Genomic DNA, 1,137,850 nt, shown 5'->3' with positions numbered 1-1,137,850 from the left:
GCATTACTCATAGCCCAGTTGATAAAAGTGCAACAGTGCATTGCACATAACACTGATAAGGTGCAGAAATGTGTTACTCATAACAAGACACTCAAACAGTATAAAAAAAGTGAAATAAAATAACAATGAAGTTTGTTACTTAGAATGAAACATATTGGTTGTTTTTTTAAGCAGTATTTACTCTTGGCGGTGATAATGATGACACACCCAAAACACTCCTTCAGGTGATATTTAAAGGGCAATTGCACAATGCACTTAGTGCATGCCCAAATGCAACGCAGAGTAAAACATCATATCCGGTTACGTGTAATATACCTGAATAAATACAATTAAACAACACAAAAAATACGGTGATATTTGATTGCAAACAATCATAAGCAAAGTGGAGTGATGGATGAGTTTTAAGGTGGAGTACAGTGTGAGCATTCCTTGCCCACCCTTTACACCCGGGGTTCATCTGTCATGGCCTAGCTAGCTGGGACGGTGACAGCGAGGTCCTCGAGTCGTTGGTTTCCCATCAGACTGTCCTTGTCCTAGATCAGGGGTCTCAAACACGCGGCCCGCAGGACACTAGTTTGAGGCCCCCGCCTTGATATGAAAGTTTAATGTTTGATATGGATGCTGTATGGTATCATGTACCCAGAAAAAATTATTACGTTTGATTAATGTTCATGTTAAAGGTTAAATAACTGTTAATAGTTATCCTCCCTATCCGTGTGGAAGTGGTAAGTTTTTGGCTTTTTAAGTTTAAAGGAAATAACCTGGAGGCTAGCGTTTAGGTCGCTAGCTGTCTAGTTTGCGAGTTAGCATGTGTCTCAAGACCCTGCAGTTGCGCAATATGTTGTAAATAAAAAGAGTATAAATGTGACTATAGTCATGTTTTGTCATGTCTACAGGGCTCTAATAATGCTTTGTTCATTTTAATCTGGATGGCCGCTGTTGGCGCACCTGAGCCAGCGCCCTTGTAGATGGATCTTGCTTTTCGTTCCATCAGGGTGTCTAGCCACCCTCCACACCAATCTCTAGAAGGGGATAGTGGTGGAGACGGTTTAGTCGCCGTCAACCCAACCCTGAAACAGATAGTACTGGATTCCAGGTTACCAGTAGCAGGGAACTTGCAGGCTTCTCAACCAGCCAGCCTCCTGACCTAACATATCTTGCTAGAAAATGCTTTTGTCTGTATTTTTTCAGTGACAAAAACACCTAAAGGGGACCTATTATACTCATTTTCAGGACTTTGAATTGACTTCTGGACTCAAGAGCAGTGAAACACAATAATGTGCACAGAGAGCTTTTTAGAACTTCCAGACTCTGTGCCTATTCCTGCAGTGTTTTCTTTGATTTCCTGCCTTACGCCCAAATGGTCTGTTTAATTGACTCCTCCTCCAGCCGAGCCCACTCTGCTGTGGTTGGTCACACTGCCAAGCGCTCCCGAGGACTTCCAGAAATGTAGGTCCCTTTTAACAACTTTTAACAACTTGCACCATGGATATGATATATGAAAAAAAAAATGATTGTGTTGTAATTTCAGCTTCACGGTGCCAAGTGGTTAGCACACAGGCCACACAGCTAGGAGACTCCAGTTCAATTCCACCCTCGGCCATCTCTGTGTGGAGTTTGCATGTTCTCCCTGTGCATGCGTGGGTTTTCTCCGGGTACTCCGGTTTCCTCCCACATTCCAAAAACATGCTAGGTTAATTGGCCACTCCAAATTGTCCATAGGTATGAATGTGAGTGTGAATGGTTGTTTGTCTATATGTGCAGGTCCAGGGTGTACCCCGCCTCTCGCTCAAAGACAGCTGGGATAGACGGTAGAAAATGAATGAATGAATGAATAATACCATTTTTTTGGAGTAGGTGGGGGTGACACATATTGCACATTTATAGTAGAAATGCTGGTGCCTGATGTTTAGTTCTGCACATGCATAGAACCGATAGTGTTTCCAGCACAGGTACCATTGCACACGCTTTCCAGCAACCGCAAAGCAGCTGCACGCCGTGTCAAACAGGAAACACGGAACCACAATAACAGCACATACCAGGAAGTCACTCGAAATCTAAGGAAAACCCAAAACTGTCCAACCTGTCACGTGGAACATGATATAAAGTGCTGGTTTTGTAGGGGTGGGGGGACATGTGCCTTTGTTATATTTATATCTAATATCACACCTCAGGAAAAATCACTCCAAGTCAGTATGGATCTTATTTTACACACTGTGTATTGATGAAGTGCAGTAAAAGAAGCATTCAATTGTGTCTCCTTTATTGTGGTTAATTGGTTCCAGACCCGACCGTCATAAGTGAATTTCAGTGAAGGAGGATTCAATATTAAGTTAGAGCATAGAAACCAGTTTGGAAAATGAGCAAAGGAGTATCAAGGAGGCGGCATGGCGGACGAGTGGTTAGCGCACAGACCTCACAGCTAGGATACCCGAGTTCAATCCCACCCTCGGCCATCTCTGTGTGGAGTTTGCATGTTCTCCCCGTGCATGCGTGGGTTTTCTCCAGGTACTCCGGTTTCCTCCCACATTCCAAAAACATGCTAGGTTAATTGGTGACTCCAAATTGTCCATAGGTATGAATGTGAGTGTGAATGGTTGTTTGTCTATATGTGCCCTGTGATTGGCTGGCCACCAGTCCAGGGTGTACCCCGTCGTACCCCGCGACCCTCGTGAGGAAAAAGCGGTAGAAAATTAATGAATGGATGAGTACCAAGGAATAAACACAAAACAAAAATGTCCATTGTCCACACCTTTGTTCCATATGCAATAACTTAATCATGCATAGGCTAAAAAGCATACAGTAAATAAAGAAACCAAACCATTATTGTTCTACAATTCCACAAGGACGATACATAATTGTAAACAGTAAACATGGAAGTTTTCTTTTACAAACAAGGTCAGTCTGTCATTCTCACGTTTTACCAAAAAAAAACTGAAATGAACTGAACTTTAGTTCAAATTTGAAATGGTGTACTATGACTGTGAACAGTTCACCGCGCCCCCAAGGGGGCTCGCTTTGCTATTTGAGAAGCACTGGCGTACACTATGGCACGCGTCTTGTTGTGTTATTAATACACTGCGTGAGTACAACTGTGTTATCACAAAATGTCCTTGTTAGCAGCTTGCTAATACATTGAAAGAAGAACTACTCCTTTCTAAATACAGTGTGTTAGAAATAGTGTAGGTATGTTGTACACTTGGCTAAAAATGGGAAATATGTATGTCGATGTAGTGTATCCAGCTGTATGTGGAATACAAAATGTTTACATTCCTTTGAATTGCTGCATAACCGACAGAAGATGTTCACTGCGTTTTTGGATTCTGATGTGCTCCTCCTTCAGTCTGTCTTGCTCCTGCAGCACCTCCTCCTAAAAGAATAGTAAAGAGAGTTTTCAGGCCACCGTATTCAACTTTAATCATGAAACAGCCAGCATGTGATCAAAGTGTAATTTATAGCTTCATTCTAAGACAATAGTGGGGCGGATCCCCCTGGGGGGTTGCAGGGAACTGTCAGTGAGGCCTTGTATGCTCTCCATTTGTTAGTTTTTCTATTTGGCGCACATAGAAGTAGTTTTAATTTCAAACCCAGAAATCCCTTGTTTATTGCAGTTAATTGGTTCCGGTTTGACCTGACATTAATGAATTCCCGCAAAGGCCTTACTTATAAATTTAATATTTAAATGCAGTATATATAACTGATTATGTTTTTCTGGAATAATTTTTTGTTTACCATTAGACATTGCCCTCTAGACATAAAATACCATCCCTATAGTCACTTTTAAACCTGTCTTACCCAATATAGTATACCGATAAAGGGGACCGATTCCACTTTTCTGACCTATAAATGTAGTTAGAATGTAGTATTCTCATGTTAAAAGATCATGCCAAAGTTTCAGATAATTAGGTTTGCGCAGTTGGAAGTGAGCCCTGAAAGATGGTTGGCATGGCTGAAAACGCTTGGTTTTAGAGGGCGTTGCAAAACTGTTCCTTTGTGATGTCACAGCTTCCTTATGGTTGTGACTGTAGGTGCGATACGCTCTCAGCCCTCCCCCAAGCTCTGCTTCTCTCTTTACGAGTCAAGCTCAGGCAGAAGTTATTGTATTTGGTGATTCCCAGCAAGAGAAAAATATATCATCTGTCAACTGCATTTCACACGGGACTGTTTCTCTGAACAGAAATGTGAAATATCTGCCGAAACAGCGCGCTCTCTCCAAGAAAGGTGCATTAATGTGCGTCCATGCCGCGCCCTCACGTCTGGCTTCTGAGCTCCACTACACCAACAGTGCCTCTGACAAAGTATGTCCGACAATGAGTGCTCCTCCTCCGGCAGGCGAGGTTGGAGGCAAAACCACATGTCTGGTTTCTCCTGAGCTACGATCATGAGCTGACAGTACCTCCTAAACACTTTTCAATTAGTTCTCTAAAGAATGTATTCATTTATTATCAACTCCTATACCCACTACAGTAAAGTCTCGTTATATCAATATCGGTTATATCGAAGTACTGCTTATTACGATACTATTTTCATTTCCCGGCAAATTTCTAGTCTTTTATGATATAATTAGTTCCGTTAGTACGATACCCGGTTATTATGATAATCCGGTTACTACGATGCCCTTTTCATCTCCCGCCAGCCAATTTGGTCTGCTTATATCGATACAAAAGCAGCTTAAATCAATCTTTGCTTAAGGATTTCAATACCAAAAAAGAACACGGCGAACGGCTGCTTCCAGTCAACTTTATTTTTCACACTTCCACCACCAGAGCGCAGCACACACACCAATTCCCGCACTTCCTGGTTCACAGGTCATGCTCAACCCGCCCCACATAGCTGGCCAAACACATGCCTGCAACAGAAGAACCAACTGACATAGCATACACACCTATTCCAACGAAGACACAAGCGTACAAATACATGTATTTAATTGTGCTGTATTCAGATATCTTTTTATCGCTTGCAATAATCACTGTTTTTCATATGTACATGCTGGCGTTCGTGGTTTCTCTTGTGTGTATAGATTCTATACACACGAGAGAAACCACAAAGGCAGTTGGTTCTTCTGTGTGAACCAGGAAGTGCGGGAATCGGTGTGTGTGCTGTGCTCTGGTGGTGGAAGTGTGAAAAATAAAGTTGCAGTTCGGCGCAGGATCGGATATATCGACAGTCCAGTTATATCGATATTTTTTCCGACTCCCGACAATATCGATATAACGAGACTTTACTGTATATTAGAAACTGCGGTTCATTCATAGTTAGGAAGCACTTTGGGCTTGTGACCAATCTCAGCGGAGTGGGCGTGCCTGGAGGCGGGCTGTGGGTGGACCGTTTTGGCAGAAAGTACAATTCCAAGGACATACAGCTGGAATAGGTGCAGATTCTGGAAGTTCTAGAAATGTTTCTGTGTGGGTTATTGTGTGTAGATGCTCTATAGGAGTCCACAACTCAATACAAAGGGTAGAAAAATTTGTATAATCGGAAAGAGTCATATGTGTTGCTGTAAATGTGTTCCTGTTGGGAATTATGACCTCAACAGTAGTGGGTGTTATTATTCTGATTATACTGCTATTATAATTGTGCTTGTTCATCATTCAACTCTGCAATAAAGGCTGTTGTTCCCGCCAATCAAATCTGGTGGTTGTGTTACTAGGGGCTCATTTCTGGGATTGTGTTGTAACCACAAAATGTTCATTCATTCATTCATTTTCTACCGTTTTTCCTCACGAGGGTCGCAGGGGGTGCTGGAGCCTATCCCAGCTGTCTTCGGGCGAGAGGCGAGGCACACCCTGGACTGGTCGCCAGCCAATCACGGGGCACAAACAACCATTCACACTCACATTCATACCTATGGACAATTTGGAGTGGCCAATTAACCTAGCATGTTTTTGGAATGTGGGAGTAAACCGGAGTACCCGGAGAAAACCCACTCATGCACGCGGAGAACATGCAAACTCCACACAGAGATGGCCGAGGGTGGAATTGAACCCTGGTCTCCTGGCTGTGAGGTCTGTGCACTAACCACTCGACCGCCGTGCCGCCCCCCACAAAAAGTTGTCACACAAAACGTCCCTGAACAATGTGAAAAAGAGGATTTTGAGGCACTGAACTGTGTGCGTGTGTGTGCATGTTTATTGACCCGCAGTCTGTAGAGATCCCTCCGCTCGTGGTCGTTCTCCTCAGCTCTGGCTCGAAGCCACGCCTCATTTTGATAGCGATGTCTATCCAGCATCTCCTGCAACTCCTGACACAAGCACATGTATACACACACACACATACAGTATGGAACATAGACTCAGATAGAAGATTATAGCTGAATATGTAGTAAAGAATGAACCTGTTGATGTTGCTGCTTTTGTGCCTCCAGGGCCTCCCTCTCTACTTGAAGGGTAGCAGCAGAGTTTGACAACGTCCTCTTCTCTCTGTAAAGATGATTTCAAGGAGCAGTCATGTCATGAAGTATGCATTTGTTTTTGTTTTGTCAAACAAGAGCAAAATAAAAAGGGAATCATGGCTAAGCTGGTAAGGTGGTTGTCTCCCATACTGAGGGTTGCAGGTTTGATCCTCGGTCCTCCCGTGATCATGTCTAAGTATCCTTGAGCAAGGTACTAAACCCCCCAAGTTAGTGCTGATGCATCAGTAGGTAAATGTGCTAATAGTGTCAAACATTTTTTACTCACTTGTAAAAAAGTAAGGATTGGTTAGGGTTAGTGCTACTACAGGATCTGACACGTTTGTAGGTTAAATAAAAGGCGAATAAAGTAAAGAAACAAAAAAAGTGTTTTTATTTTTGTAGTACATATAATGCCATTCTGTTTCATTATTTTGGAAAAATTCAATCAGTTCTGGCGGTGCAAGGTCAGCCGGTTGATTTTGGTTTCAAGGCAGATCCAGTCGCTTTGAAGTTGGTAACCCATAACAAGATGATGTTTGGAGTACGGGATCAATATTGGAGGGAAGCGGGGACTGCTGGGGTGCTGGGCCAGGGGGGGTCGGGGCCAGGTGGTGGTTGTGCTTCAGCAATGTCCTGGGGTTTTGCTGGGGTGTCCGATGTTCCCACTCTTATTTTGTTGTTTTGTCTTATGTAAGATTCTGTGATTATATGTGTGGAAAAATCACTTATTGAATTGGTAACTGCTATGGCGTGGAGAAGGGGTAGGATTTAATAAGCTTTGCTTCTTCCTGCTCCTTTTCAGACATGTGTAGTAATGAGGTGTTGTGTGTATGCATGTATGTGTGTATACAGTGAAGAAAATAAGTATTTGAACACCCTGCTATTTTGCTATTTCTCCCACTTAGAAATCATGGAGGGGTCTGAAATTTTCATCGTAGGTGCATGTCCACTGTGAGAGAGATAAACTAAAAAGAAAAATCCAGAAATCACAATGCATGATTTTTTAACAATTTATTTGTGTGATACAGCTGCAAATAAGTATTTGAACACCTGTGTATCATCTAGAATTCTGACCCTGAAAGACCTGTTAGTCTGCCCATTAGAAGTCCACCTGCACTCCATGTATCATCCTGAATCAGATGCACCTGTTTGAGGTCGTTAGCTGCATAAAGACACCTGTCCACCCCATACAATCAGTAAGACTTTAACTTGTAACATGGCGAAGACCAAAGAGCTGTCCAAAGACACCAGAGACAAAATTGTACACCTCCACAAGGCTGGAAAGGGCTACGGAGCAATTACCAAGCAGCTTGGTGAAAAAAGGTCCACTGTTGGAGCTATCATTAGAAAATGGAAGAAGCTAAACATGACGGTCAATCTCAATCGGAGTGGAGCCCCATGCAAGATATCACCTCGTGGGGTCTCAATGATTCTAAGAAAGGTGAGGAATCAGCCCAGAACTACACGACAGGACTTGGTCAATGACCTGAAAAGAGCTGGGACCACCGTTTCCAAGGTTACTGTAGGTAATACACTAAGACGTCATGATGTGAAATCATGCATGGCACGAAAGGTTCCCCTGCTTAAACCAGCACATGTCAAGGCCCGTCTTAAGTTTGCATATGACCATTTGGATGATACAGAGGAGTCATGGGAGAAAGTTTTATGGTCAGATGAGACCAAAATAGAACTTTTTGGTCATAATTCCAATAAGCGTGTTTGGAGGAAGAAGAATGAAGAGTACAATCCGAAGAACACCATCCCTACTGTGAAGCATGGGGGTGGTAGCATCATGCTTTGGGGGTGTTTTTCTGCACATGGGACAGGACGAGTGCACTGCATTAAAGAGAGGATGACTGGGGCCGTGTATTGTGAGATTTTGGGGAACAACCTCCTTCCCTCTGTCAGAGCATTGAAGATGGGTCGTGGCTGGGTCTTCCAACACGACAACGACCCGAAGCACACAGCCAGGAAAACCAAGGAGTGGCTCCGTAAGAAGCATATCAAGGTTCTAGCATGGCCCAGCCAGTCTCCAGACCTGAACCCAATCGAAAATCTTTGGAGGGAGCTCAAACTCCGTGTTTCTCAGCGACAGCCCAGAAACCTGACTGATCTAGAGAAGATCTGTGTGGAGGAGTGGGCCAAGATCCCTCCTGCAGTGTGTGCAAACCTGGTGAAAAACTACAGGAAACGTTTGACCTCTGTAATAGCAAACAAAGGCTACTGTACCAAATATTAACATTCATTTTCTCAGGTGTTCAAATACTTATTTGCAGCTGTATCACACAAATAAATTGTTAAAAAATCATGCATTGTGATTTCTGGATTTTTCTTTTTAGTTTATCTCTCTCACAGTGGACATGCACCTACGATGAAAATTTCAGACCCTTCCATGATTTCTAAGTGGGAGAAATAGCAAAATAGCAGGGTGTTCAAATACTTATTTTCTTCACTGTATATGTGTATATATATATACAGTAAAGTCTCGTTATATCGATATCGGTTATAACGAATTACTACTTATTACGATACTATTTTCATTTCCCCGCAAATTTCTAGTCTTTTATGATATAATTAGTTCTGTTAGTACGATACCCGGTTATTATGATAATCCGGTTACTAGGATGCCCTTTTCATCTCCCGCCAGCCAATTTGGTCTGCTTATATCGATACAAAAGCAGCTTAAATCAATCTTTGCTTAAGGATTTCAATACCAAAAAAGAACACGGCGAACGGTGGTTCACAGGTCATGCTCAACCCGCTCCCACATAGCTGGCCAAACACATGCCTGTATAGAATCTATACACACGAGAGAAACCACAAACGCAGTTGGTTCTTCTGTTGCAGGCATGTGTTTGGCCAGCTATGTAGGGCGGGTTGAGCATGACCTGTGAACCAGGAAGTGCGGGAATCGGTGTGTGTGCTGTGCTCTGGTGGTGGAAGTGTGAAAAATAAAGTTGACTGGAAGCAGCCGTTCGCCGTGTTCTTTTTTGGTATTGAAATCCTTAAGCAAAGATTGATTTAAGCTGCTCGACATTGTTCTATACTATAGAACAATGTCGAGTGCATTATTGCCCACTTTTAATGCAGTTCGGCGCAGGATCGGATATATGGATAGTCCGGTTATATCGGTATTTTTTCCGACTCCCGAGAATATCGATATAACGAGACTTTACTGTATGTAGATATGTGTGTATGTATATGTGTATATGTGAGAAATATATGTCCTGAAGTATATATGTGTTGCAGTTACCGATTCATTTGTTTTGATAAACGTTTCCACGATGAAAGCACCATGCTCATCATGAAAAAATGGCATTATATGGAGTACTTTTTACATTTAACCTACAAATGTGTCAGATCATTTTGCCGGACCCTGTACAACTAATGTAAGGTACCGATCCAGTTTCTGGAACTCCTGGTCCAGTAGAGTGAAAGCAGTCTGGATCATTGCCATGGCTTTGTCTCGAACTGCACTGAAGTCTCTGTGGACAAATACCTGCAGCAGAAAAATAAAAACTGCAGTTTGATGACATAATGGATGAACTACACCGATACGATGAGTTAAGATAGGTTAGGTTAAAAAGAGGAATAAGGGTAAGAGGAACAAAGCAGCACAGTCAAAGAGATACTGACTTCGGAGTGAGTACGAGAAAGAGGATGTTGTTAGAGCAATAAAAAATGCCAAGTCCTCTGGAAGTCCTACAGGATCTCGGTCTGCTTGTTCTCAGCCACTGTTGATGGTGTCTTCCATCTTGAATCTGGGACCTCCAGTACATTATTCCTACTACGTGTATGCTTATCCGTGTACTTCTAACAACCTGCTGTGATGTGCTGCAGCGTCTCTGGACCTTTATTGGGCAGTTTGCACACGAGGTCGTAGACCCCAGCCTCTATTGATCTTGTGTTTTGGTGTGCTCTTGTGCTGCCATGATTAGCGCTCCTGTGCTGTCATTCAGTCCAGCCTTTTCCAACCACCTCTTTGATTTTTCAGTGGTACATGCCATGCACTTTTATGCCTGTTTTATCCATAATATGCTCTGTATATATCAACTTATTCTTCGACATTTAGGCGGTAGAAAATGAATGAATAAATGAATGTTAGGCTTTCTCAGCTATTAGCTAACTGTCATTAGCAAACTGTAGCTAGCTAATGTTAGCTACTGTAGAGGCAATGAGCACTAAATACCTATAAATATGATGACAAATCATTCAAATTACAAAGACAAAACCGCTAATTTGCTAGTAATATGTAATAGGAGTATAAATACCAACAAAAACATAAAGATCACATGAGAGTTCTTGAGCTGCAGTCTTTGCTGACCTCAAATCTCCATGGCGACCATTGAACTGTTCACCACTTTATTCCACAAAAACAGATGTATGGTGGCACCCCTAAATAATCATGTATTGGAAAAATATTTTGTATGTGTTGTGTGTTTTTTGATGCACCCTTTGTTTTGTTTCCCTTTGTAAGCCTTAGTTCCTGCTTTCGTGCTCTTATTTTGTACTATTTCCTGTGTTGGTCTGTCCTGTTTTCCGCCACTCTTACGTTCCCGCTTACTGATTGTAATTGTTGATTGTTGTATTTAGTTCAGCAGGGTGCTTCTTCCTTTTTTGGTGCATTGAGCCTTTGACGTGCTGTATGCCGGTGATTCGCCTGGTCTACACTCTTTTATTTATGATGGTTTATTTATGAAGTTTTTACCTGCACTTGGTCCTCATCTCTACTTACAGCAACGGCGACATGCGCAACAGTGACAGGAAATGAACAAACTATGAGTGCCAAGCAGAAACAGGAAAATTAAGTAAGACTTAATAAACTTTTTTTGATTTTTCCGAGGGCGGCATGGCGGACGAGTGGTTAGCGCGCAGACCTCACAGCTAGGAGACCAGGGTTCAATTCCACCCTCGGCCATCTCTGTGTGGAGTTTGCATGTTCTCCCCGTGCATGCGTGGGTTTTCTCCGGGTACTCCGGTTTCCTCCCACATTCCAAAAACATGCTAGGTTAATTGGTGACTCCAAATTGTCCATAGGTATGAATGTGAGTGTGAATGGTTGTTTGTCTATATGTGCCCTGTGATTGGCTGGTGACCAGTCCAGCTGGGATAGGCTCCAGCACCCCCTTGTGAGGAAAAAGCGGTAGAAAATGAATGAATGATTTTTCCGACTTCCTTCAAGTACTGACCGGTCGATAGGGAAGGAAACAGATCTTTGAAGTGAACAACACCAGGCAGCTCTTTGAAGTGAGCCGTCATTTTTGGTCTCATGGTTGATGGAAAGGTGAGGAAAATGAGCAGCAGGAAACAAAAGCTAAGGCACTTTGTGTTTCTGTACATCGGTCTTTGTTAAAGGGGACCTATTATGCTTTTTCAACTTTTCTGACCCATAAATGTAGTTAGAATGTTTTCTCACTCTCAAACTCAAAGCTTGTTATTGTTAAAAAATAAAGGATCGGTATCAAATCAGAGACTATAGAAGACTATTTCAAAAATCCGCCATTTGACTGAGTGTGTCTGTGTGTGTGTGCGTCAGGTCACCTGTGCATTAGCAGTTGTACTCCCGGCTGGGTATGTTGGAGCGGTTTTGCTCAGCTCGTAGCGAACATTGGGGATTTTAGTGGGAGTGAAACTGTGCGTTGCCCAAACCGGAATGAAAGCAAAGTGTCAAAACTGAAACAAGAGAGTCATACATGACAACACACACACACACCTGTGGCCGGTTCCCTGAAGCCCAAACTCAGACAGAATCTCCTTCATCACTGCGAGGTGAGAAGATGCCTTCAAAAGGTCATTTACACTCGAATAAATAAATAAATAAATACCTGGTTGCCTTTCTGAGGGATTAATCAGTTTCATGACTTTCAGATCATTGAACTCCTGCCCTTCATTCTTCCCCCCAAATATGTACAGCTGTCCAAAACACAAACAGTACTTTAACAAGTAATTCAATGCCTCACATTTATGATGCATCTGTATATGGCGTATACTAACATGGCTGTGAACGATGAAAGCGATGTGTCCGTTTCGCCTTGCTGGAGGAATGCCGACATACAATGGCACCTTCCACTTTAGTTTAGCTGAGTACGTACAAGGCGTAGCGTTATGGCAATGTGCAATGTACGCACTTCATCAAAATATTAAGGCCTTAATTTGCACTCACCAATACTGAATTTATGAATCTCGTTGGATGACATCACTGGGCCGTCATTTTTGGTGCTTTTTCCTCCAAACAGGTAAAGATCCTCCAATGGATTTGAACATGTGAAAAATCCAGCATATAGAAGCAGAAACAACAAGGACAACATCCAATCAATTCACAAATAATACTATAAATGATGTACAGTATACTGTCAATTAGTTAGTGGATTTTGTTTAAGTTTCTTTTTTTACTTTATTTGGGCAAATATATGAATCATTACAGTGCATTTCTTACATCAATCAAAATATAACTTTCCATTATTTACATTTGTATTCAACTATCTGATTTGTGGGAACACAAACAACCTGCAGAGGGCAGGTGTGATGATGTCATCTTGTACTAACGTGCAATGGCTAAACCAGAAGATGCAAACAACCCAGCAAGAAGAATAGGAAGACTACGCTGTAATTTGCCAAAAAGTACAGAGATTAGGTTCTAATTTTGTGGTGCAGCGCAGGGTGGCAATGCATGGCGCACCCCACGCAGTGGTAATTTGGTCCAGTCAATTTGGTAATTTGGTCACCCAAGATGGGCGTGGCGGCGCACATAGGGAGGTGTCTATGTTTTCAGCTTGGCACAGTGGCAAAATCATAACAAAACGCTCACCAGCTCCGACCTGGTTTACTGGTCTATTCTTGGCGCATGTGAAGCGCACCCTGCGCAGTGGTAAATTGGCTGTCCCAAAGTCCCCCTAAATAAATGGCTTGCCCCCTCCAAATCAACATTTTAGAAGTGAAAACTGCCAGAAAAAGCACAAGACAGATCCACTCATCGCTCATCCCCATGGCTGTCCTGGAAGCTTTTTCATAGTCCGGATCGCCCTTCCCTCCCCACAGTAACCATCCAATCACTGTTAGTATGCAAATGAGCCAACATGCAGTACGGACTTTGTTAAACAGAGAAAGTGACCCTTTAGATGATTAATCAGGGCTCGACAATAACGATGTACCGATGGCCCGGGGCAAGTTATAACAAAATTTGGGCAAGTAAATCCAATCAGTGATATTCCCGTCGAGCAAGTGCACTTTAGCATGCCATACTGCCAAGAGTTTTTTTAAAAGTGGTTCTTGTTGGGTGTTGGTAAAACACGGACTGCGTAATTCCGGTGGTAATTTGCAAACCAATCCTTGCAAATCTTGAAATGGACCAATCAGAATAGTTTATTTAGACCGCGGTCCGCAGTTCTCTGTGTATTTTTCTCACCTTTGCTTCACAAATTATTGTTTGACCATTGAGCATTTTTTTCTGGATTAAAAACACTTTACTAGTACACAAATGTGTCTATTCAATAATGTTTCATTGTGGTACACAACTTATGAATATCACTGCTTACTACGACTACTACTTTTATTTATCAAGGCAAAGTGCCTAGAAGTCTCTTGACAATCCAGATTTCCATGCAACGTCATGATCTATGTAGGAAAACAACCACAAGAAATGATAATCATTTCATCTTTATTTGAGATTCTCATGTGATGCCACAAAAATGAGATAATATCATTATGGCAGTCTTTTCATTTTACATGGGGCAAGTTCGGGCAAGTAGTTCTCACCTTAAGGATTCCCCATGGGGAAGTCATTTTTGTTTTTAATGTAGAGCCCTGATTAATAATGAATAAAAACAATGATTAATATAAAGTTTGTTGTTCAAATCTAGCAAGCGAAGATGCCTGGGTTAGCCTGCTGCTGTGTTTAATGTAACTGTCAGGAACAGATGACGTGTCCCATGAGGTGGCGTACGTGGTGAATGACACGCATGGCGGCCTCTGATGCGCATTTAAAAGCAATGAGAGGCGTTCATTTGATTGGTTAAGGTTACACTCGGTTGTGTTAAATCCTCTCTGGCCTACTCTCCTCCCTCTTTGCCACATGCACCAGTGGGAGGGACGGGGGCGTGGGTGCACCGCGCTGCACCTGACTGCGGTGCTCACAAAAATTGCAAGGTGCGCTGGCTACACCCCGTTGGCCCACCTGCCCTGGTCTGCAAAATGTGTGCCTATTGTATCAAATTGTAATCTCAAACACAAATCTTTCCATTCTAAAGCAAAAATAAAGGTTGACTGTTCCAATACTTCCAAAGTCCACTGTTTTGGGCATTGAATGTAGGTAAAACATGTGTATGTGCAATGGAATGCTTCATTCCAGATATAGACAATACAAAGCAACTATTATTGATGTGGATTGCTGGTAAATACTGAATGTTTGGAAATTTTCCTTTAAAAAGTAATTTGTTATAAAGAAGTTTTGGCGGAGAGTGTCGTTGAGATGTTTCTGAGATTAAGGCTAAGGGCTGACCTCGTGAGTTGCAATGCTTTAGGAAGGCAGTGTTTTCCCAACCACAACCCGAGTGTGACTAGCTGTTTAGCTTCCTGTGTAGTAGTTGCAAGCAATGCCTGAATGGAAGCAACATCCAACAACACAACATTGCTTTGTTTTTGCATTCATGCTTCCTTTGTAGTGATTATGGTGATGAGTGATGGGGTTGGGAATTGTTGTCCACATTACTTTTGTGTGTTTAAAGACATTACATTTGAACTTTATAATATTCTATATTACTGGTGTGCAGTAATAAATAAATTACATATTGTGTGTGTGTGTGTGTGTGTACCGTTACTTTGTCATGGTGTGCTGTCAGTGTTTGTCCCCTGCAGGCTGCAGGTAATTCTCCCTTTGTCTCCCATTTTTGCCACACCAGGTTTTCTATAATTAAAAAAAGGCAAGTAAATAAAATGCTTGTCATAGGTCCATGAGGTATTATGCACGTATATTTAAACCAGGGGTGTTCAAAATGCAGCCTGGGGGCCCACAGCATGTTCTAAATATATACAGTAAAGTCTCGTTATATCGATATCGGTTATAACGAATTACTGCTTATTACGATACTATTTTCATTTCCCGGCAAATTTCTAGTCTTTTATGATATAATTAGTTCCGTTAGTACGATACCCGGTTATTATGATAATCCGGTTACTACGATGCCCTTTTCATCTCCTGCCAGCCAATTTGGTCTGCTTATATCGATACAAAAGCAGCTTAAATCAATCTTTGCTTAAGGATTTCAATACCAAATTAAAACTGCAAGCAGTGATGAGCGGGCTCGAGCACCCCGACGCGCTCGGGGGTACGCGCGGGTCGGGGGTACGCGCGGGTCGGGGTCGCGCGCGCGACCGGACGGGCGCGCGGACGCGCCGTACGAAAAACCGCGGCGAGCGGATAAGCGGTAAGGGAGTCACGGCACTTGCAATTTTCCGCCAGGAGGGGGCGACAGCGGCGGCGAGGCGGGTGCGCGGTCACGTCCCGTCCGACACCGCGAACCGCCATAAAAAAATTCACGACGATCGGACCACGCGGTAGGTCCTTGCGGCGGATATACGTTTCCGCCTGTGGGTGGCGCTATAGAGTGGTTGGCCCACACGGTAACGGACCGGAGGGTACCCCGAACCAACAGAAAAAATTAGGGGCCGATCCGACCGTGCGTAAGGAAGTTACGGCAGATATACATTTCCACCAGTTGGTGGCGCTATAGCGTATGTACACACACAGTCATAGACCAGAGGGTACCCCAGACCACCAGAAAAAAATTGGGCCTGATCCGACCATGTGGAAGGAAGTTACGGCTATATACATTTCCACCAGTTGGTGGCGCTATACAGTCTATGTACACACACAGTCATAGACCAGAGGGTACCCCAAACCACCAGAAAAAATTTGGGCTTGATCCGACCATGTGGATGGAAGTTACGGCTATATACATTTCCACCAGTTGGTGGCGCTATACAGTGTATGTACACACACAGTCATAGACCAGAGGGTACCCCAGACCACCAGAAAAAATTTGGGCCTGATCCGACCATGTGGAAGGAAGTTACGGCTATATACATTTCCACCAGTTGGTGGCGCTATACAGTCTATGTACACACACAGTCATAGACCAGAGGGTACCCCAAACCACCAGAAAAAATTTGGGCTTGATCCGACCATGTGGAAGGAAGTTACGGCTATATACATTTCCACCAGTTGGTGGCGCTATAGAGTCTATGTACACACAGTATAACAGACCAGAGATTGACCCAACACACCAAAAAAAATTTCAAGACAATCTGACCATGAATCAGGAAGTTACGGCAGATATACATTTCCACCAGTTGGTGGCGCTGTGTTTTGAACATGGCTTCTGGAGCATTAGGTGCGTCCTGTCATGATAGACGTCTCCACCGAAAATCATAGTGATACGTGTAACGGGTGGCGAGGGATAATGAATTGAAACTTCTAGGTGGCGCTAGTGTGTCAATTTAGATTGGTGTCACATGGGAGCACCACCAGGGCGCTCAGGCCTGGATTAAGGCCTCACGTTTAAGATTTCAGCAGCCTGTGACCTTCTGCAGGCAAATGATGACCTTTTGATGGTCAATGGCGAAGGCTGACCATTCGCCGTGGCCACGCCCTCCACATGTGCTTTACACACATCATAGTCCATCAACTGACATCATCAGTCTGTCAGTCAAACTGTGTATTGACTTTGATGTACATTGCTTCAAGGCAAGGCCAGACACCAGGCAGGGCCAGATATGAAATGGTCAAAGTTTGGTGGCGTGCCACGCCCACATCCTATGGAGCGGCCCAAAATCCTTCGCAATTTAACGTGGGCCATCCGTCTAGTGTCCGTTGATGCAACAACGGACTCATTCGGTCAAACCCCCTAGGAGGAGTTCGTCAAGATACGACCCATACATCCGCCCCCAAATGGCCGCCGCCACCTAAAATGGCCGACTTCCTGTTGGTTTTAGAACATGGGTTATTGAGACTTTTTTGTGCGTCCTGTCACGAGTGATGTCTCCTCCGAAAATCATGCCGATACGTGCAACGGGAGGCGAGGGATAATTATTTTAAAACTTCTAGGTGGCGCTAGTGAGTCAATTTGGCTTGGTTTCATATGGGGGCCACACCAGGCCGCTCAGGCCTGGATTCTGACCCCCCCTATGAGCTTTCAAGCCCATGCGACCTTTTGCGGGCGAATGATGACCTTTTCTATGTAAATGGCGAGGCCTGAGCATTCGCCGCCAGGCCACGCCCACCACGTGTGCTTTTCCTGCATCATGGTCCATCAACAGGCTTCACCAGGCTGTCAGGCAGTGACCTTGTGACCCTGATGTTCATCTGATGAATCTCCTGGCAGAAAAGGCCTCATGTAGATGACACGCCTTTAGCCTGTCGCCAAAAGGTGGCGCTGCGACGAAATCAGGAAGTGACCTACGGGGACCTTCGGGGCGGGGCCATGATCACATGTACCAAGTATGATGAAGATCTGACCACGTGGAGCCAAGTTATTCACGTCTACAGTTACGCTCAGCGTGCAAGGCCCGGACATATGAAAATGGGCAAAATTTGGGGGCGTGCCACGCCCACATCGTATGGAATATCCCAAAATCCTTCGCAATTTAACGTCGGCCATCCGTCTAGTGTCCGTTGATGCAACAACGGATTCATTTGGTCAAACCCCCTAGGAGGAGTTCGTCGAGATACGACCCCAACTTCTGGCACGAAAAAGGCCGCCGCCATCCAAAATGGCCGACTTCCTGTTCGTTTTCCAATATGGGTTCTTGAGACTTTTTGGTCCGTCCTGTCACGATAGACGTCTCCACCAAGTTTCGTGACGATAGGTGAAACTGGTGGCGGGGGCCAATTTTTTCAAAAATTAAAGGTGGCGCTAGAGAGTCAATTTTGGAACATTGTTTTCGGGACCCCCACCAGATCGAAATTTTCACCAGACCTGACGCGCTTGCAAAATTTGGTGAGTTTTCGGGCATGTTAAGGCCCTCAAAATGTCCGTCCTTTCGTCAGAATAAAAAACGGAACGATTACAATAGGGCTTTCGCACTGGTCAGTGCTCGAGCCCTAAAAAGAACACGGCAAACGGCTGCTTCCAGTCAACTTTATTTTTCACACTTCCACCACCAGAGCGCAGCACACACACCGATTCCCGCACTTCCTGGTTCACAGGTCATGCTCAACCCGCCCCACATAGCTGGCCAAACACATGCCTGCAACAGAAGAACCAACTGACATAGCATACACACCTATTCCAACGAAGACACAAGCGTACAAATACATGTATTTAATTGTGTTGTATTCAGATATCTTTTTATCGCTTGCAATAATCACTGTTTTTCATATGTACATGCTGGCGTTCGTGGTTTCTCTCGTGTGTATAGATTCTATACACACGAGAGAAACCACGAACGCAGTTGGTTCTTCTGTTCCAGGCATGTGTTTGGCCAGCTATGTGGGGCGGGTTGAGCATGACCTGTGAACCAGGAAGTGCGGGAATCGGTGTGTGTGCTGTGCTCTGGTGGTGGAAGTGTGAAAAATAAAGTTGACTGGAAGCAGCCGTTCGCCGTGTTCTTTTTTGGTATTGAAATTCTTAAGCAAAGATTGATTTAAGCTGCTCGACATTGTTCTATACAATAGAACAATGTCGAGTGCATTATTGCCCACTTTTAATGCAGTTCGGCGCAGGATCAGATATATCGACAGTCCGGTTATATCGATATTTTTTCAGACTCCCGACAATATCAATATAACGAGACTTTACTGTAATTTAAAGGGGACCTATTATGCTTTTTCCACTTTTCTGACCTATAAATGTAGTTAGAATGTTGTATTCTCATGTTAAACGATGCCAAAGTGTCAGATCATGAGGTACGCATATTTGGAAGTGAGCACTGAAAGAATTTTGGGATGGCTTTTTTTCTAACATTGGCTCTCTGTGTTCAGGGGTAAAGGAAAAGCAACATTTGTTTACAATTGATGAAAATAAAGTCATTTTAATGGCATAAAGTTGTAATATTAAAGAAATATAAAGATATGGTAATAAAGTCATAATTACAGGAAGAAAATTACAGGAAGAAGATTTTTTAAAAGAAATTGTATTAAAATGGTATCATAACCGTACTTTCAAACATATAAATGTTGTCATATTTTTTGACAGAATTGTGTGACTTACCAGTTTTGCTGCATTTTGATGCCCTGGAAAACCACCAATGTCCAGAGTACGGTAATAAGTGATCAGTAAATTTCCCTGAAGTAGGATTCCTTATTAATAAATGTAATATTTTCGTAGTTGCCACATCGAAAACCTGTTTACGACCTTCATAATTAGAGCCCACCAGACATGAAATAACACCCCTAAAGTCACCTTTACACTTCCATTCATTTTCTACCGCTTATCCTCACGAGGGTTGCGAGGTTTCGGGGCCAGCCAATCACAGGGCACATATAGACAAACAACCATTCCCACTCACATTCATACCTATGGACAATTTGGAGTCACCAATTAACCTAGCATGTTTTTGGAATGTGGGAGAAAAACGGAGTACCGGAGAAAACCCACGCATGCACGGGGAGAACATGCAAACTCCACACAGAGTTGCCCGAGGGTGGAATCGAACTCAGGTCTCCTAGCTGTGTGGCCTGCGCGCTAACCACTCGGCCTTCACCTTTACACTTGTATTACACAGACATAAATAAGACATAAATAAGACTTGTGTGGGCGGCACGGCGGTCGAGTGGTTAGCGCGCAGGCCTCACAGCTAGGAGACCAGGGTTTAATTCCAGCCTCGGCCATCTCTGTGTGGAGTTTGCATGTTCTCCCCGTGCATGCGTGGGTTTTCTCCGGGTACTCCGGTTTCCTCCCACATTCCAAAAACATGCTAGGTTAATTGGCCACTCCAAATTGTCCATAGGTATGAATGTGAGTGTGAATGGTTGTTTGTCTATATGTGCCCTGTGATTGGCTGGCGACCAGTCCAGGGTGTACCCCGCCTCTCGCCTGAAGACAGCTGGGATAGGCTCCAGCAAACCCGGAACCCTCGTGAGGAAAAAGCGGTAGAAAATGAATGAATAAGACTTGTGTGTGTTGCGGTCTATATGTTCCAGTACTAGCAGATCTGAGTCAGGGGTGGACAGGAAGTAACGTCGAGGGTTCAGAGTTGATTTTCAGCTTGACGTGGGTCACGGCCACAACAGTAGCATGTGTTACGGATTCTTGTGCTTATTGTGAGATCATTCAAACATGCAATAAAGCGACAAGGCTGATGTTACAGTAACATTACTGACACCTAGTGACCAGTGTAGAATACTACACATACATATATACATGTGTCTTCTGAATGCCTTATGTTTTGTATTTTACATCATTCAACCATTTCTATGCACGGGTAAGTATTTTTTTTGAAACTATGATAGAGTGTAGCCACAAAATTCAAAGTGCAAAGTGTCTTTTACCGTTCGTGTCCGCAATGGTACCATGATGCTACCATGATGGTACCATAACTACCAAGTTTAACAAGTGTATAGGAAATGGATGGTTCTCTGCGCCAGTTGCATTCAGACCAGCTTACCTGTGTTGAGGACATGAAGGTCTCTACAGAATTCTCCACTTGCTCCATAGCCTCCAAACATGAAAACCTGATCACCGACTAGAGCAAAACGTTGATGTGACCTAAAACACACACACACACACACATATATAATTTTTAATGTGGTGTAACACGCAACAACCCCCCAACCCTTCAAAGTACCAGAGAAAGATACCCACAGAGGTGGAGGTGGGGAGCCGCTTGTCTTAACCGGTGTCCAAGTGTGAGATACTGAATCATGAAAATGTAAATGTTTCAACTGCAGTCATTACTTTGACATGTTTCAACAGTAAAATGTTAGATTTTGAAAATAGGAGTGAGAATAATAGCAAGTTGGGCTGACAAGCAATGAAGGACATGACGACATGTACTGTACTGTAAATAGACAAATTTACCTCAGGTTAACTGCATTTTGCCCAACTTTCACAATGTGAAACATGAACACATATTTTTTCCCATTTTCTGTGCATTCTAACATGAAAAAACAAGTTGATATGAGCTAGCTAAAAATGCACGTCATTGGGACACACCTATTATTTGGACTATAATAAAACCGTCTGATAACGTTGCATGGTTTGATACACGTACACTGATGATAACATGCAATAGTTGCAGTATCTTGCCATATTTTGATTATTTAAAACACTACAAAGCTTCTTTTCGAGGCAATGTCCTCTCTCCTTGGGATGTGTGGCTGTGTCTTCCAGCACATGACATGTGCTCCAGTCCTCAGGTGAAAAAATGCAGACGGCAAACAAGCATCTTGTTGAGTCTTGGTAGCGAAATTGAGAGCTAGTTATCCACTCTTCCGTCTGTGAATGACACTGACACTAGCGATTAGCGAATCGTCGCGTTAGCATACCAGATAAATATAGTTTTTCATGTTAGCTGCTGCAATAATAATATTGCTGTAGCTTGCAAAAAGCACAAAAGAAAAATCTGAAATGTTGATACTAATAACTAATAGGCTTTGTTACTCTTTCTATCAATTTATTAATCTTTTACAAAATGAAAATATATTTATATATATGGTTGGGCAGCCTTTTGAGGTTTCACTCCAACACAGAAAAGAAGTGCCACCAGAGACACCATCTTCTGATTAAGATGAGTTTGTTCAGAGCCAACAAAAAAATGACTTTTTACCCCTCCATTATTGCGAGCATGTTAACATTGTCATTTATCTCGTGGTTTTATTCAATTAATCATCAGGACCTAACGCGCTTGCTCAGCATCACCACAGTTTGCTCCGCAATCATCGAACACCCTGCTAGGGCTCTGGGCATTGCAACCAGTAAATAAGTTACACTGCTCAGGTCCTACAAGCACACTACACTTGGTGTTTGAATGGCTCATAGGTCAAAGGTTAATCTTTGTCTCTACAGCAGAACAGCTTCTGAACTCTGACCCTTCACTGCATTTTTTTTAACTTTAAATTGTATACATTTGTGTCTTTAATGTCTGCTGTACCCTGGCCACTAAGTGGAACAAAAATGCTCACATGTGAGTCGGTATGTCTTAATTTCTATTATTATGTCTACTTTATGGAGAAATATGAGTGTTAAGGTGACTATAGGGGTGTTATTTCATGTCTAGAGGGCTCTAATAATAATATTAAAAACTGTATTTATAAAGTTGTGAATTATGTCTGTCTATCTATCTATCTATCTATCTATCTATCTATCTATCTATCTATCTATCTATCTATCTATCTATCTATCTATCTATCTATCTATCTATCTATCTATCTATCTATCTATCTATCTATCTATCTATCTATCTATCTATCTATCTATCTATCTATCTATCTATCTATCTATCTATCTATCTATCTATCTATCTATCTATGCTAAATAGGGAATCCTACATTGCGGAAATTCACTTATCATGGCCATAAATGAAAAAGTACTATATTTATTCGAAAGCAGAGAAAAGAATAGACTGATCTAATATACAGGTGCATGCGTGGGTTTTCTCCGGGTACTCCGGTTTCCTCCCACATTCCAAAAACATGCTAGGTTAATTGGTGACTCCAAATTGTCCATAGCTATGAATGTGAGTGTGAATGGTTGTTTGTCTATATGTGCCCTGTGATTGGCTGGCAACCGGTCCGGGGTGTGCCCTGCCTCTTGCCCAAGGGAGGCTGGGATGGGCTCAGCACCCCCTGCGACCCTAGTGAGGAAAAGCGGTAGAAAATGAATGAATGAATATACAGGTGTTCCCTGGTTTTCCACGTTCCATGTTGCGACATTCCATGGTCACCATAATTGATTACTTATAAACTTAAACTATAAACAGAAAACTCCTTAGAACCAAATCTCCCAAGTAGCAGTGCGCCAAAGAAAAGGAAAGCCATCACCAATAAAAATGAACATCATAATAAGTTCCAATCTTTGCTGATCTTTTGGTCCTAACTAGACTGTTCCAACCATCATTAAGGATAAACATATTGAATACTAATGAATGCCAGAGGGGTCATGGATTCTGTGCGCTGTTACAAACAACTCAGGGTTAGAAGGTTAGTTATCCTTCCGGACCAGCCTGGGACAAAATGTGGTTGTTGGTAACCAGAGGACCACCTGTAAAGATATTTCTATGATTTAGACCTGTGTTGAAGACCATGAGGTCATCGGTTGGCGTCCCCTCCAGTGTGCCTCCATACACATAGATGTTGTCTCCCACAGCCACAGAGCTGTGTCCGAGCGTTCTTACGGCAACGATCCCAGTTGTCAGGGAATCCCAGGTCAGCGACACTGATGGAAAACTGAAACTTCACAACTTTGTTTGATTCTAAAGACAGTGGCGATGCAAAGGAAGGTGGTGGTCATCATCTGCTCTGCGTCATGCATTACAACTTACTGATGTCAAAACTGTAAACTCCTGGAAGGCATTCGGTAGCCTGAGGATGGGACAGTCCTCCAAATAGATACAGTTTTCCTTTAACAACACTGAAGGGGATGAAAAACTTACAGTAAAGTCAATCTGTGTTGCAGATCTTTGAATGTGACATTGTGTACGGTCATTTACCAGAGGGTGTGTCCTTCTCTGGCTGGGGGAACTTCTCCACTCTGAGGAATCTCCTCCCACTTGATGTCATCTGGAGAAACTGTAGATACGTATATCTGATTGGGTGAATGATGATTTGACACTCATCTCCACCCGCATTTCCCAACAGATTCTAACTATTCCAACATAAATCTTCAGGGTTGACACATTCCCCCCAAAATCACAATCCTTTTTTCCTATGGGGGTCGCCACAGCAAATCAATCTCCTCCATCCAACCCTGTCTTCTGCATCTCTCTCTCTCACACCAACTACCCTCCTTCACTACATCCATAGATTGTGACATCCATATCTTTGTTTTTCCTCTACGCCTCCTACCAGCATCCTTCTACCAATATTTTCACTATGTCTCCTCTGGACATGTCCCAACCATCTCAGTCTGGCCTCTCTGGCTTTATCTCCAAGGACTCTAACATGTAATGTCCCTCTGATGTACTCGTTCCTGATCCTATCCATCCTGGTCACTCCCATTGAGAACCTCAGCATCCAATATGGCTGGTCTCACCACAGTTTTGTACCTTTCCTTTCATTAGCTCATTGAAACACAGCTATTTTTCAAAATTCAACCCCATCTTTGAAGATTTTGATTAATTTCTTTAAGGCACACAAAATATTGTGTTCGAGGAACCTACCTAAAGAAAGATTAGACTCTCATCTTTCATCACAAAGAAAGTTTGTTTCTACCTTTTTCAGTTATTTAGTACTTAGCAGTAGAAAATAGGTAAGTATCGGCAAAATATCAGTTTCCAACAAAAAAGCTTTTTGGGGAAAAGATACATTTCAAACATAACTTCCAATTAATCCATGGTAACCTCTTACCACAGTGGTCCCCAAAATCTTTTTTGCAGTGCCCCCATTTCGGAGATTAAATTATTTTCAGCCTCCCCGCTTCCCCCCGGGAATCAAATAAACATGTAAAATGTAAAAACTCATAACTCCAATAATAAGTGTTACAGTTAAAACAAATACACTGGCCAGTTTACCATGCCACCAATAATAAACAACCACACTGACGATTTATCACATTTACAGTATGCATTCATCTCTCACCATTTTCAAGCTACAAAACAGTAATATCAAAACTGAATGTTTTCTAGAAGAAATTCCTGTCTAAATTAATTAATTAATGGGACCCCCGCGTCCTCCGTCATAACGACCGCCCTAGGGGCCTATCACGCAAAAAAAAGTACGTATAATATTGTAATATCTGTGACTTTGTGTGTTTGGGCCTTTAAGAGGGCGGGGCTTGGAAGGTGACGGTGCTACGTCACAAGTGAGAGAGTGAGGCTGGTTGTGGCGCGAGGTGAGCGAGAGTCGAGAGAGAGCGCTAGCTAGGAGCGAATGGCGTACGTGTGTTGGCGTGGGTTGTGGCAGTGGCAGTCCGGGTGTGAGTGAACAGTTATAAAGTTGACCGCTCTCAATAAAGCGACTGAAGTGCATCGGCGACGTGAGTGTCTCTTTCTTAACCACAACCGGGGCATTACAATATGTGTAAATATGTCAGAGACGTACAATATCAGGGTTAGCAAAATGGATACTAAGTCTAGGGCGGGGGTTTCAAACTCAATTTACCTGGGGGCCACTGGAGCTAAGTTCTGGGTGAGGCTGGGTTTTCAAAAACATTTTTTTAATTAAAAACAGGGGAAAAAATCAGTTGAAAAAACTGTCTTCAATGCTTTTGCTTGTGCTATATCCTACACTTTTTCAGTGTTTTGGTTCCGGTTTTACACAAAAAAAGCTCTGATAAAACATTCCACTGTTCTCAAATATCTTAATTTGTATTTTTCTACACAAAATAAGATAAAAACTCAATAAACAAATCAAGAATAAAGAAAATGAATAAATCATTCAGTAATAATCAATACAATAATAATAAAACAGCATATAAGAAAAACTGAGAAATGAGAAATGATTTTTTTCAGATTCAAATGAACAGTATTAACAGTTATTTAACCTTTAACAGGTGGCACGGCCTCACAGCTAGGAGACCAGGGTTCAATTCCACCCTCGGCCATCTCTGTGTGGATGTTGCATGTTCTCCCTGTGCATGCGTGGGTTTTCTCCCACATTCCAAAAACATGCTAGACTCCAAATTGTGGAGCTAAGCAGTGACGGTCGTGATCTCAGTCATGGATGATGAGAGAGAAAGCAAAAGTGTATTGGGTACGAGCTTTCCCCTTAACACAAATATGAACTGACAAAGACAGGAGGTGCTGGTCATAGTATACTTGCACGTGCGTGCCAAACTCGCAAGGGAAAGTTCTCCTGCCTGCGCAGCGGGGACATGTTTGCTACCCATGAACAGGAAATCTTGCTTCATCTGCATCCTTCCAATTGTGCATCTACAAATAACACAGTAAGTAAAAACTTACGTATCTTTATTTTTTACAGCAGAATGAAGCCACCTGACTGAAATCAAACTGGCTAGCGAGCGAGTGCCTGATTTTCAGTGACACTCATCAGTGAGGCTAAGATTTGTATAATGTTAGCAACATTTTTACGGTTGATTTTTTTCATTCATTCATTTTCTACCGCTTTTCCTCACGAGGGTCGCGGGGGTGCTGGAGCCTATCCCAGCTGTCTTTGGGTGTGAGGCGGGGTACACCCTGGTCTGGTCGCCAGCCAATCACACGGCACATATGAAGAGCTTGCAACCAAAAGGCGCTAAATCCAATTTTCACCAAGTTGCATGTTTTTCATGAGTTTAATAGACCTCTGTCATGTGTATCCAAATCACATATTTTGGTCTTGAAATCATTTTTTAAAATATGAAAAAAAGTGATGTGAAATTTATGCTTTCAACCAAAAGGCGCTATTTCCATTTCAGATTTCAACCAAAAGGAGCTAAATCCCTTTCTTTATTCTTTATTCTGATTGGCCCAATTTTCCCATCTATTGATAATCTGACCAATCAGAGAGAAGAATACAATTGGCACTGCACATACAGAAAGCCAGTATCAGTGCGCATCCTGTTTTGTTTGTGTACATTAAGTACACGTATGATAGTTACAGTATGTTATGCAATTCAGGAGAACACAAATTGTGTTTTTACAGTATTCTGTAACATGGAAGTTTTTTTTTACGCCATAAAAGGCATGTCTCTACCTTGACACCTCCAACTTTCATGAGAAACATTATTTTACTTGTACTAAAAAACATACAATGTAAAGAGTTTGTAATGAGATGATTTTTGTCACTGCTTTTAATAACATTTTTATTATTGTCTGCAAATTGTTATTTTTCATGTGGGTATGATTGGGTATGTTGAGTTGTGTTAAAGCTGATCATCATGGAATGTGGATGATGTTAATGTGTGCTATAATATCTTAACAAAATTTTATCAGTAACAGTGTACTAGTGGTAGGTTATAACATTTTGTTTCTGTAATGTGTAAAGGTGAACGAGTGCGTGTGTGTGTGTGTGTGTGTGGGTGGGGGGGTGTATTGTATGTTGAGAATGGCTTCTGTGTTGTAATTATTTTATTAGCATAGCACATTAAAGCACCTTACATTCTTTTACAACAATGCCATTGAAGAAGTTAAAGGTGACTTCAAATTTATTTCAGCCAAAAGGCGCTAAATCCGAAAAAAAAAATAATTAAAAAAATTATATAAAATACGTACATGGTGTGTGCAGGATTTTTATAGCATGCATTTTTATGACCTATATTGATAGCTCTTTCATTTGCAATATAGACTTGATGACCAAATAGATTGATATGTGCGTAATTAAAAATCATTGATTTTCTTGAAATCAGTCAAAATGGATTTAGCGCCTTTTGGTTGCAAGCTCTTCATATAGACAAACCGGTTGATTTTTTTTTTCCATAAAATTTTCTTCCAGTTAATTTTACAAACTGGTCACTCAGCAAAGCAGGGGAGAGAAAGAGCACTTCCAAAATATTTTTACATCGAGCCGACAGAATTAAGGACTTATCTCGAACAAACTACATACTTGGTGGTTGATGGAAGAGTTAAATGATAACAGAGATGGCCGTGGTGGGTTTTATTTTACTTTCTGTCGACATTTACATGAGGTGTAACGATTTGTATTATGGTTACTCCTTCACTCCTGCTGCAAGTCCTCGTCTGATACTGATATTGGTAAGCATTTCATTTTCCTTGTTTCATATGTTACATTGGTCATTGTTTTGAGACTATAGATGTGTACATAAAGTAAATGATGTTGATGATGTCACTTGAAGTTTCAGGTGGAACAGAGAATGTCAATATTGGATGCTGGATGATCACTCTGGGGGGGTGTGTAAAATCTGAGGGCATCACACCATCCTTTTTGACAGGACTGGCTGCTGTGTTTGCAGTCTACTACATACATATTCAACCTTCAATATCAAGAGGAGGGAGCTTGTACTCCGCAATGTATTCTCAGGTAAGAATCATTTAATTTCCTTGTTGTCATTATAGATTTTTTTTTTAATTTTATTTATTTAATTAGTGAAAACTGGAACCTGAATAGCCTGTACGGCGGCTGAGTGGTTCTCGGGCATGTTAGAATTGTTCCAAGATATAGTTTTCCTTTCAGTCTCTAATCATAGACTATTCTGATTTCAGTTGCTTCATTCGTATCAATCCAGAGAGAGGATGGAAGACCACCTGAGGAAAGGGTGTCTCCAAGAAGACTGGTATGATGGTCCAGAAGAAGTCTGCCACAGTAAATACACATGTCTCCACACTACTGAAGAACCTCATGGACTTTGAATAGGACTTCATATAGGTCAGTGAGCTCTCTCTTGTCTCATGCTCTTAACTCCATATGTTGTTCTGACTGACATTGCCACATTAAACCATAAAAGACTCTGATATGATCAGCTTTATAAGCATGTTATATTATTACACGTCTCTGACTTATTTTGATTATTTTGCTTGCTGTTGTTTTAGAGCATCGACACTGCTAGCCAGAGGCCAACAACGGCCGGGAATGTGATGATCATCTCTCCCTGACTAAATAATGTTTACTTTGAATCAGGACTGTCCACACCTACTCAGATGAAGATAAACGTGCACCTACCTTGCAGAACTCTTTAGGAGGTAAAACACAAGCCTCACAGGACTCTATTGAGGTAAAGAACAAGCCTACCTAACCACTTTACCAAGAGCCTATGTCACAGAACTCTTTTAAGAGGTCTTGTTTTTCCCCAAATGTTGCCATTGATGCATATTTAAGTTATATAAGTTCTTACTGAGATGCTGTATATTTCCATACATGGCAGTAAATTGATGTTCTGTATATATAATTGCTTTTTGATAGAACACATGTGTACCTCACAGGACTATTTTAAGTTGGAAAAACACCAGCATACCTACAGTTTTCTTCAGAAATTTTGCAATTGATGATATTAAGTTCTTACTGGTGTGTATTTTCACAATGGTCTTGGAAAAGTGTGTTTTCAAACTGTTCTTACTGATACATGGTTGCAAACAGCAGAGAATACATTGGAGTACATTTAGATACAGTACGCATTCATAAGCATTCCTCACACAATTTGTTAGTCACTTACTGTATTTGCCGTGTATTTGCTGTAGTTGCTTCGGTATTCAGCCCAATTGTTTGATCAAAGGTAAAGTTCAATATGGTAAGATAAGACACTGAAAAAGAATAGTATGGAAACAGTTTTGTTGTGTTTTCATGTCTGGTAAGGTCTCTTACATGCATTTGAAGAATTTCATTCATTCATTCATTTTCTACCGCTTTTTCCTCACGAGGGTCGCGGGGGTGCTGGAGCCTATCCCAGCTGTCTTCGGGTGAGAGGCGGGGTACACCCTGGACTGGTCGCCAGCCAATCACAGGGCACATAGATACAAACAACCATTCACACTCACATTCATACCTATGGACAATTTGGAGTCACCAATTAACCTAGCATGTTTTGGGAATGTGGGAGGAAACCGGAGTACCCGGAGAAAACCCACGCATGCACAGGGAGAACATGCAAACTCCACACAAAGATGGCTGAGGGTCGCTAACTACTAGACCGCCGTGCCGCCCTTGTGTGATTTATATTCTTTGTAAATTCTGTGTAATTTAACAGGAAAATTGTTACAGTGTAATTTTACAGTAGTAAGTCTTTAATTGAGAATAATGTAGGAACTGCAAAATAACAGTATATTACTGTAATGTTTATACTATCTACAGCACAGTACTGTAATACTTTTACAGTAGTATACTACTGTCGATCACAGTAGCACACCGTAAAATAACAGTTTGAAGCTGGCGATTCTAGCTGCCAGTAGTGTACTGTAACTTAACAGGAACATTTGTTACAGTGTGCAGTTAATCAAATGAATAATTGTGTTGAGTCTTTGTACCTGTGAGCATGTAGAAGTCATTGAAGTAGACAGGGTTGTCCTCCTAAATTGGTCACCAGAGGCAAATTCATACTGGAAAATCAGTGTGACAGCACAAATTCCACACACAAAAAAAACAGTTTTGTGTCAAGCCACCTCTTGGGCGAGGTTGGAGGCTCCTCCAAAGAGAAAGGCCATGTTTCCTGCCACAGCTAAAGCATGGCCGTATCTGTCACAAAAACACAGACAGTGCAGAGATGGAAGTGTTACAGTGTTTTGTGCCATAAATGATTAACACTGTATAAAAAAAAGAAAAAGAGCTAGTTAAAAGAGGCGTAATAAGTGGTCTCACGATCTCACGCTCCTATAAGTCGAGATCTATAACCAAACATGTGCTTTCATTATTAATAGGCCTGTCTCTCCCTACTTTGCAACGCCCTTCCAGTGTGCAGGACAACCACAGGAATAAAAGTAAGGAGACGTTCTCTTTCATTCATTCATTCATTCATTTTCTACCGCTTTTTCCTCACGAGGGTCGTGGGGGGTGCTGGAGCCTATCCCAGCTGTCTTCGGGCGAGAGGCGGGGTACACCCTGGACTGGTCGCCAGCCAAACACAAGGCACATATAGACAAACAACCATTCACACTCACATTCACATATGGACAATTTGGAGTCGCCAATAACCTAGCATGTTTTTGGAATGTGGGAGGAAACCGGAGTACCCGGAGAAAACCCACGCGTGCACGGGTAGAACATGCAAACTCCACATAGAGATGGCCGAGGGTGGTCTCCTAGCTGTGAGGTCTGCGCGCTAACCACTAGACCGCCGTGCCGCCCTACGTTCTCTTTTTGTATTACAATTTCATTGAATTATTGGATTTAATAAAGGAGGAACCGTACCTCGCCCGGATGTGGGATACCGGGGCCTCACCCTGGAGCCAGGCCCGGGGGTGGGGCTCGCAGGCGAGCGCCTGGTGCCTGGGCCCAGCATGAAGAAGCCACACGGGCTCTCCCCCTCGTAGACCCACCACCTACAGGGCAAGCATAAGGGTCCGGTGCATTGTGTGTTGGGTGGCGGTCAAGGGCGCCAACATTCTACTGAGACTGCTGCCCCCGCAACCTGGACCCGGATAAGCGGACGAAAATGTATGGATGGATTTAATCTTTTTATTTATTTATCTTTAATATATTTGTGTCACGCTGCTTACTAAAAATAGTAATGTCAACTATAGTACAACACAGGTCCCCATAAACAGACCAATTTTTCATTGAAATTATTATGATGGCATAATGGTGATCATAGCGACATAAGCGGGTAACCATTTATGTTGATATCGGCTTAAGCGGGCAATTTTCAATAACAAGAACACAGACTTGGGGCTCTATTTTCATAGACCGGGCGCAGCACGGCGTAGTGGTGTTGGGTTATGAAAGAACGGGTCAAAAGAACTAGTTCTTTTTTGTGAATGGAATGAACAAGGTCTCTGCCCTTAAAATACCCCTTCAGTCCGTTCAGTTGCAAATGCTTTTTTTTGATTGGCTGGAGAGTCAGTTCTCCGTTCCTTTTGCAGGGCGGGACGATCTGCGTGCTTGCCTGTCTTATGCACGCCTCGCTCCGTGAGTGGGGTTAGCTGACTGAAAGACCGAGACCGAGAGATTGGCCGACACTGTCGGTGACCTTGTTCATTCCATTCACAAAAAAAGAACAGTTCTTTTGACCCGTTCGTTCATGACCGACACACCACTAGTCATCATGTGTTGTTGCACTGTTGAGTCGGAATGAACGTGAACATGAGTGAATGGACTGACTCGACGTGGCTGACCGGGTTTATGCACTGAGGGAGATCCCGGGCTACTTGACCGAAGTGAGCGAAATGACTGAAATGAACGGCTCATTTTACTGAATGAAACGGAATGATCCTGTTCACTGAAATGAACGGATTTGCCCACCACTAGCGCGCTGCGCTAGGCTACAAATGCTCATCCCTTCTCTCCAACATCATCTTGGGCCCTTCTAGCCATGTCCCAATTTCATCAGCTTGTAGCTCCAACTCCCCCAGCGCCCCCGAGGGCTGCGGCAACCAGGACCTACCTGTGGACTAGAGTTCCCCCTTCAGGTACCCTTCCCCAAGCTCTTTGTCTTATGATTGAACCATTCAGGAGCCTTACCAGACTCCCATCCCAGTCACCAGACTAGCCAAGGGGTGTGGCCAGCACGCTTTGCAATTTTCATGAGCGCCGAACCCCACCTTCATAACTCCCACTGGCGCAAGTAGCAAAGAGGGAGGAGAGAAGACGTGGGAGGGTTAAACACAACAGAGTGTAATCTTAACCAATCAATGACCGCCTCTGATTGCCGTTAAATGCACAGGGCCCACTGGACTGCACATCAGAGGCCACAATGTGCAACACGCACCACATAGACCACCAGGTGGGACATATGTAATCGTTCCTGAGAGTTACACCGCTCAAAAGTTTGGGATCACTTGCAAATGTCTTTGTTTTCCAAAGAAAAACACATTTTTATGTATTTCACAAACATTTGTATCCATTTCACAACCAATTAAAAGGAATCAGACACCAGTGCCAGTATCAACAGTGAAACGGTGACTTCAGGATGCTGGACTTCATGGCAGGATTGCCAAGAAAAAGCCATATCTCAGACTGGCCTAAAAAATGTCCAAGTGATCCCAAACAATTGAGCGGTAGTGCACATGAGCAGTAAAATAAAATATCCTCCAGACTATCTTGGCTGTGAAGAAGCATGCAGCACAACCACGGAGATGAGCGATGAGTGGAGCTGTCTTGTGCTTTTTCTGGCGGAGTTTTCACATCTAAAATGTTGATTTGGGGAGGGTCAAGCCATTTGTGTAGGGGGATGTTGCCCTTGTAAACATAAACAGGCTTGACTCCGCAGATTACCATTCACTGTCCTGCAAATTTGCATATTTTTGCTCAAAATTTTCAATTTTGTTGTTTTTCTCCAGAACACATCCCATTCACCATAAATTGGCAATACATTTTAAATCCATGATAGTACAGGTAAAATGTAAATTTTTTTCTTTTACATGTTTATATCGGGCGGCACAGCGGTCTAGTGGTTAGCGTGCAGACCTCACAGCTAGGAGACCAGGGTTCAATTCCACCCTCGGCCATCTCTGTGTGGAGTTTGCATGTTCTCCCCGTGCATGCGTGGGTTGTCTCCGGGTACTCCGGTTTCCTCCCACATTCCAAAAACATGCTAGGTTAATTAGCGACTCCAAATTGTCCATAGGTATGAATGTGAGTGTGAATGGTTGTTTGTCTATATGTGCCCTGTGATTGGCTGGTGACCAGTCCAGGGTATACCCCGCCTCTTGCCCAAAGACAGCTGGGATAGGCTCTAGCACTCCCTGTCACCCTCGTGAAGAAAAAGCGGTAGAAAATGAATGAAAGAATGTTTATGTCTTTATGCCTATAGGTTTTGTGGTTTTGTTCTGTGGTCCTGGAATCTACAATACCTTAGTTGCTGTGGCACGCAAAGGTCTGTTTGTCTATAGAAGCACTATCATAGATAGTGATAGATCATCTTACATCATCATTCATTAGTCACAGTGTCACAAGATCTCACAAGATTACAGCACTGTACAAGTCATTCTATTTCTGTATTTTGAGGTATCTGAATGCAACCCACCTGGGACTTGGCACCCGTCCCTTCATGTCTTTCTCCAGCCAATGTCCACTGGCCAGTGCCATCTTTCTTTATGCATGTGAATTAAAACAAAGACATATTCTCAAATCATAATTCAATGCAAATAAGTGCAAGTAAATGAATGAAATATAATATGTTGGGCCTCATTTTAGCAATGTACGCATACATACACAAATGTGTTGGTGGCATTTGCTTTTAGTTGAATGAGACCTACCTGTGGAAGGCTCACCTCACAAAGCTGATTCTTCTTGGGTTTACCCGCACTATTACGCCCTTATTGGTGCTGTACTAACCACGGATGAGCCTTGGCTGCTCAAGTGACAGGCAGGCTAAGCTTCCCTGGCAGGTACATGGTTGCCTAGCAATGCAAACAAACATACTGATACAGAGGGCAGCATTGAATTAGCCAACAGATACCAATACAACGCTACATCCAATTTGCTTCATGTTAATGAGTATTTGGTATTTATTTTAGCTGGGGTCGTTTGCCTGGGGACCATTTGCAGATGGATAGTTTTCTTTATTTTTATTTAACATTCTAAAAATATAAGACCCGTGTTCAATTCCACCCTCTGTCATCTCTGTGTTTGCCTGTTCTCCTCATGCATGTGTGGGTTTTCTCCGGTTTTACTCCAAATTGTCCATAGGTATGAATGTGAGTGTGAATGGTTGTTTGTCTATATGTGCCCTGTGATTGGCTGGCGACCAGTCCAGTGTGTACCCCGCCTCTCGCCCGAAGACAGCTGGGGTAGGCTCCAGCACCCCCGCGACCCCTGTGAGGATAAGCAGTAGAATGAATGAATGTTTTGATATTATGAAAAAATGGGGGGAGATGCAATTTTAGTAGCATGAAAGTTGACATATTAAATAATTTTTAAAGAACAAAAGAAATAAACAAAATGACAAATGAAATTGTCATTTTTGGAAAATTTGGTTGTAGTAAAGGGGCGGCACGGCGGTCGAGTGGTTAGCGCGCAGACCTCACAGCTAGGAGACCAGGGTTCAATTCCACCCTCGGCCATCTCTGTGTGGAGTTTGCATGTTCTCCCCGTGCATGCGTGGGTTTTCTCCGGGTACTCCGGTTTCCTCCCACATTCCAAAAACATGCTAGGTTAATTTGGCAACTGACAAATTGTCCATAGGTACGTATGAATGTGAGTGTGAATGGTTGTTTGTCTATATGTGATTGGCTGGCGACCAGTCCAGGGTGTACCCCGCCTCTCGCCCGAAGACAGCCGGGACAGCTCCAGCACCCCCGTGACCCCGTGAGGAAAAGCGGTAGAAAATGAATGAATGTTGATCCAACTAACATATAACAATGACGATCGGTTTGTTTGTTTATACTCCTGAACTGCTGCACACAAAAGGGTGCACATTGGGTAAAACATTCACCCCTGCTGTGTGGTCTGTCCTATCAGCTCGAAAATTATTAAAGTTTGAACTCCCTCAGTAGGATTAACTTGAAATTTCTCATACCTCTCTACAAAAACACCCTTGCAGTAGGGTGCTGGGCCACCATGAAATTTGGTGCACACCTTTCGGGGGCTGACCAGCATTTGTTGGTAGAATTATAGCAAAAGCAAAAGAAAAAGAAAAACTGGCTGCCATAAATCTGGACACACCTGGACACAGGCGGAACTTAGCAACTACCTGGATATAAGTCATTGGCCATTGTCTAATAATTATAAAAACTGTAGTATGTGTAGTAGTGGTAGTAGTAGTATCACACCATAAACCATGTTGAAAATTACACATTTATGGAAAATTAAACCAAATGTGAATAGGATGGACATACTAAAAAGGCATCAACGGTGCAAAAAAATGCAAGATTAAACTCAAAAATACCTATTTTTGACAACATACAATGTAATAACAATATAATTGCAATATAATGACAAATACAGGCAGGCTGTTTTGCTTAATTCGATTAATTGTATGGAATGGAATGGCCTTTATTGTCATTATACAAGATGTACAACGAGATTGGAGAGCTTCTCCTTTCAGTGCAGTAGTCAAGTTAAAAAAAAGGATACAAAAGTAGAGTAAAAAAAGGCAATTTAGCAAGATATATACAAGCTATATTAAAGATATCCAAAATATACACATAGTATCAAACAGGAGCATATGCAGGAGCAGACATATTGCAGATATATTAATTTTAGTGCAATGATAAATGGGTCATAGTGCAAATAATGACTGGTGTATACAGATGAGTAAAGTCACATATGAGTGTATTGTATTGGGTTGTTAAATAAATATGATTGAGGCAGTAACAGAGGCACATTTGCATTACACTAATTTGTATACATGAATGTATACATTAATTTGTATACATAATGTATACATTTAGATTGCACAAAATCCATCAAAAACAAAACATTTTGTTTTGTTTAAAATGGATGAGTATTAAATAAAATCATCAACAAAAACAGTCATAAAATCTTTATTATTCTTCACATGGGTCAATTGTATTATTCAGTTTGCTGCTGATTTATGATGAGAGGCGGTCACGTTTTCCTCCATCATCTCTCAGATTTGATCATGTTTTATGTATGCACGCGCACGTGCATACATACACACACATACACATATACACACTACATATGCACACACAAGTAGGGACAACCACATCCATTTACACGTGATCGGGTTTAAGCCCGTCATCCGTTACTGCCAGAACAACCGGAATGCAGTTTTGGTTTTCAGAATAAAATAAACCAATTTCATTCATTCACTGAGGAAAATGCGTCTTTTACAGTTTATACGGTGACCTATATCCGTGTGTAACTAAAAATCGATTCGTTTTTAATGTGATCGTGAAGCTCTCTACTTCCTGTTAGACGGGCAGTGAGACAGGAAACAGGATTACATTTTTAATAAAATAAGATAAATGACGTAATCAAACAATAGGACGCAAATAACAACGACAGGATAAACTTTTGTTATAGATTCGGTGTAGTAAATGTCCATAATTTTCCATTGTAGTTATGCATTTTCTCGCATATTCATTTCATTCGGTGTGACACGGGTGTACGACTTATCAATGTGACTTCAAAGGGAACAAAAAAACATACTCTGAAACGAATCGACAACACACCCGGAAGTCATGCGCTGCTTAGTTTCAATTTACGAATGTCCATGAACGCATCGTCTCGAGAGCAGCTGACTGATCAGTCTGAATATCCACAGTGAGACATTTTGCGGAGAGATAATTTTATTGTTGTCATCTCTTCCCTCGATTAAGCCGCTCATTTCAAGAAGACATCCTGGAAGCACTCGGAGAACCGCGGATATCAACGCGGCAAGGATGCTTTGTGACCCGCTGCAGGTGTGAAGAGATGGCGGGGGAGCCGCCGGTGGGCACCGGCCGAGTGGTGCTTGTCAAGAAGATCATCATGAAGGACGGATCCGTGGTGCGTAGACGAGTCGCCATTTTTATTTCATTTAACCAACACTGAAATCAAGCGAATTTGATCGTGCGGATTGAATACTGATATTATAATGACAATAGCTCCTTTCATCACGAACACACCAGACAGGCCTTCTAAAAGTGTCGTGATTCGATGAGTTGTGTTTAAATTGCGGGTGTGGGAGTGTGTTATAAAAATAACGAGGTACCAAAGCTTTATGTATTTGTGTGTGTGTTCTAATGGATCCATGGTGAAGTGCTGAGGATGGAGCCATTATCTGTTACGTAACACTTCTGCCTCCAACACACAGACGCCGTCTGCTTGCTCTGTCAGCGTCCATTTTAACATCTTCGCTCAAATCAGCCCTACACAGGAAAATCTCTAAACACTCTTAAATCATTCAATTCATAACATGTCTCCCACGCAAGCGTTTTGCCTTATTTATTAGAGGAGCCCATTTCATCATTTAACAGTGATGTTTTGGACCGGACTAATAACCGTATACAGTACAGGATGGTGTTTTCTTCAGGACTGCATTCTCTTTCTGGTGGTGGTCGTTGCCTACTTTCCATAATTAGGATGTGCAAGTCATTTTAAAGAAAAAGGTTGAATAAAGATATCTGCATTTAAAGACAAATAATGGTGTTTGTATCAACATTTCAGATTTCACTCATTGCGTGTCTTTTTGCTCTATTTCTATTCTATTTTATTCTATTTCTATTTTTACTGGGGGTTTCAAAATGTCTACAATGTTTGGGGGTAAAAATGAGCCAGGACTCTACATTAAAAACAAAAATGACTTGCCCATAGGGAATCCTTAAGGTGAGAACTACTTGCCCGAACTTGCCCCATGTAAAATGAAAAGACTGCCATAATGATATCATATATCAATATATGCTGATAATTCATCAGATAATAGTACTGACGCATTGTGGAGATGTATGTTAACATGGCATGCCATACTACTTTACACATTGTAGTCGTAGTAAGCAGTGATATTTATAAGTTGTGCACCACAATGAAATACTAATACTAATAAAATACCTGTTGAGGAGGCAGTGTTTCATCAGTTTTTGTTGTTTTCCTTCAGAAGTTGTTGAAGAATTAGACCATGTTGGCAGGGACGCCATGATAGATGTTTTCGTAGTCAAATGATCGCCGATTGGTTGATCGCGAACAAGAACGGGTGTGGGTAAAACGCAGACTGTGGACCACCGGAATTACGCAGTCCGTGTTTTACCAACACCCAACAAGAACCGCTTTAAAAAAAACTCTTGGCAGTATGGCATGCCAAAGTGCACTTGCCCGACGGGAATATCACTGATTGGATTTACTTGCCCGAATTTTGTTTTAACTTGCCCCGGGCCATCGGTACATCGTTATTGTCGAGCCCTGTGAGCTGTGGTCGGCAAATGGCTCCTTTGCCGCACTTTGGACACCCCTGTTTTATATATACTGAAGGACTTTGTTGTGGCCATGGGTCATTGTCCCATAGTAAAGTACATCTACTGGTATGGTCGTATACCACGCTTTTGGAGTCTTTGGCAAACCATTCATGCACAAACTTGCCTGGGTCTCTGCAGCAGTCTGTGAAGCAGTTCGGAACCAAACACGCAAGTGTGTGTCAGGATATAGCGATCTTGTGCTGGTATCGTTACATGTGGTTGGCCTGGTCGCCGTCGGTCAAGTGTCAACCCCAGTGTCGTGGAAATGGTACCGGGTGCGACTCCCATCCATCTTGGTGCATTCCTGCCATCGGCATGCCGATCGCCTGGTTTCGCCTGCACTTAGTCATGGCAAATGATGCCATTTGTGTCAGTCTTGGTACACACTGCTGTACACTAACGTCAGGGCTTTAAAATATTCCGGCATTTCAATATGACCAACGAAAAAAAAGAATCTGCCGGACCCAGACAAACACAAACTCATTGTAGCCATGCGGTAAGGGCTCTGAATGCAGTTATTGCCAAGCCCCTCCCCCCTAAACCGCTACTGTCCAAACCTACGACCAACCTACCTGTTGCCTCCATTAGCATTAGCTCGCTAACATTAATGCTGTTGACAGTGTAATGTTCACATTGGCTTTAAACGGTTAAGTAAGTAAGGCTTGGGAACTTGTGTAGAATTGTATGCACTTCTGGGTGGTATTTGGTACCGTTAACTGTGGGGGGGGTCATGTTCACAAGTAGTTTTTGCTTCAGACCGATCGTGTTTGTGATTTGAAGAAACATGTTTGCTTTTTCATTGCCGAACACGATTTATCTTTCACAATTGCTCAACTGAGAATGGATCCGTGCATATATATATATATATATATATATATATCTTTGTTTTGTTTGTTTTTTCGCGGGAAAGAAGGTCAGGCTCTGGATTTTTTTTTTACTTTAAGCTCTGTAATGTTCATAGTCAATAGTCATTCCCTTTTGAGACATGCCTCCAAACTCCAGTGATTTTAAGGAGTGGTCCATGCAGGGAGACCTGTGTGATATCGGCAGTTCTTTAGTAAAAATCAGCCACAACAAAAGTCCTTTAGTATATTTCATGTCTCCATGCTCTGTTTTCTTGGCACTATCGCCACGATGCACAAAACACTTCCTGCATCTGTGAATATTCATTCATCCAGGTATTCTCAATCCATTGCAACAACGTTTTGCTTCATGCTCAGTTCATGCTCAGACACTAGGTAGGACACCCCAGTCACAGTACATAGGACAGCACTAGACAACTGCAAACACTTCTCGTCTTTCACTTTCTTTCACTTTCACATGTGAGCCACCACAAATAAACATGAATGGTAAACACTGTAGTAATATACAGTACATGATCAAGGTAGCACATTTTAGCAGGAGAAAATTGCTGTCTGGATTCACACAAACATACCATCTGATTTCCCAATGACAATGAATGAAGTTCAGTTTCACAAAAAGAAAACATTGGCATTTTAGTCAAGGCCTTACGCTGCAATGTCCTTGGCTTGTGTGGCCGGCCAGGGTGATTTGGCTACACCACCTTGGTTTACTCCAACATCACCGGCAATCACATGAACGAAATGCATGAATGTACTGTCTACTTGGCAAGTGTGTCAAGCTTTTTACTTTTTCAACGGTTGTATTCATTTTTATCAAGACATGTCTGGGACTTCCCAGAAAGACCAATGGATGTGTTTTTCAACTAAAAAATGTTTTCATATTCACATTATAACTGAGTGGGTTTTATCCTCAGCCCCCTTGTGACCATGTAATAGTGACCTTGGGTGAGACACTGAAGCCCCAGTTATTATTTCTGCAAAATTGGCCAATAAAAATGGAATCTACTGTGAAATGCGGAAAATTGACAAATTGAGAATGAAATGCTTTCATCAAGAGGAAAAGGAAGGTTTGTGTTTGGGGGGGGACCACTTAATTGTGGCAGAATTTCATCACAAACACGGGCGTGACTGGAAGCTCAGTTTAGCAGAGCACGTTAGTGCGATTTATTGCATGTTAGATCCTTAAAGTCCTTAAAGCTCTTTCAGTGGAACCCACAACACTAGTAGGGATAATTCCAAAGACCTTTCAGAAATTGTGCACTGCTAAGTGTGAAACTACAAAGTAGACGGGGATTTATAATGGCATTGTTGTCATTGAAATGCCATTGTATTTTGACTTTTGTCTTTGTATTTGTGTGTCAGCTCCAGCAGGGTATAGGCCGACCAAGTGTGTACCATGCAGTGGTGGTAATCTTCCTGGAGTTCTTTGCCTGGGGTTTGCTGACTACACCTATGCTCACAGTGAGTAACAATGTTGCCTCTTCGAAGGACACTAAGGGTTAGTTACCATGATAACAATTCTGGGTTTGTCTTAGCATGTCAGTATACAACCCCTGGCAAAAGTGATGGAATCACCATTCACTGAGGATGTTTATTCAGTTGTTTAATGTTGTAGAAAAAAAGCAGATCCCAGGCGTGATGCAAAATTAAACTCATGTCAAACGGCAACCTTGTAGCTTTAAGAAACAATAAAAGAAATAAAGAAAAATGTGGTAGTGAATAACAGTTTTTTTTTTTTAGACCAAAAGGTCTTCATTTGGTTAAGAAAACGTTGACTCCCATTGCACCAAAATCCTTGAAACTGCCCCAAAAATTAAAATTTGGCATCATACCCTGCAATGTTAAAGTAGCCTGACTACAAACTAAAGGCATACATTGAAAAACTCTTCTACACTAGTTACTATGTGCCAGTAGTGTTACATTGATGAAAAAATAGCCACTGCAACTTTCCAACAACCAGAACAACAAGGGGACTATAGGGGTGTTATTTTATGTCTAAAGGGCTCCAATAATGTTAAAAAATTGTATTTAGAAGGTTATTAACAGCTTTTCTATGCTCTAACCTTGAGAATATTCCCTTTAATATTGAAGCATACTTTATTGCAGGTTTATATTATTTCACAACGGCACAAACATAATAGTAAAATAATAATAACATGGGATACCGAAGCAGCCGTAGAGTCTTACAGATTTACTGCACATTTACCAACTATCAACTTGGAGGGGAAAAAAAGGCCACCAACACGGCAGCTATTTTGTCATGGTGAAGTGCTTAGGATTTCAAAAACCGACAATGCCAAGGCGTATTTATATTTACCAGCAGCCAATGTACATGTACAATGTCCCAGCCTCTGGGAGCGCCAACAATTCTGCCACTTGTGCTGAGTCATGAGAAGGCAGAGGACAGCTGACAACTAATGTAGCGTCAGAAAAGAAATGGGCGGGGAATGGTGTCAAGTGAGATGCCTGTCCTCAGAGTGGGAGAACGTGTGCTTATAGACCGGCTAGTCATCCTTATAGCACAAATGAGTCATTTTCCAAAGAGTCATTCCCATCCCAGAAAAATGTCCTCATCGTATTCGTCAGACCCCCTATAAAGTGTGAGGTTTAACCTGTTAAATTGAATCTTTTCCACTGTACATACAACAGACACAAAGGATTGTCGGAATGACAAGGGGAACCTTCCATATTATGTTTATAGAGGGGTAGCAGTGGGTGTGTGCACTTTCTGATTGCTAATCCATACACCATCATTTACGATAATTGGTGTCTTGGCCTTGTACATGCATTTGTAACCCATTTTGTGACGATGTGACGCTTGGCTCATATTGCAATGTGAGTCTGTTAGTGCTGAAGATAAAACATAGATATACAGTATGTAGTCATTATGAAAAAGATAAAACTATGATTGTTTTTGTCTGCAGGTGCTCCATGAAACATTCCCCCAGCATACTTTCCTGATGAATGGACTCATTCAAGGCGTGAAGGTAATCATTTTTCATTAGTTTTGGGGTCATGAACCACAAAGCAATGAAAGACAATGACATTTTTTTCCCATCATTCACAATCCTTATGTAAAACATTTCTTTCCCTTTTCTGTGCATTACATGCAACACGTGAAAACAAGTTAATTTCAGCTAGCTCACAATGCTGTCATTGGGATACACCTATTTCGACTATGAAGCCCTCTAAAAAACCTCTAATAATGTTGCATGGTTTGATATACACGCCGTGATCATGCATTAGTACACTGATGATAACATGTAACTGTTGCCTTATCTTGCCGTATTTTGATGATTCAAACCACTACCGAAACTACTTTCCTCGGTTCATTGATGCTAACTAGCACAACACCTCACTAACCGCTCACCTCAGCGCCATTCACAGACAGAAGAGTGGATATGCAATGTTTTATTGTTTATAGTTCATATTGTGGTTGCAGCCGCACTACCCAGCATGCCTTGCGGGCATTTGGAAATAACAGTTTTAAGTATGTTATGTTTAGCGCTTAGCAGTTATTTAGAAACCACTTAGTGGCAGCAGTTGATTTATGTGAAGTGTTAACTGGCTGTGGATACTGTATGGTGTTTTTGCTTCGTTGCACCGTGAGCAAGTATGTCATTCTGTTTGATCTATACCCATATATAGACAGCCCCTGCGCCGAATTTTTTAACCCAATGCGCCCTGCAAGTCACAACAGGTATGGGATTAAGGAACAGTACAAATAGCCATGACTGTAGCTATAGCAGTGTAGCAGTAATTGTGATAGTATTACAAGCAATTGGGGTGTATCTACTGGACTTTTGCTGACTATTTATTCCTACTGGGACTTACATACATAGATAGCATATGAATCTGAACCGATAGTGTCGAACAGAGGACAGTTTGTAATGTTTAAAGCAAGATAAAGCAAGATTAAGTTACTAAACTGTAGACATCTTGTGGTTGCAGCTTTAAACAATACGAGCATACTTGAACATTTTAGATAGGACTGTTCAAGGCATGATGATGACTTGTATGTTGGAGGGCTTAGAACTAATGGTTTACATTGCAGTTCCACGTTTTTTTTTTTCTCCTGTCACTGACTCCACCTCTTCCTGTCAAGGGTCTTCTGTCGTTCATGTCTGCTCCTCTGATTGGTGCATTGTCGGATGTGTGGGGGAGACGGTCCTTTCTATTGGTCACGGTCTTCTTCACCTGTGCCCCAATCCCTCTCATGAGACTCAGCCCCTGGTAGGTCCTTTTTTTTTAACCTGTAGCTTAATCATGCAGTTGATTTTGTTTATTCAACCGGTGCAATTATAATGAAACTCGTCTCCTTCAACAACGCATAATGTTTGTAGTTTGCCCAAGAGCACCAAACACGGGACATTGAGAGGTGGAAGAAAGTTTTATTCTCCATGTAAATTGGTGCAAGTTTTCCACATGGTCTTCAAATTTTGATCAGGAGTGTATATGAAAATGACTGATATGATTTAAGGAGAGTTGTAATCTTCCTTAACTTACAGGTGGTACTTTGCCATGATCTCCATGTCTGGAGCGTTCTCCGTCACCTTCTCGGTCATCTTTGCGTACGTTGCAGATGTGACAGATGAACGAGAGAGGAGCACAGCTTACGGTCTGGTCAGTATTGCAATTTGGTATGAATAGGCATAACCAGGAATGTGATGATACTATCCATCCATCCATCCATCCTTTTGTCATCGCACAAGCTGTGCTCTGTCAGTTGTTGGCTTCTTTTTGCTCATGCACTATCCTATTATCCGAACCCTTCAGGTGTCTGCTACATTTGCTGCCAGCCTGGTGACCAGCCCAGCAATCGGGGCGTACTTGTCAGCCTGGTATGGAGACAACCTGGTGGTCCTGGTGGCCACACTGATCGCCCTCGCTGACATCTGCTTCATCCTGTTGGCCGTGCCCGAGTCTCTGCCAGACAAGATGAGGCTCAATACTTGGGGAGCACCAATATCCTGGGAGCAAGCTGATCCCTTTGCTGTAAGTAACCCACAATCCTACTTGATGCTCTTTCATTGAGAATTTTTTGGAACAGTGTGATGTGGATTTTTTTAAAATTTTTTAAATTAATTGAAAGCAAAAACTTAAATCCATTAAGATGATGGAACCATGTACTCCTGTGTCCCCAACCCCTTTTTTTCAGTCCCTGAGGAAGGTGGGCCAGGACACCACAGTTTTACTCATCTGTATCACCGTGTTCCTCTCTTACTTGCCAGAGGCTGGACAGTACTCCAGCTTCTTCCTCTACCTGAGGCAGGTAAGACGGTCCACTTCTCTTTAACTCCTCTACCACTACAGTGAGGTGAATTAAGACATGGGTAGGAGAAACCATGTGTTCCTCCTACCACACAAATCCTCTTTGCAACCTTTCTTCACTCGATTTCTCCTTAACGACCATCACAATTAGTACATTTCTAATACTTCCATACCCATTTACTGTACAACTACAGACTATATTTTTCACTGTTAAGCCTTGGCAGTATTTTACAAGAATGCTGGATAATATTTCATTGTATGTTTTGCCACAGGTTATAAATTTCTCCTCTACAACCATTGCTGTGTTCATTGGGGTTGTGGGCATTCTATCCATTGTAGCACAGGTAAGACAGACAGATACTCTATGTGCATTAACAGCTCATAAAAGTATTTTTTTTGCAGTTGAATTATGTAGAATAAGTGCACAAATTTTAAACTTCTTTTCCTCCCCCCTCTCAGACTCTTCTACTCACATTGCTGATGAGGACTCTGGGTAATAAAAACACTGTTCTCTTGGGTTTGGGCTTCCAGATCCTTCAGTTGGCCTGGTACGGCTTTGGATCAGAGCCATGGTGAGAACTTTAAAATATGAGTAAAATGAGGTTGTGTCAACGCCCTCCCCGAGTTAGTTTTATTCTGAAAAGCTGCCATCTTGGCTGTGATGTCATGCCGAGAAGGCACAAACTTGCCTTCTACCGGACTAATCAAACCACAGACAGCATGCTCAGCAAAGCCAAAAAAATAGAAATATTCACAACAATAACACCATAATAACATTCACTGGTGTTGTGTTGTGTTGTGATTAGTACTTATTAATACATTGTACATCGTATTTACAGAATGTCAGTTTTGGCTCCACTTGTTTACAAAGCAGCACATTGAGCATCTGATATAACACACATAAAAAAATGGACCACAGCAGTTAATTGTCTTTTTTTGGTAGACAATGTTGTATTATTAGCCAAAACATATTGAAATACAAGTGTTATGTAGTATTCTGGTCACTAGGCAGCAGTAATAACAAAACATTGATACATTATCTTATGAAATCATGGCATGTCTGACATTCATTCATTCATTTTCTACCGCTTATCCTCACAAGGGTCGTGGGGGTGCTGGAGCCTATCTCAGCTGTCTTCGGGCGAGAAGCCAGACAATCACAGCCAGCCAATCACAGGCCACATATAGACAAACAACCATTCACACTCACATTCATACCTATGGACAGGGAGAACATGCAAACTCCACACAGAGATGGCCGAGGGTGGAATTGAACTCGGGTCTCCTAGCTGTGTGGCCTGCGCGCTAACCCCTTTTCCTCCGTACAGCCCGGCATGTCTGACATTACAGAATAAAAAAAAGTTCCCATCCCATCTTAACTACAAAAATATTCCATTTATTAACATTGAATCACAGTTAGGTCTGGAGCTAATTAACCGCCAATTTATTAAAATATGCCACAACAATATAAATACGCACAGTTCTGAAATGATATGTTCATGAAGGGACGTTACTTCCTCTTTCTTCTCCAGTCTCCAACAGGATTGTTTTCGTATTGGTGAAATATGTAAACAAAAAAGTGTCATTCAGTTATTTTGCATGGAAAAAATAACACAATTAGCATGTATTTTGGTGTCATGAGCAGTGTGTGTGTTTTTGTGTGTTTCCACCCTTACCCACACATGTATTTGTGTGTTTCCAGGATGATGTGGGCAGCTGGTGCTGTGGCAGCCATGTCCTCCATCACCTTCCCCGCAGTCTCAGCTCTGGTGTCACAGTCTGCAGATCCCGATAAACAAGGTGACAAAGAAAAGCGACTCTCTTTTCCGCCATGTTCTCATCTTCCACACATCAATAGGTCAACGTGTCACGATCGATCTTGCTGATGGGACTTGTGTTAGTGTTGCATGCAAGGATCTATTCTCAGCATCATGATCACCTCGCTTGTTGATCAGTTGACCTGAGGACCTGCCCCCACCCCTCACAGGTGTAGTCCAGGGGATGATCACCGGGATCAGAGGCTTGTGTAACGGTTTGGGTCCAGCTTTGTATGGATTCATCTTCTTCCTCTTCAATGTGGAGCTCAACACCATGGACCCCATCCAGGGAGATTTTGACCCCCTGCCTCTGCACAGTCCCACTGAGGTAGAAAGAAAATTATAAACACATTATAATGGGAATGTAGCTGGTTGCTATAGCTATCTATTGCAAATGCGCTGCTAAACACAACTCAGTGTTGCCAACTTAGTGACTTTTCTCACTTTTTGTCTTATGCAGCAGCCATAAAAATGACAAAGACATGCATCATGGACACTTATCCATCTTAGACAATGATACTTTGTTTTTTTAGTATTAACATTTCTGCTTTGTCTTGTTACAGTCCACCTTTATTTCCATTTTTATGTTGTTTATAGTTTTAAATGTTATTGTTGATTTACCTTAACATACCTCAGGTCAATGGAAAACCAGCCCGGGCAATAAAATGGCTCTGAGGCCACACTTTGGACAACCCTACATTAGTTAGCTAGAGGTTTGGCCAAAATTTGACCAATACCAGGTTTTTGTTTACAATAAAAACCCTGTGCCGCACTTTGGACACCCCTGGTCTTGGGGCCTAACTGATTCCTCAATGAATGGAACCAACAATCGACTAAGAAATCATCAGTTGCCATCCTAATAATAACTTCTCTTGTTTCTATTAGCAATCTCTCATCCCCGGCCCGCCTTTCCTTTTGGGAGCTTGCACCGTGGTTGTCGCCTTCCTGGTTGCGCTCTTCATACCGGAGAAACCGCCCTCTGCTGCCGCGTCCTCTCCGCTCCCTCTTAGCGATAAGCCCCGTCCAGGCAGCAAAGAGTCGCTGTCCTCTCTGGCAGGCATCCACATCAACACACCTCTCCCGGGCAGCGACGAAGAATCTCCTCCCGCCACAAGCGAGGAGGACTTTGAGCCTCTGCTGCAGGACAGTATCGTTTGATGGACCACAGCAGTGCGGAACTAACATTGTGATTAACATTTTGTTCAAAAGGGAGGAGAGCACATTTTATTTGCGGTGTAATGAGCTGTTGATTGTCTTATTGTTATGATTGACAGCAGGAAGCGGCAATAGCGTTGTTGCTTTGCCGAAGGGCATGGCATTTTACTGGACGGACCAGTTTAAAGCGGCAGCTGCAAAGTGCTCCCAATGTGAAGCCATTGCTTAAACTGGATCAAGGCAGCGATTTGATTTGACAGAACGAAAGCCAGCTTTTCATACACGTTCAAGAAGGCGAAACAAAGTTTGAAAAGTCATGTTCGCAAAAGAAGATTCATTCAACCACGCTCCTAAATGTCCAAATACTTATGTAACCGACATAGTATGCTATTCAAAGAAAGTGGATGACCGCTTTTCCTGAAATTGTTCATATTCAAATACATAGAAAGATCATAGAAAGATTAATCGAGATCAATTAGACTAATACAGAGACAACAACTCTCTTTGTAACAGCGTCTCTGATGATGTTCATTTTCACTCCCACGGTGATGGCTTTCCTTTTCTTTGGTCGCTTGGGACATAAAATGAAGTGTAAAAAGTTCACTAACAAGCGATGTTTATCCGCCCAGAAGGAGGCACACATGGCGTGTAAACCGAGGACCACATGTACTATAATGTCACAGATGTATGCTACCAACTTGTGAATGTACTCCCAGTATTTTCTCACCAAAGTCATTCCAACACATAAAAATGTCCGTAAATCTGGTTTGAACGTTCTACTAAATGCCAGGTTTGGACCATTTGCTCCTTGAGGGGGGAATATGGAACACTTGGACTGTAGTGACCAGTTACAGTGTACATAATTACTTGCTTTAAGACCTTCAAATGGAACTGAACACGAGCCACGGGTCTGGTCTTCTTGCTTGGAGTTGGGATTAGACTCCGTAAAACTGAAAGGTTATAACCATCGTAGAGACCTTTTAATGGTGTTTAACTGACAACCCAAAATATGTTCTCATCACCTTCTATTTTGAAATCATCAAAATCAAATAGTTTATCTCTCCCAGGAATGATGATTGTATTTAGGAGGAAATTGTCCAAACCCATAACATAATTCCGATGAAAGTGTTATTTGATTGTGACTCACGGCACTGAAAGGGTCTCAATGCTGTAAATGTTGTACATAGATTCAATGTTTGTCATGAAACCAAATGTACATGGGATTGACTTTAAATGTATGTTTTTTCTGAATGTGTTAAGAAAAAAAACAAGTTGTTGGTTAGTAGAAATTAAAAGAGAACACACTTGACCCCAATCCTCATGAGTCATTTCCACCTTCTTTATTTCCATTAGTTCAACCAGTTTCTCATTCTTTTTGTACTCAGACCATAGAAACCCTGTTTATGACTTTCTAAATACAGGTTTTACCATTTGTAGGTATGAAGCAACATCCGTGTGGTCACCTTTACTCTCCTATACTTTGTTTACACCACACTGTCAAACTGCAGGGACACAAGACGCATAAACTTAATAAAGGGTTTCAAATGGAGTCAACTTACCACTTCCACACAGAATGGGAGAAGCTATTTTCACTCTAACATGTCATCCCATAGCATCGCATTACTGACACCTAGTGACCAGAGTACTATATAAGACTCAACCATAAAACAGCAATCATTCATTCTTGAAAAACCGCAATAGAGTGAGGGAGCGGTGTTCAAACCGTGATGTTTCTATAGGTTCTTTGGTTCAGTTCAAAGTGCGTTTGTACTACTAAGCACACTAAAGTGTAAAGTTGTGTTCTTTTCAAGGAATACATTTACCATGAGCACCCATGTAACATATCCATTAGCGCAAGCCCACATTTTGTGGCTTCACTCTATTACAGTTTTTCAAAATACATTCATAAACCCTATTGTTTCATGGTTGGATATGGCTGATTATTAGTCCCAAAAAATATACATACTCACTCGAAATATCCTCATTTATTGCCTAAATTAAGCATTATCAAGCATAAAAATGGTGGTTAAATAAACTAAAATACAAGAAGAAGCATTCAAAGATGTTGTGATATGCGTATGTATTCTATACTGGTCGCTAGGTGTCAGTAATGTTACTGTAATGTTCAATGACACACAAGCACCAGACCTGATTACCAAAATAACAGGCTGTTATTATAGTTTTTTATTGTAGGTGTTCTCACAACGGCCACAATGATCCCTTCCACGGGCTATACTGTTGCAGCCGTAACCCATAGCATTACTATAGGGGTGTTATTTCATGTCTAGAGGGCTCTAATAATGTGAAAGAAGTGTGTTCTATTTTCTAAGTACAAAATGATTCCATTTATAAAGGTAACTACGATAAATTAGGATTACTATACAGGATGACAAAAAAACACTAGCATCTTTACAGGTGACTTTGGTTTGACCTTGTCTCAGCTTTTGAATGCACGTGTCTGGCTCAGTGTTCTCAGCTTTTGAATGCACGTGCTGCTCAGTGTTCTTGCTCTTCCAAGCTGCTGCATGGCAACATGAATTTGCAACAGGTTTGTTATCCATGAATGGAGCAATAAATGCCTTGCTTCAGTTAGGATGGCTATTTATACAATCCTCTTCACCGTGATGTGTTTACATGTTGGCACCGAATCATAACGGGTTATTTTGGCTTCAAAGTACATCGAGGTATCATCGTGTGAATGAGTCAGTTTCATATGGAAATGATACTTCCGGCCGCTAGATGTCGATATTTGTTTACATGTACTGGGATTATAGCAACTGCTGTATGTTCTACTTCCCTTCTTCCCTTCTTCCCTGGTAATTACAAATACCGTTAGTATCATTTTAAGGATAAGGAAGCAGGGAAAAGTTAAAGGCACTTGGAAGTGCCAACAACAAACCAAAAAAAAGTGAAATGGAAGACGCCGGAATCCAAAGTACTTATCAAAGACATCAAGGAACTGGACGAGTACTGGTGATGACGTCATCTCAACTACAAGGAAATAAAAGACAACTGATAGAATAGAATAGAACAATTAAGCAACACATTTCATTCATTCATAATCACAAATAAGTTATTGCAAAATTTACACTAGAGTTGTAACAACTCATTGATTAATCAATTAGATTAATCGCTTTTTTTTATTTAAATATGTAAATGTCCTCGGATTTCAGCCTCTCAAATGTCAATATTTTGTCATTTCTGTTTTTGTTGACTGAAGCTATTTGACATCCATCCATCCATCAGTTTTCTATGCCGCTTATCCTCACTAGAGTCACGGGAGAATGCTGGAGCCTATCCCATCTGTGTCTGGGCGAGAGGCGAGGCACCCCCTGCAGCAACCTGGTGTTTGCCTCTGTCAGTGCAAATATTCTATTTATGAATAAGGAAGAGGAAATGTAAAATGTTTTATTTCAATCCGATTCATCAATTAATCAAAAATTAATCTGTTATTAAAATAGTAGATGTTTACACCAATATTCATGTCTCCACTTATTCAAAATAATTTCTAATTTAGTACTTTAATTAAAGTAAACCTTGTTGTCCTTATTTTTCATTCCATAAATATAGATATTGATGCAATACTAACGTTATCCAAGGTATCTATACGACTATACACCCACTTATTGCAATAGTGCTGGTACTCTTTCTACTTGACTCGAGTTCTTATGAGTCACTCACGGAAGTATATCGAGTATTGCCGAGTCAGTCGTCACAATACACATGCGCAGAAACCCGCACATGCGCAACAAGGTTTCCTTTTTTTAATTTCGCGAGCGGTAGCAGGGGTGAGTAGTTGAAGGAGTTAACGGACACGAGTACCCGTGAGTCCCGATTCAGAAAAAAATGCGAAGTTTGAGTGACTCGTTCATGACTCGCTCATCTCTACTTGGCAGGTTGAAAATAAGATTGACATTAAAACCAAATCACACAGACGTCATAATCGTTTTTATGCCCCCCCACCCCCACTTGACGTCACTCTTTTCGCTGTCTTGATCACCAACACCCCTCCTCGCTCTCTATCGCTCTCTCTCTCTCTCCGGTTCTTTCTCTTTGCCCAGTGAGTCGCATCAAATGCTTTTGTGATGCTAAACTTGGGGAAGAGAGAGTTGGGCAGCTCGGAGAGGTTTGGATTTCTGTTTGGACAGATCTGATTTAATCTTAGCTAAAAAGTGTGATCCTATCCCCTGCACATTCAACATTTCAACTTTTTTTAAATTACTCTTTCTACTGACACTCTTTTGCCGGGTGTTGTTTTACCGAATCTGCGCTTGAGGAATGCAGGGTGCACTTTGCAGCTCGGTTTTCGGACACCTCCTGCTTTGCTTGCTCTCAAGCCGGGCTTCTGAATGATCGCCGGACATGAACTGGTGAAGGAGAAGAGGCTCTTCAGCCGCACTGAGCACCGCGTAGCCCGGTATGAGTACTTCCTTTCCGGGCATGGACGGTGGTCGGGTCGGGCTCCAGCAGGCGTTGGGCGGCGCAAGAGGAGGCGGATGGGTCATGGTGGAGGCCCGGCTGCAGGGTGGAGCACCGTGGGGTTTTACGCTTCAGGGGGGCCTGGAGCACGGAGAGCCGCTCATCATCTCCAAGGTACAAGTGTAGCCTTAGAACTACTTTGCTAGTTGAGCAAATGTTGCCAGGTGTGTTGAAAAAATACATTTGCAAGTACTACATTTGGACTAGTTAACAGTGGGTAAGCGTGGATTTGGGGTTGCTGCTTTCAAATGACAGATGAAAGACACTTGAGACCACTTAAACTGTAAATGCACACCCTTTTGTCGTCCTTTGGAAGGTACTGCATGAGGGGGCTAACTTTCTAAGGTGTGCATCCCGCCCTCTTCCTGTTCCGGCATTTCAAGCCACGCCCACGTAACACCCGCGTATTAGTTAGGTTTGTTGTCAGCTAATAATAGCATTTTTGGCTAAGTTGCATAGCCACAAGATGACAAGATGCAAGTTTTTTTCAGAATCAGGCCAACATATTAACTATTAACCAACGATTTGTTGAATGTGTTTATAACTGTCCTTTGGAACTGAAAAGTACATTTTACATTTCATTTAAGTTACACCCCGGGCAAAAAAAAACGTGAAACACCAACACGACTGTCTAGTTTTTATACATGTGATAAAATAAAAATAAAATAAAATAAAATAAAATAAAATAAAATAAAATAAAATAAAATAAAATAAAATAAAATAAAATAAAATAAAAATAAAACTGCAATAATTCGGTCAGATTCAACCCCAGAATCCGCTCTTCATTTGCGTAACGGAAGCTAACAAGCTAAACGCTAGATGCACGATCCAAGTCTAAACCCAAAATATGCCTCACACACTTCTTAAACTTATGTAAAGTACAAAAGTATGATGATTTATAATCTATAATTTATGATGATTTGTTTATCACAGTTAATTTGTTCTAGACCCAACCATAAATTAAAACTTATGTGAAGTCGGATTCAATAGAATACTTGTTTATCACATTCCAAATTATATTTTTACCACTATTAGAGCCCTATAGACATTGAATAACAGCCCTATAGTCACCTTTACACTTGTATTACCAAAAATAGTAAACATAATAATAGAAAATAAGCTTTCCTAGACATTAATAAGATAAGCACACGAGCAGGTTATTGTCTCATCAAAGTAGCTTTACTGACACCTAGTGATCAGTGTAGAATACTGTAACTGCGGTTAAGGAAACTCGCCATGCACTTCAATCGCTTATTTTAACAAGCAGAGAACATAGTATGCAGTGAACATTCACACAGGAGCTGCTGTCGGCCGCTCTTTATACAGTGAACTGTAGCAAGCTGATGTCATGCATGTCACTTCCCAGGTCGTACAGACACACACAAGTCACAGATGGCCACTTCATATCATGTCTTCTGAACTCCTTATATTTGTATATTTTTCTTCCATTTAGTGCATTAATATGTACCGTTTACTTATATATGCATTTTTTAAAAACAATAATAGGCCATATTGAACCACAAAACTGTGATAATTTATTTATTAATTTTTTAATTCGGTGTTTGATCTGCGACAAAGTGAGGGACGATGGTAACCCATAGTGCTTGCCTGTTGTAATTCCAGCAAGGACTATCATACAGTGCATCCGGAAAGTATTCACAACTGTATTAAATTAATCTCTTACCTCAAAATTCTACACGAAATACTCCATTATGACAATGTGAAAAAAGAATAAAAAAATAGAATAACAAAAAAATCACGTTTACATAAGTATTCACAGCCTTTGCTTAATACTTTGTTGATCCACCTTTGGCAGCAATTACAGCCTCAAGTCTTTTTGAATATGATCCCACAAGTTTAGCACACCTATCTTTAGGCAGTTTTGCCCATTCTTCTTTGCAATAAGTCTCAAGCTCCATCAGGTTGGATGGGAGACGTCTGTGCACAGCCATTTTCAGATCTCTCCAGAGATGTTCGATCGGATTCAAGTCTGGACTCTGGCTGGGCCACTCCAGGACATTCACGGAGTGGTTCTGAAGCCAATCTTTTGAGATCTTGGCTGTGTGCTAATGTCTACTGTCTATATGGTCAAGGTACATGACCAGTCTACTGAGGTCAAGAGCGCTCTGGAGCAGGTTTTCATCCAGGATATCTCTATATATTGCTGCATTCATTTTTTCCTTCTACCCTGACTAGTCTGCCAGTTCCTGCTGCTGAAAAACATCCCCACAGCATGATGCTGCCACCACCATGCTTCACTGTAGGGATGGTATTGGCCTGGTGATGAGCAGTGCCTGGTTTCCTCCAAACATGGCGCCTGGCATTCACACCAAAGAGTTCAATCTTTGTCTCATCAGACCAGAGAATTTTGTTTCTCATGGTCTGAGAGTCATTCAGGTGCTTTTTGGCAAATTCCAGACGGGCTGCCATATTCCTTTTGCTAAGGAGTGGCTTTCGTCTGGCCACTCTACCATACAGGCCTGATTGGTGGATTGCTGCAGAGATGGTTGTCCTTCTGGAAGGCTCTCCTCTCTCCACAGAGGAACGCTGGAGCTCTGACAGAGTGACCATCGGGGCCTTGGTCACCTCCCTGACTAAGGCCCTTCTTCCCCGATCGCTCAGTTTAGAAGGCCGGCCAGCTCTAGGAAGAGTCCTGGTGGTTCCAAACGTCTTCCATTTACGAATAATGGAGGCCACTGTGCTCATTGGGACCTTCAAAGCAGCAGAAATGTTTCTGTATCCTTCCCCAGATTTGTGCCTCAAGACAATCCTGTCTCGCAGGTCTACAGACAGTTCTTTTGACTTCATGCTTGGTGTTTGTGCTCTGACATGCACAGTCAACTGTGGGACCTTATATAGACAGTTATTATATTTCCAAATCATGTCCAATCAACTGAATTTACTGCAGGTGGACTCCAATTAAGCTGTAGAAAGATCTCAAGGATGATCAGTGGAAAAAAGATGCACCTGAGCTCAATTTTGAGCTTCATGGCAAAGGCTGTGAATACTTATGTAAATGTGATTTCTTTGTTTTCTATTTTTAATAAATTCAAAACATGTCAAAAAAAACTTTTTTCACATTGTCATAATGGAGTATTTTGTGTAGAATTTCGAGGTAAGAGATTAATTTAATTCAGTTTGGAATGAGGCTGTAACATGACAAAATGTAGAAAAAGAGAAGCGCTGTGAATACTTTCCGGATGCACTGTATATTAACTGGAGTTCACCTCACTGCAGTAGTTTTTGACTGTTGAAGCTAGTGCTTCCAGAGCTAAACAAACGTTTGTGTCTCAGCACACAACTATGGTGCGTTCATGCACTTCTGAACAAACACTTGATGAAGAAAGTGAAGAATTAAGATGTGTCTTTATAAGGTGGGAATATCATGAAGAACATTTGTGAGGTCAAGTGTCGCTGGTTTTGGACTTGAGAAGGGGGCCTGCTGGCTCATCATCTGTGTTGTGGTCCGTCCGTGGCCGCTTACCCTTTCTTTGTTATGCAAGATATTTGATATTTCCAAAGATATTTGAAAGGCTTGAGGTCAGGGCTCTGGGCACATACCTTCCTTCGTTTAATTTCTCTGCTTTTATTTTGTTATGTCTGTTTCCTATTTGGGCTGAATGCATTACCTTTACTCTGTTTTCCTGTTTTCCACCTCCCATGGTGAGTGTTTTGTTTGCCTTGGCTGTACCTCCTAGCCTTCATTATTTTGCTATTTTGACATTTTTGCTTCTTGTGGCGCTCTGTGTAAGCCGATCTTGTGTTAATAAATTATTTTATTGATCCAATCTGCCAACATGTCCTTGTATCCTGAAGTAATCTTCAACCAAATAGTACCTGAAGCTATCGGAAATGGGCCACTTTGGAAAAAAAAAGTCCAGATTACTTGAACCATACAGTGTAAATGTTGCCTTAGTGACTACCGGTAATTCCATTCATCCTTCAGTTCATCTTGTGTTGCAGCTAGTACAATGACAGGAAAGATTTCCTTTGCAGCCTCATTTTATTAAAATGCAAATCAGCAGACGAGCTCGCTATGAAACATGAAAGAGTGTTTTCCTAGGACCAAAGCCAAATGGCTGGTAAATAGAGCAACCACGTTAACTAGAGAAAACAATTTATGTAGAAATTGCATGTGAATGCTAAATAGCTGAAGCCAAACTGGAATGCTGTACAAGTAGTAGTAAGTGTTCATTTTTGGAATGTGTAGAGCTGTTGGAATGGTTTGAATCGGTTGCAGAATGTGAAAGTATTCTTATACAATCTGCAATGTAAGGCATCTTGACCTAGCATTTTCGAGCTACAGTCGCAAAGTAGGTGTCAATGTCAATAAATTGAATGTTTTCATTGTTAGAGCATAGAAAACATGTTTTAAAGAGCCCAGAAGACATGAAATAGCACCCCTATATTCACCTTGACTCTCTTATTATTCTTGGATTACACTCCATTGCTAATGCGCAGGCTATGGGATCACTACAGGAACACAAGAGATGGCCATGGCTTCATAGGATGGTAGCGAGCTAACTAGTTAGCCTCCAACTTATTTATTCTATACTTAAAAAAGGGTTTCAAATGAGTGTGGAACACTCATTTGAAAACCATTGTTGACATGCCAATGCTAGCATGTTTGCACTTTAGCTATTTTGTAGCTATGAACTTGTATAGACAAGCACACATGATGCTCGTTGTTAGCATGCTAAAAGTTTAACTTTTTTGTAGTCATAAACATACTTAGTGGTGTCACTTAAAAAAGGGTTTCAAATGAGTGTGGAAGAAAGATTAAATGATAGATGTTAGCATGGTAAGGGATAGTATGTTAGCATTCGTGCTTAGTATGTTAGTATGCTAGCCAATGCTAGCATGTTTGCATTTTAGCTATTTTGTATAGACATGTACACATGATGCTAGTTGTTAGTATGCTAACATTTTAACTTTTTTGTAGTTATAAACATACTTAGTGCTGTCATCCTAGGTGTTAGCATGTTAGCATTGTTAACATGCCAATGCTAGCATGTTTGCACTTTAGCTATTTTGTAGCTATGAACTTGTATAGACACACACACATGATGCTCGTTGTTAGTATGCTAACATTTTAACTTTTTTGTAGTTCTAAACATACTTAGTGGTGTCATCCTAGGTGTTAGCATTGTTAACATGCCAATGCTAGCATGTTAACATTTTAGGTATTTTGTAGCTATGAACTTGCATAGACACGCACACATGATGCTCGTTGTTAGTATGCTAAAAGTTTAACTTTTTTGTAGTTATAAACATACTTAGTGCTGTCATCCTAGGTGTTAGCATGTTAGCATTGTTAACATGCCAATGCTAGCATGTTTGCACTTTAGCTATTTTATAGCTATGAACTTGTACAGACACGCACACATGATGCTCGTTGTTAGTATGCTAAAAGTTAAATGTTTTTGTAGTTATAAACATACTTAGTGGTGTCACTTAAAAAAGGGTTTCAAATGAGTGTGGAAGAAAGATTAAATAAGTCAAAACTTACCACTTCCGCATGGAATAGGAGAACTTTTCACTCTATAATGTCGAACCATTCATGGTTCATGCAGTGTTAAGGTAATGTGACGTAATGTCATGTCTTTTAAATGTTTTGTGTCATTACTGACACCTGGTGGCCAGAATACTACATATAACTTGTCTTTTAATATTTTTAACTAGAAATAGACAATAACCAATCAACCACAAAACAGCAATTATGTATTAATTTGTGAAAACCTGTGGTAGACTGTAGTGAGGTACGACTGTACATACAAATAATGATTAGCACATGAAGAAAGACTATTTCACTTCAGCTACAGTATTTCATGAATTTCTTGTTTATCATCAGCACATTTCTTAGTTTGTCACATTTTAGCTCAGGCTAAATAGTCTTAATGAGTTTAATCTGGTGGTCATGTGACTGTCATTAAACTTGCAAGAATGAATGGTGGCCCATCATGCAATTGTTGTTACAAATGTATCCAAACCAGATGGGAGGGTTTTACATCCTCAGCTGATTGACTCCTGTTGTTAAAGTTTGTTCTGGGGAAATCTTGTTGACAGACCTATAATAATGTGTATTAATGAGCAAGGGCAAACAGCTAACTCCAAATCTAAACAAACAAAAAAATCTATGTTTGTGGCTGTGTAAATGTACTCCTGATATACTCTGATGATTGCCAAGTTAATTATCTCATGTAAACGTAGCCCCTTAGATTTCAGATATTACGGTCTTTATGGAAGTTTTTTTTAGTACCTTTTTAGATTCAGTCTATTCAGCCTTTTCACCTAGCACACTCACATAGCAAAACTAGAGTAGTACAATACTCATGGAACGCATGGAAAAATACTGGGGAGAGACACAATAGATAGATTGCATATTTCTCACTCACACAAGCTTAACTCTCACTTGTACACAAATGTAACTTTCACTTTATAGAGGGGCACGATCTTCCTCCATGCATGAAATCTTCAAAGTATTCACACCTGTAAAATTCCACAGCACTTTTCAGTACAAACGTACATACAAACTTGCTCACAGTGTCATTATGATAGATAGAGCATTGTTGACATGCCAATGCTAGCATGTTTGCATTTTAGCTATTTTGTAGCTATGAACTTGTATAGACACGCACACATGATGCTCGTTGTTAGTATGCTAACATTTTAACTTTTTGTCGGTATCAACATACTTGGTGCTGTCATCTAGGTGTTAGCATGTTAGCATTGTTGACATGCCAATGCTAGCATGTTTGCACTTTAGCTATTTTGTAGCTATGAACTTGTATAGACACGCACGCATGATGCTCGTTGTTAGTATGCTAACAGTTTATCTTTTTTGTAGGTATAAACATACTTAGTGGTGTCAGCCTAGGTGTTAGCATGTTAGCATTGTTAACATGCCAATGCTAGGATGTTTGCATTTTAGGCATTTTGTAGCTATGAACTTGTATAGACACGCACGCATGATGCTCGTTGTTAGTATGCTAACATTTTAACTTTTTTGTAGGTATCAACATACTTAGTGGTGTCAGCCTAGGTGTTAGCATGTTAGCATTGTTAACATGCCAATGCTAGCATGCTTGCATTTTAGCTATTTTGTATAGACACGTACACATGATGTTAGTTGTTAGCATGCTAACATTTTAACTTTTTTGTAGTTATAAACATACTTAGTGCTGTCATCCTAGGTGTTTGCATGTTAGAATTGTTGACATGCCAATGCTAGCATGTTTGCATTTTAGCTATTTTGTAGCTATGAACTTGTATAGACACGCACGCATGATGCTCGTTGTTAGTATGCTAACAGTTTAACTTTTTTGGAGTTATAAACATACTTAGTGGTGTCATGCTAGGTGTTAGCATTGTTAACATGCCAATGCTAGCATGTTTGCATTTTAGCTATTTTGTAGCTATGAACTTGTACAGACATGCACGCATGATGCTCGTTGTTAGTATGCTAACAGTTTATCTTTTTTGTAGGTATAAACATACTTAGTGGTGTCAGCCTAGGTGTTAACATGTTAGCATTGTTAACATGCCAATGCTAGGGTGTTTGCATTTTAGCAGTTTTGTAGCTATGAACTTGTATAGACACACATGCATGATGCTAGTCGCTAACAGTATGCTAACATTGTAACTTTGTGACACTAGGTGTCATTGATGCATGTGCAGCATTTGTGTGTTTTTTTGTTTTTTACCACTTTCTTTTTCCATCTAAATGATACCTACTCACCAAATTCCCTTGAACTTAAAATGTGAATAGGGTGTAATGATAATGATATGCTGTACTGTAACTGACCTGTGGAGATCTCCATCCAAATAATATTGTCTTTTGAAGCTTGTTGAGAGCCTTGAAATTGCCCTGTCAAATAGCACAAATGCCAAATCCACGGTTTTCATATTATGGCCTACAATTAGGGATAAAAGAGTCTTTGACACATCATGTGACAACAACACTTAGAAACCAATTGTTTCCAATAACTCCCACGGCGTAACAACTGCCAGTTTGACAATCGTGCACATGGACAGCAATAGTGGGGAAAATTCAGTCTTGTTCATCTTAGACCACTGCATACTGCATAGTGTGATTATATGATTCTGCATAGAATCATAATGGTATTTCCTGCATGCTTGTCAATTCCCTCCACAAATTATTTTGTCTGATTATTTTTTTTTAACACACGCATTTACATTCCGGAACCGCTCTCAAATGGCAAAAAAAAAACCAAATTTCCTACAAAGACAACAAAGACCCACAAGACATGCTGGGTAAATTTCCTGTTGGTGATTTGTGCATGTGGGCTTCCCAGCATGCCTTGGGTTTGCATATGTATTTGGGTGCAAGAATGTATTTTGTAGTATGGTAGTATGTTTGGCTTATTACTTGTTATTTCGGTTGCATCGTGAAGGTTGACAAGCTTCTGTTGGTTTGTGATGTGTGAGTGACGTTGTAGATGAAGCTGACACCATTATCAGCCTATTTATGGAGATGAAGCAGAAAATGGCGGGTACTGTTTTGATCAAAAATTTGCAATGCTGAATTGAGAATAACCCTGCACCCACAATATTTGGACCCATAACTTTCTAGTCATTAGATTAGATTAAATTAGATATACTTTTATTCGTCCCTCAGTAGGGAAATTTACATTACACAGCAGCAAAGATATAGATAAAAAAAAGAAACAATATAAAAATAAACAATATAAACAACCTAAAAGTAATAACAGTTTAACAATTTTACCCAGAAATTATATACAATACATGAAATATGAATGAGATATATGACTAGTATATACACTATAGGATCTTGCTAAATAATTAAATATGAAATATGAGCATTAATAATATTATCATATACACTATATCATCATCATATACACTATTATTTCTCATTTTTCATTGCCCAGTTCTGTGTGTTGGCCTCTTTTGTTCTGCTATGTTTATTTCCATTTTGTCTGCATTCCTAATTTAATAGAATAAACATCAAGTTCGGTGTGACATTAAGATAAGATATGCCTTTATTCGTCCCTCAGTGGGGAAATTTGTAATGATGACATGATACGTAACCTGAGCAGTATTCTATGGGTCCGGGATGAGATCCTGCCCCTAGTGAAGGATTTCACAAGGTATTGTTCACGAGTGAGGAGCAAGGATAGAACGTGAGATTGACAGGCGGATTGTGTACAATGTCTGCAGTGATGTGAATTCTAAATGTTGAGGATGCTAAGGCTGCTGAGTCGAAAGACCATAGTCTCGATCCTTAACCGCACCTGTGGTCCTGGGTTTTGTGTTAGGACCATGCAGGGACGAAAATGAGTTTATGTCCGTATAGAGGGTCAGAAGCATTGTCATCCAGGAGAAATTTGGACTAGCACCATTGCTCCTCCGCCAGATGAAGAGTTTCGGATGTCTGGTTAGGATGCATCCAAGGGGAGGTTTCAGGGCATGTAAGAGACCTTCAGGAAGACCAAGGACACATTGGAGAGACTGTTTCTAAACTGGCCTGGGAACACCTTGGGATCCAGAGGGAGGACCATGACGAATTAGCCGGGGAGGGGTCCCCGATTAGGCTTTTGGGCCCACGACTCGACTTTGGATAAGTGGAGCATGAACTGAAGACGCCTGCTTGGATGAGAGCCAAAAGGTCCTGTTAGACAACCTGAAGAGTCAACTTGTAATTGCCCTGAGAAGACAATGACATGGATGAATGAGAATATTGACGGGCAACCCTCAATAGTCGCCCTTTTGGCAACATAGCAAAGGGGGAGGGACGACTTGCTGTGCTGTAAAGTATTGAAGAGAAGAAGAAGAAGGGTAAATATTACCATCATTATTTCCTGTAAGTGTGTAATAGCAATAATCAATTCCTCCCTGCAGATGAAGGAAGAACCTTTAAAAATGTTGGATCTTCAGAGTGAGGGACAAAACACATAGCAGTTCAGCTTGGGTGTGATACACCCTGTAACAAATTCTTGGCAGTTGTTTTCACATCTGAAGAGGACCAGAGCGGAGGAGTCTCATGGTTCCAAATGTGCTAGATAACTTTGGCATTCACTCCAGCGTATCAGATAACCTCAATTTCTAGGGATTGTTTCTGTGTCTTTGTCAACTCTTATGGTGTTTACATCCAGGAGATTTGTCATAATAGTCCCTGATTGGGATCATATGCTGACTATGGACTGTACCATTTTAGCTGAGGGGTGGGGCGTTTTTGCATAATCCGGCTCACTAACTAACCGCAGCATTTTCTTTTATCATTGTTGTGTTTTCTGAATGTCAACTGTGTCACGGGGGCGGCATGGCGTTCTGGCGGTTAGCGCGCAGACCTCACAGCTAGGAGACCAGGGTTCAATTCCACCTTCGGCCATCTCTGTGTGGAGTTTGCATGTTCTCCCCGTGCATGCGTGGGTTTCCTCCCACATTCCAAAAACATGCTAGGTTAATTGACGACTCCAAATTGTCCATAGGTATGAATGTGAGTGTGAATGGTTGTTTGTCTATATGTGCCCTGTGATTGGCTGGCGACCAGGGTGTACCCTGCCTCTCGTCCAAAGACAGCTGGGATAGGCTCCAGCACCCCCGCGACCCTCGTGAGGAAAAGCGGTCCAAAATAAATGAATGAATGAACTGTGTCACGGGTGTCCAAGTGGGGTCCGAAGGCCATTTTGGCCCGCTACAATTGGAAAAAACTAGCAAGAAGGTGTAGTATAAGGTGAAATGTTGACACTACAATGGAGCCTGTCTAGGGTAACCAGCTCATCAAGTCCTGGTCCAACATAGTATTTTTATTACAAAAAAGTGCCCTCAACATCCAGTATGGTCCACTGCTTTTGTTGACATAAAATATGAGACCCAGAGGGGTAATTATTATGAAAAACGGGTCTGTTTGTTTTGTGTTTTTTTTTGAGAGCAGATATATGGTTGTGTCAAAATAATAAAAACAACTGAGGAAGGGTGGGAGGGGCAAGAGGAACGGCAACAGACCAACGGGTCCTTTTCTTTAGTAGACTTCTCAGACATTCATTTGTATGATTACATATTTTCAAATTATTAGCAACTCAACCAGAAAAAAATATTTTTGAAGAAAATCCTGCTTATCTCACAGGGAACCAAAGCAAAAATACTTTGTGACCTTGACAGGACACTTGCACACTTGATAGACACACATGTAGGCACCCACCAGCTTACTCACTTGACAAGCTGTTAAGAGCCATCATCAACACGCCTGATAAAGCATATGGTACACTGCTGAGACAGTATAGTCATTGTGTGTGCGTGATTAATCATCACATCTTTGAATGTGGGTTTTGACAATTAACCAAAAGCCATTTACATGTTACCATGGTATGTATTGTTTTGTATTAGAAGTCGCTCTGGATGCAGCAGCACATTTTCTTCTTCCTGAATACTGAGTATTTTCCAGTCATTTGCACGGCACATACAGTACATGTATCAACAAACAATCATTTAGAGCAGGGGTCTCAAACTCCATTTACCTGGGGGCCACTGGAGCTTGGGTCTGGGTGAAGCTGGGCTGCATTAGGTAAAAAAAATATCTATAATATATATATATAAAAAATAAAAATATAATAAAACATATTAATTATATTAAATATTAATATATATATTAATATTTTTATATTATTATATATTATATTATTATTATTATTATATTATAAAATATATATTTTTATATTATTCTGCCATACCCTCCACTTTTTCACTGCTTTGGTTCTTTGGAAAAGCTCTGATAAAACATTAAATTATTATAAATTATGATACATTCATTTTTATTTATTATTAAATTATTAAATAAATGTTTAATGTTAATTTTTTATTTTTCGACACAAAATAAGATGGAAAAATAAATAAGCAAAACAAATTAACAAATTAATTTGTATTTATTATTAAATTATTAAATACATTTTTAATGTTAATTTTTATTTTTCGACACAAAATAAGATGGAAAAATAAATAAGCAAATCATAAAACAAATGAAACAAATTAACAAATTAATTTGTATTTATTATTAAATTATTAAATAAATTTTGAATGTTAATTTTTACCCCTGATTTAGAGTCTACAATGTATCTTACATACATGCGTTTGGAGCCTAAAACCTACTTGATGTGGTAATTTCTGTGGTAATACAGTGGAACCTCAGCTTTTGGCATGAATCTGTTCCAAAAAGTCAGAGGAAAACCGGAACGTATCTAAACCGAATAAAAAAAAAACAACAAAAAACAGTAATCCCTCATTTATCACAGTTAATTGGTTCCAGACCGAGTACTTCCTCCGGTGGCTATTGTCTCATCCATGTTACCGACCATCAATGACACCTAGTGACCAGTGTAGTACAGTGGTTAGTGTCATTACTTCATTCCAGAAGATCCGTCTCTAACTGAAATGGATGCTAACCAAATACATTTTTTTCCATAAGAAATCTTGTAAGAAGCCAAAAATGTTAACACAAAACACTTTTTTAGAGTTATGCATTTATAGTCTTAGATGTATGCAAAATGTATATATAAATACATATAAATGCACATGGGATAAAATACATTTAAAGGGGAACTGTGCTTTTGTTGAATTCATGTGAAACATAAACACATTTCTTTCCCTTTTCTGTGTATTCTCGTGTGAGAGAACGAGTAAATACGAGCTAGCTTAGTTTCAGTCGGGGGTGGGCCCAGTGTCGGAACATTGTGATGTCACAAAAAGTCGGTGTTCAGCATTCAGAGCCACCTCTAACGTCTTCCAAATGCGCAAACGTCATTATCTGAAGCCTTGGCATCGTTTGATATGAGAATACAACATTCTAACTACATTTATAGGTCAGAAAAGAGGAAAAAGCATTATAGGTACCCCCTAATAACACGGCAAGACGTGTCCCATGATGTACCCTAACCGGAAAATGTACTCAAACCTAGCAAAATTATGGCATCATTTTTTTTATGTTAACCAAAAAACACATAACCTAACCAGGGGGACGCTAAACCCAGGTGTCGTTGGTATGTTTTTGAATGTGTTTTCTCAGGGTATCACAGGATATTCAAATGTGATGAAATATGTCATTCATTCATTTGCTAATTTTGCCGGCCTCCATATATTGGCAGGAAGAGAGTTCACCCTGTGCATTGGTTCAACACCCAGATGCTTTATAGAACAGCATTTCATAGAACGGAGTGAGACCTCTTGACAGTCATACTGTATAATCACTTTGTCTCTTTGGGGGGGAGGCGGGGCAACTATCATACACACACAGTGCAGAAAGGGAGCCTCATGAGGAGAAATGCGAAGTCATGTACCCGAGTGTCAACGTTTCGCTAGCGCGGTGTGTGTCTTTTGCAGGTGGAACAGGGCGGGAAGGTGGACAATTTGAAGTGCCCCCTGCTGGTGGGGGACGAGATCATCATGATAAATGACATCGAGCTGACGGGATATCGACATGAAGCCATTGCTCTGGTCAAAGGATCATACAAGACTCTACACATCACCGTTCGCAGGTAATACAGTATACAGTTTGTGTGTGGATATCAAAATGGGTGGGAATTAAACCATCAAACAAGCCCAACTTTCACCTGGATGATACCACTTGTTGTTCACAGTGCTGAGGTTGTTTTATTCCATATATTATCTTTTAGAATTGACTGTTGACACCCTGCTGGTTATTATAGCTGCTATGTGTTTGAGTGTGGGTGTGACTGCTTGCAATGCTGTTGTTGCGACTGCGGCTTTTATTTAGTGGAAGCTGTGTGAGCGGTCTGGCTCAATGCAGGACTTCACAAACACACACACACACACACACACATATGGTTGAACAAGTGTAGTGTCTCAGCGTCTTTCAGCAAGATGAAATATCTGAAATTAAGGTCAGAATTGTTTTCAACCGGCTACTTCACCTATTTTCTTCAGAATACAGTACTTGAATCTGGAATGTAATACAATGGAGTCTTGTTTAGCATACCATACCTTGGTTAGCTCATACCAGAAGGTCAGACTCTAACCCAAACGGATGTTAACCAAAACAAAAAAGAAATCATGTAAATAATGGACTTGACAGTATCATTAAAGACTTTGACATCAATGACTCGGGACTTGATTAGGACTTAGTCTGATGAAAAAAATGTGTCCCGATTTAAAGTATTGAAGTCACATGATCGTTATTGTCATTTTCGGCAACATAACATATTTTCCTACGGTATCTTCCTCAATGAATATAGCATCTAGTCGGATTTACAAATGACGGATTTACGACTAAATCCTGAATGCTGAAGTCTTGTCACACTGGTCTTCATTCATTCATTCATTTTCTACCGCTTATCCCCGACTGGTCGCCAGCCAATCACAGGGCACATATACACAAACAACCATTCACACTCACATTCATACCTATGGACAATTTCATTAATTCATTCATTTTCTACCGCTTTTTCCTCACGAGGGTCGTGGGGGGTGCTGGAGCCTATCCCAGCGGTCTTCGGGCGAGAGGCGGGGTACATCCTGGACTGGTCGCCAGCCAATCACAGGGCACATATAGACAAACAACCATTCACACTCACATTCATACCTATGGACAATTTGGAGTCGTCAATTAACCTAGCATGTTTTTGGAATGTGGGAGGAAACCGGAGTATCCGGAGAAAACCCACGCATGCACGGGGAGAACATGCAAACTCCACACAGAGATGGCCGAGGGTGGAATCGAACCCTGGTCCTCCTAGCTGTGAGGTCTGCGCGCTAACCACTCGACCGCCGTGCCGCCCACACTGGTTTTATTTCATGTAAAAAAATAAAAAAATTCCAAGTGCATTCATTGTGTTTGTCAAATTGAATAGATTGTTAAATAAACATTTAATGTGTATGTGTGGGATTTTATTTGGATTATTTGTCCTTATGTAAGGACTTGAAAATGTCAAATTTAAGAATTCGGACGAGGCTCGACCTGACTTGGACTTGCAAAACACTGACTTTCTCACGCCTCTGGTGCCTGCTTCCTGGCGTTCTTCCTCATCTTCCTCCATTGGAATTGCAGCATCAGAATCAGAAGCAAATGGGATGTTAGCAACAATTAGCTCGCCTAGCTAGTGATGGTCAGTAGTCTATGTGTTTTGATAAGTTAGTTCCTCATGCTAGATGGTTTTCCAGCAAGTGGTGTCAGTAAATGGGTGTAATTGTTGTGGAAGTTAGTATATGTGCCAAAGTAGTTGGAGTCCACCCACACAGGAAGTGACATCACAAAAAACAACCTGCTGTCCTTTTTTAAATGTATCTAGCAGTAGCAGGGTTTAGTAAGTGAATGAGTTCACGGAGATTGGTCGCTTTTGAGTCCCGGTTGGACTTTGAACTCGCACATCTATTTCCCTTCAGGTGTTTGTGTGTGTGTACTCTGTAAGACAAAAGGTGCGTGGCTCTCTGCACACCTGTCAAAACGCGACGTCACTCGCCATACCTGTATGTCCATTTCACTCCCTGTCTCTCCTCCATACCTGGCGTGCTCCCTCTGATTGGTGCATTCCAGCGAAACCTGATTGGCTAAAGATGGAGGTTATAGACAATGTGGGAGAGACACATGCTCGCTGCCAGTAGTGCCTTCAAAACAAACAATCAGGTTTTCCGAAGAACTTCGCATCAGAGCTGTAAGTGTGCGAGTGTGTGTATTTATTTCACTTATTCAGTTGTGGTTTTGTGTTGAAGCTTTGATATTTGATAGTTTTTATCGCTTGTCATGTTTTTTTTTTTAGTTGTGTGGACGTTTCAGTAGGGGTTTTCGAAGTCTCACTGTGTGTGTTTGTGTCACATGTATCTCTTTCCTTCTCCACATTCTGCAGATGTTTTGTCATTCGATCCCCCCTTCCCTTCCCTTCCCAACACTCTTCACCGCACTGGTGTAATATTACAACTTTCATACTACGCTCATGTTAGGTTCTCTCTTTGATGTGTCGGTCCATGTAAGTTGAAAGCATTTTTGCAAATGACTGTACAAAATACAAAAAATATATATTTTATACACACATAAAATCCCATACAATAACGTTCCAGCATATTAAAGGGGTAAACAAGTCAAATAGGTTGTTGTTGTGACGGTGGCTTTTGTCAAAGATCTAAAATGCATTGTGGAGAAAATTGCGCTGGAATGTTTGTTTCTAGTCGTTGAGCAGGTTTGACAAAGTTCATCATCATCATCAATCTTGCTAATCTAATTATAGCTAATAATGACGAATAAAGGTCTGCTCATCACAAAGTATCATGCTTTCAAAGTAAAATAATTCATCACTAGTAATTCTGTTTCAATTAAGGATGAGTATTGTTATTGATTAATGAATTATTGATAGGAATGAAAAATGACCTTGAGAGCACTGGGATGGTTCCTTGTTGTTTTTTTCTGAACAATATATGTAGATGTTTACTCACGTGGGTTCAGTCCCCATTCGGTGAATTTGAGTGTGTTTGTTTGTTTGTATATGTGTGTACATTGATCCCGAACAGGATAAGCAGTAGAAAACGGATGGAAACCTGCATGGAAAAAGCCAGTTTTGTACCATGAATAGAGGGAATGCATTTGATTTATTTACAATTAATACAACATTAATCAACTACATTTGTCCAATGACCAGAATTGACACGGTGGGACCAGATGCTATCATAACATTAACGTTGTATGCAATTTATGCTCATAATCTACATAATTAGGCAGCCAATTGGTAGAAAACTCTACTCATGTCCTACATCGGGAAGCCCACCCTCAGACTTTGCCAACAGGAGGTTACCCAGCATACCTTGGGTATTTGTGTAAGTTTTATTCTGCTACCAGCACAGTCCGTGTGGTGCTCTTACATTGTGTGTTCAACATGTATTACTTGTTGTGTTATTTTTAGTTATACCGTGAATGAGGGAGGCTTTTGAGTTTATTATTTGTGGTTTTTTTACCACCTGTGAGTGGTCAGTATAAATAGGCAATCCCTACGAATGGCGTACATTTTGTCATTTTTAGCCTTTTTCAGTGTTAACGGACTCATACTGTATGCATGTATGTACTGCATATGATCTGTACTGCAGCAAGCAATGAAAGTCCAGTATCTTGCAGCCCGTCCACTAATAATCAGGGGTTTCATTCATAAAGGTTGTGTATTTCACAACCTTTCATAAAGGTTTTGGGCACCCCTGATCATTTTCAAGATTTTCCTTTTATAAATTTCTGGTTGTTTGGATCAGCCATTCCAGTTAAATATATCATATAGCAGACCAACACAGTCATAGATGAGAAGTGAAATGAAGTTTATAGGATTTATAGAAAGCGTGCAATAATTATTTAAACAAAAGTAGACAGGTGGGCGGCACGGCGGTCTAGTGGCTAGCGCGCAGACCTCACCAGCGTTCAATTCCACCCTCGGAGAGCCACGATGCGGCCATCTGATATATGCGAGGGACATTTAATGGAAATGCATTGGAACGGACTGGAGATTTTGTCCGAAATAGGCGAAATCCGTTATAAAAAATCTGATATATGCAATGAATTTTTATTGGAAATGCATTACAGAAAAATTGGTTCTTTTTATCTGTCCGTTGTGAGCGAATTTCCGATATATCCGAGGTTTACTGTATTCATATTTCATAGGCCAACATTTTGGACATAGTGAAATATAATAGGGGCTGCATGGATCAGTGGTGACTGCGCAGACCTCACAGCTAGGAGACCCGAGTTCGATTCCACCCTCGGTCATCTCTGTATGGAGTTTGCATGTTCTCCCCGTGCATGCGTGGGTTTTCTCCGGGTACTCCGGTTTCCTCCCACATTCCAAAAACATGCTAGGTTAATTGGCGACTCCAAATTGTCCATAGGTATGAATGTGAGTGTGAATGGTTGTTTGTCTATATGTGCCCTGTGATTGGCTGGCGACCAGTCCAGGGTGTACCCCGCCTCTCATCCGAAGACAGCAACAACACCCCCGCGACCCTCGTGAGGAAAAAGCGGTAGAAAATGAATGAATGAAAGTAGACAGGTGCCTAAATTTGGGCACCCCAGCAAAAAAATCACATCAATATTTAGTTTTTTCAAAAAAAAAAAACATTTACGTACATCTTTGGTAGTGAATGAGTTATGTTACCATAACTGATCCACTCCCGTTTCACTTTCTAATGATATAAATCAAGTAGTCTGTTAAATCAGTCCATCAAGTCATCATCATGACTGATTGCGTAAATGCAACCTAACACCAAATAGCATTAACATTAAAAGACAGTGAGAGCTTGTTTCCTTTCCGATCGCATACTGAGTAAAATCCAGACTGGTATTGGCGATATGGATCCCAAACTAATGCTTTGTGCCAGTACACCTAATGTGTCTGGTAAATTTGAAAAAGTAGTGTATTTCAAATCATAGCAGAAATAATACAAGACAAAAGCCATTTATTTGTATACAGTATTGAGTAGCAACATGATTTACAGTCGTCCTGGTGCCTGTAGCATTTCGTAACCTTGTTCAGTTCAGGACAAGGCAGTTACCAAATCATGAAAATGACATAGCTGTCATCGGCAGAGTTGATGTTCTGTCAAGATGTTTTGACTTTGTACTACTGTTGTGTAGTCGTGAGTGATCTTCACTATTGTGCTTGACTTCATTCAGTATCTTTTTTTTATTGTGACTGTAGATTTTTCACTTTACCGCACAACATCATTCCAGAATTTTGCATACCTTAACTCTCTCAACTCCTGTCATCTTGTACCGATATAAATGATAAACCTTTAGGAGGAGCGTTTTGACCACCCCAGATACCTCAGCCACGGTGATGGCACTGTCCACGTATGTGTCCTCAGACTCTGCTTCCTCTATGGAAGGTATGTCAGTGGGATTGAGAAGGGCCTCAAAGTATTCCTTCCACCGTCCGACTACATCCCCAGTCGAGGTCAGCAGGCCCCCGTCTCCACTGTAAACAGTGTGGACCGGGCACTGCTTCCCTTTTCTGAGGTGCCGGACGGTTTGCCAGAACCTCTTCGAGGCCGACCGAAAGTCGTTCTCCATGGCCTCACCGAATTCCTCCCACACCCGAGTTTTTGCCTCAACAACCGCCGAAGCCGTGTGCCGTTTGGCCTGACGGTACCCGTCAGCTGCTTCCGGAGTCCCACAAGCCATCAAGGCTCGATAGGACTCCTTCTTCAGCTTGACGGCGGCCCTGACCTCTGGTGTCCACCATCGGGTTTGGGGCCTGCCGCCATTACTGGCACTGACCGCCTTGCGGCCGCAACTCCAGTTAGGTGCCTCAGCAATGGAGGCACGGAATATGGCCCATTCGGACTCAATATCCCGATCCTCTCCCGGGATGCAGGTAAAGCTCTGCCGGAGATGAGAGTTGAAGACTCGACGAACAGGAAACTCTGCCAGACGTTCCCAGCCCACCCTATCTACTCGTTTGGGTCTCCCAGGTCTGTCCAGCATCCTCCCCCGCCATCTAATCCAACTCATCACCAGGTGGTGATCAGTTGACAGCTCAGCCCCTCTCTTCACCCGTGTGTCCAGAACATGCGGACGCAGGTCTGATGATACGACTACAGAGTCCATCATAGACCTTAGATCAGGGGTGGGCAAACTACGGCCCGGGGGCCACACGCGGCCCGCCAAGCGTTTGAATCCGGCCCGCCAGTTGCTTTCTAAGTATTTCAACTTTTAACATACAAACTAGCGACAAGATTTGCAAGTCGGATGTCTTATTTAGTAAAAAAAAAAAAAAAAAACTGTAAAATTTAATTACATAGTTTGATGTGGTCTGATAGTTAAAGTATAAAATAAATAAATAAAATATAATAAATACATAATAAATAAATACATAATAAATAAATACATAATAAATAAATAAAATATAATAAATACATAATAAATAAATACATAAATAATAAATAAAATATAATAAATACATAATAAATAAATACATAAATAATAAATAAAATATAATAAATACATAATAAATAAACAATAATAATAAATAATAAAGTTAAACAAATAATTCAAGAAAAATTATAAAAGTGTGTGTGTTAAATATATGTTCTGGCCCCCCGGCTTTTAACATACAAACTAGTGACAAGACCTGCAAGTCGGATGTCTTACTTAGTAAAAAAAAAAAAAAAAACTGTAAAGTTTAATTACATAGTTTGATGTGGTCTGATGGTTAAAGTGTCCTGAAAAAATAAAAAATAAAAAATAAATAAATACATAATAAATAAATAATAAATCCAATATAATAAATACATAATAAATAATAAATACAATAAATACATAATAAATAAATAAAATATAATAAACACATAATAAATAAATACATAAATAATACTAATAATAAATATACATTTAAAAAATAAGTTAGACAAATAATTCAAGAAAAATGATAAAAGTGTGTGTGTTAAATATATGTTCTGGCCCCCCCAGACAATTTTGTTAACTCAATGCGGCCCACCAGTCAAAATATATGCCCACCCCTGCCTTAGATCGTCATATTGTGATAAATCCTAAAAATATTGTGATATATGCGAAGGTCCAAATCAGCCAACCCTAATTTTGACTTTTGCCATTTGCGCCGTTTTTTTTTGTTTTAGTTCTTGTAATTTTATTCCAAATTTTACTCCAAATTGTCCATAGGTATGAATGTGAGTGTGAATGGTTGTTTGTCTATATGTGCCCCGTGATTGGCTGGTGACCGGTCCAGGGTGTAGGATAGGCCCCAGCACCCCTCTTGGGAGGATAAGCGGTAGAAAATGAATGAATGAATGAATGTTTAAACCAGGTTTAAACCCTAAAAATGCCTCACAGACTTATTAAACGCATGTTAAATTATAAAATGTATAGGTACTCACCACTAATGAATGAAAATGTATGATACAATACCATAAAATATAATTTATTAAGCTGTGGCAGGATGGAAGAACCTTATTTAAGTTTCATTTTCGCTTTGCAGCATGCTACTATGATGCATTCAGGAACCAAATTAAAAGAGTACCTCCTTTTTTCACTTACTTTTTCTTGTATGCGTTGCCATCAGAAGAGTCTGCTTCATCACTGGAGACATAATGGAGGTTAAAGTTGAAATAGTTAAGTAAAAAAAACAAAACATACGTGACATTTTTCCTTGTGTAAGTAACAACGTGGGATTATGTTTTACTCTCCCTACACATTTGTCATCCATAACAAGTTCTGTCTACAGCATTATAGTCATTTTAGTACACATGTTGTATGTGGCACGCCCACTCTGCTGTGGTGGGTCACACTCCCCAGTTGTTAGAAGAACTTGTTGTGCTGCTATCTGTGAACCCAACATTATAGGAGTTGATAAACGGTATAGGAGTTCATAATAAACAGCAATATATGGTAATGGTAATGGTTTTATTTCATTTCAACATGCATCAGATTACAATTGAATGCATCCCATAATCAGTTCACAGTTCCACATGTCCAAAAGGAGTAGGAAGAAGCAAAGCTTATTAAATCCTACCCCTCCATCTGGTACTTTTACAATCAGTAACATTTGTTCACTTCCTGCTTTCCATAATACAGTTTAAGGTTTTTAGTTTTTTTTAAATAATGTACCGAAGTAGGAGGTGATATGAGCATCCAATGCCATAATGTGTACCATAGTAAGTGTCAATATAGTGATATATATAGCACATCATGACTGGTTCAAGACTCTTCATCCTTGTATTTAGCAAACATCAACTGCTTGTATTGTTTCTTGAATTGGCTCATCGTTGTGCATTGTTTGAGGTCCTTACTCAATCCATTCCATAGTTTGATTCCACATACTGAAATGCTATGGCTAGCATAACGTAGTCCTAGCATAGAAGTGTTTCAAATGTACTTCTTCCCTGAGATCATATTTCTCCTCTCTTGTAGAGAAGTATTGGATGACATTTTTAGCTAATTGCTTGTTTTTAGCCTTATGCATTATTTTAGCTGTTTGAAGATGAACTATATCAGCAAGTTGAAGTATTTGTGATTTTAGAAATAAGGAGTTAGTATGTTCTCTGTAGGCGGCATTATGAATTATCCTTACTGACCTTTTTTGCAGTACATTTAGCGAGTGAAGATTGCTTTTATAGTTATTAGCCCATATTTCAACACAATAAGTAAGATATGGTAGAACCAGACAGCAAAAAAGAGTGTGGAGTGATTTCTGATTCATTCATTCATTCATTTTCTACTGCTTATTTATCCTCACGACTGATTGAGAACAAATTTTGCTTTGTTTAATACTGAAATATTTCTGGCCACCTTATGTTGTATATTTGTAATATGAGGTTTCCAGCTCATATTTTCATCTATTGTGATCCCCAGAAATGTATTTTAAAAACCATTTACCATGTTGTTTGCAAAACCACATCAATATTGGTTTTTATAATACTGGCTCTGTATTTACTTGGTATCGGATTGATACCCAGGTTTGCGGTGTCAGCCAACCCTGTTGCTCAATAAACATGTTGAACAGCCCTACCTGAAGGCTCGTTTGCTTCAGCTATAACATTTCATGGCCTTTTCCTAGTATGTTTTTATTGGCCATTGATATTGGCTAAGTCTGCCAAGTTTGTTAGCAACGTAAACAGAGTAGCAGAGCTTGGGGGAGGGCAGAGAGTGTATCGCACCGACAGCCACGCCCACATAAGCCCGCTCCTCTATGACATCACAAAGGAACAGTTTTGCAACGCCCTCTGAGCGTTTGTGCCATCCCAAACTTCTTTCAGGGTTCACTTTCAAATGCGCAAACGTCATGATGTGAAACTTTGGCATCTTTTAACATGATAATACAACATTCATAGGTCAGAAAAGTGGAAACAGCATCGAATAACGAAATGGAATTTTGCTGTTTTTTTACTGAATAAGACACTTGAATGTGTCGCTGCATGTGAGAAACTACTTAAACCAGGGGTCCCCAAACTTTTTCCTGTGAAGGCCACATAACTTTTTCCTGCTCTGATGGGGGGCCGGGGTCAGTTTGTAGCAGAAAATGTAACGATTGTATGGGTGTCTAAACATAAACATTTATTGTTTTCCAGAAAGCCACACAAAACCAAATATTAATAACCCTTTCCAGGATCTTCACGGGAAAAATAAGTCGGAAATAAATAATAACACTATTAATAAAATAAATAATACTATTTGTGAAATAAATAATAACCAAATACTCTCTCTGAGGACTTCAAAGAAAAAACAAAGTCAGGAAATATTTAACAACACAATTATGAAATAAATATCATACTATAAATAGCTATCATCCCTGTCTTTGTGACGGGATTCATAGTGTCGGCGCAGATTTTCTTTAAATACGGCCACCGTCTCTTGACAGATGAGACAAACCGCTTTTTCTTTGCATTGAACAAAAAAATAATCGTTTGTCAGGGCTCGACAATAACGATGTACCGATGGCCCGGGGCAAGTTAAAACAAAATTCGGGCAAGTAAATCCAATCAGTGATATTCCCGTCGGGCAAGTGCACTTTGGCATTCCATACTGCCAAGAGTTTTTTTAAAGCGGTTCTTGTTGGGTGTTGGTAAAACACGGACTGCGTAATTCCGGTGGTAATTTGCTAACCAATCCTTGCAAATCTTGAAATGGACCAATCAGAATCGTTTATTTAGACCGCAGTCCGTAATCCAAAGTCTGCGTCTTACCCACACCCGTTGTTCGCGATCAACCAATCAGCGATCGTTTGACTACGAAAACATCCATCATGGCGTCGCTGCCAACATCGTCTAATTCTGAAGGAAAACAGCAAAAAGTGATGAACCAGTGCCTCCTAAACAAGTATTTTATTAGCGGCAGCAAATCAAATGATGGCACAGGTGAGTGAATCACATTGCTGTGACAATTTGAAGTGGTCACAATGAAACACCACCGATTAGATCCAATACCAAGTGCTGATTTTGCACAAGCTACAAAATCTAGCGCTTCCATTTCTCTGTGTATTTTTCTCACCTTTGCTTCACAAATTATTGTTTGACCATTGAGCTTTTTTTTCTGGATTAAAAACACTTTACTAGTACACAAATGTGTCTATTCAATAATGTTTCATTATAAATATCACTGCTTACTACGACTACGATGTGTAAGGTATTATTTGTTTTATTATTTTATTTATTTGAGATTCTCATGTGATGCCACAAAAAATTACATGATATTATTATGGCAGTCTTTTCATTTTACATGGGGCAAGTTCGGGCAAGTAGTTCTCACCTTAAGGATTCCCTATGGGCAAGTCATTTTGGTTTTTAATGTAGAGCCTTGTTTGTCCACTGCAGGTTAAATACCCTGCATTCTGAATCAATTTTTCTCTTACCTAATCTTTTCACCATTGTTCTGCTCTATTTGACGGGGTGAGTCAAGGATTTTTTTTCTGAGAGGGGGGAGGGGTATTTATCTGATGTTGCTCAGGGGGCCGAACCAAAGGTGGAGGCGGGCCGGATCCGGCCCGCGGGCCATAGTTTGGGGACCCCTGACTTAAACCATAGAAAGGTTGTCTCAGATTGACTCTGACTTACTTGCAAGTCATGTTGGCAGCTTGTATGTTAAAGTTTATATTAGCTACTTTGGAAGGAATGGGCGGGCCAGATTCAAAGCTTGGCGGGCCAGATGTGGCCCCTGGGCCATAGTTTACCCACCCCCTGTCTTAGTGGCTGTTTTTATCCGAGCAGGCTTCATTAGTCAGACTGATAGGCAACACATATTCTCAGACAAGCTGAACAGTCCAGTGGCAATTGAGTCATAGCCCAAATTGTTTGCCTAAAGCATTTTCAATCACAAAACAAGGAAATGCCCCAATGCCATAACTTGTGGGAGTCTATATTATTTCTTGTTTATGTCTTAAATTGATCTTATTTATCTTATTATGTCTACTATATTGGGTGATACGAGTGTATATGTAAATATAGGGCTGTTATTTTATGTCTACCGTGCTTTATTGTCAGAAATCGTATTGAGGTTTCCTTTGCGCTAACTACAAAAACATTGCATGTTTAAATGCACCTATCATGGTTGGTCTGGAACCAACTAAGCACGACAAATGAGGGATTCCTATTTTTCTATTTATATTGCACAAACCTGAAGGTCCGTCCTCCTGTGATTATGTAAAAGTATCCTTGAGCAAGGTGCTTTGAATGACTTGGAAGTGGAAAAGCGCAATACAAGTGAAAAACCATTTACCATGTTGTTTGCAAAACCACATCAATATTGGTTTTTATAATACTGGCTCTGTATTTACTTGGTATCGGATTGATACCCAGGTTTGCGGTGTCAGCCAATCCTGTTGCTCAATAAACATGTTGAACAGCCCTACCTGAAGGCTCGTTTGCTTCAGCTATAACATTTCATGGCTTTTTCCTAGTATGTTTTTATTGGCCATTGATATTGGCTAAGTCTGCCAAGTTAAACCCTGTTGACATTCTGAATAGGTCAAAATGTGTGATTGATGTTATTTTGATACAAAAATCCAAGTAATGGGTATCAGGACTTTGTTTTCTTCAGAGTTGAAGTCAGAGATATGTTGTCTGTATCGTCTGTCTGTCTCTTTGTCAGACTCTTTCCCTCCGTGCTTAAATGATATGCTCGATCTGAATGAATGTTTGACTTTCTCTTCTTCAAAAAAAAGAACAGGAAGAAGTCATTACAAGGACAACTGCAACAAAAGCGTTTCCCTGACGACCGGTGGGTCCAAGTGTTTATCTGTGTGTTCCTGCGGGTGTGTGATTTCATGAGATTTTGGAGACAAGCTGTTCACACAGTGACAACACCACAGGTTTTTTTTTGTGTCCGTCCATTCTGTTCTACTTCTGTTGAAGTTCCGAGACAAGATTTTTGACTTCAGACAGTGACGCTGGAGTAGATTCAGTAGGCTGGTGCCTTTTTGAGCATATGCACCGCCCCACTCCCTCGCAAACCTCTGACTTTCATCTCTCTGACGAAACACAACAAACACAAGTGGTTTTGCTCATGAACAGTCATTCATTCATTGATTTTTGACTGCTTGTCCTTACGAGGGTTGCGTGGTGCTGGAACCTATCTCAACTGTCTTCGGGCGAGAGGCAGGTTACACCCGGGACTGGTTGCATATTTAAGCAAATGTTACATAATGTTTACCTAAATTAAGCAGTGTGAAATAACCTAAAATCCAAATTCCGAAGACACAGTTCAAGATTGTAGTAATCTACACTAGGTGTCAGTAAGGTTACTGTAATGTTGGGTGAGAAGCACAAGCACCAGACCTGACCACCAGGACCAGTTTTGAATGATCTCACAACAGTCACAATTGCCAAGTGCCAAGCTGAAACTCAACTCTCAACCCCAGACGTCTTTTACCAGAGCACATTTAAGCAGCAACACACACGAGCACAAGGCTTATTGTTTATTGCAATATCGTGTAATACGAGTGTAAAGTTGACTATAGGGGTGTTATTTCAGGTCTACAGGTCTCTAATAATGTTTAAAAATGTGTTTAGAAGGTCGTAAACCGGTCTATGATCTATGTCTTGGTCTATGAAAATATTCATTCATTCATTCATTTTCTACCGCTTTTTCCTCACGACGGTTGCGGGGGGTGCTGGAGCCTATCCCAACTCTCTTCAGGCGAGAGACAGTGTACACCCTGGACTGGTCGCATTTTTAAGCAAATGTTACATAATATGTACCTAAATTAAGCATTTTCAACCATAAGAATGGAGTGTGAAATAACCTAAAATCCAAATCCCGAAGACACAATTAAAGATTGTAGTAATCTACACTAGGTGTCAGTAAGGTTACTGTAATGTTGGTTGAGAAGCACAAGCACCAGACCTGACCACCAGGACAACAGGCTTTTATTGCAGTTTACTACTGTTGTGGCTATAACCCGTGCCAAGCTGAAACTCAACTCACAGAGCACATTTAAGCAGCAACACACACGAGCGCAAGGCTTATTGTTTATTGCAATATTGTGTAATACGAGTGTAAAGTTGACTATAGGGGTGTTATTTCAGGTCTACAGGTCTCTAATAATGTTTAAAAATGTGTTTATAAGGTCATGAACCGGTCTATGAAAATATTCATTTATTCATTCATTCATTCATTCATTTTCTACCGCTTTTTCCTCACGAGGGTCGCGGGGGTGCTGGAGCCTATCCCAGCTGTCTTGGGGCGAGAGGCAGGGTACACCCTGGACTGGTCACATATTTAAGCAAATGTTACATAATCTTTACCTAAATTAAGCATTTTCAACCATAAGAATATTGTGTAATACGAGTGTAAAGTTGACTATAGGGGTGTTATTTCAGGTCTACAGGTCTCTAATAATGTTTAAAAATGTGTTTAGAAGGTCGTAAACCGGTCTATGATCTATGTCTTGGTCTATGATAATATTCATTCATTCATAAATAAGGAATCCTACTTGGAGGTAATGGTCTGGAACCAATTAACTGTGATAAACGAGGGATTACTGTAGCTCCTGTCATCATTTCAGTTGAATTTTGCCTTCATGTCTCCCCATTATCCTGACTAGTAGTAGTCTGCCAGGTTTTTCAGCATCCCTAGTGAAAAAAACATCCAGAAATATTGTGATGTAGGCTGAAGTCCATATTGCCCAAGCCTTGTTGTGAGTCTGGATACAAAGATATTTCAGATGTCTGATGGTAACGAGTTCCACAGTCTGGGAAAAATGAAAGCTTGCACTGTTTTGGTTGCTATTACTATTAGTAATTGCTGTTGGCTAATTGGCTTTTTGCCCCCAAAGCCCTTCTGTCACACAGCTAGGAGACGTGAGTTCGATTCCACCCTCGGCTATCTCTGTGTGGAGACCTCTGGTGTTCAGGGCCTGCCCCACGACTTTACTCCCACAATATTTTATAATATTTTGTATCCTCATTTTCCAAAAATTGCAACTTTTTCTTGATGCTACTCAGATGGTGTTTTTTCCCCTCATAATGTTACATAATATTTGGACTTTATTCTTGTAAAATTACTGCTGATTCTGTCCATTTTTGCTGTGTTTGTTTAAATCAGGGCCGAGTGGTTAGAGCGCAGGCCACACAGCTAGAAGACGTGAGTTCGATTCCACCCTCAGCCATCTCTGTGTGGAGTTTGCATGTTCCCCGTGCATGCGTGGGTTTTCTCCGGGTACTCCGGTTTCCTCCCACATTCCAAAAACATGCTAGGTTAATTGGTGACTCCAAATTTGTCCATAGGTATGAATGTGAGTGTGAATGGTTGTTTGTCTATATGTGCCCTGTGATTGGCTGGCGACCAGTCCAGGGTGTAGAAGACAGCTGGGATAGGCTCCAGCACCCCCGCGACCCTCGTGAGGATAAGCGGTGGAAAATGAATGAATGATAAGAACCAGACCACAAACAGGGGAGATATTAATCCTCTGTTTGCTAATACTGGTGCGTTTGAAAAGCATACAAACCCAGGATCATAAAATTGCAATCTACAGTTTGACACTGAAGAGAGATGCAAAGAGATGCACCCGTGTATTGATTGTGCTCCACGTATCCTGTGAATCGAAACAGATCAGCGCTGCACTTGAAGTGTGTGTTTTTCAGTGTGTTTAATGGCAAGCGGAATGCTCCATGGTCCCTCCTGTCAAGCTGAGTTCAGGGTGTTCCACATTCCTGTCACCCGTGGAACAGGTTTTATTTTGAGGCCTTTCTCTGTGCGCCTCCTTCTTGTTCACTTTTTATTTCTGTTTCAAAGGATTGTTGGTTTAAACACCTCAAATGGGCGGCACACGAGTGAAATTAATAACAGATGTTGTGTTTGTTACATGTCTCCCTTTTGGAGCATTTTCTGTAGCAAAACTGAAAAATGGGTCCAAAGAGGTTCAATGTTCAGTAAGATAAGGTTTTGTCTTTAGACCATGACTTTAACTTGCAACATTAGTGAGAATAAATAAGCGGTATAGAAAATGGAAGCATGTATATAAATATTCATTAATAAATCATGCTGTTTTGTAGACCATTGCAGGCTACTGTTAGGGATATTGTGCCTAAAACAAATCTTTGAACCCGCCCATGTCATTTCCTGTCTGCACCACCTTAGCACATTCACAGCAGCACACAATTCATTCATTCATTTTCTACCGCTTTTTCCTCACGAGGGTCATGGAGGGTGCTGGAGCCTATCCCAGCTGTCTTCGGGCGAGAGGCGGGGTACACCCTGGACTGGTCGCCAGCCAATCACAGGGCACATATAGACAAACAACCATTCACACTCACATTCATACCTATGGACAATTTGGAGTCGCTAATTAACCTAGCATGTTTTTGGAATGTGGGTGGAAACCGGAGTAAAACCCACACATGCACGGGGAGAACATGCAAACTCCACACAGAGATGGCCGATTGTGGAATTGAACCCTGGTCTCCTAGCTGTGAGGTCTGCCCGCTAACCACTAGACCGCCGTGCCGCCCGTAATAATATCTTATTTTCTTTTATTATGGATTCTGTATTAGGTAATAAGGTGACTATTCCATAGTTCAGGATTTGATTGGCTTCTGGCTGCCCTGTTCTCTAAACAAAAAATATCATCCCGTTTCTTGTGAGATCTCGTGACACCACAAATAAATACAGAATGGTGAATGTGCAGGCGTCGGTATCCACTCTAATATGTTATTATTTTCTTTTTCAGGGAGTTTGATCTGGGATACATAGAGGAATTTGGGTCTTCACCTCCCTCACATCCTACTTCTTATTGTTCTCCATCTTCGCCACCGCATCAGAAACTACCAAAACAAAGCTGCCACAACAGACCATGCTCAACCGGGGGCGTCCAGCTACGCATCAAGAACAGGTAGGTGACATTAATTTCAATGACAGCTGGTGATCAACATGTGATCGTCTGATCAGATGAAGACAATAGTGGCATGGGTGCTGCAGGTTCAACAGGAAATGGCTGTATCAGTTAGGCGGGTTGGGTTGCGACTATGGCATGTTAGTGTTTTGGGCCATAAGTTGAGTAGGTCATGACCCCTGCTGGACGTCCTGGCTGGACTGGACTGTTCACATGAGCTGCACCATTGATTCATGGTTAGCACATCTGCCTCACACTGATCCAGGTTCCAATCTCTGTTGGAACCGCTCAAAGTGGATTTTTTTTTTTTGCGGGTACAGCCGCTTCCTCACACATCCTCAAAACATCCATGTTGGGTTAACTGGAGATTCTAAATCAAGGGGGTCCAAACCAACACATGTAGCTAGGCTGGAAAGTTTCATACTCTATATATGAAGAAAGAAATACATCTCAGCTTCGTGATATAGGTGAAAAAGCATATTATTGATATGAACTTGGATTGTTTTTTTCCCCATTTTTAAAAAATCTCCATAAACTGTCTTCTGGTAATATTATGACTTTATTCTTATAATATTGTAACTTTGTAGCCAAGCTCATTTTTTGTTTTGTTTGTTCCTCGTGATATTACACCTTTAAAAACATTTCAATATTTTGACTAAAATGACTATTCTTGTAAAATTGTGACTTTTTTGTTAGAATATATTTTTTGCTTTATTCTCATAAAATCACATCAGTTTGTTTAATTTCTGCTGATGTTTTTTTTTTGCATTTTTGTTATAACAATTTCCACTTTCTTCTTGTAAATGTTCTTCTCATAATAATCACTTCATACTCTGACTTTATTCTCGTAACATAATTTTCCCCCCAACCAAATTTTCCCCAAAATATTATTTTTTTCATTTAGTTTTGTCCTCATAATATTACAACTTACAAATGTTTCAATATTTTGACTAAAATGGAAAATTCTGACTTTTGTTCCAATAATTTATTTTTATTTATTCTCATAAAATCACAGCTGTTTGTTTAATTTCTGCTGATGTTTTTTTTACATTTTTGTTTTAACAATTTCCACTTTCTTATTGTCAATGTTCTTTTCATGATTATAACTTTATCCTCATAATATTTTTACTTTATTCTCATAATATAACTTTTTCCCCAACCAAATTTCCCCCCAAATATAATTTTTTTCATTTAGTTTTGTCCTCATAATATTACAACTTACAAATATTTTGACTAAATGTCTGTGTTCTATTGTTCCAATAATTTATTTTTATTTATTCTCATAAAATCACAGCTGTTTGTTTAATTTCTGCTGATGTTTTTTTTACATTTTTGTTTTAACAATTTCCACTTTCTTATTGTCAATGTTCTTTTCATGATTATAACTTTATCCTCATAATATTTTTACTTTATTTTCATAATATAACTTTTTAACCAAATTTCCCCCCAAATATAATTTATTTCATTTCGTTTTGGTCTTATAATATTACAACTTAGAAATGTTTCAATATTTTGACTAAAATAACTGTACTCTTATAGCTTATACTGTTTTGTTAGAATATATATTTTTTTGCTTTATTCTCATCAAATCACAGCTGTTTGTTTATTTTCTGATGTTTTTTTTATTTTTGTTTGAACAATCTCCACTTTCCTCTTGTAAATGTTCTTCTCAACTTTATCTTCATAATATTTTTTTGACTTTATTCTCGTAACGTAACTTTTTCCCCAACTTGATTTGTTTTGTTTTTCATAATATTACGATTTTTCTTTAATATTTCAACTTTATGCTCTAAAGTCAAGTTATTTTTCCACATAATATTAACAGTAGTGCACAATAGTAACTTTTATTACAAATGTTGGTCCAACACTGGAGGAGGAGGGTGTGAATGTGGATATGGCCCCATCTGCCCTCTTCCTTGCCCATTGACCCGCTGGGTATCATGCATTGACTGTTAGGGGGAATAATCACATGAAGTAACTAAGTATTGGTTGAATTTGACGGACCTGAATGCTCTGGAGTGAGCGAATGCACCACGGCTCTGACTTGATGGATTATTTTATTATTCATTTGAAGGTCTCTTGGGACTGAAACAGTATGTGAGTGTAGTGAGTGAGTGTAGAAATCTGACAGGAACCATCAGTAAGTGTACTCCAATGAAAAGTAAAATCATTGTGGAGTACAAGGCATGCTGGGAATGAGGTCAGTGCCTTGCATCTTATCTGCAGTATTCTGGTTTTCTTGCATCACACCTCTTACTCCCATGTGTACTCTCAATCCATACAAACAGTCTATAAATACTATCCCTCGTCTATAGCCAGTTTCATCCAAATATGGAGGTCAGATCCTTTGTGTGTGTGTGTGTGAGAGAGTGAGAGGGTGCAGCCTCACGAGGGTGCTAAAGTGACGAAAGACATTGATGTTGATTCCTGGGTTCATTCGTCCCGCATGCTGCAGTTTAAATAGAGTGGAATGTGTAGTCGTGATTGGCTGCCTTTATGGAATAATCTGTTCCCGAAACACAAGCTACTGTTATTGTGGGGGGGCTGCTAAAGCCTTGCGTTTTCAGCATGTGTGTTAACTGGAAGTTGACATAGTCCATTGTCCGACGACAAAACAGAAAGACCTTAATCACTTATTTTTTGCCGCCAATTGCCTATACAGTCAACCATAATAAGTGAATTTCCGCAAAGTAGGATTTCTTATTTTTAAATGGTATATTTTTGTATATAACATGTTTTTTTTAACATTATTAGAGCCCTCCAGACATGAAATAACACCCCTACAGTCACTGTTACACTCGTATTATCCAATATAGTAGACATAATAAGAGAAAATTAAACATTTAAGACTTGTGCTTGTGTGTGTTGCTGGTACAAGGGGTAGCAGAGTGGGGGGGCTGACAGGAAGCGACACCGGGGGTTCAAAGTTGAGTTTTAGCTAGGTGTGTGTGTAGCCCGCCTTACAGGTCATTTTGTCTGTTGTGTGCCTTCTGAATGCCCTATATTTTTATTTTATTTTATTTAGCCTTTTTTATGCTTGAAAATGCTTAATTTAATTTATTTTAAAATTTTATTTTTGTCTAATAATAGGTTATTTGAAACCACAAAACATTAATTATTCATGAATATATTTTAGTGTGAGGTGGCAAGGAATGTAGACAATTTCATTCATTCATTCATTCATTCATTCATTCATTCATTCATTCATTCATTCATTCATTCATGGACTGGTTGCCAGCCAATCACAGGGCACAATGTGGGAGGAAACCGGAGTACCCGGAGAAAACCCACACATGCACGGGGAGAACATGCAAACTCCACACAGAGATGGCTGAGGGTGGAATTGAACCCTGGTCTCCTAGCTGTGAGGTCTGTGCACTAACCACTCGGCCCTGGTTTAAACAAACACAGCAAAAATGGACAGAATCAGCAGTAATTTTACAAGAATAAAGTCCAAATATTATGTAACATTATGAGGGGAAAAAACACCATCTGAGTAGCATCAAGAAAAAGTTGCAATTTTTGGAAAATGAGGATACAAAATATTATAAAATATTGTGGGAGTAAAGTCGTGGCATTTTTTTATGCTTGAAAATGCTTAATTTAATTTATTTTAAGAATTTTAAGAATTAATTTTTGTTGTTTTCAACCACAAAACATGATTTATTCATGAATATATTTTAGTGTGATGTGGCTAGGAATGTAGACAATTTTAGACACTCAAATATATTAACAAACTATATATACAGTATATAGATAGAAAATATTCATCTGCTTCAGTATCCAGCTCAAGATGCTTTGAGCGAGGATCAAACTGGCGGCCTGTCCGTTGCAAGCCAACCACATTCAACCTGAGCCAAGCGTTCAGTATACTCAACAGATAAAACTATTCTCCTCCCACAAAATCCCTTGGCTCAGGGCGGCTATCAGATAACATTTGGGTGGGGATGGCGAGGATTCTTGTGTCTGATTCGTCCAAAAACAGGAAGTGTAGCAGAGCCCCTTGAGGCTGGGTGTTGATTTGGGAAGGACAGATGTTGATAACAGTATCCCATTCCTTTCATTTCCTCTCCTTCGTCCTTTTTATCTCATTTTCTCATCAGCCCCCAGCCAACCACCACATCTGTCTTATTCCTCCACTAACCACTTTTCCTCTGTCTTCTTTTATCCCGATCCCGTTTCTGCTCTTTTCCTAAATTCCATTCTCCTGTGCGGTGTTTTCTCAGTTCCTCCCGCACTCCCCTTCTCTTACTTCCCACTGCGTCCATCCTCGCTTAGCATGTCTTGTCCTCCCATGCCCTCCCCGACCTCTTCTTGCTTCAGTTTATTTCTTCCTCATGTCTGCTGACTCACATTTTCTGAAAATGAGATCATCTCATAACTTCTTGAAACTGCAGTGGAACACAAACACATTCTCTTTTATGGGATGACCCTTGTTGTCCCATTGACTATTAAAAGTGCAGTCATGTCTTTCTACTCATTCATTGTGATTGTGATTGAGTTGACCCAAAATACATAATCAATAAAAGTACCTGCCATGAAAAGGTGTCTCTTGTAATTGAATGACAAACGGGACGCATTAAGGAAGGGATTTCCCACTGGGCTTATGGACTTGGAGTGAATGATGTCATGTTTCATCAGTCCTTGAACTGATCCTTAAGGTGTCCTTGAGCAAGGGTGTCCAAAGTCCGGCCACGGGCAAAATTACATAAAAATGTTTTTTTGCTACATTGAAAAAAAGAGAAGTTTCGGGCCCGATTTCGATATTCAAGAATAATTTCAATGAAAGTAAACAAATTCAATTAAAAAAAAAAACCTTTGCATTCGACAGCGAATACTAGCCAGGAATTATTAGTTCATGTTTCACAACTGTACATTAGAACACATAAAAAATGTAATCCATCATATACTATTATATTTCATTCATTCATTCATTTTCTACAGCTTATTCTCACGAGGATTGCAGTGGTGCTGGAGCCTATCCCAGCTGTCTATGGGCGAGAGGTGTCGTACACCCTGGACTGGTGGCCAGCCAATCACAGGGCACATATAGACAAACAACCATTCACACTCACATTCATACCTATGGACAATTTGGAGTGGCCAATTAACCTAGCATGTTTTTGGAATGTGGGAGGAAACCGGAGTACCCGGAGAAAACCCACGCATGCACGGGGAGAACATGCAAACTCCACACAGAGATGGCCGAGGGTAGAATCGAACTTCGGTCTCCTAGATGTGAGGCCTGCGCAGTCACCACTGAGCCATGCAGCCCCTATTATATTTCACTATGTCCAAAATGTTGGCCTATGAAATATGAATACAGTAAACCTTGGATATATCGGACTCGGATATATCGGAAATTCGCTCACAACGGACAGATAAAAAGGAACCAATTTTTCTGTAATGCATTTCCAATAAAAATTCATTGCATATATCGGATTTTTTATAACGGATTTCGCCTATTTCGGACAAAATCTCCAGTCCCGTTCCAATGCATTTCCATTAAATTTCCCTCGCATATATTGGATGGCCGCATCGTGGCGCTCCGATTCGCCGAATCGTGACAGGCCGCTATAAGACGTCATTTGCAGCGTTTGCAGCGTTGCCTGCGCGTCCAGGTACATTGGAAACATAGTCAAGGAAGTGCCTTTTTATAACGGATAAAATCCAATTTACGCATATACCGGATATAAATCTGATATATGCGTAAAACGGACATTTTCCAATATACGCATATAACGGATTTCACTGATATCGGACAAAACCAGTGGGAATGTCAATTATTTAACATTGCAGATTTAGAAAATATATTAAAAAAAATTATTGGCCTATGAAATATTTATTTATTATTTAAATTAAATTAATAAAAAAATCAATTAAATTAATAATTGAAATAATAAGGAAAACAATTGAGAAAAATATACAGCCTGTAGTTGTATGCAGTTTATTATATGATATTGAACTCATTTTAACCTATATTTAATCATATTTAACCTTAGAGGACCAAATGTGCATTTATTTTCAATATATTGCGTAATTTTAAAGGGGACCTATTATGCTCATTTTTCTACCCTTTGTATTTAATTGTGGAGTCATAGAGCAGCTACGCACAATAACTTTCTAGATCTTCCAGAATCTACACCTATTCCAGCTGTATTTCCTTGGATTTTGTGCTTCCCACCAAAACGATCTGTTTTAATTAGTTCCACCCACAGCTCACACGGCCACTTCGCTGCGACCAAAGTGCTTCCTAACTATGCATGAACCCCACTTTCTAATATAGTGGACCCCACTTTCTAATATAGTGGGTATCGGAGTTGATATTAATGAATAAAGACGTTGGAGAGCGAATTGAAAAGTGTTAAGGAGCCGCTTGTAGCTCATGAGCTACTAGCTGGAGACCCACTGGTGTGGTGGAGAGTGTGGCAACCTCACCTGCCCGAGGAAGAGTCCTCATTGTTGGATATACTTCAGTTTTTCTATTCTTATTTAAATGTAATAATAGCCTCCATCGCAACAAAAATGAGATTTACATATATGCTTACAGTCCTTGCCCTGAGGACCAATTTGGCCCCATGGACGCCCATTATAACCACATATTCTGACTGATGCTTATGCATATATTGTATCTTTTATGTCAGGTATTGATATACATCGGTTTGGGTACAAAAGTGATCCCCCTCCTCCTTCAGCGTTTCTGTATGTGGACAACGTGGACACCCCTATCACAGAGGAAAACCATAGAAGCTATCAAGGAAATTCCATCTTAAAGAGGTTCCTCACAAAGAGGGTTTTGTAGGCCATATGGAGAAGCTTGCATGTACTCGCACACACTCTTGTACACGCCCGCGCACAGCAGCTATTAACATAGTTTCAAGCACATGTTTTGACACACGTTGATTTTGATTTCCGGGCAGATCAGCGAGATAATTGTTATTAAGGGCTGTAGCAAAAGTTTCCCACGACACTTCTATTGGGGGAAAAAAACACTTTAACAGTTGTTACTCCAAAGTGTTAAAGTGCATCTTTCACATTAGTGTATCATTCATTGGAGTGGATAAAAAAGCAATTTAACTATAAGAAATGCTTTTTAGTTTTTTCCCACCCATTTGACTGCAAACATTTGTTGCAGTATAGTCATTGCATATTCATTTATTCATTCAGTCATTTTCTACCGCTTATCCTGATGAGGGTCATGGGGGTGCTGGAGCCTATCCCAGCTGCCTTGGGGCAAGAGGCAGGGTACACCCTGGACTGGTGGTAACCTAGACACTCTCTCTTGCTCTCTTTTTTACACACACGTACTCACACCTAGAAGCACACTTTTGGCTGTGAGTGCATTTTGCTTTATAAAATGAGATAAAACAACAAAAGAGGAGTTTTGTGGGGAACTCTGACAACCATTGCATCCTTATATAGTTCTTCTTGAAAGGTTTGCTGCTTTGAAAAGTGCTTCAAGTGCCTTGCAGACCTGCCAATATACACAATAAGCAGTTTTTCTTCTTTGCACACATTTTCACCGCTGTTCTCCAGGTACACATTTTGTTTCCATTTCTCACTTTCAGTATTGAGTTCAGTCTGAAACCTGGATTATGCTCCTGCACCATCATATGAAACCTGGATTATGCTCCTGCACCATCATATTACCTGTTCACTCCTCCCCTGGAAACCGTCTTTTGTAGCGTGACGTGCACCTCCCAAAAAAAAATCGAACCTTGTGGAAAACCATTGCTTGTGTGTATGTACGTATATGACTCGTGAACACCTTCTCCTTCAATTTCGGCTCAACATTTGTAATAAAAGTTGCTGCCGCAACACATTGATTACATCCAGCTGCAGTAACGCTCTCCTTTTTCTTTTTCATTACCTTTGTTTGCTCACTGCAAAATAAGATTTATGGTTCATGGAGATGACAACCCACACAAAGAGCTATTAAAGCAGGGGTGTCCAAAGTGGGACTCAGGGGCCACTTGGGGGGTCCGTGGCACATTGTAGCACAATAAAGTTCAACCCCCCCGGTAATAAAATCAAGCAAAAAGCTAAAATGTTGATACTAATAACTAATAATACAACTAGGGCTAGAAAATGATTAAATCAAGTTTATAATCAAATTCATTCATTTTCTATACCGCTTATCCTCACGAGGGTTGCAGGCATGCTGGAGCCTATCCCAGCTGTCTTGGGGCGAGAGGCAGGGTACACCCTACAATGGCCGCCAGCCAATCACAGGGCACATATAGACAAACAACCATTCACACTCACATTCATACCTATGGACAATTTGGAGTCGCCAATTAACCTAGCATGTTTTTGGAATGTGGGAGGAAACCGGAGAAAACCCACGCAGAGAGTGAGAGAGAGCGAGAGAGTGAGAGAGAGAGACTAAAACAAAAACAATGGTAGCACTAAATCTATTTGTGGTGGGCCAAATGTGTTTGTGGTGGGCAAATAAACGCCTGAATAATAATAAATAAAACATTGTTTGGTACATGCATTTTTTTTGCCCCAGAAGCCTTTTGCATTATGCATCTACTATGATGCATCTATGTTTGAATTTTAAGTTTAGAGTTTTTGTCCGACCCTGCCAACAAGGTCCCTTATTTATTTTTCAGGGAGTTGAATACCCCATCTGTAACTATTATAAAGGATAAAATTATGACGGAAATTCCTTTCACTCATCATCATCCATTGACTATAGTTGTACATACGGACATTTCTTTATCTAGTTGTACTGTACATGTTTTCTTTCTAACAACTCTTATCTGCTTCCATCCCTCCGCTACTCATTCTCTCTCAGTATCTCTCACCTCCCTTCCTCTTCTCTCTCACTCCTTTTTCAGTGTGTGTTTCATCGCTACCTTCAGGCCAGACTGGGAATGTTTACTTCATGCTTTTAAAATGCGGCAGCCTGATGACTGGTAATTGCTTCATTTGCTTAACAAGCTCAGGGTCAGGGGGCAGAGCAGCGGGATCCTCTCCGGCACACCAGTACCAGAGCAGAAGTTGTACAGTTCGGATGTGCAGTCCACAAATATAGGAGATCAGAGATTGCATCTTTAAGGCACAAAAAGGGATGGAAGGTGACGCTTAAATTTCACTGCAGAAGAGCTTCTGAGCTTATATTAGGGAATCGTCAAGGATGCAGTTTCATGAGAAATTGATATCAGAGCTGTTTAAACAAGGCCTCATCAGACAAGCGTGATTGCGTACCGGTCTAGGACTTTGAAAGACTGAGACTTTTCACCTGAAAAGTGAGGCGTTTGAATAGAAAAGGCTAAAAAGTGGACTTTGGATTGAGACCATGGAGTTGCTGGAGTTGTTCTACCGTAGGAAGCTCCGCAGGAAACAGAAAAAAGCCGAGCTCCACCGCTCTGAGGGCGCGCTTTGTCGCTCGCCGGAGGAGGCCAATGTCAACACCCTGGCGACAGGCCTCATCTCCAGAGTCCTCAGATTCACGTCCAGGTAAAACAAAGCAGAATTGCAGTGGTCTTACTTCTATCTGCTGGTATGCCCGTTGGCTCTTCCTCATCGTTTTTCATGGTCTCTTTGTGGGCTCTGTGGTCCAGATTTCAGAGTCAACTCCTGAACTTGATGCTAATTTGGTGGGGCCTTTGGTAGTGTAGCAGTTCACGCAGCTGAACTTAGTGTGGCTGACAAGGACTCAATTCTCGGATGGATGTTTGTCTTGTAAAGTTGCATATTTTGGGGCCTATAATGTGTTCTTTTTGTTACTGTAAATACGGTTTAATCTCCACCGAAAAATAAACGTGTTTTAACCCCACAGACGCAGTGAGCCTTCCTCTCGTCCTCACTCGTGGCATTCAACAAAGCTTGGTGAAGGTCAGCCGGACTCAGACCAGGAAGGAATGGACACCATGAGCAGTGCCTGGCACCACAACTACCACGCAAGGTCAGTGTATGTGTTCTAGCAACGATGTGTGACACTTTAGTCACACTCAAAAAAATATGCAAGTGTGAATTTTTCACATTTTCTGGACTTTAAGTCACTCTGGATTATAATGCAAAAATGCACACTGAAGAAGACTGGACTATAATTTACATTTTTCATAACGTAGTAGGTGGTGTGTTAACGTAACATATTAACAATATGACATAACTACTATTACATGCAGCTTGTAATCTGCAGTCTGTTTCTCAGATGTTGACGTTTACAAGTAGCAGATACTGGCATACAAACCTAGAACATCCTCATAAATTGCTCCGGAGTACAAGTCGCAGGACCAGCCAAACCATGAAAAAAAAAAGTGAGATTTATAGTCCGGATAGGATAATACGGTACCGTGGTGGTAGTAGTACATCGCATCAGTAGTGCTACTACTAATGAAAAACAGGTCCCTCTGCATGCGCTTTCCAGCGTCAAAGAAGCTGCACATCACCCAAAACAGGAGTCAGAACGACATGAAACCTGCCTCCGTCAATATGTTTTATTATTGGCACATCATTTAAACGATTAGTAGTACTTGTGAAGTATATAGTTGATGTCACGATAGTAGAACATGCTCATAAATTAGCTGCACCGCTGTAGTTGAATTAAAAAAGTGGCAGGTTATACACTGGACATTGCAAATATAAGGCATTCTGGAGATGCATTCAGAGATGTGATGCTATCACTGATCACTAGGTGGCAATGTAATATGATTGATGTAATTGATGTATGAATGATTTGAGTTAACTCATAATTAATCACACTTAATTGCAGATAGAAATAAGTTTTTATCAATAATAAGTTAGGATGTGGGGCGGCACGGTGGTAGAGTGGTTAGCGCGCAGACCTCACAGCTAGGAGACCAGGGTTCAATTCCACCCTCGGCCATCTCTATGTGGAGTTTGCATGTTCTCCCCGTGCATGCGTGGGTTTTCTCCGGGTACTCCGGTTTCCTCCCACATTCCAAAAACATGCTAGGTTAATTGGCGACTCCAAATTGTCCATAGGTATGAATGTGAGTGTGAATGGTTGTTTGTCTATATGTGCCCTGTGATTGGCTGGCCACCAGTCCAGGGTGTACCCCGCCTCTCGCCCGAAGACAGCTGGGATCGGCTCCAGCACCCCCGTGACCCTCGTGAGGAAAAAAGCAGTAGAAAATGAATGAATGAATGAAGTTAGGATGTGGGGCGGCACGGTGGGAGAGTGGTTAGCGCGCAGACCTCACAGCTAGGAGACCAGGGTTCAATTCCACCCTCGGCCATCTCTGTGTGGAGTTTGCATGTTCTCCCCGTGCATGCGTGGGTTTTCTCCGGGTACTCCGGTTTCCTCCCACATTCCAAAAACATGCTAGGTTAATTGGCCACTCCAAATTGTCCATAGGTATGAATGTGAGTGTGAATGGTTGTTTGTCTATATGTGCCCTGTGATTGGCTGGCGACCAAAGACAGCTGGGATAGGCTCCAGCACCCCCTGCGAAAAAGCGGTAGAAAATGAATGAAAGTTAGGATGTAAATATTTGATACATCAAATTTTATCTAATGAGATATCACCTTTGGAAATATGGGCCATTATTTTATTCCTAAACAATAATATACATTTAGAAATCCCCCAGTTTTTTTTATGAGCTTTGTTTGACGGTCCTTGAACGCACCTTCTAACTCTGTCCTACGATGTGCAGTTAGAATACTGTACTGTAGTTTTCCTCGTTTTCTTTCACCTCATACTCGATCCCAAATGCTGATACTATGTGGGAATACATGAAGTAAGATTTGATGACCTTATTGAGTCCTAATTTGCATATTTGTTCACTGCACAACCTCTCTGAAAAAACAAAGTCCAGGCTCGTACTGGTGGATGGTGGGTCTGTATTCATTTTGTGCTTTTAATTTGATGTTGTTCCTATTCGAAATATTTCCCAATGATGAGCTAGTACGCTGGTAGTGCTAGCGCTGCCCACTCTTCAGCCATGGTGACATTGAAATAAGCCCCCAAATAGCTGTCTTCAACTATGCCTGCCATTAACTAGCAGCTCATAACCCAAATTTTAGCTATGTTCACACTGCAGGTCAGTTCCCATTTCTTTGCTAATATGCAATGTGTATCCTGTCAGTGTGAACAGCACAATTCTTATACAGTATTTTATCATGCTGCTGTATGCTCTACAGGAGTAGTATATTAAAAATGGTTTGTTTACTACTGTGTGTGTTATATCATTGAAGTGTTTTGTTATGGTGGCGTGTGATGGTGTTGTTATGTGTTACGTGTTTGTTATGTAAAGGGGAGCTGTTGGTCAGGAGGTTGACATCAGACAATGTTACGTCAGTGTATTTGTTAAACAGCAGTAAATGGGAGTGAAAAGGCTCTGACATGACTCTGTTTGTTAAGGGGGGCATTGACGCTAATGCCCAAAGAGAGGGGGAATTCTTCATGTCCCCTTCTCCTTCCGGTCTCCCGGGGCAACATCTCACCCCCTACAGCAGATAGGCAATTTGTTGACGATAGTTGTGGTGTTTTTTTGTTCATACTGAGACCATGTGAATGGAAAGTAGACCTGAGGAATGGTGAACGGTGACGTTGGAGAAGCAGAGAAAGTTACTGACACAGAATGGGGAAAGACAGACAAAGACTGTCCTCTTTTCAAAGGCACTAATTGCATTGTATTCGCTTGGAGGAGTCGATGGGGAGTCAAAGTGTAACCTAGACACTCTCTCTTGCTCTCTTTTTTACACACACATACTCACACCTAGAAGCACACTTTTGGCTGTGAGTGCATTTTGCTTTATAAAATGAGATAAAACAACAAAAGAGGAGTTTGTGGGGAATTCTGACAACCATTGCATCCTTATATAGTTCTTCTTGAAAGGTTTGCTGCTTTGAAAAGTGCTTCAAGTGCCTTGCAGACCTGCCAATATACACAATAAGCATTTTTTCTTCTTTGCACACATTTTCACCGCTGTTCTCCAGGTACACATTTTGTTTCCATTTCTCACTTTCAGTATTGAGTTCAGTCTGAAACCTGGATTATGCTCCTGCACCATCATATGAAACCTGGATTATGCTCCTGCACCATCATATTACCTGTTCACTCCTCCCCTGGAAACCCTCTTTTGTAGCGTGACGTGCACCCCCCCCCCCCCAAAAAATCAAACCTTGTGGAAAACCATTGCTTGTGTGTATGTATATGACTCGTGAACACTTTTTGAGGACAATTTCGCCTCAACATTTGCAATAAAAATTGCTGCTGCAACACATTGATTACATCCAGCTGCAGTAACGCTCTCCTCGGGCCACTTGGGGGGTCCGTGACACATTGTAGCACAATAAAGTTCACCCCCCCCTGTAATAAAATCAAGCAAAAAGCTAAAATGTTGACACTAATAACTAATAATACAACTCGGGCTAGAAAATGATTAAATCAAGTTTGTAATCAAATTCATTCATTTTCTATATCGCTTGTCCTCACGAGGGTCGCAGGCATGCTGGAGCCTATCCCAGCTGTCTTGGGGCGAGAGGCGGGGTACACCCTGGACTGGTGGCCAGCCAATCACAGGGCACATATAGACAAACAACCATTCACACTCACATTCATACCTATGGACAATTTGGAGTCGCCAATTAACCTAGCATGTTTTTGGAATGTGGGAGGAAACCGGAGTACCCGGAGAAACATGCAAACTCCACACAGAGATGGCCGAGGGTGGAATCGAACCTGGGTCTCCTGCAATTAGTCAGTCTTCAAATTAATTATGATTAATCACAATTTTGCAACCATGTCTAGTGTATGCTCATTTTGCTGTATTTCACATTAAAATTTGGCTGTTTTATAGTTGAATTTGACTTATTAGTAGTAAAAAGGAATGCCTATTTACGCAAATTTTATGTATTTTTTAACCTAAATCAACCATAAGCATGAAGCTAAATGAAGTAAAATACAAATATAAGGCATTCAAAGGCATTGTGATGATATAATATTGGGGTGTCAGTATTGTTACTGTAATGTTCAGTGAGGCACACAAGCACCAGACTTGATCACCGGAACGACCATTAGGGTTAAGGCATAATAATCCATAACATGGCCAATGTTGCAGCTGTAAAAGGCAACTTTGAACGATGTCACTTCCTGTCCAACACAGTGTGACTTTTAAGTCAGGATCAACTACAGGTGGGGAACTCACGCTTATTATGTCTACTATATTGGGTAATTCGAGTGTAAAGGTGACTATAGGGGTGTTATTTTATGTCTAGAGGGCTCTAATAATGTTAAAGCGTATTTAGAAGGTCATTACAGTTTCATTTCAGTCATCACAGTATTCTCTAACTACAGAGATGAATATCAGCATCATCCTCAGGGCCTGGTCCTTCCGTCTTATCATCATGTTTGTAAATGTGCCCATTTGTACGTTGCTCAGTGCCTCCACCACAGACCTCGCTGGTGATTTTCAGTCCGATGGCGGCTGTCTGAGGAAGAGCCCAGACCAATACAGCTCAAGAGGCAGCATGGAGAGTCTGGATCCTCCTCAGTCTGCACACCTCCAGCACCACCACGCTCTGGGCTACCAACCCCACAGCGGGCCACACCCTGCCTACTCCTCCTGCCAGCAGCTGTCCTCTGCCAGGTTGGTATTAACAGCCAGTAGAAGAAAAGTATGTTTCTACATTTAGATTCAGTATAAAGAGACGGGGCTGCACGGCAGACGAAGTGGTTGGCGTGCAGGCCTCATAGCGATGTGACCCAAGTTCAATTCCATCTCTGTGTAGAGTTTGCATGTTCTCCCCGAGCATGCGTGGGTTTTCTCCGGTTACTCCGGTTTCCTCCCACATTCCAAAAACATGCAAACATGCTAGGTTAATTGGTGACTCCAAATTGTCCATAGGTATGAATGTGAGTGTGAATGGTTGTTTGTCTATATGTGCCCTGTGATTGGCTGGTGACCACTCCAGGGTGTACGCCGCCTCTCGCCCGAAGACAGCCGGGATAGGCTCCAGCACCCCCGCGACCCTCGTGAGGAAAAAGCGATAGAAAATGAATGAATGAATTCATTCAGCCAGCCAATCACAGGGCACATATAGACAAACAACCATTCACACTCACATTCATACCTATGGACAATTTGGAGTCGCCAATTAACCTAGCATGTTTTTGGAATGTGGGAGGAAACCGGAGTACCCGGAGAAAACCCACGCATGCACGGGGAGAACATGCAAACTCCACACAGAGATGGCCGAGGGTGGAATCGAACCCTGGTCTCCTAGCTGTGAGGTCTGCGCACTAACCACTCTACCACCGTGCCGCCTGAATGAATGAATTAATAAAGAGGCGGGTTAAAGAGTAGAATCCAGCTGCATGATTGGCAAGCAAGGTGCAGATGGACTATCTATAAGGACATTTCTCCACAAACCGTACTATAAACACGAAGAGATTATTTTATCAGTCGACTTGTCTTTCCTGTTTTAGGTCGTCCAACAGCATTGATCACCTCCACAGCAAACGAGACTCTGCATACTCCTCCTTTTCCACTAGCTCCAGTATTCCAGAGTACCTTGCTTCTGCCCCGACTTTTAGTCCCGAGCGTTCCTATTCTCTGGACACCGTCCCTCAGAAAGGAGGAAGCGGAGAAATACAACAAGCCGACATTCATTACATCCGGACGGTGTACAACACCCAGCAGGAACTTGCTCCGGAGCAGGAACTGACCTCTGCATCGACTTTGTCGCTACGCAACAGTGACTCCAGAAGTGCGGGAGCTGAGAAAGCAGGGCAAGGCAGAGATCCGCAAGGTAAAGCATAATACGCAAAGGAAGTGTAACTTTTGGCTCGGTGGCATCAGTGATTTGGTTTCACTCCGATACAGGAGGTGGGGTCTGCTACCGTGGCAGCGGCAGTGGCAGTGGCAGGATCAGTGGTGCACCGGCTGCAAACAGGCACAGTGTGGGTCCGATATGGGCACCTGGGACCAGTCACAGCTCATATGAGAACCTGAGAGGGGTTCCCGCTCCACCGAGGCGCAGCGACAGCTATGCAGCAATCAAGAACCACGAGAGACCCAACTCTTGGTCCAGTGTGGAGCATTCCCGCTCAGCTAACAGGTGACTACCATCATTTTCGGACTATAGAGAGCACACGGGTACATAAGGATATTGGTTTGTGTTGTGATGAATGTATTTCACCACCCCAGTGCCCCCAATGACAAACCCACCATTCCACTCACACATTTTGCATATTCACAATGAATTTAACCAGTTGGTGCTCCAATTAGGTCTCTGCAGAAAAGTTCCTGGCATCACTCCAGTGGCCTCGTGGCAGGTAAGATGGTGACGTCATCTACATTTTATCATGAGTCATTTTAACTACACCAATATTTTTTTAAATTTCAGCTAAAGGCTTGTACATGACTGAGGTCCAGCTGCACACGGTCATAGAGAAGAGCCCAGAAAGCAGCCCCACCACAAAGCCCCGACAGGGTTTTCCTCCACAAGGTTCACCTTCAGCATCTTCCACAGGTCCTGTCAGCCCTGCTCCCCAGTCGGGACGCCTCATTCTGCCCACAGGGGTATACCCTGTACCCCAACCAGAGCCACAGTATGCACAGATACCCACTATAAGTCCCGTGTCACCCACTTCTGGACTTTACACCGCTCTGGCCAAGGACAGCAACCGGAAGGAAGATCTACAAAATGTCAGAGGACAGGAAGAAGAACCCACAGAGCGATGGAGGGATGGAATACAACGATCCAGCGAAAACGGAGACCAATTTAACACTTTGTCATCGTACCCCCACTCTCCTTCTTCATCAATGCAGATCAAAAGAATACACGAGTCAGACAGGTAAGGATTTGTATACTTTTTTCACAAAATGACTTTTGAATTCTTGCAGTGGAAAACGCTGCATATTGGCTAATTGGCATAATTGGCTGTTACACTGCAGTGTGTCAGTAAATGGACTTTATATTGATACCATATAAACACAGGACCAGTATTGCCGATACTTAGAGGTTATCACATGGTTTGTCTGGTATCAGGCCAGGTATCATGCCCCCAAGTGTCAGTATCCGAGACCGAAGGTCGAGCGCTGATTCTAGCACGCGGGGGCATGGTACCTGGCCTGATACCAGACAAACCATGTGATGATCTATTATCACATACTATTTAATCATGAGCTTATTATCACGTACTTTCGTTTTTCCATCATGTAACGTGGCAGAGAGTTGAATTTTGATTTGAGAGAATCAGGCTCGTATTCATCCCCATTTTCTTTTTTGATTGATAAAATAATGTAGCGACCCTGATGTGTTCATGTTGACATGTTGTGCTCTTGAGTGTCTGACTGTTCCGCGTGACTGTGAATGCACCAGGGGTGGGGGCGTGTCGTGTTGAGGAAGCACTGTTGCGTTGCTGGCGGTGGTTGCAACGGCGTGGTTACGGCCGACAGTAGCCAGTATTGTGTAATAAAAGCTTGTTAGCGATCACAGTCGTGTCCTTTCCATAGCGTCGGCAACGACGTTACAATAAACATAGACACGTATTTGTCTAACTCAGGCGGGGGAATACTTTCTACCAGTCTTCGTTCGTTCTTGCAGTTGCAGTCGCCCTTGGTTTTCCGACTTGTATTTGCATTTTTAGTTTTTTCGATCATTTCAAGAGTGTCCTCCTCATTAATGGTGATAAAACGTTCCATTTCTAATATTCTGTTTGCTATTTTCCCTATTTGTCTTTCGCCGGGAGTGTCAACCGCTGATATGTTGACAGAGCACAGACGGCAGCAAAACAAACGCTTGTGCGCTGTTCTCTGATTGGTTGTTTCACGGGCACGATACCAGAGCAGCGCGCTCTGATTGGACAGCTACGGGGGCTGATACTGGACATGGTTAAACTCTATATTTTATCAGTATCACTGCCCTGGGCTTTGACACAGTATCATTTCGGCCTTTTCCCGTATCATTCATGGGCGGTTTCTAGGGTACAGGGCCAATTAATACTGTAGTATGTGATAAATATATATACTGACACTTGGGGGCATGATACCTGGCCTGATACCAGACAAACCATGTGATAACCTATAATGATGACTCATTCTGTGATTTGCCCAATGACATCTTGTAATACACAACAATAAAGTTACACACATTATATATTTCCTATGTTTTTCTCATGTGTCTTTAATTGACGCAATAGAAATAAACGTAAACTGAAGAGACGGCACAGGAATGATGTTATACGTGTTCATAAAGTCTTCTCTCCCGTTCTCTCCTCAGTCACAGATCAGTAGACCAATCCGACGTTCACCCAGATCCAGTGGTTTCGACCAGAGTGGCCCAAGGACAGGTTCCACCTTCCCATTCACCAGTTCACCCTCAACATCAGCACCCCTCCTCCTCTCAGGTCTCTCCCCGCCACTACAGCGACTCGCCAGTTGTTCATCACCACCACCGGGACCAGAACGAGCAGGACAAAGACAAAGAACACCCGCTGACCCGTCTGGAGAACGCTCTCGCTGAGGTCCAACAACACACCGGCCCTAGCAGTGTTGTTTCTGTCGGTAGCAATGACAACAGTGCCTTGGGGGAGGGCATCCAGGGACCCACACGGAGTCTCTCTGTGCTGGAGAGGGTCAGCCGCTTTGAGCATCGTGAACGTGCGGGAAAACAACGCAGTCAAAGCATCAGTCATAGTCACCACAAGTCCTTTCATCGGGTCAGTTAGAAAAAAAAAGACCTTAGCGTCCAATGTTGACAAATTGACACTGATCATGCTTTGCTACTTTATGTTTTTGAACAATTTTAGAATCAAATCACTGACAAAGCCCACAGTGCCCCCCGTGGAGCAGAGGACCTCAGAAGCATGCTAGAAAGAAGCACCAAAGCCCATAGAACTATGAGTTACAGAGGAGGCAGCATCAACTGCAAGAAAGACAGGTTGGTGTATGACGCTGATGTGGGTTTTTTGAATAAAACATCAAATATGGCTAATATCGGTTAATTGGCTCAAGCCCCGACCATGATAAGTGAATTTCCTCCAAGTAGGATTTTTTATTTATGAATGCAATATTTTGGCAGGTAGAGCATACAAAACCTTTGGTTTCATTAGAGTCCTGTAGACAGGAAATAACACCCCTATAGTCACCTTTACACTGCCCGATATAGTAAACATAATAAGAGAAAATAAGACCTGGTGGTCACTCAGTGCTGTATTGTTCTTGTATTGTTCAGGACCATATCTGATCCCAATTCAGCCTTGGAGAGGAGCATGAGCAGCCTTCAGTTGGACGGATCAAGGGGAGATGACAGCAAGACTTCTTGGACACAAGATATCCAGAACATGCTGGGCTCTCATCAGGACACGTCCTTCCGCAGGTCAGAGGTCATAGTCAAAATGCAAAATGGTTTTCAGTAAATGTCGTCAACCTTCCCAATATGGGATCTTTGTCTTCAAACAGATCTCACAGGGACTCAATGAAAGACATGCAGTCTAAGGTCGTCCGTTCCACCTCCTTGAGACACAATTTCTCCCCCGCTCGTACTTCACATGCAGGCCCTCCTCCCATTTCCTCCTCACCCAGCAGCCATCAGCCTGCTTCCTTGAAACACCATCCCTCTGGGAAGAAAGGCCCTAAAACCATGCCCAAGCCAGACGGCGTTGTTATCTCACCACCAATTACGTCCCCTCACACTCCAAAGGAGCGTCACGTCGTCGGACCAGAAACTCGAGGGCCAAGTCCCCCGGCCTTACCCAGCGTCGCACCAGTTGGTCCTCCTGCTCTGTTGAGAATCTGCGGACGTAAGCGTATGACTGCAGACCAGAAGAAACGTTCCTACTCTGAACCGGACAACATAAACGAGGTTGGGATTTCGGATTCGGAGACATCGTCCCTCTTTAAGCCCGGAGGAGGTAAGAAAAAAAATAGAGTGGAACCTGCCGGACCTTTTTGGTCCCATTTATGTCGACAGCCCATCCACATTGACCATTAAGCTGACATTGGCATCAATGATGTGCAGCGTATGAACTCTCATTGCCTTTTGCGGCCTTGTGGTGTATTAGAGCGATCTATCGGCGCTCCATTCTATCGGTTATTGTATTTACTACGGCTACCAGTAGAGGGTGTTGTATATTCATGTTGAAGACGTATATACATCTCATCAGCCAGCTAAATCTAGAGCCACCACAGTCCTGATTGGCTAAGGGAGAGCCCGCCCATTTTGTCCTACGTTCTGATTGGCTGTAGACCATTGTCAATAAGTCTTGTTAAATAAGTTCTTGTTTGCTAGCAACCGCTAGGGTGTCCTTATGCAATACTGTAAATGAGTCTTCGCTTCACGGAGGACTACAAGGAGGGGTAAAATACTAAAAGAGGAGCAATATTGTTTTAACAAGGATACAAAAACGCTACATTAGAAAGGTGCCAGGATGAGACACGGTCAGAGGGGTGAATGCACGTGAGTCACTTAATAATTTCTTGTGTCCAAATTAGTAGATTGTACAATAACAAAAAAATGATTCTACTTTCCACCCTCGGCCATCTCTGTGTGGAGTTTGCATGTTCTCCCCGTGCATAAGTGGGTTTTCTCCGGGTACTCCGGTTTCCTCCCACATTCCAAAAACATGCTAGGTTAATTGGCCACTGCAAATAGTCCATAGGTATGAGTGTGAGTGTGTCTATATGTTGTTGTTTGTCTATATGTACCCTGTGATTGGCTGGCAACCAGTCCAGGGCGTACCCCGCCTCTCGCCCAAAGACAGCTGGGATAGGCTCCAGCACCCCCGTGACCCTTGTGATGAAAAAAGCGGTAGAAAATGAATGAATGAAATAATAAATAATAAATAATAAATAATAAATAATAAATAATAAATAATAAATAATAAATAATAAATAATAAATAATAAATAATAAATAATAAATAATAAATAATAAATAATAAATAACAACACAAGAAAGGTTACGATTCTTTTTTTAATCTGCTATCAGCTGAAGGTTTTGTCCTTTAGAAACAAAAAAGGGGGTTGATTATTGTTTCCTACAGCTGTATAAATGTGGATTGGATGTCAGGATGCTTTTCAGCTAACCCAGCCAACTGACCCTGAATTTCCTTATCTGACAGAGGCGAGTGTGGCAGACAGACGTAAGATGTTTGAGCTTGGGTTTTCAAACACCGCCATGTCAAGGCCTGACTTACGGCAGCTTCAGCAAGACGCTCTGGCTCAGTACGTGCAGAGGAAGAAAAGTGCAAAGAAAGAGGAGGCAAGACAGAGGAGTGGGCCAAGGCCTCTCAGCGCTTATCTACAGTTGGAGAACGCCTACCTTTCAGGTGGGTGCATCATCAAGGCTGTAACTTTGTGAATTATAAACAGGAAAAAACTATTTCTTGTGGGTTCTTTTCTGAACTTGTGAGAGAAAATGTACTCAATGACGCCTTTTATCTTCTCTCGACCTGCCCTTCTGGAAACTCCACTCAGACACCCTCAGCCTCTCGTCCACGTCCAGCCTGCTCTCTCTCCAGGACTCTGGCCCCACCTCAAGTGATAGGCTTCACATGTCATCTTCCCCTGCAGCTGACACAAGAAACCTTCAAGCTAACTTCTACCATCCAGGCAGGGTGACCACCCCGAGGCCTCCATCATACTCTCTACCGAGGTAGGAGGAGTGGAATTATTTCATTTCATTAAGTCTACACCCCGTCTATGTTGACCACCTCATCAAGTCCTGGTCCACAGTGTCCCATTAACATTCCCTTAAACCAGCAGGTTCATTGGTTGCAGACCATTCATTCATTTTCTACCGCGTATCCTCACAAGGATCGCGGGGGTGCTGTCTTTGAGCGAGAGGCGGGGTACACCCTGGACTGGTCCCCAGCCAATCACAGGGCACATATAGACAAACAACCATTCACACTCACATTCATACCTATGGACAATTTGGAGTCGCCAATTAACCTAGCATGTTTTTGGAATGTGGGAGGAAACCGGAGTACCCGGAGAAAACCCACGCATGCACGGGGAGAACATGCAAACGCCACACAGAGATGCCCAAGGGTGGAATCGAACTCGTGACCTGCGCGCCAACCACTCGGTTGTTGCAGACTATAAATGATGTATTTTTGTAAATATACTATAGAAAGCCTGTTTATGACCATATAAATACATTACATAAGGCTCTTGTAGCCACATTTACACACCTATAACCCAATATAGTAGACATAATATGCAAGCAAAGAAAGAAAATAGACATATAGACTCGCATGTTAGCACTGGGACAATTCCATCGTTTTGTTTTGTTGTGTTTTTTTGTGGGATTTTTAGTGATGTGTAGTGACTCAGTGAGTTTTATGAATACCTCCTATTTTTATGCTGGGAAAGGCTTCATTTAAGCCAGGAATACGTCAAATTTAAACACATATTTTACCATTAATAAGCTGTATTTAACCACAAAAGAGTGACGATTTTATTAATATATTTTGAAAAATCTGCAAAATGCAAAGTGTGATGTGGCGAAGGACGACTATATTCCTAGTTCCCACTTAAATCAACATAAAATTTCAGACCCTAACATATTTCCATGAAAAAATGTGTCTGTGTGAAACGACAACTGTGACAAAACAAATGAAAACATACACACAAGACTTCCTGTTCAGTGCAAAATAGGTTTCAACATGCAGTGTCTTCCTGTTTAGTGCAAAATAAGTTTCAAAGTAAAATCATGACTGTATGAACATATATTCCACCACAGAAACTAACAAAATGCACCCATTTTTTTTGCCTTTTAACCAATGGAAGAACAATTTAAAAGCTTTATTGTCATTGTAGTCATTGTGTTACTTATTTGAAATACAGTAAAGTCTTGTTATATCGATATTCTCGGGAGTCGGAAAAAATATTGATATAACCGGACTATCCATATATCCGATCCTGCGCCGAACTGCATTAAAAGTGGGCGGATCTTTGATATGGCATGTAATTTTCACCTTGAGTTCATGGATTGCGTATCTAGCATGCTTTTGTACTGTAGTCAAGTGAAAAATAAACTTATGCATTAAATAAAAACGTCTTTACACTTTTTCACAGATTTCGTTAATGGTGGTATTGAAATCCTTAAGCAAATATTGATTCAGCTTTAAGATGCTTTTGTATCGCTATAAGCAGACCAAATTGGCTGGCGGGAGATGAAAAGGGCATCGTAGTAACCGGATTATCGTAATAACCAGGTATCGTACTAACCGGAACTAATTATATCATAAAAGACTAGAAATTTGCCGGGAAATGAAAATAGTATCGTAATAAGCAGTACTTCGATATAACCAATATCGATATAACGAGACTTTACTGTATATTGAAATATGTAAACGTCTCATGAGATTAGGGCTAAGGGTTTAGCTGGTGACTTGCAATTCTCTACCAAAACTCTAAAGAGCAGTGTTTGCCTCAGACCCAGCGACCACAGTGCTTGTTGACTAGCTATTTAACTTCCTGTGTAGTTCACATTAGGTAAAAAAAAATCCTATATCGCCCATTGTCCTTTATGTTGCTGGTGAAATCCACAAGAAAATGTGCAATGTGTGGCTCGTTCTGGTTACATATGTCGACAACCGTTTATGTCAGTGTGAGCCAGTTTGAGGGGTGTCAACATAAACGGGTTCCACTGTAATGCTATTTTTTCATGACCCCTATCTCTGATGTTTCCTTAGCGGTGACTGTCCACATGAGCACCACACCTCCATCAGTCACTTCCCTGGGCCAGACGCCAATAGACACAGTCCATTTCCAAGCAGAGCATCACCACAACAGAAAGCGGAGCCTCAGCAGACGTGGGGGGGGCCCAGGCACCTAAGCAGGGCTTTGCAAAAGGCTCAGTCCAGGCTGGGCTCTGGCAAATCTGCCTCTGTTGAGGATCTTTTGGAGCGATCAGAAGAAAGGCATCCTCACCACTCCCGCTCTCGCTCATCGCCCACTGTGGAGATAATCAAGCAGGTAACGCCGCAGATTTTTACTTTGGGTCATAAGAAATATGCCCCATGTCGTGTTTCTGAACCGTATTTAACAACAGGTTATTTTTAGTGTGTGAAAAGACGCATGGGCAATGAAAAAAAACATTCATTATGTTTTCTGGACTCCTTATAAATGTGTGCAGATTTTAATTTTAATGGTTTAATTTCATTTGAACATGCATCAGATTACAATTAAATGCATTCCATAATCAGTTCACAGTTCCACATGTCCAAAAGGAGTAGGAAGAAGCAAAGCTTATTAAATCCTACCCCTCCATTTGGTACTTTTACAATCCATAACTGTTACATTTGTTCACTTCCTGCTTTCCATAATACAGTTTAAGGTTGTTTTTTTTAATAATGTACCGAAGTAGGAGGTGATATGACCATCCAATGACATAATGTGTACCATAGTAAGTGTCAATATAGTGATATATATAGCACATCATGACTGGTTCAAGACTCTTCATCCTTGTATTTAGCAAACATCAACTGCTTGTATTGTTTCTTGAATTGGCTCATCGTTGTGCATTGTTTGAGGTCCTTACTCAATCCATTCCATAGTTTGATTCCACATACTGAAATGCTATGGCTAGCATAACGTAGTCCTAGCATAGAAGTGTTTCAAATGTAGTTCTTCCCTGAGATCATATTTCTCCTCTCTTGTAGAGAAGTATTGGATGACATTTTTAGCTAATTGGTTGTTTTTAGCCTTATGCATTATTTTAGCTGTTTGAAGATGAACTATATCAGCAAGTTGAAGTATTTGTGATTTTAGAACTAAGGAGTTAGTATGTTCTCTGTAGGCGGCATTATGAATTATCCTTATTTACCTTTTTTGCAGTACATTTAGCGAGTGAATATTGCTTTTATAGTTATTAGCCCATATTTCCACACAATACGCTATATGTTTGGTATGTGTATCTGTCTATATGAGGTAGAAAACTGTGCCGTAAGCCTCCTCCACTCTCCAAATGCTGTGTATATTGTGGCGCACGGTCAACACTGTATGTGGAACAAACACTACATCTTGGAGATAATCACAGCATTGCTGGTTTGGTCATTAAATCTGATCAAAGTTTAGCTTTGGGGACATTTTGTTCAGGAAACATGCATGGAAACAAACAGTGTTTCCTGTGTGGTGCCAGAGAGCTGGAGATGGTGACTGGGCGATGTCTGATGTGGCTGATAGGAAAGATACAACATGCACACACACACGTATGCATGGGCCATCCTCGGGGTCCTTGATGGACAGCAATAAAAGATGAACTTGACCGTAATCTGTTTGACTTATCAGCGTGACCCGTATCACATAAGCTTTGTTACATTTCACACAGACACACAGACTTTCAAGCAAAAATGTGTAATGGGTATACGCTTATAATCTAATTAAACTAATAAAGACAAAAACGTACAGGGGTGCTGGAGCCTATCCCAGCTGTCTTTGAGCGAGAGGCGGGGTACACCCTGGACTGGTCGCCAGCCAATCACAGGGCACATATAGGCAAACAACCATTCACACTCACATTCATACCTATGAACACGATATAGTGAAAAAATGTTATCCTCCCATTCTGTGTGGAAGTGGTGACTTCTTGGCTTCTTAAGTTTATTTATTCATTCATTCATTCTCTACCGCTTATCCTCACGAGGGTCGAGGGGGGTGCTGGAGCCTATCCCAGCTGTCTTCGGGTCGCCAGCCAATCACAGAGCACATATATTGTTGTTTAACCATTCACACTCACATTCATACCTATGGACAATTTGGAGTCACCAATTAACCTAGCATGTTTTTGGAATGTGGGAGGAAACCGGAGTACCCGGAGAAAACCCACGTATGCACGGGGAGAACATGCAAACTCAGAGATGGCCGAGGGTGGAATTGAACTCCGGTCTCCTATAAATATAAATCATTCATTCATTCATTTTCATTCATTAGCATATGAGTATATTGTATGTTTGAAGAAATTAAGATGGATGTGTGCATTTCAGGACATATCACCAAATGAAGAGAAGATGTTTGATGCCTCCATTGCTGAACCTGAGACAGAGGACAGGTAAATACTTCCACATTCCACATGACCATCACACTTACGTTCTTCTAAGTGCCATGCTGCACCAGTGAGAAGGAGTCCAATGGAGGTTTGAAGCAATAGTGACCAAGGTAACATTGTAACATTTTCCAAGGGCTAGTTAAAAAAAAAGAACATCAGGCTGCACTTTGGAGACCTCTGGTGGAGCTGTAAAGCAAGTACAGTTGCCTTGTAAAAGTAACCCCAGGATGTGAGGATTACCTTCACGGAGAAGGAGGACAATGAAACCAGCTAGAGATGGACTAAGGATAACAAAAAAGAGCAATCAGGTGTATTAGTGTATTAACAGAACTAGACAAAGATGGCGGGTGTCGTTGCCTGACGAGAGATCGGTGTTTGATTACACTCAAAACACATCAAAACATACATTATGTAATTAACAAATACATTTGACTGCGTATTAATCTGACATATCTGTATCTCTTAGGCTTGCAGATGACAAGCTGCTAGAGAAGTTGTCATCTCCCCCCTCATCACAGAATGGTCCTGCCGAGTCCTTTTCAGGTGAGCAATATAAGTTTTACTATACACGTGGTTCACTCCTCGCTCTCAAAACCCTTCAGCTATCTTGCCGTTGATGCTTTTCTCTGATTTTGGATCAGTATTGGCAATAAAAGTGATATTTGAAGGATAAAATGTATAGGTAGTCACCACTACCGAGTCATGGTGTAGAAGTTGCATAGTAAGTTGAACTTTTACATCCAACAGCAACTATGGTGTGTTTAAGGACCAGCGAACAAAGTGCAAAGTCTCATCACTTGACTAAAACAACATTATCAATGAAGCATAAAGATGTAAAAAATGTGGGCTTTTTTAACAGTTGTACATGTATGCTGTACATTATTATTATTATTATATAATAAAAATAATGTAATGTTAATATATTATATATTAAATATTAAATATATATAACTATTATTATATTACTATATTATTCATATTATTATTATTTTATTAATTATTATAATAACTGTAATACAATAATAACAATATAATAATAATAATAATAATAATAATAATAATAATAATAATAATAATAATAATAATAATAATAATAATAATATATTTTTCTGACCAGAATTTCAAAAAGTCTAAAATCCAATTATGTGAAATCAAGGCCTTAAAATGTAAAAAAAAAAAAAAAGCAAATCACTTAAAATCTTGAAAGGTTTTTTAATGAAGCATAAAGATGTAAAAATTGTGGGCTTTTTTTAACAGTTGTACATCTATGCTGTACATTATTATTAATAATAATAATTATTATTATTATATAAAAAAATAATATATTAATATATTAAATATATTCAATATATTAAATATTAAATGTATATAAAAATATTTTATTATTAACAATATTTATTAAAAATTACTGTAATACAATAATAATAATAATAATAATAATAATAATATATTTTTCTGACCAGAATTTCAAAAAGTCTAAAATCCAATTATGTGAAATCAAGGCCTTAAAATGTAAAAAAAAAAAAAGCAAATCACTTACAATCTTTTTTTAATGAAGCATAAAGATGTAAAAATTGTGGGCTTTTTTTAACAGTTGTACATCTATGCTGTACATTATTATTAATAATAATAATAATTATTATTATTATATAAAAATATATATTAATATATTTTATATATTCGGTATATTAAATATTAAATGTATATAAAATATTTTATTATTATTAATAATAATTATAATAACTATAATACAATAATAACAATATATAATAATAATTATAATAATAATATTTTTTTCTGACCAGAATTTCAAAAAGTCTAAAATCCAATAATGTGAAATCAAGGCCTTAAAATGTAAAAAAAAAAACAAAAAACAATCACTTAAAATCTTGAAAGGTTTTTTAAAATGAATTTTCTTTTGTACACTTCAGTCTCGCTGTTTCTATTGTTTCTATTTTATGACATAACTCCAAAATGGAACTAAAGTGCCTGTGCACCAGGTCAGCATTTATCAACCGACTAGCTAGTGGCTGCCGCTGATATTTCTTCATGTAATCATAAAGTCTGGCTTGTTGAAATGTCCAGAGACCATTGTCATTATGCCTGGTGAAAGTAAAAGTGAAAGTGAAAATGTGCAAGCAATAGTTAACTTGGGTTTTGGTTAAGTCCTATATTATGTATTCTTGGTTGTTTTACCCCAGCACTAACTCCATCTTTGTTTATTTCCTAGAAGTAACCTTCTCCCACACTCCTGTCCCTCTGAGAGAGAAACGGCAAAGGAACATGGAACGTCAGCGAGCGTATAGCACCTCTTCTCTTGCAGCCTCAGTTGGCCTACCGTGCCCCCTCACGTCCTGGGACAGCGGTGCGGTTGAGTGGCCTACTAGCGAGGGTCTGAGTCAAGCCAACCAGGATGCCATACCCGAGAGCGACGGTGACAGGAAAGGTGCAGCACTCAGCCTGGACGGCCATCTTGAAACCTTAGTGATGGACAAACCCACGAGGCACAGTTTGAGCCAAGACGCGACGAAGGACGCTGCAAGAGAGAGAACATTTAGTTTAGACCAGAGAGAAGAACGTTGTAAAGAAAAGGAAGTCTCAGCAGTGACGTCGTCACCGCACATGCATTTCCAGTTTGAGTCCACACCGTCCTCTCATCATCAGTCCATCCACCAGCACTTGTCCCCCCGGAGAACGCCAGCTCTTGACGCCTCTACTGCGCAGCAACCAACATCACGGACCTGCCATGAGGACCTAGATGAGGTCTTTCTCCAAAATCCCCCTCCTCCATCATTGCCTCCTCCCGTCAAAGAGACTGACATCATGGAGGACTTCCCTCCTCCTGCTCCTCCCATCCTTGAGACGAATAAGAACGTCTCCCTGCAGAATGCCGCAAGGTTAGTGGAACAATCACATTTCTTTGACAACTGGTTGGCCGAGCAGATAAAATGTGATCAGCTCATATGGATCTTCCTACCTTCTCCCCATTCTCCACCAGCCTTCCTCCATCTCTCAAAGCGCAGTCGTCCACCCTCACATCCACCACGTCGTCTAGTTTTTCCAGCCTGGATGTGGACAATTTTGAAGAGGACCTCAACCTTGAGTACGAGCCGCTGCTCAAGAGGGAAAAGACGGCAGAGGAGCTTCGAGTGGAAACGCTGTGGAAGAAGCTGGTGGGCGTGTTTTGATTCTCATGTCATTTATTCTACATGTTTGGCATACGGGCATGCCTTGGCCTATCAGCTCCTGTTTGTTGTTATTGTCTACCTTTGCTCTTGATAGTTAAAATCCCTCTGTGTTGACTCACCAGGTGTTGCAGGATCGCTCTCTGTCATCCATCTTCCAAACAAGGGATGGTAAATCAACTGTGGAGCTCGTGGAGGGGATCTTTCGAAACAGCAGACTGGGTGCTAAAGTGCCATGGCAAGGCAGCAACATGAATGACAGGTATGTGGATTGAAGGACGTTAACACAGTTGGACTCACACAGCAGAATCAATAACACGACAAGACACAAACTTTAAGTGAAAAACACTAACCAAGGTTCCAATGTATTGATAGATGTTACAGGAAAGGCCAATTATAAAATTCACCCGCTGCTTCTTCTTCAGTTTGCTACTTTCCGCCACTATTTCAGTCCCACCCTTTGCGCTAAGTGTCCATCACCGCACACTCAATATTTTGGAGTACAACATTCGGGTACTGCATTTTGCTGTACTCCTCAGGGTGAATGTACTAATGCTATATACAGCTATAGAGTGGCTTTTGATTCCAGACCTGGCCGCGATGAGTCAATATCTGCAAAGTAGGATTCAATATTAATAAATGGAATATTAGAGCATAGAAAACCTACTAGAGCCCTCTAAACATGAAATAACACCCCTATAGTCAGTCACGCTTATCCCCACGAGGGTCGCGGGGGGTGCTGGAGCCTATCCCCTACACCCTGGACTGGTCGCCAGCCAATCACAGGGCACATATAGACAAACAACCATTCACACTCACATTCATACCTATGGACAATTTGGAGTCGCTAATTAACCTAGCATGTTTTTGGAATGTGGGAGGAAACCGGAGTACCCGGAGAAAACCCACGCATGCACGGGGAGAACATGCAAACTCCACACAGAGATAGCCGAGGGTGGAATTGAACCCTGGTCTCCTAGCTGTGAGGTCTGCGTGCTAATCGCTCGGCCGCCGTGCAGCCACTTTTACACTCATATTAACCAAAATGTGAGAAAATAAGCCAGTGAAGACGTAAATAAGACTCTGCGTATGTGTGTTTCTATACATGTCTTTCAGACGTTTGGACAGGAAGTGACAGCACTGACTCAGAGTTGAGTTTTAGCTGGAGTACGACCACAACAGTAGTCTGTGTTATTATTATGATGATGATCACTATTATTACTATTATTATTATGTTATTATTGTGTCTATGAGCTAAATAATTATAAAATAATCTAAAAGCCTGTCTTTGACGATGAAGTCTGGTGCGTGTTACTAGTGACACCTAGTGGCCAAAGGACACAACAGTTTATCCGGGTCTTGTATTGCATTAGTGTTTTTATATTTTGGTTCATTTGCAACATTTTTATGATTTAAAATGCATAATTTAGGTCAAGAATATTAACATTTGCTTAAATATGCATTGTTTGGACTAATAATAGGCCATAGTAGATAGACATAGACTTTCTTTATTGTCATTGCACAAAAACACAGCAGTGAAATTGCCAACGAAATGGCATTGCCTGGCTCCTGTGTAACAATAAATAAATAAAAAAAATAATAAATAATAAATAAAAAATAATACATAATAAATAATAAATAATAAATACTTGGGCTGTTTATATTGTTTACTTTTTCTAAATTGTGTATTTTGTACTGCTTAACTGACTCTGTACTCTTGCTGCTGTGCAATACAAATTTCCCCACTGAGGGACGAATAAAGGCATATCTTAATCTTAATCTTAATCTTAATCTTAAATAATAAATAATAAATAATAAATAATAAATAATAAATAATAAATAATAAATAATAAATAATAAATAATAAATAATAAATAATAAATAATAAATAATAAATAATAAATTAAAAAATTATTAATAAATAATAATGTGGAAAATAAATAGATTACATGAAATATAAACAACAATGTACAGCGTAAACAGTAATTTGTACAAATAATTTAAATAATTTAGAATAAATAACAATTTAAAGTTTTGGTTGTGCGTGTGGGCAGGTAGAGGGGCTTATTTGGCATTGAGCAGTCTGACGGCCAGGGGGAAGTAGCTGTCTCTAAACCTGGTTGTTCCACAGCGGATGCATAGTCAACCACAACATGTGGTCATTTTTAATACATTTTTGAAAAACGGTGATAGAATGCAGGAGTCATACACGGAATGACTGTATATTGAAATAGGATCAGCTTCCTGCAAAATCATCACATAATGTAAAGCTTTGTACATGTTATCATCATAATAAAGCTATGATCTGTAATTAATTCATTCATGAATCTCACCTACAAATGGTGATGTATCTCACATTGAGGGATTTTCATATAAATTCATCACATTATTGTAGCAGAGGAAAATACTGATACATAACTAATCATTTTTTAGTTTTCTATTGAACACTGAACCGGTTGGGGCTTAGTGAACTCTGGTTTTACAAAGACCGTTAGGGGAATTTTCATGTTTCACGTCTCCCGCTCGCTACTCACCGTACCCTCCCAACGACAATGGGACAGCTTGTGCTAAACAAAGCCAAACACATTGACCTTCAGTCAATTTCTTTATCCACTTTTGTATGAATTCATTCAAGAAATAACAAGTAAGGACAGTTGAAGTGTAGTATTTGATACCTTATTAAGAGTTGAAGCCAAACACAAACACTTTAGGACAATTCACTGGCTAAATGTGCTGCAAAAAAGGTCAGTAAGGATAATTCATAATGCCGCCTACAGAGAACACACTAACTCCTTATTTCTAAAATCACAAATACTTCAACTTGCTGATATAGTTCATCTTCAAACAGCTAAAATAATGCATAAGGCTAAAAACAAGCAATTAGCTAAAAATGTCATCCAATACTTCTCTACAAGAGAGGAGAAATATGATCTCAGGGAAGAAGTACATTTGAAACACTTCTATGCTAGGACTACGTTATGCTAGCCATAGCATTTCAGTATGTGGAATCAAACTATGGAATGGATTGAGTAAGGACCTCAAACAATGCACAACGATGAGCCAATTCAAGAAACAATACAAGCAGTTGATGTTTGCTAAATACAAGGATGAAGAGTCTTGAACCAGTCATGATGTGCTATATATATCACCATATTGACACTTACTATGGTACACATTATGTCATTGGATGCTCATATCACCTCGTACTTTGGTACGAGGTGCATTATTAAAAAAAACAAACAAACAAAAAAACTAAACTGTATTATGGAAAGCAGGAAGTGAACAAATGTAACAGTTACTGATTGTAAAAGTACCAGATGGAGGGGTAGGATTTAATAAGCTTTTTTTTATTTTACTTTTGTCACGCACCGAAGTACGTGACCAAAAAAAAAACGTAAACTATATTAGGAAAGCAGGAAGTGAACAAATGTAACAGTTACTGATTGTAAAAGTACCAGATGGAGGGGTAGGATTTAATAAGCTTTTTTTTTATTTTACTTTTGTCACGTACCGAAGTACGTGACCAAAAAAAACCGTAAGCTATATTAGGAAAGCAGGAAGTGAACAAATGTAACACTTACTGATTGTAAAAGTACCAGATGGAGGGGTAGGATTTAATAAGCTTTTTTTTTTATTTTACTTTTGTCACGTACCAAAGTACGTGACCAAAAAAAAAAACGTAAACTATATTAGGAAAGCAGGAAGTGAACAAATGTAACAGTTACTGATTGTAAAAGTACCAGATGGAGGGGTAGGATTTAATAAGCTTTTTTTTTAAATTTTACTTTTGTCACGTACCGAAGTACGTGACCAAAAAAAAAAACGTAAACTATATTAGGAAAGCAGGAAGTGAACAAATGTAACAGTTACTGATTGTAAAAGTACCAGATGGAGGGGTAGGATTTAATAAGCTTTTTTTTTTAATTTTACTTTTGTCACGTACCGAAGTACGTGACCAAAAAAAAAAACGTAAACTATATTAGGAAAGCAGGAAGTGAACAAATGTAACAGTTACTGATTGTAAAAGTACCAGATGGAGGGGTAGGATTTAATAAGCTTTTTTTTTATTTTACTTTTGTCACGTACCAAAGTACGTGACCAAAAAAAAAAACTGTAAACTATATTAGGAAAGCAGGAAGTGAACAAATGTAACAGTTACTGATTGTAAAAGTACCAGATGGAGGGGTAGGATTTAATAAGCTTTTGTTTTTTATTTTACTTTTGTCACGTACTGAAGTACGTGACCAAAAAAAAAACGTAAACTATATTAGGAAAGCAGGAAGTGAACAAATGTAACACTTACTGATTGTAAAAGTACCAGATGGAGGGGTAGGATTTAATAAGCTTTTTTTTTATTTTACTTTTGTCACGTACCAAAGTACGTGACCAAAAAAAAAACGTAAACTATATTAGGAAAGCAGGAAGTGAACAAATGTAACAGTTACTGATTGTAAAAGTACCAGATGGAGGAGTAGGATTTAATAAGCTTTGCTTCTTCCTACTCCTTTTGGACATGTGGAACTGTGAACTGATTATGTGATGCATTCAATTGTAATCTGATGCATGTTCAAATGAAATAAAAATACCATTTAAAGTGTGTCACACGGGGCTATGGTCATGGTTAATATCATTTCTACTATTACTATTTTTAAAGGAATAATCCAGAATAATTCTTCTTGCACCCTGCACAGGATGGAGGATGGTTTCAGCACCGATGTGGATCCAAGGATGGAGATGGATGAGGGTGGGAAAGACATCAACAGCAAGAAGGTAGAAAAAGTTTTGTGTTAAACAAAATCTATTCATGTCATATCAAGATGACCTTTTTCCTGCATTTCCCTCCCTGTCCATTAGGTGGAGCTGTGTGATGCTCTCAGGTGCAGTTTAGTGGCTCTGCGCCAAGAAAAGGAAGCTCTGTGTGAAGAGCAGAGGCGGCACCAGGCACTCGGGGCAAGCATCGAATCCCTGGTGCACAATCTATGTAAAATCAACGAGCGGGACAAGTACAGCATGTTCATTGGTACTACCTTTGGTACTACAGAAGGCAAAATGGGGCCACTTGGGCTTGAATCTGCTGTGAAATCTTCACTGGATTTGCTTTGCAGGAGATCTTGAGAAGATCATGAACCTGCTGCTGTCGCTGTGTAGCAGGCTGTCCAGGATTGACAGGTCCCTGCTTGCTCTGCAGCGAGAGGAGGTCCCACAGGAGGCCACATCAGAACAGAGGGTGAGACGTCACTGGATAGGTCTGCATTCATTTAGCACCCTGAGGTTAGAATAGGTCCTAATAAATATTGCCATTGTCATTTGGGTAATTGGGTAATGACAGCACTACACCATCATAATGTATGCACTCGGGAAATCTGTACAGTGTGTACTGGATGATGCAAGATGATATAACAGTGATAAATAAACTACTGTATATGAATCAATAAAGCATGGCCCCTTTGGGGTTGAATGCAGCCTATTATTACTCAAAAATAAGCATATTAAGCACATTTCATGCCTAAAATCAACTTTTTTTTAACACAAACATAAAAAATGGCTAAATTAAGTCAAATCCAAATATAAGGCATTCAGAAGATGCATTCATGCGTTCTGATGGTATGTACAGTACATCCAGAAAGTATTCACAGCGCTTCACTTTTTCTACATTTTGTCATGTTACAGCCTCATTCCAAACTGAATTAAATTAATCTCTTACCTCAAAATTCTACACAAAATACTCCATTATGACAATGTGAAAAAAGGTTTTTTTGACATGTTTTGAATTTATTAAAAATAGAAAAGAAAAAAATGACATTTACATAAGTATTCACAGCCTTTGCTTAATACTTTGTTGATCCACCTTTGGCAGCAATTACAGCCTCAAGTCTTTTTGAATATGATCCCACAAGTTTAGCACACCTATCTTTAGGCAGTTTTGCCCATTCTTCTTTGCAATAAGTCTCAAGCTCCATCAGGTTGGATGGGAGACGTCTGTGCACAGCCATTTTCAGATCTCTCCAGAGATGTTCCATCGGATTCAAGTCTGGACTCTGGCTGGGCCACTCCAGGACATTCATGGAGTGGTTCTGAAGCCAATCTTTTGAGATCTTGGCTGTGTGCTAATGTCTACTGTCTATATGGTCAAGGTACATGACCAGACTACTGAGGTCAAGAGCGCTCTGGAGCAGGTTTTCATCCAGGATATCTCTATATATTGCTGCATTCATTTTCCTTCTATCCTGACTAGTCTGCCAGTTCCTGCTGCTGAAAAACATCCCCACAGCATGATGCTGCCACCACCATGCTTCACTGTAGGGATGGTATTGGCCTGGTGATGAGCAGTGCCTGGTTTCCTCCAAACATGGCGCCTGGCATTCACACCAAAGAGTTCAATCTTTGTCTCATCAGACCAGAGAATTTTGTTTCTCATGGTCTGAGAGTCATTCAGGTGCTTTTTGGCAAATTCCAGACGGGCTGCCATGTTCCTTTTACTAAGGAGTGGCTTTCGTCTGGCCACTCTACCATACAGGCCTGATTGGTGGATTGCTGCAGAGATGGTTGTCCTTCTGGAAGGCTCTCCTCTCTCCACAGAGGAACGCTGGAGCTCTGACAGAGTGACCATCGGGGCCTTGGTCACCTCCCTGACTAAGGCCTTCTTCCCCGATCGCTCAGTTTAGAAGGCCGGCCAGCTCTAGGAAGAGTCCTGGTGGTTCCAAACGTCTTCCATTTACGAATAATGGAGGCCACTGTGCTCATTGGGACCTTCAAAGCAGCAGAAATGTTTCTGTATCCTTCCCCAGATTTGTGCCTCAAGACAATCCTGTCTCGCAGGTCTACAGACAGTTCTTTTGACTTCATGCTTGGTGTTTGTGCTCTGACATGCACAGTCAACTGTGGGACCTTATATAGACAGTTATTATATTTCCAAATCATGTCCAATCAACTGAATTTACTGCAGGTGGACTCCAATTAAGCTGTAGAAAGATCTCAAGGATGATCAGTGGAAAAAAGATGCACCTGAGCTCAATTTTGAGCCTCATGGCAAAGGCTGTGAATACTTATGTAAATGTGATTTTTTTGTTTTCTATTTTTAATAAATTCAAAACATGTCAAAAAAACCTTTTTTCACATTGTCATAATGGAGTATTTTGTGTAGAATTTTGAGGTAAGAGATTAATTTAATTCAGTTTGGAATGAGGCTGTAACATGACAAAATGTAGAAAAAGTGAAGCGCTGTGAATACTTTCCGGATGCACTGTAGTATTCATTGGTCACTAGTCAGTAATGTTACTATAATGTTTGGTGAGATTGTCGCAACAACAGGCTTTTATTGCAGGTTTGAATGATCTCACAGCAGAAACATTAATCCCCAACATCCCAAGCTAAAAATTCAACCCTGACATCACTTCCTGTCCGACAACATCATTTCCCCTACTTGTACTGGAACACATTTAATTGCAACACACATCTCATGTATGTCTTGAATGTTTTATCCTTTTTTGGCTTATTATGTCTACATTATAGGCTGCACGGCGGACGAGTGGTTAGCGCACGGGCCTCACAGCTAGGAGACCCAAATTCAATTCCACCCTCGGCCATCTCTGTGTGGAGTTTGCATGTTCTCCCATATTCTCTTCCAAAAACATGCTAGGTTAATTGGCGACTCCAAATTTTCAATAGGTATGAATGTGAGTGTGAATGGTTGTTTGTCTATATGTGCCCTGTGATTGGCTGGCCACCAGTCCAGGATGTACCCCGCCCGAAGACAGCTGGGATAGGCTCCAGCACCCCCGTGACCCTCATGAGGATAAGCAGTAGAAAATGAATGAATGAATGTCTACATTGTAAATGTGACTATAGGGGTGTTATTTCATGTCTAGAGGGCTCTAATGTTAAAAACCTTATTTAAAAGGTCCTAAACACTTATTACGGTTGGGTATGGAAGCAATTAACAATAATAAATCAATAGATCACTGTATTTATAAATTATTGCTGATTTCGGATTTTTGGAGGAAAGAAAATGGTGGGGGGGGTCCACTGTACTGTTTTTGTTTGTTCAAATGAAGATTTAGTTTGGATTTGTGCAGTAAAAAGAAATGAAAAAGAGACAAAGTGTAACCATGATAAGTTTTATCAGGCGCCATTTTAGTTTTTGACATTTTTGACATTTTTGACCCGTGCAAATTTTCCTGAAAGCTTGTTTTGTCTCATCAGGATTCCCTCCATCAAAAGCGCTCTCAGCTCCTCAGCCAAACGGAGGATGCTTGGGAACTGAAGGAGAACCTGGACCGGCGGCAGCGCGTCGTTCACGCCATCTTGCTAGGCTACCTCACTGAACCCCAACTCCAAGACTACCGCCATTTTGTCAGCACCAAACCCTCCCTGCTGACTCGCCAGCGGAACCTCGATGACCTCATGCGTCAGCGAGAGGAGCAGCTGACGAGGCTGGCAGAGACCCTCCCGCCAGAGCTGGCGTTGGCCCGGGATCGGTCTGGAGGATCTTCTCGTTCATCCCCGAACCCCACTCCTTGCTCCTCCCCCTTCCCACAGCTGACTTCTGGCCCCTCCCACTCGGTCAGGCCCACCACAGTAACATCACTGTGATGCCATGAAAGAGTGAGACAGGAGAAGAAGAGTGGATCTATGCATAATGTCACATGATAACGTGCCTCCTTCTAGTTACACCTGACTGAATGTTTCACCTGACAATACATCCTATATTATCTCCTTATGTCCACTGTACATCCAAGATACGTCGGGTTTAAGGGTGAGCTCTTTATTTTACCGTAATATTTCACAGATTTGTTAGCAGTATCTAAATGATATCAAGAAAGTGGACCATAAGTCGCTGGCAAAGGCTGAGGAGAAATGAATGTTGAATAAAAAATGGACTCTAATCCTCATGCAGGCATGTTAGGAGCCACAAATACTATAGTTGCATTTTTTTCACATCACTAATGAGAGTTTGCCATGCAAGGAAAAACGGCTATTTTGCTAAAAAAATGAATGGGGGCCAAAGACAAAATAAGAATTTAAAAAAATGCCACTAAAATTTGATTCCACTTATTTTTCAATGGAAACATTTGATGTCAAAGTTGAGGAGTCCAAAGATTCTAATCGTATGTGTCATATTCCATATTTTAAATGACCCCCAGTTGATTCATATAGAGAACAAAAACAACCAGAAATCCATCCATCCTCATTAGGGTTGTAATTATGCTGGAGCCTATCCCAGCTGACTTTCCCTGGTCGCCAGCCACATTTGGATATAATTTATTGATTTTAAACCAAACAATAGATGAGCTGTGTATTAATGTCATAATGAATGAAACAGGACATAGCATTATTTTATTGTAGTCTAGTTGCTTATTCGGTGTGTCTTCCTGGTCTTATAAAACATCTTTCTTAATCCAAACTGTCAAAAGGTTGAAAAAGCAAGTTTTATTTGAGTATTACTGCACTTATTCACTGAATGCAATGTTGTCAGAGGTTCTTTGTTACTCTCAAATGTCTACTAAAATGCCTACAAATTTGACTTATCTTTGTAGTTGGAGAGCACATTGTAGGTATTGTCAATATGTCCTATTGTCCAAATATCACACCCGGAAAGCCTATCACCCTCATTGTTCCATGTAGTCTTCCTAGACACAAAATATGAACTCATACGTTTGACTCGTGTGATTTGGAGTTTATATAGTGAAAAATGTCTCGGTTTTGTTTTGTTGGGGATTTTTTTTGCTAAATAAAAGTATTTTGTAAGTTCTGTGAGTGGTCTGTGGTGTTCATGCTCAGTTCAGGTTGCCACTGTCATACAATGTGTTTGGATTTATGGGGGGGGGGGGCATGAAAATGTATTTATTTTACAATAGAGTTGATTATATTCATTCATTTTCTACCGCTTATCCTCACGACGGTCGCGGGGGTGCTGGAGCCTATCCCAGCTGTCTTCAGGCGAGAGGCGGGGTATACATTTGGGACTGGTCGCCAGCCAATCACAGGGCACATATAGACAAACAACCATTCACACTCAACTAAAAGTGTGAATGGTCAACTAAAAAACTAAAATGGCGCCTGATAAAACTGGGTTTTATGGTTTTTTATGATTACACTTTGTCTCTTTTTCATTTCTTTTTATTGCACAAATCCCAACTAAATCTTCATTTGAAAGGCAAACAAAAACAGTACAGTGGATCCCCCCCCACCACCATTTTCTTTCCTCCAAAAATCCAAAATTAGCAATAATTTATAAATACAGTGATCCCTCGTTTATTATGGTTAATTGCTTCCATACCCAACCGTAATAAGTGTTTAGGACCTTTTAAATAAGGTTTTTAACATTAGAGCCCTCTAGACATGAAATAACACCCCTATAGTCACATTTACAATGTAATACCCAATAATGTAGACATTCATTCATTTTCTACTGCTTTTCCTCAGCAGCTCTCTTCAGGCAAGAGGCGGGGTACACCTTGGACTGGTGGCCAGCCAATCACAGAGCACATATAGACAAACAACCATTCACACTCACATTCATACCTATGAACAATTTGGAGTCGCCAATTAACCTAGCATGTTGGACATGCAAACTCCACACATAGATGGCCAAGTTTGGAATTGAACTCTGGTCTCCTAGCTGTGAGGTCTGCGCGCTAACCACTTGTCCACCATGCAGACTTGAATTGATTATATATTCAATTGAAATGACAAATTCAAAATGCATTTTTAATCTCACATGGAGCATCTACTGTACATATCTTTTATTTATTTACAATATATACTTCAACGTATTGAGGTCGGAATTAACGCATATCATATTTTTATCAGAATGATAATTATCAGACATCCTTACTATAAACACTTGCTTTTGTTCCATTTTTCACAAGCTGAACCCCACAATGTAAAAGTTTCTGCGTACACAAAAGGCCCGTTTCCCACATATTGTTGACCTCAGGTGTGCCTTTGGTCAGCCATGTTTGTGATGCTCTGGATCTGCATATACGGTATTTGAAACAAATGACATTTTAAAGTGGCCTACGGCAACAATAATTGTGTCACACGGGTCAGGTGGATGGATTATGAATTACTGAGATTTAGACAGATTTGTCAACAATATTTGTGTACATAAAAAAAGCTGCATTTACATTTTGTATGTGTATATATTTTATATTTAGAATGTATTTGTAATGCTATATGTAATTAAAACTTGTAGATACATTACAAGTGTGTAAAATAAAAATAATTTTAATTTAAATAGTTTTTCATAGAATGTGTTTTTATTATTAAATACACATATTTAATACTGGACATGCTAGTATTTTGAACTGTGACTATGATTAAAGTTTAAATAGCTAAAATGGGCTAGATGCACTACTTCCGGTTCACCTGCAGGAACGCTCCAGGCAGGAAGGGGTTAAATACCTGAAGTGGGCGAAACTCGGTTCACTCCCGACCTTCGAAACCAGCAAGAAGACTGAAACAAACAAATCCGGAATGGCCACGGATTTCACACAGGACTCGGTTTTACGTTTTATCCAGAGTAGAGGCGGCTCGGTGAGGAATTCGGACCTGCTACTGCACTTCCGGGGCTTCCTGCGGGATCATGCGGAGCAGGTCCAGAACCGCGAACTCTTCAAGAAGTTCGTTAACTCCGTGGCTACCGTCAAACAGGAGCACGGAGCCTCGCACGTCGTTCTCAGGAAGAAATTCAGAGCTTCGCCACCAGTCGGAGGTGGAGGTGGAGGCACGACTTCCGGGACTGTCGCCGGGAGGACGTCTGAGCTCTCCCCGGAGAAGGCTGCCTTGAACCCGGCGTGGGGCAGAGGGAGGGCTCGGCAGAAAGAGGCGCCAACGCCCACCGTGCTGAGTGGAGACGTTGGCGTGAAAAATGTCTTACCTGTGGCGGGCATCGTACTCAACAACAACAGTAACGTCCAAACTAATTTGAACCAGACACCACCACCACTTTATCAACCTCAACTCTCAGTCCAGAGGGGACCAGAAACCAGAAACCAGTACCCTCATGTGGGGCCACAGAAGGCGGCCTCGGTTCAACATATCATAGAAACCGAACCCAGTCTCCATCAGGGTCCGAGTCCTTCTCAGCCACGCCGGGCCAGACACAGGCAGAGCTACAAAACTGCAGTCTCCTATGATGATCAAGATCAAGATGAAGATGAAGATGAAGGGATCCAGATGAGGCCAGGAGGCCATCTTGGCCCCGTCGCTGCCTCCACAACACATCAGCCTCAGAAGACCGTTCCCAAGATTTACATCCAGAATGTGGAGCAGGGAAAGGGGCTGGGTTTGGGGTCGGGGAAGGAGCTAAGACCACCCAAGCAGAGTTTGGACTTTGCTTGTCTCCACGAGGAGGTGATGCCCACCCGACGTAGTCTACCCGCAGAGCGCTCCTTGCCACAAGTGGAGGAGGAAGGACGGTCCTCGCATCCTGGAGGTGCTCAGTGGGATCACAGACAACCTGAGCGGGCGTGGATGTCCACCAGCCACAACAGCATCTTCTCGCCTTCATTTCCTGCTGGCCTCTCCTGCGGTGATGATAGGACGCTCTCCGGCTCTGGAGGAGCAGGATGGAACGGCAGCGCTGAGAAACCACAGGTGGTGGCAGGTAGATCAAACTTTTTATATTAATATCTTCGTCCAGAAGAAGCCACCTTTCACTTTCATTCATTCATTTTCTAACATTAGAGCCCTCTAGACATGAAATAACACCCCTATAGTCACATTTACAATGTAATACCCAATAATGTAGACATTCATTCATTCATTCATTTTCTACCGCTTTTTCCTCACAAGGGTCGTGGGGGTGCTGGAGCCTATCCCAGCTGTCTTTGGGCGAGAGTCGGGGTACACCCTGGACTGGTGGCCGGCCAATCCCAGGGCACATATAGACAAACAACCATTCACACTCACATTCATACCTATGGACAATTTGGAATCGCTAATTAACCTAGCATGTTTTTTGAATGTGGGAGGAAACCGGAGTACCCGGAGAAAACCCACGCATGCACAGGGAGAACATGCAAACTCCACACAGAGATGGCCGAGGGTGGAATTGAACCCTGGTCTCCTCGCTGTGAGGTCTGCGCGCTAACCACTCAACCACCACCCACTTTTCACTTGAAATATGCTTTTTAACAATATTAGAGCCCTATAGACATGAAATAACACCCCTATAGTAACCTTTTACACGTGTGTTACCCAGTGAAGTTGCCACACGGTGGACGAGTGGTTAGCTTGTTGGCCAAGCAGTTAGGTTAGTTGGCGACTCCAAATTGACTCCAAATGGGTATGAATGTGAGTGTGAATGGTTGTCTATACGTGCTCTGCCATTGGCTGGCAACCAAAGTCAGGTGACCCTAATGAGGATAAATGGTGTAAAATGGGTGGATGGAAGACATAAATACATAAAGACTTGGACTCCATTGTGTTGCTGGAAGTGTTCCCTAGGGGAGCTAATTGAGGGGCGGACAGGAAGTGACAGCCGCCCTCAATAGGGATATAATATAATTTCATATGCAATTGTTCCAGCCATCAAGTCTGGTGCTTGTGTGACAATACTGGCATCTAGTGGCCAGTTTAGAGTACTACATCTCATTACAACTTCTTATATTTGTATTGTACTTCATGTAGGCATCTTTTTATGCTTGGAAAGCCTTAATTTAGGGGGGGAAGTCAGTAATATTTCCTTCAATATGCATTTTTTTAATAATGGTCATATTCAACAATCATCATAACGATTGGATGTTATTGTTGTTATGAAATATGATACCTCCTACAGGTCGGACATTTCTCATGACGTCTCCACTGACTACAGAAGAAGAAACAAAGGCTGCGTGTCATCTTTGTTGTCTCTCTTATGTCATCAGGTGACCTGATGGGCGGCGTAAAGAGCGAAGAAGACCTCCAGCGAGCTCATGGAACAACAAAGCTTGGCTATGCGGCGCATCACGCTGACACCAAGGTCACGACATCCTGGCATCGCTCGACAGGTCAGCTCCCCGACAAACGGCATTATGAACAATTTATAAATACATAAATTAGGGCTGTCAAAGTGAACGGAATTTCAACACAGTAGTGGTCGCTATGGAAACGGAGAGAAACCAGCTGCAAGAAGGTACAAAAACAATGCAGTTATTTGTTATTGTCATTTATACAACGGTATCTTGACATGTATGTTGTTAAGCCCATATTTCCAAAATTGATATTTACATAAAACGTCATGTAGTTATCATAGTTCCGTATCAAATCGTTTTACATCCTTACTTATTTCTATTCGCGATTAAATGTGATTAATTATGATTTAACTGCAGACAAGATGCGATTAACCGGCAACTCAGGTTTGTGGTGTTTAGGTGGAAAATCATATTAGTAGCAACTCTTTTTTTTTCGGTTTCCGAATATTTTAACTTTTTTGTACATTTTTGTTTTGGTAATATTATGGCTTTATTCCCGTCTATATTTTGACTTTATTTCCATAATATTCAAACTTTTTCCTCAAATTTTTCTAAATTTACAACTTTTTATTTTGTTTGTTTGCCATAATATTACAACTTAAGAAAAAAAATTCTTCAATATTTATAGTATGCATTACTAAAATATAATTTTTTTCCTCTTAATATTTTGACTTTATTAACATAAAATTCTGGCTGTTTTTTTATTTTTTAATTTAATTTCCCCACTATTTTTTATTCTTGGACATTTTCTTTTCATATTATAATTTTATTCCCACAATATTTTGCCTTTATTCCCATAATATCCACACTTTTTCCTAACGTAATTTTCCTAAAATGTTTCCATTTATTTAGCTTAGTTTGTTTCTCATATTTCACTTTAAAAAAACAACTTTATGCGTGATGAGATTCAAACATTTTAGTGTAATACTGTATTTTCATTTAATTCTTGTAAAATGAATGCTGATTGGTCTCCCAAGTGGCCCCCAGGCCACACTTTGGACAGCCCTGCTTCACAATACAATTGCATACCAAATTGCAGAGGCTTGTGACGAAACGTGTGATGATCAGATCTTCTAATGACGAGGTGATGGCCTCTTCTAGGTGATCTTTATGACGACCACGAGTCAAGCGATGGCTCCACTTCTTCACCGGCGGCCCATCAGCGGCCGACCCTCGCCAGACGTGTCAGCAGTCGGCTACGAGGCAGAATGTGCCGCAGCGTGGGCGCCGACCTGGACCAGCTGCTCCATGAGGAGGGCGCTCCGGCCAGAGCAGGAGGGAACGAAGCGGCGCGACTGAACCGCCTCCATCGGATCTCGTCCTCGCTGAGCCTCCGCTACAACCTGTCATCCTCGTCGCTGTCGTCCTGCTCCACGCCATCCCGCTGCAACAGCCTCGCCGACTTGGCGGAGGGGGCGGAAGCGACAGGAAACAGTCCTCCAGCAGCCAGCACTTATCATGAAAGCCCCAGCAGACAGGTGAGACAGTAGATTAGGACCTCGGTTCCTCGCTCTCGTTCTGCTGGGTTTTCAGTGTTGAGGGTTGAAATAAAAAATAAAAAAAGCTTAAATAAAGCTTCTCAAAACATAAGCGTTCGAATTATGTGTCATAACCGCCAAACCTCACAAATCGGAAAATGGGAAATGTCTTGATGTTTTCTTTCTGCCACAGTCGTTGGTTCCTCTGGAGCCCAAGGAGCATGCCTGGCTGGTAAAGGGGGCGGCGGGGGCGTGGCCAGACATCTACTCCCTGTTCAGGGAGGACCCCTCCCTTCTCAACAGACGAGACTTCATTTCCGGCTTCACTGTGCTGCACTGGATTGCCAAACACGGCGACCACCGAGTCCTCAACACCCTGTGGTACCCCTCGTGAAGACAATCACAATGAACACTCCTTCCATCTCACTACATTTACTTCCTGTTTCTTTTTCCTTTGCTTGTGCTTTCAGGTATGGAGTCCAGAAGGCAGGCTCCACCTTTGACATTAACGCCCGGTCATCGTGCGGCCAAACACCTCTTCACATCGCCGCCATGCACAACAACAAGAACATGATCCGCTTGCTGGTCAACAAGTTCCACGCGGACGTGAAGCTGAGGGATACGGCGGGGAAGAAGCCCTGGCAGTACCTGAGCCACAGCGCACCCACGGATGTGGCGCACATGCTGGGAGCGCCCACGCCCGCCGCCAGGCGAGGAGAAGGAGGCACCCCGAGTGCAGACCACGGCGGTGAACAGAAGCCTCAACGCCGCCATCGCCGCCATCACCTGTCCTCTGCGTCTTCGGGAGAAAGACCCAGGACCGGCTCAGGCGCCAAAGTTAAACGATCAACATCAATCGCGGCGTTCCTAAAACACAAATCACTGAGTCGCTTCCACGGATATAAATCCGATGGCTGACGGTTCACTGCAGGAGTGAAATACCGTGACTAATCGCTCACTCACGGTGCAACTGAAATGGGTATTAAAAACAATGCCTACTCACATGCAACATTTTATAGTACTCATTTAGGATCCGCAAGGCATGCTGGAAAGCCCACACCGGTAAGTTACCCAGCATGATTTGCAGGTTATAAATGACTAAAATATTGTTTTGCATGAATATTAGTGTGTGAGCATCTATTTCCGTACCCCTGTAGTTGATGTATCGCAGGGTAGCCACATTGTGTTTTATTTCTGGTTGAACCGTGAAAAAGGCGATTTGATGACCTCCAGTGGTTGGGCAAATACTGGCAGTTGGACTGTGCAACCAAACCTCAAAGCAGACGGAGCCGGACATTCGTGCAAATGTCCGTCTCTCTGTCATGTTGATGTTGGATGTAGTAAGTGTGTAGATGTGAGGAAGTACGTAACGGGTGAAAACCTCCAAAGGTGTCGCACATAAACGGTAGAACAGGGGCATGCTAACTTGAACTGAAAAGCCAAAGGATTCCAGAGGAGCCATTTTGATATTTAAAATATCGTCAGGCTAAAAAAAAAAAGTCCCTACAGTCGCTGGTGAGTTTTGGTATTGATTTTACCGTACAGTATTTGTACAGTCACTTCATATTAAATGACAAATGAACGTGTCTTTTTTTCGTGGATTGTTTCATAAAGTGTGATGGATAATTTGCAATAGAATCATACTGGCTCACAGTAAAGACATTAAGCCTTTATTTAGAGTTGTGTTGAGCAACTGTGAGTCAAGTTTAACTTCTCTTTCTGCAGCACCCCTTAGTCTTTGTTGAACACCTGTAGGAAACTCGAGTCTTAGTCGAGGACCCATGAGTCGAGTTTAACGCTAGTCTTCCTTGAGTGCCTGTGCCAGGGAAACTTGAATATTTGCCAAGCAACCGTGCATCGGTGAAACACAAATCCTGGTCAAGCATCCATGAGTCTGTCGAGGACCCATAAATCGCATTTAACTTTAGTCTTTGTGGAGAACCCTTGACCGGTGAAACTTGAGTCGGGCTCAGTTCTCGCTTCAACCACAACGGTCCAGCACATGGACCGTATTACTGCGGACGCTGTGCCGATCCGCCTATCAATCTCACTCGCCAACAAGACCCCGACATAACTCTTCACCTGGGCCAAGACCGCCACCCGTTTCCGATTTAGAACCAAGGTTTTGGAGGGGCTGAGTCTTATTCCAGAAGCTTCAATCAGATGCAAACCGTCCCAGTAAACGCTGAAGGTCACAGACCGAAGCGGTCATCAGGACCACATCATCTGCAAATAGAGATGAGATCCTAAGGCCCCTGAACTGGACTCCTCGGCTGCATGTACAAATTCTGTCCATGAAACTGCTAAACAGAATCGGTGACAAAGGGCAGCCTTGGAGGAAGCCAACATTGACCGGAAACAGGCTGGACTTACTGCTGGCAATGCCGACCAAGCTCCAACTCTGGTACCCTTGTGAGGGAGTAGAGCTGGTCCAGTGGTCCACATTGCACCTCCTGTAGCCATTTAGCACCCTTTAGCACACTGGAATCAGCTTTCCCAGGGCAAAAACACCAGTCGTCCTCGTAACAGCTTAGTAAATCCAATAAGACCCCCCAAATAATACACACAGACACCATTGTTTGTTTTCATACTCTATTTGTGCCACAAGGTGCATTCAGGGACCAAAGAGCTGCATCCAACGGGCCCCTCCAGGAAGTAGAACAGAGCTTTTTGCAGTAATAAAAACACCTATGGATTAAACTCAGCATATGTAGTGACAGTGAATCGCTCATCACTTCATGTTGTCTGTGTTTAAAGCACACAGACGCGCACACGTTTATGTTGCGTCATGTTAAAATGCCCTTATGGTTTACGACATGAGAATATATTATTAAGTATTTCAATTATTAAGTAGGATTTCAATCTCTCTGGCTGGCAGTACGCCTCTTCCATCACATATAAGTATTTGATCCCTGCTACACACTTACAAAGACATCAACAGTCCATATGTTGGATTTATTGTGACAATAAAACAATAAACAATAAAATTCACAAGGATGAAGGCCAGTTTTGAGGCTGTTTCTTGGCAACTCATTATTTCCACTATCACCACCGATTTTCAATGAAATTAAGTTCCACAGTAGTTTAGGTTTAGGATGTTTACGTGCTTGGTTTTATGTTTATTTTGAAACCAGGCATAAACAGGAAGGAGTGTTCGTGTCTTTCAAGTCGAGCAGGGGATCAAATACGGTGCTTATTTCCCCCAGTGTGTGTGTCCCGGCAGAACACAAGACTTTTCTACAGCAGTCATATAACTTTACGGTTGTATTATAGCTTCTGGTTAAAGGTGAGGTTGGTACAAAGCTGCCAAAACTTTCAGTTTTGAAATCAGTTGTCCAGTTGAAACCCAAATGCATCACCAAAACACCCTGAGAAGCCTTGGTTCAAACAAGCTGATAGAGGGAATGGCAAAGGATAGACAACACAGACTTTTAAATGGCCATCTTATGAAGCATATTATGAGAAAAAGTGCATGTTGCTAAATATGTCACTTTTTTCTCTGTTTGTGTTAACAGCGATGAGGGGAACATTAAATTAAGGGGTTAACAACAAATAAAAGTGAAGAAACGCGAATACGTTTTTAAGGGATACTTTTATATTTCTATACTTTTTTGTATTTGTCAAACAAATGTTATAATAGCAGCAGATTATTATTTTTTTTTGTATTTTTTTGGGAGCTCTGTTTTCTGGCCGAAGGGGGTCATGGGAGCTCACAGGTCTACCTGAACAGACATTTTGTGCTAATCCAAACCATCTAAACCACTGAGGATGTTAGAGAAGCTGCATCTACTGCTTCTTATGTAAACGCAAACCTCTGATGGTGTTGGACCGGCGTTTAGGGGGCACCGACTGGCTGTAGCGGCGGGCAGGGGGAGGACATCAGGAAGCCTTCTTCACCTGCTGGTATTATCGCCCCCATTGCAGGTGGCGCCCCCTCCTGGACAGCTGCGGTGATGTCTTCATTGTAGAGGCGTTTGATGCCGTCATAGAAGTCATCCACCTCCATCTCCTCCACCTTAACAAGGAGGTGCAAATGAAATATCTGGAGGATAAAAAAGTGGGAGGTGCTCCTGGAAGATGAGGGCTGGATTTACCTTGCGCTTTGTAGACACCTTGCAGCGCAGCGTGACCTTGTGCAGGTGGTTACGGTGACAGGAGGACTTGGGAGGTGAGAGGAGAGCCGGGAGGCTGCCGTCGTTGGAGGAGGAGGAGGTGGGAGAGCCGCGGGGCTGCTGGCACACCCCTTCCTCTCCAGCTGGGGTCTGAGGCCGGCCTGGTGTGGAAGACTCAGTGGAGGAGGTGACGCTCCCTGTAAACAGCAGAATAAGGTTACTTATTCACTTTCTTCTCTCCAAACAGCATCATCTGACACTCGAGGTTCATGTAGTTGGAAGCAAAGTGATATATTTACCAGGAGGGTCCTGGGTAGGAGCTTGCAGGGTGGTTTGGTTCTGACCGGGTTGGTAGATGTAGACGGTGTTTGGCGGCAGGGCAGCACTCGGTACCGAAAGACTCCAAGCAACAAGCTCTCGACTTCGGATCAACTCAGAGGTGTCGATCTAAGAGGAGGGAAGGAAGATGAAAAACATTTCCACTTTTTATGACTATAACTATGAGATATGCCTTCACAGTCTAATGAGATGGAATGCCAGGGCTGTAATTAGAGCTATTCGTTAACAAATACTGTGGTGTACAACTGACAACTGTGCTGTTTGATTTTTCCACTGTCGAGATATTGATCTCCTGATTTCCCTCCATGTGTCTTTTTAAGGGGGGAAACATAGAAAATGATCAAATAGATCAGATCATGATTTCCCCACTGTAAATGAAATATAGAAACATCTTTCAACATGATACAGAGCAGCCGAGCCACAATAACAATGTTTGTTCTCTTGAGACGAGTACCTGGGCCTTCTTTAGCAGCTCGATGGTGACAGCCAGCCAATCGGGACAGCAGGTCTCCAGCTCCAGAGTGAGGATAGCCAAGGCCAGCATGGATCCTCTCAGCTACACAACAAGAGAGGACAAACTTATATTGTACATGTACAGACAAATACATACAAATACATACAAAAGCAATCAAATAATACTGCAAATTTTGTGTGGCTTAGTCAAGCTTGAACAGGAGGGAAACAACATTGAGTGGCGGGGAGTGATAAGAGCCATAAGGAATGGGGGAATTCTGCCCACAATGAAGTAGTACAAGTACAGTATGATGGGGCTGGGAGGCGTTTCATGTCCACTTCAATGTATTGTTTGACCCATACAGAGTCTACACAAGAAATGGCCCTCCTCTTATTATTAAACATCCCGACTGAGTTTAATTTCTATCTTTAAATCTACAGTAAAGGAGCTGCTAGCAACTCGCTTAACATTGTTTACGTTACATTACCCCCCTAGCAAAACGCCTACCTTAATAAGTGTGTGGTCGGCCAAACAGTGGTAGAGTCGGCGTGTGAGCAGGGCAAGGTGTTGGGACCGGTTCAGTCCCATCAAGGAGTCCAAAAGCCCAGAGGAACATGACAAGACCATTGCATGGAACTATGCAAGAATACAATAGGGAATGAATAGAAAAATGGCAGACATAATCATCAATTATCAATGCAGTTCACCACACACATTCCTACTCCTTTAAAACCTTAATACCCCTCACCGGTGTCATTTCATACCATATAAACATAAATCATTCATCCATATTCATTTGTCATCTCGCCATATCATTCAAACGTTCCAAAAACATTACAAAAACACGCCTTAGCCAAGTACAAAAGGGTAACTTATGCAAAGTACACAACTAGAATACATCAGTTACTTATTAACCATTCATTACACTTGGCGGACAAGCACGGTATTCTTCACCAAAATACAATATACAACTCCAAAACTACTGTCACAGTAAATAATGGCATGGTTTAAACCAGGGTTCTGCAAATGCTCTTAACCTGGGACCCCCATTTTCCTCTGGTCAATAATTCCCCACTTAACTTTTATTCAGGTCAAACCAAGCATATCAATTTGTTTTTTTTCCAAACATGTCATCTTTTAAACATGAATGCACATAATTATATGTCCAAAGTGCATTTTTGAGGAACTGATCAAGAACAGGATAACCGCCTACAAATAAGGCATACATTGAAATCACATATCAAAATCGCACTAAATAAGAGCCCAAAATCTGATATTTCACCAATTTATTCCAACTGGCAATGACTATACAGTCATCCCTCACCACATTGTGGTTCCAGCTTCACTCTATCACGCTTTTCAAATACTATATCATAATAAATCATGCCGTTTTGTGGTTGAATACGGCTTATTATTAGTATGAAAATATGTTTAAACTGTCTAAATTAAGCATGTTCAAGCATAAAACTGGCTAAATGATCTAAAATACAAATACAAGACATTCAAATTGTAAATGTAGTACTCTACCCTGGTCACTAGGTGTCAGTAATTGTTCAGTGAGAAAAGCACCAGACTTAATCTCTGGAACCACCAGGTTTTTGTGCTCCCTTACTGGGTAAAATGTCTTAAATGGCTTATTTTGTCTGATTGTGTATACGACAATGGATGAAGGTGACTATATGGGTGCTATTCCATGTCTTGGGGGCTCTAATAATGTTAAAGAAACAAATGTAAAAGATCGGAAACATAACTACAAAAATATTCAGTTGATAAAGATAACTGCGATAAACAAGGGAGTACTGTATACCAGTGGTTCGCAATTATTTTTTGTCATGCCCCCACCTGGGGGACAGAAATGTTTTGCCCCTTTCCCCATCCATACTGTATAGACTGAAGAGTATCCAAAGATATAACATATCTTGGGGTTCTTTTCGTGGTATGGGCTGAAGAAGGCAATCAAAATACAAGATTAACTATGCAGAGCCTTAAGTTAACTTCCTTAAATCCTGTGCGCTTCATCATGAGGTTGTGATCATGTGCATCCAGTATGTGTAAATGTATGTAGACATACTACGTGCAGGAAGTCCAGCGGCGTGGCATTGTGCAGATCCCAGTTGAGTTTGTCAAGGATGATCCTTTCCATCCTCAGGATGTCTGATGGAGAACAGCCACAGCTGCAGGAAGCAGCCAGCTCCCTCAGAGAGGGAACACACTGGGAGGCAGACATATGAAGACGCTCATTCATCAGTATCACACTCACTTGATTATTTTCCATATTTAAAATTGTGTGCAGTGTTTACCTCATCTTCCTCACAGGTCTTGATAGCCAGGAAAAAGGAGGCGATGGCGATGCAGCGCAGATACTTTGGACGGGCCTGAAGACACGCAAGACATTTTTAGGTTGTACAGTGGAACCTCTCTCAGAATGTATCAAATGGTTTATAATAATTAGAAATTAACATAATTGTAAGTGTAAGAAACTGTAAATGTAAGAAAGTTATTGGTGTTGAAATATTGATGTTTTTATTGTGTTATGTAATGTGCTTATTTAACAATACTAGGGGTGGGAGGTGACACAAATATGAGAACACACACAGTCAACTAGATCATGTGATCGCTCCTCTCCAGTTACGCTTGGGGGGTGCACACATGCATGTGTGGGTTGGGAGGGAATTGAGGTGAAGATCACCGACACAAACATATGCATGGACGCATTATGGCAAAAGTTAATCATAAAAAGCAATTGAAATACACCAAAATGACCCACTCCTCTGCATGCAGGTGATGAATTGGACATGGGTGAATAAGATCAATTCAATTGGTTAATCAAAGAGCAAGGTGTGGACTTCTTCTATATGACGGGTATCCTTAAAAACTTCTGTTTCAAATTTTAACATTAACTCAACCCCCGGCTGCACGAGTGACTAACGAGCAGGCCACACAGCTAGGAGACCTGGGTTCGATTCCCATCTCTATGTGGAGTTTGCATGTTCACCTTCCAAAAACATGCTAGGTTAATTGGCAACTCCAAATTGTCAATCGGTATGAATGTGAGTGTGAATGGTTGTCTATATGTGCCCTGTGACTGGCTGGCGACCAGTCCAGGGTGTACAGACAGCTGGGATAGGCTCCAGCACACCCTTGTAAGGATAAGCGGTAGAAAATGAAGCAATAAAATCAACCCCCCTGTGCATGTCGGGCCCCCTTGTCAGAATAATATCCATATGCAAATCGATCCTCCCCATTTGTTTACATTGGTGATGTAACACCCAACTAAAGTGCTGCAATGTACTTCATTACCTTGATGGAAGCAAGGAAACGATCCAGTATGCTAACAGCTAACACCAGGGTTTCTGGGTACAGCTGCAGCCTGCTGTGGAGCTCCAAAAGCCAGCACACCGCTTCATCCCGCTGAGTTGGGGAGATATCTGTATCCTGCAATAACACATCAATAAACAACCGTCAGAACCTTGCATCGCCCTGCCTGCGGCAGACCAGTGGTGACCAGTAAGAACCGGTGAGGACCAGTGACAATTGGTGAGGTCTTCCCTCAGGAAGTCTCAAAGGAACCCGTTTGCCTAAAGGTCGATACACACAAATCCTTACAGCTTGATTTCCCCAAATGCAGCACAACAAAGTCTTTGTTTGAGCATATAAACACAATAAACTGGAACTATGTCAGCAATGCTGCAGTTGTTTTTATGGCACTGAAAAGTCCAGCTGCCTACTTGACCTCTCAAATCAGTTCACATGTTAGATGTGCGTCAGTGTTCCCACATACGGCCTTTTATTGACGTGTTTTATCAGCAATAACAGATAGATTGCTTGTGGCTATCATTTACTTGATAAGGTGAATATTCACTGGAATAGAAGCATTCCAACCTTTTTAAATGTGTCCACTTCCATTACAATATAATATAATGAAAGTTATACTATACTGCTAATGGAAATACATGATGTAACATTACAAGTCATCCTCACCTGTGATGAGGGCTTCTTTGCCACATAGCCCTTCCACATCTTGGCTTCCCTCGACATGGCTTTTTCTAGAAGAAAAGCCAGCCTGTGGACTCCCCAGGGTTCGGTGATCTTCATTCTTTCCCACCCCTGCCAAGCCTTCCTCCCCACTGGATACAGCTACCTGTGCACAGGCACACAGGAAATTTATCATAACTGGACTGAAAAGTAACACTGTGATAAAATGTACTACATGAATTTGTTTGAAATTGCCTGGGAATTGGGATATACTCCTGTCAAGGATTGTATATGGCATTGACTCTACACATTGTCCGCATTTGTCTCATAAAACAACCTAATTTCAGAAAATACCCAGTACCAAAGTGGTTTCTGCTGTTCCATTGAGGAATGGAATAAAACAGCTACATTAGCTCTGGTGTTCACACAGCTAGCTGCTTGACCTGACGTCGCAGATAACTTACAACGTACGTATATGTCAAGCTAACTTAATGTTTTAAGAGTTGAATTAGATATATACGACCATGAACATGCGTTACATTTGATTAATATATGTATATATATATTCGCTGTGACAACGGTGGTAAGTTGAAGCCAGTACCATTTAAATACCCTGGCTTTCCCCGTATCCAGTAAGTAGACGGAGCCCAGAGCCTTACCTCCCCTGCGAAGCGGAGAAAACCCCAGTTGGATTTCATCCGGTCCTCTCAGTTCATTGATAAATAAAGGGTGAAATAGGGGGGCCGATTTGAGGCTCAGTCGTCCATCTTGGCTTCCATTTGGGGATTTTGTTGCAAAATATAAAAATAAATTAAGGGAATGTAGACAGCAAGTGTCCACTTCCGAGGAGGGACTGGGGAGAGGGAATGAAACAAACCCCGCCCACCTCCAAGCGGACGGGGAGACTAAAACAAGTATACACTCTAAAATACGCATCGTTTTTTAGCTACTCTTGGCTAATTGTAACACAACTACATTGGCCGACAAGGCAACAGACAGACATTATGCATAAAATTGCTGTGCTCTTCTCTCGGAAAAGGATATACATCTAAAACGCTTTATTTTGCGGACTTATACTTCGTTATTTTATGTTTCATTAAAAGTCTGGGTCGATCACCCCAGACGTGGATTAATAGCATTATTTACAGCGGACAGAAACTTTATTTATGATCATATTCCAAGATTCTCAAATCAACCCAAAACCTTACGTAATGCCAGTTTTGCTTCAGGAACCTGCCAGATCAAGAACCAATCAAAGAAGCCCATTTTGGGCGGACAATTTGAACGTTGCAAAGTACAGCTCGCTGATTGGTTAATAAACACGTCAGTCAGCCTACGGCTTTTCTCCAGTGTCGGTCGTATTTAAATTCCAGTGTTACATTTCCCTGAATTGGTAGTACATTATATTCAAGTTGTAATATATATGATGAGCTTATGTACTCAGATAAAACTGTTCTTGTAGACCAGAAGCAATTTCTATTCTCACGACACGCCCCCGCTGTGACGTCACTAAGTGGGCGTATATGTTAGCAACATCAACAAAAGAGAAAAAGGAGAAAGGAGTTTACGGACACCCAGAAGGAATACATCAGATATGTGGATCTAATTTGCCTTAACAGGTAAGGATCACTCCTGACTATTGATCGGAATTAGTAGTATTAGAGTAATACTGCGCGAATTTCCTCTTGGTTTCTTTCTCTATGTAAATCGACGGAGGATAAAAAAATAGGCAACAGTGGCATTTAGCAACATTTCCTGATAATGTATATTGTTCCAGGATAATAAACAGTAATTTCCTAACGGTTCGCGTGAATTATTACCCCGTTAACACTGTCTGGCTATTTTTCTTGTCTTCTTTTGGTATCTTGGCATCCTGCTCTGTCCGAGATACATTTTTTTAACCACGACAGTACGTATAAAAAATGGCATGCATATTATATAGGTGCTGTTCCATGATGTGTAAATGTATGTTTTTTTATGTGGTTTTTAACCGTGCAGGCTTTCTGTTTGGTTTGAGGACTGTGAAAAACATCCCCTCCCCCGCTCTTAAGAGAGGATTTTAAAGCTAGCTAGCTAGCTGTATTCGACGCTAGCACACTTGGTTACTGTCATTTAAATGTAACAAAAAATGAATAAAAATGATAAATATGTTTGTGTGGGATTAATCATCTAATTGGGCCATCAAAAAGCAGTTGTTTTTTTCCGTCGGGGGCAAAGAAGGCGTTTACCAGTGGAAATCTGACACCGTAGTCCAGCTGAGGGAAGTGGGCCGGGCTTGTATTGTACAGTAATGGTTCTCAGCCTGGGGGGTACACGTACAGATTAGTATTTTCATGTAAGGACATGTAAGGATGATTACAGATATACAGTAGTATGGCTTATCCCTTATAATTATACAACAAATAGAATAAAAACAAGATGCTTGTTTTTTTGTTGTAGTGAGAAGACAAGCCAGCTGAGACATGGATGCCTTCAAACTGATGAAGGAGCTGAGGGTGAATTATGACCAGGAGGTCTATTATCTCCCCAAGGAGACTGGCCTAAGTCTCATTGAGTCCACTAATCAGGTGAGTCCACACCATTTACTTATTTGTTTGGGACCACCATTCAGCATGTCTCTACAGGGGTAGAGAACCACAACTACAAAAAAAAACCACAAGAACCAACACAAAACTAACACTTAAGTTGGGTTGAATGGAGAGAAGCACATGATATTGTGATGGAGAGAGGATACAAATACCAATAAGAGAATGTGGGGTAGCCCATCTGCCCTTGAAACAGAGAATAGTATAAAATAGGTGCAAAACTGTTGCACAGTATATACGTATGTACATGTATTATTGATGTTGCCTATGTTGGACTACAATCGATATGTGGCATTGCGTTGAGGGGGGATAGATGACATCATCTAATTTGCATAGTTGGGCACGAAGCATCAGTGTGACTCCAGATGTTTTTGTGTATAGTACTAGTCTTGGTACCAGTCCCAAAAAGCTTGTCATATAAACTGATGGCATGTATTTTTATTTTTCTAGAAGGATGGGCGGATCTCTGCCAAGTGCAGAGATGCCAAAGTGGAGGACCTGTGGAGTCTGACCAGCTTCTTTGGCTACACCACGCAGACCTTCGTCCTGGCTGTAAACCTGCTGGACAGATTCTTGGCCATGATGAGGGTACACAGTCCTTACATTTTGATGGCTGCTTTTAACAGTCTGCGTTGTGTTCAATAGCGTGTCCTCCTTTTTTCAGATCCAACCGAAACACTTGTCCTGCGTCAGTCTCAGCTGTCTCCACTTGGCTGCAAAAGTGACGGAGGAGGAGTGCAACCTCACACCCACGGACGAGCTCATCCGCATCGGACAGTGCAGGTTCACCGTGTCCGACCTCGGCCGCATGGAGAAGATCATCACGGAGAAGCTGGACTTCACGTCCAAATGTGTCACTGCCTTAACCTTTCTGCACTTGTACCATCAGATCACGCTGTCTCACTCCACAGAGAGGTGAGAATGACCGCAAAATACTGTGAAACACTGTGGAACCCTGCATATTTGGGACTCGGCATTAGCAACACCGCTAATTTGCAGGTTTTGATAAAAACATTTCAAACTTGTCAAGAAACCCGCCATTTTGTGCATGTAAATCTCATTTCAACTTAATTGAGGAAGTATTCTTATATGCAGTGATACTTGATATTTACACCGTTACTCGGACATCACAAACCGACCATCCCTGCCTTGCTCACGGTGCAACCAAAAACCAAAACCGCTCCCAAATAGATGCTCACACACTAATATACATGCAAAACGCTACCATCTTATACGCATTTGTAACCCGCAAGGAATGCTGGGTAGCACACTGCATTTCCCCGACAGGAAGTGACCCAGCATGCCTTGTGGGTTATACATTAGTATAAACGATATTGTTTTGCATGAATATAAGAGTGTAAGCTTCTATTTAGATACTCGCAGTTACTCAGTTACCCAGCATGCCTTGTGGGTTATACATTAGTATAAACGATATTGTTTTGCATGAATATAAGAGTGTAAGCTTCTATTTAGATACTCGTAGATACTCAATCAGTTACCCAGCATGCCTTGTGGGTTATACATTAGTATAAACAATATTGTTTTGCATGAATATAAGAGTGTAAGCTTCTATTTAGATACTCGCAGTTACTCAGTTACCAAGCATGCCTTGTGGGTTATACATTAGTATAAACGATATTGTTTTGCATGAATATAGAAGTGTAAGCTTTTATTTAGATACTTGCAGATACTCAATTACTCAGTTACCCAGCATGCCTTGTGGGTTATACATTAGTATAAATGATATTGTTTTGCATGACTGAGTGTAAGCTTCTATTTACTCGCAGTTACTCAGTTACCCAGCATGCCTTGTGGGTTATACATTAGTATAAACGATATTGTTTTGCATGAATATAGAAGTGTAAGCTTTTATTTAGATACTCGCAGATACTCAATTTTTCACCATTTGGGGTGGTCCTCGAATGCAACACAGACTGCAGCTCCGTATCTGACACATCTGAAATGAAAAGGACACACACACAGATATAAATATCAAATAATAATAAAGACAAAATGAATATTGAATTGAACTTTTGAAACACTTGGCATATTTTGTGGACAGACTAGACATATTTTCTCTGCATGTTGAGCCTTTCTATGGCCGCAGACATGTCATCTGCAAATTCAACAGTCGGTCAACGTTTTTTGCTGCCAGCGTCTACAACGCCTCATTGTTTTTGCTGGCCGCTGCTTGTCCGCCGCACTCCGGGTTGTTTGTGTGCGTAGTTTTTGGGCCCGCTGCCAAACTATCAGACAGCTGCGTCTGGCTGAAGTGCACTGATAAGATTTGTTGCTGACGGCTGTTCACACTTGCATAACCACTCGTGGGTCACTTTGGGTTTTGCAGGAATATTTGTTTGTGCATTCGATTTGGATCTGTGATTATTATTATTATGGGTTTTTTTTTTTATTAAGATTAAGATATGCCTTTATTCGTCCCTCAGTGGGGAAATTTGTATTGCACAGCAGCAAGAGTACAGAGTCAGTTAAGCAGTACAAAATACACAATATAGAAAAATAAACTATATAAACAACCAAAGTATTAACAAAAATCAACAGTTTTTCCCAGAGTTATATACAATACAGTACGTAGATAATATGAAACGAGATGAGATATATAACCAGTCTATACACTGAGATCTTGTTAGAGAGTTAATATGAGGCATTATGGAAATACTATTATTATTGTGTGCAAATACTTAATACTTATAGGAAACATAGGACTGACCTTTGTGTGTCTGTGTGAATAGGAAGAAGATGCTTAGCTTGGAGAAGCTGGAGGCTCAGCTCAAAGCCTGTCTGTGCCGGATCTCCTTCTCCAAAGCGAAGGTAGGCATTCACAGCAGGGTTCAGTGTCACCGTCATTCCATTTCCTGCCCCCTGTCTTGGCTCACCGAATCGTCATTTGTTTGTCCACCCAGCCCTCCGTCCTAGCATTGTCTCTCTTGAGGCGGGAGATTGAAGCCATTCACTCTGAGGACATGCTGGAAATAGCTCGCCACATCCAGAGGCACCTGAAGGTAAGCAAACACTGCAGCAGGACTTCACTCTCACGGATGAAGGCGTAGCATGACGACGTCCCTGTCAATCAACTGTCATATGTCGGATAAATAGTTTATATATATGCTAGGTAAAAGCCAGGCTTTGGCTGTGCTTTGAAATAACGTTACTTGCATCATCGCACCCCCACGGGCAGCCGATCAGGTTTCAAACCTAAACACAGTGCTTGTTTTTTACCCTTGTGACCTAGAAAGAGAAACCACTCTGCAACGCAGCGGCGCATGGTGTATGCGGGCCAAACAGATTAACACTTTGGTGTCTTTGTTTGGTTTCAGATTGCAGACGCTGACCTCCTGCTGTGGCGCGGTCAAGTTGCCCAGTGTTTGTCGGACTACGACTCGCCAGAGTGCAGCAAACCCAATCACAGGAAACTGCAGTGGGTCGTGTCCCGCCGGACCGCCCAGAACCTCCACAGCAGCTACCGCAGTGTACCCGAACTACCCACCATCCCCGAGTGCTGCTGGGACGAGAGCGAGAGGTGAGGACACTTGATTTATGTCTCCTTGGGCCCTCGTTCCTACTTTAGCAATATCTGGACAACTAGTGGGTAGCGCACAGCTAGGAGACCAGGGTTCAATTCCACCCTCGGCCATCTCTGTGTGGAGTTTGAATGCATGAGTTTTCTCCGGATACTCCGGTTTCCAAAAACATGCTAGGTTAATTGGTGACTCCAAATTGTCCATAGGTATGAATGTGAGTGTGAATGGTTGTTTGTCTATATGTGCCCTGTGATTGGCTGGCCACCAGTCCAGGGTGTACCCCGCATCTCGCCCAAAGACAGCTGGGATAGGCTCCAGCACCCCACGCGACTCTCGTGAGGTGGAAAATGAATGAATGAATGGACGACTAAGATGCTAACGAGATAAAATATACACGGTGCCCCTAAGGCATGGGTGGCCAAGCTTTTTGCTTCGGGGGTGTCCATATATGGGTGGTCATCAAAGAGACATACTTAGTGTTATTTACAAGTGCCCACAAGTCATGCTGGGTAGTGATGACCTATGAACAATAAAACATCGAGTACATCGACTCCCCTCGCGACCTCCTCAACATATTCATATTCAACATGGGAGAGCGTACCAGATACCCAGCATGCCTTGCGGGTGTAATTTTGACTTGAGTTTGCCCCCCTAACGTATGGACATAAAACGTACATACCGTAATACAACAAAACAAGTTGGACTGAATTCATAGAAAAACAACAATGATCTGCCCGTTACTTAGCAACAATGTCTTACAGTCGTGGTTAAATGTCTTGAGTCACTCTGATTTGTCATGGGCTATAAAACGTCAACAAGCAAGCCTATGGGTTGGGTCGTATGAGGTGGTAGTCATGTGGTAGTCATGTGGCAGCACGTCCCGTCAAAAGGAAACCACCTCCTCAGTAACACTCCTCATGTGAAAACAAAAGAGAAACCCACGCTCAATCTTATTTTTTCTGTCAAAGTGAGTTGTTTTCGTTGCACTTGCATTCCAGGGCAACTGTTACAACACACATACTACGTAACACATACGTGACAGGCCCCGCCCTGTTGGGGGCCTCTCGTATCTCCTGGTGTTGCATGACAGGACGTTTGCGAGTCAGCGGTCACGTCCCACTGACTCCGGTTTCCGTGACGTCACACAAGGCTGCTTAAAGCCACACCGGATGGCTTGGGGAAGTTCCTACTGTTGGAATATGGACGTGGTGCCCATCACACATTAGTTATTGGCGATGGCCACACATACTTTTGGCACTAGCTCGGAAACACGTCATAATCAGTGAATGTAGCTCGTCTGTCTCTCTCATTTGGTTTGCAATGACTTTGCACTTTTAACTCATCAAACATGTTCCCTTTCGCTGACAGTGAGGACTCCTGCGAGGACATGATGAGTTCAGGCGAGGAGTCCCTCAGCAGCTCCCTGGGCAGCGACGCAGAAGGACCCTTCTTTCCGGAGCACCTCCGCCGCCAAAAACGCCGCCAATACCTCAACGCCTGATGCCTCCGCCAGCGACGTCTTTTAATTTATTTTCTAATAAGCTCCTGTACTCGACCTGAACGCACAACATGTGGCAGCTGAAGATATGCTTTTTTTTTTTTGTAGACGTGTCGTCGGTGCATGGTGCAATGTCGCATTCCAAGACAACTTGGTTAGGGTGCCACAACAACAACGGAAACCTTCCAGTTGTCTTTAGGAAGGTTGATTTGCCAAAGTATGGCATTTATTGAACAGAGAGTTGTGTTGACTGTTATTAATCCGTTTACTGATCCCAGAAGAAGAAGGCAGCTACAGTTGAGGTCATCTGGACATGATGCAAGTCTGCTCGGGTCTTGCTATGTACGTACGTCCACCTCACCGCAAGGATGTCAGATGAAAGCGGAACAAAAACATTTTTGGCAATACATCATGAATAATTTCCTGAAATTAATTTTTCAGCATTTGAATGGTAAAAGATGGAAAGGAGGATGTGACTAAACATCCAGCAACTGCAGCTGCTCTTCACCTTCCCGGTTTGTTTCATTTGCACACTTTAGAATTCAAGACTGAACGCATGACTTTGGGACGAACGTGTGACAAATGTCGATGAACATTTTTGTTGGGTTTCTTCCGAGGTTGCTCCTGCTCAAAGCAGGGTCAAAAAAAAAAAACATTGTTGAATAATCTGATGAGCGTGTTGTGTTTGTGCTAATGCGTGTGTTTGTACGAGTTAAAAGTTGCCAATTTTAAGATGTAGCTCTGACATTGTCCAAAAAGAATGTGAAAAAAAAGTACAAAAAAATATGTATAACACAAAAAATGCACACAAAAATGTAAATGATGTATAAAAAAATGTTAATAGTTTTTTGTAGATATTAAGTTAATTTATTATTTTGTCACTTGTGCGGGAAAAAATCTTATAAAAATATTATTTTTAAACTGTTATCTGTCTCTTTTCTTTTTATTTTGGTAATGTTCCACTGCAAATAAATGAAACTGAAAGATGCTGCACCTGCAATTGTTAAGGTTCGGCTACATTGGTGTCCAAAATGTGGACTGGGGTCCATTTGTAGCACTTTCAAAAAATACTGGCTTCATATATTTTTTAATACAAAATAAAAAATATCAATGTACACCCACACTGATTTTTCAGTGATAAAAGTGGACAGCAGTGCATCATCTATTTATCCCCAGCCTGCTACTGTATTCATTTTCATGTCATTTCCCACTGTCCTCACCTCCTGATGGCTCCAGTCTTTAGAATAACGTAGATTTGGACTTGCCTGATTTTGTACTCCGTTATCCGTGTTGGATCACACACTCAATAGAAAATCTGGCTATACTACATTTTGTTCAGGAATGCACATGTATTTACACATCTTCAGCATTCAGATGCAATTGCTACAGAAAGTACAGTACTACAGTTTTCCATAGAGGAGAGTTTCAGCCAACAGCAGCTCATATTGAGTCACGGCAACATGATGTACAAGATGACGCAAGTACTGATGTCAGGGTTGCAAAAGAGGCGGAACATTTACCATGGCATATTCATACGGATGTGTGTCAAAAATATTCACGTTCCATGACTAAGTTTTTGAAAAACACCTCCCAGCCTGCAACGCTGCAATTGTTTGTACAACTCGTGTAAATATGACGTAGGAGTACGATCCGTATTTTCTTTAAATCCTGTTTTGCCTGTTTAGTGTAGCTAGGAAGCTAAGATGTTGTGTTATGCTTTCTTTGCTTCAATAGTTTTTAGACGACTTACAACTGCTGGGTTATTTTTAGGACTCACCTTGAAGCCTGATAACTCAAGGTTACAAGGTTACATTTTTTCCCCCTAAATAAAGCATTTTCGAGCATAAAAATGAACTAATATCCAAGTATAAGGCACATTTAAAGACATAGCGATTATATGTAGTATTCTACACTAATCACTAGGTGTCAGTAATGTGACGGTAACGTTTGGTGAGACACACAAGCACCAGATTTGATCGCCTGAACAACAAGGCTTTTATTGCAGGCATAATCCCTAACATGGGCTACTGTTGCAGCTGACGTCACTTCCTGTCCGCCCACCACTTTGCTCCCCTAACAACAGAACACATTTACAGCAACACACATGAGTCTTGTCTTATTTTCTCTTTATTATATAAGAAAATATAGGGTTGTTATTTCATGTCTAGAGGGCTCTAATGTTAAAATATGTACTTTTATTCATACGTATTACAATGTAAATAAGGAGGCCACAATTAATTGCCATAAAGGAGAGATTACTCGGTACTGATTGCATGTTGTGTTGCACACGCACAGAGCCAATCAGAGCGAGGAGGAACAGCAGCATTTCTCCAACAACTACTTGCAATCCTGTTCTGTCCCAAGAGGCACAATGTTTGTTTTGTTGTTTCACTATAACCCCAACGTTGTTAAGGACATGAACCTGCATCAGACCTGCATCATGGTCGTAAGACAAACTGCAGTCTAGAGTCTAGGTGTGCCGAGGTGGAACTTTGATTCCAGACGTCAGACAATTACTCAGCTGTCAAACTACTCAATCCAGACGGTATGTAGAAGGTAACACCAGGTCCACCTGAACCTGATGAACTGCTGGCACCTAAAGTATCTGTAAATCTGTCCAAAGTGAGGTCTAGGGGACATTTGTTCAGATATCTTAGCAAATGACAGTGCTTTCAGAAGGACCCGCTGCTCGTTGAGAAGAGCATTATGGGCCTTCACGTTAGTCTCCGTATGTGTTCTATCAACAAGACCAGAAAAAGTCACTAAATTTGTCCTGAGTTGCTTTTTTGACAAAGATAACCTTAGGGGGGGTCTGAAAGTTGGTAACCCTCCTGCTACGTTTTCTTATTCTCTGAAGCAGAATTGCGGCACAACCAGCTACATTCACACAGTCCCATTAGAATGTGTTTATGAGCAAAAACAAACAGGTACCTTTAGATGTATTTCAAGAAATGAATGCATGGGAAAGACGGAAAGGAGTATTTTTTGGTTTTGTGCGTGTAAATGTAGCGTAGCATAGTGTGTGTGTGTGTGTGTGTGTCTTACAGCACTTATCAAGCCAAGAAGTCAAAGTGAATTATCAGTCCCCAGTTGAAACCAGCAGCATTATGAATTATTTGGACGTTCTTCGTCTTCCATATGCCACACATACATTTAAATTCAGGATTTTTAGTGTAACAAAAATGTGACTTGGTCCTACCAGAGTACAGCACTCCATCCTCTTCCACCACGTGATCATCTCAGGCACCAACCATGATTGGATCCTCTCCAAGATTAAATCCAGTGTTTGCTTGAAAATATAAAATGTGATTTTCCACTGCATATTAAGATCCCGTTGCAATGTCTTCAAGATGTCACAACGTCCTTGGAAACAGAAAAAAAAAGTCTGTACACGGATCCAACATCAAAACCCCATCCGTGCTTTCTTTTTCTTGGGTTGGGATAACTTCGACCACGGCCGCCCCAGTGAACTCTGGGAGGGGGGCAGATGCTGGGAGCTGTGGTGCTGCGATGAGTGGGCCATGGGTGGAAGTGAGTGGTCCTCGCCGCCCTCATCCAGGAAGTAGCTGTCATGCTGAAAGGGACCGTCCTGAACACAAGGCAGGGAGGAAGGAAGTAAGGCCGGTGGTCATTTCATGCATGATGCCAAGTCACCTCTTCCACATGTTAAAAGGAACATGCAACATGGGGGCAATTATTGACAGCCTGACCAATGAGTGACCAATGAGTGACCAATGAGTGGAAAGGGTGCTAAACAGTACGCGCTCACAAGTAAACATGCTAATACTTGCCGTGTCAGACTTCGAAAAAAGATATGAGAGGAAAGAGCGGCATAGGAACTTGTTGGCTCCAGAGTAAAGATATCAGGTAAGTTTACATGAAGTTACCATACACATATATTTATGTAAGTTCATCTTCAATACTAAAAAGGTCAGTCAGGATAATTCATAATGCCGCCTACAGAGAACATACTAACTCCTTATTTCTAAAATCACAAATACTTCAACTTGCTGATATAGTTCATCTTCAAACAGCTAAAATAATGCATAAGGCTAAAAATAACCAATTAGCTAAAAATGTCATCCAATACTTCTCTACAAGAGAGGAGAAATATGATCTCAGGGAAGAAGTACATTTGAAACACTTCTATGCTAGGACTACGTTAAAAAGCCATAGCATTTCAGTATGTGGAATCAAACTATGGAATGGATTGAGTAAGGACCTCAAACAATGCACAACGGTTTGCTAAATACAACGATGAAGAGCCTTGAACAGGGGTCTCTAATTCGCGACGCTAGTTTGAGGCCCCCACCTTGATACCAAAGTTTAATGTTGAAATGACAGCTTAAAGCTGTACGCACACCGGACACAATTAATTAATTATGATTTTGCCCCGCCCATACTGTTACCCTACCCTGTTACCCCGCCCTGTTTTGCTTTGGATTAGCAATGAAGCTAAAGGCTTATGACGCTGGGTACAAATAAATGCAGGAAATGATTTGGAATAAAACGGAAAATACACGTCAAGATAAAGCATCTCATCAAACATGTTGTTAAAGTTACCACGCTGCTCCCAGATGGAACTGAGTACGATGCTAACATGCTAATTGGGTCAAATTATTAAGTTTCATTAATGTTCATGATAAAGGTCAAATAACTTAATACTGTACATTTGAATCTGAAAAAAATAATTTCTCTACCAACTGTATGTGGTTTCTTACGTTTTTCTTATTTGCTGTTTTATTATTATTTTACTTATTACTGAATGATTGATTTATTGTATTTATTCTTAATTTGTTGTTTTTTTTATCTTGTTTTGTGTATAGAAAAATTAAAATTAAGATATTTGAGAACAGTGGAATTTTTTTATCAGATATTTTGGTGTGGAAAACCGGAACCAAAGTACTGAAAAAGTGTAGGGTATAGCAGAAGCAAAAGCATTGAAGATAGTTTTTTTTATTGATTTTTTTTTCCAGTTTTTAATAAATGCGTTTTTTTTTGTTTTTGTTTGAGACCCCTGGTCTTGAACCAGTCATGATGTGCTATATATATCACTATATTGACACTTACTATGGTACACATTATGTCATTGGATGGTCATATCACCTTGTACTTCGGTACGAGGTGCATTATTAAAAAAAACAAAAAAAAAGTATTATGGAAAGCAGGAAGTGAACAAATGTAACAGTTACTGATTGTAAAAGTACCAGATGGAGGGGTAGGATTTAATAAGCTCTGCTTCTTCCTACTCCTTTTGGACATGTGGAACTGTGAACTGATTATGGGATGCACTCAATTGTAATCTGATGTTGAAATGAAATAAAACCATTACCATTACCAAGAGTACTTGATGAACTTTTCTAATCTGAACTACTTTGATAGCCCACAATTCCCTCCAAATCTGGGAGACTCCTAATTGGCTATGGATGTGACGATGAAGGTAGCATATTCCAGCGTGTAGTTACCTGTGAGCCAAACAAAGAGCTGAGGTAGTCATCTCCGGGGCGTTTGCTCCTCCTCAGACTGGATGGGGTGAATTCAAGCTGGACGGTCTTCAGCTCAGTAAAGACTCTCGGGGTGCTGGGCGTACCCAGGTTATCTTGGGTATTTTTTCCATGTGGAGGCGTGGTGGTTGGCGTAGGGAATGTGGATTCTGTCAGCACGATGGTGGGTGTCCTGGATCTTGGCATCAAGTCCTCCGACTGAGAGAACATCTGGGCCTCTTCTGTATCCGAGCGCGCTCCCTGGCTGGCTCCCGAGGACCAGCCCGTGAAGTCGGAGTAATTATCCACATCCGACTGGTAGCTGACAGATGAAGTGAAACTTCCAGAAAGGTCAAGTCGTCGTCCGGCGGCCCATTTCGCTTCCCTCGCTCTCCTCCTCTTCTTCCTGAGAGCGTCCATCTTCTTGTCCTTGTTCAGGCCCAGCCGGTCTTCCCACCATGCTCGCCACATCTCCTCGCCCTGCCAGGAGAGCGTCAGGCGCTCGCTGAGCCCGTCTTTCCAAGCTTCAGTGTCCACCTGGTCTGGAAATGGCAGAATACCCGTAGAGTCTGATGGGGCGGAGCTTCTCACTAGGAGCGAACGGTTGGACATGCACGCCATCAGCTGGTGTCTCACGCTCGTCACCTCCTCAGATAATTCCTTCATTTTGTCCCTGGACAGGCGGAGGAGGCCACATGAGTTAAACGCCAAATGATGCTGATGTTGAGGGCGTGGCTTCTTTTTGTGGCTGATGTGCATCAGTTTCTGGAGCCAGTGTTTCCACAAGGAGACAGCCGCCTCACTGGGCTTCACTGGCGCCCGCTGGACGGGAGGGGTCACGTTGCTGGTTGTCTCCTGATTACCGTCTGGCTGCTCTGGATCATCAGCTTTATCGTTGGTCTCCTTCCCATCCTCTCCGTCTGGACCATCGTTGACTAGTACCTGGAGGTTCAACCTGCTCAGCTTATGGCCTTTCTCTTGTGTCTCCGACTCCTCAGATCCAGTTTCAGAGGAAGCATCATCTGGAAATTTCCTCTGTGGTGTTTCCGCAATGAAAGTGGGAAACACTGAATCCTGAGTTTGTCCGATGAAGTCCTCATCGCTGGATGTGTCAGGCACCGCCCACTGAGAATCTGCCTGTGCCAAATTGGGCGATGAAGAAGAATCTCTCCCTGATTTTGTGCCATTGTCCAACGTCCAGACTTTGGCACTTTGTTGAGGCTGGGGTTCGTCCTCAGAGGCAGGTGGTGGAGCGGGGTCTGACCGCTCAGGCTCAAGGATCTGGTAGAAAACATCCCCTGCCTCCGTTAGCTGGAGCACACAGAAGCACTCTGGACTTTGGACGCTGCCTTCACTCTCCTGGATACACGTCAGCCCTGGAAATAAATGTGACAATAGAAATACGTTTCAAAGTAGAATACTTTTAACGCCATTACTGTCAAAATTGGTTGTAGCTAAGCAGTGTGAAACAACAACAATAGCCGCGTTTACATGTGGAGTTTTCCTCTTTCCCAGTGGAATCTTTCCAAATGACTTTTCCAAAAATAGTGGTATACATGGAAAGGAATATTCCAATCTCTTGTCGACATGCGCCGCTATAATCAAACAGAAGATTCAGTGGGGCATGTGCAGTAAAGCGTAAACATCAACATCACATGATGCCGACTTCCCCAAGTTTTTCTTTCACTTGTTGGAATAACTCCGTATTGCCAGTTTTTCGTTCGTCCAATCTTGAAATTTTTGTTTGGATCAAAAACAAACTTACCGCAGCAGTCCAGTGCCGATTGCTAGCCTCTATTTTTAAAACTGAAGAACATCTGGATCTGCGTGTTACGTCATATCTGAGCATGCGCTGAAAGAACGCACCCGGGATAAATTTAAACAGGAAAAGATCAAATTCAATCTAGCTAATATTTTAGAATTAAACTCGGGACATGTTTTATATAGATATAAATACTTTTCAAAGAAAAACTGGACTTTTGAATAAAGTATAGAAGGGTGTAGATTCTGTTCCACAGATAGCGGTAATGCACACGAAAGCTGCTTGCCGACCGACAATAAAACAACAGAAGAAGAAAAACACGACAAAGAAGAACGCACCCTGACAACTTTCCATTTGAGCGGGTACAAGATACCTCAATCGGATTGGGGAAAGGAATATTCCACCCCTGTGAATCCGATTATATGTTCATTCGGATTGGCACTTTTCTTTCGGAATGAGGGGTATACAAAGGTTCAATTCTTTCCTTTTGAACAAATAAACTGAATGCAATTGGAATATTTGGGTCCGTGTATATGTGGCTAGTGACATGACTAATGTCTAGTTACACAGTGACTTCCTGTCCTTAACATTGTTACACCAAAGAACTATGTTACTGGCGTAGTGACACCTCGCCACTCCAGACCGTCAACCGCAGTGCGTCATTGCAGCTCTCACAAAGCCTCAGGCCACCACCGAATGGTAAAGCTACATTATTGGAGCTGCCACTACCGCTGCTGTGTTTACATTTTTGGGTTTGGATAAATTAACCCTATAAATTACATTCTCTGATTTTATAGCTTTGCAATGCACACATAAGGTTTGTGGACGATGGGTAAAATTCCAAAAGTAGTGCAGTTTTCCTTTAAAAAGCCATTTCTATTCTTTTTCAAGTCTGTATTAGCACACACACACACACACACACAAAGTGTGACAGTGTCCCATCCATACCTGCAGCAGGGGAAGACAGTCTGCTAGCCGCCGTGTCCATGCGGTGTGGGATCTGGACAGGAAGATGTTTGAGGCTGTCACAAGGCCGAAGTAGAGCTTGAGGAGGACCATGACTGACACATGCCTCTAATCTGCCTCCTGCAGATGCAAACATACGATATGTTCAAAATAACCTCACCTAATAAATACCCCAGAAACCCCAACAGTTTATAACTCCAGTTTAAGGCAAACCTGAGTATTGCAGCAGTGTGATTTCCTGAGAACTCTGGGAACCCAGAAAAACCTTAGTGGTTCTACCGCCACCTCCGGTTGGATCGGGTGAGGACACCCCGGGAAGGACGTGACAGAACATGGGTGGGAACTGCATCATGTGATCCAGCTTCAGCATGGGCAGGCACGGGAATCGCTCGTCCATGATGTAGGCCGAGTGCTAGGAGAAGAATTGTAAATGAGCTTTCGCTTTTATAATGTTTTCTACGTTGCCGGGTCCCGCCTGTGCCACCTCAAAGGTTGGGGTGGGTACAGACTTCCTGTCCAGTCATTCTTCTCTGCAGGGAACACATCCATAGCAACACATGCACACCGGTCTTATTTGTGTATTGAATGGCTTATGGCCTCTTATTATGTCTACTATATTGGATAATACAGGTACCTGAGTTGTGAAGATATGGTGAAAGGGGTGGGAGCCTCCTAGGTATCTGCAGAAGATCAGTCTCTCCCCACTCCGACACTCTATGGTGTTGCTGATGCGAAACAGAGTGTGGATGGAGGCGGGACTCACCTGGAGAGACAGAACAAGTCAGATGAAGAGCAGGGATGTGGGCAACAGGGACCATAGGCGGGTCAAGGTTAACCAATAACATCGCTTGTTAGTAGGGATGATCAATAATATCATATTGGCCGATATTGGTATAAATATTTGATATTAATTCATATCCGTATCAGGTTTTCTGCCGACAAGGACATATATATAAGGTTTTGCATTCTGTTTGTACAATAAATATGTAATCTACATTAGGCAGCTTACTAGGAAGGGAACATCCTAGGACCACCTGTACATATATTTATATTTCCATCCAACAAAAAACATTTGTTTTACTATAAAAGCTGTTATACTATAAAAGCAATCTTCACTCGCTAAATGTACTGCAAAAAAGGTCAGTAAGGATAATTCATAATGCCGCCTACTAATTTATTTCTAAATTTCTAAAAATCACAAATACTTCAACTTGCTGATATAGTTCATCTTCAAACAGCTAAAATAATGCATAAGGCTAAAAATAACCAATTAGCTAAAAATGTCATCCAATACTTCTCTAGAGAGGAGAAATATGATCTCAGGGAAGAAGTACATTTGAAACACTTCTATGCTAGGACTACGTTAAAAAGCCATAGCATTTCAGGGACTATGGCTTTTTTAATACAGGGACCATAGGCGGGTCAAGGACAACCAATAACATCGCTTGCTAGTAGGGATGTCCAATAATATCATATTGGCCGATATTGGTATAAATATTTGATATTAATTCATATCTGTGTCAGGTTTTCTGCCGACAAGGACAGGTTTTGCATTCTGTACTTCAGTACAAGGTACATTATTAAAAAAAAAACAAACAAACTCAAACTGTATTATGGAAAGCAGGAAGTGAACAAATGTAACAGTTACTGATTGTAAAAGTACCAGATGGAGTGGTAGGATTTAATAAGCTCTGCTTCTTCCTACTCCTTTTGGACATGTGGAACTGTGAACTGATTATGGGATGCACTCAATTGTAATCTGATGCATGTTCAAATGAAATAAAACCATTACCATTACCAACATTTAAAATGATATTATTTCATCAACACCAAACGTTATTCACTCTCACCCTGATATCACACAGCTCGGCACCAGTCCTGTCAGCGTACAACACCACTCGAGGGTGAGCAGAGAACTCGCACCATCGCCATGACGACTTGGCATTAAAGTACAGGTTGCCATCATCGTCATGAATCTTCTGGATCCTATCGGGGCAGAAAAATAAAATCAGCTCAATACAAGATCGACAAAGCCACAAGTAATTCCTCACCCTTTCCCAACAGTCCACAGGTGAGCTGATCCACTTTCACTGGCCACCAGAACTTCACCTAAAACGTGAGGACTAAATCACACAGCAAAGGTTAGAGTGGATTCCTGGCTGGTGTCAAGATGGACTCACCTGACGCTGACACAGGTGGCGGCCTCTCTAGTGTTCACGACTTGCAGCAATTGTGGTTCGTTTCTCTCGCTGCATCTCCAAATGCCACACAGGTGATCGGATCTCACTGCCACGCAACCTGCAGACCCACACAGATTACAAAACACAACTGTGCCCCCCCACCTCAATGACATTTTTGTAAATGACATCCATTCCTTACATTCATTCAACAGAGATGCAGAGCTTATTTGTCTGATTGGACCTTTCAGTTGGAAGCTGAATGGTTTGCTGAGGCTGGAGTTGACAGAGAATCCTCGGTCTCTACGGTGCTCTAGCTCCACCGTGTGGAAGTCTGATGTACTGCTTTAAGGACCATCAAACACGCATCCTGACAAGACTGTCACCTCATACAATCTGTAATCTACGTTAGGCAGCTTACTAGGAAGGGAACATCCTAGAACCACCTGTACATATATTTATATTTCCATCCAACAAAAACATTTGTTTTACTATAAAAGCTGTTATACTATAAAAGCAATCTTCACTCCCTAAATGTACTGCAAAAAAGGTCAGTAAGGATAATTCATAATGCCGCCTACAGAGAACATACTAACTCCTTATTTCTAAAATCACAAATACTTCAACTTGCTGATATAGTTCATCTTCAAACAGCTAAAATAATGCATAAGGCTAAAAACAACCATTCATTCATTCATTCATTTTCTACCGCTTTTTCCAATTAGCTAAAAATGTCATCCAATACTTCTCTACAAGAGAGGAGAAATATGATCTCAGGGAAGAAGTACATTTGAAACACTTCTATGCTAGGACTACGTTATGCTAGCCATAGCATTTCAGTATGTGGAATCAAACTATGGAATGGATTGAGTAAGGACCTCAAACAATGCACGACGATGAGCCAATTCAAGAAACAATACAAGCAGTTGATGTTTGCTAAATACAAGGATGAAGAGTCTTGAACCAGTACCTCGTACCAAAGTACGAGGTACATTATAAAAAAAAAAAAAAAAAACCTTAAACTGCATTATGGAAAGCAGGAAGTGAACAAATGTAACAGTTACTGATTGTAAAAGTACCAGATGGAGGGGTAGGATTTAATAAGCTTTGCTTCTTCCTACTCCTTTTGGACATGTGGAACTGTGAACTGATTATGTGATGCATTCAATTGTAATCTGATACCGCATAAAGGACCATCAAACATGCATCCTGACAAGACTGTCACCTCATACAAGAACAGCAGCACAGCAGTGTTGGATAGACTTGTGGAGGTCGGTGTAAATTCTTAGTATGTGTGTATTAGTGGAAAGTAGGGGTTCTATTACCAACCACATGGATTAAATGTACATGTTTAAATTTACTTAAAATGAATGCTATTGGCCAAGGGTGTCATAGAAGGGGGAAAGGTTACAACAAAGATTTGGGGGGTAGGATACTGAGGCGGTCTCGTCCTTGGTTTCCAGGGTAGATGAGGCAGCCTCGCTGAAAGCTCCCACTATGAGAAAAGGGGATGAAGTCAAGAGCGCCCCCTGTGGCTGCTTCAGAAAACAACAGGCTGTCTCTTTGCTCCGTCAGCTCCTCGTACAACAGAGAGCCCAGCAGCTCGACCGGCACATTTGGCAAGGCATCTGACAGCAGGGCACTGTACGCCTGCACTGACCTGGAGGAATACGACTGGTGGCATCTGAAAAGGTGATGTCATTAATCAGTCAAGTGTTTTTTTCTTTTGATTCACATTAAGTTTGTGAATTTGGACACTCACATTGGCAAATTCAGCATGTTGATGAAGCGTTTTATTTTCCGGGGGGGACCAGCATTTCTTTGTTGATGCTGTAATACAGGCAGGCGCAACATAACGTTGTGTAACTTCCTCCATCCAAATAATAATAATATATTCACCTTCATGTCACCAAACAAAACAAGTGGGAGTGACTTATGTCAAACTGTGTACTAGTTCGCTATTTGCTTTATATCAACTGCAGAGGTTGATGAAGGAGGAACCATGCACAATCCTTATCAGAAACATGAACACGTTTCTATTTCCTGCGAGGTATAAAGATAAACAAACAGCTAAAAAGAGGCAGGTAATTATTTAACGTAATGGAACACACCTATATTCCGTTTGCTTAGAAAGCCCGCTATTAAAACACCTCCAAAAGGGTTTAAATTAGTAACACATTCATGATAACATGCCTTACTTACAGTATTATGGTCCTTTTAAGCATTACCAGAACTTCCTGCCTAGAAGTTCACATAGCAACATTTCCAAATTCAAAAACAAAAACACAGCAAGGTGTCACTTTGCTAGTTCCATAGTTCTTCAGTGTAACAATGTAGCTTGGTTGATACGCAGATCACCTGGTCTAAATGCAGTCTTGGTGGCAGTTTTGGGAGGTTTTTTCCAAACGGTTTTATCAGCGGAATAATTACATCCCATCACCTGCCTCTGTTGGCTTGAGCCTCCCTGGTTGTTTTTGAACATCCTACCTCAGTCCAAAAAGTTTCTTTCTAGGGTGAAGGCAAAACTTACCCCTTTCGGTCCCTTTTTCAAATAGATATGGTCGCCCAGAATTTCAGTCATGCACCCAAAAGCGTCTTGGCAATGATCAATGAAGAAGTTCTGCATCTATACACACACAAATTTTTTTTTGTTAAGAAAAGTTGAAAAAAAGCGCTCATGAAGAAACATGTAGGAGCCAAGACCTGGAGTTGGACCTAAGTACACACTCACATGCTCAGTGAAGTCCTGCGGATCGGGAGGAGCTGAATACCAAAGGAAAGCTGAAAATTTAACATAAAAAACAAATAATATAAGAACTCTACCTGCCTTTCATTGGTGTCAAACCATCATTTGCAGTGGTTATGATATTGATAGTCATAATAACATTAGTAGATAGACTTTGGTAAATTGCTATCATTAGCTCACAAACAAAACTAGCAATAATGATGGTCAACAATACCACAACACATGCAAACTGATTTGATTTGTGCAATTCCACCCTCGGCCATCTCTGTGTGGAGTTTGCATGTTCTCCCCGTGCATGTGTGGGTTTTCTCCGAGGTACTCCGGTTTCCTCCCACATTCCAAAAACATGCTAGTTTAATTAGTGACTCCAAATTGTCCATAGGTATGAATGTGAGTGTGAATGGTTGTTTGTCTATATGTGCCCTGTGATTGGCTGGCGACCAGTCCAGGGTGTACCCCGCCTTTTGCCCGAAGACAGCTGGGATGGGCTCCAGCATCCCCGCAGCCCTCGTGAGGATAAGCGGTAGAAAATTAATGAATGAATTAATGAACACAACTACCGTAATATGATGCTTACATGGGGGCGGGCCTATTTTTTGACCTGTGGCATGGATTGCTAGTGAATGGCTAGTTTGTTGTCATCTTCTAACTTGCATAATACAGCAAGGATGTATGTGCATGTCTTTATTTTCCTTCTGTGGCTTCTTTTGTGAGTATGGTGGAAGCCATCAAAGTAACGACACATCTAGCAACCTGCCGTGCGTTTTGATTTAGTGGATTATTTTGGAGTCCACTGATGTTATTATATAAAAGGTGACAGTTATCACCTACAACTGGCGAGGAGGAGCGATCGCTTAAGTCGTGAATAGGAGAAGCAAACACAGCTGTCAGTTACTTACATTTTTTGGGGTTGAAGAGTGGAATTGGTACCGGCTCGGTGTGATGCAATATCTCCCCTTTAACATGATGTCTGGGTGTAAAGGTCCAGTTGTTTTGTGATCCAGAACCGCCCTGAAACCATGACAGGAAACAAAAAAAACACACATTATAATGGAAACAATCAACACTCCAATAGTCAAAAAGACTTTTCCTATCTTAGGTACAGCTGTCAATATAGAATGCAGTGCAACAAGAATGACAACAATACCTAGCAGTGTTAGCTGCTACTTTAAAGTAATTCCGACAACTCACACGATGACATTAAAAGAATTAGCGTGCAATGCTTACAGTAGTTTCCATGTAAGGCTTTCAACATTGAAATAAACATTAGCAGAGACCTACCTTAAGTCTGACCCGATCATAGCTGCCCCAATGTCCAGCACAGTGTTTCAGCGTCGAGTCTGCTGGTCCACAGTTGTAGAATGAAGAGAAAAGCTGCCGGGGGAACTCGTAGTCCATTTTTGTTTAAATTATTACAAAGACATCCGGTGGTCCCTCGGTGTCCCAGGGAACAAGTCTGGACATGTTGGTCCTCAGACTCAACTAAAGCTATATACAGTAAACAAGCTTTCCCCCCCTTCGAATTGTCATGACATGTCGTCAGTCTATTACGGTACACAAATTATATATTTAAAAAAAACCCAACCGTTTCAACTGCTTCAATATTGTCTGAAATTCCGTGAAGCATGGTCAGCGCGTGTGCGTTTAGGAACTTATCCGGAACCGGTTCCTCTCCACTTCCGGTTCAAACATTCTTTCCACTCACGCACTTCCGTACTTACACTTTAAGTATACTATGACTGCGTACTTAATTCCAGCGGCGTGAATTTTTGACGGCGGAGTACTGTCTCAAACCGTAACCGTCATGGCGCACTTACCGGAAATGACGATCATAACACCATCTCCTAGTGTTTTTTGTTTTTTTAAATTGAACGTAAAAAGTAAAAAAAACAATAATGTATACAGAAATAGCACCCAATAGAATAAATACTCGTAAATTAGGCGCTATCGCTGTACATCTACCATTTGGGGCGTATTGAGTGCAACATCCGGGCTGCGTTTTAGTAAAATGAAGTGTGCTGGCTTACAGTTTCTATCTGTAATGGACATATTTGTAAATACCCACATTGTCTGCGTTTAATAACCAATACGTATTTCCTTCATGTCCATACTAACACCTTTTTTAGTTTACATTTAAAATGCCTTTCATTCCTGTATTTCGATATGTTTGCTTTTGTAGCGTTATTATGGACTATTGACTTTAGTTTGCAAAAAATTGCATATAATAAAAGGGCATCATTTTGTTACTTTGTCGCTACCGTTGCATTTTTATTTGTGTTGTATATGTATTTTTATATTTGGTAAAATGTTTTGTTTGCCTAACATATTGTAGCGACATATTGTATTTGTTCTTGTTGGCACGTTGTAATCCAGAATGTCTGACGGTTTCGGGTGGCCCTGAATGCACCAGGGGTACAGGCGTGTCGCTCAGGGGAACCAGGAAAGAAGCACTGGTGGAGTTGGTGGTGTGGTTACGGCCGACCGTAGCCATTATTGTGTGCAATAAAAAGCTTGCTATTCCATGGCGTTGGCGACGACGCCACAGCGGCAACTTATTCATTGAACTTTGGAATTTTTGAAAGTAAAAAGTATCATTCTCGGTAATACGAGACCTGTGTTTAAACGGTTACCAAAATTTGCAGTATGGCCCATAATGTGGTACTGCTTCTTTAAGAAAAAACATTGAACATTCCAATGTTTTGTAATACATTCAGTTTGTAAACAAATACAAAACCAAAAACACATTTGAATTTAATTTGGAATTTTCCAAGCAAGGTACTGTACAATTAAAAACAAAAAGACCAAAATATGATTAAATGACGCATCGTTGATGAAATAACTTTATTAAGCAGTAAATGTTCATACATAGATCAAGATGACAAAAAACATGACATATCTGGGAAGCACAATCACGCATGTGTTCAGAATAAATAAAACGGGGGTTGCTGTGCTTAAAACCGTACTTTATTTAAGATATGGATTAAAAAGTCTAAAACTGGAGAAATGTATGTGTTTTTACAACTAACCATGAACTATTTTAAAAAAGTGAGAAGGATTTGCAACTCTCTTCTCAACATTTAAGATACAACTGCTGGAGGAGATTGCTTTTCTATCGTATTTATATTCCTAAAGTTTAGAAAAATGTCACAATGCATCAAAGTCCAAACATTTTCAGGTGGAAAAAAAACGGGATTAGGGCTGAAAACGTCTCCGGGGGTGCGCTAGGGAAGGAAAACCTCCATGTGACTTTTCCTCCATCCAACTGATCTAAATGTAAAATTGTGTACGTACAATTACAGCTCACAGTAACAATTTGATGGGAGAAAAAATTGACGCTTAGGAAGAAAGGTGATATAAGAAAACGTGCTTAAGAAAACACCTCCAACGTTTGAAGCTGGGCAAATATCAAAGTGAGATTTGAACACTGCTGGAAGCCACAAATCTTCAGCTTTATGTCTCCTACTTGCGATTATATGCTCATAGAAACACCTACAAAGTGGTCCTCGGTTTACAACAAAATGTTAGCCTGTAAACCATAAAAACCTCCTATTGGCCGCCCTGGTTCACTGTTGCCCCCATCATTAAGGATAAAGAGGGGTCATGGATTCAGTGCGCTGTTACAAGGAGATCCAGCATACTTAATCCCTGTATTTAATCTTATTGCTATATTTTATGCACCTTTCATGTGCTCTGTGTACAGTGTAACCGGAGGACCATCTGTTTGACGTTCCGTGAAGATACCTTGTTAAGACACTGGAATACAGACTACGGTATAAATAAAAAAAAAAACACACTTACAAAAATATAGACTAGTTTGAAAAACTGTAGCAGTTAAAAGACATAGCAATCCAACTATGATGGCACCCCTTGCTGATGGACTGTAAACAATTATTATACTGTATAATAACTGTCTTGCTTATTGTTAATGTTTAATGTATCCCGCAGTCAGGTCCAGATTATTATAAAAATGTGGTGTGTTCAGTGTCGTATATGAAATAGGAAAGAAGCTTGCATGATAATTATTAAAGAGAGTAAGAACGTATCTCCAGCATACAATTGGTCTTCAAGTGTGCAACGTCAACAAAGCAACATCATACATACATCAAAGTCAGCAAAATCTCCTACGCTACGACCACTTCCACCTCTACAGCATCGATGACGGTGTCCTCCCCATTCAGACTCTTTCTGACTGCCTCCTCACGTGGGCTGGAGTCTGTCGCCAATGGAGGCTGTGATGGCGACACGGAAGGAGACGCTGCAGTTTGTTTGCCGTCGCCTTCCTGTACCGCTAAATCTATCTCCTCGATGGCGCTTTTAATGGCCGCTTCCTCCTTCTCGGCTTCCTGGTTCCTGTTTCCCACCAGCTGCCGAAGGAGCGAGCGCGGAGATCTCCTGTCATGCGGGACATCTTCCACGACGGTGGTGACGTGGCTCACCTCCTCCTGCACGTCGTCGTCCGGGCTGACCGTACCGTTGGTGGTGTCGCCGTGGGCGTCGTCCGGTAGCACCACTTCCACCACAGGATTGATGAGATCTCGGATTTCCTCCACACTATCAGGAGACTTGGGCTCCTTGCACGGGTCCACATTGGGTTCGTCGTCCTCCTCCGCATTGGATGCACCAGAGCCCTCTTCCGGGATGAGTTCCACCCCGGGAACCTCCAAACATGACTCATACGGCAGAGGTACTCCATCCAACTGGATCATGGACACCACCTGCTTGCGTCGTTTACCCGAACCTCCATCCTCCCCACTGCTGTTGGAACCCTCGGTCTCCTCGCTACAGAATTTGGCGGCCCAGTCCACCGGTGAGTTTTCCCCCAGTAGATGGAGGTTGGGGTCGCTGTTGGTCATCACAATGCTGTCCCTGTAGAGGTTGTGCCTCCTCTGGACGGCAGCCTCCTTCACAGCTACAAACACACACATACAAAGTCATGCGTCTCCGTCGTGGGACAATTCCATCATTCTTAATGCTTCTCGACACCCACCCATCATGATGTCCTTGGTGACGGACTGCAGCACCACCTCTTCAAACAGATTTTCAACAAGCAGGAAGCGTGAAAAATCGGCAAAGATGAGCTCTTTAAAACGTGGCAGCTCCTGGGGAAGGCAGAGACGTGGACATTCAATTCATGTGGACATTCCTGCAATCAGCATGATTATTGTGTTGGGGGGGGGGGTGATCTGCAGGGTATTGAATTTGATTGCAAAGGGACAGTTCCTGTCCTGAATAGTCTCATTTATCCAGGTCATTGGATTCCCGGGATATTCATTCATTCATTCATTTTCTACCGCCTTTCCTCACGAGGGTCACGGGGGGTGCTGGAGCCTATCCCAACTGTCTTCGGGCGAGAGGCGGGGTACACCCTGGACTGGTCGCCAGCCAATCACAGGGCACATATAGACAAACAACCATTCACACTCACATTCATACCTATGGACAATTTGGAGTTGCCAATTAACCTAGCATGTTTTTGGAGAAAACCCACGCATGCACGGGGAGAACATGCAAACTCCACACAGAGATGGCCAAGGGTGGAATTGAACTAGGGTCTCCTAGCAGTGAGGCCCGAATTAGCACGTATTGTAAACGCACGGCGTTTACACGGCGCACGGGCCACACAGCGACCAAGTGGTTAGCGCGCAGGCCACACAGCTAGGAGACGCGAGTTCAATTCCACCCTCAACCATCTCTGTGTGGAGTTTGCATGTTCTCCCCATGCATGCGTGGGTTTTCTCCGGGTACTCCGGTTTCCTCCCACTTGTCAATACTTGTTATACATAAAAGCACCAAACTAAAGACAAACCTGCCATGTACTTCAACTAGGGTACACATCTTACACCAGCCCGGCATATGTCTGGGTGTGTGTGTATGTGTGTACATTCATCAAGGCATTACGTACTCTATACACACAGGAGACAGCGTCCCCTCTAGTTCATTCATTTTTAATGGAACCTGCGTGACAGGTTCACACTTTGAGTAGCCTATATCAAATCTTGTGACATACGAGCTCCTCTTAAGTCCTTTGATACCTCAGTATTCCCTCCTCATCTGACATCCAATCAAAACCATGGGAGACTCATAATCCTGTCTGGATACTGTATGAGTGCATTCCTTATAGGTTATCAGAGACCTTCGGTCTCGGGCTGATACTGACACTTGGGGGCATGGTACCTGGCCTGATACCAGACAAACCATGTGATGATCTTATTATCACATACTATTTAATCATGAGCTTATTATCACGTACTATTTAATCAAAAGACCATTTTGTTTCCAGAAAATTTTCAGTTTATTACATGTAACGTGACAGAGAGTTGAATTTTGATTTGAGAGAATCAGGCTCGTATTCATCCCCATTTTCTTTTCTGATTGACAAAATAAACATAGACAAGTATTTGTCTAACTCAGGTGGGGGAATACTTTCTACCAGTCTTCGTTCGTTCTTGCAGTTGATGAGCAATGATACAGTTGACACAGTATCATTTTGGCCTTTTCCCGTATCATTCATGGGCGGTTTCTAGGGTACAGAGCGGCCGATTAATACTGTAGTATGTGATAATACCCGGTATTGCTGGCCACATCCACTAGTCACTTCCTGTGTGCAGAGTTTTTTACATGTCCCAATGATGTACATTGTTAGGTAGCTCGTATTAACTTGTGTTCTCATGTTATAATGCACAGAAAATGATTCATGTTCATGTTTCACATAAGGATTGTGAATGATGGGAATTTTTTTTTTTAAGTGCAGTTCCCTCCGTTCCCCATATGAAAATGACGTGTACTGTCACCGGGCGCTACTTACGGGCGTGCAAGATGGGGAGAGCTGCTGCAGCATGTAAGGGATTATGATCTGCAGCAGAGCCTCTCTGAAGAATTTCTTGCGTACTGTGCTGCTGTCATAATCATATTTCTGGAACAAGAGAGAAGAGATTTTCTAATGCTAAGAAATGCCATATTTCTTTGTCTTGTGCGCATTTACTGTTTACCTTGAGAACTCTGTCCTGGCACCCTTGGATGGTTTTGCACAAGTCGTTGTCTCCCTGAGCAGCCAAAGACTGCTGCAGCAGCTGCTCAAAGGTGTGTACTGCATTGTCCATTTGCTGTCAAAGTAAAAGCACACGTAGAAGTCGGGCGGGTCAATACATATCCCGATACCAACGGTAACATCAGTATGAGATCAATATTATGCGGCGATGCAGTACAGTAAAGTCTCGTTATATCGATATCGGTTAAAACGAATTACTACTTATTACGATACTATTTTCATTTCCCGGCAAATTTCTAGTCTTTTATGATATAATTAGTTCCGTTAGTACGATACCCGGTTATTATGATAATCCGGTTACTTCGATGCCCTTTTCATCTCCCGCCAGCCAATTTGGTCTGCTTATATCGATACAAAAGCAGCTTAAATCAATCTTTGCTTAAGGATTTCAATACCAAAAAAGAACACGGCGAACGGCTGCTTCCAGTCAACTTTATTTTTCACACTTCCACCACCAGAATGCAGCACACACAGCGGAAAACACCCGTCCCTCGCGCCTACCCCTCCGGGTGGCAACACCTTCCCTATCGATAGTTCCGGGGTGAATTATGTCCCGGTAACCGGTAATCCGGTAAGTTTATTTTTATTTACTGTAGTACAAAATGTATTGTAGTACAAAAGCATGCTAGATACGCAATCCATGAACTCAAGGAGAAAATTACATGCCATATCAAAGATCCGCCCACTTTTAATGCAGTTCGGCGCAGGATCGGATATATGGATAGTCCGGTTATATCGGTATTTTTTCCGACTCCCGAGAATATCGATATAACGAGACTTTACTGTATATTGTTACATTGTTGACAAATGAAGTTTACTACTTTGTGACCTTCTGATTCTGATGATGACATGTGAACATCTCACCTCCCTCATGAGGATCTGAGCCCTGCTGACAAACACAGAGGGGCTGGATACGTCGAACCTTTGCTGCAGCCCCTCCAGGTTGAGCTCCTCCACCTTTTCGTAGCAACTCTGCATTTTGACCGGATGGAAGGCGAGCATGGAGAGCCTTTCCATATGCTGGTGGGGGGGAAGAGTTCACATGACTGCGTGCAAGGTGACGCAACAAATCAGAAAAATATGACTGACCTCTCCCAGCTTCTCTTTGCCTCCTCCATTTAACAAGTTCTTGCTGATCTCCACCACCTCCCTGAAGAAAACCTCTCTGACCTCTGCAAAACCTCGGCTGGTGGGCTCCATCAGGGCCTCCAAGATGGAGCTGATATAGGTTTGGACGCTCCTCTTCAGGAGAGACTCTGCTTTGGGCAACACCAAGGCTGTCCACAGTGGCCGTGTAAAGGAAAAGAGAAACATAGAAACAGATGATATTATTAGCAGCTGCATCTTTTCAAAAATGGATGTAACTGAACATAGCTATAGACATGTTGACCGTGCTTTCATGCAAGGTTTGATGATGTATCATGAAGCTAACTCAGAAGGGTTTAAGCAGCAAAAGCATGCCGTACAGTTTCCCCACATTCATGGCGATTAAAGGTCTGCGATTTCCGCAAAAGAGGATTCTATATTAATAATTTGAATATTTTTTTTATTTAGAGCATAGAAAACATATTACTTAATATAGTAGAAATGGTAATCAGTCACGTTTACCAGTCTGGGTTTGTTTACACCACTTTGCGCACCAGGCAGGCGACAAGATAAGTGACACAAGAGACGGCCGCAATGTTAAACATCGTCTACCGACTTAACTAGTTAGCCTCCAATTTATTTATGCGAAACTAAAGAATAAGATTTGAAAGTGGGTGGGAAAGAAGGACAAAGTAAGAAGCCAAAACCATACCACTTCCACACGGATTGAGAGGAGAACTTTTTTCACCGTGCCATTTCAGACTGCAAGTTAAGGTAATGTAATGTAATGTAATGTCTTGTCATGACCAAAATACTACATATGACCTGTCTTCAAATATGTATTTATTAATAATAGGTCATAGTCAACCACAAACACTGATCATTTATCAATTACAGTAAAGTCTCGTTATATCGATATCGGTTATAACGAATTACTACTTATTACGATACTATTTTCATTTCCCGGCAAATTTCTAGTCTTTTATGATATAATTAGTTCCGTTAGTACGATACCCGGTTATTATGATAATCCGGTTACTACGATGCCCTTTTCATCTCCCGCCAGCCAATTTGGTCTGCTTATATCGATACAAAAGCAGCTTAAATCAATCTTTGAAAAATAAAGTTGACTGGAAGCAGCCGTTCGCCGTGTTCTTTTTTGGTATTGGTATTTTTGGAATAAGCAAAGCTTGATTTAAGCTGCTCAACATTGTTCTATCCTATAGAACAATGTTGAGTGCATTATTGCCCACTTTTAATGCAGTTCGGCGCAGGATCGGATATATGGATAGTCCGGTTATATCGGTATTTTTTCCGACTCCCGAGAATATCGATATAACGAGACTTACTGTAATTTAAAAAAACCAACATGATACACAGAATAATGATGGATGACAGCACTCAGTAGAGAGGACAATCCAAAATGTTTCCTTCCTTCCATCCACCAAGGAAGCCAAGATTCAATATCCACCACAGTAAAAATACTGAAATATTACATGTTTCACTTTTAGATGTATTCATTTTGAAAGACCGACTCAAACAAAGTTGGACTTGATAAACTCTACTGGATTTGTGCTAACCCCGTGTGGTTCCCAAAATTTTTTTGGGGCACCCCTTTTTTGGAGATGAAATTATGTTCAGTTCCCCCACCCCCCTCGAAAACATAACTTATGCAAAAATGATAAACATGAAAAACATAACTCACTATTGTCCCTACTGTGGCAATAGGAACAAGCCCCGGGCTTTGTGGAAATGCTGGCATTTCAGGTAGCTGATAACGTGCAGCCAATTGTTTGCAACCGATTTGGTGCAAGCAACACGCAAAATGTCTTCCTGTGAAACAGTGATCTGTCCATTTGTCTCTCGATCTCAACCTAAACGGTTGAGACCCCCCGCCCCCTCAACAGGGTCTGAGTTCTGTTTGAGGTTTCTTCCCTAGAGGGCGTTTTTGCCTGCTCATGTGGGGTTAAGTTGGTTTTCCTTAATGTATGAGCCTTGTGGTTCTAAACCTACTCCGTGCCTTGAGATAACCTCTGTTGGGAACTGGCTGGTAAATATTAGACATTTTAGAGAGTATTATTTTCATTGAACAAGGTTACCTCGGATCTTGCTGCTGACATGCTCTTTGGAAGCAATGACCTGGTCCATGTTGGTTCTCAGCCTCACATCCAGTAGAACCTTCTGAGACTCACAGCCTTCAAGCAGAGCATCATATTGATGGGTGGTCTGGGCCAAAACCTGCCTGTAAACTGCATCAGATATCTAGACAAAGCAAAGTGTTGCTTTTACGATTCCACTGTGTTTTCTGCGACATGAAATATTACGCGTGGTCGAGTCTCATGGGAACTCACAAACATCCAATTCCTCTGTCTCTGCTGTGTCTTCCCCTTCAGACGAGGCCCGATCACATTTCTCAGCTCAGGATGGAGGGTCTCCATCACGAGGTTCGCCAGAATCTGGACACATTTGGACAGTATGTTAGCCAAGTTCCCAAATATGAATTACTCATTATTGACACCATATGAAGAGCTTGCAACCAAAAGGCGCTAAATCCAATTTTCACCAAGTTGCATGTTTTTCATGAGTTTAATAGACCTCTGTCATGTGTATCCAAATCACATATTTTGGTCTTGAAATCATTTTAAAAAATATGAAAAAAAGTGATATGAAATGTATGCTTTCAACCAAAAGGCGCTATTTCCATTTCAGATTTCAACCAAAAGGAGCTAAATCCCTTTCTTTATTCTTTATTCTGATTGGCCCAAGTTTCCCATCTATTGATAATCTGACCAATCAGAGAGAAGAATACAATTGGCACTGCACATACAGAAAGCCATTATCAGTGCGCATCCTGTTTTGTTTGCGTACATTAAGTACACGTATGATAGTTACAGTATGTTATGCAATTCAGGAGAACACAAATTGTGTTTTTACAGTATTCTGTAACATGGAAGTTTTTTTTTACGCCATAAAAGGCATGTCTCTACCTTGACACCTCCAACTTTCATGAGAAACATTATTTTACTTGTACTAAAAAACATACAATGTAAAGAGTTTGTAATGAGATGATTTTTGTCACTGTCACCTTCATGGTGCAGTCAAATATGAGCACTGCTTTTAATAACATTTTCATTAATTTAATTAATAATTATTATTTTGTATTGTATGTTGAGAATGGCTTCTGTGTTGTAATTATTTTATTAGCATAGCACATTAAAGCACTTTACATTCTTTTACAACAATGCCATTGAAGAAGTTAAAGGTGACTTCAAATTTATTTCAGCCAAAAGGCGCTAAATCCATCATTTCAGCCAAAAGGCGCTAAATCCCCCAAAAAATAATTTAAAAAAATATATAAAATACATGGTGTGTGCAGGATTTTTATAGCATGCATTTTTATGACCTATATTGATAGCTCTTTCATTTGCAATATAGACTTGACGACCAAATAGATTGATATGTGCGTAATTAAAAATCATTGATTTTCTCGAAATCAGTCAAAATGGATTTAGCGCCTTTTGGTTGCAAGTTCTTCATATACAGTAGTTATCGCAAAAATCTCCATCCATCTTCGGAAAAACACTTCCTCCTTTTCCACCTCATGGTAGTTTGACACAAAGCAACACAGTCCTGCACCACAGATAGATTGCAGTCCATGCATAAAGCAATAAGGAGGGCAAAGGTGACAACAATGAACACAGGGTGATTCAGGAGTACAAAAATAGCAAAGTCAGCTATTCAGTGGAGAGTGTATGTGTTTTATGTGTGTGCTACCATGCTGTTAATACTGTTTTTCACGTTTATGTGTTGATGTATTCTTTTTTTTTTGTAGTGTGTGATGTGGGCGCGTGCCCACGATGCAGCTAATTGGTCTGCTAAGCTGTATTTATGCAGCAGAACACCTTGCTTGTGTTGTTGTTCTACCAATTCGCCAGCCATGTGGCATTTCAAGGGGTTACCTTAACAAGGGCGGGGCTCCATACTGTATGTTTAAGACTAGGTTCAGTGTGTTTGCTACAAATACAACATTCTATACGACCCGACACCTCCTTCGCAACTTACAGGGGCCTAAATGAAAGAAACTATTGAAGTTGGTCTCCCCTTTGCTTACAATTTTCAGATTCAACATTTAAGAGTGAGAGCTAAGGTCACGGTATTTAGATTTTTGTGTTTTCATACAATATTTTATACTCTTATCCAACAGAATTACTAAAAGAAGTACTATTTAGAATAAATTCATACAATTCCATGGAAGAAATCCAAGAATTTAAGTCATGTAAATGTAGGTCAGTGCTTTTCAATTTAAATTATTTGCGCAATTTACTGTTTTCATCTATTTATTCTCCATATTATTATTATCTTTTTATCTTTTTATCTTCTTTTGTTTAAACGGGAGCCAGGCAACGACATTTCGTTGGCAATTTCACTGCTGTATTTTTGTGCAATGACAATAAAGGAAGTCAATTTATCTATCGGATTGTGTTTAGGCCAGCAGAGAAGGCTTTGATGGCCCTGATGGCACACCACAGTGTATCACACTGCTTAGCAATAATGATGGTCAACAATATCTCAACACATGTCAACATAAACAAACTGATTTGTCATAAAAATGACATCTTTGGGTTTCAAATTTGATGTTGACAAAAGCGGTCAATGGCTGCACGGTGACCGAGTGGTTCCAAAAACATGCTGGGTTAGTTGGCGACTCAAAATGAATGAATGAATGAATGAATGAAAAGCAGTCAACCACGTCCAAGCCAGTTGAGGTGGGCATTTTTCAGCTGGCTGATTCATTGATCGTGATACAGTACCTAGCAAATGATAATTAGGAGTCTAGATCCTGGTTCATGGAGGATGACTAACAGACACATGCTTACATTATCATTCTGGGGGAGTGGACCAGTACATTGATCCCATAGTGACTCAAGGCCCTCCAAGTTTTGTACTTATAGGTTATCACATGGTTTGTCTGGTATCAGGCCAGGTATCATGCCCCCGAGTGTCAGTATACTGGCTCATACTGGCACGCGGGGGCATGATACTGGGCCTGATACCAGACAAACAATGTGATGATCTTATTATCACATACTATTTAATCATGAGCTTATTAAGACATACTATTTAATCAAAAGACCATTTTGTTTCCAGAAAATGTTCAGTTTATTACATGTATTATATCTAAACAGTGTAAACACAATAATTGCAAAAATATTTCAACAATAATATTTCATCAACTGCCTTATTTTATCAATGTCTGACATTTAAAGTTCCATTAATCAAGTTTGGGTTTTTTGGTGACTGGAGAAGCACTAGGCACTAAGCACTCGTGTGCTGTTCTCTGATTGGTTGTTTCACGGGCACGATACCAGAGTGGACAGCTACGGGGGCTGATACTGGACATGGTTAAACTCTATATTTTATCAGTATCACTGCCCTGGGCTTTGACACAGTATCATTTCGGCATTTTCCCGTATCATTCATGGGCGGTTTCTAGAGTACAGGGCCAATTAATACTGTAGTATGTGATAAAGGAATATACAGTATGTGTTAGCACTTTTGTCCATGTATTGTAGCGTACTTTTTTTTTTTTACCTAGAATTTTACAAATCCTCCATTCACAGAGGGATTGCTCACAGGTTCCTGTAAACCCTTCACCCGGCTCTGAATCACTTTCTACACCGTCAATCACATGGCTGAACCACATGTCAGCCAAACATTTCACACATAGGCTCGGTTCCACCTAGTATATATCTTTTGGACAGCGGGAGGAAGCTGGAGTTCAACATAGATGAACTGGTTTCAAACTTCGACATGTGTGAATCTGCTAAAAGCTGCGTGTTCAGTCAGTTTTACGTAGTCAAGGAACGATACATCGACCGTTGAGTGTTGCTTTCAAACCAGGCCAAGTTTGTCTTGTCTTGTATCTGACATTCTTCACAGCGTTTACTGATATTGACAATTACCATAGAAACACAGACACACCCAAGCAGCCCCCAGTACCGGGGCCCCGGGCTTTTAAAAGGTGAACAAGACTTTGAGTAAACAAAGACCCTGAAAGAGCGTGTCTAACCTGTGGTGGAGTTCCACACATCATATCCCAGGTCCCATAGTGTCCCTGGGCTTGTCTGTACAGTCTCACAGTGTCGGTGAATGCCGGCGTCTGAACGGTGCAGTCCTCCGGCAGACCTGAAGGGAAGAGGATGGGAACGTTAGAAAACTAAATAAAACCATCTCTACAGTAGGATGTTAGATACATTTTAGGGTAGGGGTGGGAGGATTGATTAAAATATTGACAGAATCGATACCGAAGGCAGTTTCAGTATCTGATCTATACTAGCGTACTAGCGTTTCCTCTCAGTTTGTTTTCTCAAATACACAACTTTTGACTGCACATTTTTTGCTGTTCCCCAATATGACAAGGTGAGGCAGAGCCTCAGACGAAATACAAAAACAATTCATCCATCAATAAGGTCACATGGCTATGCTGGAGCCTATCCCAGCAGACTGGCGTTGGACTGGTTGCCAGTAATAGCAGCGCACATACAGACAAGAAACTAATAATAACATTCATTCATTTTCTACCGCTTTTTCCTCACGAGGGTCGCGGGGGGTGCTGGAGCCTATCCCAGCTGTCTTCGGGCGAGAGGCGGGGTACACCCTGGACTGGTCGCCAGCCAATCACAGGGCACATATAGACAAACAACCATTCACACTCACATTCATACCTATGGACAATTTGGAGTCACCAATTAACCTAGCATGTTTTTGGAATGTGGGAGGAAACCGGAGTACCTGGAGAAAACCCATGCATGCACGGGGAGAACATGCAAACTCCACACAGAGATGGCCGAGGGTGGAATTCAACCCTGGTCTCCGAGCTGTGAGGTCTGCGCGCTAACCACTCGACCGCCGTGCCGCCCCTAATAATAACATATTATATATATTTGTTATTATTATTATGTCATCAATGTAATATAGTGTAACATTACTAGTGGCCAGTGCAGAATACTACATATCACTACATTTTACTTGCATTTTCTGAATGCCTTATATTGGCTTTTTAGTTTAGTTTTAGCAATGATTCATTTAGCCCAAAAATATATACAATCGCTAATAATAGGAAGTATTCAACCTCAAAACAGCTATCTATCCTTCCATCCATTTTCTATGCCGCTTAGCCAATCACAGGGCACACATAGACAAACAACCATTCACACTCACATTCATACCTATGGACAATTTGAAAATCTGAGTCAAAAATCGGAAATCGGAGTCCCTGGAGAAAACCCACTCAGTTGAAATATGTGTCTTGTGTTTTATTTTAAAATCGGCACTATGTTTAATTGGTATGACCAACACCTAAATTTGCAGTGTCAGACAACATTAACAACAGAGAAGAGCGTGCCTAGAGAGGCAATCTAGCGCTTTAACTAAACAAAACAAAGCAAAATGTGTGTCTCAAAAGAGGAAGTTAGTTTTTGTTGCTATTAGGTAGCTATTGTTACGGACACACCCAACTGACAGGAAACCAGAAGCTGTTCTTAAACAGCAGCTGCTTTTTTTTTTTTTTTAGGAAGTTGCTTACTGTCATGTGGCTGTGTTGATGTGATGAGATTTAATGGGTGTTGTTAAAAAAAAAAAAAAAAACCCACACACACAAACACCACGTTGCCCCCCCCCTCAACACTTTCCACACTTTCGGGGTCGCCACAGGGAGTCTATCACATAAGTGGTTTTGGTTTTGTTTACACCCCAGATGGCCTTCCTGAAGCAACACTGGCCAGGAATTGAACCCATGAAAAACAGAAGCATGTACCATTGCACCACGAGGGATTACAATATGTACAATCAGACATCATATTTATCATTGGTCTTATCTCAGCATTTTTGCTGAGACATTTTCTAGCCGAGCCCACCTACAAGCTGCAAGTAATTGAGACGCCAATAAAATTGCGATGGTAGCATTTTCCTCTGATTTCATAGCAACCTTTGCAATAAAAGTGACTGTTGGACTTATTCGGTAAGTAGACACCACTAATGGATGATATTGCAAGATGATGAAGTCACAATGTAGAAATTATGTTGTATACTGGAAGTTTCACTTCTGCATCACACAGCAGCTATGGTGCATTCAAAGACCGTCAAACAAGTTTGACAAAAAACAACATACTGTATATAAACATAAAAAATGTGGGCTTTTTAAATTTGACCTGAATTAGCATGTATTGTAAATGCATGGCGTTTACACGGCGCACGTGGTTAGCGCGCAGGCCACACAGCTAGGAGACCTGAGTTCAATCCCACCCTCGGCCATCTCTGTGTGGAGTTTGCATGTTCTCCCCGTGCATGCGTGGGTTTTCTCCGGGTACTCCGGTTTCATCCCACATTCCAAAAACATGCTAGGTTATGTGAGTGTGAATGGTTGTTTGTCTATATGTGCCATGTGATTGGCTGGTGACCAGTCCAGGGTGTACCCCGCCTCTCGCCCGAAGACAGCTTGGATAGGCTCTAGCACCACCGCAAACCTTGTGAGTATAAGTGGTAGAAAATGAATGAATGAGTGAATGTAAACTTATTTCATGTCATTAATTAACTGACTTGAATCGGTCACTAATGAGTAGCTAATGATTTATTCCATGACTGTATTTATTAGATGATATTTGAACAAATAATTGCTCCAATGTTACTGATACAGATCCGTTGTGTTATGACTTCTCCTCAAACTCCAAACACAATGTTGTGATTCCAGGTCAGTGACTCAGAGGAGGCTGTCAACGTCAGGAAGTGAGCAAGGAATGGTGGGTGGGAGGGGGCAGGGTGAGCCAGACAGGAAGCCGCCCCTCCCCACTAAGTTTGCAGTGATGGGTGCAAAGGTGGCCAGTGGGAAAAGTGTACATTAGACTAAATATCACGTCATGCATATCAGACACGCCCATGTCATCAAAATCCTGAATTTGCCTGCTTTTCAGATGAGCACAAATGTCAGATGTCGCACTACCTGTTCATCCACTAAAAAGGCCCATCCTAAAAATCCTCCTAATCAAGAGCACTGCAACATTCCCAACCGCTGAATCGCCGCCCAGTGTCCTTTGAAACTACCTGACATTCTCAAGTTGGGAAATGAGTGGATAATGTGGGAAGATAAGACAGGGAAAGCCGACAGCAGCCATTCAAGTCTTTCATTGAAGGACCTTAGTTGACCCTGTGAGCACAGAGACAAATACAGCCCAGCCCGGACATGTTTCAGTTCAAAGTCGGGAATATTGTTCTAATATGCTGCAAGGAAAGAATGCTAATGTTTTATTTGTTTTGGTTAATAATTCCACAGTACAGTATCTGTTAACGGTGACTGGATGTTGGCCGTACTTGACTTCCTTTCTTACTGAAAATGAATATCCTCTAGGTCTTAACATTTAAATATATATATTTTTGCTCCCTCTGCCAGCCAGGCAGTTTAACCACCAGGCTACAGTCGTTCTCTGCAGTGTGTATAAATAGAACATGTGGCAGCACTTACCACCGTCTCTTTTTCGAGGTATTTCCCTTTTTTTTTCCAGGCTAACCGCATACTGGTCGGTGGGATTTTTTTTTAGCAAGTTCTCAGGCCTTCAGAGCAATCATTCTCCATTGTGCTTATCAGTTAAGCATTTGGGTGTCAAGGCTTCAAGCGTTTGCGTAATTAGTTAAGCCAAGTTTGACAAATGCTTTTAAAAACACTGCTGCACCTAAATAGTGCTACCGGACAGAAGACTTCTCAATGTATTATTTTGCATATACAGATGTCCCTTTATACAAAATAAATGAACTATCGCTGTTTCATGGTTGAATACAACCTATTAGTACAACAATGTGTATATTTAAGCTGGAATTAAGCATTTCAGACATAAAAATGACAAAATAAATGAAAATATATGTAGTATTCTACACTGGTCACCAATGTCAGTCATGTTGCATTCATAAGACAATTGTCAGTGCAGGAAGTATGCTGTCAAGAAAAAACTCTACCAATGTAAACATGTGTCAGGCATGTGTCACGGGTGAGCAAACTACGGCCCGGGGGCCACATGCGGCCCACCAAGCGTTTGAATCCGGCCCTCCAGTTGCTTTCTAAGTATTTCAACTTTTAACATACAAACTGGCAACACGACTTGCAAGTCTTTTTAAACCACATCAAGCTATGTAATTTAAAATTAAAATTACATAGCTTGATGTGGTATGATGTTTAAAGTGCTCCTGAAAAAAGGGACATGAGAACATACAGCTGATAGTATAACACTTTTACAGATAAAATTACACAAATAATTTGAGGAAAAATATAAGCATAAAATAGTGTGTGTGTTAAATATATGTTCTGGCTCCCTCAGACAATTTCGTTAACTCAATGCGGCCCACGAGTCAAAATATTTGCCCACCCCTGGCGTATGTAATATATTATTTATTATTTATAATATGTATTATTTTTTGTTATTATGTCTACTATATTGGGTAATAGGAGTATAAAGGTGATTATAGGGTTGTTATTTTATGTCTGGAGGGCTCTAATAATGTTAAAAAATAGTATTTGGAGGTACTAAAAAAGGTTTTATGCTACTACAAAAGTATTCCATGTATATTCTATTTTGCAGAAATTCAAAATGACAGTCAGATGTGGAACCAATTGACCGCAACAAGTGATTACTGTACAGTGGATACTCACATATTCATGATTCAGCCCTTTTTACCAATCAAGCGTGAGTCAGTTGTTCGGATAAAGCGGATCTCCCCAGCACAGTAACACTGTTCATAACCTGGCTATGTCGAGGTACGTTGGACTATCTATGTCGTAAGTAATAAAATGAAGTAATAAAAACAATACAGCAATAAAATTAGGTATGTCCCCCAAAGAGCAGACATTTTTTAGTATTGATGATCACCGTAGACTGTAACTTGAGTCGTTGACACAAGCGGTTCTGACTAATGTGGGTTCAGCTTTTCTTTTTTTTTTAAAAGAGACAAATCATCAGAATCCTACTTCCATCCGTGACGTGTAAAATAGGTTAGGACAGCTAGTGGGGTTTCTTTTATTTTTTAGAAGGATAATGGCTGCTCTTGTAGGCTCCAGCTTCCTGTATGATGAGGTCATTGTTTAAGTAAAATGATTAACAGGCCACAGCCGTGCAAAAGAGCAAAGAGCGCTTTAATGACAATGAAGCGGATTCAAATTGATGTTCGGTTTGAGTGGCTATTTTTACCTCCTAAAAACAAGCCATTTGATGTTTGTATCCAGCTTTGCATGAGCTATTATTACTGATGCGTGTGGTCCACAGCAACCACATGGTTGTGGAGAGATGTTAGTTCTACAGTACTGTCCTTTTGAGTACTGTACCTGGGGCTTTACCTGTCAGCTGTCTAGTTTGGAATTGTAAACCCTGATGCGCTTGTGTAAGCCATGAAACGACAGATTAGTACAACTAGGTTTACATGCCGGTTTCAAACCTGATTCTTAGTAGGACAGCCCCAAATGTCCAATGGTTGTGTTGGGTGTCGCAAGTCAGTACGGAGGAATTGCTGGCATGTGAGAAATGTGGTTGGCCGTGACAATGATCTAAAATATTTGATGTTATGACAAAATACCCCAAACTCTGAGCCTTTTCCCCAAACAGCATTTTTTGAAAACGGTTTGCAGAGTGGGAAAATCTGATAACACCGACTTGTCTTTGGCGTAGACCAAAAAACTGCAACTTTCTGAAAAAGATGACATCATTTCCACCGCCGCCGTCATGTGACCAGACATGAGCTCTGCTGACATGCCAACATGATATCTGAATATTTTGACTGGTATGACTCACTCCAGTCAGCATGCTCTTTTCCTTATATACAAATGAGTCCACCTCAGGGGGCCCAGCTGTGAAACTGCTGAAATTTACAGACGACATCACAGTCATTGGCCTCATCAGTGACAGTGATGAATCTGCTTTTAGATCAGCTGGTCTCCTGGGGTGGTCACAACAACCTGGAACTGAATGTGTCTGTTTACATGTATTACTTCATTTTTACCGGAAAACCCGGAAAAAATAAAACATGGATTCTCATGTGGACAGGAACTGAGACACAGAGAGATAGGGGGGAACATTTTTGAAGGTTGGCAGGTCCGTCAGTGTGCCAGCAGCCCATACAGTTGTTTGTATTAAATTATTTGACATAGGGGAATGTGAAGAAAAATCAATACAGTCAATACATACAACAAAATTACCATAGCATCTCTGTTAGATCTTCTTCTTTCTCTTTGGGCTTTTCCCTTCAGGGGTCGCCACAGCAAAGCAATCTCCTCCATCCAACTCTCTCACACCAACTACCCTCATGTCCTCCTTTGTCCTCCTACCTGGGAGCTCTAACCGCAGCATCCTTCTACCAATATATTCACTCTCTCTCCTCTGGACATGTCCCAACTATCTCAGTCTGGCCTCTTGGATTTTATCTCCAAGGCCTCTAACATGTAATGTTACATGTTGATCCTATCCATCCTGGTCACTCCCAATGAGAACCTCAACATCCTCATCTTTGCTACCTCCAGTTCTGCTTCCTGTCTTTACTTCAGTGGGACTGTCTCTAGCATCTCTGTTAGATGAGAGTGTAAATCATCACATATTAATTGCCCATTATGTCTTTGGCAAAATTAATGTATACGCAATGGGTCATTTTGGTTTCTGTACTTCTGACAACCGCTTGTGTTGACATGACTCAGCCAGTCCAAGGTGTGTCGTCATAAACGGGTTCCACTGTACTTGTAATCTAATCCCCGTTCTAAAGGGGTCTTTGGATGTCCACCAGCAAGATTGTTTGTGTACTGTGACGAAACAATTCGAGTCATTTACATGAGGCCGTCCTCACAGTGAGGTTTACCACCATGAGTTGGAAGTTCATTGGTTCAAGTCCACCACTGTTGTTTCATCACTAACTTGGTTGCTTCATCTGTGAAAAAATTGCTCCTAATGGACTGCAATAGAGTACACGTGTCATGTCAGGAAAACCAAGCAGTAACCCCAGAAGTCTTTGGCGGCTCTGGTTTTAGTCAAAACGTCACATGACAGAGGTGAGAGCGGGCGTGTTCAACAAAAGGCCAAAGGCATGAATGTCATCAATTCACAGTGATGCAATTAACCTCTGCATGCCACAGCTGCAGTAAAACACAAACACAGCCTCAATTCCTTGCAACATGTTCTTGAAGCCCAACCTTGCAGTTGGAATGTAGACAAACATAGACAAACTGAGCATGCCCAAACAGGTCGTGTTAAAAAGTAAAACCAAACAAAACTGCATAGAGGCAGGGGCCGGCTTTGTTTTACAGCCAAAATGCAAGCCCTTCTTGTTCGGATTAACACTGTGGGTCTGGCCCAGGCATGGTACATGCACCTAATATCACATAATGTTGTTTGGGGATGCTTTCAGCCTAAAACTGACAATATAATTATACTCTACCACATAGAGTATTAGTACTTATACTCTATCACGTTTTATATGATCGCTGTTTCATAGTCGAATACAGCCTGTTGTAAGTTTTTTTTTTTAATGCATATTTAATTCTAACACAGGATGCCATTGGGGCCATAACCCACGACCCAAAACTCAACTCTGAACCTCTGATGTCACTTCCTGTCCTTTACACTACTGTCCACCAGCCACTAAGCTCCACTCAGGAACACATTTATTGTGACACACATCTTAAATTAGCTTATTTACTCCGATTATGTGTATTATAATGTGTGACACGAGTGTAAAGCCATTTAAAAGGCACCATTACAATACATTGATGAAGACAATAGCCGCCGCACAAAGTACGCTGCACAGACAAAAACAAGGAACGGCTATTGTGTGAGTCTATGTTATCGTATATATTTTATGAAACTACGGTACGTAAAACAACGATAAGATGTATGAACAAAAAACAAACAATAAACAGTATAATTTCTTCTGTCATTCCTCGCTAAAACGTTCACACGGGTTAAAAAATGTCATGTCAACGGAAGATTTAATGAATAAAAACCTCGCTAAACACTTTGAAAAATAATTATAGACAATTTAGCCACATAATAGCTCCAATTAGGGAAGTCTGTGGGCTGTCAAACAACAATGAACGGTATGAAAGTGTGTCTGCACAGCTAAACGTCATGCAAAGCCTTTGGAAATATTTATTGATGCATCCAAATTATTCAGCCCTCATGATGAATTCAGTTTATTTGCAAAGTGTATAAACGTGCAGTAGCTTGCAATAAATTGTTCTGAGTAAGAAATAACAGTAAGTCATGCACATTTCTGATCATTAGAGAGGACTGGTCGCCAGCCAATCACAGGGCACATATAGACAAACAACCATTCACACTCACATTCATACCTATGGACAATTTGGAGTCGCCAATTAACCTAGCATGTTTTTGGAATGTGGGAGGAAACCGGAGTACCCGGAGAAAACCCACGCATGCACGGGGAGAACATGCAAACTCCACACAGAGATGGCCGAGTGGTGGTCTGCGCGCTAACCACTCGACCACCGTGCAGCCTCAAATCTATACAGTATGGATCAAACATTTGTTTTGCCTAAAACACAAATAGAAGACTAAGAAAATTAATTTGAGGCTTTAATATATTTGATTTACAGAATATATTTACATTTTAAACCCAAAAAACAATTAATGTAATACCAAAATAGTGGTCGATGAATTGGGCAGTCAATCATCTCATAGTTGATTAATTGCTGCAGCTCTATTTGACTACATCAAAACCAGGGAGAAAAACCTGAAGAAAAAAAGGATTGTACATGCCGTTTACAAACAATTAGGGACAATTTGGTGTATAGTAGCTCTAATTAAGCATGTTTGTGTTGTCAAACAACAGTGAAGGTTATACCGCATAGCTAAAGGCATACTGTGGCCCCACCCACCCCGCATTTGGAACCACAAATCTGCTATTGCAAAAACATGCAAGCTATCACAATGAAGTTACCAATACAAGTCCATATAAACAAACCCATTTTAAATTTTTCTTTAAAATCGTCTCTGAATGGCTGCACTGCACCACAAAAGGAACATTTCACGCAGCTCTACCTACTGTATGTAATGTACTGTCAACACTTCACGCAGGGAACACGTTCTGGAAGCCAGCCAATAATGCACACCACACTGGATTCCTCAGCAGACAGCCTGAAGATGTCTTCTAAAGTTAATTTGCTCAGCAATGAGAAGGCATGGCAACATGCCAAACATACTCCGCAACTTTATCAGGTACATTTGATCTATATTAGTGGATAACAAACGCTTACACACTAATATACCAGTAAAACAAGACAATTGTGTACTAATTTACAACCCAGGCGGCATGCTGGGAAGTTACCAAACATGCTATATATTTGTATAAAATAGTACTGTGTTGTTTTGCATGTATATTACGGTCTATTTCAATACACACGCAGTCTGTGTGATGGCGTTACATTGTGTATTTGCTGTTATTTTAGTTTCACCGTGACTGAGGTGATGAACTCCTGTTGCTAATTTATTGCAATTCACAACAAAACGGCATATGAAAGAGCTTTACAACAATAAAATTCTGAGGAAATCCTAAATACAGGAGGTAAATTAAACTTCTTCTTTGGGATTTTCCCTTCAGGGGTCGCCACAGCAAGTCCATCTTCTCTCTCACACCAACTACCCTCATGCCCTCCTTCACTACATCCATAAACCTCCTCTTTGGTCTTCCTCTACGCCTCCTACCTGGCAACATCCTTCTACCAATATATTCACTATTTCTCCTATCTGTCCCAACCATCTCAGTCTGGCCTCTAAGACTTTATCTCCAAGGCCTCTAACATGTAATGGTCCCTCTGATGTACTCGTTCCTGATCCTATCCATCCCGGTCACTCTCAATGAGAACCTCAGCACCCTCCTCTCTGCTAACTCTAGTTCTGCTTCCTGTCTTTTCCTCAGTGGCTCTCAGTGGCTCTCTAGACCTAACAACATGGCTGGTAAAACAGTCTTCATAATCATGTTAAAGTACCACAGTTTACTTCCTGGGACTAATGAAATGTCTTTCAAGTATTCTGAACTTGAGTTGACCCAGCTCCCCGCTCTGCTGATGTCCAGCTGATGATTCATGACATCACGTTATTAACACAATACCCTCAAGTACTCCCGTTGTGCTCGTTCTTTTCACTCTTTCTTCCACCGGTGGACATGGCCACAGAAGTTATGGCTCTGAGTCCAGACCCCTGCCATTGAACCTTTTTTAACAACAACAATGTGTGACAGGCAGCATGAGATTCCTTGTTGGACAAGCATGCACCACTAACTACTTTATTCAATCCAAGCCAATCCAAGTAAGGGAAAACTCGACTGGATAAGCCCTTGATAAGCAGATACATGACTTGACTTACACAAAGTGTAGTCTTAATGCTACAGTATGTATGTTTTGTCCTCAACAAATCTGACACACAAGTCATGTGTTGTGGCACAAGCACACAACATGAAGAAGGATCAAAGACATTCCTTCTGCTCTGCACCTCCAGCCTGCATGCACTCAATCTTATATTCACCAACAACGGTTTTGCATATGAATGCACTTAATTACACAGAGTATACATGTACAACAATGTAGTCATACACTGTCTTGGTTAGCGTACAATGTAGCACCTAACAAACGTTTGTCCGTTTGTCCTGTATGGTATCATTCCGCAGACTCAATGGACCCAACAAAGCACTCCAGACTCTAAATCATGGGTTTGTATCTCTGTTGGAACATTGGTGGAGTTCGAATATTTGTCCTTGTGCATGCATAGGTTCTCTGTTGGTACTCCTGCTTCCTCCCATATTCCAAAAATATGTATGTTAGATTAATGGGAGCCTCTAAATTGTCCATAGTTTGTGAATATCAGCGCCAAAGGTTGTCTATATGTGCCCTGCGATTGGCTGGCGACCAGTTCAGGGTGTACCAGTGCAAAAAATTGATGAATGGATGGATTTTGGGGCATCTGGAACAGACTGCTTTGATTTACGTTACTTCCAATGGGAGAAATTCCTTCGGTTTACATTTGACTTTTCCCAATGTATTAATAACAAGGAATTAAGTCGACCATTTTACACAAAAGCTGAGCAGCTTTTTGTTTTGCTTTTTTTTTTTTACCATAACTGTCCCAAAAATAAATCGAAGCATGACCTCAAAACCAAGCCGTACTGAAGCGTGATTATGATTTACTGTTACTCAATGTTAAATGAAGGATTCTTGACAAATCCATAGAAATCTCCCTTTATTAGGAGGTAAAAAGTCCTTCTGCTACTTCCGTAATAAGAAAAAGATTTTGTTCTTCATAACTGAAAAATAAAATATCTGGAGACAAATGATATCTCGTTTTGTTTGCTGGAGTGACTAATAAATGAATTAGCGAGTGGTTCATGTACGGATTGCACCGTGACGCCACAGAGAAGTCCTTGAGCTTGTAGCCAAGGATGTTGAACATTTTGATCCAAACAACTGTGGTCATGTTGACAGTGCCTTTAGGGAACGGGACAGCTTTCCAGTTGACTTGCTTTGAGTCCCCCCAGGGAGATGCAGTACTCAGTACTGTAGTACTGTGTACCAGTACTGTCGACTAGCTCGAAAACAAGATCAAACAGCAGATATGACAATCGATAACATTGGTGAGACATTGTCAAACCTTACGATGTGTGCAAGTAAGAGTTCTCTGCAAATGTTTAATGCATGCATTCTTTCAGGGTAGGAATGAACCAGAATGAGAGGGAAATTTTCTTATCAGGCTGAGTCCTTATTAGCATAACCTACATGCATGTGTGAGGCATGCATACATACTTGCCTCACACAGGACTGCTATGTATCTTTGGGGTTGGGTTGCAATTCACTCTTTGGTTTGTTCATAAGAAATGTGAGAAAACCTACTTTGCGGATAATCTTTTTTTCCTCACAATGTTAAAACATAAAAAAAAAAAATTCAAAATCATTTCAAAACCAAGCACGTTAGGTTCATTGGTGACTCAAAATTGTTTTTCGGTATGTGAGTGTGAATTGGCTGGTGACCAGTCCTGGGATAGGCTCCAGCATACCCGTGCTATTCCTAATAAGGATAAGCGGCATAGAAAATGAATGAATGGATGTTAAAAATGTTAATAAACTAAATAACAACAGTATGGTATGTTACTGGAGTAAATGCATAAAATTATCCTAAAGCTAAAAAAACCATATACAGTAAAGTCTCGTTATATCGATATCGGTTATAACGAATTACTGTTTATTACGATACTATTTTCATTTCCCGGCAAATTTCTAGTCTTTTATGATATAATTAGTTCCGTTAGTACGATACCCGGTTATTATGATAATCCGGTTACTACGATGCCCTTTTCATCTCCCGCCAGCCAATTTGGTCTGCTTATATCGATACAAAAGCAGCTTAAATCAATCTTTGCTTAAGGATTTCAATACCAAAAAAGAACACGGCGAACGGCTGCTTCCAGTCAACTTTATTTTTCACACTTCCACCACCAGAGCGCAGCACACACACCGATTCCCGCACTTCCTGGTTCACAGGTCATGCTCAACCCGCCCCACATAGCTGGCCAAACACATGCCTGCAACAGAAGAACCAACTGACATAGCATACACACCTATTCCAACGAAGACACAAGCGTACAAATACATGTATTTAATTGTGTAGTATTCGGGTATCTTTTTATCGCTTGCAATAATCACTGTTTTTCATATGTACATGCTGGCGTTCGTGGTTTCTCTCGTGTGTATAGATTCTATACACACGAGAGAAACCACAAACGCAGTTGGTTCTTCTGTTGCAGGCATGTGTTTGGCCAGCTATGTGGGGCGGGTTGAGCATGACCTGTGAACCAGGAAGTGCGGGAATCGGTGTGTGTGCTGTGCTCTGGTGGTGGAAGTGTGAAAAATAAAGTTGACTGGAAGCAGCCGTTCGCCGTGTTCTTTTTTGGTATTGAAATCCTTAAGCAAAGATTGATTTAAGCTGCTCGACATTGTTCTATACTATAGAACAATGTCGAGTGCATTATTGCCCACTTTTAATGCAGTTCGGCGCAGGATCGGATATATCGACAGTCCGGTTATATCGATATTTTTTCCGACTCCCGACAATATCGATATAAGGAGACTTTACTGTATTTTCATGTCATAATGTGCTAAAAACAAACATACATTTTGTGTGGGTTTTAATTTTAACGCTGCTCCGTGTCGTGTGCATGGCTGAGTGCAACAACAATTCCCCTAAAAGTAGCTTTTCTTAGAAGCTTTGTGTGAAATTTGAGCTGTTAAAAATAGCAGAGAATAAAAGGACAGCGTATAAACCAGCAGACAGCATATCTATGTTTCATCACATAATAAGTCAGGAAAGCTGCTTAGTCAGGCTCACTCTATGCCAAAGTTTCCCATTCATCCGCTTTGCTAAAAAATCACATTATAATGATCTGTCTGTATGGAATGGAGTGTAGGTACAATTTCCTCCAGTACTCTGTAAGGTTACAACATAGTGAGATATTATGGCACACTTAAATAGCTTAATTGTTGTTTTAAGGTGCATACACACTGCATGGAATGAAAAACACGTGTACTGTATACAGCACAAAAGAATGATTTATATGCTTACCATTGTTACAGTGCCGGACACAGTCCTGCAAAACAGCGTGCCACTTCTGCTGCTCCTTCTCGGTCATCACACAGAAGTAATGGTGCCGAGCGTACGGGTGCCACAGGATGAGCGGGAACTGAGTCGCACATTTGATGAAAGGACTGCTTCCCAAATTGGATTTAATACCTAAAACAAGAAAAAAGCATAAAGCAGACATAAGAAAATGGGCAGCAATTAAGGAACTTTTTGGATTATGTTGATATTATTATGTTACCTGGAAGGCTGTTGTTAATGAGTTCAATGTACTCCTCCATAGAGGTCAAGGCCCGGTAGCCGGCACAGTTGATGGTTATTTTGGGATGCAGTCCCCGCTCCTGTGCCTGTTAGATGAGAGGGAAAAAGATAAGTTGAAGGAGTCAAGGTGAAGATGTCAAGTTGCAAACAAAGTGCACCCACGGTTCTGCTCTCATAGAGGTTGATGCTGTAGTTGTTTGGCACTGATACAAAGCGATTTCTCCACTTGCGATTCTCCTCTAGGTACTGAAACAAGTTTCCTGAAAAGATCGATCGGCCAGCCAAAGGGTCCTGGAACAAAGAACATTCATACAAAAACCAAGTTACATTTGTTTCCACTTCGAATTGCTGAAGCTTCATTTTTTACAAATCAAGGAGGAGGCCGACAGAACAATACGTGGTCTTCATTCATGTGCTTGGAACTAATTATTTCAAATATGCAATGTGTCAGAGGGACATGCACGGACATGCAGACACTATGTCCTCATAGGTTGTGAGGAGAGATGAGCTGACACGATGAATTCATAGAACAACAACTCTGATCATGTGTGAAATGTGCTCCATTTCCCTTCTTGTGATTGAGGAGTGGACCCACAGGCATCATAATGTTTACACAAGAGGGCTTGCCATTCAGATACGACTGACAATGTTTACAAATCACTTAGCGGACACTTTCAAGCTGAGACGTCATGTGGCTTATCGGGTATGCTGCTCACATAAAAAAAAAAAAAAATCTGTCTAAATAATTTATTCCTTCCTGCTCATTATGTAATCCATTTGATGCCACACCATTTCTAATTAAAGGCTCTGGCTACTATGCTCCTGTGTGTCAATGTGAATTTGTGGCCAGTGAATGCACATAAAAATGTATGCAACAAAGTATATTAACAACAATATTATTGGCAACAATGTTTTAACCAGTGATTTATCAATTTCGGAAATTTACAGAGCTGATCTGATATGTGCAAAAAAGTACAGGATTATAATCGGCCTGTCCAACATAATCACTCCGATACTAGCGCAGAGTCAATGTGATTTTGAGTGCAAAACTTGTCATGCACAAGTTTCCCGTGGTGGTACAGAACCCGGGAAGTTGAATATGACTAACCTCACCCCGTATTTGAAGTAGTATTGGGGAAAAAATCTGACATCCAAAGCAGTCTGAGACTTTTGCAAAGCATGATAACGTACCACGGCAAAAAGTACCAAAAAAAGAGCCAGGCTCTGTTGATATCAGGTTTAAAAAATGCTGCACCGAGCACCTGGTGCCTCCGCTATATTATGTCTAGCCGCCACTTCATGGTGGGTAAAAATATACCTCACAAAGAAGAAAATGGGTCAGTTTTTTACCTACTGTTGCTCACTATTCTTTTTTTTTCCGCTTTTCTCTTTAGGAGTCACCACAGCAAATCAATCGACTCCATCCAACCCCGTCTTCTGCACCTCTCACACCAACTACCCTCATGTGCTCCTTCACTACATCCATAAACCTCCTTCTTCTATGCCTCCTACTTGGCAGCTCTAAAAGCAGCATCCTTCTATCAATATGTCCAAACCATCTCAGTCTGGCCTCTCTGACTTTATCTCCAAGGCCTCTAACATACTCCTTCCTGATCCTATCCATCCTGGTCACTCCCAATGTGAACCTCTGAGTATTCTACACTACGAAATAAGTCATTAAAAAGTATGTATGATTCACCCTGATTCACCCGATATTCAAGGCCCCAATATCATCATTATATTGGCAGTGAAAAAGTAATTAAGGGTTAATGATCCAGATTATAATAACTGCACTGTGGCTGCTTTGGGCCTTGAAGTATCATTTGGAAGGGAAAAATGCTGTTTCACAGCGTTGCCTTTAATCAACTACATTCATTCAGATTGGCTGACATAAAACCAGCTTTACAAGGTGTTGCTAATCAGTTCATCCCTTTCACACACATTTTTAGTTTGCACAATGACTGACTGAGGTTGAAACTAAAAGGGGTGAACTTGCCTTTCTGTGTAGCAGCTGCGACTGCGGCCCACCTCCTCCTTCAATCTCGTAGCGGACGCTGTTGAAGAGAGCAACCGCGTACTGCTGTTCATACACGTCACTGAACTGTCTCATCACATCTCTGGTCTTTCCTGCAAGATAGAGAGAGAATGGAATGATATAGCAATCACGGTTATCACATTTTTAGTGTTCAAAATGCCACCATTTATTAGAACTTCAAATCAATCACTTTTCTGATCTAGCCAAAAAAGACGCTGAGATCAGTGAAGCGTCGGTGGAAAATCACGTTGGACCATGAGCAGAAGATGTGTGAATGACGGATCCCGTGTTGCTCACACCTTTCCAGCAGAAACAAGTCGTTTTTCTTTTATCCATGTGTCAAAATAAACAGGAAGACCTCTTCAACAAGCAGATCATTCATTCATTCATTCTTTTTCTACTGCTTATCCTCACAAGTGTCGCGGGGGGTGCTGGAGCCTATCCCAGCTGTCTTTGGGCGAGAGGCGGGGTACACCCTGGACTGGTGGCCAGCCAATCACAGGGCACATATAGACAAACAACCATTCACACTCACATTCATACCTATGGACAATTTGGAGTCGCCAATTAACCTAGCATGTTTTTGGAATGTGGGAGGAAACCGGAGTCCCCGGAAAACCCACGCATGCACGGGGAGAACATGCAAACTTCACACAGAGATGGCCAAGGGTGGAATTGAACCCTTGTCTCCTAGCTGTGAGGTCTGCGAGCTAACCACTCGACCGCCGTGACGCCCGTCTTAAAAATTATTTTTTTCAAAGATAGCATATATTTTTGTTAGAGAGTATAAAACCTGTTACAACCTTCTAAACCTAATAAGAGCCCTCTAGACATGAAATAACACCCCTATAATCATCGTCACACTTGTATTACCCAATATAGTGCACATAATAAGAGAAAATAAGACACATTAGCACTGGGAGAGTCCATTGTTGTTGTTTCATTCTTACTTCCTGCAATGGCTATTGTCTCATCCATGTAACATTACTGACACCTAGTGACCAGTGTAGGAGACTACACTACATACCACAGCATGTCTTTCAATGAGTCTTCTGAATGCCTTATATTAATATTTTACTTAAATGGTAAATAGTCTTTCACTTGTATAGCGACATTTGTGGCCGAGGGTGGAATTGAACTCGGGTCTACTAACAGGGAAAAACTATCACCGTGATCCAGAACATAAAACCCAGTTCTACAATTGGAAACATTATCACTCATGTGTCCAAACCTTGTCGTGCAAGGTCATGCTTGGGACCAACTTGTAGGATGATGGTAAAAGGTACCACGATTAGCGGGACATATTTTGCTTCACTGCTGCATGCTGACCAAAAAAATCAGAATTTCTTCCTCACGTCCTTTACTCTCCCTGTCTTGCACGTTCTGACTTTCAACTGTTTCCAATTCATATACAGTATGAAGTGCAAACAATAGCTGGGAGACGTGTGGGATGTGAGACCTACTGTATGTCGAGCCAGATGAATAAATTCTGAATTCATTTTGTCCGTGGAAAGATAAAAGCTAGCCAGACAAAAGCCTTACTACTATTAACACTAAACTATTAATTGTTTGTTGCAGCATTCATTCGGAGACAAAGCAGAACCTCCTTTTACTAATCAATGAATCAAAGTTTCCATTCTCACACAACGTCTCGCCAGTGCTTGACCCAGTTCTACTGCTGCCTTCAGGCATCTTCCCTCATCAGTCCATCTAAGGAACTGCTGGAAGGGAAGTGCGTCTTTCCCACGTTCCATTGGTGGAAAAAGTGCCAATGTGTTGGCTCAGTCAGCAGCAGACAGTGTTGACTAGGATCCGTTTATGGAAGTGACAACAGGAAATAGGAAGGCAGGAGGAAGAATACCGCTGAAAAGGCAGGAATGACAATAACAAAAATGTGGAGGAGAAATAAAATAAAACACAATGTACTCTGTCCTATAAAAAAATATCCCCAAATAGCTTCAGTGCTAGATTATTTTTGTTGCGATGCGTTCCAGAGGTCAAATTGTAACAAACACTGAGCTGTGACTCATCCATTGCGATTAGACTGACTTCCACAATTAATCCATCCATTTCCCATATCACTTATCCTCATTAGGGTCACGGCTGAGCTGGAGGCTATCCTGGCCGACTTTGGACGAGGGGGATACACCCCGAACTTGTCACCAGTCAATCACAGGGCACATGCAGTACAAACAAATTCCACCCCCAGATTTCAACTCAACTTTGAACCCAAGAATGTGTGAAGCAAAACTGAGCCAACACATCATAAGTGATGCTAGGGAGGACACTAAACAGATGGTGGTATCAGCTATCAGTATCTTTTTTTTTAAGGGTCACAACGTTCTCACAGCAATCAGGCAAAATGGGAACAGAGCTGCTATTGCTATTGCAATCTATGCATTTCATTTCTATTATGTTCCACTCGTCTGCATTCTGTGTGTGTATGCCAACGTCCTGGCCTCCATTGACCGAAACAAAGAGACTGTGACTGACAAAAGAGCTCACTCAGTTGTTACATAGAAAAAACACGCTATGGTGCTGAAACCCTCCTCCTGCCAGACATGCATGCACATGGCAATTATTAATTATTAACTTTAATTGATTATGTGATTAATTTATACATGTATTATTGTCCCAATAATACGTAGTGCCCACAAGAGGCTCACATTTTTTTCTGAACAAGAATTCACATTTCAATCTTGTAAGCTCTTGTGCTAGATAGCTCGATAGCTATGTCACAAAATATGTCTTTCAGCAAATTCTATCTATCTATCTATCTATCTATCCATCTGTTTTTCTTGTCTCTGGGACAAGAAGGCGTCCGAGCAAAGTGTTTTCGATTATTCGTCGTTCCCTTTGAACAATAGCTGAGGTCTGTAATGTTCTGACTTCAAGGTCCATCCCCTTCTGTCTTCTTTAACATTCATTTTGACAGACAACACAGTGCTTCTTTCACTTCCTGTTTTTAACTCATTCAATCCCAGCCGCTTCGGTACTGGCCATTTTTCACGATTTTGACTCATCTGAAAGATGGAACCTACCAAAAGAAAGATTAGTTTGTTTGTTTCTACCCTTTTCCATTCTTTAGCATTAAAGGAACATAGGTACATTTCAGGAAGATATCAGTTTTCAGGCTGCACGGTGGACGAGTGGTTAGCGTGCATGTTTCACAGCTAGGAGACCCGAGTATAATTCCACCCTCTGCCATTTCTATGTGGAGTTTACATGTTCTCCCCGTGCATGCGTGGGTTTTCTCCGGGTACTCCGGTTTCCTCCCACATTCCAAAAACATGCTAGGTTAATTGGCCACTCCAAATTGTCCATAGGTATGAATGTGAGTGTGAATGGTTGTTTGTCTATATGTGCCCTGTGATTGGCTGGCGACCAGTCCAGGGTGTACAACGCCTCTCGCCCAAAGAGAGCTGGGATAGGCTCCAGCATACCCGCGACCCTCGTGAGGATAAGCGGTAGAAAATGAATGAATGAATGAATATCAGTTTGCAATCATAGCTTTCACTTTGATACAATTTTTTTTTTGCTTTTTGCCAACTGAAATATCTAAACTATACTATACTATACTAGCGCAAAAAAACAAACGTAAAAGCTGTATAAATACATTATTGGGATAGGGTGTTAGGATTTATAAAAACTTACTAACAATTACGTACTTGGTATTGAATGAGTTAACTGTGGGAAAGTTCTCGTCATGTTTTAAAATTGAAACATTGATCTTCCCACTATAAGCCAAAAAACATCTAACCGGGTTTGAGGGCCTCATATATGCCAAGCATGCTAAGCCGTGGGCAATATTGTTTAACCAGTAAAAGTGTTGAATGTGTTGTTATTGCTTTTATGTCTACTGTAAAAGTCGCATCAGTCAAAAAATCTGTTATGAAGAAGAAAAAAAAAAACATGTTTCAGGAATATAATGGCGCCATTTCTCAGAAGAGAAAGCCCGAGGGAGGGGGGCAATATTTAGACTGACAAGCACACAAACTAAAGCTGCGGAACCTGAAATAAGTCAAACATTTTATGTATATAGATTCAAGAAAACTGAGCCCGTCTTCTGGAAGAAGACACTTTTAATACGTGGGATGAGGTCTGGACCAATGTGATGCTGGGCTGTCAAAAACTGCGGTCCGACTGCACTGTAGCTAACATTTATGTATGTGCTGTGTGTGTTATGTGGGATCCTGGGAGGAGATCGTTCTGTGAGAACGTGTTTCAGAGGAGAAGGAAGAAATCACATACTCCCTACAAACAGGAATACACAAGCTGTCCGCACACACACACACACACACACGATTCAAAGTACATTTTTCAAAGTGACTGCACAGTAATGTTTACTTTACTAAGTTCAGCAAAAAGTAAAATGAGTGTGGTTGTAATAGGGGTCAAGACATATGACCGGCAGTGTAATAGTACACCCTGCTGTGCTGCATATTTGATTCTCTGCCAATACCCTAGCACAGAGCTATTGAAACTATATAGGTATACACAGTATATCCAGAAACTGGAAAAATAAAACACAAACAGAAGACACAATCAAAGACCCCACTGGTCACTTGTGACAGGAATGTTAACTGTGACATTTGGTGCGACACACAAGCACCGCAGTGGATCACCAGAACAACAGGCTTTAACTACAGGCATAATGGGCACAATAATCCCTAATAGATTTCCCAAATGAAAACACTGGCTGCTCAACTCTGAACCCCTGAAATCACTTCCTGTCCGCCCCCTACTAAGCTTCCCTAACACCTGACCCCATTTACAGCAACATATACGAGGATAAGTGTTTATGTCAGGGTTTGAGGCCCCCGTCTTGATATGAAAGTTTAATGTTAGTGCCGCACAAGTTTGATATGGATGCTGTATGGTATCATGTACCCAGAAAAAATTATTACATTTGATTAATGTTCATGTTAAAGGTTAAATAACTGTTAATAGTTATCCTCCCTATCCGTGTGGAAGTGGTAAGTTTTTGGCTATTTAAGTTTAAAGGAAATAACTTGAAGGCTACCGTTTAGGTCGCTAGCTCTCTAGTTTGCGAGTTAGCATGAGTCTCAAGACCCTGCAGTTGCGCAATATGTTGTAAATAAAGAGTATAAATGTGACTATAGTCGTGTTTTGTCATGTCTACAGGGCTCTAATAATGCTTTGTTCATTTTAATCTGAAAAAAATAATTTGTCTGCCCACCAACTATATGTGGTTTCTTAAGTTTTTATTATTTGCCGTTTTATTATTATTATTATTATTATTATATTTATTTATTTATTACTGATTGATTGATTGTCTTTATTCTTGATTTGTTTATTTATTTTTCATCTTATTTTGTGTAGAAAAATAAAAAGTAAGATATTTGAGAACAGTGGAATGTTTTATCAGGGCTTTCTTGTAGAAAATTGGAACCAAAGCGAAGTTTTAAAAAAAAAAATTGTTTTTAATAAATGCTGTTTTTTTTTTTTTGAAAACATGATGCGGCCCAGTCTCACCCAGACCCTAGCTCCAGTGGCCCCCAAGTAAATTGAGTTTGAGACCCCTGCTTTATGTCTTAAAGGAGACGTATTATGTTCATTTTGGGCCCTTTGTATTGAGTTGTGGACTTCTATAGAGCAGCTACACACAATAGATTTTCCAGAATCTGCACCTATTCCAGCTGTATTTTCTTGGATTTACAAAACGCTCTGTTTTTAATTATTCCACCCACGGCCCGCCTCCGGGCACGCCCACTCCACTCTGATTGGTCACACTTGCAAAACAAACCAGTGCAGCAGAGCAGGGTGGAGGGCCTACATTAAGTACCCCGGCACACCCATATAAGGAAGGCCGTCACAATGAAAAGTGTTAAGAGGCATGCCAAACTTCTTTCAGGGCTCACTTCCAAATGCGCAAATGTCATTATCTGAAACTTTGGCATAGTTTAACACGAGAACACAACATTCATAGGTCAGAAAAGTGGAAAAGGCAAAACAGGTCCCCTTCAAATATTCTTCTTATGTCTACTATACTGGTTAATAGGAGTGTAAAGGTGACTATAGGGGTGTTAAAAAGGATTATGCTCATTTTTCAACCCGTTCAACCCTATACACAATAACTCAGAGCTCAGGAGAAACCGAACGTGTGGCAACCTTGCCAGCCTAAGGAAGAGCGCTCATTGTCGGACACACTTTGAGAGGTGTGATTGGTACGGTGGAGCCCAGAAGCCGGATGTGAGGGCACCGCGTGGACGCACAACTTCTGGCTTCGGGTATTTCACGTTCATAGTCACAAAAACAGTCCTGTGTGAAATGCCAGATGTAAGTTAGTTTGTGAAAACAGACAGATGAAAATATTTTTCTCTTGCTGGGAATCACCAAATATAATAACTTCTGCCTGAGCTTGTTTTTCGGAAACAGAGAAGCAGAGCTTAGGGGCGGGGGGGGGGGGTGCTTATCTGGCTTACAGCCACGCCCATATAAGGAAGTCAGCCCCTCTGTGACATCACAAAGGGACAGTTTTACCACGACTTTTGTAACCGAGCATTTTGAGCCATTCCAAACTTCTTTTAGGGCTCACTTCCAAATACGCAAACCTCATTATGTGAAACTTTGGCATAGTTTAACACAGGAATACAACATTCTAACTACAGTAAAGTCTCGTTATATCGATATCGGTTATAACGAATTACTGCTTATTACGATACTATTTTCATTACCCGGCAAATTTCTAGTCTTTTATGATATAATTAGTTCCGTTAGTACGATACCCGGTTATTATGATAATCCGGTTACTACGATGCCCTTTTCATCTCCCGCCAGCCAATTTGGTCTGCTTATATCGATACAAAAGCAGCTTAAATCAATCTTTGCTTAAGGATTTCAATACCAAAAAAGAACACGGCGAACGGCTGCTTCCAGTCAACTTTATTTTTCACACTTCCACCACCAGAGCGCAGCACACACACCGATTCCCGCACTTCCTGGTTCACAGGTCATGCTCAACCCGCCCCACATAGCTGGCCAAACACATGCCTGCAACAGAAGAACCAACTGACATAGCATACACACCTATTCCAACGAAGACACAAGCGTACAAATACATGTATTTAATTGTGTTGTATTCAGATATCTTTTTATCGCTTGCAATAATCACTGTTTTTCATATGTACATGCTGGCGTTTGTTGGTTCTTCTGTTGCAGGCATGTGTTTGGCCAGCTATGTGGGGCGGGTTGAGCATGACCTGTGAACCAGGAAGTGCGGGAATCGGTGTGTGTGCTGTGCTCTGGTGGTGGAAGTGTGAAAAATAAAGTTGACTGGAAGCAGCCGTTCGCCGTGTTCTTTTTTGGTATTGAAATCCTTAAGCAAAGATTGATTTAAGCTGCTCGACATTGTTCTATACTATAGAACAATGTCGAGTGCATTATTGCCCACTTTTAATGCAGTTCGGCGCAGGATCGGATATATCAACAGTCCGGTTATATCGATATTTTTTCCGACTCCCGACAATATCGATATAACGAGACTTTACTGTACATTTATAGATCAGAAAAGTGGGAAAAGCATAATAGAGACTCTTTAAGGGGCCATAAGGGCTCTCATAATGTTAAACTATGGTATTTTGAACGTTGTAAACATGGTTTCTATGCTCTAACTATAAAAATATTCCATTTATAAATAAAGAATCCTACTTCTGTGGGCGGCACGGCGGTCTAGTGGTTAGCGTGCAGACCTCACAGCTAGGAGACCAGGGTTCAATTCCACCTTCGGCCATCTCTGTGTGGAGTTTGCATGTTCTCCCCCCGTGCATGCGTGGGTTTTCTCCGGGTACTCCGGTTTCCTCCCACATTCCAAAAACATGCTAGGTTAATTGGCGACTCCAAATTGTCCATAGATATGAATGTGAATGGTTGTTTGTCTATATGTGCCCAAAAACAGCACCCCTGCGACCCTTGTGAGGAAAAAGCGGTAGAAAATAAATGAATGAATGAATGAATCCTACTTCTTGGAAATTCACTTCTTACAGTCGGGCAAGCGACAGTATGTCTGGGCACTAAAAAATCTGAAAAAATGACAACAATTGTAACCAGCAGAAATCAACCTGTTGATGAAGTGAGCAAACACAGGGAAATAAATTGAATCAGCTCTTGTACGGATAACAACTCAACTCATAGAAATGGAAATAAATCCCATCTAGCCAAGAATGCATAGCATGAATATACCTCAAACTGTATAAACAACACATGCGTTGATGAGACAATAAAAATGGAATGATTCAATCCAACTAAGATAAGCAATTACATCATCTCACAGCTTTCAGCCGAAATAACACCGCTTGCATTCAAAAACAACAAACAGGTGAAGTGACGTCATCAGACAGATTAAGTCACTTTGTAAGAATGCAGGATGATGAGATTGAGATTGAGATTAATATGTCTCAAGCCTTTCCCAAGGTCAAGACAACTTTTTGGGTCAGTGTTAATCAAAGGCCTTGTAATTGACGGCAAACGGCTGCAAATTAGATTTGTATTACCTATAAATGCTCTACAAGTTTAATTCATTAGTAAGAACCAGTGGCACCAGCGGCCCACCATATGCAGCCAATGCATGTATTTCATATTGAATATGGTGTGTAGAAGTCAATTACTCTCACTGTGCTTTTAGTTCTAATAAGTAACTAGCTCGTTGTGTTTCCTATTGGGAAATTTGTACCACCAATAATACGTAGAAGGGAAGCTACCTGTTTGCCTTTGCTTATAAACACATTGTATTGGGACTATACCTTAATGGAGCTTCTTACTAATCTGTGCAATAAATGACATCATCATTCTGATTTCAAACACCTTCTACGCACCTAGTCTGCCATAGAATAAGAAGATGCAGCATGAGGGATCGGTGTTGCTGTGTCCCCCTCATTGAAAGCAACCAAACCAAAGGAAACCAAAAGGATGCGACACATGTTGTCCCTGAGTGTGTCCAAAAATATTACATGCACATGCATCCAATTATGCAACTGATACAATGACATCATCTCCACCCATATCCACAAATAGATTATAGTCATGTGGGAAACACCGCTTTGTTTGACTGACTTGCTGACTGACACCCTGACAGCTCTATACAGATTCCGTCCATTGACCAGTTATCCTATTTAGGGTTGCAGGAGGCTTGAGCCTACACAAGCTACTCGCTGATGAGGTTTGTGGACATGCCAAAGCAAGCATGCAGAATAGCAATTGCAGTGTCATCATCATTAAATATCAACAGGGTACATCTTAAATTCTGCCTGGCAACAATAAATATGAATGTAAAGACAGCACATCAGACAGTAAGAAAGAGTATTGTACTTTTCATGGCTTGTAGCCTGCCACCATTGTCCTGAAAACACACAGCCTGAGCCAAAATAAGAAAACTGTAATGTCCAAACTGGACTTGAAGCAAACGTCTACCACAACTCTGAAGCATTCCCCCTTTCCCTAAGTTGTTTGGAACTTTTTTTACTGTCAGCTTCCCTCCTGCAAGGAGTGTCATGGGGTGAAAGCTAAAAAAAAAAAAGTGCTCTACACTGCTCCTTGGCTCCACGCAGCCTGCACGCCTGGTTGGAACAGATCCCACCACAGAATTCACAATCCAGACGTTTGAGAGCCATCTGAGACTTAAACATCAGCCACTACCAATTTCTACAAACATGCTCCCCTTTGGGAGAACCTACTTATTACGTCTGGGAAGAAGGCCCACAGCGGACTGGGGAGTCCAATACACAAACATAAAATGACACAGGGAAGGATGACCCTTGCAGAGAAGCAATTATGGCAGGGGTGTCCAAAGTGCGGCCCGGGGGCAATACTTTTTTTGCTACCCTCCTTAAGAGTGATTGATGACTCTGATTCATCAGTTTTAGCGACCATCATTATAAATGTACATCACACATATTTAAGGCTTAAACCTGGATCTTCTGTTTTAGTTGTTAGCTTCCGCTGCTAGTGAACAGTACATATTTTTATTGCAAATGTTGATGCGAAACAGAGAAAGTCTACATCTATAGCAGGACACTTTGGAAAGGGAGGAGCCAACCGTGTGTTAAAAATAATCGTTTGAAGGGTGTATGAATTGTTTTTATTTTGCCATTTGCTGGTAGGCGGGGAAGGTAACTCCTGCGTGGAGCTGTACTGTATTGATACTGTATTGATCGTACAGTACATTGGATTACATTCAGCACTTTTATGTACAAAATTAATCCTTTATTGTATTGTATGTGGAAAATAAATATGGACACCACTTTGCATGTATTTGTACACATTTTGATGATATAGTGTTGAAGTAATCAGAGTAACAAAACAGTAGCACGATTGAGTTGGGGGAGGGGGGAGGGGGTGCATATGCCATAAAGGCATGTTGCATATAATGAGTTTAATACCCGACATATGGCTTTGTAAATCCAATCTTACCTGTAATCATCTCCCGCTTGCCTTCATCCAGGTGAGATGAAACAACGTCCCCCATGGCTGCAACAGAACCTCCGTTTCGGTTAGGATCCGGACGGGCAGCAGGAGTGTATATCGGGAACAATCCCAGTTGGAGAGCGATTAATTATTCGACCTAAAAGGCAGTGACGCGGGGGCATTAATCGTTAATCTCCCCCAGAGAGTCGCAGGGTCCTGGCGCTGATGCGTGCCTCTGCTGCGTTTGTGCTCCTCGGTGACAACACCCTGGCGGGGAGAAGGAGAAGGAGAAGGAGGAGGAGGAGGTGAACACACACACACACGGTTCAGCTCGAGGGAGGCGGGACACACCTTGTGGAAGCCATCACTGGTCCAACGTGTTAAGGCGGCCCTGGCTTGGGTGTGTCCACCAGCGCCTCGGTTTCACAACCTTCTATGTTACTCTACTGTTGTCCGACTCGTGCATTTTAACCTACAAAAAACTAACTATATGACGCTTAACACGTCATTTCCCTTCCCTTCTGACTATCCAGTCTCTTTACGTCATGTGTGTCATATACATTTACTATCATTTGTGGATTTAATTGGAAATATCCCACCACCTGATGGCAAAATATACCCCGTTTTCGGTTTCGCTGTAAAATATTCTTTCTTCTTTTCTTCTCTGTGGGGCGGTTCAATTGAAAGAAGATGCATGCTGCCCCCATGTGGTCATATTCATATTACAGCGCTATTGTTGTCATTTATTTTTAGTATTGTATTATTTCATTTCCTCGTCAATGCTGCCTTTGTATTAGTAATGTACTGTTTGTACACAGTATTTCTGTGTAGGTGTGCTGTGTAATACTGTATTGTGATGTCTATCTATTATTTATAGTGGCATCTATTTTTTTAACCTAACTACAATACTGTCAATAAATAAGAGGTATATATTTGTTAATTCTTTTTTTTTTCGAAACGCCCGCTGCTCCCCTTTGAAGGCATAATTTGGTACATTGCTTGAGCTAAATCCAATTAGAGCGTGCAGGTGCACCTAATCCAGTTTCTGGTGCCGCTGCAGTCTCCTTTTCAAGCAGTGTGAACGGATCGATACCAAGGGTGGTATCCGTATCGGGTCAATACTGGGGTGTTGTGATCGATATTCCTCCCCCAACCCCCGCCTTTCTTAAATATGTCTCACACACTATGAACTGCATTTTAAAGCATAAAATATATAGGTACCCACCAGTAATTTAATGATAATGCAGTATGATTGATGGACAGATGTTGAACGTCATAATCCCTCCACTTTGAATGTGTAATTTCACGGCGAAACTCAAAATATTCATTTATAAATCATCACTCTTCCGTCGTTGACTATAGCAGTGAAATCAGCAGGTGTGCCGTGAGGAATTATCCAATATCCCTTTTTTTAACAAAAATTTATTGATCATTTTCTGCAAAAAATGCGCCATTGTCGAGTGTCCATGGTCGAGTATCCGTCATCTGGCAGTGCAACGTAATATTCTTCCGTGTGGCAACACGTAGCTGATTGCCTCATTCCTCCAATAGACTGAGGGATGCACGTGAGAGGGCGTGGTGACATTTTGCAACATTTTTCCAACGTAAAAAACGTGCCGTGGCTCAAAAAGGACTATGGCATATTATTAAGTAAAAAATAAAGCACATTTAAACAGATTATATATATATATTGAAATTAAATTAATTAAGCATTTCAAGCATACAAATGTTGCTATACAAGTGAAAGACCATTTACCATTTAAATAAAATATAAATATAATTCGGAAGACTCATTGAAAGACATGCTGTGGTATGTAGTGTAGTCTCCTACACTGGTCACTAGGTGTCAGTAATGTTACATGGATGAGACAATAGCCATTGCAGGAAGTAAAAATGAAACAACAACAATGGACTCTCCCAGTGCTAATGTGTGAGTCTATATTATGTCTTATTTTCTCTTATTATGTGCACTATATTGGGTAATACAAGTGTAAAGGTGACTATAGGGGTGTTATTTCATGTCTTGAGTGCTCTTATTAGGTTTAGAACAGGTGTCTCAAACACACGGCCCGCGGGCCAAATGTGGCCCGCAGGACACTAGTTTGAGGCCCCCGCCTTGATATGAAAGTTTAATGTTAGTGGATGCTGTATGGTATCATGTACCCAGAAAAAATTATTACGTTTGATTAATGTTCATGTTAAAGGTTAAATAACTGTTAATAGTTATCCTCCCTATCCGTGTGGAAGTGGTAAGTTTTTGGCTATTTAAGTTTAAAGGAAATAACTTGAAGGCTACCGTTTAGGTCGCTAGCGCTCTAGTTTGCGAGTTAGCATGTGTCTATTGTGTCATCTATTTATTTGTTACTGATTGATTTTCTTTATTCTTGATTTGTTTATTTATTTTTCATCTTATCTTGTGTATAAAAATAAAAATATATTTGAGAACAGTGGAATATTTTATCAGAGCTTTTCTTGTAGAAAACTGGAACCAAAGCAAAGTTTTTTACATGTTTTTGTTTTTAATAAATGAGGTGTTTTTTTTTTTTTTTTTTTTTTGGAAAACCTGATGCGGCCCAGTCTCACCCAGACCCAAGCTGCAGTGGCTCCCAAGTAAATTGAGTTTGAGACCCCTGGTTTAGAAGGTTGTAACAGGTTTTATACTCTCTAATAAAAATATATGCTATCTTTGAAAAAAATGAACAAAATTGAAGACCACAAATCTGCACAGTTGCAAAGCAGTGAGTGCTGAATTGCAAATGTATTGGCCCAATATTTATCTAGTGTCGGATCTATACAGAATCCACAGTATCCATAATAAACCATAATCAATCCGAATTATGTTCCATACTATCATAACATAGAGAATAAGTAGATTATTAACAAAGAGTGACGTGTTTGTGGTTAATAAGGGGTGGTAGTCAAAGCGCACAATTGCCTCTGTTGACAAGGCGGAAGGATACGTACGTAGTGCAGACCGCTCCTTGCGGACGCTCCTCCGCAGTGATGCGAGGTGACCACTAGAGAGGAAGAAAGCAGTCCAACATACACTCCGCACCAATATGGCACCAATCGGATTAAAGGCGGTGGTCGGTGAAAGTAAGACTCTTTATTGTTATCGCATATAATTAGCTTGAATGATCGCCATGTGATATAATATGTGTAAATATAATAATTCGTGTGAAATAGTGCACGGCAATGGAAGTGATGGAGATAACCTGCAGAGGCTCCTGCGGCGCCGATGCGCAAATGTAAATTTGTCTTAAAACATCAGTGAAACGTATAATTCTTGCTATGCTCTTTTAGCCTTAATCAGCATTTATTCCATGTATAAAAATATAGCGCATCGCTTCACTGTATTGCGCACTGATATTGGAGAAACGGATTGATGAGCTAATTAAATACATTTGAATCAATTCCATTGCAGTGTTATTTGAGGTTACCACTCGGTGCTTAGATGTTGGTGTTTTTCGGCAGAGCCTCACCCCTCAGATGGATGCGTAAAACACACGTTAGCCTCTCTTCCATTGCACATTAATGGCGGATCCTTATCAAGACCATAAAATTGCCTTTAAAGGCTGCAATGCGAAAAGCTCCACACCCTAAAGCACGGATGTCATCTATGTTCACTGCACCGTCAGTCCAAATATAGACTGGTTTGTTTGTTGTGGAGATGTTGCTCTTGCGGTGTTGATGTGTGTGTGTGTGTGTGTGTGGTGCTGATGCAAGGCCTGAATATGGAGGCGCAGCTTCATCCTCAGCAACTGCATGCCTCCTCCTCGACACCTCAAGTCACATATTCCTTCCTTAGTTGGGAATTTAAGCAGCTCTATTTCCAATGATATTTGTTTAAAGTGCTTACCAAAGCGAATAATAACCAGGATTGGCAGCATTTAAAATAAAATATGCTTCTTTTATTGCCACCCGGTAGTGTCATTTTAAGACGTGGTGCTACATCATCTGTCTTACATCCTCCATATGTCGACACCCCTCGGACAGGTGGACTTGTCGACACAACCGTAACCGCAACCATCCATACTGTAGCTTGCACGTTTACTGTGACTTTGACTGGAAACATAATAAGAATATGCCGATAATAAAGCATTTTTTAACCTACGGCAGTTTGTTCACGTCCGTTTCCTCCATTTGTGTCCATTTTAGTTTGTCTGTTAGATTCATCTGATAGTGGTACCTCGGTTTTTGGTATTTGTTGCAAAAACGTCAGACAGCAACCGAAAAACATCTCAAAACCAAAGCAATTTTTCCTGTAGGAAATCATATAAATCCAATTAATACGTTCCATGCACCCAAATAATATTCATTCAATCATTCATTTTCTAACGCTTTTCCTCACGAGGGTCGCGGGGGTGCTGGAGCCTATCCCAGCTGTCTTTGGGCGAGAGTCGGGGTACACCCTGGACTGGTGGCCAGCCAATCACAGGGCACATATAGACAAACAACCATTCACACTCACATTCATACCTATGGACAATTTGGAGTCTCTAATTAACCTAGCATGTTTTTGGAATGTGGGAGGAAACCGGAGTACCCGGAGAAAACATGCAAAGTCCACACAGAGATGGCGGAGGGTGGAATTGAACCCTGGTCTCCTAGCTGTGAGGTCTGTGTGCTAACCACTCGACCGCCGTGCCGCCCCCCAAATAATATTTTAGTTTTCAGTGCAGAAAACACTGTGAAATTATTATACATTTTGGTTGAAATGGCTAAATTCCTGCTGCACGGTGGTCCAGCGGTTAGCACGCAGGCCACACAGCCAGGAAACCCTAGTTCGATTCCACCCTCAGCCATCTCTGTGTGGAGTTTGCATGTTCTCCCCGTGCATGCGTGGGTTTTCTCCGGGTACTCCGGTTTCCTCCCACATTCCAAAAACATGCTAGGTTAATTAGCCACTCCAAATTGTCCATAGGTATGAATGTGAGTGTGAATGGTTGTTTGTCTATATGTGCCCTGTGATTGGCTGGTGACCAGTCCAGGGTGTACCCCGCCTCTCGCCCAAAGACAGCTGGGATAGGCTCCAGCACCCCCGCGACCCTCATGAGGATAAGCGGTAGAAAATGAATGATTTGTTTAATTTAATATTGTTTCTCCCTCTTTTTATCAAATTGCAGGCATTGCAACTTTGTTTGGCCCCATGGTGGGTTATTTAGCAATAAAACATGCACAACCAGTGAGTCACCAACGTGTAGGATGCTTTGGTCAGGCTACAGTTGTAGTAGTTTGAATGCTTATGTTTTGTTGTTGGAAGCCAAAATGTGTGTTATGGATGTAAAATGGGATAGTGTCATTGTCAGCCTTGTTGTGCCGCCAGGTTGATAGACGTACACGGGAACCGGAGTAGATGCATGTACCACATTTTTTTTAGGAATTTTGCCCGTCATTCACATCCCTTAACACATTTTTCTTGCATGCCATTCCATTTCAATTCCATTTTCCTCCGCTTATCGAGTCTGGGTCCAGGTTGTGGAGGCAGCAATCTCAGTAGGGAAGCCCAGACTTCCCAGTCCCCGGCCACCTCCACCAGGACGCCAAGGTGTTCCCAGGCCAGCTGTGAGACATAATCCCTCCAGCCTGTCCTTGGTCTGGCCTTCTCTCAGCTGGGCATGCCCGGAACACCAGGGAGGCGTCCGGGAGGCATCTGGACTAGATGCCTGAGCCACCCCGACCGGTTCCTCTCAGATGTTATATACCATCCCAGTAAACCCGATGATGCCGTCAGGACCACATCATCTGCAACTAGCAGAGATGAGATCCTAAGACCCCCGAACTCGACTCTCTTGTACACCGCGAGGGACACGGTCAAATGCCTTTTCCAAGTGGACAGAGCACATGTAGACCGGTTTAGCAACCTCCAATGCACCCTCCAGCACCCTCACAAAGGTGTAGAGTTAGTCCGTTAGTGTTCCGCAACCAGGATCGACCAACAGGTTTGATGATACGACTACAAAGCTACGATTCCATTGTCAGCTAGCTCATATTAACTTGTTTTCCTGCGCTAGAATGCACAGAAAAGGGAACGCCATATGTGGTAATAAGGATTGGGAATGATGGGCACAAAAGTGCAGTGCCCCGTAAAATATGGAGGTCTTGCACCCTTGTCTCAGTACGGTCCATGGCCTTTGTCTTTTAGTGCGGTCCATGTGTTTGTTACGTGCCAACACGTCAAAATATCGTAAGGTTTCGTGTTGTGTGTGTGGTCCAAGATGGCGGTGTAAACAAACCAGACTGTTCAAAATGCTAAACGCAAAACGCGGTGCGGACGTTTACCATGGTACTACTTTATCTTTCATACATGCGTAAACCCTTCTTCCGGTGGCTAACAACGTCAAAAAATATGTTGCCATGGTAGAATCCAGGTTAATACTGCAATGCTTTTATTTTGAACATAGCTTTGCACTAAACAGGAAGTCACCATGTGCACATTTTTAGACAAAAATAATATCACTGTTGTTGTTTCATGCTACTTAGTGATAATGATGAATATGTCAACCCTTTTTTAAATGTCAGATTTTATATTGATATCAATTTAAGCGGAAATATTTTTAAGGACTACTTAAACTTTTTAGAAATCTACTTTTTAGAACTCATTTGCACCAAAAACGTATTGTCATTATTTGGCACGTACATACCGCAGTCACTCATAGTAAAGCAAGGACTTCCACGCACTTGGAGTCTTTTCTACAACATTGTATACACACTCGGTTTGACGTCGTCGCTAGGATGCATTGGGAAACACCTGAGCTCTGTTTGGCCGAGGTGAAACTGGGTTGGGATTGGTGGAGGCAGAGAGGAGGGAGGGAAGCGTGGTGAACTATCATGGGTCCTCTCTGCAGCAGTAGCGGAAGGGAAAGAGGGAAGGGGGATGGGTGTGCAGCGCTGCAGCCTTATCCTTCATGACTCCGTACGAGGAAGCAGGAGGGAAAGGAGGCCAAATGAACACATTAGCTGGCATGTGCTGCATGATATACAGTATATATATAATATTATATTTGCATTTTAGGTATATATTTGCACATTAGCCGGCATGTACTGCATGATATACAGTATATGTATAATATTATATTTGCATTTTAGGTACATACGTATATGCACATTACCTGGCATGTGCTGCATGATATACAGTATATATATAATATTATATTTGCATTTTAGGTATATATATGCACATTACCTGGCATGTGCTGCATGATATACAGTATATGTATAATATTATATTTGCATTTTAGGTATATATTTGCACAATAGCCGGCATGTGCTGCATTATATACAGTATATGTATAATATTACATATATTAGCATTTTAGGTATATATTTGCACATTACCAGGCATGTGCTGCATGATATAATATTATCATGCAATGTATAATATTATATTTGCATTTTAGGTATATATTTCCACATTAGCCGGCATGTGCTGCATGATATACAGTATATGTATAATATTATATTTGCATTTTAGGTATATATTTGCACATTACCCGGCATGTGCTGCATAATAAACAGTATATGTATAATATTATATTTGAATTTTAGGTATATATTTGCGCATTACCCGGCATGTGCTGCATGATATACAGTATATGTATAATATTATATTTGCATTTTAGGTATATATTTGCGCATTACCAGGCATGTGCTGCATGATATACAGTATATGATAATATTATATTTGCATTTTAGGTATATATTTGCACATTACCAGGCATGTGCTGCATGATATAATATTATCATGCAATGTATAATATTATATTTGCATTTTAGGTATATATTTGCACATTACCCGGCATGTGCTGCATAATAAACAGTATATGTATAATATTATATTTGCATTTTAGGTATATATATGCACATTACCCGGCATGTGCTGCATAATATACAGTATATGATAATATTATATTTGCATTTTAGGTATATATTTGCGCATTACCCGGCATGTGCTGCATAATATACAGTATATGTATAATATTATATTTGCATTTTAGGTTTACAGACTGCGTAAAAATAAGGACTGCTGAACAGCATTGGTTGATTAGTAATTCTGTCATTGGGAGAAGAAGGAACGTTAATGTGGGGAAGTATTTACTCGGCGGACCACCCGACCTAGACAGGTTGAAATGCATCTCCTCATAAAGAGCTTGAACGGAAGCTAGCAGGGTTTAGCTTGTGTCCGAGGAAGAGGCAGATTCCCAGTGAAAAAATAGGGTTTGACCTCCGTGTCTGCTGCAGGGCTTGCAGCTCTCAGCCCCACGATGAATCACGCAAGCATAATAAATATATACGAGCAATGACTACACACACACCGCATGTACGAGTTGCTGTGGTTACAGGAAGAAGAACTGACTGAAATAGAGCTAGTCCAGGAATGGAGTGCAAATATACTGAAATCTTGCTATTCCACTGAAGAACGCTGCGTCAGACCTGGCATGCATGCTCCTCCTCCTCCTCCTCCTCCTCCTCCTCCTCATCATCATCTCGCTCTCACCAGCACTCACCATCCCCCTCACAGACATACTGTATATAGCACCAGACATATTTAACAGTCTGCACATGGACTACACTACACACGTGCTGTTGTCTGCACTCATAAAACTAATTCTAAGGTGAAAGAAGGGGTTACACGTAAAGGTGCAACATTGTATCCATCAATCAAAGATTCATCCGTTATCCGATTCATTTTGGTATTGGGTAAATCATTTTTTCCTTCGTCATCCATGAAAGAAGACCTGTTATCATTGTAGCAAAACACAATATTCACATATATATATCCGTTTTGACTTTGGAAAACAGTCATTACAATTTTTTGTTGTGGACCAAACCACTATCTGTCCGTGGGTGGTTCATATTGATTTGGCTTCAGATTTATCGACTATGAAAATAATAGTTAGTTTCAGCCCAAATTTCATATCATTTATTGGTAATACAGAGGAACCCATCCATCCGTCTTCTATGCCGCTTATCCCCGCTAGGGTGGTGGGGGTATGCTGGAGCCTATCCCAGTTGACTTGGGGTTAATACATATTATCTTCAGTTTAGAATAGGACATACGTATATTTATAACGTCTTTCAGTGCGTCTTCTGAATGCCTTATATTTGTATTTTATTTAATTTTATGCTTGAAAATGCTTAATTTATAATAATAATAATAATACATTTTATTTGTATAGCGCTTTTCAAAATACTCAAAGACACTTTACAGAAGAATGGAGTTGAATAAAGCAAGTAAACAGAATAGAAGACACACCAAAATACAACATTCATTGGTTAATACACCGTTAAAACATGAGTAAAAGCGGGGCGGGGCACAATTTAGGCAAAATGGTGAGGGGATTACTGTACTGTACTGTATTTCTTTTCTCTGCTTGATACGTTTTTTTTAAGATAACCTCAATAGAAAAGTGGTGCGATGGCACCATGTCCGGGAAAAAAATACTGCAGCTATAAATCCAGCATAAGTCAATTCTGTCAACATTTTCCAGCAGGAAGATTGTTTGACGAGACTATATATTTTGTAAGTACAATATTGTATACTCATGTGTTAATAACTGTGAGAGGCACACATTTTAGGGCTTAAAGTATCAACAAACAAACAACCATTCACACTCACATTCATACCTATGGACAATTTGGATGCATGTTTATGGAATGTGGGAGGAAACCGGAGTATGTTTATGATAAAGTTATGGAGTCCTGGTCCACCATGTTGTTCATATTACACAAAAATGGTCAGCATTTACGGTCAACAGTTTTTGTAGAGTAAAGGGTCATTTCTATGAAAAGTGACATGTAATATCGTATCGTTAACCTCATCACGATTGCTCGGCAGCGTGAAACCACAGCAACATACCGACTGTTCCATGGCGTTAAACCATACACACAGTGACTCCCTGGTCAGGGCAAAATAAGGTTCAAAATAAGTAAGGTTATTGTCAACTGATGTCAACAAACTGCTGTAGTTTAAAATAATCTTTATTAATGCCCATTTTCAATATGATTTTGGCCAAAGTCACCCAGTTTCAGTTTCTGTTACAGTATGTCGACTACCACCTATATCACCATCAGTCAGCCAGTCCGAAGGGCGTGAATGGAAACTGCATAAATACACTTTATAATATTTCAAACTACATGAACATAGTTCTTTTCCCACCCACTCTGCATTGTACCTGTAAAGTATGTCGCTACTTCCACCTTTCACAGACATACACTGCACAGTCCCTCCATCCCTTTGGTCATAAAGAAGGCAGACTTTGCACTGACTGTCTAGCTATACAGTATGTAGTCATTCCATACAGGACCTCCCAACAGTGAGTCTATATCAGGGGTGGGCAAACCTTTTGACTCGCGGGCCGCATTGATATGACAAAATTAACGGGGGGGGGGGGGGGGGGGCAGACTATACTATATTTTACACGGAACAGTCCACCTGGTATTATTGTATCTGTAAAATTGTCATGCAATCTGCTATTATTATTTATTATTTTATAATTATATTTAAATATTTGAAAAATAATAAAATATTATAATAATTACAATAAAATTAAAATAATAATTATTATATTATTATTATGTAAAATATGCAAATATAACAATAATATTATATATAATTAATATAATAATTGGCATTAATATAATAATTATAATAATCATAATAGTTCTAATAATTATTATAATAATCTAATAATAATAATAGTTATTATTATTATTATGTGCTTGTGTCCCTTTTTTCAGGAGCACTTTGTAAACAACAGACCATGTCAAAAAACGAAATTGATAAAACCATCAAAAGGTTGGCTCAGGCCATGATGCCAGGTTGTATGTTGACTTTAAATGAAATACTTTGGAAAAATTGGACGGGCCGTATTCAAACACTTGGCGGGCCGGATGTGGCCCCCGGGCCGTAGTTTGCCCACCCCTGGTCTATAGTATAAACCCATAGTAGTATAAACCCATAGTAGTCTATAGGTTTAAACCCAGCAGGAGCTAATTACTCTGCTGTGACAGTAACAAGTGATATAGACTGTATTAGCATTTGGACTTCTCCCACCAGTACAATGTCATGGGAAAGGTCCCCCAGTCTGCCTCAGGCTGGGTAAATGAGGCTACACACTTGTTATGGTTTGTTGTTGTGGTTCTTACGTATAGTGTTGGCTGGGTCTGGTTAGTGTGTTGTAACGTAATGTCATGTAATGTAATGTAATGTACATGTAATGTACATGTAATGTACATGTAATGTACAGATCAGACTGAATGGCTCAGGTACAATCCTGTATACTGCATGCCTGTAATTGTTTCTTTATGTATGAAGCTGAATTTAAATGGTGTTTCATAAATGTGAGAGGCAGGTTCTCAAGTGGTCTCGACCTGGGAACCATATTTCCAATGGTCAGTAAATCACAACCCACTTTCAACCGAGTCATTTTTTTTACATTATTGTTTGTTATTTTTTACACTTTTATTAGTAATTTTTGTTTTTTTTACACTTTAATTTAAATCATTTTTATTTATTCTATTTATTTTTACTACATCTAAGTCATTTGTATGTTTTTACACTTTTAAGCCATTTTGTAAATTTTTTTTAATTCATTAATTTATTTATACATATATTTTTACGGTGGTCTAGTGGTTAGCGCGCAGACCTCACAGCTAGGAGACCAGGGTTCAATTCCACCCTTGGTCATCTCTGTGTGGAGTTTGCATGTTCTCCCCGTGCATGCGTGGGTTTTCTCCGGGTACTCCGGTTTCCTCCCACATTCCAAAAACATGCTAGGTTAATTGGCGACTCCAAATTGTCCATAGGTATGAATGTGAGTGTGAATGGTTGTTTGTCTATATGTGCCCTGTGATTGGCTGGCCACCAGTCCAGGGTGTAGGAAAAAGCGGTAGAAAATGAATGAATATTTTTTCTACTTTTCTTTAAGTCAAACCAAACAAGTGTTAAAAATTCCCCCCTAAATAATTAGCTTGCAAGCCATTTATTTAAACGGGGGCAAGCCATTTATTTAGGGGGGCATTTCCCCTCCCCAAATCAACATTTTAGAAGTGAAAAACTCTGCCAGAAAAAGCACAAGATATCTCCACACATCGCTCATCTCCGTGGCTGTGCTGGATGCTTTTTCATAGCCCAAATCGGACCATCCAAGAACCATCCAATCACTGTTAGTATGCAAATGAGCCAAAAAGCAGCGCAGACTTTGTGGAAAAGTGAGCCATTACATAACTAATCATCATGACTTCATTCATTCATTCATTCATTTTCTACCACTTTTTCCTCACGAGAGTCACGGGGGGTGCTGGAGCCTATCCCAGCTGTCTTTGGGCGAGAGGCGGGGTACACCCTGGACTGGTGGCCAGCCAATCACAGGGCACATATAGACAAACAACCATTCACACTCACATTCATACAATTTGGAGTGGCCAATTAACCTAGCATGTTTTTGGAATGTGGGAGGAAACCGGAGTACCCGGAGAAAACCCACACATGCACGGGGAGAACATTGGGGTCTGTGCGCTAACCGTCGACCGCCGTGCCGCCTATCATGACTTATATTTGATACAAAATAATTTCTCTGCATCACTCAACATAAACGGCATGCATTTCTACAAATGTGTTAGCTTTATGCTAATTTACATTGAAAATCCAATATACAGTATGTGTTAGCAATTAGCGTTAGCAATTTTGAACACTTCCAAATATGACAATTGAGCAATAACACATTCCACTTAAACAGCTGCTTGATAAATAAAACATATATTTACAGCCAAATACTCACTTTTGGGTCACAACCCACCAGTTGAGAATCATTATCCTACTGTCTTTTTATCACAAAAAACAGTTTGCTTGTTTTTTCCAAGACAACATGAAATGTAAACGACTTGAGTCCGACGTGTTTATTCTAGAAGGTTTCAACCATGAGGATGTGTATCCTGCTAAACTGGACGGGAGAGAGATTGTGAGGCTTTTGTATGTGTGTGTATGTGTGTGTATGTGTGTGTATGTGTGTGTGTGTGTGTGTGTGTGCGTCCCTATTTGGTTGACACAGCTGTTGCACCGTGTTTGATCAGGTCCCTTCCCCTATGTCGGACTGACTGGTGTTTTCCTGTATTGTGTATCAGGACATCAGCAGGGACGAGTCGCCATTGTTGTTGTCTAATGAAGTGGTTCTACTCTTTGTATACAACCGTTGTTGCATTTATGTACTTACTGTATATTCTTTTAGTTCACTGTTAACTTTGGTGAAGCTAAGAAGCAGACAGTAGGTCTATTTGCACCACACCAAAACCAAACAGGATATAAGTATAGTTGCTAGTAAGGTCAAATATGTTATTATTTTCAGGGTTAGCAGTGGGAATTGGAAATGGAAATACAGTAAAAACACCATTTTGGAGTATAGAGACATGTTATTCTCAGAAAAATGCTGAAATGCAAAACCTGAGGAAACGAGTGATAGATAAAAACCTTTGTTTGTGGAAACCACTCATCCTGTGGCAACGGAACTTCCACTACTTCCAATCCATAGGAACAAAAACATTCTTTACCGTTATGGCACAGATCCAAAGAACTTTACAGTCCCGTGCTAAGGACTTGCTATGGGTCAGTCTCTATCTCCGGATAAACAATATTACCATTTCTTTTAAATGTGCCTTTCCAAATCTGTCTAAATGTTTGATAGTGGGGGCGGCACGGCGGAGTCTATATTATGTCTTATTTTCTCTTATTATGTGCACTATATTGAGTAATACAAGTGTAAAGGTGACTATAGGGGTGTTATTTCATGTATAGAGGGCTCTTAGAGGTTGTAACAGGTTTTATACTCTCAACAAAAATATATGCTATCTTTGAAAAAAAAATAATATTTACTAAGACGGGCGGCACGACAGTCAAGTGGTTAGCGCGCAGACCTCACAGCTAGGAGACCAGGGTTCGATTCCACCCTCGGCCATCTCTGTGTGGAGTTTGCATGTTCTCCGCGTGCATGCGTGGGTTTTCTCCGGGTACTCCGGTTTCCTCCCACATTCCAAAAACATGCTAGGTTAATTGGCGACTCCAAATTGTCCATAGGTATGAATGTGAGTGTGAATGGTTGTTTGTCTATATGTGCCCTGTGATTGGCTGGCCACCAGTCCAGGGTGTACCTGGACTCCAACACCCCTCATGAGGAAAAAGCGGTAGAAAATGAATGAATGTGTGATAGTGAGCACTTCTGCTTTGCTGAGATAATCCATCCCACCTCACTAGTGTGCAACATCAGACACCATGATTAGTGCACAGGTGTACCTTATACTGCCCACCATAAAAGGGCCACTCTGAAATGTGCAGTTTTGTCACCCAATGAGCATGTTTGGGATGTGCTTGATCGGCGTATACAACAACGTGTACCAATTCCCACTGATATCCAGCAACTTTGCACAGCCATTGAAGAGGAGCGCACCAACATTCCTCAGGCCACAATTATCACAATCTGATAAACTATGCGAAGAAGATGTGTTGCACTGTATGAGGCAAATGGTGGTCACCCGTAGGTATTTCCCATGACACCAGTTGATAGTTATGAGTCTCCAGATCCCTAAAGCAAAACAAATGCACATTTCTGGGTGGCCTTTTATTGTGGACAGTCTAAGGTAATTAATCACTAATCAGGGTGTCTGATGAGCATCTTGATGTGGCACACCAGTGAGGTGGGATGGATTATCTCAGCAAAGCAGAAGTACTCACTGTCATACATTTAGACATATTTGTGAATAATATTTGAAAGAAATGGTAATATTATGTATTTGGGATTAATTTTAGATCTTAAAGTCCATATCATGAAAAATGGGAGCAAAAACAAAAGTGTTGCGTTTATATTTTTGTTGAGTATATTTATAAAACACTACCAAAACAACAACAGTAGCATAGATATGGCGACAACACTACGATGTGCGTTCTCATTGGGATGGCTGTGTGCTCCAGTCCTCAGGTTAAAAAAAGTAGACACACACAGGGCAACTACTGATACTACAGTGAATGACAAACAACAACTTAAATAAAATTAAACATGAAAATTTCACAGCTATTTACAGAGCAGTCTAGCAAAGCATGCTGGGAAGCAGGAAGTGCTCTCAGCAACGCTACAATATACTATACTAGTTTAAACAGTCCATTGTGACCTTCCATTATTTTCCAATGTTAGATGAACTCTATTGGTGTATATCAGGGGTCTCAAACTCAATTTACTTGGGGGCCACTGGAGCTAGGGTCTGGGTGAGACTGGGCCACATCAGGTTTTCCAAAAAAAAAAAAACCAAAAAACGCACTTATTAAAAACAGAAAAATGAATAAACTTTGCTTTGGTTTTGATTTTCTACAATAAAAGCTCTGATAAAACATTCCACTGTTCTCAAATATCTTACTTTTTATTTTTCTACACAAAATAAGATGAAAAATAAATAAACAAATCAAGAATAAAGAAAATCAATCAATCAGTAATAAATAAATAAATATAATAATAATAATAAAACAGCAAATAATGAAAACTTAAGAAACCACATATAGTTGGTGGGTAGACAAATTATATTTTTCAGATTAAAATGAACAAAGCATTATTAGAGCCCTGTAGACATGACAAAACACGACTATAGTCACATTTATACTCTTTTTATTTACAACATATTGCGCAACTGCAGGGTCTTGAGACACATGCTAACTCGCAAACTAGAGAGCTAGCGACCTAAACGGTAGCCTTCAAGTTAGTTCCTTTAAACTTAAATAGCCAAAAACTTACCACTTCCACACGGATAGGGAGGATAACTATTAACAGTTATTTAACCTTTAACATGAACATTAATCAAACGTAATAATTTTTTTTTTTTTCGCTTTATTTGGGCAAATATATGAATCATAACAGTGCATTTCTTACATCAATCGAAATCAAAATATAACTTTCCATTATTTACATTTGTATTCAACTATCTGATAGCAAGCCCAAAAGGAGTAGGCTGAAGCAAAAGCTTATAAATACCTACCCCTTTTTGCAAGATATAATCATGTTCATGCCACTGTCTTGTTTCCCCTGTTATTATTATCATTGTATTATTATTATTATCATTATCCTTATTGTTATAATCTTTATCATTATTACCATCATTATAATCATCACTAATATTACCATTTTCATCATTGTAGTTGAAGATTTTGTGATTTTTTATTTTTAATTATTTAATTTTACAGACTTCATTGCTTCTTGTACAGTGTAGAAATTTCTTCTGTTTTATTTTCAGAAATCTCCAGTCTTTGTGTGTCAATTTATTAGCCCACTTTTTTGTGACATTTACTTATTTTCTGGATTGCATGTGTCTAATCTTATGCATTAAAAAACAAGAACTTGAGACTGTGTCTGGACAGGTGTCCAACCCAAACATCAGTTTCTTCTTGTTAAACCCTACCTGAGTTTTTTTAGACGTGTTTATTAGTTTGTGTGTGTCTAGTCTTGTGCATTAGGAAGCAAGGTTTTAGGTCTGTGCTCAAACCAATTTTTTAAGCAGTGATGTCTTGCTGTCCATTATTACTATTTATTGTAAAGTAATAATTAATAATAATTAATGATGATAATAATGATAATCACTACCTCTATATTTATGCATGTTAGCCTAGGTACCTCTAACAATTTATAGTTACAAAGGTATTAAGGTAATATTCTTACATTTCTCATATCAGTCAATCAGAGATTCCAGCAGAGATGACAAGACAGTAGAATGATCACTATTAAAATACCATTCCCACTTATATTTATAAACAGACACTTAGCTTGTACTGTGTCACATTTCATCGAATTTACAACTAAATGAAATTCAGTAGTGCCACCAATGTAGACAGTTTTTTTTCTTTTCTTTTTTTTTCTTTTTTTTTTTTCTCCCCCCAAAATTAACATTTTTTTTTTTTTCTGTGGCTACCGACAACCAAGCAAACAAAATAATGAGTAACATTTAAAGAGGAGAAAGGGGAGAAAAATATATGCATTTATATATACATACACATACACACATATATATACATACACATATATACATATATATATACGTATATATATATACACATACACATATACACATGCATATGCATATACACATCTACAAATAAATGCATACATACACATGCACATGTACAAAAATAAAATATTGAGGATAAACATAACTGCAATATAACTTTATATACACGTTTCCAAACTAATATGACCTGCATCAAGTAGTCAGATTTTTTAGTGTCGTTTAACTGATGATGTGAAATTGGGTTAACTTATAATGTCGCTATTATAATTTGATTAAATCCAATCTTTATATTTTCGTTTAAATTGTGGTATGCTTTTACTCTCCTTAATTTCCGACGGCAAACTCTCCCATTGCTTTATTCCACAATTGGAAACAAAAAAACCTTTTCTTGAGGTCCGGTAACTTTGAGATTTAAAATGGTTTGGATTTCTGAATTGATAGGATATTTCTTTTTCCTTGAACAGACTTTGAATGTTTCCTGGTAAGAGTTTATGTTTAGCTTTGTAAATGATCTGTAAGGTTTTCAAGGATATTATATCTGCAAATTTGAGCATTTTGGATTCGAGGAATAATGGATTAGTATGCTCTATGACACCTACCTTATGTGTATGCCGAATTGCTCTTTTTTGCAGGAGGACCAGAGGTTGCAGATTGGTTCTGAAATTGTTTCCCCATATCTCTGAACAATAAGTCAGATATGGCGTTACAAGTGTGGAATATAGGATGTGAAGAGATTTATTGGTTAAAACATGTCTTGCTTTACTGAGAATTGCAACATTTTTTGCCATTTTTTTTGCTGTGTAGTTAATATGTGATTTCCAATTTAATTGGCTATCGAGAATTACACCTAAAAATCGGATTTCATTAACTTGTGTGATTGTTGTTCCACCAATTGAAATTTTAATCTCTTTGTTTTTTAATTGCTTTCCAAAATATACACATTTTGTCTTGTTCATGTTCAGTGATAATTTGTTTGAATCGAACCATAATTTAATCTTGAAAAATTCCGATGTTATTTTGTGGATCAATTCATCAAGATTTTTTCCTGAGGAAAACAAACTAGTGTCATCGGCAAAAAGAACTGGTTTTAAAAAGTCTGACACATGACACAGATCATTAATATATAATGAGAAAAATTTGGGTCCTAGCACAGAGCCCTGGGGGACCCCACAGGTTACTTGTAAATGTTCCGAGTTATAATTTTCCATACTAACATACTGTACTCTTCGGTCTAGGTAACTTCGAATCCATTTTAATGGTAATCCTCTTATTCCATATCTGTCCAGTTTCCTCAGTAGAATATCATGATCAATGGTATCAAAAGCTTTGCTCAAGTCCACAAATATTCCAATGGAGTGATTTTTTTCTTCAAGAGCAGATGATATTGTTTCTACAGTGTCCATGAGTGCTAAGGCTGTTGAATGCTTGGATCTGAACCCATATTGTGCATCGGACAGTAGTGAATGTTTGTTCATAAATTTTTCCAATTGATTATTGAATAATTTTTCGAGAATTTTTGAGAACTGCGGTAATAATGAAATAGGTCTAAAGTTATTAAAGTCCTGTTTGTCACCTGATTTGTATACTGGTATAATTTTGGCTATTTTCATTTTGCTGGGGAATACACCTGAACTGAAAGACAAATTACATATGTGTGTCAGTGGCAGAGCTATATGTTTAATTGTGGATTTAATTGTTGACATGTCGAGATCATTGTAGTCTGTTGATTTCTTACTGATGAATTTGTTAACTGTTTGTATAATTTCATTTGGTTCGACTGGGGATATAAACATGGATGAGGTATTACGTTCTGTTAAATTTTCTTTCCAGCCTAAGGGGAGTACTGGATCTGGTATTTCCCTGGCCAGTGTTGGTCCCACTTTTACAAAATATTCATTTATTTTATTTACCACAGTATTTTTATCGAAACATTCTTTGCCTGCAATGCGGAAAAAAGTGGGGTAATTATTAGATTTTTTTCCTTTGTTTATCACAGTTTTTAGAATACTCCAAAAAGCCTTCATATTATTTCTGCTTTTTCCTAACTCGGTACTGTAATAATCTTGTTTGCTTTTCCTTAAAATGGAAGTTAAGTTGTTTTTATATGATTTATACCTACTTTCAGTGTCCTGTGTTCTTTGTTTGATGAAGTTTTTATAAAGTGCATTTTTTTTCTTACAAGCATTCTGAAGACCTTTTGTCATCCATGGACATGGATTATTATTTTTTTTTATACAATGTTTTTTTCTGGGTACATGATACCATACAGCATCCATATCAAACTTGCACGGGCCGCACTAACATTAAACTTTCATATCAAGGCGGGGGCCTCAAACTAGTGTCCTGCGGGCCACATTTGGCCCGCGGGCCGCGTGTTTGAGACCCCTTGTGTATATTATCTTGTTTATTAGCATGTTTTTATTCCTGTGCAATTCAGGATGAATCATTTTTGCTATATTCTCTAAATTGAAATGAATTGTGATTGCATTGTATGTGAAATGTTCAATGAGTATTACTGCCAATGGCGTGTACTTGTGCTTTTAATGCACAGATCCAATTAAATTTAGTACCAAAGGTGTATAATTGCTTGTCGTGTCTGTGTTGCAGAGATTATGAATGATGTCATCAAGAAGGTGAAGAAGAAGGGAGAATGGAAGGTAAAAACTAATATGATTACGATACAATATTATATATTAAATATTATGCCCCCTCCAAATCCTACCATGTAGTACAACATGCACCTCATGTTGTAGAGACACATATTGGTTGTTTTTTAGTACATTATTTCCCGTGTGTATACCAACTAAATGGTTGGATCGTCCAAATAGTTGTATGAAATGTTTCCAGGCCCTGATTGTGGACCAGCTGAGTATGAGGATGTTGTCTTCTTGCTGCAAGATGACAGACATCATGACAGAGGGCATCACCAGTAAGTCAGATGGTCTCACCCTTCCAATGTCATACTGCATGTCTACTTCTCTAATACACCTGCAATGTAATCTTTCTTCCAGTTGTGGAGGACATCAACAAGCGACGAGAGCCTCTTCCCAGCTTGGAGGCCATTTTCCTGATTACGCCGACAGAGAAGGTTGGTATGCTCACTCCTCTTCCTCCACCCACTTATTACAACAACGGTTGGCAATGGCGTCAGCAACAACTCCACTTTCAACACAGGTTGAAATTCTTGCAATATTAAGGGCTCTAAATGCAATATACTAAGTTCTATGTGAAGTATTTCTATAATGCCTCATATTAACTTACTAGCAAGATCTCAGTGTATAGACTGGTCATATATCTCATCTCGTTTCATATTATCTGCATACTGTATTTGTATATAACTCTGGGAAAAACTGTTGATTTTGTTCATACTTTTTATTTTATTTATTGTTTATTTTTCTATATTGTGTATTTTGTACTGCTTAACTGACTCTGTACTCTTGCTGCTGTGCAATGCAAATTTGCCCACTGAGGGACGAATAAAGGCATATCTTAATCTTAATCTTACACCATTGTTGGCGGAGTATGAATGGAAGCTAGCCGAATTAGCTTAGTTTAGCATGCTAGTATGGTTGTGTGTGTAAATCTCAGGTTGAATGAGCATATATTAGGTTTAAGTGTGTTATTTATAGGTTATCACATGGTTTGTCTGGTATCAGGCCAGGTATCATGCCCCCAAGTGTCAGTATCAGCCCGAAACCGAAGGGGGCATGATACTGGGCCTGATACCAGACAAACCATGTGATGATCTTATTATCACATACTCTTTAATCATGAGCTTATTATGACGTACTATTTAATCAAAAGACCATTTAGTTTCCAGAAAATGTTCAGTTTATTACATGTATTATATCTAAACAGTGTAAACACAATAATTGCAAAAATGTTTCAAGAATACTTTCTAGCAGTCTTTGTTCGTTCTTGCAGTTGATGAGCATTTTTATTTTTTTCGATCATTTCAAGAGTGTCCTCCTCATTAATGGTGATAAAACGTTCCATTTCTAATATTCTGTTTGCTATTTTCCCTATTTGTCTTTCCCCGGGAGTGTCAACCGCTGACATGTTGACAGAGCACAGACGGCAGCAAAACAAACGCTGTGTGTTCACGCTCGTGCGCTGTTCTCTGATTGGTTGTTTCACGGGCACGATACCAGAGCAGCGCGCTCTGAGTGGACAGCTACGGGGGCTGATCAGATTTATCTGATTTATCTGATTTATCACATACTACAGTATTAATTGGCCCTGTACCCTAGAAACCGCCCATGAATGATACGGGAAAAGGCCGAAATGATACTGTGTCAAAGCCCAGGGCAGTGATACTGATAAAATATAGAGTTTAACCATGTCCAGTATCAGCCCCCGTAGCTGTCCACTCAGAGCGCGCTGCTCTGGTATCGTGCCCGTGAAACAACCAATCAGAGAACAGCACACGAGTGCTTAGTGCCTAGTGCTTCTCCAGTCACCAAAAAACCCAAACTTGATTAATGGAACTTTAATTGTCAGACATTGATAAGATAAGACTGCTGATAAAATATTATTGTTGAAATATTTTTGCAATTATTGTGTTTACACTGTTTATATATAATACATGTAATAAACTGAACATTTTCTGGAAACAAAATGGTCTTTTGATTAAATAGTACGTGATAATAAGCTCATGATTAAATAGTATGTGATAATAAGATCATCACATGGTTTGTATGGTATCAGGCCCAGTATCATGCCCCCGCGTGCCAGTATGATACTGACACTTGGGGGCATGATACCTGGCCTGATACCAGACAAACCATGTGATGACCTATAAATATCAAAATGGTCCTCCACATCCTTTGACTTTTCAGTATGCAGACCTCGGTAGAAAAAGTTTAGTCACCCCACGGTACGGGTACGTTTTAGTTAGACTTGGACTTTCTGGAGCGGATTAATGACGCTCACGAAGGTTCCACAGTATGTGCATTGCGGTTGAGTGGTGGCTGGTCCACGGTCTCTAACTCAACCTTGACGCTAATGAGGACAAGCGGTAGAGAAAATGTATTTATGGATGAAATGCACCCTTTAAATATGCACTATTAATCGTTTTTGACATGGTACATCTTCATTATTTGTGCTTCTCTTCCTCTTCAGTCTGTCCACACCCTCATTGGAGACTTCAAAGACCCTCACTCAGCAAAATACAAGGCAGCCCATGTTTTCTTCACTGACTGTGAGTATTCACAAGTATGGTTCGAATCATTGTGATCTGTGAGGGGGTAGACCACAACGACAATCTCAGCCTTTTTTTACTCAAATATAGTCCTATAAGTCAGACGTGAAAGTACTAATTATAGTTTAAGCTACATCATGTGTTGCTTTCCCCACAAGCCTGCCCCGATCCTCTGTTCAATGAGCTGGTGAAGAGCCGAGCTTCCAAAACCATCAAGACTCTGACGGAGATCAATATCGCTTTCCTGCCCTATGAGTCTCAGGTAAGCAAACCTACATACTGTAGAGCAGGGGTCTCAAACTTGCGGCCCGCGGGCCAAATGCATCCCGCGAGACTCTAGTTTGAGGCCCCCACCTTGATACCAAAGTTTAATGCTTAAAGCTGTGTGCACACCGGACACAATTAACATGATTTTGCCCCGCCCATACTGCTACCCTACCCTGTTACCCCGCCCTGTTTTGCTTTGGATTAGCAATGAAGCTAAAGGCTTATGACGCTGGGTACAAATAAATGCAGGAAATGATTTGGAATAAAACGGAAAATACACGTCAAGATAAAGCATCTCATCAAACATGTTAAAGTTACGACGCCGCTCCCAGATGGAACTGAGTACGATGCTAACATGCTAATTGGGTCAAATTATTAAGTTTCATTAATGTTCATGTTAAAAGTCAAATAACTGTTAATACTGTACATTTGAATCAGAAAAAAATAATTTCTCTACCAACTGTATGTGGTTTCTTACATTTTTCTTATTTGCTGTTTTATTATTATTTTACTTATTTATTACTGAATGATTGATTTATTGTCTTTATTCTTAATTTGTTTATTGAGTTTTTATCTTATTTTGTGTATAGAAAAATAAAAATTAAGATATTTGAGAACAGTGGAATGTTTTATCAGATATTTTGGTGTGGAAAACCGGAACCAAAGTACTGAAAAAGTGTAGGGTATAGCAGAAGCAAAAGCATTGAAGATTTTTTTTATTGATTTTTCTCCCAGTTTTTAATAAACTTTTGGGGTTTTTTTTCAAAACCTGATGCGATCCGGCTTCACCCAGAACCTAGCTCCGTTGGCCCCCAGGTAAATTGAGTTTGAGACCCTTGCTGTAGACGGATGCCATTTACCTTTATTAGTAAGAAAATACAGATTATACGGTATGTAGTCTTCTGGTCACTACCCATCAGTAATGACGCACAACATTGATGAGACATTACCTTACATGACATTACCTTTTTTTTAAAAAAAAATGTGGACAAATATATGAAACATTACAGTGCATTTCTTACATCAATCAAAATATAACTTTACATTATTTACATTTGTGTTCAGCTATCTGATCACAAGCTCAAAAGGAGTAGGCTGAAGCAAAAGCTTATAAATGCCTACCCCTTTTTGCAAGATATAATCATGTTCATGCCACTGTCTTGTTTTACCCTGTTATTATTATCATTGTAATATTATTATTGTTATTATCATTATCATTATTATCATTATTGTTATAATCTTTATCATTATTACCATCATTATAATCATCATTAATATTACCATTTTCATCATTATAGTTGGAACAAATTTTGGATTTTATTTTCATTCATTCATTTTCTACCGCTTTTCCTCACGAGGGTCGCGGGAGGTGCTGGAGCGGGGTACACCCTGGACTGGTCGCCAGCCAATCACAGGGCACATATAGACAAATAACCATTCACACTCACATTCATACCTATGGACAATTTGGAGTGGCCAATTAACCTAGCATGTTTTTGGAATGTGGGAGGAAACCGGAGTACCCGGAGAAAACCCACGCATGCACGGGGAGAACATGCAAACTCCACACAGAGATGCCCGAGGGTGGAATTGAACCCTGGTCTCCTAGCTGTGAGGTCTGCGCACTAACCACTCGTCCCCCAGATAACAATTATATATTGTATTTATATTAACTGTTGGACCACAAAAAGTCAATTTGTGCTTGGAAAATTAAATACAAATAGGCCGCATGGTGGATGAGTGGTTAGCATGTAGGCCACACAGTCAGGAGATCGGGAAAACTTGGGTTGATTCTCCACTTGGGCATCTCTGTGTGTGCTTGGGTTTTCTCCGGCTACTCTGGTTTTTCAATGTGGAAGATCTTATAAAATGTACTTGTTTATGGCCCTTTTTTCGGCTTAAAACTGTAAACATGTAAAACATGTTCTTATTACTGAAACATGTCTTTTGCTGTTTATGTTGAATTTTAGATGCAAAACGGTTGTTTCTGTTGATGTTGAAATGTGCTGTAGCATCGTTATCGTCATTATCATCACTAAGCATCATTCCTCCTGTTTTTTCCACATTTTTGTTCTTTTGTTCTGCATCCCCATTTTGCCGATCAATGTCCCTTTCTCCTTCATCTCCTTCCCTCCATCCTTTATTCTCACTATGTGCCGACCCACAATGCTTTTCACCCTCCTGTCTACTATTATTAATTCAGAGTCAGTGATTTTCTGCCTCAGGCAAATGCTGCCTCATGAGTCCCGCCTACATACTGAGGCACATCCTCCTATTGGATGAGCTCAAATCCACACAGCAGGCCTTGACCAATTGTAGCTCTAACGCACGCGGAGCCCCTTCTGCAATTCAGGAGCCTGGTCATGTGACTACAGGCAGATGGGGTGGGAGGCGGCAGGGATAGTGATTGACGAAGGGGAGGATAGGAAGCAGAAAAATGAAGGAAATGCGTCAAGGACATGTAGTAACAAGGAAAGGGTCAAAGCAGCGAAAAAAACGATAATGTTATGTTAGAATGTTTAACTTGTCCCAGGTTAATAATTTCATAATAGTACAAGGAAAGGATAAAAATGGCAATAATAATAATAGCAACGTAAGGTCTTTCTTTACAGCTCCCACAATGCCGATGTTGTCCTTGATCTTACATGTTCTCCAAGTCTCCAACATCGGATTTAAAAGGTTAAGTGAAGTGTATCTGTGTACAGGTGTACTCTCTGGACAATCCTGATGCCTTCCACAGTTTCTACAGCCCTCATAAGACCCAGCTGAAGAACCCCGTGATGGAGAGGCTGGCTGAGCAACTGGCCACGCTGTGTGCTACACTGAAGGAGTACCCGGCTGTCAGATATCGGGGGTCAGTAGAACCTGATTACGTTGGTGTAGTTTTTTTCTAGACGACCTTATCAAATCCTGGTCCACTGTGTTTTTACTACTAAAAGATGCCACTAAAGTTGTGTTTTAACTGTGATAAGGCATAGGCAAAACAGTATAGGTTGCACTTGTCAATCAGCCATAGGTGTCTACATTGTAACATGGGATATTTCCAACAAAAGACACACTATAAACCTTGCAATCTTACCTGCACTCGGTGTTCCCGGTGTCACTCACCACATCCGGTGCGATGTCGGATGTTTTTGGTCCAAACGGAACCTGTAGACTCGTAATTCTATACTTGATCAAATTTACTTAAGATGTGTCAGATCAAAACACAATTGCTGCATAAGACTTCAAAAAATGTGAAATGCACTCTGTCTGTTTTAGAACTCTAAGTATCATGGGAACTGCTGTTCTTTTAGCCATAAATTAGCAACATCAATGTTTAAGCCACAACGTTCAAAGCGTTCGAATAAAACACCAGCCTATGATAAAGCCTTAATGGTAAAATACAGTTGAACTTTGGTTAGTTTCATTATGTCGTTCTAGAAAGTCTGACTAACTAAAACTGACTTAACTTAATTTTTCCCGTAAAAATTAATCCAATTTGTTCCAGAAGCCAATACAGTAAACATGTGTTTTGGTTTTGTATACCTGATTCTTGGTGTGACGTGACGCGGCAGTCAGACACCACATTCCTGTTTTGTTATTTATTGAATGAAATAGTGTTTCTGACATCAACAACCCAAAGTGGAGCCAAAGAAAATTTCCAGTACCAGCATTTTGATAAAGGAAGTGAGAAACTCTATTAAACTGAATTCAAGAACTAGCTCATGACAAGGCAGGAAGATGGTGTCCGTGTTGTTCCGTGTTGTCTTGCTGCCTTAACTCACATCAAGAATCATGTCTTCAGTGAAGGTTAAAAAAAAATAGGTAAACTTAAATGTTAATTTTATCCATCGTTTAGAATGGTTTTATGTAAATAAAATGCTGATGACGTCATAAAAACGGACTAGGTAGCAAACATCCTGTTCCGGTTGCCATTTTGTTAGCCAGCTAGCTTCTTTGGTAGAAGAAGTGATAAAAATACATGACATCAACTGGACTCTCACAGTGTATTCATGTCAAGACGCACACTCACTGGAAAAAGTACACAAAGATAGCCAAATTGTGTCATAATTTTTTGCTGTTAACTGAAAAATACGCTAACCAGGGCAGACGTTCCATTGTATTAGGATGCTACTGCGTCGTCTGAGTTAAAACCAGTATGTATGGATGTATGAGCTAGAGATAAGCAAATGTTGCAGTTAGCGCAAAAATATCACATGGCCAAAATGTTTTGCATCAGCAGCAGCATTTTAGATCAGCAGTTCATTACATTCCCTATAGCTCATACAAAGCTAACTTACAACGTACTAACCTATAACTTAGCTAATGTTTTGCATATGTGTCCATGTCTTTAGGGAGTACAAAGACAATGCCACCTTGGCTCAGCTGGTTCAGGACAAACTGGACGCCTACAAGGCTGATGATCCTACCATGGGAGAGGCGAGCACATCTTGTTTCACCTCTGCTGTCAATGATAGTATTATTTTTAGAACTTTTTTTTGGAAAGTTTTGCTATTGTTCTGTTTGTTTGCGTCCATGTGCAGGGTCCAGATAAGGCTCGCTCACAGTTGATCATCCTGGACAGAGCCTTTGACCCAGTCTCACCTGTCCTCCATGAGCTCACCTTCCAGGCGATGGGCTATGACCTGCTGCCCATTGAAAATGACGTCTACAAGTACAATATAATAGTTTACTCATGTAATACCTTTTATGCAGGGGTGTCCGGTCCAGCAACTGGTGTTTATATATAAAAAATGAATAGGCGCCATTATGAAAACTATAAAGTTTTCAAGTGGTTACAAGAAAACTGTTAAAATGTCATCAGATCAAAAGCTAATACAAATAACACTTAGATGGAGGCTTTTTTTGTTGTTATTGAACTCAACTTCTGGTCTACCTTGGTTTGAAATTGTTGTGCCCTTTGTCACCGATTCTGTTCACAATTTTCATGGATAGAATTTCTAGGCGCAGCCAAGGTGTTGAGGGAGTCCGGTTCGGGGGCCTTAGAATCTCATCTCTGCTATTTGCAGATGATGTGGTTCTTATGGCTTCTTCGGGCTGCGACCTTCAGCGTTTACTGGGACGGTTTGCATCTGAGTGTGAAGCGTCTGGGATGAGACTCGGTACCTCCAAATCAGAGGCCATGGTTCTCAGTCGGAAAGGGGTGGAGTGGGAATGAGGTCCTGCCCCAGGTGGAGGAATTTAAGTATCTCGGGGTCTTGTTCACAAGTGAGGGAAGGTGGGAGCGTGAGGTCGACAGACGGATCGGCGCAGCCTCGGCAGTAATGTGGTCGCTGTACCGGACCGTCGTGGTGAAAAGAGAGCTGAGCCGGAGGGCAAAGCTCTCAATTTACCGGTCGATCTATGTTCCCACCCTCACCTATGGTCATGAGCTTTGGGTCATGACCGAAAGAATGAGATCGCGGATACAGGCGGCCGAAATGAGTTTCCTCCGTAGGGTAGCTGAACTCACCCTAAGAGATAGGGTGAGGAGCTCAGTCATCCTTCACATCAAGAGGAGTCAGTTGAGGTGGCTCGGGCATTTAGTCCGGATGCCTCCCGGACGCCTCTCAGGTGAGGTGTTCCAGGCATGCCCAGCTGGGAAAAGGCCCCAGGGCAGACCTAGGACACGCTGGAGGGATTATGTCTCACAGCTGGCCTGGGAACGCCTTGGTGTCCTCCCGGTGGAGCTGGAGGAGGTGGCCGGGGACCAGGAAGTCTGGGCTTCCTAACTAAGACTGCTCCCCCCACGACCCGGACCCGGATAAGCAGAGGAAAATGTATGGATGGATGGAGCCCGATTCCGATATTGGGGAATAACAAAATCTCCATAACTAATATATTGACCAACTTTTTCTGCCCAACAAATCTCTATGTTGCATCTCTCTCGATGGTGCAAGATCCAAGTATTTATGTCTCAGGTTGAGGCACACCCCTACCAATACCAGTTTCATTCTTTTGTGATACCAAAAGACAGTCATTAAGGTACAATACAGTGAGGCCTGCCAACGACCATCGTTTGGGTAGAATGAGGGTCATTTCACCCAAACCACCAAAATTTGCATTATTTCCAAGGTTTTGTGGCCAGCAAAAACAACGTGGCAGGCCGAATCTGGCCCCCGGTCCTTGAGTTTGCCACCTGTACTCTAACGGCTATTATCAGCTGATTAAATTGTCTGGCAGAGTCATGAATGACATTCAGTTTTCAGAAAAAATACCATATCATCTACATTTTATTACTGAAAAATTATTTCTAACACTGACATCAAGTGGCTAAAATTTGATTACCAATAATGATTATTCGGTAGGGCCATATTAAGTTCCTGCTTGATATACACAGTTGGCCACTTTTGCCAACATAAAATTTGTGATCCAAAGGGGCTACTTTCGATAAAAAATGGGTCCGTTTATGTCAACATGTGTCATAATATTGTTAACTTAATCATTATTGCTAAGCAGACTGAAACGGCAACGAATATGATATGATAGCACAAGAATTTCAATAAAAATATGTAGAAATGGACGAAAATGCTCAGGGTTTCCTCACAAAATTACTAGCTTCGATTTGCATTTCGGTTATGTCGACCAACCACTTATGTCTACATCAGCCAGCTAGTTCAATGGCCGTCGACATTCATGGTTTCACGGTACCCCCAAGTGGCCCCCTCAGCATTCTTCCATATTTCTGTATGTGGCCCTCAATGGACAAATCTTGGACACCCCTGAACTCAACTTCACGTTGTCAATTGTGTTTTTGGTAAAGGTATGACACCAGCGGCATGGGTGACTCTCGTGAGAAAGAGGTTCTGCTGCATGAAGACGACGATCTGTGGGTTAGCCTGAGACACAAACACATCGCCGAGGTGTCCCAGTGAGTACTTCTAATGATCCCTACATTTTCTCTTTCATCTTAATACTGTACCTAACAATATGACAAAATTGTGCTGTTTATTGACGTAAAGGGAAGTCACACGTCAGCTGAAAGAATTTTCCTCAAGCAAGAGAATGAACACCGGAGAGAAGGTAACGTGGAACATTCGCAAATTGCTGCATTTTTTATATACAGCCGGCCCTGGTTGGCATCATACTTTCAGCTGCTGTCAGGTTGAGTTCCCATTATTTGATCTGACCTCAGATGTGAGGGGCCAATTAATACAAAAAATGTACATGTTGGTTCAGACGGTTACATTAAATTGCGGTTGCTGTGATTGTTTATTGCATTGAAATGTGCCTGACACTCTGAAAAACCTGCTTGTGAGGTTTTGTGGACGGTGCGTCTGTCAGCCAATTTACCACTGCGCAGGGTGCGCTTCACCTGCACAGAGAACAGATAATGTCTGCGATGGCGATCTTTCACTGGCACCTTTGGTTTTTGCCACTGCACCAAGCTGAAAATATTAGTCCTGGTGCGCTGCCACGCCCATCTCTACCGAATTACCAAATTGTCTGCGCACAGTGGTGCGCTGGACGAAATGACCAGTGCATGGGGTGCACCACGAAATTATAGCCCATTAAGTTCATACTAATTCCACATTTGTTTCAACAGACCACAATGAGGGATCTGTCCCAGATGCTGAAGAAGATGCCACAGTATCAGAAGGAGCTCAGCAAGGTGTGTATGTTCAGATGAATGTGTGCGTGTGTGTATGTTTCTTTGCATGAGTTTAGTATGTCATGTGGCAACTGTGTGTGTTTTTTTTTTCCAGTACTCCACTCACCTGCAGCTTGCTGAGGACTGCATGAAGCATTACCAGGGGACCGTGGACAAGCTGTGCCGTGTTGAACAGGTAAAAGGGTCCAGGATCAGTAGTATTGTCGTCAAAGAATTCCATGAATTCTTATTCCGTAGTCTGCTAACCTCATTTGTTACATTGTGGTGAGGACGTAATGAGAGAAAAAAGGGAAGGACACAATGAGACAAAAGGAAATAAATATAACACAAACACATGCGTTACCAAGAGATGCATTGTATGTTTCATGTCGTAGGATCTTGCAATGGGCACGGATGCCGAGGGGGAGAAGATCAAAGATCCCATGAGGGCCATTGTGCCCATCCTGCTTGACGCCAATGTCAGCACATACGACAAGATCCGCATCATCCTGCTCTACATCTTCCTCAAAAACGGTATGGCGGACACTACACCATTTATGTGCTGCTTCGTACTCCCTGTCTGTTTTTTTTTCCTAACTCCAGTGGAACCTGTTTAGGACTCACGTTGACACTAGTGACACATAATTTCACTTGAGACTTTCACCAGAGACATAAAGAGGATGGGCGAACACTTTTTAAACTGGCAGTAGTTTGTTGAAATTCTTTGTGCATATTTTTCTTTTGATTCGTCTGATGTTCCGATGTTCCGATCAGGATTTGATGCTGCTGTTAAAGATTATCCATGAGTCAAATCAAACGATACCAATACGGATCACAAACATACAGTGTTGTCTTAACATAACCAGGGGTCTCAAACTCAATTTACTTGGGGGCCACTGGAACATTTATTAAAAACAAAAAAAAAAATGTAAAACTTTGCTTTGTTTCCAATTTTCTACAAGAAAAGCTGATAAAACATTCCACTGTTCTCAAATATCTTACTTTATATTTTTCTACACAAAATAAGATGAAAAATAAATAAACAAATCAAGAATAAAGAAAATCAATCAATCAATAATAAATAAATAAATATAATAATAATAATAAAACGGCAAATAATAAAAACTTAAGAAACCACATATAGTTGGTGGGTAGACAAATTATTTTTTTCAGATTAAAATGAACAAAGCATTATTAGAGCCCTGTAGACATGACAAAACACGACTATAGTCACATTTATACTCTTTTTATTTACAACATATTGCGCAACTGCAGGGTCTTGAAACACATGCTAACTCGCAAACTAGAGAACTAGCGACCTAAACGGTAGCCTTCAAGTTATTTTCTTTAAACTTAAATCGCCAAAAACTTACCACTTCCACACGCATAGGGAGGATAACTATTAACAGTTATTTAACCTTTAACATGAACATTAATCAAACATAATAATTTTTTCTGGGTACATGATACCATACAGCATCCATATCAAACTTGAGCGGGCCGCACTAACATTAAACTTTCATATCAAGGCGGGGGCCTCAAACTAGTGTCCTGCGGGCCACATTCAGCCCGCGGGTTGCATGTTTGAGACCCCTGCTTTATAGTGATTTAGTGATGGTTTACGTGTGTATGTATTTATGCATGTGTGTGTTCAGGCATAACAGAGGAGAACCTGAACAAGTTGATCCAGCATGCTCAGATCCCTCCTGAAGACAGCGAGATCATCAGCAACATGGCTCACTTGGGCGTCCCCATTGTCACAGACGTAACTCTTCACCTCTCTTTTTCCTGCCCATCCATCACATTCACTACTTGGAATATGCCTATAAGAACCATAGACGTGCAACTGCATCTACGTATTTTCATGTTTATTATCAATTAGTCAGGTTTAATATCATGACATATTAGACCTTTAAGATCTTCTAAATTTTTTTGATTTTTTTTCTTCAGTCAACTCTCCGCCGAGGAAAGAAAATGGACAGGAAGGAGCGAGTGAGTGAGCAGACCTATCAACTGTCCCGCTGGACACCATTGGTCAAAGACATCATGGAGGTGTGTCACAAGTTCTGTAACAATTGTTTTGGCAGTGGAATGAACCAACAGGCTCATTCAAGCGGAGGAAAATGGATGGATGCATGGTCTTGATGTTTCTATAACCATTGATTTAGACCAGTGGTTCTTGATTGCTGTGGCTGCGGAACCACCATCACCCTTATTTCATTCATTCATTCATTTTCTACCGCTTATCCTCACGAGGGTCGCGGGGGTGCTGGAGCCTATCCCAGCTGTCTTCGGGCGAGAGGTGGGGTACACCCTGGACTGGTCGCCAGCCAATCACGGAGCACATATAGACAAACAACCATTCACACTCACATTCATTCACCCTTATTTAGTATTCCTTAAATTAAACACACTGCTGTCGAAAATATGACATTTCTCAACCCACAGGTATCATATAATTAAAGTAGCACATTACTTACAGACACAGTCTCAAAGGCAGAAGCCTATTAGAAAGTATTCCTCAACAAAAAGCATCCAGTGTGCCCTGTATCATTCAATTATTGTGTCAAAACCGGCACAAGGAATTATTGCAGCAACAGGGTTTTGCCAAATAACCAAGGGTCATTTCATTTAATCTGGAAAAGGCAATTTATTCAGCGCCATAAAACCGTAGTACACAGAACAAGAGGATGAAGAGGTGTTCAGTATGTTAACTTAACACATGAAGAGTAATAACATAGCGGGGAGGCTAAATTAGCTAAATTAACATGACAAGCCAACGAGTCCAACAAGCAAGTTACCGGTAAGCAAGTTCATAAAGCGCCACATCTTATTCCACATCACTGAACCAAGCCCAGAGCGACCTCTCACAGCTGTCTATGATGCTAATGTGCTAAAACAATGTGTGTGTTTTTGTTCCTCTGCAGGATGCCATCGATGATAAGCTGGACACAAAGCACTACCCTTACATCTCCACCCGCTCTTCAGCCTCTTTCAGCACCACTGCTGTCAGGTACACACGCACACACACACACACACATTAAATTGCAATCAGTTCCAAAAAAATGGCAATGTCAGATCAATAGCAATTTAGCACGGGAGATGAGTCTTGTAGATCAATATTTGAGAAGTCGTAGGCGCTAATGAGCTTTGGAAATATTCCACAGCAGTGACAGGAGTGTCACATCAATCTATGTGCCTATTTTTATTATATTTACTTTTATTTGTTAATATTAGGGAGAACACTGGAATCAGGTGGGTTAATCCAGTCATTTTCAACCACTAGTGTGCCTTGAGAAATTGTCAGGTGTGCCGTGAGGAATTATCTAATATCACTTTTTATAATTAACATTCATTAATCATCATTTGTAAATATTATGTCAATATCCACGTATACATGGACCCAAATATTCCAATTGCATTTGGTTTATTTGCTCAAACGGAAAGAATTTAACCTTTGTATACGCCTCATTCCGAAAGAATAGTGCCAATCTGAATGAACATATAATCGGATTAACAGGGGTGGAATATTCCTTTCCCCAATCCGATTGAGGTATCTTGTAGCCGCTCAAACGGAAAGTTGTCAGGGTGCGTTTTTCGTCTTCTGTTGTTTATTGGCGGTTGGCAAGCAGCTTTCGTGTGCATTAGCGCCATCTGTGGAACAGAATCTAAACCCTTCTATACGCCATTCATAAGTCCATAAGTCAAAAGAAAATATATATCTATATAAAACATGTACCAAGTTGAATTATAAAATATTAGCAAGCTTGAATTTGATCCTTTCCTGGTTAAATTTATCATATCGCATGCTCAGATATGACGTAACACGCAGCTCCAGACGTTCTTCAGTTTTAAAAATGGAGGCCAACAATCGGCACTGGACTGATACGGAAAGTTTGTTTTTGATCCAAACTAAATTTCGAGACTGGATAAACGAAAAACTGGCAATACGGAGTTATTCCAACAAGTCAAAGAATTGACTATTCTGGTTGATTATAGCGATGCATGTAGACAAGAGATTGGAATATTCCTTTCTATGGATACCATTGTTTCCGGAAAAGTCATTCGGAAAGAGAAAAACTCCTCATGTAAACATGGCTACTGTGGAGTGTCTGTGGTGTAAAGACTGGCAGAGCAATGTAATATCGGTCCGTGTGGCAACACCTAGCTCCTTCCTCCTATAGACTTAGTGATGTTTTCCAATGTAAAAAAAACGTGCCGTGGCTCAAAAAAGGTTGAAAAACACTGGGTTAATCTACCAATACTTGAAAATGAACCACAGATGTTAAATAATATATTTTGACATATTGAGTAGAAGTACACGAAGGAAGGAGATGAGATGTTTACCAACAACCCTATAGAAGCCATCCACTACTAATGCCTGCTATATTCCATAATGGGAATTATCCTTAGTGACCGCTTTGGGGTCCAAGAGGAGTTAGTTGTAGAAAAGTAATAACATTGTCCTTTCTGGCAGTGCTCGGTATGGTCACTGGCACAAGAACAAGACACCTGGAGAATACCGCACAGGCCCACGTGTCATGGTCTTTGTCATCGGCGGTGTGTCCTTCAGCGAGATGCGCTGCGCGTACGAGGTCACACAAGCCAATGGGAAGTGGGAAGCCATTATTGGTGAGTAGTGCGAATGGGGAGGGAGGGGCTGAGAGCTGACTGTGTGACATTAAAGCAGACTGACACAAAATAAATAGTACATCGTTTTGCATTAACAAGCAATAGAAAATGTGGTGTACATCGCTCAACCGCTATCAATAATCCTCACTGGAAAAAATATCAACACAAAGGTCTGCTAGGAATGCCTCCTTGGAATGGACAAACCAACAAGTCCTCTATTTAGAACCCTTCTGCCTCCCCCCAATTGTCACTGTCACCTGGGATGTGTAGCAAACCTGCCATAAGTTCACTGTACAACAAATCACTGTGGTTGGTCCTCCGGTTGTGTACGACTTCCATTCCTAGACCCCCCTTAATAGCCCTAAATGCCGTGGGTCTGACTTTTGCATTATTTTGAGTCTTTGTATCACTTGTAATATAGAACTTGCAAAACATAACATAACATACATATGTGCATGTAATCATGCCCTACCCTGGCCCACGTCTTCCAATTGGTATTTCAGGGGGCACCAGTGAGAACGAGGATTGTTGTTTCACCTAAACCCTTCCCATATGAATGGTTCCTTCATGTGGGGACATATACTGAGATTGCATTTAACAATGCCCAATAAAACCCATCCATGCTGCCATAAAACCATCCAAGCTTTAAATTTGATATACTCTAACACTTGTTTTGGAACCAGGTCTTTCTGAGTTGAGTTCTGGATCAATTTAGTGGAAAACCCTAGGTCAGGGGTGGGCAAACTACGGCCCGGGGGCCACATCCGGCCCGCCAAGTGTTTGAATACGGCCCGCCCAATCTTTCCAAAGTATTTCATTTAAACTCAACATACAACCTGGCATCATGGCCTGAGCCAACCTTTTGATGGTTTTATCAATTTCGTTTTTTTGACATGGTCTGTTGTTTACAAAGTGCTCCTGAAAAATGGGACACAAGCACATAATAATAATAATAATAATTATTATTATTATTATTATTAGATTATTATAATTATTATTAGAACATTATGATTATTATAATTATTATATTAATGCAAATTATTATATTAATTATATATAATTTTATTGTTATATTTGCATATTTGACATAATAATAATATAATAATTATTATTTTAATTTCATTGTAATTATTATAATATTTTATTATTTTTTAAATATTTAAATATAAATATAAAGTAATAAATAATAATAGCAGATTGCATGACAATTTTACAGATACAATAATACCAGGTGGACTGTTACGTGTAAAATATATAGTCTGCCCCCCCCGTAAATTTTGTCATATCAATGCGGCCCGCGAGTCAAAAAGTTTGCCCACCCCTGCCCTAGGTGATGACAACATTTTTAGCAGTTACTTTCCACACCGACCAGCAAGTAAATGCTAAATACACAATGTAGGTATGTTATCAGTGAAGCATACAGACAAACTGTGGGGAGATTTTAACAGTGCTACAATGTATACCAGTATTATCACATATTTAGAATATATTAATGACCTACAATGTTTCCTGTGGAAAACAATACCTATTTTCAAAGAAAATTTGCAGGGTTGTGAATCCTGAATTGTGAGCTGATCTAAATAAAATGACACTGTGCTATAATTATTTTGCACTTTCATAAGTGAAATATACTTGCCGTGCTTGTACTTTTTAAATAGACATTTATTGAATTATTGAATGGTTTTGGCTTTGAATATCTTTTACATCATTTTGCATGCAAGTGTACTTGAAAGTTGACTATAATAACCTGTTAAATAATTCAATTTTAATCGGAATAAGCACCAAAATAGTATGCAGTATTTCAAACTACCCTTAATGTGCTGTACCTATGATCTATAGTAAATATACTTAAACTATACTCAAGTTTACTGAAAAAAATAGCAAATCCAAGAATGGCAATGATATTGTGCAGCATTATCCCAGGATACAAGCACAAATGTCTTTATTTAAATTAAATATTAGCTCACACGACCATGGCACAACACACAAAAACGTAACAAAATAATGTAGAAAGGCTAGCAGTCACAGCTCAGTAAAATGCACCATGGGAGGTGGAAACAGGAACATGCCCATAAAAGGAGAATAAGGCCTTGTCCACACGTAGCAGGGTATTTGTAAAACCCTCTGTATTCATGAAAAAAATGTGTCCACACACGGGTATGCTGGAGCCTATCCCAGCTGTCTTTGGGCGAGAGGCGGGGTACACCCTGGACTGGTGGCCAGCCAATCACAGGGCACATATAGACAAACAACTATTCACACAAACTCTCCTCACACAGAAATCGAACCCAGGTCTTCCTAATCTGACTGTGCGGCCTACATACTAACTCGTTCACCATGCGGGCATCCACATGTAACCACATAAATAAGATGTATAATAGCGAGGACTGTGACATTCGGGAATTCCATCCCAAATTTGGCCCAGAGGGAGTTGGCAGTGCGCCCGGTCTGACCCACAACTGCCGTCTGAGCCGATTACGAGACGTGGAGCCAACCTCAAAATGCTTCTTCGCCTCTGCTCTTCAGTATTTGAGCTTGCAAAACAACCTACAACCAACACAGTCGTGAGGGCATCCATGTTGTTTCTGATGTCAACACAGGTGTGATGTCACAGCATACTTTGTCACAGACAGTGACATTTGGAAACATAAAACTCTGGTTATTTACGTCAATATACCCAAACATATAACTGGATTTTTTTCCAAATCTACACTTTGATCTGAGTGTTTGTTTCATTTTTAGTTCCAGATATCTGTGGGCTCGTGTGGATGATCAATTGTGGAAAATTAACTTTGTTTTATCAGATATCCGCCTATGTGTGGACAGGGCCTGAGTTCACAAAACAGGAAAAGTGCTAGGAACCTAATTACTACAGTAAACCTCGGATATATCGGATTCAATTGTTCCCACTGGTTTTGTCCGATATAAGCGAAATCCGTTATATGCGTATACCGGAAAATGTCCGTTTTACGCATATATCGGATTTAATTCCGGTATATGCGTAAATCGGATTTTATCTGTTATAAAAAGGCACTTCCTTGACTATGTTTCCAATGTACCTGGACTGGGCGATGAAAAGAGACGTAAGGTAATGAGAATTTAACTTTTTACACCCATCAGGCCTACGTTATTTCCAATAGTGAGGTTAAGATCTCATTCACTGCTGTGCTAGTATTATTGACGTCACTCACTTTTATATTTGTCCTAAATCTGGAGCCAGGAGAAAGACACGATGCGGCCATCCGGGAAATTGGAACGGGACTGGAGATTTTGTCCGAAATAGGCAAAATCCGTTATAAAAAATCTGATATATGCAATTAATTTTTATTGGAAATGCATTACAGAAAAATTGGTTCTTTATCTGTCCGTTGTGAGCGAATTTCCGATATATCTGAGTCAGATATATCCAAGGTTTACTGTAATTGAAACAGGTGCCAAAAGGAAATAGCAATAAGAAAATAAAGACCAGGACCAAGGAAAGGCCAAACCGAGGCCTACCTTTAGAACATGACAATGTCGTGTGTATTAATGTATGAAGTGTGTATTAATGTGTGTTGTGTCTTCTCCCCTTTGCAATGTTGTTGAGTTGATGTTTAAATGCTTCTTTGTGCTGCTGTCTTCTAAGTTTTGCTCTGCTTCAGCTCTTGTTGTCTTTCAAAACAACTGTTGTCTTTAAATTGCAGCCTCGCAATGTCTTTTTCTGTCCCTCTGCATCCCGAGTGTGTTGTGCAACATGTGACTGTGTGTGTGTGCGTGTGCGTGTGTGTGTGAGAATCTACAAATGAGTGTTGTGTTTTTTGAAGCACTTTGGTTTGTTTTTGTTGTTTTTGGAGAGAGTGGAGGAGGCCCGTGGCGTGGTGGTGGTGTTGAGAGATGAGTGGTGAAGCCACCTCTGTTCCTCCTACAGGTTCCACCCACATGCTCACCCCCACCAAATTCTTATCGGACCTGCAGCACCCCGACTTCCGAGAGTCCACTAGGGTGTCCTTTGAGGACGCAGAGGCCTCAGACGAGTGAGGCAGAGACAGAGTGGGAGGGAGGGAGAGAGAAATCACACAGAAAAAAGTAAAGGCAGCCGCTCAAGAAGCCCTTTCTGAACTATCACAGTACAAGGGCTTCATTGTCCTTCTTTGAACCACTAGTGTTTTATGTACCTCCACTGCCTCCTCCTCCTCCTTGTCACCCTCAGGGATGGGTACCTCGCAACCTTTTCTCTGGCATGCAGCGCTCTAACATTGTCCATTGGCGCCTGAAACTCTGCCAAAAGTAACTCAATCCAAACACTGACAGACTTGTGGTGTTATGTAAATCTACAGGTATAATACATACATATACAGTAGCTCTACTGATTCCACTCTTTGTAAGCTACAGTGGAACACATTCATGTTCCCAACCCGTCTATGTCCAGCAACTCATCAAGTCTTTGGATTACATTTTATATGAATTGGTTACCAAAGTTACCATCATTTTCCGGTGTATAAGCTGCGACTTTATGCTTAAACTTTGAACCCTGGATCAGCTAATTTCTGGCTATGTTCTAATCTGGTCACATCTCCTTTACTTCAGAACTACTACAGATCGTATAAATACTGTGCCGCTCGTGAGTAATCCCATAACTGCAGTGCTGCAGCCAGATGAGCCCAGAGAGAGGCTGACATCATTGCAGCGCCCCAGCAGCAATGACCAATGAAATGCTCTGCCTGAATGTATAATGGGATGAATTTAAAATAGCTGTTTTTTATTTTAACTCGTATTGGTGCTTGACTTGTATATTCCTTAGCTACCTTTTGGGTGTCCAGTTGCTGTGTGATGATTTTAGCTGTTATCTTGAGTAATGACCGCCTGCCATTTCCAATTTGTTGAGAAGTTTGTTGAGTTTTTTCATAGTTTGAGATTGGCTCCTCATGGACTGGTGTGCACCACAATATGTCATTTTTTGATGTGGACATGTGCTCCTTAGAGACCAGCGTGGTTTATACACCATATGTACAAATCTTTTTCTCTATAAATTTGGTAACGCTTTACATTAAGGTGCACAAAATATTAGTAGTTAATGAGGAACGAACCTTCGTAACCCTAACCACCACTCATTAGTTCTTCACGAGTTCCTCAGTAACCACTACTACTACTACTACTCATTACTTCCTCAGTAAATTCTGTCGTTTTGTGTACGTTATCGTAAAGTGAGACCCTAAATGTAGCGGGTGCGGCTTAAACACCGGAAATGAGGGTACTTAATATTGTATCCTTTTAAAGGGTTTACACTGTGGACAATGCAGCTGCACCACACGGACTATGCAGGTACCGAAGTGGACGCTTACACGCTAATATATAGCACATACACGCAAAACAATGCTATATTGTACTCAGTTATAAACCACAAGGCATGCTGGGAAGCCCACATACACCCTCCTTCAACTTGAAGTTACCCAGCATGCTTTTCGGATTATAAATGTGTAGAAAATATTATTTAGCATGTATATTAGTGTAATCTGTGCAGTCTACGCAAATTAAGGTGAATTAGAGTAAAATTTGCCTCCAAAAAGATGTGCTACATAGCGTCCATGCCTGAGTGGGTTGTACCCCCCCATCCCTGCTGCCTCCTCCCACCATCTCTGCCGGGTGGATTAAATCACCCCCAATGGTAAAGAAGGCTCACTTCAGATTTAATCTACCCCAAGATCCATCCGTTATTGTTACCACTTTTTACTGTCTGCTTGTGTTCTAATGATCCCGTCGCTACGACAATCACCTTGATTTCTTTCAGGACAAGGTTGGAGTTCATAGAAGGATTACTCTCCTTTCTCTCCCTTGTTCTTGTTTGTGCCTCACTTTTGTTTGTGTACTCACAGCCTCGCCATCACATGCTCACATTGCAACGGGTCATCAGCAGGGGGCGTCATCGCATACTGTATTACAATCACGCTAGTACAATAAATGCAAACATTTACAATAGTGTGTGTGTGAGACGCCTCTCTGCTGACAGTCTTGGCAGTGTAGCATCCACTTGATATGCTTTAGCAACCTAACAACTAATATACACTCAATGTTTAGTTCAATAGCTCGAAATACGTACTCACACTATTTTGAGTGCATAAGTGCAAAATGCAGTACGCTGGTGAGTGCGCAGTGATGGACACTTACGGAGGTATTCGACCGAGGTCATTGGACTTGGACGACTCTATTTTGATCACTTCGGCCTCAACTTGACAGTATCATCAAAGACTTGTAACGTGACTTGGACTTTGACATCAATGTTTTGGGACTGCAATTGGACTTTAGTATGATGACTTGGAAATACTAAAATTTTCACAAACAATCTGCCTCATTGAATGCATCTTTTTACACCCTTGAATTACTAATGTTAAAATGCTATTATTTAGTAACGCTAAACAGTGTAAGGACTCAAATATTTCAAGACTTGAAACCTGATTTGAGCCCGCTGTGGTGTAGTGGTTCTGGACTTTGGAGCGGATGCCTCAGGTTTGAATCTCCACTAGTAAGCATCATCAGTATTCGTCAGGATAGTTTAAGCATCCGGAACATAAAAGGGCTTAAGCCAAAAAATTTGCATGCGGATCAACAAAACTTGAGACATGACTTGAGACTTTCTGGTATTTGATTTGAGACTACAGTATGGAAACAGTCATCGGCACATGCAACACAATTACTTTTTCAAGTGTTATGAACACAAATATTCTGTTGCCAAGTCATGCTACAACATTTTTCCCTCCAAACGACTACCAAATAAATAACATAGATGCTAATTTCCAGGTCTGCGTCAGGACTCTAATATCACTGCACATCATTCCCATCCCTAACCTGGACGCTACAGCGATATCATTTCCAAACCAACTTGAGTTGATGTTTTTCAGCAGTATGTCTGCTCCGGCACATACTGTCGTCGCATTCAACACGTCAAATGAAGCAAATATTTCTTTTTGTCATGCTGTTTGGGTCTTTAGATTTAGTCTCATTCAGTAGTTTAGTGTTTTGTTGAGAAGCTCAGTGTGTCACAACGTTGTGTTTCTGAGGCACAAAGCTCTGTGTTTGAAGTAGGCGTGGCCGGCGCCAATGAACCCCTCCCATAGGCCACTTGACCAAGTTTTATTTTGGCTATACAGTAATCCTTCGTTTATTGCTGATAATTGCTTCCAAAGTGAATTTTCATGAAGTAGGATTTCTTTTCTATAAATAGAATATTTTAGAGGCATAGAAATTAGCCTCTAAATACATTTTATGAACAGTAGAGCCTTCTGGACATGAAATAACACCCCTATAGTCACATTTACACTCCTATTACCCAATATAGTAGACATAATAACAGAAAACAAGACATTTGAGACAAATAAAACTCCTGCTTGTGTGTTTAGGGAGCTAAACAGGAAGAAACATCGAGGATTCAGAGTTGAGTTTGAGCTTGACATGGGAACTGTAGCTTCTGTTTTTGTTAGAGATTATTGTGCCTATTATTTCCTTAAATATGCAAATTTTTGGCCAATAGACATACCTACTATTCAACAAACAAAACCGTGATAGAAATTTGAAAGGAGAAATGGCGAGGGATTACTGTATTTGGAAACTGGACAACTAAATCAGAGTAAAGTAGAACCATAAAACATGCAGCTTTGCAGCAGAAACCAACATATTAATATTGTTGATGGTGTAAAGCAGGGGTGTCCAAAGTGTGCAAATTGTTTTTTTACTACCCTTTGGTTTGTTGTGAAAATGAAATTGATTTGTTATTACTTAGATAAATTATTAGATATTTACAATAACTACATTTTTCATGAACTGAACTCAATTCTAAATCTTTGCCCACGTCAATATGTTGACACCTCTCCCTTGCAGAGATAATGGTAGACGTTTGGACACCCTGTTGTAAGGAGTAAATCAAATTGTGCCGTTTGTAAAATTCCCATTTACCTGATGAAATCAGGTTAAATCAAATGTGGCTGACTATTTGCTTTACTCCACTCAAGCACCTTAAACGTTTTTTTTAAAGTGTGAAATGTGTCTTCAGCTATCTTGATTGCTCATCTTACGTCATTAGTGTCGAACTCGTATGTACAGCGGATAGTTTGGTTTTCTTTAATTCCCGAAGATGATATCCGCTTGGGTGTTTGTGAGGCATTTTGACACATGATAGACTGCATGGCTTTTTTATTAGTGAAGGCTTTAAAGCTAATTGTAAATCATTTTGAGGACACAAAATAGCTAGTCTTTCATTATCATGGTGACCCCAGAGCCACTGACATCACAGTAGCATCTAGTGGGTGGAAAGCGTTTTAAATCTCCTCATACGGCTGTTGATTGTCATTTACCCCAGTGCTTTAAAAACATTGATTTTTTGTTTAATTGTTCTTTTCTTGTGACAAGAAAGTTCAAGTACAGTGGAACCTCTCATGTCAAACACAATGTGACAAACAAACATCACAACAGCAGTTATTACAGAGAACCAACTGAAACAAGGCAAGGAAAACCTTGGACAGAACCCAGGCTCTGGTTCCAGTTAAGACGTGGGTGGCAGTATTTTGGACTGACTGAACAGTCTTTAAAGATTTCTTAGGACAGCCTATTAACAGAGTCACAATAATCCAACCGGGGGGGTCACGAAAGTATGAACAGTTCCGGTGTGGGCAATGGCCATAACCATATGTCATCAATAATTTCATAAAATAAAAGATGAATGCGTCACATTTGGCTGATCGTGAAAGCTAACAGCTTAAGAGTATTCTACCCCTATTTCTGAAACTCGCTGGACAAGCAGGATTTATACTTACCCAATAGCCTATGTACAGTATCTACTGTATATCGACACTAAGCATCAGAGTCTCCCCCTTACTTTAATACTAAACTCATCCATTGTGTGAAACTTGAAACAAGCTGTAAATGTTCAGTGAGCAACCGTGAGTCAGCGAAATCCAAGTCTTTATTCAGTATTGTGAGTTATTGAAACTCAAGTCTTGATTGAGCAACCATGAGCCTGTGAAACCCAAGCCTTCACCGAGCATCAGTGAGTCAGAGAATACCGAGTCTTAACTAGTTTTTGTCGAGTATTGTGAATCAGTCTTGGGCCTTGTCAGCTGCGCGTGAGTCAGTGAAATGTCAGTCTTTTTCAAAAACCTGTGAATCATTGAAACTTCAGTCTTTTTGAGACGTTTTTCATCTTCGTAAGTCATTGTCGTGTAACTGAATCAGTTGAAACACAAAAGTCTTAGTCGGGTACTTGTGAGTCAATGAAACATTAGTCTTTGTCGAGTAACCAAATCAGTGAAACACAAAAGTCTTAGTCGGGTACCCGTGAGTCAATGAAACATTAGTCATTGTCGAGTAACTGAATCAGTGAAACACAAAAGTCTTTGTCAGGTACCCGTGAGTCAATGAAACATCAGTCAAGTAACTGAGTCAGTGAAACACTGAAGTCTTAGGCAGGTACCCGTGAGTCAATGAAACATTAGTCAATGTCGAGTAACTGAGTCAGTGAAACACAAAAGTCTTAGTCGGGTACCGGTGAGTCAATGAAACATTAGTCATTGTCGAGTAACTGAGTCAGTGAAACTCTCGTCTTCGTAAGGCACCCGTGAGTCAATGAAACATCAGACAAGTAACTGAGTCAGTGAAACACCAAAGTCTTAGTCGGGTACCCGTGAGTCAATGAAACATTAGTCATTGTCGAGTAACTGAGTCAGTGAAACTCTCGTCTTCGTAAGGCACCCGTGAGTCAATGAAACATCAGTCAAGTAACTGAGTCAGTGAAACACCAAAGTCTTAGTCAGGTACCCGTGAGTCAATGACACATAAGTCATTGTAGAGTAACTGAGTCAGTGAAACTCTCTCTCGTCTCCGTAAAGCACCCGTGAGTCAATGAAACATCAGTCAAGTAACTGAGTCAGTGAAACACCAAAGTCTTAGTCAGGTACCCGTGAGTCAATGAAACACCAAAGTCTTAGTCAGGTACCCGTGAGTCAATGAAACACCAAAGTCTTAGTCAGGTACCCGTGAGTCAATGACACATAAGTCATTGTAGAGTAACTGAGTCAGTGAAACTCTCTCTCGTCTCCGTAAAGCACCCGTGAGTCAATGAAACATCAGTCAAGTAACTGAGTCAGTGAAACACCAAAGTCTTAGTCAAGTACCTGTGAGTCAATGAAACACCAAAGTCTTAGTCAGGTACCCGTGAGTCAATGAAACACCAAAGTCTTAGTCAGGTACCCGTGAGTCAATGAAACACCAAAGTCTTAGTCAGGTACTCGTGAGTCAATGAAACACCAAAGTCTTAGTCAGGTACCCGTGAGTCAATGACACATAAGTCATTGTAGAGTAACTGAGTCAGTGAAACTCTCTCTCGTCTCCGTAAAGCACCCGTGAGTCAATGAAACATCAGTCAAGTAACTGAGTCAGTGAAACACCAAAGTCTTAGTCAGGTACCTGTGAGTCAATGAAACACCAAAGTCTTAGTCAGGTACCCGTGAGTCAATGAAACACCAAAGTCTTAGTCAGGTACCCGTGAGTCAATGAAACACCAAAGTCTTAGTCAGGTACTCGTGAGTCAATGAAACACCAAAGTCTTAGTCAGGTACCCGTGAGTCAATGACACATAAGTCATTGTAGAGTAACTGAGTCAGTGAAACTCTCTCTCGTCTCCGTAAAGCACCCGTGAGTCAATGAAACATCAGTCAAGTAACTGAGTCAGTGAAACACCAAAGTCTTAGTCAGGTACCTGTGAGTCAATGAAACACCAAAGTCTTAGTCAGGTACCCGTGAGTCAATGAAACACCAAAGTCTTAGTCAGGTACCCGTGAGTCAATGACACATAAGTCATTGTCGAGTAACTGAATCAGTGAAACACAAAAGTCTTAGTCAGGTACCCGTGAGGCAATGAAACCCGAGTGTCCATGGCACACCACTGAGTCAGTCAGTGTGAGTCAGTGAAAGCCGAATCTTGGCTGAGTACCCATGAATCAGTGAAACTGGAGTCAAGGGAAAGAGCAGATCTGTTGCTTTTTCTACGGGGACGTCAGTCATTGTAGCAATTGCACAATGAATGGCCTGGTTTCGATATAACACACCCAAGATGAATGTGTATCACAAAAAAATATGTTAGCTTGAATCGTTGCACTACGTCAGGGCGTCTGACATCCGAGGTTCCACTGTATCTTTAACAATAACTTATATGACTGAGTGGTTGTTGTAAGATGAAGATAAAGGGGCATCTGGGTTATGTGCATGTGGGTTATGTTTAATTTTTTTAATATACACATTAGTACACTAATTTGCTTGTCAGCTAGATTTGGACACATAAAGCATCATAAAATACGGTTAAGGTCGCCATTTGTAATATTAATTCTTAAAACACGCGTACTAATTTAAAATGACGCATGAAGTGGTCCATATAGCAAGAGCTGAAAACACATGTTCCTCCTGTGCCCGTGCTGATTCCCTGCATCTAATACTGCGCTTTTTGTGTGTTTGTGTGGTCTGTGTGTGTGTCTTCAGGATCCACCCACATCTTCACCCCCACCAGCCTGCTGGAGCAGCTCAAGGCCATGAACAAACCAGACGAGGAAGTGACAAGTTAAAAACAACAACAACAACAAACCCCCCCCCTAACAAGTCAAAGTCTCTCCCCCTTGACGTTGTTTATTGTGTATGCATCCTGCTTGAGAATAAATACATTGAAAAAAAATACGACAAAAAAAATACATGTTGAAACTAAAGAAGTATTCTCATCTTTAACGGATGCAAGAAAATATCCAAACAGATTGAGGAGGGGACATACCAAAATCTCAGCGTGTATGCTATAAAACCTGCTAGAATATGTCAAAGTAGATCTGTCCTTGTCCATCAGCTTAGTGAAGGCGGGTGGAGAGTTGAAATGTTGTAAAATATATCAATCAACATGCAATATATATATAAATATACATTTACGTGGAGACGAGTCGCCCCCCTCCCCCACCCTCGCCGCTGCCCGTTTGAGATGTTTGTACTAAGTAGCATGCTTGGATTGGTGTGGACTGTTTACTGTGTTTGTATCCAGTGTGGATGTTTGTTTGGGTTTGGTTTTTATTTCATTTGATCTATTTATTTTTTAGGAGCTAGCTTTTTCCTAACAAGTTTTTGTTTTTGGATACTCTACTGAAAACATCCTGTAGAATACTCCTTTCAAAACCACGAGTCCAGCATCAAAGTTTCACAGCTCAATCTATGCAAGGTCACCACGCCAATGCTTTTCAAGGTCATGTCCACTCCTATGGGAATATTCTAAAAACTGATTTTTCTATGCGTTTTGGCCTCTTAAAACAGTGTTTGTGTGCGGACAGGTAAAACGACGCATTTTGCTTTGTGTCATAAGATATGTGAGACATTATCATACACAGAACATGAAATTATGGACTTCAAAAAACACACTTATGATGTTTCCCGGGCTCCATGTAAGTCATTACATCTAATGTCTCACTATATTGATGAAGAGGTGTGTTGGTTGTGGTTGCTTTGTCAGGCTTCTGATTGGCCAAAATGCACATGGATGGATCCATATGTGTTTTTAAAATATCTGTGTTCGCGTGGACATAGCCTTAACGCTCACTTCTCGTTACTAAGCGGCTGCCTCCTGCTCACAAACCAAAGGGTTGAATACAGTGGAACACGCTTAAGTCACTACTGTTTATGTCGACAATCCCATCTATGGTACACTGTTTTTCTAAATTGTAACATGCAGTCGACTGCTGTTGTCGGTATAAAACACAAGACCCGATGAACCCTCCGATTTTCACAGGAAAACTAGCATATTTTATCCGTCTTTATCGGCGACCTGCGGTTTTAATAGTTTCCCCTGTAAACAAATGAAAGAATTGCTCTCCGGTTGTGCTCTCTAACACTCGGACAATATCGACATAGTGACACATCTTGTAACCCGTAAAGTCAGACCTTTCAATTACAAGACAAATACCAGTAGGTCGGGTTTTTAGACCAACACGATCCCCCGTTCTGTTGAACGGTTGAATTTGACTTATTTGAGAATACAATGATAAAAATGAGTACAGTAAAGTCTCGTTATATCGATATCGGTTAAAACAAATTACTACTTATTACGATACTATTTTCATTTCCCGGCAAATTTCTAGTCTTTTATGATATAATTAGCTCCGTTAGTACGATACACGGTTATTATGATAATCCGGTTACTAGGATGCCCTTTTCATCTCCCGCCAGCCAATTTGGTCTGCTTATATCGATACAAAAGCAGCTTAAATCAATCTTTGCTTAAGGATTTCAATACCAAAAAAGAACACGGCGAACGGCTGCTTCCAGTCAACTTTATTTTTCACACTTCCACCACCAGAGTGCAGCACACACAGCGGAAAACACCCGTCCCTCGCACCTACCCCTCCGGGTGGCAACACCTTCCCCATCGATAGTTCCGGGGAGTATTATGTTCCGGGGTGAATTATGTCCCGGTAACCGGTAATCACTACAGCGTAAGTTTATTTTTATTTACTGTAGTACAAAATGTATTGTAGTACAAAAGCATGCTAGGTACGCAATCCATGAACTCAAGGAGAAAATTACATGCCATATCAAAGATCCGCCCACTTTTAATGCAGTTTGGCGCAGGATCGGATATATGGATAGTCCGGTTATATCGGTATTTTTTCCGACTCCCGAGAATATCGATATAACGAGACTTTACTGTACTTCCAACCATCAAAGAGGATGACTCTCACCGTTGACCATTATCAAATGTTCTGTTGTTTTCCAGCCTGCACTGGAAAAAAAATGCTGAGAAGACTGTAAAGGACGCTTTATTAACTCAACTCCAGTAGATTTTCTTGAGTTTTATTAACAATTTACAGGAGGTTGCGGGTTGGGTTGATAGCCAGTGTTCTCTCCAGTCTTCTCTTGTTACAATCAATTTGAAAGACTAAAAATCGTCATAATCTTTGATGAATGCATTTATTCATGCATGAATTTTTCCGGAAAAACTGTGAGGAAAAAAAAAAATTACAGCAACTGTTCCGGGAAATTGCAACATAACTACTGTGCTAACTGCATAGCCAACCGCTTTTTTATTAGTATCGTTAACATCATCATTATGACTAACAGCGTGAACAACAACTACTGTATAGAGACACCATATTAAAGCGCACACTGCAACTTCCTGTTCAGTGCAAAGTAAGCTTCTGGATTCTATCAGCAACTAGATTCATCCAGTCTGAGGGGCGTCGACATAAACGGGCTGCACTGTAGTTGATCCCATGAGCCGGGACAGTTTCTCGAATACACATTTCCATGTACAGTTCTGAGTTGAAGGTGAAGTGTGGAGGTTTTGGCAAATACCTTTGAATGCCAAGACCGAAGGACTCGCTTGATAGACAGACGCCATGTTTGCAAGTGAGTGATGAATCTGGATGAGTGCCAGTTGTATTTCAGTATTGTATCCCGTCTTATGGCTTAGTAATGATGTTGCACTGAGTAGTGTTGTGTATTTGTTGCCGTTTAGCGTCTCACTTGTTGACTGTGAAGTAGTGCTAGCTTTCCTTTATGAATTGACGGCGATGTGCAGCCACTGTATTTGTGACGTGTGTAGCTGTTAGTGGTCAGTAGGAAACAAACAAAAAAGAAATATAGAAATATATGGTTTCTTTGCCTGATTTTCCTCTGGTGCAATGTAAACCCCTCCCATGGTGAATGGCTTTGCAAGAGTAAAAAAAACACGTTTAACCCCCTCCCCCCCGTCACCCCCTTCCCAGCAAAAGTGGAATATTGCACTATAACGCATTTTCTGTGCTGCAAACGCTTACTTGTGTACTTTCTTTTTCTGTTGTATAGGATTAACTGTCAAATCCATTGATTTCTTTTCAACTGCTTTATCTTGAAAAAAAAATAAATAACGGCACATTAGTCTGTCCTTCAACTTATTGGGAATGTATGTTTGCAAGTGTTGAAGCACAAAAAATACTTCCATGTGTACCTTATATGTACTAAGGCTGTCCAATAAATTGGCTTCCACTACATTTTTTTTGTTGCACTTTTCACTTAATGAATCTTTAAAAACGATACATTATCATTATTCACTCTCCTGCTAACTTGAGGTTGATCTTCTCCATGTTTGGATCAACATTTGCAATAAAAGTGGCTGTTATAACTATTAGGCATCATTCCGTGAATACACTGCAGTCCCGGTGTAGAAGGTATATACAATAATTATGGTTAATTGCTTCCTGACTGTGATTAGTGAATTTCCACGAGCACAGAAAACCTGTTTGTGACCTTCTAAATACAGATTTGAACACTGTTAGAGCCTTCTAGACACAAAGTAACACCCCTATAGTCACCTTTACACTACACTACTACCCTACTACTACTACTACTACATTAACAAGAGAACATAAGACTTAAATCAGACATACAGTATCGAGTCATGTTAGCATACAACACTACATATCATCACAAAGTCTTTAAATGGTCTTCTGAATGGCTTATATTTATATTTCAATTAATTTACCCATTTTTTATGCATGAAAATGCTTCATTTATGCAACTAAATATGTGCAATTTTGAAAAAAACATATTTGGCAACTCCAAATTGTCCATAGGTATGAATGGTTGTTTGTCTATATGTGCCCAGTGATTGGCTGGCAACCAGTCCAGGGTGTACCCCGCCTCTCGCCCTAAAACAGCTGGGATAGGCTCCAGCACCCCCACGACCCTTGTGATTATAAGCGGTAGAAAATGAATGAATGAATAAATATTTTTGCAAATGGAACTTAGAAAAGCTTCAGTTTTTAACATTATTAGAGCCCTAGAGACATTAAGTAACACCCCCACAGTCACCTACTAGAAAATGAATGAATGGTTGAATGTATATTATATATTTTTTCTTGAATATTTCCACCTTATGCTACTCCTGATATTTTTCCCAGTGTCCAGTGTCAAATACCATACATACCCGTAGACTGTATCATCATTACTTTGAATGCATCTTCTGAAAAATAATTATTCCGTTAAATAATTGTCAACTTCAAATTGTCCATAGTATGAATGTGAGTGTGAATGGTTGTTTGTCTATATGTGCCCTGTGATTGGCTGGCGACCAGTCCAGGGTGTACCCCGCCTCTCGCCCTAAGACAGCTGGGATAGGCTCCAGCACCCCCACGACCCTCGTGAGGAAAAAGCAATAGAAAATGAATGAATGAATAAATGTTTGGCGACTCCAAATTGTCCATAGGTATGAATGTGAGTGTGAAAGGTTGTTTGTCTATATGAGCCCTGTGATTGGCTGGCGACCCCTTCCCCAAAGTCAGCTGGGATAGGCTCCAGCATACCCTCCTGAGGATAAGCGGTATAGAAAATGGATGTATGCTGTACATTTGACATATATTATCACCCTTTTATAACATCTGCTAATTAAAATGTAATGTACTGATGTGAAAATAAATCAACTTGATAGGCTTTTGTGCTTAAAACCACAAATGTACTTTCAATTGAATGGAAGAACATATTTTCACAAAGTGACCTTTATTGAGTGTCTTATTAGCGTTTTTTTACTATTGTGACAAATACATCACGTCTGGCTTTCCATAGCAATTTTAGGCCTAAAAGACGCTTACTTCTATTTCCCTAGCTTGTTTTACTGTATATGACTCAAGTCAAAAACAGTCCATACAGCAGCCATCATACAACAACAAGTCAAAGACAAAGAAAAAGGACAGGAGTATAGCATATGTTGGGATGGGCAATAAGTAGTACTAGTAGTACTAGTCTACTACTGTAGGTACCATTCATTTGCTGTTTACTCACAAGCAAAGACAACTAATCACAACTTATTCCTACTAACTAAAATCTCATTGACTTCATATACATAGTATATTAAATCAGGGGTCTCAAAGACGCGGCCCGTGGGCCAAATGTGGCCCGCCGCCTTGATATGAAAGTTTAATGTTAGTGCGGCCTGCGCAAGTTTGATATGGATGCTGTATGGTATCATGTACCCAGAAAAAATTATTACGTTTGATTAATGTTCATGTTAAAGGTTAAATAACTGTTAATAGTTATCCTCCCTATCCGTGTGGAAGTGGTAAGTTTTTGGCTATTTAAGTTTAAAGGAAATAACTTGAAGGCTACCGTTTAGGTCGCTAGCTCTCTAGTTTGCGAGTTAGCATGTGTCTCAAGACCCTGCAGTTGCGCAATATGTTGTAAATAAAAAGAGTATAAATGTGACTATAGTCGTGTTTTGTCATGTCTACAGGGCTCTAATAATGCTTTGTTCATTTTAATCTGAAATAAATAATTTGTCTACCCACCAACTATATGTGGTTTCTTAAGTTTTTATTATTTGTTGTTTTATTATTATTATATTTATTTATTACTGATTGGTTGATTTTCTTTATTCTTGATTTGTTTATTTATTTTTCATCTTATTTTGTGCAGAAAAATAAAAATTAAGATATTTGAGAACAGTGGAATGTTTTATCAGAGCTTTTATTGTAGAAAATCGGAACCAAAGCACTGAAAAAGTTTGTATATTTTTCTGTTTTTAATAAATGCGTTTTTTTGTTTGTTTTTTTTGGAAAACCTGATGCGGCCCAGCCTTGCCCAGACTCTAGCTCCAGTGGCCCCGAGGTAAATTGAGTTTGAGACTCCTGTATTAAATGGTGTTACATTTATTTTGGTCATTTTAACCACTTGTGAAACTTCCTTCCTGGTCACAGACGCCCACATACGCTACTATTGTCAACAACAGCATACACTAAAGAGTGTTTGGATCCCTAAACAAGGCAGACTGGGAGAGCCGACGATGACTACTACTTTTTACTTTTATTGCCCCCAGGCAGAGAACAATGCTACTGGTCGTGAAACACTAAGCCATTCTCACAGTGTTAGCATGCAGCGTAAGTGCTAAATGTTTCATAGACAAAATGGAGTTACTTACAATAGCTGCTCTGTCTGTATCTTTCAGCACAACAATCCCAGTTGAGGTGGTAAAAATGTAAAAATGCTGAGGTCAAACAAGGAGCTAGCCGAGTCTTGCTAGCAATGTGGTGGTATCTAAGGTGAGAGCTACTAGCTTCAGTGTTTCATTTGTAGCATCAACCTGACACTATACACATGCAAGGCATGATTTCTAAGCTAGCTTGAATAGCTAGCAGCAGCTTCAGTAGCTAATGCTACCACTAAGCCTGAAAAGTAGCTTTTCGGTGTTAGCTCCTACAATAACAGCAGGTTATTATGGTTAATATGTAGGTCATGGTACATTATGTAAATGGTACATTGTTGTACAGTTTTGGGGCTTTATAAGCAAAATAGGTTTTTCTCTCTTTGTAGAGCCACAGCTCCCTAACATTTATTATATGGAAAATGTGTTTTCCAGGCACAAACAGTGGCATCATTACATCAAATATACAAATATTTATATTTGGTTTTTTTTTTTGTTAGGACTCGAATTGATTAAGCGATTTGAGCAAAAAAGTACAAAGAAATTTATTCATCTGTTGTGTTTTTAGACCAGTTTTTGGCAGTAGACTTTTTTGTCCTCTAGGGACCCAAAAAGGTGGGATTTTGACCTAGGAACAAATTTTACATTTTAATTTTTGTATTTTTCATGAACATTTGAGAAAAAAAAATCTGCCATATGGAGGAACACAACCAAGCAAAGACAAAAAAAAAGTCCTTGGAAAAGCACATTAGTAAAATTCATTCATTCATTCATTTTCTACCGCTTTTTCCTCATGAGGGTCGCGGGGGTGCTGGAGCCTATCCCAGCTGTCTCCAGGCGAGAGGCGGGGTACACCCTGGACTGGTCGCCAGCCAATCACAGGGCACATATAGACAAACAACCATTCACACTAACATTCATACCTATGGACAATTTGGAGTATCCAATTAACCTAGCATGTTTTTGGAATGTGGGAGGAAACCGGAGTACCCGGAGAAAACCCACGCATGCACGGGGAGAACATGCAAACTCCACACAGAGTTGGCTGAGGGTGGAATTGAACCCTGGTCTATTAGTAAAATTTCTACATCAAAATGTATTTTATTTTTGCAATATAGTGAAAAGGCTGTGTGGAGTTTGCATGTTCTCCCCCGTGCGTGCATACTCCGGTTTCCTCCCACATTCCAAAAACATGCTAGGTTAATTAGCGACTCCAAATTGTCCATAGGTATGAATGTGAGTGTGAATGGTTGTTTGTCTATATGTGCCCTGTGATTGGTGACTCGCGACCAGTCCAGGGTGTACCCCGCCTCTTGCTCGAAGACAGCTGGGATAGGCTCCAGCATACGCCCACGACCCTCGTGAGGATAAGCAGCATTTAAAATGGATGGATGGATATACTGAAAAAAAACACTTTGTACAACCCCTGCATGACATCATCATTGTCTTGGCAGTTGTTTAAAAAAAGCTGATCACTGCTGAGATGCTGCAGAGTAAACAAAGACGGACATGATCAACATGTCTGTTCATGAAAAAGACACACATAATGGACACAGCCATCAATAATTAATGCCCACGTTGATACTTTTAAGCCCTAAAATGTGTGCCTCTCACAGTTATTAACACATGAGTATACAGTATTGTACTTACAAAATATATAGTCTCGTCAAACAATCTTCCTGCTGGAAAATGTTGACAGAATTGACTTATGCTGGATTTATAGCTGCAGTATTTTTTTCCCGGACATGGTGCCATCGCACCACTTTTCTATTGAGGTTATCTTAAAAAAAACGTATCAAGCAGAGAAAATAAATACAGTACAGTACAGTAATCCCCTCACCATTTTGCCTAAATTAAGCATTTTCAAGAATAAAATGAACTAAAATACAAATATAAGGCATTCAGAAGACGCACTGAAAGACGTTATAAATATACGCATGTCCTATTCTAAACTGAAGATAATATGTATTATTCTACGCTGGTCACTGGGTATCAATAATATTACTGTAATGTTCGGTGAGACACACAAGCACCAGACCTTATCGCCGGAACAACAGGCTTTTATTGCAGGTTTGAATAATCTCACAAAATACACAATAACGGTCATAACCCACGCTATGACAAAACTCAACTTTGAACCCCTGACCTCACTTCCTGTCCCTCTGCCAATTAGTAGCTCCACTACTACGGGACCAAATTTAATTTTGTTGTGTTATTTCATGTGTAGAGGGTTTTACCAATGTTAAAAAGCATCTTTAGAAGGTTTACAAAATAATAAGGAATCCTACTTGGCGGAACTTCCCTTATCACGATTGGTCTGGAACCAGTTGATCGGGATTAATGAGGGATTACTGTACTGTATTGATGGCTACCTGACTGGCATGCCAGCTCATACTGGTTACGCCTGCTAATAAATCAGATTTGGCTATCAAAAGTTGTCTCAAAAATTTTAAAAAAGCAGCAGCAAATCCTTGCCAACGCCTCACAGGGCAGCTTCCATGTTTGCAGGCACTGAGGTCATTAGTTGGAGTTGGAGCGGGGTTTGGACAGTTGCTCCAGAGTGCGCAGACCTGCATCCAGTTTACGCACCATGCGATTGGACCTGTCGTGTATCCTTCGCGCCTCGAGGAGGGCTTCATCCAGGGAGCGCCGCGGGATGATGTGTTGCGATGGTCGCAACCTCTCTCTGTCCTCCTTGGTACCGCTGATCTTGGATGGTGAGCCCGGGTTGTTGCCGCACACGTGGACGGCTTGTGGTTGGAGGTACAGACTGAAGAGCGGGAGGACATCACATTTAGTAGGACTTGAAGCCACAGGTCACGTGACTTGTGTGTGGCAGGTGGAGCGTTCCTTACAGCAGTGGCGTGGGGCACACGGGAGCTGCTGCTGCCCTGCCGGGGGACACGGGTTTGCAGCTGGAGGTTCTAGCGGGGTTTGAGTCCCTGCAACAGTCTGAATAACAAATGACATTCATTTTATAAATGTGTGTGTACATATGAGGTGGACCTGGAAGTGTATGTTTATCCATTTTGTAAACAATATGCTTTCTTATGGTTTTGTAGCTTCCAGGCATTCTGCTATTGTGTGGCGTTGTTGTTGTCATTTTGGATGAAAGTTAGCTATAATGGAGCTAGTTTAAGTCGATGTTCCTCGGATTGGCTGGCTCACGTCAACATAAGCAGTTGTCGACATAACCACAATTAGCCTGTGCTTGGACTTGTGCTTGTGCTTGTGATTTACACCATATATATTTTACTTACATATTTCGATTCCTCAACCATCAAAACATAACATTAGCAATTGGATTCATAATGATATCAATATTCATTCATTCTTTTTCTCCCACTTATCCTCACAAGGGTTGCAGGAGATGCTGGAGCCTACCCCAGCTGTCTTCGGGCGCACTGGACTGGTCGCCAGCCAATCACAGGGCACATATAGACAAACAACCATTCACACTCACATTCATACCTATGGACAATTTGGAGTCGCCAATTAACCTAGCATGTTTTTGGAATGTGGGAGGAAACCGGAGTACCCGGAGAAAACCCACGCATGCACGGGGAGAACATGCAAACTCCACACAGAGATGGCCGAGGGTGGAATCGAACTTGGGTCTTCTAGCTGTGAGGCCTGCACGCTAAACACTTGGCGCAGATTAGTAACATTTTATTCATTCATTCATTCATTTTCTACCGCTTATCCTCACGAGGGTCGTGGGGGGTGCTGGAGCCTATCCCAGCTGTCTACGGGCAAGAGGTGTCGTACACCCTGGACTGGTAGCCAGCCAATCACAGGACACATATAGACAAACAACCATTCACACTCACATTCATACCTATGGACAAATTTGGAGTGGCCAATTAACTTAGCATGTTTTTGGAATGTGGGAGCAAAACCGGAGAAAGCGGGGAAAACCCACGTATGCACGGGGAGAACATGCAAACTCCACACAAAGATGGCTGAGAGTGGAATCGAACTCGGGTCTCCGAGCTGTGTGGCCTGCCTGCTACCCACTTGGGTGCTGTGCAGCCGATATGGATAAATTGGTGAAAGTGTAGTGATTCTGGTAATTCGGCACCCACACACACAGGAAGGGAACAGTCGCCTCCTCTTACCTGGATCCGTTCTTGTCTTGGGATCATGACGTCGGCAGTGAGGACCATGATGACAATGGCAGCAGCAGAAGTGGGCCGCCTCTCGGTTGCCGCCAGCCGATTCTGACGTTGAAAAACACAACTAATTACCTAACTCACATTGCATCTGGATATTTGGTTGAGGGGACGCCGCTCACTTTCAGAGGAGCCGCTGTGATGTGACAAACACTGATAACAAGGAGGAGCTCCACCTGTCTCGCTATCTTCTTTCTCCGGTTCAGCATGATCCTGCTCTGCAGCACACGGTCCGGATTCTTACATGATATTAAAAATGATCCATTCATCCGACTTACTAAATTGGTATGAGATGTGTAGGAGATGGGGTCCTACTTATATGGTGGACGTGTGCAGCACTCGTGTGGGCGGGTTGGGTGTCAGGGACAGCAATGGACGTCTGAGTGGATCTTGACACCAGAAGTTGACAAGCAGCGGGTTCCGTCTCTGATGCAGTTGCTGAAAAAGAAATGAAATAATAAACATAGTATGCGAATGGTTGTTTGTCTATATGTGCCCTGTGATTGGCTGGCGACCGGTCCAGGGTGTACCCCGCCTCTCGCCCAAAGACAGCTGGGATAGGCTCCAGCACCCCCCGCGACCCTCGTGAGGATAAGCGGTAGAAATTGAATGAATGAATGAATGAATAAACATAGTATATGTGCCCTGTGATTGGCTGGCGACCGGTCCAGGGTGTACCCTGCCTCTCACCCGAAGACAGCTGGGATAGGTTCCAGCACCCCCGTGATAAAGGGAATATTGGGACTGAATATGTAGAACTGGAAGATGCTTCTACCATCAGCTGGCCTGACTTTCTTTCCTCCAGACAGTGGAAAACGTAAGCACTGAGTGGATGGAAATAAACAAAAAGTCAACAAACCAGAAGATGTTTGACCATCAATGTCCATCCCTGCCACTCATGCCAGACATACCTGCTGTGGCCTACGTTTTTTTGTGTTATACCGAATGAACTGCTGAGTCAGCAAACAGAGCCATAAGTGATATTAATGTACAGCTGACAGTGCTTATTCTATCAAAAACTTATGTGTGTGTGTATGCAGTAACAATGTACAATCACCTTCTCATCACCACACAATATCAGTGAATGTTACTGTCGTGAATATTTCTCTTTGTTAGCTTTGCTATGTGTCCATGGCTGTGTTTTGATAAGTCTGGATGCTGAAAAAGTGGTTCAAAAAACTCATATTCTATAGTTCTAGCAGTGGGACAAAGGTGAATACTTTACATTTTCATGTTTATTCCAAATCATTTTTGATGTCACTTTAAGAGTATAGTAAGTCAACTGCTTTTTCAGACAAACTCACATGAGTCAGGTCGTGGTTGTTGTTTGTGCGGCGGTCTTTTCCTGGATGGGCGTCTCACCACCTTATCCGTCTCATCCTGAAAAATACTCCATCTCTTTCGGCTGCTTCCACTAATATCGATGGACGGCTCCCCAGATCTGAGCAATGACAAGAAGACAACAAGAGAAGGTTGATGTGACGAAAGAAATGAACAGAATACTCAATTGATGCTGCACTGGAATTATAGTCTATAGATTGGATTAATTATTCTCTATGCCGGGTACCACAGTACACATCCACATAATAGCGTGTAAGTTGTTTACTTGCTGTGGATGCATTAGATACTACTGTAAGCCAGTCTCAAGTTTCAAAAAGCATATGAAAATGAGATACACCTGTAAATATTAACATCTTTATTAATGTGGTTACTTTGTATTTGTGCTTATACTGTATAGAAATGTGATCTCTGGGGTTAAAATATGATATAGCAATGTGTACCAAATAAAGGCATCAATGTAAGGACACCCATGTTCTTTGTCTTCTTACAGAAATACAACCAGACACAACTAGACCTGCAACAATTAAACGCTGGTTAACCGATTACCCAATTCATCAACAACTATAATCAACAACTTAATCTAACCTAATAGTTCCATCTCTTATTGCAAATGTTAATTCAAAATTGGAGGAGAACATCAATGCCAAGCTTTGGATAAATAAAGACATAAATCAGGGGTCTCAAACTCAATTTACTTGGGGGCCACTGGAGCTAGGGTCTGGGTCAGGTTTTCCAAAAAACGCATTTATTAAAAACAAAAAAAATACAAAAACTTTGCTTTGGTTCCAATTTTCTATAAGAAAAGCTCTGATAAAACATTCCACTGTTCTCAAATATCTTACTTTTTATTTTTCTACACAACATAAGATGAAAAATAAATAAACAAATCAAGAATAAAGAAAATCAATAAATCAGAAATAAATAAATAAATATAATAATAATAATAAAACGGAAAATAATAAAAACTTAAACCACATATAGTTGGTGGGTAGACAAATTATTTTTTCAGATTAAAATGAACAAAGCATTATTAGAGCCCTGTAGACATGACAAAACACGACTATAGTCACATTTATACTCTTTTTATTTACAACATATTGCGCAACTGCAGGGTCTTGAGACACATGCTAACTCGCAAACTAGAGCGCTAGCGACCTAAACGGTAGCCTTCAAGTTATTTCCTTTAAACTTAAATAGCCAAAAACTTACCACTTCCACACTGATAGGGAGGATAACTATTAACAGTTATTTAACCTTTAACATGAACATTAATCAAACGTAATAATTTTTTCTGGGTACTTTCATATCAAGGCGGGGGCCTCAAACTAGTGTCCTGCGGGCCACATCTGGCCCGTGGGCTGCGTGTTTGAGACCCCCGACATAAATAAAAGCAAACATTGCCTGGAGGAAATGAACCAACCTGAGAGGCGTTGAAGTTCGGTGGTAAGTACAGTTGCGCTGAGCTAAATGATCTGCTTTGGACTCCTTGTGGTTTCGCCGGGAACTTTCTCTCCTCTCCTTCGGTCTGGCTGAAATGGTCTGTCGGGGTCGACTTGGCTCACTACAAGTAAGACAAGTTCAGAGTCACGTCCATTTGAATATGCTGTGCTTTATCGAGGTTTAGCACGTTTTTATCAAGGTGTCAACAGGCTAATCCAAGAAATGTCCAGGAAAAAGGAAGTGCTGTAATGCAGAAACACTCAAGATAATCAATCATCAGTGCAGGTGCCAACCTCAGTACACAAATAAAAAAAAGAAATCCACATCAGATCATGCAGGGAGGAAGACAAGGTACCTCTTCATTTGAAACCAAATTCAGCCACGTCTGAAATAAAATACATGAAATAATGATAATATAATGATAACTGTATGATAATAAGAATGCATCACTGCATTTAGGATGTTTCAGTTTTGTACTGTGCAAAGAAAAGCTTTGAAAAGTGGCGTGTTTGCTTGCACAGCCGTTGTCGCTGCAGCTGTTTCACACACTCACTTGCAAGTCACTGCCTGGCCGGCCCTCACTGTTTCAAGAGTGTCGCCATAGTAATGGTGCAGCCTGGCGCTGGAGGGGCTTGGAGAGGAACAAGGGAGGGAGTCTTCATACTGGACACGTTGTACGTCCTCAGACAAAGTCTGGGCTGGAGATGCAAAGGACGACACGGGTTCAAAGATACGACAATCAAAATAAAATGAAAAGAATTTGCAAACTCACTGCTTTCACTGTCTGTCCCGGTAGCGTCTGTCTGACTGACCCGCTGGACTTGTTTGCTCTCATCCTTGCAGGATCTTCTCAGCTCTGTTTGGCGATATTTTCTGGGTTCCATTGGTGTGGGGCTGTGTGAATGTGAGGGACCCTGAGGTGGTGCTGACATTCGGCTTCTCTGAGGCTTCACTGACCTCACCTCCTGACGGTCCGAAACGCTAGCACGCCAAGGATATTATTATTAAAAAGTATAGAACAGTCTGAATAGTGTGTGTGTGTCAAAGGTGCACACACAGCATCTGTGCTGTAGAGAAACAAGGCTAGAAGCACCTCTTTGATGCCCTCCGGTGGAGAGAGCCGGGAGTCACGCTCGCATTCTGATGACTTGTCTCTGACCCAATAAAGCCGCTATCCGTCCCTGGCGAGGTGATCCCATCCTGCTCAAAACAAGACCTATCATTTCATCCATTTGATGGTGAAAATAAAGAATATGATTCCAGCAGTCATCATTGAATGCTGACCTGAGAGAGGGCTCTCCTGATCACAGTTTGTGGTTTGGAGATCATCTTCTCAGTGACGTCTCCTAGACTGCTTAGACTGCTGCTGCAGGACTTTCTAACTTCCTTCATTCTCCTGCTGTTAGCAGCATGGGTCCTGTGTAACATGCATAGAAGATCAGCATCACATTGTATGAGGAACTTGGATGCCAAATAAAAAAAATAAATAAAAAAAAAAGGCTGGACACTAACGGATGAATGTTTTCTGCTTGTTCTTGGCATCTCTTGAGGCGAGCAGAATTCAGACTAGAATCAATTCCTTTAGTCTCATCACCACTGCTGTCCATCATCTCTGATGAATCAAGTATACGACATTTCTGGAAGCAAAGACAACATCTGAAATGAGACTGCACATACCGTTATCATACTCCTCAATATATTCTATAGAAATTAAGTTTTGAGCTATGAATGATAATATTGTTTTGCATGTATATTAATGTTTATTTTGATAAGGTCTCGAGTATGCTGGAGCCTATCCCAGCTGTCTTCTGCAAGAGGCGGGGTACACCCTGGACTGGTGGCCAGCCAAGCACAAGGCACATAAAGACAAACAACCATTCACACTCACATTCATACCTATGGACAATTTTGGAGTCGCTTTTTAAACTACAGTAAAGTCTCGTTATATCGATATTCTCGGGAGTCGGAAAAAATACCGATATAACCGGACTATCCATATATCCGATCCTGCGCCGAACTGCATTAAAAGTGGGCAATAATGCACTCGACAAACACATGCCTGCAACAGAAGAACCAACTGCGTTCGTGGTTTCTCTCGTGTGTATAGATTCTATACAGGCATGTGTTTGGCCAGCTATGTGGGGCGGGTTGAGCATGACCTGTGAACCAGGAAGTGCAGGAATCGGTGTGTGTGCTGTGCTCTGGTGGTGGAAGTGTGAAAAATAAAGTTGACTGGAAGCAGCCGTTCGCCGTGTTCTTTTTTGGTATTGAAATCCTTAAGCAAAGATTGATTTAAGCTGCTTTTGTATCGATATAAGCAGACCAAATTGGCTGGCGGGAGATGAAAAGGGCATCGTAGTAACCGGATTATCATAATAACCGGGTATCGTACTAACGGAACTAATTATATCATAAAAGACTAGAAATTTGCCGGGAAATGAAAATAGTATCGTAATAAGTAGTAATTCGTTATAACCGATATCGATATAACGAGACTTTACTGTATTTTAAACTACTATAAAAATTAATCTAGCATGTTTTTGGAATGTGGGAGGAAACCGGAGTATATGGAGAAAACCCATGCATGCACAAGGAGGACATGCAAACTCCACACTAGAGGTCGACATGGCTGTGCTTTTCCGTGGCCGCCCCGCCCCACAGCCGTCGCACGACAGCCACAGCCGTCCACAGCCGTGGTGAGATTTGAGCGGCCAGCCATCAGCCGGCCGAACAAGCGCAAAAATTAAATTACCTCTTTTCAGCTCAAGATAGTATAAATTGTGTGAAAAAGATGATATAAGGAGACATTAGTGTTGACACCAACTAAGACATTTGTGAAGAACTATCGCGGAAAGCAAAAAGTCTTGAGTTTTCCATAGCCATGGTCACAGCCGCGGCCATGTTCTTGAGATTTCTTCAGCCCACCCCGCCCCGTTAGCCGTGGGGCCAGCCGCTCCGTGTAGACCTCTACTCCACACAGAGATGGCCAACAGAAATTCCAACCCAGATGTTCCAGAGCTCCTGACAGTGTAGCCAACACGCTAACCACGAGACCATTGCGAGATGGGATTTCTACTAAATAACAACCTATTTATGACACTATTTATCAGTCCAGGCACAGTGAGGGGGGAACTACCGCTGTAGCTCCAGAGTCGAATATCCAAAGTGAAACAAACTTCACCACGGTACACCGCGGCTATGCCTGCATGGTGATGTTGTGTTTTGTACTTCCTGCGGCTAGCTTGTTGGAGTGTGGCCCACAGTTACGAAGGTTATACGACACTTGTCAATAGAGGGACAAAATACTGCAGGTTTTCTCTCCAACCATTGTCTCCAGCAGGTGATTTCATTGATGTGCTCTGTACCTCAAATTGAAGGGGGTGTTGATTATTAAAATCACCTGCTTTAATGACCGGCTGGAAAGAAAACCTGCAACGTCTCGGCCCTCCATGGCAAGAGTTTGACACCCCTGCTATACGGCAACCAGCTGATCATCAAAATACAGTGGCAGCCGATGCCGATCATGAAGATTGGATCGGGACATACCTAAATGGAACATTGTTGCCGTTTTCTGGAGGGGTTTTTAAGAGAACTTTATAGGCAAAATAGGTAAATTCCAGTATGTATGTTCATGGATCAAATAAGGATTGTGGATGAATGGCCAAATTCCCCCCAAAAGTGCACTTGTCCTTTAATTTTTTTTGGATTATTTCTTATGGAAAAAATTGATTCAGTTAGCTTTTCTGGAATATCTTAATGACACTACTCAAGGTTCCACTGTACTAATCTCATCCAAATCATCATCTGTAAAAAAAAAGAAAAAAAAACTACAAGAAAAATATGTTATATAGTCTTCATAATGGGTGGGAAAGAGAGTTACCTCTGAGTGTGAATCATCCAGAGATGATGATGATTTTGTGCTGTGAGAAAGAGGATTACCATCACGAACCCTCTGTTCCACTTTCTCCTTCAGCTCATCCATATGCAGTCCACACTGATAGATAAACTCCTCCAGCTCTCTGACACACACATACAAATACGCTTGCAATCAGATGTTTACATCCACTCACCACGGGCATGAATGTCATATTAATCCTTAAAGATTTTTTCAATGTATTGTTTTTCCAATAATTTATGAATGAATGAAAATTACTAACTTCATATACAGTAAAGTCTCGTTATATCGATATTGTCGGGAGTCGGAAAAAATATCAATATAACCGGACTGTCGATATATCCGATCCTGCGCCGAACTGCATTAAAAGTGGGCAATAATGCACTCGACATTGTTCTATAGTATAGAACAATGTCGAGCAGCTTAAATCAATCTTTGCTTAAGGATTTCAATACCAAAAAAGAACACGGCGAACGGCTGCTTCCAGTCAACTTTATTTTTCACACTTCCACCACCAGAGCGCAGCACACACACTGATTCACGCACTTCCTGGTTCACAGGTCATGCTCAACTATCCATATATCCGATCCTGCGCCGAACTGCATTAAAAGTGGGCAATAATGCACTCGACAAACACATGCCTGCAACAGAAGAACCAACTGCGTTCGTGGTTTCTCTCGTGTGTATAGTTTCTATACAGGCATGTGTTTGGCCAGCTATGTGGGGCGGGTTGAGCATGACCTGTGAACCAGGAAGTGCGGGAATCTGTGTGTGTGCTGCACTCTGGTGGTGGAAGTGTGAAAAATAAAGTTGACTGGAAGCAGCCGTTCGCCATGTTCTTTTTTGGTATTGAAATCCTTAAGCAAAGATTGATTTAAGCTGCTTTTGTATCGATATAAGCAGACCAAATTGGCTGGCGGGAGATGAAAAGGGCATCGTAGTAACCGGATTATCATAATAACCGGGTATCGTACTAACTGAACTAACTATATCATAAAAGACTAGAAATTTGCCGGGAAATGAAAATAGTATCGTAATAAGTAGTAATTCGTTATAACCGAGATCGATATAACGAGACTTTACTGTAGTATCGTAATAAGCAGTAATTTGTTATAACCGATATCGATATAACAAGACTTTACTGTATAAAGAATTGGATCCACAAGTTTAAGCTGATTTTGTATTTTTTCTAATTTATCAATTTTTTCTCTAATTTTCTCTAGTTCATCAGTTTCCTAACAGGCTTTATTTTGTGTAAGTAATCAGACAAAATGTGTTTACTTGTGTAAATGTATGCTGGGATTTTTTAACAGTCCTTCACTGTACTCCTCTATAGGAGCTTAGTTTGGAATTGTCTTTTTTCCATCTCCTCTTCTGTTGTTGTTCCCCTTTTCCTCCTCTTTCGCACAATCATCCTGTCTTGTCTACACCCCCCCCAAGCCCCAAGCTCACCCATGTCTGAAGCTGGTAATAGCCTTTTTCTATCATAATCAGTGTGTTTTCAAACACTGGTAGTCCTGCAGTGTTTTTGTGTCATCAAGTATTATCTTGACTGCTCTTTTGTAATTATGCGTAGTGAATGCAGTGTGCCTTAGTAATTAATTTGGATATTGTAACACCACAGTAAATGTGATTACAAATGTGTATCACTTTGTGTTCATTTTTAGTGACAGACCTCCAGCTCATTTAATCATCCGACATTCGACTTTTAAGTTCAATGAAATACATATTTAAAGACCCCGAATGAATATGATACTTGTGTCCATGAGTGCATATTAACCTCTGACCGCAACAACTGTACATGATGTACAATTTTCAAGGTCAACAATCAAATATAATAGTTATTAAAATGAAATTGTCTTACCGATTGGGGTCAAAGTGGCCGTTGTCTGCATCTTCCTGTTCTTTTTTAGCTAAAAGGTAGCCCTTTTCTAAAGAGTCCAGTCCTTCATAGAGCTTTGAGAGTGCCTAAAAAGCAGCACCAATTCATGCGTTTGATGGCATGCCAGTTTTCTGCAACATGACAAAATAACTGGTCTTACCTTCATCTGTTGAAGAGGTTTTGTGCTCTTCAGCAGCTCCTCAAAACCTTGCAACTGAATGAATAAAGACACCACATTGTTAAACCAAGGGAGGATTTTGTTCCAAACATTGACAACGTTGACATTGCCAACCTGCTGGAGGAGCTTGTCAGCCTTTGTGTAGAGTACATTGGCCAGCTGTGGACGCCCTTGGCAATCTGAGCTTTTGGAGATGGAGGACGATAATGACGGGGGGCCACAGGAAGCTCCTGTTCATTACACAAAGGAAGAAATAAGTTCTGAGATGTATGCTCAGCAATGGCTGGTGTTTTTGCAGGCACTATTTTTTAGAGTGAACACATGCTGTAACTGTTGAATAAATGTGATGAATGAGAGAAGAGGCTAATTCTAAATATGATGGGTTTACTTTGTATACCGGCTCCGTTGGGCGGAGGGGAAACTGCGCTGGGCTGGGCTCTCTGAGCTTGAGGAAAGTCCAGTTTCATGATTTTTGAAGGCTCCATATGCAATCCTGATGGCTCAACGTGAGCAGGCTGGGGTTGCTCCGAGTGCAGTTTAACCTTGTGGAAATGGAAAGAAAACTATGTCGCCATTCACTTCAGATTATGACATCGCTATGAATAATTCATTCATTGTCACAATGCAAAATGTTTACATAAGTTGAAAGTGCGTAGGCCTCGGATAGGCATTGTGTAGGGGGCGCTAACATTTGAATGTGTCCCTCCTCCTGCTCGGACATTACAAGCCATACCACACGTAACACGCATGCACACGCATTAGTTATGTTAATAACAATTTGGCAATATATTGCAGACCAAACCATGAACTGTTTGTGTTTGGTTTGTATTCATTTGGTCGGTCTAGGGCAGAGGTAGGGAACCTATGGCTCGGGAGCCAGGTAGGGCTCTTTTGATGACTGTATCTGGCTCTCAAGCATTTCTTACCACAATAAAAATGTATTTTTGCTAACATTTTAAAGTAAACATCACAGAAATGACTGTTAAAAATAATATTAAAAATCAACAACTTTTTTATGCATTTTAATTTGTCCATCTATTTTCTACTGCAATACGGCCGACCATATCCACCTTTCCTGATATTTTCCAGGTCAAACACCAAAACTCGATTATTACTGGGTAATGCGGTAGTGTACCTCGGTCATTGAGATGTCAACATGTAAATATAAACTTTTCTCCTTTAGTCAAATAGTCACCTAGCTAAAGCTGCAGAACCAAGCCTTCTGGCAAAGATGGCCAAAAGAATGAAATATACTGAGTATGGTGCAAAATTATGCAGCAGCAGAAGTTAATGGCAACAAGTATTTGATTTATTATTAGACACTGCGCTGCTCACGAAAGTGTGCTGGCCACACCCCATTGGCGTGGGGTAGTGTGCCTGGTCTACACAATTAGAGCCCATTATCTAAAACTGTTGGTCTTACATAAAAATGCACACATTTTATTGCATTCAATGTTTAAAAAAATGTATATGGCTCTCACAGATACACATTTTAAAATATCTGGCCTTCATGGCTCTCTTAGCCAAAAAGGTTCCCGACCCCCTCCATTAATTGACACAACAAGCTTCAGAATCCACTGAGAAAAAAATAATTATAATTATCATCAAATCGTAATTTTACCTTGTAAAGTAACAGAACAGTGGTAATGCTCTTGGAAACATGAATATTTTTCCATACTTGACTTGACATCCTTGACATACCAACGACCACTACCTAACCACTACCGCTGTGTTGCCATTGACTTCCATTCTTTGAGACGTGACTCACTGTACATCGATTCATGTTTGATTGAAAGTGCGGTTCAAGATGAACTAACCCTGGCTTCCAGACGTAGACGATCAATGGTGTTCGCTGCCTCGGCATATTTAGTCAGCAGTCTGTTGTAGTCCTCCTGCAGCAAGAGGATGGAGGAAAAATGAAGGAAGACCATTTGATTGTTAAGCGTTGATTGTTAAACATGAAGTGTACTACAGTAAATGGGCACATTTGAGAAACACAGTGGAACCTCAGTTAGCAAACACATCAGTGTTTTTCAGTTTCGGCTGAAAGTTTTGCCTCAGTTTGCATACATTTGCCAGTTAGTGGACAATATGACGCCGGTTTGTCATGTTAATTGACATGTTCTGGGTAACGGTATTTTTTGAAAGCAGCTTTGAGAGTGGGGAAATCTGAAAAGGTTGGCTTGTAGTTGCCATGTAAACAGGCAATAGGAGAACACATTTTTCTGGTTCGACTTATAGGTGGGAAAATACAGTATGTATAAAGTCATGACTACACAAAAACCACAGCCAGAAGTCAGCTCCGTCGCCTTTCTATGATGTCATCAGTGGTTGACTCATTATTCTTGGCTAACTCAGTTACGCCGCAGGTCTCAAAAATGTTAGAACATTTTTATAGTGTTACATTTTCTTACATGCATAAAACAATTCTAAATGCATATAAATGACGAATTAATGGAATAAATAAACATTTATGGTTACTTTCACCTTCATTGACGATGGGAGTCCTGCCAGAGAGACAACATGGACACCATTTTTTAATGAAATAATGCCCATATTTCCATGAAATGCATTTATGTACAATTCCATGTAGTTATTTAAAAATTAATTTTCTTATCATTGCGCCTGGGGGCGGCACGGCGGTCGAGTGGTTAGCGCGCAGACCTCACAGCTAGGAGACCAGGGTTCAATTCCACCCTCGGCCATCTCTGTGTGGAGTTTGCATGTTCTCCCCGTGCATGCGTGGGTTTTCTCCGGGTACTCCGATTTCCTCCGACATTCCAAAAACATGCTAGGTTAATTGGCGACTCCAAATTGTCCATAGGTATGAATGTGAGTGTGAATGGTTGTTTGTCTATATGTGCCCTGTGATTGGCTGGTTTACCCCGCCTCTCGCCCGAAGACAGCTGGGATAGGCTCCAGCACCCCCCGCAACCCTCGTGAGGATAAGCGGTAGAAAATGAATGAATGAATGAATTATTGCGCCTTAAAGTTTGGATGGTTGGGGACCCTTGGTTTAGAGTATGTTTTGGTTAAAGTTGGACCTTCTGGAACGGATTAATGACGCAAACCAAGGTTCCATTGTAGTATTATCTTGTTATGGTTCCAAGTAATACCTGCAGCTGCTCGGCCAGGATATGGGCCTTGTGTTGGCATCGGAACTCCTGAGGCACCGTGGCGCTGGGAACACCGGTCGATGTTCTTTTATTATAGTCCGACGGAGTCTGAGATTCGACGGTCGTGTTCAGCAGGACTTCTTTCACAATGTCAGCAGGAGATTTAAAAACAACAGGCGTCAAGGACTTAGGAGGATTCTTGGACGACCATCTGCTCTTGGGTGGCTTGTAATCATCCCCTTTGGGAAAAGAGACCCTAGGCTTTACCTTGGATAAATCTGGCACCCAGTGACTCTGGCTGCCTTTCCTGGAATAACAACACAGTTAAAGGTGATTTCTTTTAGGCGATACACAAAATGTAAAGAGATGCACCTTGATTCATGAGCTCTTTTCGGAGAGTAGTGGCGGCCCTCCATTGATGGGTCAAGAGAAGCTTGAAGTGACCTTTGACCCAGTGGGGAAATGGGCTCTTTAAGAGCCTCATTTGAATCCTCATTACTGACGCTGCTGTGCTGATTTGTCAGTAGCGCTTCTGAAGAGTCCGCTGCTTCTTCCAGATCTTCTTGGTCCCTTTTTTCAGAGCTTTGTTGATAGCGGGGACTGGACTCGCAGCTCATGGCTGGAGAACGATCTGTAAAGCCGATATTTGGAATGTTTCCATGTACAATGCCTACACCAGAAGCCACTTCCTCCTTGGTAAAAGGGCACAGATGGGAGGTAATTGGACACGAGAAGGCCTGGTATGTTGGACATGGCGGTTTGCAGTCTCCATTAGCTTCTACGAATAAAAATGGCAGAGAAAAACACTGGCTCTCTGACTCGTCTTTGTTATTGTCCACTGGCAGCCTTTGGAAACTTTTCTCCCCCTCTCCTGCCCCATTTATCTGCCCTTGAGCCAAGTCCATGTAGCTGCCCGTCTCAGATAGGTGCTCCGTCCCGTGCCCTTTGTTTGTCATGTCCTCCTCGTCTTCATCGTCATTTTGTTCTTTTAAGATACAAAGGTCATCACCATCTGAGGAAAAAAGGAGAGGAGAATGCATGGAAAAAGTGTACTAGTACGTACGGGACAGTGCCATCACTAGCTGTTATTTCCTATACATGTGCTCATCATTGTCCACAAACCAGGAAGTAGGCTGCTAATGAATGAATTGAACACCAGCCAATACAATCTGTGCAAAGCACAAAATAAAATCCAACCTGAACTGTAAATACAATAAACAGCTATGATTGTCAAGGTTAAAGCATTATACAGTAGTAGTGTTATACAGTCGTATGAAACGACTCACAGCTTGACAGTAGGTCTCCGTCATCCAGATGTTCGTTTAAGATGTAACTCAGCTCCTCAGGTGGTATTTCTACCTCACATCCAATATCTTCCTCTGGGCTGGGGGATCCAGGAGAGGTGGCTGGATGACCATCGTCCTTCTGCATCTCATCCATCAGTGTCAGTCTAATGATGCCATTGTTATCCATCTGGCTAAAAAAGTCATGGTCTCGTTCTTCATCTTTGCCATCCTCGTCCTCCCATGCATCCTCAGACATTAAAGAGCTTGTGGGTGAGATACGTGCCGGTGCGGGGGTCCAGGACAGGACGCCTGCTTTGGTGTTCTTTATTGTCTGCATTCAGTTCTCAGCCTATTATGACGCAGCTTTGACCTGAGAAAATGTCTCAGGTTGGCTCTTCGAGTCACATGAGTCAGCCGGTCAGAGCCCAGATGTGCAGATGAAGTACAACGTAGCCTCTGGAACATTAGAAAACATTCATTGTTTCATAAATATTATCTATAAAATGTACTGACTGGTGTTGTGGCTGTACAATTCTAGCTGAGTAATCCCTTGTTTATCATGGTTAACTGGTTCCAGACCTGACAATGAGAAATGATAAAGTAGGCTTCCTTATTTATAAATACAATATTTCCAAAAAGCAAAATAAACCTTATTTAGGACCTTCTAAATATGTTTATATTATAATAAAATATGTTTATGTATAATACTCGTGGGCGGCATGGCGGTCTAGTGGTTAGCGTGCAGACCTCACAGCTGGGAGACCATGGTTCAATTCCACCCTCGGTCATCTCTGTGTGGAGTTTACATGTTCTCCCGTGCATGTGTGGGTTTTCTCCGGTTTCCTCCCACATTCCAAAAACATGCTAGGTTAATTGGTGACTCCAAATTGTCCATAGGTATGAATGTGAGTGTGAATGGTTGTTTGTCTATATGTGTCCTGTGATTGGCTGGCGACCAGTCCAGGGTGTACCCCGCCTCACGCCCAAAGACAGCTGGGATAGGCTCCTGCACCACCCGCGACCCTTGTGAGGAAAAGCGGTGGAAAATGAATGAATGAATGAACACAAAACATCCTCATGCTTGATCAAGTCATATTTCTCCAAAATAAAACAATAGTCCGCAACAGTAGGTATAAAAAAAAAACGGCCCCATTTATTTCTTTATGCATGTGGTGTATAGTTTTATCCACAATGTAGTTGCCGCTAGGCATAATATAATGTTGTTTGAGGTGTTCAATGAAGCATTTAAACCCGACATTACTCCCCACAGACAAGGGATCGCTCTATTCTTTTTTATCTGATCCCCTTTTGTCATCCCGAGAGTGTTTCCCATGTGATGCCACTTCAATACGCGATGAGGTGGGTCATATTAAACTTCCCTGTTTATGTGCCACCACGAGACACTTGTGCATGACAAGTTTTGCACTCAGATGCAATGCCCTGCGTCTGCATTATATACACACACAACAGTCATAGCAGAGCACTCACTTTGGCCTTCACATGGCCAACATTTTTTAGGACCACAAAGAATGAGAGTGGACTACCCGACATCTGAAAAATGTATAGAAAAAATGTGTAGAAATAACTCAAACCACCAGCAAAACAACCATGAACGTAATCTGTGTGGAAAAACCTTCAAATTTGAGTAAAGCAGCCAATGGCAACTATTATCATGACTCGTATTCACAAATTCTACAACATATTAATTAATTTTGACTTTTTCAGAGATTAAAATCAAAGAAACATACCTGTTGTATGCTCATGCATAGGCTTCGAGAAAAAGAGGAATTATCCCACTGGTAAAATAGGAGGATTAATCTGCAACGTAAGCCCTTTTACTGAGGGGGCTTCTGTCATAGCGAAGACACCGCCAATGATCACTGCATGCATTGCTTCATAGGAGGTTGTTATACTGAAGTTGTGTTAAACATGAAATTACTCCCAAACTGGAGACACATAAGCAAATGGGAAGAACCAAGAACCAAAAGGACTGCAAAGCATGAGTAAATGTCTGCCAATTCTAAACCCCACAATTGTTGTCCCAAAATAACTTAGTCTGGTCAGAAGAAGCACAAAGTGAATACAAGTGTTACTGTAGCCATGAAACTACAGTGAGCTGTTGAGTGATTAAGATATGGCTTCTAATCTTCTTAAAGGGTATGAGGCTGAGGACGGTACATACCAGAGTCTTCAAGTAAAGTAGTACGGGTACTCACCATGCAAAACATCTGGAGTACCATGGTTCCTCAAACAGCTTGGATTTAATAGATAGCCTACTGTCATTATTGGCCTTCTTTTGTCCACTCAAACAATTACAGATGGTGCCACTAGGTGGCAGGAAGTATCTTTACTGTGACTGATATCACCGTGAATGGTCAAAACTCCTCAGTACTCCCCAAAACAAATGACCAAAATGGCAAATATACATTTTCAATTAATCAAATATTGATGACTGCACCTTAGCGTGAACGTGATTGGTGGATAATGCGGAAGTGTTTGTCGGTGCACAATATCACCATCAAGCACTTGTTGCCATTACGATACCGAGTTTCAGTACGCATTCCTATTAATGTAGTACTCTTTTATTGTTTTATTTATATAATCCAAGTATTTATATGACTATTCTGTTCAACTTGCCTGTCTCTAAATTCTGTAAACATTTTCCCCTTGTTTTAGGTACCAGTCCGGGACTGGTTTAAGCATCGGCAAGTACTGATTTGGCATCAGTATCAGATAATATGTAAACGATGCTCAACTCTATATAATAAACTGAATGGTGAAACACAGCCTTGCTTTGCTACAAAAAGTCAACAACAACAAAGACCCAAAAGTGTGCCTGCTAGGTTGAGAGTAGAGATAATTAACGTCAATATTATTCCTGAAGACGGAATAAATGTGAAAAACATGTACATCGGTAGTTTTAAGCCTTACCTTTAAAATAAAATCGGTTGCACCGTCATGATATCACGAGGACGCGTTGCCATGAACACCACTAAACTAATGATGAAAGACCCGCCCCTGTGTCACCATGGTGCCCACTCATCACCACAACAACTCACCCACAGTCAACAGGTTTAAATTACGTCACTGTGACGTCAGTACGTTTACTTTACTGCAAAGTGTACACACATAACGGCTAGTAAGTGTTAGCTAGCTAACATTACTATCAACCACATTACTATCCACCAGATGGTTCACGTGACATCTAACACATACACGCACTCATACACTGTATTAAGGCGATTTTTTTATTTTTAAAAGGTAATATTTCTTACCTTTCTTCTGAACATGTTTCACAAAGTAGGCAGATTTTGAGCCATTGGAGACGCTAAAGTATTGTCGCTAAGTGGGGTATAGATTTAAGCAGAGAACTTTGGTGGCTCTAACTCATGCCCTGGATTTTGTTTGCAGGCGTTTTGTCTGGGTTTAATATGCTACTATTGTCCAACTATCATTGTAACCAAGTAGTTTTACTTCCGTTCAAATGCATTGTACGAATCAATGATCAAATATTATAACATATAAACTGCTCGATTTGTTAGTCATCGCACCTAAGAGTCAAACCACAGGACAAAGCACTATGTGTTTTTCAAAATAAATTGCTTCTGATTGGTGAAGAAATACTTAAAGGCGGGACTTAGTGAAGATTGACATGTATGGCTCAGCCAAAGCAGTTCAAAAACAAGTCCGCCAGATATCGCTTTTTCTCCAGAAGCTAGCAGATTGATCCATATATGATAGTACCGATACCAAAAAAGACTAAGGCTTCACACAAAACTCAATAGCCGATTTTCTTTTGTTGGGTTCACTTTATTTTGCTCAAACAATTTTATATAGTATAATGAAGTGATTTTATTGCATTATTTTATCTTATGAAATTTGTTAAATTGTTCACAAATAAGTTAGTTGCTGAATATATTGGAGCGTCGTCGTCGTCGCTATGGAAATAACACGACTGTGGTCAAAAACAAGCTTTTATTGCAAACGATAATGGCTACTGTGATGGCCGTAACCACGCCACCAAAACACAGCCAGCAACAGCAACAGTGCTTCTTCGAGGTTCCCTCACCACAACACCCCACCCCTGGTGCATTCATGGCCGTCCGAAACGATCAGACACTCTGGAGCAGGGGTCTCAAAGTCAATTTACCTAGGGGCCACTGGATCTAGGGTCTGGGCAAGGCTGGGCCGCATCAGGTTAAAAAAAACAAACAAAAACAAACGTGTTTATTAAAAACAGAAAAATATACAAACTTTTTCAATGCTTTGGTTCCGATTTTCTACAATAAAAGCTCTGATAAAACATTCCACTGTTCTCAAATATCTTAATTTTTATTTTTCTGCACAAAATAAGACGAAAAATAAATAAACAAATCAAGAATAAAGAAAATCAATCAATCAGTAATAAATAAATATAATAATAATAATAAAACGGCAAATAATAAAAACTTAAGAAACCACATATAGTTGGTGGGTAGACAAATGATTTTTTTCAGATTAAAATGAACAAAGCATTATTAGAGCCCTGTAGACATGACAAAACACGACTATAGTCACATTTATACTCTTTTTATTTACAACATATTGCGCAACTGCAGGGTCTTGAGACACATGCTAACTCGCAAACTAGAGAGCTAGCGACCTAAACGGTAGCCTTCAAGATATTTCCTTTAAACTTAAATAGCCAAAAACTTACCACTTCCACACAGATAGGGAGGATAACTATTAACAGTTATTTAACCTTTAACATGAACATGAATCAAACGTAATAATTTTTTCTGGGTACATGATACCATACAGCATCCATATCAAACTTGCGCGGGCCGCACTAACATTAAACTTTCATATCAAGGCGGGGGCCTCAAACTAGTGTCCTGCAGGCCACATTATGGCAGTATGGCCACAGTATGGCCCACCCCTACAATGTTCATCATTTACTGTTTGATTACAAAGCACAATGAGTGAAAAATCCCTTGTGGCAGCTCTTTTGTTCGGGAATCATTCAATGCAGTATCATGCTGGCACTCGTTGACGCACAAGAATGGTTGTTTGTCTATATGAATGGTTGTTTGACTCCGCAAAAAAGTTATAAGAAGCAGCTGATTAAGATTCTAAGGAGCTGCAACGTCTTGAACTCGGCTGCTGCTGCTTCCCGCGAATCCTGGAGGCTGTCTCTTGCGATTCCCGGAGGCGGCCTCCTGTGACTCCTGGAGGTAGAAGGGACTTGTAGACTGGAGGAGGAAAGGACTGCTAGAAAAGAGCAGATACTAAAAACAGGCCATTATTAGCTATTACTACTTGCATATGTAACGGAGTTAAAAAATGCTCTTTATTATTTATTATTATTTAGTTATTGTGTGAATTTTATCTCAATTAGTTATTTATTTTTCTTATCTTGTTTACTCCATTTTCATTGCTTTGTATGTGTGTTTATTTTATCCTTTCACTTGTGCTCCTCCCGGGCTTCCGTAGTTGGCCCCAGCTCTGGTAGCACTTCCTCTCTTTGCCACATCACGTGGTTGGCATTGACGAGGGTAAGTTCAGTTAAAGAGATGCAGACAAAATGTGTTGTTTAGTTTAAGATTTGGTCATCTGTGTTGTGTATATTGTTTTTATGTTGATATATTTGTCATTTCAAGTGGTTTTATGTTATTTTGATCGTTGGTTTTAGTAAAAAGGGCTTCTTTTCATTTACATTTCTGGCGGGATTTGCGTTACATTAGGCCCGTAGTGGTTTTTGTTCCAATGTGTAATTTATGTTCCGTCTGTGTAGGGTGCAGAAGTGGAGGAAAAAGAAGTTTATTTTCATTCTTTTGTCCATCAGGTATGTGTTTTTCGTTTTTGTAATCATAATACTTTTTCACTTCTTCTCATTCTCTCCCCCACTCCGTTACTTATGTTGGCCACTAGTCGGCAGTGTTGTGAAACATTGTAAATATAAATGTGTGTTTTGTTTACCATTAAAACAAGTACTTCCTCTCTTTGCCACACAACGTGGTTGGCATTGATGAGGGGTGCAGAAGTGGAGGAAAAAGAAGTTTATTTTCATTCTTTTGTCCATCAGAAACCTAACACACATAGGCAGGGTACATTTAGACTAAACCTGTGTCTCAAATGGAATACTTCCGCTTCTTCTCCTCCTCTTTCTAAATATGAAGTGTAACCACTGGAGTTAGTTCCGCCTCTTCTGCTACAAAGCCACCAGAGATGCCCACTCTTCCCCAAGGGTTCCCCAAGGGTTATCATCCAGGCCCACCAGCAAAAACATCTGTGAGTACTCGGTTGGCGGCGTTTGTAACAGTCATCCATCATGGAAGACCCCGCCCACTCTATCGGATAAAAGAGGGGCAGCAGAGTTCATTCTGTAATGGACTCCTCCAGTTCCGTACCCACAGTGAACGCTACAGGACTTTATTCATTCTACACGCCGTCCAGCTCTACGATTCCTCACCTGTCTATAAAAGATAATACACAGTATATTTACTGGCGGCATGGCGGTCTAGCCATGCCATGAGACCAGGGTTCAATTCCACCCTCGGGCATCTCTGTGTGGAGTTTGCATGTTCTCCCCGTGCATGCGTGGGTTTTCTCCGGGTACTCCGGTTTCCTCCCACATTCCAAAAACATGCTAGGTTAATTGGCCACTCCAAATTGTCCATAGGTATGAATGTGAGTGTGAATGGTTGTTTGTCTATATGTGCCCTGTGATTGGCTGGCGACCAGTCCAGGGTGTACCCCGCCTCTCGCCCGAAGACAGCTGGGATAGGCTCCAGCACCCCCGCGACCCTTGTGAGGAAAAAGTGGTTGAAAATGAATAATAATAATAATAATAATAGCCTTTATCCACAATTAATGGCTCTACTGGAGTTTTTTAGTAACCTCTTGTCTTGATAAACTTGGGACTGGATCGGATTCAGGATCCAACACATATATTATCAACTTCTGTGGATGGAATACATTAAAATAGACCGTTTTCGCGGAAAGCAGAAATCCAAAGAAATACAGCTGAATAGGTGTAGATTCTGGAAGATCCAGCGTTCTGTGCTGGTGATCATGTGTAGTTACTCTATGGGAAAGATCTAGCGTTCTGAGCTGGTGATCATGTGTAGCTACTCTATAGGAGTCCTCAACTCAATACAAAGGGCAAACAATGAACATAATAGGTCCCCTTTAAGTGTCTAGCTTCTATCTTCTGCAGCCAAGGTGCTGTAACCAAGCAATTTCCCTTGTGGATCAATAATAATGATACAGCCATTCATTCATTTTCTACCGCTTGTCATCACAAGGGTCGCAGGGGTGCTGGAGCCTACCCCAGCTGTCCTCGGGTGAGAGACGGGATACACCCTAGACTGGTCGCCAGCCAATCACAGGGCACATATAGACAAACAACCATTCACACTCACATTCATCCCACATTTTTGGAATGTGGGAGGAAACCGGAGTACCCGGAGAAAACCCACGCATGCACGGGGAGAACATGCAAATTCCACACAGAGATAGCTGAGGGTGGGATTGAACTCGGGTCTCCTAGCTGTGAGGCCTGTGCCCTAACCACTCGGCCACCGTGCAGCCCCAATTAAAAGTACATATTTTTACAAATATATAACTACCAATGTGCGAATTTGCGGAGATTTTGTCAACTAACAAAAATAAAAACAAGACCTATTGTGTCATGAAAATGAGAACCAACAGCTTGTTGTACAGTTTTGTTTATTAAAAAAATTAAATCCACTTTTTGTATAAATATCATCGTACGACCTTGTTCAAATGTACAAGCAGAAGGCAAACAGACACACACAAAAAAGATGGAAGCGGAACAAAATACGCTCGTTTAAGCAGTCAGCTGATTCCATAAGAACATTGGGAGTGAAGGGGTCACTGCTGGGGGGGGATGGGGGGCGGCACACCGTGCTAGAGTGTCGGCAATGATACCAATGAGTCCAAGCCAGCGAGTCTCCATCTTGGCTTCTAATAATGAATGAGATTGTCTGTGGCTGCGTTACTTCCTCCATCATCCCTCCCTCCCCCGCTGGCATTTTAACAGGAAGCTCTGCCGCCATCGACACGTTTAGAAAAGATGGCCTCATTAGGGAGGAACCAAAATCTTTAAGCAGTCTTCACTTAACGGTGGATTGTACATGAGAAGAGAAACACATGGCGTGTTCCAACAATGGCTGCTTCCTGTCAAGTTGATGCTTTCCACACTTGACTTCCTCTGAGTTGCATTTGCATTCATTTGCGTTTCACCTGAGCGTCGTTAACAAAGCAGATGGCATGGAGTTTAGGGTGCACTCACAACGGGGCAGGAGTGGAAATAACTGTGGCCCGGGTGCCACTTTTGGCCCTTATCATAGAAAAATGATTTCTATTTTTATACACAAAGATGTATGCCAGTGACGTGTGGTCAGGGGAGGCCGGTTTTCAATAAAAATGGAATAATGAATAACATAAAATAAACATGAACCTGTCCATTGAACTACACTATCAATTTTCTGTATGACCCCAATTATTTTTAACATTTTCTTCAGCAAAAATAGCTGAATTTGCAGATGCGATGCCTATGACTCGGATCATGGCAGCATTATTTATCCCGTGTGATGTCTTTGTAATGTAAATGTGACATAATTATTCTTGTTAATCGGACAATAAAGTACAACAATACTTCATTTATTGTGGTTGATTGGTTCCACAACTGTTATGAAGTAGGATTCCTGACGTATAAATGAAATATTTTCATATTTACATGTATGTATGCTTATCCTCACGAGGGTCGCGGGGGGTGCTGGAGCCTATCCCAGCTGTCTTTGGGCGAGAGGCGGGGTACACCCTGGACTGGTGGCCAGCCAATCACAGGGCACATATAGACAAACAACCATTCACACTCACATTCATACCTATGGACAATTTGGAGTCGCCAATTAACCTAGCATGTTTTTGGAATGTGGGAGGAAACCGGAGTACCCGGAGAAAACCCACACATGCACGGGGAGAACATGCAAACTCCACACAGAGATGGCCGAGGGTGGAATTGAACGGTTTACATACAGTTTTTTATTATTTGAGCTCTCTAGACATGAAATAACACCCCTATAGTCCCCTTTACACTCATACTACCCAAGCTAGTAGACATAATAAGAGAAAATAAGACATTTAAGACATAAATATGTTGCTGTAAATGTGTTCTGGTGCTAGGGGAAATGAGTGAGGGGCGGACAGGAAGTGACGCGAGGTTCAGAGTTGAGCTTTGGCTCGGCCTGAGTTAGGACCAGTAGCCTACGTTTTCATTGGGAATTATGGTGCCTGTTTTGAGGTCATTCAAACCTGCAATAAAAGCCTGTTGATCAATACTACATATCATCACATATTTGTATTTTACTTCATTTAGTCACTTTTAGGCTTGAGAATACTTCACTCAATCGCTACCAAAGACATACTTATACTGTACTATTATACTATACTATACTTTTTACACAGAGAGGTGATGATGTAACTCTACAATAGAGCACGTCTGGTGCAGTTTTAAGCCGAAAAACAGCCACAATGTGGCAGAAGTGCATTTTATAAGAACTCGGCCTGCATCTTTTCCATTGAGACACAGGCTGCACAGCAACCAGGAGGTGAAAAGGCCTTAAAAATCAGTCAATTTTTGCAAAAACGCTTTCTTAAATGCAATATTTTTTTGACTTAAAATGGTCCGCATCCAACAACAAACCAACATGATATAATTTTGTAGATGTCCTCTCTGAATGTTGGTGTCATGCATGAAGTACAAACACAAATACTGACAAGCTTCTATTCGTGTGACTTAGCAAGAATGAATTACTTTGAGAGGACGCACTGTAGCTTTCATTTTTAGCACGTCTGCAGGCTAACACCTAATTAATTCCAAGTGTCTGTGATTGCACACAGTAACTTTACTACATTGACTTGCAGATATCACTATTAATTAATCCCTGAATATGCATATAGTTCATTTCCAAATGAGTATAATAGACTGAAAAACAAATTAGACCTAAGCTAGTGTCCAACTGTGAGCATGTGTCAGCCCCTACTTGCTAAAAAGAAACAATTTGAATCAAACTAGGACACGGAATAAGGCCCATTTAATCATATCACAACAAGTCCATGTTTTTCTTTTAATGTGTTTTTTCTTTAGTCTAAAAAAAAAAAAAAAAATCCAAACAAACTCATTTCCAGGAACACCGGGAGGTCATTTTCACGGAAGAACCCAGCTGGTTCTCACCATCTGTCACTCATTAAGCTACAAAGCCGGCAACGCTCCAGAATACCCCCCCCCCCCTCTCTCTTTTTGCAAGTTTGGAGGCCGGATTGTTATATAGTTGTCGGTTCGGACGAGGTGCACTGATTCTACGCCGTGACTAGTGTGAGTTGTGGCTGACAGCAGCTCCTGTGTGAATGTTCACTGCGCCATTACAGTATTATTTGACTACACTGGCCAGTAGGTGACACAAACGTTACATTTAAGTATGCTAACATGTTAGTCAATGAAAGGACTTATATTTATAAATAAATATAAAACATCTTATTTTCTATTCTTATATCTACTATATTGGGTAGTATGAGTGTAAACATGACACAAATTAACTGCACGGTGGAGGAGTGGTTAGCATGCAGGCCTCACAGCTAGGAGATCTGAGTTCAATTCCACGTCTGTCCAAGTCTAAGTGAGGAATTGATACAGACATTCATGCATTCATTTTCTACCGCTTGTCATCACGAGGGTCGCGGGGGGTGCTGGAGCCTATCCCAGCTGCCATCGAGCAAGAGGCGGGGTACACCCTGGACTGGTCGCCAGCCAATCACAGGGCACATATAGACAAACAACCATTCACACTCACATTCATACCTATGGAAAAACATGTTTGGAGTCGCTAATTAACCTAGCATGTTTTTGGAAGTGGTTAGCATGCAGGCCTCACAGCTAGGAGATCCGAGTTCAATTCCACCCTCGGCCATCTCTGTGTGGAGTTTGAATGCATGGGTTTTCTCCAGATACTCCGGTTTCTAAAAACATGCTGGGTTAATTGGCGACTCCAAATTGTCCATAGGTATGAATGTGAGTGTGAATGGTTGTTTGTCTATATGTGCCCTGTGATTGGCTGGCCACCAGTCCAGGGTGTACGACGCCTCTCGCCCAAAGACAGCTGGGATAGGCTCCAGCACCCCCGCGACCCTTGTGAGGAAAAAGTGGTATAAAATGAATAATAATAATAATATAGTAACCTCTTGTCTTGAGAAACTTGGGACTGTCCAGTCTCCACTACTGGATCGGATTCAGGATCCAACACATATATTATCAACTCCTGTGGATGGAATACATTAAAATGGACCGTTTTCGCGGAAAGCAGAAATCCAAAGAAATACAGCTGAATAGGTGTAGATTCTGGAAGATCTAGCGTTCTGTGCTGGTGATCATGTGTAGTTACTCTATGGGAATCCACAACTCAATACAAAGGGCAACAATGAACATAATAGGTCCCCTTTAAGTTAAATTGTCCATAGGTATGAATGTGAGTGTGAATGGTTGTTTGTCTATACGTGCCCTGTGATTGGCTGGCGACCAGTCCAGGGTGTACAACGCTGGGATAGGCTCCAGCACCCCTGCGACCCTCGTGAGGATAAGCAGTAGAAAATGAATGAATGAAACGTGGACCGACTTTTGCCTCTCATAGCAACTATGGTGCGTTCAAGGAATTTTCCCAGCATTTTGAGAGGTTATACTGGCTCCGCTCAGCAAGGACGTGCTTGTCTAACTACACTCATCAACAACCACATCTTGTTTACACTTTACATTTGCAATCTTGCCCCCATTCTCACCCAATCGCCCTCCCTCACTCTACCTGATATCGTATCTCCTAATTGCCTTTTCACTACAAATGGATAGAAAGTGTGAGAGAAGAAAACCTTTGGCTGTGTCCTCTAAAAGTCTTCTTCCTCTGCGTCCTGAGTGTTGTTGTCACACTGGGCATGGCTTCATCGTGCTCTCCGGGGAGCGTTTAATTAGTTCTTTGAAACGACGCAATAAAATGATGATTATTCAGTCGGGGGGGTGCAGCTAAGTGAAGCACTTTCAAATATTATTGTGCACTTTCGAGATCTACTGCTGCGTTAACATGCGTTTATGCTGTCACATATGGTCAAGAAATGGTTCTTGTTCTTTGCTCTTGGATGAATTGAACCCACGGTGACACCTGAAATGTATTTTGGAGTGGTTGTCATGTGACAAACCTCGGCGATGGATTCCCCATAAGCTTATTTCATTCATTCATTCATTGTCTACCGCTTATTTTCACGAGGGTCGTGGGGGGTGCTGGAGCCTATCCCAGCTGTCTTCGGGCAATACACCCTGGACTGGTCACCAGCCACTAACAGGGCACATATAGACAAACAACCATTCACACTCACATTCATACCTATCGACAATTAACCTAGCATGTTTTTGGAATGTGGGAGGAAACCGGAGTACCCGGAGTACCCGAAAATCATGGTGTAGGAAATCCATTCATTCATATCAAATTAGCAAATTGTGTGATTTTTACTTTAAAACATGTTAACAATTTGAATCATACAGGAATTACTATATAATTCAATGGGAATTTTTTTAAAATGTATTTTATGTTATTATTTTTTCACATCTGACACACCCGAACCATCTCCAAGGCCTCTAACATGTAATTTCCCTCTGATGTACTCCTTCCTGATCCTATCCATCCTGGTCACTCCTTCTGCCAATATTTTCACTATGTCCGAACCATCAGTCTGGCCTCTCTGACTTTATCTCCAAGGCCTCTAACATGTAATGTCCCTCTGATGTACTCCTTCCTGATCCTATCCATCCTGGTCACTCCCAATGAGAACCTCAGCATCCTCATCTCTGCTACCTCCAGTTCTGCTTCCTGTCTTTTACTCAGTGGGACTACCTCTAGACCAAACATGGCTGGAATCAACACAGTTTTGTATGAAACGGTAGTATTTCATTTTAAAAATCCTTTAAGCAAAAATGCGTTCTTATGATGCTCGAGTTAAAGCATGGTCATCGGTAGATGGCTGAATGTTATGAGGCATAAACAAGAAGGTTGTGAATTCAAACCTGCACTGATTTTGCAGGTTGTCCTTACAGGTCGTTTGGCTTGCATCCTCCGTGTGGCGTTCAGTGACCCTGTAGAAGATAAGCAGCGTAGATAATGGAAGTCCGGACTCAAACACGGTCATTCATTTGGTAATTAAATGAAAAAACAATAAAGTATATTTTACTAACAAACATGTGAGCTGCTCTGATCATATATTCATACTCTGGTCATATACTGTATGTGTAAATATAATGTATGTGTATTTGTTCATACAACATTTATATAGAGATCTTCTAATTTGTACAGTATACTGTATATATATTATATATATATATATATATATATCCATATTCATCTGTTATTACACATATAAATCCAAAGAACTAATAAATTGTCTGTGGTATCAGTCCATTTGAAATGGAGGCAAATCCATTGGTTTGATTATACAGGCTTTGCTATCTTCTACTGTAGTGCATAAGGTCTCACAGCGGGGAGGTAACATGTTGAAAAGAATGGTGAACAGGTCCATAGCAGAAGGAATGCGCTCCATATCCAAATAGGGATCTTCGAGGCGGAGGTCCGGTGATAATGATTTGTGCCGTTTCAAAGAATCAAATCCTCATTCCGTCCTGAATTCCTGCGGGATCTCACTCCTCCCCCCCACGGAGCTATAGTGCTACATTGAACTCAGTCACCAGGAAGTCCACGTAGTCCCTCTCTTTGGTCTTGAAGGCCTCAGCGATGAGGCGTGCGGCGTCCTTGTGCTCACGACCCCTCAGGGAAACCCCGTTAACCTCCAGGATCACCTGACCCACTTTTAGTTGACCACAGTTGTGAGCGGAACCACCTCGCTGGGGGAGAAAAGACAATGAAAATATGAGATTATTTGAAAACAACTTAATTGTCCTTGAACAACATGTACAGTCACTGATACAGCACGGTCCCTATACATTTATTTACTTGTGGCGGCCCACCACAATTCATTTTGAACCGCCACAGAAGCATTTAGCATCATCATTTCTTTCATTTTTTTTTAAAGATTTGCCGCTCTCTGCTCATTCTTGTTGAAATTCAATTAACGCTGAAGAAATACTGAATCAGAACACGGTGATGGTCCTGAACCGGATTAAGTTACGGATTTGATGTTTCACAATTCCATATCTTTTCTAGACTTTCTCCAGACTCAGTAAATACATTTGTATCCTTATATGAAAACTTTCAAGGGGATCTATTATGCTCATTTTCCTATAGAGTCCTATAGAGCAGTTACACACAATAACCCACAGAGAAAGCTTTCTAGATCTTCCAGAATCTGCACCTATTCCAGTTGTATTGGATTTCGACAACTGTCTGTTTTAATTTATTCCACCCACGGGCCTCCATGGTCATTGGTCACACTCCCAAGCGGTCCCGAGGACTTCCTGACTACTGCCGAACCCCACTTTGTAATTTGTTGGTATAGGAGTTGATAATAAACAAATAAACCCTTTGGAGAACTACTTAAAAATGGGTTAGGAGCTAGTGGTGGCTCATGAGATACTGGTTGGAGACCCCTGACTTAACCTGTATGAACCCAAAGAGTGGTAACAGAGAGTGCAAGGAATCTTGACACAACATCGCAAGTGGAAATTTGGTCATTACATGTTTTATGCGGGACTGTTTAAAAATAATTGAGTATATCCACTGTTTGTGGTGGAAAAGGCTATTAGCAACTCCAGATGTCAGTAGACTTGTAATTTGCATGCATGCAGGTAAGATGCTCCCTGTATGCACACTCTATAATGCTACACTCTTCCACAAAATAAACATAGTTAGCACACTGATGAATTGTTACTTCTGACTTTTCAACATGACCAAGTAATGCTTTGACAGATCATAATCTTCGACAGAGCATGTCATTTTATTTGCCTTATTATAAAGTGTTACCCTAAACTGTCGTGGAGTCCTATAGAGCAGCTACTCACAATAACCCACGGGGAAAGCTTTCTAGATCTTCCAGAATCTGCACCTATTCCAGCTGTATTGGATTTCGACAACTGTCTGTTTTAATTTATTCCACCCACAGGGCTCCTCCGGGCCCACTCATTTGTGGTCATTGGTCACACTCCCAAGCGGTCCCTAGTACTTCCTGACTACTGCCGAACCCCACTTTGTAATTTGTTGGTATAAAAGTTGATAATAAACAGATAAACCCTTTGGAGAACTACTTAAAAATGGGTTAGGAGCTAGGGTGGCTCATGAGATACTGGTTGGAGACCCCTGACTTACCCTGTATGAACCCAAAGAGAGAATCTTGACACAACATCACAAGTGGAAATTTGGTAATTAAATGTTCATGTGGGACTGCTTAAAAATAATTGAGCATATCCACTGTTTGTGGTGGAAAAGGCTATTAGCAACTCCAGACATCAGTAGGCTTGTAATTTGCATGCATGCAGGTAAGATGCTCCCTGTATGCACACTCTATAATGCTACACTCTTCCACAAAATAAACATAGTTAGCACACTGATGAATTGTTACTTCTGACTTTTAAACATGACCAAGTAATGCTTTGACAGATCATAATCTTCGACAGAGCATGTCATTTTATTTCCCTTATTATAAAGTGTTACCCTAAACTGTCGTGGAGTCCTATAGAGCAGCTACACACAATAACCCACGGGGAAAGCTTTCTAGATCTTCCAGAATCTGCACCTATTCCAGCTGTATTGGATCTCGACAACTGTCTGTTTTAATTTATTCCACCCACAGGGCTCCTCCGGGCCCACTCCTTTGTGGTCATTGGTCACACTCCCAAGCGGTCCCTAGGACTTCCTGACTACTGTCAAACCCCACTTTGTAATTTGTTGGTATAGCAGTTGATAATAAACAAATAAACCCTTTGGAAAACTACTTAAAAATTGTTTAGGAGCTAGTGGTGGCTCATGAGATACTGGTTGGAGACCCCTGACTTACCCTGTATGAACCCAAAGAGAGAATCTTGACACAACATCACAAGTGGAAATTTGGTAATTAAATGTTCATGTGGGACTGCTTAAAAATAATTGAGCATATCCACTGTTTGTGGTGGAAAAGGCTATTAGCAACTCCAGACGTCAGTAGGCTTGTCATTTGCATGCATGCAGGTAAGATGCTCCCTGTATGCACACTCTATAATGCTACACTCTTCCACAAAATAAACATAGTTAGCACACTGATGAATTGTTACTTCTGACTTTTAAACATGACCAAGTAATGCTTTGACAGATCATAATCTTCGACAGAGCATGTCATTTTATTTCCCTTATTATAAAGTGTTACCCTAAACTGTCGTGGAGTCCTATAGAGCAGCTACACACAATAACCCACGGGGAAAGCTTTCTAGATCCTCCAGAATCTGCTCCTCTTCCAGCTGTATTGGATTTCGACCACTCATTTGTGGTCATTGGTCACACTCCCAAGCGGTCCCTAGGACTTCCTGACTACTGCCGAACCCCACTTTGTAATTTGTTGGTATAGCAGTTGATAATAAACAAATAAACCCTTTGGAGAACTACTTAAAAAATGGGTTAGGAGCTAGTGGTGGCTCATGAGATACTGGTTGGAGACCCCTGATTTACCCTGTAGGCTTGTAATTTGCATGCATGCAGGTAAGATGCTCCCTGTATGCACACTCTATAATGCTACACAGACAACCTCTTCCACAAAATAAACATAGTTAGCACACTGATGAATTGTGACTTCTGACTTTTCAACATGACCAAGTAATGCTTCGACAGATCATAATCTTCGACAGAACATGTCATTTTATTTGCCTAATTAGTGTTACCCTAAACTGTGTTTTGCTTTGAATAATAATTTAGCTGTCTGTAATTGAACACATGGTTGTTTCTTGGTAAAAAAAAAAAAAATCAATCACACTAAGACAATAGATAATGGCTGCTTGTCAAACTTGTGTTTACTTTAGTCTTGTTGATATGATTGGCCACATCAATTTCACATCAAATGGGATGAGACCAAAACATTTCCATGTGAAACTGTGAAACACAGAGACTTTTGTAAACAATCCCAATGGTGAGAAACGTTACTAACAATATCCGACAAAAGCAAAACCAAGGACACGATAATAAAAATCATTAAAATGATCCGTTTGGAAATACAAGCTTGATAAGAAAGATGAGCTCCAACACACATTTGCAATTGTGACAGATCAGCAATTCTGCTCGTAGTCTTTGAAATTTCTTGATGATGAAGAGGCCATTTTAGTACTTCCAAGTGCAAAAGGCCCCATTCCCATGAAATTTCCATTAGTGAAGATTTCCCTCCATGTGCCGTGCAGTGTGAAATGAACTAATTTATCTCCCTCTTCTCTTATATATGATGTGTTTAATTTCCTTGATTGGTAGATGATATGCAATATAGCTGCTATTATGATCCAGAGAAATGGAAGCTGAATGGCCGGCAATTGTTCAGTAATGGCCGCGTAAACAGTATCACCGCGACCTTGGCCGATTGGTTTGGGAAGCTTATCTTGGTTTCTTTTGGCACATCAGCCCACCAGGGATTGTTATTAACGTGTGCGTGTAGGAGCAAGCGTGCACACTCAACTCCCACATAACGGAAGATGATTGCCTGATTGTGAAACTTGCTAGCAAAAGTGTTAACGTACACCATCAGGTACGTAACTTATGTAGTAACAGGAGCAGACTAGATATCAAATATTACACCCATACTACCCAACGTAGCAGAAAACGAACCATTTGAGTCATGCTCTGAAGCTAGAGGAGCTGAGTGGAGGACAGACAGGAAGTGACGTTGGGCGTTCTGAGTTGAATTTTAGCTTGGCTTAGGTTACAGCCACAACATTGTGCCTTTTATGAGATCATTCAAACCTGCAATAAAAGCCTGTTGTTATGGCGATCAGGTCTGGTGTTTGTGTGTCTCACTAAACATAACATTACTGACATCCTAGTGACGTTTGTTGAATATTACACATCATTCACAGCGTCTTTGAACCCATCTTTTGAATGTCTTATATTTGTTGTTTAATTCATTCAGCCATTTTATGCTTAGAAATGGTGAATTATGGCAAAAAAAATGCTTTAATATGCATATTTCTGTATCATAATAGGCTATATTTAACCACAAAACAACATGATTTATTCATTAATATATAAACAAAATATGATCGAGCGAAGCTGCAAAATCGTCATGATTTTATTGGCCCACAGTCTCTGCATGCAACAAATCGTTCACTGCACTGATTTACATCAACTTCTGACATAAAGAAAAAAGGTTTGAATCTCCTTCTAGGATTTGACAGCATTATTCATGCCTGCACACCTCATGCACATGAAGCATGCTCATGGCGGAAGGGGGATCACCCTCGTTCTTTCTCTCTCTCACACACACACACACACACACACACACACACTTATCTTTCGAAAAAAATGTAGATTACATTCTGTATGGATGGTGGAGAGTACATCATTTTGATGGTACAAAACATTGAATAAAAGTTATTAATTCATTTGTATTTGATTGAATACATTTTTGGGGCGGCACGGTGTTCGAGTGGTTAGCCCGCAGACCTCACAGCTAGGACACCAGGGTTCAATTCCACCCTCGGCCATCTCTTTGTGGAGTTTGCATGTTCTCCCCGTGCATGCGTGGGTTTTCTCCGGGTACTCCGGTTTCCTCCCACATTCCAAAAACATTCCAGCAAGGGTCCATGGAGGAGCAATCCCAACCGACAGGGCGCCAACAGGCCGGAGGACAGCCACACCCCCAAGACCGGCGGGAGACCATACCCCACTAGGCCACACACCTGGCACAAGGGTGCCCCCGCCAACCGGAAGGGAGCCCACCCACGCCACCCCCCCGCACATCCAAGGAAGCGGAACCCGGCCCGCCCCAGGTAACCCCAGGTTTGACCACCGACACAGGACCTCCCCGGCTGGGACAGAAGAGGCCCAGGTGGAGGAGGTATGGAGGACCAGGTGGCAGAGATGGAACACCCATCGCCAAACCCCCGCAGAGCCCACCCGCCCCATCATTCCCAATCCTGGCTGCACAGTGATCGAGTGGTTATCTCACATGCCACAGGAGACCCAAGTTCAATTCCACCCTGGGGCTTCTCTGTGTGGAGTTTGCATGTTCTCCCCGTGCATGCGTGGGTTTTCTCCGGGTACTCCGGTTTCCTCCCACATTCCAAAAACATGCTAGGTTAATTGGCGACTCCAAATTGTCCATAGGTATGAATGTGAGTGTGAATGGTTGTTTGTCTATATGTGCCCTGTGATTGGCTGGCCACCAGTCCAGGGTGTACCCCGCCTCTCGCCCGAAGACAGTTGGGATAGGCTCCGGCACCCCCGCAACCCTCGTGAGGAAAAAGCGGTAGAAAATGAATGAATGAATACATTTTTGATTCTCAAGCAAAACTTGACTGATTTTTGGGAGTTGGTCACCAGGATTGTAGACGTCTCTGGAGGGCGCACTCTACAGACACGCTCCAAATCCTGAAGGTCATTTGGCAACTCGTAGTTCCAGCTCTATCCACAGATTTCCAGTGGGATTAGTTCACTCCAGGATCTTAATGCCGTTCTTTTTCAGACACTTTTTTGCCTCGATTTTGTGTTTTGGAGTCAATGCCACAACAACACATCTTCAGTCTTCAGGTTCTCTTCCAAGATTCTATGGCGACCGCATGGTCTTAGCAGAGAAGCATCCCCAAAGCAGAAGGTTTCCACCTCCATGCTTGACAGTAGTTAAGGTGAATTGAGTTGATGCCAAAAAGGTTCATTTTGTTCTCTTCTGACCACTTCACTTTCTCCCGAGCCTCGTCTGAATCATCCAGGAGTCCATTGGTAAACTCCAGACGGGTCTGAAAACGTGTCTTGACCTTGCAGGATATCAATCCATTACAGCAAAGTGATACTAATGCCTTTCTTGGTGGTTGTGCTACCAGATCCCTTGATATCATCAACCTATTCTGGGCTCTGGGATGATCCATCACCTTTCTCGGAATCATTCTTACCCCACGAGGTGAGCTCCAGAGTGATGGTGATTGACTGTTTGCTTGCATTTCTTCTGTTTTCCAATCATCATGCCTACAGTTGGGACAGGACTAATTAGGGCGTCTTGGGCACATAACCGGGTCGGGATCGGCATTCCTACATCACTAAATCAAATATGAATGCATTTATAACCTTTATTCAATGTTTTTCACTACATTTTTTAAACATTCAGTCTCTCGCTGTTAAAATAAAACTTACTAAATTAGCATGAGATCGGTCATCAATTATTAATGAATCAATTCTCACTCACGCGGAATATAAATATTTTATATTTAAATAAACATTTATGAGATAGATGTTTAATTTTGTTGCACAACAGATTGCGTTGAAGAATTTTATTACAAAATGCAGCGTTATTCGATAATGAGGTGGTGTCCGACCACTTTTTCATTTTTCTTGCTATATAACTGAATGAGGCTGAATGTCGGACGAGTGGTTAGCGCGCAGGCCTCACAGCTAAGGAGACCCGAGTTCGATTCCACCCTCGGCCATCTCTGTGTGGAGTTTGCATGTTCTCCCCGTGCATGCGTGGGTTTTCTCCGGTTTCCTCCCACAATCCAAAAACATGCTAGGTTAATTAGCAACTCCAAATTGTCCATAGGTATGAATGTGAGTGTGAATGGTTGTTTGTCTATATGTGCCCTGTGATTGGCTGGCGACCAGTCCAGGGTGTACAACGCCTCTCTGGGATAGACTCCAGCACCCTTGCGAGGATAAGCGGTACAAAATGAATGAATGAATAACTAAATGAGATTAAATCATGATTAATTACATTGACTGACTGACGCCCTAAAAGGCCAACAGCTGGCACCACCCAACCTCCTGCTCCACAACAGTTACAGCTGTTACACTGTAAAACTTCTACAATCATCTGCTGGAAATTAACTTCAAGATGGTTTCAATGCTCGTGTTTCTCTGTTAAATGACAGTCTGATACTTTTTTAAGGATGTCCAACTTTGTCCAATACGGAACACTTGTTGGCTGTCAATAACTGTGTCCTTTTCATACAAATACAGTGGCGTGGAAAAGTGTGTCACCTTCCTGGTGTTTTTTTTTTTTGCACACTTTTTTTTAGTCACACTTAAATGTTTCAGATCATCAAAAACCTAAGAACTGGTTGGGCCACCCTTAGCAGCAACAACTGCAATCAAGCGTTTGTGATAACTTGCAATGAGTCTCTTCCAGCGCTGTGGAGGAATGTTGTCATTCAGCCACATTGGAGGCTTTTCCAGCATGAAGCCTTTTTAAGGTCATGCCACAGCATCTCAATAGGATTCAGGTCTGGACTTTGACTAGGCCACTCCAAAGTCTTCATTTGGTTTTTCCTTCAGTCATTCAGAGGTGGACTTGCTGGTGTGTTTTGGATCATTGTCCTGCTGAAGAACCCAAGTTGGTAGGCAGCAGAATTCATGGTTTCATTTATCATTTCTATTTATCATTTATTTAATTCTCCGAGGTCCTGAAGCAGCAAAACAGCCCCAGACCGTCACACTACCACCACCATATTTTACTGTTGGTGTGATAATGTTCTTAATGTTCTTTGTGTTCAGCAGTGGTTTCCATCTTGGAACTCTGCCTTGCAGGCCATTTTCCACTTATGGTGGAGTCATGAACACTGGCCTGAACTGAGGCAGGTGAGGCCTGCAGTTCTTTGGATGTTGTTGTGGGGTCTTTTGTGACCCCCTGGATGAGTCTTGGCTGCTTTTAGGGTAATTTTGGTTGGCCGGCCACTCTCATGTTTTTGCCATTTCCATTTGTGGATAATGGCGTCCCAAATGGAGTCCCAAAGCTTTAGAAATGGCTTTCTAAAGCCATGTCGGTTTGGATTGTTTTCTCCCTCAATCATAAAACATTTAATTTAAAAATGTGTTCAGTTGTGTTGTCACTCACTGAAATTGTTTGATTATCTGAAACATTTCATTAAGGAAGGAGACACCACTGTATTTTGTGTCACATACAGTACGTACGTATATGGAAGTTCAAAAACATCAAATGCTTTGCCAGTTTGAAATTTTTAAATGCAGCACATACTTAGCAATCTTCTTGAAGGGGATAGCGTGAAAGCAGCAGCTACTGGGATTTACTACTGTCAGGTTTGGCAGGACTGACTCATGCAAATCTGCATTTTCATTGTTGAGTTTGAGCGTGCTGTGCCACAGAGTGGATGGAGCTAGTCCAAAGTACGCCTAAATCGCACTCAATGCACCTTTAAGTGGGCTTTGATGACTACAGCAGAAACCTTCACTCGGAAAGTCCCATGTCTTCTGAATAGGTACTGCAGATGTGAGGGAAGAGGAGTCACACAGGAATTACAATGTCCAGTATTCTTCGGGGGAAAACACACCTTTAAAAATACGGACCAAAAATAGTAGTTCAAATAAGACCAGATCCCCTTTTCCTGAAAACACACAGTCGTATCTTTCAGTACTTGCTTGCATGTCCAAAGTGGTGATTTGAAATCCTTCCATCCATCCTGTTGCAATCAGTTCTCCTTTTGATTTCAATCAGCACCTCCGGTAGGAGGCTGAAGTACAGCAATGAATAAGTTGTGGACTGCTTTGATCTTCGACTGGAACTCCCTGCTTCTCTGAGGTAACAAAATGCTAATGCTAGTCATGAGCCTATTGCTAATGCATGGCTTTCCCCGTCACACGTTGGGTGCATTCACACTTGTATTAAAGGGCACCTATTATGCCTTTTCCCACTTTTCTGACCTACAAATGCAGTTATTAGAATGTTATATCGTGTTAAATGATGCCAAAGTTTTAGAAGAGGTGTGTCATTTGGAAGTGAGCTACTCTGTCATTTTGATTTGATAAGCAATATTCACAATATTCGCTATGATTTTTAACAAGGGTGCCAGATTCAGACCAAAAGTCCAAATAATTTAACTGTACATGACTAAAAGTGACAGCACTTACATCCTGTCTGGACAAAATAACCTTAAAAAGGCAGTCAAAAGTTATCATTTTAAGTACAGCAAAGCATGCTGGGGAATATGTAAATTCCCCATTCCACAGACATAAACAACTGTAGCTTTTGCCAGATGTTGAGAGAATGGTGCAGAGGTGGTTGATCAATGAACAACTACGCCAAAATAACCATAGCCGTATACCCGCCGACTATCGGAACGCGGAAATTTCAAGCAGGAATGAACGGACACAAAAAAATGTGTAATAAAATGTCCAGTTTGGGCCACAACCTAAATTGATTGATGGATTGAGTTTGACACCCCTGGTGAACCATCTCATCCTGTGTTCTTCTTGGCACTAAAAAAGTGTCATCGTCAAAAACACATCAACGTATATTATCGTTTTTTTTCTAGACCTAAAAGGATAATTTCCACAAAAAATGGGTTAGGTTAATTGGACATGTAGTATTATTGTCACTACTACATTGCATAAACACAAGCCAGATTCAGGACCATTCATTCCAGAACCACAAGACAAGAGGCCCTCAGCTTCTATCCACAGGCGGTGAGGCTTTTAAGTGAACAGTCCCTGCTCTCTCCATAATCACAATCCGCCATTGTGATAACTGTGAAATGAATTTGCATTGCTGCAGCTCTTATACAATATTTTACATAACAATAACAAGATTTTGATCCAGTACTGCCACTGTGGCTTTGGCACTATATATATATATTGTCATGTATTGTATGCACATTGACTGACAATGACAATAAATAATTGACTTGAGACAACTAACACAAATATACGCTTGTCTACTCATCTCCTATCTGTGAAACTTACATTAAAAAGGCGCAGTGAGGACAACATTGCTATAAAGAGTGAAGGACATCAAATCCCACCTTGAATGTGACAGGTGGGCGGGTGGCGTTGTTGCAGAGAGACAAGAATGTGAAAACATGCTGACAACGTGGAGAGGAATATTCATCAAAATGCATGTTGACAAGGACAGTGTGTTCAAAACAGGTGATCTGTGAAGTGTTTTTTTTTAAGCGGTCTTTTCCATCCTATATTCAGCCTCCTGCAATCAAGAGCAAGAGCCTTTCATTGTTCTGCCTGTATATACGTTGCTAGCCTACCATACACTAATCCCTTGTTTATTGCTGTGAATTAGTCCCAGACCCTGATGTGAATTAAGTAGTAAATGGAGTATTTTAGAGTTAGAGCATAAATAACCTGTTTACAACCTTCTAGATATGTATGTTTTTTGCATTATCAGAGTCCTGATAAATAATAATAATAAATAACAACCCGAGTCGAAAGAGTAAATAGTCATCTCTTGCTACTTTGCGGTTCAAACATCGCTCCCTCATGCTCTAATTTTTTCAATAATGTATTCATTAATAAATGATGGTTGACTATGGCCTGATATTAGTCAGTCTATATGAAAAGACAAGTAAGTATTATTCTGGTCAGTATGCACGAGTAGTGGCATTGGATTACATTACTTTCACACATGGCATGGCTGACATGATAAAGTAAAAAAAAAGTTATCCTCCCATTCTGTGTGGAAGTGGTATGTTTTTTGGCTTCTTAATTTGTCCTTCTCCCCCAATCAGTTTGAAACATGTTCTTATTACATTACATTACTTTCACACATGGAGTCAGCCATGGAATGGCCAACCTGATAAGAGTAAAAAAAAAAAGTTATCCTCCCATTCTGTGTGGAAGTGGTATGTTTTTGGCTTCTTAATTTGTCCTTCTCTCTACTCTGTTTGAAACATGTTCTTATTACATTACATTACTTTCACACATGGAGTCAGTCATGGAATGGCCAACCTGATAAGAGTAAAAAAAAGTTATCCTCCCATTCTGTGTGGAAGTGGTATGTTTTTGGCTTCTTAATTTGTCCTTCTCCCTACTCTGTTTGAAACATGTTCTTATTACATTACATTACTTTCACACATGGAGTCAGCCATGGAATGGCCAACCTGATAAGAGTAAAAAAAAAAGTTATCCTCCCATTCTGTGTGGAAGTGGTATGTTTTTGGCTTCTTAATTTGTCCTTCTGCCCCAATCTGTTTGAAACATGTTCTTATTACATTACATTACTTTCACACATGGAGTCAGCCATGGAATGGCCAACCTGATAAGAGTGAAAAAAAAGTTCTCCCATTCTGTGTGGAAGTGGTATGTTCTTGGCTTCTTTATTTGTCCTTCTCCCCCAATCTGTTTGAAACATGTTCTTATTACATTACATTACTTTCACACATGGACTCAGCCATGGAATGGCCAACCTGATAAGAGTGAAAAAAAGTTCTCCCATTCTGTGTGGAAGTGGTATGTTTTTGGCTTCTTTATTTGTCATTCTCCCCCAATCTGTTTGAAACATGTTCTTATTACATTACATTACTTTCACACATAGAGTCAGCCATGGAATGGCCAACCTGATAAGAGTAAAAAAAAAAGTTATCCTCCCATTCTGTGTGGAAGTTGTATGTTTTTGGCTTCTTAATTTGTCCTTCTCCCTACTCTGTTTGAAACATGTTCTTATTACATTACATTACTTTCACACATGGAGTCAGTCATGGAATGGCCAACCTGATAAGAGTAAAAAAAAGTTATCCTCCCATTCTGTGTGGAAGTGGTATGTTTTTGGCTTCTTAATTTGTCCTTCTGCCCCAATCTGTTTGAAACATGTTCTTATTACATTACATTACTTTCACACATGGAGTCAGCCATGGAATGGCCAACCTGATAAGAGTGAAAAAAAGTTCTCCCATTCTGTGTGGAAGTGGTACATTTTTGGCTTCTTAATTTGTCCTTCTCCCCTACTCTGTTTGAAACATGTTCTTATTACATTACATTACTTTCACACATGGAGTCAGCCATGGAATGGCCAACCTGATAAGAGTGAAAAAAAGTTCTCCCATTCTGTGTGGAAGTGGTACATTTTTGGCTTCTTAATTTGTCCTTCTCCCCTACTCTGTTTGAAACACGTTTTTAAGTTTAGATTAAGTAAATTGGAGAGGCTAACTAGTTAGCTCAGTAGCTTGCTAAGCTAGCAGCAACTGCTTGTGTATCTCAGTAAACATTATAGTGATATTACTGGAAACTAGAGATCTGTGCAGAATACCACACATCATCACAACATATTTGTGTCTTCTGAACGCCTTATACTTTGATTTTATTTCATTGTTATGCTTGAAGATGTCAAATTTATGCAAAAGCTAACATTTGCTTAGGCATATATAGTTTGACTAATAATAGGCCGTACTCAACCACAAAACAAAATAATTTATGAATGTATTTTTGGACAATTTCCCATGGCATACTAATGTGCCGGAGCACAGTTGTTGGGAATCACTAACGTAACCCATTGCATTCCCCAGCTCACCTGTATTGTGACAATCCGTGGCAATGGCTGCCGAGTGTTGGCTCCTCCTTCAATGGCGATACCCAGGGTACTTGCACTCTTTGCCACCCTTACAAGTGTGGAGGTGGGCTCCAACAGCCCTGGCTAAAGTCAGGGGAACAGAATGTTCATTACATTTGGTTACATCATCACTGTCCTCCTTTAGTTGTCCTTTTTATAAAACCAAGAACAAAAGACAGAACTGCTGTTCTACAAGCTTCTACCTCACACACAGGCGGTCCTCGTGTTGCCATGTTTCGTGGTTACGACGCACTCCCATAAATAACTAATAGCGCACCAAAAGAAAAAGTAGGTGTAAGAAAATGTCACTTTTCTTCTTTTATTTCACTTTCTTCCCTTCATGATGTCTTCCATGTTGGAGGCAGACTATTCTGATGTCAATGTGTCAGAAAAGAGGAAAGTGAAAGTAAAAAGTGAAGTGAAATTAGACACCATAAAGTATTATAAACTCAAAAAGGGAGAAACATCGATCATAATTGGCTGCGTACCCGGTCCAAGCCACTTCGATGTTCAAACCCTCAAACAATCATGAAGAATAAAGATTACAACGTGAAAGCATCTGCTCCTTTCCATCGACAACTAAGCAGCGTTGTGGTGTTATAATTAGGGATGTCCAATATTGGGGCGGCACGGTGGTCGAGTGGTTAGTGCGCAGACCACACAGCTAGGAGACGAGGGTTCAATTCCACCCTTGCCCATCTCTGTGTGGAGTTTGCATGTTCTCCCCGTGCATGCGTGGGTTTTCTCCGGGTACTGCGTTTTCCTGCCACATTCCAAAAACATGCTAGGTTAATTGGCCACTCCAAATTGTCCATAGGTATGAATGTGAGTGTGAATGGTTGTTTGTCTATATGTGCCCTGTGATGGGCTGGCAACCAGTCCAGGGAGAGAGGCGGGGGGACAACAACAGTCATGGATGAAATTTTGATTTCATCCGACCCGAGTTAAATTCCACCCTACGCCATCTCTGTGTGGAGTTTGCATGCTAGGTTAATTAGCGACTCCAAATTGTCCATAGGTATGAATGTGAGTGTGAATGGTTGTTTGTCTATATGTGCTCTGTGATTGGCTGGCGACCAGTCCAGGGTGTACCCCGCCTCTCGCCCCAAGACAGCTGGGATAGGCTCCAGCAACCCCAGCGACCCTTGTGAGAAAAAGCGGTAGAAAATGAATGAATGAATGAATGTCCAAATTGGCCTTTTTGCTGAAAAACTTTGCAGAAGCTCTGTTGAAAAAAAAGAGCGACGGAAGTGATGTAGGTCTCACGCATTTACAAAACCAATCATTTTCTGGTATGGATCTTACGTCATTGGTGCGCACAATGTACAGCTCGCAAGTAAATCTTCAAAGCCTGCACGCAACGCAAGGTCGGTTCACAGTAATCTAACACGTTTACCGTCACCACAACTACGTACATTCTCCATGCGCAAAAGAACGCCACAGCAGTTTGGGGACTTAAAACTTGCGTCGTAAGAACGAAACTTGTACGTAGACCAAGGACCACCTGTTCTTGATAAATTACTTTATAGTTATCTTGCAACACTTTCTCATCACTTAGAGATATGCGTCCTAAAAATACTAACAATTTCAACATCTACAAGCAAAAGAAAAACATGTCGTACCGACACGGTGAAGCTTATAAGGTCAGTGCATGTACGCTCTCACGTTCTCTTGCATAATAATCCTTCTTTTTATAACAGCCTTCAATTAAAGGAAGTCCTTTAAGCTTTCATTTTTCCGTCTGAAAAAAAAAGTTTCTCACGCTTCACATCTCTCTCTAATCAACACTCTCCCACTCAGACCATCTGAACTATTGAGTGTGCCATGTGGTGAAGGATGAAGTGGATGCATAACACAACTGACAAAATGCACAAAAAGATGGAAAAAGCAGTATGCGTGAGAAGGTGAGTTTCAAAATAGATCAGTGTTTACCAGTTGATTAACTGTTGTGTCTGCATTTGTGCATCCGCCTTTGTGAGGACCAACAGTCACAAGATAGGGGGTGGGTGGATCCATCCAAATACCAATAATATTATGTGTGTTTGTAGGGGGGGTTGTTATATTGTTCATATCATTATTACAGTATTGTTGTTGTTATATTGTTACAATACAATAGATCCCAGCAAAGACGTATGGGATCCATCAACATCTCCTCCATCCAACCCTGTCTTCTGCATCTGTCTCTCTCACACCAACTTCCCTCATGTCCTCCTTCACTACATCCATAAACCTCCTCTTTGGTCTTCCTCTGCGCCTCCTACCTGGCAGCTCTAAAAGCAACATCCTTCTACCAATATATTCACTATCTCTCCTCTGGACATGTCCGAACCATCTCAGTCTGGCCTCTCTGACTTTATCTCCAAGGCCTCTAACATGTAATGTTCCTCTGATGTACTCCTTCCTGATCCTATCCATCCTGGTCACTCCCAATGACAACCTCAGCATCCAAAACAACATGGCTGGTCTCACCACAGTTTTGTATACCTTTCCTTTCATTTTAGCCTAAACTCTTCTATCGCACATCACACCTGACACTTTTGTCCGCCCGTTCCATCCTGCCCGCACATGCTTCTTCACCGACTTTTCACAATCTCCATTGTTCTGGACTGTTGACCCCAGCTACGTTAAAATTCTCCACCATCTGTATCTCTTCTCCCTGTAACCTCACTCTTCCACTTGAGTCCCTCTCATCCACACACATATACTCTGTCTTGCTGCGACTAATCTTCATTCGTCTCCTTTCCTTTTTTCCATCAGAAAATGGTGATGGATAAGTGTGTTTTCTGCAAAAAGTATAAAATACTTCTGTTTGACCAGAAATCTGTGCATGTGTGGGGATCCACTGTAAATTGTTTTAAGACCTTGGACACAGTTATTTTGCACAACACAACAATCTTGTTCGACTAAGGCCTATTCAAAAGGGTGAGCATGAAAGTGTTCTTAAAATAGTATTCGTGTGAGAGCGACAGTCGCCCACAGCGCTCATCACCATCTTGCTCAGGGAGGAACTGTGATTTGTTGCATAAATTGGTCATTACAATTCTCAGTTGGTCCTCACAAAGATAAAGGTCGAGCAGCAGACCAAATTCATGACTAACATTTTGGTTTCATGATCAATCAGCTACTTTATCCATGTTGGGTCCACAGCTGTTTGGAAATGTACCCTCACCGGTTTGGCGGGGTTACCCCCCCCACTCCCCTGGGCATCTGGAAGGTGGCGTGTGCATGAGGAATGGGAGCTGTTGTCTTTGCTGACATGTCCTGACTCAGCTATGTCCACGCCGCTGTCCTCACTGAGAGTCTGGCCACTGTCTGACAGCTGAGACAGGGCACCACCTAAGGGGGAAGGGGGCAGGCACACGTGATATCAGTACTGTCAATTGCTCTCTGGAAATATACTGATGTTCTGTATTGGCACCTGTAACCAGATCCTCACCAAATTCTATATGGTTTTTCTATTATTTTGCATAATCCTGATACCTTTCTGTCTTTTTTTTGTTTTTGCTATGTCAAAATGACACCTGACATACTACTTACATACTAACAGATATACTCTGCAAGGGTACTTTACTAATTAATTATACAACTATACAATCCATAACAACTTATTGAGGTTTGACAAGATCAGATTCATATATGTTTGCTCATAATATTTTCGACAATTGCGCATTTAAGTACATTAGGTACTGTGTTCAAACGCCCGAGTTTTGCTATGATTTGGTTTTTGCCATTATAAAATCTGTCAAATGTATTTTTTATTAATATTATTGGGCAATTCATTGAATTTACGTGATTTCCTAAGGGAGAAATTGTTCAGTGTTCATATGTTTCAGTTGTGCTTGAATCTTTCAGAACGGATTTCGAACAAAAACAGAGGTACCACTCTACTAGAGATTTAAAAAAATCTATATTTTCTATGTAAACATTCAGTAATCACATGATTCCTTCTTGACATCTTGATTAGCTTTGGAATTATTAACGATGATGTAGTTTGTTTACATGTCGGCCCCACTGGTCAAAGCGGCAGAGGTAAGATTGTCTCCTTTTATATTCAAAGAGATTGATGCCCTGATATATTCTTTTATAACAAGGGAAGCAAGCAAGTTGACAGATGTGCACAATGTGACTAGAGAGGCAAGTGAAACAATCCCGGATATTATTGCCTGACGCTCAAACACACACACACCAGCAGCAAATTAAATGTATGCTCAGCTGCTGTCTGCTTGGTGTGGATTATATATTAAATACATTTAAAAATGCTCCATTTGTCTATTTGCAGAAACAATGGCTACAACATTAATTTGTGTGCATTTGATCAGGGATGTCTTGTTTATGTGGATAATGTATATTAGTGGCCTAACCCTAATGGAAGCATAGAGACTGTATAACTGACTGGTCATGCCGTTGTTCTATGGAACAACTGCAGAACGGTTCTGAAACCAAAGCACCGGACGACCTCTTCCTGTCTGTTTGCAGCTGAGAGATGAAGTAAACAGACATGTACATGGCGATATATATTGAGACCGGCAAAATTCTGAAGTTCTATTTAATTTATTGTGTGATAAATTTATGTATTTTATCTCATGAGCTCTCGTGTCACCCCTACTACTACTATATATTCTTCCTATAGTGGAGAAAATAATTAATAATTATGTAACCCCCTGCTAATTTATGTGAACAGAAAAATGGTCTCCGGAACTTCATTACATTGAAAATCTAAAAGAGGAAGCCCAGCAACAGTCTCGAATCCTTCAGGATTTGTAAAGTATCTGTCAAAAGAACATTAGACCAAAATATTTCCTGAGATGTGCGCAACTCTGGTGACCAACTACAAGAATGATATAGCCTCTCTGCTTGCCAACAAGAGTTTCTTCCCCGAGTACTATGCCACGTTTTGCTTGGGAATCAAATATATCCTTTCATGTTATAGTTTAGAATTTTGTGTTGATATTCTTTATCTGTATCAGTTACTAACGAAATTGGGGAGTAACTTACAAAATCAGCTAGGGGTCATATCATTTTTCCCCTACTGTAATTTGAATATTTAAATATTTCCCTAACATTGGGTACTGCTGCTTATTGGGCTATTTTTTCATAGCAGTTATCAAGGACTGACTAAAATCTGTTTCGATGCGTTTAGGGTTTTTGTTTTTTTTTACACTGTAAACTGCACATTGGAATGACTAGTGACTTAATTTGATGAATGAAAGCTACTGTCCTCACCTCGAGCCTGGGGCAGCGGCCGCACCTCATTGACGTCGGGCTCTGCATTGGGCCTGTGAACCTCCACTGTAACAAATTGTTGCTTAGAGCCCGGAGAGGAGGCTTTGGACATGCTAACGGGCTTAACGGGTGGTGGAGGAGGTGCGGGTAGCGGGGGTGGAGGTGGTGGTGAAGGGGAAGCGGCAGATAGGTTGGCGGTTCTGTTGGGGGACTGGACGCGGGGAAAGGGGCCGATGGTGTGTGGGGCAACTGTGGACAACTGAGCGGGGGCTTTTTGTTCCCTCTTGGATGGTGCCAAGAGTTCTTTCTTTCGGACGGCTGCATAGTCCCGAGAAGGTTCCTGAGGAGGATCTTGTTTGTAATGTACTGAGGGCGAGGAAGGGGTCGGACATGTTTTTTTGCTGTGGTTCGGGTGGGTGGGAGGTGTAAAGTACAAGCCTGATTGAGTGGATTCGGATGAAGGGCATTTGGTGAGCTGGTCTCTTCGACTTGTGCGCCTCTGTACCCTTGATGGGGGTGGAGGCTTGAAGGAGGGGGGAGAGTCAGCTGTAGTTGACTGTACGTCATCCTGAAGTGAGAGGATCATTTTATCATGATGAAATGACATTAAGTGTGTGGAAAGGAAAAACTTGCATATTATAAAACAACATTGTGTACCATTTCAAAACAATGAATGGGCCGGTGGGCACATTGATAGTAAATACAAAAAAGGTAAGATGTTTCACCTTTCATCCAAAAAGGCTTCTTTCTCTTAAAGGGGACCTATCCACTTTTCTGACCTACAAACGTTGTATTGTCGTGTTAAACGATGTCAGAGTTTCAGATAATGAGGTTTGTGCATATGGAAGTGAGCCCTTAAAGATGTTTGGGATGGCTCTGAAAGCTTGGTTTCAGAGAGTTTTTTCTAACACTGACTCTCTGTGATGTCACAGTGTCGAGCTTCCTTATATGGGCGTGATACGCTCTCTTCACGCCCCCAAGCTCTGCTTCTCTGTTTTTGCAATGCCTCCCGGCAGGAAGTGTTTTTTCGAGTGTAAAGGAAAGCTACATTTGTTTATAATGCATCAAACATCAGGCAGAAGTGGTTGACGTTCCTGATTCCCTACCAGCAAAAGAAAATGATTTTAATTCGTCACACTTGACTGTTTTGTGAACATGGACCAGTGTGCAGCTGAGCGAGACGACAAACTTGCTGAAACCCAATGCCTTTCCAACGTTAGTAACAATCTATCAGTGTCCCAACTGTCTTTATTTTGTGTAAGTCATGGAGCAAACACAGTTGTCTGTGTAGCATTATAGAGTGTGCATATGGGGAACAGGGTTGCTAATAGCTATTTCCCACCACAATCAGTGGGTCTACCAGAGTTTTTTTTAAATACTGGTAGTGTAAAAAATGTGTAATGTTGTCATTACACGTTACCGATGCTGTAGAAAACCTAATGCTAAAATGCTAAAGACATCAGAGACATCTTGAAGAAACCTCTTTTCTTGAGAAACTTTGGACTGTCCAGTCTCTACTTACGGATCAGATTCAGAATCCAACACATATGGCTGTATGCGGACATTTTAAAAAGATAAATCGCCATTTATTATCAACTACTATACGGTGTATCAATTCCTATAAATTTCGGCAGCGATCCAGAAATCATCCTGAGGACTTGGAAGTATGACCAACTACAGCAGAGTGGGTGTGCCTGGTGGTGGGCCGTGGGTGGAATAAATTACAACAGACCGTTTTTGCAGGAAGCATGAAATCCAAAGAAATATAGGTTGAATAGATGTAGATTCTGGAAGATCTTGAAATCTTTCTGTGCTGGTTATTGTGTGTAGCTGCTCTATCAGAGTCCACAACTCAGTACAAAGGGCCAAAAAATTTGCATAATAGGTCCCCTTTAAATTTGTCACTTAAAATCAATTAAATATGTTGAAAAAGTTCTGATATCATTACTAGGGCAATTTTAATCAGATTAATCATAGTTTTAAATTAATTAATCACAATGAGCAACTATTGTCTGAAATATGTCTGTTTTTACTGTATTTTAAAAAACTTTTTATTCAAAAATAAATGGCGGGCAATGAGGGGTTGCGTTCAAGGACATCACGTAATTAAAAGTAAATTGACTTGTTGTCCGTGTATTGTCCAGCATTCTTGTACATCCAAATTCAAAGGTATGAAGTGAGTGATAAGAACACACACACACAAATTCTAAAGTCGTTTTTGTGATGTTTTGAGTGTCCCTGAATGCATCCATGACTCCACCATCATAACAGAGAGGTGTGCTTGTTCTAGTTTATATTCGTGAATTACACCCAAAAAAATGATAGGAGTTAATGAAATACCTAATTTTTACATTTGTAGAACTTCACAAAAAGGTCATAATTGTATGATAAAATGACTTTGAAAAAGTTTATCGTGATCGATCGAATATTTAAGGAATTTGGAGCTAAAAAAGTTTGCTGAAGATACTGTTTTCCAAAAGATTTCTTTAGTTATGAAATAAGTATAAAAATAGGCAACATTTAAAAAATCTTTTTTTTACATTTGTTTTGAAGTTTTAAGAAATATGACCATTTTAACACTGACATATGTATGGTTTGTAATGTATAAGGTGATCAATAAAATAAACGTAAAGGACAATTTGCAAATGACAAAGAATGTGATTTGAGCAGGTGGCCACAGATGATGATGGTAATGATGATGATGGCTTCGAAAAGCTTTCTTCCAGCCTTGTTTTTCATCCCTCTACCAGAGTGGAAAAGGGCGGAAAGGCCGTGGTGCATTTTGTGATTGGCCTTTGCATACATTTTCCCTTTCAACAACAAAGTGATGAAAAAAGACAACCTCACAAAGACCACCTCTCCCTCGCGCCTGTGCAGATGTTGGTTGTGCTCTAACAAAACAAACAGGAGCCGGCAGGTCAGACATCTCCACTAACCTTATCCATTCCTACCACTGAAAAAAAACATGTCTTCCATCCCCTGTATCCATGTTAATGAGACCAAGCCCAGGTCTGTCCAGCTCACCAGAGAGATGTCAGCCAGCAGTGTGTTCAGACTCTCAGATGGATCCTCCTGATTGGCGTCCACCACGCTGTCGTTCTGAAACATGAAGCAGAAAGAACAAAAGCAGGAGAGTCAAAGGATGGAAAAGTAGAATTATGGCAGTGGTTATCAATTATTTTACATCATCCCTTACTGAAATACTATTTATTTTTGTATTTGTACAAACCACTGTGTTGATGGCACTATCATCGTTCAAACTTAAATAAAGACACTAGAGGACCTATCAACATAGTTCAAATAAAATACAGTAAAGTCTCGTTATATCGATATCGGTTATATCGAAGTACTGCTTATTACGATTTCTAGTCTTTCTAGTCTTTTATGATATAATTAGTTCCGTTAGTAGATACCCGGTTATTATGATAATCCGGTTACTACGATGCCCTTTTCATCTCCCGCCAGCCAATTTGGTCTGCTTATATCGATACAAAAGCAGCTTAAATCAATCTTTGCTTAAGGATTTCAATACCAAAAAAGAACACGGCGAACGGCTGCTTCCAGTCAACTTTATTTTTCACACTTCCACCACCAGAGCACAGCACACACACCAATTCCCGCACTTCCTGGTTCACAGGTCATGCTCAACCCGCCCCACATAGCTGGCCAAACACATGCCTGCAACAGAAGAACCAACTGATAAAGCATACACACCTATTCCAACAAAGACACAAGCGTACAAATACATGTATTTAATTGTGTTGTATTCAGATATCTTTTTATCGCTTACAATAATCACTGTTTTTCATATGTACATGCTGGCGTTCGTGGTTTCTCTCGTATAGATTCTATACACACGAGAGAAACCACAAATGCAGTGTTGCAGGCATGTGTTTGGCCAGCTATGTGGGGCGGGTTGAGCATGACCTGTGAACCAGGAAGTGCGGGAATCGGTGTGTGTGCTGTGCTCTGGTGGTGGAAGTGTGAAAAATAAAGTTATCTCATGGAAGCAGCCGTTCGCCGTGTTCTTTTTTGGTATTGAAATCCTTAAGCAAAGATTGATTTAAGCTGTACAATATTTAGTATGATTAGAATCAGAATCAGAATGCCCTTCATTGTCATTTTACATATAGTAGAATGAAATTGCAGCAGCTCCATTTTCAGTGCAAGACAGTATGACTTGATCTAGAATCCTTTCCCCTCTTGTTGGGCATTTAACATGCTGGTAGAACTTCGGGAGTACAATCTTGCAATGACGTGTACACCCTCAGGGTGGGCCCGTTGTTGTGCATTGATGGCGTTAGCATGTGTTAGCATCTGGGGGGATGTAAACGGCTTTTATTAATGTTAAAATGTATATTTAGATGGTCGTAAAAAGGTTTTCTATGCCAAAACTACAAACATTTTCAATTTATAAAAAAGGAATCCAAGTTCACTTATTGGGTCAGTAACCAATTAACAGTGATAAACGAGGGATGACTTTTTGCGTTTTTTTTGGGGGGGGGGGGGGGGATTTTATTTCTATGGTAGAAAATGAATAAATGAAAGAATGAATGTTCAAAGGGGCAATAAAATAACGCACACTTTGGACTATCCTGCCCTTAAAAACACCTCTTCACAGGTGTTTGTCAAGGGTGGGGGTGACATTCTAATTCTGGGGGAAACTCTCAAGACTACTTAGCCCCTTACCTGACAGAAAGGAAATGTTAACACAGTCGGGGCGCAAGAAAAATATTGCAGATATGAGGCAACTTCATAAGTAAACACTGACGTGGAATGAGCAGCAAATGTTCTGCAAAAATTCCATAATCAGGGAAAAAAACAGAGCTTCAACACATGAAACCTTATCAGCCACCTGAAACGCCAGCGTTGCTACATGAGCCTGTTGTTTGTCCCTATATAGCTATGCCGTTTGAGAGTGCAAACACATTGCCAGAGACAACTCAAGGGAATGATGGCGTTACACGATCAGCTTTTTTTTAGCTTGTGAATCCGTTGGAACCACTGTTTGTACGTCATACAAGAAGCAGGGCTCGACAATAACGATGTACCGATGGCCCGATGGCAAGTAAATCCAATCAGTGATATTCCCGTCGGGCAAGTGCACTTCGGCATTCCATACTGCCAAGAGTTTTTTTTAAAAGCGGTTCTTGTTGGGTGTTGGTAAAACACGGACTGCGTAATTCCGGTGGTAATTTGCAAACCAATCCTTGCAAATCTTGAAATGGACCAATCAGAATCGTTTATTTAGACCATAGTCCGCGTTTTACCCACACCGCTCTTGTTCGCGATCAACCAATCAGTGATCGTTTGACTACAAAAACATCTATCATGGCGTCCCTGCCAACATGGTCTAATTCTTCAACAACTTGTGAAGGAAAACAACAAAAAGTGATGAACCAGTGCCTCCTAAACAAGTATTTTATTAGCGGCAGCAAATCAAATGATGGCACAGGTGAGTGAATCACATTGCTGTGACAATTTGAAGTGGTCACAATGAAACACCAGCGATTAGATCCAATACCAAGTGCTGATTTTGCACAAGCTACAAAATCTAGCGCTTCCATTTCTCTGTGTATTTTTCTCACCTTTGCTTCACAAATTATTGTTTGACCATTGAGCATTTTTTTCTGGATTAAAAACACTTTACTAGTACACAAATGTGTCTATTCAATAATGTTTCATTGTGGTGCACAACTTATAAATATCACTGCTTATGTCACGCCTTCGCTTCGGTATTGCGACACGACCCCAAGATGCAGAGAGCAGGAGATCCAAGTGCAGATCGAAAGTCAATTTAATATAAACAGAAATGGTTTACAGCAGCAGGATGCGAGCAAAGACGGTCGGAGTAGCGTGGAGAGCTACAACAAACAATGCAGCCACAAACTAGTGAGCACGCACCTGAACTAAATTGAAGGGTAACATAATTAGCAACAGGTGCGAGTGATAAGGGAACAGAAAAGCAGGCAGACAAAACAGGAAACGCTACCAAAACAAAAGCATGAAAACAGGAACCAAGGCATAGAAATATAAACCAAATAAACTGTCACACCGGCGAGCTTGCGGATCGTGACAGTACACCCCCCTCAAGGACGGATCCTAGACGTCCAGAAAGTCCAAAGTCACAAAAAGGCAGGGATGGGTGGAGGGAGGTTCGGTGGTGGGTAGCCGGCAAAACACTCGGGGGGTCGTCCTGGACGGTAGACTAGACGAACAAGGCCGAACCTCTCAGGAGGTCGGCCAGGGTGGCAGGGCCACGCAGGAGGACGGCCAGAAGGGTGAGCAGCCCAGAGGGCACTGGGCTCCTCTGGAGGGTGCCCAGGACAACAGGCCCCGTGAGAGCCATGGATGGACCCCTCTGGGGGCCGGCCAGGGTGGTGGGCCTGACCAGGGAGGCCGGCCCAACATAGGCGAGGTGATGCCGGAGGAGGCAGAGCAGCATCCCGCCGCTGGAGAGGACGAGCGGCATCCCGCCGCTGGAGAGGACGAGCGGCATCCCGCCGCTGGAGAGGACGAGCGGCATCCCGCCGCTGGAGAGGTGGCGGCGTGGTGTCCCGCCGTGGAAGAGGTGGCGCCGGAGGAGGCGGCGAAGAAGCAGGCGTCCGGCCCTGACGCGGAGACGGCGAAGAAGCAGGAGTCCGGTCCTGACGCGGAGACGGCGAAGAAGCAGGAGTCCGGTCCTGACGCGGAGACGGCGAAGAAGCAGGAGTCCGGTCCTGACGCGGAGACGGCGAAGAAGCAGGAGTCCGGTCCTGACGCGGAGACGGCGAAGAAGCAGGAGTCCGGTCCTGACGCGGAGACGGCGAAGAAGCAGGAGTCCGGTCCTGACGCGGAGACGGCGAAGAAGCAGGAGTCCGGTCCTGACGCGGAGACGGCGAAGAAGCAGGAGTCCGGTCCTGACGCGGAGACGGCGAAGAAGCAGGAGTCCGGTCCTGACGCGGAGACGGCGAAGAAGCAGGAGTCCGGTCCTGACGCGGAGACGGCGAAGAAGCAGGAGTCCGGTCCTGACGCGGAGACGGCGAAGAAGCAGGCGTCCGGCCCTGACGCGGAGACGGCGAAGAAGCAGGCGTCCGGCCCTGACGCGGAGACGGCGAAGCAGCGGGCGTCCGGCCCTGACGCGGAGACGGCGAAGCAGCGGGCATCCGGCCCCGACGCGGCGACGGCGAAGCAGCAGGCGTCGTCCATGCCAGAGCCTGACCATCTGCTCCAGCAAACCCTGCTGCTCGTCCTACAGGTGGAGTGGGCTGTGCCTCCTCACTCCCCCAGCAGGTGGCGCCATTCTCCCCTTCCATCGGCGGGCTGGGCTGTGCTTCCACCATAGCCCAGCAGGTGGTACTAGCCCCCCCTCTCGAAGGCGGATCCCAGACGCCGTAATCAGAGGGAGCCGAAACCAGGGCAGGGAGGAGGGAGGCTTGGAGGAGGGTCACTGGCTCCTCCAGGTCAGCAGTCCCGGCCACAGCCACTTGTTTGGGCCTGAAGCTGCGCGGCTTGGGCACGGGCGGGATCAGGGGCGCCGCGCAGCTTGGCATGAGAGTCGGGTCTTGAGAACCCCTCGGGCTGCGTGGCTTGGGCACGGGCGGGATCAGGGACGCCGCGCAGCTTGGCATGAGAGCCGGGTCTTGAGAACCCCTCGGGCTGCGCGGCTTGGGCACCGGCGGAATCTGGGATGCCACGCAGCTTGGCATGGGAGCCGGAGTTTGGGAACCCTTGGGGCTGCGCGGTTTGGGCACAGGAGGAATCCAGGCTATCACGCTGCTTGGCACGGGAGCCGGAGTTTGGGAACCCCTCGGGCTGCACGGTTTGGGCACAGGAGGAATCTGGGCCGACACGCAGCTAGGCACGGGAGCCGGGGTTTGGAAACCCTTGAAGCTGCGTGGCTTGGGCACAGGAGGAAACTGGGCCGTCATGCAGCTTGGCACGGGAGCCGGGGTTTGGGAACCCCTCGGGCTGCGCGGCTTGGGCACAGGCGGAATCTGGGATGCCACGCAGCTTGGCACGGGAGCCGGGGTTTGGGAACCCTTGAGGCTGCGTGGCTTGGGCACAGGAGGGGAACATGCGCCGTGGTCCTCTTCGTGTTGCATGGGAGGCAACGGGGATTCCGAAGAGGTGGGCAGCTGGGGCTCGGCGGGCAGTCGTGACGTGGGAGTCGACGGCAGCAGCGAGATGGGCCAGCACTCAGTGACTGTGTGAGTTGAGGGTTGTGCCCTGGCTTGGCGTGACGAGGAGGAAGAGAGCGGTTTCACCTTTTGACGCCGTGGAGCCCTGGCTGGAGGCGGCCGAGACGTACGTCGGTGTCGCGGCCAGGCCGGTGTGTCATCTACGGGGCCCGGATGAACCCACGCCATGGGTATGAGCGTGCCATCCGGCCCCCACACCATGTCCTCCAGTTCCTCCGGAGTGAACCTCGTGCACTCCTCTTCCATCGCCTTCAGGATCTGCCAGGTCCAAAAGTCGCTCTCTGCGAGGTCGCCTTCATTTGGTGGCTGCATTCTGTCACGCCTTCGCTTCGGTATTGCGACACGACCCCAAGATGCAGAGAGCAGGAGATCCAAGTGCAGATCGAAAGTCAATTTAATATAAACAGAAATGGTTTACAGCAGCAGGATGCGAGCAAAGACGGTCGGAGTAGCGTGGAGAGCTACAACAAACAATGCAGCCACAAACTAGTGAGCACGCACCTGAACTAAATAGAAGGGTAACATAATTAGCAACAGGTGCGAGTGATAAGGGAACAGAAAAGCAGGCAGACAAAACAGGAAACGCTACCAAAACAAAAGCATGAAAACAGGAACCAAGGCATAGAAATATAAACCAAATAAACTGTCACACCGGCGAGCTTGCGGATCGTGACAGCTTACTACGACTACGATGTGTAAGGTAGTATGGCATGCCATGTTAACATATATCTACACTATTTTTCAGACATTCCTCCAAATACAATGCGTCAGTACTACAGTAAACCTCGGATATATCGGACTCGGATATTTCGGAAATTCGCTCACAACAGACAGATAAAAAAGAACCAATTTTTCTGTAATGGATTTCCAATAAAAATTCATTGCATATATCGGATTTTTTATAACGGATTTCACCTATTTCGGACAAAATCTCCAGTCCCGTTCCAATTTCCCTCGCATATATCGGATGGCCGCATCGTGTCTTTCTCCTGGCTCCAGATTTAGGACAAATATAAAAGTGAGTGACGTCAATAATACTAGCACAGCAGTGAATGAGATCTTAACCTCACTATTGGAAATAACGTAGGCCTGACGGGCGTAACAGGGCCTAGCTTAATTAACAATTTGTTATGCTCAGAGTCCAATAAAGTTAAATTCTTATTACCTTACGTCTCTTTTCATTGCCCAGTCCAGGTACATTGGAAACATAGTCAAGGAAGTGCCTTTTTATAACGGATAAAATCCGATTTACGCATAAAACGGACATTTCCCGGTATACGCATATAACGGATTTCGCTTATATCGGACAAAACCAGTGGGAACAATAGAATCCGATATATCCGAGGTTTACTGTGTTATCTGATGAATTATCAGCATATATGTTAAAGATTTTCATTTCATTTTACATGGGGCAAGTTCGGGCAAGTAGTTCTCACCTTAAGGATTCCCCATGGGCAAGTCATTTTTGTTTTTAATGTAGAGCCCTGTAATATTAAAGTTTTTCTATGCTCTAACTGTAAAAATATTCAATTTATAAATACAAAATCCTACTTTGCGTTATATATTGCTCCTATATGTTGATGTTGGCTTCTTGTGCACTTTTTACTTGGTTGTGGACATCAATGGGGTCAATTTAAACGAGTTCCACAGTATTAGGCACTTGAGCTCAACATGATTCACACATGTTCACCAAGTCCCATGATGTTGTTTCATGGCAATGCTCCATTTAACTGGCACACGGGATGTTAGCAGTGCCAAGTGTTTCCTGTTACCAGGCTGATCCTTCACTTAATTACCACGGTGCTGAAATGACTTGAAACATGAAATGAACTTCCTCCAGCTGCAAAAGTGCATCTATTTCCTAGTGTCTCTTTTTATTTGCATCGAGTTGATGGTGTGCCTGGAATTCAGTGTTTCAAAATTTGTTTTGCCCAAACCGACCAAGCTTTCTAATCTGCTATAAGCAGCAGTGGCAGTAGTCACCCATGGGTCAAACAACCCAAACACAAACAGACACACTGGATGACTTCATAGCAACAAACACAGACACACACACACACACAAGGACTGAGAAATACTGCTTGAAATATCCAGTGAGAGTCAAAGCTTCTTTCCACTATCATCTTTGACCCTGTGTTTGAGTGTCCTATCTAATAAACCTTCATTCTGATGGGGACACATTTTATAAACTACAGTGGAACCTTGGCTAGAGTCATTAATCCCTTCCAGAAGGTCCAACTCTGAACAAACGTCCTCTAACCAAATCATTTTTTCCCATTACAAATAATGTAAATCCAATTAATCAGTTTCAAAATGGAGCAAATGAACATTTAGTGTTATCTTTACCTTCACTGAAGACATGATTGTTGACAGAGATGTGTGTTTTGCTAAGAGTTATTTGTTGAATTCATATATATCAGTAGTATTACTATTAGTCCACATAACATCACACATGAGGCCGTTCCACCTACAGTTTTTTGTTCCACTTTTAAGGAAGATTAAAAAAAATGCTTTTGCTCAAACTGAGGTTCCACTGCATAGAAAAAGACAAACAAACACGGCAGAAGAGATTCACTGCAAAACCAATAGAAACCTGAGAATCGGTATGTTGTTACCCAAAGGAAGACTTAGTAATCAGAAATACAGTTATCCCTCGCTTATCACGGTTAATTGGTTCCGACCCAAATGTGATTTCTGTTAAGTAGAATTCCTTATTTACAAATATTTTTGCACTTAGAGCAAATAAAACCTGTGTACTACCTTCTAAAATATGTTAGTAGAAATAATGAGAGAAATTAAGTCATTTAAGATATAAATAAGACGTGTTTTGGTGCAACAGGAGCTGAGTGGAGGTCGTCGTTGAGCTTTAGTGTTGCCCCTCCACAACCTGGAAAGGGGTATGAATTGAAATCCTTTGGTACAGAATAAGGAAGCCAATCCACAATGACTTGATGTGTATTCACCATCAGGATTTCAATAACAACACTTCAGATCTCATAAGACGACCACACCAACAGTTGCCCATTTGTTTCCAGCATTATCAGTTAAACAAACATTTGAACACTAAACATTTGGGTTGTTAAGACATTGTCTACAAGTGTCAATCTAGTCACAATTTCCACAACCAATTTATACTTTTCATATATCTTTAGTACATTAATATCAGTAACACATTTCACATATTACAATTAGCCTGCTTAATGCTATTCACCATACATTAAGGACTGCTAGCATTAGCCATTTCACGTGTTCAAATGCTCTACAAAACATTTCATAACAAACCACTTTGGAGTCAGCTGTTTACTTTAGCAACTTTCTACACTCTTTACAGCTGTTTGTATACATTATTTATACTTTATACTAACCTGTGGTACAGAATAAGGCAGACAATACACAATAACTTGATGTGTATTCACCATCAGGATTTATTCTTCCTCTGTTGTTTTATCACCTACTCTATACCACCATCGCTGCCAGCACCCCCTAGTGGACATTTCGGTATTACACCCAAACACCAACAATGGAGATTTGGATTATTTTCGACGCAAACATATTTAAAAATAGCGGGGTGCCTGATTTTGCAACTGAATTTTATATATCACACATGAATTATTCATACTTTTAACTGATTTATACATATGTATGCATTTTAAACAGTTTTCACCATGTTTACTAATTGTATCTTTTTATGTACCTTACATTAGCTTAGAGCAGGGGTCTCAAACACGCGGCCCGCAGGACACTAGTTTGAGACCCCCGCCTTGATATGAAAGTTTAATGTTAGTGCGGATGCTATATGGTATCATGTAGCCAGAAAAAATTATTACGTTTGATTAATGTTCATGTTAAAGGTTAAATAACTGTTAATAGTTATCCTCTCCATCCGTGTGGAAGTGGTAAGCTTTTGGCTATTTAAGTTTAAAGGAAATAACTTGAAGGCTACCGTTTAGGTCGCTAGCTCTCTAGTTTGCGAGCTAGCATGTGTCTCAAGACCCTGCAGTTGCGCAATATGTTGTAAATAAAAAGAGTATAAATGTGACTATAGTCGTGTTTTGTCATGTCTACAGGGCTCTAATAATGCTTTGTTCATTTTAATCTGAAGAAAATAATTTGTCTACCCACCAACTATATGTGGTTTCTTAAGTTTTTATTATTTGCTGTTTTATTATTATTATTATTATATTTATTTATTTATTACTGATTGATTGATGGATTTGTTTATTTATTTTTCATCTTATTTTGTGTAGAAAAATAAAAAGTAAGATATTTGAGAACAGTGGAATGTTTTATCAGAGCTTTTCTTGTAGAAAATCGAAACCAAAGCAAAGTTTATTCATTTTTCTGTTTTTAGGGTTTAGGGTTTACCCTAATAAATGCATTTTTTTTTTTTTGAAAACCTGATGCGGCCCAGTCTCACCCAGACCCTAGCTCCAGTGGCCCCCAAGTAAATTGAGTTTGAGACTTCTGGCTTAGAGCTTTGAGCAGCATCCATGGCCCATGTTAAGAATTATTGTGGCTGTTGTGAGATCATTCAAACTTGCAATAAAAGCCTGTTGTTCTGGCGATCGGGTCTGGTGCTTGTGTGTCTAACCAAACATTACAGTAATATTCCTGACACCTAGTGACCAGTGTAGAATACTACATATTACCACAACCATTTTGAGTCCATCTTCTGAACGCCTGATATTTGTATTGTGGTCCATTTAGTCATTTTATGCTGGAAAATGTTTCATTTCGGCAAAAAAGGATATATTTTGGAACCTGATAGCCGTGAAATTTCAAGCATGACGTTGCGAGGGATTACTGTATATATTTTGCTGTTTTTGTTTTTAGCCCAAACACATCCATCTAATAAGTCGCATTAATAAATTGTAGGGTCTAATTTGGTAAACAACATTAGAAATCAACAAAGACAGTCAGAAATAAAACACACAGTTAAGACAAGTCAAAATCATTTATGTGGAGCTAAATGGAAGAAAATGTTGAATTTGACTTCAGGGAGAAATATGAGAAGCAAAGAGGAGAGGTTGTTTTGAATTTTTCATCCTCTAGGTATCTACCCACAGGGAATTTAACATTCCCCTGTGTGGCCTGCATGTGTGGGTTGGTGCTTCATCTCTTTCAGAAGTGACTCCTACCTCCATCATATCTATCAGCCAGAGCAGCCTTTCCTATCGTTGGGGATGGGGTGAAAGTAGAGGGCGGTGGAGGAGAACCACATTCTGTTAAACAGCAATACTTTCCAAAACATGACATGACCTCACACATGTGCCCCTATAGTGGAATCTGTCAGTCAGAGACACACAACAAAAACTGATAATGGTCGGTGTTTCCCCCTAGGTTTACAAGTTTTGGTTGGCGGATGGGGGCATCAAGACATCAGCATAGTTATCTAAAGCAATCACTCCTATCCAGTTACATTTCAATGACTTTCACTCCAAAGTCATTTTCACAGTCCAAAATAATCTGCAGTTATTCAGTGAATATGATTGCTTCTCTGCACAGAGCAGATGAGAAAATGTAAACGTGCACCCATGTAGAGACACAAATGTCCTGTCATGTAAATAGGATAAAACTATTTAATTTGTCTAATAATAAAAAAAAGTTATACAGTATAGTCTGGAGAATCGAAGATCTAAAGTTCATATCTCCGATTGTGATTTGCAGTTGGCTGGCAACCAGTCCAGGGTGCACCCCTGCGACCCTCGTGAGAATAAGCAGTAGAAAGTAAACGAATGAATGAGTAGTGGGTATATGCTGGAGCCTATCCCAGCTGTCTTCAGGCGAGAGGCGGGGTACACCCTGGACTGGTTGCCAGCCAATCACAGGGCTCTTCTCAGCACACGACCGGCATTGTGACGTGTTTTGCCTTGCCGCCTTATTATTATTATTATTATTCCTATTAAAATTACAGTAGAACCTTGGTTAGCATCATTAATTTCTTCCAAAAGGTCTTACTCTAACCAAAACGAATGCTAACCAAATAGATTTTTCTCATAACAAATCATTCATTCATTCATTCATTCATTCATTTTTTACAGTTTATCCTCACCAGGATCATGGGGGTGCTGGAGCCTATCCCAGCTGTCTTTGGGCGAGAGGCAGGGTACACCCTGGACTGGTCACTAGCCAATCACAGGGCACATATAGATAAACAACCATTCACACTCACATTTATACCTATGGACAATTTGGAGTCGCCAATTAACCTAGCATGTTTTTGGAATGTGGGAGGAAACCGGAGTACCCGGAGAAAACCCACGCATGCACGGGGAGAACGTGCAAACTCCATACAGAGATGGTGGGATTGAACTCGGGTCTCCTCGCTGTGAGGTCTGCGCGCTAACCACTCATCCGCTGTGCAGCCCATCCCCACTACTCGAGAGAGGAAATGCAATGAATTAGCTTAGAAAATTTGCCTGGTTTGGTTAAAAAAAATATTTTTCACTACAATTCCGTAAATCTACGTGTGACTCCGATTACATTTGTCCATCAGTTATCTTACATTATCATTCATTAGTTTTGTACTCGAAGGACCGGTTCCACTAAGATCCGAAATAACGAGCACTATATTGGGTGAGCATAGAAAAAAATAGCATGTAGTATTACTATATATACTGTAGTTTTTAAAGCGGTGTTTAAATGAGGATTTATCGTCTGTCACCAGCAGAGAAGCCATTGAGTTGGTGGTCTTGGTGGATGATGTAAATAAACACCGGTCAACATTCAATCCTTCCATTTTCTATGCCGCTTATCCTCACTGGGGTCGTGGAGGTATGCTGGAGCCTATCCCAGCTGGCTTGGGACAAGAGGCGGGGTGCACACCGGTGTAGTCGATCACAGGCCACGTATAGACAACCATTACAATGACACTATTATGTCATTTCATATACAGTAAAGTCTCGTTATATCGATATCAGTTATAACGAATTACTACTTATTACGATACTATTTTCATTTCCCGGCAAATTTCTAGTCTTTTATGATATAATTAGTTCCGTTAGTACGATACCCGGTTATTATGATAATCCGGTTACTACGATGCCCTTTTCATCTCCCGCCAGCCAATTTGGTCTGCTTATATCGATACAAAAGACACAAAACACATGCCTGCAACAGAAGAACCAACTGCGTTCGTGGTTTCTCTTGTGTGTATAGATTCTATACAGGCATGTGTTTGGCCAGCTATGTGGGGCGGATTGAGCAAGACCTGTGAACCAGGAAGTGCGGGAATCGGTGTGTGTGCTGTGCTCTGGTGGTGGAAGTGTGAAAAATAAAGTTGACTGGAAGCAGCCGTTCGCCGTGTTCTTTTTTGGTATTGAAATCCTTAAGCAAAGATTGATTTAAGCTGCTCGACATTGTTCTATACTATAGAACAATGTCGAGTGCATTATTGCCCACTTTTAATGCAGTTCGGCGCAGGATCGGATATATGGATAGTCCGGTTATATCGGTATTTTTTCCGACTCCCGAGAATATCGATATAACGAGACTTTACTGTACGTGTTTTACACTACAAGCTATTCAACAATGAGGTATTATATTATAGGAACATGTCGAAGTACACAGAAGAGTCTCTTTCTCTTTCTCTCTGTAGTCTTCTGTCATTGCGCCTGTCTCATTCCCGCAACAATGACCAGCTGTACGTAATGCCGTTCCAGTCTGCACCCCCCCTTTCAAACGTGCTAAAAGTGATGCTAAACGCAAGTGTGATAAATCACATTGTGGGTGCAAAATGATTACATTTGCATCTCTTCCTCCTATTATTGTGTGAGTTCTGACAATCTGCATATATTCTGCATATTCATGAAGGCTAGCATGTAAAATGGACGACAAGTGCTATTTTGCTGACATGACAGACGTGATCCTCGCTGCACATGTTAGTTGATCAGTTTGCAAACTTGATTGTGTTTTTATGCATGCAAACCTTTAGTACATGCGTGTCAGGCATTTTACGGTATTTAAGATATCCTTAAATTACTTCTGTTGTGATCCTTCCACTACTTACATCCCCCCGCTGATCTATGCCCCCCCCATCACTTCATTGCACTATTGTACAGATTGCACTATTGTACATATTACTGTAATATCTTGTTGCATTCATAGATCATACTGTTTATAATGTATATAATCTGAAATAGCCATACTCTAGTCACTCCATTGCAATACTGTACATATTACTGTTTTTATATATTGTCACATCCATACTGTTTATAATCTGTATACTCTACAATAGCCATATTATAGTCATTTATATCCCTGTACATATCCTCACTGTATTATAGTCATAGCCTGTCATAGTTTTTTACTACATATTTTTTTCTACATTTACTTACTACTAAGGTACAGTAAAGTCTCGTTATATCGATGTTCTCGGGAGTCGGAAAAAATACCGATATAACCGGACTATCCATATATCCGATCCTGCGCCGAACTGCATTAAAAGTGGGCGGATCTTTGATATGGCATGTAATTTTCTCCTTGAGTTCATGGATTGCGTATCTAGCATGCTTTTGTACTACAATAAATTTTGTATTACAGTAAATAAAAATAAACTTACGCTGTAGTGATAGGTTACCGGGACATAATTCACCCCGGAACTATCGATAGGGAAGGTGTTGCCACCCGCAGGGGTAGGCACGAGGGACGGGTGTTTTCCGCTTCCTGTTGTGGCTTTCATGTCTTTCATGCCTTTACGTAGCAAGAGAGTGCAAGTTAATGTTGGCAAGAAAAAAGTTTTCTCCCAAATTCGACACTCCGCCTCAGACTCCAGTTCTTCGGCGCTTCAATGCATTAAATAAAAACGTCTTTAGGCTTTTTTTAATGACTATTTCTTTTCTAAAATTCAACCAATGCAAAATCCTCACGCTTCAGTAGACAAAACCATAAACATTGTTGCATTTTTTTCAACATTTATTATTTTCATAACGCACTCTTGCAACTCAGTACATGTATGAGTACATGTATGGAAAACAAAAACTGCAACGTTTACATTACTATTATTGTACTTATTCTGCAATACGTACTTTAAAAAAATCTTCCATCTTCTTCTGCTTCCTCTTTTCACCTTTTAACACAAACGATTCAATATTGTTTAACATTTCTAAACAATCTGATGCATTTTCTCTCGACTCTAAGTAACCTCGTAATTCCATAACACTTTGCAACGCTTGTGTCTTCGTTGGAATAGGTGTGTATGCTATGTCAGTTGGTTCTTCTGTTGCAGGCATGTGTTTGGCCAGCTATGTGGGGCGGGTTGAGCATGACCTGTGAAACAGGAAGTGCGGGAATCGGTGTGTGTGCTGCGCTCTGGTGGTGGAAGTGTGAAAAATAAAGTTGACTGGAAGCAGCCGTTGGCCGTGTTCTTTTTTGGTATTGAAATCCTTAAGCAAAGATTGATTTAAGCTGCTTTTGTATCGATATAAGCAGACCAAATTGGCTGGCGGGAGATGAAAAGGGCATCGTAGTAACCGGATTATCATAATAACCGGGTATGTACTAACAGAACTAATTATATCATAAAAGACTAGAAATTTGCCGGGAAATGAAAATAGTATCGTAATAAGTAGGAATTCGTTATAACCGATATTGATATAACGAGACTTTACTGTACTTATAAAATTGCACTTCTGGTTGGATGCTAACTGCATTTTGTTGCCTTGTACCAGTGACATGAGCAATAACAATAAAGTTGAATCTAATTTAATCTAATCTAATCTACTCCCGGGGCTCCCCCACCCAGCTATTATCATGGTAGTAGATTTCATTCACCTATTCTACCCAGCAGTGACCTACCCGAGCAGAGCTTAGGGTGGTGTTGGTCATGAAGCTGGCCAAGGACGACGTCAGAGTGTCAGGGTACGACACCATGGACAGCGAGTCGGGTTGGAGTGCGGCGGCTGCCGCTGTGCCCTGTCTTGCTTTCAGAGCCTGAATTTCGCGTTGTAACACCATGCCGTCAAAACGCTCCAGGTCCTGCGGGGTGACCAGGCCTCGGACATCTGACAGTAGAGAGAACTGTGGCAGAAAAATACCGTTATTAAAAGTCCATTCAGAGGGTCTGTGGAAATGAACATTTACAGTAAAGTCTCGTTATATCGATATTGGTTAAAACGAATTACTACTTATTACGATACTATTTTCATTTCCCGGCAAATTTCTAGTCTTTTATGATATAATTAGCTCCGTTAGTACGATACACGGTTATTATGATAATCCGGTTACTACGATGCCCTTTTCATCTCCCGCCAGCCAATTTGGTCTGCTTATATCGATACAAAAGCAGCTTAAATCAATCTTTGCTTAAGGATTTCAATACCAAAAAAGAACACGGCCAACGGCTGCTTCCAGTCAACTTTATTTTTCACACTTCCACCACCAGAGTGCAGCACACACAGCGGAAAACACCCGTCCCTCGCGCCTACCCCTCCAGGTGGCAACACCTTCCCTATCGATAGTTCCGGGGTGAATTATGTCCCGGTAACCGGTAATCACTACAGCGTAAGTTTATTTTTATTTACTGTAGTACAAAATGTATTGTAGTACAAAAGCATGCTAGATACGCAATCCATGAACTCAAGGAGAAAATTACATGCCATATCAAAGATCCGCCCACTTTTAATGCAGTTCGGCGCAGGATCGGATATATGGATAGTCCGGTTATATCGGTATTTTTTCCGACTCCCGAGAATATCGATATAACGAGACTTTACTGTATATATGACCTCAAGTTAAAGGGGATCTACTGTGCTCATTTTTCAACCCTTTGTATTGAGTTGTGGACCCCAACACACCGCTGCTACACACAATAACCCACACAGAAGAGTTTCTAGATCTTCCAGAATCTGCACCTATTCCAGCTGTATTTCCTTGGATTTGTGCTTCCTGCCAAAACTGTTTTAATTTATTCCACCCACGGTCCGCCTCCGGGCACGCCCACTCCACTGTGATTGATGACATTCCCATACTACGTCCGACTACTGCTAAGAACACTTTAATTTGGTGGGTATATGGGTTGATAATAGGGATGGACTGATATGTTTTTTTGGGGGGCCGATGCTGATACCGATTTTTTTCCATCACCCTTAGCCGATGGCCAATTTTTTGATATTTGTGGCCGATACTGCTTTTGATCCCTCAATTTACATGAAAAAAATGACCATGATAACAAATATTACAGGTGTCATGTTTAAACAAATATTTATTGAAATATAAACACGGAACACAGTAGGATTCAGCTTTCTTAAACACACATTTAAACGGCATTATCAACTTTAAAGGGAATAAATATACAACCATGTGCAAAACATTTCTGTCATAGTTTAAATTCATCTAGCATTGACGTGATGACTGCTCCTACGCAGCGTGACGCGCTGTGCTTTCTTGTTGTCACACCGGGACTTAAACTGTTATGCCTAGCGATCACCCAGTGAAATGTGATGGGCTTAGTAAAGTGTTAAAAGCAAGCTAACTCTATTACTTGTGAAAACGCGCCCTTGATGTGATTCAACATTGGGGGCGGGGTACCGCACCACAAAGCTGCCCCGGCGGATGCCTGACTGTAAATCACGTGGCGGAAAATATAGCGGCGAGCCCACACGTGTATCAGCCGATACAAGGAAAAAACGCAAATATCGGCCCGATATATCTGCCGGCCGATGTATCGGTCAATCCTTAGTTGATAATAAATGAATCAGGGCGCTGCGTCCAACTCGCCTGCCCGAGGAGGAGCACTCATTGTCGGTCACACTTTGTCAAAGGCAAAGTGTCGTGGTGTCGTGGACCCGGACGACGTGCAGATAATCTGGTTTGCTCCACCTCTGTGGATGCACTGCGTGTCCGATGTTAATGTACCTTTCCCGACGAAATTCTTATTATTTTTTATTATTATTATTATTTCTCATTATTCTGTATATTTTGTATTTTCATATTTTGTATTTTTCATTCTTTTTTAATAGATGTGTCTGCACCTACTATACCAAAACAAATTCCTAGTATGTGTTTGATCATACCTGGCAATAAACCTTTTCTGATTCTGATTCTGAAAGCTGCTTCTGGCTATGGCATCATTTAACCAGACAATACTACACTCTAACTACGTTTATTAGTCAGAAAAGTGTGAAAAACATAATAGGTCCCCTTTTGTAAGTTTGTAAATGTGGCTTTTTGAAAGTTTGCGTCAAATACCAATATCCCTTAATGGTCATTTTTCTTATTGTTATCCCAGTGGAACCAGTCTATGTCAACACCACTTGGACTGGTTGACTGATCTTGACATAAGCAGTTGTTGACATAACCAAAATCAAAAATGAAATCAAGCATTGCTTACACATTTGCTAGTGACTTTTTTCAGAGACAGGAGGAAAATAGGCAATAATAAAAAAGATTTGAATCTACAGCAGTTTGTTGACATTGCATGTTTTCCATTAGTGTGTATTTGTATTTTGATTATATTTTATCATGTTTAAGCTTCTTGTACATGCATAAGTCTTTCTTCCGATGCATAATCTACAAAAACCTCAATGAAGGTAGGAGGGGACGATTTTTTTACCAAAATCAAGCATTTTCAAGCATAAAAATGGCTGAATTTGCTAAAATACAAATATAAGGTATTCAGAAAACAGTCGAAAATGTTGCAAAAGTGTGGACTTGAGTCACGTGACTTGGCCTCAAGTCACAATTTTGATGACTATGTATCCGACACGACAATATCGTCAAAGACTTGCAAGTTGACTTGGACTTTGTCATCAACGCTTCGGGATTTGATTCAGACTTTAATCTGATGGCTTGAATCAAATCACTGTCATAAATCACACTGGTGTTATTTAAAAAAAAAAAAGTTCAAAATGCATTCATTCAGAATTCGTGTTAGCATTTAGCAGTTAGCAGTTTTCTACTGATCTAGTTTTCCTAATCAATGCACTATTGTTTTCCACCATGTTGCTATGTGAGGTGAAGTGTGTTAATCTTGTGATAACTAACAATGCTTTGAAGAACAACAACATTAAGTGAAATATGCAAATAGCTTCTAAAATAACACCTTTGACTTTTTTGCATGCTATGTCATGGCTGTGGTACCCCTTTCAGGAGAATGTCTAGTGTAAAAGTGACTATAGGGATGTTATTTCATGTCTAGAGGGCTCTAATAATGTTACAAAAAACACCTTTAGAAGGTTATTAACAGGTCCTCTAAGCTCTAGGAAAATATTCCATTCATAAAGAAGGAACCAAGATTAACGTGGGATTATTGTAGTTATGTCACAATTGGTGGTTCAGGTTGCTAAGCAAATAATGATGACGCTCACCTTCGCGTGGGTGTTGAGCAGTTCAAACAGCGCCATGACCAGCTGCTCCACGCCAATGTGTCCATCCCGGTACTCTTCCATGTAGTAGTACATAGTTTGCCTCTCCGACTCAGTCAGAAGGTGGCGTGCTTGCTCCTCCAGCATGGCCCTGGATTGGTTCACCAGGCTGAACAAGGTCACCTGTGATCCAGCAACACCCTTGTAAAAGCCGGGCTGAAAAACAAACATAAGAAGTGTAGGATCTTGGAGAGGGCCGTGATGTTCAGGAAAAGAATCGGGAAAACTTCAAGAAAAAGGACAACGACAAACATGCTTTCCAAAAAGCTGACGGGAGTTTGTGGAATGAGGAAAATTCCGCTTTGAAGTGTTGAGTATGAAAAACAGTGAAACAAACCTAGTATGATAGCTGGTTAAAACGTGACTGTAACATTAGCACAGTGGCTAACATACGGTAGCTATGCTAACACTAGCCCTCACACACTCCTTAAGACCATTTTGATGGTCTTAATTTAATAAAAAGTTTTATTTTAATGTAATGTCAATGGATGTTCTTTCAGCTTTTTCTTTTTGAGCCGCATACAGATTTTTGACTTGAGCCCTTTAAATTCCGGATGCCCTTAAGAAGAATAACAATGGTGCTTACTAGTGGAGATTCAAACCCGGGGCGTCCGCTCCAAAGTCCAGAAAGCTAACCACTACACCACGGCGAGCTATAATGTCAATGGATGCATTTCACAAGTAAGAATAGGAAAATAGGACAACTGCTCCAATATGCATTGGAACTAAATTCCCGGAACCGCTAATTATCGGCCTGATATCTGCATAAAATGCGATATCAGTTGATATCGGTATCAGCTTTTTTTCCCCCGATCATGGAAACTTATTTATTCATTCATTCATTTTCTACCGCTTTTTCCTCACGAGGGTCGCGGGGGTGCTGGAGCCTATCCCAGCTGTCTTTGGGCAAGAGGCAGGGTACGCCAATCACAGGGCACATATAGACAAACAACCATTCACACTCACATTCATACCTATGGACAATTTGGAGTCGCTAATTAACCTAGCATGTTTTCTTTGGAATGTGGGAGGAAACCGGAGTACCCGGAGAAAACCCACGCATGCACGGGGAGAACATGCAAACTCCACACAGAGATGGCCGAGGGTGGAATTGAACCCTGGTCTCCTAGCTGTGAGGTCTGCGTGCTAACCACTCGACCGCCGTGCTGCCCCATGGAAACTTATATTTACAAAATATTTGTTCATTCCACCACAGGAGATACGTCATGTTAGACATCGGTATCAGCTGATATCGGTATTGGAATTTGAGAATTGGACAATATCGGCATATCATTTTTTGGCATGAAGCTAATATTGGTCATCCATAAAAATAACATGTTCTCCGACTATCAACAAACAAGACCTAACACATTCACAAATATGAACAAATATGAACAAAAAAAGCTGCACATTTCTACGTGGCACAAGCAACCATGTAGTGTCCGCTTTCGTAGTTAACACGGACACTGCTTGCTCCTGGAAGACATGTCTGACGTCGTGCTTGTTGGTGAAAACAATCCCAGACCTCCAGAGGTAAAAGAGCAAAACCCCACCAATTAAGGTCCAGCACTCAAACATATCAACAAGTTTACCCAAGAGCGTTGCTTGCTTCCAGTAAAAGACATTAAAAGCATCCTTTTATAGTCATCCCCAAACAACATGGCAACCGTGTCTCCGCTGCAAATGTGCATGGAAAGAAAATACATGACGTACATGTGTGATCAGATGTCATGTGTCAGCTGACGTGATTACACAGAACAATTACCTACCAGAATTTCTGACAAGCATCTTGGTTGGCTGGCAATGAGCACAGTGTGGTGGATATCTTTTTATGCTAATTTATCAAATCATTTCTTTTTCTTTAGTGCATGTAAACGGACTGAGTGAAGTCATAAACTACTTATTCGACAACGACAACGACAACAACAACAACAACAACAACAAAAACAATAACAACAAAAACAATAATAATATTAATAATAATAATAATAATTTATAAGAGGGGCGGCACGGCGTGCGAGTGGTTAGCGCGTAGACCTCACAGCTAGGAGGACCAGGGTTCGATTCCACCCTCGGCCATCTCTGTGTGGAGTTTGCATGTTCTCCCCGTGCATGCGTGGGTTTTCTCCGGGTACTCCGGTTTCCTCCCACATTCCAAAAACATGCTAGTTTAATTGGCGACTCCAAATTGTCCATAGGTATGAATGTGAGTGTGAATGGTTGTTTGTCTATATGTCTATATCTATATGATTGCATGACACTTTTACAGATACAATAATTCCTGGAGGACAGTTATGTGTAAAATATAGTCTGCCGGAGGCGGTGAAGTAAATTACGCAGACCATTTCCGCGGAAGGCAGCAAACCCATGGAAACATTGCAGGAAGAGGTGCAGAGTCTGGAAGATCTAGAAAGCTTTCTGTGTGGGTTATCGTGTGTAGCTGCTCTATAGGAGTCCACAATGTTCTGTGAACCAATAAACAACAAGATAGGAGCTTCAGATGTCCCTTGGGCCACACATTGGACACCATCACCTTAGGCCAGGGGTCTCAAACTCAATTTACTTGGGGGCCACTGGAGCTCGGGTCTGGGTGAGACTGGGCCGCATCAGGTTTTCCAAACCCCCCTCCCCATTTTTTTTTTTTTACTTCGCTTTGGTTCCAATTTTCTACAAGAAAAGCTCTGATAAAACATTCCACTGTTCTCAAATATCTTACTTTTTATTTTTCTACACAAAATAGATAAAAAATAAATAAACAAATCAAGAATAAAGAAAATCAATCAATCAGTAATAAATAAATAAATATAATAATAATAAAACGGCAAATAATAAAAACTTAAGAAACCACATATAGTTGGTGGGTAGACAAATTATTTTTTTCAGATTAAAATGAACAAAGCATTATTAGAGCCCTGTAGACATGACAAAACACGACTATAGTCACATTTATACTCTTTTTTATTTTTCTCTTTTTTACTTTTTATTTACAACATATTGCGCAACTGCAGGGTCTTGAGACACATGCTAACTCGCAAACTAAAGAGCTAGCGACCTAAACGGTAGCCTTCAAGTTATTTCCTTTAAACTTAAATAGCCAAAAACTTACCACTTCCACACGGATAGGGAGGATAACTATTAACAGTTATTTAACATTTAACATGAACATTAATCAAACGTAATAATTTTTTCCGCGGGATGCGTGTTTGAGACCCCTGCCTTAGGCCATGTCCACATAGTTATTTTCACAAACTGGACATTTTCCTCACTCTGGTGTGTTCATACAAATTCCATGTCCATTTAATCACAGATTCATTGGCTGTCATGTCCATTTTGCCTTATCGGAAGTCTGAAGCAGGAGCTGGAAGATTAACTGACCATATTGTGCTTTCTGACGCCTCTCTTAGTCAATATCAAAGTCATATCGATGTTACATGATGTTACACTGACATGATCTTTAAGATCACCGCTCACAGAGAAGACAACATGAACGATTTCTGTGAAGCTTTCGTCCAGGTCTAGGCAAGGAGTGTCCAAAGTATTTCCACCAAAGGTTTTTTGTCTTTTGGCACAAATCATCCATGATAATGTTCTACTGAAGGCTGGGTTTGATGTCATTTTCACAAAACATGCCACAGGCCAACCACAAAATGACCTGGAGGCTACTATAGGAGATGCCTGCTAGAGGGTGATCTTGGATGTAGGTTAGACAGAACATACAGGGGAGGGAAAGAAGTGACGCCTTGGGCGGAAAGATGGGGAAAAAGAAGGCTAGAAGATGAATGAGAAACAGGCAGAAAAGTCACCAAGTTGGGTACATACAATGAAGAGTCTCTTGCCATTTGGAGAACTTACTATCATACTACCATACTATCATACTACAGTCCGACAGTCAACTGTCATCATGTGGTGCTAATAGTAACGCTAACAGCACACAACAACAAAAAAACACTAAATATACATACACTCTAAAAAGTATCTGTTGACACCACTTGATTTAATACATAAATGCAATGTAAAAATGTAATTAATTGATTTAGATGAACTTTCCAAGTTGCTAACTTACATGAACTTAATTTAGCATGCCATATACACTCAAATTTTATTGTTGGCAAGCTTAAAACAAAATTCAAGTTGCCATGACTTTATAAAATTAGCTTGGCAACATCATTTTTTTCAACATTAACCTTTTCCATTTTAAAGAGGCTGAAGCAACATTTCATAGTGAGTAAAATGTATTTCTAATTGTTCTACTGAAGTGATGGGTTTAAATTAGTCACGGTAGATTTTCATTGAGAAAAGTCAAATTTAGCTTGTTTAACTGAGCTAGTTTAGCCGTGTAAGTGCTACCTACAGCAGCTGTTACCCAAGTGCCACAGCCACATTTTTTCTGAAATGTTACATTATATATATATTATATATATAATATATATATACGTATATATACAGTAAAGTCTCGTTATATCGATATCGGTTAAAACGAATTACTGCTTATGTAATATGACCTGTGAACCAGGAAGTGCGGGAATCGGTGTGTTTGCTGTGCTCTGGTGGTGGAAGTGTGAAAAATAAAGTTGACTGGCAGCAGCCGTTCGCCGTGTTCTTTTTTGGTATTGAAATCCTTAAGCAAAGATTGATTTAAGCTGCTCATTATTGCCCACTTTTAATGCAGTTCAGCGCAGGATCGGATATATCGACAGTCCGGTTATATCGATATTTTTTCCAACTCCCGACAATATCGATATAACGAGACTTTACTGTATATATATATATATATATATATATAAAGTTACTGCTACTTAAAAAGCTGTGTGCATTGTTATTATAATTAAGTAGACAACAAATTAAACTACTTTGAATAAAATGATTAAGTTAGTCAACTTAACATGTTATTTTGAGTTATGAACTTAAAAACTTGTCCCATGACAACAATTATTCAGTAAGCATTACTTAAAATAAGCTTTGAGTGAAGAGGAAAGCTACTTCGTGCAATGCAATATTGTTTCTTGGTTCAAAGCAATTTCAAATTAAGTTGTCATAACTAAGAAAGACTAATGGAAACTGTTGATTTTTTTTGTTGAGGCTAAACATTTATTTTTTGAGTGTACAGGGATGCTTCGATCTGAGTTTTATGCTGCTGATTCCCATACCGATCATCTGTGAGTGAAATCGGACAGAATTCCTGGCTGCCCCCCTGCTATTGGACATACAATATGAAATAAAGAACCATAACCTTATCTTTAGTTTAGAACACATTTTACTCACATTTTCAAAAGAACCATAATGGTGGCCAGCACTCAACTCAACTCTGAACCCCAGTCGTCACTCCCTGGCTGCCATTTACGTATTTACACATTTATAGCAACACAAGTTTAGTCTTAGAGTGGAAGTATACTTTTTGGGGGAATTTTGCCCATCATTCCCAATCCTTTTTTTTGTGTCCCGTCCAGTCATTGGGGCAGATAGTATTGTTGATCTAAATGCCCTTACATGCTAAAGGTTCGACCACCGACACAGGACCGCCCTGGCCGGACAGAAGAGGCTCTGACCCACTGCCCCATGGAGGACCAGGTGGCAGAGATGGAACACCCAGCGCCAGACCCCCGCAGAGCCCACCCGCCCTATCATCATTCCCAATCCTGGCTGCACGGCGACCGAGTGGTTATCACACAGGCCACACAGCTAGGAAACGCAAGTTCAATTCCACCCTCGGCCATCTCTGTGTGGAGTTTGCATGTTCTCCCCGTGCATGCGTGGGTTTTCTCCGGGTACTCCGGTTTCCTCCCACATTCCAAAAACATGCTAGGTTAATTGGTGACTTCAAATTGTCCATAGGTATGAATGTGAGTTTGAATGGTTGTTTGTCTATATGTGCCCTGTAATTGGCTGGCCACCAGTCTCGTCCGAAGACAGCTGGGATAGGCTCCAGCGCCCCCGCGACCCTTGCGAGGATAAGCGGTAGAAAATGAATGAATTCCCAATCCTTACGTATGTGAAACATGGGCACATATTTTGTTCGCTTTTCTGTGCATTCAAACGAGTTAATGTGAGTTAGCTTACAATGCTGTCATTGGGATACACCTATTTTGACTATTTCTGTTCAGCCATTGGGGCAGATAATATTATTGATCTAAATGCCCTCACATGCCAAACATTATGAAACCCTCTCATAAAAAAAAAATAAAAAATTAAAAAAAGAGGGCTTCATAGTCAAGTTTTCTTTCTGCTTTTTCCTGGTAATGGAGTCGCCACAGTGGATCTTTTTGATCCGCATATTGATTTTTGGCTTGAGCCCTTTATATTCCGGATGCCCTTCCTGGCAAATATGATGATGAATACCGATGGTTACTAGTAGAGATTCGAACCCGAGGCATCCACACCAAAGTCCAGAACGTATCCACTACACCAGTTTCATAGTCAAAATAGGTGTAATAGGTGTAAGAGCGGTACACTGTTGCTATGGAGCCATATATCCATCTGCCAACGTGAAATTAAGAGCTACCAAGATGAATATCCAACGTCCAATGTGAAAAACTAACTTCACCACGATAAACAAGCAAGGTGAATGGAGTAAATTTGGGTCAATTGGTTGGCTAAAGCTAAACTGTTAACATCAGGTAAAACATTATATTAGCTGGACATTCAAATTGGCTAATTTCAGCCCAACAAGCCCATGGTTGAACTAGATGAACACTTCCTTGTCTTCTTGTTTGGTGTGAAATGAAATCAAATGAACAATTGCGGGAGAATTAGAATGTCAGAGCCACTTCCAATTGATATTCGATTCCCAAACGTGGTAATGACCCACCACAGGAAAGTGCATATACTTTGGTTGGAATTATGGTAGCTTTAAAATTCGCACTGGAAACCGTGTTGCTGGGGACATCTTTTATAAGATTATTTGGGAAGGTCGGGGAGGCCAGATTAAAAAGCTCAATAGGCCGTATATCAGGGGTCTCAAACACGCCAAATGTGGCCCGCAGGACACTAGTTTGAGGCCCCCGCCTTGATATGAAAGTTTAATGTTAGTGCGGCCCGCGCAAGTTTGATATGGATGCTGTATGGTATCATGAACCCAGAAAAAATTATTACGTTTGATTAATGTTCATGTTAAAGGTTAAATAACTGTTAATAGTTATCCTCCCTATCCGTGTGGAAGTGGTAAGTTTTTGGCTATTTAAGTTTAAAGGAAATAACTTGAAGGCTACCGTTTAGGTCGCTAGATCTCCAGTTTGCGAGTTAGCATGTGTCTCAAGACCCTGCAGTTGCGCAATATGTTGTAAATAAAAAAAGTATAAATGTGACTATAGTCGTGTTTTGTCATGTCTACAGGGCTCTAATAATGCTTTGTTCATTTTAATCGGAAAAAAATAATTTGTCTACCCACCAACTATATGTGGTTTCTTAAGTTTTTATTATTTGCTGTTTTATTATTATTATTATATTTATTTATTTATTTTCTTTATTCTTGATTTATTTATTTTTCATCTTATTTTGTGTAGAAAAATAAAAATTAAGATTTGAGAACAGTGGAATGTTTTATCAGAGCTTTTCTTGTAGAAAATTGAAACCAAAGCGAAGTTTAACATTTTTTTTTGTTTTGAATAAATGCGTTTTTTTGTTTTTTTTTGGAAAACCTGATGCGGCCCAGTCTCACCCAGACCCTAGCTCCAGTGGCCCCCAGGTAAATTGAGTTTGAGACCCCTGCCGTACATACCGTATAGCTTAGCCATGCCTGGCATATAGTATCACTGTCATTTCTTCCACAGGGAGACAACTGAATGAAAGCCTCCTTCAGGTTTGTCGGAATCCAGTCCGATCGCACTTACTGCCATTGTTCATAACCCCCAGAATGCATATTTGCATGTTTTGTGGGCATTGCTATGGTAACAGCATTACAGTTTTGACGTTCATTCCTTTTTGGGTATTTCAGCTCGGAGATTGCCTTTCTCAGCATTCACATGCAATTTCTGAAAATCTCTAGTTTCTCCGTTATTTTCCGAAAGATATGTATGTAGATCTCATGAATCAGAAGAACAACATTTGTCTTAGATGAGTACCAGACAGAAACATGAGGTTGAAGCTGAGACTCACTGTGCTTCTGTCTGCCTTCCCCTCATTTAAGGGGAGTAGCTGCTCAAATATCCAGGCAGGACAGCAACTCCAATAACCAAAGTGAAATCTGGCGATACCGTGTATGAATCCCAATCACGATGATGCTCACCTCCAGAAATTTTCTCAGTTAGTGTCCATGCGTCTGTTACTTAACTCAAGGGCGGTAGGGGGAGGGAGAGGGGGGTGTGAACCCTTGGGATCACACGAGAAATGCGAGCAGCCAGTCAGCCTCTCGCTGTCTTATTATGAAGCAGATTGTCACTTGAAGGAGCTAATAAAAATCGGTCGTCAATCAATTGGAATGGAACACCTGCAGTAATGATGCTCTGCTTGGGAGGACATTTTACTGTAAGAAGACCACATTACAGTTAATAGACGTCTTGTAAGGCTACTTCATTGGCTGGACTATCCATCTCCAAGGTCATTCTTCAGCGGGGATCTTTAAACGCAACAAGATAAGGCTGGTCTGTTTATAGCAGTGTTTAAGAACCCGTAAAGGTCGACCATCGATTGATTAAAAAGCGTATCCGATGAAGCAAGCTGAAACACCAATACAGAAAAAAAATTACACTTATTGTACAAGAAAAGAGCAAAAAGAAAATGTGTATTTAAGGGGTATTATTTTGAATCATTAAGCTGGCAACAACCAAACTTTTAATGGGGTGAGTCACCTGATATTCTGAAATGTGTTTGGTTTCAAGCCAATCAATCAACAACAGACCCGATCTTGATCATGAATGATTACCTACAATCAAAGGCAAACACACTCAACTTCTCACTACAAAAATGTCATGTGATCAAGTTTGTACCATTCTGACTACATAGGGGTACCACAGCTGGGCAGAGGTACTCCTAAGCGCTATGAAAAACGTAAACAGTGAATAAAATGGATGAGTTATGTACAACTCCACACATCACCCACAGTCCCAAAGACTTTTCAATGTCATAATTTTCATTTTCTACCGCTTTTTCCTCATGAGGGTCGCGGGGGTGCTAATTAGTTTAGTTAATTCGTTTTTCAACTTATTTGATCGTGTTTACAAATTTGTATCACATGCACATCATCATGTGAATATTCTTGCCAACATTCATTCATTCATTTTCTACCGCTTTTCCTCACAAGGGTCGTGGGGGGGGGGTGCTGGAGCCTATCCCAGCTGTCTTTGGGCGAGAGGCGGGGTACACCCTGGACTGGTTGCCAGCCAATCACAGGGCACATATAGACAAACAACCATTCACACTCACATTCATACCATTTGGAGTCGCCAATTAACCTAGCATGAACTTTGTCATGTATATATTTAGTTAATTAGTTTTTCAACTCATTTGATCATGTTTACAAATTTGTATCACATGCACACTCTCATTGTTTACATCATCTGTCTTCGTATGTGAATATGAATGAGTACACTTTGGACTGGTCGCCAGCCAATCACAGGGCACATATAGACAAACAACCAATTTGGAGTCGCCAATTAACCTAGCATGTTTTTGGAATGTGGGAGGAAAACGGAGTACCCGGAGAAAACCCACGCATGCACGGGGAGAACATGCAAACTCCACACAGAGATGGCCGAGGGTGGAATTGAACCCTGGTTGAACCCTAGCTGTGAAGTCTGCGCGCTACCCACTCGACTAACCCGCCCAATTTTCACAGCAGCTTACCAAATAATGCTATTGAGCTCGCTGACCACCGCATACATGGACTGACAGAACAGTGGCTTAAACCGGCTAGACCGAATGCGGTCTATGTGAAATTAAATCTGTTTATTTGTAGTGATCGCCACTTAAAAGAGTGGAGTAGTCACTGTATTTTTACAACGTGTCACCATTAAAAATGCTAACAGAAGATGTACATAAGTTATTTCGTTAAGAAAGTCACATTTGCCTCATCCATTCTTCCATCATCAGTGTTCAGCAAATTACCTCCATCTATTTATTTTCTATGCCGTTTATCCTGACTAGGGTTGCAGGTATGCTGGAGCCTATCCCAGCTGTCTTCGGGCGAGAGGCCTGGACTGGTCGCCAGTCGCCAATTAACCTAACATGCAATGTTTTCGGAATGTCGGAGTACCCGGAGAAAACCCACACACGGGGAGAACATGTAAACTCCACACAGAGATGCCAAGCGGAGAATCGAATCGGAGAATCGAACCCTGATTAATTACATCACCACTCACTCACATTGTAACGTGGCACATCATTACAGTCAAGACTGCATTGCTTTTTGCAATTGTTCATACAGTACATCTCATAAATCTAAGTTTTTTCCTTGAAGAAAACTTGCATATTAGGAAGGATGCCACAGGTCAGCAGGCAAACACAGAGAATCCACATTTTTTGGCGATTCTGTACAACACCTAATAAAATACTGTAGCTCCCTAATTCAATCAATTTGAAGGACTTTATGAGGTTGTCCACAAAATAAAAAGGTCTAACAAACACGAGAATTTACAAGATCATGGGCAGAGCCGTCCACAGTAAGGCATTTCTATATTGGCTACTGGGATTGTTGTGATTTAATCAAGTAGAAGCTATAATGTTCCTCCATCAGACAGACTAATGAGAGGGCTTTGAGAGGAGAGTGTGGACCTTGAAGTCACATTCTGTATGCTACGCCATAAAGGAACTTCGGCATGGTAAAACAACAACAGCTTTCTCCCGTTGATGCAACGGGATTTGCATGAGAGATTAAATAAATGCATGAATAAAAGTACGTGACTCTTGGACGGCCAATACAGATAAAGAAACAATTTTAACAATGGTGACACTAATTGAAATAACCAAAACAAAACCAAATCACCAAAACATATTAGGATTCATGGATTATAGACAATTCATCATAATATTCATTCATTTTCTACCGCTTTTCCTCACAGGGGTCGCGGGGGTGCTGGAGCCTATCCCAGCTGTCTTCTGCAAGAGGCGGTACACCCTGGACTGGTCGCCAGCCAATCACAGGGCACATATAGACAAACAACCATTCACACTCACATTCATACCTATGGACAATTTGGAGTGGCCAATTAACCTAGCATGTTTTTGGAATGTGGGAGGAAACCGGAGTACCCGGAGAAAACCCACGCATGCACGGGGAGAACATGCAAACTCCACACAGAGATGGCCGAGGGTGGAATTGAACCCTGGTCTCCTAGCTGTGAGATCTGCGCGCTAACCACTCGACCGCCATGCCGCCCTAATCATAATATCTTAATCAATAAATTAGAACAGTACAGTAGAAGAGAAATCTTTATGCATTCATATGGATTGTGGCGTACCTCAAGGGTCACTACTGGGACTTGATTATCTTAACCCTTAAGGATCCAGACTTTTTTTTCCACCAGGCTCAGAATTTGTCAGATTCCTGTCTCCACGACACCATCTCATCAAAATATCTGATCCACTCTTCCTCATCTCTTGAACACACCCAGCAGGTCAGTGGCCGATCGATCAGAGCATCCCTAGTATCCATCCATCCATCCATCCAGCCATTTTTTCTACTTGTATCTCAGTATGGAAGGCCGGACTTCCCAGTTCCACTGGGAGAACACTGTGACATCTTCAGCATGTCCTAGTTCTGCCTCATCTCTATATGTATTTCATTTCAAAATGTTTTCTTCATGTTAAACTACAATTGTAAAACTAGAAAGAAATTTGTGTTAACATTTATGGAAAAACTAATTCGGTTTGAGTATGTTTTGGGTAGAGTTGGACCTTCTGGAATAGATAAATGAATGAATTAACCAAGGTTCCGATGTATTTTCTTAAGCTCTCAAGACTCAAAATGAATATTATTTCCAAGTGACACCACTGCATGTCGTTCAGGGGACATTGTAAATGAGCTAATGGAGAATAATCCCACTGGAAATCAACCAATTAGAGGTCTACACAGAGCGGCTGGCCCCACGGCTGGCCGGACTCCTCGGCTAAGAGGGCGGGGCGGGCTGAAGAAATCTCAAGAACATGGCCACAGGCTATGGAAAACTAATATAAAAAAATATTGATAGCCTCATTTGTTTCTTGAAAGGTCACCTATGTTGTCCATAATGCTTCCTTATATCATCTTTTTCACACAATTTATAATATCTTGAGCTGAAAGGAGGTAATTTAATTTTTGCGCTTGTTCAGCCGGCTGACGGCTGCTCAAATCTCACCATGGCTGTGGGGCGGGGCGGCCAAGGAAAAGCACAGCCGTGTAGACCTCTAGAACCAATTAAAAAGGTGATGCGAGAAAAAACAAACTTAACTAAAACAAAAATAATGTTGGCAATTGCAGTGGTTAGCGCGCAGACCTCACAGCTAGGAGACCAGGGTTCAATTCCACCCTCGGCCATCTCTGTGTGGAGTTTGCATGTTCTCCCCGTGCATGCGTGGGTTTTCTCCGGGTACTCCGGTTTCCTCCCACATTCCAAAAACATGCTAGGTTAATTGGCGACTCCAAATTGTCCATAGGTATGAATGTGAGTGTGAATGGTTGTTTGTCTATATGTGCCCTGTGATTGGCTGGCGACCAGTCCAGAGTGTACCACGCCTCTCGCCCAAAGACAGCTGGGATAGGCTCCAGCATCTCTGCAACCCTTGTGAGAAAAAGCGGAAGAAAATGAATGAATGAATGTTGGCAATTGCAGGAAGAATATTCACATACGAAGAAAGATGAGTAAACAACGAGAGTGTGCATGTGATACAAATTTGTAAACATGATCAAATAAGTTGAAAAACTCATTCATTCATTCATTTTCTACCGCTTTTCCTCACGAGGGTTGCAAGGGTGCTGGAGCCTATACCAGTTGAAAAACTAATTTAACTAAATAAATACATGACAAAGTGCTAAGAAGCATTGGAATACTAAATAATGCACAACACACTCTGAGCCACATATTCCTCCACACACTCCACTGTTCACTGCAGGGAAATAATGATTAAAACACACTACAGCTAAAAATGTTATCTAAGCCATCAACAACCTGCCCCCCCCCCCCAAAAAAAATATCGTACACGTACAACTTCCAAGCAAAATGATCAAACGAAGGGAACGGAAATCATGAAGGAGTACTCAAAGGCAGACATGGCAGGCAAATCACAGGTGAGTTTAACGTAAAGCAGGTAACGAGGTCAAAGAACAGGCAACGTCTGGTAAGAAAGCGAGAAACGGCGCCCTAACTGGGCCTTTGTCAAATCCCAGAAATTCTATGTTGTTATTGTCAAGCTAGAAAGGCCCTCTGTAAAAAGAGAGGAATGGTTGTGACATGACCTATTTAATAACAATGTCCTGACATCTCACCCGCAAACATCGTCTAATTCCAAAGGACGAGTGGCCACTAACGAGGCAGGTGAACCACCTATTGCTATGCAGGCCACGCCGGGCAACAACCACAACAACAACTCGCAAGAGACACACATTAAAATTTACAACTGAAGAAGGCTTTTGGATTAAAGGTGAAACCTTTCTGCAAAGAAGAAGAGTCCAGTTGCCTCCAGGCTTTGCAGAACAAAAATCGAGAGCGTGAGGACTTGACATGAAAGACACGGAACTGGCACTAGACTGAGAGACTAGAGGACATAAATAGGGCAGATGAAGAGGAGCGTTGAGAAACCTGATAAGACACAATCGACAATATGTCTATTTTTTCCCAGAACCCTCCCCATCGCTCTTCAATTCCCATTGTTCACCTGGAAAACAATCCAGTTTAAGTGCTAAATATGCCTGATGATCCATGAACAGATGGAATTGGATTCATAGAGTTCCGTGGGCAAAACAACTTTTGTGTAACATAGCACACAACCGTGGATCATTCAAGGACCGCCGAACAAAATGTGAACTCTCAATGCTTGACATTATAGTTGTAAATCTTTTTGTGATTTGCTAGCAAGCTAGCACTGTTGACTTGGACCTTCAGCAGTGTCAGGGGTATTTCTTCCTGTTTCTTCTAATTTTTCAAAAACTAAACGGCCGACTATACCAAGCTAGCCCTGTCAACTTGGACTTGCCTGATCCACTTGTGATACTCTTCCTCATCTCTTGAACACACCCAGCAGGTCAGTGGCCGATCGATCAGAGCATCCCTAGTATCCATCCATCCATCCATCCATCCATCCATCCATCCATCCAGCTAGCCATCAATTTTTTTCTACTTTTATCTCAGTAGGGAAGGCCAGACTTCCCGGTCTTTGGCCACCTCTTCCAGTTCCACTGGGAGAACACTGTGACATCTTCAGCATGTCCTAGTTCTGCCTCATCTCTATATGTATTTCATTTCAAAATGTTTTCTTTATTTTAAACTATAATTGTAAAACTAGAAAAAAATTTGTGTTAACATTTATGGAAAAACTAATTCGGTTTGAGTATGTTTTGGGTAGAGTTGGACCTTCTGGAATAGATAAATGAATGAATTAACCAAGGTTCCGATGTATTTTCTTAAGCTCTCAAGACTCAAAATGAATATTATTTCCAAGTGACACCACTGCATGTCGTTCAGGGGACATTGTAAATGAGCTAATGGAGAATAATCCCACTGGAAATCAACCAATTAAAAAGGTGATGCGAGAAAAACCAAACTTAACTAAAACAAAAATAATGTTGGCAATTGCAGTGGTTAGCGCACAGACCTCACAGCTAGGAGACGAGGGTTCAATTCCACCCTCGGGCATCTCTGTGTGGAGTTCCCCATGCATGCGTGGGTTTTCTCCGGGTACTCCGGTTTCCTCCCACATTCCAAAAACATGCTAGGTTAATTAGCGACTCCAAATTGTCCATAGGTATGAATGTGAGTGTGAATGGTTGTTTGTCTATATGTGCCCTGTGATTGGCTGGCGACCAGTCCAGGGTGTACCACGCCTCTTACAGAAGACAGCTGGGATAGGCTCCAGCACCCCCGCGACCCTCCTGAGGAAAAGCGGTAGAAAATGAATGAATATTATGATGAACTTTCTATAATCCACGAATCCTAATATGTTTTGGTGATTTGGTTTTGTTTTGGTTATTTTAATTAGTGTCACCATTGTTAAAATTGTTTCTTTATCTGTATCTTGTGAGGACAAGTGGTAGAAAATGAATGAATGGATGTTGGCAATTGCAGGAAGAATATTCACATACGAAGAAAGATGATGTAAACAATGAGAGGGTGCATGTGATACAAATTTGTAAACATGATCAAATAAGTTGAAAAACTAATTAACTAAATAAAACCTTTTCTAAAACCTAGAAGACCGACTTTGTGCATCACTTGTACCCTTCTCCTTGAAGGACTCTTCTTGATAGAGGGATGTGTCCACCAACTAGAGCAAAATACTTTTGTTACATTAGATGCGGCGGGCACATCGGATAGAGTAGGTTGTAGCCAACCTGCTAGTCCGGTTAGCATTAGCCCTGAGCGGCTTGCTAACCAGGGTGGGCCTGTTCAGATGCATAATACATTTACTCCTTTAGCTAGCCCTACTCCAACACAGTACTGGCTCCTGCACGCTAGTCATAGGTGACGCCATCACTCCTAACATCAAGCTTAAGAACCCAACCACTGCAATGTGCATTCCGGGGGCAGGAGAACCCAACATTGAAGCTAGCCTTAGGGGGCTGACTTGCAATAAGCCTAAACACCAGCTGATACCTGATACCAGGATGGGGCAATCAGAGATTACAAATAGGAACATAGCAGGAACTTGTAATCTCACCAAAGAGATGTGTTGGCATTGAGTAGTTTTCTCAGCTCCCTTGCCTGCCAGAGGCAATGATGAGAGGTTTAGTGGATTATTCTAGCTTAACCGGTAGCTGGCTAGCTTCTGTAGAGAACAGGCACTGCAGTTTTTTGGCCTTCCTTCTGGAGGAACCCCCGAGGTACCCTTTTGAGAAATATAGATTACCTTTTGAGCGTCACAATGATCCACACACCAGAACAAATCGAGGCACAGGTGATTAGCGAGCGTGTTAAAACGGGTGTGGAGTCTGTTAGGTTATGGCTAACTGGCACTAGGCTGGACTTAAACACAACACATAGCTTTTCATGTAGAATAAAACCACATATTATGCATACTGATCCACAACCCATGAACGCACCGCGGTCTGTCTTGCTTTCTACTGAGGTAGCGCTTGGTGATGAACCTGAATCTCCCTCTTCCATCTCTTTTACTGTTGATAATTCAACAAAAGACTATCATGCCCCTAAGGCAGGGGTCCCAAACACGCGACCCGTGGGCCAAATGTGGCCCGCAGGACACTAGTTTGAGGCCCCCGCCTTGATATGAAAGTTTAATGTTAGTGCGGCCCAGCATGTTAGATGCTGTATGGTATCATGTACCCAGAAAAAATTATTACGTTTGATTAATGTTCATGTTAAAGGTTAAATAACTGTTAATAGTTATCCTCCCTATCCGTGTGGAAGTGGTAAGTTTTTGGCTATTTAAGTTTAAAGGAAATAACTTATAGGCTACCGTTTAGGTCGCTAGCGCTCTAGTTTGCGAGTTAGCATGAGTCTCAAGACCCTGCAGTTGTGCAATATGTTGTAAATAAAAAGAGTATAAATGTGACTATAGTCGTGTTTTGTCATGTCTACAGGGCTCTAATAATGCTTTGTTCATTTTAATCTGAAAAAAATCATTTGTCTACCCACCAACTATATGTGGTTTCTTAAGTTTTTATTATTTGCCGTTTTATTATTATTATTATTATATTTATTTATTTATTACTGATTGATTGATTTTCTTTATTCTTGATTTGTTTATTTATTTTTCATCTTATTTTGTGCAGAAAAATAAAAATTAAGATATTTGAGAACAGTGGAATGTTTTATCAGAGCTTTTATTGTAGAAAATCGGAACCAAAGCACTGAAAAAGTTTGTATATTTTTCTGTTTTTAAAAAATGTGTTTTTGTTTTTATTTGGAAAACCTGATGCGGCCCAGCCTTGCCCAGACTCTAGCTCCAGTGGCCCCCAGGTAAATTGAGTTTGAGACCCCTGCCCTAAGGTATTAATGTCTTGTTGTGCGTATAACAAACCAAAATATAACATGGGTTTCAGGTGAAGCAATCTTATTAATATTACTACCATGAATTCTTTGGGGGTGAACAGCCTCACCCAGCCCAACGGAAGTTGGCCCTATGAATATTAAATCGGTCACCCCAAAGCCTTTGCTTGTTAATGATCTGATAAGAGACCACAGTCATAACATAATTGGTCTTTTGGTTGAAACAAAACAACTTTATATAATTTAATGAAGTATCTCCCTCTAATTTTATGTGTTTTCAGGCTGTTCGTGCTAATAGGACAGACGGGGGTGTTGCCCTCATCGATGACAATAAGCAAGCATGAATGCAACTTAAGCATAATAATGAAAAACCACAAGCCTTAACCTTCTGTCCAATTAATAATACAAAATAAATAAAAAGTGCAAAGACCCTTAACCCTCCTCTTGTGTTAGGGTCGGCACCGAACCGTTTTACATTTTAATGCATAAAAAGAATCACGTAACATTTGTTTATTGCATCAAGGCTTTTTGACTTTGTCAGGAACCTCTATTTCAACAAAATAAAACCAAAAAAATAATGTTTACTAAATTTTAAAATGGTCTGGTTGAAATTATGACCACTGTATTGTTAGGGTCGGTTTGGACCCGGTTATAATAATATGACTATAAAGCAATATTTTGATCCACAACTGAAATCATAAGTGTACAATTAGCCAACACAATGACAACCAGCTCCTCTTCTCATCATGTAAGCTTCAGGGGATTCTCATTTTGACCGCTTTTCCAGTATACCAGCAGAAAAACAAGGTCCAGACATGTGAGGTGAATTCACTCATTTGACTGATGGCTGATTTCACTTTTACAATTTGGATCATGGAAAGAATGGCAAGAAGTACAGTGAACCAAGATCTGGACCTGTTCTGCTTTTTCATTTCACTTTATACTAAAGTTCTGTTGCTGAAAACAATCACTTTTTCTACCTTTTCTTGACATTAATATATATGGGTCAAAATTCACTCGAACACCATCGATGTTTCTTTAGTGATTAATACTAAAATGAGAAAATAAACAAAACTAATTGATTTAAGAGATATGTTCTATATCCCTCAGTAATAGCCAGGTAACAAAAGAACCTTCAATTTATTAATATGATTCTTTTGAAGTTCATTTTACCATTTTTGGAAATTAAAATGGAGGGGTATAGTGACAAAAAAAGGCCTACAAGCCCACACCAAAAGTATTAAAACCAACATTTTCATGGATGAGGAAGCCTAAGAAGGTAACCAAGACATGAGAAGCAAATTTGATGGTAACTTATTGTTTTTAGTGTATTTTATATGATTTAATACATGGGTCAAAACCAACCCGGTAACATAAGACATGATACCAGAAAGCTAACACAAGAGGAAGGTTAAACAATGATACATGTCTTCTTTCATAGAAGTGTTTACCACAGAAGTGTGATGAAAATGCTGCTTTAGCTTGGAAAGTAAACAATGTCATACTCAAACTGTTATAACAGTGATAGATGTACAGCATTTCAGACTCGGCATAGTGTTTTCAACACTCCAGTGTAATCATGTTACAAAGCAGAACATTTAGTGCTCGCCTCTGTTGGTCTGGCTGCTCTATCAATGACTACTATTGCAACAACAGATCATCAGTCGAGTAAGACTAACAATTATGTTTTCACCTTCATTGAAATTAATCCATAAAGGTTCCAAGCGAGTAAACTACCTAGAACACCGACCGGCCGCCATGTTTCATCATCAGCCCGAGCTCTTGCATTGTTTATAAGAACCGACACTGAACCTTGAATGTTTCCACAGTCGATTGATCTAAAGATGCATGGTTTATTGTTATTGATACATTCATTCATTCATTCATTTTCTACCGCTTATCCTCACAAGGGCTGGAGCCTATCCCAGCTGTCTTTGGGCGAGAGGCGGGGTACACCCTGGACTGGTGGCCAGCCAATCACAGGGCACATATAGACAAACAACCATTCACACTCACATTTATGGACAATTTGGAGTGGCCAATTAACCTAGCATGTTTTTGGAATGTGGGAGGAAACCGGAGTACCCGGAGAAAACCCACACATGCACGGGGAGAACATGCAAACTCCCCACAGAGATGGCTGAGGGTGGAATTGAACCCTGGTCTCCTCGCTGTGAGGTCTGCGTGGTAACCACTAGACCGCCGTGCGTTATCGATACAGCATTCTTTTATTTAATAATTGGAATCGTTATCTCTTCAACCCGGATATTATTATCATAGTCGATATTCGATAGTATTATCGGTTGCTCATTTTCTACCGCTTATCCTCACAAAGGTCACGGAGGGTGATGGAGCCTATCCCAGCTGTCTTCGGGCGAGACTGGTCGCCAGCCAATCAGAGGGCACATATAGACAAACAACCATTCACACTCACATTCATACCTATGGACAATTTGGAGTCGCCAATTAACCTAGCATGTTTTTGGAATGTGGGAGGAAACCGGAGTACCCGAAGAAAACCACGGGGAGAACACACAGAGATGGACGAATCTCGGGTAACCTAGCTGTGAGGTCTGCGCGCTAACCACTCGACCGCCGTGCAGCCCCTGTATTATCACATATGTATAATTTCCTATACTTTGACTTATAAGGTGAATAAGGCGAATGTGTTGGGATCCACTGTAAATTCTATCCACAGTCAGTCTATTTATTGTCATGTTAAAGTTTATTGCGTCTTGACGTGTTTTTTCTACGTCTGTAATGTCCTCCGCTGACCTACCTGGTTAGGTAAAGATACAAAAGTGCGCACTTTGTCCTGCAAAACGAACAAGGTTGTTGTACCTAATCACTGAAGTGACATCCAAGCTCATTACCTAAAATGCAAGTGACTTCAATCAATGTATTTATTGTCATATTATTTTCAGTAATGTGCTGTTGGGCAAAGCCCAAATGGGGTCAGAGGAGAATAAATGAGGGAGAATTGCTTTGCGACCTATTGGTAATTAATTAGCGTATTGGTCTTGTTTGACCTCAGGGCTGTGATCACTGAAGGATAGAGAGGACATTGAAAGGGAGGAGCGGCGTAGCCGTGCTCTTTGATCGCTGTGATATGCTGACAGGGACCTGCTGAGAGGTAGACGCAACAAGAATCTGGAGTAGAATATAGAGGAGCAAAAACCTTATCAAACCATCCTAAGAGTGGCGTTGCAACAGGAATTACCAGCAATGAACATGACGGAGGGTTCCATTACAGAAGATTGGCTTCTTCTGTGACCTGTATCTGATGCTTTCCTGCCAGTGAGAAAACTACAATTCCTATTTTTTTCCAGGCCTCTTTCGTACTGTATGTGGATATAAATCTGATACAGTAAAGTCTCGTTATATCGATATTCTCGGGAGTCGGAAAAAATACCGATATAACCGGACTATCCATATATCCGATCCTGCGCCGAACTGCATTAAAAGTGGGCGGATCTTTGATATGGCATGTAATTTTCTCCTTGAGTTCATGGATTGCGTATCTAGCATGCTTTTGTACTACAATACATTTTGTACTACAGTAAATAAAAATAAACTTACGCTGTAGTGATTACTGGTTACCGGGACATAATTCACCCCGGAACTATCGATAGGGAAGGTGTTGCCACCCGGAGGGGTAGGCGCGAGGGACGGGTGTTTTCCGCTGTGTGTGCTGCACTCTGGTGGTGGAAGTGTGAAAAATAAAGTTGACTGGAAGCAGCCGTTCGCCGTGTTCTTTTTTGGTATTGAAATCCTTAAGCAAAGATTGATTTAAGCTGCTTTTGTATCGATATAAGCAGACCAAATTGGCTGGCGGGAGATGAAAAGGGCATCATAGTAACCGGATTATCATAATAAGCGGGTATCGTACTAACGGAGCTAATTATATCATAAAAGACTAGAAATTTGCCGGGAAATGAAAATAGTATCGTAATAAGTAGTAATTCATTTTAACCGATATTGATATAACGAGACTTTACTGTATGTATCCGATGCTATTGTAGCCTCGACGTTCGGGTGGCGTAAACCCGACCTATACATCAGTGATTTTCAACCACTGTGCCGCGGCACACTAGTGTACCTTGAGAAACCGTCAGGTGTGCCGTGAGGAATTATCCAATATCACTTTTTCTAATTAACATTTATTAATCATCATTTGCAAATATTATGTCAATAGTATACATGGACCCAAATATTCCAATTGCATTTGGTTTATTTGCTCAAACGGAAAGAATTGAACAGGGATGGAATATTCCTTTAACCAATCCGATTGAGGTATCTTGTACCCGCTCAAACGGAAAGTTGTCAGGGTGCCTTCTTCTTCGTGGTGTTTTTCTTCTTCTGTTGTTTATTGGCGGTTGGCAAGCAGCTTTCGTGTGCATTAGCGCCATCTGTGAAACAGAATCTAAACCCTTCTATTCTTTATTCACAAGCGCAGTTTTATTAAATATATATATATATATATATACTATATATATATATATAAAACATGTCCTGAGTTTAATTATAAAATATTAGCAAGATTGAATTTGATCTTTTCCTGTTTAAATTTATCCCGGGTGCGTTCTTTCAGCGCATGCTCAGATATGACGTAACACGCAGATCCAGACGTTCTTCACTTTTAAAAATGGAGGCCAGCAATCGGCACTGGACTAAGCAAAGTTTGTTTTTGATTCAAACTAAATTTCAAGACTGGACAGATGAAAAACTGGCAATACGGAGTTATTCCAACAAGTAAAGAATAACTCCAGGAAGCCGGTACCACGTGATGTTGATGTTTACGTTTTACTGGGCATGCCCCATTGACTATTCTGTTTGATTTTCACGGTGCATGTAGACAAGAGATTGGAACATTCCTTTCTTTTTCCGGAAGGTCATTCGGAAAGAGAAAAAGTGGTGATGTAAAAACATGGCTACTGTGGAGTGTCTGTGGTGTAAAGACTGGCAGAGCAATGTAATATTGGTCCGTGTGGCAACACCTACCTTGTTCCTCCCATAGACTTACTGATGCACGTGTGAGGTCGTGGTGACATTTTGTAACATTTTTGGTTAGTGGTGTGCCACAAGATTTTTACAATGTAAAAAACGTACCGTAGTTCAAAAAAGGTTGAAAAACACTGCTATACATCACTGGAAGGCGTGTTTTGCCATGCAAAAGGTGGGAAAACCTACTGTAACCTGATTAAAATATCACATGTAATAAAGTTAATGTTTAAAAATATTTAAGTAGAATAAATAAGGTTAAAGAATTGCTTCATAAAAAGAGATATATGAATAGGTTAAAAAGTACTGTGTAGTACGGTGAATGTGTGATTATTTCATTTGCTTAGGGGAGTTTTATTTTGAAGGCAGTGGCAGTAAGAGGAAGTGGTGCGTTTCGCCGGAAAGTCTGAGCCGGTGTGGAGGTGTGTCGCGTGACGAGCTGAGTCGGGATGTGAGCAGACTCGGTAAAAGTTTGTTTAAGTATACAGTCGGTTTTGTTAGACGGTCTGTCCGACTGTCTGTGCCTGGACGTTATCTACATATCTTCTGTGAGAGGCTGGAGACGTTTCTACCGGAAGCGTGTTGAACAGTTTTTCACGGTATGTATTAGCGCATTAGCTGTTAGCCAACGCATTTTTGTTAGCATCACTAGCTAAGTGAATTAACTTTTAGCTGCAGTACAGCTAACTCAGCTTACTAACAAGGCTGTAATTCATTTTTTTCCGTAGAGGAGATTTGAAGAGATCCATAGAGGTTACAGACTGCGCTATAAGCCAGTGTTTTTCAACCTTTTTTGAGCCACGGCACGTTTTTTACATTAGAAAAATCTTGTGGCACACCACTAACCAAAAATGTTACAAAATGTCACCACAACCTCACACGTGCATCAATAAGTCTATGGGAGGAACAAGGTAGGTGTTGCCACACGGACCAATATTACATTGCTATGCCAGTCTTTACACCACAGACACTCCACAGTAGCCACGTTTTTACATCACCACTTTTTCTCTTTCCGAATGACCTTTCGGGAAACAATAGTATCCATAGAAAGGAATATTCCAATCTCTTGTCTACATGCGCCGTGAAAATCAACCAGAATAGTAATTAGGGCATGCCCAGTAAAACGTAAACATCAACATCACGTGATACCGACTTCCCCGAGTTATTCTTTACTTAACTTGGAATAACTCCGTATTGGCAGTTTTTCGTCTGTCCAGTCTTGAAATTTAGTTTGAATCAAAAACAAACTTTGCTTAGTCCAGTGCCGATTGCTGGCCTCCATTTTTAAAAGTGAAGAACGTCTGGATCTGCGTGTTACGTCATATCTGAGCATGCGCTGAAAGAACGCACCCGGGATAAATTTAAACAGGAAAAGATCAAATTCAATCTAGCTAATATTTTATAATTAAACTCAGGACATGTTTTATATAGACATATATTTTCTTTTTTAATAAAACCGCACTTGTGAATAAAATACAGAAGGGTTTAGATTCTGTTTCACAGATGGCGCTAATGCATACGAAAGCTGCTTGCCAACCGCCAATAAACAACAGAAGTTGTGTACGTTGTGTAGTTGAATACCCGTTCGATGCTCAGTAAATAATTTAGATTATTTTTCATACCACTGATTCCAGTGTGATTTTTAATTATTTCATCTGCTAATGTGTTTGTATGCCAGATTTAAAATTATTATCGAGGTTTAAAAGAGTGCAACCTTGATATTAACAGCTTATTTACAGTGAGCAAAATACTGGAGACACATTGAAACATTTAATAAGTTAAAAAAAACTCCCTTCTCTTATTTTTTGAGGGATTACTGGGCTACACTACTCAGAAATGTAGGCAAAAGTTCTTGTCTTTCAAAAATGATGTTAAAAATATGTGTCAGGAAAGTGGCTAACGTCAATGTCCCTCCAATCCAACTCCCCACAAAGTGCCATAGTCAATAGTCTTGCGTGAGACGTCGGTATATCTTGTGTATGCCTTCACAGATGCATTACGCAAATACAGGTTTACATTTTGACAGGTATTTTTTTAGACATTTTTTAGGTAATCTGAATGACTATGTAAAAGGCTTTGTTGGAATTTGAACAATCACGATTCTGATTCTGATTCCTCATTTCTAACGATTCTTGATTCCTGAGCAAATCGGATTGACCAGACCGCTCTTTTTTTTAATGAAGTAAAGCCAAGTTTTTAGGCCGCTTCTTATTTGCTGGTGCTCTTCTTTGTTGGTTTTTGCAGCTATTTCATCCGGTTGGCAAAGTGGGCATGGAAACTAAGAATAAAAATAAAAATTCCAGTTTCCATCGATGCTTGAGCCTCTATGCCCAACCCTAGTCAGTATATTGTCAGTATAATGTCACCAGCTCTGAGCTGGAGGATCCAGTTGAGACCCAAGGTGATCCTCGGCCCAAATGAAGGTTGTTGTTGGTGCCGAGGGCAGTGCAATGACCATCAGACAAAATCTGTGAGAGTTTTAAGAAGAAAAGCCTTCAAAGGCCTCAATCTCCTTCAATGCCTCAAATTTGGAATTGGCATTGAGAGCACCAAATAATGGGACATTGAAAGTTTTATTCCCTGGTGAGGAAAAATGGGAGCTTCCACCTGAGATGTTTACCACATGGCACAGTGGAGGGGGCGCCATCATGATCATCATGATTTCTTCAATGGAAAAATGGTGATTCGGGTTGTGCAGGGGCGTCAAACGGCAACTGTCTATGTGGAGATGTTGTAAAATGTATTTAGGAAATATCATATTGTAATATTTTCATCGGGCGGCACGGCGGTCTAGTGGTTAGCGCGCAGACCTCACAGCTAGGAGACCAGGGTTCAATTCCACCCTCGGCCATCTCTGTGTGGAGTTTGCATGTTCTCCCCGTGCATGCGTGGGTTTTCTCCCACATTCTAAAAACATGCTAGGTTAATTGGCCACTCCAAATTGTATGAATGTGAGTGTGAATGGTTGTTTGTCTATATGTGCCCTGTGATTGGCTGGCGACCAGTCCAGGGTGTACCCTGCCTCTCGCCCGAAGACAGCTGGGATAGGCTCCAGCACCCCCGCGACCCTTGTGAGGAAAAAGCGGTAGAAAATGAATGAATGAATATTTTCATCGTGTCTCTCCCAAACTGTTTTCTGACATAGTAGATTCCAAATGTAAGATTCCTAAATACAGCTTAATTTCTAAATGACCTTAATTCATCATGTCGAAAATGTATTTCCAAATGTGCCATTCTGTGTCATCAAACTAAAGTCAAAGTGTAATAATGACTTCCAGTGGTTCCATAAATAGTACATTGAATGCAGAATATATCACGCCTCGCTGCACGAAGCTTTTAGAGCTCCCGTAAGATACTAAGGAGTACATGTCAGCTATTAGGGATAAATGAATATGGCGGTGGGTACATTAGCATATAAGTTACAGCGCACATCTTTACAACTACAGAGCTACATTGACTACATAACTAGAATGGATTTATGCCAAGATGCACATGTAAGGTTTTTAATAAAAACAATTTATCCAGGCGTAGCCTCTTCTGAAAAAAATATGGGAGCCAACCGTATTTCAAATATAAATAGACTGACAGTATCTTCTATTGGGTGATGTTCGTTGTTCTTGCGTCACAGCCTGTGCCTGTTAGTCATATTGCATGCAGGCTCCATTAACAGAGTAGTGGAATTTGATCAGCCAATGCGTTGCAGAAATGTCTAACCTAAAAAGAACATTTGCTGCAGAACTTCCCAACAACGTGGGGAGTTGGTGGCTATCAAACACTATTTCTGCTGGAGTTACAGTAAAGTCTCGTTATATCAATATTGTCGGGAGTCGGAAAAAATATCGATATAACCGGACTGTCGATATATCCGATCCTGTGCCGAACTGCATTAAAAGTGGGCAATAATTCACTCGACATTGTTCTATGGTATAGAACAATGTTGAGCAGCTTAAATCAATCTTTGCTTAAGGATTTCAATACCAAAAAAGAACACGGCGAACGGCTGCTTCCAGTCAACTTTATTTTTCACACTTCCACCACCAGAGCACAGCACACACACCGATTCCCGCACTTCCTGGTTCACAGGTCATGCTCAACCCGCCCCACATAGCTGGCCAAACACATGCCTGCAACAGAAGAACCAACTGCGTTCGTGGTTTCTCTTGTGTGTATAGAATCTATACACACGAGAGAAACCACGAACGCCAGCATGTACATATGAAAAACAGTGATTATTGCAAGCGATAAAAAGATATCTGAATACAACACAATTAAATACATGTATTTGTACGCTTGTGTCTTCGTTGGAATAGGTGTGTATGCTATGTCAGTTGGTTCTTCTGTTGCAGGCATGTGTTTGGCCAGCTACAGTGAAGAAAATAAGTATTTGAACACCCTGCTATTTTGCTATTTCTCCCACTTAGAAATCATGGAGGGGTCTGAAATTTTCATCGTAGGTGCATGTCCACTGTGAGAGAGATAAACTAAAAAGAAAAATCCAGAAATCACAATGCATGATTTTTTAACAATTTATTTGTGTGATACAGCTGCAAATAAGTATTTGAACACCTGTGTATCATCTAGAATTCTGACCCTGAAAGACCTGTTAGTCTGCCCATTAGAAGTCCACCTGCACTCCATGTATCATCCTGAATCAGATGCACCTGTTTGAGGTCGTTAGCTGCATAAAGACACCTGTCCACCCCATACAATCAGTAAGACTTTAACTTGTAACATGGCGAAGACCAAAGAGCTGTCCAAAGACACCAGAGACAAAATTGTACACCTCCACAAGGCTGGAAAGGGCTACGGAGCAATTACCAAGCAGCTTGGTGAAAAAAGGTCCACTGTTGGAGCTATCATTAGAAAATGGAAGAAGCTAAACATGACGGTCAATCTCAATCGGAGTGGAGCCCCATGCAAGATATCACCTCGTGGGGTCTCAATGATTCTAAGAAAGGTGAGGAATCAGCTCAGAACTACACGACAGGACTTGGTCAATGACCTGAAAAGAGCTGGGACCACCGTTTCCAAGGTTACTGTAGGTAATACACTAAGACGTCATGATGTGAAATCATGCATGGCACGAAAGGTTCCCCTGCTTAAACCAGCACATGTCAAGGCCCGTCTTAAGTTTGCATATGACCATTTGGATGATACAGAGGAGTCATGGGAGAAAGTTTTATGGTCAGATGAGACCAAAATAGAACTTTTTGGTCATAATTCCAATAAGCGTGTTTGGAGGAAGAAGAATGAAGAGTACAATCCGAAGAACACCATCCCTACTGTGAAGCATGGGGGTGGTAGCATCATGCTTTGGGGGTGTTTTTCTGCACATGGGACAGGACGAGTGCACTGCATTAAAGAGAGGATGACTGGGGCTGTGTATTGTGAGATTTTGGGGAACAACCTCCTTCCCTCTGTCAGAGCATTGAAGATGGGTCGTGGCTGGGTCTTCCAACACGACAACGACCCGAAGCACACAGCCAGGAAAACCAAGGAGTGGCTCCGTAAGAAGCATATCAAGGTTCTAGCATGGCCCAGCCAGTCTCCAGACCTGAACCCAATCGAAAATCTTTGGAGGGAGCTCAAACTCCGTGTTTCTCAGCGACAGCCCAGAAACCTGACTGATCTAGAGAAGATCTGTGTGGAGGAGTGGGCCAAGATCCCTCCTGCAGTGTGTGCAAACCTGGTGAAAAACTACAGGAAACGTTTGACCTCTGTAATAGCAAACAAAGGCTACTGTACCAAATATTAACATTCATTTTCTCAGGTGTTCAAATACTTATTTGCAGCTGTATCACACAAATAAATTGTTAAAAAATCATGCATTGTGATTTCTGGATTTTTCTTTTTAGTTTATCTCTCTCACAGTGGACATGCACCTACGATGAAAATTTCAGACCCCTCCATGATTTCTAAGTGGGAGAAATAGCAAAATAGCAGGGTGTTCAAATACTTATTTTCTTCACTGTATGTGGGGCGGGTTGAGCATGACCTGTGAACCAGGAAGTGCGGGAATCGGTGTGTGTGCTGCGCTCTGGTGGTGGAAGTGTGAAAAATAAAGTTGACTGGAAGCAGCCGTTCGCCGTGTTCTTTTTTGGTATTGAAATCCTTAAGCAAAGATTGATTTAAGCTGCTTTTGTATCGATATAAGCAGACCAAATTGGCTGGCGGGAGATGAAAAGGGCATCGTAGTAACCGGATTATCATAATAACCGGGTATCGTACTAACGGAACTAATTATATCATAAAAGACTAGAAATTTGCCGGGAAATGAAAATAGTATCGTAATAAGCAGTAATTCGTTATAACCGATATCGATATAATGAGACTTTACCGTATTACTCTGGAATTTATAAGAACTATGGTACAATGGGACCACTATGATAACATCATAGATATCATCATAGTGTGTGGTTTTCATTTGTGGTTTAACTCGGTGTCACCAACATGTTATAGGCACGTCTGTACTGTGTAAATATGTTTGGAAACCCCCTTTAAGCCTCTGTCTGGATCCCTCCCCCCTCCATGAATACCTCAATCCTGTACCTTTTTCCCCATCTGTAAAGTCAACAATGTGAAAACGCTCCCTTCCGACAGCCTTAAAAATGATTGGAATCTAAATGTCAAACACGACAACAAACACACTGGAGGTCCTGTGAGATGTAATGGAAGGTTTTGCATTACAGAAAAATGAAGTACCATATTTTCGGGACTATAAGTCGCTCCATAGTATAAGTCGCACAAGGCCAAAAGTGCATAATTAGGTCAAAAAAAACATATATAAGTCGCACTGGAGTATAAGTCGCATTTTTTGCGGGGAATTTATTTTACAAACTACTTGACCAAAACAGACATTACATCCTCTTGGAAGGTAAGTTCTAACAATAAAAGTATAGAGAACAGGCTGAATAGGTGTAAGATATGCTAACACAATACTTAGTCAGCTACACAAAAAATAAACATGAACAGAAAAGGTGTCCAGTGTTTATGTAACATTTTTTCATTTATACGCTGCTCTGGAGTATAAGTTGCAGGAACAGCCAACCTATGAAAAAAAAGTACAACTTATAGTCCGGAACATACGGTAAGTTTTAAAAATGACTTCATGGTTTAGACACCAACAACGACAGGAACCGGAAACCTGAACCTCGATATGATTGAACATGCCAGAATTCAACCTAAAATCTAAAGTAAATGTGTCCAAAAATAAATTTCTCTGCTTTTTTTTTTTTGCCCATTTTGCCCCATTTTTGCTGTTGAGTTTTCAGTTTTTTTCATGAAAAAACAATTAGCGTCTAACACTCAAAATTACGAGTGCTCCTAAACGCCTACAGTGCGAGGAGACCACAGCAGGGAGGAGACAGTGGCAGGTTGTTCCTTGCTCTGTGTGAAAGATTCGGGTGACGATTGGTTGTATTTTTGTATTTCAGATACTATTAAGAAGTGTGTAGTGGTTCTTTGAGAGTTGGGACACTATGGAAAGATCCCAGTCAGATAATGAACACTTCATATTCCACAAGCAGGATCTAAAGTAGCAAACCACTGTCAGTGCTGCTTTAGCTTTTTCTAAAATGGTGCTTTCATGTTCATCACATAACTTTCCGCTGCATTCAGGGACACTAAATCACAGCAAACACACCCACACATGCACATGCAGCCCAGAGCAGGTGGTATTTACAAAAACAACCGCTTGCTGCTCATACAAGTTTGGGAACCACTGATGGACAGCCTTTCAAAAGATAATGTTGCATTTTAAAATGTTGCTTAATTTGCAAAACTAAGCTAAATGTTCTGAGGCAGGATCCTGAAGTCACCTTCACTGGCATACTGTAGTTGTACTGGTGTTCCGTGAACCTTACCTTCCCGACTTCAGTGGATCCCTGGTCCACAGAGAAACTGTAGAAGAAGATGAAGAAGAACAATTAGTCAAATTCACTTATGGATGCCTATTTGGCAACTGATTGAAATATTACATTTTGTCCATGGGTTTGATTGTTAGGAACACATACAGTATAAGATAATATATTGGATGCTCTTTTGGTCCGAACAGCTCATCCGTAGCAACCATCATGAAGGATAAAGATTATTAAATTTTAATGTATGATAGAGAAGTATTGCATGCTGTGCGCTATTACACTAGCCTGAGACATCATTTCAAGACTTGTCCAATTATACTTGGACAAGTCCTATTATTTCAAAATTAATTGAACTGGACATTCCAAACATCCATACACAACATCCACATCCAAACATCCAGATTTATATCCATATATTTTCTGGCATAAAAATCTGACTGACTCACTGTGGCAACCCCTGACACAAAGAAACTTGAAGTGAAAAAAATAGTATTATTTTGCATATGCATTAGTGTGTACTGTAACACGTGTTACTTTTTGTTGCACCGTGAGTGATGAGTCAGGGTGTGTGTTTCTACCAATAAACAACCTAATCATGGAGATTATAAGCAAGCAAAAAATTGTTTTGATGAAAACTCAAATCAAATTTGCAGGGTTCCAAATGCTGATTTGACAAATATGCGGGTTTCCACTGTATTGACACGAGCGTTGCCTTACAGTTACCATAGCGACATCCCCAATGTGGGATGTTTTATCTCTGAAACAAACATAAGTCTTCTGCTGTGTGTGAAATTGAAACAAATGGATGGAAACAAAAGAGCAGCCATCTGTCTCTGGTAAAATCAAGGTGATAACCATCACACAACCACAACACTCAGGGGAGATGCTACACATGCAGTATCCCTTGTCAAGTTAAATGGTGTGTTTTCACGATATCAAACTTCAATTTTGAGGTCTGGTGTTTTATTTATTTTTTGATCCAAGTCCCGATTGTAGTTTTTCTGCAGAAAACCTGTGAAACATGTCTTATTACATTAAACCGTGGATAAGAGGAGGAAGACATTTTTCTTCGTTCCAATGGAAGTGGTTTATCTGGCTGACTCATGGTGTCATAATGAATTGTGGACACAGACCAAACTGAAACTAACAATGGCTTGCACATTTCCTTGTGACTTTGCCCAGAGACATAAGGAGAATGGTTGATATTAAAAGACTATTGAGGCTAGGGCAGCTTGTCGTTTTCCTCCATGTGTGCTTATTTTTATTTTCATACATTTTACACTCCGGCACATTTGCAAATGCGAAAATGTCATTATCTGAAACTTTTGCAATGTTTAACACAATAATACAACATTTTAACTACATTTATATGTCAGAAAAGTGGAAAAAGCATAATAGGTCCTCTTGAAATGGTGTATTTTCTCATGTTATGTCTGCTATACGGCACGGTGGTAGAGTGGGTAGCTCACAGGCCTCACAGCTAAGAGACCAGAGTTCAATTCCACCCTCAGCCATCTCTGTGTGGAGTTTGCATGTTCTCCGGGCACTCTGGTTTACTCCCACATTCCAAAAACATGCTAGGTTAATTGGTGACTCCAAATTGTCCATAGGTATGAATGTGAGTGTGAATGGTTGTTTGTCTATATGTGCCCTGTGATTGGCTGGCGGGCTATTGCCCGAAGACAGCTGGGATAGGCTCCAGCACCCCCGACCCTCATGAGAATAAATAGTAGAAAATGAAAGAATTAATATTTTACACGGGATTGCACGGCGGTCGAGTGGTTAGCGCGTAGACCTCACAGCTAGGAGACCAGGGTTCAATTCCACCCTCGGCCATCTCTGTGTGGAGTTTGCATGTTCTCCCCGTGTATGCGTGGGTTTTCTCCGGGTACTCCGGTTTCCTCCCACATTCCAAAAACATGCTAGGTTAATTGCACAACTCCAAGTTGTCCATAGGTATGAATGTGAGTGTGAATGGTTGTTTGTCTATATGTGCCCTGTGATTGGCTGGCGACCAGTCCAGAGTGTACCCCACCTCTCATCCGAAGACAGCTGGGATAGGCTCCAGCACCCCCGACCCTCATGAGGATAAGTAGTAGAAAATGAATGAATGAATATTTTACACTCCTACATAGAGCTGCTGTGGTAATGACAAATTATGTTGTGTTGCAGTCGCTTCACACTGCTTAGCAATAATAATAATAATAATAATAATAATAATAATAATAATAATAATAATAATAATAATAATAATAATAATAATAATAATAATAACAATACTACAAGTAGTACAAGTAAATAAACACATTGATTTTTCATAGAAAGGTAGATTCGAACGCGGGTCTCCTAGTGTGTGGCTAACCACTCGTCCACCGTGCAGCCAAGACGGCAATGTTTACACCAAAAATGAGATTTGTTGTGCTTGACTGTTTGGTTTTGTTCATGAAGGAAACAGCTGATTGGCCCTTTCTGGAACCAATAAATGATTTCAGCTGTGGTCTGCACTCCCCTGAGGGTGGATGGGGACATTAAGGGTAGCAGCGGGGTGACTGGACGGATGACCCTGTATAGGGATGGTCTGCCTCACAATTTCTCAAACCAAAAAGTATCACATAATTAGTTGCACATGACTTACAGACACATGTTCTCCAAGGCAGAAAGTATTACGTAACAAAAAGCTATGCTCTGTATCATTAAATGAATTATTGTGACCACTAGGTGGTCCCACCCCACCTTAACTCACTACTTTGACATATACACTATGTCACGCCTGACTGTAAGTTGCAGGACCAGCCAAATTATGAATACGGTAATACAGTAACAGTAACAACACTGTGCCCCATGACGTGATGCATCGGCCCCTATTTGGCTGCACAAACTGCCCTCAAATCCCAAGTTTCTGGTTGTCTTTCATTACGCTAATGACTGAAGACAAATATCTGCTTATTGTTGTCAGTGATAAATAAACCGTTGTGTGGGTGCGGGACAACTGGATTCTTCCACAGGCTCAGCACAATTTCAATTTGCATGCCTTCTCTTTGTGTTTTCTCCTTTATTACCAATAAAAGACCACTTTAATAATCCTGAGCCCTGCAGACATGAAAACCCAATTGGCTGTCAAGGTCCACTTTGTATTTAGAATGCTGGCAGATAGTGAGTATAATAGTCATCTAATTGTGGAGGATAGATAGAGAGATATCTTTATAGGGAATTAGTGCACCTCATGTTGTTATTGCAGCCAAGAAGAAGCCAAACAGAACACAGCAGTGCAAAGAAAGCATGTGTGTTGTTGACTTTGTGGTTTCAAATAAAGCTTGCACGGCGGGCGTGTGGTTAGCGCGCAGACCTCACTGCTAGGAGACCAGGGTTCAATTCCACCTTCGGTTATCTCTGTGTGGAGTTTGCATGTTCTCCCCGTTCATGCGAGGGTTTTCTCCGGCTACTCCAGTTTCCTCCCACATTCCAAAACCATGCTAGGGTATTTTAGGGGCGGTGACTTCGTTTATTCCGTCCTGTCCACATTCCACTCAGCTCCCTTGTTACCAGAACTTATGTCGTAAACAAACCTTTTATGCAAATTTTTGGCCTTTTGCTAATTTTTGACATGATAACCAGCACAGAAAGCTTTCTAGATCTTCCAGAATTTGCACCTATTCCAGCTGTAATTCCTTGGATTTCCAAACTGATCTGTTTTAATTCGTTCCACCCACGGCCCACCCAATCCGCTGTGATTGGTGCCACTCAGCTTTTACAACTTACCTGGGCACACCCAAAAAATGAAGTCACCGGCAGGATGGAACCGGTGGCTTATCACAAGGTTTACTGTAACATCACAGTGAGCCGGTGTTCGAAAAAAAATTCTCTTTTGGGGCACATTTGCAAATGCGCAAATGTCATTATCTGAAACTTTTGCAATGTTCAACACAATAATACAACATTTTAACTACATTTATATGTCAGAAAAGTGGAAAAAGCATAATAGGTCCTCTTGAAATGGCGTATTTTCTCATATTATGTCTACTATACGGCACGGCGGGCGAGTGGTTAGCGCGCAGACCTCACTGCTAGGAGACCAGAGTTCAATTCCACCCTCGGTTATCTCTGTGTGGAGTTTGCATGTTCTCCCCGTGCATGAGTGGGTTTTCTCCGGGTACTCCGGTTTCCTCCCACATTCCAAAAACATGCTAGGTTAATTGGCAACTCCAAATTGTCCATAGGTATGAATGTGAGTGTGAATGGTTGTTTATCTATATGTGCCCTGTGATTGGCTGGCCACCAGAAGACAGCTGTGATAGGCTCCAGCACCCCCGCGACCCTCGTGAGGATAAAAAATGAATGAATGAATGAATCAATGTGGAATCATTAATTGTGAATTATCCGTAGAAACCCGACTAGGAACTAGAACTGAACTGAACTTCATCGACTGGAGGAGAGTCATGGCTTTGAGCTCCTTTGAAAGCTGAAAGCTGATTTTTTCCCCCCTCGACAGTAACTGTGTAAGTGCCACTGACACTGACATGTAGGGGTTTGAATACACCAGAAAAAAGGATTTTTCTACTTTTTTCCCCAGAAACACAAGCCTTCAAAATAACTCGCTTGGAGGAATATCGAGCCCACCCATCAACAAGCAGATTGGTGTTTTCACAATGTCATTGGCTATTCAATGTGAAGGTCATCATTAGAAGTTGATGGAATAATAGTTATTATTTTTACACACATAACTGTAAGTTCATTGACACTATTGGGTCAAGTGAGGTGTCAGTCAAAATATCTGCCTCTGATGGAAACCATCAACATCTGCAACATCTTAAAGAGGAACAGCACTTTTTGGGGAATTTTGTCCATCATTCATGATCCTTATGTGAAACATAAACACATATTTCTTTCCCTTTTCTGTGTATTATAACGCCAGAAAACTGGTTAATATGAGCTAGCTAACAATGCAAATCATTGGGACACACCTATTTCGACTACAAATCGCTCTAAAAAAAACCCTCTTACAACATTTTATTGTTTTATATACATGCTGTGATCATGCATGCAACAAGTACATCAATAATAACATGTCGTATATGGAATCCAACTTTTCAGCTTATTGCCACAACCCTCAAGAATGCACGTATAAGGAATGATTTATAACCTAGCATTAATTTTTCAAAACTAACAACACAGTACCAGCACCATTAGGGAGTAGCTGAGAGACGCTGAGACGTCACTCAGCACACCTTTTGTATTAATAATAACAATATCGCTGTAGCTTGGTTAATATATAGGTAGGTTGTGGAAATGGAACACTGTTTTTTTGTAAGGGCTCAAGCGTCAAAACAGCGTCAAAAGCATGTCCTAATGACGTGCATTGTTAGCTAGCTCATATTAACTATTTTTTCATGTTATAATGCACAGAAAAGGAAATAAATATGTATAAATATGTTCATGTTTTACATAAGGATTGGGAATGATGGGCAAAATTCCAAAAAAGTGCAGTTCCCCTTTGATGTGCATTGTTTATATTAACCATTACCAACATAATAGGACAGTTTTTTTTTACATTTATCTGTAATTCAGTGCACCCCTGCATATTCATGATTCACCATGTTTTTACAAAAAATATTTGTAATATTAAATTACATTTTTTCATACACCATAAGTTGGTAAGAGTTTATAAATACGTACAGTACTAATGTACCACATTTATCTCTTTTTATTTTTTTATCTTTATCTCTTATTCAATTATGTTTTTTTTGTGTGAGGGTTGAGATTTTGCGCTTTTTTCAGCAGTTCTTGAATGCATCAAAGTTAGGTGATGCCAGTGAGAGACTCGAAAGTTTGTTTGGCTACAAAAATAGTTGCTTCTGTATTCAATCGGCCTCAAAATGTGCCATTTTTGTGAGCGTATCAATTACCAATCTACAAACATAACCTACCGATGTACTGATCTACCTTTGGGCTCCACGTCTCTAGTCAATTCATTTTCAATGGAACCTCCACAATAAGGTGATTATGGCGATTCACTGTCCAGCCAAGGAATTTGAGTTGCAATGAGTTGCATTCATGCATTGATTTATATTAGCGTATGGTCAAATGGTCTGGCGTTGGTGCTTATGGAGCCTGCAGTTATAATTGTATCCAAGAATGGTGGATATCAGATATCAGAGGGTTTTGTCATGGATGCAAGGCTTAAAGAAACAAAAGATCAAGCACCCATCCTTAGTGGAGACGGACGATGACATAATAGTGTTCAACTCACCCTGCCATGCTGCTGTTTGCTGAGCTTTCCGTGATCTGGGAGCTAGCGATCCACTTGGTTTCGCCGATGACTGTCCTGGCATGAGGCAGGCGTCCCACGTCTTTCACCGTCATCATCAGGTGTTGTGACGACTTAAGGACTTTGACAGCTTCATCGTGCGGGATGTTCAAGAAGCTGCGGCCGTTTACTTCCAGAATTTGATCTCCAACCTGTGGGCGTTGCAAGGAACAGAGAGGAGTGGCGGAGGGGCAAGACTGGGGCAGGCAGACATGCATGGGTACAAACAGCAGATCGAAGGTCACACAGAAGGTAACGTAACAGATGGAGGGAGTAGAAGTCATTGAAATAATTAGATTTGGTCCTATGTGAACAGTGTTACGTGAAAAGCAGTTTAATGTCCAATAAAATGTTCATATTTCCTTTATACAAATGAGTAGAGTCTCGATACAACGCCTGGGGGAGTACAACGCCGACATCATCATGAAGGCATGCAACTTAACGAAGCAGAGGGAAATTCATGGCCCTTGCAACACCAACTGTAAAATCTACATCAAGTTAAATGGAGCACCTCACAGGAAGCCAAAGTACTTGCTGTCAAAGACACCAAGGAACTGGACACAAACGTGCTTTTCACCCATAGACCCATAGCACTCTGGTTTTCATGTTGTTTTCATCTCTAAATGCAGTCAGAGATCTATGATCCCCAATTGGAAACTGAGCATTGACATTCAGAATGTGTCAAAGTCAAAAATGTTCAGTCTGCATTAGTGGTGAGCAAAACCGTTCATTTCAGTGAACCGGGTCATTCCGGTTCATTCAGTAAAAAGATCCGTTCATTTTGGTCATTCCGTTCATTTCAGTCAATTGGTCGTTGTCAAAAATGTTCATTCTGCATTAGTGGTGGGCAAAACTGTTCATTTCAGTGAACCGGGTCATTCCGGTTCATTCAGAAAAAGATCCGTTCATTTCGTTCATTTTGTTCATTCCGGTCATTTCAGTCAATTGGTTGTTGTCAAAAATGTTCAGTCTGCAGTAGTGGTGGGCAAAACCGTTCATTTCAGTGAACCGGATCATTCCGGTTCATTCAGAAAAAGATCCGTTCATTTTGTTCATTTTGTTCATTCCGGTCATTTCAGTCAATTGGTTGTTGTCAAAAATGTTCAGTCTGCAGTAGTGGTGGACAAAACTCTTCATTTCAGTGAACCGGATCCTTCCGGTTCATTCAGTAAAAAGATCTGTTCATTTTGTTCATTTCGTTCATTTTGTTCATTTCCATCATTTTGGTAATTCCGGTCATTTCAGTCAATTGGTCGTTGTCAAAAATGTTCAGTCTGCAGTAGTGGTGGACAAAACCGTTCATTTCAGTGAACCGGATCATTCCGGTTCATTCAGAAAAAGATCCGTTCATTTCGTTCATTTTGTTCATTCCGGTCATTTCAGTCAATTGGTTGTTGTCAAAAATGTTCAGTCTGCAGTAGTGGTGGGCAAAACCGTTCATTTCAGTGAACCGGATCATTCCGGTTCATTCAGTAAAAAGATCCGTTCGTGAGGAAAAAGCGGTAGAAAATGAATGAATGAATGTCTACTATACTGGCTAACACGGATGTAAATTAAACTATAGGGGTGTTATTTTATGTCTACAGGGCTCTAATATTAATATATAATAGAGGGTTGTTACTACAAAAATACTCCAGCAACCTGAGGTGGCCTGCACTGTGCCACAATAGCACAAAATATCGCACAAACAGCTAACATCAGCATCTTGCGGGCACAACTGAAGACGATTAGCCGCATTCTGTTTCTGCAGGGGGACCAGTTGTGATCATTCAGGGTAGGGTCATTTGATTATAAATGCAAAAGGGACACAAACTGGTATTTACAGATGCAATCAATCAATCAAGAGACGCTAACAAGTGACATTGCAGTGAGGACACACGCTGCTGGCACGGCACACAGTCGCCATCCCAGCTGTCAGGTGGAACTAAAGCCTCGGGGATGAGAGACAGATTCAAAAACACGATTATAGGCTGCTTGTTCCAGATCTGTGGGACAAAATGCCACCGAAATGGGACAATAACACATCTTTTACCTTGTGTTGGAAGACCCTGCAGCAAACGTGGAGTGTGTGATCTTCATATTACTGAGATTCAACAATGGGGTCGCACACATGGCTAGCTCGAGGAGAAAAGACTTACAAGACTTTGTTTTTTAAAAACAAGCACATTCTTAATTTATTTTAGGACGATTCGGAAAGCTATTAGACAAGGAATTACAATACTCTAATTTAACAGTACATAAGAGTGTTAATGCTAATACAAAAGTGACATGAATGTAAACATATTTCACTCGCTAAATGTCTCGCAAAAAAGGTCAGTAAGGATAATTCATAATGCCGCCTACATAGAACATACTAAACTCCTTATTTCTAAAATCACAATACTTAAATTTGCTGATATAGTTCATCTTCAAACAGCTAAAATAATGAAAAAAAAACCCTTAAACTGTATTATGGAAAGCAGGAAGTGAACAAATATAACAGTTACTGATTGTAAAAGTACCAGATGGAGGGGTAGGATTTAATAAGCTTTGCTTCTTCCTACTCCTTTTGGACATGTGGAACTGTGAACTGATTATGGGATGCATTCAATTGTAATCTGATGCATGTTCAAATGAAATAAAACCATTAGCATTATTTGTGGTCAGAAGGGAATACAACCGTCCCCTCACTACTTCGCCGTTTGAATTCAGCAGCGTCACTCTATCACAGTTTTTCCTAAATAAATACATCGATACAATATCGCTGTTTCGTGCTTGACGATGGTATACTAATGGTAAAAAAATACAGTGGTATGAAAATAATAATATAATAATAATAAGATTTTCCATTATATATCAATGGTTCACCCTATCTCTGAGGATGAGTCCAGCTATTCAGTCACTTGCATCCGCGATTTCATTGTTTCGGTCACAAAAGGTGACTATAGGGGTGTTATTCCATATTTACAGGGCTCTCAAAATGGTAAAAACTGTATTTAGAAGGCCAGGAATATCCTGATTTTTATTGAGTGGCTCCGATATGAAGTGGAATTATTCATTCATTTTCTGGGGGTGCTGGAGCCTATCCCAGCTGTCTTCAGGCGTGAGGCGGGGTACACATATAGGGCACATATAGACAAACAACCATTCACACTCACATTCATACCTATGGACAATTTGGAGTCACCAATTAACCTAGCATGTTTTTGGAATGTGGGAGGAAACCGGAGTACCCGGAGAAAACCCACGCATGCACGGGGAGAACATGCAAACTCCACACAGAGATGAGGGTGGAATTGAACATGGGTCTCGTAGCTGTGTGGCCTGCGCGCGAACCACTCTGTAAAACGATTTGCAGTGGAAGTTATAATGTGCTACTTAGAAAATACACACATGCTGTCTGCTACACACATAATATTGATGAAATACAGGAAGTGGCGAAATCCAATACCAATGGTTACCGTGTACCCATCGCTCCTTGAGCGCCTTTTGTTTGGCTTCCAACACGCACCCACTGCAAAGCAAGAATCTAGGCTATATTGATGGGGAGAGATCTCTGCAGGTTTAGAGAACGTCACGTGTCGATAATAAAATCCACGTGTTGGAGTTCTCGTTCTTGACCATTGTGGCAAAATCATCTCTTCACATCAAGCTACCCGGGACTAAAACTGTGAGAAAAGGCTAAAAATAGACACACTTTACTGTGCGCCTTGATATCAGTTGATGAGGTCTGTCTTTCTGCTGTACTCAACTTGCTACTTCCATCGCTTTACCTTGCCTCACTCTCCTCATTATTCCCTCCTCCATTTCCCCCTCGTCTTCGTCATTATGCTTCTATTTGAGAGGAGATGGGCCTTGCTCTGAGTCACAAGCATTTCATTTTCTGTGGCCGTCATATTCGATGCAGTCCAACAAAAGCCAGCGAATACCAACGATTCAGGAAGACAATCAGGGTAGTGTTAGATAATAACACATTCTATACACAGGACAGGAGGGACAGGAGACGACTCCTGGCAGCACAGTACACCGACTCAAATGTCACACATTGTTGTGTTCAAACGTTTTGTTATGAACCCTGTTCATCTGGCAGGAGAATGAGAACAGAATTGATATGACATTTTTTTTTCATGCCTTTGTTTTGGCTCATACAACATGTATTATATCTAAATGTTCTCTAAGTGTTCTCAATCAGAAATCACTCCACACTCTTTATTGCTCTCTGGTTCTACCATAACTTACTTATTGTGTGGAAATATGGGCTAATAACTATAAAAGCAAGGGAACACAGTGGCGCATGTGGTGCCTCAAGCAAGAACGTTCCAAATTCAAATGTCCGTTGGCCTCTGTATACTTATAGTATTATTATAAATTGTCACACTAGATCCTGAGGTAATGCAAAAATAGGCAAACTGAACGGGGATTCTACTGAGCTGTCATACACAATTTGTTTCAATTCCAATATGTATTTATTTCTAGACGGAATATCGAGTAATGAACCCTTTGGATCTCAAATTTTACGTCAACAAAAGTGGACATCGGGCACCGGAATTTGAAGAGTTGCTAAAACGAAGTGGACTTAACTTATTCCACTCTACTTTCCAATCTACATTGAAATGTCAAATTTAGGAGTAAACGATAAACATCCCACCTATAATTACAAATACAACAATACAAATATACAACATAAGGTGGCCAGAAATATTTCAGTATTGAACAAAGCAAAATTTGTTCTCAATCAGAAATCACTCCACACTCTTTATTGCTCTCTGGTTCTACCATAACTTACTTATTGTGTGGAAATATGGGCTAATAACTATAAAAGCAATCTTCACTCGCTAAATGTACTGCAAAAAAGGTCAGTAAGGATAATTCATAATGCCGCCTACAGAGAACATAAATTACCATAAATGTGTACCGACATGGCCCTGTGTGAAAACGCGATTTCCCCCTAAACCTAAGAACTGGTTGGGCCACCCTTAGCAGCAACAACTGCAATCAAGCGTTTGTGATAACTTGCAATGAGTCTCTTCCAGCGCTGTGGAGGAATGTTGTCATTCAGCCACATTGGAGGCTTTTCCACCATGAAGCCTTTTTAAGGTCATGCCACATGCATCTCAATAGGATTCAGGTCAGGACTTTGACTAGGCCACTCCAAAGTCTTCATTTGGTTTTTCCTTCAGTCATTCAGAGGTGGACTTGCTCGTGTGTTTTGGATCATTGTCCTGCTGAAGGTTTCAGCTTGAGGTTACCAACAGAGAGCCAGACATTCTCTTTTAGGAATTTTTGCAGTATTCAATCTTCCAAGTCGGGGCGGCAGACCTCACAACTAGGAGACCAGGTTCAATTCCACTCTCGGCCATCTCTTTGCATGTTCTCCCCGTGCATGTGTGGGTTTTCTCCGGGTACTCCGGTTTCCTCCCACATTCCAAAAACATGCTAGGTTAATTGGCGACTCCAAATTGTCCATAGGTATGAATGTGAGTGTGAATGGTTGTTTGTCTATATGTGCCCTGTGATTGGCTGGCCACCAGTCCAGGGTGTACCCCGCCTCACGCCTGAAGACAGCTGGGATAGGCTCCAGCACCCCTAGAAAATGAATGAATGAATAAACAATTCCACTTCATATCGGAGCCACTCAATAAAAATCAGGATATTCCTTGCCTTCTAAATACAGTTTTTACTATTTTGAGAGCCCTGTAAACATGAAATAACACCCCTATAGTTACCTTTTGTGATTGAAACAATGAAATTGCGGATGCAAGTGACTGAATAGCTGGACTCATCCTAAGAGATAGGGTGAGCCATTGATAAATAATGGAAAATCTTATTATTATTATATTGTTATTTTCATACCACTGTATTTTTTTTTACTACTGGTATACCATCGTCAAGCACGAAACAGTTCTTGAGTGTGAATGGTTGTTTGTCTAGTATATGTGCCCTGTGCCCAGGGCAAGTGCAAACACACACCCATGCTTGCACACACACACAAACACACACAGATACATACACAGGTACATGTAAATGACACCTCTGATATTAAAATCTGTCGACCTGACATGACCCTGGCAGAACAAACTCCCAACATGCTAACACCTTGGTGGCAGGTGAACACAGACTGTGGATGGTCTTTGACCTCTTGATGGCCGACTTCATGGCTGTCGTCCTTCCTGTTTTCACATCAGTGACCATCTCAGACCCTCGTTTACATTGAGCTAGTTGCTTTTGTTTTCTCTACAACCCATCAATAAATACAGTACACACTAAGGAAGTACAGTCGAACATTGCACCCTCACACTATCACCGATAATAAATGAATGATCGCTGTTTTGTGGTAGAATATGGCTTATTTTCAATTTGTATGTGTACTATATTGAGTAAGAAGAATGTAAAAGTGACTATAGGGGTGTTATTTCATGTCTACAGGGCTCTAATAATGGTAACCAGGGTTTTCTATGCTGTAACTCCGGAAATATTCCATTTATTAATATTGAATCCTACAGTCGGCTGTGGAAACAATTAACCGCAACAAAAGAGCGATGACCGTACCTTCATTTGATGGAACCTCTCTCCCCAAACACACAGTCACCAGTGGTGCTCGGCTCCTACTTGTGATGTCATTCATTTACATTTGGCCATTTCGATATCTGCACACTGCTGTGCTCTGTATGTGATCTGACCCCTTTACAAAATGTCTTTATTTCAGTCATTCTCTTCCTTAGTCAGGATACATTTTTTTCTACAACACATCCAAGAGTGGTTGAGCCAGTCTCCGAACTGTAATACCATAAAACGTCTGTGGAAAGAGCAGAAACCTAGAGTTGCCAAGCGACAGCCTCTGTAAATAGGAGTGGATCAAAATCTTTGTTTTGTAAAAACTGTTTTTTCATCTATTTGACGTTGATTTATTTGTGGCGACCCGCTATGACTGCCATTGATAGATTTGATGTTTTTTTTTTTTTTTTGCTACCACACATTACATGCAACTGTCTGTGTAGCTTGTCATAACAACTCTGTACAGTAGATGGCATCGTAACATTACTTCTTAGCACAACTCCTATGACTTAGTTGCGCATAATTACGCATCTGTTCATCAATATTGTACATTAGATGTTATTTTTTAAACTCGTTTTTTTCACAAGACACAAGTACAAACATCCAGTTATGCAAATTTGATGATGATGTCATTCGTCCCCCACCTCCTCCACCTAATTGCGCTAATTGTTTTACCTTTCTGCATGACATTTGAGGATGTTTCCAAGGCTCCTTAAATGCCACACTCTGTGGAATATCACTAAAGGATGACTAGTTTTATTTTAGTTTCATACACTGTAGTTTTACTATACAGCAGTTAATGTCTTTTTACACAAGAGTGGCCAAATGCTTGAAACTCATGTAATGTGCCTAGCTGACTCTTGTAAATGCTAGCAGTTCCTATTTAATATTGTTATTACTTGGAATAAAGTTCCCTTTTGGCGGTTGTAAATGGCAGTGGCTCATGATACAATTGCAGCAATAACTTTATAATTCTGAATAACTTGCAAATAACTTCTATGAATGAAACTAAGCTCTATATATAAATATACTGGATGAAGTTTTACAGTTTACCACAAATAATAATTCTATTTAAATGTTAAATTTTAGCTTTAAAATAATCCATCCATACACTTTCTATGCCGCTTATCCTCACTGGGCTTGTGGGGATATTGTGGGCCAATTAACCTAGCATGTTTTTGGAATGTGGGAGGAAACCAGAGTACCCGGAGAAAACCCACGCATGCACGGGGAGAACATGCAAACTCCACACAGAGATGGCCGAGGGTGGAATCAAACTCGGGTCTCCTAGCTGTGGGTGGGGACTTGCACGCTAACCACTCCACCGCCGTGCAACCCCCATTTTGTAAATTCATTCATTCATTTTCTACCGCTTTTCCTCACAAGGGTCGCGGGGGTTGCTGGAGCCTATCCCAGCTGTCTTCGGGCGAGAGGAGGTGCCAGCCAATCACAGGGCACATATAGACAAACAACCATTCACACTCACATTCATACCTATGGACAATTTGGAGTCGCCAATTAACCTAGCATGTTTTTGGAATGTTGGAGGAAACCGGAGTACCCGGAGAAAACCCACGCATGCACGGGGAGAACAAGTAAACTCCACTATATTTAAATTTGTTTAATGATCTGAAATATTTAATATGTGACAAACAGTAAACCCCCGGTTTAGAATATGTTGATCTACACAGGCATGGTTTTAATGTATGAACCAATACCAAAATCTGCAGTATCGCCCACCCCTGCACTCTTGTGGGAACAGCTTAGCAGCTTGTGACTTTATGGCATAGACATTAATATTCTGATCCATAACGTCAACCAACTGTCTGTTTCCTTCCTCCTATCTCATGTTTTTTATTGCAACCTCTCTACAATGACTTGTTTTGTTTCAGATTCCTTATGTTTCATATTTGGGGCTCACATAACATGTAATATCACATCACATGTCAATAAAGCATATTCTATTACAGCTTCAAGCCACAAGGGTTAATCAATCCTTATCAAACATGGCATCGTAATTGGACAGCTCTTGTCATTGTCTCTGTTTTTTTGCATACTAAACCAGTGTTTGTATTTCAGAACTTGATTGAGTGAGACAAAACATTTTTTTTCTGGTTAACGTTACTGGCATGACAAGGACATCCCACCTAGATGTTTACCACACGGCACCGTGCAGCCATCATCGGTCCATCTTTTTCCTTCAATGGAACAAAGGAGCTTCAGCTTGTGCAGGGGCGTCAAACGGCATATGGTTATATGGAGACGTTGCAGGGGGCGTCCTTCATGTCTGAAGACGATGTACGTCACAATGTCGTCTGACAAAAGACTTCATTCAGAGGAATAACCTCACTCCTCTGTGATTGGCTGATGACCAGTACAGGTTATACCCCGCCTATCGTTCCGAAGACAGCTGGGGTAGGCTCCAGCGCCCCTGGAGAATAAGCGGTAGACCAATGTCTTTAAGATCCAACAGTGAGAAATGTAAATTCTTGCTATTCTTCAACTATAGACAAACAACCATTCACACTCACATTCATACCTATGGACAATTTGGAGTCACCAATTAACCTAGCATGTTTTTGGAATGTGGGAGGAAACCGGAGTACCCGGAGAAAACCCACGCATGCACGGGGAGAACATGCAAACTCCACACAGAGATAGCCGAGGGTGGAATTGAACCCTGGTCTGTGACTCTTGGACGGCCAATACAGATAAAGAAACAATTTTAACAATGGTGACACTAATAAAAATAACCAAAACAAAACCAAATCACCAAAACATATTAGGATTCATGGATTATAGACAATTCATCATAATATTCATTCATTTTCTACCGCTTTTCCTCACGAGGGTCGCGGGGGTGCTGGAGCCTATCCCACCTGTCTTCTGCAAGAAGCGGGGTACACTCTGTACTGGTCGCCAGCCAATCACAGGGCACATATATACAAACAACCATTCACACTCACATTCACATACATAAGTCTGACGTAGCGATGATGCTTGATTTTACATGCGTACTCGGACATTGTAATTTAATCCCATCAACTCACACTGATTTGCGTGGAGAGTCGGGCCATGAATACATATCAGACTCACCACAATGAATCAACTCTCAAGAGGCTTTCACAGAAAATGCAGGCACAGCATAATAGGCGGCGTAGCATGATGCCACACAAGCAATCTCATTCGGCTAGCGTGGAAAAAAAAGCAGACTTCAACGTGTCTACAAGTCTTTCAATGATGCAAATCAGTCAAGTGCAAACAGATTCATGCTGTTTGTATTTGTTATTTGTAAGCGCTTTTGAGGCAGGAAGACGGACGCTTTCCAAGCAAAAGTAAACCGGAACATTTTCAACGTTTTTGGGTTACTACACTACACTTGTCCCTCATTTATAGCTGTTAATTGGTTCCAGACCAGATTAATGGATTCCTGCGATATAGCGTTCAATGTTCATAAATGGGGCTACATGGTGGTGAAGTGTTTAGCACACAGACCTCACAGCTAGGAGACCTGAGTTCAATTCCACCCTTGGCCATCTCTGTGTGGATTTTGCATGTTCTCCCTGTGTATGCGTGGGTTTTCTCCGGGTACTCCGGTTTCCTCCCACATTCCAAAAACATGCTAGGTTAATTGGCGACTCCAAATTGTCCATCGGTATGAATGTGAGTGTGAATGGTTGTTTGTCTATATGTGCCCTGTGATTGGCTGGCGACCAGTCCACAGCGTCTCACCCGAAATCAGCTGGGATAGGCTCCAGCACCACCGCCACCCTCGTGAGGATAAGCGGTAGAAAATGAATGAATGAATGAATGAATGAATGTTCATAAATTGAATATTTTCCTACTTAGCATAAAGTAGTACTACTGAGCATAAAAAACCTGTTTGACTTTCTACGTTTTTTAAACATTAATAGATTTCACCTTTACGCTCCTATTATTCTTTGTTTATGCAACACTACACAACTGCAGGGGCTCGCTAGCTAACAATCTAGCGAACTAGCAAGCCACATATTATGCTCGTGAATTTCTTCTACACTTCACTTCCACACGGAATGGGAGGAGAACATTTTTTTTTCAACTATGATGTCGGACACACCGAGGCTGACTTCATGACTTCATGCAGTGTTAAGGTAATGTAGTGGAAGGTAATGTCTCAATGTTTTGTGTCATTACTGCCACCCAGTGACCAGAACAATACATAGCACTTGTATTTTAATATTGTAACTAATAAGAGACCAAAGTCTATCACAAAACAGCGATCGTTTATTCACTCATTTCTGTTACTGTAGTGTTACTACATTGCCAAAGTATTTCACTATGGATCTATAGAATACACTATAAGAATTTTGGGTTTCAAAAGAGTCCAATTTATTGACATGTGGATATATGCACATAGTAGTTGAAATGACATTGCCAATGTCTTTACGTCATGACAATAATGGGAATACATTTATAGAATTTCTACTAATACGAGAAAAAGAGTAAGAATGTAGTCTTCATACGGCACAAGGTCGGAATATTTAGTAACTGACCTTGTTATTTGGCCCTTTTTTTCAATGTGTGTTTTGTTGTCGTCTCAGCAGGATTGCTTTATCATCACACAGGATGAAAATGAGCACTGTGCAAATGAGAAACCCTTGGCCGGAATCCATGCACAAGATCACAGCTCTCTTTATTGACTGACTATTCCACCATGTGTTCACATTGTTTACGTTTGGGGGTTGGGAAAAAAAGAGAGAATAAAAAGTCTAATTCAGAAAAAGCTAGTTGTTTTGTCAACAAGCTAAAAAATGGTGGGCACCAACCAAATACGTGGGCGGCTATTATGTAGAATCATACGGCACCGAGAAGGCGAATCATTTGTTAGTAAATTTAGACAACAACAGGAAGTTCACAAAAGAGGACACCCAGATTATTCAACTGCAATAACATCCTTCTTGCATGTGCAAAATATCTAATCACCATAAAATGGAAGCAAATATGCACACTTCAGTCGTTTGGATTTGACCCAGACATCCAATGCCAAATAAAAAATGATGAAGCTGGTGATACGGTGGCGATTAAGCCACATCTGAAGGTGCCACAGACACAATGGGTTTATATTACACAAGGTCTCAAGGACGGCAAGGGAACACAAAACATGGCTGGTTTAAAAGAGTGGAACCTCCTTGGGTTTCCTTATTAGATGGCTGCAGCTGGCTTTTAATGTGACCTAACATCTCAAGGGAACACAGTGGCGCATGTGGTGCCTCAAGCAAGAACGTTCCAAATTCAAATGTCCATTTGGGCCTCTGTGTAGTTATAGTATTATTATAAATTGTCACACTAGATCCTTAGGTAATGCAAAAATAGGCAAACTGAACGGTGATTCTACTGAGCTGTCATACACAATTTGTTTCAATTCCAATATGTATTTATTTCTAAAGCGGAATATCGAGTAATGAACCCTTTGTTTCTCCATCGGGCGCCGGAATTTGAAGAGTTGCTCAAACGAGGTGGACTTAAATTCTTCCACTCTATTTTCCAATCTACATTGAATGTAGTTTGAAATGTCAAATTTAGGAGTGCACGATGAACATCCCACCTATAATTACAAATACAACAATACAAATGAAGAGCTTGCAACCAAAAGGCGCTAAATCCATTTTGACTGATTTCGAGAAAATCAATGATTTTTAACTACGCACATATCAATCTATTTGGTCGTCAAGTCTATATTGCAAATGAAAGAGCTATCAATATAGGTCATAAAAATGCATGCTATAAAAATCCTGCACACACCATGTATTTTATATATTTTTTATTTATTTTTATTTTTTTTTCGGATTTAGCGCCTTTTGGCTGAAATAAATTTGAAGTCACCTTTAACTTCTTCAATGGCATTGTTGTAAAAGAATGTAAGGTGCTTTAATGTGCTATGCTAATACAATAATTACAACACAGAAGCCATTCTCAACATACAATACAAAATAATAATTATTAATTAAATTAATGAAAATGTTATTAAAAGCAGTGCTCATATTTGACTGCACCATGAAGGTGACAGTGACAAAAATCATCTCATTACAAACTCTTTACATTGTATGTTTTTTAGTACAAGTAAAATAATGTTTCTCATGAAAGTTGGAGGTGTCAAGGTAGAGACATGCCTTTTATGGCGTAAAAAAAACCTTCCATGTTACAGAATACTGTAAAAACACAATTTGTGTTCTCCTGAATTGCATAACATACTGTAACTATCATACGTGTACTTAATGTACACAAACAAAACAGGATGCGCACTGATACTGGCTTTCTGTATGTGCAGTGCCAATTGTATTCTTCTCTCTGATTGGTCAGATTATCGATAGATGGGAAACTTGGGCCAATCAGAATAAAGAATAAAGAAAGGGATTTAGCTCCTTTTTTTTAAAATCTGAAATGGAAATAGCACCTTTTGGTTGAAAGCATAAATTTCATATCACTTTTTTTCATATTTTTTAAAATTATTTCAAGACCAAAATATGTGATTTGGATACACATGACAGAGGTCTATTAAACTCATGAAAAACATGCAACTTAGTGAAAATTGGATTTAGCGCCTTTTGGTTGCAAGCTCTTCAAATATACAACATAAGATGGTCAGAAATATTTCAGTATTGAACAAAGCAAAACTTGTTCTCAATCAGAAATCACCCCACACTCTTTATTGCTCTCTGGTTCTACCATATCTTACTTATTGTGTGGAAATATGGGCTAATAACTATAAAAGCAATCTTCACTCGCTAAATGTACTGCAAAAAAGGTCAGTAAGGATAATTCATAATGCCGCCTACGGAGAACATACTAACTCCTTATTTCTAAAATCACAAATACTTCAACTTGCTGATATAGTTCATCTTCAAACAGCTAAAATAATGCATAAGGCTAAAAACAACCAATTAGCTAAAAATGTCATCCAATACTTCTCTACAAGAGAGGAGAAATATGATCTCAGGGAAGAAGTACATTTGAAACACTTCTATGCTAGGACTACGTTAAAAAGCCATAGCATTTCAGTATGTGGAATCAAACTATGGAATGGATTGAGTAAGGACCTCAAACAATGCACAACGATGAGCCAATTCAAGAAACAATACAAGCAGTTGATGTTTGCTAAATACAAGGATGAAGAGTCTTGAACCAGTCATGATGTGCTATATATATCACTATATTGACACTTACTATGGTACACATTATGTCATTGGATGCTCATATCACCTCGTACTTTGGTACGAGGTGCATTATTAAAAAAAAAAAACTTTAACTGTATTATGGAAAGCAGGAAGTGAACAAATGTAACAGTTCCTGATTGTAAAAGTACCAGATGGAGGGGTAGGATTTAATAAGCTTTGCTTCTTCCTACTCCTTTTGGACATGTGGAACTGTGAACTGATTATGGGATGCATTCAATTGTAATCTGATGCATGTTCAAATGAAATAAAACCATTACCATTACCATAATTATCGGGGCCATAAGAAGATTTATCATATCATAGCAATAAGGCAATAAAATGACAAAGTAGTTCAGAAGCTCAAGTGCTCCTTTTTGTCCAGCCTAATTTAACAGCCCGTTATAACTTCTCCTGAGCTCACTCGTAAACACACATTCACTGTTTCAGAGGAAGACATATACCTTATCAGTTAACTGAAACACCAACATCGCTCGGATGCCTGGGGATTGTTCCTGCCACCGCGGCATTTCAAAAGTACAAAAAAGTATGCCAGAGAAAACCCGAGGACTAAAAAATAAATTGTGATTCCATCCCTCATCAGCCCTGTGCCAATAAAAAATAGATGTCAGCTTTTGTTGGCTAGTAAACCCCTTGAGACAAACGTTGTACTTACTTACTTTGTCAACTCCAAATATGTTACCTCCGAGTGTACACAAACCACCGTTAAATCTAAATACTAAATAAAATATCTAAATACTGTTTCGGATGGATTCCTATGCAAGTATGAAAACAAATCAAAACGATATGAAAGATATGTTATCGACAAGCGATACCTTGAGTCCACCGCATTCAGCTGCCGAGCCAGGATCCACTCCAGTGATGTAAATACCCAAAGTGTATTCCGCTCCACCCCGGATCATAAGGCCCAGGGACCGGCCATCATCCAGAACCAGGTTGACCTGTCAACGACAGAGAGGTTGATATTCCTATTCCTAATATTTTGTGACTTCTTTCCATTTTCTCACATTTTCAGTCCCATTGCAAACTCCTAACCTCTACACCAGTGTTTTTCAACCTTTTTTGAGCCACGGCACGTTTTTTACATTGGAAAAATCTTGTGGCACACCACTAACCAAAAATGTTACAAAATGTCACCACGACCTCACACGTGCATCAATAAGTCTATGGGAGGAACAAGGTAGGTGTTGCCACACGGACCAATATTACATTGCTATGCCAGTCTTTACACTACAGACACTCCACAGTAGCCATGTTTTTACATCACCACTTTTTCTCTTTCCGAATGACCTTTCGGGAAACAATGGTATCCATAGAAAGGAATATTCCAATCTCTTGTCGACATGCGCCGTGAAAATCAAACAGAATAGTCAATAGGGCATGCCCAGTAAAACGTAAACATCAACATCACGTGATACCGACTTCCCCGAGTTTTTCTTTCACTTGTTGGAATAACTCCGTATTGCCAGTTTTTCGTCTGTCCAGTCTTGAAATTTAGTTTGAATCAAAAACAAACTTTGCTTAGTCCAATGCCGATTGCTGGCCTCCATTTTTAAAAGTGAAGAACGTCTGGATCTGCGTGTTACGTCATATCTGAGCATGCGCTGAAAGAACGCACCCGGGATAAATTTAAACAGGAAAAGATCAAATTCAATCTTGCTAATATTTTATAATTAAACTCAGGACATGTTTTATATACAGTAAAGTCTCATTATATCGATATCGGTTATAACGAATTACTGCCTATTACGATACTATTTTCATTTCCCAGCAAATTTCTAGTCTTTTATGATATAATTAGTTCCATTAGTATGATACCCGGTTATTATGATAATCCGGTTACTACAATGCCCTTTTCATCTCCCGCCAGAGTTGACTGGAAGCAGCCGTTCGCCGTGTTCTTTTTTGGTATTGAAATCCTTAAGCAAAGATTGATTTAAGTTGCTCGACATTGTTCTATACTACAGAACAATGTCGAGTGCAATATTGCCCACTTTTAATGCAGTTCGGCGCAGGATCGGATATATCGACAGTCCGGTTATATCGATATTTTTTCCGACTCCCGACAATATCGATATAACGAGACTTTACAGTATACTATTGACATAATGGCTATTGACATAATATTTGCAAATGATGATTAATAAATGTTAATTATAAAAAGTGACATTGGATAATTCCTCACGGCACACCTGACGGTTTCTCAAGGTACACTAGTGTGCCGCGGCACAGTGGTTGAAAATCACTGCTCTACACTCCAACATCATCTGGAACTGTTCACAATCAATATTTATCCACAAACATCAACAATTTCAATGAAAGAGCCCAGCAGAGATGCTGACTGGGTGTCTAGAAACTAAATCCTCCATCCTCCTTTCCAGACTATTTCTCCAACCGTTTTGCTCTGGTCAGCATATCAGAAAATGAAAAATTGCTGACGTTATTGTGGGCCAGCTAGCTGGCTTTGCGAGGCGAAGCTGAAATGTGATTGGTTAAAGAAACGGCCTTGAAGCCTTGCAGCCACGAGGCATGCTACGAAACCAACATAATAGACTGTTAGGACTAAATTATTCCAAATTTATGTAAGAAATACTAGAATGTACATCAGTGCTTGTGTTTGTGTTGAGGCCAGCAGAGAAGGCTTTGCTGGTGACGGCACACCACTGTGTAATGGCATCCTTATTAAAACTGATTTTACACAGATTCACTGATGGCTTAGCTTAGCCTAACAATAATTGGTGACTGTCAAAATAATTCACGGTATGATTCTGACTATGCTACGTATAAATACATATCCATGACATAACACCAGAAGCATTTTTACATTGCTCGATGTCGCCCTAATACAGCCCTCTTGCATCGTTTTTTCTACAATCCAATTGGCAGAAAGCCAACAACCTTTGCCAAGTTGCAAAATGGAGGAAATTATGTTCTTTGTCACATTTATCCAGGCTATGGAGAATGGCTTAGATTATTCGAGTCATCCTCCTCCTCCTCCTCTTGGCAGCAAATAGCAGCTCTTACGTGATCTCTGGCATCAGTTGTTATTCTGGAATTACTGTGATGTGTGCTACCACTCTGAAGTCAAACGGTGTGGAGCATCTTAATCTGGGACCGTAATCATGAATCATCTGTGACAAAAACCACAGGAAGACTTCCTTACTTATTCTACGTGCTACGTATCAATGGAGGGTTATGGCATTTTTCAAAGCAGACAAAATAGGTACAGTAGTAATATCACGGTTTGATTATCGCTCCTCCACTCTATATCGCGTTGAAAAAAATGTATTCATGTATTATTGATCGCTGTTTCGTGGTTTACTATTGCATATTATTCATTCATCCATTCATTTTCTACCGTTTATCCTCACGAGGGTCGCGGAGGGTGCTGGGGCCTTCATGTCTGCTTTGCCTGATTTGAAAAACGGCATAACTCTCCATTGATATGTAGCAGAACAATCAGTATTATGCCGGTGGTTTGAAAACATTGTAGCAAACCAGTTAGCCAGCAATCTGAGACCGTCACACGATTTTTTTTTATTGAAGCACCAAAATTAGAAATAGACAAAGGCTAATTAGTTGGACCGGTCTTCTTAGATTTGATTTGCTGACATTTCTGTCATTGTTATTCACATCCTGTCCTTCACTAACCTTGCTGGATTTGAGTAAAATAGCACTACAGTAGTTCTAATCATAAAGTAATCCCACCTTTATCACAATTAATTGGTTCCAGACCCGACTGTGATTAGTTAATTTTGTAAAAAGTACTTATTAATAAATCTAATGTTTTCCAAGTTAGAACATAGGATACCTTGCAAATACTGTTTGTAATCCCCTTACATACACATGAAATAATACCCAATATTCAGTACTAAACACAATAAGAGTAAATATGCAATTGAATTTGACGTCTTTCAATATTTTTTTAATAATAATATGAGTGGTGGTAGCATGTCGGTCGAGTGGTTAGCACGCAGACCTCAGAGCTAGGAGACCAGGGTTCAATTCCACCCCCGGCCATCTCTGTGTGGAGTTTGCATGTTCTCCCTGTGCATGCGTGGGTTTTCTCCGGGTACTCCGGTTTCCTCCCACATTCCAAAAACATGCTAGGTTAATTGGCGACTCCAAATTGTCCATAGGTATGAATGTGAGTGTGAATGGTTGTTTGTCTATATGTGCCCTGTTATTGGCTGGCCACCAGTCCAGGGTGTACCCCGCCTCTCGCCCGAAGAGGAGCTGGGATAGGCTCCAACACCCTCCGCGACCCTCGTGAGGATAAATGGTAGAAAATGAATGAATAATATGCAATAGTAAACCACAAAACAGCGATCAATAATACGTGAATAATTTTTTTTCAACGTGATAGAGTGAAGGGGCGATAATTGAACCATGATATTGCAAGGAACCACTGTACCTATTCTTGAGCATTTGATAAAATTGATGTATAAATACCTGCTATTTTTAGTGAGCTTGTACTTATTAGAGCAGCAGGCTCCATGGCTGGATTCAGATTGGGGTCATTTTAGATATGACTGTTTTAATTGTAATGTGTAATTATTTTTGTAAAAGCTGTTCCAGTGCTGCAGTTCAGCACGACAGGTGAAATGTACAGGTATATACTTGTCCCTATCAAATAAATAAACTGAGGTTATGCAGATGAAAGGGTCACATTTTGCTGCAAATTTTCCAAATTAGACCTGGCAGTTGACTAGAGACTTCGGGGAAAAAAACGCCACAATATCCATACAGCCAAACTCAGTGGGTTGCAGGGCTGCGTTTATGACTGACCTTCTGTGACTTTCTCCCATCTCCACTCAGGATCTCTGGTACTCAGCCAGAATTAAAATAGGGTTCTTGTTCGCTTATATCACAAAAGCGCTTCTCTCCCAATTTATCAGTTTGGCAAGGCAGCCAGCTCGAGGAAAGAGTTCTGAATGTCCCAAACATCCGGCACTAAAAAATGTCTGAGGTCGGGAGCCTACCCACAGTCTCCGGCTTTGATTGATCTTCATTTCTATTGACCTCATAGGTTTTGCTATTATATCAAGTATTTTCTGTGTATCTTTTCGAATGGTCACAGAACACTGACTGTACCCAAAAGAGGAACTGAACATCTCAGTTAATGTCTGTTAGTCTCATGTCTCATGTCCAAACTATGTTTTAACAACGTTTGAAAATACCACTATTATTTTCTTGACCTCGGTTCTATTGAATTCCTGAAAATTCCTAAAATATTACATTTGGAACAATGATGATTTATGAGCGACCCCGACATGATTGAATATTCAAAGTTCTGGTGTAATAAATCTTTTAAGATGGTCTTAAAACAGAGATGTCAAACTCAATAGCACAGGAGGGCTTTAATTTTGTGGCGCAGGGTGGCGCAGGGTGGCGCACCCCACGCAAAATTGCCAATTTGATAATTTGGTAGACTGGGCTGCGCCCAGATGGCCGTGGCGGCGCACCAGGAGAGGTGTCCACATTTTCAACTTTTGTGACAAAACAGCATGCCAAAGGTGCCCTGAAAGATTGCCAGCTCCGACCTGGTACAGTGAAGAAAATAAGTATTTGAACACCCTGCTATTTTGCTATTTCTCCCACTTAGAAATCATGGAGGGGTCTGAAATTTTCATCGTAGGTGCATGTCCACTGTGAGAGAGATAAACTAAAAAGAAAAATCCAGAAATCACAATGCATGATTTTTTAACAATTTATTTGTGTGATACAGCTGCAAATAAGTATTTGAACACCTGTGTATCATCTAGAATTCTGACCCTGAAAGACCTGTTAGTCTGCCCATTAGAAGTCCACCTGCACTCCATGTATCATCCTGAATCAGATGCACCTGTTTGAGGTCGTTAGCTGCATAAAGACACCTGTCCACCCCATACAATCAGTAAGACTTTAACTTGTAACATGGCGAAGACCAAAGAGCTGTCCAAAGACACCAGAGACAAAATTGTACACCTCCACAAGGCTGGAAAGGGCTACGGAGCAATTACCAAGCAGCTTGGTGAAAAAAGGTCCACTGTTGGAGCTATCATTAGAAAATGGAAGAAGCTAAACATGACGGTCAATCTCAATCGGAGTGGAGCCCCATGCAAGATATCACCTCGTGGGGTCTCAATGATTCTAAGAAAGGTGAGGAATCAGCCCAGAACTACACGACAGGACTTGGTCAATGACCTGAAAAGAGCTGGGACCACCGTTTCCAAGGTTACTGTAGGTAATACACTAAGACGTCATGATGTGAAATCATGCATGGCACGAAAGGTTCCCCTGCTTAAACCAGCACATGTCAAGGCCCGTCTTAAGTTTGCATATGACCATTTGGATGATACAGAGGAGTCATGGGAGAAAGTTTTATGGTCAGATGAGACCAAAATAGAACTTTTTGGTCATAATTCCAATAAGCGTGTTTGGAGGAAGAAGAATGAAGAGTACAATCCGAAGAACACCATCCCTACTGTGAAGCATGGGGGTGGTAGCATCATGCTTTGGGGGTGTTTTTCTGCACATGGGACAGGACGAGTGCACTGCATTAAAGAGAGGATGACTGGGGCCGTGTATTGTGAGATTTTGGGGAACAACCTCCTTCCCTCTGTCAGAGCATTGAAGATGGGTCGTGGCTGGGTCTTCCAACACGACAACGACCCGAAGCACACAGCCAGGAAAACCAAGGAGTGGCTCCGTAAGAAGCATATCAAGGTTCTAGCATGGCCCAGCCAGTCTCCAGACCTGAACCCAATCGAAAATCTTTGGAGGGAGCTCAAACTCCGTGTTTCTCAGCGACAGCCCAGAAACCTGACTGATCTAGAGAAGATCTGTGTGGAGGAGTGGGCCAAGATCCCTCCTGCAGTGTGTGCAAACCTGGTGAAAAACTACAGGAAACGTTTGACCTCTGTAATAGCAAACAAAGGCTACTGTACCAAATATTAACATTCATTTTCTCAGGTGTTCAAATACTTATTTGCAGCTGTATCACACAAATAAATTGTTAAAAAATCATGCATTGTGATTTCTGGATTTTTCTTTTTAGTTTATCTCTCTCACAGTGGACATGCACCTACGATGAAAATTTCAGACCCCTCCATGATTTCTAAGTGGGAGAAATAGCAAAATAGCAGGGTGTTCAAATACTTATTTTCTTCACTGTATATTCGTTGTGGAGGCCAAGCGCACCCTGTGCGGTGGTCAATTAGCTGACAGGCTCAGAGTGCTGGCAATCACTGGCGGATTAGTCAGGCACATTTCAATGCCATAAACATTCACAGCTTAAAATTCATTCATTCATTTTCTACCGCTTTTTCCTCACAAGGGTCGCGGGGGTGCTGGAGCCTATCCCGGCTGTCCCAGCTGGGCCCCAGCTTCGGGCGAGAGGCGGGGTACACCCTGGACTGGTGGCCAGCCAATCACAGGGCACATATAGACAAACAACCATTCACACTCACATTCATACCTATGGACAATTTGGAGTCGCCAATTAACCTAGCATGTTTTTGGAATGTGGGAGGAAACCGGAGTACCCGGAGAAAACCCACGCATGAACGGGGGGAGAACATGCAAACTCCACACAGAGATGGCCGAGGGTGGAATTGAACCCTGGTCTCCTAGCTGTGACTTAAACTTAAAATTGTAAGTCAAACAGGCTTATGCAGCATAAGCACTGTCACAAAACAAAATATCGGAGTGAAAAAAATGTTCCGTATTATTCTCAATGTGACAGAACAAGTCTTTTCTTTTTGTCGTCCTGAGGTCCATTTAAAGATTAATGTCCATTACACATGTAACATCTTCCTTGTTCCCTTTAGGGGAAGCGAGAGGACAGAATTTTGTAGTTGGACAAATGAGGTACTTTAGATGAGAGGATTTCCTCATGCCTTTTTGCATACATTAATATTATAGTTTTATGGATCATAGAGCTTTTTAGAAGCTTGATGTTTAACATTATTGAAAAGCACGATGGCATGACATTTTTCTAAGTAGCATCACTTCAAGCAGAAACATTTAAAAAGTCCATTATGTAAGTAGGGATGCTGACTCTATTCATTCGAGTCTTTCTTTAGAGTGAATGAAAGCGCAAGTAGTTTTATTCTATTTTATTTAAATGAACAGTAGTTTAATTGCACGCAGACTAAGAGGTTAATTTTAAGATAACGGAGGTTCCGATGCCCTGACCATGTAATTCCTTCTGTTTACCATAAAATGGAACCTGAAGTGATACCAAAACGTGCATTTCGGTGCTTTAATGATTTAATTCTTCACCTTTTTCTCGTCTCCCTCCTGCAGGAGCTGCATGTTGCTGCGTCGCTGGCTGTCGCTTCTTCTGAGGGTGGCATTGTGATGTTCGGGTAGGTCGGGTGGAGGGGACACACTATGCCCCAGAGGGTCAACCCAGGTATAAACATGGTTGGTGACATAGCCACCAGGAATCCGCCCCACTGAGCGAACTGATAGGCAAAGCTTTTTACTGCCCTTCAGCACCTGCGGGAAGGAGAGGGGGAAATTAGAGCTTGAGCTGCTTAAGTGAATCACCTTGATATTTACATTGATTACCTTGATATTTACATTTTATTCTAATTTATAATTCTCAAGGCATGCTGGGAAGCCCAGATGCACATTTCCCCAGCAGGATTTAGCCGGGGTACGTAGCAAAGCAACTCCTGTGTGAACAGTGAGTCTACTGTATACAGCAGTGTGGACACAAATCATACGCATACAGTATAGTGGAATTCAATTTCATGAGAAATTGCTGTTGACCGTAATCCACTTATGGCTGCTTTTTTTGTTTGTCTGTGTCGTAACTCCGCACTGATTTCCTGCACAGCGTGAGAAAGCAATGAATAGTTTCTTTCGGAATGCGTTTCTGCGTAATTTTCAGGAGAGGCTTGCCGCCGGACTGCACCATCTCAACCTAGTATGTGCGCACCACTGTGGAAGCCTATCCAGCCTTTGCTTATAGTATTATTATTATATATTAGTGTTAGTCCGATGAAAACACAGTACTCATTTGCTAACACTCCCCCCTCATATGTGAACCAGGAATGTTCCAAATGGCTGTGACCCAATTTTTTTATGGGCCTGTGAAACAAAAGATAATACGACCATCCACACTCCACCTTTCATTTTGGATTGAAGAGATTATGTTGTTGTTTTTCTTCATTCATTCATTCAGTCATTTTCTACCTTCACTCTATCGCGTTGAAAAAAAATTTATTCACGTTTTATTGATCGCTGTTTCGTGGTTTACTATTGCATATTATTCATTCATTCATTCATTCATTCATTCATTCATTTTCTACCGTTTATCCTCAGAGGGGTCGCGGGTGTGCTGGAGCCTATCCCAGCTGTCTTGGGGCAAGAGGCGGGGTACACCCTGGACTGGTTGCCAGCCAATCACAGGGCACATATAGACAAACAACCATTCACACTCACATTCATACCTATGGACAATTTGGAGTGGCCAATTAACCTAGCATGTTTTTGGAATGTGGGAGGAAACCGGAGTACCCGGAGAAAACCCACGCATGCACGGGGAGAACATGGAAACACCACACAGAGATGCCCGAGGCGGGGACTCGAACCTGGATCTCCTAGATTGCGCGCTAACCACTCAACTACCGTGCAGCCCGCTCATTTTATTTTTAAAAAGCGGTGCAACAACAGCGTCATCCCCCAAAAAAACCAAACCAACAACAAAATCTGTGGATTGGAGTTTGCTCTTGTGTCTGTGGAAAGCTTTATGCCTCAGCGTTTGGGCTCCAGAGCTATATTAGATCCCACGCCTCCCATGACCACTGTAGAAGAATCATGTGGAGCCATCTGGTAGATTCATGTGTTCTCATGTGCCTGATGAACTGTACATCAGACCAAAGGGGCCAGTTAGGTAAACACCCAATGCCCTAATTGCTTTATAGGTGACTTGGCTCCACGGTGTTATTTGATGATTCACTTAGCACTAGTCTTGGAGAGCGGAGTTTGCATGATAGATGTTCTCACTCTGCTCGAATGGGTTCTCTCCAGGTACTCTGGCTTCCTCCCAAAGTCCTAAAACATGCACATACAAAGTGCACATAATGTGGAAGTGCCATGAGTCATGCGAGGTAACCGGGAGGTAAGGCAATATGGCTGACAACAGGAGTAATAAAATGCTCCTGCATACCAATAAACAGTTTAATAGCCATGAAAAGCTATGGCACGGTATTTCTGCTGTGTCACCTCTGGAGGTAATACTGCTGAGTATGAGCCCGTGAAACATAGCCTCGCTAACAAGGAATGCATTACAGAGAAAATAGGAAGAAGCTAAATTTCTGGTTTTGGAATACAAACCCCTTTTGGATGAAAAGCAGTGGACAAAAAAACAATAAACTCCCACAAGAGCAGGCAATCCGTTCTACAGACAGAAGCTGACTGTTCAAAACTGGGGTATGGAAGCCATCCAAGTGCATCACTTCTGGAGACCCACAGTCACAAGCTGTTGGACAGGGGTCATCACCTACATTTGTCCTAGGGACAGCTTATCAATCCAAATGCTAACCGCACCGTGCAAACAAAAATAAGAAGTTACACATGTGGAACACACTATGTACTGTAACTGTACCGGGTACGGTTTTGGGTACCGAAATAGACACTTACACACTAATATACATACAAAACAATAGTAGGTATCAGTAATGTTACTGTAATGTTCGGTGAAACAGAACAACAGGCCTTTATTGCAGGTTTAAATGAGCTCACAACAGGCATGTTATTGGGTGGGTGGGTGGGTGGATGGATGGATGGATCCAAATGCTAACCGCACCGTGCAAACAAAAATAAGAAGTTACACATGTGCAACACACTATGTACTGTAACTGTACCGGGTACGGTTTTGGGTACCGAAATAGACACTTACACACTAATACATACAAAACAATAGTACTTAATACTCATTTTAGAACCGCAAGGCATGCCAGGAAAACCACTGCCCAGCTTGGATGGATGGATGGATGGATGCTGCAGCGCCTTCTCCCTGACGCCAGGCAAGAAAACAGTCCATGCTGGGGGGGTGTGGGGTCAGAGTTGATGTATCCGTTTATATTCCTATGATCCAACTACATTGATCTGTGTTCAACATATGTATCTAACATTGTTTAAAACAGGGGTCTCAAACTCAATTTACTTGGGGGCCACTGGAGCTCGGGTATGGGTGAGACTAGGCCGCGTCAGGTTTTCCAAAAAAAAAAAAAAAAATGCATTTATTAAAAACATTTTTTTTTTAAAAACTTCGCTTTGGTTCCAATTTTCTACAATAAAAGCTCTGATAAAACATTCGACTGTTCTCAAATATCTTACTTTTTATTTTTCTTCACAAAATAAGCTGAAAAATAAATAAACAAATCAAGAATAAAGAAAATCAATCAATCAGTAATAAATAAATAAATATAATAATAATAATAATAATAATAATAATAATAATAATAATAATAATAATAAAACGGCAAATAATAAAAACTTAAGAAACCACATATAGTTGGTGGGTAGACAAATTATTTTTTTCAGATTAAAATGAACAAAGCATTATTAGAGCCCTGTAGACATGACAAAACACGACTATAGTCACATTTATACTCTTTTTATTTACAACATATTGCGCAACTGCAGGGTCTTGAGACACATGCTAACTCGCAAACTAGAGAGCTAGCGACCTAAACGGTAGCCGTCAAGTTATTTCCTTTAAACTTAAATAGCCAAAAACTTACCACTTCCACACGGATAGGGAGGATAAATATTAACAGTTATTTAACCTTTAACATGAACATTAATCAAACGTAATAATTTTTTCTGGGTACATGATACCATACAGCATCCATATCAAACCTTCATGAGCAAATGATAGGTATGAAAAGTTCTCCCTTTCCAAAGATAATAACACTGGGAGAGGTATTCATTTAACAATATGTTCAATATCGTGTTGGTTTGTACTAGCATACAACTACATTACATTGTCACTCGTTTCCAATATTTATCCATCTCATGTCGGTAAATGTCGATGGGTCAAGTTAATTTCATTTTCTACATACAGCGCCAGACCACAACAGACGACATTTAAGGGTGCCCTTCCCGAAGAACCTTGTGGTTTTATTACATTATTTTATAACAAACCCAATAAGCGTATGTTCTTAATCTCATTTATACAAGAAAGTGGCATTCACAATTCTCCTGTGATGTATAATGCATTCATTATATGACAGGTCTTTACTTTATGATGTGAATGTGCTCAATTAGTGAGCATGCCACAGGGTTTTGACGTTGTGGATTATTTGGAGAGGCCGGAATGTTGCTGCTTTTTAGGTTTATTGACCATCTTCAGCCTAAAACTATACCATTCATTTTATACCGCTTATTCTCACGAGGGTCACGGAAGTCACATGTCGATCAACCAATAGGCGAACAGTTCAACCCAAGACACACTTAGGACCGCCCCCTCATTTGAATAGTTTTTCCTTCTGCATTTCTATGAGGACCAAAACTGCCAAAATAATAAATAAATAAATAAATAAAAGTGAAAATAAAAACAAAAATGAAAAAAAATCAAAAAATTAAATACAAAAAAATAAATATAAATGGAATTAAAAACAAAAATAAAAAATATATACATAAATAAATAAATAAATGAAAGCAAAAATAATACGAAAATAAAAACAAGATTCAAAAATTAAAAAAAAATATATTTTTGTTTTTATTTCCATTTATATTTATTTTTTTGTACTTAATTTTTTAATTTTTTTTTCATTTTTGTTTTTATTTCCACTTTTATGTATTTATTTATTTATTATTTTGGCAGTTTTGGTCCTCCATAGTATTGCTGAAATCCAAGATTATTTGCAAATCCCGGCTATTTTAAGATCTAATACCTTCAGGTTACCTTCAGGGACCATAAACCATCTGCTTGTGAATGTGTGTGGATCCACTGGAATTGAAAGTTCATTCATTCATTTTCTACCGCTTTTCCTCACGAGGGTCACGGGGGTGCTGGAGCCTATCCCAGCTGTCTTCGGGTGAGAGGCGGGGTACACCCTGGACTGGTGGCCAGCCAATCACAGGGCACATATAGACAAACAACCATTCACACTCACATTCATACCTATGGACAATTTGGAGTCGCCGAGCATGTTTTCGGAATGTGGGAGGAAACCGGAGTACCTGGAGAAAACCCACGTGTGCATGGGGAGAACCACTCAACCACCCATCCGCCATGCAGCCCACCTACAAATTAATTTATACTACATTTCAGACACAATGATCCACTAAGGAGAGAGTAACGCCCTTGCGTGGGTGGGATTCAAGCATAGTGTCATTTGGTAGGAATTTCCTAGGTCAGAGCTTTTCCACACAAGGGTCGCGGGGTGCAGGAGCCTATCCCAGCTATCTTCAGACGAGAGGCGGGGTACACCCTGGACTGGTGGTCATACCCCTGTCATTTCAAGACATTTTAACTACATTTATAGGTAAAAAGTGGAAAAAGCATAATTGTACCCTTTAATATACGGTGGTGACATTCTGAAGCAGAGCGTGATCCCCTTCTTTCACAAACTGGGCCGTGTGACGAACATTTTCCAACATGATAACGACCCCCCCCCCCCCGTGCATCGCTTTTACTTAATTTTTCTTATAATCTGAATGAATGTGTTTCACACCAGTGGTTTATAAGGTCTCAAAAAATTTGACAATAATATCTTTGACCATGCAGCACGGCGGTCGAGTGGTTAGTGCACAGACCTCACAGCTAAGAGACCAGGGTTCAATTCCACCCATCTCTGTGTGGAGTTTGCATGTTCTCCCCGTGCATGCGTGGGTTTTCTCCGGGTACTCCGGTTTCCTCCCACATTCCAAAAACATGCTAGGTTAATCGGAGACTCCAAATTGTCCATAGGTATGAATGTGAGTGTGAATGGTTGTTTGTCTATATGTGCCCTGTGATTGGCTGGCCACCAGTCCAGGGTATACCCTGCCTCTCGGCCGAAGACAGCTGGGATAGGCTCCAGCACCCCCACCGTCCCTCGTGAGGATAAGCGGTAGAAAATGAATGAATGACTTCCTGCTTGCTGGATGTCGTCCACATCCTCTTCTTCTGTTTTTACTGTGACAGAAACCCTTTTTCTTCCCATGTGGGTGCCCAGTAGTTTTAGACTCGTCTTGTCTTGCTAGCAATCATCGGCAGTTGTAACTCATTTTTTTTTCAGCAAGTCAGTTGCTCCCACCAGACCAGTTCAAGCCAGAGCTGTCAGCAAACAGATCTGTAATCATGTTTGAGATATATGGTTGGGAAGACTCAGTGCAGAGCCTGTTTCAGTCCATGCATCCACACGGGAAGTGACATAAGATAAAATGTTTTAAAAACTTTCCTGGTATTCAAGTTATCTCAATCAAAAAGGGAAATGCGAGCTGTTAGACCCTGGCATACACTCAATAGGAATTTACACCTTTGTTAATATACAGTGGAACCTTGGTTAGCGTCATTCATGAGTTCTAGAAGGTACAATTTTAACCAAAATATACTCGAACCAAATACATTTTTTGCATCAGAAATATTGTAAATCCGGTTGTTTGTCTATAGGTGCCCTGTGATTGGTTGGCACCAGTGCAGGGTGTACCCCGCCTCTCACCTGGAGACAGCTGGGATAGGCTCCAGCACGCCTGTGACCCTCGTGAGAAAGAGGGATAGAAAATGAATGAATGAGTGGTTAGCGCACAGGCCTCACAGCTAGGAGACACAAGTTCAATTCCACCCTCGGCCAACTCTGTGTGGAGTTTGCATGTTCTCCCCGTGCATGCGTGGGTTTTCTCCAGGTACTCCGGTTTCCTCCCACATTCCAAAAACATGCTAGGTTAATTGGCGACTCCAAATTGTCCATAGGTATGAATGTGAGTGTGAATGGTTGTTTGTCTATATGTGCCCTGTGATTGGCTGGCCACCAGTCCAGGGTGTACCCCGCCGCTCGATCGAAGACAGCTGGGGTAGGGTCCAGCACCCCCGCGACCCTTGTGAGGATAAGCGGTAGAAAATTAATGAATTTTATTTTTACATGCGGTAAGCAATAGATAGGATTCTCAGGTGCAGATTCTCATTTTTTGCTACTGACCGTCATTTTGGTAAATGTGGTAATGGTAATGGTAATGGTAATGGTTTTATTTCATTTGAACATGCATCAGATTACAATTGAGTGCATCCCATAATCAGTTCACAGTTCCACATGTCCAAAAGGAGTAGGAAGAAGCAAAGCTTATTAAATCCTACCCCTCCATCTGGTACTTTTACAATCAGTAACTGTTACATTTGTTCACTTCCTGCTTTCCATAATACAGTTTTTTTATAATGCACCTCGTACCGAAGTACGAGGTGATATGAGCATCCAATGACATAATGTGTACCATAGTAAGTGTCAATATAGTGATATATATAGCACATCATGACTGGTTCAAGACTCTTCATCCTTGTATTTAGCAAACATCAACTGCTTGTATTGTTTCTTGAATTGGCTCATCGTTGTGCATTGTTTGAGGTCCTTACTCAATCCATTCCATAGTTTGATTCCACATACTGAAATGCTATGGCTAGCATAACGTAGTCCTAGCATAGAAGTGTTTCAAATGTACTTCTTCCCTGAGATCATATTTCTCCTCTCTTGTAGAGAAGTATTGGATGACATTTTTAGCTAATTGGTTGTTTTTAGCCTTATGCATTATTTTAGCTGTTTGAAGATGAACTATATCAGCAAGTTGAAGTATTTGTGATTTTAGAAATAAGGAGTTAGTATGTTCTCTGTAGGCGGCATTATGAATTATCCTTACTGACCTTTTTTGCAGTACATTTAGCGAGTGAAGATTGCTTTTATAGTTATTAGCCCATATTTCCACACAATAAGTAAGATATGGTAGAACCAGAGAGCAATAAAGAGTGTGGAGTGATTTCTGATTGAGAACAAATTTTGCTTTGTTCAATACTGAAATATTTCTGGCCACCTTATGTTGTATATTTGGAATATGAGGTTTCCAGCTCATATTTTCATGTATTGTGATCCCCAGAAATATATTTTGGTTCACCCTTTCAATGTCCACACCATCCACACCGGTATAGGAAATGAATGAATGAAACAACAGAACTTCACATAGAACCGGAGCATAATAACAGGGAATCCACTGTAGACAGCACTTGCCTCCAGACTTGCCTGCCTTTCAACCACAACCCTTGTGTATGTGTTCACGTGTGTTTATATAAAATAGACCTGCGGTAGTTGATAGATCCAGTCTGACAACCATAAATCAACAGGACAAAAGGCAATTTTCCGAGTTGCAGCATGGTGTCCTGTAATGTGTGTGTCCATTTGTCACATCTGATCAGTGCACCCAATGTGTGTTTTTGTGTGTGTGACAGTGTGCGGAGTATGATACGTGCCATTGCTTTTTATTTGCCGGGGCGCTCTGTGTGTTCATGACAATTAGTTTCGACGAAGGGTTGGAAACCTGCGGCTACGAAACCACATGCAGCTCTCCAGCCTTCTTGTTGCAGCTTGTGTTTTTTAGCACCGAAGTAGAGGAAATAAAGGTAGACTGTGTTGTGACTGCTGATTGGATGAGCAAGGCAAAGGGGATGTAGGCTAATGCAGTGTTTTTCAACCTTTTTTGTTCCACGGCACGTTTTTTTACATTGGAAAACATCAGTAAGTCTATAGGAGGTGTTGCCACACGGACCAATATTACATTGCTCTGCCAGTCTTTACACCACAGACACTCGACAGTAGCCATGCTTACATGAGGAGTTTTTCTCTTTCCGAATGACTTTTCCGGAAACAATGGTATCCATAGAAAGGAATATTCCAATCTCTTGTTTACATGCGTCACTATAATCAACCAGAATAGTCAATGGGGCATGCCCAGTAAAGCGTAAACACCAACATCACATGATACCGACTTTCTTTGACTTGTTGGAATAACTCCGTATTGCCAGTTTTTCGTTTATCCAGTCTCGAAATTTAGTTTGTATCAAAAACAAACTTTCCGTATCAGTCCAGTGCCGATTGCTGGCCTCCATTTTTAAAACTGAAGAACGTCTGGAGCTGCGTGTTACGTCATATCTGAGCATGCGATATGATAAATTTAACCAGGAAAGGATCAAATTCAATCTTGCTAATATTTTATAATTCAACTCGGTACATGTTTTATATAGATATATATTTTCTTTTGACTTATGGACTTATGAATGGCGTATAGAAGGGTTTAGATTCTGTTCCACAGATGGCGCTAATGCACACGAAAGCTGCTTGCCAACCACCCTGACAACTTTCCGTTTGAGCGGCTACAAGATACCTCAATCGGATTGGGGAAAGGAATATTCCACCCCTGTTAATCCGATTATATGTTCATTCAGATTGGCACTATTCTTTCGGAATGAGGGGTATACAAAGGTTAGATTCTTTCCGTTTGAGCAAATAAACCAAATGCAATTGGAATATTTGGGTCCACGTATACGTGGATATTGACATAATATTTACAAATGATGATTAATAAATGTTAATTATAAAAAGTGATATTGGATAATTCCTCACGGCACACCTGACAATTTCTCAAGGCACACTAGTGTGCCGCAGCACAGTGGTTGAAAATCACTGGGCTAGTTAGTGTATGCAGTCAGCCTCACTTTTAGAAGCAAATAGTGTGCTGCGGCAGCTGACTGTGCACTCACCGCTCAGAACAATACAGCGGTATGAAAAGGTTTGGGCACCCCTGGTCATTTTCAAGATTTTTCTTTATAAACGACTCACTGCAATCGATTTATGGCCTCCATGCATCGGTTGCCTTTTTGCTTTAGGATTGATTTTAAGATTTTATTGTTTGTTTTTAAGGCGTTGAATGGGCTGGCCCCTAAATACATCTCGGACCTCATCCGAATTGACTCTCCAGCGCGGTCACTGAGGTCCGAGCGCCAGTTCCAACTTGTGGTGGCCAAGACGAGACTTAAGACCAGGGGAGACCGAGCCTTTTCTGTGGTTGGCCCCCAGCTATGGAACTCTCTCCCCTCCCAAGTAAAAAAAGGCCCCCAACATCGAAAGCTTTAAGTTTCATCTTAAAACCCACTTTTATTCTCTGGCTTTTAACTCAGAGTGAGTCGTATGGTCCTGTGTCTTTTAGTTCTTTCTTTTATTTTAATTGGTTTTATTTTTTTATACTTTTATTGCTTTGCTATTTGTTTTTAATATTTTAATGTCTATTTTACAATTTTATTTCTTATTTGATCTTTTAGTTTTGGATTAAATTAAATGTGTACCTTTATTTATTGTATTTTATTTTTACTTTTTATTTTACTAGTCTGTGCAGCACTTCGGAAACTCTGTTTATAAAATGTGCTGTATAAATAAAGTGGATTGTTGTTGGGATCAGCCATTCCAGTTAAATATATCATATAGCAGACCAACACAGTGATAGATGAGAAGTGAAATGACGTTTATAGGATTTACAGAAAGTGTGCAAAACAATACACACTTGTGTTTTATTGATATGAATCACTAATTATTGGAACACAAAATCAGTTTGGTAAGCTCATTGACCCACTCCGGTTTCCTCCCACATTCCAAAAACATGCTAGGTTAATTGGCGACTCCAAATTGTCCATAGGTATGAATGTGAGTGTGAATGGCACCCCCGCGACCCTTGTGAGGAAAAGCGGTAGAAAATGAATGAATGAGCTCATTGACCCTTGACCTGCATACACAAGTGAAGCCAATCATGAGTTAGCGATAACCCTGAATGCTAAGTTTCAAATACTTTTTTCTAATGCAGGCTCTGTGTGACATCACAGTGGGCAGGACTCCCTTTTATGGGCATGCCCGAGTACAAGTTAGCTGTACAAGTGGAGTGGGACCAATCAGAGTAGAGTGGGCATGCCCAGAGACGGGCCGTGGGTGGAATAAATTAAAACATTCCTTTTAGAAAATCCAAGGAAATACAGTTGGAATACTTCCTGAGCTGTGAGAGCAGCTGAGAAGATCATCGGTGTCTCCCCCCCCCGGACATCTACCACACCCGCCTCACTCGCAAAGCCACCGGGATTGCAGGTGAATTCCACCTACCCATCCCACAGTCTCTTCAGTTTCTTCCACCAGGCAGTCAGGATGCTTAACTCCCTTTGTGCTTTTCCACCAATACCCCCTGCTGGCCCCACACTCTGGGCCCCTGACTCTGCCCACACACACACTTATCTCAGGACTGCACACCTCACTTTACCCTTGCTCATTTGCACTATTGTTACATATACCTCATGTCTGTTTATACTGTCTGTTTATACTGCTACCACTGTTAATTATTTCATTTAGTTTAGTTGTTGTTAATTTATTATTTAATGTATGCTGTATGTCAAGAAAGTATAGCATATTTGACAACACAGTTGACTTTAACTTTGACTTTTGAATAAGTGCAGATTCTGGAAGATCTAGAGCAGGGGTCTCGGACACAATTTACTTGGGGGCCACTGGAGCTCGGGTCTGGGTGAGACTGGGCCGCATCAGGTTTCCAAAAAAAAACAAAACGCATTTATTAAAAACTAAAAAATTTAAAAAACTTCGCTTTGGTTCCAATTTTCTACAAGAAAAGCTCTGATAAAACATTCCACTGTTCTCAAATATCTTACTTTTTATTTTTCTACACAAATCAAGAATCAATCAATCAGTATTAAATAAATAAATATAATAATAATAATAATAATAATAATAATAATAATAAAACGGCAAATAATAAAAACTTAAGAAACCACATATAGTTGGTGGGTAGACAAATTATTTTTTCAGATTAAAATGAACAAAGCATTATTAGAGCCCTGTAGACATGACAAAACACGACTATAGTCACATTTATACTCTTTTTATTTACAACATATTGCGCAACTGCAGGGTCTTGAGACACATGCTAACTCGCAAACTAGAGAGCTAGCGACCTAAACGGTAGCCTTCAAGTTATTTCCTTTAAACTTAAATAGCCAAAAACTTACCACTTCCACACGGATAGGGAGGATAACTATTAACAGTTATTTAACCTTTAACATGAACATTAATCAAACGTAATAATTTTTTCTGGGTACATGATACCATACAGCATCCATATCAAACTTGCACGGGCCGCACTAACATTAAACTTTCATATCAAGGCGGGTACCTCAAACGAATGATCTGCGGGTTTGAGACCCCTGATCTAGAGCATTGAGAAGACTGTAGCATACAGTTATGGCCCAAACATTGACATGAGGTCTACTTAGTCAATGTTGACTATACTACAGCCACTACTAGTTTTGGAATACAGTAGATCCCGGCTTTTCACATTATGTGTTCTGACACCACCTGTGAATGGCAAAAAAACCCCCGACTGTAATCATAAAAACGTTTCCCCACCTTCAAACCCTCCTGCGAGTGGGCAAGAGACTGTCGCTATAGGCTGGATGCTGCAAAGGTGATATCGGCCAATACTGATCAGTGGCCGATCTATCGGAGCACACCTTATTAATATATAAACTTCACAGCAGTGTCACAATTATGATGTGTTCAAGAGCCGCCAAACAATGCTTGACAAAAAAACATAATCTGATTACATTATAAAGACATAAACATGCTAAAATTGTGGTCTTTCTAAGAGTACTGTATACTGTATACCTGAATTATCATGTATATATCTAAATTATTACTGTTTGTTTTTATTATTATTACTATGTTTGCTGCAGAAAAACAGCCAGAGTTATTCAAAAGGAATGAACCAATTTCATGACACATTGCTAAAGTTCTCAAGCATTGCAATGGAATGAGTGAGTGAGCATTTGAAGCAGTTTTCTGCTTGTGACTTGAAATAATAAAAATTTATCTGGAATTTTCCACTGCTTTTTCCTTAATAAAATATTGCGGAATCAGTTAATTCTTTTTGACATAACCATGTCTAGTGTTTTATGGCTGTGTCACTGGGTATCGCACTATTCCAGATGTTCCGAATGAACATGTACCTTGATTGGATGCAGAAAATCTGTTTGGACCCCCAAATGAAGTAAACAATTATAAGGATTAATGAGTAACCGACAAGGCTGCCAACACGGAGATGCCTTGGAGTCCAGGCATCAATCACAGGGATTAGCCAGAGGAAAACATCCACAATCCTCATTTCGTCTAATCCTCAAATTTCCCCAATCCATCGCTTTTACTTCATTTTTCTTATTAATCTGAATGAATGTGTTTCACACCAGTTGTTTATATGGGCTCAAAAAATTTGACAATAATATCTTTGACCATGCGGCACGGCGGTCGAGTGGTTAGTGCGCAGACCTCACAGCTAGGAGACTAGGATTCAATTCCACCCAGCTCTGTGTGGAGTTTGCATGTTCTCCCCGTGCATGCGTGGGTTTTCTCCGGGTACTCCGGTTTCCTCCCACATTCCAAAAACATGCTAGGTTAATTAGCGATTCCAAATTGTCCATAGGTATGAATGTGAGTGTGAATGGTTGTTTGTCTATATGTGCCCTGTGATTGGCTGGCTACCAGTCCAGGGTGTACCGTGCCTCTCGCCCAAAGACAACTGGGATAGGCTCCAGCACCCCCGTGACCCTTGTGAGGAAAAGCAGTAGAAAATGAATAAATGAATCTTTGACCATTAATTTGGGAGGTATTTCGAAACGCATCTGCATTATTTTATGACTCTATTAAATAAATAAAGTCTGTGCAGTTTTCCAATGCTAGCCTGCAACTCCGATTCATCTGTTCTATCCATCATCTTTATCATACATTAGTGTTGAGTACCTATACCAGGGGTCGGCAACCTTTAGCATCATAAGAGCCATTTTGCCGCCTCTCCCAGCAAAAAAAAAATATATAGTAGGAATCCTCAATAGCTTTAATACTGCTTACACGGACGGTTCTGGAGGCTCAGCTGGGTGATTTCTTTTAACTCCAAAGTAGGAAATGAATGTGAAATATCCGACTCACCGCGAGGAGCATAGGCTAGTGTATACACTCCCAGTGAGTCTTACTGCATGGGAGAGAGAAAAAGGGAGTTTTGTGTGGCAAGTTCATTCATTTTCTACCGCTTTTTCCTCACAAGGGTGCTGGAGCCTATCCCAGCTGTCTTCGGGCGAGAGGTGGGGTACACCCTGGACTGATTGCCAGCCAATCATAGGGCACATATAGACAAACAACCATTCACACTCACATTCATACCTATGGACAATTTGGAGTCGCCAATTAACCTAGCATGTTTTTGTTTTTGGAATGTGGGAGGAAACCGGAATACTCTGAGTAAAACCTACGCAAACTCCACACAGAGATGGCCGAGGGTGGAATTGAACCCTGGTCTCCTAGGTGTGAGGTCTGCGCTCTAACCACTCGACCACCGTGCCGTGTGAGGCAAGTTACTGCACAGAAAAATAAAACAATGTACACTAATTAACAGGAGCATAGCAATATGTTTTATAACGAGAAGCCCACCGTAGCCTGTGACACGCTAATTCTCCTCGAGAGGCAAATAGTGTGCCGCTGGTTGTACGCTCACCGTTTGGAACAATATGTGCTTTCACGTTCTTCTTCTTTCTCTTTGGGCTTTTCCCTTCAGGGGTTGCCACAGCAAATTAATCTCCTCCATCCAACCCTGTCTTCTGTCTCTCTGACACCAACTACCCTCATGTCCTCCTTCACTACATCCATAAACCTCCTCTTTGGTCTTCCTCTACGCCTCCTACCTGGCATCATCCTTCTACCAATATATTCACTATCTCGAACCATGTCAGTCTGGCCTCTCTGACTCTAGCCTCTAACATGTAATGTCCCTCTGATTCCTGATCCTATCCATCCTGGTCACTCCCAATGTGAACCTTTATCTCCAAGGCCTCTAACATGTAATGTCCCTCTGATTCCTGATCCTATCCATCCTGGTCACTCCCAATGTGAACCTTTATCTCCAAGGCCTCTAACATGTAATGTCGCTCTGATGTACTCCTTCCTGATCCTATCCATCCTGGTCACTCCCAATGAGAACCTCAGCATCCTCATCTCTGCTACCTCCAGTTCTGCTTCCTGTCTTTTCCTCAGTGGTCTGTAGACCAAACAACATGGCTGGTCTCACCACAGTTTTGTATACCTTTCCTTTCATTTGAGCTGAAACTCTTCTATCACACATCACGCCTGACACTTTTCACGTTCACGTCTGAAAATACCAGAATAAAAAATATATATATTATTTCAGAATAGGCCTACACATGTAAACACACTTCAGTTTGCAACAGGTAACGTTTTAAAAAGATTTGTAGTCTTTTGTAGTTTTTTTAACAATTGTCTTTTATGTAGGGTAGATGAGTATCAAGTTAAACTGTGACCAGTGCCAGTTAAGGGTCAGTTAACAGAAGGTCAGGGCACAACATCCTGTCTTGTGTTCCTTCTTTTTATCTTTGCAGACGTCAGTGGGGGAGAACCAAAAAGGCCTCAGGAATTTACCATTATTCATTCAGGAGGCAAGAAAGATAATGGGGTGAAGAAAGAAGTATCTGTGGAACAGGATCCTGGTCCATCCCCCCACACATACCCCCAAAACTCCACCCCATCTAAGCCGATCTACAAAAAGTTCTGGGATGCAAGAATCGGGGCTGACTTTCTTTGTTATCGTCGGGAGGCTGCAGGCGGACATTGGAAGATGCTGTTTTTGTGATTTTATTCTGTATGACCAATTTTACAATACATGATGTTAACTTTTACTATTATGTGAGTTTTATTCCTTCTCATAAGTGGAAATTAACGAATATGCTCTGGGTGATGAAATGTACTTAATCAAGTGGTCTTCTCCAACAGATTGCAATTCATTCATTCATTAATTTTTTACCGCTTTTCCTCACAAGGGTCGCAGGGGGTATGCTGGAGCCTATCCCAGCTGTCTTTGGGCGAGAGGCGGGGTACACCCTGGACTGGTCGCCAGCCAATCACAGGGCACATATAGACAAACAACCATTCACACTCACATTCATACAATTTGGAGTCGCCAATTAACCTAGCATGTTTTTGGAATGTGGGAGAAAACCGGAGTACCCGGAGAAAACCCACGCATGCACGGGGAGAACATGCAAACTCCACACAGAGATGCCCGAGGGTGGAATTGAACCCTGGTCTCCTAGCTGTGAGGTCTGCGCGCTAACCACTAAACCACCGTGCCGCCCCTAATTTCATTTTATTTTTTACTGGAAGAGGAGGCAAAATGATGGTATAGGTTTCCGACCTCTAACATAAACACTTAAAAATGAATTTTGCCCATCATTCACAAACCTTATGTGAAACATGAAGACATATTTATTTCACTTTTCTGTGCATTATAACACAAGAAAACAAGTTAACATGACCTAGCTAACAATGAACATCATTGACTATGAAGCCCCCTAATAAAACCTGTTGCATGTTTTGATATACATGCTGTGATCATGCATTAACATGTGCACTGATGATAACATGGAATGGTTGTAGTATCTTGCCGTATTTGATTACATACTTATGCTAGTTCTGTCAAAACTAGAATAAGTTCTGTGAAAAATGTGAAATTAAGGAAAAGGGGGGAATTTTTCAAATGTGGTAAATTGTTCATTTAATTGTGTGAAATGAGCTGCTTATGACGTTGGAATGGTTTTGAATCCATTGAGAAATGTCTTATTGAAATCTAAGTCTCTTGAACAAGACATTTTGGTTGACAAAATTCAAAAGAGGCGCGGCACGGCGGGGGAGTGGTTAGCGTGCAGACCTCACAGCTAGGAGACCAGGGTTCAATTCCACCCTTCCACCCTCGGCCACCTCTGTGTGGAGTTTGCATGTTCTCCCCCGTGCATGCGTGGGTTTTCTTCCGGGTACTCCGGTTTCCTCCCACATTCCAAAAACATGCTAGGTTAATTGGCGACTCCAAATTGTCCATAGGTATGAATGTGAGTGTGAATGGTTGTTTGTCTATATGTGCCCTGTGATTGGCTGGCGACCAGTCCAGGGTGTACAATCATCTCTTGAAATGATGGTCTATCCATAATATATTTACATAAATGTCTTTCCTTCTCGTGACTGTGTCTCTTACACTCACTCTACAGTATGTGTGCTTTGCTGACTCTGCAATGACTTCAGCCACCCCAAACCTGTTCCATTACACCAGTACATTAATCAAACTGGCTGTGTGTTGCAGGGAACAGCTGTGCTTTACAATACCACCTCCAGGACACATATTGAAAACGTTTCACTGCAATTTACTTGACTGGAAGTCGAGGAGAAAGAGAACACGCGCTGACAACATCTTAATCTGCGCTTAATGCGCCAATGAGCCACATCGCCTGATGCATATTTGCAAGATATATTAAACATCTGCTCCATATCATGCAACTTGGAGTAACTTAGAAACTCTACTCCATTCATGCGATCATTTAATGAATGGTTTATTTGGGAGATACTAAGGAATATAATCACAATAAAATAGTCATCAGTGGGTAAAATACTGTTTTAGTGTTTACTACGGAATCCTAACATAATTATCGAGGATGCCACCTAACACTGGTGTTTACATGTCTGCTCGTTAAGCACTTACACAGCAATGCAACGTGTGTACCCTTTATTGAGGTCCCCTAAAGGCGGATGTGGTAATTAAAGCACGATGGAGGTCTTAATAGAAAGCACACCAATGTACAGCAGTGGAAACAAACAATTGCAATTGTAACTGCAGGTTACACACAGTTGTATAATCAGTAAGTGTAATATGTGTAATATGATAAATCTTCTTATGGCCCCGATAATTATGGTAATGGTTTAATTTCATTTGAACATGCATCAGATTACAATTTAATGCATCACATAATCAGTTCACAGTTCCACATGTCCAAAAGGAGTAGGAAGAAGCAAAGCTTATTAAATCCTACCCCTCCATCTGGTACTTTTACAATCAGTAACTGTTACATTTGTTCACTTCCTGCTTTCCATAATACAGTTTAAGATTTTTTTTTTGTTTAATAATGTACCTCGTACCGAAGTAGGAGGTGATATGAGCATCCAATGACATAATGTGTACCATAGTAAGTGTCAATATAGTGATATATATAGCACATCATGACTGGTTCAAGACTCTTCATCCTTGTATTTAGTAAACATCAACTGCTTGTATTGTTTCTTGAATTGGCTCATCGTTGTGCATTGTTTGAGGTCCTTACTCAATCCATTCCATAGTTTGATTCCACATACTGAAATGCTATGGCTTTTTAACGTAGTCCTAGCATAGAAGTGTTTCAAATGTACTTCTTCCCTGAGATCATATTTCTCCTCTCTTGTAGAGAAGTATTGGATGACATTTTTAGCTAATTGCTTGTTTTTAGCCTTATGCATTATTTTAGCTGTTTGAAGATGAACTATATCAGCAAGTTGAAGTATTTGTGATTTTAGAAATAAGGAGTTAGTATGTTCTCTGTAGGCGGCATTATGAAAATGTGGAACTGAAAGACTGCAAATACTCAGAAAAACAGTACACTCACTTCAGTTATATTAGCATTTTTATGCATTCATAACTTTTGTTGCATCAAATTCACATATTTAACTTTTCCAACATACCCAGTCATACCATTAAAATATGCATACCGTGACTTCCTATTCCATGCAAAGGAACCTCGGTGCCTCGGTGCAGACCTTGGACACGCTGGACTGATCATGTCTCACAGCTGGCCTGGGAGATGTCGTCGTCCTCCCGACAGGTGACAGGAAGTCTGGACTTCTCTACTGAGACTGCTGACCCAGATGGGCAGAAGAAAATAGATGGATGGATGGTTGGTCTTTGGGTTGTGACCTTCAGTGGTTTACTGGGACGGTTTGCATCTGAGTGTGAAGTGTCTGAGATGAGACTCAGTACCTCCAAATCAGAGGCCATGGTTATCAGTCGGAAAAGGGTGGAGTGCTCCCTCTGGGTTGGGAATGAGGTCCTGCCCCAGGTGTAAGAGTTCAAGTATCTCAGGGTCTTGTTCACGAGTGAAGGAAGGTGGGAGTGTGAAGTCGACAGACGGATCGGCACAGCCTCGGCAGTAATGCGGTCGCTGTACCGGACCGTCGTGGTGAAAAGAGAGCTGAGCCGGAAGGCAAAGCTCTCAATTTACCGGTGGATCTACGTATGTTCCCACCCTCACCTATGGTCATGAGCTTTGGGTCATGACCAAAAGAATGAGATCGCGGGTACAGGCGGCTGAAATGAGTTTCCTCCGTAGGGTAGCTGGACTCACCCTAAGAGATAGGGTGAGGAGCTCAGCCATCCGGGAGGGGCTCAGAGTAGAGCCGCTTCTCCTTCACATCGAGAGGAGTCAGTTGAGGTGGCTTGGGCATCTAGTCCGGATGCCTCCCGGACGCCTCCCTGGTGTGTGATGTGTTCCAGGCATGCCTAGCTGTGGGGCAGACCTAGGACACGCTGGAGGGATTATGTCTCACAGCTGGCCTGGGAACGCCTTGGTGTCCTCCCGGTGGAGCTGGAGGAGGTGGCCGGGGACCGGGAAGTCTGGGCTTTCCTACTAAGACTGCTGCCCCCGTGACCCGGACCCGGATAAGCGAAGGAAAATGGATGAATGGATGGTTGTATTCTATGCAGGCATGGCCAAAACATTAGCATCTGTAACCAAAAACATTGGTCTCCGGCAGACGTACGTATGTAATGTGTTGAAAAGCTTAATGGGACAAATTGTCTTCCAGTCATTGGTAGGTTTAGGTAACACAGCAGGTTTCCACAAAGTGCCATTGATGTCCTAATAAATCTGCATGACTGGAAGGCTAATGTCTAATGCCCCCACCGGGGTTGCGTCCAGAGTTGTCACTGGACAATAGGCATGGAAGTGAAGAGGCTTGCATTCATGGTTAAAACCCAGCATGTTAAGAAATGGGATGTCTCTGTCAGTGGGTGGCCTTAGATACTAAGAAAGACCACCTCACAGCCCACATTTCTATCAGGAAACTGACTCACCTCCTGAAGAGACACTTATGCATTATGAAAACAGCAACTGGCTGGAAAAAGTGCTTGTCTGAGTGTGGTGCAAGGTATGGAGCATACTGCGAGAGCTTCATGATGAACACTTACTGAACACTACCTGCAGATATTTTTGTGTGGGAGGTCCAAAACACGTCTTCAATGATGTACATGAACTTTTCATACATATACTTTGGTTCAATATTTAGCTACTCAATTTCAGTATCTTCAATTCCAGTCTTGGCTATCTCTGGGTGGAGTTTGCATGTTCTCCCCGTGCATGCGTGGGTTTTCTCCGGGTACTCCGGTTTCCTCCCACATTCCAAAAAACATGCTAGGTTAATTGGCGACTCCAAATTGTCCATAGGTATGAATGTGAGTGTGAATGGTTGTTTGTCTATATGTGCCCTGTGATTGGCTGGCCAGTCCAGAGTGTACCCTGCCTCTGGCCCGAAGACAGATACCGGTACATTGATAGTTGATCGACCACGTTCTTGTCATCCTCTCAACGTCCGGGTAAAAGCTACAGTCTTTTATACCAACACAAAAACGTGCCAACAATCCACAAGATGTGTAACCCGGAAGCTGTGTAATGTGTGAATGATGGGTTTCCCAGCATGCTTTGCTATCATTAAAATGTTCACTTTTCACTGTTATTTTGATACATAGCATACCAAACGCTTTTTGTAACGGAATACTTTATAATATACTTCTCCTCTCCGGAGTCTATGTGTCTGTAAGTAATGTGCAACTATAATCATATGATACCTGCGTAGTGTTGTTTAATTATGACACTAATTATGTCGAGTTTGGAGATTGTAGCTGTACAGTAAAACCCACAACGGTCAAGAAATGGTATGCAACATAAGAATCACAATGTGATTTGACATTCTTACAAAAAAGAACACAACCATAAAGCGCTAAAAGGATAAACAGCCTAATTCTCCTTTTATTTGCCTAATCACTCACAAGTCGTGTTTTGCAACACTATTTCAGAGGAGATGATGAGCCAACTACACACAGCTGTGAGGTGCGGCCCCTGCATGAGTCCGCATTAACGTTGCACCATTTACTACACTTGCTGTCAGATGGAGAACAGCGTGGGGCAGCATTTTTCAGCATCAACACGTTCGGTTTTAAATATGATAATATTGATTTCATTGAGTGTGCATACAATAGAACCACCCCCTTTTTTATTCCCACCAAATGTCCAAACTTAAAGTTCCTCTTGGAACTGTTGGAATGGAGGCCAAATTTAGATGGAGCCAATTTCAATACTGCATTATTTCTTCTGGGCTACTTGTAATTACCCACTTGATAAATTACTTGGCAAAATAGTTAAAGGGGACCAATTATGCTAATTTTTCCACCCTTTCTATTGAGTTGTGGACTCCTATACAGCAGCTACACACAATAACCAGCACACAATGACAATAAAGGACTATTCTCTTCTATTATATTCTATTGTATTCTAGAAAACTTTCCATATCTTCCAGAATCTGCACCTATTCCAGCTGTATTTCCTTTGGATTTGTGCTTACGGCAAAAGCAGTCTGTTTTAATTTATTCCACCTTGTGCGTGCTGGAGCGTATCACAGATGTCTTCAGGTGAGAGGCGGGGTACACCCTGGACTGGTGGCCAGCCAATCACAGGGCACATATAGACAAACAACCATTCACACTCACATTCATACCTATGGACAATTTGGAGTCGCCAATTAACCTAGCATGTTTTTGGAATGTGGGAGAACATGTAAACTCCACACAAAGATGGCCGAGGATGGAACTGAACTCCAGTCTCCTAGCTGTGAGGCCTGCGCGCTGACCACTCGGCCACCGTTCAACCTAAATAAATAATTATTCATTCATTCATTCATTCATTCATTTTCTACTGTTTTTTTCCTCACAAGGGTCGCGGGGGTGCTGGAGCCTATCCCAGCTGTCTTCGGGCGAGAGGCGGGGTACACCCTGGACTGGTCGCCAGCCAATCACAGGGCACATATAGACAAACAACCATTCACACTCACATTCATACCTATGGACAATTTGGAGTCGCCAATTAACCTAGCATGTTTTTGGAATGTGGGAGGAAACCGGAGTACCCGGAGAAAACCCACGCATGCACGGGGAGAACATGCAAACTCCACACAGAGATGGCCGAGGGTGGAATTGAACTCCGGTCTCCTAGCTGTGAGGCCTGCGCACTGACCACTATTTTTATGTAACCAAAGTACAATCAATCCCCATTCAATACAATAAGATTAGAGCGGCAACGATTCATCGATTAATTAGATTAAAAAAATAGCTTTGATTATCATTCTGTTGCTTCGTTGATTCGTTTAATGAGTGTAACTAATAAAAATTGATCTGGACCACACAAGGTTACTGGAACATAAAATACGCAGAAATTGTATCCACGGGGCTGCTGGAATAGACAGCACATGGGATGAGAGCAGCGTGTGGGTGGCTCAAAGGAAAACAGCGATGGGGGGTGAAAAGAGGAACGGGCCCAAAGGAAATGACAGACGCTGTCACAAGTTTGGGATCGTTTCAAAGTGAAAAAGACAGACAACGTGTTGCAATGTTTTCACTGTCAAAAGGAGATGGCCTTCCACAAAAGTAGTACATTCCAAGTTACAGCACAAACAATCACAGACATGATAAAAGTCTATTTTGGCAGATACCTATTTATTTATTGCCTGGTTTTAGTTTATATACAGTGTTCTTTTCCCGGTGAAAATTTACTACAAGCATAACTGTCTTGTGGTGATGAAGAGTTCCTAGCGGCATCACTTTTTGAAGCAGATTTCACCAAGCATTGGATTATTCACCCACTAATAGGGAGCGGGAGCTGAGTGGTGTTACAGTTTTTCTCGATTGTTTACACACAATTTGTCATGCCTGAGACAGAATGACCACAACATATAACCAATGCACCAACTCCATGAACCAAGTCTGCTAAACTATAAGCACAATTCCTGCTTTACACTTTAGACTGCAGATCTACAACACACTTTTTTCCAAACACTACACACAATTCTCTGAGTTTTGGCACAATTTTCATGAAGTAAACTTGTTTTCACAAAGAACACAATGCCACTCAAAACAGTCAAATGAATATTCCTATTATTCACACGGACTCATCACATGGGTAAACACCTGGCACACATTTTTACAATTAGCGGTCTAACAATGAGGGAGGCTGGGCAGAGGGTCAGAAATCCACAAACACACAATCCCCTTCTCCAAGCTATGGAAGATGCATGTGGAGAGATTCCAGCGGATGCTTTCCATGGCTGGATTCGCCATGCTAGGCGATATTTCCCCCGCTGCTTGGCCAGAGAAAACCTTGCATGTGATGTAGATGAGGTGCTGTGGCCTGACCCAAACAGAAGATGTGATGCAGCATCGTCTTTTGCTTTGTTATTCATTGATTTTTTATTTATTATGATTATTATTTCTTTAACTGAAGCTGTATACATTTATATGCAGACCACTGTAAAAATATATATTTCTGTGTAATTTTGTGTTCTGAGTCAAAAAAAAATACCAAAAAACAATTCTAAAACATTTTGCAAAAAGTGTCACACTGAACACAAAAAGGCCCGAGTCATGATGAATATGATGTAATCCCAGTGTTTTACACTGAGCACATCAGTGTTCAACTGGTTCATATAAATGTTGTTCATATAGTGGTTTGTGTGCCTCATTTGGAGACAAAACACCATTTTGAGAAGAATGAAGACTGTTTTGGATGTAAAGTTTCATTTTGCAGGAGAATTGAGGAGTTTTCAGAAAAGTGTGAGTGATTTTTGGATTTGTGTGTAGAGTTCTGAGAATATGAGGCATCCTTTCAGAAAATGTGTTTAAACAATCGAGAAAAACTGTAAAAAGCCTTTTCCCCTTGCTGATTTGTTTTTTTTTTTTTTTTTTGAAACCTGGCGTTTCGAGCCATCCCAAACTTCTTTTAGGGCTCACTTTCCAAATGGGCAAACCTCATTATCTGAAACTTTGGCATCATTTAACACGAGAATACAAGGACAGTAAAGTCTCGTTATATCGATATCGGTTATATCGAAGTACTGCTTATTACGATACTATTTTCATTTCCCGGCAAATTTCTAGTCTTTTATGATATAATTAGTTCAGTTAGTACGATACCCGGTTATTATGATAATCCGGTTACTACAATGCCCTTTTCATCTCCCGCCAGCCAATTTGGTCTGCTTATATCGATACAAAAGCAGCTTAAATCAATCTTTGCTTAAGGATTTCAATACCAAAAAAGAACACGGCGAACGGCTGCTTCCAGTCAACTTTATTTTTCACACTTCCACCACCAGAGCGCAGCACACACACCGATTCCCGCACTTCCTGGTTCACAGGTCATGCTCAACCCGCCCCACATAGCTGGCCAAACACATGCCTGTATAGAATCTACAACAATGTCGAGTGCATTATTACCCACTTTTAATGCAGTTCGGCGCAGGATCGGATATATCGACAGTCCGGTTATATCGATATTTTTTCCGACTCCCGACAATATTGATATAACGAGACTTTACTGTAGATGGATGGACGGACGGATACGGAATGTGGTTCTGCTGGAAAAGCTGTGTATGTGTCCACCGTTCTTCTCTCGCTCTACCCCTCACTCCCTATGAGAAACAAATTGGTGTGCAAAAAAAAAAAACTGGGTTCAATTATCTGGAGATGGTTTAGAGTTAAAAGGTCAAATGAGCAGCAGGAAGGTTTAATTTGTAGACAATACGTTACAAACGTTGCATCTGAAATTGGAAGCACTTTGAATCTCCTACTTTGCCAGTCGGCAATTTTATTTTATGAACGGATTGGACTTTTATCTTTGCTCTCTAATGGCAATTCATCACTCTTCTGTTGCAGAGACCAGAAAAACCTTACCTAAACCTTAGCTAGAAGACCCGGGTTCAATTCCACCCTGGGCCATCTCTGTGTGGAGATTGCATGTTCTCCCCGTGCATGCGTGGGTTTTCTCCGGGTACTCCGGTTTCCTCCCACATTCCAAAAACATGCTAGGTTAATTGGCCACTCCAAATTGTCCATAGGTATGAATGTGAGTGGGAATGGTTGTTTGTCTATATGTGCCCTGTGATTGGCTGGCCACCAGTCCAGGGTGTACCCCGCCTCTCGCCCGAAGACAGCTGGGATAGGCTCCAGCACCCCTGCGACCCTCATGAGGATAAGCGGTAGAAAATGTGTGAGTGAATGAATGAATCATCATTCATTGATTAATTCAAAACTTTCTTTTTCCTGACCCCGCATCAATGTCCAATATCAATATCAGACACGGTCAGGCTTAGGGGAGAACACCCCTGAGAGTATACCGTTTGCATAAAATGCCTATTTTGGGATGTTGGAGGCACAGGATCGCTAACCACTACCCACAATGCTGTCACATTTGTTGTCAATTTTAATGCCACAATGCTGATTTGTAAACATTCATTCATTTTCTACCGCTTTTCCTCACGAGGGTCGCGGGGGGTGCTGGAGCCTATCCCAGCTGTCTTCGGGCGTAAGGCGGGGTACACCCTGGACTGGTCACCAGCCAATCACAGGGCACATATAGACAAACAACCATTCACACTCACATTCATACCTATGGACAATTTGGAGTCGCCAATTAACCTAGCATGTTTTTGGAATGTGGGAGGAAACCGGAGTACCCGGAGAAAACCCACGCACGAGGGTGGAATTGAACCCTGGTCTCCTAGCTGTGAGGTCTGCGCGCTAGACCGCCGTGCCGCCTTGATTTGTAAACAAAAAATGTAAAAATTAATTAAATTAAAAAATCCTTTAATCAGTGTGGCGCTAAAATACAAAATATGTCAATTATCCCTACTGACCCTTTTAACATTCACCTCTGCTGCATGGATTGCAAATTCAGGGAAGGCAGCACTGCTGCAGCCTCCTCAGGGTAGCCAGATCCTGTCAAAAAATGTTTCCAGCAGCATGCTGTGTCTTACCAGCCTCTATCTCACCACAACACACCTCCGTTCTTCATGTTTCCGATGGTTAGTGAGGCAGAAAATTAACTCCAGGGGCACAAAAAAAAAACCCACGTCAGCACAGGCAAATTTAAATGCTTTGTCCATGTCACTCCATTTCTCGTCTGCCATTTCATTTATTTACAGACGTACTTCCTGTAGACGAGCTAAACAAGCATAGTAGGCTACCTCAAAGTCAAGCGGTGTCTCGGAAGACATTGTGTTCGACTTTGGATGTGACTCGGTACGTTATGTTAGAAGAACACAAGCCTGGCAGTTGGACATACACTTATTCTGTACATTTATTTTCAGTACAGCGGAACCTCAAAGGCCGAGCAAAATCCTTTCTAGAAATCCTAGTTGGTCTAAGCTAGAATCCCGGCCATTTTTCAAAAACTGTCCCCCTTGGTATCGGCCATTTTTGATGATTTTGACTGATTTTTCAAGGCACACAGACTATTGTGTTCTTAGGCTATAAAGAATGATTATAAAGTTGTTTACAAATATAACACCATGACCTCATTCATTCATTCATTTATTCATTCAATTATGCTAATTTTTCGACCCTTTCTATTGAGTTGTGGACTTCTATACAGCAGCTACACGCAATAACCAGCACACAATGACAATAAAGGACTATTGTCATCTATTCTATTCTATTGTATTCTAGAAAACTTTCCACATCTTCCAGAATCTGCACCTATTCCAGCTGTATTTCCTTTGGATTTGTGCTTATCAGCCTATCCCAGCTGTCTTCAGGTTAGAGGCGGGGTACACCCTGGACTGGTGGCCAGCCAATCACAGGGCACATATAGACAAACAACCATTCACACTCACATTCATACCTATGGACAATTTGGAGTCGCTAATTAACCTAGCATGTTTTTGAAATGTGGGAGGAAACCGGAGTACTCGAAGAAAACCCACGCATCCACAGGGAGAACATGAAAACTCCACACTGAGATGGCCGAGGGTGGAATTGAACCCTGGTCTCCTAGCTGCGAGGTCTGCGCGCTAACCACTCTTCCGCCGAATGAATAGAAACTGAAACACTGAATGTAGCACAAAATCAGGATAGTACAAATAGTCCAAACCTACGCTTTGCACCCCGTCTATGGGTGAAAAACAAGCAATGTACGACGGGGCGGTGACCCCCCCCCCCCCCCCGCTTTAGTGACATCAGCAAAAACCAGCAGAGGGCGGGAGTGAAGGCATCACTATCTACTGTTCGTAGAAGACTTCATGAAGAAAAGTACAACGGCTCATGAGCAATTGCTCATTAGCAAGAAGAATAAGACGGACGAGCTGGAATTTCCCAAAAGGTCCAAAAACGAGCCTATTCCAGCATCATGACCAATTATGCAATTATGCTAAGTCCCTTTCTGATATTTGCAAACCTTGGCCACATTATCACAATAGTTGATATCGGACATTGCTGTACTTGCATCTGGCCAGGTGAGAAATAATAAACAATGCAATATGGACATAATGAAGTCAAGACGTATTGAGATTATTTTGCCAGTGCCTTTAGAGCAGTGATTTTCAACCACTGTGCCGCGACACACTAGTGTACCTTGAGAAACCGTCAGGTGTGCCGTGAGGAATTACCCAATATCACTTTTTATAATTAACATTTATTAATCATCATTTGCAAATATTATGTCAATAGTATACATGGACCCAAATATTCCAATTGCATTTGGCTTATTTACTCAAACGGAAAGAATTGAACAGGGATGGAATATTCCTTTAACCAATCCGCTTGAGGTATCTTGTACCCGCTCAAATGGAAAGTTGTCAGGGTGCCTTCTTCTTCGTGGTGTTTTTCTTCTTCTGTTGTTTATTGGCGGTTGGTAAGCAGCTTTCGTGTACATTAGCGCCATCTGTGGAACAGAATCTAAACCCTTCTATACTTTATTCACAAGTCCAGTTTTATTCATAAAGAAAATATATGTCTATATAAAACATGTCCTGAGTTTAATTATAAAATATTAGCTAGATTGAATTTGATCTTTTCCTGTTTAAATTTATCCCGGGTGCGTTCTTTCAGCGCATGCTCAGATATGACGTAACACGCAGATCCAGACGTTCTTCACTTTTAAAAATGGAGGCCAGCGATCGGCATTGGACTAAGCAAAGTTTGTTTTTGATTCAAACTAAATTTCAAGACTGGACAGACGAAAAACTGGCAATACGGAGTTATTCCAACAAGTAAAGAATAACTTGGGGAAGCCGGTATCACGTGATGTTGATGTTTACGTTTTACTGGGCATGCCCTATGTACTATTCTGTTTGACTTTCACGCCTCATTTTTGGTTAGTGCTGTGCCACAAGATTTTTCCAATGTAAAAAACGTGTCGTGGCTCAAAAAAGGTTGAAAAACACTTAGACTTTAGAGTACCATTGGTTTCATCCACAAGCAACTTACAATGCTTGTTGTAATTCACACGCAGCTTACTTTCAAGGGGGGAACAACTATCAGCAAGGCTGTGTTATCCATCAGCAGCCAGCTAAGTGTCCTGCACTGATTTTGGAGCACCGGGAGGGATCCAATAGCTCAGCGCCAGGCTCTTTCTGCAGACGGGCTGAAACAGGTGCAGAATAATGCAACAGCAGCAAGGCAAACCAATGTGAGTGAAAACCTGGAAATACACCAATCAAAATTGTCTGGGGATGACACAGGTCAACAAATGAGCATTGGCTGTCTATGAATGTAAATCATATACAATCATCCCTTGACACAATGTGGTTTGAATTTCAAAAATATATTAACACATTCGCTCCCAAAGACATTTTATACGTCTTTGACATTTTTTTGCAGGAAGAGCACAAAGAAGCGATGAAGCAACTCTATTCTTCTGATGAAAAAGTCTAATCTGGTGCTACCTGCAACCTGGAGATGTTTTTTCTTCATCGTGCATATACAGTATTTGGTAATGAAATACAAGCAGTTACAAAAGGCAAATGACTCTCCATGGGACGGGAGATCCAGACATTTCATGTATACAGGACTCTAATAATGTTAAAAACTTAGTTAGAAAGGTTTCACAAAGGTTTCTGTGGTCTAACTATGAAAATATTCTATTAATGAGCATTAAATCCTTTATCCTACCCCTATAAACGAGGGACGACTATCTTGTTACCAGAAGAACACATCTATGACGTTGCGTCGTCTCTGAGGGCACTCCAGACCAGAGTCAAAGTAAATTTAACGTAACACAAATAAAGTTTCACATAATGAGGTTAGCGCATTTGGCAGTGAGCCGGGAAAGAAGTTAGCGATGGGTCTGAACGCCTGCTTTTAGAGTTTTTTCTAACACTGATTCACTGTGACATTACAATGAGGCAACAGTGATGACAAAAAAACAAAAAAAATATGGGACTGTTTTGTGAACATGGGCGAAGCTGGACTAACCACCAAAGTGTTGCTGAAAGTTCGATGGCGTTCCAACATTACTTAAGCGCAAGCAGTAATTCGTCAGTGTCCCAAATCTGCGGTTGTCTGTGTAGCATTATAGAGAGTGCATACAGGGAGCAGTGTGCAATTACAATTACAAGCCCACCGAATGGCCATTTCCTACCACCAATCAGTGGTCTGCTAGAGTTATCAATTTATTTAATTTTATTTAATATTTTTTTGGGTGGCACGGCGGTCGAGTGGTTAGCGCGCAGACCTCACAGCTAGGAGACCAGGATTCAATTCCACCCTCAGCCATCTCTGTGTGGAGTTTGTATGTTCTCCCCGTGCATGCGTGGGTTTTCTCCGGGTACTCCGGTTTCCTCCCACTTTGCAAAAACATGCTAGGTTAATTGGTGACTCCAAATTGTCCATAGGTATGAATGTGAGTGTGAATGGTTGTTTGTCTATATGTGCCCTGTGATTGGCTGGCGACCAGTCCAGGGTGTACCCCACCTCGCGCCTCCTAGCCCAGCTGGGATAGGCTCCAGCACCCCCGCGACCCTCATGAGGATAAGCGGTAGAAAATGAATGAATGAATAATATTCTTATACTGGCAAATTTATAAAGTGGGGTTCGGCAGTACTCTGGAAGTCTTCGGGATCGCTTGGGAGTGGGACCAATCACAGCAGACTGGGCGTACCTAGAGGCGGGAAGTAAAGAAAAGAAGAACTCCAAGGAAATACAGCTGGAATAGGTGCAGATTATGGAAGATCTAGAAAGCTTTCTGTGTGGTTTACGCTTCAAAAATGCACAGACATCAACAAAAAGTAATGTCATTTCGTCTTAAATGCCAATTAACTCATTATGATAGCTTTCCTTTTCCAGTAAATCATTACAGTCTCCAAAGCACCAATATGTAGTTCCAAACGCGCAGCTAAGCTAACAAATACCGTAGCATTTGAAATAGTCCAATCATGAGCCCACTGAGCAAGTGAGCATGGTGGATGAATACAGTTTATTCCCATGTAAAATGTCAATTCAAGAAATAAAACTGTTAAAGTACTTTTTCCTGCCACTGAAGTTTTGAAGTCACAGAATATTATGGACTCTACTTTTAAACACTGTGAAATAAATGGCAGGATAAAGGAAATCAATGCAAAACTAAAGCAAGTTGAGGGTGAAAAAATTGGTCAGGCTACAGAAACTGGACTAACCAAAAATGTAGCCCTTTTTTCCAACTGCATAAATCTTGTATTCATTTGGCTGCCCAAATCAGTGCAGTGCAGCTAATGCTGATTCATAAAGAAACAAACTGAATGAAAGAGGACTGGCTGGTCCACCCACACACACTGTTATATTTGAAGGTGTCCTTTCCGTGTTATGGGCCTCTGTGTGACTATGTGAGCAATTGTCAGTATTGATGATTGTCCCCCCAGCCCCCCGTTGAGGTGAAGCGATGACGACTTTATGGAGGACATTGCTGCATCCCAATCCATTGCTCACTGTGCTGGTGGATCCTAATGGCCCAACACGAGGCGGTTATTGTGGAGGGGATGTTGTGTCCTACTGCAGATATTGACTGCATCGACTAACCGTGGCCTGCAAGCCTGGCCTACTTCTCTAGGGTGCATTTAGTGAGATGGCACACAGCTCAGAGGGCAAGATTACAAAAATAAAGCATGTGACTTGACTCTGCTAATCAAAAGCCAGCCTGATATCGATACATGTGCATGCTGATTTACATGCAAGTGTATTATTGATGGACATGCATAGTCTTTAGGTTTGTAGCTCATCAGTAAAAGCGTCGGACTATTGTTGTTGTTGAGTAGCGTACAGGAATATAAAAACTACAAGTTCCCAGACATTTTCAGTCACGTACCCCAATTTAACTTGAATACACTTGAATACACTAAGGCACATATAGACAAACAACCATTCACACTCACATTCATACCTATGGACAATTTGGAGTCGCTAATTAACCTAGCATGTTTTTGGAATGTGGGAGGAAACCGGAGTACCCGGAGAAAACCCACGCATGCACGGGGAGAACATGCAAACTCCACACAGAAGTGGCCAAGGGTGGAATTGAGCTCGGGTCTCCCAGCTGTGAGGCCTGCGTGTTAACCACGCCCTGAAGTCTCCCTGAATGCAGCGGCAACTTGCGCACATGAATGCGCCATTTTAGAAAAAGCCGCAGCAGCACTGATTGCAGTTTGCTAGTTTTGAAGTGTCCATGATCTGACTGGGATCTTTCCATGGTGTCCCAAATCTAAAAGAACCACGACCCGCTTCTTAATAGTAATAAAACTCAGGTTTTACACCAATATGAACAAAATATTCAAGATGAAATTAAAGTTAATGCACTAATCATTCAGCGCGCAGACCTCACAGCTAGGAGACCAGGGTTCAATTCCACCCTCGGCCATCTCTGTGTGGAGTTTGCATGTTCTCCCCGTGCATGCGTGGGTTTTCTCCGGGTACTCCGGTTTCTTCCCACATTCCAAAAACATGCTAGGTTAATTGGCGACTCCAAATTGTCCATAGGTATGAATGTGAGTGTGAATGGTTGTTTGTCTATATGTGCCCTGTGATTGGCTGGCGGCCAGTCCGGGGTGTACCCCGCCTCTCGCCTGAAGTCAGTTGGGATAGGCTCCAGCACCCCCCGCGACCCTCGTGAGGAAAAAGCGGTAGAAAATGAATGAATGATGCACACAGAGCAACGAACAACTTGTCTCCTTCCTGCTGCTGTCTCCTCACAATGTGAGGCGTTCAGGTGCACTCGTAATTTTGAGTGTTAGACGCTAATTTTTTTTCTTTCTGATTCATGTACACCCTTTGGCAATTGATGTATCACTGGGGGTACGCGTACCCCACTTTGGGAACCACTGCTCTACAACGTCCAAATGCATCACTTCTGCTTTGCAGTATAATGACAAAAATGCAATCTCCAACCAAACATGTGTCTTATGTCTCTCGAGTGGCAGTGCGTCAAAGAAACAACCGATAATGCGCATTTTGGTCCCAAACTGCTCAACTGTTACGACATCATTAAGGACAAAGATTATTGACATCTAATGAATGCTAAAGAAGTCATGGATGGATTCCATGTGCTGAGATCTTCTAAGGGCAAAAAGGATAAAGTCAACCAGAGAGAGTCTTTTGCTTTCTGTTATGACATTTTCTGAGATGCCTGTGTCAACAAGGCCACACACACACACAAACACACACATATCCCAAACACCTGCCTGGAGGCACGTGACATCTCTAGCAGGAAAGGAAAGGTTGCATAAGAGGACCTGTTGGTAAGCTTCAACTAGACAGCTCTTGTTGGCGCTCCTTGACTTCATGCTTGTTGAGCTGGAGTGCAAACACAACCCATTTGATAATGTGCACAGGAAATGCACATTATTTATTTCTGACAGTCCACCACAATCAAATTAGGCAAAAGCCACGGGCACCCATAATCAATAACTTCATGTTCTGTTGTTAAATCAGGTTTAAAGCTGTGTTTTATCCACCCACACACAAAACTGAGTGTATCTTTGTGTCCATTATGCAAATTAGCCACATGTACATTTCAGACCTGTGGGAGACACTGCACTGTATATACTGTTTAGAACAGTGATTTTCAACCACTGTGCCGCGGCACACTAGTGTACCTTGAGAAACCGTCAGGTGTGCCGTGAGGAATTATCCAATATCACTTTTTATAATTAACATTTATTAATCATCATTTGCAAATATTATGTCAATAGTCATGAATATATGGACCCAAATATTCCAATTGCATTTGATTTATTTGCTAAAACGGAAAGAATTGAACAGGGATGGAATATTCCTTTAACCAATCCGATTGAGGTATCTTGTACCTGCTCAAACAGAAAGTTGTCAGTTCTTCTTCGTGGTGTTTTTCTTCTTCTGTTGTATATTGGCGGTTGGCAAGCAGCTTTCGTATGCATTAGCGGCATCTGTGGAACAGAATCTAAACCCTTCTATACTTTATTCACAAGTGCAGTTTTATTAAAAAAGAAAATATATATCTATATAAAACATGTCCTGAGTTTAATTATAAAATATTAGCAAGATTGAATTTGATCTTTTCCTGTTTAAATTTATCCCGGGTGCGTTCTTTCAGCGCATGCTCAGATATGACGTAACACGCAGCTCCAGACGTTCTTCACTTTTAAAAATGGAGGCCAGCAATCGGCACTGGACTAAGCAAAGTTTGTTTTTGATTCAAACTCAATTTCAAGACTGGACAGATGAAAAACTGGCAATACGGAGTTATTCCAACAAGTGAAAGAATAACTCCAGGAAGCCGGTACCACGTGATGTTGATGTTTACGTTTTACTGGGCATGCCCCATTGACTATTCTGTTTGATTTTCACGGCGCATGTAGACAAGAGATTGGAATATTCCTTTCTATGGATACCATTGTTTCCCGAAAGGTCATTCGGAAAGAGAAAAAGTGGTGATGTAAAAACGTGGCTACTGTGGAGTGTCTGTGGTGTAAAGACTGGCAGAGCAATGTAATATTGGTCCATGTGGCAACACCTACCTTGTTCCTCCCATAGACTTATTGATGCACGTGTGAGGTTGTGGTGACATTTTGTAACATTTTTGGTTAGTGGTGTGCCACAAGATTTTTCCAATGTAAAAAATGTGCTGTGGCTTAAAAAAGGTTGAAAAACACTGGTTTAGAACATAAGGGCCTCTTGTTAGAACTCGGTTCCACCATCATCCACTCCTAAGAATGATGTCTGCCCTCCTTTTGTCATGTAACAGTGTGCTTTAAAATGTGAGCCATGAGGCTGGAACCCGTGGGTGTACAACATGAAAAACCGGGGCCATTGGAAGACAGGTATGACAGGATGTAGCAGATGGAACTGATACTGTGATAATGAGAATGAGTAAGACTAAAATATAATTAATCAACCAGGGTTTCATAGTTATTGCTGCAGGCTACATTTTCATCTGAGTAGTTTTCCTTGAGGGAAAATTTGGACAGTTTTTGATTTTTTGAGTTTTCTCAAATAGGGAATACAGTAACAAGGTACCACAAAAGCTGTGTGCTGCTACACAACCATTTAGTAATATAATAATTATGATTAATCCGCTACTGTGATATGACCCAACTCCATCAATCTGTGTTTATTTGAAACTCTGTTTAAGTCATACTTATGGGGACAACATGCAAAGTAAGGACGTTTTGTGTGATTAGGAGGATAATCAGCACCAAAAAAAGACTCTGCTGCTATCGGTCAATGCAGGTGAGAAAGTTTCAACACCAAAATTGAAGATACCATAGCACATTCATTTGCTGAGGAATTTACATAATCACCTTTGGGTGCGACATGCAGGTTTGGATTTAATGTAAATAATTCATCATGGCAAGCTATATATGTATCTGTTATTTCTGACTTGACATTGCATTTTCTTCCATCTGATATATTTTCGATGCCGCTTATCCTCATTAGGATCGCGTGGGTGTGCTGGAGCCTCCAGCTGACTTCGGGTGAGAAGCAGGGTACACCCTGGACTGGTCGTCAGTCAATCACAGGGCACATATAGACAAACCACCATTCACACTCACATTCATACCTATGGACAATTTGGAGTCGCTAATTAACCTAGCATGTTTTTGGAATGTGGGAGGAAACCGGAGTACCCGGAGAAAACCCACGCATGCACGGGGAGAACATGCAAACTCCACACAGAAAGGGCCGTGGTTGGAATTGAACTCGGGTCTCCTTAGCTGTGAGGCCTGCGTGCTAACCACGCCCTGAAGTTAATTATTTGATTTATATTATTTCTTATGGGAAAAATGTACTGGGTTAGAGTATGTTTCAGTTAGAGTCGGACCTTAATGACGTTAACCAAGGTTCCACTGTATGACATAACATAACAAATATAATGAATGAATGAATTAATGAACTTTTCTATTCCAGTGGATCCACACACATTCACAAGCAGATGGTTTATGGTCCCTGAAGGTAACCTGAAGGTATTAGATCTTAAAATAGCCGGGATTTGCAAATAATCTTGTATTTCAGCAATACAACCCTGTCTTAAAACACAACTTTGTACGTTTTTGTGCTGCAAATCCCGATGAAAATGTAAAGAAAATGTGATTTTACTCATGAAGAGAACAATAGTCAACAACGGTAGATTTGACAAACACTCACTTTCACACACTTTGGGCCAGTTTCCACCATATTAAAAACCCATTTGGAGCCACATAAACTATTTGACCATTTGATTCTGCTGGAATGACTAAGGAAATTCAAAAACCCTTTCTATGACTCAAGAAGATACAGGCTCGGCCCATTCAACATCTTAATGGCAGTAGACTTTGTTGGTCCTGTTGGTTCCCACCAATAGGAGATTGTTATTTTGTTTCCCCAGCAAAGACCAACAGAGGACGCACTGAAGACTGAACCGGATAGTTGTGATGGTTGGATTGTGTTAAAAAAAAAGATTGAACCCAATCCCTCTCTTCTCTCATTTCACTTTTTCCACTTGTCCAAGGCTACAATCCATTAATACCTTAATACCATCCCATCTCAAGCAGAAACAATCCAAAGATTGAAACCGTCGTTGTCCTTTCAACCTGTAGTCAATTATGTGTCTGCATCTGGTTTTCAGTCTTTAAGCAAACCACCTTGTCCTGGGCTCTAATCCCAACACGATCAGCAGCTTATCTTCAGCATGTCTGCATTAGGCTTAAAATAATGCCCCCCCTTCCACTCCCTAAATTACCGCTGCCACAAATCAACAGAGCTTTGACGAATCACTGATGTTTGACGCGTTAGCAATATTAGCTGCAGCATCACCCCCCCACATGCTGTGGGTCGAATGAGGGTGAATGATGTGACGCCTTCCATACTGTACTTTGGTCTTCAATCTTCCTAAGACCCAGGACTCTCACAGAATAATTGCCTCTGTATGGCAGGGCGGGCAGGGATCATCCGCAAAAGCAAGTGATTTAAAAGGGGGGGCTAAAGTGTGGATTTTCAAATGATTAACTATCTGAAATGGATGTTTATCAACGTTACGTAATTTCAGATTCACTTGAACAATTTACAATTACGCAGAATCCGATTACATAAGAGAGGGGACAGGAATATATCAAGGTCTTGTCTATCTGCTACGCTGGAAATTAAACTAAGACATGAAACACGAGGTACAGCAAATGCATAGTTTTGCTTTTACAGTTTTTCTCGATTTTCTGATTACAGAAAAACTGTAATCAGTTTAGCAAGAACACAAACTGTTACCAAGTCATCCTTCAACTTAAAATGCTTTAAATCAGGGGTTGGCAAACTTTTTGACTCGTGGTCTGCTTTGAGTTAATAGAACTTAAATACTTTTGTTGCAACTGGCGGGCTGCATGTGGCTGTATTTTGCTCACCCCTGCCCTACATAGCCTCGAACTATTCGCATCATGCCTGAGCCCTTTTTTGGCACGATTGGAAGAGGTGACCTTATAGGACCTGAAATAAATAGCATTGACAATGATGTCATATGCTTTGTTCCAATTAGGACAACATTTCGATCCATTTTCTACCGCTTATCCTGTCCAGGGCGGACACAACCCTGGACCAGTTACCGGTCAATCAGAGGGATAACACGGCAATAAGTGCAATAAAACCGTATAATATAGTACGTCTTCTACCTCGCGTTCCTTTGTGTCAACAAGCCTAATTCTAGCTGTTAAAGTGCGACAGACCAGACAAATAAAACAATGAACCTTCCAAATGCTCATTAATATTCAAATCCTACCGCCTTCAGTCTCATAATCCTGTGACATTTGGATGGTTCCTAAAATACCCAACAAGCTCAATTCATACATAAATCCATTTAGACGTCAGGGCAAGTCTCCTCCATCAATCTTCATTCACTTTCATTGAAAATGAGCCATTGTTCCATTATACCATTTTAACAATGTCATGTTGTTTCCTCGCTGGTCATTTTTTTTTTAACTGTCCAGTCATGATAATGACTCAAAAAGCTCAAAAATGAAGCCAGAGGAAAGTCACTCCATCAACCAAAGGCAAGGTTTAGAGTGGATACTGATAATATACCTGACATGACAAATGGGTATGTGTTCTGGCTGCGACTGAAGAATGAGAACTCTATCCTATCATTTAGGGGATTGTTTAAACCAGGGGTCTCAAACACGCAGCCCGCGGGTTTGAGGCCCCCTCCTTGATAAGTTTAATGTTAGTGCGGCCCGCGCAAGTTTGATATGGATGCTGTATGGTATCATGTACCCAGAAAAAATTATTACGTTTGATTAATGTTCATGTTAAAGGTTAAATAACTGTTAATAGTTATCCTCCCTATCCGTGTGGAAGTGGTAAGTTTTTGGCTATTTAAGTTTAAAGGAAATAACTTGGAGGCTACCGTTTAGGTCGCTTGCTCTCTAGTTTGCGAGTTAGCATGTGTCTCAAGACCCTGCAGTTGCGCAATATGTTGTAAATAAAAAGAGTATAAATGTGACTATAGTCGTGTTTTGTCATGTCTACAGGGCTCTAATAATGCTTTGTTCATTTTAATCTGAAAAAAATAATTTGTCTACCCACCAACTATATGTGGTTTCTTAAGTTTTTATTATTTGGCGTTTTATTATTATTATTATTATATTTATTTATTACTGATTGATTTTCTTTATTCTTGATTTGTTTATTTATTTTTCATCTTATTTTGTGCAGAAAAATAAAAAATAAAATATTTGAGAACTGTGGAATGTTTTATCAGAGCTTTTATTGTAGAAAATCGGAACCAAAGCACTGAAAAAGTTTGTATATTTTTCTGTTTTTAATAAATGCGTTTTGGGTTTTTTTGGAAAACCTGATGCGGCCCAGCCTTGCCCAGACTCTAGCTCCAGTGGCCCCCAGGTAAATTGAGTTTGAGACCCCTGGTTTAAACTATGCAAGTTCAATTGTTTAAAATCACCATTATTTGCAATGTTGCCAATATATACCATAACAGGTATTGTTCAGCACAAAATATGACATATACTGCAATTTGCAATACATTGGGGATCACAATAGATGAAAATATGAGCTGGAAACCTCATATTACAAATATACAACATAAGGTGGCCAGAAATATTTCAGTATTGAACAAAGCAAAATTTGTTCTCAATCAGAAATCACTCCACACTCTTTATTGCTCTCTGGTTCTACCATATCTTACTTATTGTGTGGAAATATGGGCTAATAACTACAAAAGCAATCTTCACTCGCTAAATGTACTGCAAAAAAGGTCAGTAAGGATAATTCATAATGCCGCCTACAGAGAACATACTAACTCCTTATTTCTAAAATCACAAATACTTCAACTTGCTGATATAGTTCATCTTCAAACAGCTAAAATAATGCATAAGGCTAAAAACAAGCAATTAGCTAAAAATGTCATCCAATACTTCTCTACAAGAGAGGAGAAATATGATCTCAGGGAAGAAGTACATTTGAAACACTTCTATGCTAGGACTACGTTATGCTAGCCATAGCATTTCAGTATGTGGAATCAAACTATGGAATGGATTGAGTAAGGACCTCAAACAATGCACAACGATGAGCCAATTCAAGAAACAATACAAGCAGTTGATGTTTGCTAAATACAAGGATGAAGAGTCTTGAACCAGTCATGATGTGCTATATATATCACTATATTGACACTTACTATGGTACACATTATGTCATCGGATGCTCATATCACAAAGTACTTCGGTACGAGGTGCATTATAAAAAAACTGTATTATGGAAAGCAGGAAGTGAACAAATGTAACAGTTACTGATTGTAAAAGTACCAGATGGAGGGGTAGGATTTAATAAGCTTTGCTTCTTCCTACTCCTTTTGGACATGTGGAACTGTGAACTGATTATGGGATGCACTCAATTGTAATCTGATGCATGTTCAAATGAAATAAAACCATTAACATTACCATTACCATTACCATTACCATTATAGAATACAGTAAAATAAATAAAACCTTTGTTCGCATGTGTTTCAGTTAGGGTAAAAATAGTCCCAAATTTTGCCTTGGTTTACGTACATTTACCAGGTAGCGTACAAGATGCAGAGCGTCCCGCGTGAGCATCCTCTGCTTTGTCGCACGTCTATGATGTCATCAGTGATTGACTCTCAAAAATGCTCACAAAGTCTTACAATTATAGTTTTACACGCATAAAGCTATTTCAAATGCATATAAATGATGAATGAAAGAATATTTAAAGTTGCTTTTACCTTCATCGAAGATGTAACTGTTCTCAAAGACAACACCTTCCTCTTCAACACCACCTTGCTGTTTTGTCATGAGTTATTTATTGAATTGTTTCTCACTCTGGACTTTGCGGTTTTGGTGCAGGATCTAAAGTATTTCTCCTCTGTCTCTGATACGGGCACTTGCATCATTCTTTGGCAACATTACAACATACTGAGGTGAGAAACACGACGGAATTCAAGAAATAACTCATGGCAAAACAGGAAGGTGGTGTTGAGGACGAAGGTGTTGATCTCTCTCCCACAGTGGAGTCAAGAATCACGTTGGAATATCACAATATTACATGTTAAGTGTTAGAGGAAGATGGCTTACATCTCACTTGCAAATTGCACGTTTACAATGCGAAGGTGAAACTACTGAGCTAGCAAGGTCTTCACTCGTGTGCCGATATCAATGAAGTGATATCAAGACATCCCTAGTAAATAACCTTGGGGATTAATACAAATAGCACTAGAAGATAAACCAAAGCTGCTTACACCAATATGTGACTGATAGAGATACAGTGGATGCATAAATACAGAATGACCTCTCCTCCTGACAGTACAGTAAAAACTGAAGAATACCGCTTTAAGTTGGCCAATAGAAGTAAAAATAAAAAATGTAATAAAATCAAAAATCAATATACGGTAATTCTCATATCAAAAACGACCACAAATATAATAATTATGATGGATTCCCTGACAATAATAGACAAATCAGCCATTCTGAACTGCTCTAATGAACACTTCACTTCTATGTTTTTATTTGAATCATTATATACATAATCACAACTAATTAGCAACACAATTACACCCCATTACCAGCTGTTGATCTTGTTGCCCAGCCTTTTAATTTCAACCCTCGAGACACAATGGAAGTTATAAATAGCTGTGATGTAACGTGACCCGAACAAATCTGCTGCTGCTGTATATAGCATGTCCATTCGTCTTCCTGTTCCGTGCATGTCAGGAACAGCAAGAATACCTTTCTCCATCACATGGCATAACATGGGATTTAAGTTATGTTGTACATGCAGTTCCAAAACTTTTCCTATTTCTTGCTATTTTCTGGCCTGTTGCATTCAGTATCCCTGATACGGTTTCTGACAGGTTGTGCAGGCATTCTTTGGGTATGCAAACCGATTATTGCAGCACCTGTTTTGGAGTTCAATTTCTTGAATATCTTTCAAGTGAACAAGATCATACAGTCTGGTTTTAGGAAAAGAGACAGAACTATAAGTGCAACTGTCAATTGTCTTTGGTGTTACTGAAGCATTAGAATGGAAAATATATGTTTGTGGAACGTTTCATTCATTGGTAAACTGATGGCAGACCATTGGCTGGTAATAATTCCAGTAACAACTAATACTATCATGTACTGTATTAACTTGTGTTCACTTTGCTACACTTAAATATTACCTGGTTGGGCCACCCTTAGCAGCAACAACTGCAATCAACAACTTGCAATGAGTCTCTTACAGCACAGTGGAGGAATGTTGGCCCACTCATCTTTGCAGAATTGTTGTCATTCAACCACATTGGAGGCTTTTCCAGCATGAAGCCTTTTTAAGGTCATGCCACATGCATCTCAATAGGATTCAGGTCAGGACTTTGACTAGGCCACTCCAAAGTCTTCATTTTGTTTTCATTCAGTCCATTCAGAGGTGGACTTGCTGGTTTGGATCATTGTCCTGCTGAAGAACCCAAGTTGGTTTCAGCTTGAGGTCAAGAACAAGATTGCCAGACATTCTCCTACAGGATATTTTGATGGACAGCAGAATTCATGGTTTCATTTATCACAGCAAGTTTTCCAGGTCCTGAAACAGCAAAACAGCCTCATACCATCACACTACCACCACCATATTTTACTGTTGGTATGATGTTCATTTTCTGAAATGCGGTTTTACACACCAAAGTTAAACATAAGGTGGCCAGGAATATTTCAGTATTGAACAAAGCAAAACTTCTCAATCAGAAATCACTCCACACTCTTTATTGCTCTCTGGTTCTACCATATCTTACTTATTGTGTGGAAATATGGGCTAATAACTATGAAAGCAATTTTCACTCATAAATGTACTGCAAAAAAGGTCAGTAAGGATAATTCATAATGCCACCTACAGAAAACATACTAACTCCTTATTTCTAAAATCACAAATACTTAAACTTGCTGATATAGTTAATTTCCAAACAGCTAAAATAATGCATAAGGCTAAAAACAACCAATTACCTAAAAATGTCATCCAATACAAGAGAGGAGAAATATGGTCATATCACCTCGTACTTCGGTACGAGGTGCATTATAAAAAAAACAACCTTAAACTGTATTATGGAAAGCAGGAAGTGAACAAATGTAACAGTTACTGATTGTAAAAGTACCAGATGGAGGGGTAGGATTTAATACTAAGCTTTGCTTCTTCCTACTCCTTTTGGACATGTGGAACTGTGAACTGATTATGGGATGCACTCAATTGTAACCTGATGCATGTTCAAATGAAATAAAACCATTACCATTACCAAACTTTTATTTTCCCAAAGATTTTGGGAATAATCAAGATGATTTCTGGCAAAATTCAGATTAGCCTTAATGTTGTTTTTGTTCAGGAGTGGTTTTGGTCTTGGAATTGTGCCAACTCTTTGCCCAGTGTCCTTCCTATCGTGGGGTCATGAACACTGACCTTAACTGAGATGTTGTTGTGGGGTCTTGGATGAGTTGTCACTGTGTTTTTTGGGGTCATTTTGTTTGGCCAGCTACTCCGAGGATGGTGTGTTCAAGGACCGCCCAACAGTGCAAAAGTTATCAGTGAAGCATAAGGACATAAACACGCCAAAATTGTGGGAGTCTTTTAACAGTGGTACATGTTTGCTGCACATTAGCACATATTCATAAATTATTATGTACTTTTATTATGAATGAGATGTCTTTTTTGAGAAAGTAAATGCTTCTTTTCTCAAATTTGCAGGGCCGTGACTCCAGTCTATATGATCCCCACAACATCTCTGCTTTACTAGACTGCAAGGATCTGCTTTTCATGAGCACAACTAATCAATACTTCAAAACGTAGAGACTGTATATCATTGTGCCATGCGTTTCATTACTTGCAAATAAAATTCATCATTGCACTCTCCATCCCCCTGTGGGATACCCCCTTCTTGTATGTCCATAGGCCTTCAGAATGATTAACCTTCATACTCAAAGCTGTTGTTGGGCTGCTTTGTTCAACAAGAAAAGGCTCTTTTCTTGCATTGCACCTTTCAAATGGTTAAGGACAAAACCTGGGGGAAATGCTGTCAAATGTGCACCCCTGTCATCTTGGATTGGATTTTCAGCACTTAAAAATAACTCTTCAGTGTTCAGTCTTTGGGAATTCAAGTCGACTTTTAGGGACAGAGAACTATGCTCGAATTAAATCTCACTTGCTTGACTGTTTTTCTATTGTATTGCTTCTCTTGTCAGGTAACTCCACCGTTGCAACGCTGCTTTCCTGGTTGGGTCTCTCTTGGAAAATAGATTCTTTATCAACCGTGGAGGCGATGATGGGAATGAATATGAATAAGAAGTGCTTGATTATTACGTCGGTACATGCTTGACTCCACACAATAAATATGCCAATTAAAACTTCATGTGAAACAGTGCCACAGATGCCACATACTTTGATGGCGTTCTAACTGCACGAATGTCCATCTGCTGCGGCTTGTCAAATAAATTCCCCTACAATAAGCCAACCGAGTTGCAAAGAATTTGGTAGTTTATTACAAGGATTTCCCATTCCTTTCGTCTGTTTATTTTTAGATTCTGCTCGCCCTTGCTGACAATCTCATTATAATAGGAACTGTCTGAGTGGCTCGGCATTCAACTCTGTCCGGTAGATGGTATGGTAGCTGTGCATTGCCAGAGGCGCTTGCTTTTCAATTTGCAAGCAACAAGCAAGACCTTGCACAAACACACAAGGTCATCAAATGGAATGACAGCGTTAGCCACGGTGCAGAACCAAAAACATGTAGCAGGTACATTGGATGGGCAACCACGACAAAGCTTGGTAGGTCGCATGGTATGTCGATTTAAAGTCAACCATGTACGATCCATGTACCTTCTGCTGCTTTCCCTCATTGTTTATTCTCTGTACAGCGATCCAAACATCAAACCAGCACTCCATCTTGTCAGCCCTCAGCAGTGATTAAACGCCTAAGAAACTAAAATAGTTCCTCGCTGCCTACCCAGACTGAATAAAAAGCTTTTTTTTAAAAAAAAATGTTTGCCTTTGAGGAAAGATAGTGGTCTTCATAACTGAAATACTAAGGATAAAGAAACAGGAAGTACATCAACCAGCGACATCATTAGCTACACAATGTCATGCGATGTAATGAAATGGCTGTATCAAAGACAATGTGTCTCCCACCCAGCCTCATGGAACCCCCAGGCCCCAAGTTGGTCAAGTTGATAAAGTTTTCTATGAAGAACCAGAACAGAGGTCATGTAAGGATAATTTTCCTATCTGTATAACATGTATACATTGCTCTTGTATCAAACATATTCAATAACTTAAGTAATAATTGATCATTTAATTTCCGCAAATTATGATTAAATATCAAAAACCTGAATATTTTTGTAGTTAGTGCATAGAAAACCTGTTTATAACTTTGTAATTAACATTTTTTACATTATTAGAGGATAAAGTAAGAAGCCAAAAATGTACCACTTCCACACAATATGGGAGAGGCTTTTTTTAAACATGTGGTCTGAAGGTAATGTAATGTCACATCTCACCAATGTAACATTACTGACACCAGCGACATCATTAGCTACACAATGTAATGCGATCTAATGAAATGGCTGTATCAAAGACAATGTGTCTCCCACCCAGCCTCATGGAACCCCCAGGCCCCAAGTTGGTCAAGTTGATAAAGTTTTCTATGAAGAACCAGAACAGAGGTCATGTAAGGATAATTTTCCTATCTGTATAACATGTATACATTGCTCTTGTATCAACCATATTCAATAACTTAAGTAATAATTGATCATTTAATTTCTGCAAATTAGGATTAAATATCAAAAACCTGAATATTTTTGTAGTTAGTGCATAGAAAACCTGTTTATAACTTTGTAATTAACATTTTTTACATTATTAGAGGATGAAGTAAGAGGCCAAAAATGTACCACTTCCACACTTAATGCGAGGGGCTTTTTTAAACATGTGGTCTGAAGGTAATGTAATGTCACATCTCACCAATGTAACATTACTGACACCTAGTGACCAGAATACTACATATAACTTCTCCTTCAATAACCACTAAACAGCAATCGTTTGTAAATTAATTTTTGGGAAAAAAACGCAACAGCGTGAGGTTGGAACCATGATGTAGCAAGGGACGGTTGTACAGTTAAACTTTGTTTTTCGATCGTTCCAGTTTTTCTATGATTTGATTTACGACAACAATTATCACCAAAATTGTGCCCCAGTTATCATACACTGTCTCGGTTATTGTACAAAATTAGTCTGCTGCCTTGTACTTTATTATTCTTCGGAAGCAAAGTGCCCAAACAAAGCAGCTGACTAACTGTGCATGTTTTATTGAGTGTTCCTGCTAAATAACCCACCGTGAGCTGGATACTGAATAGTATTCACTGTTAATAATCCAGCTCATACTGCGCATTACTCACCCTCAATTGATGGTCATTGTGGCCTTGTCGTGCTGACATTTATGTCAACGTCAGAGGTGTAATCTATTGTCAACATCTCGGCATGTTAAGGTTGGCAGCAACACCTTGGCCAAAGTGGTTAGCGTGTTCTGTGCTCAAAATCACTTCACACCTCTCTGTGTGACATTTGAATCATGTTGGAATTATATGAAATGATAAGATGACGTTATGCCACAAATTAAAGATGTTATTTTGGTCTTGTAATGTATGCAACCAAGTGTCACTTCACAGGTACAGATTGATCCGATAACATTATTTGGCCAGATTTCCCTGTCATCCCAGCCAAACAAAGAACACGTGGTCCATTAACAGTCTGCAGAACTGCTCTGAAGCACTCAGTTGTTCATTGCACTGCCTTGTGACCAAGTCCTTGCATGCCAAAGTGGCTGGCTGCAGCCCAGGTATCAACCTTGAAACTTATATATACTTTTTATCCTTTCCTAAAGAGCATTGCTTCTCAACCTTTTTTGCAGACCGCTTTAGAGAAATATTCACATAACCACAACTTATAGCGCTTGGAGATACTAGCACTACCGCATCAAACATACAACATTCATTCATTCATTCATTTTCTGCTGCTTATCCTCACGAGGGATGCAGGGGTTGCTGGAGCCTATCCCAGCTGTCTTCGGGCAAGAGGCAGGGTACACCCTGGACTGGTGGCCAGCCAATCACAGGGCACATATAGACAAACAACCATTCACACTCACATTCATACCTATGGACAATTTGGAGTGGCCAATTAACCTAGCATGTTTTTGGAATGTGGGAGGAAACTGGAGTACCTGGAGAAAGAGCAGGGGAGAGCATGCAAACTCCACACAGAGATGGTTGAGGGTGGAATTCGCTGTGAGGTCTGCGCGCTAACCACTCGAACACCGTGCCGCCCCAAACATACAACAAGTAAAATGAATGTCAAAGATTTAGACATGGTTTCAGGGCTCGACAATAACGATGTACCGATGGCCCGGGGCAAGTCAAAACAAAATTCGGGCAAGTAAATCCAATCAGTGATATTCCTGTCGGGCAATTGCACTTTGGCATGCTATACTGCCAAGAGTTTTTTTAAAAGCGGTTCTTGTTGGGTGTTGGTAAAACACGGACTGCGTAATTCCGGTGGTAATTCGCAAACCAATCCTTGCAAATCTTGAAATGGACCAATCAGAATGGTTTATTTAGGCCGCAGTCCACGTTTTACCCACACCCGTTCTTGTTTGCGATCAACCAATTTGACTAGGAAAACATCTATCATCGTCTAATTCTTCAACAACTTCTGAAGGAAAACACCAAAAAGTGATGAAACACTGCCTCCAAGACAAATTGTGACAATTAGAAGCGGTCACAATGAAACACCACCGATTAGATCCAATACCAAGTGCTGATTTTGCACAAGCTACAAAATCTAGCGCTTCCATTTCTCTGTGTATTTTTCTCACCTTTGCTTCACAAATTATTGTTTGACCATTGAGCATTTTTTTTCTGAATTAAAAACACTTTACTAGTACACAAATGTGTCTATTCAATAATGTTTCATTGTGGTGCACAACTTATAAATATCACTGCTTACTACGACTACTACTTTTATTTATCAAGGCAAAGTGCCTACAAGTCTCTTGACAATCCAGATTTCAATGCAACGTCATGATCTATGTAGGAAAACAACCACAAGAAATGATAATCATTTCATCTTTATTTGAGATTCTCATGTGATGCCACAAAAATGAGATAATATCATTATGGCAGTCTTTTCATTTTACATGGGGCAAGTTTGGGGCAAGTAGTTCTCACCTTAAGGATTCCCCATGGGCAAGTCATTTTTGTTTTTAATGTAGAGCCCTGGGTTTACATGAGTTTACAGTGTAAACAATGCTCTTTAATAAGGCTACTACAGTCACCTCTTAAGGCTAACTTAGTGCCTCTGCTCCATTGTTCTGACTCCTACACTCCATCTGAACAATCCGATTAAATGTCTGAGGGGAACGCAGACATCTGATGATAATAGTGTTTATCTCTCTTTGGTCACGTCACATCTGCTCACAGCACACTCTAACAAACGGAAAAGTCAGACGAGACGGAGAGGATAATACAGCTCTTAGCCCTCGACTCGCCCCGAGTGTGGTGCAACAATCCATTGCTGTCACAAACCTTACAGATGTACATGCCTTGTTCTGTGCTGACTAAAAACCTGAAGGGGAGACAAAATAAAGTCCAAGTGCACACACAATTGGAATTTTTGGCAGCGTTCAATTGACTGACATTTACACTTAGTTACAGAGTTAAGGCACACAAAACCAGATATTGGCCTGGGGTTTGCGCCCAGGCCACACAGCGAGGAGACCCAAGTTTGATTCCACCCTTGATTCCACCCTCGGGCATCTGTGTGGAGTTTGCATGTTCCCCCGTGCATGCATAGGTTTTCTCCGGGTACTCCGGTTTCCTCCCACATTCCAAAAACAAACTCCAAATTGTCCATAGGTATGAATGTGAGTGTGAATGGTTGTTTGTCTATATGTGCCCTGTGATTGGCTGGCCACCAGTCCAGGGTCTCACCCGAACACAGCTTGGATAGGCTCCAGCTGTAGAAGCGGTAGAAAATGAATGAATGAATGAATGAATGAATGAAAAAAACACATTTCCCCCACTGTGGTTAACAAAAACCTCTGTCCGCATAAGAAGATATTCACCAGCTGCCGTACGCATTTCAGCCAATCAGAAGCCTGGAAAAGCAATCACTGACTTGATCGGGCATTATAACACCTCTGTTCATCAATATAGTGCGATATTAGATGTACAATGTTATGTACTTCTATAATGCCTCATATTAGCTCACTAGCAAGATCTCATAGTGTATAGACTGGTCATATATTTCATCTTGTTTATTATCTGCATACTGTAGTTGTGTATAACTCTGAGTAAAACTGTTGATTTGTTAATACTTGGGTTGTTTATATTGTTTGTTTTTTTTTATATTGTGTATTTTTGTACTGCTTACCTGATTCTGTACTCTTGCTGCTGTGCAATGCAAATTTCCCCACTGAGGGACGAATAAAGGCATATCTTATCTTATCTTATTTTATCGTATAAACATGACCTAATCATGCGTGCAATTAACTTATTGTTCTGAAAAACAAAAGATAATGTTGCTATGGGTAATTATGCAAATTAGGCAATGACGCCCTACTCCTGGACAATGCCACAAATAGATCACAGTCCTGTTGGAAACACTGCAAGGACAGTAAAAACCAAACAAACTTTGTGTCGCACAGTGTCCCCCTTTGGCTTTGGCCTTGTGGTGTGAAGGTATTTGTTCAATTGTGCTAGCTAAAGATATAAGCTAAAACAAACATAGTCTCACAAATACAGACAAAAGATACTTATACACGCACCCACACAAAAAAGGACTAACGTGACAACTGACAGTTAAGATGGAAACATCGAGTATGCATATGACAGCTTGCTTTGCAACAAACGAAAAGCAGAATGTTCCTGATGCCCTGATGCCCCTGCAAAGGAAAGATGCCTTGATGCCACAGCGAACAAACAAAAGGAGAAACACCATGAAAGCGGTTCAAGCAAGGGCAGTGGTGAAAGCTGATTGGTCCAGGACTCCAGCATCAGGACTCCGGCCTCGAGTGTATAAAAGACCGGCCAGGGAAAGGAAGGGTGCTTTTTTGCAGCTGTGCTGTAATAAGACCCGCTTACTTGTAGGCATACAGGGACTGCAGATAAGCCCGGACGTCTGTATTAGGTATTGTTGTCAGGAATAAATAATCTGGTTCTCATTCTATAATTTGGTTCTTTAAGATTCCCTTATTCTCTATTCGAAACCCACTTAGAGTCCTTAGGGGAAGGATTTCTACAGGTGGTGACCCCAGGATGCAGGTCAAACTGTTTATTTTGATTCATTAGTGCTGCAACGGCAGTAGCAGGATGCCCACAGAGAAGAGTAAAAAGACAAAGCACAATGCGGCGACAACAGTTCACGCTCCCGGCTAAACTAAAAACATCCCAAACGTGAACTGGCAGCAGGTGCACGAGAACAGAAAGGTAAAGCAGACCACCAACAGAGGAACACAGGAACAGAGGAACACAGGACGAAGGGCAGGAAACCAGAACTAAGGAACAATAGGAGGAATAAGAGGAATAGGAGTCCAGACGTGGCATCTTTGTAGTAGAAATAGACTGTCTGGATGCAAATACAGAAAATAAACAGCAAATCTCTGGCAGCGCAAGGTGAGGTTGGCAAGATGTGGGAGGTAAATGTTGCTGACACATTTTACATAATCAGTGAGCAACACCAAGATAGGGATTGTAGACAAATGCATAATATGAATAAAAAGTAGATATTTGTGCAGTTCTTTGTTTCCTACTAGACCTACAGATACACAAACTCCTGCTGCCACACTCTTTTTCCACACTTCATCCGCTCCCAAACAGAGTATTTACAGTTGAAGGAATCAATTGCCTTGAATTCTCAGATGAAAGGCTGTTTTCAACATGAAGGTATTGAACATGAAAGCCGACTCATGCAGTATGAAATCAAGTTTCGCACAGTCAAAGCAACCATACCTCACACGCTGCTAAATGAAGTCACCAAAATACTACATCTTTCATTATTATGCGGCACAGTTTTGTCACGACTGCAAGCTGTGCCGGAAAAACTAAATTATTCTAAACTCCCTTGGCTGAAAATTCCAACGTTCACCGTGTTAAAAGTCTGGATGGCTTTGAGATTGACTGAAATCATTCAATAACTCTTCTGTAACCCTTCAGTTAAAGTGAAAATCACCACCATTCTTTTACTTGTGATGGATTTTTTTCCATGTCAGTATCCCCTCAGTATAAAACCTGTCCAATCTTGCAACTCCTCCAGAGTGGAGGCACTTACTGTGGTGACATTTTACAAGAGACAAAGCCTAGGCAAGACAGCAGAGTTCAAGAGATTTTGCAAGATCAGTGACATTTTTTTTTTTTAATGTCCTCCAAATTGGCAGTTTTGCGTGACAAATCATGAGTGTACAGCAAGAAATTATCCGAGGGGAAAAAAAAAAAATTATCCGATTGAATTGGTCCAAAAATTGTATCCAGCAATTGACATTAAACGCTCTTCCACGAAAAGGTACATTATTACAGTAACTCAATTATGTGGAAGTGTTTTCCCATGCATATGTGGCAGCCCGCCACAATTACATTTGGACCGCCACAGAACATTTTTATTCAATTTGTTTGCCTTGGGGGCGGTACGGCCGTCGAGTGGTTAGCGCGCAGACCTCACAGCTAGGAGACCTGAGTTCAATTCCACCCTCATCCGTCTCTGTGTGGAGTTTGCATGTTCTCCCCGTGCATGCGTGGGTTTTCTCCGGGTACTCCGGTTTCCTCCCACATTCCAAAAACATGCTAGGTTAATTGGCGACTCCAAATTGTCCATAGGTATGAATGTGAGTGTGAATGGTTGTTTGTCTATATGTGCCCTGTGATTGGCTGGCCACCAGTCCAGGGTGTACCCCGCCTCTCGACTGAGGACAGCTGGGATAGGCTCCAGCACCCCCGCGACCCTCGTGAGGAAAAAGCGGTAGAAAATGAATGAATGAATGAATGAATGTTTGCCTTGTCTCATTATAATGGGACTGTCTGTGTTCCCTGCTGGAAAAAAAACCCAGCATCGACAACAACACAACATATGCCGGTCATGCTGATATGCTGGTCTCCAGTGCAAGCTAGCTACAGCAGCTTTGTATTTTCTGCTGTGTTTTTAGTGTTCAATAGTGCTTTATTTGTACTTTCTTATTGTTTTTTTTTTTGCCATAGCAACCCTTTAAGAAAGTGCGCAGCTATGGATGTTCACCTTGTTACGTTTGTAGCTTGTCTCATTGTTTACACTCGAGAGCACCTGTTCGCTTTGAGCACCTCTTTGCTACACCGAGTGACAGGAGATTCCCACAGAGATATGGAGGAGGAGAGGCTGCGTATCAACGTCGCTGGATAAAGACGACATCAACCATGTTTGCCATCTGGCGTCATGGGGAACATGAGATGGCAGCGCTAACATGAGACTAGCATTTCAGAGGCTATTTTTCTTACATTTTCATAAAACTTTGCATTGATATTTGTCTTTGACTTTTGTCTGAACTCACTTTATGGAAAAAATATGGAGATAAATATTGTACATAGATATGCAACCTTAATATTGTATATAAGGATATAATGTTTTTGTCCACATCTCCCAGCCCTACATAATGGTTGTGGATAATGGGCACATTTTCCCAGTTTTCCTTGAACACACTTCACACTCATACCCACACATACCCACTCATTGAGAGTTAAATCGAGCAGTGCTAGCCAGTGAGCCAGAAGCCCCAGGCTGTTGCAAGGTTTACAATCCGTACAGACATACAAGCTAGCATCCGTTACGCACATCCATTCATCAATATAGTGATTTATTTCATGTACAATGACATGTATACTTACATAATCCCGAACTGAAACACCCAAAAGTCAATAACTTCATGTTCTCTTGTTAAATTAAGTAATGTGGTACCCTTAACCGAACATTTTGTGGCACAACCTTTTGAAACAATTACTGCAATGAAGTACTTCCTGGGACTCTATGACACCCCTGCACCTGTTGACAGGTGTTTTGAGCCACCGAGTGCGGCCTTCTCGAGTGCGGCTGCATGCTTCAGCTCTTTCCTAAGGCATTCGGTTGGATTTAAATCAGGGTTCACAGAAGGACACTTAAGGAAGGAGGGAATAGGCTGATGTTTGGCCCACATCCATTCTTGAGTGGTTTTGGCTGAGAGTTCATGTCCAGCAACACATTTGGCTCCAGAATGCGGCTGTAGTCATGAGATTGCATTGTACCCTGCACACAGATTGAAAACACCCATGGCGAATACAGCAGAGCCTTCGAACATATTTCAAGGTGTTTCTTTTCATTGTGTAATTCATTTTGGCGCCTATAAACAAGAGGCTGATGTGACCTGCCAAAAAACACCACATTTGTCTCCCAAAAGCTTTGGAACTTGGGGAAATTACACACCACATCCACATCAGGTCGGCCAAAGAATAAGATGTAGTAGGAGGGTATTCAGGGTTGCTAGCTTGGCAATATAGAAACTAAAAAAACAGACTAGCAACAAATCAGCAACATTATTGGACACTTTTGGAGACTCTAAAAAGAAATAATGTATCACTCTTATCACATGTATATATTTATTAATAAATTATGCCGTTTTGTAGCTGAATACAGCTTATTATTAGTACAAAATGCACATGGAGCACGTTTTTTGCCTCAATTGAGCATTTTCAAGCATAAAAAATGGCTAGATGAACTTAAATATACAGGGCATTAACAAGACACATTCAAATTATGAATGTAGTATTCTACAGTACATCGGTATTGTACACTACACTCGGAACAACAGGCGTTGATTGCAGGTTTAAACTATGTTACAACAGGCACAATCATCATGATAATCATGACCATGACGAGCTAAAACCCTGATGTCACTTCCTGTCCTCCACACTAAATACATTAACTGCAACACACACAAGGTTTTTAGTTTTGTTTATGTCTTATTTTCTCTGATTACCGTATATATGTCGATTTTGAAGATTAGGAAAACATAAGATATTGTCGTCATGCTCAATGATGCAAATTAGGCAATGCCACTCTGTCCGTGCCCAATGCCACAGATAGATTGCAGTGCTCTGAGAAACACCGAAAGGGGTGTAAAACACGACCATCATAAAATCAATAATAACTTAGGTATGGAAAAAAAAATATGATGCATTTCCAATAAGACAGATCACAGCGCTCCTAGAGCCAGGTCCTGACATTGGCTCCTTTTAAATCAATCCACACTGTCCACAAATCAGTCACACTCTTTTTATCACCTCATTTGCTAATGGGCTTTTCTTTACGTTCATGAACACAGACACTCACTGACTGACACAGGCACAATAGTGTTTCGAGTTATAGTGTCGTTTATGGGCTTCAGCAAATAGGGACAGGCCCCCACATCTACCCACACAAACATAGCACATAGCTTGTTGTGTGTGAACACGTACCTTAACTGCTTCAGCGTGAGAGACTTTGTCAAACACTTTGTCGTTGACTTTCATAATCTGGTCACCGATCCTGAGACCCCAAAAATCTATGAATGAGAATCCTACATTGCGGAAATTCACATATCACAGTTTAGAAGGCTCTAATAATGTTTACAAAAACGTATTTAGAAGGCGGTAAACAGGTTTTCTATGTTTAGACTACAAAAATCTTCCATTTATGAGTAAGAATCCTACTTTGCGGAAATTCACATATTACAGTTTAGAAGGCTCTAATAATGTTTACAAAAACGTATTTAGAAGGCGGTAAACAGGTTTTCTATGTTTAGACTACAAAAACATTACATTTATGAGTAATCCTACTTTGCGGAAATTCACATATCACGATTTAGAAGGCTCAAATGTTAACAAAAACATATTTATAAGGTACTAAATGGGTTTTCTATTCGTTGACTACAAAAATCTTCCATTTATGAATAAGAATCCTACATTGCGGAAATTCACATATCACAGTTTAGAAGGCTCTAATAATGTTTACAAAAACGTATTTAGAAGGCGGTAAACAGGTTTTCTATGTTTAGACTACAAAAATCTTCTATTTATGACTCAGAATCCTACATTGCGGAAATTGACATATCACGGTTTAGAAGGCTCTAATAATGTTTACAAAAACGTATTTAGAAGGCGGTAAACAGGTTTTCTATGCTTAGACTACAAAAACATTCCATTTATGAGTAAGAATCCTACTTTGCAGAAATTCACATATCACGGTTTAGAAGGCTCAAATGTTAACAAAAACATATTTATAAGGTGCTAAATGGGTTTTCTATTCGTTGACTACAAAATCTTCCATTTATGAATAGGAATCCTACATTGCGGAAATTCACATATCACAGTTTAGAAGGCTCTAATAATGTTTACAAAAACGTATTTAGAAGGCGGTAAACAGGTTTTCTATGCTTAGACAAGTAAAACATTCCATTTATGAGTAAGAGTCCTACTTTGCGGAAATTCAGCGGGCTTCAGCAAATAGGGACAGGCCCCCACATCTACCCACACAAACATAGCACATGTAAACACACACTCTTCCGTGGCTGCCAGCTGCATTCAAGCACACAAACGCACCTAATTAAGAACTTCCCGTGGGCGCATTTAGTCATCATTAAGGGAATAATTATTCCCGTTTAAAAGCTCGTTGCGTGTGAACACGTACCTTAACTGCTTCAGCGTGAGAGACTTTGTCGAAGACTTTGTCGTTGACTTTCATAATCTGGTCACCGATCCTGAGACCCTCCTTCTCCGCCAGGCTTCCCGGCTCCACCAGCGACACATAGATCCCGACTCCGTGCTCCGAACCACCGCGGATACTGAAGCCCAGGCCCTCGTTGCTCTTGTGCCGCTTCATGGTGACCTGCCGCAGCTCGCCCGCCGACTCGTGGATGAAGTTCCTCCCCAGGAGCGGCACCAAAGGAGCTGTCCCGTCGCTGCTGGTGCTGAAGCTGTCCGGCGAGCCGCGCAGCGCCACCTGAAAGTCAGACGGGTTTTCCGGCGACAAATGCGCCGGGGGTGTTGGGCTGGAGCCGGCGTTCCCGTTGCTTGATTTGAGGTAAAGGCCCTCCGAGGTGTATTGCTCGAAGAGCAGCTGATCAGACCGGGGGATGACAAGCCGAAGCATGGGTAGAAGTTGCCGCTTGCTGGGCGCGTTGAGGATGACGTTGAGGGTCTGCACCAAGTCGTAGACGTTGCGCTTGGAGTGGTAGACGTTGAGGCAGTGGATGAACTGCTCCCTCTCGAAGTCGTTGAGCAGCAGGTTGAGCGCGTTGTGAAGCTTCCTCACGTTGGCCGAGAGCGTCCGAGCGCTGGAGGCAACCGAGTTGGCGGAGGAGCTGAGCGACGAGCGCTCCGGGTCGGCGGTGCTCATGCCGGCGGTGTTGACGGAGACGCGGCGCCACGTTAGAGCGGAGGCGCTGGCGGTGGCTGGCGGTCTGGGGATTAAGGCATCGTTCGAGACGGGTTGGCGGAGACTCCTCGCAACTTCAACAAGTACGACGCAAATTAGCAACAACTTGGCGTTATTACCGTATTAGCAAACTTAACAGAGCTCGTAGCCAAGCGACAACAAAGTTAGCCCGACTGATATCTTAGCGACATTATATATAGCTAAGTGATTATATAGCTTAGCGTCAATATATATAGCTTAGCGTCATTAGCCGCTGTGTTTTTTGCCGAGGGTCAGGTAGCCGCCGAGCCGAGCAGCTTCTCCGGTCGACAACACCGCTTCGAATACGGAACGAACACAAAAACTGTGAATCCCCGGAACAGCCAACTACTTGACAATGGCGGTGAATTGACTATCGACGGTTCTTGAAAACAAAAAAAAAAGGGTGGAAAAAAAAGTTCTCGCTCGGGTGTAATTTTTTCCAATTCCAGACGACGTCAAGTTGGTAAAAATAAGTATCCGTTTGTACGTCACCGCCAAAAAAGCGAAGAGTGTGTGGGCTTTTTGCTGTTATAATTATCAGCTCTTAAGTGTGCTGTTGCTCGCTGCCTCCGCTTCCCACGCGTTACTACAGCGACCCGCTGGAGAGTGGAGTGGCTGCTTCACAGAGACTCGGAAGCGCCACGGTCAGGAAGTGACGTCACACTCGGGCTCCTGTATTTATAGCAGGGGTGGGTGATCCTGAAAATACGGTGCCAGTATGACCGATACTGATGTTTTTTTTGTTTGTTTTGTGGTTGACTACGGCCTATTATTAGTAAAAACTATTAGTAAATTATTAGTAAAAAGACAATATACAAAATACAATTGATGAGACAATAGCCACAACAGGAAGTACACTGCCCACAAACAACAATGAACTCTCCCAATGCTAACCTGTCAGTCTATGTTATGTCTTACAGTATGTCTAATATGTCTAATTATGTCAACTGTATTGGTTAATATGAGTGTGAAGGTGACTTTAGGGGTGAAAAACATAGTCAGACGGCGGTAAACAGGTTTTCTATGCTTAGACTACAAAAACATTCCATTTATGAGTAAGAATCCTACTTTGCGGAAATTCACATATCACGGTTTAGAAGGCTCAAATGTTAACAAAAACATATTTACAAGATGCTAAATGGGTTTTCTATTTGTTGACTACAAAAATCTTCTATTTATGAATAAGAATCCTACATTGCGGAAATTCACATATCACAGTTTAGAAGGCTCTAATAATGTTCATAAAAATGTATTTAGAAGGCGGTAAACAGGTTTTATATGCTTAGATGACAAAATCTTCCATTTATGACTAAGAATCCTACATTGCAGAAATTCACATATCACAGTTTAGAAGGCTCTAATAATGTTTACAAAAATGTATTTAGAAGGCGGTAAACAGGTTTTCTATGCTTAGACTCCAAAAACATTCCATTTATGAGTAAGAATCCTACTTTTCGGAAATTCACATATCACGGTTTAGAAGGCTCAAATGTTAACAAAAACATATTTACAAGATGCTAAATGGGTTTTCTATTCGTTAACTACAAAAATCTTCTATTTATGAATAAGAATCCTACATTGCAGAAATTCACATATCACAGTTTAGAAGGCTCTAATAATGTTTACAAAAATGTACTTAAAAGGCCGTAAACAGGTTTTATATGCTTAGACTACAAAAACATTCCATTTATGAGTAAGAATCCTACATTGAGGAAATTCACATATCACGGTTTAGAAGGCTCAAATGTTAAAAAAAACATATTTACAAGGTGCTAAATGGGTTTTCAATTCGTTGACTACAAAAATCTTCTATTTATGAATAAGAATCCTACATTGCGGAAATTCACATATCACAGTTTAGAAGGCTCTAATGATGTTTACAAAAATGTATTTAGAAGGCGGTAAACAGGTTTTCTATGCTTAGATGACAAAATCTTCCATTTATGACTAAGAATCCTACATTGCAGAAATTCACATATCACAGTTTAGAAGGCTCTAATAATGTTTACAAAAATGTATTTAGAAGGCGGTAAATGGGTTTTATATGCTTAGACTACAAAAACATTCCATTTATGAGTAAAAATCCTACTTTGCGGAAAATTCACATATCAGATTTAGAAGGCTCAAATGTTAACAAAAACATATTTACAAGGTGCTATATGGGTTTTCTATTCGTTGACTACAAAAATCTTCTATTTATGGATAAGAACCCTACATTGCGGAAATTCACATATCACAGTTTAGAAGGCTCTAATAATGTTTACAAAAATGTATTTAGAAGGCGGTAAACAGGTTTTCTATGCTTAGATGACAAAATCTTCCATTTATGACTAAGAATCCTACATTGCAGAAATTCACATATCACAGTTTAGAAGGCTCTAATAATGTTTACAAAAACGTACTTAGAAGGCCGTAAACAGCTTTTCTATGCTTAGACTACAAAAACATTACATTTACAGTGAAGAAAATAAGTATTTGAACACCCTGCTATTTTGCTATTTCTCCCACTTAGAAATCATGGAGGGGTCTGAAATTTTCATCGTAGGTGCATGTCCACTGTGAGAGAGATAAACTAAAAAGAAAAATCCAGAAATCACAATGCATGATTTTTTAACAATTTATTTGTGTGATACAGCTGCAAATAAGTATTTGAACACCTGTGTATCATCTAGAATTCTGACCCTGAAAGACCTGTTAGTCTGCCCATTAGAAGTCCACCTGCACTCCATGTATCATCCTGAATCAGATGCACCTGTTTGAGGTCGTTAGCTGCATAAAGACACCTGTCCACCCCATACAATCAGTAAGACTTTAACTTGTAACATGGCGAAGACCAAAGAGCTGTCCAAAGACACCAGAGACAAAATTGTACACCTCCACAAGGCTGGAAAGGGCTACGGAGCAATTACCAAGCAGCTTGGTGAAAAAAGGTCCACTGTTGGAGCTATCATTAGAAAATGGAAGAAGCTAAACATGACGGTCAATCTCAATCGGAGTGGAGCCCCATGCAAGATATCACCTCGTGGGGTCTCAATGATTCTAAGAAAGGTGAGGAATCAGCCCAGAACTACACGACAGGACTTGGTCAATGACCTGAAAAGAGCTGGGACCACCGTTTCCAAGGTTACTGTAGGTAATACACTAAGACGTCATGATGTGAAATCATGCATGGCACGAAAGGTTCCCCTGCTTAAACCAGCACATGTCAAGGCCCGTCTTAAGTTTGCATATGACCATTTGGATGATACAGAGGAGTCATGGGAGAAAGTTTTATGGTCAGATGAGACCAAAATAGAACTTTTTGGTCATAATTCCAATAAGCGTGTTTGGAGGAAGAAGAATGAAGAGTACAATCCGAAGAACACCATCCCTACTGTGAAGCATGGGGGTGGTAGCATCATGCTTTGGGGGTGTTTTTCTGCACATGGGACAGGACGAGTGCACTGCATTAAAGAGAGGATGACTGGGGCCGTGTATTGTGAGATTTTGGGGAACAACCTCCTTCCCTCTGTCAGAGCATTGAAGATGGGTCGTGGCTGGGTCTTCCAACACGACAACGACCCGAAGCACACAGCCAGGAAAACCAAGGAGTGGCTCCGTAAGAAGCATATCAAGGTTCTAGCATGGCCCAGCCAGTCTTCAGACCTGAACCCAATCGAAAATCTTTGGAGGGAGCTCAAACTCCGTGTTTCTCAGCGACAGCCCAGAAACCTGACTGATCTAGAGAAGATCTGTGTGGAGGAGTGGGCCAAGATCCCTCCTGCAGTGTGTGCAAACCTGGTGAAAAACTACAGGAAACGTTTGACCTCTGTAATAGCAAACAAAGGCTACTGTACCAAATATTAACATTCATTTTCTCAGGTGTTCAAATACTTATTAGCAGCTGTATCACACAAATAAATTGTTAAAAAATCATGCATTGTGATTTCTGGATTTTTCTTTTTAGTTTATCTCTCTCACAGTGGACATGCACCTACGATGAAAATTTCAGACCCCTCCATGATTTCTAAGTGGGAGAAATAGCAAAATAGCAGGGTGTTCAAATACTTATTTTCTTCACTGTATGAGTAAGAATCCTACATTGAGGAAATTCACATATCACGGTTTAGAAGGCTCAAATGTTAAAAAAACATATTTACAAGGTGCTAAATGGGTTTTCTATTCGTTAACTACAAAATTCTTCTATTTATGAATAAGAATCCTACATTGCAGAAATTCACATATCACAGTTTAGAAGGCTCTAATAATGTTTACAAAAACGTACTTAGAAGGCCGTAAACAGGTTTTATATGCTTAGACTACAAAAACATTCCATTTATGAGTAAGAATCCTACATTGAGGAAATTCACATATCACGGTTTAGAAGGCTCAAATGTTAAAAAAACATATTTACAAGGTGCTAAATGGGTTTTCTATTCGTTGACTACAAAAATCTTCTATTTATGAATAAGAATCCTACATTGCGGAAATTCACATATCACAGTTTAGAAGGCTCTAATGATGTTTACAAAAATGTATTTAGAAGGCGGTAAACAGGTTTTCTATGCTTAGATGACAAAATCTTCCATTTATGACTAAGAATCCTACATTGCAGAAATTCACATATCACAGTTTAGAAGGCTCTAATAATGTTTACAAAAACGTATTTAGAAGGCGGTAAACAGGTTTTCTATGCTTTGACTACAAAAATATTCCATTTCCCTTTTTGCTGGTGGACAGACAAAATTTTCCCTTAATACAAAGTTTGGACACCCTAATTTAAAAGGCCCGACGTAAGGACTAAATAATTCTATTTAATTGGGTGACTTACATAAACATTGTAATCACACATGCATAGGATTTGCCAATGAGCAAATAACAGAACATCAGTATATATTGTATTGTACTTACTGTGTATATATTGCCGCCATGGAAAGAAATAAAACAACAACCATGTAGATTTATTTATATAAGCAAGGCAGGGACAGCAACATCCCTAAAATTGCCACCCAACAAATAATCAATTCCACACATTACAAATACAAACGACATGCAATGTACACTTTTTCAGATGCAGTGTGAGTACATTAGTGAGTACACGGCAACACACAGCACAACACACTGATGAATGGAAGTTTCTCATGTTGTGGCAGCATTTCAGATTTGTGTCATCTTTGCAGTTGATATTGTCACAGTTTTGCGCTCATGACTGATAACCCACATAACCCAATGCAACACCATGTTGCTGCTTCAGGCTAAAGCTTGAAAAATAAGAACCCAAAGTTTTGTGTCTGAAGTTTTTGTCAGAGTCAATGGCAGATCAGTTTTGGATCAATAGTAGCTGTTAATTTTCTGTTAATTTTTTCTTCGTTTATCATAATTACTGTCATTGGTTCCAGATCCAACCATAATAAGTATGATTCCTTATTTAGAAAACCTTTTTACGACCTTCTAAATATGTTTTTTTTAACATTTTTAAAGCCACAAAGTCACCTTTACATTGGTATTACCCAATATAGTATATTTATTATATTTTATATATTATTATTCATTCATTCATTCATTTTCTACCTCTTTTCCTCACGAGGGTCGCGGGGGATGCTGGAGCCTATTCCAGCTGTCTTTGGGCGAGAGGCGGGGTACACCCTGGACTGGTCGCCAGCCAATCACAGGGCACATATAGACAAACAACCATTCACACTCACATTCATACCTATGGACAATTTGGAGTCGCCAATTAACCTAGCATGTTTTTGGAATGTGGGAGGAAACCGGAGTACCCGGAGAAAAGCCATGCATGCACGGGGAGAACATGCAAACTCTACACAGAGATGCCCGAGGGTGGAATCAAACTTGGGTCTCCTAGCTGTGCGGCCTGCGCGCTAACCATTCCACCGCCGTGCAGCCCATTATCTGGTTTTGTGTGCCTTAACACAACATGCGAACATGAGAACATGCAAACTCCACACAGAGATGGCCGAGGGTGGAATTGAACCCTGGTCTATTATTATTTATTATTATATATATTTATATTTATATTATATACCATAATAATCAGAAAAACAAAACATAAATAAGACCGGTGCTCATGTATGTTGCTATAAATGTGCTCCCTGGGGGAATCAAGTGGTGGCCACACAGGAAGTGACATCAGGAGCTCAAAGTTGAGTTTCAGCTTGGGATGAGTTCCAGCCGCAACAATTCATATTAGGGACTTTTATTACAGACTTTAATTAGGAATTAATGTGTCTTTTGTGAAAAAAAATGTAACTTGTAATGAAAGCCTGTTTTTCAGCCGATTAAGTCTGGTGCTTGTGTGTCTCACTGAACATTACAGTAACATTATGGACACCTACTACATATTGTACATATATATGTATATAATTGAATGTCTTATAGTTGTATTTTACTTAATTTAGCCATTTTAGACTTAAAACTGCTTCATTTAGTCAAAAATATGTTTGAATATACATGTTTTGACTAATAATAGGCCATTTCCACCAACAAAGCAGTATGATTTATTAATTTATTGGCTTTTGGGGCAAAAAGCCAAACGATTTGAATGAGAGACGATTTGTATTTTATTTTATTTTATAAAATAAAAGTTATTTTCCCTCATAGACATATTTTTAGTGGTTCCCAAACTTTTTTTGAGGGGGAGATGAAATTATTTTCAGCCACCCCCACAACTCACCCGACAAATATGCACAGTTTTCCAATAAATACGCACCCACCTAGCTTGCAACCATCCAACTGACCACGCTACAATATGTTATTTCTCTCCAAAAATATTCAAGAACAAAAGCGTATGAGTTGGTTCAGCATTGGCAGCTAGTTGAGGTGCCAACGTGGGCCGTGATGTTTAAGAGCCAAAATTTTTAAAAAGTAAAGAAGAAGAGGAGAACCAGGACAAAGATAAAGGTGTGGAAGTATTGCATCACTTGTATGTACACCACAATATGGAATGGCTGTGATCAAATCGGTTTCCATGTATTCAAAAAGATGATACAGCGATGACAGCAGGAGCTGAGCTGAGTGGGATTTCTGGCTCCAAGTGATGCAGCAGATTCCCGTGTGAGGCAAGACGCCATCCCCGGCACGAGATAAAGCCGAGTGCACTGCCACTTTCACAGTGTGTCTGTTCTCATTCCTAGACTTGGAAACCATTAGTTTGGTCATGTAAACAAACTTTATGAGTTGTGTTTATGGTTGTATTGATTTCTTTTACTTGTCCATGGTGTCAACTAACAGCGGGGGAACTCATTTTTCTAGCCAAGTACACCCCCAGAGGTACAGACCTTTACTATTGTATGGAGTTTTTCTATTTTATGTATCTGTGGTCTAAAGGACAGCACACTTTCCCTCTGGCATGACTGAGTTTCATGTGAATGCCACCATCTTTTTACTGTAGATATACAATAAAATAATGCTGTTTTGTTGTTAAATACCGCTTATTATTTGTCGTTATATGCACATTTAAGCAAATGATAAATACTGTTTGCAAATGTGTTACATGTTTGTGTTTCGGTGAGACACACAAGCACCAGACTTGATTGCCAGAACAACAGGCTTTTATTGCAGGCTTGAATTACCTCAGTAACTCTGAACATGGACTACTGTTGTAGTCGTAAACCATGCCTCACTTAACTCCCCCAAGCACCGGAAGACATTTAAAGCAACACATACAAGTATGAGTCTTATTTATGTCTTAAATGGCCTTAATATGTCTACTATATTGGGTAATACGAGTGTCAAGTCGACTATAGGGGTGTTATTTCATGTCTACAGGGCTTTAACAATGCAAAAAAAACCCGTTGTGGCAGGGCTCTACTCACATGCAGGCAGAGTCAGAATTGAGTGCTCAAATTATGTTTATTGGATCAGTCCAAAGTATAAAAACAGCCACATAGGTGCAACAACTTTCAAAAATAGAACATAAACAAAAGTGTCCTTAGCATCAATTGGCCCTGGATTTGCCCACTGGGCCGGTAGATCTTGACCTGGCTGCGCGGGGCCGGGTTTACTGGGCGGTAGAAGGCAGACCCTCTTCTTTTGTCATTCTCAGTGACAATTACACATTCACACACACGCATTCGCACATGTGAGCACATTTACACACACATACAGTAAAGTCTCGTTATATCGATATTCTCGGGAGTCTGAAAAAATATCGATATAACCGGACTATCCATATATCCGATCCTGCACCGAACTGCATTAAAAGTGGGCAATAATGCACTCGACATTGTTCTATAGTATAGAATCAATCTTTGCTTAAGGATTTCAATACCAAAAAAGAACACGGCGAACGGCTGCTTCCAGTCAACTTTATTTTTCACACTTCCACCACCAGAGCACAGCACACACACACCGATTCCCGCACTTCCTGGTTCACAGGTCATGCTCAACAGAAGAACCAACTGCGTTCGTGGTTTCTCTCGTGTGTATAGATTCTATACAGACATGTGTTTGGCCAGCTATGTGGGGCGGGTTGAGCATGACCTGTGAACCAGGAAGTGGAACCAGGGAACCAGGGAATCGGTGTGTGTGCTGCGCTCTGGTGGTGGAAGTGTGAAAAAGTTGACTGGAAGCAGCCGTTTGCCGTGTTCTTTTTTGGTATTGAAATCCTTAAGCAAAGATTGATTTAAGCTGCTTTTGTATCGATATAAGCAGACCAAATTGGCTGGCGGGAGATGAAAAGGGCATCGTAGTAACCGGATTATCATAATAACCGGGTATCATACTAACGGAACTAATTATATCATAAAAGACTAGAAATTTGCCGGGAAATGAAAATAGTATCGTAATAAGTAGTAATTCGTTAAACCAATAACCGATATCGATATAACAAGACTTTACTGTATATGAATATGCACACCAACATACCTCAATATATCTCCATATGGACACTCACAGCACATGGGTGCTTCTCTACACAATCTACCGTCTTATCCCTGATGTCTTTATGCTATTGGTATGCTATTATTACAGTAATAATGATGTCAAGCAGTGGGATTTTAATTACTGCAACTGTATCGCTGTAATTGTGTTTACAATCACGGTTCATGTATTCATTGTTACTATTGCGCTGGTAAGTTGGACTGTGAGGTGATATCATCTCCATTGTGACCCTTAGCCATCATTGACATTTAACTGATGCAGTCCTGTTTGTCACTGTTGTTGTTATGGGAATTGTTGTTGCTGCTGTTTTTGTCTCTCTCTGTACTGCCCCCCCCACCCCAGTTTCTCTTCTTCTTCTTTTCTGTGTTTATTCTTGCTCCAAATTCACATAACAAAAACATCAAATAACAGCAAATAAAATTTCATAGTACAGGGAAGTTGTAGCTTACACCTTTCCTGACAGAGCAAATCTGTTTAGCATGTAAAGGCATTTAGATCAACAATACTATCTGCCCCAATGGCTGGACGGGACACACAAAAAAACCCAAAACAAAACATCAATTCAGTTGGATTCTAGTAAGTAAAAACCCTCAGACAATGTTACTGCTTTATAACGTCTCTTTGTAACTGAACATGCTCTCATTATACTGTAAATGCCAGGCCCCTCCCACTGGGCGTCAACGCTACACTAACTAATTATTCAATCAGCGTGAACAGGAAGTGTTTAACCAACCCGGAAGTAATAGTCAACTTTCTTTTTTCCAACACGGGGAACCACAGCACATAAAGTAAGTTATCTTCCCGTGTATGAATTTATACGACTAAAGTTGACACAATATGTTCATCATGTTTGTATTGAAGTGAAAGAAAGTTATTGTTGTGTGTACGTGCGTGTGTGTGTGTCGTCACTGAACCCGTGACAGAGCTACGTCACAAACGTATTTAGAAGATGGTTTTCTATGCTTCTCCCTTAGCGTGCGTGGGTTTTCTACGGGTACTCCGGTTTCCTCCCACGTTCTAAAAAACATGCTAGGTTAATTAGCGACTCCAAATTGTCCATAAGTATGAATGTGAGTGGGAATGGTTGTTTGTCTATATGTGCCCTGTGATTGGCTGGCGACCAGTCCAGGGTGTACCCCGCCTCTAGACCTCTCGTGAGGATGAGCGGCACAGAGGAACGCTAAGATAAGATTAGCTAAACTAAGTTAAGCTAAGATAATCTAAAGCACACAAAAACAACATTGATAGTGTCAATAGGTGAATTGCTATTACATATTTTTACACAAAGTGTGCAAAAGCGGTATTTATGGATCTGACAAAAGCCTTGCATACAATTAATTATCGATACTGTTGATATTCCGCTGAGTAAACGGACAGTTAGCTCAGCATGCACTACATTATTCTACACTACAGCATTAGCTCATGGCTTTTTGCTGACTCATCCATCATCAAGCTAGTAGCTCTTTTTAATTAAAAAAAAAAAGCTATGACACGTTATTGTTTTTTTTTTTTAAGTAATATGCTAAAAAACGATCCTTCCTTGCACTCGCATCTCTTCTAAGAATAGCTTTGATGTGTGTCATTGATCATCTCTCCCTGCTGGCAATCGCACTGTGCAGAGATGAGCTGGAGTGGTTAGTGCAAGCCATTGATGGCCGGCCATAACACACTTCCCCTCAATTTTCACCCCCAGACACTCAGAGATAGTATATGGCGCTATCTTTGCAAGCGGCTGCATAATCTCAGGGGATAAACTGGACATCAACCATAAATCACCCTGGTGTTTAGAGTGTGTTAAAAAATAAACACTACACAGCACCCCAAGCTCCACAGAATAAGCTGCAATCTTCACTGCCAGCAACCTAAGCAGGAGGTGTGGGTGATGGTGGGGACTTTGGGACTTTTATACTTTGCTGAATGCTTATTTTTCACTTTTTTTCTTATTAAAAATTCTAAACTTGGTACATGTTATACACAGAGAGTGAGCAAACTAACAGGAATTGCTGAGTCAGTATGTGGCCCTTGGTGGAAAATATTTGGACACCCCTGCCATAATTGATCATTTATCCCTTTTGTCCATCATTTGTATGCATTTATGGAAAATTTTCAGTATTGTATTTTCAGTTAATTCCCAAATAATTACAGTCAACTACTGATGACATCACAGATGAGCTACATTTCATAGTATGAGCAAGCGAATAGGTTGCTAACATTAACAGAGCTGCAACAATTAATCAATTAATCATCTGTTAATCGATTATCCAATTAACTGTTTTGCTCTTTCAGTTCAAATATTACATTTTTGAATATAGAAACCGGGAAGAAATGTGTTTAAGATTAATTGTTTGAGATTAATTAATCCCAAAAAATAGTAAACCAATTAATCTGTTAGTAGAATAATTGTTAGTTGCAGCTGTAGGTTTGTGATAAACACATTAAGAACACAGGTGGACTCGTTGTGAAACAGATTCATGCATTTCGACTGATCGCAGATCATATTGATTGTATTACAGTCAATCTACCGTGTCTAGCTAGCTATCTCATTCGTCATAATGGTGGCCACTGGCCAGCACCGAGTTTGTTTATTGCTTTTTCCTGACTTATTTGTTTCTTCCCTGACTCCCAATAACAGTGGTTTACTCGGTTTGGGTACATTTCCCTGAACCACAGCAATTTACTTTGTTGAGAGAAGGTAGTGTTTGTTGCCATGGTGACAATAATACCCACACAGTTTGCGCTGGTCTCTGATCATTTGGAATCAGCAGCTTTATTTTCAGTCGGAAGCCATTTCTTTTCAAAAATATATATATTTAACACATTTTTATTTATTTGGAATATCAACATACAGAATAACATCTACAACATGATTCCCCAAATTTGTCATGCAAAGGTTTAATGGACATTTTTGTACAGGGGGCACCCTGTACTCATGGTGACATGATCAGCACTCGTGCCTCACAGCAAGAATAGTAGTTGTTGGATTGTAATGTAGGACTCTCCATTGGACCAAAACCATGCATGTTTGTTCATTGGAGTCTAAATTCTCCTAGATATGAATGGTTGCTTGTGCATATACAGTATGTGCCCTGTGATTGACTGGTGACCACTCCAACGTATGCCAGCCCAGTTGGGATAGGCATGAAACCTAACAGTAAACAATTCTATCACTGTATCTGTGGTAGTCGTGGTGATGACTAATTGCTTGCTACTATTTCTTCCCTTCACTATAATTACTGCTTTTATTGCAATCAATGTCAGTGCTGTTGTTATTCCTAGTGTCATTTCGGGCCGACAAAAATGAGTGCTTTGTGGATCACTGCCCCTGCGTTCAATATTGACTCGCGTTTCCACCCACTTTCTCTCTAAAAGTCCCCAAAGTTATTGCCTTTTGTTCCTAAATCTCTCTGTCTCTATAGCCTTTTAAATAAAGCTAAAACTGATTAGGACGGAGTAAGGAGGGAGGCAAGAAGATGTCAATGCTGCATGGATACAGAATACCAAAACAAAGGTAATAGTTGGCAACTATGGAAAAGGCTTGGCGGGGTGGGAGGATCATGGGTGAATAATAACAAGTGGATGGTTGGAAACCCTGATATCAAACCATGCGGTGGAGCCTAAACCTGTTTTCTGGAATACTCCCCAGACATATCTTTCAACCAGAAGTGTGGACTCGAGTTATGCGACTTGGACTAGAGTCACCATTTTGATGACTTTCGACACAATAATCTCAACTGAGAGTTGCAACTGGACTTTGACATCAATGCTTTGGGACTTGACTCGGACATGTGTTTGATGACTTGAAAATCCTTTTGCTGACTTTCGACACAGTAATCTCATGCGAGAGTTGCCAGTGGACTTTGACATCGATGCTTTGGGACTTGCCTCGGACATGAGTTTGATGACTTGAAAATACTTTTGCTGACTTTCGACACAATAATCTCATCCGAGAGTTGCAACTGGACTTTGACATCGATGCTTTGGGACATGACTCGGACATGAGTTTGATGACTTGAAAATACTTTTGCTGACTTTTGACACAATAATCTCATCCGAGAGTTGCAACTGGACTTTGACATCGATGCTTTGGGACTTGCCTCTGACATGAGTTTGATGACTTGAAAATACTTTTGCTGACTTTCGACACAATAATCTCATCCGAGAGTTGCAACTGGACTTTGACATCGATGCTTTGGGACTTGCCTCAGACATGAGTTTGATGACTTGAAAATACTTTTGCTGACTTTTGACAGAATCATCTCATCCGGGAGTTGCAACTGGACTTTGACATCGATGCTTTGGGACTTGACTCGGACATGAGTTTGATGACTTGAAAATACTTTTGCTGACTTTCGACACAATAATCTCATCCGAGAGTTGCAACTGGACTTTGACATCGATGCTTTGGGACTTGACTCGGACATGAGTTTGATGACTTGAAAATACTTTTGCTTTTCAGTGAATGTGTTGAGTAAAATGTGTCCCCATTGAAAGTATTCAACTACCGTGACTTCTGTATTACGTGTTGAAGCCCCCATGAACGTTGTCTAAATGTTAGTTCTTGGTCAGGTTACTAACTAGCCATGGGGGTCCTTTTAACGTTGTGTGCTAGCTGGGTAAACATTAAACAGCGCTTATGAAATGTAAGTACTCAAAGATTTCAAACCTATGACTTTGGACTTGACTTGAGACTTGAATTGGACTTGCACATCATTACTTGGGACTTGCAAAACAATGACTTTCTCACAGCTCTGCTTTCAATTCTCCCGTTTTGTCCGGGAAACTCCTGTATTTAGTCCTCCCAGCCTCCCATTGAAAAAGCATCCTGTATTTTTCCTCTATTAGCATTATGTATGAAGTAGGCAGTGGGTTATTTACTGTTGACAGGTTAAATTGTATCTTGGAGAGTTGTGTAGTAAGGCGTGTAGATCCCTCTTATTGCATAACCAAGCTGCCAAACAGAACAGTTAAAAAAATGATTAAAAAAGGATAGAAACGTATTTCTCACACACCAGCCGCCCATTATTTATCTGCAATGGCAGGTAAACAAACCAAAGTCGGCATGACAAGCTGTTTGACTTCTCATCTCTCGGCGTTAAATCCTTCTTGTACGAGTCTTTTCTTTGAATGCCTCACAGGGGAGGCAGCAGGTTTGCAGGCATTTCAGCGACTGATAACATCTCTCAGCGCGGTCCGATGCCAAGGTCTCAACTGCTTCTCTGATAAAGGGGAGCTCGCAGTCGGAAGTACAGTAGCTTTACTTAACTCTGTGAGTTCTTCCAAATCAGCCAAACAGAAGCCAAAAAACACGATGCCGTTGACCTTTTTCAAGTGCAAAACAAAAAGAGACATGGGTAAAAATAAATAAATGTTTAGTTACAGTACCATGTTAGTAGTTACTTCTAACTACTACTAATTTTGATACAAGGCCAGTATTGAACACTGCAGAAAAACTTTCTAAATCCAATTTGCTGGCAAGAGCATATGGACAACTGTGGAGTTCTGGACAAAAATCCCACCACCCCCCAAAGTCCCGTGGGAAACAAAATGTGTTTTTTCTTTCCATTTGTTGGACAGGTGTTGTTTCAGCCTCCAGCTCAACCACACACCTCAGTAATGCAGGATGATGATGCATTTCATAACACGATATCAGCAACATCATCAATTATTCATCAGTATTATTAGTGAAGTGCAGACAATTAGGTGAATTATTCGTTGTATTCATGGTATTAGCCAGCAATCTACTTTTAACTCCTACTGGGTGGGAATTCACTTATCACAGTGGGATCTGGACCCAATTAACCGCAATAAATGAGGGGTTACTGTATTGATTGTTTGAATTGTCATTTTGACAGTAATGCATTTGGGAGACAGCACAACACAACAATGAAAGTAGACAGTGTACACAGTATGCATAATGAAGTGTACTGAGAGAAGTACTTTGTTTGAGAAATCAGCCTGTTCTATTGAATGTTGTCAAAATAGTTCATTTCTCCAGCTGACAAGGTAGGACAAAAAGAGTTATACGCCTTTACTGAAATGAAAGTGTGTGGCATATTAATTGTGGAGTAATTAAACTCATCTATAAATTAACCTGATGAAGAATTACAGCATTTACTTTTAGTTGAGTTTCCCTCCCTGTGTCATTGTGATATAGAGAGCTCTTTTTTAATATACTTCTCCTTGAAGGAATTTGGTGGAGTTGGAATTAAAGACAAACGGTCAGTCAGTGCAGTACAGTACAGTATTAAATGCAAGGAGAAAACAGTGCCATCTGGTGGACATAAGACGCCAATGCAGTCCACGCAGCTGTCATGGTGATGTCTCATGTAGGCTAACAAGTAAAAAAAAAGAAAAGACCTGTTATGAAACACTGCTTGATAGTAGTCATCTGGACGTACAGGCCTGTGGTTGGACCGTCATGCACACAGCCTTTTGAAGAAGTGTGAGAAATACTATGCTACTATACTTCTAACCCAGAGAGAACTACTACTCTAACCCAGAGAGAACTACTACTCTGACCCAGAGAGAACTACTACTCTGACCCAGAGAGAACTACTACTCTGACCCAGAGAGAACTACTACTCTGACCCAGAGAGAACTACAGTAAAATCTCGTTATATCGATATCGGTTATATCGAAGTACTGCTTATTACGATACTATTTTCATTTCCCGGCAAATTTCTAGTCTTTTATGATATAATTAGTTCCGTTAGTACGATACCCGGTTATTATGATAATCCGGTTACTACGATGCCCTTTTCATCTCCCGCCAGCCAATTTGGTCTGCTTATATCGATACAAAAGCAGCTTAAATCAATCTTTGCTTAAGGATTTCAATACCAAAAAAGAACACGGCGAACGGCTGCTTCCAGTCAACTTTATTTTTCACACTTCCACCACCAGAGCACAGCACACACACCGATTCCCGCACTTCCTGGTTCACAGGTCATGCTCAACCCGCCCCACATAGCTGGCCAAACACATGCCTGCAACAGAAGAACCAACTGACATAGCATACACACCTATTCCAACGAAGACACAAGCGTACAAATACATGTATTTAATTGTGTTGTATTCAGATATCTTTTTATCGCTTGCAATAATCCCTGTTTTTCATATGTACATGCTGGTGTTCGTGGTTTCTCTTGTGTGTATAGATTCTATACACACGAGAGAAACCACGAACGCAGTTGGTTCTTCTGTTGCAGGCATGTGTTTGGCCAGCTATGTGGGGCGGGTTGAGCATGACCTGTGAACCAGGAAGTGCAGGAATCGGTGTGTGTGCTGTGCTCTGGTGGTGGAAGTGTGAAAAATAAAGTTGACTGGAAGCAGCCGTTCGCCGTGTTCTTTTTTGGTATTGAAATCCTTAAGCAAAGATTGATTTAAGCTGCTCGACATTGTTCTATACCAGGGGTCGGCAACCTTTACTATCAAAAGAGCCATTTTACCCCCTCACTCACTGAAGAAAAATAGAATGGAGCCGCGAAACATAATTTAACAGCAGAATATAGGGGCTGCATAGCGGTCGAGTGGGTAGCGTGCAGACCTCACAGCTAGGAGACCCGAGTTCAATCCCACTCTCGGCTATCTCTGTGTGGAGTTTGCATGTTCTCCCCATGCACGCCTTAAGAAATGTGTAGCAACATGCTCACATCCAGAGCAATTTGCTAGTCTCCCAAGATTTTGATTGAGGGAATTTTGGGATATCAAAGTAGAGAAAAAGCGGAGTTGATCAAGTACTCTTGCTAGTATACGGCCTCACTGAAAGTCAGATTTTGTTCAAAAGATGCATATTTTCCTCATTTGGGTGTTAAAACAAATATTTGAGCATTGCAAAGGGAGCCACAACAAAGAGGCTGAAGAGCCACATGCGGCTCTGGAGCCGTAGGTTGCTGACCCCTGTTCTATACTATACTAGAACAATGTCGAGTGCATTATTGCCCACTTTTAATGCAGTTCAGCGCAGGATCGGATATATCGACAGTCCGGTTATATCGATATTTTTTCCGACTCCCTACAATATCGATATAACGAGACTTTACTGTACTACTCTGACCCAGGGAGAACTACTACTCTGACCCAGAGAGAACTATTACTCTAACACACAGAGAACTACTATTCTAATCCACAGCCAAATACTACGCTAACCTACAGAAACTGCTACGCTAACCCACAGAGCACTACTATGCTAACCCACAGAGCACTACTATGCTAACCCACAGAGAACTACTACTCTAACCCACAGAGAACTACTATTCAGACCCACAGCGAAATAGTATTCTAACCCACAGAGAACTACTATAACCGACAGAGAGATGCTATGATAACAGACAGAGAAATACTATGCTAACCCACAGAGAAATACTATAACCGACAGAGAGATGCTATGATAACAGACAGAGAAATACTATGCTAACCCACAGGGAACAACTATTCTAACCCACAGAGAAATACTATGCGAACCGCAGCGAAATACTGTGACCGACAGAGAAACACTATGCTAACCTACAGAGAACTACTATGCTGGGCAAACTTTTTGACTAACGGGCCACATTGGGTTACAAATTTTTGGCAGAGGGGCTGTGTGTGTGTGTGTGCGTGTGTGTGTGTGTGTGTATATATATATATATATATATATGTAGTCAAATGTGATATCATTTAATAGGATTTCTTGTGCCAATCGGCCATTTGGCACAGTTCAGTAAACCATGACAGACTGTGAAATGAGGCATTGGAGAGTCTTTTAAATGGCATTTTATTATATTTAGGATAGTTTGGGGGTGGGGGAGTGTCATAATGAAAACATCAGTTGGGGTAAAAATGGAAGCCATCTTGGTGTATTTGAAAAGGAACCATTTGATAAATTCAATAAAAAAAATAGTGGATTCAATGCCAAGTGGCGTTGTGACTACTAGGCCACTACTTTTACATGTTTGCTTCATTGATAATGATTTTCACCATTCACTGGCAGGTATGGAACGTAACAGAACACAGCTACGACTTATCCAAGAGGTCACAAAAGACCCCACAACAACATCCAAAGAAGTGCTGGCCTCACTTGCGTCCGTTCAGGTCAGTATCCATGACTCCACCGGCAGAGTTCCAAAACATATTTGTCAAATGACCCATTTATTTCCGTGAAAGGATCATATCCACAACACAAAAATCAGTGGATTGTTGAATCTGGAGCTGACAAAGATGACCTTTGATAGCAGCTAAATGCACCATCTTGGATCAGCTATTGGTCTGATAAAGAGTCTTAATAATACCACTTTAATGAAACAACCATGAGAAAGGTCACATTTCCATGTGACCTTTTACCTGACCTTGGTGTCTGGTGGTGTCCGAGATGGAAGCAGTGGAGCGTATCAGTCCTTGGTTTTTAATCTGTGGCTACTTCCTTGTTCGTGGTGGTGGTGGTGACTTGATGATTCTGGGTGGTGGGCTGTGCCGCTATCGGGTATCAGGAATCAATCAGTGTCAGATAGCACATTTCCTTGTGTTCCAAGTTGGGTGGAAATGGGTTGTTTCAGTTTTTTTGTGTAATCCTGTGACATGTTTACTGAGTCAAAATGATTACTACGGAGGATCCAGGGATTCTCTTCCTGGTGACAAAGCAGGAACAAGCTGGGAAGACGTTTTTGGTACAATTTAATATAAAGTGTCATGTCTGACATTTTACAGGCTATTTTTGCAAAGGCTACATTCACACTGCAGTGTATGATGCCAAATTTAAATTACTTTTTTTTTAATCGATATTTTAATGTCAGGGGTGTCCCAAGTGCAATCTGGGGGCTGTTATATTTTGGAGTTTGCCCTCAGTACATTGTAAAAATACAACTTAATAAGAAAAAATAACAGCAAAAGAGGACGAAAAAAGCAGTCGTTCTACAAGAATAAAGAAAAAAGTAGTAATATGACAAACAAAACATATTATTATTATTATTATATTTATTTATTTATTACGGATTGATTGATTTTCTTTATTCTTGATTTGTTTATTTATTTTTCATCTTATTTTGTGTAGAAAAATAAAAAGATTTAAAAAAATAAAAAGATATTTGAAAACAGTGGAATGTTTTATCAGAGCTTTTATTGTAGAAAATTGGAACCAAAGCGAAGTTTTAAAAAAATTTTAGTTTTTAATAAATGCTTTTTTTTGGAAAACCTGATGCGGCCCGGTCTCACCCAGACCCGAGCTCCAGTGGCCCCCAAGTAAATTAAGTTTGAGACCCCTGTTCTATGGTGTTTGGGTCAATTTTGACCCAAATATATTAATGTCAAGAAAAGGTAAAAAAAAAAAAAAAAAAGTTATTTTCAGCAACAGAACTTTAGTATAAAGTGAAATGAAAAAGCAAACAGGTCCAGATCTTGGTTCACTGTACTTCTTGCCATTCTTTCCATGATCCAAATTGTAAAAGTGAAATCAGCCATCAGTCAAATGAGTGAATTCACCTCACATGTCTGGACCTTGTTTGTCTGCTGGTATACTGGAAAAGCGGTCAAAATGAGAATCCCCTGAAGCTTACATGATGAGAAGAGGAGCTGGTTGTCATTGTGTTGGCTAATTGTACACTTTCAGTTGTGGCTCAAAATATTGCTTTATAGTCATTATTATAACCGGGTCCAAACCGACCCTAACAATACAGTGGTCATAATTTCAACCAGACCATTTTAAAATGGAGTAAAAATTATTTTTTTGGTTTTATTTTGTTGAAATAGAGTTTCCAGACAAAGTCAAAGCGCCTTGATGCAATAAACAAATGTTATGTGATTCTTTTTATGCATTAGAATGTAAAACACAAGAGGAGGGTTAACAGGATGGGAAAACAGACTACAAAACAGGGGTGTCCAAAAAGTGGGCCAATAGGGTTGTTTTTTTGTCATTTCTGAAAATAAAATTCAACAATACGACTTGAAAAAAATTGAAGAATAACGTCAGCCTCCCTGGTATGTTCTTTATGCTACAAAAAACATCTGACCTTTGTGTTTGCCAACAAGGATTCTCCACCAGTCTGCTTGGGGATCAAATACATATTTCACTCAAATACAAATTAATTTAAAAGCTTTATTTCATTTTCCAGGATTTAATGTTGATATTCTGGTCATCTCAACATGAACCTACAAAAAATGTGTTCATAAGGGGATGGACTTAAAAATGGATGAAGCAACATTATTGCCCCCCCCCCCCCCCACACATATTGGCCTTCACATAGCTTTATTGACACCAAGACTCCCAATAAAACATCCTATTCTTTCACACCATTGGTATCGGTGCCACTAAGGTGACGGATACTTTAGCCCTAACGCCCCCAGTCCTATTTACAAAACTATTTATAGCAGAGACCAGCTCAGACCTTTTATTTATTTAAAAAAAAAAAAAAAAACAATCTCAAATGAATTCCTCCCCGTGCAAAATCCACCAAAGTCCAGGAAGGCCAGCACAGACCTGCAGACCGCAGTCCAGTAGGGACGGTTTCTCAGAAACACATCTGACTGAGGAACGTCTTCAGCTTTAAAAAGGATCACTTTGCACACTTCCTGTATGGTGCGGTCACTTGGGTGGCGGGGGCCATATGGGGAGGGGGTGGGCCTCAGTGTTGAACACATATTTATCCAGACTGAGAAGGTCCTTTTCGTCAGAGAAGAGCAGGTAAAAGTACTTCAGTGTCTCACCCAGAAAGAAACTTTCCATCTTGTCCCTGGGCTCTGGGTTCTCACGGTCACGAACATTGTTGATAGACGTGTAGCCTCCGTCTGAGACCTGCACACAAAAGGCATGGATTATTATGATCAGGATATCAGACTGTGGCATTCCCAGGCCGGCTTGCGAGACATAACGCCTCCGGTGTCCTAGGGTCGCCCCAGGAAAACCATCCGGACTAGACGCCCGAGCCACATTGGTGCCTGAAGGCCTAACATCCAAGAGTTACTGCACTTGAACGCCTCATCACGTGTACAGCGCAAAAGAAAAGGACAAAGTTGTTCATTGTTCTGTGTGCTTTATATTAATATGTTCGACAAGTACGTTGGAAAAGTATGGTTCAGACACCTCAATAAGGTCCTAAATCGTTAGGACTATCAATCCCATAATCGGTGTATGGAATCTTCTGACTTAAACAATATATGAGCAGGTATTACACCAATAATCCGAGTATTAGTCACCATCCATTAACCAAAACACGCTAACTGGGGTGGACGCTAACCGAGGTTAGGACATATACTGCTGCTACATCAGGACTGGTATCCAACCCGTTACCACAAACATGACAGAGCTGTGATAGATTATCTGTAAATATTACGCGCTAACGATGGATCTGCGCAATCGATCGAGGGATCCATCGTTAGTGCACAAATCGATCGATTTCTGCGCTCACGGTGGATATAACTGCCTTGCGCTGGAGACCGATGCTTTGACAATTCGCTGACGGCGGACGAAGCTTTGATTTGACTACAAAAGGAACGTTGAAATAAAAGTATCTCATAAATACATGAGTTTGTGTTGGTTTGGTTTGTTTAATATGTAGTTGTTCGTTTGAGTGTCTCTAAAAATATATATTGCCTTCGAAAGCTAATAATAATAGAACACTTTTAGGGTTAGGGAAATCACGCAGATCCATCGTTAGCGCGTAACATATATACTGTATATATATATATATCATGTATTTACTTTCAGACAGAGCTTTATCAGGTTTCTCATGTTTAATTTGCCTTTCTAATTTTAGAAATATCCAATATCAATACCACATTGCACAACATATTTTTAGTGTACACATTTATTTTGAATATATGAATATGAATGTGCTGCTACCTACACCATACATATATTTGCTCAAACAACACTTTTGCCTTCATCTTGTTCTTGTCTTTTTCGTTCTTTTTTCCCAGTTTCCTTTACTGATGTCTTTTTATATTTTTTATTATATTTTATATTTTTCAAATCTATGTTGCCTGTATATTAATAAACAAACATAATTTAACATATTTAGTTACCATGTACAGTGATACGAAAAAGTGTTTGTCCCCTTCCTGATTTCTTGTTTTGTCACACTTGAATGTTTCAGATCAAACTAATTTAAATATAAGTCAATGACAACACAGTTTTTAAATGAAACTTTTCATTATAAAAGGGAGGGGAAAAGGTCCACCCATCAAAACATAACTGAGATGAATAGAGATCTATCAGTCTGGAAAAGAATATAAAGCCATTTCTAAAGCTTTGGGACTCCAGCAAACCACAGTGAGAGCCATTATCCACAAATAGCGAAAACATGGAACAGTGGTGAACCTTCCCAGGAGTGGCCGGTCAACCAAAATGACCCCAAGAGTGCGGCGACGACTCATCCAAGAGGTCACAAAAGACCCCACAACAACATCCAAAGAACTGCAGGCCTCACTTAATGTCAGTGTTCATGACTCCACCATAAGAAAGACACTATGCCCAACCCAACTACTACTGAACAAAAACAATATTAATGCTCGTTACAATTTTTCTACAAAACATCTTGATGCTCCACGAGACCTTTGGGAAAATACTGTGACCAGACAAAAGTTGAACCTATTACATTTGGCGTAAAGGTAACACTGCATTTGAGAAAAAGAACATCGTACGAACGGTGGTCTAGTGGTTAGCGCGCAGACCTCACAGCAAGGAGACCAGGGTTCAATTCCACCCTCGGCCATCTCTGTGTGGAGTTTGCATGTTCTCCCCATGCATGCGTGGGTTTTCTCCGGGTACTCCGGTTTCCTCCCACATTCCAAAAACATGCTAGGTTAATTGGCCACTCCAAATTGTCCATAGGTATGAATGTGAGTGTGAATGGTTGTTTGTCTATATGTGCCCTGTGATTGGCTGGCGACCAGTCCAGGGTGTACCTCGCCTCACGCCCGAAGACAGCTGCCCCCCCCGTGTGAGGAAAAGCGGTAGAAAATGAATGAATGAATGAACATCGTACAAACAGTAAAATATGGTGGTGGTAGTGTGATGGACTGGGGCTGTTTGCTGCTTCAGGAACTGCAAACCATGAATTCTGTCAACCAAAAAATCATGAAGGAGAATGTACGGACCATCTGTTGGTAACCTCAAGCTGAATGAACTTATGTTCTTCAGCAGGACAATGATCCAAAACACACCAGCAAGTCCACCTCTGAATGGCTGCGATAAAACCAAATGAAGACTTTGGAGTGGCCTAGTCAAAGTCCAGACCTGAATCCTATTGAGATGCTGTGGCATGACCTTAAAAAGGCTTCATGGTGGAAAAGCCTCCAATGTGGCTGAATGACAACATTAGTTATCAAGTTAACAAGTTATCACAAACGCTTGATTGCAGTTGTTGCTGCTAAGGGTATAGCTGCTAACCAGGCATTTATTTTTCAACACAGGGCCGTGTAGGTTTGGATTTGTTTTTTTAGTCTCCATTAATAACAATTCATTTAAAAACTGCATTTTGTGTTGAGTTGTGTTGTCATTGATGAATAACTAGATCATGACGTTGTGCCAGGCAAAACGGAAGAATGAAGGCTAGTCCAATCATTTTCTCCATGACTGTACCCCCAACCCACCCCAACTATTCTGGTGCTCCTGCCACTTCCTCTGCTCCTCCTCTTCTCTCTCCTTTGCCATTTGCAACTTAAACTTTAATTGCTGATTCTCGGCTTGTAATCGGCGAATTTTTACAACACGCTCCCGCCTCCATGCCGCTTCTCCAGCAGCAAAGGCCATTACCTTGTCACCAAGAGTAAGACACTTTCTATGTAACACATCCCTTGACACCTTGCTGTCTCTGCACCAAGACTGTAAATACACATGAATAAATACATTATATCATATCATTATGAATAACGGCATAAAATGACTGTTTCGTGTGCTACTACGGTCTATTCATCTCAAGTACAAATTATACATGTACTGTAACATAATTCATGTTACATAATGTTTGTTTTATGGCACAATTACGATCAATAAAATGTTTTCATGTGCATTCCAATTAAAATTAAGTAATGTCCAATTAATATTAACAATATACAAGTAATACATAAAGTCATATACTTACAGTCAGCAGCTGAAATAGATGACATATTCCATTCAGCTCTTCATCATTTGTCATAGCAAATTTGTCAGAGGACTGTTTATATGCCATTTTCTAAACTACATTAAATATTAGTCTCAAAGTCTGCAAAACTCTTCCTCTACTCCCCTTGTGGTGAAAACTCTATACTGTAAACCCCCCCCCCAACTATGTCACTCCACCTTATGATGTGGCATCAAAGACTATCATCATCCAAGACTTTAAAGACAATGAAAATCCTTAAAGACAAGCTGGAAAGGAAAACAGGAAGTGGAGAAAACACAAGCGAAAGGACAGGAAGTCGAACCTCACCATCACCACGTATCGAACGGACTACAAAGCGATCATAAAACCATGCAGCACCTGAAGTAGCATTCATGAAGTGTTTTATTCAGAATTACCTTCAGTTTCCGATTGTATCGTTCTAAATGAACTAGGGATGGGCACGATTAATTCATGATCCATAATTGATCATTAAGAATTTTGCCGATCATGTAATTTTTTTTTCGATTTTTCGAAAAATGGTTAAACAGAGTTAATGTAGTGTGTGACGAGAAAGCAATGTAATGAATTTCACTATGTGGCGGTAGTAAAATATCCCACCATCACACCCCCACCCATGGATTGCAATCTGACAGATTGGTGGAAGGTGAACGACACAAAGTTCCCCAGACAGTATTTCTCCGACTTGGGTCCTGTCAGAGAGGGGCTTTTCAGCTGCTGGACTGACAGTCACTTGGCTTCGTTCCCCGAGCATATTAACATGCTAACATGCTTCATGTAAACCTATAATGTGTTATTGTTATGTGGGATCTCACTCTCTCAGTCGTGCCTTTTGGCAAAAAAAAAAAGGTCTACTTTGTTCTTTGATGAAATGACTATTAGTTAATAAATAATAATGAAGCGGTAGAAAATTAATGATGGATGATGTTTTATTTTTGTGTTTAAAAGAGGCAAAATGTAGCCTATTTATTTTGTTTTAGGGAAATGCCTATTGGCAACAGTTGCACATTTAAATTGTAAATCGCAAGATGTGGATTAAAGTTCTCTTTAAATGATTATTATTTATTCATTCATTCATTCATTTTCTACCGCTTTTTCCTCACAAGGGTCGCGGGGGTGCTGGAGCCTATCCCAGCTGTCTTCGGGCGAGAGGCGGGGTACACCCTGGACTGGTCGCCAGCCAATCACAGGGCACCTATAGACAAACAACCATTCACACTCACATTCATACCTATGGACAATATGGAGTGGCCAATTAACCTAGCATGTTTTTGGAATGTGGGAGGAAACCGGAGTACCCGGAGAAAACCCACGCATGCACGGGGAGAACATGCAAACTCCACACAGAGATGGCCGAGGGTGGAATTGAACCCTGGTCTCCTAGCTGTGAGGTCTGCTCGCTAACTACTCGATCGCCGTGCCCCCCATTATTATTTATTATGATTTTTTATTCCGTCTAAAAGAGGCGGAATTGTATTTTGTTTGAGAAAATAATACTGTCACTGGCTTTTATTTTGTGAGGAGTTTCAGCCCGACGCCTTGCGGTGTATTGTTTAACAGTTGCACATTTAAACTGCAAGAGGATTGTTGGATTAAAGGTTTTTCTGTGGTATTTTTAATCATTTTTTCCCGATCAGACATTTCTTAATGATTAAAACGATAATTGATTGTTAATTCTCATGATTATCAATCAAAAAGTTTGTCGAAAACGCCCATCCCAAAATAGGGTCAATATCCTTGAATCATATCGGTAACCACAAATCATGAATTGAGTCAAATAGTCATTAAAACATAATAATGAATATACTACATAATGAAAAAACATGGTCATGCATATTACCTTGGTATATTTGTTGAAACTCTGCAGAATTTCCCATCCCCAGTCCCTGTACTTGGGGTCTTTTGTGAACCTGTACATGTAGAACAGACTTTCCACCGTTTCTGGTCTCAGCAGGTTATGTGTGTCTGCAGGCTGAGAGAGGAAAAACAACTACATGTCACAAAAGTTGCTGAAACTGATTTTAAAAAGCACTCGAATGGGCCGCTTACTTGGATGCCAAATTGAAAACGTGCGGTATGCCTCACCTTGACGATAATATCATGTCCATCGGTGGCATGGAGGTTGAAGTGTGCAATCTCTGGGCTGAGTCCTGTCGCCATTTGTTTGTACATCTGGTGACAAGTCTCCATCAATGCTACCGCTAAATCCATGTGATCCCCTGGAAGATCATTGTGGACTCCTAGGGCCAAGGTTCCTGGCAGAAAGCACACCAAGTGGTCCTGAAAAACAGTATTGGAAAAAAAACAACATAGCTTTACCAAGTAGTCATTGTTTGCTAGTTAACATCAAATTGATACTGTATGTCATTTCAGTGAGCGTTTGTACCATTTTGGGACTGAAGCGGTTATGGGAGAGCTCTCCAACAAACGTTAATTTGTGGCCGCCCGTCTGTCTCACAAGGTGTTTTTTAACGCCATCGATTGCTTCAATGTAGTCCTCCAACAGCCTGGAAGAGTCCAAACACACACATATTCACATTGACATGACCATTGTTTTTCCAACGCTGCCTTAAATATTAACCTCATGGATAAAACCTATATCACCTATATCACAAAACTGAGGTGCATTTTTTTTTTATATGCCAGTAAAAGTCTGCACGAGTGGTTAGCACGCAGGCCTCACAGCTAGGAGACCCGAGTTCAAGTGTGTATCCTATATATCTTTATATTTGTTATGTTATGTCATACAGTGGAACCTTGGTTAACGTCATTAAGGTCAGACTCTAACTGAAACATACTCTAACCCAGTACATTTTTCCCATAAGAAATAATATAAATAAAAATAATTAACTTCAGGGCGTGGTTAGCACGCAGGCCTCACAGCTGGGAGACCCGTGTTCAATTCCACCCTCGGCCATCTCTGTGTGGAGTTTGCATGTTCTCCCTGTGCATGCGTGGGTTTTCTCCGGGTACTCCGGTTTCCTCCCACATTCCAAAAACATGCTAGGTTAATTGGCGACTCCAAATTGTATTTTAAAGTAAAGTATAGTTAAAGTATTTTATTATACAAATTTTAATCTTCAATGTGTACAATCAATGTGGCAGTAATACTCCGCCATATCTCATAATATTACAAATATTACTTCTCTATTACTCTATACTACTAAATTGCAACTCTTTTCTTAAAGTACAAGTGGTTAAGTTCAAGACCCAAGTTCAATTCCACCCTCGGCCATCACTGTGTGAAGTTTGTCCATAGGTATGAATGTGAGTGTGAATGGTTGTTTGTCTATATGTGCCCTGTGATTGGCTGGCAACCAGTCCAGGGTGTACCCCGCCTCTCACCTAAAGACAGCTGGATAGGCTTCTACTTTGTAGGTTGAGTGGTTAGCGCGCAGGCCTCACAGCTAGGAGACCCCAGTTCAATTCCACCCCCGGACATCGCTGTGTGGAGTTTGCATGTTCTGTGGTTTTTCCTCCCACATTTCAAAAACATTAATTGGCAACTCCAAATTTTCCATAGGTATGAATGTGAGTGTGAATGGTTGTTTGTCTATATGTGCCCTGTGATTGGCTGGCCACCAGTCCAGGGTGTACCCCACCTCTCGCCCGAAGACAGCTGGGATAGGCTCCAGCACCCCCACGACCCTCGTGAGGATAAGCGGTAGAAAATGAATGAATGAATGAATATGAAAGTCAATAATATCTATGGCTTAGTCACTGAAACGTTTTACGTACTCATCTTCCGTCTTGCCTCCCTGGATCCATTGTTTGAGCAAGTATTCATAGTAGCTGTCCGCCCTAGCGCCAAGTGTGTAGATGCCTCTGTGGGAGAACTGGCCGCTGTTGGTGTTGATGAACATGGGTATCAGACCATCGTGTTTGCCAGGCAGCTTGTGGACCTTCTTCATCACCTCATCTACGACCTCCTGGTAGGGTTAAATATAAGAAACAAGGTGTCATGGATGACCTGAGATAAATGGTATACCTTGGTGTAATAATAATAATAATAATAGTCATCTTGGAAATGTAATGTTCCCATGTATTTGCTCATGTACCACCAGGATAACATGGTTGGGAATCACTGGTTCAATGGACAGGAAGTAGGTTGCGATTATGACCCCAATGTTAGCCTGTATTTGACGCCCGCCTTGTATCCGACTTGCTAACCTTGTATACCGGGTCCTGAGTGAGGCGGCTCAGCTCTCTAAATTCCAGCTGAATGCTTGTGACCTCAGCCATGGAGCTGTCCGATGTCCATCTCGGCGGATGAGCTGTTCCTTTCCCAATGTTGACGTCAGAGAACGGGATCTTTGAGGGTGTTTTGAAGGCAGGCATCAACCTGGACCCGAGATCTTTCTGTAAGCGTCGACATCAAACTGAATGACTTGAATGAAAGCTGACTTCCACAACATCAGCATCACAAGTCACCCTTTAACCCAAATGTATTGCTCATTTGTTTTCAAAGAGGAATGAGAAGCTGGTTGTGTGACGACTCACGGCTTTTTTGAGGAACAGCTGGTCTCCAGATAGGTGGTATGTGCTCAGCAGCCCCCCGAGGACGCGTATGGTTGTCTCAAAGAGATTCACGTCCACATTTTGGTTGAAGGAGAGCTCCTTCTCCACCCATTGCTTTGCCTCTGCAAATTCTGTGGCAATAAACACAATCAAGAGTGGATAGTTAAAGATTACGGCCGTACAGATGCACTTGACATTATTAAACCCTGTTGTAAATGACATTTAGTTTGTAAAAAAAAATACAATTAAAGGATGTGGTGCAGTATTTATCATATTTCCCGGACTACAAATTGCTCTGAGTTATCACTGGCATCAGTATGCATCATGAAGAGGGGGGAAAATCATTAAGTCGCAGTGGACTATCAATTGCATTTCCTGGTATTTATGATCGAGTTTTGAGTGAGCTTTCTCTTCTTTTTCTTTCTTTTTTTTCTTTTTTACTGACGAGTGTCATTTCTAGACCTCTTCAGGCCTCAGGTACAGCATGCCAAGAACTGTCTACAGCAGGGGTCTCAAACTCAATTTACTTGGGGGCCACTGGAGCTCGGGTCTGGGTGAGACTGGGCCGCATCAGGTTTTCCAACCCCCCCCCCCCAAAAATGCATTTATTAAAAACAAAAAAATTTAAAAAACTTCGCTTTGGTTCCAATTTTCTACAAGAAAAGCTCTGATAAAACATTCCACTGTTCTCAAATATCTTACTTTTTATTTTTCTAAACAAAATAAGATGAAAAACAAATCAAGAATAAAGAAAATCAATCAATCAGTAATAAATAAATATAATAATAATAAAACGGCAAATAATAAAAACTTAAGAAACCACATATAGTTGGTGGGTAGACAAATTATTTTTTTCAGATTAAAATGAACAAAGCATTATTAGAGCCCTGTAGACATGACAAAACACGACTATAGTCACATTTATACTCTTTTTATTTACAACATATTACGCAACTGCAGGGTCTTGAGACACATGCTAACTCGCAAACTAGAGAGCTAGCGACCTAAACGGTAGCCTTCAAGTTATTTCCTTTAAACTTAAATAGCCAAAAACTAACCACTTCCACACGGATAGGGAGGATAACTATTAACAGTTATTTAACCTTTAACATGAACATTAATCAAACGTAATAATTTTTTCTGGGTACATGATACCATACAGCATCCATATCAAACTAGTGCGGGCCGCACTAACATTAAACTTTCATATCAAGGCGGGGTCCTCAAACTAGTGTCCTGCGGGCCACACTTGCCCACGGGCCAAGTGTTTGAGACCCCTGGTCTACAGTTTGCCTACCGGGCAGAGGTCGGTGTGGAGGATGCCACCCTCCACCTGCTATACTAAGCCCACTCGCAAAAGAATATGTTCCTGGACTTTTCTACTGCCATCAATACCATCATGCCCCTCGCATTATAAGAAAAGCTCCTCAGAATGCGAGTGGACCCCTGCCAGGCTGAAGGACATCACGTCTGACACTGTGGTCAGCAGCATTGGTGCTCCACAGGGAACCGTACTGTCTCCCCATCCTCTTCACTCTTTACACTGTGTAATTCTGTTACAACTCCAACCCGTGTCATATCCAGAAGTTCGCAGACAACACAGCCATTATGGGATGTATTAGAGATGACAATAGCGAATAGTACTGGAGCCTGGTGAGGGACTTTGTTGTCTGGTGCCACAACAACAACCTGCCACAGAACACCACCAAAACTAAGGAGCTGGTCATCGACTTTAGGAGGAGCAAAGGAAGTGGAGAACTACAAATATCTTGGGTTGGCGGATGGACAGCAAGCTGGACTGGTCGTCAACACGCGAAAACTGTATAAGAAAGCTCAGAGCTGGATGTTCTTCCTGAAAATACTGCAGGACGCTCCTTACCAGTCTGTGGTCGCCAGCATTCTTTCTTATGCTGTGGTGTGCTAGGGAGGGAATACAACGAAGGCTAGAGTGGAATGTGGCCCGTTAAGATTACCTGTCAATTAGCTCAAAGCTCCCGCTCTGTTGAAATCAAAGCTATACTGCATCTGACAGCCAACTCGGTAAACCACAAACTCAGTAACTACCCTCTGCGACACCGCCGACTAATCAGCGGAGAGAGAGGCTGATCTAAGTCCTTAATGGGTCTATGGAGTGCTATCAGTTAGCAAGCAGATGTGAATATGAATGAAGGAACCAAAGCTGTAGTTTCTAAGTCAAATGTCGCAGTTCCAGTGAGGATGTTAAGCAAAGCCTTTGTCCCGACAGTTAACGCAACGTTCTGTGTCGCTTGGTAATTGCAAAATAAACAGAACCTCTCAATACGACCTGCCTTAACTTAAGCGTTTCCAGGAAACTTGACCCTTTTTCTCATTTCCCATGACTGAAAATGTGGTAATTTTATAAAATGTGTGGGAGCCCGCTTAGTTGAGTGCCGTTAGCTTTTTCTATCGTCAAATATGTGCATGGACTGAATACAAGTTGAGAAACAGTAGACATAACGCACCTTCTTTCAAACCCATGATCCACATGGTGTCCAAAGAATCAATGATGGTCAAGCCCAGTCCAAACCATTCGCCAAAAGACTTTGAGATGGGCTTAAGCTCATCATGACCCCAGGCGTAGTCCTTGTAGCCCTTCCATGCGTGTCTGAAGGCATCACGCACAACTTCCAATCTATCCACCACAGTTTCGACTGAAACAGAAACAGAAACCCACAAGCAATTAGAAATCGGAATAAGAAAAATGTCATGAGTTGCAAGTTTATACTGTATTTTTTATTGTATACATACACTACATTTATGGATGTACCCTAAAACTATTGAGAATGAGACAATATTGAGCATGTTTTACTCCAGAGGTTTAAAAGGGAACTAAAATCACTGGTGGATGAGGCTCCAGCAGCAGGATGGTACTTTGCTGTCAACATGACATAATGACCACATTTGAGGATGAACTGATTCTGTATCAGTGCCACTCCTCTCTCTGCTGCATCATTGGTGACCTGCAGGCCTTGGACGGTGGCTCGAGTTTGTGGATCTCGCAGAACATGTTCGACATTCTTGGTAGTGAGCATCCTACCAGCAAAGAAGACCCCAATGGTCTCCTGTGTTTGCTTTGTCACCAACTCGGAAAGACAGTCCACAAGAGAAAAGTTCTTCTTTCTTCTTCTTCTTCTTTTCAAGTTTCATGAATGCTTTCGAGGTCGGATGGCTTAGGTTCTTGACCATGGCCGCCTTGTCATCACAAGATACTCGTTCATCGGACAATGCTAGGGCCACTCCTTGCTCTGCCCTTGCCATTGACCCAAGAAGTTCCATTTATCTCTGAATCTTTTGAAGGTCTTCTTCATGACTACCTTGTGAATGTGATGTTGGCATGCTAGTCAAAGAAGAGGTCTTCCAAGGGACTGTTCATGCCACTGTTGGACGCAGTCATATCAAATGAGACTAACCATTTTGTCACCAATCTGATACGTTTCTGGACGCCTAAGGACAGTAGCTGTCTCATCACTGGCAATAGGAATTCCAAGAATCTCCTTGAAGTTGGTCCCAGTAAGCACAACAGCGATCCCCATCAATGCGCTTCTCGGTTCTTTCTACAAATTTTGTTTATCAAGCTCAATCTCACTATGTTTGTATTGTTGGGCAGGCTGTGTTGCAGGGACTGCACTGGTAAAAACACTCCAACAAGGTGATGTTCAGTACTGACCAACGACTGGGAAAGTATTACCTGGGACATCTGGTACCGGGAGTGCTGCTTGGTCCTTCTCATTAGCAGAGGGTGGGGGCTCAGTGACCTGATCGGCTTCAATCATTGCACCTCGCCAGCTGAATGACAAATAAACACGCATATGAGGAATCCAACTCTCCTAAATGTTCCAATGTATGGTAGAAAAAATGAAACAACATACCTGACCATCTTTTTTGGTTTCTCCCCATCATCCCCTTCTTCATCTTCTTCTTGTCTTGCCACAATGAGCGTGTCTGAAATATTCCCATTCTTCTGAAGGCTTGGTGGACCCCTCTTGTTTGGAAATATCTTTTTATGCAGATATATTCAACATAGATAAACAGTTTTATTGACCACATTTGTATCAATCCAGTTTGTCTTTGTTCATGAACTGATTAAGTCTGCTCGGATGAGCAGCAAAACATCTTCTAAAACGCACTTCTCCTCTGCATTGAGGAGCCAGGTGAGATGGGGAGGCGTTCAGATGGATGGTGGTTGGGAAGGCGCTTCTCTTCACCATGGAAATGATTTAGCATTCATCCACTGTTGTATTCCGTGCAATTCCAATTACAATAGGTTGTTTATGTTATGGCAGCTTCATTGTCATGGAGAGCTCCTTTGAGCTCCTTCTGCGTATTGTTCCACAATTAGCCATGGCAATACGTTTCATTCTTTGTACAATAGACAAGTATTCTTGTATTTGTACTGGGAAGTTCTTTCAGTTCTAGAACACAATGTGGTCTCACCTTCTGAAATACTGGGTAGTTGGGTCCTTTCAGGTCTGGAACAGAATCTGAACCAAGATTTGGTCTCACCACCGGAGCTGGTGCTTTGTCCTCCTCATTTGGCCCAAACATGGACTTTACATCAGGAAATGCAGGCTTCAAAACATCATCACTCATCCCCAGCCAGTCTTCCTTGTTTGGAAACTCTAAAAAAATACAGACACACTTCCTAGATATGTGAAATGAAAAATGTGCAGTGATGTCATAGTTTTTAAGTAACACAAAGTAAACGTAACAAAATATAACAAAACACGTGTATATTGGCAGCAAATATCACAGCAGGCATCACTATATCAGCATGTATCACTGATATCACTCCACCGCCACTGCAACCAAATTACCGACTGTCATTCGTGTGGAAAAGGCATCATGGCAACACTTACCTCTTCTTTGCATGGATGCATTGGAAAAAGACAGCAGTCCCAAAATGAGCAGCAGAGCAAGAAGAACGAGAATGAGGCTTCGCTGGAGCCGAGACAGCTGCTTCCATTTCTGTTGGCACATAACAGAAGTTAGCAGAAGGAAAATGACTTCCAATCCTCCTCCCCCTGCATCCACTATCACGGGTTGCAAATAAACAATGCAAAAGCAGATGTTTCTCTCGGGAGGGAAAGCCCACAGGAAGGCTACCTTGTCTCTTATTGGCTCTGATTAACACTTTTGCAACACCATGAAACTATTGAGCCATTGCCTGTGATGAAAGCCACTGCTTACAACAGACCTTTCTTTTCCCAGGGGGGGGGCTTTACTATTATTATTAGTAGTAGTAGGTTCATCCCCTGTACCAGTCAAAGTAGTTGACTTGGTTGATTTAATCAGCTCAAGACAAAGGTTAGAAAAGTCCAGTTTTTACCCGACTTCCTGACGTCAACTGGGTTAGGCTCCTGTACACCCGCCACCATAATGAGGACAAGCGGAACATATTGAAAATGATTGAAATTATTTATTTACAACATCTACTGTAAAGGGCTGCATGGTGTTCGAGTGGTTAGCGCGCAGACCTCACCATCACTGTGTGGAGTTTGCATGTTCTCCCCGTGCATGCATGCAAACATACATGCAAACCGTGGGTTTTCTCCGGGTACTCCGGTTTCCTCCCACATTCCAAAAACATGCTAGGTTAATTGGTGACTCCAAATTGGCCAATTGGAATGTAAGTGTGAATGGTTGTTTGTCTATATGTGCCCTGTGATTGGTTGGCGACTAGTCCAGGGTGTACCCCGCCTCTCGCCCAAAAGACAGCTGGGATAGGCTCCAGCACCCCCCGTGACCCTTGTGAGGAAAAGCTGTAGAAAATGAATGAATGAATCTACTGTAAAGTAACTCTGCCATCCATGAACCTGGCCACCTTTAGAAGTGAGTGGGGATCATTGAGGGTATTTTTGGGATGTATCACGATATGATTAAATTCAGCAGAGTCTTGTATATAAAGTTACAGATCTTAACTTATATAAGTAAATACACTTGTCTCAAATTGTGAAGCACCTTTCTTGATTTATTGGTCATAAACTGCAATGCAGTAAGCGCATTTCGTGTCTACAAAACTAGGTTTTTTTGTATTTTTGACTGGGTACATGTCATGTCTCACGCTTCAATGACACACTCTCCGTACTCATTCATTCATTTTCTACCGATTATCCTCACGAGGGTCACGGGGAGGGGTGCTGGAGCCTATCCCAGCTGTCTTTGGGCGAGAGGCGGGTTACTCTGGACTGGTCGCCCGTACTCAACTTTGCATATTATGATCTTTTGCTCCACTTTTGCTCATTTTACAAATAGCGTGCACTTTATAGGATAGTGAATAAAATGTTTGTTAATTAAATACAAAATCTTTACATTTATTGATGCAATACATCAATGGACAATTTTGCCCAGTAATTCAGAAATGGATGTACCATGGCTAACTATTCTAATGGGATTTCAGCCTCTGCACACATTGCTGATCTTCAACAAACTATAATCACCACTGCAATTCCGAGTGCATATGTATAAATATGACATGTCTTAATTTGCCTATCCAGATGACAGTTAACGGTGAAAGCCGGAAGTGTGTGCAGTGAGTGTAGAGAATGACGAGCTGGTCGCAGGAATAAAGGTGTTTCTTGTCTTTCTTCACTCGTAACCTGAACGCCGTCATTGTAAAACGCTTCTTACATTAAAGCGGTAAAACACAACACAGCGAAAATATACTCATCCAGCCCGAGTACCAAACACCTAACCGCTCTAGCATGCTAAACTAAGCCATTAACACTCCATAAGAGGAGGTTCCGCCAACTTTCGAGTATAATTTAGTTGCAAATGTGCCAACACCGTACTCCGCTGTGTGCAGTCATCAACTCAGCGTGTTTCCGTTTATCACTAGTATAAGCCATTTTTACCTAAAAATTAGCTAAAATTACCTAAAAATGTCATCCAATACTTCTCTACAAGAGAGGAGAAATATGATCTCAGGGAAGAAGTACATTTGAAACACTTCTATGCTAGGACTACGTTAAAAAGCCATAGCATTTCAGTATGTGGAATCAAACTATGGAATGGATTGAGTAAGGACCTCAAACAATGCACAACGATGAGCCAATTCAAGAAACAATACAAGCAGTTGATGTTTGCTAAATACAAGGATGAAGAGTCTTGAACCAGTCATGATGTGCTATATATATCACTATATTGACACTTACTATGGTACACATTATGTCATTGGATGGTCATATCACCTCCTACTTCGGTACGAGGTGCATTATTTAAAAACAAAAAAAATACCTTAAACTGTATTATGGAAAGCAGGAAGTGAACAAATGTAACAGTTACTGATTGTAAAAGTACCAGATGGAGGGGTAGGATTTAATAAGCTTTGCTTCTTCCTACTCCTTTTGGACATGTGGAACTGTGAACTGATTATGTGATGCATTCAATTGTAATCTGATGCATGTTCAAATGAAATAAAACCATTACCATTTTCTTATGAATGGAGGAATTTATATCGGTATATAATAATTATTGCCCCACCCTAGTACCATCGTGTCTGTTCGTCATTCTTCATCAACCTCCTGCCCCTACTCAAACCAAATCCCAGCTGAGGACTTCATGACATAGCTGAAAGTTACAGAAACGTCTTCCATCCATGTGGCTTCAATGTTTACCATTCACATTTAAATTGAGTTTAAACTATTCATCATTTTCAAGATATTGTATTATACTAGTAGTTCAATTAATTACTTATTGAAAGGGATAAGTCAGGCGAGGGACTAAAAAAGTACACCAAGTACAGTATGTTACTAGGATACTTCTAAGTTACTCGGATGACTGGGACATCCCATCTCATTAATATGGGAATTTTAAAGATGATATCTGAAATTATCGTGAAATACACGCCCTGACTCACCTTGGTGTACTTTTTCTACCACAGCCTAAATCTGGCATTTGGACAGAACTTAAGTAAGGGCAAAGTCCTATTTGCTGTGTGAGAGGCAAACACAAGCCACAGGATAATAGGACACAACCCATAGGGGTGCCAACTTAGATTGATGATTCTTGTTTTAATAAAAACAAATAAACGAGCAGCATGTACTTGCAAAAGACTGCACATCAAAGAAAAAATATAAAATAACATGAGGAAAGATCTTAAAACGTTCTCCGTTATAAATGATCACATAATGAATTCTGGAAGAATGAAACATTTTTTTTCTCCCAAATTCGTTTGTTAATTTTTTTCTTTCACACTTACATTACCAGCAAAGAGTGTGTACTTTTTGATGTTTGTGATGAGATTCTGCCATGATTGGGCGGTCCGCTGCAAAAATGCTTCCTCAAACAAACGTTCCTCCTCCTCACGATGACAATGTTATGTCAATTTAACATTAGATTCTGTTTTTTATTGGCCATTCATTCATTCATTCTCTACCACTTATCCTAACGGGGGTGCTGGAGCCTATCCCAGCTGTCTTCGGGTGAGAGACGGGGTACACCCTGGACTGGTGGCCAGCCAATCACAGGGCACATATAGATAAACAACCATTCACACTCACATTGTGTAATACTGTGTTTTTATATTCAGTATAGTTACTTCAGACCCCAATCACTGTGCAATATCTTATTAACCTCCACGTGCAATATTAAGGTTCTAAATGCAATATATTAAGTTCTATGTGAAGTATTTCTATAATGCCTCATATTAACACACTAGCAAGATCTCAGTGTATAGACTGGTCATATATTTCATCTCGTTTCATATTATCTGCATACTGTATTTGTTATTAACTCTGGGAAAAACTGTTGATTTTGTTAATACTTGGGTTGTTTATATTGTTTATTTTTTATATTGTGTATTTTGTACTGCTTAACTGATTCTGTACTCTTGCTGCTGTGCAATACAAATTTCCCCACTGAGGGACGAATAAAGGCATATCTTAATCTTAATCTTATTCATACCTATGGACAATTTGGAGTCGCCAATTAACCTAGCATGTTTTTGGAATGTGGGAGGAAACCGGAGTACCCGGAGAAAACCCACGCATGCACGGGGAGAACATGCAAACTCCACACAGATTCACAGAGCCACAGATTGTCGAGGGTGGGATTGGATCACCTGGCTGTGAGGCCTGCATGCTTTTTATGGCCAATTCTGGAGAAATCATAGGACGCTAGTACACATGCAGACATTAAACCGGCATCTTAACCACTTGTGTGGATTACTCACCCTCCAGCAGGACTGTTTGCGGTGCTTGCCGTTGTTGTAAATGTGACAGTTTTGGTCGTTGAGGGTCAGAGAAATGAAGTCTTTTGTGGCTGATTGATACATTGTTTCATCGACGACAGTCACTTTAAAAACACAAAAATAAACTTTTAACCCCTGGCCTCACAAGGTTGATGTTCTATGAGCATAGCAATATGATGAAGGCAGCAGAAAAAAATATGGTCATTTTGTGGTAGTGGAAACAGTCATAGCCCTGTAAGTGCTAAAGCGCAAAATTACGACTGGCAACATTGCTGAATTTAACAAGACATAAAGACTGTATGTATGTAGTTACTATTTTACACCAGGACAAGGGGGGTCAGCTGTATGGCAAGATGGAAATAATCTGTTCAGGTTCTAACTTTTTTTTTAGGGTGCTGCAAACGTCAGACGCCGGGCACACTCCGGTCAATACAATAATACATAGAACAAGTTTTTGTACTTACTCAATGTATGAAATCAAAAGTGTGTCATTTTGGTGTGTCTCCTGACTATTGTATAATCTGGACATTTGAACTCACTGGGTCTCTTTATTCATCACAGACAATCACGCTGCACAAATACAGCCTTATACTTGAACTCTGAACTCCGGTGCATCACTTTTTAGATGTCAGCATTAAACCCAAAAAACAACAATAACAAATTCCTACTGTTGTGTGCAAGAATTGGCGGTGTCTTTAATGTCCCTTTTCAGCTGCCATAGCATGAACAGTGGAGTTGCCCTGTGTTGTTCAAGCACATGTGATGAAGCAATAAATAAGAAAACACAGAAATCTACAACACTGCAGGTTAACATGGCTATTATATACAAGGCTGTTTATTTGTGAACATCTGCCAGTTTCCGTAGCCACCATGAGTGGCCTTAGCGTCAAAGTAGCCGTGTACCAATGACGTGGATTTTAGCTAGCTCGTATTAACTCGTTTTCTCACGTTATAATGCACAGAAAATGGAAATAAATACCTGTTCATGTTTCACATTAGGATTGTGCATGATGGGCAAAATTAAAAAAAAAGTGCAGTTCCCCTTTAAATGTTGCCAAGTTCACGGTACAAATCCCGGACTTTAAATGTGTTCATATTGAAATAGTATACAAATATAGCATGTAATGTCACGGAGACCCAAATGACACCGAATAGGAATGACCCATAATGCTATGTAGTGCCACATCAATGTCGTTATTGTGAGCCATCATATGATCAGGTGGCACATTTCTTGCTCCATATTTGGTAGTAGTAATACTTCAATCTGAAGCGCTTCGAAATATGCCGATGCTGGCGGTAATAATGGACATGATACTTCTACGAGAACTCTGTGTTTTCGCCACCGCCCACACATATTTCAAATAAACGCCAAGCACAAACACCTTACAAGTCAAATCAAAGTGGAAAGTACAGGTGCCTCCTCACCTTTTCGCCTGGTTCAGTCCTTACATCAATGTTGTTCTCCACACGGCTAACCAGCTGTTAGCTTGCTATAGCTAGCGAGCCAGGAGCATTCAACGCTGTGGATGATGTCTCAATGAATAATAATGTCCATAACGCCAACATAAGGCATCCACTATTTTAAAGCGCAACCTGAACCTTATTTGAGAGCTAATGAAAAATACAACACAACACAAAAGCGCTACAGAAGAGTCAGGAGGGGGCGTCACGCATCATGTGACATGTCACGTGTACATTTTCTTCTTCTAACCGTCAGACGGGGTAGTAGTGTGAGCTTCGCCTCCTATGGGCGGGAAATACAGCGTATATGTAATGTAACTATAATGATCCCGATATCCTTTAGCAGTTTTTTTATCAGCTCATTCTCCTTTAATTTAAAAACAGTTTCCGCCACTGAAATAAAAAAATAAAAAGTCTAAATTATCTAATAAGGTCATAATTATGAAAGCGAAAAAGTCGACATATGAACTAGAAACTGCGCATGTGCACAGTGCCATGTGACCAAGGCGCCACTGATGAAGGCAGAAACTGCGCATGTGCCATGTGACCAAGGCAGAAACTGTAGTTCAGGTGTCACCAACACGGTGCCCGCGGGCACCCGGTCGCCCGCAAGGACCACATGAGTCGCCCGCGGGCCGTTTCCAAAAATAGCACATCTCATAGAGAGCTGCGTCTAAAAATTAATTTTGTTCTGTTGCTATTATTTTTTTAATCACACTTGTATGTATATAGATTTAAAAAATACTATCTTAAAAATACTTTAAGGTTAACGCGCACAATATTTACCTATGGGCAGTAAAGTAGAGCTTGTGGGATGTGGAGAGTAAGCTAGCGGGCGCTGTATGCACTTTCGTACCCCAAAAACATGGCAGAAAAAAGAAAGAAAACGTATCTCTTTCACAGTGAATGGGAAGAGGAGTTCTTTTTTACGACTGTAAAAGAAACCTGCGTGTGTCTGATTTGCGGGACGACCGTGGCGACAGCAAAACGGCACAATGTGGAGAGACATTTCAATACGTGTCACAAAAGCTACCATGATAAATATCCACCTGCAAGCGCCCTACGGGCAGAAAAAGCCCGTGAGCTAAAGACCGCTCTGGGTAAGCAACAGTCTTTTTTTACGAGGCCGGCCAAAAACTCACAAAAAGCAACCGAAGCCTCGTTTAGAGCTACACATTTTCTGATCAAGAAAAAAAAGGCATTTACAGATGGAGAAGTTGTCAAAGAAGCGATGTTATTAATTGCTAACACTGTATTTAAAGACGAGAAAAATGGAAGCGACCTAATCTCCACTCTTTCCGACGTCCAACTGGGGGCATCTACGATGGCAAGACGAGTATCAGCTATGTCCAGTAACTTGGTCGATCAGTTGGAGCAGGATCTGGCGAAGTGCAAGTGGTTTAGCCTCCAGTGCGATGAGTCCGTGGACAGCAGCAGTACAGCGCAGTTATTGGTTTTTATCCGGATGGTGTTTAATGATTTCTCCACAAAAGAAGAACTCCTGACACTACTGCCCTTAAAGACAACTACGAGAGGAGTTGACATTTATAACACGGTGAAGGAGTTTTTCGTGCAGAAAAAGGTGCCATTGGAAAAGCTGGTAGCGGTGACAACAGACGGGGCTCCTGCTATGGTCGGCCGACAGACAGGTTTCATCGCTCACTGTAAACGTGACCCAGACTTCCCCAAATTTCTGCATTACCATTGCATCATTCACCAGCAGGCGTTGTGTGCGAAAGTGATCGGCTTTGGGCACGTGATGACTCTCGTTGTGAAAATCATAAACAACATCCGCTCCAAAGCAAAGCAGCACAGGATTTTCAAGGTACTATTAGAGGAGATGTCAGCAGAATATGGGGACCTACTGCTACACACAGAAATCAGATGGCTCAGCAGAGGACGAGTTTTGCATCGTTTTTTGTCTCTTTTGCGTGAAATCAAAGAGTTCATGCAGTCCAAAGGCGAAGATGTCTCACTGCTAGAGGACACAGAGTGGACACTTGACCTTGCATTTTTGGTGGACATTACTGGGAAACTAAACCTCCTGAACTGCCAGCTGCAAGGCAAAGGTAAGACTGTTGTCGATATGATAAGTGCTTTAAATGCATTTAAAGCCAAAATGAATGCATTCTCTGCAGATTTACAGAGAAAAAAAGTTCTGCACTTTCCCTCTGTGCAGTCAGTGCTGAAAGACAATGCTTCTGCATCTGAGACATTTGAAAAAGTGGCAGAAAAGTACATTGAAGTAATAAACAGACTTGGGCAAGAGTTTGAGAATAGGTTTTGTGACCTTCATCAGCTTGAACCATGTGTGTTCTTCATTTCCAACCCTTTCATGAATGGGGACACAGCATGCTTTGCTGAGCAGTTAAGTGCAACGTTCAACTTGGATGCTGGACAGGTGGAGATTGAAATTATAACATTGCAAAATGATCTCCATCTCAAAGCCTACCAGGCTGCACCAAACTTTTGGCGCCTTGTTGACACAGAGAAGTACAGTGGAGTATGCACAGCAGCCATGAAGGTTGCCAGCCTGTTTGGCTCAACCTATCTCTGTGAATCAGCATTTTCTGACATGAACTTCATCAAAAACAAACACAGAACACGCCTCACTGATGCACATCTGAGAGACTCACTCACAGTTGCAGTGTCAAGTTACACACCAGATTACAACACACTGGTGAACAGCATGCAATGCCAGTCTTCCCACTAACCAAGGACGGATACCAGATGTAGTCAGTGACAACATGGTAGTGCCATGGCAAAGTTGAATTAAAATATTGAAGAATTGTGTTCAATTTAAAAGTGTGTTCATGACATTTAAAAGTTATAATTTTGTTAAACATAACACAGACTTGGCCACTAGTTCAAAATGTGAAATAAAAAATGTATTACATATTTAAAAATATGTACAGTGAAGAAAATAAGTATTTGAACACCCTGCTATTTTGCTATTTCTCCCACTTAGAAATCATGGAGGGGTCTGAAATTTTCATCGTAGGTGCATGTCCACTGTGAGAGAGATAAACTAAAAAGAAAAATCCAGAAATCACAATGCATGATTTTTTAACAATTTATTTGTGTGATACAGCTGCTAATAAGTATTTGAACACCTGAGAAAATGAATGTTAATATTTGGTACAGTAGCCTTTGTTTGCTATTACAGAGGTCAAACGTTTCCTGTAGTTTTTCACCAGGTTTGCACACACTGCAGGAGGGATCTTGGCCCACTCCTCCACACAGATCTTCTCTAGATCAGTCAGGTTTCTGGGCTGTCGCTGAGAAACACGGAGTTAGAGCTCCCTCCAAAGATTTTCGATTGGGTTCAGGTCTGGAGACTGGCTGGGCCATGCTAGAACCTTGATATGCTTCTTACGGAGCCACTCCTTGGTTTTCCTGGCTGTGTGCTTCGGGTCGTTGTCGTGTTGGAAGACCCAGCCACGACCCATCTTCAATGCTCTGACAGAGGGAAGGAGGTTGTTCCCCAAAATCTCACAATACACGGCCCCAGTCATCCTCTCTTTAATGCAGTGCACTCGTCCTGTCCCATGTGCAGAAAAACACCCCCAAAGCATGATGCTACCACCCCCATGCTTCACAGTAGGGATGGTGTTCTTCGGATTGTACTCTTCATTCTTCTTCCTCCAAACACGCTTATTGGAATTATGACCAAAAAGTTCTATTTTGGTCTCATCTGACCATAAAACTTTCTCCCATGACTCCTCTGTATCATCCAAATGGTCATATGCAAACTTAAGACGGGCCTTGACATGTGCTGGTTTAAGCAGGGGAACCTTTCGTGCCATGCATGATTTCACATCATGACGTCTTAGTGTATTACCTACAGTAACCTTGGAAACGGTGGTCCCAGCTCTTTTCAGGTCATTGACCAAGTCCTGTCGTGTAGTTCTGGGCTGATTCCTCACCTTTCTTAGAATCATTGAGACCCCACGAGGTGATATCTTGCATGGGGCTCCACTCCGATTGAGATTGACCGTCATGTTTAGCTTCTTCCATTTTCTAATGATAGCTCCAACAGTGGACCTTTTTTCACCAAGCTGCTTGGTAATTGCTCCGTAGCCCTTTCCAGCCTTGTGGAGGTGTACAATTTTGTCTCTGGTGTCTTTGGACAGCTCTTTGGTCTTCGCCATGTTACAAGTTAAAGTCTTACTGATTGTATGGGGTGGACAGGTGTCTTTATGCAGCTAACGACCTCAAACAGGTGCATCTGATTCAGGATGATACATGGAGTGCAGGTGGACTTCTAATGGGCAGACCAACAGGTCTTTCAGGGTCAGAATTCTAGATGATACACAGGTGTTCAAATACTTATTTGCAGCTGTATCACACAAATAAATTGTTAAAAAATCATGCATTGTGATTTCTGGATTTTTCTTTTTAGTTTATCTCTCTCACAGTGGACATGCACCTACGATGAAAATTTCAGACCCCTCCATGATTTCTAAGTGGGAGAAATAGCAAAATAGCAGGGTGTTCAAATACTTATTTTCTTCACTGTAAGTTGATTTTGTTTAACATTACATAATTGTTAACTTTTTGAAACATGTTGCAACATAGTTCATGATTTGTTAACAGGGCATGTCAGTGGCTTGTGCAAATGGGATATTTTTTGCTAAAATGTAGTGATGTAAGTGATCATCTGAAAATGTAACAAATACTGTGATTAATAGAGATAAAGTGTTGAATATTGATATCTGTTTCCCACCTTGTTGTCATTTTTGATAATCATTGTTAGAAATCATTAACATGATCAGTGTCTTTACATAGGTGAGTATTACTAATCATTATAAATAATGTATAACTAAAGGCAAACTGAGCAAATTTGTTATTTCAGAAGAGCGTATCAAACTGGTAGCCCTTCGTATGATTCAGTAACCGTGAAGTAGCTCTCAGTTTCAAAAAGGTTGGTGACCCCTGCTGTAGTTTGTATAACGCAATTGGGATTTTTTTAATGTCATAATCTTGTAATTACTCAATTACTTCAATCAAAATGACATTTAATGACATGTGTCTTTTAGAATGTGCCCTTAGACCCCTGGAATAAGGAGAAATAAAAGTCAAGATGGTTAGCTGGTTTTGGTCTTGGACATTGCCAGCCTGAATTTAATTTGTCTTGTAACATAAGTCATTACACAGATGGGAGAATCTAAATACCATACCTGAGACATAAAGAACATACAGTACAGTTATACAGTTTGAATGATGACAAAAAAGCACCATGTATTCCTAAAATGAAACTACTCCAGGTTGTAAAGTTTCGAAAGGACTAAATATATGTGGAAGTTTTAGCACCTTGAAAAAAACAAGAGTCCCTGTCCTGGTGGCTTTCGGCGGATGGCTCGCCCATGAAGGGTGTAATATGTGAGCTATATATTTACAGTATACACCACAAGCAAAAAGGTAGGGTGAAATTTCAGGATGGATTTAAAATGTATGGGTGAATTGAATTCTACCTTTTTTCAAACTTTTGAATACACATGTACAACTGACTTTATTCCCATAATATGTTGACTTCATTCCCCTAATTCACCCCCCCAAACATTACAACTTTATTTGGTTCTGTTTCTCATATTAACTTAAACAAAATCTGAAAATGATTACTTACAATATTAAGTTTATTCTCTTATACTTGCGACATTTTTATGATTAGAATATGACTTTTTTTCTCTTAATGTTTTGACTTTATCCTCGTCAAATTTGTTGGTTTTTTTTCCACCATTTCTGCTGTTTTTTTTACATTTTCCAACTATTTCAACTTTCTTTTTGTAAATTGTACTCTTCTAATCTTATGACTTAATTCCCATATTATTTTGACTTCATTCTATAATATTAAGGCAACCTAATTTTTCAGACATTTTAATTGTTGTTTCTATTATTCCAACTTAAAATTTTAAATAACATTTCTACTCTATGTGACTAAAATTACAGTTTTTCATCATATTACAAGTTTATTATTATTATATACTATATATTATAGTTTATTATCCTCACTCAGGTCGCAGGGTATGCTGGAGCCAACCCCAACTGTCCCACCCTGTACTGGTCACCAACCAATCACAGGGTAGTGACCCTTTTTGTCTGCTCTTTTCTTAAATCTCATTTTTATTTAGCTACTTTTTGCCGTTTGTGTTCCTTTTTGCTGAGTGTGAGATGTCGCCACCACGTCCTTCCATGCTTAGCTTAGCGTAGCTAAGCTTAAAAAATAAAATAAAAATTCTCACCTGTAAACATGCATTTTAGGTTAATTCTGAGATTTCACCCAAAATCCTAACTTTGTATGAGTAGCGTAAACACAACAGGCTGGCAGTAATACAAACCTTATATACATGATGTCAAACAAAAAAGAAAAAAACAATGCATGAAAACTTAAAAACAAGACATTTTAAATTATTCAGTACAGTTTTAAAGTGTCTGTAAACAATGCGGGCTCTCTGGGAGACAAAGCATTTGTCTTGTGGTCTTGTGTTTGCATCCGGGGGACCTGACCTTTTTCTGGAATGGCATCGGGGGTCAAACTATTCTAAGTGAAACAAACAGGTCCGACGCTGAAGCCAAAGTGATGGGAAAAGTTGCCACCTCCCATCGGGGCCACATCTCTCACAGGAAGCAGGTGGAGGTCCTCAAACTCAAACACCGACTCTTGGGATCCGGAAACCGTCTGTTCTGCAGGCTGACATCACAGATATCACATTACGGTCATCCCGTCATGGCGCGTGATAGTCACTACTACTTAAATGGCATAGGTTAGCTTTTTACATACCACACAGTCTTGAAGCACTCCGAGGAAACTTTGCGTTCTTGTGTCAGTGAGGAATTTGATGTCCCTTTCCGACTGACCCAATATGTGTCCTGGGTGGCAGGAGTAGGTCATCTTCTGCCTGGCTGTGCTACTGTGCAACCTAAGAAAGCGTATCTGGACCACATCGGCACCTGGATAAATGAACTGAACAACAGAAACATAAGAAGTAAGCTATGGTACTGCACTACTGTAAACCCTCTGAAGTTGTCTTTGAAGCACCCATCAGAAGTCTGCATCAGACATAATAAAGGGGAAAAAGTATAGATTTCTTTTCGTACAGTATGAATCATCAGTATGAGTGTTTTGCCAGCTGCAAAAACGAGGACCGCCTGTAGTTTGTACCTGATGTGTGTACTCACATGAAAGCCTTGGTCCAGTCTGCTGAGCCACTGGAAGGAGTTGTTAGCAAAAGAATCCTCCATCCAGGCCTTTGTGGGCAGCTGCAGGACAGACAAAAAGGCCCAGTTTGTACAAGCAATACTGAGGGCAGATGGATGGGATGTGTTTATTTTGTTAGGTTTTGTCATTGAAAATATAATTTTATTAGAACATTAGAGCTGCATCAATGAATCAATGGTTAATCAATTATTCATTTAATCGACATCAATCAATTGATATTTTTTTATTTCAGCCATTCCTTTGAGATTCAGGAAAACAGATCTATTATTCACATATATCCACTTTGGCAGTGATCAACTGTTATGCCTATTTATGTTATTGTAATGTTATGTAATATGTTATTTTCTGATATGTTGCGGACCAAACCACTAACATTTTACATCAGGTTCATATTAATATGGTCTATTTTGCAATGTACTAAATGACTGCAGAAATGAGTGCATTTTTAATCGGGCTGTCAAATTTAACGGAAGTTTCCTTTAATAGCGGTCATTTTTTTGACGTGCGATTAATGTGCGCTCCTCCTGCCTGACCCTCGTATAGTAATAGTAATTCAAAAATCTGCTTACTGACTGTATTGTTTTAAATAATGGCCCATAGTTCCGAAATTGATATCATTTTTTTTACATAAAATTTTATTCAATTACCTTTGTAGTTGCACATCAAATTGTTGACCACAAAGACATTTCCATTCCTTATTTATTAAATTAAAAAACACTTACTTCTATCTGTGATTAAACACGATTAATTCAGAGTTAACTGTACCCAAGTGCGATTAATCGCAATCAAATATTTGTTTCTTAAACAAGAACAACAACTTGAAAATATCAAGTCTCTGAATTGATTGATTCATTCATTCATTTTCTACCGCTTATCCTCACATGGTTCGCGGGGCATGCTGGAGCCTATCCCAGCTGACTTTGGGCGAGAGACGGGGTACACCCTGGACTGGTGGCCAGCCAATCACAGGGCACATATAGACAAACAACCACTGAATTGATGAATTGTTTACTGTTTATGAGACATTGCACTGTACTGTACTGCACTTACTTTAAAATTTTATAATAAATACATTTTATCATGTTGAGAAATGGGGCTGCACGGTTGTATAGTGGTTAGCGTGCAGACCTCACAGCTAGGAGACCAGGGTTCAATTCCACCCTCGGCCATCTCTGTGTGGAGTTTACATGTTCAGTTGATGTTTGCTAAATACAAGGATGAAGAGTCTTGAACCAGTCATGATGTGCTATATATATCACTATATTGACACTTACTATGGTACACATTATGTCATTGGATGCTCATATCACCTCGTACTTCGGTACATTATTAAAAAAAAAAAAAAATTAAACTGTATTATGGAAAGCAGGAAGTGAACAAATGTAACAGTCAGTGATTGTAAAATACCAGATGGAGGGGTAGGATTTAATAAGCTTTGCTTCTTCCTACTCCTTTTGGACATGTGGAACTGTGAACTGATTATGGGATGCACTCAATTGTAATCTGATGCATGTTCAAATGAAATTAAACCATTACCATTACCATTACCATTACCATTACCATTACCATTATTTCTCTATGAAAAGAGTGTTTTGTGACATCCAAACAAACCAAAAATGACGGTCAGTCGCAAAAACTGAGAATCTGCACCTGAGAATCTTGAGGATGAAGGCATGTCTGTATGGATGTGCTGGAGAAGATGCAATACGCCAGCAGAGCGTCGCCAGGACTCCCTTGGTTTGGGTCGATGTAATACGTTCCTAAAGAGAAACGTTACAGTGAGCTCTGAAGCGGTTCAAGTCCCTCCAAGCATTTACTGACATTCTTTATGTTTAAAAATGACCAACATAAAAAATTACATTAATGTGCAGCTATGGATAACATCTCGTATTAGTTTTTGGACTCTTTGGACATCACTATGTGATTTGTGCAACCGGACGTTCTTGTTTTGGGCTGGTTGAGCTCATATTAGTCATTTCTCCGGGATTCCCGAATCCTAGTTTAGTGCAATAGGCCTCCTGATCAAATGTTTTTCCAAACAACCGCTTTGTTTGCTGACTGATCACTGACACTTTTTATTTTTCTACACAAAATAAGATGAAAAATAAATAAACAAATCAAGAATAAAGAAAATCAATTAATCCGTAATAAATAAATAAATATGATAATAATAATAAAACAGCAAATAATAAAAACTTAAGAAACCACATATAGTTGGTGGGTAGACAAATTATTTTTTTCAGATTAAAATGAACAAAGCATTATTAGAGCCCTGTAGACATGACAAAACACGACTATAGTCACATTTATACTCTTTTTATTTACAACATATTGCGCAACTGCAGGGTCTTGAGACACATGCTAACTCGCAAACTAGAGAGCTAGCGACCTAAACGGTAGCCTTCAAGTTATTTCCTTTAAACTTAAATAGCCAAAAATGTACCACTTCCACACGGATAGGGAGGATAACTATTAACAGTTATTTAACCTTTAATATGAACATTAATCAAACGTAACCGGATGTTCTTGTTTTAGGCTGGTTGAGCTCATCTAAGTCATTTCTCCGGGATTCCCGAATCCTAGTTTTGATCAAATCTGTTTCCGAACAACCACATTGTTTGCTGACTGACCACTGCTGTATTCCGGGTGGCAGAGCCAAAGTTCTAGACATGTGGTGGCAGGATGCTCTTTGGTGCCATCAGGAGGATCCACCAGGCGTCGGAACTCCTGCTCTAGAGAATCCAGAAGAGTCTGGATCAAATGGAGGTTGGGCTTATCGGACACATACATGATTTCCTGGAGAGAAACAACATACAGTATGTATGCATTAGTGCAGTGTGATGCCAACACTGAACGATACCAGTGACTGGAATGCCAACCTTAGGAGTGTGATGTCATGGTTGTTGTCAGTGTTGGGACTAACAGCGTTAAAAATAACAGTGTTTTGTTTGTTTGTTTCAAGACGATAACGATAACTGTCAGCTATATGATACAGGATAAGTTGTCCCGCTACATTGCGGTTCGAACATGGCACATTAAGTAGTCCAACATTTGAAATCTTATTATGAGCAGTGAAGGGTTCACATCACATCATTGAAGGTAAATGTATTTTTTGAGTGGCCTCGCAGTTAAGAGACCCGAGTTCGATTCCACCCTTGGCCATCTCTTCCCCCGTGCATGCGTGGGTTTTCCCCGGGTACTCCGGTTTCCTCCCACATTCCAAAAAAAACATGCTAGGTTAATTGGCGACTCCAAATTGTCCATAGGTATGAATGTGAGTGTGAATGGTTGTTTGTCTATATGTGCCCTGTGATTGGCTAGCGACCAGTCCACGGTGTACCCCGCCCTCTAGCTCCAAGACAGCTGGCATAGGCTCCAGCACCCTCCACAACCCTTGTGAGGTTAAGTGGTAGGTAGAAAATGAATGAATTTCCAGCATACTTAAATGTTGCAAATTGTACATCGGAATTGACCCTTCGGGTGCCATTTTTTTCAAGAAAATATTACCTTTTTGTATTACTATTTCAAATGATTACAGCTTGATAATGGTTACCGATAAAGGCATTCTGTAAGTGAGCAAAAAATCAGTATGACCCAAAGTTTGACCCCCTCCCCACCCAATTTGAACTACGACAGTTACTAAAATGGAGCGCATACAAGCATATTCAAATTGCATGTTGTGTACGTTGAGAATGTTGAGTATGTTGGTCTCGTGCCCCTCCTGACAGTTCCCCCACAGGCCTCCACTATTTGAGAAGCACTGATGTAGAGAGTGGCCGACAGCAGCTCCTGTGTGAATGTTTCCTGCATTACCTTGTTGGTTAATAAAGCTATTGAAGTGCAGTGTCTTTAACCGTAAAGCAGCAGTAGAGTAGTATTCTACACTGGTCTCAAGGTGTCAGTAAGGAAAATAGAGAAAATAGCCACCAGGAAGTACGCTGTCAAAGCTAATTTATGTCTAAAGCAAGAACGACTCAAACTAAATTAAATTTGACCAACTGTACCAGTAGATTCGTCCTATTCAATATCATATGAATATAAAAAATAAGAGATTTGTTACTTGCCTTGAGCTCTGTCAATGTCATGTTTAGAGATGGTCCTGGCGGTCCGGGAACACCAGGTGGACCCTTCAGCAGTCAAATAGGGAAACATGAATGCTAATGAAATGTCAAAGATGTCATTTTGACTGCATCAAGAGTCATTTGACTTGACTTTATTATCTACAGTCAAGGAAAAAATTGATCCCACCACCCTTTTCTCTTCAGTTTCTTTTTCATTTTAATGCCTGGCACAACTAAAGGTGAATTTTTTGGCAGTAATGATGAAAGAACCGTTCCCATTTTGGTCATTATCAAGAAAACTGTTAGATGCCAGCTCTTAAATTAAACTCTGATTAGCTATTTTTGTTGTCATTATTCCATCTGTCCAAACTAATGAACCTTTAGTTGTACCAGGCATTAGAAGGGTTCAATAAACTGAAGAAACAAGGATGCTTTAATCATTTGTTTCCTTGACTGTATTTCCCTGGTGAGATGTTCCAGGCACGTCCAACTGGGAGGAGATGTGTTATGAACTTACTGGAAGGCCTCTTCTGCCTGGCAGACCAGGCAAACCTTGGTAGCCTTTCAAACCCTTCAAGAAGAAAACATCTGAGCATCAGTGCCCTAAAAATGTATGCCAACACGATGCATCGGTTTGCGTACATTTTACAGATAGCGTACAATATGGCAAGCGTCTTGTGGTATCAATACACGGATTGAGTCCAGCTGTGTTTTTAGTGTATTTTTATGTCCTGTTAGCATCCTTAGCTAGGTAACAAAAGGGAATCATCTACAGCAGGGGTCTCAAACATGCGGCCCGCGGGCCAAATGTGGCCCGCAGGACACTAGTTTGAGGCCCCCGTCTTGATATGAAAGTTTAATGTTAGTGCGGCCCACGCAAGTTTGATATGGATGCTGTACGTTATCATGTACCCAGAAAAAATTATTACGTTTGATTAATGTTCATGTTAAAGGTTAAATAACTGTTAATAGTTATCCTCCCTATCCGTGTGGAAGTGGTAAATTGGCTATTTAAGTTTAAAGGAAATAACTTGAAGGCTACCGTTTAGGTCGCTAGCTCTCTAGTTTGCGAGTTAGCATGTGTCTCAAGACCCTGCAGTTGCGCAATATGTTGTAAATAAAAAGAGTATAAATGTGACTATAGTCGTGTTTTGTCATGTCTACAGGGCTCTAATAATGCTTTGTTCATTTTAATCTGAAAAAAATAATTTGTCTACCCACCAACTATATGTGGTTTCTTAAGTTTTTATTATTTGCCGTTTTATTATTATTATTATATTTATTTATTTATTACTGATTGATTGATTTTCTTTATTCTTGATTTGTTTATTTATTTTTCATCTTATTTTGTGTAAAAAAAAAAGTAAGATATTTGAGAACAGTGGAATGTTTTATCAGAGCTTTTCTTGTAGAAAATTGGAACCAAAGCAAAGTTTTAAAAAAAAAATTGTTTTTAATAAATGCGGTTTTATTTTATTTTTTTTGGAAAACCTGTCTCACCCAGACCCGAGCTCCAGTGGCCCCCAAGTAAATTGAGTTTGAGACCTCTGATCTACAGTATTTCACCCGACTATGATGTCATTAGTGGTTGACTCTATATCTCTTAATATGTATATACACACCGTATTTTCTAGACTATAAGTCGCTCCGGTGTATAAGTCGCACAAGGCCAAAAATGCATAATTAGGTAGAAAAAAACATACATAAGTCACATTGGAGTATAAGTCGCATTTTTTGCGGGTAATTTATTTTACAAACTACTTGACCAAAACAGACATTACGTCATCTTGGAAGGCAAGTTCTAACAATAAAATAATAATAAAAGAACAGGCTGAATAGGTGTAAGATATGCTAACACAATGCTTATTCAGCTACACTAAAAATAAACATGAACAGAAAAGGTGTCCAGTGTTTATGTAACATAAACAGTTTTTTTGCATTTATAAGTCGCTCTGGAGTATAAGTTGCAGAAACAGCCAACCTATGAAAAAAGTGCGACTTATAGTCCAGAAAATACGGTGTATATATATATATATATATATGTATATATACAGGGTCAGGCAATCTGACACATTTGTAAGTTAAATAAAAGGCAAATAAAGTAAAGAAACAAAAAAGTGTTTTTATTTTGGAAAAGTACATATAATGCCATTTTGCTTTGTTTCTTTATAATGCCATTGCTTTTTGTTTCCTTTTCAGTTGCTGCCATGAATCGGACTGGTGAGCATGGCGCTTTCATTGTGGAAATGTTTATCAAAACAAACAAATCTGTAACTGCAACACAACGAGCGTTCCGTTAGCACTTCAATCTTGGTAGACATGATCTCGTACCAGCTCCAAACACCATCTTGTTATGGGTTACCAACATCAGAGCTACTGGATCTGCATTGAAACCAAAATCAACCGTCCGATCTCGCGCCGCCAAAACGGATTTAATTTTTAAAACATAATGAAACAGAATGGCATTATATGTATTTTTTGAAAATAAAAACCCTTTTTTTTCTTTCTTTACTTTATTTGCCTTTTATTTTAACCTACAAATGTGTCATTTTGCCTGACCCTGTATATCAACCTAAATATATCGGGCTATACGTTTGTGGACCATATCCCCCATCCCTACAAGATTTTCTCCTCCATTTTCTTCTTTTACCGTTGAGTTGGTGAGTTTAGTAACGTGAGTGTTTCAACTGTCAATATCCTACCTTGAACCCAAGGGTGCCCTACAACACAGACAAGATAGGCAGCATAAAAAAGAGAAAGTTCTGTGGTACTCCAGATCCTTATACAAAACCCAAAAATGAGACATATTTAAACTTACAGGCAATCCAGACATTCCTGTTCGCCCCCTTGGCCCTGCTGGACCGGTACTTCCCTATGAAAGTCAGGAGGGACAAATCATGATCGCATTCAATGAGAAGACAGAACACAGAACACAGCTACCAATGCAACCAATGGTTGCATCAAACCTGGGTCTCTTAGCTGTGTGGCCTGCACGCAAACCACTCTACACCGTGCAGCCCACAGATAAACATTAACTACTATAAGTCCAAGTGCATATGTCATAGTTCCTTGTATCCAAGTGGACTTAGTAGGACGTAACAATAAGATAAAACACTTGTGTCACTTCTACCTTGTCTCCCTGTGGACCAACTTCACCTGGCGACCCCATAAGCCCACGGATACCCTGAATAAATAATCACAGTGAAAGAATCAGCAAGAGATACCGTAGGTGGCTGTAGGTAACCTATGATTCCACATAGCCTACCTTTAGGCCATCAAGTCCACGTGGTCCAGGTAGTCCCATGTCGCCTTTCTCACCCTGAGAACAGAAAAAGCCAAAAAAAGATTGATTTGGGATTCACTGGTGGTCTGAGAACACAAACATTATATTTATTCATCATCATGCATCAGTCAAGTTCCTGAATTACTTTTTTTACCTGTTCCCCCTTCCCCCCGAGATCCCCCATCTCTCCACGTAAGCCAGGTATGCCCTTGGAGAAGAGACATTCATCAGGTGCATACTGATTTAACCAGTCTTGACTGTCTTTAATCAGTCTTGACCAGGGATGTCACATTCAGGGAAAACTCTGCAGTCGTTTTACAAGAATCAAGTCAAAATATGAAGAGAAAAAAAGTATAATATTATGAAGAAAAAATGCATTATTTTGGTCAAATCTGAAAGTATTCACCAGATGTCAGGAAATGAAGTATAATTAAAACTATCCTGCGCCACTTTGCTCTATCATGGTTTTTCAAAAACATGAATACATCTTGAAGTCAGCCTATGAGTAAAGAAAATAGGCATATTGAAGTATTTTTCCCCTAAATGAAGTATTTCCAAGCATTAAATAGATAAAGTGAAGTAAAACACAAATATAAGGCATTCAGAAGATGCATTCAAAGTAATGATGATACAGTATACAGGTATGTATGATATTTCACACTGGGAAAAGTATCAGGAGTAGCATAAGATTGGAATATTAAAGAAAACATATATAATATACATTCATTCATTTTCTAGTAGGTGACTGTGGGGGTGTTACTTCATGTCTCTAGGGCTCTAATAATGTTAAAAACTGAAGCTTTTCTATGATCCGTTTGCAAAAATATGTATTCATTCATTCATTTTCTACCGCTTATAATCACAAGGGTCGTGGGGGTGCTGGAGCCTATCCCAGCTGTCTTCAGGCGAGAGGCGGGGTACACCCTGGACTGGTCTCCAGCCAATCACAGGGCACATATAGACAAACAACCATTCACACTCACATTCATACCTATGGACAATTTGGAGTGGCTAATAAACCTAGCATGTTTTTGGAATGTGGGAGGAAACCGGAGTACCCGGAGAAAACCCACGCATGCACGGGGAGAACATGCAAACTCCACACAGAGATGGCCGAGGGCGGAATTGAACTCGGGTCTCCTAGCTGTGTGGCCTGTGTTCTAACCACTAGTGCACCGTGCAGCCCATATAATATACATACTAAAGAAAAAACAATCGTAATACAATGAATTAAGTTCTTGAACAATTTGTTTTTGAAAAGAGAAATTAAGTCAAAATATGATGAAAAAATCTTAACAAGAACTGTTGGAACTATGGAAAAAGTTTGGACACCCCTGGTTTCGACACATTGATCTTACAGTGTAAATAAACACCATAGGAATCAAACACACAAATCAGGTGTTTTCTGAACTCAGAGCACTGAAACAAGCATAGAAGTAAAAGTAAAAGTAAAAGAGCCTCACGATCGTTCCTGGCCAGCTAAGGTGGCCTGGTGGTCCTGTTTCCCCCTTCACACCCTAAACCACAACACAATTTGCCGTGGGCTGGTGGATTAGGATTTCATAGGATGTACACAGGGTGTGGGGTGTTGTTTCCCAGTAACCTACTTTTGGTCCTCTTGCGCCTCTGCTCCCTCTCACTCCAGCTTTTCCTCGTTTTCCCTGTTTTTCCCAAAAGATAGAAAGTAGAGAGGTTGAATCAACAATATGACAAATACAAACCATTTAAAAATGGAGGCCAGTCCATGCATCCATCTATTTATATATAATGCCGCTTATCCTCATTAGGGTCGCTGGAGCCTATCCCAGCTAAAACTACTACGAGTGTAAAGATGACTTTGGTGTGGTATTTCATGTCTACAGAGCTCTAATAATGTCGAAAATTGTATTTAGGTCCACCCATAACTACAAAAATACTCAATAAATGTATAAGGAATCCTACTTCACTCATCACAATTGGGTCTGGAGCCAATTAGCAATAAATGAGGGATGACTGCAATTCCAGTCACTTTTATTGTAAATGTTGATTCGAAAACGGAGAAGAACGGAGTCAAGCGAGCAGGATAGGTTTGGAGGCATGTGTCAAAAATAGATATTTTTATCAATCACTTGCAACAAAAAGCGTCTTTGTTCACTCGTTCATTGTGGTTAATTGGTTCCAGACCTGTTAAGGGAAGTAAGGTTTAAGATTAATGAAAGAAACCATAGGAAGCCTGTTTGACTTTCTAAAAACAATTTCTAACATGATTAGAGCCCTGTAGACATGAAGTAACACCCCTATAGTGACTTTTACACTCTTATTATTCTTTGTTTATAACACATTGCTCAACTATTATACGCAGGCTAAGATAGGGTTTAAAATTAAAATTTAAATTTAAAATTGACTTAAAATTGACGAAAATTGTTACCCTTCTCCCAACATGACCAATCTTTCCCGCAGAACCAATCTCGCCATCATCTCCCTGTTGGGGGAAAAATACAACCGTTTTTTTTAGGAAAATGGCTACACTGACATATAGAGTCGAGCAATTGAAAATAATGAAGGTGAGAATGTTAAGCAATAACAACTAAGAATGAATAATTATAACAAAATATGAATATCACTACGTACCTTCTCTCCTTTCATGCCGTGTTTCCCATCAGATCCTGGTCTTCCCTTCACACCCTGCAAAGCAATATTTGCTGCTTAGATTTGAACAAAAAAACCCCCACATATTTTATATTACACATTCCAAACAATAATCCAAATGGCCAAATCTGATCTGTGTGAAACATGTTGACATTCTTACAGGATTCCCAATGGGACCTGGAGGCCCCTGAGGTCCAATTTCTCCAGGAGGCCCCTGTAGAAGATACAAGAAAAAGGAAATGGCTTTTAAGTCGGGCACAAACAAACAAACAACTTGAACAAGCTTCACCTCAATGCCAGACAAAGCTGGGGGGCCTTGGATGCCTGGCAAGCCTTCATCTCCCTGTAAAAACATATTCAATTATTTTTAATTTTTAATTTTTAATTTTTAATTTTTAATTTTTAATTTTTAATTTTTAATTTTTAATTTTTAATTTTTAATTTTTAATTTTGTGAAGATAAGCGTTAGAAAATGAATAAATTAATGCAAAATTTAAAATTTAAAATTTAAAATTTAAAATTTAAAATTTAAAATTTAAAATTTAAAATTTAAAATTTAAAATTTAAAATTTAAAATTTAAAATTTAAAATTTAAAATTTAAAATTTAAAATTTAAAATTTAACATTATTTTCTACCGCTTATCCTCACAAAATTGAAAAATTATACATTCAAAATTTTTAAATAAATTTAAAAATGTAAAATTTTAAAATTTTAAATTTAAAATTTTTAAATGTAAAATTTTTAATGTGTTTGATGCAGCTCCATTTGACATAATTTGAATCAGTATCGTCATTTTTGGCATTATTGGTAAAGAACCTGTTGTCCTGGTGGGCCTGGAGCTCCTGGCTCTCCTTTCATTCCTTGTTGTCCTGGTTCCCCTTTAGTTCCTTGGTAACCTTTAGGTCCAACCCCTCCTAGTGGACCCTGAATACATACAAACGATCAAATAGCTTCTATGCGGCATGTTGTGAAGTCGTTTTAAAGAATGATGTCAACCAGTGGTTGACACTTACGGGAGGTCCCAGCTTGCCACTGTCTCCTCTGACCCCCCGTGCACCAGCTATTCCCTTGAAATAGGAAACACACACATTCATGTAGTAAGATTCTGCAGCCATGTTGTGCAAAATGTTAAAGAATTTAATATTTACCACAGGGCCTCTTGACCCAGGAGGGCCAGTTATTCCAGTATCCCCTGACTCCCCCTAGAAAAGTAAGTAAAACAATTTTCAATGAGACCATGACTACTCTTTATTACACTGAATGGTCCAGAAATCAGCATACTTTCTGTTAAGAAATGAGACGTCTTCCATGGCTACATACGGTCTGAGGGTGTTGGTGGGTTTGTTTGTTTACATCGGTGAAACCAAAGCACCTCTACACAAATACGTATATGGCACAACATAAGGTGGATGGACGGATGTACAGACAGACTATCGTCTGTTGTGTTGAAAAGCCGCATGGTGTTGGGGAGGAATGATCTGCTCAGTCTTTAAGTGGAGCAAGGCAGTGATAGTAATCTGCCACTGGAACTACTCTTAGAAAGATAATGCTGTGCATTCGATTATGCTTTGTGGCATAAATTGCCTATTTTGATATAGAAACAGACAATTTGGTTTGTTTTTTGTGTTTAATAGAAGGCACAATCCAAAGGAGCTGAGGTCAACATCGACAAACTTACTGGCTCATAATGGCGACTCATAAAAATCATCCAAATTGAAGTATTTTCAAAAGATTACAGGTGACTCCAGGAAGAAGTACTTGTGTCGGTATCTTCTTACATTATATGTCCGATATATATCACTGCTACATAAAATTCAGGGTAACGCCATGTGAACATGTCCCATTTACCGCCATTCATTTTGTCAATAGGACAAATGAATGGAGAATTCTGAGTAATACCAAATCTGCCCAAAGAGAAAACAAATATATTTACTTTGATGATGATGATGCTGTATAGAAGTACATTATACTCAATACACTCAATATACTCAACCTTTTTGCAATTAGACTAGAAATTGCACATTTTCCGAAATTTTACAAAAGTTTATGTGTGAGGTGGCACCCCTAAATCTCAATGGCTTTCCTCAAAACTTTATGCTCATTAGAAAAAAATGTAATGCCAGCCAAATTGATATAATGAAATTAAAATTTCCCATTCAAATTTGATGCACCCTAATATACATATATACAACAATCAACAACGTATGAGTAAAGTAAAGTACATTTTAATGCAAAAACATTAAGATTAAGATTGCTATACAATCACCTCAGATTCACCAATTCAGCTTAGTTTGTGTTTGCTTTTTGCATGTTGGTAAACGTAATGGAATGAAAGATCTGATCACCTTCTGTCCCTGAAGTCCTATTGGCCCTAGGGGTCCAGACTTTCCAGTACTTCCCTGGGAGTTGAGCAATGATACCATAAAAAAACAATTCAGCATCATTATAATAATGCAAAACACACAAAAGCTGAACATAGTTGGTACTGAACTCATTCTTTTCTTTTTGAATTGAACGCACATATACTTACCTCTAACCCCATCAGACCTGCAGGGCCCACTTCACCTATAAACCCTGGTTCACCCTATTAACGAAAGAGGACAGTAACATCAGAAAATAAATTAAAAAACATAACTGTGTGCTATGTACGTAAGCATTCGCTTCGACAGTCGGTAAAACCTCAAAACAGTAAAACCTCAGTTAGAGGCCGCCCTAGTTAGCGTGATTTTCGCTTAACAAACAAAAAAATTACGCCAAAAATATTTGTGGATATTTTCTGTTAGCAAAACAGAAAGTTAGCCCGTCTATGATGTCATCAGTGTTGACTCTTATAATGTTAAGACAAAACATGTGTCTTTGGGAACAGTCACACTAATAATCACATCTTTAATGAAGTCAAAAAAGTAACCTTTAATGTTCATTTAACTCTTTCATTCTGCTGGTATTTACAGTTGTCCCTCATTTATCGCAGTGGAAGGATTTAAAGTTAAGTAAAAATGGGCTCACTATTAATCCAATGTTGCCTTTCTCTCCCTTTGGGCCTCTTTCGCCATTTTTTCCAAGTTCTCCCCAGATGCCTTCAGGACCAGAGAATCCCAGGAGTCCAACCTCACCCTGCCGCCAACAAACAGTTGACAGATCGGTTAATTCAAAAGTAGATTGGCATTTACCCGAGAGACAATTATGACCTTATTTCCTTTAGAACCGGGATCTCCTGCTTCACCTGGATGGCCGACATCTCCCTGCAGAAGAAAGGTGAACAGCAACTCGTCATGTCTGGTATATCAGACATTTGTGGTGATTTTTTTAAACAGTTTATTCATTATTCATTCATTTTCTACCACTTTTACTCATAAGGGTCGCGGGGGTGCTGGAGCCTATCCCAGCTGTCTTCGGGCGTGAGGCGGGGTACACCCTGGACTGGTTGCCAGCCAATCACAGGGCACATATAGACAAACAACCATTCACACTCACATTCATACCTATGGACAATTTGGAGTCACCAATTAACCTAGCATGTTTTTGGAATGTGGGAGGAAACCGGAGTACCCGGAGAAAACCCACGCATGCACGGGGATAATGTGCAAACTCCACACAGAGATGGCCGATGGTGGAATTGAACCCTGGTCTCCTAGCTGTGAGGTCTGTGCGCTAACCACTCGTCCGCCGTGCCGCCGTATATCAGACATTTGTGGTGATTTTCAACAGTTTATTCATTCATTCATTCATTTTCTACCATTTTTCCTCATAAGGGTCGCGGGGGGTGCTGGAGCCTACAACAGCTATCTTCGGGCGAGAGGCGGGGTACACCCTGGACTGGTGGCCAGCCAATCACAGGGCACATATAGACAAACAACCATTCACACTCACATTCATACCTATGGACAATTTGGAGTCGCCAATTAACCTAGCATGTTTTTGGAATGAGGGAGGAAACCGGAGAACATGCAAACTCCACACAGAGAAGGCAGAGGGTGGAATTGAACCCTGGTCTCCTAGCTGTGAGGTCTGCGCGCTAACCACTAGACCACCGTGCCGCCCTCAACAGTTTATGATCTAGTTTATGATCTGCATAAAAAAAAAACAAACAAGACATGGACCAACCTCGTTACCGATGGATCCTGGTGGTCCCTGTAATCCTTTTAGACCCCCAAGTCCTCTCTCTCCCAGCGGCCCTGGAAGACCAGGTTTTCCAAAAGGTCCTGGGTCTCCCTGTCATAAAATGAGCGGCAAAGTTGGCCACCATGTTGGACTTAATTGCAAGCTATGAAGTCATCCTTTTCAGGAGGAACCTTTACATTTTGTAAACAGTGACATAAACGTTGTGGGATGTTGTATCTGTGTTCACTGACCGGGTCTCCTTTGCCTCCTGGTGGTCCGTCATCCCCTGTGTGGCCTGGAAGGCCCTGACAGATGAAACAGGCATCATTTAGAAATCAAAGTAGAATTTCAAAGTCAGGGCATTAAATTGCAAATATAATGATAATATTAATAATACACCAACATAGAGCAACAACTCATATGGAGACCAACCTGTTGGCCATCAAGTCCAATAGGACCAGCATCACCACCTACGCCAGGTAGACCCTAAAGGTGAGTGTTCATTTGAAAAGTTGAACATTACCACCAGGGATGTGAATACTCCTATGTTTATGTAGTAATATTCCTATCACTATGACTATTACTGCAAGTGACCTTGTCCCCTCGTTCTCCTGCTTCTCCTATTAATCCAACAGCACCTTGAAGGCCCTGGGGAGACCAACAAACAAATAAATCGTACTATATTTTAATTTTAATAATATGTAACACAAAAGCAGCAGTTGATGGTAAATACCCACTCACTGAGATTCCTGCTGGCCCTTGAGGGCCATGAGGTCCAGGGGGCCCATTACTTCCTCTGGGTCCTGGTTTCCCAGTGGCTCCGTTGTCACCCGGTGGCCCTGTAGCACCCTAGAAATAAAGAAGGGGTAACAATAATGTACTTTTTTTCAACATAACAGCTACAATAAAGCAAAATTAATATTATCCGTTACAATAAATGTCTTTAATGGTCTTCCATCGGAACTGCAAACATTGCTAATGGGACTACTCCCCCCCCCCTTCCTGAACCTCTTTGTGGTCACTTGAAAATCAAGCTTCTTGGCCTTGCTCAAGTCCTACAGCATACTTATGGTTTTGCTGTTAATACTACAACCCGGCTGGACTAACATGATTGATAGAGTTGATACCAGCTACTTATAGGTTATCACATGGTTTGTCTGGTATCAGGCCAGGTATCATGCCCCCAAGTGTCAGTATCAGCCCGAGACCGAAGATATGATACTGGGCCTGATACCAGACAAACCATGTGATGATCTTATTATCACATACTCTTTAATCATGAGCTTATTATCACGTACTATTTAATCAAAATACCATTTTGTTTCCAGAAAATGTTCAGTTTATTACATGTATTATATCTAAACAGTGTAAACACAATAATTGCAAAAATATTTCAACAATAATATTTTATCAACAGTCTTATCTTATCAATGTCTGACAATTAAAGTTCCATTAATCAAGTTTGGGTTTTTCACGGGCACGATACCAGAGCAGCGCGCTCTGAGTGGACAGCTACGGGGGCTGATACTGGACATGGTTAAACTCTATATTTTATCAGTATCACTGCCCTGGGCTTTGACACAGTATCATTTCGGCCTTTTCCAGTATCATTCATGGGCGGTTTCTAGGGTACAGGGCCAATTAATACTGTAGTATGTGATAATGCCGTTTAAATGTTTAAGAAAGCTGAATCCTACTGTGTTTAGTGTTTACATTTCAATTAATATTTGTTTAAACATGACACCTGTAATATTTGTTATCATGGTCATTTTTTTCATGTAATTTGAGGGATCAAAAGCAGTATCGGCCACAAATATCGGCCCAAGCAAAATCAGCCATCGGCTAAGGGTGATGGAAAAAAATCGGTTTCGGCATCGACCCCAAAAAAACCATATCGTCGATCCCTGAGTGACTCTGACTCACTTGCGCCCCCTGAATCCCTTTAGGACCGTCACCGCCAGGTCTACCCTGGGGAAATAAAACAAAACAAGGCATTCATGAGTAAACAAAAACATCAACAAGCCATTTTTTAAGTCTTTAAAATCTCAAATTGTTGTACGTTGCCCAAATTGATGAAATGTGGGTAAAACAGAGTCCAAAGTGTAGTGATTCAAATCCCCCCAGAGATGGTAATGAGGTCTGACTGCAGGTCTTGCATCACAGGCTGATGCAAATGGTGGGATGTACAAAGTAATCACGATGACGCAGGAGAATTCAAGTGGCAGATGAGAAAGGATGTATCCCCACAGCTAAACGTTCAATATCTGGTGTATGGAGATGTCCACTTATGACCACCTATCATTCACGAAAAACGTCAGAGTGACATCTGCCCAATGGTCCACAATGGTGAGGTCTTATCGAAGCTACGTATTATAATAAACACACCACAGCATCGGTATTTTTCTCAGTGGATGTTTAGCATTTTGCTAATCCACACATCTAGGAGACCTGAGTTAGATTCCCGACTCTGCTATCTATGTATGTGTGGAGTTTGCATGTCCTCCCCGTGCATGCGTGGGTTTTCTCCGGGTACTCCGGTTTCCTCCCACATTCCAAAAACATGCTAGGTTAATTTCCGACTCCAAATTGTCCATAGGTATGAATGTGAGTGTGAATGGTTGTTTGTCAAAAAAAATGTATTGTTAATGAACTTTCATTGTATCGTTTCTTTATTACAATTGTTTTTTCTTTAGTATGTAGTATGTATGTATCTTTAGTGTTATGTGGGCTGCATGGCTAACAAGCGAGGAGACCCGAGTTCGATTCCACCCTCGGCCATGTCTGTGTGGAGTTTGCATGTTCTCCCCGTGCATGCGTGGGTTTTCTCCGGGTACTCCGGTTTCCTCCCACATTCCAAAAACATGCTAGGTTAATTAGCGACGCCAAATTGTCCATAGGTATGAATGTGAGTGTGAATGGTTGTTTGTCTATATGTGCCCTGTGATTGGCTGGCTGGTAGAAATGCACTTGCTTCTCACCCTTGGTCCTTGTGTTCCTTTCTCCCCAGCTTGTCCTGGTGGACCCTAAAAATAAAAGACAACCAAACAATGTTTTTTCCATCTTGAGCTACTACTCATTTTCTACTACTCATACTACTCATTGATTTTCATCAGCTGTAAGAAAAGGAAACACTGTCGAAAATGCTCGTTTGCCTCCACAACGGCAGTTTAATGACTCCAAACCAACCCGCATATCATCCCCTCCCAACCTAACTAACTAACTAAACATCCCGCCCGCCAACATAGACAACCATGAAACACCAACTTAATCCCGAACGTTTACCCCCCACCCCGAAAGTGTCCCAAAGTTCCCCTAAGAGTCTAACTTAGTCTTCAAGACAGAGGTCAAAGCCGCAGTTCCACTCACGGACGCGCATCCACCTGTCAATCCACCTGGCGTTACTCCCTGGGTCCAGAACCTTGCGCAAAGTCTCAAAGCTCAAGCACGAGAGAAGGGAAAAGGAAATCCGATCAGATGGTCAAATGTTCCCCTGTACCAAGACCATGACAGCAGTTTTCCTACAGCTGAGTCTTGAAATATAGTGACGCGCTTACGGACCCCAGTACCCCGACTGATGGACTTCTGTGGCCATTACAGTGTAAAATGCCTCACAAAATTAGAAAAAAATCAAAAAGCATTGGTAACTACTGTATGCACTTACCGGAGGCCCCGGCTTTCCAACCGGCCCTGGCAAGCCTCGCAAACCCGTCTCTCCCTGGTGAAGAAGACATATCACAGTGATTTTACCATTACAGTACATCAACAAGTACATCTCCGTACTTGTGTCACTTGATTAAGTATCTGTATTTACTTTGACACTTTGGCATACAGTAGTGGAAATAATCATTTGAGTATAATGTATGTGTGTGAATCAGAGGGTCCCAAGTAGAAGAGTGAGGTTACAGGGAGAAGAAATACAGAAAGTGGAGAATTTTAAGTACTTGGGGTCAAAAGTTCAGAACAATGGAGGTTGTGAAAGGGAGGTGAAGAAGTGTGTGCGGGCAGGATGGAACGGGTGGAGAAAAATATCAGGCGTGATGTGCGATTGAAGAGTTTCAACTAAAATGAAAGGTATACAAAACTGTGGTGAGACCAGCCATGTTTGGTCTACAGACAGTGCCACTGAGGAAAAGACAGGAAGCAGAACTGGAAGTAGCAGAGATGAGGATGCTGAGGTTCTCATTGGGAGTGACCAGGATAGATAGGATCAGGAATGAGTACATCAGATGGACATTACATGTTAGAGGCCTTGGAGATAAAGTCAGAGAGGCCAGACTGAGATGGTTGGAGATAGTGAATATATTGGTAGAAGGATGCTGCCAGATAGGCGACGGAGGAAGACCAAAGAGGAGGTTTATGGATGTAGTGAAGGAGGACATGAGGGTAGTTGGTGTGAGAGAGACAGAAGACAAGGTTGGATGGAGGAGATTGATTTGCTGTTTTCAGTAATTATTTCAGTAATATGGAATGAGATTGGGAGCTTGGTGAACTTGTTGCACAAACTACCAGAAAATCAAATAATTGTCTCGACCACTATAGCCATTGCCATGAACAACAACTTTAAACATGTTTTAAGATGGTAAAGAGATGTGCCTACCCTCTCTCCGATGGGACCTGGATGCCCACGCATGCCCACGTTACCTGGGATACCCTGATGGTCAAAGCCACAACATTACAGAAGTCAATAATAGCCATGAACTACTTTCTTTCCAGGGATAGTTCATTCAATGGCAATCAGCAGATGTAATGGGTACTATCAGAAATACTTCATTCATTCATTTTCTACCACTTTTCCTCACGAGGGTCGCGGGGGTGCTGGAGCCTATCCCAGCTGTCTTTGGGCAAGAGGCGGGGTACATCCTGGACTGGTCGCCAGCCAATCACAGGGCACATATAGACAAACAACCATTCACACTCACATTCATACCTATGGACAATTTGGAGTCGCCAATTAACCTAGCATGTTTTTGGAATGTGGGAGGAAACCGGAGTACCCGGAGAAAACCCACGCATGAACGGGGAGAACATGCAAACTCCACACAGAGATGGTGGAATTGAACGCTAGTCTCCCAGCTGTGAGGTCTGCACCACTCGACCGCCGTGCCACATCAGAAATACTTGTTAAGGGATATTTGCATATGTGATGTTGGACAGTCATTAGCTAACACATATCCTTTTAAGGGGCGCACACAAGCTGGAGCCTATCCCAGCTGACAAGCTGACAAGAGGTAAGGTATTAAAAAATTCATACTGTGTTAATTCATACTAACATAAACCAAGGAGAGAACATCACTACTGATATCCACAAGAGGGTGCTCTCGGCATTGTGACACTATATGCTGCTGCTGCCATTCAGTAATATGGAATGAGAATGGGAGCTGGGTGAACTTGTTGCACAAACTAGCCTATTATGTTACTTTAGCCCAGGGGTCTCAAACTCACGGCCCGTGCGCCAAATGTGGCCCGCAGGACACTAGTTTGAGGCCCTCGCCTTGATATGAAAGTTTAATGTTAGTGCGGCCCGCGCAAGTGTGATATGGATGCTGTATGGTATCATGTACCCAGAAAAAATTATTACGTTTGATTAATGTTCATGTTAAAGGTTAAATAACTGTTAATAGTTATCCTCCCTATCCGTGTGGAAGTGGTAAGTTTTTAGCTATTTAAGTTTAAAGGAAATAACTTGAAGGCTACCGTTTAGGTCGCTAGCTCTCTAGTTTGCGAGTTAGCATGTGTCTCAAGACCCTGCAGTTGCGCAATATGTTGTAAATAAAAAGAGTATAAATGTGACTATAGTCGTGTTTTGTCATGTCTACAGGGCTCTAATAATGCTTTGTTCATTTTAATCTGAAAAAAATAATTTGTCTACCCACCAACTATATGTGGTTTCTTAAGTTTTTATTATTTGCTGTTTTATTATTATTATTATTATTATATTTATTTATTTATTACTGATTGATTGATTTTCTTTATTCTTGATTTGTTTATTTATTTTTCATCTTATTTTGTGTAGAAAAATAAAAAGTAAGATATTTGAGAACAGTGGAATGTTTTATCAGAGCTTTTATTGTAGAAAATTGGAACCAAAGCAAAGTTTTTTTTATTTTTTTGTTTTTAATAAATGCATTTTTTTTTTTTGGTTTTTTTTTTTGAAAACCTGATGTGGCCCAGTCTCACCCAGACCTGAGCTCCAGTGGCCCCCAAGTAAATAGAGTTTGAGACCCCTGCTTTAGCCTATCCAGCGTGTACAGTATAGTCTTCATGTGGTCTTTTAGCTGAACAACTTTTATTTCCATAATAAATGTTTGTTTTTCGTCTTGAATTTGTCAAATTAATTTATAGAAAACATATGTAGTGCAACATATACTTGTTTTTTTTTGACTGATGCGAGTCATAGTTTGGAAAATACGGCAAACATGCAAGCAGAGAAACATGCAACTTACACACATAGAGGTCCGAGGCATTGTGTTATCTACAGTATGTCATAAATGAATCACTTACATACATGCCAACTGGGCCCTGTGATCCCTCCAAACCAGGTTTCCCTGTAAAACCCTAATACAACACACAAGTTCAATCCCTTCATACAACACTATTGTCTTCTATACACTATGACTGGCTTGTGTCTGTAGACTCACCGTTTCTCCTGGGTCTCCAGGCATACCCTGAGGTCCTGATGGCCCTTGTGGCCCCTTAAAAAGTCAATAAAAAAAATCTCCATCACCGCATTGTCATGGCAATTCTGTGTATTCTGTGTAAGTGTATTCGCAAGGTGTGTATTGAGACAATCTGACGTTGCCTATTTCATGCAAAAAGGCTCAATTCAATAATTGAGTATCTACAAAAACACTCCTCTGTGTACTGCCTGGCAATTAGGTTTGTGTGTTATCGCATTGTAAAGCTCAAAGTAATAAGCGAGTACATTGTCGCATACCATAGAACCTGGTTGTCCATCAGGTCCTCTTTCTCCAGAAATTCCTTGAAAACCCTAAAAACAGGACATGCAATATGTCATATATATGTCATATAAACCCCTCATATTTCTGCAAAAATTCTATGATACCATTTCAAGGGACAATGCTAAGGAAACAACAATGTGATACAATGTGTACATTTAATATAAGTGACTACACCCCCATGTTGTACTTTACAAATTGGGCTAGTTAGCCATTTTGGGGTCATGTGACTCGTTAGCGTTACAAGGTCTCAGGTGTGAATGCTGTGTGTTAAATTAGGTGTTATGGCTGTCACACACTCATACTGGTCACTGGGAATTATGGTCAAGATGAGCTGAAAAATTGCAATAATTAACATTTTGCATTGTTGGATATAAAGGACGACCAGTCCAGGGTGTACCCCACCTCTCGCTCGAAGACAGCTGGGATAGGCTCCAGCATGCCCACGACCCTCGTGAGGATAAGCGGTATATTTAATGCCATGTCATGATCTGTGTTGGTCATGGTCTACTGTCTTTTCTCTGCAGTGCTACTCCGACCTACTCCGTCAGTAGGCAGGCTGGTCCTGCACACACAGTCACTTTTAAGCTCAGCTGTCAGACCAGTTCAATGCCAGATTGTCCCTAAAGCTACCCCGTGCTGCACGCCCTGTACTCTGCCACATGTATGATTTCCCGGAGTTGATGCGTTCCGGTTTTTAGTTTTGTTCTAGTTCCGCTGGAGTTATTTTTCTGTGTTTTTGTTTGATCTACTGTTTGTTACTTCCTGTGCCTTGTGTCTGTTTTGCCTGTAGTATTTTAGTTTTTGGTGTTTTTTGTCACAGCTTTGTATGGCCTATATTTTGTTAGCGTTTGTTACCAGTTTTGTATGGTTTGAATGGTTTTTGTTCGGAATTTGTCTCTGCAAAACTCCGAAGCTCTACATAGAACTTCCCAAAAATCCAACAGTGCAAAATGTAAATTCTTGCAATTTTTCAACTGGTCTTAACATTTTGATCAGGAGTTGATATACATAACCCTAAAAAGACAATAATAATGTCATAAAGAGTTGATAAAACATTCATTTCCCTTACCATGGGCCCTGTATTACCCACAAGGCCAGTCACACCCATGGGTCCCTAATGAAAAAAACATGGAAAAGATTTTTCTCAATAGAAAAGGTTATTAAAATTGCTAACTTACAAAAACCCAAATACCTTCTTTCTTACTGTAGACATGATTACATTAATTTCCGGTGGAAAATCTGGTCAGAGTTTTAAATTATACATACTGTCATCTTGTTCCCAACTCTATGACACAGAGAAATTGGACTGCGAGATCTATACTCCAACTCCAACATCTACTCCACCCTCAACAACTGCGTAACTGATATCAAAACTTGGATGGAACAAAATGTTCTTAAACTTAATAGTGACAAAACAGATATTATCATCATCGGTCCCAAAAACATCCCAACACCCACCCATAATTTCCATCTTCAATTTGACAGCGCCACCCTCACTCCATCCCCGCTCATCCGCAACCTTGGTATCCTCCTGGACCCCACCCTTTCATTTGAACCCCACATCAAACAGTTAACCCGGACTGCATTCTTCCATCTTAAGAACATAGCCCGACTACGTCCATCACTTGCATTCTCTGATCCATGCATTCATCCCAACCAGAATGGACTACTGCAACAGGATTCTCTACGGTACACCATCCAAAACCCTCAACAAACTACAATATATTCACGACTCCGCTTTACTCTGTTTACTTGCTTTTATACAACTCCATTCTTCTGTATCAAATCAAATCAATCAAATCAACTTTATTTGTATTGCACTTTTCCTGCAAAGACATGCAACACAAAGTGCTTTACAGAATTAAAACAATTTCCACAATTAAAAGGAAAAAAAAAACAAAGAAACAAAAGAAAGCCCCTCCTTCCCACCCTCCATACTAGACCCCCACACACACACGCACACACACACAATCACACACAGTAGGGAGACATGGCATGGCCCTTTGGGGCCATCCACACTGGGAGGAGCTGCAGGCCGTGCCATCGGGGGACCAGCACCCGGGCCCCTCGACTCCAACAGACGGGCGGACCCCGACATTAAAGGGAGGAACCCCCAGCCGGCCAGGTCGAAGGGACCCAAGGATGGCACCCCCTCAGTAGACCCGACACAGCCCCCAGTGTGGAGGACCCCTGTAAAGTGTCTTTCAGTATTTTGAAAAGCGCTATACAAATAAAATGTATTATTATTATTATTATTATTATTATTATTATTATTATTATTATTATTATTATTATTATTATTATTATTATTATTATTATTATTATTATTATTACAGTAACGTCTCGTTATATCGATATCGGTTATAATGAATTACTGCTTATTACAATACTATTTTCATTTCCCGGCAAATTTCTAGTCTTTTATGATATAATTAGTTCCGTTAGTACGATACCCGGTTATTATGATAATCCGGTTACTACGATGCCCTTTTCATCTCCCGCCAGCCAATTTGGTCTGCTTATATCGATACAAAAGCAGCTTAAATCAATCTTTGCTTAAGGATTTCAATACCAAAAAAGAACACGGCGAACGGCTGCTTCCAGTCAACTTTATTTTTCACACTTCCACCACCAGAGCGCAGCACACACACCGATTCCCGCACTTCCTGGTTCACAGGTCATGCTCAACCCGCCCCACATAGCTGGCCAAACACATGCCTGCAACAGAAGAACCAACTGACATAGCATACACACCTATTCCAACGAAGACACAAGCGTACAAATACATGTATTTAATTGTGTTGTATTCAGATATCTTTTTATCGCTTGCAATAATCACTGTTTTTCATATGTACATGCTGGCGTTCGTGGTTTCTCTCGTGTGTTTAGATTCTATACACACGAGAGAAACCACGAACGCAGTTGGTTCTTCTGTTGCAGGCATGTGTTTGGCCAGCTATGTGGGGCGGGTTGAGCATGACCTGTGAACCAGGAAGTGCGGGAATCGGTGTGTGTGCTGCGCTCTGGTGGTGGAAGTGTGAAAAATAAAGTTGACTGGAAGCAGCCGTTTGCCGTGTTCTTTTTTGGTATTGAAATCCTTAAGCAAAGATTGATTTAAGCTGCATTATTGCCCACTTTTAATGCAGTTCGGCGCAGGATCGGATATATCGACAGTCCGGTTATATCGATATTTTTTCCGACTCCTGACAATATCGATATAACGAGACTTTACTGTATTATATTATACCCCTTGTCCTCAGGCTTACATCCTAGACTGATCACCAGTCAATCACAGGGCAGGTATCCCACTTATGTTGAGAAGACCTATTTTCCAATATTGTTAGATGGGCGAACAGGGTTTCCCAGCCTATGGACTGTGGAACCACATGGGAAGGAGGGGGCAACAGTCTCCGGCCAACTATGACACATAGTCCCTCCGGCATTGCTGAAGTCTACTCCGTGATATCATTACTTCAGAAGCTGCCCAATCCACCTATTAACCTCACATTCCCACACACGAAAAAAACAGAATATCCTCTTCAACCCACTGCTCAGACACTATGACAGTAGATAACCACCAGAAACAAAACATCACAGGCATCATTTACAGTTGATTGAAATATGAGAATGGGAACCTGTGTACCAGGCTTTCCTTCTGGTCCCACTGGTCCAGGGTTACCCGCCGAACCCTACAATATATCATTGAAATACAAAAAAAGAAACACACGGATATGTTTAGTTTCTAAGACCTGTTGTCTTCATCGGAAGCCAAGTCAAGTCAAATTGTCCTTTATCGACTGGAGAAAGAAAGGCTTTGACTGGGCTTCTGAGTAAGACAGTGCATGGCGGTCAAAACACGTCAAACTAAAACAGCATCTAATACACCTAAAGAAAAAATTGTCGGAATATAACAATGTAAATATACTGTATATTCAATAAGAAAACATTGAAGTCATTGGAGCTAGGCATGCATTGACTATCCGTACATGGAAACAGATTTCTGACAAGCAACATTACCGATGGTCCTGGTTGGCCGCTGTGTCCCCTTTGTCCCGGACGACCCTGCGGAAAGTAAAGGCACCACTCACACATAAACTCATTGGAAAACTATTGTCACGATCCGTTGTGCTGCTTTGCTGCCGTCTGCCTGTTTTTAGTCGCAGTGCACCCCCGAGTGTCGGGCTTTTTTCCTGTGCCTCCCTGCCTTGTGTTACGCCGTTGTGCTTTCTGGTCAACTCTATATCGTGTTTTGTGAGTACCTTTTCTTACCTGCTTGGTTTCTCCAATAGCAGTTAGTTTGCAAGTACAGTAAACCTCGGATATATCGGATTCAATTGTTCCCACTGGTTTTGTCCGATATAAGCGAAATCCGTTATATGCGTATACCGGAAAATGTCCGTTTTACGCATATATCGGATATATAGCCGGTATATGCGTAAATCGGATTTTATTTGTTATAAAAAGGCACTTCCTTGACTATGTTTCCAATGTACCTGGACGCGCAGGCAACGCTGCAAACGCTGCAAATGACGTCGTATAGCGGCCTGTCACGATTCGGCGAATCGGAGCGCCACGATGCGGCCATCCGATATATGCGAGGGAAATTTAATGGAAATGCATTGGAACGGGACTGGAGATTTTGTCCGAAATAGGCAAAATCCGTTATAAAAAATACGATATATACAATGAATTTTTATTGGAAATGCATTACAGAAAAATCGGTTCTTTTTTTATCTGTCCATTGTGAGCGAATTTCCGATATATCCGAGTCCGATATATCCGAGGTTTACTGTACCTTCCTGCTGGAAAACGTTGAGTAAATTGACTTGTGAGCACCTTCCATTGGATTCAGAGCTGGATTTCCCACACTTTCTATTTAAATTACCATTTAAATTATCATCCATCCATTTTTTATGCTGCATATTATGTATTAAAATGTTGTCAAAGGCAAAATGATGGATTCAAGACTAAAGGGGGTATTCTGACAAAGACGCTCAACCAACCCAGACTTTGTGCTCAGGGTGTAGCTCAACAAAACCGAGATTCCACAAACAGAACTAGATGGTACCGCAATGGTCGTCATCAGCTAACTTCGTCAAGTCCGGTTCACAGCTTTGTTCTCAGTGCATGTTTACATGAAAACAGGGCATTTGACATCATATTATTTGACTTTTGTTCAAAAACGTAGCCATCGTGTTTGGGTATATGACAAAAAATGTAATTATCATTGCGTGTTATGACGAGCATAAACAAGTATTTTTTTCCAGTCGATTGATGTCTGAGTGCTTATTCCTCCGGAAAATATTATATAAGAAGACTAACAGGGTGAGTACTCACACAAGGACTGCTGTGACATTTATGTCGCCTAATTATTCACATTTCATATTGCATTTCATTCCTGGTTATTCCTCCTTATTCCTTATAGATGGATGAAATCATTAGGGAATACTCTTTTTATTCATGTTTTTTTTTCTCCAATGTCCCCTCAGAGGTTCTAAATAAATGGTGAGGCATCTCCAAATGAGTTAAACAGTAGAACATGGCCAATTTTAAGATGAAAGCCTGGACATAACCTGGTCAAGACCAGATTATGAGTTAATACCTAATGTAGAATTCATATAAAACCTTGTACCTTGTTCCCTCTGGGTCCCCGCTTGCCATTTCGGCCATCCGGTCCCCTGTTTCCCTATAAGACGGTTCACATATTAATGAATGTGACAATGAAGAAAAAGCCAACGATTGTAAATTAGGATTAAAAGTCTAAAATACGTAATTTCAAATGTAGCAGCAAAGAGTGGATGTGAGATCCTTATGATGCTTGTTAGATACCTGGAAATCTGTGTGTCAATGTACATCAAGAGAGTGTATATTTGCTGGTCTGAGTGTCTTAAATCGTCATGAAATCATGTTTATCCATATTTAAACCTCATATTATAAATATACAACATAAGGTGGCCAGAAATATTTCAGTATTGAAAAAAGCAAAATTTGTTCTCAATCAGAAATCACTCCACACTCTTTATTGCTCTCTGGTTCTACCATATCTTACTTATTGTGTGGAAATATGGGCTAATAACTATAAAAGTAATCTTCACTCGCTAAATGTACTGCAAAAAAGGTCAGTAAGGATAATTCATAATGCCGCCTACAGAGAACATACTAACTCCTTATTTCTAAAATCACAAATACTTCAACTTGCTGATATAGTTCATCTTCAAACAGCTAAAATAATGCATAAGGCTAAAAATAACCAATTAGCTAAAAATGTCATCCAATACTTCTCTACAAGAGAGGAGAAATATGATCTCAGGGAAGAAGTACATTTGAAACACTTCTATGCTAGGACTACGTTAAAAAGCCATAGCATTTCAGTATGTGGAATCAAACTATGGAATGGATTGAGTAAGGACCTCAAACAATGCACAACGATGAGCCAATTCAAGAAACAATACAAGCAGTTGATGTTTGCTAAATACAAGGATGAAGAGTCTTGAACCAGTCATGATGTGCTATATATATCACTATATTGACACTTACTATGGTACACATTATGGCATTGGATGGTCATATCACCTCGTAACAAATTAAAAATTACAAAAAAAACCCTTAAGCTATATTAGGAAAGCAGGAAGTGAACAAATGTAACAGTTACTGATTGTAAAAGTACCAGATGGAGGGGTAGGATTTAATAAGCTTTGCTTCTTCCTACTCCTTTTGGACATGTGGAACTGTGAACTGATTATGGGATGCACTCAATTGTAATCTGATGCATGTTCAAATGAAATAAAACCATTACCATTACCATTACCATTACCATTACCATTACCAAAGTACAGGACTAATTTCAGGCCTCAGATTCTTTACATTCTGTTCTAACAGGGCAGCTATAAAACACATAACCAGGGGAGCTGCAATATTTCACAGTCATTTGGAGGTTTGGATCCACATATGATCATACTGGTATCATACTGGTAGTTCAGGGACTCAGACCAACCTTTAGTCCACTACTGCCCTGTTCTCCCTGAAGACCAGTTTCACCATTCCCGCCCTGGAAGATGAAAGATAAGTCAGAAATATCCTGTCAATATCATGTCAATACAAAGACTACATGTATTGTTGTAAAGATCATGAGTATGCTTATTATATGCTATTGTGTGCTTATTCTAGAATAAACTAAAGTGGAACCTCATTTTGGTGGGGTTTTTTTTGGTTAAAATTAAAAATGTACACCAACATTTTTCCTCAGCTTGTGTGCAGTTTCAATATGGCGCACGTCTTATGTTGTTAATACACTGCGGGAGTCCACCTATGTTCTTAAAGGGGACCTATTACGTTTTTCCCACTTTTCTGACCTATAAATGTAATTAGAATGTTGTATTCTCATGTTAAATGATGCCAAAGTTTCAGATAATGAGGTTTAGGCATTTGGAAGTGAGCCCTAAAAATAGTTTAGGATGGCTCAAAACGGTCTGTTTCAAAAGGCGTGCTAAAATTGCCCCTTTGTGATGTCACAGAGGAGTTCCTTATATGGGCGTATCTGTAAACCGCCCTCTCCCAAGCTCTGCTCCTCTGTTTACTTGCTAGCAAAGCCACGTTTGTTTACAATTCCTAACGACGCCACCATCAGGTACAAGTGGTTGGAATTCCTGATTCAATACCAACAAAAGAAGTGCATTTTAATCTGTCAACAGCATTCCAGACAGGACTGTTTTTTTGAACATGGGCCAGTATGCAGCTGGACTATCTGACAAGCTGAGCAAACAATAAGTAACAATTTATCAGTGTCCTAACTGGGTTTATTTTGTGTAAGTTATGGAGCAAAAGCGCTTGCATAGCCGTTTCCCACCACAATTTTGGTTACCAATGCTGTAGAAAATCTAATGCTAAAATGCTAAAGCTACTTACCATTAACAGAAGTTGTTGTAAGTTGTAAGTTGTAAGAAGTTGAAGAAACCTCTTTTCTACTTCATTTAACACATATGGCTTTATTTTAAAAGCAGACATTATAAAAAGCTACATCACTGTTTATTATCACCCGGAAGTGTTTCTATGCATACAGGAGTGTGACCAACTACAGCGGAGTGGGCTTGCCTGGAGGCGGGCCGTGGGTGGAATACATTAAAACAAAACATTTTTGCTGTAACCACAAAATCCAAACAAATACAGCTGAATAGGTGCAGATTCTGGAAGATCTAGTATAAAGCTTTCTGTGCTGGTTATTGTGTGTAGCTGCTCTATAGGATTCCACAACTCAATACAAAAGGCCAAAAAATTAGCATGATAGGTCCCCTTTGATATATTTATTTATTTTTGCTAGCATCCTAAGATAAAAATTTGACTTTCAAAAATTTTAACAGGAACATGTTTTTTTTAGTGGCGGCACGGCGGTCGAGTAGTTAGCGCGCAGGCCTAGGAGACCAGGGTTCAATTCCACCCTCGGCCATCTCTGTGTGGAGTTTGCATGTTCTCCCCGTGCATGCGTGGGTTTTCTCCGAGCACTCCGGTTTCCTCCCACATTCCAAAAACATGCTAGGTTAATTGGCGACTCCAAATTGTCCATAGGTATGAATGTGAGTGTGAATGGTTGTTTGTCTATATGTGCCCTGTGATTGGCAGGGTGCACCCCGCCTCTCGCCCGAAGACAACTGGGATAGGCTCCAGCACCCCCGCGACTCTCGTGAGGAAAAAGCGGTAGAAAATGAATGAATGTTTCAGTTAAAGTCAGACCTTTAGAATGAATTAATGACCCTAACCAAGGTTCCACTGTAAATTCAAGGTAATCAGTATCAGCTGATGGTGAAAAGCTAATTGTACGTTAAGAACCAGTGGCCAAAATGACACTGAGGTGTCTTGCAGAGTGACTGGGGTTGGATGGAATGGGTTCAAGCCGCCTCCAAGCTTCCAGTTACCGGATGATGTGCTCTACCATCTGAACCACTGCTGCATACATCAACCACCAAATGTTATGCATCTGAGTCACCAGAAGACAAAATGCTGTACATAGTACCTCAGTGCCTTTGGGGCCTGGCTGGCCCTTAAGCCCAAGGTAACCTGGAAGTCCGGCGGGGCCCATCTCTCCCTGTGGACCCCCGACTCCAGCTGCTCCTTGCACGCCCTAAGAGAAAATCATTCTGACATCTACCATGGGTAATAATTATGTTTAGAAACAGGTCTTGGTCCTACCTTATCTCCTTTAGGTCCTGGAATCCCCTTTTCTCCATCTGGCCCACAGGGACCCTGTACATAAAAAAACAGCTTTCATGATTTGAAGAAAAAAAGGAAAAGTCATAAAATTATTATCTATAGTCTATTTTAACAGAGCTTACCGGCACTCCTGGGAAACCTGGTGGACCCGGCTGCCCTGGTACACCCTGTACATAATTTCAAACCGGATATCAGACTAGAAAAACTATATGAGAGAAATTGGAATGCCAGTCAATCAATACAACATCCTTATTCTCAAGTGTCAGATGGCTGAGACCGCCACAGAAGTACACATGATTGAATTGTAACACAATACAAGTGAGAATATTAGAGCTGTCAATCAAAAACAACACTCTCCACAATGCTTACAGTAGAAAGTGTATTAACAGATATCATGAAAAATGGGGTGAAAGGCACTTTTCTGTTTATCATGGATCACATCATATTTCACTTGATGATACTAGGACATGAAAGAAGTGTTTCAGCTGCATAGCAATGAAAATGAATGGTGGTCAGAAATAAACATAAAGCTACAATTGTTGCCTTCAATTAAATGGTGATTAATGTTTTTTTATGTCATGAGGCTAAAGTGTCGAAACAGTGAGAAACTCAACTACACTGGAAGCTTTTTTGTGAGATTTATTTTGGTATTTCCTTTATTGACAGTGGAGCAATAGCTCAGCGCTACCCCTAGAGGGCGCCCCTCTAAAGCAAAACGGCCGTAAGATGGAACTGAGAGGCTGCATATTCAGAGCGATTTCTATGTTTATGAGCCACATAATATACTGTTATCTTCAGCTTATATTGTTAATTGTTATTTATTGTATAATTGTTTATTATTAATTATTGTTTTTTTAATTGCAATAAATGACCTTGATTGCACATTGTAACTTATTTTCCTTAAGTACAAAACATCATCAGCAAATTATAGTTACAAGCATGGGTGTCCATTGCTGCCCGGGAGCTATTTGAGGGACGTAAATGACTAATGGGGCATATTGTAAAAATGAAAACTATAATACAATAATAATATTATATTATATTATAGTATATTAATAATATATATTATTATATATATGTATTATATTGTTGTATAATATAATACAATAGTAATAACAACAAAAATGAAAAAATCAGCATTAGTTTTACAAGAAGTAAGTTTAAATATAGGAGAAAACGTCATAATAATGCCTTGAATATAGTGCTTTTTAGTAGCATAACGTTGAAATAGTGGGACAATTTAAAAATAAAAAGGGTAGAGATGAAAAAAGACTGCTGTAAAATAAAAAAAATCAGCATTAGTTTTACAAGAAATAAGTTTAAATATAGGAGAAAACGTCATAATAATGCCTTGAATGTAATACTTTTTAGTAGCATAACGTTAAAATAGAGGGACAATTTAAAAATAGAAAGGGTAGAAAATGAAAAAAGACTTATTTTCTAAGATTTAACAAGAAGTCACATTTAAAGTCACATTAGGAAGAGAAAAGGGTCATATTTTAATTGTAATTATAAAAATGTCATAATTTGAGAATAAACCAGTAATACTATGAGGAAAAATTATGTAATTTCATAGCCTAAACTTTGAATACCAAATATAAAAATGCGTATAATTCTTTTACTGATAATATTATGAGAAACAAACAAAACATTTCTTTAAAAATAGATTATAAAATGACAATAATACACAGATAAAGTCAAAATATTATGGGAATAAAGTCACAACATGAGAAAAAAAATTACAAGAAAAATCTGAAATGCTGCAATTCAATTTGAAATTTACCAAAAAACAAACATGGACATGGAAAAACAGCTGTAATTTTATAAGAATAAAGTCATATTCTAATTAGCAAATTAAGGTATATTATACTAATATACACTACATACTAATATTCATTCATTCATTCATTTTCTACCGCTTTTTCCTCACGAGGGTCGCGGGGGGTGCTGGAGCCTATCCCAGCTGTCTTCGGGCGAGAGGCGGGGTACACGCTGGACTGGTGGCCAGCCAATCACAGGGCACATACTAATATTATGAGGAAAAATAATGGCATTTTATGAGCACTGAGTTTAAATGTTTTTTTAAAAATACAGTATATGTTTCTTTTTTTCAGGACTAAACACAATTATGCTAATTTTCCAGCCTTTTGTATTGAGTTGTGGGCTCCTATAGAGCAGCTACACACAATAAGCAGCACCACGATCTTCCAGAATCTGCACCTATTCAGCTGTATTTCTTTGGATTCCATGGTTCCCGTAAAAACAATATGTTTTAATGTATTCCACCCACAGCCCACTACAGCCACGCCCACACTGTTGTGGTTGGTCACACTCGCCGCTAGCTGCAAACAGTATAATAATATGTTGCTAATAAACTTTTTAAAACGTCGGCTTTTAACATACAACGGCAGGTGTTGGATTCTGAATTTGATCTGGAAGTAGAGACTGAACAGTCCGAAGTTTCTCAAGAAAAAAGGTTACTTCAAGATGTCTCTCAATGCTAAGTAGCATGTTAGCGTCCAATGTGGCCACTAATTGTGGTGGGAAACAGGTATTAGCAACCCCGCTTCCTGTACTTGCTCTATGACTTACACAAAATAAACACTGATAAATTGTTACTTACTGCTTGAACTTCTGACTCTTCCACACGACCAAGTAACGTTGGAAAGTTTGTCAGCTAGTCTAGCTACATTGTCGTCCATTAACAAACAGTCCAGTGTGAAATGCCATTGGCAGATTAAAATGCATTTTTTTTGCTGGCTGGCAATCAGGAACTCCCGTACGAGCCATTGCTAGCAAGTAAACAGATAAGCAAAGCTTGGTTGAGGGCAGAGAGCTTTGCTGGCTTACAGCCATGCCCATATAAGGAAGTCCCTCCTTTGTGACATCACAAATGGGAAGTTTTACCATGCATTTTGAAACCGAGCGTTTTGAGCCATCCCAAACTTCTGTCAGGGCGAAAACCTCATTATCTGAAACATTGTTTAACACAAGAATACAACATTCTCACTACATTTATAGGTCAGAAAAGTGGAAAAAACACAGTAAGTCCCCTTTAAGAAAAAAAACTAAACAAATAAAGTAATAATAATTTCTGGAAAATTTGGTTGGGGAAAAGGTTATAATGATATGGGAATAAATATTATGAAATATTATGAGGATACAGTCATAATATTATGAGAAGAACATTTTAATAATACAGTAAAGTCTTGTTATATCGATATCGGTTATATCGATAGTACTGCTTATTACGATACAATTTTCATTTCCCGGCAAATTTCTAGTCTTTTATGATATAATTAGTTCCGGTTAGTACGATACCCGGTTATTACGATAATCCGGATACTACGATGCCCTTTTCATCTCCCGCCAGCCAATTTGGTCTGCTTATATCGATACAAAAGCAGCTTAAAGCTGAATCAATATTTGCTTAAGGATTTCAATACCACCATTAGCGAAATCTGTAAACGGTGTTTCGGCTTTTCCACCAACGGACGGTAATTAGAGGATTACAGGTAATTAATATGAGGTAAGTATTAAACAATCTTTTGAAGTAAAGGAGTAAATATTTGTATAATTTAGAGGGAAGATTCAGTGAATAGACTTAGTGTTTTCATGACGAGGATGATGAGGATGAAGAACCAACTGACATAGCATACACACCTATTCCAACGAAGACACAAGCGTACAAATACATGTATTTAATTGTGTTGTATTCAGATATCTTTTTATCGCCTGCAATAATCACTGTTTTTCATATGTACATGCTGGCGTTCGTGGTTTCTCTCATGTGTATAGAACAATGTCGAGTGCATTATTGCCCACTTTTAATGTAGTTCGGCGCAGGATCGGATATATCGATAGTCTGGTTATATCGATATTTTTTCCGACTCACGAGAATATCGATATAACGAGACTTTACTGTATGCTTATTCAGCTATATCACAAAACCCGTGTGTATTTGTTGTATTTCAGTTTTCAGTATGTGGCTCTTGGTGGACAAAGACCGGACAACCATGCTGAAAGGTATCGAGTATATAAATAAAATACAATGAGAATAACAAATTCACCAAGTGGAACATCTAAATGCAACTCACCACTTGCCCTTCAAAGCCGGGTTCACCCCGTACACCCATGACACCCACCGGCCCCTAGGGTGCAAACAAGAAAATCAAATAAGACAGTATAAAATTAATTACTGTGTCATTTGGAACAAATCCACACTGTGCTTCCCCGAACATTCGCAATTCACCATTCATGGCCAAACAAATTTAGCTAGCAGTAGCGGGGATGGCTAAGTATCCATTCAGTAAAAAAAACAACTCACGTTTTGAACACTTCATGAATCTCTAATTACAACATACTTACAGGATCTCCTTTCGGCCCGGCTGCACCACTGAGACCTGGAGTTCCCTGTAAGATAAGCAGAACATAAACACATTGTAGGAAGTCGGTTAAACACCAAAATAAAGCACGGGCCCTCCTCATTTATCTCATCCTCCTGAGACTTTGAGAAATTAGACTGAGACAAAAAGGTCATGAATTTAATAACAATGTTTGCATGTTTTTGTTCAAATGTCGACATTTGCCAAATGATGACAAATTGCGTCTTTAACGTACTTACTTGGAGACCTCTGGGTCCTGGAGGCCCCATCTGCCCCTCCAAACCTGGGGGCCCCTAGTCAAAAGCAAATCAAGTAAATAAAGGCTTGTTTAAAGTGCAGGGAAACGTTTGAAGAAAGATGAAACGTTGCAGCATAAAATCATACCTGTGGGCCTTGGCGGCCAACACTGCCTGCAGGGCCGATGTCACCCTGAAATGATAATATCAGAAAGTCACAAATAAAGTCAAGAGTTTACATTCTGACAACTTTTGTGACAATAATACGGTTCTTCATTTTGAAAATAAGAAATGAAAATAAAAATGTAGTTGTGACCGCTCAAATGACATTTGCTCAGATTTCTATACAGTCCTTTTTAAAAAAAAAAATCATAAATGATCGCCATTTCGTAGTTGACTGAGGCCTATGATTAGTAAAAAAAAAATGTTAATTAAAAGTTACATTTTAATTTAAATTTTTTATCTTAATTTTTTAATTTTAATTTTAATTTTAATTTTAATTTTAATTTTAATTTTAATTTTAATTTTAATTTTAATTTTAATTTTAATTTTAATTTTAATTTTAATTTTAATTTTAATTTTAATTTTAATTTTAATTTTAATTTTAATTTTATGAGGCATGTTAGTTTACAGACTGATTATGGAACCACCAAATGAAAATAAAACTTCTCCTCTCATTCCATGTGGAAGTGGTAACTTTTGACTTTTTTTGTCTTTCATCCCCACTCCGTTTGAAACACTTTCTTAAGTGTAGAGTAATTGGAAAGCTAACTAGTTAGCTCGCTACCTTGCTATACTAGTGGCGGCCATGTGTTATGTCCCTACAGTGATTCCGTAGCCTGCAGAATTTGATGTAAACAAAGAATAGAAGTGTAAAAGTGACTTTTAGCACTATTGGGCTATTATTGAAATCTATATTTAGAAAGTCATGAACAGGTTTTCTATACTGTAAGTGTAAAATAATCACTTTATTAATATTGAATCCTACTTTGCTGAAATTCACTTATCACGATCGGGTCTGAGCCCTGAAAGAAGTTTTGGATGGCTCTGAACACCTGGTTTCAGTTTTTTAAGCCACTTCCTTATATGGGCGTTGCCCTGTACAGGCGATACAAACTGTTCGCTGTACAAGCTGAGTGGAACCAATCGTAGTGGAGTGGGCGGGCCCGGAGTAAGGCTGTGGGTGGAATGAGTTAAAACAGACCGTTTTGGAAATCCAAGGAAAAACAGCTGGAATGGGTGCAGATTCTGGAAGATCTAGAAAGCTTTGTATGTATCTGCTCAATAGGAGCCCATAACTCAATAAAAAAGGGCTGAAATGAGCAAAATAGGTCCCCTTTAAGACTGACATTCATTTACAATATCAATTATTGATTGACGAACACGGAACTGGAATTCTGTCTGCAGCATCAATACAATTCCCAAATTCCTTCCAGGTTTGGTCCAATGTTTACATACTATTTCCAAAGCACTTAAATACTTCTGTGGATTAATCTTACCCTTGAGCCATTAACTCCTTGAGCACCAACGTGTCCTGTAATGCCCGGTGCACCCTGTCATTGACAAGCACACAAAAACGATAGTAAAATACAAAAACAATTTCATCACATCACATTTGTCTGTGACTCAGCTCACCGGTGGACCCAACGAACCAAGAAGACCATCCAGTCCATGCTCCCCCTGGCACCAGACAGTAAAAGTTATCGTCCATAATTACACATACTGGGGGCTGCACGGCGGCCGAGTGGTTAGCTAGGAGACAATGGTTCAATTCCACCCTCGGCCATCTCTGTGTGGAGTTGCATGTTCTCCCCGTGCATGCGTGGGTTTCATCCCACATTCCAAAAACATGCTAGGTTAATTGGCGACTCCAAATTGTCCATAGGTATGAATGTGAGTGTGAATGGTTGTTTGTCTATATGTGCCCTGTGATTGGCTGGCGACCAGTCCGGGGTGTACCCCGCCTCTCGCCCGAAGACAGCACCCCCGCGACCCCCGATGAGGATAAGCGGTAGAAAATGAATGAATGAATGAATTACACATACTGTATTATCACTTACTACAACCACCGTTGACCAGGGGTGTCCAAAGTGCGCCCCCAGGGCCATTTGTGACCCACAATTTCTTTGTAATTGGCTCACAGCACTTAAAAAAAAATACAATCTAATAAGACAAAAAAAACAAGAGTAAAAATAGAAAAATCTTGTAATTTTACAAGAATGAAGTCAAAACATTCTGAGAAAAACCTTGTAATCTAACGAGAAAAAGTTGAAATTGACTGAATATCATAATTTTATGAGAAAAAAAAATGTTTTTTAGTAGCATACAGTTAGAATATTAAAGAAAAAATACATTAATGTTGTAATATCAAAAACAAAGAAAACAAGAAATAAATGGTATGAAGTCCAAGCATAATGGGAATAAAGTCAAAATTATGAAAAATAATTGGTTTGAAAAAAGGTTAAAAAAAAACAGCAGAAATGCTTTAATTTTACAAGAATAAAGTCAAAACATTCTGAGAAAAAACCTTGTAATCTAACGAGAAAAAGTTTAAATTGACTGAATCTCATAATTTTATGAGAAAAAAAATGTTTTTTAGTCGCATACAGTTAGAATATTAAAGAAAAAATACATTAATGTTGTAATATCAAAAACAAAGAAAACAAGAAATAAATGGTATGAAGTCCAAACATAATGGGAATAAAGTCAAAATTATGAAAAGTAATTGGTTTGAAAAAAGGAAAAAAAACAGCAGAAATGCTTTAATTTTACAAGAATAAAATATAAATATTCCAACAGTGTAATGTAATTCAAACATGCATACATGTTACGTTAAAATACAACATGTCTCTGTTTCACATCAATTGCTAATATATTTGATCACATCCTGTTTTCAATTATTAGAATAAAATTTCCAAGAAGCTTGAAAGAGTTGGAAAAATTGCTAGAATTTTATGAGAGTAGTATTTAAAAATAAGTAATATTGTCATCAAAAAAAGTTGTAATATCCAACAATAAATGTGGACACCCCAGCATTAGACTCTACATTAGTCCTTCACTATAAAGCCAAAGGCATCCAATACTGTGGAAACAAATCCAAAGAAAGAACATCAAAGCGCCTGACTATTCAGTATATCACCTTAGTGATCTGTGGCAGCTGCCCAGCATTGTCTGATCTTGCCCTGGGAATGCTGGGAGGAATAAATTGCAGCTGTATAACTGAACAAAAACGAATAAAGCTGGTAATGACTGGAATTGATGGGTAAATTATTATCATTACATTGCAATTTGGCTGCTGCCAGACAGGTGATAAACCACGGCTACTGCTGGCAGCTTCAAGACAAAAATAAGCAAAGCACACGGAACTGGAGGGCCTAAGTCAATTTGTGGAATTTTCCGCTTTGTGGAGCTAATCGTGTAATGATATTGGTCAAAGCCACATAATAGGAGCTGAGAACATGTCAAGAGGCGCTTAAATACAAAAAGTCAAAAGTCACTCACCTCGGGTCCAAGCGGGCCGTCTGGGCCATAACCACCTCGAATCCCAGGAGGTCCCTACAAAACAAAGGTATCTTACATCATACTATTTAATATGATGTATTTTTTACATTTAAAGTCAATCAAATTCAAGGAAACTGTAATGGTAATGGTAATGGTTTTATTTCATTTGAACATGCATCAGATTACAATTGAATGCATCACATAATCAGTTCACAGTTCCACATGTCCAAAAGGAGTAGGAAGAAGCAAAGCTTATTAAATCCTACCCCTCCATCTGGTACTTTTACAATCAGTAACTGTTACATTTGTTCACTTCCTGCTTTCCATAATACAGTTTAAGGTTGGTTTTTTTTAATAATGTACCTCATGCCGAAGTACGAGGTGATATGAGCATCCAATGCCATAATGTGTACCATAGTAAGTGTCAATATAGTGATATATATAGCACATCATGACTGGTTCAAGACTCTTCATCCTTGTATTTAGCAAACATCAACTGCTTGTATTGTTTCTTGAATTGGCTCATCGTTGTGCATTGTTTGAGGTCCTTACTCAATCCATTCCATAGTTTGATTCCACATACTGAAATGCTATGGCTTTTTAACGTAGTCCTAGCATAGAAGTGTTTCAAATGTACTTCTTCCCTGAGATCATATTTCTCCTCTCTTGTAGAGAAGTATTGGATGACATTTTTAGCTAATTGGTTATTTTTAGCCTTATGCATTATTTTAGCTGTTTGAAGATGAACTATATCAGCAAGTTGAAGTATTTGTGATTTTAGAAATAAGGAGTTAGTATGTTCTCTGTAGGCGGCATTATGAATTATCCTTACTGACCTTTTTTGCAGTACATTTAGCGAGTGAAGATGGCTTTTATAGTTATTAGCCCATATTTCCACACAATAAGTAAGATATGGTAGAACTAGAGAGCAATAAAGAGTGTGGAGTGAAATCAGAAGCCTCCTTCCCTGACCACGCCTACTCTGTTATGATTGGTGAGAAGCCGATCCTGACCCCCACACACCCACCACACAACCTCAGAGTTGTGTGCTGTTATATGAAGAATTAGAAATTGGATATAATTGGATGAATATTGGGGAAACTGTGTTTTGTTGACAAAACAGCTGTCAGCAGAAGAACAGGGATCATAAAGGAGGTCTTTAGCTCCCCTGAAAAGAAAAGCAATTCTTCCCATTGCTGCCTTACTCTGGTTTTCTTAACCTTCCTCTTGTGTTAGCTTTCTGGTATCATGTCTTATGTTAATGGGTCGGTTTTGACCCATGTATTAAATCATATAAAATACACTAAAAACAATAAGTTACCATCAAATTTGCTTCTCATGTCTTGGTTACCTTCTTAGGCTTCCTCATACATGAAAATGTTGGTTTTAATACTTTTGGTGTGGGCTTGTAGGCCTTTTTTTGTCACTATACCCCTCCATTTTAATTTCCAAAAATGGTAAAATGAACCTCAAAAGAATCATATTAATAAATTGAAGGTTCTTTTGTTACCTGGCTATTACTGAGGGATATAGAACATATCTCTTAAATCAATTAGTTGTATTTATTTTCTCATTTTAGTATTAATCACTAAAGAAACATCTATGGTGTTCGGGTCAATTTTGACCCATATATATTAATGTCAAGAAAAGGTAGAAAAAGTTCTTGTTTTCAGCAACAGAACTTTAGTATAAAGTGAAATGAAAAAGCAGAACAGGTCCAGATCTTGGTTCACTGTACTTCTTGCCATTCTTTCCATGATCCAAATTGTAAAAGTGAAATCAGCCATCAGTCAAATGAGTGAATTCACCTCACATGTCTGGACCTTGTTTTTCTGCTGGTATACTGGAAAAGCGGTCAAAATGAGAATCCCCTGAAGCTTACATGATGAGAAGAGGAGCTGGTTGTCATTGTGTTGGCTAATTGTACACTTATGCACTTTTTCAGTGCTTTGGTTCCGATTTTCTACAATAAAAGCTCTGATAAAACATTCCACTGTTCTCAAATATCTTAATTTGTATTTTTCTGCGCAAAATAAGATGAAAAATAAATAAACAAATCAAGAATAAAGAAAATCAATCAATCAGTAATAAATAAATAAATATAATAATAATAACAAAATGGCAAATAATAAAAACTTAAGAAACCACATATAGTTGGTGGGTAGACAAATGATTTTTTTCAGATTAAAATGAACAAAGCATTATTAGAGCCCTGTAGACATGACAAAACACGACTATAGTCACATTTATACTCTTTTTATTTACAACATATTGCGCAACTGCAGGGTCTTGAGACACATGCTAACTCGCAAACTAGAGAGCTAGCGACCTAAACGGTAGCCTTCAAGTTATTTCCTTTCAACTTAAATAGCCAAAAACTTACCACTTCCACACAGATAGGGAGGATAACTATTAACAGTTGTTTAACCTTTAACATGAACATTAATCAAACGTAATAATTTTTTCTGGGTACATGATACCATACAGCATCCATATCAAACCTGCGCGGGCCGCACTAACATTAAACTTTCATATCAAGGCGTCAAACTAGTGTCATGCGGGCCACATTTGGCCCGCGGGCCGCGTGTTTGAGACCCCTGCATTAAAATGTAAAACGGGTCGGTGCCGACCCTAACGCAAGAGGAGGGTTAAGAAGCACATGTAGAGATGCTTGACTTTTTTTTTACATTTTCTGGCTGACATTTTTCAATAAAAAGTACATGAAATCCCAACTACACGGACTAAACAGATATACTGTAAATATATAGCATCATTAGAAAGTCCAGAACACTCACCCTGAGCCCGACAGGACCAGGTGGCCCCGGTAAACCTGTAGAACCCTAAAGACAACAAAGACAGTCCAAGATCATTCAGTCACCATTCAAGTTTTCCTTATAAAGTAATACTGCTGGTCGTGTATTCACTCTCATTAACACTAAATGTGTGAATACTTCATTAAGATAACCAACGAGCGACACATACAGTTCCTTCCAGACATATCAGAACGATGAGGTCAAACTACAATGGCTCCACCAGAAGATACAAACCACTCATTAGCAAGAAGATGAGGAAGCCCTCATAAATTCCATAAAACACTGATTTTTTCGGTAAGCTCATTACTGTACCTTCTGGCAAATTCCAGCCTGGCCTTCATATTCTTCTTGCTAATGAGTGGTTTGCATACTTTGGTTGTTGCTAATGGTTGCTTTAGGGTTTTTCTTTACAGCTCTCTTTGTGTCTACTGCCATCCCCCCGCTGATGCTTTCCTTGGTGTACCTGTTCCACACCTGTTACAATTCTTATTTCTATCCCTTTTCTGTGCATTATAACACGAGAAAATGAGTTAATTTCAGCTAGCTTACAATGCTGTCATTGGGATACATATGTTTTGACTATGAAGTAAGGATCGACCGATACGTTGGCCGGCCGATATATTGGGCTGATATTTGCGTTTTTTCCTTGTATTGGTATCAGCCGATATGCGCGTGGGTTTGCCGATGTATTTTTCCACCGCATGATTTAAAGTCAGGCATCCGCCGGGGCAGCTTTGTGTTGTAAATTAAGGGATCAAAAGCAGTATCGGCCACAAATCGAAAATCGGCCCAAGCAAAATCGGCCATCGGCTAAGGGTGATGGAAAAAAATCGGTATCGGCATCGGACCCAAAAAAACCATATCAGTCGATCTCTACTATGAAGTCCTCAAAACAACATGGCTTGGTTTGATATACACGCTGTGATCATGCATTAACACATGCACTTATGATTACTTATTTTCTCGGTGCACAGTGGCTTGGTCCTTATTTCATATTTCCCAAATGGTTGTCAAGGCTATGACAAATGTTTGTGCAATAGCCAAGACAAACAACCATTCACACTCACATTCATACCTATGGACAATTTGGAGTCGCCAGTTAACCTAGCATGTTTTTGGAATGTGGAAGGAAACCGGAGTACCCGGAGAAAACCCACGCATGCACGGGGAGAACATGCAAACTCCACACAGAGATGCCCGAGTGGGGAATCGAACTCAGGTTTCCTAGCTGTGAGGTCTGCGCGCTAACCACTGGACCGCCGTGCCGCCCACAGTTAGAATATTAAAAAAAAAATACTTCAATGTTGTAATATTATCAAAAACAATGAAAACAAATATAAGTCCAAAAATAATGGGAATAAAGTCAAAATTATGAAAAGTAATTGGTTTGAAAAAAGATTAAAAAAATAATGGAATGGGAGGAAACCGGAGAAACATTAACGGGGAGAACATGCAAACTCCACACAGAGATGGCCGAGTGTGAAATTGAACCCTGGTCTCCTCGCTGTGAGGTCTGTGCACTAACCACTAGACCACCGTACCGCCCCATTGGAAACAGATTGTGGAAATTCTATGCTATTAATTGAATAAGCACAGCAATATATACCTGAAATATACATGAAAAATGGGTTCAGATACAAGATTCTGTATTTTAAACTGTGCATCCGATCCAGATCCAGATACATGGAAGTCAAGCTGTGTTCCTCATTGGGTTTAGTATTCATCTTTTGATGTCAAACCCGACTGTTTTCAGTCTGCAACAAAATTAAAGAAATCAACCCCATTGTTCCGATCCTTCCGTAGGGCACTATCCAATGTACGACATCCATATGGCATCAGTTTGGTGTGCATGGAACTCCAGCTGTCCAGCTATAACTTGTACCTGTTATAGTACAGTACCTCTTGCAGTGGAAACGGGGTTAAACGCGGGCTCTTGTAACCATAGCGTAGTATTTGCTACAAGGGGTTGTGGAAGTTTGATCTAGCTTTTATCTTTATAAGGCAACGCTGTCTGAACAGTGAGGGCTCCCTTTGAGGAAATACCCAAAATACATAAATCAAGCTGTCGTTCTCATAACAAGAGCAAAATAGTAAACATAACAATTATGTCCCATCAATTAAAGCTTTACCTTGTCGCCTGGTTCTCCAGTTTCCCCCCTGGAACCTTTTAGGCCCATGAAACCCTAGAAAAGATAAATAATTATTAAACATAATATAAATTGCCATGATATAAAGTTGTGAAACTCATACATTTGTTTAGCTACGGAAGTAGTCACTTTTATTGCAAATGTTCATATGAAATCCTTATTTTATCTTGATTAATATTATCAGCATGCTGGACCTATAGTGGTTTTACCACAGTCTTTTTGCATACATAATATTCATTCATTTTCTAACGCTTATCCTCACGAGTGTCGCAGGGGGTGCTGGAGCCTATTCCATCTTGGGGCGAGAGGCGGGTTACACCCTGGACTGGTCGCCAGCCAATCATAGGCCACATATAGACAAACAACCATTCACACTCACATTCATACCTATGGACAATTTGGAGTCGCTAATTAACCTAGCATGTTTTTGGAATGTGGGAGGAAACCGGAGTACCCGGAGAAAACCCACACATGCACGGGGAGAACATGCAAACTCCACACAGAGATAGCCGAGGGTGGAATTGAACTTGGAGTCTCCTAGCTGCGAGGCCTGCGTGCTAACTACTTGTTCGCCGTGCAGCCTGCATGGATAACATCTGTTTGGAAAACAGGTTACTGTCTGTGATGATTGATGACTGAACAGTAAATGCTCCAACTGCACAAATGCATTAATTTTGCATTAAATAATTACACAATTAAAATAATATAAATAATAATATAAATTATTTTATAAATAATATAATCATAAATATATCACAAATAATTCTGTTTTATGTTTTTTTTATTTATGAAATGTTTCATCAGGGGCGGCACGGCGGTCTAGTGGTTAGCACGCAGACCTCATAGCTAGGAGACCAGGGTTCAATTCCAGCCTCAGCCATCTCTGTGTGGAGTTTGCATGTTCTCCCCGTGCATGCGTGGGTTTTCTCCGGGTACTCCGGTTTCCTCCCACATTCCAAAAACATGCTAGGTTAATTGGTGACTCCAAATTGTCCATAGGTATGAATGTGAGTGTGAATGGTTGTTTGTCTCTATGTGCCCTGTGATTGGCTGGCGACCAGTCCAGGGTGTACCCCGCCTCTCGCCCAAAGACAGCTGGGATAGGCTCCAGCACCCCCTGCAACCATTGTGAGGAAAAGCGGTAGAAAATGAATGAATGAATGTTTCATCAGTGATATTTGTCCTACTCACCTCATCACCTTTTTCCCCTTTAGACCCACGCTCACCCCGGTAGCCCCACGGTCCCTGAGGTCAATGAGAATCGAAATTATAAGTTGGCACACACTCATCATGGACTTCAATGCCTTTTTAATATTGGGGGTTTAAGAAATGATTACAATGGTTCTTTTTTCAGGATGGAATGATAATACAGCATCTAGTCATAATTACCATAATTACCATGTTTTCTCAATTGTTTTCATAGTTTACCTGGTCTTCCATACTGTTTATACAGTATACAGTATATCATTTAAGGTGGTGCCTTTTTTTGGAATTTTGCCCATCATTCACAATCCTTATGTGAAACATGAACACATATTTCTTTCCATTTTCTGAGCATTATAGCATGAAAAATACGTTAATATGAGCTAGCTAACAATGCACGTCATTGGGACTATGTATCCCTCTAAAAGACCCTCTAACAAAGTTGCGTCATTTCATAAACATGCTGTGATCATGCAGTAACACGTGCAAGTAACAAGTAATAGTTGCAGTATTTTGCCGTTTTTTGATGATTTAAAACACTACCGAAACTTATTTTCTATGTGCATTGATACACATAGTTATACTAGTTCTATCAACAACAACAACAGAGGCGACAACACTTACGATGTCCGCTGTCATTGGGATGGCTGTGTCTTCCAGCACAAGACATACGTACTTGTCAATTTAGTGTTATTAGAGGCGCCATTGAGCACCTAAAAAATATAACTGTGATCATAGATTCATCATAAGTAATAGTAAATGTGACATATATATTTTTTCCCCTTTCATGATCTATTTTTTACTGATGCAACTTACACGTCTTTATTGTCCGGAAAATGTGGTTTGGCATGAATTTATTAATACGGTAATTATTTTTCGATATGCTAAATTCTGTCATTTTGGCAGCATGAAGTAAGCATTGGATGGACCAATACAAATAAATCAAATCAACTTTATTTGTAGCACACTTTTGCTGCAACACAAAGCGCTTTACAGAATTAAAAACAATTACCACAATTAAAAAGAAAAACAATTACAAAGAAAGCCCCTCCTTCCCACCATCCATACTAGACACATACAATCACACAGTAGGCGGACATGGCATGGCACTGAGGAACAAGGAAACGCCACCTTTGGGGCCGTCCACACTGGGAGGTGCTGCCATCGGGGGACCAGCACCCGGGCCCCCCGAACCCGACAGACGGGCGAACCCCCATATCAAAGGGAGGAACCCCCAGCCGGCCGGGTCAAAGGGACCCAAGGACAGCACCCCCTCAGCAGACCCAACACAGCCCCCAGTGTGGAGGACCCCTCTGAGGAAACACTGGAGTTAAAAGCTAAAGCTAAGAGCAAAAAATAGGACTAAAAATATTTTTTAAAAAGTTTAAAATATTAGTTAAAAGCCTGATTAAAATTATTTTTAAAACAGTCTCTGCAGTCCTGAGGCTCTCCGGCAGGCTGTTCCACAGGTGGGGGCGATAGTAAGGGGCCATAGGGGGCCACAAAAATGTGAATGTGAAGAAAAAATATGAATGGGGTTATGTGTACATATTTGAACCTATGTGTACTGTATCATCATCCCACCCTAGACAAAGAATTGTTCAAATAAGTCCCAAAGGGCCCTAGTCCCATGTTTCTGTTCTATGATTGAGTAGAAGGAGCACCATTTCATTGCGTATATGTATAGAAAAATAACTCACCTGTGGCCCATCAATACCATGTGACCCAGGCTGACCATCCTCTCCATCCTCCCCATCTCTGCCTGGGGCCCCAGCTCTTCCTGGAGGGCCCCTCGGTCCCCGCTCACCCTTTCCAGACAACATAAATTACTTATGGTACATACGTCTGACAACTACGATTTACATCCAGCTTGTCAGTGAGAAGCTGTGACATTTAACAGCTGACAAAGCGCAAAATCTTAAACGAAGACGGGATATCGTGAAAACAATCACATGCAGCTGGAGCGTTGGCCTGTCCTGTAAATTATACGTTTGTGATGAGTGAAGACACAGAGCCTCCGGGATTGAGTCAAGCCATCTATCACCTAGACAAGGTATTACCTGGATCACAACATTCTGACATGAAGAAACCTGACATGAGAACATAACACTGGAGTCTGAATTACAGATGATTTTCTGACCTAGAAATGTAGTCAGAATGGTGTATTCTCATATTAAATGATGCCAAAGTTTCAGATTATGAGGTTTTTGCATTTGGAAGTGAGCCCTGAAAGAAGTTTGGGATGGATCAAAACGCTCGGTTTCAAAGGGCGTGGTAAAACTTCCCATTTGTGATGTCACAAAGGAGGGACTTCCTTATATGGGCTGTAAGCCAGCAAAGTAAAGCCAGTAAAACTGTTCCGGACTTCCTTATATGGTTCATAATTAGGAAGCACTTTGGAACACATGTACAGCAAGAGTCTTATGAGTCTTAGTTATATGAATTAAATGACTCCAATAATGTTAAAAACATATTTAGAAGGTTTTTAAAACAGATATTTGCTCCATAAAGATGGAGCACTTTTATCGATAGACCACAATTTTTAGATTTGTCCTCATGATCCACTGATAATGTTTTTTCGTCAAGCGGCAAAATTTTACAGATCGTGTTGTGGTCCGCGCTGTATATGGCAAGCAGTGTGGATTATGTAGATGCCGTTTGGAGAAACACTTTATCTAGCCTACTAGCCTCTCGAATAGCCTTATGACAGCACTAAATGAAGGCTATGCTAATTTTTGTTTTAATTTGGACATTTGGCGCCATATATTTTTTTCCAATATTAACAGCAAATAATGATCTTGAAATCCTTCCAGCAGCTGTGATGTAGTAGTTAGCGTTCTGGATTTTCGGAGTGAATGCCCTGGGTTCGAATCCCCGCTTGTATGCATCATTGGTATTCATCAGGAAGGGCATCCGGAATATTAAAGTATGCGACGCTGTAATTAGGAAAAAGCCAACCGATCTTGAAAACCAAGTATAAAGTACCACTATCAAGATATTATTGCTCTGTATTTACTTGGCATTGCCGCGTGCCTTCGGTCTCGGGCTGATACCTGGCCTGATACCAGAAAAAACAATTGATGATCTTATTATCACATACTATTTAATCATGAGCTTATTATCACGTACTATTTAATCAAAAGACCATTTTGTTTCCAGAAAATGTTCAGTTTATTACATGTATTATATCTAAACAGTGTAAACACAATAATTGCAAAAATATTTCAACAATAATATTTTATCAACAGTCTTATCTTATCAATGTCTGACAATTAAAGTTCCATTAATCAAGTTTGGGTTTTTTGGTGACTGGAGAAGCACTAGGCACTAAGCACTCGTGTGCTGTTCTCTGATTGGTTGTTTCACAGGCACGATACCAGAGCAGCGCGCTCTGAGTGGACAGCTACGGGGGCTGATACTGGACATGGTTAAACTCTATATTTTATCAATATCACTGCCCTGGGCTTTGACACAGTATCATTTCGGCCTTTTCCAGTATCATTCATGGGCGGTTTCTAGGGTACAGGGCCAATTAATACTGTAGTATGTGATAATTTGCAGTATCGCAAAACCCTATTCCTTAGTATACTTAATACTGATCATAAGTATAAGACCGATGCCTGCCACCTGTAGCATGCGTCACTTACACAAGAGTGTTTCTAATGAGCCCAAACTCCAATGTTTGGTTCAGTGCACCAGCTGGCAAATCAGTTGAGAGCCTGTTCATAAACAAAACACAGGCTTGTTTCCATTTGGTCACCGTGGACTTCAAAAAAACTTCCTGATGTGTGTAGTGATGCAAGCCTAATTAAATTATATCTCATTTGGTAATTCTGTTTCTCCGAGCTTCCGTTCACGTTCCACTGTATCTCCTGTATATCTACCTTCATTCGTCAACAAACAAACTGTGAATACATATTTGTGTGGGCAGAAATTTTTTTCAAACGGCAATGTAACTGAATGAAAACTACCGATACTAGATGAAATAACATCCTTGGTGCTTACCATCTCTCCTGGCATCCCTGGTCGCCCACGTTCCCCCGGTTCACCAGGAGGGCCCTGAGGAAGGACAATGAATGGAGTTCGTTTTTTCATTCATTCATTCATTTTCTACCGCTTTTTCCTCACGAGGGTCGCGGGGGTGCTGGAGCCTATCCCAGCTGTCTTCGGGCGAGAGGCGGGGTGCACATATAGACAAACAACCATTCACACTCACAATTTGGAGTCGCCAATTAACCTAGCATCTCCGGAGTACCCGGAGAAAACCCACGCATGCACGGGGAGAACATGCAAACTCCACACAGAGATGGCCGAGGGTGGAATCGAACCCTGGTCCTCCTAGCTGTGAGGTCTGCGCGCTAACCACTTGTCCACCGTGTCGCCCTTCGTTTTTTCTATGATTTTTATGATCATTAATATCGCTAATTACTAACCTGCATGCCTGCCTTGCCGATCTCACCAGGTGGTCCAGCGGGACCATCATCACTCTGCAAGCTCGCAATAAAGAAACCAAAATCAGTCCATTTCATTGAAGCAGATCCTTTCACATGTTCAAGGATATCATCTTTACTTTTAACTACTCATCTCTTTTTCTACAGTATTAGTAATTTATGGTAGTTCATTCTGAACCAGGAAATGTAGTAACATAGAACAGTGCTTAACAAGGACCACCTGTAACAATAAAGGTAACTAATCACCCCTGCATACTTACAGGCCAACCAGCACGGAGCAACTGGTAGAAATTAGTTTTCTGCAATAATAAAACAAACAGGAGTATTTTACTCATTGACCAAGGACAATAAAACATAACACAAACTTTCTTCAGTCTTCTCTTCCGCGGTTCTGCAGTCCTCAGAGCCTTGAGTCGACCTTTGAACTGAATGGCTGACAATCCAAACAGATACGTTCTGCAGTTCATTTCCTTACTTTGCCTTCTGACAGGCCTCATGGGGGTGAAGTTCAAAGTATGTTTCATAAACCGCCCAAAACTTAACACACTCATTGCGCTCATCTACTCCTTTAATGCTGAGTAATGGCTCTCCATCTCTCTGACATGCTTGGGGGTGCATTCCACAACATGTGGGGGGCGTCATTGCATAAAGATGAAGCAGATGAGCGCAGATGTTCTTCTTGCACGCACTCTCTGGATGTTCAGCATTTATCAGTGGACTCGCTGAAGAGATTTCGGTGGGACGCATAAATAATAAGAATCTGTACAATTCTGAGCCTGACTCCTCACATACGACCAAATTCAGGAAAGGCCCAGTTATCTGATGGATCTAAAGATTATCCTGAGTGATGATGCTGGCGTGACGCATCTTCACAGGGATTTTACCCTTCCAAATGTGTTTGGAAAACAATGGGAATGACAATGTTTGATATTTACGAGTGATTGTGGAAGTGCGGAAGTGAACGATGCAGGGAATCGGATGATTTAAAACACTACCGAAACTTATTTTCTGTGTGCATTGATACACATAGTTATGCTAGTTCTATCAACACTTACGATGCCCGTTCTCATTGGGATGGCTGCGTCTTCCAGCACAAGACGTACTTGTCAATTTAGTGTTATTAGTGGCGTCATAAAGCACCTAAAAAAATATAACTGTGATCATAGCTTCATCATAAATAATAGTAAATGTGACATATATGTGTTTTTTTCTTTTCATGATCCATTTTTTGACTGATGCAACTATTTATTGTCCAGAAAATGTGGTTTGGCATGAATTTATCAATACAGTATTTTTTTTCGATATGGTAAATTCTGTCTTTTTGGCATCATGTAATATTCATTTGATCAGTGATTTTCAACCACTGTGCCGCGGCACACTAGTGTACCTTGAGAAACCGTCAGGTGTGCCGTGAGGAATTATATGTCAATAGTATACATGGACCCAAATATTCCAATCGCATTTGGTTTATTTGCTCAAACGGAAAGAATTGAACAGGGATGGAATATTCCTTTAACCAATCCGATTGAGGTATCTTGTACCCGCTCAAACGGAAAGTTGTCAGGGTGCCTTCTTCTTCGTGGTGTTTTTCTTCTTCTGTTGTTTATTGGCGGTTGGCAAGCAGCTTTCGTATGCATTAGCGCCATCTGTGGAACAGAATCTAAACCCTTCTATACTTTATTCACAAGTGCAGTTTTATTAAAAAAGAAAATATATATCTATATAAAACATGTCCTGAGTTTAATTATAAAATATTATCAAGATTGAATTTGATCTTTTCCTGTTTAAATTTATTCCGGGTGCGTTCTTTCAGCGCATGCTCAGATATGACGTAACACGCAGATCCAGACGTTCTTCACTTTTAAAAATGGAGGCCAGCAATCGGCATTGGACTAAGCAAAGTTTGTTTTTGATTCAAACTAAATTTCAAGACTGGACAGACGAAAAACTGCCAATACGGAGTTATTCCAACAAGTGAAAGAAAAACTCGGGGAAGCCGGTATCACGTGATGTTGATGTTTACGTTTTACTGGGCATGCCCTATTGACTATTCTGTTTGATTTTCACGGCGCATGTAGACAAGAGATTGGAATATTCCTTTCCATGGATACCATTGTTTCCAGAAAGGTCATTCGGAAAGAGAAAAAGTGGTGATGTAAAAACGTGGCTACTGTGGAGTGTCTGTGGTGTAAAGACTGGCAGAGCAATGTAATATTTGTCCGTGTGGCAACACCTACCTTGTTCCTCCCATAGACTTATTGATGAACATGTGAGGTCATGGTGACATTTTGTAACATTTTTGGTTAGTGGTGTGCCACAAGATTTTTCCAATGTAAAAAACGTGCTGTGGCTCAAAAAAGGTTGAAAATCACTGCATTAGATGGACCAATACCAAGAAAAAAAGTCTCTTAGGGACACCCAACAAAATATGAATAGGGTTGTGTGTACATATTGGAACCTTCAGAGGGATTTTATCCTTCCAGATGTGTTTGGAAAACAATCGGAACGACAATGTTTGATATTTACAACTGCGGAAGTGAACAATGCAGGCAATCGGATACCAAGATGCATACCATAGTGTTACAACCACAACAAATGACAAGGAGAACAGTTGCCAAGAATCAATAGAGCTACCAAGTAAGCTAAGGTAAATGCTAAGGTAAATTTAAGTCTCATGAATACATGCGATATATCCATTACTCTGTGATTTCCAGCATTCGCTGGTAGGCTCGGAATGTAACCCCCACAAAAAACGGGGATAGACTGAGTTTCATAAATTGAAGTATCATACCTGGAAGGCAGCCCATTCTTCGGCAGTGTTACGCCAAAGGTAAAGGGTTGGTAAACCTGGTGGTCCTGGAGGTCCTCGCTCACCCCTTTTTCCCGGACTCCCTTCAGGGCCGATCTTTCCCTTTATGCATCACAATTCAGATGATAAAACATGGCTTCTGGAGTAATTATACAAGTCAAAGCAAATCATAGATGACGACTAACCCATTCAATACCAAAGACGGATTTATACGTCTTTATAAACCCGAACGCCTGATCCCAAAGACATATTCATACATCTTTTACACTTTTTTATTACACAAGAGGCAATAAATGATGACGACGCAACTGCACATGAATTGATGTCACTTTTACAGCGGTTTTAAGACAAAAAAGCCATACAGTGGCAGAAGATCATTCGATAAGAGTTTGGCATGGAAGAACGTGGAGGAACGGTGTTACATTTGTAAATAAATTGTTATTTTTATGTAAAACATTATGGTACGGCTATTTATATATTTGAGCTGTTACAAAAGCCAAAAAATTGTATCAAAGTGAAAATTATGCTTGGATTGTACTTTTCCACAAAAAAATGTTTTTCTCTTTTTTTTTAGTTAGGAAGTAATATTTTCCTGAAACTTCCCTATGTTCTACTGCTGATGATTAAAGAATGAGAAAAGTAGAAACATTACTTTTTTCTGATGAAATACATGAGTCTAATCTTTCCTTTGGTAGGTTCCTTGTTTGTATAGCCACGGAACACCAATATTTCAATGATCAGTGAAAATAGTCTTTTGAAAAATGGCTGGGTTCGCTTGCATGCACCATGTGGACTAATTTGTCAAGGGTACAGCTCAAGTTCTTACCTTATCACCTTTAAACCCAAGCAAGCCAGGTTCTCCGGGGAAACCCTAAAAAAAGGAAAGATCATTATAATGTATGTAATGTAATATATTTCCTTGGATTTCCGAAACCATTTGTCGTAATTGTTGGCGCCATTGTTTGAGCAAGAGCTACATAAGAGTTGGTGCTTTGAGAGAGAGCACGGTTGTCAATCATGCTGCAACAATCTGGCGTCAAGCGTTTTGCTGCAGTTGATGATTAATACCGGAAATTGTTACATTCCTAGTGCTAAATGTAAACATTCAGTCACTTTTTTTTTTTTACTGTATTTAGCGACTTTCTGTGACATTTAGCTTGTTTTTCTCAAATTTATCTAATTTTCTTAAAATCTAAATCCATCCATTTTCTATACCGCTTTGGCCACCACGTATGCTGGAGCCTACTATTCCAGCTGTCTTCGGGCAAGAGGCGGGGTACACCCTGGACTGGTCGCCAGCCAATCACAGGGCACATATAGACAAACAACCATTCACACTCACATTCATACCTATGGACAATTTGGAGTCGCTAATTAACCTAGCATGTTTTTGGAATGTGGGAGGAATCCGGAGTACCCGGAGAAAACCCACGCATGTACGGGGAGAACATTCATTCATTCATTTTCTACCGCTTTTCCTCACGAAGGTAACGGGGGGTGCTGAAGCCTATCCCAGCAGTTTTCGGGCGAGAAGCGGGGTACACTCTGTACTGGTGGCCAGCCAATCACAGGGCACATATAGACAAACAACCATTCACACTCACATTCATACCTATGGACAATTTGGAGTCGCCAATTAACCTAGCATGTTTTTGGAATGTGGGAGGAAACCGGAGTACCCGGAGAAAACCCACGCATGCACGGGGAGAACATGTTCATTGTAATGTCATTCATATCATAGTCTATGAAAAATGTATCATGTTAGTCACTATTTATTATGTCAGGTGATGCGCTAATAAGAATCAGATAGCAGCTGATGAAGTCACGATCAAAACTACTAATGTCAACTTGTAAGCCCAATGTATTTAAGGCAAACAACAGTATTGTTATAAAAGATATAAGTTGCATCCTGCAATTTTCACAAGTTATCACAAGATTGGAACAAAATTCCACACTGAACTTCAAACTGAATCTGGCAAAATTCAACAAAATGCCTACCTGAAGAGCAGCAAAGTATACAAGCGTATTATATATATTATATATAATATAATTATATATATATATATATATATATTATATATAATATGTACCCATCTTTCCAAAAAGTCGGCATTTCCTTTCTATGGAAGGACGGCAGCGACAAGCACGTCCACACCTCCACCCTTTTACGGATAAGGGTGGGTCTACTCTCTTTTATTGTCCGATGAGCAAGAATAATGTCAAACTTACATGAATAATATTAACATTAATAACAGTAATAACATTACACAGACTGTAGAAGGTTGTGGTCTATAATAAATGCAACATTGTATTATGGGCGGCATTCTGACAAATAGAAACCAAAAGGTGCCATGATCCAACTCAGTGTAAGCTGATATGTATGAATTAGCTTTTATTGATCAGGACATTTTTAACAAGCAGGTCTCACAGCTAGGAGACCCCGAGTTCAATCCCACCCTCGGCCATCTCTGTGTGGAGTTCTCCCCGTGCATGCGTGGGTTTTCTCCGGGTACTCCGGTTTCCTCCCACATTCCAAAAACATGCTAGGTTAATTAGCGATTCCAAATTGTCCATAGGTATGAATGTGAGTGTGAATGGTTGTTTGTCTATATGTGCCCTGTGATTGGCTGGCGACCGGTCCAGGGTGTACCCCGCCTCTACCCTCGTGACGATAAGCGGTAGAAAATGAATAAATGGACATACATTTGCTATATAACACAAACATTGCAGTTCTATTATACGTAAATGGAGAAGCACTTACTTCCTGCCCAGGAGGACCCATTCTGCCTGGTGGTCCAGACTTGAGATGATACAGTTTACCATCTGTGCCCAGAACCAGATCTCCATCTTTAGACCTGATGGGAATAGTTCCAGACTGGCTCTTACTTGGTAGTTCCCCTTTGTGCTTAGCAGGATGATGGACGTACGAGGTGTTCTCTTTGGTTATCCGTCTAACTTGTTCATCTACTGGACTTTGGTAGATAGAATGAGGCGTAGTTGAGACCCATTCATCAGCGTCCTCCCTTTGTTTGGTAGAGTTAAAGGGTATCGGGGAGAATTTAGGTGGAAAAGGTTTTTTGGGGTCATTTCCATCGTCAAGATGAATAATGTTATCCGAGGGTTTGCCTGGGAAAGTTGAGGAAGTCCTCCCACCGGGGTCAACCTTTTTATCTGTAGTCATGTTGTCATCCAAATGCTTTGACGGCACATCAGGCTTCTCCTTCTGTTCGTTTCGAAAAGGCTTCCATGAAGGGTTGACTTGTCCACCCATGGGCGAGATCAGGTCCAATAATTCAGTGTCTTCATCCACGACAAAGATATCCACTGCACCTTTACCATTGGTTCGTGAAGGCAGAGTCCCATCTCCTCGAGTGGCTCCTCGACGCCGTAGCACATTTTGCTAAGAAATGAGACAAAAATCGCTGATGAGACTTATTTCCTTGATTGTATCGATATTGAGCAATATAAATATAAAGGTCACTATGTGGATGCTATATCATGTCTAGAGGGCTCTAATAATATTAAAATCTGTATTTAGAATCTGTATTTCTCCGCCATATCTAAAACAATTAATTGGAAATTCACACTGTGGAACCAATTCATCGCAATAAACGACAATGACTGTATTGTGATACACATTCTGTTTCTGATCAGGGCTCGACAATAACGATGTACCGATGGCCCGGGGCAAGTTATAACAAAATTGGGGCAAGTAAATCCAATCAGTGATATTCCCGTCGTGCAAGTGCACTTTGGCATTCCATACTGCCAAGAGTTTTTTTTAAAGTGGTTCTTGTTGGGTGTTGGGAAAACACGGACTGTGTAATTCCGGTGGTAATTTGCTAACCAATCCTTGCAAATCTTGAAATGGACCAATCAGAATCGTTTATTTAGACCGCAGTCCGCGTTTTACCCACACCCGTTTTTGTTTGCGATCAACCAATCAGCGATGGTTTGACTAGGAAAACATCTACCATGGCGTCCCTGCCAACATGGTCTAATTCTTCAACAACTTGTGAAGGAAAACAGCAAAAAGTGATGAACCAGTGCCTCCTAAACAAGTATTTTATTAGCGGCAGCAAATCAAATGATGGCACAGGTGAGTGAATCACATTGCTGTGACAATTTGAAGTGGTCACAATGAAACACCACCCATTAGATCCAATACGAACACAAGCTCCAAAATCTAGCGCTTTGTCATTTCTCTGTGTATTTTTCTCACCATTGCTTCACAAATTATTGTTTGACCATTGAGCATTTTTTTCTGGATTAAAAACACTTTACTAGTACACAAATGTGTCTATTCAATAATGTTTCATTGTGGTACACAACTTATAAATATCACTGCTTACTACGACTACGATGTGTAAGGTAGTATGGCATGCCATGTTAACATACATCTACACTATTTTTCAGACATTCCTCCAATTACAATGCGTCAGTACTATTATCTAATGAATTATCAGCATATATACAAGTCATTTTTGTTTTTAATGTAGAGCCCTGCTGATGATAAAATAAATACATTTGCCAATCTTATGAGAACACACTGGAGTACATCAGTGCAAAGAACAGTTGGAAAACATAATCATGGAACGTGAATCACGAGCTATTGCACTGAAAGTCTGGCTTTACACCTTCATTCCACTTTGGCCTCTTTATCCCGTTGAGGATTTTGATATTAGTCTTGTAATCCAAGACGTTCATTTTATTTGGCTGGAAGTTGATAAAGCTGAGGATGTAAAGTTCATGATGACCCTGATGACATCTCCACATATGTACATCTTTGTAGTGTTATTGTTTTCCAACATATCTATGGAACTTTCATTTACACTGGCTCAAGACTAATCCTTCCTTACTACTTTATTATGATGACATTTTAGGCATTCTTATTGTACTTCCTGTCTGTTTTTTCCCCCTATTTTCACAGTGGATATCCCCATGGTTTAATAACATAACAGTATGCCACAACGCTAACTATTTCATCTCAATAGATCATTTTCCTCATCCATCAGGTTGGGTAGCATCCTCCGCTTATCCGGATCCGGGTCGCGGGGGCAGCAGTCTCAGTAGGGAAGCCCAGACTTCACCTCCTCCAGCTCCACCGGGAGGACACCAAGGCGTTCCCAGGCCAGTTGTGAGACATAGTCCCTCCAGCGTGTCCTAGGTCTGCCCCGGGGCCTTTTCCCGGCTGGGCATTCCCGGAACACCTCACCAGGGAGGCGTCCGGGAGGCATCCGGACTAGATGCCGGAGCCACCTCAACTGACTCCTCTCAATGTGAAGGAGAAGCGGCTCAGCTCTCTTTTCACCACGACGGTCCGGTACAGCCACCACATTACTGCCGAGGCTGCGCCGATCCGTCTGTCGACCTCACGCTCCCACCTTCCCTCACTCGTGAACAAGACCCCGAGATACTGAAACTCCTCCAGCTGGAGCAGGACCTCATTCCCAACCCAGAGGGAGCACTCTACCCTTTTCCATGGCGTCTGATTTGGAGGTACTGAGTCTCATCCCAGACGCTTCACACTCAGATGCAAACCGTCCCAGTAAACGCTGAAGGTCACAGCCCAAAGAGGCCATAAGAACCACATCATCTGCAAATAGCAGAGATGAGATTCTAAGGCCCCCGAACCGGACTCCCTCAACACCTTGGCTGCGCCTAGAAATTCTATCCATGAAAATTGTGAACAGAATCGGTGACACAGGGCAGCCTTGGCAGAGGCCAATGTTTACCGGAAACAGGCTCGATTTACTACTGGCAATGTGAACCAGACTCCCGCCCCGTTTGTACAAGGACCGGATGGCACGTAGTAGAGCGCCACCAATCCCGTGCTTTTCTTTTGATCACAGCTGCAAAATAAGCCAAAATGGTGAGAGACACTATTGAATTCAAGGGAAAAATTATGGGAAAATTTGAGTATGTTTCAGTTAAAGTTGGACCTTCTGGAACGGATTAACGGATTACCAAGGTTCTACTGTATAATGGTAATAGAGTAAACATAATGTACTATAATGCACATTTACAGTCACATGTCATTTTGCTGTTCGTTTGAGTTAAAATAAGGTTTAAAATAACCTAACAATAAATGGACTTGGAAAAACTTCATGGCTGTACACACACACACACACACACACACACACACACACACAGACACAGACAAGATGAAAGAGTCCACAAGTCTAGACACATATCCAAGCTCAAATGCCAAACACTAACTGCTGCAGAGCAACATCTGCAGGAAGTGAACATGAAAAAAGCTGTCATATTTAATAAGACTGAACTAAAAACACATCCAGTTTTTTTTTTTTTTTTTACTTGCATTCTGAGAACATCAGGAGACAGGCTGGGTTGATCTCTGAAAATGAAATGATTGTTTACCGCCAGGAACCATCCACTGAGAACTGAGAACACCAAAAGCTCTGGCTATGTTACTGTAACAATCAATAGTCACCATCACGATACCCATGTGATGCAATTCAAACAGCAAGCACTCAGAAGCAAACACTCCTAGATTAATTAATTAATTAATTAATTAAGTACAGAAAATCAAAAGATTTCAGGAGCAAACGTTAACCACTCCAGAGGCTGGCAAGTACTGGTATTATTCCTGGACTGCTAAAAATGTTTTAGCAAAACGTGTTTTATGTTAGGCTGTTGGAGTGGTTAGTGTCGCAGACCTCACTGCTAGGAGACCCGAGTTCAATTCCACTCTCGGCCATCTCTGTGTGGGGTTTGCATGTTTTTCCAGGTACTCCGGTTTCCTCCCACATTCCAAAAACATGCTAGGTTAATTAGCGACTCCAAATTGTCCATAGGTATGAATGTGAGTGTGAATGGTTGTTTGTCTATATGTGCCCTGTGATTGGCTGGCGACCAGTCCAGGGTGTACCCCGCCTCTCGCCTGAAGACAGCTGGGATAGGCTCCAGCACCCCCCGCGACCCTAGTGAGGATAAGCAGTAGAAAATGAATGAATGAATGAATGTTTTATGTTAATCCATTGTTTGGGGGGGTGGCAGAGATGTGATAATACGGTGACACAGGTAAATCCTTAAAGCACCGACTGACTTTGAATTAAATTAATGAGATGAGAGAAGCCGAATATATCCTCCGTAACGGATGCTGTGGTTGCTGTGGTTGCTGTGATTGTTTATTGCATTGAAATGTGCCTGACACTGAAAAATTGGTGACATGTGTGCACTGTGCGCCTGTCAGTGAATGTACCACTGCACTGGGTGTGCTTTGCCTGTGCCAAGAAAAGACCAGGTCGAGTCTGGCGAGCTTGAAGCGCACCTTCAGCGCACCTTCAGCGCTTCAGTTTTGTCACAAAGTTTTCACTGTGTCAAGATGAAAATGTGGACAATTACCCCCGGTGCACCGCCACGTCCATCTTAGCGATGCACTGAACAAAACTACCACTGCATGGGGTGCGCCACAGAAATATAGCCCTTTGTCTTTGTTACAAACTTTTTCATGTGACAAAATGACATACAATGGGATGAAAATGGCAAAGAAAAGCTGTTTATGACATTCTACATAAGTTTTTTTTAACATTATTAGAGCCCTCTGATCATGAAATAACACCCCTACAGTCGCCTTTACACTTACATGACCTATTATAGTTGACCTAACTGTAAATAAAACATATTAGACATGACTAAGACATAAGGTAGACTCAGTCATAGCAGTGGAAGAGTTCTTTGTTGTTTTTTGTCTGGAGCATAAACTTGTCAAATGTAACATTACTGACACCATGTGGCAAGTACAGAATACTATATTTAACATCTTTGTGTTTTGAATGTTTGTTCATTTAACCTGTTTTGTGCTTAAAAATATTAAAATTATGCCAGGAATACATAAACTGTGCTTAAATATGCATTTTCTAAAATTAAAAATAGCCCATACACAACCATGAAACAGCAATAATCTATTAATTCCTTTATTTTGATGAACCATCATAGACCAGAGCAGCTAGTGTATTATTCCACTGCTGCATGCTTTAACTCATTCTCAAAATTAAGTTTTTCATCAATTTATAGGGGGCGGCATGTCGAACGAGTGGTTAGCGCACAGACCTCACAGCTAGAAGAGCAGGGTTCAATTCCACCCTAGGCCATCTCTGTGTGGAGTTTGCATGTTCTCCCCGTGCATGCGTGGGTTTTCTCCGGGTACTCCGGTTTCCTCCCACATTCCAAAAACATGCTAGGTCAGGGGTCAGCAACCTGCGGCTCCAGAGCCGCATGTGGCTCTTCAGCCTCTTTATTGTGGCTCCCTTTGCGATGCTTGAATATTTTTAACACCCGAGTGGGGAAAATGCACGTCTTTTGTAATGAGTTTTAAAAAATCCAACTTTGTCTGAGACCATGAATGCATCCTGAGTGAGTTCTGACTGCTATCCAGTTCAGTACATGAAGAAAAACAAGTAATACTTACCTACAAATCTAAAAAATAAATTCGAGATAATTTAAAAACAGCGGCATGGGAACTTGTTTTTACGTTTACAGTAGTTTACACATACATTTATGTAAGTTTATCTCCAAAACTAGCAAGAGTACTCCAACTCGTCTTTTCTTATCTGAACTACTTTGATACCCCCAAATTCCCTCCAATGTTGTTTTAAACATACTATATGTTTTGCGGCTCCAGGCTATTTTTCTTCAGTGGGCATTGGGTAAAATGGCTCTTTTCATAGTAAAGGTTGCCGACCCCTGTGCTAGGTTAATTGGCGACTCCAAATTGTCCATAGGTATGAATGTGAGTGTGAATGGTTGTTTGTCTATATGTGCCCTGTGATTGGCTGGCCACCAGTACAGGGTGTACCCCGCTTCTCGCCCGAAGACAGCTGGGATAGGCTCCAGCAACACCGCGACCCCCGTGAGGAAAAAGCAGTAGAAAATGAATGAATGAATTAATCAATTTATAGGAGCACAAATGTACTACGGAACGCTTCGTAGTGTACTCTTTTTTTTCTTTTTTTTTTGCCATGAGCGTAATGGTGCGGTAGAGAAAGCCACAAGAGACACATTGCAAAAACAGCAGAACATACTGTAGCTCATAAGACCATATCTGATCTTATAAGTCATTACTGCTGACCCATTGCATACTGCCTGAATGACGGAACATTCAGAGTGAAATAGGGGGAACACTGATGTGTGTGTGTGACAGGTGGATAGATATGAAAGTGATGAAACAACAGCTGCTGCAGTGAACCAGACTCAATGTCCAGGGGGGAAAAAACTAGCATGGTTTATGTATTTGCCCGTGTTTTTATAGGAATTTCTTTGTCCGTGTCTAAAATGACCATAAAATAACTCAACACCCTCCTACAACAAACAAACAAAAAACCTCAAAACAGAATTGAAGTCTAATTTAGGTAAGCCCAAAGCTTAAATGACATTTTATATGGTATGATTTATATATATATATATGGTACTGTTCATGTACTTTTAAGACCAGAGGTCATTGTGAAGGTGACGGAAGGAGCTGAGGTGGGCAAGAGAGCAAGGAGCCCCAAGTGAACACAAAGACCCTTTTATGCTTCCTTATCCTGATCCACAGCCAGGCAGCCTACACTGGTTTTAAAAGTGAAACTGGATCTCTGGTCCAAGTTCCCAATCGCTTATCTCCCGTGTCTGTCAGGCATCCATATAGGTTTTCAGCACTGACACTGGAAATACATTATATTAACTACAGTATGGAGGAAAAAGCTCTTAATCTAGTCATTCATCAATAAGGAATTTTGGACTTTTTGAACAAGTCGATGCTTTGTAAGAACGGTTTCCAGCATGACGGTGCCCCAGCGTGCATTGAAACGACCTTAGCATCAAGAGTCAAACATTTTAAAACACTTACTTCTCTGGAGGAAAAAGCTATGTACTTTTTTTAAGTGTTATGACGTCTGTGTCTGATTGTTAATTCCCACCCAGTACTTTCTCCAGTACAATGCTGTTCATGAGGGTAGAGTACCACAGTGTGATCCCAACACACTGTTGTTGATTCATTTGGTGTTCCCTGGAATTCTAATTCTAAAATACACATTATTTTTCGGTTTTGGGTAACCTTAGAATGGATAAAGGTGCTACAGGCCCCTAATATGATTAGTTCCACGAAAACACTGAAATGATACATTACACATACATACATTACACACAAGGACTTACTGTTGACAAGACAGGATAAAGGCTAAGATAAGTTTAAATGTTCATAGTTTTATACAGCACTAGCAGCATAAAGTATTGGGAGTGATGTCGGCTCCCAGCATGCTTTGCGGTAATGTTTTGTCACCAGTCACTGAAGTGATATGTTTAGTGTTAACATAGTTCTTTTCTATGTCCGTTGTACTTGTAGCACTATATGTTTGTTTACTTACCTGTAGCATAGCATGTTGTGGTGTTATTTGTGTGTTGGCACAAGTCGCATGCTTTGTGGGACCCAAATACTTTAATCTTTGATGTTAAGTAGGGGGCCACAAAATATGTCCCAGATGGCTGCATGCAGCAAATGGCCTGTGGGCCAGTAGTTTGAGACCCATGATTCAGGAAGGCTTGTTCGCGGAGTAGATTCCCTCTGCTCTGCAGAAGGCAATGAAGGCAAAATGAAGCAGTGCTGATATAAATATGGTGACGTCAACAACGAAAAAAATAGACACTGCACACTGCAAAAAAATACCAAAAAATGTAAGGGGAAGCAAATGGTGTTACTTTAACATCACAAACCAATTCATCCACTCTGATTACTGATGGATTGGGAAGGTCTGGATTTTTTTTTAAATTTGGACTCCATCTGGCCTTTACAGGGTCTTCTGACAAAAAATAAATCTGGCTCTTGGGCAAATGTAAATTGAAGACCCCTGTTTTATAGAGTTGACAACATAACAACATAGTTTACGTTGATACAGTAAAAACACAAACCGACTGATTTTTCACTGGAATTAATGTCGACTGAGGCAACATTGGTCTGAAATACAGACATTTGGTCTGTATTTTAACCAAATACAGAACAGGACTTGATTAGTTAGTCAACTTCGATGTCGACAAAAATGCATTCCATTGGAGAAAATTAAATCCAGCTCTTTTGTGACCTTCTTGAAGACATGACTTGCCACCTGTTTGTGATGATACATAGCGTAAATGTAGAATATTTCTGAGAAAATTATGATCATTACACAACGTCTGCGCAAATCTCACCAGGGAAATTCAGACGGGCACATGCTAGTAGGCTACACCTGGACTACATTAATGGTTATTACTGCGTCCCGCGATCAGTCTGTTTAGAACACCTGACGTATGGAGTGTTACGAGCCTTATGAGAACTCGTTGGAGGCCCCGCGATCTGACAAAAGGGCTGTAGGGGAGATCATCTACACACACGCACGCACACGCACACAGACAATGAAAACTTGCTTTTACAACGGCCTAATGAAACGGCAAGGTCCGTAAATCTAGCTAAGACACAGGTATGCAAACACTTTTCGACTGGCTGGGTCTTGCAAGCAGCAGTTGGCCGACCTGGAAAGATGAGTGACAGCAAATGTTTAGGAAATACGTGCTTGCGAGTATGGGATAGTGTGATGAAAATGTATTTCAAATAAACTGAGGAATGTGAATGAAGATAATCTTTTAATCTTTGGAAAGCTTCCTGTCACCCGTAAAGGTTGAGTGGTCGGTTAACCATTTCTACAGGCACAAAGGTTTACGTGTTTGGTGTCTGACTTTTTGTTGTGACTCCGCCGAGCTTAGCATTAACACTGCTGTACTTTTTTTTTTATTATTATTTTACTCCCAGCAAGACCACCCATGTAACAAATCCCACTGTTGGTCAGGGATCAAAGTGTGAACCCAAATCCCCAGTGGTGGTGGTCTGGGAATTTCAGATTGTGAGGCATGCGCGGCTAAGAGGTGGGGGACCTCAAAAGACGTTGGAATATTTGTATAAATAGCCGGCTTCCACCTAAAGGCCAATGGCCTATGCAGGCTCAGCCACAAATATCACATTACTGCAACCTCCACACAAAACTGTCGACCGACATCCCGACACATTTCAATTATATCATCTGAAAACACTACTAGTATGTATGGCGACTGATTAAGGATTGGCCGATATTTGCGTTTTTTCCTTGTATCGGTATCGGCCGATGTATTTTTCACCGCACTGATTTAAAGGCAGCTTTGTGTTGCCCCGGCTGCAGAGGACCCCGCAACACACGTAGTCGCGGTACTTTTAGCTTGCTTTTAACACTTTAACACTTTTAACACTTTACAAAACCCATCACATTTCACTGTGTGATCGCTAGGCATAACAGTTTAAGTCACGGTGTGACAACAAGAAAGCCCAAAAACATCACATACCAACGCAACAGACGAATAAACACACACTCATTCGTTGAGCAGAACAAGAATGAACAACTATGCAACTTTAATGTAAATTGAGGGATCAAAAGCAGTATCGGCCCAAGAAAAATCGGCCATCGGCTAAGGGTGATGGAAAAAAATCGTTATCGGCATCCGCCCCCCCAAAAAAAACATATCGGTCGATCCCTACTACATGGCACCATGGGGAGTGCGGCGCATATACAGTAAACCTCGGATATATCGGATTCAATTGTTCCTACTGGTTTTGTCCGATATAAGCGAAATCCGTTATATGCGTATACCGGAAAATATACCGGACGCGCAATGCCATGGGGGAACTTTCTTTGATCCATGTTCACAGCCAAAGATGAAGATTATAACATCTTTGTATGAATTACATTACATGTACATGAGCATGTACAACGAAAAAAAAATAAAAATTTCTCAAATCTGTAGAAATGCCTTCTTGTTGCTATTAGGGAGGTTTAGAAACCAAACGATAAACGTAAACGCAAACGATAATGACGTCACATGCTATTGACAAGTCGGCAAGTTCCCATACATTTCAATAGCATGTGACGTCATTATCGTTTGCACTTACGTTTATCGTTTGGTTTCTAAACCTCGCTAATAGCAACAAGAAGGCATTTCTACAGATTTGAGAATTTTTTTTTATTTCGTTGTACATGCTCATGTACATGTCTGTAATTCATACAAAGATGTTATAATCTTCATCTTTGGTTGTGAACATGGATCAAAGATGGATCAAAGGCCACGATGCGGAACGGGACTGGAGATTTTGTCTGAAATAGGCGAAATCCGTTATAAAAAAATCGATATATGCAATGAATTTTTATTGGAAATGCATTACAGAAAAATTGGTTCTTTTTTATCTGTCTGTTGTGAGCGAATTTCCGATATATCCGAGTCCGATATATCCGAGGTTTACTGTATGTTTAATACCGATACCAAGTGTAACATGAGTATTGTATTGATACGAAAGTACTGTTACATTGTTGCTATATTTGTATACAGTCCTCCCTCATAACTTTGCTTCTATTTTTTTTTAATTTTCACTGGCTTCACTTAATGTACTACAAAGTAATTGAATTGAATGAATGTCCAAACTTTTGGCTTTTCACAAAGAGCTTTTTTTTTTTTTTGCTGGGAACTGATATTTTCCTGAAACTTACCTATGTTCTACGGCTGATTACTAAAGAACAGACAAAGGTAGACTATTTCTTTTTCTAATGAAAGGCGAGAGTTTAAGCTTTCTTTTGGTACAGTTGATTCTTTGTTTATATACCTATACAACACAATATTCCGTGTACCATGTAATATCAGTTAAAATCGTATTCGTATTGAATTTCGAAAATCACTGAGATTTAATGAATGAATAAATAATGTTGCCTCTTGGTTGAATACGACCTATTATCACATACTACAGTATTAATTGGCCCTGTACCCTAGAAACCGCCCATGAATGATACGGGAAAAGGCCGAAATGATACTGTGTCAAAGCCCAGGGCAGTGATACTGATAAAATATAGAGTTTAACCATGTCCAGTATCAGCCCCCGTAGCTGTCCACTCAGAGCGCGCTGCTCTGGTATCGTGTCCGTGAAACAACCAATCAGAGAACAGCGCACAAGCGTGAACACACAGCGTTTGTTTTGCTGCCGTCTGTGCTCTGTCAACATGTCAGCGGTTAAATAGTAAATAGTATAGTAAATATTAGAATAATAGTAAATTTTAAATAGTACGTGATAATAAGCTCATGATTAAATAGTATGTGGTAATAAGATCATCACATGGTTTGTCTGGTATCAGGCCCAGTATCATGCCCCCGCGTGCCAGTATCAGCCCCATACGATCATGAGCTTATTAAGACATACTATTTAATCAAAAGACCATTTTGTTTCCAGAAAATGTTCAGTTTATTACATGTATTATATCTAAACAGTTTAAACACAATAATTGCAAAAATGTTTCAACAATAATATTTCATCAACTGCCTTATTTTATCAATGTCTGACATTTAAAGTTCCATTAATCAAGTTTGGGTTTTTTGGTGACTGGAGAAGCACTAGGCACTAAGCACTCGTGTGCTGTTCTCTGATTGGTTGTTTCACGGGCACGATACCAGAGCAGCGAGCTCTGAGTGGACAGCTACGGGGGCTGATACTGGACATGGTTAAACTCTATATTTTATCAGTATCACTGCCCTGGGCTTTGACACAGTATCATTTCGGCCTTTTCCCGTATCATTCATGAGCGCTTTCTAGGGTACAGGGCCAATTAATACTGTAGTATGTGATAATAAGATCATCACATGGTTTGTCTGGTATCAGACCTTCAGTCTCGGGCTGATACTGACACTTGGAGGCATGATACCTGCCCTGATACCAGACAAACCATGTGATAACCTATAATTATCAGTCAAAACATATGCAAATGAGCCAGTTTATACGTGCGACCAGTCCAGGGTGTACAACGCCACGCTACAAACTTCTTTCAGAGCTCACTTCGAAATGCGCAAACCTCATTATTATTGATACTTTGGCATCGTTTAAAACGAGAATACAACATTCTAAGGTTTATAGGTCGGGAAAGTGGAAAAAGTATCGGTGTCATTATCTGGATTAATCTAGTTTAAAATGGATACCAGCATTTGCAGTATCACTCACCCCTATTGTGCAAGTATTAGGTCATCACTGCTTTGTTTTTATAATTAGCTTTTCAAAGCCGTGCTGTGGCATTGTAAAAAAAAGCAGATGGTTAGGTAAATACAAATGAGTGGAACATGCCATAAAAGGATGGTTACGTGTAGAAAGAACTCCCAAATTTTTGTTCTAAATCTGATAATAGAGCAATTTATTTTCAGTCTTTCAGTCAAAATGCCATTGATAGAACTTTTAGTCTAAAATCATAACGGCTTAGGCTTTCTGTAATCTTCCTTAAACCCGGAATTAAAAAACACATGATCGAATCGGCATGGCCATTAGTAAATAATAACGACAATATGGGCTTGGGCTGCACGGCGGACGAGTGGTTGGCATGCAGGCCTCACAGCTAGGAGACCCGAGTTCGATTGCACCCTCGGCCATCTCTGTGTGGAGTTTGCATGTTTTCCCCGTGCATGCGTGGGTTTTCTCCGGGTACTCCGGTTTCCTCCCACATTCCAAAAACATGCTAGGTTAATTGCTGCCTCCAAATTGTCCATAGGTATGAATGTGAGTGTGAATGGTTGTTTGTCTATATGTGCCCTGTGATTGGCTGGCCACCAGTCCAGAGCGTACCGGTGGGATAGGCGACCCTCGTGAGGATAAGCGGTAGAAAGCACAGACGTGTGTTGAAATGAACAACAAATAAATAGAGTTTGTTTGACCATCTGTTACTTAGTTACAAGGTTGCTTCCTGGTTTATTGAGGATGTTTAACAGACAAATGGTACCATAATGATTCTAGAGTGTAGATGATGTCATAATGGAATTAAAACAATTAAATGTATTCTCATGCTTGATCCAGATCCTTAAATTCTTGGCCCATGTTTTTGTCTTTGTGTAATCCTGTTAAATGGATCTCTCCTCACTCTTCACGGTTTCACTGCACCAAGTTGATAATCAAGTCTCTGTTGGAACGTCTGTGTGGGATTTGGGCTTCCTCCAATGTCATGCATGTTTGGCTAATTGGAAACTCTACATTGTCCATACGTGTGAATGTGTCCTGTGGCCTTTTCGCCCAAAGTCAGCTGGTATAGCCTCCTGCTCTGCCATGACTCATTCAATACCAGCCATTTAAGACGATTTTGACTGATCTTAGTATAAAATTGTATAAATACGTAATTGGTATTGAACGAGTTAATAAGGACAATCTGTAACGCATGCATGGATGGATTCGGGTGTTTTGCGATTCTGAGAACTCCAATATCGTAAGACATTGGCACAGCAGTGGATTATGTTGTACCATGCTTTAAACGTTGCTCTCTTGTAGCCCATTAAATGTAGTCAGCTACTGAATATGTCATATTCGTCAAAAAATGTTTCCCAAGAAGGGAAAAAAACATGCACTGGACTATAAGTCATTGCGTCAATCCTTGTAACATTAAATTCACAACATTAGAAGACAAAGCCAGGGGGCAAATTTTACACCAATAAGACAAAAAACTAAAGCTACAGAAGCTGAAATAGTTATTTTTTAAGTATACGCATAAATCAAACCTTATCTTTTTAATAAATGCCAGAACCTTATTGAAGAAGACACTTTTATTTATGTGACATGACGCCAAACGTTTGTATTTTAACACCAAAATTTAATTTTTGTATTCACAAGTTAATTAAAATGAATTTACTATGCGACTCCAAAAGGAAAAAGCCGAAAGAGAGCATTTATTTGGTCGAAAATGCAACACAGGTATTATATAATCCTAGTTGCACATTACTTACAGTCATCAGAGACAGGCTCCACGGCAGAAATGTATTAGAAAACAGTCCATAACAAAAAGCGGTTAGTATTTTAGTGTTGTGTATTATTCAAACTGTATGCCTAACTGTATCACAAGCGCAACTCAATTAATTATGTACATATATTAACACTTATTTTGAACAGCACCTGCCACTTTTATATTTATATTGTTATTCCTTGTCTTATTTTTATCCTTTTCCTTATTCTTATTTTTACCTTCTATAAAATGCACCGGGGAGTTGCACTCAAATTTCGTTGTATGCAATACAATAATAAGGGCGATTCTGATTATATCATCTAGAAACAACCACCACCCCGTTGTAACAAAAAGGCAGCACATGTTCAATAATATAGACTATTTATTTTGACATGAAACTTTGAAAACTAATCTGATTTATCATTGAGTTACAAAAACTGTGCCGATTACCAAAGAAAAAATATACCCAAAAGAAACAAAATGAGCATCACATTCATTTGCACAACATTGTTGTGTGCACATTTACTTGAATGTGTTGGTGGTGCTACTCTAGGTGTTTGTAATTTTGACCCTTTCTTTGACTTACTGAATCAATCCCTATGTCTGAATAGCAGAGAATAAAAACCTAACATGGTAAAACTGAACATGTAATATTTGCTTTTAATTCATTATGTTAAAAATGTGCTTGGCTTATGAGTAAGAAACAGAATTCCACATCCATTCAAATATTATCATGAACAGAACATTCCTTGCAAAACCCTTGCTTATGACTGTACCTCTCTCAGTCTCTCAGTCTCAAAAGTCAAAAGAAGAATCTACCATCAGAATGCTATATTGTTACTACTGTACCTTTTCTATGCGCCGCCTTTGACCCTGCACATGCCGCCCATCAAAGTCCAGCAGCAAGCATCCAAGGAGCAGATACCATCCGAGATGATAGAACATGATTGCATAGGGGAGGCTGCAGACTGTTTGCACTTAAGCGCTCTTCCATTCATAGCGACATGCAGACCTCAGCACAAGAGGCTGATCCAATGTTCAACAAACACACCCACTCTCGGTGCACACCCCTTCTTCTCTATGCCAACTATATGCAATATTTATATACGTACCATGCATAGGAGCACTGCTTTCAAATGTTTCCAACAACTTAAAGCTACATTTTATAACCTGATATACCAGCGTTTATATAAATATAAAGTTCCTAAACCTTTTAAAAGAAAAAAGAAAGTGAAAGAGAAAAAGTTAAAATGAAGCATTGTAAAATGCTCACAAACAAGTGGAATGCATCCATAATCAAGCGACCATCATCAAGGAAAAATATGGTACCTTATCAGGACCAGTTCCAAAAAGGAAATTTTGAAATGTGTGTGTGTGTGTGTGGGGGCGGGGGGGTTATGCATACAAGGGTTGGCCAGTATATTTTATATACCGCTATAGAGTCTTCCAATGATAAGAAAATTACTTTTGACGATTTGATGACCAACTTTATTGATAAAATTGATACATAAGATGAATGAAATGTTGTCATTGTGAGGCGAAGGAACGTTCATGTGGGGAAGTATTCACTCGGCGGACCGTTCAGGTGAGGCACAAAAATCATAATGAACATGAAACCGCCTCCTCTTGAACTAAACACGATGAAATGAGCGTGAATGGAGGCTAGCTGCTGTTTTTTTTTTAGCATGCTAGTGTGGTTGCGTCCATTAAAAAAGTTAGCTCGAAGGAATAGAACTCATACACAGACCAAGGACCATTCATTCATTCATTTTCTACCGCTTTTTCCTCACGAGGGTCGTGGGGGTGCTGGAGCCTATCCCAGCTGTCTTTGGGCGAGAGGCAGGTTACACCCTGGACTGGTCGCCAGCCAATCACAGGGCACATATAGACAAACAACCATTCACACTCACATTCATACCTATGGACAATTTGGAGTCGCCAATTAACCTAGCATGTTTTTGGAATGTGGGAGGAAACTGGAGTTTATTTTTATTTTTATTTTTATTTTTATTTTTATTTTTATTTTTATTTTTATTTTTATTTTTATTTTTATTTTTATTTTTATTTTTATTTTTATTTTTATTTTTATTTTTATTTTTATTCAATATTGAAATATTTCTGGCCACCTTATGTTGTATATTTCTTTTTTTTTGTTTTGTTTCGTTACTTTATTTTACTTTTATTTAACCTACAATGAATGAATGAACGTACATTTGAGGCTGGCTGGGTGATTAGCGGAGACACACAGCTAGGAGACCCAAGTTCGATTCCACCCTCGGCCATCTCTGTGTGGAGTTTGCATGTTCTTCCCGTGCATGCGTGGGTTTTCTCCGGGTACTCCGGTTTCCTCCCACATTCCAAAAACATGCTAGGTTAATTGGCCACTCCTAATTGACCAAGGACCAACCCTTTTTAAAATGAATCCGATCAAAAGACTGTCCGGAGCGAACCATCGCTTATTCTACCCGCAGTAAAACTAAGACCGCATGATGACGCATGTACAATATTTCTATGTGTAAAACGGGTCTTAGCTGATTGGCGCTGGTCAGTCTTAAGTGTGCCAAAGGTTGTGATATCGGAAGAATGCAAGGCCAGAAGCGGATGATGGGTACCGTGATTAGACATCTCGCCATGGTTTCGGAATTAATTTGTATTTCTCAATTACATAAAATATTCAGTCAAACATGAATGTATTAATAAAAATAGGCGGTTTAATTTGAACAACCGTCTTAGCACACCGTCTTCCATAACATAATGACTTCCAGACTTCTGCCATATGCAGTACAAGTTCTCATTTAGGTCTTCAAAATAGATACAGTCTGCAAGGAAGTGATGTTTGTCCCAAGAGTTTGCAAGATGCTGATGTAGCAGAATTTAAACATACGCTTACATCATCCTAAATGTAATGATATTAAAAATAATAACAGAAAGAGAAGCAATGATTTTGATGGTACACTGACATAATTGACGTAACGGGGAAAACATCCTTGATTGCCAAACATCAACCTTACCGTTCTATAATGTACAGTTGCGGTAAGAAGGCTTGTGGTCCAGACTTGTTGGAATTTGTCAATTGCCCTTATTACTGTCATTATTATACATACAGGGTCAAAGATACTACATGTACAATTACCCAAGTATTGTAATAAGTGGTCCTGCAGGTTAGAATGCCTTTTAACTTGACAAGGCCAAGCCCTGTTGAGTTTTCATTAGTGATCATGATTGATGGCCAAGATGAAAATAAGTTTTTTTGACAGCACTCAATGGATTGACTAATACTCAGAACATTGGGAATGTACAAGGTTCTGAAGGACTAAGGACAATTATAGAGTTACACAAGCCTTTTAGAGCAACTGTAAATTCCATGATTATCAGTTCAGACAATGCAAATATAATAGAAGACAAAAGTACCACACAGTGGCCACACAGTCAGGAGATCGGGAAGACCTGGGTTCGATTCTCCGCTTGGCTTCTCTGTGTGGAGTTTGTCTCCGTACTCCGGTTTTCAACCACGTTCCAAAAACATTTTAGGTTAATTGGCGTCTCCGAATGTGATTGTCAATGGTTGTTTGTCTATACTATTTCACATTTTTGTGCATGTTCATATTTTGTCATATTAATTGTATTTACATGATTTGTTTTGTTTTAGGAGTGTCATGGAAGTTGCAATGTTTACACCAACAAGGACACAAACCAAAGCTGCAAAGGCTGAATTATAATTATTTTTTCATATACTGTATGGACACAATAACAACTTGCCTGTTTAGTCACTGTCAAAATGTTATCGAAGAAGACACTTGTGGACACAGCAGCTTCAATGTCCAAGCTAGATATAACTAGAAAAGCACTCTCGGACCTCCGCCTAGCGCCATAGTCCCCCCCATATTGTAATTTACACCATAAATATTAGTCCTACATTCATTTAATTACATATTTAGATTCCTTGGTCATGAAAACATACCACAAACGGGTCTGAAATACTTAAATAATGCTAACATGGTAATTTTAGCATGCTAACACCTAGCTAAACAATCGCTGAACATAAAACATGCTAAAAATGTTAGCATAGTTATGTTAGCATGCTAACATGATAAAGTTAACATGCTAACACCTAGCATGATAGCAATAGGTTTCTGCTTAAGTTCGTGTTCATGAAAATCGCCAACAATGCTGGTAAGTTCATGTTTGCATGCTAGCAATGACCAAGCTAGATATAACTAGAAAAGCACTCTGGGACCTCCGCCTAGCGCCATAGTCCCCCCCCCATATTGTAATTTACACCATAAATATTAGTCCTACATTCATTTTATTACATATTTAGATTCCTTGGTCATGAAAACATACCACAAAAGGGTCTGAAATACTTAAATAATGCTAACATGGTAATTTTAGCATGCTAACACCTAGCATAATTGTTTAACATAAAACATGGTAAAAATGTTAGCATGCTAACATGGTAATTTTAGCATGCTAACACCTAGCTAAACAATCGCTGAACATAAAACATGCTAAAAATGTTAGCATAGTTATGTTAGCATGCTAACATGATAAAGTTAACATGCTAACACCTAGCATGATAGCAATAGGTTTCTGCTTAAGTTCGTGTTCATGAAAATCGCCAACAATGCTGGTAGGTTCATGTTTGCATGCTAGCAATGATAACATGCTAACACCTGGAATAATAATGCAGCATTTTTGTGCATGTTCATATTTTATCATATTAATAGGATTTACATGATTTGTTTTGTGACAAATTGCTCATCAAATGAAAATGGACTGTACTGACCGACTGTACTAAAATTGTTCAACAGTTATAGCTCCTAACACCTAGCATGACAGTGCTAAGTGTTTGTACAATTGCCTAACTTAAAACATGCTAAAAATGTTAGCATAGTTATGTTTGCATGCTAACATGCTAATATACACATGCTAACACCTAGCATGATAGCAATAAGTTTCTGCTTAAGTTCATGTTCATGAAAATCGCCAAAAATGCTGGTATGTTCATGTTAGCATGCTAGCAATGATAACATGCTAACACCTGGAATAATAGTGCAGCATTTTTGTGCATGTTCATGTTTTGTCATATTAATAGGATTTACATGATTTGTTTTGGGAAAAATTGCTCATCAAATGAAAATGGACTGTACTGACCGACTGTACTAAAATTGTTCAATAGTTACAGCTCCTAACACCTAGCAAAACAGTGCTAAGTGTTTGTAGAATTGCCTAACTTAAAACATGCTAAAAATGTTAGCATAGTTATGTTTACATGCTAACATGCTAATATTAACATGCTAACACCTAGCATGATAGCAATAAGTTTCTACTTAAGGTTGTGTTCTTGAAAATTGCCAATAGTTGCCAATAGTTGTTCAATAGTTAATAAGACTGAATGAGCCAGGCTGACATTTGGTGATTGATATTTTTGCCTCCAACCACACACGGGTGCACATTCAGCGCCAACATGACGTAACGTGTACACGAGCCACAGTTCGCCGAGGACATCAATAATGATGACAGGTAAAGCTGCCAAAAGTTGACCAAAGGCAAACCTCACGCTCTACCAATGATCCAGCTGTTTGACTCTGACCTGACTCTGACCTCCGTTTTCACTGTTTCCACCTCAGGCAACACTTACATGAAAAGGAAGTAACAAAGAGTAGCAACTGAAGATTGTTGGCAAACTTGTCAGTATATATCATGGACAGCAGCATGAGATATTGACCTCATGAAGGCAATACTTCAAGAATGACAAGCATCATTTTATGGTAACGAGTTAGAGAACATAGCGCTGTATGGGGCTGCTGAACAACAGGTTTTGAGTGGTGGACTCCTATAGAGCAGCTACACACAATAACCCACACAGACAACCTTCTATATCTTCCAGAATCTGCACCTATTCCAGTTGTATTTTTTGTATTTTATGTGCTTCCTGCCAAAACGGTCTGTTTTAAAGGAGACCTATTATGCTTTTTCAACTTTTCTGACCTGAGCTAGTACTTTTCTGAAATAAAAATGGGATATTTTAAGCAGTTTTAAAGTGGATCCACAGCCGAATTTAGCAAAAACTTATGTTTATTTAGTATTTATCATAGAGCTTGCTTTGTTTTAGGAGTGTCATGGAAGTTGCAATGTTTACACCAACAAGGACACAAACCAAAGCTACAGAGGCTGAATTATATATAATTTTTCATATACTGTATGGACACAATAACAACTTGCCTGTTTAATCACTGTCAAAATGTTATCAAAGAAGACACTTGCAGAGACAGCGGCTTCAATGTCCAAGCTAGATATAACTAGAAAAGCACTCAGAGAGCGCAGACCTCCGCCTAGCGCCATAGTCCCCCCCCCCATATTGTAATTTACACCATAAATATTAGTCCTACATTCATTTTATTACATATTTAGATTCCTTGGTCATGAAAACATACCACAAAAGGGTTTGAAATACTTAAATAATGCCAACATGGTTTTAGCATGCTAACACCTAGCATAATTGCTTAACATAAAACATGCTAAAAATGTTAGCATGCTAACATGATAACATTAACATGCTAACACCTAGCATGATAGCAAGTTTCTGCTTAATTTCGTGTTCATGAAAATTGCCAAAACGGCTGGTATGTTTATGTTCGCATGCTAGCAATGATAACATGCTAACACCTAGAATAATAGTGCCTACCTATGAAAACCACCAAAAAACACATGATCCTACTTTAAATTAAAGGTGCCAGATGTACAATTATATACTGTATATAGATGCAGGATCAGCTAAACTATTTAAAAAAGTGTGACTTATCATCAGAAAAATATGGTACATAATTTATATGCGTAACTACTTAAACACACTTTAATACGTTAATACTTTCATGTTGCAGAATACTTACAATGTACAGTGTATTAACTAGCTTGAAAAATCATCGGGGTAATCATGCATTCATTTTACGTCCACCAAACATGAGGTTATGCCTTTGCATGTACTCTGTGTATGTCATCATCATAGTTCCCCCTCCCCATATTGTAATTTACACTATAAATTAGTCCTACATTAATTTTATTGCATATTTAGATTCCTTGATCATGAAAACATACCACAGAAGGGTCTGAAATACTTAAATAATGCTAACATGGTAATTTTAGCATGCTAACACCTAGCTAAACAATCGCTTAACATAAAACATGCTAAAAATGTTAGCATAGTTATGTTAGCATGCTAACATGATAACATTAACATGCTAACAGCTAGCATGATAGCAAGTTTCTGCTTAATTTCGTGTTCATGAAAATCGCCAAAAATGCTGGTATGTTCATGTTAGCATGCTAGCAATGATAACATGCTAACACCTAGAATAATAGTCCCTACCTATGAAAACCACTGGGAGTCACCAAAAAACCCAACATCATCCTACGTTAAATTAAAGGTGCCAGATGTTCAATTATATACTGTATATAGATGCAGGATCAGCTAAACTATTAAAAAAAAGTGTGACTTATCGTCCGAAAAATATGGTACATAATTTATATGCGTAACTACTTAAATGGCACTTTAATATGTTAGTTTCATGTTGCAGAATGCTTACAATGTACAGTGTATGTCAACGTTAACTAGCTTGAAAAATCATCGGGGTAATCATGCGTTCATTTTACGTCCACCAAAGATGAGGTTATGCCTTTGCATGTACTCCATGTATGTATGTCATCGATGAGGAAACTGAAGTATTTGATAATTAATAAGTCATGGCATTTGCAAAAGACAATAACCATAAAATACACCAATGGGACCATTCTAAATGTTCTGAACCATCATCATGCTATAAAGGTCATAGCAGAGGCTTCCATTCATTAGTGGGGGCCCCTGACCTCAGGGAGTGTTTAACATCCCCGTACACAATGGAAGAGTGTGGATTAGCCGCTCAAGCTCCACGTCCCCACAGAGGACACCTGTCAAAGGAGATGCTGGGCCCCACACACCATTTGCATCAAAGTACAAGACAGCCCCCAAAATGTGCCCCATGTCAGTAATGTTACGCACCAACGACAAAACCAGCAGTCCTTAATGGGCAAGTAATACCTCTTAATGTATAGTACTTTTATTTTTTCCCCAGTGTGCTGAAGAGAGCCAGAGACTGGAAGGCTGCACCTCCACAGGTCACATTTAATGGGAAACAGGCTGCACAGAACCAAAGGTACAACCCCCCACTCTCCTTTACTTCCTACTCCTTTTCAGATATGTTGAATTGTGCAAACAGTCATGGAAAAAATGATGAGCTCTTACGTTTTTTTAATCCATTCTAATGCCTGCTACAAATAATGGTACATTTGTTTGGACAGATCTAATGATGATAACAAAATTACACGCTCACTGAGGATCGAACCAGCAACCATTCGCTTGGGAGAAAACCAATCTACCACCTGAGCCATGTCACGCTGTATTGGAAAATGTTAAATAATATTAGGCACCATTTAATTTGCTGATTTATTTTGAGTCAAATTGTCAAACCCTGCAGAGTAGGAAAGTGGACCAGCTGGACCACATAGACACAGACTGTCCAGCCAATCAGTCACCATGATATTGATCCTGATGCATGAATAAACGAGTCCTTGACATGCACAGTCCATCTAGGCACTGTGTCACTATGCCAGAAAAGTAGTTCCTTAGTGTTAGCTCCTACAATAACCATATGCAGGTGGGGGCATGTCAATGGAACGTTGTTGACCATTTTGGATGTTTTTGTAGAGAACTTTATAGGTACAGTATATAGGTGAATCCCCATTACATGCATTCTTAGTGGAAAACACACAGAAAAGAGAAAATACGTGTTCTTGTCTCACATAAGGATTGTGCATGATCGGCAAAATACCATAAAAATGCTCGATTTCAGTTTAGATTTCACTTTTTGCAGTTTGCAGTGTGGCATAGGACTTTTGCCAGGCACATGTCTTTGACAAATGTGAATTCCAATGGTTTGTACTGCCAAACACAACACAAGTACAGGGTCAGGTAAAATGATCTGACACATTTGGAGGTTAAATAAAAGTAAAATAAAGTAAAGAAACAAAACAAAAAAAAGAAATATACAACATAAGGTGGCCAGAAATATTTCAATAAAAATAAAGATAAAAATAAAGATAAAAATAAAAATAAAAATAAAAATAAACTCCGGTTTCCTCCCACATTCCAAAAACATGCTAGGTTAATTGGCGACTCCAAATTGTCCATAGGTATGAATGTGAGTGTGAATGGTTGTTTGTCTATATGTGCCCTGTGATTGGCTGGCGACCAGTCCAAGGTGTACCCCGCCTCTCGCCCAAAGACAGCTGGGATAGGCTCCAGCACCCCTGTGACCCTCGTGAGGATAAGCAGTAGAAAATGAATGAATGAATTAAAATGTTATGATATACATATCACTATATTGACAGTTACTATGGTACCCATTATGTCATTGGATGGTTGCACTTCGTACTTGACAAAAAAAACAACTTATAACTATATAAGGAAAGCAGGAAGTGAACAAATGTAACAGTTACTGATTGTAAAAGTACCAGATGGAGGGGTAGGATTTAATAAGCTTTGCTTCTTCCTACTCCTTTTGGACATGTGGAACTGTGAACTGATTATGTGATGCATTCAATTGTAATCTGATGCATGTTCAAATGAAATTAAACCATTACAATTAAAAAAAAAAAGTCAAAGGGGATACATTATTGTCCAAACACTGATTTTGGTTTCAATGCAGATCCAGTAGCTCTGAAGTTGGTAACCCAGAATAAGACGGTGTTTCGAACTGGTACGGGATCATGTCTACCAAGATTGAAGTGCAAATGGAACGCTCGTTGTGTTGACATTACACATTTGTTTGTTTTGATAAACGTTTCCACAATGAAAGCGACATGCTCACCAGTCCGATTCAAGGCAGCAACTGAAAAACAAATGAACAAAAATGGCATATGTAGTACTTTTCGAAAAAAAAAACCACTTTGTTTCTTTACTTTATTTGCCTTTTATTTAACCTCCAAATGTGTCAGATCATTTTGCCTGACCCTGTACTTGTGTTGTGTTTGACAGCACAAAACATTGGAATTCACATTTGTCAAAGACATGTGCGTGGCAAAAGTCCTATGCCACAATAGACACTGCAAAAAGTTAAATTAAATTTTTTTTTTAAATTTTCATCCACAATCCTTATGTGTCAGATCATTTTGCCGGACTCTGTAGTGCAAAAAAAGAGAGCATCCATCACAAACTCTAGACATCCCCTTCACAGAGAAACAACAAACGGCTAAATTCCCGTTGACAGTAACTACCTTAAAGAGAGCTGAACTCTTCTTCAAAAGCTGCCCGTAATGTCAAGTTCAAATAACCCGCAGGTCATACAAAGAACATGACAAAACGGCATGGCTCACGGCAAAGCTTGCAAAGCAACTAATTCATGCTGAAAGACAGGGGACAGACTGACCCAGATCCAGAAGATGGAGACTCAGTCACAATAAAAACAGAAAGAGAGAAACAGATGAATGAGAAGAAGAACAAAGTCAACTGGTAGCCATATGGTGCGGCTTGGTCCGCCACTTTCTACAACACAAAACAGCAGGCCGGCTTGGTTTCCTACATCATCACAAAGGCTTCCCAATGCCATCCTCATGGATAAACTGTTCCTGCTGGTGTTTGCACGGCATATTCTGCTGTCTTTCATCGTCACAGTGTTGTCAATATGATCGACATGAGAAATAGGTTTTGATGATTATTAGCATTTTTTTAGTTTCTTCTGTTTGGTCTGTGCATGTGTTCTAGTTCAGGGGTCTCAAACTCAATTTAGTTGGGGGCCACTGGAGCTAGGGTCTGAGTGAGACTGGGTCGCATCAGGTTTTCCAAAAAAACCCCCCAAAAAACGCATTTATTAAAAACAGAAAAATGAATAAACTTTGCTTTGGTGTCGATTTTCTACAAGTAAAGCTCTGATAAAACATTCCACTGTTCTCAAATATCTTAATTTTTATTTTTCTGCACAAAATAAGATCAAAAATAAATAAACAAATCAAGAATAAAGAAAATCAATCAATCAGTAATAAATAAAAAAAAGTTATTTCCTTTAAACTTAAATAGCCAAAAACTTACCACTTCCACACAGATAGGGAGGTTAATTATTAACAGTTATTTAACCTTTAACATGAACATTAATCAAACGTAATAATTTTTTCTGGGTACATGATACCATACAGCATCCATATCAAACTTGTGCGGCACTAACATTAAACTTTCATATCAAGGCGGGGGCCTCAAACTAGTGTCCTGCGGGCCACAATTGGCCCGCGGGCCGCGTGTTTGAGACCCCTGTTCTAGTTGATCTCAGAATCACGGTCAATTCTAAGAGTCAGAGTAAACAAAAGTCTTAGGAATGGTGTTTCACTTGCATTGTATTGTAGAATTGATGAGTTATCATCTGTATCAAAGACCCTGTTTTGTTTACAAACGAGTATTTGTCTCTGTATTTTGAAGCTCATCTCTACTTTTTGCAAATTCCATCCTGTTCTTCTCTGCAGGTTGTTGCTGGTGTCGCTAACAGTTGATTTCGGGCCTACACTTTATGTAAATAAAAATTAAGTAAAGCATAAAGCTCACAATTCCAAGTGCACCTGAGTGCATCAGAGCAGAAGAAGGGAGGAGAAAAAGCATGAAGTTGTTCATAGCTCTGTGTGAGCTATAAAAACTTTATTTACAAACTTTTGTGTTCATCATCAAATCAAATCACGTGAGAGCTGTACTATATTTCTTATTATGCTAATTTTTCAACACTTTGTTCTCGTAAAAATCGCAAAATTTCAAACTAATCAGTATCAGCAATCCTGGTCCTGCATTTACTTGGTAGTTGATCGATACCATAAAGTGCATGTATCGAGTGGTGGACTCCTATAGAGCAGCTACACACAATAACCTGTATAGAGAACTTTCTAGATCTTCCAGAATCTGCACCTATTCCAGCTGTATTTCCTTGGATGTGTGCTTCCTGCCAAAACGGTCTGTTTTAAAGAGGCCCTATTATGCTTTTTCAACTTTTCTGACCAAAACTGTAGTTAGGATGTTGTATTCTCGTGTTAAACCATGCCAAAGTTTCCGATTTGCATATTTGGAAGGGGATCCCTGAAAAAAGTTTGGCATGGCTCAAAACACTCCATTTCAGCGGAAATGGAGTGTTTTGGGCCAATAACACAATAACACAATGGCCAATAACACAATAACCCGCACAGAGAACTTTCTAGATCTTCCAGTATCTGCACCTATTCCAACTGTATTTCCTTGGATGTGTGCTTCCTGCCAAAACGGTCTGTTTTAAAGAGGTCCTATTATGCTTTTCAACTTTTCTGCCCGAAACTGTAGTTAGGATGTTGTATTCTCGTGTTAAACCATGCCAAAGTTTCTGATTTGCATATTTGGAAGGGGATCCCTGAAAAAAGTTTGGCAATAACACAATGGCCAATAACACAATAACCCGCACAGAGAACTTTCTAGATCTTTCAGAATCTGCACCTATTTCAGCTGTATTTCCTTGGATGTGTGCTTCCTGCCAAAACGGTGTGTTTTAAAAGAGGTCCTACTATGCTTTTTCAACTTTTCTGACCAAAACTGTAGTTAGGATGTTGTATTCTCGTGTTAAACCATGCCAAAGTTTCCGATTTGCATAATTTGGAAGGGGATCCCTGAAGTTTGGCATGGCTCAAAACACTCCATTTCAGAGGGCGTTGCAAATATGTTCTTTTGTGATGTCACAAAGGAGCAGGCTTCCTTATGGGCGTGGCTGTAAGCACCGATACACAAAACTAACACAACTGTGAACAAGTGCTGCTGATCACTGAAATGATGTTTGTCAATGTGTTCAAATGACCTGTTTCGCAGGCCATAATGGCACACACCAAGGCACAGGTCTGTGTATACTCACACACAAAAACTGGTCCAGTCAGCCAGGGACAAGCGGTGAAATGAATGGTTACATTAATGACAGAAGTTGTCCCATTGGGTTGACTGGGAGAAGCTGATGAAAGGGACAAAACAACTAGAATGAGACCAGCCTAGCCACAGCTGGATACAATCACCACGACGATCTGGCAGTCAGCTTGCACATGTTATCAGTGCAGAGACTGCTGGGAAAATCACAAATTTGTCAGGCAGTTATTACTGAATCGTGAAAGTGTGGGTATCAACTGTATTTTTGCCAGTGTTTTTCATTGTGTTGTATTTTTTTTACACCTCTTTGGACTTGTTGCCTCCAGAAGAATGAAGTAATTGGACCTAACTCAGTGACCTTGGGGTCCAAACAGTAACTTTTAAGCATTTGTTTTTGGTATACTCTCCTTAGCAGTCCAAGTTTATTTCTCACCTCTAAAGCATTGTTGTGTCGGGAGCTTAGAGGTTTAATGGTGGCCTCATCACACCGCGGTGGGTGGTGGCTGCAGTGTTGCTGAGCAGCCTCTGGGTTGTCCTTAAGGAAGGTAAACTGTCGCAGATGCCCCTGCACAACAGACACAGGAAATTCATTTCAAGCAGTGAACAGTGCAGTAGAATGTGTACACAGATGCATGTACTGTACGTCAAATGTTTCACAATCTGCACAAAAATGTGCTGACATTTCAAAACCTGTTTGTGTGCTCTGTTCACGAGACAGACAACGCATACGTGTGTGTTTATTTAGACACAGATAAGAATCACTTCAAGTTGAAATGAATTTGAAAATGCAGTCACACTGCATGCACCATGTGCATGTACCACGTTCACCATGTGAACAGTACACAAACAAAAGTTCAAAAGTAAATATGCCACAATATATACTGTATGAACTCAAATCTCCAGACTAGTGTGCTCACCATATGGTCACTGTGCCCAATTTATAACCCCAAATACATGGTGGGTAACTTTCTATTGGGAAGGTGTGTGTGTGAATTTTCCAGCATGCCTTGTGGGTTATTCATTCATTCATTCATTCATTTTCTACCACTTATCCTCATGAGGGTCGTGGGAGTGCTAGACCCCATCCCAGAAGCGGGGTATACCCTGGACTGGTTGCCAGCCAATCACAGGGCACATATAGACAAACAACCATTCACACTCACATTCATACCTATGGACAATTTGGAGTCACCAATTAACCTAGCATGTTTTTGGAATGTGGGAGGAAACCGGAGTACCCGGAGAAAACCCACGCATGCACGGGGAGAACATGCAAACTCCACACAGAGATGGCCGAGGGTGGAATTGAACCCTGGTCTCATAGCTGTGAGGTCTACGCGCTAACCACTCGATCGCCGTGCATCCCATGTAAAATATTAATTCATTAATTTTCTACTACTTATCTTCCTGAGGGTCGGGGGTGCTGGAGCCTATCCCAGCTGTCTTCGGGCAATAGCCCGCCAGCCAATCACAGGGAACATATAGACAAACAACCATTCACACTCACATTCATACCTATGGACAATTTGGAGTTGCCAATTAACCTAGCATGTTTTTGGAATGTGGGAGGAAACTGGAGTACCCGGAGAACATGCAAACTCCACACAGAGATGGCCGAGTGTGGAATTGAACTCGGGTCTCCTAGCTGTGAGGCCAGTGCGCAACCCACCCCTCCACCATGTAGCTCGTGTAGCTTCTTCACAAGGGTCCCGGGGGTGCTGGAGCCTATCCCAGCTGTCTTCGGTCGAGAGGCGGGGTACACCCTGGACTGGTCGCCAGCCAATCACAGGGCACATATAGACAAACAACCATTCACACTCATGTTCATACCTATGGACAATTTGGAGTCGCTAATTAACCTAGCATGTTTTTGGAATGTGGGAGGAAACCGGAGTACCCGGAGAAAACCCACGCATGCACGGGGAGAACATGCAAACTCCACACAGAGATGGCCGAGGGTGGAATCGAACTCGGATTTCCTAGCTGTGAGGCCTGCGTGCTAACCACTCGTCCACTGTGCAGCCCCTTGGGGGGCTATGGGATATAATTTAATATGAAATGTGCAGGTATATTAGTGTGTAAGTGTGTTAGTAACTCTATTACTGTAGTTTTAGTAGCACCGTGAGTGAGGTAGACATTTCCACTATGTGAAGATGTAAACAAACAAATTTAGTTTCTTTCCACAGAGAACCGTGCACGTCTTCACCCACCTGTAGATTTGTTGTTTTAGCAAGGCTAGAATGAGAATAACTAACTACTATAATGTGTACGTCCTTGTCCGATGTACAAAGTCCTCCTGCACAAGAAAAGGCCTGCACAGGCCCGTCTAAGTTTGCCAAACACCTGAATGACTCAGAGAAGGCTTGGAATCAGATAGATAAGATCATCATTTGGCTTAAAGTGTTTGGAGGCGGATAAATGCTGAATAATAGTCCAGGAACACCATCCCTGTTGTCAAACATAGGTAGGTAGAAACATTCTACTGGTTCTCTGGTCAAAGTACGATGGCCATCAACAGAGACTTGGATGAGAACACTAAAGATGGTCGTGAATGGGTCTTGATGCCAGTGTTTCCAGGAGGGTAGTGGGAATGTCGCTTTAGGTGGTGAGTATGGTTTCACGGAGGACATCCGCTGTCTGGAACTGATGTCCATTTTTAAAAAGTTCATTTGAAAAGTTCCTTTTCAAATGTTCTCAGTTGGGTTTAGATCAGGGGAACACGCAGGATCGTCCAAAAAAGTGAGGTCATCCCCCTGGAAGAAGTCCTTTGCCAGCCAGGCATTGTTAACCTAAAGCTCCGTTAATTATGATTAAATTAGAAACAGTGATTAATTTGATTTAAAATGATAATTCGACACTCCTACTTAAAATGAATGCAATCTTCATTCAAGTCCCAAAATAGAAACTTGAAGCGCCGAAGAACTGGAGTCTGAGGCGGAGTGTCGAATTTGGGAGAAAACTTTATTTTTCTTGCAAACATTAACTTGCACTCTTTGCTACGTAAGACATGAAAGCCCCGTCTCTCAACCACAACAGGAAGCGGAAAACCCCCGTCCCTTGCGCCCACCCCTCCGGGTGGCAACCCCTCCCCTATCGATTGTTCCAGGGTGAATTATGTCCCGGTAACCTACCACAACACAAGCCCCCCCCAGAATTCACCCATAGTCAAAATCGACCGTGTGTGCGGGGACAACCGCACGACCCCACCGTGTGCGCACTGCTTGCGGCAGGGGAGAAGGGTGTGGTGAAGGGGACAACGCGGGGGTCGGCACGCCTGGCCCGGCGAGGGGGCTCCGCCAGTGTCAGGGGTTGGGTGTCGTCCACCAGCGCAACCTTCAGCTGGTCCACCGAGATAGTCTCCCGTCGGCCACCCATGTCCAAAACAAAATATTTGTCGCTGTGCTCCAGGACCCTGTATGGTCCCTCATAGGGTGGGCGTAAAGGCCCACGGTGCGCGTCGTGGCGGACAAACACAAAACATGCCGTGCCCAAGGCAGTGGGAACATATGAGTCCACTGTGGTGTGATGCAGGGATGGGTTTAAAGGTGTCTCTGTAAGGCGGCGGACTAGGGTGCAGTGGCGTCTGGAATGAAGTCCCCGGGGACACGCAAGACCTGCCCGTACACTAGCTCGGCCGACGATGCCTGCAGGTCTTCCTTGGGGGCGGATCGCAGACCAAGCATGACCCACAGGAGCCTGTCCACCCAGTCGCCGTTCGTCAGGCTAGCCCCGCAGCGCCGTTTTCATTGAGCGGTGAAAACTCTCGATGAGGCCGTTCGCTTGGGGGTGCTAGGCAGAGGTGCGGTGTAGCTTGACCCCCAAATTCTCAGCATATTTTTTTTCAAGGTTGGCAGATCTGCCAAGTACTAAGTCGTGTATTGCTTTGGGATTAAATACTTATTCATCACGATGGAATACAAATAATTTATAACCTTGAATGTTTTTATGGATTTTTTGTTGATATTTTGTCTGTCACTGTTGAAATAAAGCGACCAACCGTTCCTGTCTTTAATAGAGTACTGCCTGGTTGTAAACAAGGGCAAACTGTATGTAAACCAAAACACCACAGTGAAATGCAAATAGCATTCCATTTTTAGTTCTCATTTGGGAATATTGTCTGTGCTGCAACTTGACCAAGGATGACGAAACATTCCCATGTTCGAACATGTCCATGTAACAGTGATACCTTTGGGATTCTTATGCACACTACACAAAAACAAACACATGGTTTCTAAGCATTGTGGCTACATTTCATGACTGAACAATGGGATTTTTGACATGGCCACAAATGTCTTTCTGGTTTTTCCTTCTTCTTTGTGTGTGGACTTGTTTCAGACCGTAACCATCTGGATCATTTGTTGTGAGTGGTTGTCAATCACTTCAAATGTTAGCGTCAGTCCATCCTCTTCCAATTTTGTCTCCTCCTCCCTTTACTTTCCTGTACCGCCATATCCATCCGTTCTCATCACATGGCCGTACCAACTGAAATCTTCATTCTTGTATCACCACCATCTTTAATATAGCCACCAAAATTGTGTCATTCCTGAGTTCATCCATTTTTTTGACTCCATATTCTGATCTCAGTCACACAGATGAGCCATGGAAAAGCCTCCTGCCTTTTGGTTCAGCAGCTGTACTGCTGAGGTCAGGAGAGGCCTGCAGTCAGTGGTTTCATTTACACTCGCAGACACCAACAGAAAGCTCAAAAACAGTTTTTAGCATCCCTCCCCCCAACGGTGATATCTTAGAGTTATATTACGACAGTAATGTTCTACTCTCTTCTATAAAACCTTAATGCTGATTGTCGGGGGTTCATTCAAGGACAAAATAAATTGTTTACAGAAACAACACAAAAATATGATGGCTCAGACAAACAACAGAAATATACAAATCTAGAAGAAAATATTGCAAAAATGCAGGCACATGTTACCAAGAATGTAACTCTGTACCACTTCTACTCTCTCATCAATGCAACAGCAACGACTCTCATATGTTCTTCTCTCACACGTTCCTCAATCTACTCTCCCCATTTTTGGAGAGACACCTTCCCTTTAAATAGTCTCGCCCCTCCCTTGGGCGTACCCACTCCACAATAGGGGTGCAGCACCCTGTTTGCGACTTGGTTCAGTCCAATGTCACCTGACCACTACTTAGGCGCCAATTTCGCTTCTTAGGGGGACCGTCCCGGAAGTAGTCCCTTCCGGTGTGCGTCGAGTGTGCACCCTCGAATGTCCACACATGGGGAATACGTTGTCCGGACGCGGGGAGAAGTTTGTGTTTGGTACACCTTCATTGCCCCGTGGGCATGAGCAGCGCGAGCAGCGCAACGTCCCACAGGGACGGAGGAATCCTCTTCTCTGTCACATTGATTATCCGATCACAGACATCTGTGTTGAAATCGGTGTTGAAATTCCTGCCCTCATCCACAGGTGATAGAGGGTATTAAAACGTATCCACTCTCTCCAACTTGTCCTTTGCAGACTAATCTCGGAGTCTTGATCTTTATTCACCCTCGGGTATTCTGTCTTCTTTCTGCTGATCTTAAGGCCTCTTCTGTTCTAATTTTGCCTGTACTAATTCTTTGCTGGTTACTGGTACTACATAACACCACGTCATCAACAAACAGCATACACCAGGGGCATCTATCACTTATCCCCCAGACAGAACACCCCTCATCCGATCAAAAAGATATGGGCTTAAGCAAGATCCCTGATGTAAGCCAACTCCAACTTGTATCCATTCAATTAACCCAATACTACATCTGACCTGTATTCTTGCACCTTTGTACATTTTGTTGATGTTCTGGTTGTGAACAAAATCCAAACCAAAAATTAAAGAATTTTTTTTTTTCTTTTTAGCATGGCGTTAGCATCAGACCAAAGGATTTCATTTACTCATTTTATTTCAAGTTTAATTGAGTTTAATTGAGTGTCTCGTGACACTCCACGAGACACTCGAGTGTTCGGTGAGACACTCAAGCACCAGCCTTGATTATCGGAACAACAGGTTTTATTGCAGGTTTCAATTATTTTCTTATTGTCTCTTATAATGGCTACTATATCGGGTAATATGAGTGTAAATAAAACTATAGGGGTGTTATTTGATGTGTGTAGAGCTCTAATAATGTTAAAAAAAACATATTTAGAAGGGCGAAAACTATTTTTCTAGCTCTAGCTTTGAAAATATTCAACTATATCAATAGTTATATTGATATATATATATATATATATATATTGATATATAATTAAACTTGCAATGAAACTTTACAATCTAAAAACGCCTATATAGCTCAAATCTGCCATCTATACAAGCAAACCGCATGAACCCGAGTGGAAGGAGACAACTCACTTTAAATGGAGTCTCAAAGCCGTCAATGATGCCTCCAATGATGAAGAGCCCATCAGTGCCGATCCCCAAACCTTGGTAGACCCACGCCACGCTTTCTAGCAGAGTGCAGTCGACAAATATCTCCAGCCGCTGTGCAGAAACACTGACTGCCACGTAATGCCACTTTCCATCAGTGAGACCGCCAATGGGAAACCTGAGGAAGAGAAAAACAATAGGATTGCTGCTAATGCTTTGAGATCAGAGGTAAGTGAGAAGGGTCAGTATTCAAATTATACCATGACATCATCACAATTTGCATTGCAACATAAAACAAAAAACAAAAAAAGACTCACTCGTAGTGCCACCGCTGTGATGAAATGAGGATAATGGCGATAGCACTGATTCGCAGTTGCAGCACGATATGGTGGTCAGGGCTCAGCATGGTGAACACGCTGCTCTCAACTTGCTGAGGACTCTTTAGCTGCACCAGCAGACTGAAATCTGTCCACCTGAAACACAGGTACACTGTCAGAGACACTGGTCAACGATGAGGAAAATAGGATTTATTTGATAAGTTGCATAAAATTACGTTTGTCCAAAAAGGAGTAGGAGGAAGCTGAGGTTATTTAAGTCCACCCCTTTTCCATGGCTTTTACTGATAATCATATTTTTTTTCACTTAGCTTATAATGTTGATACTTAAAAAAAAAGATTAAAGACGCACCTTTTTAATCAGGCTTTTAACTAATATTTTTAAACTTTTCTTATGTTTTTATCTTTTTAGTCCTATTTTATGCTCTTAGTCTTCAGCTTTTAACTCCAGTGTTTTGTTTTTATCTTTTTAGTCCTATTTTTTTTTGCTCTTGGTCTTCGGCTTTTAACTCCAGTGTTGTGTTTTTATCTTTTTAGTCCTATTTTATGCTCTTAGTCTTCAGCTTTTAACTCCAGTGTTTTTTTTTTATCTTTTTAGTCCTATTTTATGCTCTTAGTCTTCAGCTTTTAACTCCAGTGTTTTTTTTTATCTTTTTGGTCCTATTTTATGCTCTTAGTCTTCAGCTTTTAACTCCAGTGTTATGTTTTTATCTTTTTAGTCCTATTTTATGCTCTTAGTCTTCAGCTTTTAACTCCAGTGGTTTTTTTTTATCTTTTTGGTCCTATTTTATGCTCTTAGTCTTCAGCTTTTAACTCCAGTGTTATGTTTTTATCTTTTTAGTTCTATTTTATGCTCTTAGTCTTCAGCTTTTAACTCCAGTGTTATGTTTTTATCTTTTTAGTTCTATTTTATGCTCTTAGTCTTCAGCTTTTAACTCCAGTGTTTTGTTTTTATCTTTTTAGTCCTATCTTTTTGCTCTTGGTCTTCAGCTTTTAACTCCAGTGTTATGTTTTTAGCTTTTTAGTCCTATTTTATGTTCTAAGTCTTCAGCTTTTAACTCCAGTGTTTTGTTTTTATCTTTTTAGTCCTATTTTTTTGCTCTTGGTCTTCAGCTTTTAACTCCAGTGTTATGTTTTTATCTTTTTAGTAATATTTTATGCTCTTAGTCTTCAGCTTTTAACTCCAGTGTTATGTTTTTATCTTTTTCGTCCTATTTTTTTGCTCTTGGTCTTCAGCTTTTAACTCCAGTGTTATGTTTTTATCTTTTTAGTCCTATTTTATGCTCCAAGTCTTCAGCTTTTAACTCCAGTGTTATGTTTTTTATCTTTTTAGTCCTATTTTATGCTCTTGGTCTTCAGCTTTTAACTCCAGTGTTGTGTTTTTATCTTTTTAGTCCTATTTTATGCTCTTAGTATTCAGCTTTTAACTCCAGTGTTTTGTTTTTATCTTTTTAGTCCTATTTTATGCTCTGAGTCTTCAGCTTTTAACTCTAGTGTTTCCTCAGGGGGGGTCCTCCACACTGGGGGCTGTGTCGGGTCTGCTGAGGGGGTGCCATCCTTGGGTCCCTTCGACCCGGCCGGCTGGGGGTTCCTCTCTTTAATGTGGGGGTCCGCCCGTCTGTTGGAGTCGGGGGGCCCGGGTGCTGGTCCCCCGATGACATGGCCTGAGGCTCCTCCCAGTGTGGACGGCCCCAAAGGTGGCGTTTCCTTGTTCCTCAGTGCCATGCCATGTCTCCCTACTGTGTGTGATTGTGTGTGTGTGTGGGTCTAGTATGGAGGGTGGGAAGGAGGGGCTTTCTTTTGTTTCTTTGTTTTTTTTCCTTTTAATTGTGATAATTGTTTTAATTCTGTGAAGCACTTTGTGTTGCATGTCTTTGCAGGAAAAGTGCTCTACAAAAAAAGTTGATTTGATTTGATAATAAGTACGTAGCCAGAACTGTACCTATCGGGGAAGAGCTGCATGAGCGGGAGAGTCAAGCTGGAGTACTGGCCCACCTGGAGGATTGGACACCTGCCATCCTCCACAATCACGGATGTGTTTGGACTGTTGGGCACCTGAATGAAAAACTCCTTCAGAATGTTCACCTCATCTGTGAGGATAAAAACAGACCAGGATTAGTCCTAATTTAGTTTGACCCTAACATGGACATCTTTAAAACGTGGGAGGAAACCGGAGTGCATACAGAAAACCCAAACAAGCACGGGAAGAACATGCCAACTCCACAGAGTTCAAACCCACAGTGTCTTTGCTGGGAGGCGGACGCTAACCAAGGTTTTACAGTACATCTAAATAAAGTGCAACCATGTCGAGTGTACTTCCACGTTGACGTGTTTCAGATGGTTGCTGTGTTGTATGTCACAGTCATGAGCTCCAGGTGGCTAACATCTGCTGTGGGCAATTACAACACACTGTAGAGCATAACGTGCTGCGAAAAAGACCACTTACTGATGCCATTACTAAAAAGCGGAAAACCACTTATGGACTCATTGACTGGAAAAGCTGTGGAGAAGTCTGACAAATTCTATCCTGTTTAAAGTTGTTCTCTGTTTTCTTTGAATCTGGTGCCCTGGATTGTCACCAGTCGCCGATTGTTTCACTTCTTGCCAAATGACTTCATTGATATTAAAAGCACAAGTTGCTGCATGCAAGACATCATACAGTATACTGTCCTCAAGAGTCCTTTGTGAGTACACTCTTTCCGATCATTACGCAATGCCTGTCATCAAATGTGGAGATTCTGAAAAACCAGCATGGTCGCATCCTGGTCACATTTTTAAACAGCCTGAGCTATCAAGTACAGGGCGAGTTTAACAGTAATGGGGTTAACAGAGGCGGTTCAGCGTAACACTATTAGCAGTGACGATGAACATAAACTTCTGAGTCAGAACCACTTCCAACAAGCTCAGACCTTTTCCCAAAGTCCCCCTGTATAACTCCAGGAGTGCTGTGGATTCAATCGAGGTCTCGTCTACTGGCCTAGTCATCACCAGAAGCACAGGCCTAACTTCAATTCTAAAATTTCATTCATTTTCTACCGCTTTTCCTCACAAGGGTCACGGGAGGTGCTGGAGCCTATCCCAGATGTCTTCAGGCGAGAGGCGGGGTACACCCTGGACTGGTGGCCAGCCAATCACAGGGCACATATAGACAAACAACCATTCACACTCACATTCATACCTATGGACAATTTGGAGTCGCCAATTAACCTAGCATGTTTTTGGAATGTGGGAGGAAACCGGAGTACCCGGAGAAAACCCACGCATGCACGGGGAGAACATGCAAACTGCACACAGAGATGGCCGAGGGTGGAATTGAACCCTGGTCTCCTAGCTGTGAGGTCTGCGCGCTAAACACTTGTCCGCCGTGCCGCCCAATTCTAATATTTGTTCCATAAATTATAGTAATTTATTCCCAAGTGTATTATTTTCATTTAGTAGCATGTTTCCTAGCTGCACTGCTTCCAGTAGTCTATGTGCAAGATTTCAGCTTCAGATTTCAGCCTCTATTTGTTGTTATATCAATGTAACCTGCCCAGGGCCTTCAGAATCAGGAGTGCTGGCCCATGTCACATACACACTATTGGGGCTGGGTTTTTCTTTAGCCAATCAGACTTCTGAATTGCCTCTCAGGGCCAGCTTGCAGGCCCCACAGTTCTGATAGGTTAATCGGAGCAAATGAAAGGACCAACTCTGGTAGTTGCTTTAGGTTTTTGTTGTGTTATTAGAAAAATATTGGGAACTGTGCCATACGTAGTGCAGATGTTTCACATTGTCTTAACTCTATCACAAGCATGTTGGAGGTACACTTGTTACATTTGGCTGAGCGTCAACTTTACAAGCACCAGCAATCACCAGTGGAAGTTGGTAACGAATACTCGTTAAGTTAGTAGCAGTAACAAAAGTCAGGTACTGTATATCAGTGACAATGTATTGAAAGATGAAGGATCGAGTGGGTGTCTTGCTTCATTAATACCGTAATTTCCGGACTATAGAGCGCACCTGATTATAAGCCTCACCCACTACATTTTTAGAGGAAAACCGATTTTGTACATACACAAGCCGCACCTGTACAGTGCATCCGGAAAGTATTCACAGCGCTTCACTTTTTCCACATTTTGTCATGTTACAGCCTCATTCCAAACTGTATTAATTTAATCTCTTACCTCAAAATTCTACACAAAATACTCCATTATGACAATGTGAAAAAGTTTTTTTTTCGACTTTTTTTGAATTTATTAAAAATAGAAAACTAAGAAATCACATTTACATAAGTATTCACAGCCTTTGCCATTAAGCTCAAAATTGAGCTCAGGTGCATCTTTTTTCCACTGATCATCCTTGAGATCTTTGGAGGAAACCAGGCACTGCTCATCACCAGGCCAATACCATCCCTACAGTGAAGCATGGTGGTGGCAGCATCATGCTGTGGGGATGTTTTTCAGCAGCAGGAACTGGCAGACTAGTCAGGATAGAAGGAAAAATGAATGCAGCAATATATAGAGATATCCTGGATGAAAACCTGCTCCAGAGTGCTCTTGACCTCAGTAGACTGGTCATGTACCTTGTCCATATAGACAGTAGACATTAGCACACAGCCAAGATCTCAAAAGATTGGCTTCAGAACCACTCCGTGAATGTCCTGGAGTGGCCCAGCCAGAGTCCAGACTTGAATCCGATGGAACATCTCTGGAGAGATCTGAAAATGGCTGTGCACAGACGTCTCCCATCCAACCTGATGGAGCTTGAGACTTATTGCAAAGAAGAATGGGCAAAACTGCCTAAAGATAGGTGTGCTAAACTTGTGGGATCATATTCAAAAAGACTTGAGGCTGTAATTGCTGCCAAAGGTGGATCAACAAAGTATTAAGCAAAGGCTGTGAATACTTATGTAAATGTCATTTTTTTCTTTTCTATTTTTAATAAATTCAAAACATGTCAAAAAAACCTTTTTTCACATTGTCATAATGGAGTATTTTGTGTAGAATTTTGAGGTAAGAGATTAATTTAATACAGTTTGGAATGAGGCTGTAACATGACAAAATGTAGAAAAAGTGAAGCGCTGTGAATACTTTCCGGATGCACTGTATATGCTAAGGTCCATATCACCCAACTCAAATGTGAAAAATTGTTTTTTTTTCTGGCTGGTCAAGTCCCCACTAAAATGCACTCTGCCGCATGGGCAAATGGCACCGACAGAACATATAAAAACTACGACATACCAGCTTTTGAAGAATTCTCAAAGTTATATGGATGAGAGGAGAAAATAATGATTTGAGTAATGGCTTCTGTTAGACTCTTAACCTGTAAGTCCCAAGGGACATGAGGTCAAATATTTCTGCTAATGTCATGAGCTTGACAGCATAATTTGGTGATTATACATATGATTTAGATTAGATTACACACACCTATATATTATATATATTCATGTTGACATTGATATCAACTTAATGTATATTGATAGAAATGTATATTATATTAAAGGTTGTGGTGGTCTTTATTGAGCCTGACGTGTGAGGCAGGATTCAAACAAGAACTTTTCCTTGTGCCCTCAAGGAACCACTGGGAACGTATGCTTTTCTTTCAACGCTATTATCACAGGATCAAGCTATTAAGATGAGGAGACGTAAAAGGGAGGTGCAGATGGGGGAGGGCTGCCTGTCATGCCTGTTGTGTTTCCTGCCAAAGTAAACCAGATGTGTGAGATGTCTGAGATCTGTGAATAGTGAAGACTTTCACAGACATTTCGGGCCACGCATGTTTTTCATCTGCTACAAACATACACACATGCCTTGATAAAACATTAAAAAGTACAGAAACACCAATGTTCGTATATTTTAAATATATTTTATCTGACAGTATATTGTTTCGACAAATGCAAGACCCCTAAAAAGAAAATCCACTTCAGATTCACAGAACCGTGAAGGTTCACATGGTTTGTTTGTAACATGTGTGGAGTTTGCATGTTCTCCGGGTTAATTGGCGACTCTAAATTGTCCATGTGATTGCCCTGTGATTGGCTGGCGACCAGAAAAGACCAGTTCGACCCTCGCCCGAAATCAGCAAAGACAGTGATTTTCAACCACTGTGCCGCGGCACACTAGTGTACCTTGAGAAACCGTCAGGTGTGCCGTGAGGAATTATCCAATATCACTTTTTATAATTAACATTTATTAATCATCATTAACAAATATTATGTCAATAGCCATTATGTCAATAGTATACATGGACCCAAATATTCCAATTGCATTTGGTTTATTTGCTCAAACGGAAAGAATTGAACAGGGATGGAATATTCCTTTCCCCAATCCGATTGAGGTATCGTGTACCCGCTCAAATGGAAAGTTGTCAGGGTGCCTTCTTCTTCGTGGTGTTTTTCTTCTTCTGTTGTTTATTGGCAAGATTGAATTTGATCTTTTCCTGTTTAAATTTATCCCGGGTGCGTTCTTTCAGCGCATGCTCAGATATGACGTAACACGCAGATCCAGACGTTCTTCACTTTTAAAAATGGAGGCCAGCAATCGGCACTGGACTAAGCAAAGTTTGTTTTTGATTCAAACTAAATTTCAAGACTGGACAGACGAAAAACTGGCAATACGGAGTTATTCCAACAAGTGAAAGAAAAACTCGGGGAAGCCGGTATCACGTGATGTTGATGTTTACGTTTTACTGGGCATGCCCTAATGACTATTCTGGTTGATTTTCACGGTACATGTAGACAAGAGATTGGAATATTCCTTTCTATGGATACCATTGTTTCCCGAAAGGTCATTCAGAAAGAGAAAAAGTGGTGATGTAAAAACATGGCTACTGTGGAGTGTCTGTGGTGTAAAGACTGGCAGAGCAATGTAATATTGGTCCGTGTGGCAACACCTACCTTGTTCCTCCCATAGACTTATTGATGCACGTGTGAGGTTGTGGTGACATTTTGTAACATTTTTGTTTTTTTTTTGGATTTTTCCAATGTAAAAAAACGTGCCGTGGCTCAAAAAAGGTTGAAAATCACTGAGCTAAGAAAGGCTCCAGCATAGCCCCCCGACCCTAATGAATATAAGAAAATGGATGGATGTTTCAGCAAGGTGTAGAAATTGAAAATATTTTATGCCCTCTCCAGTCATCTTTCACCTACTTGAAATTGCATTAGTTTGTTTCATAATTTGTGTTTATTAAACTTATCCTGCCTCATGTTGTGTTCATTGTATTCATTTTGGCAAGGTTTTATTGTGAATATTAGCCTTAGATTATTAGTACAGGGGATTGATGTATTTTTGGTAAAAAAAAAAAAAATGTACAGCCCAACCCGGCAGCAAGATGAGCACAAGTTAATACTTATTGTACTTTCATTCATTCATTCATTTTCTTCTGCTTATCCTCACGAGGGTCGCGGGAGGTGTTGGAGCCTATCCCAGCTGTCTTCGGGGGAGAGGCGGGTTACACCCTGGACTGGTTGGTGCTTTGAGAGGGAGAGATTACAATTTAACAAATGGCTGCTTCTCCAGGAAATGAGGAGTGTCACTGGTCCGTGAGTTTATCGGAGCACGGTTGTCAATCATGCTGTAACAATCTGGCGTCAGGCATTTTGCTGCAGTTGATTAATACCGGAAATTGTTACATTTCTAGTGCTAAAAGTAAACATCCAGTCACTTTTTTTTACTGTATTTAGCTACTTTCTGTGACATTTAGCTTGTTTTTCTCAAATTTATGTAATTTTCTTCAAATCTAAATCCATCCATCTATTTTCTATACTGCTTGGGCCACCATGTATGCTGGAGCCTATCCCAGCTGTCTTCGGGCAAGAGGCGGGGTACACCCTGGACTGGTCGCCAGCCAATCACAGGGGACATATAGACAAACAACCATTCACACTCACATTTATACCTATGGACAATTTGGAGTCGCCAATTAGCCTAGCATGTTTTTGGAATGTGGGAGGAAACCGGAGTACCCGGAGAAAACCCACGCATGCACGAGAAGAACATGCAAACTCCACACAGAGATGGCCAAGGGTGGAATTGAACTCGGGTTTCCTCGCTGTGAGGCCTGCACGCCAACCACTCGTTCACCGTTCAGCCCGTCGTTGTACTTGCATTCATTCATCCATTGTATTCTATTTTTTAATGTTAGATAACTCACTTCTAAATTCATACTACCTGCAGACCATAACCTTCTTGGCCTGACCTGACTCGGCTGTGTTCAGTGGCAGGATCATGTTACTCTAATGGGTTTGGTTGGAACGACAGATAGCTCCATTACTGCACGGGTACAACGGAGGGAGGAAGCCTCAACAGGAAGATGATTAAAGACTTCCACCTACTTTGATGGATGAAGATGAGAGACTCACCAGGTCAGCAGATGAGGAAGTAAGTGAATTTAACAAAAGAAAGGCTGTGTTCCTTAACGTCATCACTGAGCGTCTGAGTGATGAGCACACCTATGGCCACGCTAAGCTTCACCTGAGGGGTGCATGAAAAATCGCTCACAGATGGTACAGTGCAGCACTCTAATGGATATTCCTTCTGTTTGGACAACCTGAGTCTATCCACTTTATGATGTAGGATCCAATGTACTGTATGCGTATTGTTGCGATTGGGTGTCCCCTGTAGTGGAGTTAAAATATGCAAAACAGGCTTGTACGGGGCTTACAGTCTACTGGAGGACTGAATGGGGATTTACAGTAAGTATACTAAATGGGTATTACAGCTGTGCTTTGCAACAAGACCCAGGGGATCACTCAGGACAAGGCTGGATAGGCCTTTGTCTTGGAAATCTTTAACATCCACTCATCTGCAAAAGCAGAACGTGTAAGTGCCAAGGGGGGAGAAGTTAACTTCATTTCCTACACTTTTCCACTAGCCTACTCCAATGCACGTTAGTGACAAGTGGTCCTGTCTTGTTTTGATAGATTTTTTCAACCACATAAGCCACAATGGAGACAATGACAAAGCATCAAGTGCACTGGAGGTTAAAACTGGAATTTTTTACTTTTCAACTGCCAAAATATATTCATTATACAGTAAAGTCTCGTTATATCAATATCGGTTATAACGAATTACTACTTATTACGATACTATTTTCATTTCCCGGCAAATTTCTAGTCTTTTATGATATAATCAGTTCCGTTAGTACGATACCCGGTTATTATGATAATCCGGTTACTACAATGCCCTTTTCATCTCCCGCCAGCCAATTTGGTCTGCTTATATCGATACAAAAGCAAATCCTTAAGCAAAGATTGATTTAAGCTGCTCGACATTGTTCTATACTATAGAACATTGTTCTATACTATAGAACAATGTCGAGTGCATTATTGCCCACTTTTAATGCAGTTCGGCGCAGGATCGGATATATGGATAGTCCGGTTATATCGGTATTTTTTCCGACTCCCGAGAATATCGATATAACAAGACTTTACTGTATATGTCATGGCAGTATGAAGAGAAGAAAATGCTCTGGGAGTATCCTATTTAGTCCTGCTTAATAGTATATTAGCCTATACGGATGGTTGGTGCATCATTGAGCAGGGGTCTCAAACTCAATTTACCTGGGGGCCACCAGAGCTAGGTTCTGGGTGAAGCCGGGCTGCATCAGGTTTAAAAAAAAAAAAAAAACACATTTATTAAAAACTGGAAAAAAAATATATCTTCAATGCTTTTGCTTCTGCTATACCCTATAAAATATCTGATCAAATATTCCACTGTTCTCAAATATCTTAATTTTTATTTTTCTATACACAAAATAAGATTAAAAAATTAAGAAAAGACAATAAATCAATCAGTAATAAATAAGTAAAATAATAATAAAACAGCAAATAAGAAAAACGTAAGAAACCACATACAGTTGGTAGAGAAATTATTTTTTTCAGATTCAAATGTACAGTACTAACAGTTATTTAATCTTTAGCATGAACATTAATGAAACGTAATAATTTTACCCAATTAGCAAGTTAGCATCGTACTCAATCAGTTCCATCTGGGAGCAGCGTCGTAACTTTAACATTTATTTGTACCCAGCGTCATAAGCCTTTAGTTTCATTGCTAATCCAAAGCAAAACGGGGCAGGGTAACAGGGTAGGGTAACAGTATGGGCGGGGCAAAATCATGTTAATTGTGTCCGGTGTGCACACAGCTTTAAGCTGTCATTTCAATATTAAACTTTGGTATCAAGGTGGGGGACTCAAACTAGCGTCTCGCGGGCCGCATTTGGCCCACGGGCCGCGAGTTTGAGACCCCTGCCATTGTGTGTCATCTTGGTCTTGTGAGATGTTCATGTCATGATGAAGAGAACTGGTTACCATCCGACCTGTTGATCCATTCATAGCTCACACACCCTTAAAGGGGACCTTTGTCTTGAGTTTTCGACTCCTATAGAGCAGCTACACATGATAACCAGCACAGAAAGCTTTGTTGATCTTTCAGAATCTGCCTCTATTACAGTTGTATTTCTTTGGATTTTCTGCTTCCTGCGAAAACAGTCTGTTTTAATTTTAATTTTTCTGCCCACCTCCAGGAACGCCTTCTCCACTGTGGTTGGTTCTCCAAGTGCTTAGGAGGACTTCTGGTGCTGTGCCGCTAGCTATGAACCCAACTTTATAGAGTTGATATACGGTATAGGAGTTTTATCCTTGTAAAAGATTTTTCCGCCATGTGTGTTGGCTCCCGAATACTATCCATAAGTCCAGACTGGACAGTCCGAAGTTTCTCAAGAAAAGAGGTTAGTTCAAGACGTCTCTCCATGGTAAGTAGCTTCAGCATTTTAGCATTAGCCTTTCTACAGCATCGTTTTTTGGCTAAACACTACCCGTGTTTAAAAAACTCTGGTAGACTCACTGATTGTGGTGGGTAATGGCTATTACCAACCTTGCTCCCTGTATGCACACTTTATAATGCTACATAGACAAACGCTTTTGTTCCATGATTTACAAAAAATAGACACAGTTAGGACACAGTTTGTCAGCTCGTCCAGCTGCATACTGGCCCATGTTCACAAACCAGTCCATTGTGAAACAGGGCTCTACATTAAAACCAAAAACGACTTTCCCATGGGGAATCCTTAAGGTGAGAACTACTTGCCCGAACTTGCCCCATGTAAAATGAAAAGACTGCCATAATGATATCATCTCATTTTTGTGGCATCACATGAGAATCTCAAATAAAGATGAAATGATTATCATTTCTTATGGTTGTTTTCCTACATAGATCATGACGTTGCATGGAAATCTGGATTGTCAAGAGACTTCTAGGCACTTTGCCTTTTATAAGTTGTGCACCACAATGAAACATTATTGAATAGACACATTTGTGTACTAGTAAAGTGTTTTTAATCCAGAAAAAAGATGCTCAATGGTCAAACAATAATTGGTGAAGCAAAGGTGAGAAAAATACACAGAGAAATGGAAGCGCTAGATTTTGTAGCTTGTGTTCGTATTGGATCTAATGGGTGGTGTTTCATTGTGACCACTTCAAATTGTCACAGCAATGTGATTCACTCACCTGTGCCATCATTTGATTTGCTGCCGCTAATAAAATACTTGTTTAGGAGGCACTGGTTCATCACTTTTTGCTGTTTTTTCCTTCACAAGTTGTTGAAGAATTAGACCATGTTGGCAGGGACGCCATGATAGATGTTTTTGTAGTCAAACGATCACTGATTGGTTGATCGGGTGTGGGTAAAACGCGGACTGTGGACCGCGGTCTAAATAAACGATTCTGATTGGTCCATTTCAAGATTTGCAAGGATTGGTTTGCAAATTACCACCGGAATGACGCAGTCCGTGTTTTACCAACACCCAACAAGAACCGCTTTAAAAAAAAACTCTTGGCAGTATAGCATGCCAAAGTGCACTTGCACGACGGGAATATCACTGATTGGATTTACTTGTCCCAATTTTGTTTTAACTTGCCCCGGGCCATCGGTACATCGTTATTGTCGAGCCATATGAAATGTCGTTGACAGATTTAAATATTTTTCTTTTGCTGGTAGGGAATCAGGAACTCCAACCACTTGTGTCTGATGGCGGCAAATGTAGCTTTCCCTTGCTTCTTTCAGGGCTCACTTCCAAATGTGAAAACCTCATTATCTGAAACTTTGGCATCGTTTAACAGGAGAATACAACATTCTAAATACATTTATAGGTCAGAAAAGTGGGAAAAGCATAATAGGTCCCCTAAAGGCAAAACATGTAATTGATCAGTGTGTCCATTATGAGAATAGTTTATTACCTAATATGGGTATCTGCATCGGCCACAAAAAGGCCATATTGGCCAGGCCCTACGGCTTACTTTCGTTTTCCATGTCAGCCTCCAGAATAAAAGCCACCCTTGTTTCATCGCTATTACAAACAAGCCACTGATAGATGATCCAAGGTCCTCTTGGCAATGACAGAAACCGCTTAATAAAGAAAGGGTTTACTAAACCTTTCAATATGAAACCAACATACGAAAGTAGCACAATTTTCACAGGAACTTCAGCAAGACAAAATGCAGAAGAGCACCAGTCAACACTTGCCTTTGTCTGGGGCTTAATATACCGGTGTGGAACGTCAGGACTGAATAGCACTGATTACATGATGACAGATCTGTGGTGCTTTAGGCTATTTGGAACAGCATAATTCAGTCCGTTAGTGTCATTTATGTTGGTTATTCATCTCACTTTATTTGGGTTCATAAACCCCGAACACAGGCCTGCTGCTTTGCAGGCTTGTATGACCAAATCGGAGGAGTGTTTTGATAGTTGAGTGAATGCTACTAATGAGCTACTGCAGAGTGTTTCTGCCCCGGGGCGTTGTAGCCATGTGGATGTTTCAGGTAGCTGATAAGGTGTTCAATGGAGTTACTGGTATTTGGTGCAACTAGCACATGAAAGGTCTCAGAAACAGTTACACTTAACTTAATAATTCCTCGTATCAGCACGATAAATTTCGGCACAGTCCAATAATTATAGTGCATAGAGATGTGTCTAATAACAGTATTCTGATGAGCGGCAGAGTGAGTATCAGTGACATGGAAGAAAGCAAGTTTGTTGCAGTTTTAAGCCGGAAAAAAAATGGTCCACACACCTAAAGACGAACCACACTTTCAAAGGTTGCAGATGAATCAGGTGAAAGGAACCTGAACACACAAGCTGGAGCTCATCTGGCAACATCAGTAGACTCTGACCATGCACATAAACAGCACCTGTGGTAGAATATAAAGCCGATTACCCTACATAATTTATTACCGTCTCTTGTCATGTTTTGACCATCTTTGTGCAATTTGAAGAGGGGCAAACATCCACATGAAGAATGTTCCGTCTGAACATGCAAACAGATGGGTGGAGGAAACCTTTGTGCTACATGTGTCTGTCATACCCCTTAGGAAAATAAAGCTGCAAGTGCACTGTGCACAACAACATGGAGGGACAAGAACGCGCCCTTAAAACCAAAGAGAAGACCAGCCAATGAGGAACACAATCTATTCACTGTAGACCTCTGTTTACAAAGAAAACATTCATATTAGCGTCAAACATTCTTCCCAACTGTCTAAAATTAGTTTTTAATTCACATATTGTTTGTTCTTCTAGGATGTTAATGTTACCTGTGAGACATATCGCCATGTCAGACGCAACAGAAGAAAAACAGATCCTAGTTTCAAACGTGCAATAATATCACCGATACTGCTACATAACCATGTTAGAATAATGCCAAGAGTATCTTATTCTAAAGCTGTAACATGACTTTGTTTTTAAAAGAACAAATTAAATAGGATCCATCTTTGAGCCCCAACCACTACAATATCATGCTTTCATTTTAGGCTCCCAAAATGGACTGAAATCAATTAGACTTTAAATTACTGTCTTATGTACATACATTTGAGGCTGGACGGGTGGTTAGCGCACAGGCCTCACAGCTAGGAGACCCAAGTTCGATTCCACCCTCAGCCATCTCTGTGTGGAGTTTGCATGTTCACCCTGTGCATGCGTGGGTTTTCTCCGGGTACTCCAAAAACATGCTAGGTTAATTGGTGACTCCAAATTGTCCATAGGTATGAATGTGAGTGTGAATGGTTGTTTGTCTATATGTGCCCTGTGATTGGCTGGCGACCAGTCTAGGGTGTACCTCGCCTTTCGCCCGAAGACAGCTGGGATAGGCTCCAGCACCCCTGCGACTCTCGCGAGGATAAGCAGTAGAAAATAAATGAATGAATGAATGAATGTATGTACATTTGAAATGAAAAAAAAAAATGGGCATCTTTGAAAACAACATAATACATTGCAGGCGCCAAATCTCCAAAAATAATAACATTGCCATGTCTTCAAGCTGTACCTCATTTTGAAATCTTTGTAAAACTGAAAATCTTGTTCAGTATGTTTTAAAAAGGTATATACACACACACATACTGTGACAAGACAAGAAATCAAGGCCTGATATGCAATGACAGCTGCTCGAACCCCAAGCAAGAAGAGTTTTACATCTTCAGTCCGCTATTGAACATCGACACCTTCAAGCTTGGCTGAGCTTTGCAGCTGAAACCACGTACTACAGGAAATTCTTTCCGGACCACCATTATATGGTCAGTTTGGCGAAAATAACTAGAAGTCTGTTTGGAGGAGTACATGGAGGCCTTCAACAATACCATCTGTTCAGAGTGGTGATAGTAGCATCATACTCTGGGCTGTTTGCTTCCAGTGAAATTACAAAAAAGGACCCTGAAATCTACACAGGTGGGTCCAATATGTCGATCGTAAAAGTAGTGTGGGTCAATCGAACGTGTCACCCACATCATAAAGGTCAATTTGTATACGTCATATGACATCCGTCAGCTGGCATTAAGCTCTCTTCCTGATTCGTTGTTGCGATGTCTCAACCGACACACGGAAATGCAACTTTCACCTTTACTGTTGTCATTATGGATAATCTAACTCAGGGGTAGGATGCCCACATCTGTAACAAAAGTTAACCGTTCCCTTGTAGCAACTAGTCCTGACCTCCACTATAGAAATGTGTGTGTTTTTTTTACACCTTTGTTTGGGAAACTATCATTTCACGATTAATTGGAAAATCTGCCCATTGTTGAAATGTTTTTCATATGCTGCATTGACTTCAGCTGCTGTCTTTTTCACAATTTCTTTCATTTGTTGTATAGTTGTAATGTGTGATAGCACATGCTAACTGGATGTAATACATGAACTGTGTGTATTTGTATATGTATAGAAATCTGGACGGGGACAAAAATACTTGAACACCACTGTACATTCTTTTTCTTCATTTATAAAATAATGACATCATACGATCCAATTAATAGCTGATTTATGTGGCACATGTCACCCTACCCACAAATGCCGACAAGCACTTATATGTGCATATATGGTTCATACATGCACTTCTACCTAATCAGCTTAAATTAGTATTTCACAAACAACCTGTCTGACATATCCAAATACTTTATCAAACTTCAACATATATTGTTGACTGTTGAGCCTATCCACATGCTTTGAGTCCATCACAGGGATCTGTGCACTGAAACCTTGAAGTCATCCTGTGGTCTTTGCCTCTATCTAATGGGCGTGTTGGGTAATTACCGACTCCAGTGGCTTTTTCTTCTGGAGTCTAGGTATCGCATGTGTGTGTGGAATGTCCATACATGTCGAGAAAAATATATTATAGTTATGATTATGATAAACAAAATTCCCTATTCTGTGGTTGGTTTGAGCCACGCCCCCTGTATGAATATGGGATCAGGTTCTTTATGCATTCCAATGGATTATTCACTTTGTATTTGGTTACGTGGCCTGACCTCTGAAGTGAACTATGAATGATTCCCACCCAAAACTCATTCCTTTCTTAAAAACTTCTTTATTTCTGGTTTATTCAGGAAAATAAGTAAACAATAAATCTGTGAGGATTCTACCAGCTTACCAACTGAGGTGTACATATTGCCATGTTTCTGAACTGGTGTTGCGTTCCTTGTTTGTTATGATAGAGTCTGTGCTGTGTCTTTTCACAACTGCATGTTTGTAAAGCTTCTGCGTGTTAAATTGCCTTCTGTCATCACTTGCAGTACATCTGCTCCACATTTTCTCACCTTGCACTATAACTACACTCACCATAATTGTATTCCATAAAATAAACATCAACTCCATAAATTCTAATATAAAACACATATAAATACATGCATACACATTTTGAACAATTTGGATTTGAACATTTTGGACAATTTGTCCAACAAGTGGTTTACCGCAATCCTCTTTTTAGACTTATTCTGTGTGGAGAACACTACAGTATACTCATGCTACAACATACAGGCATCTGTCTGGTAAAGGAAATTTTAATGGGCTCCAGATGAGAGCTCTGTGGTACACCAAGAACCACCATTTCATCATTTCTTTGGATGCCAAGACACGCATCTGCCGTCATCGTGGCAATGACATCATGAGTAGAATTGTTTGTTGCTGTGTTTTCCGTCATGTTTAGTCTCGGGTTAATGCCATTAATTTGAAAGCCAACCAGAATTGTTGATCTAAATGTCTAAATGCCTGTCAAAATTCACAATGCATTTATAGTTGAAAATAGCAAATAGTCTTACTTGGTTCCAGACCTGACCATGATAAGCCAATTTGGCACCTCTAAATATGTTTTTTTAACATTATTACAGTGGTGTAGCCATGAAATAACGACCTGTAGACACCCTTATACTTGCATTACCCTCTGTCATAGGCATAAAAACAGAAAATCAAACATATATTATACACTCACACACAATAGCAGTGGGAGACTTCCTTTTTTACTTTTTACTGATTTCTGTAAAACAATGTACTATTACATTACTGACACCTAGTTACTAATGTAGAACTGAACGAGTCGTCTGAATGCCTTATATTTGTAATTTAGTTTGGTTAGCCATTTTATGATTGAGGAGAAGTATGTAGATTTATCCTGTACACAACTCGAGATTTATAGACTATTTCAGATCTGCCAATGTTATGAGTACCTCACTATGCTGTCTTCGGGCGAGAGGCGGGGTACACCCTGGACTGGTCGCCAGCCAATCACAGGGCACATATAGACAAACAACCATTCACACTCACATTCATACCTATGGATAATTTGGAGTGGCCAATTAACCTAGCATGTTTTTGGAATGTGGGAAAAAAACGAAGTACCCAGGGAAAACCCACACATGCACAGGGAGAACATGCAAACTCCACACAGAGATGGCCGAGGGTGGAATCGAACTCTGCGAGGCCACTCAAAAAAAATACATTTACCTTACATGACGGGATGTGAACCCTTCACTGCTCATAATAAGACTGTTTGAGGGGTGATTCAAATGTTCAACTACTTAATGTGCCATGTTCGAACCGCGATGTAGCGGGACAACTTATCGGGTATCATATAGCTGGGAGTTATCGGTATTGTCTTGAAATTTGAAAATTTTGGAATGTGGGAGGAAACCGGAGTACCCGGAGAAAACCCACACATGCACGGGGAGAACATGCAAACTCCACACAGAGATGGCCGAGGGGAGATTCATACGTCATCAAGGCTATTTGTTGAGTTTTCATTGGCTGTGTTGGCAATACTTTCGTTTCAGTGGGATGATAAAGTATATTATAATATATATTATGTATTACAAATTTGAATAAATGAATATAATTTTTAGTTCTGTAGTCAACAGAAGCTGCTTTTAAAAAAGGTTGTACTAGAATGCATATCTATCTCGTGCTGAGAGCTCACAAAGTTTGAAACTTCACAGACTTGTCAGATGGGGTGAAGGATCGGAGTTGAGTTACATTCTTGCTGATACTGTTCAGTGTTCATGTTGTCAAGACGTCAAATCAAATCCGCTTTGACAATGACGGTGTAGTGGACAAGATAAATCGCTTGCTGTGGAATTTTTCTTCAGGAATGAACATGTAAATGATGGTAATCATTTATCAATCTAGAGGGAAAATAACTGATGGGGAAAAAAATGGTTGGTCGAGTAGTAGGTTGTAAAGCCATTTTCAATGGCTGGCGGGTTTTTACCTGGGCAAAATAAAAACAAAATATTTATAACATTGCATAGAATCCATACTAAAAGTGTGCACACGGGCAAAAACTGAAAAAGGCGTACACAAAAATATATTAAAAGATATGGTAAGGGTACACCTGCATGCACTTTTCCCTTTACTGCAATCAACCATTACTTAATGGCTGCATTTTGCTTGGTTCTTCTGAATCACCCCTGCTGAGACGTCAAAGATGAAGAAGCAGAACTTAGTTGGAGAGTTGGAGGGCCATAAAAAAATCATACTTGGAGGGCATTGCAGTGGCTTAACCAGACGGCCCTTCAAAACAAGAGTATGATAAAAAATATCTTACATATGCAGTTGGAATTGCATGGGTGACTACATCTTCCTTCATCACAAGCACAGGCTTTAGCAATGTGTGCAGAGGGCGATATCCCTTGGAAAAGTTAGCCATTTCGCTACCAATAAATAAATGTGCTTTACAATTTGGGACAATTGTGTTACATTTTGCAATTTCTGCGTGACAGTTTGATTTGTTTAACCTTCTGTACCGTAGTTCCTGTTTCTATGCCATTATTTTGTTGACACTTCCTGTGTTGCTCAATTCTGTTTGTTCCAGACTTTTTCACACACCTGCCTCTAACTTGTCTTTGTCTTGTCTTTAAGTAGGGTGCGCGCTTCTCCTTGTGTCATTGTCTATTAATGGTAATGGTAATGGTTTTATTTCATTTGAACATGCATCAGATTACAATTGAGTGCATCCCATAATCAGTTCACAGTTCCACATGTCCAAAAGGAGTAGGAAGAAGCAAAGCTTATTAAATCCTACCCCTCCATCTGGTACTTTTACAATCAGTAACTGTTACATTTGTTCACTTCCTGCTTTCCATAATACAGTTTTTTTATAATGCACCTCGTACCGAAGTACTTTGTGATATGAGCATCCAATGACATAATGTGTACCATAGTAAGTGTCAATATAGTGATATATATAGCACATCATGACTGGTTCAAGACTCTTCATCCTTGTATTTAGCAAACATCAACTGCTTGTATTGTTTCTTGAATTGGCTCATCGTTGTGCATTGTTTGAGGTCCTTACTCAATCCATTCCATAGTTTGATTCCACATACTGAAATGCTATGGCTAGCATAACGTAGTCCTAGCATAGAAGTGTTTCAAATGTACTTCTTCCCTGAGATCATATTTCTCCTCTCTTGTAGAGAAGTATTGGATGACATTTTTAGCTAATTGGTTGTTTTTAGCCTTATTATTAACAGCTAAAATAATGATTTTAGCTGTTTGAAGATGAACTATATCAGCAAGTTGAAGTATTTGTGATTTTAGAAATAAGGAGTTAGTATGTTCTCTGTAGGCGGCATTATGAATTATCCTGACTGACCTTCTTTGCAGTACATTTAGTGAGTGAAGATTGCTTTTATAGTTATTACCCCATATTTCCACACACTAAGATATGGTAGAACCAGAGAGCAATGAAGAGTGTGGAGTGAAATAATAATAATAATAATAATAATAATAATAATAATAATAATAATAATAATAATAATATACATTTTTCACCTACACTTGGTCTGGCTCTCTGCATCCCAGGGTCGCATCGCAACACATTTTATACAAGACTGAGCTGAATTAAAATTGTATATAGTTTTATACATTCCCTAAATACTGTGATACATGCTAAGGTCCATATCGCCCAATCCTAATTTGCATGATCTACTTCAGTTATTGAGTACGTTTTAGAACAGACATTACGTTAAAATCGCTTACCAACCTATTGGTGGAGCAAGCCCAGGCAAAGCAGACTAAAGCAGGACAGACAGAATATTACACTGTATTACATAACAATCACAACACAGTTAGGTGCAGATTGAATGTTCAGTGTGAAACATGAGACCTGGATTACTCAACAAGCATCGCTTACTAGTCTCAGCTATAGAACATACAGATGACAGTAATGAGGAAATGTGCCTACACCAAAGCAGGAAAATAAACATTGTGATGCTGTGGAATTCAGACGTGACTCACTCAGGCGCCTGGCAGAGTGCCAATGTGAGATGAATTTCAACAGGTCATGAAGAGATTATGGAAGTTAATCACAGCTCCGATGCAAAATGTAAACCTCAGAGTATGTGCATTTCTGTCACTGTCAACAATGCTGAGAAAACAAACATCGATGAGAGAACCGAGCTGTGGGGATGTTGTGTTTAACTTCGTCTGGATGGCACGGTGAACATTTTCTGTTCCATTTAATATAAGTGGATTTAACGTGGACAATCAGAACCCAATGAGAACCAAATACTTGCAACAGACTGTGATAGATATAGAATTGAATGTCAGCTAATGCTAAGAGTCCACTGAGCCGGCACCAGTTGGTGCCAGTTCGCGCCAATGCAATTTGCTGTGGTGCCGAGTGTCACTAATAAGGTGCCTAGTGGCGTGCAGTGGCTCAAACTGCCTCCCAACTGGCTCATGGTGGCCTGTAACGGCGACAAAAATTTAGTTTGGCGGCGAGAAAATTTAAAAATGTTTAAAATCTTAGTCGCGGCACTTGCACCAAGCCATTACCACGAAGTGTCCACCAAGTGGAACTAAATGTCACAAACAATCCGCCTATTGGAATCCACTGGAATGTAATGGCGCGAGCCAAGTTGCTGGCGGCAGTTGGAGCCAGTTCGCGACAAAGATTATGTGATTGCTTCATAATCTTTGGCGCGAACTGGCACTAACTGGCACTAACTGGCACTAACTGGCACTAACTGGCACTAACTGGCACCGGCCCAGTGGACTCTTAGCATAACACAGTTAGTTAAACAGAGCAGAACAGTGCGTGTAATTGGCTCGTTAAACAGTAGCCTACCAGAAAAGTAATTTGTCACCGTCTTCATCCTCCTCCTGGGAACTAAAACCATTAGAGTCATCTTCTTCAAGAGCCTCACAATTCCTTCATCACACACTTTGTCAGTCTCTGTCTCCCTTTTATTGTCGCTCTCAGTGTCACTTTCGTCTGGATACTTTTGTGATCATGGATTTTTTGATACCCTATAAAGAAAGACACAGTATAATCCTAAATCCACTCAATGTTCCCCCTCAGCATCACTTGTTAGCTCCGATGATGAGAAGTGAGACACTTTTTTTCATCATAGTTCTACTTCTGTCGAGCTCCATGCAGTCCAAACAGAAGCTTGATCAAACTTACTTCGGACTTGTCAGATCAAGTAGAATATAAGCATCCAATTCACTAAATCCTGAAGCTGCACTCTAAGCATCATGGGAACTGTTGGTATTTAAGAAAAAAAAAGTAGCAGCTTATACACTGGACATTATGGACTTATGTTGAAGCATGGAAAGTTTTACGTTTTAAAGACAAGCTTAATGTCAACATTTCCAAGTTCCAAGTGTGAAGACTTGTGTTTGGTACCTGTCAAAAGTTTGGTCATTTGAATAACAAATATTCAGTCTGAATATTTGACTCGCACTCATATAAACAACTCAAAATGTGTTTTGTTGTTTGTCTCACACAATGATGCTAGATAAGCTTTTCCAATATCTCCATTTTGTTTGTGAAATAAAAAAAAAGTACAATCTCCCAACCCACCATTGCCACAAATACATCACAGTCCTGTGGAATGTTTGATTCTACCTTTAGCATATGGCGGACTTGAACAAGCTGTACAAAAGTCAGCTATAGGAACAAATAAACAACCGATTTGAAATCCATTGTCGGATAATATAGCTAAACACTGTTTAAAGTGAAGAAAACTACTTATGAATGAATGTTAAATCACATTACACTATATCAATAAGATTCTATTATTATTATTATATTTTTGTTCACGAAAAAAAACCATCAAAAATACCCATACATTTGAGATAATTTGTTAAATGATGGCGGCTCCATTTACCTGTCTGCAGCTTCCCGGAACCGAACTCGCTGCCATAATCAGAATCAGCTGGTACATGTTCGGGTGAGCTTGTTCCCATTGTAATGAGCCCGACAAGGCAAAGTGTCCACTTAAGCCACTCGCACAACATCTTCTTCAATCCTTCGCGTTGTGGATACATGTGTATCAAACACATGTATCATATGTAAACAAAAACTAAAAACACTTGCCGGTCGTCTTCACCTGTCCTCCTTGTCCTCATTAATAGCCAACTTCTGTTCTCTCCTCCATAAACACTAGCACTCGGCAACAATATGCCCGCCCACTTTTTCTTTTGTGACCAATCATTTGACATTGTACTTTGCCTACAATTCACTGTTGGACCCTAAGTATGCCCCGCCCACTTTTTCTTTTGTGACCAATCAATATTCTGCATATGTCTCCGCCCATTTCATTTGACATTGTACTTTGCCTACAATTCACTGTTGGACCCTAAGTATGCCCCGCCTACTTTTTCTTTTGTGACCAATCAATATTCTGCATATGTCTCCGCCCATTTCATTTGACATTGTACTTTGCCTACAATTCACTGTTGGACCCTAGTATGCCCCGCCTACTTCCTCTTTCGTGACCAATTAACATCCGAGTAAGATAATAAAATCTATTCACTTTTGGACCGAAATAAACTAGAATCAAACCATATCAGAAGTGTATTTTATGTATGTTGAGATAAATAAATTTAGCTCGCTACTGTGGTGTTAACAAATGAAACGTTTTTGTTTTTTGTTAGCAGACCAAAGTTCACTATACTGGATACTAAAATAATTACATCTTGTACTACATTGTGTACTCAGCCTTTAATATACAGTAAGCCCTCTGATATAATCCTTTTAATATACAGTAATATGACCTATTTTCTTGCCTAAATTAAGCATTTTGATATGAAGTATTCTACACTGGTCACTAGGTGTCAGTAATATTATCTATATATAATAATATAATATAATATATCTCTAACACTAAGTACTGTTGCGGCTGTATCAGAACCCCCAACATCACTTCCTGCCCGCCCCCCAATCAGCTCCTCTAGCACTTGATGTAAACACATTTACAGCAACACACATCAGTACCAGTCTTATTTACTGTATTTCTGAATTTAATCTAATGTGTACTATACTGAGTATTACGAGTGTAAAGGTCATTTTAAAAATGACCACACGCTCCCCGCACCCTAATATGACTACCCCGCTATGAGAACCACTGCCTTGATGCAATTTTTAGTCATATACGTACAACAGCTATTTCATAATCATACTTCTTTATTCAAGGATGTATACTTTATACTACAAAATCTTTAGGTACAGTATACAGTATGACTGTGCAAGAGACAGTCATGTAACAGATCAGGCAGCGAAGGATTGAGCCACTTTAGAACCAATCTGCAAGAGCATATCCACATTTGTTGGGGAGGACGGGGGGACGAGGGGGGGCAGGTTCTGTGACTGTTATTCAAGTTCAGGTCATCTACACACTGAGTGTGTAGAGTATCAGAAATACAACAAAATGTATTAAAAAAACAATGGTAGACAAGTAACAATGCATTTTTGTCCCTTTTTTTTTTTGCACATGCACATTTGTCAGAACATGCAAATAAGACATGTTGAAAGAAGCCAGAGTAAACATATTTGAAGAACTTTGGCACTCTGTTCAAGTTAGAGGTCTGAAAACAGATTTGGAAAACAAAAGCACAAGTCCAACACATCCTCACAGTTTATCATTATACCAATTTTGACACCAGACGCTACTTTTTACTGTAGTTTCATTTGGGGTCTTGATCTGGGAATAGTAGCCAAGTCAGCCGCTCCACAATCTTATTTTTTATTTGAAATACATGACTATTAGGTCCAACATTTTATTTTACAGACACAGTCGGGGGGGAAAAAAAAGCACACATGACAAACCTTTACCAAGATTCTACCATGAGGGCACAGTGGAACATCCAAGAACTATTTTCCAACAGTGAGCTTGGTTGATGCCGTTTCGGGGACGGATTTGATTACTTGCGCCAATCAAACGGCCCAAAGTGGAAATAAAAACAACGCAATAATACAATGGAACTCGTTTAAGTTGACTGACAGACACACGGTTTTTGCCAATATTGGAATAAAAATCACATACATTCGTAAAAATACAATATCGAGTAGACACATTGACCATGCTTTCAGACATGCACAATAACAAAAACACCTTAAAACCTTAACATTTTTTGGTCCTATAGGACTCTAAAAAAAATGCGGGGTTATTTTTTTAAACCAACCGCTTATTTAATTGGGTTATTTTTATTGAATTGGGTATTCTGAGAACCCGATTTGTTGGGTTATCTCTGTTGGGTATACTTTAAAAAGTAATTCAGAGTATCAGTTGACACCACTTGATTTAATACATAAATGCAATGTAAAAAATGCAATTAATTGATTTAGATAAACTTACATGAACTTAATTTAGCATGTCATATACACTAAAATTTTATTGTTGGTAAGCTTAAAACAAAATTCAAGTTGCCATGACTTTATGGAATTAGCTTGGTAACATCATTTTTCTCAACATTAACCTTTCCATTTTAAGACTGGAGGCTGAAGCAACATTTCATGGTGAGTAACGTATTTCTAATTGTTCTACTGAAGTGATGGGTTTAAATTAGTCACAGTAGATTTTCATTGAGAAAAGTCAAATTTAGCTTGTTTAACCGTGCGACTGCTAGCTTCTATAGCACTGTTAGCACATGTTAGTTGTATTCTTCCCCTGAGCTAGTTTAGCCGTGTATCTGCTACCTACAGCAGCTGTTACAGCCACATTTTTTCTGAAAAAAATTAAAAAAAAATATATATATAAAGTTATATATATATATATAAAGTTACTGCTACTTAAATCCTTTTTGGGTTTCAAGCAGGAGGTGTCAGAAAAGTTAGCACAGGGATAACTAGCTTGTGGCGGCCAAGCGTTCATAGCGACGTCGTTTTTTTGATCCTTCGATGTCGGCTCTTCCTATCGTTGTGAAGCAGAATTCACCAAGCGTTGGATTGTCCACCCACTAATACGTAACGTGAGCTGGGATTAGACCGTCGTGAGACAGGTTAGTTTTATCCTACTGATGATGTGTCGTTGCAACAGTAATTCTGCTAGCTAAATCAAGTCAATCAAGCTGCTACTTAAAAAGCTGTGTGGATTGTTATTATAATTAAGTAGACAACAAATTAAAGTACTTTGAATAAAATGATTAAGTCAGTTGACTTAACATGTTTTTTTTTTGAGTTATGAACTTAAAAACTTGTCCCATGACAACAATTATTCAGTAAGCATTACTTAAAATAAGCTTTGAGTGAAGAGGAAAAGCTAATTCGTGCAATGCAATATTGTTTCTTGGTTCAAAGTAATTTCAAATTAAGTTGTCATAAGTAAGAAAGACTAATGGAAACTGTTGCATTGATTTTTTTTATTTAGGCTAAACATTAATTTTTTGAGTGTACTACGTTACTAGCTGTTGGGTTGTGATTTCCATTATGTTGTGTTTGGTTAGGTTATGTTGTGTCCGCCCACGAACTTACTTTGTTCCGACTGCACTTTTCATCTGAGGAGACAAATTTTTGTTACATACTCACTATTTGTTTACCGTAGAATTAACTTTATATTTTCATATAAAGCTTCATATAGTTGTTAAAATGTAAGTTTGTGAAGCACTGTTGAGTACTAGCTTCAGGAATCCATTGCTAACGTTAGCAAACTTCCATTCCCTCCAAAAGTGGCAAGCTAACACGTTCGCTGGCTAGCTACGTACGTATGTAGGAACCAAACTATGTTGTTGAAATTACAAAAGACATGCATTATGCTTTGAAGGTAATCAAATAATAATGAAGTTAACAAAATCACATTATATAAAACCTCACATTTTTCCTGGGAAAAACATATTTTGCCCATCTTTCTTATTTTTACTGTCTTTACACTAGTGGTTGACTGCATTTGTTGGTACTGACTTAAGTAGGCACTTTTTAGTAATAATAAGAACACGGTGGACTATGACTTATACTGCAGATTTTTTTTGTTGAAATATGGTCTTTTTATTACCAAAAAATCCATCCATCCACCCATTTTCTACCGCTTATGCTCACGAGGTTCGCAGTTATGCTGGAGCCTATCCCAACTGTCTTTGGGCAAGAGGTGGGGTACACCCTGGACTGGTCGCCAGCCAATCACAGGGCACATATAGACAATTTGGAATCGCCAATTAACCTAGCATGTTTTTTTGAATGTGGGAGGAAACCGGAGTACCCGGAGAAAACCCACGCATACACGGGTAGAATGTGATACACAATATCACACACGGTGTCTTCTGTTTACAGAAGTAAACCCCACTGCGTGGTCCTGATGCATTTGTGTATTTCACGTAGGAGATGATCCTAGATCAATTTAAATGAGTTCCAGTGTAAAAAGCATCTAGGGAAGTCAGTTTGCCTTTAATGGCAATAGTCTGTACAAATCTCTGTTTATATAGCGACCCACTCGAAATGTAAGGATTTTGATACAACACTCATCATTTCCTATCACACACCATGCGGCGACTGTGCCAAAGGATTCAACCTAAAAATCTACAATGCCAAAAAAAACATAACAATGTCAACAATAATTGCTTCCAGAACCCAGGAGGGGCAGTTGGATGTCTGGCAAACATGTCCTGAACTATCACAAGTTTGAACTCTGAGTTAAAATAAATGATGATAAAGCAATCTTAACATGATAAGTTTGAGCCAAGACCTCATCCATTTGTGGGGGAGACATTTTCTAGGTACAGTTCCAAAGTCCTGCAGTGATCCATCTCTGTTACAGAATGTATCTCTGCAGGCTAACAGTCACTGAGTAATGCATGGAGACAAATATTTGGATCACTAAAACGACTCGGCTATGGTGTGACTGAAATACCCTGAGATCTGGGTGATGATCTGCCAGTAAATAAAGTGGAAAAGCTAGAATTGTTCTAGCAACAACACAGCCACGGTTGCCAGAGGAGAAACCCGTAGAGGACTTAGTATCATGCGTGTTACATATTCACTCTACAGTGACACACAAGTCGACAACGTGATCATTTTTAAAGAATCAAGCAAATATTTCATATGTGGAAATGTGAAAAAGATACTGGAATCTTTGTTTTAGGTCTGGACAGATGCACACCAATAAAACAAACTCAACTTTTGCTGACTCCAAGCAAAAACCCTCTACAACATACTTTTATATTGTAGGTGTCATATGTCAACATTCATACAACAAGTGGTCCTCGGGTTATGTAAGAGTTCCGTCCCTAACCGGTGATGGAAGCCATGTTTTAGTGTCCATCAAGAAGGATATGAAAACAGGAATAACTAAAGAATTCAATACTTTATGACTGTAGTTGTCCTGGTTTCTAAAAAAAAAATATGATCTCAGGCTAGAATGGAAGAATATCCTCCTTTACTCCTCCCAGATTGTAACAGTGCACAGAATCCATGACTCGTCTAGCATACATTCAATTACCTTCATCCTCAATAATGGTTGACTTATGGTTCACTTGTGCAGTTAGAACCAAAGAGCGGACAATATTGGTGATCTTTTTTATGATGTTTATTTCCTTTTTTAGTGAACTGCTGCTTGGATTAAATTTCATGTACAGGAATGGGTTCCTAACCACGGACCATCGTAAACCGAGGACCACTTGTAATTCAAGGTGAACACACTTGAATGTCTTGAATGTACGTGTTTATGTACATAAACATTGCTAACAAATCCATGATCATCACTTTTGATAGAGGAGGACCTTTTTTGTGTTGCTATGCTATTTTCAAAATGGCACTTTTATCCTTTTGCAGACTTTTTCCTACCAATGGACTGGCAGTGTGTTGGAAGAAAAAGGCAAATGCTTAGCGCACACCCTTTAGTAAATGTACAGAAACCATTTTATGATGTTCAAGACCTCGGCATGCACTACATTACTGACTTTGCATCTTTCATTTGGATTCAAAGTACAAGATTCAGTGTATAAAACAATTATATATATATTTTTTTTTGCAATGACTCAGTTGCAACCACTTTATGTTGTCCACTTAACTGTGTACATAGTTACATGCTTGACTGCGTGTTCAGCCCACTCCTCCCACTCAAGAAGATGGATGGACACACATCTTGTAAAATGAGGCACTTAGTATTCGGCCACATGTTGTTGTAAAATTGTTGTCCTTGCCCCTGTGTGGGACAAAGAATTGAACAAAACGTGACCATGAAAGTGGCTCGTTTGTTTCGATTCCCTGGAAGTTGCTCTTTGAACTGTTGGTAGTGGTATTCATCATAAGTGATGGCAGAAAAGTTCCATTTAAATCCCCAAGTATTTGATTCCTTACAAAGATATGAACAGTCCAGAATTTTGGTGGTAGTATAACCCGAGAACGCTACCTGTCGAGCTAAAAACATAGCTTGTGAGCTTGAGTTCCAGCATAAATCATCAGGTTTCAGGAAGTTAAGTTAACCAAGCTACATCTGCACGGATACACTGGCTGGCAATACATTAGCATGTACCAGAGAGAAGCAGAATATTTATTCATTCATTTTCTGCTGCTTATCCTCACGGGGGTCGCGGGGGTGCTGGAGGCTATCCCAGCTATCTCTGGGCGAGAGGCGGGGTACACCCTGGACTGGTGGCCAGCCAATCACAAGGTACATATAGACAAACAACCATTCACACTAACATTCATACCTATGGACAATTTGGAGTCACCAATTAACCTAGCATGTTTTTGGAATGTGGGAGGAAACCAGAGTACCCGGAGAAAACCCGTGAGAACATGCAAACTCCACACAGAGATGGCCGAGGGTGGAGAAACAGAATATAAAAGACAATAATTAGTATTTGATTGATGGATATAAGTATGTGATCTTTTACCGACCAGTATGAGTTCTGACCCATTATGTCCTGTTTGTAGTCTTGACCCTTCAGCAAGAAGCCTGGTGAAAAAGAGACCCCTGCCGGCTCAATAATTTAGAAATGGAAGAAATCCCAGATAACAATCACCCTCACTATGGAGTGGCGTAAAGATCATTCTGAAAAGGATGGGGGGTCAGCCCAGAATGGAAAAAATCTCCAGGGTCCTAGGACCAAACATGCCAAGATAACCAATGGCAACATACTTTGGCATCAACTTGACTCAAAGTTATTAGGAATGGAATATTTTCCCTCTGTTATAAATAAGTGCTGAAGTACGTCATCGACACATGATGCATGACCAACAAGGCCATATAGGCTCGAACAAATACGAATACAAATCTTGTCTGTTTATCTGTAGTTTCCAATAAACCAGGCTTAGCTGTCCAACCTAGATCTACTGGACTTTGCTAAACCTTCACTGGCAGCTATCACTCTCTAGATTCTCTTCACAACCGTCAGAATATTTTCTCAGGCAGAAGAATATGAATATGACTCCAACGTTGGTGACCAACTACAAGAAAACTCTGACCACTGTTCTTAGCAATGTTTTGCTTTAGGAGCAAATATTAATTTCCCTCAATCCTATGATTATTCTCATTCATCCAGGTCATTGCATTCTCAGGACTTGGTAATGATCGCAAATACGTAGACTGTACAGGTTTTTGTCTTAGATGATGTTTCACCTCTCAACAAGCAGTTGATGTTTGCTAAATACAAGGATGAAGAGTTTTGAACCAGTCATGATGTGCTATATATATCACTATATTGACACTTACTATGGTACCCATTATGTCATTGGATGGTCATATCACCTCGTACTTCGGTACAAGGTACATTATTTTAAAAAAAAACCAAAAACCTTAAACTGTATTATGGAAAGCAGGAAGTGAACAAATGTAACAGTTACTGATTGTAAAAGTACCAGATGGAGGGGTAGGATTTAATAAGCTTTGCTTCTTCCTACTCCTTTTGGACATGTGGAACTGTGAACTGATTATGTGATGCATTCAATTGTAATCTGATGCATGTTCAAATGGAATAAAACCATTACCATTACCATTACCTCTCATTGTGGGACAAACAATAGTCTGACTAGGCAGGACAACTCTAGTATTTGTCCTCTAAAAGTAGTGGTATGTCTAGGATACAATGGAGTGGTACTGGTCTTGGACATGACTGATGCCAAGGTGGCTGTCCAATGGTGAGATGGTGATGGTGTTTCTCCACTTCTCCACTTTAATGTTTCTCCACAGATTAGGGCAGTCCTACCTAGTCAGATTAGTGTTTGTCCTAGCATGAATTGATGAAGCCTGCTCAAATGAGAGATGAAACCTTTTCTAAGACAAAGTGAACAACTGAAACGTTGTTGATTCAGTGCCCTGGGAATTTTGACGCTCCTCAGATTGGCTGATGCGATATCTTGACTACAATGATAAATCTCCCATAGGTCCCAAATCTTTCTTCGGATGTCCAACAGTTTTTTTTTTTAAAGGGTGCTTTTTGTTAGTTGCTGTGGTGGAATCCAGTTAAAGCCTTCTTTGCACTGAAGAAGCCAATGGCGATAACAATACTGCAACACACGTCAACATAAACAGACCCATTTTTCACAGAAATGACCCGATGACGACAAAAGCGGTTGACTGTGTATGTCAACTCGACATAAGCTGGCAGCTTTTTAGTAATAAGACTTGACGAGTTGGTCGACGTAAGATGGGTCCACTGCATATCTTTGTAAGGAACTTATTCAGTCAGCAGGGGATCGAATACTTCTTTGTCCCAATGTATAGGATAAAGCAAAACATGTGGGCATCCATTGAGATCAACAATGAGGCGGTTCAGATGATTTTTTAACATTATCCATACTGTCACACCAAGGTTTTGGCTTCTCGTCTCATCCAACACTAAGACCAAGACGAAAATACTGAAGGGTCTTCAAATGTGCTATCGCTTCAGTGCAAGTTAAGGGGTTGAACAAGTCAGCTTTCGTTTTCCTTCGACAAGAAATGATGTATGACGGAGAGTAACAATAGAAAGCTGGAATGAATCTCCCTTTTTCAGCACTTTCAACTGGCTTCTTTCCACTTTCTCACCGTCTCAGGCTGCTGGCCTCTGACCAGCTCAAGCATACTGAGCTGAGCAACGTGGACGGCCGGCTCCTTCATCAGTGGACAGGAAAAACCTCTCTTCTTCTACCCTAGCATGTTAGCACCAGTCCTCCTCCTCTCTCTCCCTGAGGCTCCCTGTTCCTCTGCCGTTGGACGCCGAGTTGACTCCAAAGGTGAAGTGGTAGCCATTCGGTATGACATCAGCGCGGCCTTGTGCGGCCGCCGCTGTGACGGGCACAGCAGCACTTTCGTGGGAAGCAGAGGTTGTAGCGGAGGTGCCCGCTCTGGCGGTGTGTGACAACAGTTGACTGCTAACGGCGTCCTGGAAGTCATCGGTTTCTTCGAGGAGCGCTTGTTGAGAAGTTCCCTGTAGGTTTATATTGGGGTCAGAACCAATGCAGGTGACCGGTACCGGGGACAGGTCATTGTCCCCCTGCAAGCGCTCGTGTTCTGAAAGGCCACGGCTGACACGAGTCTGATGCCCGGCTATAGTGGTGCTGGCGGCTGACGGCAGAGGGGAGGACGAAGCAGTCTTGTAGGCCACTGCGGGGCGAGGGGTGAGGGGTGTTTGGGGGAGCTGCCTGCGACCACGGCCGGGTGTGCTTGAACCAGAGGGGGCCGGCTTACCCCCAGTGCTACCATGCTGTAGAAAGAAAATACGACATTGTCGATAAATTAAAGGTAAAACCAGTGACAAAGTATCAGATTTGCAACATCAAATCATATCATGAACATATTCAACATCATATTCAATTCAGTATAGAACAGATGAATCGGAGTATTGCTCGTTAGCTTGCTAACATGCCATGCTTAAAGCCGTGGCCCTATCGTGTGTCCTGGCAGTGATCCTGTAGCCTACACAGTAGCAATGTGTTGTACATAAAGGATAAAAGGAGTATAAAGGTGACCATAGGGGTGTTATTTCAAGTGTACAGGGCTCTAATTATGGTAGAAACCATTTAGAACAGGGGTCTCAAACTCAATTTACTTGGGGGCCACTGGCGCTCAGGTCTGGGTGAGACTGGGCCGCATCAGGTTTTAAAAAAAAAACCAAAACGCATTTATTAAAATCAAAAACATTTAAAAAACTTTGGTTCCAATTTTCTACAATAAAAGCTCTGATAAAACATTCCACTGTTCTCAAATATCTTAATTTTTATTTTTCTACACAAAATAAGATGAAAAATAAATAAACAAATCAAGAATAAAGAAAATCAATCAGTAATAAATAAATATAAAAATAATAATAAAACGGCAAATAATAAAAACTTAAGAAACCACATATAGTTGGTGGGTAGACAAATTATTTTTTTCAGATTAAAATGAACAAAGCATTATTAGAGCCCTGTAGACATGACAAAACACGACTATAGTCACATTTATACTCTTTTTATTTACAACATATTGCGCAACTGCAGGGTCTTGAGACACATGCTAACTCGCAAACTAGAGAGCTAGCGACCTAAACGGTAGCCTTCAAGTTATTTCCTTTAAACTTAAATAGCCAAAAACTTACCACTTCCACACGGATAGGGAGGATAACTATTAACAGTTATTTAACCTTTAACATGAACATTAATCAAACGTAATATTTTTTTCTGGGTACATGATACCATACAGCATCCATATCAAACTTGCGCGGGCCGCACTAACATTAAACTTTCATATCAAGGCGGGGGCCTCAAACTAGTGTCCTGCGGGCCACATTTGGCCACGTGTTTGAGACCCCTGATTGAGAAAGTCATAAACAGGTTTTCTTTGCCCTGACTACAAAAATATTCATTCATTCATTTTCAACCGCTTACCCTCACGAGAGTCGTGGGGGTTATGCTATGCTATCTTGTGCTTATGCTTATGCTATCTTCGGGCGAGAGGTGGGGTACACCCTGGACTGGTCGCCAGCCAATCACAGAGCACATATAGACAAACAACCATTCACACTCACATTCATACCTATGGACAATTTGGAGTCGCCAATTAACCTAGCATGTTTTTGGAATGTGGGAGGAAACCGGAGTACCCGGAGAAAACCCACGCATGCACGGGGAGAACATGCAAACTCCACACAAATATTACATTTATTAACATTTAATCTGACTTCAAAGAAATGCACAATCATGTTAAGGTCACTCACTTGTTTAAGGACACCGGTGTCTTGTCCCTCTCCTGGAGATGTGGATCGGCTTGGACTGGCTGACTTGGCATGACACGCCTCCCTGCAGCTGTAACGTTCCGAGTAGTAGCGTTGCTCCCCTGCAGAGGAGTGATGTCTCCTCTCGTGATGGCGGCTGCGATCACGCTCCCTCGCTCGCTCCCTGGACAAACCTTCAGCTGAAGGGTCAGTGAAGGAGCCTTGGGGTAAAAGTTAGGGTATAGTCACACTTGGGGGAAACCCAACAAACAAAATACACTCCGAAAACAGATACAACAAAACCTGCAGAGGTGATTTAGAGGTGAAAACAACATGAAAAAATAAATAAATAAAAATAACAAAAAATAAATAAATAAATAATATAAAAAATAAATGACAAAAAATAACAAAATAAAAAATAATAATATAAAAATAAATGACAAAAAATAAATAAATCAAACACACATAATAGTGAAAAAGAAAAAATAAATAATATCAGAAAGGCAGAAAGTGAACAAATGTAACAGTTACTGATTGTAAAAGTACCAGATGGAGGGGTAGGATTTAATAAACTTTGCTTCTTCCTACTCCTTTTGGACATGTGGAACTGTGAACTGATCATGTGATGCATTCAATTGTAATCTGATGCATGCAAATGAAATAAAACCATTACCATTACAATTACAGCGCTGTCTATGAGTGAAAAACTAGAAATTGTTGACCATCTTCTCTTAGATTTACAATGTTTTGTGATTTCTGGAGGTACTGTGTATGAGTGGAAGATGACAGAAACCCTGTCAAATCAGCATGAGAGAATTTTAAGGTGTTAGTTTTTGTTGACTGACGTTGCAAATGCACCCGTCCACCAGTCGTCCCAGCATCACCAAACAGGGGCAACCCCGCATAACTCCACTACCTGTGATGATTGAATGTCACTTTCTTCTCTTTCCCTTCACAGTCAATATCTTCCCCTCTCCTTCATATCGTGCATAAAAGAGCCTCTGTCTCATCTGCAGTCCTCCCAACCTGATAAACACACTGCATGTCTATTTAGCAAGACAAAACCAGCTGTGTTATCTCCTGGGCTCTGCACACAGGAACAATACGACTATTCAAAATGTCATGCCTCACCAAAAGGACGCTCCGTCAACTTGACCGTCTACGGTCATGAAAAAAGGATTAGACCACCCTCGGTTCTTAGGTTTCTTGGTTATTTTAATACCTGGTATAACTAAAGGTACATTCGTTTGGCGAAATATAAAGATGACAATAAAAATAGTACCATGTTTTTTCTTGATAATAACCAAACTCACTTAAAATCACTTTTATATCAACAGCTATGGCATTGTACTTACAAAAAATTCAACCTTTAAAAATAATTTTGTTGTCATCATTGTATTTGTCCAAATAAATGTACCTTTGTACAAATGTACTTTCATTCATTCATTCATTTTCTACCGGACTACAAGAGTTGTGGGGGTGCTGGAGCCTATCCCAGCTGTCTTCGGGCGAGAGGGTATACCCTGGACTGGTCGCCAGGCAATCACAGGGCTTATATAGACAAACAACCATTCACACTCACATTCATACCTATGGACAATTTGGAGTCGCCAATTAACCTAGCATGTTTTTGGAATGTGGGAGGAAACCGGAGTACCCGGCGAAAACCCACGCATTTACAGGGAGAACATGCAAACTCCATAAAGAAATGGCCGAGGGTGGAATTGAACTCGGGTCTCCTAGCTGTGTGGCCTGCGCGCTAACCACTCAATCGCCATGCAGCCTTCTTCTACACTTAGGAATCCAAAAACTTACCACTTCCACACGCTATGGGAGGTGAAACTTTATTTCACTCTAACATGTCAGACATGCCGTAGCTGACTTTATGACTACATGCAGTGTTAAGGTAATGTAATGTAAGGTAACTTCCCATACATGTTTGTGTCATTGCTGCCAACTACAAACCATAATATTTCATTTCATTTGTATTTCTTGGAGTTAGTACCTAGTATTGGATCGATACAAAAATTTGCATCGTCACCCACCCCTACTCTTTTAAAAGATGGAAGAAGCCACCAATAGTATTAGGCTGTGTGAAAGTGTTAGTAGCAATCATTCTGTTTTGTTGTCTTGGATTTGAATCCCAAACCCAAAGATTCTCTAGTGTCTTTTCCTGATTTATGTACACGATCTTAAAGTTTATTGACTTGGACCATGTGATAATTGTTGATGATGTTAACATCCATGTTGGTGTCCCTCATGGACAGAGTGCTGAAAGCTACAGTATGATATATAGTGACAGCTATAAAGTGACTCAACATGCGGGGGGTGTAGACCACACAACAAGGGGCACATCCTTTTCAAGGGTCTGGCCATTTCTGATCTCATTGATGCGATAACTATCTCTGATGCTCAAGCAGAGGTAATATGGTCCATGTTGACGGATTCGTGATATGGGATTGATGCCATACGCTTATGATGAAGAAATCATTATAAATGTGTTACATACAGCAAGAAAATGAAGAGTCTGATGACATCACAGGAAAAACATCGGTTTGTCTTACCAACAGTACTCGGTTGCTGTACAGAAGTTGATCTATCAAGAGACTTCTGCTTTTTGTCTTTTTCCTTGTCCCTGCGTCTGTGGCAGCGATGGTGGTGATGATGATGATGTGCTCGGTCCTGGCCCTGGACCGGGCCTGGTCGTATCGATGATGGAGGGTGGTCTGGCCGTGTCAAGTTGTAGTCCTTTAGAAGGACCTCCTGCTTGTGCTGTGGGGTCAACGAGGAAGCGGATCGTCTTATAGGGCTGAGGTCCACAATTGGCTGGGAATTCAAAAGAAGCAGATGACAGAAGTGAAGAGAGCGTAGAGCGGTGGCATGTCGGACGGTGGTCTGACCCAAATCACTCGGACTGGATCATCAAAATAGTCACAGCACGCACAATGATGGGAGACAACTTCCTGTATAAAGACTGCCGTTCTTCTGCACTTACAGATATACACCTACGGACTACTAGGACTACTAGGACTACTAGTATCCGCATGTTTTGACATTGGAATGGTTTTATTGATAATTTATTGATAAATGTGGCTGTAGGAAGAGTTCTCAACTTTGTCTTATGGAAAATGTGAAAGTAAAGATAAGTGGAAATATTTGAAAGATGGCAAATTACGTTTTGATGAATGTTTTGGAAGCTGGAATGGTTGAAATATTGAGAAATCCTTTAAATAAGGAATTCTGGAGACACCTGGAATTTTTGAAATGTGCTTAAGTGATAGCCGGGACGTCCCATATGATTTGAATAAGATGAGCAATGTACAAAGAGTGTTTCAATTTGTGTAAAGGAATTAAATTAAGGAAAAAGTGGGAATTTTGGGAATGTGTTCAATTGTTAATTTGTTGGCCATGAATGTTAAATGACTTCAATGTTTTAACGGTGGACTTAGTGCAATTATGGAATTAGCAAGGAATTTTGGAAGTTGGACAATTTGGAGTCGCCTAGCATGTTTTTGGAATGTGGGAGGAAATGGGAGTACCCGGAGAAAACCCACGCATGCACGGGGAGAACTACACACAGAGATGGCCAAGGGTGGAATTGAACTTGGGTCTCCTAGCCTGAGCGCTAACCGCTTGTCCGCCGTGCAACCCAAGTTGGATAATTGTGAGTCAGACTATGTATGGTTTGGATTGGTTGAGGAATGGTAAAATATTATTGACTTCAGTGGGGAGTTGCGCTGTAAAAAATGTGGATTTTGAAAAATTGTTAGCCCTGTGATTGGCTGGCGACCAGTCCAGAGTGTACCCTGCCTCTCGCCTGAAGGCAGCTGGGATAGGCTCCAGCATCCCCGTGACCCTCGTGAGGATAAGCGGCAGAAAATGAATGAATGAATGAATGAAAAACCGTTAGCCTGAATGGGCTGAATGTTGGAATGGTTTAGATGAGGTTGAGTCATGTGGAAGTGGTAAAAATTCTCCAATTCAAGGGGAATTTGTGTTATGAAAAATGTGAACGTAAAGCAAAAGTGTGAATTTTTGGAACTTTGGAACTTGTTAGAATTAGTTTGCTAGTCCATTTATCATGGATATTGTGAATGTTGAAATATTTGAATGGTTTAATTTGTTTGAGAAATATCACACTTTCTTCCAACTTTGTCTGGTCCTGCGACTTACAGGTGAAAATATATACAGTATAATATTTAACATGCGCTACCTTTATATACAGTATAATATTTAACATGCGCTACCTTTAAGTTCATGAGGGGTGGTGGTTGTTTTGTTGACAAAACCTATTCTCATTGAGTTGAGTTTATGACGCAGCTCAGGACTCCAATTGAATGATACATAGCATACGGATGCTTTTCTTCCAGAATACTTTCTAATACGCTTCTACCTGGGTGTCTGTAAGTAATGTGCAAATACTATAATAAGATATCAGTGTGGCTTGAGAACCGGTCACATTAACCTTGAATTGTTTTTTCTGTTGAATGTGTTCCCATACCACAGTACATCCAGTAGATACACTCAAGAACCACAATAGTACAACACAGAAAAAAAACAAAAACAAACATCTCAGTTATTGTATCTGGTCTTAAAATCTTACTTCTTCCATAAAAATCAATGGATCGAATACAATAACTGATTTGGTATGTTTTTGCACAACAGAAGAACAAGGTCAACTGTTATTTCCAAGCAGGAAAGTAGAAAGACTGTCCTTTGTTTTCACTCAAGGTACACAGTACATTACATTCTACTAGTACACTACACACAGTTTTAAAGAGTAGTACTATAACAGATGCACATTTCTGCATGTATGCAATATGTATGCAATATGTATGCAATATGTATGCAATACTGCCCAATACAGCAGAGCGAGGTCGCAAAACCCTGCACTGAGATGACAAAAGCTCACAAAGACACAAAGACAGACGTTGGAGAGGAGGACGAGGAAGGAGAAGAACAAAGAGGTGGCACAACAGGTGGTACATACTGCCAGGTGGGTCCCAGGGGCGTGGCGAGAGTGGCTCCGCTATCAGACAGCACACACAAGAGGGAGGTGGGCAAAATATTAGCAATGGCCATCCAAATAAGGAGAAAGCGACGACAGAAAAGGAGAGCAGACACCGGCGAAGTTCAAGGTTGGCAGTCGGCCATCTTTTTTTTTCCTTTCACATACAATGGAACCCGTTTAAGTCGAATCACGGTCCGCTATGTCCTTATGACTAAAAAGCTGATGTTATGTTGACATGTGTTGTACTATTATTAACACTAATCAACATGTAACAAAGCACATGGGTTGTTTATGTCGAAAAACGCTTATGTCGACACCAGTCAGCCAATCCGAGGGATGTCGACTTCAGCGGGTTCCACCGTATTCCATTTCATAAAGCTAGATTGTACAAATACCTGCCACAGCGTTTCACATGATTAAAATACACAAATGTTAGACCTGGTCACATGTTCATGCATTACCATGATGATAGCAACATATTTGTAAAATTTGGTGAAATTCCACCTTTCTGGTGCTAAACGATAGAAAAAACGATGCAAAGGAGTATTCAATTATCACATTTTTTTCTTATTATGAATAATGCCAACCTTCCCTTCAAAAGAGACACAAAAAGCAGCATAAACACAAGAACAGCACATGTGAGGCAATGCAGGGAGAGCAGGGATTGAGACACACACAAAACATATTCAGGTGTATTCAATGGAACAAAAAATTAACCACAATTTAAAAAAATAAATTGATGTGTGGACTGAAAATGAGAAATGAGAAAACTTTTTTCAGTAACGGGTAATCTAACTAATTACTCTTAATGTCAGCATAACGCCGTTACCACTTTCCACACCCCGTTATTGAATGTTACTGAAGCCGCCTAAAAATATATCACCGACTTCATAGTTAATCTGCAGCGCAGTGAGAGTGTTGCAAAGTGACAAGAGAGGAGGTGAGATGACCAATAAGCAACGAGGATTGGCTCAGCTTTAATAAGATTGCGTCTTCAGCCAATCAGAGAACTTGGGTGGGCGGGTGTTTAGAGCACATAACCAATGAGGATTGGCTAAAGTTTAGTAAGATTGCATTTTCAGCCAATCAGAGAACTTGGGTGGGCGGGTGTTTAGAGCACATAACCAATGAGGATTGGCTAAAGTTTAGTAAGATTGCGTTTTCAGCCAATCAGAGAACGTAAATGGGCGGGTGTTTAGAGCACATAACCAATGAGGATTGGTTAAGGTTTAGTAAGATTGCGTTTTCAACCAATCAGAGAACTTGGGTGGGCGGGTGTTTGGAGCACATCTGAAGTGCCGGTAGTAGATACAACATGGCGAGACATGTGGAGTGAGGTGAGGAGGACTCTAGTGAGAAGACAAACGTTTGCCAAAGGAAAGTACACACACTACTTTAACCTCGTCGAGGTCAAAGGTAAAAATGTACACGTCGAATGTCCCCGAAAAAAATCTTTGTCCATGTCTTGTGTAAGGAACCTAAATCAACGCGCGAGGGGGGGTCGGGTAGTTAGCCGGCATGAGTAATGCAATAGTTACTTTTACTGGTAACTAGTTATTTCTGGAGTGGAGTAACTCAGTACTTTTTCGAGTGGTTACTCGTTTTTAAAGTAACATGCCAAACACTGGTCATGTCTTTATGCTTCACAGATAATGTATTGTGGTCAAGCGCTGAGATTTCACTTTGCTTGGCGGTCCTTGAACGCACCATAGTTGTGTATGGCATGGCTCTGGAAGCTGTAGCTTCGGCAGTAATGAATCGTCTTACATTCATTTGTGTTGAGTATGTACATATTTCATACTTTCGATGGGTCTCAATAAGGTACAGCGGTCACTGAGGAACGAATGAGGAGTGTTTTGGGTTCAGGTCTGGATATTTAGGTCTGGATTGTGTCAGGAGTGTAGAGAAGAGAGAAAGGAGGGGGCTCTGGAGCTAACAGGAGGGTTGGTGGGGTGTTATAATTGGCCATTAGACATAGGTGTGTCAATTATTTTGGTTTTTTTCACCAGCTTACATAAATCGAACAGTCATCGAATTAAAAGTCACTAAGATCCACGGTGTCTACTTTTTACATCTGGCATTATCAATATAAAAAGTTGAAAGCAAATAAAAGACAAGACATTGTGAATATTAATAGCGCTTACGTAGAACTCAGCATTAAGTCGAGGCAGAGACGTTGCTCTGCCTTGACCTTCCAATCCACGATGTCCCTCTGTGTCTGAGATGTTCTCCTCAACTGGCTTCATCTCAACGGCTTCCTAGAAACACAGCATACACAACGCCAATTCCTGATGCATCTTATGGAAAAACAATAGTTAATTGTTTTATGTTGTGGGGGTGAGAGTGTGTGTGTATGAACCTGAGGCCTTATGGAACATGGCACATCTTCTGACTGTCCTCGCTGGAGTTTCCTGCGACCTTTCGCTCTCAGTGCTGCCTGAGAAACGTCACCAGACTGGGAATGTTTTATGGAACTTCTCTGGTCAAGTCTGTGTAGAGAAACAGCTCAGCTCAGCTAATTTGGAAAGTGAAGGCAAATGGCTCGATGTTCTTTGTCACGGTTGAGGGCGTGATGTGTGCGGTGTCACCCACACCGTCACACAGACGCTCTTTTGTGACTTTATTCTGACCTGAACACATCAATGACCCTTGACCCTTGAGCATGACCCTTTGAATCAAATTAGTTCATTCATTTTCATCCTCACGAGGAGCCTATCCCAGCTGTCTTCTGGCGGTGAGGCGGTGTACACCCTGGCACCTAGCATGTTGGTGGTGGTAGTGTGATGGTCTGTGGCTTTTCTGGAAGAAAATCCTCACGAGGGTGGTGGGCATGTGAGAATTTTTTTAATTTTTTGAATATTTCATTTTTATTTATTTATTTATTTTTTTTTAATTTAATTTACAGATTCAATTGTGTTTTTTTCGAATATAGGAACCCGATCACCTAGCCCTAAATTTTCCTCACCCACTTATTAAATATTCACTAGGGTCGTGGGGGGTGCTGGAGCCTATCCCAGCTGTCTTCTGTCGAGAGGCGGGGTACACCCTGGACTGGTCACCAGCCAATCACAGGGCACATATAGACAAACAACCATTCACACTCACATTCATACTTATGGACAATTTGGAGTGGCCAATTAACCTAGCATATTTTTGGAATGTGGGAGGAAACCGGAGTACCCGGAGAAAACCCACGCATGCACGGGGCAAACTACACACAGAGATGGCGGAGGGTGGAATTGAACTTGGGTCTCCTAGCAGTGTGGTCTGCGTGCTAACCACTCGACCGCCATGCAGCCTGGTGTCTAAATCATTCATTCACTAACGCTTTTCCTCACAAGGGTTGCGGGGGGTGCTGGAGCCTATCCCAGCTGTCTTCTGTCAAGAGGCGGGGTACACCCTGGACTGGTGGCCAGCCAATCACAGGGCACATATAGACAAACAACCATTCACACTCACATTCATACCTATGGACAATTTGGAGTCGCCAATTAACCTAGCATGTTTTTGGAATGTGGGAGGAAACCTGAGTACCCGGAGAAAACTCACGCATGCAAACTGCACACAGAGATGGCAGAGGGTGAAATCGAACTTGGGTCTGCTTGCTGTGAGGCATGCACACTAACCACTCTTCCGCCGTGCAGCCTAATCAAATTATTTTTCCACAAAAACATTCTGTCAAGTCATCTCATTCTTTTCCTATATTTTCCTACCAACACAAAGATCCGTTTAGGTCCTAAATCTGCTATCAGAGGTTTAAACCTGAATAATGTTGCGTCCCAAGAGATTTGACCGTGATATAAATTACATGGGGAAAAAAAACTCTAAATATTCTGCTGTAAAGCACTCACATTGTGTCCTTGCTAACAGAGATGGCCGTGGATGTAAGAGGTGGCAGAGGTGACGTCTTCGGCTCTGATTCAGGTTGCAAAGGCAGCAGCTGTTTGGGACTGGGCATGGGGGGTTCTACTTCCTGTATGTGACCAAGTGGAAGTATAGAAGGGAACAACGCCCCGAGTTTACTCTGCAAAGACAAGCCACAGCAGTTATCAACATGAAAGTCAATTTAATATAACATTTATATGACACCTATATTTGCGTCTTAAAATAAATTGAAACTAAACACAACTACTCCAACTACTGCGAAGTTCACTAAAGTCATTAACGTACCTGAGGTCCACCTGAAGGATTCTGCTGCTGGAGTCTCTTGGCACGATTCTGTTTGTAATAATCAAAGATCATATGAGCTGCATACACTTTCCCCACCGTCAGTTCATTGTCTGGAATCAAGCAGAGAGATGCATTTCCTTTACTGGTGCACTAGATGATGCAAGAGTGATGTAAGAATAACCATAAAAAGGTAGATTCTTAAAACTTGTTTCCATATTTAAAATGGAAACCAGAAGTTTAATTAGACTCTCAAAAGATTTGTATTTGTCACTATCTGAAATAAATCAGACTGAACTTGTGCTGCAATTATAATAGAGAATATTTTAAGGTGGCGGCACGGTGGGCGAGTGGTTAGCGCGCAGACCTCACAGCTAGGAGACCAGGTTTCAATTCCACCCTCGGCCATCTCTGTGTGGAGTTTGCATGTTCTCTCTGTGCATGTGTGGGTTTTCTCCGGGTACTCCGGTTTCTTCCCACATTCCAAAAACATGCTAGGCTAATTGGCGACTCCAAATTGTCCATTCATACCTACGTATGGGCAATTTGGAGTCCTAGTATGTTTTTGGAATGTGAGAGGAAACATGCAAACTCCACACAGAGATGGATTTGGTTGGAATTGAACTCGGATTTCCTTGCTGTGAGGCCTGCATGCTAACCACTCACCACCGTGCAGCTCATATAAATATTCATTCATTCATTTTCTACTGCTTTTTCCTCATGAGGGTCGCGGGGGTGCTGGAGCCTATCCCAGCTGTCTTGGGGCGAGAGGCGGGGTACACCCTGGACTGGTCGCCAGCCAATCACAGGGCACATATAGACAAACAACCATTCACACTCACATTCATACCTATGGACAATTTTAATTAACCTAGCATGTTTTTGGAATGTGGGAGGAAACCGGAGTACCTGGAGAAAACCCACACACGGGGAGAACATGCAAACTCCACACAGAGATGGCCGAGGGTGGAATTGAACCCTGGTCTCCTAGTTGTGAGGTCTGCACGCTAACCACTTGACCGCAGTGCCGCCCCTCATATAAATATTCTCTCTCATATTTGCTTAATTTAATAAATAATTTGGGTAATCCTAACACACCCAAAATAAAGACATTTAGCCTGATTTAATTTTAGATTGCACCCTATACAAAACTTGGTATTACATTTATGTGGGGTCACCAGGAGGTCAATAGACTTCTGTGACAGGTTGGGCCAGACTCGGTTGAGCTCTCTCTTCAGGTCAATATCACACAGATGTTGTGCCAAAACCCCTGCAGAGGAGCACACATGCATTCCACATCATTAGAATTCTTCACATAAAGATCAGTGCAATCATTCCTGCTGCAAATAAAGACTGGATTGTCTCACCGGACGCCAGCTTGATCTCCAGGGCTGTGCGGATCAGGGCCATGAGCGTGGAGGTGAAATGTACCGTGTTGTCGTCTGCAATAGGCATGTTCATCCTTACCAAACGCTAAGAATAGAAAAAGGGAAAAAATAGAAACAATCACCATTTGACTGACAGTAGAGACTGGAATCACAGAGTATTTGACAATCCATTTTCTATGGCGCTGGTGTGAGTCAGCCAGTCTTAAAACATGGACTCCCAGATCCAGAATCTAAACTGAAGAGCCTTTCTTTACTGAAGACCCAATGTTCTGCAAGACTTGGCAAATATTTCCAGGTCCTAGCCCTTTTAAGCTAACATATAAATAACCCCGAGTCGTGCAAAAACATTGTAATGTGTAATAATGTACTGACACCATATATCAACTGTTCAGTGATCAGCATCAATGCATGACTCCATTTGACCAATGGTGCATCTCATTCAGTCATGCATGCATCCATCAGTACACTACACATTCACGGTGAAGCAGGCAAGGGACGCATGCATGTCCAAATACACAACCCAGTAGCATTGGAAAGAAACAATTGCAAAAGGAAAAATGAACAATGACAGCGATGAAGCGAAAAAGACAGGAAGATGTTAAAAGTCCCCACAGAGGGAGAGCAGAGAAGACACAAAATTTGTAAAAGATGGAGTCATCTGGAAAAGGGGAACGTGCATACATCGTAAGCTTTGCTCTTAGGAACAAAACAACAATATCCGACATCGGCGACATTATTTTACATTGATATTCTTCATATTAATGTTGTTCTCGTAATTATGACTTTATTACCATAATAGTTTGAGTTAGGGGTTTTAGTTTTAATAGCCACCAAACTTCCTCTTGGAAGTACTAAAGTGGAACCCGTTTAAGTTCACGCCTCTCAGACTGCCTGACTGACATCAATGTAGGCCTAATATCTGATCAACCTGCATGTGCAAGGGCTCTAAATGCAATATACTAAGTTCTATGTGAAGTATTTCTATAATGCCTCATATTAACTCACTAGCAAGATCTCAGTGTATAGACTGGTTATATGTATATCTCATCTCGTTTCATATTATCTACATACTGTATTGTATATAACTCTGGGAAAAACTGTTGATTTTTGTTAATACTTGGGTTGTTTATATACATATTATATATATATTGTGTATTTTGTACTGCTTAACTGACTCTGTACTCTTGCTGCTGTGCAATACAAATTTCCCCACTGAGGGACGAATAAAGGCATATCTTAATCTTAATCTTAATCTAAGCAGTTGTTGACAAAATTTGAACGAAATTTGCTTTCGATTTCCTCCACATGCACGAGGAGTCTGGACCTAGTCACAACCAGAGACATAATAACTATTGTTAAACTATGATTGACATCTGTGGTATAATTGACCTTTTGTAATATGGACAGTTTATAGCAAGGGGTCACCAACCTTTTTGATGCCGAGGGCTACTTTGTGAGCACGGATCACTTTTTAGTAATCAGAAAAAAAAGGAATAGTAGTAGTAACACTATGTGAAGCGACTGCTCACATATCAATGTTAATTATTTTCCACAATAATAGTAACAAAAACAGTTTTTTTTTAAACAAGAAACATTTATTTATGTGCTCACATATTTGAAAGTCAGAGGGAACACCTTTCTGTGATTTTTTTCACCTGCCTAGTAAAAAAAGTCCTTTGTTTGTCCAAAGTGGGCACAGTGTTGGTGACCCCTGGTTTCTAGGATTACCCTAGGCTAGGACATGCTGCTAATTTCTACAGACTTGCAGTTGTTTTGAGTATTGCACCGCTAGAGGGCGGTGTCACTCCACAATTGAGTATTCATTACAGACACAGTATATAATAATTATCAAGATCATCAGAAAATGTTAACTGTTATTCATTTTTTTTTATTTTTGATGTTTATTCAGATACCCACTTCATACATGTTTAGACATAAAATGTGGAAAAACTAACTGGAAATCAGGAATTATTGGCTGTTTAGCTGCAGTACAACACAGATTGCATCGTCATTTGTGGCATAATGAACCATGTGTATATGGTTCAGAAAAGGGAAATTTGGGGGCTGCAATGTCACTGACATTGTCATTGACAGGTATGCTTGATGAGTTGGTTGACATTTATAGGTTATCACATGGTTTGTCTGGTATCAGGCCCAGTATCATGCCCCCGCGTGCCAGTATCAGCCCGAGACCGAAGGTCTATTATCACATACTATTTAATCATGAGTTTATTATCACGTACTATTTAATCAAAAGACCATTTTGTTTCCAGAAAATGTTCAGTTTATTACATGTATTATATATAAACAGTGTAAACACAATCATTGCAAAAATATTTCAACAATAATATTTTATCAACAGTCTTATCTTATCAATGTCTGACAATTAAAGTTCCATTAATCAAGTTTGGGTTTTTTGGTGACTGGAGAAGCACTAGGCATTAAGCACTTGTGAGCTGTTCTCTGATTGGTTGTTTCATGGGCATGATACCAGAGCAGCGAGCTCTGAGTGGACAGCTACGGGGGCTGATACTGGACATGGTTAAACTCTATATTTTATCAGTATCACTGCCCTGGGCTTTGACACAGTATCATTTCGGCCTTTTCCCGTATCATTCATGGGCGGTTTCTAGGGTACAGGGCCAATTAATACTGTAGTATGTGATAAAAAAACGGGATCGACTTAAACGGGTTCCATTTTTTTGGCTAACCGGGTCTTGCATACTTCAGGCCACCTGGGGACTGATGGGTATTAGTGTCAAAGAGTCCGAAAATGCAAAAAAATAAGTTACTAGCAACTAACTTTTTCATTTAACAGCATTACTGAAGTCCAAGTGAATATAGTTAGATCACAAACCCTCACAGAGCATGACAGTGCCATGGGGGCCTTACAAAAAACTCAACAGACGTCAGCAGCCCAGAAGATTGTGACCGTGACACACTGACAGCAGCTGGATGGTGTTAGACAGTTGAAAGCAGACGCAAGGGAAAGAAGATGAGGGGCGGGTGAGATTCTACCTTATAGGCGATGCGGGGCGGGCATTTCTTTCCCAAACCTAGAGGCGGGGACATGTCTCGAAGCATCTCGTACATATCGCGATATGGCATGCGGCCGCTTTCCGCAGAGATGAGGATAGTAGGAAGCCACGGAGGAAGGAATGGAGATTTCCCGTGGGTGACATGGTGTGGGGAAAGAAAGGGGTTGGGAAGTTTTCATCCATAAAACAAAACAAAAAATGTCAAGGAAAAGGGAGGAGGGGAAAGAGAGGGGAACACAGAAATCCTTGTTAATAAGATTTCCAGGATATCATGATGTGGAATCCAAGTCGGATTTAAGGAATCCAGAGATGGATGTTAGGGAGGAAGCTCTGTCGAACCACCTGTACGGAAATGTTGTATGGAGGGATTCCAGTGGAAGGTATGCAGTCAGAAATTAGAGTGCAATTAGTCTTAAAGGAATACTGTACCACTTGCAGGTATTAGGACTGGATTACAGGTAAGCCAGTTCTACAGCCGGATTGGTCCTCATGTACTTTACCTTGTTAACAGTTTCTGCAGTAAGGTCGTTGAAATGTTATCGTTCCCAACAGTGAAATATGCCGTGTGATCGCGACGACCCCCCCTCCTGATCCAACGCCTTTCGGGGACCACCATAATTGCCTGCTGGACTCATGTGTATGTGTGTAATTAATGTGTTTTACTTGTATGCCAAGTTTTTTTTAACAGTACCACACTCTGCTACTTCATTTTAGGAGGTTAGTTTGGACTTTTTTTCCCTCGCCCCTTCTAGTGTTTTTCCCCTTGTTCCCCCCCTTCATCGCCCAATCATCCAATTCATCGTCCTATGATCTATGTTGTATACGTATGGGCAGCTAATTGCACAATTTCGCTTGTACTTCTGTATAAGTGACCAGAATAAAGGCTCGTTCTCGTTCGACTACAATGCAGGAAGCTAAACAGCTAGTCAATGAGACGTGGTTACTCACTCTCAGGAAAACACTGCCCCCTGTGTTTTGGTAGATAACTGCAAGTCATGACCTAAAAACTAACACAATCTTTCCATACTTACATTTCCGAAGGTGTAACTAATTCAATTAGAGTCACCCCGAGCCACATGGGGGTTGACTACAGCCGACTGTTAAACCATAAATATGCATATTTAAGCAAATTTACGCATTTTCAACCACAGAAATGGCAGAAAATGCTCTGAAAGACACATTCTAACATGTAGTATTCTACACCGGTCACCGGGTGTTAGTCATTTTCCGCATTTTCCCAATGCTAACATGTGTGTGTGGACATTATGTCTTACTTTCTATTATTATGTGTACTAAATTTAATAATAGGAGTGTAATAGGGCGGCACGACGGTCGAGTGGTTAACGCACAGACCTCACAGCGAGGAGACCAGGGTTCAATTCCACCCTCGGCCATCTCTGTGTGGAGTTTGCATGTTCTCCCCGTGCATGCGTGGGTTTTCTCCGGGTTTCCTCCCACATTCCAAAAACATGCTAGGTTAATTAGCGACTCCAAATTGTCCATAAGTATGAATGTGAGTGTGAATGGTTGTTTGTCTATATGTGCCCTGTGATTGGCTGGCGACCAGTCCAGGGTGTACCCCACCTCTCGCCCCAAGACAGCTGGGATAGGCTCAGCATGCCCACGGGCTGAATGGTTGACAAGTGGTTAGCGCGCATGCCACACAGCAAGGAGACCCGAGTTCAATTCTACCCTCGGGCATCTCTGTGTGGAGTTTGCATGTTCTCCCCGTGCATGCGTGGGTTTTCTCCGGGTACTCCGGGTTTCCTTCCACATTCCAAAACCATGCTAGGTTAATTAGCGACTCCAAATTGTCCATAATTGTCCATATTGTGAATGGTTGTTTGTCTATATGCGCCCTGTGATTGGCTGGCGACGAGTCCAGGGTGTACCCCGCCTCTCGCCCGAAGGCAGCTGGGATAGGCTCCAGCATCCCCGTGACCCTCGTGAGGATAAGCGATAGAAAATGAATGAATGAATGAGTGTAAAGGTGACTATAGGGGTGTTATTTCATGTGCAGAGGGCTCTAATAATGTTATATAAAAGATTGTTTTCTGTGCTCTAACTTTAAAAATATTGAGTTTATAAATAAGGAATCATATTTCACGGAAATTCCCTTACTATCATGGTTGGGTCTGGAACCAATTAACCACGATAAATTAGGAATTCTGTCTAAAAATTTTTTTTTAATATTTTCAGGTGTCTAGAACAGATAAATTGGATTCATGTAAAAATGCAATCATATTGATGTTAACATTTTGAGAAATGGCTCATATGTTGGTGGAGTATTCCTTTAAGGTGCCCTCTATCTCCTTACTGTACCGAAACACATTCGCAGTAACCACTGTGGAAACAAAGCACACAATGCTCTCTTCACTACACAGCTCTTAAATAGAAAGATGAGAATATAGCCTTTTTTCAACGAGCCTGACTTGTGGCTTTGTTTCTTGGACCCGCCATGGTTACCTGCCAGCTAGTTAGTAAGGGATCAATGCATATTTTCTATGCATGTGTGCTAATATCATTCTGTGGCACCGCGGCAAATCATAACAAGACATTCACAATCCATAGAATCACAGTCCCTTTGACAACAAAAGGACTGTGAGTGCGTGCAAACCTTATAGGCCACCCTGTTTGGGCACTTCTTCCCCAGGCCCAGGGGAGGTGAGATAAAACGCAACAATTTGTACATATCTTGATAGCATATCCTTCCACTGCAAAAGATAAGACATGATCAATAGTGTTAGGCCTCAAGCTGAGAACGTCAGCACTGAATAAGATGAGTATGTGGAACAGACACGTTTATTTACAGTTAGCACAACATGATTCATTTTCAAGTTTGCTTTGCACATCGGCATTAATTATGTCGCCATTTCTGTCATGTAGTTTCGTTTTAGGACTGATGTTTCCACATGCGTTACTACTGTGATCTGACCTTATGTAAATAAATAAATAAATAATGGCTAAATTAACTCACACAGTGCAAAACACATGTAAGGACATACAGTACAGGAATTAAACACTAAATACTGTACGAGTACTACTGTAACCACAAAACGGCGTAAATGAAGAACCACCTGCACAGATTTTAGTACAGAAAAAGGGTGAAGATTTAAAGAGGAAGTGCACTTTTTGGGGAATTTTGGGGACTTATTCACAATTCATATGGTAATGGTAATGGTAATGGTTTTATTTCATTTGAACATGCATCAGATTACAATTGAATGCATCCCATAATCAGTTCACAGTTCCACATGTCCAAAAGGAGTAGGAAGAAGCAAAGCTTATTAAATCCTACCCCTCCATCTGGTACTTTTATAATCAGTAACTGTTACATTTGTTCACTTCCTGCTTTCCATAATACAGTTTAAGATTTTTTTTGTTTAATAATGTACCTCGTACCGAAGTAGGAGGTGATATGAGCATCCAATGCCATAATGTGTACCATAGTAAGTGTCAATATAGTGATATATATAGCACATCATGACTGGTTCAAGACTCTTCATCCTTGTATTTAGCAAACATCAACTGCTTGTATTGTTTCTTGAATTGGCTCATCGTTGTGCATTGTTTGAGGTCCTTACTCAATCCATTCCATAGTTTGATTCCACATACTGAAATGCTATGGCTAGCATAACGTAGTCCTAGCATATAAGTGTTTCAAATGTACTTCTTCCCTGAGATCATATTTCTCCTCTCTTGTAGAGAAGTATTGGATGACATTTTTAGCTAATTGGTTGTTATTAGCCTTATCATTGTTTTAGCTGTTTGAAGATGAACTATATCAGCAAGTGGAAGTATTTGTGATTTTAGAAATAAGGAGTTAGTATGTTCTCTGTAGGCGGCATTATGAATTATCCTTACTGACCTTTTTTGCAGTACATTTAGCGAGTGAAGATTGCTTTTATAGTTATTAGCCCATATTTCCACACAATAAGTAAAGATATGGTAGAACCAGAGAGCAATGAAGAGTTTGGAGTGATTTCTGATTGAGAACAAATTTTGCTTTGTTCAATATGCGAAACATGAACATTTCTTTCCCATTTCCATATATTACAGCACAAAACGTTAATTTCAGCTAGCTAACAATGCTGTCACACATATTTTGTGTATGAATCCCTCTAACAAGGTTGCATCATTTGATATACACGCTGTGATCATGCATTAACACGTACACTGATGACAACATGTAATAGTTGCAGTATCTTGACGTATTTTGATGATTTAAAACTGAAACTTATTTTTTCGATGCATTGATACACATACTTATGTTATTTCGGTTATTATGATGTCCACTCCAATCGGGACGGCTGTATCTTCCAGCACAAGACGTGTGCACCAGTCCTCAATTTAAAAAATGCTGATGGCAAACCAACATCTTGTTGGAACTTTTTTTAGTGAAATGTGGAGAGCTTGGTATCCACTCTTCCGTCTGAATGATCGCTGAGATTAGGGATTAGTGACGTGTGGTGTTAATTCGCAAATTAATTAGTTTTTCACAATAACAAAATGTTTGTAGCTTGGAAGATTTTTTTTGTTTTTTTTGTGATCGCTTTATGTCAAAATAGGTATTGCTAGCTAGCTCATATTAACTAATTTTCTCGAGCTAGAACGCACAGAAATGCACAGAAAAGGCAAAGAAATATGTGTTTATGTTTCACATTAGGATTGTGAATGATGGGCAAACTTCCATAAAAAGTGCAGTTCATTACTATTATTATTATTCTTTTTTTGGAGGAGGGGGTTTGTTACGTATTTCACTGATTTGTCAGACCCCTCCAGGATTCTGCCATGTTGCGCCAATTCACACAAATTCAACCTAATTACTGGAACCTTGCAAAATTACCCATTCCTCTGAATTTCACTGCACATTTTCACCAAACAAATTTGTCCCTGAGCAGCGCTCAGACACGCACAAATGTTTCCCTGCATGGCCCACCCACGTCCTCATTTCCTTGTTTACTTTGACAGCAACACGGACGTGTGGTGGTGATTCTCTTGACAAACGCTCTTACCCGGTGTTTTCAACGAAAACATTGTATTGTACGTGCAATATGTTCAAACATAAATGAAAGTTTGAAATTAACACGCACTTTGAGTGTAAACCATATACGGAGAATGTTTGCTAGCAGATTGTACACACTATAAGGTTACTATTAGGTTACATATCTTATATAGTTTTTTTTCCCCAATATCAAATCCAGTAAATATTGGACCATCCCTAATTACAGTCATTGAATGAAATGCCGTCTGTCAGCTGAAGACAGCCTTATCGCTAACTTGGAGGAAACAACTACATGTATTATAGGTGATGGAATGCTGGAGAGCTGGATTGACATGGATCCGTCTAGGGCTTGTCACTCTACCCAGTCTGCACAGGCTTAATGCCGAAATGGGATTTCATCCCCCGCCCTAATCCATGACATTGAATAATTTGACTGGAACTCAGCGGCCCTAAGCAAATCCCCCTCTTGAAGCATGGCATCAACACAAGCACCTTACCAGGCAGCGGGGTCATACTCGGCCCACACACGGATAAACTCATCCAGGTGATGAGGGCCCAGGATGGAGGCGTCTCTGGTCAGGTACTCAAAGTTATCCATGATGACGGCAACAAAAAGATTTAACATCTAGTCAATGAAAATAGACACAGTGAAATATACAGTCAGAAACATCATACAAATCATGCAAATTTAATACACAGGAGCCTGTTTATGTCTGGACGAGCTGACTGATGTCGACATAATTCACATCAAAAGCAAAACTAGACATTGCCTTCACATTTACTTGTCACTTTGAGTATCAACATGTATGTTGACGTTTACTTAAAGGGGAGCTGCACTTTTATGGGGGGAATTTTGCCCATCATTCACCATCCTTATGTGAAACATGAACACATATTTCTTTCCCTTTTGGTAATGGTAATGGTAATGGTTTTATTTCATTTGAACATGCATCAGTTTACAATTGAGTGCATCCCATAATCAGTTCACAGTTCCACATGTCCAAAAGGAGTAGGAAGAAGCAAAGCTTATTAAATCCTACCCCTCCATCTGGTACTTTTACAATCATTTGTTCACTTCCTGCTTTCCATAATACAGTTTAAGTTTTTTTTTTGTTTGTTTGTTTTTAATAATGCACCTCGTACCAAAGTACGAGGTGATATGAGCATCCAATGACATAATGTGTACCATAGTAAGTGTCAATATAGTGATATATATAGCACATCATGACTGGTTCAAGACTCTTCATCCTTGTATTTAGCAAACATCAACTGCTTGTATTGTTTCTTGAATTGGCTCATCGTTATGCATTGTTTGAGGTCCTTTTCTGTGCATTATAACACAAGAAAACTAGTTAATATGAGCTAGCTAACAATGGATGTCATGGGAAATGCCTATTTTGACGCTGAAACCCTCACAAAAAAACGTAAAAAAAACTGTTCAGTTCCATAACTCAACAAGATGCTAGTTTACTGTCAGCCTTTTTTATCTGACGGACTGGTTTACATGTCTTGTGCTGGAAGACACAGCCATCCCGAGGAGAACGGATATCATAAGTGTTGCTGCTGTATCTATGCTGCTGTTGTTGATGGAAGTAGTGTAAGGTAAATGTTTGATGTGAAATCAAGGAAAGAAGTTTAAATCAGTAAACATACAAGTATTACATGTTATCAACAATAAAATGCTGTTTTGAGGACTTCATAGTCTAAATAGGTGTATCCCAATGACAGCATTGTTAGATAGCTCATATTAACTTGTTTTCTGGTGTTATAATGCACAGAAAAGGGAAAGAGATGTGTGTTCATGTTTCATATAAGGATTGTGAATGATGGGCAAAACGTCCATCTATGTATTTTCTATGCCACCAAGTCTGAAAATCACTCAATTTAGAGTCGGTTGCATATAAAAACATTGAAAGAGCAATACTGACCAGGAAGGAGCAAAGGAAAATGAAGGAGACAAAATAGAAGTAGGCAAAGTCACTTCCACACTCCTTCCCTGTAGTTCCTGAGAGTTTATCACATGGCCGATGACTGAGACAGGATAGCATGATCTCATGCCATGCTTCACCTGTGGCACTCCTGGAAATACACAACAACAACAACAACAACAACAAAAATCAATAAATTGCACACAAATGACATTGAAAGTACGTCACATGGGACGTGTGTGCTTACCTGAAGAGAAGAGTCAAAGCTTGGAAAAAGGTCTGGAAGTTGTTGTGGTGATTTATAGCCGTGTCTTCGTTCAGCTCAATATTCCCAAACACCTAGAAGGACATCAAAGCAGAATGAATGCGTCAACATGCTTTGAATGTTGCTGATGATAACTTGAACAAACAAGGCAAGAGATGTTACCGGGACTAACAGAGTCTAACATCTCGATTCTCCCAGGATTGTGTAAATGTTTTTATTTTGACACCCACTTCACGGACACGGACACCAACAAAGCAGTTAGCATGCTTAATTTAAATCGAATCGAAAATCATTAGGAATCGTAATAAAAAAAAGGAATATTATCATAATAATCTGCGATGGGCTGGCAACCAGTCCAGGGTGTTCCTCACCTCTCGCCCAAAGTCTGCTGAGATTGGCTCCAGCATAACCCAGTGACCCTATTGAGCGTAAGCTGCATAGAAAATGCATGGATGTATAATAAAAATAATGCTGCACGGTGTTCAAGTGGTTAACATGTAGGCCACACAGTCCCGAGATCGGGAAGACTTGGGTTCGATTCTCCATTTGGGCATCTCTGTGTGGAGTTTGCATGTCCTCCCCATCCATATTAGGTTTAGGTTAATTGGTGACTCCAAATTGTCCATAGGTATGAATGTGAGTGTGAATGGTTGTTTGTCTATATCAGGGGTCTCAAACACGTGGCCCGCGGGCCAGATGTGGCCCGCAGGACACTAGTTTGAGGCCCCCGCCTTGATATGAAAGTTTAATGTTAGTGCGGCCCGCGCAAGTTTGATATGGATGCTGTATGGTATCATGTACCCAGAAAAAATTATTACGTTTGATTAATGTTCATGTTAAAGGTTAAATAACTGTTAATAGTTATCCTCCCTATCCGTGTGGAAGTGGTAAGTTTTTGGCTATTTAAGTTTAAAGGAAATAACTTGAAGGCTACCGTTTAGGTCGCTAGCTCTCTAGTTTGCGAGTTAGCATGTGTCTCAAGACCCTGCAGTTGCGCAATATGTTGTAAATAAAAAGAGTATAAATGTGACTATAGTCGTGTTTTGTCATGTCTACAGGGCTCTAATAATGCTTTGTTCATTTTAATCTGAAAAAAATAATTTGTCTACCCACCAACTATATGTGGTTTCTTAAGTTTTTATTATTTGCCGTTTTATTATTATTATTATTATATTTATTTATTTATTACTGATTGATTTGATTTTCTTTATTCTTGATTTGTTTATTTATTTTTCATCTTATTTTGTGTAGAAAAATAAAAAGTAAGATATTTGAGAACAGTGGAATGTTTTATCAGAGCTTTTCCAAAGCGAAGTTTTTTAAATTTTTTTGTTTTTAATAAATGCATTTTTTTTTGTTTTGTTTTTTTTTGGAAAACCTGATGAAAACCCAGTCTCACCCAGACCCGAGCTCCAGTAGCCCCCAAGTAAATTGAGTTTGAGACCCCTGGTCTATATGAATGACAAAGCCCTGCGATTAGCTGGTGACCAGTCCAGAGTGTACCTTTCGCCCGAAGTCAGCTGGGATATCCTTGCAACCCAAGTGAGGATAAGCGACATAGAAAACGGTTGAATGGATGGATAATAATAATAATAATAATAATAATAATAATAATAATAATAATAATAATAATAATAATAATAATAATAATAATAATAATAATAATAATAATAATAATAATAACAATAATAATAATAATAATAATAATAATTATAATTATAATTATAATTATAATTATAATTATAATTATAATTATAGCCCTGGCTTAGTTGATATTAGGGACTGTGCCCACAACAACAGCAATGCAAATTTCCTTAGACTGTTTAGTCATTGATTTCTTCCTTTGTCTATTCTGTAAGCTTGAAAATCAGAAATTGTTAAAGACAGAGTGTGAACAACTAACAGCTACAACATGTGCAGTGCCTATTTTAAAATATTTATTTGACCTGGAGCGTTGCTCATCCTACTCAGCTGGCAGTGACAGTTTCAACACAAAAATAACCGACTGCATTCATGACATTAAGTACGTACCTGCATTCCAATGATGGCATAGATGAAGAAGAGCATCGCAATGAGCAGGCAAACATATGGTAGGGCCTGGAAATAGAAAGCCATTCATTTTACACATGCATGGCACAGTATTCATGCATTCACGCATAAAAGCGTCCCTTCTCTTTTTGTATACGTCACTTTCTTTGCACACATCCAAACCTGAATGTCCACACAATATTTAGCAAATTCACCTTCACCTTCTGCTCTCTGGTTCTACCATATCTTACTTATTGTGTGGAAATATGGGCTAATAACTATAAAAGCAATCTTCACTCGCTAAATGTACTGCAAAAAAGGTCAGTAAGGATAATTCATAATGCCGCCTACAGAGAACATACTAACTCCTTATTTCTAGAATCACAAATACTTCAACTTGCTGATATAGTTCATCTTCAAACAGCTAAAATAATGCATAAGGCTAAAAATAACCAATTACCTAAAAATGTCATCCAATACTTCTCTAAGTTTGCTCATCATTCACAATCCTAATGTGAAACATATCTTAAACACATATTTCTTTCCCTTTTCTGTGCATTTCTGTGCATTCTATCTCAAGAAAATTAGTTAATATGAGCTAGCTAGCAATACCTACTTTGACGTAAAGCGATCACAAAAAAACAAAAAAGTGTTCCAAGCTACTAAAATTTTGTTATTGTAGCAGCTAACATGAAAAACTAATTAATTCACAAATTAACACCACACGTCATTAATCCCGAGTCTCAGCGATCATTCACAGACGGAAGAGTGGATACCGAGATCTCCACATTTTTACTACAAAGACTCAACAAGATGCTGGTTTGCCATCAGCAGTTTTGACTTGAGGACTGGTGCACACGTCTTGTGCTGGAAGATACAGCCATCCTGATTGGAGTGGATATCGTAATTGTTGTCGCAGCTGTTGTTGTTGACAGAAATAACATAAGTATGTGTATCAATGCATCGAGGAAATAAGTTTCAGTTTTAAATCATCAAAATACGTCAAGATACTGCAACTATTACATGTTGTCATCAGTGTACGTGTTAATGCATGATCACAGCGTGTATATCAAATGATGCAACCTTGTTAGAGGGATTCATACACAAAATAGGTGTGACAGCATTGTTAGCTAGCTGAAATTAACTTTTTTGTGCTGTAATATATGGAAATGGGAAAGAAATGTTCATGTTTCGCATATTGAACAAAGCAAAATTTGTTCTCAATCAGAAATCACTCCACACTCTTTATTGCTCTCTGGTTCTACCATATCTTACTTATTGTATGGAAATATGGGCTAATAACTATAAAAGCAATCTTCACTCGCTAAATGTACTGCAAAAAAGGTCAGTAAGGATAATTCATAATGCCGCCTACAGAGAACATACTAACTCCTTATTTCTAAAATCACAAATACTTCAACTTGCTGATATAGTTCATCTTCAAACAGCTAAAATAATGATAAGGCTAAAAACAACCAATTAGCTAAAAATGTCATCCAATACTTCTCTACAAGAGAGGAGAAATATGATCTCAGGGAAGAAGTACATTTGAAACACTTCTATGCTAGGACTACGTTATGCTAGCCATAGCATTTCAGTATGTGGAATCAAACTATGGAATGGATTGAGTAAGGACCTCAAACAATGCACAACGATGAGCCAATTCAAGAAACAATACAAGCAGTTGATGTTTGCTAAATACAAGGATGAAGAGTCTTGAACCAGTCATGATGTGCTATATATATCACTATATTGACACTTACTATGGTACACATTATGTCATTGGATGCTCATATCACCTCATACTTCGGTACGAGGTATATTATTAAAAAAAAAATAATCTTAAACGGTATTATGGAAAGCAGGAAGTGAACAAATGTAACAGTTACTGATTATAAAAGTACCAGATGGAGGGGTAGGATTTAATAAGCTTTGCTTTTTCCTACTCCTTTTGGACATGTGGAACTGTGAACTGATTATGTGATGCATTCAATTGTAATCTGATGCATGTTCAAATGAAATAAAACCATTACCATTACCATTACCAGTACCATTGCCATTTTTTTAATGATCAATCCAGGAAGCTGACATTTGTATTTAAGTAGCTACCTTCCAACCCTGCAGCAACTGTCCATTTTTGTTCAGCTTTAAAGCTCTCACCATTGACATTAAACCTGCTATAAATTCCCTCAGCTGCATCCAAGCGTTCTGTATTTAACTCCACATCCTGAAGGATTTAGAGGGGAGAAGCAGCTCAGCGTGGAAATCCGACTGCAGTCTTGTGAGAGCTACTTTGTCGTCTTTTTTTACAGCGGAAGAACAGTACGTTCCCGGCAGCCACGTGTGATAATTATCGGCACATGATGCGTCAACACCAAAATTTCATAAACCACCTGCCGTGCCTCTAAGCCTTTACTTTTAGAGCCTGACTACTGTAAATACATGATTCTTAGTTTTGTTGACTCACCTTGAATGACTGAACGAAGGTCCACAACAAGATGCGAATTGTGTAGCCCTGTCGCAGCAGTTTGATGAGCCGTGCTGCTCTGAACAGCCTCAGAAAGCTCAAGTTAATCATCTTGTCCTGGGGAAAATAAATAAGAACAGGGAAATGTTCACAGAGAGACAAACTCAAGACAAAACGGAGGAGTAATTTGTAGTATTTTACTTTTACTAAGAGATCAACAATAGTATGCAAACATAATACAATCAGTGCAGATGCTACACACCAAACAAAGCTGGTGTGTGTCATAAAATAGCCATAATTTTATCAGGCCTATGGAAACGTTTGGAAAATAACACCGAGTTGACCCGCATCACAGACCTGCGCTAAGAGCGATTTGAATAAGTAAGCAATTCCTTCGCTCGAAACTACTTTGGCATTTTGATTTTAACCTTCCTCTTGTGTTAGCTTTCTGGTATCATGTCTTATGTTACCGGGTCGGTTTTGACCCATGTATTAAATCATATAAAATACACTAAAAACAATAAGTTACCATCAAATTTGCTTCTCATGTCTTGGTTACCTTCTTAGGTTTCCTCATCCATGAAAATGTTGGTTTTAATACTTTTGGTGTGGGCATGTAGGCCTTTTTTTGTCACTATACCCCTCCATTTTAATTTCCAAAAATGGTAAAATGAACCTCAAAAGAATCATATTAATAAATTGAAGGTTCTTTTGTTACCTGGCTATTACTGAGGGATATAGAACATATCTCTTAAATCAATTAGTTGTATTTATTTTCTCATTTTAGTATTAATCACTAAAGAAACATCTATGGTGTTCGGGTCAATTTTGACGCATATATATTAATGTTAAGAAAAGGTAGAATAAGTTCTTGTTTTCAGCAACAGAACTTTAGTATAAAGTGAAATGAAAAAGCAAACAGGTCCAGATCTTGGTTCACTGTACTTCTTGCCATTCTTTCCATGATCCAAATTGTAAAAGTGAAATCAGCCATCAGTCAAATGAGTGAATTCACCTCACATGTCTGGACCTTGTTTTTCTGCTGGTATACTGGAAAAGCGGTCAAAATGAGAATCCCCTGAAGCTTACATGATGAGAAGAGGAGCTGGTTGTCATTGTGTTGGCTAATTGTACACTTATGATTTCAGTTGTGGCTCAAAATATTGCTTTATAGTCATATTATTATAACCGGGTCCAAACCGACCCTAACAATACAGTGGTCATTATTTCATCCAGACCATTTTAAAATTTTCCTGTTTCCTGACAAAGTCAAAAAGCCTTAATGCAATAAACAAATGTTATGTGATTCTTTTTATGCATTAAAATGTACAGGTGCCGACCCTAACACAAGAGGAGGGTTAACTGGTTTCTGTTTTTTATTTATCCAGCATGAGCCTGGGTAAGGAAGACTTAAGAACGACTTGAGGATTATTCAGTAAAAAAACAAGCCAGTTTTACCAAGTTGCATGGAGGACTCACTTTTAAAGACATTTAGAAAAAATAAAATAAATAAATACATTTATATTATATTAATATTAATATATATTAATAAATTAATTAATAATTAATATTATATAAACCTAATATATATTTATATTAATATTATTAATTAATACCAATATTAAGTATGCTGACTTTGACTTAAATTCTGAAGCGTGGTTCGGCACTTTAAATCTGTGAATATCGGAATGTAGCAACATGAGCGGCGAGTTAAAACAGGAGTGCTGATTGGCACGTCTTAATCCAAATACATAAATGTCGGAAAATAAGTATGTTGGAGTGTTATCAGCAGTGAATATAATTGGCACGTTTGTAGATTTTCCGTCACGTCATGTCACTTTGGCAGGGAAAACGTACATCTACACGAACCCCCCCTTACCGTAAATGCTCTGCAACCAAGGCTCCGTTGTGTTGCTTTTGTCTCTCATCATATAAATCATATATATATATATATTTAACAGTATAGCTGGTGGCTCGACTAATAAAACTATAAAACCAAGTACATCATCATTAGCAGCTAGACATCACTTACATTAAACTAATGTCGAAGAAAAAAAAAAAAAGAAAGAAGAGAGAAAAAAAAGAAAAAAAACCAAAAAGACATTTAGACTAAGACTTTTTAAAGGAGGAAGAAAAACAAAAGGCAGGGTTACTGGAAGACTCAGCTGGCAAGAAAAGCCACTTACCGTCTTTGTGTCAGATGTGACACAGGGGGCAGAGTGAGGGCACAGGCGCCAGGAAAGACAACAGCAGAGAGTGGAGAATACCACAAGAAAAAACAAAGAAAGTAACGTGAGAGAAAAGAGACCACAATCACAGACTGACAATCACATGATGAGAAAGTCACACAGAGATAGAAAGTGCCTCTGGCACAGAGAAAGCCAAAAACACCCAAACACAAGCTTCCATTTCGGGTATTAGCCTTGCAGCATGTCACCATGTCAGTCCATTAAATGTACATCAAAAGCATCCAAAGTGGCCTATTGTAAAAATAAAATGAATGAATGAATAATTAGATATATTATTAGGTATTGCACTAATGTGCTTTGTCACCTCAAAAACAGAGTTGCTGCTTCCTACATTGGATTGATTTGATCATATTTAATGCAAAAATGCACCACATCTTTCCATTTTCTGCATGTGGTCTTCGGTGGAAAATGTTTGGACACCCCCCTGATGTTCATCCACCAGCTCCTGGTAAATATCTACCGCAGGTCTTACCTTAATCTCTGTTACCAAGATGTCTGTGATGCTTCCCAGCACTGTTACAAAATCAAACACATTCCAAGCTGCTTTCAGGTAGTTCTGAAAAATAAGAAATATTAATATTAATAAGACTTTAAAAGAAAATGCATAGTCTATACAGTAATCCCTTGTTCATCGAGGTTAATTTGTTCTTGACTTGAGAGGCAGGGTACACCCTGGACTGGTTGCCAATCACAGGGAACATACAGACAAACAACCATTCACACTCACATTCATACCTATGGACAATTTGGAGTCACCAATTAACCTACAGTAAAGAGATAGAGGGCACCTTACAGGAATACTCCACCAACATTTGAGCCATTTCTCAAAAGTTTAACATCAATATGATTGCATTTTTACATTAATCCAATTTATCTGTTCTAAACACCTAAAAATATTAAAAACATTTTTTTAGAGAGAATTCCTAATTTATCGTGGTTAAGTGGTTCCATACCTAACCATGATAATAAGAGAATTTCTGTGAAATATGATTCCTTATTTATAAACTCAATTTTTTTAATAGAGCACAGAAAACAATCTTTTATATAACATTATTAGAGCCCTCTGCACATGAAATAACACCCCTATAGTCACCTTTACAGTCATTCATTCAGTCATTTTCTACAGCTTATCCTCACGAGGGTCGCGGGGGTGCTGGAGCCTATCCCAGCTGTCTTCGGGCGAGAGGCGGGGTACACCCTGGACTGGTCGCCAGCCAACCACAGGGCACATATAGACAAACAACCATTCACACTCACATTCATACCTATGGACAATTTGGAGTCGCCAATTAACCTAGCATGTTTTTGGAATGTGGGAGGAAACCGGAGTACCCGGAGAAAACCCACGCATGCACGGGGAGAACATGCAAACTCCACACAGAGATAGCTGAGGGTGGAATCGAACCCTGGTCTCCTAGCTGTGAGGTCGCTAACCACTCGACGGCCATGCCACCCACCTTTTAAATACAGTTTAAAATTACTAAAGCCCTCGAGACACAAAATAACACCCCTATAGTCACCTTTACACCCCTATTACCCAATATAGTAAACATAATAAAACAAAAACATGCCATATAAGACATTATTAGTAAGCATCTGTTCCCTCAGGGAGCTGAGTGACATTTGGGGGTTCGTAGTTGAGTTTCATCTTTGCATGGAAACGTCACATTATTATTAGTGTCCATGGTGGGTGATGAAAATGAACAAATCATAGTGGAAAAAGAGAACGTGGAAGGCGGAAAATCACTTTATGAACAGCATATTTGGAATAAATAGTCTAAATAATAATAAGCTAAGATGACTTGTTAGTTATAGGCAAAGAGCGGTTCATTTGCTTTGTCTTGTGTGAGAAAAGCAATTTAAGAAATGGAACAATGCCAGCCATGAAACATTTTGTGCCAGATGGCTCCATGTTGACTTGCACTCTATCTTTGAACCTTCACCACTTTATTTCTTTTTTATTGCTTTCAGTAATTATGCATATTAGTTTTTCCATCTGAGACTTAAAAGTCAATATTCCTACAGTTTTTATGTATTGTTTTCCATGGTGCTGAAAAAAAAACACAATTCACGACTGAATAATTAGTCATCACATAACAAGTATTAGTAGAGAAGAAAAGGAGAACGTTCTCACCAGTGGACCAAATGCAATAACCTTAAGGATGCACTCCAGAGTGAAGAGAGCGGTGAAGACGATGTTCAAGTATTTCAGCATGGACTCGTATATGTCTGGAGCGCCGTAAAACTGGGGAGGAAAGGCACAAAAGAAAAATTGTGGCTGATGAAAGATTGTGTTTAGTTGGTAGCAGGTAATGACAGCAATCTGGCAAATATACTTCAGACGCCATGCTCAGGCGTTCCATACTATGATCATACTAAGATCACCAAAGTATGAATGAAAACATAATGCAACACCATCTTTTCCTGTTGCTTCAAGGAAAAAATATAAAATACTACTGTAAAGTTGTTTAAAATGTAAATTTAAAATCTATTTTAATTGCCGGAACTAACATTGCAGACGTAACAGACCTGCCAATGTTGAAGAAATATTATGCTAGAGATTTTTCATTTCCCCAATAGAAAATAAATGCATCACGATTATCCAACATACAGTGGAACCTTGGCTAGGGTACGCCTTTTTTGGTTAACATAAAAAATGCACAGAAAAAATTGTGCACATCTTGCCGTGTTATTAATAATACACTCTGTGAGTTCAGCTGTGTTCTTAATGTATTTTTAATCACAAAACATCCTCGTTTGCAGTCTATTAGCATGTTACTATATTGTGATTCCTCATTTATCGTGCTTAATTGGTTCCAGAAGCTACTGTGGTAAGTAAAGTAGGATTCCTCATTCATACAGTAAATACAATAATTTCATAGTTAAAGCTTAGAAAACCTGATCATGACCATCTAAATACAGTATTTTCTGGACTATAAGTCGCTCCGGAGTATAAAAATGCATAATTAGGTTGAAAAAAACATACATATAAGTCGCACTGGAGTATAAGTCGCATTTTTTGCAGGTAATTTATTTTACAAATTACTTGACCAAAACAGACATTATGTCCTCTTGGAAGGCAAGTTCTAAAAATAAAAAAATAGAGGCTAAATAGAGGCTAAGATATGCTAACACAATGGTTATTCACCTGCAAGAATAATAATAAAAATAATAAAAATAAACATGACTAGAAAAGGTGTCCAGTGTTTATGTAGCATAAAGAGTTTTTTCATTTATAAGTCGCTCTGGAGTATAAGTTGCAGGAACAGCCAACCTATGAAAAAAGTGTGACTTATAGTCCGGAAAATATATTATTATTTTTTTTATATTAGAGCATGAAACACCTCTGTAGTCACCTCCACACTTGTATTACCCAATTATGAGTGAAGAGTGATTGAATTAAAACCCTGCTGTAGGAAAATTCACTTATTAACTGTGATAAATGAGGGACTAATGTACAGCAGACAAAATAACAACCATTCACAACCATTCTCACTCACATTTATACCTATGAACAATTTGGAGTCTGCAGTTAGCCTAACATGACTATTTTCGGAATGTCAACAATCACATCTACAATGAAGGTAAAGCTAAACTTACATTTAAAATTTGTAATTTTAATTCATCATTTATATGATATTTGGAAATGTTTTCTGCATTTTTAGGTTTTCTGGAACAAATGAATCAGATTTACATCATATCTTATGAGAAAAAATGATTCGGTTAGAGTATGTTTCAGTTAGAGTCGCTGACCAAGGACGCTAACCAAGGTTCCACTGTATTCTTTCATTCCAGATTATTATTCATTCATTCATTCATTCATTTTCTACTGCTTAGCCTCACGAGGGTCGCGGGGGTGCTGGAGCCTATCCCAGCTGTCTTCCGGCGAGAGGCGGGGTACACCCTGGACTGGTGACCAGCCAATCACAGGACACATATAGACAAACAACCATTCACACTCACATTCATACCTATGGACAATTTGGAGTCGCCAATTAACCTAGCATGTTTTTGGAATGGCCGAGCGTGTAATTGAAACCCTGGTCTCCTAGCTGTGAGGTCTACGCGCTAACCACTCGACCGCCGTGCCACCCAGATTATTATTACAGATGTAAAATTGGAATTTTAGATTCATTATTTAATTGGCTCTACTGTTGCAATGTAAGTGTAAATCTTTCTCTCTGTTGTCTATTTGTAAATCATGCCTCCAAGGGAAGTCAAGTCTGCATTTTTCTGCCTGAGGACTCACCTTCATCATCAGCACCACAGTGTTGAGGGCAATTAAAGTCATGATGGCATACTCGAAAGGCGGCGACACCACAAATTTCCACATCCGATACTGGAAGGACTGCTTGTCGTCCGGCATGTACCTTGTCAAAGGCCTGGCGTTTATGGCAAAATCAATACAAGCCCTCTGTTTGATTAGAAGACAAAGCAAAAACACACAATTACTATTATTATTAAAATATAATTTTTGCTTGGCTCCTATTATCATAAAAGGAAATTGCATTTGGAAAATGCAGTATTATTGTGATCAGAAGCCAATAATGCAATGGTAAAAAGTGACTGTTAAGCAATGAAGCTTAGAAAACTAACCTCAATTTGGATTTTGGTCTGTTAGTAAAATGTAACAGTTCATACATTTTGTCTCGTACTTAGATTTTCAATGAGAGATTTGCAGTACAAAACAGTACCATGTCGTTGTCCAGCTACAATAACCTAGACATAAAAATGCTCTCTAATTGTGGATAAAAGCATGAGAAACGGCAGCGCACTCATACCTCGTTCTTTTCCAGGCTGCACTCAGACATAGCTTTGTCTCCCTGCTCCTGGAAGGTGATGATAATCAAAGCCACAAATATGTTGACAAAGAAGAAAGGGAACACCACAAAGTACACCACATAAAAGATGGATGTCTCCATGCGGAAGCCTGGGCTGGGACCCTGGTCCTCATAGGTGGCATCGACTGAATGCTTCAGCACCCTGGAAGGAAGTGAAAGGGGATTTAAGAGTGATGATTCACGTACGTGTGGAAACACACCCTGTAAAGCAACAGCTACCTTGGAAGATAACTAAGAAAGCCATAAAATGGGGTGGATAACTCCTTTCCAAATGAATTATTATTACTATGAAAGCGTGTAGTAAGTACTATATCAAACCAGGAGTATGTGTGTCTTACGTATATGTCTTATAAGAACATCAATGATATCTCCAAAGTTACGAAAAACTTAAAGCTGGTATTATTGGCGGATGATACCACTGCTTTTTGTTCTGGAGGGAGTTCAGATGAAATCATTAGAAAGGTCAGAGAAGAAATGGTCACACTAAAAAGATGGTTTGATGATAATAGATTGTCCTTGAACTTAAGTAAAACTAAAATCATACTGTTTGCTAACAGCAGAAAGGACACACACCAACAAATACAAATAGAGGGTGTGGACATTGAAAGGGTGAACCAAAATACATTTCTGGGGATCACAATAGATGAAAATATGAGCTGGAAACCTCATATTACAAATATACAACATAAGGTGGCCAGAAATATTTCAGTATTGAACAAAGCAAAATTTGTTCTCAATCAGAAATCACTCCACACTCTTTATTGCTCTCTGGTTCTACCATATCTTACTTATTGTGTGGAAATATGGGCTAATAACTATAAAAGCAATCTTCACTCGCTAAATGTACTGCAAAAAAGGTCAGTATTGATAATTCATAATGCCGCCTACAGAGAACATACTAACTCCTTATTTCTAAAATCACAAATACTTCAACTTGCTGATATAGTTCATCTTCAAACAGCTAAAATGATACATAAGCCTAAAAATAATGTATTTAATAATGTATTGTATATAATAATGTCATTGGATGCTCATATCACCTTGTACTTCGGTACAAGGTACATTATTTAACATTATTTAACTTAAACTGTATTATGGAAAGCAGGAAGTGAACAAATATAACAGTTACTTATTGTAAAAGTACCAGACGGAGGGGTAGGATTTAATAAGCTTTGCTTCTTCCTACTCCTTTTGGACATGTGGAACTGTGAACTGATTATGGGATGCACTCAATTGTAATCTGATGCAAATGAAATAAAACCATTACCATTATGTCTCATATAATGGGTAATACGAGCGCAAGTGTTACTTTTGTTATTTCATTTCTACAGCTGTCTAATAATGTCTAAAAATAATGTATTTTGCAAAAATAGATAGATGTTGTATTTATAAATAAGGAATCCTATTTTGTGGAAATTCACTCATCACAGTCGGGTCTGGAACCAATTAACTGCCATAAACGAAGGCCGACTGCATCCTACTTATGCGTAATGTGTTATATTCATACAATCTCCACTGAATTTAGCATCTGCTTACTGCAAAAATAAACAATTATTCCTAAAATATCATTTTAAGTACATCGTATGTCCTTGCTTTGGGATTCTAAGACTACTACTTACATAAAAACCTATAGGAGGTCATGAAACCAAACAAAAAAAATAACACAAGTAATACATGTGGAACACAGCATGTCACTGCACCACATATGGGTATCAAAATAAACACTTACACTAAGATACATGGAAAATTATACTATTTTATACTAACATATCATCCGCAAGGCATGCGGGGTTACTTCCTGTTGGGGAAGTGTGGGTGGGGTTTTTGCAGTATGTCTGTAAGTGTTTATTTTAATAATAATAATAAAATAATAAATAATATACAGGGTCAGGCAAAATGATCTGACACATTTGTTGGTTAAATAAAAGGCAAATAAAGTAAAGAAAACAAAAAAGTGTTTTTCGTTTCTTATTCAGTTGCTGCCATGAATTGGACTGGTGAGCATGGCGCTTTCATTGTGTTTATCAAAACAAACAAATCATGTTCCTGGTCGACATGATCCCGTACCATTTCGAAACACCATCTTGTTATGGGTCATCAACCAGCCGACCTCGCAAGAACTGATTTAATTTTTCAAACATAATGAAAATAAAAACACTTTTTTCTTTCTTTATTTGCCGTTTATTTAACCTACAAATGTGTCAAATCGGCGGCACGGCGGTCGAGTGGTTAGCCCGCAGACCTCACAGCGAGGAGACCAGGGTTCAATTCCACCCTCGGGCATCTCTGTGTGGAGTTTGCATGTTCTCCCCGCGCATGCGTGGGTTTTCTCCGGGTACTCCGGTTTCCTCCCACATTCCAAAAACATGCTAGGTTAATTGCCGACTCCAAATTGTCCATAGGTATGAATGTGAGTGTGAATGGTTGTTTGTCTATATGTGCCCTGTACATACCCTATATGTACCCCGCCTCTGCCAAAGACAGCTGGGATAGGCTCCAGCACCCCCCGCTACCCTCGTGAGGAAAAAGCGGTCGAAAATGAATGAATTTTGCCTGACCCTGTACATTCTAATCCAAGTACAGGAAATTGTGATCCTGACTTACAGAGGCCAGCCTTCTCCAGTGGAGACGGTGAAAAGCGTCAAGAAGGCCCAAAGAACATTATCATAGTGGAACTCGTATTTCTTCCACTCTCTGGGCTGAGCTTCTACATCACGTCCACGTTCCATTTTGTCGTAGTCCAGAAACTGACCCCTAAAAGAGACAAAAGCAGAAATATATCCAAGTTTCACATAGAAAAACAGGCCAAAGATAAATGGCGTACCTGCAGTCTTTCTCTAGACCCTTGGACTCATCAGTGCAGTAGAAGAATTTGCCTTTGAAAAGCTGCACGGCGATGACAGCAAAGATGAACATGAAGAGGATGTACACGATAAGGATGTTGAGAACATTCTTCAGGGAATTCACCACACAGTCGAACACAGCCTGGAAAAGAAACAACATTGCAGTGCGATTGAAGTCTACATACAGTACCGCCTGTCAATAATGTGTATAAGGACAGTTTGAATACATGCACAAATTTTGAGCAAACACATTATAAAGGTGTAAGCTATGGCAGTCAACTAGAACTGCACAAACCTCCCATCAGTACACACGCCATCGATTACTATTACTATTAGCATCTCCCCGGAGATGATGTTGCTAAAAGCATAAAGGCTTTGCCAGGAAGCTCTCAAGCATCTCCATCTTTGCTTGTATTGGAGATATGCCATACCACCGAGTTAAACCAAAATGAATGTTTCATTAAGATGGATTGTGTCTGCCATTGGCATTAATAGAATCCAAGGTGTTCCTGCAGTCCTGATCAAAAATGTACGTCCAATGTCATTTTCTGTCAGGTATTATGTGGTCCTTTTGTTCTGTCCTCCATTGATGATATTTTTAGAGAGTTTTCAGAGATGGTGGCAGTGTTTTTATGTCATGCCTGCCATTGCCTACCCCGCCTTCTCCTTGAAGACCCCGCCTCCGGCCTGATTGTGCTCAGGTGTCCCTCATCACCTAATTTCCTGCTTGCTATATATTGCCTCTGATTCCTCCTGTCTGGTGCAAGTTGGTTGTACTCTCATGTCTCGTTCTAGCATTCCTTGTCATCGCCTCGCCTGGTTCTCGACCCTCGCCTGCCTTTCGACCTCTCCTTCTGCCTGCCGCTCTTGGATACCTTTGCCTTATTGGACTGACTTCCTGTGTACCGACCCTCACCCGCGTGTAGAACCTTACCTCGTGCAGTGTCTGCCTTTGGGTCCTCCTTCCCACGTCCTGCCTTGACATTTTAAGGTTGTTGGTACTAAGGATCGACCGATACGTCGGCCGGCCGATATATCGGGCCGATATATCGGGCCGATATTTGCAATATTATGCCGCATGATTTAGAGACAGGCATCCACCGGGCAGCTTTGAGTTGCCAGCAACACAGGACCCCGCAACAAGAAATCCCCAAAAACATCACATACCAACGCAACAGACAAATAAAAGCAAGCATGAACAACTATGCAACTTTAACTACAAACTGACGAACTATTTACATCGACGGTGCCGCAAAGCATGCTGGGAACCAGGAAGTGCTCCCAGCGACGCGGCAATATAGTTTAGTTTGTGGGTCTGAAAAGTTAGTGAGTTTGTGGGGGGGCAGACGAGGAGGGCGTCACGCTGCGGAGGAGCAGTCATCACATTGATGCTAAATAAAACTTTAATTACGACAGAAATGTTTTGCACATGGTTGAATATTTATTCCTTTTAAAGTTGATAATTATAGGTTAGTATCAGTATCAGTATCAGTATCAGTATCAGTATCAGCCCAAGACCAAACTTGGGGGCATGATACTGGGCCTGATACCAGACGAACCATGTGATGATCTTATCACATACTATTTAATCATGATCTTATTATCACGTACTATTTAATCAAAAGACCATTTTGTTTCCAGAAAATGTTCAGTTTATTACATGTATTATATCTAAACAGTGTAAACACAATAATTGCAAAAATATTTCAATAATATTTTATTAACAGTCTTATCTTATCAATGTCTGACAATTAAAGTTCCATTAATCAAGTTTGGGTTATTTGGTGACTGGAGAAGCACTAGGCACTAAGCACTCGTGTGCTGTTCTCGGATTGGTTGTTTCACGGGCACGATACCAGAGCAGCGCGCTCTGAGTGGACAGCTACGGGGGCTGATACTGGACATGGTTAAACTCTATATTTTATCAGTATCACTGCCCTGGGCTTTGACACAGTATCATTTCGGCCTTTTCCCGTATCATTCATGGGCGGTTTCTAGGGTACAGGGCCAATTAATACTGTAGTATGTGATAATATTTGTTATCATTGTCATTTTTTCATGTAAATTGAGGGAGCAAAAGCAGTATCGGCCACAAATATCAGCCCAAGCAAAAGCGGCCATCGGCTAAGGGTGATGGAAAAAAATCGGTATCGGCCCCAAAAAAACATATCGGTCGATCCCTAGTTGGTACCTTAGTACCTTAATACCTTAGTATCAATCCTAATGTGAAGGTTTCTAAGCCAACTGAAAGCAGTTCCAGCATGAATTAAGCCCATGCTTCTCAAATAGTGCTGCAGGATCCCTGGGGGGGGGGGGGGGGGGGGGGGGGGGGGGGTTGTGGGGAACTGGCCAGAAAGACCCGCCAACGTGTATGCATTTGTCATACGCAGCATGCCATTTGACTCTTGAACGTGCTCTCCATTTTGTTGTATTTGGCTGGCTTCAGTTTGGACTTCAGATAACCAAATAGATATACGCCAAAGACGTTTCTGTCCCCAGGTAGGGGTACGACAGACAATAATTGAGAACCACTGCCTTAAGTGATGTTGAATCTCGATGCTCCGATTTAATCATAGATAACTCCCAAGATAAGGAAAGTGTTGCACATTATCGATGACTTCATCTGATCAATTGAGGCTGATTGGTTTGGAATTTTTCCTGGGGTTGACTTTGAGACCAAATAAGCATATTAGCAAATATGTAGAATACATATACAATGTTTTGTTCCTGTAACATCCACACTCGGCCATCTCTGTGTGGAGTTTGCATGTTCTCCCCGTGCATGCGTGGGTTTTCTCCGGGTACTCCGGTTTCATCCCACATTCCAAAAACATGCTAGGTTAATTGGCCACTCCAAATTGTCCATAGGTATGAATGTGAGTGTGAATGGTTGTTTGTCTATATGTGCACTGTGATTGGCTGGCGACCAGTCCAGGGTGTACCCTGCCTTTCGCCTGAAGACAGCTGGGATAGGCTCCAGCACCCCCGCGATCCTCGTGAGGATAAGCGGTAGAAAATGAACGAATGAAGTAGCATTAATCATAGCATGTTGTGAATTCGGGGCTGCATGCCGGTCGAGTGGTTAGCGTGCAGACCTCACAGCTAGGAGACCAGGGTTCGATTCCACCCTCGGCCATCTCTGTGTGGAGTTTGCATGTTCTCCCCGTGCATGCGTGGGTTTTCTCCGGGTACTCCGGTTTCCTCCCACATTCCAAAAACATGCTAGGTTAATTGGCGACTCCAAATTGTCCATAGGTATGAATGTGAGTGTGAATGGTTGTTTGTCTATATGTGCCCTGTGATTGGATGGCGACCAGTCCAGGTTGTTCCCCCGTCTTTCGCCCGAAGACAGCTTTTTTTGGTACTCCTAAGCGGCAGTGCCAAAAAAAAAAGAAGGTGAAAATTAACGTCCCAAGAAGTCCCAACTGCTCAACTGTCCAAACCATCATGAAGGATAAAGATGATTGAATGCGAGTACTTTTCTTCCTCTGTTACTGTATTTTTACAGCTGAAGCTATTTATCAAAACCCACAAATCAAAAATGTATATAAATGGAATTGGGGCCGTAATTGGCAATCTTGTTGAGTGCTACATGTAAAAAAAAAAACAAAAAAAAACAACAACATACAAACTGCTGTGTTTGTTTTGTGCTGAGTGATTGGATTACTGTACCTTCAGCTTGGGAAGACGTTTAATGGTCTTAAGTGGCCGCAGGACTCTGAGGACCCTCAGGGACTTAATGGTGTTGATGTCCTTGCCTTTTGTCCCTCTGTGGAGATTGAGAGGACAGTAAATCTACGAAATGCAGAGTAACCCATAACCATTAAACCCTTTCACGCCTCTCCATCCTCTAAGAGTAGCTGACTGCAGAACATCAAGTAGATGCTCCACAAGAGGAAATACCTGTTTATGATTTGTTAGTAGTAGAATACATGCAAGTGAGTGTTATATCATGTTATTCTACAGAAGAAGGGTTTTAGGTCAGTATAAGGATGTTAACTGTACTAATATATAATGCCGTTTTATTCCACATTTCCACCACTACCGTGGTCAAAAATGGGAGCATACCCCGGCACTCAAAAGTGTCTTCTGTAGAATAACATACAACAAAACACGACACATCAGCAAAGATAATAGTTTCTTTGCAGGAACCACTATCAGGAGTATCTAATGCGGCACCTTTAATGAACCGAGAAGGAGGTGTTGCTGATAAGATAATGTATCGCTGAAACATCACTCACGCAAAGACCGATATTGGCCAAGGACAGTCAGGGGGAGTTTTAATTAAAGTTCCGCATGCGCATAATGCGCTTTATGGAACAGTAGTCTGATGTTAACATGTAGAAATCTGAAGTGCAATAAGCACTAAGTGGTACAAAAGTGTCTAAGTCAAACCATGAAAGGACGTAGGGGACCACTTGATACATTTTGTACAAGATGAACATGATTCTCAACTGGCTTTTGAGTCGTGGACCCATTCCTACAAGCTGTTGATGTGTCAGTCCCGTATCTTGTTGGGCCTTAGAACTTTTTTGTGGAATGCACATCTTAGATATAGATTTAACTGTCATATTTGGACATGTAAAAAAAAATTACCAGAAAAGTGCATATGGGATTTTCAGTGTAAATTAGCATTAGCATTGAGCTACCATAAATTATTCTGTATCTTCTATATGTTATAATTAACATGCTTTATTTCTGTATGTTAGAGACAGTGCCACTGAGGAAAAGACAGGAAGCAGAACTGGAGTTAGCAGAGATGAGGATGCTGAGGTTCTCATTGGGAGTGACCAGGATGGATAGGATCAGGAAGTACATCAGGAGTACATCGGCCAAATGTCATAGAGGCCAGACTGAGATGGTTTGGAGAGATAGTGAATATATTGGTAGAAGGATGTTGCCAGGTAGGAGGCGTAGAGGAAGACCAAAGAGGAGGTTTATGGATGTAGTGAAGGAGGACATGAGGGTAGTTGGTGTGAGAGAGACAGATGCAGAAGACAGGGTTGGATGGAGGAGATTGATTTGTTGAAGGGGAAAAGCCCAAAGAGAAGAAGAGGAAGAAGATTGTTCCATTTCATTGCCCTTCAAAGTAAAGGCTCAGAAATGGAACTCTGCTGAAGGGTTGTCTGTCAAAAACCTTGACACTTGACACTCTTGGTTAAAATAATTCATTATTGTGGAGATAAATGTATGATTCTGTTTACTGTGTTACTTTGCAATACCTCAAATTAAAACTGTGTCTTTTCATGAAATACACAATATTTGATACCCCTTGCCATCACGGGGTGATGGTGGGCCCCGCATCCAGACCTGTTGAGAACCACTAGCTGAACATAAACATCAATATCTATCTTTTCTTTGATAGGTGACAAAATATCTATGAGTCTCATATCTAATAACATATCTAATGTATAATCAATTACAGTAAATATAGTCATTCTATTTCAAATCCAATATAATGCTGTACTCAAACACCCCTTGACAGAGCGAATGGTGGCCTAGTTCTACGTGCTGTTAAAACATGACTCGACAGGTAGGATGGCTCAAAGCAGGGGGGGAAGCATGGTTCCGTAAATGTCCTCCCTGGGTAACAGTTTAGCAAAATGACATGCACCTCTCATGCTCACGTGACTTGACTACCCCCGGCATGCAAGCCGAAAAGACAACGCCAGCTCTCGTTATTGAAGGAGCTCAACACACAGAGATGGCAACAACAGTCTCTTCATAGCTTTCAGAAGGTCAGCAGTGTTTGCTAAAAGAGTTGAGCTGAGTTGGAGTGGTGGGGGGGTAAAGGAAGTGACGTTCGGGGTTCAGAGTTGACTTTTAACATGGACGCAACAGGAGAATGTGTTTAAACATTCGAACCTGCAATAAAGGCCTGTTGTTCCGGGAATGAGATCTGGTGCTTGTGTGTCTCACCAAACATTGCTTACACCTAGTGACCAGTATAGAATGCTAAATGTTTTCATCACACCTTTAAATGTGTCTTCTCCTTATATTTATGTTTTAGTTATTTTTGTCATTTTTATGCTTGACAATTAATTAATTAATTTTGGCAACCCCCCCAAAAAATATATATATATAATTATTATAATTTTATAACAAATACATTTAATATAATAATAATAATTATAATATATTATATTATCTTACCAAGATAAATTTTTATCTATCTATATATATAATTATATATTATCATGAAAATATATATATAACCAAAATATATATATATATATATATAATTATTATAAAATTATATATATAATAAATGTTATATATAATTATATATTATGATAATTATTATATTATCTTACCAAGATAATTTTATCTACCAGAAAATATATATAATTATTATAAACTTATATATATAATAAATATTATATATAATTATATATAATATTATATATAATAATATATATTTATAACTATATATTTTAAATATAAATAAAATATTAATTTATAATAAAATATTAATATATATTTATATATATTTATTATATATAATTTTATATTAATTATATATATTTTTGGGGTTTGCCAAAATTAATTAATTAATTAATTAATTGTCAAGCATAAAAATGACAAATATAACAAAAATATGAATATAAGGAGAAGACACAAATGAAAAATGTAGTATTCTATACTGGTTATTACTGACGACTGACGACTGTCAGTAGTTAATTTTAAAGCATTTAAAGTTGGGGTCAACATGAGAAATTCATATGGCTGATAACAAAAATACACAATTAATATCCCATGGCCACTAAATGGCTAAATTAATAATTGAATGGTGTAATAGTGTCAACAAATGTGATGTGCTATACATTTTTGCATGCATTGTCAGCACAACCAAGTTCGATATTATAAATACAAGAACACGCCATATTTATTTGCACGAGCACACAACTGCACAGTGATCTTCTGAAAGCTATGCAACGGAGCTCCCAATATTGTCTTCTTGTCCTGATGTCCAAATATTGGGACGGTAGCTATTTTTCTACGAGGGAAGAGGGGTACACGGTCATATCCCAAGCACCTTGGGATGGAGGTCAACTATATGCATCTAAAGAGCTTGAGAAGGAGAAGCGTTGTTTGCTTCACAAAGAGGAAAGATGGGAAGAGAGTGTGATCAGGCAAAAGGGAGATAAGGACAGTTCCCACCTGGCCACGGTTTGTTGCGATCTGATGAGAAAAAAGCAATGATAAGCACACAGACACACATAACGCATTAACACAAAATGCCAAGTGGATGTGGAGAAGTACAACTAAGTAAAACATTCATGAGGAATGGACAAACTGTGACAGCCTTTCCAAAACAAGATGACATATTCTTCTAGTTTAAAAAAATACAATGTAGGCTTTCTATGCTGATAAAACAGCGACAAGGCGTGTCCATCCAAATAACTGAAAGGAGACGCGATTAAAACGTGTGTTTACTCTATGACAATTATTATTATTCTCTGCTTAAATGCGTCTAAATATGTCTTTTGTTGGTGTCTTCTGACACAAGTCTCCATTTCTTATTACAACGTATCATTAACACCGCTCAGACTGATGTTGACATAAGTGGTTGTTGGCATAAACAAAACTGAAAACCAACCTTTTTTTTTTTCAATATGACAGTTTGTTAACCTAATTTTCCTAAATTTCTTTTTTATTCTTATTTCTTTTTTATTTTTATTTAGACTCTTTCTTGTCTTGATTACAATGACAATAAAACTTTCGTCCATGTGCAAATCTTTCGTATATGGAAGCCTGTTTCCGCCAATGAAAAAAAAAGTCAAAATTGTGAGATAAGAAAGTTGAAATTATGAAATTCAAAATTCTAAGATAAGACAGTCGAAAATATGAGATAAGAAAGTCAAAATTATGAGATAAAAAGTCAAAATTATGAGATAAGAAAGTTGAAATTATGAGATAAAAGTCAAAATTATAAGATAAGAATGTCAAAATTGTGAGATAAAAAGTCATAATTATGAGATAAAAAATTTGAAATAATGAAATAAAACGTCGAAATTACGAGATAAAAAGTCAAAATGATGAGATAAGAAAGTCCAAATTATTAAATCAGAAAGTCAAAATTATGACATAAGAATGTCAAAATTTTGAGAAAAAAAGTCAAAATTGTGAGATAAGAAAGTTGAATTTATGAGATAAGTCAAAATTATAAGATAAGACAGTCGAAATTATGAGATAAAAAGTCCAAATTATGAGATAAGAATGTCGAAATTGTGAGATAAAAAGTCATAATTAAGAGATAAGAAAATTGAAATTATGAGATAAAATGTCGAAATTATGACATAAAAAGTAATAATTATTAGATAAGTAGGTCAAAGTTATGTGCAAAGTATGTCAAAATTAGGAGATAAGAAAGTCCAAATTATGAAATCAGAAAGTCCAAATTATGAGATAAGAATGTCGAATTCTGAGGGAAAAAAATCTAAATTGTGAGATAAGAAAGTTGAAATTATGAGATAAAAGTCAAAATTATAAGATAAGATAGTCGAAATTATGAGATAAGAAAGTCACAATTATGAGATAAAAAGTCAAAATTATGAGATAAAAAGTCATAATTATGAGATAAGTATGTCAAAATTATGAGATAAGAATGTCGAAATTGTGAGATTAAAAAGTCATAATTATGAGATAAAAAAATTAAAATTATGAGATAAAAAGTCATAATTATGAGATAAAAAGTCATAATTATGAGATAAGTAAGCCAAAATTATGAGCAAAGTATGTCAAAATTATGAGATAAGAAAGTCCAAATTATGAAATCAGAAAGTCAAAATTATGAGATAAAAAAGACACAATTATGAGATAAAAAGTCAAAATTATGAGATAAGAATGTCGAAATTGTGAGATTAAAAAGTCATAATTATGAGATAAAAAAATTGAAATTACGAGATAAAACGTCAAAATTATGAGATAAAAAGTCATAATTATGAGATAAGTAAGTCAAAATTATGAGCAAAGTATGTCAAAATTATGAGATAAGAAAGTCCAAATTATGAAATCAGAAAGTCAAAATTATGAGATAAGAAAGTCACAATTATGAGATAAAAAGTCAAAATTATGAGATAAGAATGTCGAAATTGTGAGATTAAAAAGTCATAATTATGAGATAAAAAAATTGAAATTACGAGATAAAACGTCAAAATTATGAGATAAAAAAGTCATAATTATGAGATAAGTAAGTCAAATTTATGAGCGAAGTATGTCAAAATTATGAGATAAGAAAGTCCAAATTATGACATCAGAAAGTCCAAATTATGAGATAAAAAGTCCAAATTATGAGATAAAGTCGAAATTGTGAGAAAAAAAAGTCAAAAGTTGAAATGATGAGATATCCTACTAAACAAGAGCGACCTCCGACATTTCATTTCACATGTAGCAAACGTCAAACATTCACGAAAGGCACATAGGATACCCACCCACAATTGTGTGGCCAAGTGAAGCAGGTGGCACCAATGGCCCATGCGCGGTTTCATCTCATAATTTTGACTCTATATCTCATAATTATGACTTACCATTGGGATAACTTTTATTTCAGTGGCAGAAACGGGCTTCCATATTCTAAAAAATACATTGGTGCAGTTTATTAGTTAGTGCAGTACTGTAGTCATGTCGAGGTTGATAAGTCCATGCTTTTATTTTGAAGCTTATTTTGCACTGAACATCAAGTCAGTGGGTGCACATTTTAATGCTGTGCCACCAAACGGTATTCACATGATGTCCCTGTTGTCATTTCACACTGAGCTGAGACGCCTTCATTATCAGTGAGGAATTACATAAACATTTAGAAATGAATGTTTACATAGTGAATAATACTGCATGTTTATTATTTTCCAGCATTGTTTTATTGCTTTCTTTTTGTTTCTGTTGATAGTACTCCTTTATTTACTGTATATTTTGTGTTTTGTGTATATTCCATATATTCAGGGCCGTTGACAGCTTTGGCTGGGCCTGACACAATATAATCGGACTGCCCCCAAACAATATTTTTTGTCTTTTTTTGATAAAATACAAAATATAGCAATGGTAAACTGGTATGTATAGTATGTTGATCGCAGCACTCATCTTTACTTGTAATATTGTTGACCCTTTTCTTTAAAAACACGTCTGAGCTTTTAAAATGCTTGTTTCAGTGCATCACACCGTGGACGTTCTTACTGCCAACACACACAACAATATCGGGTAAATGCTAAATGACCCTTATATAAGCTAAAGCGCGATATGCAATCCAAACACGGTTACATAAGACACAGTAAAATCAGTCTCTCCGGTTGTGAGTTGTGACCGTAAGAAAAGAACACAAACATTCAGCCATGAGACGGCGGTTGATGGAGATAACTCAATCTGCAAATGATAGGGCAGGAAGGAAGACGGAACAGACAAGCACATGTGAGATAGAGTCTGACAGAAAGTGCCGACATTACCCCATTAGGCTCCTGAAAGCAATCCAAGGCAGAAAAAGAAGATAGGAGAAAACAAAGTAGGAGACAAATACACAGTCAGGAACACATAAAAGACAAAGAAGCAGTCATTTCTAAACAGCAGAAGAGAAGCACAGCAACAGGAAGCAGAATAAAGATTGCAATGTGGTCGAGACAGAAGGCTGCCCCGCAGAGCCTGGTTTTTCTGTTTACATTTGTGACCGAAAGTGCGGAGAGAGTAGGAACAGGAAGTGTTTGTTGATTACTTGAGCCTGATGCCAATACAACGTCTCGGTGGTAATAGAGCCAAGACAATCATATTTTTTGCTTGATGATTGTTCTCTTGATTCTTGACTTTAGTGGCTTACAGTAAAGATAATTTGAGTGTTTTAAAGGCTACATACACTCTCGGGACAGTAGCATTTTTAAGGACAGTAGCATTTCTACATAAACCACATGTTGGCACTGAAGCAAAACCCGAAAAAAAGACTGAATACACTGAATCCATAGTATAATTGCGGGTATAGTCAGATTGAAACAATACAAACACTGGTATAACTACACTGCAGTAAACTTCCAGATAATCTGTTCAACACAATCAACAATAACCCCGGGCTCACACTGAATACGTTGCTGTAGACTCCCACTAGCGCCGCGCGGTGCAGCTCCGGTACTTACTTGTTTTGTGATGTCAACAGGCACCCCCCCCAAAAAAACACAAAAATCTATGACACCGAGGTGTAGGCAAATATGGTTTACAAGAACTTCCTGTATACATGGCTAGTTAGACCAAAACTTGACAAGTTTGTCAACTAGACGGGTTTTTGAGATATTATTATTGCTTCTCAGAGAAGGCCTTTTTGACAGCAGCACTCACATAGCACAATCAGAGTTGTGCAATGCTTAGCTATGATTCATGAAAAAAATACAGGAAGGGGCAGACACACAATTGAAGCATTGTTGTCACTTTTCCACACAAGCTTAACTTTCACTTTCAAGAGTCTTGAACCAGTCATGATGTGCTATATATATCACTATATTGACACTTACTATGGTACACATTATGTCATTGGATGCTCATATCACCTTGTACTTCGGTACGAGGTGCATTATTAAAAAAAAAAAAAACCCTAAACTGTATTATGGAAAGCAGGAAGTGAACAAATGTAACAGTTACTGATTGTAAAAGTACCAGATGGAGGGGTAGGATTTAATAAGCTTAGCTTCTTCCTACTCCTTTTGGACATGTGGAACTGTGAACTGATTATGTGATGCATTCAATTGTAATCTGATGCATGTTCAAATGAAATAAAACCATTACCATTACCATTACTTTCCAGAGGGGCACAGCAGCTGCTATGTTAAACTCGGAATACTTTCTGGGCTCTTGCAAAATCCTGCTGATTGATGATAGTGTCCACTACTGTAACCAAATATATTGTTCCTATATTTTAGCCCAATTTGAAAACCTTTTAAATTGTGTGATCATTGACTACTTCACCACAGTACTCTATTGTTTTCCACTGTATTCAAATGAACATACACAAAAAGCAAAAAGAAGAAGTCAACTTACGAGCAGGCGAAGGCCACAAGAGCTCCGCTGACCACAATGAAGTCAAGAATGTTCCACAGGTCACGGAAATAAGAGCCAGGGTGGAGGAGAAGTCCCAAGTCAATCATCTTGGGAATGAACATAATTATATTAGAAACACAAAAATACAAGCTTGTTTTTAGGGGCTGTTATGTGCACATCTAGGTCATTTATGTATTTATAGCAGTGGTTCTCAACTGGCTTGGCTGCGGGACCCACAATCACCCCTCAATAGCAAGTGGTGACCCAAATTCCATACATTTTTCAACTGCAACTTCTCCTACAGCAGGGGTCTCAAACACGCAAGTTTAGGCCCCCGCCTTGATATGAAAGTTTAATGTTAGTGCGGCCCGCGCAAGTGTGATACGGATGCTGTATGGTATCATGTACCCAGAAAAAATTATTACGTTTGATTAATGTTCATGTTAAAGGTTAAATAACTGTTAATAGTTATCCTCCCTATCCGTGTGGAAGTGGTAAGTTTTTGGCTATTTAAGTTGAAAGGAAATAACTTGAAGGCTACCGTTTAGGTCGCTAGCTCTCTAGTTTGCGAGTTAGCATGTGTCTCAAGACCCTGCAGTTGCGCAATATGTTGTAAATAAAAAAGAGTATAAATGTGACTATAGTCGTGTTTTGTCATGTCTACAGGGCTCTAATAATGCTTTGTTCATTTTAATCTGAAAAAAATCATTTGTCTACCCACCAACTATATGTGGTTTCTTAAGTTTTTATTATTTGCTGTTTTATTATTATTATTATTATATTTATTTATTTATTACTGATTGATTTTCTTTATTCTTGATTTGTTTATTTATTTTTCATCTTATTTTGTGTAGAAAAATAAAAATTAAGATATTTGAGAACAGTGGAATGTTTTATCAGAGCTTTTCTTGTAGAAAATTGGAACCAAAGCGAAGTTTTTAACATTTTTTTGTTTTTAATAAATCCAGACCCGAGCTCCAGTGGCCCCCAAGTAAATTGAGTTTGAGACCCCTGTCCTACAGGGTATATTGGGACGGTTTTCAACACCCGAGCTGCAAAGTTGTCTCTTTATAGCATGCTCTTTTCTAGCAGATATCTGCAGCCGTGGACAGACGGCACATTAATTGGCTACTATAGTATATCCTTCCTCTCCCACAAAAGCTTACCAGTCGCTCAGACAAATGGTATGCCCCTGGCGTAGCAAGCAAATAGCGCACACAACAATGTGAGGTGCATTCATAGACATTGGGTCATTCAATTCACTGAAAACGGCTGTTACGACCCGCTTTTGGGTCCCGAACCACCAGTTGAGAACCACAGATTTAATTGAATTTTTGCTTCATTTGTATCATACACATAAACATGAACTGATGAAGCATCTACAAAGACAACTGGCAGGTTTCATAAGTTCAGGCTCATCAGCAGATCATATCGGACAGGAGCTATCCTATCTAGTGAAAAAAAACATGCCCTGCTCAAATGAGGCAAACCGTCTTCCAAGACAACCTGAACAGTTCAGGTTGTCTACAGTTGATAGGCTTACACAACTGAAAATTTGGGGTATTTTAGTCCTCCTGTGCCCTTCCACAGTGTTGGAATGACTCCTAAACTTCATAGAGAAGACCAGTGAATGTAGTATGTTTGTGGTCTCTTTCCATGTGTGACGCATTTGCCTTTGAAACTGGTCATTTTGTAAATGGTGGGAGGTTGTTGAGTAGTTGACTTGGAGTTAGACCAGGGGTGGGCAAACTACGGCCCGGGGGCCACATCTGGCCCGCCAAGTGTTTAAATATGGCCCACACGTTCTTTCCAAAGTATTTCATCGAAACTTAACATACAACCTGACATCATGGCTTTAGCCAAGCTTTTGATGGTTTAGGTAGTTGGGTTTTTTTTTATCAATTTGTTTATTTGATGTGATCTGCTGTTTACAAAGTGCTCCTGAAAAAAAGGACACAAACACATATACGTAGCAGGTTGCATGACACTTTTACAGATACAATAATTCCAGGTGGACTGTTAGAATTATATGTTTAAAATATAAAGTCTGGCCCCCCGTCAATTTTGTTAAATCAATGCGGCCCGCGAGTGAAAAAGTTTGCCCACCTATGGGTTAGACCTCAGTCCCTCGGCCTTAAGAACTGTGCAGAATACTCGGTCAACAGTCCGACCGTTTGACTGAAAGGTCAGCAGCTCTCTTCTCCCATTCCGAAGGTCCTATGTTCCTGTTTTTTTTGCGCATACTGTATCTATATTAAGGATCCGCCGATATATCGGGGCCGATATTTGCGTTTTTTTCCTTGTATCGGTATCGGGCGATACGCGCGTGGGTTCACCGATATATTTTTCCACCGCATGATTTACAGTCAGGCATCCGCCGGGGCAGCTTTGTGTTGCACCGGCGGCAGAGGACCCCGCAACACACGTCGTTGCGGTACCCCGCCCCCACTGTTGAATCTCATCAAGGGCGCGTTTTCACAAGAAATAGAGTTAGCTTGCTTTTAAACATGACACCTGTAATATTTGTTATCACATACTACAGTATTAATTGGCCCTGTACCCTAGAAACTGCCCATGAATGATACGGGAAAAGTCCGAAATGATACTGTGTCAAAGCCCAGGGCAGTGATACTGATAAAATATAGAGTTTAACCATGTCCAGTATCAGCCCCCGTAGCTGTCCACTCTGGTATCGTGCCCGTGAAACAACCAATCAGAGAACAGCACACGAGTGCTTAGTGCCTAGTGCTTCTCCAGTCACCAAAAAACCCAAACTTGATTAATGGAACTTTAATTGTCAGACATTGATAAGATAAGACTGTTGATAAAATATTATTGTTGAAATATTTTTGCAATTATTGTGTTTACACTGTTTAGATATAATACATGTAATAAACTGAACATTTTCTGGAAACAAAATGGTCTTTTGATTAAATAGTACGTGATAATAAGCTCATGATTAAATAGTATGTGATAATAAGATCATCACATGGTTTGTCTGGTATCAGGCCCAGTATCATGCCCCCTTCGGTCTCGAGCTGATACTGACACTTGGGGGCATGATACCTGGCCTGATACCAGACAAACCATGTGATAACCTATAAGTATCATGGTCATTTTTTCATGTAAATGGAGGGATCAAAAGCAGTATCGGCCATCGGCTAAGGGTGATGGAAAAAAAATCGGTATCAGCATCGGCCCCAAAAAACCATATTGGTCGATCCCTAATCTATCTATGTACAAAACCATATTTAAGTACTACAAAACACCACCCAAAGATCCTGTTTATTTTGACTCCCTTACCTTAATCACCATCTCAAAAGTGAACACACCAGTGAAGACATAATCTAGATACTTGAGGACCTGCAAGAAAAAAAAAACAGTTTTGAAAGTGTCCTAAAAGCGTGACACAATAAGAGAAGAACCAAGAATGCCAAGAGTCCCAACGTGCTGCTTTTGCCCTGTCAAAGAACCTCAAGCTCTCTCAGCTTTGCACTCCACTGAACCCACACATAGCACTGGCACCAACAAATCTGACAGCAAAAACATGCCTGAACATCACATCAAATTCATAGTAGTGTAACGTTTCCTGTCTATCAAAATGCAAAATGTCAGGTCACGTCTTTCTGCTTTGCTTTTTTTTTCCCCTAGTTTGTCTTTGCATCTGGCAACTTGTCCTTCTTTTGTATGTTCAGCTGTTTTGTGTTACACTTTATTAGCCTGACTCACGTTGTTCCGTGGTGCGTTGGCTTGCACGGGGTCCTCAGCTGCCAGAGCGATGCTGCTCATGGTAATGACCATCAGGATGCACATTTCAAAGTAGCGTAAGTTGACCACGTAGTGACACAGCCGCCGTACCCTGCACCGCACGCAAAGTTAGCACAATGAGGAGCCAGCTGACATGCATACAGTCAAAATATACTGTAGATATCTGAGGAAATATGTAGTAACTAATACTAATGATGAATATTAAGGACTTCATAAACTGTATACCCATAAAATTACACATGTAGGATACTGACTTTACAACCTCATGACTTACGGGTTTGTTTGCCCGAAGATGAACATGGAGCTATAGGGAAGGATCTGCCGAGGTCTGTTATCGTCATCCTCTTGCAGAGCTTTCTTCTCTTCATTTATTTTGAAGTTATCGCAGTCAATGTTGTTCACTAGTGTGGACAAACACATGCCTTTTAAGGTACAAAGAAAAAACACAAACATCTGAAAGACAGAATTGTTCTTGTGTGGTTAGAACAGCAATGTCTTCTATGTGTTCCATAATATTGGAATGGCAATGGCGAGACATCAAATCGAGTACAAGCCTTTGTATTCTACAGTGGGGTGGCCGGAGAGCTCTGTGGCGGTGCCCCACTGCAGCGCTGTGGGTCCCCTGCCTACCTGTTGTGTGGTGGCCCCCTGAGTTGCGGCATCATGGCCTGGGCTGTGGGCAACCCCCAGCGCAGGAAGCAGCGCTTCCTGAACTGGTTCCTCTGTACTCAGGCAAACAAACTTCTTATGTGTGTGTGTGTGTGCGTGTTTATGTGTCTTGTTGTTGTCTTTCTTTTTTTTTTTTTAAATTTTGTTACATAAATTAATAAATTAATAAATTAATAAATTAATAAATTAATAAATTAATAAATTAATAAATTAATAAATTAATAAATTAATAAATTAATAAATTAATTTATTTATTATAAATTATTATTATTTATTTATTATTTTACATTTTATAACATGTAAAGCACTTTGTGATACATTCTATGTATGAAAAGTGCTCGACAAATAAAGTTTGATTGATTGATTGATTGATTGATTGATTGATTGATTGGAACCCGTTTCAGTCAGCATACCTCGGACTGGTTAACCCAGGGGTGGGCAAACTACGGCCCGGGGGCCACATCCGGCCCGCCAAGTGTTTGAATACGGCCCGCCCAATCTTTCCAAAGTATTTCACTTAAACTCAACATACAACCTGGCAACATGGCCTGAGCCAACTTTTTGATGGTTTTATCAATTTCGTTTTTTGACATGGTCTGTTGTTTACAAAGTGCTCCTGAAAAAAGGGACACAAGCACATAATAATAATAATAATAATAATTATTATTATTATTATTATTATTATTATTATTATTATTATTATTATTATTATTATTATTATTATTATTATTATTATTAGATTATTAGATTATTAGATTATTATAATTATTATTAGAACTATTATGATTATTATAATTATTATATTAATGCTAATTATTATATTAATTATATATAACATTATTGTTATATTTGCATATTTTACATAATAATAATAATAATAATAATAATATAATAATTATTATTTTAATTTTATTGTAATTATTATAATATTTTATTATTTTTCAAATATTTAAATATGAAATAATAAATAATAATAGCAGATTGCATGACAATTTTACAGATACAATAATACCACGTGGACTGTTACGTGTAAAATATATAGTCTGCCCCCCCCCCCCCCGTAAATTTTGTCATATCAATGTGGCCCGCGAGTCAAAAAGTTTGCCCACCGCTGGGCTAACCCATGTCAACAAAAATGGTTAGCGACATAAGCGGTTATTGACAGAAATAAAATAGCTTTGACCAAATAGACCATGGTTGCATTTTATGCACGTTTTCATGTGATAGCTGAAATAAAAGAGAGCGACCTTTTCTCAACCTTTTCTACGTGACTGGTTTACTACAAAAAAAAGTTTACTATGAAAAAATAAATGACCTTTAGTCCCATACCGAAGCTTTGAAGGCAAGTGGCAGTTCATTTTCTGGTACCCCTCCTGGCCTTTTCCTCTTTGTTTTCAATGGGTCTGAGCCACTTAAATCCCAGATTGGGTTCCCTTTGGTTCCACTGTTATTTTCTGTTAAAAACCCGTATTTTCAATTTTCCCACTTTTTCTAGTTTGGAGTCATTGGCCAGGACCTTGATGATGATTGGAGTACACTATTTAATTTAGCTGCTGTATTTGGGTAATGGGGCCAGCAGCCTAAGCCCAGACTTCCCAATCTCTGGCTACTCTCTGTTCCCAGTCCAGTTGAGAGACATGGTCTCTCCAATGTGTCCTCGGTTTTCCCCAAAATCTCCTATGATCAAATGTGCCCTGAACACGTTCCCAGGGAGACATCCAAAAGGCATCCTAACCGGATGCCCGACCCACCTTGTCTGGCTCCCCTTAATACATAAAATCAGTGGCTCTGTGCTGACTTATGGATGACCAAGATTATCACCCTATCTCGTACGGAGAGCCCAGCCACCCTACGAAGGAAACTTATTTCGGCCACTTGTACCCACGATCTTGTCCTTTCGATCACTACCCAAACGTTTTAAAGCAAGTTTCGGCTGATATTGATACCGTCCTATTTCACCATTATTGGCTGATATCGATCGGTTTCCGGAGCACTTCTACTTCAACAGTATGTCAATAATATGACAATTGTCCAGCTGTGCTCACTGGGAATGATGGTGGTCTCTCCAGGCGGGGCAGTAACCGTGACAGGGATGTGAATAGTGTTGCTGTTAAGGCCGGCCTGGCTCGCTCTTGTTGAGTTTTTCTGGTTGTCCGCGTCTTCTTGCTTGTCTCCAAGACTCAGCGTACTCTGCATTGGCTGTAGAGGACTTGTGGTAAGACCCTCCTCTTCAGCATCAGACTGCATCTCCCTGTGGAGAGAGAAGTACATGTCTTCTCATAGGTGACAATGTACTCAGCCTGAGACCCCATCTCAGTGTAACACAATACAAATGTTTTGATTGTGTATAAATGTCAAGTTATGCAGACTGTATATACTCCTGAACAAAATCTCAAGACAAATCCCCATGCTAACATACATACATACTCTATGTCTGTGTAGACCCTCAGTCATCTGGGTAATTGTAACCCGTAAAGGTTACATCACGGCAAATCAACTGACGTTTCATCACTGGTAGATGAGGTAGATTATCAATATTACGATATATATATATATCGTATATATTATATATATATATATATATATATATCGTAATATTGATAAGTATATATACGTATATATATAAAAGTGAAAAAGACGGTATAAAGGTCATAAAGGTCTTCAAAGGTCGGCATCAACCATGTTTACCATCTGTCATCATGGGTGCACCATGATTACACTGAAGATTTAAGATGTAAGTTTTTCGATACTTTATTAAAATATATATATATACTATTTTATATATATATATATAGCCACTGAAATAAAGTATCAAAAAAGTTACATATACTATATATATACATACATACATATATACATATATACATAGTATATATATATATACATACATACATATATACATATATATACATACACACATATATATATATACATATATATATACATACATATATATATACATATATATATATATAGTATATATACATATATATATATATATATATATATATACACACACATACAGTATATATATATCATCATGACTACAGATGGTAAATATGGTTGATGCTGTCTTTGAAGACCTTTATACCGTCTTTTTCACTTTTCACTCTCGCTATATGCAGCCTCTCCACCTCCATATTTCCATGGGGATATCCAATCATTCGACGTAGCAAACGGATGCTAACAGCTGCTCTCAAGTGTCAACAACGCCACAAGTGGCGAGCTACAAATGTAATAAGATGAACATCCATAGCTGCACACTTGCTTAAAGGGCCGGTATGGCACAAAACAATAAGGGAGTAATAAATAAAGTACTATTAAACACTAAAAACGCCGCAGGAGACACAGAGCTGTCGTGGCTAGCTTGTACTTGGGCGCCGCCATCTTGAAACATAAAACCACCTCCGCATTAAATGCAGTCTATATCGATATGAACGATGTGCTTGTTTTTGATATCATGCTTAAGAAAATAGTCAATATTTTAAAAAATATTGTTATATTGCCCAGGTGCATAACAATATGGCTTGACAGCCCGCTATTGGCTACTCATCACAATAATGAGACAATATTTGGGGGATACTTTTAGATTAATGTTGAAATATCTTCAACAAAGAGGAGTCCAGTTGCCTTCATTCAACTTTTGCTGACTCAAATACACACAATAACCTTGTTTATTATGGTTATTTGGTTCCAGACCCGATCATGATAAGTGAATTTCCAGGAAGTAGGATTCCTTATTTATCAATGGAATATTTTTGCAGGCTGCACGGCCGACGTGTGGTTAGCGTGCACGCCTCATAGCCAGGAGACTTGTGTTCAATTCCACCCTCTGTCATCTCTGTGCAGAGTTTGCATGTTCTCCCTGTGCATGTGTGGGTTTTCTGCGGGTACTCCGGTTTCCTCCCACATTCCAAAAACATGCTAGGTTAATTGGCGACTCCAAATTGTCTATATGTATGAATGTGAGTGTGAATGGTTGTTTGTCTATATGTGCCCTGTGATTGGCTGGCGACTAGTCCAGGGTGTACCCCGCCTCTCGCCCGAAGACAGCTGGGATAGGCTCCAGCACCCCCGCGACCCTCGTGAGGATAAGCGGTAAAAATGAATGAAGGAATAAATATTTTTGCAAATGGAACATAGAAAATCTACAGTTTTTAACATTATTAGAGCCTTAGAGACATGAAGTAACACCCCCACAGTCACTTACTACCCAATATACTACACGCAATAAGATTAAAAACAACATTAAAGACATAAATAAGGCTCTTACTTCCAACACTTAATAAGTTCTTGTGTGTGTTACTATAACTTTGTTCTCTAGAGCAGTGATTCTCAACTGGTGGGTCAGGATCCAAAAGTGGGTCCTGGCGCCGTTTTGTTGTTATACGGTCGTTTGTAAAGACTGTAGGTACAGTAGCAAAATGCAAAAAGAAAAATGTCACTGTTTTGGATGCAATTTGTCTGTTACACAATGAAGCCAACGACAGAAATACTACTACCGCACATGCAGTACATACAATACAGTCTTACCTATGTCCTTTCTTGCCTTTTTTGCTTTCATCTCCATCCAGAGTCGACTGAGCTCTGATCATTTGGGAGCAACGCCCTTTCCTCTGTCCGTTACCTTCACCTCCTCTTCCCCGACCTCGATGCTCTCCGTGTGCACCGTTGGCTAAAGCCCCATTGCCCTCTTTTGGCGTACGATGGGAGTGATGATGGCGATGCCCTCTTTCTTCCACCCCTCCTCGTACATCCGAGGTCTCTTCTTCTGGGGAACCAGCCTGATGATGCCGTCTGCGTCTTTGCCCCTCATCCCGACTGTGACTCCTCTCCCCTCTCCTCTCTTTGGTCTGAGCCCCATTGCCGTGGTGATCTTTGCTCCTGCTATGATGGGTGTGGTGTCGACCTCCATCCCGACCGTCGCCGTTCCTGCCCCGATGTCTGTGGTGTTTTCTGCTATGCAAATGTAAATTGTCTCCCGTGTCATCTTGCTGTCCTTCTTCTCGCTTACTGGGCAGGTTGGCGTTCTTGGCCTCCACCACCAGGGGCCGGTCCAGGTGAGTTTTCATGTCAGGATGAAGATGCAGCGCAGAAGACACCCGGAGGCGCTCCTCGGGGTCGAGCTCGTTAAACAGGGCCTCGCTGCTCGCTCTCATGTTGTGTCTCCTCAGTTGGTTGGTCCTCTGCTCCCATATTGACATGGTCTTGTTGGCCCGCTGCTGCTCCTTGCTGGACACAGGAAACCCAACAAGCTAAATTAATATCACAATGAACACAGTGTCATTTTATATGGCTCTATATGCTTTTGGACAGATTTCAGTCATTTACAGTACACACACAGATTATACTCTATTAGCACAGGTACATTATCGGTACATTAGAATAAATATAAGAAGGGTCAGGATCAGGTTGGGATACGTCCACCCTAGCACCTCAACCATGCCGACGACAGATCATGTCACAAGTTACATTGTAATGTAATGTTACATTACATTACAACATTACAGCATATGATACTCCAGTCAGTATGTGTACATACCGGGATGCTGTGGTTATTCCACCACAGACGCTGGCTTCCATAGTTTGCTTAAGACGGAGCTTACAAATTTGTTCCTAATCAACGCCCTGAGAGCAGGTGGAGGACAGTGACAATAAATCACACTGATCCTTTGACTTATAGTCAGTTGTGACTAAAATACTATATGTACGCTATGTACATATTTACGATTTTTAAGATTCTCTTACTGGTTTTTAAATGTCTTAACGACTTGCCCCTTCGTATTTATCTGATCTGCTTTTACCATATCAACCCCCGCGGACCCTGCGGTCCTCCGGCACTGGCCTTTTGATTATACCAAAACCCAGAACAAAATCCCACAGTGAGGCAGCATTTAGCCACTATGGCCCCCACCTGTGGAACAGCCTGCCGCAGGGCCTCAGGACTGCGGAGACTGTTGATATTTTTTAAAAAAAGATTAAAGACGCACCTTTTTAATCAGGCTTTTAACTCATATTTTTAAACTTTTCTTATGTTTTTATCTTTTTAGTCCTATTTTATGCTCTTAGTCTTCAGCTTTTAACTCCAGTATTTTGTTTTTATCTTTTAGTCCTATTTTTTTGCTCTTGGTCTTCAGCTTTTAACTCCAGTGTTGTGTTTTTATCTTTTTAGTCCTATTTTATGTTCTAAGTCTTCAGCTTTTAACTCCAGTGTTTTGTTTTTATCTTTTTAGTCCTATTTTTTTGCTCTTGGTCTTCAGCTTTTAACTCCAGTGTTATGTTTTTATCTTTTTAGTCCTATTTTATGCTCTTAGTCTTCAGCTTTTAACTCCAGTGTTTTGTTTTTATCTTTTTAGTCCTATCTTTTTGCTCTTGGTCTTCAACTTTTAACTCCAGTGTTTTGTTTTTATCTTTTTAGTCCTATTTTATGCTCTTAGTCTTCAGCTTTTAACTCCAGTGTTATGTTTTTATCTTTTTCGTCCTATTTTTTTGCTCTTGGTCTTCAGCTTTTAACTCCAGTGTTATGTTTTTATCTTTTTAGTCCTATTTTATGCTCTAAGTCTTCAGCTTTTAACTCCAGTGTTATGTTTTTTATCTTTTTAGTCCTATTTTATGCTCTTGGTCTTCAGCTTTTAACTCCAGTGTTGTGTTTTTATCTTTTTAGTCCTATTTTATGTTCTAAGTCTTCAGCTTTTAACTCCAGTGTTTTATTTTTATCTTTTTAGTCCTATCTTTTGCTCTTGGTCTTCAGCTTTTAACTCCAGTGTTATGTTTTTATTTTTTTAGTCCTATTTTATGCTCTTAGTATTCAGCTTTTAACTCCAGTGTTTTGTTTTTATCTTTTTAGTCCTATTTTATGCTCTTAGTCTTCAGCTTTTAACTCCAGTGTTTCCTCAGGGGGGTCCTCCACACTGGGGGCTGTGTCGGGTCTGCTGAGGGGGTGCCATCCTTGGGTCCCTTCGACCCGGCCGGCTGGGGGTTCCTCCCTTTAATGTGGGGGTCCGCCCGTCTGTCGGAGTCGGGGGGGCCCGGGTGCTGGTCCTCCGATGGCACAGCCTGCAGCTCCTCCCAGTGTGGACGGCCCCAAAGGTGGCGTTTCCTTGTTCCTCAGTGCCATGCCATGTCTCCCTACTGTGTGTAATTGTGTGTGTGTGTGTGTCTAGTATGGAGGGTGGGAAGGAGGGGCTTTCTTTTGTTTTTTTCCTTTTAATTGTGGAAATTGTTTTAATTCTGTAAAGCACTTTGTGTTGCATGTCTTTGCAGGGAAAGTGCTATACAAATAAAGTTGATTTGATTTAGTAACAAAAGATATACTATCACCAATGGGTTTTGAAAAGCTGGACTACTGCGTGATGAAAAGGACATCTCTAGCTACAGGATTCATTTCTCTTGAGACAAAAGTGAAAGAGAGACAGACTGATAAAGTGTATGACGAAGTAATTATGAGTCTGTTCAATTCCGACACTGAAGAAGACGACTTTAGTGGTTATAGTTCCCAGGCGGAGGATGAAGATGGCGATGAATGACTTTACTGGTAGGTTACTCTTTAACTAGCACTTTTTAACAAGCCATAATACACACAATGTTGCTGTATTAGTCTTTAAAGAAGCATGCCCCTCAGGTTTTACGGTCCTGGTAGCCTTCCATGAGCTTGCAGCATTACTGTGATTGATGTTGATGTGATTGTGTTTTATGCCATTTTGGCATTGGATTATTTATGTGTTGGAAAGTTTGGACACTGCTGCACGTTTGCCCTTGTCGGTCATCTTAATCGAGTCTGATGCCATCTGTTAACAATCTGCACAGTTTTAGGTCAATTTGCAAATCGTTCCATCATGTCACCAAATATTTTACATCACATGCGTCAGACTCAAAGCCTAGGGGCCAGATGTGGCCAGTCATATTATTTTATGTGGCATGTGAAAGCCCGGGAATAATGTGTGTCAATAATACACTTCACCTTTTTCCTTCTAAATGTATTTGTTCTTTCATTTTAACAGAAAAAATGTCTTGCATGCACTTCTTCTAAATTTGAATGATCATGTAAAAAGATGCTCAAAGCATCGTTTGTGTTATCCATCGTTGGTTAGTGAAAGTATTATAATAAAATGCATGGGCAATTGTGTAATAACTTTGTGATGGTATATTCCGATTTATATTCACATACTGTATATTAACACATTACATTACATGTAGTTGTTGTGTTGTGTTGATTACATGTGGCTGTCTTATTCTTTCGGCTTTCGGGTTGCCACAGCAAATCAATCTCCTCCATCCAAACCTGTCTTCTGCATGTCTCTCTGACGCCAACTACCCTCATGTCCTCCTTCACTACATCCATAAACCTCATTTTTGGTCTTCCGCTACGCCTCCTACCTGGCAACATCCTTCTACCAATACATATATTCACTATCTCTCCTCTGGACATGTCCCAACCATCTCAGTCTGGCCTCTCTGACTATCTCCAAGGCCTCTAACATGTAATGTCCCTCTGATTCCTGATCCTATCCATCCTGGTCACTCCCAATGTGAACCTTTATCTCCAAGGCCTCTAACATGTAATGTCCCTATGATTCCTGATCCTATCCATCCTGGTCACTCCCAATGAGAACCTCAGCATCCTCATCTCTGCTAACTCTAGTTCTGCTTCCTGTCTTTTCCTCAGTGGCACTGTCTCTAACATACAGAAATAAAGCATGTTAATTATAACATACAGAAGATACAGAATAATTTATGGTGGCTCAATGCTCAATGAAAATCCCATATGCACTTTCCTGGTAATTTTTTTTTACATGTCCAAATATGACAGTTAAATCTAGTATATCTAAGATGTGCATTCCACAAAAATGTTCTAAGGCCCAACAAGATACGGGACTGACACATCAACAGCTTGTAGGAATGGGTCCACGACTCAAAAGCCAGTTGAGAATCACGTTCATCTTGTACAAAATGTATCAAGTGGTCCCCTACGTCCTTTCATGGTTTGGCTTACAATCCACAGACCCCTGACTTAGACACTTTTGTACCACTTAGTGCTTATTGCACTTCAGATTTCTACATGTTATAACATCAGACTACTGTTCCATAAAGCGATTTATGCGCATGCGGAACTTTAATTAAAACTCCCCCTGACTCCCCCTGACTGACAATGTGAACCTCAGCATCCTCATCTCTGCTACCTCCAGTTCTGACTCTAGCTACGATATTTACAATATACAGTAGATAAATGAATTTTGCAGGCTCCTACCAAATATGTGTAAAGTTGCAAAATGAATTGCAAAGAAAACGGGCACTAGAGATGCGCTAGTATTTAAAGTGAACTCATGGAACACTCATGGTGTTGTCTGTGTAGAGTCTCAGTCATCCAGGTCAAGGTAATCCGCAATGGTGGAATCAAAACTCAAGATGTTTCACCTTTAATCTAAAACGCTTTTTAAGTTCTACATTTTTATGTGTTGAGTTTCAGAGGGTGTTTTCCCTCGGGGTGGACAAAAAAGTGTTGCCGTCACGATTGTTGCCCAGTGTGGCTGGTGAAATACCGTGCTGCATCAAAATAGGCTGTTTCCATGCCTGGTGGTATTACAGCTCCGTCATGACCATGGAAAGAGACAATATTTGGGGGAGAAAGTTAGGACATTGTTGTCCTTTTAGAAAGGCCTTGCTAGTTTGATGGACTGTGAATGAAATGTGAATGGTCTAACACAGGGGTCTCAAACTCAATTTACGTGGGGGCCACTGGAGCGCGGGTCTGGGTGAGACTGGGCCGCATCAGGTTTTAAAAAAAAAAAAAACGCATTTATTAAAAACAAAAATTTTTTAAAAACTTGCTTTCGCTTTGGTTCCAATTTTCTACAAGAAAAGTTCAGATAAAACATTCCACTGTTCTCAAATATCTTACTTTTTATTTTTCTACACAAAATAAGATGAAAAATAAATAAACGAATCAAGAATAAAGAAAATCAATCAATCAGTAATACTTAAATAATTATAATAATAATAATAAAACGGCAAATAATAAAAACTTAAGAAACCACATATAGTTGGTGGGTAGACAAATTATTTTCTTCAGATTAAAATGAACAAAGCATTATTAGAGCCCTGTAGACATGACAAAACACGACTATAGTCACATTTATACTCTTTTTATTTACAACATATTGCGCAACTGCAGGGTCTTGAGACACATGCTAACTCGCAAACTAGAGAGCTAGCGACCTAAACGGTAGCCTTCAAGTTATTTCCTTTAAACTTAAATAGCCAAAAACTTACCACTTCCACACGGATAGGGAGGATAACTATTAACAGTTATTTAACCTTTAAAATGAACATTAATCAAACGTAATAATTTTTTCTGGGTACATGATACCATACAGCATCCATATCAAACTTGCGCGGGCCGCACTAACATTAAACTTTCATATCAAGGTGGGGGCCTCAAACTAGTGTCCTCGGGCCGCGTGTTTGAGACCCCTGGTCTAACATATCTCCCCCAAAGATTGTCTCATTACACATGACGAGTGTTTTGTCATCAGGCAGATGAAGTGAAACTCATGTCATGCAGGCGTGATCCCCCCTACCAGAGACATAAATTGGGAGACTCCACACCTACACTGGAGAAGCCTTTTGGATTAAGAAGATTTAGAGTTGCATGATTGTTGCATGCATGCCTATATTTTGTACAACAATAGAATTCACTCTTAGAGCTGGCCGTGGTGTAGTGGTTAGTGTTCTGGACTTTAGAGCGGATGCCTCAGGTTCAAATCTCCCCTAGTAAGCATCATCGGTATTCGTCAGGAAGAGCAAGCCAAATATCAATAAGTGGATAAAAAAAAAAAACGCTGTGGCGACCCTGTAATCAGGAAAAAAGCCGAAAGAAAAAACACACAATAGAATGCACTCTAACCTAACACATTGCTTTCATTTTCTGCAACTAACCATTTGTCTTTGCAGACACGGCATGCAGATTCTGTTGACACGGATAATTCTGTGTGACTAAACATGCGCGATGTGGCAGGCAGGAAAAAACAATGCCAACATGTCTGGCAACAATATGGGAAATCACACAAATGGGTGAAATTGTGCTTTTTTTTATACAATATGTGTTTTGGCATGAAATGAAAGGTGTTACAAAAGAATTCTTATTGTTATTTCCTATGAACCAAAAATGATTGCATACTCTGTCTATATGATTTATTCTCATGGGACTTTATGGATTAGTTCAATTTGTTCCATCTGGTCACCTGTACCTCAAGATTCGTCGGGCAGGGGAAGAATAGAGAGTATAACTCCTAAGAGACACACAGAAGACATACACAAGCTGACATACAAAATACAAAACGGCACACAAAGTTTACACACACAGTTGGAGACAAACACAGTATGTTTTCTAAAGAGTGTGACAGATGCAACACTAACATTCAGTAATAGTCAGACTATTGACCTTGCAACCAAGGTCGAACCATGCTGCAGTCATTCATTCAAGTTATTCTTAGGGATGGTCCAACCAATACTCAGGATCCGTATTGGTCAATACACTGATACCAAAAATGCTCTTGCTGGGTTGCACCTCCTGTCCAACAGTAATACCGGTATTTGTAACTTCACGACACGTGAAGTCATTCATGCGCTATTCCTGTACATGGAAGTCGATCAAATGGGGATTTTGGCAACAGTTTTTACAAAGATAGTCAAGAAACAACCAGAAAACGGAGAGAAAGATGGCTGCTGACTTGTCTGGCTGACAACAAGAAGCAAAATTGATACTAAAAAACAAAGTTAAAACATAGTTATATTATTATTTAACCGCTTTATCTAAATCGTTGACTTTCAACGAGTGGGTCTTAACCCAAAAGTGGACCACAGAACCATTTTCATGGGTCTTTTGACACACCATCTATCCAATACACAGCAATATATCTATTGCAGGTGTCTCAAACACGCGGCCCGCGGGCCAAATTTGGCCCACAGGACACTAGTTTGAGGCCCCCGCCTTGATATGAAAGTTTAATGTTTAGTGCGGCCCGCTCGAGTTTGCTATGGATGCTGTATGGTATCATGTACCCAGAAAAAATTATTACGTTTGATTAATGTTCATGTTAAAGGTTAAATAACTGTTAAGAGTTATCCTCCCTATCCGTGTGGAAGTGGTAAATTTTTGGCTATTTAAGTTTAAAGGAAATAACTTGAAGGCTACCATTTAGGTCGCTAACTCTCTAGTTTGCGAGTTAGCATGTGTCTCAAGACCTTGCATTTGCGCAATATGTTGTAAATAAAAAGAGTATAAATGTGACTATAGTCGTGTTTTGTCATGTCTTGATTTGTTTATTTATTTTTCATCTTATTTTGTGCAGAAAAATAAAAATAAGATATTTGAGTGGAATGTTTTATCAGAGCTTTTATTGTAGAAATCTGAACCAAAGCACTGAAAAAGTTTGTATATTTTTCTGTTTTTAATAAATGCGTTTTTTGTTGTTTTTTTTTGAAAACCTGATGCAGCCCAGCCTTGCCCAGACCCTAGCTCCAGTGACCCCCAAGTAAATTGAGTTTGAGACCCCTGATCCATTGGTATTGCATAACTTGAATCATTTCCAGAACGTTTTTTTAATCTTACAAGAATAAAATTGTCAATTTATGAGAAAAAAAGTCATTAATTATAAAGAATAAAGTTGTACATTTACGGGAATAAAGTTGTCAATCTAGGAGTCTTATGACAAAGTTGGACATTTATGACAAAAAAGTCATAATTTACACGGAAAAACAGCAAAATGAAAAAAAAAAAAGTCGCCCATTTACAAGAACGTTTTTTTTTTACTCTTACAAGAATAAAATTGTCAATTTATGAGAAAAAGTCGTAAATTATAAGAATAAAGTCATACATTCACAGGAATAAAGTTGTCAATCTAGGAAGTAGTAATTTTCACCCAAGCTAAACAATGCAAACATCTTCTATAGTGCTTAGCATATTGCATATTTGTACTTATCACTATGCCTTCAAAACATGTTTAATATAATTAACAATGTCTAAAATTGAAGCGCTCACTGCCCAAAGGCAATGGTAAAACTGAAAGAAATTAAACATGCACCAGTCAGGGAACACAAGGAGCGGATAATTAATCACAGCAGGTACCAACACCGAGGACCATCAATAAAGTACACAACGGTTGGAGAATGCCCCGAGGAGTCTTGGTTGTGCTACATTTGTGCGTCAGCTATTTACAAACAAACCCAAAGCTATTATGTGTTACTGATTTTTAAAAGTAGCTGTATTGCAAGTTTCTGCTTGCGTGCAATGTATAGCAATAACAACATGACAGACAGCCAGACAACCAGACAACCATTTAAATTTTGGGTGCCCCATGGGAAAAGAGAAGGAAGCAAATCAAGGCTGAATGCGGAGGAGAGAGGAGAGAAGACAAGGAGGGGAAATATTGTAACAGAGAGCGATAACTCACGGTGACTGAATGCTGTTGATGGACGACCTGCGAGAGAGTGCATCTCGATTTTGCTTTACAAAACTGTACATGCAGAACAAAAAACAAAAGAAAAAATGAGACACAAATGCGAAGGGAGCAGGTGGACGGACTGAGAGTCCACCCGTCCCCTTCTAATTTACTCAAACGGACAAAGTCTGTGCAACTACTTGGCTAACACCATAAACTCATTTAGAAGCAGACAATTTTAGAAAGGCACAAACTGAACCTCAAAACAAGTCAGGAGTTTCATTCCAAAAATCATCCAATCAACCTATTTTTGAATATTCATGATTTTACAAAAAAAAAAATAAACCTTCAAATTTGAATTTTTCTTCTTTTGTTTTGTCATGGAACCCTGAGTTTCTCTGAAACAATTCACAGAACACAAACAAAACAAGTTATTGTCAAAGAAAAACAGTTGAAGAGCCAGCTCACTAATGGGTCACCGCATTGTTCACTTCCAAAGACTTGGAGACCCACCAGAAATAACAGTGGAGGGAGTGGGGGGGATTAAGTGGGAGAGGAGTCAGCTCAGCGGGTTTTTGTCCAATTCTTTGTGAGGATGACGCTGATTAAGGAGCAACTTTGGGCTGAACTTTATTATTCTGTGTCAATGTCATAGTAATTTAATATTGAGGAGAGAAGACATACGGTATATACTGTGTATTATTATGATTGTTACATTATTTAAGTACGTATGGTTGTCGCACTTCAACTTTCTCAGCTTTAATTTGTAATTGTCTATTAAATCTATTAATCATAGCTGTTTTGTGTGACTAATAAAAACATTTTGGAAATTGAAGAAAACTGTTCCTATAAAGATGGCTCCACACTGGTGACGAGGTGTAAGTAATGTCACTGTAATGTTTGGTGAGACACACAAGCACCAGACTTGATTGCCGATGAGAACCAAAGCCTTGTGTCTTCATTCATTCATTTGTACAGTCAAACTTTTTCTTATTTATATGAAATTTTGTCCTTTTTTCTTTTAACGAGGTGCCAAAATAATTGAGTTGCAGGGTGATGATGCTCAGGGTTTCATTACATTTGATGTTCATTTGAGATCGTCTGTTTGACGCAAATTACGACAAAATAAGGTTCGGACTTTGGTGGTGATAAAAAAAAAATTGCATAACTCAATTTTAATTGAAGTCCCCAAGTTTAAACGCAGAAAAATCTCGATGATCGAATGACTGGTGCTCCCTTAATTGCATGTCATTTGAAAAGGTGAACAGTGGGGTTAAGAGAACCACACAAAACCACAGGAGCACTCTCATTGTGTGCAGTCGATGAGAGGAAAATCCCAAACTTACAAACTCACACATGAACTAGATGAGCGTGACAACACACTCAGTCACAAAGGGGGATGAGAATGACGGCGTAAAAGGGAAAAGCTGTGCATAAACTTACGCCGCAATTGAGATGTTGGCTGCCGACATGGGACTGACTTCTTTCACCTCCAAAGCTTTCTGCAGAGCCAGCTTCTTATTGGCTGCTTCCTCCTGCTCTTCTTCGTCCTTTAGCCAAGTCGAACAAAGCCATCAATGCATGCAAACTGCAATACATTATTTTGAGAAAAAAAAAATAAAAATACCTTAGTTAGCTCTTGCGCATTTGCCAGATTATCAACAGCGATAGCCAAGAAGACATTCAGAAGGGTATCTGAACAACAGGACTCAGTAGAAAATAAAGTCAGGACTATTTGTCACAGATTACAGTTCTGGAGAGGAGGGTCTACAGCAGGGATCTCAAAGTCAATTTACTTGGGGGGCCTTGGAGGCATCAGGTTTTTAAAAAAAAACAACACTTTTTCAGTGTTTTGATCTCAGTCATAGAGGATGAGAGAAAAAGCAAAACAGGCGGGCTCGTTCGCTTGCGTATGGGCGGGGCAAAATCGCGTCAATTGTGTCCGGTGTGCACGCAGCTTTAAGCTGTTATTTCTTGGTTCATGAAACCATACGGCATCCATATTAAACTATTAAGGCCGGGGCCTCAAACTAGCATCCTGCGGGCCGCATTTGGCACGCGGGCCGCAAGTTTGAGACCCCTGGTCTACAGCACCATTCTACATCATCGGATAACCGGAAAGCTTTACCAGGGCATGCCCATTTAAAAAAAAGCCATTTAAACTAAGGCTTTTCTCTATTAATCCAGTACAGAATATAGTGTGTCCTAATACAATACAGTTGAACTGGCTTATATTGACGTTAACCAAAGCACCGATATTGAATAGTGACGTAAACGGTACTCGAACTGAAAATCAATGGTACTTTGACGGTACTTCATTTCGGTGCTAAATTCATACACCTAAAATAAGAGTTAGAAGTAAAGCCTTGTAAGAGTCTGACACTCTTTTTCAATTCCATTGCCCACCATTACACACCAACAGCAGTGCTCAGTAGTTCCAACACCGTCAGTCTCCACAGCAGTGACAGGACTTTTCCTTGATATCCGCCAATCACGGTCACGGCATATTCCCTTGTGTTCTACATTGGTAATGGTAATGGTTTTATTTCATTTGAACATGCATCAGATTACAATTGAGTGCATCCCATAATCAGTTCACAGTTCCACATGTCCAAAAGGAGTAGGAAGAAGCAAAGCTTATTAAATCCTACCCCTCCATTTGGTACTTTTACAATCAGTAACTGTTACATTTGTTCACTTCCTGCTTTCCATAATACAGTTTAAGATTTTTTAAAAATAATATTGCTCCTAGTTTTGCTCTGATAGTGATGACAATTTGATTGATATTGGGGACAAGACAAGATGTAGAGGTATGATGAACATGCATACCACCTTCTTGTTTTGCCATGAGTTATTCCTTGAATCAACCTAAGCCAGTGATTTTCAACAACTGTGCCGCGGCACACAAGTGTGCCGTGAGGAATTATTCAATATCACTTTTTTTAATTAATATGTATTAATAATTTTCTGCAAATATTATGTCATTGTTGCGTGTCATTGGTGTAAAGACTGGCAGAGCAATGTAATATTCGTCCGTGTGGCAACGCTACCTGATTGCCTCGTTCCTCTAATAGACTTATTAGAGGAGATCTTAGATTTTTTGTAATGTTGTAACATTGTTGGTTAAATTAGTATGCGGATCAAAAGGATCTGCTGTGGCGAGTCCGTAATCAGGAAAAAACTGAAAGAAGCAAATAATTTTGGTTATTGGTGTGCCGCAAAATTTTTCCAACGTAAAAAACGTGCCGTGGCTCAAAAAAGGTTGAAAATCAACCTCAACAACCTAAATTGAAGCCCAAGATAGTTGCCTGTATTTGCTAAAGAAAGTGAACAACACTACTGAAATCAAGAGAAAACTTGGTGTTGCTTGGTGACTCTCCAAGGCTCTGCGCACATCATATAGTGTAGGCTAAATTGGCTTGCAAAATATCCTTGCCCATCTGTCACATGTCTGTGATTTTCATTCGGACTCATTTGATCAACGTCCCTCAAACTAGTCTAAATCCCATCCTTCCATCTATCTTCATTCTCTTATCCAAGGTCGAGACGAAGCATCTATTTCATCCAGATCCTCCCAGTGGATCCCTTGGCGTTCTCAGACTGGATGAGAGACATATTTCTCCAACGTGTCCAGGGTCTTTCCCGAGGCGTTCTTACCGGTCGGATGTGTCCTGAACCTGCCTTGAACACCTCCCCAGGGTGACATCCGGGAAGCATCCTAACCAGATGCCCGAGCCATCTGGCTTCTCTCATTGTAGAGGAGCAGCAGTTCTACTCAGTGACAATGCTTCTCACTTAATCTCTAAGGGAGAGCCCAACCACCCTATGGAGAAAACTTAAACTCGGCCACTTATCTTGTCCTTTTGGTCACTTCCCAAAGCTCCTGACCATCAGTTCCCTCTTTACCACAAAGGACCGATACAGAGTCTGCATAGTTGGCTGTCAATTTTACGTTCCATCCTTGCCTCACTCATGGACATGGAGGTACCGAAACTCCTGCATTTGGGGCAGGCGCTCATCTTCGACCATGATATGGCATTTTCCGGGCAAGAACCATGAACTTAGACTTGGAGGTCCTGATTTGTTAACATATCCTTTTTTGCCAAAAATTGTTGCCAGAAATCAAAATGTCCGATTTCCGAATAACTTGAACTAACTACCCAAAACTACTTATTCTAAATGAGGCTCAAACTCAAACCATTTCCCAATAATTATTCTGTTTTTTTCTGTAAAAAGGATACAGTTTCCAAAAAGCGTGAGAACAATGAAGTAGACGGAGGAGAACATCCCACGACGCACACCCCCTTGAGACTCTATCCCGTGGTACATCACAGCATTCCAGTCCTCACCAGTTAAAATCTGAAGGGGTCAAGACCGTTTCAATAACACGACTGAACAGAAGTTACTTCATGTCACTTTTTCGGTACATACATACCTGGAACACGGTGAGGATGGCTGCTGGGAAAGTATCGAAATTAGTTGTCGGTGTCTCATCCTCGAAGTTAAACCTAAATAAAAATCAGAAAATCAGCATCAAGTGAAATTAAAACTTCCTCTGTCTCGATTGGCGAACAAATGAGACAACGGGACACAAACTGCAGACATACATACGCAGGGTAACAAAGAACAAGCTCAGCAAAAATGAGAGGCTGGCACGGTTTTGATTAACTTCTCTGTGCATTTGAAATGACTCACGGCATCACCTGTAATGGGGAAGGGGAATTACTTCCGACAGGAATGAAGGAATGCTGAGCATCACTAAGATGCCAGCAGCAGCATGCTGTCTTATCAACTTGCGTGCGTCGTAACCACCGCACGTGGGTGGTTTAGCTTTCGTGAGTTAGCAGTGAGTGACATCAGCAACAATCTGCAGAGGTCAGGCGTGAAAGTATCCCTTTAGTATCTTCTACTCTTCACTAAGTACATTCGCTAAACCAGAAGAAGCATTAGCAAAAAGCAAGAAGGTTGGAGCTTCATTTCCTGCCAACGTTGATGTTAGAATAAAATGTGGATGCAATGAATATAATGTAAGTTATCACCCTTATATTCATTTGCTTAGACAATAGAAAATGTTTGAATGTGCTGAAGAAGAAATGTTCCTGTGACCCTGATCAGAGACCCCCAGTGACCCCCAGGTTCTGGAGGTGCCTGGATGCGCCAACAGCGACTCTGCAGATGCTCATGTTAATCCTGCAAGAATGTGTCAAGATAAGAACTCATAAAACAATAAAAGTAATGACTCTCACATATACACACACACATAGACAAACAAATACAGCTTGTGCAACTGCCCCCTCCCCCCCCTTTAGAGTTGCACGACCATGTAGTCGGGACCCCCATATTCAGAGTGGAGCATGTCACTGGGTATGTGGTTTCACTCTCCTCGCTGCGAGTAACTTTGAATATTGTTGTCTGTCTCTTCTGTATTTAAATGTTTTTAAAAGTGGCACAGGAGTTTGAACCTGACAGTTGAGGAACATTTTTGAGTAGTCTTCGTGTACAGGGGTGTGACAGAGTTTTCCACTTAAGTGCTGCATAGTGAAAATTCTCAAATTTTCCTGAAAATCTTATTGTCAAATGCAAATATTGACAGGTATGGACGGCATTTCTGCAATCAACCAAAAGTCTTGTCAACTATTTTGCTTGGTATGGCTTCCTTTGTATGAGGTAAATAATGGCAATTTAAAAGGGGAGGGCACCTATCTCTATCGTGACACGGAGAACCAGCGTGCCGCCATCCTTGGCTGTGCAAGATGTCGGACACGCTATTCCATCCGTGCACCATGGAGGTGTACAGCTGGAGGAGTATGTCGGCAGCCACGTTTAAACTTCCGACACACGCACTCCTCCGCTTGCGATCTATGCAGAATACAATTTCCATCCCAGTTTTTTTTTCCTACAGGGTTTGTGTGCTGTCTGTGGGTTTGATGTACCCCACACCCCCTAACTCTGCAAACGACAAAAGGCATACATGGATATGTGGAGAGCGACAAAGTGTACAATACTCATCATAATGTATGCAATGTTCAAAATGTTGGCAGGTCTGCTGTTGTAACTTTAATTACTATTTACTGTGGCTTGTTGTGTTTTTCTTTGCACAATATTTTTGCCAACTCTTCCTCTTTTGCATCTGGGATCCCATCCAAAACCCAAATCTTAGACATGCATTATAAACTACTACTGTATTTGTTTTGTTTTGGGTTTTTTTACAGAAAAACACATTATAGCGTACTTTTTTCCTCCTCTGGTAGGACATTATATTGTTTTTCTGCATGCGCGTTTTCACGCATTGCCCCCCTTGGTCTGATTCCTGTATCCTCCATCACTCCCCTATCACTCATCTATTTCTCCCCTCTTTTCTCACCACCTCTTATCTACTGGGCAAAAATTGCCCACCATTTCAGCAACCAACATCTCCCTTGTTGCCCTCTCCTGCGTTTGTTCTTGAGGATTAGTGGACTCGGTGCAGGGAGTCGGCTGCTGTGCCAGTGAGTGCCGACCTCTGTTTACTATGATAATGGGCAATGGGAGCGCTCATCCAGATGGCACCCACAGAGACTTCATTAAATCAATTCTAGAAATATGAGTCACAGGCACTCACTCCATATATTTCAGACAATATCTGCTAGCTTATACAGTGGTGGTGCACACATACTGTATCAGCATGAACAAGTCAGCTGGAAACGAGGGTGACGACCTCAAACAAACCCAAATATAATTGGTCAGTGAGGTTCAGACATTATTTGCATGGAAATTAATGAAAATGGCGCGTAATTCTGTTGTACACAAACAACCAGACAACCAACATGTAGGCCAGGGGTGTACAAAGTTTTTCCACTTAAGTCTGCATATATTAGTGGTGAACGATACAACAATTACTCCAAGAATACAGTACACACTAAGGACAGAATAACATTGCTTATTTGTTAACTTGTTGGACATCATTATGTCTCCCAAGCAAGAGTGTGCCAAAGAAAATGAAAGACAGCACCATGGAAGTGAACATTAACATCATAAAAGTTCTAAATTAGATGACACGCCCACCAATATTGGCCCCTCCTTTGGTCCGAACCACTCCACTACAATGTCATAATCATCATGAAATCATTCGCTAACAAATGTTTTTTCAACGCAACGCTCACTACGAAACTTTTACGTTTTTTGCATGACAGGCAAAAAGAGGTGATGATGCAACTCCACAATAGAAGAGAGCATGTTTGGTGCAATTTTAGGTGGCAGAAGTGCATATTATAAAAGCAAAGTCTGCATCTTTCCCATTGAAATACATGCACCGCAGCCACCAGGAAGTGAAAAGTCATGTCCACGTGTTGCGCGAAGGAACACGAATTGAAGGGAAATTTTACCACATGCAAAGGCATCTATACAGCCCAAAGAACATAGTCAAAATCATTGGATTAAATGAGTGAATGCTAAAGGAGTCATGGATTCTATGCGCTGCTACAAGGAGATCTGGAAGAAGACCCTCCTCTTCTATTCCTAGTTTTTTTTATAATCAGAATAAAACACAGGACAAATACAGTATTTTAGACAAACGTAAAAATACATGTTGATACTAAACATATTAAACCACAACATGCAAACTCATGCTCCAGGAAATTGGTGGAATTTGGATGGAAAACTAAAATGTGTATATTTATTACAGCAGTGATTAAATTAGAAAGTTGAAGGAAGAACACAGCAGTGCTGGAGGCAGAACAAATGGAAGCTTACCGTTTACACATTTTTTGAGTCCAAAGATTAAGTTAATATGGACGTGTCTTAAGAAGATCCCTCAAAATAGTAATTTTCAGTTAAATGAAAGATGTCATGACTAAAAAGAATTGGTATCTGTGTCAACTTTAAGAAAGCAATTACAAAGAAATGGTACAAACCTGACGTGACAATATTGAAGCAATAAATGACCAATCATTCCAAACAACAGCGATGGGAATAACGGCGTTTAAACGCGTTACTAACGCCGTTACTTTTTTCAGTAACGGGTAATCTAACTAATTACTTTTACTGTCAGCATAACGCCGTTACCATTTTCGACACCGCGTTACTGAAGCCGCCTAAAAATATATCACCGACTTCAAAACTAATCTGCAGCGTAGTGAGAGTGTGAGGGTGTTGCAGAGTGACAAGGAAGGGGGTGATATAACCACATAAGTAATGAGGATTGGCTCAGGTTTTAGTAAAATTTCGTCTTCAGCCAATCAGAGAACTTGAGTGGGCGGGTGTTTAGAGCACATAAGCAATGAGGATTAGCTAAGGTTGAGTAAAATTGCGTATTCGGCCAATCAGAGAACTTAAGTGGGCGGGAGTTTAGAGCACATAAAGCAATGAGGATTGGCTAAAGTTTAGTAAGATTGCGTCTTCAGCCAATCAGAGAACTTAGGTGGGCGGGTGTTTAGAGCACATAAGAAACGAGGATTGGCTAAGGTTTAGCAAGATTGCGTTTTCAGCCAATCAGCGAACTTGAGTGGGCGGGTGTTTAGAGCACAGCCAAACAGCGTTTGTCAAATGGAAGTACAGACACTAATTTGGGGCGCCATGTCATCTGCTAGCCGTCTAACCAGGACCCCATCCGATTTAAGGACCATGTTATCCCTGTCCTTACTGAGAACCCCATAGAAAGTTGATGGGGTATTGAAAATTGGGATTTTCATTCGTTTTCAGTTATAATCACCAAGATTAAAGGACATAAATATTCGAAATATATGAGTCTATGTGTAATGAATGCAATATAATATACAAGTTTCACTTTTTTGGATGCAATTACTGCAACTTCCTATTCTATTTTTTTAATGCATGTAATATATGTATATTTGTTCATTTATCTATGCATCATTTATCTATCGATGGCAGAAGGTACATAATTAAGCTGTTGTTATTCATACAACAGAATAAGAAAAATGTGCCGTATCTAGTCATTATGATACAGAAAAATGGGCTGAGAAGGAGAATTATGAATATGAACCATAAACTACCAGGCCGGGTGGATAGACCATAAAGTGTCCATGGCTGAGGACAACACAACACTGAATATGAATAAAATAAACTCCTCAAACGCCTTTTTCTGTATCTAAACATGTTCTGACGGCACCCAAAGTAGTGGAAACCACTTTTTATGAGCATTCACGTACAGTCGGCATATTTTCTCCGCGCTTATCACAAACAGTTGTGATGTCCTTTGAGTCTCAGCAGGGAGACGGTCCACTGCCTCAAGCTGTTTATTTTTTAATTCTCACAGTTTTACCAAGAGACCTTTGGTGTTTCGTGAACGAGAGCGTAATCTCTGAGCCAGGATGCGTAAGTTATTCATTTATTTACCCGTCATTATTTTTAATTTTCATACAGAAATATACATTTTTCATTTAACTAAGCTTAGCATGTTTTTTAAGACGGTGAAATTGCGTGTTCTGCCTCGCTGCAAACATTGTGTGCGCGTCAGACTCATCTCACACTTGTCCATCACAAGGGAGAGACGCAGTGGTAATGATGCCGTAGAAGGGTACAAGGCTGGGTGCCATGGAAACAGCCTGCTGCCTCCAAAGCATCCAGAGGTGGTGTTTGTGAGGGCTGTCAGTGCAAGGAGTACAGAACACTCCTATGTGTAAAAAGAGCCATTTACACATAAGCGTAGTGTAGTGACGTGCGTAGTGACAGACCACCTGGGAACAGTGTGGGCAATAAAACCTCATCTCTCTCATCAGGCATCCATCAACACCATTTCTGGGCTTGGTGGAGAACATTTAACACATTGGTATTGGTACATACAATTGGTTGCTTCTGCAATGCTAGAAATATGTACAGTGGAATACTTGAGCGGGGAATCGAACGCAGGGCTCCTAGCTGTGTGGCCTGCAGGAAAACCACTCATCCGCCGTGCTGCCCATTTGCATGTGTTTTGTGTTTTATGTGCATTTAAAACTAGAATTGTAAACATTCATTCATTCATTTTCTACCGCTTATCCTCACAAGGGTCACGGGGGGGTTTCGGGTATGCTGGAGCCTATCCCAGCTGTCTTCCGGAGAGAGGCGGGGTACACCCTGGACTGGTCACCAGCCAATCACAGGGCAAATATAGACGACAAACAACCATTCACACTCACATTCATACAATGAAAGCTCATACATATGATACATACAATAATACGATACATAGTACATACGAGACAATGAGACAAAAGCTTTATATGGACCCGTCACCTGTATCTTAAAACGCTATAGAACAGAAATAACCTTGTTTAAAGCCGCATCATCATGTCAGGTATAAAATCATATAAAAATCATTGAATCCGTGGTGCTATGTTCCCAAGATCAGCAATCTTCCTGATGCATGCAACATATATGTCGGGCCAAGACAAAAAAACAATGCTGTATATATATATATATATATATATATATATATATATATATATATATATATTGAGGAGGGAAACAACGAGGTTCCTCAGGGAGTTCCAGTACCTGACAAGTCACAGAAGAAAGAATGAAGAAGTTGAAATATTAAAGACAGAATACGTTATTTTTTTGAAGATGAAATACTATGAAAAAGAGGCAAGTATACAGAAAAAAATTAAAATACAGTAAAGTCTCGTTATATCGATATTCCCGGGAGTCGGAAAAAATATCGATATAACCGGACTATCGATATATCCGATCCTGCGCCGAACTGCATTAAAAGTGGGCAATAATGCACTTGACATTGTTCTATACACACGAGAGAAACCACGAACGCCAGCATGTACATATGAAAAACAGTGATTATTGCAAGCGATAAAAAGATATCTGAATACAACACAATTAAATACATGTATTTGTACGCTTGTGTCTTCGTTGGAATAGGTGTGTATGCTATGTCAGTTGGTTCTTCTGTTGCAGGCATGTGTTTGGCCAGCTATGTGGGGCGGGTTGAGCATGACCTGTGAACCAGGAAGTGCGGGAATCGGTGTGTGTGCTGTGCTCTGGTGGTGGAAGTGTGAAAAATAAAGTTGACTGGAAGCAGCCATTCGCCGTGTTCTTTTTTTTTCTCTGCCTAAGTCAGGCCGCCCCTTACCACGGTTTGGGGCTGAACACGCTGACAGGTAACACGTCATCCTCAATTACCTGTAATCCTCTAATTACCGTCCGTTGGTGGAAAAGCTGAAACGGTGTTAGCCGAAAATCAAACAATACGCCGTTTACAGATTTCGCTAATGGTGGTATTGAAATCCTTAAGCAAAGATTGATTTAAGCTGCTTTTGTATCGATATAAGCAGACCAAATTGGCTGGCGGGAGATGAAAAGGGCATCGTAGTAACCGGATTATCGTAATAACCGGGTATCGTACTAACCGGAACTAATTATATCATAAAAGACTAGAAATTTGCCAGGAAATGAAAATAGTATCGTAATAAGCAGTACTTCGATATAACCGATATCGATATAACGAGACTTTACTGTAATATAGGAATATAGTCAAAATATTGAGGAAATAATGATAATTTCCAAAAGAAAATTAAAAGAGTTGGAATTTAATTTTACAACAATAATATTAATATTATTGTTTAATATTATATTATATTTAATATTAAAATTAAAATATTTTAATTAAAAAATAAATTAAAATAAAATATTAAAATTAAAATATTGAAATTTTAATTTTATGAGGAAAATATTTTTGTCATTTTTATAGCAATGCATTAACCTTTTATTTAAAAAATATGTATTTTTTTTATAAAGTATATATATATATATAAAAACAATGCTGAATAAAGTTAGACTAAAATCCTTCACCATTGACTTCCTGCGTGAGTGAGTTTAGTTATTCAGGACTAAATGCCAGTTGGCTGTGGCTCATCATTAAAAATGTCAGAACTCTTGCTGAGATTAGTATCAAAGAGCCACAGTGTGCCTGCTTTGGCGGCTTCCTGCTGTGTCAACATGTCTGTCAACAGCGAGAGCGGAAGTGGGGTGGGGGGGAGACTATGCCGAGATAAGCGGTGCTGTATGGATGACAAATAAATGTGTGTTTTCTGTTGAGCTGAAAAAGGCAAGAAGAAGGCGGCTGTGGGGGTAAAAAAAAAGCTCAAAGAATCAAGTGAGAATTAATTGGTGAAATTACATTTAAGAAGTAATTGCTAGTTACATTTCCAAAAAAGTAGGAGATAAATGCATACTGTAAATGAGAAAAATCATCAATACGACCCAAAGTTTGTGATGGAAGGAAATTCACGTATCTAATTTGCATATTATGACATCACCAGGCTCAGAATTGGTTAAATCCCTTTCTCCACGGTGCCCAACAGGCTCATCAAAATGCCTGATCCACTTGTCATACACAAACATTATATATACGTATATATATATTATATATATATATATAAATATATATATTTTTTTTCCTAATTTGTGTGTTGAGCGAATGATAACTCAAGAGGACTGCGTGTGGATTTTGGGTTCAATCAAGCTGTGGAATTGAGAAGACAGAGCAGTCAGGCTGCTGCGAATGGGCCAGATTAAAGAGATTACTCACTGTCCTCCGAAGAGCTGCATGCCCAGCAGAGCGAAGACAACAATGAAGAGGAAGAGGAGGAAGAGCAAACTGATGATTGACTTCATGGAATTGAGGAGGGAAACGACGAGGTTCCTCAGGGAGTTCCAGTACCTGACAAGTCACAGAAGAAAGAATGAAGAAGTTGAAATATTAAAGACAGAATATGTTAAGATATGTTAAGTATACAGAAAAAAATTTGAATATTACAGGAATATAGTCAAAATATTGAGAAAATAGTTATAATTTCCAAAAGAAAATTAAAAGAGTTGGAAAATGCAAATAAACTACCATAATTTTACAACAATATAGTCCAAATATTAAGAGTAAAATGGTGTATTCAAACAAGAAAAAAAGTAGCAAAATTTCAATATTATGAGGAAAATATTTTTGTCATTTTTGTAGCAATGCATTAACCTTTTATTTAAAAAATATGTAATTTTTTTATGAAGTTGCAATTTTTGAAAAATGAGGTTGGGGTAGTACTATACTATATATTTACTATATAAAATACGAATTATTATTATTATTATTATTATAATTCGTATTATTTATTATTTATTATTTATTATTTATTATTTATTATTTATTATTTATTATTTATTATTTATTATTTATTATTTATTATTTATTAAAATAATAATAGTAATAATAATAATAATTATTATTATTATAATAAAAAACATTATTATATTATTCTATAATATAGTATAATATATAATAATAATAATAATAATAATAATAATAATAATAATAATAATAATAATAATTACTATTATTATTATTAATGATGTTGTCATTATTATTGTTTTATTATGGTTATATTTTTATTATGATTATGATTATGTAATAACATTATTATCAATACTAATAAACAATATAATAAAATAATGACAATAATAATAATAATTATTATTATTATTATTAATGATGGCATTATTATTGTTTTATTATTGATTATTATTATTATAATTATTATTATTATTGATTATGATTATGTAATAATATTATTATTAACAATGATAATAATAAACAATATAATAAAATAATTATAAGATAAGATAAAGCAATGAAGTCATGATATTGGACAAAGAAAAATTACAAGAAAGTAGAAATATTAATCATAAAAACAGCAAAACTGAAAAAAGAAATAACATGCTTTTTCACCTATATCACAAAGTTCAGATGCATTTTTTTCTTCAATTCTATATTTACGAATTAACCATATATTAACTAATATTAAAAAATATATATATCTTCTTAACAAACATACATGTGCTGCTTTACAAAAATAAAAGTGGCCCTTCATTTTTTCAGTGTATGGCCACCAGTGGAAAAAGTGGACACATGTTTTATTGATCAATACTGTTACTTTCCACCAACAGTTTGATATATTCCCACCAATGCCAGTTAACATTGAAACATTTTCAATAATAAGGGTCTCATAAAGTTATTCTCGTTTTGTTTGGCAAAAATGAACTCACTTGGTGACTTTGAAGATCCTCAGCAGTCTCAGGGCCCTCAGCACGCTGATACCAAACGATGCTCCTGGTTTGATCATATCCCAGATCACTTCAAAAATACTTCCCACAATTACCTAGAGGTGAGAGCAAAGGGAACAGGTCCATGGTCCACTTTTATATGTACTATGTACTAGATCCTAGATCCTTATCTAACTCATTGAAATACGCAGCAAAAACTCACCCCAAAATCAAAGCAGTTAAACGAGGAGTGGAAATAATTCCTTGGTCCAAGGCCGTACATCTTCAAGGTCATCTCGGTGAGAAACAAGCCCAAGAAGACAAACTCTGCCGTGTCTGGTACCGACATGAAAAGTAGCAAAGAGCAGTAGATTTCCAGACTGTTCAAAGTACTGCAGCCATCATGTTGACTATGTGTGACTTACACAGGGCTCTCGTAAGCCACTCGGGTTGGTCGTAGTGAACGATGGCCACACATAGCGTGTTTAGGCCCACCAGGCACAGAACGATCCAGTAGAAGCTTTGAGCTTTCACCATCCTTCGGATGAAGAATCGGGTTCTTTTCTCCTTACGACGAAAGTACGACGAACTGTCCATCTTTGTGCTGCTTTTCAGACTGGCCCGCCCAAAAGGAGAACCGGGAGGAGCTGAACAAAACACATGAACGACATGAAAAGGTTCATGCATATTCCTCATACTTAAATGATCTGAGACCCTGATAATGAATGATTGGTTGTTGGGATTTTCAATAATATTCAGGTGTGGGGACTAAGATGGCCATTCCAGAACGTTGTACTTGTTCCTCTGCATGAATGCCTTAGTAGAATTAGAGTAGTGTTTAGGGCCATTGTGTTGTTGGAAGTATCCGGCCCTGGCGCAACTTCAACTTTGTCACTGATCCTTGAAGGAAAGTTGTAATTTTTGAAAAATGAGGTTGGGGTGGATCTTATAATATAAAATAATAATAACAATAACAATAATTATTATAAATTATTAATTATAATAATTATAATAATTATAATAATTATAATAATTATTATAATTATTATAATTATTATAATTATTATAATTATTATAATTATTATAATTATTATATTTTATTATATTTTATTATATTATAATAATATTATATTATATTATATTATAATGATTATAATAATTATTATATTATTATAATTATAATAATTATTATATTATTATAATTATTATAATTATTATAATATAATATAATAAAATATAATAATTATAATAATTATAATAATTATAATAATTATAATAATTATAATAATTATAATAATTATTCACAGGGACAAACAACCATTCACACTCACATTCATACCTATGGACAATTTGGAGGGGTCAATTAACCTAGCATGTTTTTGTGGGAGGAAACCGGAGTACCCGGAGAAAACCCACGCATGCACAGGGAGAACATGCAAACTCCACACAGAGATGGCCGAGGGTGGAATTGAACCCAAGTCTCCTAGTTGTGAGGTCTGCGCTCTAACCACTCGTCCGCCGTGCAGCCTACAACTGCTTATATCAGCGTCAATTAGCCAGTGCGAGGCGTGTTGTCATAAACGGGTTCCATTGTATACAAAAGAAAATAAAAACAATACTGAAATATGATTTTTTAAGGAAAGCAGCATTAAAGCCATTTTAATTTTCAAGTTATTGTCCATTTGCAACACACAGACAAGAAATGTTCTTCTTTGTGTGGTACCGTGAAGGCAATCAATTTCCCCCAAAAAGTCTAATTCTAATATGCTGCAGGTGATTCTTCTATAACAGGAGTTTAATTTAACAGTCTAATTAGAAAACTTAATTATACTTCTTTTCCCTGAAGGGGATCCCAGACGCAGATGGTGTTGGAGTGCCTCGGTGATGCTCTAAGCTATTTCAGAGACACTTTAGACATTTTTTGACATGGTAAAAAAGCAGCGTTGTTGTGACATGAAACCCCGGCTTAATAAATCGAGATCTGAGTCAGCCAGCATGTGTGCATTTATTGTCAAAGACGGGCCCTTTTGGAAAGGTCGGCCCCGTGACGACACAGCATGTGAAGGTAAGAGGTGATGTGCTGCTGTTGGACAAAAGGATGTCAGACTTACCGACGGAGGAGATGTCAGCGAATGGATCTTCGCCTTCCTCAGCACCGATCAGGTCATTTTTACCCTTCTTGGCTTTTCCTCGTTTCAGTACTGGAAGGAAATAGAAATATAGAATAAAAATATAGACATAGGTGGCCGACTTGATGCGGATATTTGACAAATTTTCATAGTATCGAGTATCATAGTATCATGGTTAGTGTTGTATCAGATCGATACTAACCTTATTAGTATTAGATGTGGCATTATCACATACTACAGTATTAATTGGCCCTGTACCCTAGAAACCGCCCATGAATGATACGGGAAAAGGCCGAAATGATACTGTGTCAAAGCCCAGGGCAGTGATACTGATAAAATATAGAGTTTAACCATGTCCAGTATCAGCCCCCGTAGCTGTCCACTCTGGTATCGTGCCCGTGAAACAACCAATCAGAGAACAGCACACGAGTGCTTAGTGCCTAGTGCTTCTCCAGTCACCAAAAAACCCAAACTTGATTAATGGAACTTTAATTGTCAGACATTGATAAGATAAGACTGTTGATAAAATATTATTGTTGAAATATTTTTGCAATTGTTGTGTTTACACTGTTTAGATATAATACATGTAATAAACTGAACATTTTCTGGAAACAAAATGGTCTTTTGATTAAATAGTACGTCATAATAAGCTCATGATTAAATAGTATGTGATAATAAGATAATCACATGGTTTGTCTGGTATCAGGCCCAGTATCATGCACCCGCGTGCCAGTATGAGCCCTCGACCTGATACTGACACTTGGGGGTATGATACCTGGCCTGATACCAGACAAACCATGTGATAACCTATAATTATCTGTACTTGTTTTGGTCTGCTGCCCCCTGTTGGCTCTTCTCTGTCCTGCAGATGACTCCTGCCTTGTTCCCCTGGTCTGCACACTGTTGCCCATCAGCAATTAGGCCTTCTTATACCCTGTAACTCATAGTTGAGCCAATTTATAATCCTTATTTGCTACGTTGTACTCTTTTGGACTTTGAGCTTCACAGTGACCTTCTGTCACTGCCGTCTTTTGTTGCACTTTTTCCTCCTCTGTGAGCGCCCTTTATGATTTATGATTAATGATGAAATACTTTTTTTCCTACGTTTACCTTACTAGTGCCACCCAGCGTAAAAAGCTGGACGGATTGGCCGTTTAAGGCTTAACTTCAGATTTTAATTGTATTTTTTCCTAATTTCTTTTGGTACATTTTCTAGTGTATCCCCTTCTTGTGCTTCCCCTGATGGTAGTGTGATTCCCGCTATGAAAACCCCTACGCAGACTCAACTGGAGCCTCCTTGAACAAAAATAATTCCAATAATTTGATGTCAAACTCGGTGGCACGGCGTTCGAGTGGTTAGCACACAGACCTCACAGCGAAGAGACCAGGGTTCAATTCCACCCTCGGCCATCTCTGTGTGGAGTTTGCATGTTCTCCCCCGTGCATGCGTGGGTTTTCTCCGGGTACTCCGGTTTCCTCCCACATTCCAAAAACATGCTAGGTTAATTGGCGACTCCAAATTGTCCATAGGTATGAATGTGAGTGTGAATGGTTGTTTGTCTATATGTGCCCTGTGATTGGCTGGTGACCAGTCCAGTACCCCGCCTCTCGCCCGAAGACAGCTGGCATAGGCTCCAGCACCCCCCGCGACTCTTGTGAGGAAAAAGCGGTAGAAAATGAATGAATGAATATTTTTGAAGCCACAAAATTAGCAAAAATAGATTGTCAGATTTAATATATTGTTATATTGCAACGTAACTCGACCTTGACCTGAGATTTGACATCAATTTACACGTTTTTACTTGAGATTTGATTTGGAATTAAAGACTTGAGACTCCCAAAACTCCAACTATGGCAACCCTAAGAGAATCTTGCTTAAGTTGATTGCTTATGTCGATGTCATAGTACTAGTCTACCATGTTTATTCTTATTACAGTACTACAAAGTGATGTTTCTATAAGAAACAGGTCAGTTTGTATTGTTAACTTCCTACCGTAGGTTCATTCATTCATTCATTTTCTAGCGCTTTTTCCTCACAAGGGTCGCAGGTGGTGCCGGAGCCTATCCCAGCTGTCTTTGGATGAATGAATGATGTCAAACTCACCCGGCAGGTTTTGTTTCCTCTTGTACCACGCACCATCCAAAGGCGATTTCTCTTCGGCGATTTCATCCTCCTCCTCCAGCAACACTTCCTCTGAGAGGTAGATCATATTTTGAGTGATTTTCATACAGTACAAATACAGTTTTTTAAATATATCATAGGAATGATGCCAACCGGCTTTGCAGATCCATTCCAGGTATCCGGTGAGCTCTCTTTCAATTTGTTGCTGTCTTCGAAGCTTCAAGAATTCCTGTCTCTTCTCCACACGTTCCCTCTCTTTGGCAAACTCTCTGTGGAAACGGCAAGTGACTAACTTTTAATGTCACCAATAAAATGATATGAATGTGAAGGTGTCGTTATAGGAGAACCATTCTATGTTTTGTCGTATAACAGCATATGACTTTACGATTGTGAGAATGAGCGACTTATAATAACTTTTTAAGGACCTTAAATAAAACATTTTCCTTACTCGTAGCAACAGAAGTTCTTGGCATGAGAGCTTGTGACTTCACACTGCATGTTTGGTGATATCTTGATAACGAGGTGCCAGAAAAATGATGACAAGTGAGCTTTTGGGGTGCAGGTGGGGGCGTTTTGTGTGTGTATTGATACAGCCGAACATGTTTAAATTGACATCCCGGTGAATGACTAATTAACGGCAACTTAAGGGGTTGTTGACATAACCGAAACAAGTCATGACTTGTCACGTTCATTTGTCACTTTCACCAGAATCGTTTTTGAGGACGGCGGAAGATGGAACCAGCAATCTTCAGTCAATACTGACCAAAATATGATTTTTGAGTTGAAATAACTGATCTAGATTGTTTTCTTTACACAGCAGGCATGAGACACACCAAACGTTCATCACCTAGACCAGGGGTGGGAAAATGTTATACTTGTGGGCCGCATTGAGTTAACAAAATTGTCCGGCGGGCCAGAACATATATTTAACACACACATACTATTTTATGCTTATAATTTTCCTTGAATTATTTGTCTAATTGTATCTGTAAAAGTGTTATACTATCAGCTGTATGTTCTCATGTCCCCTTTTCAGGAGCACTTTAAACATCAGACCACATCAAACTATGTAATTTAATTTTACAGTTTGTTGTTTTTGTTACTAAATAAGACATCCGACTTGCAAGTCATGTTGCCAGTTTTTTTAAAAGTTGAAATACTTAGAAAACAACTGGCGGGCCGGATTCAAACGCTTGGTGGGCCACATGTGGCACCCGGACTGCAGTTTGCCCACCACTGACCTAGACCATTGCTTCCGAATTATTTTCTGTTATGCCACTCCTAAGGGACAGAATTGTTTTCACCGCACCCCACTGTAATAAAAAAAAAACATGTTTGTGTCAGTGTGAGAGGTCTTATTTGCTCACATTCTGGATTTTCTGCACGTTTGTGGGTGAGTTTAAGAGCTAACATGCTAATAATAAAGAAAAATAATAGCCCATACATCCAAAATTTATATCCTTTTACATAAAATTTGATGTAATTATCATTGTAGTTGCACATCAAAAAAAAAAACGCATTTATTAAAAACAGAAAAATATACAAACTTTTTCAGTGCTTTGGTTCCGATTCTCTCCAATAAAAGCTCTGATAAAACATTCCACTGTTCTCAAATATCTTATTTTTATTTTTAGGCACAAAATAAGATGAAAAATAAATAAACAAATCAAGAATAAAGAAAATCAATCAATCAGTAATAAATAAATAAATATAATAATAATAATAATAAAACGGCAAATAATAAAAACTTAAGAAACCACATATAGTTGGTGGGTAGACAAATTATTTTTTTCAGATTAAAATGAACAAAGCATTATTAGAGCCCTGTAGACATGACAAAACACGACTATAGTCACATTTATACTCTTTTTATTTACAACATATTGCGCAACTGCAGGGTCTTGAGACACATGCTAACTCGCAAACTAGAGAGCTAGCGACCTAATCGATAGCCTCCAAGTTATATCCTTTAAACTTAAAAAACCAAAAACGTACCACTTCCACACGGATAGGGAGGATAACTATTAACAGTTATTTAACCTTTAACATGAACATTAATCAAATGTAATAATTTTTGCGCGTTTGAGACCCCTGGTCCATGTGATTAATCACGATCAAATATTTTAATCGATTGACAGCCCAAATATTTATACATTTATCTGTACTGTACAGACTGAAATTAAAATGAAATCAGGAAAATGCAACAAAATGGAGAGCATGCAAGCATATTCAAGAGTCCAATTGCATGTCCCCCTTTGACAGCTCCCCATGGGGGGAGGGAGGCGCACTATTTGAGAAACATTGACTGAGACTGACATACTGTAATACAGTTCGCAGTACAACATACAGTAAACTAATTCTGTATATAGTAGTGGCCCCATCATTCAACTCATCGTCAATCGTGTCATTATATCCAATCCACCAAGATATTCATGAATAAAGATTTGTTGCAAATGTGAGTCATGTGAGCCAAAGTACAAGTGGTTTTTCAGTGCATTACAGCAATCAATCAATATGGGGAGAAGCACGAGCAAGGCACTGCTTGAATGAAGCTAAAAGCCTTTTCTGTAAATGTCAAAAATCTGCTGCTTTTAGGATGTTCAGACAATCAGTGACTCACGTTTGCTTTCATTCACATTTCGGCCTGGCTGAGTGAGTCAGACAATCTGATCCAGGATCACAGAAGATGATTAAAGTAATCAATACAGGCCTTTTAACCTTAGACTTAAGCTAAGCCTTAGGATGCGTTTTATTTTTTATTTTCCTTGCTTATTGGTATTTGTTGAATCTGACTGCAAATCTCCATCATGGTTGTTAAAATGATAACTTACCCTGATAGGACGCCGAGGACCAAGTTGAGCATGAAAAAAGAGCCGATGATGATGAGCGGGATGAAGTAGAGCCAGTTCCATGTGTTTCCTGACACATCATTGGTCTGTACAAAGAAGAAATACAAACAATAAAAAAAACATACTATGAAATACTATGGATACATACTAGGATACTATGAAACAGCAATTGTATCACCTCATTTAAGGATCTCTGAACCGATGGTAGGAAGTTAACAATACAAACTGACCTGCACCAGCAAAACAAGGGAAGATGAAGTTACATTTAAATGGGACAGGTTAATTGTTCGGTTAATTGGCGACTCCAAATTGGCTGGCGACCAGTCCAGGGTGTACCCCACCTCTCGCCTGAAGACACCTGGGATAGGCTCCAGCATACCCCCTGCGACCCTCATGAGAATAAGCAGTAGAAAATAAATGAATGAATGAATGAATTCAACAAAATGAGCTCGGCAGCTGTCAGGAAGTCCTCGGGAGCGATTGAAGTGTGACCGACCACAGCGGAGTGGGCATACATGAGGAAGGGTTAGAGGTGGAGTAAATTAAACAGGTGGTTGAGGCAGGAAGCAGTAAATCCATGCAAATGCTGCAGAAAGAGGTGGAGAATCTGGAAGATCCCGGACTGGTGGCCAGCCAATCACAGGGCACATATAGACAAACAACCATTCACACTCACATTCAAGCAAACAATTGGACAATTTGGAGTCACCAATTAACCTAGCATGTTGTTGGAATGTGGGAGGAAACCGGAGTACCCGGAGAAAACCCACGCTATGGGAGAACATGCAAACTCCACACAGAGATGACCGAGGGTGGAATTGAACCCTGGTCTCCTAGCTGTGAGGCATGCGCGCTAACCACTCGACCGCCGTGCCGCCCGCTTCAAAAATATATTTATTTATAAATGTATTCAACTCCGCCTCTTGCCCGAAGACAGCTGGGATAGGCTCCAGCATACCCCCGCGACCCTCGTGAGGAAAAGCGGTCAAAAATGAATGAATGAATGAATAAATGGATTCATAAATTCTAAAATGTTAGTAAAGAAAAGATGATATTGTCTGTCAATATTGTCTTTAAAGCATTCCCAATGCAAGAAAATATGTAAAAAATATTTTAAAAAAAGGCCCCAAGGCCTCCTTGAATAGTACTTTATATCAGACCCCCCCCCGCTCTTCCCCGCCCAAGTCCGCTACAAGATAGCCTATATCCATGGCCCTGGGTTCTCCAAGTCAGCAAGCTTCACGTCTGTGAGTGCAGCCCCACATTGACCTGCAGGCTGGGGATGAACCTGCCGACTGATGGTCTTTATAAGGCATGGTGACATTTTGCAAAGACGCCACACACTGACCCTAATTGTCATAGGAGGTTGAGTAAGGTTGACTCAGCAGGGAGCAGAGCTTTGTCGTGTACCTGTGTACCTGTGTACCTACACCTTCATTGGTGACACCCCTCTGAGCAAAGCCTGGCTAGTAACTTGGCAGACGTTCTACTTTCTTAAGTTAAAATCAGTTTTGGTTACCTTTTGAGTGTTAAGTCGCCATGTGATGAGTTTTACGATATTTGTACGATGACACAGTGAGTCAGACTCTTGTATTGAGTAACGACCTCCTGCTATTTCTTATGGGTCTTTCTGAAGTTTGTTATGAGTTCTGATAGCTTATGATTGATAAAAACCTGAATGACTAAATATTTCTAAGCTGAGTGCTTAGGATAATGAACCAGAAAGAGCTAAGGGAGATGTTTGGAGTGAAATGAAGGAAGTGGAAAGATGTCTCTCTAAGTGGCTCACCGTGTGGTGTCAGCGCTCTCGTGGGGAAAGAACCGATGAAGCAGAGGGAAAAGAAGAGGGGTCTGGATGTGTTAAGGGAATAACAGGTTTGATAAACAAAGAGGATACCAGGAAATGGGGAAGATAAATCGAGAAAGCAAACTCTATATTTTATTTGGTTATGAATAAAAGTAGACAATATACCCTCACTTTTTGCAGCGATTGCGTAAAAATTTGCATTTTTGACACACACAGGGGCGGCACGGCGGTCTAGTGGTTAGTGCGCAGACCTCACAGCTAGGAGATCAGGGTTCAATTCCACCCTCGGGCATCTCTGTGTATGTTCTTCGTGCCCTGTGATTGGCTGGCGACCAGTCCAGGGTGTACCCCGCCTCTCGCCCAAAGACAGCTGGTATAGGCTCCAGCACCCCCCGCGACCCTCGTGAGGAAAAAGTGGTAGAAAATGAATGAATGAATGAATGAATGACACACACAGCTCCCTCCATGACTAGCGGCATAGAAAATGGATGGATGGATTCATGCATAGATGGAATCGGAGTCAGTGTTGAAGTTATATGTAAATTGTTCGTCCCTATGTATTGACTTGTGGACTCCTATAGAGAAGATACATACGATAACACGCACAAAACTTTCTGGATCTTCCAGATTCTGCACCTCTTTCTGCAGCATTTGCAAGGATTTACTGCTTCCCGCCTCAACCACCTGTTTAATTTACTCCACCCCTAACCCTTCTTCAAGTATGCCCACTCCGCTGTGGTTGGTCACACTCTCAATCGCTCCCGAGGACTTCCTGACAGCTGCCGAGCTCATTTTGTTGAATTCATTCATTCATTCATTTTCTACTGCTTATCCTCACGAGGGTCGCAGGGGGTATGCTGGAGCCTATCCCAGGTGTCTTCAGGTGAGAGGCGGGGTACACCCTGGACTGGTCGCCAGCCAATCACAGGGCACATATAGACAAACAACCATTCACACTCACATTCATAGCAATGGACAATTTGGAGTCGCCAATTAACCGAACAATTAACCTGTCCCATTTAAATGTAACTTCATCTTCCCTTGTTTTGCTGGTGCTTCCCAACAGTATGCTTGAAAGTGATGAAACAGTTTTTGTCACTGCAGGATTTTCCCAGACACTTTTAGTTCTGCTTGCCTGCACCGCCACCCTGCTTTGGGGATTCTCGTTTCCTTTTGTGTTTGCTTGGACAGCATGTTTTGGGAAAGAACTGTTGTCGGTCAAAGGCAAAAAGTGTTTAAATTGGTGAGAAGAAGAGCTTTAAAGGTAAAAGTACTTGTTTAACTGGAGGGTATGTCCTGGTGACCGACATGTCTGGGACATTAACAACATGGCGTATCTCTGTCTCCTATTACGCAAAACGTAATAACACGTAAGTACCACATGACCACCAAATTTGAAAATATTCTACCTCACTTGTTTGTGCCAAGGCACGAAAACGACAATGCCAAATTCTGGTAGAGTCTCCTTCATTCATACGTATATTCTGTCTCTGGACCCACAAGGGATGCAACGGTACATGGTTTGTCACAATCCACGTTATGGACCGTAGTTTTGTGGTACATTTTGTACTCTGTATATGTACATGTGGTTATATTTCCCATACTGTATATATATGAAGTGAGGGACAGTCGGCCTAAAAGGCATTTGGCGACAGAGTATAGGACCGGGGAGAAGTGTCAAACAATGGTGCTGCTGGCTTCATCCTAAGGAGACCGCTCAAATTCCCGGAGACCACACTCAATCCAGACACGGTCCTGGTGTCAGAAAAACATGGTAGACTAGTACTACGACATCGACATAGGCAACCAACTTAAGCAAGATTCTCTTAGGGTTGCCATAGTCGGTGTTTTGGGAGTCTCTAGTCTTTAATCCCAAATCAAATCTCAAGTAAAAACGTGTAAATTGATGTCAAATCTCAGGTCAAGGTCGAGTTACGTTGCAATATAACAATATATTAAATTTGACAATCTATTTTTGCTAATTTTGTGGCTTCAAAAATATTCATTCATTCATTTTCTACCGCTTTTTCCTCACGAGGGTCGCGGGGGGTGCTGGAGCCTATCCCAGCTGTCTTCAGGCGAGAGGCGGGGTACACCCTTGACTGGTGGCCAGCCAATCACAAGGCACATACATATAGACAAACAACCATTCACACTCACATTCATACCTATGGACAATTTGGAGTCGCCAATTAACCTAGCATGTTTTTGGAATGTGGGAGGAAACCGGAGTACGGGAAGAACATGCAAACTCCCCACAGAGATGGCTGAGAGTGGGATTGAACCCTGGTCTCCTAGCTGGTGTCAGAAACAACTGGGAAGACTGGCCAGAGGAAGGCAGACAAAACGCCAAGGCTGAGGATGCAACCCCATCGTGCTTGGGTGCAGAAGATTTCATAGGTCTGTCATCGGAGCACCCGGGCACAACAGAAGATCCAACAAAAACATCACTGACGCAACCAAAAAGGCGTTCGGATGACTGCGGATCAAGTGGGGAGATTCGTGGACTGATCACCCCTGCTAGGTCGCCTGGCCAAGACCCGAAACACCCAGTGAAGCCAGGATACAACAGTCTAAGATGCAAGGATGGTTTTGTTAAGTGCACCCAGTTACAGTACTTAAGGCTTCACTACACATCTTAAAATAAAGCCAAAACTTCCAAAAAAAGCCAACCACCCCATCCCCATCAGTATAAATGTGTCATCATAGGTATTCTGGTTTGAATTTCTGACACTCACAGTTCTGGACAAGCCAGCATCTATTGTGCTTATCTTTATGTAGAATCTCCTCAACATATTGCAGTGTGTGTGTATGAACTCACGCTGTAGAGAATGTCCACCCATCCCTCCATCGTAATGCACTGGAACACCGTAAGCACAGCAAATAGGATGTTGTCAAAATTGGTAATGCCAAAATTGGGTCCCGTCCAGTATTCTCTGCATTGGGTCCCATTAGGACACAACCTGGCCGGGGGCTCCAGGCCACACGGCCATTCTGCTGCTCTTTCACCTGCATGAAAAAGAGGGAAGGATTTAATATAGATATAATGACTGGGTGTTTCCCATGCGTCCATTTATTTGGGGCAAACCATCACAATTACATTAGATTTGATGCTACCTGGCAATACCTGTTCACAAGCACGATATAATCTGTCATTACATCATCGTGCAGCTTATGGAATCATAACTCTACTACATAACACCCCTCATACATGTAACAATAGAGAGTCGAGTGTGCTAGCCAGTATGCTAAAAGCCCAGTGCAACTCTTAAGGTGTCGGGGAGTGAAGTTTACTTTATGTTCGGGGTGTCATGACACATTCAGGTCATGAGACAAGACACGAGATTGGATCTACGAGAATGATACAAGATGAGATTTTAATGTTACTTTTAAGGAAAGTACATATTGTGATATATTAATTTAATTCTACTTCATTTTCGTTCATTGTGCCAGTTTGTATGTTAAAAGTTGAAATACTGAGAAAACAACTGGCGGGCCAGATTCAAACGCTTGGTGGGCCACATGTGGCACCCGGACTGCAGTTTGCCCACCACTGACATAGACCATTGCTTCCGAATTATTTTCTGTCATGCCAACCTTAAGTGACAGAATTGTTTTCACCGCACCCCACTTATTTTGAGCTGACACTGAAAAAAAAACATGTTTGTGTCAGTGTGAGAGGTTACGTTTGTGGGCGAGTTTAAGAGCTAATATGCTAATAATAAAGAAAAATAATAGCCCATATATTCAAAATTTATATCCTTTTACATAAAATTTGATGTAATTATTGTTGTAGTTGCACAACATGGTACAGCTTATGGCATCGTAACTCTACTACATAACACCCCTCATACATGTAACAATAGAGTCGACTGTGCTAGCCAGCATGCTAAAAGCCCAGTGCAACTCTTAAGGTGTTGGGGAGTGAAGTTTACTTTTAGTGGACTTACTTACTTACTTTTAAGGAAAGTACGTATTGCAATATATTAATTTAATTCTAGTTCATTTTCATTCATTGTGTAATGAATTAATATATTTATTATCATTCCAGGCCCAGTGCCCATTAGACAGATTATAAATTTGTCACATTTTAATATTACAAGATCTGTGACACCCCTATGACAAAAAACAATATCTAACACGATATTAGCTGGGTTGAACTACTTCAATTGTTCTTGCTTATGTGTTTACTCCATAAGTTCTAATGCTGCAGCAAAGGTGCTGAGACATGATTTGGAGCTTGTGCAGGCATATGTCAAGCAGATCAGAATGAAGAATGAATGTGCTGAGTCTAACAGTTGCTTCTGAGCCCAACATTTTTTTTTGCCTCGATCAAGTTTTGATAGAGATATGCAGAGCCACTTTACACAGCCAACATGCCTCTGGTGCTGCTCCAGTATAATGGACCCTTTGCTTCCTACTGACAGGTGCTGTGTCAGCCAGACTCAGTGCTGGAGGTTGATACGTGCAAGGTGCCTCCACATGGGGAACTCATTTTATATACTGTAGGTATTATTTATTTTATGTTTTGTATAGCGTCAATAAAAATTGCAATTGAAATCCGCTTCGTATTGTTGGGTTGATGATTCGTTGAGATCGGAACAACTACTGACACCATTTTTTGGGACACACAGGAAGTGGAAAGCGAGGCTCAGACAACAACTGGCAACTTCAGATAAGGTCACGACTTCAGAATCAATCCGGCACCGGCGGTGTTCGCACAGTTTTCTCCTAATTGTTATCAATGCATTACACAATGGCTCATTTCAGCAGTGCGATTGCACTGTATACAAAACAATAGGGAATCGAGCCTTCCTTATACTCACAATAGGATTCAATAAGTTACTGTTTTACATTTGAATGTTGCATCCTCAGCACAATACTACAGGCTGTAGTACCAGTAAAGTTCTCCAAAATATATACATTCTCTAACCATAATTGGACAAATTACCCAAGACGAAGAAGGTCAACACGCAAACCACATGCCTGTTTTGACATGAATTATTTCTTGAGTTAATAGAGTTTCATGCTTTCTTCATCAAAATGTTGCCACTTGTGACTTTCTTTGGCTCCAGTTTGGCTTATTTGGCAGACGTGATCAAACGGAAAGCGGAGACTTGAGGTGAGTAACACTATTGAATTTGAAAAATAACTCAACAATAGGGAATCGAGCCTTCCTTATACTCACATTAGGCTTCAAGACGTTACTATTTTACATTTGAATGTTGCATCGTCTGCACAATACTACAGCCTGTAGTACCAGTAAAGTTCTCCAAAATATATACATTCTCTAACCATAATTGAACAAATTACCCAAGACGAAGAAGGTCTACACGCAAACCACCTGCCTGTTTTGACATGAGTTATTTATTGAGTTAATAGAGTTTCATGCTTTCTTCAACAAAATGTTGCCTCTTGCGACTTTCTTTGCCTCCAGTTTGGCTTATTTGGCAGACGTGATCAAACGGAAAGCGGAGACTTGAGGTGAGTAACACTATTGAATTTGAGAAATAACTCAACAATAGGGAATCGAGCCTTCCTTATACTCACAATAGGCTTCAATAAGTTACTGTTTTACATTTGAATGTTGCATCGTGTGCACAATACTACAGGCTGTAGTACCAGTAAAGTTCTCCAAAATATATACATTCTCTAACCATAATTGGACAAATTACCCAAGACGAAGAAGGTCAACACGCAAACCACATGCCTGTTTTGACATGAGTTATTTCTTGAGTTAATAGAGTTTCATGCTTTCTTCATCAAAATGTTGCCTCTTGCGACTTTCTTTGCCTCCAGTTTGGCTTATTTGGCAGACGTGATCAAACGGAAAGCGGAGACTTGAGGTGAGTAACACTGAGAAATAACTCACTGAGTTATTATTCGCCACTGAGAAATAACTCATAATAAAACATGAAGGTGGTGTCTCTTTTTTTGTTGACACTTTAGGCTTTCCGGAGCAAATTCATTGAATTTAAATAAAAATGTATTCAGTTAGTGTCCATTTTGGTTGGAGTCAGATCTTCTGAGACGGATTAATGAAGGTTCTACTGTACTGTACACAGAAGCAGAAAAGTGCTGTCAGGACTGCACTGTCAGATTTTACGACCATAAACCATATCATCAACAGCTCACAGCTCACTCTTCTGATGTTGCAGAAAAAATGGATCAACTGATTGGCAACCTTCCCTTACGACCGAGGTAGAATTTCTTATGAGGCCAATGGAGTCTCAGCAGAAGCTATCAATCACAGGCAGAATGTGATGCAAGTGCCATTAATCAAAATCAAGATGTGACAAACGGCTGTCAGAAATTCTGCTGTGTGCTTGTTTGTTACATTGTTTATATACAGTAGGTGCATTCTCAGGGAGTGACTGGAGAATGAGTCGCATGTACACGCAGAACCTATTAATAATTCATGCCGATAAATACATAATAAAATATACCGTATCAGGGAAAATAAATTTTCTCACCGGTGTCCACATTGAAACAGGTGGTGTGGAACTTGCCCATGTAAAACTCCACACCGATGATGGCAAACATGACAATGGCGAAGAAAAGCAGCAGGCCGATCTGAAGGAGGGGAACCATGGCTTTCATTATGGACTTCAACACCACTTGGAGGCCTGCGAGAAACAAAACAGATCCTGGTTGCTTCAAATACCCACAGGTGTTTCACCCACCATCTGCCTACACAACTTTTTACATACATGATTGTATACTGTTTATAACTATATATAATTTGGACAATTGTGAAAATTGAACCAATGCTCGTTTTTAGACATTAAATTATGCAGAATAATAATCCATATGCTGCGCTTATCCTCACTAGGGTCACGGGTATGCTGGAGCCTATCCCAGCTGTCCCAGTCCCAGCTGGACTAGTGGCCAACTAATCACAGCATTTGATGAAAATTCAGTTTGCTAAAATATGTTTTTTTTTAATTCAGTATATAAAAGTTCACTTTATAAAAATGTGAGTTTTGAAACATCCGAATTTTGAGTGATTTATTTATATTTATTTATTTTAACACAGTATTTTAACACAAGGATTTGAGTAAAAAATTTGATACATATAATTTTTCATCAAAATTGTATATTAAAAAATAGTGAACAAAGTCAAAAAAATTCAGTTAAATGAATTCAGTATCTGAAAAATATTTTGTAATAAAGAAGCAAATGAACATTTATTTTAGGGGTGTCATGAAAACAAGACGAGATACAAGAGACTGGGTCTATGAGACGAGACAAGATTTATCCATTTATTTTTTATACCGCTAATCCTCACGAGGGTCGCGGGGGTGCTGGAGCCTATCCCAGCTGTCTTCGGGAAAGTTATAGGTTTATTTATTTATAAGCACTAAACTTGGTCTAATCATTTTCCCATGACTATATACTGTATATACAGTGAAGAAAATAAGTATTTGAACACCCTGCTATTTTGCTATTTCTCCCACTTAGAAATCATGGAGGGGTCTGAAATTTTCATCGTAGGTGCATGTCCACTGTGAGAGAGATAAACTAAAAAGAAAAATCCAGAAATCACAATGCATGATTTTTTAACAATTTATTTGTGTGATACAGCTGCAAATAAGTATTTGAACACCTGAGAAAATGAATGTTAATATTTGGTACAGTAGCCTTTGTTTGCTATTACAGAGGTCAAACGTTTCCTGTAGTTTTTCACCAGGTTTGCACACACTGCAGGAGGGATCTTGGCCCACTCCTCCACACAGATCTTCTCTAGATCAGTCAGGTTTCTGGGCTGTCGCTGAGAAACACGGAGTTTGAGCTCCCTCCAAAGATTTTCGATTGGGTTCAGGTCTGGAGACTGGCTGGGCCATGCTAGAACCTTGATATGCTTCTTACGGAGCCACTCCTTGGTTTTCCTGGCTGTGTGCTTCGGGTCGTTGTCGTGTTGGAAGACCCAGCCACGACCCATCTTCAATGCTCTGACAGAGGGAAGGAGGTTGTTCCCCAAAATCTCACAATACACGGCCCCAGTCATCCTCTCTTTAATGCAGTGCACTCGTCCTGTCCCATGTGCAGAAAAACACCCCCAAAGCATGATGCTACCACCCCCATGCTTCACAGTAGGGATGGTGTTCTTCGGATTGTACTCTTCATTCTTCTTCCTCCAAACACGCTTATTGGAATTATGACCAAAAAGTTCTATTTTGGTCTCATCTGACCATAAAACTTTCTCCCATGACTCCTCTGTATCATCCAAATGGTCATATGCAAACTTAAGACGGGCCTTGACATGTGCTGGTTTAAGCAGGGGAACCTTTCGTGCCATGCATGATTTCACATCATGACGTCTTAGTGTATTACCTACAGTAACCTTGGAAACGGTGGTCCCAGCTCTTTTCAGGTCATTGACCAAGTCCTGTCGTGTAGTTCTGGGCTGATTCCTCACCTTTCTTAGAATCATTGAGACCCCACGAGGTGATATCTTGCATGGGGCTCCACTCCGATTGAGATTGACCGTCATGTTTAGCTTCTTCCATTTTCTAATGATAGCTCCAACAGTGGACCTTTTTTCACCAAGCTGCTTGGTAATTGCTCCGTAGCCCTTTCCAGCCTTGTGGAGGTGTACAATTTTGTCTCTGGTGTCTTTGGACAGCTCTTTGGTCTTCGCCATGTTACAAGTTAAAGTCTTACTGATTGTATGGGGTGGACAGGTGTCTTTATGCAGCTAACGACCTCAAACAGGTGCATCTGATTCAGGATGATACATGGAGTGCAGGTGGACTTCTAATGGGCAGACTAACAGGTCTTTCAGGGTCAGAATTCTAGATGATACACAGGTGTTCAAATACTTATTTGCAGCTGTATCACACAAATAAATTGTTAAAAAATCATGCATTGTGATTTCTGGATTTTTCTTTTTAGTTTATCTCTCTCACAGTGGACATGCACCTACAATGAAAATTTCAGACCCCTCCATGATTTCTAAGTGGGAGAAATAGCAAAATAGCAGGGTGTTCAAATACTTATTTTCTTCACTGTAAGGCTAAAAGTCCACTGGGCCGGCGCCAGTTGGTACCAGTTCGCGGCAATGCAATTTGCTGTGGCGCCTAGTGTCACTAATAAGGTGCCTAGTGGCGTGCAGTGGCTCAAAGTGCCTCCCAACTGGCTCATGGTGGCTCGGAATAGTGGCAAAATTTGAGTTTGGTGGCAAGAAAATTTCAAAATATTTTAAATCTTCACCAAGTGGAACCAAATGTCGTGAACAATCCGCCTATTGGAATCCGCTGGAATGTAATGGCGCGAGCCAAGTTGCGCCAATGATGTTGTGAGTCCACTGGGCTGGCGCCAAATGGTGCCAGTTTGCGCTGAATTAATGTTCGCTCGGCATGTTGCCATGTTGCCGTTATTCGCCGCCACAGCGAGCCACTATGCGCCAATTACATCATTTTTGGCGCGAACTGGCACCAACTGGCGCCAGCCCAGTGGACTCCTAGCATAAAGTTGTTGATGGTGTGTTCAGATAGCTTAGAGACATTGGATTGGTTTTTAGCATCATTAAAGCACAAAAAACGAATCAAAGTGTTCCCCTGAGTGGGAAAACGTTTGAACACTCCCCTGAAGGTATAATTATGTACTGTTTTCCTGGAAATCTGGGGCACCATCATTGTGGAACAGAGAGTACTTCCCCAAATTGTTCTCAGAAGTTTGTCTTTTAACTATAAATTGTATTTATAACGACTGATGTGTATTAGTAGTACCTGAGGTCCAACTTTCAAGAACATGGCCTATGGAAACGGAGTATCCTTCCTTCCTTCCTTCCTTCCTTCCTTTCTTCCTTTCTTCCTTTCTTCCTTCCTTCCTTCCTTTCTTGCTTTCTTGCTTTCTTCCTTTCTTCCTTCCTTCCTTCCTTTCTTGCTTTCTTGCTTTCTTGCTTTCTTCCTTTCTTCCTTTCTTCCTTTCTTCCTTTCTTTCTTCCTTTCTACCTTCCCTCCTTCCTTCCTTCCTTCCTTCCTTCATTCATTCCTTCATTCCTTCATTCCTTCATTCCTTCCATCCTTCCTTCCTTCCTACCTTGCTTGCTTCCTTCCTTCCCTCCTTCATTCCTTCCCTCCATCCTTCCTTCCTTCCTTCCTTGCTTCCTTCCTTGCTTCCTTCCTTCCTTCCTTCCTTCCTTCCTTCCTTGCTTGCTTGCTTCCTTCCTTCCTTGCTTGCTTCCTTCCTTCCTTGCTTCCTTCCTTCATTCCTTCCCTCCTTCCTTCCTTCCTTCCTTCCTTCCTTCCTTCCTTGCTTCCTCCATTCCTTCCTTCCTTCCTTGTTTCCTTTCTTCCTTTCTTCCTTTCTTCCTTTCTTCCTTCCTTCCTTCCTTTCTTGCATTCTTGCTTTCTTGCTTTCTTCCTTTCTTCCTTTCTTTCTTCCTTTCTTCCTTCCCTCCTTCCTTCCTTCCTTCCTTCCTTCATTCCTTCCGTCCTTCCTTCCTTCCTTCCTTCCTTGCTTCCTTCCTTGCTTCCTTCCTTGCTTCCTTGCTTCCTTGCTTCCTTACTTCCTTCCTTGCTTCCTTGCTTGCTTCCTTCCTTCTCTCCTTCCTTGCTTGCTTGCTTCCTTGCTTCCTTCCTTGCTTCCTCCCTTGCTTCCTTCCTTCCTTCCTTCCTTGCTTGCTTCCTTGCTTCCTTCTTTCCTTGCTTCCTTGCTTCCTTGCTTCCTTCCTACCTTGCTTGCTTCCTTCCTTGCTTCCTTCCTTCCCTCCTTCCTTCCTTCCTTCCCTCCATCCTTCCTTCCTTCCTTCCTTGCTTCCTTCCTTCCTTGCTTCCTTGCTTCCTTCCTTCCTTGCTTGCTTGCTTGCTTGCTTGCTTGCTTGCTTCCTTCCTTCCTTCCCTCCTTGCTTCCTCCATTCCTTCCTTCCTTCCTTGCTTCCTCCATTCCTTCCTTCCTTCCTTGCTTCCTTCCTTCCTTGCTTGAACTTGGGTCTCCTAGCTGTGAGGTCTGCGCGCTAACCACTCGTTCACCGTGCAGCCCTATCCCAGATTAAGTCCCACAAATATAGTGTCAACTATGCAAGTCTGCGTCCTGGTTACACTACAATGGAATTACAATGGAGTTTTCCACCGAGGACTGCTCATTGAAGAGACACATTTGAGAACTATCAACAGAACAGGCAATGTTAACATTTCTTGGGACTTACTGGGGATCCCTGACACAAGTTTGAGCGGTCGCAGCACTCTCACTGCCCGTAGTGTTCGTAGGTCAAAGTCGGAACCCACCGTTGCCAGGATTCTGTGAATGGACACATACAAACATGGTTAGAATTCTTAGCTGAAGACACAACGCCTCAGTAGAGCTACAGAGTTAAAATGTCCATTTCAGGTGAGTTGTTGGTTTTGGCATTTTGGACTTCATGCCTCACTTTCTGCCAAGTTGAACGGAAGAGTGCCGGAATTTTGTCTTGGCAGAGGCGGTCAAACATGCTTTCATTTAGGTTTTCAGTTCTTAATGTGAGAAGACTAGGAAGTAATGCAGCATTTAATAATACCAGCATATTGTTCATATTCTGGTGGTTCTGGTATCGGTGTTGGTATCGGTATTGTCCAATGTCACTCATGGCTTATCGGGATCAGTGTCGGCAGGATAAAACCCTATCGGAACATCCAATGTAAACCTTCCATTAGGTGTTAAATTGTGCGGTAGATGCTAAACATGAACAATTCAAACTGGCTCCAACGGAGGAGAAACAGGAAGTATGAATACAGAAAAAGACAATAAGACTTTATTGTGTTGTATCCTCAATAGGACAATAGCTTTAAAATGAGGTATAAGCTGTATTTTCTGTCCACTAAAAGACTCACACACAAATATTAACAAAAAAGGAAATAAGCTGAGAGCAATAAAGGCATCGTATTGCTCCCTGTTTGTCAGTTGGCATGGTAACCGATAAAGCACATTTGGGCTTTAGGACCCCCTAGATATACATGTACTTTATTCATCCCTTGAGGGAAATTAGTGACTGGAGAGCAACCATCGATGATGAAAATGCTGACTAAAATATGTCGTTCACGCACGCTCTTTTATCATTTTTAATACATTTATTTCTGGTAAAGTGTACATAATTTTGTACATACATGATTGTCTAATCTAATGAATGATATATACCGTTTATAACTATATATCATTTGGACAATTGTGAAAATTGAACCAAAGCTCGTTTTTAGACATTAAATTATGCAGAATAATAATCCATATGCTGCGACTGGCTGGCGACCAGATCAGAGTGTACTCCATCTCTCGCATAAAGTCAGCTGGGATAGGCTCCAGCATACCCGTGACCCTAGTGGGGATAAACGGCATAGAAAATGGATAGAAAATTTATTAGAATTATGATTAAAATGCAGCATTTGAAAATACATTTTTTATACCGCTTATCCTCACTAGGGTCACGGGTATGCTGGAGCCTATCCCAGCTGTCCCAGTCCCAGCTGGACTGGTGGCCAGCTAATCACAGCATTTGATGAAAATTCAGTTTGCTAAAATATGGTATTTTAAAATTCGGTATATAAAAGTACACTTTATAAAAATATGGTATATGTGAGTTTTGAAACATCATTTTTTTTAGTGATTTATTTATATTTATTTATTTTAAAACACAGTATTTTAACATAAGGATTTGCGTAAAAAAATTTATACAAAGAATTTTTCATCAAAATTGTATATTAAAAAATAGTCAACAGAGCAAAAAATTTCAGTTAAATGAATGAATGAATTAATTCATTTTCTACCGCTTTTCCTCACGAGGGTCGCGGGGGATGCTGGAGCCTATCCCAGCTGTCTTGGGGCGAGAGGCAGGGTACACCCTGGACTGGTGGCCAGCCAATCACAGGGCACATATAGACAAACAACCATTCACACTCACATTCATACCTTCACATTCATACTAAAATTTGGAGTCACCAATTAACCTAGCATGTTTTTGGAATGTGGGAGGAAACCGGAGTACCCGGAGAAAACCCACGCATGCACGGGGAGAACATGCAAACTCCATACCCGGGCGGGGAATCGAACGCGGGAAAACCACTTTACCGCCGAGCAGCTCAAGCTAAGATTTTTATATTAATTTTAAGAAAAGTAGAAATGATTTCTACTACACTACACTCTCCTGCACCGTGTGTGTATGCTAGTGGCCCCGCATGCACCCACCGAGACAAAGAGACTGTACGACTGACAAAAGGTCTCACACCGTTCATGGAACAAACATGGCAAGGTGTTGAGTAAATCCTCTTCCTGCAAGAATTATTTTAATCTCACCATATCTTGTGACTTTATATACCAGCCATTAAAACCTGCCTAATAAATCAGTAACTTACCTTTTGTGCTTGAAAACAATCAATTATGTTTAATATGGTGCTAAAAAAAAAAGCCTTGTCTACGCACAACATTAAGTTACTGTGACCTAGAGAGACTGAATAAAAAAATGTAGATAACCGTCATGAATCATCCATCCATGCAGCTCTTATGACTTCCAAAAATCAATAAGTCACTTAGCTCTGTTAAGTAGGTGTGTGTGTGTGTGTCTGTGTGTCTGTTTGTGTGTGCACATTTGCCTTTGATTTGATGGTTGCACTGACATTTGGAGCAAGGATTTGTCAGAAGAAGGAGCTATATGACTTTTAATATCCCTTTATCCTCACTGCAATATGTCTCTGTGGGCGCCAGACGGAGGCACCGGAAATATGAAGTGTGAGTGTATCGTCTGTCAAGTAGACACAAACACGTCACTTCCCTCCATATATTGATGCATGTTGAGTTGCTGGGATTAGCTTGAAAATAAATGCAGAAATATGGGACGTTTTAGACAAACATTTGACTTAATAGTGTGTTCCGGACTCATGTAAAATGTTTTTAAATGTTAATTCTTTGTTTACACCACAAGTGTAATGCATGGGCATTTGGGATCACTGCCGGGACAAAAGCGTTGCTTTAAACATAGCATGTGACAAAACGATGACAAAAAATTACCACTTCCACACTAAATGGGAGGAAAGTAACTTCATGGCTACATGGTATGCTGCACAATTTGGATTTTTTTTGTTGAAATCCAATTTTTTTTAATGTGCTTGTTCATATTATTCATCATTTCATTTTCTACCGCTTTTCCTCACGAGGGTCGCAGGGGTGCTGGAGCCTATCCCAGCTGTCTTCGGGTGAGAGGCGGGGTACACCCTGGACTGGTCGGCAGCCAATCACAGGGCACATATAGACAAACAACCATTCACACTCACATTCATACCTATGGACAATTTGGAGTCGCCAATTAACCTAGCATGTTTTTGGAATGTGGGAGGAAACCGGAGTACCCGGAGAAAACCCACGCATGCACGGGGAGAACATGCAAACTCCACACAGAGATGGCCGAGGGTGGAATTGAACCCTGCTCTCGTTCATATTATTGTTCATATTATTTGTGGATGATACCACAGCTTTTTGTTCTGGAAGGAGTACAGACCAAATCATTAGAAAGGTCAGAGAAGAAATGGTCACACTAAAAAGATGGTTTGATAATAGATTGTCCTTGAACTTAAGTAAAACTAAAATCATGCTGTTTGGGAACAGCAGAAAGGACACGCACCAGCAGATACAAATAGACAATGTGGACATTGAAAGGGTGAATGAAAATACATTTCTGGGATCACAATAGATGAAAATATGAGCTGGAAACCTCATATTACAAATATACAACATAAGGTGGCCAGAAATATTTCAGTATTGAACAAAGCAAAATTTGTTCTCAATCAGAAATCACTCCACACTCTTTATTGCTCTCTGGTTCTACCATATCTTACTTATTGTGTGGAAATATGGGCTAATAACTATAAAAGCAATCTTCACTCGCTAAATGTACTGCAAAAAAGGTCAGTAAGGATAATTCATAATGCCGCCTACAGAGAACATACTAACTCCTTATTTCTAAAATCACAAATACTTCAACTTGCTGATATAGTTCATCTTCAAACAGCTAAAATAATGCATAAGGCTAAAAACAACCAATTAGCTAAAAATGTCATCCAATACTTCTCTACAAGAGAGGAGAAATATGATCTCAGGGAAGAAGTACATTTGAAACACTTCTATGTGTCACGCTGCGCAGTGACATGTACTTTTATTCTGAGTGCTGTTTGGGGGTACGTCCGGGTTTTGTGGTTATTTGGACTCTTACGGCTCTCTTTGTGCATCTGCAGATGTGAACCTCCTTTGAGTTGGGCGGAGCTACCTGACGGGCGCAGCTGTTGCCAATCGTCCTAATTTCCGGTCTCCGTCTTAAGGCACTGAGCTGCGGCAGGAGGGTGCTGGATTATTCCTTCGTGGACGTGACAGACCAGCTCCTAGCTGTAGCCCTTGCTCCTGTGCCATTCAGCGCTGTTCACGTCTCTGCCACGCACCCTCCTACCCATCCGGTAGCCCGCACGCTTCTCAGACTGTTTTCTTTCCCTCGTGGTGATTTGTGCTGTGCCTGTTTGCACTCAGTCACGGAGCCCCCTCTTTTGGTGCTCCGTCGTCTTTAGTTATGTGTACCTACTCGACTGGACTATTAAAGCCATAAAACCTTACCTGAGCCTGCTGTGTCCTGCATCCTGGGATCCGACTTCCGCGCCACGCGGCCAACCCTGACACTATGCTAGGACTACGTTAAAAAGCCATAGCATTTCAGTATGTGGAATCAAACTATGGGATGGATTGAGTAAGGACCTCAAACAATGCACAACGATGAGCCAATTCAAGAAACAATACAAGCAGTTGATGTTTGCTAAATACAAGGATGAAGAGTCTTGAACCAGTCATGATGTGCTATATATATCACTATATTGACACTTACTATGGTACACATTATGTCATTGGATGCTCATATCACCTTGTACTTCGGTACTTGGTGCATCGTTAAAAAAAAAAAATCTTAAACTGTATTATGGAAAGCAGGAAGTGAACAAATGTAACAGTTACTGATTGTAAAAGTACCAGATGGAGGGGTAGGATTTAATAAGCTTTGCTTCTTCCTACTCCTTTTGGACATGTGGAACTGTGAACTGATTATGGGATGCATTCAATTGTAATTTGATGCATGTTCAAATGAAATAAAACCATTACCATTACTACACAAATCCAACATGTCTGAAAAGTGACGTGCATGTGCAAAAGCACGACATCGCTCACATTTCCGTGTGTTTACGAAAGTAAACATTGCTGCAGTGTGAGCACTAGTGGTGTGCGATACCACTGATTTAATCTCTGAGGCGATACTAGGTAAAAATTTAGAACCAATGAAGTGAAACTGAATAATTTCCCACATTATGATCCCTTTTAGGACACCTCTCGCCCAAAGACAGCTGGGATAGGCTCCCCTTCGTGAAACTAAGCGGTAGAAAATGAATGAATAAATGAATGATCCCTTTTAGTCACATGAATGCAACGATACAGCGATTGGGAATGAAGAAAATAGATGTTTTATTTAGTCATTTTTGACTCACTGTAGCTCAACCTGTGGTACTAACTCACTTACAAAGCCAAACAGAAAACATTTTCAAGCGTTCATGTGGAAGCGTAGAGACAAAAAGCTACCAAACACGCACGGGAGAGAAAAGTAGGCCTCATCATTAGACAAAAGTCATTTCATGCCAATTAGATCTTGTACAATCTCGTAAAAGGAAATGAGCAAAGTAATCATGAGTTCAGTATGTCACATCCTGTTTGTGATGTCGTACGTGTGTGTGTGTGTGTGTGTAATATGATAGGGGTGGACATCTGTGACGGAGGCAGGAGAGGCCACAATGCACATGAGGACAGTGGAAGTGGGTACACATGAACTCATTGTCGCTGCCACAGTCACTCTCCGTCGAACATGGATGCTGTTGTTTAGCCATGCTGTTAAATTGACACGCCCTGTGTCTTCATGAACGCATGGACACGCACACACACACACACAAACTCTCAATATTTGCTTCATAAGACATGATGGAAAAATGCACACATTGTGAAATGGGACAAAAAGTGCACACCAAAAATTCAAATATATTTTTACTGGCTGTTCATGATAAAAAAAAATAATAAAAAAAAATAAAAACATAAAAAAATAAAATAAAAATAAAAATAAAAATAAAAATAAAAATAAAAGTAAAAATAAAAATAAAAATAAAAATAAAAATAAAAATAAAAATGAAAATGAAAATGAAAATGAAAATGAAAATGAAAATGAAAATGAAAATGAAAATGAAAACGAAAACGAAAACGAAAACAAAAACAAAAATAAAAATAAAAATAAAAATAAAAATAAAAATAAAAATAAAAATAAAAATAAAAATAAAAATAAAAATAAATACAAATAAAAATAGAAATATAGAAATAGAAATAGAAATAGAAATAGATATATAAAAATAAAATAAAATATATATAGAAATAAAAAAATGAAAATAAAAATAAAAATAAAAATAAAAATAAAAATAAAAATAAAAATAAAAAATAAAATTAAAATTAAAATTAAAATTAAAATTAAAATTAAAATTAAAATTAAAATTAAAATTAAAATTAAAATTAAAATTAAAATTAAAATTAAAATTAAAATTAAAAGTCCCATTGTCTATTCTGTTTGATTATAGCAGTGCATGTAGACAAGACATTAGAATATTCCTTTCCATGTATACCATTGTCATTTGGAAAGATTCCATTCGGAAAGAGGAAAAACTCCTCATGTAAACGTGGCGATTGATTTCAATTAAGTGTCCAAACAAACAAACAAAAAAACCTTATGCATTGATGACTCACTTTGTATTGTTTTTTTTTTAAATTGGTTGTGAGGACGGAAATTCTTCAGTAAACAAAAAACTTCTGAGCCAGACTATGAAACAAAAAACTGTGACACCAGACAATCATTCTTCTAAATTTCGCACAAAGAATCTCAGGAACACGAGCTTCCCTTAATGACAAACTCCAATCCAGTCTCTCAAAGGCACGAAGAGACTCAAAAGCCTCAGCAAAGACATCAAATCTGTCAGAGAAACTGTTATTGACTGGCAAAGACACTGAAGTTGCCATTAAAGACCACAAGTCGCCGAAGCTCCCGAGGGCCACAGTAAAGAACATTCCCTGGGAGAAAGGAGATCCATCGTTTAGCGTCCAAGACCCATCGTACCAAAGTTCGAACATTCCAAACAAAAGAAAGTCGTGAAAAGCCAAGGCAAGTAGCTGCACCGATTATACAGTAGCATCAATGACCAGGTTCCGGGTGTTCCAGATGTTTCGGAAGCTATAGTCTTCACAAACTGACCATTTCCGACATTTCCGACATTTCCGATACTGATACATGTTTAAAGATCATAAATATTGCAAAGTTCACACAAGGAAAGATTCACCCTGCAATCCATGCCTATGTTATTTTTTTTACGATATGACCTCAAATCAATATCATGATTAATGGGCAGTTTTACCTCAATAACAATAAATGGATAAACACCCCCCAACAATATATACCTTTTCCATCGCAAAATAATTGCAGGAAATGTAAATTAACTGCTTTTGGTGGATTTATCGAACATTTCGACCACATTATTTTTCATGGAATATAACGCACACACCTACTCGGTTAAAGCTTTGGGTAGTTTTGACAGTTTTCAGACTCACTTTGTATTTTGGGTTCTTTTGCCCAACATCATCTTTGTATAAATTTCCCCGGGAATGCGGTACACAAATATGGCGAGTTGGCGATTATCTTAATCAACATGCAATATGACTCTTGAATACGTTTGTATGCTTCACAACTTGTCATTTTGTTGCATTTTGTTGGTTTCAGGTTCCTCCTCACCCACCAGTGTGTACGCGGTGACGCTCCAGCCTACCTAAAGGAACTCCTTCTCCCCCAGACCTCCTCATGCACCCTCCGCTCTAGCACAGCCAACCTCTTCAGGGTCCCCAGAACCAAGCTGCACAGCATGGGCGATCGAGCCTTCTGCTCGGCTGCTCCCAGTCTGTGGAATGCTCTTCCCGACCATCTGAGAGCGCCACAGACTGTGGATTCCTTTAAACGGAGCCTAAAGACTTACATTTTTACAAAGACCTTTTCTTAACCTTTTTATTTTATTTTTTATTTATTCATTTTTTTTTTTTTTTATTATTATTATTTTTATTTTGTATTTTTTATTTTTTGTTTTTTGTTTGATGTTTGATGTTTGATGTTTGATGTTTGATGTTTGATGTTTTATTTTTTATTTTTTATTTTTTATTTTTTATTTTTTATTTTTTATTTTTTATTTTTTATTTTTTATTCATTTTAATTTTAATTTTAATTTTAATTTTAATTTTAATTTTAATTTTAATTTTAATTTTAATTTTAATTTTAATTTTAATTTTAATTTTAATTTTAATTTTAATTTTAATTTTAATTTTTAATATACCTTTTGTTGTGTTGTTTTATTGCTTCACTATAGGTTTTATGCTTTCTTTCTGTAATGTAAAGTGCAATATAAATAAAATTTATTATTATTATTATTATACAGTACAGTATCAGTTTCTCCATAGTATTTAAAATCAGAGGCGTGAAAACATCTCTGTCCCTTAGAAGGGGGCATGACGGAAAATAACAGAACCACTGTAGCAACATAGCAACAATTGGTTCAAAACCCGAGACTCATCCTTCCATTTTCTATGCCGCTTATCCTCATTGGGGTTGCCAGAGCATTCTGGAGCCTACCCCAGCTGTCTTTGAGCGGCGGGATACACCCTGGACTGGTTGCCAGCCAATCACAGGGGTGGACCGAACTTGACATACATATTTTTCATTAGCAGTACTGTATATTATGAATTGGAGTAGATGATTATAAATATTATAATAAAAGGGCAGCTGTGACATGCATATCATGTGAACATAATCAACTCTATTCCCCAAAGGAGAGACCCTAACGATGGTTTATGATTCTTGGAAGGCAATCTAGTTGCAGCTGCACTCTCATCTGAATCCTTATGGTATACATAGATTTGGAGTCTTGACCTTCAGATGATAAAAAACTGATCAAATATGAGTGTTTCCCAGACCATTATATTTACGCAAACCCCCTACACCGAGGTCAATCTATTACCTTATATTACCTATCAATTACCTTGTCAATTTCTCTCTGGCATTAAGTTCATTCATTTCATTCATTTTCTACTGCTTTTTCCTCACAGGGGGGTGCTGTCTTTGGGCGAGAGGCGGGGTACACCCTGGACTGGTGGCCAGCCAATCACAGGGCACATATAGACAAACAACCATTCACACTCACATTCATACCTATGGACAATTTGGAGTCGGTAATTAACCTAGCATGTTTTTGGAATGTGGGAGGAAACCGGAGTACCCGGAATTGAACCCTGGTCTCCTAGCTGTGAGGTCCACGCACTAACCACTCGACCACCGTGCAGCCCATCATAAAACATTCATTCATTCATTTTCTACCGCTTTTTCCTCACGAGGGTCGCGGGGGTGCTGGAGCCTATCCCAGCTGTCTTTGGGCGAGAGGCGGGGTACACCCTGGACTGGTCGCCAGCCAATCACAGGGCACATATAGACAAACAACCATTCACACTCACATTCATACCTATGGACAATTTGGAGTCGCCAATTAACCTAGCATGTTTTTGGAATGTGGGAGGAAACCGGAGTACCCGGAGAAAACCCACGCATGCACGGGGAGAACATGCAAACTCCACACAGAGATGGCCGAGGGTGGAATTGAACCCTGGTCTATTATTATTTATTATTATATTTATATTGTATACTATAATAATCAGAGAAACAAAACATAAATAAGACCGGTGCTCATGTATGTTGCTATAAATGTGCTCCCTGGGGGAATCAAGTGGTGGCCAGACAGGAAGTGACATCAGGAGCTCAAAGTTGAGTTTCAGCTTGGGATGAGTTCCAGCCGCAACAATTCATATTAGGGACTTTTATTACAGACTTTAATTAGGAATTAATGTGTCTTGTGAAAAAAAATGTAACTTGTAATGAAAGCCTGTTTTTCAGCCGATTAAGTCTGGTGCTTGTGTGTCTCACTGAACATTACAGTAACATTATGGACACCTACTACATATTGTACACATATATATATAGACTTGAATGTGTTATATTTGTATTTTACTTAATTTAGCAATTTTAGACTTAAAACTGCTTCATTTAGGCAAAAATATGTTTGTATGTACATGTTTTGACTAATAATAGGCCATTTCCACCAACAGAGCAGTATGATTTATTAATTTATTGGCTTTTGGGGCAAAAAGCCAAACGATTTGAATGAGAGACGATTTGTATTTTATGAGTTGTTTTCCCTCATAGACATATTTTGCTCAAACAATAGTGACAACAGTGGTTCCCAAAATTTTTTAGGGGGGAGATGAAATTATTTGATATGGATGCTGTATGGTATCATGTACCCAGAAATTTGGAATCGCTGATTAACCTAGCATGTTTTTGGAATGTGGGAGGAAACCGGAGTACCCGGAGAAAACCCACGCATGCACGGGGAGAACATGCAAACTCCACACAGAGATGCCCGAGGGCGGAATTGAACCCTGGTCTCCTAGCTGTAAGGTCTGCACGCTAACCACTAGACATCTGCCATTAAGTTATTCATGTATCGCTGTAAACCTAAGCTAAATACTGAATATAGCAATAGAATATAGTTAAATTCAGCTCTTCTGCTATACATGTCTAAAAAAAAAAAAAAGTAATAAAAAACAAGAGAAGAAAGCAAGATGCGAACAGCTCCCAAACACGCACCAACACAAACATCCAATGTGAGATTAATATAAAGTCAGACAGACAGTAAGGATATTGCTATTGACAGAGGCTGTTTATCTCAGATATATATCATACTATTCTTATCGTATAATCTATAACAGGGCTTTATGCACTTTTTACAGCCAGGGCCACCGACTGGAAAATGAAAGAATGCAAGGGCCACTTTGATATTTTGGAGGTGTGCTAAGAAGTTATATATACTATATATATTTCAAGAAATAGCGCTATAGATGAAAAGCAAAATATTATATTATTAGTATACATATTTTTTCAAGTATTTTAAGATTCTTCTTAAATAATCTTTGTCCATTTACTTTTTGTAACGTAATGGCTTTATATACATAATATTTTGACTTTATTACCATTGTATGCTACTTTTTCCACAAAAAATTCCCAACAAAAAAATTCCAACAAAATTCCCCAAATTACATCTTATTTATGTTTTTTCTCATAATGTTATGACGTTTAAATTTTTCATTATTTTCATTATTTTTCATAAGCATACATTGTCGTCCAATTTGACTTTTTTCCTCTTTTTCCACAAAGTAATTTTCTAACAATTTCCCATAATATGACAACTTTTTACTTTTCACCTTTATGGTACTAAAATGATGTAATTTTTCCATATTCATTTTCAATATTACGACATTGTTATGACTAAATTAAAGAAGATTTTTCCTTTTTTTTTGCTGTTTTACTGTTTTCTTGTCAAATTCTAGTTTTAGAATGTGCTCTGGGCTAATTAAAAACAGCCACAATCCGCAATTTGGACACCCCTGAAATATAACATAAGATCTTTTTGTCACTTTGTATTATTAAGGGAGAAAAAAAATCCATACCTACAAAAAAGTTAGCTTATGTAAGTTAGCTTAAGTTAGCAAGTTAGCAAAAGTTAGGTTTGTGTCCACTGTTGTACATTCAAAGAACAAACAACAATAATTGAACAGTAATTGAACACTATTAAAAGTAATAAAGATAAAGATAATTTCGGGACTTACCGATTGTGTGAAGTCAAACAGCAACAAAAAAAAAATGTAATGCAGTATATTTTTTAGTTTGAAAGTGAAACTAATTTCACCGTATTTTGTCTTGGTTGTTTCTGCGCTGCCTAAATCGTTGAGAGTCTTTCACTTGTTTTTTTGCTTCAGTTTTCATTCAATGTTTTATTCTCTGCTTAAATAATTGAATTGAAATCATTCATTCATCATCCACGTATGCAGTTTGTAAGAACATGGATTGTTAGATTGACTGCAATGCTTGGGGCGCCAGCTCTAACCTTTACTACCGGAAAGTATCATTCTGTTTTCTAAGTACTAATTGGATATTGATTGCATATAATATGTGGGGGGTGCACTACTATCTCCAGTAAAATATTACTCATGAACTTATTTAAATGTTACGACTTCGAGCTGATGCATTTGTTTCTTTATGTCAGGGAGTACAAACTGAAAAAAAGAAGATGCAGGGCCACCTTGATATTTTGTAGATGCTAATAAGTTATACGTATATATTGTATGTTCAACATATGATATGATAAAGGTGAAAACGTGTATTATTATTATCAACTTCAACCTGCCCTCTTTTTTGCTGATGTTTCTTTTATTTTAATTCAACTCTCTTCTAAAATAATCTTTTTCTTCTCGTAATATTATGACTAGGCCTGTCAATCGATTAAAATAGTTGATCGTGATTAATTGCATTCTGTTCATAGTTAACTCAGAATTAATATTTTTCTTCTCATAATATTATGACTAGGGCTGATTGTGATTAATCACATTTTGTTCATAGTTAACTCAGAATTAATATTTTTCTTCTCATAATATTATGACAAGGGCTGATTGTGATTAATCACATTTTGTTTATAGTTAACTCAGAATTAATTTTTCTCATAATATTACGACGAGGGCCGATTAAAATATTTGATTGCAATTGACCGCATTTTGTTTGTAGTTAACTCAGAATTAATCACTTTTCATCACAGATAGAAATAAGTTCTTAAAAATAAATAGGGGAAATCAAATCTTTGTGGTAAACAATTCAATGTGCAACAACAACAATAATTACATAAATTTTATGTAAAAGGGTATTAATTTCATAACTATGGGCTATTTTTAAAATATCACAGTCAGCAAGCATATTCTGGTATGACTATTTTTGTATTACTTTCAACAAATACAAAATGTGAGCAAATGAGACCTTTGAAGCTTTGAAGCTTGAAGAGGGCTTTGAAGCTTTACCAATGAAAATATTCTACATTTCTGTTCAACATTTGTTCCAGCTATTGGTGCTTCAATCAAACTATGGTATGGGCCGAGGATCAAACAGGAGGAGGTTAATCGCGCCTCAAAAAAATGGGAAAAAAGGAAACTTCGTCATTAGTGCGTCATTTTCCAACAATTACCTCGTTATTTAGCATTGGCTGTTTCTCATAATATTATGACTAGGGCTGATTGTGATTAATCACATTTTGTTCATAGTTAACTCAGAATTAATATTTTTCTTCTCATAATATTATGACAAGGGCTGATTGTGATTAATCTCATTTTGTTTGTCGTTAACTCAGAATTATTTTTTTTCTCATAATATTATGACGAGGGCCGATTAAAATATTTGATTTCAATTGACCGCATTTTGTTTGTAGTTAACTCAGAATTAATCACTTTTCATCACAGATAGAAATAAGTTCTTATCATAATAAATAGGGGAAATCAAATCTTTGTGGTAAACAATTCAATGTGCAACAACAACAATAATTACATCAAATTTTATGTAAAAGGGTATTAATTTCATAACTATGGGCTATTTTTAAAATATCCCAGTCAGCAAGCATATTCTGGTATGACTATTTTTGTATTACGTATTTGTATTACTTTGAACAAATACAAAATGTGAGCAAATGAGACCTTTGAAGCTTTGAAGCTTGAAGAGGGCTTTGAAGCTAACTTTACCAATGAAAACAATATTTGTTCCAGCTATTGGTGCTTCAATCAAACTACGGTATGGGCCGAGGATCAAACAGGAGGAGGTTAATCGCGCCTCAAAAAAATGGGAAAAAAGGAAACTTCTGTTTGTGCGTCATTTTTTTTACCTCGTTATTTAGCATTGACTGTTTCTCATAAAAGGACAACTTAAAAAAAAAGCAAAACAGTTTTTTTAACTCACTTAATTTCCAACCCCTTCAGTACCGACTGCTTTTGACTGATTTTTCAAGGCTCACAGAATAATGTGTTCTATGGCTATATACTGTAAATAGTGGAAAAAGTTAGCTTGTACCTTTTTCTGTTCTTTGTAGAACATGGGTACGTTTCTGGAAAATTTAAGTTCCCAACAAAAAAAAAGGAGAAAAAGATACATTTCAAGCATAGCTTTCATTTTGATACTAAGTTTTGCTTTTGTGCTCAAATATCGAAACAACTCTACCAACTCGATCAACACAAAAAAAGGTTGTTTTACATCAAAATAACAATTGGAACTAAACAGTGTGCATGTGTGTGCGCGCTTGCGTGTGCATGCGTTAAAAATTTGCTACAATGTGTACCCTCCTGCACGCTACACTCCTCCATGCTCATCCACTTCCTCTTTGCTGCCGAGTGTGTTTTTACAGGCAAATGTTCCATGCCGAGCCCTTCGGACTGAAAAATGAAAGAATGCAAGGGCCACTTTGATATTTTGGAGGTATGCTAAGAAGTTATATACATATACTGTATATATTTCCCCAAATTACATCTTATTTACTTTTGTTTCTCATAATATTATGACGTTAAAAATAACATATTTTTGTAATATTTTCAACACAAAAAACACTTTTTTGTGTTGATCGAGTTGGTTTGATATTTGAACACAAAAGCAAAACTTAGTATCAAAATGAAAGCTATGCTTGAAATGTATCTTTTTCTCCTTTTTTTTGTTGGGAATTTAAATTTTCCAGAAACGTACCAAACATAACAAAAATATGTTATTTTTAACGTCATAATATTATGAGAAAGAAAAGTAAATAAGATATAATTTGGGGAATTTTGTTAGGTTGCGGAAAAAGTAGAATATGATGGCAATAAAGTCAAAATATTATGTATATAAAGTCATAACGTTACAAAAAAGTAAATGGACAAAGATTATTTAAGAAGAAAGTTAAAATACTTGAAAAAATATGTATACTAATAATATTAATAATTAGCTTTTCATCTATAGCGATATTTCTTGAAATATATACAGTATATATAACTTCTTAGCATACCTCCAAAATATCAAGTCAAAATGTAACACTCCTCTATGCTCTTCCACTTCCTCTTTGCTGCCGAGTGTGTTTTTACAGGCAAATGTTCCATGCCGAGCCCTTCTGACATCTTTTGGTCAATGACGTATAAATATGTCTTTGGCATTGAATTAGTTAACATTTTAACTCTATGCTATTAAAATGACATTATTTTTTTCTCGCAATAGAAAAAAATTTAGTTAATCTGGCCAGTAAAAAAAAGCAGCCACGGCCACTTTGTACACCCCTTGGTCTATGTTAATCCTGTTATGGATTAAAGAGTGACTGGAAGTGCTAACAAGGAGGATGTTAACAGTGGGGAAGTGTGACTCATATGCTGCAGTGCACGCAACAAAGATTAGGCATGTGTGCTGGGGTAAAACATCCAATGTCTTCCATCCAGCATAGTTGTTGGCTTTTTACACTTTTCTCATCGAGAAATGGGCGAGTGGTTAGCGCGCAGGCCTCACATCTAGGAGACCCGAGTTCAATTCCACTCTCGGCCATCTTTGTGTGGAGTTTGCATGTTCTCCCCGAGCATGTGTGGGTTTTCTCTCACATTCCAAAAACATGCTAGGTTAAATGGCGACTCCAAATTGTCCATAGGTATGAATGTGAGTGTGAATGGTTGTTTGTCTATATGTGCCCTGTGATTGGCTGGCCACCAGTCCAGGGTGTACCCCGCCTCTCGCCCCAAGACAGCTGGGATAGGCTCCAGCACCCCCGTCTCGTCTCGTCTCATAGACCCAGTCTCTTGTATCTTGTCTTGTTTTCATGACACCCCTAAAATAAATGTTAATTTGCTTCTTTATTACAAAATATTTTTCAGATACTGAATTCATTTAACTGAATTTTTTGGGGCGGCACGGCGTTGAGTGGTTAGCGAGCAGACCTCACAGCTAGGAGACCAGGGTTCAATTCCACCCTCGGCCATCTCTGTGTGGAGTTTGCATGTTCTCCCCGTGCATGCGTGGGTTTTCTCCGGGTACTCCGGTTTCCTCCCACATTCCAAAAACATGCTAGGTTAATTGGCTGCTCCAAATTGTCCATAGGTATGAATGTGAGTGTGAATGGTTGTTTGTCTATATGTGCCCTGTGATTGGCTGGCCACCAGTCCGGGGTGTACCCCGCCTCTCGCCCGAAGACAGCTGGGATAGGCTCCAGCACCCTTCGTGACCCTCGTGAGGAAAAAGCGGTAGAAAAGGAATGAATGAATGACTTTGTTGACTATTTTTTAATATACAATTTTGCTGAAAAATTATTTGTATAAAAAATTTTACGCAAATCCTTAATCCTAAAATACTGTGTTTTTAAATAAATAAATATGAATAAATCACTCAAAAAAAATCAGATGTTTCAAAACTCACATATACCACATTTTTATAAAGTGCACTTTTATATACAGTAAAGTCTCGTTATATCGATATTGGTTATAACGAATTACTACTTATTACGATACTATTTTCATTTCCAGGCAAATTTCTAGTCTTTTATGATATAATTAGTTCTGTTAGTATGATACCCGGTTATTATGATAATCCGGTTACTACGATGCCCTTTTCATCTCCCGCCAGCCAATTTGGTCTGCTTATATCGATACAAAAGCAGCTTAAATCAATCTTTGCTTAAGGATTTCAATACCAAAAAAGAACACGGCGAACGGCTGCTTCCAGTCAACTTTATTTTTCACACTTCCACCACCAGAGCACAGCACACACACCGATTCCCGCACTTCCTGGTTCACAGGTCATGCTCAACCCGCCCCACATAGCTGGCCAAACACATGCCTGCAACAGAAGAACCAACTGACATAGCATACACACCTATTCCAACAAAGACACAAGCGTTCTTCGTTGTACTATAGAACAATGTCAAGTGCATTATTGCCACTTTTAATGCAGTTCGGCGCAGGATCGGATATATGGATAGTCCGGTTATATCAGTATTTTTTTCCGACTCCCGAGAATATCGATATAACGAGACTTTACTGTACTTTTACTATTATAAAAAGTACTATTATAATTTTAAAATACCATATTTTAGCAAACTGGATTTTCATCAAATGCTGTGATTAGCTGGCCACCAGTCCAGGGTGTAACCTACCTCTCACCAAACCCCCCCCCCCTTGTGAGGATAAGTGCTAAAAAAATGAATGAATGAATGATCTAATTTCAAATTTGTTCCGATATGCATATTCCTGACTAATAATGCAACCATGAAACGGCATGATTTATGAATGAGTATATTTGCGTGAAGCCACCAAATCCGCAGCGGTGAGGGATTACTGTACTTGAGAATCCAGTGCCACCAATTACGAGTCTAGGAAAGCATCAACGGAAAACCGCTTGGAAAAGAGAACGGCATGAACTGACAATCAAATCACCCGAGACACGAGTAAACACAGCTGGTGGAGTCGGGCTGTCAGTTTAGCCACATCCAAACCACACAGTCATTTTCCTTTCATTTTCTGAACAGCTGTAATATCAGTTTGACGCTTGTCACAAAGATTTGTAAGATTACACACACACAGTACCTCACATAGCAGCTGCCCACCGGTTCATTTGCTGTTAAAAGCTGAGCAGTTATCTGTTCTTGTCATACACAATTCATCGTTTGTAAAAAAAAATATGTATCTAAAAATGAAAAAGGGGCTTTGTTCCGGCAGTAAAAAGGATAGATATGCACAATCTTGGACTTGACTTGACAATGTTATCAAAGACTTGACTTTGCTGACTCAGGATTGACTCAGACTTTAGCCTGCTGACTAAAAATGTAAACCGTGTTCCCATTCACAGTATTCAACCGTGATTGTTATTTTTCAAATCTGCCTCATTTTCACAAACATCCAATCGGGTTTCAGAACAACAAAGGTCCTAAATGCTATATGTCAGTACTCTTTTCTGTGGCTAAAATATAAAACAATTAAATTCATTTTGATTAATTCATCAATGCAAGTGTATAAGCCAATATTTTTTTCATACATTTTTAACCCCACAGCTTATATAGCAGTGCTTCTAATTTATGACTAAATTCTAATCGTGTCACATTTTCACTTTAGAAATCCTAGTATTTGTTTAAATTATGTGCCGATCACACGTCAATGAGGAAACAATAGCTCTGTCTTTGGCAGGAGCCAAATCACAAGGTATCAGCGCACTCACTACAAGCTTGCCAATCGACTTGAGCACCCCTAGAAAATATACAAACATATCCCAATATGACTTCAGAAAACTCAATATTTTACAGTATTCCCAAAAGGCACTGCATCTGTGCAACACTTTTCATTCATTCATTCATTCATTTTCTACCGCTTTTCCTCACGAGGGTCGCAGAGGGTGCTGGAGCCTATCCCAGCTGTCTTCGGGCGAGAGGCGGGGTACACCCTGGACTGGTGGCCAGCCAATCACAGGGCACATATAGACAAACAACCATTCACACTCACATTCATACCTATGGACAATTTGGAGTCGCCAATTAACCTAGCATGTTTTTGGAATCTGTGAGGAAACCGGAGTACCCGGAGAAAACCCATGCATGCACGGGGAGAACATGCAAACTCCACACAGAGATGGCCGAGGGTGGAATCGACCCCTAGTCTCCTAGCTACACTTTAACACGTTGGGTTTTTTTCAGAAAAACCCCATAGCGATACATGGTTCCATATTTCAGAGGTATAACATTTAAGTGTTAGTTGCTGTGTGATGATTTTAATGTCGTTTATAAAATTAAACCTTGAGTCAGATTGGTATATTTAGTCAGGACCGCTTGCAATTTCCAATGGGTTGACAGGCTTGCGTTAAGGTTTTTTTTTCATAGCTTCTGATTGGCTCCTGTCAAATTAAGAGTTTGTGCGTACTGCAAAATGGCACTTTATGACATACGTAGGTGCGGCTTATGTTTTTCTCTAAACTTTTACACCAAAATGTATGGTTCATTCATTCATTCATTTCCTACTGCTTTTCCTCACAAGGGTCGTGGGGGGTGCTGGAGCCTATCCCAGCTGTCTTCGGGCGAGAGGCGGGGTACACCCTGGACTGGTCGCCAGCCAATCACAGGGCACATATAGACAAACAACCATTCACACTCACATTCATACCTATGGACAATTTGGAGTCGCCAATTAACCTAGCATGTTTTTGGAATGTGGGAGGAAATCCAGAGTACCTGAGGGTGGAATTGAACACTAGTCTCCTAGCTGAGAGGTCTGCACGCTAACGACTCTTTACTTAACACTTGACTTGAGATTAAAGACCTGAGACTTACTTGGGAGTTGCAAAACACTGACTTCCTCCCACCTCTGTGTACAAACATACAGTATATAAAAACTGACAGAGTATAAGTGGTTAGAACTGCACAAGACAGCAATATCAATACTTTCTTTATAATGCAATCACAACAATGAATCTAAATTTGTCTTAAACTACTTGCATATGATTACAGGACTGGGTGGTCGGTTACACAGTAGAGCTACAGTGGACTGTTTTGCATTGAGAAATGTAATACACACACACACAAGTCATGGGCAACAGCTAATCAATACTGAAAATGAAGCGTGGTGGTCAGCTCTGTTTGGAAAACTATCATCCATAAATCACTTAGTCTATGCAAGACCATTACCGGGGACTATTAACAACATAGCAATCACGAGGTGAATGAACGCAGCAACGCAACAACATAAAATGGTGGCTGGTAAAAGGTGTACTGATTTGAACTTTGACCTGCTGCTTATTATTATTAACCATCAGTCAGAACTCGATACAAACTTTGAAAGAACTGAACATAATTTCAAGATTGTACAGACAAAAAAACTTGGGGAAGCCGTTATCACATGATGTTGACGTTTACGTTTTACTCCGTATGCCCCATTGACTATTCTATTTGATTATAGCGCCACATGTAGACCAGAGATTAGAATATTCCTTTCCATGTATACCATTGTTTTCGGAAAAGTCATTCATAAAGATTCCATTCGGAAAGACGAAAAACTCTGGTTTACCATCAATCACCAGTGGAAATTGGTCACTAAGTGGAAGCTACTAGCAGTCATGTAAGTCTGGTCAGTTGGTGGCTATGTAGCTTAAGATGAGGGGACTTACAGTATACAGTAAACCTCGGATATATCGGACTCAGATATATCGGAAATTCGCTCACAACGGACAGATAAAAAAGAACCGATTTTTCTGTGATGCATTTCCAATAAAAATTCATTGCATATATCGGATTTTTTATAACGGATTTCGCCTATTTCGGACAAAATCTCCAGTCCCGTTCCAATTTCCCTCGCATATATCGGATGGCCGCATCGTGTCTTTCTCCTGGCTCCAGATTTAGAACAAATATAAAAGTGAGTGACGTCAATAATACTAGCACAGCAGTGAATGAGATCTTAACCTCACTATTGGAAATAACGTAGGCCTGACGGGCGTAACAGGGCCTAGCTTAATTAACAATTTGTTATGCTCAGAGTCCAATAAAGTTAAATTCTCATTACCTTACGTCTCTTTTCATTGCCCAGTCCAGGTACATTGGAAACATAGTCAAGGAAGTGCCTTTTTATAACGGATAAAATCCCATTTACGCATATACCGGATATAAATCCGATATATGCGTAAAAGGGACATTTTCCGGTATACGCATATAACGGATTTCGCTTATATCGGACAAAACCAGTGGGAGTGTGGCAATTTCATAATGACAATAAAACACTGAACAGGAAAGTCACTGTTGACGCATCTTAATGCTGTGTAACTAGAGTACAAAAATACTAGTACAAAATAATCCGACCATGTATGATGTATGTCGACTTAACTTCTAACTTATTAATCAGCTACATCTGACCAACCTTCAGCCGGCTGTGAGCCCTTGAAGTCATCATGTGAAGGAAAGATGCATATGCACACAATCATAGGCATGAATTAGTGAGAACGTGGTCCAAATGTGCACAACAACAACAACAACATGTCAGTCGCCTGTGATGTAATCCCTCCTTCTCAGCCAGTCTTGCGCTTGTGATGCGTGTTGTGTTGGTGAAGTGGAGCTGAAGAGAGAGCTGGAAGTCTCAATAATGTTACCCTAACACGTCACATGACATCTCCAACGGTTGTTGGGCCAACGCTGGTGAAGTGTTCAAATGTAATGCAAAGAAAATCTACAAATACCATTCATCGTTGTTAAAAGTGTGCATGGTATTAGATTGGATTCGATGGTCACAGCCCATATGGAGCATACAGCATTTGTATCGTACATTTCATGGTTATGGACGTGGTGCCATTAATTCTTTAACCGCTTGACTGTCACAACCATCCTTGAGGCCAAATATTATTGAATGATATATCAATTTGTTATGCCAATCCGAGTAAGATGGTAATGGTAATGGTTTTATTTCATTTGAACGTGCATCAGATTACAATTGAGTGCATCCCATAATCAGTTCACAGTTCCACATGTCCAAAAGGAGTAGGAAGAAGCAAAGCTTATTAAATCCTACCCCTCCATCTGGTACTTTTATCAGTAACTGTTACATTTGTTCACTTCCTGCTTTCCATAATACAATCAGAAATCACTCCACACTCTTTATTGCTCTCTGGTTCTACCATATCTTACTTATTGTGTGGAAATATGGGCTAATAACTATAAAAGCAATCTTCACTCGCTAAATGTACTGCAAAAAAGGTCAGTAAGGATAATTCATAATGCCGCCTACCGAGAACATACTAACTCCTTATTTCTAAAATCACAAATACTTCAACTTGCTGATATAGTTCATCTTCAAACAGCTAAAATAATGCATAAGGCTAAAAACAACCAATTAGCTAAAAATGTCATCCAATACTTCTCTACAAGAGAGGAGAAATATGATCTCAGGGAAGAAGTACATTGAAACACTTCTATGCCAGGACTACGTTATGCTAGCCATAGCATTTCAGTATGTGGAATCAAACTATGGAATGGATTGAGTAAGGACCTCAAACAATGCACAACGATGAGCCAATTCAAGAAACAATACAAGCAGTTGATGTTTGCTAAATACAAGGATGAAGAGTCTTGAACCAGTCATGATGTGCTATATATATCACTATATTGACACTCACTATGGTACACATTATGTCATTGGATGCTCATATTGTACCGAAGTACAAGGTGCATTATTAAAAAAAAAAAAAAATAATAAAAAAATAAAAATTTAAAAACCTTAAACTGTAATATAGAAAGCAGGAAGTGAACAAATGTAACAGTTACTGATTGTAAAAGTACCAGATGGAGGGGTAGGATTTAATAAGCTTTGCTTCTTCCTACTCCTTTTGGACATGTGGAACTGTGAACTGATTATGGGATGCACTCAATTGTAATCTGATGCATGTTCAAATGAAATAAAACCATTACCATTACCATTACAGTTTAAGGTTGTTGTTTTTTTGTTTTTTAAATAATGCACCTCGTACCGAAGTACAAGGTGATATGAGCATCCAATGCCATAATGTGTACCATAGTAAGTGTCAATATAGTGATATATATAGCACATCATGACTGGTTCAAGACTCTTCATCCTTGTATTTAGCAAACATCAACTGCTTGTATTGTTTCTTGAATTGGCTCACTAGTAGGAATGAACCCACTGGAGTTGTTTCACGACTTGTAAGAGGGTGGTACCGACATAGTACCTCATTCAACAGAAAAGATGCATGATATTTTTAAATTTTCTAAAAAGGCTAATCCAATGGCAATATGCCATTACAGTTTATGTGTTACTAGTGACAAAGTGTTATTAGTATCAACATTACATCTTTTTTTTCCCTCCAGTGTTGTTTTACTATTGTGTAATTGTATTTTTAGAAAGCGCCCCCCTGCTGCAAGCAAAGAAGAAAGCAAACTTGGAGTGTTGAGAAACAAGAGGAGGTCTGTGACTCAAATCAGCTGATGGAGGGAGAAGAAAAGGCGTCGTAAACAGAACCAACGACGGAACACAGGCCTCCGAGAGTGAATCAAATCAATTAAGCGGGACCTGTTTACCATCTGGCACTGTGCCTGCGAGTCTGGCTGAGAGAGAATTTGTTTCAGTCTGTTTGCCAGACACTAAAGAATGTGACATGCATCCAGGCTAAGAGAAGACGTTTATTTGGCTGATGATGGATATTCTTCCAGCCAACACGTTGCTTGGAAAAATAGTTACACATGCTATCAACAATGTTTAGGACTATTGATTGTGTATAATGTATTTTATTGGATTACTAGAAAGCAATCTCAGTGCAGTAAAGTGTAGCACTGCATTGTTTTCAACAGGCCTCTAGCATTGTTGCACATTTCTCAACCAACCGAAACACATGTGGAAATATGGGCTAATAACTATAAAAGCAATCTTCACTCGCTAAATGTACTGCAAAAAAGGTCAGTAAGGATAATTCATAATGCCGCCTACAGAGAACATACTAACTCCTTATTTCTAAAATCACAAATACTTCAACTTGCTGATATAGTTCATCTTCAAACAGCTAAAATAATGCATAAGGCTAAAAACAACCAATTAGCTAAAAATGTCATCCAATACTTCTCTACAAGAGAGGAGAAATATGATCTCAGGGAAGAAGTACATTTGAAACACTTCTATGCTAGGACTACGTTATGCTAGCCATAGCATTTCAGTATGTGGAATCAAACTATGGAATGGATTGAGTAAGGACCTCAAACAATGCACAACGATGAGCCAATTCAAGAAACAATACAAGCAGTTGATGTTTGCTAAATACAAGGATGAAGAGTCTTGAACCAGTCATGATGTGCTATATATATACAGTAAAGTCTCGTTATATCGATATCGGTTGTAACGAATTACTACTTATTACGATACTATTTTCATTTCCCGGCAAATTTCTAGTCTTTTATGATATAATTAGTTCCGTTAGTACGATACACGGTTATTATGATAATCCGGTTACTACGATGCCCTTTTCATCTCCCGCCAGCCAATTTGGTCTGCTTATATCGATACAAAAGCAGCTTAAATCAATCTTTGCTTAAGGATTTCAATACCAAAAAAGAACACGGCGAACGGCTGCTTCCAGTCAACTTTATTTTTCACACTTCCACCACCAGAGTGCAGCACACACAGCGGAAAACACCCGTCCCTCGCGCCTACCCCTCCGGGTGGCAACACCTTCCCTATCGATAGTTCCGGGGTGAATTATGTCCCGGTAATCGGTAATCACTACAGCGTAAGTTTATTTTTATTTACTGTAGTACAAAATGTATTGTAGTACAAAAGCATGCTAGATACGCAATCCATGAACTCAAGGAGAAAATTACATGCCATATCAAAGATCTGCCCACTTTTAATGCAGTTCGGCGCAGGATCGGATATATGGATAGTCCGGTTATATCGGTATTTTTTCCGACTCCCGAGAATATCGATATAACGAGACTTTACTGTATCACTATATTGATACTTACTATGGTACACATTATGTCATTGGATGGTCATATCACCCCGTACTTCGGTACGAGGTACATTATTAAAAAACAAACAAAAAAAAAATTAAACTGTATTATGAAAGCAGGAAGTGAACAAATGTAACAGTTACTGATTGTAAAAGTACCAGATGAAGGGGTAGGATTTAATAAGCTTTGCTTCTTCCTACTCCTTTTGGACATGTGGAACTGTGAACTGATTATGTGATTCAATTGCATGCATTCAATTGTAATTTGATGCATGTTGAAATGAAATAAAACCATTACCATTACCATTACATTTCGGAGGACCACTGGTTGGAAAGAGGTATGAAAAAGGGTTCGACATTACATCAAGTGAGAAAAGTCTGCTCTAGACTAACATCTGTCCCCCAAACATGTTCTCATTCCACAGGAAGAGTGGTGAACAATCTATTATTACACCTGGCAACAACAACAACAACAGCTATATTATGACCAGCCACCAAGGACATAAACAGGTGAAATTGTAAAAATAGTGAATAAAATAGAATAAATAATAAATAAACACATAAGCTCTTACTGGAGGATCTGACTGATGTAAGTGACATTTGACCTCCAATGCATCCTGTGTCAGATATAATTATCATTCAAGAGTCCCTCCACCAATGTAACAGGACCATAAGCATCAAATATAGCTTCTTGTCTCTGGACACGTCTGTCCTTCAGTGAAGAAACACAATGTTGTGTTTGTGTGTGTGTTGAAGCGTGCATGTGTAATTCATCATGTTCTGTCCCTCGGGCTCCGTCAGAAGCTCTTTGCACGTGTGCCGGCACGTTAGTGCGGTGCTATATAATAACGTGCGTATGTGCCAATCATCAGTCTGCGGCCAGCTGCCTCAGGTTCAGCACCAGCTGGCCGAGTGGCAGCGCATTGTGTTCCAAAGTGGTTTCACAGCCTCCCCTATCTGTGGGGGAGAGCAGGTGTGTGCTGGCACTTATTCCCAATAGCAAAAAGGAGAAGCCTCTTTGGAAATGAGCGCCCAAACAGCATCCTTGTATACGGAGCAGAGAGTGAAAGAGAGAGAGAGTACAAACAGATTTTAAAGTCTTTGTTTCTAATGTAGACCAGGGTTCGATTCCACCCTCGGGCATCTCTGTGTGGAGTTTGCATTTTCTCCCCGTGCATGCGTGGGTTTTCTCTGGGTATTCCGGTTTCCTCCCACATTCCAAACACATGCTAGGTTAATTGGCCACTCCAAATGTGAGTGTGAATGGTTGTTTGTCTATATATGCCCTGTGATTGGCTGGCCACCAGTCCAGGGGTGTACCCCGCCGATGATAAAAATGATTTAAAAATGATTTAGCTTAAAAAAACACACCATGTTTGGCACCACAGGCGAATTCCATTCATTATCTATACAGCTTATCCTCACGAGAGTCGCAGGGGTGCTGGAGCCTATCCCAGCTGTCTTGGGACAAGAGGCGGGGTACACCCTGGGCTGGGCTCCAGCACCCCCGCGACCCTCGTGAGGATGAATGAATGAATGAATGTTTCTAATGTAGGCTCTGTGTCCACTTCATTGGGTAGACCTTCAGGTTGTCAGATGGGATAGGCTCCAGCATACCCCCTAATAAGTGGCTAAAAAAAGATGCATGGATGGACATTAAATATGATACCTAATCTAATCTAATAATTACAACAGTCACTCTTATTGCAAATGTTGATCCAAAATCATTGTAGAAATTAAACGTTGAGTTGTGTGTAAAAAAATTGGATTCGTATTTAGCATAATTATGTGCAGGTTTTAGAACTGGGAATATTTTTCTAATGTTTAAGATACCCAATGCAGTGCAGTGTTAGGTAACCAATTATGAAGAAATGTGCACCAGGGGGAAATGGGGGGAATTGGGTGAATCAGTTGGAATTAGTAATAATTATCGTCTGGGGGAACCACCCTTAAATGGTAAAATGGGCAATTCACAGATTATTGCCTCATTATCAGTCTCATAAGCTTACACTTAAACCTACTTAGACCTATTATTCATTCATTCATTTTCTACCGCTTTTTCCTCACGAGGGTTGCGGGGGCGCTGGGGCCTATCCCAGCTATCTTCGGGCGAGAGGCGGGGTACACCCTGGACTGGTGGCCAGCCAATCACAGGGCACATATAGACAAACAACCATTCACACTCACATTCATACCTATGGACAATTTGGAGTCGCCAATTAACCTAGCATGTTTTTGGAATGTGGGAGGAAACCGGAGAAAACCCACGCACGCACAGGGTGAACATGCTAACTCCACACAGAGATGCCCAAGAAGGGAATCGAACATGGGTATCCTTGCTGTGTGTCCTGCACACTAACCACTATATCAGCAAATTCCACATTTTAGCATGTTTTTGTAATGTGGGAGGAAACCGGAGAACACGGGGGGAGAACATGCAAACTCCACACAGAGATGGCCGAGGGTGGAATCAAACTTGGGTCTCTTAACTGTGTCGCCTGTGTGCTAACCACTCTGTCGCCATGCAGCCCCAAGTAGGATTCATTATTTATAAATGTAGTGTTTTCATAGTTATAGCATAGAAAACCTGTTTTTAACATTATTAGAGCCCTCTAGGCATGAAATAACACCCCTATAGTCACCTTTAAACTCGTATTACACAATATTGAAGACATAATGAAAAAAAATCTTGTTAGCATGTTGAAAACTACATTAGCCAGCTTTGCATGATTTATTTATTTTCGAGTCGCCAATTAACCTAGCATGTTTTTGGAATGTGGGAGGAAACCGGAGTACCCGGAAAAAACCCACGCATGCGCGGGGAGAACATGCAAACTCCACACAGAGATGGCCGAGGGTGGAATTGAACCCTGGTCTCCTAGCTGTGAGGTCTGCGCACCAACCACTCGACCACTGTGCCGCTAGACCTATTATGCTTTTTCCAATTTTCTGACCTATAAATGTAGTCAGAATGTTGTATTCTCATGTTAAATGGTGCCAAAGTTTCATATAATGAGGATTGTGCATTTGGAAGTGAGCCCTGAAAGAAGTTTGGGATGGATCAAAAGGCGTGGTAAAACTGTTCCTTTGTGATGTCACAGAGGCGCGGTTCATAGTTAGGCAGCACTGAAATAAATGAAAACAGACCATTTTGGCTGGGAACAGAAATCAAAGGAAATACACATGGAATAGGTGCAGATTCTGGAAGATCTGGGAAGGTTTCTGTGCTGGTATGTGTGTAACTGGTCCACAACTCAATACAAAGGGTCTGTTACACGGAATTATGTTGAATAACCACATTAATAATAATAACCACAATTGTAGTGGAATCTGTCGACCAATTCATCAAGTCCTGGTCTTCTTCTCATTACTAAAAAGTCGCCAGCGGTCGTTTGCTGTTGTCAACTTTACATTCGATGGAGATTGGGTGTGTTTATGTCGCCATGTGTTTTAGTACTGTTAACTCTCATCATCGTGAAGCAGCTGTGTGCAAATCTTGCACACAGTGAGCCTCTTGTTCAGTTCAAGTATGCTTCAAAATAAAAGCATGGCAGTATTAACCTGGATTCTACTACATAGGAACTATAAATTCCACCAATTTAATTTGTTTTTATTTATTTATTTGGATTTTTTTTTCCTTTATTTATATGGATGGATTAAGAGGGCTGAGATTGTGACTTGCAATTATTTCCCAAAATATTATGGCGCATAGGCTGCACGTGGTTAGCATGCAGGCCTCACAGCTAGGAGACCCGAGTTCAATTCCACCCTCGGCCATCTCTGTGTAGAGGTTGCACGTTCTCCCTGCGTTCTCTTCTGCATGTGTGGGTTTTCTCCAAATCTAATAATTACAACAGTCATTTTTATTGCAAATGTTGATCCAAAATTATTTTCAATTAATTCAACGTCAAAAAAATCCTTTTGTTGGGCATATCAATGACTCTTGGATTAGTATTTAGCATAATTATGTGCAGGCGGCACGGTGGTCTAATGGTTAGCGCGCAGACCTCACAACTCAAGAACAGGGTTCAATTCCACCCTCGGCCATCTCTGTGTGGAGTTTGCCTGTTCTCCCCGTGCATGCGTGGGTTTTCTCCGGGTACTCCGGTTTCCTCCCACATTCCAAAAACATGCTAGGTTAATTAGCGATTCCAAATTGTCCATACGTATGAATGTGAGTGTGAATGGTTGTTTGTCTATATGTGCCCTGTGATTGGCTGGCGACCAGTCCAGGGTGTACCCCGCCTCTCGCTCGAAGACAGCTGGGATAGGCTCCAGCCCCCCTGCGACCCTCGTGAAGATAAGGATATCATTGCATAGCCAAGTTTAAGTGTGGGTAATGAAGTTTTAATATCCTTTATTTGAAAACAATAACAGCGTTATTACATGAAAACAGCAAATTGAAATAAAAACAAAAAAGGCTGTAGGTCCAAAAATCCTTCATCATCGCCCATTCTCCTTTTGCTTTTGGGCAAAGTCACAAGCAATGGCTAGATTCGAAAACCACACATGTCGACATCAGTCAGCCAGTCCCAGTGGCCTGGACACGAACGGGTTCCGCCGGACCAAGCATGATGAGAAATTATTGTAATTGTGGAGGTCTTTTCCTCTGATATCCCTCTTGTGCGACACGAATATTTATTATGTATTTAATTAAAGAAGACATATGTCATGGAAACACTGGCTTTCATCAACAGGGAGTCAGAAGCACTTCAGCAGCTGTTTAGTGAACGTGTGTGCAAGTGTTTGTGTGATCCAGCTCACACCTATGAGAGAGTGGACATGCTTGAAAGTCACTGGAGCGAGCCAAGAGTGCTGAGGCGAAAGACTCGGTGGAAAAAAAAAAAGATTGCACCTCGTCGCCATAGAAACAAGAAGGCGACACGACGATGGCTCCGCTGAGCCTATGGAAGTGCACGGCGGCAGTCACAGAGAGATGTGGATGGGAGAGTGGAAAGAGACAGGGGCAGTAAAAGGGAGGAATAGCTCACGCACCACATGAGGGGATATCGACGAGGGAGGGTTTGAGACATAAAATAAAAAGGCAAAGGTTGTTTCAAGTCAGGTGATATCACGACGATGAGGAAATGAATCACTTATATGACACTAAGAAAACAGATTAAAAAATGCTGAAGGGTAACATTGAAATTAAATTATATACACTGACTATAGTTCTGGGGTTCAGTGTAAAATAAATATAAAAATGTGACAGGGTAAAATATCAAGGATGGACAGTAATCCCTTGTTTATCTATCATTTATACAATGCAGCAGGCGACACTATCCGTAAGCGCGCATCATTTTGTTCAGGACAAAGACTATTTTTTTCCCAATTGGGAAAACTCAAAAAGATAATTCATGATCCCCTTCTTCCTCATCACTACTTTCGAACAAATGCGACATAATCGGTTTATCAGTGCTCATGCGCTCACCTTGATCATTTTGTTTAAAACCAAAATATTCCCACACTGATAATTCCGTTGCTTCTTTGCCTTCAGTCATGTTAGCATATGCTAGCTCACCAGGCAGAATTCACGGCTAGGTCACTGTATCCACTCGCTAGTAGTGCTACTTCATCAATCCAATATTTGTGGAGATATGGCTACTTTCTAAATTCTAAATTTTTAACACTTTTAGAGCCCACTAAACCTGAAATAACACCCCTATAGTCACCTTTACGCTCGTATTACCCGATAAAGTAGACATAAAGAAAAGTTTGTAGTAGCCTGTGTTGTTGATGATAAGTATTATAATTATGTTATTATTGTAGCGCGCAGACCTCACAGCTAGGAGACCAGGGTTCAATTTCACCCTCGGCCATCTCTGTGTGGAGTTTGCATGTTCTACCCGTGCATGCGTGGGTTTTCTCCGGGTACTCCGGTTTCCTCCCACATTCCAAAAACATGCTAGGTTAATTGGTGACTCCAAATTGTCCATAGGTATGAATGTGAGTGTGAATGGTTGTTTGTCTATATGTGCCCTGTGATTGGCTGGCCACCAGTCCTCTCTCCCGAAGACAGCTGGGATAGGCTCCAGCACCCCCGCGACCCTCATGAGGAAAAAGCGGTAGAAAATGAATGAATGAATGAATAAAATCCGGCGATCAAGTCTGGTGCTTGTCGCACCGAACAATTGCTGACGTCTAGTACCCAATGGAGAATACTAAACAAGAAGTCGACAGACAAGTGTCGAGCAAACAATGGCAAACTTCTTCCGCTCAAGTTCAGTACCGTCGTATACGTGCGTTTCCGATATACTGCCCCCTGCAGTCAGATTTCTGTGCAGCACTGCTCATTTGGGCTCACTCTGTTCATGCCATTGTTCTCTGGAACAAATGTGCATATACAAGATCCCATTCTGGGGATCACAATAGATGAAAATATGAGCTGGAAACCTCATATTACAAATATACAACATAAGGTGGCCAGAAATATTTCAGTATTGAACAAAGCAAAATTTGTTCTCAATCAGAAATCACTCCACACTCTTTATTGCTCTCTGGTTCTACCATATCTTACTTATTGTGTGGAAATATGGGCTAATAACTATAAAAGCAATCTTCATTCGCTAAATGTACTGCAAAAAAGGTCAGTAAGGATAATTCATAATGCCGCCTACTAACTCATTCATTCATTCATTTTCTACCGCTTTTTCGCCAGCCAATCACAGGGCACATATAGACAAACAACCATTCACACTCACATTCATACCTATAGACAATTTGGAGTCGCCAATTAACCTAACATGTTTTTGGAATGTGGGAGGAAACCGGAGTACCCGGAGAAAACCCACGCATGCACGGGGAGAACATGCAAACTCCACACAGAGATGGCCGAGGCTGGAATTGAACTCTGGTCTCCCAGCTGTGAGGTCTGCGCGATAACCACTAGACCGCCGTGCCGCCCCGCCTACTAACTCCTTATTTCTAAAATCACAAATACTTCAACTTGCTGATATAGTTCATCTTCAAACAGTTAAAATAATGCATAAGGCTAAAAACAACCAATTAGCTAAAAATGTCATCCAATACTTCTCTACAAGAGAGGAGAAATATGATCTCAGGGAAGAAGTACATTTGAAACACTTCTATGCTAGGACTACATTAAAAAGCCATTATTATTAAAAATATATATTTTATTATTAAAAAAAAATCTTAAACTGTATTATGGAAAGCAGGAAGTGAACAAATGTAACAGTTACTGATTGTAAAAGTACCAGATGGAGGGGTAGGATTTAATAAGCTTTGCTTCTTCCTACTCCTTTTGGACATGTGGAACTGTGAACTGATTATGGGATGCATTCTATTGTAATCTGATGCATGTTCAAATGAAATAAAACCATTACCATTACCATTACCATTACCATCATATATAATATGACGTTGCCAGTCCTGTTGCCACCTAGCAATCTTTTGACCATTAGCAAGCAGTAGCATAGCTTCTCCTGTATAAGTGAACCTAAAACATGGCATCCTGCTCACGCCATCTCAGTCATCCATGCTCTCTGCTATTCTGGATGTTCATCTGTCTGCCTTGACGGAGCTCTCACCCATTCTCTTCCATTATTGCCTTCCCACTCTCCCATCTGTCTCTTTATGGCCTTTTTTTCCACCGTAGCTTAGATACACTGCAGAAAAGCATTGGGGTTACAAAAAGGAAAGCAACTAATGTTTTCATCCATGCGTATGTATACAAAAGGAGGTTGATATGTAAAGGGAGTGTTAAGGTAATTGAAGACTCATAATTGCCCATAGAATTGCAGTCTGAAGTTTTAATCAGTTCAATGTATTGTATGTAGGGACAATTATTTGTGTTTACCATGCATGCACACAATAATAATAATAATAATAATGTATCCAATCCAAGTCTAAGATCTTTTAGTCAAACGAAAGCCCGTTTCGCACTTAATCATTACCGCCATACGTTACATGAGTAAACAGATGATTCAGGTTAGAGGCGGGGTTCACCCTGGACTGGTGGCCAGCCAATCACAGGGCACATATAGACAAACAACCATTCACACTCACATTCATACCTATGGACAATTTGGAGTCGCCAATTAACCTAGCATGTTTTTGGAATGAGGGAGGAAACCCGGAGAAAACCCACGCATGCACGGGGAGAACGTGCAAACTCCACATAGAGATGGCCAAGGGTGGAATCGAACCCTTGTCTCCTCGCTACACTTTAACATGTTGGGTTTTTATCAGAAAAACCCCATCAGGATACATGGGTCTATATTTCTGAGGTATAACATTTAAGTGTTAGTTGCTGTGTGATGATTTTAATGTCGTTTATAAAATGAAACCTTGAGTCAGATTGCTATATTTAGTCAGGACCGCTTGCAATTTCACACAATTTCACAGTTTCACACTTAATCATTACCGCCATACGTCACATGAGTAAACAGACGATTCAGGTTTCATATGATATTGTTATGATATTACTAACCTCGTTCTGTAAACATAGACTTCCTGTAGGATAGACATCCACCCATTAGAGCACTTAAAAGATAACACAATGCTCTTATCCCTGCAGAGTCAATATTGACGTATTGTGAATTGCCAGATTACCATACAATCTGTCCGTGGGTCTCAGGTGGAGCACCAAATGTTGCGTGCCAAAAACACACAAGTGATACATGCTTGTTTTGATGAAGACCTGGAATATGTATGATGTTACAGAACACAACACTGACAATCGGCAATTCAGGCATCAAACCATGAACACTGCATGGAGTTAAATGATGAATTGTTAAGACTGTGCTACTAATCAGTTGTACAACTTCCCACCGCAGCATTGTTATGTAACGGAAACGCTGTAATTATAGCCTGCCATTAATTGGAGAGAGGCTGTTATTTGCAATCATCCAGCCCTCCATTTTCTCTACCGCTTATCACCATCAAGGAAACAAACTACAGCTACAGAAACTGAAATTAGTCATTTTTTTAAGTATATGGATACCGTGAAAATGTATTTGTTTCAATAAATTTGAATGTTTTCAAAGAAGAACTTTTAATATATGATATGATGCTTGGGCACATCCCGATTTGGAACAATATTAACACCAAAATTTCGTTTTTGTGGATTCAAATATAGCAGACTGGAAATCATTTGTGTGTATTTAGTTAGCCAGTGGCTGACACAGCACATTGCACATTACTTACAGACATACACGCACACACACACACCAAGACAGAAGCATAAAAAAGTGCTTAATTATGTCACAAGCTCAAGTCAATGAATTGTTATGGCCACTCTATATCTATATAAAAACAACCACCACCTGACCACCTGTTGATATATTAACAGGTACTGTATATTGCACAATTTTAGTTTCAGCTAAAATGAAAGGAAAGGTGAGACCAGCCATGTTGTTTGGCCTACAGACAGTGTCACTGGAGAATGGACAGGAAACAGAACTGGAGTTAGCAGAGATGAGGATGCTGAGGTTCTCATTGGGAGTGACCAGGATGGATAGGATCAGGAACGAGTACATCAGAGGGACATTACATGTTAGAGGGTAGTTGGTGTCAGAGAGACAGAAGACAGGGTTGGATGGAGGAGATTGATTTGCCGTGGCGACCCCTGAAGGGAAAAGCCCAAAGAGAAAGAAGAATACTGTATATTGCACAACACAGTAGCAACAGAACCAGTGTTTGTTCCCGGTAAAGGATCTTCTCAACAAAGTTCCAGCCTTCAAAACAAAATGACGGATGATAAATCTGATGAGCGTATACATCTGATGCCACGGCTTTACAACTCATGAATGGAACTCATCAATGAAATTTTTTTACACACAACTCAACGTTGAATTTCTACAATGATTTTGGATCAACATTTGCAATAAGAGTGACTGTTGTAATTATTAGATTCGATTAAGTAACGTATTCAATGTCCATCCATGCATCTTTTTTTAGCTACTTATTAGGGGGTATGCTGGAGCCTATCACAGCTGACAACCTGAAGGTCTACCCAATGAAGTGGACACAGAGCCTACATTAGAAACATTCATTCATTCATTTTCTACCGCTTTTCCTCACGAAGGTCGCGGAGGGTGCTGGAGCCTATCCCAGCTGTCTTTGGGCGAGAGGCGGGGTACACCCTGGACTGGTCGCCAGCCAATCACAGGGCACATATAGACAAACAACCATTCACACTCACATTCATACCTATGGACAATTTGGAGTTGCCAATTAGCCTAACTAAAATTTTTGGGATGTGGGAGGAATTGAACCTGGGTCTCGTAGCTGTGTGGCCTTAGCGCTAACCAATCACTCATACCTATGGACAATTTGGAGTGGCCAATTAACCTAGCATGTTTTTGGAATGTGGGAGGAAACCGGAGTACCCGGAGAAAACCCACGCATGCACGGGGAGAACATGCAAACTCCACATAGAGATGGCCGAGGGTGGAATCGAACCCTAGTCTTCTAGCTACACTTTAACATGTTGGGGTTTTTTTTGTTTTTTTTTTTCAGAAAAACCCCATCCGGATACATGGTTCCATATTTCGGAGGTATAACATTTAAGTGTTAGTTGCTGTGTGATGATTTTAATGTCGTTTATAAAATGAAACCTTGAGTCAGATTGCTATATTTAGTCAGGACCGCTTGCAATTTCCAAAGGGTTGACAAGCTTGTGTTAAGGTTTTTTTTTCATAGCTTCTGATTGGCTCCTGTCAAATTAAGAGTTGATTTGTGCGCGCGCTAACCACTAGACCGCCGTGCCGCCCCGGCTTTACGACTACAATCTTAATTTACTGGAACAATAATACAGAGCACTGAGCCACCGTGCTTGGGGTGGAATCCCAATAATTGTGCAGAGACGCAGTATTCAATGTCTATGAGACAAACGGAGTAATTGGAGGTTTGTCCAGTATAGTAGAAAGCTGGGCCGAGCGGCCATCACCATAAAGCACGTTACAGTGCACTCTATCCTCACCTCACTCCAACCTCAGAGTGTGCCCTCTCTTGCCTCTTCCTGTGTGCCTTGTTATGCTCTTACGCTATTGATCTTGACAGTGCAGTCTATTGAATGGTGACCACTCGGTGCTCCCTCTAAAGATTCCCTGTTATTCACACATGAGGAACCAAATACTGACTCAACTGCCTTTCTTAGTTGTTTAAGCTAGGAGGGGGAGTGACAGTCCTTTTACTCTCATTTTTTGGGATTTTGGTTCAAGCCCAGGGTGGAATCCACCTCCTAGGACCCAGGAGTGCGGCACCAGGCGAGGTACGGTCTGCAGTCAGTCATCCACCCCGACATGCCAAGACACTTTAGTACGTATTGCACTTTTTAATAAACAATAACAAAACATATCTCCCAATGCTTTGTGTGTGTGTATTTGTACACAGGATGCTGAGGTTCTCATTGGAAGTGACCAGGATGGACAGGATCAGGAAGGAGTACATCAGAGGGACATTACATGTTAGCGGCCTTGGAGATAAAGTCAGAGAGGCCAGATTGAGATGGTTCGGACATGTCCAGAGGAGAGATAGTGAAGGATGCTGCCAGGAATACAAAAGTACTGAAGTGGATGTTCACACATTTTTGATCAGTTCTCCCATCCATCCATCTATCCATTTTCTTTCGCTTATTTGGGTCCAGTCCTCATGGGGCAGCAGTCTCTCCAGTGTGTCATTCATTAATTCATTCATTCATTTTCTACCGCTTTTTCCTCACGAGGGTCGCGGGGGTGCTGGAGCCTATCCCAGCCGTCTTTGGGCGAGAGGCGGGGTACACCCTGGACTGGTCGCTCCCAAATATGAACTGCATGTATTATACTGAAAGTGTTATCAGACCAAAAGTGCGTTGGTCCTGTTTGGTTCGGATGATGTGGATCAAAGTATTCCCTTTGGGTCTTCACCCTTGCAGTCAAGCAACATAATTATAATACACCCCGCATAAGATTCAGTCGTGTATAATATTAAACATTAATATGTTGAAGTCCGAGTTGCCTCATAACAATGCCAAAACAGATCCAAACAATCTTAAATTGCCTACTTTCCACTGAAGTTTTGCTAAGTCACCATCATTAAAATAGGATTCACTTTCTGCAGTTAACATTGACTTGATTTTTCAAGGCCGACTTCCACGAGCTGCTATTTGGGCAAATAATAGCTAGTTTTGATCAAATCATCCTGTAAAGTAGGGCAACACAAAATAATATTGCAACCTTACTTTATATACACACACATTCATTTTCTACCGCTTATCCCCACGAAGGTCGCGGGCGTGCTGGAGCCTATCTCAGATGTCTTTGGGCAAGAGGCGGGGTACACCCTGGACTGGTCGCCAGCCAATCACAGGGCACATATAGACGATGATAAAAATGATTTAGCTAAAAAAAAAAAACACACCATGTTTGGCACCACAGGCGAATTCCATTCATTATCTATACCGCTTATCCTCACGAGAGTCGCAGGGGTGCTGGAGCCTATCCCAGCTGTCTTGGGGCGAGAGGCGGGGTACACCCTGGGCTGCTCGCCAGCCAATCACAGGGCACATATAGACGACGATAAAAATTATTTTTAAAAATGTGGAATTTTCTGGCCAAACGGTGATCTAGTGGTTAGTGTCTAGGCCACACAGGAAGGATACTCATGTTCGATTCCCCTCTTGGGCATCTCTGTGTGGAATTAGCATGTTCACCCTGTGCGTGCGTGGGTTTTCTTCCGGTTTCCTCCCACATTCCAAAAACATGCTAGGTTAATTAGCGACTCCAAATTGTCCATAGGTATGAATGTGAGTGTGAATGGTTGTTTGTCTATATGTGCCCTGTGATTGGCTGGCGACCAGTCCAGGGTGTACCCCGCCTCTCGCCTGTGGTGCCAAACATGGTGTGTTTTTTTAGCTAATTTGCCCATTTGCCACCAGCGGCCACAAGGTTATGAATACTGTGGCCCTCTTATCTCATTGGCCTCCTTTGCACCTCCGTATATGGGACTGTTATTCCTCAGTGAGAGTGCTGATGAGCAGGCCGAAGAGAACGAACAAACACTGCACCTCTCCACTGAGGGGTGACGAGGAGACCTTAGGATGGAGAGGAGGAGGAGAAGGAGGAGGAAATAACAAGTGCTTCAGCAACAGCCATGTCCAAATAGGTCTAATGAGAGTCAGGAAGACATACCAGAGGCTTGTTGTTTCTCTCACTGCACAGACTAATTTAAACTCCCCAACAAGAACCTGCTCCATTATCCAGATGCTCAGGAACAGGAGGGGATGCCACAAAAAGCCACCTTCCCATCATGTTTAGGGACGGTAGATTGAGCTTATAAGAAAACAAGGAAAGCCAATCAATCCATTATACTGGAAATGTGTCCTGGAGGGACCCATTTTGTGGTCCAACTGCATACCTTGGAGGTTAACTTGAAACATGAAATGACGCCAGCAAAGACATGCTTGGATAATTTAGTATTCGCACTCACTTTTGGTTTGTTCAATGTAAGATTCGCATAGGAGGGGGAGTGCTTTTTACTCTCATTTTGGGGATTTTGGTTCAACCCCAGGGTGGAATCCACCTCCTAGGACCCAGCAGTGCCAAGACACTTTAGTACGTATTGCACTTTTTAATAAACAATAACAAAACATATTTCCCAATGCTTTGTGTGGTTTAGTATTTGTACACAGGATGCTGAGGTTCTCATTGGGAGTGACCAGGATGGATAGGATCAGGAAAGAGTACAGAGGGACATTACATGTTAGAGACCTTTGAGATAAAGTCAGAGTGAGATGGTACGAAAGTAATGAAGTGGATGTTCACACATTTTCACACCATCCATCCATCGATCCATTTTCTTCCGCTTATCTGGGTCCAGTCCTCATTCGGCAGCAGTCTCTCCAGTGTGTCAAACCAAACCATCTGGGAATGCCTGGAACACCTCACTGGGGAGGCTTCCAGGCGTCTACCGCTTTTTCCTCACAAGGGTCACAGGGGGTGCTAAAGCCTATCCCAGCTGTCTTTGGGCGAGATGCGGGGTACACCCTGGACTGGTGGCCAGCCAATCACAGGGCACATATAGACAAACAACCATTCACACTCACATTCATATCTATGGACAATTTGGAGTCGCTAATTAACCTAGCATGTTTTTGGAATGTGGGAGGAAACCGGAGAAAACCCACGCACGCACAGGGTGAACATGCTAACTCCATACAGAGATGCCCAAGAAGGGAATCGAACATGGGTATCCTTGTTGTGTGGCATGCACACTAAACACCGTTCGGCCAGCAAATTCCACATTTTAGCATGTTTTTGTAATGTGGGAGGAAACCGGAGAACCTGGAGAAAACCCACGCATCCACGGGGGGAGAACATGCAAACTCCACACAGACATGGCCGAGGGTGGAATCAAACTTGTCTGTCGCCATGCAGCCCCAAATAGGATTCATTATTTATAAATGTAGTGTTTTCATAGTTATAGCATAGAAAACCTGTTTTTAACATTATTAGAGCCCTCTAGGCATGAAATAACACCCCTATAGTCACCTTTAAACTTGTGTTACACAATATTGAAGACATAATGAAAGAAAATCTTGTTAGCATGTTAGCATGGGGAAAGCTACATTAGCCAGCTTTGCATGATTTGTTTATTTTGTACTGTGTTTTTTCATTGTTTTACTTTATCTATCTCTCTTTCTCGCTATCTCTATCTATCTCTTTCCATTGATCTTTCTATCTCTATCTCTATCCATCGATCTCTCTCTATCTCTATCCATCGATCTCTCTATCTCTATGCATCGATCTAACCATCGATCTCTCTATCTCTATCCATCGATCTATCTATGCAAACTCCACACAGAGATGGCCAAGGGTGGAATTGAACTCGGGTCTCCTAGCTGTGAGGTCTGCGCACTAACCACACGACCACCGTGCCGCCCCGGAGCATACCAATTTTCTCTAATTTTGGGCATGAAAACCCTCACAAGAGGGTTAATAAGCACACAGATTCTAACCCGGATGTGCTTAAACACTACTCCACTGTAGAGCATTATTCTCTTTGCGTTAGGGATCTGGTCATTATAATATTTGAATGAAAGCATATCTAAGAAATGACATGAACTTTGTTTCTAATCTCCGGACTGAGTGGTGTGTGATCCGGGAAACCTGCCAGTCTGCCTGTCCATCACATCAGCTGAGGTGTGGTTCACTTCGCTCTGCCTGCAGGAAATGACGAGCATTACTTTCACTGACACCTGCCTGCAGCCCTGGCAGGCAGAGCCAACCCTGACACAAAACGTCTTCGTTTTATTTTTTTTTTTGCCAATTTCCAGCTGAGTCAATGGGAATATTTGTCTACAGCTTTCAGTCTGAGAGCAATGTGTCACATTTCAAGAAGATGATGCTAAACATTTCCTCAACAAAGTGCCTACAGTATACACGGAGTGTCACCCGTGTCGAATGTGAAGCCACCCAGACAGCAGCCGTTACAGTTGGACTTAAACAGGAACCGGATGTGTTCCTTCCAACGTGTTACACTGAGTCACCTTGGCATCGTGTAAATTTAGCTTGCATGAATATTCATGAAGTGGGACTTGACTGCCGGTCGGCATAAACTGTGATTAGTCCAGTCAACTTGTCATGTCCCAACATGCCAATTAACGTTATGCATCAACAGGTTGAATTTACATATGGAGAAGTGTGACAATGCAGTGGAATGTATTGCTTCTGGTGGAATAGTGTTGATATTAGCATAAAAAAGGACCATTGTTAGAATCCTAGAATTACATGACGACACTTTGAATCAGTGACATGAGTGTAGAAATGTATCAGACAGACACCAAAACGTAATTTTTGTATCACAAATTAATTAAAATAGACTAAAAATCATCATTGAAGGTGGCTGACACAGCAGACACATAATCAGTGTAACCAGCCAAACTATAAAAAAAAATATCTAATCTTGGAACTATAGTAAAAATAAAATCCTAATTTTAATTGTATGATTTTATCATTTTTGTAAATGTCCAGTTTTTGAGAGAATGTCCAATTTCCCTCAGTGGAACTGCATTTTCTTTCACAATCTTTATATGAAACATGAACACATAGGGCCGAGCGCGCAGGCCTCACAGTTAGGAAACCCGAGTTCAATTCCACCCTTTGTATGTTCCACCCGTGCATGCGTGGGTTTTCTCCGGGTACTCCAGTTTCCTCCCACATTCCAACATTATCATGCTAGGTTAATTGGCGACTCCAAATTGTCCATAGGTATGAATGTGAGTGTGAATGGTTGTTTGTCTATATGTGCCCTGTGATTGGCTGACGACCAGTCCAGGGTGTAACCCGCCTCTCACCCGAAGACAGCTGGGATAGGCTCCAGCACTCCCGCGACCCTCGTGAGGATAAGTGGTACAATATGAATGAATGAATGAATGAACACATAGTAAAACTAGTTAATATGAGCTAGCTAATATTGAACATCATGAGAAATATTTTGATGCTAAAAGACAAAAAAAAAACACCAATAATGTACCATTTACATAACTGACTTGTATATTAACCAAGTTACAGTGATATTATTATTGCATGAAAAACTATTCTAATCTCGCGGGCTAACACGCTAGTTTCAGCGCCATTCACAGATAGAAGAGTGGATACCCAAGTCTCTATTTGGCTACAAAGACTCAACAAGATGCTTGTTGCTGTCAGCATTTTTCACCTGAGGACTGGAGCAAACATTCTGTGCTGGAAGATACAGCCATCCCATTGAGAACAGACATCATAAGTGTTATCGCCATTGTTGACAGAACTAGCGGAAAATCTCAAACCTGAATATCTGCTCGGTTAATTGGCGACTCCCAATTGTGTGTGAATGGCTGTTTGTCTATACTATGTGCCCTGTGATTGGCTGGTGACCGCCTCTCACCCAAAGTCAGCTGGGATAGAAAATTGATGGACCTGCAGATTTTTGCTGTTTGTGATTTTTTTTTTTTTACAATTTGCTGCCATCTATCCGCTAAATGATTCACATCTTCATTAAACTGTGCCGTACTCTCATGAATAATTAAGATTCTCATTAGGTAAAGCACTACTCAAGTATTGCATAACTGACTGATATCATGATTTTCACACTCCTGAATGCTTCTGCTGTAGTTTGGGATATTAAAATATGACTTATTCATGGGCAATACAGCTGAGGGTCCAAGATTTCACTTACTTCCCAGGGCATTTCCTGTCCTGTGTCACGGTTGTCGGCGTTGTGTTACGACCGCAGGACCCCAGGATTTCTTTATTGATAATTAGCTTTGCATCAGCGGGATAACAAATGATAACGAACCAACAACGGAAGGAGCACACACCTGAACTTAATAGACGGTGGTGAAATTAGAAACAAGTGTGGGAGATTGGAAAAGCAGGAAAACGGAAAACAAGGCAAGACAGGAAGTGAATACAAAAATAAGAGCATCTCAGGAGAAACTAGTCTAAAAAGGGAACATAAACATACTGTCACGCAGGAACCAACACATTTGTTGTTTACTATCACTTCCCACCTCTTTGGTCAGGGGTCTCAAACTCGCGGCCCGCGGTCCAAATGCGGCCTGTGGGACGCTAGTCTGAGGCCCCCACATTGATATGAAAGTTTAATGTCAGTGTGGCCCGCGCGACTTTGCAATGGATGCTGTATGGTATCGTCTACCCAGAAATGACCGGACACAATTTTGCTCCTAGATGTAACGATGCTAACTTGCTAATTGGGTAAAATGGTTTCATTAATGTTCATGTTAAAGGTTAAATAACTGTTGATGCTGTTAAATTGAATCTGAAAAAAAATATTTCTCTACCCACTAACTATATGTGGTTTGTTAAGTTTTTCTTATTTACTTATTTTGTATTATTAATATTTTATTTATTTATTACTGATTGATTGATGGTCTTTATATTGATTTATTTATTTATTTTTTCATTTTATTTTGTGTAGTAAATAAAAAATTAAATATTTGAGAAAACCGGAACCAAGCAAAAGCATTGAAGACAGTTTTTTAATTTAATTTAATTTAATTTAATTTAATTTAATTTAATTTAATTTAATTTAAATTCTTTCTGTTTTTAATATTTTTTTTTTAAACCTGATGCGGCCCAGCCACACCCAGACCCTAGCTCCAGTGGCCCCCAGATAAATTGAGTTTGAGACCCCTGTCTTAGGTGGTACGATGTCACACTGTTTACTTAGCTGATACAAGCAACACGTAACTAAACCAGCAAATGCAATTACAGTATATATTGTCGTGTTCACTAACCAAGCCCTTGGTTCAGTCAAGGTCGTTTGAGCGCCCACCTGTTGCTCCGAGCTCTTTTCTGACGGACGACAAACAAAAGAGATCTGTAATAAGTCAGCAGCAGGCAGCGTTCACCAGGGGGCTCCCTCACTCATTCTGAGACATTGATCAGTACAGACCGTACCAAGAACTCCCCACATACACGGAGAACAGCAATATCTGACATCCGTCAGGTCAATGACCGTATCAGTCAGTTGAGGAGCTATTGAGAAATGAATCGATCATTTCAGCACCGCAAGGGAACCGGAAGGAAACTCAAACACCTCATTCATTTTTTTTTTTGTAGCACAGCTACACAGATGCAAGTGTCGATGATGTAGCCGGATGTAGGCAAACGTGACGCCACCTCTGTATTCCCCGGGACACACTTTGAAGCTTCCCATTGTGTTGGCCCCATTGCCTGAGACCCACATGAAAGGATTCAATAACTTTGAAGTTGACACAAGCACAGACTCTCGCCCTGACCATTTACAGCCTCGGCCGGACGGTGAATCAAACGTACCTAGAAAATATGAAAATGAATAAATAGAATCAAAAGTTTCCGTGATGATGACAGCGGGGTTATTGTTCTCGTGGAGAGAAACCTTGGACTGGATATAAATGGCCATGTGAGGTTACAGTCTGTACCAGTACCAGTACCAGTACCAATGACACGCCTGTCACACAGCAGGAGGCGCTGGAAGGTTCAACTGGAGAACCACTGACCATAGTGGCTATAGTGGCAAGGTATGCAATAGATAGATAGAGAGATAGATGTAGAGATAGAGATAGAGATAGAGAAATCGATGGATAGCGATAAAGAGATCGATGGATAGACATAGATAAAGATAGAGAGATCAATGGATAGACATAGATAAAGATAGAGAAATCGATGATAGAGATAGAGAGAGATCGATGGATAGAGATGGATAGCAATAGAGAGATCGATGGATAGAGATGGATAGAGATCGGTGGATAGAGATGGAGAGATCGATGGATAGAGATAGAGAGATCGATGGATAGAGATAGAGAGATCGATGGATAGAGATAGCGAGATCGATGGATAGAGATAGAGAGATCGATGGATAGAGATAGAGAGATCAATGGATAGAGATAGAGATCGATGGATAGAGATAGAGAGAGATCGATGGAAAGAGATGGATAGAGATCGATGGATAGAGATGGATAGAGATCGGTGGATAGAGATGGATAGAGATCGGTGGATAGAGATGGAGAGATCGATGGATAGAGATGGATAGAGATGGAGAGATCGATGGATAGAGATAGAGAGATCGATGGATAGAGATAGAGAGATCGATGGATAGAGATAGCGAGATCGATGGATAGAGATAGAGAGATCGATGGATAGAGATAGAGAGATCAATGGATAGAGATAGAGATCGATGGATAGAGATAGAGAGAGATCGATGGAAAGAGATGGATAGAGATCGATAGAGATAGAGAGATCAATGATAGCGATAGAGAGATTGATGGATAGAGATAGAGAGAGATCAATGAATAGAGATAGAGAGATCGATGGATAGACATAGATAAAGATAGAGAGATCGATGGATAGAGATAGAGATATCGATGGATAGAGATGGATTGAGATAGAGAGATCGATGGATAGAGATGGATAGAGATAGAGAGATCGATGGATAGAGATAGATCGATGGATAGAGATGGATAGAGATAGAGAGATCAATGGATAGAGATAGAGAGATCGATGGATAGAGATGGATAGAGATAGAGAGATCGATGGATAGAGATAGATCGATGGATAGAGATGGATAGAGATAGAGAGATCGATGGATAGAGATAGATCGATGGATAGAGATGGATAGAGATCGATGGATAGAGATGGATACAGATAGAGAGATTGATGATAGCGATAGAGAGATCGATGGATAGAGATAGAGAGAGATCGATGGATAGAGATAGAGAGATCGATGGATAGAGATGGAGAGATTGATGGATAGAGATGGAGAGATTGATGGATAGAGATAGATCGATGGATAGAGATAGATCGATGGATAGAGATAGAGAGATCGATGGATAGAGATAGAGAGATCGATGGATAGAGATAGATTGATGGATAGAGATAGATCGATGGATAGAGATAGATCAATGGATAGAGATAGAGAGATCGATGGATAGAGATAGATAGAGATAGATAGAGATAGAGAGATAGATAAAGTAAAACAATGAAAAAACACAGTACAAAACAAATAAATCATGCAAAGCTGGCTAATGTAGCTCTCCCCATGCTAACATGCTAACAAGATTTTCTTTCATTACGTCTTCAATATTGTGTAATACAAGTTTAAAGGTGACTATAGGGGTGTTATTTCATGCCTAGAGGGCTCTAATAATGTTAAAAACAGATTTTCTATGCTATAACTATGAAAACACTACATTTATAAATAATGAATCCTCCTTGGGGCTGCACGGCGACCAAGTGGTTAGCACACAGGCCACACAGTTAAGAGACTCGAGTTCGATTCCACCCTTTGCCATCTCTGTGTGGAGTTTGCATGTTCTCCCCGTGCATGTGTGGGTTTTCTCCGGGTACTCCGGTTTCCTCCCACATTCCAAAAACATGCTAGGTTAATTGGCGACTCCAAATTGTCCATAGGTATGAATGTGAGTGTGAATGGTTGTTTGTCTATATGTGCCCTGTGATTGGCTAGAAACCGGACACACGAGGAGACTCCACACAGTGATGCCCAAAGTGAGATTTGAACCCTGTGTGGACAACATGCTAGCCACTAGATCACCAATTAACCCCAATAAACTAAGGATTACTGTATCGACAGGAGCTTAAGTCGCTTGAGTCAGCCAGCCCAAGATATAAACATCAAAGTATACTTCTACATTATGAACTAAAGTACTACACCCCATGCCTAAAGTGACTAACCTACTTCTTATACAGTATGTGTCATTTCTCTCTGTGCAAGTATGGCCTTCAAAGCATATTTTAGGAAAATGTTATTTTTCCTTTGCTGGTATGATAAGTCTGCATGCTATTGATTAGGCCTCTGGCAACTCCAGCAGATGTATTATTTTATTAGGGGCTTCTGATGTCTGATCAGAACGGATTAAAGGTCTGTCATTGCCCCCAGCTACACTATCATTTAGACCCTTTCATTAGGCTCAGATCCCTGTCCAACATCATTAGCCTAAGGACTAAAGTGCTGGTATCGGACTCAAAGGCGGAACTTCTACATTGGTACCTCCGCTGGTCAGCAAATTTTCATTCATTATCCTCACGAGGGTCGTGGGGGTGCTAGAGCCTATCCCAGCTGTCTTCGGGCGAGAGGCGGGGTACACCCTGGACTGGTGGCCAGCCAATCACAATCACCATTCACACTCACATTCATACCTATGGACAATTTGGAGTCGCTAATTAACCTAGCATGTTTTTGGAATGTGGGAGGAAACCGGAGTACCCGGAGAAAACCCACGCATGCACGGGGAGAACATGCAAACATCACACAGAGATGGCAGAGGGTGGAATTGAACTTGGGTCTCCTAGCTGTGAGGTCTGTGCGCTAACCACTAGACCACCGTGTCACCGTGGGGTCAGTTAATGTATTCGAGATATTTTATGACATATGTTTATATAATAGATTTAGGCACTTTTTTCAGTAGTCAGCAAGCACAGATGGATTCCATTTTCCCGGATATATTTTCTCCATGGCCAGGACATCGTTCCCGCTGCTCATCACTTACTTTTCCACAGTTCAATGGAAAGAAATCTAGATGGGAATGCAAAATCTTCAATGCCATATTGAAAGCCAAGGGCTTTGTAAGACTTCAGGAGGTTTGCCACCAGCTGCTTATCATTATCTGCTTTGTAGTTTCCAAGAAACCCTGATGCAAAAGTCAATTTCTGCTATCGTTCATGAAATTTCTCTATATTTTCGAGCAAACATTTTATGTGCAAACATTCTTTCAGATAGAGCCGGTTGCTTTTGCATACATTTCCTATTTTGATCCAAAAACTGTATCTTGGAAACTATAGTTGAAGTGAACTCAAAATTATTTTTGCAGTGTTTGATCACTGACACATCTTTAAAAAAACATGTAAATATAATAAGTGTACAATGGTATGTTCATGAAAAAAGTAGTGGCAAAGAAAACGGCTTACCCACAAAACATTCATATCAGCGATAACAACCGTGATGATTGGACACCACGTGATTTTTAGACTGACTGTATTCCTCGAGGAAATCTGTCATTTCCTTGTATGATTGGTGTCAAAGTTTGGTTCACAATAAGTCCGACCCAACTCTGGTGAGGGTTGGACTCCGCCCTTTGTCAGCAATCCTGTTGATTGTACAGACAGGATTCCAGGTACAGCCAGGGCGTGGAGGGGTTCCGTTTTGGTGGCTGCAGGATTGGGTCTCTGCTTTTTGCAGATGATGTGGTCCTGCTGGCTTCATCGAGCCGTGACCTTCAACTCTCAGTGGATCGGTTTGAAACAGAGTGTGAAGCGGCCGGGATCATTGAATCAGAGCTCATGGTTCTCAACTGGAAAAGGCTTGAGTGCGCAGGGACTTTCACACACACACACACAAAATTAGTTGAATGATTACAGAGAGATCGATGATTGAACCAGCAACCATCAAGGCTACTTCCTGAGCCGTGTTTGCCATGTTGGGATGGGTGTAATTACGAGTTACTTTAGTCATTTTTAGCAGACTAAAAGAGGCGGAAGACTTAAGTTGAATGATTACAGCATGATCGGTGATTGAACCAGCAACCATCAAGGCTACTTCCTGAGCCGTGTTTGCCATGTTGGGGTGGGTGTAGTTACTAGTTACTTTAGTCATTTTTTTAGCAGACTAAAAGAGGCGGAATACTTAAGTTGAATGATTACAGCATGATCGGTGATTGAACCAGCAACCATCAAGGCTACTTCCTGAGCCGTGTTTGCCATGTTGGGATGGGTGTAGTTACTAGTTACTTTAGTCATTTTTTTAGCAGACTAAAAGCGGTCGAAGACCTAATATTGAACTGTATAAATCAGTTGAATGATTACAGCATGATCGGTGATTGAACCAGCAACCATCAAGGCTACTTCCTGAGCTGTGTTTGCCATGTTGGGATGAGTGTAGTTACTAGTTACTTTAGCCGTTTTTTTAGCAGACTAAAAGCGGCCGAAGACTGAATATTGAACTGTATAAATAAGTTGAAAATTACAGTGTTATCTGTGATTGAACCAGCAACCAACAAGGCTACTTCCTTAGCCATGTTTGCCATGTTGGGATGGGTGTAATTATGAGTTACTTTAGTCAATTTTAGCAGAGTAAAAGAGGCGGAAGACTTAAGTTGAATGATTACAGCATGATCGGTGATTGAACCAGCAACCATCAAGGCTACTTCCTGAGCTGTGTTTGCCATGTTGGGATGGGTGTAGTTACTAGTTACTTTAGTCATTTTTTTAGCAGACTAAAAGCGGTCGAAGACTGAATATTGAACTGTATAAATCAGTTGAATGATTACAGCATGATCGGTGATTGAACCAGCAACCATCGAGGCTACTTCCTGAGCTGTGTTTGCCATGTTGGGATGGGTGTAGTTACTAGTTACTTTAGCCGTTTTTTTAGCAGACTAAAAGCGGCCGAAGACTGAATATTGAACTGTATAAATAAGTTGAAAATTACAGTGTTATCTGTGATTGAACCAGCAACCAACAAGGCTACTTCCTTAGCCATGTTTGCCATGTTGGGATGGGTGTAATTATGAGTTACTTTAGTCAATTTTAGCAGAGTAAAAGAGGCGGAAGACTTAAGTTGAATGATTACAGCATGATCGGTGATTGAACCAGCAACCATCGAGGCTACTTCCTGAGCCGTGTTTGCCATGTTGGGTTGAGTGCCATCTCCGGGTCAGGGATGACATCCTACCCCGTGTAGAGGAGTACCTACCAAGTCCCTTAATATTAATAAAATCTGTGTTACGGCACTGTCGTGGTGCTGAATGTCTTATGACATGGTTAAATGACTTTTCCATCTTCTATTGTTTGACATCAGTGGGGGTGGGGGGTGGGGGGGGCTCCCGGGATCAGAACTCGCGATGAGAACACCTCTTGACGTGGCCGTGTGATTGATTTCACTTTGACGTGGGCTCGCTCCGACTACCTTTGACCCACAACACCCGATCCCACAGGACCGTGTCAAGCACAAAGCAAAGTGCGCAGGGACTTACACACACACACACAAAGCAGTGAGGTACATTATCTCCTGAGGTTGCCAGGCAACCAAACACAGACACAATATAATCGTTAATTTGTATCCAGTTGTGTCAGCAATGGTGTGCCGAGACTGAAAGGCTGTTTTTCTACGTTTGACACAACAGGAGAAAACTAGTCCTGCCACACCGACTGTACTAAATGTACAACCATCCACATGAATAGTCTGCCATTGTGTCGTGTCGCGTCACGTTTGAGCCACCACTAGGTACTCGAGTGTAGTGTACCGGTGTGACGTACCATATTAGCGGAGCGTCACCACGTCACACACAATTCCTACTCCTGCTGTCAAAAGAACTACACAGAAACACAATAGGTGGATAAAAACAGTCAATACACTACCAAAGTATAATACAGAATATTAAATACTATGTGCTTTCCAACCTTTTTTTTTTACAAAAAATGCACAGCAAAGCACTCTGGGAAACAGGAAGTACTTCCAGCGAAGCTACATGATATACAAATCATATCGCATCTGCTAGCTAACTGCTAGCAGTGCTACTGGCACAAAGATGTTTAATAGCTGAGAAGATGCTCACTCTCTTCAGGTGTTCATTTCATTTTATGTCAATTTATCGTGCTTATTAAAGATATTATTAATCAACCAAGGACGAGGCTGTTGGAAATGCTGACACGAAATTGAAATATCCTAAAAATGTATGGACATTTATTCACATACTGAGATGATACACAGTATATCCTACATTATGGAAATTGTGGGAACATCCTGATAGATGGCTTACATGTCCTGAATAAGATGGATATTTTGATGTTGGGGTGGGTGTGTTACTAGTTACTTTAGTCATTCTCAGCAGACTAAAAGAGGCGGAAGACAGTTGAATGATTACAGCATGATCGGTGATTGAACCAGCAACCATCAAGGCTGCTTCCTGAGCTGTGTTTGCCATGTTGGGATGGGTGTAGTTACTAGTTACTTTAGTCATTTTTTTAGCAGACTAAAAGAGATGATCGATGATTGAACCAGCAACCATCAAGGCTACTTCCTGAGCTGTGTTTGCCATGTTGGGATGGGTGTAGTTACTAGTTACTTTAGTCATTTTTCTAGCAGACTAAAAGCGGTCGAAGACTGAATATTGAACTGTATAAGTAAGTTGAAAATTACAGTGTTATCGGTGATAGAACCAGCAACCATCAAGGCTACTTCCTGAGCTGTGTTTGCCATGTTGGGATGGGTGTAATTACGAGTTACTTTAGTCATTTTTTTAGCAGACTAAAAGAGGCGGAAGACTTAAGTTGAATGATTACAGCATGATCGGTGATTGAACCAGCAACCATCAAGGCTACTTCCTGAGCTGTGTTTGCCATGTTGGGATGGTTGTAGTTACAAGTTACTTTAGTCATTTTTTTAGCAGACTAAAAGCGGCCGAAGACTGAATATTGAACTGTATAAATAAGTTGAATGATTACGGCGTTATCGGTGATTGAACCAGCAACCATCAAGGCTACTTCCTGAGCTGTGTTTGCCATGTTGGGATGGGTGTGGTTACAAGTTACTTTAGTCATTTTTTTAGCAGACTAAAAGCGGTCGAAGACTGAATATTGAACTGTATAAATAATTTGAATGATTACGGTGTTATCAGTGATTGAACCAGCAATCATCAAGGCTATATAATTATGAGTTACTTTAGTCGTTTTTTTTTAGCAGACTCAAAGAGATGATCGGTGATTGAACCAGCAACCATCAAGGCTACTTCCTGAGCTGTGTTTGCCATGTTGGGATGGGTGTAGTTACTAGTTACTTTAGTAATTTTTTAAGCAGACTAAAAGCAGTCAAAGACTGAATATTGAACTGTATAAATAAGTTGAATGATTACAGTGTTATCGGTGATTGAACCATCAACCATCAAGGCTACTTCCTGAGCTGTGTTTGCCATGTTGGGATGGGTGTAGTTACTACTTACTTTAGTCATTTAAGCAGACTAAAAGCGGTTGAAGACTGAATATTGAACTGTATAAATAAGTTGAATGATTACAGTGTTATCAGTGATTGAACCAGCAATCATATAGGCTACTTCCTGAGCCGTGTTAGCCTGTAGAATAAGCAGAATATTACCATAGCGTCCTAATTGGTTATTTTTGATGGTTTGGATCAGATGAAGAATAAATAGATGTCGGGTTTATCAGCGTTCATACAACTAATGCCTTTACTTACGCAAAGCAGGATAATGCTTTTAGTATGTTTGAATGTTGGCGCCCTGCAGGCATCTGAAGGAACCCACTGCATGATGATTAGCCAACCAGACACGGAAACAGTTGCACGCAATATGATCCTACGATACGCACAGAGATTCATATAATTGTTTAATCGTTTTCACGGATTAAATCTGAGGAGTCTTTGACCTTAGTGACAAAGCTTTATAGACGGCTTCTTTAAGAGGTGTTTTTCCAAATAGTTACATTTTCTTTCGTAGCCCCACTTGACATAAAAGTTAAGCGTGAGGGTGGCCTCTGATCTTGACTCTCACAAGACATTTTGTGAGGCACTTGAACCTCCCTCAAGACAGACATGCAAGCAATAGTCTGAACCATCAGTTAAGACTATTGCCAACACAGTCACAGTAATACAGTACTTAACTGGTAATAAAAATACATATGTTTGGCTATGTTGTTATTGGCTATTGTTGTTGTTTTTGTCTGCTTATGCCGTCCGCCTCTTGTCCCCAAACTCCCTCCTCTGTTTTATTTTTTCTTCTTTTCTATCCCCTCCTGCTCCGGTCTGACCACTCCAAATTTGCATAGCAAAAACATCAAATAAAAACCAAATAATACTCAAATCTGTTTAGCATGTAAGGGCAATACTATGTTCTTATTTGTTGGTTAGAGCTTTATCCAACAGTTGACATCAAAAAGTCACCCAAACGCCCAATTTTAGTGGGCGGGGCTGTCCAGTCTCATTACAAATGATCTTCCTCTGACCCGCCCCCTTAGTGGATAACAATGTTCTGCTGTCGGGACAAAACTATAACGCCGCCTAAATTGGAATCCCACGGGTAATTACTAGGAACTATTGACCTGACGACTCCTTTATCGTAGCCTTCTCATTACTTCCTGATGATAATAGGAAACACTGGCCATTACGGGTCTCCAAAGACCCGGTCTGAGAGCTTCCCACAAGGCTCTTATCGGAGCGTAATGGACACTCAAAAAAGGAAAAAAAGTGAACCAAGAAGTCACAAAATGTATGTATTTGTATTTCATGTAAGCTTTGTGTATTTCATGTTACTTGTTGAATACCATGTTAGGAAGGTGGTACCACATCGCTCTCTCAGTGCACACACACACACACACACACACACACACACACACACCAAAGATTCCCTTCTGGAGCTGACACCCGGCGGGCAAACGACTCACCCAGTGAGAACGACCACAAAGTCCATTACATTCCATCCGTTGCGGAGGTAGGAGCCTTTGTGAAATGCAAAGCCCAGGGCGATGATCTTAATGGCCGCCTCAAAGCAGAATATTCCAATAAAGTAGGGCTCTGTGTCATCCTGCGGAGAGAGAGAGAATCAGAAGAGGGGGGAGTGATAGAGCAGTTAATGAAGCGTAAAGTGAAAGAAAAAAGGGGTAAGTAACTTGGAGTAAAAAGATGGCCTTCGAACACAATTTGTGCACAGAGGGAAGCCAATCAGAAAATTTATTAAAATGATGATTTGATAAAAGGGATGATGTCACATTTATCTCAAACTTAACTATTTCAGGTCAATTATGTGCCAAAATCATACACACCATTAAAGGGGACCTATTATGCTCATTTTCTACCCTTTGTATTGAATTGTGGACTCCTATAGAGCAGATACACACAATAAACCTGCACAAAAAGCTTTCTAGATCTTCCAAAATCTGCACCCATTCTCTTGGATTTCGTTTTAATTCATTCCACCCACTGCCCGCCTCCGGGCACGACAACTTCCCTGTGATTGGTGCCAACTCACAAGCTCTCCCGAGGACTTCTGGACTACTACCGAACCTCACTTGCTAATTTTGTTGGTATCAGAGTTTATAAAAATGAATAAACCCTTTGGTGAGATACTGGAAAAGTGGTTAGTTAGATTTACTGTGTAGGAACTCAAACAGCGGTAACATGCAGGCCATCTTGGCATAACATGGGTAGTGGAAAAGTGGAAAACTCGGGTAGACCTAATGATTGTGGTGGAAAAAGGCTATTAGCAACACCAGACATGAGTGAGCTTGTAATTTGTGGGGAGTAGTACTTGAACTGGATGTGTTATACAACACTTTTATTGCAAATGTTGATCCAAAATTGTCAAAAAGGCTTAAGAAACATAACTACTTGCCAGATGGTGACAGGTGTTGCATCGTTTTTGCAGTATCACACACCCGTCGTAGAAACTTCACGGTTCCATCATTGCATTGCACTTCACTAAAGGTGTGTTCAAGGACTGCTAAGTAAAGTAAAACAAATCTATAAATACAGTCACTGGGAAAGCACGTATTGCGGACATTGAAGTAGAAATGCAAATGGAACCCAGTATAATGTGCATCAATATTGATACTGCCACTGCCAATGAAAGCCATGTACGGCAAAACACGGGTCTTCTTCCACCCCCCTGTGTCCCCCACCCCTCTCATTTAACTTCAACCTGACAGACAGGCTCCAACCCCCTGCGTCCTCCTACATCCTCCAACATGCATAATCACATGAAGGCAGCATGACAGGCTGAACTACTGTAAAGGGACCTGACCTTTTCTATGGCAGCATCTGCCCACACTGCTAGTCTCATCAATCATTTTCTATGCCGCTTATCCTCACTAGAGTCATAGGGGTGTGGGGGTATGCTGGAGCCTATCCCAGCTGTCTTTGGGCGAGAGGCTGGGTACACCCTGGACTGTATGTCTGTCAGTATGTATTACATAACATTCATTCATTAATTCATTCATTTTCTACCGCTTTTCCTCACGAGGGTCGCGGGGGTGCTGGAGCCTATGCCAGCTGTCTTGGGGCGAGAGGCTGGGTACACCCTGGACTGATCAGTATGTATTATATAACATTCATTCATTCATTCATTCATTTTCTACCGCTTGTCCTCACGAGGGTTGCAGGGGTGCTGGAGCCTATCCCAGCTGTCTTGGGGCGAGAGGCTGGGTACACCCTGGACTGATCAGTATGTATTACATAACATTCATTCATTCATTCATTAATTTTCTACCGCTTGTCCTCACGAGGGTCGCGGGGGTGCTGGAGCCTATCCCAGCTGTCTTTGGGCGAGAGGCGGGGTTCACCCTGGGCCGGTCAGTATGTATTACATAACATTCATTCATTCATTCATTCATTCATTCATTCATTTTCTACCGCTTGTCCTCACGAGGGTCGTGGGGGTGCTGGAGCCTATCCCAGCTGTCTTTGGGCGAGAGGCTGGGTACACCCTGGACTGGTCAGTATGTATTACATAACATTCATTCATTCATTTTCTACCGCTTGTCCTCACGAGGGTCGCGGGGGTGCTGGAGCCTATCCCAGCTGTCTTGGGACAAGAGGCTGTGTACACCTTGGACTGATCAGTATGCATTACATAACATTCATTAATTCATTTTCGACCGCTTTTCCTCACGAGGGTCGCGGGGGTGCTGGAGCCTATCCCAGCTGTCTTGGGGCGAGAGGCTGGGTACACCCTGGACTGGTCAGTATGTATTACATAACATTCATTCATTCATTCATTTTCTACCGCTTTTCCTCACGAGGGTCGCGGGGGTGCTGGAGCCTATCCCAGCTGTCTTGGGGCGAGAGGCTGGGTACACCCTGGACTGGTCTATTACATAACATAATTGATGGAAAAATCATCTAGAAATGATATGAGTTAGATAGTGAGACCTCTAAGGATGGTGGTATTGGAAATAAATAAGGAAGAGTATTTTGTACATTTTCTGTATTTGTTGACATAGTTTCCTAAATACTAGCTGACCCATTGATGTAATTAATAGTGTTGTTGTATTCCATGCTGGAGGTGAAGGAAACAACACGCCTCACTTTCTCAGGTCCCGACTGCTCCTTTGTTGTCTTTGTTGTTGTACCATCTTGTGTGCTAAATACGCAGGTGGGTGAATGTGACTTCATTAAGTTAGTCACACAGCACTGCTGCTCCGTGTTGTAACACACACACACACACACACACACACACACACACACACACACACAAGCACACACGCACACAATGTTAACACCCTCAAAGAACACGCTGAACAAGCTTCAACATGCTTTTCTTCCCCTCTTGATTCTTATCTTATCCATGCTTTAGTTTCTCTCAGAAAGGACTTCATTATGTTGCTCAACAGTGTGAGATGGAACGCAATACAAAAAAATATATATACATGACACGACCATTGAACCCGCTGAGGTCGCCATGCCTGCTTGGATTGGTTGAGTCACGTCAACATAAGTGGCTGTCGACATAACCACATAACCGAAGCTAGCCATTGCTTGTACATTTACTTGAAGAATGAACGATAATTTCAACATTCATTCATTTTCTACCGCTTATCCTCACGAAGGTTGCGGGAGATGCTGGAGCCTATCCCAGCTGTCTTCGAGCGAGAGGCGGGGTACACCCTGGACTGGTCGCCAGCCAATCACAGGGCACATATAGACAAACAACCATTCACACTCACATTCATACCTATGGACAATTTGGAGTCGCTAATTAACCTAGCATGTTTTTGGAATGTGGGAGGAAACCGGAGTACCCGGAGAAAACCCACGCATGCACGGGGAGAACATGCAAACTCCACACAGAGATGGTTGAGGGTGGAATCGAACCCCAGTCACCTACCTGTGAGGTCTGCGCGCTAACCACACGACCGCCGTGCAGCCCTAATTTCAACATAAGGAACCCATTTTCATAGAAATGACTCCTTTGGGGGCTGCACGGCGGACGAGTAGTTAGCGCGCGGGCCTCACAGCTAGGAAACCCGTGTTCAATTCCATCCTCGGCCATCTCTGAACTACTAATATATGTAATACACTACACTGGCCACTAGGTGTCAGTAATGTTACTGTAATGTCCAGTGAGAAACACAAACACCAGACTTTAGTGCAGGTTTCAATTATCTCACAAAAGGCCCAATAATCCCTAACAGAGGCTACTGTTCCGGCCCTAACCTATGCTAAAATAATACTCAACTTGGAACCCACACTTTCTGTCCACCCCTAGCATCAGAACACAGAAGCACAACTCATGATTTATGTCGTTAAAAAAAAATTCTCTTCTATGTCTACTATATTGGGTAATATGAGTATAATGTTTACTATAGGGGTGCTATTTCATGACCAGAAGGCTTTAATAATGTTAAAAATTTTATTTAGAAGGTCCTAAACAGACTTTATAAAAATATTACATTTATGAATAAGGAATCCTTCTTCTTTCTCTTTGGGCTTTTCCCTTCAGCAAATTAATCTCCTCCATCCAACCCTGTCTTCTGTCTCTCTGACACCAACCACCCTCATGTCCTCCTTCACTACATCCATAAACCTCCTCTTTGGTCTTCCTCTACGCCTCCTACCTGGCAGCATCCTTCTACCAATATATGTATTCACTATCTCGAACCATCTCAGTCTGGACTCTAATGTGTAATGTCCCTCTGATGTACTCCTTCCTGATCCTATCCATCCTGGTCACTCCCAATGTGAACCTCAGCATCCTCATGATGCGAGACAGTGCCACTGAGGAAAAGAACTGGAGGTAGCACAGATGAGGGATGCTGAGGTTCCCATTGGGAGTGACCAGGATGGATAGGATCAGGAAGGAGTACATCAGAGGGACATTACATGCTAGAAGCCTTGGAGATGAAGTCAGAGAGGCCAGACTGAGATGGTTTAAATGATTTAAATGATATATATATATATATATATATGTATGTATATATATGATAGTACAGTTGCAGGTCATGCCATATAATAAGAAGAAGATCCTCCCACTTACCAAGCGCTCCGACATGGGCGTCTTGTCACTGGCAGGTAGATGTTGCTCCAGGGCCAAGACGATGCAGTTGGCGATGATAGTAGCCAGGATCAGGTATTCAAATGGAGTGTGAAGGTTAAGGAGCAGTTCATTTCATTACAACATTAAAGATTAAAACACAATCTAAGTACACCATATGGACGAGTGTCAATTAATTATTCAGTCATGGTTGGACTCCACCCAATAATATTGCATTTTGAATTTTAAAGCATGCCGAGACATTCCAGTGTTGTGGGAGAAGATGGTGTAGATACATTTCTCTTAGTTTAGGCAATGCATTTTAGAGAGGAACTAGTGTGTACGTCGCAGAATGACTAATGCCGTCACATTTGCGTCCAGTAAAGCAGAAAGTTCCCATCATGCTCTGGTTGAAGGCTTTCTGGGAAGAAAGCATCCTATACATGCGCTCGTGATCTTTCCAGATGGTTGACCATTGCCGACTATTTTCAATGGCCGCCTCATTCTGCAATGCATTTTCACTAGGTCAGTACCCGCGGGTCAAGCGCCTATTGAGGGATTATGAAATGCAAAGATGTAACAAGTTTATGACCTTTCACGCCAAGATACGCATACCACGTTACTAAGCGAGTAGGAGAGGGTTCTGGAGCTGAATTTAACCTCATCATTTTTATTGAAAAGGTTGATCCAAAATAGCTAGCAAGGGGGTATGATATATTTTCCAGTGTGAAAATGCTTTAGCACTACATACAGTATATTCCCTAAGTGTGACATGATTGTTTTACGATTTAGGGTATGAAAAGAATGCATATTTAAGGCTGTGGATGGCGGGGATCCACTACTGTAGAACTACAGTAGAAGGCGTTTCTTTATCCTAGCTCTTCTATTGGAGCTGATTAGATTGTTGCCTGCATGTGTAACAAGAGATATGACTAATAGAAATATTTTACATGCACACCATGCCATCACCAAAAATGATCATATATTTTATGAGATGAAATCCTATTTGACTAATTGATTGATTTATTGTCTTCATTCATAATTTGTTTATTTTTTTAAATCTTATTTTGTGTATAAAAAAATAAAAATTAAGATATTTGAGAACAGTGGAATTTTTTTATCAGATATTTTGGTGTGGAAAACCGGAACCAAAGTACTGAAAAAGTGTAGGGTATAGCAGAAGCAAAAGCATTGTTTTTTTATTGATTATTTTTTCCAGTTTTTAATAAATGCTTTTTTTTTGTTGTTTTGTTTTTAAACCTGATGCAGCCAGGCTTCACCCAGAACCTAGCTCTGGTGGCACCTAGGTAAACTGAGTTTGAGACCCCTGGTGTAGATCTTCTCAATGAATGGGGCGGCCAAGGAGGCATGACAGCATAATAACTGAAAACCATTGGACAGATTCTAAGTGTCAGTTTGCGCCCTTCAGTACTTGGACGTTTTGAGTGTATAAGTGTCAGTGCACTTATACACACACTTACCACTCTCAAAACTCACCTTTTTGGTTAACTTGAAATAATGTTGGGGCAATGAGGGGCAACACGCAGCAAGGAAAGTAGTAAAGAGAGTAAATATTGCGTCTTTTTTGGTAAGCTGAAGAACTACATGCACGGTGTACAAAGTGTACTTATCAAAGTGCACTGCCGGAGGTATTCCATTTGAGACACATCACTTGTTCACAACAAATTGCTAGCGGCTACCCATAGATGTTTGATTAAAAATGCATTATTCATTCATTAATTCATTTTCTACCGCTTATCCTCACGAGGGTTGCAGGGTATGCTGGAGCCTATCCCAGCTGTCTTCGAGCAAGAGGCGGGGTACACCCTGGACTGGTGGCCAGCCAATCACAGGGCACATATGGACAAACAACCATTCACACTCACATTCATACCTATGGACAATTTGGAGTGGCCAATTAACCTAGCATGTTTTTGGAATGTGGAATCAAACTCTGGTCCACTAGCTGTGAGGCCTGCGTGCTAACCACTCGGTTGCCATGCAGCCCCAAGTTGGATTCATTATTTATAAATGTAGTGTTTTTAACATTATTAGAGCCCTCTAGGGATAAAATAACAGCCCTTTAGTCACCATTAAACTCGTATTACACAATATTGAAGACATGCATTCATTTTGGATTATTACAAAAGCTCAAAGCTGGCAGGTATTATATATCAGGTGACCCAAACGTTGGTGATAATGGTTCAACAAGTGGGCGGCACGGCGGTCTAGTGGTTAGCGCACAGACCTCACAGCTAGGAGAACCAGGGTTCAATTCCACCCTCGGCCATCTCTGTGTGGAGTTTGCATGTTCTCCCCGTGCATGCGTGGGTTTTCTCCGGGTACTCCGGTTTCCTCCCACATTCCAAAAACATGCTAGGTTAATTGGTGACTCCAAATTGTCCATAGGTATGAATGTGAGTGTGAATGGTTGTTTGTCTATATGTGCCCTGTGATTGGCTGGCGACCAGTCCAGGGTGTACCCCGCCTCTGAGATAGGCTCCAGCACCCCCACGACCCTCATGAGGATATGCGGTAGAAAATGAATGAATGAATAATGCATATTTAAGCAAATTGTATGATTTTTTTGCTCAAATTAAGCATTTTCAAGCATATAAATGGCTAAAAAAAAAACTCAGAAAGGGAGTGTAGACTATGTACTATTCTATGGTCAGTAATGTTACGGTAATGTTTCATGAGACACAAGCACCAGACTTGTCATCCGGTTCTATTTAGTTTATTCCGTTCAATTACACGCCCTTCCTGAACCGCGCAACACCCATCAGAACACAAGCCTGACGACTACCTGGATAATCGGGACGACAAAGACACACCCAAGAGGTCCGTGTAACCCACACAATGCTGAAACTCAACTCTAAACCCCCGCCGTCACTATGCACTCGGTTCCCCTAGCACCAGAATGCATTTTCAGCAACACACACACACAATTCAAAGTCTTATTTAAGCATTATAACACGAGAAAACTAGTTAATTTCAGGTAGCTAACAATGCTGTCATTGGGATAAACCTATTTCGACTACGAATCCCTCTAAAAAAATACTTGCATGTTTTGATATAAACGCTGTGATCATGTATTAGTACATACACTGATAACATGGGGCGGCACGGCGGTCGAGTGGTTAGCGCACACAGCTAGGAGACCAGGGTTCAATTCCACCCTCTGTGTGGAGTTTGCATGTTCTCCCCGTGCATGCGTGGGTTTTCTCTGGTACTCCGGTTTCCTCCCACATTCCAAAAACATGCTAGCTTAATTGGCCTGTGATTGGCTGGCGACCAGTCCAGGGTGTACCCTGCTTCTCGCCCGAAGACAGCTGGGATAGGCTCCAGCACCCCCCGCGACCCTCGTGAGGAAAAGCAGTAGAAAATGAATGAACTGATAACATGGAATAGTTGTAGTATCTTGCATGTAATCTTGCTACGCAGATGTGATGTTTGCGATAGGCGCTTGATGTCAATTCAGGGTAAAGGCGAATATAGGGGTGTTATTTCACATGTAGAGGGCTCTAGTAATATTAAAAACTTCTACTTCGGGTCTCAAAAATAATTAACCCCAATAAGCGAGGAATTACTGTATACTGTACATATTGACGCGACTGTACTGACACTTTGGTGTTGGAAAGTACTGTCATTGAAGTACACTGACGGAAGTACTGTACTGTGTTGGATTTGATACAAAAGGCACAAGTGAGCAGTTTTGTTGCAGCGCTTCTAGTGGGCGACTTCAGCACCATGGAGAGGGATTTCAAGTCGGTGTTTGTGCTTCATTCAATGCACTGCGTGTACACAAATACACACTGACTCACACTCTGCGTGTTATTTTTACGTCAAATCATTTGACAGCCTGCTGTTTTTGTTTTGCTAAAGAACCTAATTACACGGGGGGTGGGGGGGTATTAAGGTTTAGGTGTGTGTGGACCGATTCGAACAGCATCTATGGAGCGACAGGTGCAGCCAGTGTTGCGCGGACGTGAAATCAACATGTACTTGCGGCCAATGGGGGCTTATATGGCGCAAATGTGTATGTGAATGCACGCATGCATGCAAAGCAAAAGGATATGGCCACTCTGTTATACGTTTGGCATACTTCCTGATGAGGTTGTCCTCCCGGAAGATGAAGAGGGAGCGGTTGACAGTGAAGCAGTTCTGCTTGACAGGGTTCGGGTTGTATATAGCCATGGTCCGGGCTCTCTGGGCCATCGACTGTTTGTACATTCTCTGGCCGCCCGGAGCGCCTCCACCCCGGGCTCCCCCTCTGCCGGCACCCGGTGCTCCACGCCCGCCTCCACCTCCTCCTCCACCACCACCACCACCTCCGCCAGCGCCTCCTCCATAGCGGGTGGGGAGATCATCAGCGAAATGAGCCATTCTGGGAACGCACAGATCCAACAAGGAAAATCCAAATCGGTTTCAGTGGAAACGGAAAGGAGACGCATCACAACAAAAACAAATCTTCATCCACGGAGCGCAGTTTTAGCAGCTTGGACGCGTGACGCTTTGTGCTGATTCATCCTGCTTTAAAAAGCATAAAATGTCAAAGTTAAAAACAAAGAAACGGGGGGTGGAATCGCGTCTGAACATCGTGGCTGCGTGAGAACACCAGTTGAAATGTTCTCTTTTTCTTGTTTCCTACCCCCCCAACCCCCCCATTAAAAAAAAAAAAAAAGATGGGCTGGGTCGGTCCAGCTTCTTCCTGGCTGCGAGACAACAATGTGACAAGCAAGCAGTTGTCATGTGGATTGTGTCTGATCACTCCCTGCGTGGGGGGGCCTGAGGGCTCCACCAGTCCCCCTCAGTGGAATAAGGAAGAAATCATGTGACCAAAGCGGGCCAATCAGCGAGTGGAGCGCGCAGGCTGCTGACGGAGTGAGAGAACTGTTGAACTGGTGGTTGGAAGGAAAAATGTCGGACCACAATGCCTGATATCATTTATCCTAAACATATCATACATGTACATGATATGTAATTAAAACCTTATACCTGCCACGCCAAGCCGAGTCGGTCTGCATCTCATGCAGGTGGACCATGTGACCCGGACCCTCCCCGGTCCCGGCTCTGCTCGCTGTATCCAAGTCCATAACGGTCTCATATTCCGTAGTATTGGCGTCCTCTGGTGCTACAGTACCAGCATGCGTACCCGCAGGATCCTCCTTCACCTGGCATCTGGGTCCACTCCTCCTGGTAGGGGACAGGGCCCAGGTGTCCTCGTACTCCGCCCCGAGGGTCAGCATCCGCCATGAGCTGAACGTGAATGAACGCAGCGCTGATGGAGAGAGAACATTAAGTAGAAACATAAACTAGCTATAGAAGGGACTATAGGGGTGTTATTTAATGTCTAGAGGGCTCTAACAATGCTGCATGGTGGCCCAGTGGTTAGACCTCAGACCTCACAGCTAGGAGACCAGGGTTCAATTCCACCCTCGGCCATCTCTGATGGAGTTTGCATGTTCTCCGGGTACTCCGGTTTCCTCCCACATTCCAAAAACATGCTAGGTTAATTAGCGACTCCAAATTGTCCATAGATATGAATGTGAGTGTGAATGGTTGTTTGTCTATATGTGCCCTGTGATTGGCTGGCCACCAGTCCAGGGTGTACCCCGCCTCTGGCCCGAAGACAGCTGGGATAGGCTCCAGCACCCCCGCAACCCTCGTGAGGAAAAAAAGCAGTAGAAAATTAATGAATGAATAAACTAGCCCTGAAAGTTTTGAGGCTGTCGCTTGGCAACTCAATGTTTCAGCTCATTCATATTCCACCATCCATTTTCAGCACACACACACACACACACACACACACACACACACACACACGTCTTTCCTGTGCAGTTGTGTAACATTATCGGAACTGCATTGTTACTTTTGGGCAGGGCAAGGTAGAGTGGGGCCCTCTGAAACCAATTAACACCCCTCCTCAAGGAAAAGATGGCCGCCATGGTTTCAAGATATAGAGACGTAATGATGAGCTTGGTATCTGCTCACATAATAGTGTAGTACTTGGACAATGCGCATACAAGTTACAGTGATGCAGACATTCATGACGCAGGAAAATAGTCACCCCCCCCACACACACACACACAGAAAACATTTAATTCACCATAAATTGGTTAGAAATTCTAATTAAATACAAGTCAAGTCTACAGCTTACTGATATTACACCCAGCATTCAAGCAATTTCACACTATGCTAGGTAGTCCTCGAATGCACCATGGTGTTGCGTTTCTGGGAGACACAAAAGTTTGTTTGGGTACCACAAGCAGAACGTGCAGCAAAGTGAATCAACAAGCTAGCAGGAGTGTTTTGGAGGCGGGGATGAGCCATGTGTCAAAAATAAACATTTTTATGGCGTATTTACTCATGGAGTTTTTTTTGTCTTTCAATATTTCAACATTTTCTCCTTGCATTGTAAAAATACAGTAAAAACAGTAATACGGTAAAAAAATGAGGTTTGAGAGAGTCAGTTTTTCAAGTTTAAAAGGCTCAAGTCTTTCATCCAAAAAGTCACAAGTAAAGTCATACAAGACAGGTCGAGTCAAGTCAAGTCTCAAAGCACTGGCTTGAAATTAGAGTCCTTGCAAGTCATAAGCCCTGATCTGTTTTCTCCAAATTATTTTACTCAACACACTCACTGAAAATCTCTCAAATTTCCAAATCCTCAAATTAAAGTCCGAGTCAAGTCCAAAGTTGAATTTGTCCAAAGTCATCAAAATGGATACAGGTCAAATTTGTTGCAATTGTGTAACACCTGTAGAGAAGTATACTATTGGACACTACAGCATTTTAATATCTGTATTTTTTATTACTTCAGTCATCAAATTTCAAACTAACGTTGAGGGTCAAATGTGACCAACGTTCATTTCCATCCAGTCCACAGTAAAATTCTGGACCGTTTATTAGCGATTCATTAGGAACCTCACTTCCGATTCCCGACTTGAATGCTTAAGAGTCACTCACTGAGGTGAACTGAGTACTTTATTCATTCAAGTCACTCATCACCTAAGGCATTTGTAACAACAAGCCGTCCAAAGACAGCTGGGATAGGCTCCAGCATACCCTAGTGAGGAAATGCGGCATAGAAAATGAATGAATGGATTTGTAATGTTAGTCACAATTATATTTTGAAAGAGTATTTGCTTGAAGGGAATGATATTTGAGTGATGGACAGTTTACCTTACTAATGTCTAGTTGACGTCCATTTTGCATTGAGCTGTTTAAAAAAAAAAATTATCTCGTTTAAGAAAATTTGCAAAAAGCAGACCAGTCTCATGTTGTACAGATAATTAAATATTACATGTTAATAGTATTTAATACTATTGGGGGAGGAGCCAACTAATGATTATTTATACAAATTTATACAAATGCATTGACACAAGTAGTTTTGTGTTTTTGGATGTAGCTTATGGCAGCAAGTAAACAAGTTAATGGAGTGTATCAGAGTACGGATTTGGTGGTTAAAAAAAAAAAAAAAAAAAACTACAATCACAACTTGTAGTTTCCCGAAAATTACAATTATAGTACAAATTAGAGCATGAGCATACACAATACTGTTTAAAAACAAAGTTCCAACATACCGTAAACCACAGTAGATCGCGTCTCTACCCATTTGGAGGTGTGAGGAACTATTCTCTTCATGCTGGCCATGCAGGGTGGAAAATATGCAACAAGTCACTTTGAGTGGATTCAAGTGAATTTGTAACACACACACACACACACACACACACACACACGTAAAGTCATGTCTGCAGTGTAAGGGCAGGGCACCATACAAACACACACACAAACCACACACACAAACAATCAGCTTCTCCCATCTTGGAATGCGGAAAGGCCGCTTCCTGTCAAGCTATGCAGACATGACCTTATCAAATCATCAGATACATTTTCTGAATTTTCTTATCGGAGGCTTTTAACGGTTTCTTAGTGGTAATCAGGAAGAGAACAATCTCGATGCAAAGGAGCTGATTGGCTTCCTGTTTCTTCACCAAGCTGCAAAAGATGAACTTAACCGTGCTAACTTGTTTTGGCCTAAATTAAGCATTTTTAAGCATGAAAAATGGCTAAATGAATGTCAAGGGATCCTCACTTCTCAGTACAAGCAGTTGATGTTTGCTAAATACAAGGATGAAGAGTCTTGAACCAGTCATGATGTGCTATATATATCACTATATTGACACTTACTATGGTACACATTATGTCATTGGATGCTCATATCACCTTGTACTTTGGTACGAGGTACATTATAAAAAAAAACCTTAAACTGTATTATAGAAAGCAGGAAGTGAACAAATGTAACAGTTACTGATTGTAAAAGTACCAGATGGAGGGGTAGGATTTAATAAGCTTTGCTTCTTCCTACTCCTTTTGGACATGTGGAACTGTGAACTGATTATGTGATGCATTCAATTGTAATCTGATGCATGTTCAAATGAAATAAAACCATTACCATTACCATTACCAAGTTTGATCCTGCAGTCTCCTCTTCCACATCCAGCCAATGCAACATTCCTTCGCTCTTTCCGCACCGTCCTCTGTTTTAAGGGTCCCAAGCTCCCCTAATTGCCTGATCACCCCCAGCTATTGCAATCAATCCACTCCCTTCCAGCTGGGAGACACACCCAGACCAGGTACACCCGGGCAGAGGGTGTGACCTACGGCTCAGCTCAACAATGCAGTAGAATAGAGTTTAAGGCATTCAAAAAACACATTTAAAAAAAAAAGAAAAAAAGAAGAAAAAAAAGAAAAAAGAAGAAAATATGTGTCAATCAACACACAAGCACCAGGCTTGATCAGCGGAAGAACAGGCTTTTATTGCGGGCTTGAATTATTTCATTCATTCATTTTTTACCGCTTTTTCCTCACGAGGGTCGTGAGGGGTGCTGGAGCCTATCCCAGCTGTCTTCGAGCGAGAGGCGGGGTACACCCTGGACTGGTCGCCAGCCAATCACAGGGCACATATAGACAAACAACCATTCACACTCACATTCATACCTATGGACAATTTGGAGTCGCCAATTAACCTAGCATGTTTTTGGAATGTGGGAGGAAACCGGAGTACCCGGAGAAAACCCACGCATGCACGGGGGAGAACATGCAAATCCGACACAGAGATGGCCGAGGGTGGAATTGAACCCTGGTCTCTTAGCTATGAGGTCTGTGCGCTAACCACTTGACCACTGTGCCACCCCAAATTATTTAATATGAGGCACAATAATCCCTAAAGTGGGCTACTTACCCCCACCGTCACTTCCTGTCCGCCTGCAGCTCAGCTCCCCTGGCACTGGAACACATTTTCCCTTATGTACTGTGCTAACTATAGTGGGTAATATGAGTTTAAAAGTGATTATTATAAGTGAGTATTATTTCATATCTAGAGGGTTCTAATAATGTTGAAAATATATTTAGGTCATTTTTTACTGGATCTTTTCATATTGTAGAAATACTATTGAGATCACATGAATTTACCCTAGTAAATTTTTCATGTTGTTTTCACCTCTAAATGCATGTTGGTTTTCATGTTGTTTTCACCTCTAAATGCAGGCCAAAACCCATCCTACCTTCTTTATTCGAGCAACAAGTGAATAGCAAAGAGATGCATTAGTAGTAAATTTATTGAAAAAGACAACCATGGTTCCCGGTCCAGAAATATGTAACAGAAGAAAATGGAAATGTTGTTTTTGTTTCCATCCCCATTCGTTTCAAGACTTTGCACTACAGTCACTGCTTTTATACTAAAGACGTTTTAAAAAGATACGTGGGTTCCTGCTGACAAAAATCACAGAACCAAAAGAATGAGGACCAGCGACATCTACAATGAAGCATGATTAGAAAAATGAACATTAAAAAAACCTAACCATTCTCTTATATTACACTGTTCACAAGGGTTATGTATGCATGTAAAAAAAAAAAACAAAACAATGAGAGCACCGTTTTTTCCAGTTAGGGTCCATCCCACTCAAGTCACTCCTTCTATTGGATCATCACAAATTAAAAATGTATTTCTCTTTCTCCATTTTGTCCGATGGAGTTCCGATGGAACGAATTTCAAAGTAAAGGTTCCTCTCCAAAATGACCAAAAAATAATCTACTGTATCGGTGATGTTTGCTGCCCCCTGGTGGTCATGTTTAGCATGGCTGCAAAGAGGAGCAAGTACTCCTTCCGTGGGGTCCGATTGTGTTTTTCCAAGGGTCAAAGTTTCATGAGTCAATGCAGTACAAAGTCTGTAAAACTTTATTGGACGTTGTGGCAGGACGTGATGTATGCGTGACGAAGAGGACATCTCTAAGAAGGGCTTGAGGGAGCGTTCGAGGAGCTGGTGTCAGGCGAGGCGCTGGGCTGCTGCTGGTCCTCGGGTGTGCTGTCCGCCTGTAGTGACGCCATGGCCGATGACGAGTACTTGCACTTGGAGGAACCGCACTCGCAGCTGAACACCTTGCTTTTCACTTGCCAAAAGTGCTTGCCGTAGTTAAACCTGAGAAGCAAAAAAAAGGGCATTTTATTGTGTAGTAAATTCACTGGGATGTTTATTTCAACTTTATAGCTGCTAGCTTTGTTTACATCACACTGTGCTTTGAGCATAGCAAGCTAACGGGTTAACTAGGTAGCCTTCAATGTGTTTATTCTTAGGTTTTTGGGGAAGAAGCACAAAACGTACCCCCTACTATATCATGTCTATGAGTGGCTGCACGGCGATTAGTGCGGTAAGACTGGTTAGTGCGCAGGCCACACAGCTGGAGACCTGAGTTCGATTCCACCCTCAGCCAGCTCTGTGTGGAGTTTGCATGTGTGGGTACTCTGACTCCAAATTGTCCACAGGTATGAATGTGAGTGTGAATGGTTGTTTGTCTATATGTGCTGTGATTGGCTGGCGACCAGTCCAGGGTGTACCCCGCCTCTCGCCCGAACCCTCCCGCTACCCTCGTGAGGATAAGCGGCAGAAAATGAATGGATGAATCATGTCATGTCAGTACTCTGCGTGTAAGTTAAGGTAATATAAGGTAAGGTAGTGTCAATGTAATCAATGTAACCTTACTGACACCTACTGACCAATGTAGAATACTACATATGACTTGTCTTTTGATATTTTTGAATACCAAAAATAATTTTGAAATATTTTGATATTTTGAAAGTGGCGAAGGCCGACTGAGAATAGGGTCGTCACTCGGTGTCATAATGTTACAATGACGAGACAACAGCCACTGCAGGAAGTAACAACAACCAGGAACTCTCCTAAGGCTAACATGTGAGTCTATTCATTCATTCATTCATTCATTCATTTTCTACCGCTTTTCCTCACGATGGTCACGGGGGTGCTGGAGCCTATCCCAGCTGTCTTCGGGCGAGAGGTGGGGTACACCCTGGACTGGTCGCCAGCCAATCACAGGGCACATATAGACAAACAACCATTCACACTCACATTCATACCTATGGACAATTTGGAGTCGCCATGGGGAGAACATGCAAACTCCACACAGAGATGGCCGAGGGTGGAATTGAACCCTGGTCTCCCTAGCTGTGAGGTCTGCGCGCGAACCACTCGACCGCCGTGCTGCCATGTGAGTCTATATTATGTCTTATTTATTTCTTTTATTATGTCTACTATATTGGGTAACACGACCAAAAAAGTCACTATAGGGGTGTTATTAAATACTACAGGGCTCTAATAATGCTGTACCTCCCACATTCCAAAAACATGCTAGGTTAATTGGCGACTCCAAATTGTCCATAGGTATGAATGCGAGTGTGAATGGTTGTTTGTCTATATGTGCCCTCTGATTGGCTGGCGACCAGTCCAGGGTGTACCCCGCCTGTCGCCCGAAGACAGCTGGGATAGGCTCCAGCACCCCCGACAATCCTCGTGAGGAAAAGCGGTAGAAAATGAATGAGAGCTCTAATAATGTTAAAAACGGCCATAAACAAGTTTTCTATGTTTTTCTACGGACGTCGCGTCTTCCTTTTCCTCTTTCAAATTTCAAGTTGAAACCTACTGAGACAACCAGATGTTTAAGGGATGAATTGATGAAGATAAAAAAAATCCTCTTACCCAAGCTCTTCTCCTGCCTTGATGTTTTCACTAGCAAAGAAGGCAATGTGTGGGAAACGCAGGTCCTGATGTGTGGTAAACACTCTGCAGGCAAACAAGTTGGGCTCGCACATGTGGTTGAGGAATCGGCTGATGTTTCCATAGAAACGAGCATCGATGCAGTACTGAGCTTGTGGCTGGAAGGCAAAGATAAAATAATAATAATGAAAGGCTCAAACAGCATGAGAAAATGAGCTGAAAGACAAATCCCACATTTTAAAGATGGCAAACAAATAAGAGTTTGGGTAAAAGTGCAGGCCACTAAACACATTTTGTGGAATTTTTTCACCGAAAGCCGTACACAGACAAAATGAAAAAAGGGTGGGGGGCATTAGCTCCCCACCCAGGTGTCTGTGTATGTGTGTGGGGCAGCTCTGTGTGCTTTTACACCATTCAACAGACTTGTATGTGGTATATAACTGAGTGTCCGCTACCCCGGTATTGACCGTGGAAGCCAATTGTTGACATCCATTGGGTCGGACGTGCCCTGAACACCTCACCACCTCAGGACCTCAGCCCCAACCTGGAGATTCTGCTATAGAACCACGCTGCTGATTCGCATCCCAGCCTCTTCACACTCCTGAGAGTTGAAGATAAAAGTAACCCAATGAAGGTCAACAAACGGGGTTACCTCAGTTATTTATACGCCCCATTTCCCGTGTTGTATATTGTATAGCCAAACAAAGCACGTAATAACCAGGATGTTGGACTGTGGAATCGAGTGCTGAAACAAAGCATCCTACACATTGCTGACTCAGTCTTTGTGCTTTATTATGGAGTACCACGGCAAGGTAACCCAGCTCTTTGATGAAGATGAAAAACACTATTGAATTCAATAAATACCAAAGTACAAAGGTAGTACCTCTCCTGTCTCCTCCTCGCCAACCAGAGGGTAAAAGTGATGTTAAAATGTTCATTTAACAATTGAATTTGCCATTTATAAATATTTTGCATTGTTTTAGGCCAGCAAAATTATAACTTGTATAAATGTATAATTTATTTTTAAATTTAATAATAATAAATTAAAAATTTATAAATTATTATTAAATTTAAAAATAATAATTTATCAATTTATCTATTATTAAATTAAAAAATAATAATCTATAGTTTATTAATATAATATAATAATTTATTTAATAATGTTATAAATGTATAAATTATTAAATTTAAAAATAATTTATAAATTACATTTTTTTCAATTTATCAATTGAATTTGCCATTTATAAATACTTTAAAATTATAATTTGTAGAAATCTATAATTTCTAAATTATTGTTTATTGTAAATTGTAAATTATAATAATAATTTATAAATTTAATAATAATAATTTATAAATTATTATTATTAAATTTAAAATAATGATTTATAAATGTATCAATTATTATTAAATTTAAAAATGATAATTTATAATTTATTAATATAATATAATAATTTATTTACTAATTTTATAGATTTATAATTATTACATTAAAAAATAATTTATAAATTTTTTCAATTTATCAATTGAATTTCCCATTTATAAATATTTTGCATTATAATTTGTATAATGCATTATAATTTGTATAAATTTATAATTTATAAATTATTTTTAAATTTAATAATAATTTATAAATTTAATAATAATAATTTATAAATTTATAACATTTAAAAATAGAAAATTATAATTTATTAATGTAATATCATAATTTAATAATTTTAACATTTTATAAATTATTATTATTAAATTCAACAATAATTTATAAATTATACATTTATACAAATTATAATTTTGCTGGCCTAAAACAATGCAAAAATATTTATAAATGACAAACTCAATTGATAAATTTACATTTTAACATCACTTTTACCCTCTGGTTGCCGAGGAGGAGACAGGAGAGGTACTACCTTTGTACTTTGTTATTTATTGAATTCAATAGTGTTATTCATCTTCATCAAAGAGCTGGGTTATCCGTGGTACTCCAAATTTATAATTCTAATTTGTATAAAATGTGTTTTTTCCACCTATGTCTGGTAGTAATTGGAGTTATATTGTTTCTTATGGGAAACTATTTGTTCCGGCTTTGACTTTCGTTGCACCTTTTGGAACGGATGACTAAAAAATTCATGTTCAAACTACATATTAGTGCCGCAGGTTTGCACGTTGATGCTAAACTAAACCCTTTGTTATTCCCCAGAGGACTGTGAATTGTGAGTGTAGCGTACCTTATCAGTTAAACTGAAGAGGTAAGCGTCATTTTGCCTCATCTCTGCTTCTGCTTCTGAGATGATCTCACCGATGTACCTGTTCAAAATTAGGATGTGCTTTTGTTTATGAACAAGAATATATTTCACCTGAATGGATTTAACAGTGATATGAATATTAACAGGTTACTCATTAGCAATGGCGACTTACTCGCACACAAACGTCCCTTGGGGTATGTCTTGCAGTGCCCGGACACCCCAGCCCTTTTTACCGGCCCGAAAGAGCTGAAGCTTGGTACTGGAATACATATACAATAACAGACTCGTCACTTGTCATTTCAACAAACAAACCATAACAATGTATGAAATAAATGAAACTTGTGCCTACCTGAGTCCATTTTGCACCACTCTGTTCTTACAGGTCCTCCAACAGGAACAAGCATGGTTACACTCAAAGATAAGAGGGGGCTCCTCACGGGAGAATTCAGGGAGGAGACAACCGACCTAAAAAAAAAAAAAAAAAAAAAAAAAGAATCTTACCATGACTTATTTTAGGAAGGTAAGAAGTTAAAGTTTTCAGCCAGTTAGAAAACTACGGTGTGGGCCAAGGGTCAAATAGGTGGTGGTGGTGGTTAATTATACGTCAAAAAAAAGGAAGCTTTCGTTACCTTTGACAACCCTACTGATTTTCTATGGTCATAAATACTATCTCGCCCGAAGACAGCTGGGATAGGCTCCAGCAACCCTTGAGACCCTTGTAAGGATAAGCGGTAGAAAATGAATGAATTTTTATTATTTATCTTTTATTTTATTGTATTATATATTACATGATACTATAGATTATTATTGTTATATAAACAATAAATAAACAATATTATTATAAATTATATATTTTTGTATTTTTTATGATTTTGCCTTTTTTTCTTTTTATTTAAAGTCACTTAATTATTAGTTATTCAATCAATTACTGCATGTTGATGCTTTGTATTTATCTCATTTTCTATTTCTTTATTCTTATTTTATTATTTATTCGTATTCACTTGTATTGCTTAAGACTTTTTCTCGTTTATTTATTTATTTTTACTTTTTAATACTATTTTTTGGTATTCTTGTTTACTAATGTAATAAATTATATTTAGGCACTGTATGTATTGAAATTTAACATTTTATTTCAGATTTTTTTCATGTATTCAAATTTTCCATCCATCCATTTTCTATTCCGCTTATCCTTATTCAAATTTTCACATTATTTTATTTACATTTTTTTCTACATTTTTCATGCTTTTGATTTTTTTTCATTCCATTAAATTTTTTCCTTTTCTGTCCTTATGACTGCCCAAGCAGTTTTACTGTACTAATGCAATCAATTATCTTTATGTTCCATTTTTAATGTAATTCATCTTACCTTCTATGTCGTTATTCATTTTTATTTATTCCCATTTCATTAAACAAGCTAATTTGACCACCTTACCTTGTCGTACCAGCATCGTAGACTGAGCTGCCCGCACATGCAGACGCTTGAAGAACAGTCTTCCTTGCAAACACAGTACTGTTTGGACACAAATCATAATAATAATAATAATAATAATAATAATTAAAACTGCAAGCAGTGATGAGCGGGCTCGAGCACCCCGACGCGCTCGGGGGTACGCGCGGGTCGGGGGTACGCGCGGGTCGGGGTCGCGCGCGCGACCGGACGGGCGCGCGGACGCGCCGTACGAAAAACCGCGGCGAGCGGATAAGCGGTAAGGGAGTCACGGCACTTGCAATTTTCCGCCAGGAGGGGGCGACAGCGGCGGCGAGGCGGGTGCGCGGTCACGTCCCGTCCGACACCGCGAACCGCCATAAAAAAATTCACGACGATCGGACCACGCGGTAGGTCCTTGCGGCGGATATACGTTTCCGCCTGTGGGTGGCACTATAGAGTGGTTGGCCCACACGGTAACGGACCGGAGGGTACCCCGAACCAACAGAAAAAATTAGGGGCCGATCCGACCGTGCGTAAGGAAGTTACGGCAGATATACATTTCCACCAGTTGGTGGCGCTATAGCGTATGTACACACACAGTCATAGACCAGAGGGTACCCCAGACCACCAGAAAAAATTTGGGCCTGATCCGACCATGTGGAAGGAAGTTACGGCTATATACATTTCCACCAGTTGGTGGCGCTATACAGTCGATGTACACACACAGTCATAGACCAGAGGGTACCCCAGACTACCAGAAAAAATTTGGGCCTGATCCGACCATGTGGAAGGAAGTTACGGCTATATACATTTCCACCAGTTGGTGGCGCTATAGAGTCTATGTACACACAGTATAACAGACCAGAGATTGACCCAACACACCAAAAAAAATTTCAAGACAATCTGACCATGAATCAGGAAGTTACGGCAGATATACATTTCCACCAGTTGGTGGCGCTGTGTTTAGAACATGGCTTCTGGAGCATTAGGTGCGTCCTGTCATGATAGACGTCTCCACCGAAAATCATAGTGATACGTGTAACGGGTGGCGAGGGATAATGAATTGAAACTTCTAGGTGGCGCTAGTGTGTCAATTTAGATTGGTGTCACATGGGAGCACCACCAGGGCGCTCAGGCCTGGATTAAGGCCTGACGTGTAAGATTTCAGCAGCCTGTGACCTTCTGCAGGCAAATGATGACCTTTTGATGGTCAATGGCGAAGGCTGACCATTCGCCGTGGCCACGCCCCCCACATGTGCTTTACACACATCATAGTCCATCAACTGACATCATCAGTCTGTCAGTCAAACTGTGTATTGACTTTGATGTACATTGCTTCAAGGCAAGGCCAGACACCAGGCAGGGCCAGATATGAAATGGTCAAAGTTTGGTGGCGTGCCACGCCCACATCCTATGGAGCGGCCCAAAATCCTTCGCAATTTAACGTGGGCCATCCGTCTAGTGTCCGTTGATGCAACAACGGACTCATTCGGTCAAACCCCCTAGGAGGGGTTCGTCAAGATACGACCCATACATCCGCCCCCAAATGGCCGCCGCCACCTAAAATGGCCGACTTCCTGTTGGTTTTAGAACATGGGTTATTGAGACTTTTTTGTGCGTCCTGTCACGAGTGATGTCTCCTCCGAAAATCATGCCGATACGTGCAACGGGAGGCGAGGGATAATTATTTTAAAACTTCTAGGTGGCGCTAGTGAGTCAATTTGGCTTGGTTTCATATGGGGGCCACACCAGGCCGCTCAGGCCTGGATTCTGACCCCCCCTATGAGTTTTCAAGCCCATGCGACCTTTTGCGGGCGAATGATGACCTTTTCTATGTAAATGGCGAGGCCTGAGCATTCGCCGCCAGGCCACGCCCACCACGTGCGCTTTTCCTGCATCATGGTCCATCAACAGGCTTCACCAGGCTGTCAGGCAGTGACCTTGTGACCCCGATGTTCATCTGATGAATCTCCTGGCAGAAAAGGCCTCATGTAGATGACACGCCTTTAGCCTGTCGCCAATAGGTGGCGCTGCGACGAAATCAGGAAGTGACCTACGGGGACCTTCGGGGCGGGGCCATGATCACATGTACCAAGTATGATGAAGATCTGACCACGTGGAGCCAAGTTATTCACGTCTACAGTTACGCTCAGCGTGCAAGGCCCGGACATATGAAAATGGGCAAAATTTGGGGGCGTGCCACGCCCACATCGTATGGAATATCCCAAAATCCTTCGCAATTTAACGTCGGCCATCCGTCTAGTGTCCGTTGATGCAACAACGGACTCATTTGGTCAAACCCCCTAGGAGAAGTTCGTCGAGATACGACCCCAACTTCTGGCACGAAAAAGGCCGCCGCCATCCAAAATGGCCGACTTCCTGTTCGTTTTCCAATATGGGTTCTTGAGACTTTTTGGTCCGTCCTGTCACGATAGACGTCTCCACCAAGTTTCGTGACGATAGGTGAAACTGGTGGCGGGGGCCAATTTTTTCAAAAATTAAAGGTGGCGCTAGAGAGTCAATTTTGGAACATTGTTTTCGGGACCCCCACCAGATCGAAATTTTCGCCAGACCTGACGCGCTTGCAAAATTTGGTGAGTTTTCGGGCATGTTAAGGCCCTCAAAATGGCCGTCCTTTCGTCAGAATAAAAAACGGAACGATTACAATAGGGCTTTCGCACTGGTCAGTGCTCGAGCCCTAACAATAACGTCTGTCATTTTAGAAAAAAGAGGAAAAAACACGACTGAATGTCATTGCACCAGCTCACCTGTAAGTGTGTTATGTTTCGGTCGATGTTCATCGGGGAGGTGACGCAGTTTTCAAGAATGTACTTGTAGTCGTCTGGGTAGGGTTCTCCGTCTATGGAGTTGACACAGGGAATGGCGACTCTCTCTTGCCCAAGAGCGATGTCACTGTATACGGACCACACATATTATGTTGTGGGTTCAGGTTGCCACACGTTCATGTATGCCATGATTAACCTCATGAGAGCCAAGGTCACATCCATATCTTTATAGCGCTATGGCACGACTATTAATAAGCATTCCTCTTACACCTCACATTCACAAGGGAAGTGGAGATCAATTTGAACCTGTGAAGGATTTTTCCCTGTGATAGACTGAGCCTGACGTTCTTGGCGTCTTTTTCTCTCTTGTGGGCTTGCAGGGCTGCAAAGGCTTTTGAGTTGTGTCCACAGCAGTCTGGGGGGGTTTCTCCCTCACGGTTTTTGAGAAAAACATCCGCTCCTTGAGATAAGAAAAGCCTGGAAGGTAAAAAGCACAGATTCAACAACAAGACCATTAGCTTAATAAAGTGGAACCCGCTTAAGTTGGTCCTGTCTAGTCGCCAGTGCCGTCGTCATTATTATTTATTCATTCATTTTCTACCGCTTTTCCTCACAAGGGTCGCGGGGGTGCTGGAGCCTATCCCAGCTGTCTTCGGGCGAGAGGCGGGGTACACCCTGGACTGGTGGCCAGCCAATCACAGGGCACATATAGACAAACAACCATTCACACTCACATTCATACCTATGGACAATTTGGAATCACTAATTAACCTAGCATGTTTTTGGAATGTGGGAGGAAACCGGAGTACCCGGAGAAAACCCACGCATGCACGGGGAGAACATGCAAACTCCACACAGACATGGCCGAGGGTGGAATTGAACCCTGGTCTCCTAGCTGTGAGGTCTGCTCGCTAACCACTCAACCGCCGTGCCGCCCTTCGTCATTATTAATTTTAAAAAAGTGCTTAAGCCAATGTTGACATACTTAGTTGACATGTGTTGAGTACCCTTCAAAATAAAATGGTATGACCTGGGTTCCGGGCTGCAGGGCGGACGAGTGGTTAGCGCGCAGGCCTCACAGCGAGGAGACCGGAGTTCAATTCCACCCTCGGCCATCTCTGTGTGGAGTTTGCATGTTCTCCCCGTGCATGCGTGGGTTTTATCCGGGTACTCCGGTTTCCTCCCACATTCCAAAAACGTGCTAGGTTAATTAGCGACTCCAAATTGTCCATAGGTATGAATGTGAGTGTCATTCAAATGAATGAATGAATGAATGTTATAAGATGATTAAAAAATACATTAATGTAAGCAATTCTGATTCCAAATTTAAAGCACAAAATAACAATAATAATTTGTGACCAGTGCTATTTTTAGAAGATGCCTCACGGGCGCCTTAAGTGGTCCACGTGGGCGCATGGGCGCCTGCGGGCACAGCGTTGGTAAACCCCTGCTGTAGACCAAAGCTTCTGCTCTGCCCCTCCTCCCTCTTCCTGCATGCAGGGATGAGGGGGATACAGTGCAAATCCAGTCAAATCGATATCAAAGATATGATTGGTTTTGATGATGTACTCAATGTAAATATATATATTGCCGAGTCCTACTTACTTGGCAATACTGGCCCTGTAGTTACTTGGCATCTATTTGATACCAAACTGTGTCATATTGCACACCCCAATAAACAAATCCATTAGTTTGCGACTTACATTACACAATCCAGGCGATTTTCCCGAGCAGCTATGTGTAGAGGAGAGTCTCCATGGATGTTGACAGCCTGGAGATTACAGTGTGCGTCAAGGAGCAGCTTGGCGATTTCAACGCTGCCAGAGAAGGCTGCCCAGTGAAGACAGATGTTTTCTTCCTAAAATTACAAAATAAAGAAATGTTTGTGATTCCGTTGTAAAGATTCCAAACACAGCTTGTCCTGAGCCAAAACCTTGTCTCTGATGCTGACGTCAGCTCCTTTGGACAGTAACAACTTGACCTGGTCCACGTGTTTGTATTCTGTGGCCCAGATCATGGCCGTCCAACCTCCATCATCCTAATGGGGGTAAAAAGCAGAACAATCACATTAAGAGGAGTTTGGATCAAGGAACAGAATTGAAGAATGTTTCCATCATTTGTTAGGAAATAAATAGAAAATTTGCTTTCAACCACGGCCTGACTTTACTGGCTATGGCGCTGTTTGAGTGACAGTTAATATTGTTGTCATGAATGTCAAAATACAGGAAAAATATGAAACTAGAAAAAAAACAGTAGTTCCCTGGTGAAAACAATAGAGTTGACAGGTATGGTTACTGACCTGGCAATTTATGTTGACAAATCCTGTAGACAGAAGATATTGAACAATGTCATAATGACCAGACTTGGCCGCCAGGTGGAGACACGTGAACCCTTCAACATCCTGGGAAGAGAATGCAGCATTGACCAGTTAGCTAAATAAGCCTTCAGCTCCGACAGCGGTCATTCATACACAAAAAGATCTTTTTTTCTGGTCCGACCTTGTGCATGGCGCTGGCGCCTGCTCTCAGCAGATACATGACCGTCTCCATGTGGTTGTTCTCACACGCATCCATCAGTGGTGTCCGATGATCTTCGTCGCATGTGTCCAAGTTTGCACCAGCCTGTAACGAAGAAACATCATGACATCATTGCAGAACCAGGAAACATACTTACACCAGGGATAAAAAAAAAAACTTGCTTATATATCACATCAGTTTACACTTGACAAAGAAATTGGTTTCTGAAATGATGAATTCAATGAAGACTTTAAATGGGGCATCCTTAGAAGAGTGTCTACCTGTTACAGTAGTCGGTAGGTAATGAAGTCAGTACGTTTAATGTAATACAGGGGTCTGAAACACGTGGCCCGCGGGCCAAATGTGGCACGCAGGACACTAGTTTGAGGCCCCCGCCTTGATAGAAAGTTTAATGTTAGTGCGGCCCGCGCAAGTTTGATATGGATGCTGTATGGTATCATGTACCCAGAAAAAAATATTACGTTTGATTAATGTTCATGTTAAAGGTTAAATAACTGTTAATAGTTATCCTCCCTATCCGTGTGGAAGTGGTAAGTTTTTGGCTATTTAAGTTTAAAGGAAATAACTTGAAGGCTACCGTTTAGGTCGCTAGCTCTCTAGTTTGCGAGTTAGCATGTGTCTCAAGACCCTGCAGTTGCGCAATATGTTGTAAATAAAAAGAGTATAAATGTGACTATAGTCGTGTTTTGTCATGTCTACAGGGCTCTAATAATGCTTTGTTCATTTTAATCTGAAAAAATAATTTGTCTACCCACCAACTATATGTGGTTTCTTAAGTTTTTATTATTTGCTGTTTTATTATTATTATATTTATTTATTTATTACTGATTGATTGATTTTCTTTATTCTTGATTTTTTTATTTATTTTTCATCTTATTTTGTGTAGAACAATAAAAAGTAAGATATTTGAGAACAGTGGAATGTTTTATCACAGCTTTTCTTGTAGAAAATTGAAACCAAAACAAAGTTTTACCATTTTTCTGTTTTTAATAAATGTTTTTTTTTTGGAAAACCTGATGCGACCCAGTCTCGCCCAGACCCTAGCTCCAGTGGCCCCCCAAGTAAATTGAGTTTGAGACCCCTGATGTAATACATGTTACTTATTGTTTTCATCAATTTGAAAGTGAAGACCAATCAGTCAAACCATCAATTGCTACAGCTTTACACAGAAAATAACTTGCTTACTAAGTTCTTACTTGTACGAGCATGTGGCAGATTTCCTTTTGTCCTCCCTCAGCTGCAGCGTGAAGAGGGGTGCGCTTGTTCTGGGATTCCATCTTAAAGTTGGGGTCGATACCATCCACTGTATAGTGCATCATAACAAAAAAAGAACACTCAGAAATACAGTGAAGAAAATAAGTATTTGAACACCCTGCTATTTTGCTATTTCTCCCACTTAGAAATCATGGAGGGGTCTGAAATTTTCATCGTAGGTGCATGTCCACTGTGAGAGAGATAAACTAAAAAGAAAAATCCAGAAATCACAATGCATGATTTTTTAACAATTTATTTGTGTGATACAGCTGCAAATAAGTATTTGAACACCTGTGTATCATCTAGAATTCTGACCCTGAAAGACCTGTTAGTCTGCCCATTAGAAGTACACCTGCACTCCATGTATCATCCTGAATCAGATGCACCTGTTTGAGGTCGTTAGCTGCATAAAGACACCTGTCCACCCCATACAATCAGTAAGACTTTAACTTGTAACATGGCGAAGACCAAAGAGCTGTCCAAAGACACCAGAGACAAAATTGTACACCTCCACAAGGCTGGAAAGGGCTACGGAGCAATTACCAAGCAGCTTGGTGAAAAAAGGTCCACTGTTGGAGCTATCATTAGAAAATGGAAGAAGCTAAACATGACGGTCAATCTCAATCGGAGTGGAGCCCCATGCAAGATATCACCTCGTGGGGTCTCAATGATTCTAAGAAAGGTGAGGAATCAGCCCAGAACTACACGACAGGACTTGGTCAATGACCTGAAAAGAGCTGGGACCACCGTTTCCAAGGTTACTGTAGGTAATACACTAAGACGTCATGATGTGAAATCATGCATGGCACGAAAGGTTCCCCTGCTTAAACCAGCACATGTCAAGGCCCGTCTTAAGTTTGCATATGACCATTTGGATGATACAGAGGAGTCATGGGAGAAAGTTTTATGGTCAGATGAGACCAAAATAGAACTTTTTGGTCATAATTCCAATAAGCGTGTTTGGAGGAAGAAGAATGAAGAGTACAATCCGAAGAACACCATCCCTACTGTGAAGCATGGGGGTGGTAGCATCATGCTTTGGGGGTGTTTTTCTGCACATGGGACAGGACGAGTGCACTGCATTAAAGAGAGGATGACTGGGGCCGTGTATTGTGAGATTTTGTGGAACAACCTCCTTCCCTCTGTCAGAGCATTGAAGATGGGTCGTGGCTGGGTCTTCCAACACGACAACGACCCGAAGCACACAGCCAGGAAAACCAAGGAGTGGCTCCGTAAGAAGCATATCAAGGTTCTAGCATGGCCCAGCCAGTCTCCAGACCTGAACCCAATCGAAAATCTTTGGAGGGAGCTCAAACTCCGTGTTTCTCAGCGACAGCCCAGAAACCTGACTGATCTAGAGAAGATCTGTGTGGAGGAGTGGGCCAAGATCCCTCCTGCAGTGTGTGCAAACCTGGTGAAAAACTACAGGAAACGTTTGACCTCTGTAATAGCAAACAAAGGCTACTGTACCGAATATTAACATTCATTTTCTCAGGTGTTCAAATACTTATTTGCAGCTGTATCACACAAATAAATTGTTAAAAAATCATGCATTGTGATTTCTGGATTTTTCTTTTTAGTTTATCTCTCTCACAGTGGACATGCACCTACGATGAAAATTTCAGACCCCTCCATGATTTCTAAGTGGGAGAAATAGCAAAATAGCAGGGTGTTCAAATACTTATTTTCTTCACTGTATGCAGTACGCTCCAATAACTCAGCACTTATATAGCGTACGTTGCTTTGTTCATACTTCAACAAATAACCCCCCCCACACACACACACAAATAATAAAGCTGGAACTGTCTACAGTGTCGATCCATCCATGTTCTTCCACTTATCCGAGGTCGGATCGTAGGGTCAGCAGCCCTCTCCCCTGCTCCCCCTCGTCAAGCTCCTCTCTGCGGCTCCTGAGGATTTCCTAGGCCGGCTGAGAGAGACAGTCTCTCCAAAGTGTCCCGGGTCTTCCCCCGAGGCCTACTGAAGGAGGCATCCAGCCCAAGCAAGCTCATCTTGCTCCTCTTAATGCAATGAAGCAGCGGTTCTAGTCAAGAGTTTCTGCAGGAGAGCCCAGCCACCCAATGGAGAAACCTCATTTATCAATAATCTTATCCTTTCGGTCACTACCCAAACCTCATGACCATAGGTAAGGGTAGGAACATAGATTGACGGGTAAATTGAGAGCTTAACCTTTTGGCTCAGTTCCCCTTCACCACAATGCATCACTGCAGATGCCACAGTGCCTATAGTGTCCCAGCTCTAAAAGAACTACTATCCATTCTTAACAAGTCAACAACTGTGATAACCAGGACTGTGTACAAAAAGGAAGACCTGCAGGCATCGTCGGCCGAGCTGATGTACGAGTCTTGCGTGTTCCCGGGGGACTTCATTCCGGACGCCACCACACCCTTCTCCCCTGCCGCAAGCAGTGCGCACACGGTGGGGCTGTGCGGTTGTCCCCGCACGCACGGTCGATTTTGACTATGGTGGAATTCTGGGGAGGCTTGTGTAGTGGTAGGTTACCGGGACATAATTCACCCCGGAATGATCGATAGGGGAGGGGTTGCCACCCGGAGGGGTGGGCGCAAGGGACGGGGGTTTTCCGCTTCCTGTTGTGGTTGAAAGACGGGGCTTTCATGTCTTACGTAGCAAAGAGTGCAAGTTAATGTTTGCAAGAAAAATAAAGTTTTCTCCCAAATTCGACACTCCGCCTCAGACTCCAGTTCTTCGGCGCTTCAAAGTCATATTTTTTTAGCAATTTTCATCAAAATCAAATCTTACAAAACACGAAATTCCACAGTATTAAAAAACAAAATAAAAAACAGCAGCATAGCACAGGGGACATACCCAGCATGAGCACGACCTTCTTAAGTTCTCCCTGTTTGGCGGAGAGGTAAAGATGCTTTGGATGAAAACGCAGCTTCTTTGGCCTGATCGAAACAAAAATAAAACCAATTGGAGTTGCATCTCTTTTGACCACAAAACATCCAAACGACTCAAACATACTTCTCTGTGTTGAGAGAAACCAGGACGCTTTCAAGGGTTTCTCGTGGCGGTCCTTGGAGAACTGGAGATTGAGCTGTTGCTTCAGTACCAGCCTGCAGTACTGAGGTGCTGCTGGACGATCCGGGAAAAGCTGGATCTGAGTCTGGTTGAGGTTTCAAACCGGCGGAAAGAGAGCTGTCTGCGCTGCCATTGACATCACAGCCCGCATTCAAGTGTGAGGAGCTCGAGAAGAGATGAAAGGAGAGGGTCTTTTAATCCCAAAGCAGTTTCATTCATTCATTCATTCATTTTCTACTTTTTCCTCACGAGGGTCGCGGGGGTGTTGGAGCCTATCCCAGCTGTCTTTGGGCGAGAGGCGGGGTACACCCTGGCCTGGTCGCCAGCCAATCACAGGGCACATATAGACAAACAACCATTCACACTCACATTCGTACCTATGGACAATTTGGAGTCACCAATTAACCTAGCATGTTTTTGGAATGTGGGAGGAAACCGGAGTACCCGGAGAAAACCCACGCATGCACGGGGAGAACATGCAAACTCCACACAGAGATGGCTGAGGGTGGAATTGAACCCTGGTCTCCTAGCTGTGAGGTCTGCGCGCTAACCACTCGACCGCTATGCCGCCCCCAAAGCAGTTTCATTATTATAAAAATAGAAATGTATTATAGGACAACACCATAATGGTTTATGTTTAGATAAGTTCTTAAACAAAACTAGTTTATTTTTCCATTTACCTGCCAGTGGTGGTGTCTGCTCTGCCCTCATGTGCTCCAGGCGTGGCTGGTCCATGAGTGAGTGCAGGCGGTACGGTGGAGGTGGTGTCCGCCTTGGCGATAGTAACCTCCTTGGCCTTGCTGGCCTCCTCCCCGCAGTGGGGGCAGAAGCTTTGGCCTTTTAGCACTGACGCGCAGGCATGGTGGAAGCGGTGTGAGATGTTCACGTCTGGTTGGCACTCCATGAAGGTCCCCTGCACAGAAAAGGACACCGTCTCAGAACAGAAGGGTACTCCTAAAAAAACACATGAATACAGAAGAAAATGAGCTACCTATAATTACAGATGCTGTTGTAACTGTATTTTTTTAATCGGCATTTCATTACGATGAAAAAACAGTGACCGAGTACTCACAGCCCTGCAGAAGAAGCCGCAGCCGGGACAGCACTGGTGCTTGACCATGCCGCTACGGTGGTCCTCACAAAGTACCAGCAGCTGAACAGAGTTGGAAGGCCGCATCATCTCATGTTTCAAGACAGCGCTTTGGCAACGGGTAAGTTGTCCATCGACGCTCTCGGTGGCCATACACTTCCTGTCCGCCAGGATGAGAATCTCCCGACTCTTGGGGGTCTCCATGCGGCAGCTGCACAGCGGCAGCTCCTGAGCCTCCTCCATTGTTGACCTTGAAGTGTCTGCTATGACCAAAAGTCTGATAATACAGTGGATATCCACACGTTTGCAATTCACCATTCACAATATTGCTACATTTTGGAGTAATTCTTTTTTTTATATTCCTTCGAAAAGTTGGCCATGATTTATAAATATGTGAAGAAGTCCCAAACTATCAACGCCATGTTTGTTTACCGATCATTGTAAACAGGGGATGCTTATGAAAGGCTGCATGCGTGGGTTTTCTCCGGGTACTCCGGTTTCCTCCCACATTCCAAAAACATGCTAGGTTAATTGGCGACTCCAAATTGTCCATAGGTATGAATGTGAGTTGGCACATATAGACAAACAACCATTCACACTCACATTCAGTACCCGGAGAAAACCCACTAATGCACAGGGAGAGCATGCAAACTCCACACAGAGATGGCAGAGGGTGGGATTTAACTCGGGTCTCCTAGCTGCGAGGTCTGCGCGCTAACCACTCGGCCGCCATCCAAAAATAATATACAGTTGGAAATACTTAATGCAAGTGGCCAGTTGTCCCACTTTGTTTGACGGCCCTTGAAGGTACTTTGTCCCTCACATGCTGCACAGATAGATAGTTACTTTATTTACAGTGAAGAAAATAAGTATTTGAACACCCTGCTATTTTGCTATTTCTCCCACTTAGAAATCATGGAGGGGTCTGAAATTTTCATCGTAGGTGCATGTCCACTGTGAGAGAGATAAACTAAAAAGAAAAATCCAGAAATCACAATGCATGATTTTTTAACAATTTATTTGTGTGATACAGCTGCAAATAAGTATTTGAACACCTGTGTATCATCTAGAATTCTGACCCTGAAAGACCTGTTAGTCTGCCCATTAGAAGTCCACCTGCACTCCATGTATCATCCTGAATCAGATGCACCTGTTTGAGGTCGTTAGCTGCATAAAGACACCTGTCCACCCCATACAATCAGTAAGACTTTAACTTGTAACATGGCGAAGACCAAAGAGCTGTCCAAAGACACCAGAGACAAAATTGTACACCTCCACAAGGCTGGAAAGGGCTACGGAGCAATTACCAAGCAGCTTGGTGAAAAAAGGTCCACTGTTGGAGCTATCATTAGAAAATGGAAGAAGCTAAACATGACGGTCAATCTCAATCGGAGTGGAGCCCCATGCAAGATATCACCTCGTGGGGTCTCAATGATTCTAAGAAAGGTGAGGAATCAGCCCAGAACTACACGACAGGACTTGGTCAATGACCTGAAAAGAGCTGGGACCACCGTTTCCAAGGTTACTGTAGGTAATACACTAAGACGTCATGATGTGAAATCATGCATGGCACGAAAGGTTCCCCTGCTTAAACCAGCACATGTCAAGGCCCGTCTTAAGTTTGCATATGACCATTTGGATGATACAGAGGAGTCATGGGAGAAAGTTTTATGGTCAGATGAGACCAAAATAGAACTTTTTGGTCATAATTCCAATAAGCGTGTTTGGAGGAAGAAGAATGAAGAGTACAATCCGAAGAACACCATCCCTACTGTGAAGCATGGGGGTGGTAGCATCATGCTTTGGGGGTGTTTTTCTGCACATGGGACAGGACGAGTGCACTGCATTAAAGAGAGGATGACTGGGGCCGTGTATTGTGAGATTTTGGGGAACAACCTCCTTCCCTCTGTCAGAGCATTGAAGATGGGTCGTGGCTGGGTCTTCCAACACGACAACGACCCGAAGCACACAGCCAGGAAAACCAAGGAGTGGCTCCGTAAGAAGCATATCAAGGTTCTAGCATGGCCCAGCCAGTCTCCAGACCTGAACCCAATCGAAAATCTTTGGAGGGAGCTCAAACTCCGTGTTTCTCAGCGACAGCCCAGAAACCTGACTGATCTAGAGAAGATCTGTGTGGAGGAGTGGGCCAAGATCCCTCCTGCAGTGTGTGCAAACCTGGTGAAAAACTACAGGAAACGTTTGACCTCTGTAATAGCAAACAAAGGCTACTGTACCAAATATTAACATTCATTTTCTCAGGTGTTCAAATACTTATTAGCAGCTGTATCACACAAATAAATTGTTAAAAAATCATGCATTGTGATTTCTGGATTTTTCTTTTTAGTTTATCTCTCTCACAGTGGACATGCACCTACGATGAAAATTTCAGACCCCTCCATGATTTCTAAGTGGGAGAAATAGCAAAATAGCAGGGTGTTCAAATACTTATTTTCTTCACTGTATCTGCAGTATTTTTACCCTTGATCTGCACGGCGGACGAGTGGTTAGCACCCGAGTTCAATTCCAACATCGGCCATCTCTGTGTGGAGTTTGCATGTTCTTTCCATGCATGCGTGGGTTTTCTCCGGGTACTCCGGTTTCCTCCCACATTCCAAAAACATGCTAGGTTAATTGGCGACTCCAAATTGTCCATAGGTATGAATGTGAGTGTGAATGGTTGTTTGTCTATATGTGCCCTGTGATTGGCTGGCGACCAGTCCAGGGTGTACCCCGCCTCTCGCCCGAAGACAGCTGGGATAGGCTCCAGCACCCCCCTTGACTCTCGTGAGGAAAAAGCGGTAGAAAATGAATGAATGAATGCTTCCAGCACGCCACAGCTAGGAAAAAAGGTGAGCATGATTTGCTAACCCAATGCTAATAGCTTAATCGTTATTATGCCATAATTCCTCATATCAGCCTGATAATTAGCAGTCCAATATTTATTATGCACTCTTAGTGAGTACCTCATCATTTTCCAATTTAAAATGTGTTTAATAAATGTGTGAGGCATATTTTGTGTAGAAAGACGGTGAAGGTTCTGGAGCTGAATCTAATGTAATAATTACAATAGTCACTTTTATTGCAGGGTTGGAGAAGTCGTGTGTCAAAATTAGTCATCTTTTTGGGCCACGATTTTTCACCATCCGCTGGTGGTCCCTGATGAAAAGCAGGGGTTCAGGTTAAACACTTATTGGTGAGCTCACCTTCTGAAGGAACATCAGGCTTGCAGTTTTTGGCAGGTGGTATCGACGCATGCTCCGTACCATCTTCTGTGCTGCTTAGAACTGAAGATGGAGGCTCAGTGGAGGGCTCTGGTTCTGAATAGACCAGTAAGTGTTAGATCGCAAACATACACGGCCCCAAAGTATAAATAACACCAAAATTCAATTCAATATGGAAGTGACGAGAAGAATCACTAAATCGCTAGTAGAAAAATCTTGCATCCAATATTATCTTGTATTTGGCCAAAGTTGATGAGTACAATATCAAACAATAAGGATTTATCTCTATTAATTATCGGCCACCTTGGAGCTACAAGCAGGAGAGAGAAATGTGTATTAGATCTGTAAATTTAGCCTCAAAAACCTTGCAGATGGCTCTCGCAAGGTTTGAAATTGAAACTGTAATGTTGAGTGTAAGGCTGCACAGTGGTCGAGTGGTTAGCGCATAGGGCTCACAGCGAGGAGACTCAAGTTCAATTCCACCCTCGGCCATCTCTGTGTAGAGTTTACATGTTCTTCCCGTGCATGCGTGGGTTTTCTCCCACATTCCAAAAACATGCTAGGTTAATTGGCGACTCCAAATTGTCCATAGGTATGAATGTGAGTGTGAATGGTTGTTTGTCTATATGTGCCCTGTGATTGGCTGGCGACCAGTCCAGGGTGTATGCTGGGATAGGCCTGGAGCCCCTGATATCCCTATACATAACATTTGACGAATGGCGATGAAATATTTGAATTAATTGACAGCCCTATTTAATATATATCTAGGAAACAATAATATAATATATATATATATATATATATATAACACTTCTGATGACATTACCGTGTTATATATAACGATGGCAAAAATAGCCCTATTGTAATTTCCGCTGAGAGCCAATGGATGCGTTCTCAATATGAGTCAACATACAACAGAGAATGAGCTGTAATGAGCTGCAGTTCTTACCTTTGACCTTTACCCTCCTCTTGCGTTTCCTGGATGGGCGGAGCCACGCACCGTCTTTCGTTTTCTTTTTCAACTTCTTCTTGAGACTGGACTCCGTGCTCTGAGGCAGACAGATACGAGTTCAGTCATGGGATGATTTCAGTACTGGATAAAGAGAAAATCGTCTGAAGCAAGCGGATGAAAAAGCATTCCATTGCTTTAAGCTGGAGCTTACCAAGTCTGACTCGGTGCCCTCCTCCTCAGCCTCTACTCCAGATTCATCAGAGTCTTGCTCATTCTCCGCCTAGGTTTATGTCCCAGTGTTGGGAACAAAATCAGTTCTTTAGCATCAAGCATTTTTATTGGAAGGATGCATCCTTTAATGTTCAAACCTGAGAGATGGATTCAGATGTTGGACTCGCTGCCTGTTCAGCAGTGAGGAGTTGCTCTCCTTGCTGCTGCTCTTCTTCCTCATCAGAGTCCACCTCATCTGACTCCTCATCCTCATCATCATCCTCCTCCTCCTCCTCAGATGCACAATCCACCTTATCGCCATTGATGTTTGTCTGAGACGTAAGGCAGAGCAATGTTGAAACTATTAAAAATGCTTAAAACAGCATAGTGTATACACCTGCTCTGCCAGAGAATAAGAAGATGTAGCAGGAGGGTCACTGTATCCAAATTTACATTATACAGTAAAGTCTCGTTATATCGATATCGGTTAAAACGAATTTCTACTTATTACGATACTATTTTCATTTCCCGGCAAATTTCTAGTCTTTTATGATATAATTAGCTCTGTTAGTACGATACACGGTCATTATGATAATCCGGTTACTACGATGCCCTATTCATCTCCCGCCAGCCAATTTGGTCTGCTTATATCGATACAAAAGCAGCTTAAATCAATCTTTGCTTAAGGATTTCAATACCAAAAAAGAACACGGCGAACGGCTGCTTCCAGTCAACTTTATTTTTCACACTTCCACCACCAGAGTGCAGCACACACAGCGGAAAACACCCGTCCCTCACGCCTACCCCTCCGGGTGGCAACACCTTCCCTATCGATAGTTCCGGGGTGAATTATGTTCCGGGGTGAATTATGTCCCGGTAACCGGTAATCACTACAGCGTAAGTTTATTTTTATTTACTGTAGTACAAAATGTATTGTAGTACAAAAGCATGCTAGATATGCAATCCATGAACTCAAGGAGAAAATTACATGCCATATCAAAGATCCGCCCACTTTTAATGCAGTTCGGCACAGGATCGGATATATGGATAGTCCGGTTATATCGGTATTTTTTCCGACTCCCGAGAATATCGATATAACGAGACTTTACTGTATTACATTTAACCAGTGTTCAGATCCTTCTAGTTTGTCTTATTCAAAAAAGTGAAATTTAACCATAAAAGCATGTGATTTAATTTAATCAAGCAATTTAAAGCAGAGGAAAAAATATTTAAAAAAATGTAATATTTAGAAATGACTTTTTGATATTTTTGGGGGGGTAGGGGGTGTTGACTACAGACCTCTGGGCTCTTGGCATCTGGGTGCACATCCTTAAACATTTCCAGCAATGTCCTCTGCCTCAGAATTTTCGGTTTCTTCTTGGGAACCAGGTTGTAAATCCCCATTCTTCTCTTCTTCTTACGGGACAACAACCCTCCCATGAAGGAGCCTACATTGAGACATGATGCACGTTAAAACCCATGTAAAGCAACATTTACAAGGGTTTATAATGGGTATGATTTGCTTTTCCAACCTGACAGATTGTGTTGAAGCTTGCCTGGCGATGAAGTGAGTGGAGGAGAAGATATCGGAGGAATTGCTGGTGAAGTCGTTGAAGCAGTTTGTGCTGAAGGTGACAAAGGATTCTGAGGTAGATGGTTCTCCGTTAAGTGCTGCTGTGAGAGTTTCGATGCGTCGGATGCTACCGCAGTCTCCATTTTGGCGTTCTGTGCTTCTCTTAGCTCTCTCTTGAGAAGCTGTAGGTGACAAAAACAGAAACTGTGCAGGCAATGTCTGACTGAAGAGTTGTAGATATGTGATGACATGCACTACTGTACCCAATATTGCATTTGACAAGAGTACCAAATATTTACAACATAAAAAAACTAAATAAAAAAAAAAAAGCAATGGAAAAGAGAAGTGACCTGCCAAATAAATGCTAAGTAACACCTTGCCTACTTCGGCATAATTAGTAGTAGACAAAAACAATCCAAAAGAAGTGTTCATATCAACAGTGACATACAGCGGATCCCAGCATATTCACGATTCAGCATTCAAAGTCCCGCAAATTCAAAGATTTTTGGTAATTTTTTTCCTGTTTTCATCTAAAAATATGCAAGCCAACGTATTTTTGTCTTTTTATCACCTAAAAAAACATTGTCAAAATCAAGGCAATAGTGTCTTCCAGCCAGATGTAGATAGACTGATGCAGGCTAGACTATGGTAACGGCCTCCTCACTGGGCTCTCTAAGCCAGCTGTAAAACAGCTTCAGTATATCCACAATGCTGCTGCTCAAGTCCTGACTAGAATCAGGAAGTATGACCATGGCAGTGCAGTGTTTAGACCTCTGTACTGATTTCCTGTCGCTCAGAGAATAGACTTTAAAACAGCGAGGCTTGTGTACTAGTCTTTTCATGGTCTTGGGTCAAAGTGCGTCTCATGTTAGAACCACATGAATCATCTCGGGGTCTGAGAAGCTCAGGGAGTGGCCTCCTGTGGGGGTCAATAGTCAGGTCTGAACATTTTTTTCATCATGCATTGAGGTTTCTCACTTTATTCTGCGGTCTTTGAATGCATCAAATCAGTGTGGCTGTGAGGTGAAACCAGAGATGTCCAACGTGCGGCCCAGGGGCAATTTGCGGCACACAGAATTTTTTTTTTATTGGCCCATGGTACATTAAAAGAAAATGAAGAAAATGGGAAAAAAGTTTAAATATCAGGATAATGTATAATATTTAGGGGAAAATGTTGAAAGAAGTTTTTATTTTATGAGAATAACGTCATAATAAAACAATTATTGAAAGAAATAATAAATTAATATTAAAAGAGAAAATGAAAAAAACAAAAAATTGTGGGGAAAAAGAGTTGAAATAACAGGATAATAATGTATAATATTTAGGGGAAAATGTTTGAAAGTTAAAGTTTTTATTTTATGAGAATGAAGTCATAATAAAACAATTATTGAAAGAAATAATAAATTAATATTAAAAAAGAAAATGAAAAAAAACTGAAAAAATTGGAAAAAAGTCGAAATATCAGGATAATAATGTATAATATGTAGGGAAAAATGTTTGAAAGTTAAAGTTTTTATTTTATGGGAATAAAGTCATAATAAAACAATTATTGAAAGACATAATAAATTAATATTAAAAAAGAAAATGAAAAAAAGAAAAAATTGAGAAAAAAAGTTGAAATATCAGGATAATAATGCATAATATTTAGGAAAAATGTTTGAAAGTTAAAGTTTTTATTTTAGGAGAATAAAGTCATAATAAAACAATTATTGAAAGAAATAATATATTAATATGATTTAAAGTGTTACTAACTAAAGTTGAAATATGATGAGATGTCAGACAAAAATAAAATATAAATTTTTGGAAAAAAGTTACAATATTACGAGAATAAAGTCAAAATACGATAGAAATAAAGTACATTACAACATTAAAATATTTGAAAAATAAATACAACAGAAAAATGTAATTAAGGAGAAAAAGGTTATGTTAATACACTTTTTCCACATACATTACAAAGCTGAGATGTGGCCAGTTAAAAAAAAAAAAAGAAAAAAAGAAAACTTCTTAGCATATCTCAAAGTGGCCTGTCCATTGTTTGATTTTTCAATATGCGGACCTCGATAGAAAACGTTTGGACACCCCTGAGCTCGACAATGACCCATCAATTATCTTACATTATCATTCATTAGTGGTGACTACATATACATTTTATACTTTACATGTGTTAACAAATGTGTGATATAGATTGGCAATGGCAATCGAAGAGAGAAGTCGGGTGTGTTTTGGAGTAAATCCAATGTCAAAACAGCCACAAATGTTTCCCTGAAATCGGAGAACGTTAAGCTAGCAGGAATGTTTGGAGGGGGACAAGCGAGCCGTGTGTCAACAACGGACATTTTTGTGGGTGTATCAAATTAAAAGTCATTTTTACTGTTGATAGGTGTTTCGAGTTTGTAGAAAAATGTGTTTTTGACCAAACGATCAATACTGCATTAGAATCACCAAATTTGCAATGCCGTGAATGATGAATCACAAATGTGCAAGGGATCCACTGTACAGATTTTACTCTCGTAGCTTTTCTCCTTTCAGTGCATATCAAAGATGCACTTTGGGCAATCAGCCCAATGAAGCCATTACTATTATGTCCAATGTGCGTGGACAATGGACACACAAAACACGAACATGTCAAATGTGCACAACTGCTACTTCCCATTCATTATGCCAACATCCAAGTGATAAATGATTGAAAAGTTGAATATCATTCCCAGAATCATTTACCTTTTGTTCAAGAGTCACAGCCGGTCTGGACATGGTTTTTCTGGCTCTGTGTATCATGATGGGTGCTGAAGATGTGGTAGTTGGGGCTGCGCCATTTTTAGAGTCTAATGTCTCCTGCCCCAATGTAGTCCCTATAATAGGGTCGGTCCTTAGTGTGCCTAAAGTCTGTGCAGGCCCAGAGGCTGAGGGAGGGGGGGCTTTGGTCATGTGTACACCTGTGGTGGAACTTGAAGGTGACCTGTTAGTCCTGTGGGGGGCCGCTGCCATATCAGGCGTACTTTCAGGTCTGTCCTCCTGCTGGGGCTTAGTGAGAATGAATCCATTGCTTCCAATGACAGAACCGTGCGGTGTCTCCGTGTCCGGAATACCATTCTCATTTATCAGCGATAAGGTCTTGTTGTGGCCTGTTGCAGAGCTGTGCGTCGGGCTGTTGTGCCTCGTGTTGTCACATTCACTGCCATTTACGATTGCTTCTGCCACGGGGGAAGAGGTCAATCTGTCCATGACCTTTATTTCTCCATCTGGGTAGAACAACCAAAGATGTACATTAGATTACGAGATTATCAGAATGTGCAACTTTAAATAAACACAAACGGTACCTGTTTCTCCATTGTTTGCCAGGTCCAGTCCCTCTTTATTAGACGGCTCTTCCCCTTTGCAAATGCTTCCTTTGGCAAGACCAGTGGGCTATTGAAGAAAAACAAAACACAAGCTATCAGGACAATCGGGACAAGTTTCTAATTGGTGAGTGATTCACTGATGAGCAGATTAGTGATTTCCAACCAGGGGCATACCTCTAGTGGTACACAAACAAATAGCAAGGGGTACGTGGAAACATTTAATTTCTAAGATGACCAGTAAATATTCTCAGATGTTTCATATTAAGCCAAAATGGAACGTGTGCACGACAATTACTTTCCCCGGGGACACAATAACCTGTAGGACAGAAGAAAATGCATTTGGAGTTGGAATCATATTTGTTTTGCTTTCATGTATTGTTTTGTTTATTACTCACTGTCATAACTATATAACTATATACTACGGCAATTCTGATACCATCCAGGACTGAAATTGGCTGATGCTGATACCAATCACATGGATGAATTATACAATTTTCAATGTATTTCTGTATTTCCAAGGGGTGCCGTGAAAGTCGGGAGAAATTCCAAGGTCCCTTGACTGCCATGTGGCACACTAAATAGGCAATTACTAATACAATTACTCATGAATTAATATTAGTAGTAAATTCATGGGAATCAGGCAATACTGGTCGGTAACCAGTTGATGGATTGGAAATATAATTCCTCTTTCCTACAGTGTCTATTCAAATGACATAAATTATTACATTAATACACCCCCCCGGTCCAAAAGCAGTTCTCAAGTGATTTCACATCCTGCCATGTTGATAGATACCGGAAATAGCTGAAATGCTAGCAATTGGCATACTAACAATTAGCATGCTAACACCTAGCAAGATAGCACTGAGTACTGAATGTGCTTCTACGGCAGCTCAATAGTGATCATGTAGGTAGATGTTCTTGCTAGCACTTTGTAAGACAGCACTAAGTACAAAAGGCGCTGAACATTTTCAATTTGGAATAATTTGAATCAGTTGAGAAATGTAGAAGAAGGAAAAATCTCAAGAACAAAGGAAATCTGTATGATGCAAAATGTGGTGTTGTTGGAATGATGAATTCAGGAATTGTCAGGGTGAATGTCCTGAAGGATTTCCATGTTTGAATGATGCAAATTGGTAGAGAAATGGGGGGATTTGTGGAGCAAAAAACATGACATGACATGCCCATTGCAAATGTAGCTGATGTTTTTCTGGTCATGTTGCCATAGTTACTTGGAATGTTACAAATCATAAATACACCACTGAGAGATGCAACTTTTGATGTAACATGTGAGGGTCATTTGCATGCTGTGATGGTAAATCTTTGCCAAAAATATAATAATTTTATGTAAGGATACGTATGAGGAATAGTAAGATGAGCTTTGCAGTGGGCAGCCCCACACTTGTTTTTAAATGTCACATCCTATAGCTTTCTCTGTCTTCCAAACCTTCTTTGGGTATAAATGTCTAAAGAAGATAGATTTACATAATCTAGACTAGGTTACCGCTGTAAAACTGGACTGAAATGGACAATTTCAGCAGGCAAAACTGCAGCAATATTGAAGGTGCTCTGTTCTTAACCAACAGATGACCAATCAAGACGTGCGTTTCCTGACTCATCCAGTAACAGCCTTCACTCCAAGGCCACAGACTGCAAATTGTTCAGGTCGAAACAGTGCGCCCAAAAATGAGTCTTCCGGACAGATTTGCAGGAGCATACTTCAGTGCGTCCCTGAGCCAAGGACAAGCAAGCACCTTGTCAGGCAGAAACAAGGTCAGGCCTGAGAGCCAACAGAGAACCTGAAGTGTATCCCAAAGCCTAAGACAACAGTCAGACAATCAATGGTCTAGCCACTGAGGAGCTGCTTAGATTTGATGTGTGAAGGGAACAGGAATCCATCATTTCATCATTTCCATGACTTGAGTCCTAAAAAAAACCTTGTGTTCATCCCTCCCCCTAGTGGTGAACAAATGAACATCTGCTATATCAGGAGGGATGAAGGGGGAAGGGAGGCAGAGAAGCCTGTCTGCAGATCTCCGCCATTTCGCAACTGGATTGTTTACCGACACAATGCGGCCATTGCAGCGGTTTCCCACTAGGTGGGGAACATCAAGGTCTAGAAGCTCATTGATGCAGACAAAGGGCCCTTGCATATGAAGCAGCAAGGTCCAAATATTGCTTACAGGTTACAGTAAAACGTAGTTATTTTCAAGTGTGGCAAAATCAAGGCTCCAACAATTAAGTGTTCCAAATAAGGGATATTTGCAAAGACAAAATGACATCATTACATTCACACAACACTAAGGTACCCCAATGTCCAATCCCATGCTGCTGCTGGATGTTCCAAATGTGAAAAGGCCTGGATTTAAGCAACGAGATATCCAGATCTGCTGCAAGAGGCCCGAGAAGTCAGGTCTACCTTGACAATATACACAATCAGCCAGGGACAAAAATAAAAACTATCTCTGGTCTAAGCATGACCACACCCTTTATAGAGATTCCAGTTTGGGGTGACATCCTTTCTAACTAAGGAAAATTGGACTAATATATATATATATATGCAAGTTATTTCCATGAATTAAGAATTCCATTTCGACAGAAAAAAATGGCGAAATAGAAGATCACTCATGAATCCCAGCCCAACATGTCGACATACAGATCTACTCCAAAGGACTCCAAACAACAGTCTACTTTTACATGCAGGTTTTTTTTAGGTGAAAACCACCACAAAACCACATACCACACCGATACTATAGTAGAATTAAGAACTCATACACATAAGGTCAGTCGTCTTCCGCGTGTCTGGAAGTAGAATTACATCTGCATGTCACTTTGGAGTATAAGATAAAAGATATTATTCAGATATTATGTTGGCTTTACAGCAAAAGCACATGACCAGTCACTTCTGGCACGTGAGGGCGACAGTGCAAGGATATCATTGTTTTCAGAAAGTCCACAAAACAACATTATCAGATTTTCCCATACTGGGAGCATGTTGTCAAACTTGGAACAGCCTCTATGTGTGCATAGAGGCCCTAAACTACTTCCAAAATATATATATATATGTGTCTTCTAGTGGTGCAATGGTACATGGTACGTAATTGGACATTCAGGTATGGAACCTTCTGGGATTGGACGATATTTTGTTATATACGAGTATACCAGTATAAAGTCATCCAATGAGAAGAAAATGACTTATACTGGTATCAATGATCATTTAAAACCGAAAAAAGCAAGAGTTGCTTACATATAAAAAGTTCCATGTGCAGTTAGAAATGCATTGGTGACTACATCTTCCTTAATCACAAGCAAATGTATGGTTTTTGCATTGATCTGTTACATCACATCAACACAATAGAGTTGCAATTGGTTAAGAAGGAATACGGACATGAAAGCATGTATGTACCAGCTCTTTACATAACTCATTGCATGTACAGTATACTAATATTAGTTCACTTCAGATCGACTATGGCTGATGAAGCTTTGGTGATATACCATGGACAGCGACAATAAATGATCATTGAATGTGCCATGAATGTAACTTCTGCTGTGGAGACTGACGCATGCCAAGATTGACGGCTCCAATGATCAATCGATGGTAACATATACAGGCTGGCAACTGGTTTCCAATGGTTTCCAGTTGAGTTTATCATGCTTGTGGTGCTTGGTACGTTAGCATGCATTGCTGAGATTACTGCTATAGTTTTTCAATTGTTCACCCTTAAACACATTATAATGGGACTGTCTGTGTAGATTATCGCTACAACCCGTACAGTAGATGGCATCATCATGCTGTTTCTTAGCACACCTCATACGCCAATGACACAACCGATATGATAAATCATAATATCTGTCCAATACAGTAGAGGTACAATGATGAGTACAATTGCTTTAAAATCAGCATACATTTACATGGAACTCAGGAAACGTCATGATTGTTTCCTTTCATCGCCCATGCAAGTTACAATGCACATGTACATGTGTTGGACACACAAATCAATAACTTCATGTTCTGTTGACAAATAAGGTTTAAAAACATGATATAATACACAATGGCTTTAACACGTAAATCACAATGAAGCGGTTAAACCTAACATGACTCACCACTCTTTCTGTTGGAGCCAATGGCTTTTTGCTGTCCCATGGTAGTTTCTCACCCACTGCTAATGTTTCAAACAGCATTAGATGTTTGTAAGTTTGAAAATCCTCTTGCCGATTTTAGTGATGCTGCTCAAATGTGCAGTCAGGTCGGTCGTATTAAATTTCCAGGGTTCTGAGTTGCACTCGGCTGCAACTTCTTTAACAGTGCTGGATCTGTGTCTGGAATGAACTGCTTGTATTGACGTGCCAATCCAATTTTGCCGATATGGGACCAATATCTGATATCAATATCGGATTGGGATACCCTGAGTTACACACAAACAACTGAGTCCGAGGTTTTAAAAATCTCTACTTTGGCTAAGGCAATGACTACATTGGTGTAAACATGCCCCACTCCCTCTGTCTTCTTCTTCTCTTGCAAATGTATGTTGTCAAATCTGCACCATTAGTGCCCCAAGGAGATATATACATGCATATACATGCAAAAGAAATATTTCCAGTTGAATAATGTGTGTGTTCATCTGAATTTTCTAAAGTGGAATACATACTATTATGGTATTTAGATTTAACTCGTAGTTTTTAGTGCATATAAGCCTGCCATCAAAAGATGAACCCCACATCTTTAAGTCAGCACGTCACAACATATACTGCATTGATGACCCCTGCCTGTACACCAGCTCACCATCGGGCACATAGAAAAAGGAAAATACACGAATACTAAGGTTCATGGACGCTAATCAGAGTTGGGTCAATGTAAATTGGGAACGTTAAAGGTTTGGGGGCAGTCGCCATGTGTTTACATGGCATCTTAGCTGAGCTTCCTGCAGCTAGCATTGTGCTATACAGTGTTTATCATATTTATGCTAATCCAGTCAAATATCATGTAGTAGTCTTCGAAATACTAAAACGGAATGTCAATTCCGTTTCATCTGACGGGGATGCTAAGCCATGTAGTCAGTCTTATTCGCTACTGTGGACACGTTTGTGCAGTCTGCTAACTTAGCAACAAGCTACACAGCAGTGTACGATTAGCAACCATACACCGGTAAATCAGCTAAAGGCTAAAGGAGGCGTAGCTATGGTTCATGTTTGAAGCCTGAAACACAAGCAAGAAGCAGGGCACTGACACGAGCCTGGACCATGTATGAGTAACATAGAGAGAATTGCATAAAACGTGCCCGCACTGAGAATTCATGTTCCAGGGCGCAGCATCTTCCTACACATTCAAGCTGCCCTCCGGTAAGCACAAAAGCAGCAGACCAGCGGCTGGCAGCGGGAAATGGACAACACACCGACGGCCGCGACTAAGACAATTCTCCCGCTTGGCCACGCGGTCTCCGCTCACAATGGTCAAATACGTTTTTCGAAACGGGGAAAGGAGCGGAAAAAGTGTCACAAGCTTGCAGTAGATAAGGTTCACTCACTCACCTCGGTCTCTACCGAAGCCATGGTGCCTGGACCTAAACCCCGCCCACACCGAATGACGTCACATATCCGTTTTTTCCCGTCGAGATGAAACGATTCTGCCATGAAAGAATCTACTGGCTATATTTGTCTGTAGTGTACCACAATATTACATAATAATAAATAAACATAATGTTGAATAAATACCTCAGTGAGTGAAGAAATTATACAATACCATGATTTGTAATAATGCAATTATATATATATTAATTATATAGCCACAGAATATTACCATTATTGCCTTATCCTTGCAATTGCTAAAACAAAATAAAATCTATACTACAAATAAGCAAACAAAAGCAAAAACTATGATCTTCTTTCCGTCCATCCATCAATTCATTTTCTATGCCGCTTATCTTCACGAGGGTCGTGGGTATGCTGGAACCTATCCCAGCTGGCTTCGGTTGAGAGGACACCCTGGACCGGTCACCAGCCAATCACAGGGCACATATAGACAAACAACCATTCACACTCACATTCATACCTATGGACAATTTGGAGTCGCCAATTAACCTAGCATGTTTTTGGATTGTGATAGGAATCAAAACACAGTGAGAATTTAATTTAAAAAAAGTCATGTAAATTATATTGTCCTTGTTATATACTCCGACACAGTCGGTGGCGCTGTTCATGAAGAAAGTCATGGTTGCTACCGGTCAGTAAAAACAACCAAAGAAGAAGAAGCGCTAGCAGTAGAAGAAGAATAAAACGAAGACGTTAGTTGGAGTGATTCTTTTCCATAAGTCATTATTATTTGATAGAAACTATTTGGAGCAGTACCGTTTTATTTATAAAGTCATATATATGTGGTGTACTGCTTACGGCGCTTCGTGAGAGGGAAAATAAGTAAGGCTTGGCCGACTTCCGCCCCTCAGCTTTTCACTCATTTAAACGGAGAGAACTTTTGCTTACATCGTGAACGTTAGCATCGGTTGTCAACAGACGCCAACATGGCGCAACAAGCTGCTGCTCTGCAGACATACAACAATGAACTCGTAAAGTGTAAGTCATTTATTCATTAGCCCATTTTCAACTGCTATGTTTATTATTCCGCGACTTTGCTCCCGTTTTTGAGGGCTTTGACGCGATGGTAGTGGTGTGTTGGTCATGAACGAACGGGTCAAAAGAACTATAGTTCTTTTTTGTGAACGGAATGAAAGAGGTCACCGCCCCTAAAACACCCCGTTTAGTTACAAATGTTTTTTTTGATTGTCTGGAAAGTCAGTTGACCGTTCCTTTTGCAGCACGTTTGTCTGTCTTATCCTATCTGTGGGCGGGTGGGGTTAGCTGACTGAAAGACTGAAAGAGATTGACCTCGTTCATTCCGTCCACAAAAAAGAACTACTTCTTTTGACTGATTCGTTCATGACCGACACACCACTCGTCATCACGTGTCTTTGCGCCGTTGAGTCGGAACGAACGTGAACATGAGTGAACGGACTGACTCCACACGGCTGACCGGGTCTATGCACAGGGGAAGATCAAAGGCTAACGACCAATTGACCGAAATGAACAGATCTTTTTACTGAATGAACCGGAATGATCCGGTTCACTAAAATAACCGGGTTTGCCCACCACTAATGCATGACAACTCACTGGCTCCAGCTGACGTCGGGCAGCAAACTTTGTTTTGATTTTAACGTTACTTTGAACAAAAGTGTAAACATTAATAACTCGGCTCCACAAGGTCAGGTCTTCTTCATAATTGGTACATATAATAATCAACAAAAAAACTAAATTTAGTCATTTTTTTTGTGATTGACAAATTTTGTGATCGATTAAACCTCAGTCTGAGGCTATCCAGATAAAACTAGGATTTTTATTTCCTGTTTGTCCACGCCAGGTATCGACGACCTGTGCTCCAAGCGCGAAGAGTTGAACCGTCAGATCAAGCTGGAGGAAGAGGAGAGGGAGCGACTACAGCATGACATCGGCATCCTGTCCGAGAAGCTTAGCAGAGTCAACGAAAGCCTCGCACAAAGACTGGCTGCACGCGCCACATTCGACCGCACCATTGCAGAAACCGAGTCTGCATACACCAAGGTTTTTTTTGTCTCGTTCTCAGACGTTTTTTTTTCATTCCTTATTCCACAACTAACAAAATGCACCCATGATTTTGGTTGAAAATCCTTTATTATCACAAAGGGGTGTCACAAGACTGCGAGAAAAAGAGTGATTGGCAATTCATACTGTCAAACATTTGCAGCATTTCTCGAAATGTTTGACTGTTATTGATGCTACATCTTTTGGTACGTTGACCACAGTAGTTCAGAGTCTCCAATTATGTGGATGGGAGCATGAAACGTGCCACCCGCTGACCTTTTGTTAGAACACCTAAGCACTTTTGCTCTGTGCTATGTTTGCTATATGCTGAACAACAAAGCACTTTTGCTTGATGTTTACACTGGTCCACAGGATATACTTCACATCATTTCCTCCTCTACTCCCACAGATCTTGGAGAGTTCCCAGTCTCTACTCAGCGTCCTGAAACATGAGGCAGGAAACCTCAGTAAAGTCACAGAACCTCGCAGAAAAGAACACTAGTGGTTCTGGAAAAACCTTTTAATTATGTAGTTTTTACACCAATAAATTATTAAAAAGTAACATTGGGGGTTCAGAGTTGAGTTTTAGCTTTGTGTGGGTTATGGTAGCTTGGTTATTGTATGTTTGTGGATAATTCAAACCGGCAATAAAAGCCTGTTGTTCTGGCGATGGATATCTGGTGCTTGTGTCTCATTAATATTATTGACAGAGAGAAAAAAATGTAACATTGATGGCTTCCAATGTTACGGGCATGACAAAAGCTCAACTGTGATGTTTTCCACACGGCCCAGTGGAGCGGGTTCTTTTTCATATGTTGTGCAGGGGCGTCAAACGGCAACTGGCATGGTGAAAATCATTGATAAACACGAGCACAAATATTTACAGTTGTTACACTTTTCAATTTATTTAGCTGTACAGGTATGACATCACTTCTGTTCAAATTTTCATCGACAATAACGTTACATATCTGAGGCAATTCATACTTGCATACATGAAGAATGAAAAAGTGGACAAGATGGACCTTCTACTACAGAGTCACCACCAAGCTGTGCATTTTGCATTGCAGAGTGCGTACGCTTCTTCGTCGTTTTTTTTTTTGTCATGCTCATTGGAAAAAGTTACTGCTGGTGTTTTGTTAAATTGTGGCAACTTTGTGTGAAGTCTTTAGCTTTTGGTCCTCCGAAGAAGAAAGGCAGCTCTGGTTGGAGCTAAACAACGCATTTGGTAGTTTTAATCCCAAAGCAGCACAATATGCCCTCACTGTTTTGCTTCATAATAATTGTACTGATGAGCTCGACTGTCTAAGAAACCAACATTTTGCCAATATGCTAAGCCAAGGGTGTCCAAACCAAGCATGCACGGGCCATAATGATATTTAGAATTTTTTAAACAGCCAAAAACCAATCCAGCATAGATAGAAATGATGAATGAAAGGGGTTTTGTGGTGTAACTTGTTCGTTAGCAAAGAACTACAGTGTCAACTGCTGATGACATCATAAACAGGTAAGGTAGCTGACTTCCTGTTTCCGTGCATTGGCAAGCTAAAGGATGATTTGTGATAAATATACAGTTGCACACAACAAGGTACATGCCATATAGTGTGCTACCCGGAAAACTTTCAATGTTAACCATAAAATATGCTCAAGAATGAAAAAAAATATATATTTTTGATACTCTAAATCGTATGTGTCTCGTAGTCAATAAGCACATTTTAAATTCAGTTTTACACATTAAGAATCAAACACAGGCATAGTTACACAACATCGTGTCTTGTCAAAGCATTTTCCTGCTGGAAAATGTTGAGTTAATTTACTTGTCAGACAGCACCCTCTGCTGGATTTCCTCCTGCAAATAAGGCTATCAAAACATCCATCCTCACTAGGGTCTCATTAGGTATGCTGGAGCCTATCCCAGCTGACTTTGGGCAAGAGTCGGGGTACACCCCGGACTGGTGGCCAGCCAATCAAAGGGCATCAGGTCTGTTATAGGTGACAAAGCACATTATTACTATGATTCCCCCCTAATTTTTCTTCTTGTAATTTTTTTTCAAAATATAACATAATTTCCACCAAAATTGCTTCTAATATTACAATATACAATTCAATTTATGGCTTAATTTTTTTCTCATAGCATTATGACTTTATTGTAATATATCATAAAATCACAATTTTTTTTTTAGTTAATTTTTGTTAGTTTTCTCGTTTAAAAAGGGGGAAAAAAACCCACACATACTTTGGACACCAGTGCGTTAAAATTAGACTATACCTTACCATCTATTACAACAGCTGGAGATGAAAAATACATTCAATATGTGGAAAAAAAAAAAAAAAAGACGACCACGGCGTGTAAACTGCAATGCAAATACAAAGCATATGACTTGTGGCGAACAGCTTAAAAATCGCTGGCGTGTGGATGAGCTCTAAGGATGAAGGAAGGAAGAAAAAGGACAATCAGTCAATCATCAGATTTAAGAGTCAAGGCTGTGGCAAAGTGTGCAAAAGTGGACTTTGCATCCATGGGCAGTGCATTCATTGTGTACAGTCCACACCATGCCTTTCATTCCGCTATAAAAAACACCTGAATTTTTCATCAGAATGGGAGGAGTCCTGGTTTGTTATTCATCTTTACAATCAGCTGTCAAATAAAACAGCAAAGACAAAGCCTTTGCTTGAAGTGTTTCCTGTCATCCACTCAACGGATTAAACAAATTCAACATTCAAGACCGGAAAAAGAAAAAAAAAACAAAAGGTTACGTATGATCATCTGGTGTTACAATGAAACTGTACAACAATACTGGTTGAGAGTAAAAAATAAACAACTTGAATCACTTGGCATTAGGACTCGGTGGTGCATTCCCATTCATTAAAAAAAAAAAAAAAAAAACTAGCGGACCAACCAGCTTTCTTGCTCTGTGTGGAATGTGAGAGTACGTGAGGTCCTCGTGCATCTTTCTACCTTGACACACACACACACACACACACAAAAAAAAAAAAAAAAAACACAACATTGTACATAAGCAGGTCTTAAGACATGCAAAACACTGAGAAGCAATAAATACACAAGAAGCTTGCGAGGACGACACGTTTCTGGAACGCCGGCAACACAGACATTTTGTTTTTTGTTTTTTTTTGGCCCAAGGTCACTTGTTCAAGCTTCTGTCAAAGAAAGAAATGAGCGCTACGGACTGATGCAAAACCTCCTCCAGGGTGCATGCTGATTGATTTCATACCTTGAAGATGTTTTACCTGCCTGTTGGACCAAACACGCTTTGTCATGAAAAGATACAAAAAGCAAAAAAAAAAAAAAAGGCATAAGGAAGCATTTGGAGTAAAAAGACAAACAACCAGCTGTTGCTTCAACTAAAACCATGCACGTACAAAAACTACTTGTGGCACCCGACATCGACATCGTTGTTCTACGGGAAGTGAGGAGATGCGACCATCAGGCTGTGTCTCAAATTTGCGCACTTTGTTCGGTGGTACTCGTAAGCTTTTTGATAATGTTCACAGTGACACGAACCAGGCAGACGTTGCACTCAAAAACGGTCAATACGGTGAGTGTGCAATGATGGACACTTACCAGTGCCTTAGCACCTTGGATATACTGAGTGGTTGCAATTCACAATTAAAAAGGAGAGAAGCAGAAGAAGAATGGGGTAAAATATTGTAAGTGTGCAATAACACTAATCGATTAGTGCACTCAGGGACTAATTACACAGTGTAAACTGCACTTTTATTCAATTGTACTAAAAGTGGTATTTGTAGTCTAGAAAGGCTGTGCACTTCCGTACTTGCACACACTGAGAAATACGACAAAAAGTGGTGTCGTTCCCCATACGTTGCAGTTAGAACAGCCAAACTGGTGAGTGTGCAGTGATGGACACTACCCAGTTACTTAGCACCTTGGCTATGCAGTGAAAGGGCGGACACTAACTAGCGAGTGGTTGCAATTCCCAAGTAAAAAGGAGAGAAGTGGGTAAAAATAATTTTCGCAACAACTGTACTCCTTTTTCCAACAACGGTATTTGATTATCACTTACTTAGCAGCTTGGCTACATATTGGAAGGGCAGAAACTAATGAGTGGTTGCAATTCCAAAAGTAAAAAAGGAGAGAAGTGGGTAAAAATAATACGATAGTCTTTTTTTGCAACACAGGTATTTGATTACCAGTTACTTACCAGCTTGGCGACATAGTGGAAGGGCATAAACTCGAGTGGTTGCAATTCCCAAGTAAAAAGGAGAGAAGTGGGTAAAAATAAGGCAATATTCCTTTTCGCAACAACTGTACTCCTTTTTCCAACAACGGTATTTGATTACCAATTACTTAGCAGCTTGGCTACATATTGGAAGGGCAGAACTAATGAGTGGTTGCAATTACAAAAGTAAAAAAGGAGAGAAGTGGGTAAAAAATAATACGATAGTCCTTTTTTGCAACACGGGTATTTGATTACCAGTTACTTAACAGCTTGGCGACATAGTGGAAGGGCATAAACTCGAGTGGTTGCAATTCCCAAGTAAAAAGGAGAGAAGTGGGTAAAAATAAGGCAATATTCCTTTTCGCAACAACTGTACTCCTTTTTCCAACAACGGTATTTGATTATCACTTACTTAGCAGCTTGGCTACATATTGGAAGGGCAGAAACTAATGAGTGGTTGCAATTCCAAGAGTAGAAAAGGAGAGAAGTGGGTAAAAATAATACAATAGTCCTTTTTTGCAACACGGGTATTTGATTACCAGTTACTTAACAGCTTGGCGACATAGTGGAAGGGCATAAACTCGAGTGGTTGCAATTCCCAAGGAAAAAGGAGAGAAGTGGGTAAAAATAAGGCAATATTCTTTTTCGCCACAACTGTACTCGATTACTAGTTACTTAGCAGCTTGGCTACATAATGGATGGGCAGAATAACTCGAGTGGTTGCAATTCCCAAGTAAAAAGAGAGAAGTGGGTAAAAATAATGCGATAGTCCTTTTTTGCAACAAAGGTATTTGATTACCAGTTACTTACCAGCTTGGCCTCATATTGGAAGAGCAGAAACTAACGAGTGGTTGCAATTCCATGAGTAAAAAAGGAGAAAAGTGGGTAAAAATAATACGATAGTCCTTTTTTGCAACACAGGTATTTGATTACCAGTTACTTACCAGCTTGGCTACATATTGGAAGGGCAGAAACTAACTGGAGTGGTGGCAATTCCCACGTAAAAAGGAGAGAAGTGGGTAAAAATAACAATAGTCCTTTTTGCAACAGCTATTTAATTACCAGTTACTTAAAAGCTTGGCGACATAGTGGAAGGGCATAAACTTGAGTGGTTGCAATTCCCAAGTAAAAAGGAGAGAAGTGGGTAAAAATAAGGCAAAATTCCTTTTCGCAACAACTGTACTCGATTACCAGTTACTTAGCAGCTTGGCTACATAATGGATGGGCAGAAAATAACTTGAGTGGTTGCAATTCCCAAGTAAAAAGAGAGAAGTGGGTAAAAATAATGCGAGAGTCCTTTTTCCAACAACGGTATTTGATTACCAATTACTTAACAGCTTGGCTATATATTGGAAGAGCAGAAATAATGAGTGGTTGCAATTCCAAGAGTAAAAAAGGAGAGAAGTGGGTAAAAATGGTACGATAGTCCTTTTTTGCAACACAGGTATTTGATTTCCAGTTACTTAACAGCTTGGCGACATATTGGAAGGGCAGAAACTAATGAGTGGTTGCAATTCCATGAGTAAAAAAGGAGAAAAGTGGGTAAAAATAACAATAGTCCTTTTTGCAACAGCTTTTGATTACCAGTTACTTAGCAGCTTGACTACATAGTATAGAAGGGCAGAAACTAATGAGTGGTTGCAATTCCAAGAGCAAAAAAGGAGAGAAGTGGGTAAAAATAATACGATAGTCCTTTTGCAACTACTATTTGATTACCAGTTACTGAGCAGCTTGGCTACATAGCGGAAGGGCATAAACTCGAGTGGTTGCAATTCCCAAGTAAAAAGGAGAGACGGACTGGATGAAAGTAATGCAGTGGTCACTTTTGCAACAACGGAAGTTCATTACCGGTTACATACCACCATATTAGAAGGGCAGAGACTAACTGAAGTGGTTGCAATTCCAAATTTAAAAAGAACAGAAGAAGTTGGTAAAAATGTTGCAGTCAGCATGCTTGGTAAGTGCGCGACAACATGAATTGATTTGTGCACTCAGTAATTAAGTGTGTCACTGTATTCATAGTATCCATAGTCTTAGTCTATACAGGCTGTCTCCATTTGAGCACTTCCCTACTTAGACTTAGCCGTTTTGAGTGCATAAGTATGGTAAAATGCAGTGCACTGTCAGTGCCCACACGTTGCACAGTACATTTTGGCTACGGAGCTAACCTGAAATAAAAGCAACTATGGAAAGTAGCGATGGTTATTTCCGGTAAGTGCGCAAGACAGGAAGGAGGATAGCCTCCGCTGTCAAAAATAAAAAATCGTTAAGTACACAGTATGCTTACTAAAGCGTATTGACGCAAGTATCGGGTTTGAGACACAGCCTGCGTGTTTTTGGAGGTCATCCTAACATTTCCATGCTAACACTGTGGCATCACCTCCACGTGGACATTGGCAGATTTTTGCGCTAAAAGTCCCATAAATGTCCCACAAACCATGAAGTGTTTGCATGGTAGGCAAGGGGGGGACTCACAGGTCAAATCCAGCCTATCAATTTCTTTGGATTTGATGTGACAGATCAACTGTCCAGCGTCATTTGAGGGGGGAAAAAAGGCAGTCCAGCTGCTTTGTAGATTTATCGGAGAGGAATCACCTGGAGGAGTGTGATTGCGTGGCGAGTGGTGGTGCTACCATGGCTTGTGTTCCCTGAAGGTGTCAGGGACGTGTGCTCGGAGTGTCTTTCTGTTCCAAGTGGTTCAGTTCCTGGTGTGGCAGGCCATCTCGTGTGGTTCCTTGCGGGTGAGGAGGTGCTACTGTCCAGCTGATTGATGGGAGTGATCAGAAGTAGAGAGCAGGCTCGCTGCTGTAGTCCGACAGGGATGAACTGTCTGCCGGTGTCAACTGAGGACAAAAATGTATCATGGTTAGACCACCTCGACCAAATCAACAAACACATGGACAAAAATTGAATATTTAAGATATTTAAAATAAGAGACAATACGACATAAGACATAAATATGTAAAGAAACAATTGTTTACTTGTGGTTCTGGCTATTGTTTCATCAATGGAACATTACTGACATCTAGTGACCGGTATACAATACTACATTATCATTGAATGAGTATTCTGAATTGGTATTTTAGTTTATTTAGCCCAGGGGTCTCAAACTTGCGGCCCGCGAGACGCTACTTTGAGGCCCCCACCTTGATACCAAAGTTTAATGTTGAAATGGCAGCTTAAAGCACAATTAACATGATTTTGCCCCGCCCATACTGTTACCCTAACCTGTGGCCCCCAGGTAAATTGAGTTTGAGACCCATGATTTAGCCACTTGAAAATGCTTAAATTTCAGCCATAAGATGCAGCAGGCATGCTTTATTCATATAGTTTTGAACAATTGTGACCTTATAAATACAGTTTTAAACATGATTAGCGCCCTTAAATAACAACCCTCTTGTCATATTTGCATTCATATCACCCAATATAGTTAACCTTGTTCCTTTTTGTGTACAGTACATCATGCTTTGGCTATTGTCTCATAAATGTGACATTACTGACACCTGGTGGCCAGTGGAGAATAATTGGATTTTAGTTAATTTAGACATTTTCATGCCTGAAAATGGGGCTGCACAGCGAGTGGTTAGCAGGCAGGCCCGAGTTCGATTCCACCCTCTGCCATCTCTGTGTGGAGTTTGCATGTTCTCCCCGTGCATGCGTGGGTTTTCTCCGGGTACTCCGGTTTCCTCCCACATTCCAAAAACATGCTAGGTTAATTGGCGACTCCAAATTGTCCATAGGTATGAATGTGAGTGTGAATGGTTGTTTGTCTATATGTGCCCTGTGATTGGCTGGCGACCAGTCCAGGGTGTACCCCGCCTCTCACCAGCTGGGATAGGCTCCAGCACTCCCCGCAACCCTCGTGAGGATAAGCGGTAGAAAATGAATGAATACTTGAAAATGCTTCCTTTAGTCCAGAGGTCTCAAACACGCAGCCCGCGGGCCAAATGTGGCCCGCAGGACACTAGTTTGAGGCCCCCGCCTTGATATGAAAGTTTAATGTTAGTGCGGCCCGCGCAAGTTTGATATGGATGCTGTATGGTATCATGTACCCAGAAAAAATTATTACGTTTGATTAATGTTCATGTTAAAGGTTAAATAACTGTTAATAGTTATTCTCCCTATCCGTGTGGAAGTGGTAAGTTTTTGGCTATTTAAGTTTAAAGGAAATAACTTGAAGGCTACCATTTAGGTCGCTAGCTCTCTAGTTTGCGAGTTAGCATGTGTCTCAAGACCCTGCAGTTGCGCAATATGTTATAAATAAAAAGAGTATAAATGTGACTATAGTCGTGTTTTGTCATGTCTACAGGGCTCTAATAATGCTTTGTTCATTTTAATCAGAAAAAAAAATGTCTACCCCCAACTATATGTGGTTTCTTAAGTTTTTATTATTTGCCATTTTATTATTATTATTATATTTATTTATTTATTACTGATTGATTGATTTTCTTTAATCTTGATTTGTTTATTTATTTTTCATCTTATTTTGTGTAGAAAAATAAAAATTAAGATATTTGAGAACAGTGGAATGTTTTATCAGAGCTTTTCTTGTAGAAAATCGGAACCAAAGCAAAGTTTATTCATTTTTCTGTTTTTAATAAATATAAATATATATATATATATTTTGTTTGGAAAACCTGATGCGGCCCAGTCTCACCCAGACCCTAGCTCCAGCTAAATTGAGTTTGAGTCCCGTGCTTTAGTCCATTAGTGCTTTTGCATTTGTAAAAGCACAAAGCGGTGGGAGGCGTTTATACTGTGCCTTCTCATTAGGAGAATGCAGGTACGAATGCCAGTGCAAAATGTCGGACTAAAACATGGGATGACAAAGTGAGTTGCTCCCCCTCACCATGACCTCCTCTGTCATCTGTGTCTGCTGGGAAGTGGCCTCCTCCTTGTTCACGCTGTCCTCTTGTTTGTATTTCTGCCACACGCTGAAGTCCATAGAGTGCTTGGGAATGTAGTTGGAGAGGTCTGCAGAAGAAGGATGGAAGTGAAAAGAACAGCATAAAAGGCAATATTACTATACTCTTTTGCTGTGGCGAACATCATTAGGTCTAAAGAATACTGAATAATCGAGTTCCTTCTAGATGAGACAAGGCAGAAAGTCCTGCAAGACAGACACTGGGATAAAAAAAGTCTCTATTTGTTCCCGTTTTAGTTCATTCTTCCTTTTAGTCACGTGTTAAGCGGTTCTTCCTGCAATTGCACCAATCAGATTGCTTCCTTGAACAAACTTCTAAAATGCCGCTGCAGTGCCATAAAATGTTCAGCAGAGGGCGGCTCTTGTATTTCCTCATTAACAGTTTGCAACATATATCACTATTTATTATTTTAAATATCAGAAAAAATGAAATAAATGTCCTATTATCAACTTACAGTATCACCTCTAAGAGGCTTCACCTTTGACAGAACAGATTTATTCAGAACATGTAAGCATTTAAGGCACTTTTAGGAGTGAATCAGGAAGTAGGTTGACAGGAAGTGAACGGAACAGATATCGTGTCATTTGACGATACAACAAAATAAAATACCTGCAAATTACAAGGTACAAATTAAAGCACCGCGGTCAACACATCTTCCTTTTGCACATTTATCTAAAAAAAAGACAATTACTTAACAAAAACATATGCAAATACTATGAACAATTCCTTTCACAGTAACACGCAACTTCATTCTCTACAATGCCGGTTTTTAACATTTTTTTTAACAAAATTAATACTAATAACAGTTGGCTATTTGCCTGTATGTTTTACATTTCTTGTCATAATGTGCGATGGATTGTATTTTTAATAATAAAAAATATGAGTTAAAATAGCAATGTGGTTGGTGTAATTCAGAGTTCGTCCGGCAGAGGTCACTATCCTCCCACTTACAGGCTTTCCAAGGTGTACACAACCATAACTGATCACCAGTTTGTTTGTTTTTTTAATACAATACACTTTTTTCTCAAAAATGCTTTTGATGCTTATGAATTATTTATATTGGAAAGTGTTCCTTTAAGGACGAAAAGAGTTAAAGTGCTTCACATTTCAACCCTGGCACTGGGAGCCGGTGTGTGTGTTGCCATGGTAACCGCTACACCACGCTTGCATCAATATGCACATGCGATACATCCACATAACTTGAAGGACATGGAAAACTTCTTTCCTTTCCCATTTTGCTGATGTTGTTTTTCTTGTCATTTTCTTGTTTCAAATGCGCCGGGAGCCAAAAAAAAAACCTACATTTGTGCTTAAGGGGGGCCTACTATGCTTATTTTTCGGCCCTTTGTATTGAGTTGTGGACTCCTATAGAGCAGCTACACACAATAACCAACACACAAAGAATCTGCATCCATTCCAGCTGCATTTCTTTGGACTTCCGTGGTTCCCGCGGAAACGGTCTATTTTAATGTATTCACCCACGGTCTGCCTCCATGTTCCCTCTAATACCGGACATAATAATAATAATAATAAAGGACACAGAGCAAAACTTGTTCCTTGTTCTGTGTGCATTATATGAACAGTATATTTGATGATCATGTTGTGCATTAAGAGTGTTCAAGAGAACACCTGCACCAAATAGGAAAGGTTGGCTATTATCAAGTATGAAAACTGTCCAATATTCAGTATCTCTCACATACATTTTGTCCATATGTTGTACAAGGACAAAGTCCACCAAGCCAGCACTGTTTTACGATGCAATAAAATCCTTAGCTACCCCATACCCAACTGTGGTGTTACATGAATTTGTTTCTCAACAATGGCTCACCATTACTGCTGTTGGCGTGGGTGGGCGAGCTTGTAAACGTGGGCTGAGGGATGTGGATGCGTCCGACCATGGTGAGCGGTTCGCCGGCAACCTTTTCCTCCGGTTTGGCCACATTGTCTTCATCCCCGCTGTCCCAAGCGCTGCTCTCTGACGGATACTCGTACGTGCTGTGGAGACTCGTCTCGTTGAAGGAGATCTTGAGCTGGAGGAATTTAAGGAGAGTGTTTAGACCTTGGAGCTACATTTTTAATCAGCCTCGATGCTGTTATTGTGAGAAAGTGGGGAAGTATTTACTTGGCGGATCGCGGCACAAAATCACTATGAACAAGAAACTGCCTCCTCCCGAACTAAACATATTGAAATGGTGATCAACAGCAAAGGTTGGTGGAACCTCAGAGCATGATTGGGGTTAGCTTAGTTTAGCACGCTTGTGTGGTTGTGGGTTCATCTTCGTCACTTTAATGTAAAGAGTGTTTTAAATACTGTACTTGTGTAACTGTTTCCGAATTTACTAGGTTTTAGATCAGGGGTCTCAAACTCAATTTACCTGGGGGCCACTGGAGCTAGCGTCTGGGCCAGGCTGGGCCCCATCAGGTTTTCCCAAAAAAAAAAAAAAAACGCATTTATTAAAAACAGAAAAATATACAAACTTTTTTTAGTGCTTTGGTTCCGATTTTCTACAATAAACGCTCGGAAAATCAATCAATTAGTAATAAATAAATAAATATAAGAATAATAATAAAACGGCAAATAATAAAAACTTAAGAAACCACATATAGTTGGTGGGTAGACAAATTATTTTTTTCAGATTAAAATGAACAAAGCATTATTAGAGCCCTGTAGACATGACAAAACACGACTATAGTCACATTTATACTCTTTTTATTTACAACATATTGCACAACTGCAGGGTCTTGAGACACATGCTAACTCCCAAACTAGAGAGCTAGCGACCTAAACGGTAGCCTTCAAGTTATTTCCTTTCAACTTAAATAGCCAAAAACTTACCACTTCCACACGGATAGGGAGGATAACATGAACATTAATCAAACGTAATAATTTTTTCTGGGTACATGATACCATACAGCATCCATATCAAACTTGCGCGGGCCGCACTAACATTAAACTTTCATATCAAGGCGGGGGCCTCAAACCAGTGTCCTGCGGGCCACATTTGGCCCGCGGGCCGCGTGTTTGAGACCCCTGTTTTAGATGACGAGAGGTTATCATTGGGAGTGACCAGGATGGATAGGATCAGGAACGAGTACATCAGAGGGACATGACATGTTAGAGGCCTTGCAGATAAACTCACAGACACCAGACTGAGATGTGGGTCTTGTAATGCAGAGCCCCGCTTCTTTTGGTTTCTGCTTTAAAAATACGGTGAACAACAGGAGAGTTGTTCGCTAGATTGTCTGTACTACTTAATCAGAAAAAAAAAAACATTGGATCAACCTGACTATTTTAGATAAGGTGACAACAGACATGCCCATTGGCATCCATAAAACAGGGGGATAATAAATAACTTTCCAGGATATCTTTTCCGTGACTGAAATTCGTGATTCATTTTCCAGGCTTTCCGGGACGCATGGGAACCCTAACCTCAATTCGCACCAACATGCAATCTCATTTCCAAATGACAACACATTATGTGTGTTGGCCATGGCCATTATTTAAAAAACAAAACAATGATTTCTTTCAAATCAAGACATACTGTATGTCCCGGGTGTCAGATATGTTCTTATTTAAAACCCAAATTTAATTATAACACAGACATCCCTTTAATCTCTCTCCTACAAGAGCCACTGTCATTATAGCCATCCAAAATGACGGTTTATTACTTCCTTATAAGTCTGTCATTAGAATGTCTTATCGCACGGCACAGCCCTTTGCACACAGCAGTAGCATATCAGGTGAGCTTTTCAATCGGGTTCCTATCATGCACTTTGTTCAGACCCGTGTTTGGCAGGCTGCACTAGAATATATACAATAGGCGGGGCAGGTGGCTGTCTGGTAGGAGCCGAGGGCGTCTGGAAGCGTCTCACAGAAGGACATCGCTGATTTAAAAAGGTCTGCAAACTGACCTTGGCTGATGTTTTGAGCTCTTCTGAATGCTCCATTTAAAAAAAAAAGTCTAGTGCTTTTCTATTGGCTCTAGGAATGTACTGATCCAGTACATTTAGCATAATGTAAATGTGCAATATTTCCATCACTGCCTCTGTTACTACCTCAATCATATTTATTTATTTAACAACCCAATACAATACACTCATCTGTATACACCAGTCATTAATTGCACTATGACCCATTGATCATTGCACTAAAATTAATATATCTGCTCCTGCATATGCTCCTGTGCAATACTATGTGTATATTTTGGATATCTTGTATATATCTTGTTAAATTGTCTTTTTTACTCTACTTTATATACTTTTTTTGTTCTTTAAACTTGACTACTGCACTGAAAGGAGAAGCTCTCCAATCTCGTTGTGTGCAGCTGACTGCACACAAGATTCCTACGATAGCACAGAACCGGGGAAGTTTTACACGACCAAACTCCTCGTTCATTTGAAGCAGTGAAGAAGTTTACACACTCATTCAATCCCAAACCAGAGGCAGTGGTTGGCTCCTAGCCTGTATTTTACACAATGACGACAACATTGAACTTAATCTAATCGAATTATCATGGGCGAGGTGTCATGGAGGTATCCTATTATGAGCTACTGTGATTACCACCCAGCTGTCTCATCTGGGGGGATTTATTATTTAAGAGAAGAAGAATGAAAGTAGGTTGTGGTACCTCAGCATAACGTAGGTGTTCACACAAAATCTGTGAAAAAAATCCCATCTAATTTCAGGCGAATGGCGGGAAACACCCTGGACCGGTCGCCAGCCAATCACAGCACACATATAGACAAACAACCATTCACACTCACATTCATACCTATGGACAATGTCCTTATCTCGGCAAAAGTTAATGTATAAGCAAGAGGCACCAGCTTCAACAATCTCCCCTTTATTGTGATGAATATTTCATTCAACTATGTTTATTGTGTATTGTGACCAATAGTACCACCACCAGTGACTAATCTTTACGCATATAGGTCATACAAATATCAGCTTTTCCTGTGTGTTGTCTGCATTGCATTGACAGCCAAAAAGGTGTCAGCTGACTGCTCTTATAGCACCGTACCTGGCTCCTTTTATTCTGCGACCGAGATTTAAACTCTGTCCTAATCCCTGTCACAAGGCCACAAGCCAACACCAGTGCCTCAGATTTGAGACTCTTCAATTGCACAGAAGATATGGACAGTACATGGGGAAGCATATTTACTATGTCAAACATGTACTGCATACGGATCATCCATGTTGATGTTGGTGATGAAGGATTTCAGTGTTCGACACAATTCCACATTCCAACTTTAGTCCTCTCTGGGATTATATGAGACCTGGGTTCGATTCCGTGTTCTGCCCGAGCGTGTGTTTCCTCAGACATCCAAAAACATGCTAGGTTAATTGGCGACTCCAAATTGTCCATAGGTATGAATGTGAGTGTGAATGGTTGTTTGTATATATGTGTCCTGTGATTGGCTGGCCACCAGTCCAGGTTGTACCCCGCCTCTCGCACAAAGACAGCTGGGATACCTCCGCTACCCTAGTGAGGATAAGCGGCATAGAAAATAGATGAATGGAAAAACAGTGAGGCATATCATTTTTTTCTTCCACCCCGACTTTCAGAACCTTTTACATTGTAAAAATGTACCGCTACACAAGGACTGAGAATAGAACCAGCAACCACTGGTTTGGGACACCTATGCCCGATCACCCTATCCCCGGACTCGCACTGAATTCATTGTGGCTCCCAGTCTGATCCAGATTAGCTTGCTGCTTGTTTTATTGGCTTGTATTAAACAGACTAAAAACTACAATAATTACAGTGGAGTGGATGATAGAACCAGCAACCACAGTATTAGGGAATAACCACCCAAACTCCCGAGACATGTCACCCTGTTAGAGATCCAGATTAGCTTGCCGCTTGTTTTATTGGCTTGTATTAAGCAGACTAAAAACTACAATAATTACAGTGGAGTGGATGATAGAACCAGCAACCGCAGTATTAGGGAATAACCACCCTAACTCCTGAGACATGTCACCCTGTTAGAGATCCAGATTAGCTTGTCGCTTGTTTTATTGGCTTGTATTAAGCAGACTAAAAACTACAATAATTACAGTGGAGTGGATGATAGAACCAGCAACCGCAGTATTAGGGAATAACCACCCTAACTCCTGAGACATGCCACCCTGTTAGAGATCCAGATTAGCTTGTCGCTTGTTTTATTGGCTTGTATTAAGCAGACTAAAAACTACAATAATTACAGTGGAGTGGATGATAGAACCAGCAACCGCAGTATTAGGGAATAACCACCCAAACTCCTGAGACATGCCACCCTGTTAGAGATCCAGATTAGCTTGTCGCTTGTTTTATTGGCTTGTATTAAACAGACTAAAAACTACAATAATTACAGTGGAGTGGATGATAGAACCAGCAACCACAGTATTAGGGAATAACCACCCAAACTCCCGAGACATGTCACCCTGTTAGAGATCCAGATTAGCTTGCCGCTTGTTTTATTGGCTTGTATTAAGCAGACTAAAAACTACAATAATTACAGTGGAGTGGATGATAGAACCAGCAACCGCAGTATTAGGGAATAACCACCCTAACTCCTGAGACATGTCACCCTGTTAGAGATCCAGATTAGCTTGTCGCTTGTTTTATTGGCTTGTATTAAGCAGACTAAAAACTACAATAATTACAGTGGAGTGGATGATAGAACCAGCAACCGCAGTATTAGGGAATAACCACCCTAACTCCTGAGACATGCCACCCTGTTAGAGATCCAGATTAGCTTGTCGCTTGTTTTATTGGCTTGTATTAAGCAGACTAAAAACTACAATAATTACAGTGGAGTGGATGATAGAACCAGCAACCGCAGTATTAGGGAATAACCACCCAAACTCCTGAGACATGCCACCCTGTTAGAGATCCAGATTAGCTTGCCGCTTGTTTTATTGGCTTGTATTAAGCAGACTAAAAACTACAATAATTACAGTGGAGTAGATGATAGAACCAGCAACCGCAGTATTAGGGAATAACCACCCAAACTCCTGAGACATGTCACCCTGTTAGAGATCCAGATTAGCTTGTCGCTTGTTTTATTGGCTTGTATTAAGTAGACTAAAAACTACAATAATTACAGTGGAGTGGATGATAGAACCAGCAACCGCAGTATTAGGGAATTAACACCCAAACTCCTGAGACATGTCACCCTGTTAGAGATCCAGATTAGCTTGCGGCTTGTTTTATTGGCTTGTATTAAGCAGACTAAAAACTACAATAATTACAGTGGAGTGGATGATAGAACCAGCAACCGCAGTATTAGGGAATTAACACCCAAACTCCTGAGACATGTCACCCTGTTAGAGATCCAGATTAGCTTGCCGCTTGTTTTATTGGCTTGTATTAAGCAGACTAAAAACTACAATAATTACAGTGGAGTGGATGATAGAACCAGCAACCGCAGTATTAGGGAATAACCACCCAAACTCCTGAGACATGTCTCCCTGTTAGAGATGTTAAATGAGGGATAAATCGATGAAAATTGTGTTGGATAGTCACACCATTAAAAGTCCTAAACGTCGTCCTAAATTAAGAGGGTGTTTTGATTCCGTCGGTGTGACACAGTTTTCTGAAAACTGGCATCCTGTCTCAGGAAGTCTCAAGCTACCAGACCGTCTATCAATAAATCAGGCTCTCTGCGGAGATCGCTTCCTCTTTCACTTTTCTTTTTATCTGGTCTGAAAGCAGTCCCCTTTTTGGGAGCTTCATTTTTTCCAAACATAAGATTTACCAGGTGAGACCACAATGGAAACAAGCATGCATGGGTTATATTTGTCAAGGCTTGTCAAGGGGGTCTGTGTGACAAAACTGCACCGTGGAGGCAGAAGTCAATCATTCTCTGTCCTCAGGCTGTGGGACATCTGAAGCGGGGGCCCGACAATCAAGCACTCCTCATTCAGCAGCGAGCTCCAGCACCGAGCGGGCACACGGGGAGACAAACAACTCTTCCATTGTTGGTTTTTGTTTGATATTTATCAAAGACTGCATGCTCCGGAGAACGCGCACGAGAACTCAACCTTCAGCGTCTTTTTGTGTAAACTGATTTCCATATACAGAAAGTCCATACCAGATGCAACATCAATCCAGAGATATACAGTAGTTCTGTAAACCAATATAACCATCTCCATAACAAACATAAGCAGTTTTCCTCCATTTGTGCTAAATTTTAAGTTTAGTTGAGAAAAGGGGCAACCACCTTTACTTCCATGCTGAAGCTCTGAAGTAAGCTCTGAAGTAAGTATCTTTGTATTGCGTTGTGGACAACACACAATAACCAGCACAGAAAACCTTCCACATCTTCCAGGATCTGCACCTATTCCAGCTGTATTTCCAAAACACCTGACATACTTCCTGGCTACCGCGACCCCAACTTTCTAATTTAGTGGGTATAGGAGTTGATAATAAATGAATAAAGTATTTGGAGAGGTACTGTAATTGAAAAGTGTTTCTACTAGTAGCTCATGAGATCCTCTGGGACACACAAGCGTGTACAACATTAACGCACCTTTCCCAGCGGTTCCGCTTCAGGCTTCAGCAACAGTTTGGCGGACACAAAAACAGTTCCATGTGAAATGCCGTAGACAGATGAAAATCTCTTGCTGGGAATCACCAAATACAATCACTTCTGCCTGAGCTTGCCTCGTAAAACGAGAGGCATCACACCTACAGCCACGCCCATAAAGAAGCCTGCTCCTCTGTGACATCACAAAGGAACAGTTTTGCAACACCCTCTGAAACAGAGCGTTTTGAGCCATCCCAAATGTCTTTCAGGGCTCACTTCTAAATGCGCAAACCTAATTATCTGAAACTTTGGTATTGTTTAGTACGAGAATACAACATTCATAGGTCAGAAAAGTGGAAAAAGCCCAATCGGCCCGCTTTAAGAAAATAAGTCGTAATCCATCAACAAAAAGTTGTCATTTTACGAGAATAACTTTGTAATATTCTGAGGAAAAAAATCACTTTTGTAACATAAAGTTGAAATCTAAAATCTTTTTGGAAAATTAGGTTGTGGAAAAAGCTATAATTTTAGGAGAGTGAAGTCAAAATATTATGGGAATAAAGTCATCATTACAAGGAAGAAAATGTACATTAAAAAAGCTGAAATGGAACACCAAAAAAAGAAAAAGATGTAAATTTTATGGGTATAAAGTCAAAATATAAAGATAATATTTACAAGATTAAATGCAATATTATTAGGAAAAATAAGTAGCATAGAGATGAAATATAAAAAATATATATTATGCATATGTCATGATATGAGAAACAAAACAACAAAATGAAGTTGTAATTTTTTTGAAAATTAGGCTGGGGGAAAAGTCATAATATTATTGTAATAAAGTCAAAACATTAGGGAATTTAAGTCATAATATTACAAAATGAACATTTCCAAACATTACTTTTGAAGAAATTTGAAATATTTGGAAAAAAAAAATATATATATAGGAAATTGAAGTTCATACTAATAATAGGCCTTCTCACCTACCCGTACATCACAAAGTGGAGATGATGTTTTTATTTAAATATATATTACTTCCTAGCATGTCTACACATGTTGGTTTAAAAAATATCATTTTACAGTCATATGCCTCAGTGGTTTTACAATGTAGAATTTTTTTCTAATAAGCTAAAACTTTTGGACATAGAAAATATAGCAAGATACTGGGATGAGAGAATATAATGTCGTCTTCTAGTTTTCTCTCCTTAAAGTTGACGTGTATGGGTTTATCTGTTCCTGACATAAGATGAAACGTTGAGTTACAAAACAGATCAAAACAAAACAGCCATCTTACTCAATCTGCCTTCGTCAATAGTTGAGAGAGAACATTTCTTCCAGGCCAGCCAACGTGGCATGTCCTAAATTGGTGAAAGGTGCTTCATAATGAATGAACACACACAATGCATGCGTATACACACACACACATACTGGCTGGGATTCCTTGCTAATCGGGTTCAACTGCTAAGTTCGAATCCCTAACACAAAAGCAGCATTTGCATGTTTGATAAATGTGTCTGACTGGGAGTGTAGCTTTCTTAGAACTGTGATTCAACGTGAGGGAAGGTGTGGCCTGCATGCAACTGTCAAGTGTGTCAAAAAAGGGGCTCATCAATGAAATCTGCTGGAGAAGGGAGCTGGTTGGACAGAAAAGCCTGCAGTGTCTCGGCCCTCCACTCAAACATGTACAGTATGGATGTTACCCAGTGCCTCATACGTATTGCAGCACATACAATAAACTCAAACGTCTCACAAGCACATTAAGGTGTATAACAGCTTAGAGGAGATAGCCCCATGTGATTAGAGCTAATCTGCTGCCTGGTAGATAATATTAGACCAGCAAAGCTGAGGACTTTATCTGCAGCTGCATTGTGCCTGTGGCAAACAATGCATGCATGTGCTCCCACAAAGCATGTTGTCTTTATTGTTCTTATGATCTCACAGTGACATTAAACGTAAGTACAGTGGACCCCGTTTATGTCAGCATAAGCAGCTGTCGTCATAATTGTCACCAATAACTTACATTAAGTACTGTGGACCTAATTTACGTCAACACTGTTTGGACAGCCTGACTAATGTCGACATAATCGGTTATCAACATAAACAAATCTGAAATTTTAAAGTACAGTGGACCTTGTTTACGTCGACACCTTTTGGACTGCTGACTGCTGTCGACATAATCGGTTATCAACATAAACAAATCTGAAAATTTAAAGTACAGTGGACCTTGTTTACGTCGACACCTTTTGGCTGCTGACTGCTGTCGACATAATCGGTTATCAAAATAAACAAATCTGAAAATTTAAAGTACAGTGGACCTCGTTTACGTCGACACCTTTTGGACTGCTGACTGCTGTCGACATAAACGGTCATCAAAATAACCAAAACCGGAAAGTGAAAGTAAGTACAGTGGACCTTGTTTATGTTTGACACCTTTTGGCTGCTGACGGCTGTCGACATAATCAGTTATCAACATAAACAAAGTACAGTGGACCTTGTTTATGTTTGACATCTTTTGGCTGCTGACGGCTGTCGACATAATCGGTTATCAACATAAACAAAGTACAGTGGACCTTGTTTATGTTTGACATGTTTTGGCTGCTGACTGCTGTCGACATAATCGGTTATCAAAATAAACAAATCTGAAAATTTAAAGTACAGTGGACCTCGTTTACGTCAACACCTTTTGGACTGCTGACTGCTGTCGACATAAACGGTCATCAAAATAACCAAAACCGGAAAGTGAAAGTAAGTACAGTGGACCTTGTTTATGTTTGACACCTTTTGGCTGCTGACTGCTGTCGACGTAATCGGTTATCAACATAAACAAATCTGAAAATTGAAAGTACAGTGGACCTTGTTTATGTTTGACACCTTTTGGCTGCTGACTGCTGTCGACGTAATCGGTTATCAACATAAACAAATCTGAAAATTTAAAGTACAGTGGACCTTGTTTATGTTTGACATCTTTTGGCTGCTGACTGCTGTCGACATAAACGGTCATCAACATAACCAAAACCGAAAGGTGAAAGTAGGTACAGTGGACCTTGTTTATGTTGACACCTTTTGGACAGGCTGACTAATGTCAACAAACGGTTATTGACATAACCAAACCTCCACAAAGTGAAAGTAAGTAAGTCCCTCAGACAGCTGACTGATGTCGACATAAGTGGTTGTCGACACAAGCGGAACCGAAAACAGTGCAACCTGTTTATGTCGACGCCATTTGGACTGCTGACCGATGTTGACATACATGTTTGCGTATTGTGCAATCGTGAAACACGTTTGTGTCAACACCCGTCAGATTGGTTTGACTGTCACCGTTTCATTGCTACGTACGATAATACGTACTAAAGTTAGCAATACTACAGCAGATGGTGACTTTTCCGAATTGGACTGACTTTTCGTATTAATATTGTCTACTCTGTATGTTGATGTATGGCTTGTATGTCAACTTAAGCGGGCCTGTTTTAGTAAACCAGGCGTTGGTTGAAAAAGTGAAAGTAAATACAATGGACCTCGTTTATGTTGACACCTTTTGGACAGACTGACTGATGTCAACAAACGGTTATCGACATAACCAAACCCAAAAAGTGAAAATAAGTAAGTCCATCAGACGGCTGACTGATGTTGACATAAGTGGTTGTGGACACAAGCGGAACAAAAAACAGTGGAACCTGTTATGTCGATGGCATTCTGACTGCTGACCGATGTCGAAATACGCATTTGCAGATATAAACAAAACCGAAACTTGAGACTGCAATCATGGAACCCGTTTGTGTCAACGCCCCTCAGATTGACTTGACTGTCACCGTTTCATGCTGCGTAGCGATAATGAAGTTAACAATACGACAGCACAGGTTGACTTTTCCGAATTGGACTGAAAGAAATGATCACCTTAGATTTCAAATTTTATGTCAGCAGACATACTCTGTTATGTTGATGTCAAATTAAGCGGGCTTGTTTTAGTGGACCGGGAGTTGGTTGAAAAAGTGAACGCAAGTACAGTGGACCTTGTTTATGTTGACACCTTTTGGGCATGATGACTGATGTCAACAAACGGTTATCGATACAAGCGGTGTACATCAGACAGCTGACTGATGTCGACATAAGTGGTTGTCGACACAAGCGGAACAGAGGACAGCGGAACCTGTTTTTGTATTAAATAAGTATGGAAAGCCACAAAAACTACAATCCATAACCTTGATTTGACTGGATATGAGCCACGACGTCTACAAAATACCTAGCGGTACCTCGTTATTACAGTAGCAATCATGTTATGCGTGTATGAAAGGCTATTTTTTTGGGTCTTTAGTTTACATTGCTGCAGCAACACCATCAAATAAGGAAGCACATACTTCAGTAATTATGGGTTTAAATCATGCAAATAGCTCTCAGCGGCCAATGAGACACCCGATCTGCCTCTAATGATGCAAAAACCAGATATGGCCTTCCGCTATGCAACTACCGAAATGGCCACTGGCTATTTAAAACTGCACTGCTCTGCAGCGGTTGGCACATTTTTCATCAAGTACGAGGCTGGCTCAGATATGTGAAGGTTTGTATCCTAAAGCACCCCCACCATTACGTATTACGGCACAGATTTTAGTGTGTGGAGCTCACTCGGGCATGTAGGCGGCCGGTACTTGCAGATCTGGCAGGTGGCGGAGGCAGCCAGCATCTGTGTTTACACTGTCACGTCTCAAGATAGTGTTATAGTATTCTCTATGGAGCTGTGTGCGAGTGCGTGTTTACCTGGATTGGACTAACTGGCTGTTGTAGGGGGGGAAGGAAAGGAGAGAATCACCCAACTTGCTTCTATCATCAATATCTCATATTAGTAGTAGTAGTAATACCTGGTAATAATACCTGAATGAGCATGAGTCTCCACGTGAATTAATTTTTAACAGGTAGCACCAAATCAATCTGTGGCGGTCCACATTTATTTGGGCCACCATTATTAGATGAATGTACGGGAAACACGGTCAAACCTCAGCGTTGTTTTCGTGCCAAAGCCTATTATTAGTATGAATTTTGTACCTTTGTATTCCACTTTTTTGGTCATTTATGCTGTTATTTTTTCAATCTTTGTTTTGTTTCTCACAGAATTATGACATAACATCTTTATTATTTCATTATTTCATACACTAAAATGATTTTTTTCGTTCATAATATTATGACTTTATCCTTTAGGAGTCAGACAGAAATAGTGTGCACTTTATTCAGGAAGGCAAGCGACGGGATAGAATGGCCACGGCCTGTGTTGTCGTGGTGACAGGCGCCATGGTTATATGACAGGGGAAATGGAACAGCGGAGAAGGAGACGGACCCTCGTAGAGAAGATAAACATAGCAGAGGGACTAGCTTGACATCTTATTTGACGACCTAAAATTTCATTTAATTGCAATTTTCCTGATGCTCTAAAATGGCCAAATGCAGCTTAGGTGTGTTTTCTAATCATGCACAACCTAAATCAAGGCTGCAGAATCAGCCCTTAGTATCAATATACTGATCTGCCATTTGCTGGGAATGCAAAGGCCACTGCTCTGCACCACTCCCACACCGTTTACTTTAATAGAATTTCCAAAAACCCTGTCTGTTAATGTCCTGCCTTCTCATCTTCTCACTCAAACACACAAACACAAACACTGAATTAAACATATCTATGACAGAGGGGCTTTGCAGGCTGAATTCTAATTACACCAATGTCGCAGGGTTGTGCATGTGTGGGGAAATACTAGTGTGTGTGTTGTGTAATATAAACAATAAAATCACTTCCTGTGCACTTCCTGATAGCCTGCAGGGATTGTCTTACAAATGCATTTTAGCAAACCAATGCTGCATTTGAAAGGAACTCACAAATGTTGCAGTGCAACCTAGTCGGGTTGCAGAAGGAAGGCAATGAGCTAAGCGGGTCTGTGCAAGGTGACAGGAAGTGAGTGAGGTCTGGCAGTTTTTTTTTTTAAAACACAATTTCCTGTGTAGTGTACATTCTAATATAGTATATTTCACCAAAGCACTCTTAAGGATTATGAGCATGCACATTGTCAGGTGTCAGTGACGGGATCATTTTGGACTCGTACTCTTAGTGTTTATGTCAATATGTTGACTATGAATCTTACTATATTCTCCACCTGTTGACATTCATGTGCCGTTTTAGTCTTAGTACAGGTGGTCCTCGGTTTTTAGGTATAATTTAAGCGCAAGATCGACACACATCACAGTCTACTCTCACACACATTTCCTTGGCTTCCCTCCTCAAATGATTCAACCCCTTTTAAAAGACACAGTAGAAGGGACAGGGTCTGTTTTTCTATCTCAAACCAGCACGTCTAGACAAGACAGCCACAAGACTTCGGCCAACCTCTTTCATCTGAGCTAAGCCGCCTTGACACTTGATTTGTGGCAATGAGACACGGAAACAAGTCAAGATTCTTTCGATTTTCCAGTCATCTGTTAAAACAGCAGTCATATCAAGCCATTCATTGTTGACGGCAAATTGTGATCGTTGGTAGTGAAGCAGACAAAACAAGTTATATAAGTGCTTTGATTTTTGTTTTGGTGCATTGCTTACAGTACATGCACTTTATATGTGTTGAACTACAGTTAAGGCAGCACAAAACTTATACCACAATTAAATGTTATGTGCTTAATGCTACATGTTTCCTTTCTGGGCTTCATACATATTTTTCCAAGAACACAGCTGCAAGTACTTAGTATCCTTTCCAACAATATAAAGTAAAAAAAAACAACAAAATGTACTGCTTGGCTTTAAATAATTTCATACAGCACGCCTGCCAACCTTGAATACATTTTAAAACCTTAAAATACTGTACCCCGAGGCGAGGGGCCACCCTAACTCATTCAATCACAGACATTTTTCAAAAGACAACCCCTTCACTATCGGCCATTTTAGAGGATTTTGACTCAAGGTACATAAAATACAACATATTGTGTCTTAGGGCGGAGGAGGAGGAGGATCGAAACAGCATTTGTCAGGTTGGGAGACGACGACTCTACCGCTTCAGGTCATGCCGCCCCCATGTAAGATCCATGCAAGTCATTCATTCATTTTATACCGATTTTTCCTCACGAAGGTCGCGGGGGGTGCTGGAGCCTATGCAAGCTGTCTTCGGGCGAGAAGCAGGGTACACCCTGGATTGGTCGCCAGCCAATCATAGGGCATGTGTATAGACAAACAACCATTCACACTCACATTCATACCTATGGACAATTTGGAGTCACCAATTAACCTAGTGAAGCGCCAAAGAACTGGAGTCTGAGGCGGAGTGTCGAATTTGGGAGAAAACTTAATTTTTCTTGCAAACATTAACTTGCACTCTTTGCTACGTAAGACATGAAAGCCCCGTCTCTCAACCACAACAGGAAGCGGAAAACCCCCGTCCCTTGCGCCCACCCCTCCGGGTGGCAACCCCTCCCCTATCGATTGTTCCGGGGTGAATTATGTCCCGGTAACCTACCACAACACAAGCCCCCCCCAGAATTCACCCATAGTCAAAATCGTCCGTGCGTGCAGGGACAACCGCACGGCCCCGCCGTGTGCGTGATTGAGGGTACGAGATTGTCCACGAGAGGGTCGGCACGCCTGCCCCAGCAGGGGGTGCCTTGCCGGGGAGCGGGGGCCTACCCCAGCGAGGGGGCTCCGCCAGTGTCAGGGGTTGGGTGTCGTCCACCAGCGTAACCTTCAGCCGGTCCACCGAGACTCCCGTCTCCCGTCGGCCACCCATGTCCAAAACAAAATACTTGTCGCCGTGCTCCAGGACCCTGTATGGTCCGTCATAGGGTGGGCGTAAAGGCCCCCGGTGCGCATCGTGGAGGAGGAACAGTTCGGCGTCGGTGGCGTGGATGACGACGACTCTCGCTACTACCATGTTGTTGCGGCGTTGAGCAGCTCGATGGCCACTAAAGCGGTAAAGTTCATCACATCGGGGTCACCAGTGAAGCGCCGAAGAACTGGAGTCTAAGGCAGTGTGTCGAATTTGGGAGAAAACTTTATTTTTCTTGCAAACATTAACTTGCACTCTTTGCTATGTAAGACATGAAAGCCCCGTCTCTCAAACACAACAGTAAGCAAAAAACCCCCGTCCGGGTGGCAACCCCTCCCCAATCGATCGTTCTGGGGTGAATTATGTCCCGGTAACCTACCACGACACTAGCATGTTTTTGGAATGTGGGAGGAAACCGGAGTACCCGGAGAAATCCCACGCATGCACGGGGAGAACATGCAAACTCCACACAGAGATGGCCGAGGGTGGAATCGAACCCTGGTCCTTTTAGCTGTGAGGTCTGCGTGATAACCACTCGCCCACCGTGCCGCCCGCCCATGCAAGTCATTTTGCGGCAAAATCATTTTTGTGCTGATAAATTCTATCCATACTTTATGGTAGCATGATAGCGGGCCAACATTTGAAGAGCAACTGATAAACGAGCATAGCAACAAAATGTGAATGCTGACAAATCCTTGCTTACCAACTTTACACAGCAATATATTTGAAAGAGATAAGTCATTGATGAATGAAATACTGCATTACTCTGTATTACTCTCATTAATGAGCATTTGAAAAAAAATGGAGGGGTGGGGTGCCAGGTTTCAGGAAGTGTAAGGAAGGAGAGATGGGGAATGTCTGCTGCGCGGTAAATAATTAAACACAAAAGGACTTTCACACCTGTAGCCCCATGCGTACAACACAAGTGCAGCAGCGTGCCCTTTTGTTGGCCTTCCTGTCTTACAAGGAGTTTTAAACAATTAAGTTCAGGGGTATTTTTAACCCCGTGTCAACGACATGGCATTTAAGTTTAAAATACCACACGCTCGCAGACACAAACAAATGGATTGTATAAACACAGGCTAAGCCACCACGCCAATGTCAGTTCATGTGTTGATATTCCGAGCCCGGCCCATGAGGACTGAGTCACTGCGCCATTATTCTTTGAGTAGTTAGCCGGCGACGCACCTTCTTTTTTTAATCTGTATTCTGTGTAATAGTTTGTGTCTGAACTGCGTTAGTGAATGGATTGATGGGTTTACTGAGTCCAGTGATGATTGTGGCACTGACTAATGTAGATCATTGATGGCCAATGGGAATCCACATACAGTATTTTGTTTTATTTTTGTTGTCGTTTACCAGCATTAAAGTTACAGACATTCAAAAGGCATGGACAGGCTTGTGTTTCCAGCATAGTGTGCGTCGGCGTACATTGTAAATTTAGTTGTACGTCGAGTTGAGGCATCGATTGAAACCAGGATGAACGTTCCAATTGTCCCTGAACCATTCAAAATTTCCCATTTCAATTTCTAGTTTCGCTGCCCAGTCTGCCGACCGACGGGTGAAATAGCCGCTGTTCCAACTGGGCTCCAAGCACTGTTTCCCAGCTGCTGGGGGCTCAGTTCTCAACCTCCCTTGGAGCCTCTCTGGGTATATAGGGTGCCATTTGCACATCTCAATGTGCATTTTCGCTGTGTACTCCAGTGACCTCTGAAATTTTAACAATATTAATGCAGGGCTCGACAATAACGATTGCGCTTTGGCATGCCATACTGCCAAGAGTTTTTTTTTTTAAGCGGTTCTTGTTGGGTGTTGGTAAAACACGGACTGCGTAATTCCGGTGGTAATTTGCAAACCAATCCTTGCAAATCTTGAAATGGACCAATCAGAATCATTTATTTAGACCACAGTCCACGTTTTACCCACACCCGTTCTTGTTCGCGATCAACCAATCAGCGATGGTTTGACTAGGAAAACATCTATCATGGCGTCCCTGCCAACATGGTCTAATTCTTCAACAACTTGTGAAGGAAAACAGCAAAAAGTGATGAACCAGTGCCTCCTAAATAAGTATTTTATTAGCGGCAGCAAATCAAATGATGGCACAGGTGAGTGAATCACATTGCTGTGACAATTTGAAGTGGTCGCAATGAAACACCACCGATTAGATCCAATACGAACAAAAGCTACAAAATCTAGCGCTTTGTCATTTCTCTGTGTATTTTTCTCACCTTTGCTTCACAAATTATTGTTTGACCATTGAGCATTTTTTTCTGGATTAAAAACACTTTACTAGTACACAAATGTGTCTATTCAATAATGTTTCATTGTGGTGCACAACTTATAAATATCACTGCTTACTACAACTACGATGTGTAAGGTAGTATGGCATACCATGTTAATATACATACACCTCCACAATTTTTCAGACATTCCTCCAAATTAAATGCGTCAGTACTATTATCTGATGAATTATCTATGATGATCTATGTAGGAAAACAACCACAAGGAATGAAAATCATTTAATCTTTATTTGAGATTCTCATGTGATGCCACAAAAATGAGATGATATCATTATGGCAGTCTTTTCATTTTACATGGGGCAAGTAGTTCTCACCTTAAGGATTCCCCATGGGAAAGACATTTTTGTGCGTAGCCAATTTGGTAGACTGGACTGCGCTAAGATGGGCGTGGCTGCGCACCAGGGGAGGTGTCCCCCAATTTTGTGACAAACTTTCCGACCTGGTCTATTCTTGGCGCAGGCGAAAAGATGGTAAATTGGCTGGGAGTCGCACAGTGTACACACGTCACCAAAACCTCACAGGCAGGTTTTTCAGAGTGTTGCACACATTTCAGTGGAAAATCAATGACAGCAATTTCCTATTTAATGGAAGCGTCTGAACCGGCATGTACATTTTTGTATTAATTGTCCCATCACATCTGATGTCAGATCAAAGGTGTGATGCCAACCGCGGAACAGGTGACGTGTCCCGTGAGGTGGCGTATGTGGTGAATGACGTGCATGGCGGCCTCTGATGTTCTGCGGTCCATTCCGGCGCATTTAAAAGGCAATGAGAGGCGTTTCTTTGATTGATTAAGATGATACTCGGCTGTGTTAAACCCTCTCACGCCTTCTCTGCTCCCTCTTTGCCACTTGCACCGGTGGGAAGGATGGGGGTGTGGGTGCGCCGCGCTGTGCCGGACTGTGACGCTAACGAAAATTGCAAAGTGGCTAGCCACACCCCATTGGCCCTATGTATGAATGTGAGTGTGAATTATTGTCTATAGGCTCCAGCATATCCCAGCGACCCTAGTGAGGACAATTGTTAAAATAAAGCATGGCTGTGCACCATTTTGTATCTCCTCTGCCACTTTGCAACTCTTTTCCCACAATGACCAGTCTAGAAAGCAAAACATTGAAACCAAACCACTCCACCCAGTCCACGGATGCCAGATGCATCTTGACATCATTTACCACAATGAAAAAAAACAGTGTTAAATCAAAAAAAAAAAAAAAAAAAAAAAAAGCACCTTCCAATCCCAGTGCAGATGGAAAGTGACTCAATCCTGGCTTCGTAATTTCACTTGAAAGCTGTGGAGATTTAATGCAAACGCAGGCGTGCCTTTGTACAAGAAGCTACACTTGACCTACATATCTTGTCTTTCCAAAAGGAAGAAGATCACAGGAAGTGGGAAGCCAGGGGACAGGCCTTATTAAATACTGCAGTGCATGGTGGCTAGAAGAAGAACAAAAACAGCAGAGCGGTGCTTGTGCAGAGATACATATACCGAAAACTCATCGAGTGGACACAATACCATTCAGGAAGAGCTTATGTTCTACTTTGGTAGACCGGTAATGTGCGGAACATTCCTTTTAAGCTTCATATAAAATGGGTGGTTGCTGGAAAAACACAACCTAACCCCAACCCGGAGCTCTGAGATGAGGCCATTTTCTACGGCTGCTTTCACGCAGAGGTTGCAACCAACCAAAATTCCACCCAAATTACACAGACAAGGCCGAGCGCCTTGATGCTTGTGTAATTACTTGTGCAGTCTGGCCCACAGAAGAACACGATGGGAAAAATGGACGGGTCTGAGCCCTGATGATTACTAAGAGGGGAAGCAACCACAGGAGAACGTGACAGATGGAAGGGCACACGATGAGATTTTGCACTTCATGAAGATGGAAAAAGTCTAAATATTTCACTTCGATAGCATTGTTGCCAAGTATTGCATCAGTGTCACATCAATACTAGCAATTGTCTCCCATGTTTGGTGTCTTTCTATTGTTTACACACAAAACCTCTCCTCAGGGACTAAGTCCTTGGACGATGCACTTACTTGGTATCGGAACAATCTGGTCTAGAACCAATTAACCACGCCACTAATAAATTTGGACCAAACTAGGTTTAAGTATGCGTCGCAGCTAGTGAAAGAAGGGCAGCATTTCTTTGCGTGATGCATTTACTCGGTAATCAAAAGGCTGCGAGTGCAAAGATCCAGCCATGCAGGGCACCTCCACAAGCCCGGGGAGTGTGCAATAACACCCCTGTGAAAGGTGAGGTGTGGAGGCGTGCGGAACAACTTCATAAGCGTGCAGCCCAGCCTTTGAGTACCGAGAGTCATGATTAGCAATAGTGTTCACTAGAGCTGCAACAATTAAATCGATTAATCGGTGGTTAATCAATTACCCAATTAAATATCCTCTGATTTCAGCCTCTCAAAACAAACAAATTACTCCATTCAATGAAACAACAAACTTCAGATTAATCGACTAAGAAAATGATCACAATTGTATTATTGTGTACATTTATTGTTTTACTTAAGTTATTTGACAAACATTTAGATTTTTTTGAATAATTTAACATTAATTTAACAGAATATTCAAGTGGCTAGAAGTGGTGTCAGTTCAAATCTCCTATTTATTTATTTATTTATTTATGTAAAAAATCAGATTAAACAAAAAAATAACTTACTGATTAATTGGTTATTAATATGATATAATATAATATAATATAATATAGTGGCACGGTGGTCGAGTGGTTAGCCCGCAGACCTCACAGCTAGGAGGACCAGGGTTCGATTCCACCCCCAGCCATCTCTGTGTGGAGTTTGCATGTTCTCCCCGTGCATGCTTGGGTTTTGTCCGGGTACCCCGGTTTCCTCCCACATTCCAAAAACATGCTAGGTTAATTGGCGACTCCAAATTGTCCATAGGTATGAATGTGAGTGTGAATGGTTGTTTGTCAAAAAAAAATTATTGTTAATGAACTTTCATTGTATCGTTTCTTTATTACTTACAATTGTTTTTTCTTTAGTATGTAGTATGTATGTATCTTTAGTGTTAGTATTATGTGGGCTGCATGGCTAACTAGTGGTTACCACGCAGGCCACACGGCGAGGAGATTCAATTCCACCCTTGGCCATCTCTGTGTGGAGTTTGCATGTTCTCCCCGTGCATGCGTGGGTTTTCTCCGGGTACTCCGGTTTCCTCCCACATTCCAAAAACATGCTAGGTTAATTGGCGACTCCAAATTGTCCATAGGTATGAATGTGAGTGTGAATGGTTGTTTGTCTATATGTGTCCTGTGATTGGCTGGCGACCAGTCCAGGGTGTACCCCGCCTCTCGCCCGAAGACAGCTGGGATAGGCTCCAGCACGCCCGCGACCCTCGTGAGGAAAAAGCGGTAGAAAATGAATGAATTAATAATATAATATAATTATTATTAGTTGCAGCCCTGGCGCTGTGAAGACAGCTTCATGGTTTTTTATATTTAAATAAGGGGTGTCCAAAGTGTGTCTTGGAGGCCATGTGTGAACAAAGGCTCGTTTTTATTGGTCTGAAGCAAAACAAAGGAAAAGGAAAAAACAAAACAAAAAAAAAAATTGAAAAAGCTGAAATTTTGACACTAATAACTAGATTTGCACATGCATCATGGCAACCCACAACCAACAATCCAGAAATAGATTGTTATGTATTATTTTATTACATTTTTGTATTTTGCTGATGACCGAGAGTGTGTGGTAGAAATCATTGTGCAACATTCTGTCAGGTAAAACAACAAATATTGTTTTTACGATGAGCTTTGAGGAGCAGGCAAAACAAATTAGCTTCAGTGAGTGGGTTGTGTTTATTTGCCCTGCTCGTAAGACGCTGGCTTTGGAAAGCAAAGGATTAGAGCATGCCAGGTCAAGGAAATGCTAAAGCAGGCCAACGTCTGAGAGGCTGAGACATCGACCTACAACTATTTGCAGACAATGAATTAGTAAAATGATGTAACCACTGCAAATGCATACCAAAACTGCATCTTGTTTTGAGCCTTTTCAACAATAATGTCCATTATTGTTCCTCACTACATACCCAAGTTCCTCACTACACAAGAATCCATACAGCTTCTGCCTGAAAGCGGTACACTTCCTGGAAGCAGAATTTTTATGGCAATAGCTCATAGTGTCATGCTTTAGCAAGGCCCTGAGCCAAAGTGCTGTGCACGGCTCGTAGACACACCTTTCTGCACTCAGGAACAAAGGGTGAGTGGGATCTGAATGATCTCCCACAGACAAGCCTCATCAATCAAGGGACGGTATTGCTGTGTGCTTGGTTGTAAAAAACACAACGTGGTCCAAGTAAAAGTGGCGGGTGCACGGGGAAGACGTGAACTCAACAAGCGAATCTTCTCTGCTTCTAAATTTAGATCCCAAGGAAACCTGAACGGCTTCCTTTAAGAAGATTATTCCTAACAATATCTTGAGGAAAATAAATGGCTCACAGATAAAGTTCTAGCTATCACAGCAGCACTGAAAAATAGCTCCCAGAAATGGGCGAAATATGGACTTTCACTTGAGAAAAGTCTAGAGGACGGAGGATCGAACCAGCAACATTTGGGTCGGGAGACTTCAGAATGAATCTTCATTCTGGTTCCCAGATTGTGGGAAACACCAACGTTCAACCAAAAAGTTGCTGGTTTGATCCTCCATTCTCCGGTGACCAGGTCGAACTATCCATTTGTTGTGGTGGGACAGAGATGGAGAAGTAAATTACATATTTGTCATCGTTTGCATAAACGGCAATGACATGTGACACAAAACATGATAAGCAAAAAAACTATGTTCATAAATACAAAAAACAATACCTCATATGGGCTCCAAAAGTACCCAATAACACCAGGAAAAGTGGCTGGATTTCGGAAAAAGTATTTAGAGGAATCTGAATACTTGCTAAAAAAAGAATAAGACGGAGCACGAGGGATGCTCCGTCTTATTCTCTGCCATACTAGGTGTGTATGAGCTTTGTTATAAAGCAGCATTACTGCCACCTACTGTACAAAGTTTAAAAAACGAGCCACGACAGTCCCATTATAATGTGTTTGACTGAAGTAACTCCATTTGTAGTGATACAAATTAATTTATGGAAAACACTTAAAATGTACTACAACTAGGGATGGTCGATATTGGCTTTTTTGCTGGAAATCGATATGCCGATATTGTCCAATACCAATACTAATATGTAACTTGACATCTCTCAAGGGGTAGAATGAACACATGCGTTGTATACTGGATTTTTTTTTAGATCGGTTTTCATGATGGGGGAAAAAAAATCAGATCTTTTTATGTGGCCCACAAAAGCCTGAAAATAATACAAAAAGACCATATAATATATTTTAAAATTGTATTATTGTTATTCATTCATTCATTTTCTACCGCTTTTTCCTCACAAGGGTCGCAGGGGTGCTGGAGCCTATCCCAGCTGTCTTTGGGCGAGAGGCGGGGTACACCCTGGACTGGTCGCCAGCCAATCACAGGGCACATATAGACAAACAACCATTCACACTCACATTCATACCTATGGACAATTTGGAGTCGCCAATTAACCGAGCATGTTTTTGGAATGTGGGAGGAAACCGGAGTACCCGGAGAAAACCCACGCTGGAAATCGATATGCCGATATTGTCCAATACCAATACCGATATCAGCCGATACCAAGATGTGTAACATGACATCTCTCAAGGGGTAGAATGAACACATGTGTTGTATACTGGATTTTTTTTCAGATCGGTTTTCATGATGGGGGAAAAAAAAATGAGATACCGATATCAACTGATAATTATCGGACATCCTCAAACTTTCAGGATGCACAAGTCTGACTGTTCAATGTTTCAGCCTGCCAGATCTTTTTATGTGGCCCACAAAAGCCTGACAATAATACAAATAAACACAAAAAAAGACCATTTAATATATTTTAAAATTGTATTATTGTTATTCATTCATTCATTTTCTACCGCTTATTCTCACGAGGGTCGCGGTGAGTGCTGGAGCCTATCCCAGCTGTCTTGGAGCGAGAGGCGGGGTACACCCTGGACTGGTCGCCAGCCAATCACAGGGCACATATAGACAAACAACCATTCACACTCACATTCATACCTATGGACAATTTGGAGTCGCCAATTAACCGAGCATGTTTTTGGAATGTGGGAGGAAACCGGAGTACCCGGAGAAAACCCACGCATGCACGGGGAGAACATGCAAACTCCACACAGACATGGCCGAGGGTGGGATTGAACTCTGGTCTCCGAGCTGTGAGGTCTGCGCACTAACCACTCGACCGCCGTATTAAATATTTAATTTAAAAAATTACATTACGTTAAGTAGCATGGTGGATTTGTTCTGTCAATTTTGATAGAATATTTGTACTGCAAGCAGTTTAGTTTTTTTTGTTGTCAAACAAAATGATACAATATTTGTACGCTAAAATTTCTGCTCGGCACCTTCACTTCTGATTTCAATGTAAGTTTGTTGGGAAAACAATACAAGTAAAATGAAAATGTAATCACATCCTAAGCTCGGCAGCCACTTCCCTGTGAGAACAGCCAGTTTGATGTGTTGCTATGGTGATGTGCTGTTGTTAACCATTAGGCGTCGGTCTCGGTCTTGTGATGTCAGAATGCGTACACCAAGATGATGTTCATACATATTTACGTCTTACCTTCTTGCCCAGGGTGCCCGTCTTGGCCAGGCAGGACTTTCCAAGAGAAAGGTACCCGCCGATGACCTCAATCTCCTCCACAGCAGGATAGCGTTTCTTCAGCAGGGAGCCCAGCTGACTGTACGGAGCCTGAGGGGGCGTGGACCCGGGTGACGCGTCCGTTGAGGTTTCCTGCTGGGGCTCAGGTGAACCGGGCTGGGTCTCACCCTCCGCCTTACGTTTAGGCACCACAGTGAATGTGTTCCCCTTTCGCCTCTGCACCATGGGGCTATAAGTCGGGGCACGATGAGGGTGATCCACATCCACAATGTCATCTATGTTTGTGACTGGGAGATGATCTGCGGGGATGGGGGCTTCAGTTGGGGAGGGCGGCAAGGGGTCCGGAGAGACGGGGGGTGATGATGGGGCCGATGAAGAAAACAAAGTAGGAGTAGCAGCAGGAGACACAGAGGTTGGAGGGGGCGTTGGGCTTGTGGCAACAGGAGGAGGCGCTGGGGGCTTGTATGGCCTCGCCACCTCCGTTTTTGCCTCCTTCAGTTTTTGGAGCATCATAGCAGGTGAGGATACGTGAGAAGATGGCACTCCTGTCGCCGACTGCTCTGCCACTTGGTGAGAAGGTGACGTTTTAGCCGGGGGTGCCGGCGTAGCCGACTTCGAGTGGGCGGTGTCAGGTGAAGCAGTAAGACGTCGCTTGGGAATCACCGTGAAGGAGTTTTTGGACCGCAGTCGCAGATTCGCCAAGGCTCGTGCCTGCGTATCACTGTCGGGAATTTGGGAGAGGTCCGGCTTGGGCGAGGCACGGATCTCAAAATCAGGCGACGTACGCAGAACCTTAGATGAAAAGGACTCAGGATGTGTGTCACATGCCTGCAAAGATGATGGCACCTTGGAGTTGAGGAGCACATCAGGATCCACCTTGTGCACCTTATCTGGTTCATCTCTAGAAGCGACAGGTGCACCATGACCTCCGCTATCTTCAAGCCGTTGGCGGAAGGAAGTCGTGGACGTTGGAGCTTCTGTGAGATGCTGAGGGCTGCTTGGCTCAAATACTGGAAAATGGGATTTAGGCTTGGAAGAACTCTGGGAGACAGGTGACGATGCCTGCCTTCTGCCCGCGGTATCGGCCCGTTCCGCTTTGGACTTTGGCACCAGATCCAGCTGTGGCTTGGCCCAGGTTCTCGGCCTTCTGCTGACACTTCCATCCAAGTCCAGCAGGTTCTCTGTGCTGTGAGACTTTTTCTGCAGCTTCCCGTAGTTGCTGTCAAACTTCTGCAGGATACGGCTCACCATACCTTGACCTTCGCCGGCGTCATATGATGACGGGTCTTTGTGATTGGTGCGACCAAGGGTACTCAGGTTCTCCTCACTCTTGCTCAACGTGGTGTCATAAATAACCACTTCCTTAGCTCTTATCTCCGTTACAGCATTGCATCTTCTATCCAAGAGGTCATTCATTGAGCAATAACAGTTTTGCTGCCAAACTGGACTTTTTACCTCTTCTCGTTCAGAAATGTAATCGGGATCCGACTCGATGATGATAATATTCTCCGCTCTGATAGTCCGTATACCCGGGACGTTACCGTATAGTTCCAAAATGTGCTGGATGGGACGAGCGGCGTTTTCCCGGTCCTGTCGTCTCCTCCGCTCCTTCTCCAGCTTGATAAATGGGTTCTCTTCCAACGGGCCGAGACTCTCACGGAGCACCAAGCTCTCCTGTCCGTCATCATGACTTCGCGTCGTCTCCTCTGCGGCAGCCGGTCTTGCTTCTTTGTTTCTCGCCGTCGTGACGGTGTAGTTCCGACCCGTGTCGTCTCGACTGGGTCCGCCGCTGTTGCTGCCGTTGAACGTCTGCTCTCCGTTAACACGTTTGGGGCTCCCACCTCCGCCGTCGTCCGTGGCACCAGCGGCTACCCCGGAGCCGCCGCTCTTCGCTTTCCTCCTCTCTAAGATCTCTCGCTTCCAGGCCGGCATCCTCGGGTTCTCTTGCCCGGCGTCTTTACGGACGAGCCCTACCTCTCCGACGCCAGACATTGTGGTTGGTGAGAGGAAGCGGTGTAGGGGTCTTGCCGCGGCCCGGTGCGGCTACGTAACCTGTGTGCGACCGTACCTGCAGTACTGTTCACCGTGCGGCCCCATACATCTTTATACCCTCTTTTTTTTTTTTCTTCCGTAGCTCAGTTTCTTGCCCGGCCCCCTGAACGCCGCCCTGCCTCTTGCGACTTCGAGGTTCTATGGTCCTATTCGCCTCCCGATTGGCTATTTGGTCCTGCAGACACACCCATTTCGTAAGAGTGGTGCAAACCACTCCCGCTTCTATTGTTGACTGGGCCAATAAGACCTGTCAATCAAACAGTGTGGCGTTCACGTTCACCTGACCTCTCCCAGTAAAAAAAAACAAACAATAAAAACACATTTGGTGTTGATATAAAATGGTTTGTAAGTAGTCTGGTAGTATTAAGAGCTGGGTGGGATTTCTGACGATTCATTCAGTCACCTGTCGACAATAATGATAAAGTAAGGAAAGGATTGGAGCACTTTAATCACCACAGGAGGACAACTGCCTTTATGGCATTTTTTTGTATCTGGATGCTGTCCCCATTTTAATACCCAAAAGTTGACTGAAGAAAATTTCCCTGGAAGTGATAAGGAGTTAAGATGGATGACCAGAATGTTGTTTCCCACCGGTGAGGCTCTCGCGCCCTCTCGTGGCTAAAACAGGAAATAGCTCTGTACTTTTCAGTAGTCATCAATGACGCATGACATAAATACTGGTTTATTTACACAGTATATACATACAGTAACGATGCCGTGATAAAAAAAAAACCCAATATAAATCAATGTGGACTTTTTTCCCAAACACAACATATACACACAATACATAATATTTCACATAGGGAATGAGGCTTAAAATGTTGCAGGTGCACAGCAGAAGACAAACACAAGATGTGCATTTCTAAATTTCCAGCTTAGTTTCAGATATATTTATGTGCGCAATTAATTTCTGGGCGGTAGCCAAAAATGACACACCTAGAACGCCTTTGGATGACACAGGCTTGCTTCAAACTCCTGTTAAATTTCTGTAATTCAGATAACACAATGTGTTGTGTGCACGTGTGCATTTTAAAACCTAACTGTGGTAATAATATTCCTCCAGGCTCATTGTCCATCACTGACTGCACAAAGAAGAGGCACGGATGTGTCCCACATTCTCGCACACACATACACGTTATTGCTCTGACAATCTATGGCTCTTGTCACAATTCAAAGCGTTTTTGAACTATTTGGAATATGTCTAATACACAGACAAAATGTTTCTTCATATAAAATGATGTAAAAGCCAAAGAACACAGGGGTAAAATGTATGCATGCCCACGTTTCGACCCGCAGAGGTGACAATGAGCCAAAAAGAAACATTAATACCATCACTTGAGTCTAAATCTCCAATGGCAGATGAGGAAAAAGCGCCTGTTAAATGTCAAGAACATATAATCACCTCTTCAGTTGACCCGGCACGCTCGTATCATTAGCAGCTGCAGAAGAATAAACAGTGGCGAGACAATAAGGCCGAACCAAAGGTCTCTGGCTTGCTCCTGCTCCGCCAACTTCTGGCACAGCAGAACCTCACACACTAGCTTCAGGCTGAGCACCGTCAGCACCCAGAGGAGCCGCAGGACAGCGAGACGCTTCTCGTTCTCCTGGTAGAGCCGGGTGGACACGATGGCAGTGAAGTAGGTGCTGAGACCGTCGGCGGCAAAGAGGGGGACGAACACCAGCCACCAGCTGAGGGTCGGTGTGAACATGTCGGCTCGCAAGGCAACCAGCATGCTGAAGACCAGAAAAGCTAGCAGGTGGAGGAAGAGTTCAAAGGTGGCAAAGCCCAGCCACTGGACAAGTTCACGCAGAGAGAACAGCATGGCAAAATAATCCGGATGGTCAATCACAGATGGACTGCTGAAGGATGGCTTGGCAAACCCTGGTTAGGGTGACGGGTTCAAAGTTCCATTCAGGTAAGATGAAGAATCTCAAATGAGCCCCTTTTATTTGTAGGAGCTACATCTTTGAGTCCATTCTCAGGAGGGTGACAACACAGATGAATGCCCAATGTAGCCCCAATTTCAGGTTGGGCTGACTCCTAGAAGAGAAAACAAAAAGAGCACAAAACGTAGTTTAGGAAGGAATGGCCTTCAATCATTTCCAGTGAGAAACAGCGAAATGTAGCAGATTGTTCTCGCTGACATTCTCATATCCTGATTTCTGCTGGTAAATTTGAATGATGCGTGCAATTAGCTTTGATAGTATTGGTCGAGTGAGTAAACAAAATGATACACATGTAAATATTCGCATCGACGACGCTAGCACAGTCCCAAAGCCAAGCTATAACAGTGTACGGCTAGCAAGCTAAGTAAGACAGGCGAGAGACGGGACAGTCAAACGACTATCTCATACAACGCATGCTTTGACACGGATATTAAAATGTAGTTTAGTGATGCCACATTACTGTACCACAATGGGATTCCAGTGCCTTTTCATCCATTGAGTGAAATTCGATAACGGCAAAACACAAAGCTAAATATCCATTAGCGTAGTCGTTTTCTTCTCGCCGTTCCACAACTATCGCGAGATCACAGTTTCAAAGTACGGTGGCCGAAATGCGGAAATGACTATCCAATTTTCAGTCATAGTGGATATTAAGATATGCCTTTATTCGTCCCTCAGTGGGGAAATTTGTATATATGCCGTTATTAGCTTACATTGGAATTATTATCTTACATTGCAAAATGGTACATGTATCGTATATGTAATACAATAACCGTTAGGGTGCAGAGTAATTTACGGCGTATATTTACATTATGTATTTTTCAACCTAGTCGCTAGGTGGCGATAGTGACAGCTTGTGCATTATCTCCAGTCGGGCTGCTAACCAACGAAGATAACCCGCCTGTGAGCCAAAGAAGTCAGACCTGCACGGTTTCTCCAGGTAATTACACTTTCATGTAAATTCACTGCTGCTTTAACTTGCTTCTTTTGGAGTTAATTGGACAACATTTTGGGTTAGTTTGTTGTCATTTTTACTTCTCATGTTTCGTTGACATATTGTATGTTCTCCCAGCCAAGGTGACCAATGAGATGAGTTTTAGCGGATTTTCTCAAACACACCCAAGCCTGCTTTTCATGTTCTGTAGAACTAATACCTTGTATTTAAACATCGTAACTAACCTAGCTAGAATGACTTGAGTAGATCCAGAGTTGTGTGTTTGTTCTTAAAATGATTTAACTACCTGACGTATGTGCCTTTTAATACTGATGCAAACAAGTATATTTCTGCATTACTAAGTATGGGTGATGCTGCATATGTCGATATCGATCCGATACCATGTAAATATTATGTACTGGAATTATTCGTATAATATATACAATATCTAAATATAGTGTATGAGCGACACAACAAAAAAATATATGTGAAAATTAACAGCAGAACAACAGAACTGTAAAATATTCATATCATCATGCTAGTATCAATACAACACTTGTTATCAATACTTTCAATGACCTGACTAACTTTTGGTCGCTTTTTAGTTGGTAAGACAAAACAAAGAAGTAAAGTCTTTTTACAAATGTGGCAATAGTGGTTATTAAATGTGTAACTCCAGCTGCATGGGTAGCCATTGTTTGGAAAAGCATCATCACGCATGCTTGCTCAGTTTTAACGGTGCCTGAGCTAAAATGAAGCACAATGGTGTTTGTGAGTGAGTTATTTTTTTTGGGACCCTCTTGGTGGAGGCATTCAGAGCGTGTCCTGTACTCTGTCCTCATTCCTCTATTTTGTGTGTCTCAGTGCCAAGATGCAGACGCCGGTGCAGTCCATCATCCACAGCGGCTACTTCCACCCGACGCTCAGACACTGGCAAACCTGTGCAACAGATTTAAGAGCGGAAAGTCTGATCTACCCTATTTTTATAACGTGAGTGACGATTTCAAATTAAAATTAAATTTATGTTAAAAGTGAATGAATGAAATGATATTATTTGTGACTTGCTGCTTGCCACTCCCCTACAGAGACAATGTTGATGCAGTGGAGCCCATTGCTAGCCTGCCAGGACAAGCCAGGTAAGAGAAAAATATCCAAATTTAAGCATTTTTTCCTGGCTAAATGACACAAACCTTTCCTGCTGATAAAGGAAGCGTGTGAACAAAAACAGCAACTGTTACGGAGGGTGTTGTCCCTAGATAAAAACACTCGAGTCAGGGTGGATCCAGCACCAAATACTGGCTCTGGACTGAGATAAGCCGAGCATCGTTACACATTCATACCTGGTACTGGTTAAATTGCTGTAGTTTAATACTAGTAGTCGTATTTATATCACTATAACCATAGTTTTTGTGTAATTTAGAGTGCTTTTTCACCTGCAGCTTTTAGTCATTTTTAATTGACATAATTAATAACAATAAAAAATGAGGACCAATACAAGAGCTGTGGTCTACCTTGACAAAAAAAATGCAAAGTTTTGAGTATTTGAGTATTTTTCCAACCGTTCCTGTTTGGCAGGTTAGCTATGCAGTATGTGTGAACTGTATGTTTATTTTTTCACAGCAGATTTGCTGTATGTTGATTTTGCCAGAACAGATTGCATTGTCGTTATTCATTTTCCAAAAGGCCTCGTTGGGCAGGTTAATCATGCAGTACATGTGGACTGTATGTTTATTTTCCCATAACAGATTTGTTGTATGTTCATTTCGACAGAACAGATTTGCTAAACAGCAATTGAGTCAGGTATGCTTCTACTGTACAAGTTTATTATTGCAGGCAGCCCCCTGGGGCGGATGGGGGCAGGGGAACACAACCACGCCCCAGCGCCAAAATACCCAGCACCAAGCAGGACCCCCAGAGCTAGGATCTAGAAGTCAAAGACACACATGAACACCCGGAGGGCGGTCCACCTAGCACCCAGCAGAGCAGACTGTTGATTGCCACCACAAACACCCCCCACCCCGTATTGTATATTAGGCGTGTCCAAAAATAAAAGGAGCAAGGGTCACTTTGATATTTCAATGAAGAGTTGCATCTCAGCATTTCTATGTAGGTGAAAAAGCGTATTGTTAGTATGAACTTCTCTTTTATTGATGATTTTTTTTAACATTTTTTTAAATATTCTAACTTTTTTCTTAAATAATCTAGTTTTCTTTTCATAATGTTATGACTTTATTATCATTCATTCATTTTCTACCACTTATCCTCACAAGGGTGGCATGACCCTGGAGCCTATCCCAGCTGTCTTTGGGCGAGAGGCGGGGTACACCCCGAACTGGTCGCCAGCCAATCACAGGGCACATATAGACAAACAACCATTCACACTCACATTCATACCTATGGACAATTTGGAGTCGCCAATTAACCTAGCATGTTGTTGGAATGTGGGAGGAAGCCGGAGAACATGCACACCCCACAGAGAGATTTTAGCTTTAATATTTTGACTTTATACTACATTTTATTTTGTTCATTTTTTGAATTTCGTCTTAAATTCATTCATTCATTTTCTACTGCTTTTTCCTCACAAGGGTCACGGGGGTGCTGGAGCCTATCCCAGCTGTCTTTGGGCGAGAGGCGTGGTCCACCCTGGACTGGTCGCCAGCCAATCACAGGGCACATATAGACAAACAACCATTCACACTCACATTCATACCTATGGACAATTTGGAGTCGCCAATTAACCTAGCATGTTTTTGGAATGTGGGAGGAAGCCGGAGAACATGCAAACCCCACACAGAGATTTTAGCTTTAATATTTTGACTTTATACTACATTTTATTTTGTTCATTTTTTGAATTTCTTCTTAAATTATATATATATATATATATATATATATATATATTTATTTATTTTTTTTTTATTATATTTTTTTAAATCGGCTGTGGGCCACACCTTAGACTCCCCTGCCAAGTCTGTACATACTGAAATTGCAAATAGAGAGAGGCTCATTTACTGCATGAGTGCTGCTGAGGTGCCTTTTTAAGCATTGCACTGAAACCCTCAAACTCTGCCCTTGTGCGTGAATCGGTACCTTGTGTGTTATGTACAACACGCAACACACAAAACGATCACTCATGTATCATTTGTAATTGTCTTTCTTAGATATGGAGTAAACAAACTGGAAGGGATGCTGCGGCCACTTGTAGAGAACGGCTTGAAATGCGTGCTGATCTTTGGGGTGCCTGCACAAATAGCAAAGGTATGTACTGTAACTTTAAAACATACTTCAACCTTTTGTAATATCCAAATAAAGTTTTTTTTGTGTCATAAAAAAATCTACATTGATGATGTTGGTATTAAAATATGAGGGAGCCCTTGATGGTTGATGCTACGCCATCTGTTACAGTGCAGGTCAAAGAATCTGCTCATTAATATAAGTTAGATGCTGGTGTTTTGTTAATTAGGATGACAGAGGCTCAGGAGCAGACACAGACGACACACCGGCCGTCACAGCGGTGAAGAAGGTGAGATCTTTGTTCCCGGACCTGCTGGTGGCGTGTGATGTCTGCTTGTGTCCCTACACATCCCATGGTCACTGTGGTGAGTGTTTCCTCATATTACTGACCTTCTTGGCTCTGCAGCATTGTGCATGTGATATGAAGGTGTTTGCCCCTTAGTTTTTGTTTTCCTTTTTTCACACCACTGTATGGTCTGTACATATGTATAATGTCGTTAACTACAGCCGAGTTAATAGGCATATTTTTGCACCTAGTAAAAGTGCATTTGTTTTATATAGAGTGTGTGTGTGTCTTCTAGGTATCCTCAATGAAGATGGTTCTCTGAACAATGATGCCAGCTGTTTGAGACTAGCAGAAGTGGCGCTGGCCTACGCCAGAGCTGGTAAATGTGGGGAGTTTTCTTAGAGTTAGGATTCTCATCACGATTCCACACCATGAGTTTGAGAACTCAACATTTGACCGCATTGCCTGACAGACATTATCATAAAGGAAAATGTAGTGTAAGATAGAGGAAATATCAGATGTTTTATCTGTTAATTAAGACCTCTAAGAAAGTCACATGTTCATGTTTTGCTGCAGGTTGTCACATAATTGCGCCCTCTGATATGATGGACGGCAGGGTCGGAGCAATAAAACAAGCTCTGCTGGCTAATGGTTTGGGAAATAAGGTAAGTAGGAACAAGTGAAATGGCTAACTTCAACCATGTTCTTCAGCTTAAAAGCATCTATGAAGTATGGGAGACTGTTTCACAACCTCTTGCAATAGAAACACAAATCTTGGTGTAGCGCAGGGGTGTCCAGCGAGGGCCACATACTGAAAATGAAAGAATGAGTAGGTCACTTTGACAATAATTTTAGATATGCAATGCCATTTGCTCTTTTTCGCCCTGTTTTTATTTTTTTATTTTCCAAATATTCCACTTTCTTATGAAATAATATTTGTAAATTTTCTTTTTGTAATATTAGGACTTTATTTCCATAATAATGCCATAATGTTGAAACTTTTTTCTTCAAATTCACTCATTGTTTTGGTCGTTTTTCATAATATTTTATGTAATTATATTATGTAAAATTACAGCTGTTCATTTCTGCTGCTGTTTTTTTTATTTTTTCAATTTACTCTGGACTTTATCTCATATTTTAACTTTATTGTAGTAACTTTATTCCACAAACTAATTAAGGAAAATTACAGCTGTTCATTTCTGCTGCTGTTTTTTTTTTATTATTTCAATTTTCAATTTACTCTGGACTTTAGCTCATATTTTGACTTTATTGTAGTAACTTTATTCCGCAACCTAATTTTCCAAAAATGTGTTTGTTATAATATTACGACTTTAATAAAATAATGTATTTTTTCTTTAATTTTTCATCTTTATACTTCTGAAGTGACATTATTTTTTCATTATTTTACAACAATATTCTTGTGAGATTATCACTTTTTCCTCATTAGATTTTTGTAAAACCACTGCTGATTTTTCCATATCGACTTTTTCATATTAAATTCTATTATTTTATGTGCCATAAAACAGTTTTGGGTCGCAAATAGCCCCCGGCTGCTCTTTGGACACCCCTGCTGTATAATCTTGCAAGAACCATCCCAGTTTCTGTACTGTATGTTCCGAGCAGCATGTGTACTGTAGTACCGATCAATGTGATGTATCCAAACAATATGTTTTTATGATCACTAGGTGTCAGTGCTGAGCTACAGTGCAAAGTTTGCCTCCTGTTATTATGGTCCTTTCAGGTACGTGAAAGTCACTTGAGCCTTTTCCCTCTTTCCCTATTACACACAAGTGACATGTTGGCCGTGATGCTGCAACATGTTGTGATGTCACAATGGGCCTCTGGATCTCATCACAGTATCTCAGTGCATGCAAAATGCCATCAATGAAATACACTTTTCTTCATATCTACTGTTTGATCTCGAGCTATACGTCCTGTACGGGAGGCGGGGACGCTTCTTGAAGTGTATTAAAGGGGCTTTAGTGTTTACTAGATACTGGAACTTTCTGTGGTACCTTTACAGAGATGCTGCACAGTCCAAGCCAGCTTTTGGGGACAGACGCTGCTATCAGCTCCCGCCTGGAGCAAGAGGGCTTGCACTTCGAGCTGTGGTAAATGTATTTAAATGTATGTGTATACATTTACCAGTTACAGGTGTCCCGGTTTGTTTAGTGCTCCCTGTGTTGTGTGTCTCAGGAGCGAGATGTGAAAGAAGGAGCGGATATGCTGATGGTGAAACCAGGTCTGCCATATCTGGACATTGTCAGAGATGTCAAGGACAAGGTTTGTACTAATGATGTCTGAGATGTTGATGGAGGGTTCGAATCTCTATGTGTTCTCTCTGGGTACTGCAGCTTCCTCCCACAGCCCATAAAAGTGCATGTTAGACTCTAAATTGTCCCTACATTTGTATGTACAATATTTGTATATGTATATATATTTGTAAAATGTTTTTTTTTTATTGTCTTTACTCAGTTCCCCATGCATCCACTGGCTGTGTACAACGTGTCGGGGGAGTTTGCCATGATGTGGCATGGAGCACAAGCTGGTGCGTTTGACTTGCGAGCTGCTGTGATGGAGGCTATGACTGCTTTCCGCAGGGCAGGTGAGCATCATGAATGGAGGGTGGGGTAACTGCCAAAGTAAGAGTCATTAAGAAACATATTTCCGCTCTTGGAGGTTTTAGGAGGTAATGTTCCCGGATGAAAAATATAATCAAGGTTGGGAAACACTTTTCTACAGTAAATAAGCTGTGGTTATGCTGGCAAAATTAATTTGATTTAGTATATATAAATTAGTTATTTGTGTCATTATGATCTCTGCATGGCGACCAGTCCAGGGTGTACCCCGCCTCTTGCCCGAAGACAGCTGGGATAGGCTCCAGCACCCCCACGACCCTAGTGAGGAAAAAGCGGTAGAAAATGAATGAATAAAAATTATAAATTCTTGGCTAAATGCTTTCAAATAGCAACTTTTATGAATTTAATGAAACACATGACTCACTGTAAGGCAGAGGTGTCCAATGTGCGGCCCGCTGAGATTGAGATTTACATGATAAATATTAGTCCTACAATTATTTTATCTACATATTTAAATATCTTAACCATGAAAACCATGGAAGGGTTTGAATGACTTAAAGAATGCTCAAAATATTAACATGCTAACATTAGCATTCTAACACCCATCATTATAGCCTACCTCTGAAAATGCTAAAAATTTTACTGTAATAATGTTAGCATGCTAACACCGTGTTTGCGCAGTTGCTTCCAAGTTCATATTGATGGAAGTCATTAAAAATGCAGTATGCTCGATGTGCCAACTTGCTATTGTTAGCATGCTAACAACCAGCATAATAGTATCTACCTATGAAAATGGCTTAAAATGCTACTATGCTAATTTTATCATGGTAGCAATGCTAACATGGTTACATTAGCATGCTAACACCTAACGCCTAATAGTGCTAAGAATTTCTGTGTCTTCCCATTAAAACGGCTAAAAATGCTCTTATGATAATATTAGCATGCTAAAACCTAGCATGATAGTGGTAAGTGTTGTATACGTATACATGAAAATACCATACACTGTTTGTATGCTAACATTGGCATGCTAGCAATGCTACCATGGTGACATTAGCATACTAACATCAAGCGTAATGGGTGGGGTAGCATGACGACGCAGCCACACAGATGAACATGCAGACTTTAAACTGGTGAAAATCTATCAAGTAAAACAAGATTTATGAACGATAATGTATGTCATTGTGCCACCATGTTATTTTTCATGATTTGTATGCACTTTGGGTGCGGGAAGGCATCTGCTTTCAAAGTAAAAGTAGTCATGATGCACAAAAAGATCATCATCAATCAAAAATAAAGCATTGGCATCCATTTGGTTACATAGGAAGAGTGGAAAGGTATGTTTTTAAGATGAGATGCGAACACAAAAGATGTCAAAACCCAAAGGGCAAATGTATAAAATGTATCAAAATGAAACTTTGGTCATCTCTGCATTGCATATTGATTTTCCGCCCTATCTTGTCAAGGTGCTGACATTATCATCACCTACTACACCCCTCAGCTGCTCAGCTGGCTGAAAGAGTGAAGAACGAGGCCCGAGGCTGGACAGTCGGATGAAGTTGATGCCTTTTAAAACCAAAAGTCTGCACTTGACATCATCAGGGTAACAAACGTGCTTTGGGGAAATCATTTACATTTAATTCAACACATTCGGGATGCAAACAGGACCAGGAAACAGTTTGTGAGAGTACAGCTGGGGTTAGTACATTCAAATCGTATATCGTATATGTTTTTGAAGGGCTTAAAACTAAATGTAAGGGCTAGTCACAGTATTGCTATTGTGATTGGGATCAACATTACATGTTACATATGGGCCTACTAGCTCATCCAACGTTTGTCACCACAACCGGACCTGGAATTAAAGTGTTTATTCAGAGCACCTGCGTTGGTGAGTATGAATGAATGAATGAATGAATGCACATGCTATATTTAAAGGTTTTCGGTCCGTGAAATAAACCGTACTCACAAAATCTGATGCAATATTAGCAGTTTATTGCAGTTTGTTTATACTAAAGCAATTATTATGCAATTAATTTACCAGCCGGAATAAATAAATAGAAAGGGTTTGTTAAAATCCAACCTCTGGTTTTCGCGCCAAACCAAAATGGCTGACTTCCTGTTTGTTTTCAATCATGGGTCTCAAACTCAATTTACCTGGGGGCCACTGGTGCTAGGGTCTGGGCAAGGCTGGACCGCATCAGGTTTTCAAAAAAAAAAACAAAAAAAAAACAACACATTTATTAAAAACAGAAAAATATACAAACTTTTTCAGTGCTTTGGTTCCGATTTTCTACAATAAAAGCTCTGATAAAACATTCCACTGTTCTCAAATATCTTAATTTTTATTTTTCTGCACAAAATAAGATGAAAAATAAATAAACAAAATCAAGAATAAAGGAAATCAATCAATCAGTAATAAATAAATAAATAATTAAAACAATAATAATAAAACGGCAAATAATAAAAACTTAAGAAACCACATATAGTTGGTGGGTAGACAAATTATTTTTGTCAGATTAAAATGAACAAAGCATTATTAGAGCCCTGTAGACATGACAAAACACGACTATAGTCACATTTATACTCTTTTTATTTACAACATATTGCGCAACTGCAGGGTCTTGAGACACATGCTAACTCGAAAACTAGAGAGCTAGCGACCTAAACGGTAGCCTTCAAGTTATTTCCTTTAAACTTAAATAGCCAAAAACTTACCACTTCCACACGGATAGGGAGGTTAACTATTAACAGTTATTTAACCTTTAACATGAACATTAATCAAACGTAATATTTTTTTCTGGGTACATGATACCATACAGCATCCATATCAAACTTGCGCGGGCCGCACTAACATTAAACTTTCATATCAAGGCGGGGGCCTCAAACTAGTGTCCTGCGGGCCACATTTGGCCCGCGGGCCGTGTGTTTTAGACCCCTGATCTAAACCTTTTCATGGTGGCAAGGGCAATTTGCGAGGTTAATATTTTAAGTTATAATAAAGTTTATATTTTCTACCGCTTATCGTCAGATCTTACAAATTTTAATTTGTTTTCTTGCATGTCAATGCGTGAAAATGAGCATAATAATACTCCTGTACTGATAAAACGAGAGCAGTTTTGTTAATATTTTTCTCAAACAATTGTACGAAATAGGGCTGCACGGCGACTGAGTGGTTAGCGCGCAGGCCACACAGCTAGGAGACCCGAGTTTGATTCCACCCTCGGCCATCTCTGTGTGGAGTTTGCATGTTCTCCCCGTGCATGCGTGGGTTTTCTCCAGGTACTCCGGTTTCCTCCCACATTCCAAAAACATGCTAGGTTAATTGGCGACTCCAAATTGTCCATAGGTATGAATGTGAGTGTGAATGGTTGTTTGTCTATATGTGCCCTGTGATTGGCTGGCGACCAGTCCAGGGAGTACCCCTCGTTAGGCTAAGCAGTAGAAAATGAATGAATTAAATAAATTTACTTGGTGTCGGATCTATAGAGAAAATAACTGTATGACCAACTGAAGTCACCGACAGGGGGCGACACACGCCCACTTTGGGTGTTTCCCTCCACGCTGCAAAAAGTAGTCCATGTGTGCACAATGTGTACATATCAAATATCTCACTTGGTATCTTACTTTTATTCTATTATTTCGATTAAAAAACAGTTTTGTTTCAGTCTAATTTTGGTGGTCTACTTCTTTGCAATGTTTTTTTTAATTGAAAATAAAGAAGTAATCCACCAATGTAACAGATTAAATATTAGAATGAAATATTAATATTTCCACATATATAATTGGTATGGTCAAAATACATGAAATTGGTGAAGTAAGCACTGATTTAGATAAAAGATGATTTATTTGACGTACTTCTTACAGCGTGTGACGTGTGGTGAAGTTGAAGTCATCTGGGTAGATGTTCTCACCCCCCACCCCCCAACACACACACACCATCACTTCGAATCCACGGCCGACCAGAGAAGTCCACTTTGGGCGCACATCAGGACGCAAATGGCTGTGACAACTAAAACGATGCCACTTGCGACTTTGCGCGACTTTTGAGAAGAAAAGGGAGGAAGAAGACAAGTCAGAAAGGAGACTTATGTTCGCTGTCAGGGGGGCCACAGTCGGTCGTTTCTCCGTTCCAACCGGTGCGCTAGTACTCGCCTCCGTGGAACGACCGAAATGGGCATCAGGGAGGCGCTGGGATGCTGCCTGTTCTTGGCCGCGTCCTGCTGTCTCCTTCCGGGCTGCAGGAGCAACATCACGGTGGCGGTGATGCTGCCGGACAACCACCACAAGTACCCGTGGGCTCTCCCGCGCGTCTTCCCCGCCATCCTCATGGCGCACGAAGACCTCCACGACAAACACGGGCTGCTCCTGGGCCGCTCCATTAACATCCTCCACTACAGCACCGAGGACCCCGCGGTAGGCTCCTGCGCCGAGAGCCGAGCCCAGGTGGTGGCCGTGGACGCCAAGCTCTACATCCGGCCGGACGCGTTCTTCGGCCCCGGCTGCGTGTACCCTCTCGCCTCCGTGGGTCGGTTCGCGTCCCACTGGAAACTCCCTCTCATCACAGCCGGAGGACCCGCGTACGGCTTCGATAAGCGGGACGAGTACCGGACCATCGTGCGTAGCGGGCCGTCCACCACCAAGCTGGGGGACTTCACCAACATGCTGCACACGCACTTCAACTGGACGTCCCGGGCCGTGGTCATCTTCCACGACCTGAGGCACGACGACCGGCCTCACTACTTCCTCTCGGAGGGCATCTACCTGAAGCTGAAGGAGGAGATGAACATCACCGTGGAGGCCCAGCCTTATGAAGACGAGATGAAGTACTACAAGGAGCTCATTGCCTTCATGAAGGAGCGCGGCAGAAGTAAGGAGAAGCTTTATTCAAATGTTGCTAACTTCCATACACATTCAAAGTTGCAATAAAATTAGAATTGTCTTAAGAATGTAATGAGAGCAATGCATTGGTCAGTGGTGTCCAAAGTGTAGCACACGGGCCGTTTAGAAACTTTAAACTTAATTTTAAAAAATTGTGGACAAAGAAGGCAATGTAATAAGCAAAAGTAAAAACATTAATACAGGGATGTCTGAACTGCGGCCCAGGGGCCATTTGTGGCCATTGTCACTAATAATGCAATTCTAAAAATAAACAACCAACCATGATAAGTGAATTTCCACGAAGGAGTATTCCTTATTTATAAATCAAATAGTTTTGTAGCATAAGCAGAGAAAACCTGTTAGCGCACTACCTTCTAAATACAGTTTTTAACCTAAGAGCCCTCTAGACCAGTGGTCTCAAACACGTGGCCCGCGGGCCAAATGTGGCCCGCAGGACGCTAGTTTGAGGCCCCCGCTTTGATATGAAAGCAAGTCATTTTTTGGGGGGGATCACAGCCAGCTCACACCCAATGTTTCATTGGGGTGGCCAAGGTGAGACCATTACTCACATTGCCAAATGTTTTTCATCATATTCTAAAAAATACAGTTGAAAGTTGAAATCCTAATGCAGTGGTGTCCACAATGTGAATCGGGGGCCATTTGCGGCCCGCAAGTCTTTTTTTTTTTTTTCACAGCCAGCTCAGACCCAATGTTTCATTGGGGTGGCCAAGGTTGAGACCATTACTCACATTGGATGGAGGTGGCCACCCCTGTATCTCTGCCACTGCCCACAGCACATTCTAAAAATACAATTAAATTAAAATAAAACAAAAAATTGAAAGAATCCAAATATGCATTTCTACATTACTGATAACTACAAGTATGTTTAATGAAAATAAATACAAGTCAAAGATAACACTGTTATGTTTGTAAAGGGCCGAATTCTTGTGTTGCATCTCATTAGACTGTGTAGTTCTGTTCATGTTGAAGCATGTTTGTTGAGTAGGTTCCAGTGCAAACTGAATATGGGTTCCTATGGCACCAAAATATATTAGCCAATATATATATTATGCTGGTAATGTGTGTTTGCAGCTTGGCTTCGATGCGAGTGACATGTTGACACCATTGGACATAATGGCAGTAAATGGTGGAGTTGCGTCATGTTATTTAATAACATAAGGGCATCACATTGAAGTGTTTAAGGCGGTCTTAGTTCATGGATGTATTTATTATTACACAAGAATGTTTAGGCTGCTGCTACTGCTTTACTGCCTGCAGGACCACCACCTGTGTCTGTTAAAGAGGCAAATACACCATGTGTGGTGAATGGTGTGCTTCTCTAATCACAGTCACCGGGGTTGGAGACTGTTATCACCGTTGAAATAAAGTGGAGGGTTTAAGGTAAAAAATAGACAGTAAAAAAAAAGGTTCAAATAAAATGTATTGTAGATTTCAAAGTTTAAAATATGGGGGAAATTAAATGTAGCTTTGACGGTACAATAAAAAATGTCAGTACATTCAGATTTTATGTTAAATTTAAAATAAAATGTAGATTTTATGGTAAAAAATTTAAAATACGATTTTGACTTGACAGTGTAAATATTACAATAAAAAATATAAAAGAAAATATAGATTTTATGGTAAGAAAAAGTGAAAATAAAATGTAGACTTTCTAGTTAAAAGTAGTGAAAATAAAATATAGCTTTTACAGTAAAAAAAATAAAATAAAATGTCGAGTTTACGGTTTTAAGGTGAAAATAAGATTTCAATTTTACAGTAGAAACTTTACAGTAAAAATATAATAAAATGTAGATTTTATGGTAAGAAAAAGTAAAAATGAAATGTAGATTTCCTAGTTAAAAAGAAAAAAAATATTGCTTTTAAATATAAAATGAAAATAAAATGTGGGTTTTAGGGTAAAAAAGTGAAAATAAGATTTTAATTTTACAGTAAAAAAAAAGAAATAAAATGTAGATTTCCTTATTAAAAATAGTGAAAATAAAATATAGCTTTTACAGTAAAAATGAAAATAAAGTGTAGATTTCATGGTAAAAAATAATTGAAATGAATTCAGATTCTTATGTTAAAAAGCAAACATAAAATTTGAAAAAATAGATTTTTCGGTAAAAAAATGTTTGATTATGGTAAAAAGGTGAAAATAAGATTTAAATTTCACAGTAGAAATTTTACAGTAAAAAAGAAATAAAATGTAGATTTTATTATTTAAAAGAGTGAAAATAAAATATAGCTTTTACAGTAAAAAACTAAATTAAATGTAGATTTTACAGTTAAAAAGTGAAAATAAAATGTCCTTTTTACAGTGAAACATTTAAAAGAAATTCTGATTTCATGTTAAAAAAACAAAAACAAAATGTAGATTTTACATTTAAAAATGTAAAATAAAATATAGCTTTTACAGTAAAAAAAACTAAATTAAATGTAGATTTTACAGTAACAAAGTGAAAATAAAATGTACTTTTTACAGTAAAACATTTAAAAGAAATTCTGATTTTCTGTTAAAAAAAGCAAAAATAAAAAAGTAGATTTTACGATAAAAAATGTAAAATAAATTCAGATTTTATGTTAACAGCAAAAACAAAATGTACATTTTACAATAAAAAAGTGAAAATAATATGCAGATTTTACGGTTTAAAAAATGCAGTAAAAGTAAAAATAAAATATAGCTTTTAAAGTAAAAATGAAAATAAAATGTAGATTTTATGGTAAAAAAAATTAAATGACTTCAGATTCTTATGTTAAAAAGCAAACATAAAATGTAGATTTTTCGGTAAAATATGTACATCAATAAAGTGAAAATAAAATGTAGATTATGGTAAAAAGGTGAAAATAAGATTTCAATTTCACAGTAGAAATTTTACAGTAAAAAATAAATAAAATGTGGATTTTATTGTTTAAAAGAGTGAAAATAAAATGTAGTTTTTACAGTAAAAAAAATAAATTAAATGTAGATTTTACAGTAAAACATTTAAAAGAAATTCTGATTTTCTGTTAAAAAAGCAAAAATAAAATGTAGATTTTACGGTTAAAAATGTATAATAAATTCAGATTTTATTTTAAAAGCAAAAACAAAATGTAGATTTTACAATAAAAAAGTGAAAATAATATGCAGATTTTATGGTTTAAAAAATGCAGTAAAAGTGAAAATAAAGTGTAGATTTTACAGTAAAAAAGTGAAAATAACGTAGATTTTTATAGAAGAAAAAAGAAAATGTAAATAAATTGATTTTATCCTTCAGCCCTTGGCGTTCACATCAAACAAGGAGTACCCCATATTTTCATAAGGCTCAGCTTTTCAATAATTTGCTGTCATGCTATGATGATAATGATAATAATATGATAATATTTATTCATTTATCTGTCCTGTACAGACTGAACTTGAAATTTAAACCAGGAAAATGCAAGAAAATAGAGAGCATGCAAGCCAAATTGCATTTTGAGTACTATAATATTGTACATGGGTACCCAGTCTTATACCTGCACCTTTATCCAGATCCTCACCATAATTTAAAGGGTGCTGCCTTGACCTGTGTGTCACAGGTTTTATGTAAATTTCTTTAGCAATGTCAAAATGACCGCTAGGACCGCAAAGGTAAGATTTTCGTACTGTACCACGGGATAATGAGATTTGGCAAAATGTACTTTTTTGACAGCATGTGACTGTAAAGCTTGTTACTATGCTAGGAGATAGGCTAGGCTAAACTTAGTGCTCTTATGCAACACCAGAGGCATCCTTGTTACGATTCCGAGCCTTGAAGCGCGGGGCCCATTTAAGCTGTCTAGATAGAGCACAGGGCTTGCACGGGTCAGTTCACAAATGAAGAAGAGGCGTTGCAGACGTTCTTCACAGAAACGTGTCACAGCAGCTGTTTATTAATCCATCTTTCACCCAGGCCCCTGACCCCTCGGGCATGTTACACACACACACACACACTCGCAATGCACCCATGTTTGTGTATGAGCTTAGAGCGGGTCAACTTTTTGTATAAATATGTATATACAGTAGTCACTCAACAGCTTCACTATCATGCTTTTTAAAGTATGTATTAATAAAGCACGCTTTCTTGTGCTTTTCTAACCTCTAAATGTAGTTAGAATGTTGTATTCTCGTAATAAACCATTCCAAAGTTTCAGATCATGGGGTTAGTGCATCTGGAAGTGAGCCCTGAATGAAGTTTGGGATGGCTCAAAACGCTCGGTTTCAGAAGGCGTGGTAAAATTGCCCCTTTGTGACATCACAGAGGGACGGACTTCCTTATATGTAATAAGGTGCTGCGCTGCTGTTTACTTGCAAGTTAGTTCATGTTGTTTCTGTATTTAGTAAGTTGTACAGAGGTATTATATGCAAAACTACATAAAAATAAGGAATCACACTTTGTGGAAATGTACAGGGTTCGACAATAACGATGTACCGATGGCCCGGGGCAAGTTAAAACAAAATTGGGGCAAGTAAATCCAATCAGTGATATTCCTGTCGGGCAATTGCACTTTGGCATTCCATACTGCCAAGAGTTTTTTTTAAAGTGGTTCTTGTTGGGTGTTGGTAAAACACGGACTGCATCATTCCGGTGGTAATTTGCAAACCAATCCTTGCTAATCTTGAAATGGACCAATCAGAATCATTTATTTAGACCGCAGTCCGCGTTTTACCCACACCCGTTCTTGTTCGCGATCAACCAATCAGCGATGGTTTGACTAGGAAAACATCTATCATGGCGTCCCTGCCAACATGGTAGAGGGAGAATTCAAACCTGTGATAGAAGACTGTTGTCCCGGCGATCAAGTCTGGTGTTTGTGTATCGGACTGATGACTAATAATGAGCCATATTCAACCACAAAACAGCATGATATTAAATTTACGTCAAAATCACTCAAAATGAAGAACGTTAGGAATGGCAACAGGAAAAGTACTGGCAATTAGCTTCAATTAGCTTTGCTGGAGGACCAAAGATCCTTTCTTCTTTCACGGTCGACTTCTTACCTGGTCTTTCTGGTGTCGATATTTTGTTTAAAATCGATATTTCTGTTCAGCACAATGTCAAAAAGCAAGCATATCGTTCATATCGATATAAACTGGATTTGATGCGGAGGTGTCATGTTTCAAGATGGCACCTGCCCGAGTACAAGCTAGTCACGACAGCTCCGTGTCTCCTGTGGTATTTTTAGTGTTTACTAGTACTTTATTGAGTACTTCCTTATTGTTTGTTTGCCATAGCGACCCCTTTAAGCAAGTGTCCAGCTATGGATGTTCATCTTATTACGTTTGTAGCTTTTTTGTAGCAATTGCGGCATTGTTGACAATCGAGAGCAGCTGTTAGCATCTGTTAGCATCCTTTCGCTACGTCGAATTATCGGATATCCCAGTGGAAATATGGATTTGAGAAGCTGCATAGCAGGAGTGAACGGTGAAAAAGACGGTATAAAGGTCTTCAATGACGACATCAACCATGTTTACCGTGGGGAACGTTAGATGGAAGCGCTAATGGCGCTAACCCGGCGGCATAGACGGTGAGTGCACCACGATTGTACTGAAGATTGAACAGTATATTTAACTTTTTTATTTAAAAAAAAGAGAATATGGGGCGGCACAGCGGTCGAGTGGTTAGCGCGCAGACCTCACAGCTAGGAGGACCTGGGTTCGACTCCACCCTCAGTCATCTCTGTGTGGAGTTTGCATGTTCTCCCCGTGCATGCGTGGGTTTTCTCCGGGTACTCCGGTTTCCTCCCACATTCCAAAAACATGCTAGGTTAATTAGCGACTCCAAATTGTCCATAGGTATGAATGTGAGTGTGAATGGTTGTTTGTCTATATGTGCCCTGTGATTGGCTGGCCACCAGTCCAGGGTGTGCCCCGCCTCTTGCCCGAAGACAGCTGGGATGCTTATGTGAGGGATGTCGACTTCAAACGGGTTCCACTTTATCATCAATTGGAATGACATTTGGGAATACCGAATGCTAAAAGTAGCCATTACTGAAAGGGTCCCGTGATTTATTAATGCTGTGAAGACAATGTACCTAACATGCTTACAAGTTCAATTAGTTAATTCACTACACCTTCAACAAATAATTGCACAGACCCTGCGCAATGTTAATTAAAGGGCGGCACAAAAGAAAAGAAAGATGCCACAAACCCCCACCCCAACTCGGATGAATTATGATGCTGCTGCAGTGAGCTGGAGGTCACGGAAGCTAATGGTTTTGTCAGGACTTGCTCGGCATTCACTTTTATCCCGGCAGATAACCTCGAGGCTCTCGGCTCTGCCAACTGGGCTTAAGACAGCGAGAGGCCGAAACCCAAGCGAAGAGAAACTCTGCTATTGTGATGACTCACGTCATTTGAGCTTTTACAGCTGACAAAGTGATTGCGTGCTGTTGCTGCGGCTTTTAGTTCCCAAAATTCTTCCTTTATGATTCCTGGCAAGCGGACATGCAGGCAACGACTCTGTACTTGGTGAAATTGGTAGTATTGCAGTTTTCCTTTTTAGATGAAACCATATTTTTTAAAAGTCTTTCTCGGTGGCTTTTTTGTGTTTATTCATTCATTCATTTTCTACCGCTTTTCCTCACAAGGGGGGTGCTGGAGCCTATCCCAGCTGTCTTTGTGCGAGAGGCGGGGTACACTCTGGACTGGTCGCCAGCCAATCACAGGGCACATATAGACAAACAACCATTCACACTCACATTCATACCTATGGACAATTTGGAGTACCCAATTAACCTAGCATGTTTTTGGAATGTGGGAGGAAACCGGAGTACCCGGAGAAAACCCACGCATGCACGGGGAGAACATGCAAACTCCACACAGAGACGGCCGAGGGTGGAATTGAACCCTGGTCTCCTAGCTGTGAGGTCTATAAGGTTTATAATGTGCAAAATGTCTGACACACATATTTCATTATTCAAGATGCACAGCTCCAGCATATTCCATTTATCCTAAATGAGGATAAGAAGATGGATGTATGGATGGATGGAAGATGTACAGTATGCCAAGTCTTATCTCTTAATTAAAATTAAATTACAATTTGATCAATTGACTTTTCTGGTAGACATTTGAGTGTGTCCTCATGCTGGTATTGTGTGAATTGTAAGCAGGAATCTGAATATAGTATATATATATATATATATATATATATATATACATATATATACCCCGTTTTCAGCCCCTTTCTACAACACTCTGAATGCTACTGAGTCCGCCACTCAAGTGGGAAAAATTCTGCTGAGTCTGTGTGTGTGTGTGTTTCCCCTTGTTTCTTTTCTCCTAGTGTATGACAAAGAGTCGTATCTGTAAATGATGTGTTGTCAAAACAGCGAAAGCGCCTATTGCTAGTCAACAATATTCCTTTTCACAGCACGTCATAGACAAATGGATGAAAACCTGTAGTTGTTGTGGACATTCCAAAAAATGCTTAATATGAATTAAAAATTTACATTTACATGTATTTTTTAAAATTCCACCTTTCTCAACACGGGGAGAACATGCAATCTCCACACAGAGATGGCAGAGGGTGGAATTGAACTCGGGGCTCCTAGCTGTGGGGCCTGCGCGCTAACCACTCACTGCCGTGCAGCCCATGTATCACGATATGTTGATATAAAATTCCTGGCGGGCGGCACGGCGGTCTAGTGTTTAGCGTGCAGACCTCACAGCTAAGAGACCAGGGTTCAATTCCACTCTCGGCCATCTCTGTGTGGAGTTTGCATGTTATCCCTTTGCATGCGTGGGTTTTCTCCGGGTACTCCGGTTTCCTCCCACATTCCAAAAACATGCTAGGTTAATTGGCGACTCCAAATTGTCCATAGGTATGAATGTGAGTGTGAATGGTTGTTTGTCTATATGTTCCATGTGATTGGCTGGCGACCAGTCCAGGGTGTACCCCGCCTCTCGCACGAAGACAGCTGGGATAGGCTCCAGCACTATTTGATCACCGTGCAGCCCCCGTGTTTTCCTGCAATTCCAACATTTTTGTCCGCCAAACCCCCATTGACATAAATGGAGAATTCCACAAATTCCCCAAAATTAAATAAATACCTTTCCAATTTCCAAATTAGGGCTGCAACTAATTAATTATTCTGCTTTGATTAGTCAAGTTGTTGACATTGACTGTCTTTGCAAAGAGTAATACTTTCCTATTTATTTTTTAAATTGGATAATAGATGCTTTTTATTTGTTTACAAACTATTCTTTCATGTATTCTCCATGCGTGAACGGCTTCCCCTTCCTTCCCGAGCTCACGTGCAGCCCAATGTTGCCAGCTTGGTGATTTTTTTGCTAAATCTGGTGACTTTCCAAACCCCATGCCAATTTATCAAAAGCGACTAGTGACAAATGTATGGACTCGGAAGACTTTCCTGGTATTTGGAGACTTAAAAGTGAAAGCATGGATTGTTCTGTGGTTCAGAATTTTCCAGATTGTTTTCATTAACATGAATGGAATAAGTTTCAAAATGTTCTGCTCAATCAGGAATATACTCACTAGGTTCGGTTGCTGGAGCCTATCCCAGCTGACCTTGTGCGAGAGGCGAGGTACACCCTGGACTGATCGCCAGCCAATCACAGGGCACATAGTACGTATAGACAAACAACCAATCCTGGCGATCAATTGTCTACATTCCAAACATTCACACTTTTTCCATAATTTTCCCCCTCAAAAAAAACCTTTGAAACTTAAGAATTCTTTAACATTTATCAAACCATTCCAGGCATTCCAACTTCAAAATGTCCAGTTCACTCAAGCCATTTTGCATATTAGCATTTTAGCCATTTTCCCAACATTAAATTGCATAGGAGGCATCCTATGGGGTCTCTTACAATCAAACTGTACAATAGATTACTGTACGAGAGTCAAAATATGAATGTATTTGAGGTACTTCGTTTCATTTGTGTGATACTGTGATACTGTGATATTGTCTACGGTCTACGGATACGGTCTTTGTGAACAGAGATACAAATGGAACATGTCAGTTTTCCAACACAATGGGCTCCGGGATGCTGGTCGACCTTGGTTTTGTTTGTGTTTTAAAAGGTTTTCCTATAAGAAATGTAAATATGGCCTCCCAGGGTCAAACTGGCGCCATAATAAAACCTTTATTACCTGCACTGTTTTTTAAAGGAATGTCATTGTTAACAGATATACAAGTGTAAATAAAATGGTAACTGCACTTATGAAGACAATAAAACACTTCAATGATAATGATAAGGTATTTGCGACACTTCCTCATCATCACTAGACAACCGTGAGATGCATCAGCATCTTAATGATGCACTTATTGTATGTGTGCTCTAAATATATAGAAAAACCAAGAAAAGCAATAATACGTCTATCGTAAACGTGGAATTACAATTTGATGCACTGTTGCTCGGAAGTCCCAAAAAATACATCTACATTCACAATGGGAATTCAACTCATAATAACAGGTTAAAGTGTGATTCAAATGTTGTGCTACTATTAATACTATTTGTATTAGGCAAATGGATCACGACCCTCGTGGGGATAAGCGGTAGAAAATTAATGAATGAATGAATGTAATTGTGTCGATCATTTATCTTTTTAAATACAGTAAAAATGTGCATATTTCACACATAGTTGCAAATGGTGATTAATCTTGATTAATTAAGTGGAGAAAATTTTGATTAATTTGATTTAAAAAAAATATTTGACATAGTACATCAGTTTTGACTTTGGAAAACAGTGATTAACTTTATTGCCGGGTGGCACGGCGGTCGAGTGGTTAGCGCACAGACCTCACAGCTAAGAGACCAGGGTTCAATTCTACCCTCGGCCATCTCTGTGTGGAGTTTGCATGTTCTCCCCGTGCATGCGTGGGTTTTCTCCGGGTACTCCGGTTTCCTCCCACATTCCAAAAACATGCTAGGTTAATTGGCAACTCCAAATTGTCCATAGGTATGAATGTGAGTGTGAATGGTTGTTTGTCTATATGTGCCCTGTGATTGGCTGGCGACCAGTCCAGGGTGTACCCCGCCTCTCGCCCGAAGACAGCTGGGATAGGCTCCAGCACCCCCGCGACCCTTGTGAGGAATGCGGTAGAAAATGAATGAATTAATGAATGGTATTGGTTGGGCTGCACGGTGGATGAGTGGTTATTGGCTATTTGCAAGTTTAACATTTGAAATGTCTAATATTTCACCAGATCTTACAAATTTGAGTCCCTTTTCTTACACGTCAATGCGTGAAAATGAGCATAATAATACTCCTACAGCCAACAGATAGGGTTGCACAGCGGCAAGTGGTTAGCATGCAGGCCACACAGCTAGGAGAGCCGAGTTCAATTCATATCAGAAAAGAGGCAATAAAGTTAATCACTGTTTTCCAAAGTCAAAACGTATGTACTATGTCAAAGATATGTGGATTTTACAGCCAATTTCATAAATGCTGAGTTATTATTAGTATTAAATTATTATTGTGTTGAGGTGATGGGATCGAAAAAGCGCCCTATTTTGGGGGAAAAAATGCTGTATATTCATTCATTAATTTTCTACCGCTTTTCCTCACAAGGGTTGCTGTCTTTGGGCGGGAGGCGGGGTACACCCTGGACTGGTGGCCAGCCAATCACAGGGCACATATAGACAAACAACCATTCACACTCACATTCATACCTATGGACAATTTGGAGTCACCAATTAACCTAGCATGTTTTTGGAATGTGGGAGGAAACCGGAGTACCCGGAGAAAACCCACACATGCACGGGGAGAACATGCAAACTCCACACAGAAATGGCCGAGGGTGGAATTGAACCCTGGTCTCCTCGCTGTGAGTTCTGCACGCTAACCACTCGACCACCGCAGTATATATATAATTTAAAAAATAATTTGGGCTGGCAATCAGTCCAGGGTGTACGCCACCTCTCTCCCAAAGTCATACCCCCTAGTGAGGATAAGCGGCATAGAAACTAAATTTAAAAAAACACCTGCACATCCGTGGAATACAGCATCCCATGTTTGAGAGTGTGAAGTGGAACAAAATGAGCAAACAAGTTGAATGTGTATTTGTGTTAAGTGCAGGTCTGTCTAGTGTAATGCTGCCACAACACATAAGGACCCCCCCCACCCCCAACTGTGTGGGTATTTACTTTGGGTAGAGTCCAGGAGACAGCAGAACTACTTGGCATGGTGAATGGTGATGGAACACATGAGAGTCGGGGTCCAACATTAGGCCAACCAATGAGGAAACGTCTGCTAAGTGGCCTCTGAGCTGGGAGCTGCCGGGCCGACGTACGACGGGAATGGAAATATTGGAGTTGTATTTATTCACGCACCAACAGCAGGCCAGCGTAGGCGGCAGGGTGGATGTGCATTGGAAGGCTTTTGCATTGCAGACAATGAAATGTTGGTTTATTTTTGACTGAGCTGCTGTGTGTTTACCTGCTCAGGGTCAGATCTGTACTTTCCGTGGAAGTTTTGAACCACAGCAACCTTTTCTGTTGTTGCAACAACATTTAATACTACACTGGAACCTTGGTTAGCATTAATCCGTTCCAGAAGCGTCGACTCAAACCAAAACATACTCTAACCCAGTCAATTTTTCACATCAAAAATAATATAAATCCACTTAATCTGTTTCAGGAAGCCAAAAAAAAGTAACACAAAAATATTTCCATGGTTTTACAATTATTTTACAATTAATTATTATATAATATCTAATTAGTTTTACATAGCAACACATGAATGTGTTATTTTGCTGAGTGCCAAATATCCTGCCCAGACGCACACGTAAAACTTCAGGGGTCTCAAACACACGGCCCGCAGGCCAAATGTGGCCCGCAGGACACTAGTTTGAGGCCCCCGCCTTGATATGAAAGTTTAATGTTAGTGCGGCGCGCGCAAGTTTGATATGGATGCTGTATGGTATCATGTACCCAGAAAAAATGATTACGTTTGATTAATGTTCATGTTAAAGGTTAAATAACTGTTAATAGTTATCCTCCCTATCCGTGTGGAAGTGGTAAGTTTTTGGCTATTTAAGTTTAAAGGAAATAACTTGAAGGCTACCGTTTAGGTCGCTAGCTCTCTAGTTTGCGAGTTAGCATGTGTCTCAAGACCCTGCAGTTGCGCAATATGTTGTAAATAAAAAGAGTATAAATGTGACTATAGTCGTGTTTTGTCATGTCTACAGGGCTCTAATAATGCTTTGTTCATTTTAATCTGAAAAAAATAATTTGTCTACCCACCAACTATATGTGGTTTCTTAAGTTTGTATTGTTTTTTTAATAATGTACCTCGTACCAAAGTACTATGACCACCCAATGACATAATGTGTACCATAGTAAGTGTCAATATAGTGATATATATAGCACATCATGACTGGTTCAAGACTCTTCATCCTTGTATTTAGCAAACATCAACTGCTTGTATTGTTTCTTGAATTGGCTCATCGTTGTGCATTGTTTGAGGTCCTTACTCAATCCATTCCATAGTTTGATTCCACATACTGAAATGCTATGGCTAGCATAACGTAGTCCTAGCATAGAAGTGTTTCACATGTACTTCTTCCCTGAGATCATATTTCTCCTCTCTTGTAGAGAAGTATTGGATGACATTTTTAGCTAATTGGTTGTTTTTAGCCTTATGCATTATTTTAGCTGTTTGAAGATGAACTATGTCAGCAAGTTGAAGTATTTGTGATTTTAGAAATAAGGAGTTAGTATGTTCTCTGTAGGCGGCATTATGAATTATCCTTACTGACCTTTTTTGCAGTACATTTAGCGAGTGAAGATTGCTTTTATAGTTATTAGCCCATATTTCCACACAATAAGTAAGATATGGTAGAACCAGAGAGCAATAAAGAGTGTGGAGTGATTTCTGATTGAGAACAAATTTTGCTTTGTTCAATACTGAAATATTTCTGGCCACCTTATGTTGTATATTTGGAATATGAGGTTTCCAGCTCATATTTTTATGTATTGTGAAATGTGTTCAATGTTGACCAATTAATGGACTCGTTTACATGTACTTCCAAAACCACGACCAATGTGCTATAGCGGTATGTGTTACATAAACCTGCATCTGTCTACAGTTGCGGTCAGATGTTCCTGAACAACCATACAAATTTCCATTCAACTGAGGGTGACCGTTTGGGTTTTTCTTCCGGACCATGGTGAAAACATATTTTAGTCACATGGGACTATAAATCGCATTTACTTAGAAATTGATGTCAAAAAAATTCAAAACCAAGAACAGACAGTTAATCTGGAAAGGCAAGTTGTTCGACTAGACAACAGTGTGTTGAATAGGATAAATGAACAGAGTCCACATAACAATCGAGTGAGTCCAACAGGCAAGTTACTGAGTTCCACCTTATCCGAAAAATTCGGGGGTGCGCAAACTTTTGGACTTTTCGGTCTGAGGTCAAACTGTGTCCCAAACAACCATTCACACTCACATTCATACCTATGGACAATTTGGAGTCGCCAATTAACCTAGCATGTTTTTGGAATGTGGGAGGAAACCGGAGTACCCGGAGAAAACCCACGCATGCACGGGGAGAACATGCAAACTCCACACAGAGATGGCCGAGGGTGGAATTGAACTCGGGTCTCCTAGCTGTGAGGCCTGTGCGCTAACCACTCACTGCCGTGCAGCCCATGTATCGCGATATGTTGATCTAAAATTCCTGGCGGGCGGCACGGTGGTCTAGTGGTTAGCGTGCAGACCTCACAGCTAGGAGACCAGGGTTCAATTCCACTCTCGGCCATCTCAGTGTGGAGTTTGCATGTTCTCCCCGTGCATGCGTGGGTTTTCTCCGGGTACTCCGGTTTCCTCCCACATTCCAAAAACATGCTAGGTTAATTGGCGACTCCAAATTGTCCATAGGTATGAATGTGAGTGTGAATGGTTGTTTGTCTATATGTGCCCTGTGATTGGCTGGCGACCAGTCCGGGGTGTACCCCACCTCTCACCCAAAGACAGCTGGGATAGGTTCCAGCATCCCCCGTGACCCTTGTGAGGAAAAAGCGGTAGAAAATGAATGAATGAATTTCACTGGAGATGAAGTGTTCAAAAGTCGGTGTACCGCAACTGGAGTTCTAATGATACTACTGAAATGAACTTTAAGTTTGATGCCAATTACTATAGTAATGCAATTATGCTAACACATTTAGTCTTTTTCAAGTGTTGTTTTTTTTTCATCCACAGTTGTGTACATCTGTGGCCCCAGGGACACATTCTTGAACATCATGAAACTCTTCCAGAGTGAGATCCAGGACCCAGAAAACTACGCCATTTTTTATCTGGACGTCTTCGCAGAGAGCTTGACAGAACGCAAACCTTGGCAGAACTCTGACGCAGACTGGGACGATCTCATCAAGGTCTTTAAGGTACAAAGGAACATATGCACACACGTACTGGACATACAGTTGTTGGGATTTGGGATCTGATTTAGGATCAGCAGAGAACAGCAAATCATAAGCACATACGTACAATACCACAGCACTGGGAAGACAACCTGACAGCACTGGATGGAAGCTGGGAAGGTATTCTTCCACTTGGTAATGGTAATGGTAATGTAATGGTAATGGTAATGGTAATGGTAATGGTAATGGTAATGGTAATGGTTTTATTTCATTTGAACATGCATCAGATTACAATTGAGTGCATCCCATAATCAGTTCACAGTTCCACATGTCCAAAAGGAGTAGGAAGAAGCAAAGCTTATTAAATCCTACCCCTCCATCTGGTACATTTACAATCAGTAACTGTTACATTTGTTCACTTCCTGCTTTCCATAACTTACAACTGATTCTATTCTTTTTCTAAAGTCTTTTTCTAGCGACTCCAAATTGTCCATAGGTATGAATGTGAGTGTGAATGGTTGTTTGTCTATATGTGCCCTGTGATTGGCTGGCGACCAGTCCAGGGTGTACCCCGCCTCTCGCCCGAAGACAGCTGGGATAGGCTCCAGCACCCCCCACGACCCTCGTGAGGATAAGCGGTAGAAAATGAAAACTGTGGCTCTTAATTAACATTTTTATCATATCAAGCTTGGTTATTACTGAGTAACTTAGTTTGTGGCATACCCCAAGGGACAGTCCTGGGACCAAAATTATATTCATTCATTTTCTACCGCTTTTGCTCACGAGGGTCGCGGGGGTGCTGGAGCCTATCCCAGCTGTCTTTGGGCGAAAGGCGGGGTACTGGACTGGTCGCCAGCCAATCACAGGGCACATATAGACAAACAACCATTCACACTCACATTCATACCTATGGACAATTTGGAGTCGCCAATTAACCTAGCATGTTTTTGGAATGTGGGAGGAAACCGGAGTACCCGGAGAAAACCCACACATGCACGGGGAGAACATGCAAACTCCGCACAGAGATGGCCGAGAGTGGAATTGAACCTTGGTCTCCTAGCTGTGAGGTCTGCGCGCTAACCACTCTCCACCGTGCCGCCCCAAAATTATATTATTAATAAATATATTATTATTTGCAAAGTCTTGCACAGCCTTTGCAGCCGGTGTCATTACACAGATTTAGATTTTTTTGGCAGCAGGAAGAAGTCCGCTGGGATAGGCTCCAGCATACTCCCGCGACCCTTATGAAGATAAGCGGTATAGAAAATGGATGAATACTTTATTGTTTATACCTGTACATTCCTCATATGGTCATTCTTCACCAATATGGTTATACCCTTTTTCTGTGTCCTTTTTAGTCTGTTTTCGTCATTACATACCGACCTCCTGATAATCCCGAGTACAACGACTTTCAAAGAAGACTCCATGCAAGAGCACAGAAAGATTTCGGTGTGCATTTGGAACCATCATTGGTAGGTTAAATATGCAAATCCATTGCCAACACTCCTTGATACTTAACCCTCCTCTTGTGTTTAGTTTTACATTCTAATGCATAAAAAGAATCACATAACATTTGTTTATTGCATCAAGGCTTTTTGACTTTGTCAGGAACCTCTATTTCAACAAAATAAAACCAAAAAAAAATTTTTTACTAAATTTTAAAATGGTCTGGTTGAAATAATGACCACTGTATTGTTAGGGTCGGTTTCGACCCGGTTATAATAATATGACTATAAAGCAATATTTTGAGCCAAAACTGAAATCATAAGTGTACAATTAGCCAACACAATGACAACCAGCTCCTCTTCTCATCATGTAAGCTTCAGGGGATTCTCATTTTGACCGCTTTTCCAGTATCCCAGCAGAAAAACAAGGTCCAGACATGTGAGGTGAATTCACTCATTTGACTGATGGCTGATTTCACTTTTACAATTTGGATCATGGAAAGAATGGCAAGAAGTACAGTGAACCAAGATCTGGACCTGTTTGCTTTTTCATTTCACTTTATACTAAAGTTCTGTTGCTGAAAACAATAAGTTTTTTTTTTAACCTTTTCTTGACATTAATATATATGGGTCAAAATTCACCCGAACACCATAGATGTTTCTTTAGTGATTAATATGAAATGAGAAAATAAATAAAAATAATTGATTTAAGAGATATGTTCTATATCCCTCAGTAATAGCCAGGTAACAAAAGAACCTTCAATTTATTAATATGATTCTTTTGAGGTTCATTTTACCATTTTTGGAAATTAAAATGGAGGGGTATAGTGACAAAAAAAGGCCTACAAGCCCACAGCAAAAGTATTAAAATTAACGTTTTCATGTATGAGGAAGCCTAAGAAGGTAACCAAGACATGAGAAGCAAATTTGATGGTAACTTATTGTTTTTAGTGTATTTTATATGATTTAATACATGGGTCAAAACCGACCCGGTAACATAAGACATGATACCAGAAAGCTAACACAAGAGGAAGGTTAAACACAAATCTCAGAATGGAACCAACCCCTGACCTATTGTGTTGTTGCAGATGGACTACATTGCTGGTAGTTTTTATGATGGCTTTGTGTTGTACGCAAAGGCCTTGGAGGAAACCCTGGCTGACGGTGGAGCACAAAACGATGGCATCAACATCACAATGAGAACACAGAACCGTCAAATTTGGGGTGAGTAAACATTGTTTTCACTCATATGACCTGGTAAAGAATATTATGGGATGTTGTGATGGAAATTGTTTATGCTTTGATTTTCTTTTATTTGGTTTTAGTTCCGCAAAAACCCAGCGATTGAGCTTATTATAAAGGCTTTACAATAAATCCCTTCATCAGTTTGCTTGACATTTATATTTTGACTATTTAAATATAGATTTTTGAGACATTTATTGTTTTTTTTCTCCTTAAATGACTCTCATCCTCCACTTATGAGGTAGTTTAGTTACCACCGTCGTGGTTACCACTCTGGTAACACTCCAACAGTCATGAAGTGAGGTCAAATGGTTGTTGACTGTCTCAATGTGAAAAGTTCGGGAAAGCACTAAAGCCATATTAGATATACTTGCTCTCTAAACACAACATTGAAATTGTTAATGAAGAGTTATGATCCAAATTCATTCATTCATTCATTTTCTACCGCTTATCCTCATGAGGATCGCAGGGATGCTGGAGCCTATCCAAGCTATCTTTGGGCGAGAGGCGGGGTACACCCTGGACTGGTCGCCAGCCAATCACAGGGCACATATAGACAAACAACCATTCACACTCACATTCATACCTATGGACAATTTCGAGTCGCCAATTAACCTAGCATGTTTTTGGAATGTGGGAGGAAAACCCCATGTAAACTCTACACAGAGAACCAGGGTCTCGTAGTTGTGAGGCCTGTGCGTTAACCACTCATCCACCGTGCAGCACTATTACCCAAATATCCACATAAATATTTCATTTTTGTTTACTGACTGCCACATTGGAACAATGGACATTTTTGCTTCAGTGTCAAAAATGCCACATTCTAATTGTTAACGGTTTCACTGTAAAATGAGCTAAATCTGTTACACATGTGTCACTTAGTTAGGCATGGAAATAATAATATTTTCATATGGAGAATAAATTTCCTTGAAAACAATTGTATCCATTTCAAAAACTACGAATTATGAATGAATGATGTACATATACAGTATATGTCGGCTAATCCAAGTTAACAACAATTAACTCAAAGCTAATACAGTGGATATGAAATTACAGTAGTTTGCAGTGTATGAGTTGGACCCACTAAACACATTTGGACATATAAAGTGCAAAGTGAAAAAGTGTTTACCCACTTTACCCCATTCCTGATTTTTTTTTTTTTTTTGCATGTTTGTCACACTTAAATGAGGACCGGGTAGTTCTTTATTTGACAGAAACCAACCATGAGTCAACCCATTAAACATACACTAAACTCACCACACAGCAACTTAACATTCAAAAGGTAGCTAAGAAATATGAAGTATTCTTTTAATCTCCATAATTAGTCATTTTTTTTGTTTAGAAAAAAAAACAAAAAACATGACCTAATGTGATCCATATGTAGTATTTCTGGGAAGCCCACACACACACTTCCCCAACAGTCAGTCAGCCAATATACCAACATTAGTATTGCTTTGCATGTACTCTATATTAATATGTAAGTGTTTAATTCCACATGTGTTACTTGTTGTGTTATTTTTGATTGGACTGTGAGTGAGTAGGTTGATGACATTCTGTTGGTTTAGTTGTGTGAGAAAGGGTATAAAATGTACAGCTGTGCCTAAAAACAGCAGCATTACCCAGGATTTATTAGTGCGTCTCAGTTACTCGTGTGAAATTGTGTTCCACAGCTGAAATCTAGCATGCACTTTTTTTTTTACATTTGTTTAGTAAAATTTGTAAAAAAAAAAAACAAAAAAACTTAAACTGTATTATGGAAAGCAGGAAGTGAACAAATGTAACAGTTACTGATTGTAAAAGTAACCAGATGTAGGGGTAAGATTTAATAAACTTTGCTTCTTCCTACTCCTTTTGGACATGTGGAAATGTGAACTGATTATGTGATGCATTCAATTGTAATCTGATGCATGTTCAAATGAAATAAAACCATTACCATATTTGAAGCATCAAAGTTTTACATCTGCGTCGCAGCTCAAAATAGCCAGAAAGAAATCAAATGTTCTGACATGTGAGAAATTGCAAACTCCTACCATGCTGTGAATTGTTCACTTCAAAGAGCAGCACACAAACGTGTTATAGCGTGTGGTTTAAGACAAGGACGTTTTCACCCTTAGTCACTGGTATCCATCATACACCAGCGTCAGCATCAGCAGTTGTTGAGAACGCATGACATCACAATGTCTAACCAGACCTTTCATGTGGATGTTATTCCTAGGTGTGACGGGTCTTGTTACCACAGACCACAAAAACGCCAGGGATATAGATATCAACCTTTGGGCCATGACCAATCAGGACACTGGAGAGTATGGGGTAAGTCTACCAATTGACTTTTTTTTTTTTTGTACAGTGTTTCTTTATTTCCGTTGTTGCACTGTGTAGCATTTTGCGGCAAGCCAGGCTGAAAATGACAAAGCAGCATTGTGGAGTTATAAAAAGCTTGCAGTTGATAGGATGTGCACTCGTCCAGCTCTTCCTCCTCCTGTGAATGCATGGCGACTGTCAACTGTGGATATTCCAAGAAGTGTCAGACCAGTAGGCTGAAATGATGCTCAATGCCCTTAAGGTCTAAATGTGCCATTTTTACACTAAGTCAAACATACACTATACATAAAACACTGTAAAAAAACTTTTACATATTCACTAATAATGTTTTGTCAAACGTTGAGATTTTACACTTTTTTCGGCAGTCCTAAAAAAGTGGAACTTATACACTCCTGATCAACAGGTTCAGACCAGATGAAAAAGTCAAATAGACTGTGTAGCATGTACAATGCGTTATTACATTTAGCTTTAGCATTAGCTTTAGGCACAACCCAAGTGTAATTGCAAGATCTAGGCTAGAATCAGAAAATCCAGATTTCAGCTCTGGGAGTGAGAGAAAAAGAGGCCGAGGGTGGAATTGCACCCTGTTTTCCTAGCTGTGAGGTCTGCACGCTAACCACTAGACCGCCGTGCCGCCAACACAACGAACAGTTACTGGTTATTTTCCAATGATAAGATGCTTAATATCTCACATTTCTGCCTTCAGTCAGAGGAAACAACTATTTGTGTTGTGCTCTGCCAAACCTTTATTTTCCACTCTGGGGGGCAGAAGAACTGGGTTAGCTTTTGACTTCAGTCAGAATTTCATGAATGCCCCCTGGGGCTGTCAGTCAGGGTTCTTGTTCTCATTCATCCTCAGCTCTTAATTGGTGCAGTTATATGACCGATGACCAAGTCCCCAACAACCTGGTTAAAGATCAACTATGTCATTGTATGTTGTGCCCCCTATGATTTATGTACAGTAATTGAGTTTTCGGATTATTCTCATTCATCCGGCAGGACAGCTCTGGTCGTAATCTGACACTGGAGCTGTCCTAGCTAGTATTTTAGCATGAACTAATAAATCCTGCCTGTCTAGAGTAAAGGTAGAGCTGTCCTATATAGTCTTTGAGTCTTTATAGTATTTGAGCATGAACTGATGGAGTCTGCTGTCCAGACTAGAAATGCCCGAGAGCTGTCCTATCTAGTATTTGAGCATGAAATGATAAAGACTTGGGTTAGAGCTGTGCTATATAGTCTTTGACCATGAGACGATGAAACCAGCAGTCTAGAGTTGTCCTATCAAGTATTTGAGCATGAACTGATGGAGTCTGCCATCCAGACTAGAAATGCCCTATCTAGTATTTTAGCATGAACTGATGAATCCTGCTGTCTAGAGTAAAGCTAGAGCTGTCCTATCTAGTTTTTGATCCCAACCGAGTTGTGAAACCTGCAGTCTAGGCTACAGCTGTCCTATCTAGTATTTGAGTATGAAATGATATAGTGTAGACTTGGATTAAAGCTGTCCTATATAGTCTTTGATCATGAGCCTATGAAACCTGCAGTCTAGAGTTGTCCTATCAAGTAGTCTGCTATCCAGACTAGAAATGCCCTATCTAGTTTTTAAGCATGAACTGATGAATCCTGTCGTCTAGAGTAAAGCTAGAGCTGTCCTATCTAGTTTTTGACCACAACCCAGTTGTGACACCTGTAGTGTAAAGTAGAGCTGTCCAATCTAGTATTTAGGCATGAACTGATGAAGCCTGCCGTCTAGAGTAGAGCTCTAGCTGTCCTATCTAGTCTTGAAGCTTGATCGGATGAGAGGCAAGACAGCCTGAACAGTCCAGTTGTGATTGATACTTAGCATTAGCATTAAAAAGAACAGAAACCGTACAGCAAATGCATGGTTTGTAATAATAACTGATTAAGTTAAGCTCTCCATATATATATATATATTTTATGTTTTGTTGTTTCAAAATAAAATTTCTCTCATGTAGCTGCTTTTCACAGCCCTGGACTAATAACCAGCGTGGGGCCTGAACCAAAATACCGCAGCTATTTCAGAGTATGCAGACCCTACCCCCACACCCATCACCTTCTGCATTGTTTTGATGACCCTCTGTAGGGGTGATGGCCTTCAAGGTTTTAGCAGAGAGGACACAACATGCAAAGACTATGGAGGAGGGACAAAAAAGTCTGAGAGCACCTCAGGAGTCGTGTTTCATAGCAGAAAAGCAGATGTTGTCCTGTCAAAATAAAGCTCTTATAACCTACTGGATAAAACACACTAACAGCTTATATCTATGTGCATTTTTTTTAAAAGAAGAATCGGAAGTAGAGCCTTCAGCTATCAAGCTCCTCTCTTGTTAACCATCTTCTTGATTCAGTTCGGTAAACAGGACTACCGTCTGTCCCTTTACCTTCATACACTGATTCATGGACCTTATAGCTCCAAATGTATAAGGATACACGTAAGGATACCTCACAAGGGTCACGGGCATGCTGGAGCCTATCCCAGCTGTCTTCAGCTGATTCAAACTCACATTCATACCTATGGACAATTTGGAGTCGCTAATTAACCTAGCATGTTTTTGGAATGTGGAAGGAAAACCGGACTACCCGGAAAAAACCCACGCATGCACGGGGAGAACATGCAAACTCCACAGGGGCCGAGGATGGACTCGAACTCGGGTCTCCTAGCTGTGTGGCTTGTGTGCTAACCACTTGTCCGCCGTGCAGCCCACCTACTAATTAATTGATACTAAATTTCAGACACAATGATCCACTAAGAGACCAGGGTTCGATTCCACCCTCGGCCATCTCTGTGTTCTGAGTTTGCATGTTCTCCCCGTGCATGCATGGGTTTTCTTCGGGTACTCCGGTTTCCTCCCACATTCCAAAAACATGCTAGGTTAATTGGCCACTCCAAATTGTCCATAGGTATGAATGTGAGTGTGAATGGTTGTCTGTGATTGGCTGGCGACCAGTCCAGGGTGTAGACAGCTGGGATAGGCTCCAGCACCCCCGCGGAGAGAGTAACGCCCCTGCGTGGGTGGGACTCAAACATAGTGTAATTTGATAGGCATTGCAGATGTTTCATGACTGAACTATATATGTACGTATATATATACATATATATATATATATAGTGTGTATATACTGTATGTGTATATTAAAATATCTGTTTTATTGTCTTTGTCCAGCTTGTTGCCTATTACAATGGAACCATGAAAGAGATCATTTGGTCCCAGACGGAGAAGATCCACTGGCCCAGTGGAGGCCCACCACTGGATAACCCACCCTGTGTGTTTTCCACAGATGACCCCTCCTGCAATGATGGTATGTCATCACAAATTTTGCTTATCCTGCACCCATCTAGATGAAAAAGCATATTTAAAACAACAATAAGAAAATTCCTTGGTGACTTTGCTAAAAAGTATATGACATCAACTATTACACAGTGTAAGATTTTGCACTGTCATGTTATGTTATGTTATAAACACAGCGAGCGCACTTAATGATTTATGTGACTTTTTCTTCGATTGCCAGTAACTTGATGTTACACCACAGCTCTGTCTGCTGGTCTCACATACTCAAGAGAAAATCAAACCCGGTCAAGAAACAAAGGGAAAACCATACGCCACCGTGATGAAAGAGAAGACTTTCTGTAATACGATACACAGCTGCTCTTTCTTGGTTTATTGGATGCTTATGGGGTGTCGGTGTTAAGATGTGAGTCACTTTCCATTGCGAAACCGACTGTCCGACTGATAGAATAAATCATTGTTAGTTATTTGCCTGGTGATAGTTGGGGATTGTTAGAGGACATCAAGCATGTTTATAGCGGGTGACTGGCACTGTCAGAATATGACGGGAGGATCACATGGGACAGAATGAAAGAAATTAATGCATCAACATAGATACCACCTGTGTGTTTTGCTATGAGTTAATTTTCACTTTCAATACTCTTTCTAACTTTCTTTATGAAAATGCTGCCACTTGAAAATGTAAAGGAAAAGGAAAGACTTGAGGTGGGAAACACTATTGAATTCAAGATATATCAAAAGAGGAAGGTGGTGTCCGTGTTGATGGCGCTGCCACAGTGTGTCATTGGTAAAAAACACATCTTTAATGAAAGTAAAAAATAACCTTAAATATTCATTTATGTATTACATACATGAATGTGTTATTAAATGTGTCATTAATTCATTAAAGTAGCTGTTCATTTAATTCATTCATTCATTTTCTACCGCTTTTCCTCACGAGGGTCGCGGGGGTGCTGGAGCCTATCCCAGCTGTCTTTGGGCGAGAGGCGGGGTACACCCTGGACTGGTGGCCAGCCAATCACAGGGCACATATAGACAAACAACCATTCACACTCACATTCATACCTATGGACAATTTGGAGTGGCCAATTAACCTAGCATGTTTTTGGAATGTGGGAGGAAACCGGAGTACCCGGAGAAAACCCACGCATGCACGGGGAGAACATGCAAACTCCACACAGAGATGGCCGAGGGTGGAATTGAACCCTGGTCTCCTACTGTTCATTTAATGTAAAAACAAATTTTCTCCGGGTACTCCGGTTTCCTCCCACATTCCATAAGTTTGTGCTCTATGCCTCACGACAGTGATGCGCAATCCTTTGTGTATATTCCAAGAATGCGCCCCCTTGCGCATAGTCGGCCCCCCTCATGGATCAAGGGGCAGCCCTTTATCATGTATATGCATCTGTTTTATCTGTAATTTAACTATATTGTATAACGTAGGGATGAGCGGTTAGTGTGCAGGCCCCGCAGCTAGGAGACCCGAGTTCAATTCCACCCTCGGCCATCTCTGTGTGGAGTTTTGTCCATGTGTACGCGTGGGTTTTCTTCGGGTTTCCTCTCACATTCCAAAAACATGCTAGATTAATTGATTAATTCAAATTGTCCATAGGTATGAATGTGAGTGTGAATGGTTGTTTGTCTATATGTGCCCTGTGATTGGCTGGCGACCAGTCCAGGGTGTACCCCGCCTCTCGCCCAAAGTGAGGATAAGTGGTAGAAAATGAAAACATATAGGCCAACATGTCAGCATTGAGAAAGGTTCCTTTTTTTTGTTGTTTTTTTTACTGGGCAGCGTACTTCCTGGTGGCTGTTATCTCATCAGTGTAACATTACTGACATCTAGTGACCAGTATAGAATACTACATGTCACATCTTTGAATGCGTCTTCAAAATGCACTATATTTTTGTTTTTTATTTTTATGCTTGAATAACATCCATCCATCCTTTTTGTATGCCGCTTAACCGGGGGGTCCACATTCATACCTATGGACAATTTGGAGTCGCTAATTAACCTAGCATGTTTTTGGAATGTGGGAGGAAACCGGAGTACCCGGAGAAAACCCACGCATGCACGGGGAGAACATGCAAACTCCACACAGAGATGGCCGAGGGTGGAATCAAACCCAGGTCTTCCCGATCTCCTGACTGTGTTATTAACAAGAATATTCATTCATTCATTCATTTTCTATTGCTTTTTCTCACGAGGGTCGCAGGGGGTGCTGGAGCCTATCCCTATCCCCGTTTTTGGGCGTCTTTGGTCGCCAGCCAATCACAGGGCACATATAATTAACAAGAATAAATAGATTAATTAATTTAGTAAAACTGTGATCGAGTGAAGATGCGAGAGACGACTTATGGTATTCATTACTTGATGGATCTGTGTTGCATCGCTTCACAAATTTATTTTATCTATCAAAGTACGAGATGTCGGGGCGGCACGGCGGACGAGTGGTAGACCTCACAGCTAGGAGACCAAGGTTCAATTCCACTCTCGGTCATCTCTGTGTGGAGTTTGCATGTTCTCCCCGTGCATGCGTGGGTTTTCTCCGGGTACTCCGGTTTCCTCCCACATTCCAAAAACATGCTAGGTTAATTAGTGACTCCAAATTGTCCATAGGTATGAATGTGAGTGTGAATGGTTGTTTGTCTATATGTGCCCTGTGATTGGCTGGCCACCAGTCCAGGTTGTACCCCGCCTCTCGCCCAAAGACAGCTGGGGTAGGCTCCAGCACCCCCGACAGCACCCTCGACATAAGCGAGACCGGGTTCTACTCTACCCACAAAATAATACAGAACATGTGTCAGTCACAAGGCCACACCCCCTTGGAAGAGTTAAAAAAAACAATGCAGTTATCATGTAACAAATACACTAATGCATGATGATGTGGACTATTGTGTTATTTGCTGCTGCTTCTGTATTTAGTTCCCATATGTACTTTTATGTGAAGCAAGTGTCTTTTAATTGTCTGCAATCTGGCAAACTGCTGAAGTGGTGCAGCTGTACTTGCGGAAGTCACAGCTGTGTTTTTAGTCGTGCCTCTTTCTCTTTTCTTTCCAAATATATAAACGTGGACATCTGCTCAACATATGAGAGACATCTGAAGTGTGGAATCCTTGTTCTCCTTGTTTCCAGGTCAGCTGCCAGTTCTGGGAATTGTCGCCGTGGGATCTGGCTTAGCGCTCATCATTTTTGGAATCTCCAGTTTCCTCATTTACAGGTGAGCGTGTCTGCGCTGCTCTTAGAAAGGATAGGAATGGTGCTTGAGTGAGATGACAAAGTCTTGTGTGTGTTTTGAAAAGGGATTTATGGGTGGTGCGTCAATGGGAGCCAGTGTGGTCTTTTCACAACTGTTGCTATAGTAACAGTGCAGGTCATGGTGTGAAAGCAGTGGTTTAAGCTCCTATGTCGGCACACAAACTTGATCACCAAGTATGCTTATTTGGTTTCATCATTTTTCTTGTACCTGAACATGTGTTGGTTACATCACCTGATGTTTGGGTCTTTTCATTGTGTTTTCAAAACGAGTTGTGAAAGGCTACAGCTGTCCTATCTAGTATTTGAGTATGAAACAATATAGCCTGCTGTCTAGACTTGGATTAGAGCTGTCCTATATAGTCTTTGATCATGAGCCGATGAAACATGCAGTCTAGAGTTGTCCTATCAAGTAATTGACTATGAACTGATGGAGTCTGCTGTCCAGACTAGAAATGCCCTATCTAGTATTTTAGCATGTACTGATGAATCCTGCAGTCTAGAGTAAAGCTAGAGCTGTCCTATCTAGTTTTTGACTGCAACCGAGTTGTGAAACCTGCAGTCTAGCCTACAGCTGTCCTATCTAGTATTTGAGCATGAAATGATAAAGCCTGCTGTCTAGACATGGGTTAGAGCTGTCCTATATAGTCTTTGATCATGAGCCGATGAAACCTGCAGTCTAGAGTTGTCCTATCAAGTATTTGAGCATGAACTGATGGAGTCTGCCGTCCAGACTAGAAATGCCCTATCTAGTATTTTAGTATGAACTGATGAATCCTGCTGTCTAGAGTAAAGCTAGAATTGTCCTATCTAGTTTTTGACCGCAACCGAGTTGTGAAACCTGCAGTCTAGGCTACAGCTGTCCTATCTAGTATTTGAGCATGAAATGATAAAACCTGCTGTCTAGACTTGGGTTAGAGCTGTCCTATATAGTCTTTGATCATGAGCCGATGAAACGTGCAATCTAGAATTGAACTGATGGAGTCTGCCGTCCAGACGAGAAATGCCCTATCTCGTATTTTAGCATGAACTGATGAATCCTGCCGTCTAGAGTAAAGCTAGAGCTGTCCTATCTAGTTTTTGACCGCAGCCAAGTTGTGAAACCTGCGGTCTAAGCTAGCAGGCTAGCAGGATCAGCAGTCTAGAATTGTCCTATCAAGTATGAACAGGAGTATGAACAAGCATGAACTGATTAAGCCTACAGTCTAAACTAGAGTAAGAGCTGTCCTATCTAGTTTTTCACTACAACCAAGTTGTGAAACCTTCAGCCTTGAGTAGAGCTGTCCTATCTAGTATTTGAGCATGAAATGATAAAGCCTGCTGTCTAGACTTGGGTTAGAGCTGTCCTATATAGTCTTTGACCATGAGCCGATGAAATCAGCAGTCTAGAATTGTCCTATCAAGTATTTGAGCATGAACTGATGGAGTCTGCTGTCCAGACTAGAAATGCCCTATCTAGTATTTTAGCATGTACTGATGAATCCTGCAGTCTAGAGTAAAGCTAGAGCTGTCCTATCTAGTTTTTGACTGCAACCGAGTTGTGAAACCTGCAGTCTAGCCTACAGCTGTCCTATCTAGTATTTGAGCATGAAATGATAAAGCCTGCTGTCTAGACATGGGTTAGAGCTGTCCTATATAGTCTTTGATCATGAGCCGATGAAACCTGCAGTCTAGAGTTGTCCTATCAAGTATGAACAGGAGTATGAACAAGCATGAACTGATTAAGCCTACAGCCTAAACTAGAGTTAGAGCTGTCCTATATAGTCTTTGATCATGAGCCGATGAAACCTGCAGTTTAGAATTGAACTGACGGAGTCTGCCGTCCAGACTAGAAATGCCCTATCTAGTATTTTAGCATGAACTGATGAATCCTGCCATCTAGAGTAAAGCTAGAGCTGTCCTATCTAGTTTTTGACCGCAACCGAGTTGTGAAACCTGCAGTCTAGGCTACAGCTGTCCTATCAGGTATTTGAGTATGAAACGATATAGCCGGCTGTGTAGACTTGGATTAGAGCTGTCCTATATAGTCTTTCATCATGAGCCGATGAAACCTGGAGTCTAGAATTGTCCTATCAAGTATTTGAGTATGAACTGATGGAGTCTGCCGTCCAGACTAGAAATGCCCTATCTAGTATTTTAGCATGAACTGATGAATCCTGCCGCCTAGAGTAAAGCTAGAGCTGTCCTATCTAGTTTTTGACTGCAACCGAGTTGTGAAACCTGCAGTCTAGCCTACAGCTGTCCTATCTAGTATTTGAGCATGAAATGATAAAGCCTGCTGTTTAGACATGGGTTAGAGCTGTCCTATATAGTCTTTGATCATGAGCCGATGAAACCTGCAGTCTAGAGTTGTCCTATCAAGTATGAACAGGAGTATGAACAAGCATGAACTGATTAAGCCTACAGTCTAAACTAGAGTTAGAGCTGTCCTATCTAGTATTTGAGCATGAAATGATAAAGCCTGCTGTCTAGACTTGGATGAGAGCTGTCCTATATAGTCTTTGACCATGAGCCGATGAAACCTGCAGTCTAGAATTGTCCTATCAAGTATTTGAGCATGAACTGATGGAGTCTGCCGTCCAGACTAGAAATGCCCTATCTAGTATTTTAGTATGAACTGATGAATCCTGCTGTCTAGAGTAAAGCTAGAATTGTCCTATCTAGTTTTTGACCGCAACCGAGTTGTGAAACCTGCAGTCTAGGCTACAGCTGTCCTTTCTAGTATTTGAGCATGAAATGATAAAACCTGCTGTCTAGACTTGGGTTAGAGCTGTCCTATATAGTCTTTGATCATGAGCCGATGAAACGTGCAATCTAGAATTGAACTGATGGAGTCTGCCGTCCAGACGAGAAATGCCCTATCTCGTATTTTAGCATGAACTGATGAATCCTGCCGTCTAGAGTAAAGCTAGAGCTGTCCTATCTAGTTTTTGACCGCAGCCAAGTTGTGAAACCTGCGGTCTAAGCTAGCAGGCTAGCAGGATCAGCAGTCTAGAATTGTCCTATCAAGTATGAACAGGAGTATGAACAAGCATGAACTGATTAAGCCTACAGTCTAAACTAGAGTAAGAGCTGTCCTATCTAGTTTTTCACTACAACCAAGTTGTGAAACCTTCAGCCTTGAGTAGAGCTGTCCTATCTAGTATTTGAGCATGAAATGATAAAGCCTGCTGTCTAGACTTGGGTTAGAGCTGTCCTATATAGTCTTTGACCATGAGCCGATGAAATCAGCAGTCTAGAATTGTCCTATCAAGTATTTGAGCATGAACTGATGGAGTCTGCTGTCCAGACTAGAAATGCCCTATCTAGTATTTTAGCACGAACTGATGAATCCTGTCGTCTAGAGTAAAGCTAGAGCTGTCCTATCTAGTTTTTGACCGCAACCGAGTTGTGAAACCTGCAGTCTAGGCTACAGCTGTCCTATCTAGTATTTGAGCATGAAATGATAAAGCCTGCTGTCTAGACTTGGGTTAGAGCTGTCCTATATAGTCTTTGATCATGAGCCGATGAAACATGCAGTCTAGAGTTGTCCTATCAAGTATTTGAGCATGAACTGATGGAGTCTGCCGTCCAGACTAGAAATGCCCTATCTAGTATTTTAGTATGAACTGATGAATCCTGCTGTCTAGAGTAAAGCTAGAGCTGTCCTATCTGCATGGTGGTTGAGTGGTTAGCACGCAGACCTCACTGCAAGGATATCTGAGTTCAATTCCACTCTCGGCCATCTCTGTGTGGAGTTTGCATGTTCTCCCCGTGCATGCGTTGGTTTTCTCCGGGTACTCCGGTTTCCTCCCACATTCCAAAAACATGCTAGGTTAATTGGCGACTCCAAATTGTCCATAGGTATGAATGTGAGTGTGAATGGTTGTTTGTCTATATGTGCCCTGTGATTGACTGGCGACCAGTTCAGGTTGTACCCCGCCTCTCGCCCGAAGACAGCTGGGATAGGCTCCAGCACCCCCCGCGACCCTCGTGAGGAAAAAGCGGTAGAAAATGAATGAATGAATGAATGAATAAGAAATAGGCCGTTTACACAGAAAACACATCTCTTTCAGCGAGTTGGTAATAATTTCAAAATATGAGCAGCAATTTGTACATGTTTATGTCTTCATGCTTCACTGATAACGTTGTTGGTAAAGTGTTGAGATTTCACACTTTTTGTTCCGCTGTCCTTGAATGCATCGCAGTTGTGTGTTGAGACACAAAAGCCAAACCTTTACACCATTGCATTCCGATGATTCATCAATGGTCAATATGAGGGTTGTGAACGATAAAAACGATGTGAGAGGAAAAAATGAACAAGCTTCCTGTATTGATAAGAATCAGACATGAAGCTTTGGATGAAACTTTGTTACCTACTTGGAGTGTTCAGTCTGAAATGTTGCTATTGTTGTGACATGGGATTGTTTACTTTTCCAAGCTAACGCAGCAACAGATAGTTAGACAACCTTCTGCACGCTACACTCCTCCACGCTCTCTCACTTCCTTCTTCCTGTCATGTGTGATTTTTTTTCCCCATCTATGATCCATGTGTAACGGCCTTTGTTAGGTTTCTGAAGGACAAAAGAATGAAAATAAAGTTCTTTTCTCTCCACTTCTGCACCCCTCATCAATGCCAACCATGTTGTGTGGCAAAGAGAGGAAGTGCTACCAAAGCTGGGGTCAACTATGGAAGCCCGAGAGGAGCACAAGTGAAAGAATAAAATAAAGCACATACAAGGAAAGCGATGAAAATAGAGTGAAAAAGATAAGAAAATAAATAACTAATTGAGATCAAATTCACACAATTACTACATAATAATTAATTCACACATTTAGAAAATAAATAATAAAGTGCATTTTTAACTCTGTTACACGTGCTGAGCTTTCATCCCAGGGGTCTCAAACTCAATTTACTTGGGGGCCACTGGATCAGTAATAAATAAATATAATAATAATAATAATAAAACGGCAAATAATAAAAACTTAAGAAACCACATATAGTTGGTGGGTAGACAAATCATTTTTTTCAGATTAAAATGAACAAAGCATTATTAGAGCCCTGTAGACATGACAAAACACGACTATAGTCACATTTATACTTTTTTATTTACAACACATTGCGCAACTGCAGGGTCTTGAGACACATGCTAACTCGCAAACTAGAGAGCTAGCGACCTAAACGGTAGCCTTCAAGTTATTTCCTTTAAACTTAAATAGCCAAAAACTTACCACTTCCACACGGATAGGGAGGATAACTATTAACAGTTATTTAACCTTTAACATGAACATTAATCAAACGTAATAATTTTTTCTGGGTACATGATACCATACAGCATCCATATCAAACTTGCGCGGGCTGCGCTAACATTAAACTTTCATATCAAGGCGGGGGCCTCAAACTAGTGTCCTGCGGGCCACATTTGGCCCGCGGGCCGCGTGTTTGAGACCCCTGTCTTATTCAGTGCACTTCTGCCACCTTGTGGGCGTTTTTATGGCTTGAAATTGCTCTGAGAGTGACAAGCATTCGTGGAGAGTTGCATCATCAACTTTTTGCTTATCACGCAAAAAAAAAAGGTCAAAGAGGCACAAATCCAGTGTTGGGATCGGGTGTTCAGGATCATAAAAATGAATGACTTTAGTATTGAGTTAGTGTTTAATACATGATTTGAGGCATTTTTAGACTAAAGGAGAGAAGGAGAAGGTTTTTGGAGCTGAATCTAATCTAATAATTACAAACACTTGATCCAAGCAAATGTGGATCAGAAATCAAAGGAGAACATCAAACTAGCGAGAACATTTTGGGAATGAGCCGTTTGTCAAAATAGACATTTTTATGGTCTGGAACCTAGAACCGAACCCCAGGAAAACGCAGGTATCTACTGTACTGTACTGTACTGTAAAGTATTCCACTCAGATCAGGGATGATCTTTGTTTTCTTTTGATCTTTGTTTTTTTATTTACTTACATCTACCTTAACATCCACATCACATGTTATTAACATTTTTAATGTGATTATTTTTATTTTATGTAATTATTAATGTAATAATTACTGCAAATTGATCATGAGGAGGACAAAAAAAATCCATTTTGGTCAATTAGAAGCCTGATGAAAGTAATTTCCAGAAACTATGCAATGCAAAATGAGGAAAAGGTCTCAGGGTACCAAGTGTTGGCCTTTTGGAAGGTGAATCATACAGTATGTGTGAATACTGACTCAGTAATTCAATTCACTGATTAGGGATCATGACTAATAGCTCACTGATGACCAAATGACCATAATGTTCATTCATTCATTCATTCATTCATTTTCCGCTTTTCCTCACAAGGGTCGCGGGGGTGCTGGAGCCTATCCCAGCTGTCTTTGGGCGAGAGGCGGGGTACACCCTGGACTGGTCACCAGCCAATCACAGGGCACATATAGACAAACAACCATTCACACTCACATTCATACCTATGGACAATTTGGAGTGGCCAATTAACCTAGCATGTTTTTGGAATGTGGGAGGAAACCGGAGTACCCGGAGAAAACCCACGCATGCACGGGGAGAACATGCAAACTCCACACAGAGATGGCTGAGGGTGGAATCGAACCCTAGTCTCCTAGCTGTGAGGTCTGCGTGCTAACCACTCGGCCGCCATGCCGCCCCCATAATGTGAATTACTTACTCCAACACAAAGAAACCCCCCTGGACTAGACATTTGATTGTGTTCCTGTATATGAGTAAATACACCATTAACAAGACTGTAGCTGATACCCAGTGAGTTCCTCTATGTCATCCTAAGCATAACCATAACAGATAAGGAATCACATTGATCGACTTGCTGGCGACTCGGTAAAATCATCAAAGTACCAGCAGAGTCACCTCGTATCGGTGCCTGGCTGTGAATAGTTTGTTTTTAAAAATGAATGTTGTCCAACCACGCTGGCACGCATCCTCAAGAGATGGTAGCACAAACTGATCCGTGTGACCTGACGATTTCTCCTGGTATTTTTGTGACATTTCGTCTTCATGCCAAAATGTTGTGTTGCTGCTGGATGTTCACAGTATCCAAGTGATACCGTTGTGGGGGTGCTGGAGCCTATCCCAGCTGTCTTCGGGCGAGAGGCGGGGTACACCCTGGAATGGTGGCCAGGGCACATATAGACAAACAACCATTCACACTCACATTCATACCTATGGACAATTTGGAGTCGCCAATTAACCTAGCATGTTTTTGGAATGTGGGAGGAAACCGGAGTACCCGGAGAAAACCCACATGATAACATGCAAACTCCACACAGAGATGGCCGAATTAGAACCCTGGAATTGAACCCTGGTCTCCTAGCTGTGAGGTCTGCGCACTAACCACTCGACCACCGTGCAGCCCTGCAGTAGATTTACTTAATTTTAAATCACTTAAAAGTTGCTAAAGCCTCATAAGCCTCATAATTCCTTCATCACACATTTTGACGGTCTCTCTTTCATTGTTACGCTTCGTCGTCTGGACAAATTCGCCATTTCGCTTCATTCAGTCCAGCCTTTGGAAACCCATTGGTGACAGTAGACGACTGGAAGTCCAAGTAGTCCAAACAGAAGCTGTAGTAATTCTATACTTGATTAGAATGTGTCAGACATTGCTGACATTTTTGAAGGAGGTCCTCAAGTATCTCCGGGTCTTGTTCACGAGTGAAGGTGAGGTGGATAGGCGGATCGGAGTAATGTGGAACCGACCGATCCATATTCCCACTCTCACCTACGGTCATGAGCTTTGGGTCTTGACCAAAAGAACGAGATCACGGATATAAGAGACTGAAATGAGTTTCCTCCATTGGGTGAGGAGCTCAGTCATCAGAGTAGAGCCACTTCTCCTTCACATTAAGAGGAGCCAGTTAAGGTGGCTTGGGCATCGAGTCCGGATGCCTCCCAGATACCCCCCTGGTGGGGTGTTCCGGGCATGCCCACCCGGGGACACGATGGAGGCGATTATGTCTTACAACTAGCCTGGGAACGCCTTAGTGTCCTCCCGGTGGAGCTGGAGGAGGTGGCTGGGGGCTGGGAAGTCTGGGCTTCCCGATGGAATGCCCCCGGACCCGGATAAGGGAGCAACATGGAATGTAATGAGTTGGTGCCATTGGTCAGATCTGCTACAAATGAACATTTTTATACTCTAAGTAGTTTCTTGTGGTTTTTTTTACGCCTCGTACTGTACTTCAAATCGCACCATGAATTTGATCATTAACAAGTGTTACTCACCAGCCAATCAGAATGGATTTTGATCAGAGGAATGGCGGAAGAAAGACGGAGGAGCAGCTTTACCCCCCAGGTAAATCCACTAAATCCTACAATTGGCATTGTTGAAAATCAATATCAATAATCTACCAGACCATTCCTTGCTCACTGTGTCTTTTATTCCGGAATAAAACTGACATTCTTCCTGTCTGTTTCTGTTTTCAGCTCACGGTTCAGCAAGCACAGAGCAGCTTCCTAATGAACTAGTCGACCAGGACTTTTGGCCGGTAAATGCTGAGAAATGTCCGCTATTTTTTTTTTTTTCTGGAATGGTTTTATTTGGAGTCATTAAACTTGATGATTTTATGACAACAAGTATCTATTCTTCTAATGGGAACCCCAACACAGGAGGCCATTGTTGGTCTCGGCTCTAAGAGGTGATTACACAAGTGACACCGATTGTGCAAAAGTCACTCACACTTGACATTTCCATGGCCAACTGCACCGGTTAACGGTTTCTCATGCACTAGAACATGCATAGAATGTAGTTCATGTTGTTAATGAGGGAACAAGTGACCAGGGGACTGAACATTTTAGTCTGTGCTTAGGGGGGGAGCCATCATGTGAAGCAAGTCCAAAAAAAAAAAAAATCTCGAAAAATTGTATGTTAGCATGAATGAAAAAAATTTTTTGTACAGCCGGAATACAAAAAATAAAAGTAGCAGTCATAGCACATGCAACTTAAGGATTGTCTGACACAACTATTTCAGTAGCCACGTATACATGGACCCAAATATTCTTATTGCATTTGGTTTATTTGTTCAAAAGGAAAGAATTGAACCTTTGTATACACCTCATTCCGAAAGAAAAATGCCAATCCGAATGAACATATAATCGGATTCACAGGGGTGGAATATTCCTTTCCCCAATCCGATTGAGGTATCTTGTACCCGCTCAAACGGAAAAAGTTGTCAGGGTTCGTTCTTTGTCGTGTTTTTCTTCTTCTGTTGTTTATTGGCGGTTGGCACGCAGCTTTCGGTGTGCATTACCGTGGAACAGACTCTAAACCCTATTCTATACTTTATTCACAAGTCCAGTTTTTTTGTTAAAAAGAAAATATATATCTATATAAAGCATGTCCGGAGTTTAATTATAAAATATTAGCGAGATTGAATTTGATCTTTTCCTATTTAAATGTATCCAATTTAGCTCAAGACGTTCTTCAGTTTTAAAAATGGCACTGGACTGTTGGGGAAAGTTTGTTTTTGAGACTGGACGAACGAAAAACTAGCAATACGGAGTTATTCCAACAAGTAAACAAAAACTCTGGGAAGTCGGTATCATGTGATGTTGACGTTTACGTTTTATTGCACATGCGGCGCATGTAGACAAGAGATTGGAATATTCCTTTCCATGTATACCATTGTTTTCGGAAAAGTCATTAAAAAAGAGGAAAAACTCCTCATGTAAACGTGGCTAATGTGAGTTCACCCTTAGGCCTCTTACAGTTGCAGAACGAATAACAAACTATGAATTATTTCAAGCCTCTTAATGAGAACACAAGAACTATAAAACACAGAAAAAAACACTGTATCCTAAATACAAAACTTTAAAAAACAAACTTTTTCCACTGAGGCCAAAAGGCCAAGAGACAAAATCACTTTTGTCAACATAAAATTTGAGACCCAAAGGGGTCGTTTCTATGAGAAATGGATGAGTTCATATATTACTTATTATTTCCACTACAGTACAGTACAGTACAGTACCAGAAAAGTAATCCATCGCCATCCTCCTCTTTGTCCTCCTAAGAACTCAAACCACTCAAGTCTTGACAAGCATCATAACAACCTCATAATTCCTTCATCACACATTTTGACGGTCTCTCTTTCATTGTTGCTCTTTGTCGCCTGGACAAATTCGCCATTTAGCTTCATTCAGTCCAGCCTTTGGAAACCCATTGGTGACAGTAGACGGCTGGAAGTCCAAGTAGTCCAAACAGAAGCTGTAGTAATTCTATACATGATTAGAATGTGTCAGACATTGCTGACATTTTGAATACGGCCTACTGTTATAAATAAAATATATAAAAAATATAAATATACATACCTAAATTAAGCACTTTCAAGCATAAATGAACTAAATTAGAAACAAAAGGCATTCAGAAGAAGCATCCGGAGAGGTTGTGGCGATATCTAGTATTCTACACTTCACTAGTAATCTTACTGTAATGTTTGGTGAGACACACAAGCACCAAACCTGATCGCCAGAACAACAGTATTGAATTACAGGTTTAATAATCCCACACAAGCTACTGCTACTGCTCAACTTTGAACCCCCCCGACGTTACTTCCTCTACACCGCCCCCACTCAGTACTCCTGGCACCCGAACACATTTGAGGATTAGTCTTATTTATGTCTCATTTTCACTTATTATGTGTACTATATTGGGTAATACAAGTCTAAGGTGACTATAGGGGTGTTATTTCATGTCTAGAGGGCTCTAATATTGTTGAAAAGCCGTATTGAGAAGATTCTAAACAGGATTTCTATGCTCTAACTGTGAAAATATTCCAATATTCTACCACTGCGATTAGCAAAATGCTATTCTATTTATTCTTTTCATGGATTTTTGGGCCCCTGAAGAAATATTTGTTCACACATGAAAGCCTCATTGCTATTTATTGTAACTTCCTGTTGTCAGCCAGCCAGTTCAAGCGGCGACGACATGGTTCCACAGGTTCCACCGTTGCTTAAAACAGTGCTGCAAAATCTAATCTTATTTATGACAAGGAACCATTCGAGCTCTCATTCAGTGAGACAGCTTTCCATCTCAAGTGTTTCTCGAACCTTTCAGATGTTTAATGGCTAAAGCTAACAAGTGGCTTCCTGTTATTGCAGACACCAGTGGAGCTTTGCTGATGGACACAGAGGTGCACAGCACAGCGGCCCACAGCCATTGTGCAAGACCAACAAGCTGCTGAGAGACCTCATGTCTTCACTACTTGACCTTACAAATCACCACTAAAACCCTCTATATTTTTCCTGTCCTCCAATCAGCCAGTATAAGCCAGATGTTCCTATAGAGTAATATTTATTACACATATATTTTAATTAAAACAACAAAGAAAATATTGTATCATTTCTACGCATTATATATGTTATGCTGCTGATTTGTATTTGAATGAATGTAACAGAAGTAGTTTATACTCGGATGTGTCTAATTGCTGGGGTTTTGCAATTTAGGGGGTTTGAAAGCCCATATGGAATAATAGTAATTATATACTGTGAAATATATACTGGTGTATTTTAACACATGGGTACTGGATAAATGGGTCATTTTTTTAATAAGAACTTACATGTATTGTATATGTGAAATATATGCAATAGTACTTTAATAAAATACCCTTTCTGAATGGAATGTCTTTTTTGTATTGCTTTGTGGTAAACATCCACACACACAAATTTTCATTTTTTTTTTGCAGAAAACACACCTCGTTCACCGTAAGTGGTTAATTTATAAATATGAGCCTACGATTTTTACATGTTTATGTTTTTATGTTTTTTTTTGTCCTTGAACGCACCATAGTTACTGTGAGACGCAATAGGGAAACATATATATATATATATATCAGAATATATATCTGTTCCTCAGTGAAATAAACAATCATTAATTAGTGGGGGCTGCACGAGTGGTTAGCGCGCAGACCTCACAGCTAGGAGACCAGGGTTCAATTCCAAATTCCAAATTGTCCATAGGTATGAATGTGAGTTTGAATGGTTGTTTGTCTATATGTGCCCTGTGATTGGCTGGCGACCAGTCCTGGGTGTACCCCGCCTCTTGCCCGAAGACAGCTGGCATAGGCTCCAGCACCCTCCGCGACCCTCATGAGGAAAAGCGGTAGAAAATGAATGAATAAATGAATGAAAAGTGTTGCACAGATGCAGTGCCTTTTGGGAATACTGTAAAATGTTGAGTTTTCTTAAGTCATATTGGGATATGTTTGTATATTTTCTAGGGGTGCTCAGGTCGATTGGCAAGCTTGTAGTGAGTGCGCTGATACCTTCTGATTTGTCTCCTGCCAAAGGATGAGGATAAACGGCACAAAATGAATGAATGAATAATATGCAATAGTAAACCACGAAACAGCGATCAATAATACATTAATTCCTCGTGAGGAAAAGCGGTAGAAAATGAATGAATGAATTAATTAAGTAGTGGTGAGTACATATATTTTATGTGTTGAAATTAATTAATTAAATCAATTAATTAAATCTTTTTTGGCCTTTTGCTTGAGGGTCTGGAATGTAACTTCAACAAATATCTGTACTGTATACACTACAACAAATTATTTTTTATAAATTCCTCTGGAACAAGTGAATAAAATAAATAGGAAGAGGACGGTGTTTTCATAACACCACAGTGAAAATAAAACAATATTTTAGAAGGTGGGACATAGATTTCACCAGGTGGCTGCTCAGCTTCTCCAAGTTGATTTTGGAGTGTGAGCAGTAGCAGTGTTCGGGAATGTTAAGCAGAGAAGCTCTGGCCGGGGTCTTTTAATGAAGGCGACTAGTCCACATATGGCTCTTATGAAACAATAGCCCCACTGTGGAGACCCACACTTTGCTCCTCGGGCTGCTGGAGGTCTCTGAACGAGGCTCTTTAAATATCTTTTTTCGGGTCTGGGGGGGTGCACAGCTTGTTTGATGGTGTTTCCTGTCCTCAGAATGCTCACATGCACTCGGCGTCTGCAGTATTTGTATACACAAGGATCAGCAAGCATAGGTTTAGACTGACTAACACTGCTCTGTGCCCTGGCGGGAAAAAAAAAGAGAAAAATGGGGGTAAAACAGGGTAAGGACACAATATGCAAGCGCTGCAATAAATTCTCGGAGCCATCTGGAAATGTTTTACACCTTTTAGCCGGCGTCGGAATGTGTGGGCTCTGCTCGTTTGTCATTTCTGAGCGAAAATTATTATTTTTTTTCCCCCTTCTGCTGAAAAACAAAACAAACAGACTTCACACACAGAGACTGTGCTAATAAAAGGAAAAGCTATTTTGTTGGGAATTATTAAGTGTGGAGAAACAGCAGCTTCTCTGTGATCTGCACCAGATGTGTTGTTTCACTGGAATGGTGCTCAAAAATAACATTCAGACATGTCACAATTCTTATTACAGGTGGTCGTCGGGTTAGGAATCAGTTCTGTTCCTATTCCTGTAAGGCAAGTTTTAAGTGTAAGCCGAAAATTAAATAAATGATATTCATTTTTTACTTCCACAATGATGGCTTTCCTTTTCTTTGGCACACTGCTGCATGAGATACAGACTAATTGTTCTCCCCCATGTGCTGTATTTAATTCTTCAGTGAGTCTTGTGTTTACGGAGCAAAATTACGTTTTTTAATTAATTTATGGAACCGCATATGTAACCAGACCACATATATTTTACTCATATTCAAACCTTTATTAACTGCACGGTCAGATTTCAACATTCTTAGCTGTCAGACAAGAGTAAAAAGAAGTACAGTTTATCATACTTCAATGTTTCAGATCATCAAAGAAATTGAAATATTAGTCAATGGCAACACAACTGAACACAAAATGCAGCTCTTAAATTTAACTTTTCGCGATCAAAACATAAACTGTCAAAACATAATTGAGATCTATCAGTCTGGGGAAAAAGTGATTACCCCCTGTTAAAATACAACTGACATTAATTGAGATATATTAATCTAGTAATATTTATAAAGCTCTGGGACTCCAACAAAACACAGAGAGAGCCATTATCCATAAATGGTGAAAACATGGAACAGTGGTGAACCCCACAACAACATCCAAAGTTATCCATCATCCAACATTCTTAGCTGTCAGACAAGAGTAAAAAGAAATACAGTTTACAATTTATCATACTTAAATATTTCAGGTCATCAAACTAATTTATTAGTCAATGACAACACAATTGAACACAAAATGCAGCTTTCAAATTTAACTTTTTATATCAAAACACAAACTGTTAAAACATAACTGAGATTAATTGAGATCTATCAGTCTGGAAAAGGACATAAGGCCATTTCTAAAGTGTTAGGACTCCAGCAAACCACAGTGAGAGCCATTATTCACAAATGGTGCAAACATGGAACAGCGGTGAACCTTCCCCAAAGTGTCCGGCCAACAAAAAATGACCCCAAGATCACAGCAAGGACTCATCCAAGAGGTCACAAAAGACCCCACAATAACATCAAAAGAACTGCAGGCCTCACTTGCCTCAGTTAAGGTCAGTGTTCATGACTCCACCATAAAAAAGACACTGGGCAAAAACAGCCTGCATGGCAGAGTTCCAAGACCAAAACCACTACTGAACAGAAAGAACATTAAGGATTGTCTTGATGATCCCCAAGACCTTTGGGAAAATACTCTGTGGTCTGATGAGACAAAAGTTGAACTCTTTGAATGTGTGTCCCATTATATCTGGCGTAAATGTAACGCCGCATTTCTGGACAGAACATATCAACAGTAAAATATGGTGGTGGTAGTGTGATGGTTCAGGGGTGTTTTGCTGCTTCAGGACCTGGAAGACTTGCTAAAATGATAAATGGAACCATGAATCCTGTTTGGGACCTCAAGCTGAAACCAACTTGGGTTCTTCAGCAGGACAATGATCCAAAACAGACCAGCAAGTCCACCTCTGAATCTCTGAAGAGACTCATAACTCAACCAGTTATTAGGTTTTCCACACAGGGGCACGTGGGTTTGGATTTTTTTTCTCCCTTAATAATAAAAAGTTCAAGTTAGAAACTACACTTTATGTTCAGTTGTGTTATCATTGGTTAATATTGAAATTTGTTTGATGACCTCAAACATTTAATTTTAAACCCCCTCACTAAGGGGACACACCACTTTTTCACACCACTGTAAATCCCTGCATACTAAAACTAAATTAATCTTAAATAAAGTAAAATTACTCACCTATCAGTTATATAGGGGTATGGGGTATATAGGGTGGGTCACACATCATATATTCTTATGTAATAAAAATAATATAGAAATAGTCATCTGCTTTCTCTTCGTCTTTGTGCCTTTTTAAGCGTGAATTGCAACCACTCAAATTACCGTATTTTCTGGAGTATAAGTCGCTCCGGAGTATAAGTCGCGCAAGTCCAAAAATGCATCATTAGGTAGAAAAAAACATACATAAGTCACACTGGAGTATAAGTCATTTTTTGCGAATAATTTATTTTCCAAACGACTTGACCAAAACAGACATTACGTCCTCTTGGAAGGCAAGTTCTAACAATAAAATAATAGAGAACAAGCTGAATAGGTGTAACACAATGCTTTATAAGTCGCTCTGGAGTATAAGTTGCAGGAACAGCCAACCTATTAAAAAAAAAGTGTGACTTATTTTCCGGAAAATACGGTAATTCCTGGAGTAGTCGAGTTGACCTAAATGGCTTCCACTCTACATGGAACATAGGCTACCTTGACTTAAATTACAGATCACATTATCACATCTGCCATTATTCATTTGCAACGGAAGCTAACAACTAAATGCTAAATCCACAGTCCAGGTTTAATCCCTAAATATGCATCACATACTTATGTATTTCATTTAATATGTCATCCTTTATTTTGTAACATTGCGGAATTGCCGTTTGCGGAGTGTCTAATTAGTCTAATTCGTATTGTCTGTCAAACATTTGCAGCATTTCTTGCAATGCTGGTTTTGCTACTGTGTTAAAGAGCAGCATTTCTGTAAACACACATCATTTTCAGTTGTTCCGTTTACATTGACTATGCTGTTTCAGTGAGTGTTGGTTGTCCGCACGAAGATGTGTCGTTTTTTTTCCCGGATGGGAACCCTGGGTCGGGTGGATGTGCCACATGCACTTGGCAATATATCGCGTTCAGTATGGTTGATTTATGCCTTTATTATGATGAGATAGATTAGAAGTGTATTATTTGTAAATTCTGATCGTATTATGAGTAAAATGGCAGCAAACATACTGTAGAAGATTTGTACACGGTTGTACACGTTCCATCAAATGCAACACCCTCAAGGTGACATTGTCCTGTGATTCCACGGTTTTACGACTCTTTTTTTTTTTCTTCATGCAGGAAACTAAAGTTGGAGAAAGAGCTGGCTGGAATGCTGTGGAGAATTCGCTGGGAGGACCTCCAGTTTGAGAGCCCCAATAAATACCACAAACGAGCCGGCAGCCGCCTCACCCTCTCACAGGTGGAAGGTTTCCTACTGCGTGGTTTAAGTACAATAAGGACCAGGGCGGCAAAAGCATACAAATAGCTCGGTTGAGGTTAAAGAAACCAAAAGCACTTCATTTGTTGTGATAGTCAAAAACTGTTCCACCCACATGGGTTCTTATTAAAGTTGGCAGACCCAAACGTGTTCTTATACGTCTCATACTGCTCTTTTGGCAGATTCCATCAGACTTAATGCAACGTCCAACATCTTAATTCCGCACCAGACTGATTATCAGTCAGATATGCCAAGAATCCAAAAATGCTCATTTGACATATTGGATGTTTAGGTTTAGGCTCTAGAAAGCAAAGTATCAGCCCGGATAGAGTCGAGATCTTTTGTTTACACATTCCTGGTTTCTTTCCCAGAGGTTTATTGGAGGTGGCTGAGTTTGTAGTGGCAGAAACATATTAGGTGATTGATAAAATAAGCTTTTTGCCTGGCCCTCGTCTCCACATTTCTAATACCTTGTCACGTTCCTCAAGTATCAAGTTTTGTTGTCTGCAGGCTCATACATCTTCTGCGGGTTTCGGTCTCAGCAATAATATGCATGCTTTTTCCAGATTATATTTTCCAAAGTGCTACAGTGGAACCTATTTAAATCAACCCTGTTCATGACATCATTGTCAAATTTGTCATTTGTAATGCAGAATCTCCAAAGGTTTAATATAGAGACTAGCTAAATATAATGACAAAGTTGCTAAGTTGAACACTGATTCTTCTTGCTACATCTTCTTATTCTCTGGCAGATCAGGTGCTCATGAGGTGTGTTCAAACACAGAGTTACAATTCCATCTAATGTACAGAGTTGTAACAACAAGCTACAGTCGCAGACAGTCCCATTATAATGTGTTTATAAGCGTGGGCAAAAAGATCTATTTGCGGTGTGACAAATGTATTCATGGCAAACCTCCACAAATCAATCAATGTAGTATGAGAAACTCTAGCCTTGCTGTTCTTATTACTAAAAGGTTAAGATGACATTATCGACACAAAATTTAAAATCCAAAAACGTCACTTCTATGAGCAAATTTGTGGTTTACTATATTTTCCCAACTTTTTCATAGTTTTGCTGGGCTTGTGACATATAGTCAAGTGTGACATACTGTATATATGAAAACATATATATCATTGAGCATGTGCTGCCTTTACTGTAAATTACCACACAGTGGTAATTTTGTCCAGCGCACCACTGTGTGGTGGCGCTGAAAGATCGCCAGCTCCGATTTGATCTATTCTCGGTGCAGGCGAAGCGCACCACTGTGTGGTGGCGCACCATGTGGAGGTGTCCACATTTTCAGCAAAATTTCATAACAAAACAACGCACCAGAAGTGCGCTGAAAGATCGCCAGCTCCGACTTGGTCTATTCTCGGCACAGGCGAAGCGCACCCTGCGCAGTGGTAAATTGGCTGTCAGGCACGCTGTAAACACACGTCACCAAAAACTCACAGGCAGGTCTTTCAGAGTGTCAGGCACATTTCAATGCAATAAATAATCACAGCAACCACTATTTAATGTAACGCAACCTGACGGCAGCTAAAGGTATGATGTCAACCCGGGCTGTATCTACACATTGATTGATTTGTGGAGGTTTGCCATGAATACATTTGTCACACCGCAAAGAGACCTTTTTGCGAACGCTTATAAACACATTATAATAGGACTGTCTACGACTGTAGCTTGTTGTTACAACTCTGTACAGTAGATGGCATTGTGACTCTGGGTTTGAACACACCTCACGAGCACTTGGTCTGCCAGAGAATAAGAAGATGTAGCAAGAGGAATCAGTGTTCAACTGGGAGAGTTGGAGTTGGGTGGGGGCGGCAACACCCCCTAAATAAAATGGCTTAATAATAAAAAATCGACATTTTAGAAGTGAAAACTCCACCAGAAAAAGCACAATACAGCACAAGCCGTTGGTGTTAAAATATGACTGACACACCGGGATGCGTCCAGTTGCCATGTCATGTAATAAAAGTTTAAAAATTTACTTAATTCAGATTCTGTAGCTTTATTTGTCTCCTTGTTTGTGTAAACATTGCACCCCTCCCGCTGGTTGCATCTTCTTCTCTTGTGAATTTAATGTTAAGAGCTGAGTGATGATAAATGGATCGTAAATAATGGTAAATGTAAAATAAATATAGTCCAGTTTACTTTTTTTTTAACTTACGCAATTCATACTTTGGAGTGACTTATAATCTAGAAAATTTGTCAAAATCTTTCTGCACCTAAATGTATTTTCGTCTTTGGCAAAAACATTTTTTTCACAAATACATGCAAATCCATGTCACCAAAAAAATCCTTTCTTATCTCCCATTCTCCTTGTGGTGAAAGTCACAAGTAAATGCGTGAGCAAGGGCCACATTGGGTCATGCTAACAAGCGCTCATGTCTGCATGAGTCAGCCAATCTACTGCACTATGCTACCAGTATTTGCATGAAAAATAAATCCGAAAACGATGATGCTCGCTGTCTGCACGCACTGCCTCCACAATTGACTGATTCACTCTCAGAGAACATATTTACACAAGACCTTGAGCTGATGTTTTGAAAACCCAAAAACACTTTAGGTTTTTTTTTTTTACTTTTTTTTATGATTTCATTCTGCAGCAAACTCTGAAGGTGCCACAATTCATTCCTCTTTGCTCCAATCGACTCAAGGCTAACACACTTTATTTTCATTCTTTTATTCGCAGAGAGGCTCCAGCTACGGCTCCCTGATAACCGCTCATGGAAAATATCAGCTATTTGCAAAAACGGGCTATTTTAAGGTAAGGCTTGGTGAGTTCTGACATTTTAAACTCTCTCCTTTGCCACCTACACATGTACACGCTCGCTGAGAAAGCTGGAGTTGAGAGAGGGAGCGAGTCAGCGAGTGCGTGGGCACATTTCGGTAGTTGGTTTTAATGTGAACTGCAGAATGCGTCATTTTTCCTTTTTTCTTTCTTTCTTTTTCTCTCTACTGTCTCTTTTTACACTCCCGCCCCGCCGTCTGGACACAGCCATCAACTTGTTGCTGATGTTAATTTATCTGTTTAAGGTGAAGGAGGTGTGAGGAAATGTGTCTCGGTAATGAGAACGCCGTCTTTGTGTTTAGCTGCATGGTGTGGGTTATGTATAAGTGCTGGCGTCTCGGTGAACCTTGAATACCAATTAAGTATTTTCACGGGCAGCAAACAGTCAATCTACTGCTTTTCGCTGGGGGTTACGTTCAGCAACCATGAACAAAATACTCCCATAAACACGGCTGGCGCCTTTAAAATCCTCATGCTGGCTTGACTTTGATGTTATCTGGTTGAACTTTGACAGTAAAAGTGACTGATGTGATTATACACTTATTGAACACACTTTAAAGTATAAAAGTACTGCTAATGAATGATAATGTCAAATGATACATGAACACATGGAATCAGAGTCACTATAAATCCATCAATGTATTTTCTATGCCACTTATCCTCACGAAGGTCGCGGGGGTATGTGGAGTTTATCCCAGCTGTCTTCAGGCGAGAGGCGGGGTACACCATGGACTGGTTGCCAGCCAATCACAGAGCACATATAGTCAAACAACCATTCACACTCACATTCATACCTATGGACAATTTGGAGTTTCCAGTTAATGATACAACTATTGTGTTCATTTAATGTTCATTTTATCATAAATTATTCCATTCATTCATTCATTCATTTTCTACTGCTTATCCTCACAAGGGTCGTGGGGGTGCTGGAGCCTATCCCAGCTGTCTTTGGGCGAGAGGCGGGGTACACCCTGGACTGGTTGCCAGCCAATCACAGAGCACATATAGACAAACAACCATTCACACTCACATTCATACCTATGGACAATTTGGAGTTTACAGTTGATGATACAACTATTCTGTTCATTTAATGTACATTTTATTATAAATATTTCCCAATTTATGGTAAATGATATGCGTTTGTTTTTTTTGCATATGTATTTTTTTATACATAATTTTTTTTCAAAAGTACTAGAATTTTACTGGCGAATGCTGAATTGAATATGAATATTCAGGATTCATTGTAAAGTGGAATCTTGGTTAATGCCTGTAATCCATTCCAGACTCCATTTTGACTCAAACTGAAACAAACTCTAACCTAATCACTTTTTTCCTGAAGAAATAATGCAAATCTAATTATAGTCGTTATACATTTTTGTTGTTATTTGGTTGGAACGTCACACTCTGGTTTTCCAGACCAGCATAGGCCAGCTAACACGAAAACAAAACATATGCTGGTTTATGCTTGTTTTTCCAGCAGGGCAGTAAAGCTAATATGCATATTTAAGCAAATGCTATGTACTCATGGCCTAAATTGAGCATTTTGAGGCATAAAAATGGCTAAATTAAAGAAAATTAAAATATAAAGCATTCAAATGATATGAAGTGTAGTACATTGTCTGTGACTTACCTAGGAATGACATGCGTGATGTCAGCTAGCTAGCGTTGACGTTTAGCCGAGTGCTAGCATTAGTTTAGCTTCACTGCCTTGTTTTACCACAAACAGCAGTAAACAGTAGAGTAGTATTCTAGACTGGCCTCTAGGTGTCAGTAAAGTTACATTGGTGAGACAATAGCCAGTATGCTGTCAATGCTAGCATGTCTTATTTATGTCTAGGACAGATTATTTTCTATGATTTTGTCTCGTATATTGTGTAATACAAATGTAATAGTGACTGTGGTGTTATTTATGTCTAGAGGACTATAATAATAGTAAAAAAACATATTTAGAAGGTTATAAACAGGTTTTCTATGCACTGACTTAAAAAATGTTCCATTTATTAATATTGAATCCTAATTAGCATAAATTCACTTATCACGGTCAGGTCTGGAATCAATTAACCGCGATAAACAAGGGATGACTGTAATCCATTCTGGGTACTCAAAAATATTAACGTAAAACACTTTTATTGTTTTGCAACTGTCATTTTACATGCAAAAACAATTGGAAAAGATGAACGGAAGGACATCCCCTCCAGTAGCGGCCATTTTGAAGGATTTTTACTCATCTTTCAAGGTACAAGGGCAAAAAAAAGGTTGTTTTTCATGAAAATAACAATGAATTTACAAATATAACACCATGAACCATTTACAATTTTCACATTTGGAACTGAACTTCCTCCCTGTGTGTCCAAATGGGTTTTCTTCAGGGACACGTTCCAAAAACATGCTAGGTTAATTAGCGACTCCAAATTGTACATAGGTATGAATGTGAGTGTGAATGGTTGTTTGTCTATATGTGCCCTGTGATTGGCTGGCGACCAGTCCATGATGTACGCCACCTCTCGCCCCGAAGTCATCTGCAAAGCGAATTAGTTAAAGACAGGTAACAGAGCTAGGGAACAATGATTTAGTTGGTTTTGGGTTCCATTTTGTTAGCATGCTACTAAGCTCCTAACAAGGACGTTTTCTGATATAAAAAAAATGCTACAAATATAAACAAATATAATAAAGCTGTATATTTTAGTCTTGAAAGTCGCTTCATCTTTGTGCCTCTGATGTGTGTCAAACGCAGGGCAACTTGGTGGCCATCAAACATGTCAACAAGAAGAGGATCGAGCTAACCAGACAGGTTCTACTGGAGCTAAAACACGTAAGTGTTGTTTACCAACAGGATTTGTTTATCTTAGCTCACATTTGGGTGTATCAGTGTTTATTAGTGTTACTTAACAACTCACGATAAAGAGATTTACGGGTATTCGGTGAAAGCTTTCTTTATTGCACACAACCGACCCAATGATGCTAATGTTTCCCAGACATGCTAGCAAGTAGGTGTGGCCATTTTCAGACCAATGTGTTTACTTTTACCCTACATTAACTGAAAATCTGTTAATCCTGAGCTGGCTTCATTTGTATTTCAATGTTACTGCAATGTTTCAATTCTTTCAATGTTACTGCAGGCATGTTCACATGTACAAATGTTTCAGCTGGTTTTAGTTTTGAGTTCGGTCTGGACATTACAGATAAATAAATACTGAAGATATACTCAGTTTGTGTGAAATGTGAAAATAGCTGCGTACCACTAGTGTATGCTAAGCTATCTACTAAACATAGCAACAAATTGTCAACAATGATACAGTAAACCTCGGATATATCGGATTCAATTGTTCCCACTGGTTTTGTCCGATACAAGCGAAATCCGTTATATGCGTATACCGGAAAATGTCCCTTTTACGCATATATCGGATTTATATCCGGTATATGCGTAAATGGGATTTTATCCATTATAAAAAGGCAATTCCTTGACTATGTTTCCAATGTACCTGGACTGGGCAATGAAAAGAGACTTAAGGTAATGAGAATTTAACTTTATTGGACTCTGAGCATAACAAATTGTTCATTAAGCTAGGCCCTGTTATGCCAGTCAGGCCTACGTTATTTCCAATAGTGAGGTTAAGATCTCATTCACTGCTGTGCTGGTATTATTGACGTCACTCACTTTTATATTTGTCCTAAATCTGGAGCCAGGAGAAAGACAATAGCCAGTGACAAACCACTCCTAGTGAATATAAATCGTGCAGGCAACGCTGCAAATTACGTCGTATAGCGGCCTGTCACGATTCGGCGAATCGGAGCGCCACGATGCGGCCATCCGATATATGCGAAGGAAATTGGAACAGGACTGGAGATTTTGTCCGAAATAGGCGAAATCCGTTATAAAAAATCTGATATATGCAATGAATTTTTATTGGAAATGCATTACAGAAAAATCGGTTCTTTTTTATCTGTCCGTTGTGAGCGAATTTCCGATATATCCGAGGTTTACTGTACCTCTTGCTCGATCTTCTTCTTCTCTGGCAGGCCGCAGGTGGGTTATAATGTTTTTTAGGAGCATTAGCGGACATAGCACCAAATCTGTAACACTGTAGCACCACTAATAAATTGGTAAATTGGTAAATAAATTAACGAGGGCTGCACGGCTGTAAAGTGGTTAGTGCGCATACCTCACAGCGAGGAGACCAGGGTTCAATTCCACCCATGTTTTTATGTGTTTTTTTTTTCCTTGAACGCACCATAGTTACTGTGAGATGCAATAGAGAAACATCCCTTAAAAAAAATGAAAAAAAAAATATATATATATATATATCGGATTCTATCTGTTCCTCAGTGAAATAAACAATCATTAATTAGTGGCGGCTACACTGCGGTCGAGTGGGTAGCGTGCAGACCTCACAGCTAGGAGACCAGGGTTCAATTCCACACTCTGCCATCTCTGTGTGGAGTTTGCATGTTCTCCCCGTGCATGCGTGGGTTTTCTCCGGGTACTCCGGTTTCCTCCCACATTCCAAAAACATGCTAGGTTAATTGGCTGCTCCAAATTGTCCAAAGGTATGAATGTGAGTGTGAATGGTTGTTTGTCTATATGTGCTCTGTGATTGGCTGGCGACCAGTCCAGGGTGTAGCCCGCCTCTCGCCCGAAGACAGCTGGGATAGGCTCCAGCACCCCCCGCGACCCTCGTGAGGAAAAGCGGTAGAAAATGAATGAATGAATGAAAATAACGACTGTTGCTATTGAATTATTGACTTTCCATGTCATTTTGGTCATGGTAATATGTTTAACGGCAGAGATTTACATATATTAAATCCTTGGAAAAAAGTTAGACGAAAATTATTAATTATTAGGAAATAATGTAAATTCGATGAATCTGTTTCAGACACCTGAAAATACGAGAACCGTTGCAAATTTTTGTCAAAAATCGAATTGTACAAAAACTGTGGCGTTTGAAATCTGTGGTTTAACGGTATTGATAAATGACTTTTCATCACAGTGCTAATCTGCTCTTTTATCGGAATCGGGTGTCTCTGCTATGCATTTTTGGGCTTGCCATGCGAGTCACAGCCGGTTAGAGAAGATCAGTCAAGGCTTCCTGGAAGCCTCCGTGGCCTCTCAGTCACTCAGCAGGCCACATAGGAGAATTGCTGCTGTCTGAACTGGCAGCTTCTCAGACCTCCCAGAGGCCCGATCGCCCGTCAAACCTCAGCTCATGAAAAAGCCAACCAAATGAGGACCACTGGTGGAAACTTAACCACTTGTCTCCCAGCAGCCCCCCGCCCCACCTCCCCAATCCGCTTCACCAGTCAGTGTTCAGCAGGGGAAATTATGTAGGCCAAAGGGTAGGCTAACATCTCCCAGGCTGTGAAACAGGAGCAAGTCTTTGGTTTTGCTGTAACTCTTGGCCTTTGAGGGAAAAAAGTACGCTGCTGAAATTAAGAACACCGTTTTTTTAGCTGCCGGCTTCAGAGATATATTTGTTTAGTGCTGCTTGGCTGGGGTGTCAGACTGAAGGCACCAGCGTGCTATCCATGGGACCTTCTTAGTCCCGGAATCAATCATCTAATTAATTGATATTGCTTTTTAACCAGTTTATTCATTGGTGTTTTCTTTAAAGATTGGATTTTGAGTGTCTTCCATGCAGAGTTCAGCCCTCTTGGCTACGGTGCTACTGCTTGTACATCCTTCTCAATACATCTTTTTTCCATGCACACACTGCCTCATTCATAAGCTCCAAGGCCAATTTATGCACTTGCACATGTTTCGGCTGGGTGCAACTGAGCAGGAACACGTAGAAAAAGATATTGTGCCAACTAGCCGACTTGCAAGTACACCATTTTGATGAAATGCTGGCACAGGTAATCCCACAAGTCTGAATCGAAATGAGCTGCCAGTGTCCTCTGTTTCCACAGGCTTGGTGAGATGTGATGTTTGGAACGTTAACCCTGTGTCTGTGTGTTATTTTCAGATGAGAGATGTCCAGTTTAACCATCTGACCCGCTTCATCGGGGCCTGCATTGACGCTCCCAACATATGCATCATAACTGAGTACTGTCCCAGGGGCAGTCTGCAGGTAACGTTCACTATTCTATCAACAAGTGTCAATAGGAATTACATCCTACTTTCTATGCCGTTATTGCCACTTCCTGTCCGTGCCACCAGAACACATTTACAGCAACAGACATGTGTATGAGTCTTTTTTTTATGTCTTAAATGGCTTATTCTCTCCTATTATGTCTATAATCTTGGCTAATGGGAGTGTAAAGGTGACTATAATGGCATTATTTCATGTCTCCAAGGCTCTAATAATGTAAAAAAATGGACTTAGAAGGTCATAAACAGGGTTTCTAACAGCCAAAGTTGCAGTAAAGTGGCGCTAATTGGATAAAATGTCATGGGCACAAAAAGTGCAGGGATTGGCTGAATGTGCATGAAAGAATATAAGGATTCCGACCTGAAATAAATAGCTGCTGTCTTGTCCGATGAGAAGAAGATAGAATAGAAAATGAATGTTTTCTGCCTTCTGTTATTTATTAGTTTTGACTGTGTGCCTTGCAGGATATTCTGGAAAACGAGAGCATCAATCTGGATTGGATGTTCCGCTACTCGCTGATCAACGACATAGTGAAGGTACCTTTTCATAATTTCGCAGGAATGCTAACAACAAACGTGTTCAACGTTACAGTGAATGCTTTGTGAGGCACAGAGACACACAAAAGCCACCCAGGTTGTTGCCATGGTTTCAGGCAGATGTGTGTGAGCCTGCACAGACGGTATGAAGTGAAATACAGCAAATATTCCCATTACACTGTGGAGTGGGAGACAAAACATCATTTTGAACAGTGCAAAGATTTTCTTACAGCTTCATCTAATCTAATCATGGATGTACTGTAGGTGAAAAAAAAATGATGGTTTTTAATCTACTACAGTGAAACCCATTTAAGTCTGGCTGACTCACGCCAACATAACCCAAACTGGAACTGAAACTGCACTATCATCATAGTGAGCCTTTTTAGGGGTGTCATGGCGCTGCTCCTTAACAACATTAAATTTACAAGAGAAAAAGACATAGCCAGAGGGAGGGAGCAATGTTTACACTAACAAGGACAAAAAACTAAAGCTACACCTGACTATAAGTTGCAGGACCAGCGAAGCTATGAAAAAAAGTGTAACTTATACAGTACAAAATGCATGTTTTAAATGAAACTTTTTATTATTCAAAGGAGGAAAAAAATCAAACCTACATGACCCTATGTGAAAAGTGATTACCCCCTGTTAAAATATAACTGACATTAATTGAGATCTATTCATGCTAGATACGCAATCCATGAACTCAAGGAGAAAATTACATGCCATATCAAAGATCCGCCCACTTTTAATGCAGTTCGGCGCAGGATCGGATATATGGATAGTCCGGTTATATCGGTATTTTTTCCGACTCCCGAGAATATCGATATAACGAGACTTTACTGTAATTTATTAGTCAATGACAACACAACTGAACACAAAATGCAGCTTTCAAATGTAACTTTTTATATTAAAACACAAACTGTTAAAACATTCATTGAGATCTACATATCAGTCTGGAAAAGGATCAGACACACCAGCAAGTCCACCTCTTGAACGTCTGAAGAAAAACAAAATAAAGACTTTGGAGTGGCCTAGCCAAAGTCCAGACCTGAATCCTTTTGAGATGCTGTGGCACCTTAAAAAGGCTTCATGCTGGAAAACCCTTCAATGTGGCTGAATGACAACAATTCTGCAAAGATGAATGGGCTCAATAGTCATAAAAATTACATACATAACAGTTTGATAGTAATAAGAAGAATATGGTGGACCAGGGTTTGATGGGCATGTTGTCGACATAAACGGGTTCCACTGTACAACATGGAGGCTCTTTGCCAAGGGAGCTGACTCCTGTAGGGTCCAATATTGAACTGCATGCATAATGATGCGCTTCAGCTAAATTTGTCCCCACGGATAAAATAGCCCTGCAGAGAGGAGGCACTGCTGAAGTTTTTAGGGATGTTTCCACAAAACTGACTCATCTATTCCACAAAATATCGAACATAAGTCCGTCTGGGCAGTCCCCCTACCGTAGCTATTAGCAGTAATTTCACAATAATTCCCCTGAGACTGTAGTGTCCTTGAATTGTGGTCTCTTTTTTTTTTTAACCCAAACTTACATCCACTTGTCGAAGTTTATTGTTTCCATGTGTGTGGTTTTATGTGTCCTCGTGTGGAGGAAATAGGAAAAAGTGCCTTGATGCATGAATGAATGCTGCTCTCCACCAGGGCATGAACTATCTCCACAACAGCTACTTCGGCTGCCATGGAAATCTGAAGTCATCTAATTGCGTGGTGGACAGTCGATTTGTGTTGAAAATCACTGATTACGGATTAGCCAGTTTTCGCTCATCTTGCGAAAACGATGACTCCCATGCTCTCTATGCAAGTAAGTTGACCTTATGCGGATATACTGCTATGTATGCAATATTGTGGCCTCATTTTTGATATTTATTTAGAAAAGCTGTGGACAGCTCCTGAGCTGCTCATATACGACCACCATCCTCCCCAGGGGACCCAGAAGGGTGATGTGTACAGTTTCGGCATCATCCTGCAGGAAATAGCCTTGAGGAACGGACCTTTCTTTGTTGAAGGCATGGATCTCAGTCCCAAAGGTAAAGTGGCATTAATATGTGTTAATGATTAAAGGTTATCTGCTAAGGTACAGTATATACTGTATTTTGGAAGCTAAACAGAGCAGACACACCATCCATCCATTGGATTGTGTCTGACATTTCAAAGATGGCCTACAGCCATGTACAAACAGTACATATGTTGGACAGATGTTCAAGGCAAATATATCTTTTAAATGTCATATTTAAAGTAGTACAAATGGTTATTCCTGAGGTGGTGTGAGTGCGTATTATGATTATTCCTACAGTATTACGTCTGGCAAAACGGTATTTCCCCGCATATTAAACACTCAGCATTTGGAAAACCCATTTCATTTGCCCCACATTGATAAAGCTCACTCACGGTGCAACCAAAAATAACACAAGTTACACACAGACTCGCAATAGAAAGTAAAAAATGCTAATGCATAACCCACAAGGCATGCTGTGTTGTGCACATGTTACCCAACCAGACGTTACCCAGTATGTCTTGTGGGTTCCACATTGGTAAAGCTTGAGTTGCACTGAAAGTACTCAGAGGCAAACTTCAACATGTTTGAGGAGGTGTTCTTGATATGCAGTGAATCAGCTTTGATATTTACACCCCTGCTCACAAATCACAAATCAGCTGGAGCTTATCCCAAACGCCTACCTCACTCACTCACTCACGGTGCAACCAAAAATAACACAAGTTACACACAGACTCGAAATAGAAAGTAAAAAAATGCAATTTCCTCCTAATGCATAACCCGCAAGGCATGCTGTGTTGTGCACATGTTACCCAACCAGACGTTACCCAGTATGTCTTGTGGGTTCCACATGTGTTACTTGTTCACTGCACCATGAATGAGGCACGCGTTTGCTTTAATGCCCTCCTGTTGGTCTGTGTAAGCGTCAAAGTAGATATTTTTGTGGGGGGCTCAATTACATTCAGGAAAAATGTGGATCTGCTGTCTTTGGCCTAAGGCAAAGTGGTACTTTGCAGATATATGCAATTACAGCAACAAAATCAGTGCATATGGAGAAATGTTGTCTGTGCAAGTTGTGTGCATTTGCACCAACCCCAGCAGCAATGAGCTCCACAGTCGTGCAGAGGAGTTGCAAAGCGTGGGCTGCCAGCGCCGGGAGCAAGTTGAATAATTGCACCCCCGAACCTGCGGACCTGTAGCATGGGCATCTCCCATCAGACCCTGTTGACCCTTTTTGATTCTTTAGGCCACCGTACTTCAGTGTGGAAAAGAGCCAAACAATGTTGGTTTAAGTACAGCTTGAACGTGTTAAGATATTTTGAGAGGTGATTTTCAGAACCTCAGGCAAGGCATTCCAGAGCTGAGGGGGCCCTGACCGCAAAAGCTCGACCACCTTTTAGTTTTGAGGGAACAGGAACAGCCAGTCGAGGTCTGTCTCCTGGCTCACAGTGGAGCAACATTTCAGCAGTGGAGCCTGGGGTAGAGCCAAGAGGTGTATTAAAGGTGACTGGTAACATGATTTTTAAAAACGACTGGTAATAAGTGTCAAGTCGGAAAACTGGACTAATGGGATTTTGCCATCTGGTTTTCATTAGAAGTCCATCTGTTGCAAACAAAAGATTTGACATTTTTTTGGATAGAGCAAAAATGAGAAATCTGTGTTAACATAATCCTGCATTAATTGGAATATATCCATTTTGTTTTAACAATGGAAGTCAACACTTGTGTCACTCACTTTACTGCCAGGTAAACACGTGAAAGATGTACAAAATCCTTGCCATCCATGAACCATCTTCTTCAACAACACCAAAGCTACCTCAACGGTATCAGTGAGAATAAAATACTGTAATGCAATTCCAGAACAGGAGTTTAACCTTTACAGTATTCACAGTGGATCCTTAACATCCCCTTAGGGTAGGGGTCTCAAACACGCGGCCCGCGGGCCATTTGTGGCCCGCAGGACACGAGTTTGAGGCCCCCTTCTTGATATGAAAGTTTAATGTTAGTGCGGCCCGCGCAAGTTTGATATGGATGCTGTATGGTATCATGTACCCAGAAAAAATTATTACGTTTGATTAATGTTCATGTTAAAGGTTAAATAACTGTTAATAGTTGTCCTCCCTATCCGTGTGGAAGTGGTAAGTTTTTGGCTATTTAAGGTTAAAGGAATTAACTTGAAGGCTACCGTTTAGGTCGCTAGCTCTCTAGTTTGCGAGTTAGCATGTGTCTCAAGACCCTGCAGTTGCGCAATATGTTGTAAATAAAAAGAGTATAAATGTGACTATAGTCGTGTTTTGTCTACAGGGCTCTAATAATGCTTTGTTAATTTTAATCTGAAAAAAATATTTTGTCTACCCACCAACTATATGTGGTTTCTTACGTTTTTATTATTTGCCGTTTTATTATTATTACAGTGAAGAAAATAAGTATTTGAACACCCTGCTATTTTGCTATTTCTCCCACTTAGAAATCATGGAGGGGTCTGAAATTTTCATCGTAGGTGCATGTCCACTGTGAGAGAGATAAACTAAAAAGAAAAATCCAGAAATCACAATGCATGATTTTTTAACAATTTATTTGTGTGATACAGCTGCAAATAAGTATTTGAACACCTGTGTATCATCTAGAATTCTGACCCTGAAAGACCTGTTAGTCTGCCCATTAGAAGTCCACCTGCACTCCATGTATCATCCTGAATCAGATGCACCTGTTTGAAGTCGTTAGCTGCATAAAGACACCTGTCCACCCCATACAATCAGTAAGACTTTAACTTGTAACATGGCGAAGACCAAAGAGCTGTCCAAAGACACCAGAGACAAAATTGTACACCTCCACAAGGCTGGAAAGGGCTACGGAGCAATTACCAAGCAGCTTGGTGAAAAAAGGTCCACTGTTGGAGCTATCATTAGAAAATGGAAGAAGCTAAACATGACGGTCAATCTCAATCGGAGTGGAGCCCCATGCAAGATATCACCTCGTGGGGTCTCAATGATTCTAAGAAAGGTGAGGAATCAGCCCAGAACTACACGACAGGACTTGGTCAATGACCTGAAAAGAGCTGGGACCACCGTTTCCAAGGTTACTGTAGGTAATACACTAAGACGTCATGATGTGAAATCATGCATGGCACGAAAGGTTCCCCTGCTTAAACCAGCACATGTCAAGGCCCGTCTTAAGTTTGCATATGACCATTTGGATGATACAGAGGAGTCATGGGAGAAAGTTTTATGGTCAGATGAGACCAAAATAGAACTTTTTGGTCATAATTCCAATAAGCGTGTTTGGAGGAAGAAGAATGAAGAGTACAATCCGAAGAACACCATCCCTACTGTGAAGCATGGGGGTGGTAGCATCATGCTTTGGGGGTGTTTTTCTGCACATGGGACAGGACGAGTGCACTGCATTAAAGAGAGGATGACTGGGGCCGTGTATTGTGAGATTTTGGGGAACAACCTCCTTCCCTCTGTCAGAGCATTGAAGATGGGTCGTGGCTGGGTCTTCCAACACGACAACGACCCGAAGCACACAGCCAGGAAAACCAAGGAGTGGCTCCGTAAGAAGCATATCAAGGTTCTAGCATGGCCCAGCCAGTCTCCAGACCTGAACCCAATCGAAAATCTTTGGAGGGAGCTCAAACTCCGTGTTTCTCAGCGACAGCCCAGAAACCTGACTGATCTAGAGAAGATCTGTGTGGAGGAGTGGGCCAAGATCCCTCCTGCAGTGTGTGCAAACCTGGTGAAAAACTACAGGAAACGTTTGACCTCTGTAATAGCAAACAAAGGCTACTGTACCAAATATTAACATTCATTTTCTCAGGTGTTCAAATACTTATTAGCAGCTGTATCACACAAATAAATTGTTAAAAAATCATGCATTGTGATTTCTGGATTTTTCTTTTTAGTTTATCTCTCTCACAGTGGACATGCACCTACGATGAAAATTTCAGACCCCTCCATGATTTCTAAGTGGGAGAAATAGCAAAATAGCAGGGTGTTCAAATACTTATTTTCTTCACTGTATATTTATTTATTTATTACGGACTGATTGATTTTCTTTATTCTTGATTTGTTTATTTATTTTTCATCTTATTTTGTGTAGAAAAATAAAAATTAAGATATTTGAGAACAGTGGAATGTTTTATCAGAGCTTTTCTTGTAGAAAATTGAAACCAAAGCAAAGTTTATTCATTTTTCTGTTTTTAATAAATGTGTTTTTTTTTTTTTTTTGGAAAACCTGACGCAGCCCAGTCTCGCCCAGACCCTAGCTCCAGTGGCCCCCAAGTAAATTGAGTTTGAGACCCCTGCCTTAGGGGGTTTCCTCCACAGCATAACGTCGGCTGGGTGTTTATTCATGGTCACGCTCAGTCCTGATTGTATAAGTGCCATTAATTGGCTGAAAGAGCTTGCACTTGCTGTCTGGCTCAAAAATTACAGAATTTTAAACACTAGCAACAGAAGAAGACATGGGTATAATATTATGAATAGAACATTTCCAATAAAGTGAAATAGATGGAAAATAGAGTATTTTTTTTAATTTACTTGAATAGAATAGTCATAACTATATCAACAACACTTGTAGCAAGTGCTAAAAATCTTTTCCTCTTTACCGCAGAGATTGTGCAGAAGGTTAGGAACGGTCAAAAGCCGTACTTTCGACCGACGACAGACAACAGATGTCACTCAGAGGAGCTGACTATTCTGATGGACGGCTGCTGGGCCGAAGATCCCACGGAGAGGCCAGACTTTGGCCACATCAAAATCTACATGGCTAAGCTCAACAAGTAAGTACCTTTGCACCATTTTCTTATTAATTACAGTACAGTCCCCAAAACAAATAATAATATGGAAAAATCAATATGAATCAAGTCTCGCCTGATGTTTTTTCATTTCAATCCCCTCAATATGACCTCCCTTTAGCTTGCCCTGCAAAGCAAAATACAAGATGAGCCCAAAGATGTATAGGGTTGCATGTAGAGTGGCGTGGACTAGAGATCTCTGTGTGATTGATAACCTCCGAATCACTCAAGGATGCTCTTGACGGTGTCATGCACCATTCTTCCACATGTGCAGGAAGCCCCTTCATTACACAAGCCGGCGCATTAATGCACTGTTTGCCTGTTATTTTCATTAAGTAAATGTATGTTGTTGACATGACATGATGGATGTGCTGTTATATTTGGCATACCCGTGTGCTTGAAGGGCACAGTAACAAGAGGGGTGTTTCAGCGCTAAATGGTTTGTTTAACCCGTACAGAGTTGAAACTTCGCTCACCGTGAAAAAGGCTGTCCCCTCAACGTGTAACTCTGTGTATACTACTGGCTCTGTACTGCAACAAGTATGTTTAACCGCTTTGTAAACAAGAAAGCACTCAAGACATCGCCGCCAAACTGCGCCTTTTACTGCATTTGTTCTATCTGGCTCTAGATCTGCCAACTGATGTTTTCCTCAAATGATGTATTGTGTGGTAAACTTAGTGAGATTCGTTTTTATGCAAAGGGATTGTAGCAAAATTTGTGGCAAAATTTTAATACTGGATTTGATACGGAGATGTCATGTTCCAAGATGGCGCAGCCCGAGTGCAAGCTAGTTACGGCAGCTTCCGTGGCGTTTTTAGTGTTTAATTGTTCTTTATTTCTTAATTTCTTATTGTTTTCATGCCATATCGACCCCTTAAGCAAGTGTGCAGCTTGTCGTTTGCCCCATTGTTTACACTCAGAACACAGAAAAAGACGGTATAAAGGTGCTGTATAAAGACAGTATCAAACATGTTACCCGTCTGCCGTCTCCACTCTTATACGGTGTGCATGCTAGCTAGATTGTATGACTGACATGTGGTTGCATAATGGTTAGCAGATTGGCCTCACAGTCGAGAGGTCGAGGGTTCAAATATGAATGTCAGTCATGAATTGTCTGAGTCCAGATTGAATGGTTGTGTATGTATATGCGCCTTGCAATCGACTGCAAGCGGTATATAAAATGAATACTGAGCAAAGCATCCATTGGTGCCTGCCAGGGCGCTGCAATGATGTCAGCCTCTCTCTGGGCTTATGTGGCTCCCTCTGGTGGACAGAGGCAACATTGCATCCTTTCATCAACCGTTTTTCACTTGTCCTCCAGACACAATGCATTATGGGAAAATGTATTGGTATTCTGTGTATTTATTAGGTATACCTTTTGAGTGTTAAGTTGCTGTGTGATGAGTTTAGAGTTATTTGTAAAATGACACCGTGAGTCAGACTGTTATGAGAAATGACCGCCTGCAATTTTCGCTCATGATTGGCTCTTGTCATTAAGGAGCGTCTTGGTCCTCACAGACTTGTGCATGTGACAATATGCCATTTTATGCAAAAATGGTCTCTGAATGCAATGTGATCAAGACCGTAACGCGTCATGGTCCGTTCCTGAACCTTTTCCCTACATTCTAGTAAGAGTTATTAAACTTTGATGAATACACAGATGTTCTTGAATAACATTAATAATAATTGACTTAATTTGAACATCCAAACCTAATTGCTTTTTGTACGCGTTTAGATGAATGATGAGGAAAAATAAGGACCAAATAAACTGTGTGACTGAGCACTAGGATGGTTGTGTGTTTCATGTTTCACGGTGTTGTTCTTTACACTTAACAGTGGGAGCTCGGAAGATGTGTGGCACACAAGAAACATGGCAGGAAGCCAGGCATTGATACTTTAAGCCACTGATGACTCACATACTTGCTTCATCTGAGTTAATGCCTGGATATACTTTATGTATCGACTGTGTGTGTGTGCGTAAGCACATGAATGCAGACATCCCTTCAGACACTGTATTACACAATACGTGTATTATGTAATTCAAAAAAAAGGAGTGAGGATGAAAACAGTCATGTAGCAATGTGTCTCAAAGGTGTTATAGGTTAGATGATTTGTGTTCATGTAGTAAACATTAAAACGATATTAAAAGATTATTCCACGCTTGATTGGGTGATGATGAAAGTAGCTTTGTGGTTTGTCTCCATCTCACCTCTGTTGAGAGTTGCATAATGCCTGCACATGCAGATTCAATTCAAATTCAAGTTTTAAAAACAGGAATTGGGTGCACAAGTTTGAATTTGAGGTTGGGTATTTTCTGTGATTTACATACACAAATATGTATACATGTATGTCGAAGAAGAGTGAGCAAGGGGAGCCTTCCTCTGAGCTCCTGTGGCTCTCTCTGGTGGACAGGGGCAGCGCCCCACCGGTCATGTCCAATGAAATGCTTTGCTGGATAAAATGCATGACAGGAAGCCGTAAAAATAGTTGTATTTTATTTTAAACTCGTATTTCTTAGACACCTTATGAGTGTTAAGTTGCTGTGTGATGATTTTACACACACCAGCTCGTCATGAGTTCACTTATAGCTCGTGATTGGGCCCTGCCAAAGAAAAAGCCACCATTTCCTCACTGAATTTGTAAGCTAAACTGAAAATGTACACGAAATTTGTGTGTAAATTTTCAACATTCAACTATAAACTGTAAACTAAACCAAAAGCTTCAAATTCACCTCCAAAGATGGCTAGACGGTTGGAACTTGGACATAATTGTGTGTTCCAACAGGACGATGATCCCAAACACAAATTAGAAAAATAAAATTCCTTTTGGAATGGATAAAGCAGGCTAACGTTAAACCCTGACCTCAATCCCAGATCATTAGTGAGCTATGCTTCAAAGCAGGAAACCAACTCATTTAAATGAAGTCTACCAATTCTGCCAAGAAGAGTGGTCAGCTATCCTGCCAGAAGCTTATTAGCTAAAAAAAAAAAAAAAGCAGTTAGCTGAGGTGAAAGGGGACATTTAACCAAGTATAACCAAGAAGGGTCTAAAAATATATACATTTAACATTCATGAGTGATGCTTAAAGCTGGGCAAGTCAAAGGTCAACATGGTACACTGTTGTGTAATCTGCTCTTTGGCTGTTTCCTGCAGAGAGGGCAGCACCAGTATCCTTAACAACCTGCTGTCCAGAATGGAGCAGTACGCCAACAACCTGGAGAACCTCGTGGAGGAGCGAACACAAGCCTACCTGGAGGAGAAAAGGAAAGCTGAAAATCTCCTCTATCAGATTTTACCACAGTAAGAACAAATTAAAACACTCATTTTTGCCCTTCCAGACCAAAACTGGATTTATACTGCAGTACTTTATGTCCTATCCGGAGTGGTCACGTTTACAGAATACCTGACAACCTGCGTGTCTATTAGGGAAAGAAATAAACAGGACTGGTGGTTGGGGGCGGCGACATAATGATGTCATGGTTTCATTTGTAAATAACTGTAGTAGAGAGGGGCGGCACGGTGGTCGAGTGGTTAGCAGCTAGGAGACCAGAGTTCAATTCCACCCTCGGCCATCTCTGTGTGGAGTTTGCATGTTCTCCCTGTGCATGAGTGGGTTTTCTCCGGGTACTCCGGTTTCCTCCCACATTCCAAAAAAAAACATGACTCCACGACTCCAATACATAGGTATGAATGTGAGTGTGAATGGTTGTTTGTCTATATGTGCCCTGTGATTGGCTGGCCACCAGTCCAGGGTGTACTCCGCCTCTCGCCCGAAGACAGCTGGGATAGGCTCCAGCACCCCCGCGACCCTCGTGAGGAAAAAGCGATAGAAAATGAATGAATGAATGAATGTTAATTCACTAATTTCCTGCTGCCAAAAAAATTGAAATGGTTGAATGGTCGAGTGGTTAGTGCGCAGACCGCACAGCTAGGAGACCAGGGTTCAATTCCACCCTCGGCCATCTCTGTGTGGAGTTTGCATGTTCTCCTCGTGTGTGGGTTTTCTCCGGGTACTCCGGTTTCTTCCCACATTCCAAAAACATGCTAGGTTAATTGGCGACTCCAAATTGTCCATAGGTATGAATGTGAGTGTGAATGGTTGTTTGTCTATATGTGCCCTGTGATTGGCTGGCGACCAGTCCAGGGTGTACCCCGCCTCTCGCCCAAAGACAGCTGGGATAGGCTCCAGCTCCTCGTGAGGAAAAGCGGTAGAAAATGAATGAATGTAGTAGAGAGAGGAATAACCTTGTAGGAGACAAAAAGTGAGTAAAAAACATGCTATGCTATATAATTCACAGATAAATTTAGTCCAAATTTCATATAGTACTTTCTAGTGCTGCGGTAAATCCCTGTATTAATCAAAGACCCAAAATCCTTCTTAATACCACATTTGTACTTTTCCCTGTGGTGCGATCTCACTGCAGATGAAAGGGAACAGAAAGGGCTGACAGGCAAACTATTAATGGTGGTGAAAAAAAGACAAGATAGTCGACTTAGGAGCACTTGGAAATGGCATATTTCTTACCCGCTCTACCGTGTTCCAGCTGAAAAATGTCCTTCCTACAAAGGCACCCAGTCAGCAAGAGATGAGCCTCAAAGAAAAGACAGCTATCAGTTTCCCCCACATTCATTGTCCTCTCTCGCAGTCTGTGGTTTTGTCAGATGAAGACATTTAAGAGGAACCGTTTTGTTTTCAAATGTAGGGATTTTTCAGTATATTCTGTGTGCTGCCAGCTTCTTAATTACCGGCTATATGACTACAAACTTTTCAACTCATTTCTTTCTGTCCACACAGTTCAGTAGCAGAGCAGCTAAAGCGAGGGGAGACAGTACAGGCGGAAGCCTTCGACAGTGTCACCATTTACTTCAGCGACATTGTGGGCTTCACGTCCATGTCTGCTGAGAGTACGCCATTGCAGGTACACAAACAATTTCTTCGTTAGGATATGATAACGTAGTGTGTACAATAGTCGTGTAATATTCCTTGATGTACCATTTATGTAACTCTCTTCTCCATGTCCGAGTAATTGCTGTATAATAGTGAATAGTTTCGATAGTTATACCTATGTAGTCTCCATACATCATGTCATGTATATATATATACTAGCATTGTGACATAATTAAAACAGCTAAAATACAAACAGTTAGCATGCTAGGGCTTGGGAAGATAGCACCAAGTACCGAAAGAGCTAAGGCAATTCTACAGTGTCCCTACATCATGCCATCTACCGTATGTATTTGCATTTGGAGGTGAGTAAAATAGCTAACATGCTCACGGTTGGCATGCTACCACCTGTATTTGCACTTATATATGAGAAAAATAGCTCAAATGCTAATTGACAGGAGTAAAATGGCTAAATGTTGAAATGCTAAATTAAGCATGCTAGCACCTGGCAAGATAGCATTCAGTACTGAAAGTGCCATGGTAGTTCTAGTGTCCCTACAATATGTATGGGGCGTATTTATTTGCATTTAGAAATGAGAAAAATAGCTAGAATGCTTATATGACATAAATAAATAGCTAAATGTTTAACATGCTAACAGTTAACATGCTAGCAGCTGGCAAGATCGCACTCAGTATAGCACCTGTATTTGCACTTATATATAAGGAAAAATAGCTCAAATGCTAATTGACATGAGTAAAATGGCTAAATGTTGAAATGCTAAGTTAAGCATGCTAGCACCTGGCAAGATAGCATTCAGTACTGAAAGTGCCAAGGTAGTTCTAGTTTCCCTACAGTATGTAGGGGGAGTATTTATTTGCATTTAGGTATTAGAAAAATAGCTAGAATGCTGATAGAACATAAATAAATAGCTAAATGTTAACATGCTAACAGTTAACATGCTAGCAGCTGGCAAGATCGTACTCAGTACAGCACCTGTATTTGCACTTAAATATGAGAAAAATAGCTCAAATGCTAATTGACAGGAGTAAAATGGCTAAATGTTGAAATGCTAAGTTAGCATGCTAGCACCTGGCAAGATAGCATTCGGTACTGAAAGTGTCATGGTAGTTCTAGTGTCCCTACAGTATGTAGGGGGAGTATTTATTTGCATTTAGAAATGAGAAAAATAGCTAGAATGCTGATAGAACATAAATAAATAGCTAAATGTTAACATGCTAACAGTCAACATGCTAGCAGCTGGCAAGATCGCACTCAGTACAGCACCTGTATTTGCACTTAAATATGAGAAAAATAGCTCAAATGCTAATTGACAGGAGTAAAATGGCTAAATGTTGAAATGCTAAGTTAGCATGCTAGCACCCGGCAAGATAGCATTCAGTACTGAAAGTACCATGGTAGTTCTAGTGTCCCTACAATATGTACGGGAGTATTTATTTGCATTTAGAAATGAGAAAAATAGCTAGAATGCTCATAGGACATGAATCAATAGCTAAATGTTAACATGCTAACAGTTAACATGCTAGCAGCTGGCAAGATCACACTCAGTACAGCACCTGTATTTGCACTTATATATGAGAAAAATAGCTCAAATGCTAGTTGACAGGAGTAAAATGGCTAAATGTTAAAATGCTAAATTAGCATGCTAGCACCTGGCAAGATAGCATTCAGTACTGAAACTGCCAAGGTAGTTCTAGTGTCCCTACAATATATAGGGGGAGTATTTATTTTCATTTAGAAATGAGAAAAATAGCTAGAATGCTGATATGACATAAATAGCTAAATATTAACATGCTAACAGTTAACATGCTAGCAGCTGGCAAGATCGTACTCAGTACAGCACCTGTATTTGCACTTAAATATGAGAAAAATAGCTCAAATGCTAATTGACAGGACTAAAATGGCTAAATGTTGAAATGCTAAGTTAGCATACTAGCACCTGGCAAGATAGCATTCAGTACTGAAAGTGCCAAGGTAGTTCTAGTGTCCCTACAGTATGTAGGGGGAGTATTTATTTGCATTTAGAAATGAGAAAAATAGCTAGAATGCTGATAGAACATAAATAAATAGCTAAATGTTAACATGCTAACAGTTAACATGCTAGCAGCTGGCAAGATCGCACTCAGTACAGACACAGCCAAGGCAGTTCTACAGTGTCCCTTTGTATGTATTTACATTTAGACATCAGGAAAACATGGTAAAATGCTAATTTGACATGGGTATACATGGGTAAAAAGCTAATAGTTAGCATGGTAGCACCCAGCAAGATAACCACGTGATAGAGAATTGCAAGGAAAAGTAAGTACCGGTAGCAACTATAACTATTTACTGTTTTAAATTTGCCCGGCACTGATGATAAGCAACCTTAATTTAATAATAAAAGAATGAAAAATACAAAGTATATACTAGAGTAAAACTACCATACACAATGATAATGAAGAGATACTGTAAATATTTGATAGGTGATAAATAGATACAGAATATATAGTATATCGTAAGTACCTCATTGAGTAAAAGATCACTTAGCTATAATTCTCAACTAACTTTCTATTTGCCAATGTACCATTTTTAACTTCCTTTCTGCAGCGAGTCCTACACTTTCCCAAATCGAAAATGTTGATGCAGAGTTGAGTCATTGAGACATTGTGCTCCATGGCTCCCACCAGCTCCAGTTCTAAAGCTTTCTCACCAGGGAAACACGATAATGATGTCCAAGCAGAGAGTCAGCAAGTGATAGCTGACAAGCTTATACACCCTCATATGTGGAGGAATGACCTCCCAATGAACTATTGCATTTGGCCTCTTTGTGTGCTCATATTTATCCAATTAGGGTTGCGCCATCAGGTTAGTCCAAACAGCAAGAGACACAATGTTACTGAGTGTACATGGTGTCATTTTTTAGGTAAAATAGAACTATTATTATTTTATTACACTATTATTTATTTTTATCATGTCCTACTTTCCACAGCCAACAAATTGCACCCATTAATATTTGGTAAACATGGTCATCATTCATTCATTTCTATTGTAGCTTCACCGAGTGTCCTTTCCCTCTTAGGTGGTCACGTTACTCAACGACCTGTACACCTGTTTTGACGCCATAATTGATAACTTTGATGTGTACAAGGTAAGTTGAAATTTCAGCGCTGGACAGTACGAAGTACGTGAAGATCATGACTTTGCTCCTTCCTCAGGTGGAGACCATTGGCGACGCATACATGGTGGTGTCAGGGCTGCCGGTGCGGAATGGGAAACTCCATGCCAGGGAGATTGCTGGGATGTCGCTGGCCTTGTTAGAGCAGGTGAAAACGTTCAAGATCCGCCACAGACCCAACGACCAGCTGAGACTCAGGATAGGTATTCACACAGGTGAGTCAAATCTTCTCGAGGGATGATACTCTGGAAGTGAAACGTGGATATAATATAATATAATAAAATATAATATGACCTCACAGCTAGGAGACCAGGGTTCAATTCCACCCTCGGGCATCTCTGTGTGGAGTTTGCATGTTCTCCCCGTGCATGCGTGGGTTTTCTCCGGGTACTCCGGTTTCCTCCCACATTCCAAAAACATGCTAGGTTAATTGGCGACTCCAAATTGTCCATAGGTATGAATGTGAGTGTGAATGGTTGTTTGTCTGTATGTGCCCTGTGATTGGCTGGCCACCAGTCCAGGGTGTACCCCGCCTCTCGCCCGAAGACAGCTGGGATAGGCTCCAGCACCCCCCGCGACCCTCGTGAGGAAAAAGCGGTAGAAAATGAATGAATGAATGAATAATAATATATACAGTAGGGTGCATCAAAAACACAATTATTGAATTTTGATATGGCTGGGTACTAAAAGTGTTCCAATATACGTATGTAGAAACAACACATACAAAATATTTTTCCAATACATGATTATTTAGGGGTACCACCATACATCTGTTTTTGTGGAATAAAGTGGTGAACAGTTCAATGGTCGCCATGGGGATTTGAGGTGATCTTTACGTTTATGTTGGTATTTATACTCCTATTACATATTACTAGCAAATTTGCGGTTTTGTCTTTGTAATTTGAATGATTTGTAGTCATATTTATAGGTATTTAGTGCTCATTGCCTCTACTGTAGCTAACATTAGCTAGCTACAGTTTGCTAATGACAGTTAGCTAATAGCTGAGCAAGCACAACATCAACAACAGTAATACAGAGTAGACAGTATTGCTGATGCCTCGTATTTATTGAGAGTCGTACTGTAGTCCTACATAATTTGATATACACTTGTCCATTTATTATTTTAGGCACTGTGCAGCACAACCCACCAGCTCTCCTAAGATCGGGGGTCTCAAACATGCGGCCCGCGGGCCAAATGTGGCACGCAGGACACTAGTTTGAGGCCCCCGCCTTGATATGAAAGTTTAATGTTAGTGCGGCCCGCACAAGTTTGATATGGATGCTGTATGGTATCATGTACCCAGAAAAAATTATTACGTTTGATTAATGTTCATGTTAAAGGTTAAATAACTGATAATAGTTATCCTCCCTATCCGTGTGGAAGTGGTAAGTTTTTGGCTATTTAAGTTGAAAGGAAATAACTTGAAGGCTACCGTTTAGGTCGCTAGCTCTCTAGTTGGCGAGTTAGCATGTGTCTCAAGACCCTGCAGTTGCACAATATGTTGTAAATAAAAAAAAAAAAAAAGAGTATAAATGTGACTATAGTCGTGTTTTGTCATGTCTACAGGGCTCTAATAATGCTTTGTTCATTTTAATCTGAAAAAAATAATTTGTCTACCCACCAACTATATGTGGTTTCTTAAGTTTTTATTATTTGCCGTTTTATTATTATTATATTTATTCATTTATTACTGATTGATTTTCTTTATTCTTGATTTGTTTATTTATTTTTCATCTTATTTTGTGTAGAAAAATAAAAAGTAAGATATTTGAGAACAGTGGAATGTTTTATCTGAGCTTTTCTTGTAGAAAATTGGAACCAAAGCAACGTTTTTTTTAATTTTTTGTTTTTAATAAATGCGTTTTTTTTTGTTGTTTTTTTTTTTTGAAAACCTGATGCGGCCCAGTCTCACCCAGACCCTAGCTCCAGTGGCCCCCAAGTAAATTGAGTTTGAGACCCCTGCCTAAGATGCTGCCCTCAACAACTAGTTCCTCTCAGACTAGCAGTCGCAGCCTGGTCTTTTTGTGTGAGGTGGCACCCCTAAATCTCAGTGGAGTTCCTCAAAACTTTGGCATTTTTATGTTCATTAGAAAAAAATTCAATGCCAGCCAAATTGATATTTTGAATTTAAAATTACCTATTCAAATTTGATGCACCCTAATATACAGTATTCAATGTATAGCTTGGGAAGCAGGATGGATTTACTGTCCTCTGAAAATAAGTCAACATCCATATTCTAACTACCTGGCAACCTTACAGTTAGCCTGGCCACATTGTTACCAGTTGTGCCTTAATCCTCTTGGGCGGGGACTTTATCGAAGGTTGTTAGTGTTGGCGGATGTCGCAGTACATGTTGCTCCCCTGTGCACTCATGCAGCCCCAGACCGACCGTGGCGGTATACTCACTTTTGTGAGATATATGGACATCCATGAACAGGTTTCATCTCCTGGAGACTTAGTACCCTCCTGGGTACTAGGTGAAAAACTCTCAAAAATGGTTTGGGGCATGGTTGTGCCCGTGCCAAAAACATGCCGGTGTTTCCAGGAACACAGAGGATGGTCTAAAAGAGTCAGGTTGTTCCTGTCAGGCAGGAGTTGTCAACTGTTGAAAAAGCCAGTCATTACCACATATAGCCAGCTGCCGTTTGACGCCCCTGCACAACCCGAAGCTCCTGGCATAATTCACAAGTAAATGTGCAAGAAATGATTCATTTGGGTTTCCAGTCCAAGAGGCAGGTTCTACTGTACTACATTGGAATATCAGTACATCAGGACGTTGGGTGATGTGTAGCCAGCATCCATTTTTAAACATGGAGCCCGTACCAATTGACACCCGTTTTTATTCCTTTACACAATGTGATAATATCTCATCTCTGTGTTTTAGGTCCAGTCTGCGCTGGAGTAGTCGGATTGAAAATGCCCAGATACTGTTTGTTTGGAGATACTGTCAACACAGCATCCCGAATGGAATCCAACGGCGAGGGTGAGATGCCAAAATCACTTATTGTTTAGTTTTTGTTCAGTTCTTTGACAATATGTACTTTGGCTTTCTCTGGTCCTCTGTGTCCATACACCGGTTATTAAAGAGCATACCATAATTAGTCATATGGGGGAATTCTATTTCAGCATTTGCTTGGGAAACACAATACAGGGCACATGCAAGACTTCTATTGTGATGGTTCTATTCTTAACCTGCAGAGACGTTTGCTGGGATATCATTGGGGGAAATCATTGGCGATATCGATTAACTACGCAGTCGCTTCCTGCGTTCCGCCTCTGCTGGTAAATAATTGATAGCACTTAGAGCGAAGGGCCCTTAGCCAGCGATAAACTGCAGCCTGAAGCCACCATCAGGATCCGCGTCTCAAATCTCTGCTCTCTGCAAAAATCATAATACAGATTTGTTAGCGTTTTAGCTGCCCGTATGCGACAATACTTTGTACTAACAAAGCTGCGGTTCTCGCTAAGTGTGTCATAAAACAGAGGCCCCCGCCTTGATATGAAAGTTTAATGTTAGTGAGGCCCGCGCAAGTTTGATATGGATGCTGTATGGTATCATGTACCCAGAAAAAATTATTACGTTTGATTCATGTTCATGTTAAAGGTTAAATAACTGTTAATAGTTATCCTCCCTATCCGTGTGGAAGTGGTAAGTTTTTAGCTATTTAAGTTTAAAGGAAATAACTTGAAGGCTACCGTTTAGGTCGCTAGCTCTCTAGTTTGCGAGTTAGCATGTGTCTCAAGACCCTGCAGTTGCGCAATATGTTGTAAATAAAAAGAGTATAAATGTGACTATAGTCGTGTTTTGTCATGTCTACAGGGCTCTAATAATGCTTTGTTCATTTTAATCTGAAAAAAATAATTTGTCTACCCACCAACTATATGTGGTTTCTTAATTTTTTATTATTTGCTGTTTTATTATTATTATTATATTTATTTATTTATTACTGATTGATTTTCTTTATTCTTGATTTATTTATTTTTCATCTTATTTTGTGTAGAAAAATAAAAAGTAAGATATTTGAGAACAGTGGAATGTTTTATCAGAGCTTTTCTTGTAGAAAATTGGAACCAAAGCAAAGTTTTTAAATTTTTTTTTGTTTTTAATAAATGCGTTTTTCCAAACACAAATGACAAAGTGGACATTCGCAGACAAATGATCATGTTTTTCATGTGTTTGATTGACAGCTTTGAAGATTCACGTATCGTCAGCCACCAAAGAAGTGCTGGATGAGTTCGGCTACTTTGATCTGCAGTTACGAGGAGACGTAGAAATGAAAGTAAGCAGCCTTATTTGAAGTATTTGGTATCTCACTACTTTATACATTTCACTACAATAAAGCTTCACATTATGCATCTCCACTCTTTTCACTGCAAAAAGGGATGTATGGGTATTAATGAATAAATCATGCTGTTTCAAGGTTCAATACTATTAGTCTAAAAATATGCACATTTAACCTACTTTACTTATTTGTTACCTAAATTGAACATTGTCGAGCATAAAAATGGCTAAATGAATTAAATACAAATATAAGGCATTCAGAAGATATCCTAAATTGGTCACTAGTTGTCAGTAATGTGTCTGTTATGTTCTGTGAGACACACAAGCACCAAAATTGGTTGCCGGAACAACAGGCTTTTATTGCAGGTTTGAATTATATCAAACTATACACTAAAATGTGTATGATTAAAGCTAGTGGTGGAAGAGTGTTTAGCGTTAGCATTAGACCAGGAAGACCTTGGTTCGATTCTCCGTTTGGGCATCTCTGTGTGGAGTTTGCATGTTCTCCCCGTGCATGCATAGGTTTTCTCCGGGTACTCCGGTTTGCTCCCACATTCCAAAAACATGCTACGCTAATTGGTGACTTCAAATTGTCCATAGGTATGAATGTGAGTGTGAATGGTTGTTTGTCTATATGTGCCCTGTGATTGGCTGGCGACCAGTCCAGGGTGTACCCCGCCTCTCGCCCGAAGACAGCTGGGATAGGCTCCAGCACCCCCCCGCGACCCTCATGAGGAAAAACCGGTAGAAAATGAATGAATGAATGAATGAAAAAAGACAAGGAACTAACCCTCGGGAAGCTAAACTCTGAAAACCTCAACATCACTTCCTGTTCGTCCCAACCCTCAGCTTTACACACAAGCACAAGTCTTATCTATTTATTTATGTCTTATTATGTCTACTTTATTGGGTAATGTGAGTGTAAAGGTGACTATAGGGGTGTTATTTCTTGTCTAGAAGGCTCTAACAATGTTACAATGAAGGTTATAAATAAAATAATGAAAATATCCCATCTATAAATAAGGAAGTGTAAGGAAATGTACTCAGGTCTGGAAGCGATACTCCAATTGTCATTGTTATTTATTTAAAAAGTAACATTTATTCCCACTTGCTGCTTGTTTATGGATCTTGCTGCTGACAGTAAGCAGACATGGGTTGCATCGAAGCTGTAGAGCAATAGAAATTGTGATGCTATTTTGAAATAATCCTTAGTATAGTATCTAAAGCAGGGGTCTCAAACTCAATTTACTTGGGGGCCACTGGAGCTGGGGTCTGGGTGAGACTGGGCCGCATCAGGTTTTCCAAAAAAAAACTAAAAACGCATTTATTAAAAACAGAAAAATGAATAAACTTTGCTTTGGTTCTGATTTTCTACAATAAAAGCTCTGATAAAACATTCCACTGTTCTCAAATATCTTACTTTTTATTTTTCTACACAAAATAAGATGAAAAATAAATAAACAAATCAAGAATAAAGAAAATCAATCAATCAGTAATAAATAAATATAATAATAATAATAATAAAACGGCAAATAATAAAAACTTAAGAAACCACATATAGTTGGTGGGTAGACAAATTATTTTTTTCAGATTAAAATGAACAAAGCATTATTAGAGCCCTGTAGACATGACAAAACACGACTATAGTCACATTTATACTCTTTTTATTTACAACATATTGCGCAACTGCAGGGGTTTGAGACACATGCTAACACGCAAACTAGCGACCTTAATGGTAGCCTTCAAGTTATTTCCTTTCAACTTAAATAGCCAAAAACTTACCACTTCCACACGGATAGGGAGGATAACTATTAACAGTTATTTAACCTTTAACATGAACATTAATCAAACGTAATAATTTTTTCTGGGTACATGATACCATACAGCATCCATATCAAACTTGCGCGGGCCGCACTAACATTAAACTTTCATATCAAGGCGGGGGCCTCAAACTAGTGTCCTGCGGGCCACATTTGGCCCGCGGGCCGCGTGTTTGAGACCACTGATCTAAAGACTCTGGTGACATAAGGGGCATTAACGGTAATTATAGGGACTATGTCACACCATCTCCAGGAAGACCAGGCTTTGATAGCAGGCCAGTGGGTGGGTGGGGGTCTGTGCACACACCAGATGGAGGTCATGTGACAGAGGGGGTCAGAGAAGTAAGTTATCTACGACGGGGTTCTACAAAAAAGTGATTTTTTATACTTTATGCGTGTTTATTTTACTGTTTATTTTGCTGTTTTGCTGTGTTATTCACCACTTTGTTGCTGTTGTTTTTGCTGGATTGTGTAACATGTCGAGAAAGTCATCTAGGAAGGACACAAGGAACATTCACACAAGGAACATTGTAGCTCCTAGTTCATATTGCCATTGTCGCACTGTTGTTTACACAATTGCACAATTTAGAGTCACCGACTAACCTAACTTTTGGAATGTAGAAGGAAGGCAGAGAACAAAATAGAGACGTCCAATGGAGATTAAGGATTGTGTGGCCAACATACTAACCACTACACCACTGTGCGCCCCAAGTCGGAGTCAATATTAATCAACATTTTCATAGTTAGAGCATGAAAACCCTGTTTTTTAATGTAATTTATTACCATTATTAGAGCACTTTAGACATGAAATAACACCCCTATAGGCACTTTCACACTCCGATGATTCTTTCTTTACAACACATTACATAACTGCAATGCATGGGCCTAATTAGTTTTTAATTTATTTACTCTAAACTTAAAATGTTTCAAGTGAAGTGAGGAAGAAGGACAAAGAAGCTTACCACTTCCACACAGAATTGGAGGAGCTTTTCTTTTTACATTGTCATGTCAGAAAGGGCATGGCCGACTTCATGCAGTATTAACGTAATGGTAAGCATTTGTAGAGACTGGCTCTCACTGTGGTTTGCTGGAGTCCTAAAACTTTAGAAATTGCGTTATAACCTTTTCCAGAGTGATTGATATGAATTAATCTGACTTATTTATGTTTAACAGGGGGGTAATCACTTTTTCACACAGGGCTATATAGGTTTGGATGTTTAATAAGTACCCAAAAAAATACATTTAGTGTTCAGTTGTGTTGCCATTGACTAATATTTTAATTTGTTTGATGCGACAAACAAAAATATTAAGTGGGCAAACACCTTTTGACACCACTGGAACATGTCTTTCAATATTTTGTGACTAATAATACATAGTCAACCATGAAACAGCGGTCATGTAATGAATTTTAGTGAGGGAGGGAGTGATGTATAATTTTTTATTTATTTATTATTATTATTAATATAATATGTTCCTATTAATCAACATGCATTTATAATTTTGGGACCATGATGTATCATTTTTTTTAATTGGTAGATGTTGCTATTACGAGGTGGGGGGTGAAATATGAACGCCAGCACACATCAGGGTCACGTAACCTGACCCCGCCCACCCTCCATGGCCACTGATGAACTTATTGATTTGTGTGTTTCAGGGCAAAGGTAAAATGAGAACATATTGGCTTCTTGGAGAGAAGACTGATGTGTACGTCATCTGAGAGGCAGTCTAATCGGAAGCTCCTTTGTCCGAGCCATTTCTTTATTTGTTCTAGAATAAGTCTTTGTTGGTCATTTCCATGCAGATGAAAACCAACGCAATCACACACCAAAAAAAAAAAACAAAAAAAAAAAACAAAGAGGAAATTCCAGGTATTTTTATGACCTGAATGCTGCAATTGCTAAACAGGAAAAAAAAATGTAAAATGTGCTTTTTTTGTATGAAGTTTTCTGTCCTCAAGAGTGAGTACTTTTCACAGAAAATATCTAATTTTTTGTGCTTTCTATATTTAGATTTGTATAATGTGTTTTGAAGTAATGATGTATTAATATTTCCTGGGAAAATCCTTTGAAATGTAGAAACGGTGTTTATATTCACTGCTGCCGTTCTTTAACAAGTGTTATACAATACAAGGTGTATATATGTATATCCAAGATACTGTAAGATATTTTGTTCAATAAACTCATTGGAAATACCCTGAAAAACATGTGATTGTTCGGTACATTTCAAATGATGTACAGATTTAACATCCGTCTAAAAAAAAAGTACTTCAATTAGCTTTAATTAACTTAATTTAGAAGAGAGGAAGTGGGTGGAAAAGCGCGTTGGCAGCAACATCCGTGTGTCATGACGTCACCGCTCATTAGATGCTCATTATCGGCAGCGGAAAGGGGCCACTTAGACGGCGTGTATGTGTGTTCGTCTCTGCGGGAGGCCATCTTTGCCTTGCTTGCATGGCTGTAATGAGAACCGTCTTCCTGTAGGTAGCCTGTTATATGCGGAGCATGCGCAGTTGAAGGGTTGGCTCACTTCAACCTGATAATCATGACGCTTTCCTACGTACGTACATGCCAAGGCGGCATATATAATAACATATAACGGGTAGTCATCAAATTACTATATCGGCGTCTTATTATGCACTGATATTCATAGCAACGATCTGTATGTGGTTTCAGTCGCCATTGTTCAATACTACTACTCAACAGAGGAAATTAATAGCGACTAAACAGTTGTGGTTGCGCACGCACCAGAAAACACCGCCCCCTCGCGTTTCATTAGAGAATTTCAAGTCCAACCCACATTATAAAACCGCCACCACTGTCTAGTATGTGTTACAATTCCACGTTGTATTTTGTAAAAAAAAAAAGGCCATATGGGTGGAATATGATCATTATCTTTATCTTTGACTTCCTTTTTTTGACACCAATGATCATCACTCGGCTAAACCAACTCATATTGACTCACCATTGCTGTGACGTCATTGCACTGTGATGTTTTTAGCTCGACCTCAGGATGCAAAGGATGAGACCCCAAAGTGCAGGTAAAAGTTCTGGATTATAATTATTATATTATTATAACTATTGATGCTGTTAAGCAGTGTCAGGACGCCACAACAGTAACCATTAACAATGCTCAGATAATCCCAATTAACACAAATTGAAAACGGGTGCGTGAGAACAGAAAGGTAATTAAAAGGAAACTAGGACGGAGCAGAAACGGAAGTAATACAAAATAAGAGCATTTTATCCGGAATTAAGGCATTAAAAAGAAACAAAAACACAAAACCATTGACTTGTTTTTAATCAATATTTTTAAAATCTGAGATTTCGAGAATAAAGTTATAAATGTAAGTCACATTTTAATCAAGATTTTTTTAGATTTTTGAGATATTTACATTTTTTTTAAACCCTGTAATTAACCCGAAGACCCAGCAGTGAACGATCCCCCCTCACGACTTGCTTTGATTTCATCCACGTCAAGTGATTAGTTTGATTAGTCTCAGCAGCATGGGGGCGTGAGTTCCCCACCTGTAGTTGTAGTTGATTGCTGACTTGAGCGAATGAGCACTAATGGGATTTTTATGTCTTTCTTGTCATCCTTGGCAATTGGCCATATACTAGCCAAACTTTGCCAAATCACTATCTTTAGCTGAAAACAAACATATAAGCGGTGGCTTGCAATGTTCAAACAAACCTGTGCCTTTCAATGTCATGAAACATATTTATCTCTATAAGTGGAATTCCCTGCATCGTCTAATGTTCCGACAGAAAAACCTGCATGCGTTTAAGCTTAAATGAATTGTCGCCATAGCTACCGCCCACTAATCCTTGCTGAATGCTCAGAAAGGATCAGCAGCTCCTGGCATTGTCCTGTGATTGACACAGCACATATTATGAGTATTGGTAGAAAATTCCCAAGCGACATTGCAGTGTTTCGACGCAGGAGAGGCTCACTCTTTCAAGTTTAATGAAGCTTCACCTTCTGTGAGAGGCTTCAGCTTTTTAACTAGCGGCAACAATTAGTTTAACGAAAGGAGAATGAAATGATTTTGCGATATTACTACACCTATAGATGCATTTTTATAGCTCAGTACACTTTCGGGACTTCTGGACTATGGGTTGGTGGCACATGACCACGTGTCATTCGGTTCTTGTACAAGCCTGATTAGCATTGCCAGCAGATAGTGGAGACTGTTTCCAACGTTGGCCTCCGCCGAGAGTGTCACAGGCATCATGTCTCAAAACTGGCCTGGGAACGCCTTGGTATCCTCAAGGTGGAACTGGAAGAGGTGGCCGGAGATAAAGTTGTGTCAGTCGCAGACAAAATTAACTCTTAAAAGTTAACGAGCCATTGCTTTTTCTCAGATTTTTTCTGTAGGTTGTTCCTCTCTATGGAAGTGTGGCAGTGACAAGCACAAACACACTACACATTCGGCACTACACTGCTTTTTGTTCTGGAGTACAGATGAAATCATTAGAAAGGTCAGAGAAGAAATGGTCACACTAAAAAGATGGTTTGATGATAATAGATTGTCCTTGAACCTAAGTAAAACTAAAATCATGCTGTTTGCTAACAGCAGAAAGGACACGCACCAGCAAATACAAATAGACGGTGTGGACATTGAAAGGGTGAACCAAAATACATTTCTGGGATCACAATAGATGAAAATATGAGCTGGAAACCTCATATTCCAAATATACAACATAAGGTGGCCAGAAATATTTCAGTATTGAACAAAGCAAAATTTGTTCTCAATCAGAAATCACTCCACACTCTTTATTGCTCTCTGGTTCTACCATATCTTACTTATTGTGTGGAAATATGGGCTAATAACTATAAAAGCAATCTTCACTCGCTAAATGTACTGCAAAAAAGGTCAGTAAGGATAATTCATAATGCCGCCTACAGAGAACATACTAACTCCTTATTTCTAAAATCACAAATACTTCAACTTGCTGATATAGTTCATCTTCAAACAGCTAAAATAATGCATAAGGCTAAAAACAACCAATTAGCTAAAAATGTCATCCAATACTTCTCTACAAGAGAGGAGAAATATGATCTCAGGGAAGAAGTACATTTGAAACACTTCTATGCTAGGACTACGTTATGCTAGCCATAGCATTTCAGTATGTGGAATCAAACTATGGAATGGATTGAGTAAGGACCTCAAACAATGCACAACGATGAGCCAATTCAAGAAACAATACAAGCAGTTGATGTTTGCTAAATACAAGGATGAAGAGTCTTGAACCAGTCATGATGTGCTATATATATCACTATATTGACACTTACTATGGTACACATTATGGCATTGGATGCTCATATCACCTCCTACTTCGGTAAGCAGGAAGTGAACAAATGTAACAGTTACTGATTGTAAAAGTACCAGATGGAGGGGTAGGATTTAATAAGCTTTGCTTCTTCCTACTCCTTTTGGACATGTGGAACTGTGAACTGATTATGGGATGCACTCAATTGTAATCTGATGCATGTTCAAATGAAATAAAACCATTACTATTACCATTTATTTTTTACTATTTCTGATAGAGGTGAAGCATAAGCAGTATTATACTAATATAGCACAATATACCTCACCAGAACGTCATGTAGCACAACTTAAGGCAATTGACAAGATCTTCTCGACAAGAAGCTCAGGTTCAGGGGAACCTGCCTGCCCTGACGGAACGTACACCGCCGGGTAAGTGATGGACAGTTGGGGTAAATAGAAGGTCATGTGCCTGCCGATTCTTTCCGTGGAGGACATTGAAGACGTCTACCTATTCGGAACCATGATAACAGGTCTGTTGCTGATTGGATTGGGCACTTTCTTGGTGTATCGCAGAATTCATATGATGAAGGCAGCGGATCAAGTTGGCCCACAGAATGATTTGGTGGGCAAAGCCGTTCACACTCTGATGCCAGGATGCCATCTTGGTGAGGATTTCGGCTTTGCAAAAGCAGCTGGATCGATTGGGAGGCCAGAATGGACAATAGGGGGGTCCGGTCTATCGGAATGTGGCTGCCCGAACTAACCCAAACAATATTCTTAATCTGGAATTCGGCGTCCTCACTACAGCTAACTAAGGTTGTGTTGTGAAAACAACTTCTCGGGACTTCACGGGACGCTCTGACCTGTTGTTTCTCATCTCTTGGCCCCTCCATTGACTTATCCATGGCGACTGCTATGTATCGCAATGACACCTTGCGCCGTATCGGCTATATTCTCTTCGTGGCGCTGGCCTTGTGTCGATGTGTGTGAACAATGTTTTTACTTGTATGCCAAGGTTTTTTTTTAACAGTCCCACACTCTGCTCCTTCATTTAAGAGTCTAGTTTGGAGTTGTTTTTTTCCCTCCCCTCTCCTAGTGTTGTTCCCTTTGTTCCCCCCTTTCATCGCCCAATCATCCCGTCCTGTCACCGATTGTCTCACTGCATACTATGTTGTATATGTATTTACAAATGATTGCACTAATTTGCTTGTACTTCTGTATAAGTGACAAGAATAAAGGGCTACATCATTATCATCATATTTGGAGGGGAACTGATGACAATTTTTGAGTAATTTTTATTTTTAAATGAATGAAAAAAGGGCCTAGTGTATAATGCAGTAAATGTTTCAACATTGCAACATGCTGACAAACAGAAACTGGCAGGCACCATGAGCCAACTCTGTAGCCAGGGCTTGCACACCAAGCCAAGAAGAGATGCTCACGGCTGCCGCAGCTTCCATTTCTGCCCTGTATTTAATCAGGAAATGTACAAATTAGGTGATTAAGCCATAAAATGTTAGAGAAAGTGCATTTATAATACACTTCAATGGACAAAATGTGTATTTGTTTTATGTTATTGTTATTATGTATTTTTTTTCATCATGACTAATGAGGCTCTGCAGTGTAACCATACAAGCACCATCTTTTCTAACGTTATTAAAAAGCAGTTACTGACAGTTACTCAATGGTGAGCTCGATTTCTTCCCGTTGCTCCTCAATGGGTGTGGAGAACTGGGCGCACTTTCTGAAGGGAGTATTCGGGCTTTCTACTGCAGTCACACCCTGTTAACACAAAACAACATACTACTGGTTGACCCGTGTTTAAATACACCCCTAAGCTGATACTGTAGCAAACATGTAGGAATAAATGCTACATATTTTCATGTGGCTTGACCAGAAAGTCAACAAAAAAAGCCCAGGATGTTCTGGGTGTGGAAGTTTTGACACCCACCTGTACCTGCTGGTAATTTTCACTCCAGTAGCTGATGGCCTGCTCTGTTTTATAATCGTGAAGCTGGAAATGGAAGGAAGACAGTAAAAAAAAAAAAACAACCAATAGTTTGTGGCTACAGGGTATTTATGCTCAACAATAAAATGCTTTCATTTTATCTTGATGCTTCTTGTCGTAGTTGCATGTCATCAAGTTTCAGTGGAACCCGTTTAAGTCGACGGCTCTCAGACTGGCTGAGTCACGTCGACACAAGCGGTTGTCGACATAATCGAAACGAACTAAATAGAATGAAAGTAGACAGTCCCTCTAAAAGTTTTCATAGAAAGGAGAATTAAGCTTATGTGAGTGAGAACAATGCATCTATTGTAATGCATCATTGCATTTATTTAATTGTAGCAATGAGATTTTTGGCTCTTTGAGGGGAGCCGGATCTTGGTGAGCCATTCCTTTCAAAGAGCCGTTCAAAAAAACTGGCTCATTTGGCTCATTTTTATATTTAATACGTTTTAAGAAGCCAGCCTGGCCTTAACTCGTTTTACCTTGGAAATAATCACTGGGAGGAATGAATTTAATATGAGTTTGAATTATTCTGAAATACTGATTATAAACTTTTAAAGTCTAATCTGGATTCATTGTAAATATTTTATATTTTGGTTGTTTTTTTTTTGCTGGCGCACTCACATGAAGGCACCGTGCACAACGTGGTGTGATGCTATTTGCAACTGGGGGGCGGTTCCCAGCTGCAACCTGGTTCCCATCGTTCATGTTAATGAGCCGTTCAAAGGAACCGGTTCGTTCGTGAACATCACAACACTATTTAATTGTGCTGTGTGAGTGTGTCAAAATGGCCTTCTATATTGGACTGAAAATGCACTAAGCTATTAGACTCTAATAGCTACAGTTCTAGTAATTATATCTAATATTTTTTAATCTTCATGTGGAAGATGAAAATATCAAATTTCCCTATTTTTTCCATGCAAATGTTTACTAAATAAAAATAAATAAAGTGGATTGGACTTTAACAGGACCGACATAAAGGGGTTCCACTGTATTCCCTTCCTGAAAGACACTACAGAATGAACACTGCGGTGAAGAGTTTTCTGCAGTGGAGGTGTCTGGGCTGGATGACCACAAAAGATGGCATCTGTGCAGTTGCCATGGCAATGGCAGACTATTCTCATGATTGCAAGTCATTTTGATGACAAGGTAAAATGTGTACATTGCTGCTTTAATTGCTGTTTAAATGCACCCTGTGTTGGAATGGTGACCAATATTGGGTGTCCTGAACAGGAAAAATATTGGAAAATGCCTGCATGGACATACGTGTGTGATTTTACTCGTTTGGGGGACAAATCCGTCAACTCGAAAGTCTCTCTGGGTTATGGTGGCGAAGTCCGTTTGGGGTAGTGGTGGGTTCCGATCAGCATGGATCTTCTCTCTGCCAAAACATCAAACAATTCCGATACTTTTGTTAGTTATCATGTATAATTGGTTTCAGACCTGGCTGTGGTAAATCAATATCTGCAAAGTGAGATTGTTTAATGATAAATGGAATATTTACAGCAATAAATAACACCCCTATTGTCACCTTTATAGTCGTATTAACCAATATAGAAGACATAATAACAGAAAATAAGTCTTTTAGATCATTCATTCATTCTCTACCGCTTTTTCCTCACAAGGGTCACGGGGGTGCTGGAGCCTATCCCAGCTGTCTTCGGGCGAGACTGGTCGCCAGCCAATCACAGGGCACATATAGACAAACAACCATTCACACTATTCACAATTAACCTAGCATGTTTTTGGAATGTGGGAGGAAACCGGAGTACCCGGAGAAAACCCACGCATGTACGGGAAGAACATGCAAACTCCACACAGAGATGGTCGAGGGTGGAATTGAACCCTGGTCTCCTAGCTGTGAGGTCTGCGAGCTAACCACTTGACCGTCGTGCCGCCTCTTTTAGATCAACATAAATAAAAACTTGTACTCCTGTGTGTTGCTGTAAATGTGTTCCGGTGCTCGGGGAGCGCCTGTTGTACAATCATTCAAAGCTGCAATAAAAGCCTGTTCCAGTGATCATGGCTTGTATGTCTCACTGAGCAGTCCAGTAACATTAATGACACCTAGTGACCAGCGTAGAATACTACATACGTATAAACACAACATCTTTGAATGCATCTTGTGTGTGCCTTAGGTTTGTATTTTAGTACTTTTACAGTTTTTTGCTTGAAAATGCTTACTTTAGGCAGAAAAAAATTTTTTTACTAATAAATGGCCCGCATTGACGTACCAAATGAGGTTCACGGTGGAACATGATCCCAAGCAAGAGCCACTTCCTGATAACACGTATGTGCAATTCAAATAATAATACTTGCCTCATTATCTGAGCAATTCTTCTTTCCAAGAGCTCTGACCTTATGCCTGAAGAGATGAAGAAAGTTAGCATGCTCTATAGGAGTGCAATTGGACTTCAGCCATGCAACTGTACAATTATAACAGCTCCTTGGAGCGGCTTGCTAACAAAAAAACAAAAAAAAAAGAACTCCACCTACCCCTCAGCCTCACGCCTGGACTCCTAGGGGGGGTAAATGCTGCCCTCAGAGTGGTGATCTTGTCCATTTTTGCCCCTGGGCTTATGTTGAAAACTCCTCTGTGTCCTCTTCTCATTTGTTCCCTCATATCCTCAAACTCATCGGCTGCATTACACTTCTGGATAGATACGACAGTGGAATTAAATATGGACACCATGGATAGTATCAGTAGTAATATAACATTAGTAGCACATTTTCTTCTGTTTTTGTTGTTCACATTGTTGATATCAGTATATATTGCTCACAAATACATTTTTTTTCCATAAAATTTGATTTAAGACAAAAGTAATGGTGTCAGTATCTGTATCGACAATACTGTCCCTGTATTTTCGGATCGATGCCAACATTTACAATATGGCCCAACTCTAAGCATCCATCCATCCATTCATTTTCTACCGGTTATCCTCACTAGGGTCGCGGGGGTATACTGGAGCTTATCCCAGCTGTCGTCAAGAGGTGTAGTACACCTTGGACTGAGAGGTGGGGTACACCCTGGACTGGTCGCCAGCCAATCACAGGGCACGTATAGACAAACAACCATTCACACTCACATTCATACCTATGGACAATTTGGAGTCACCAATTAACCTAGCATGTTTGTTTTTGTGGGGAGTGGGATGTGGGAGGACATACAGGGAGAACATGCAAACTCCACACAGAGATGCCCGAGTGGAGATTCAAACCCCGGTCTTCCCTGACTGTGTGGCCAGTATGCAAACCACTCAGCTACCATGTAAATCAACTGAGTCCAATTAAAGAGAACTCCTTATGGCCTTTTGAGTGTAGTATGATAACATCTTGTCAATCCAGTGCATGTCATGAATATCTAATCATATACTTCATCAATAATGCATTCTTCTTCCGCTTATCCGCATTCATTTTATTTTTTACAATATGCCAAGGGCCAATAAAATGGCCCAAGGGCCACACTTTGGATACCACTAGTTGGACCTGGTAACCCAAGTTAACCCACCATTTCTCCAACTTGATATAACTGCTGCAATATATTTCAGCCGTCTACACTTAGTTTTAGCTTGGTTGAGGCCTCTTAATAATTGTATTGCACTAATGCCAAGTGAGGAATCTGCGTGGCTTATGAATACAGCCATGATGATGACGTAGACACGGCGTTATCGACATTAACTGTGTCAAAGTAAAATGAGTCGCGCAAACAAGGGTTACTAAATGTTGTCTGGGCTTCTACACAGGGGTTTGCCTTTTAATTCTGCCCTTAAAGTAAACCGAAAATCCCCGTTATTACGTTCTTCCTAATAGACTTTATTGCATATGGTTAATAATGTGCGTAATAATGGGCACGGATCTGCAACGCGTGGAAGTAAATATATTGTAAATAATAATTTGGCAAAAATAAAATGATTGAACATGTGTAGTAATGTATGAAAAATAAAAAAAACAGGTAGGCAAATGGCTGTTTGTGATGGTAATGACATTAGCGTGAACCTATACTTTATTTTGAAATGTATGTTAGGCGAGCAAAAAACAGGTAAATGCAGCTATTTATATAGTTTTATATATATAATATAGCTATTATATATAGTTGTTCCCCTCTGTAAAATTGAAAATATATAACTCTGAGGACCACGTATTCAATTTTAATTGCATTAATATAAAGTTTGGCTGCTAGCTAACGGAGCTGGGGCTACCCGGAAGTGGCGAAAGTCCCACATAAATTAAATACTGTAAAATACTTAAAATGATTATCTTTATACTTGTTTTTAATTTTTAATACATAACCCCAAGGACCATACATTAAGTTTTAAAGGCATAAATATACAGTTTGGCTGCTAGCTAACGCCACTGAAGCTACCGGAAGTCAATTCGTCCAAACAAATTAAATACCGTATAATAAATCAAATCATTGTATTTATATTTGTTTGAATTTCGTTTTAAATACTTCACAATGCCACTATGAGTTCTGTTAATTTATTTTATAGCTGTATAATGGAACCACTTTGCAAACTCACCTCGTCTGAGTCGTTGTCATGTTGATTTATATCCACTGACTCGTCCTCGTCGGTCGACATTGCACCTGTAGGACAAATGTCTAATAACAAATAATAATTATTATTATACTATATGTCTGTAAATGAATACATGTCTGAACTACCAACTGCTTCTAAAGTTAAACTGGCGTGCTCTGAATACAGAGGGCGGAAGTGTCTCCATGGTAACGGAGACACACACCTGGACTTTCAATGAAATGTGCTGAGAGGCGAAAGTTACATCATACTGTATTAAATAACTGTATTGTTTATGTATTGTAGATATGATACAGTGTTTATTAATGTTGGCCGGATCTGTCCAAATAACCATAGTATCGATATCAATATCGATAGTATTGGATCCATACTAGTGTGATGAGATCTAATCTCAGGTAATAAGTTCCTGATCATATTTTACAATTATATGTAATAAAGGGAGAAAAGGGTATCATTTAATTATTTGATATTACAATGTTTCATATTGTTGTATTATATTGTTCAGAAATATTTTTTGTGGAAATATTTGTTTACATAATATATTTGTCTTATAATCATTATCGACAATCCAAAAGCAAAATAAAAGTATTGATATCGGTAATACTGGCTATGTATTAATACATTTTGTGGTTGAGTACGGCCTATTATTAGTAAAAATAATATGCAAACTTGGGCGTATACTACATATTTTATGCCTAAATTAATAATTTTCAAACAGACAAATGTCTAAATGATCTAAAATACAAATATATATCACTGGGTGTCAGTAATGTTATTGTAATGTTCGGTGAGACACACAAGCACCAGCCTTGATTATCGGAACAATCATTTTCTTATTGTCTCTTAGAATGGCTACTATATCGGGTAATATGAGTGCAAATGAAACTATAGGGGTGTTATTTGATGTGTGTAGAGCTCTAATAATGTTAAAAAAAACATTTAGAAGGGTGAAAACTATTTTTCTAGCTCTAGCTTTGAAAATATTCAACTATATCAATAGTTATATTGATATATATTATATATATATATTGATATATATTGATATATATATCAAAAATATCAACTTTGCAGAAGTTTACTTAGTAGTTTGTTGCCCAGCCCACATGCTCATACCACTCCAAACTACAACAGCATAAATATTGTTATACCTCTCTAAAAAAGAAATAATGGCTATATTTTTGTAATGGTATTTTACTCCATTATGACAGCCCCACTTGCAAAGCATAAAAAAATATATTGTTTTTGTGGAGGATGACGTGTGAATCATCTTCCTCTCATTCCTTCAGGTGGCTAGATTGAAAATCTGTGCTTTTGCTCACCACCTTCTCCCCTGAGGTGCAATTAAAGCAAACACAAACACTGCTGTCATTTCACGTGTTAAGACGTTTAATTTTAGATTACATCTAAAGACGAACCTTGAACTTTAATAATAATACAGCCAGCATATTCAACTTTAAAAAACAGCCTCAAAAAGAAGCATTTGGTATGACCTTCCAGGAAAGGGAATGGAAGCCTAATTGCTGTAATTACTGCTAACACTTCTATGTCAAAAAATTAAAAAAAAAGCTGATTGATATCCAAACAAGTAAGCACATGTGATTGACAAGTCCCTCCTTTCATTAAAAAAAAAAGGCTATCTTGTTTAGCTTGCTCCTACCCCGCAATCCATCCCTTTATTCAAAGTGATATAGAGCCTGCTAAATATAACACCCTGGTCTTATTCCAGTGGATGAGACAAAACCATGGAGCTTGTTGCTGAGAAACTGCGGCAGTGATTCCAGCGAGTGTGTCTGCAACAAGACTGCCACAACACTTGAAAGCACGAATGAGATATGTTTTTTGTGGATGTTTGCTTGTCAAACCCGAACAAAAATTGGTGCACATGTCAGGCATCATGCAATTTGTGTGTTTATGTGTGTGGGGCATTGTGGGGGTAACAAACCAATAAACAGCATTGCAAAATGACTGGGGTGGGCGATATTTGTATTCGATATTTTCATTATGAAACCAATCATTTCATAGAGAAACACATCTATGGTCATCATCCTCGCTACACTTTCAGTTTTTCCTGGCCTTGAACCAATAGCCACCATTTCCCATTACCACCAGGAGCCATAAATAACAGCTTTCTTTCATCTTTGGACTCTGAGATGTCTGGAGTTCTGTTTGCCGTCATTAGAGGCTTTGCCATTGCAGGGTGCACTTGGGTTGTTAGAGACAGCAAATGACAAGATGTTTTTTTTTCTGCCTTTCCATACTTCACCCTCAGTGTGAATGCTTCTGTGTTGCAGAGGCTGCAGAGGAGCACTCACACAATCACACAAAGGTAGGCTTTGGGCGGCTCGATGCACATATCAATAGTACAGTCGATCTTTCTTATTTGCGGGGCTTAAGACCAAATAGCACCTAAAGGCAAGTCTTTGAGACCCACAAAAGCTTATTTTTGACAAGTTATGCTGCTGCATCTGTGTCACTATAGGCTACAAAGGCTCAACCCCCCCAAGGTTTTGCTATGCGATGAAACGATGAAAAAATACTTTGCAGAAATTCACTTCACGGTTTAACTGTTATAAACGTATACATAGTCACTACATACCAGTGGTATCTCCCATCTTCTCTAATTTAGTCATAATCAACTCATTGGTATCTTCACTTATTTTCTAACTGAGCAAATGATATATACTGTGAATAGGAATAAGAACCTACTCATGTCATCTTAGTATCAAACATGTCATATTAGTAACAAGGTTAAGAAAGATGTGTTATTACTAGCAAGTTATGACATCATCAGCTTTGATAACCATTGATACTGTATATTTTCCAAAGGAGTTTTGGCACTACTTGATCTACTGCTTCTTCTGCAGGAATCAGGGATTCTCTGAAGAACTGTGGCTGGAATTCCATATGTATTCCACACTGGCAACTCGCGCAAACTACTACTCCCTACTACTCCCTACTACTCATTTGCAGGGTAGGTTGCCATGCATGTTTTGGAATTCTTTGCAAGTCAAATCTCGACATTTGTTGCTGGGTCTGACCCCAGTTTTGGTGATGGAGATCTTTTGTAGACCCAATAAAAATAGGTTTTAAAAAAAAGCCATGAGGTTTTGTAGAAACTACCTAACAACCAGGATGGTTTGACTGTCAACTGGGTGAATGAGGTCTTTAGCGGGTACTTTTTAGTCATTAGAAGCACACAATGGCTTGGGACTTGAGGAGTTTTGTCAATGGGTTGTTGTCATAAGCTGGACCGACTTAAACATTCATTCATTCATTCATTCATTTTCTACCACTTTTCCTCACGAAGAAGGTGCTGGAGCCTATCCCAGCTGTCTTTGGGCGAGAGGCGGGGTACACCCTGGACTGGTTGCCAGCCAATCACAGGGAACATATAGACAAACAACCATTCAGACTCACATTCATACCTATGGACAATTTGGAGTCGCCAATTAACCTAGCATGTTTTTGGAATGTGGGAGGAAACCGGAGTACCCGGAGAAAACCCACGCATGCACGGCGAGAACATGCAAACTCCACACAGAGATGGCCGATGGTGGAATTGAACCCTGGTCTCCTAGCTGTGAGGTCTGCGCGCTAACCACTCGATCGGCGTGCTGCCCCCGACTTAAACAGTTTCACCGTATTTTGTCCATGAGTTAAACTGAGGAAACTTTTGTTTCCTTCTTTAAGATCCACTTGTTTTTTGTCAGCTGACATTTGTGTTTGACAGTTTGACTACTGTCAAAGTTGTAGTCCTTGTAAGACCTTATTTATTCCTTTTGCTGCTCTGTATGGAACAATTAAATTCTTGAAAAGGCGTCTAAGATCATAGAGGATGCTTCATCAAATCAACCCCAACAGGTCTTCTTGGGGTTACTGCATTCAAAGTATTTAAAGGAATTTGTTCAGTTGTGTTGATAATCTTTAACCAAACAGAAATAGTATTGGGAACTTAAGAATGATGGAGTGAGTGTTGCTTCCAAGAGGGGCATAAAGCCGACAAACATCTGCATAACAGTGCTTGCTTCCTCAGTGTAGAGTTTAGTGGGAAGATAAAGGGGACCTAAAATTGACCCCTGAGGAATTTTACATGAGAGAGGAAACTGATTCACCAAGGCTGACGCAGAGAGAACGATCAGCAAAATAAAACCTGAACCACTCCAGTGCTGTACCCCCGATGCCCACTGCTCTATGTCATTATACTTCAATAATTATACTTCATTATACTTCATTATACTTATTTCTAAAATCACAAATACTTCAACTTGCTGATATAGTTCATCTTCAAACAGCTAAAATAATGCATAAGGCTAAAAACAACCAATTAGCTAAAAATGTCATCCAATACTTCTCTACAAGAGAGGAGAAATATGATCTCAGGGAAGAAGTACATTTGAAACACTTCTATGCTAGGACTACGTTATGCTAGCCATAGCATTTCAGTATGTGGAATCAAACTATGGAATGGATTGAGTAAGGACCTCAAACAATGCACAACGATGAGCCAATTCAAGAAACAATACAAGCAGTTGATGTTTGCCTAAATACAAGGATGAAGAGTCTTGAACCAGTCATGATGTGCTATATATATCACTATATTGACACTTACTATGGTACACATTATGGCATTGGATGCTCATATCACCTCCTACTTCGGTACGAGGTACATTATTAAAAAAAACAAAAACCTTAAACTGTATTATGGAAAGCAGGAAGTGAACAAATGTAACAGTTACTGATTGTAAAAGTACCAGATGGAGGGGTAGGATTTAATAAGCTTTACTTCTTCCTACTCCTTTTGGACATGTGGAACTGTGAACTGATTATGTGATGCATTCAATTGTAATCTGATGCATGTTCAAATGAAATAAAACCATTACCAAAAAAAAAATCCTAACCTACTACATGGTGATCCTGCCCAAAGTGGAGGTTCAAGTACCTCAGGGTTCTTTGGATGTTGTTGTGGGGTCTTTTGTGACCTCTTGGATGAGACGTCATTTTGGTTTGCCAGACACTTTTTGGAAGGTTCACCACTGTTCCATGTTTTCAACATTTGGAGATAATGGCTCTCACTGTGGTTTGCTGGAGTCCAAAGGTTTTAGGAATGGCTTTTTAATCTAAAAAAATTTAAACACCTAAAATATTCTCACCTATGTAGATTTATATTTTTTTCTACCTTAATAATAACATATAAAAACACGTTTTCTTTAAAAACTTAATTGTTTTAGATCACTATATTGACACTTACTATGGTACACATTATGTCATTGTATGGTCATATCACGTAGTACTTCGGTACGAGGTGCATTATTAAAAAAAAAAAAAAACCCTTAAACTGTATTATGGAAAGCAGGAAGTGAACAAATGTAACAGTTACTGATTGTAAAAGTACCAGATGGAGGGGTAGGATTTAATAAGCTTTGCTTCTTCTACTCCTTTTGGACATGTGGAACTGTGAACTGATTATGGGATGCATTCAATTGTAATCTGATGCATGTTCAAATGAAAGAAAACCATTACCATTACCATTACCATTACCATTACCATTACCATTACCATTACCATTACCATTACCATTACCATTACCATTACCATTACCATTACCATTACTATACTCTGACTGATGGCATGACATCAGAGATCAATATCATCTCTGTACTTGACTTTGTCTCCAACACGTTGGCAAGATTCCATCAACAATAATTTTGTTGTCTCTCTGGCTAATCCTACTTCGATGTTGCTGCAATAATAACAGTGAACATCTTTTATGGAAGAGTATATGAAAGCACAAAGCACTTCACAGGCAGTTAATCCGTCACCATTATTTTAAAGGGCAGTCATTTTGGATGAATGTTTTCTTGCTTTCACCCGTTCGAGGATCTCCGACTGTTTCATTATCAGTGATCCGACGTGGAAAGATGACTTTAATTAACTCGTGTGAAGACAACACACTCGGACACCGCGAGGGCTCCACTTAGCTCTGTTTTACTACTTTCAGCTAATTTCCTGAACACAATGGGAGAAGCCATGATGACGTGAGGACTCGCCAACGTGGACAAACATCTCAAACGGTATAAAAAGAGCGACGCAACATTTTCAAGTCACAACTCGAAATCCTGACATCACAAGAGAGATTCCGCCGCAAAGCCTGAGAAGTCTCCATCCAGAAAGATCCTGACCATGAGACCTTCCCTCGTGTCCGTCATCTTTGCCGCTGTGCTCTTGTTGCGGTCTTCTTCTGCGTCGCCCATGGGCCTGGCAGAAGACAGCTCCTTGGAACAGGACACCTTCACCTCGCTGCTGAGTGAAGAGGTGAAAGACAACGGCCGCGGTGAGGCAGATCCTATCGCTGACGGCAAAACCAGAGGGTCGAGGGTTATCGTCGTCGCTGATCCCAGTCTCTGGCGGGACCTGCAAGGGCTGCGCAACATCATGCCTCTCTACAAACGGCGAGCCGATGATCCAAGCCAGACCAGCGAACACAGAAACCAGGACCTGAACCTCTCCATCCTGAGGCGGGACACCATGAGGTGCATGGTGGGACGAGTGTATCGGCCATGCTGGGAAGTCTAGGACAATTTGCTTGTCAAGGTGCCCAAACAAAGGTGCTCAACCACATCTTTTGTTACCTTGTCCTGAACTGTAATATATCCTAGAATTATGTGTATCCATATTCATTTGATTGTGGAATAAAAACTATTGTATTCTGCTGTATGTCGTGTATGTTTATTGTCAATGGTCGCTGGTAATTGGTTACTCATGAAAAAATAAACTGCTGACTGTACAGATATTGCTATGGAATTAGTAAAAATAATTATTGATAATGCGGCACGGTCCGGGTACTCCGGTTTCCTCCCACCTTCCAAAAACATGCCAGGTTAATTGGCGACTCCAAATTGTCCATAGGTATGAATGTGAGTGTCAATGGTTGTTTGTCTATATGTGCCCTGTGATTGGCTGGCCACCAGTCCAGGGTGTACCCCGCCTCTCGCCCAAAGACAGCTGGGATAGGCTCCAGCACCCCCTGCTACCCTAGTGAGGAAAAAGCGGTAGAAAATGAATGAATGAATGAATGGCTTATTTTCTTGTTACTGTATCTACTATGTTGGGTAGTACAAGTGTAAGGGTGACTGTAGGGGTGTTATTTCATGACTAGAGGGCTCTAACAATGTTTAAAACCACATCAAAGAAGGTCATGAACAGGTTTTCTATGCTCTAACTATGAAAATGTTCCATTTATAAATAAGGACTCATACTTCACTAATTGCCATCTCTGTATGGAGTTTGCATGTTCTCCCCGTGCATGCGTGGGTTTTCTCCGGGTACTCCGGTTTCCTCCCACATTCCAAAAACATGCTAGGTTAATTGGTGACTCCAAATTGTCCATAGGTATGAATGTGAGGGTGAATGGTTGTTTGTCTATATGTGCCCTGTGATTGGCTGGCCACCAGTCCAGGGTGTACCCCGCCTCTCGCCCCAAGACAGCTGGGATAGGCTCCAGCAGCCCCCGCGACCCTTGTGAGGAAAAAGTGGTAGAAAATGAATGAATGAATGTTAATTCACAAATTTATCATAAAATAAATGCAAAAATTGTGTCTGTTTGCTGATTGGATGACTGAGAGGCAGAGATTGTCTGCTATTCAGCTCCTCGAGAGCAAGAGCCCCCCCAGTACACACTCCCCCACCCCACAGGCAAAACCCAGGCAAGGCGCCGCACATTGCGCCTCCACCTAATCCTAGTTCTCATTTTGTCCCCTTTCCTAGGTTTCTTCCTGCATTTGTGTTGTGCATTAAAGTAAGCATTGCGTTTACCCTATGCTTTCATGTTTTTTTATTTTTATTTTTATTTTTATTTTTATTTTTATTTTTATTTTTATTTTTATTTTTATTTTTATTTTTATTTTTATTTTTATTTTTATTTTTATTTTTATTTTTATTTTTATTTTTATTTTTATTAATTTATTTTCCTTTTTCTTCTTTTCCTTTTTCTCCTGTTTGTATGCCTGTGCATGTGTAGTGCATTAAAAAGAATGGCTACCCTCGGTCAGCTCAGTGTAAAGGGGTTGTCACTTTGAACACATGTTATTGACATGTTGATGGCATGATGAATGAACATGTACATGTTGACAAAGAAACCATCATAAATGTTGGGATGACACAGCCTTGTTGGTAGGGCCATTTTGGCGGTGGGGATTGCTGGCCATTGGATGGGTGCAATTGGGGGGTTGGGGGGGAGGCAGGGTTTCTTGGCAGGGTTGGTGGTGTGTACGATCAATTCCCAGACAATGCCCCATTTACAACTGGTGATCTGTCCAGGCTGTGCTTTTGCCCTAAGATAGCTGCTGTGACGGAGTAAGGTTATCTCTCTGTTATCTGTCTGCTTTGGCCATGCTCACACGTATGTGGATATTTAAAAAAAAAAAAAACATTTAGGCTCCAGCACCCCCGCGATCCTCTTGAAGATAAGCGATAGAAAATGAATGAATATTGTGAATTCATTACAGAACCTTCCATAGCTTTTTTAGCCACAAACAACACAAGGTGAAAAGAAGAGCATTTTAATGGCGTCCACCTTATTTCCAAGTGAACTTACCCCACCATCTGTCTCCAGCAATAAAACTTGTCTGTAGCCGTCGGAACAATGACCGGCGCTCGGTGAATGACATCTGATACTGAAATCTAATTAGGTCTGTCTCAATTTTTGTGTTCTTTCACTAGATAAATCTAATAGAGCTTAGTCAAACGCTTCCATGGCATCTGGTGCCAAAGGCATCTCCAGTGTCCACTACTAATTGAATCCCATCCAGTCCGTTTCAATTATCAATGTAATAGCTCAACATGTTGAGTCTGACAAGTGGCCTGTTCCTGGAAACTCAAAGACAGATCAAATGGAGGTTGAGAAGAGTGGTAATGAGAGTAAAAAAAAAATCAATTCATCATACAGAGAATTTGAATTTGAATGTGTCTTGTTTAATTTGATTTGATGAAGAACCAATCTAAAACATCCATGTGTTTCGATATGACAAATCTTAAGTAACTTTGATCAAATGTAAAATTACTACAGTTTCTGCTTAGGCATTAACTCATTGATGCTGACCCTGGGAACACTGAGGTAGGCTGGATTGCAAGGTGTATGTAAAGCACTTCATATGCGGTTTTTACATCCTGCTTTCCGCACTACTAGTTCCATTTTACTGTATTATCATGCATGGTAGCGATGCAAGATCATGTGACACTCCAAATTAATACCAACATTTTCAGTATCACCCAACTCTACTTCACACAGCAATTAAAAACACACACATTTGTTGCTGTTGTGAGGTTAGAATTCACTTCCCGAAGAGAGTACATGTCCTCCGGATTCAGCTGTAATACTTTTGCCACTTTCTTTGGCGGTCCTTGAACGCACCATAGTTGTTGTGAGATGCTAAAGTTAAAACATATATCATTTCTACACCCCAATTCCAATTCTATCTGTTACATTATTATTCATTAGTGGTGAGTACTTATACGTTTTATGTTTAAAATATGTTTGATATGTGTGTGGGGCAGCGAGGAGACCCAAGTTCAATTCCAGCCTCGGCCATCTCTGTGTGGAGTTTGCATGTTCCCGGTTTCTTCCCACATTCCAAAAACACTTATGTTAGGTTAATTGGCAATTAGCATAATTGTGGTGTGAATGGTTGTTTGTCTATATGTGCCCTGTGATTGGCTGGAGCCTCTCACCCAAAGACAGCTGGGATAGGCTCCAGCACCTCCAGACCCTCGTGAAGATAAGCGGTAGAAAATGAATGAATGAATGTGTGTGGGGTATATTCAAGACTTGAGTCACTTTTATTGCAAATGTTGATCCGAAATCGAAAGGGAGCATCAATGTCAGGAGGGGAAAGAGCAAAAACAGACATTTGTAGGAGTGTAAGGTACATAAGTATTATAAATATGTTTACTATATTACAGTAGTTGATTTCAAGGGGCTGTAATCGATCATTATTCAAATCTCTGTCTGCATAACACAATTATTAATCACAACTGTAGTATTTGTTTCCAGTCACATCTTCTCAGCTTATAGTCAGTTCTCCATCCTATTGGAGGGGGGATTTCCTGTAAAATAGTAGCGGATGACAGCTGAGCCCATCATTCAGTCCCTGGTGCCCTCACGTGTCTCTATGGGGTTACGGTGACATCATCGTCATATAACCCCGTCCACGCCGTCCACCCTAATGGAGGGTCGGCGCTGGTGTAGGGGGCCTTGTGAATAATTTAGGATCTCGGGTGCACTTTATAATCTGGTCTGCAGTACTTGCTGGGACGTTCACCCTAAGTGCATTAGGAAACTCGCTTTTATTGACGGATATAATCAATGAGTATAATTCCTGGAGCTTCCTGTGTGCAACATACAAAAATCACTCTCTTTTGAAAAAACCTGGAAGGGTGGGGGTATTTGGAGGAATTTATTGTATTTGTTGAGTAAGGAGCCAACAACAAAACAAATACATATGATATATAAGAAATACATATTTACTATTAACTATGGAATGGATTGAGTAAGGACCTCAAACAATGCACAACGATGAGCCAATTCAAGAAACAATACAAGCAGTTGATGTTTGCTAAATACAAGGATGAAGAGTCTTGAACCAGTCATGATGTGCTATATATATCACTATATTGACACTTTCTATGGTACACATTATGTCATTGGATGCTCATATCACCTTGTACTTTGGTACGAGGTACATTATTAAAAAAAAAAAACAAACCCTTAAACTGTATTATGGAAAGCAGGAAGTGAACAAATGTAACAGTTACTGATTGTAAAAGTACCAGATGGAGGGGTAGGATTTAATAAGCTTTGCTTCTTCCTACTCCTTTGGACATGTGGAACTGTGAACTGATTATGGGATGCATTCAATTGTAATCTGATGCATGTTCAAATGAAATAAAACCATTACCAAATTTATATTTTCTTCATTCTTTCAGCCTTTGTCCATTTTGGGGTCACCACAGCAAGTCCGTGACATGTTTTAATTTGGTTTAGTTTTTACGCCAGATGCCTTTGCTGATGCAATATTCCTATTTATCCAAGCTTGGGGCCGGCATTCTTCACCGGCTGGGTGTTGGGGCCCTGGCCGACATGAAAGGCAGCACATATCCTATTACACCACCAAGACTACAACATATGGTTATAAATCCTTGCACATTCGCGATTTAGCATTTCCGGTCTGGGAAATGTGTGTTTTCTTATTTAAAAAAATAAACAATTTTATAAACACATATCATTCATCATAAGTCAGTATTATACATTCATTCAGTCATTCATTCATTTTCTACCGCTTTTTCCTCACGAGGGTCGCAGGGGTGCTGGAGCTTATCCCAGCTGTCTTCGGGAAAGAGGCGGGATACACCCTGGACTGGTCGCCAGCCAATCACAGGGCACATATAGACAAACAACCATTCACACTCACATTCATACCTATGGACAATTTGGAGTGGCCAATTAACCTAGCATGTTTTTGGAATGTGGGAAGAAACCGGAGTACCCGGAGAAAACCCACGCATGCACGGGGAGAACATGCAAACTCCACACAGAGATGGCCGAGGGTGGAATTGAACCCTGGTCTCCTAGCTGTGAGGTCTGTGTGCTAACCACTCGACCGTGCCGTCCAGTATTACAAATATGTGATAATACAAAAATGAACACAGTACATGTACCACGGTGTAAAAAGGCACACCATTTTTAAATGTTCAGGCCTTTATACTTTCCTGATAATGTTGCTTTTTTGTCAAGAGTTGAGATTTCACACTTTGTTCGGCTGTCCTTGAACGCACCATAGCTGCTGTAAATACAATGAATTTTACAGCTTCTCTCAATATTAGTTAAGCACACTGTACGTATCTTTAGCCCAAATTCAGCATCATAACAATGGCTCTGTGAACTAATTGCAAATATACTCTTCTCATTGGGAGTGACCAGGATGGATAGGATCATGAACGAGTACATCAGAGGGACATTACATGTTAGAGGCCTTGGAGATAGTCAGAGAGGCCAGACTGAGATGGTTTAGACATGTCCAGAGGAGAAATAGTGAATACATATATTGGTAGAAGGATGCTGCCAGGTAGGAGGTGTTGAGGAAGACCAAAGAGGAGGTTTATGGATGTAGTGAAGGAGGACATGAGGGTAGTTGGTGTCAGAGAGACAGATGCAGAAGACAGGGTTGGATGGAGGAGATTGATTTGCTGTGGCGACCCCAGAAGGGAAAAGCCCAAAGAGAAAGAAGATACCGTATGACATTCAGAAGACGTTGTAATGATATGTGTATGTAGTGAGACACACAAGCACCAGACTTGATCGCCGCAACAACAGGCATTTATTGCAGGTTGTTGCCCATCAGTAGCCCATCAACACAGGCTAACTTTGTGCCCGTAACCCATGCCAAGGTAAAACTCAACTCAACATCACTTCCTGTCAAACACATTTACAGCAACACACACAAGTGCAAGTCATATTTATTCTTAAATGGCTTATTTTCTTGTTACTGTATCTACTATGTTGGGTAGTACAAGTGTAAGGGTGACTATAGGGCTGTTATTTCATGACTAGAGGGCTCTAACAATGTTTAAAACCACTGGTTTCCTCCCACATTCCAAAAACATGCTAGGTTAATTGGCGACTCCAAACTGTCAAACTGTCCGTAGATTCGAATGTGAGTGTGAATGGTTGTTGGTCTATATGTGCCCTGTGATTGGCTGGCCACCAGTCCAGGGTGTACCCCGCCTCTCGCCCAAAGACAGCCGGGATAGGATCCAGCCCCCCTCCGCAACCCTTGTGAGGAAAAGCGGTAGAAAACGAATGAATGAATGGCTTATTTTCTTGTTACTGTATCTACTATGTTGAGTAGTACAAGTGTAAGGGTGACTATAGGGGTGTTATTTCATGACTAGAGGGCTCTAACAATGTTTAAAACCACATCAAAGAAGGTCATAAACAGGTTTTCTAGGTGTCCATAAGTATGAATGTGAGTGTGAATGGTTGTTTGTCTATATGTGCCCTGTGATTGGCTGGCCACCAGTCCAGGGTGTACCCCGCCTCAAGCCCCAAGACAGCTGGGATAGGCTCCAGCACGCCTCGCGACCCTCATGAGGAAAAAGCGGTAGAAAATGAATGAATGAATGAACTTCACTTATCAACTAATTAACAATGATAAATTAGGGCTTAATTACATTTTATACCTTAAATACCTTTAATATGTGTGTGAGTCACTTTTACCGGAATTGTTGATCCAAAATCGAAAGAGAATGTCAACATCAAGGTCGCAAGAGGGTTTGGGGCGACTCGTAAAGAGCTGTGTGTCAAAAATATAATTTTTTAAGTGAGTATCAAGTACTTGAGTACAGTACTATATCAACCAATCATTTTTCAATCAAATGAATGCATGTACTGTACTTTCTTCTTCTAAGTGGGACAATCAATTCAGGCTAAACAGTTTTTCAAGTTTGTTTTTTTTAATACTTTACAACGTGTCAGCAGGAGCGCTATCATCTCCCTTCCCCCTCCTCTAAACCCACCGAAGATTTATCACCACTCAGGAGCCACGTCTGCTCGGAGGCCTGATTCAAGAACCCCGGGGTCAGGTTACATGGTGCATCACCACCAGACTCTGCTCGTACTCTTTGGACGCTCTCATGACCTTCTTGTCTCACAAAGTCATTGAGTTAGTCCACTGTACAACACTGCGTAATGTACTGTATATTTAAACCTAAGACATGTCATCATGTGGTTCATAAATCAGCACTTGTTATCATGTAAAAACAATCATAGAAAAACAGTGTGGTTATAGTTATGTTAGCCACAGGATGCCGTGCGTCATAAGTCGGTCATTATTGCAGTCCCATGCATCATTTTAGTATCAGAAATTATAATGTCAACTCGTAAAACACTAATAATTGGACAATTGGATTTAATGCAAGATAAGATAAGCAAATTCTTTTCTTTTTATTAGTGTTTTATTAGTGTACTTTCAGTTTGTTTTTGTTGGAAAAAAAATACAGTGGAACTTGTGTGCACATTCATTTGTGACTTTTGCCAGAGACATAAAGGGAATGGGTGATACAATAATATAGTATTGGGTATTGCAGTTGTTCCAAAAATAATAAATGATGGCTGTTTAGTGGTTGACCTATTATTAGTCAACAAAATATTGAAAGATTAATTATACAGAGAATTTTCATCACTAGGAATCAGCCACATCATGGCTGAGATCGACTAAAAGAAGGTTCTCTCATTCCGTGTGGAAGTGATATTTTTATTTTTTTGCTTATGTGTGTTTATGCGGGCTGCACGGTGGACGAGTGGTTAGCATGTAGACCTCACAGCTAGGAGACCCGAGTTCAATTCCACCTGTGTGGAGTTTGCGGTTTCCTCCCACATTCCAAAAACATGCTAGGTTAATTAGCCACTCCAAATAGTCCATACATATGAATGTGAGTGTGAATGGTTGTTTATCTATGCCCTGTGATTGGCTGGCCACCAGTCCAGGGTGTACCCCGCCTCTCGCCCCAAGACAGCTGGGATAGGCTCCAGCACCCCTGCGACCCTTGTGAGGAAAAAGCGGTAGAAAATGAATGAATGAATGAATGCTTTTATGTGTTTATACGGAATGTACGGCGGTCCAGTGGTTAGCATGTAGACCTCACAGCTAGGAGACCCGAGTTCAATTCCACCCTTGGTCATCTCTGTGTGGAGTTTGCATGTTCTCCCCGTGCATGCGTGGGTTTTCTCCGGGTACTCCGGTTTCCTCCCACATTCCAAAAACATGCTAGGTTAATTAGCGACTCCAAATTGTCCATAGGTATGAATGTGAGTGTGAATGGTTGTTTGTCTATATGTGCCCTGTGATTGGCTGGCGACCAGTCCAGGGTGTACCCCGCCTCTCGCCCGAAGACAGCTGGGATAGGCTCCAGCACCCCCTGCGACCCACGTGAGGATAAGCGGTAGAAAATAAATGAATGAATGAATGTGTCTATGCTAGCAGTGGCTGTCTGTTATGTCCCTGCAGTGATCCCGTAGCCTGCACAATGTATTGTCAACAAAGAGTAATAGAAGTGTAAACGTGATTACTGGGGTGTAATCTCATGTCAGGGCTCTAATAATGTTAAAAGTTCATAAAATTCATAAACAGGTTTTCTATGCTCTAATGATGAAAATATTCCGTTTATGAATAACCAATTAACCCAGGGGTCTCAAACACACGGCCTGCGGGCCAAATGTGGCCCACAGGACACTAGTTTGAGGCCCCTGCCTTGATATGAAAGTTTAATGTTAGTGCGGCCCGCACAAGTTTGATATGGATGCTGTATGGTATCATGTACCCAGAAAAAATTATTACGTTTGATTAATGTTCATGTTAAAGGTTAAATAACTGTTAATAGTTATCCTCCCTATCCGTGTGGAAGTGGTAAGTTTTTGGCTTTTTAAGTTTAAAGGAAATAACTTGAAGGCTACCGTTTAGGTCGCTAGCTCTCTAGTTTGCGAGTTAGCATGTGTCTCAAGACCCTGCAGTTGCGCAATATGTTGTAAATAAAAAGAGTATAAATGTGACTATAGTCGTGTTTTGTCATGTCTACAGGGCTCTAATAATGCTTTGTTCATTTTAATCTGAAAAAAATAATTTGTCTACCCACCAACTATATGTGGTTTCTTAAGTTTTTATTATTTGCCGTTTTATTATTATTATTATTATATTTATTTATTTAATACTGATTGATTGATTTATTCTTGATTTGTTTATTTATTTTTTATCTTATTTTGTGCAGAAAAATAAAAATGAAGATATTTGAGAACAGTGTTTTATCAGAGCTTTTCTTGTAGAAAATCGGAACCAAAGCACTGAAAAAGTTTGTATATTTTTCAGTTTTTAATAAATGCGTTTTTTTTTTTTTTGGAAAACCTGATGCGGCCCAGCCTTGCCCAGACCCTAGCTCCAGTGGCCCCCAAGTAAATTGAATTTGAGACCCCTGAATTAACCACAATAAATGAGATAAAAGGGGCGATTGTAAAGGGTTTCGAAGCTATGGTAGTTTGTTGGCGTTGTATGACAATGTACGGCACTTCGTACGGTAATAAAGTACTTACATGCTGGTCAAATTTAACAAGTATAAAACTGGCAAAGCGAATACTTGACATAAGTCACACCAGGAAGGGAAGATTTCTATCAGAAATCCAGTCTAGACAATAAATGATGTGAATTTCTGCATCAGCTAGAAATGGATTTTTATTGGATATGTACAGAATGTACGCATGTAAAATAGCATTTTCAGTCATCATCACTCCTGCGGTCCAAATGCCACAGTGAAGTAGTGAATCCTTAATGACGTTTAAAAGCTAGCTGATCATTTGAAAAGCCTGCTGTGATTACAGCTGGAAGCTCTTGTGTTGATTGAAGAATACGGGCCTTGTTTAGACCTGCTGAGTATTTGGAATCAACATTGGTGGCGTTAGTCAGGGTCCAGTCAGGGTGCTTTTGTCGTGAGAAATGATGCTTATTTGCTACAAATATTCCAGTTGACTCAGGAAGCAATAAACAAATAAAAATAAAATACTTCAAATTGGAGCAGGTAAAGAGTGACAGGTACCAAGACTTGCTGTCAAATGTGTAGGCTGTAGACAATTATTAATTGGAAGTCCAAGGTTTTTCATGTTTCGTTATGTTTTTTCTTTTTTTGGCGGCCTGTAGCTGTTTTTTTTAACAATCTAACAAGAAAACTAAAAAGAAACAAAAACGCAAAAATGGAAAACTCAGCAGTAATCTTCCAAGAACAAAGTCAAAATATTAAGAGAAAATAAATTGTAATTCTCCAAGAATTCCAAGTAAAAATAATAATTATTATTTATTTAATAAATTATTCATTTATTTGATAAATTATTTATTTATTATTATTTATTATTAGTTATTTTAGAAACATAAAGTTGAAATAACACAAAAAGAAAATTCTTGAAGTAATGATATAAAAGGGTTTGAAGAAGGTGCGTAAAAAGGTTTGAATGTTACAAAAATAAAGTCAAAAAATGGTTGGAATAAAATTGGAATTGCTGAAATAAAATGTAAATAGTTTTATTAAAATAAAAAATGTAAATAAAAAAGCCAAAATATTCAGATAAAGTCATATTCTAAGGAGAAAAAAGTCACTATTTTATAAAAAAAACTATCTAACAGGAAAACTAAAAAGACAACAAAAATGGAAAACTCCAAGTAGAAACATAAAGTTGAAATAACACAAAAATAAAATTCTTGAAGTAATGATATAATAAGAAACTTAGGTTGTGTAAAAAGGTTTGAATGTTACAAAAATAAAGTCAAAAAATAGTTGGAATAAAATTGGAATTGCTGAAATAAAATATATATAGTTTTATCAAAATAAAAAAATGTAAATAAAAAAGCCAAAATATTAAGATAAAGTCATATTCTAAGGAGAAAAAAAGTCACTATTTTCTGAGAATATTATAATTATTATATTATGACATTTGAAATAGCACAAAAATAAAATTCTTGAAGTAATGATATAATAAGAAACTTGGGTTGTGTAAAAAGGTTTGAATGTTACAAAAATAAAGTCAAAAAATGGTTGCAATAAAATTTGAATTGCTGAAATAAAATGTAAATAGTTTTATTAAAATAAAAAAATTAAATAAAAAAGCCAAAATATTAAGATAAAGTCATATTCTAAGGAGTAAAAAGTCACAATTTTAAGAGAATATTATAATTATTATATTATGACATTTGAAATAGCACAAAAAGAAAATTCTTGAAGTAATGATATAATAAGAAACTGAGGTTTTGTAAAAAAGTTTGAATGTTACAAAAATAAAGTCGAAAAATGGTTGGAATAAAATTGGAATTGCTGAAATAAAATGTAAATAGTTTTAATAAAATAAAAAAAAATTAAATAAAGCTAAAATTTTACGATAAAGTCATATTCTAAGGAGAAAAAAGTCACAATTTTACAAGAATATTATAATTATTATATTATGACATTTGAAATAGCACAAAAAGAAAATTCTTGAAGTAATGAAATAATAACAAACTTAGGTTGTGTAAAAAGGTTTGAATGTTACAAAAATAAAGTCAAAAAATGGTTGGAATAAAATTGGAATTGCTGAAATAAAATGTAAATAGTTTTATTAAAATAAAAAATTAAAATAAAAAGCCAAAATATTAAGATAAAGTCATATTCTAAGGAGAAAAAAGTCACAATTTTACAAGAATATTATATTATGAATAAAAATGTCATTTTGTAGCATAGTTGAAATATTTTTTAAAATACAAATTTTTCAACAAAATTTTTAAAAAGTTCATTCATTCATTCATTCATTTTCTACCGCTTTTCCTCACGAGGGTTGTGAGGGGTGCTGGAGCCTATCCCAGCTGTCTTCGGGCGAGAGGCGGGGTACACCCTGGACTGGTGGCCAGCCAATCACAGGGAAATGTAAATGACATTAGTGCTCAAAATGTATGAAAAGACCTGCTACCACACACGGTCGATGGCGGTCGAATAAATATGTTATATTAATGACAGCGAAGAGTCAAACATGGTCTGGACACCCAGTTCCAAGGTCTTTCTTTGCCTCATGAAACATTGGAAGTAAAAGGTTAAAAAAAAACTTTAGGAGCCACATGATATTTACTTCCAAATGTACTATGTGCAGTACAAATAAAAGCTCTCCATTCCCTTCATTTAGCGCCCCACAAAAACGCTAACAGTGCTTTTTGTGGGTAGTGAGTTTGTATGACTTTGTCATTCTTGAATGAAAACAAGCAGACGTTACAATCCAGGGGGGGGGGGGGTGAGACGAGGTATTTGTTACTTGTAAAGCATTCATTTGTAAGGAAGTCTGAGCGTTTCAGGCCATGTTTAGACTGGAAGGGCAATCCAAACTGATCTTAGACAATCTCTGGAATTCTTGGACGTCTAAAGCAAAGATTTTCATTCTTTGCAGACCTCAGTGCTGACGGACAAATTCTCTTGATGTGTTGAGCAAAAAAGTGCTATACTATGGGGTTGCTATAGTGTGACACTCCTGAATATTGTGGACAGTCTGGGACAAGAATGTCAAATGATATTTCGCATTTTTCAAGTCATATGGCAACTTGTGGCGGCACAGCGGTCGAGTGGTTAGGCTGCAGACCTCACAGCTAGGAGACCAGGGTTCGATTCCACCCTCATCCATCTCTGTGTGGAGTTTGCATGTTCTCCCCGTGCATGCGTGGGTTTTCTCCGGGTACTCCGGTTTCCTCCCACATTCCAAAAACATGCTAGGTTAATTGGCGACTCCAAATTGTCCATAGGTATGAATGTGAGTGTGAATGGTTGTTTGTCTATATGTGCCCTGTCATATGTACCCTGCCTCGCCCAAAGACAGGTGCAACAGGCTCCGGGATACGCCCGACCCTAGTGAGGATACTGTAGTATTTGTCTAATTTTATACACATACGCTGTATATTTCTGTATCTAATGGCATCACATATACTGATAAGAAAGCATCATTAACTTAAGGGTTTACATTTTTCAATGAATGTCTTCCAAAGGTTCAAATGCAATCAAATGTTTGGGAATTTCCAAAATCAAGCAAATAAAAAAGGTGTGATTTTAACGGTTCACGTATTCTATTCACCCATTTAAACGGTGTAGTACTGCATTTTCTACCAGAAAAAAATATTTAAAATACTGTTTTAGAAAGTAAATTGATTTACGGTTCATTCATTCATTCATTAATTTTCTACCGCTTTCCTCACGAGGGTCGCGGGCATGCTGGAGCCTATCCCAGCTGTCTTCAGGCGAGAGGCGGGGTACACCCTGGACTGGTGGCCAGCCAATCACAGAGCACATATAGACAAACAACCATTCACACTCACATTCATACCTATGGACAATTTGGAGTCGCCAATTAACCTAGCATGTTTTTGGAATGTGGGAGGAAACCCTGGTCCTCCTAGCTGTGAGGTCTGCGCGCTAACCACTTGTCCGCCGTGCCAACTGATTTATGGTTTTTCAATGTAAAAAAAAAACAAAAAACTGCCTTCACCGTTTTCAAGGCTACATTCACATATTGTCATTTTAACAGCGTACTAATGCTTTTTCTACAAGAATTATAAAAAGTACGGTTTTCGAAAGTAAATTGATTTAGATTTTCAGTGTTAAAAAAACAATTTTGGATTTTTTTTCAGTTTACGGTCGTTTACTGTCAATGTTTGACAGTATTTCACCGGAAAACAACTGACTTTTTTTTTACAAGCAACTAGTACTAGTATGGCCTTATAAACACGGGTATCATGTCTTATGTTACCGGGTCGGTTTTGACCCATGTATTAAATCATATAAAATACACTAAAAACAATAAGTTACCATCAAATTTGCTTCTCATGTCTTGGTTACCTTCTTAGGCTTCCTCATACATGAAAACGTTAATTTTAATACTTTTGGTGTGGGCTTGTAGGCCTTTTTTTTGTCACTATACCCCTCCATTTTAATTTCCAAAAATGGTAAAATGAACCTCAAAAGAATCATATTAATAAATTAAAGGTTCTTTTGTTACCTGGCTATTACTGAGGGATATAAAACAGCTTCATTACCAGCAAACTCTTCATCTGAGTCTTCTGGATCATATTCCACGATGTCCTTCTGATCATCTCAATGGCTATGCTGGTCTGTGCTCTCCCTCACCAAAAATTTGGTCCAGATCTTGGTTCACTGTACTTCTTGCCATTCTTTCCATGATCCAAATTGTAAAAGTGAAATCAGCCATCAGTCAAATGAGTGAATTCACCTCACATGTCTGGACCTTGTTTTTCTGCTGGTATACTGGAAAAGCGGTCAAAATGAGAATCCCCTGAAGCTTACATGATGAGAAGAGGAGCTGGTTGTCATTGTGTTGGCTAATTGTACACTTATGATTTCAGTTGTGGATCAAAATATTGCTTTATAGTCATATTATTATAACCGGGTCCAAACCGACCCTAACAATACAGTGGTCATAATTTCAACAAGACCGGTTTAAAATTTAGTAAAAATTAACTTTTTGGTTTTATTTTGTTGAAATAGAGGTTCCTGACAAAGTCAAAAAGCCTTGATGCAATAAACAAATGTTATGTGATTCTTTTTATGCATTAGAATGTAAAACGGGTCGGTGCCGACCCTAACACAAGAGAAAGGAATGGGGAATGACGGGACAGATGGGGTTTGACTGGTACTACCAGGGTCACCACTGAGACAAGGGATAACCCGTTTAAGTCGACCAACTTGCTAGTCATAAAAAAAAAATCACCCACCCATTTTCCTTATGTCACAAGTCAGACCATCCAAAAGATGTCGACTTAAACGGGTTCCATTGTATTCTTCATTGACTTTAAATACAGTAAAGTCTCTTTATATCATATTGGTTATAACGAATTACTACTTATTACGATACTATTTTCATTTCCCGGAAAATTTCTAGTCTTTTATGATATAATTAGTTCCGTTAGTACGATACCCGGTTATTATGATAATCCGGTTACTACGATGCCCTTTTCATCTCCCGCCAGCCAATTTGGTCTGCTTATATCGATACAAAAGCAGCTTAAATCAATCTTTGCTTAAGGATTTCAATACCAAAAAAGAACACGGCGAACGGCTGCTTCCAGTCAACTTTATTTTTCACACTTCCACCACCAGAGCACAGCACACACACCGATTCCCGCACTTCCTGGTTCACAGGTCATGCTCAACCCGCCCCACATAGCTGGCCAAACACATGCCTGCAACAGAAGAACCAACTGACATAGCATACACACCTATTCCAACGAAGACACAAGCGTACAAATACATGTATTTAATTGTGTTGTATTCAGATATCTTTTGATCGCTTGCAATAATCACTGTTTTTCATATGTACATGCTGGCGTTCGTGATTTCTCTCGTGTGTATAGATTCTATACAGGCATGTGTTTGGCCAGCTATATGGGGCGGGTTGAGCATGTCCTGTGAACCAGGAAGTGCGGGAATCGGTGTGTGTGCTGCGCTCTGGTGGTGGAAGTGTGAAAAATAAAGTTGACTGGAAGCAGCCGTTCGCCGTGTTCTTTTTTGGTATTGAAATCCTTAAGCAAAGATTGATTTAAGCTGTTTGACATTGTTCTATACTATAGAACAATGTCGAGTGCATTATTGCCCACTTTTAATGCAGTTCGGCGCAGGATCGGATATATGGATAGTCCGGTTATATCGGTATTTTTTCCGACTCCCGAGAATATCGATATAACGAGACTTTCCTGTACATTTAAATAGTTGAGCATCTGCTGCATACTCACTTTCAGTTAAAAAAAAAAAAAAAAAAAAAAAAAGGCTTGCAATTGAATTCACACTTCCGGAGGTTGAGACAGAGCCATAGCCTCTATGACCCGGGTCTTCTGAGACCTTCTACCAGTTGGACGAGCCCCGAACACCTCCCCAGGGAGGCATCCTAACCAGATGCCCAAGCCACCTCATCCGGTTCCCTTCAATATTTAATAGGCGTGTTGGACACAGAAGGGCAGGCAAAAAGCTGACTGATTTGACAGCTAGTAGTTTTTGCACCATTTACTTTATTTGAAATAAAAAAATGGTTATAGTATGACATTGTATATTAAAATGTTTAGGAATAACTTTGCCTAGTGTTCTATTTGGACTATAAATTATGATCAAATTACAATTGAATGTCAAAGCATATTGATATACTCACTAAAGTCAACACACTTTTACACCTTAATCCAATGGCGCCCTCTAGAGGTCAGACAGCTTTTGACAACATTCTGGCCACAAAAAAAAACCATTTAATGTTTAACACATTTAAGAACCACAAATGTTAAAGCTTGCATAAAACAGCATAAATAAATGCAATTTGAAAATCTGGACAGGGATAGTCTGAAGGATTGAGTTTAGAGTATTTACAGAGATTAAAAAGGCATTTAAAAAAATGTGTCCTTAAAAATGTAAAACCCCAGGAACTCCCGACACCACTCTGTACAATTAGCACATTGTGCCAAAAAAAAAGTCACTGTGTGAGTTGCATCGCAAGCTCTTTCACTACAGAAGACTTCAGCTGCGAAATTGTTGCGATCTTCATCTGTTTTGAAGTAGAATACTTCCCTTTGACAGCCTGCAAGGGGAATCATGTTAGCGTCTCATAAAGTGCAATAATAAAAAAAAAAAAATCCCACCCATCTTACCATATGCTTAGTTTTTCCTTCATTCACTTTGACAACATTCTTTGCAATGTGAGCCATGATGGGAACCAAACTGTCAGCGGTGTAGTCCATGTAGTGCTGCAGCGTTGCATCCTGAAGGCAAAAAGATGACATTCATTAAATTCCTTGCCCAGACAGTGGGACCAGTTTACGTCAATGCCCCCCCAGGACTAGCCAAGGCCATGAAACTAAAAGCAGCCATTGAGTGTACATTGGAATATCTGAAATTGCAGTATTTTGGTGGACTGTATGGTCCTATACACAAAATGTTACAGTAAACCTCGGATATATCGGATTCAATTGTTCCCACTGGTTTTGTCCGATATAAGCGTATACTGGAAAATGTCCGTTTTACGCATATTGGATTTTATCCGTTATAAAAAGGCACTTCCTTGACTATGTTTCCAATGTACCTGGACTGGGCAATGAAAAGAGACGTAAGGTAATGAGAATTTAACTTTATTGGACTCTGAGCATAACAAATTGTTAATTAAGCTAGGCCCTGTTACGCCCGTCAGGCCTACGTTATTTCCAATAGTGAGGTTAAGATCTCATTCACTGCTGTGCTAGTATTATTGACGTCACTCACTTTTATATTTGTCCTAAATCTGAATAATAAACGTCAATATAAATCGCAAATGACGTCGTATAGCGGCCTGACACGATGCGGCCATCCGATATATCAAGGGAAATTTAATGGAAATGCATTGGAACGGGACTGGAGATTTTGTCCGAAATAGGCGAAAACCGTTATTTTTTAATTTCCGATATATCCGAGGTTTACTGTACAAGCCAACTAGTTTTTAGACATGCCAGATAGGAGCGCCGCAAGCTCAAAACTAGTGAAAATTCATACCAAGAGCAGCAGCGCCTACTCAGACAAAAATGAGTACACGTCAAACCTGCAATACTGCCGTGCTTTTATTTTACACTGAATATTTCAACAGTGCAACATGTTGCTTAGTGTTTGATATTAAAAACACAGAAGTCCTAAAAATGTCCCCTTTTGTGTCCGTTGTCAAACTTTAGTAACTTTGCAAAACAGCTGCTAAGTGGTTAGTGTGCAGGCTTGGAGACCCGAGTACGATTCCACCCTGAGCCATCTCTGGAGTTTGCATGTAGAGAAAAAAAAAAAAAGCAGTAGAAAATGAATGGCTTATTTTCTTGTTACTGTATCTACTATGTTGGGTAGTACAAGTGTAAGGGTGACTATAGGGGTGTTATTTCATGACGAGAGGGCTCTAACAATGTTTAAAACCACATCAAAGAAGGTCATAAACAGGTTTTCTATGCTTTAACTATGAATATGAGTCCTTATTTATAAATGGAACATAGTTTGCATGTTCTCCCCGTGCATGCGTGGGTTTTCTCCGGGTACTCCGGTTTCCTCCCACATTCCAAAAACATGCTAGGTTAATTGGCCACAGGTATGAATGCGAGTGTGAATGGTTGTTTGTCTATATGTGCCCTGTGATTGGCTGGCCACCAGTCCAGGGTGTACCCCGCCTCTTGCCTGAAGACAGCTGGGATAGGCTCCAGCACCCCACGACCCTCGTGACGAAAAAGCGGTAGAAAATGAATGACTTTCTTGTTACTGTATCTACTATGTTGGTAGTAGAAGTGTAAGGGTGACTATAGGGGTGTTATTTCATGACGAGAGAGCTCCAACACTGTTTAAAACCACATCAAAGAAGGTCATAAACAGGTTTTCTATGCTCCAACTATGAATGTTCCATTTATAAATAAGGACTCATACTTCACTTATCGCCATCTGTGGGGAGTTTGCATGTTCTCCCAGCAGCCCCCGCAACCCTCATGAGGGAAAAGCAGTAGCAATTGAACCCACAAGTTTGAAATCTGTCCATTACACTCAAGTCATTTGCTACCAAAGACCAATTTATGCTTTTTAAACCAAACCACCTTACTCCCAAAGACTTATTTTGTTAAAAGGCTAATTGAATTGCACAATAAAAAAAAAATAGTTTGGTGCTGTTAAGATAAACCGCCACAAGATGGCAGAAGTACGGTTTGGTACGAGCTCTGTCTGCATCTCTCCCATTGAAATCCATGCAACAATCAGCATGTAACAAAGTGGTGCATAGGTTACACATTTAAAAAGGTGTACAGTTTTGTTGCAAATGTGAACATTTTAAGTTCTTGGTTTTGTTCGTATTAAAAAAAGTGAAAGTTATGCTTGAATTTTCAGAAAACTACCCATGTTGTACTGCTGATTGACATATGCAAGGTTTTGATGACTTTAGCTCAACAAATCCAATTCCTTCAATGGGTGAATCATCTAGTCCCCATCACAAGCCAACAGTACAGTGCTGCAGAATTGTGACTCACCCACTCCCCGGCATCCAACAGCTTCAGCGCCAGCGCCAAAGCAGCACTCGCCACAATTGAAGGTGGGAAATGAACCATTTCGTAGTCGACCATGGTGAGCTCAAGCAAATATTTAGCCAGTGTGTGCTGTTCAGCGGTGACCTAAGGAAAAAAAAAAACGATCATTAAAATGTTGGCTCACACCTGACCTAGAGTTAAACGCCGCTACGGACCTCATGGATCTTGGAGGCCCTCCTGAGGAACTGCAGGGGAAGAGGGCGACCCAGTTGGAATTTGAGCACACGCAGGATGGTCATTTCCATCTCTCTGATCTGAGCAGTGGTGTACGCCCGGTCAGTCACAAAGGCAAAGTCGGAGATCTCTGGCGGGTACGTCTCCTCGTACTTTGAAGCCAGGAACATGGCGGTTACGCCGACCAGTTGCAACTTGTTCTTGCGGACTGGGTGCTCCTGTTGTACAAAACACATTCCTTGTTCTCCAAATCTTTCAATGCAAACCAAAAATAAAAAGTCCTTGCCTGAAGAAAGCGATCGATGATTCCCACGGTCATGTACATAGTCTCCTGCAGCAGGCGGAACTTCAGGTTCACTTGGACAAGCCAGTCTACTAGTATGGCACGCATGTTACCCGTCACTTCCTGGCCTTGGAGATACGTGGCTCGAACATTCTGCTCAGCCTTAAAAAAAAAAAACATTTTCATATTAGGTTTATAATTACAGTAATCCTCATTTACTGTGGTTACTTGGTTGATTGAACATTCACAGGGGCTGCTGTCAGCTACAACTCATGTCAACTCTACCAAGCTGAAGGCACTTCCCAGACCCAGCTCCTAAAGGCGCATTTTAACACATCATTCAATTAAGAGGCTCTCAAAAAGGGGCAAAAAAAAAATATCCTGACCTCCAGTTGACGCATGTACTTGTATATTTCCTTCACATATTCGCTGCAGAGCATTGGGTTGTCATAGTCGTCTGCATCCACATCCCTGATGGCACTTTGAAGGAGGACATCTGAAAACGCCTGACACAGGTCAGCCGGTTCGCACCCCGACGTCTCCATAGGGGTCGGGGAGGTCGACTCAGGAGGAACCTAGATGCCAGACAAGCCATTCAATGTAGGGTTGACACTTTGGGGGGAATTTTAATGTACCTGTGGCACAGCAACATCCTTGGCTTTGGGCTCAGGTTTTTCCTTTGGAGCGAGAGCTTTGGTCTTCTTGGCAGCCTGGACCTTGACAGCCTGCAAAGTCAAGTCAAGAGAAAAATTAGCAAAATAAAACTAGTTGTAATATTTAGAAAATAAAAAAAAAAAAAAGAATCATTGGCTAGAGTAGAGTAGCGCGCCCTACCCCCTCCAGCATTTTTTTTTTTGGTTGGGGGAAGGAGCGCTGCCTTGAAGTACAATATATAAAAAGGGGTAAACTTTCACATAGTATTTCATATACATATTTTAATTCAAGTGCCCCATTTGAGAAGCAGGGGTCTACACTTGTTCACTTTCCAGATGAGCATTTCTTAAAATGGCTGCAGAAATTTGCATGCAGTGTAACCTAACACTGCACTGAATTTGGTTGTAAATGTGTCAAACACGTTTATCGATTAGTTTAACAGTTTAACTACTACAATATTACATATCACTCATTAAAAAAAACCTTTTGTGGCTCTTTAGTAGTTGGGACGTTTCCAATTTCCTGAAGGGCTGCTCGTGGCTTTGTGGGCCCGCACGCCTTTCCTTCGAGGTCAGTCCTAGTGGAAGCCAAGCGGTTCTAAAAGCAAACAAAAAACAAAAAAATGCATAAACAACCTGGAATTAAATATGGAATAGCTGCATAATGCATACAAGTCAACAGTGTTAGCATGACAGTCAGCGTCACAGAAAACTGCACGCGCAGTGATGCGGCGGCACACACTTTAAATACTTTAAATACTTTAAAAACAGTGTTAGAAGATGTGATTTACTTACTCTTGTAACACGAAAAGCCATTGTGTTTTCTTAATGCGAGTTGCTCTTCAGGACGCAGCGCTCAAGGAGGAAAAAGCTACGTTGCTAGAGGTTTTTTGCGTGAACAGTGTTTGAGTCTTTTGGTTTAAATCCTCGCACGATCGAAGCTGATTGGCTGATCCAAACAATCCGAGCTTCCGATTGGTCGAGCGCATCTGGACAAATTTGTTTCTCAACAAAAGTCCTGAGTCACGTGATACATTTAAACCGGTCTATTTCCTTTTCCTTTGACAGCGTTTTTTGCTCGATAAATACAATGTAAAGTTTTAATTTAGAATGTATTTAGTTCTTCACAGTTTTCTAAATTGTCTGTACACCACCTATGTCATACAAAAAAGTTAATACTTTCATATAATGGTGGTATAAATTAAAGTAATCTTTGGGCTACAGCGATTGCTAATATACTTCCAGTAGGTGACAAGAATACGCCTAATTGCGTCGGTAAAAAGTAAAGAAGGAATACGCTGATGCTTTTTTCCCATTCATTCATTTTCTACGCCTGGTCCTCACGAGTGTCACGGGTGCTTTTTTCCAAGCGTTTATAAAAATAAATAACGTAAATCATTTAAATTTATCAAGTATTTAATTGGGAACATGAACAAATGCCAGACAAGAAGTCAGATACGTTGTTTTGATAAATGTCATCACAAACACTACTAAATACATCACAGCATATCATAGCATTCATTCATGAGGGTTGCCTGGGTGCTGGAGCCTATCCCAGCTGTCTTTGGGCGAGAGGCGGGGTACACCCTGGACTGGTCGCCAGCCAAACACAGGGCACATATAGACAAACAACCATTCACACTCACATTCATACCTATGGACAATTTGGAGTGGCCAATTAACCTAGCATGTTTTTGGAATGTGGGAGGAAACCGGAGTACCTGGAAAAAACCCACGCATGCACGGGGAGAACATGCAAACTCCACACAGAGATGGCCCGAGGGTGGAATTGAACCCTGGTCTCCTGGCTGTGAGGTCTGTGCGCTAAGCACTCGATCGCCCATTTAAATTTATCATGTATTGAATTGGGAACATGAACAATTGCCAGACAAGAAGTCGGCCACATTGCTTTGATAAATCACATCACAAACACTACTAAATACATCACAGCATATCATAGCAACCCCCAGATATTCCACAGCTTCTCAGAGAAACACCCAATACCAGCACGGGATGCAAAGTATATGTTTTATCAAGAGTACCTAATAAGACATGACACACAAAAGAGTTCACCTTACTGTTTTAATGGACAATAGGTTACATGAATAACTTCTATATGAAAGAATAAAGGTCAATATCAGAGCACTACCAATTTGCTGTAATCTACTGTATATTTACAAGGAATTCTACATTCCTCTTATTCTCTTTCCTGTAATGTACTCCGACACACTTGACTTTCAACGTTGTTTTATTTACTGTGTGAGGGTTTTGACTTATTTAATACACCAACGGCAATAAAAACATTCTTATTCTTAATTCATCGCCTCATTTTTGGGACGACGACGTTCCCGCTGGTTGCAATGGGTATCAGGAGCTTGCGCTGGTCCATGCGTAGGTACTTTTCAATCAGGACTTCCACGGGCACCTTGTCATTCACATGACCCTGCCTGAAAGGGTGCAACATTTACACAAAAAAAAATAACAAGTGAGACATGTGGAACACACAATGTAATTGCACCGCATGGACTATGCGGGTATCAAAATAAACATCATTCCATCTTCTATGCTGTTTATCAATCACAATAAACACAATTTCCTTGAAGTAGGGATCCTTATTAATAAATCAAATATTGTCGTAGAGCATAGAAGACCTGTTTACACCCTTCTAAATATGGTTCTGAACATTATTAGAGCCCTCTAGACATGAAATAACATCCCTATATTCAATATAATAATATAAAATGTAAAAAAGCCATTTAAGATAGCCTAAATGTGTTCCAGTGCCACAGACAGGAAGTGATGTCATGGATTCAGTGTTGAGTTTTAGTTTTTAGTGTGAGTTACGGCTGCAACAATAAGATGCGTTAGGGATTATTGCATCTGATCTGAGATCATCCAAACCTGCAAAAAAAGCCTTATGTACCGGCAATCAAGTCTGGTGCTTGTGTGTCTCACCAAACATTACAGTAACATTAATTACTGACACCTAGCGACCAGTGTGGAATACTCCTCATTGGAGCGTCTACTAAATGCCTCGGTTTTTTTTAAATTAATTTAGCTACTTTTACGTTTGAAATAGGACAGACCACACCCACCGTCTCAACAATAGTTCGACATCTTCGACTTCGATGGTTTTTCTCTTAGCGTGAGCAGCAAACGCCTCCAGGTCGTCGACCATCCGGTCAAAGAATTTATCCATTCTATTTGAAAAAGCCAAAAACAAAAAGTAAATAAAAGGAGTTGTTACACAGCATTAAGTTAAGTAATGGAAGGTACTTACATCTCATTTAAGACGGGATAAATGTCGGCGGACACCTTTGTTTTGGCAAAGTGCCTGAAGACACCCATAAGGTAGTTTTTAGGAAGGCCGTCTTTCTTGACTGTCGCACTTCTGGGCTTTCTCACCCGTTTTGGTTTCGGTAACGATACACAATCACTTGTGTTACTGCTGGGTTGAGAGAGAATGGTAAGCAAAAATATTATCATCCTACATTACTATAGTTGTATAAAAAAAAAGTAAACTCAAGGTAAACGCCTTGATGAAATCTAGCCTTGACGCTGGAGTGGGCCCTACCCAGGTTTTGTGTGTTTGTAGCTTTAAATGCAAACAAGCCTGCTTCTGGTGGGCGTGCTGTATGGGCGAAGGTTTTTTTCCTATTACATCCTGAAAAGCCGCATCTTCAAAACCGTCTCCCAAAAGTGGACTAAACAAGTTTTTTTCTTGTGTTTGTGGTGCTCATAAACTGTAATAAACATAATTAAAAAGTCAATACTGCATGATGGAGAACCTTTAAGTAAAATGTAATCAAATAAAACTAAAGCAGGAACAGTGACACCGGCATCAAAATTGCACTTATGGGTAATGCTGGAATTAATAAATTGTGTATAAGAGTGTCTATACCAGGGGTCTCAAACACGCGGCCCTACTACCTACTACTACTTTGAGCCCCCCGCCTTGATATGAAAGTTTAATGTTAGTGCGGCCCGCGCAAGTTTGATATGGATGCTGTATGGTATCATGTACCCAGAAAAAATTATTACATTTGATTAATGTTCATGTTAAAGGTTAAATAACTGTTAATAGTTATCCTCGCTATCCGTGTGGAAGTGGTAAGTTTTTGGCTATTTAAGTTTAAAGGAAATAACTTGAAGGCTACCGTTTAGGTCGCTAGCTCTCTAGTTTGCGAGTTAGCATGTGTCTCAAGACCCTGCAGTTGCGCAATATGTTGTAAATAAAAAGAGTATAAATGTGACTATAGTCGTGTTTTGTCATGTCTACAGGGCTCTAATAATGCTTTGTTCATTTTAATCTGAAGAAAATAATTTGTCTACCCACCAACTATATGTGGTTTCTTAAGTTTTTATTATTTGCCGTTTTATTGTTATTATTATATTTATTTATTAATTACAAATAGATTGATTTTCTTTATTCTTGATTTGTTTTTTATTTTTCATCTTATTTTGTGTAGTAAAATAAAGACTAAGATATTTGAGAACAGTAGAATGTTTTAACAGAGCTTTTCTTGTAGGAAAATCGAAACCAAAGCAAAGTTTATTCATTTTTCTGTTTTTAATAAATGCGTTTTTTTGTTTTTTTTTGGAAAACCTGATGCGGCCCAGTCTCACCCAGACCCTAGCTCCAGTGCCACCCAAGTAAATTGAGTTTGAGATCCCTGGTCTATACCGTATGGAGAATTAAGTTCAGTTTCTGGTTCTATGTTTATCATCACACATTGCCACTTTGCCATCACCGATATACCCAAAGAAAACACCCTTGTTTGTTCACTCAGGTCAGTTTTGAATACTAGGAGACCTGTATTAGAACAGATGCTGCTGGTAATGATTTAATAGGACTTGCCTGGCTTGAGGCTTTAAAATAGTGGGCGAGGCCGGGTCATCCACTTGAAAATTCCTCCTTTCTCGAACAAATGCTGGAGTCTTCATGGGGATTTCTGCATATAATAAATTCACATTAATGAAGTTCAGTTTTAAAACCAACCTCAAACACTGAGCGAGACCTTCTTCTTCTCCGTCGTCTTCCTCCTCCCACTCTTCCTGCTCAGGTGGGTCCACATCCTCAAGGTGATTGCTGTAACTTTGGCCGTTGCTCACCTCCAGCTGTAGAGCGGGGTCTGAGTTCGGATACTGGTTACTTTTGAGATGGACTTCATCCAGCTTGATGGCACTGGCTTGTACATTGATGCGCTCCACGTCGTATTTCGACCCTTGCTCCTCATGCTGACTGCCGTCATTCTCATCCTCAGCCGTTTCTTCTTCTTCAACAGACTGAGGCCTGGCAGCAGTTGCATCCTCTTCCTCGGATGCCACTGAAGCAGACTCCTCAGTTTGAGTGGCAACTGCAGCCTCTTCGTCTTCTTCCATGATGTCCTCTTCCTCAGATGGCGTTGCAGCATCCTCTTCTTGGGATGATGCTGCTGGATCCTCGTCAGCTTGAGAGTCAACTAGAACCCCTTCTTCTTCTTCTTCCATGTTGTCCTCTTCCTCAGATGGCGTCGCAGCATCCTCTTCTTGGGATGATGCTGCTGGATCCTCGTCAGCTTGAGAATCAACTAGAGCCCCTTCCTCTTCTTCCATGTTGTCCTCTTCTTCAGATGGCGTCACAGCATCCTCTTCTTGGGATGATGCTGCTGGATCCTCGTCAGCTTGAGAATCAACTAGAACCTCTTCCTCTTCTTCCATGTTGTCCTCTTCTTCAGATGGCGTCGCAGCATCCTCTTCTTGGGATGATGCTGCTGGATCCTCGTCAGCTGGAGAATCAACTAGAGCCCCTTCCTCTTCTTCCATGTTGTCCTCTTCTTCAGATGGCGTCACAGCATCCTCTTCTTGGGATGCTGCTGCTGGATCCTCGTCAGCTTGAGAATCAACTAGAGCCCCTTCCTCTTCTTCCATGTTGTCCTCTTCTTCAGATGGCGTCGCAGCATCCTCTTCTTGGGATGATGCTGCTGGATCCTCGTCAGCTTGAGAATCAACTGGAGCCCCTTCCTTTTCTTTCATGCCATCCTCTTCCTGAGATGACGCTGCAACATCCTCTTCAGTTTGAGACTCAACTCCATCCCCTTCCTCTTCTTGCCTGTCGTCAACCTCTTCCTCAGATGTCTTCAATTCAGCATCACTTTGGGCTTTATTCTTCTCCTCCTGGCTTCCAGACACTTGCACAACTTCCCCTGCTGCTTCATCCAGCTGGCTCTGTGGCCCCATTTCAATTCCGCTGAGATGCATCTGAGATGCCGCGATGGTGGACTGGTCCTGTATCCCAAGTACGGAGACGTTGCAGGCGGGGGCGTTGGATGTTTTGGAGTGGCTAATGTCATTGGAGAACTCCAGTTTATAGTTTAAAGCCTCATCCTGGGCGCTCTCACTGAAGTCTGCTTCTCCTTGCATCATGCTACTCGCCCCTGATAGGGAAAAGTGGAGAAGAATACAAGTTATGCACAACATACAGTATAATGGCTCAACATTTGCTAGAAATGTATTTTAATCACCATAATCTAAAAGCATTTTATTCACAGCATCACCAAAACCCTCTTGTGTGATTTTTTGGCGTTGAGTAACTCTCCTCTGCAGGCCTTTCTTCTCAGTCTGAACATTCACAAAGGGCGTTTTTAGAGTCAGGGAAGTGACGCTGCAAAGCAAAGCAGGGCAGTTATCATGGAGTTATTGCATCAGCATCATTGTGGGTGATTTGTTATACTTTGACAAAGACAGTGACAGATCCTCTCGTGACAAATCCTCCTCTTCATTTTCACCTGTTTACACAAGCAGCTAGTCAGCCAAACATAGCAAACAATGGGAGATAACTGTACAGTACAGTGGAGCCTGCAAAATTTGGAGCGCAAAGTAAATGTTGAGATTCTTTGAGAAAAGTTGAGATTGTGTTCTTTGACGTTGTGACATCATGAAGGAAAACCCTCCTTCCTCATGGACATGATGGCACCAACTAATCCCTAGCTAGAGGAGGCTGTGTCATGTGTTTCCAGCCAATATGGACAAACCCTGAACAGATTTTGTGTTTGATTTGTAGACTCCACTGTAGAAAGTTTATAACAATTCTATTTATCTTACCCTCTCCTTCCCTGAGCCTCCTTTCAAGAGTGGATACATTGGCGATGTGACGTGGTCTCTTTCTGGTAAGCCTCTTTGCGACGCTTGCTGCATTGCCAAAAGTTAGATCAGGCAGATCCAACTCAGACAGTCCAATGCTTAAAAAAAAAAAACACTTGTTATTTAGTTATGATACAAATACACAACAAAAATGACCAAAAATATACTGTTTACTTTGAATGTGTGACATCACTGCTGTCTGCTAATGACATCTGTGGCTCCACTGGTGCAGCTTCCTCATGAATCACAGGGGACTTGACAGGCTCTAAAGCACACAGAAATTGCTGTTAAAAGACTGAAAAGTGAAGATAAAAGCAATGTTTTGCACACCTGTACGCAAAATGTTCATGAGTATGTGCCTCGGTGTGTCTCCCTCGTCGAACAGCATGGAGGATGAGGCTGGTGTGTTTGCCTTTCTCAGCACGACCGATGTGGTTCTTCTTTTGCTAGCAGGTGAAAGACCCGTCCTTGATATACCCTGGAAAGAGAGAAGACATTGTTTAAGACCACCAAGAGCAGTTCTGAGAAGGAGTATGTTTTTCCAGTTCTCACCTCACGCATGTTCTGCTTCAGACTGCGCCTCAAGATGTCCTGTGGGGTTTCTGAACCAGCATTTTTCATGCTCGATCTGGTGCGGCGGACAAATGTGGAAGTGTTTGCTCTGGAGACACTGAAGTAAAGACAATAGGGACAAACACATTTTAGTACAGTCAATTTTCACAAGAAGCAAAGTCTCAATGTAGATATATTGGATGTGAGCAGCACAGGAATGACTTCAAAGTATCTGAGTAGATACCTAGTAAGTGCTATGGTCTTCCATCATTGTATCACAATTCTGTAAATGCACACAAGTTGCCTTGACTTACTTGCAAAATATGGGACAAAAAATGCTGCTCCCAGCCACGGGGAACGTTGCCAGAACTATAATATCATTATTAATAGTTTATGATAACATATGTATATATACACTACAATTGAAGTTATTTTTCTTACCTGCGAGTGACAGGAGTCCTAGGTGGTTCAGTACTGAGAATGTTTTTAAGAAGAACCCGAGCAGATAAGTCCTCCGTATAATCCATCTTTCGACCTTAGCTGTTCACAGCAAACGGCGACAGCAACGTTGGGAGCTTTTGGAATCAGTTTTTTTTTAAAAAACAACTGAGGAATATGAAAATTCCGTTTAGTTCTTCGACGTAGTTCAAAGTATTTTAAGACGCAATCCAACGTACACAGTTCAGATGGTGTCCCGCGTTATTTTTTGAGTGAAACCTCGCGATAACTGGTTACTTCCGCTTTTTTTCCGGTTTCGGTTCTTGTTCTTAATGTAATAAAATAATAATAATAAATAAAAGTTACTTAAATAGTATGTATTTTACCCCCAAATATGTAATATTGTATTTAATAATATTTTATATACAAATTATCTTTTTTGAAAATAGACACTGCATCAAATTATACATTTTGTGATAATGCCAGTGCCTTCACGTGGTGAAAATAAGAATTACAGTAACAAAGACAAAAGCACAATTTTGTGTTGGTGCTACTAAAGAGCACATTGTATTAAAATATATATAATAAATGACTCTGTCTTGTGTGGGTGTCACAGCTTACAATGACAATCAGCTGTTTAGAGGAACTATAGTGAAGTAACAGAAAAGTATTGTGTTAATGCCACTTCCTTCACAAAATATGAATATTAAATATTCTGATTTACTTTGTATACAATCGGGTTTCAGTTCAAATGACATTATAACCAGCAAAATAGCTACAAGATTACAAATCAAAGGCTTGAAATTTTAGATGTTGTGTTGTGTCAGGTGTACCTAATAATAGATGACACACTTCAAAGGTTTTAAACATTGAAAACAATGTTTTAGAATTAATTTTATTTATTTGTTCATATGTATTTTTATTTAGGGCATCAATTTCAAGTAAATTTCCAGATTGAAATAGTGTCACAACGGTGTGCTGCAAAAGAGAAAAATAAAAGTCTAATAAAGAAATTAAATATACATAATTAACGCCATAAATGGAAAACAAAAAGTGGACAATTACATTAAAAAATCGGTGTTTCCGGTGTCGTATATTTAGCGACTGGAATGTGAACATTTGATTGGCTGGGTAGTATCACGCTCGACAACTTAAGTCGAATGCAATTGGTCAGTGGATTTCCTGAGCCAGCAAACCAGTACCGTAAAGTCTAAAAAAACTGCGCTGGTCAAAATAGAAGCGGCCCTTGAAAATACTTAAATAACTTCTTGACTATGAGTCAAAGTCCGTATAAGGCGGCGTCTGGGGGGCGCGAGTTAGTGACCTGCCTAAACTGTGTAACTTTAAAAAAGGGAGTAAATCAACCCAAAAATTACATGCTGGCAATTTCGTTGACGTCACCGGAAACAGAGTCCCCAAAGGCAACATGTAAAACAAAACAGATGAAGCTACGTCAACGACGCTAACAGAAGTGCGGTCCAACCGTGTGCCGGACGACTTAAGAAAGTCCCTTACATAGACGACCCCAGTTGTGTGCTAAAATAAACATTATAATTCCGTTAAATTCTTTAGAAGCCCACCGTCATCTGACAAAGAAGGTAAGTCCATTAATGAACACAAACGTCGACGTGAGTTGCGTACGGATAAGCAGAAAATGACTTCGCTTCTTGAAAAGGTCTTTGTTTGGAAATCATGTTGTCATAAACCCAACATGTTATATCAACAACTCCGGAAAGTCAATTCAGTCTTTTCTGAATTGAATCAGTCACTGTTGATTGATTCCCGGAGCTTTGGTGTTGTACGTCGTTATCCATGATAGTTAAATCAGTCTTATCTTGCTCAAGTCAAAGTAACCGAGAAGCGTTTATCAATATTTCACGATCGCTGTAATTCTATTCTATTCTATTAGAGACACCAACACACAAAAGAGACATCAAAGGCTAGCTATAAGCTTAGCTCCTCGCTCGGTTTATTTACCCAACGTTAGCAATCCTCGCTACCGGGCACGATAAAGTCGTGTCGGGATTCACTCAAAGCACACGACTTGGATCGTTTACATCACAGTATTCGTAGTATATGTATTTTTCCATGTATCATCCCCACTAAGTCGTCACCTAATTGAATTTAACAGCTAGAGAACCACAGAGACAGACACTAGCGTGCTAGCATGACTCAGTGGATTTTGTGTGTGTGATACACGAGTGTGGCCTGCTGTTTTTGTATGAAGGGACTAAAGCGGTGATTTAAACAAATGGATTTACATCGGGATTAATTGGTCAGATAATGGTTATATTGTATTGTGTATTGTGGCAGTGAGCGTTTTCATGCGCTTTTACGCATAGTAGACTGGTTGGTCTTTGTCTGGATGCTATAAGCACGCTGGTTAGATCTGCTTCTGTTACAAAGGATGTGACCGCAAGTCTTTTAACCCCTTAGCATTTTTTTGGTTGTTGAGTGGCTAAAATGTCTAAAAAGTGCACAAAGTGAATGTGAAGATGTCACTTAACCATTTACAGGAGAGACTTAGCTTTGGACTTTTTTTAAAAAGCTAACAAGATTAATTTTATCCCCATAAGTGAGGTCAGAGTGTCTTTTATGGACTAAGACTTGTTTGGATCAAGGCCAGCGTAACGGTACCATATTTGTCCCACTTAAATGTTCAGTTGGAATACTGGGAGTTGCAACTAGTTCAACTGTTGTTTTCACAGAGATTGAAGTTATAACTGTGTACTGGGATCGTGTACAATAGTACCTTGAATGTCAGACTCAAGCCGATGTAATTTTTCTATAAGAAATAATGTAGAATCCAATTAATATTAAAAATACTGTGATTTCCGGTGTACAAGCTACTTTATTGTGTTTTGAACCTTGCATACAAATTTATGGCTAAAAACTGCATTTCCCATAATGCTTAAGAGTACAGTTCAGGAAGTAGTGACGAGACAACATGCAGACTGACAAAGTTTGTGACTAAGTCATTATGAGCCTGTTCAATTGTGATGCTTGTCAAGACAACTTGAGTGGTTTAAGTTGCCAAGTGGAGGACGTCAGTGGGTGACTTTTCTGGTGTAAAAACAGTGCATTTTTGTGTGTGTCTCCAGGTCAGTTCAGACTTCGCTATGGCACAGGAGACCAATCAGAGCCCAGCTCCCATGCTCTGTGCTACCGGCTGTGGTTTCTATGGCAACCCCAGGACTAATGGCATGTGCTCTGTTTGCCACAAGGAGCACCTGTCAAGACAGAACAATGGAGGAGTCAGTTCGCTGAGTGCTGTGGGTAAGACCCGCTGTGTCTCTTTTATTATGTCCACTTGCATGGACAAAAGTTCTTAGCCTCATATGTCCACCTGAACTCCTTTCAACTAGCCTTTACACTATCCGGTTTCAGTTGTCACCGGCTCAGACACTGAAAAAAGCGCATTTGTACCTAGACATCGAGTGAATTCAGAGGGAAAAGGCAACATAAATGCGCTCTTCTGGCTTGTGGAAGTCCTTTGAAAAGGGATTTTGGAAGAAGTTAGAACAAATCTAGTCCAAAAAAGTTTGACAAGTAAAATGAACACTAAAACCAAAGTTAAAATGTTGTTGGAACTTGAAAATTCTCATGATTATAGACTCATTTCTTCATACTGCTTCATCTAAATGCAGTATAAGTGTCCAAATATTCATCAAACACAATTAATATACCGCCAAGAGTACCAAGCCTACTTTTTGTTCCATGAAAATAATGGGAAGCGCGGCGATCCTGCACTAGCAATACATCAAACCTGTGATGCCAGTAATAAACTTACTCACAATGCTCTTGTCGCGAACACTATATATATTATGAACGGGTGTTCTGGCGGAGTGATACAATCGAGTAGAGCGTGTCAACGGCAGGCTACTGGGAAGTAATTTCACAAGGTCGTGTTTGCCTTCTTTATAGCAAATTATTGTTCATCGGCTACACAGCCATGCAAAAACAGAGCAGCGCAACAATGACGGACACATACAAGAATGTATTCATGCAGACTAACTTGGTGTAAGAACACAGGTTGACAGGTTGTCGGACCTGCCATTTTCATCCTCTACGTTTATTATTTATTAAGCGGCCATTACTCTTTGCTCACCTTGTGATCCTTAAAGACTATTTCATGTCTTTATGCAGATGGCATGTCTTTATCTAGATGACGTCATCATCAAATTTCTATAGTTGGACATGGCAAGTAGAGATTTTCCAAAACTCAGATTTGGTATTTGTGTCTGAACGGGTAAAACACAGCTTTTCACACTTGTCAGGCCCTGGTCCACATCCAGTCATGCAGCGACTAGCGAAGTGTACCCCAGCAGACACTACCCGAGCAAAACTGACTTTAGGTTTTAAGTGTGCCGATGTACAGCACGGCTCATAAGACATGCCAGTCAATGCCATTTATGTGTGCTTATATTTTGATTATCTCGCCTTTCAACTGTTTTGCAACCTGCATCTTCCCCCACAGGCGGCAGCAGTGGCTCCACAGTAGAAGTTTCAGCCATCCAGAGGTTAGAGGCCACCTTGAATAATGCTGCTGCAGCGGCGGTGGCTGCAGCAGAGGTTGCAGCTGAGGCAGCAGCTTCAGCAGAGGCTGCTGCCACCGAAACGCTCAGGTAAGGTCCTCTCTTTTCAGAGCAAAGCTGTGTTTCGAAAGTCTGTGTGCCACTTAGGCTTTGATACGTAGAACATAATGATTGTCACAACTTTTAACATTGCTATTGTGTGTATTGCTATGATTCTTTCCACTGCAGTGGGATGTCGACTATTTCCGTAACACAAAAGATGACTGCGATGAGCCTTACCTCAGAGGACACAGAGGTATCCATTAGCAAAGCAGACCTTACAGAGCTTGGTAGGTATCCAAACATTCTTTATCATGGTTTATTTGAGTCTGAAACAGTGTGGGGGTTGACATGTTTGTGTATTTATATGCACAAACAGAGATACTGTTTTAAATGCTGCAGCCTAGGGCACCTGTAGATTTAAAAGCCAGGCTATGACTGAACATCTGGCTGGTTTCTCTCTCAATTGTCAGCTTTTGGCTGTTATCTGACTATTGCCTTTTATGTGTCTGGTGTTTTTTTTGTTGTTGTTTGATCTTTTAAATCCCAACAGTAGCTGTTAAAAACAGTTGAAACAGTAGAAAAATCAAAAACAGCACATTTCAGCAGGTTTTTATCTGATCAGCACCGCTAAAATGTAAAAAAAATTCTACCTTGAAAAATCAAAAACAGCATATTTCAGCAGGTTTTTAACTGATCAGCACAGCTAAAATGTAAAAAAAAAAATTATACCTAAGTATGTTCATTGATAAGCTGCTTGAAACTCATTACTTTTGATATAGTGTATGTTTCTGTTAACTACAGAAAGTGGGGCGTGTATCAAACTGTAATTCACCCATTGATGTTGTTGTGGGGTCTTTTGTGACTTGTTGGATGGCCGGCCACTCCTGGGAAGGTTCACCACATTGTTGTCATTGACAATATTTCATCTGTTTGATCTGAAACATTTGAAAAAGCAACTGCCAATTTACAAACATGCTAAAAAAAAAAAAATCAGGAACACCTTTTCACACCACTCTATTTTCTTAAAGCGGTGGCGGTCTCTCGTGTCCCCGCAGAGCTCCTGTAGGCTGTGTACTGCATGATGTTGTGTGCAAAACACATTTAAGAATAAAAGATGACATCAATGTACACTACCATAATAGATATGGGTAAAAGCATTGTTGATGATTCAGCCATCTTTGATCACACACCTAAGACCAAGTACAAACTTCTACAGCTAACATTGGTAAATCATCCGCTCTTGGGCCAAAGAAGGTTTCAAGTAACACTATTGAATATGAAAAAAGAAGTCATTGTAAAGGAGGAAGATGGAGGATGTACAGGAAGACTGCATCAACAACAGATGGATTAAACGGATTAATTGGGTTTCTATGATTCCTTTTGGGGGAAAAAATGGTAAATTGTTAATTGTTTTGCTTGTTTCCAGTGGCCACAGACATAGATATTCAATCCTCCACTGCTGGCAGTGAAGTGTCCAGAGCTCCAGACCCCCCCAAACCTAAGAAGAACCGTTGTTTTATGTGCCGCAAAAAGGTTGGCCTTACAGGTGAGTCACATGAAAATGTGTCCAACGCTTGATTGCCAATGTCGAGTGAACACTCACAGCACCTCTTTCCTCAAACTCATCACGTGAATGAATGAACACATGATGCTTCTTTTACTGTGATGCCACTGGATGTATTTCACAAACACTGATGATATACAAAGTAAAGTGCAAAGCAGGAAACTCTAAATGAATCCAATCATTGAATTAAACACCTCTTCTGTCGTGAGTGACTGTTCCTGAGGAATGGTATTAAATTACGAGTATTAGAGGAAGGCGATGTACCACATTTTGCATAACCAGCAAGGTTTCATTCCAAATCGCCTTAGGATTGAGCTAGCATGCTTGTTGCTGTATGGAGCATGCCACTGCTCACATACCAGCAGAAACAAAACGAATACCATTATGAACCAAATGTTATGCCAGTGTACGCACCCTTCAGTCTTATTTCATTCATCAATATGGGTAGTTGCAGGTAATGTCTTAGTATTAAGGAAATTGAAGCTTTGTTTAAACATATGACATGGAACTTAGTAGCAGAAAACGGAAGTAATTGAAAGAGCTCATGGCTTCATAGGTCCCTGACATTATCCTGCCTATTTTTCATACTCTAAACCAGGCGTCTCCAAACTGTGGATTGCGATCGACCAATCCATTTTTGGGACTTTGGTAATGGTTTCATTTATTTCGGACATTAATAATAATAATGGATTAGTATTTATATCGTACTTTTCAAGGCACCCATAGCACTCTTCAGTCACACACTGGGGGTGGTAATCAACATCTGTAGGCACAGCTACTGCTGCCAATGTGCGGCTACGGCCTCTCCGACCACTACCAAATATTCATTCACATTCATAAATGTGGGCAGCACTGGAGGCAAGGTGAGTGAATTGTCTTGCCGAGGAACAGCGACTGGGTGGAGGGAGTGAGGATGTTTGAATGATGTTTTTGTTCACTTCCTGTATTCAAGATGCACTCTGCTAATTTTGAAAGGCATAGGGAAATGAGGCAGTACAACAAAGTGGTAAATGCATTATCTCTTCAGTGCCTTCCCCTCCTGGAAAATGACCGACAGGCACGTACTTGTACTGCTGAACATGCGCGTACACCTTGCCACTCTCCAGGCAAACATCCCAGCAGCCCAAGCCCTGAGCTCAGGTGCATGCCACACTGGCGAGCAACAAGCATTACGTGATATGCGCCAAAGAAAAAACATCCTCGAGTGACATCAACGTGGATTGTTAATGCTGCCTGTTGTAACACATTCACTGGCTCTAGTCGCCATGACACTCCTGCTTGCCCGCAACAGGAAGCCAATGAGCTAAATACAGTTGTCATTTGCTCAGTCGCTGACGAATAGCCCCTATATAAAATGTATAGGTACTCGCCACGTAAGAATGATTACAGTATTTACAAGCATATGTTAACTTGTGTTGACCTCGCTGCAAGGTTTGAGTTTTTTCCGTGTATGTACTGTATGTATGCTTATACTGTAGTACTATGTTATTATCAACTTGGGATGTCTCAGTGTTGACAGTTGAGAATGCAGATTGCCTGATTGGGCGGGTTTGTTCCACACATAATTTGATTTAAAAAATCTGTTTTAATGGTGTACGAGTGGTTAGCACGCAGGCCACACAGCTAGGAGACCCAAGTTCGATTCCACCCTCTGCCATCTCTGTGTGAAGTTTGCATGTTCTCCCTGTGCATGCGTGGGTTTTCTTTGGGTACTCCGGTTTCCTCCCACATTCCAAAAACATGCTAGGTTAATTGGCGACTCCAAATTGTCCATAGGTATAAATGTGAGTGTGAATGGTTGTTTGTCTATATGTGCCCTGTGATTGGCTGGCTGATACTGTCATGGTTAATTTTCTCAGCAACCTCAAACTGATATATCCTGTGGTGTTCCAGGTTTCGACTGCCGCTGTGGGAACCTGTTCTGTGGCCTTCATCGTTACTCAGACAAACACAACTGTCCGTACGACTACAAAGCCGAAGCTGCTGCAAAGATTCGCAAAGAGAACCCTGTGGTTGTTGCTGACAAGATCCAGAGAATATAAAAACTTTGAACTACTTGGATCGGCTTTGCAAAAATGGACTTGAGCCCAACTTCCCCCGTGGACCCTTTTTGTTAGTTCACAATCAAGAATGTTTTTTTTTCACAGATTTCCAGCTTTCCTTCTTTGTGTGTGTGTTTTTTTTTAGGTGTTGAGGAACAGTATGTACTCGTGTGTATCCGAGGGATGAGGCGACCCGTATTACTGTATGGTATTTGTATGCTGAAGAAAATCCATGAATCCATTTTGTGTACCTCTCATCGTTTCATAGAAATCCTTTGACGGTTGCCATCCTGTGGCTGGTACTGTCCTTGGCCAATGACGCCAAAGCCAACCGTATTGGAGCTCAACTGGTATTAGTATCAAAGTGCATATTCAATCCGACCATATTTTTTTTTCCCACTTGCTCATCTGACTGGTCAGATATTGCACCCTGCATTTTCAAGTCTGAGCCACTGGATGCACCCCTCCCCACATGACCATGTTGCTAAACCAGCTGTGTGTGTGTGCATGTTTGTGTTTGAGAGATCTGAATGTTGGCACGTTAGCCTTGCGTCCTTGTTACTACACGTATTATCATATCCCCACTGTATTTTTATTTTATTTTTGTAACACCAAATGTGTGTAGTGTCATGACAAGAGAGCCTAAACTTGAATTGTTTGGCCTTTACAGGGTTTTGTCCCACTAGTATTTTCTCTCTTCCACTTGGGAATGTTTTCTGCTGTTTTAAATGTGTGTTTACATGTTCACAATGTTGGGAATGTTGAGTTACACATGTACCAAAACACATTTTTTTGTGGGGAAAAGGTGTGGATGACTATATTAGCAGGTGAGTAGTGTTCTGTTTTCATTGATTTTTAGTTGTTTTTTTTGTGGGGGGGGGGGTGCAAGGGCTGGCTGCTTATTATGTGTGTGTTTTTTTTACCCTTTTAGTCATGCAAGTTTGTACAAACATCTTTATTTATATACCGCAGTATGTGTGTGTAATCTTCCAATAATACAGATTAAGTTGTATGATGTAAATAAATGGTGTTCACAAATACTACAGTCAGCGATGTTAGGCCTTCATTTTGAATGTGCTGCTGGTGGGACTGCTTTTTGTTTGGAAAACTGATATTGGTGCCTCGAGGAACATGGAGTTGAGTGGCGGTTGTTCCAAAGGTGAAAGCATCTGGTGGTGTAATGCAAAACATTTTTAAATACTCTTGTGTCATCCATCCTAAAAGTTAAAAGTGAAGCACAGAAACATCAGTGCCTCAAATAGCGGGACGCAGTAAGAGGATCCTGATAAAAAAATTTTAGGAACCAGTTGAAAGATGGCAAGAATAAAAATTTTGAGATGTTAAATTGGACCTATTATGCATTTTTCAGCCCTTTGTATTGAGTTGTGCACTCCTATAGAGCAGCCACACAACACAACCCGCACAAAGCTTTCTAGATCTTCCAGAATCTAAACCTAATTTAGTTGTATTTCCTTGGATTTCCAAAACAGTCTGTTAATTTATTCTACTCAGTCCGTCTCCCGGCACACCCACTCCGATGTGATTGGTCACACTAACAAGCGCTCTCGAGGACTTTACCACTTTTTCCTGATGCTTGTCTCTTGGCAAATTAGTTTCCCACAAACCTGGAAGCCATTACTCCATATTATACCATACTACTATGCATATACCTGTATAATATACAAGTTACACTTGACAAAGCATCTTCCTGCTGGAAAATGTTGAGTGAATGAATTTGAGACAGCGTCCTCTGATGGATTGGATGGACGGGGTACACCCTGGACAGGTGGCCAGCCAATCACAGTGCACATATAGACAAACAACCATTCACACTCACATTCATACCTATGGACAATTTGGAGTCGCCAATTAACCTAGCATGTTTTTTTTTTGGAATGTGGGAGGAAACCGGAGTACCCGGAAAAAAACACGCATGCACGGGGAGAACATGCAAACTCCACACAGAGATGGCCGAGGGTGGAATTGAACCCTGGTCTCCTAGCTGTGAGGTCTGCACGCTAACCACTTTTCCACCATGCCACCCTCTTTCCTTTGTAAATTAAATTATTTTTTGTTAATATAACTGACAGTCACTAAGTATAGTTGATTAGAGATGATTCACCCTTAGTGTTAATGGTTTAACCCGATTAAATTCCAACTTCTGGGAGAATCTAGGGTCATCTAATCAATTTTTAAACACTGTAATCCTATCTGCAATAGGCCACCATTGGATACAACAATGCCCATTACTATCCATAAATGAAGTAATCCCAGGTCTACCAGGTGTAAATGTTACAACAGTTAGTTGGCGTGAAGAGGCTGCTTCGCGCGCGTGCATGTGGACATGTGTTGAAAGCGGATATGCATGGCCTCGACTCACGTTTCAACACCGGCTGATGATCAGATGCACCTATGAGAAGAGTCTGGGTGGATTGACCCAAATACCCACGGTTTGAATAGCAATAGTATCACATCCATGGTAGCAACCGCCAGGCTTTTACTGCAGGTTTGAATGCTCTCACAAAAGGCACAGGTAAAAAAAAAACGATGTGTGGTGTCATATCTGGTCAAGCAGGCTACTTGGTGGTTCATGAGAAATCTTGCATCTATAGCCAGATCCTCACCAAATTGTGCTAGTTTTTTTCCTTATCCTTAAAGGATGCACTTCATTCCTAAGTAAAGTCCACTGGACATCACTTTGGATGTGCAATCCTTCAAGGTTTCGAGTCCTGCCTTAAGACACCTAATCCTTCATTCAATCTTAAAGTGTCTGACCTTTCATGTGTGTGTGTGTGTGTGTCTGGTCAAGTGAGAGTCTCACTTGAAAACACTTTAGGTAATGGAATTCTTCGGCCATTTAAGTAAAGCGAGACATGAGATGTAAAATAGATGGAGGCACTAATGAGCGGTTGGCTGGGTTTAAAAATTCAATGAGTCCATCAGGTCAACAGGATCATAATAATACATTCATTCATTCATTTTCTGCCGCTTTTTCCTCACAAGGGTCGCGGGGGGTGCTGGAGCCTATCCCAGCTGTCTTCGGGCGAGAGGCAGGGTCGCCAGCCAATCACAGGGCACATATAGACAAACTCACATTCATACCTATGGACAATTTGGAGTCACCAATTAACCTAGCATGTTTTTGGAATGTGGGAGGAAACCGGAGTACCCGGAGAAAACCCACGCATGCACGAGGAGAACATGCAAACTCCACACAGAGATGGCCGAGTGTGGAACCGAACCCTAGTCTCCTAGCTACACTTTAACATGTTGTTTTTTTTTTCAGAAGAACCCCATAGGGATACATGGTTCCATATTTCGGAGGTATAACATTTAAGTGTTAGTTGCTGTGTGATGATTTTAATGTCGTTTATAAAAATGAAACCTTGAGTCAGATTGCTATATTTAGTCAGGACCGCTTGCAATTTCCAATGGGTTGACAAGCTTGTGTTAAGGTTTTTTTTTCATAGCTTCTGATTTGGCTCCTGTCAAATTAAGAGTTGATTTGTGCGTACTGCAAAATGAAACCGTAGTACCCGTCATGAAACCCACACATGCACGGGGAGAACATGCAAACTCCACACAGAGATGGCCCATGGTGGAATTGAACCCTGGTCTCCTAGCTGTGAGGTCTGCGCGCTAACCACTAGACCGCCGTGCCGCCCCATAATAATACAATCATATGCATAAATGACCTGTTGCCTTATTAAGTAATAATTATTAATAATTGTTCTCATGTGTGTATCTATATTATATATTTTGTATTGCATACATCCAACGAGCATCCTCTGCAAAGGGATCACGTGATAGTGACGTCGTCATAGTGACGGCATTATGGGACACCTGAGTTGGATATCCGAGACAGAGCAGAACTAAACAGCTTCTGGTTCACTGTAGAGGACACTGTGGCCTTTTCTTATTCACCATGCCCAGAAAGAGGGACTTGTCAGCAGATGAAGGTAAGGTTGATGGGGTTTTGTGGGAATAGCGATGCATTGGCACCTTGACAGAAAATACACAGCTTTATATTTGGAATTTACTACAGTATGGACTTGGTATTTTCTGTTATTTTCTTCTAGTAACAATGAGGCTAAAAACTACAGTACTTTGACATAGTGATTAAAACGTTTTGAAAATAAATGTATTTTACAATGGGGGTTGCAAAATTTCCAGTGCCACTGTACCTAATGAATATTTGATAAGTATATCATAGTACACCATGAGGATGGACTGACACTCACCGGCAACACCCTTAACACTCTATGCCAGGGGTCTCAAACTCAATTTACTTGGGGGCCACTGGAGCTAGGGTCTGGGTGAGACTGGGCCGCATCAGGTTTTCAAAAAAAAAAAAATGCATTTATTAAAAACAAAAAAATAAAAAAAAACTTTGCTTTGGTTTAGATGCTTTGGTTTGATTTAGAAAATCAATCAATCAGTAATAAATAAATAAATATAATAATAATAATAATAAAACGGCAAATAATACAAATTTAAGAAACTACATATAGTTGGTGGGTAGACAAATTATTTTTTTTCAGATTAAAATGAACAAAGCATTATTAGAGCCCTGTAGACATGACAAAACACGACTATAGTCACATTTATACTCTTTTTATTTACAACATATTGCGCAACTGCAGGGTCTTGAGACACATGCTAACTCGCAAACTAGAGCGCTAGCGACCTAAACGGTAGCCTTCAAGTTATTTCCTTTAAACTTAAATAGCCCAAAACTTACCACTTCCACACGGATAGGGAGGATAACTATTAACAGTTATTTAACCTTTAACATGAACATTAATCAATAATTTTTTCTGGGTACATGATACCATACAGCATCCATACAAACCTGCGTGGGCCGCACTAACATTAAACTTTCATATCACGCCGGGGGCCTGAAACTAGTGTCCATTTGGCCCGCGGGCCGCGTGTTTGAGACCCCTGCTCTATGCACTTTAATAAGGGCATATAAAAATATCATCTAGTCTTTGAACATGAACTGATGAAGCCTGCAGAGTTGAAAACTCGTGTAGATATGCTAAACGACGTTATTTATACCCTATTTTCGGAACTATACGTCGCACTTTTTCCCATAAGTTGTCTGGTCTCACACTGCGTGGTGACTTATGTTTGGGTTTTTTCAACGCAGACATCCACCAGAGGGCGCTCTGGGCTTGTGTCCTAGTATCTGCTACTCCTATCGCTCACTGAAAATGTGTAATGTAAACATCAACTTATGAAGACAACTCAACTGAAGTGCAGTACTACAAAATATGACATTAACGTAACCAGGCTCCATATAAATCCGTGTTGACTTAAGGGGTTTTTTTGTCATAAGAAGAATACGGTAGACTATTACTAACTTTATTAACATTTCAGTTGTTACTTTGATTTTTTTTGTCATTGCTGTGTTTGTGTTCATTGTCAGTTGGGATTGATATACACGATGATGACAGCGACAGTGATGGTAAGTCTTAATATTCCATGAACATATTGGCAATCACTATATATATATATATATATATAAATATTACCTCTTTAACTGCATTTAGACGGCGCCACCCGGAGGCGAGCCAACAGAAGACAAGCAAAGGGAGGAGCCCGGGCTAGAAAAGCAGCAAGTGAGGACGAGGAAGATGAGGAGGCTGTGGCTCCAAGAACACGAAGGGCAGCGAAGAAGCCCGTCAAGAAAGACGAGGAAGATGATGAAAGTGAGGATGAGGGCCCCAAGAAGAAGAAGCGAGGGGGAGCAACAAATAGGAAGAAAGGAGGTAAAAGCCGAGACAGTGAGGAGGACAGTGACGTGGAGAAAGGAAGGAAGGGGAAGAAGGGAGGAGGAAAGAAAGGAGGAAAGGAGGAGGAGGAAAGTAAAAGTAAGAAAGGAGATGCCAAAGGAAAAGACAAGAAAAAGAAAAAAAAGGCGGAAAGGTGAGTTATAACACTTTAAGTGTCCTATAATCCCCACTTGCGTTGGAATTTTAACTAATTGAGGCCCTAATTGAGTGTAGGAACTCAATTAGTGTGACTGTCATGTGACTCTCACGCCACAGCAGCCCCAAAATGGCGGAAGGAGCTAGCTAATTTCGAAAAGCTTATTTTTTTGCCATGAAGGGACAATTTAAACCCATATACGAATTCTAATGAGTCAACAGTGTCAAATATTACAATTAAACTGTTAATATAAAACAATATAAAACAAAATTGCTATGGAAAGCCTGGAAAGACTTAGCAAAAATGCTAATAAGACACGCACAACAATATTAATTTCACTGTTCCAATGATTTTAAAAGCATATATGTTCTTTTGTTCTATTTAAAGTGCATTTGTAGTTGTGTTATTTTTAAATAAGCTCCTCTTTGACATGGTTTAGTCATATTTTAGAAAAATAGAGATTACTGTATACTATATCTCAACAAGCTAGCTAATTTCCCAAAGCTTATTTTTTTTGCCATTAAGGGACAATTTAAACCCATATATGAATCCTAATGAGTCAACAGTGTGAAATATTACAATTAAAGTGTTCTTACTATAAAACAATATAGAACAAAATTGCTATGTAAAGCCTGGAAAGACTTAGCAAAAATGCTAATAAGACAATTTCACTGTTCCAATGATTTTAAAAACATATATGTTCTTTTGTTCAATTTAAAGTGCATTTGTAGTTGTGTTATTTTTAAATAAGCTCCTCTTTGACATTGTTTAGTCATATTTTAGATAAATAGAGACTACTGTATACTATATCTCAACGAGCTAGCTAATGTCCCAAAGCTTATTTTTTAGCCATTAAGGGACAATTTAAACCCATATACGAATTCTAATGAGTCAACAGTGTCAAATATTACAATTAAACTGTTCTTAATATAAAACAATATAGAACAAAATTGCTATGGAAAGCCTGGAAAGACTTAGCAAAAATGCTAATAAGACACGCACAACAATACTAATTTCACTGTTCCAATGATTTTAAAAGCATATATGTTTTTTGTTCAATTTAAAGTGCATTTGTAGTCCTCTTTGACATTGTTTAGTCATATTTTAGAAAAATAGAGACTACTGTATACTATATCTTAACATATCACAGCAATCCCCATGTGTAATGTCAATTAATGATTCTTAATGATTCCTTTTGAATACACTTCCAATTCCGAACACACCCCTCTCTCTCTGTCCATCCACAAATAGTTCATCCGATTCTAGTTCAAGCTCAGATGAGGATGAGGAGTCCTTGTCTGAAGGAGAGATGGCCTTGCTGATGGAGGAGGTGGAAGAGAAGAAGAAACTGATAGCCAACATCAGGAACAAACCATGGAGGATGAAGCGGAGGCTAACACACCTGAAGTAATGTTGTGGACCAATAATATTCAATTTAACTTAACCTTACCTTTATTTTTATGTACTATATGAAAGTATATGACCCAGTGTAATGCAGTACTAGCCTTAATTTTATGTTTTTTTTACACATAGGGAAGCTCAAGAGTTCGTGGATAAGTTTGAAGGAGCTCTCGGTAAAGGAAAAGGCAGAAAGTGGTACGCCTACAAAGTGATGATGACAAAGGTTGGGGAAATTATTTATATTGAACTTTCCAGCGAGCATGTTGGCCTTATAATTTGTCTTTTTTATTTTAAAGAAATGGATCAAGTTCCAGAGGGATTTTGAAAACTTCCGAACGGCATGTATTCCCTGGGAGAGGAAGATTAAAGAGGTGGAAAGTAAGTTTTGAGTGTGCCAGTGTGTTTAACAGCTTCACGGCGACTTCGCTCGTCAAGCTGATAAACTCTTCCCTGTGTCCTCAGGTCACTTCGGGTCATCTGTAGCTTCTTACTTCATCTTTCTGCGATGGATGTACGGGATGAACCTTGTTTTGTTTGGTTTCACCTTTGGACTGGTGGTCATTCCTGAGGTACTGCCACATTTGATACTTGAGCACAAATAATACAAGTCAGTGCAGACGATAAAATGTGTTTAAGTAAAGATGAGTTCAATAAATATATATTAAAATGTATATAAATTCAATGTTTGTCTTGTATTCATTATTATTCCTTTACACACAGGTTCTGATGGGCCTTCCCTATGGGTCCATTCCGAGGAAGACTGTGCCCAGAGCGGAGCAGGCAACCGCTCAGGACTACTCTGTCCTCTTGGATTTCAATGTGAGTTGTTGTTGATAGGTAGGCTATACCTTTAACTAAACCTATAACTATTTTTTGTTTTTGCAATTTTGATTAACTTATGGGCTGCATGGTGGAGAGTGGTTAACGTGTAGGCCACAGAGCTAGGAGACCTGAGTTCAATTCCACCCTCGGGCATCTCTGTGTGGAATTTGCATGTGGGTTTTCTCCGGGTACTCCGGTTTCCTCCCACATTCCAAAAACATGCTAGGTTAATTGGCGACTCCAAATTGTCCATAGGTATGAATGTGAGTGTGAATGGTTGTTTGTCTATATGTGCCCTGTGATTGGCTGGCGACCAGTCCAGGGTGTACCCCGCCTCTCGCTGGAAGACAGCTGGGATAGGGTCCAGCACCCCCGCGACCCTCGTGAGGATAAGCGGTAGAAAATGAGTGAATGAATGAATGAACCTGACCACGATAAGTCAATTTCACGAAACAGGATTCAGTATTAATAAACGGTAAATTTTCATAGTTATGACCTTCTGAATACGGATTTTACCATTATTAAAGTCCTGTAGACATGAAAAAACACTATAGTGAACCTTACCATTGTATTACCCAATAGAGTAGACTGTTGGCCACTCTCTCCACTGCTAACCTGCTGTAGCAGTCAGCTAACAGTCAACTCTACTAGCTGACACACACTAGTCCCAGATACTGTATTTTCATTCACATAGACATTTTTATGCTTGAACATGCTTTATTTAGGTCATGGATGTACAATTTCTTTTGACTAATAAAAGTCCAACCACAAAACTCATGCACTCGTGCACATGCACAGATTTGCTCGCACTTGCACTAAATTCAAATTTCACTTTAATACGTAATCTCTTGAATTTTACATGCCCCATGCCCTTTCATTTCCTGCTTGCTGCGTAGCATTTGATTCTATGTGAAAGAAGCATGCCGAGCTCTGATAAAATGCTCTTCTTACGACTTAAAACTGTATCAAACCTGATCTCTTTTATTGTACAGTTGCATCATCACCTCTTTGTACCTTTCAGACATCTTTTGGAGCGAGCATCCACCTTCAAGAGGAATAAAACATAACTGCATCCTGTCTTTTCAGGGCTATTGCAAGTATTCCGTCCTGTTCTATGGATATTACAACAGCCAGAGGACCATCGGCTTGTTGAAGTTCCGACTCCCTTTGGCCTACCTTATGGTTGGAATTGGAACATTTGGCTATAGCCTGATGGTCGTGATCCGCACGTGAGTCATGAGCATGAAACTGGCATAACTAACGCAGCATTCCTGATCCCTGAGCTATTACACAAAGTATTGAGGGAGTAATCAGTTAAGTTTAAACATAAATGACTAGGTACAACCACATAATGTATTCACATTTAGTTACCTGAAAACATATTTGACAGTGGAAATTATCAGCATAAATTAGTTATTTTATCTTTGCTACAGGTCTTGTATGGTATCTCACTGGAATGCTTTATGTTATATACAGTGGTGTGAAAAAGTCCATAACCTTAATGAGGATAAGTGATATAGAAAGTCAATGGATGGATGGATGTTTACTGATTTCTTATTTTTTCATTAATTCACAAGAAAACTGAACAGGAAATGCAGTTTTTTAATTCTACTTTTTATTATTAATATTATTATAATATTATTACTACGTGTGTGAAAAAAATGCAGTTTTTTAATTCTACTTTTTATTATTAATATTATTATAATATTATTACTACATGTGTGAAAAAGACCTCAATTAACTGAGATTAATTGAGGTCTATCAGCATAGAAAATGTTCTGAATAGAGATCGACTGATATGTTTTTTTTCGGGCTGATGTCGATACCGATTTTTTCCCATTGCCCTTAGCCGATGCTTAGGCCGATACTGCTTTGCTCTCTCAATTTACATGAAAAAATGAAGCCATTTCTAAAGCATTGGGACTAAAGCAAACCACAGTGAGAGCCATTATGCACAAATGGCAAAAATGATGAACAGGGGTGAACTTTCCCAGGAGTGGCCGGCAAACCAAAATGACCCTAAGAGCACAGCGACAACTCATCCAAGAGGTCACAAAAGACCCCACAACAGTTGACTTATTGCAGTCTGGTCTGGAACCAATTAGCCATGACAAATGAGGGATTCTGTTTTGTACATTTGTGTGTTACCGTTTATTTTGATACCCAGGTCGTCTGTGTGGTAAAGTTACATTGTATGTTCCACATGTGTAGGAAAGTCAGGATCTACACTATATATAGGGAGAGATTATGTTTTAGGCAAGACATAAACACAGAAAATGTGACTAGTAAATATACAATACTGTTCTTTGTATTGTTTGCTTGTTCAGAATGGCCAAGAATGCAGACCTCGGCGGTGGGGATGGAGAAGATGGAGAGTTCACCTTTGGTTGGAAGATGTTCACCAGCTGGGATTATCTCATCGGGAATGCCGAGACAGCGGACAACAAGTATGCATCCATCACCACCAGCTTCAAGGTAACCAATGGCAGTAGATGACTGGTATGTAATATAATAATAATAATACTCCTTCATTCAGACTGATGAATGCAAGAGTATTTCTTATCGAAATTCCACACAAGCTGTTGACGGATTGCGATTCTCTGATTTCCACTAATACTGTATAAGAACAGGAGTCCATTGTGGATGAGCAAGAGAACCAGAAGGATGAGAACATTCATCTGCGGAGGTTCCTCAGGGTCCTGGCAAATGTCCTCATCACCTGCAGCCTGGGAGGAAGCGGATACCTCATCTACTTTGTGGTGAAGAGGTCTCAGGACTTTGCCAATAGAGATGATCTCAGCTGGTATGAGAAAAATGAGGTAAGGCCACTTGGATGCTTTCTTCAGTCATTATCTGCAGCAAATATATAATAGATATATAATATACAGTAAAGTCTCGTTATATCGATATCGGTTATATCGAAGTACTGCTTATTACGATACTATTTTCTTTTCCCGGCAAATTTCTAGTCTTTTATGATATAATTAGTTCCGTTAGTACGATACCCGGTTATTATGATAATCCGGTTACTATGATGCCCTTTTCATCTCCCGCCAGCCAATTTGGTCTGCTTATATCGATACAAAAGCAGCTTAAATCAATCTTGGCTTAAGGATTTCAATACCAAAAAAGAACACGGCGAACGGCTGCTTCCAGTCAACTTTATTTTTCACACTTCCACCACCAGAGCGCAGCACACACACCGATTCCCGCACTTCCTGGTTCACAGGTCATGCTCAACACACCCCACATAGCTGGCCAAACACATGCCTGCAACAGAAGAACTAAGTGACATAGCATACACACCTATTCCAACGAAGACACAAGCGTACAAATACATGTATTTAATTGTGTTGTATTCAGATATCTTTTGATCGCTTGCAATAATCACTGTTTTTCATATGTACATGCTGGCGTTCGTGGTTTCTCTCGTGTGTATAGAATCTATACACACGAGAGAAACCACGAACGCAGTTGGTTCTTCTGTTGCAGGCATGTGTTTGGCCAGCTATGTGGGGCGTGTTGAGCATGACCTGTGAACCAGGAAGTGCGGGAATCGGTGTGTGTGCTGTGATCTGGTGGTGGAAGTGTGAAAAATAAAGTTGACTGGAAGCAGCCGTTCGCCGTGTTTTTGGTATTGAAATCCTTAAGCAAAGATTGATTTAAGCTGCTCGACATTGTTCTATACTATAGAACAATGTTGAGTGCATTATTGCCCACTTTTAATGCAGTTCGGCGCAGGATCGGATATATCGACAGCCCGGTTATATCGATATTTTTTCCGACTCCCGACAGTATCGATATAACGAGACTTTACTGTATATAATAGAACCCAAAAGCATGTTTTAAATATGTTGAGATGAAAGCAGTGATTTTGATTGACTTGATTCAGTTGGAGATCATCATGTCTCTGCTGGGCCTTCTGTGTCCTCCACTGTTTGAGACAATTGCGGAGCTGGAGGACTACCATCCTCGGATCGCCCTGAAGTGGCAGCTGGGACGCATCTTTGCTCTCTTGCTGGGGAACCTGTACACATTTCTCTTCGCCCTCTTTGACGAGGTCAACAGCAAGGTTTGTTCCACGTTGGAGGCAACTGCACTTCTCTAAGGATTCCACATTATCTTCTCTTTGTCTTCTTAGCTGGAAGAAGAGCAGTCTATCAAGAATGCCTCGATCTTGGCCATGAAGGAATACTACGCTAACTACACCCGACTGGTCAATGACACAGAGGCCACCCCGCCCCCCATGAGCCCTGCTGATGTCATCAGAGGACCCTGCTGGGAGACAGCTGTTGGCATAGTAAGGAGAAGCATTTATTTCATTGGACACCTCGTAAGATATACTCAATAGTCAATACTATTACCAATACTATATATTACTAATGGTATATTACTATTACTCAATACTATTGTTGTTTTTTTATATTTGTGTTATAGGAGTTTGTGAAGCTGACAGTGTCAGACATCCAGGTCACTTACCTGACCATCCTGATAGGTGACTTTGCACGGGCAGTTATTGTGCGTTTCCTGAACTACTGCTGGTGCTGGGACCTGGAGGCTGGATTTGTAAGTATCTTAAACTTGGTTCAACTACGAGATAGCAACTACTTGACCAGTTGGACAACAGTTAATGCATCAGAAGGTTGTGCTATCAGTCATAGCACAAATATTGGGACATATAATGATGCCAGAATCATCTGAGAACTTCTACAGATGATAATAGGTGGAGCTTTATATACACCTCCTCAGTGTTAGCACACAGCAAGACCAGTGTTGGTAGTTTGCTGGGTTGTAGACCTGCATTGCATCACACTGGGCAGTGTATCCCTCTTATTGTAATGAGCTTTGCATTGAAATTAACTTAACTGTGCAACAATTTAATGAAAAACTGCATTTCTCTGTTCATTTTAGCCCTCATACGGAGAGTTTGACATCAGTGGTAACGTTCTTGGACTGGTCTTCAATCAAGGAATGATCTGGTTTGAGCCTTTCTCAATCTATATAATCCAAGTCATCTGTATCGTGTGTGGTACCCAGGACAGTGGAACTCATTTAAGTTGGTCCCCATTATGTCGTCAATCTATTATTACTATTAAAAACTGCCTGCTTAATTTTGTGATTGAGAGCTATATAAATAAACTTGACTTGACTTTATGTAATTGCAGCCAAGACATAGGACAGTACAACAAAATTACCACAGCAGCTTTGTTAAAAAAGAGTACAAAGTATCATATGAATGCAGAGGAATCCCGATAAACATATACACAAATGGAGAAAAAATTATGTTAAATAGCAGCATTAGACTAAAAAATCGTTTATTAAGGCTTCGGCTATGTCCTCGACCACTTATATCGACGTGAGTTAACCAATCCAACAGCCATTATTAAATAGTTGTACTGTAGTACTTTTCCCCACTTGGTTCATGGTTAAATTTTTTTCTCAGTAATTCAAAGTAAATGTAATGTCATGCTTGTTTGTCCATAGTTAGAACTCACTAGTCTGAAGGAAGGCCTCCTGCAAAGTAAATGTAAACACATTCAACCACCAAATTGGATCATTTTTGAACTGTTTTTCTTGGGAAGTTATACGCAATACATCACAGTTAACTCCAAGCTGAAATGTTTTAGGATGGGGGCGTTTTATGCTCCCGGCCTGGTCGGAATCAACGTGTTGCGCCTGCTCACCTCCATGTACTATCAGTGTTGGGCTGTGATGGCCACCAACGTCCCCCACGAGAGGGTATTTAAGGCCTCCAAGTCCAACAACTTCTATATGGGTCTGCTGCTCCTCATCCTCTTCCTCAGTTTGTTGCCTGTGGTCTACACCATCATGACACTGTCTCCCTCGTTTGATTGCGGACCCTTCAGGTAACACACAGAGAAAATAATCGTGTGAATATGTGCATGTGGATGTTCATATTGTTGCTGCTACTATTTGAAGTGGGAAGGCGAAGATGTTTGATGTGATCATTGAGACGATCGATCTGGACTTGCCAGCCTTCATCGGGACATTGTTTAGCTACGTGGCCAACCCAGGCCTCATCATACCGGCTGTTTTGCTCATGGTGTGAGTACACAGACCCTCCAGTGCTTGGAATAAAAATATTTACAAAAATAACAGTCAAACTGACAGAAAAGGCTTGTGTCTACTTTCCTCATCAGACTGGCCATCTACTATTTGAACTCAGTTTCGGAGGCCTACAAAAACTCCAACCTGGATCTGAAGAAGAAGATGCAGATGGTAAATGGACATTACACAAATGCATATTGTTTGTATTTTGTCAAGGACGCATAATCAGCGTCATTTCTTTGACACATTTCAAAAACATGCTAGGTTAATTGGTGACTACAAATTGTCCATAGGTATGAATGTGAGTGTGAATGGTTGTTTGTCTATATGTGCCCTGTGATTGGCTGGCGACCAGCCCAGGGTGTACCCCGCCTCTCGCCCAAAGACAGCTGGGATAGGCTCCAGCACCCCCGTGACCCTCGTGAGGATAAGCGGTAGAAAATGAATGAATGACTGTAGAGCCCGGTAGACATAAAATAGCATCCCTATATTTGTATTTACACTCCTATTATCCTGTGTTTACATTACATTGCACAACACTGATACGCAAGCTTTGAGATCACCAAAGGGACATCAGAGATGGTCGCCGCTAGCAAAAACTTCCACACAGAAAGAAATCTTAGTCATAGCATGTCGGCTTGGCTGTGCTACCTCAGTAGCTATCATCACCATGCCGTGTGAAAGGTAATTTAATCCAATGTCATGTCTCATAACATTACTGATGCTGATTGACTGCAGTGATAGCCTAACATGTGCAATGTGATGTAAACAAAAAATCATAGGAGTGTAAAGTGACCTATGGGGGTTTATTTAATGTCTACAGGGCTGTAATAATGCTAAAACACATATTTACAAAGTCGTACATTTCTGTACTCTAACTACAAAAATATTCAGTTTATTAATATTTCCTACTTTGCGGAAATTAACTCGGAACCAACCACAATAAATGAGGGAATACTGTATTCAAACTTTTGACGCCCCATGAGGGTTCAACGGAGGACAGGCAGTTCTCCTGACCTCTGAAGCAGCATCCCAGTTAAAACAGTGAGACGTTCTAACAGAAAGAATACCCAGGGAAGCTCCACGGAAGGCTTGGACGTTTGGCGGGGCCCAGTGCTTCGAGCAGCCTGGAAATGGTGCATGAAGTAGAAGACATCATCAACCTGGAAGCCTGGGGGCTTGGCTATAGGGTCCACACTTTGCCAAACATTACAGGGAAGCAATGAAGCCTGTCCATGCAGGCTGAAAAATTGAAGAACTAAGCTATAAAATACACTGCACGGCCAAAAGAGCAGCTGGAATAGAACAACAAGGCCAGTAGAAAGTCAAAAGTGACAGAAAACATATTCTGCTCAAAAAGAGAAGTAGGAGTACAAAAATCCTGGAAGTATACGTGGAATGAAGAGAGCTCTCTCAGTACTTGGTGTACTGCAGGTGTCCCTCGTGGCTCCGCCCAGCACCAGAAGAAATAACATCTGGAAAAGAAACACAAACAAGTGTGGGTGACCAATATGAAAGAAGACACTTATTATCAGTATTAGTATTCGTATTATGATCATAATTACATTATGTCCTGTGGAAAATGTTTCTGAAGTTGAAACAGCTTGGAAGTCAACCAAAGATTGTGTTCAACTATGTGAGATTCCCCTGGAATGCCGACACTGTGAGAGAGGAATTTGAAAAACCTATGCTATGTGCCACTGAAACATTCTTTTCAAGATGTTAGGTTGAATATATATTTTTTTGATTAATGTTGATATATATTTCCTATAATCATTCACACCCCTCCTGGCGAACATCTCTTTGATCAGGCTCGTGATGAAGAGAAGAACCGGAGGAACAACACAGATAGCACCAACCAGGTCATGAAAGATTTGGAGGATCTGCTACCAAACCGTTCCCTGGCCCCCCCTGCTCCACCACCAGAGCCTGGTCAGTATTCTTTCAATGATCAATGATCATTCCATTGGGAAAAATATCAAAGTGTGTAATTTTCAGCTTTTTAGCAACGTATTCGTTATTGATTTGTTAAACAGAAAAGACGTCAGATGCAAAGCCGACTAAAACAAAACCAGGGACGGCTGGGAAAGGTGTTCACCTACAGAAAGACATGTCCCTTGCGTCATCCAACCCCACTCCCCGAGGGCCAATAACCCAAGCCCCTAGACCAAGAGGACCGGCACCAGTATCCGGTCCTGGCCGAGGCCGCGGTAGAGGAGCCCCAAGAAAATGACATAATAAACAATCATATTCATTGTTACAACTGGATATAGTGTAAAATGGGATATTTGACTCACTCGGTTGGCGAGTACTGGTTGTTGTTTTTCGGATCTATGAATCTATCCACCCCATGGCATACAGTTGTACTTAATTATATAATTAATGACTTAATTATTCAGTCCCCCATTGTGAATTACATTTATTTTCAGAATCTACATTTTTAAATCACAATACAGGCCTTTCAATACGGGCTGCATGGCAGACGAGTGGTTAGCGCACCGGCCACACAGCTAGGAGACCAGAGTTCGATTCCAAATTGTCCATAGGTATGAATGTGAGTGTGAATGGTTGTTTGTCTATATGTGCCCTGTGATTGGCTGGCCACCAGTCCAGGGTGTACCCCGCCTCTCGCCCAAAGACAGCTGGGATAGGCTCCAGCACCCCCACGACCCTTGTGGGGACAAGCGGTAGAAAATGAATGAATGAATGAATGTTCTATACAATTGGAAGTGTGAATTAAAGCATCAGCTCTTATCAAATGTCATGCCAAGGTTCCTAACTGTGCCGTCTAGTAGTTTACTACCAGTTATTCATTTCTTTAAGTCATTAAGGAACGTCTGAAGTTTTGGTAACTGATGTGGTTCATTGATCAATAAATTTGTGTGTCCCCTCTGTAACAGCGCGATTTCTGATAATACAGTCCTGCAAGGGAAGCATGTACTGGTCCAAGCACAGATCCCTGTGGGACACTTGAAAATAAACTGGAGTCAACAATAGCTAACAATGGCTAACTATTGAGTGACTTTATTACTGATTGGTACAAACTGTAACCGATAAATAGGATTTCAAATACGGCACATTGAGAAACTTATAAAGGTTGAATAATTTTGAGTGTATAAAATAATATGAAGGGCATGCTGGTATTATGTTTCCTTTATCAATATCTCTTACATTCGTGTTCACTTTGTAATAAAAGGTATTGTCATCCTATAAATGATTTTTTTTCCCCTTGAGTGTTGGAACATTTGACTTGATAATGATTGGAATAATAGCATTTCCTCCATATAGTATGTGTGCCCCTTAAGCTTTACAGACTCTGGTCAAGACAAGGGAGGAAAATGTAGATGATCTGGTTGAACCACATGAAACAACAGTGCATTGTCCTGATGACGTGTCAGTAGTTGGGCTTGCATCGCCAGTAAGTTAGGAAAATGTATCGGAAATGTCACCGTTCACTGTAGGTTTGTGTAAATGATTGTTTGATTAAAGGGTGACACATTTATTCACAAGACAAGTCTGAAGAGAAGTCGTCAGACCGGTCATTGTTGGGTGTGTCTTGTTGAGGCTGATCTTCTGCAGGTGACAGGAAAGCAAGATTTTTTTCTGCACACTCATCTGATGGGTGGAGACTCTAAAACTTCCTGATACCTTCTATTTATGCAGTAGAGTGTGGAGACTGTCTTCAGCACCTCAGGTAAGATTGTCTTAGTCTTAAAGTAAAAAAAAAAGTAAAAAAAAAAGGAATTATCTTCACTTATTGAAACTTTTTCATTAGTTTTCCAGGTTTGACCATCTTGCCAAGAAAAGATGTCTTTCTTCAAGAACTTCTATCAAAATATAATTCATGACAGAGACCCAGAGAAAGACACCATTAAGGTGTGCATTGTAATATTATGGTTGTCATGCAAGGAATTTACTGTATTTGTGTGTCAATCCGACGGTTGGATAATAACAAGCCTTATATGATGTTTTGCACTTGGGAAAATCACACTGTCTGTGCTTATGTTTTAGCTGAGAGGGAAAGAGACGCCCGTGTTTTATGGTACGGTAGCACCATACCCAAACTTCAATGCCAGCCATGATGCTTCAGTTCTGCAGAGCGCCATAGAAAGTAAAGGTATGTGCAATCTTTATCTTGGATCTTGACTTCTGCTTGGAATATGTATACTCATTATAATGCTGTAAATGTTTTCATTCTATGTTCATTCTAGATCCCCACTGTTTGTGGGAGTGTCTATTTATATATTATTTATTATTATATTATATTTATATCAAAAATGTCTATTTTTAATATACCTCACACACACGCATATTAAGGATGAGATATTTTCTTTCAAGGGTCCACTTTTCTAATACAGATTAAGGAAACAAAAGTTTCCCTTGTGGCTGCATGGCGGACGAGTGGTTAGCATGCAGGCCTCATGGGAGGCCGACTTCGATTCCACCCTGCAGTTTGCATGTTCTCCCTGTGCATGCATGGGTTTCTCTGGTTTCCTCCCACATTCTAAAAACATGCTAAGTTAATTGCCGACTGTGAATGGTTGTTTGTCTATATGTGCCCTGTGATTGGCTGGCGACCAGTCCAGGGTATACCCTGCCTCTCGCCTGAAGACAGCTGGGATAGGCTCCAGCACCTCCCGAGACCTTCGTGAGGATAAGCGGTAGAAAATGAATGAATGAATGAATGAATGAATGAAGTTTTCCTTGCAGGAGTGGATGAAGATGTGATAATTTCCATCCTGGTCAAAAGGAACAATGAGCAGAGACAGAAGATAAAGGCTGTCTATGAGGCTTCCACTGGGGAGGTGAGTCGACAGTATTTGGAAAATTATGATTTCTCAGTCAATTATCACCAATCAATTACAGGACACTGATCGGGAAATCAAGCTTATTTCAGCTTTGTGGACTATAACACTACCTATGGTCGTGTCAATATAGTAATCACTCTATCACAGTTTTTCAAAATTAATATATCAGTGTGTTTTGTGGTTGAACACACAAAAAATATGCATATTTAAGCAAATTTTATTTAAAAATAAACAAAAATTTAGCATTTTCAAGCATAAAAATGGCATTTAGAAGATGCGGTCAAAGACATTGTCATGACATGGAATATTCTACACTGGTCACTAGATGGCAGTAATGTTACTGTAATGTTCAGTGAGACACACAAGTACCAGACCTGATTTCTTTAGTGCCAGTTTCAATGAGCTCAGAACCGGTCCAATAATCCCTAATAATCACGTCATACCCACGCTAAGGTGAAATTCAATTCTTAACCCCTGACATCACTTCCTGTCCTCCTGCCACTCTGGTCAAAAACATAAACAACAACAACACACACACAAGCATGAGTCTTATGTCTTATGTACTCTTACTATGTCTACTTTATTGGGTAATCCCACTTTAAAGGTGACTATTGGGGTGTCTAGAGGGCTTTAATAATGTTAAAAATGTGTTTAGAAGGTCGTAAACAGGTTACAAATATTCCATTAACAAATAAGGAATCCTACTCAGCGGGAATTCACTTATCACGGCTGGGTCTCAAGTCATTTAGTTGCAATAAAGGAGGGATTATAAACAGTGGAACAGTACACAGTATGAGATGAGTTGGTTGCACTCAACACGCAAGTCAAACATTTCTGTCCCCCAGTGGGGTCATGACAGAAAAGAACTGATCAGCCAATCCTTCCATGTGTTGCAGTCGCTGAGTCGAGCTCTCAAGTCTGCTCTCAGGTCAGATTTAGAGGACATCTCTCTGGCCTTGTTGATGAATCCAGCACACTTTGATGCCCACTTGCTCAGAGATGCAACAAAGGTAATTATCAGCATTTAAAATTATGGACTAACTCATACTTAATTATTTCTCTGATGAATGAGAGTGCCATTGATATTATAGTGTGATTATGAGAATGAACATTTTCCTAAAATTATAAATTAATAACATTTCCTTTTAATACAACAGGGATTTGGCACAGATGAGGATGTCCTTGTGGAAGTTCTGGCAACGAGGACAAATAAACAGATTGCAGAGCTGAAAAAGGCCTTTAAAGCAGGTTTGAGGTTCCAGACTACTTCAGTGTAAACAGTGTAAATCACAGTGCCATCTAACAAAGAACACTAAAGTCATCACATAGTTTTACCAAAATGCATTCATTGGGTTGCTGCAATGACGTCAGCCTCGCTCTGTGCTGAGGCAGTATTGCAGCATTATCCATCCATTTTGTATGCTGCCTGTCCTCCAATGAAATGCTTTGTTCAGACAAAATGTATTATGTGAAATTTTTAAAATGCTCTTTTTTTCATTTTATACTTTGTATTGGTACATGTTTTTATATTTATTTTTAATATTTATTCGGTATACCTTTTGAGTGTTAAGTTGCTGTGGGATGAGTTTAGCCTTCTTTGTAAGATGACTCTGTGAGTCAGACTGTTATATTGAGCAATGACCTCCTGCAATGTAGAAATTTGTTTTTTTATTGAAATTTAGTGGGTGCGGCTGATATATAAAAATTTATGAGATATAATTTGTTCTGTCTTGAGGCTTTTTTGATCTAAAATATGTGCCTTAGCTCAATGAAGTTTGGAAACACTGCTGTAAGGGTATATAATAAGGATATAAATGATGTATTTCTTTAAAAAAAAGTAATGGTAGTAGTACATAGTAGACAGTTCTATAGTCAAAACACTGCAGTCATGCTTCATTCTGCATTCTGATGCTATTTCAGACTACAATAAAGACCTGGAGGATGTTATCAAGGATGAAACCAGAGGCGATTTTACCACCGCTCTTCTGGCCATGCTGAATACACAAAAAGATGAAGACACAGTAGTTGACATGGATAAAGCTCAAAAGGATGCAACGGTACTTAGTTGGGAAAACACAAAGTTTCTATTAAGGAAAATAAGCAGAGATGTCAATGCCTTTTGTGGGACCACATGCAAAAAAAAATGATAGGGTGCGATAGCCGCTTTTATATTATTTACTTTTCTTCATATTCCTTGGCGGCCAATAAATATTGCACCGCCGGCTGCAAATAACCCTCGGGCCACACTTTGCATAACTCCGGATTTATGCTGTCTGACGTGTTCAGTCACTTTCACAAAAACAATCTTCTTTTTTTGCAGATTCTCTTCGAAGCTGGTGAGAATACAAAAGGAGTGGATGTCTCTGCCTTTATTAACATCCTGACGACACGCAGCGGACCGCAACTCTCCAAAAGTACTTAAGTGACTAAAAACAAAGTGACTGTTTTATTGTTGTTTGACAGTGGAATCAGCATTCATTCTGAAATGAACAAACAGGTAGAACCACACCCATCTTGACAAACAGGCGGAACAGAGAGCAATGCATAATGTGCACTTTTTGGGACTTTAGTTGAGTTACGATGCAACGAAACAAGTATTTTTACGTGTGATTGTTTGTTTTCCCCTCTGCCTGCTAGCGTTCCAGAGGTACGCCTGTGTCAGCGACATTACCTTACCTAAAGCTCTGAACATGGAACTGAGAGGAGACATTGAAGACTGCCTCATTGATATTGGTGAGCATGATGCTATCTTTTCCTTTTTCATGAACTTAACAAAACTGTTTAGACCAGGGGTCTAAAACTTGCGGCCCGCAGGCCAAATGCGGCCCCCGAGATGCTAGTTTGAGGCCCCCACCTTGATACCAAAGTTTAATGTTGAAATGACAGCTTAAAGCTGTGTGCACACCGGACACAATTAACATGATTTTGCCCCGCCCATACTGTTACCCTACCCTGTTACCCTGCCCTGTTTTGCTTCGGATTAGCAATGAAGCTAAAGGCTTATGACGCTGGGTACAAATAAATGCAGGAAATGATTTGGAATAAAACGGAAAATACACGTCAAGATAAAGCATCTCATCAAACATGTTGTTAAAGTTACTACGCTGCTCCCAGATGGAACTGAGTACGATGCTAACTTGCTAATTGGGTCAAATTATTAAGTTTCATTAATGTTCCTGTTAAAGGTTAAATAACTGTTAATACTGTACATTTGAATCTAAAAAAAATAATTTCTCTACCAACTGTATGTGGTTTCTTACATTTTTCTTATTTGCTGTTTTATTATTATTTTACTTATTTAATACTGATTGATTGATTGATTGTCTTTATTCTTAATTTGTTTTGTTTTTTTTTTTACCTTATTTAGTGTATAGAAAAATAAAAATTAAGATATTTGAGTTTTATCAGATATTTTGGTGTGGAAAACCGGAACCAAAGTACTGAAAAAGTGTAGGGTATAGCAGAAGCAAAAGCATTGAAGATAGTTTTTTTTATTGATTTTTTTCCAGTTTTTAATAAATGCGTTTTGTTTTTGTTTTTTTAAACCTGATGCGGCCCGGCTTCACCCAGAACCTAGCTCCGGTGGCCCCTAGGTAAATTGAGTTTGAGACCCTTGGTTTAGATGGCATGTTGTGATTGTTTTCTTTCCAGTGAAATGCGCCTGGAGCACACCTGCCTTCTTCGCTGAGAAGCTACATCGGGCTATGAAGGTGCGTATAAACATCAGGTTTTGTATATGGTTCTGTGCTTATTTTTCTAATGATGAATGCTATGTTCCATCAGGGCCATGGCACATGTGAAGACACGCTGATCAGGGTGCTGGTGAGCCGCTCTGAAATCGACCTGAAGAAGATCTTGGAAGAATACAGGGCCATGTATGACACCACACTACAGGAGGACATATTGGTAACTTTTAATTGATCTTTAAATGCTTTCATCAAATAATACTAGAATACATGCACAGCGATTTTAAGCACAGTTTGTTTCACAGAAGGACACCAAGAATCATTTTGAGAACATCCTCCTTGGACTTTGTGGCCCCCACTAAAGAACTGGAACTTGATGCCAACTTTTCCACCACATATACATATATTGAATTGATGATCTAATAAAGTTGGTATTGAACAGCAATAGCAGAGACTATGTAATTTCAACATGTATGTTTATGTTTAAAGGGGACCTATTATGCTCATTTTGTGACCATTTGTATTGATTTGTGGAGCAGCTACACACAATAATGCACACAGAAAACCTTTCCAGATCTTCCAGAATCTACACCTATTCCAGCTGTATTTACTTGGATTTGTGCGTCCAGCCAAAAAGGCCTTTTTTTTAATGTATTGCACCCATAGCCCGCCTCCGGGCACGCCCACTCTGCTGTGATTGGTCACAGTCCCAAACCACTTCCCGACTACTGCAAATAAACACTTTATAATTTAGTGTGTATAGGAGTTGATAACAAATGAATAAAGTCTTTGGAGAACTACTGGCTGGAGACTCCAGCCTTACCGTTTATGAACTCACCTCGCTTGCCGAGGAGGAGCACTCATTGTCGGACACGTGTTCCAGACTGAGCACTGTGGTTCTCTTCACCTGCGACGCCCCGCGCGTCCGACATTAATGCACCTTTCCCGGCGAGAGCGCGCTGCATCAGGCTTCAGCAAAACCACTCGGTCACCCAATATTTTCCAAGAACTTAATGTATAGGTTACGTATATGTAGCGTAAAGGTTCTACCACATTATACGCTGTAGTTCAAATGCCGAGACGGTAGGTGGCGGTGTGCAGCTTTGAAGTCATGGCTTTAGCCTGCTATTAAAACAACAAGGAAGAAGAAAGTGACGTGGACTGTTTACAGCAAGCTTCCGAAAGGTTTTCCGGTAGTCTTGCTTTTCGTGTTTAGTCTCGACATACGCCAGTATTTGTTTTTAATATGCTGCGCCTCGGTTTATTGATCCGACATAGTCCATGTTTACACATATAAAACAACGCGTCACGGTGTCAAAGGGTAGATATAACCTAACATGCCAGATGGTTAGCTAGGTAGTTAGCTTATATCCAACCTCCATTGAAGGGTTCCTGATAGGTTTGTGTGGCATCGACAATAGTTAGAAATCGCGACTATGATGTAATTTTAATTAAAAACCAAGATGAGACTGTGTCTGATTTAATTTGGTAGAGAGCAGTAATGATATAAAGAGCACTTGGGGACGTAAAGCCAGCCGGCTGAACATGGAGGAGAAATACAGTAGCAACGTCCTCTCTGGGAGGAAACTAGGAATGGTCGAGGTTCCTAATGCTAGGTACGGTATTAATGCTAACACAATTATCCTCCTGTTAGATTTCCTCTAATGTTACATTAGATTATACTTCAAAGACATGCTTATGTTATATTACGTTGTCCTTTTCCTCTGCAGTTTAACCAAGTACATCATTTTACTGGTGATCTCCAAGATCCTCAAGGCCCTGGGGATATTTGAATCATATGACATCCTTAAGGTTGTTCACATTGTCCAGTTTATCTTCATATTAAAGCTAGGGTGAGTATATACACTTCATGCTCGTCCACTTGAGATGTTTTTTGAGATTTCCAAGGAGTTGACTATGATCTGCCATTATTCCTAGGTCTGCTGTTGTTTTACTTTTCTTTCAAAAACCGTTTTCGTCCGGAAAAGTCATCTCAAAACGACAGGTAGGTTGGGCTGTTAGACATGTATGTCCTCCCGCCATGATGGTTAACTCATTTCCTTATCAATGGTTGTATTTCTAGTGGATAAAGCTACTCAAGCATGCTGTTTTCAGCTGCATCATATCCCTGCTGGGTTTTTTTGGGCTGACTCTCTGTGGACCTCTGAGGTAAATGTGCACGTCATTCTACATGAATTACCTTAGAGTTTGTTGGTGCACTTTTTCAGAAACCTTTCATGGTGCCAGTAAGCGCTTCTGTGTTTCTTTTTCAGGACATTACTACTTTTTGAGCATAGTGATGTGGTGGTGATTGCTCTCCTTGGTGTCCTTTTTACCAGCACAGGAGGAGGACCATCCAAAGTAAATATCCCTCATTTACATCCCTAGTATTAACTTGCATTGGACTGGTTTTAGTATCTTTAGGGTTCAAAATACATCAAAGTGGCACCTGCATTTACTCAACCGCAGAGAGTACTAGGTGTGGGGTGTGGGTCTCTTTTTTTGTAGGATTTGTTGTGAAACAGTGTGGCCCAAGGCTGCTGCTGTCCGTTGAGTGGTCGATGTAGAAGAAATTGTTACCCCAGTGTTACAATCGAAATGGACTGCAAAGGCCTATTAATATATTATATTATTAGTCATTTCTCAGCCTTTTTTCATTGTAAAAAAATGGAAGCGGCTTTCTACAGGCTTTTACTATAGGTCTGTGATCAGTGCACCCCTATAGTGAATACTGTATAGCAGAGGTAGGGAACCTATGGCTCGGGAGCCAGGTAGGGCTCTTTTGATGACTGTGTCTGGCTCTCAAGCATTTCTTACCACAATAAAAATTTATTTTTGCTAACATTTTAAAGTAAACCATCACAAATGTTAAAATAATATTAAAAATCAAAAACTTTCTTATGCATTTTAATTTGTCCATCTATATTCTGCTGCAATACGGCCAACCATATCTATCTTTCCTGATGATATTTTCCAGGTCAAACACCAAAACTTGATTATTACTGGGTAATGCTGTAGTCTACCTTGGTCATTGAGATGTCAACATGTAAATATAAACTTTTCTCCTTTAGTCAAATAGCTAAAGCTGCAGAACCAAGCCTTCTGACGAAGATGGCCAAAAGAATGAAATACGTCTACGGAGTAGAAGTTGTATTAATGGCAACAAGTATTTGATTTATTATTAGACGCTGCGCTGCTCATGAAAGTGTGCTGGCCACACCCCATTGGCATGCGGTAGTGTGCCTGGTCTACGTAATTAGAGCCCATTATATCTAAAACTGTTGGTCTTACATAAAAATGCACACATTTTATTGCATTCAATGTTTAAAAAAATGTATATGGCTCTTACAGATACACATTTTAAAATATCTGGCCTTCATGGCTCTCTTCGCCAAAAAGGTTCCAGACCCCTGCTGTATAGTGTGTGTATAGGTGTACTTGTCTACATATATTCATTCATGCATTCGTTTTCAACCGCTTTTCCTTACAAGGGTGCTGGAGCCTATCCCAGCTGTCCTCGGGCGAGAGGCGGGGTACACTCTGGACTGGTCGCCAGCCAATCACAGGGCAATATAGACATTCATACCAATTAATTCACCAATTAACCTAGCATGTTTTGGGAATGTGGGAGGAAACCGAAGTACCTGGACAAAACCCACGCATGCACGGGGAGAACAAAACTCCACACATAGATGGCCGAGGGTGGATTTGAACCCTGGTCTCCTAGCTGTGAGGTCTGCGTGCTAACCACTTGACCACCATGCAGCTCTGTCTACATATATCTTTTCTGTAATTCCTATGGACACATCGGTCTGACCGCTAAAATGCATTAGTCAGTTTTGGGTTCACTCCATATTAACCCAGGATGATTTTGAACATCTGTCTTCCAGACCCGAGGCGCTGCTCTTTTCATCATCGCAGTAATCTGCTTACTCCTCTTTGATAACGATGATCTCATGGCAAAAATGGCAGAGCATCGTATCCTTAATTCCGTCATGTTTTGTTATCACATTTCCCTTTCCCACGTGTGAGCCTTGACACCCCTGGCAGCTGAAGGACATCACGACAGTGCGCTAACTCACTTCCTCTACACCACTATTGCATTTTTAGGAGTTGCAGATCACAAAGTAAGTCATTTTATTCAAAGTGTTGCTCTCATCTATTTTTTTTCAAGTCGATTTTCTTCTTAAACTCATCAGTGTGTTATCTGCTCCTTCTCACCAGGGTGGTGTTGTGCTTCTGGTGGTTTCCCTGTGCCTGAAAGTGGGCTTCCGCACAGCCTCCAGGAAGCTCTCAGTGGAACTTGGTGGATCCAAGCGCCTGTATGCCCTTGACAACCTGGTGTCTGCTGTGGTGCTGCTGCCCTGGGTCATAGTCCTGTCAGCCACTACTGAAGTAAGTGCAAAATGATTTAACAGTCACTGAAGCACTTTACAGACATGAACTTCTGGAGCTGTAAAAAAAATAAATAAAAGTTCACTCTTTGTCTGCAGAGTAAAGTAGAGTCATGGTCTTCTCTCATCCTGCCCTTTGCCATGATCATCTTCTCTGTGGTGATCCTCGAGTTTTACGTGGAGGCCATCTGCAGTGCAAAGATGGAGGTGCAGCGGTGCGCTCGCTATGGCGCCATTGCACTCTTCTCCAGTTCCCTGCTACTCGCCAACTTCTGGACCCACCCACTGACCGACCAGTTGCGCTCTATGAGCAAACCGCCACACGAGATCAGCACAGAGCATGTACTCTCTGGAGGGGTGCTTGTCAGTGCTGTCTTCTTCATCATGTGTAAGTCACAGAGTTGCTCCTGAAACAGGGTTCTTTATTTCTACTTCGGGCTGAATCGAGTGGTTAGCGTGCAGGCCACACAGCGAGGAGACCCGAGATCAATTCCACCCTCAGCCATCCGTGTGTGGAGTTTGCATGTTCTCTCTGTGCATGTGTGGGTTTTCTCCGGGTACTCCGGTTTCCTCCCACATTCCAAAAACATGCTAGGTTAATCGGCCACTCCAAGTTGTCCATAGGTATGAATGTGAGTGTCAATGGTTGTTTGTCTATATGTGCCCTGTGATTGGCTAGCCACCAGTCCAGGGTGTACCCCACTTCTCGCCCCAAGACAGCTAGGATAGGCTCCAGCACCCCTGCGACCCCCGTGAGGATAAGCGGTAGAAAATGAATGAATGAATTAATGAATTTCTACTTCCTATATTTGAGACAAAACTTTTTCCTATTAGGTAGGAGTGTGCAAAGTTTCCACTGAGTGCCGCACACAAAAAATATTTTATATATATATATATATATATATATATATATGTATATGTGTGTGTTTTGAAAAATTAATTTGGACTTCAATGGATAGATCTGGCACAACCTAAAGAGAAAATGATTTGACGCTACCTATTTGCCTTCACTCACAAATACATTATACTGTGAAGTATGTAGTAGTGGTCAGTAGATGGCACTGTAACACTGCTTCTTAACACACCTCATACCTACTGACCACAAATGGCAACACATCTGTTAATCAATTTCGACATCTATTACTTTTATTACTATTATTATATTCATTCATTCATTCATTAATTTTCTACCGCTTTTCCTCACGATGGTCCTCACAGGCGGTACTGGAGCCTATCCCAGCTGTCTTTGGGCGAGAGGCGGGGTACACCCTGGACTGGTCACCAGCCAATCACAGGACACATATAGACAAACAACCATTCACACTCACATTCATATCTATGGACAATTTGGAGTCGCCAATTAACCTAGCATGTTTTGGGGGGAGGAAACCGGAGTACCCGGTACACCCCGGCCAAGGGTGTAATTGAACACTGGTCTCCTAGCTGTGAGGTCTGCGCGCTAACCACTCGACCGCCGTGCCGTCACTATTATTATATGTTGTGTCTAAAATCAGCACATACTAGGAGTGTTCCATTCCAATATTTATATAGTTCTGATATCAGCAAACAAACGTGTATCGGGTTTTGTTGGCCTGTACATACAAGCCATGCATTCCAGACTGCACTACTGCACTTCTGTGTAATCACAGCAACGATGTATATTAACATAAATGGCGAGAAGCAGGAACGACGTCCAAGTCAGCCAAGTCCAAAACCTGTCATTCACAGTCCCCCCTTTGGCATAGAATTGAGGAAGTCCAAAAATCCGTGAATTGATGGGGCCATGAATATTGAATGGCAAATGTGTGGGGCTCCACCATGCCCAAAAATCCCCAACAAAGTCAGAAAACCAGAATTAACCACTTTTCCCTTATTTTATGCGTGAGACTCACTGCATCTTCTGACTGTCCACAATCTAAGGTTGGTGCTCATTTTATTAAGAGTTGCGGCCTTTATTCTTCCCTTTTGTAGCATCCAGTATTCTCTCATCCCCTTCAAAGAAAGGTCAAAAGGGCACCCTGGTGGGTTACTCACCTGAAGGGACACCCTTGTACAACTTCATGGGTGACGCCTTGCAGCACACATCTCAGTCCCTGCCTCGGTTCATCAAAGATTCCCTTAAGCAGATCCTGGAGGAGTACGACTCACGACAGATCTTCTACTTCCTGTGTCTCAACTTGGTATGTACAGTATAATGAATGTTCATGGGCAATGTATGGATTCATAGAACGCATAAACCACGACAAGCAAAGTCCTGCTGACTGTTTATCCAGTCGGTGTGTTTTTCTTACAAAATGAATTTCCTGAGCGAAGTTGACCCACTGCTGTCAAGATATGTTTATGTGACGATTTCTGCGTTCCAGGCTTTCACCTTTGTAGAGCTCTTTTATGGTGTTTGGACAAACAGTCTCGGACTGATCTCGGATGGCTTCCACATGTTGTTTGACTGCTCAGCTTTAGTCCTCGGCCTGTTTGCCGCTCTAATGACTCGTTGGAAAGCTACCAGGATCTTTTCCTATGGGTAAAATGTTTTTTTTTTGCCTCCAATGAGACATATTGTGGGACTCCGTAGTAGTATTTGTGTTCAGTCATTGATTTGTTGTTGTACTTTCAGGTATGGACGTGTCGAAATTCTTTCTGGGTTCATCAATGGCCTCTTCTTGATGGTCATCGCTTTCTTTGTCTTTGTGGAGTCTGTTACCCGTTTAGTGGACCCTCCTAACATAAACACAGACATGCTGACTGTGAGTGAAATGCTTTCCATCTTTTTGTGAAAGCTTGTTCCCCTCACACATATTCAGTGATATTCAACTACTCAATCGTGGTCATATGATATCAGTTTTATAATTTTGTCGTTCTCATATTGTTTTTGAAAGCTGTGTATTAATAGTGTCATTATTGTTATTCCCCAAGATTTTATCACTTTGTTAGTACAGTCTTGTGATGTTTACATTTAACAGCACATATTATAACACTATAAATGAGTCTAACAGTGATTGACTAATAATCGGTCTGACCTCCGCATGGTGTCTACTACAGCCGGTGTCTGTCGGCGGCCTATTGGTCAACCTTGTGGGAATCTGCGCTTTCAGCCACGCTCACTCCCACGGTGGAAAAAGTTGCTCGACGCACGATCACAGCCATTCACACCACGGACACTCCCATGGCGACCATAGCCACGGAGGCCACGGCCACACTCACGGAGGACATGGGCATGGCGGACACGGGCACGGCAGTCACGGACACGGCGGGCACGGGCATTCCCACAGCTCAGGTGGCATGAATGCCAACATGAGGGGTACGTTGAATATAAAAGCATCCAGGAAGCTGAATGTAACGCTCCTGTGTTCCTCTCAGGCGTCTTCCTTCATGTCCTGGCTGACACATTGGGAAGCGTCGGCGTCATCATCTCCACCATCCTCATCCGCCAGTTTGGCTGGTTGATCGCAGATCCTATTTGCTCCCTCTTCATTGCCACACTCATCTTTCTCAGTGTCATACCTTTGCTAAAGGATGCTTGTGAGGTTCTTCTGCTGAGAACCCCCCCTGAGCACGAGAAGGACCTGAACAATGCTCTGGAGAAGGTGAGGATACTTTTACGGCAAGCAAGTGCTTTATAAATGTGGTAGATAGGCCTGTTATGATAATCAATCCAGCAATTATCCATACGATAAATACAAACAAACCTGATCATTTTGCTGTTCTCCATATATTGACATGTGCTTTCCTCCTCACTGTCTACCAAAGAGGCTGGATGACAAGAGGGTTCACTCTGTACATTTCTCAACTGTGTTGGTTCTATGGCGGAATGAACGGAGTGAGTGAACCCTCCTGTCCAGTCATTCAGTCTCTTTGTGCCAGTGGGTGGAGGCGGGGCTGTTGGCGAGTGCACACAGAGATGCAATTGCAATGTCCTGCAATTTGCTGTGGCAATGCCCGTCATTTAATTATGTATTTATGCCACAAGACTAGTCTGTGCCCTGTTTGCATTCTGTTTACACATAGCTAAATTATGCATGTAGCATGCAATTTGTGAGCGAAAATGATATGCACTGGCACGAACTGATCATGCTCTTGCTTGGTATGCATTGTCACCACCACTTCCCACATACGTGAAGCAAGCCTGATGTTACTCGGTCCCATTACGCAACAGCAGCCATCACCCCTACATAGCGTTTCTTTTACGGAATAATAACCAATGTTCATTATTTATTGAAGTACAATTTTGAGTAGAGATTTAATAACCCATAGATATGAATGTGTGTGTGAATGGTTGTTTGTCTATATGTGCCCTGTGATTGGCTGGCGACCAGTCCAGGGTGTACCCCCCGCATCTTGCCAGAAGTCAGCTGGGGTAGACTCCAGCATACACGCGGCCCTGATGAGGATAAGCGGTATAGGAAATGGATGGATGGACTTGATTCACCATTCATTCATTTTCTACCGTTTTTCCTCACGAGGGTCGCGGGGGGTGCTGGAGCCTATCCCAGCTGTCTTCGGGCGAGAGGCGGGGTACACCCTGGACTGGTCACCAGCAAATCACAGGGCACATATAGACAAACAACCATTCACACTCACATTCATACCTATGGACAATTTGGAGTCGCTAATTAACCTAGCATGTTTTTGGAATGTGGGAGGAAACCGGAGTACCCGGAGAAAACCCACACATGCACGGGGAGAACATGCAAACTCTACACAGAGAGCTGTGAGGTCTGTGCGCTAACCACTCGACCGCCGTGCCGCCCACTTGATTCACCAATTTATTACATTTTATTTTTCACATAGGTCAATTTTTAAAGTAAACTTTATTTTCATTGGGGTTTTAGGTATATTTAATTTGATATGTTTATTTTATTGAAATGCTCTTGACATTCCAGTTGCAATGTTAAATACTCTTGAGAAATGCCAGTGTGTTGCTTTTGATGCTGTGTACTTAATTATTATGCCATTTGTAATAACTGCACGGATGAAAAAAAATGGTCTCAAAATAGCGTTGACAATATTGATTACCTGCAATAATTTGGAGGACAATTATCATCCAGCCAAATGTTATAATCGTGATAAAGACTCAACTGATTCAGTTGTGCTGTCTTTCCAGATTGAGAAGATTGAAGGAGTTTTGTCATACAGAGATCCTCATTTCTGGAGACATTCAGCTAGCGTGATCGCAGGGACCATCCACCTCCAGGTCATGTCAGACGCGGTGGAGCAACGCATCATACAGCAGGTTAATACCGACTGTGGCAGTCCAAATTTCATTCATTCAAATGAATGTATGGGAAACACTTGACAGTCGTTAAATGATTTATGACCTTAAAGGTTTTACTGTATTTTATGCTTGGTGAGCCTTTAAAACAGTGCTTAGTGCCAGTCATAGTGCAAACCTGATGGTGAAGGAGTCCTACCCAGATTAGCTGGCTTGCGGGAGTACTGAAGCAGCTGACAGGTGCCGAAAAGCCAAGCAGCACATAAAGCAGCACGAGAAGTGAACCAGAAAGCACAGCTCTCAATTTACCAGTCCATCTACTGCATGTTCCCAAACTGACTTATGATTGACAAACACCTTTTTGGCCGTGACAGACAGACACATGATTGGCTTGACTGTGTCATCTCTTGCAGGTGACGGCTATTTTGAAAGATGCCGGCGTGAATAATCTCTCTGTGCAGTTGGAGAAAGAAGCGTACTTCCAGCATATGTCCGGGCTCAGCACCGGATTTCAGGATGTTCTTGCTATGACACAGCAGATGGAGTCTATGAAATACCTGAAAGATGGGACGTGTGTCATGTAACCTCCATCTTTTGGACCAAATCAGGTTTTATTAATTACAAAGGTTTTTCCATAGAATGTACAGTGTGTGTATGTGATTTGAATAAATCTGTATATATTCGTTTTTATCTGACGCAGACTTTCACTTTTCTTTGATTACTATCAATAATCCTAATCAACCACAATCACAACTGTAGCTTTAATTGGGCATTAATCTAATGCATATAAATGTGAAAATAAAGATAGCAGTTTTGTTTTTATTATGGCACAGTACAAAGTACAATGGTGCGCTATGGAAACCGTTCTGTAAAACTGTGACCGCGTGCTTGAGTGTGCAGTCTAAAAGCTTTTAGAGTCCTCAAATGTGCAAACAAAAAAACTGTTCATGCATGCTGCCTGATGCTGCTGATCGCCTCTATTCGATATCGTTGAATGTTTCCACAGGGGCTTTCGTCTCTGCTGCTGCAATGGAAACAAAGACTCAATAAGCAAATACACTCTTACTTCAACTGTGTTTACTAGCACCTAGAACCTAGATCTGAACCAAGTGAATCATTGCATCAACACAGGGAACCCAGAAACTGTTCAATAATTTCTTTTTAGTGCGTAATAACAAATTAACAAAAAAAAAAAGGCAGCAGCTGTACCATTACACTACTAGGGGCTGACAAATGACATGAATTCTGCCAGGAAATTTACCTGGACATGGTCCGCTTTCCAAGATGATGTCATCAATGGCAATGTCACTCCTGACTGATGAACCTCTCGTTGCCTCAAACACAATCTGGCACAGTGCAACGGTCATTTTAGTTGGTTTCCTCCAGTTTCAGACTCAGAGCAAATGGAAACGGGCAAACCTCCATTAATGCCTCAAAAGCAACATGACAAACTCCAGCCAAAGAAAAAGTGGGTGAGTTATTTTTTGCATTCTTGCCTGATGTTGGCCGTCGCTCCGGTACTCCACCGCAGCCCTCAGCCAGGCGACGCTCTGCTCGCCTCCTCGTTGCCACAACAAAACATCTTCTCCGTCTTTTTCCAGGTGAACGCTGAGCTGGCCCGTTCCTGAGCCGTACATGTGGTAGTAGAAGCACAGACACTGAGGCTCCCTCGAGCCCCTGAGAGGACGGGACAGCAGGCGGACTGTCTGGCTCGGAAGCATGGGAGATGCTTCCATGTACAGGTAGTATCCTGTCAATCAATTAACAGCTTTGTTAATTCATAGGGAATTCTCATTCTAGGCTAATCATATTTATCTATGTCTCACCAAGTCCGGTCGTGTGGTCTCCTCTGGGTCCAGTGAATGACGTTGGAGTCGGTCCTCTCCTCCACTCCCAGTCGCCAGCATCACTCTGCTTGTCCTGAGTGTAACCACACAGACCCGCTTCAAAGTCACACCATCCTGGGAGGGATGAGGACATCCCTGCAGCAGAAAAAGTCAAGAAAATGTAATCAGAATCTTGCTTAGTTGGTTTTGTTGAGTATTGCATAAACAAGACAGACTCACTAATGAGGCGTAAATATTTCCAGGCTGCTGAAGCATGGAAAGATGTTTTACCTGTTGTCAGCTCACAGTCTCCCAGACTCATGCTGATGTCATCCAGTGCCACTGAACCACAGTCCCACAGACTCTTGCAGGTGCTGATGAAAACCACCTAAATGGCAAAGGTCAGTTGTTAAATCACACACGTTCTCCTGGTTCTTTTGCCAGTACTTTTAAACTCCCACGAGGGATCAAGGTACAACAGGGGTCTCAAACATGTGGCCCGCAGGACACTAGTTTGAGGCCCCCGCTCATTTTCTACCCTTTGTATTGAGTTGTGGACTCCTATAGAGCAGATACACACAATAATTTCTATCAACTCCAACATCTACTCCACCCTCACCAACTGCTTAACTGATATCAAAACTTGGATGGAACAAAATTTTCTTAAACTTAGTAGCAGGGGTCTCAAACACGTGGCCCGCGTGCCAAATGTGGCCCGCAGGACACTAGTTTGAGGCCCCCGCCTTGATATGAAAGTTTAATGTTAGTGCGGCCCGCGCAAGTTTGATATGGATGCTGTATGGTATCATGTACCCAGAAAAAATTATTACATTTGATTAATGTTCATGTTAAAGGTTAAATAACTGTTAATAGTTATCCTCCCTATCCGTGTGGAAGTGGTAAGTTTTTGGCTATTTAAGTTTAAAGGAAATAACTTGAAGGCTACCGTTTAGGTCGCTAGCTCTCTTGTTTGCGAGTTAGCATGTGTCTCAAGACCCTGCAGTTGCGCAATATGTTGTAAATAAAAAGAGTATAAATGTGACTATAGTCGTGTTTTGTCATGTCTACAGGGCTCTAATAATGCTTTTTAATAATAATAACAATAATAATTTGTCTACCCACCAACTATATGTGGTTTCTTAAGTTTTTATTATTTGTTGTTTTATTATTATTGACCTTGGCAGGTTGTGATGTGTGGAAGGTCACATCTGTTGCTATCCATATTCCTCTGGACTTCTCCCCCTGGGTCCAGATCTTCTCCTGGCTGCTACCCTGTTGCAGATACACTGCCAGGGCCTGGTCCGAGTGGTTGAAACCTGCACTTATTTCTTGGCAGGTGAGTCACTTGCATACATGCATCCATAATCGATGCCAAAATGTGAAATAGGTGCCTCTCACCCCTGAGAGTGAAGTAAAATCTTAGGCAGTACTTCATGTTGGCAGCCAGTGTGGGACCCACTAAGCGACTCATGTAGCTGGACTCGGTGCCCAGCTGGGAATGAGCCAACAAGAAATTGCCTGAAAGTAAAAAAAAAAAAAAAAAAAAAGAAGGAAACAATCCATGACCATTCATGAATTTACTAAGAAATTAAGTAAAATGCATTATTGCCCAGATACAGTTCGGATTAGATTCAGCTCCAGAACTGACCCCTTCTCTTTTCTATTGACTTTTTCTCCTGGGATCCTGTAGCCTGGATAAGAGTTACGCAATGCGGTGTAAACAAAGACTAACAGGAGTGTAAAGGTGACCATAGGGGTGTTATATCATGTCTACAGGTCTCTAATAATGATAAAAAAACATCAGTTTTCTTTACTCTTAACTATGAAAATATTCAATGTACTAATATTGAATCGCTGTCTGGAACCAATTAACCATGATAAACGAGACAATTGTATTTATTTTATTTTCTCAGCCGTTCAGTTTCGTTCTCGCTCTCAAGCACCTTGGCGAGTTCCACTCAGAGCCAAGCTATGATAAGATGACAAGTAACATTCATTGAGTTACATCTATCAGAATGACAGTTAACTTGAAATACAACCTGCTATAAAAAAATAAATAAATAAAATAAACTACAAAAAAATAAAATGAAACAACAATCTTTGGACCGGAATAACCTCTGACATCAAACACAATGCAACAAAAAAAACTAAACTAAACTAAAAATCATTCATTCATTCATTTTCTACCGCTTATCCTCACGAGGGTCGCAGGGGTGCTGGAGCCTATCCCAGCTGTCTTCGGGCGAGACTGGTCACCAGCCAATCACAGGGCACATATAGACAAACAACCATTCACACTCACATTCATACCTATGGACAATTTGGAGTCGCCAATTAACCTAGCATGTTTTTGGAATGTGGGAGGAAACCGGAGTACCCGGAGAAAACCCACGCATGCATAGGGAGAACATGCAAACTCCACACAGAGATGGCTGAGGGTGGAATTGAACCCTGGTCTCCTAGCTGTGAGGTCTGCGCGCTAACCACGAGACCGCTGTGCCGACATTCATACCTATGAAGAGAAAAAAAAAAGACATACAACCTGCTCCTGATGTGTGGTCCCCGTTCCTAAATATATTAGGCTTCACACACACCCTCCTCCACAACGATCCCATCTTTTGGTCCTGGGTGTACTGGCAGAAACCTGACTCAAAGTCACAGTTGGCGATGGAGGGATCAAAGGTTGGCTCTGTGGAAAAAAAAAAAAAAGATGTCAGATGAGGGTTGATAATGTGGCTCTGAAGACGCAAGGTCAAGAAGTCCCTGAATGATGGATCACATCACACTTTTCCTTTCATCGGTCACTAGGGTTGCTCTGTTGCTCTGAAGATATTCAAGACGGTTGCTTAGCAACTCCATCTGTCAGCTCCTTCCACTGATTTTCTATGAGATTTAAAATCTGCAAACTTGGTTAGACCACACCAGGATCGTAATGTGTTTCTTTGTTGACCAAGCATGTTGTGTTTTGGGTTATCGTGATGCTGGAAGAGCTATCTGTGACGCATCTTCAGTGTTCCAGGACGTTCCCATCCAACATTATATCCCTTTCATCAACCTCTCAGTGACTGAGGTCCCCCTGTACCATTAGCAGAGCAACACCCTCAAAGCAAAATATTTCAGTGTTTGACAGTAGAGATGGTATTTTCTTTGAGTCGAGTTGATGCCAAAGACTTCAATTTTAGTTTCATGTGACTGAATCGCATCCTCTTTCAGTGGAAAACCTCAGATGGGCTTGTACATGTGCCTTCTTGGACACATTTAGGTACATTATTTATGAGACTATGGCTGGATGAAATTGACAGTGACGTGCGGTCAGAGGATGCTCTGTGTCATGATGAAAAATATAAAAGTAAAGGATAAAACGATGCAAATGGAAGCGGTTAATTGTTGAGGCCTGCACAGGACTAGCAACCGCACGTCACTGGAACCTGAAGCAGTGAGTGATTGAGCTCACCTGTGTCCGAGCTGCAGAACTCTGGTGAAAATGAAATGTCATCAAGTGCAACGTGCCCACCTCTTGGGCTATTGAAGGCCACCTCGAAAACCACCTAAAGGGCATAACAAACAACATTACTATCCTATCTATTGTTTCTATTGCCCAGCTTACTGTTTTCGAATGCCCTGGTGTTGGTAAAAAAAAGACATCCATCCATCCATTTTTGATACCGCTTATCTTCACGAGGGTCACGGGCATGCTGGAGCCTATCCCAGCTGTCTTTGGGCGAGACTGTTCGCCAGCCAATTACAATTTCAGTTTTTGTACATTGTACAATTTTACATGTAACAAACTAGTTCAACTTGGGTGCTCCAAGGAGCATCCAAGATCCTTCCTGGCAAAGAAAGAGTAAATGAAGCTAATGACAATGATCACAAACGATGAAAGATGTTGAGAAGTTTGCTTTTTGTCATAACTGGAATAATTTTATAACAAAAACTGAGGTAGTATGCTTTGCTGTCCAAATCAAACCATAGCAAGTATTTGGAGGCAACCATTGTGTGTTCTACTGGGCATCCTCCTTGCTCAGAGGTTCTTGGGTACTTTGAAAGTATTTCTCCCTAGCAGGGACATCTTGTGGCCTGAAAAATGATCAATGACTTTATTGTGCCCAGTTTCTGTAGTCCAGATATGCATAGCTTCAGAGGAAAGCTCCTGTTTGCCTCAATTGCCGCAAATTCTGATCTCTGAGTCCAATGTCCTTCGGTGCAGTCAGCCATTATTACACTACTACTACTGCCACATATTTCACTTTGCATGTAGTATGCAACATGTGTCATGTTATGTTACGTATTTACCTGCACGGAGTAAGGAGCCCTGAGGTCCACCTGCACAGGTATCCACTCTCTGTTTGTCCCGCTAAACTCGCTTGTATTCCTTGGCTCCACCCTCCACAGCTCTTGGTACTGACCCAGTCGGTCTCGAGTGTAAACTGAGAAGAGGTTCCCTCCTTCGTCAGTGCGCTGATAGTGAAACGTCAAGCAGCCAGACATGGGGACGGTGGTCATCGGAGACACCAGTTTGGCCACTTCTTTGAACGTTTTGGAGTAGATGGAGTCCACGTACATAAAGTGACCTATGGACCGAAGAGAATGTTGTTAGATTATTATTCCCAGTGACTAAATTAATAATTCCATAAATTGTCCATAAGTATGAATGTGAGTGTGAATGGTTGTTTGTGTCTATATGTGCCCTGTGATTGGCTGGCGACCAGTCCAGGGTGTACCTCGCCTCTCGCCCGAATCTACAATCTTCTAGTTTCTAGTCAACAACCAACGAATCTACAACGTTCAAAATCTACAATCTTCTAGTTTCTAGTCAACAACCAACAAATCTACAACGTTCAAAATCTACAATCTTCTAGTTTCTAGTCAACAACCAACGAATCTACAACGTTCAAAATCTACAATCTTCTAGTTTCTAGTCAACAACCAACAAATCTACAACGTTCAAAATCTACAATCTTCTAGTTTCTAGTCAACAACCAACAAATCTACAACGTTCAAAATCTACAATCTTTTAGTTTCTAGTCAACAACCAACAAATCTACAACGTTCAAAATCTACAATTTCATTCATTCATTTTCTACCGCTTTTCCTCTAGTTTCTAATCAACAACCAACAAATGTACAACGTTCAAAATCTACAATCTTCTAGTTTCTAGTCAACAACCAACAAATCTACAACGTTCAAAATCTACAATCTTCTAGTTTCTAGTCAACAACCAACAAATGTACAACGTTCAAAATCTACAATCTTCTAGTTTCTAGTCAACAACCAACAAATGTACAACGTTCAAAATCTACAATCTTCTAGTTTCTAGTCAACAACCAACAAATGTACAACGTTCAAAATCTACAATCTTCTAGTTTCTAGTCAACAACCAACAAATGTACAATGTTCAAAATCTACAATCTTCTAGTTTCTAGTCAACAACCAACAAATGTACAATGTTCAAAATCTACAATCCTCTAGTTTCTAGTCAACAACCAACAAATGTACAACGTTCAAAATCTACAATCTTCTAGTTTCTAGTCAACAACAGCATGCTCCCAGATGACAATGAAGCTTGTATGCAAATATAGAAGGACTGCTTTTTGCCCCTCAAAGACACCACAACTTTACCTTGGTCAAATGTTGGTCAAACTGCAGTTCAGATTTTCCCAACCAATCATGCACCTTTATTGTCACAGACATGACTACCATGACTTGGGACCCCCAAAGGAACCAAGGCAACGGCCAGCTTTGTTTTGTCACTGACGGTTTTGGGTTCAACTCAACCAGTTGAAAAGGGATGGAGTAAATTTCCTCTTGCTCACAAGATAGCAAATGAAATCACGCCATTTTACTATATGGAAGTGGCAGATGTGGGCCAAAGAACAAACGTGATCAAATACATGTGAGTTGCAGATTTAAAGAATGCTGGATGGTCTATGGAGACTTGACTCTGTACAACTAGAGATAAATGATCCTGAAAGGATAAGTGCAATGTAATTTGTTATTATTATTATTATTATTAACAGTTCCTACAGAAGTTCAGACACTCCATCCATTAGCGCCCTCATTTAAACCATATAAACTTTTATGACCCTACCTCTTGGTAGAAAAAGCACTTGATAGGAACCGGAATCGTAACGAGGTATCAGAACCAGAATTGTTCATTCATTCATTCATTCATTTTCTACCGCTTTTTCTCACGAGGGTCGCGGGGGGGGGGGGGGGGTGCTGGAGCCTATCCCAGTTGTCTTGGGCGAGAGGCGGGGTACACCCTGGACTGATCGCCAGCCAATCACAGGGCACATATAGACAAACAACCATTCACACTCACATTCATACCTATGGACAATTTGGAGTCACCAATTAACCTAGCATGTTTTTGGAATGTGGGAGGAAACCGGAGTACCCGGAGAAAACCCACGGGGAGAACATGCAAACTCCACATAGAGATGGCCGAGGGTGGAATTGAACTCTGGTCTCCTAGCTCTGAGGTCTGCGCGCTAACCACTCGTCCGCCGTGCCGCCCCAGAATTGTTCAAACTTGAATAATTCCCAACCCTAGTTGCGAGTGAACAATGGCAATTGAAGAGTGATGGGGAGCCTAGTTTAATGACAATGACAGTCACTTTTATTGCAAATGTTGATCCAAAATCAGAAAGGTGTATCAATTACTTGTGGATTTTCCTCGTTTTCACAAAACAACGGGGCTCTACTGTACTGGTAAACCTGACGTTCACACAGAATATGCATTTGATCTTGACTTGGAAAAAGTACTACTCACCTGTCTTGTTGTTGTTTGTGTGGTCGTCTGGCAGATTGTTGTGAAGCAGCTGGCCCCCGCCACCACTTCCCACGTACCAGTTTACATTCGCATTCCACTGGTTGTTGTACCCACACAGGTGAGTTTCCTCATAGTCGCACTCTACATGCACAAACGTCAAACAATCCATGATTACTTTTTTTTGTGTGTTCTTTTGGGCTCCTGTGTAATGAATCTACATCTCTTTCCATGATGGGATGATGATAATGATGGTGGACCACTTTAAAGCTGGTCTATGTGTAAATGACTTCCAGCTGAGTGCTGAGAAGAACCAGATGTAGAGAACGCATTACACCTGTCATACTGATTGGGGTCATAGTTCAAAATGAAGTGCCAGTCAGGCATCTGTGCAACATACTAAATGTAACTACAGTGTGATTGATAGACTGATTGAATAAGTGTGAGGGGTCTTAGAGTGTATGAGTGAAAAAGGAGTGACATCACCGACCCAGGCAGTATCCGGGGCTGATGTGGATCTCAAATATGGCCACGCTGCTCCCAGCCATCCGCCCAGGTTTACCTTCAATGACAACCTGATAGACAACACATGTTCCTATGGGATGATGTCATCCAAGGGGAGCGATCATATCAAAGGTCAGACAACGTACAGTACAGTAGATCCCTGCTTTATGCAGCCAGTCAGTGAAATGCTTGCTTTGTTTTTCATAGTTTGCATTTTTTCATCAGAACGTTTAGAATTACTTCATATTCGTCTAATTATCACCGACTTAGGGTGGATATTTTCAGTGAAAATTTCTCTTCTCCATTGTCTGCCCTGCAAGTTACTTAATGTTTATGCGCTATGGGGCCCACCTTGCACAGACATGGTTCGCCATCTCGTTAGTGTCGTGACCTTGTCAAATCCAGAGCCACCTCTGCGTACCGGTATAAACACGAGCTCTACTGTTCTCACACTTTGTATCATAATTACTCCCCGCATGTTGACCTACTTTTGCTTAACCTTTAACTACATCAATATGTCACTGCAGGAGTGGTTGTTATTATGTGTAATTAAGGACTTTAGCTGTGCTTTATCATGCTGTTTAATTCTATAGTCTATACGGTGCTATGGAAAAACCGTTGTTAGAAAACTAATATTTATCAAGGGTCAAGCTTAAACTTCTATAACATGAATTTTACCCTGGAAGGCTCAGTCCTGTTGTGCAGGTCCATGCTTGCAATCACCCAGCTGTCTGACGGTTCTTGGCTACTCCACAGCGGCCTGTCAAAACTCTGTCCCTCCAAGCGCTGCAGGACCTGCAGGCTTCCTGAGCCGCTGATTTGGTAGACCAGCCTCAGGCAGCTCCACTCACTCTGCTCCAGAACCGGACTCAACAAGATACCTGTCACATCTGTACTTTTGTCCGAGTCGTTGTTCAAATCTGAATCTACGGCAACAAAATGTCCTGAAATAGAAGACAAAATTGGGATGAATGCATGGTAGCTATGCTTCTTCCGGTTGGATGGGGGGGGGGGGGGGGCAGCAACCTAAGACGTGTTAAGAATCCTACAGTAACAAAGGGCTTTTTGACTATTGTGAAAAGACAGGGTCCTGGGCATGACCTTAAAAGGCATCCGGTGATGAGGTCATACAAGTGACCTGAGGAGAGTGACGCTACCTCATAATCATCACCTGCGTCCAGGATTCCCTCCATTTTTGGTTGCATTGTCTTTTTGGACTAGCCAAAAACTCAAGACCATAGATGACGGCAGGAACCGGAAAATTGTGATGCACAGTCCACATCACTTCCATCCTTTCAAGATCTCAAAGTACATAGACTCCTCCACTTGGGCAGGATCTCATCCTAAGAGGCACTCCACTCTTGCCTCCAAGAAGTGAAGACATCCAATGACAAAGTCCAAACTTTCCTTCACTTCATACTGGAACGACCAAGTATTCATTTCTTGGACCAAGACTTGGTCAGCCCCAAACAACTCCTTGGAATCTCCATAGACGGTAATAATACAGGAGTAAAATATTGGTGGAAAAGTGGCAAATGTTTATGAAAGATTATGATTGGTCATATTTTTACATGAGAATGGATACAAGCTTTCATCCCTTTGTATAAACAAATACTGTCACGATGTTCATGTGATTGTTCACAGCTCTCTTCGGGACTGGATTGAATTGAGAATTGCCTAAATGTGCTCTTTCACTGAGTCCAGATGTTCAAGGATGTTGGAGCCAATGGAGACCAGATGTGGATGTGATCCTTCTCACTAGTATTAAAAATGTCAGCTAAGAGAAAATCCCTATCAAAAATGCAGCAGGTAAACATCTCAGAATGGCAAATGTCTGCAAATGAAGACACATATGTATAATAAGTGTCCCCTTACCGTCTTCGTGTAGGGTCCAGGTGGTAAAGTCTGCATCTGACGTGTAACCGCAGGTGTCGGCCTCAAAGTTGCAGGAACCCGGCAACAACGCCGTGTGGGCTCGGATGGCGGCTTGAAACGAGAGAGGGGCGGGGGGGCGGCAAGTATGAATCACACACACTGGCATTAACAGAAAAATATTCTCATGCAAAAAAAAAAATTAAAAAAGACTCACCAGCTAAAGCCAAAAGGTAGAATAAAAGCATTGCGACCCTTCTTGAGTTAATTTATTTTACTTTTTTTTCTTTAAAAGTTCTTCTTTAAGTTTGTCGTCTGAGTGTCTCTCCAGCTCACAGACTGGCAACACACTACTGACTGTCCCAAATGTGGACAGCAGAGCCCAATAAAGAGGAGGGGAGAGAGAGAGAGAGGGGATGAGAATGGAAGTGAATGGTTGGATGGAGGAAGGGAAAAAGAGGAAGGGGTGTGGGACAGAATGGTGAGAGAAAGAGCAGAGAGTTATTCATGGAAATGGAGCTTTCAGCATGAGCATATATACAAAGTGTCCCAAAAAACGTATACACTCCATAACATTTGAGGTTTTACCCGCAGAAATGGATAACAATGTCAGGCTAAAATGCTACTGGAAGTTAGCCACATGGGGATCTTTGCATATGTTTGGATGTCAACTTTGAACCCTGCTTCAATTTGTGCACCCAGTTGTTGTTTTTAAAGATCACTGGAGATTTACATTGTGTAATCTGTTTCAAATGAATAATTATGAGCCTGTAAACTTTTGACTGTATCTACGATGCCTCTAGGTTGGCTCCTTTGGAAGGTATTCCGGTCATGCCCAACTGGAAGGGTACTTTGTGGTAGACCTGTAAGGACACGCCTATACAGTCCCTCCAGGATTTCTTTTTGGTGATTTTTGCTTTCCCCCCCAAAATATGACATTTGTTATCAATATTTTTCTTTGTAACTGTAAATATCATGGACATTTGAACAAATCTAACCCCCAAATCTAAGTACTATTTATTTATAAATGGAATATTTTCATAATGAAAGCATAGAAAACCTGTTTACGGCCTTCTAAATATGTTTTTTAATGTTATTAGAAGGGGCGACACGGTGGACTAGTGGTTAGACCTCACAGCTAGGAGACCAGGGTTCAATTCCACCCTCGGTCATCTCTGTGTGGAGTTTGCATGTTCTCCCTGTGCATGCATGGGTTTCCTCCAAAAACATACTAGGTTAATTGGCGACGCCAAATTGTCCATAGGTATGAGTGTGAGTGTGAATGGTTGTTTGTCTATATGTGTCCTGTGATTGGCTGGCGACCAGTCCAGGGTGTACCCCGCCTCATGCCCGAAGACAGCTGGGATAGGCTCCAGCACCCCCCGCAACCCTCGTGAGGAAAAAGCGGTAGAAAATGAATGAATGAATGAATGTTATTAGAAGGGGCGGCACGGTGGTCTAGTGGTTAGACTTCACAGCTAGGAGACCAGTGTTCAATTCCACCCTCGGCCATCTGTGTGTGGAGTTTGCATGTTCTCCCCGTGCATGCGTGGGTTTTCTCCGGGTACTCCGGTTTCCTCCCACATTCCAAAAAAAACATGCTAGGTTAATTGGCGACTCCAAATTGTCCATACGTATGAATGTGAGTGTGAATGGTTGTTTGTCTATATGTGTCCTGTGATTGGCTGGCGACCAGTCCAGAGTGTACCCCGGCTAGGCACCCCCATGACCCTTGTGGGGAAAAAGCGGTAGAAAATGAATGAATGTATGTTATTAGAGCCCTCCAGTCATGAAGTAACACCCCTACTGTCAATAGTCACCCCCACATCAAAATTGCTTATATTCAATGTAATTTTTGAACATTGACAGGCGTTTACCAGTTACCCGGAATCTTGACGGCCTTTTTGAGATGCCTGATTTTGCAGGCGTTTTACCCAGAAATTGCTATAGGAGTTGTTGGCTGGGCTAGGCTCCAGCACACCTAAGACCCTGATGAAACTAAGAATAAAATATATGAAATAGGCATTTCATTATTGAAATGACTTTAAGCTGGCTAAAATCTACTTATTGAATGAAGTTTAGAGCAGGCTTAGGCTTGCCCTGAATCCTCCCGAAAGTTGTTTTCCTCCTCTTCCCTCACAGGCCTAGACTAAGGGGGATTACCCACCATGCAGTCAAGCTTCTCTTTCCCCGTCTCCATCTTTGTTAACATTCATATCCTATTTATATTAATAGCCACTCTCTCTACCCCCAGAAATGCAGGCAAATATTGCAACACTACATTTCTGATTATCAACTTTGAATGATGTAGTAAAAAAAAGGGAGTAACTGTTGTGTAAAAATGTAAAAGTTATTTTCTTCTTTGAAAGTTCAGAGATATATGTTGTGTTTTACTTTTGAAAGCCAAGTAAAACATCAGTAATATTTAGCATATCCCGATGACACAATGCCAATAACTAACAGAAGACAGCCAACATGTGTCATCGTCACTGCAAGAGAGCTTCATGTTTGCATGATGATGATGCCTGTAGATTTACTGCCACGGGGCGGGGCACTTTGGTTCCCCTTGGAGCCCTCAGCCTTTCTTTGGGAACACCCAGAGCTTTGTCTAAAGGCATTTTTTTCTTTACAACTTAAACATCCATGAATGCAAGTGATTTGGCTCAAACATGGCATTTATGTACTTTTATTGTGACCAGGCGACACCAATGATGAGCAAAGGCTTCATTAGTGTCAGCTATCACTTTTTCCTGGTCATTTAACACATTGGCATATGGGATGTGCTTAATACACAACATTTATTAGTCATTTTCTGTATTAAATAGCAAATGCTGTACATATCCAACAGAAAGAAAAACGGCACCATCTGCTGGAACACTTGATGTAAAATCACCACTGGAACTCTTGAGGGTAAGTTCATTCATTTTCTACTGCTTTTTCCTCACGAGGGTCATGGGGGTGCTGGAGCCTATCCCAGCTGTCTTCGGGCGAGAGGCGGGGTACACCCTGGACTGGTCAATCGCCAGCCAATCACAGGGCACATATAGACAAACAACCATTCACACTCACATTCATACCTATGGACAATTTGGAGTCGCTAATTAACCTAGCATGTTTTTGGAATGTGGGAGGAAACCGGAGTACCCGGAGAAAACCCACGCGTGCACGGGGAGAACATGCAAACTCCACACACAGAGATGGCCAAGGGTGGAATTGAACCCTGGTCTCCGAGCCGTGAGGTCTGCGCGCTAACCACTAGACCGCCGTGCCGCCTCTTGAGGGTAAGTGATGCTGCAAATTGTGGTATCGATTCGATACCAAGTAAATACAGGACCAGGATTGTCGATACCAATACTTTATATTTGAAATGTTACCAATACTTACTGTACTTGAAATGTTTCAATATTACTGAGTGGTTTTGCCTTACATACAAATACAACAATGTAAGCATGTAAATACAGGACATTTCTATATACTGTTTATACAATACAAAAACAACAGTGTAGTAGTCTCAGTTTGATACCAGTATTACTGATACCAATGCCAATACTTGAAGTTTTAGTATTGAGTGATTTTTTTATGATTATTTCCTATCTGAAGGACATGGTCCTTCACAGGAGTAGTACCAAAGCCATTACAGTATCTTAATTGGATCACAGGAGCGGCTGCATGGCTTTTCCTTATACTGTAGGTTTTCTGCATGACAAGAGATATCAAGTGTGCTTATGGGCCAATGAAACATTAATGTGCTTTAATGGGTTCAGCCCGCGTGGCAAATAACTAATGACATGTATTGTACAGTATACAGGGAGAAAAGACCAGTAATTATTCATGCCATCTCTCAAAATAGAGCATAAAAAAGCAAGCTTTGTTGCACAAATTAATGTCCCAAGCATTCGCTGGGAGTCTTTCTGATGACCCAATGGCTGCGATTGGTGCACATATGTAACACCACCACAGAAGTGAACCATTATTTTCTTGACACAAATGCACAGAGAGAGAGATGGTAATGTTACTGCAGTGTACTGCATAACATCAGTACCCTGTCACATAGTATATACGTGGATGTTGTCAGGGTAACAGGAAGGATGTAACTGACGGTCGTTTAGTTTGTATTGCAGAGGTGATACAGGCACTATTGATCCGCACCAGGAAGCCATGGCGGGCATTAAAATCAGGGTAAACACCATACGCCAGATATTAAACATGCACATTATTGTGAATAGGAAGAATCACTACTTTGCATGACAATACTATAAATTTTTTTTAATGGTATTTGTTTGTCTTTAATTTATTATTTTTTATATTTTAATTATATGTAATATATACACTAATATATTAATATCATATATTATATATATTATATATTAAATTACAGTTTTATTTTAATTATATTTAATATATATGTGGGCTGCACAGCGGTCGGGTGGTTAGCGCGCAGACCTCACAGCTAGGAGACCAGGGTTCAATTCCACCATCGGCCATCTCTGTGTGGAGTTTGCATGTTTTCTCCGGGTACTCCGGTTTCCTCCCACATTCCAAAAACATGCTAGGTTAATTAGCGACTCCAAATTGTCCATAGGTATGAATGTGAGTGTGAATGGTTGTTTGTCTATATGTGCCCTGTGATTGGCTGGTGACCAGTCCAGGGTGTACCCCGCCTCTCGCCCGAAGACAGCTGGGATAGGCTCCAGCACCCCCACGACCCTAGAGAGGAAAAGCGGTAGAAAATGAATGAATGAATAATATATACGTATATTTAATGTATTATTATATATATATATATATATATATATATATATATATATATATATATATATATATATATATATATATATATATATATAATTCATATTACCATAATTTGTATTATGTAATATAATACTAAATCGGTAACTATAAATGTACTTGGAGAGCGCAGACCTCCGGCAGGCGCCATTTTTTCTTTTGCTTCTTTTGAGCTATTAAATTTTGCCCAGACAATATGACTAAAGCATGCTTGCACAAAAATCCAGTGTTTTATATTGATTAGAATCAGTAAAAAAAATAAAAGGTACAACATCATTTAATGAGCGTCATAAACATCGGTATCGGTACAAGGTATCGAATCAATACCAACATTTGCAGTATCGCCCACTCTAACGGTAACGGCCAACTTTGAGCGCAAAAGCGGGAAACAGCGCTCCCCTGCGGTGACGTCGTGTAGGTGTTTACCTGCTCCTGTAGATCATCCATCGCTGCGCTATGATGACGAGTGTGAAGCTTCCCTCTTTAGCTAAACGAGCGTCTGCTTCATGTCAGCATCCGCTTGCTGCATCTCTAATCCGCTCTGATGTCACCGTGCTGGAGGAGGAGGGGCTCTGCTCTCTGTTTTAGCCGAACAACTTGTCGTCTGGACGGACTAAACACTATACCGCAGCAAGCCGACCGAGCGACCGGACACCGGGGGTGGGGGAGAATGTGTGTACGACCGGAACTCCTGTACTGACAAACAGGTAATGACTTTGTGTTTCGTGTGTGTGTTTTTTACGACACAATGTTGTGTTACGACACCTGCTCGAGTGGAATATACGAAGGCTCATCTCGACAGGTAACATCTTACATAATCTAAACACATCGCTTCACTTGGTGTGGATTTCTTGATGTATGTATTTCCAAAGTCCCCTTACAGTCATAACATTACGTACATTAAAGTACAGGATATTTATGATATTCTGTTCATTGTTGACTTTAAATGGCAGAAATAATAGAATCCTTCAAGGCCATTGGAAGGATTTAAGAGGCGAATGCGACCTTCAAAATAAAAGCACTAGTCTATTCGACAAAGACATAAAGTACCGGGGTGGCCGATACTGCAAAATGTGGTATCGATACTAAATATATTTTTGTATATATTAGTATATAAAATATATATTTTACTTGAAAATTTCAAGCTAGTTAAATGGTTTTGTTATTTTTGCCTTTAATTTGTTCATCATGGTTGTAATCAATAAAACATGATGAAACAAAAACTTTATCAACAGACATACAGATACAGTAATAGATAATGTTATATCAAGAAAATAATACAGCTATTCCTTTTTATTACATACAATATTTTGAGTAAATTATGCACAACTATGCACTCAATATTTAGAAGGAAAGTCGGCATTGAACAAATTAAAACCATCTATTATTGAGTAACAGTATTGTATGTATAATTACTATAGGTCTGTCAAATGATAAGCATTTGTTCATCAAATTAATCAGTTGTCAAATGAATTAATCATGATTAATCACAGGTTTAGATAAAAAAAATACACGCATAGTAAAGACATTGTTGTGATGTTTGGAGAGTCCCTGAATGCACCTCGCGGTAGTCAAGTGACAATGAGGAGGTGTTAGCCAATGGTTGGGTGTATGAGTGCAGAATTGGATAAACGAGATAGCCTACTGTACGTTAAACAAGCAAAGACTAAGCTGATGGATATTTCTGTCAATTGATTTGAATGTTGAGACGTGAGAAATGAAAGCGTCATATTCACCATCACAAATGTTCGAGTCTCATAATTGAGACCTTTCCTGAAATTTAGGATCACGTTATTGACACTCTCTTAGTGCGATTACTGATGACTCAAGGTCCTCAGCACGTGTGTTGGTGTCAGTGGGTGTTTGTCAGGAGTGGATTAGCGAATTAATGGGTTAGTAAATCCCCCCTCCCAGCAGCTTTCACTGCATCCTGACAGATGGAAGTGTAGCACTTAGCTCTGCAGATGCACCGCCGCTCTGCTGGGCCATCTGCAGCGTGGCCAAGCCCTCCTCAGTGAGCCTCTTCTCAAACTGCCCGGCGTCTGGCATCCGGCTCTGAACTCTGGACAGGGAGGATCTTCAAGCAGACTTCCATTCTGTCCTGGCAGTTGGGGTGTGTGGTCAGATTACTAGGTCAAATTAACCTTTTGTCCTTATGTTGTTTTAAATTATGGTAATGGTTTTATTTCATTTGAACATGCATCAGATTACAATTGAGTGCATCACATAATCAGTTCACACTTCCACATGTCCAAAAGGAGTAGGAAGAAGCAAAGCTTATTAAATCCTACCCCTCCATCTGGTACTTTTACAATCAGTAACTGTTACATTTGTTCACTTCCTGCTTTCCATAATACAGTTTAAGGTTTTTTTTTTTTTAATAATGTACCTCGTACCGAAGTACGAGGTGATATGAGCATCCAATGACATAATGTGTACCATAGTAAGTGTCAATATAGTGATATATATAGCACATCATGACTGGTTCAAGACTCTTCATCCTTGTATTTAGCAAACATCAACTGCTTGTATTGTTTCTTGAATTGGCTCATCGTTGTGCATTGTTTGAGGTCCTTACTCAATCCATTCCATAGTTTGATTCCACATACTGAAATGCTATGGCTAGCATAACGTAGTCCTAGCATAGAAGTGTTTCAAATGTACTTCTTCCCTGAGATCATATTTCTCCTCTCTTGTAGAGAAGTATTGGATGACATTTTTAGCTAATTGGTTGTTTTTAGCCTTATGCATTATTTTAGCTGTTTGAAGATGAACTATATCAGCAAGTTGAAGTATTTGTGATTTTAGAAATAAGGAGTTAGTATGTTCTCTGTAGGCGGCATTATGAATTATCCTTACTGACCTTTTTTGCAGTACATTTAGCGAGTGAAGATTGCTTTTATAGTTATTAGCCCATATTTCCACACAATAAGTAAGATATGGTAGAACAAATTTTGCTTTGTTCAATACTGAAATATGTCTGGCCACCTAATGTTGTATATTTGTAATATGAGGTTTCCAGCTCATATTTTCATCTATTGTGATCCCCAGAAATTTATTTCGCCTTGAAAGAAGAAATATACAAAATAAAGAAAAAGAAGAAATATCATCACTTACATGCTAGGACTACATTAAAAAGCCATAGCATTTCAGTATGTGGAATCAAACTATGGAATGGATTGAGTAAGGACCTCAAACAATGCACAACGATGAGCCAATTCAAGAAACAATACAAGCAGTTGATGTTTGCTAAATACAAGGATGAAGAGTCTTGAACCAGTCATGATGTGCTATATATATCACTATATTGACACTTACTATGGTACACATTATGGCATTGGATGCTCATATCACCTTGTACTTCGGTATGAGGTACATTATTAAAAAAAAAACAAAAAAAAACCTTAAACTGTATTATGGAAATGTAACAGTTACTGATTGTAAAAGTACCAGATGGAGGGGTAGGATTTAATAAGCTTTGCTTCTTCCTACTCCTTTTGGACATGTGGAACTGTGAACTGATTATGTGATGCATTCAATTGTAATCTGATGCATGTTCAAATGAAATAAAACCATTACCATTACTTCTGATCTCAAAAGTGTTCTTGTGGACAATTGGGGACAATCGCCCACAGACACATTCCAACATCCTCCCAGAAGGACAGAAACTGTCCAATTTCATGTTGTCTTTGTACTTGTACAATTACTGTACTTGTACTTGTGCGTACACCATATCGTGTACCTCATTGAGCACCTTGGAGAATCTCTTAAAAACATTCCATATCCATTATGAACTACCATTTTGGCCATTTTCTTTCTTGCGATCAGTTTGCACAGTTTATCCTCATTCAGGAAGTCTCCACTCTCAGCACAATCATGGCAAAGGCTACTACAGGAAATAACTGATGGACACTCTGATAGCCTTGTCATATTTAATTGGCATCAAAAGTGGCCTTGCAAGTCCCGGTACAGTTATTATTCAGATCAGTGGCCGATCCATCGCTCTGTGTCAAGTCTCATCTAGCATCCCAGAAATATCCCTCCTCGTCATCCCGTCCTGTCTCCTCTTTGACCTTTTGTCTTCTCTCGTTCTGCCAGCTGCTGGTGAATACATGAAAGTGGATGGAAGTGTGCCGAGCATCCATATGAGTCACCGGGGATTTAGTATTCATTTGGTGGAGGCTTCCATGCAGTTTAAGAATAATTTAATTCTAGCATGCCAGGTCAGTCCAGCACCTAAATTTGGGATGGAGAGTTTCCCTTACTAAGTTTTGGGCGTCTGTTATGATAACATTGTCACACTGAGTGTAGGAATGTTCCTAGACCTATGTTCTTAGGTTCATTGCAATTTCCTCTTCTTGAGCCTGAATTACCAGCATCTTCTACTGGTTACTGGAAAAAAGTGCAGTTTTTTTTGAGTTCATACATAGTAATCAGGGGTCTTCAGCCAGTAGCTACTGTTTTTTTTTGAAAAAAAGAGCTTTCTTTGCTGGTTATTGTGTGTATCTGCTCTACAGGAGTCCACAACTCAATAAAAAGGGTAGAAATGAGCATAATAACCCCCCTTTAATGTTCTTTTTGTTAGCCTGTAGTTTTGGTCTTGGAACTTTGCCACGCAGGTCGTATCTTTCTCATGGTGGAGTCATGAACACTGACCTTAACTGAGGCAAGTGCAGTTCTTTGGATGTTGTTGTGGGGTCTTTTGTAACCTCTTAGATGAGTCGTCACTGCGCTCTTGGCATAATTTTGGTTGGCCGGCCCCTCCTGGGAAGGTTCCAGAGTGCGGGTTACATGTTTTTGCCATTTCTGGATAAGGGCTCTCGCGATGGTTTGCTAGAGTCCTAACGCTTTAGAAATGACTCAACAACCTTTTCAAGAGAAATGACTTCATAACATATTTCAGACTGATAGATCTCAATTCATTATTGTCACACAAGCTCAACTCAAGGAATTATTGGGGCCCACTAGGTATTTCCAACCCACCCCCCCAACCATTTCCACTTTAACATAAAGGCAGCACATTTTAAAATGTTTTTGATATGTAAGTTGCACCTGATTCTAAGTTGCAAGACGAAACAAACTATTACTGGAAAAGTGTAAAAATGCATAATATACATAATTTTGCCTTCACAATGGAACCATTTAATTGACAATTCCAACATATAATACTTAATATATCTTCCTGTGTTCACTTGTTTTTTTGGATTGTATTAAAATTTCAGATTGTTCAGATGTTCTCTTTTAAACCTTTTCTTTGCCAGTTTGTGACGAATTTTCATATTCTCTGTTTATGAATCTGCAGGGTAAGTTCCAAACACTGACCACCACATCAAGACACTAAAATGAGCCATAAGTACCCGGAAGAAGGGACTGGGGAAGTAGGCGAGGAACGACCAGGAGCCTTGGTTCCTCAGCGTACTAGGCAGAACAATGGATCGGTGCCTGGAGAACCCCCTATACGCCGAACCTGGAGGCCATGTCAGATGCACGCTCAAGATGGAGAGTTGAATTCCCACCATCACCATCACCATCAACAGCCATCTCATCACTACCACCTACACGCAGCTCGTGGTCCGCCACGTCAACGCCAACGGCGGTCATCAGTGCAAGGTCAAAATCAGGCTCAGTTTCCTGGTGTGGTGCCAGAGGTGGTTCCTTCCAATGAAAGTCAAGTCAGTGAACCACGTCCTGTCCAGCAGATTCGCGCAGCTGTTACCCGTTACCGCCGCCGTGGCGACCCAAATCCGAGACTCAAAGGTCACAAACAGAAACCTCCGATCAAAGACACACAGCAGACCTCATCAGGTACAGAATCCAGAGAACGTCCTGTAGACGTTACAGAGCAAAACATGACAGACAAATCTCTAAAGGACCAATTACCGAGTAGAGGATCTCCCTACCAGACTCCTGTTGCTGTGGTCACCCCTACCCACCTCACATCAGAACCAGCACATCTTGACCAGCAAGAGAATTTACAGGAAATTGCCGTGGTCTGCGAAGACGACATGAAGGAAGTGAAGGACAATGAAAAGTCAGAACCATCAGAGGATGGACGAGATCTTCACTCAACCACAGATCACTCTATCTGCAGCCATGACACATTGCAGACAGTCCAGGATGAAGCAGATGTTCACGTAGACAAGGAGGTGGAAACTCAGGAGGAAATTATGGATGATGTTCTCGATGCTGAAGCTCAGGGAAGTGAAATTACTGATCTCTGCTCGGACACAGAAAGTGCTGCTTCTCTCAGTAACGACGGACCGCTCCACAGCCCTCCTCCACTCCAGTCCCCTACGCCGCCATCGTCACCTGATGCTCCACTTTTCCCCCAGCTGGACCACTTCAGTGAGGATGCCAGTATGAGCCCTCTGCCTGACGATGAAGACGAGTGCTCCGAATCACCTTCTGAATATTACCCCAAAACCTATGCAGACTTTTATACAGAATCCCACCAAAAGTCTTACCTGGAACCTGTTCAGGAGTCAGAAACAAAATGCCATCACACATCTTTTCCAGAAGCTCTTAAGATGTCATATTCTGAGGCACTCAGAGAACCTCGCATGCAGTCTTGTCAACAGACCGAGCCATATGATGCCCAGCAGGAGACCCACCTTGAGGTGCTTACCAGCCATAGACAGGAGAATGTACAAAAAGGCACTCATTATGCACCAAGTCGCGGCAGGGATCGAGGTTCCCATCCGTCCCATGTGGACAGCTCCGTCGGCTGCCGGCTGCACCACTACGACGCCCAGTCTGATGGAGAGGGGGGCAGTGCTAATCAAAGTCCCATCCAGAAAAGTTTTTGGAACGGACCCAGGCAAGCAGATGCACGGACCAAGCATCCACCCGCTGCAGGCGAGACAACAGATGAAGTCGGTCCCGATGCAGATATATCTGGGGACACCATTAGCTTAGTGATAAAAGACATCAGGGAGGCAATCGAGGAGGTTAAGACCAAGACTGTGCGGTCCCCATATACACCAGACCAACCTGTGGAGCCCATTTGGGTGATGAGGCAGGAAACCAGCCCCACGGAGGAAGTCAAGACAATACAGATGATGGCCGCCCATGTAAGTATCACGCTTATCTTCCTTGCTAACTTAATGTTAATGCTGGTGAATACATGAAAGTGGATGGAAGTGTGCCGAGCATCCATATGAGTCTCCGTGGATTTAGTATTCATTTGGTGGAGGATTCCATGCAGTTTAAGAATAATTTAATTCTAGCATGCCAGGTCAGTCCAGCACCTAAATTTGGGATGGAGAGTTTCCCTTACTAAGTTTTGGGCGTCTGTTATGATAACATTGTCACACTGAGTGTAGGAATGTTCCTAAACCAATGTTCTTAGCTTCATTGCAATTTCCTCTTCTTGGGCCTGAATTACCAGCATCTTCTACTGGTTACTGGCAAAAAGTGCCAGTTCATACATAGTAAGTCAGGGGTCTTCAGCCACTAGCTAGTGTTTTTTTTGGAAAAAGAGAGCGTTCTGTGCTGGTTATTGTGTGTATCTGCTCTATAGGAGTCCACAACTCTATAAAAAGGGTAGAAAATGAGCATAGCAAGTCCCCTTTAATGTTCTTTTTGTTAGCCTGTAGTTTTGGTCTTGGAACTTTGCCACGCAGGTCGTATCTTTCTCATGGTGGAGTCATGAACACTGACCTTAACTGAGGCAAGTGCAGTTCTTTGGATGTTGTTGTGGGGTCTTTTGTAACCTCTTAGATGAGTCGTCACTGCGCTCTTATAGTTATAGTTTATAGTCAGTCACCTCACTGATGTTTGGTCCAACTGAATACGTTGCTCCTGTGCTCATGTGGGCTCTCTATGGATAATACGGCTTCCTCCCACAGTCAAAAATAAAAACATGTATTATATGTTAGGTTCTTGTAGCCTTCCAATCCAATGTTGGTCTGTCAGCCCTGTGGTTGTGGTCCAGCTGGGATAGGCTCCAGCTTTTGGTTGGTTTTATTACTCTGTTATCCTTCCTATCTTAATCTTCTTCAGCTTATCTGACTGGTGTCAGGTGGGGGGGCGGGGCGGCAAGCAGCCTGAGCAGTTCCTCCCGGCTGATCCTGTAGTCTATAGTCTCCTCGTGTCCTGGGTCCTCCCCGAGTTGTCCTTCTGGTCGGATGTGCCCTGAACAGGGAGGCTTCCGGGAGACATTCTGATTCTGACCAGATGATCGAACCATCACATGTGGCTCCACTCAATGCAGAGAAGCAGCGCCCCAGATCACCTTATCTCTAGGGAAGAGAGATAAGCCACCCTGTGGAGGAAACTCATTTTGGGTGCTTGTACCCACAATCACTACCCAAAGCTTATGACCATCTGGGAGGGTAGCAACATAGATCGAAGTCAGGTCGATCAGTCCGCAACAATCTGCCTACTTCCTAGAACAACATAGTCTAGTTCAACTACTGAATATTTCCCTGACAAATTTAATTGCTGGCGGCATGGTGGTCGAGTGGTTAGCGCGCAGACCTCACAGCTAGGAGACCAGGGTTCAATTCCACCTTCGGCCATCTATGTGTGGAGTGTGGGTTTTCTCTGGTTTCCTCCTCCACATTCCAAAAAAAACATGCTAGGTTAATTGGCGACTCCAAATTGTCCATAGGTATGAATGTGAGTGTGAATGGTTGTTTGTCTATATGTGCCCTGTGATTGGCTGGTGACCTCTCGCCCGAAGACAGCTGGGATAGGCTCCAGCACCCCCCGCGACCCTTGTGAGGAAAAGCGGTAGAAAATGAATGAATGAATGTTATTAGAGCCCTCCAGTCATTAAGTAACACCCCTACAGTCAATAGTCACCCCACTGGCCGTCTACATATTTCAGACTCTGTGTTTATTCAGACTTCGGAATTCCATTCTTCCGTTTTTGTTTTTCTTCCTACAGTCTTCTCCTCAGTCCCTCTCCCAGTCAGCGTCAAGGTCTCCATCTCAGCACGCGTCGTTGTGTGATAAGGAGTCTGGCAGTCTGCCGAGCGACGAGTCATCAAAAGTCCTCCGTTCCCAACAACATCCCGAGCACCAACCCCAACGGAACAACCATCAGCACCAAAGCCGCCAGTCAAAACAAAGGGATGTCACTCAACCACACTTTCAGCCAAATCTACCACAACAACATCAGCATCATCAGGTTCAGCCTTCATCACAGCAGCCGTCTGTCCAGGAAGTGAGTGTCCAAACTGTGATGGGACAATCTCTGTAATCTCTTAGCTCCATGGGGTGCTTGATAATCTTAAATACAAATTATTCTTTTTTTCAACTCTTTCAGTGTCATGTGGCATGTGGGAAATCATGAAAATAATCGTCAATAATTAATGCTTATTCCAACCAAAAGATACAGTACATCTACAAAATATTTGATGCATACTTTTTGTGTCTTTTTACAGATACGCAGGTCTCTCCCTCCCTTTCCCACATTTGTGGATAGTGAGTAGAAACATTTATTCTCACCTCCACCCCCACAATTACATAACAGTATACATTACAGCTTTAGTTGTATTCATTTATTTATTCACATATTTACCAAAATGATGGCCAAGCTGTATGTACTGCAACATATTAACTACAGTAAAGTCTCGTTATATCGATATTCTCGGGAGTCGGAAAAAATACCGATATAACCGGACTATCCATATATCCGATCCTGCGCCGAACTGCATTAAAAGTGGGCGGATCTTTGATATGGCATGTAATTTTCTCCTTGAGTTCATGGATTGCGTATCTAGCATGCTTTTGTACTACAATACATTTTGTACTACAGTAAATAAAAATAAACTTACGCTGTAGTGATTACCGGTTACCGGGACATAATTCACCCCGGAACTATCGATAGGGAAGGTGTTGCCACCCGGAGGGGTAGGCGCGAGGGACGGGTGTTTTCCGCTGTGTGTGCTGCGCTCTGGTGGTGGAAGTGTGAAAAATAAAGTTGACTGGAAGCAGCCGTTCGCCGTGTTCTTTTTTGGTATTGAAATCCTTAAGCAAAGATTGATTTAAGCTGCTTTTGTATCGATATAAGCAGACCAAATTGGCTGGCGGGAGATGAAAAGGGCATCCTAGTAATCGGATTATCATAATAACCGGGTATCGTACTAACGGAGCTAATTATATCATAAAAGACTAGAAATTTGCCGGGAAATGAAAATAGTATCGTAATAAGTAGTAATTCGTTTTAACCGATATCGATATAACGAGACTTTACTGTATATTTATTTTTTCAGTGTTGTGTCACGGAATGAAAATATCAGCTATTTCGATCTCACAGATGTTCTTCAGGATCAATGTATTCCAATGTACACATTCCAAAGTCTTCCCATAATGCTCGTGTCTAATGATTGTGTATGATCTGTACAGTCCCGGGACCATGTGACCCCGAAGATCTGATTGATGGAATCATCTTTGCCGCAACTTACCTGGGCTGCACCCACCTTCTTTCAGAGAGGACTCCCACAAAGAGCGCCCGCATGGAGCAGGCACAGGAAGCCATGAGCAGAGTTCGGGTAAGGACAGCATACCGTTTGCCCCCTTCCTGACTTCTAATTGTTTGTCACACTTAAATTCATTTCATGTTTTTAAAGAAAACGTGTTTTTATATGTGTTATTATTAAGGTAGAAAAAAATATAAACCTACATAAGTGAGAATATTTGAGGTCTGTTAGTCTGGAAAAGATTAAAAAGCCATTTCTAAAACCTTTGGACTCCAGCAAACCACAGTGAGAGCCATTATCCCCAAATGTTGAAAACATGGAACCCCACAACAACAGCCAAGGAACCCTGAGGTACTTGAACGCCTCCACTTTGGGCAGGATCACCATGTAGTAGGTTAGGTAGGTTCCACATGTCCAAAAGGAGTAGGAAGAAGCAAAGCTTATTAAATCCTACCCCTCCATCTGGTACTTTTACAATCAGTAACTGTTACATTTGTTCACTTCCTGCTTTCCATAATACAGTTTAAGTTTTTTTTTTTTAATAATGTACCTCTTACCGAAGTACAAGGTGATATGACCATCCAATGACATAATGTGTACCATAGTAAGTGTCAATATAAGTAAGTGTACTTCTTCCCTGAGATCATATTTCTCCTCTCTTGTAGAGAAGTATTGGATGACATTTTTAGCTAATTGGTTGTTTTTAGCCTTATGCATTATTTTAGCTGTTTGAAGATGAACTATATCAGCAAGTTGAAGTATTTGTGATTTTAGAAATAAGGAGTTAGTATGTTCTCTGTAGGCGGCATTATGAATTATCCTTACTGACCTTTTTTGCAGTACATTTAGCGAGTGAAGATTGCTTTTATAGTTATTAGCCCATATTTCCACACAATAAGTAAGATATGGTAGAACCAGAGAGCAATAAAGAGTGTGGAGTGATTTCTGATTGAGAACAAATTTTGCTTTGTTCAATACTGAAATATTTCTGGCCACCTTATGTTGTATATTTGTAATATGAGGTTTCCAGCTCATATTTTCATCTATTGTGATCCCCAGAAATGTATTTTCGTTCACCCTTTCAATGTCCACACAGTCCACAAAACCTTAAACTGTATTATGAAAAACAGGAAGTGAACAAATGTACCAGATGGAGGGGTAGGATTTAATAAGCTTTGCTTCTTCCTACTCCTTTTGGACATGTGGAACCGTCTATTTGTATTTGTTGGTGCGTGTCCTTTCTGCTATTACCAAACAGCATGATTTTAGTTTTATTTAGGTTCAAGGACAATCTATTATCATCAAACTATCTTTTTAGTGTGACCGTTTCTTCTCTGACCTTTCTAATGATTTGGTCTGTACTCCCTCCAGAACAAAAAGCAGTGGTATCATCTGCAAATAATACCAGCTTTAAGTATTTCGTAACTTTGGAGATATTATTGATGAACAAGTTGAACAATTTTGGCCCCAGTATTGACCCCTGGGGAACTCCGCATGTAATATATGAATTTGCAGATGTGTATTCTCCTAGCTGTACGTATTGCTTCCTGTTTCTCACTTAATAATGAAAAGTTTTATTTAAAAACTGAATTTCACAAAAACTGAAAAAAACAGGAAAGATGCAAACACTTTTTTTTACACTACTTTGTCGACCTTCTTGGGATGCCACCCAAATTCAACAGTAGAGGGAATACTGTTCTCTCTCATCATTCCTGCAGCTCCTTTGGTTATATGTAGAGGAATAATGCATGGGTCATTGCTGCCGATCCACAGTCACACAGCATCCTCTCCTCAGCGTTAGTGGATCTTACATAAAACTTTAACCAGTTAGCATCCACAGAGCAAATATCCTCCCTTCTGGCTGCAGTCCATATATGGGATGTCACGCATGCTTTCACCCCAACATATAATACGTAATACAGGAACTAAGATGAACTCAACTGTGAGCATCGTCTCTATGAAGGTCTAAGAAAGATACCGTAGCGCTGGGGTCTAAAACTCGCGGCCCGCGAGACGCTAGTTTGAGGCCCCCACCTTGATACCAAAGTTTAATGTTGAAATGACAGCTTAAAGCTGTGTGCACGCCGGACACAATTAACATGATTTTTTGCCCCGCCCATACTGTTACCCTACCCTGTTACCCCGCCCTGTTTTGCTTTGGATTAGCAATGAAGCTAAAGGCTTATGACGCTGGGTACAAATAAATGCAGGAAATGATTTGGAATAAAAGGGAAAATACACGTCAAGATAAAGCATCTCATCAAACATGTTGTTAAAGTTACCACGCTGCTCCCAGATGGAACTGAGTACGATGCTAACTTGCTAATTGGGTCAAATTATTAAGTTTCATTAATGTTCATGTTAAAGGTTAAATAACTGTTAATACTGTACATTTGAATCTGAAAAAAATAATTTCTCTACCAACTGTATGTGGTTTCTTACATTTTTCTTATTTGCTGTTTTATTATTATTTTACTTATTTATTACTGATTGATTGATTTATTGTCTTTATTCTTAATTTGTTTTTTTTTTATCTTATTTTGTGTATAGAAAAATAAAAATTAAGATATTTGAGAACAGTGGAATGTTTTATCAGATATTTTGGTGTGGAAAACCGGAACCAAAGTACTGAAAAAGTGTAGGGTATAGCAAAGCAAAAGCATTGAAGATAGTTTTTTTATTGATTTTTTTTCCAGTTTTCAATAAATGCGTTTTGGGTTGAAAACCTGATGCGGGCCGACTTCACCCAGAACCTAGCTACGGTGGCCCCCAGGTAAATTGAGTTTGAGACCCCTGCCGTAGCGTCTTTCAATTAGCGTACCTAACTGCGTCACAAGCTCAACTCAATTAATTATTGCGCGCAATTCAATGAAAAAATAACCTTCCATCTCATTTTAACTTCAAGGCAGCAACTATGGAAAACACTTGTAGAGTAACACCTAGTCCCGCTTATGTCAACAACCCCTCGAGTCGACCAACAGTACCTGCTTAAGTCAATGATGTGGTCCTGCTGGCTGCATAATCCGCAGATCTTGACGGAATGGTTCGCAGTTGAGTGACAAGTGGCCGTGATGAGAATCAGCACTTCCAAGTCCCGAGTCCATGGTTGGGTGGCATGTGATCTCTGGTATCGGGGATGTGATCCTAGGGTACCAGAAGCTGAAATGAGTCTTCACGGGAGTCTCTCAACTGTGGTGGGAAGCCTGGGCTTGTCTGCTTAGGCTGTCCTATAGGATAGGAACTAGTTTTTTTTAGAAAATGTTCTGTCTATGTGGTCCTTCCTTGCCTAAAAGCTCTGGTTCTGGTTTTTGATTCTGCAGGCAGCTCAGAAGCAAGCAAAGAACAGGAAAAAGGTAAATACTCTTCAGTTTTCAATGGAAGTTTGAATTAATTGATGATTTGACCGATTTTGCAATCCCTGCAGAGTCCTGACAATGAGACTCCGCCCACTGCTGAGGTTGATCTTTTCATGTCCACGCAACGAATCAAAGTCCTCAATGCTGACACTCAGGTGGAGATACATGAAGTTTTCCACATATGAAGTTATTATCATTTGTCAGACCAGCTGAGAATCTACCGTCCTGTCCTTACGTAGGAGTCTTTAATGGACCTGCCGCTTCGGACTATCTCCTACATAGCTGATATTGGTAACATGGTGGTCCTGATGGCCAGAGGGAAAATGGTCCGATCTCGCAGCGCACAGGAAAATTTGGACACCACAGCTGAGCAAACCACCATGTCCAATGATGACAGACGGCTCTACAGGATGGTCTGTCACGTATTTGAGTCCGAAGATGTAAGTGGAACCCGGCATGTTTTTTTTTTTCCATGGAAAATCATCTCACAAAACGTTTCCTCCAGGCTCAGCTGATTGCTCAGTCCATTGGTCAGTCCTTCAGCGTGGCCTACCAGGAGTTCCTCAGGGCCAACGGTATCGACCCAGAGGATCTGAGTCAGAGGGAGTACAGCGACCTGCTTAACACTCAGGACATGTACAACGACGACCTCATCCACTTCTCCAAGTCAGAGAACTGTAGAGATGTAAGTACACCAGCAGGTGGCAGCAGAGTACTGAGGACTTGCATAGATATTGGGTACCAGGTTCACTATATATATTAGTATCAACTTCCGTTTTGCCCTTTTTCACATTTTTTGCTGTTTTTTTTTATTTTTATTTTCAAATAGTTCAATTTTTGGAAATAATTTCCATAATTTTGTTGGTAATATTATGACATTCATTCATTCATTTTCTACCGCTTTACCTCACAAGGGTCGCAGAGGGTGCTGGAGCCTATCCCAGCTGTCTTCAGGCTAGAGGCGGGGTACACCCTGGACTGGTCGCCAGCCAATCACAGGGCACATATAGACAAACAACCATTCACACTCACATTCATACCTATGGACAATTTGGAGTCGCCATTTAACCTAGCATGTTTTTGGAATGTGGGAGGAAACCGGAGTACCCGGAGAAAACCCACGCATGCACGGGGAGAACATGCATACTCCACATAGAGATGACCGAGAGTGGAATTGAACCCTGGTCTCCTAGCTGTGAGGTCTGCGCGCTAACCACTAGACCGCCGTGCCGCCTATTATGAGACATTTTTTTTCATATTTCAACTCCATGCTACTAAAATTATTATAACTATTTTTGTAATATTTTGACTTTATTCTTGTAATGTTACAGCTGTTTTTTTTTAATTTCAAGGTTCTAGTAAATGTTTTTAGTAATTATGACTTTTGTTTATGACTGAATATTTTGAAGGGCGGTCGAGTGGTTAGCGCGCAGACCTCACATCTAGGAGGACCAGGGTTTGATTCCATCCTCGGCCATCTCTGTGTGGAGTTTGCATGTTCTCCCCGTGCATGCGTGGGTTTTCTCCGGGTACTCCGGTTTCCTCCCACATTCCAAAAACATGCTAGGCTAATTAGCGACTCCAAATTGTCCATAGGTATGAATGTGAGTGTGAATGGTTGTTTGTCTGTATGTGCCCTGTGATTGGCTGGCGACCAGTCCAGGGTGTACCCCGCCTCTCGCCTGAAGACAGCTGGGATAGGCTCCAGCATCCCCCGCGAGGAAAAAGCGGTAGAAAATGACTGAATATTTTGACTTTGTGTATTGTAACATTTTCTGCACCCTAATTCTAAAATGACAGCATGGTTGTTTTGTTTGTTTCTCGCAATACTACGACTTTTTAAAACAATACACATTCTTTCTTTAATATTTCAAATTTATGCTACTAAAATGACAGTATTCTTGTAAAAATAACTATTACGATTCCAGCTTATTTCTCTTAATATTTTGACTTGATTCTTTAAATTAATTAGGCCTCACTGGTTTTGTGTCCTGGCTGCCAGGTTTACATTGAGAAGCAGAAGGGAGAGATTCTGGGCGTGGTGATTGTGGAGTCGGGTTGGGGATCCATCCTCCCCACCGTCATCATCGCCAGCATGATGCACGGTGGCCCCGCTGAGAAGTCCGGTCGACTCAACATCGGCGACCAAATCATGACCATCAACGGGACCAGCCTGGTGGGTTTGCCGCTCAGCACCTGCCAAAGCATCATCAAGGTATGGTAGTTTTTTTCCCTTTGCAAGCACACCTCCTTAGTCTTCAGTGGAGAATTTGACTCTGTCTTCTCTCAGGGGCTAAAGTCTCAGTGCAGGATCAAGATGAACATTGTCAGGTGCCCCCCCGTCACCATGGTGCTCATTCGCAGGCCGGACCTCAGATACCAGCTGGGCTTCAGCGTCCAGAACGGCATTGTGAGTATTTTCATGATGATGTCGAGTACCTCCTTTTGAACGGGTTGTATCGCATGCGTGCAGATCTGCAGCCTGATGAGGGGAGGAATCGCAGAGAGGGGCGGCGTACGTGTCGGTCACCGCATCATCGAAATCAACAGTCAGAGCGTCGTGGCGACGCCTCATGAGAGGATTGTTCAGATCCTGTCCAATGCCATGGGAGAGGTATGATGAGTCCGGCGGGTGGAGGCGGGGCTGCTAGCATACACACAGAGTGCAGAAGAGTGGAATGTAGTGTCATAAATAAGAAAACACTGTTGGTAAAAATCTCTAGAAAATGAATCATTAGCAGTATCTAAGACATGAGTGGAATAACAACGTTGTGTCTTTGTCGCAGATCCACATGAAGACCATGCCTGCAGCCATGTACCGCCTGCTCACAGCACAGGAGCAGCCCGTATACATCTGACCTTCATCACGTACTCTTCATCCAGCTTTTCACTCACAAGTAGCGTTCACCTGTACGACATCACGCAAACTGCCTTAAATCTGTATAGTGCACAACAAACATGTTCCTGTGTGGTGGTGGTACAGTCCATGGGTCTCACTGTGCATTATATAGGCAGCAACACAGCGTAAATGTCACTTTAAAAGTCAATACAATAGCTGTCGTATCTGAATGTACACTCAATATGTTGGACCTAAATATTGTCAAAGCTAAATGTGGAAGCAAAGCATACACAATTCTACTGAATAAACTCATTCAGATTGTGTCAGGACGAGCTAGTGTAGCTTGGAATCATTTCATGAAACGCTCAGCTCCTCACCGCGCTTCTCAGTTATGCACTCAAACCAGTTCAGAATTGCACAAATCCAATACTGTCCCTCCGTCAGTACCTTCGATATGTACAGTATAAGGTGCCATGTACACTGAGTACTAACTTTAATGGTTTAAAGAGGACCTTTATTATGCGTTATTGTGTGTAGCTGCTCTATAGGAGTCCACAACTCAATACAAATAGGGTCGAAAACTGAGCGTCATAGGTCATGTTAGTTCTATGCCCTATAATTCTATGTACTATAGGGCGGCACGGCGGTCTAGTGGTTAGCGCGCAGACCTCACAGCTAGGAGACCAGGGTTTGATTCCACCCTCGGCCATCTCTGTGTGGAGTTTGCATATTCTCCCGGGTTTTCTCCGGGTACTCCGGTTTCCTCCCACATTCCAAAAACATGCAAATTGTCCATAGGTATGAATGTGAGTGTGAATGGTTGTTTGTCTATATGTGCCCTGTGATTGGCTGGCGACCAGTCCAGGGTGTACCCCGCCTCTCGCCCGAAGACAGCTGTGATAGGCCCCAGCACCCCCCGCGACCCTTGTGAGGAAAAAGCGGTAGAAAAATGAATGAATATGTACGTTGTACACTGCGTACTTTGTTCCCAAGGGCGCGGATTCCAAGTTGATTAATCGAACACTTTGTCGTAACATTACCTTTGCCAAAGGTAACATAAGTCACTGTGTTACTACACTTTTGTATTCTCGAACTCTCATATTTCCTATCGATGTGGCCCTAATACTCGTTAGTCCCGCACTCAAAATGCTAGCATAAGTGTGGAAATTGAGACACAGCCAAATTTCATGTAAAAAAAAAAAAACCCAAACATTTATTTGAAATCCTCTATCATAGCCCAAAACCCCCCAAACTACATTTCAAAAAACTACCACGATTGTCTCATTATTAACTTGAGAGAACATTTTCTTGGATGGTTGCAAGTAGATAAGAAAATATACAGTTATACGTTATATATGGTACACATCTGGTACCTGAAATAACTAAAAAAAAAAACAACATTTATTCAAGATTTTCAAATATACTCTGAATATATTTGCCCTTGTTAGTGATTCATTTTTAAAAGATTATAAGACAAATAAAAGAAATTCTGGGGTTCGGTTATCTAATGAAACATTTGTTCTTATTATGACTAAGGCACTTTAATTTGTGCTGCTTTCCAGAATGCGCACACACACACACACACACATTCCTAAAACAAAGTAGAGGTACACACACAGACAAAAAAAAACATCATATGACAAAACTACATCGCCGAACCGACAAATAAAAAAAAAAAACTGCTTTGATTCCCTCAATTTGATGTTCATACAAAATACATATTTACCTTTTTGTCTAAAAAAAAAACCCTAAACAAGCACAAAGAGGAGACAGGTAACATGATTTCTAGGAGAAAAGAAGCCCGCAAAGATCACCAGGTTATCTTCTTTTACAAAAAATGCTTGACTCCTCACTATAAATGACACGAGAAGAAGATGAAAAAGTACTACATACATACACGGACTGGCATTGAATACAGTACATGTGTAGTTAGAATAGGTTGTGTGGATCAGTGTGTAATAACGAAGGTTTACTTGTACTACAACTCGGTGTCCTTGTATTTCTGGGGGTTGTAGTATCCTCTCTTGTTGCTGTCAGCCAACTGTCTGCGGTACTCTGCCTCGTCTTCTTCATGCCCTCTGCTCTCAGGGTACGGCTGCCTGGATGGAGTCTGTGGTTCAGGGTTGGAGCTGGAACTGGAATACACACACAAACACACACACACACAAATACACACACATACACAGTGAATAAAAGTAAGGGCTGATAAATGGACAACGGACCCCACACGCTCACCCTATTGGCTGAGGACGGTTGAGATTGGGTTTGGGCAATTTAATCGGGATGGCATAGATGTCCGGATGCTTCTGGGCGATTTCCAACTGTGGAGCGAAAGCAACAAGACCCAGATATGTCACAACGACTTTAAAGAGGGGAAACAAACACCCCAAGACATTTTCCTTCTGCATGGACTCATAGGATGTGCTTCAGCTGCAACACTTCCACTTTGCATTTTAAGTGCATAAGTGTGCAACATAAGTATGCACTTATATTGCACCTAAAACGCCCCAAATTGAAAATGTGCAGCCATATGGAAGCTTACCACCCTCAATCACCCACATCTTCGATAAGGACAGGGACGCCAATAACTTAAGATACTAACAACATTCCAAAATAAAATTTCCACTGCATTTCAGCCCCGTCACAAATAGTGATTGACTTTGTCAAGCTTTAAAGAAAAGGAGGTGGAGCTTGAAATCTTTGTTTTTCCTCTGTTAAACATTGGTAAGGATATTGGTGCTGGTTGGATGACACCTAAACCAATCATTCATCACATTAAGAACTTCAAGGAGAGGGGTTCTTTTTGTAGGCATCAACGGCGTCCTAGAAAGTGTGTGGCCTATCTTTGAAAGATGGTTTAGCTGCAGGATCGAGGTGAAAAGCTTTGGAAAATGGCCTGCGTTAAAAAGGGCAACTTCTATCCAGGGACCGACTTCTGATTGTTTGGGGTATCCAGAGGAGAAAAGCGCTAGCATCGGTCCCGTGTCATTCCAACAGTAAAGCATCCTGAAATCAGTCATGTGTGGGGTTTATCATTCACAAAAACTGAAGCAGTATTTCCCCATAGGAAATAATATCCATCCAGGAAGTACTTACTCGAGCACTTTCTGCCTCCTGCAGTTCAAGGATCCTCTGAGCTCGTGCCAGGTGGTCCATCTTCTCGAAGGCTTTAATCTTTTTAAAGACATAACAAGATTCACGTGAATCCTTTTTTTCCACTCAGCCAGGACGTCCATGTTACGTATTGACATGGAATCTTTTCGATTGGAGTGAATGGAATGAAAAGACCAACGCATGAAAGTCATGTTTTTCTTGTTGAAGCCACAGCTGAAGACACACGTTCAATTACCTGCTCCCTTGATTGCTGTCACATTAGAAGCCGTGGAAATGATAAGAGAAGACAGTGGAATAAAGATGCAGCAAGTAGCACCAAGTAGATTGAACGAGTCGGTAAGATGTGAAGAACATGCAAACACTGTGAGATTAAAAACAACCTTGCCCAGGAAGGATTTGTTAGCAGGGTCATCCTCCTCCTTCTCCGGGCTCTGATCTTCGGATGTTTGGCTGAGGCGGGCGATGGTGGGCTTCAGTGCCACCGGAGGGGGAGGCGGCGGTTTGGTAACGCCCGCTGCATCGCTGCTGATGGTGCTGCTGGAGTGCGAGTCGTAGCTGCGTGATGTGTCGGTCAGGGTCTGAGCGCGTACCTGTCAGAGGAAGAGGAACACATGAGCTGAAGCTGAAACATCTACAGTCCTTTCTCATTACTTTCTAATTCCTGCTTCATATTTATATAGTGTTTGTATTAAAAGTTAACACAAACACTTGTGGAGAGGCACCCTCACCTTAGGAGGTTCAGGGACAAAAGCAGGGGGAGGACTGGGCTCTCTGTTCAGCGCCTCTCTGCTGCCTGACCTTCTCATACGAGCCCGGGGTTCAGGATGGGGCTTCTACACAAAAACCAACACCACACACACGCACAATACAGGAGGGTTGGCAGGGTTGGGTTGTAATATCCTGAAGGGCTTCCCCACCACACACCTCGTCAGGTAGCACGGGCTCTGATGAACGACTGATGGCCGACACAGGCTGGGGCTCGTCCAGTGGCTCGTCCAGCTCGTTGTCTGTGTAAGCCCCGCCCTCATCGGCTGTGTCGTCGTAGTCGCTGGTCAGCCGGCTGTCCATGCTCAGGTAGTCTGCGCTCATCGTCGACAGGTATGACATGCGGTCATCATGGAGATCGACATCCTCCTCCGAACCATCCAACTGTGACGGGAAGCGACAAGACATGAAAACGATGGGACGATTCTGCATATGGGGCAAAATAGAGTGTGTCTTTTGGGAATATACGGATCCACCCACCTTGCCCTCACACACCCACACGGCTCTGTCCTGCTGCTCTCGAATGGAATCTTTCACGCTACCGTACCAAGCGTCATTGGCCGAGTTGAGGTCAATAGTGTCTGAATTCCCATGGAAAAAAGAAGAAAAAAAAAACAGGCTAGTCTGGTAATATGCATGTATTGGTAATACGTGGGTTAGCACAGCTAGGAGACCCGAGTTCGATTCCACCCTCAGCCATCTCTGTGTGGAGTTTGCATGTTCTCCCCGTGCATGCGTGGGTTTTCTCCGGGTACTCCGACTCCAAATTGTCCATAGGTATGAATGTGAGTGTGAATGGTTGTTTGTCTATATGTGCCCTGTGATTGGCTGGCGACCAGTCTCGCCCGAAGACAGCTGGGATGGCCCCAGCACCCCAAATGGCTCTTTGATACATTTCTACACATTGGAATGCACCTGTTAAACAGGTTTAAACTGTTTTTTTTATTGAATCCATATACTGTATGTCAGTGTTTTTCAACCTTTTTTGAGCCACGGCACGTTTTTTACGTTGGAAAAATTTTGTGGCACACCAATAACCAACATTATTTGCTTCTTTCAACTTTTTTTATATTTTTTATTACGGACTCGCCACAGCAGATCCTTTTGATCCGCATACTAATTTAACCAACAATGTTACAAAATGTCACCACTACCTCTCACGTGCATCACTAAGTCTATTAGAGGAACGAGGTGATCAGCTACGTGTTGCCACACAGACGAATATTACATTGCTCTGCCAGTCTTTACACCAATGACATAATATTTGCAGAAAATTATTAATACATGTTAATTAAAAAAAGTGATATTGAATAATTCCTCACGGCACACCTGACGATTTCTCACGGCAAATTTGTGTGCCGCGGCACAGTTGTTGAAAATCACTGCTGTATGTGACCTATTTCAGCTTCTATAGCTTTAGTTTAGTTAGCTTTAGTTTTTAAACATTGCTTGGAGTCCAGAAAAAAAACAGCACTATTACAAGCAGATAGCCTTAAATACATTTAGCTACTGCAACTGCATCAACTGAATGAGGAAATACTTCCGGGATAGAAACCTACCAGTGAAAAGGTGTGAGCAGGTCTTCCTCAACTTGACTGCCTGCTCGTAAAGTTTGCGTGCACTGCGGTTGGATCCAGGCAGGAGGCGGTTCCTCATCGCCTTGACTCCCTGCTTGCTGTCAGGGTTGAGGAAAATGACGATGGGATACCACTGGGTGTAATTCAGGGTGTCAACAGCTTTAGGCGTCACATCCAACAGTGCGTGACTTTCCTGAGAAATGGAAAAAAAAAACCATGTTCAAATTGAATATACTTTGCTGCATCAATGTTGGTGTAAGCTATTTTTTTATGAATCAAAACTGCAATGTTAGTCCCAGCCCTATTGATCAGCATCATCAAACTGTATTGATAGAATACCATACCTGTTCAATGATTTGTCGGATTGTGTTCAATCGCACCACTCCGGATGATTTCTCGCTTCCAGCATCCTTTGGCTCAGTTTCTTTTAAGAGGAAAATAAATAAAGTTGTACTGTTTTTCCATCATAGAGACAATCACCACCGTTTCGACACTTACTCGCAACAGTAAACTCATTCGGCATGTCGTTGGCCAGTTTCTCATTGACAGCATCAGAAATGGGCCCAAAGATCACCACAGGTCTCTTGAAACCAGCTGGAAATCATACAAAGCAAACTGTCAGTGACATTCAAAGACTGGAACATTCAATAATTGGGCCACCTTCACGCAGGACCACTCTCTCATAGGCTGGGAATCGCGTGGCAACTGGGGTTGCACTCAGATCCTCTCGACTCTTGCGAAGATCTTTTTTCTTCGCTGCTCTTTGTCCTCGCAACCTCCAGAAGTCTCCTCTGTCGTTGCCCGATGCAGCTCGTGCAGCATTCTGGACGTTGGCCATTTGCTCTGCTCTGTGATGCAAAACCAAAGTGGATACGACAGTTGTATTTTCATCTTTCCACCTGGCATGTGAGCAAATTGGGCTTCAGCCTCATTTGAGGCCAGCTGCTCCATATTTCCGTCAAGATTAAGACTGAACCGACCTGCTCTTATTGGGAATGATGCCTTTCTCCAGCAGCTGGTTTTCTTTGTTTGTACGCACTGCCAACCAGTTGCCCAGCTTGCCGTCATATAGCGTGTCTGTAACTTTAAAAATCTCTCCTCTGGCGAAAGGAAGACTCTGAGGGGCTTCTTTTTCATACTCAAAGTGGGTCCTGATGAAGAAAGAGTCACCTCTACCAGAGGCCAAAATATCTTTGTAAACTGAAAAACAAAGAAATGTAAAAGTCTAATCAGTCTTTTTAATGCATCCATATGCACAGGCATGCAAAAAAAAACATGGTGAGGAGGCTGGAAATACACACTCAATGTGTGAAGGTAACCCCCCTGACACCAATAAACAAAAATAGCTATTCCAAAGCTTTGCTTTTGGTCTACCACAAGCTTTGCTTCCCGGCCCTGCACTATCCTCGATCTATTTCAATATTTCAATTACCGTTTTTAACATTATTAGCACCCTCTAGACATGAAATAACACCCCATAGTCAACTTTACACTCCTATTACCCAATATAGCCGACATAATAACAGAACACAAGACACATGTTAGCATTGCGACAGTTCCTTCTTCTTCTTTTTTAAAAATGTCCTATTCTAGACAGTACTTCATGTGGTGGCGGCTGGTCACAACTAGTGACCAGTGTACTAAATACCATCGCAACATTTTTTAATTGTATGCTTGAAAATGTCCAAACACACACAATATCTTATTGGAAAAGAAGCATCTAATACTAATATGTATCAAAATGATGTGACTCAGGCGGATCAAATGGCCAAGAAAACTATTTACAGTGACAGATGAGCACAAACTCTGGCCAACTAATGAAAACACCATTGAGCAAGTCCAGGCGTTCATCACACGAAGCAAAAAACAAAACAAACAAAAAAAAACAAAACGGGGCTGTATAAATGGAAGCAGGCTTCAGCTTGCATAGCTGTTCTCCGCTTGGTCCTAGTGCTCAACACATCTTTAAGATAGCATAACATTGTTTTTGGATGGTAAAAATTACAAGAGAAAAAAACTGTCTCCTCCCCCCACAATTACATTTGTGATAACTTGAGATTTATACCTTCAGGTTTGCTCTGAGCAAGTATGGTCACATCTTCACCCTTTGGAATCTCCAGGAGGTAAAGGACTGCATCCTCACGGACCATACCCCTAAAGTCCATGTTGTTCACCTGAGATGACAAAATGTAACAGTGTGGAGAATATGCCTAAATATTTGGACTATAGATCAATAACAATAAGAGTTCAATTTCATCCTCGGCCATCTCTGTGTGGAGTTTGCATGTTCTCCCCGTGCATGCGTGGGTTTTCTCCGGGTACTCCGGTTTCCTCCCACATTCCAAAAACATGCTAGGTTAATTGGTGACTCCAAATTGTCCATAGGTATGAATGTGAGTGTGAATGGTTGTTTGTCTATATGTGCCCTGTGATTGGCTGGCGACCAGTCCAGGGTATAACCCGCCTCTCGCCCGAAGATAGCTGGGATAGGCTCCAGCACCCCCGCAACCTTCGTGAGGATAAGCGGTAGAAAATGAATGAATGAATGAGTTATAGTTGTAATAGAAATATTTGTCAGAAATGCCTGAAATATTTCAGTATTGAACAAAGCAAAATTTGTTCTCAATCAGAAATCACTCCACACTCTTTATTGCTCTCTGGTTCTACCATATCTTACTTATTGTGTGGAAATATGGGCTAATAACTATAAAAGCAATCTTCACTCGCTAAATGTACTGCAAAAAAGGTCAGTAAGGATAATTCATAATGCCGCCTACAGAGAACATACTAACTCCTTATTTCTAAAATCACAAATACTTCAACTTGCTGATATAGTTCATCTTCAAACAGCTAAAATAATGCATAAGGCTAAAAACAACCAATTAGCTAAAAATGTCATCCAATACTTCTCTACAAGAGAGGAGAAATATGATCTCAGGGAAGAAGTACATTTGAAACACTTCTATGCTAGGACTACGTTAAAAAGCCATAGCATTTCAGTATGTGGAATCAAACTATGGAATGGATTGAGTAAGGACCTCAAACAATGCACAACGATGAGCCAATTCAAGAAACAATACAAGCAGTTGATGTTTGCTAAATACAAGGATGAAGAGTCTTGAACCAGTCATGATGTGCTATATATATCACTATATTGACACTTACTATGGTACACATTATGTCATTGGATGCTCATATCACCTCGTACTGAAGTACGAGGTGGATTATTAAAAAAAACAAAAAAAAAACAAAAAAAACCTTAAACCGTATTATGGAAAGCAGGAAGTGAACAAATGTAACAGTTACTGATTGCAAAAGTACCAAATGGAGGGGTAGGATTGAATAAGCTTTGCTTCTTCCTACTCCTTTTGGACATGTGGAACTGTGAACTGATTATGGGATGCACTCAATTGTAATCTGATGCATGAAATAAAACCATTACCATATAAAATATATATAAAAAAAAACTCACCTTTACAATTTGATCTCCTGTGTGGAGACCTTCCTGTTCAGCTGCACTATCTTCCTGAACCCCAGCAATGAAGATGCCAACATCATTTCCTCCTGCAAGCCTCATCCCAACACTGTCACCTTTCTGAAAACGCACCATCACCGTGTTCGGCCTATAAGAAGCAAACAAGACCCTGTTTGTAAAGTAGAACACTGCCAAAACTAAATAGGATTCTTATACATGACAATATCTGATATACTGACCCGTACACATCCAGGTCCTCTATGCTTGGCTTTAGTGGCACCTTTGGAAGAGTGTGAACTTTCGGGGCGACGGCTATTGCTTGCAGTGCGGAAAAAGAACAGAAACAAGTAAATATTTTGCTTTACATTAAAGTATATTTCACATGAGATGGAGAAACAGATTTACTTGGTGGTGTTTGTGGCCGTGGCTCCTCCCTTTCAGGAGGCAGTGGGGGTCCATCTTCCACAGCTTTGTCATGACCTCGGAAGGGGGTCGGCATGGCGCCCATTTTAGCCAGCCTGTTTGGTGGGTCCTCTCTACTAACAAAAGAAATTAAATTGATTCATGTCTACAGGTGAAAGACAATTTTAATCGACATTATAGCAATTGGGCTGATGGTCTCAGAGCTTAGTTAAACATAAACATAATCCTGCATTATCCTGATTTCTACTGCATTACACACACTAATACATATTCAGACATTGCAATGATGGCTCACTGATGGATCACTATCAGACATTGAACAGACATTTTGAATGAGTAAAACATTTCCCAAAGCTGAGTGTTTTTTTTTTTGTACACTTCATAAAGGATTTGACAACTGCATACCTGGGCTTCTCTCTGAGCCTCTCATTGGAGGAATGAGAGGAAAGGTCTGAATGATGGCCCCGTCTGTCATCTTGTGGGGAGTAGGAGCGGTAGGACTCAATCTCAGATATATCTGCAACAGCACAGGTTAAAAAGAAGTTATTGTGGTGTCATCGTTTACCCTTAAATACACCGATGCATGTGTAAATAGACAACTTATGGTCCACAGTTTCAGGTCATACAAAGTCCAGTAGTTCCACTAATTACATGCATTATCAAAGCTTGATTGCATACAAATTTTATAGAAAAATACAGCGCTTATTGATTTTTTTAAGCAAAAGAACCACACGACTGGTATGGTGTGAAACCTAACATGATGAAATTCTGTCATATCCAATAGCTGGATTATGGTGGTGGATTAGTTCACCCTGCCAAAGGCGGGTGAGAACCTTCTCTCTCTCTCACACATACACATACACACACACACACACACCCAAAAAGAGACAAAGTGGGTCACAGGGCCTCTGGCTATTCCACCCTCCCTGCAGATGTTTGGTGAGCAAAACATCCATTCACACCACTTATCTAGATTGGAACGGACCAATCACAGTACAACATTTGGTCATGTGACATTAAAACTAGGTATAAAAGAGAATTCTCATGAAGGTAGAGAGGAAATTATTTGTAGTCTCCCCTTAGCTCATAATGTTTTGCTTTTTTTTTTTTGCTTGGTGAAAACTCTGATGGTAAAGAACACTATAAACTGATGTGGAAGTACAGTTTTTATTCAGTGATGGGAAAACAGATTTGATGGAGAAATACAGTACAATAGCAATAGTTCCATACTTGATTGTGGCATAAGTGTTGAGGTTTATACATGAGGAGGATAACCACACATTTGCCTTTACACTGGATAGGACCTGCTGCTTTTCAGTTTCAAATATCTCTCACCATCAAGCTCTGAGTCGCTGTCGACCATCGGGGGGACTCGGATCAGCACTTGCTGTCTGTCTCTCTGAACCACCAGCTGCAGCTTCCCACGCGACTTCTCAATGAGCTTCCCTGCGTCGCTCAGGGACAAATTTTCAGTCACCGTACCGTTGATCTGACAGGAAGGAGGACATACATGGTTATTACATCATTAAGGAGCAATGGACATGTATTCATTGGGGTTCTTTATTATGGGCTGTAGAAAGGTTGAATAAGAATTGTATTTTTTATATGCAGTGGAACCTGCTCAAGTCTATGCCCCACTCCTTGGCTGCCTCATGTCGACAGAAGCGGTTGTCAACATAAGCGATTTTCGACATACCCGTCATTTAAGTAGACCATCGCCAGACATAAGGAGAATGGCAGTCTGGAATGGTCTCTTTGTATCGTACTGCCAATTTAGACATTTTAGATGCAGGGCAATATGATCCGGATATATTGGATTTGTACACCTAATGCGGCGCATTTCACTGTCAGAAAAGGAAACTTTGAAATTACAATAAACAGTATCTTTAATGTCGTTAACATTATTCATCAAGCATGGCATTTTCTTTGTAGCTTCATGTAATACGGACAATATTTGGTACAGTGACATTTAGGGGTGTCACAAGAGACGATACACGAGACTGGGTCTACGAGAATGTATATTGCAATATACTAAGTGAATTTTGACTATATTACCTTGCATGAGGCTACTCTCCTCTGTACTGTATATATATCCTACCGGCCTCACCTCCACCCATCTAGACAAAGAGACTGTATGACTGACAAAAGGGTTCACTCTATTCATGCCATTGTTCTATGGATAAAACACAGCATGGTGCTGAAACCAGTGCACAGAGTGAACTCTGTTCCTGCCTGTTTGGAGGCAGGAGACAACGAAAACAGACATGGAAAATGAAAATTATCCAGCTCATTTTCATTTATTGTTGCATGGCGGACCAGTGGTTAGCGCGCAGGCCTCACAGCTAGGAGACCCAAATTCAATTCCACCCTCATGCCATTTCTGTGTGGCGTTTGCATGTTATCCCTGTGCATGCGTGGGTTTTCTCCGGGTACTCCAAAAACATGCGAGGTAAATTGGCGACTCCAAATTGTCCATAGGTATGAATGTGAGTGTGAATGGTTGTTTATATGTGCCCTGTGATTGGCTGGCGACCAGTCCAGGGTGAACCCCGCCTCTCGCCCGAAGACAGCTGGGATAGGCTCCCGCGACCCTTGTGAGGATAAGCGGTAGAAAATCAATGAGTGAATTATCGTGCCTGGACTAGTGCCCACAAAACGTTTTTTTTCTGAATTAGACTTGCCAGATCTTGTGACACCCCTAATGACATTTGATTAAAACAGTAAAGCAGTAAAACAAGTAAATTAATAGTAAAAAACCTTGAGGATGATGTCTCCTTCCTGTAGGTTTCCGTCTCTGCTGGCAAGTCCTGTGCTGGTCATCTCTTTGATAAAAAGCTGACTGCCCAGACGAAGGCCATACTCTGGAACATAAACAACAAACATGTGATTTTCATAGACTAGAGGCCTTTCAACATTACCATGTATATCAAGTGTGAATTAAAATATAGTATTATTCAATTTCTCTGAGTTCTTCGCTGGATGTGTTGCGTCTACCATGGTTGATTTACTATCTCACCTTCGTTTGGTCGGTTCTTGAGCAGCAGCACATTCAGAGGTTTCTCCAGTGGCTCCAGTTCTCTGGCGTGGCGTGGCATGGGGATGGGCATCGCGGCAGGTGAAGGCGAGCGATCCAAGCGGTCCCTGCTACCACCCCGCTTCAACGGCTCGTCATATTTTCTTGTGTCGCTCGTGACTCGATCTCGTCCTCGCTCGACGCTGTGGTCACGTCCACGGCTACGTCCCGGGCTATGACTGTCCCGTCTGTAGCCCAGGTCGGGGCTGTTGGTGCGGTCGAGCATGCGCTCACTACGATAACGTCTGTCCGGACTGTAGTCACGGTTGAGGGCTCGTTCGCTGCGGTATCGCCGATCAGGACTGTGATCTCGGTCTAACATGCGTTCGCTACGGTATCGTCTGTCTGGGCTGTAGTCACGGCTGAGTGTATGCTCACTTCTGTGATGGCGATCAGGGCTACGTTCTCGGTCCAACGTACGACCTCTGCTACCATCTCTCCGGTACTGCTGGTCTGGACTCAAGTCTCTCTCCGTACTCCTGCCCCGGTCGTGTCGGTCATAGTCTCTGTCGTATTCGCGCTCACGTGTTTGGTAGCCAGAATCCATGTAGCCTCCTCTTTCCCTCTCCAGGCTATGGTCCTGCCTGCCACTGTAAACACTGCGGCGGTCCTGGTCGTAGTTGTAATCGTCAGTGTAGTCGTTGTTAAAGACCCTATCGTCAGGTGATCCGGGACGATTCATAACATTCACAGGAACCTTCCTTGGCCGCTTGACTGTCTGTTCGTTAACAGAAGATTTCACACCAAACATACAAGTCAAAATTTTAGTGGTGTATCCAAATCCTTGTGTCCACCGTGAGACATTTTAACTTACAATTTTCGCCACTTTGCCACACTTTCTGAGGGTTTGGACGGCAAAGGAGTGAATGACCCCCTCCATGGGGATGGCATTCACTTGCACCACTCTGTCATTCTCGCTAAACAAAGAGAAATGAGACAAAGATGTATAAATACTGTACATAGTAGTGGTGAAAAAAGTACATTCATTTTTTTCTAGTCAGACAAGGCAGGTTGTGTTCTGTCAGTCACTAACATATTCAGCGACTTATTTTATCATAATAGATGCCGCAGGACATCACTGCTTGTTATTGATCCGAAAAACCGTTTCCCCCCTCCCCTTATTCAATACAGCGGTTAGCTGTAGACTGACGTGCTGCAGACCCCAGATGGACTACTGTAAGTAGGATGATATAACCAGTTGGGGGAACTTGTCTGGTCAATATTTGTTGCCAGAATACCGTATATTCCGAACCAGATGTCAATGTGTCAATAAATCCAAGTATAAATTCATTCATTCATTCATTTTCTACCGCTTATCCTCACGAGGATCGCGGGGGTTGCTGGAGCCTATCCCAGCTGTCTTCGGGCGGGAGGCGGGGTACACCCTGGACTGGTCGCCAGCCAATCACAGGGCACATATAAACATTTATACTCTTTTTTTATTTACGACATATTGCACAACTGCAGGGTCTTGAGACACATGCTAACTCGCAAACTAGAGAGCTAGCGACCTCAACGCCTTCAAGTTATTTCCTTTAAACTTAAATAGCGAAAAACTTACCACTTCCACACGGATAGGGAGGATAACTATTAACAGTTATTTAACCTTTAACATGAACATTAATCAAACATAATAATTTTTTCTGGGTACATGATACCATACAGCATCCATATCAAACTTGTGCGGGCCGCACTAACATTAAACTTTCATATCAAGGCGGGGGCCTCAAACTAGTGTCCGGCGGGCCACATTTGGCCTGCGGGCCGCATGTTTGAGACCCCTGATATAGACAAACAATCATTCACACTCACATTCATACCTATGGACAATTTGGAGTCACCAATTAACCTAGCATGTTTTTGGAATGTGGGAGGAAACCGGAGTCCAACTATAAATTCAAATGTTGAATTTTTTCCCCACAGTAAACATCTCTCCATACGCTGCATGGTAATAATTTATAAATATGTGAAAATACAGGTAAAACAGCACGTGTACAACTGCTAACATTTTGCACCGTGTTCGGTGGTCCTTGAACGCACCGTAGTTTTGTGCCGTGATTGATACTTAAAAATGCACAGAATTATGGTTTTATGGAGGTATCAATTTTTTTTTTGCCATAATCCCCTGTGAAAAGCAAGCATCTACTATACAGTGTAACATTTTCAATAGGAATGAAGGAGCAAAATATGCACAATAACAAGCCATCAGCTGGTCCTCCTTGTAGGACGTCAGACACGACAATGGATGTCTCGCCGCTCTCTTCATTTGGGTTGTCTCGCCCTCCTGACACGGCGATTCCAAAGCCCATCTTTGGATCCTGACAAACAGCAAAATAAAACATGAAGATAATTTTGAGGTTGGATCCATTCTGTTTTCCCTATGTGTGCGAGAGAGAAAACAGTCCTGTAATCTCTCACGGCATTATCTTGGCTGTATGTCATTGTGATGGCGATTAAAAGGGATTTTTGCCTCTGTAATGACATTCGTGAGCGGTGCAGTCATATATGACTGTACCACAGTTCAAAGCTGTTGTGTTCATCGTCTGAAACATTGTGTGTCATGCGTCGGTGATTAACAACTCTGCAAATTCCTGACTTTGGTATGCTTTCAAATGCCAAGGAGTGAAACATTTCCATAAAGGTATGGATCGCACAGTAGAGAAAAGACCACTGGCTTCTTCAGAAAATGGTTCCGACTTTCAAAATCTACCTGTCACTGTTCCAGTTTGAGCTGATGAGATTAGTTCAGAGATTTGACAAACCCTTCACTTAATCCCTCCCATCTGCACAAAAAACCCAACAGCTTTCTATTCACACACTTCTATCCACCTCGAGCAGATGGTAGTTTCTCTTAGGCAGCAGAAATTTATTTGTTTGACTCCAATCATTGGATTGAACAACTTTGGAAATTCAAGCAACTCTTAAGACCTGAGGAGAACTGAGAGGTTTGAAAATATTTTGACGTTCAAAACAATTGAAAATTCCAAAACACTGTTCCCACTTATTCCCTGAAATGATTTTCCAGGACATTTTCAGCCCCTGAAGGATTTAAGTTATAAACACGTTGCTAAATCTAGTGACAAAGTCAATTGGAAGCAATGCGTTGCAGAATTGCTCTATGCAGAAATGCAAATGTGATTGGCTGGTAGAGTTATGTACGTGGGGTGCATTAATGTTGCCTAAAAGGTAAAGTGACAAAGGACATTCTAATCCCTTTGCATTTGCTTGAGAGAAAGGGAGAAGATAAATAATAATTTTACAGCATAACTTTACCAGGACATGTGTAAACACTTTAAGATGATCAGTTCAAACAACTAAACACAAGTACACATTATTGTAACACCAATTTTCCAATTTCTGAAAAAAGACTCAAACAGTAATCCTAAGATGAAAGCTCATTAGTCAGGATGTTTAGGAACAAGCAAACCACTAAACCTCGTGTGTGTGAAACTCCTGAAACAGCAGTGTCATTGTCCACAGTGAAGCATCACTGGAGGGGGGTGGTGAAAGAAGCTCCTGCTCTGAAACGGGACACCTTCAAGCTTGACTGAAATTTGCAACTAACTGTCAAGCATGGTGGTGGTAGCATCATGCTCTGGGGCTGTTCTGCTGTCAGTGGTACTGGCAGACTGCAAGAAATGGATGGAATAAGGAAGAAAATAAAGACTACCTACAAAAGAGCAAAGAATTGGTGTTCCAACAGGACAATTATCGTCAAACGCATCAATACTGGTATGGATAAAGAACATTCAGCTTCTGGAATAACCTGACAAAGTCTCTGATCTCAATCCTATTCTATTCCCTTACCGTAGGTGAAGCATAATGAGTGTTGGTGAAAGGACCAAATGTACAATAAAAGCAATAGCCGCTAGAGATGTCCAATACTGGTCCCAAGGCATCCAACATAAAAAAAACAAAAACAAACCTCTATACCATATATTTTCAATTCAAAGCACAGTTGTGCTATGGGGGTTCACCGGTATCCCTCATTGTGGCCGATTTCTACACTTGGAAAGGAGGGCTCTGGATGTCTCTAGGGGAACAGCGCTAGTCCAGATATGTAGATGACACAAATGAGAAGCCTTCACTAAGCACATGAACTCAGTGGACAAAAACATAAAGTTTACACGTGAGGATTTCAAAGACAATAAGGACAATAAACCCACACACAATGACAAATGGTGGTTAGCCGAGCTGGTCTTGTTCCGGAAAGAACAAAAGCAAGGTGGATGAGGAAGAAAAGACTAGCAATAACGCTGTGTCAGTCTGTATGACTTGGGTCAAATCGACACAAAAAAAAAAAATCAAACCAACAAGGCACACCAAGGCACAGTCACCTTGGTTTCTCGGGAATCAATGACCATCATTATACGTTAAAAAGCCATAGCATTTCAGTATGTGGAATCAAACTATGGAATGGATTGAGTAAGGACCTCAAACAATGCACAACGATGAGCCAATTCAAGAAACAATACAAGCAGTTGATGTTTGCTAAATACAAGGATGAAGAGTCTTGAACCAGTCATGATGTGCTATATATATCACTATATTGACACTTACTATGGTACACATTATGGCATTGGATGCCCATATCACCTTGTACTTCGGTACGAGGTGCATTATTAAAAAAAAACAAAAAAAACCTTAAACTGTATTATGGAAAGCAGGAAGTGAACAAATGTAACAGTTATTGATTGTAAAAGTACCAGATGGAGGGGTAGGATTTAATCAGCTTTGCTTCTTCCTACTCCTTTTGGACATGTGGAACTGTGAACTGATTATGTGATGCACTCCATTGTAATCTGATGCATGTTCAAATGAAATAAAACCTTTACCATTACATCTGAATGTAATGCCAATGAGGATGAATGATATCACCCAAACAACCATTATTAGCTGGCAGAGGCCCCACTCCGTTGAATCGTCACGATTGATAAATACATCCTTAACTACTCTCGTCATACTAGTGTTTGTCCTACTGTTTGTCTTCTTGGACAACCTGAACAGTCAAGGTGCAATCGATTAAATGCCATGGGAAAGGAAGAAGGATAGTTTACTTCTCAACGTTTTTGTTTTGTTTTATGTTTTTTGCTCACACAGTCGTCATGATCAATTATGCAAATTAGACAATAACATCATCACCCCCCTCAACTCACTGCCACCGATAGATTGCAGTTCTGTGGGAAACTACAATATGTACATGCTTTACTTGACTGTCTCCCAAACAGAGTTATTTAAAACAGGTGAGAAGAGAGTACAAAGAGAGAGTATAGTGTTAGTGTGACAGCTGGCTGTGGGGAGGTTGAGAACTGGAGGTCAAATGTCTGCAGCAGAAGACTTTTTTTCCTACTAAATCTGCTTTTCTGGCTGCAATGAACTGTAGCACAAGACAATGGTCTCTAACCATGATGATTACCTAAGCTTACACCTGGTACCTTCTAGAGGAGAGGCATGAAAAGGAAAAAATAGGTATTGTTTGGGCCAGGAGAAAAAAAAACAAAAATCATAAGTGACACACGGTCATGAGTCACAAGTTCACTGCTGGTCTAAAAAATAGTGCAGCATAGTTTGCGGTGTCTACAATTTGTAATTTAAAACAGAAACGGGGACTTAACATGTACGGTTCCACTTTAAATTAAATCAATTAACCACACAATATATAAAAACAACCTTGATCATTTTGCCGGCCATGATATATCAACATGATGATGCATTTTCATTTTCCTCCTCTCTCTACCAAACAGGCTGGATGACAAGAGGGTTCACTCCATGCATTTGCTTCTGTTATCCAGTCAGTTATTCAGCCTCTTTGCAATTTGCTATCGAGTGAACTACTAGCTAGCTGTGTGTGTTGTGTGCTCCACAATCCAATACTTTGCTGTGTAGAAAACACAATATGATGTCAATTTCAGACTGTTTGCGCATCATTTTGTGACATGAAATAAATAATACAAAATGCTGCAACTTATGTTTCAGTGATTCCCGAAGCACAGGGTCAGGCAAAATGATCTGACACATTTGTAGGTTAAATAAAAGGCAAATAAGATAAGAAACAAAAAAGTTTTTTTAATTTTCAAAAAGTACATATAATGCCATTTTTCTCATATAATGCCATTTAGTTTTGTTTCTTTATAATGCCATTGTTTTTCGTTTCCTTTTCAGTTGCTGCCATGAATTGGACTGGTGAGCATGGCGCTTTCATTGTGGAAACGTTTATCAAAACAAACAAATCTGTAACTGCAACACAACGAGTGTTCCGATTGTACTTCAATCTTGGTAGACATGATCCCGTACCAGTTCGAAACACCATCTTGTTATGGGTTACCAACTTCAGAGCTACTGGATCTGCATTGAAAAATGAAAATCAACCGGCCGACTTTGCACCGCCAGAACTGATTTAATTTTTAAAACATAATGACACAGAATGGCATTATATATATTTTTTGAAAATAAGTTTTACTTTATTTGCCTTTTATTTAACCTACGAATGTGTCAGATCATTTTGCCTGACCCTGTATAAGACCTCAATATGTACCAAACGCATTTTGCTGCATCCAAAACAAGTACTCTGATAAAACGTTACACTTCTTTAAACGTAAACAGTGTATTCACAGTGTTAACACACACAATGTTGCTAAAAGTGAATCAAGGAATTGTGTATGCAAAGGAGCTGACATCTGATTTATCATTTATACCAGGGTAAAGACCGGTACAGCACCACAAAGAGCTGGTTTTAGAAAAAAACTCTCTGAAACCGAGCGTTCAGAGCCATCCCTAACTTCTTTCACAGCTCATTTCCAAAGACGCAAACCTCATTATCTGAAAGTTTGGCATCATTTAACATGAGAATACAACATTCTAACAACATTTTTAGTTCAGAAAAGTGGAAAAAGCATAATAGGTCCCATTTAAAAATGGTACCTGTAGGCTATCAAACATTTGTACAATTTTTTTACATGTTCCTCTTTGTGAATCGCTACGGCCATTGGTCCATGTTGAAAAGCAAATGTAAAGGAGGAGATGAGGTGCAAATGGACTCACCCTCTGCAGGGTCACTGTGTACTGCTCCCACACAGTCTCCTCCATGACCGGGTTCTAGAAAGAAGAAGGCAAGATTACCATCAGTGGTTTCATTTCCATGTACAGATTAATAATGAATTATGTGATGTAATGACAAAGCCACTTCATTAGCCTGTGCTGTTACGCAACACGGACCTCTTAGCAAAACAATGACAGTTGTCCGCGGCGTTCTGTCAGCTATCACTTTGAATTACTCAAAAGACTTTTACCCAGAAAGTTCCATACCCATTGTTATTTTAATAATACAATTTCTAACATTAATTATAAATTATATATTAATTCCAATTAATAACATGTAACAAATAATTTGATTTAGTTTATTCAAACACGCCATTTGTGAGGGTTTAGAATTTTTGCAAATGACTTCACTGGCTCAGTTCATGTGAAAATAGCAACACGGATAGTTTTGTAAAAGTTATCATTTGCTGAACTTTTCCATTGCATACATTTTACTCACGTCCACAACTGAAACACTGCCACTGAGCGAGAGCTGATGGATAAAAAGTGAGTCAGTTTAGTCCAAACACTCACAAGTCCCTGCAGGATACGTATGGTTTTGACCGCGTGGGCCCATTTCCTGTGCAGGCTGAGGACGGTCTTCATTACTGGCACTCTCCTTTTCCTAACGCAGTCTTTCCCTGATCGCTGCCACCGGTGCGCTGGCAAACTGATGTACGCCACAGCCTCCTCCTTGGGCACAGCTGCACAACCACCAGCTGCTCTCTCCCTGCATCTGCCCGCCTGCCTGCCTGCCTGCCTGCCTTTGACGTAAGCGTGATTCTGCTGGCCTACATTCAGCACAAATCCCAGTGTCAGTAGACAGTGTAAACATACAGGGCAACCGACGCCTGTACTGGTGGGCAGTGATTAAGGAGCTTCCATCCATATCACAACAAAACAATTCTTAGATTGGATTCCGAACTACAACAAAGTTTTTCAAGTGACTCTACTGTTGTGCACAGGTAAATTAAAAGAATTGTAATTTTGAAGTGAGGCATGGTTGTCATTACGATTAGGGCTTCATTAAAAAATGCAATCTAGATTCACACAAACATACTAGGAGTGTGAACCTCAGCACTGAGGACGATTCGATACACATCTAGATATACTGCCAGCGATACGATACTTTAACGATACATGGTATTTTCTATACGATGCGATACAATTCACCCTCTTCGATGATGCGATAATCATTTAGTTCAAATCAATGCGATCCGATATGATATGGTGCAATTTCTTGTGATATGATGCAATAAACATGATGCAAATAAGCAAAGGAAAAAAAATGGAATTCAGTATGGTACTACAAAAAGGATTTGGCTTTATTCCTTATAGGCACTTGGCAGTAAATTCAACTAAAGTGCTTGTGCCGCCACTTGATTGATCGTTAGACTCCTATTCCTTTAACAAATGTTTATTTCCATCACATCATGGAACATCGTAGAACTAAAGTACATAAAAAAAATTATCCAGCAGTTAGACATTGGCAGAACTGTAGCATGGAAGCTAATACTGAATATAAATAGCACTCACCACTTTATAAAACGCTGTACTTTACAGAGTCCGGAGCCATTTTTACCTCTTGCAATGTTGTCTTACTTAAATTTGTTCTTCTCAAGTGCATAAGCGCTATCTAACAGCTGTAACTGTTGTTAACTTACGGAAGTGATGATACAAGTTCCTGTTTGGTACAATTAAAAATAAAAGTATGCATTTCATAATAAACACAGCATTATAGCTGCAGTCACAGTGCTCTTTGTCTTTTTTACTATGCACCACAATTCTTTTTGCCATCTTAAAACAGTAATGCCTTTTCCGCACACTTTCACATTGGCTATGCAATTACAATAGCAGCGGTTCAGTGTTGGAGTAAAACAATTCAACAATTACTGCTGTAAAAAAATACAGTTAAAGTTAAAGTGGCACTTTAGAACCACATAGTGGTTCAAATTTCACAGCTTCACTCTCATGGTTTTATTAATAAATCATGCTGTTTGGTGGATGAATGTGACCTATTATTAATACTACCACTATTTATAATGGATTCGATTTTATAGCCAATGAAGAATGTATACACAGGCAAGGAAGGTGCAGGGGGTTCAAGCTAAACAGAAGCTAACACCTCACAGACACTCCTTAAACGCAGTGGTTCCCAACCTCCCCGCCCCCCTTGGAGATGAATTATTTTCAGCCCCAATCTACTAATTTAATTGTGACCACATTTCACGCATTGTGTGTCTGAGGCTCCTCCACCCTCCAAGACAAAGAGACTGTATGACTGACAAAAATGCTCACTCCATTCATGCCATTGTTTTATGGACAAACGCACCAAGTTGCTGAAACCAATGCACAGTGTGAAGTCTCTTCCAGCCTGTTTAAAGGCGGGAGACAAAGAAAATACACGCTCATGACAATATATTAAGATGTGAAAAATGATCCAGCTCATTTTAATAAAACTGTTACTCTGTGTGAACTTCTTTCTGTGTCATTAGGCCGTCATTGGGGTCGCATTTGAAGATCAAATCAAATACTTCTGTCCAGGGTAAAACCAGGGCAGTGAAGCCAATTTGCCCTGGCCGGTGAGGCTCACCAGGGGACGGGAAGAGTGAGGATGGATGTCATTATATTGAGTAAAATGGCAGCGTTTGTAATGATGGCGCTCATTCAGTAAAGCTGTCATACAGTGCATCCGGAAAGTATTCACAGCGCTTCACTTTTTCTACATTTTGTCATGTTACAGCCTCATTCCAAACTGAATTAAATTAATCTCTTACCTCAAAATTCTACACAAAATACTCCATTATGACAATGTGAAAAAAGTTTTTTTTTTGTCATGTTTTGAATTTATTAAAAATAGAAAACAATAAAATCACATTTACATAAGTATTCACAGCCTTTGCTTAATACTTTGTTGATCCACCTTTGGCAGCAATTACAGCCTCAAGTCTTTTTGAATATGATCCCACAAGTTTAGCACACCTATCTTTAGGCAGTTTTGCCCATTCTTCTTTGCAATAAGTCTCAAGCTCCATCAGGTTGGATGGGAGACGTCTGTGCACAGCCATTTTCAGATCTCTCCAGAGATGTTCGATCGGATTCAAGTCTGGACTCTGGCTGGGCCACTCCAGGACATTCACGGAGTGGTTCTGAAGCCAATCTTTTGAGATCTTGGCTGTGTGCTAATGTCTACTGTCTAAATGGTCAAGGTACATGACCAGTCTACTGAGGTCAAGAGCGCTCTGGAGCAGGTTTTCATCCAGGATATCTCTATATATTGCTGCATTCATTTTTCCTTCTATCCTGACTAGTCTGCCAGTTCCTGCTGCTGAAAACATCCCCACAGCATGATGCTGCCACCACCATGCTTCACTGTAGGGATGGTATTGGCCTGGTGATGAGCAGTGCCTGGTTTCCTCCAAACATGGCGCCTGGCATTCACACCAAAGAGTTCAATCTTTGTCTCATCAGACCAGAGAATTTTGTTTGTCATGGTCTGAGAGTCATTCAGGTGCTTTTTGGCAAATTCCAGACGGGCTGCCATGTTCCTTTTACTAAGGAGTGGCTTTCGTCTGGCCACTCTACCATACAGGCCTGATTGGTGGATTGCTGCAGAGATGGTTGTCCTTCTGGAAGGCTCTCCTCTCTCCACAGAGGAACGCGGAGCTCTGACAGAGTGACCATCGGGGCCTTGGTCACCTCCCTGACTAAGGCCCTTTTTCCCCGATCGCTCAGTTTAGAAGGCCGGCCAGCTCTAGGAAGAGTCCTGGTGGTTCCAAACGTCTTCCATTTACGAATAATGGAGGCCACTGTGCTCATTGGGACCTTCAAAGCAGCAGAAATGTTTCTGTATCCTTCCCCAGATTTGTGCCTCAAGACAATCCTGTCTCGCAGGTCTACAGACAGTTCTTTTGACTTCATGCTTGGTGTTTGTGCTCTGACATGCACAGTCAACTGTGGGACCTTATATAGACAGTTATTATATTTCCAAATCATGTCCAATCAACTGAATTTACTGCAGGTGGACTCCAATTAAGCTGTAGAAAGATCTCAAGGATGATCAGTGGAAAAAAGATGCACCTGAGCTCAATTTTGAGCTTCATGGCAAAGGCTGTGAATACTTATGTAAATGTGATTTTTTTGTTTTCTATTTTTAATAAATTCAAAACATGTTAAAAAAAACTTTTTTAACATTGTCATAATGGAGTATTTTGTGTAGAATTTTGAGGTAAGAGATTAATTTAATTCAGTTTGGAATGAGGCTGTAACATGACAAAATGTAGAAAAAGTGAAGCGCTGTGAATACTTTCCGGATGCACTGTATATCTAGTATAACCATTTTTGCACAGCCCTACTAGAAACCAGGATATAGGGACAATACAGACTTACTTTGAATTCTACTAAGGTTTATTTGTGTCACAAGGATGCTATAGTGTATGTGGTGGAAGGAAATGTGTGCACAGAACAATCACTGGAGTTAATGAAAGCAGCAACAAGAACAAGATGAATGTTTTTTCAAGTGAAAAAGCAGCAGGCAACATAAAAGCACAGTTCCTGGACACAGTTCTATAATATGGCGTGCTCTGATTGTGTGGGCTGCTCGCAGGCCGGGCATGCAGGATAAGCAGTAGCTTCCCGAGTTCTATTACATAACACAACAATTTCCTCCAAATGCGGCGGGAGGGTTGAACTGCAAGGTCATTGTTGTTGGACACGGAATTAGTAACACAATGTTTCAGTCGATTCTTCACATATGCAAGGCTTACAGCAGATGGTAAAGTTTTGAAAGGCATTCACATTTAACACAAAATGGGTTGTGAAAGTGATTTACAGAAATAGAGAGGTTCATTTGGCAGCTGACAATGAGAGGAAACACAGCACAGAAATAGGTTGGGGTGAAAATAAACTACAGTATTAATTTAAATTACATTATTATGGAGGAGTTACTTATTTTCAAACAGACAGCAAAATATTGTTGCAGCTTCCTCCCTGAGGCCTGTGTGATATCTGCTATCACATATTTGGATAACAACAATATACAAATGTAGCAATTGAATAATCACACCATTCTTGAACTGGGGGTATTTTTTCACATTGTATATAATTTTACACTAACTTATCAGTCAATACCACTCTCTATACACACACAACTGTGCACCGACGAGGTGTCTTTTTAGTACATATAAAATGCTGAAAACTTAATCCTACAAAACAACCTGTATCGAACATATTGTGCGACGCTGCCCCCTTCTGGCGACATTATGTAGGACAAGGATGACAAATGTGAAAAAAATACTGTATTTTACATGTCGTGAACCACCTCGTTTGTAAATTTGTAACCTTCGGTTTGTGTTGAACTACAAATATGATGTTTGAACTTTATAGTATCATTCATTTTACGTTCCACAACTACGATTTCTGTGCAGTATATATAAGAATATATTAGTTTACACTCAACTACGGCTGGGCTAAACTACGCATGAACGCTTGAACACAGCAGGTGCACCGACGCCCCATATGGCTCAATGTTGCTTTCTTCCGGTAAGTATATTGCCTTTGAAAGCCAACTTCTGCATGAAAGAATGGATGAAAATGAATAAACCGGTAGATGACGTATACTTACAGTGAAATAGTGAGCAGCATATCTGCTCAGGGAGAGCAGCTCCCCTCCGTTCACAGGCATAACGCACTTAGCAACGAGTCAAGATATCAAGATATCAATCCGTTTCCGCCCCGTCGTACGCGTTTTAAAAAGGTAAGGAATTTCAAGGAAAAGTCTCACCAACTTCACACCCATTCATAAGTCAAACATAAAAAGTTTACTCAACACCGCCATGCATGAAGCGGCGGCGATTACTCCGGACAGACGATACCAAAGGGAAGCAGGAGGGGGTATCGGAATAAATATTACATTGCCCAGAGACAAAAAAAACCCCAACAAAAACAAGATATTACGCATCTTCTTTACGTTAAAGAATGAAAAGATGGAGCTGACTATCATAAAGTATAAAACACATACAAAATTATAACAATGCAAAACGCACTGCTGCGTACGACACCCCCGTCATGGATGAGTCCAAAATGTGCATTGAGTTAAAGATGGCCTGCTGTGAGGCTTCCAGACACAGCACAAATAAGCATTAATTAATGCTTATTTACCCTAGCCTACTAATAGGCTGCATGAGAGCATGAGTACACTCATTCTGAAGAGTGAAATACGTATTTATACACTCTGTGTCATCTTTATTTTTTGAGATTATAGCAGTAATTCTAAAATACAATACATTCAGAAATGATTCACACTTTTCCACATTTTGTTTACAGCCTTATTCCATATTGAATTCATTTTTCCCTCAACATTCTACACATAAAAGCAATATAAACAATATTGTTGCCGGTTCTTGACTTTCTAAATATGGTCTTTAACATGGTTAGAGTCCTGTAGACATGAAATAACACCCCTATCAAACTTCTTTATACTCCTATTGTTCATACAACAAACAGTTTTTATTAAAACTACCAGAGGTATTAAAAAAAAGCACCGATCCTGTCAATCGCTGACAATGCGGTTGTTGTAGAGATGAGGTCAAGAGTGATGCTTTTCATCACAAAGATGTGAGTATAAAAGCGGTAAACTACATTAAATGTTCTTATAAATTAGCATGATTCACTTGTTAGGTAATAATAATCCCCCAGGGTGATTTTAAGGAGTTTATTTAGTTCAGGAAACTGGAGAATTTTCTCTTATTCACACTTGTTTGATGATGATAAACACGTTTTAAATTGGGTTTTGGGGGGGTATAACATGGCTATGTACAGTAACTAGCAACTTCATCTGACAGATTTCAAAAGCAGGAAAAAGTGGCCTAAATTACAAAACCAATAACTAGGTTTGCTTTAGGCCCCCAAATGACTAAATACTCCCCGCCCCTACTTATCACTTACTGTCAAAGGTATTGGCCGTCGACATCCGACAGAGGATTGCCTCAAGGCATAATGTAAATCTGGGAAAGGGCATGAAAAAACTCTATTAGCTCAGTGGCCTGGATCATCCATAAACGGAAGAGGCACAGAACCACCAGGAGTCTTCCTAGATCAGGAGTGGGCAAACTTTCTGACTCACAGGCTGCATTGAGTTAACAAAATTGGCCAGGGGCCAGACTATATAGTATTTGATACACGTCAGATAAGGATGTTTGCGCATTTGGAAGTCAGCCCTGAAAGACGTTTCAGATGTCTCTGCATGCAAGAAAGCAATGACTTGCTTATATTGGCTACAATTTCCTATACTCAGTAAATGCAGACCTTTTTATCCGGAAGTCCTCAGGAGCGCTTGGGAGTGTGACCATTCACCGGGAGTAAATTAAACCGACCATTTGGGTCAGAAGCAGGGAGTCAATGAAAACCCTGCAAAAAGAGGTGTAGAATCTGGAAGATCTAGAAAGCTTTCTGTGTGGGATATGGTGTGTAGCTGTTCTATAAGAGCCCACAACAAAGTGCCGAAAATTAACATAATAGGTGGATTTTGGTAACCCCCAGCTTGCGGTTTCAACACATTGAAGCCCAGTTTTGACTGTAAGGAACAACACAGAACAAAATACTTTCCAGATGCACCGTATATCTGTGTTAAAAATATGATCTGTAAAATAGTATGGCACTACATACGTATACCTGCTTTCACTTTACATAAAAAACTAATAAAAACTAATTTGTAAACTTTTGGAATCATATGGACATGAATGAGCTGGCTTGTAACCGAGCTCCAGGTCATTGCAACAACGTTTGGATAGGACTGAGGACAGAGCTCTGAAATGTCATTCTGTAGCAAACTGAAGAGAACTTTAACATGTAGCCATTGTCATGTAAAACATTCCTAGAGCAAAAATGTAGCCATATAGTTTGTCCTCATTTGAACACAGAGACCTAATACAACAACAAAGAGCCTTAACAAAAGCACACAATGGTATGTGGACAGGGTTTAGAGCAGGGGTCTCAAACTCAATTTACTTGGGGGCCACTGGAGCTCGGGTCTAGGTGAGACTGGGCCGCATCAGGTTTTCCAAAAAAACCCAAAAAAATGCATTTATTAAAAACAAAAAAAATTTTAAAACTTCGCTTTGGTTCCAATTTTCTACAAGAAAAGCTGTGATAAAACATTCCACTGTTTTCAAATATCTTACTTTATATTTTTCTACACCAAATAAGATGAAAAATAAATAAACAAATCAATAATAAAGAAAATCAATCAATCAGTAATAAATAAATAAATATAATAATAATAATAAAACGGCAAATAATAAAAACGTAAGAAACCACATATGGGTAGACAAATTATTTTTTTCAGATTAAAATGAACAAAGCATTATTAGAGCCCTGTAGACATGACAAAACACGACTATAGTCACATTTATACTCTTTTTATTTACAACATATTGCGCAACTGCAGGGTCTTGAGACACATGCTAACTCGCAAACTAGAGAGCTAGCGACCTAAACAGTAGCCTCAAGTTATTTCCTTTAAACTTAAATAGGCAAAAACTTACCACTTCCACACGGATAGGGAGGATAACTATTAACAGTTATTTAACCTTTAACATGAACATTAATCAAACGTAATGATTTTTTCTGGGTACATGATACCATACAGCATCCATATCAATCTTGCGCGGGCCGCACTAATATTAAACTTTCATATCAAGGCGGGGGCTACATGAAAAATGCAAAGTTATTATGAGTAGCTGAAGCAAAAGGTCTGGAAAATAGATGGCTGCATTTAGCCGGCCCTAATAACGTGTTGCTACTTTGTATGTGTTTCTTTGCTGTCCATTCATATCTTGACTTGTCAGCAGTACAAATTAGACCTTTAAAATAATTTCCACTGCAATTTCAAACCGTTCTACTCAATATCCACAACATGCATGCCAAGTTCGCGACATCAAATGTATCCACCACTGATACTGTAATTGTCATATAATTTTCATAAATCTCTGACTTAAAAGTTACACAAACATCAATGTGTTAATAAGCCAACAATAACCAACAATTCACCAAACAGACATGAAATGAGTCCATTTCAACATAGCTCAACCTTAATACTTAGTGAGACAGAGATAATACAATGAACTGCCAGAGCAGTGGCATGTCTCTCTGGTTAATTATCATCCATTATGCAGGTGGGGTCACGTAAGAGTATGTGTGCTCAAATGAAAGGGGGCTAAGTCTGCGAAAATAATGAGTCACTGCATTTCAAGCAGTGTGGCACGGAGGAGGAGGAGCAGGAGGAGGAGATTGTTTATTTTTGGAGAAAGTACAAAAATGTGTGCATGCCTTAGCTTGTTACAGGATTATGAAAAGAGTTTCATGAGCTAAAGATCCATTACAGAAATATACAAAGATCGAAGCAACATGCATGGGAATGAGTGCTTAACCAGTCACCTTTGTGCAGACCAACTGGTACCAGTGACATGTACATGTATTGTAGATAACACGGGTATAGAAATACCTACATGTAGCTTGTACAGCAAGGGGTGTCCACCTTTATGTTTCTAACATTTGTGTATATAAAACACCCTAAAACCAATCCAATGTAGGTTAAGATGCTAAGCAGTTAAATATTGTTAAGTACATACCGAAAAGAGGCCAATTAATTCATTTCCTATTTATCCAGATACTATACGGTATAAATATCATAACATAATTATAATTGTATTTTTTGGGGACAGAGTCAAATACAAGTAGCAGACGTCTAGTTTTAAAATCTACAATTGAGATTACATTCTGCCATTTTTGTGATAGTCAAGGCAATTATAATTGTCAACCTTTTTTTTTTGTTTTTTTTTCTACATTGAGGTTCAAACATCACAACGTTTTTAAAAAATTCTTCAATTAATGATTGCAGTTTCGTGGTTGAATATGGCTTATTGTTCAGAAAAAATGGGCATATATAAGCAAATAGTATGTACTCTTGACCGAAATTTATCATTTTCAAGCATTAAAAAAATGCTAAATGAATGAAAGTACAAATATAAGGAATTCAGAAAAAATTATAAGTAGTGTAAAATCTGTAGGGTGTTGTGTGCATTTAAGGGGCGGGGCCTGGGAAGTGACGTATCATGGTCAGGTCTGGAACCAATTTATTGTGATAAACGAGGGATTACTTTATTTACAATTTTATGAAAATTATTCATGCATATGCAAATCAAGGCTTTTAAAAAAAAACTTTTTCTTCCATCTTGATTTCTATGATTTCTATGCCGCTTATCCTAAAAACATTTTCTTACTAACTTTGTAATAGATTTCCTATTGGATTCAGCATCAATACAACATACCAATACATTTAGCATTCCTGTGTGCTTCTGATTGACTGATTCTAAAAAAAACCTTCCAAGTACAAAAAAACTATTGACTGATTAATTCTACAGCGTACCAACCCTAATCAGAGTCTTGGACAAGGTTACACCAGTGTTCCCTATAATTCATATAATTCATACTACCTGTTCTGATCAGTGATTAGCGATAAAGTTAGTAACCTTTTCTGTTCTTATTGGACATTTTTGGAGACAATAACATGAATACCCCTTTCAGGGTCGTTTTGATCAAACATTTCGATCAAAAGGAGACCATTTTGACTCTGATGACACATCAACAACATTCTGTATGATTTAATGAACGTACCATCATGATAGCAGAGTAGCTGCGCGAGGAGAGGCGGCGAAGGTACAAGTACTGCGCTTCGCGGGGCCAGCAGAACTTGCGGCTGGACTTAAAAAGTGCAGATGATTGCTCAGTTCCAGGCTGGTCCCTGCATGTATAGAAAAAAAAAAAGATTACTTTATTACTCATATTACTCAAGTCCTAGACATACAGTGCGAATGCACATTTTAAGATCACAGAAACAGAGAGTTCAATCTGTGAAGTGGTTTCACAGCCTTGATGAAAACGCTTTGGTTTACAAATTAAATTTAACATAATTAATTAATACTGAATTTCACTTTTCTTCTTCAAAAGTTCCAAAGTCTCAAGACCAGGAAGTGTTTCAAACACTAGACGAGGGGTGCCAATTACTTCGATCGTATAAACGTCAGTTTGTTATTTGATTGTTATTAGTTTTATTGTAAGAGATGATCATGTTGACTTGCATTTTGAAAAAGTATGTGCACCCCAATGTCCATACACAATGTACACAATGTACAGTGAATGAGATCTTAACCTCACTATTGGAAATAACGTAGGCCTGACGGGCGTAACAGGGCCTAGCTTAATTAACAATTTGTTATGCTCAGAGTCCAATAAAGTTAAATTCTCATTACCTTACGTCTCTTTTCATTGCCCAGTCCAGGTACATTGGAAACATAGTCAAGGAAGTGCCTTTTTATAACTGATATAAATCCGATATATGCGTAAAACGGACATTTACGCATATAACGGATTTCGCTTATATCGGACAAAACCAGTGAGAACAATTGAATCCGATATATCCGAGGTTTACTGTACTAAATACAAATTAGTAAATATAGATGTTTCCTATGTCTATAGTAGGAGGTAGATCTTTGGGAGTTAAATGTAGCTCGCAGGCTCAAAAAGTGTGAACACCCCTGACATAGACCATTCCCAATGCTGGTCACGGCTTTCGAAGGCGCCAATGAACCCAGTCTCTTTCGACTAGGCTGGATCCTTTGGAGAACGCAAATTCTGAATTGGGACATAGTCAACTGCAGGATTTCTAAGGCTACAAAGCATCATTGGGCCACACAGTGCCATTATGTCTTACTCGTGAGGTTGTGGAACTAACCTTGTCTATTTCCTTTTCTTTTTAACACTGTAAAGTAGCGGGTTCATGTAGCTATTTTGTTCTCATTTGAAACATATTGTAGCTTGGGAGATAGGTGGAGAGATTTTGGCACCACCGGCAAGGTTGGGTGTGTTAGGCTTTATAGAACGATATTTAGGACACATATTAACCATTTTGTGAAATCAAATGAGAAACTATTGTATACATTCATTCATTTTCTACCACTTTTCCTCACACGGGGTGTGCTGGAGCCTATCCCAGCTGTCTTTGGGCGAGAGGCGGGGTACACCCTGGACTGGTCGCCAGCCAATCACAGGGCACATATAGACAAACAACCATTCACACTCACATTCATACCTACGGACAATTTGGAGTCGCCAATTAACCTAGCATGTTTTTGGAATGTGGGAGGAAACCGGAGCACCCGGAGAAAAACCCACGCGTTCATGGGGAGAACATGCAAACTTATTGTATACATAATAAGAAAAATCATAAAGGGATAAAGCCAGGCCCTAGTCATTGGCTTTCTGTGCACGATGTAGTTGAGCCCTGCTGTAAGGTCATATTAGGACATATAAGTACTAATGCTTAAGTCATAGATGCTGAAGCATGGATTTCAGCTGTATCCGCAAACTACCTTTCGTCACGTACACAATACACTTATTTGCAGCAATCCCTCTAAAACCTAGCTGTACATACTAGTATATTATATAGTGAAATCTTTGTTTGATGACAAATGTGTTGAGTCAAGTGTTAAGTTACTTTTACTACAACTACCACTGCAAGTTGTCAAACCAATCCATGTCACAATGATGTGGCTGTGAAGCTTATTGCAACTGCAAGCAGTCTTAAGGCACTAACTTAGAAGTAAACACACAAGGAAATGTTTTAGCTTTTGGTTTCTTTTCTTTAACTCCAATCAAGTGCAATATTTTACCTCCTAGGTTACAGTCAAAACAGTTGTCTGTGTCCTTATGTGGCGCTGTGCAATGGACGCGTAACTACGACCTTTTCTGTACATTGCCAGTGACTGGATTAAGTGAAAAAACTGAATCCATCCTTAAGTCCTTAAGTGCTAACCAGCCTGCTAATGTTTGAATAATCAGCAGGGAAGTTCCAAATAACCAGTAGATGTAACAAATCTTGAGAACATTCAGTTCTCCGCACTAGCCATACATGCTTTTCACAAGACACAAAGTAATGTAACTCACCCAGGGGGTCGCCATAGTTTCCTGCCTGGTGGCAGAAGCTCTCTTTTGTTTAGGGGTACAACCCCCATTGCTGCCTGCATAATTGTAATAAACTTCTTGAACTTCATCTTCTACTGTAACACTCCTCCGATGCAAGCGGCATCACACAGATAGCACTGATGCTACACTACATTTAGCCTTCTCCCATTTTCCCACAAAAGACCTCCAGCATCTCCACATGCTTGCTCATCTATTCTTGCCTAGCAAAAGAGACTCCAAACTCTTCCCTGCCGCTTCAGCACATCAGTCTCTCCATGCCGACAAGCCCCAAAGCAGCACGGTTGCTGTGGCGTGACTACTACAAGTGCCGTCCCCGACCGCACACTCTTGACAGATGTCCTTTTGGCTTTTCCCAGCGATGGAGGATCAAAGGAAAACGGCCACGTTTCTGCCAGGCAGTGGGCCGGCCGAGAGAGGACGACAGCACGTCACTCTTACATAATTGTGGAGCTTCTCTGAATATTACACTAATGAAAACACAGCCTTTGCCATCACTGTGGCGGCTGCTGCTGCTGCTGCTGCTGCTGCTGCCGTGGGGATAACTGTGGAACTAAGCTCTTGACAGATCATGCATGCTCCCCGCCCCCTTCTACTCTAATCCCCCAACCGGGCTAAGTCTTCTCACCATTTATACCCAGACAGAATCATACTATTTCATCCATGCATAAACACCTACACGTCAGCTACTCCTGTATGGTGGTGTCTTCAGTACAAAACCTAATCTTTTATTGCAAATGAGCGAATTTGAATACAAATATTCAGTATCTTATGCCCAAGTCAGCAGCTGACTGCAGGCCGCCACATCCTGGGAGGTTTGAAATAAATTAATAATCTCTGTATCCTCTTGACGAGTTGCCAGTCAATGCACATTCTGGTCAGGACTTAAATTCCAGGAGCCTGGACGTCAAAGATGGCAGTGCCATCCATGGGGGCTGCTGCAGCTTTTAGAAATCCCTCTACATTCCAATACCACAAGCACAGCGGGGAGGCACGGAAATAACACACAGCTATGTCTGAAAATGATTGGGTGAAAGAAGCACAAAGGCAGGAAAAAGAGAAAATTTTAACCTCTTCCACCCTGAACAGTGTTTTTTTGAAAATGACATATAGATGATCTTGGTATGAAATTAAACAATACTTTTGGGTTGTATCATGATATGACGATATAATTAATTTTAGCATTCCGAGTATGCTGGAGCCTATCCTAGCTGTTTTTGGGCGAGAGGCGGGGTATACCCTGGACTGGTCGGTAGCCAATCACAGGGCACATATAGACAAACAACCATTCATACTCACATTCATACCTATGGACAATTTGGAGTCGCAATTAACCTAGCATATTTTTGGAATGTGGGAGGAAATCGGAGTACCCCCCAAAAAAACAAAAAAAAAAACAGGCATGCACGGGGAGAACATGTAAACTCCACAGAGAGATGCCCAGGCGGGGAAGTGCACGATAATTATCGAGCCAATATGAGAAATTATTATGACATACCGATAAATCTGATGTTAAAAAACAGCTCAGAAAAACGATTAAAAACCTAACCCACCACATTTTTTTTTTTTTTTTGCAATTTTCTTTATACAGGCTTTGCATGCTGTCTGCAGGTTTGAAAATATCTGCAGACATTCCTGGTCTGAACAAGTCTTTAGAGTACAAACTACTTACAAAACAAATGTGCACAAATCACATCACAAACACACATGCCCTAATCCAACTTCACAATAATCTCACGGACAACACACGCATCTGGCACAGATGACAACCTAACAAAAGTGAGTATATCAACGTGCACGAGGGGGAGGTTGACAAACTCCACATGGAGAAAGACATGCTTGATCACGTGCACACCTGATGTCAATACCTTAACCTGCTTGCCCCAGTGTCTAAATACTCTAAATATAGCACTAGTTTTATCCTTATCATGTATTCCATGGTATGGTATAAAATCAAAAGGCCAGAACGAGGATGAATTGCCTTTGCATTGTGTTGGTTAGCTCATGGTCTAAAGCAAACTAACCACAAACACAGCACAGTGAAACCTTAACGGCAAGAGTGTGTTTATCATTTCAAAAACAGTCATGTCACAATGATTTGCAAAGCGAGTGCATTCCTCTCAGTTGCCTCTAGAAGAGGACAGCTGCTTGTGTTTACAATAAACACTGCAGCTTCAGGGTCACTATGAGGGCAAGTGTAAACAATATGATTACAGTCAATGGGGAATGGGCTTGGTCACTTTTTAAATTGAATTGTCCTTAACGTAGTTATTGACATCAGTGTTTCACATATGGAAATTAAAAAAAAATGATTAGACAACCCCCGTTTTATCACTCCATTTTACTGATCCATTTTATTGCCTGGTACAACTAAAGGTACAGTTGTTTGGACAGATGTAATGATGATGAGAAAAATAGCTCATAAGAATTCAATTTAGCAACTTCCATGGCTTTATTAATAATAACAAAAATCACTTAAGTTCTTATGTCAATAAATAACAAATACATTTGAACTGCCCTCGATCATAAACAGACTACAGCTGCAACAATTAATCCATAACTCATCAACTATTTAATTAACAGACAACTATTTCAGGTTGTGGATCCAATTCATCATTTTCTTTCTTTTAAAATATTAATATATTCTCGGATTTCAAATGTGAATATTTTTTTATTTCATTAGTTATCCATGAAAGTGGACTCATCATCTGTGTGTTTTAACCAAACAAGATACTCTCACACATTAGCTTTGACTGTGGAAAACAGTGATCTACACACATAGTAAATTAAGACAATTACATGTCATTACAGCATTCCCACACGATCCACCACAGCCACATAGACATTGCAGTCCTGTGGGAAACACTGGGCATTCTTGCACAGTGCAGTGCAGCTACAGTTTTTGGTCATCTTAATGCTTTTACATAATCATTTTGTTTCTTTGTCCCTTGCCCCCTCCCGACATGCTGTTATTAAGGCCCAAAGGCCATTATGCAATGTCCATATGCAATGCACGTGCGAGCCAGATGGAAGGACACACTCACAAATCTCTAATGTGTGTGTTCAAAGATGGATACAGACAGACAAAATAGTAGAGTCACTGCTAGCATGTGTCCACCACAGGTGACCCATGGATCATGAGGAAAGATAGATGTATGGTAATTACAGAGGATAAAAAGTACTTTTCAGGGGTGGGATGTTCTTCGTGGGTGGATTTTTTTTTTTTTGTTTTTAAATAAAGGATTCAAAAGTGAAACGCTGCAGAAGAGGACAGAGGACATCAAGGCATTAACAAAAGCTACCAGCTGGTGTGTCCTTCCCTGCTGACTGCAGCCACAACAGCATTCACACAACAAAGCGAACAGGACAAAGCGCTGCCTCACAAACAAACATGCCAATGGCAACGCAACAGTCAGAGGAGAGGCGCCAAGCAACTGGCACAATTGGGGGCATTTTTAAGTCTGGTCAGTTGTCATAAAATGTGCAGTGTGTAACAATTTGTGGCTCTTATGTTATTGCATTCTTATCTTAATTATGGTTATCAATCATGTGATTATATAAATTACCATTATAAACACTTGACTCTTTTGTGCAGTGTGAGTATCTTAGAAAGATCAAATAATTGGAATCAAGCGATGGTGGACACTTGTAAAATCAAACTATTCAACGCTGTATAAAAATTGGAACAGTGCAGAAATTTCACGCACACCATCATCAACACAATCTTGGCAAAAAATGAATGCAACTCTGGACAGAATTAAATGACAACTCAGAAGCTTGTGGACACAAATTTGCTGACCTTTTTTGTCTACACCAAACTACAAACACATTAACAAACAATGTTAGATTAATATATAGCATACGGCAATGTTGATCAAAACGTGATCATTATAAAAAAAATAAATACAGTAAATAATAATAAGTTAGTATACTGATATTGGAGTGGTGTTTACCTTTGGCAGATACAGTAATTTGGCATGCTAATATACAACTGACAATGCTAATATAGTAGCTAACACAGTGTATATACTGCATTATTGGGGCAGTATAGTAAATGGAATGGCCTCGTGCGCAAACATGTGTAAACAGTCTCCAAACACCCAGGTTCGTACGACAAACAAAACTAGCATGATAGTGAAAAGTTAGGTCTACTCCCCAAAGCGGAAGCTACATAGAAAAAAAAACTTTTAAAACCAAAAGCAAAATCCAAGCGCCCTGGGTGTGAGAAGTACTTAAGTACCAAACATGGTAGCAAAGCGACACAACACAAGAACTGTATATCGACACTGAGCGAGAGACGTACAATACCTGGTGAAACTGCGTCACTTTCCTTTTCTTTGGGTTAACTGAGGAGATTAATCCGAAAATACAACAATTTTCGACCAAGACAAGATAAAAAAGCGATGACCGCGAGGCTCTTTTGAGTCGTTTAGTTTGATCTGGCAGTCCAAATATGTGCAATTTCCTGGTTTTCACAGGTATGTGGGTGTGGCTTAGCAGGGGCAGGTGGGTGTTTTCTGATAAGTTTTTGTCGGGTGCGGATGTGACGTCATCAGCACGCGCCATCTATTGTGACAAATTATTGCCAATTCATCACCATATTTTGACCTTTTAAACAGTTTATTGCCACATGGTGGTTTGTAAAATAAAATAGATGTACTCTGCAAATATTTGAAAAGTATATCCAATATTTGTTGTCCTTTAGTATTGGTTATTGGACAAAACAATAAAAAAACAATAGGCCATTTCTACAGTTTTCATTGTGGAATATACAAACTAAGACCCAATCCAATATGCAAGGAAAATATTTATAATAATAATAATTATGAATCAACTTGCATTGCATTAGCATCAGCAAATCAGTTTTCCCATTAGTTTACGACGCTTTGCACTTTCCCCTCATTTCTGTATTTTTGTAATTTTGTTTTTATAATACTTATGCTACACGCCAATGAAAAATGCAGCACTTGGGATACCACTGGTGGAATAAATATCAAATCTTCAAGAGTTTTCAAGAGTTTTCAAGAGTTTTCAAGAGTTTTCAAGAGTCTCCAAGAGTCTTCAAGAGTATCATTGTTGCGCCCTCTTGTGTTTGAATGAACATATATAACAGTTAACGCGAGAGCACCTTAAACGTGCTTTGAACTTTACTGCACAAACATACGTAATTGCGTTTGAAGATTACAGGTGTTTAATCAAAACAGTGCATCTTACATTTGAAACATAAATTCAATTACGTACAATTTCATTTAATCAATTATGTAGTAAGATGGTCCCTAGGTCAAATACCCATAGTAATAGGTGGGCTAATAACTCACTATCATTACAGGTTCAACTTTAACAATTGGTTAATGTATAGCACAGATGTAGTGTGAAAGTAGGAACAAAAAACTGCAAGGAAAGAAAATAAATAAGTATGGACAAAACATTCCCACAGTGATCCAGCCACTGATAAAAAAAAAACAGATTTTTTTTCAATTAGCAGGAAAGTGTAAAGGAAACTGCTACGCTTTAATATTGTATTGAATTGTATTGCATATCTGTATTCGCATGTGTGCTTTGTGGAGTAGATGAATGATTGTCACTTGATTTGTTTTTCAAGTAAAAACACTTTGAGCATTTTATCGCCTGTTGTCACACGCTGCTGTGAAGTCCTGATGTCTTGACAATGCAGGAGCAAAACCTCAAAAAGTTTTCTCTTCAAAAGGCATCGCTTCCAGGAGCACATCCACCAGCTGTGTCACCTTACTGCAAAACAAAATCCCATAAAATTGAAAAAAAGCAACATGCCTTTTTTTTATTTACCACAGTGCATCCTTGATTCTGTTGTATAAATTGAATTTGAGTCATAGTTAGTATAAATCTATGTATTTTTTTGACGGCAAAGAGGGCCCAGGTGATCTTAACAAAAAGCATACAAAATAAAAGTGAATGCAGCCTAGGGCTCTGCTGCTACTTGACCTGAATGTAATTTTTTCCTTTCATATCTATGTACAGTGAAGAAAATAAGTATTTGAACACCCTGCTATTTTGCTATTTCTCCCACTTAGAAATCATGGAGGGGTCTGAAATTTTCATCGTAGGTGCATGTCCACTGTGAGAGAGATAAACTAAAAAGAAAAATCCAGAAATCACAATGCATGATTTTTTAACAATTTATTTGTGTGATACAGCTGCAAATAAGTATTTGAACACCTGTGTATCATCTAGAATTCTGACCCTGAAAGACCTGTTAGTCTGCCCATTAGAAGTCCACCTGCACTCCATGTATCATCCTGAATCAGATGCACCTGTTTGAGGTCGTTAGCTGCATAAAGACACCTGTCCACCCCATACAATCAGTAAGACTTTAACTTGTAACATGGCGAAGACCAAAGAGCTGTCCAAAGACACCAGAGACAAAGTTGTACACCTCCACAAGGCTGGAAAGGGCTACGGAGCAATTACCAAGCAGCTTGGTGAAAAAAGGTCCACTGTTGGAGCTATCATTAGAAAATGGAAGAAGCTAAACATGACGGTCAATCTCAATCGGAGTGGAGCCCCATGCAAGATATCACCTCGTGGGGTCTCAATGATTCTAAGAAAGGTGAGGAATCAGCCCAGAACTACACGACAGGACTTGGTCAATGACCTGAAAAGAGCTGGGACCACCGTTTCCAAGGTTACTGTAGGTAATACACTAAGACGTCATGATGTGAAATCATGCATGGCACGAAAGGTTCCCCTGCTTAAACCAGCACATGTCAAGGCCCGTCTTAAGTTTGCATATGACCATTTGGATGATACAGAGGAGTCATGGGAGAAAGTTTTATGGTCAGATGAGACCAAAATAGAACTTTTTGGTCATAATTCCAATAAGCGTGTTTGGAGGAAGAAGAATGAAGAGTACAATCCGAAGAACACCATCCCTACTGTGAAGCATGGGGGTGGTAGCATCATGCTTTGGGGGTGTTTTTCTGCACATGGGACAGGACGAGTGCACTGCATTAAAGAGAGGATGACTGGGGCCGTGTATTGTGAGATTTTGGGGAACAACCTCCTTCCCTCTGTCAGAGCATTGAAGATGGGTCGTGGCTGGGTCTTCCAACACGACAACGACCCGAAGCACACAGCCAGGAAAACCAAGGAGTGGCTCCGTAAGAAGCATATCAAGGTTCTAGCATGGCCCAGCCAGTCTCCAGACCTGAACCCAATCGAAAATCTTTGGAGGGAGCTCAAACTCCGTGTTTCTCAGCGACAGCCCAGAAACCTGACTGATCTAGAGAAGATCTGTGTGGAGGAGTGGGCCAAGATCCCTCCTGCAGTGTGTGCAAACCTGGTGAAAAACTACAGGAAACGTTTGACCTCTGTAATAGCAAACAAAGGCTACTGTACCAAATATTAACATTCATTTTCTCAGGTGTTCAAATACTTATTAGCAGCTGTATCACACAAATAAATTGTTAAAAAATCATGCATTGTGATTTCTGGATTTTTCTTTTTAGTTTATCTCTCTCACAGTGGACATGCACCTACGATGAAAATTTCAGACCCCTCCATGATTTCTAAGTGGGAGAAATAGCAAAATAGCAGGGTGTTCAAATACTTATTTTCTTCACTGTAGCTGTCCCAATCATGTTTGTTGATGTGCCACGTGTGTAAAAAAAAAAAAAAAGTAAAATTTTTCAAGACCCCTCTGATCTTGTTCAGTGGGTCTGATCTTTTGGCCCTTTGTGAAGTCACAAGGTTTTTGTATTAATACACGTTTAGAAACATGGAAAAGTGGCGAAACAATGGCCAGTATTGTCTCCATGCACAGTCCATGTCATTCAAACGTTGCGACCATCATCAAGAACATACGTACGTAGATGGTATCTTTGAACATGTGAAAGGATCTGCTCCTATGAAATGGACTAAGCAGCATTCATTGAGACTGCCTCCCTTGGAATGAAATACTGTGTACAGCGTGAGTGACTTAGGTGTATATTTTAGAAGTTTTGACTCATGTATACTTAAACTCCATTTACATTGCCATCCTAGGTACAAAACGTGTACGTAGACTGGAGATCTCTTGGATGTGCATTGCTTTTGGGGACTCCATTTCCACCTTTTTTACGTGAATAAAAGCCTTCCATCCATCCATTTTCCTCAACTTATCCAAGTCTAGATTGTGGGGGCAGCAGTCTCAGTTGAGAAGACAATATTTCCCTGAATCTGGCCATTTTCGCCATTTCCACCGGAGAGATTGAGGGGGGGTTCCTCCTGGCTGGGCATGACCGAGACACCTCAGCAGTGAGTAGTCCAGGAGGCGTCAAGACTAGATGCTCCAACCAACTCAATTGGCTCCTCCCAAATGACCAAGATTCTCATCTAACCTGTTAAGGTAAGTCCAGCGACCCAAACGAGGAAATACATTTTGTATCCGTAACCTTGCTGTTTCGGTCACTGGTACTGTCCGAACGTTGTGAACATACAGTAGGTAAGCGTAGGAATGTAGATCTATAGGTATAAAGTGAGAACTTTGCTTTCTGACTCAGCTTTCTTTTCATCACAGTGATCCGGTACAGCGATTGCATCACTGCAGAAGCTCCGTCAATTAATCTCCCACGCCAGTGAACAAGATCCTGATACTAGAATTCCTGTACAGAGCTGGACAAGTGTTCCACAACCAGGATGGAAACCACATTGCACATCATGCGGGCCTGACATTTGTCTTTATATTTTAATTTTATAAAGGTGGCTGTTATCATTATGAGTCTGCACACAGTGGTTGCATTACAGCCATTGTATAAGTCTAAACCTCTGCACTCATAAGTGATTTTTTTGGTATCAGTGTCTTCATGCATTGCCTGCATGTATGGTATTCATGCTTGAATGATACACAATCCTCCAGCTAGGTGGCAGCAATGCTCAAACTAATGAACAGGCTGTCTGTTCAACCCAGGAGAAGAGGACCGCTGGTGTACAGAGCTGACTGTGGATCAGTGATAGAGACATTTTTGACATAAACTAAAAGAAAAATGAAGGAGACATCAGGGGAATGGCGGAAAAAAATGATAAAAATGACTGAAATAAAAAGTCACAAGGACTGAGCTTAAATCTTGCTTAAATGTTAAAAATTGAGCTAATAAACTTAACTTGTTACATTGTGTTTATGAATAAATATCAGGTTCTCAATTGTATTTCAATTTAGGGGGAGGGGCGTGAAAAAATGACTGTCGCCTGAAGGCGGGGGCTTGATGCAAAATAATTAAGAACCATAGTGTGAGTACTACTCAGTTGGTCAACCTGCAAATGTCATTCATTTGCACCCCCGGGTGCCTTAAGAATTGTATTGGCACAATGTTGAAATAGAATTAAACCCATAAAACAGCAAAAATAGAGCAAAAAGGCAAAATATAAAAAGAAGCTGAAATGTTGGTACTAATAATCAAACAGGTTTTTATTAGCCATCCATCCATCCATTTTTATACCGCCTGTCCTCACTAGGGTATGCTGGAGCCTATCCCAGCTGTGTTACATCCTGGACTGGTCGCCCTGCCAATAAGTTTTTTTTTTCCTTTTACAAAATTAAAAGAAAACAGGTTTGGACACTCCTACTGCAAATAGTTTCCTTTTAGTTTGCCGTTGTGATAGGTTCCAACTATATTGCAGCGTATCCCTCTGTCCTCCATTCATCTAGCAGGGATGTCTTGTATGTCCGTTGCCCCAAAAAAGGTTGGGGCCAAATCCTTGAAAAAAGGCATGCATGTAGATACAGCATATTCTGTATTTTTCATACCAAGTAGACATCCAGTTCAGTGTCTGACTGGCTTCTGGTGAGGGATGGCAAAGGATCATCCAGTGCGATCGTTGAACTGGAAGCCCGTCTGTCTTTACTGCAGCAATAAAAATAGAATTCTAAATCCAAGAGCATGTCATCGTGCTAATAAGTAAAGCATGGACTCTACCTGTTTTCAAGATGCTCTTCATCAGTAGATATGAAAGAAACTACTGCCCTTGGCAGAAGATCAGCTGGCTTGGATAAACTGGAAACTGGAAGACGGAAGAAAGAGATGAATCAATAGGCATGAAATATAAGGTTAGCCCTGCCTACTGGTGGTTCACAGTTTGGGCCTATTTATTCTCTCTGTTGTTTTTTGATCAGGATCAACAATCTGCAGTAAGTCAGTGGTGTCTAATGGGCAGCGACAGGTCAATTTTAGGAAGTGGAGGGCTACATTTTGTGCATCAAAGATGCTAGAACTAATTCAGTGTAGTTCATTCAATACATGCAAAACAAAAACATGAACAGTTTGGCTTTATGTTATATGGTAATGGTTTTATTTCATTTGAACATGCATCAGATTACAATTGAATGCATCACATAATCAGTTCACTGTTCCACATGTCCAAAAGGAGTAGGAAGAAGCAAAGCTTATTAAATCCTACCCCTCCATCTGGTACTTTTACAATCAGTAACTGTTACATTTGTTCACTTCCTGCTTTCCATAATACAGTTTAAGGTTTTTTTTTATTTTTTCATTGCCAATATAGTGATAGTGATTTCAAATGTACTTCTTCCCTGAGATCATATTTCTCCTCTCTTGTAAAGAAGTATTGGATGACATTTTTAGCTAATTGGTTGTTTTTAGCCTTATGCATTATTTTAGCTGTTTGAAGATGAACTATATCAGCAAATTGAAGTATTTGTGATTTTAAGGTGACAAAGTAAATTAGGTTTTGTGCTACAAGCACAAATAGCTGAGAAGATGTGTTCGTTTAATATAGAGCCAATGTGTTCAAACACATACAAAGTGAACCCTTATGTCATCCAGCCTGTGTAGCACAGAGAGACTAACATGGCTCATAATTACTGACCTTGTTTTTTTTTTTTTTTTTTTAACATTTGATCGATATATCCATCATTGTGACAAGCCTAGTTGATGTGTTGTGTCGCTTTTTTGTACAATCTATAGATTGCATCTGACTATTTTTATGGTTTACAAAAAGGAATTTGAAGATGCTTGGCGGACCTGATGTAGCCCTCGGGTAGCAGTTTGCCCACCCATACCGAAGCCTCACTAAGCATTCCGACACAATAAATTACCTTTATTCTATAAAAATACACTAATTCATTGAAGCATTTCCTTGATGCATGAACTTACCATCCAGGTTTTCCATGCTTTGAGCTTTCTTCTCCTCTTCTTTCTTCACTTTCTGCAGAGATGGCAACTCCTGAGAGGCAGACCGAACCGCACCAAAAGAATTCTTCTTCCTTTTGGAAGAGGCTCCTCTTAAGTCTGTTGAACAAAACCCATTCTGTAAAAACCATTATACAGTATATAGCGGCTTCAAACGCTGACTGCAGAACTACTTACGAGGGATGCGTTTGAATACGACCGTTCCCATGAATTTCAGAAATCTGTCCGCATAAAAATTAGGCCTGTGAACCGACACGGTGTCCTGCAAAACAAAGAAGTCTATCAGATAAATACACAAATAAACAAAACGATAAGAAACATGTGACTGTCCATACCCCATCGTGTAAAAGTGCTTTCCAGGAATGTTCCACCTTCTTAATGAACCTGTCAATCAAAATACTAAAATTAAACCTGTACGACAGCGTACAGTATACACAATAAAAGGAACACTATGAAAAGGATGTGTGTGATTGTGAACCTGTACGATTGAAGGATGTCAATGATTCCCAAAAAGATTAGCAGCTTTTCATCTTTATGTTTGGCAGGGATTCCACCCAATCTGAAATGAAAATGTTTGAAAAATTAATCCGCATAGTTTGCGTTGGGATGCAGTAAACAGAATATTCTTCTTAGGTCACAAACTGAAGTCAATCTGAAACCATAAAGGACCAAAAAATTGCAGACTAAATATTTGATGCGGCCTGACCTCACCCACACTCTACCTTCAGTGGCCCCCAGTTAGTTGAGTTTGAGACCCCATGTGTGACGGGAACAGTATAAATGATTCCTGCACATTTATCATTCAGGATTTTGTCCCCCCCAAAAAAAGTTTTTTCTCCAAAAAATAGGAAAAATCGCATTCAGCATAAGTTGGTAATAAAGTTAACAAGCCCACATTTGTTATATGCTTATGTCTTTATGCTTCACTGATAATGTTGTTTTTGTTTTTGTCAAGGGTTGAGATTTTGTACTTTGTTATACGGTCCTTGAACGCACATTATTCAATTATATATCATTCATATTCATTCATATTCATTATTAGCGAGTACCTAAACATTCATTCATTCATTTTCTACTGCTGGAGCCTATACCAGCTGTCTTCAGGCGAGAGGCGGGGTACACCTTGGACTGGCCGCCAGCCAATCACAGGGCACATATAGACAAACAACCATTCACACTCACATTCATACTTATGGACAATTTGGAGTCGCTAATTAGCCTAGCATGTTTTTGGAATGTGGGAGGAAACCGGAGTACCCGGAGAAAACCCACGCATGCACGGGGAGAATATGCAAACTCCACACAGAGATGGCCGAGGGTGGAATTGAACCCTGGTCTCCTAAGTGTGTGAGGCATAGTGAAGAGAGAAGGGAAAGTTCAGGAGTTGAATTGAATGTAATAATTACAGTCACTCTTATTGCAAATGTTGATCGGAAATTGGAGGTTAGGGTTAACCTCCGAGTTTGGAGTAGAAGGGGCTGGGGTGTGTGTTAAAAATAGACATTTTTACGGGTTGTACTGGAAGGTAACCCCTGCGAAGAGCAGTGATCTGTATGGTATTGTACTTAGTGTTTCGGAAAAAAAGAAAAAAACAAAGTTTCCTCACGTGTCGTCATTTGCCACTGGTTCTGGGTCCTTCACAGTCCCCTGGATGGACTCGAGGGCGGTCGAGTAGAGAACTTTTTGTCCTTTTCTGCTGTCGCATCTGCTCCCCCTGCTGAACAGTTTGCAATCCAAAACGTGGATCCCCAGCAAAAGACTGTAGTCCATGATCTTGAAGCTCTCTAGAACCTACAAAAAAGATTTCCTTAAGGTGGTTCTGACAATGTGGTGGCCTAATAGTTTGACAGAACCGGCAAATCCAAATTAAGGGGACTTAATCTGCAACTGCATACCAAAGTACAGTACGACCAAGCACCAATCCTCCCGGCTATGCAATGATGTCACAGAATTATACTTGAAAACAAAGACTTCCTTGAGCACTGTTGTGCAATACAGTGAGGTCCAATCCCACGTGATCATTTGGTATTTGGTTGTACTAAGCCTTAATCCTCCATTAAATGCCCACACTAGAGAAATCAAATAAAGCTAATTAAAAAAATGAAATCCTGCAGAGGACCTATTATGCTCAGTTTTTGACCATTTTGTATTGAGTTGTGGACTTATAGAGCAGCTACACACAATAACCCCGCACAGAAAGCTTTCTAGATCTTCCAGAATCTGCATTCTGAATTTCCAAAACTGTTTTAATTTATACCACAATGTGATGTGAGACCAATTGGAGACCAAAACTGGCATGGGAGGAGAGAAAACTGCCTGCATTCCCGGGTACACTGGTAACTTCCTGGTGTTAGCTATTCAGAGCCATCCCCAAACTGCCAGGGTTCGCTTCCAAACCTCATTATCTGAAACTTTGGCATCATTTAACACGAGAATACAACATTCTAACAAACAATAGGTTCCCTTTGATGCAACATACCCTGCAGTCTCTCTGTAGAGTCTTCATTAATGCGTTGTAGGTCTCCGCATCAAACAGCAAGCCTTCATGTAGCTCCTGGAAGTCCAAGTCTTTGAATGTGGGCGAAGACTTGGTGCGTTCCCTGTGCGAGGCACGGCGTTTGTACGACGAGCCCTTCAGGTCGTACTTGTAGTGCATCTTCATGGCACGTGGCAGCACATTATTCATCACAACCACACGGACAGTGAAACCGCCACACTGGATGCAGTAAAGGCCATAGAACTTCGGCAATAACGTCCTTGGGTTCTGGTTCAGGTTCTACATTTGGGAAATAAAACATCATTTTATTTTGGCAAGAAAAGGTTATGTTATTCCAAAGATAAACAGTTAAAGGAAACATTATACTTAACACGTCTCTGACATGCTGACAGATGTTATGTACGAACCATTTGGCCTGATAGTGGATAAATTAGCCAGATTGTTACATCCCATTCTGCCTGCTTGTGGAAAGACACATTTTCTGACTTAGTAAGCTGTCGGAAAATGGGAAATATCGGTTTTCAATAATATGTCTTCCATCCATCCATTTTCGGATTTTAGTGACGAAAGATGTAGTTCCAGGTAGACGCTAGGGTTACACAAGTAAGGTGTTACAAACAATATGGCTTCAGAACATCCATTTACATCACAAAATTGTTTACTTGTGTAACTTACTTACTTGTGTAACCCTCGTGACTATCTGGAACCATGTTCCACATCACTAAAATCCAACCAGAACTGGACTTAGGGGACCAAGTGGTCATTGTACTACACTGCTGATAGGAATGTCATATGTTACTTTTTTATATGTTTTTTCTGACACATCAAAAAATACTAGAACCAGGAAATGTGTTGTCACCATGTAGTAGCCAGGAAGCAGCTTCTGCAGGAACTCCGCCTCTTTGGGCTGCACAGTCTTGATGATGAACTCATCATCACTTGTAAGGTAGAACCAGGAACTGCTGGCACCCGGGTTGGACAGCTCGATCAGAGGCTCGTTACAGATGGAGTACTGTGAATCATAATAATCTCTCAACACGCTGTCATGATGAAATAATGATGGTAAGAATAAGAAATGTAACACTCAACTAACTGTGTGCCCAAACATACCAGGTAATCGTCTGGTTTGATACCAAAGAGCTCTCTGAAGTAGCGGAATGCCAGAGGTGCATATGTTTTCAGGTGGAAGTCTGGGTAGTGATGTGCTGGAGTCAGGCTGCTGCCCGCACTGTGGAACAAACACAATTATCCACGGCAGTTCTTCATTCATTCATTCAAACATTTTCTACCGCTTATCCCCACGAGGGTAAGCGGGAGATGCTGGAGCCTATCCCAGCTGTCTTCAGGCGAGAGGCGGGGTACACCCTGGACTGGTCGCTAGCCAATCACAGGGCACATATAGACAAACAACCATTCACACTCACATTCATACCTATGGACAATTTGGAGTTGCTGATTAACCTAGCATGTTTTTGGAATGTGGGAGGAAACCGGAGTACCCGGAGAAAACCCACGTGTGCACGGGGGAGAACATGCAAACTCCACACAGAGATGGCCGGGGGTGGAATTTAACTCTATGAGGCCTGGTGCTAACCACTCGTCCACCATGCAGCCGAAATATAATTTATTCCTTCATTCATTCATTTTCTACCGCTTTTCCTCACGAGGGTCGCAGGGGTGCTGGAGCCTATCCCAGCTGTCTTTGGGCGAAAGGCAGGGTACACCCTGGACTGGTCCCCAGCCAATCACAGGGCACATATAGACAAACAACCATTCACACTCACATTCATACCTATGGACAATTTGGAGTCGCCAATTAACCCAGCATGTTTTTGGAGTACCCGGAGAAAACCCACGCATGCACAGGGGGAACATGCAAACTCCACAAAGAGATGGCCGAGGGTGGAATTGAACCCTGGTCTCCTAGCTGTGAGGCCTGCGCGCTAACCACTCAACGTGCATCCAGGAGCAGTTCTTTTTTTCTTAAAAAATACATGTTGCAGGTGTTTTTTTTAATGCTATTTTTATCACAAACAAAGCAAACGACACAAGACGCAATACTATGTCATGGATGCAAGAGTATGATGGGAACCACACTATAGCCTAGCGACAGTATGGACTTTTAGCTTGATGGTTAGCGATCCGATATTTTCAGATATTTTTTCATATAGTGTTTGTATTGAATATTATTATGCCGGTACATACCTGTGAACCCTCACATTTTTCCCAAGAAACTCACATATTTTCCATTTTTTTCTATGGAAATTTTTCCTCACATTTAATTTTCATGACAAAAATATCCTCTCTGGTCCGCTTGGCAACAATCAGGCAACATATCCCTTCTGGTTTGTGTTGAAGTGAAAGTACCTTGGCAAGAAGACACTCTCCACCAAAGAAAAGTCTTGCATAAGAACATCTCGGTCAGGTTTGGAGCTGAGGTTTCCCACAGCGTAACCGATGCCCAGCTGAATGGCACCTTTCAGGGCAGCAGCTGTCGGCTGAAAGAACCATAACAATCCTTAAGCCATTTATTTCCACTTGCAAGCAGGAGGTAATTATGTGTGAATCAGCATCAGGCTGGCGCTTGGCTTTACATAGCCCTGAATAAGATTATATTTGCGACATATACTGCTACTACTCCTAAACACACATTAATTGGGTAATAATTGGGTAATACATTTCTCATTCAGAGGCAAAACAGCTAAATAAATACCGATTTTGCTGACGTTCATGTTTATGTATCAATTTTTGTGGTATGTGCTTTTACCTTTTTAATATTCTTTGACACCTTGAAGACTGGAGTTCTTCTTCCTGCATTGGTTGTCTTACTGGCTGACATCTTCCGTACTGGTAGACCTTTACAAGGGGGAAGTCTGGATGTTGTTCCTGGATGAGGTTCCTCTTTCCCCTCAATGATGCTGTTATTGACCTTGAACTGACATTACTGGCACTGCATTTTCTCGTATAGCATCTGTGTAGAGAAAAGATTCAAGTAGAGTCATCCACAAAACAAGTCCATATACTGCAACTACCCACTTGGAGTTTTGCAGAGCCGTCAGTCCTGGGTCCAGCTTTCTGTGTTCTGAGGGTCCTTCAGCATTTGAGTTTGTCTTTAGCTCACAAATCCATCTTGATCCCAGTTGAGAAGGATTGTTTAGCCAATCCCCCTGTTTTATAACAATATAGAGAGGAAACAGTGCTTGAATTAGTGGGTGGATAAACTGGTCGCCAGCCAATCACAGGGCACATATAGACAAACAACCATTCACACTCACATCCATACCTATGGACAATTTGGAGTCGCTAATTAACCTTGCATGTTTTTGGAACTCGAAGTCGAAGTCGGGTCTCCTAGCTGTGTGGCCTGCACGCTAACCACTCATCCGCTATGCAGCCTATTTTATGTTTATTTATGGTAATGGTATAGACAATTTGGAGTCGCTAATTAACCTAGCATGTTTTTGGAATGCACGCATGGTGAGAACATGCAGAGAATCGAACTCAGGTCTTCCTGATCTCCTGACTGTGTGTCCTACGTGCTATCCACTCATACATCGTGCTGGAACACTGCGGAGCAGGACTTGATTGTTGGCGACATAACTCACATTGACTGGCGACATTGACTTGTGGTGAACAAAAGTGTTTCATAAGGACATTTGGAGGTCAATGTTTCTTTTCATACTAAGAGAGATTAGCCGCTATACGACTGTACTGTACCCTGAATGGCCTGAACAGCTTGAGGACATTTGTGTCAGGTTTCCTCTGCAAACCCGAACATGACATAACACCGTGATGTCATTGAAAAACATGGGATTTAGGAATATAAGGACCTTAGCGTGACCTATGATTAGTTCAAAGTCTACCAATACAGGGATTTTTGTTACAAAAACAAATCCCTATTTTGCCTGATTGCACACATAAATACTGATCCAGTCCAATGAAAGGACTGTTTGTGCTGATCTGATGTTTTTCAGGTTGTTCTCTATGTGACGTATACAGTGTTGTGAAAAAGTCTTTACTCCCTTTTTGATTTATTTTTACAGCAACAACTGCAATCAAGCTCTCTATTAGTGTTATTTTGATCAATTCATCTTTGCAGAATCGTTGTCATTCAGCCACATTGGAGGCTTTTCTAGCATGAAGCCTTTTTAAGGTCATACCACAGCATCTCATGTGCGACAGAGAAACTAACAGCCGTTTTATGGAAAGCTATTTTAGTGTTTAACCTCTTTCTCATTTCTTTTTACAGCAACAACTGCAATCAAGCTCTCTATTAGAGTTATTTTGATCAATTCATCTTTGCAGAATTGTTGTCATTCAGCCACATTGGAGGCTTTTCTAGCATGAAGCGCCTTTTTAAGGTCATACCACAGCATCTCATGTGCGACATAGAAACTCACAGCCGTTTTATGGAAAGCTATTTTAGTGTTTACCCCCTCTCTGATTTCTTTTTACAGGAACAACTGCAATCAAGCTCTCTATTAGTTCTTTTGATCAATTAATCTTTGCAGAATTGTTGTCATTCAGCCACATTGGAGGCTTTTCAAGAATGAAGCCTTTTTAAGGTCATGCCACAGCATCTCACGTTTTATGGAAAGCTATTTTAGTGTTTAACCCCTTTCTGATTTATTTTTACAGCAACAACTGCAATCAAGCTCTCTATTAGAGTTATTTTGACTCATTCATCTTTGCAGAATTGTTGTCATTCAGACAAATTGGAGGCTTTTCTAGCATGAAGCGCCTTTTTAAGGTCATACCACAGCATCTCATGTGCGACATAGAAACTCACAGCCGTTTTAAGTTATTTTAGTGTTTACCCCCTTTCTGATTTATTTTTACAGCAACAACTGCAATCAAGCTCTTTATTAGAGGAATCTTGACATATTCATGGTGGACTTGCTTTAAAGTAAATCATTTAAGAATTTAAAAGGATTTTGTATTTTTTTTAAATGCAATGTGACGTGCACACCTGATTGAAACAACTGTGACCATAAAATATTCATTTTTAATAACGGTCACACTGGCACATGAGTACTTATGTTAATGCATTAAATTAAAAATGAAACTATAATGTGGATTCTTTTGCAGAATGATGATTACTTGCCCCGGTTCTTTATGGCGTGTTTATTTCCTCTTGCTACGCTACTGCCGGTTTCCCTCTGGTTGTCAGACAGTGATCGTTATCATGTGCGACATGGAAACTAACAGCACTTTTATGTAAAGTTATTTTAGTTTTACTCAAGAACAAATGCTGTCTTACCTTGAGAGGCAAGGTGAGCCGATACAAACTCTGCGATGATTGTGGTCATAAACCAAACACTGCATTCACCTTAGCGCTTCTTCACCACTTCCTCCCTCTCCCTCTGATGTTTCTCCGCCTACTAGTTCAACTTTATAGGTCACAAGAGGTGTCAATGGAAGGCGAAAGCATTCATAGCCTTACCTTGTATTTTTCCATCCATTGTCCTATCCAGGTTTATGGAAAGCTGGAGTTCACGCCACCTTCACTGCCATATATACGTATAGAGAGAGACACACACCAATACACTTGCACTCACGCCTACAGACAATTACACTTTAATTAACCTAACAAACATGTTTTTGGAATGTGGGAGGATACTGTACACCTGACAAAGAAATACGATTTTATTTCCCATCTTCAGCATTTGCTCATATCTTACTGCGCACTTACAGTATATAAAGAGGTATAAAGTGGTATTGAAATTATATGAACAAGTTTTCATTAATCTGTGATGGTTGTTTGGCTAGTCAGACTGAGCTAGTGTTGCTGGAAACACATCTCTTTGAGTACTGGTACTCCAAAGAAAATACACTGATGGGAAGTACATTGAATTCCTTCACTTGTTTGCACTCCTTGTCCGATAAGTAAACATTGTCATGCCGGAAACTGAATGAATGTTCAACACAAGCATCCGCAAGGAGCTGAAGTTGACGCAGCAGCCTTTTAATCACAGTTTGGACTTTGTACCTCCTAAATATTTTAGTATCTCAATCTTATGCCTGATCAGTGTCACCATTGAGGTTCAACAGCTGATATCGGTCAGTGAATCCGAGACATGACGTTGTTAGTGTAACAACATAGAGCATGACTTCCTGTTTGGGATGTATGGCATATATCCATAGTGTAATAAATTGTTAGTATGTCATCTAAACATTTTCTATTATTATTTTCTCCATCATCCATAATCTGTATATGACACATGAACACACATCTTTCTCTTTTGTCTGAGTTATAAAGCTATAGAAACAGATAAAAAGAGACAAAATATAAAGATAAAATAATTAGGTTGTGGAAAAAGCTACAGTTTTATAAGAATAAAGTCAAAATCTTATGCGAATAAGGTCATAATTAAGAGAAGAATATATATATATACAATACATACAATACACAATACACATATACAATACATACAATACAATACATATACAATATATACAAGAAAAACATCAGACATTTGAAAAAGTACAAGAGCGTAAATGGAAAAACATCTGTAATTTCACGAGAATAAAGTCAAAATATAGAAGGGGACCTATTATGATAATTGTTCGTCCCTATGTATTGACTTGTGGACTCCTATAGAGCAGATACAAACGATAACACACACAAAACTTTCTGGATCTTCCAGATTCTGCACCTCTTTCTGCAGCATTTGCATGGATTTACTGCTCCCCGCTTCAACAATCTGTTTAATTTACTCCATCCCTAACCCTTCTTCAAGTATGCCCACTCCGCTGTGGTTGGTCACACTCTCAATCGCTCCCGAGGACTTCCTGACAGCTGCCGAGCTCATTTTATTGAATTCATTCATTCATTCATTTTCTATTGCTTTTCCTGAGGATCGCGGCGGGTGCTGGAGCCTATCCCAGCTGTCTTTGGGCGAGAGGTGGGGTACACCCTGGACTGGTCGCCAGCCAATCACAGGGCACATATAATCAAACAACCATTCACACTCACATTCATACCTATGGACAATTTGGAGTCGCCAATTAACCTAGCATGTTTTTGGAATGTGGGAGGAAACCGGAGTACCCAGAGAAAACCCACGCATGCACGGGGAGAACATGCAAACTCCACACAGAGATGGCCGAGGGTGGAATCGAACATTGGGTCTCCTAGCAGTGAGGTCTTCGCGCTAACCACTTGACCACCATGCCACCATTTTGTTGAATTATTATTTACACAAAATAAACACAGGACAATGGTGACAGTGTGACAAACATTAAAAATAAGAATCAAACACTTTTCCAAACAACTGTATTTCAAATTTTCGCACTCATTTTACATGAGCTATGAATACGCTTATTTGCCTCCCAACTGCTGTAGCCGATGACGACTGGGTGTGAAGTCACGTGCAACCTAAAAATAGTTTCCTTAAAAATGAAACTAAAAATATACACGCGCCTGTCGGTGATTACAAGAACAAGAATGAGTGAAATCCTCTGTAGTTTCCCCTCTCATGTCGTCACCTTGCGGGTTTGACTTCCACAATATTGTGAATGAAACATATTCCACTACTCACACACACACACACACCTTTCATCTTTTTTTCAGAATGTTTTGACTCAAACCGATATCATTCAATACATATTCAGAGCTTATCCATATGTATACTGTGATTCAACACACTGAATTATTGAAGTTGATTTCTTTGAATAATTTTATAAAGCATCCTGAGGACTTTATGTCATTTTATTTGAAGCTGAACACAGCAGTAAACGCTTGCCTTCTGCTTTAAATCCTGCCAAACAAGTATGCATAACACAAGGAAATAACCAACAAATAATGTCCTGATGGACTGATAACAACGGAGAAACAAAAAAAATAATGTAAATGGAAAAAAAACCCAAAAATGCTTTTTGGTTTTTGACTTCATATAATACGTATACCTTTTGTTCAGGGGTGTCCAAACTTTTTCTACTGAGGGCCACATACTGAAAAACTTTCAGGGCTCACTTCCAAATGTGCAAATCTCATTATTTGAAGCTTTGTCATCCTTTATCATATATATGAATATAACAACATATATAGTATAATAGTAATAATAATATAAGTATAATAGGTTCCCTTCAAGACAGGAAATGTAATCTAATTTAAAAAAGGGAGGGCTCTGGAGCTGAATTTAATAATTGCAGCAGTAACTTTTATGGGAAATGTTGATCTGAAATCAGAGGGGTACATCGCAGGGGTACATCGGGGCATCTCAATGACTCATGTTTATTGCTATTCTTGGGGCTTATGTTCCAATACCACCCGTTAATATCAAATATCCACAGCACTGAGAGCTATTGTACTTGTATGCTGTTATTGTGACTTGGTTGGCACTAAACATAGTCATTTAACAGTGCAGTGGATGGAATGTGATGTGGAAGAAAAACAAGTAAATCCAGAGATTAGCTCCACAGATTAGCTCTTTTATAAAATGCAGGACAAAGTGTTTGAACCAGAAAAGCAAAAAATATACTTTTTTTGAGGTATTCTGCAGAGACATAAGACATAACAACATTGATTTCAGGTATTTAATTTGCTTAGATTAACTACTTTAATGTTATGAATAGTACAGAAAACAATGAATATTTGAATAAAATCTTATTTTTTTTCCATATAGAAGACACACCAGGGTGGATCAACAGAATTTTGTTGATTTTTTTTCCCTGATCATGTCATGCTTTGTGGCCACCAGTGTGATGAGATTGATGTCTTTATTTGGCTCAAACGATAAGTCATAACAAGGAATAATTGTAATATTTTGTTGATATTATTATATTACCTTAAATGTTGTAGTTTTTTCACAAATCAAGTTTGCTGATTGAATACATTAATATTTAAATTAAAAATCCATCTGCTAAGAGCATCGCAGTAATCTGGTTTAAGATTAGAAAGCCGTTTCTAAAGCTTTGGGACTCCAGCAAACTACAGTGAGAGCCACTATCCACAAATGGCGAAAACATGGAACAGTGGTGAACCTTCCCAGGAGTAGCCGCCCAACCAGAATGACCCTAAGAGTGACCCCACAGTGACAATTCATCCAAGAGGTCACAAAAGACCCCACAACAACATTCAAAGAACTGCAGGCCTCATTTTCCTTAGTTAAAGTCAGTTTTTGTGACTCCATCATAAGAAAGACACTGGGCAACAACAGCCTGCCTGGCGGAGTTCCAAGATGGAAACCACTGCTGATCAAAGAGAACATTAAGGTTCGTCTCAATTTTGCCAGAAAACATCTTGATGATCCCCAAGACCTTTTGGAATATACTGTGGTGTCATGGGGCATGTGTGTCCCATTACATTACATCAGAAAAAGGACTTCATACCAACAGTAAAATGTGGTGGTGGTAGTGTGAGGGTCTAGTTCTGTTTGGTATTTTGAGTTCAGTTGTTTTGTTATTGACTAATATTAAAATTAGTTTGAAGAGCTAAAACATTTAAGCATTCAATACCTGCAAAAAACAATTTCCACATGTATGCTTACTTTTCTTATTTAACTGCATGAATAGAAGCACAATTTGTGAATCATGCTGGTAGCATGTTTAAAGTTTAAGTGTGTAGTTATGATTGTGTGATGTACGAATAAGGCACCTTTGTGGTACAAATAGTGAAGCAAGACAGCAGGTTTACACAACAATCTAAGTAGGATTATTCAATGGTTACACAAAAAAAATGTACGGCTCTGTCATTGGAAGGGCTTATTTTACCAATTGAACCTTGACAAACAAGTAAGAAGTAAGAAGCAATGTGTGTAAAACATCATTTTTAGTGGTGTTGTTTTTTTTTTTTAATTGTGCACAACTCTATTCAGAATACATGTGTGAATAAATGAGGTTTTGTTTATAGGCTTTAATTATGTGGAGGCTGCATTCCAGTAAGTGGCCACTAGATGGTGGTAAATACAAATTTATGTCGACAGTGTTTTCCAACACTTATTGAGCCAAGGCATACAGTATACATTATTTTACACTACACCCACGCCCATGACGCATGCGCAATTACCAGAGTACACGTGAGTGATGAGTGAAAGTAGGGGAAACAATGTGGAAAATACAATAAATATTATAATAGTAATTAAAATTACATCTCAAAGGCGTTTTGCCGATCTGCTGCGTGCGTGAGATGAGATACTCAGATTCATACGGCTATATAGCACAAAAAACTGCACCTTTCGAATGGATATGATTTGGTCTTTACTTACATCTTGTGGGCGCGTCGAGTCACTACAGTGAGCAAGACGCTCATCCAGTACCTTCTCAAGCTGGCCAACACGTTAAGGCAGTTTTTTCATACTTTTTTGAGCCACGGCATGTTTTTTTTACATTGGAAAATCTTACCGCACACCACTAACCACCTCACGTGCATCACTAAGTCTATTGGAGGAACGATGCAATCAGCTACGTGTTGCCACACGGACGAATATTACATTGCTCTTCCAGTTTTTCATACCGCGGACACTCGACAATGGCGTAATATTTGCAGAATATTATTAATAAATGATAATAAAAAATGATATTGGATAATTTCTCACAGCAAAAAAGAACATACTTTGAACCACAGATTTAAACAAACATGCAATATAATATTTAGATGACGGCTCAGGTTCTTAGGACGGGGGGTGCGCACAGGATATGAATGAATGTAGCAGACATTCAAAAAAATCCTAAAAATCCCCAAAACAAACAACGAACAAGAACCAGCATATAACTTTCCCACTTTTGGACAGATTTAGTAGGGATACTCAATTGTTTTAGGCCACCATTACATTTACACCAAGTACACACAATCTACACTGCAAAACCGCTGCTCAAGCTCTGCAACCATTCTGTCTAGTGGACAGTGATCAATTATATAATAATCACCATTATGTTATTATGACTATCATCATCATTCTTCTTCTGAATATTACTACCACTACTACTACTAGTAGTAGTAGGTTAGTATTAGCCTTCTTATTGGCTTGCTTATTAGCCTGCTTTTGCCCTATTATATAAAATAGGGAGATAGAGATTTTTTTTTTGGTAAAAACATTAAGGCTCGTCTCAATTTTACCAGAAAACATCTTGATGATCCCCAAGACCTTTGGGAAAATACTGTGGTGTCATGGGGCAAAAGCTTAACTTTTTGGAAGGTGTAAGGTGTGTCCCCCATTACATTACATCAGAAAAAGAACATCATACCAACAGTAAAATATGGTGGTGGTAGTGTGAGGGTCTAGTTCTGTTTTGTATTTTGAGTTCAGTTGTTTTGTTATTGACTAATATTAAAATTTGTTTGAAGAACTAAAAAAAAATCAATAAAAAATATCAAATTATTTAGGGGGGCTGAATCCCCCTAAAATAGGCCTAATGACACTGATGAAAAAAGATTTTGCCGCATCATAAACACAGAGTCTCCGATGAAAGGAGATTAATTTTCTTGACAGCAAAAGGTCAATGCTGGCATTCTACCTCAGGGTTCTTGCAAATTAAGGAATATGTCATGGGCAGAAATCAAAACACAAGTTTTTACATGGAGCCAGTGGGCATGCACATCCACAGGGATGGAATGAATGGAGGTATTGTGTCAAGGATGAGAAACAAAGTTGTCATTTGGCATTAGCCCCATCAGTTTCTGACCCACTGAAGAATATAAAGAAAGAAGTGGGGCATATATTGCGATATATGCGATTTAGCATTTTCTACTTTGCCAATTTTTTATTGAAAACACATTTTTTTCCGGTGACTTTTCATGTTCCACATGTTATTTTGGTTATTTTGAACAGTCATTGCGGGTGGAATTCCCTCATGTAACACAACGTGAGCTGCGGTGGTGAGACACATGTCTATAGCTTTATGGTGCCCTCTTCTCCAGCCGATATCTGCTGGCGACTGATAGCATGTTAAGCCCCCTCTTCGCTCAAACTTAAAAAAAGTCGCCCATAAACATGACACTCCACTTTTCAACCAATTGGAGTGAGCGCCATGTGCAGATGTTTAACAAAATATTGACAAACTAGGCGGAAGTGGCTCATAAATTGTTGTTCCTTCTTTGAGATATTTCATTTTGGACCAAAAAAAAAAGTGAATCATATTGGCCGAAAGACCTCATCGATGTGAACATGTCCCACTATGGCAGCAATCTGAACATGTAAGTTCAGTTTCATGTGCCCGCATGACTAATCCATTTGCTCTAACAACACAATTACAGTGCCTCATTTGGTCTTCAAAATGCTGAGCCCTGCCATTAATGGAGCCAGCGAGGATGTGAGCTGAAAGCACAGTCCGCTGGCGGCAAAAGGACATTTCACTCTGGCCGTAATAAGGCATAACAAGATCTGCAAAGTGTTCTAATGGCAAAATCAATACATAGACACGTGAAAGCCAGCAGAGGATATAGTGAGTGTGTGGCTGATTTTGTGGAGAGCTTTGTAAAAATAGTAAAGATTGAACAGAACATAAAGAAAAAATAATAACAACTTGGATCGTTTCAGTGCTAAATGGATTTAGTGATGCTGAAACTTTATTTTTACCTGCACAGACGATGGAGAGCATCGGAGCTCGAATTGCTGAGACTGAAACGCTCAAAACTTAGGTTGTACTTCCTCTTAAAAGATGCAGACTTAGGCACTAGCAACAAGTCCTAAAAGGTCATATTGTACACTTAAACAGCAGAATCTTGCATTTTCGTATTTTACGGTTAATCAGTCCCAGTAAGTGAATTCTTTATTTATATATCATACATCAAATATTTTCAGAGTGAAAACCAATAGAAAACCTGTTGACATCATTAGAGCCATCTAGACATGAAATAACACCCCTAAAGTCACCTTTAGCCTGTGTTTGGGGGTACGGGGCTGGTTGTGAGATTAATCACTGTCGTTCCGGCAATCTAGTCTGCTGCTTGTGTGTCTCACCACACATTAGAGTAAAATTGCTGATACATAGTTACCATTGTAGAATACTACATATAAAAAATATTAAATTTATAAAGAAAGAACCCTTAAGACAATGTTCTGAATAAATAAGGTAATGGGTTTAAATAAACAATGCTAAAAGTATGAATATTTGCTAAAAGTGATTAAAAGTTGTTTAAATAAGTAATTCATTGTTTATGAAAATGTATATTTAAAAAAAATTATCGCTAAAATGTACTTCCGGTTCCCGAAGATGAGCTTCCGGTTTACTTCCGGTTCTCGCCAGAAGGAAAAGATCGCTGGCTACAGATTGCACAAGAATGTATTAGATGCCATCCACGTTGAATTAGTGCGCAGGAATGCCGTATTTTTAACTATGTTACAGTTTATATACATTTGGGTATTGATGAGTATTTTGACAATGTGATTGAATAAGCTTTAAGCACTTGATTGTGTTATAGCGGCTCAACGTGTTGAGATGCACTTTTTCTGTTTTTACAGTTTTCACCATACATGAATATAAAGGAAGGCAATTGAACGCCACAGTTGAACTCCAGGGTTTTCATTTGTGGTTTAGCTCGGTGTTAACAACATCCTACTCCCTGGAAATTCACTAAACGTGATGGAGTTTGGAGCCAATTAACAACGATAAACGAGGGACAGCTGTACTATATTAGGTAATGAAAGTGTAAAGGTGGATCTATAGGGGTGTTGTTTCATGTCGAGAGGGCTCTAGAAATGTGGAAAAAAACATTTTTAGAAGGTCGTAAACAGGTTTTCTAAGATAAAATAAATTTCTGGGAATCACAATAGATGAAAATATGAGCTGGAAACCTCATATTACAAATATACAACATAAAGTGGCAAGAAATATTTCAGTATTGAACAAACCAAAATTTGTTCTCAATCAGAAATCACTCCACACTCTTTATTGCTCTCTGGTTCTACCATATCTTACTTATTGTGTGGAAATATGGGCTAATAACTATAAAAGCAATATTCACTCGCTAAATGTACTGCAAAAAAGGTCAGTAAGGATAATTCATAATGCCGCCTACAGAGAACATACTAACTCCTTATTTCTAAAATCACAAATACTTCAACTTGCTGATATAGTTCATCTTCAAACAGCTAAAATAATGCATAAGGCTAAAAACAACCAATTAGCTAAAAATGTCATCCAATACTTCTCTACAAGAGAGGAGAAATATGATCTCAGGGAAGAAGTACATTTGAAACACTTCTATGCTAGGACTACGTTATGCTAGCCATAGCATTTCAGTATGTGGAATCAAACTATGGAATGGATTGAGTAAGGACCTCAAACAATGCACAACGATGAGCCAATTCAAGAAACAATACAAGCAGTTGATGTTTGCTAAATACAAGGATGAAGAGTCTTGAACCAGTCATGATGTGCTATATATATCACTATATTGACACTTACTATGGTACCCATTATGTCATTGGATGCTCATATCATATTAATTATTAAAAAAAACAAAAAAAACCTTAAACTGTATTATAGAAAGCAGGAAGTGAACAAATGTAACAGTTACTGATTGTAAAAGTACCAGATGGAGGGGTAGGATTTAATAAGCTTTGCTTCTTCCTACTCCTTTTGGACATGTGGAACTGTGAACTGATTATGTGATGCATTCAATTGTAATCTGATGCATGTTCAAATGAAATAAAACCATTACCATTACCAAAATATTACATTTATGACTGCAGAAATTCACTTTCCACGAAGGGATCTAGAACCAATTAACCGCGATGTCTATGATGGTTACACTGTGAGTCAACACAAAATGGATTTGGTTAGAGTATGGTTTTGTTAGAGGCAGACTTTCCGGAAAGAGTTAATGACGCTAACCAAGGTTCCACCCTGCAATCATTTGAGAACTAAGTATATGCCATAGTCATTTCATAGATATTTTTTCAACAAATACCAGAAAGTCTTCCCCATCTAATTCAGCATTAAAATTAAATTGCAGACACATGAAACTTGCTTGAGCGCACTCCATTATCATGAATATATCCAATTTCATTTGTTCTCTTAAGCCTAATTCAAAAAGGATTAACATTACCGCAGAGGTGGAGAATGGCATTTTCACCACGCTCCTTGGTAATTTATCTCATTGTTCCGGACACACATTTAACCATGTGGAAACGACAGGATATGGTCTGTCATACACATGGACAGTCACCGGCTTCCATGGGGATGCTTACCGAGAGACAGATACATCACATACACTTGAGATGAATAATGATATCAATCATAGTGACTGAATGTTAAACTCTGGGCTTAAACAAAGAAAGTCTACATGAAATGAAGCTTCTTATTCAGTAGATTAATAATATGTGAACAAACAAACATCAGATAAAGTCTTATTTTGAAAGGGTTCACCGTAGAAAGCCCTGCAACAAGATGCTGCAGAAATTGATGTTAACTTTAGGGATGGAAATCTACATTCTTCTCAGCCGACATGAGGTCTGGTCACATGACTTTGGACTGGAGTCACAATTTTGATGACTTTGGACATGACTCGACCAAATCATCCAATAACTGCACCTTGTGTGGACTTTGACGTCAATGACTCCGGACTTGAATCGGACCTTAGTCTGATGACTCAGTGAATGTGTTGAGTAAAATACATCCCCGTTTCTAACTAGCCATCCATTTTCTATACCGCTTATCCTCACAAGGGTCGTGGGCATGCCTATCCCAGCTGTCTTCTCGAGCAAGAGGCGGGGTCCACCCTTGACTGGTCGCCAGCCGATCACAGGGCACATATAGACAAACAACCATTCACACTCACATTCATACTATGTTGCCAATTAACTTACCAACAACTAATTAATTAACAATTAACCCACACAGAGATGCCGGGGCGGGGAATCGAACCTAGGTCTCCTAGCTGTGCACTAACCACTAGGCCGTGTATTCAACTAATGTGATGGTTATGTCATTTTAAATAGTAAAGCAATTGATATTTGTCAAACTTAATAGATGGTGGTCGAGTGGTTAGCGTGCAGACCTCACTGCTATAGGAGACCAGGGTTCAATTCCATCCTCGACCATCTCTGTGTGGAGTTTGCATGTTCTCCCCGTGCATGCGTGGGTTTTCTCCGGGTACTCCGGTTTCCTCCCACATTCCAAAAACATGCTAGGTTAATTGGCGACTCCAAATTATCCATAGGTATGAATGTGAGTGTGAATGGTTGTTTGTCTTATATGTGCCCTGTGATTGGCTGGTGACCAGTCCAGGGTGTACCCCGCCTTTTGCCTGAAGACAGCTGGGATAGACTCCAGCACCCCCGCGACCCTCGTGAGGAGAAAGCGGTCGAAAAATGAATGAATGAATGAATAAATGGTGGCACGCTGGTTGAGTGGTTAGTGTACAGACCTCACAGCTAGGAGACCAGGGTTCAATTCCACCGTCGACCATCTCTGTGTGGAGTTTGCATGTTCTCCCCGTGCATGCGTGGGTTTTGTCCCGGTACTCCGGTTTCCTCCCACATTCCAAAAACATGCTAGGTTAATTGGCGACTCCAAATTGTCCATAGGTATGAATGTGAGTGTGAATGGTTGTTTGTCTATATGTGCCCTGTGATTGGCTGGCGACCAGTCCAGGGTGTACCCCGCCTTTCGCCTGAAGACAGCTGGGATAGGCTCCAGCACCCCCGCGACACTTGTGAGGAAAAAGCGGTAGAAAATGAATGAATGAATAGATGGTGGCACGCTGGTCGAGTGGTTAGCGTGCAGACCTCACAGCTAGGAGACCAGGGTTCAATTCCACCATCGGCCATCTCTGTGTTGAGTTTGCATGTTCTCCCCGTGCATGCGTGGGTTTTCTCCGGGTACTCCGGTTTCCTCCCACATTCCAAAAACATGCTAGGTTAATTGGTGACTCCAAATTGTCCATAGGTATGAATGTGAGTGTGAATGGTTGTTTGTCTATATGTGCCCTGTGATTGGCTGGCCACCAGTCCAGGGTGTACCCCGTCTCTCGCCCGAAGACAGCTGGGATAGGCTCCAGCACCCCCGCGGAAAAAGCGGTTGAAAATGAATGAATGAATGAACGAATTAATAGATGGTTACATTATTTAAATGCCATTTTATTTGGTAAACAATAAACAGCTTCTGACTTGTAAGGACTCAAAGATTTCAAGTTTGTTTGACTTGGGACCAGACTCGTTTTGATTGATTTGGACTCGAACAGATGCTCTGCCCTTTCCTGCACAGAGCATCCAAGTCGGATTCTGTAGATGAATCTAGTCTAATAATAAAGACTGTGACTTTTATCTCAAAGGTTGATCCAAAATTGTGACAAAGTGGAGCTCTGCTGTATTTGGATATTTAATAACACAATAAAAAAAGAAGCATGTGAGGCTGTAAAAAAAGGTTGAAGTGGTGTTTTGTTGAGTTGGATGTGTTTGCTGTCTCAGATGTGCCACTGACTGTCACAATGGCTTTTTGCAAATCCATACATCACAGTCGGAAATGATGATGGCTTGAAGCCCAGAGAGAGGCACAGGCAGCCTCCAACTGTGTCTGAAATGAGAGACGCAAAGTGATGCCGTCTCAGATTTAAAAAGACAAATTGTCTGTGGCTTAGTGGGAGCCCTGTAAGCCTGTTAAACAAAACAACGACATGTGCTTCAAAATGATGAGCAATACGGATAACGGAGTGTAGTGGTCTTCATCTTATGTGTGGTGATTAGATTTGGTGTCATTACTTCGCGTGTAGACCGAGTGAACAAAACGCTTTGCAGTTAATTTGGGGTAATTAATTTTAATTATCAAGTCGACAGGCTCGGTTTGTACAGCAGATGGCCCGAACGGTGCACTCAACTCCTCCACTTCCTTCTCTAACACCTCCTCCTTCTCTTCCCTGTCAATCTGCAGGGTCACGGGGGTCACACTCGGGGCCCCACCTTTCAACAGGCGCCGAGGTGAAACGTAAGACGCCGACATTACACGTACGTGGTGATGACTTCTGGAAGATGAGAAGACGTAATCAAGCCCTGACAGCTGCTCAGAAAAAAAGACAAACAGTAGGTTCTTAAATCTTCATTAGTCAACAGTAAATGAGGTTTGTTTTACACCACACACACACCAACACACACACACACACGCGCGGCAGAACCGTGGTAATGGCTCCTATTGATTTCTTTTCTCCCTTCCACCAGTCAAGCATGCCGAGTTGGGATGCTGGGTAATAAAATTACCTTCACTCTGGAGTATGTCAGGAAAATGTTCCAGCTGGAGATAGACTCCTCAGTGAGCATGTGTAGTAAACATCGCACCTGTTTGCGTCGCCTTCATTCTCAAGCAACGGCGGCACGTCCTTTCTCAATCAACACGTCTTCCCCACTCCCACCAGGGCGCTAATTCATTCATTATTCATCTCATTAGTAGCGCTAAATGATGGAAATGACCTTCGCTGAACTGTATGGAAGTCCATTTGGACACTGTCAGACACTATTAGACATTCAGCAGAGGGGGGGGGGGGTCAGCTTTTTTTAGTTCAACCCTGCCAGATAAACGGAAACGTGTGACAAAAGTGATGTGAGTCACAGCTGAAGGCGTGACATAGGCTATAAGTACGTGCCTTCGTTGTGACTGGGACATCTGAGTCACCTGGAACTGTGTGTTTGTCCTCTGTGGGTGCTCGCTTAGTAAACACAATGCTGCATTAATGAACTCCACGCTTCTAATTGATTCAAATGCACCGCTGTGCAATTATTCGATTTCATAGACATGCTTTCAGTTGGTGTTCTTTTGACTTTCTGCCTTCCTGAGTTTTCTTTTTTCACCCAACATTTTGATTTGGTTGGGTGCTGGTCATGGTGCTGAAACGACACGGTTAATGTGGAAGGTGACCTGTCTGTCTGGTCATGCTCTGGACTCGTGTCAATGTAAATAGTTTCAGCAGTTCTTAGTAACCTAAGTACAACTAAAATCATGCTGTTTGGTAACCAGCAAATACAAATAGACGGTGTGGACATTGAAAGGGTGAACAAAAATAAATTTCTGGGGATCACAATAGATGAAAATATGAGCTGGAAACCTCATATTCCAAATATACAACATAAGGTGGCCAGAAATATTTCAGTATTGAACAAAGCTAAATTTGTTCTCAATCAGAAATCACTCCACACTCTTTATTGCTCTCTGGTTCTACCATATCTTACTTATTGTGTGGAAATATGGGCTAATAACTATAAAAGCAATCTTCACTCGCTAAATGTATTGCAAAAAAGGTCAGTAAGGATAATTCATAATGCCGCCTACAGAGAACATACTAACTCCTTATTTCTAAAATCACAAATACTTCAACTTGCTGATATAGTTCATCTTCAAACAGCTAAAATAATGCATAAGGCTAAAAACAACCAATTAGCTAAAAATGTCATCCAATACTTCTCTACAAGAGAGGAGAAATATGATCTCAGGGAAGAAGTACATTTGAAACACTTCTATGCTAGGACTACGTTATGCTAGCCATAGCATTTCAGTATGTGGAATCAAACTATGGAATGGATTGAGTAAGGACCTCAAACAATGCACAACGATGAGCCAATTCAAGAAACAATACAAGCAGTTGATGTTTGCTAAATACAAGGATGAAGAGTCTTGAACCAGTCATGATGTGCTATATATATCACTATATTGACACTTACTATGGTACACATTATGTCATTGGATACTCATATCACCTCGTACTTCGGTACGAGGTACATTATTAAAAACAAAAAAAAAAAAATTTTTTTTTACTGTATTATGGAAAGCAGGAAGTGAACAAATGTAACAGTTACTGATTGTAAAAGTACCAGATGGAGGGGTAGGATTTAATAAGCTTTGCTTCTTCCTACTCCTTTTGGACATGTGGAACTGTGAACTGATTATGTGATGCATTCAATTGTAATCTGATGCATGTTCAAATGAAATAAAACCATTACCATAACTTTTCTAATAACCTAGGTGCCATTATAGCTTTGACCTAAAATACTATTGTACTGTCCGGACTATAAGTCATAGTTTGGCTGGTCCTGACACTCATAGGTCTTGGGGGGTATGCTGGAGCCTATGATTCATATTTATATTTATTTAAATCAGTGCTGGCTGCTGGTCCTTCAAGGAAGGGAAGCTCATTTTTTTTCCAGGCCTACATCATAAATATGTTTATTTATTTATATGTAAATTCTTGTATCAACCATGATGTGTAGCTTTAGCAGCTGGAGCTGCTGCACGAAGGCTACTGTGTGACTGGGTCTGAGTGTGAGTGCTCATTGGGGAAAGAAACCGCAGAGTCGCCAAACACAATACTAATCATTTTTTAACAAAGACAAAGTCGCTGAGGATCGGTAAAGTCTCCGGATCAGTTTAGAACAACTGAATGAAAAACTTGGAAAACATATTTCATCACTTTTTTGATGGAAATTTTAGGGCAATGTGAGCTGCATGGTGGTCGAGTGGTTAGCATGTTGGCCACACAGTCAGGAGATCAATTAGCGACTCCAAATTGTCCATAGGTATGAATGTGAGTGTGAATGGTTGTTTGTCTATATGTGCCCTGTGATTGGCTGGCGACGAGTCCAGGGTGTACCCCGCTTCTCACCCGAAGACAGCTGGGATAGGTTCCAGCACCACGAGACTTTGGTGAGGATAAGCGGTAAAAAAATGAATGAACTCAATGCCAATGTCATGAACTTCTTTGTTGGTCTAATAGTCACTGAACTTGAATGGCTTCACTATACGTCACCCAAATTGCTTGTTGAGTTTTCTCTGTGTTTACTCTGAGGGTGCCTTGAAGCCATTCCAAAAAGGTGAGTTGGAGAAAAAGGTCCCAAAGGGACAGAAAGATGAGTAACAATGAGTCCTGGCATTGGTTATTGTTCTGACTTTGGACACCGGAGGCGGTCAGAAAGTTTTACAACAAAGACTCATTGGTCACATCATCCCATTTTTTTTATTTCTTTCGTCTAAAACTTTACCTAATAAATGCATCACCTATTCATCTATTAACTACAAGCCACCAATTTCAGTAGTGTGGAGAACACATTCATTCATTCCTGAACCAAAGCAGTGGTGGTTAGAGCGCAGACCTCGCAGCTAGGAGACCAGGGTTCAATTCCACCCTCGGCCATCTCTGTGTGGAGTTTGCATGTTCTCCCCGTGCATGAGTGGGTTTTCTCCGGGTACTCCGGTTTCCTCCCACATTCCAAAAACATGCTAGGTTAATTGCCGACTCCAAATTGTCCATAGGTATGAATGTGAGTGTGAATGGTTGTTTGTCTATATGTGCTCTGTGATTGGACACCAGTCCTCCGGCTCCAGCACCCCCCGCGACCCTCGTGAGGAAAAAGCGGTAGAGAATGAATGAATGAATGAATGAATGAACCATCATGAGTCCAGTGTTGCTGATTTTGTCACAAGATCTGGCAACATTCCAACCTCCCTGACGACATATTTTCTCAAAAGCGACATGCCACAAATCTGGCAACGGTGTTGAGGAAGTTTCTAATACGTTGAAAGCACGTATTGTTCTGCATTTTGTGTTTTGTGCTGTTGCCACCCCCCCCCCCCCCCCCCACCCACCCAAAGGGAAACACAAGCCATGAAGTGGGGCTCTATGCGTCGGAATGAATTGCTATTACATGTATTCACCAGAAGAGTGTGCTACTCACAAACCACATCAGTTATGTAGACACGAGCCATAGAATAAAAAATTAATTCTGAAAATTTTATTTTTAAATTAACCACCAAGAATCAAGTTTATTTGTAGTGATTGCCTTTTTCTGAATACCGAAAAGGACTCCTCATTACCGCATCTGCCTCATTAATTTGGGTTCCATGAACTTCACCCCTAACATAACACCTAGCATCATAGCGCTAAGTGTTTGTATAAGTGCCTACTCTGAAAATGCTAAAAATTATGTTAGCATGCTAACATGCTAACACCTAGCATTATGTTGTCTACCTATGAAAACGTTAAAAATGCTACATGTTAGCATGCTAGCAATATTAACATGCTAATTTTAGCATGCTAATACCTCACATAATTGTGCTAAGTTTGTTTACTGATGAAATACAATAGTTACTATGTTAATTTTAGTTTGATAGCAATGCTAACATGCTAGCATGCTAACGTTATGTTTGATATATAATATACCGGGAAAGGTAAATGTCCTGTACAAGTGCTTGGACCATTTTTTTGTGGAGTCATATATATTATATATTATATATATTATATTATATATTATATATTATATATTATATATTATATATTATATATTATATATTATATATTATATATTATATATTATATATTATATATTATATATTATATATTATATATTATATATTATATATTATATATTATATATTATATATTCATTCATTCATTCATTCATTCATTCATTTTCTACCGCTTTTTCCTCACGAGGGTCGCGGGGGGTGCTGGAGCCTATCCCAGCTGTCTTCGGGCGAGAGGCGGGGAACCAATCACAGGGCAATATTATATATTATATATTATATATTATATATTATATATTATATATTATATATTATATATTATATATTATATATTATATATTATATATTATATATTATATATTATATATTATATATTATATATTATATATTATATATTATATATATATATATATATGCACAAATAACGAAAATGGTCCTGTCTCGCAAAAGTTAAAGAATCCTCAAAAAAATTCCTGGATCCAGATAGTCATCTGGATCTACCCCCAAAATTTTATCAGTTCTTTATCATGTCCCATTTCTGACAATTTGTGAAAATGTCATCCGAATACATTCAGAACTTTTCAAGTTATTTTGAAGACAAACAGACAGACAGATAAATTGCCGGCAAAACATAACCACTAACCATCAATAAAAATGACGGTCTGAACATTTAACTGATTTAGAATTGTTACAATATAAGAACACAAAATATAACGTCATCATCACGGGTGACCTCTCCCCCTTCACCCACTGCCAACAAATGTGCCGGTGCTGGTTAATCATATGTGTACATGTATGAGGAACAGGGGGACGACAATTGATGGAGTCATATTAAGCCTTCCTTCCCTCTTCCCTTCCTCATTGTTTAAGACACCGTCACCCTGATTGTGTCTGGTCCTCATTGATATTCATGAGCTGTCTGGCTGAGTGAGAAGATGCTATATTGCTACTCTGCCATTCAGTCTGCAATGACTCCGTGATGAGTCTGTGTAGCCTGTAGTCAAGTTCAAAGAGTCATTTAGCCGAGTGTTATTTCAATGGACGGAAATGGCTTTCCATCGCAGGTCTTTTCGAAGTCATTCGATGATCACATGCATGCATATCGCACTGATTCGCCTGCAAGGGAAACGAGAGCCATGCTGTGTGACGTGAGCACAAATGAGGCCTGATTGTTTTGTTTTGTTTCATCCCACTGAGGCCTGCGGTTGACTTACACGTCTATGATGCAGTTCATAGAAAAATTCATGCATGCCAAATTTGACATCGTTTATCAATCTTCTGTTATATATTAGGCTGCATGGCGGAGGAGAGGTTAGCGAGAAGGCCACACAGCTAGGAGACCCGAGTTCGATTCCACCCTAGGCCATCCTCTGTCCAGAACAGGAAGCAAAAAAAATCAAGTGTCTTATTTGTCTAATATGTCTTATTTTGTTTGATCATGTTGACTTTATTGGGTAGTAGAAATATAAAAGTGATAACATATAGGGTGTTAATTAATTTAGAGAGGGCCCTAATAATATAAAAAAATGTTTATGTTTTAAACAGATTTTCTATGTGCTAAGTATAAAAATATTCTATTTACAAATAAGAAATTCTACCTCACAGGAATTCACTAATCAGTGCTCACTTTTACAGAACCCGTTTTTTTGCTGTCAGTGTTTTCCTGTGGCTGCACGGTGATCTAGTGGTTAGCGCCAGGCCTCACAGCTAGGAGGCCAAAATCTGGAACGGTGTGCGACTATCCTATGTTCAAATCCAGGCTGGAAAAGCTTCTATTCAGTTTTATGGGATAATTTTACGATGGAGCTGCACGGTGGTTAGTGTGTAGGCACGGGTTCAATTCCCTGCATCTCTGTGTGGAATTTCCATGTTTTTCTCAGAGGACTCTGGTTTCCTTCCCGCATTCCAAAAACATGCTAGGTTAATTAGCGACTCCAAATTGTCCAAATTGTATGAATGTGAGTGTGAATGGTTGTTTGTCTATATGTGCCCTGTGATTGGCTGCCGACTAGCTCAAAGTCAGCTGGGATGGGTTCCAGCATACCCGCGACCCTAGTGAGGATAAGCGGCATAGAAAATGGATGGCATACTTTAAATGTGTTAAATAAGTGTGTGAAGCGTATTGAAGAGAGAATGAGGGGAAGGAAGTTTCTGGATACTGAATACTACTCAAAACCTTTATTGCAAATGTTGATCTAAAATCAGAGCAATTTACTGTATAAATCTCTGCACCTGGGCTACATGGTGGACGCACAGGCTACACAGTTTGCATGTTCGCTCCGGGTACTCCGGTTTCCTCCCACATTCCAAAAACATGCTAGGTTAATTGGCGACTCCAAATTGTCCATAGGTATGAATGTGAGTGTGAATGGTTGTTTGTCTATATGTGCCCTGTGATTGGCTGGTGACCAGTCCAGGGTGTACCCCGCCTCTCGCCTGAAAACAGCTGGGATAGGCTCCAGCAACCCCACGACCCTTGTAAGGAAAAGCGGTAGAAAATGAATGAATGAATGAATGAATGTTAGCACTGTTAACGAGTTATCACTACTAATAAGCAATTTTATTCTTCTTCTTCGTTTGGTATTAAACCTCTGATCAAGAATGTGAGTAACAGGTCAACTCAGGTTTCAATGTTAATAGTCAGTTTCCGTGCTAAATTGTTTTTCAGAACATCCAACTAGATACCGCACTACCGGTGTTTCAAAAAAGGGTTTGTCCATTCTAATAACGACCTTTGTTAAATAAATGACAGTGATTTGTGCACACTATTCCAGACATTGATTGAAATCCACAAATGCCCTGAATGTATCAATTGTGATTAATGGTATGCTGTGATGAGCAGAGCTCCTCGCTCAATTGTTCGCCGTAGACTCAGAGGAAATTAAAGTGGCTTTCGCCGACTCAAACGACGGACCACTCCTTGTTAAATCCTGCAGGAGGCTTTTTATTTCCTGCTAAATATTGTCTTTGTCAGCGCTCATCACAATGAAGTATTTCCAAATATGTGATGGTATTACTCAGTGAGGAATGTTGTTGACTTCAAACACACACACACACAAGATGGTAATGATAAATCATTTATTGGCAAGATCTTTCCACGCTAACGACCTTGTTTTAGGGTCAGATGAAGGAGATAACTAATCTTCTTATCAATCTTCATGCTTAAACACAGCTGGACCAAACATATCCCAGCACGCTTTGGTTTACTTCCATCTATCCAAAACGAACTGATTCTGCACATAGTCAGCAATAACTCTGGCACAGCTTGACATTTGGCATAGGGAGAAAAGATATTGGATTTATAATTGAATTAGTGTGAGTGGGAAAAAAAAAAGTTTCAGGAAATTATTGTGAGTTATTGCTGCTTTTTCATTTATGAAAAATGCACGCACATGTGGATGCCATCTGTGATCTGTTATCATTAAAACATTTCGAAAAGTGACTGACCAGATTATTATTATTACCTTTTATAAACCAAACTAAAACATGTATTTGTTGTGGAAGTATTACAAGAGAGGAGAAATATGATCTCAGGGAAGAAGTACATTTGAAACACTTCTATGCTAGGACTACGTTAAAAAGCCATAGCATTTCAGTATGTGGAATCAAACTATGGAATGGATTGAGTAAGGACCTCAAACAATGCACAACGATGAGACAATTCAAGAAACAATACAAGCAGTTGATGTTTGCTAAATACAAGGATGAAGAGTCTTGAACCAGTCATGATGTGCTATATATATCACTATATTGACACTTACTATGGTACACATTATGTCATTGGATGCTCATATCACCTCGTACTTTGGTACATTATTTAAAAAAAAAAAAAATTAAACTGTATTATGGAAAGCAGGAAGTGAACAAATGTAACAGTTACTGATTGTAAAAGTACCAGATGTTATATATATATATATAGATATATATCACTATATGGACAGTTACTATGGTACACATTATGTCATTATATGGTCATACACCTCGTACTTCGGTACGGGACAAAAAATGAAAAAAAAAAAACACCAAAAAAAACCTTAAACTGTATTATGGAAAGCAGGAAGTGAACAAATGTAACAGTTACTGATTGTAAAAGTACCAGATGGAGGGGTAGGATTTAGTAAGCTTTGCTTCTTCCTACTCCTTTTGGACATGTGGAACTGTGAACTGATTATGTGATGCACTCAATTGTAATCTGATGCATGTTCAAATGAAATAAAACCATTACCATTACCATTACCATTAGCATATTATGTTTGCCATCTGGGTTGTTGGCAAAATGGCTCGTAAGCCATCATCAAGTTATCTGCTGCTGTAAAATGTTGTAAAAAGTATTTTACTGTTTTACAAAATGAATCCTATGATCAGGAGTTTTGGGTCATAACCGAAAAGACGACATTATGAGTTTCCCCCGTAGGGTTGCTGGACTCTGCTTTACATATGGAGTGAGAAGCATCTGTCATCCGGGAGCGACTCGGAGTAGAGACGCTGCTCTTAGGCATAGAGAGGAAGCAGATGGTTAGGATGACTCCCGGATGCTTCCCCGGGGAGGTGTTCTGGGCATGTCCGACTGGTAGGATACTTCAGGGAAGACCCAGGACATATTGGAGAGTTTGTATCTCTATCGGTTTTGGAACGCCTGTGGATCGACCAGGAGGATCTGGACAAACCAGCCGTGTAGTCTAGGTTTCTCTGCGTTGGCACCCTGACCCTACGACCCAAAGAAGATGGATGGACAAAATGAAGTTGTACCATTTTTTGAAAAGGGGGACCACCACCCATGTCTGCCAGTCCAAAGGTACTGCTCCTGACTGACTTCCATGCAAAGAGAAAATTCAACCACGGTAGTCTTAGAACATCCAGAGCTTTAACACATTCAAGGAGACAAAGTCAGAGGGAAGAACCAACCAACATTAACGAGTCTTTGGGGTTTTGTTCCTAAAGTTTGTCAGGCCCATCTATGACCAGTTTGTCTTGAGAGACTCTACCAGGGGCGCATAACCCCCAATAAAATAGGAATTTGTGTATCCTGGGGGTGTGTTCACCAGTGAAAAATGAGAGATAGAGCTCAAGAACCATAAGGATAACTCTCAATGTACTGGTCCATCTACATTCAACAAAACGCCTTTGGAGATGGAACATGTATGTTCAATTCCGGACAAGAGCTTTGGTGACCATTCCTGCAGTCAGCATACCTACTGCATGCTCCCGCAACATTTGGTACATCTGTGGATTGTGCTGTGTGATAAAACTGCATATTTTGGAGTAGCCTTTTATTGTAGCCAGCCTAAGGTATGACTGTGAGGTAAAGACAAGTCTTTAGATTTGAGTTTTGGTAGTGACCGAAAGGACAAGATGACAGATACAGATATACAAATTGAGAAGAGACACATGTTTGGATGTGTCATGGATGACACCATGTGGGGGTAGACCTAGGACAGGCAGGGGGGGACAATACCTCACAGCTGGCCTGGGAACATCTTGGTGTCCCACTGGTGGAACTGGAGAAGGCAATGGACAAGTCTGGGTGTTCCAAATGAGACAATAAAACAATGGATGGATGTGTATTTACCGGTACTTTAGTATTCATAACACCACATAAATAAGTACATGAACAAAAACCTCATAATTGAGAGAAGAAACTTTCTTAAAATTCATGAGTTTAAATTAATTTTGGTAAAATGAAGCAAAAAAGCGAGAACGTCTTTATGATTACATCAAAATATTTTATTCCGGTATATGGTTTCTCAGGGGATCGCAGGCCCCGACGGAGCGTCCGTATGCCTCTGATGACCTGTGCCATTTCCTAACGGCTTCATTTAGTTCCAGGCATGGTGTCTGGCTGGGTGCCTTAACCTGGCGGGGCACTTTGTGGCTGCCAACCACCAGAGCACCAGCCTTATTATTCCCCTCCTGCTTTGACTATGTAATTTGATCAAGTTATTCATAACATTTCAGCTGATGCCTTTCCCCAGAGTTAGCGTGACATTGGTATTTGCAGAGGATAAATGCATTATAGGATGGCCCACTGCTAGGAAATTGAGCATTAATATTTGCTTTTGATGTGATGTATATAAACAGACAGATTTGCAGGCTCTTGGCTCCTCTATTGGCAACCCTTGTGGGGGGGGGGTAGCTGAATATTTGTGCCCCCCGATTTGAGAGGAGGGAGATTGGATAGTAATAATAATAACAACAATTCATGAGGTGTATTTATCTGCTGGAAAGGGAGCCTGCTGTTTTCCGTCTCGGTAGTTTGCTTGGTACACTACAAAAAGTGAACTCTAAGTAAGATATCATTTCTTAAACAAGGTACACTGTGTTTCTGTTTGGCTGGTCTTGGATGTCACTCATTTTAAATGTTTTTTTGCTTAATTCTCTTAATTTTAATTAATTTTATGGCTTGTTAAGGATAATGAATTAGGGATTATAACCAGAGATTATAACCCTAGATCTCCTGATTGTGTGACCTAAAAACATAAACTACGTAACCAGGTAATCACGTTATGACAATTGCCAGCCCGGAGGAAGTCTGTAAAGTAATATTTGTGTATTCAAAAGAAATAGTCCAATTTATTGGCCTTTCGATTCCTGCACTCCATTTGTCACTGAAGTGTGTGTCCTAGTTCCTGCCACACCGACACCACATAGTCAGGTGGTAGTGTGGGAGTTTCCGAACTGGAAGGTTATTCACGAGTAGTGCTACAATCGGCCACCGATCAGTTTCGATCGATATCAGTGAAAAAAAGCACGGTAAAAAAATTGCTTTAAAACGTTGATTAAAATGTTGATTGATAAATTTTGCACCGGACGGATCTGCGGTTCAGAAGGCAGCGGATATGGCTGGAGGGGCCCAGCAGGTGTGGGCAAATCTGCGTTTCATTCAGGTTTTCAATGAAAAATGTGAGAAGGCTAGAAATAAATGCATCGTGAAAAGTTGTGGGTACTAGCATTTTGTTTATGTTCTTGTAAAATTTCGGCTTTGTTTGGCTTGAAATAAGCTATTAAAATAAATGTTACAATAATTAGTAGCTCTTGGCCTAATACAGCCAGAAGTACATTTAAACATTTACACTGCATGTACCGTATGTGATCGGTATTGGTATCGACTGATTCCACTCATGGAACAAGGCCAGGAGTGCTACAATCGGCCACCGATCAGTTTCGATCAGTGAAAAAAAGCATGGTATCAAAAATTGCTTTAAAACGTTGATTAAAACGTTGATTGATAAGTTTTGCACCCTCGGACGTGACGAGTGAGCTTTTGCGACGCTCTTGAAATGCATATTGTGCACACTGATTTCAGCAAAGGTCCCAAGCTGTCTCCTCTCTAGGGTGCCGAGGGCACAGAAGAGGGAGTCGGACGGATCTGCGGTTCAGAAGTCAGCGGATGTGGCTGGAAGGGCCCAGCAGGTGTGGGCAATTCTGCTTTTCATTCAGGTTTTCAATACCAGCATTTTGTTATTCTTGTAAAATATAGGCTTTGTTTGTCTTGAAATAAGCTATTAAAATAAATGTCACAAAAATTAGTAGCTCTTGGCCCAATACAGCCAGAAGTACATTAAAACATTTACACTGCATGTACTGTATGTGATCGGTATTGCTATCGACTGATTCCACTCATGGATTATCAGGATCAGTATAGTGAGCATAAAACCTGATTGGAACATCCCTAGTATTCATAAGTCGTTTACGTTTTTTCATACATGAGAGGCAAAAAGAGGTGATGATGTAACTGTACACAAAAAGATGTCACTGTCACTACAGTTTTAAGACATAAAAATGGGCACAAGGTGGCAGAGGTGCATTTGATAAGCGCTCGCCATCTTTCCCATTCATTAACATGGTTCACTGGAAGTAGAAAGTGGAAAAGCATGGAGGAGTGTAGTGTGCAGAAGGTTATGCATTGAGGAGAAATTTTAGCACACACACAGTTCAGTAACAAATGTGAACATTGTAAAGACCGTATTTTCTGGAGTATAAGTCGCACAAGGCCAAAAATGCATAATTGGGTAGAAAAAAACATACATAAGTCGCACTGGAGTATAAGTCGCAGTTTTTGCGGGTAACTTATTTTCCAAACTACTTGACCAAAACAGACATTACATTATGCTAACACAACGGTTATTCAGCTACACTAAAAATAAACATGAACAGAAAAGGTGTTATGTAACATAAACAGTTTTTTCATTTATAAGTCGCTCTGGAGTATAAGTCGCAGGAACAGCCAACCTATGAAAAAAGTGTGACATATAGTCCGGAAAATACGGTATTTCATGGTGTTATATTTGTAAATAAATAAGTATTTTTTGTTGTTATTTCATGTTGTTGTTTAGATATTTGAACGGTCACAAAAGCAAATATTATTGTGTCAAAGTAAAAGTTTAAGTTTTTCTTTTTTTTTTGTTGGGAACTGATATTTTCTTCAAACTTAGCAATTTTCGATTGCTGATTACTAAAGAATGGAAAAAGGTAGAATAAATTCTTTTGATGTTCTGATATTTTGGCATATTCTATGCCTTAGAATATAATATTATAATAATTAATACTTTATTTTAATAATACACACAAATAATTATTACATATTTAATTTATTAAAATGATAAATTAATTATATTTTTAAAATATTGAAATATCTCACATTCCTCATGCTGTGATATAAAATAGACAACTTTTAAAAATGTACCAGACGCATTAGTTGAATTTGAACAAAGTATCGGACCGGTATCGCCGATACCAGCCTGATTTGTTTATGCATTCGCCATATTGTATGAGGAAATCATCTGAAATGGTGTTCATATACTGTAATGACACAATAACATAAAAAAACTGCATAATTTTCTCAAGTCATAAAACAGGAAGCCGTGGAATCGTCATAAAGTGGAAGAAAATTGTATGCTATTGTGCTTATCAAATTATGTAAATATAGCCTACAATGCAGGGTCACACTGTTTTGTGCACTTCCTGATTGTCCCCACAGGCAGCAAAATTAACTGAAATTACAGGCAGCTGACCAGCAGGACTCGAGTTAATTGGCACGTGGCGATGCTTTCAAACGCAGTGCTCGGTTAAATTGATCACTAATGTAACATGACACTGGCTTTTGACACGAGGCCAGAGATGTTACACTGTTTTCTACTGTCCCCACTAATGGCTGTGTTGCTCATTAATGTGACAGATATACCCATAAATGGGTGTTGTTTCTCTCATTATATCGGCCTGGTCCTCACAATTGCATAACATCTCATGGGTCCAAGTGAAGCTTTGTCCAAGGGTCATTACAGCCCATCAAATGGTGGCTGCATATCTAACAATCGCCATAATGTGTCCCACTTGACCTCTTTACCTTGTTGTTTCCTTGACTTTCCATAAAACAGAAGCAGGGTTCTAGCAGGTTTGAGTGTGTAGAAATGCTAATATGTTCAGTTAATGTATTTCAAAATCGTTAAAAAAAAAAAAACACACACAACAGATACTATACCGCTAAGTGTGTCATGAAAAAATGCATTGCAAACTACACTTATTTGACGACATTCATGATTTATTGCTCATTCTTTTAACGGTTATGTATGTATGTACTTAATGTGTGCATTAAATGTGTTAAAATATTTACGGCTAAGGCGGACTAAGAGCGCATAAATAGAAAAATGGCCCTCAGCATTTTTATTGTCGATAACGTTAAACTTTTGTAGTGGAAAAACACTTTTATTTGAGGTTGTTTATCAGTGTCCTAACTCTGATTATTCTGTGCAAGTAAAGTAATAAAAGTGGTTGTCTGTGTAGCATTATATAGTGTGCATACAGGCAGCAGAGTTGTTAATAACCATTTCCCACCACAATCAGTGGGGGTCTAAGTTTTTTTAAACACTGGTAGTCCCACAAAAAACATGTAATAAGATGAGATATAACTTTATTCGTCCCTCAGGGGGGAAATTTGTAAATGAGCACATTACATGTTAATGCTAAAATGCTAAATGCTAAAGCTACTTACTATTGAGAGACACCTTGTAGTACCCTCTTATCTTGAGAAACTTTGGACTGTCCAGACAAGATATAGAAAGCTTTCTGTGCTGGTTATTGTGTGTAGCTGCTCTATAGAAAAACCTCTGAAAAATGAGCATTTAAAGGCAATGAGAGGCGTTCATTTGACACACTCAGCTGTGTTAAACCCTATTACGCCTTTTCTCTTCCTTCTTTGCCACTGCCTGATCTATGAAATATTATCAATATCTATAATTTATAAGCATTTAGAAAACTGTCATTAAAAACATGCTTTATGGTAACATTTTTGAGAATCAACTGCTGTCAACATTACAGATGGGCGATGTAATTTTTCGAATTTGGTTGCTATTTTATTTGCTAGCCGTTTTCTGATGTTTTCTGATTAAAAAACAATACAGATGGACTCATGCAGTATATTAACGGGCAAGTTTTTAATTTCTCAACATTCTGTCTAGGGCGGCACGGTGATCTAGTGCTTAGACCTCACAGCTAGGAGACCAGGGTTCAATTCCACCCTCGGCCATCTCTGTGTGGAGTTTGCATGTTTTCCCCGTGCATGCGTGGGTTTTCGGTCTCCGGTTTCCTCCCACACTCCAAAAAAAACATGCTAGGTTAATTGGCGACTCCAAATTGTCCATAGGTATGAATGTGAGTGTGAATGGTTGTTTGTCTATATGTGCCCTGTGATTGGCTGGCGACCAGTCCAGGGTCTACCCCGCCTCTCGCTCGAATGAATAAATGAATGAATGAACATTCTGTCTAAATATTTATGAACAATGTTGGCTAAATAATCAAATACACATTCCGTATAATTAAATCATTCCTTAAAAGTGTGTTATAGAAATGTCACATCTCTGTTTTCAAATACATGTCAACCCAATTATAACCCATGTAAATTTAATATGATTATTGTGACACCTGCACGATGGTGATGTTGTTGACTTCTAACGAGGGTGCATTGTGAAACCACAGTAAATTAGATACCTGTGAGGTGTGAATGCAAGTATATATAACATCAAATGAATGCTCTTAAATTAGCACATAGCTGTGTGCTCTAACAAAAGCACAGGCGTTATTAATCCCGAGGTCATGCTAATAATGTTTCCTTCTTGATATTAAAGTGTTTTAAAGATAGTTGGGCTTTTTTGACAAAGTTGCATGAATACCTGTCAGCAGTGTAGTGCATCAGTGTTGACTTACCTTCCACTTTGTCTCGTGAGGAACATAGTTCCGGTTAGTTGGTAGGGTCACTTAAGTAAACAGTTTTAAGTAATACATTTTCTACATTTTACTACATTTATATATTCAAAACTTCTAAAATATTTGTGGTTAAAAAAAAAAGAAAAAATAATGAAAGAAGACCCAATTAAATTAATTGGCTGTTTGTTTCACACCTTTCCTCTTGTTTTCACTAGCTAGATTGTGGCTTAGTGTTACAGATTGTTGCTTCTAGATTGTTTTTGCCTCATGTTTGTCTAATTGGACACTCCTGGGCACCTTCAAATGTGTTATTCTATTTTGTCTCGTATAACTGTCTCTCACAGTAGCTATTAACATAAAAAATGTCCCGGCCCTTTAATTCTCATGTCCTTTGTTACTACTGTTGTTTTATTGGGTGATGACTAATTAGAAAAATGGGTTAGTGTGGTACATGCTGAGGGATTTGATTGTTGCCTGAGTACTTTTTTTTTGTTTTCAGAGCTCTCGACAGTGTCATCTGACAAACACCAGACACAATAAAGCTCATCAATTAATCAAAATTCTTCTGATTTAGCGTTTAATGATGTCTGTCACTGTCATTTTGTGTGGTGTGTTTCTCAGGGTTGTCACTTTTTCAGGGTTCTCACATTATGCCATCACAAGATGCACTGTATGTGTTCATATAGAACAGGGGTCTTGATACGCCTTGATATGAAAGTTTAATGTTAGTGCGGCCCGCGCAAGTTTGATAAGGATGCTGTATGGTATCATGTACCCAGAAAAAATTATTACGTTTGATTAATGTTCATGTTAAAGGTTAAATAACTGTTAATAGTTATCCTCCATATCCGTGTGGAAGTGGTAAGTTTTTGGCTATTTAAGTTTAAAGGAAATAACTTGAAGGCTACCGTTTAGGTCGCTAGCTCTTTAGTTTGCGAGTTAGCGTGTGTCTCAAGACCCTGCAGTTGCGCAATATGTTGTAAATAAAAAAAGTATAAATGTGACTATAGTCGTGTTTTGTCATGTCTACAGGGCTCTAATAATGCTTTGTTAATTTTAATATGAAAAATAATTTGTCTACCCAGCAACTATATGTGGTTTCTTAAGTTTTTATTATTTGCCGTTTTATTATTATTATTATTATATTTATTTATTACTGATTGATTGATTTTCTTTATTCTTGATTTGTTTATTTATTTTTCATCTTATTATGTGCAGAAAAATAAAAATTAAGATATTTGAGAACAGTGGAATGTTTTATCAGAGCTTTTATTGTAGAAAATCGGAACCAAAGCACTGAAAAAATTTGTATATTTTTATAGCTTGAGCACCATTGACAGCAGTCTGTTTGTTGAGTATAAAGTGTCTGATTATTTGACTGGAATCTTTCCATGGTGTCCCAACTACAAATGAAATAATGACAACAGACTTGTGAATTAGGAGAGGCTATACCTCATTTTTGGTAGTAGTTAGGTCAGCGGAGATGCTTTTCTGGCCTTGACTGTACAGCACTGAGTTTCCTATACATAAGACAAAACCGTATAGCAGCTGGGGATTCCTACATCGCCACTTAAGCTTAGCTTAAGCCTCATCCCATTTTATTGAAGAAAGCCTGTTCTTTTAATCAGGGAATAAAAGTAACGTGGAAAAGTCATGTAAGCACCTAAAACCAGAGACGTTTTTGACCGCAAAGCGACTGCAGGGCTGGTTGGTGACAGAAAAAGGAGGGTTTGGGTGGCCTAATGGATGATTTCATGAGCATGGGCATGCTGTCCCGGTCTAGAAACACCTCATAAACCGGGTTCCCAAATCCTTCTCTATGAACCCCCAGTCTGCTCCATTTTTGCTATTACACGGTCAGTGAGAAGATCTGCACAGTCACTTATAGTTTCTTATAGTCGCTTAAAGGCAAGAACAGAGTGTGCAATTACCCCCCCCCCCCCCACACACACACATATAATTATATTTGGAAGTATACATCTGTCCTTTTCTACTTTTAAAAGACAAATGTTCAAAGATGTTTCAGACATCTGGTGCTTGGCGGAAGAAATTCGAGAAATTAGTTATATATGAAATTGACCCAGAAAATAAACTTGCATCCTGTACGTTTCCGGTAAATTCTCTCAAATATAATCAGTGTAATCATATATTTATTACTGTAGTAATTCCAAACCACAATCATAAAAATGGCTAAATGAACAAAAATACATACAGTACATCGAATGTTCGATGAGACACACAAATGCCAGAATTCATCTCTGGAACACTGTTGCCAACTTTTACGGACGGCCCTCTCAGCAGGTGAGAAAACAAACTGCAAATAAATACGTGCTTTCACTTTTAAGTCCCCAAATACCATAAAATTCTGCAACAACGCCAGAAAAAGTATTTTTTTTTGAGAAAATATGTCACTAAGACGGTTCAAAATGTCTCCAGATTTAGCGACAAAGTTGGCAAGTTGGCAACACTACTCTGGAACCAGGGGCTTTTATTGCACGTTAGCAAAATAATCTGCGGCAAATGGGCCTGCACATGTATCTTCTTCAAGTGACAAGCACAAGTCTTATTTATGTCTTAAATGTCCTATTTTATGTTATTACTTCTACTCTATTGGGTAATTATATGTTATCACATGGTTTGTCTGGTATCAGGCCAGGTATCATGCCCCCAAGTGTCAGTATCAGCCCGAGACCTAATCATGCGCTTATTATCACTTACTATTTAATCAAAAGACCATTTTGTTTCCAGAAAATGTTCAGTTTATTACATGTATTATATCTAAACAGTGTAAACATAATAATTGCAAAAATATTTCAACAATAATATTTTATCAACAGTCTTATCTTATCAATGTCTGACAATTAAAGTTCCATTAATCAAGTTTGGGTTTTTTGGTGACTGGAGAAGCACTAGGCACTAAGCACTCGTGTGCTCTTCTCTGATTGGTTGTTTCACGGGCATGGTTAAACTCTATATCTTATCAGTATCACTGCCCTGGGCTTTGACACAGTATCATTTCGGCCCTTTCCCGTATCATTCATGGGCGGTTTCTAGGGTACAGGGCCAATTAATACTGTAGTATGTGATAATATGAGTGTATAGGTGACTATAGGGGTGTTATTTCACATCTCGAGGGCTCTAGTAATGTTAAAAAAAAACTTATTTAGAAGGTCATAAACAAGTCTTCTATGTTATATGAACATATTTATAAATAAGGAAAATTCACGAGTCTGGATTGCTGTATAAAAGTAAGTACATTTGTAAGTAAACTGAGACATGATCGTCAACGTTTCAGCATAGCACCAACTGCACCCAACGACCGCTATGAAGCTGCAAATGGCAGAATGGCTTTTACATTCCTATGCAATCCATCATCTTGTCAAACACAGCGCACATGCAGATTTATTCGCATTTAATTAATAGTTGACTATTCTCTGTATTCATATTTGTGTGCAAGCATATGTCCGGCTTCATATTTGTTTTTTGAAAAACGGTGTGTTCCCAGAAATATGATGTGGTGCTCAGAGCATGACCATTAATCACGAGAGAGGAGGAAAGGTGTTACAGTATTATATATGTGTTGCGATGCACTCAGGGTCCGAGCAAATTCAATTAAATTGTGGTGCGCTTGTGTGCTTTTATTGTGTGTGGATCTGTGTGCATGCGAACGATATGCTTCCGAAAGGGAACCCAAACTCTCCATGTTTGCCTTGTATGTTATTCATTCATTCATTTATTTTCTACTGCTTTTTCCTCACAAGGGTTGCGGGGGTGCTGGAGCCTATCCCAGCTGTCTTCGGGCGAGAGGTGGGGTACACCCTGGACTGGTCGCCAGCCAAAGCACTGAAAAAGTTTGTATATTTTTCTGTTTGTAATAAATGCGTTTTTTTTTTTTTTTTTGGAAAACCTGATGCGGCCCAGCCTTGCCCAGAACCTAGCTCCAGTGGCCCTCGGGTAAATTGAGTTTGAGAACCCTGCTGTAATACTTACAGTATATTGCCGTAATTTGATGATTTTAAACATTACCATTGAATTCCCACAGAGCATTCATGCTACTTCCGTCAATAGCATCACTATGGATGCAGTGACAACACTTACGATATCACGATATCTCATTGGGATGGCCGTGTCTTCCAGCACAAGACATGTGCTCCAGTCCTCAGGTAAAATATGATGACAAATGAGCATCTTGTTGAATCTTTGTACTGAAATTGAGAGCTAGGTGTTACAATGCTGCAATGACAATATCACTGTACCTTGGTTAATATAGAAGTCCGTTATGTACATATATGGACATTGTTGGTGTTTTTTGAGGTTTAATTTGTGCCTCAAAATACATATTTCCCAATGACGTCCATTGTTAACTAGCTCATATTAACTGGTTTTCTTGCACCAAACAAATATCACATTTGGACTTTCCTAAGTCAAGTAGCTACAATATGGCTAGAAATATAACGGATGTCAATATTTTACCTTACAGTAGCTTCCTGATTGATGTGTGTGGGTGTGCATGCATGTATGTGTGTGTGTGTTCTACATCACATAAAAGACCAGTGCCCTAGGGTTAGGTTATAATAAGATGGCACTCTTCCTTTTGCCCTTCTGCTACTCCCTCTGATGTCCTCTGGCAAGTCACCTCTTCCACCACCTTTCCTCCTCCTTGCTTTTAAATTTGGGGCCACGTAGTTTCCACAGGAATGTCAGTGGGGGAACCATGTGTCACAGAGTTTCACTGCACTTGAATCAGAATAAGGAGGACTGTGCAGGAGAGCATTTTAATGGCAATGCAACTTGGAAATACCAGCCGGCACACAATGGGTCTGCAGGCACCTTGGCTCAGATTGCAGCTGAAATGGAACTTTTTTTTTACGGGAAGGGTTCTATCTAAAGGTGTCATGATAGCAGTACATTAGCTTTAGGTTTATGCTAAAAGAACTGTGATGCTTAATATGCTGAATCGGGAAGGACTGCATTTCCGAAATATGAAATGTTTTGAAGTCTTATGCAACAATCGTGTTTTGAGCTGATAAATCTTAAGTAGGCTGCACGGTGGTCGAGTGGTTAGTGCGCAGACCTCACAGCTAGGAGACCAGGGTTCAATCTCTGTGTGGAGTTTGCATGTTCTCCCCGTGCATGCGTGGGTTTTCTCCGGGTACTCCGGTTTCCTCCCACATTCCATAAACATGCTAGGTTAATTGGCGACTCCAAATTGTCCATAGGTATGAATGTGAGTGTGAATGGTTGTTTGTCTATATGTGCCCTGTGATTGGCTGGCCACCAGTCCAGGGTGTACCCCGTGTCTCGCCCAAAGACAGCTGGGATAGGCTCCAGCACCCCCGCGACCCTCATGAGGAAAAGCGGTAGAAAATGAATGAATTAATGAAATCTTAAGTAGGCTGCACGGCGGTCGAGTGGTTCGCGTGCAGACCTCACAGCTAGGAGACCCGAGTTCAATTCCACCCTCTGCCATTTCTGTGTGGAGTTTGCATGTTCTCCCCATGCATGTGTGGGTTTTCTCCGGGTACTCCGGTTTCCTCCCCCACTCTAACAATGTAAAAAAAGTTTGATGATTTTCTATGTGCTAAGTACAAAAATATTCTATTTACAAATAAGAAATCCTACCTCACAGGAATTCACTAATCAGTGTTCACTTTTACAGAACCCGTTTTTTGCTGTCAGTGTTTTCCTGTGGCTGCACGGTGATCTAGTGGTTAGCGCCAGGCCTCACAGCTCACAAATCTGGAATTTCCATGTTTTTCTCTCCAGTTTCCTCCCACATTCCAAAAACATGCTAGGTTCATTGATGACTCCAAATTGTCCATAGGTATGAATGTGAGTGTGAATGGTTGTTTGTCTATATGTGCCCTGTGATTGGCTGGCGACCAGTCCAGGCTGTACCCCGCCCGAAGACAGCTGGGATAGGCTCCAGCACCCCCGCGACCCTCGTGAGGATAAGCGGTAGAAAATGAATGAAATTAATAATGAACAAACATCATTAAATTAATTTATTTTAAAAAAAATCTAAAGTAAGTAATGAAAATAGCGCTGTTAAAAAGTCTTACACACACATACACAGTACACGTATTAACACACTAACACACTCATTTAAGCCCAACCACTCCCACTTCTAGTTTATGCCCCACCCATTCCGAGTACAAATAAAGCATGTATGTGTAGTCTCAGGGAAAGTCCAGGACCTGTTTCTAATCCCAGTATTACCAAATCCCACTGAACGCAAATCTTGCACATTATTGGAAAAAAAAGAGCAAAAGCCGAATGGCAGGAAAACACCCCCCCCCCCCCCCAACCTTGCTGCGTAGAGCATTTGCACAATATCTTCAGATGATGAGAATGACAAACCTTTAAACATGCAATTTCAGTTGGACCAAGTCTTTCATCCAAGTACTGGAACCTTTCCCTCTCTGAACGTGGCTACCCATCGTGTGCACTTTGAACAAGATAAAAAGCACATATTGAGTAGCTTACCTCCTTTGTAGTCTACCTCTGAAGAGAAGTGCTGCAGTCAAAATCAATTTCCAATAGACGTCCTTCTGTGCTCAGAGTTGTTTATGGAGTGGTGATGTAGTATTTTCTCTCTTTGTGCATTGTCATGATTTCTCTTTTTTTAATAGCAGCATTTGCACTTTAGCATTTAATATGAAAACATACCAGGGAGGAGCCCATGTTTACCCTAGCAAGAGGAAAAACTAGTGACAGAAGCAGAAATAAGTTATTTTTTAAGTAAATGGAAAGTTTAATTTCTGTTTAATAAATGTCAGAATATTCTCAAATAAGATGTTTAATATGTGATATGACTCTTGGGCTGTCAATTGATTAAAATACTTAATCGTGATTAATCCCATGTATCTTGGAATTAACTTAATTAAACTTAATTAATTAATTTAATTAATTAATATTATTATTATTAATTCATTAAGAATTAATTTAACTTAATTAATTAATTAACTTGGAATTAATCACATTTAATCCCAGATAAAATACGTTTTTATCTATAAATTCCCATCCGTTTCCTATCCCGCTTATCCTCTTTGGGGTTGGGCGAAAGGCGGGGTACACTCTGGACTGGTCGCCAGCCAATCACAGGGCACATATAGACAAACAACCATTCACACTCACATTCATACCTATGGACAATTTGGAGCCGCTAATTAACCTAGCATGTTTTTGGAATGTGGGAGGAAACCGGAGTATCCGGAGATAACCCACGCACACACTGGGAGAATATGCAAATATTCCCATGCAGAGAATCGAACCCAGGTCTTCTTCGGATCTCCTTGCCTGTGTGGCCAACATTGAAGCTAACTTTACCAATCAAAATTTTTCTTTCTCCAATTGTGCTCAATATTTGTTCCCACTGGTGGCTACACAGTTACCATGCTTCAATTAAACTATGGTGTGGGCTGAGGGTCAAACCGGAGGGACACACGTTAATCGTGCGTCAAAAAAACGACCACCATTGAAGGGAACTTCCATAAACGCATGAATGCTTCTTTAGATATTGGAGTGTTGCAACCTGTAAAGTTCATTCATTCATTCATTCATTTTCTAACCGCTTATCCTCACAAAGGTCGCGGGGAGGGCTGGAGCCTATCCCAGCTGTTTTCGGGCGAGATGCGGGGTCCACCCTGGACTGGTCACCAGCCAATCACAGGGCACATACGTATAGACAAACAACCATTCACACTCACATGCATACCTATGGACAATTTGGAGTTGCCAATTAACCTAGCATGTTTTTGGAATGTGGGAGGAAACCGGAGTACCCGGAGAAAACCCACGCATGCACGGGGAGAACATGCAAACTCCACACAGAGATGGCTGAGGGTGGAATTGAACCCTGGTCTCCTAGCTGTGAGGTCTGCGCGGTAACCACATGTCCGCCGTGCCGCCCGCCTGGGCTGTCAATTGATTAAAATAATTGTGATTAAACACATGTTTCTATAGTTAACTTGGAATTAATCACATTTAATCGCAGGTAGAAATACGTTTTTATCTATAATATCCCATCCATTTCCGATCCTGCTTATCCTGTTTGGGTTGGGCGAAAGGTGGGGTACACCCTGGACTGGTGGCCAGCCAATCACAGGGCACATATAGACAAACAACCATTCACACTCACATTCATACCTATGGACAATTTGGAGTCGCCAATTAACCTAGCATGTTTTCCCTTTCCCTTCTTGTGTGGGAGGAAACCGGAGTACCAAGAGAAAACCCACAAATGCACAGGGAGAACATGCAAACTCCACACAGAGATGGCAGAGGGTGGAATTGAACCCTAGTCTCCGAGCTGTGAGGTCTGCGCGCTAACCACATGTCCGCCGTGTAGCAACCTGTAAACTTCTTAGTATAAATTTTCTGAGTACAAATCCAATTTTTTGTCGTCAAAAAATCCAAAATGTCATGCAAAGCCATGTACATTCTCATATTTATTTTACGCTTTTCTGACATGAGCCAACCTTTTATGAAGTATTGCAAAAGCTCAGGTGACATACAGTGAATCACACACTGGGAAGCGGCTTCTGATCCGCCATCATGCTGTTCTCTCTACACCTCCTGTGTCGACCTTGTCGACTTCTATCTCCAGTGTCTTTTATATAAATGAAAACCAGTTGAGAAGGTGACTCTCTTGTTTCTCATTTATCCACTTACATGCACAGGATCTCCACAGGACACAGAAGAAGAGACCAGAGGGTTATATCATTAATTATTAATGCTTGTATCTGACAAGATATTCACTGATCTTCGAGTGGTTCAGTCGCCCCTGACTTTAGTTGCGGGCAGCGTGGGTTCAGTCCACATTCAGCGATGGAGTGTGAATTATTTTCTGTCTCTTTATGTCGCCTCTGACTGACTGCCGACCGGCTAGGAATAGGATGGAATAGGATGGATGATTGAAATCTGACAGCAAGAGAGATCTAGAGTCATGTCTGACTGTCTTTATGCTCTGCAAGACCTCGGATGTTTTCAGCTTTCAGGAATTGTGTACAGATCGTTGCAACATGGGGCAATGGTTTAACATTGGGCCTCAGGGTGTCATTATGTTATCCATAGCAGTGTTTTTCAACCTTTTTTGAACCACGGCACGTTTTTTACATTGGAAAAATCTTGTGGCACACCACTAACCAAAAATGTCACCACGACCTCACACGTGCATCAATAAGTCTATCGGAGGAACAAGGTAGGTGTTGCCACACGGACCAATATTACATTGCTCTGCCAGTCTTTACACCACAGACACTCCACAGTAGCCACGTTTTTACATGACCACTTTTTCTCTTTCCGAATGACCTTTCGGGAAACAATGGTATCCATGGAAAGGAATATTCCAATCTCTTGTCTACATGCGCCGTGAAAATCAAACAGAATAGTCAATAGGGCATGCCCAGTAAAACGTAAACATCAACATCACGTGATACCCACTTCCCCGAGTTTTTCTTTCACTTGTTGGAATAACTCCGTATTGCCAGTTTTTCATCTGTCCAATCTTGAAATTTAGTTTGAATCAAAAACAAACTTTGCTTAGTCCAGTGCCGATTGCTGGCCTCCATTTTTAAAAGTGAAGAACGTCTGGATCTGCGTGTTACGTCATATCTGAGCATGCTCTGAAAGAACGCACCCGGGATAAATTTAAACAGGAAAAGATCAAATTCAATCTTGCTAATATTTTATAATTAAACTCGGGACATTTATTTTCTTTTTTAATAAAACTGCACTTGTGAATAAAGTATAGAAGGGTTTAGATTCTGTTTCACAGATGGCGCTAATGCATACGAAAGCTGCTTGCCAACCGCCAATATACAACAGAAGAAGAAAGCCACCACAAAGAAGAACGTAGTCTGACAACTTTCTGTTTGAGCGGGTACAAGATACGTCAATCGGATTGGTTAAAGGAATATTCCATCCCTGTTCAATTCTTTCTGTTTGAGCAAATAAACCAAATGCGATTGGAATATTTGGGTCCATGTATACTATTGACATAATGGCTATTGACATAATATTTGCAAATGATGATTAATAAATGTTAATTATAAAAAGTGATATTGGATCATTCCTCACGGCACACCTGACTGTTTCTCAAGGTACACTAGTGTGCCGTGGCACAGTGGTTGAAAATCACTGATCTATAGTATATAAATTCAAAATGCCATCAATGAAATGCGCCTGTGTTCATAGTCTGTAACATAAACCTTCCCATTCCGTAACCACCATCTGCAAAACCCAAGAAAACTTCCCAGTTCTTGCCTGGCCAGCGTGGTCACGGCATTTTTGGGAGAGACGAGATGCGCAGTACATCCTGGTCTCATTCACATTCATACCTATGGGCAATTTGGAGTGACCAATTAACCTAGCATGTTTTTGGAATGTAGGAGGAAACCGTAGTAAAAGAAAACCCACGCATGCACGGGGAGAACGTGCAAACTCAACACAAATGCCCAAGCAGAGAATCAAACCCAGGTTTTTTCCCGATCTCCTGACTGTGTGGCCTACATGCTAACCACCATGAGGCTCTTATTTTGACAAAAATATAAAATATATCCGTGGATGTGCTGGGCAGATATGTACCAAAATGTAATGTTTTCTTCCTTGGCCCGTACACACTATTCCATAAAGTTCTATTTAAATTTAAAGTTTTAGAATCACACCAGGAACCAACAACTGCGATTTATTCTTTCTTAAAGTTGTGCTAACTTAAAAAAAACAATTTGAACACTTTTTCAGAAGGATCCAAGAAACTGCAGATATTCCTATTACTTTAAACCATAGTGATAATTTTTTATAATTTAAAATTCATTGTTATCTCTAAGAAAGCACGGGTGATAAACTGTATCTGAGATTGACAATTTAATGGTAAGACATTTTTTTTTGACATATTAACAGACTGTTCAATTCAGTTTCCATGTAATTTGCATGGCAGAGTTGCAGACTCCCACACAAGGTTGACATTAGACAGAAATATGGATTTTCATGTACTGTTTCTGCTTTATTCATGTCTCATAAGTGTACCAAATTGATGAGTCAAGGTGGAGAGCCGTGTCAAAAACAAGGGGAGGTACTACACCTCTCTGCATTTTGTCTCCGAAAGCTTCATTTTCACACCAAAGTAATCCCTTTCACACGGAGTACATGGATGTTATGATGCTTGGAACTTCCTAAACTTACACTTTCCAAAAAAATAATTGTTATTCTGACTGTGAACCCTGGTGCCAATCTGGCATAATGCCTTTGGGGACGGCTAGACGTCAGGAGATATGTAACAAATTTTTTTTATTTATTTGTTTACTTTTGCTTGTGCTTTTTTAATGGGGGTCCTCAGTAGGGGTTGGTTCCATCCTTGGGACAGAGTATGATACTGGATCTCCTCTCACCTTGGGCTGGGCAGTCCTATGTTAGGGGCCATGTTTCCTTCCCGTTGGCAGGGGCGACTCTGGGCTTGCTGTGCTGGTGTGTGGCCCCAGGTGCCAGTCTGTGACAGTCTTGGTTTTTGGTTGTCTTCCTGCCCACTGCACCATGTTTCTGGCAAAGTAAATCATCTTGATCAACAATACTGTTCCCTGACCAAGACGAAGCATCTGGCCAAAGTTCATGAGCGTTTCACCTTCAAGGAAATTGTAATGGAAATGGCCATGGTTTTATTTCATTTGAACATGCATCAGATTACAATTGAGTGCATCACATAATCAGTTCACAGTTCCACATGTCCAAAAGGAGTAGGAAGAAGCAAAGCTTATTAAATCCTACCCCTCTATCTGGTACTTTTACAATCAGTAACTGTTATATTTGTTCACTTCCTGCTTTCCATAATTTATTTGGTTATTTTTTTTTATTTAGTTAGTTTTCTTATTATTAGTTTAAGGTTGTTTTTTTAAATAATGTACCTCGTACCGAAGTACGAGGTGATATGAGCATCCAATGCCATAATGTGTACCATAGTAAGTGTCAATATAGTGATATATATAGCACATCATGACTGGTTCAAGACTCTTCATCCTTGTATTTAGCAAACATCAACTGCTTGTATTGTTTCTTGAATTGGCTCATCGTTGTGCATTGTTTGAGGTCCTTACTCAATCCATTCCATAGTTTGATTCCACATACTGAAATGCTATGGCTAGCATAACGTAGTCCTAGCATAGAAGTGTTTCAAATGTACTTCTTCCCTGAGATCATATTTCTCCTCTCTTGTAGAGAAGTATTGGATGACATTTTTAGCTAATTGGTTGTTTTTAGCCTTATGCATTATTTTAGCTGTTTGAAGATGAACTATATCAGCAAGTTGAAGTATTTGTGATTTTAGAAATAAGGAGTTAGTATGTTCTCTGTAGGCGGCATTATGAATTATCCTTACTGACCTTCTTTGCAGTACATTTAGCGAGTGAAGATTGCTTTTATAGTTATTAGCCCATATTTCCACACAATAAGTAAGATATGGTAGAACCAGAGAGCAATAAAGAGTGTGGAGTGATTTCCGATTGAGAACAAATTTTGCTTCGTTCAATACTGAAATATTTCTGGCCACCTTATGTTGTATATTTGTAATATGAGGTTTCCACCTCATATTTTCATCTATTGTGATCCCCAGAAATTTATTTTCGTTCACCCTTTCAATGGTGTGTGTCCTTTCTGCTTTGACTTTCCTTTTCTTTGACACACTTTGCTATCAAAAGCCTGCCTTGTACTTGTGAGACATAATGAACGGCAAAAAGTTAATAAAAGAGAACAAAAGCGATGTTTTTCAGTAGTATATGAGAGTGCATCCTAACCAGGAAACAGCATAACATGGAGACCTCCTGTGCTGAGAGAGAATAAATAGAATGGAAAATGGCACACACACCCTATAAGCAGTCATTTGGTCTCTATCCAGTATACACATGAACACCGTATACTGGGAACACACACACACCTCATCTGGCAATGATACTGCACTGACTCACTGAGGCATCTTTAATGAACCTTCTGGTCTTGACCATATGTACGCACACACAAACATACATACTAATGAAGAGGCTTCTCACAGTCATTTCCCACTAGGCACCGTGTGATTCTCCACACCATGCATCCTGGAGAGGTCTCTGTCAGCCGTAACTGACAAGATGACAGGGGGACGTTGTCATGAGTCATGGTTAGACTGGTGGCCTCGCAGCTGGGTACCTCCAGCTGCCAGTCCCCAACAAACCAAGTGGGGAAGAGATGAGACAGATGAGCAGCTCTAAGTGAGGTACTGATCGAGAGAGAGAGATTATTTGAAGGAGGATGTTGAAATTGAATATGTGACAGACGGCTTAAGATGTTTCTAAGGTGAAACCTCAGGGACGATTCGGAGGCGACGATGTGCGACAACAAACCAAAGACAGAAAAAGGACACAAGTAAAAAAATATGTTTGAAGATGGAATTTAATCAGAATCTGCAGAGCCTCGTGGTGTAGATTGTTAGATTAAAGGAAATCTCAGTAAATCCATTTTGTAAACCACCATGATTAGTTACCACAGATTTGGTACTACAGAGACATCCACAGAATAGGTGCCATGTGCTTGTTGTAACTCTCTCAAAAATAAAACACATTTCTGTCTTTTTTCAACCCTAACTCTGATACACACTACTTAAAATATATTTATGACATATATTTATATTTATGAATGTAACGAGAGTGAGTTGTTAGCATAGAATTAGCAAACACATGAAATGTAGCCACATGCCGTTTATGCTAATAGCATGTCGACACTAAGCACATTACAGTGATTCAACAAGAAATGCATTCATTCATTCATTCATTCATTCATTTTTTACCGCTTATCCTCGCGAGGGTCACAGGGGGTGTTGGAGCCTATCCCAGCTGTTTTCGAGCGACAGGCGAAGTACACCCTGGACTGGTTGCCAGCCAATCACAGAGCACATATAGACAAATAGTGTTGTGACGTTCACGAACGAACCGGTTGTTTTGAACGGCTCATTAACATGAACGATGGGAACCTTCCCAATTACAAACAGCATCATGCCACATTGTGCACGGTGCCTTCATGTGAGTGCGGCAGTAAAAAAACAAAAAAATCCAACAACACAAAAACATGTGAATGCCCCCCGCCTTAAAGAGCAGCAGCAATGGTGTAACACCACCGTGTGGAATATTTACAATGAATCCAGATTAGACTTTAAAAGGTTATAATCAGTATTTCTGAATAATTCAAACTCATATTGGTGGGATATCTAAATTTATTCCTCCCAGTGATTATTTCCAAGGTAAAACGAGTTAAGGCCAGGCTGGCTTCTTAAAACGTAAATAATTAAATTAAATATAAAAAGTAGCCAAATGAGCCAGTTTTTCGAACGGCTCACCAAGATCCGGCTCCCCTTCAAAGAGCCAAAAATCCATTCATTTCCTTATCCTTGGTCGCCAGCCAATCACAGGGCACATATAGACAAACAACCATTCACACTCACATTCATACCTATGGACAATTTGGAGTCGCTAATTAACCTAGCATGTTTTTGGAATGTGGGAGGAAACCGGAGTACCCGGAGAAAACCCACGCATGCACGGGGAGAACACGCAAACACACAGAGATGGCCGAGGGTGGAATTGAACTTGAGTCTCCTAGCTGTGAGGCCTGCGTGCTAACCACTAGAACGCCGTGCTGCCGAAAAGGTGTTATATTTGTTTAAAAAATGCTATTTTCATGTAAAACAACCATTTTTTGTGATGTTTATGATCAAAGTGAAAGTCCAAGTCAGTGCTAACCACTCATTCACCGTGCAGCGGACCTCAACAAGAAATTGTATTACAAAAAAAACAAACACTAAAAAAATTGTAATTGAGATTGTAACCCTCCAGTCATAGCTGAGATATAATTGAATATACATAGAAATTAAGTCTCACAG

At 40.6% G+C, this 1,137,850-nt stretch overlaps 34 protein-coding genes and 3 long non-coding RNA genes across 77 annotated transcripts; 17 read left to right on the top strand and 20 right to left on the bottom strand.

Moving 5' to 3' along the window:
• Positions 1–2,933: 2,933 nt before the first annotated feature.
• LOC131108588 (uncharacterized) lies at positions 2,934–30,661 on the bottom strand. Its single transcript, XM_058059691.2, has 17 exons — positions 30,533–30,661; positions 30,398–30,440; positions 24,035–24,113; positions 23,867–23,955; positions 23,614–23,760; positions 21,190–21,241; positions 20,993–21,093; positions 15,208–15,293; positions 12,555–12,636; positions 12,386–12,471; positions 12,217–12,304; positions 12,105–12,153; positions 11,933–12,023; positions 9,790–9,890; positions 6,335–6,419; positions 6,137–6,241; positions 2,934–3,370 (listed from the first exon to the last, which is right to left on the bottom strand). Exons 1-17 carry the CDS (start codon positions 30,659–30,661, stop codon positions 3,266–3,268), a joined length of 1,518 nt encoding a protein of 505 aa, XP_057915674.2. The 3' UTR covers positions 2,934–3,265.
• On the top strand, positions 28,198–29,768 carry LOC131108631 (uncharacterized). Its single transcript, XR_013629336.1, has 3 exons — positions 28,198–28,460; positions 28,643–28,805; positions 28,970–29,768. It is a non-coding gene; the product is annotated as an uncharacterized LOC131108631 (long non-coding RNA).
• Positions 30,662–37,176: 6,515 nt separating the features above from the next.
• slc71a2a (solute carrier family 71 member 2a) lies at positions 37,177–49,338 on the top strand. The gene is made up of 12 exons (XM_058064511.2): positions 37,177–37,481; positions 41,149–41,247; positions 42,711–42,773; positions 43,892–44,019; positions 44,295–44,409; positions 44,563–44,781; positions 44,945–45,058; positions 45,330–45,401; positions 45,517–45,629; positions 46,760–46,857; positions 47,045–47,202; positions 47,760–49,338. Exons 1-12 carry the CDS (start codon positions 37,407–37,409, stop codon positions 48,030–48,032), a joined length of 1,527 nt encoding a protein of 508 aa, XP_057920494.2. The 5' UTR covers positions 37,177–37,406; the 3' UTR covers positions 48,033–49,338.
• A 2,739-nt stretch (positions 49,339–52,077) lies between these two features.
• Positions 52,078–120,971, top strand: shroom3 (shroom family member 3). 5 transcript variants are annotated; one of them, XM_058058498.2, is made up of 25 exons: positions 52,078–52,622; positions 65,865–66,019; positions 82,142–82,303; positions 92,091–92,216; positions 96,662–96,868; positions 97,708–98,030; positions 98,105–98,339; positions 98,510–98,556; positions 98,628–99,078; positions 100,506–100,944; positions 101,035–101,165; positions 101,460–101,603; positions 101,687–102,138; positions 103,347–103,553; positions 103,702–103,879; positions 105,927–106,209; positions 108,219–108,283; positions 108,747–108,823; positions 110,514–111,177; positions 111,279–111,453; positions 111,591–111,727; positions 116,157–116,235; positions 116,320–116,497; positions 116,571–116,692; positions 119,668–120,971. In XM_058058498.2, the coding sequence occupies exons 1-25, from the start codon at positions 52,449–52,451 to the stop codon at positions 120,055–120,057; spliced, it is 5,601 nt and encodes a 1,866-aa protein (XP_057914481.2). In that variant the 5' UTR covers positions 52,078–52,448; the 3' UTR covers positions 120,058–120,971. The 5 variants fall into 5 exon arrangements, with proteins under 5 accessions (XP_057914481.2, XP_057914472.2, XP_057914488.2 ...); XM_058058489.2 differs by having other exon boundaries at positions 110,511–111,177; XM_058058505.2 differs by having other exon boundaries at positions 52,079–52,622; positions 110,511–111,177; positions 116,320–116,485.
• Positions 120,972–122,851: 1,880 nt separating this feature from the next.
• Positions 122,852–128,487, top strand: sowahb (sosondowah ankyrin repeat domain family member B). The gene is made up of 5 exons (XM_058054932.2): positions 122,852–124,075; positions 125,337–125,459; positions 126,525–126,901; positions 127,095–127,282; positions 127,372–128,487. The coding sequence occupies exons 1-5, from the start codon at positions 122,944–122,946 to the stop codon at positions 127,817–127,819; spliced, it is 2,268 nt and encodes a 755-aa protein (XP_057910915.2). The 5' UTR covers positions 122,852–122,943; the 3' UTR covers positions 127,820–128,487.
• Positions 128,488–129,476: 989 nt separating this feature from the next.
• Positions 129,477–136,661, bottom strand: ccni (cyclin I). Of its 2 annotated transcripts, none has more exons than XM_058054953.2 (10): positions 136,441–136,661; positions 135,788–135,947; positions 135,107–135,241; positions 134,107–134,181; positions 133,878–134,018; positions 132,314–132,442; positions 131,807–131,908; positions 131,358–131,460; positions 130,996–131,210; positions 129,477–130,916 (listed from the first exon to the last, which is right to left on the bottom strand). In XM_058054953.2, exons 2-10 carry the CDS (start codon positions 135,899–135,901, stop codon positions 130,737–130,739), a joined length of 1,194 nt encoding a protein of 397 aa, XP_057910936.2. In that variant the 5' UTR covers positions 135,902–135,947; positions 136,441–136,661; the 3' UTR covers positions 129,477–130,736. The 2 variants fall into 2 exon arrangements, with proteins under 2 accessions (XP_057910936.2, XP_057910928.2); XM_058054945.2 differs by having other exon boundaries at positions 131,313–131,460; positions 136,441–136,659.
• A 605-nt stretch (positions 136,662–137,266) lies between these two features.
• Positions 137,267–144,328, top strand: ccng2 (cyclin G2). 2 transcript variants are annotated; one of them, XM_058054981.2, is made up of 8 exons: positions 137,267–137,400; positions 138,221–138,348; positions 138,820–138,954; positions 139,031–139,281; positions 141,117–141,195; positions 141,288–141,386; positions 141,702–141,904; positions 143,274–144,328. In XM_058054981.2, the coding sequence occupies exons 2-8, from the start codon at positions 138,244–138,246 to the stop codon at positions 143,404–143,406; spliced, it is 1,005 nt and encodes a 334-aa protein (XP_057910964.2). In that variant the 5' UTR covers positions 137,267–137,400; positions 138,221–138,243; the 3' UTR covers positions 143,407–144,328. The 2 variants fall into 2 exon arrangements, with proteins under 2 accessions (XP_057910964.2, XP_057910948.2); XM_058054965.2 differs by having other exon boundaries at positions 138,817–138,954.
• Positions 140,204–158,318, bottom strand: taf1c (TATA-box binding protein associated factor, RNA polymerase I subunit C). Of its 5 annotated transcripts, XR_013629290.1 has the most exons (17): positions 157,819–158,318; positions 157,437–157,548; positions 156,523–156,572; positions 156,322–156,417; positions 155,554–155,621; positions 155,228–155,475; positions 153,994–154,125; positions 153,795–153,912; positions 153,666–153,737; positions 153,465–153,600; positions 152,249–152,377; positions 151,828–152,026; positions 151,597–151,734; positions 148,869–150,262; positions 146,603–146,992; positions 141,095–141,380; positions 140,204–140,323 (listed from the first exon to the last, which is right to left on the bottom strand). XR_013629290.1 is itself a non-coding variant. In XM_058054889.2 (15 exons), the coding sequence occupies exons 1-15, from the start codon at positions 157,933–157,935 to the stop codon at positions 146,807–146,809; spliced, it is 3,195 nt and encodes a 1,064-aa protein (XP_057910872.2). In that variant the 5' UTR covers positions 157,936–158,318; the 3' UTR covers positions 145,727–146,806. The 5 variants fall into 5 exon arrangements, 2 of the variants coding, with proteins under 2 accessions (XP_057910872.2, XP_057910903.2); XR_009120052.2 differs by lacking the exon at positions 141,095–141,380 and having other exon boundaries at positions 140,275–140,323; XR_013629291.1 differs by lacking the exon at positions 140,204–140,323 and having other exon boundaries at positions 141,074–141,380.
• Positions 158,319–159,364: 1,046 nt separating this feature from the next.
• niban2a (niban apoptosis regulator 2a) lies at positions 159,365–197,692 on the bottom strand. Of its 2 annotated transcripts, XR_013629289.1 has the most exons (16): positions 197,402–197,692; positions 197,057–197,317; positions 186,590–186,720; positions 184,756–184,884; positions 184,574–184,679; positions 184,318–184,485; positions 170,742–170,857; positions 167,023–167,127; positions 166,771–166,933; positions 164,675–164,862; positions 164,450–164,605; positions 163,527–163,640; positions 163,343–163,450; positions 161,525–161,636; positions 160,031–161,446; positions 159,365–159,996 (listed from the first exon to the last, which is right to left on the bottom strand). XR_013629289.1 is itself a non-coding variant. In XM_058064257.2 (15 exons), the coding sequence occupies exons 2-15, from the start codon at positions 197,109–197,111 to the stop codon at positions 160,659–160,661; spliced, it is 2,439 nt and encodes an 812-aa protein (XP_057920240.2). In that variant the 5' UTR covers positions 197,112–197,317; positions 197,402–197,692; the 3' UTR covers positions 159,365–160,658. The 2 variants fall into 2 exon arrangements, 1 of the variants encoding a protein (XP_057920240.2); XM_058064257.2 differs by having other exon boundaries at positions 159,365–161,446.
• A 2,314-nt stretch (positions 197,693–200,006) lies between these two features.
• On the top strand, positions 200,007–246,776 carry stxbp1a (syntaxin binding protein 1a). Of its 2 annotated transcripts, XM_058053828.2 has the most exons (20): positions 200,007–200,146; positions 216,695–216,744; positions 216,935–217,016; positions 217,099–217,175; positions 219,209–219,287; positions 219,446–219,549; positions 222,260–222,408; positions 223,892–223,976; positions 224,081–224,211; positions 226,300–226,407; positions 226,499–226,559; positions 227,083–227,148; positions 227,243–227,323; positions 227,523–227,661; positions 228,783–228,892; positions 229,078–229,179; positions 230,055–230,140; positions 231,605–231,759; positions 235,667–235,824; positions 243,259–246,776. In XM_058053828.2, exons 1-19 carry the CDS (start codon positions 200,110–200,112, stop codon positions 235,774–235,776), a joined length of 1,812 nt encoding a protein of 603 aa, XP_057909811.1. In that variant the 5' UTR covers positions 200,007–200,109; the 3' UTR covers positions 235,777–235,824; positions 243,259–246,776. The 2 variants fall into 2 exon arrangements, with proteins under 2 accessions (XP_057909811.1, XP_057909820.1); XM_058053837.2 differs by lacking the exon at positions 235,667–235,824.
• Positions 246,777–251,044: 4,268 nt separating this feature from the next.
• On the bottom strand, positions 251,045–270,334 carry akna (AT-hook transcription factor). 6 transcript variants are annotated; one of them, XM_058053760.2, is made up of 22 exons: positions 270,283–270,334; positions 267,008–267,463; positions 266,094–266,733; positions 265,722–266,028; positions 264,423–264,497; positions 262,994–263,147; positions 262,720–262,835; positions 262,588–262,641; positions 262,410–262,513; positions 260,531–260,669; positions 258,163–258,287; positions 257,935–258,067; positions 257,744–257,850; positions 257,423–257,631; positions 257,204–257,348; positions 256,631–256,771; positions 255,174–255,310; positions 254,185–254,307; positions 253,992–254,108; positions 253,816–253,917; positions 252,553–252,649; positions 251,045–252,467 (listed from the first exon to the last, which is right to left on the bottom strand). In XM_058053760.2, the coding sequence occupies exons 2-22, from the start codon at positions 267,342–267,344 to the stop codon at positions 252,218–252,220; spliced, it is 3,612 nt and encodes a 1,203-aa protein (XP_057909743.2). In that variant the 5' UTR covers positions 267,345–267,463; positions 270,283–270,334; the 3' UTR covers positions 251,045–252,217. The 6 variants fall into 6 exon arrangements, with proteins under 6 accessions (XP_057909743.2, XP_057909794.2, XP_057909784.2 ...); XM_058053811.2 differs by having other exon boundaries at positions 253,992–254,087; XM_058053801.2 differs by having other exon boundaries at positions 263,003–263,147.
• A 9,098-nt stretch (positions 270,335–279,432) lies between these two features.
• whrna (whirlin a) lies at positions 279,433–434,320 on the bottom strand. Of its 3 annotated transcripts, none has more exons than XM_078794224.1 (13): positions 432,919–434,320; positions 378,508–378,726; positions 371,058–371,183; positions 356,441–356,694; positions 350,197–350,233; positions 320,208–320,420; positions 316,699–316,920; positions 312,042–312,074; positions 301,748–301,822; positions 298,724–299,291; positions 296,670–296,836; positions 293,462–293,584; positions 279,433–280,949 (listed from the first exon to the last, which is right to left on the bottom strand). In XM_078794224.1, the coding sequence occupies exons 1-13, from the start codon at positions 433,624–433,626 to the stop codon at positions 280,767–280,769; spliced, it is 2,928 nt and encodes a 975-aa protein (XP_078650350.1). In that variant the 5' UTR covers positions 433,627–434,320; the 3' UTR covers positions 279,433–280,766. The 3 variants fall into 3 exon arrangements, with proteins under 3 accessions (XP_078650350.1, XP_078650351.1, XP_057920906.2); XM_078794225.1 differs by having other exon boundaries at positions 356,441–356,649; XM_058064923.2 differs by lacking the exon at positions 312,042–312,074.
• A 19,624-nt stretch (positions 434,321–453,944) lies between these two features.
• On the bottom strand, positions 453,945–473,044 carry man1b1a (mannosidase, alpha, class 1B, member 1a). Its single transcript, XM_058052342.2, has 14 exons — positions 472,789–473,044; positions 471,346–471,467; positions 467,033–467,141; positions 466,611–466,795; positions 466,046–466,173; positions 465,865–465,962; positions 464,639–464,827; positions 462,138–462,286; positions 461,808–461,996; positions 461,376–461,566; positions 460,024–460,144; positions 459,723–459,917; positions 459,478–459,609; positions 453,945–454,330 (listed from the first exon to the last, which is right to left on the bottom strand). Exons 2-14 carry the CDS (start codon positions 471,445–471,447, stop codon positions 454,121–454,123), a joined length of 1,998 nt encoding a protein of 665 aa, XP_057908325.2. The 5' UTR covers positions 471,448–471,467; positions 472,789–473,044; the 3' UTR covers positions 453,945–454,120.
• Positions 473,045–474,148: 1,104 nt separating this feature from the next.
• Positions 474,149–475,537, top strand: LOC144901158 (general transcription factor II-I repeat domain-containing protein 2A-like). The gene is made up of 2 exons (XM_078794340.1): positions 474,149–474,893; positions 474,963–475,537. Exons 1-2 carry the CDS (start codon positions 474,149–474,151, stop codon positions 475,535–475,537), a joined length of 1,320 nt encoding a protein of 439 aa, XP_078650466.1.
• Positions 475,538–478,610: 3,073 nt separating this feature from the next.
• On the bottom strand, positions 478,611–549,794 carry LOC131104547 (uncharacterized). The gene is made up of 63 exons (XM_078794234.1): positions 549,465–549,794; positions 534,587–535,225; positions 532,652–532,696; positions 531,808–531,927; positions 529,277–529,315; positions 528,999–529,052; positions 528,571–528,624; positions 526,266–526,373; positions 524,554–524,607; positions 523,345–523,398; positions 521,198–521,242; positions 518,403–518,456; positions 516,537–516,581; positions 516,401–516,454; positions 515,050–515,094; positions 514,905–514,958; positions 514,649–514,693; positions 514,378–514,431; positions 510,403–510,447; positions 510,260–510,313; positions 510,084–510,191; positions 508,071–508,124; positions 506,709–506,762; positions 505,094–505,138; positions 504,712–504,765; positions 502,146–502,190; positions 501,052–501,105; positions 500,756–500,809; positions 500,619–500,672; positions 498,715–498,768; positions 497,779–497,832; positions 497,096–497,140; positions 496,041–496,085; positions 494,859–494,966; positions 494,712–494,765; positions 494,550–494,603; positions 494,369–494,422; positions 494,121–494,228; positions 493,205–493,258; positions 493,023–493,130; positions 492,547–492,600; positions 492,362–492,415; positions 491,165–491,218; positions 491,030–491,083; positions 490,833–490,940; positions 490,305–490,358; positions 490,176–490,229; positions 489,998–490,051; positions 489,795–489,848; positions 488,995–489,048; positions 488,851–488,904; positions 487,542–487,595; positions 487,370–487,423; positions 487,235–487,288; positions 486,923–486,976; positions 486,807–486,824; positions 484,622–484,675; positions 484,108–484,170; positions 482,674–482,839; positions 481,694–481,803; positions 480,004–480,084; positions 479,606–479,788; positions 478,611–479,515 (listed from the first exon to the last, which is right to left on the bottom strand). Exons 1-63 carry the CDS (start codon positions 549,558–549,560, stop codon positions 479,366–479,368), a joined length of 4,707 nt encoding a protein of 1,568 aa, XP_078650360.1. The 5' UTR covers positions 549,561–549,794; the 3' UTR covers positions 478,611–479,365.
• A 12,020-nt stretch (positions 549,795–561,814) lies between these two features.
• LOC144901157 (collagen alpha-3(V) chain-like) lies at positions 561,815–590,438 on the bottom strand. Its single transcript, XM_078794339.1, has 5 exons — positions 590,165–590,438; positions 570,202–570,349; positions 568,242–568,397; positions 567,910–568,102; positions 561,815–562,126 (listed from the first exon to the last, which is right to left on the bottom strand). The coding sequence occupies exons 1-5, from the start codon at positions 590,337–590,339 to the stop codon at positions 561,815–561,817; spliced, it is 984 nt and encodes a 327-aa protein (XP_078650465.1). The 5' UTR covers positions 590,340–590,438.
• Positions 590,439–591,979: 1,541 nt separating this feature from the next.
• cacna1bb (calcium channel, voltage-dependent, N type, alpha 1B subunit, b) lies at positions 591,980–761,776 on the bottom strand. Of its 4 annotated transcripts, XM_078794215.1 has the most exons (51): positions 761,434–761,776; positions 757,358–757,464; positions 752,772–752,911; positions 700,576–700,667; positions 695,897–696,049; positions 692,245–692,432; positions 687,599–687,702; positions 684,921–685,036; positions 684,750–684,839; positions 682,628–682,717; positions 680,942–681,163; positions 680,740–680,852; positions 680,520–680,632; positions 679,018–679,149; positions 670,933–671,005; positions 670,739–670,856; positions 668,125–668,192; positions 667,941–668,047; positions 666,510–666,572; positions 664,305–664,346; positions 657,592–658,290; positions 655,104–655,309; positions 652,664–652,790; positions 652,351–652,480; positions 651,925–651,984; positions 648,622–648,728; positions 647,052–647,063; positions 643,774–643,794; positions 640,285–640,381; positions 636,594–636,754; positions 636,374–636,523; positions 633,710–633,911; positions 633,178–633,342; positions 631,063–631,173; positions 629,401–629,484; positions 626,680–626,796; positions 624,216–624,281; positions 622,167–622,258; positions 621,920–622,070; positions 620,489–620,616; positions 617,604–617,700; positions 611,928–612,033; positions 611,723–611,830; positions 610,564–610,673; positions 610,245–610,417; positions 608,753–608,882; positions 608,538–608,651; positions 606,373–606,411; positions 603,947–604,208; positions 601,386–601,603; positions 591,980–599,894 (listed from the first exon to the last, which is right to left on the bottom strand). In XM_078794215.1, the coding sequence occupies exons 1-51, from the start codon at positions 761,738–761,740 to the stop codon at positions 599,349–599,351; spliced, it is 7,227 nt and encodes a 2,408-aa protein (XP_078650341.1). In that variant the 5' UTR covers positions 761,741–761,776; the 3' UTR covers positions 591,980–599,348. The 4 variants fall into 4 exon arrangements, with proteins under 4 accessions (XP_078650341.1, XP_078650339.1, XP_078650338.1 ...); XM_078794213.1 differs by lacking the exons at positions 643,774–643,794; positions 647,052–647,063; positions 692,245–692,432; ... (3 more) ...; positions 757,358–757,464; positions 761,434–761,776 and having other exon boundaries at positions 687,599–687,722; XM_078794212.1 differs by lacking the exons at positions 617,604–617,700; positions 643,774–643,794; positions 647,052–647,063; ... (4 more) ...; positions 757,358–757,464; positions 761,434–761,776 and adding an exon at positions 614,967–615,063 and having other exon boundaries at positions 687,599–687,722.
• Positions 761,777–766,956: 5,180 nt separating this feature from the next.
• On the bottom strand, positions 766,957–797,355 carry ehmt1b (euchromatic histone-lysine N-methyltransferase 1b). The gene is made up of 26 exons (XM_078794211.1): positions 797,220–797,355; positions 793,098–793,185; positions 792,499–793,019; positions 789,740–789,962; positions 789,507–789,655; positions 788,366–788,539; positions 788,209–788,277; positions 787,995–788,094; positions 787,028–787,141; positions 783,807–784,087; positions 783,415–783,647; positions 782,678–782,899; positions 782,519–782,601; positions 779,614–779,720; positions 778,379–778,501; positions 778,180–778,281; positions 777,814–777,918; positions 777,584–777,738; positions 776,187–776,357; positions 775,863–776,007; positions 773,098–773,175; positions 772,015–772,130; positions 771,838–771,924; positions 771,648–771,726; positions 769,408–769,583; positions 766,957–767,835 (listed from the first exon to the last, which is right to left on the bottom strand). Exons 1-26 carry the CDS (start codon positions 797,295–797,297, stop codon positions 767,646–767,648), a joined length of 3,969 nt encoding a protein of 1,322 aa, XP_078650337.1. The 5' UTR covers positions 797,298–797,355; the 3' UTR covers positions 766,957–767,645.
• Positions 797,356–799,348: 1,993 nt separating this feature from the next.
• On the top strand, positions 799,349–801,408 carry ssna1 (Sjogren syndrome nuclear autoantigen 1). The gene is made up of 3 exons (XM_058064156.2): positions 799,349–799,682; positions 800,524–800,723; positions 801,133–801,408. The coding sequence occupies exons 1-3, from the start codon at positions 799,631–799,633 to the stop codon at positions 801,223–801,225; spliced, it is 345 nt and encodes a 114-aa protein (XP_057920139.1). The 5' UTR covers positions 799,349–799,630; the 3' UTR covers positions 801,226–801,408.
• A 3,325-nt stretch (positions 801,409–804,733) lies between these two features.
• tprn (taperin) lies at positions 804,734–837,458 on the bottom strand. Its single transcript, XM_058064100.2, has 4 exons — positions 835,120–837,458; positions 811,673–811,874; positions 809,769–809,893; positions 804,734–807,762 (listed from the first exon to the last, which is right to left on the bottom strand). The coding sequence occupies exons 1-4, from the start codon at positions 837,148–837,150 to the stop codon at positions 807,700–807,702; spliced, it is 2,421 nt and encodes an 806-aa protein (XP_057920083.2). The 5' UTR covers positions 837,151–837,458; the 3' UTR covers positions 804,734–807,699.
• Positions 837,459–837,869: 411 nt separating this feature from the next.
• Positions 837,870–839,741, bottom strand: tmem203 (transmembrane protein 203). Of its 3 annotated transcripts, none has more exons than XM_058055861.2 (2): positions 839,623–839,741; positions 837,870–839,248 (listed from the first exon to the last, which is right to left on the bottom strand). In XM_058055861.2, exon 2 carries the CDS (start codon positions 839,031–839,033, stop codon positions 838,617–838,619), a length of 417 nt encoding a protein of 138 aa, XP_057911844.1. In that variant the 5' UTR covers positions 839,034–839,248; positions 839,623–839,741; the 3' UTR covers positions 837,870–838,616. The 3 variants fall into 3 exon arrangements, with proteins under 3 accessions (XP_057911844.1, XP_078650358.1, XP_078650359.1); XM_078794232.1 differs by having other exon boundaries at positions 837,870–839,251; positions 839,623–839,729; XM_078794233.1 differs by having other exon boundaries at positions 839,618–839,716.
• Positions 839,742–839,970: 229 nt separating this feature from the next.
• On the top strand, positions 839,971–847,899 carry alad (aminolevulinate dehydratase). Its single transcript, XM_058055848.2, has 12 exons — positions 839,971–840,097; positions 840,956–841,081; positions 841,177–841,227; positions 843,250–843,346; positions 843,552–843,687; positions 843,904–843,987; positions 844,185–844,273; positions 845,294–845,349; positions 845,632–845,719; positions 845,805–845,891; positions 846,084–846,213; positions 847,651–847,899. The coding sequence occupies exons 2-12, from the start codon at positions 840,963–840,965 to the stop codon at positions 847,707–847,709; spliced, it is 996 nt and encodes a 331-aa protein (XP_057911831.1). The 5' UTR covers positions 839,971–840,097; positions 840,956–840,962; the 3' UTR covers positions 847,710–847,899.
• A 2,215-nt stretch (positions 847,900–850,114) lies between these two features.
• npr2 (natriuretic peptide receptor 2) lies at positions 850,115–925,998 on the top strand. The gene is made up of 22 exons (XM_058055829.2): positions 850,115–851,051; positions 865,234–865,415; positions 866,750–866,863; positions 867,925–868,060; positions 870,294–870,388; positions 873,583–873,718; positions 876,842–876,926; positions 893,270–893,390; positions 896,108–896,182; positions 898,941–899,018; positions 902,167–902,271; positions 902,757–902,828; positions 904,494–904,653; positions 904,724–904,879; positions 909,457–909,625; positions 912,795–912,941; positions 914,437–914,560; positions 917,604–917,672; positions 917,740–917,914; positions 920,585–920,683; positions 921,889–921,980; positions 925,457–925,998. Exons 1-22 carry the CDS (start codon positions 850,355–850,357, stop codon positions 925,517–925,519), a joined length of 3,150 nt encoding a protein of 1,049 aa, XP_057911812.2. The 5' UTR covers positions 850,115–850,354; the 3' UTR covers positions 925,520–925,998.
• Positions 925,999–927,909: 1,911 nt separating this feature from the next.
• LOC131106630 (uncharacterized) lies at positions 927,910–932,462 on the bottom strand. Its single transcript, XR_013629335.1, has 4 exons — positions 932,346–932,462; positions 931,023–931,085; positions 930,747–930,853; positions 927,910–928,078 (listed from the first exon to the last, which is right to left on the bottom strand). It is a non-coding gene; the product is annotated as an uncharacterized LOC131106630 (long non-coding RNA).
• Positions 932,463–932,516: 54 nt separating this feature from the next.
• On the bottom strand, positions 932,517–935,809 carry spag8 (sperm associated antigen 8). The gene is made up of 4 exons (XM_078794337.1): positions 935,600–935,809; positions 933,576–933,732; positions 933,395–933,444; positions 932,517–932,543 (listed from the first exon to the last, which is right to left on the bottom strand). The coding sequence occupies exons 1-4, from the start codon at positions 935,657–935,659 to the stop codon at positions 932,517–932,519; spliced, it is 294 nt and encodes a 97-aa protein (XP_078650463.1). The 5' UTR covers positions 935,660–935,809.
• A 5,925-nt stretch (positions 935,810–941,734) lies between these two features.
• pmchl (pro-melanin-concentrating hormone, like) lies at positions 941,735–942,345 on the top strand. Its single transcript, XM_058062599.2, has one exon. The coding sequence runs from the start codon at positions 941,795–941,797 to the stop codon at positions 942,185–942,187; it is 393 nt and encodes a 130-aa protein (XP_057918582.2). The 5' UTR covers positions 941,735–941,794; the 3' UTR covers positions 942,188–942,345.
• Positions 942,346–958,210: 15,865 nt separating this feature from the next.
• On the bottom strand, positions 958,211–963,327 carry ccnb1 (cyclin B1). The gene is made up of 9 exons (XM_058062559.2): positions 963,181–963,327; positions 962,870–962,983; positions 962,368–962,457; positions 962,119–962,307; positions 961,736–961,894; positions 961,431–961,667; positions 961,219–961,359; positions 958,855–958,965; positions 958,211–958,784 (listed from the first exon to the last, which is right to left on the bottom strand). The coding sequence occupies exons 1-9, from the start codon at positions 963,199–963,201 to the stop codon at positions 958,680–958,682; spliced, it is 1,167 nt and encodes a 388-aa protein (XP_057918542.2). The 5' UTR covers positions 963,202–963,327; the 3' UTR covers positions 958,211–958,679.
• Positions 963,328–964,468: 1,141 nt separating this feature from the next.
• LOC131109916 (uncharacterized) lies at positions 964,469–970,769 on the bottom strand. 2 transcript variants are annotated; one of them, XM_078794226.1, is made up of 12 exons: positions 970,501–970,769; positions 970,060–970,177; positions 969,838–969,985; positions 969,682–969,772; positions 969,469–969,605; positions 969,098–969,152; positions 968,889–969,028; positions 967,404–968,801; positions 967,244–967,337; positions 965,666–965,833; positions 965,481–965,585; positions 964,469–964,832 (listed from the first exon to the last, which is right to left on the bottom strand). In XM_078794226.1, the coding sequence occupies exons 1-12, from the start codon at positions 970,584–970,586 to the stop codon at positions 964,703–964,705; spliced, it is 2,670 nt and encodes an 889-aa protein (XP_078650352.1). In that variant the 5' UTR covers positions 970,587–970,769; the 3' UTR covers positions 964,469–964,702. The 2 variants fall into 2 exon arrangements, with proteins under 2 accessions (XP_078650352.1, XP_078650353.1); XM_078794227.1 differs by having other exon boundaries at positions 965,666–965,830.
• A 1,076-nt stretch (positions 970,770–971,845) lies between these two features.
• LOC131109979 (AN1-type zinc finger protein 5-like) lies at positions 971,846–979,835 on the top strand. Its single transcript, XM_058062585.2, has 6 exons — positions 971,846–972,095; positions 973,599–973,773; positions 974,975–975,122; positions 975,261–975,361; positions 976,501–976,620; positions 978,532–979,835. The coding sequence occupies exons 2-6, from the start codon at positions 973,617–973,619 to the stop codon at positions 978,678–978,680; spliced, it is 675 nt and encodes a 224-aa protein (XP_057918568.2). The 5' UTR covers positions 971,846–972,095; positions 973,599–973,616; the 3' UTR covers positions 978,681–979,835.
• Positions 979,836–982,605: 2,770 nt separating this feature from the next.
• Positions 982,606–995,139, top strand: tmc2a (transmembrane channel-like 2a). The gene is made up of 20 exons (XM_058051833.2): positions 982,606–982,639; positions 984,112–984,150; positions 984,236–984,611; positions 985,866–986,021; positions 986,148–986,238; positions 986,312–986,393; positions 986,478–986,584; positions 986,736–986,834; positions 987,924–988,066; positions 989,165–989,312; positions 989,468–989,656; positions 990,730–990,909; positions 990,979–991,137; positions 991,275–991,403; positions 991,749–991,816; positions 992,465–992,704; positions 992,778–992,903; positions 992,999–993,077; positions 994,718–994,838; positions 994,943–995,139. Exons 1-20 carry the CDS (start codon positions 982,606–982,608, stop codon positions 995,137–995,139), a joined length of 2,763 nt encoding a protein of 920 aa, XP_057907816.2.
• Positions 995,140–996,537: 1,398 nt separating this feature from the next.
• LOC131109970 (annexin A1-like) lies at positions 996,538–1,001,768 on the top strand. Its single transcript, XM_058062572.2, has 12 exons — positions 996,538–996,600; positions 996,682–996,782; positions 996,918–997,023; positions 997,617–997,711; positions 998,611–998,724; positions 998,872–998,962; positions 999,635–999,771; positions 1,000,035–1,000,128; positions 1,000,352–1,000,447; positions 1,001,366–1,001,424; positions 1,001,498–1,001,620; positions 1,001,706–1,001,768. Exons 2-12 carry the CDS (start codon positions 996,714–996,716, stop codon positions 1,001,760–1,001,762), a joined length of 1,041 nt encoding a protein of 346 aa, XP_057918555.2. The 5' UTR covers positions 996,538–996,600; positions 996,682–996,713; the 3' UTR covers positions 1,001,763–1,001,768.
• A 779-nt stretch (positions 1,001,769–1,002,547) lies between these two features.
• slc30a5 (solute carrier family 30 member 5) lies at positions 1,002,548–1,011,693 on the top strand. The gene is made up of 16 exons (XM_058062487.2): positions 1,002,548–1,003,016; positions 1,003,131–1,003,253; positions 1,003,339–1,003,405; positions 1,003,484–1,003,569; positions 1,003,674–1,003,761; positions 1,005,291–1,005,378; positions 1,005,451–1,005,527; positions 1,005,625–1,005,795; positions 1,005,894–1,006,182; positions 1,007,766–1,007,974; positions 1,008,158–1,008,315; positions 1,008,409–1,008,538; positions 1,008,834–1,009,092; positions 1,009,152–1,009,378; positions 1,010,896–1,011,024; positions 1,011,417–1,011,693. The coding sequence occupies exons 1-16, from the start codon at positions 1,002,946–1,002,948 to the stop codon at positions 1,011,585–1,011,587; spliced, it is 2,343 nt and encodes a 780-aa protein (XP_057918470.2). The 5' UTR covers positions 1,002,548–1,002,945; the 3' UTR covers positions 1,011,588–1,011,693.
• Positions 1,011,565–1,027,700, bottom strand: LOC131109935 (MAM domain-containing protein 2-like). 3 transcript variants are annotated; one of them, XM_078794230.1, is made up of 16 exons: positions 1,027,189–1,027,700; positions 1,022,192–1,022,331; positions 1,021,978–1,022,088; positions 1,020,781–1,021,046; positions 1,020,089–1,020,173; positions 1,019,602–1,019,742; positions 1,017,123–1,017,400; positions 1,016,284–1,016,377; positions 1,015,372–1,015,518; positions 1,014,228–1,014,347; positions 1,014,006–1,014,145; positions 1,013,121–1,013,217; positions 1,012,830–1,012,985; positions 1,012,500–1,012,753; positions 1,012,265–1,012,349; positions 1,011,566–1,012,027 (listed from the first exon to the last, which is right to left on the bottom strand). In XM_078794230.1, the coding sequence occupies exons 2-16, from the start codon at positions 1,022,220–1,022,222 to the stop codon at positions 1,011,981–1,011,983; spliced, it is 2,052 nt and encodes a 683-aa protein (XP_078650356.1). In that variant the 5' UTR covers positions 1,022,223–1,022,331; positions 1,027,189–1,027,700; the 3' UTR covers positions 1,011,566–1,011,980. The 3 variants fall into 3 exon arrangements, with proteins under 3 accessions (XP_078650354.1, XP_078650356.1, XP_078650355.1); XM_078794229.1 differs by lacking the exon at positions 1,027,189–1,027,700 and having other exon boundaries at positions 1,022,192–1,022,660; XM_078794228.1 differs by lacking the exons at positions 1,022,192–1,022,331; positions 1,027,189–1,027,700 and having other exon boundaries at positions 1,011,565–1,012,027; positions 1,021,978–1,022,151.
• LOC144901130 (uncharacterized) lies at positions 1,021,125–1,022,664 on the top strand. The gene is made up of 3 exons (XR_013629288.1): positions 1,021,125–1,021,597; positions 1,021,807–1,021,911; positions 1,021,991–1,022,664. It is a non-coding gene; the product is annotated as an uncharacterized LOC144901130 (long non-coding RNA).
• Positions 1,024,808–1,043,713, top strand: LOC131109891 (uncharacterized). The gene is made up of 14 exons (XM_078794223.1): positions 1,024,808–1,024,884; positions 1,027,324–1,027,469; positions 1,032,065–1,033,832; positions 1,035,653–1,035,931; positions 1,036,152–1,036,191; positions 1,037,116–1,037,261; positions 1,040,510–1,040,542; positions 1,040,614–1,040,700; positions 1,040,785–1,040,985; positions 1,041,051–1,041,230; positions 1,042,548–1,042,760; positions 1,042,836–1,042,955; positions 1,043,019–1,043,159; positions 1,043,332–1,043,713. Exons 3-14 carry the CDS (start codon positions 1,032,105–1,032,107, stop codon positions 1,043,401–1,043,403), a joined length of 3,240 nt encoding a protein of 1,079 aa, XP_078650349.1. The 5' UTR covers positions 1,024,808–1,024,884; positions 1,027,324–1,027,469; positions 1,032,065–1,032,104; the 3' UTR covers positions 1,043,404–1,043,713.
• A 1,408-nt stretch (positions 1,043,714–1,045,121) lies between these two features.
• On the bottom strand, positions 1,045,122–1,080,414 carry tjp2a (tight junction protein 2a (zona occludens 2)). Of its 14 annotated transcripts, none has more exons than XM_058062326.2 (26): positions 1,080,235–1,080,379; positions 1,073,563–1,073,689; positions 1,062,853–1,062,906; positions 1,058,005–1,058,129; positions 1,056,626–1,056,728; positions 1,055,755–1,056,529; positions 1,055,496–1,055,599; positions 1,054,074–1,054,227; positions 1,053,144–1,053,255; positions 1,052,721–1,052,854; positions 1,052,555–1,052,633; positions 1,052,313–1,052,463; positions 1,050,906–1,051,014; positions 1,049,821–1,050,040; positions 1,049,501–1,049,688; positions 1,049,339–1,049,434; positions 1,049,185–1,049,264; positions 1,048,823–1,049,033; positions 1,047,744–1,047,844; positions 1,047,423–1,047,647; positions 1,047,227–1,047,331; positions 1,046,879–1,047,088; positions 1,046,734–1,046,748; positions 1,046,481–1,046,558; positions 1,045,620–1,045,705; positions 1,045,122–1,045,519 (listed from the first exon to the last, which is right to left on the bottom strand). In XM_058062326.2, exons 2-26 carry the CDS (start codon positions 1,073,566–1,073,568, stop codon positions 1,045,363–1,045,365), a joined length of 3,678 nt encoding a protein of 1,225 aa, XP_057918309.2. In that variant the 5' UTR covers positions 1,073,569–1,073,689; positions 1,080,235–1,080,379; the 3' UTR covers positions 1,045,122–1,045,362. The 14 variants fall into 14 exon arrangements, with proteins under 14 accessions (XP_057918309.2, XP_057918227.2, XP_057918236.2 ...); XM_058062244.2 differs by lacking the exon at positions 1,080,235–1,080,379 and adding an exon at positions 1,075,891–1,076,428; XM_058062253.2 differs by lacking the exon at positions 1,080,235–1,080,379 and adding an exon at positions 1,075,891–1,076,428 and having other exon boundaries at positions 1,052,721–1,052,851.
• Positions 1,080,415–1,083,530: 3,116 nt separating this feature from the next.
• Positions 1,083,531–1,095,079, bottom strand: pip5k1ba (phosphatidylinositol-4-phosphate 5-kinase, type I, beta a). The gene is made up of 14 exons (XM_078794231.1): positions 1,094,846–1,095,079; positions 1,092,622–1,092,752; positions 1,092,353–1,092,556; positions 1,091,953–1,092,083; positions 1,090,696–1,090,813; positions 1,090,445–1,090,597; positions 1,089,568–1,089,864; positions 1,088,695–1,088,879; positions 1,087,567–1,087,647; positions 1,087,424–1,087,472; positions 1,087,266–1,087,350; positions 1,087,053–1,087,187; positions 1,085,856–1,085,940; positions 1,083,531–1,085,783 (listed from the first exon to the last, which is right to left on the bottom strand). The coding sequence occupies exons 3-14, from the start codon at positions 1,092,422–1,092,424 to the stop codon at positions 1,085,681–1,085,683; spliced, it is 1,494 nt and encodes a 497-aa protein (XP_078650357.1). The 5' UTR covers positions 1,092,425–1,092,556; positions 1,092,622–1,092,752; positions 1,094,846–1,095,079; the 3' UTR covers positions 1,083,531–1,085,680.
• Between the last annotated feature and the right edge of the window lie 42,771 nt (positions 1,095,080–1,137,850).

This window comes from Doryrhamphus excisus, linkage group LG10 (assembly GCF_037039965.1).
Source record: "Doryrhamphus excisus strain RoL-2023G ecotype Guam linkage group LG10, RoL_Dexc_Guam_v1.1, whole genome shotgun sequence".
NCBI lineage: Eukaryota > Metazoa > Chordata > Actinopteri > Syngnathiformes > Syngnathidae > Doryrhamphus > Doryrhamphus excisus.
Note: the sequence above shows the minus strand (reverse complement) of the source record. Positions and strands in the feature narration are given on the sequence as shown.

Coding starts and splice junctions, on each gene's coding strand:
- LOC131108588 (XM_058059691.2), bottom strand. CDS start 30,661: ATGGCACAAAACACTGTAACACTTCCATCTCTGCACTGTCTGTGTTTT. Junction 30,441..30,532: donor CCTCCAACCTCGCCCAAGAG/GTGGCTTGACAC, acceptor TGACCAATTTAG/GAGGACAACCCTGTCTACTT. Junction 6,420..9,789: donor GAGTTCCAGAAACTGGATCG/GTACCTTACATT, acceptor TCATCTTTACAG/AGAGAAGAGGACGTTGTCAA.
- npr2 (XM_058055829.2), top strand. CDS start 850,355: ATGGGCATCAGGGAGGCGCTGGGATGCTGCCTGTTCTTGGCCGCGTCC. Junction 904,880..909,456: donor CATGGATCTCAGTCCCAAAG/GTAAAGTGGCAT, acceptor TCTTTACCGCAG/AGATTGTGCAGAAGGTTAGG. Junction 917,673..917,739: donor ATAACTTTGATGTGTACAAG/GTAAGTTGAAAT, acceptor CTCCTTCCTCAG/GTGGAGACCATTGGCGACGC.
- man1b1a (XM_058052342.2), bottom strand. CDS start 471,447: ATGTATCAATCAGCCACAAAAGACTTCATTTCTCTGACCCTCAACGAC. Junction 466,796..467,032: donor TGCATCCATGCAAAGAAGAG/GTAAGTGTTGCC, acceptor GTATTTTTTTAG/AGTTTCCAAACAAGGAAGAC. Junction 460,145..461,375: donor GGAGGCAAGACGGAAGATGA/GTACGTAAAACG, acceptor GGACTCTTCCAG/GCTGTTGGAGGACTACATTG.
- taf1c (XM_058054889.2), bottom strand. CDS start 157,935: ATGGACTACGAGTTCCCCCGGCAGCTTTTCTCTTCATTCTACAACTGT. Junction 155,476..155,553: donor AACATGCTGAATTTGCCAAT/GTGAGTGTCCAA, acceptor TCACCTTTTCAG/ATGCCACCAGTCGTATTCCT. Junction 153,601..153,665: donor CTGTGGACTGTTGGGAAAGG/GTGAGGAATTAC, acceptor CTGCCCCGATAG/GATCCAGAAGATTCATGACG.
- LOC131109891 (XM_078794223.1), top strand. CDS start 1,032,105: ATGAGCCATAAGTACCCGGAAGAAGGGACTGGGGAAGTAGGCGAGGAA. Junction 1,037,262..1,040,509: donor AAGCCATGAGCAGAGTTCGG/GTAAGGACAGCA, acceptor TTGATTCTGCAG/GCAGCTCAGAAGCAAGCAAA. Junction 1,042,956..1,043,018: donor TCAGCGTCCAGAACGGCATT/GTGAGTATTTTC, acceptor GCATGCGTGCAG/ATCTGCAGCCTGATGAGGGG.
- LOC131109979 (XM_058062585.2), top strand. CDS start 973,617: ATGGCACAGGAGACCAATCAGAGCCCAGCTCCCATGCTCTGTGCTACC. Junction 973,774..974,974: donor CAGTTCGCTGAGTGCTGTGG/GTAAGACCCGCT, acceptor CTTCCCCCACAG/GCGGCAGCAGTGGCTCCACA. Junction 975,123..975,260: donor GCTGCCACCGAAACGCTCAG/GTAAGGTCCTCT, acceptor TTTCCACTGCAG/TGGGATGTCGACTATTTCCG.
- ssna1 (XM_058064156.2), top strand. CDS start 799,631: ATGGCGCAACAAGCTGCTGCTCTGCAGACATACAACAATGAACTCGTA. Junction 799,683..800,523: donor CAACAATGAACTCGTAAAGT/GTAAGTCATTTA, acceptor TGTCCACGCCAG/GTATCGACGACCTGTGCTCC. Junction 800,724..801,132: donor CCGAGTCTGCATACACCAAG/GTTTTTTTTGTC, acceptor CTACTCCCACAG/ATCTTGGAGAGTTCCCAGTC.
- ehmt1b (XM_078794211.1), bottom strand. CDS start 797,297: ATGCTGTTTGAAACATTAGCAGTGGGTGAGAAACTACCATGGGACAGC. Junction 793,020..793,097: donor GGCAAACAATGGAGAAACAG/GTACCGTTTGTG, acceptor TGTTCTACCCAG/ATGGAGAAATAAAGGTCATG. Junction 777,739..777,813: donor ACGTCAGCATCAGAGACAAG/GTTTTGGCTCAG, acceptor TTGTAATTTTAG/GAAGAAAACATCTGTCTTCA.
- LOC144901157 (XM_078794339.1), bottom strand. CDS start 590,339: ATGTGTTTGATACACATGTATCCACAACGCGAAGGATTGAAGAAGATG. Junction 568,103..568,241: donor TCACAGCGGTGGCACTACGA/GTGAGTCTTTTT, acceptor TCTCTTCCTCAG/GTTTCCCATTGGCGGTCTCA. Junction 562,127..567,909: donor GCTTTGAGACTCCATTTAAA/GTGAGTTGTCTC, acceptor TCTGTTGTGCAG/GGGCATCTGCGACAGTTTAC.
- slc30a5 (XM_058062487.2), top strand. CDS start 1,002,946: ATGGAGGAGAAATACAGTAGCAACGTCCTCTCTGGGAGGAAACTAGGA. Junction 1,005,379..1,005,450: donor GGCAAAAATGGCAGAGCATC/GTATCCTTAATT, acceptor CACCCCTGGCAG/CTGAAGGACATCACGACAGT. Junction 1,005,796..1,005,893: donor TCCTGTCAGCCACTACTGAA/GTAAGTGCAAAA, acceptor CTTTGTCTGCAG/AGTAAAGTAGAGTCATGGTC.
- LOC144901158 (XM_078794340.1), top strand. CDS start 474,149: ATGGCAAGACGAGTATCAGCTATGTCCAGTAACTTGGTCGATCAGTTG. Junction 474,894..474,962: donor CTGCCAGCTGCAAGGCAAAG/GTAAGACTGTTG, acceptor CATTCTCTGCAG/ATTTACAGAGAAAAAAAGTT.
- stxbp1a (XM_058053828.2), top strand. CDS start 200,110: ATGGCACCAATCGGATTAAAGGCGGTGGTCGGTGAAA. Junction 228,893..229,077: donor GCGTCCCCATTGTCACAGAC/GTAACTCTTCAC, acceptor TTTTTTCTTCAG/TCAACTCTCCGCCGAGGAAA. Junction 229,180..230,054: donor TGGTCAAAGACATCATGGAG/GTGTGTCACAAG, acceptor GTTCCTCTGCAG/GATGCCATCGATGATAAGCT.
- tprn (XM_058064100.2), bottom strand. CDS start 837,150: ATGTCTGGCGTCGGAGAGGTAGGGCTCGTCCGTAAAGACGCCGGGCAA. Junction 811,875..835,119: donor CGGGCACCCTGGGCAAGAAG/GTAAGACGTAAA, acceptor AAATTCCTCCAG/CTCAAGATCTCCTTCAACGA. Junction 809,894..811,672: donor CCACGCCAACAGCAGTAATG/GTGAGCCATTGT, acceptor CTTCTTCTGCAG/ACCTCTCCAACTACATTCCC.
- ccng2 (XM_058054965.2), top strand. CDS start 138,244: ATGGATGCCTTCAAACTGATGAAGGAGCTGAGGGTGAATTATGACCAG. Junction 138,349..138,816: donor TCATTGAGTCCACTAATCAG/GTGAGTCCACAC, acceptor TTATTTTTCTAG/AAGGATGGGCGGATCTCTGC. Junction 141,905..143,273: donor TGCTGGGACGAGAGCGAGAG/GTGAGGACACTT, acceptor TTTCGCTGACAG/TGAGGACTCCTGCGAGGACA.
- LOC131104547 (XM_078794234.1), bottom strand. CDS start 549,560: ATGTTCTATCATCTCGGATGGTATCTGCTCCTTGGATGCTTGCTGCTG. Junction 518,457..521,197: donor CTGGTCCTGTCGGGCTCAGG/GTGAGTGTTCTG, acceptor TTTGTTTTGTAG/GGACCTCCTGGGATTCGAGG. Junction 491,219..492,361: donor TAGGACTTCAGGGACAGAAG/GTGATCAGATCT, acceptor TTACTTTTCTAG/GGGGAGTCAGGGGATACTGG.
- alad (XM_058055848.2), top strand. CDS start 840,963: ATGCAGACGCCGGTGCAGTCCATCATCCACAGCGGCTACTTCCACCCG. Junction 843,347..843,551: donor TGCCTGCACAAATAGCAAAG/GTATGTACTGTA, acceptor TTTGTTAATTAG/GATGACAGAGGCTCAGGAGC. Junction 843,688..843,903: donor CACATCCCATGGTCACTGTG/GTGAGTGTTTCC, acceptor TGTGTCTTCTAG/GTATCCTCAATGAAGATGGT.
- sowahb (XM_058054932.2), top strand. CDS start 122,944: ATGGCCACGGATTTCACACAGGACTCGGTTTTACGTTTTATCCAGAGT. Junction 124,076..125,336: donor GAAACCACAGGTGGTGGCAG/GTAGATCAAACT, acceptor TTATGTCATCAG/GTGACCTGATGGGCGGCGTA. Junction 126,902..127,094: donor ATGAAAGCCCCAGCAGACAG/GTGAGACAGTAG, acceptor TTTCTGCCACAG/TCGTTGGTTCCTCTGGAGCC.
- LOC131109916 (XM_078794226.1), bottom strand. CDS start 970,586: ATGGATTATACGGAGGACTTATCTGCTCGGGTTCTTCTTAAAAACATT. Junction 969,773..969,837: donor CATGAACATTTTGCGTACAG/GTGTGCAAAACA, acceptor TGTGTGCTTTAG/AGCCTGTCAAGTCCCCTGTG. Junction 964,833..965,480: donor GTCGAACTATTGTTGAGACG/GTGGGTGTGGTC, acceptor GCACCCTTTCAG/GCAGGGTCATGTGAATGACA.
- tmem203 (XM_058055861.2), bottom strand. CDS start 839,033: ATGCTGTTCTCTCTGCGTGAACTTGTCCAGTGGCTGGGCTTTGCCACC.
- pip5k1ba (XM_078794231.1), bottom strand. CDS start 1,092,424: ATGTCAGCCAGTAAGACAACCAATGCAGGAAGAAGAACTCCAGTCTTC. Junction 1,089,865..1,090,444: donor TGCTTCCTGGCTACTACATG/GTGACAACACAT, acceptor TCCCAAATGTAG/AACCTGAACCAGAACCCAAG. Junction 1,087,188..1,087,265: donor CGTATTCAAACGCATCCCTC/GTAAGTAGTTCT, acceptor TTTGTTCAACAG/ACTTAAGAGGAGCCTCTTCC.
- akna (XM_058053760.2), bottom strand. CDS start 267,344: ATGCAGACAATAAAGAACACCAAAGCAGGCGTCCTGTCCTGGACCCCC. Junction 262,514..262,587: donor AACCTCTTCAACAGATGAAG/GTAAGACCAGTT, acceptor GCTGCTTTTTAG/GCACTCTCAAAGCTCTATGA. Junction 257,851..257,934: donor TCAGGAGAGCCCTCTCTCAG/GTCAGCATTCAA, acceptor TGTTTTGAGCAG/GATGGGATCACCTCGCCAGG.
- pmchl (XM_058062599.2), top strand. CDS start 941,795: ATGAGACCTTCCCTCGTGTCCGTCATCTTTGCCGCTGTGCTCTTGTTG.
- cacna1bb (XM_078794215.1), bottom strand. CDS start 761,740: ATGGCTCATTTCGCTGATGATCTCCCCACCCGCTATGGAGGAGGCGCT. Junction 608,652..608,752: donor CATGTTCCATAAGGCCTCAG/GTTCATACACAC, acceptor CTGTGTTTCTAG/GAAGCCGTTGAGATGAAGCC. Junction 601,604..603,946: donor ACAGCAACCGAGTACTGTTG/GTAAGACAAACC, acceptor TTTTACCCCAAG/GCTCCTTCACTGACCCTTCA.
- niban2a (XM_058064257.2), bottom strand. CDS start 197,111: ATGGGGGACGTTGTTTCATCTCACCTGGATGAAGGCAAGCGGGAGATG. Junction 166,934..167,022: donor GACAGAGGAATTGGATGTTT/GTGAGTTCCCAT, acceptor TGCTTTGTCTAG/ATATCTGATGCAGTTTACAG. Junction 161,447..161,524: donor CACCAAGGACATCATGATGG/GTGGGTGTCGAG, acceptor GTGTGTTTGTAG/CTGTGAAGGAGGCTGCCGTC.
- ccni (XM_058054945.2), bottom strand. CDS start 135,901: ATGAAGATCACCGAACCCTGGGGAGTCCACAGGCTGGCTTTTCTTCTA. Junction 131,211..131,312: donor TCCTACCCAGGACCCTCCTG/GTAAATATATCA, acceptor TGCTGTTTACAG/GGAGCGTCACCTCCTCCACT. Junction 130,917..130,995: donor AGGTGTCTACAAAGCGCAAG/GTAAATCCAGCC, acceptor CTCCTTGTTAAG/GTGGAGGAGATGGAGGTGGA.
- tjp2a (XM_058062244.2), bottom strand. CDS start 1,075,997: ATGAAGTTCAAGAAGTTTATTACAATTATGCAGGCAGCAATGGGGGTT. Junction 1,052,634..1,052,720: donor ACGGCCACAAACACCACCAA/GTAAATCTGTTT, acceptor CCGCACTGCAAG/CAATAGCCGTCGCCCCGAAA. Junction 1,049,034..1,049,184: donor TCCGACAAATCATTGAACAG/GTATGGTATTCT, acceptor TCCATTTCTCAG/GAAAGTCACGCACTGTTGGA.
- LOC131109970 (XM_058062572.2), top strand. CDS start 996,714: ATGTCTTTCTTCAAGAACTTCTATCAAAATATAATTCATGACAGAGAC. Junction 1,000,129..1,000,351: donor CGGACCGCAACTCTCCAAAA/GTACTTAAGTGA, acceptor TCTGCCTGCTAG/CGTTCCAGAGGTACGCCTGT. Junction 1,001,425..1,001,497: donor AGCTACATCGGGCTATGAAG/GTGCGTATAAAC, acceptor ATGTTCCATCAG/GGCCATGGCACATGTGAAGA.
- whrna (XM_078794224.1), bottom strand. CDS start 433,626: ATGAGCACCGCCGACCCGGAGCGCTCGTCGCTCAGCTCCTCCGCCAAC. Junction 316,921..320,207: donor TGCTCAACACCCACGCGAAG/GTGAGCGTCATC, acceptor TTTCTGCCACAG/TTCTCTCTACTGTCAGATGT. Junction 280,950..293,461: donor CACGGATTGTCACAATACAG/GTGAGCTGGGGA, acceptor TTTCTCCCCCAG/CGAGGTGGTTCCGCTCACAA.
- slc71a2a (XM_058064511.2), top strand. CDS start 37,407: ATGGCGGGGGAGCCGCCGGTGGGCACCGGCCGAGTGGTGCTTGTCAAG. Junction 37,482..41,148: donor TCATGAAGGACGGATCCGTG/GTGCGTAGACGA, acceptor TTTGTGTGTCAG/CTCCAGCAGGGTATAGGCCG. Junction 45,630..46,759: donor GGCTTTGGATCAGAGCCATG/GTGAGAACTTTA, acceptor GTGTGTTTCCAG/GATGATGTGGGCAGCTGGTG.
- shroom3 (XM_058058489.2), top strand. CDS start 52,449: ATGAGTACTTCCTTTCCGGGCATGGACGGTGGTCGGGTCGGGCTCCAG. Junction 52,623..65,864: donor AGCCGCTCATCATCTCCAAG/GTACAAGTGTAG, acceptor TGTCTTTTGCAG/GTGGAACAGGGCGGGAAGGT. Junction 108,824..110,510: donor TCCTGCCGAGTCCTTTTCAG/GTGAGCAATATA, acceptor TTTATTTCCTAG/AAGTAACCTTCTCCCACACT.
- tmc2a (XM_058051833.2), top strand. CDS start 982,606: ATGCCCAGAAAGAGGGACTTGTCAGCAGATGAAG. Junction 986,394..986,477: donor GAAGATTAAAGAGGTGGAAA/GTAAGTTTTGAG, acceptor CTGTGTCCTCAG/GTCACTTCGGGTCATCTGTA. Junction 991,817..992,464: donor TTCAATCAAGGAATGATCTG/GTTTGAGCCTTT, acceptor GAAATGTTTTAG/GATGGGGGCGTTTTATGCTC.
- LOC131109935 (XM_078794228.1), bottom strand. CDS start 1,022,143: ATGCCAGTGTGTGTGATTCATACTTGCCGCCCCCCCGCCCCTCTCTCG. Junction 1,013,218..1,014,005: donor ACACATCACAACCTGCCAAG/GTCAATAATAAT, acceptor TTTGCCATTTAG/GTGGTTTTCATCAGCACCTG. Junction 1,012,986..1,013,120: donor AGACTGTGAGCTGACAACAG/GTAAAACATCTT, acceptor TTTCTGCTGCAG/GGATGTCCTCATCCCTCCCA.
- ccnb1 (XM_058062559.2), bottom strand. CDS start 963,201: ATGGCTTTTCGTGTTACAAGA. Junction 962,308..962,367: donor AGGATGTTGCTGTGCCACAG/GTACATTAAAAT, acceptor TCTGGCATCTAG/GTTCCTCCTGAGTCGACCTC. Junction 958,966..961,218: donor TGTTGGATGCCGGGGAGTGG/GTGAGTCACAAT, acceptor TTTTGCCTTCAG/GATGCAACGCTGCAGCACTA.
- spag8 (XM_078794337.1), bottom strand. CDS start 935,659: ATGTCGACCGACGAGGACGAGTCAGTGGATATAAATCAACATGACAAC. Junction 933,733..935,599: donor ATGACAACGACTCAGACGAG/GTGAGTTTGCAA, acceptor GTATCTATCCAG/AAGTGTAATGCAGCCGATGA. Junction 933,445..933,575: donor TCCAGGCGTGAGGCTGAGGG/GTAGGTGGAGTT, acceptor TCATCTCTTCAG/GCATAAGGTCAGAGCTCTTG.